The sequence below is a fragment of the Anthonomus grandis genome, chromosome 16 (genome assembly GCF_022605725.1).
Source record: "Anthonomus grandis grandis chromosome 16, icAntGran1.3, whole genome shotgun sequence".
In the NCBI taxonomy this organism is placed as follows: Eukaryota; Metazoa; Arthropoda; class Insecta; order Coleoptera; family Curculionidae; genus Anthonomus; species Anthonomus grandis.
Window position 1 is genome coordinate 5,403,980 of NC_065561.1, and position 1,058,861 is coordinate 6,462,840.

The following is a 1,058,861-nucleotide window of genomic DNA, read 5'->3' on the forward strand; positions in this document are numbered from 1 at the left end:
GCGGGATGCCATTTTGAAAAATAAAATTAAATAGAAAAAGGGGTCATGCGATACATCGTTTGAAAGCTTCCACTGAATGCTTTATGATCCTATATGAATATTAAGTCACTTCTACCCATAGCAAAATGGTAGCCTTTCAAAATCTTATTTTTACGCATTTTTATTAATTTTTATGTTCTTTACTACACCTGTTTAGATTTAATTTATTTATAGTTGTGTTATTGTTTGTAGAATTTATATTTTTTGTCAAAATCAAAACAAAACCCGCCGCGATTTTGAAACTTTGCAAAATAAGCTAAGGACCAAAAAGTAGCACATATTTAGGTATCAAGAGCTGCACTATATAAAAATTAATACGTATTTATTTTTGGTCAAAGCTAAGTTCTATGATAAGTAACAAGTTCGTTCTATGAAGTAAGTTTAAATCTACAGTATTTTTATTTGTTATATTTAGTATTTTAGTTGAATTGAAAAAATCTATAAAATTTATAATATACCTATTTCAGATTTTTTAGCAAAAACAGTTTTGTCTTTTAAACTACAGACTTAAAAGGATACAACTTTTTATTTTTTCAAAATTTTTAATACCGATTTTTTTTATGTGTGTAAAGCTAGCGTCCGATCGATATCCAGCAACCAAAATCGAGAACACAGCATATGTCGCATGTCGGTTGCCAGCGACCAATTTATAGTCCGCGCTCCCTGTTATTTAATCTATAAATGCCCGTATCTCCTGAAATTTCCAAGGGATTTTAAAAGTTTTTTGTCCAGATATTAACTATAAATATCTAAATTGACTTACGATGGTCTCAAACTTCTACAAACTAGGGTTTTGTTGTGAAAATTAATTAAAAAGTCGAATGTTAAAGAAATGAAAAAGGCTCTAACTCCCAAAATTCTCAAAGGATTTAAATAAAACTTTTCTATAAAAGATAATAAATATCTAAACTGATTTTAGATGTTTGCAAACCTCTACAAACGAAAGTTTTTTTTTAAATTATCGAATTGATAGATGTACAAATAAATAATTAAAAGCTGTAACTTCTAAAACTCCCAAAGGATTCGAATAAAACTTTTTTATGCAACTAATAATAAATATCTAAATCGATTTCAGATGGTTGAAAACCTCTACAAATGTTGGAGGAGCGTAAAGCCAACTAGGAAGGACGAACAGTTCCATCAGAACTAACTTTATCTCCAAAAAGTCCTCTTCTCCAGGGCAGTTCCTGGGGCAACACCAAAGCCTCGAGCACCAGGCACCACCCCGGGAGTCGTCAGCTATTGAATAAGCATGAACCAAGGGTAAGGCGAGAGACGGAAAACCTGAAGCCAATCATTTTACTGCTCCTGCGGCAGGGAATCACCCACCCAAGAGGTCCAGGTGGGGCCATCAGCGAAGGTTGGGTGTCACCTGGCACAGACACTTCTTCGAACTTCTAACTATTCGAGCTTTCGAGTGACTGGTCGGAGAATGCTCGCCAGGCCGAAACCTTCCTCCGAAAACTTCAAGCCACCAAAAGCGAGTAGGCTATCCCTACATCCAAGAACGTTTCCCATGGCGGAGTTAAGGGTAAGTTAAATCAATCTAAAGCAAATTGAAGATGCTAGTGCTGAAATGCAAGAACCTTAGTTTTTAAGGGAATAAATAAGAGGATGAGAGGGGCTTCCGGCTTCAAAATCATAGGTGTCTGGAGACTAGAGGACTACAACGTGTCTCTTAGCATTCAAGGAGCTTTAACTGACACCTTCGCTACAAGTAAGCTCCAAGGATGCTACGACTGTTCTACTATAGTACATGGTAAGCGGCACATAATATATGTTTATAACATGTACTTTGTATCTCCCGTATGATAACGCACAACTTCCCTCGACGGAAGATTTAAAAAGGTAAATAAAATATAGTAGGCATAACGGTATTCTACTAATCGCGAGGTGTGACGCAAATACGCATAATACTATATCGGGAAGTACAGATACTAATACGAGGGGTGCGGCATTATTAGAATATGTAGTATGGGCAAAGTTTGAGGTAGCAAACGTAAATGCGGAACCGAAATTTGTTAATCGAATTAGACAAAAAGTTATCGACATAACGCTGGTAACACGGTCATTTGCAGATAGACTTAAAAACTGAAGAATATCAGAGGACATTTTTTCAACAACAGACAACTTTCTCTGACCATAGGATAAATAAATTTCAAATCGCTGCAGATAAGGAGGAAACGCTCTTTAAGAGAAATTCGAGGGCCATTGGCTCGACCAAATTTAAAGAGGGCCTAGTTGAGTCTATGGCAATTCTAAGTAAAGCCATCTACTCGAAAGAGGAACTAGATAACCAGGGAGTGACGCTAAAATAGTATAATTATCAATCAAAATCAAGCGCCAAAATAATACAAACGAAGCCACAGCTTGGGCAATGGGTAAGTTTAATCCATATAAGGGGCCTGATAGAGTTATACTTATTATGCTCCAGACAGGCCCCGAAACTGCATTCCTAAAGAGATGTTCTGAGGCCAGGATTGCAATGGGGTATATTCCATTAGCATGGAAGGCGCTTGATGTGGTCTTTATCCCAAAAGCGGACAAGAAAGACTACCGCTAATCAAAGTCCTTAAGAGCAATAATAAGCTTGTCTTTATTTCTAATGAACACTATAGATAGGCTTGTAGACAGGTATATAACAGAAGAGATTCTAACAGCCCTTATACAGTGTGTCCCGGTTCATGTGGGAAATCTTTCGGATCCAGATAGAACATCAAAAAATAATACCGAACGTTCCTATAAAAAAAATTCCTTTAAAAAGGCCTTCTTTACGAAGATACAGCCTCCTAAAGGACGCTGCTAGAAATTAGTTTTTCATAAATTACTTTTAAACTACCCGGTAGAATTTAATAAAAATTTTAGGTGATGAACACTATTAGGGACCTCTTAAAATGACATTCTTAAAATACATTTACCTTGTTTACTTTACCAGGAGCGGACTAGGTTGTACACTTTAATGCGTATATTTTTAACACCCTGTATGTTAAGGTCTAAAAAAAATAAATTTGGATACCTTGAACCCTAGGCTAAAAAAAAGGTACTCTTGTTCATTATCGATAAAATGAACCGTTTTGAAGAAAAAAAAATAAACGAGCCAATGTTTTTTTTTATTTTTTTTTAAATGAGATAAGTACGCCAGTTATTCAAAGACCAGAAAATTTCGACGTAAGTCATTTAATTTAAAAAGAAAAATACATCTCCCTAAAAATACAGTGATATTAATAAGTCACCGAATTACTTAAATCTGTGCTTACCTCTTCCTTAAGATGTATCAGATCTTTCAATAATTTTGAGTTGGTTAGACCTTTTTTCAAACCGGTTAACATAAACATTGGATCATATCCGAGATTTTTCAATCAACCCCCGATATTTTTGTTGCCAAATTAAATTGTCCCACTTTAATGTACTGATCTCTAACTTATGGACGCTAGGTCTATATTTGTCTTTGATTTACAGTTTTCCGTGGTTATATATTTTTCACATGTGTCCATCTTAATTTATTTATGAAATTTGAATTAATTATTTTTCAATGTTTGACTGATTTAGCTAAGCTAAACCGGAGTCATTCCATCGCCTTTTTATGTAACAGTAGTAGTAGTAGTAGTAGTAATATAACGGTGGGGAACAGAGGTTGACAAGTAGGTCTAAAAGTCCCTTTTCGTTAACCCCAGAATTACTAAGGCTGGCACGCTTCCCCAGTTCAAATTTTTAAGATCTTCCCGTTGGTGCCGTAGTGTCGCAATTCCAACAATTTTTCTTCTCATGCGATTCCACTTATCATAAATTTCTAATATGAGGTATGAAGTTTTCTCGCCTGTACCGTAATAAATTATATTTACATCAAAGATATGTATACACCTCATGTTCTAATCTGTTAAATGTTAATAATTTATTATGAATTAAAATATGAATAATGTTGTTATGATTAAAATAAGTTTGACAAAAGTAACATTTTAATTATGATTTCGCTATTAGGTAGATTTCAGCACTTGAAAAATAAATTGCAATTATTAAAGTTTTTTTTTAATAATATATTTGTAGTATGCAGGGGAAAGTTCATGAACCTTTTTACCTAAGGCATATCAGTCTTAACCGAGTTATATCTACTTAACTACCAAAAAAGGTACTAAAAAATACTGAACAAAAAATAACTAAAATTATAGATAAGAAATTGACATATTAAATTATAATATTGATTATATATGTGTAGCAATAAATTGAAATTAAAGATATATTAATAAAAATTTAAATAACACAGAAAAATCTATTGTTAGTAATATTTAAATAAATGGAACAAACTGGCCTGTATATTGCTCCAAGAAATGAACGGCTAGCCTTCAAAATCGAGGTTGCCATTTGTATGTATGCCATTTGTAGCTTAGCTATCTGCACTGGGAATCTCTAATACTAGCTCTAACTCTGGCTCCAGCTCCACAGCTCACAGCAATTTCTCGGGGAAACCAAAATCCTGCAGCCATCAACAATTGAAGACGAACAAAGAGGAAAACGGAAAAGTAAAACCCTAAAACAACGGTTGCCATTGTATGCACTGTCGATAAAAATGAATGGCGTTCAAAATGGGTTAGAATTAAGCGCACTTTAAAAAAAAAAAAATAACTTTAAAAAGAAATGAATACACATCAAAAAAATATTTCAAACTTTCATGAAAGTGATGCACAAAAATTAATATATACCACTTTTCATAAACAAAACGCACTTTGAGAAAATAACATTAGCTCGAGATAAAATCTGGTACAACACGAAAATAATCGCAGCAACTTATTGTAATAATTTTCGACTTTAAAAAAAATAAATCCACTCTAAAATTTTTTAATGCACTTTTTAAATACGGTTTACACAAGAAAACGATACATTGCACTTTGAATAATAGGGCCGAACGTAAACGAAAAATGCCAAATCGCAGATGCTCGCAGTCCGGGCCTTTGCACGTTAGTTTCCGACAACAAACAAGTGTTTGTGCGTAAAATAAAGTAAAATAATGAATAATATGTGTAAAGAATTGATCGTCGATCCGCAATCCGATGAATCTGACAGCGACAATGCAATACTACAGATGTAAATAGCTCCGCACCTATTATTATATTCTATTATATTATTTATATACCTAGTGCGGAGCTATTTACATCTGTGGCAATACCTCTAAAGCGAAAGCCAGCGAAAAAAAAAAGTGTGGCGGCAACAAATGACCTTCAATAAGTAAGTCAAAGTGCGAATGTGCCATTTTATAGTTTGTTTGTTTAAAATAAAGTTACTTTCACTCCATAGGTAGTGGAAGTGTTATGATAAAGTTAGAAATCAAGAACATTTTTATGTGGTTACATTGGTGCGTACGAATCACAGATTTGTTTTTGAGTCAAAAAATGTAAATGTGAAAAACTGGTCTTATTCCAAATTTTCTTCTAGTTGTATGCCCTTTTCCAACAGACTAGTTATTTATACATCAAAACTTATGTACATAAATCCTAAAACCAAAGTTTCGGTGTAGGGATTGGTTTAGGTGGTAAAAAGAGGGATCAGTGATATGTCGTTTTAATATTTTAGGGTTTTAAGGGTAAGGATCTGTCATAATTTTCAATTAAAGTTGAATAATTTTTGGGAAATTTGTCTTTTAGAATTTTTTAAATATCCCTCCCTTTAGGTATCCCTCAAAAAAACTAGTACGAAGTGGAAGTACTGATTCCATCCATTGACAACAGTATTTCTAATGTGTAACTCCCCTTTTATTATAGTGAAAAGGATGCTGAGAACTTCATTCAAAGCGAAAATATGTGGAAAAAAATTACTTCTTATAAATCAACAGAAGGATTAAAGGTTACTTTCAGATGTACAGGTGGTAGATATAGGAAGAATGAAGGTCCTGCAGGAAAGTATCTATTGTATCACTCTGAATGCATGAAAGTGAGTCTTTTTGAAACAGAAGATGAGCATGCAAATCACGAAGATAACAGCAGAGGGCTTTCATCATCAGCAAAGTTATTAGTGCGTCAGCTCTATAACGATAGCATCAAAAAATCTAATGCCATAATTGCAGCCTTCCGTAGTCATGAATGAACAACCACCTGTAAAATCACAGTTGAAAACATTATTGACTTCATTACACTCAAAAGCTCTTGGATGATCTACTATTTCTGCAGGAGAATTACAGAGCTGGTGTATTACTAACTCCACAATTCCAAATAATGAAGATCAATTGTTACCACTTATTGCAATTTTTTCTTCTTTTTTTCTCCAGATTTTTTTATGAATGAAACTAATACTTTTTATAAGCGAAAGGTAGTCCTATTTGTCAGCGAAGATAATAAAAGTAAATATTTTGTAATTTTATATTGTAATATGGATTGTAACAAATAAAAGCCTTTTAAATTTGAAATGAATTTGAATTTATCAATGTTAAGTTTTTTTTTCCTTTATAACGAATTGATAAACAAATTAGCTACTTGAAAGATGATTATTTCGGAGCTATTAGCCAAATTCATCTCCCAAGGTAGATGGTGAAAAATTAAAAAAAAACTCTGGACTAGAAAAAAAATATTAAGATTTTTTTTTAACTGTTAGTAAAGTATAAAGATATATTATTATTATTACTGGCTGTTATAAGATTAATAAGTGGCGATACGATCATTATCTTAAATGCTACGCCAGGCCGTAAATTTTATTCTTTGCACTTGCTTTGTTAAAAACAAATTTAATTAGATAATATAATTTTCAACTTTTGACTTACAGGCATAAAAGCTCTTTGAAAGGAGGAGTGATTCGCGAAGCTGAATAAAGGACACTTGCATTGGTTGAAGTGAATTGCTTATATATATTCAGTTAAATATTGATTTACGCTTTGTTTTCATGGTGAAAGTGCTCCCAAGATAGTAACTTCGATATCATAAAATTGAGCAGTCTACACGTATACAAAAATATCACGACAGTAACCAATAACAAGATGACCGACACAGAGCTAATTGCTGCAATAGCTGCTGTTATTGTTGAAAAAACACGCAGAAAAAATAAAAAAGCTAAAAAGATATGGGTGAGAAAATGGATAGGCAGGAGAAGTACACTTGGTGCTTCTGCAAAACTTTTAAAAGAACTTGCAGTAGAAGGTCCCAAAAGCTTTTTTAATTTTTTACGCATGAATGGTAAAATGTTTAATACGTTAGCAAATAAGGTAAGTAAATTTTGAACTGTAAATTCTATTTATAAAAAACTAATTTTTTTAGATTAGCGGTAAGATAAATAAAATAATACTGTTATGCGAATGCCTCTATCGGCAAAGCTAAAACTTCAAATAGCTTGTCGATATCTTGCTAAGTGAGTCGCCTCACTGGGATCTTTCTCAGTCAGTTTCAACCGGATGTCTTTGACGCCATATTAGGAAGTACAGAGAGATTATGTTATGGTATGTAATCATTATTAACGCACAATAATTTTGAATGTCTTTAATTACATAAAACATAAACAAAAATTAAGATATTTAATGAAAGCAATTCTATATTATTAACAGTCCCAATTATCATCTCTCCTTAATTCGAAAAATAATTTACGAGGCATGGCTCTGGTTTCTGCACGGTCTGCAAGCTACGATATATCTCTCCCTCTGAAGAATTTTACGCTTCTGTATTGTGTTGTCGCTCTGTTTCGCAACCAGAGGTGACATTCGTTTCATTGCCATAAACAGTATTATTTAAATTCTATTCTCGCATACGACGTAGTCGAACAGTGGTTATTCATTTCTGAATATCACCTTAGTAGCATTATATCATCTTTTAATGGAAGAAGCTTGAGTTGATCAGAAACATGTTGTCCAAATACATCAAATTCATTGGAGAGAAGAGACAATTTTTAGAATGACACTTCTTTCAAAACTTTTACAGCCTCATCCAAACATTTATCCTCCTTCTTTATTCCTTTACTCGCGGACCTATTGCGATTTGTCTATTCTATTTTCTAAGCTGACGGAAGGGGTTTCTTCATTTTCCCTAAGCCGTTGCTCAATTCTTCGTCTGATGTGAGTTGTACGTTGAATCTTTTAAAACTTACCTGTGTCGTTCTCACCGAACTGGTGGTGGAAGGGATTTTTTGAGGCTCCTTAGGTCCTTCTTGGGTCAATTCTTCATCTGATGTTGCGGACTCACTGCATTTTTCTCATTTTCTTTTGAAAATTGATCTTGCAAAATCTGCAATAAAGATAAAATAATGAAATATAGATAAAATAATATTTTAATTAGTTAGAATTGTTTCAATAAAAGTGTTATTATTTTTTATGTATCTTAAAGTAAAAAGAAGTGGAATAAATTGATAAATTGATTTGAAACTCGCTGGAATTTTTCTAATTGTATTGAAGAAATCGACGGAAAATGTCTATTGGTTTGTTTGTTTTTCAGTGTCCTCTGAATTCCGATTCTTAATACTTCAACTAAAAGGGAACATTTCGCATTATACTGCTGGCAATGGTGGATCATACGTGTAATTTTGAATTTCGGATTTTATTATTGCTAATATGGTTTATTGTAGGTCCTTAATGTAGAAAACAAACATTCCTTATTTCCCCAAAGATATTAGGTATTTAAGAAGAAAATTACGAATATGCAAAACGGCTAAAATGTCAAAACCGAAAGGAAAAAAGAATTATTTGGGTTATTGCGGTTTATTTTTTAATACAACATATAAAAAAATAAGAAGGCAACTTAAGCCTAAAATTTTGGCGTACTTTCTTACAGAATTTTCTTACTTATTTTAATACTAAGTTTAATAAAATAAACAGTAATAACTTTTAACCATTGAGATGAAAATTAAAGTGTTATTCGTAATATTGTTCTTTATTGTTTTGATTTTAATGCCGTCACAAGTCATATAGACAATAAGATTCCAGCTCATCCTTCTATATCCCACTAGAACCATTACTGGCACAAAAGACCTATGACCTCTAGAAGTCTTGAAGAACAAGCCTTTGAAGATGGTTAAACTCTTGGTGCTTTTGTATGTCTTTTGCCGATTTTTCTCCAATGAAAAGTTAAAAACATGCGTTTTTGTGGGAAAGACCGTATATAAGTTTAGGTCGATTTTCTGTGAAAAGGTAAGTTCTTTTTTTGTATATTTTTCGAGAAATATCATCACATTTTATGTTGGTGCATTTTTTATGGAAAATGTGGTAAATAAAATATAGCTTTTTTCGGAAAAAAAAACGTCATATTTAGAATTAGTGCGCTCTTCTTTGTAAAAATAAATATTTTTTTACTTTGTGTTAAAATATGTTTATTTAGAACTTTTTTTATGAAATTTTCGTACTTTTAAAAACCTGAACACGTCTCATCTTGAGTTATTACGTTCTTTCTTGAATAAAAATTCGTTTTTGTTTGTATTAAATGTTAAGGCGTGACAGTTTTATTTATGAAACAAGTTAAATAAAATTTGCCAAAAGTTGTCTGTTTATTACTTTTTTTGACATTTTTTTCACAGTTTCGGTCCTAATTAATTTTAATACATTTTTCATTATCTATTTTGTAGTTCTAAGATGTCCCGAAGAACTTCTATGATATTGAAGCTTGCCAAAAAAAAATTACAAGTTCATAACATAGAGCAACCATCCTGGGAAATTCAAAATTGCTTAATTGAAACAGAAAATGAAGAAGTAACAAAGATACTTGTGATTCTATACGTAAGTATTTTGTTTGTTTTTTTTTTAGATATTTTTATTTTTTGTTTTTTTTTTTATTTTTTTTAGTTGAGGAAACTGGCGATTTAAAAGAACAGTCTCCAGAGCCAAGTACATTATCTGCAGTTCACGACGTGCTCGCAGTGAGTTGCAGAAATGTTCCTATATCGAGTTTGGAGACTGAAGGTTTGTATTTTAAATTTTTATTATTTAAATCAGTTTCTTTACTTTTTTTTCTTTTGCAGAGAAAGAAAATACCAAGCCTAGTTCCTCCAGTAGTTTAAGTCCTTCTAGTAGTTTTAATTTAAGAAAACATACCACAGGTAGGTATTTTGTTTGGTTACCTTTTACTTTTTATTTTAATGTTTCTTATTTTTTTTTAGTCGAAAAATCTTGCCCCAAAGTCGAAAAATCTCAACCCAACCCAGAAGAACAGGTCGTGGTAGCAGAATTATGTGTAGAAGCAGCTAAAGGAGGAGGCATAACTGTTGATAATTGCAATATCTTAAAAGGTACTTAGCCTTTAGATAATTTTTAATATTTTTAAAAATTTTGTTAGAACTTACTATATTAAAAATGATGTAACTTTTAGATAAACTCCAAGACCCCAGTAACTCTTTAGAAAACGGGTTTCTACAACAAAATTTATCTGCAAATCAGGAGTTAATCGAAGACATAATATTAACTGAAAATGCAGTAACAGACTACAACAACAAAGATGAATGTCAAGGTTTGTTTTTTCCTATACCGATTTTTTAAATATAATATTTTTATTATAATTTATTTACTTAGTACGTCATAACTTTTCCAAAAAATATTGTACCAAAAATAATTTTTAGATTCACAATTTATTAAACATTTAACTTTATTTATTGTTGTTTTTCTTTGTAGAAAAGGGGAATACGAGTCTTAACAAAACACAAGAAGGCAAGCAGCGAATTAGATCCAGTTCCTCCAGTAGTTCCAATTCTTCTTGCAGTTCGAGTTCTTCTGAGCCATTTGGTTCTGGAAAGTCAGAAAATGATTCCGATTTCAATGTCGACTCAGATCAGTTAAGCACCTCTGATTCTGATATCGAAAATGATCCTACCCCACTTCATGCTAAAAATAAAATTCCCGAAAAATCGACAAGCCCACCAAATAATAATGAAGACGACTTACCAAAGAAGAGATGAAAAAAAAAGAAAATTTAACGAGCCAAATTGGAAAAAAAATGTAAATAAGCGTCAACGGAATAGCGGCAAAAGCTATAAATCAATTCAAATTAAAAAACAAGATAGAATTAAGAAAAAAATCGAAGTTATAAGAGATGCTAGAAGAATATTACCTCCGTGTTCTGACAAATGTAGGTTCAAATGCAAAGAAAAAATTGGCGAAGAACGTCGTCAAATAATTTTCGAGGAATACTGGAGCCTACAAGATTTACAGAGACACAGAGATTTTATTGCCTCCTCAATGATCCCCATCCCCAAGTCCAAATTTAGTGGTGCCATCCGATGCCAAAACAATGCATTTTACTTTACACTAAATGGCATAAAATATCGGGTATGCAAAACTTTTTTCATGGCTACATTGGGAATAATAACAAGAACGGTAAGAACAGTAATGCAAAAACAGAACCAAAAACAAACTCACGGCATTATTGAAAAGGAAGGAAGAGGCAAGCATAAAAATCATAAAACTAGAGATCAAGGTATTTTGGAAGGCGTTCGACATCATATTAACTCGATTCCCCGAATGGAGAGTCACTATTGTAAGGCCCCGAACTCAGAAAGAGTATATCGAAGGCACAAAAAGTATAACCGATCTACACAGGGATTACACAGATTTATGTAAAGAAAGGCAAGTTAAGGCAGCTTCATATCGTACATACTATGATATATTTACTAAAGAATTCAACATTGAGTTTTTCTTTGCAAAGAAAGATCAATGTGATCTGTGTTTAGAATTCCAAAATACTCCTGCAGAAGGAAAAGACTTGATAAGAAATAGTTATGAGACGCATTTATTAGAGAAGGATCTGTGCAGAAAAGAGAGAGAACAGGACAAAGAGAGCGAAAGAATGATTGTAACCTACGATTTACAGGCAACATTACCATGCCCGATTGGCAACGCTTCCTCATTTTATTATATTTCCAAAATAAATATGTATAATTTAACTTTTATAAGCTCAAGTGGAGAAGTATCCTGTTATGTATGGCATGAGGGTGAAGGAAAGCGGGGTGCTAACGAAATAGGTTCTTGTGTATGGAAGTATCTAAATGAAGTCAACAAGAAAGCTATAGAAGATGACAAAGTTATAGATGTTATATTTTATACCGACAAGTACTCTGGACAAAACAAAAATAGATTTTTGTTTGCGTTGTATTTATTTGCAGTTAATAAATTAAGCAACATTGGAACTATCACTCATAAATATTTAATAAGAGGCCACACCCAGAATGACGCCGACGTGTTGGAATACAATGACGAGTTGGAATACACTATAGTAGATGATAAACAAGTTTCGTTTACATGAATTCAACTTAGTACTTTCATTAACTCAAATTGAAATAAAAAAACGTCATTTTTTTCAGCAAAGACTGTCACATTTAACACAGACTAAAAAACATATCATCAAAAAATATTCTCCACAAGGGTCTTTAATAATCCCAAAAAAAATTCAAACATATTTTTCAGAAAGCAGCGTAGTGCTATGAAATAAATATTGGATATTTTTAAACGCCTCTACTGAAAAATAGCAATTTTCGAGTTGTGACGGTCTTCTTGGAAGGTAGCGATATACCCATGTAATTTTATATAAATATGTTTAAGGATATTATGTTGACATGTTCATAGGAGATATTTTAAAGCTTTTTTTTTACCTATTTTTTTACATTAAATTTTAACTATCAATACTTATGCCTACTTAATATATTGAAGATACCTCAGTCTTTTTAATCTTTCAACATTAGACCTTTTTTTATTTCTCTGTGTGCTTCTGGTCGATTGCTACAAGAATTGAAAATCTTCACTCTACCTTTAAGAAGATCCTTCGTCTTAATACTGCAGCCTTCTTGGAGCAAAATTTTGATCTATATTTGTGATATATAGTAAACTAAGTAAACCATGCAGTCAACAAACAATGTACTCAGTAAACCATAGCCCTGTCAATATTTGGTAGCTTTATTGTAGTATATTATACTAAATACAAACCTCAAACATATGTTTTTATTACCCTCATTTTTAGATTTCACTACTCCAAAATTATAAATATTTTCCTAATAATTTAGGGTGCTTGAGGAATTTATGAATCAGCGAATTTCCAAACACTTTTTTGTTTAATAGAAAGGGTATGGTGTATATAACCTTTTTACAGTACAAATTTTTTTTTGGATAAATCGTATTTTGTACTAAAAAATTAAAAAAAAACTGCTTACTAAATGACGTCATTTTAAAAACATTGTTATGCGAAAACTCTCCGATATGTCAATTTTTCACGAGAATCTTTGGCAGTAGCAAAAAAAGTTTAGTTTTTATTACACATAGAAGGCAATCTTAATCATGTTAATTATGCGTTAGTTAGCAGTCCTGTAAATGAAAAGTTTTAAAAAGAATAGTTATACCAAGATAATTTTTAAATCTTTGAACCAAATAGACAAAAGCTAGGATTCTCCAAGTCCCTTTCAAAGGGTACTTAAATCGAAAAATTCATCCATTATCACGAAGATGGTAGTCATACATTTTATAACAAGCATCAATACAAAAAAGGTATTTAAAACTGTAAAAATTTTCCTTCCCAAAGTTAATTCCTTCCCTAAGAGAATTGACAGAAAAGTAATTCTCATTCGAAGACATCCAACTGGGAAGGGAAGCCTCGAGCATTAAGTAAATCACAAAATAAAAACTTCAAATTAACTTACTTATTTATCAATTAAATCCAACGAAATACCAAATAAAACAACAGCTCCAGTAATTCTAGTAGAAATCCTAATCGGAAATCCAAAACGCTTTAGGTAGACCTTCAACACAGAAAATTTGACCAGAAAAAAAAGAAAAAATATAAGTAGTATCCCACAAAAATATCAGTATATATAAAAGAAGAAAATCAAACCAAGGTCTCGATAACCTGTTAAGTAAAACATAATAAACATACGTCCCGACTATTAAGTAAAGGCGTAGAGGTCTAGCGCTCTAGCGAAATCAACAAGTACCTCCTTGTCTGGCATCTTCAAATCTTTTATATGCTAACCACCCTTAAACTTACCCTCTTTTTATCAACCAGCTCATAAACTACTGGACATAACTTCTTTATTGTGAAGGGATCTATAAATTTTGGTATGAACTTGGCAATAAAGTTTTTACTAGCATCAGAAAGATCATAATTCTCTCGATAAACACGCTCACCAACTTCAAAACTCACTGACATTGGTTGACGATTATAATGATTTCTTGACCATTTAGACGTGCCGCTTTTAGTCTTTCCTCCCTTACAAACTTTATGTAGTTCATGAGAATGTGCCATAAAACCGTGAGATTAAGAACATCCATGCTATTGTGTTAATCACTGGAAAAATTCATGCAGAGGGAGTGAGCCCGGTGGCCTTATGCATCAGATCTTATGGCAGAATTAATCTTAAATAGGAGTCGGTCCCAATTCCCAATGATTATTCTCAGTATATCTATCAACTTGATATAGTTGACAGTTAGGCAACCAAAAGATCGATGCTTATTATGCTCCACGCCTTCAACACTTAAGTCAGCTGTGATATTGGAATTGGAATTAATATATCGGAGGATATATTAGGCATTGCCACAAATTATTAGCGGCTTAGTTGCGCAGGATACTTCGCAGTATACAAGATATACAGGGGACTTTCATAAATTTTTTCTGATTTCTTTAGTTTTATTTTGATTAGACTTTTGAGGAGAATGGATATAACTAAATTAGAGCTGTACGATCTCGACTATGAGCTGTTATCTCGGGGTGCTATCACTACTGGTACACTGCCCGAAAAGCATCAAGGTCTAAGGTTTATGCAATTTTTAAGTGTTATTTCACCTCTTACTGCTTCTCTTTGTAAACACAAAAGTTTTAAAACTTTGTTACTCTCCGCCCCTGTACTTAGTTGTCTTGATTTCTTAAAATGAAGCCCATATGTATTAATGGGATAGCCAACTCAAATGTTCGATGGAACAGGATTAGTATCTATACAAATACATATTGGTTATATTTAGATACCTTCACTAAATTTTCTTTATTTTTCCCACTTTGCTCAGCTCAGGCAACCATGATTTGTCGTCTTATGGAAGAACAAGTTTTTTTTTTTTGGTGATACCCAATTTCATATATGCTACATTGATGTCCAATTCCTAGGTGATTACTGAAGAATTTCGAGTGTATTTTCATACAAGACATTAAAATCAAGACTGCCTAATAACTCCTGAAAAAAATTCTCTGTAGTGATGAAATCCCTGAGTGTTTTTGATTTAACATAGCATCCAGGTTAACGCAAAAAATTTTGCTGCAAACTTCAATGTTCCTGTTCCAGACCTTCAACCGATATTTAACCGATATTGCGTCCATCAGCAAAAACATAGTTATCCAGGTCATCGTCAAATATTTTCACTTGAAATAGCGGCAAAAACTTTTTATATATTAGGGACACACATCATTGTTCTGGAACATTGGCTAATTTTCCACGAATGTGCCCGCAGGAATCAGATCTATCTATATGATTTCTAGAATTTTAAGTTCCGGGCAAGTAGCAATAGCAATATAGACTTTTTTACGGGAATCAATATAGCTTTGCTTTTTTTTTCATTCATATTTGATTAGTTTTTCTTTTAGTCCTTAAATACCTGCAATGTTAAATAACTATATAATTATACCAGGTTAGATAACTCGGCGATAAGAGCGAAAACAAGACACATTATTTTCTTGTTTAGTTCATATTTTAAAACCCAGTAAGCTTAAAAAAATTTTTTTAGATCACAGTTACTTATTTTGAAAACAAGGGCCATAAAAAACATTTTTGAACTGATTAAAGAATGAAGCTTTATAAGCAAAAAGTTGGATGCTAGTGGAAGGCAAAAATGGAGAATAGTTAATGACTATCAAAGAATAAACTTTGAACAAAACCATCGACAAGAGATATCCAATTCCCAATAAAACAGTCATATAGTCAATACAACAGACATATTAAACATCTTTGGAATATGCACTGATTTTTTATCGATACATTTTTCTTCAGGATTCCATCAATTTGAAATAGCACCTGACTCAGTAGAAGAAACTGCATTCGTGGAGAATGGACCCTATGAGTTTGTAAAAATGCCATTCGAACTAAAAAACGCACTAGCAACCTTTCAAACGATAATAGATTACATACTAGCAGGCCTTAAATTCTGCCTAGTATATACGAGTATAATCATAGTGAAGAACATATTAAAATTTCAGAACAGTTATCAAAAGACTAATAAATGCTATGATAAAAATACAACTTGATAAATCAAGATTTCTTGGAGCTCAAGTAGAGTTCTTAGGATATGTCATTACCAAAGAAGTAGTAAGGTCAAATCCCAAAAAGATTAAGGCCTTACAAAAATATCTCATGCCAAAACAGTTAAAGAAATAAAATCATTTCTAGGATGGTTAGGATATTGTCAAAGACTTATCATTGGATTTGTAAAGTTAACGAAACCTTTTATACAATGTTGCAAAAAGGGCGAAACAATTAAAATAAAATCCAAATATATAGAAGCATTTGAAACTAGTAAAAATCATTTGCGTAATAATCAATTTTGCAGTAGTAATTAAACTTCACAAATTTATTGCAGCACTTTTAATCCAAGGTAAGGAAGACAAGTTTTACTCATTACCTATACTTCAAGAACCCAGCGAATGAACTATTCAACTATTGAGAGGAAATTGCTATATATAGTATGATCTGCATATTTTAGACCCTACCTGACTTAATTCGGGTAGTTTTTGTTTGCAGAATATTAGTTACATATTCTATTCCACTACGGGTACAGATATTAACTGTATTGGTGTATAATTTGTAAGCGCAATTTTTGATTACATATTCAGTAAATGTCTACACTATTTCAGTCATGTATGTAAAACTAATCAAGTACGCACATAAATTAATTTATTGGACTTTTATGTACACAATATTCGCGTCCTGTTGTAAATGTACCCCCCTTTAATTTTTTTGTTTGGCGTTTTCGGTAAATAGAAATTTAAATTTTAGTTGATTTTTGGATTCTTAAAATTCTAAACATTTAGGCAAATACATAACTTATAACAATGTACAGTTAAAAAAACTTTTGATTAAAGTATAATATTTATATTTCAAATCCTTATGGAAATGCTTATCAAATGGGGTAATTCAAGAAAATACACTTAAAGAAATAAGAACTAAAAACATGAGAACTAATATTATTAAGAACCTAAGAACTAAAAAATCTCTGTAACATGGTTATTTACTCATATTACTTACTAAATTATTGAACAGAGTTAAGTTAGTGTTTTTTTGCACTAGACTCGTTTTTTTATATGCTTAGACTAATGTTATGAGGTTTCTTCTTCTTTTTTTTCTAGAGTGGTTGGTCTTACAGACTGTATGCGATTCTGACCTTTTAGTCCCCTTTCCTTTCTTCCAGCTATAGCCGTAGGTTGTACTCGAATTTTTCGGTTCCTGGAAAATCGAGTTGTGTGAGAAAACATAGATACTATTTGTGACGATGTCTGCATTTTCTCCAATGTTGTCACAAATTTTTTTAGCACTGTGATATTCGAAGGCCATTGATCTTTTTTTAATATATTCGAAAGTCTTATAAATTCAAATAGTTTCGTTGTATTCTTGATTGAGTGTTTCGATAATTGGCAAATCAAACAAAATGTTAGTTTCAGATTGATGTGATTGAAAAATAATATTATTTTCTGGGTAACACGTTTCATTACTATCTTCGGGATGGCAGTTGTCATAGTTTATGTCATCAATATCATCATAAAAATTGGATGAATACATTTCTCCTAAGGCAATTTAACAAAATCTTGCCGATTACTTTAAGTCAACAACAACGATTTTTTTAAGAAAGTCCATATTTTTCTTCTACCGCACATAAATGCTTGCAATAATGCCCTCCTTGACCAAAATAACAATCACAACACTCAGTTTCAATATTCACTTCGTAAGAGTTACTTTTCGGTGTAATACGGTAAGTTAAATTACTGATCTTTGTTACTTCTTCGATATCTTTTAAGCGTCGAAAAAACTTATTATAAGCTAGAGTTAAATGTCGTTCTCTTGTGTTAGCAAATTTTAGAAGTCTATTTTTGTGATAGTTTTTAAAAATTCCTGTGATAAAATCAATAAGTGCACACATGTTAAATACTTTGCAATATAATGTCCTTCAAAATTCTGATGGAAGCTTCACAATAATTGTTTGTATTATTGCCCCTATGCAAAACGTCACTACGAAACGGTAAACACCATTCTTCTCGACGGCCTCAAATGAGTTCTAAATGAGCTTTGGCATTAATGTACTTGTTTAGAGTCTGGTTATTTAATAGCTGAAACATAAAGCTCTCTGCATCTAAAGTAGTCTTAGCAAATAAAACATGGCAGAATAGCGTCATTAATGGTCATCTTTCAGAATCTTGTTATTGGAGTCCCATAGCCAGCGCCACAAGCTTGTGTAACATGAAATATACAAAAAAGCAATCGAGCGTTTGGAAATATTACTTTCAATGCATTTCTTTCTGCGGAGTCATCGTCGGTCATAATAATTTGTGGCTCAAATAGTTTATCACATGTGGGTTCTAAGTATTGCTTTGCAATTTTTAGAGCATGTAAATAATATTTTTCTGATTTATTTTTATGAAGAATAACAGCTATTGGCAATGCTCCTATTTTTGTTGCTGCAAAAATAAAAGTTACAGAGGTGCTAATTTGACCACAAGAACGACTAGTGTCAATGAAGATCATCTCATCTGCATGGCCCGCTTTAAAAGCTCTTTTCATAACTGGCGTTATCAGAACAACAAGAAACGGATTTTCGTTAACACATAACTGGATATCCTGTTTTTGTTCTCTTTTCTTTTTGAACTCTTCAACTTTATTCTTAATTCTTTCAGTAACACTTTCATCATCCCTTCCTCCGAATTTTTCAGACCTCCATTGTTGATAAAAGTAGGTTACTTGTCTGTCAGTTGGGTTAACTTGTGCATTCGCTAGAAGCACATGAATATCACCATCACAATTTTCTGATAAAGATAATTCATGATAAGCTTTGGCTGCAGAAGCTGTGTGAGCATTCCATACTCAAAATAAGCACAAAAAGTTGCTTTTGTATCTTCATTACATCGCAATAAACTAAATGCTAGAGCAACCTGAATTCGATGAGAATGTTCATAATTTACATTGATCACTATATTTAAACCTTGTTTTAATAAGTTAGATCTTCTCAAAGTAAGTTGAGTCGTTTTTAGAAATTTTATATTTATACTTGCCGAGCACCCATAATTTCTTGTACTTTATTACACGTTTATGCTTTTTTCTTAATTACACATTTATTCTTTTTGGCTAGATGACACACATATAGTTTGCGAAATTCATAACGAACACAGTTATTAAACACTTTGCTTACTATCCAATTAGTGTTTGTGTTATGAGAAAAGTCTTTAATAAAGTTGTCACATTTTTCCTGATAATTTGTCCCTTTTGTTAACTTGCACTGGAATTTAGTCACAAATTGATCTTGATTTTTTTCTTCTAATTCAACTTAACTTCAATTTAACTTCACTATCCACAAAACCACTTAATATTATTTTAATCATTTTAAAGCACTACAAATATGTAAAATCAAGGTAACTACACTGTCATAATCTAAGTTAACGACGCGACGCGACGCCGGCGTGACAACGGATGCAAACAACGGAGTGACTAACTGACTGATATAAACCGTTTAACAGTAGATTTTTTTTTATTTAGACTGGTTAGACTTTGTAAAGACAATGGCGCACAAAATAAACTTACAAATTCTATTCTAGTATGGTCAATTTCTGTACCATAATAGATTAGAAAATGTAACTAATATTCTGCAAACAAAAACTACTCGAATTCAGTCACCCTCGTGACTGTAATGATAGAGAAATTGTAAATTCGCGTCCCGGCATTACTATTTTACTTTAAAGAAACTAACAGAGTAAGATCAATAAACGGATGTATTCAGTTAAAATGTTTAATATGCTTTGTTTTGCATAATGAAAATTAAAGCGTTATTCTAATAAAAAATAAAATATCAACTCTGATAAAAATATAATAAAACATCAAAAATAAAACTCTAATAAACAAACTTAACAACATATCATTTTTTAAATAAAAGGCTGAAATAAACCGCCTTCTTTTGCTAAACAAAAACTTAACCTATCGTAAAAGCTATTTCGCACCTCCAAAGGAGTTTCAGGTAAAATGGAATTGGCACCTTACTTGGCACCTTAGAATTGACACGACAATTTTATTTCGCAACTCCTCTAAATTTGTTGGCCTACTAAATTCATGCTTGTAAATGGTCTGCTTAAGGTAACCCCATAGATAACAGTCATTTGGAGACAAATCTGGAGATCTAGGAGGCCATTTAATATCGCCAGTCTCACTAATAAGGCGGTTAGGAAAAGTATTTGTTAAATTTTTTTTTACCCTAGCCGCGTTATGAGCAGGACAGCCATCTTGTTGAAAATAAGCCTATCCCAGGTCTACATCAGGTAGGATTTGAATGGCAGGAAAAACTTGGTTTTGCAGCAACTCAAGGTACTTTTGGGCGTTTAAAGTGCCATCAATAAAAAATGGCTCTATAACATTGTCGCCCAAAATACCTGCCCAAACATTCAATTTCTGAGGATACTGGGTACAAAACTGAAAACTTCTGTGCTCGTTTTCCTGAGACCAATAACGAACAATGGAAGTATTGTGTTTGCCATATAATGGAAAAGAAGATTCATTAGAAAACAAAATATTTTTTAAAAATATTCGTTTTCATTTGCCTTTTCCATCATGGTTTTACAAAAATCCATTCTTCGCCACTGGTCTTCAGGAAATATTTCCTGAGTTTTTGAATACTTGAAATATTTGTACCCATATTTTTTCCAGATACGAGTAACAGTTTTATTGCTCATTCCCAGTTCCTCTCCAAGAAGTGTCGAATTAAGTTCTAGGGTACTGCAAACCATTTCTTCCCGCCGTTCTATATCCTGGACCACTTCAAAAGGTGGTTCTTAACGTTTTGTGTGGCATTTTTTATAATCTTGAAGACAAAAAAGATGTCTCAAAATTTGTAACCATATTTAAAACTGTTTTTGCACAAGGAATCGGTCTATTCTAAAATGTAACTGAAAACAAATCTCTACATTGTACTGCCAAATTGCCTCCATAAAACCATTTAATTAGTTGAACTCTTTCGGAAGGGGTATAAACAGCCATAGTGAAAAAAACACGAAAATAACGCTCAGAAATTATTAATGCAACGCGCAGTAACATAGCAAAGTGAGGTCTGCTGATTCCCGGTTCAAAAAATAAAAACGAAAAATTCTGCCGCCTGCAAGCCGCAACCAAGCGGTTTTGCCATTATTTTGGGTAATACGTAGCTCACGTTAACACAATCTGTATAAATAGGACCGCTACGGTTTTCCTCTAACCTTTATTAAAATTTTATTAATAATGAATTGTCAAAATTTTATAACGTTTTTAGATAACCTAAAGGAGCCAATAATGTTTGCAAAGCTACGTTTTATAGTTCGGTAATTTTATTTAACGTATAAATTAAAACATATAATCTTTTATTTTTATCTATCCTTTATGGTAAAGAAAAAAATATAATTTGATGATTTAAAGTATTACTATTAAATTGCAAGATTACAGGTTAATTTCTCAAGAGACAAAATTATTTTTTCCATTTATTTTTCTATATTTATAACCAAAAGTTTTAATATTTACCATTTGCTTACCATCCCTAAATACCATTCAATCATTGTTCCTGAACTTCCATAGCTTATACTTGAGCTTTATTCGCCTCACTACCAAGAAGAACCTTTCCAGTTCTTTAAGACAATTATATTTGCCAGAACAGGACCACCAAAACTTGACCGTTCCGCAGCTCTAATCCGAAAAGCTTAGAATTAACTCTCCAAACTCCTTAGTTAATGTGTCCCTATTGTAGTGATACCCCTATTGTAAAAGCCATTATCAATGAGTTCGTATTTGTAATTCCAACTACCCCAAAAGTGAAAATCCCGATGCTCTGTGATTCAAGGAAAATTCTATTTTTTTATTTTATTGAGTATTACATCACTATATCAGTAAAAATGAATTTAGAAAATACTATTACGTATAGTGAGTGTTAATTTAAGGCTATCAACATATGAAAATTCATTTTTCTATTTTCTAAGTAAGTTTTATTAATTTGCCTTTCATTTTTTTGTACGATCTTCAGGTAATTTAGAATAACTATCGTCATTAATTACATAAATTTAATTTATTTCATAAGTGTCAATTTTTAATAATTATTTAATTTAGAAGATGAGTCTTATCTTTATTGTTGATTATATTTGTTACTCTTTGAAATGGTTTATCCAAATCAAACAAATGTCAGTTTGAAGTGTTTGTTTTTAGAAAAAGCAAAAAAATAAAAAAAGAAGCAATTTTATATATTTAATTCAATAATTTTTACCTTAATAACGATAGTAGATTCAACTGTCGAAACGTTACTTATAGAATGTCTAGGTTTTTCTTTCTTTTCAATTTTAATAAAAAAACAAAGTTAGGTAGAATATTAAAAAAACAAGCTTAGATGTTAAATCTTAGCTTCTGGGTATACAAAAGAATCTTTTATATATCTCAAGTAAATTATTGTAATTGAGAATTTTACTTAGATTTAATTAATTATAACTATAGGTATCGTTAAAAGTTTAAGTTTATATTTCTTCTAAATAGTTAATCTAATAGTGACTCAATACCTCCAAAATGACTAAATTATTAAAATATATAGGTTCAATATTTTGATATATACTGTATATAGATAGACAAAAATTATGTTATCTTAACGCAGATAAACTCCTAAAACATATTAAATATTATTTTAGGATAAACAATATATTTATGGCGAGCTTACGAGTGGCTTTTAACCTCTTATTCAATTCAAATTGCGATATGTAACAAACAAACGTGTTTCTTTACGAGGGAAACCCAAAAAGTAGTAAATTAAAAAAATAGGTGATAAGGCTTATGAGAAATGCATACTACTTAAAATATATTAGCAATAATTACTGATTGATTTTAATATATAATAAAGCTTTTTATGAAAGCTCTATTCAGAAGCAATCGGGATGTTAAATTCGACAATTGTCAATAGATATTTAAGAAAAGATTCTCTTCTTTAAGTGTTCCTCGCTTTCTTGACTTTAAGAGCTAATACGATTTCTGGACGTTTTTCTTCCGATTTAGTATTTTTATTTTATTCTGGCCATTTAATTTTATGATGAATTAGTTATTTAAAAAAATCTGGTGTCAAGAACTATTATGTATTATCTTTTCAGATATTGCCTATTGATCTCTCCCGATATTATGATCTTTCTTTTTCTTCATTGCCTCCACCTGTAATGATCCTGTTGTAATATTTTTAGCACTTATTCCTTTTCCTGATTCTTCTTTTAGGATATCCCCAAATCAACAGTGAGCAATTTTTTTGTCATATAGTGCTTTTTCTACTATTAAAAAATTAGAATTTATATTTCGTTAATAGATCACATTACAAGATCATACGACTGCAGATTATTATGGTATTATAATACAGAAAATATATTATCGTTGATGGCGACTATATCTATATTCACTGCCAGTCTTAATTTATTTTACACACCTGTCACAACTATGTTGCCACCTCCTATTTATGTAGTTTATTAGGTTCTTTGATAGGTTAAAGCAAGTACGTTGCTTAAGTTCAGGACAGTTGACCATAATTAAAAATGGCAGGCAATTCAATCTGCGGCTATGGGACATCGGTAAGGGGGACGCAGTTAAAATAAAACATGGCTGATTTCATTTATCAAATGCGTAACAGCGTCTCCAATTTTGATCATAGGACATCAAACATACAACCTTAAAATATTGAATTAAATGAAAACCCTTGCCAGTGAAAACTCAATTATGGGCAATTCTTAACATAGGTACAATTACACCGCATTGACACATTGTAGTAAGAAAATATAATTATTAAGTATAAAAATAACTTAAAAATCGAGTCCTTTTTTATGATATTTAGTATAATATTGAATTTTAGTTTAAAATAACCTTATGTCTAGAAATTAAGATTCCTCTATTGAATTGAGTTCCTGGCAATGTAAAAATTTTTGTCCGAATTCCTTTCACACAAAATTCTTTTGTCTATTAAACCTAATTTGCATCTACTCTAATTTTTAAATATATATTATGTCAACTAGAATTCACATACTTTTAGATAAACTGATTATAGATAATATACATGGTGCATGATAGAATATTTAATAAGTATATGTATTAAACTTGCCTCGTAAAGTGATCCTTTTATCAGCACCTTTCGATTGTGTATAATTAACGCTTTAGATTAACCTACTACACGGCAATACCTTAGAAATATTGTAAATCTGAAAAAAAGCAGAATATTATTTTTGGTTTACCCTATTAAAATACTTAATAATCGCAGATTCATGTAAGTGGTGAACTTATAGATAAAAATGTTTAAAGAGTACTTGGCAATTATAACTGATATTAATTTATCGAAATATTATATTATTTCTTCGCTATCTTGACGGAGCAAAGATAGCAATATTGTTTTAAAATATTATTATTATTTTCTCTGATATAATTTGAGTGTTAATTTAGGTTCGATCTAGAGTAGTGTAAAAGTTCATTTATAAGAATAATGGGATTCGGAAAAGGTGAGCAAAGGATACAAACCGAAGTAAATAAATATTAAAAATCTAAGCATATAGGAACCTATTTTTCTAATTTTATTATAGTTATTTGGTATTTCAATTGTATTCAACTGTATTTTATCGTGTTACTATCTTTTATTTACTAAAGCTATAGTTTTATAACATAATATATAAAGAGTCATCCTAATTTTTTAGAAACTATTATATAGGTATCTCCACTACATAACGGATAGCGCAGCATGTAATAGGCTCTAATTTTTTTTTAGCTTTTGAATTATTTTTATTGAAAATGTGAATATGTAAACTTCTGATTTAACTGGAATTTATTTACAACTATTTAAATCTGCGGAAAATATTCCGAACCTTAATGAACAGACTTCAGCTTACTCAACACAAAGCTGTTCCGGATGATTACCGCTTAAGCTTTGAGATGTCGTGCAATGTAGTTTTTGAAATTCCGGAGCGACGAAGAATTAGCTGGTTTGTCGGTATTTACAATATAGTTACACTACCCCCTCCCTAAGCTAATTTTGTCCCAATATGATTTCAAAGATGTTGTATGTTGATATCGGCAAAAGGTTTCCCTTCTTACAACTGGACTTCTTATAGAAATAAAGTAAAGGACGGTATGGGGGAGTATAACTGCACACCAGAACTTGCACTTCAGATCTACACACCTACATATATGTAAGATGATTTTGTGGAGAAAACAATTTTTTTCTGAATCAATCTTCCTCATTAACTCCTATTTATTTATATAATTTATATACACAAATATTAAAAAGATACTATGATATTATCACCGGCTAATCACTTTTATATTGATCTAAAATATTTTTACTTTATTTCTATATTAAATAAATTAAATAAAGCGATAAAAAAGTAACACTTTTTTAAGTTGCTTACCAGATTTTATTACAGCCTATTTAATTTAGGAACCTTGACATTTATAATCAACTGTCAAATTATTAGACCTATTCAGAAGAATTAAACTAATAACTACAGCCAGATTGTAAATGTGTTTTCTTATGTTTCATTCCTTAGATATTACTTATAGCACCTAAAAGTTTTAGGTCAGAGAGTTTATTTTCTTTAAAGTTAAACTTGAAATTATGTCATAACAGTTGTTTACATTTCCTATGGCTCATGCAGCAGCGTAGGGTAGAGTGAATGTAGTAGGGGCTAGGTTGGGTTAAATACATAGCAACCTTAAATTTTACATATCAAATCAGGAATATGTCAATTTTTAATAAAAATTAATAACAGTTAGTACGTGTTGAAATAGTTTAATTATTTCAATATTTTTTTTAATTGTATTACAAACATTGAACAATAGGAAATTTTTTTGAAGACTTTGTTAATAAGTACCGATTCTATCCTAAATGTTAGACTTTTGTCAAGTTTGGCAATACTGCCGAATATCCTTGTTTAAAATTGACATATTGGAGAGTTTTTGCATAGCAATATTTTGAAAATGATGTAAAAAGTTTTTATTTTATTTTTTAATACAATTATTATTCATCCTATTTTTGTATTTATTTTAAAGTATTCTATAGATCATCTCTTTCAACTAAACAAAAAAAATTCCGGAAAATCGTTAGGTCTTAAATTGCTCAAGCACTTAAATCTGAAATAAATATTTCAATTAATTTATCAATAAGAATATTTTGTACTTTTCAAAATTCATGTTTTTAATATTTTTGCAAAATTAATATAAGAGACCTATTAAAATGTAATACATGATTTCAGGAAATACTAAAAAACAATATTTTACCAACTTTATGTCTGAGCTAATTGGCACGGCCCTGCTCATGTTCCTAGGATGTATGGGATGTGCCCCACAGGCAGATGACCCCCCTGCTGTGCATCACATGTCATCCCTATCTTTTGGTTTAGTTGTTTTACTTATAATACAGGTATGATCAATTGAAAGTAATATTTTTACGAATTCATTCCATTAGGTTCGCTTCAAAGATAAAATTTATTGACGTGATCGTACTTGAATTGAAATAGATATTACAGACATTTATACAAGTATTTATTTTACATAATACATAATATTTCTAGCACTTTAACTGCCAGTCCCAATTAGAAAAAAAAATTACCGGGTCCTACGGGCCACGTAACTTTTTTATTAAAAACAGTGTCTGTGTGCATCAAAACGAACGCATGTGTAAAAATGTATGTAATTTTTGCTGTTTTTAGTTTAAAAAAGCTGTGTCCAAATATGGTACACATGGCACCTGATTGTACAGGTTTTATTTTTTGATGTCGTGTGCCATGTGTACCTTATCTGGACACGTACAAGGTCAATGTTGATTTGCCTGGAGAGATGGCAGCAGTTGTTCGGCTTTCACTAGAAGCGCAAATACCACGTGCATTTTATGTTTGTTGCCTGCTTCAGTCATTCTTTCTATAAAAGAGGAGCAATGGCGGTAAAGAAAAGAATAATTTCTGATACTGAGATGCAACAAGCAGTGGAGGCTGCAGCAGAAGAAATAGAGATTTATAGAGACCTCGACATGAGTGACCAGTTTTCAAATATATCAGATTCTGATTTGGATCCGATATATTTGGCCGGCGAGATATCTTCAAGCAGTTCTGAAGAAGACCGCCCTAAAAAGAAAAAGATGAAGTATGTACGTCAGTTAGGTACGTAGGAGGTTTGGCAATTTCATTTTTTATACATAGTTTATTTTCTAAAATGTTATTAGAAAAAAACAGTGTGGTAAAAATTTTCAATATACTAACTCGCATACGAAACTAAGTGGAATACTTATGTATATCAAATTTAACGTCTAAAATTCATATTTTCTCTTCCTAGTAATGATTATCTTCTGATATATTACCCTCCAGTTTTTTAGATGCTTCCGAGCCTTCAACATCTGCTCAGTTAGATATAGATATAGATTCTTCAAGAGTGGTCTATAGAGTGGAGACCAGCTTCACGAAATTTTTCGACATTCACTCTACCAATGAATATTGGAATTTCACTAGCCTTGCAGACCCAAATGCGCGGTAAGGATGAACTTCATTTTTTTCAATTACTTGTATCCGACGATGTTATTAATAAGATCGTTGTCGAAACAAATAGATACGCGGAACAGCAAATTATTCTTGCCATAACGAATGAAAATATTGGCTAATATTCTCGCCTAAATGCATAGGCGGATACTAATTATAATGAAATACGAACATTTATTGCTATTTTAATTTGGATGGGATTGGATTAAAAACCATCACTAAAAGATTATTGGCGCAAACATCCATTATATAAAAACAAAATATCAAAATATTTGCCGCGGAATAGATTTGAGCTGCTTTTACGCATGTTTCATTTGGCAAACAATGAAGATTGTCCTCCCAATGACCGGCTTCATAAAATTCAATGCCTCGTTGATATGCTGAACAAGAATGCTTCTTTCTGCATTATTCCAGAAGAGTCTCTTTCTATCGATAAAACCATGATACCTTTCCGAGGTAAATTATCCTTTCGACAGCATATAAAAGGAAAACGACATAAGTTCGGCATTCAATTTTATAAAGTATGTCTAGATGAAGGAATTACTTACAGCCTGAAAGTATAGTGTGGTAAAGAGAAAATAAATGGACAATCGGTAGCGGAATCTATTGTTATGGAAATGTTGCAACCATTGCTTGATAGTGGCCGGACCCTTTTTGGAGACAATTGGTACACCTCTATTCCTCTTGCGGAAAAGTTGCAAAATAGATCAACTCATCTAATTGCAACGATTCGTAAAAATAGAAGAAACCTACCAGAGTCTGTAGTTAATGCAAAATTTAAAAAATGGGAAATTGTTGCAAAACAAAATAAAAATAAAGTTGTTGTTATGAAGTGGCATGACAAGAGGGACGTGCTCTTCTTATCCACAAAACATACAGATGAACTAAAGGAAGTACACCATAGAAAGGGTCCTAGGCTCAAACCTTCTGCAATAATCGACTATAATAAGGCCAAATCATTTGTTGTTATGTCAGACCAAATGTCAGCTTATTCAAATTCTCTTAAAATGTCAATTAAATGGTACAGAAAATTGTCCTTTGAATTTATCACAGGTACCTCAGTCGTAAATGCCTTAAATCTGTACAATGAAATTAACGAAAAAAAAATTTCAATAACGACTTTCAAAGAAAATCTTGCCATGCAACTTTTGGAAACTGCAGTACCGCCAATCCCAATGAATCCCTCAAAAGAGCACAAAGTTTCCGAAAAGACAGATAACGAGAAAAAGCTAAAAAGAGGCAGGTGCAGATATTGCTACGAAAAAAACTCACAAGAACAGGGGCGTAATTATGCTGTAAAAAATACCAAAAGAGTTTCCTACGTATGTCTAGGTTGTGACGAAAATATTTTTATTTGTATGGACTGTTTTTTTCAAAAACATGTTTTTAAAAATATAAAATAATCATTTCATTTTGAAGTATTTTGTTTTTAAAATTAGTTTGTTTATTTTATAATCATAAATAACAATTTTATATGTTAAATTACTGCCCATTGAAAAAATAAAAAAAATCATTTAAAAACGTCAATATTTTGTGTTATATTATTTCGAAAAACAAAAATATTCCTGAGCCATTCTCAAACAATTTATTTCCTACGCCAGACCAATCCATACATACATTTCAATCAATGCTTAATGTGGCCGCCGCATGTACACATGGCTTGGAAGGTAAGAAGTTCTGTGTCCACTGGTGGTACACAGGGCGCTGAATAAAAATTGACTGTGTCCATATATGGTACACATGGCAGTTAACGTGCTAGAAAATATAATTCCAAATGAATTAATCTGATACTATGATTATAAATGCAGCTATTAAAATTCTGGCAACCTTTTCTGTAAAATTTTAGGCGTTCGGTCACATTTCGGGTGCTCACTTAAATCCAGCTGTGACAATCGCCACTGTGATATTTAAAATGCTGTCCCCAGCTATGGGAGTCATATACGTCGCTGGACAGTTTCTTGGTGCTACCTTCGGGTTTGCCCTTCTTAAAGTGAGTATTTATTGTAAGTTGTTTTATTAAGTAATTCTAAAGAGCAGAATTATTTATTTTATTTTAAAAGTTAATATAGGTGGCAAAATTAGAAGGTATAGTAGTAATAACTAAATCTTCCAACTTGCAATGCCTATCTACCATGGGGTATAAAATCGGCTAAATAACATGTCCATATTATGGGAAATAGAAATCTCACATTTGAGGATTAATTCATGAGATTTTTCAAGTGTTAAATTTGCATCCAGTCACCACTCTCGTCGTATATAAATGCCTTCAGGCCTTGATCCCTTTCCAATTTCTAATTAACAAAGTCCTTATCTCCATTTTGCAGCAAAATATCGACAATAAATCCATTGAGCCAGTACCATCTTCTACAACAGATATTAAATGGCATGTGAAAACGTTGGAGTTCAGAGTAGTCAATCACAATGCAACAAAAAAAGTGTCATCAATCCTCCCTGATCTTAAAAGTAGCAATAGTCGGCCTAAAGGCTAATACTTTGAAAACTGGCCGTTTCGTTGCAATACACCACCACACGACGACATTTTCGAAAACTATGTGTGCTTCCTACCAAGTACGAATTCGAAGATGAGATGCTTACAGTCACATAATTGGGTTTTGGGTTGAATTGAACACTGTACTGTTTCGATCACAATTTGTACTGGGCTATTTGTACGGCTTATATAGTAAATGTAACAATATTGTATATTAATGATAAGTAAATCAAAATTTTAATATTGATACAGTATAGTTGCAGCCTTGTTTTTTGTTATTAGTGATATATAAGGCTTTTTAAAATGAGGTCACTAAGATTAAACTTCTTTAAAAAGAAAATGTTTGTTAACCAAATTTACATGGTAATATTTAAGTTTACCACCGATAATATTTTCTAAAGTCGACTAAAGTATTTAGCGGGTACATTCACAGCCATCGGTTATATTTCGTTTGCAAATGTAAACAATTTTAATGCTGCTCTAAATTTGGTCTTTTTTTCTTTAACGACCGTCGTCCATAGGTTCCACTAGATAAAAACTTACTAGTTTTTTAGTAGTTTTTACTGTTTTTATCTCAAAAACAATAAGAGAAAATACCGAGTTTGCAAAAGCCACCCTCTCCATAATTATTATTGCCGAATATGCCGGGTGGCGATAATAGCTATAAAGAAAATTTTGTTATTATACATTTTGTGCCACAAGAATTCTGTTCATCCAGCAACAATTCTATAATATCTGAATAAACTATTCATAAGAAAGCAATGTTACAAGTCAATTTTCTTAAATTGACTTGAAGCCAAAATAATGTTTAACAAGCAGTTCTTGAGGACCCTGACACATCAACTAGGCAATTTGAAAGACATGTGAAGTAACCAACTCAAAAGTTCAATGTTTCAAGTTCAGTAATATATCTTTATATTGCATAAAGAAAGATATAATATAAATCCCTATAAATTTTATATTTGCCCAGGATATAAATGAAGAGATTTCGAACATTGTGCATGGTTAGGACACACAGGCGTGTAAAGATTTTATTTTCCGTTTCAAAACAATATGGTCCAATGGAAGTGTGGCCACTAGTAATGATGTATTTAATCACCGAAATACTTTATTACTTAAATTACAGGTTTTAGGAAAACACGGAAGTTAAAAAAATTCCCGGACATCAATTATGTTTTAGATTCAATGTGTGCCGTGGAGTTGAAAGTAAAATATTAGGTCCATTTATTAAAGACTGTTTATATGATTAACCTCTGGCACAAGCCACAACTATCAGAAATCAATTCTATCAGAAACTAACAGCTATGATTCTAAGGATAAGATGGGGTCATGCATACAATTCTGTTCGGGAGTATCCTCTGCAACGAAAAGCGGATTAGAACCTCAAGTGAAGTGTCATTGCAAGCGCCATCCCTTGATTTAACTCTAGACTTTTTGTTAACGCCAAGTATACCAACAATCTTTTAAATCTAAAACTGCCTGTTGTACTGGATGAACTTGAAAGGGCCTGACCCTTTCAAGTTAAATGCATTACAGATGGAGGTTACTTCATCTAAGATGCCATTGGCTTCTAGTCATTGGCAAGTCTGCACAACCACCACTGACTCGATCAATTACCGAGGCTAGTAATGTTGTGTTGCAAGAAATTATAAAGAGGCAAAAACATAACTGCCAATTTAATGATTTTAATTATACTGATGAACCATCGTGATGTCGGATTCCTATTGAAGAACAGGATTATGTTCTCAGGAAGAAAGATATACATTGAGTCTGACCTTACCCCAGCTCAGTTGGAACACCTTAATAAATTCAAGGAAGAACTAAGGCTGCGCAGGGACCGTGGTGATAATAACCTCTTCATCACATATAGCAATGGTATTCCCTTAAAAGCGACAAAAAACCAAGGGCAACCACTCCCCCTCTCCTCCCTATCCATAAAAATATAGTTACTTTCTATTACCAGAACAGTCGCGGCCTGCGCTCCAAGACCAATGCCTTCTCTAGTGCTGCATCGACTTCTGGCTACGATATTATCTCCATCACAGAAACTTGTCTCCAAAATGATATACTTAATGGTAAAATCCTTCCCAAATCATACGTAATGTACCGTTCTGACAGAACAACTGACCTTGTTGCTTCGTCAAGGGGTGGTGGTGTTCTACTGGGGATTTTGAACTACCTCTCCTCGGAAGCCCTCGACCTTTCCGCGATCAGCTAAGAAATACCGGAAATTGACTTGGTAGGATGAAAAGTCAAATTTAATAATTTTTTACTGTACATTCCTCCTTCCATCGACTTCGTGCAATCAGAATGCTTTCTCGAAGCCTTTTTTATGGTTAATGCAATCTATTCTGAACATGTGATTACCCTGGGAGATTTTAATGTCCCCACTTATATTGAACATTCGGTATCTTTCAATAGTAAACATCAACTTCTAAGAATTTGTTTTTTCCTGAACTATAAGCAATTCAATAACGTGGTAAATAACAATCTTCGCTGCTTGGATTTAATCTTTAATTTTAATCTTAACAGCGGTGCATCTCTTGTTCCAAAGGACACATACCATCCTTCTCTGTCATTTGAATTCCATGCAGGCCTTATCTCTCTCAATAACCTACCCTTTATTAAAGCTGAAAAAAAAGAATTTAATTTTAGAAAGGCTAACTTTCCACTTTTGTACTAGCTGCTGCTAGATACTGATTGGTCGCCTGTCACGGTGCAGCAGGACGTCAACTCTGCATATGATGTTTTTTATGAAACACTGAACAGCACTTTCGCTACAGCTGTACCCTTCAAGGTAAAACATAAAAGACGTTTCCCTCCCTAGTTTTCGGGGGACATAATTCGTAATATATATAAAAAGGAAACAGCATTTCGTGATTTTAAGATTGAACCTTTTGGAAATAAAGCATACTATTATTATTATTATTTATATTATTATTATTATTATTATTATAGATTTTTGCCTTGCGGCAATCACACTCCCGTTTTACGGGGAACATTCACTTATCCCAGATATCTAAGATATCAAAAGGATTAAGCTCTGAGGGGACCCTTTCCAGGTTGTCGGGCCCTGGATGGTGTTCGGTCTTTTGTACCCATGAAGTTTCTGACGACCCGTGCTGTCCCCAGTAGCACCGCTTTTTGCATGTTTTTGTAGTGGTGCTCACTTAGTCCCAGTTGTTTGAGGTTCTCTACAAGGGTTTTTGATATAAGTCCAGTTGACGAGATTATTATCGGAATTGTTTGAACATGCTCCATCTCCCATTGCCGTCTGATTCGCCCTTCAAGATCTCGATATTTGATGATCTTTTCGTTGTATTTTCCTTGGAGGTTATTGTTATTAGGTATAGCAACGTCAATCAGCGTGGTTCTCCTTAATCGCTTATCCACCAGGATAAGATCTGGTCTATTGTTGACAGTTCTTTGGTCGGAGAGAACAGTTTGGTCCCAGTACAATGTATACTCGCCCTTTTTAAGAACTGGTTCTGGAGTATAACTGTAATATGGAACTTTGTCGGTCCTCAAGAGGTTCAGTTTAACTGCAAGTTCTTGGTGCAGTATTTTTCCCACGCAGTCATGACGTGCCTTATACTCAGTTTGGACAAACGTTTGACATCCTCCCGTTATGTGTTGGATGGATTCTGTCACTTGGCATCCGACCATTTGTCACTCTGTACTGAAGGATCCGAAATAATGCACTTCAGGTAGTTTCTAGTTGGAATAACTTGGTCTTGTATACCTAAGAGGAAACCTTCCGTTTCGGGAAACAGTTGTCCTGAAGTTAACCAGTAGTTTGACGCGTTTGTGTCGACATGTCCCTGGCTAACCTCGTTGACGTGTCTCCCGTGCAGTGGTTTTAGTGCCCATGATCGATGTTTTTCTTCATCAGTGACGTGGTGACTTTCGATTTCGCGATTCTTCAGTTTCAGAGGTGTAGAGTCATCGACCTCGCATATAAAACGGTGCAGAGCGGACGATCTAGCCTTTTCATTAAAGAAATTTCTCAGAACTGAAATTTGTTGGTCTAACTGTTTGCCAATGTCTGCCAATCCTCTACCTCCCTGATGTCTTGGTAGCGTAGTTCTTTCTGTGGTACTTCGAGGGTTCTTCCTCGCTCTTAAGTTGTAGAGGAGTGGAATCGTCTATTTGATTTATTGCGCGATGCAGCGTGGAATTTTCTCCTTGTCTGTAAAAATAGGATCTTAAGTTAGTGATTTGTTTTTTAAGTTGTTTACCCAGATCTATTAATCCTCTTCCTCCAAGGTGGCGGGGAAGCATTGTTCTTTCAGTGGCACTTCGAGGGTGGTGGTTGTGCGTTTTAGTAAGTAGGGTCCTCACTTTTCTTTGTAGCCTTTCTATGTCTGTCCTACTCCAATTAATTACCCCAAAAGAATAACTAAGAGCTGAATATGCGTAGGAGTTAAGTGCCTTAAACATATTTTTGCTGTTGAGATTGGTTCTCAAAACTTGTCTTACCCTTTTCACAAACTCGTTAGTCAGTTCTTATTATTATTATTATTATTATTATTATTATTATTATTATTATTATTAAATCTCAGCATCAGTTACGAGAATGTGTAACGGTCACAGTCAGCAGTATTACACCAGAGATGTTACGTGATGTTTTAAGTTCTACCGTTATAAAATTATACATAAGGTTATGAAAATAACGGAAGCCTGCTTGAAAACTTATCAAAAGTTAAAAGAAGAAGATTAGAAGTTAAGAATACAAAGTTGCCAATCCTGAAAATCGATTCTGAGTTGAACAAGAATGATGATATTTTTTTTATTCTTATTAAAATGTTGCTTTTTCAGCGCTGGCAAATCATACTGGGAAAGTGCAGAATATTAACAGAGTATCAAACACTGTAACTCTGTAAACTCCGAGCCTGGGGAAAAAAGATCCAATCTCCTCTCCCTCTCGTCGAATCTGTGTACATATGTGAAGGGCCTAAATAGTTTCCAAAATAAGGGACACTAGGGACACTCCAAATAGAGACACTAATAATTTGCGTCTTAAAAAATCTAACGTACCTTTTCAACAGATACCAAAATGTTAAATATACATAAATATATATAATATTTTTAAGACCTTTAAACAAACGGTAGAATTTAATAAACATTTTCTATTGCTTTTTAGATATTAATGCCCCGAGCATGGTTGGTCGATGGCTTCTGTGCCACAAAGCCTCACGAAAAATCAACTCCAATGCAAGCTTTAGCAATAGAAACAATTATTACTTGTGTTCTTATTTTGGTATGCTGTGGTGTATGGGATAAGAGAAATGAACAGAAACAAGACTCTACTCCTGCTAGATTTGGGTTCATTGTAGCTGCCATATCAATGGTTGCTGTAAGTATTAAGATATTAATGGAATAAATAGGAATTAAAAATTAATGTATTTCAGGGGCCAATTACTGGTGCTAGTATGAACACAGCGAGGTCATTTGCTCCAGCTGTTTTGGCCAGTGATTATCAAGACCAATGGGTAAGAACTGAATAAGACAGAAATTTAAGAACTATTAAAAGAGAACTAAACTATATTTAACGAATATAAAATATATTTAACAAATATAAAAGTTATATAACTTTTTTACATTGTTCCTTCAAGTATCTAATATTTGCAGATTCTTATTAAATCTTGTTTGGTATATTCAATGTATTGATTTTATTATAAATCTTTCCAAATACTCTAACTTGATCTTCTCTAAACGAAATAATGAAGAATTTTTTTCATATAATATTGATGATATATTTCGGTATCCTGTTCGATTTACACTGTGTAAATGTAATTTGTATAAATGCATTTAAATAATTAGTGAAATTTAATAAGCGAAACAGCTTCTTCCTTCCTTGCAACTTCTCTTTTCTTGAAAAGCTTTGGTATTTTACTTATATTCGCCATTGGAGTATTATTTTATAATGCGGTCTCCTAAATATGCAATATACTTAAAATCTATTGTAAGGATTCATGAAAAGTTTTTAGACACCTTCAACTATTTTAATATTTCATATCTAACCTACGATGAGATGTATTTTCTTGATTGCTTTTCTTTATGTCATGCAAGAAGCCAGCAAGGCTTATTTCTTTTATATAAATTCATTAATTACTTACTTGGTTGATATACACTCAAATCTTAGTTATTACCAGTTCAGCTATTTTATAGAATAGACTATGTGATTTTGTCACTCTCATATCCAGAATGCAAATGCATCTTATCATTTGGTATAACTTATAATCTAATAAAAGTAACGTATCTGATTTGTATGTACCTTTTACCACTTCTGGAAATAATTGCAAGTATCTTTAACCCTTTTTGGATTTTTTATGATATAATTGTATTTTGTCTTGAAACATACATATATATTTTTTTGTTAAACAATAATATTTAAAGCATATATTTACGTTATCTTAGATTTACTGGATTGGACCTAATCTCGGAGCAATACTTGGCTGTGGATTATACTCATTCTTATTTGCCTATGAAGAAGAAAATCCGGAAGCCGAACAAACCGAATTAGAAGAGATTAATCAGAAATCATAAATATTGAATTTTATGAGAGATCAAATAGAGGCATTGTCGCCATAAAGTTGCAGCCTACGGTAGCTTTTTGCATGTATTTATTGATAAAAAAGAAAATAATGTAAATTATTGTTATTTTTAAAATTATTTATTATTGAAGTTGTTTGTGGCTTGCTATAAAAAGAAAAAAACTCTATTTTTATAGTGACTTTTTGATTATTACCAATTTAAATATATTTTAAAGCCTTTTATACCCATTGTTTGATTTCTAATCACTTATAAGGCAACGGTAGTACTTAACGAAAATAGCCCGTGTCTGCTTAGCGCTTAAGTGCGGTATTATTTGCTGTGTGACTGCACTACTAACTTAAAACTTAAATCGTTATTTTATTTGAATTGTTGTTTGACTTCTACGTCACTTTTTACCCAGCTAACACATGGTTGTTTTTACACCTCTAATCCCACTACATAAAGAGGAGTGAGTGTAAAAGATTCAAATAGAATCGTTCGCTCAGTATACATATACTAAAGACGAGGATGCAAGAGGTGATGTGAATAGCCATAGCAGCTTAGATAATACACATCTCTTGAGAGAACTCAGCTGACACGAAAAAATGAAGTATAAACAGCCATTTGGCCATAGCTATTTATACACCTCTGGAAAAATCTAATACCAATGAAATTTTTTTTAAGAAATATTTTTTTAGAGATTAATCCTCTTTTCCAATTTATGGCAAACATAATCCTTTCATTGTTCGTTATTGTTCGAGCTTTCAATATTATATTCACTATCCTCAAAAACTAAATGTTTGGGCAGGTATTGTAGTAGACCGTGTTATAGGACCATTTTTTATTGATAGTTTTGTTCTGTGACGTTTCATGTTGTTGTTGAAACATCGCAGCTATGTAGTGTTAAAGTTTGATCATGATAAGTGAACTCATAGAAATGCGTAACTCTTGACAAAAGATTGGTATTTTCATTTGTGGAGAAAAGTCTTCCCGTCCTTCCCAACCCGCTCCACTTGAAGAATCGACTTACAAAAAAAAATATTTAAATAAAAAATTACTTTAAACTCTCTCAAATAATAAACATAAATTAATAAAAACATATACAAAATATATTAACTGGCTGAACTTAGCCACCTTCTTTAACTACACAGTATGTTGTGCTATAGTAAATAGTATAGGCTGACATACTATTTAGCTATAATAAAAAGTGTTTTATAGTGCCAAAAGAATTTCTAGGTTAATGGATCTGATACACTCAATATTTTTTTAACCCTAATTTCTCTAAATTGGGTGGTCTACTAACGCGGTAGATAATGAATCTCCACATCCTAATATATAGTTAAAGTTATATAAAATTAAGCATAAAGAAATATGTATACTCATTTACAGAGAAATAATGCAACCAAGAAAAGTTATAAGTAACATTTTATATATACATTCTAATTATATATTTTAATCAGAATATTATAGAGAAAAAATACTCTTATACTCTATTAAACGAGTGCCCATATGAAAGTATAAATTTGATTCATCATATCAACCTTTAAGGTATTAGCAAAAATCTTAAACTTTTAGGAAAATAATAGGCAAGAAATGAAGATAAGACTGAAAAAAGAAATAACATAGGGTGTTGGGATTCTGACAAAAGGCCCGCCAAACTTCTCCAGTGCTATTCAACATAGAGTTTACTTAAACGATGTAAGTTTTAAGTAAGCCAGGTTGCGTAACCCTACTAGGAGCGATAAGGGAACCTCGTTCGTTGGCCTTATGAAGAACGCTCCCGAAAGAGGTCGGCACATGCAGATGGCTAAACAGGTAAAGAGAAATAGAAAAAGAAAGTACTTTGGGTTACCCTAGAGATCCATTAAACAAAAGGAAGTAGATTTAATCACCCACCAGACCAAATAGTTATAGCACTATTTATATTCTTTTTGAAAATCAATCAGCAAGTAGTTCCACTAAAAAAATCATGAATGTCGTGAGGATGGCGAACCATGTCCCACTAGCAGACCGTCAATCTCCTATGCTCACCCTCTCGATTTCCAGATCACATGTCTTATAACGGTGAATATTCAAGGTTCTGTCTATTTGCTGACACCCAATCCAACACAGCCTGTAGCACTGCAAAATGGACTGCTATTTAAGCGGACTCCGAAATATAAACAGTTGCAATTGGAAATAAGAAAATTACTGAAGAAAGATTTGAATTGGCTTAGTCATAAAAGAAAAAAACCTGAAACCTGACAATTACCAAAAAAACAGCTACCAAAAAATGACCCATAAGAAAGGCGTAGAGAGTTTACACTGAACGGAAATAAAATACCATTATTTTAATATTTTTTTTTATATATTTTTATCAGTTTATCTCAGGGAATTAAGTCACTTAGGTCTTATCAGCTTGTAGGTTCAAGCCCTATTATAGTTATTAAAAATTTAAAAAAAAACTCTTTCAAAAGGAAAGTTAAAGACAAATAAAATTAAAGGGAATTACAAACCAAAACCATAAATATCTTTAGCCCAAAACCTTGTTACCCATTGTTAGATAACCATTTTCTTGTTCATGTTAACAAGCTTCCAGCTAAAGTGTCCAACATTCTAAATGTTTTTTTTCACAGAACACCCGGTAAAATAAGATAAATAAAAATGTTGTCAAATTGAGTCAAGGGTTAAGAGGTAATTAAAAAATTTAACTTTGGAAAGAAAGATTTTGGAGAAATATAGGGGAAAGATACATAATTCAATCCAAAGTTTCAAATATTTACAGATCAAGCCCTTACTATAAAGGAGATAAGACAAGAAGTCAGATATTTACATCAAAGGTAATAATATTATTAATAGGATAATTCACTTAATAAGATAAGATATATGTACTATAAATACATATTAATATAGGTATAGTCTAGCTAGATCAAGATAATATAGCTCACTTTATATGAAACATAAGCTAGGATAATATAACATATTATAATCTTATACACACTGTAGAATACAATAATAAAAGATAAGATAATGGTGCCAAACGATACTCTTAAAAGATAACTCTATGGATTAAAAAACTGAACCTATGTATCTAGAGATACGGCAACTAATCACATCATTATCCGAGTCATATAACTCAGACCCATAGTAAGGTTTAAGGTCTAGCTCATAAGTGTTATTAGACTTGACATTCCGTACTACACATAAAATATATTTTCTGCTAACTTTGCTATAAATTGGCTTGCTGCATCAGAGAGAACCATGTTCTTTCTCCATACTTGTTTACCATCCTGATACACCTTTTCATGCCGCCTGAGATTACATGTTTTGCAATTTCTCTTATAAGCTCTCTTATCTGAATAATTATCTCTCTTATAATCATTCAGTCTTTGCTGCACAGATTTATAGAGATTACAGCAGAATTTAAAGTAGTTTGAATTTGAGGTACAAATTGATCCCATGCCTTATGAGAATCTTTAATATAAGAGCGAATAGCTATACTTATATTTCTATTGACGCGCTCTACTGGATTTAAATTTGGATGACATCTACAATTATATCAGACCTTCGGTATCTTAAAATCATCAATCATTTTATTTAAAATGTCACTCCTATGCGCTGATGCGTTATCTAACATTAAAACTCTGGGAACTCCATATGGAAAAAACACATTGCCAGTCAGAAACGTAATGATTGCTGAAGTTGTAGCCTGTCGTAAAAGCTTCATTATAGTCACCTTAGAAAAAATATCTACAGCTACAACTCAAAAAGTGTTTCCCTTTACACTACGCGGAAAAGGACCCGTATAATCTACAGCAATCATTTCAAACGGGAAATAAGCCTTCTTTTCAGTACTCATAAATCTAAAACGAGAAAATTTAGGTACTTTTTGTTTATGATAAATTGACATTGACGGACATAGCTCAGAACTATACTTCTTATTTTTGGCCAATAGTAGTCGGAAGATTTATGAAAAGTTTTATAAAAGCCCAAATTAGCAGAAGTTGGTAAATCATGACAATTTTTAAGAACTCTCAGCCTTTCAGCTTTAGAAATAATTAATTTCCATTCTGCAATGTTAGTTTTAAGAGATAGTTTATTACTTAAATCTTAGTAAATTTTACTATCTTTAACTATGAACTTTTCAAATGAAAAGTTTTCTGGGGTTTCTAAAATTTTCAATACCAATTATCAAGATTATCAAGACATACATTTAATAAACTTAACGTAGGAACTGATCTGCTTAGCATTATTATATAAATAATAATAATAGATGAATCATTTTTTTGTAAATAACAAAACATAGTAATCTTAACAATGGTTACATTATAATATAGAAAGTGAAGACTCTAAACACTATGCATAGATGAATGCCTAAAACCATTATCAAATAGCCAGTAGCCAATGCCATCCATGCACACTCTGAGCAAGGGAATGATACTATCGATTTTAAGGTTTATTAGTTTTTACAAATTAAAAATTAAATAAAAAATTTAATTACAATTTTACTAGTTAGGTCCATAATTCTAATTCTAAACTGGTGATACATTCTTTTATATATCAACACGTCAAATAAATATACAGAGGGACATTTAATTATACATTTACTGAAGATCTGTCAATCACCTCCTCACCTCCAGCTAACCTCACTTTAATATGTCAAATGGGAAGCCCCATCGTGTGATACATCATAGTAAGGAGCGTAAAATTCTCTATTCAACGGTACCAAAAAAAATAAAATCGGTAAATGTGTAAGCAAATAGTTAGCGAAAATGTCTAGAAATAATGAATATTTTATTTACGCCAAACTTCGGTATGTTAAATGGCTACCCCATGGTGTGAAACATTATTTTAAAGGGCATTCATTATGCTATCAATGGTTGTAAGAAAAAATAAAATTGATTGACCAAGAAGCAATTAAAGTGTAAATCGGTAGGGTGGAAAACAAATTTAATTAGTTTAACAAATTTATTTTATTAAATGTTCAAAATGCGCGCCGTTATTAGTAAGATAATAAAAAAGCCTATTTTCAAACTCCTTACGAACATTGGCAAGGGTCTGCCCGCTAATTTCTCTGCATTCTTGAAATATTCTATTTTTTAAATTCTCAATGCTCTCAGGTGGAGATTTTTAAACTTTGCTTTTTAAGTAGCCCCAAAGAAAAAAGTCTAGTGGGGTTAGGTCCGGAGACCGCGCAGGCTATTCGATTGCACCACGTCTGCCAATCCACTTTTCTCGAAAATTTTCGTCAAGCCACTCTCGAACTACCAAAGTGTAGTGCGCGGGAGCTCCATCCTGCTGAAAATGTATATTATTTTCATTCAATAATAAAGCACCATGTTGATCTACTTGATTTTTTATAGATTGGATGATGGAAGGGTATATTGCATTTTCTAAAAGGTTTAAATAAATTTCGCCAGTCAAATGTTCTTCCAAAAAAAATAGTCCGATTATTTCATTCCCATAAATTCCTGCCCAAACATTAATTTTTTGGGGAGTTATTGGGTATGGCCTTCCCGAAAAACATGCGGATTTTCATTATCCCAGTATCTACAGTTATGTCTGTTCACCAGGCCATTTAAAAAAAAGGTCGATTCGTCACTGAAGCAAATGTTCCTTAATAAATGGAGATCGTTGTCAATTCGCTGGCACATCACTTCACAAAATTGAATTCTTCTATCAAAATCATGTTCTCCGAGTTCATGAAGAATATGAATTTTATAAGGAAAGAACTTATTTTTTTTTTAACTTTATATACGGAACCAGTGGAAATATTTGTTAGTATTGCGGCCTTTGGTATAGACAAAGTTGGATCCATAGCAAATTGTCCTAGTACTTCAACTTGGCATGCTTCATCGACAACTCTATTTTCATAGTTTTTCTTATTGCAAATCGATCCCGTCTCTTCGAATATTCGTATCAATTCTAATACGTATTTATGGCTCACGTTTTTATCTTGATACCTTTCATTAAATGCTCACGCGGTTCTGCGAGCACACCGATCTTGAGCTCCATAAAGGAAAATTATTTCTATTCTTTCGGCTAGCGTATAAACCATTTTATTAAACTCACTGTTTTAACTAAAATTGAAAAATTGCACGCGTCAAACTGACAGTTTTAACAATAATAAATCGCCTGCTTTTTAAACGCCTTAAAAATGTAAGGTATAGCAGTGTTTTTTTGTACCTATTAGGTAGATTTCGCAAAAAATATAAGTGAAATAAATACACATACAAAGTTATAAGACTGCAAAGATTTTTGCAAAAAATTTGAAGACACTCTTTTTTCTCGAAAATAACGGTACACATTCTTTACTTAAAAAAATAAATAATTTGCTTGAACTAAATGTACTGTTTGTTACCACACATTTTAACTTCTAAATTGCTTGTTTTTTTTTTTTTGATGATTTATTATAAAAAATGTAAGAATTTTATAATGATGTAGGCACCACACTAAAAGTATTCATTTAAAATACCAAGGTTTGGCGTAAATAAAATATTCATTATTGCTAGACATTTTCGCTAACTATTTGCTTACACATTTACCAATTTCATTTTTTTTGGTACCGTTGAATAGAGAATTTTACGCTGCTTACTATGATGTATCACACGATAAGGGTTCCCATTTAACATATTAAAGTGAGGTTAGCTGGAGGTGAGGAGGTAAATGACAGAACTTCAGTAAATGCATAATTAAACGTCCCCCTGTATATCTAATTTGACGTGTTTTTTTTTTTTAAGAAAGTTATTAAGGGTGGATCGTTTTGAAATGAAAGCACTGTATATTCTAACTTCTATTTTCTTATTTTCTAAAAGTAATTATACGATTTTGTTTAAACTTAGGTACTACATACTTTATTCCAACATTGTAAATGTGGGTATCACACCCTTCATATTGTCAAACCACGATTTTTGAGACTCGCAAAAAATTTTTCGGGGCGTGACAAAATTGCAATCCAAGTTGTCAAATCTACGCCTTACACCAGCATTTATTTGTCTTTTAAATATATTTTTTTCCTGTTTATTTCCTAATTTGATTTTCTTTTTCGATCTGAATAGTATGACAAATAGTGAAATTATATATGTGACAATTAAGGTTTACACCATCATCACGCCGTGCGTGGGGGCGATTCACAACAATTAGACAACAACAGCTGTATTACTGATTGCGAGACTTACATTTCCATTTTCGATTTTATTGATCCTTCTTGTTTTATTGTTTTTGTTGTTTGTAACAAAGTGATAACATTAGTAACAGGCAAATACTCTACATCTGAAAATGGCATGAAAGTTTTAACACGAAAAACAGGTAAATTATAAGCATGTTCTACGCTAATACTCTTAAGGCACAATTAAATAATTGTTTATTCCGCTATATGCAGAAGAAGCAGCCGTTTATCCCCGGATAGTTGATCCTTCGAACTGAATATATTTTTTTGTTTCAACTTGTAGTGAAAGTATTCAAAAATCACCTTACTTAACGATTACTGTAATTTGGAGCAGAAAAATTAGTTTTGAAGAACATACCTGGGTGATTACTTAGTAAAATGACGTTTTACAATAAAAAAGAAGTTATTTACATTTTCAACTTATTAAGTATTATCTAATATTTCTCTCTACTTTTTATTGTCTATGTTATCACTTAATATAAATTTAAATAAGTTTTTACTCTCTAGATACTTTTAATACTCATTATTGCCTAATGTAATTCAGTTCTACGCTATGATATCTTTAATACGACAGATGTTATTTAAATTAACATATTTTTTACTTGGCTAATTTTAGAATCAATACCATTTACTGAGTAAGATTTGAATTAATTATCCTTTTTGTATATGATTGAAGATCCTAATATTTGTTTATTTCTTCACCTGGTACTCGCTGTACTTTTTACAAATTTTTCTATGCTCAAAAAACCTATAGCTATCCAGAAAAACCAAATAACGACACGAATAACTCAGAATGATAAATAAGCCATATTTTAGCGAATAAGCGGTTTTAAGCGGCTTTAAGCTGTTAAGACATCTCACCTAAGACATGTCACCCTAAGGTTCAAAAGTACGTCTACATTAGCCACCAATGCATTGAATATAGCAATCAAGGTTTGGATTAAAGAGGAAATTAAGAAATTCTAAATTAAACTTAGTATAATCGATCTTAAACTGAAATTTTTACACTAACATTTAAATGATTTGATGCATGCAGCCGAGTAGGATTCTTTTAATTCAGAACTTCTAAACTATGTGTATGATCAAGAAAATTTAAATATTCAATGTCCAAAAAACAAAATCAATATTTTCGCCAAAACTACCAACAGCACACCAAACTTCACTTTCGAACAAAACAAAATAATTAAAAAAGACGATGTCTTCAACTCAACAGCCACGGACTGTAAGTTTGATAGATCTATTATGAATTAAAGTGTTGACAGTTCAATTTTCACATCTAAACTTTGCCATAACACTTCCGACAATAACTCACTCAACTTTTCTTTTCACCCCAGAACACTTAATTTAAGCAATGTTACTTTTCCAGATAACGAAAACTGTATGAATTCAGGTTTAAACTATAATTTGCACAGCAGCCCCCAAAGAAGGGATTTGGAACTGTTGGCGGTCGAGTGCGAGAACAACTTTACCTTTATCAATGATCTCCCATTACAGGAGACACTCAGATCTCAGACTGCTTCATATATTAACACATATCATAGGCGCAATAGCTTTTCTCCCTCGAGTGTTCCCCTAATCTTGCTAAAACATGCTAAAACCCTTACAGAAATAAGATCACTACTAATAACTTGACCTTAACTAAAGCAGACAAGGGCAACTGTCTTGTGATCTTGGACAGAGTTCAATATATTGAATAAAGAAGTTGAAATTCAATAAGTTGAAACCTTTCTGTCCACAGATGGTTTTTCAGTTGTCAACCTCTGTCCTACTGACAAATTTTTGGTTAAATTCAAAAATACATTAAAACAAGTAAATACAACTTAGAATATTTTAACACAAATAAATTTAAACTCACACCTATCAATCCGTCTATCCCTTTGTTTTACGGCTTACCCAAAATCCAAAAGCCTGATATGCCTATTCGTCCAGTGGTTTTCTTATTGTGACTCTCCATGTGACAAGCTGAGTGCTTGGCTCAACCACACCTTACTTTATCTCACTAAGTTTAAAAGTTCATTTTCGATAAAAAATTCCACTCAACTAGCTCAAGAGTTGAAAGATATCATTTTACCCGATTCATCTTTTTTAGTATCTTTTGATGTTTCTAACCTCTTCCGTAGCATTCCTCCTGAGGACTGTTTACCTTTGGTTGCAGACAACATTTTTTTTGCACAAACATTTTTTTTTCAATTTAACTATAAATACTACAAACAAAACTCAGGTGTTGCAATGGGCTCTAGCCTGTCCACCCTTTTAGCTGAATTGTTTATGTCAAACTTGAAAATTTGATCTTGTCGTTTATACCTGTTAATTTAAGATCTAAAAATGCTAAAGATTTGTTGGTTTCAATTTCAAAAGTAAAATTAATACGAATAAGTATATCAATCAATATCAATTTTAAACCTTTGTAAGTGTACCTTATATTAATTTTTAAGTTTATTTTTTTCTGTATCTGTTTGTCTTTTGTTCGGAACTATTTCTTTTTAGTATCCCCTGATGATGGATACCATTGTATCCGAAATATGTAGGGAATTTTAAATAACTAAATGCTTAATAAATAAGTGAAGGGAGACTGCAGGATTTTCATTTTACCTTAACCTACGATTCCACTGCAAGTATGGACTATTTTTTCACAAATAAATAATTGTTATACTGATGACTAAATAAATAAGTACTGACAGTTACTGTATACACAGTGAACGGCAAAAAAATGGAACAAATTCAACAAAAAATAAATGATTTACAGTGTTTACTATTTTGAATAGCGGCAATTTTTAAAAGATTTTGAATACTATCGTAATATTCTGGTGAAAATTTTAGTTTTGGCGCCCTTTTTTGAATAGGTTGTTAAAAAAAAAAGGAATTTTTTATCCTTTTACCCAATTCAGGTGACTGACGTTATTTGACGGGCTAACGCCTAAAGTATATTCATGGAGCAGCGGCCACTGAGATAAACAAATGCACGCACGATGCATAAATTAAATTTAATTATTTTAGTTCTTGGTAATTAGCTAAATTTTTTATATGATTTTGAAATTAATGTATGTTTTTTTTTTAATTTAGAATTAAGTAATAAATTTTTTTTAATTAATATTTCTTTGTTTTTCGAGGTATTTGCTGGCCTTAAAGTCTTGAAAAACGATTGCAAGGCCAGCAATCAGCCATATCTCAAGAATTAAGTTAAGAGAATATTTTTATGATATGAAAAATATGCTATAATTTTTTTAATTTTCTTAATTACCTAGGCAGTTTTTAATGACTAAAAACAAATTTCAGTGGACTGGTTGACTAAGAGCGTTGATTGAATATTTGGGAAGATACGCAATCCTGTGTTAAAAAGTGTACCCGGTCGACTATCGGATTGCCGTTCAGTTTCGTGCACCGTGTGGTGCTGCCGCGAAGCGTCAAATCTAGGAACGATTTATTTTAGCTGTGTGGATTTGGCTTTTGGCTTCTTTGAGTCAGGTTTTCAACGACGCTGGAATCTCCGGTTACCCGGCCGTGTGGGCTATTTTTTTAAGATATGGGATGATGCTGCCAACTATGTTTTTATTATTTTTTTTGAACATACAACACGGTGTCATTTATGTGGTGGTCAAGTGATAAGTGATATACTTAGGGTGGAGGCATATTGAAATTTACCTTAAAAAGTTAAATTTTATAAACAAATAATTACTTACCAAAATATGTTTTTGAGACAAAAATTAATACAAAAATATATATAAAAAGCTATTTTTACAAAATTACCAACAAAGTTTAATACAAGTTATAATTCCAACAAACATTATGTTTCCTTCATTTTGTGTTCAAGAGGGTCAAGTTTTTAAATAAAAAGCCCGTTGCACTTAATTAACTAAAAACTAATATACAAAAAATATGTGGAACAAATTTTAAGATATAAGTAGGTTTCACGTAAATATTAAAAAGAATAATTGAAATAGTTCATAAGACTTAATACCGATGGTAATATAACTTCTTGATCAATAATTTTTTGTAAAAAGTAACCCATTTTGTCATGTGATTCAATATCTGAAAAATTGTGCAGCGTAGTAAGGGGTTGTGAGTGAGGATGTTAATAGAAATAGAAAATAGGCCACATTTTAAGTTTTAAGCGACACAGGAAAATTCTTAATTACCAGTTGTTACAACTATACTTAAAACTATAAAAAGATACCTAGTAACACAAAAAAAAAACATTTTGTTTAAAGACCCCGCATCACGGTTATACAGGACGTCAATAGAGGTGGTATAATTAGAGGAAAGTTGAGCAATATAGTGTCCTTTTATAATAAAATCTAAATACTTCCTAAATTTTGCAAAAAACTGAAATTTGGCAAAATCATTTTATTTTTTTTCTAGCGTTATTTCAAAATATATGACAAAAGTATTTATTAAATAAATAAATTATTGTGACCACTTTTTCTCGCCTATACGATGACACCTTTAAATTTTAAATACGACGTTCTGTCTTCAAAGAGCCATCATCAACTTTGTTTTTCTTTGTCGGCGCTATATTGACCATTTGCAGTTTAACGACGCGGGAATCTTTGGGCGCCCGGCCGTTTTGTTATTTTTTTAAGACAAGGGCGATGATAATAACAGCGCTTTTATTTATTTTGTTATTGCCGATATTTAAATGCGCTGTGATCTCGCATAAATAACTAGATAAATGTGGTGGTCAAGTAATGTATTGGAAGGTGCTATCTCTTACAACTTTAATTTTATTAACAAATAATAAATTACTTACCAAAATCCTTTTTTGAGACAAAAATATATAAATAAAAACAAAACAAAAATTCAATAAGCTTTTATTTATTAATTAGAAAATTAACAAAAATATTAAATAAAGGTGATGATATAGGTAGGTTTCACGTAAATATAAAGAGTAAATTAAATAATTAAAGATTTAATATCTATATACGGTACTATAGTTTTTTAGAGTCAATAATTTTTTGCAAAAAGTAGCCCGTAATGTGATTTTTGACAATACGGGTTTGTGAAACCAGCCAATATCTCAAAAACTATGTAGGGTAGTGAGATCTGTGAAGTACACTTTTTTTGGACAAAAATATTGAAAAATAGATACCTTTAACTGAAATTAATATAAAAATAAAATCGCAGAATTTAAAAGGTTTTGAATAAGGGTGTAACAACACTATAAAATATAGAAAATTGGCCACATTTTAATTTGCAATACAGTCAAACACTTTATTAAAATTACTAATTCTTAAAACTAGAGAAAGTTAATAAGAAAAAAAAAACAAATATTTTGTTTAACAGTATGAAGGGTCTCATCGCGATTATACAGGATGTCCAAAATAAGGATGAGCAGTAAATGGTTTAATTAGGCGAAAGTTGCGCAATATAAATGCAATGATTGAATAAATGCAATTTAAAAATTGGAAAAATGCCAAATACTTCCTAATATTCAGGAAAAAGGTAAAATTTGGCAAAATGGTTTTTTTATTTTTTTCTGGCGTTATTTGAAAATATAAAATAAAATCATTTATACATTGTTGTAAACAATTTCTTTCATTTACAAGTTAACATCTTTAACTTTTAAATACGACGTTCCTTCTTTAGAGAGTCATAATCAACTTTGTTTCTTCTTGTCGACGCCATGTTGGCCACTTGCAGTTTTGAATAACCCTTTTAATTATTTTTTCAACGAGGTAATTTCTAGTGAGTAGTTGGAATCATCCCTATTAAATATTATATACCTATCTCTTTTTTAAATACATTTTCGAATTTCAAAAAATTCAAAACTTACTTTATTCATAAATACATGGTACCTACTTGTTGACATGGTAGTTCTATGATATAAAATAGGCACATTAATCGACATAATACTAACACATAATTTAAAAACAATACACAATAGTGGGTTCAACATACTAGTATAAACACAAAATGTAATTTCAATTTTAAAGCAAGACGACTTAAAAATTTTTTAGAGTAACATCACAAATTCTAACCTTTACATCTTTACTAAAAACTAATTATATACTATTGGCCTATTCCTAACTATCTTCAAAAAATTCAAGTGTTACCAATTTTACCAATTTTTAAAGAAAATATATCTCCTTAAAATTCAAGTAATTCATTTCTTATTTAGATGTTATTGCAAACAAAAGCAAATTTGGAAAAATTTACCAAACACTTACCATTTTTTGGACTATGCTGCAAAATATCAACTTGAGTATGCGTGCCAGGCAATACATTTGTATCAATTGTATCTACAAATAAAAACTTTCTAAAGACTTGGTGGACTTGGGACTATCTGGTAAATTTAGAGACATTTAAGTACAAGTGCTCAAAATTGACCAGTGCATTCAGTTTTTTGTTTGTTAAATATTAGGATTACTATAAATATATATAATAATATTACGATTTTCGAAACACTGTCAAAGGCTAAAGTATCTAACAGAAAATTGAAAAGTAATCACCCAAAAGTAGTTTTCACTGTATTTTGCTACTTAAATCTGTTATAAGTTACTTATTTTATTGGGTATTACTTATAGCAAAAATCAATTTAGAAAATACCATTAAAAATACATTACTTGTAATAATCAATATTTAACAACTGAAAAAGATTTTGTTAAAGATATCTTAATACAAAATAATTATTTTAGTTTGTTAGTTTAATTAGAGTTTGATAATGCACGTATAAAATTAAATCAACTAATTTTTACGATAAATCTTATTTTACTATTTATTCCAGGTTTTTCTTATAAGATAAAAAGCATTGCTAAAAAATTTAACATAAGAATTATTTTTAAATCACAAAACACATTACGATATTTATTAAGAATAACTTAACCTTTCAATTAAAATTAACTTAATAAAAATCTAATATATAAAATTCTTTGTACTTGTGGTAAATTTTACATAGGTGAAACCTGTAGACCATTACCAATAAGAATTAATGAACATAAATCTTACATAAATAAATATATACCTATAGATATAAATATAGACCCTATAAATAAAAAGTAATATTCTATAAAAAGCTTCTTTATCCCGCCCAAAAATGTTTGTGATACGTCTTTAACATCTTTTAGTTAGCAAATTAAGTGGCCTGTTAAATTTAAAATATTTGTTTGCTGTAGAACTTTTTTTGAAAAGCGAAGCTTTCTTAAAATAAATAGGCATTTCCAAATTTTGCTAAAAAAGAAACAAACTTTTTATCCTAAAATGATGTGATCTATCGTCCATTTACATTTGTGCATTAAAAGAATTATCCTGTCTATATGTAAGTAATATATAATAATATTTATAGTTATAATAATATTATAATACTTATTGTCGTAATAGGTAAGGTTTGTCACCAACTTGTAAAAGGGTTTGAAAATATGCAAAAGGGCAAATAGGAATATTTTCAGTAATGTGAGCACAAGAATGAGCATTAAAAGTATACCCACTTATGTACTTTTAATACAACAGTTAAAAAAATCTGCCTATAAAAAATAAAACGTCAAGTTTAAGTAATATTATAATATTCTTTACTTACCATTTTCCCAATTTATTGATGAAACTTTTGCATCTAAACTCTCAAGGCTTTGAGCGTTACATGAGGTATCAGGCAAAGAAATTGTGTTTCTAGTGGCCGGTTCTATAATTTAGAGTAAATTTATAACACTAATTTGGAAGGAAACAGTAAAATATCAAAAATAATACCTTTCCATGAAATTGGTACAGCTGATTTTAAAAGTCTCTTTCGCTTATTACTTGCTGCAATGTATAGTTTGTCAAAATGTTTCTCGCAAACCACTTTGTTTTTTAATAAATTTTCATCCATAACATATGTTTTTGCATTGCCTATATTTTCTATCCACTGGTTAAGTAACACTGGTTTTAAAATCGAAAATTTGAAAAAACTGAGAACATTGTTTCTACATTTTCTTACATTATTGAACCCACGATACGCACACTTATTAATTTTGCCTAAAGGAGCCATTGTCTCACAAACTAAACACATTTACATATGTCTATCTATTTGTGATTATGATATCCAAGAAAAAATTTTAAGAACTACCAAATTGCAATATGGCAAACACGAACCTGTGCAAAAATTCTCTCACACGACTCAGGGATGATCGGCCGATTACTAATGAGAAGCGACGGACGAAATTATTTTCGCGCATACTGGAGAGAATCGCCATCTATTTTTCACGCATATTTGCGGTCAGACTTTAGCCCATAAGGTTGCGTATCTTCCCAAATATTCAATCAACGCTAAGAGTAATGAAGTTATAGAATATACTAAAAAAGGTGCCACTAACGAAGTATTGAGGTATTATCATAAAATAATAGTTTCAATCATAAATAAAGGCGAATTTTACATATGAATTTTTGCATAATTACATATTTTTTTACATTACACTTAATTAAAAAAAAAGTCTTTCTTTACAATATGTAAAGAAATACTTTTTTACAATCGTACATGTTGAAGCATAAGCCGTCGAATGTGACAATCACATGAGTAAGCTAACAATCGCATAAGCAACTTTATGCACCGTAAAGTTTTACTGTAATATAACTTGAGTACTATTTTATGTTGCCCATTTTCAAGTGAAAAACTAGTCCATGTCACTTTCGCTAGATAAGGAACTGCTATCTCCCAATGGTATTACCAGTCTCTCAACTACTTCATCCATAATGTTATCTAATCACATATTTTGTTCGAATTTTTTTATGTGTTCGATACATTTTTTCCAATTTTCGGAAGTGATTCGTGCTACGGCCTCATGAAATAGCATCTGAACATCTGCAAACTTATATGTCGTATTTTTTTTTGCAACATATCCCTTAATATTGGCCCAGATAAGTTCTATTGTGGGTTCGGGTGGATGGCGGAAGTCGAAGAACTGTCTTGTGATGCCTCTTGGCCATTTCATCAATAATATAACAATTGAATTTACTCTTATTACTGTTGACGAGTTTTAAAAGTTAGGCTTTTATCATATTGTTATTATATTCAATGTTTTTTTGTTGAAGCCAATCCTGAATATCAGCTTTTTTGAAGCTGTCGTTGGTACTTTTTTCATCTTTCGTGAATGGTAAGAGGCATTATCTAATTCAATAACTGCATTGTCTTCAAGCTTGGAAAGTATTCCCTCAAACCATTTTTCAAAGGAAGGACCATCCATTTCCTTATGATAGTCGCCACTTTTTTTTTGACTGAAATGCCCAAAGTCCATCAGGAACAAACCCGCCCTTACTACCAATATGACAGATGGATTAGCCTTTGTCCCTTTCCTAAAAAAAAATTATTTACCAGTCTGAGTATCTGTGTATAAAAAATATGCTAAGTATAACAAATGTGTCATTAAAGAACAACAAAAAAATGAAACAAAAAAGTATTGAAATATTTTAATAAATTAAACTGAAATTAATTTAACCTATTTTGTAACCAAAAAGATTAAATTGACACTTGAAGTGATGCGACAGATATATTATTGAAGTAAATGTAAAAAAGGTTTCTTTAAATATACAGGGTGTCATAACAAAAACGCAACGTCGGCTTTTTGGAACCCTTTTTTTAAAATAAGTGCTCGGAGAAGTTGATTTTTTTTTATCTGCGAAAAACATTTTTTTTTCAGTTCCACCCAGTGTTCCAGAAGACCAAGGTTTCGTTTTGTTTGTAATACTCTGTACACATTTAAATTTATTTTTATAGTTAATTATTATAGTTAATTAACCGATCATCCTACATCAATTTGGAAAATTTAGATAAATATACGTATTTTTGTTCGTAAAAAAATGTTGTATAATATATTTGTGAGAAGTGTGTTAAAAATCGCTTCTCTCATTCCGCCGTCCGCGTGCGTTAAACGAGCTCTTTTCACACTTATATCATTGTTAATATTATATCACAATTACATTATTTTACCTGAGGAATGTTTTAACCCTGTAGATAGTCCTTTGAGAACTGCTTGACGCGAGGAAGTAATGGATTTATCCATCCAAACTTTAGATTTAGTGTGCCCAGCGTTGATCCACGTTTCATCCAAATAATATATTTTGTTATTTTCTTGCCAGAATGTTTTAAATTTAGTTAAGTATTCCCTTCTCCATCACTTAATATCGTTTTGGTCCATGAGAAAACTAAATCTTTCACGTTTTCCATATTTAAAGTTTAACTTCTTCAATATTTTGTAAAAACTGTTTTTTTTTTAAATTAGGCAAATCATTGTCCTCATTAACAACCCTTAACACTTTTTCTATTGTTGGAAGTTCATTCTTGAAAAAAAAATCCTAAACTTTTCTACGAATAGTGTTCTTTTCGATATCGAGCAACATATCAAACGTGGTCGTTCGGTTTGCGAACTCTTTAGACTATGAAACACCACCAGTTTTCTTAGATTCGGCCACTATCCGCCGAACACTTCTACTTCCAACTCCTGTCCGACTTGCGACATTATTGGCAATATCACCTAAAGCCATTGTAGGATGTTCCAATATTTCCATTTTGTATGTGTTTAAAATTAATACTTTTGTTGCTTTATCAAAATGTCCTTTTTTCACTCTTACTCTTTGTATCCGTACTCGACATTTTATTATTGTTAATAATTTAACATCAACAACTAACTTTAACAATAACAACCAACGACATCAAACATAATCAAACAACATCGATCACAAAATAATAAATTAACTAAAAAGCCTTCAATAACAATCAATAAACACCTGATGCTATCAAAATAAACTGGGAAATGCAACACGACTCTGTAAAAAAGCGACATCAAACGGCCCGGATATCACATGGGCCATCTGACCAATAGCAAGTGAAGCACGTGTTTTGATGCCGCTGATCACGTGAACGGGCTTGTTGAGGGCTTGAGGATGACGACGTGTCTGTATTATCATCACCTAGGACAATTTCTATGTTATAGCGCCAAATATGTTTAAAACCCTCTCCTAATAAAAGAATTTAAATTTTTAACAACTGCTCAAAGTGCTCCTCTGAGCTGGCAGGCCTGATTCCACCCAGAGCTGTTCTGGCCAGAAGGACGCATCTAGCAGTTGCGGCTCATCAACATCGAGTCCACCTGCCTACCCCAAGGACGTCGCTGTATCGGGACTCATTCATCTGGAGAACATCTTCTATGTGGAATGGGCTTCCACCTCACATATTTCCCGACGCATACAACCTACAGCGATTCAAGATAAATGCCCACAAATATCTTCGCGCAAGCACCACTCCAAGAGTGATATAGGCCTTTCCTCTTGTGCTTGTTTACCATTAAAAAAAGAAAGAAACTGATTGGATTGACATGTTACTCAACAATGTAATAGTTATTATTATTGAATATAAATAGGGGGGTATGTCGCTAATAATTTTTACTTATTATAGGAAAAATTAGGATAATTTTCAAAATATTTGGCTTACAGTTTTTAATAATGGATTTGTCATTATTGAATATAAATTGACGAACATGTTGCTAATAATTTTCACCCATTATAAGAAAATGTAAGATAATTTGTAAAGGATTTTTCTTGCTATTTAATGTGTAAAGACAAAAAACATGTGGTTAATGTAAGTACTTACTTGAGGAAGAATTATCCAGTAATTTGTGTAATTTTAGCATTTCTCGCCTCACTTTGTCTTTAAATTCACTTTCCGTTTCCGATTCGGCATTTTTATTATTCGACAAATACAATCACGGCACAATTTTGTCTTTTTATTGATGCTTCTATTTGATCTTTAGTAAGCTGTTTTCTATAGCCAGGAATTCTTATTAGTGGTTTCATAACTTTTATAGTTTCTACTTCATGATTTTTAGAAAGCCTGCAGCGGTACTTTCTAACTCGATAAACATAGAAATAGACAAGAAAAAATATAGAAAGAAAATATCTTTCTATGCGCGATTAGTACTCGCTAACCTTTTCTCTATGTCACTCGGCATCGTTCGGCTTTAGACATTCTTATACTACCCAATCTACAAACATTAGCTTATTTTTATAGCTAATGGGATTTTTCACAGCCCACAATGTCAATTACTGAAATGTCATTTGACATTATCGATCTTTTAAGTAATAAGTATGCTTTGTTACTGTTTCTGTTTTCATCCTATATCCATAAGGGATGCCGATAAGGAAAAAGTTTTCTTATATATTTTTGAAGTAATTTTATGTATCAAAAAGACGGCGAATTTTATGCAACATATCCCTTAATATTGGCCCAGATAAGTTCTATTGTGGGTTCGGGTGGATGGCGGAAGTCGAAGAACTGTCTTGTGATGCCTCTTGGCCATTTTATCAATAATATAACAATTGAATTTACTCTTATTACTGTTGACGAGTTTTAAAAGTTAGGCTTTTATCATATTGTCATTATATTCAATGTTTTTTTGTTGATATTCAATGTTTGAATAACAACCAACGACATCAAACATAATCAAACAACATCGATCACAAAATAATAAATTAACTAAAAAGCCTTCAATAACAATCAATAAACACCTAATGCTATCAAAATAAACTGGGAAATGCAACACGACTCTGTAAAAAAGCGACATCAAACGGCCCGGATATCACATGGGCCATCTGACCAATAGCAAGTGAAGCACGTGTTTTGATGCCGCTGATCACGTGAACGGGCTTGTTGAGGGCTTGAGGATGACGACGTGTCTGTATTATCATCACCTAGGACAATTTCTATGTTATAGCGCCAAATATGTTTAAAACCCTCTCCTAATAAAAGAATTTAAATTTTTAACAACTGCTCAAAGTGCTCCTCTGAGCTGGCAGGCCTGATTCCACCCAGAGCTGTTCTGGCCAGAAGGACGCATCTAGCAGTTGCGGCTCATCAACATCGAGTCCACCTGCCTACCCCAAGGACGTCGCTGTATCGGGACTCATTCATCTGGAGAACATCTTCTATGTGGAATGGGCTTCCACCTCACATATTTCCCGACGCATACAACCTACAGCGATTCAAGATAAATGCCCACAAATATCTTCGCGCAAGCACCACTCCAAGAGTGATATAGGCCTTTCCTCTTGTGCTTGTTTACCATTAAAAAAAGAAAGAAACTGATTGGATTGACATGTTACTCAACAATGTAATAGTTATTATTATTGAATATAAATAGGGGGGTATGTCGCTAATAATTTTTACTTATTATAGGAAAAATTAGGATAATTTTCAAAATATTTGGCTTACAGTTGTTAATAATGGATTTGTCATTATTGAATATAAATTGACGAACATGTTGCTAATAATTTTCACCCATTATAAGAAAATGTAAGATAATTTGTAAAGGATTTTTCTTGCTATTTAATGTGTAACGACAAAAAACATGTGGTTAATGTAAGTACTTACTTGAGGAAGAATTATCCAGTAATTTGTGTAATTTTAGCATTTCTCGCCTCACTTTGTCTTTAAATTCACTTTCCGTTTCCGATTCGGCATTTTTATTATTCGACAAATACAATCACGGCACAATTTTGTCTTTTTATTGATGCTTCTATTTGATCTTTAGTAAGCTGTTTTCTATAGCCAGGAATTCTTATTAGTGGTTTCATAACTTTTATAGTTTCTACTTCATGATTTTTAGAAAGCCTGCAGCGGTACTTTCTAACTCGATAAACATAGAAATAGACAAGAAAAAATATAGAAAGAAAATATCTTTCTATGCGCGATTAGTACTCGCTAACCTTTTCTCTATGTCACTCGGCATCGTTCGGCTTTAGACATTCTTATACTACCCAATCTACAAACATTAGCCTATTTTTATAGCTAATGGGATTTTTCACAGCCCACAATGTCAATTACTGAAATGTCATTTGACATTATCGATCTTTTAAGTAATAAGTATGCTTTGTTACTTTTTCTGTTTTCATCCTATATCCATAAGGGATGCCGATAAGGAAAAAGTTTTCTTATATATTTTTGAAGTAATTTTATGTATCAAAAAGACGGCGAATTTTATGATGGATCCTCCTAATTTTATCTTATCTCTTTCCTAGTGTGTATTTATAATAGCTAGCTTAATATATATATTTTTTTTAATTAAATATATTTACTATTAAATTTATATTTTAGTATTTGTCTTAAAATATAGATTTAAGATAATAATATTATTAATTTTGTCTTAGAAATGGAAGAGAAAGAACAAACGATTGAATTAAGGATAAAAGGATGATATATATATAGTATTCTCAAAATTTGTGAAGAGTAATAAAACTCATTTTATTCCCTTCTCTGGAATCACTGGGAAGTTCCCAATTTCGGGGCGTAAATAAGCGTGGATAAACCATATGACCTTATAAACTTAATGATCGTTTTAAGCCTGAAAAAAGTAGTTAACAAATTATAGTTCATTCAAAGATATACTGTTGATCTTTTGACCGCAATAAAACCCTAATTATCTATTGTAAGCAAGTGATTTAAGTAAGTTTATTTTTTTGTGGACTTTTATGGTTTAACATTTTCTAATAAAATACTAGTCTTTATTTAATTAGTAAGTTTCATTTAGAACCACTTTCAAGCCGACCCTATTCCCTTTATCACTTCTTAAAAACGTTGGTCCTTGCACAATGCGGCTTAACGGTCTAATATGAGAATATGAGAATTCGTTGATTTCAATTAAATCTGCTACAAAAACATCCCCACAACAAAGATAAATACATCGAAGCCAGTTGAGATTGAGAGTAGAGTTTAGACTTTTTTTCTATTATAGAAAGAAATTTTCTTTCTATCCAGTTAGAGAGTTTGCTCGCTGTTTTCAGCCAGCTGCCTTAATACTTCTGTGTCACGTTTTCTCGGATATTTAATAATAACCTTCCCATTTTTCTCCTTTATGTGCAGGATTCCGACCCCAATTTCAGGTGGCTTAATAATTTTTCGTATTTTGTTTGCAATATTTTCCATATTCTCCCCGTTTCTAGCTTTAATTATAATTTCAGGCATATTTTTTAAAGGGATGGGATCGGTACTGCTCTAAATTTCTTTTGAAATCTTTGAACAATAAAAGCAATTGATTCTTCTTCTCTATTCTGTTTTTCCAAAGATTCAAACTTTTCAGTGAGTAAGTGTAAGTAAACCTTTTCTCCATTTCCATATAAGGTTTTTTTAAGTAAGTTTATTTCGTTTCTTTTAGACGCATATTCCATTACTAATGAAGCAATGAGTCCTGTGGCAAGTTTACTCCAAAACAACATAAACCTATTTCATTGGAATAATTCAGAATTTTGTGTTTGAAAAAAAAACGGCTTGGACACGTCGATTCTTATTTTTTGTCACAATTTTTTTGTTGATAAATTTATGTATTTGGTGAACCAAAAATAAGCAACCATCAACTTTAATATTTTAAATGAACACATCTATTTTTTATTCCATTTTTGAACTTTGCATAGAATTTTAAGTATATTTTGTATACCATGTTGTAACGAAGTTACAAGATTTTGTCTTTATTTTATAGTAATAAGGGTAAGCCCAGACAGTCTTTTGTAAGACAACTCAGATAATTTTGCTCCGTTAACATTTTAACCTCCAAATTTATAATTTACATAACAAAAAGATACATTTTAAGCTTTACCTGAGAGTCATGAGGGGTTTATATTTATAAACATACATAAAGAAACCAACTTAAAGAGGTTTCTAGCTTAATAGTATCCTGGAAAGGTTTGATTTCTTTAAGGTTATCCCTAGTTCTCCGTTGACTATGTTGTAGTCTCTGGCCTTATTGTTTTCAGCCCTGGTTATTCTTAGGATAATAAAGAACCACAAATGCCTAAAACTGAGAGGGTTTTCATCACTATGCTTCCAGTTTTCCGGTTATTTACATGAAATTTTCCTTTCATGCTGTTGCATTGTTTACATGTTCTATTTTGTAAGTTTTAAGGTTTACCTACCTTGGGAAGCCCTGTTAAATGAAGGGGCATGCCTGGTGTGGCAAAATATAGTATAAATCAGGATTCAGTTTCCCGCGGTTTTCCTGAAAAGCCGTTTTCTTGTACACATGTGGCCAGCTTTTGTCCCGCTATTTTCACCTAGAAATACCCGGTTTTGAGAGCTGAAACTAAGTTTGTTTATCATAATGGGGTCATGGCCTATAAATCCGTACCGTTTTCATGAGGAAAAACTCTATTTTCATTAAGTTTTCCCAATTGCATTTTTATTCAATGATTGGTTTCGAGGATGTTCGTGAGTCGTCGGCATCCAAATTCCTGCGATGGGTATAAAAAGGTCCCAGGTCCACCAAGGATTCACATTCGTCGCAGTAAGGTCGTACCATACCTTTCGAGCGAAGTACCAGTAATTTTTCCATATTTCAATACCGTTAAATTTTCAATATTTACGTTTAATTTTGTCTTGACGTTGACAATGTGAATTGGGTTGGGTAAGAGCCACCTGTTGACAGTTGACCGGCCGCTTCCAAGCTCGCGTATTAAGATCTTTATCGAATCCGTTGCTAGTGATATCGTTCCGTCCCGTTCCGTTTTATTTAATTTTAAAACTGTGGCTTGGACACTATCTTTCTTCGTATTTTGTAGGGCAGGTAGTAAGCGGGTTATATTAATGAAATTATCGTAAAATTATCCGCGTTACGGTATTTTAGTTACCATTTTTACAAGCTTGGAAGACGGTGGTATTTCGTTTAATTGTTTGATTGATGAAAACTACTGCTTGGACACTATCTTTCTTCGTGTTTTGTAGGGCAGGCAGTAGCCGCGTTTATTAATTATTACTTGGCTTCTCAAAGTGGTGAGAGACAAGTAATAACCGAGTCCGTGATGTCATAATTACTATCCGTATAACAACAGAGCAGAGGTAAATGTTGACCGATTGATTGAGATTGCTTCGCTTGATTGGTGTTGAGTTTCCGGCTTTGCTTAACGAATGTCATCCGTAACCGCTTGTACAAAACATCATAACCCCGTCCCTTAAATCATACTATTTTGCGTCATTAATAGAATGCCGAATTTTCCGGTACATTTTCTCAAATAACTGCCTGTGCTTAATCATAGAAATTGGTAGTGGAGATTGTTAGATTTTAAGGACACTTTTGTTCATTTAGTTTTAAGCAACCAAAGCTGTTACTTACTTATTAGTATTTGTATTAATAAAGATTAAGAGCAATAGGATCTCATTATAGCCGGACAGTCTACTTTCAATCTTTACCTGGTTTCTCCACTGTCTAAAGGCTTACCCGAGAGGCTAGAGGGGACTCTAAGCTCCTTTAATTACTTAGAGTGGCTCCCGAGGCATTTTGTTGACTTTTCTTCTATAACTGTACAAAGAAATAGTGAGGGGGGTTAAATCAAATGAAGGATTTTTTAAAAAAGGAAGGTTTTGCTATGGACAAAACATGTTTTGACGGATACCCTGCGACGTCAAAGGTTAGAGGGTGGATATACGGCGAGTACGTAAGTACCCCCCACTACAATGTCTTATACCTAATACTAACATTATTAATACATTTGCAACTGTTTGGGTTATTTCAGCATACCCAAACATGTTTTTTCATAGTTTTTTAACAGGTATATTTGATTGTTGACACCTTGCCACCATTTAATTGCATGGAAAAAGTATGTATTAGTTTACTTAAATGTCAGTAAGTATCAAGTGCAGTTGCAAAGTATAACAGTATGGCGCGTTTAACTGAAAAACAAAGAATTAAAATTTTGATGATGGTAGGATATGGCGACAAGACTCGAACACAGGCCGAAGTTTGCGATCTGTGTAACAATAAGTACCAGGAGAGCCTATTACATGTTCGGTAGTAAGCAAAATTAGTGACAAATATGACCTGGACCGTCCCAGGCTTCCAGAAAACTGACAATTAGATATTTTACTCTATTTACAAGAAAATTTACTCAAATCAACTCGACAAGTTGCTGCAGATCAGTCGCTTAGTAAGTTATGTGTTCTAAAATATTTGCATAGGAATAAATGGCATCCATATAAAATTCATTTAATTCAGGGGCTTATTGAAAATAATCACATCCGCAGTACATTACATTACAAGAATAAATGTAATGCAAACCCACAATTTTTAAGTAAGATTGTTTTTTTCGACAAGGCAAGCAAAATTTTCGTTATTGGGCACCAAAAAATCCACACTGAAGTCACACAATTTCCCAAAAAGTTAAACGTGTGGGCAGGAAGTGTGGGCACATCAATGGTGGATCCCTATTTTATTAAGGGTGCACCTCTGAAAAATATTCAGAGTTGCTTCAAAATCAGATAGTACCTAGTTTAATTGCACTTTATTCAAATGGTGAAAACCCATTTATGCCGGCAGATTCGATATGATTCCAACAGGATGGCGTCACTATTCACAAATAGTACGAGACCTGGCAACATTTTCCCAAATAGATGAATTGGAGGGGGGGGAGTTTTATTGAATGGCCAGCAAAGTCGCCAGATTTAACCCTATTGGATTTTTATTTATGAGGTTATCTAAAATCTGAAGTTTATTTTGATAAACCTGAAAGTTTAGAAGAATTAAAAAATAGAATTAGAGCCGAAATACAACAAATCCGGCCTCAAACAATAAGTAAAGCATTACAAGAATTGGAATATCGACTTGGTTACTATCAGGAAGTTAATCGTCAAAAATTTAAACTTTTATTTTAATTTTTTTGTTTTGTTTTTTTTTATAAACTGTTAAACTGTAAAATTCATGGTTATTTATAAAAAATCTATTCGCATATTTCTTAGTAAATATTGAGGTTAGGTATAGGACATATACTTACAATTTTATACAGAATTTGTATAAAATTTAACGTATCCAAGCGTTTTTGTTTCGAACATATCCCTGAATTTGTTCCAACTGGTAAACGTTCCATTATCGTCTATAATATTATTAGGGGAAAAATGTAATACTTTTGAGCTCTTACTTTTGCAAATGACATTACTGCTTGGCCATACGATATTACGTTAAATTAATTTTATTTTCTTTCACTTGTACTATCTGCTGGACAACTGAGCTTCTTCAATTCACTTCTCCTACACAAAAATTAGTAAAGGAATCTTATATTCTAGTAGTGAGAGTAATACCAACACCCAAAATAAAGCAAAGTTTCCTATTTAATATAAATAATGAACTTAAGTTAATTCTATATAGTTTTCACGATAATTTTAATGGTATAATTTTAAGGTATCAGAGATCTACGTACCGAATTGTACATTTACCAATCACACACTGTACAGAATATTGAAACTCCAAGTTTGCTTTAAAAAGTGCAAAGTGGCACTGTTCCCTAGAATTCCGAAATAACATCAACGAAAATATTGTATTGGAATTTTACTCTGAGTCACTCAGAAAATTAGCCCAATTTTTCTACCGACTCTCAAAGTTTTGAGATATTTAATATCGAACAGGTAGCATCCAAATTTCATACATATAATAATCTCCATAATATCCAAGACCTTTCTTTAATCCGCACTGAGCATTTTAAAGAACTAACACTAAGAAAAAGATGTCTTCAAAAAAGTAATTCTTCAATTTCCAAAAGTTTTACATAAGCTCCACGAAAAATTATCATGTACAGATACTTTTAAGCATGAAACTCAGCCACAGACAACGTCCCAGTCTATAAAAAATATAGATATCCATTTTTACACAAAAAAGAAGTACAAAATGAAATCTCAGAAATGTTAGTAGTGGCATTATTCGTCCATCTTCGAGCTCAACTGAAAGACTGCTTTCAATGTCGAAAATGGACACTATGAGTTCCTTAGAATGCCTTTTGGCCTTAAGAATGCTCCTTCCAGTTTTTAAAGGCTCATGGACATAATATACTCAAAAATATTTAGGGTAAAATCTGCCTAGTTCTTATGGACAACAAATAATATTTTCCACCACTTTGCAAGAACACATTTTAAATTTGAAAGCTGTTTTTCAAAAACTGAATAACCTTAAAATACAGCTTGATAAGTGCGAACTTTTCTGCAAATCTGTAGAATTTTTAGGGCATGTCATCACACCCGAAGGTGTAAAACCTAATCCGAAAAAAGCAGCTATCCAAAAATGTACCCTGCCAAAAACATCTCGCGATTGTAAGTCCTATTTTCCTATCCTATCCTAGTCCTATCCTATTTTTAGGACTAAATGGGTACTACCGGAACTTGATAAAAAAATTTGCACATTTAACAAAACCATTAACAAATTGCCTAAAGAAAAATGAAAAAATTGAACACACCCCTCAATTTATCCAATGCTTCGAAATGTGCAATCATGTGCTACTAAATGACCCTGTACTCTAGCAGCCAGATTTTTCAAGACCCTTTGTTCTTATGACAGATGCTTTAAACGTTGCTATCAGTGAAATTTTGTCTCAAGGCCTCATTGGCAGTGATTTGACAAACAGCATGATTTGCCTATTGCATATGCTTTACGCACCGTAAATCTCACAGAAACAAACTATAGCACCAAAGAAAGAGAGCTTTTAATATATATATATATATATGTATATATATGTTATTATTACTATAACTATATATATATATATATATAGCTATAGTATCGGCTACCAAATATCTCCGCTTCTATCTTATTATCGTTTTAAATCGCTTTTATCAATTTTGAATCGCCTTATTTTGAAATTGTCACAAATCACTAGCCGCTACAATGGCTATTTTCTGTTAAAGAGCCTAATTCGAAACTTATTCGTTGGTGGCTAAAACTCCAATGATATGATTATGAGAGATTGTTTATAATAAAAGGAAAACAAAATTTTAACGTCGATTCCCTATCCCGCATATAATGCAATAAATCATATAGGATATGCAAACAAATCCAATGGAAGTTGATCAAATTGATATTCCCTAATTTTGACCCATAGGAAATACCAAAGAAAATACCAATAGAAAAACCGAAAAATCATTATTATCCTAGATATAATAATACGACAAGCAGATAAAATACTACCACCCCCTGAAACTGACCTAAAAACTAAGCATTCGAATGCTGAAAATCCCATTATTGGAGTCCCTTATGTTCAAAAAGCTTTAAAGATGTATAAAAACCAAATAATATGTAGGTACTCTAGTAATAAGAAAATTAGAGCCAAAAAGAATTAATTTTTGATAGACATAGAACTACTCTATTTTTTAAAAATGATCCATCTGAAGAAGATCTCTGTGAGATCATTAAAGAACACTTTACGGCTACAACTACATCTCTCGGATCCATTATAATTAATATTTTTTTAAAAATTGTTCATTTAAACTGTACATATCTAATGCTCTTTTAGAAGTTATAACTGACGTATAAAAACAACAACTAAAGATTAAATATTATCACGAAACCAAAACATCCCATAGAGGAACTCAAGAAAATATAATTTCACTTAAGAAAAATTGTTATTTGCTAAATTTAGAAAATTACGTCAACATATGTAAATCTTTGTAAAATTTTCCAAAAAACCAAATATGATAGGCAGCCTGATAAACTAGTTTTTAAACCCATCCCTATTGGTTATGAACCTTTCAACCATATCTACTTAGATATGTATAACACCCACAATACTTACTTTATAACAGTAACTGACAGCTTTTACAAATTAGGACAAACCACTCTTTTACCCCCTACAGGAATTTAAATAGCAAACCAATTAATAATTTACTTTAACCATTATGGACTACCCTGGAAAATTACCACAGATAACGGTACATCTTTTAAAAATGAAATTATCCAAAACCTTTATTCCTTGCAGAAAATTTAAATTCAATATTGCACACCTCACAACCCCAACTCAAATACTTAGTCCAATAGAACGTCTTCATTCCACCTAAACATCTTAAACACCAAAAGCCCAATGAAAATATAGCAGTTTTAATGATTTATGCTATACTTTCCTATAACAACACTACACATAGTAAATATATATAAATATAATATTCCCTTATAAAAAGGGATATATTTATATCAATATATAAATATATCCTTTTTAAATTATCAGAGGTTGTTAAGGTCTAATCGTTCCACGGATATATATAAACACATCGCCGGCGTCAGTAGCATCGCGCATCTCACCGCGCTTGCGTTCATAGGAATGTAAGTAAAACGACCAGTCGACACAAACAAGCATCTAGGTACAGTCCGTCAGCATCGATCAAAAGGCTGCGCGCATGCGGATTACACCTTTTCTGGATTTCGTGCACGTGATTAATATTGATCTATTAACCGTGGATTTCGTGTGCCTACCACTCCGCTGTTGGTGTTGTTTGTGTTTTTGTTTTTCTTGTATTTTTGTGTTTGTGGTTAGTTTTGGTTTGATTAATATTGACTATGATTTTTTTTAAATCTCTTCTAATCTTAACAAAATACAATAATTTTCTAATAATTATTATTTGTAAGTAATGTATTGTTTTATTCTGATAATCGAAGATTTTACGTGAAAGGTAAAATGAAATTTGTCAGAACGTCTAATGTAACCTACTTATAACCAGTTAGCTCTCTGGAATGATTTTAAGCTTGGAACATTTTAATATTGTTAAAGAGACTTTTGCTGTTTCCTTTAAAAACATTATTCAGGGATCGAAGCAAGGTGAATACTGGAAAAAATCATACTTAAATGGCACATGGCAGGCAAATGTTAGGAAGTGACGTAAATAATCGACAACAAGGAAGCAATATACCAAACCAAAGTATAAGATGCATACTAACTCACTACACAGGACAAGTTTTATAAAGATCTATTGTGAGCTAATAATATCATATGGTACTAGTTTGAAATTATTTATGAACCTTTATTTACCTAGGTATAATTTTTTATATTCCAGATTACCAGCATCAATCAACTGATGATCAACATTCAACATTGATGAAAATTGGACATCATTGTGACCAGAAAAAGGCTGTTGTATTATTATGTATTATAAGGTGGAAATGTCATATTAAATACCAACATATTATGTATAATAAAAAACAATAAATGATTACCTACATTGATTACATTCTTTCTTTGGCATGTTTTCAATAACGCTTTGACAGATATATTATTGAGGGTTGAGGGTAATATCACAAGTGCCTTAAAATAACTTTACTAACTAACTATAATATACAAACAAATTATGTTGTAACAAAATCTTAGGACTTGTGACAATGTTTAATGTGGTTGCCCTGATGACATGGTATTATGTATTTTGTAAATCTGCTTTTTTAAAAATGCCGGTACGGAATATATCAAGATTCATCATATTAAATAAAGAAAATATTAATGTTTATATAGCCATCTTTATTTTAAAAAAATAACAAAATAATTACTCTTAATTGTATATTATTTTATTATATACAGTTATTTAATTGGAAATGCTGGTCACCTGGGCCTACAATATAAACAATATTACTATAGGTACCTTAGTTACCTTATTTCTTATTTGAACACGTATATTTTGCTCTCCATATTTTGTGCTTTTCCTGCGCTCACAGTAAGTTTTAATGTCTGAGTATTACATCATTGGAAATTTGAAAGTCGGCAGTTTTAGTGGACGTGTTGATAAGCAAATTGTGCATTTGTGCTCTTTAATATTCACAAAAGAAACTTGATGGCCGGTTAAAATGTGTATCGTGCTAAAATTTTTTTCCATTGTTAACCGGATTGCCCAGATAAATATGGTATGCAGGTGTTTCTGCTAGGCTCCTGGGCCTATTTTACTGTACGGACTGTATTATTGTGGTTGTTCAGTTGAGTTGTAATTGTACAATTTCTAGTACAATTATAGAGTAACGGTGTTGCCGTGCCAGACAAACACAACTAAGAATAGCCTGAAAAATTAGGTCCCTTAATGTCCCTATTTACAGTGGGCTCAACTGCAAACAAAAATAAAGGAATATCAATTTAAAAATTAGTTTAGCTTGTCGGTGTTGCCGCGCCTAGCAATTTTTACTAATGAACTTAACGAAAAATAAAAAGCTCATTAAAAATGGAGTGTGATGTGTGCAAAACTAAAATTAAACCACTTTTCCAATGTGAAACATGCAGAAAAGGAATATGTAAGAATTGTGGGAATTTGTCAGCATCGGAAGTGAAGGTCCTAGAACTAAAAGGTGAGAGAATTTTAAGGTTTGATTACACTAAACGTCAAAGATTTAAACCTCACAAACTTCTTCAAGGAACCATAGAGGATAAAAATAAAATAATAGAAAGCAAAGAAGAAATAATTGCCCTACTACAACAAAAAATAGAAAGTTTTGAATCCAGTAAAAGTGAAGCTCATGTATTAAATTCCTTACAATACAGTGATATCCTTAAAAAGCCATTAAATCATCAAAAACAAACAAATATTCCTAGCCTTATTATTAGGCCAAAAAAAACACCAGAACATAGAAAAAATAAAGGAAGACTTGAGAAAGAAGATAAATCCTGCCGAATTAAAGATTAGTGTAAATAGTATTAAAAGTACAAAAAACGGCTATATTCTAGTTAAATGCCAGGGAAAAAATGATATAGATATACTTAAAAAGGAAGCAGAAGAAAAATTAAATGGCTACAACATAGAGGTGACAAAACTAAGAAATCCCCGCTTCAAGATAATTGACTATAAAATAAATGATAAAGACGATTTAAATAGTGAATTTGTAGAGGCCAGAATCCGGGAACAAAATCATTTTATTGCAGCAATGGACCACCTAGAAATAACTTTCTTTAAACTTAATAAAAAAAGAGATTCTTATACTATCTACGGAAATTGTTCAGCCAAATTATTTCATAAGTTAATTGCAGTAAAGGAACTATATATAGGATGGCAGCGTTACCCAGCATTTGAAGATATAAGTGTACCCAGATGTTTTAAATGCCAAGGATTTTTTCACAAAAATACGGAATGTCCGAATGAGGTCTTTTGTGAGTATTGTACGGAGAAACACGCAGTTAAGGAGTGCCCAAAAAACCAAAAAAAATGCATCACGCTTTTGAAAAACAAAATTGACTATGATGGAAGTTATGGCGAATAATGCGCAAGAGGTAGAAGTGCTACAAGACATGGACGTTTTAGATAATGTGGATCAACAAAGTACGGACTGTGATTATGTAAGCAAAAAAATTAACATATGTTCGAAACTCTTAAATATCATTCATTTTAACATAGGAAGTTAAAAAAAAAACTTTGATCAAATGATAGTTTTTCTACAAACATATAATTTAATATCTTGCGACATTATTGTTTTGGGTGAAACATAGCAATTGGTTGGTAATGAATTTAATATAGAGGGCTTTAAGATGTATTATAGTGAGGGAGACTGTAACCAGAATGATGGGGTGGTTGTTTATATAAAAAATAATTCAAACATAAACCAAGTAGAAAATATAAAACTAATTAGGTCGGGAATTACTTTGATTAGGATAACTTTAGGCTATAACTGATATACAATATGGCATAACGTGTATATATAGACCTCCCTCGACGGTAGTATCGTCTTTTCTCGATGACCTAGAAAATTATTTATTACGTGAATGTAATCAGCAAACAGAAATACTTCTGGGAGATATAAACATAAATATTCTATCTAAAAATTCAGCTGGTACAAATAACTACCTAGCTCTCTTGATGTCTTACGGATTCTACTCCCTTATTACTAGTCCTACACGGGTCACATTAACATCAAAAACCTGTATTGACCATATTTTCCTTAAAAAAAAAATGTTGGAAAACAAAAATAAACATCTTTCTTTTATTTTGGAAACTGACGTCACCGATCACTATCCTGTGTTGCTTAATTTTGCTAGAGACGAGGTTCGGGCAGGTAATGTTTCCAATAATATAAAAATTGAAACTTTAAAAATATTAAACAATGAGAAGGCAAAGGACTTACTCATAAATTAAATATTAATGATGTCGAAATTACAACCAAAATTTTTTATAATGTTGTCAAACATATTATACAAAGCTCTGAAGAGTCAAAAATATTAAAACAAAAATAATTAACAAAATAAAACCTTGGATAACTGCTGCTATTATATGTTCAATAAAAAATAGAAACAAAATGAAAAGAAAATTGAATAAAAATTATAGTTTGGAAAAAGAACAACAATATAAAACATACAGAAACTCATTGGGTAAAATAATAAATACATGTAAAAATTGCTATTACAAAACAAAAATTGAGGAATCTAAGAATAATATGAGCAAAATGTATAAAGTTATAAATGAGGTTACAAATCAAATTACTACTAAAGGAAATGACATAATAAAAATAAAAAATAATAACAAAAAATTTTCAAATAACAAAGACATGGCAAACTTTTGTAATCAGTATTTTATAGACGTAGGAGGTAATATGCAGAACCAAATAAAAAAACCAAAAAAACAATTCAAAATTAATCATAACAGTGTATCTTCAATGTTTCTAAAACCAATTAATAGGAATGAAATAATTAAACATATTTTTTCGTTAAAAAACAATTCCGCGCCTGAGATAGATACTATTAGCTCAAAATTTATAAAAAAAAAATCATATTTACCTTATTGAACCATTGGTTCACATTATCAACCTAATATTTAAAACAGGAACAGTACCTACTCAATTTAAAGTATCAATAATCACTCCAATATATAAATCAGGTGATAAATGTGAAATAGGTAACTATCGTCCTATAAGTGTGATCAATAATTTTTCCAAGCTCTTCGAAAAATGTTTGAAAGATAGACTTATTGACTATTTACAAAAAAATAACGTATTAACACAAAATCTGTTTGGTTTCATTGGGGGGCTCAGCACATCCGATGTTGTCTGTGAATTAACAAAGCGAGTGAATCAGGCTTTTGATGGTGATAGAAAGTGTTTGACAGTGTTTCTGGACCTAGCAAGGGCCTTTGACACTGTACCGCATGAGCTTTTGCTAGATACTTTAAGATCTTATGGTATTAGAGGTCCAGTGTCAAGGGTCTTTGAAAGTTACTTGGGGGACAGAAAACAGTCTTTAAAAATAAATAATGAGATTAGTGAACCATCTTATATAAAAATTGGAATTCCACAAGGAACAGCTATTGGACCTATACTTTTTATAACTTATATTAACGCTCTTACCAATCTTAAAATCCATGATGGATCAGTGATATCATATGCAGATGACACGGTTGCGGTGTTTCACGGAATTTCTTGGGGAGACACAAAAAAAACTGCAGAACTTGGTCTAGCAACAGTCAAGAACTGGCTGGATTCTTTTAAATTAAGTCTCAATAGTCAAAAAATAAACTATATTGCATTTTCCATAACAGCTGCTAATCGCCCCAGCTTTCAACAAATTAAACTTGAATCAATTGATATCAAGGAAGTTTCATTTACTAAATATCTGGGTATCATTGTGGATAAACATTTAAAATGGGACCAACACATTCTAAAATGAACACAAAACATCCGTAAACTTATTTATCGATTTCATATTTTGAGAAATATTTTAAATGAAAAATTACTAATTTTAATTTATAAATCCTTGGTTGAGTCCTTGTTAAGGTATGGGGTGATTGTCTGGGGAGGTCTATACAAGAATTGTTTAAAACAACTTAATGTAGTACAAAACTTTATTTTAAAAGTTATATACAAAAAACAAAAAAGATTTCCTACACAACAATTATATTCTGAAGAAATTTTTAATATACGCTCAATTTACATATTGTCAACATGCATTTATACACATAAATCAGAAAAAATCAAGAATTATGTTAGTCATTCCTACACAATCCGAAATAATATAAACAGACACCTAAAAATACTAAACATAAAAAAAACTATAGGGCAACGATTTTTTGGATACTTGTCCCCGAAATTTTATAACATCTTACCAAACAGCTCTGCTCTGGTCGCTAACATCAAAATTCCTCATTCCCCTCCTAAAAATGAACGAGGAACCAGACGTGAGAGGAGTAGACAAGCACTTAAAAGGAAACCATTTCTCATGTATTCGAGGCATTTTGAATGTATACTTCACTAGTACTCAAATTAAGTAACTAATCCCGTAAAACCTTGCCGATTATCAAAAATACCGGCCGGTAGCGGGAGTGACGGGCAGCTCAAGTATATAGAAGAAAGGAATCAACAGCCTATGGTATGTTCATTTTTATTATCCCTTTTCTCTCATAATTTTATTGCTCTCACCCCCACATGTTGGTCCTTCAAGCCCGTTATCCTTTCTAAAAATACTGAGCTACCCACATGCCAATATTCTCATATTTTCAAAATTAAATAAAAAATAATTTCGTACTCATACATTTAGACACTCTTAAAATCGCCATATCAGTTCCCTTATATTTACACCTGCTCATTATCGATAATATTAGTTTACTTATATGCAATATTAACTCGACTCCTATTTGACCAAAAACAGGTTTTATACTGTATCCAAATTTATTTGGTTTATTTATATTTTTTTTTACCGAGCATAGTTATATTGTTCACTGCAGAAATAAATTCTCGGCGCATTCTCGCGTAATTTTTTCTGGAATTCTTTAATATTTTGCGCTTAAGAGTCCGAATCTTGTATGTAAATGGTTATTTAAATATTAAAATTATCATTATTATACACAAGAAAGCTTATTTACATTCATTCTTATACGCGTACACATACACATTATTTAACTCTCTTAAAAATGGCTGATCAAAAGAAGTTAAAACAATACATTGCTCAGCGCGATATTGAAATAACAAAAATGACAGAATTACTTAAAGTAGCGCAAGCAGCGCTAAGAGATCCTTCTCAGCACTCCGTTTTTAAGTGTAGGTACAAGTTGATTGATGTTTTATATGATAATTTTATGAAAATTCACAACAACATAATTGTATTAAGTTCTGGACAGGAAAATTCTGATTTGGATAATCAAAAAGAAATTTTAGTGAATTTTGATAAAACTAATTTTGAAATTCAATGCATTTTCTACACATTTTGAAGAAAATAATGGTACTCAAATTTAAACTCAATCAAAATATAATAACGCCAAACTTCCTAAAATTTCTGTACCTGTATATGATGGAGATTTGAAAACATAGCAGACCTTTATCGATATGTACGACTCTTTGATTCACAACAATGACTCTATCACTAATATTGAAAAGTTTCATTATTTGGTTAGTTATTTAAAAGACGCTCCTCTCTCTCTCGTTAAATGTACACCATTGACAAGTCAAAATTATATAGTTGCCTATAATGCATTAAAAGCTAGGTATGATAATAAGCGTTTGATTGCTAATACTCACTGGCTCTCTATTCAATCAACTGTTCGAATTTCTCAGCTAGATACCTCTGCTCCTTTACGAATATTAGTGGAGTGACTTTTTTGGAAAATATCTCAGTTTTGGAAAATTTAGGTTAAGGTAGGTTAATTAAGTTCTGGGATTTTATTTTATTTAATATGTTAATGGATCGATTGGATCAAACGACTGCTACTCGTTTTGAATTAGAATGTGGTTCAGAATTAGTCAAAGATGTAAACTTACATAACAACTTTCAAATACTTGTCAGTTTTTTAAATAAACAATGTTCAGCATTAGACAATGTTTTTTACTCTAATAGCTCTGTTAAAAAGTCGGGGTATGAGAAATCAAAGTCGCATTTTAAACTCAATGATAAAAAACCAAATAATCACTCTCAGTATAAAGCAAAACCTACTTCTAGTTTTGTTGTTAACCCACAGCAAGATCAGAGGAACAGTGTAATAAATAAGAAAATGTCCTGTCAGTTATGTCTTGAGGATCATCTCATATATAATTGCCCCATTTTTAGTACACAAAATCCAGGTGAGAGATTTTCTCTTATAAAAGAAAAGAGATGTTGCACCAATTGTTTGGGTACGAAACACACGTCCTGGCACTGCAGTTCTCGTGCAGTGTGTCAAATTTGCTCTAAAAAACATCACACACTCTTACATATGGACACTCCTCCAGTCATTAATAGTAACTCTGGATCTGAAACCAATGTTCCTCTCTCCTCAAGTAATACGCCAAATGTTGATTGTAACTTAGCCACTACAGCCTCACTAGTCTCAAATATTTCTAGCACAGTATTATTAGTCACTGCTATTATAGAATTCCGCGATACAATGGGTATATATAAACCTGTTCGAGCTCTTCTAGATAGTGCCTCTCAAAGTAATTTTATAACCTCAAAATGTTTTAAAAATTAGGTCTATTAAGGTATTCTCTTTCTCTGGATATAAACGGTATCGGTCAAACTCACTCACAAGCTACGGGTGGCGTCTCATGTACTTTTAAGCCAGTAGGAAAACTCAACCTCTCTTATACACACGATTTTGTTATTTTGCCCAAAATATGTAATAATCACCCTACTGTCTCTCTCCCTCAAGAATATTATAAGAATTTTTCTCATTTATCTCTCGCTGACTCAAAATTTTATGAATCTCGACCCATAGACATGCTCTTAGGTGCTGATATTTTTGGATATTTATTAAGCGGAAATTCTCTCTCCATGTCACTCGATAAACCTGTAGCACTAGATACCTCTTTTGGATGGATTGTTATGGGTAAAGTTTCTACCTCCCCCTCTCAAAATATCTCTCCCTCTAGTAATACTTATTTAACCTCTGTCAATAATCGAAGATACTATAAAACAATTTTGGTAAATTGAAGAGATTCCTGCAAGCCCTCAGTTATCTTTAAATGATGTTTTGGTTAAGGAGCATTATGAAAAGGCCACTTTTAGAAATAATGATGGCAGATATGTTGTTAAACTACCGTTCAAGGTGGCGGAACCCTCCTTTGATGAATCCCGAGATATAGCTCTGCGAAGGTTTTTATCTCTTGAAAGAAAGCTCTTAAAAAATAACTCTCTTTACAATAAGTATAATGAATGTTTAAAAGAATATCTTGATTGGGACATATGTATCCCATTGATATTTCGAAAAATATTGGATGCTTACGGTCTTACTATATACCCCATCATTGTGTTATCAAACCAGATAGCTCTACTAGCAAGTTAAGAGTTGTTTTTGATGCTAGCGCACCTGAGTCAAATGGGCAAAGTTTAAATAAATGTCTTTATGCAGGCCCCAAACTTCAATAAAATATTGTTACTATTCTCTTAAATTTTAGATTCCCCTCTATTGTCTTTACTGCGGATATAAAGCAGATGTATAGACAAATTTTAGTAAACCCTAAGCACACTCCCTATCAACGAATATTGCATCGATTCTCCCCCAATGATCCAATCCAGGACTTTAAATTAAAAACTGTTACTTTTGGCGTTAGTTGTAGTCCCTATTCAGCCATAAAAACCATTTTGGAGGTAGGAAAAGAACGTTGTAAAGACTATCCGAAAGCTTCAGAAGTATTGAAAAATGATATTTTTGTTGACGACATTCTCTCAGGAGAAAACTCTTTGCAAGATGCATTAAAGTTGCAAAACGATCTTATATTAATTCTTAGGTCTTCTGGTTTTGAATTACGAAAATGGGCCAGTAACCATCCCGATCTTCTCTCGCACTTACCTTCTTGTTCCAGGCTATTCGATCCTCTTTCATTTAACTCAAGTGATGACTCTACTTTAAAAATTTTGGGACTTTCATGGAATTTTAATTTTGATTGTTTTACATTCAAAATTGCTCAAAGAGATATAGCTTGCACTAAGAGACACTTACTATCAGAACTTGCTAGAATATTTGATCCTCTATGTTTTTTGTCTCCAGTGGCAATCTCTCTAAAGATTTTAATTCAAAGGCTTTGGAGTAGCGGTTGTGATTGGGATTCCCAGCCTCCAAAAAATATTATTGATACCTGGTCTAAAATAAGAATGCAACTTAATAATTTATCTCAATTAAAAATTCCTCGGCGAATCATTGAAACTGATTTAGCCTCATCTCAATTGCAAGGATTTTGCGACTCTAGTCAGGACGCATATTGTGCAGTAGTATACTTACGAAATTTGTATAAAGATGGCTCAATAAAAACCAATTTTTTTATTTCAAAATCAAAGGTATGCCCTTTAAGAAGGATTTCTACTCCCCGCTTAGAGTTATGCGCGGCCGTATTACTCTCAAAATTAGTAACTTATGTTTTGGGAATTTTCTCTAATAAAATTAAAATTAATAAGATTTTTGCTTGGACAGATTCAACAATTGTTTTGTGTTGGATAAAAAATTAGCCACGAAAATGGACAACCTTTGTCGCAAATAGAGTTGCTCATATCCAAGAATTAATTTTTCCCTCTAAATGGCATCATGTTATTTCAGAGGATAACCCGGCTGACCCAGGTTCCAGAGGTCTTTTTCCCTTGGATTTACTTACTAATAACTTATGGCGGGCGGGGCCCCCTTGGCTTACTCAACCTCATTCTAATTGGCCAACAAGCAATTTTGAACTTTTCGAACCCTCCGAAGAATGTCGCATTCATTGCTTATCGGCATTTGAGACTTCTTCTTTCTTTGCACTAATAATTAATCGATTTTCTTCTCTGACAAATATTCAAAACACCGTTTGTTACTTAAAGAGATTTATTGATCATTGTAAAACTCAACTCTCAAATCGCAAATATGGAATGTTTTCAATTTTTGAATTGGAAGAATCCTTGCTCCTCCTCATAAAGTTTGTTCAACATGAATGTTTTTCAGTTGAATTACACGCTTTTAAATCTAATAAAATTTTAACAAAAGTATTGCGCAAACTCACACCATTTCTCGATAAAAGAGATATTTTACGCGTTGGCGGCCGTATTAAATATAGCCAAATTGGTTTTGATAAAAAAAAATCAATTCTCTTACCTTCCATTAATCGTTTAACGGATTTAATTATAGAATATACTCATAAAATTATGTTACACCCTGGCTTGCAAACTCTTCAATATATTCTCTCCCAAAAATATTGGATTATGGCTCCAAAACGTACCATTCGTCGAATAATTTCTAAATATCATAATTGTGATGGGTGACTTACCCCCTAGTCGTCTAACAGCAGTAAAGGCCTTTGCTCATGTTGGTGTTGATTACGCCGGACCCTTCTCTATAACCTCAAGCCGTGTTAGAGGTACTAAGGTTTTAAAGGCATATGTTTGTCTTTTTATATGTATGGCAACTAAGGCTCCGCATATAGAGCTTGCTTCAGACATGTCAAGTGCTGCATTTTTGGCGGCCTTGCGTCGTTTTATTGCTCGGAGAGGTAGGGTGAACCACATTTATAGCGATCAGGGAAGAAACTTTACCGGTGCATGGAAAGAAATTAGTTCTTTTATGCATCTCGCCTCACAAGAAGAAAAAATTGAATGGCATTTTAATCCACCTTATGCTCCAAATTTCGGAGGTTTGTGGGAAGCAGGTGTCAAATCAGTAAAAACACACCTTGTTCGTGTAATTGGTTTGCAAACACTCACATTTGAAGAACTTAATACCGTACTCATTCAAATAAAAGGTGTTCTTAACTCTCGCCCCTTATGCCCTCAAAGCTCGGACCCAAATGATTTTAAGGTTTTAACTCCAGGACATTTCCTAACACTCGCTTCCTAACACTCGCCCCTTTGAATTCTTTTCCTGAACCTGACTTGGGTGCTATCAATATTGATCGTCTTTCACGCTGGCAATTATTGCAACAACTCCATCAAAGTTTTTGGGCCAGATGGCACACAGAATACTTACATACTCTAATGCAATGCAGTAAATGGATAAAAAATACAGTACATATAATACCAAACACTTTAGTCTTAATTAAAGAAGATGATTTACCTCCCTATAAATAGTCTTTGGGTCGAGTTACTCACGCATATCCCGGTCGCGATGGCATCACAAGAGTTGTCACATTAAAAACTAGTAAGGGAGCTTTTATTCGCCCAGTGAATAAACTATGTCCTCTACCAGTTAATTAATTTTTTTATTACACTCTTATTAAATTTTTATTATTATTTTTATGATATTTTAATTAATGTTCTTATTTCGGAATAAGTGATAAATTTAATTTTTTTTTTGTTTTGGGTTTTTATATTGATTGTAAAATTCACATTTTAAGCGGGCGATATGTTCAGTAATGGCATTAGCATTACTTGCAGTAATTATTTAAATACTTATATTAATCTCACTTCTGTAAGTAAATTTGAAATGACCCCTATATCTAAAAATATGTCTGCTCACTAACACCAAAATTCCTCATTCCCCTCCTAAAAATGAACGAGGAACCAGACGTAAGAGGAGTGGACAAGCACTTAAAAGGAAACCATTTTTTATGTATTCGAGGCATGTATACTTCACTAGTACTCAAATTAGGTAACTAATCTCGTAAAACCTTGCCGATTATCGAAAATACCGGCCGGTAGCGGGAGTGACGGGCAGCTCAAGTATATAGAAGAAAGGAATCAACAGCCTATGGTATGTTCATTTTTATTATGTCTTTTCTCTCATAATTTTATTGCTCTCACCCCCACAAGGATTATTCCCGCAAATGCGATACTCATCATATGCTGAAAACTTTTCGGACTAACTTTTAAACCGAATGGCAGCATGAACTTTGATTTGTACTAAAAGTTGTTATATCTCTGAAGTTTGTTTTTCTCCAAAGGTATTTGGTGAAAATTCGATTTAAGATCTAATGTAGAAAAATATTTTGCTCTTCCCAATTGATCAAAAATTTCAGAAATTGATTTTATCGATTTATAAATTTACCAGTGTAATTCTAATTAATTTGACGAAAATCGATTACATATTTTTTTAAATAATCTGCTGTACCTTGTATATTTAATTCTCTTAATAATAACTTGTTTGTATTATGCTGAGTTCTAATATTTTTGTTTTGAACACAAAGAATGTTGTATTTGGTTAAATTTAAATGACTTATTTTTGGTTTTTTTAAAGTTACGCTAGCAAAATTTATAGTTAAAACTCTTATAAATAGGCTCTGACTGCTATAGGCAACAAAAAACTCTAGGGACAATTTCTTCATTTACAATGACTGGGTGGTTTTTAAAATTTTTGAGCCGGTTTAATTTTCTTAACACCTTTATTTAATATTAAAACATTTTCCTCCGGACTACTTAAAATTTGTATAAAAATATCGCCTTCTCGGCATTTTACCATGATGGTCCAATTACTATAGTCCAGTAGGCAAAACCCATTGGCTGGAATAGCAAAAATTATAGCTTACAATGCGAAATGTGGTAGTAAAACTACAGTCTTGTATAAAAATATTTGTCTTTGTGGTTCCGAGTTTTGTAATCTTTTGTCACCGCTCTTTATTTTGCATACATTAGACCTATCAACAATTTGCTCAGAGTGAGAGATTTTTGGTATTTTAAAAACGTCTGTTTAGGTCTGTCTAGTCTTTATCTGTCAGTGTTAGGTCCATATTATACATTTTTAGGAGTGCCCCAAAGGACCTTGTTGCGGTTTCCGTAAATTTTCCTAATCGCTCACCATATCCAGCACTCTGACATATTATATTAGCTTTAAGCAGTGTTAATGTATCGAGAAACGAAGTGAACTTATCTCCTGAACCATCAAATTCGTTAGGCATCCTGCTAGTGAGATTAAAAAATTCATTCCATTTTGAGAGAAAAATTTTCTGTATTGTTTGTTCGTCACTATTAGCGGTTTCGTCGGTTAAGTCGATTTCGACTAGCTCGACTTTTATTTGGGGATATAAGGACTTTGTAATGAACAGCGAGAACTTGATCAGATCTAACAACTCTATCCCGAAAAATATTAAAAATGGGTTTAATAGCGTTATTAACCCCAATCCGGTGAAAGTTAAATGTATTCAAAACTTTCTAGAGGTTAAGTAACCAAAAGACCATAAAGTCATTTCTTGGATTAGCAGGTTACTACAGGCGCTTTATTTCAAATTTTGGCAAGATTTTAAAACCCTTGATGAGATTTATTCAAAAAGCTACTCCCTTTGTTTTTGGCAAAGAATGTCAAGACGCTTTTAAGGATTTAAAAAATTATTTCATTTCTGTTTTTCTTCAATTCATTTATATTTTTTCAATTTAATTTATTCCAATTTTGAAGAACCTTCTATTTTAACCACCGACGTATGTGCGTTCGCAATCGGGGCAGTTCGGACGGTAAAGATTCGTAAGGACGAATATTGGTAAAGATTTGCCAATCGCCTATGCGTCTCAGATAGTGTGTAGCGCAGAAACTAAATATTCAATAATAGAACCCGAACTTTTAGCCATTGTATGGGCAGTAAACGATTTCCGCCCCTATCTATTCGGCAGACAATTTACGCTAGTCAATGACCATCGTTCAATCATATGGTTATGGCATAGATGTATATAGCTTAACGTGTTGGTGCCTAAAGCTCGAAGAGTATACATTTAAACTAGAATTTCAACCCGAAAAGTAAAATAAAAATGCGGAAGATCTTTCCAGAATAAGAATTAAAAAACACTTCAAACAATGTTTAGATTTTCAAAATAAAGTTAAGATTTTTTTTACTTGAATAAAGATCTCAATCTTCTAATTTAAACCTCGAATAACCGATGTATATAATAATTGTTGAAAAGTATAAGACTAGATCCCTTATCGACTTATCCAAGATTGAAGTTACAAATGATTAACTTTTGGACAAGTCAAACAAAAATATTGTTACATTTTTAGACTAAATAAGATGGAAGACCTCCACAATAAAAGTATTGACAACATATTTGACGAAGAAACGCACAATTTCAGCAGTTAAAAATTAATATTTCCACTAGCAAGACGGCTAAAAATAGGAAATATTAAATTATTTTTTATCTTTTGTACCAGGTGATTCATTAAGGCTGTGATGGGGCAGCATATTTTAAAATCTGTATAATATGTACATGGATGTAGTCATATATTTTGAATATTATTGTTTTGTAGTACTGAATATAATCAATTTTATATCTAAAGAGATTTTTTTTCCTAAATATAATATTAAATTAAAATAATAATAATAATAATAATAATAATAATAATAATAATAATAATAATAATAATAATATTAATAATAAATATTTTTTATTTGCATAGAAAGAAAAAAAATACAAATTTACAAAATCTAGTAATAAATTTACGCAAATAAAAGGCCTACAAATTCTGAATTCTGCCATGGCAGATTCTGGTCTTTAACATTGTGGCTCCACACTTCATTAAAAAAAATGGTAATTTCAGTAACGCTTATTAACAGTAAGGCTTAACTAATAATATTTCAAGAAATTTAAATGCTTTTGAATTACCACACCTGCGATACCTTAGGAAGTTTCCTAATCCAATAAAAAAAGATTTATTCACATTTTTTTTTATTGGATTAAGGGGACATTAAGAGTTGTGCTCATTTGCCACTTTTCCGACGTCTAATCCGCTCTCGTGATCACTTTTAGGATGGCGCCACATGCAAATCCGAACAAAGTGAGGTTAGTTTGCTTTGTTTATTTTGGATCTTATCCAATTGCAATTTCTAAACTTTTTAATTTACAAACTAAAATGTCAATGTTATTTTGTTGTTATAAGACCTATCTAATTGTGCAAAAATTGTGGGTTGCAACACTAATTGTGAATTTTCATGGAAAATATGGATTAAAACTTGTTAGCAAATTTCGAAGTTTTTATTTGTAAAAAACTGGTGCAAGGATCAAAGTATCTGGATTAATATCAGAAAAATACGAAACAAATATGTGTGAACTTTAATGATGTTATTGATAGTGACCTCTGATAGTGACTTCTTCATGCCAAACCAAGCAAAATTTTGACTTAGCAAGTTCAGATAAAAGTCCAGTTAAAGGTTAGTCTTCGAGAGTATTATTACGCTAGTGTACTATAAGTATGGTAAAACTAGTGTATGAGTAAATGAATAATAATCTGTATATTTCTTTACTATTAGTATTATTAATTAGTATTACAAGCCTAAGTTCCTTATTCTTCCAGTAACTTGTTTATTTGAAATTAATTAGGCAGTTTATATGATGTGAAATAATTTTGTAAATTGGTAAATAGACATTATTTACTTATTACTCTTGTTCTTTTAGTCCACTAATTAATTTACAATGACATACCCATTTTTAAAAAGTATGGGTTCATTACATACATGTATATGTTAGTATTAAACAAAAAATGTAACTATCAAAACAGTTAGACACATAAATTAGATTTTTTAAAGAGCCTACTTCATATTTTTGAAAATGGAATATAATTTTTTTTGAGATTTAAATTCCTTTTCTCATTTAGATTAAAAACTAAGCTCAAGTAGCCAAAGAACAAAAACACTATATTAAAAGATAATAATAAATACTCATCAGTTCAGCTAGTAATTGCCACATATTTTTTAAAAATTTAAAAATTTCGTGCCAATATAACTAAGGTACTTTTAATTACATTGTGGACATGCACCTCTATATATTGGCCAATTATTCTCCCTCTAATTAAAATTTTAAAATTATAGTTTTACTTTGGTCTTGCTTTGTTTTACCCTATTTGGTTCTCAAAATATACTCTATTAGCTTGAGATTAACATTCGAAGCATTTAATTTGTCAAAATGTGTTTTTTTTTTAATAATTTTAGGTTTCCCTCAATTTTTATTATACTACATTTGAAAAACCTACTTGTATAAAATATGTTTATGAAATGAAAAAGAGAAATTGAAAACTATATATATATCTCACCATAATAATTTTTTTAATAAAAAAGATTATCAGCATATTTAACTCTGTTCTAAAATAATTCCATAATCTAGATATTATCTTACAGTGGTGGCACATTAGTTATTAGGACAAGATATGAAGGCAATAAAGGCAACACTTATTAATACTTACATTACTTTAGCCAAACAAATGATATTAGGTATGGAGATTTCTTACCCAAACGCCTATTTTTAAACATACATTTATTTAATTGTATCAGCTGTATTTTTGGAGTATAATAATCTTCTCAAATGGTAACCTAATAGGAACAATTTCTTTTTTTTTAAATCCTTTAAAAATAACTTAAACGGATAGAAAAATATAGAAAGAAACTAATTCAGTCAGTTTAAAACAAATCTGAAAATAATGACTCTGATTTTCTGTTCTGGAGCAAAAAAATTCCGCTATATTTTTTAAATTATTTCTGGTATTCTTAAAGAGTACCTTTTATGCCATGGTGATTTATTTATTTTAAATTTTAATGATTTCTAAAAAGCAGAACGAAGACTTAAAATTCATTGTCAAAAGCTGTTTAAACTTTTTTTTGTAACTTTTTTCCTGTTTAAATATTTTAAATCTAATTAAAAATTATTTTAAAAATTTATTTTATATATACTTGGATACTAGGTTTTAAAAATTTAAAGATTTATTTTTTTAGGCTTAAATTACTTGCTATTTTTAAATATCTCCCTATTTAAAAAAAAATAATTCTCAATAATTAATCTAATAAAATCTACATTTCGAAGTAATTAAGCAAAAATCTAATCTCATTTAATCCACTCAATCAAAAACAAAATGAAAACTTTTATTAAAAAATTACCAAGAAATTAGTGTTTTATTTATTCTTTATTTGTTTAAAATCAATTTAAGCTATACAAAAACAAATCTTATATAGAAAAAAAAGAAAAAAAATAAATTATAAGAAAACCAATTTTAATTTTTTTGAGACTAAAAGGGAAGTTCTTGATTCAAAATAAACTCAGAAAAGATTCAGAATTGATAAAAATAATTCAGTTTTAAATTTCAACAAGTAATTTCTAATTTTTGTTTAATTCTGATTATGAATTTTTCAATGATGTTTTTATACAAAAAAAACATATAGTGCTTCTATCTATCGGAAAATAAATGAAACAAAACAGCTTTTGTAATGTACGGCAAATCAATAACGTGCCGCGCCATCTTTAGATCGAGGCGACAACTTAAAACAACTCGACACATTCCTTCCATTCACTTTCATTTCTAATGGGGGATGTTCTGTGGTTCTCTCTGCCAGGAGGATTCAGTTCCCAGATAAAGGTCTCTTGCCTCGGAGGCGGGAGTGCCCTTTCCCCCGCTACTCAATGCAATCCCTGGCATTCTAAAGGTAAACTTATGCCTGTCTTTGCCCGGACGTTCACTTGCGCTCGCTCTTTCACCAGAAAGTCAAGAGTGCACACTTGCTATCTTTTTTCATACAATTAGCTATATTGTAAATATGTACTTATTGAATAATTATTAAATAAATTGTTATTCTATTCTATTTAATGTCGGCGGTAAAGTATATGTACGAGAGTCACAAATCAATATTTGAAAACAAATTTAATGGCCCGTACGTTATAACCGGAATTCTTTTAAACTCAGCTGTATTACTGAACCCAGAAACATACAAATCAACCAAAGTCAATTTTGATAGAATAAAACCATATTTTGAATAAGGTTTTATTTCCTTGCATATTTCTGGGATTGTTCACTGCGATCACCAGCAGCCAATACCAAATCACACCTATTAATAGGATTCTTCAATATTCTTCCAAGAAGACAGGCCAGTATCCACTTGAGAGAAGAGATTACATGAAAAATAGCCAATATTGTATTGAGGTAAAATGAAAAACCTGCAGTCTCCCTCGACATTTAGTTATTTCAAATTCCCGACACAGTTTCGGACACAGTGGTGTCCATCATCAGGGGATACTAAAAGGAAATAATTCCGAACAAAAGACAAACAGGCACAAAAAAAACGTAAAAAATTTATATAAGGTACATTTACAAAGGCTTAAAATTGGTATTAGATATACGCCCCAGGGTTTGATTCCATGTCAAAAAACCCTCTATTTATTATTATTGTTTTTTTACTATTTTTTAGTTTATTTGTTTACATTCTGCTGGTGACAAGGACCGAACAGTATGCTAAAAAATATATATTTGAAAGTCAAATGTAGGTGACATCTCCGGGAGAAGCTCTAAAAGTACACCACTCAACTAGCTCAAGAGTTGAAAGATATCATTCTACCCGATTTATCTATTCTAGTATCTTTTGATATTTCTAACCTCTTCCCTAGCATTCCTCCTGAGGACTGTTTACCTTTAGTTGAAGACTTACTTAAAAAAAATACTGATCTTGTGTGAACCTTTGTGTTCTGGTTGACTTGGTTTTACAACAATTTTTTTTTCAATTTAACTGTAAATACTACATTCAAAACTCAGGTGTTGCAATGGGTTCTAGCTTGTCCCCTCTTTTAGCTGAATTAGTTATGTTAGACTTGGAAAATAAAATAAAAAATAGTCTACACTTTCAACGCATTTTCTTTATCAAACGATATGTGGATGATATGTTTGCCATTTTAAAAGGTAGCCCCTCCGATCTTCAAAATTTTATCACTTTCTTAAACTCTTAACACTCATGCATTAATATTACTTTTGAAATGGAAACCAACGAATCTTTAGCATTTTTAGATCTTAAACTAACACGTATAAACAATAAGATCAAATTTTCAACATTCCGTAAGCCAACATCCAAATTTAAATTCAAATTCAAAACAAATTTATTTATCATGGAGGTAAATAAATAATCATATACAAAATTGTAGCATAATAATATAAATTCAAAAACCTTAAAAGTAAAAAAAAGATTTTCTTAATTAATTAATCGAGACATGCATGTGTTGAGTATCATATTTAAGTAAGGCGAAGCAGGCGGGGCTTCTGGATATGCAGGAAAGGTAAAATAATTATTATTTATAACAATAATAAGTAGACAGCAATAGAAGGTCAAGCGGCTCAGGTCTTTTAATTTTTATTGTAGATTAAGTATTGTTTTTTTGAGAATAAAGCAATTTATTACGAGTATATTTTTTACATGCAGTAAACGGAAAACTTTTGTAATTAGCCGGAAGTCTATTCCAAAGTTGACAGGCGACAAAAACAAAAGATTTTTGAAAATTTGCTGTTCTATGTTGTGGTATTCTAAATAAATTTATAAATCTAGTGTTATGCTCATGAAGAAAATTGTAAAATTGTTAGCTAAATATAATGGTTCCCTAGTTTTTATAACTTTATACACGAAGGAATACATGTGATATTTTCTACGATTTTTCATATTTAGAATTAAGTTATTGTTTAAATAAGGAGCAATGTGACTTCTAAATGGAATTTTGTAAGAAAAACGCATACAATTCTAAAGTTTTTGTATTGAGTAAGAGGAGTCTTCAGTCAATGAATCCGAATATACCACCTCACAATAATCAAATAAGGATAAAACAAGTGTGTTACATAAAAAATATTTAGTTTTAGGAGGTAAATGGTTTTTTATGCTGTAAAGTTTTCTTAAGCGCATGTATGCAATTTTGAGCTTATTCTTTATATGTGTTTGAAATGAAATACCGCTATCAATGTATACTCCTAAGTTTTTGACCTCTCGTACTACTGGTAGCTGCTTATTACGATTTTTTGCATTTAAAGTTGTTGCTGCATTAAGGGCGTTCTTTGCACCACCCAGAAAAATTACACATGATTTAGACGAATTTAATTTCAAATTGTGGTCGCAGGAAAAGTTATCTATATTTTCTAAATCCTTATTAAATTGTTCTTGTATTATGGGTAGAGTTTCACGTGAAAATGAAGTATACAGCAGGAAATCGTCAGCATATTGTTGTAACATTGAGTACTTTGAGACATTGTGTTGAAATAGATGATGTTTTCCCTGGCAACAGCATGCTTAGTAAAATTCCTTAATTGCCTATAGTACTGGGGTGTGCTTCAGTTTTTTTTTAATATCTACGATGAGCCTTATCTTTTTCTTTCATAAGAGTTTTAATATTATTTGTAATCCACGGCGTAAACGGTTTTCCTTTTACCTTTTTGGATAATAGCGGAGCATGTTTATTTATTAAAAATAATATATTCCTATTAAATATGTCAATCTTTTGATCTATATCGTGTGTATAATATATATTATCCCATGGTAGATGATCTGCGTCTAAGTTAAACTGATCGCGATTTATATTATTATAATTTCTATACTGGATGTATTTAACAGTATCACGTCCCTTGGCAAAATCCAAAACAGTATAGACCATATTATGGTCTGAAATGTCAGGCGAAATACTTACTGAACCTGATTTTTTAATGATTGATGAATGGTTTGTTATAATAACATCAATGAGGCTAAAACTGTTTGCAGCAAAATTTATTCGAGTAGGTTCTGTAAGAACCTGTTTTAGATTAAAAATTTCTAAGAGTCTTTCAAGTTGTTTTTTGGTGAATATTGTTTTAAAAAGTCAATGTTAATATTTCCAACAAAGATAACCTGATCGTAAAATGGCAAGGATAAGCTACATATTTCCTCTAACCAATCAATAAAATGATCCGCATTAGATGAAGGCGGACGATATACAGTTTTAAACAGAATTGATCTTTTATTTATATTAAGTTTAATGCTAGCACATTCAAAATCAGCTGAAATTATATTAAAATATATATTTTCATTTTTATATTTGTTTTTAATGTATATCCCTACGCCTCCACCCCTTCCTACTCGATCCCTCCTAATAAGTTTGTATCCAGGAATTTCGAAGCTACTGCTATCATGCTCAGGAGTTAACCACGTTTCTGACAGTCCCAAAATGTCAAAGTCGTAATCAGACACATAATTTGAAAATTCATCAAATCCGGTATTCATCGATCGAATATTAGAATGCGTAACAGTAAAATTCATACCTACCCTCTTATAATCTTGATTAATCAAATTATCTTGCTGATTAACCGCTCGTATTGCTCTATTAACCGCCATCACCCCATAAAAAATATCCTGATTCACGCACATCTACCCACCCCCTTCGCCATGACACTAAAACTAACAAATATTTAATACAAACTATAAACCATACATTCTCAAAACATAAATTTAATTGAAACAAAACACATATCACAACAGCAGCACTCACTATGCTATGACTAAACATTATTGCATAGGTGCACTTTGGCCTATTTAAATAATATTCACAAGATATAAGATTACATCCTTGAGATTTACATACATCAAAAAGAAAATTAATAAATGAAATGATCATATTAGATCTTGTGTCGTAACTTGTGTCTAACTAAGAACCAGAAGTTATTTTTTAACTAGACTAATTTATAATTGTAATTTAAAATGAAAATAAATATAATTAATCAGTGTTATATATAAACTGGATATAAAAGATAAATTATTATAATTTTAATAGAGTGAAAAAGAATTTATTAGCACTTTAACACCTTATAAACAAACACTTGCCTCCCTTTGGTCCAGCAGGAGTTTTTATATCGAACTTGAACTTTTTTTACTTGAACAAACTATGCTGGGAAACTTTTGATGGATATTATTTATGTTTTCTAATACAGTTTTTCCAAAGGTAGAAAATCTTACTGATAACTCAGCAATATCCTCCAAATGAGAGTTATCCTTTGAGGTGGATGTCGATGTGGTTCTTGCTTTTAGATTCCTCTTAAAGCTGTCAAATTCGGTTTTAAGCTGGGACGCCATTTGCTCTACTCGTTCATTCAACTTTTGGATTTCGGGATTTTGACTTACATGACGAATTAACTGTATTGACGAATTAACTGTATTTCTCCCCATGACTGGAACTGACCCACTGACAGTACCATCCCTTATAACTCAAATCACCCTAATAGCCAGAAATTCGCAGCTTTCCATTCCCACTTTTCTAGACTTTTCTCGATTTCCCTAGATAAAGCTAACTTCAACATAGAGTTAAATATTATAAAACAAATAGCTTCTAATCCCCACTTTCCTTTAAAATTAATCAATAAAATTTATTTCAAATATTTAAATAAAAATCTGATAATCAAACAATCAGACGATCAAAAATATATTCCAATCCCCTTTTAAGAAACGATTTCATACCGAATCAAAAACATATTTAATTCACATAATATTAATACTAGCTTTAAAACTAAACATACATAAAGATATTTTGTTATCAACTCTAAGAACAAAATCCCGCCAGAACAAAAATCAGGAGTCTATCATATGGAGTACTCGAGTGAGAATTGCAATGCATTTTAGATTGGACAGATCGGTAGAAGGTTTTCTACACGTATCAATGAACATTGTGGAGAGATTGAGAAGAACAAGAACCGAAATATTTGCCCTATAAGTATCAAATCTAACTTTGCAAGACCTGTTAATACTAAGAACCACATTTTTAATATAGCTACTGACTTAAAGCTTTTACATTTCTACCGGAAAAGCAATAAACTTGATCTATTGGAAATACTCGAAATAAATAAAGCTACACAACCACCATTACTGTGTTAATGATCAAGTACATCATTCTTATACTCTGCTCTTCATAGTTTTCTTAATACATCGTTCTTGTTTTTTACAATTTCTTTTATACAGGGTGTAAATAAATAGATGCGAAAAGGTTCAGAGGCTGATTTTTGGGTAAATTTTAATAAAAAAACTTTATATGAACTATGTCCTAAAAGGCGTAACTTTTGAGATACCGGGTGGTAAAGATTGAAGAAAAATATATGTTTTTTTTATAATACCTGTAAAACCCCTGCAGATATTTTAATAAAATTTGGTATGCATTTTCTATGCATCAAAAGGCATTTTCTGAGGCTCACTAATTTTTTATTTGTACCAGTGTTTTTGTGTTTGTTACTACGTTCGTGTAAGGTTTAAACTAAATATATTTCATGAAAAATATGGTACGCCACTTTTTTTAGTTTTTGTTTGTGTTTGTAATTCCTATTTATTTCTGAGCAAAATAGATCTCTTGACTTTCTTTTGTCCTTGGTTGCGTATTCGATTAAAAAAATAAAATCTCTCTACATAAATGTATTACGTGTTTATTATTAATGTTTAGATGTGATTCTAATTTTTGTTTTAAACCAAATGAAAGAAAAAGAAATGAAATAATTACAAAAATATTAAAAATGACCATCCTCTGCCATTATGCAAGAGTCTATACGTCGCCGCATTTGTCGACGAATCCGAAAAAATTCCGGGAGAATTTTGAATTACGGCACATAAATTAATGATTCGATTTCTTAAGTCATCAATATCCAGTACCGGAATCCAGTACACCAAAGTTTTTAAATGACCTCATGTGGTCAAATCTAGTGGATTCATATCTGTTGACCGAGGTGGTCAAAACTGAGGACGGCCTAGGCCTATCCAACGACTTGGATATGTTTCGTCTAAATAAGGACGTGCAAATAAACTAAAATGGGCAGGAGCCCCATCGTGCATAAACTACATTACTTCTCTAACATCTAGGGGTACCGCCTCAAGAAGTCTACAATGATTCCAACCCATACATTTAAAGAAAATTGTTGTTGGTGATGAGCTTCAACTATGACATGGGGATTTTTATCTGTTCAAATATGGTTATTATGGTAGTTAATGATTGCCTCTCTAAAAAAATTAGCTTCGTCGGTAAACAGAATCGGCTTTAAGAACTGAGGGTTTTGCTCAATGACTTCTAATATCCAACAAGAAAATTCAAGAGGCCTAGGAATATCTCGTGGTAATAGAGCCTAGACTCGTTGTACGTGATATGGATATAATAACTGATCCTTTAAAATAGTTCATACCGTCATATGATTGACATGTAGATCAATTTTTCTAATACTGGTGTCAAGTTGTTGATCAATTAAACTAAGTATTGCTTCTTCCAAATCCGGTGTTCTAATATTGCGTTGGCAACCACAATCATGCTTTCTTGGTTGAAAAGTTGCAGTTTCAGGTAGTCTTTGATGAAGGCGTGCAAATAATGTATGATGAGGTGCCATTCATTGCGGGTACATTTCAGCATACATTAAATAAATTTCTGCTAGCACGATCATAAACAAAATGCATATCGGTCATTTCGGTATTTGAATAATTAGCCATTTTGATGAAATGGATAAAATTGCACAAAAAAGTTGCCTTAAAGGAGGAAAGAACTGACAATCAACCAACAATGATCAGCAGACATTTAACAGATTAATACAAATGAATAGGTTAATACATTATTTGAAAGGTTAAGTAAAACACAAAAAAGGTTAAAAGGTTAAGTAAACAGTCGTGTACCATATTTTTCATCAAAAATATTTATTTTAAACCTCACACGAATGTTACTGATACAAATAAAAAAAATTAATGAGCCTCAGAAAATGGCTTTTGATGCGTAGAAAATGCATACCAAATATTACTAAAATATCTACAGGGGTTTTACAGGTATTGTAAAAACATATTTTTCTTCAATCTTTACTACCTGGTATCTCAAAAGTTAGGACATACGTTCATATAAAGTTTTTTTCTTAAAATTTACCCAAGAATCCTGTAATTTTCCTGCCAAGTCCCTGAATTTTTTCGCATCTATTTATTTACACCCTGTATAGTACTAATTCGTTGCTTTCCTTCTTCACAACGTACGAATCATTATGTTACCCGCGCCATCTAATTAATATGTTTCCTATGAATCTTCTGCTTTCCTTTTACTTTCACCAAAAAATTGTAGTAACACACCATCAGGTACCATGGTACTTTTAGAACTTCTCCCATAGATGTCACCTACGTTTGAGTTTAGAATATATATTTTTTAGCATACTGTTCGGTCCTTGTCAACAATAGAATGTAAACAAATAAAATTAAAAATAGTAATAAAAAAAAATTTTAAAAAAATTAAAAAAATGATAATAAATAGAGGGTTTTTTGACATGAAATCAAACCCTAGAGCGTATATCTAAACCAATTTTAAACCTTTGTAAGTGTACCTTATATAAAGAACACTCTTTTTATTATCAACGTCAGATTACAAAATTAGGTTAAAACTCGTGTCTTTCTTTCTTTTTTCAGAGCGTGTATTTTGTATGAAGTTTTATTTCGCTGTTGATTTTGTCATATAAGTGCTTTAAAGTAACCTATGCAACTACCTGACGTTATTTATTATGTGGGATGGGGGTTGGGTTGGAAACATACCACTCCTTACCGTGTCATCAGCATACTATTTGGGTGAGATTGGCTTTTGGGATCTTAGCTTTCTAAATGTCATGAAGGATGAGGGATATTGGAGATCCTTGAAGAAGCCTCTCGGAAATTTTTCGGGTTATCTGATTTTACATTAAATTTATGGTTCATAAGGATTAAATTATTTTAATTATGTTGAATGGGAAATTGAAGGTGGACATTTAATGGCTCATGCCAGACATGATCGAAAGCTTTCTCAACATCCGGTGCTAGCATGAGGGTGGACGAACGAGTCAATGCGGCTCTGCTGTGTAGGGTCCACCATATTGCTCTCTCGGTATTATATTATGAGAATATATGAAAGACTCTATTCGAAAGAGGTTAATTGTTTCAAGGATTTTTTTTAAGAGTAGGAAGTAATTTCCAAGGCTAGGGAGTGGGGAAGTAACAGAAATTAAGAGAAGAGTTATAAGGTCAATGATGATATTTTCGGGGATATTGTTTCACATTCTATTAGAGTGAAGTCAAAGCTAGTGATTTTTTAAATTTTAGTGATTGGATTATGTTTGAGCTCTCGAAAAGGGAGATTGGAATAATGGGGGTTAGAGAGTCAGGAGAGCGCAGATAGGTTTGGCGCAAGATTTTTTAACTAAAAGTTCATGGGGAACTAGGGAAGGAGGTGAAGGTTTTAGTTGGAGTTACGATTCGAGGTAGTCAGCAAAGGCAATAGCATTTTTTTCCAGCGACATAATTCCGTACTTTGCATTATGGATAGAAGGGCTTAGGGTTTTTGTCTTCAGAAATGTCAAGGTTAAGTTTTAATTACGCTATTCAAAGATTTGGAAAGGATTATTTTGGAGATATGCTTTACCTTTTCTTTCTTGGCAGGATCATGGAATTTTAGAATTTTTCACAGAAGTGTTTGTTGAAATCGTTTCTTTTTTTTGTTAAGGGCTTCGATGTTATGGGGCGACGCAAGAGAATTTTTTTGGGTATGAGGTCTATACCGTGAGTATATTTTAAGAGTTTTGTTGAAAATTTTAAGGGGAATTAATGTGTTTTCTACATAGGGTTAGATGTATGGGATTTTTTCTAAGGCACTCTAGGGTTTGAGAAGGCCATACTACTCTCTTGTCTATCGGATGATTTGACGTTTCTGCAAATATTTTTAGCAAAATATACTTATTGTAGTTACTTTCTAAGTTTTGCACGTTCTTTGAGCATAGTTTCTTGTAATAGTACTATGTCTATGAAAATCGATTTTGTATTCCATGACACAATAGTAATTTGGTTTATATCTGTGTCAGTATATTGCGTCTTTTAGGTTAACGTTGGAAAAAAATTTGCGAAAAAAAAGGAAAAAAAAGAGCACTTCCGCTGCTTTTTTGTTGGTGCTCTACAGCAAGTTTTGAAAGCCACTTATTTGCTACAAATTTTTTACCTTTATCGCCAAAAATATAATTACAACGATCACGTCTTGTGACAAATCTCCTTAAAACTGCAACAAAAGATTCAGAAATCTAATCAGAAACCACTTTAATAAGTATGGTTTGAGTACTAGTTCAAAAAAAATACAGATATATGCCTGAAAGTCTCTAGGCCCACGGTACCAGCGACTTGGAAAAATTCTTGAAGGATCTGCGTAATCTATAATAACATGAGAAAGTATTTGAGAACAACATTGTTTGTTCAACAAACACATCGATATGCGAAAAAATCGCCTTGATATGGAATATATGCTTTCGGTCTTAATCGAAAACACCTTATACACTTGGATATTACTGAACTGATTACCCTGCGGGGTGCTAAAATCCAAAATTGTTGGCGGAGTTAATGATAAATTATAATTGAGGCTATGAGTGCAAAAACGGACTAACCCCAATATTATTAAGTGCTAAAAAACAGGCTTAAAAAATACGAAAATGTAAGTGTGCAAAACCCTTTTAAAAGGACATTTTTGTAGTTCGAATTAATTGAATGTTCTTGAGTGTTACTTAAATTTGCGGAATTTGTTTTAAATTTTTGGATATGGCTAATATTCGATTTTTCTATGTGGGTTAGTCCACTCTGCATTTAAAATAGATTGGGATTTTTAATGGGTTACTATAACTTAAGCTATAATAAGTTTTACGTCAAAAACTTTATTACTCGTATTGTCACGGGAATAAATTAAAAAAATAGAAACTTTATTTTTTTATTAAATAGGTAAAGTTTCTTTGTCCTCAATTGGGCCAATTACTTCACCTCCAGTTGCTTGATCGGATGACCTCAGATTTTTATAAAAATTTCGGTATATAGGAGGGATGAATTTCATTAACTCAAGGAGATCTTTCTTTTTAGCGTCATTAATGGCATTACTATTTGGGTATAAAAGGGGCAGATCCTTAATTTCCTTGGAAACAGATTTCCTTTTATTAAGATCTACTGTGTTAAAATAAACCTCTTCATTATTTCAGTACTTATACTGAATAGTATTGGGAAAATCTTTTCTAAACCTTAACCATTGGATTTTGAGCCTTTTCTGTTTATTATGTTACTTTCAGCATGTCTTATGACTGTATCCCAGTCTTAAGGTATAAAGATATGTGGATGGAATTCCTTTTCTTTTTCTAAGATTCCGAAATCTTGGTCGCATGGTAAATAGGAATGACATAAATAATGGAGATGCAGTAATATAGTTACATATCAATGACATTTTTATATTACGATTCTGACCACCACATTGGTCAGAATACATAATAAGTCCCTTCGATGTAACAAAGTTTTTTATGTAATATAACAAGATCCCACCTCTTGCAGCTCCCTGGAAGTAATACTTTCATCCCATACAAACATGAACGAATTATTGGTTGCCATTTCATGTATATTAAAGCAGTAAGTCCATAACCAAATGCCTGTGGTAAGTACAGGTGTAGGAAAAGTCTTTATTAGATCAAAACATAAAATGACTGCTGCGTTTCCACTTTTTGGCAGTTCAGTGTCTTTTCTTAGGGTGTCTCTAGCGCATTGAGCCTTCCTTTGGTGAAGTTCCTTCTCAACTTCTTAGTGCTGCCTCTATCTCGTAACGAAAAGGAATAGGTCGTTTGGTCCACTGTGCAGTAAATAGATTTCAACTTGACGGATAATATTCTACAATAAAGCCGATTTTGAATTTTTGTGGGTTAGTCCGATATTGCACTCATAGCCTCAATTAGTCTAAGGTGCAAATTTTCCTCATGAATGTGTTTAATTAGTAATTGGGTAGAATGGTCAGACCGAGGACGTATAAGAGGATTTTTCGTTTATATTTTTTTTTTTTTGAACATAAATTAAGGATGGATATTTAGACAATAAAATATCCAAAAAAGACATTTTACGGTTACGGTAAGAATGATCTATTTTTTTCCTGCTTTGCAACGTCGATTATATTAGAGTTTTCAAAACATGGATTTTTTAGATACCAATCAGAAACAGGAAGATTTAAGGAACTAGTGTGGTACTTTGAACCACAACGGATGATTCACAAAATTGGCAGGCATAATACCACGGCTAGCGTCAGAGAAACTATGTAGCTGACATCCAGCAATTTCTATAGAAAATACGTGTCTTGGAAGTGATTTTTTTTCAGCTCAAAAAGTAAATTTTCAAAGTTATTCCAAATGTTAAAACCATCCCATCCTATTCTTGTAATATAAAGCTTTTGCAATAAATATAAAATGAAATTGAAGCTAAAATGACTAAGGAATCAAAAATCGAAGCAATATTGCTTAATAATTTGTACAAGATTTATTTGAAAGTTTGATTTTTTATCAAGTAAGAATCAAATCTGGAATTTTTCGGGGGATAGGGAGAAAAGTAACCTGCAATCATTTATAACCCACTTTATTAATTAAAAACAACCAGAATTTAAAAGGTCAATTAACCGAGCACCAGTGGAGATATCGTCTACAAAAATATTCTCCAACAAAACTTTTAGTGTTTCGGGTTACTTTTGCTTTTGCTCTGGTAAGTTGTCTAATTATCCTAATGGCCAGAAATAGACTTAAACTTACATTAAAAGTGACCGTGCTTAGCCTATATTTTTACATAGACTTGTCTGTACTGAATCGCCAAATAAGGCGCTGGTAATCCCTAAACTTAGAAGCGATTCGAATTTGAAGAAATATTTGAGTAATGTCAGAAAGTAAAATAAGTGATCTAAATCTAAACGTTAAAAGAATCTTATTGATGTCAGTTTGTAGGTATCCAAAACGTTCATGCTTGACAAAAGCTGTGGACAAAATACTGTGGTTTATGGTTTCGAGGTAACGAATAAAGTACACCCGGAGTGTAAAAATTGCGTATTTTTTAGACGTTTGCTGATTAGGAATAATATCAGGATTGTTTTACAGATATGAATTTGCATTTTGATCAAGGATTGTCACTGGATGAATTACGTTGGCTAGATAAGTACTGGATGAATTATATTGGCGGTTGTTGAATCTGTGATTTGTTGTGGTGTAGAAGAATGTGAAGTCTTTGAACTCTTGAACGACATGAATAAGTTGATTGACACAATGTAAATAAATGTGAAGAACGAAGGCAATTCCTACATGAATTATTTTGCTTAACATAAGCCTAATTTTAAGCCTAACCTTTGTTAATTATTGTAATTAGACTGATTTAGATTATTACCTATGTTAGAATTATAATAAGTATTTTGAACCAAGTTTTGGGTAGCTTGAGATTGAGATATTTTATTATTTTTTATATTTGATTATTGGAGTTATAGAGTGTGGCCCAAATTGGGTGTACATGTATGGGTATCTTGGAAACTATAAGAGATAGAAAATTGGTTAAATAGGGAAAGTTGTAGGGCATTTAGTTACCAATAAAGTGCCGCTTTCAGAACGATTTTATCTTTTTCCGATTTTGAAATATTTGGAAAAAATCAAAAGGTTGCATTTTTGAAAAAAGGCTGTATTTTTTTTATTCAACGTATTTTTAAAATCTGTAAAAACATTATTAGGACAACTTTTTAAGGACAACGCATACCTGAATTCAGTTTTTGTTTTCGACGTTTCGGTTCTGAGATTTCATCCTGAACTTCTTTTTTTCTTATGGCGGCTAACACTTTATGAAAATATTTCATTCTTATGTCAAAAAGTTACAAAGTTAATTTTTCGCGGAGTTGGCCATGAATGCGGAGGCCATGACTACCGAGGCGATTTGTCATATAAATAATTATTATTGCTTAATGATTTAGCGTCATTTACTGACAGTTTTGCAAAATATTATTTATTTGATTTAACTTTTTATCTTGTTTAGTAGTTCATATCTTGTTAATTTTTTGTTCTTGTTCTTGTTAGTGTTAAATAGTTTTTTCGTATCTAGTTGTTTTCGTTTGTCTTTAGTGAGTTTTGTTTAAATTTTTAATTTCTGAAAATAGCCATGCGATATACCAGTGAAGAAAAATTTGACATATTGGAATGTTATATTACATGTAATAGAAATGCAAATCTTGCAATCGCTAGGTATTTGGAACTGTATCCTGAGAGACAACAGCCAGGTCCAAGACTATTCGCTAGGCTTGTCATGAACCTTAGAACTCATGGAAGTTTTGAAATACCGACGCCAGAAAATTATCAAAGGGACAATGAAGCTCGCGATGAAAACATTTTAGATCATTTTAATGCCAACCCGAAAACATCGACCCGAAAAGCTGCAACTGATATGAATATACCAAGGACTACCATTCAAAGAGTCGTTAAAAAAAATAAATATCATCCATATAAGCCTACTATTGTTCAAGGTTTAAGGGATACAGACCACCCAAGACGATTAGAATTTTCAAACTGGTTTGTAAGGCAATGTCAAGAAATACCTAATTTCAGCAGGAAAATTATTTGGATCGACGAAACGTTTTTTAGCAACTGCGGAGTATTTAACAGGCATAATCGTCACTTTTGGGCTACTGAGAATCCTTATGAAGTAGCTGAACGTAAACTACAAGTAAGATTTGGATTTAATGTATGGTGTGGTATGTACGGTAAGTTAATTACCCACTCCACAAAATAATTTTCAAGTAAAATGCTATAATTGTTTTTAGATAATCACCTTATTGGGCCCTTTATTTATAACCAAACACTGACGGGTCAAAGATATTTAAATCTTTTGGAAGAGCAGATATTACCTGCCGTGAGAGCTATAATACCTGAAGAACAAATATGGAGTGATGTGTGGTTTCAACAGGACGGGTGTCCCGCACATAATAATCGAGACGTTCAAAACTTGTTAACGCAAGCATTTAATAATAAACTTATCGCGAACCGCGGTGCTGTAAATTGGCCAGCTAGGTCTCCAGATATTACACCCCAGGATTTTTATCTTTGGGGATATGTTAAAAATGAAGTTTACGAATTTGAACCTCCTGCAACACTCGAACAACTAGAGGATAGGGTTCGGAATGTCTTAAATAATATAAATAGAAACACCCTGCGCAAGGTTACTAGAAGTGTTTTAAAGAAATGTGAAAAATGTTTTAACAAAAATGGCCGTCATTTTGAATAGTTTAATGTAATATTATTGTTACAAGTAGTTAATTGTTTTAGTTAGAAATGACGTAAAAGTATAAGTTAGCAAGTTAGTAAGTTAATAAAAATTGTGTGTATGACAAAATGCCAATAAAAGTCAAGGCCAACTCAGCGAAAAATAAACTATCTAATTTTTTGAATTAAACACAAAATATTTTCATAAAGTGTTATACATCATTTTAAAGGGAAGAAAAAGATCTTTTTAATTCAGCAAAAAAACAAAATGGCCGCCATAAGAAAAAAAGAAGTTGAGGATGGAAACTCAGAACCGAAACGTCGAAAACAAAAACTAAATTCAGGTATGCGTTGTCTTTAAAAAGTTGTCCTAATAATGTTTTTACAGATTTTAAAAATACGTTGAAATAAAAAAAAAACAGCCCTTTTTCTATAATGCAACTTTTTGATTTTTTCCAAATATTTAAAAATCGGAAAAAGATAAAATCGTTCTGAAAGCGGCACTTAATTGGTAACTAAATGGCCTACAACTTTCCCTATTTAACCAATTTTCTATCTCTTATAGTTTCCAAGATACCCATACATGAACACCCAATTTGGGCCACACTGTATATACTGTTTTTAGAATAGGAGTTTCTTTAAGCTTAAATAAAAATTGTACAATTTTTGTGATTGTATTAATGATTATGATATATTGGACCTAATGTGAAGTGATTCTAAGGCTTGGTAGTGAACATTTGAAATTTCAAAAAAAAATCTTTCAAATTGTCATAATTGGGTAGCTCAACTTTACTCTAGGCTAATTCAAATAAAATTCGAATCGAGGTATTTGAGCGCATAAGCAATATGTTGAAAAGAATTGCCACAGGTCAGTGGGAAAACCTAAACAATCCAAAGCAGCTATATAAAAGTATTCATAGCTTTCGTTAAAAGTCGTTAAAACCAAGTTTCGTTAAAAGTATTCAAAAGAACTTTTAGATCCTCAGAGAAGCAATTATTTTTTATGGATTTGCGTTCAAATTGTGTCCCAGTCACTAGTGGCTGGTCACACACTGGATACCAAGTCTTACACTTTGGTATCTATCTGTTGAAATTTTAAAAGCAACAGTATAATTACTATCACTAACAGTTTGGCAAAGAATAGGCAATGATAAAACTCATTGCCTGTTAATTTTGTCGCCATACTGATTTTTATTAAATTAAGTGAGATATAAGGTTAAATGCCTAAACTTTCTCACAGGAGGAATATTATTATTATGCACTACTACATATCATAAAAGTGATTCAATTAAGTAAGCTACTATCAAAAATTGGGACATCCAATCTAAAAAATTATTGATATTTATTATTGCTGGATGCATTTGAGATAGATACAAAATTTTGGTGCTGAGGGTCAGGAAAAAGTAAAAAATAAATATTTTTAATTTGAAAATAAAAGTTATCTGTGTCGTTATTTCATCTTTTTCGATAAATTTATCAGCTTCAATTAAACTTTCAAGATCATTATGATTTCTTAAACTCATCATAAAACACATCTAAACTTCTAAATTTTGCTTTAAAGATTAAATATTCATTACGTTCAGTTTTTGCCTGGTCGGCTATTCTACAAATTTCGATCATACGCGTGATATAAAATAACCTTTTTTAAGTTGTTTTTGTAGTTCTTTAGCCATAATTAAGTATGAAAAAACACCACAAGTATTAAACCTATTTAAAAAAATAGTCTTGTTGATTGAAATGATCGTTTAAATTGTAGAAAAACTAAGAATGTGATACGCGAGTTGAAAATAAAATATCTAGTTCTCGAAAATAATGAATATGTACCTGAACTAAATGATAAAGATGCAAAATTAAAGCGTGCGAAATATGTAAATTTTGGACAGCGCAAGACTGTGCAAATCCTGCTGACCTGTACATGTGTATTACAATGTAGGAAAATAAGTAGCGATGGCTTTTTGGACATAATATAAAATTTTTGCAAAAGTAAAAATTAATTTTTGAAAAAATATTTGCCTCGACTGAACCTTAAAATTGTGTATGTAGGCGGGTTTTCGAAGTACAATTTGAAGATTTAAATGTAGGATTTTTATCGTTGTCCAGGGTCTGTCATGAAAGTCGGACACAAGAAAACAGCTCACCAATTAAATAATATATAGTCGTGTTACACAAATATGTTCGTCTTTTACAAATATCGTCTTAATAATCATCTTAATTCTCGTCTTAATATGAATCACTTATCTTTCTTCTACACATGCGGCCATCGTCTTTATAATAATTTGCGAGTGGTTCCCCGCGTCCGTCTTTTACTCAGCATCTTAACGGCGTCAGTTGTAACAGAGTTGTCACGTTTAATTGAAATTGTAAAATTACTTAAATTATTAAATGTGAATTATATTTATGTATTTGTATAAATTAAAATGAAGAATGTCAATACCATATGTTTTCATTCATTCGGAACGTTTTCATTTAAAATAAAAATGTGACAAGAATTTATGAAAAGAATTTATTTCCCTCTGAAAAATTACAAAAACTGCAAAAAACTGCCTTTTGGTGACTTTGGGGCCCTCTAACTTTCTTCCCGTAGGTTTTACTGCTTTCTTACACAAAAATAGTTGTAGAAAATTTATTTTTTCTATTTTTGTCTATTTTTTGTCCCATCACATGTTTTGTGAGACTCACGGTTTGGTGAGCAAATTGAATCAAGAAACTTTTAGCGGTAAGGAAGAGGAATACACATATGTGAAATTAAACTTTTCTAATAGATCACTTTCGACTCCCAAAGTATAAGACCGTAGACCCTTTTTTTCATTTTCAAATGCTACACAGAAAAAATAATACTTGATTTAAATAAATATAAAGATCCATCAACAAAATGTATGTTTGCTATGTTGCAAGAACACACGTATTTAAATTAATTTGAGAATTTATTTATTAATTTTAAAACAGTTAATTTAACAAAAACACACATACATTTAAACATAAATTATAATTGATTAAATTAAGTACTAAATTAGTTAAAGCATATTTTCTATCTATTTGGAAGAAATATGCCAACATTATTGAACATTATTAAAATACTTATACCAAATAAATATATTTTTATTTTCCAAATATGACTAGTTTAATTTAATAGTGATATGTATGATCTAAATATATGGTATTTTTAAACCAATGAATGAAATATTTATGACAAATGAATATATATATATGGCTCGTTACATTCAGTGCATGGTACATTTTATTCAACTATTTCATTTAATTACTATTAAATCACCTAATACATAGAAATAAATAAATCGTATATTTGGAAAAAAACTTATCCAATTTCGGCTATTTTGACAATTTAAAGTTAAAATCACATGTTAAGGTAGCTAAAAAGTAATTTATACAAAAATGCAAGATCCATGTTAACCCGATATATTTATTTTTGCATAAATTAATGATTGATTTTCAAAATGCGTCCTATTATAAACTATTTAATATAGCTTAAAATAATATATTTATTATGTACGTTTTAAGGTAAATCCGAAAAAAAAAACATAATATTGTCTGATTAACATCCATATTCCATTTTTGTGTAAATTGCTTTTTACCTTACCTACCTAATTGACAAAATAGGAAAATAGCTGAAATTGGATAAGTTTTTTTGTCCAAAAATACGATTTATTTCTTTTTATGTATTAGGTGGATTATATTAAAATAGTTAAGAATTAATTGAACATTTCAAAAATGAATTTAATTGAGAATCCGAAGTTTGAATTGTTAAATTCAACAGTTTCGATATGTGTAAATAATTCAACAGTTTCGATCTATCTATTAGATTTTTGAAGTTTAGTGTATTATTATTATATTTTATAGTTTTTTTTTAGATTTGTATTTAATAGTTATTTATTGGTTGAGTGCATTACGATGGGTATGGTTCTATCGTATACTCTTTTTAAGCAGATTGCTACAGAAAAGAAATAAAAATATTTGAATCAAAAACGAAACATTTATATTACACCTTTAAAAGTTTACAAACCGTAAAAACTTCGGTATGTTTTTACGGTTTACATATATATACAAATATATTATATACATATATACATACAAATATATTATATACAACATAAACAATAATAACAAAAACGTAAATTCTATACAACATTATAAATATTAGAACTTATAATACCGTTTACAAGGTGATCGATGACTTTGACTATGACGTAAATAAACAAATGACTAGAATTATACTCTTCCAGATAGTTTTTTGTAAAGACACTTTTAAAAAATACTTGATTCTGAGACTTCTTCTTCTGGTCCCAATAAGTTGGCAATTCCTCTTTTCAATCTGAACTTATCGTCAATGCTGTCAACTAGCCTCTGAATCTCCTCATCCGTTAATACATTTAGAAGCTCTATTTCAGTATTCTTCTGTTCTAAAAATAGCGCAGGAGAAGTATTTTAGGTTAGGTTAGGTTAGGTATTTAAGGTTTAATTAAAAAAAATGTAAATTGTTATAAGTTTTAAATTGAATAATAATCTAATCTTTTAATCTGAATATAGCTTTTGAGTCCTTGAAAACCGAGGTAAAAAACTTGGTTTAAGGCTTATATATGACATTGAAAGCTTTCAAATTGACCCTGTATATATTATATATTATACATTATTATTACGTATATGAATTATAGCTAATTAAGTTCTAAGAAATGCCTGCAAGAACAACAAAACTATCTTTCAGAAATTATTTTTGATAAAATTTTGACATTATTTTGCACAAATACCTATGAGCATTTGTTCTAAAATTATTAATTAATAATTTAATATTACACACATATTCGTCACAACACACTAAACTGAAAACTTTAGGTTATTTGGTTAATGTGCAAAAATAAAAATTGAGGAATAAGAAAAACTTCACCTCATCATTTAGCAACCTCAAAAATTTACTGAGACTTTATCCACTTATTTGAAATTTCCCTTAACAAAAAACTAAGAGAATGTTACACCTACACTCACTGAATAAAAAGTAAAAAACATGCAACAAAAATTATAATACAATAATCACGCCGACCGACGGGGACGGCGACGCCGAGATGGCGATGAATGTTATTTGCATTTCACTCTCAGACATTTTACCGAAATAATACAAAAAATGTTCAACACCCACCTTCAAATACAGCAGCTAAATGGTTGAGATTGTTTTTAATTAGAAATCTTCCATTTTGTCACCAAAAAACTACCTACAATTGACAAAGTACAAAAACACCCACGTGTTTTATGCAAAATAAAGGAGGAAGGAGTACCATGTGGCGGCGACCGGCATGCAGGGTGCTTGCGGTGTTATGTTAACCAAAAACATAATTTGTTGATGGGAGCATTGCTGCATTAAGTTAAATGAATGTAGTTTTGAAGACAGATTCTCACGTTTGGCTGATTAGTTTATGACATAAAAGTAAATTTTTATATATTTGGGTCAAATATACCGACTGTTATACATTAAAATTACATTAATTTATAGGATATGATGAGATATTTAAAACAAAGTAACAAATGTTTGAACTAAACCTATGAAACAATACTTTTATAACAAATTTAAAACAAGTTACTATGGATTTGGATGAATTAAATATGCGTTAAATATATGGTGTATTTTCGTTAAAGCAGCTTATTTCGTTAAAGTAAATCTACTTGACTTAAATCAAATGTGTATATATTTATTTAATTAAATATAGGTCAAATATGTCATTTATTTAATCGTGCTGTATCCATTTTTTTCTGTGTATACAGGGTGTTTCAGATAAAATAATATACATGGTGATTTTGTAAACCGTAAAAGATATGGTTTCGATTAAATGGGGAAAAAGTTGTACTGTTCCAAGCCCAATCAGATGCGATTTTAAAATCCACGATATCTACAAAAGTTTTCAAAATATCGGGCTAAATCTAAAAATTAGGTTTTTAGAAAACCTGCAATATTGTTTGAATGATTTTTATCTTGAATCCGATTTTAATAAAATTTGGAAGTTTTGGGTTATCTACTATGACCAATCGATTGAATTCAACGATATTGTTCTAGGTATTTTAGATTTTTTGCAACCATAGCCAACTTTGTTATTTCTTATGAACGCCATATTGGATTTTCACATCGTTAAATAGCACGTAAAAAAAGATCTTTTCAACCATGTATAACAACCCTATCTTGATATGGTGTGAAAAGTGAAAAAATATTTTTTTTAATAAATTTATGTTTTCCGCTGTGTCAAGATAGGGTTGTTACATATGGTTGAAAAGGTATTTTTACGCAATTTAATGACGTATAAATACAATATGGCGTCGCTAAGAAATAAGAAAGTTGACTATAGTTGCAAAAGATCTAAAATGCCTAGAAAACCGTCAGTCGATTGCTCATAGTAGATAATCCAAAACTACCAAATTTTACTAAAATCGCATTCAAGATAGCAACGATATTACAGGTTTTCTTAAACCCTAATTTTTAGACTTAGCCTGATATTTTGAAAACCTTTTGATTGGGCTGGGAACAGCACTTTTTCCCCATCTAACCGAAATATATATCTCTTACCGTTTATGAAATCCCCTTGTATATCATTTTATCTGGGACACCCTGTATTGACTGTACTATTAGTGGATCTAAAGTTAAAGCATCTACCGCCTTCAGAAGTAAAAATGGGACGTTAGCGGATAGCGGGTGGATGCAATGAAAATATCACGCTTATCGCGGGGATGCGTAGGCGCAACTTGCCCACCTGTAGGTTCCTCGATTGTTTCGAAGGAGAGAAGCGTCAGCTAGCGTCGCCGGTCAGGCAGTTGGCGTCGCGACATCATACGAATCGTCGTTTGCCGCTGCTGGGCGAACCCTGAATTCGCGTCGCTTTTCGCGCCGTACAAATTTGTGTGCTGTTGTGCCAGTAGCGATCTTTTTGATTTCCGGCGTTCGACTTAACTCTACTAGATTTTATATATGAGTGACCCTCTGAGTGTACTAAGTAATTATGATTGAAGGCTATTTATAAAAGACAGATAAAATATTTTTTTTTGCACTCTGGAAGCATACATTTGGTAAATACAGAGATAAATAAATTTGGAGGCATACATAAAGGTTGGTTCATTATTATTTAAGTTTATTTTTATATTTATGTTTGATCGCGTTTGGAAATAAGGCATGGGTATTAAAGATATTAAAAAAATATTTTAATATCTTTAATTATACTTTCGAAAAGCTCCCAATTAGCAGGGACTTTCTAAAAGTTCTATATAAAATTTTCTTTTTTACCAAACAATTTTTCCTCAGTTGAAATTAAACCGATTTAAAGCAACTTACTTTAGTCCAAGACTTCTGTGTTTCGAAGAAACAAATTTAAAATAAAAAATTATTAAAAATTAAATTGTATTGTATTATATTAGAAAATGTATTTAACGTATTACTTTTAAAATATGCGAAACCCGAATATAAAGAATAAGAGGATTTACAATGCTCTTCTGCTGGATTAGAGCTGCTTAGTGAAGGGCCATATTTGACTTTGGGTTACAAATGGTTCAACAGATGGCGTGTTATTTTTAAATGCAATTTAGCGGCTTAGTTGAAGACCACCGTTGGCAATCCTACAGGCGCGGCTAGTGGGATAACGGGTGACCAGAAGAACGAGAATTCAATTTATTTTATTGAATGCCTTTACTTTTGATTTTTAGAGCCCAGTGTTTCGAAGTATTTAAAGAGATTAGCTGTTTAAATAATTTAAATATTTTCGTCTTTTCTTTGATTATTTTTAGATGACGAAAATCAATTTAATCGCAATAACAGTTTTATTTAGTATAATTAATAAACTGTTGACAATTTTCTGTTAACAGAACTGAGTTATTTTTAAAATACAGTTAAGTAAACAAAATCTTTTTATCTATTATTTAAAAACGAGTTTCAATTTTTAAGATTAAACATTTTCTCACATATCTACTTTAAATACTAAAACTTATTAGTTTTTCAATAGTTATAAAAATATATCATATCAGCAAAAAATGCTGTGTCTTACAAACAAACATTATTATTGTAATATTATAACTTGGTCTAGATTAAAAAAAACTGTATAACATATAGCTTTTGCTGTTAAAATTTCAAAAATTATTTCTTCAGCTTAATTAATTATAGTATTACTGAATGACCCAGCATTTTATAATATTGTATTATTTTTTTTACATAAAATAAACTGAAAGCATTTATATATCCACCCAAAAATATTATTCTTCAAATACCTAGTTCGCTATGAAATAAAGGGACTTGAATGTGATAAGTTTTTAAAGACCTTGCATAATTTGCAAACAAGGTACATATTCCAAAATATTAGAAACTTGACCTTGTTGCCATCATTGACTGTAGACAATCGACAAGAGGCAAACAAAATGAGCCAAGGAGCTATTAAAAATAATGAAATTTGTAAGTGAGTTTTTTTCTCAATATTTTTACAATATATGTTGTAACAAATGTAACACACTTCCAGGTAAGGCCTATTCTATCCTTCAATAGTTTGACCATATCAAATATTTTAGAAATCAGCATAATGAAGGCTTTATTCCAACTAGACCCAAGTAAAGATCCTGGTCCTGACGGACTACCTGTCTTATTGTCAAAACATGTCCATGAGTTCTTTTTATCATATATAATAAATGTATTTCATCAGGCACGTATCCCAGACTAGGGAAAATTGCTCAAATCGTTTTTTTGGCGCTTGGTTCTTCCAATATGGTGTCGTACATTTAAAAGAATAATTAGGCTATGGATAGAGAACTAGAGGTTTGTGCTGCGTACACTGATTTTGTCACAGCAATTGATAAGGTCTATCATCCGACTTTGCTGACGAAACTTGAGAATTTTAGTATGCATGGAGCACTCCTCAGACTTTAAAAAGATATCTGCAGGACAAAACTTAATTTATGGTAATAAATTGCATAAGGTCTAAAGATGTGGATTTTACATTAGGAGCACCTCAAGACTCATTAAAATGTTTTTTAAACCACGTGAACCAAATCTTTTTATGTACTGAACATACTTTATATGCAGACGATAGTATAGACAAGATATATAGAACTATTCCTAACACTTCCGGTTTGGCAAATTGCAAAACGACCCGAATACATTTTCTGAGTATTGCAACAAGTTCTTCATCGGGTAACCTTCAACTCCTTAACTCTAAAATTAAATATATTGATACTATCAAAAATCTAGGTTTAACCTTGATAGTAAATTAACGTTTGAATAACACGTAGATTTAATATGTCTAATAAAAGGATTTGTTATGCAAGCTACAAATGGTTTTTCCAGAGCTTTGTAGTTGCTTGTTTCCAGAACTAAGATTGTATAATTTCGTAGTTAGACCTATATTAGAGTATGCCACTCTTATTTGGACTTTTTTTTATCAAATATATATAACATAAATAGAGACTAGACAAAGATTATAATATTATAATATAGTTTTAAACGACTAAAATATTTTTATACATACAATTATGATTTAAAATATTATTATATACTTTAATGTTAATCTACTTAATTTTAAACAATTTACTTAAATTAACGATTTCTATCTTCATCACATAAACGTCAACCCTTTATACCTTACATACAAGGCTTAATTTTTAGCATTCCAAGATCACAATCAAACTACAATTATGAACAACAACTTTGTTTGAGTCCAACATGTGCACAGGGGCAAGAGGGGTGTCTTGTTTACATACATATTTGCCGATTGTCTGTTGCCAAGTCTACACGAATTTCCAACGGAGGAAATTTTTAACTATATATTAACAACCATTATAACGTTAATTTAACTTATTCGTGTTATATTTTACAGGAAAATTTAAAATAAAAAGTATAAATAGAATTAACCTATTTCAAGAATAAATATAATATCCTTTATAACACAAAAAAAAACAAATCATTATTATCATTCTTATTCCTAAAACTGCTTCTAAAAAATTTGGAGCGACAACACCGGAAGCATAAGCGCCTGACCGATACGCGTAGTGTCATTTGTCAAATAGCTCTTTGTTTATATCCGGGATTTGTGTATTTTCTTTCATTTTTGGTTTAAAAAGGAAAAAAGGTCACATTTTAGTGTTTTTTTAAATTGCTAGGATGGCAACAACTTGTGTCGCTTGTGTCGCATCATGGAAAAAAGGCGATTCAAGCCGATCTTTTCACAAGTAAGTACTGATACTTTTATAACATCACATCATGGGGCTACCATCATCATAAACGTAGAATAGGGGATCTTATAGAAATAAACCTAATAAAAACTTGAATATGAAGGTGTGCGTGAAATACAAAAATCTTTATATTTTTATATCTAATTTTTTTTTTTTTAAATATTCATCCATTAGTAGGCTATAAAAAATATAAAACTAGAGTTTTGTCCATGGTTTTATTAACAGGATTTTATGTTTTTTTTGTTGTTTTGGCAGAAAAAAGGGATAATACCTATGTAGCTGTTTTTTTTAATATAGACATTAGGTAGATAGATGAAATTACTAATTTTTTATTGCCTTTAAAGAATTTTGAAATTTATTTCGATATTGATATCTATGTATAAGGTTAACTTTGCATTTCCCTAAAATTTTCATTTAGGGAGTACTTTGAATCAAATTTTAATTTGTCTTAGTTCTTTTAATGTATTTTGAAAGTGTATTTTAATTGAATTTTACCTCTAATGATACCCAATTTCAATTTTAAACTTTAGATATTTTTATTTTATTTTTTTTTATATGTATATGTACAAACTATGTAGCAACTTTTTTTTAAATATTTAATCCCTAATTTATAAGTTTGATTACATATTATATTTGACTTGTAAAAGTACCTGTTTGTATATTACTACTAAAAAACTTTTTAATATAATCTATTGTACATAGTGTTTACTCTTAGGTTTGTTATTTTTTTAGTATAAATTAATATGATATTACCTACATTAGGATTGATCTGTATATATATATATATATAAGTTTAGATCAGCTTTTTTTCAAAATAATATATATATATATATATATATATATATATATATATATATATATATATATATATATATATATATATATATATATATATATATATATATATATATATTGGCTCTGGTTTACAGACAATTTGAAATTATTAAAAAACAAGAACTAATGCACTGAAACGCTTTCTTCGTATCCACTTACTTGAGCACTCGGAATAGTATAAACAGATCCGAAAGAGATTTACGACAGCAAATTATTTTGAAAAAAAGCTGATCTAAACTTTTGATTTCAAAACCGTAGTTCTAGGGAACAATGAGCGGAATTTCTCATCATCTAAAAAACGCAGATGAAAATAATTCGCATATTTTGTTAATCTTGCAAAATCAACTATTTGTCTCAAATAGAGAGAGTTTTTAGTAACATTTTTTAGTAACGTTAGTGAGAAAGTAATTTTTAATATTATTTTGTGACTAAATTATTCTCTGGCATTAGGCAGCGACAAAATTAGTAGCACGTTTTTGATACTTTACATAGTTGTACGAGGTGTTTCCAAATTTGGATTACTTTTGTAGCTTATCTCGATTATTATAAAGGATAGAGCCATGCGGTTTTCGCATTACTGTGCTCCTTTTTGATGAAACGAAATATGTCACTGTCAAACATTTGATAGCTGTCTTAGTTTTTAATCTACAATGTGATTTTGAATTTAGGTACCCCTCCCTTGTAGCTTTGTCATTATGTAACCAATTAAAAAAGTAAGAAATGTAAATAAGAGGCAATTTTTGGAAAATAATTACCTAATATTTTAATTTTAATAATAGGCAATAGTCTTGCATTTCTATGGAAACAATGCAGTATTGTTGTCAGTTTAGAAAAGGCTATATTTATTATTTTTTCAATTTTTTATTTACGTTTTTCATTTTAAATATTGTGTTGGCCTCACAAAAAAAGTCTAAAGTGAAAAGATTGAGAAAAGAAGGAAAGATCTCGCTGGTCATCTCATGGGACCATTGGTTCCTATCCATTTTTGCGGAAATGAATCCTTTAAGGATGGCCGAATAATATTAGCAGTATGTCCTAGTGCATCATCTTGTTGAAAATATATATTGTTTATATTTACCAAAGGATCATTTTCTAAAAGCTCCTCAATGACTTTCTGTAGTAGGTTTAAATATCGGTCTGCTGTTAACACCCCTTCAAACATTCTGAAACCTAGTTGCCCACCCAAAATGAAATATACAACGCTAAACCCGAACACTCCATGGTGTAGGTATTAGAGGGTAATATGAGGATTTTCTTGACTGGTATTACCTGTATTAAAGAATCCTGATAAAAAAATAGGCTTCATCGCTCTATATTACAACTATATTACCAATTACAGAACAGTAAGCAACGTTCAGCGTCTCTAGATTGTAACTGTTGCATAATATTTTTCTTAAAAGAGTGAAATTGTGTTTTTAGAAACAAATGGGCCTTCAGAGCCCGACTTCAGACTCAATGGCTCTACAAGATGCAGATGAATTTACAGCTACGCATGCCAATACATTAATTTCATCCAATTGATTCTCTTTTTGAAAACTTTTTGGTCGAAATAATGCTATGAATCATTAAATTTTTTTTTTAAGTAGAAAAGTTTCAAAAACCTGTCGGGAAAAAATGTTTTCTCTCGGGATAACTACAAGAGATACTACAACCTGTTAATAAGTAGGAAATAATGGATCAAAAATTGAAGGTACCTGTCATAATATAAGCCTGCCTTCTAGAAGGAATTTTCATTACATCTTATGTAGCAAACAAGCATATTATATTTTTTTAAATTTGTATAATTTCTTTGCGCTGCACTTCTAAATCTGAATAAATGCAAATTGCACTGTACAACTAGAAAGACATGTTTTTTTATAATAGATATTTCTATAGATGCATGACTATGGCCGACTCATTAAAATTGAAATAATAGGTAATTATTTTACAAAAATTGGATCTTATTTAGTGATTTTTGAAAATAAGCTTATAGTGTTACATATTTTTAACAAGAAAAAATTAAACGGATTTTTCTGTTTAAAAACATACAGGTTGTTCCATTTTAAAAAACATAAGTTTATTTTCTATCTCAAAATCCTAAGTGATTGCAATAAAATAGATTATATAATCGTGTTCTACAGAAAAAAAACCCACGAAAACAATTTTTTTACTTTTTCAATATGTTAAATAATAACGGATATACAAGAGGGGTACCAAAATCCAAAATTTTCAAAATCGCGCTATAGATTAAAAACTATGACAGCTATTAAATTTTTCTCAATGGCATATTTCGTTTCATAAAAAGTAGCACAGTAGTGTGATGACCACTAGGCTTTATGTCCTATATCAACTGAGATAACCTACAAAAGTGTGGAAATTTGAACACCCTGTAGAACTGTACTAACCGGAGTAGTAGATTGCATTACTGGAACTCTAGATAGGGACATACTAGTATTAGGGTTAGGTTATTGAGTATTTTATCTTCTGTTGGTTTTGGAATTAGGGCTCAATCTTTAATTGAAATGTATCTGAACTATAGGACACAAAAAGTTGCAACCGATCGTAAATTTCCCAAGATATTGTCTGTATACTCCAGTATTCCACAGGAGAGTGTTTTGGGATCTCTTTTTTTTTCAATTACTTCAAGTCTTACAAAGTTTTTAAAACACTGTAATTACCATGTATATTCTAACGACACGCAAGTTCGATATTAGAGAAATTCAAAAATTTAATAAAAAAAAGCTTTCATTTAAAAAAATGAAGTTGATGATCGAAATTTATTTCTGAGTAACCGTGTACATACAAACTAAAATAAAAATCGACGGATCCGAGCGTTTTTGCAACCATCATTTAATTTTAGACAAAAATATTATTATTATTATTATTATTATTAATATTATTATTATTATTATTATTATTAATATTATTATTATTATTATTATTTATATTATTATTATTATTAAATGTAATTGCAAAATTAGCAAATTTTCGGTTCAGGTAAAACCATACGGGCACCAGTAAAATGAATATTGTTACTGACGTGAGGAAAAGTGTCAATAAATCAGTGACAGTCGATATTTGAAAACAAGTATGAATTATTCAATCGACGAAAAAATGGCCATAATTAAGTGGCATTATGCAGGAAACAGTTTTAGAGCAGTATCTGAAATGTTTTCAGTTTAATAAAAAACGAAAAAAAAAAACATTTCTTGTATTCGGCTGTACGTCAGATTTGACAAAGCCTTATAACAAATTGTTTGCTGGTGGCTGGCGTCTGGTTTTACCTGAACTGAAAATTTGGTAATTTTGCAATTACATTTAATTGAATAATACAAGATTCGCTTATTAACATTTTTTGAAACTTTGCACGAGGGTTTGCCAGATTGGTCTCTTCAAAAAGTTATCTTACATTTTTTCTGTAAAATGTACAGGGAAGCCAATAATTGACCCCCTTAAAATTTACATGGAATTTCCTATGTTCCGCTCGGCGACGTACCACCCGGTATAACAATAAGGATTTCTATACCTTAAGATTAAGCAACAGTTTTTTTAAGACAGTGTGTATATAATTAAAAAAAAATAAGTTTTTTCACAGCTTAGTCTATGTGAAGAAGGCCTGATAAACACCCTGTACGTTATGTTTAATAGTAAATCTCAATTTAAGATTCTATGCCTCTCTTGAGATATTAATAATGAATAAAGGGATACGAAAATGAGGGGGCCGTTGTCAATGGCAACTTAAATGTAATTAATGCTTTGCTACTTTTCCGTGGAGTTGAGAATCACTTCGCGAAAAAGATCTTACACCTTAATGAACAGTATATTAAGGGCTGTATAATGTCGAAAACGATTAACGAATAATGACAACTATAGTATTAGGTAATCTAATAGCTTAAGATCTATAAAGTTTTCTCATAAGCTAAAAATCATATAAATAATAATAGGACTGGTGTTTAACGCATTCTCTATAAATATATGTTGCATAGTCAGCAACCATTATCAGATTTAATTTTTTAAATAATTGATTATAAATAATCACATAAGTTATAACATTAATAAATACTTGAGACCTGCTCAAACTAAGTCATCTTTTAGGCATTTAGGGATTTCTATACGTTAAGAGTAGGGCAAACAAGCAATTGCTGAAAAGTAATTTTTACTATTTTTTTTAGAGTACCAGACCAAATATAAAAGGCCCTAGTTAGATGTAACATAAAAAACATATTTATCAGATAAGTACGATTAAGGAGATAAAAGAGCTGCTGGAGTTGTAAAATATATAAGCTAATATTCATATACAGCGGTATATATTATTATGTATAGTTGATAAGAACCATAGCCAAGAGTTTCATGGGTATTACGAATAAAGAACACCGAAAGTACTACAAAATGGTACAAACGACACATATACAAACGACCTAAATAACGAAACTTTATGGTGTAATAGAACCAATATCTTGTGGTAGACGACTTGCAGCTATATCAAGGCATGTATGAGATGACTTTTTTTGTTATTATGTAAATATATTCTTTAAAAAGGTACATACTTAAAAATTGACATATACCTATAATATACATATGGTACAAATGAATAGATTTTATCTTCGTCTACCTATCCAAACATCTGGATAGGACAATCATCATCTAGAATAATTAGGAAAAACTTCATCTAGATAATTGCGAACGGGTAAGGCATAGTGACTGAGGCCATATTGTTGTGACAAAATCATCAAGTTTTTACTTTTTTTCTGAAGAATCAAAGAGTTAGTAAAAATAAATAATTTTATAAATTTAATTTAATGTTATTCGTCTAAATAACGTTGGTTTAAATTAGGTTTTCTTATTTATTAAAAAGTTTTTTCTTTTTTTTATTTCAATAAAAAATAAAGTTAGGTAGGAGATTGATAAAAAGAAACGATGTCAGACGTCGACAAAACCACAGATCCTAGGCATATAATAAAATTTATACGGGTATATAAAAAACTATTATACCTAAAGTATAATAAATTTTTAATATATAGTAAAATTGTTGTATTTAAGAATTATTGGACTGCCTAATTGATATTTATTGAAATAGTAACGCAATAAAAAAAAAATAAGAAACTTAATGAGACCCCCGATTTTTGTATTTTTTCTTTACGTTTCTGCTTTATGTTATCCAGAATCGAAATTTTTTTTAAAAAATGGAAAAGAAAAATTGTGATTGCCATTTCAAAGTTTACAGCATAAAATATGTCATATTTTCTATATATGTAAATAACATATTTTATTCTGTAAATTTTAACCATTCTAAGGGGGATCTAAAGGCCATTATAATTTTTAATAATAATTTTAATATATCATAGTAAAATTTTTTCTTTCACGTAATATACTTTTTTTATTTCAATAGCCTTCCTTTTTACTCTACAATATTGGGACTATGTACATTTCATTTTCCTCATTCATTTTTAAGTTTTTACTTGCAATGCAATCAATAAATTAAATTATTTTTCAAGTTCTGAAATACTGCTGAAATCTTTTCTTTATATCAATCCAAATTAATCCTTAACTCAAATCTTTTTACAGATCATTATATATAGATTCGACATCTGAGCGAACCACTTAACAGTTTTGGTTAAATTGTTTATGTGTATGAATGTGAAAACCAGGTGTTTTCTTTATTGAAAAATTTAAACAAAGCAGAAGATAAGGTTCTTTAATAAGATAGTTGAAGGCCCAAAGCGTACATAAACGCAATAGTTTTTTTGATTATTGATACAAATGCCGAACTTTACTATAAAGTGAGTGAATTATGGCATTAAAGAACAAACATTTTTGTTTCGTTAGTTTTTAGAGTTTTCAGTTAGTTTTTCTGACTACATCGGTTTCGATTCTATTTACAGTATTTAAATACAATTTAAATATGTAAATTTAATAATAATTAATTAAAATATCTACATTGCGAACATGGTAAACGAAAAATTAACTAAGATTAAAAAATTAATTTTTACTTTAAGAATGCATTATTTTACATTGTTCTTCTATATACTTCTGCTATATAATAAAAATTATACGGAAGTAATTGATCTAACATTTTGGTATTAAATGGATACGTGTTAGAGAATAATTCTTTACGACAATGGTCTCCTAAATTATGTGCAAAAAGAACAATAAATATTATAGTATTATGCAATCGGCTAAGGCAATTATGCTTAGAAAATTGTCTCTAGAAACTGCAGTTAAAGAATATATAACAATATGTAGTTGTTAATAGCGGCTTGATTAAAAAACATTGCCAATAAAACTATTCCAAAAAAAAATGATGCATTAATAGGTGTACCTAAAAAGCCGAACAAGAACAAAAATATTTGCTACTTAAAAAATTTATGTTTTCATTTGTTGTTACCAGTTGCAAACTTAAGAGAAAACGCTGAAAATTATGAGTTGATTCGAAACAATATATTAACTAAATAACATGTTTTTTAACAACATAAGAAGTTAAAATATTTTTAGACTTTTTTGTAAATATTTTATTAAAAGGAAACAGTTTTGAAAAACAATATAACTACATTAACTTATATTAATTACTACGAGTAATTATGGTTATTAGCATGATGTAAACCTACTTTGCTAATTTAGGCAACTTTGACCTCTCTCGAAAGTACCTAAATTTTCTTAAGTGTGAGTAATTTTTATCCTAATAAACGCTGTTAATAACAATAATAAATAATATGAATGGTAGCAAGTAATAAAAATCAAATTATATGTTTTTATTTAGGCTCTTATTAGAAAATGTCTTGCCAAAGCCTTATGTCCTTACGATTGGCTTAAAGATAATATAATTTGTTCTTTTTTTATCTCCAGACAAAGATTTGTCGTTATTTAATTTAGGATTAAAGTCTAATTGGTACAAATTGCTAGATATAAAACTATTTGTAGAATTATCTAAAAATAGACTATATTTACCATTTTGCTTTTTACAGTACCCACATAAAAAAAAATATTTAACAACTTACTCTTAAAAAGCACTATAGTAGTAACGTTTTAAATATTTTTTATTTAGAGCAAACAATACGTAGCCTTGACTTACTCTTTAAATTAATTAAATAAATAGATTTAAGTGGCTTTTATTTTTTTTTTTCCTTTATTATTAACACTAAGCATTATTTGTATACACTATTTCCTATAAATGTTCCTTTTGCATGAATTTAACAAAATATTTATTTATTAATAATAATAATAATATTAATATTAAAATATTATGATAATTACGAGGTATATCCTAACAATCTCTTAAGTTTTGGTAACTATTATAAATGCAACAACCTGTATTCCATGGCAATAAGTGTATTCTATCCATGATAGAATGCTATGATAGATAGCCATGATCATCGGAGCCACTTTTATTACACGTTTCCCGTCAGCGCGTACGATGCAAAATGGAAAATTCCATTTACTTTTAAATTCAGTCATTATACCGTGTGCCCAGGAACTCCACTGACAAACTTTACACAGTGATTCTTCAACAAAAAAAAAATTATATGAATGTATATGTCCTAAACGTCTTACTTTCGGATTTATAAAGCATTAAAAATAAATATTCTTTTTAAACAACTTTACGACAAATGTAGCTATTTTTTTTAATTTCCATACGTTTTTTATGTATTAGGGTACATTTTTTGACGTACAAGAAATAAAATAATTTTTACCAATGGCGTCCGTAAAAGGTTTATCGTAAATATTTTCTTATAAAAAATGGTACGTCACTGCATTTTTCTAAAATAAATTTAGTTTTTTAAATCCCCGTTTAGTTTTGAGCAAATTTGTATTCTTCAGTTTTTCTTATTGGATGCACTCTTTTTGCGTAAATAAAAAAACTTAACAAAAAAAAATTTAAAAAAATTATATTTAGCTTTAATAATGGTTTATTTTAATAACGAAGAATATGCTGATGGTTTATCGCGAATCGGAGTGTAATGCTATACTAGCTCAACGCAGGTATGCTGAAACATTTTCTAATAGAAGACCCATTGCGCTCTATGTACACTTCTTGAGGAGCTGAGAGAGATAGAATCAGTCATTCCATATAACCATTAGACAGGAGGAGTGTCTTTTTTAATTATTAACGTTGACAATGAGGAAATTATTATACCGACCATTGAAGAAAATCCTGAACTTACGGAATGCGCAAGCGGAGTGCGAGTTGCGTATTTCATATTGTGGTAGTCTATTTAGAATACGTAATACGCAATTTAATTTATTTTATTATAATTATTCCATTTATTAGTCTAGTGTGGAGTTTTGTGATAATGATTTTGTTCTTCTATCAATATCAGATGAGAAACGTAACGTTAGTAGTCTATTTTAAAGATGAAGAACTAAAGGAGCATTAAAAGTTTTAATTGAAAATCATTTAAAAGATAACGAAGAAAAGTTTAAGCAGTATTTTAGATTGAGCAAAATGCAGTTTTAAAAAGTTTTGAATATCATAGCGCCTGTATTAGAAAAATAGCTCAATAGCTTTATAGGTATTTGTGACACTTCTTATTATCCTTCTTGGCTTGATCATTATAAAGTTCGTCAGAGGCCGGTGAAATGGAAAAATTATATAAATTATTATTCTATTTGAGGATAATATTTTTAAAAACCTTACGCCTGTTTACCTGTTAAACCTTATTTGGACCTTTCCTTAGGAATCATATACGATCTAGATACTTCCAGGTTGATCCCTTGCTACTTGCCACAGAACCAGTTGGTGTATTTGTTGTAAGTTGTTAGTAATATCTTGTTGTAAGTAATATGAAATTTTCCTGATATGCATAAATATGAATTCGTATGGAAAAGAATGCGATAGTGGCATATGTAAAAAGGCAAAGCTTATATATACGTTTTTGGCAAGTGAACACTAATGCATTCCAGAGGAAGAACCCAATGTCCAATAGCAATACAGTTTTGGCATATGTTCTTATTGGGTATGAGGCTTTTATTATCCATCCTTTTTCCTTACCCGTTTTCCTTATCCAAAAGATCAAACTTCTAATGATAATCCGTAACGTGTCTTCAAGTACAGGCTTTATAGGTTAAGAAAAACTGTAGAAAATGCATTTGGCATTTTGTGTCTTTTTAAAATAAACAAAACAAACTCTTAGAATATTCTTTACACATATTGCTTTAAGCAAAATACAGCTGAGTAACTAAAAATATAGTACATTTTAATAAAACTGGGGGAAATGCATTATTACAGGCATTTCGAACACGAGAAAAATATAAGAACTACTTTTCGAGCAGACAGGAACGTGTCCATTGGCAACAGAAATTAATATCGAACAAGCACAAAATAACAGATAATTTTCAATAATATACAAATTACCACATAGTCGACCTTTAGATTAAGAAGTTTGCGAAAAATCAAGCAAACATGATAGATTTCCTCAATTAGTACTTGCGTGGTAATCACTTTAGTAACTAACGATTGACAAATTTCTTCACTTTAGTAATGATTGACAAATACCATTCTGAGCCATCTTGAGCACAGAAAGGAAATTATTCTTATTTACGGGGAAAGTCAAAGATGTGCAAGAAGAACAGCAGCATTATTTAATGAAAGATATCCTAGTAGTCAATTAAATAATTAATATGTATTAAAATTAATTGCTAAGTTTATGGATACTGGTTCGGTTGCAAACAAAAAAAGAAGTAATTGTCGTGTTTTGCAAGAAGCTGCACAACTGGAAGTTTAAGGCACCTTTAATGCAGAGCCCTCTACATCACTTCGCACTATGTCACTGTGTCACGCCAGGTAGGAATGTCTCACGAAACAGTAAGAAAAGCACCAAAGTTACACCAATTTCACCCGTTTGAAATGCGAATTCTTCAACAGCTTTTTGATAAAAGAATTGCGTTTATGAAATAATGACTAATTTTATAAAGGAAAACCAAAATATTATACGAAATATTTGCTTTACTGATGAGTGTTCATTTTTTTACATGGAAATGTCAAGAAACAAAATTATTGCTACTGGAGTAGTGAAAATCCGCGAATTAGTAAAGAAGGTCACACGCAGTATCCAGAGATGATAAATAATTGAGCTGGTATTCTTGGAAATTTTATTATAGGACCATAATTAATTGAAGAAAATCTAACCGGTGAACTCTACCTTAATCTGCTGGAAGACACAATAGACCCCTTAATAATATCTAGCTTAGAAAATCAAAGTGATGCAGCGGGGAATATGATTTTGCAAGAAAATTGAATACACGCCCAACAAGATGGAGCAGCACCAAACTATTTTCTTCTGGTTAAAAGATTTCCTTGAAGATGAATTGGTCGACGGGGAACAATTGAATGGCCACCACCAATCACCCGATCTATTATCACCTTTAGATTTTTTTTATGGGGGCATTTAAAATTAATTGGTTTTAAAACATAACCTAATAATTTCAAAGATTTAAAAAGAAGAATCACAGCTGCGTGTAGAGAAATCCAGGCAGTTTCTCAAAATGTTAGATAGGCATTTGGCAGCAGACTTTATTCCTGTTTGGAAAAGAATGTAAAACATTTTGAATGTTTTTTAAATTAAATTACCTTTTATTAGTTTTTAATGCTATTTCATTACAATAGCTATTACTTAAAAAATAAATATCTTTACGGTTTTAATTTGTTTCCTAAAAAGTATTAACAAGAAGATAAAGTATGTGGTATCCAGTCCTGTATTTTGTATCCTGTAAGTGCCCAGAGCGGCAGAATTTTGAGGGGCGGCAAATCTCAAGAAAGAAAATATTTTCAACGGTTATACTTATAAATTACCATGTGGAATGTTTATATGTCAAATATTAGGAGTAAAATTTGCTTTAATATAGTAATTGCGAAGATATCATCGAACAGTTCGCAACACAAAAAGTCAATAATATTTTCATTGTCTACATGATCAAACAAGTCTGTAATTAAAAATCCGTCTCCATTTTGCAATTGTATTAAATGACAGAACATTTTACATCAATTCTTAATAAAAAGTATTTTTCTCCTGTTATTTTATATATTTTTTGTCGGGGCGGCATTTTTCACAGTGCCCAGGACGGCATTTTTTGTAAATCCGGGCCTGGTGATATCGTTGAAAAGGTAATTAAAAGACCTTTAAAATGAGGTATCACTCGATTTCATTTAAGATTTCAGAGGTTATGTCTTAAATGAAAATGTAAAAAATGTCTCCCTCAAAAATAAATTTGACGTGTTTTTGGAAATTTTTAAATTTTATACAGCGACAGAAATATAGAGGGTGCTACCTTTTTAAATTGCCACCCTGTATAACCCGACTGTCGCCAGGATTAAAACTAGTAGAATTCGTCTTTATGTCATAATGTGATTTAACTCTATTACTTTCTAGATGAAGTTTATCCCGTACCTCTTTATTCCCCATTTGTAGGAGCCGTTGTAAATGCTCGACGCACTTCTTAAAGGTTTTAACCTTGTCAGGTCTCCGAGTAATAATGTCCAAAGGTAAATGAAGTTCATCACCAAATACAACTTTTTCCGAGCTTTTTCCAATAGACTCGTAGATTGAAAAATGATATGCCAATAAAAATGGTTGTATACAGATATCCCAGTTGGTTTGCTTAGAGTTTACCCTAATCTTAAATAGGTTGCAAATGTGTAATTAAAATTTTATCCTGTGACCTCTTGTTTGAATTTTTCACAGCCACTTCGCTTGAATTTCTTAGTATTATGAATACTTTAGTAGTCAACTCTTGGTCCATAAAATCTTTAACAAATAAATTGTCAGTATGGCTTGAGCAATAATATAATAAAGACACATCGTGGTGCACAGTTTTTTTCTTAGTGCCATCTTTGATTCACATTCATTCATTCAGTCTCAATACTTTTTTGAAATAGTTTAATTTAATTATTGGCAGAGGCAAATTGCATCCAAAGAAAATTCAGAATGAACAGAATCTATTTTCTTTCTTTATCCAAATGAAGTCTATCCACAAATGCCATCAATAAATTCTTATTTTTGTTTTAGGTCTTCCTAATAATTATAGGATTAAGTTAAATGTCTTCATCAATAGAGCAGTAACTCATCAATGGGTTTACAGATTAAAACTAAATAACACTAACATTAAAGTGATTTCCTTAAGGGTATTAATTCAATTATCTTACATTAATTTGAATGAAAGTGCCTGAATAAACAACCACATGTACTACATAGCCCTACCAATTTTTGTCCCTTTTAGATAGATAATGAAAATGGCGAAACCCGCAACAAAACCCGTGTATTTTCTGAGGTTAATATTTAAACGACGACAGATACCTAAGGTACTACGAAGCTGTATTACAAACATAAAGAAATTTATAAGAGAAGTAGTAAATGGTAAAACAATAATTGTGATATACATATATATGTATATCACCAATCCATATATATACATAAATATATATAAATTTATAATTAATAAGAAAATACGAAATAAAACTATATTAACAACATAGTTTTAATTAAATTTTCTTTCTTAAATCACCTAAGGAATCAGCCTTTTAATATCAGCATCTTATTCCAAGAAAACTTGTATTTGTAACATAATTTTATTTAATTATCAATGTCAACTAATCATCTATTTTTTTTTTAATTAATAGCATGACTTTACACCATATATAACATATATTTATAAATTTTTGTTTTTTTGTCGTTCATGGGCGAATCCATTATTTAATCTTGGTTCGCATAATAATGTGTACACGTTTTCAATAATTACTTTTTTGCCAAAAGTAATCATGATCACTCGCCATGTAAACGCCACTCTTGTCGTTAATTCATTAATGAAAAGGATGTTTTTGCACCGTTTAAATTGAATAAGAAAGCTGATTTTTTTCTTTTGCGACATGGCTTTTTACGCCGCCATGTAAATTATATGCCCGAATATGTAAATGTTAATTTAAATATTATCGCATTTTCAGATCTTGCATTTATGCTATATCAGTGACGTAATGTTTCATTTCATGATTTAGTTTTGGGATTATTATTATCATCATATCTTCGTTTTAAATTTCCATTTTTCTAAATATTCATAGATACATGGAAACTGTTAATTTACGAACTGTGTTTATTATCGCCAATGTATGTATGTCGGTCGTTTAATTTTAAGTTATTGACCCGCAAAAAATATCTGAATCTGTCTGATCCTCTATTTTAAGAAAAATATACAGAATGCTTTCAACAGTAAGTCATTTATTTTAACACCTTGTGGAACACGTCAAAAGAAGTTAATACCAAAAATTACCTATACAAAAGTTGCATAATAGGAGAGATACTTTACATTATTGAAAATTACTTTTCCTAATCTTTAGTAAGTTAAATGGTTACCGTTTTTAGAAAACTTGTTTAAAATTGTCACCAAATTCGATTAACACATAATCTTGCTTGACGACTCTTTACAAGGTTCGAAAATAAAATCTTGGTAACTACGAATTAAATCACAAGAATCTTGAATGCGCTCTGGAAGTTCTTCCGGAATATTTACGGCTCCATTATGATATACCAACTTTTTCAAATGAAATTTTTATCTAAAATGTTGTGGATTGCCTCCATCACATGGGAACCACATATTCTGTCTTACATTTAGAGCAACATCTAATATTTGTCGCACTATGTCGAACAAAATTTAAATAAATTTCATCGGTCAGTTGAAGTGGAAAAAAGTATGGTACAATAATGATACTATTTATCACGCTAGTCCAAAAATTTAATGAAAATCTATGTTGAAAATTATATCTTTTTACAACATGCGAATTTTCTACTTCCCAAACATGACTGTTGTAGAAATTTTGCACTCCATCTCGTATGAATGTGGCCTCGTCGGTATACAAAATTAATCTCGAAAAAATTTCATTTCTGCCGAACTGTTTTAAAAGCAACTGGCGAAATCTTCTAGGATGATATTTAGGTTGTAATTATTGTACCCGTTAATAATGATAAGAATAATACTGTTCTTGTCGAATTATCCTCCACACGTTACTATGAAAAATTTACAAACATACGTGAGGCCGGATGATTTCTTAAAGGAAACTTTTCTGCATACAACCTGCATGCTGCCGCTGCATTTAGTTGGCACTTTCCTTACCAGAAAAATAGAAAAGTAAATACTTAACAACGTAACATGCTAAAAAAATAAAAATACTGAACAACTATTTGATTTAAGTAAAATCTGTATTTTTTGTGACCAATTTATAATTAGTGGCCTTTGTTGGGTATTACGTAACTATTTAAATAAATATCAATTTAGAAAATACTATCTCGTAGACAGTTATTAAAAGAATCAAAAAGATATAATCAAATGGCATTTTTACCATTTTCAGTTGACAAACGTATTTACAGACATTGTGACCAGAATGATGTCATAGAGGATCAACAGACAGGATGTACCAGAGATGCCATGGGTTGAAAGAATAGCTAATTATTCACTCCGTATTTTGCAATTAGGCATTTAACAACAAGAGAAACTTTTTCGCAGCATACGTTTACTACCAAAATGCTTTTGATGCAGTTCCACATAAATGACTTATTAATGTACTTAAATTGTACAAAATAGATAACCACATAATTTTCTTTTTAAAATTCGCTATGGCATCTTGGCGAACATCAATAAAACTGCAGGTGCCTAATGGTAACTGCATTGGAACTAATGATATAATTCCTATTCATAGGGGTATATTCCAGGGAGATAGAAATAAGGGTTTGACATAAAAAAGAATATTAGAGTATACTACTTTATATAGATAATTTAAAAATTCTTGCAGCAACACGAAATCAACTAGAACAGATGCTGGATAAGTGCCGAACTATGAACATTATTAAGGGTATACTACAACCAGGTGACTTGGCTATGGATGAAGAAAAATCCTAGGAATAAAGCAGGCGCAAAAATTGGACTAGTTCACTACATGAATGCGACGATTCCTGAAAACAAGTCTTAATAGCAAAAACTTATTTAAAGCTTTTAATACATTTGAAGTCAGTTTATTAATTTACTCTATTAGTATTATAGAATGGACAAAAACAAATATCAAAAATTTACAATTAAAGGTTAGGAAAGCCAATAAGCATTATTCAGCCCAGTCCCGTAGAACGAACCACGCTATCTCGACATATGCGACGAAGATAAATGGCCAACATAGAAAAGCAGCTGACTTAGCAAATTAGTAGTTTGCGTTCCTTTTTCTTAAGAAAGGCTGAAACATCACACATTCATCGTGCCGTATGTGAAGGAGATGACTCAAAATTACTTAAACTACAGAGGCTTAAGCTGTACACCATAGCACCGAGCAAGAAAAAATGCATGCTTGGATAAGAAAACCACTACATGGCATGGTCACGAGGTTCAACAAGAGTATGTCGACACAGCGGCGTCGAACTACTGGTTGACTTCGGGACAGCTTTTCTTCGAAACTGAACGGTTTCTTGCGGCTATTCAAGATCAAGTAATACCAACAAGAAATTATTTAAAGTTTGTTGTAAGTGACCCCGCGGTACAAAATGACAAATGTAGGTCTAAATGTGAGACAACGGAGTCTATTCAGCATGTCACTGGTGAACGTCACACTTTTGCACCAACAGAATATAAATAACGACATGATCTAGTTGCAAAGATCATCATCAAGAGCTCACAGATAAACTAAACCTCTTATCAGCAGCTAAGGTATTATATTATAACTATAATCCGGAACCAGTTGTTGAAAATCAGCAACCCAGATTGTATTGGGATCGCACTATACTTACAGACCAACGAGTAGGTAACAATAGACCTGACTTAAAACTAATTGATAAAATTTATAGAAAGACAACTCTTATTGATGATGCTATTCCCAGTAATCACAACCTAAGCGCGAAACATAATGAAAAGATTGTTAAGTACAATAGACAATGGTAAAAGAAAGAAGTGCGGACAATCCCAATTATTGTGTCAATAGCAGGAGTCATACCAAGGAGCCTGAACGAAAACATGAAACAGCTCAATCTTAAGAAAACCATCCATAAGCTAATGATAAGAAGTCGACGCTATTATCCACATCTCAAATAGTCAGAAAGTTCATTAGAAACGCAGATAACTTGTTTAAAAAACATATGTAATTTTAGCCTCAGTTTATTATTTGTTAATAAAGGAAAAAAAAGAGTTCGATAATATGGAAAGAACTCCATCAGAGCTTAAGTGAATAAGTGAATAAGCAGATAAGTGAATGATAATAATAATAATATTAATAATTATAATAATCAGCTGCACTGCATTTTGGATTTTAAAGTTACACATATCTTTGTCGCTTTAACGTAAACCAGAGATTGGTTCGCAACCTATTAGAGGCTGTCTCTGGGTTTACAGGTGTGAAAGTTCTGGTGGTCTTACTTTCGGATCTACAACAGGGTGTTAGAAACTAAAAAAAACAGTTTTTTTTTTAACTACTACCAGTGGTGGTAATAAGGGATTTATAATGCATATTTTTAATAGAAAAATACTACTATATTGCATTTTTCTGAAATAAATTTTATTTTTTAAATCCCTGTTTCGTTTTAAGCAAATTTATTGTTTGTAGAGTTTTTTGTATTTGATACACTGTTTTTTGCATAAATAAATAAAACCCTTTTTGAGAATACCCATTTCAATAAGTACATAGTAACGTATTTTACTATTATTAAAAGTTTCTTTAAATTTTGTTGGTAGGCTTAGGATAAAATGACAGCATTAAAAACAAGTTTAATGTAGTTGTTTTAGTAACTTAACTGTAAATATATCCATGTAAATATGTTTTGTCATTAAAAAATAGAAAATATGACCTTTTATAATAGTTTATTTAATTAAAGAAGAATATGCTGATATGCATTTAGTTTATGGCAAATTGCAGTGTAATCCTAGATTAGCGCAACGCAGGTTTGTTAAAAAATTATAAAACAGAGGACATCCACTGTACTCTACGTTTAATTCACTTCATTAGCGACTAAGAGAGTCAGGATCTTAGAGCATTGAAAGGCTAGAAGTAGCATGCCGTGAAACTATGGGCAGGTTTGTTTGCTTGCAACATCTTTGATGCAATGCTGCCAAATGCTTATAGAGAAATGGCAAAAATCACTTTATAATATGATAAAAATTTTCAGTTGTTTCCGGAGGCACAAAACAATACTACTGCTCCCCTTTAATGAAATATCAAGCATTTTTTTAAATAAAATATTATAAGATACTCTATATCGAAGTCAATATACAACGTTAAATAAATGTAAATAAAGTATATTAGAGAAAACGATAATGGCATCGCAACGCCGCTCGATCGCATTGTTGATGCCACCGATACAACCACTCTCTAGCAGTGACGTCGTCAACAAATATTTACATGATAAATATTTATTAATTATTATAGACTTTGAGTATAAGTAATATTACCATTTATGAGCTATTTATGTGTTTTTTTACGGACTTCATTAGAGGAAGGTATCTACCTAACAAAAAGCATTTTTATGAAAATTAAATATTTTATTAATAATATAGATTTCTTAATAAATTATGTTTTAAGACACAAATTTTTGCAAAATGTCAAAAAAACAAAACTCAGTTTTACATCACTTATTTTATATCACATAATATATACTTCTATGCTGCTGACTTTTTCAAAGGGAAAATATTGCTATAGCGGAAAGAGGTAAAACTACAAGGATGTTCAAGTTGTGAAGGAGTTGCAGATTTTTTGCAGGTTACAATAAGAGTTTTATTATAGGTATTTAGCCTGTACAATGGTTTTGAGACATTTAACACTGTTCTGTTCTTTAACAAGTACTTTTACAAGTCAAATAAAATATGTAATGAAACTTATAAATTAGAGATTAAATATTTAAAAAAAAAGTTGCTACATAGTTTGTACATATACATATAAAAAATATAAAATAGAAATATCAAAAGTTTAAAATTCAAATTGGCTATCATTAGAGGTAAAGTTCAATTAAAATACACTTTCAAAAAACATTAGCAGAACTAAGACAATTAAAATTTGATTCAAAGTACTCCCCAAATGAAAATTTTAGGAAAAGGCAAAATTAACTTTATACAAAGATATATAAATAAATATAAATATAAATAAATTTCGAAATTCTTTAAAAGCAATAAAAAATTAGTAATTTCATCTATCTAATGTCTATATTAAAAAAACATAACTACATAGGTATTATCCCTTTTTTCTGCCAAAACAACAAAAAAAACATAAAATCCTGTTAATAAAATAATGGACAAAACTCTAGTTTTATATTTTTTATAGCCTATTAATAGATGAATATTTTCAAAAAAATATTTAGGTTTAAAAATATAAAGATTTTGGTATTTCACGCACACTTTCACATTTAAGTTTTTATTAGGTTTATTTCTATAAGTTCCCCTATTCTACGTTTATGATGATGGTAGCCCCATGGTGTGATGTTATGAAAGTATCAGTACTTACTTCTGAAAATATCGGCTTAAATCGCCTTTTTTCCATGGTGCGGCACAAACGACACAAGTTTTTGCCATCCTAGCAATTTAAAAAAACACTAAAATGTGACCTTTTTCCTTTTTAAACCAAAAATGAAAGAAAATACACAAATCCCGAATATAAACAAGGAGCCATTCGACAGATGACACTACGCGTATCGACACAGATAAATATACGCTACGCGAATGTTTGTGTTCTTAGATCTGTGGTATCGGTCAGGCGCTTATGCTTACCGGAGTTGTCGCTTCAAATATTTAGAAGCAGTTTTAGGAATAAGAATGTTAATAATTTTGTTTTTTTTTTAATTTAAGGATATTATATTTATTCTTGAAATAGGTTAATTCTATTTATACTTTTGATTTTAAATTTTCCTGTAAAATACAACACAAATAAGTTAAATTAACGTTGGTTGTTAATATCTATAGCTAAAAATTTCCTCCGTTGGAAATTTGTGTAGACTTGACAACAGAGAATCGGCAAATATGTATGTTATATCACTGATTTTAAAATTACCTTTTTAAAAAAATATTTTTATTATATAAAATTATAAGTTACAGTAATCGTGACTTAACTTAAAGAGTCTAATCTAATTAATTCTATACAATGGTTTTTGTCATCCTATTTATATGTAAAATATGCCGATTCAGTGGGAACAGGCATCTTGGTTGGTCGTGTGTGTGGGTGTCTGCTGATCCGGCGTCTGGGAAGTGACTTATCTGGTTTAGATAAGTTTTATTTGATCCGGTGAGAACCAAGGACTGGGTGACTTTGTGAAGGTGACATTTATTGTGGGAAAATTGGATATAACAGCTCCCCCATTAAGAAATAAGTTGATGTGTGACAGCAACTTTTTAACACATCTGTTTGTTCGGGTTGAGCTCTAGTTCTTCTCCCTCTTCTACGAGATCTCCAATATGGATGCTTGGTCTTCTTCTGGGAAGGATCTTCCTCCATTGTCTGGTAAAAGTATTGCCTGGATGTTTAGGTGGTGAAGAAGGATAGTCATCGCTGGAAGTGGCGATTCCTATTTTGAGATTTTTTTGTTTTTTGCATTTACAGGTAATGTAGAGGGTGAGCAATACTACAATCAAGATTATTGTTACAATAGTAAACCAGCTTATGTGTTTGTTAACAAAGGGTTGCTTTATGAGTCGGTCCAGTTCGTCAGAATATTGGTTTAGCTTATGTTGTGCTATGTTGAGGTCTTCTACGTTCAATTTATTTAGTTTAAGTGGTTTCAAATCGGGCAAATGTATTTTTTCTGGTAGGTGGTCACAGCAGCTGTAGGGTATAATAACTGGATGACTGCTATAGGTGATGTTGTCATGTGCGTCAATCTGTTTTTGGGCGTGGATTCTCGTGCTGTCAACAAATGCATTACATTCAGGTTGGAGTTTCAAGAGTATATTATTGTTAGTGATTTTCGTGACGATGTCTCTGGTACCACATTTGATTGTTATGGGAAGAGGGTCAGCAACGGCTATTAGCCATAAGTTTTGGCTAATTTCTTGGATGTTGTAATCTTTTGCAAGTATTATGGAAGTCTGGCATGTCCTGGGTAGATTACTTAGTTGCCTGAGGAGTTGGGCTTCACAGATGGCGTCTGTGTCTATTGGATATGGAAGAATACTGGAACATAGTTTTGTTCTTCCTCCAAGAGATTTACATGCTCCTAGGTTCCGGATTGTTACATACAACAGTGAATCATCATTTCGCGCAATGTGTTTATATGATGTAGTTAAAATATGGTGAAGACCTGTTCGACTATCCAATATTGGATTTGGATACAAATTAAACAAAGTATATTTTTCAGAATCTACCAGTGGTATGTTGAGAACAAAAATTATTCTAGAATCTATTTGGTATGCTTGTAGTTCTATTATATCGGGATATTGAGCCACACTAGAAGTGTAGATTGGTAATGGAAGGTTATTGGTTTGTAATGATTGTGATATGTGCTATAAGGAATCAATTAAGTTTTGCGGGGTGATGATTGAACTATGTAGTATTTTTAATCTTGCGAAAGTTATTGCATCATTAAGATTTTCAATAAATGAATAGCTCTCCATTAATGATTCACAAATGTTTAAAATTGCGATTTGGGATGAGTAGTAATTAAGCTGATCAGAAATATCCATTATTGAATTCCTAATTTCCTCTATATCTTTATTAAATGTTTCCTCGTCAACTTGAAGTTTTTGGATGGTGGCGTTAAAGTTCTTTATTACTGAGGTTGTTACGGAAATTTGATTTTTTAAGAGGTTCTCTAGTTTATGTTCGTCACGTGCTAGTTTGTCTATCCATTCATTAAAATATTCACCTTCTGAGGCATCTAGATTTCCAGTTATGGATTTCCAAATTGATCCCATACCGTTTATTAATCCACGTTGTTCTCTAAAACTGTATTTGCGTGCGTCAACCATAATGCCTGAGTATTTTTGATTTATGGAGTTTGATATTTGTCTAAGGAGACTAACGTGAGTTTGGACTTCCGTCTTAAAAGCTAACATTCGAGGTACGTCTTCATCGAGGGTGTTTAACAGGTTGTTTAGTATTTTGTCATTATTTTCTATTGTATTTTTTATTAGTTCTAGATCTTTATAAACAAGAAGGGTCCATTTGTTATTGGTTATTTGTTATGACTGGAAACAGTCCGAGAGTCTGAAAGAGAATTTACTTATGATAGGGTTTCATTCTATCAAAATTTATTTTTGATTTTTAATTTGTTTGGGGGTTGCAAGATGCAAGTTGCAAGTTGCAAGTCTAAACGTTGCAAGACCTGAATAAGCGAGGATAGGTCTCTAGTATCACCAAAATGAGAGTTAAGTAGATGCTTTATTTCTAAGTATGATAAAGGGTTTCTAGAGCTTACTAGCTGTGCTGCTCTTCCGCGTAATTTATTTTTGATGTGAATTACTAATAGATATTTCTGATTTCTGGTGGACATGTTATAAGCACAATCGCAAGCATTAAGAAATGTTTGAACAAAAATTTGATCTCCTTCAAACTCAGGAATTATTGAGAACATTTCTGATAGTTTATATGGTTCTATTTCTGCAGCATTATTCGCAGCATTATTATTATTGTCTGTCATGATGATCAATAAATCGATAGTAAATAAAATAAAATTACAAGCAATTTGTTTAATGTTTAAATGTTTTAACTTAAAAAAAATAATTGTAAAAGTAATTATTTGTTATTACAGATAAATGTATTGTTATTTGTGTAAAATTAATATCTTTTCTGAAAAATAAATACTGCTTTTTTATTTTATATTGAATTTTATTTATCTTTTTTTGAAGTTTAGTTTCTCTTTTTCTGATTAACAGAATAATCAAATCATAAATATTAAATAGTCGTGCAGTTTGACTAACTTTGATTAAATATTCCAATCAATAAAATTATAAATAAAATACAAACACGTGATGATTCAATATTGTACTTACAGTAAGGAAATCATCTAGTTGATCGTCTTGTTCTCTAAGCCGATTTAACTACCAGAGGCTTCACCAGGTGTTCCTTTCGTAGTTCGCCGTGAGTGAGGACGTCAGGACGTGAAGAATTATGACTTCGGGTTTCTTTTATGGTTCTTTTTCTGTTAAAGGATAGGGATCCACCGTTACTAGTTAGAATGCTCGTGTTCTAGCAACGTTGTCAGTTCCTACTATCGACTGCGCCAATTGTTATATTACTGCTTTTAAAATTACCTTTTAAAAAATATATTTTTATTATATAAAATTATAAGTTTCAAAAATTACAGTATTGTGACTTATCTTAAAGAGTCTAATCTAATTAATTCTATACAATGGTTTTTGTCATCCTATTTATATGTAAAATATGCCGATTCAGTGGGAACAGGCATCTTGGTTGATCGTGTGTGTGGGTGTCTGCTAATCCGGCGTCTGGGAAGTGACTTATCTGATTTAGATAAGTGTTATTTGATCCGGTGAGAACCAAGGACTGGGTGACTTTATGAAGGTGACATTTATTGTGGGAAAATTGGACATAACATGTATGTAAACAAAACACCCCTCTTGCTCCTGTGCACATGTTGGACTCAAACAAAGTTGTTGTTTACTAATTCTAGTCTTTCAATGTTCTAAGGAGAGGATCAGTAATTTTAAAGAACCATGAGACTAAAAGATATCCTATTATTAATGTTGATGGTTAAGAAATTATTTTAGTGACCGTTGAAGAAAATCGTGATATTAGTGTAAGAAGCCTGCATTGTAGTTAAGTTGCTGCGGTTATTATTTGTCAAACTCTTTGGTAAAGATTATGTTGCATAAAGAAAACCCCTATCTATTTCATTTTCACAAACTTCAGGTATTTTTGGAACGATATTTTCTATCCCATTTAGAATTGCAAGAATTTGCGCCACTGGCTGTAAAATTAAAAAATCATACTCGATCGCACACAAAAAACTGATATTTTTTTTCTAAGATTTTGTTTAGTTTTACGTTTTTAAAGAAGCCCATCATCAATCTGCCTGATCGCTTAAACGCTAATGAATATTATTTTTTTTAAAAAACGTATTACGTCAGCTGCTGGATGAAGTACTTTTAAATATTCGTATAATTTATTGGTTCACGCATAATGGCCTGTTCCGCACACTTTCATGTAAACGTTCGGCCGTATTTAAATCAGACGTACCAACATAAATGGATAAGAAGGGGTGGTTCGATTGCTTGGCCTCCTAGATGCCTCTGATTTATATCCCTCTGATTTTTGCATTTAGGGGTATTTAAAATCGGAAATTTAGGCCGTTCCCATATAAACTCGAGAACAGCTTTAGGAAAGAATAGGAGCGGCTTGTAATAAATGTAATTCTTTGATTTTGTTATTGTTGCTGTTATTGTATTTTTTTTAAAATAAAATAACGATCTTCTATTTATCTTAAAGTTTATAATAAATAAATTTATTTAAACACTAGAATTTAGTGCCCAGAAACTTTTAATTTAATAAGTATTTACATTTAAAAATCACTTGCAGTTTGATTTTGACAGACAATCTTGACAATCATGGTCGAGAAGCGTTGATAATTGTGATCCTAAAACATAAAATAGAATATCTTTTAACTGATAAAGATCTATTTTAGGCCTATAAATATTGCAGCAGTAACTTCATTTCATTAAAAGTATAGATTTCTGCTTTTGATTTTACCCCGTTTAAAATTATTATGAATTAATGAAAATACTCAAAAAATAAAAAAAGCAAAATACTCAATAATAAAAATAAAATGTTAATATATTATACTATTGATATTTGTAAGTATATTTTCTATCCGTGTGGTATTAGTAGCATTATATTGTACTTTTCTATTTGCCAGATGTACATAATATAACCCTAATAAACTTATGCATAGCTCTAACATACCTAAATCTCCGGTCTTCTATGTAAGCACAAATAAAACAAAACGTCATGTAAATCTTAATTATATCAACATGTCTATAGCAATCGGCTAATTCTTCATTTAAACCTAAATATTTATGCAAGATATTTAATTAACAAAGTTTTACGAGGTGGATTATAAATTCTGCTGAATGTCCTTCTATATGCATAATAAATATTATAAACCTGTTAAAATAAAGAGGTATAATAGGATCGTTTGGAAAATGATAAATTGTTTTAAAATTACTTTTTAACATATTGATGATGTCTTTATAGGTTCTTTACCTGGGTTTGGCCATCATATTATTATCTACATATTTTTCATAAAACATTTAAATTATTCGTTATTCAGGTCAAAATGAAAATGATCATATAAATATGTGTTTAGTTAACACTTTGCCTAATTTGTACTGATAATAATTCAATAGTCAGACACAAGATATTGCACAAATACAAGTTGTATTATTTGCATGACAAATTTAAAGTGCTAATAAATCTTCTGTCCGAAATGAATTATTAAATTAAATATCGGCTCATTGCCGTGTACCGGATTCACTGTATTTGCCTTTCAAAATAATAATGGCTTTAATTTTAATTAGTATTATAATTATGTTGTCGTAAGTTTGCTCGAATAACAAACAATATTGTGAAACATACGTAAAAATGTATACATGAAGAAATGCATATCCAATTGTTATAATCGTCTTTAAATATTTATAAAATTTATTAGAGTTGACATTTTATTGGAGGCCTATACATTTTCTTAAAGTCTAAAGCCTTTTAGGTTTAAACCAAATTTTATTTTATTATATTTTTGTATACACAGGATGCTTTAATTAAATTACGAGACAGTTTTTTTTACCACTAACCAAAACATTTTATTTTTACTCTGGTCACGTAATTCGGTAACCATGTCAGCATCTTCGGGAGAAAATTAAAAACTAAACTAAAACTACTTACCAATTTCCTTATATACTAATGATGAATCTTAAACACTAACTAAACTATATAATTGACTAAAAGGGATTGAGCCTTTATCTCTATTAAGAATGTTTTTTTTGATTTTTGAATATTGCTAAATTTAGTATGCAGCTAATTTTCTATTGTTATTAACTGGTTTAAGTAATTTTAAGTTGCCTATTCCTACAAAGTGACCAGTATTTAAAACATGTTCAGCCACACCTGACTTTTCAACTCTTCCATCAACATGAGCTACATGTTCTTTAAATCTGACATTAATTGATCTTCTGGTTTGTCCTATGAATCAAATTATCTCATTAATCTAATAAATCTTAGACTTTTTATTGGTCTACATTTTATCTTTTGGGTTTCCTAAAAGATTTCGTAACTTGGCCGAACTTTGATAGACTATTCTTAGACCTAAGTCTTTGAAAGCTCCCTATCAAGACTCTCGTCATGATAGGATCATATGGTATTGCACCGAAAGTTTGAAATGTGGTAGTTTTTCAGATTCATTTTAAACCTATGTCTTCTAATCAACTTATCATTAATCTTATCGTCATAACCATTGACCCTAGCAATTGTTTTAATTGTTGCTTTTTTTTTATTAAATCTGCTTTTACTTAGGGGAAATGAGACCAAACGATGTACTAAGAAATGCATGCTGTCAATTTTATGTTAAAAATAATGGTTAGAGTCACTAGTTATGTATCTAAAAATATTTGTTTCTTTTATATAAATATCAAATTCTAACTTATTATTATTTTTGATGACAGGATTATCTAAGAATGGAAGTTGATTATCTGTTTCTTGTTCGAAGGTAAATTTAATACATGGAAAATAGTTATTGAGTTGTTCTAGAAAATTATCAATATTGCATTCGCTTTTGTCGAACACGGCAAACACAATGATCAACATATCTTCCACAAACTCGTGGAAAGTATCGGAAAATTACATTTTTGCATTTAACTCTGCGAAGAAGGGAGAGAGGCCCTTCCTAGCAGACTGACCCATGGCTGTACCTTCTAGTTGTTCATAGTATGGCTTGTTATATTAAAAAACATTTTGTGAGGTACAAGTAAGTTTTGTTAATTTCATTATTTCTTGGATGTTATCGAAACCATTACTTTTCAGAAGTTCAATAAGATATTCCAAACTTTCTGGTATAGGAATGCTTGGGCATCGAAATGCTTGGCTACAAAGAAGATACATCGAAAAAAACAAGAATTTCATTTTTACTTAGAATTAAGCTATTGGCTTTTGAAATAAACTGTTGGCTGTTTTTGACTGAAAAACATTCATAAGGTAATTTTAATGTCTCAAACTGATTTACTAAAAACTTTGAAATGTTGTAAGTTCCTATAATCCTATAGTGGAGATAATTGGTCTCATTTTATTGCCAGGTTTATGGATTTTTGGTAAACAATATAATTTTGGAATTGTTGGGTTCGAACTGTAATTTGGTTGCGAATCGTTTCTTTAGTTTTCGAAAGGTTTCGAAGATTTTGGCAAGTATTGAATTGATGATTCAACACTTAATATAATTTGTTCCTAAAGCTCTTTCTCATTAAATGACTGAGAGGATTGATTTTCAGCGATATTAATGGGTTTTTTCTTTTGTAATCTATCCTTCGCACTCACTAACTTTTTTAGTTTTTTTTGTTAGTGGTGAAACTGTCTCGTAATTTGAGCGTCACACCAAAGGATATTCAACCATAGGACTATCAGGATGGCTTCATGACTAACAGGTTTTTTTGGTAGCTATGACTTCTTTGTTAATTTAGTTGGTATACCCTATATATAGGGTAATATATGATATTAATAATATATTATGTCAGTTGTGCATTTTAGTCTTTAAAGTATTATTGCTAAAAGATGTACTGTTCCTCGGCCATATTTTAGGAATCGTTCGTTGTATGACTTAAAGTAAAAAAATTATTGGTAAAACGGTCAAAAGAAATTGATGTACATTCTTTTCAAGTTCTAAAAATGAGCAATAAAGGGCCTAACTGCCATTTTAAAATTGCATCTTATTTAAATTTCGCATAACCTATTTTATTTTAAGATTTTTAAAGAGATCAGCTTATCTACCATATACGCAGTTTAAATGCATATCGCAACAAAGACTTGTTTATTTTATGTCCCTTGAAGTATTTCTGACTCAGTTATTGCTATTATATATGTCTCTTTTGTGGAAGATTGCGCATTTAAAGAGTTTTCTGACTTGCAAAATATATATCCCACAATAAATGAGTTTTTACTGCAGCTGGTACGATTTTTATATTACATAATTTTTTATGTTACATACTACTAGAGAAAAAAGGCGTGACATACTGTGAATATTAAATTTTCTGTTTTGACATGTACATTCAGGAATATTCTATTAAAAAAAAATAGCATCACAAGCATGTAATTGTTTTTTTAGCTTTTGCTGGTTCAAATAATTATGATCAATGTAATTAATAATCATTTATTGTAAGCCCAAACAAATCTATTTGGTTAACACTCGCGCATCGGCTATTATTGTTGTAGGGATTTTAATACACGATAAATATTGGCGTGAATATATTCATGCAGCTTATTAGAAAAAATAATTTAAATAAGTCCTTAGAAAAAAACCGAACATAAATCCACCACTCAAGTGTATAGTATTTGCAACAAAAACAAAAGAAAATAACGTGGAAGAGTATAAAGACGTTTAATTATTTGCTCACTTACAATTCGAATTAAAGGCGATTTTACAACTTTTACACCCGCCTCATGTAATCCGCGAAAATGAAAAAATATGATGGTGGGATAAATCTCTAAGCTATCTTTTCCAAAGCACAAGCCTGTTCAAAACATCAAAAAGATATTTTAATACACTAACAAAATTTGTACCACATTCAGAGTGTAAATGACTTACTTTGCCACGGCAGGCAATAAAACATCGAAGCGCAGCTAGAAAAGCTTGCGTGAACAGATCAGACACCAACTTCAGGTGCATTGCTTTAGCAGAACAACACACAAATAAGCTTATAAGCTTAGCAACGCATATATATGCTTTCTGGGATTTAGCATCTTAAAGCCGAATAAGAGTGATTAAAAATTGACCTACAAAGTCAACTGATGTGCATAAGAAGGGTTTTACTTGTGTTACTCTATGGAAGGATAATTCACTCATTTTGGAAAGTTAGAGATCGGATTAATTAAAAACATTTAGATACAATACGGCGGATGGCTCTTTTACCACCAATAACCGAAAACTGTTGAGAATTTGAAAAATGCAGATTTTGTACACCACAATGTAAATAATTATATGTAATAATTATATAATAATAATAATCGTTCATCAACATCAAGGTGCATAGCTTTTGCAAAGGGTTTGAGGTGCAACAAGGTGCAAATATTGTTATCCAGGCTTTCTCCTTATTCCTATTTTACCAAAATAAGTAAAATAGCTTAAAGCTAGGTCTCGTTACGGGGATGAGCTAAAAAATATTTGCTTTTAGCATATTTTAATAAACCTTAAACATAGATAACAACTCCTAAAATCTTTTGTAAAGAATAACATTTTTTCAACAAGCGTTTTAGAGAGTGGTCACCCTGCGTAGCTAAGAAGCTAAGCTTTTTTTCTCTTGGGATAAATCCTCACAGGTTGAATAAGCAAACTTGGGTTTGGCCAATTATTTTGGGGTTGGGAAAGCCAATAAGGGCCTTCATCCCAACGAAACTATTTTCTCAATTTGGGAAACAAGGTTGGCAACAAAATTTGTCCATTTATAGTCTTTGAAGAATCTGACCAAGTAAAATTCTGGAAAGACACATTTGGGTATGGTTTTAAAACGGAATTAATAACGGAAGGGTAATTCTCATTCCAGCTGAAAATGTCATACTAAATATGGCTGATACGACTTACAGTCACTACGGAAACATTATTGTAAAATCTTGAGCGTTAAATGCAGTGGTAGTTCGGATTTATAATAGTCTTACTGGGGTATTATGCCGACAAGATTCCTCGGTTAAAGAATATGTTTTAGAAGAAAGATTACTTAGGATAAAAAACTCAAGAAGTCATAAATACGCGCCATCTCAGAAAAGATTTTGCGCTTGGTACGATGCGTACTTAAAACTTTAATTTGATAAGAGAGAAGTATCCTCATATGGACATCAATAAAGCTTTAAAACTGTACTATTACTTCAACATTTTCTAAGTCCAAAGTAGCCTTGCTGTAAAGGGGCAATTAACTTAATTTTAGTCTCCAAGGCCTTCTTTAGTGTAGAGCAACTGTAGACCGCATCATCAGTAAAAATATGTTTGAATAATACGTTGGATGCTTTAAGAAATATTTTTACCTTCTACAGCAACCTGTAGAATACAGCGAAGAGCTACAAAAGGAGATTTCCTAAAAAAAAATTACTTAAAATGATATACATATACAATAATTTATTATAACAGACATTATATAAATTTTATAAATTAGAATTAACCTAAAAATATTTAAAAGTATTATGTTAGCACTGAACTACTCTAATTTTAAATAAATTAGAAAAGGCTGTCAAAATTTTTGTGCTATTTTCTCATCATACATCTAAAGGTAATCCTATTAGGTTAATAATATCCTCATTTTATTAAGACAGATTTAATAGAGGATGAATAATCCTTATTTAATATGTACTTGTATCTATTTCCTAAAGAAAAATTAAATCGATTTTAAAATTATAAGTTAAATATTAATTTTTAAAATTAATTAAAAATTCTATATCAGAATATTAACGAAAGAAACAATATATCCATCTACAAAACAAAATAAACTCTGAAAATAAAAACAACTTTTTAATATAAACATAAATCACTTACATAGAATATATTTGTTGGTTATAATACTAACAACATATCTTGGAACGATAATAATAATAAAAACTTAATTCAAGGACAGTTGTTTACATAAAATAAAAAGAAACTCTTAAAAAAACACAAGTTTTAAGAAAAACATTAATTCTAATCCATTCCGGGTGCTCAGGTCTCTTAGTCTCTATACCTATTTAGGGCATTTATAAGAAAAATATTATTTATAATAATAGTAATAGTAATATACAGGATGTTTTAAAGTTTTAAAGCATCTATGAGGAAAATATTGTTTAAAAGAATAGCAAACGTATTATACAGGGTGTTTTAAGGTTTAAGAATATTTACAAGAAAGGTAATATTTATAATAATAGTAATAGCAGCATAATGGGAAGGACAAGGTCAAAACAATATCGGGAAAAAAATAACAGTAATAATAGTTTTATTTTAGTTAGGGTTCTTTTAGTGGAGGTTGCTAAATTGGTAATAAATTTATATTAATAGTTTACCAATTTAGAAAAAAAGCATTGATGCGGTGGCAAAAAAGGTGTATTTTTATATTTTTCTACTTTATTACTGATATGCTAATGCTAAAGCTATACGCTTTTATAGCTTCTATTCAATACGTTGATAAATTCTTTTATTCTTTTTTTCCTTTAAATTTGATTATAATTGTCTTTCAAAATAAAAATACAAAAAAATTCAATCAAACCCATTTGTCCTATCCCAATACAGAACTTCTTACAGGACCTGATCTTTCTCTTTAGATTGTGGCACTCATATGAATCGTGGAAAATTTTGTCTGGATTTGGAAAAAAGTCTTCCGTTCTTTTCCGTAGGGCTTTTGATAATTCGCTATTTATGTTTTACAGTTTTTTTCAATTTTCTCCGATTCTATAATAGCTAGAACCGATTTATTTTGACATACGGATACCTCGTAATATTTCTTAGAAAAAGTTGTCAGAGTTACAGTTAATTTAGGAAAAAATAAAAATAATTTTTTTAGAAATTTTTCGTGGGTACCCTTTATATTTTCGATCAAAAAAATTTTTTTTTTATTTTATTATATTTTACTTTAAAATTTGCCAATAATCATGTTAGAAAAAAAAATGGTACTGTGGGAAAAAACCAGCTTTCTTGTGTTTTTCCTACATTTTTACTTATATCTCGGCTTCTATAGCTTCGCCTTAATTCGTTTATGGTTTAAATTATTCCTTATTCTCCTCCTGTCAATTATTTTTATATCTTATGACTATTGGCTCTCAAAAATAAAACTGAAAAATCAAAAAAATCCACGAGAAAACCCGGTTTCCTTATCCCCAAACATGAATTCTTATGGGACCTAATCTTTCTCTTTATATTGTGTCACTCGTACAAATCGTAGACAATTTTATCATAAAGCTTTTTTACTAGTTTTTGAATGGTCTTTTACCACAATTTTTTTTTGAATTCGAAGCATTTTTTGAAAAAATGCTCATTTTGGTGCCTGATTTTGCTTGAAAATCGAAAAATGCAAAGAAATAGGTTTTCCTTTTACTTTAGAGTTAAATCGGTAATAACCTTTTTTAAAGGTACTCTAAAGCTGTATATGATAGAAAGATAAAACATTGAAATTTTAAGGAACAGCTTCTGGATGATTCATACTTTGTCAAAAGTTTATTGGTATCCTTTTTCCAACTTTCTTGCTATCCAGCGGTTTTGTCTTATTTTCGTCGTTCTAAATCCAGCGAGACCATTTACAAAGTCGTAGCTTCTTTATTAACCGAGATAATAATTTTTAGTTTCCATTTATCTGCTCCAAAAACCCAAAGTCTGGATTGTGTTCCAAATTCAAAAGGAATTTTATAGGTTGTCCTATATATGCTCTTATTACTAAACTTAAATTATATTCGAATAATAGGTAACGGTAAAAGAGTTTGATATTCGTAATTTTTCGAAACACAGTTCGTCAAAAAAATTTTAAGTCATTTAGGATATATCAAATAAACTCTAAAAATTGAATTAAGATTAAATCGGAATAATAGCTAGTGTTTAGTTCTCGTATTTTCTTAACACTAAAGGTATCCAAAACGCAAAACCAATCATATTGATTGTTATTTTTTTTTTTAGTTATTAGTGGAACTATGAAGAACATTTTAAAATATAAATAAAAATGTAATTAGAGGCAGTATGGAAAAAAATGATAAAAAAACTTTATAAAACTGTTTTGTAATTTTTTTCTTATAAACTCTTCAAAATGTTTACAATCGAAAGGTTTATATGGCATTTTGCGGCAATTTGCTTTTTTTTTGTATTTTGTCAAAAACTTCATTAAAAGGAAATAGAATTATTTTAATAAATGGCGTTATTATGGTAGCTAGCAAAGTCTTGGCCTGCTCTTCTTCCAACCCAATGAAAACTATAAAAGTTACTATGTTTTGAAGAATTTATGCCATACATATATAAAAAAAAGCCACCCTCTAACCACCCTCCTCCCTTTTTTTGAACTACCAAGACTACAATATATATTTAATTACTTTAAAGTCAGGCACCTATGTCGTAAGTATACACATGTAACAGCAACCTTAAAGACTTGGTAAAATATTATTATTGCATGTAATTAAATTTAATACAGGGTGAATTAGGAAATATACATATACAGGGCTTTTCACGCCATACGACACGGAGTATTAAGGCTAAACTACAGGGTAAAAAAATTAGGAATATAAGAGGCGTTCCAGAAGTATCTTCTAAAATTAGTTTCTTGATATACAGGGTTTCAAAGTGCAAAAACGTATCAAAGCTATGTTTTTTAAATAGTTTAAATTTTAACATCCTGTATAATATTTGATTTTTAGGTTCTATGCAAAAATTTTAAAAAATTGAGGTATCATACGTCATATTTTATTTAACTGTTTTTAAAACAAAAATAGTTGAAAATCGACTTTTTTTGAATTTAAGAGACTGTAGTTCTGAATCTATTCAACTTAGAAAAAAACGGTTTTTTAGTTTCCTATCTTTTTAAGACCTGTACGATGACGTACACTTTATTATTTTATTTGCCAAAATAACTGTCAAAAATTTGACACGTGAATTTAATAAAATGTAGGTTGATGCCTAGGTCTTACAAAGTTACAAAAGCAAAGTGAAAATTGTTTTTTTCTAAATTAAATAGATTCAGAACTATATAGCCTTTTAAAGTAAAAAAAATCGACTTTTAACGAAACATTTAATTAATTCTAACGAACTTCTTTCTTTACGATTAATTTTTACGAACGATTAATTATTGTTATTTAATTAATAAACTTATTTAATAATTAAACCTCAGAACTAATTCAAGATTCAATAAAAAGTCATTTCATTGGGACACGGAAATAGAGCAATATTTGGATGAAAACGAATTTTCAGAATCCTCGTTAGCTGAATAATATCTGTAATTTTGTTTTAATTGTTTTCCTTACATTTCATTAAAAAAAAAATATCTTTTTATTTTCAAAATTTCTTTTTCAATATCTCCTATATAAGCTTTTTTAATATATTATACTTAAGTCACGAGAGTTATTTGCTTTTGGCAGTGGCGAAGCGTGAACTTTTTTTCGGGTAGACAAACAATAAAAATCGTTAATTAGAAAAAAATGTGTATTCAATATTATTCACTTTAATGAAACAGAGAATGAAAGCGCATGAAATATTAACTCAAAGAGAAAAGTTATGTAGTGATATAAAAACCAAAAAAATAATTACTACTAGCATTAAAAGATAGATAGATAAAAATAAATACTACTTACAAAAAAACACAACTAAAATACAATTGCCAATATCGAATAGTCGTTCATAAATAACCACTAAAATATCCACTAAAAAAACCTTTTCTATACATCCAAAAATAAAAATACTAATTATTAAATTACTATAGCACGCGCCCCCTCCAAATGCAGATTCATCAAAACGAAACAAAACTGAAGATGTATTGCGGCCGACCAGATCAAGCGTGTCCATAAATAATAACCCTAAACAACATAATAAAATAGCTGGTCGACTTCGATAGACAAAAGCTCGAATGTCTTTCCCGCGAGTAAATTTTGCATACGTAATAGGCTGAATGCTGATGCGGCCGGACCTCTGTAGCCTGCTTGATGCGTATTTGGTTCGATTATATGCTCCAAATTTCGGAAGACAAATATCAGTGTGTCTTCCTGGGGCTCGTATACATTAATTGGGTATCCGCCCTGTATTTTTATCCTAATCGGTGCGGAAGGCTTCGGATTAATCATGTTTAGATATTATATAATATTAGCAAAGATAGCGACTACGTTCTGTGTTAATTTTTTTTGTAATTTTAATTCAACAATTACATGAAATAATTGCGTAATAAATTATTGACAAATAACTGGATAATTTTGGGTAGACAGTGTCTACCTTGTCTACTGGTACGCTTCGCCACTGGCTTTTGGTTTCACATTTCGCAGATAACAGTAGTTTTTTAGGTCCTCAAAAGCCTTTTTAGGACAAAAAATCTCACATATTATCTTGTTGATAATAACGTATGCCTTTTTGCTTAAGCGTATTCTATTACGTAGTATTTTATTGAGTGGTATAAGCGTTTTTATAAATACAAGAAAATAGTAATATTACTTACTTCTATTCATATAGCTTTGCTACCGCAAAATTTGTACAAAATTGCACCTTATAAGTATAATGTTTACATACAATTTTAACTTTTGTGTATTTAATTCATTTAAAAATATTTTACACTAGTTTCACAATATACATATATTGTGTAAGTAATATGTATTGTGTAGGTATAAGCTCTTAGTACTAAACTTAAGTTACATTCGAACAATAGGTAACCGTAATAAAGTTCGATATTCGTATTTTTTTAAAACACAGAACATCAAAAAGTTTGAAACATCATTTAGAATATATTAAATAAACCCTAAAAATTAAATTGAAATCAATCAATCAAACAATAGCTAAAGCTAATAGTTATCGTCTTAGTTATGTCTTAATGATCGTTATCTCCAAAACGTAAAAAGGATTATTTTGATCATCATTTCTTAACACTGTTTATGTTAAAAACGCAAAACAAATCATATAGGTTGTCTTATATAAGTTCTTAGTACTAAACTTAAATTTGTCTTTTTTTGTCAAAGTTTTAACTCAATTTTTGAGTGTTTTTTTCTGCCTACTGCATATTCCATGTTTAGGATCCCTTGTCCAGGGTTACGGATGAAGAAGACAAGAGAAAAGCCACAGATAAGGAACAGCTTCTGGATGATTCAGTCTTTGTCAAAAGTTTATTGGTATCCTTTTTCCAACTTTCTTGCTAAGATACAATAATAATGTATATTTATTTAGCATAAAAGCTACAAAGAAAATAGATCAAAAGAATATAGAGCAATTAGAACAAAAGTTTTATCTAATCTTTTAAATGATTAAACTTTAACAAAACTTTATTCATAATAGCGTTTAACATCTGCAGAGTATTGAATCAATTATGATGAAATCTAAACTAACAACAGTATTTTTTTCTACTTGACAGGTAAAATTTCTTCATTTTTTAAAAAGTTGGTGCCCTGTAATAGAGTAAAACATTTATTATATCCTTCTTTGGCCTATTAAGTTTTTTTTTTTTTTTTTTTTTTTTAAGAGGTTTAGGAAATCTGCAAACAGACACCCTGGACGTTGGATAGGGGTGATTCCTGTCAAACGTCCAGGGTAGTGTGGGGTTAGAGTTGGCCATGCCCCGACCCACTAAAACCCATTCCTCTAGTCAAGTTTTTAGGGTTAAAGCACACTGATTACGTGATTAGTCAATATTTTAAGGGGTTTAGGTACATTGTGTACATGCTTTGTCCAATTTTCAAGGGAAAGGTGTACTGGCTAAGTGCTTTGTCAATATTTCAGGGGTATACAGTATCAATATTTATGAAAAATTGTACATAAAAATACAGTTGAGCATAATAGTCATATATGTAATGCTTAATAATAATAATTCTTCGATGCTTATAATATATGCTGATCCTAATTATCTTATGCTAATAAAAAATACTAATCCTAAATTTTAAATTACTAATAATAAGAACAAACAGTATACAGTAAATCAACTCATTAAGTAAAAGTAAGTGGTGAATATTGAATAGGTTATTGGCGCAATTTTGGACCATTGGATATAAATTCACAGTGATTTTTAATTTGCTTATTATTTAAATTGCTATATTTGCCCTTTTAGAACTTCAATTTTTAATTTAACCCCCTTGTACTTAAGACTGTTTTGATATGAATTTAGCGAATAAATCCACTTTAAATGAAACCCGACTAAGAAGGAAGTTACTCGAACGAATAAACTTCCATAACTGCCAAACCGTTGAAACATAACCTCTTAAAAGAACAAAAGAAGATTCAATATCAGGAGGATCTTTAGGCACCAAGCCCCTTTGTACAGAGCGATTACGGCATGCCCTCCCCCCCAAATACTAACTCTCTTGAGTTCTCTTTGGTCCACCAGGATATGATGAATATGCCGGTTCACCCTTAGGTTCGGTAAATTCATGGATCGTATAGTGAGCAGCTGGATGTTATGCCACAAAAGGTTGACGATTATTTTTTTAAATCAATGTGAATTTAGCGAATAAATCCACCAAGTACAAGCTTATATGTTTTTACCCCTTTAAAATAATATTTAAGTTTTGATACCTGATCAAAAGTTTTCAACCGCTTAGTAAAGAGTGAATTTACCGAATAAATTCATTAAGTATTAGCTTGTACCTTTTATCCCTTCAAAGTAATATTTAAATTTTCAAAACTAAACAAAGTTTTTAACTCCTTTTAAGTGTGAATTTAACGAATAAATCCACTAAAAAATGTAGCACTTTACCCCTTAAATTTAATTTTATTTGAAAGTTACTCATAAAAGAAAGCAACCGTTGAAACTAACCCCCTATTTTTAACCTTTAAATTGCAAAATATAGAAATTTAAATTTTATGAAAATCGTCAAAAGAAAACGTTCCTATTATAATGCCAAATGGTCCAAAAAATAAAAGAGCATGCTCTTAATTAAAAATATATAAAACTGTACATACCTTCAATTAATACAAAGTAAATACCAATAAACAATAAATAAATATACAACTACGTTTACATTTCCCATCCGCCTCTGGTAAATGACACCAGGAGAATGACTTCTCCGAGACCACCGAATATGGCCTGCTAAGCACTTTACCCCCTCCGTCCCCCCCCCCCCTCTCCACCGGAGCGGCACGATTCGACGCTCTCGGACACTCGGTACTTTCACTTTTACATCTTCGGTGACACAACAAAAAATCATCCTTTTATTTTGGTTTAAATTTCAATGGAGGCCTTTATTGGGGAATAAAGTACCCAAATTTCAATTTTTATAAAAAATTTTAAAAATTTTGTATAAAAATTTCAAAAGCACATTTTCTCTTCTACAGCATTTCCTACAATTTTTTTGAGTTAGATTTAATTTTTGAGTCATTTTTAAGCAATTAGATTCTTCGGCTTTTTCTTGTGCCGTTATTATGAAACTTTACAAAAAGAGTTATGATTTTTTTTTATGATTATTTAAATATTTCAATTTTTCAAAATTTTTGGGCTTGAAATGTGGGCTATTTTCAAAGAATCGCCTATAGCTCCTTTGAAAACATCTTGTCGGACTTGCATTGTCTTATTTATTTAATGTAACACGACGTTTCGGTTGGTAAGTATCTCCAACCGTTATCAAGTGTAAACTGATATGCAATGATATGCACTGATATGACAATTGCAAGTCCGACAAGATGTTTTCACTGTACCATTGTCTACCACCTTCAAAAACATATAGCTCCTTTAATATACAATTTAGGGCAAAAAGGTATTCTAACTTTTTTTTGGGCATTCTTAACTAGAACTCAAAGATAAAAACAGGAATTTTCCTTACAGGTTTAGAGAAAATAAGAATAATATAAAAATCGGTTTTTTACTTTTTAATTTCCGAGGTTGATATATCGGCTTCTATGTGCACTAGCTTCAAAAATTTAACTTTTGGCCTCAAAAACGAGGTCGAAAAATGACTTTTTTCAGAGTGCTTTTCGTGATGGTGGATAAGATTGTTCAGTTTAGAGTAAAATCGGTAATAATTTTTTTAAAGGATCTCTGAACTAGTACAAGATAGAAAAATAAAAAATTTAAATTTTTCCATAGGGCTCTTGATAATTCGATATTTATATTTAGTAGTTCCAATTTTCTCCGATTCTCTGCTAGAATCAATTCCTTTAGACATAGGGATACCTCGTAATATTTGTCACAACTTTTATTTTTAACAAAAAGTTGTCAGAGTTATAGTTTATTTATAAGAAAATAAAAACCATTTTTTAAAATAATCTTTTAAAGAAAAAAAATGGTACCGTGTGAAAAAAAACAGTTTTCTTTTTTGTTTTTGCAACATTTTTACATATATCTCGGCTTCTATTGCTTCGATACAATTCGTTCATGGTTTCTTTTATTCCTTATTCTCCTCTTGTCAATTCTTTTTATATTTTATTACTATCGACTTTCAAAAATAAAACTAAAAAATAAAAAAAATCCACGAAAAAACCCGGTTGTCTTATTCCCAAACATGAATTCTATGGGACCTAATCTCCCCCTTTAAATTAAGTGGCACTCGTATGAAAAATTTGTCATAATGCTTTTTTAGTAGTTTTTGAATGGTCCTTAACGAGAAAAAAGAAATTTTAAATTCAGAGCATAATTTGAAAAAATGCTCATTTTGGTGCCTGATTTTGCTTCAAATTCGAAAAATGCAATGAAATACGTTTTACCTTCGTTTTAGAGTCAAATTGGTAATAACCTTTTTTAAAGGTACTCTGAAGAAATGCAGGATTAAAAAATAAAAAATTGAAATTTTTCCATAGAGCTCTTGATAACTCGATATTTACGTTTAATAGTTTACTTACTCTTAATATTCCCAAGAACTTTTATTTGATACAAAAAGTTGTCAGAGTTATAGTTTATTTATAAAAAAATAAAAACCATTTTTTCGAAATTTTTCGTAGGTAGCCTTTCGATTTTCGACCAAAAAAAAAATTTTTTTCTTGGGTTTTTTTATGAAAATTGCCAGTTTAGGGCTAACTTTGTCAATAATCATTTTAAAAATTGTACCTTGGGAAAAACCAGTTTTATTTTTTTCCCACATTTTTACTAATGTCTCGGCTTGTATAGCTTCGATTCAATTCGTTGATGGTTTCTTTTATTACTAATTCTTTTTATAATTTATTGCAATTTGCTTGTCAAAATAAAAAAAATCGACATAAAAACCCGGTTGTCTTATCCCAATACATAGACTCTTATGGGACCCTCTTTTCCCTTTATCTTGTGGCACGTATAAATCATGGAAAATTTACTTATTAAACTTTTCTAAGAGCTTTGAATGGCCCTTTAAGGTAAAAAAAGAAATTTTGAATTTGAAGCATAATTTGAAAACGTAAATGAAATTACTTTGAAAATATCTGCATACTATGGTGAATACGCCATAACGTTCACCAGTACGAGAGTCTGTATCAGCATATCCACCCTAGATGTTGCTAGAGTATTAACATTAATATTTTTAGCATATTTTTTTTTTATCTTGGATGGCCTTTTCAATAGAAACGTTTACTTTACTTACACTCATGAGACCTAAACTTTCTTGATATTTTTGATTTTCTTGGTTTAACCTGGCTTCTTAGGGCAGAGCTTATTCCCTTCATCAAAAATGTAGGAAATAGAGAAAATAATATTGTTATTTGCCAATAACGACCTTTATTCTCCGTAATGTTTTTAGGCTCTAATGCTACATAACATACAATCATAATTTTTAATAAAGATATTACGTGTGTGTGTTATGCTTTCATACATGTTGTCCTTATCTTAATGAAAAATGTATTATGTATGTACATATAACTTCTGCCTATTCTATGTGAACTATACAATTGTTATTTAAATATATAAAATAATATTTTAATAATAATGTATAAAACTAATTAACTCAATAAGGTTTCAAAAATATTTGTTACATGGTAAACCTGTATACAACTGAACTTTGTTATTACTATTTTTTATACGCTCATATGAAAAACTTAATTTTAACTTCTGCACTTTTTTCTTTCACATCTTCCAATTTTGTGCAGCAAAATGAATTTCAGCAAATCAATTTGACATCGGCTCACCTTCTACCAAATCGTTGACAGTTTCTCTCTTTGAAGTACCATGAAGTGCACGAACTTGTACTGGGTATAAATTAAGTTTGTACTAAGCAATTCTGTATTTACCTTGAAAAAATCAAGCTTTGAAATAAATAAAGATAAGTTGGTATAAGATAATAAAGATAAGATTGAATAAGATAAGTATAGACCTAGCTAGGCTTTTGACAATTTCTTTAATTTCGTCGTGGTTAACCGCTTTGCACGAGAAAAAATAGTGCTAGCCCACGGACTTAAAAAATATACCTGGACTGCTAATGCATATGGTCACAATACAGCCTTAAGAACCAAGGACAAACCCCGTTAAAGAATTAAATATGTAAAACAAGATATAGGTAACAAAATAATAACACAAAAAGAGAAAGTCATTCATAAAGCTTTAATTCAAAGGCCTAAAACCTTTCCTAAAAAAGACTTTCTTCTCCCCAGGAAAAATGAACCTCCTGACGAGCCTCGCCATCATCCTACAGATGACAGCAGCGATAGCGAATGACCGTAACCTTTTAATAAATCCTATCGAAACTCCATTACTCCCATTTCACTTAGGAAATGCCAGAGTTATAGAAAACAAACATACCTTTCTACATTATATAGAGTTAAAACCTCTACAATTAGAATTAGAAAACATAGAAAACGCTTTTAGAATTTTAGAAGCTTCATGCAATGAAACTAACATAATTAACTCTATGCTTATCCACCATATTAACACTATTGACCTGCTTACTTATGCTAAATATTTCATTAAAATTAAGCTTAACAATATTAAACCTCACGATAGAGCTAAACGTGGCTTAATTAACATATTAGGAAAAGGATCAAAATGGTTTTTTGGTACCTTAGATGCAGACGATGGAGAAAGATATGAACAAGCAATAAATGAGATTAAACTTTCTCAAAGCTCTTATAAGAAGGAGCTTAACTTGCAAATATCATTTACAAAAGACTTAATTAATAATTACAATAACACTATTACTATTCTAAGCCAGAATCAAAACTCTTTGAACAAACATGTTGCTTTATTTGAAAAACATATGAATAAAACTATTAATGATCTGTCAATTTTATTAAAACTTCAAAATACCATAAATCAATTAATAATAAATTGTCAAAGTTTCATAACGTTTTTAGACAACCTAGAAGACGCAATAATATTTGCAAAGCTTAATACGCTTCATAGTGCAGTAATTTCAGCTAGTCAATTAGAACAGATCATTTCTAAGTTAATTACTCTTTATGGTGAAGAAAAAGTTATAAAGTTTATAGATTTAAATTATTATTATCAAATTGCCGGATTACAAGTAAATTTCTCAAAAGACAAGATCATATTTGCCTTACATTTTCCTTTATTTATAAACGAACATTTTAATATTTACCACTTGTTCACCATCCCTATAAATAATTCAATTATTGTTCCGGAATTACCTTACCTTATACTTGGGCCTTACTCGCACCAATATCAAGAAGAAGCCTGTCCTGTCGTCCAAGATCAATACATTTGCCAGAACAATTTAGGACCACCAAAAGCTGATTGCTCAACAGCTCTGATCCAGAAAGCTGAGAACTCACCCTGCAAGCTCCTGTCTACAAAGTCAATGTTTCTACTCCTATTATACAAGCCATTACTAATGAATTTGTATTGGTAATCTTAACTTCCTTAAAAGTAAAAATCCAGATGCTCTGCGATTCAAGAAGAATTTTCTTCGCAACTAGACCCAGTTTGGTCCAGATACCATTCAAATGTGGAATAGAAATCCTAGGATCCCAATTTTATAACGAAGAAACAGTCCTGGATTATATACCCTTCCAATTACCAGAAATATCCTTCACTAACATTGAATTCCAATTACCTATGGAAACGATCCAGCTCGACTCTATCGATCCGATCATAATAAAAGCACTTCAAGACCAGGCAACAGTTATCAAAACCCTTCCAGAAGAAGATGACCAAATCCATCCATCTACATGGAGTTTTGCCACAACCCTTGGAGTCATACTAATCCTGTGCTGCATAACCTTTGCAGTATACGAGTTATTCTTCAAGAAAAGAACAGTTCCAGATGATCCAGAACAAAAAGAAGACGCCACCGAGACTGTTGAAACAAACATGGCATTCCTGTTGTTTCAATCTTAGGAGGGAGGAGTTATGGCCACAATATTGACCACTGTGCTTCGCACGATAAGAAACATAACTGACTATACTTAGTACTTTTGTTATTCAAACAAAAGAAACTTTTTTTTAAATATTTCTAACGTTAATCGATTTTACGATTTTATTGCCGATATATTTAAGAACACTGACATAATTTTGATATATGCAAGTTTTGAGAGTACTTTTTACTAAATTAAAACTAAAGAGCGGAGCGTATTGTAACACATCATGGTTCTTTGAAGCATGATACCCAGAAATAATTAATATGAAAATGAACTTTATTCCTGATTATTATACATATAATAAAAAAATTATTATATAAAAAATTATTATACATATATAATAAAACCGCCCTTTTTCTCTCCAGATTTATTATTGCTATTTTTTTTTTCGAAGTACTACAAACAAAAAATTTGGGCAGAGGACCATGCCGAGGCTAAGGTTTGAGCCTTACGAAGATACGGCAGGTTTCTTCCCTACTACGTGTTTAGAGCACTATTTGGATAAGTGTGAAGATTTTTTTTTGTAGTACTAACAAAAATTTTAAAAATTTCTACTGATCCCCACGGATTAAGACCCTTCGCATCAACTTGTTGGTTGCACCCATGTGACGTTTTTTCTGTCTTTATGGTCTGTACTGGGCTGATGAAGGGGTTCTGGGTCATTCTGTGGCTTGGTTTTGCTTTGTCATTCTTTTTCCATTGCCTCTTCTTAAGAAGGAGACTAAAATTCTTTAAATTTTATTGAATATTCAAAGATTATAACTTGGGTGCGGAGGCTTACAATTGAATGCCACATGCTTATGTTCCTACATAACTCCGCACGACTCATGCGGTCATTAAATTTTAAGTCATGCAATGATATGGGAAACCGACTTAATACTAAACTTAGCTGAGAACGCAAAATATCTATGTGAGTCTGCTGATTTTGACATTCAAACAGGATGTGTTGATTTGTGCCGATATTTCTGCAGCTACAGATGTTGTCATGTCTTATTTAATATATCCTGTATCGATGATCAGACGAAGAGCAATGGTTAGATCTCAGTCAAATCATGGTGGTTATTTCTATTGGGTTTAGTTTTGCCTAGTTGAACCAAGACTCTTTGAGTGGACCATCCAAAATTTTCTCGGCAAATGAGTTCGGCCTTCTAGTTTCAACTGTGTGGTCCATACCTTCCATATCCTTCGCCGAACTTTCGATAGCCGATAACAAAACATTCTGGGGTCTACTCATGCATTGGTTGCTTCCTTGCCATTATTTGGTAGCTAGGCGGCTCTTACATTTTCATAGATGCCTGCGTACCCTGGAATCTAGGCCAAATTTCTATAAGGCTCCTTTAGGATCCTGCTCCTGACTCATATGACCACGTCCTCGCTTTTTGCGGAGATCCCTCTTTTAGCTATTTTCTGAAGTGGACTTTTGGAGTCTGAAAATATTACGGCGTTTCTGAAGATCGAGTTTTCTATTAAGTCCATGGCCCTGTTAATAGCCCATGCTTCGACTGAGCAGGTATTGTGTTCCTTAGGCAGTTTTTTAGGATTGCGTTCAGATGATAATCTTCTTTATGTATGGTATGAAGCATGGTATTGTTTTCTGCCGATTCGCCTGGTTGTGGTTTTGGTTGAAAAAGTCAAAAGCTTCTATTAGTGGGAAGTTTTCTTCCAATAATGAGGGTTTTCATTTCTCGATGATGGCTGTTGTGAGTAGGTTATAGTTATATGATTAGTTGTTTATTTGCATTTTATCCAGAGCCTCTTAAACATAGCATCTCTCAGGCTTCGGTATTAAGGATTCGCTGATATTGGTAGGGGTGGACTTTGTCATACCCAGGGCCTGGAGTTGTAGTCTGTATAGCTTTCTAAAATTTTATTCTGACACTTTCCAGGAGTATAAATCGGTAGTCCAGATGAGACCTGACTATGGCCAAACTATAAAAGTGTATGTTGTTAACATTGATATTGAGTCTTCTCTCAGATTACTGTGAGGCAATTTAGATGAAGATCTCTTCCAGTACTCTATTTTTAGTTGTCTTATATCGCTGTTTGCTTGACTTTTATTTATTTATAATGGATTTTAAGTTAAGCCTCTTTCTGTTTTTTATCAGAAGTTTTCGTATAGTTTTTATATAGCCTCTATTGCGCTCTGTATTATATTCCAGCCTATTTGATGCTCCACATCGTCTTTTCCCTTATATGGTTTTGTGATTTTCGTTAAGTCTTCGTTCGTATAATCCTCTTGTGCTCTCATCTTTAAGCCATTCTATGTTGAATTGAGTGGGATATTTAGGGGACATTTTTCGTTGTTATTATGTTAGGTTTTGTGTTTTTTAATGTTCATCCTTAGCTCATTTCGATGTAAACATTTCGATGAGCTTGTTACAGTTTCTCACTTTCTCTTTAATATTTAGCATGATGCTCGGTATCATAGCTTTGCTTTTGCGTGAGTTTAGATCCCTTATTATAAACACTTTAATCTATAATTTTATATCAAATAAGCTTAACCATTTCTAACCCTTTCTAAATATTATGTTAATATTAAATTTATAATAGACATTATATTTAAAGTATGTTGGCGTCAACCTCCAATTTTTCACAGTCTGGACCTTTGCCTTGTTTAAGTCTGTGCAGTGATGAAAATTTCTCTGAAGTTAAGAAAAGTCAATGGTCTGATGAAAAAGAAAAGTACAATAATTTTTTCGTATATCAGGTAGGTCTTTCACAAGAATACTAGAGCCTTTAGGCCATTTGGAATCGGATGAAAGGCATATTGGATCTGGCCACCAAATAGATAAGTTTTGTAACTCATTAGGACGAATACCACGCGATAAAATGTCCGGAGGGCTATGGTAAGTAGGTACGTGATTCCAAATGAATATCAATGCTGCATAAGCGGCTGTATTTGAGAAACACGATTGCTTAGAAAATACTGTAATCTACTTTAAAATACAATATGCGAATGTTGCATTTTACTGCTGCAAATACTTTTACAGCCAAAATTTGTGTAAAAGAATAAAATTATGCAAGGACTTAGGAGACCTAAAAGTTCAAATTCTAGCAGATTCTGGATAAAATTTCACGCTTTGATACAGGCTCATAAAAATATTGAGAGTTTATTTTATACATTAACTTATCAGAAGAATCAAACTAACTCTAATATCTTGGAATTTTCATTTTCGCTTAAACTCACAATTTTATTATTATCTTCACTATCCGGTATGTCGCTACCTGCAAATCATCAACATAAAAATCTGATCTAATTATTGCAGCCAAATCAGGAAAGTTTTGTTCATTTATAGCCACTAGGTCAAATAAACACCGAATTGACAGATAGGACCCGGCCGTTGTCCCATATGTTACCGTTTGTAATTCATATATCTCCAGAGGTTCGTCAGCATTATTTCTCCAAACTATGCATTACCAAGGAAAGTATTCCTCAGAAACAATAACATTCCTATACATTTTTTCGATGTCACAAGTAGACAACAATAGAATGGTGTCGAAATCTTATAAGAATGGAGAAAATATTCTGTTGTAAAATGGGGCCGGTCATTGGTAAATGATTAAGAGAATAACCAGATGTACTTGGAGCACTAACATCAAAAACTATGCGGAATTTAGGAGTTAAGCTATTATCGCGCCGCACACCATGGAGGAGAAGATCATACACGATTTATTTTAGATTTACATCAGAACTAATTTTCTTTATGTGTTCTAAGTCTATATACTCATTCATAAAGTTACAATGCAACTCTTTTAACTTAATATCTCTTTGAAGCCTATTTTTATCTAAATTAAGAAATCTATTTTTAGCCTGAGTATAAGACTCGTCTAACTTATTTGCCAAATCTTTTAAAAGAAGAGCAACTACAAACATACCGTTTGGTAATCTTTTTACAATCTCACTAAAATGATTTTCACACAAGACTTCTTCCTAAGATAATATTATAGTAATATTACACTCTTTAACTTCCCAAAATTGAGATAATTGCGACTGAATTAGAATTTCAACAATTGTAGTAAAGTTGCAGAAGAATGCTTATATTGCGATTTTCAACAGGCCTTTTTGCAGAACTGGTTTATTGTACCTAAGTTCATGTCGCCCGTTACAAATCAGACGCCAAAGCAAGTCAGCTCCAACAACCACATCAATTTTTACTGAAGAGTAAAAGGTAGGATCAGCAAGTTTTAAATTTACCGGTATATCTAAAGTACTAACATCTATCTTAATGTTTGAGAAACTTTTAGTAATTTCAGGCAATACAAAATTAGTAATATTTTGTGAGAAATTGTAATGTAGCGATTTTATCATAATTTTACACTTAAAGTCAATCATACTTGCCAAAAATCAATCAACAAACTTTTACAATCAACCAACTTCTTGTTCTAAATACTGTGTATTTAACAGTGCACCTACGTCCTTCGTAGTAATACTGCATTCTATTTCAATTTGTATATCGCTATACTCGTCTAAAATTAATTCAAATCTCTCGCATCTTTCCCTGATATTTATGGATTATTTGAGAGAAATATCTGCAATATTCTGGTCTAAGAAACCACCAAGAAATTTAGAAAAATGTGTAACCTGGCTCTTGAGAGCTCCTCTTTTACGTTTTAATTCGTCCGTGCTTGCCATCATTTATGAAATATAGTTAAAGTTAAAATTAATAAATTCACCTCACCACCTACACGACAAAGTAATTTAAGTGTAATATTATTTACACTTATACCATTAAGAAATTTAGTAGTCTGATACGCCTTATAACTAAGAGAATGAAACAAGGGAATAGCAAATGGAAAATTATTATAAGGAATTCTCTCACCCGATTCACACTGTTGTCCCACTGGCCTACTGTTCTATTTTTAGTTCCGCTGCTCCTAGCAATCTCATCTCATTGACTGACGATCGGCGCGTCAAGGCAGGGCGCAGGTTTAATGGCGGCACCACATGGATGAAACTTGTATGGTGAAAATCGGAATCGTATGTCGGCCATCTTGCTTGTCAAAATTGACAGGAAGCTGATAGACAGTTATTGACATTGACTGATAGAACATCATTTGTTATTGTCATACCATTTGAGTTTGTTTTTCATTTCAATGAATGCAAGCGTGGGTTGAGTTTGCTATTTGTTTTAAGGATGTTATTTTAAATTTATGACTTTTTTTCTAAACAGTTCTCTTTCAATATTGGGAGTAGTGTTTTAATTAATTTGCGGCAAGCAATTCCAGGTTTCTGGTAAGAAAATCTGATTTTATTTATTACTATTATGTTTTTGTATTGTCAATCTTTAGCCTTTAATAAAATCAAATTCAGTTGATTTCAATGAAGAAGTTTCACTTTTCAAGTATTTAATTTTTAACTTGATTATTATAAATACATATTACAAAATGTCTGGCCTCTTATTTTCTATTCAACAATTAAAAATTGATTGAAATTTTCCTGACCTTGATGTAAGAGTATGTATATTTTAAATGTTTCTGAGAAACAGTAATAAAATATTTTTTGTAATTTCCTTCAGTTCATATTACAAGAAAAACATGGAGAGTGATATGCAATGTAAATATTATTAAGACTTTGAGCTATAGAATTTCTTCTGATCAGTTCTCCACAAATTTTAATAATGCTGATACCGCTGGCTTTACACTACAATACATGATTATTTAAACATTTATTTTGTCTTTTTTTTACATGAATCATTTAGTAAATTGATTTATAAGGTTTGCACTGTGTATTTTTTTATTTTATTTGCTGCTCGTATCATACCACTTCCTGTGTTCACTGAGACAAGACATAGCTATAGCAGCTAAGAGACCTGAGCACCCGCAATGGATCAGAATTAATGTTTTTCTTACAACTTGTTTTTTTAAGAGTTTCTTTTTATTTTATGTAAACATCTATCCTTAAATTAAGTTTTTAGTAATATTATAGTTCCAAGATATGTTGATAGTATTATAAGAGACCAACAAATATATTCTATGTAAGTGATATATGTTTATACTAAAAAGTTGTTTTCATTTTGAAAGAGTTTATTTTGTTTTGTCGATGGATATATTGTTTCTTTCGATAATACTCTGTTATGTTAATTCTAAAAATTAATATTTAGATTATAATTTAAATAATTTTAAAATCTGTTTAATTTTTCTTTAGGAAACAGATACAAGTACATATTAAATAAGAATAATTCATCCTCTATTGACTCTATGTATTAATAAAATGAGGAACCTAATGGGAATGCCTTTAGATGTATTATGAGAAAATAGCACAAAAATGTTGACAACCTTTTCTAATCTGTATAAAATTAGGGTAGTTCAGTGGTAACAAAATAATTTTAAACATTTTTAGATTAATTCTAATTTATATAATGTCTGTTATAATTATTGAATATTATGTATACCATTTTAAGTAATTTTTTTTCCAGGAAAATTAAATAATAAATGTATTAAAGCAAAAAAAACATTGTTTTATTTCCATTTGTCCAATTGGTGATATGTCGTACACTATTGTTAGTAAACTTTCGTAGATTATTGCAGAAAATTAACCTATTTAGATATTTAAAATAAAGCTGAAAAGTTTTATTTTTGTTCAGATCAATATCTGATGCTAACACCTAAACAAAAAGGCTCTTTTCTCTATGAGTAACCTTTTTGATTAGGCGTTTGCTTTAGATATTACGATTAAATGATAAGATTGTCAGATTAAATAAAATGTGATTTCCCGCCTTAATTTGGCCACGCCTTTCTACCATTTCGATTGGTCTAATTAGACAAGTCAAACTGTCAAGTTAGTTACAACCGTTTCCGCTGCCAAGCGAGAGGCCGCTAGCTGATTTTTCAGAAGAATTTCTTTCAGTTTGTATGCAACCACCACTTCTCTATATATTTGTGTTCTGTGGGCGGCACGCAAAGCACTTCTTATAGACTTGACGTCGATGTATTATTTTGCTATATATCCGGCTGCTTGAAGGCCCACTTTATGTAGATTAAGGTGTTGGGATTGATAGCAAAAGTAATTTCGGGTTTTTTATAATAGACTAAATTTATAGTAACTTGTAGACAATAGAAAAATACAAAGAAATTAGGAACACTGCTCTCGCTACACAATCTACTAGTAATCACAAAACACAAATATATGGAGAAGTGGTGGTTGCATACAAACTGATCAAAATTCTTCTGACAAATCTGCTAGCGTCCTCTCGCTTGGAAATGGAAACGATTATAACTAACTTGGCAGTTTTTATTTACTTACAACAGTTTAATTTAATCGCAATATCCAAAGCCAACTAGGTAGTGATTAGATTAGTTAGTAGATTAGGTAGTGAATATTGATTATAGATAAAATAAAATCCTTAGCTTTATTTTACATATATAAATGAGTTAATGTACTGCATTAATCATCTATCAGTCATGGCCAACTAATCAACAATCCTTGAGCCGTGTTACTATGCGGCTTTTAATATTAGGCCAAATTTACACTGCCAATATTTCGGAAACTATTAATTTTTGGAGTAGATAACCTTATACAAAGTTAACTTTATTTTTAATTATCTTTATGAAAAAATAATAAAAATAAGGGGTTTCCATTAAAAAAAAAAGACTTTTAATGATTTTTTCATTTTAATTTATAATGCTAGTTTTTGATCCCCCTGTATAATTTTTTAGCCAAATATTAAAATCTAAGTGGTCTTTCCTTTTACATAAAACCAAAACTAGCCAATAAATAAAGGCTTCAAGGGAGTAACCAGTAAATATATTAGGGCTTATAAACATAATTTTTTACATGAAATTAAAAATATGTCAAAAACGGTTACACTTAGATAGGATATTATACACAAAATATACCTAGGATTTCACGTAGAAGCCAAAAATGTAAAAATATACAGGGTGTTCCTTTTAAAATAACGAAGTTGACACCTATATCCGGTATAACCGGAAACGACACAACTGTCAAAATCTTTTAGTTGTGTGGCCCCATCGACTATGCCATGTTGCCAAATTTTCAAAAGTTATTTTTCGACATATCGATCGCGTCTATTCGTCGTGAAACACTCTGCATAAGTTAGAATTAATCTAGAAATGTTTAAAAGTATTTTGTTAGCACTGGACTATGCCAAACCAAACAGATTAGAAAATATTGTGAAGATTTTTATCTTATTTTCTCATCATACATGTTAAGACATTAACTTAATATTATACCTATTTTTTATTATTAATAATAAATGTTTTTTATTTGTAAAAATACAATAAATAAAGTATTTATAAGTGAAATACAAAATTATATTTCACTGCTGAATAAATTATCTTTTTTTAAGATATATTTCTTTCTGTTTCCTAAAGAAAAATTAAACATATTTTAAAAACTCTGTTATAAAATTAAAAATTTTATAACAGAGTATTATCTAAAAAAACAATATACCTATCTGCAATATAAAATAAATTCTTCGAAAATGAAAAGAACTTAGTAATACTTTAAAGTAAGATAGTATAGCATATATCACATACATAGTATATATTTATTGCTTTCTCATGATATTAACAACGTAACTTGGAACTATAATATTGAAAAATAATTTAATTGAAAGACAAATACCTACAGAAAATTAAAAAAATAAAGATAAACTTAAAAAAAAACAAGTTATAACCAAAACATTCACTCTGATCCATTCTGGGTGCTCAGCTCTCTTAGTTTCTATACCTATGTTTCGCTTCAGTGAACATAGGAATGAAATAAAATCGTAACATAGCATGAAATAAAATAAAAAAAATAGGCAGTGCAAACCTTATAAATAAATTCTCTAAATGATTTATATAATGATTTATAGGTGAAAAATAATGACAAAACAAATTTTTAAATGAATACGTATTGTAGTGTAAAGCCAACAGTATCAGTGGTCGAAGGAGCTATTTTGAAAGCCCTTGAAAAATAAATGAACCTATACAGATACTTGCCCCAACAACGCCAGATATTAATCCAATCAGTCAGAGAATATCTGCTATGCTGGCATTAATGCTTCAAAAAGAGAGAACTCTTCTTGAAATCAAGCTGCTGCAAGTGTACAGTGGCAGCAAAGAATACTTGTAAATTATATTTATTTGTATATATATTATTTATATTTACAAGATTCCAATTTAGTTTAATTGAATGTATATGTAAATATTACAAATAAATTAAATTGTAATCTTATTTCCTAATTAAACACTTTCCTATCTGTAATAAAAGGATGTCTAGTACGATAAAGTATATATTTTTAGTGTAGTATTACTCATAATTATAACTAAAGTCTTTAAGAACTACAATATTACTTATATTAGTACAAGTATATTGAATATATAATATACTCTCGAGTTTAATAAAACATTATGTTCACATCAAGTAAATTAAAGAACTAAATATAAGCTATATAACTATATAACTCCAGAATAAGGCACTGTATACAATCTTCTCAATAAATGCAAGAACATCTACTGAAACAATTTACGAAATATAAGATTTACTTAATTTAGACAAATCAAAATGGTTGTATTTTATATATAAGTCCAACTTATATATAAAATAAAAAATAACTTACAAAAATATTTTATAAACAAAAAATATCTATATACAATATCAAATGATTAATAAAAATGTGTAACATATATACTATGTATGTGATATATGCAGTACTATAAGTTCTTTTCATTTTCGAAGAAGTTCTTTTCATTTAGGATAATAAGTGTAAAATCAAATAAATTTAATATAAACAATTAAATAATGTTCTCCATATAGGTACCAAGTGATAATATTAGAAATGGATTGCAGTCTTTATTAAGATTAGGATGAAAAAGTTACTGTTAGGCCTTCATTCCAGTTATTTTGTAACTCCTAAGCTATTTATTTCATTGGACTGCTCCATCATCCATAAAATATTTTTTAAGCTGTTCCTCATATTTTCTGCTGCTCTGCCATACATATTAGTGCTTGTCCTATTTACAGGCAGGAGGTAGCCTAGGTTCACGTCTCCAGTCTCCTTCGCTAATATTTTCTATTTCATCTTCCCTATCAATAATTGTAGCACTACAATACTGCTTCTCTTTATTTTTGCTCATTATTAATTATGAAATTGTGTATACTACAATAGCAAATTGTAGCTTTCACTATGGCAATTATGGTTAGTTGACTAGGTATAATAACATTTCTATATATTCTCCAATGAACAACTAGTATCCCAAATACGTTTTCAATTACTCTGCGCCCTCTAGAAAGCCTAACAAAGATATTTTAGTTATTTTTTAAATCTAATAGTAAAATAAAGCAAGTTTTAAGTATAATACTTGATACCGCGCTCTGAGCAATTCTAAATGCATATGAAAGAGAGACCATACTATCGCCACTAGCAAGGTACCTGTAAATAAAATAGTACAATTTAAGTTTTCCTTAAATGTATATTAGAATTATTTACACAGTGAATGCTTAAAGAATAAGTTCTATAGAAAATTGAATAATGAAGCAATTAATAAAATGTATGATCAATACATGTATATAATAGGTATATGTCAATTTTTAAGAACCTTTTAATTAAAATATTTACTTAATAATAAAAAAAGTCATCTTATACATGCTTTAATGTAACTGCAAGTCGTTCACCACCAGATGTTGGCTCTCTTACACAATAAAGTTTCGTTAATTTAGGTCCCACAATATTTAATAGGGTATTAAAAGTCTCACATGTCATTCTCAAATAATTAAAATACTTTTCTGTGTCAGACAGCCTCATCTCATTAAGTAATTGATGGTAGACACATTGTTCTTTTCGTTTCCTAAAAATATCTCTGATCCAAAATCGTTTTGGGGTATATTTTCTAAAATCATTTTTGGTATTCAATAAAAAAAGAGATAAAAGCAATACATTTTTTCGGCGTTGCTGCGACTTTATAGCCAAAATCCTTTCATTTTACACCTAATAATGTAATAATTATAAGAAATGGTCCATAAAAAAAATTTTTTCTACTTACTTTCTATAACAATCCCTATTATCCTACTGATTTATGAAAAAATAGCAACAAAAAGTCCTTAATAAAAACAAGAAGAAATTTACCAATTTTATAATATATAATGAAAACAAACGAAAAACGTAAAAAAAATGTCATATCATAGTTGTCAAATAAGTCCGATATCGTATAAAAAGTTAAATTTATTTCAACTTCATCCGATGACGGAATATTTATTAAAATTTTCGTACGGAAGTTAGCGCGAAAATTGTCTAACGTATGTCGAATGCATGAAACATAACCATTACTCGGTTGTGTTACTGTACACGGTTCGGTCAGACCACAGTGGTCTCACACAAGAAATAAATGACAAATAAATTATTTTCAAATTATATAAGTGTTATTAACCAGAGACCATTATTTTGGACACACTTTATATATTTTTTTCAGACCACAGTGGTCTCACACAAGAAATAAATGACAAAAAAATTATTTTAAAATTATATAAGTGTTATTAACCAGAGACCATTATTTTGGACACACTTTATATATTTTAATTTATCTTTAAGATCACTTCTTAATGATGTTATGACTCCTCCAGTCCTTTTGTTATCTGTCAAGCATTGTTCGATGTGGCAACCATAGAGATTCAATTCTCACAAACCAAAATCTGCACAAACATAAATTTCTGGTAAAAGCAACAGCTTTTGCTGCCAATCACTTATAAATACATTAAAATTATCCTTATTATTTAAATATTCCGGCCCATTAAAATATATAGTACTTAAACTTAAAATATCGTTTAATTGCTATTTAATAAATTTACTTTTTAAATATTTTATTCGTTTTAGATATCTTTTGAATTTTGGTCAATATATAAATCTTCAAGACAACTTCATTTTCTAGATCACTCAGTTTTGTTGCTGCTTCCGGTAAAAGCTTTACATTTCTGTAATTTCTGTTTCAACTAGTTTTCTTAAGTTCAATATTTTTACACTTTCCATGGTAAAATTCATTACGCCCCGTAGTTGTTTACACTTATAACACATAGAGCGGTGACACTTGGGTGATGCATGCATCTCCGCCATGTTAGTGACCGAATACTGCTGGTTGTTTGTGGATAATAATCTGCTTAATAACCCTACAAAAAAAAGTTTGGTGACAAATTAAGAGATCTAGACAGGACCTCCTAATATCATTGTTCTCAATAGTATGGAGGTTAGGAAAAGAATTTGATAAAAAGTTTTTTACTCTAAACCTCTAATGAACAGGACCGCCATCTTGCTGAAAGTGTAGGAATTCCAAATCTACGTCGGGAAGATTCTGAACCTACAAGAATTTGGTTTCGTAGTAGGTTTAGATAATTATTAAGCATTCAAAGAATAATCAATACTCATTGAGGCAGAAGGTTTTTTCAAATTTACAATAACATTTAAGATGGGTTTTGCACAAGGAATAGGTCTACGTTCAAAGGTGACTGCAAATAAATTCAATAATCGGGGATTGCTGAATTGTCGCCATAATACCATTTGACGCTTTGGTGAGAAGTATAAACCACCATGACGGATAAAAATAACGCTTAAAGTATTAACAGCAGTGCAGTTAGAGTCCATAAAATGAGAGAATATGCCGGTGACGTCAGACTTCGCGCATCTAAGCTGGCTATCGTTAAGCGTAGAAGCGTAGAATTCTAGCAGATGTGAAAGAGAGAGATGCATGTATTCACGGTCAAGTAAAGCTAATCAGGGAAATATGGGGCCTCCCCTTTATTGATTTTTTGGTTTAAATTTAAGTTTGTGCGCATTTTACGTCACCGGCATATTCTCTCATTTTATGGACTCTACACAGATGTCGTACGTGGGTGCTCAGTAGGCACAGGATATTTTCGGCCGGTGTTTGGCGCGCTGCTTCGATTTTCTTCGCTCTACAATAAGTATAAGTAATCTGTAAAAATAATCCGATATCAAAAAACCTGCAAAAATGATCTTATGCCACATTTATAAAATGCATTTAAAATAAATATATGATCACGTTGCATATTTTCGAATCATAAAAATTATTTACACTTATAGTAAATACTATATATTATGCTTCTCATAATATTTGCCTTTTTACTTGGTGACAAAAACTAACCAAAAAATAAAAGTCTGAAACGTCTCTCTTTAACATTTTTTAAAAACTACTATTATTTCTGTTTTCAACCTGCAATCCTAAACAACTTAATATATTGGTTGTTTTCGAATAATATTTTATTTCAATATTATAATTTATTTAATGAATAATTTATCTTTTATTTCACAAAAGTCAGTTTACATTACATAAAATAAATTAAAAAAAAATAAGAGTTTTTAATTCATTTGTTGATTGAAGAAATTTTAATTGTTATAATAATCTATTTAAATATATTAAAAAAAAATACATTTATTGTTCAATAATTTCAAAAGTATTCTTTTAGTTTGAAAGAATATTTTTTTCTAAAATTTTTAGATTCTCGAAGTAGGCAGTGATAAATTCTGTTCTCGATGGCTGGATTTATTTCAATATTTTCACTCCTTAGGCAAGGTACCATTTTCTAAGCCCCTTTTACTAAATCTCACTTTTTAAAAAGGCTATATTTAACGAGTTTCCCCTAAAAATTAATTGTATATTTACTGACAATTTTTAAACGAAAATATTATATAAAATTATTATACGAACAAAATTGGTGTTTAACTGATTATGTCTCACTATATTAACTATTTATGTCAAGATTTGTAGCGTAAATTAAAAGTAACACTAGCAAAAATTATAAATTAATAATTGGCAGTCGTAGAAATTTTAGCCTATGTACTTACATATTTCGAAATGTTTAAACTTTAACTATTTATTTTTTTCTAAAATAATACATAATACGAGTATGATGATAAGACCAAAAATATGTTACTAGGTTTTTTATCTTATTTATAATCTACCATAAATTAGGTTTTAGTTCTAATACCTAATGTTTGCTCACAAATTGTTGACAAATGTGCATAGACCATTCATCTATAAATTTTGTAACATGTTATTGATTTTGAGAATAAATTGTAAATTAATTGAAATTTGCTTTTTTTATTTTCAATAAGCAGCACTAGATAACAAATTGGCAAATACTTTTGGTAATAATTTTAGTATAACAATCACTAAATGGTGCTACTCAGAAAATAGTGCTAGATTAATATGTATATACTTACAAGTATATAACAAAGCATTTTGAATTTGCTATTTAGCAAGAGTTTATTGAATGACTTTTGGTCTATTTCTGCTATTAAAAAGAATAGTTATTTTTTTTAGGAGTATATACAAATGCTTTAGTATTTAGTCTTTATAGAGATTGTAGAAGAATAACAAACATTTGAAAAACTGCAAATTAAAATTCTATTATAAGAGCAAAATATTTGTAAAATATATCTGATTTGCAATAACATAAATCTTATCTTGGTAAAACAACGAGGTAGAAATTACAATCAAAGTAAGTAGGTCATATCCTATAATATGACTGTGTAATAAATAGTTCCTTGCTGTAAGTACTGAAAGTTGTGAATCTCTTATAAATTCGATCCAGTTCATTAATGCTTTTAAATTGTACTATGTGATTTACTTAGTTTCGAAAAAATATGATTACATAATTTTATTTAATAATTGCATTAATTGTTTAAAGAGTAAAGTTATATTCTTTGCAGGTTATATTACAAAATACATTGCAACAGAGTCCATTGTGTGAAATGCCTATTTTCCATACGTGAAATACACAAACATTGCTGAAGTAAGTTTTATGAATGATTTGACATATTTTTATGAAAATAAAACTCTTGCGTTTTGTAATAGTTATGTTATTTTTAGAATGGGTAAACAACGTGATTTGTCTCCTATTAGAATTAGCCAAATTGCGGGTATGTTGAAGTCTAAAAACCTGAGCCAGTATAATATACCTGAAATTTTAAATGTCTCACGAAGTTCAGTGAAGCATATAAAAAAAAAGATATTGATGTTGGTGAATATTTAGATGGCAAACGCAAAGGTGCGCAGGGTCATCCTCGAATAATTTTCGAAAGGACAAACCGAAAAATACGTGACATGGATCCAAAACCGAAAAATACCCTTGAATATTTTGAAAAAATCTTTGGTATTTTTAATATATGACAAGTAAACTTCTCAGATGAATCTAATTTTCGAGTATTGGTCGAAAAGACTCAGTTTGTTAGACGGCGATCGAATGAGAAATTCAAGAATAATTGTATTGTTTCAACAATAAAATATCCTCCTTCAGTTATGGTATAGTCTGTAATAAGTATGAAAGGTCTTGGGCCTCTATACAGCGTCGAAGGTACAATGAATTCAGAGTAATATGATAAAGTCTTTGAAAAACAGCTACTTCCAACGACAAAAAAATGGTTCAAAAAACGCGAGAAGCCTATTTTTATGCACCATGGTGCACAGTGCCTCCATTCTATGTATATGAAATGTATATCAAATGTGATGTAATGTATATCAAAGTACTTAAAGAAAAAAACAAATTACCAAATTAGACCTGAATCTGATAGAGAATGTTTGGGATCTTATAAAACGTAAAGTTTCTAAGCATGCTCCTATAACCAAGGATCTGATTGTACTCAATGACAGAACTGAGAATTGCATTGACAGCATTCCTCGTCGTATAGCAGCCGAGTTGGTTAAATCGGCCATTTACCAAATTAGGCTTTGGATAATATTTTTACGTAAGAATTAGTCTAGCAGATCTACCATATTTATATGAATTAATTAATATGTTAATAGATCTCCAAACATTTTTAGCTTCTGAGCTGTCAAACAACAATAATACAAGTATAGCCTTTACATAGAAATTATAATACCCTCAACTCTATTTAGAATCTGTATGTACAATATTGCTTTAAATAAGTGTTTTAAAAAAACCATTTTATTATATATCGATTATTTATAAAAATATTTTTGTCTTTTTTTTGTGTATTTTTTCGAAGTTATTACATAACAAATATATTCTCCCTTAATAGACAAATGATTTTAAGAACAGATAGAACTACCTAGAATTATTATACTAACTTTGCATTTAGGATACAATTTTTGTTACTCACCAATTAATAATTTTTAGTAGACATTATAACGGGCCTTATTTGGATCGTATAATAATTTTCATATAGTTGTTTATCTAGGACTATTTACCTAGTCTTAGCTCTAGGTCAAGATTTATTTCGAAAATTTATAGTAAGTTATTGATGATCTGTATTGACGAAATTTGACCAGGTACATTTATGTCTTTTGTATATATTTATTTAGTACTTGTATTTTGATTTCTATATTTGTGTGTTTTGCTTTTTATGTATAGCCTTGTCTACAAAATTTTTTAAATTTTTTGACAATAAGGCATATTTGATTGATTGATTGATAAAATGAAAAACTATTTCGAATTAGTTTAAGCATTTTGCATATAAATATACACAAATAACCTTGTCAATCTTAATATTTAAAGATATTTATATATTATATTATAAAAGGATATTTAAATACACGAATGAAGTAACCACTTACTTAATATATTATAACTTATCTTATTGATTCCAAGCTGACTTATGCTTGATTTAGTATTAACCTCTCATCTGCTTATTAAATGTAAATTGGTGCGTAAAGGCACCTATTTATTTACGTCACGGAGTATTCATTAAGTTTATATCATCTAAATCAGCTTTCATTATAACTTTGCATATGAGACGTAAATACTACATCTACTTGACACACCAGGCCGACGAAAGTGCAATTCGTATTCTTAATTAACGCCAAAGTCGGCAAAAGCTTTCGATGCAAAGTTCTTTTGACAGGCATACAAAAGGGATTTTTTTCTGGCTTAAAATGTTGCAATTAGCAGCTGCCTGACCAGTCAGCTAGCGGTTTTTGTTAAGAAAGTATGAGAATAAACTGCTTTGGATGAAAGTAGGGAATATAATATCTAGAATAAGATGAAAGGGTTAAGCAGTCCAGAATGTAGGTTTTTAAAATGATATTAACTTTAATCTCCCTCTTTGACTTCCTAACTTTGACCTCCAACCCGTATTATACCCCTGTTGTCTGAGAAAACATTTAAACGAAAAACTCTTTTTCGAGACCTTCTTATACTTTATTAAATATTTAGTTGCAGCTTAAAAATGTTCGCGTTGAAAATATTTAATGATAACAATTTTAGATTCATCTAATTAAAGAAGACTAGGTTTATCTAAATTTCGTTCTTTAACGTAACGTGATAAAGTTATAAATCGTAAAACGTAAGCAATTATTCGAATTATTTTGCCAAAGGATGACTATTTATAAAATACGTTGAATTTATCAGGCTCTTTTATCAACGGAATTTTACTTGGAGTTTGTTTTATTTCAATATATTTGTTTTATTTCTATATATTTTCCTTATTATTAGGCCAATATCACTTAGACGAAATTTAGGATTAAAAGATAATGAATATAAATAAAAAAATATCTTATTAAGTACGTCGAGGAATTTCTAAATTTTCAATTACTTTTACATTGCTAAAAAATTGCAACCAAGGTGAAAATCTGGTAAAGATGAATATCATTATAGCTAATTTTCACTGCTTATAATTTGTATAAAGTATTGGTATATATCTTTTTACAAAGAAAACAAAAGCCGTGATTATTCCGAGTATTTGCATGAATTCTTGTATATTCCTTGTTGCTTATCATTAGGTTGGGTTGGGTTAAATTGGGTGTACATGTATGGGTATCTTGGAAACTATTAGAAAATTGATTAAATAGGGAAAGTTGTAGGCCATTTAGTTACCAATTAAGTGCCGCTTTCAGAACGATTTTTTCGATCGTAGGAACTTTTTTGAAAGTCAAGTCAAGAAAGAATAGTCCTATAGGAACTATTTTTGATCGTTACTAATGTAGGATCAATTGTTAATTCTTCATCATGAAAATAGGGGACTAACCAAGTTGTATCGTTGAGTAGATCGGTTTTTATTATACATTTTTGAACAGTTTTTGGGGGTATTTCGATTACGAATTCTTCAAAATTTTCTCTATAGTGGAAAGGAATTGTTGAATATTGATTTACCAAATTTTGATTTTCTAAGTCAATGTTTAAACCAAGTTTGCATAAATCTTTAATTCCTAAAATACCATCAAAATATTCATGAAATGAGAATAAAATAAACTCTATTGATTTTGCTATACCAAAATTTATGAACAAGGGAATAAAAGCTCTACTTGTGGCTTTTTGTGAACCAGTACAAGTTTGTAGGGTACTAATGTATGGTTGAATTAACTCAGGAAAATAAGTTTCTGCCATTGAGGGTCTAAGAAGTGATGCGTGTGAACCTGTATCTATGAGTAATCGAATATTTAAAATAGGAATGTGTATGAAGGGTAGTTGATTAACTTGGAAACTATTTAAACTTAAACAGGGTTTGTTTTCTCTGAGGCTTCTAAATGAAAATTTTCTTGTTCTACTAGTGAATCTTCAGAATTGTCTTCAGGATTGTAATTTGGAAAATGATGTTCGTCATAATAAGCTTCATCATAGTTGTCAGAATAGGGGACGTTTTCGTTATAGCTATCAAAATATGGGACTTCATTTAGATTTTCTAAGTGTGTCAACTCATGTTTAGGTTGTGTATAATGAGGCATTTCTCTTCTAGGTTGTACACTTACTCTAGACATGGGTTGAGGATATTGGAGTTTTGTGTTAGTGTATTGTATTCCAGACATTGGTTGGGGATATTGAGGTGTTCGTTGCGGGTTTTTTTTGTATAAACTGCTGGTTTTGTAGTTTATTGAATGGTTGGTTATATGGTCTAGATGTGTTTAGTTCATTTTGTCTAAATTGATTTGATTGGTTTTGTCTTTATTGATTAAATTGATTTTGTTTATGGTGATTAAATTGATTTTGTGGTCTCAATTGATTATTGTTAATTTGTCTCTGTTGATTTATTTGTGGTTGGTTTGGTGGTTTGTGTGAAGTTTGTCTTGCAGCATTTTGATTATGAAGGTAGTTATTTTTGAATTGGTTTTGACTTGTTAAAATATCATAGTTTGTAATAATGTCAATAGCTTGATCTAAGGTTTGTGGATTTTGCACAATTAGTAATGTTCTAAGTTCATTAGGGACGTTCGCTAAAAGATTTTGTGTAGCTGTTAGTTAATTTTGATTGATGAGAATTGTTTTGGCTTCGATATTATTAATTTCGGAACAAATTTTATTATTAATCTTATTAACTAATGACTTTAAGCTTTGAATATAATTATTAATAGATTCGTTTTTTCTGCTTAAGAAAATTAATTGTTGCTGTAAATTAGCCCTAGTAATTGGATCGTTAAATTTCTGTTGTAATGCAATTTTTATTTCTGCCCAAGAGTTTAAATCAGATCTTGTTAACAAAAAGTCTTCAGCCTCTCCTATGATTTTTGATTTAATAGCTAAAATTACATATTCTTGTTGCGATGGGTGCATTAAAGTATCTTGCATAAAAGGTGTCAATCTGGTTTAAAAATGTTTCTAATCTGGATGGTTGACCATCAAAGCTTTTGAGAAGTGCGTGCATCAGCCAGATGCATCAGCCATTTTATTATTGTTTACTAAATTACTATTGTCTACTAAGTTTAAATTTATACCTAAACTATTACTATCTAAATTAAGGGATGATAAAGTATTATTTGCTATTCGGAATAAAGCTCGTTTAAGCCAAAATCTAAAGAAGAATTACTGTTTGAAGTAACCTCTAAACTCTTTACTTTAGGGTAAGTTAATCCACTAACTCTATTGTTAAATTTTTTCATTAGAGTTCATACTAAACTTATAATAAATTATTTATAATAAAAAATAAAATTTCAAATTTTCAATTATAAAATTTTCAGAATATTTCCTTAATTAACAGGTTTTCCAACTAACAGAAACAATTCTGTACAGTACAATAAAAAGTTTCTAGTCTCTGCAACAACAGCTATACCGTAGTGAAGGCACCACCTGTCTTGGAAGCTAGCTATGCCAATTCTGCCTACTGGCTACTCGCAATGGCGTACCACTTTTCGAGGGTTGTTGGCCAGAAATCACTCAGCTCGTCTCAGTTTGCTCAGCAACTAAATTCTTGATCCTTTCTAAACTGTAAAAACAGAAGAGTGAACTACTGGTAATCCGCACTTTCCAGACACTAAGCACTGTATCCACGCTTATGGCTAAGGGATCACTCACTCACTAGTATTTACGTAATTCGCGTTACGTAACTCGCGACTACTCGTATCTGTACTCGACGACGATGTTCACAGAGATCCTCCGAAAGGATCCTACCGACGGCGCCAATTTTATTTAATAAATCGCAACTCGTGTTTTTTAAAAAATGTATTTATTAAACACAAGAATACAATTTATGTTACAATGTTGCAAAGCTTACTTATGACTGCGCTAAGATGACTAACTACTCCTCTTTCACATCCCCTTTATATATACTTCTAAATGCTGAATAAGCTGTGACAATTATTATCTTAAACTAATCTTATATTAAGCATAAGTGGCCATATAATTTAGTCATTCTCTACCGATCACTGGTAAATATTTCTGTTATTTTTACCAACGCATTGCTTAGAATCACTACCTGGACTTGCATATTTTTAGACAGTGGCATCGCATCGCGTTGCCCATATTATTATTAATATAATAATAAGCTTGTATATTCATCTCAATATTATAATAAATCAAATAATAATTATAGAACTACAAGATTATTAATAAAAATATCACTTGACGCTAACAAGCATCTATTTTATTCTAGTGCGCTGCACTAAATACATTCGTACTTAAATTAATGAACTTACATTAAAAATCATCTCTAATTAAGTAATTAATATTTACACGCATACACATTCGTTCTATATTTAGTCTAAGCTTTACTGGTTTTTAATGCTAGTGGCAAGGTCACCTTTTATCACTTATTAGGTGTAAAAATTAAGTATATTGATGCCGTATAATTTTATGTAGAGTAAAAGACATGGAAAAGTACAAGTAATATTTGTTAAGCTTACCTGCATTATCGGTCAAATTTTACTTATATTTGAAATGTATTGTATCTCAAAATTTATGTAATGAATATTATATACAGGCATTAAAATAATTCAACGATTTTCAACTTTTTCAAGATTATAACAGAGCTGCTCTGTTTCACATGGTTAGGAGGATATGCATCAATGTGTTATTAACAATTGAGTAATAGAATACCTAGGATATGTTAACGTATATCATATATGTGTTATAATGTATATCGCATATATATATTAAAATGAGCAAAAATGAGATTTTTTTTGCCAAGACTAAATAAAGATAAATGCGATAGAATTTTAATTATTATAAGAAGAAAATTATATACAATTTAAAATTTTTAACGAAAAATGATAAGAGGTCTTTTAGAAATATTGGCAATCGATAGCTGAAACCTAAAACTTTTTTATAGAAATTTCATATGAAAAATGACTATTACATTGTCAATTACACAACTTAGTTCTTTTACTTTTTCCTGAAAAAAACAGATTTTTATTTTTTTTAAGGACTAAAAAGTTTTTGAGATATTGTTTTACTCCTAAACTGTAGAATGACTACCATAAGTGCGCCAAATGTATTTAAAAGTTATAATAGGTGATTTAAAAGAATAGTGTTTTTGCAAAACCACCATGAATTTTATGTAAAGAGGGATGGAGCTATAAATAATCTTCTGTTTGGATTTAAACGATACCCCTACTCCAATAAAAAATACCCTGAATCAAGATTTTAAGCCTAACAATAAATTTAGAAATTATTTGTAATAATTTTCATAATCATTACTTCTAGTAAAAGTTAATAAGACAATTAATAAAATTGAAACCAAGTTAGTAGCTAGAGTCACTTCTACCATGAAAATCAAATTACTAATAAAATTTTATTATTAATAACTTCTAGAGGCAAATCTAAAGTGTGCAACAGCAAAACGGAACTGCTGTGCATTCTTGAAATAGTCCAGTTATTTGAAGTTTTTTTTGGTATGTTCCAGGAATGCTAAACGAGGTTGGATTGGGTTTGTTCAGGGTGATGGAATTTCGATAATATTATGGTAAAAGGTTAATGCTAGAGTAGCGTTTTTATTTTTATGCTTGTTGCTTATCAAAATAAAAAGCTTTAAATTCTCAATATTTATTTAATCTTTTAATAATTTTCTTCTCTGATTTATGGATCATGGAAATAGGTTACCACTCTTGTCAATAAATGGCTCTAGATCAATTTGATCATTTACACAGGCAGTAAACGATCACCCTATCTTTTTTTTTGTGGATTAACGTACGCTTTTTCTCAATTTATACTGACCACAGTATAAAGAACAAGACAGTAGGTTCACTCTCTTGCGGCCGTTTGAAGTAGGGACTTCTAAACAGTGCCGACTTTTTTTACGCGGTCGTAAATCATTATTTAGTTTCGACGGCAATCCTTTACTATACGGGGGGTGTTTGAAACATTTTTAATAAGGAATATTTTCGTACATCGCGGCGTGTAATAATATGGAATTTTTTGAAATTAAAGGCACTTTGTATTATTGTTAAAATGAAATTGAAAGAATATTATTAAGTATCTCTTTTGAACAAATAACTGTAAGAAAAACACTTGGCAGCTTTAAAATTAAGTTTATTAGAATGTACACAATTAAATCTTAGCTTTACGTTCCTTTCATGCTCTTTTCTTAACTGACCAAGAAACTACCTACCTAATATTACATACACTTAATTAATAATAACTTCGTTAATATACCCATTTTTTAAATATTTAATAAAATATACATAATAATGTGATAACAACACTCAGCATATGGAACTCGGTAACAGTGAAATATAAAAAGGCAGTTAAATAAAAAAAACTTATTAAATGCCTAATTATTTGCTTTTTAAATAGAGGATGAAAGAACAAACCACTTAAATTCAAATAAAACGAAAATAGGTGTTTTACAACCTAGAATTCATATAAATATGCAAAATAAATAGAGTTTTACATTGGGGATTATAGTACACATCAATATTTTGAAACTTAAACCCTTAAAAACCACCCTTAATGACGAAAAAAATGCAGTTTTAAGTATGGTTAGACGGTATAAGTGGCTAAAATTTATATCATTCAAATGATTGCAATGCAACTAATAATAAATCGGATAACTTTCACTATTAAAAACCACCACTAATAACAGAATATTACCAAAAATTTTGCATTTTTTTAGATTAAAATCACGATTTAAAAAAAATATGTACTCTAAATCGCTGACACTTTATTGGTACCTATATATAGTCCATTGTAGAAGGCTACGCTTTAATTTTTGAAATAAATACATAATTTTTTATGATAATTTTTTTTAAAACTGCAATTATTTCTATTTTATTCCTAACTTTTTTAATTTTTATGCTAATGACTTACAATCAAGTTTATTTTTAAAGTTTTTGATAGTACATACTTGAAAAAATGTGCTAGATATTTGTCTAAAAAACGTTTTTTTTTTTAATTATTTCACGTTATTATTTTACGTCATTATATTTTGTTATCTAAAAAAAGGGGTTATGTTCACACAGTTGTATCTTAGCGCCTATAGCACCTAGATAAATCAAGCAAAAGCCAATCTTTTGTTTTTAAACCAACTTTTGTTTATTAGATTTTTTTATAGGATCTCAATTTTCCGAGATATTTAAGAAATACCGAAGAAAAGCGTGTATTTTTTTCTGTAAACTAATCCATTTTTATTTAAAAAAAAATGTATATCCCCTTTTACTCCTGCAGCCATCTACGCAACATATCGCCGGCATTTTTAATGTACAAAATTTCCGCACAACGCTATTATAGTTCTAATATTGAAGACGCCCCCGTATAACGCAGTCGCCACCGGGCAGCAAAAAAGAGTAGCATCAGAAAGCGAGTGAGAAAGGCAATATTTTGGGCGGCGCTTAGAGTGATCCTTCTATTCTAGTTTATGTTCGGTGTACTGACCCAGTTTTTTGCCGTTGGTTTATCAAATGTGTACTTTCTACCAGGGAATACAATTATTTGGTAGTGTGTTATTTTGATTATGTTTGGCATCGTTGTTAATGATGAATGGGTATTAGCTTCTTAAATTGTAACCTAGCAGGTTTAATTAGCGACCATCTTGGTTCTTTTTCTGAAGTTCGCTGATGAGCGAAAAACTTAGTAGAAAGCCGAAAATCGGCCATATTTTAAGGGGACATGTAGTTTTTTTCGTCGTTCTTTAAGCCGTTGTAGCTACTATAGAGAAACTAACTAATGCTTAGACCCTCCTAAGATCTTGAGGTAAGTCCGGTTTATTGGCGATTTCCTGTGAAAACTATACTTAGATTCATTTGTCGTAAAGCCTGTTAATCAGGTATAGCCCTGTTGTGAGGAATGTTTCTTGTTGCTAACGAAGTTATATAATTTGGCCTCAGTGTGAAATTTCAAGTAGAAGGAGTACAATAAGTATTTTTTACACCAATCTCCAGTTGCAGTAAAGGTACTTGTCATTTATTTGTTTCATTTAATTTACTTCATTACTTTTAAAATCAATTCTTAGAATTTACTATATATAATAACTTACTTGTCAAAGGATATAGAAAACAAAGTAAAAACGGACGGGACATTTACAATATAAATTAATAAATAGATAAAATGACAATATGTTTTCAGTCTAACAACTATTTCCTAAGCTGAAACAAAACAATCCATCAACCCAGGGTTATTGGATCTATGAGTGAAAATAATTTGATTGTTTTTATTAGGTGAGAAATTATGTTTTGTAAAACTTAGATGATGTCCAAAGGCAGAATGGCGTGGCCTATTAATGTGTTCCTTAATACGAGTTTCAAGTGGTCAAGATGTAGGTGGCAGGACAGTCGGAACATTTAAGTATATATACTTCACTTTTTTGTGTGAGGGTTAAAATTTCTATATTGTTAATTAAAATTGAACCTAAGGAGTTAAATGAAACTTTAATATTATGACAATTACTTTGTATTCTAGAGATTTTCTATGTAAAAGGATCTAAGTAAGGGAGAGAAATGTATTTATAATTTGTTAACACTTGATTACTGTAGGCTTGTATTGTCTCTCTTTTCGTTTTGATTTTAAGAATAAGTCTATCTAATAAATTTGCATCATAAACATTGTTGACTGCTATTGATTTTAGAAGATTTGTTTCGTTTTTGAAATCTGGCTCAGACACAGGAATTGTTTAATAAACGATTAACGTAACAGTTAAAGGAAACTATTTTATGCGAAAAGGGATTATTAGAGCTAAAAGAAATAATATGATCAGTTTGGATTTCTTTGCGAAATAGGTTTAAAGGAAGGACTGCTAATATATTTAATAATTGTAATGTCCAAAAAATTGAAGCTATTGTTAGATTCTATTTCTACCATAAATTTAATTGATGGGCATAAGTTATTAAGAAAATCAAGAACAAGTAATGCGTCATTTTGAAATATTGTAAAGCAGTAGTCGACGTATCTGAACCAATTAAGAATTTTACTTGCCTTTATCAACCTAGGAATTAAACTTCTTTCCAATTTATCTAGGAAAAGGTCAGCAAGAAGAGGAGACAGTGGGTTACCCATTGCAAGGCCCAGTTTTTAACTTTTAAACTTATTGTTAAGAACAAAAAAACCTTGTGACAAACAACATTTCTACTTCGTTTATTTTCTTTAATAGTAAAGATTCTTCACCGATCGAAATAGTTTCAAGGCAAGGAATCGAGATGAACAGATTGGTTACATCAAATGAAATTAAAATAGAGTTATCTGGGATGTGTAAATGTTTTAGTTTTTGGACAAATTCCACGGAGTTTTTAATGGAATATAAAAGATTGTCTTTTAAAAAAGTCGAAAGTAATTTTTTGAGAAAAGAAGACATTATTGAGACTGGAGTGTTTATAAAACTGACTACTGGGCCAATTAGTGTACCAACTTTACGTATTTTTGGTAGGCCCTAGAGTGTTCGAATGCCAAGATTGCTTGAGATAAGTTTTCATTCGCCCCAATACTTTTTAATAACGAAATCGCACTTTTTGATTTTTTGTTTAGTTTTATATATAGTGCGGCTCTTAATTGTCCCCAGTTACCAACCTAAATACTATTTTTTGGTCCTTAGCTCATTTTGCAAAACTTTGTCATTTTGAAAAATTAAATAGAAAGGAAAGTCATAAACATGAACTCCTTAAGTTCAATTTTAATTAACAAAAGGATTAGTAGATGGCGCTGCAGGTGTAAGCATGTACTCGTTGCGGCTGCTGCCTTTTAATATTTTTTTTACTAAAAGAAACTTTATTATTGTTCCAATTAATTATAACAATTGTTTAAATACAAAACAAAAATATATAAATAAAACAAATGATCTTTATAGTCAGCTTCTCTCACAAAGGACAGGCTGTTAAAGCCGTAGAAATTCTAAGCCGTACTTACATTTAGTTACCTAACCTAAGACTACTAAAACCCGATTTATTAATAAAAAGCTTGATGATTAGGTGCATTATGTTAAGCGGTACACAGATAATACATGCTAAAACTGTTAAATTCTTGTCAAGAAAACAACAAATTTTGTATGTATATAATACCTAATTTTCTCTAAGATAAATATAAACTCCCATGAAATCGCACTCACTAAGAAGCTGCTGACTGATCCTTCCTTTGAAACAGGATAAAGATGTGTTAACAAATTTTAATGACTTTATAACATCTATCCTACTTGACCATCTATATCACTTAGGGGTTTTAGATTTAATAAAGGTACATTTTATAATAATATCTTTTTTGTGGAGAAGAGAAAAAAAACGTGGAGTTTTTGTATTATATTAAAAAAGTTTACTGTTTCATTTGATACTTTAGCAGCATCATTTACTGCTAAATTTAAGCTATGTGCATATTAACGTCTAGTATACGTTTTTAAGACCCAATATGCTTTTCACGCATATTGGTACCGTTATCATACCCTTGACCTCTCATGTCTTTAATATCTAAATTTAAATATTGTAAAATTACAACTACAAAATTAAAAAGTCCTTTTCCTGTAGAATCGAATATTGGGCTAAAAGCTAAAAAACTCTCTTGTATCTGAACTTTTTTACAATCTTGATTTAACACCAGAAAGACATTAATTCTACAATTTCGTTTTGAGGTCGATAGCGAAAATAATGAGTTTTTTTAAAGAATTTTTCCTGGGAGTTCTGCACTCTACTAAGTTATTACAGGGTCAAATGAGGAAATCATCTCGATAGCCTTAAGAAAATTTTCGTTATCAGGTTAAAAAAGTATTTTAGAAGAAATCTGAAATGCTAGACATTGTCGGGACAAAAATTTTACGACTACAAGAATTCTTTCCAGAACATTATGCCAATTTTTTTTTTCGGTTTCTAAAACCTCTAAATGAGGATCGTTTACAGTAAAAGATAAGTTCAACTTTTTTTTCAATTTCATTCATGTATTCATATGAACAATATGTGCAATTGATGTTTCATGTCTTTTTACAGCCAACGATAAGTTTTGCCAATCAGAAAAACCATTTGAATCAGAAAAAGTATTGATAGTTTTACCGAAAACCTTACAACAAAAGCAAAATATAGAGTTTTTTGAAACTGAATAAATAAGCCAAATTCTCTCTGTTGTCTCACCATTCTCCAGTTTTTTCTCCAGAGTACATATTTTACACACAATTTTCTTTTGTCTTGGTTTGTAGGAAATTGATAATTGTGTCTTATCAAAAGAGGTCCTCGCCCAACCAACCTTCTAACTTCCTTGTTAATAATGGTTCTAGGCCACATATCTCAGCATCTCTGATAGAAGAATGGCACTTGTCGTCTCAGGGTCCATTTCAGTCAAGGCTTCGTTTTCATCTTTACTTCTAGCCTCATCAAGTAGCCTCTAGAGGCAAGCATATCTCTGTGTTTACCTGAATGTCTTTTTCATTATTCTGATGTCTCTTATTATTTCCCATGTGATCTTCACTCAAATTATATTAGGCAAATTTCTCAAATTTTAAAGACTATGTTCTTGATTTTAATGTAGATATTTTTGCAATCACTGAAACCTGGTTACATTTAGGAATTAATAGGACTACATGGTATGTGAAAATATAATATGCACTGGAGATTTTAACATAAATTTTCTAAACTCCACCAATCCCACTAAACGCTTAGAATCACTTATAGATACTTTTAATCTTTCTGAAATAATTAACGAACCTACTCATATAACTTCTATTTCAATAACCCTTGTTGACCTTATTTTCACAAATTTCGAGCATATTGAAGACGCTGAGGTCCAAAACGTCTTCCTGTCTGACCATCTTCCGGTATATTTAAAAATTAAATTGTAAGTGGAATAACAACGACCAGTATGTTTCTCTTTATGTTTAATAACATCGATCTTACCAACTTTTAAAACGATCTCGAATCATTACCTTGGCATAATATTTACACTATGAATCCTATAGATGACAAAGTAAAATTTGTTTATACTAAAACAACTTTTTGATACGTACACTCCCTTGAGGGTATTTAAACGAATTAGAAACTATAAATTTGCTCCCTGGATTACGGAAAATATCAAAAATCTTTAAAAATTAAGAGACAAAGCTAAAAAAAATATTACAAAAAATAAGCAAAGATGCATTCAAAAACACATCTATCTAATCTTAACGAAATAAATAACTTTTTCTCATTGATAGTGCATATAAATGAGAAAAAGTTATTAATTCTCAACAACCAGACCAATATCTACTTGACTTTTATAGAAATAACCTTAAAAATAATGCTCAAAATATTTTTAGTTTAAGGGTAGTGATAGAGAAAGAGTTAATGAGAAATATTTTATCCACAAAAAGCAAAGCATACGGATGCGACGAACTTTATATCACAATGATTCAATTTTGTTGTCCATTTCTGATGCCTTCTTCACTTTATATAATAAATGAATTTATATCTAAATCACATTTTTCCAGATATATAGAAGCATGCTTACGGCACACCTTTGCCTAAAATATCGCAGCCTAAGGACTTTGAAGATCTGCGATCAATAAGCATTCTTCCAACACTTTCTATAGTATTTGAAAAAATTGTAGATATACAGGTTCGTGTTTTTTTAAATGAAAATAAGATTTTGGCATTAAAACAGTCAGACTTTTTAAAAGGATATAGCCGTGTTACAGCTATGGCTGACGTAACTGATGGTAGCTTTTAAGTGTGGAATGAGGATAAATGTAGTGTTCTTATTTTGCGAGACTATACAAAGGCTTTTGACCTCATAAATTATGAAATTCTTTTGTATATCTTGCATTATATAGGCTTCTCAAATTGTGCAGTTCAGTTTTTGAGTTCTTTTTTGAGTAGTCGTCGACAGCAAACGATTTTGAAAAATTTCAATTCTAATACTATCCCTGTATTTGTGGGTGTCCCTTAAGGAAGTGTATTAGGACCTCTTCTTTATACAATTTATAGTTGCCGATTTAAATTCTTTTAAAATTTTGTAATTAACATTTGTACGCCGACGATATTCAGCTTTATTTTTACTTTAACGCTAATAATAAAACATCGGCGAAATAAAATATACCGATCTTCAAAATCTAATTACAGTTTCCAAAGAACATCATTTAAAAATAAACCCTTTAAAATCATCAGTTACATTATTTGGAGAACATAAAAACCACAGATTCAGAATAAGCGATGAACTCGAAATAAAAATAAATAGCACCCCTATTATAATAATTAATACTTCGAAATTCTTATGTCTTATTATTGATTATGATCTTCGATTTCATAAACAGATAACTGATAAATTAAAAAAAGCGTATATCGCCCTTATCTATAAGCAAAGAAAAATCTTTGGCCAAAACATAAAAAAGCATGTTTGTTATTCTTTAGTATTATCCGATCCTAACCATTGTGATATCGCGTATAAATCAAGTAGACTCTCGTAGAATTCAAATATGCCTTCGTCTTATTTTTGGAATTCGTCGCCGAAACCTTATATTGTTATCTCGTAAGTTTAAGGATATTAGGATGGTTAAATATGTTCAATCGTCGAAAACTACATTTTGCTTCTAATAGTTACAAAGTTTTAAAATTAAACCTTCATATTTACAAGGTAAAGACTAAATTTGAATAAATACGCTTTAGACAATTACATCTACTAACTATTCCGCGACATAGAAAAGAACTTTTAAAAAGAAGTTTTTCATATAATCTCGCCAATATTGTTAACTCATTAAACATTTCAACATTGGTCTTATTCTGTACTAAAAAACAAATTAACCAATTATTATTCTCTCGCCAGTAAAAAGAAAATAAATTTATAATTTAATTTTTTTTTATTCTCATTCGTAATTGTAGATATTTACGATTGCTGGTTAATACCCTGCTTGTACGAGTGCATCGGTCTCTATTGTTCAAGACTTGCCGTACTTTGCAAAATGCAGATGATGTATTATTGATGTATATTGAAAGGCGAGTAGTGGACTGTAAAAAAGTAATGAGTAAACCGTTGTGAATAAAAGTGTTATTTATTAAATCGATAGGAACTTAACATATAATGCTGGGGTATCATGTTAAAGAATAATACAAAACTGTGCGCAAAAAGAAAAGAACGGAAAACCGCCGCGATGCGTACAGTTCAGGAAACATAACGAATCCCAGTCTTATTATTTTCCATAATAATCTATCCCTACTAGCCCGGCTGTCGGCCCCGAAAGTCAAAGGAGCCGCACTGTTTTTTGCTGGTGGCTGCATGCAGTTCAATCAAACCGACGTTTGACTTTGACCCTTTACTGCGCGCAGCACTGAGCGACGTAGGAATAGCTGGGTTTAAATTGATGCTAATTTAGGATATTCATATATTATAATTTAATTTTAGAATTAGATAGAGCTTAAGAAAAGAAATTGATACAAATAGATGTAAGAGATAAGGCACCATCAGCGATGGGAATGTCGCCCATGTGCGTTACTTATGGGTTTGGTATCGAGTTTAAGACACTATTGAGATTAGTTTTGTTTATATTTGGGACTAGGTTGATATAAGCTTTGTTCGCGGGTCCAATTCCGAACCGGTTCAGAGACTATTCACATGCGCAAATGAACACGAGCGTTCGCGGTAACACAATTCTGAATTTTTAGTAACAGTTCAGCGTTCGCGGATAACATCGGATTTGTTCGTTACCGATTCAGAATCAGTTCTCGTAGTCCCCGGATTTTTGATGGTATTAAGTTCAGTTCTGCTGATCATGCGCAATATGCAACATTCTTATCAGCTGTTTTGTATAAATCGATCCATACCAACCTGATACTAAACTGTTTTTCTTGATTCTTACTTCTTAGTTTAATTCATTTTGATTTTAAAGTATAAAGAAGAAATATAGGTTATTATAAATCGATAGAATTAGTAAGTTCATTTATTTTTTTAACAATGAGTTTAATTATCTGCTAAATTATTTTTAGATAGATATTTTCTTTCATCCATTATAGATAGAGCATTTTCGTCTAACCCGTGAAATGTCAAAAGAATCAGCAAATCGATTTGCTAATTCTGAGTACTACAAATGGCAAGAAGGAGATTCAGAAAAAGTAACCCCACTTAAATATATTATTGTTTTTTGTGGTTTGTTGCTAATGAGGCAACATCATTTCGAGACGTTTCAGATAGATTTAACATCACTAAGAGCACCCTATTCAAAATTGTTAAAAGAGTTACATATTTCTTAAGCAATTTATCTCCGGAAGTAATAAAATGGCCAACTGATTTGGAAAAAGAAGAGGTTGCGGCACATTTTCAGGACAACAATTTCCCTGGCGTCATTGATATAGTCGATGGTACTCACATAAAAATTGATAATCCTGCAGAAGATCTTGACTCTTATCTAAACAGAAAACATTTTTATTCAATACAGGTAATAAGTACGACTAATTTATAAACGGAGATTTTTGAAACATACAAAAAATGAAAATATATAGGAAAAATACGTTTTAATTTTTTGTTATATATATTTTTGTCAACTAAGAAATTTAAATGAATCGATAAAACATAACATACAATCCTTCAGGCTTAAGTTGTGTATGATCACAGAAGAAGAATTCGTGACATCTTTGTTGGGTATCCTGGTTCTATCCACGACCATCGAGTTTTGAGAAGTTCCCCTCTATTTGCAACCCTGCCAGAAAAATGTGGAGAGTCATACCTTCTTGGTGACAGTGGTTACCCTTGTCTAAGAAATTTGTTGACACCGTTCAGAGACAATGGACATTTAAGCAGACGCCAGAGAAATTACAATTATACAGAGTGTCATTGAAATGGTGTAAAAAAATTCGGGGGGTGATAGTACTCCTAAAAATTTTAAAAAAAGCTCCTATAACTATAGGGTGGAAAATGCATATTAAGGGAGTTAGGGGCACTGAAAGGGTAAATTTAAAAAACGGTTTTTTGAAATTGTAGGCTTAAAAAACAAGATAAAATTTCGAAAAAAAATCCTCTGCCATAAATTTTGACCCAAAATCAAATGGTGATACTGAAAAATAATTTGGAAAATCGGAAAGGGTAGTTTTTGCAAGGGTAGGGGGTTAATTCGTGAATAACTTTTTTTAGGTTATTTTCTTCGCAACGTGGGTTCATTTTTTAAAAACTACATACTTTTTCCTACAAAAAAGGTACTCTTTTGCACATCGCCCAGAACGATGGTTTTCGAGAAAATTGAAGGCAAAAAGTTTGCTCTGATGGGCTGCTAACTGGTTAAACAACATAAACTTATGAAAGTTATGGGGTTTCAAAAGTAAACAAGTAGTTATTAAATAATTAATTGAAAAATCTAAATTTCATGATTTTTAAAACATCGTATTGCTTTAAAAAAACGAAATAAACCAATTACCAAAATTCCTTATTAAATGCATACTTATTTGATTCATTAGCCTAGTTTACACCCCGAGTACCAAATATTCAATACGCGGACCCAATCCCCTATTCTCAAACTCAACGTGCGCGAGTTGACAAGTTTACACGTAAATTATCCCAAATTGTGACTTAATAGGTTTGAGAATGTCTAGAGGTTTTAGTCCGCGTACTGAATATTTGGTACTCGCGGTGTAAACTAGGCTAATGAATCAAATAAGTATGCATTTAATAAGGAATTTTGGTAATTGGTTTATTTCGTTTTTTTAAAGCAATACGATGTTTTAAAAATCATGAAATTTAGATTTTTCAATTAATTATTTAATAACTACTTGTTTACTTTTGAAACCCCATAACTTTCATAGGTTTATGTTGTTTAACCAGTTAGCAACCCATCAGAGCAAACTTTTTGCCTTCAATTTTCTCGAAAACCATCGTTCTGGGCGATGTGCAACAAGAGTACCTTTTTTGTAGGAAAAAGTATGTAGTTTTTAAAAAATGAACCCACGTTGGGAAAAAAATAACCTAAAAAAAGTTATTCACGAATTAACCCCCTACCCTTGCAAAAACTACCCTTTCCGATTTTCCAAATTATTTTTCAGTATCACCATTTGATTTTGGGTCAAAATTTATGGCAGAGGATTTTTTTTCGAAATTTTATCTCGTTTTTTAAGCCTACAATTTCAAAAAACCGTTTTTTAAATTTACCCTTTCAGTGCCCCTAACTCCCTTAATATGCATTTTCCGCCCTATAGTTATAGGAACTTTTTTTTAAATTTTTAGGAGTACTATCAACCCCCGAATTTTTTTACACCATTTCAATGACACCCTGTATACTTTCAACCAATAGATACATAATTGAACAGTGCTTCAACATTATGAAGCAAAAGTTTTGGCAACTTTATCATATTAAGTTAAAAAACATTGAGTTGATTGTTCATTTTGTCAGGGCATATGCTGTTCTGCATAATGTATCCTTGGATGTTGATTTTCATGTAGGTAAAGAGCAGTAAATCCTCCACCTCAAAATAATATAGTTTTAAATGAAGATGGTCGACTAGATAGGTATGACAGAAATGGTGTAGCCATTCGAAACGACGTTATGAAGAACTTACCTTTGTAATTTAATAAAGAACTAAAAATCTGTATTTTTCACTTTACTGTGTCACCAAAAGATTATTAATAGTTAAGAGTTAATTAATAAATATACTTATTTATAAAAAAGTGTTTTTATTTTTTATTATATTTCAATTTAATAAAAAATGATAATACTGTAAAAACAAGGAAAGGATTTTTTTCAAAAATAACATAATATATCAAAATAACAAATTCTAAATAAAAATAAATCAAAATTCTCAGTGCAATAAACTTAACAGTTATGCTTACCTATCTAAATATTTAATACAACACATACATACAAATTTAGTAGCTCTTCTAATATGGCACGTATTCAAATATGTACAAAACAAAATAGGTACTCTTACAGGAATAAAATAAAATTCTGAATGAAAAATACTTAAAATAAATATATAATTCTAATCGGATGGAATGTCCACAGCATCACAAAGCAATTGCAGTTTGTCTAAGAAATTTGTTGATACCGTTCAGAGACAATGGACATTTAAGCAGACGCCAGAGAAATTACAATTATGTACTTTCAACCAATAGATACATAATTGAACATTGCTTCAACATTATGAAGCAAAAGTTTCGGCAACTTTTTCATATTAGGTTAAAAAAACATTGAGTTGTTTGTTCATTTTGTCAGGGCATGTGCTGTTCTGCATAATATATCACTGGATGTGGATTTTCATGTAAGTGAAGAGCAGTAAACCCTCCACCTCAAAATAATATAGTTTTAAATGAAGATGGTCAACTAGATAGGGACGACAGAAATGGTGTACCCATTCGAAACGAAACAAAAACGTTACAAAACAAAATAGGTACTTTTACAGGAATAAAATAAAATAAAATAAAATCCATTACTGTTTGTAAAGGCCCAAAAAAGTCAAAGTATTTTCATGAGTCCATCTATATATATCCTCTTTTGTACATTGGCTTGATGGAATATCCAAAAATTCGCCTAATACCTCTAAAAATATTATTTAAAATTAAATGGGTGGACATAACGGAGCGCCGACCATCGCTCTGACCATAGCTCTGCTCGCCATAAAAAATAAATACACACTGTTAGATCTGTGTGGCAACATTGGAGCGCCGACCATCGCTCCGCGCATAGGTCGGAGCTAAGGTCTCTACATCGTACCAAGGTAAAAATCGAGCTTAGTATTTTTTACACCCTCGACCGGGGAACGTCGCGTTAAATCGCTGCCGTCGCTTAACGTTCCTATATAAAGAAAAGTTAATCGGGCTTGTTTTTGCTCGAGCTTGTATTTGGAACAAAATAGACAAAAATTATCATAACTGCATTATTCTTTAAAAAATGTGGAATGAAATAGCAAATGAGTGTGATGTGCCAGGTAGGTAAAACAATTTTTTCAACTACCAGTTTATAATTTGGTTCTGTTGCATAAAATAAGTTTTAAAATTTTCCCGTATAAATTTTGCTCATCGTTGTATTTTCGTATTTTGATACCTTTTATATAGGTACTACTTTTTAGCACTAGAACTCAAAATAATATCTTCTTCATCTGATGAAGAGGAGGTTAAAAAATCCATGTTTATGCGACGCTTGTTTACGCCAAACTAGTGTAAAAATGCGATGCTCCGAACCTCGATGTGACCACTGCGGCGCATGGGTCGAAGCGAGGGTCGGACCAATGGTCGAGGGGGCTTTGCTATGGTCGAGGATCAATGATCCCCGTTATGTCCATACCCTAAGAATCAATTTGAAATAAGTGTTTTACATAGTAGTTCTGTGCGGAATTATTCATTATTTATGCTGGTGTATTTTATTTCTCCTGTGCCAAAAGTAACAAAAGCAAAGTAAAACTTTATATAAAACGGTAAATATAAAAACAAACCCGGTAAAGTTAAGTTAAGGTTAAGTTAAACAGTCAGCTGTTGGCGAAATTCGATTGAGACGAATGAACTGGTAAACGATTTGCTGCATCCCCATATTATAAAGAACAGAAAGGAGACTCAGAAAAAATAACTCCATTAAAATTTTTTACAATATATCTTAGCCATTTCTCTGCTTCAAATCCTTACTGTTTAAAAAAAAGTCCTTCCTAAACGAAACAATCGAAAAACATAACCTATACTAACCCAAACAAATTAAGATGTTGACAGTCCGTGAATCGTTCGCGGTAGAAATAAATTCCGAACCGGTTATGCATCACGCATGCGCCTTAAAGGATGAAGTTTATTATCATTATATTTTATTATCCTTAAAGGATGAAGAGTTCATTACTGATGCGTTCAGAACTGTCACCGCGAACAAAGCTATAATATGAAAAAGAGAGACGACAGTTTCAGAAGAACGGTTAAATAGTACGTTACGTTACTTATATATATTTTCTAGTTTGTCACGATAACTTTAATTATTATAAAAAAAGTAAAGTTTTGTTTAATTAGTCGTCTTATTTTGCTAATACTCTTACATGAATCAAAATCATCAAAAGATGGCGTCCGATAATGACGAACCCTCAGGCGTTGATCCGAAAAAGTGCAAATATTGCAAAAGTAATTTTAGAGAAAGTAATGTGAAGTGTAATATATGTAAAGTAATGTATTACCAGTCTTGTGCATTAAGAATATCTGGCTTATAAGTCATAAGTGCAAGCAAAACCTGGTTTTGTGTGGTAGTTGTTCCAAAACATGGCACGATCAAGATGTAAACAAAGCCATAAATGAGGTTATAAACAAGAAAGGAGAGGAAATCAATGTCCTTAAAGAAAAAATTAAATATTTGGAGAGCAAACTTAAAGGTGATGATTACACTAAACTTTGCAATAGGATAGATTCCTTTAAGCAAAACATATTAAGCTTGATTGCAGATTTATCTAATAAAATAAATAACACAGCCAAAGTAGTTAAAGGACAAATCGCAATCCCGATTTCTCAATCAACTCAGACCCCAATTAACCTAGGTGTTACTGTCAATTCTCCTTTACATCAAATTAGGCTGCCTTTGCCCCTAAAACAATCTAAACCAACAAGACAACAGCCGCTACTCAACCTGAAAATTATGGCGCCGTGTTATTGACGAACACTAAGAGTCGAGCGGCATCAGCTGTTTATGAGAGTTCAGGTGCTAAACAAAAGCATATGGAGCCATCAATTTTCGATAAAAGAAGGGTTAATAAATAAATTTTGAAAGCTCAGTCTCATAATAAAATTTATGAGTTGCAGGAATTGAGTTGCAGAAACATCCTAAAAAGTGGGTGGCATACTCAAAAACCACGACACAGGAAAAGAATGTTTGTAGTGGGGCAAAACGAAACAGATTATCAAATTCAAACTTTAAGTAGATATCTTTGCATGTTACCAAACTTAGCTCCAACACCAAACGAGAAGACTTACAGAGAATGCTTGTTAAGTATTTTCCAGAGGTAAGATGTGAGGAGCATATTTCAAAACATCTTTCTCTATATTCATCGATGAAAGTCTCAATCAGACAGAATAATTTTTACAAGGCTTAAGGTAAAGAAATATGGACAAGTGGTGCAACGGTATCTCGTTTTTCAGCATTGAAGAGGAAACGTCCAGACTCCTCCGGGACAGCCCCTCTAAACCAGGAATAACATCAAAGTTTTTGGTATACTACCAAAACACAAGGGCACTGAGAACTAAAACGGAGACCTTTTATACAAATCTACTTGCTGAAGATCATGAGATGGTGGCAGTTTCAGAGTCATAGCTTTGTGAATCTGTCAAAGACGCAGAACTCTTTGATGAAAGATATTCTGTCATAACGAGGGACGGCAGCCCGGTGTATTTGGTGGAGGTGTTGTATTGGCCCTAAAGAATTATATATCATATGAGACTGTTAACATTGACTGTGATCTAGAGTGCATTATTCTAAAGGTTACACATCACTTCCCTTGCTTTCCCTTGTTTTAAAAATGCTACTGTACTTAACTCAGTTTAAAGTTCCAAATGAACTGCTTTTACTGTTAGGCATATATATTGGTTACACAAATCCTTGTTCATGAATTGAATTGGCTCCTGGAGCTCACCACCGGCACTGCACCGATCCCTGAAAATTGCCTGCTGCTGCGATGCGCCTTTTCGATACCTGCAGCACCCAACGTAGTCCTTGCGCTCTCCCATTGACGAAGAACTTACCTCAGATAAATAAGACAAACATGCAATTTTTTCTTGCACAAATGTAGAAAATGTTTATGGACATGCAGTCTTGGTTTAAAAACGCAGGTACACACTTCATGTAGACGGGCTGGATTATTGTAAAATACAGCATGTCTCTCCAAAAATGCTCTACTTAAGTTAACATATCTCAAGTTTTTGGTGCCGGAAACACTTTTTTAATGTGCACAACCGCAATTTTAATTGTTAGGCTCGAAGGACCAAATGTTAGATGTTAACGATTGCTTGTTAACACCCTAGTTGTACGAGAGTAGCGGTCTCTGTTGTTAAAGACTTGCCGTACAAAATGCAGATAATGTTATATTGAAGGGCTAGTAGTGGACTGTATAAAAGAAATGAGTAAACCGTTGTAAATAAAAATGTTATTTATTAAATCAATAGTAACTTAATTGATAATGCTGGGGTAGCACGTTAAAGTATAATACAAAATTATACGTGAAAAGAAAAGAGCGACATAACGAATCTCAATCTTATTATTTTTCATAATCTATCCCTACTAGCCCGGCCGTTGGCACTGAAAGTCAAAGGAGCCGCACTGTTTTTTGCTAATGGCAGCATGCAATTCAATCAAGCCGACGTTTGACTTTGACACTTAACGGCGCGCCGCACTGAGCGAAGTAAAATTAGCTGTGATTAAATTGACGCTAATTTAGGTTATTCTTAGATTATAATTTTAGAATTGTTATACGAGAATTCCTAAAAGTGCATCCAGACAGGGCGGGCCTTACCGCGCAAAACGTTTCACTGTATTCAGTGTGAAAGAGAAAGTGCATGAAAAAGCGATCTTCTTTGCGCGTGTTCCTTGTTCGTTGTTGTTCGTGTTCGATGTTTTGCCAGTTGTCGGTACATCAAACGAAAACCGAGGCTCGTGCGTGTCATGGTGCGATTAGTTTGGACAAAGTGAACTGTTAACATGTTTATTTTTATTTTTAGGCGTGTGTATTGATTATGTCCGATATTCATATCGACTTTTTTGTAATCGTGTAATTAAGATTGATGAGTGGACTCACGAAAAAGTAATTAGGTTAATAAATATTTATGAATCTAATCCCAACCGCAAAACTTTTAATCCGCCCAAGAAACTTCCTCCAAAGAAAAAATCGAAAACAGAAAACACAGGAAATAATAATGTGTCTATAGCCTACAAAATATTCACTATAAAAAGTAGCAACCAATGAATGCTCGACATACGGTCCATAAGTTGGATCAAATTACAAAACTTTGATCCTTTAAGAGCTATTGTAATCAATCATATGAATAACATTATCTCTCAAGAAATGGAGTTAATAAATACCCACAATAATGCTCCACGGATAACAACTTAACAACCACACAATGTTACTCCACCTGCAGTGTCACCTTCAACTTATTCTTCTTATTCAGAATCCTATTTGCCACATTATTCACAGTATTATCCCCCTTCACCATATATATCAACAACTCCAAAAACCATCCATACCTCCGACACTTCTAATGGTACTCAAAATCCCTTGAGGCACTTTCACAACTGTGCTAATCAGTATACAGGGTGTCCGGAAGCTAGATGCAATCCTTTAAGAGGGTAATAGCTGACTTGATTTCAAACATTTTAAGCTAAATATGTGTAGGTCAAAATTTGTTTATAAATTATTTATGGCAATTTTTGCATTTTTCTTAAAAAAATATCAAAATTTCACACTTAAACGGTAATAGAGCGCAAGTTACAATTAGTATCGGAGTTTCAAAGTTTATTTTGTTTTGTCTAATGTGTATTAATAAAAATACTATCAATTCCAAGCTTCTGTGTAAACTTATAGAAAAAATAGAGACATTGAAACGCCCTTTATTTTTAGGTATCATTCTTGCCGATGCCTGGCCAAATCTCAGAATTATGGCCTCTTTTGTGCGGCAGGTCATGTAAACAAAAATTATTAGACTGAGACCTCTCATAAGCCTATTAAGCATTAGAGCCCCGATTGTGGGGTTATTTTAGGTTTTAATGTTAAATAAAATACAATTTTGTTTAAACTATTTATTATTCATTTTTAAAATGCAATCCATTATTTCTAATACAGGCCCGAGCCCTTTTTGTTACTTCGGTGGTGGTTACTCTTATGGTCATATCTTCTTTCATCCTGTCAAATGCTTCATTTATTTTGCGAATCAACTCTTCTCTTGTTCTTATTTCGGTGGTGTATACAAGCTCCTTTGCTCGGCCCCATATAAAAAAATCCAACGGAGTTAGGTCAGGCGATCGAGGAGGCCAAGGAAAGGTTCCGCCTCTACCGATCCAACCGTCTAGAAAACAGTCGTCTAAGTAATTCCTGACAGCCAAGGACCAATGCGCTGGACAACCATCTTGCTGAAAGATTATTGATCTTTCTCGTTCCAACAATCCAGCTTCGTCTAGAAGAACGGGGATATCATTTTGTAGAAAATCTAAATAGTTGGCACCATTTAAATTCTTTGGTAGAAAATGTGGCCCAATAATAGTCCTGTCTTTTACTACGGCCCACACATTGACCGAAAATCTGTTCCGAAATAATTTTTGTTTTTTTCAGTTCGGATTTGCATCTTTGGCAGCCCATTCGTGGAGGTTGTGAAAGTTGGTAATAACCTCCCTGGAAAAATTGGACTCGTCTGTCCACTAAATACTTCTTAAGAATAACGGGTCCCCGATGTCCATGTTCAATAAAAAGCGGCAGAACTAAATTCGTCTTGCAGGGTCTTCTTTTTGTAAGCCCTGCACCCCCGTACCATAAAAGGGATACTGTCCATCTTTCTTCATGGTCGTCCACACCTTCCATCTAGAAAGGCCAAGGTCTTCAGCTACTCTTCTGACGCTTGCAGTAGGGTCTGCGGTAAAAGCTTCCAGCATTTGCTCCTCAATCTCTACATTATTATGGCCAGGGTTGACTCCATGTGCCGGATTATTCCCAATGCCAACTTCAGTAAGACGGCGAAAGGTATTTTGAAACACCCTGAAGTTTGGTAACCTCCGATCTGAATAACGTTCCTAGTACAAGCGTCGTGCCAAAGCTCCATTACCGTTAGCGCGTCCATATGTGAAGACAATGTCAGCGTACTCTTGATTGGTAAATGCCATTTTACAATACTGTTTAATAAAACGGGTAGAAACTCAATTTAAAAAACAGTGGATGCAGTCAGTACGAAGTTGATAATCTTACAAAATCTAGCATATTTTTTTATCTTTAGAAGCTAGGCATATTTTTAGAGAGGTTTAAACGACGAAAGCATTTTTATTTTAACTCCATATTTATTTTTTACGTTTCAATATCTCTATTTTTTCTAATAAGTTTACACAGAAGCTTGAAATTGATCGTATTTTTATTAATACACATTAAACAAAACAAAATAAACTTTGAAACTCCGATACTAATTGTAACTTGCGCTCTATTACCGTTTAAGTGTGAAATTTTGGTATTTCTTGAGAAAAATGCAAAAATTGCCATAAAAAATTTATAAACAAATTTCGACTTACACATATTTAGCTTAAAATGTTTGAAATTAAGTCAGCTATCACGCCCTTAAAGGATTGCATCTAGCTTCCGGACACCCTGTATACAATAGAACAGAGTGGAACATGAAAAATAAAACTGTAATTTCAAAAAATAAATATAAACTTTCTTCAATATGTTGTTTTAATGCCTCACATAATGCTTTATATACTTTGGTAATTATGTTTAAAATCATTGCGTTGAAATTAAAAACAAAATACATTAAAGTAGCATATGAATCTCCAGTTGTAAGAAACGTTATACCCAATCTTTTTTGCACTGTAGTATGTATCACGTTTCTGTATTTTGGAACCAATTAAATTTATAAGATATTCAAAGTCTTCGGGTGATATTCGGCAAAATTTTTAAATTATCCAGAACCATTTTTTTTTGACTCCGAATTAGCCTTATTGTCCACCAGCGTCGTCCTTTCTTTTTTTTTAGGTTTTATAACCTTTAATATTAAACATATTAAAACAAATGCAGTGGCGGCAATTAAATATCAGTATCACCCATATTTTAATATTGACGCCAAACTATCTGTTTAACGAGCAATATTCACCACAAAATGTCAAAAAACCAAATAGCTAATCGCAGGGGTTGGAAAACACAGACGAACAACTAATTGTTGCAGATCCGAGCAGCCGGTTTGGATGTTTCTGGCACAAAGACCAAATTATGTTCGCTAACATTGCCGCAACGTTCATAAATGCTCAGCACGGCTTGGCGCGGTTCGGCGCGCCTGCTCTGGACGCACCTTAACAGTAATATACAGGGTGTTCCGTCGATCATATTACAAACTTCTAGGGCAGATAGAAAACTTCAAAAGAAAAACAAAAGTTCATATAAACATGGGTCCGGAAAAGCTTCCTCAGGGAGCTAGAGCTCTTTGAAAATAACCTTTAAAAACTAGTTTTTTTTTAATAGCTCCGGAACTACTTTAGCTACCGCAACCAATTTTGGGAGGTAAATTATTGTTAGTACGTTTATTCTTTTGAACCTACTAAATAAAAAAATATTTACCAGGGGCTTCAGAATCAGGGGGGTATTTGGTAAATTTAGGCCCATTTCTTTAAGACTTTAATTTCTGCCCATTTGGGCATTAGATTATGATGTTCCTATGCTTTTTACATAAAAAAGGTGCTCTTAGTAGAAGTCGGTAAATGGTAAATATCACCGTTTTTGTGAAAATTGACGAAAAGCAAGTTATGAGATACAAAAATGAATTACCTATTATTATTAATAAACAATTAAAAAAAATCTGGCGTAAATAAAAAATAAATGTTTAAAAAAAGTTAAGGTAGCCACTTTATTAAATTGGTACTCAAATTAATTAACTGTCACTTTAATTACCTTGAGGCATAAAATGTTTAAATGATTTTAAGCGTAATAAAAATCCAACAAATTAACAATTTTAGAAACGTAAACAAATTTTATTAAAGATTGGTATTACAAAAATAAACTTAAAATATTAATTGCTCAAAATGCCGGCCGCCACGATCGATACATTTATTGTATCTACGCACCATATTAAGGTTGACGTGGTTAAAAATATCAGGCGTGGTTTGGATTACTTCAGCAGCTGCGGAAATTCTGGCCACCAGGTCTTCTTCTGGAGTTTCATATACGAGACTTTTCATATGCCCCCAAAGAAAAAATCTAAGGCTGTCAAATCTGGTGAGTGCGCTGGCCAGGTGACAGGGCCTCCGCGGCCAATCCAGCGCCTTCCAAAATTTTCATTTATAAACTCGCGGAAAATAAGTGAAAAATGATCTGGCGCTCCATCGTGTTGTAGCCATAAGTTCTGTCGTATATTTAGGGGCAGATCATCTAATAGTTCTGGCAGTACATTTCTTAAAAAATGTAAATAAATATTTCCCGTTAAACGAAGAGCAACATAATTGGACCAATTAAGCGTTCTCCAACAATGCCGGCCCACATATTGACCGAAAACTTATGATGATAGCTCCTAAAATGAATACCATAAGGGTTTTTCTCACTCCACACATGATTATTCTTAGAATTAAAAATGCCTTCTTTTGTAAATAAAGCCTCGTCAGTAAAAAGGACATATTTTGGCAATTGAGGTTCTTCTGTACACCGGTCAAGAAACCACTGGCAAAAATTCACGCGGGGCATAAAATCTTTGGGTCCTAATGATTGAACCTTTTGCAGGTGGTAGGGCCGAAGAAGCTGTTCCTTAACAACGTTCCATACCCTAACATGATTTACATGCATCGCATCAGCTACTGCTCGAGTACTTACTGATGGGTTATCTTCAAATCGCTGAAGCACTTCTTCCTTTAAATCCGGGATTCGGATGTTCCTTTGCGCGCCATTATCTTGGCGTTTTATTTTAACGGAGCCAGTCTCCCTGAGCCGTTGATTGACCCTTTCAAAAAGGGTGTGAGCTGAGATTCGCCTTTCGGGAAACCGCTCTTCATATAGTCGAGAAGCAGCTCTACCATTACATCGAACTTCCCCATAAATTAAAAGCATATCGGCGTATTTAGCAAAAGTGTGATCTTCCATTACTTAACCGTAATAAAAAGGGAATTACTATCATGTAAAAAATACTGACAGTGACAAATTTAAAAAATACTGACAGTGGCAATGAATTAGCATTATTATTATTATTAAAATAATTAATTCTTGATTTTTGATTAAAGATCTTTGATTTTAGTCAATTTCCACAAAAACGGTGATATTTACCGACTTTTACTAAAAGCACCTTTTTTATGTAAAAAGCATAGGAACATCATAATCTAATGCCCAAACGGGCAGAAATTAAAGTCTTAAAGAAATGAGCCTAAATTTATCAAATACCCCCCTGATTCTGAAGCCCCTGGTAAATTTTTTTTTATTTAGTAGGTTCAAAAGAATAAACGTATTAACAACAATTTACCTCCCAAAATTGGTTGCGGTAGCTAAACTAGTTCCGGAGCTATTAAGAAAAAATAGTTTTTAAAGGTTATTTTCAAAGAGCTCTAGCTCCCTGAGGAAGCTTTTCCGGACCCATGTTTATATGAAATTTTGTTTTTCTTTTGACGTTTTCTATCTGCCCTAGAAGTTAGTAACATGATCAACAGAACACCTTGTATATGTATTCATCCCGACATTAATCCTTTTTCCTCCTCGCTCCTTATAGCATTAAATAGGTGTAACGGCGTTTTTTTTGCCTTTGTTCTTTAGCAGTTTCTTTCATTAAGGAAGGAAACAGTTTCTCTATTGCCGCTATGGATTCCAACTTCATCTCGCACATCAGCATATGGAACTAAAGCATTACATTATATATACTTAATTGTGTCGCTGAAGGACAAACAGGGGCAGTAAGCTGAAAAAACAAAACTTTAAACTTGTTTAATTAATAAAAATAAGGCTTTCTTACTATGGAAAAAAAGATACTTTTTCCCAGAGAATGGAAATCATACATCAATCATAAATGTATCATACCATGTTTCGGCTAAATAATATATGGATCTTTCTGCCTCCCAAATTTTTTAAATTTTCTTCAAATATTCTATACACCAATTGACCATTCCATTACAGCAGCACTTTTTTTAATCATCTTAAGCTTAAATCCAAGTTTTAACAGGTATCTCCGCAAGGTTGAGACTAAAAAATGTTTGTCCCTTGCCGATAAGGTGTTCTTAACCATCTCTATGGTCAGAACCTCATTGTTTTTGTATTTAAAGTAGACATCTTTCCTGAGCAATTTGGCAATATCCGTCTCAAGTCCCTTTGATTGTCCTGCATCTTTCCTTTTTATTCTGCCTTTAATCCCTTTTTTTACAGGCATATTGTACTATAGGGAACCCCTATTAAAAACGCTGTTTTTTGCAAAGCACTAGTCATTTGTGAACTGAGGATCATTCCTTAGATTGTTATAGATATTTAGATAAATTTGTTTGGCGTCTGTACTTAAAAAATTACGTTTTAAAACTGCTTGATTTCCCCCTGTAGCTTCTACTTCCCTTGCTTCCTCAACACTAGAAAATTAACTATCAGAACTATGTAAGTCTAAATCACTGTCCAGATCACTCTTATTGTTTTCATCACAAATGTTAGTATCTTTCTTGTGCACCCACGGTCTCCATAAGCTCACACAAACACTTTCCTCTTCATTTGCCAAATTTTCCTTCCTATTTTCCCAGGGACGAAACACTTTAAGCTCTTTGGTATAATCCAAAACAAATCCACAAACACAAATAAAAAAAACACACTTCCTCACAGTAAAAACTGCAAAAAATTTAGACGAATACAGGCCAAATTCTAAATTCTCCACTTTCATAAACGTGTAAAAAGCAAAACCGGCAAAACCCATCAAATAATAATAACTTCACATGATTCCCCTCCCAACTATTAAAGGTGATAGACCCATCCAACAACTATTTTAAAGGCGATAGACCCATCCTTAAAGATCTCTTTAAAAACACGTCGAAAGTAATACAAAAACAGGCCAAAAATTTATTTTGGTACGGCCCCGTAATTCTCAAAATCAGTGGGCTAGAGATACTTGCACAGCCTAAAGTAGGAATCGCCAGAACGCAGGTGTTTTATCTTTGTTTAAAGTTTGACAAGTCTGTGAGTGCTGGAAGTGTTAAAAATATTTTGTAAGATGCTTGGATTTTAGTCCGCGGTCAATTTTTTGATAATATTTTCTTTCTAAAAATGGACATTTTCAAAAGAAAAATAAAAAATAGTATAAAACATGGGATTTTAAGTATATTTAAAATGATTTCAGATAAACAATATAAAATTTTGCCATTTAAACATCTATATCATGCGACAATAAATACGACATAGGCCCAACAGAAAAACGATTTTTCCCTAATTATCGCAATGTTAAATGCACAAAACAGGTTGTTGGTATCAACAAAATAGGAAATATGGCATATTTCCTAATATATGAAAATACGCCGAATTTCTTCCGAATCCAGAAAAACACACCGGGCACTGCTTTCGGTGATCATCAGACATATTACTACTCAATACAGGGGATGACTTGATCACTTTGAAGCGCCATGGGGGCTGGCATTCCCGTGCCGTTACCAAAATTATTGAAAACAAAATACACAAGTATCCCATAAAAAGGGTGTCTGTGGAGCCATCGTCGTCCAACATTTGCTCAAAAATACATTTGGCAAGTAATGATCCAGTGACCGAATCATATTCGTTCGACTGTTCTCTAAATATAACAGAAATTTATGAAAATAAAAAGGATATTCCTATAGTTAATTTTATAAACTGTTCCAATGTAACCATAATAAATAATTTATATTTTATTGTTATTTATATATTAAAAAAATTGACGTCTTTGGTTGGCCATCTGGTCTTTGCACACTCGTGTGGCTTATAACACTCGGCTATCGCTTGTGGCAGTAAACCATCCCACCAGATTACAAAGAGCCTTTTTTAAAATTTATTACACAATATACTATTTTATGGAATTGTTTGTTGGCATTCATTAATAAAGAGGCCTGTATACAATTAAGAGGAGATTGGGTCATGTGATAACTCTCCTACTATCCGTAGGAACCATTTTATTACGGGAAGAGTGCCATATTTCTGAAATATCGGATTTTGGTCATGGTAATGTTAGACGTTTTTCATAACTTTGATTAGTGACTTAACGACATTCTTGAAAAAGTTAACATGATCATCCTAATTTATATTTCTTTACAAAGTCCATTTAGACATTATACTTAAAAAAGTTGCTCTAATGTTAGGTACAATAATATGTTAAATAAACACTGTAAATGTCTGTTATTTATTATAACAATAATGTTTTGTGGCATCTTCTTTATTTTCAACTCTTCTAAATTTTCAATTCAATAATAAAAATACGTGTTGCTGCGATAAATAAATTAAAAATTCCGCAAAATAAAGCCATCAAAATGACCTTTAAAAAATTTATACACTTAATGTAGTGAGTTATTATACATTAAATATTTTTTTTTTTAAATTAAGCAAGTGAACTTATGTATAAAATACAAAATAAGTTACTAAAGCCAAATTCACCAAATATAGATATTTATATAATAAAGACAAAAGATACAACAGCAACACAAATACAAAACAAAGGTACATTACAGTAATAACTATGCATAGGCATAAATCAAGGTTAAAACTCTTTCATTTTACAGTGTTAAAAAAACCTATATAGTGTACCAAAGACCATATTTATAGAAACAAAAAAAGTTTTATACAATGTTTTAAAAAAATAATTACAAAAAAAAAGTTAAATATTAGTAGTCATTATGGACAGAAGGTTTATTATTATTATCTGTGTTTTTACAAGTAGTACCAGCACCAGCTATTGCAATCTGATATGAAGTTAGAAATAAAAGTTTAGAACAACTAAAATTAAATATTTTTTCACCTGTCCTTCAAATATATTATCAAATGGTGACCAACATTTTTCATAACAACCTATCTAAATATAAAGTGAAAAAAAGCTAAAATACTAAAGTGCTAACTTATGCACTTACAATATCATTTAGCTAAAGGTCTATTTAAATATTAACTACCAAACTACATTAAATGCCTAATCGTTGAAATCAGTAGCTTTGGTGAATAAATTGCATTAGAGATGATTTTAATGTTATAAATGCTATTGTAAAAATCAACTTTTAACTATATTAACTTCATGTAACTCATCCAAGAATGTATCAGAAAAATCTCATGAATTAAAAATAAATACTTGTAGATGTAGACTCTAGTTAACACGTTGTTTTTTTTAGGTATGTTGTTTAGCTCCTAAACTTCAATAAAATTGTGACGAGCAATTTGTTTATGTAGGTAAGTAAAGTGAATTTATGTATATGTAAAATATTTATAATTATTTGCCAATTTATTTAATTATTATGGATGCTACGAAAGTACTTTTTTCATTTAAATATAAATTGGTCTTCACTAACATGATCGTCGTTCAAACGATGTCATTTGTTACCATAGAGTTTATTATTAATTATGTGTCCACTTTAGTTATTTTATGTTTCTTATTTTCTGCTTGGGCTTATATTTTTATCTTTAAAGAATGGCAGTTACGGAAAAACTCCGTAATTGAGAACTGATTTTAAATAGGTATCTGAATAAAATTTAAATTAAAATTAGAACAATTGGGAACTTCTTTTTTAGCATTTATAAAATAGTTTTCTTATAAATTAGCTAATACTACTTACATAGAGTTTTCAGTGTCTAATCAGTAGCCACCTGTTAGTAGCAATCTTCAGCAACAGTAACCTATTATAAATTATATTAATTTATATGATTTTATTATATGCAAGAAATAATGCAACACAGTTCTTTATCAGGGATATATTTATCTCATTAAAAACTAGTCACTATAGTATATACATTTTTCTTAATAGATGCGAAGTTAACATGCAAATATTTATATTATTTAGTTCTTGATATATTCTAAAGCTTGTGACATTGAGATAATGAAGCGTTTAAAATGATCACTTGACTCCAATTCCAATTAAAAATATATAAGGTGTTTGGATTTCCAATTTAAAAGCCGGCTAATAACTGACCACTAAGACAATTTCTTATAGGCCAACTTTAACCCTAACAAAAACATAATTCATTATACTTCTAGGAAACCATCATACGATTATTAAACGTGCCTGGGATTTATTTTTGGCTATTAAGAGGGGTAAAATGAAGTCAGCTGCTCTGCGCCTTTTATAATATTGGTTACGTCTCTCGTTCTTTGTTCAGTTTGATTAAATTTTACAACAGTTTGAGGAGTAGTTCATTCTTCATTCTATTTCAAATTTTCATTAAACTTTAAACTTTAACTCAATTTCGCTTGGCTCACTGTGTAGAAACAGTTAGTTAAAGTATTTCTATTCAAATGCATCCAAAAGAATGTTTTGAGGCCTTATAAAAAGGTGCGCGTCCAACATACTGGACCAGTTGGTTGGAACCCATTATCAGAAGAAGTAAATCGCTAAACCGCATCGTTCACGTATCTAGTACCACCCGCTACAATCCCGAGTTTATGGGATAAACCTCATTTCGTACTGAGAAAAAGCTGGCCAGCTAACGCGAATGAAAAACTGTAATCGAGAGAAAACCAGGTAAGGTCTCACAACCACTAATTGTCAAAAAAAACAATAAATACAGTCCACTTTTCTCAACAGTGAGCTTTCGATACAGTACTTTCTTAACAAAAATAAAAATCAAATAGACATTCTTATTTTTTATTCTTACTGAAATCGGTTGACTCTCGAACTCCGTTAGTTCCTTAAATATCTAATAATAATATAATTTGTAAGCATTTTAAGTGAAAAAGTGTTTTATTGGTCCTTCATTGGGAAAAAATAAGAAATGAGAGTTTGGGGCATTTGTAAAGGGTGTTTTTCTTAGAGGTTTGGATTTTAAGTTGTCAAAACTCTTTCTGGTGATTGTTAATTTGACAGTTGGTGGTGTATTCGTGGTCAGTACAGTTTGCCATTTCACAATGAATAGACTTACTCCAGAATAACGCTTTCAAATTGTGCAAATATATTTTGAAAATCATAGTTCAATTCGCGAAACTTATCGTGCGCTGCGTCCATTTTACGGTCGACCATCCGAGCAAGCTATTCGAAAAACCATGGATCGTTTTCATACCACGCAGGTTGTGCCCATCCACTTTGTGGAAGATTTTGCGGCAAGATCTTGGCTTGCGAGCTTACAAGATCCAACTTGTGCAAGAACTGAAACCGCGTGACCATTATGCACGCCGTACGTTCGGTGAATAGGCGGAAAACAGTATTCAGCTTGACCCATCTTTTCAATCCAAAATTTTGTTCAGCGATGAGGCTCATTTTTGGTTAAACAATAAGCAAAATTGCCGATTTTGGAGTGGAGAAAATCCATAAGCTTTTGTTGAGACGCCCCTACATCCATTAAAAGTCACAGTTTGGTGTGCTTTATGGTCAGGAGGAATCATTGGCCCATATTTTTTTAAGGATGATAACGACCAGGATGTTACAGTCAATGGAGAACGTTATATATAGAGCCATGATTGCCGACTTTATTGTTCCTCAGTTGAACCGACTTGATATGGCAGAGCTTTGGTTTCAACAAGATGGTGCAACATGCCACACAGCGCGTGACACTATCAATTTATTGCGGGAAACATTCCATGATCGCATAATTTCACGCAATGGACCTGTGAACTGGCCTCCACGATCGTGTGATCGCACACCCCTGGATTACTTTCTTTGGGGATATGTGAAGTCACATGTCTTCAAAGATAAACCACAGACGTTGGATCACTTGGAAGCAAACATTCGCCGCGTTATTGCCGAGATACGGCCCCAGATGCTTGAAAAAGTGGTTGAAAATTGGACCCGTTTACGCTACATTCGAACCAGCATATGTGGGGCATTCGGGCATATGTGGCGCTCATATGCCCGAAATCATTTTTAAGCACTAATGGCATAACAATATCTTTTAAATAAAACCAATACCATGTCAATAAATTTTTTTTATAGTTTTATTTGTATACCTATATAGTAATTTGTATACGTCTCAAAAAAACTTAAATAAGTATTAATAAGGAAAAACTTAATAGTAACTAGAACCAGCAATATATCGAAGGTGGATGGGCTAATTTGGGATTAAGTTAGCCACAATTGAACCAGCGACCATTCATAAGGGATATTAAGTGAAAGACAGAGGATAAAATGTACTGTATGATAAAAAACATCCTATTAGCACAAGCATACAATTTAAAGTTTTAGCCTTTTAAACTGAATTAGAATGAAATTAATTCTGTTAAAAAATTTCCTTTACAATTTCAAAAAGTGATAATTTATAGTCCAATAAAATGTATTGAGTTTTTCTATTATTACCTTTAATCGAAAGCCTTTATATTTATATTATATTATTATATTAAATACTGAAATAATTTTTTAAATTACCCTGAAATAACGAAAAAAAAACTGTATTCGTATCACGTCATTTTAACTCAGATTTTTTTCTGCCTAGGATTTTGCTGCAAGTTAAAATTATATTTGCGAATAAAGCCACGTTTAACAAGAAAGGTGTCTCCATTCTTTTGTTGTTAAATGAAAATCTAAAGTTAAGACTTGACAATTGCTATAACTGGGAAATTAGAGATGATATTTATCCGATAACTCGATTGGTTGAGATAGTAAATGTACCTTACGTGACTTCCACATAGTCCTAAAATTTAGATCTTACCCTCTTAGCTCTGTATGTTTGAAGCTACTTGAATTTATTTGTCTATGAGAATATAAATTAATAACTGATATAATATAATAAATAAATAAATGACAGGAATTGTGATAAAATCAAGACCAAAGAAGAATCAGACAACATTTTTTCAATACAATAAATTAAGTAATTAAAAGTAATCGTCCATTTTTTAAGAAGACCTATTTATTGTATGAAAACTATAAACTTATATTTAAAATAAAATTAGGTTACACGTATTTCACCTCTTAAGGCTAGTGTGGACCTTCTTATTAATTTATCATTTAACCTTGATAAAGTCCATATAATTAAACATGTGTTTATCGATTTCAGTAATCCTTTTGAAGTCATGATTTATTATAATTATATTATCAAAACTTTTAGGATCATATTTGCAGGATCGTAAGCATTATATAGACATAAACGGTAAGACAAGTCCATGCTCAATAATTGTATAGTAGATCAAAACTCGGTCCTCAGGCCACTCCTATATGCTTTGTTTAAATATTGATTTTCAGGTCTATTAGGACAGAATTATACCTTTGCGGATGTTGATTTACACAAACAGTGATTTTGGCAGGCTGGCTAATTTAGTAAATAGCCACTTAGATACTATAACTTGCTATTAATTAATGAATTAAAAGTAAATATATACAAAACCAAATATAAATTTAAACAAGAAAAATTATAAAAAATGTTAAAATAAGTATTACAAAAAGTGGAAGGTATTTAGAGCTTGATGAGAAGTTAACAGGCTAGCACATACCGATCATATAAAAGAATTAAGTTAGTTTCCTTTATCGGGGCTATTTGTAGATGCATACATTTTTGGGTTTTGATGACAAATATAGGATTTATACAGCATATTTTCTATCTGCTATGAGTACCACCTTATTCCAGTGTAGGGCACGTGCAACCAACTTTGGAAAAGTTGAAATTGTTCAAAACAAAGTACTTAAGAGATTATTTAGTGCTCAATAGCGAACCCATACTATAGATCTGCATGAAATACTAAACGTACACTCTTTAAAATAGTATACTTAGCAAAGAGGCAAAATTAGTGTATAAGATTTTTAATAATTACAAAAGTGCAATATACTTATAATTCATTTTGTCGTGATGATATTTAGCTAAGTAATAAGGTAATTCAGCCAGCTATAAGTGAGGCATCAGAAGCTTTGAACAACCTCCCTAATCCTTTATAAATGGAAAAGTGACAACTTTTGTGTTAGTTTTTCTAAGATCAATATAAATTAATGGAAGGATTGTGTGTTTCTCATGTAATGAAAAAGAACATTCATCTGAAAGTAAAATATTTCGCAAAAAAAAAACATTTCTATTTGCTTTTTCTATCATAATTTCACAAAGTTCCATTCTGCGCTACTGGTCTTTGGGACATATCTCCTAAATTTTGGAAAATTTGAAACACTTTTATCCATTTGTTCTCTAAATACCGATTACAGTTTTATAGTCCATACTTAAATAGTCTGCAAAACTTCTACTTGATAATTTTTAAATCTACTTCTATGGCACTAAAAATCACTTCTTCCAGTCATTGGTTCTAGACCTTTTCGATAGAAGATTTTTGCAGTTAAGTGTCGCATTTATGACAATCTTGAAGGCAAAACGATATATCAAAATGCGAAACCACGTTTAAGCTTGTTATATTCGCAAGAACTCGGTCTATTTTCAAATGTAATTAAAAACAAATTTGCACATTAGAGATCCGAACTGCCTCCATAAAACTATTTATTAACTTAAACCCTTTCAGAAGGAGTATAATCAACCACAACAGTTAACAAATAAATAATAGCGCTTTAAAATTCAACAGTACAGCATGCAGTCACACAGCAGACCGAGGCATGCTAATATTAATATTTTTATTGTTATTATATGATAAAAACGGAAGAGGAAGAGGAAGTCTTAAGGAAATCTTAACTTTCCTAATGTGTAATAAAAAAGAAGTACCCGATCAGCTTCTGAAAATCATCTTTAAAAAATAATTTTAAAGCGTGCACACTTACAGATGTTAAATTTTTTATTATTAAAATCTTATTATTATTTATTGGTACAAAAAACCCTGAACCTATGTCTCCAGAAAACACCTTTGCTATATGGCCTTTCAAAATACACAAATAAAACATCCCCATTCGACCTGTGGTATTCTTTATTGACTCACCTGTGTATAACGAATTTTTCTGGCTCAATAATATTTTTAAAGAGACCCTTTAATTTAAAAATAAATATTCCATCAAAAATTTAGTCGATTTTTATCAATTTTTTTTTTAATGTTAGACAAACACTGAAATGACTGTGGCTTCATGTTTATCACCATTTTTTTGTGTGGTCTTTATGAGAAATTTGGAATAACAAATAGTGTCAAGCGGCTTTCCTTACTTTTGTACAACCTATAATAAGAGGAACCTGCACGACATTTTTATAATATGAACATGGAATGATAAACAATTGTTTGATTTTTCAAATTATGTTAATACATTTAAGTTACCTTTTAAAAGAAAGTTAGTGTCACAGTCTGTTAAACCAGAAGTGATGGAAAACAATAGAATATGTCAAAAGATGCTTTTATAACTATTCTATCGATATTCCAAATTTCATTTGTTTATCTTCAAAAGTAAAAAAGTTATTAAGTGTTCCCTTTTTTTCTTTGTCACACGGTATATATTGTAACATGTAATTTTTAAATTTTGAATAGGGTCAAATATTGGTTCTCATAATTATTTAAGAGAAAAAATGTATTAGAATAATTTATTGAGCACCAACATCTGCAACTAACAAAATAACTTTAAGTATTTTTGATTTTCCGTCTGGGAGTAACAGCCAAAAATATTTACGAATTTTTTTTATTGCCTTGTATTTACAAGTATGCCAGCCAAAATTTATTACCTTGACTGGTGATGAACATCAAATAATTTGTCATAATAAGTTAAAATTCCACATTCAAAAACCCAACTATGAGTTACACTATTAAAGAAAAAAAAGTACTAATGGTTAAACGGTTTTACCAAGGCAATCTACCGACTTGTTTGGAGCTTTTTTTTTCGAATAGGCCGATACCAGGAAAACCAACAGTTAATAGAACTATTACAAAATTTGAGCAAACGGGCACTGTAGTAAACAATGGCAAATTTGAGGCAAACAATGGACGAAAGGATCATCAAAGGCGAGAAAATGAAAACAAATATAGAGACTAGCAGGTTTTTTTATATGTGGAAGAAAATAAAGGAAAAATAACTAAAAGAAATCTTAAAGAGATTATGGGCAATGATCATATAACTGCGTTTCAGGCTTTAGAAAAACAGAAATATATTTCGTACAAATGTGGAAGGCATCAGGAGCTTAGAGGTGGGGATGAATTACGGCGGCAGGAATTCTGTTTGGATATGATGGAAAGGACAAACATGGATAAGGATTTTATAAGAAATATTTGTTTCACAAAAGAATGCACTTTTACTTTAAACAATGAACCTAACGTTCAAAATTAACGGTATAGACATATAACAACACGAACTCAGTATCCACAGAAAGTTAATGTTTGAGCGAGGATTTTCAGACACCACACTTTAGAACTATTCTTTCTCAATCGAAGTTTAAAAGTAAATTATTATTTAAAATTACTTGAGGTACAAACTTTTTTCAGTTTAAATGATCGTGCCGGGGAAAATCAAGAGGTTTTGTATCAAATGGATAGTTGCATACTACGATTACTATTTGTCGCGTCACCAAAACTACCCGTCTCAGCAACACGTCGGTTCGGTTGAAATAAAAGGCAGCTTTTCTAAACACAATCCTTTAATTTCTTAAACTGACCAAATTAGAAAAACAAGTAACGTTGAAAAGTATATACAACAAAAAAGATAGATAATAATTAATGGTAAGTTAAATATTCAGCAAGCAAAGCCTCGAAATTCGAAAAAGAACCCGTCGAGAAAAATATTGGCTTTCGATGCCTGCCGAAACCGTAACGATACTTAAAGTTGGAATTCAGTTTTCTCAAAAGCAAAACACATTTATCTAACCCAATACGTGCTTCAAAGGCCATTTAACTGAGCCCCTGTGAAACACATGTCTTCGGTCATAAATTAATAGACAAGGGATCACAAGACCGTCCGTTATACCCTCAATAAAATCATAAACTTGTACCTTTGAAGAGGATTGGGAAAAACATGTGCATTGCATCTTAAACTGAAATTTCTCTTATTCTATGAAATGTCACACAAATTGTTTCCTAAAACTATTTACTGGCTCTAACATACTCCCACCTGAGACCTAGATTACTCTGTAACGAGGTCTCATACAAATAGAGACAGTTCGATAAAACATCTAGTTAAATATACATTCACAATAAGAGGATCAAAAACAGGAAAATTTCTAACAAACAAAAAAAAAACTCATAAAAAGATACATACAGTAATTTCGACCCTTAAACGTAAACAAAGAACCAAAATCATTACTAAAAAATAAAAACACATACATAAAAAATCAACTCCTCTTTATACAATATTATTATTCTACACCATATCTCCTAGGAGATTTAATTTCACGCCCACTTCGCGTAATCACTTTCTCTGCGGGTGCTCTGCTTTTAATCACTCCCGAATTCGCCTCACTTTTTTCCGCACTTTCACTCACTGCTGCTGAAGCGGCTGGATCATTGTTGGTCCCTTCGTTTTCCTTGGAATTTTTCGATCTGTCAGTCCTCAAGTTGTACTCGGAAGGGTCTGTACACTCCAATGGATAAAGGCGCTGTATGGGTCGTAAATACTGGCCTTTACGCGAAATAACCTTAACCAGGCGAACCCTGTTATCTTTGCCATGTATCACTTCGCTTACTCTCCCCATTGGCCAATTTATGCGTTTATCCTGGTCATTCCCGATTAGTACAACCTCTCCCACCGCTATCTGCCGACCTCCTCGACGTTTTTGTAGGAACTGAAGCTGTCCCAGGTACTCGCTCCGGAACCTTTTTTGCAGATCTTCTCTTAACTTGGCTTTATATATTATTTTCCTGCAAAGAGTTTTCCGGTCTGCCTCGTCAAAATCAGGAACAACACCCTCCGTCAAATCTCTTAAAAACATCATCGGTGTTAATGGAGTTAGATCTTCCGGATCATTCGACACAAATGTTATAGGTCGTGAATTTATGATTGCTTCGCAATCACAAATCAGGGTAGATAAGTCCTCGTATGAGAGAGAAGCGCGACCCAGCACTTTTCTTAATAGTGGTTTTAGGATCCCGATCAGTCTTTCCCAAAACCCCCCCCACCATGAACCAGTTGGGGGGTTAAAGCGCCACTTAATACGTTCAACGCCACTTTTCTCCACAATTTCGCGAAAGTTCACGCGCGAAAACATATTGTCCGTGCCTACAAAATTTGTCCCATTGTCACTGTAGATCGTCTTTGGCCGCCCACGTCTGGCAATAAAGCGTCTTAGGGCTTGCATGAAACTCGCTACTGATAGAGACATGCACAATTCCAAATGTACAGCGCGATAGATTGCACAGGTAAAAATGCATATCCACACTTTTTCACCAGTTTTGATGTATAGAGGGCCCGTCATATCTACGCCACTGACTTCAAAAGGTGCAGCATCGCGAACACGGTCTGAGGGTAGAGGTGGAGCGCCTTCATAAAATGGCTTACTGTTATGTCTCCTGCACACCGCACACTTAGATATCACTGCTTTTATCGCGCGTCTACTACCCAAAATCCAAAATTTTTCACGCAATAAGCTAGTAAGTCCCTGAACACCCACGTGGCATGCTTTTGAGTGTTCTTGTGATATCAACTGTGTAATAACAGGGTGTTTATTAGGCAACACTATCGGATGTCTAAATAATTCTAAGTCTTTTCTGTTACTTATTCTAGACCTTAACCGTAAAAGTCCATGTTCGTCCTTAAACACGTCGAGAGAAGACAAGTGTTTATCGTTTACTTCCTTAAAACTATCGCGTTGTGTGACTTTTAATACCTGTTGTTCGGCTAAAATAAATTCCTCGGCAGTAATAGGGCCCTCACGCTTGCTGTTCCTGTTTTTTATATTGTGTAGGAAGCGATGTATCCAGGCTTGCATCCTTATCGTCTTTGTATATTTTGAAAAGTAGTTAAGGTGCCAATCTTCGGTATTCATTGTCACTGCCAGCTCCGTCTCTTTGTTAACTAATGAGGTAATAAGTTTTCTCTTTCTTTCCTGGGATATTTCTGCTTCAATTAAATCGAAATTCTCTGTAGGCCACTCGGCAACATCCTTGTATAGCCATTCCGGTCCCTCCCACCATTTCGATTTGAGTAGCTTTCCAGCAGAACATCCACGTGACGGTAGATCAGCAGGATTAGACACACCCGGCACATCTTTAACTGCAGTTGATTTTCGTATTTCTTCCACACGATTCCAGACAAACGTAGCCCACTCTTCTTCATGTTGTATCCAAAACAGAGTTGTAGAAGAGTCGGTCCAAAAAAATGCTTCAGCGTTAATCTTTAAGTTTCTCTTAACACTGTTAAATAAACGGACTCCAATGACAGCAGCCATCAATTCAAGTCTAGGTATCGATAATTTCTTTAATGGTGCTACTCTTGACTTGGCTGTCAGTAAATGAACAAAAACCCGTCCATTGTGTCCAATGCCTCGAAGAAAAACTGCTGCAGAAAATGCACTTTTACTGGCGTCGCAAAACGTATGTATACTTAACTGCCTGGCATCATCACATTCCACCCATCTGGGAATTTTTATTTCCATCAAAAAGGGAAGCTCTTTGATCCACAATCGAAAATTGTGTGCCATTTCCTCCTCTACCGGGATATCCCAACCCATTGATTTTTCCCAAGTCTGCTGCAATAAAATCTTAGGATACAGTGTCGCTGGACAGGTAAATCCTATAGGGTCAAATACTCTCTGGGTCAATGACAACATAAACCTTTTTGTCACCGGCCTACTAAGCAGTTCGTCAGGGCGTTCCAGGTCAATTTTAACGCCTAAGGTGTCTTTAGCGGTGTCCCATCTCATCCCAAGTACCGAGGAGCCTTTATATGCGTCTACCTGCATTTGGCCTGTGTACTCCCACCCTCTTAATTCAAAAGCGCCGTCGGCCATTATCAGAGACGCCTCTTCGATGAATGTTCTTAAAGTATCCATACTGTCCACACTCGTGACACAATTGTCGACATAAAAACCCTTTAACAATCGCTGGACGGTTTCTAGGGCATATGTCTCTTGTAGCTTTTTGTTCAAATGGTATTCTAAAGTAGCCCCTAATAAAAATGGACTACTGTTTATACCAAAGACGACTCTACGGTGTCGAAAAATCTTTTGACTTCCATCTCGGCAGACCCATAAAAATCGGAGATAATCCCGGTCGGCTTCATTCAGGCTAATTTGTAAAAAGGCTTTTTTAATATCAGATATCACCCCGATTTTATTGGCCCTAAATCTCAGCAAAATATTCGGTATTTCCTCTATGAGATTTAAACCTTTTTCGAGGCACTGATTTAGTGAGGGCTTTGCCCTTTCTTTTGCGGAAGCGTCGAATACCGGCCTTATTTTTGTCGTGCTCGACACCTTGACAACCGGTCGGTGTGGCAGGTAGTGGGCCTCGGTATTAGGGTTTGTGTCGGAAACTTCTTCGATAATACCCTCTTCAAGCCATTCGTTAAAAATTTGGTTATATGGCTCGAATAGCCCAGCCTGATGCAGCTTTCTCACGGTGATGTCAAGTCTTTTCTTCGCAATGTTATAGTTGCTTGGCAACTCTGGATGGTTTTCTACCCACGGTAGTCGAACTTCGTACCGCGCTTCGCTATTAACTGTCACTGTTTTCAAGAAGAAATCCTTTGCGGCCAAAGCACTCTCTTCTCGTGTTCTCTGCACTGCTGGATCCGTAATACCTAGAGTCTCCAATTCCCACAAATTAGCTAAGGACGAATCGCTGATAAAAAGAGATAAAGCTGTAATGGTTCTTGCATTATTCTCATCCTCAGGTATTTTCCCCATCAATGACCATCCCAAAAGGGTTTCCATTGCGACCAAACCACATGGCAAAACGTATCTCTGGCCCGTATACAACTTGCCTGCGACATCTGCGCCAACTAGTACCTCAATAGGTAACTCATCTGAGGTATCGGAGAGCGTTATACCGAGCTGATTTATTTCTCGCAGCCACGGACCTTCAAAAACAGGTGAAACCGATGTGCAAATAATATCCTGATCCAAAGCTTCGAAGGTGCAAACATAATCATTATGTCTCAGACAAATGTCATAACAATTATGCGGCCGTAAAATTTGATTTCCCCCAAATAAACCATGCAATAAATTAATCTTTTGTTTGGCGATGTAACCTAGACTGCCGGCCGTGGACGCTAGAATATATGACTTCTGAGACCCTGTATCTATTAAGGCACGCACAGTCTTTGAACCCCTTGGACCATCTAATTTTATGCATAGGGTTTGCAAAAATACCCGTGTGTTGGTACTATTCGCTAAAGTCTGATTCGCGCCCGCACTCGGAATATGACTGTTATCAGAAATTTCGCTGTTCTGAGGCCGCTTTTCTAAGATGCCTGGGCACATGATTTCCACATGTGACCTGCTACAGATAATACATCTTATTTTAGCGCGGCATTTTCGTGAAATATGTCCGACTTTCAAACAACGAAAACACGCACCTAGGTCGCTTAAGGTTTGGCGTTTTTGCTTGTAAGACAATTTTTGTGCGCGGAAGCATTTTTCACTATCATGAGAATTGTTATTGCAGAAAACGCATCGGTATTCGCTTGTGTTATTTGCTAAACCAGTGGCAGTGGGAATAGAGTTAGAAGGTACGATTTTATTGCTATTCGGATACTTATTTCTAGCAACATCCCTAGGGGGTTTAGTTATACCTAAACCAAAACCTTCTACAGCCAACGATATGTGTTGTTCATTGTCAACTTCATTTTTTAAAAACAACATTAGACTTTGCAGGCGATTTTCAAGGCTCGATTCTCCATTGCTCCCACTGATATCCATAGACGGCACGCGTTGCCAGACGCGAAGAAGATCTGGTGGAAAACAAGATTCTATGAGTGGGAATAACATGGCCGCGTACTTATCCGCCGTTATACCGAGTGTTTCTAACGCACGTAATTGAGTCTCTATCTTGTCGTAAAGCAACGAGAGTTCAATTTTTTCACTAGACATAGCGTTACTAATAATCAATTTTAATAACTCGCGTACGTAAACTTCAATTTGAAGATCATCTCGACCAAATCGCGCCTTTAAACAGTTTACAATATTAGAATAGTTACTACCGGTCGCGGGAAAACTGTCTACTAATTGTCTTGCTCGGCTACCCGGCACCGTTGCCTGGATTAAATATTCGACCTTATCACCCAAGTCTAAATCAAGGTCGTCGTGAATTTTCTTGAATTGGGACCAAAACGGAAGCCAGTCTTTAATTGTCCCATCAAACTTTTTAAATTCTAATATCGGTAACTTGAACTTTCGCTTACCTTGTTCTATAATTGTGTTCCTACCGCTACATGAGTGGTTCGATCTCACCTCATCAGCCAACGCAGGTGGCTTAAAAAACTCCTCACAGCGTATGCACAAATCACAGAACTTATGTTCGTAGGTGTCGTTACCTTCAGCCTCGGTCAACAAATCTTTTTCACTAGCGTCTTCTACCAGCATCGAATTGTAAATCTCCTCATCTAGTTTTTTGAGATTCTCATGTTTTTGCTGGAGAATATTCCAAGAAACCTGCACTAGCCGCTGCTCTACTCCTGCCTTAGATAGCAAGTCCAAAAGCTCATTTGCTACCTTCGTGAAAGAAGTGCGAACTACTTTGCGATTTTTCTTTTGTTGTTCCATATTCCGAAATAATAATAATAACAAACTGTCTATGCTTCCAGTTTGCTTCTGCAAAGTTCACTGAGTATCGTTTCACTCACCAATTAAAATAATCTTTCACTCTCCCGTGGACTTGCTTTCGATCAAGACTAAACGGTCAGTTTTCTAGTCCTGTCACGGTCGCCACTAATTATGTCGCGTCACCAAAACTACCCGTCTCAGCAACACGTCGGTTCGGTTGAAATAAAAGGCAGCTTTTCTAAACACAATCCTTTAATTTCTTAAACTGACCAAATTAGAAAAACAAGTAACGTTGAAAAGTATATACAACAAAAAAGATAGATAATAATTAATGGTAAGTTAAATATTCAGCAAGCAAAGCCTCGAAATTCGAAAAAGAACCCGTCGAGAAAAATATTGGCTTTCGATGCCTGCCGAAACCGTAACGATACTTAAAGTTGGAATTCAGTTTTCTCAAAAGCAAAACACATTTATCTAACCCAATACGTGCTTCAAAGGCCATTTAACTGAGCCCCTGTGAAACACATGTCTTCGGTCATAAATTAATAGACAAGGGATCACAAGACCGTCCGTTATACCCTCAATAAAATCATAAACTTGTACCTTTGAAGAGGATTGGGAAAAACATGTGCATTGCATCTTAAACTGAAATTTCTCTTATTCTATGAAATGTCACACAAATTGTTTCCTAAAACTATTTACTGGCTCTAACACTATTCGAATATCTAAATAACACTTTCAAGGGGAATGTTATTGGCCTGCGACACGTAATAAATTGGGCACCAAGGTCTTCTGGTCTCTTTCCAAACGATTTTTTTCTGTGAGGCCATTTAAAAATCAAATTTACAATCAGAACTATCCAGAATCAATAAGATATGTCCATATCTCGAAGAGTTTAAAAATACGATTTCGATGGAATGTACTAAAATTTCAGTTTATCAATTAGCGAATCTTAAAAATGAGTTTTACGACCGTTTGGGTCATTGGTTAGCGGCTTACGGAGGACTGTTTAAACATTTTTGTTTAAGTTAATATTTTAGGTTTAATAAATTATTTTTATTTAAAAAGTTAAGTCTTAAAGTTTACAGGTGTTTTTAAAAATATTTCATAATAATTTGTGTGCATGACAATGTGTACGATTGTATGAATTGTCAATAATAAATTCATTAAAACCACAATGTTATTATGACAGTTTACTTGACAGTTTACCCTCACCTAACCTTCTTACCTTGAGCGATACTTTTCACCAATAACTTCTAAATGGGCAAATCTACAAAATTAAAAGTTATCCTGTTGGTGACAGATTTTAGTGCTTTTTAATTTACTCTAATACATTTTTTCTCCAAAATAATTAGGAAACCCAATATTTGACTTTGAGCTTAATGAGTATTTGATTTTACGGTTTTTGGGGTATCATGCTTCCAAGAACCATGATGTGATAAGAGCTTTGGTGTACTCTTTTCATTCAGCCGTCTCTCTTCAAATAATGGCGATCTAAATGGCAAGCAACTCGTTAAACAACTGCTCTAAAGATTTTGGATAAGCCATCTGTGTAGATCCTTGAGCAATAAGTTTTGTTTTCTCACTATTCACCTTTCCCCTGAATTCTTCCCTCGATAACCAACCTATGTATTTCATATTTCTCTCCACTTATCCTATGTCCAAAACACCTTAATTTGCACTCTTTGATTTTTATCATTAGTTCTGCATTCTATTGAGAACTTTGGTGTTCCTTATTTTTTCGATTCAGGATATGTGTGCTTCTCTTATACAATTTGAAAGCTTTAATGCTTTTTCAAGCAAGGAATTGGGAGTCAAATGCAGCCATATAGGAGGATGAAGGTTGGTGAAGGCTTAGGGCTAGGTCACACCTGATAAAAAAGTTTTTTATGCCGATGAGAGCATACACTTTGCATAAAATATTAAGACTTTGTAAAAATTTTATAATTTTACTCTAAATAAAACATAAATTTTTGGCAAATCATGTTTCATAAAAGCCTGGATTAGAATATGCCAAACTGGTTTTCTCATGGATCTTTTCTATTATCCTTTATTGTATATTGGGCTTTATATTAAGGCCAATATAACGAAAAGTACAAATAATTAACAGAAAAGAAATAAGGAATGAAACAAACCATTACCGGATTAAATCGGAACCCCCGAGATATTAATGAAACAGTGGAAAAAAAAACAAAAAAAAAATCGTTTTTTCTTACGGTACCACTTTTTTTCTAAAACGATTATTGACATATTTTAAAATAAGCCCTAAACTTGCAATTACCAGTAAAAAAACCCAAGCAAAAAATTATTTTTCTTTTGGTCGAAAATCGAAAGGGATGTTTTATACGGCGCGGCGGATCCGAATTTTGTGCGAAGACTCCCCTGCGGGAGAACCCCTGTACTGGAGCTTCGCTCTAATAATATACACTTTCCAAAAAAGACTCAAAACTTTAGATTTATTTCTTACTTTACAGATCTATCTCAAGATCTACAAAATTTTTGGTTAATAAAATATTAACCATTTCTTTTGAGAGAACACTCTAAAGAATAACATTGTTAGCGTAAAGAACAAAAACGATGTTTCATCTAATTTAGAGTATTGGTAAGAGTGTCTTTAGGAGGCTAAAAGAACATAATATAAGCTTGGTCAAGAGGTTTAGGGACGTTAGATTAGTGCATTTTCTATTACTGTTTTTTAAAGATGTGATTTTCAAAAGGTGTTAATCAGGTATTTCTCCTTATTATTCTGTTAATTTAAATAGTTTGTCCTATTTTATTATTTTTATTTAGGTCTGATAACTGCTACATGCCTTAAGGATCGAAACATGTATACCCTATTTTAAATCTAAATATCAGTTAGAGGCTTTTATCCAAACTTGTAGTTTTCTTGTAAATTAACTAATGCCGTATGTGATAGCATGTCTTGATAATAAATACAATATTCGTGTAAAACAAACACCAATAAAATTTTTCGAAGCCGTATTAGGCTCAAATACTTACTTTTGTTTTCAAGTATTATACAGGGTGTTTGAAAAATAGACGGAGATATTTCAATGGGTGATTCCTTGCAAGAAAATATGAGAAAAAGTTTATACAAAGATGGGTCCAGAAATGCACAGTTTTGAAGATACAGGGTGATAATTTTTTTTTAATAATAATTTTTTATTAATATAAAAAAATATTTACTCGATTTTTTTGAAATTTGGCAGTATTACTTGTTGTGTTAAGGGGCTAATTTAGTTCTAATTAGATTAAAATTATAAGTGCTAGTGGCGTCCCGGGGGACATCTTGACAAATATTATTGCCAAAAAAATTTACGCCACTGCATTTTTTTTCAACTTTAATATTTGTCGTTTGATTAAGCACAAAACTTTTTTACAGTATTTCCAGCAAGGAAATACGGTAAAAAAGGACCAAGAATTTATTATTTTGGCCTCTTATTACGGGTTACACCCGGAGACAGATGCATGGTTTTAACGAATGAATGGGAAGAGAGCTCCGTCTCCCATGCGATCTGAATTTTGGTTGCCCACCAGAAACCGATGTTGCCGGGGACGACTACGTCAGTGAGCTGCATAGGAAAATGGATCGCATTCATAATCAAGTATGCACTTTTATTCACGACGCCAGCGATCAAATACAAGAAGAATTTGATGTCAATGTCGTACAAAGAGCTGGAAGCCATTAATGATGTTCTTTATAGAATACAATACCGTCGAGGGGTAAAGCCAGAGCCATTCACTTTCATCGACTGGCTCCGTACTATGGAAACCACGAAGACGCCGAGCTGTTGTTGTGTATCCGAATTTTATTTAGGGAAATAAGACCTTAAATAATTTTTAGGTACAACTTTTGAAGTGGACTGTATTAAATTCAGGAGACGCCGGCACTTAATATTTATTCTAAATGATTAGTATGCTCCCTCACCGCATTTAATGAATGTAAAGAAATAATAAACTCGGACTTAACACTTTTGCAGGAGAGGTATCAGGGGAAAAGCACTATAATATGGTACTGGTACTATTCGGTCTATATACTGTACTGCACTACCCAAATCCTTACTGAGCCAGGCCGTATTCTGACCTTCTTGACCCTCTTATATATGTAGGTACATTTATGAACAATATACTTTTAGGAATAGTAGATTGTGTGAAAGGGAATAATTAAATAGGAGTAACTAGGAAATCAAGAAAGTCAGAGGTATGGTGTAATATATAAGTGTTAAATTACTTTAAACCGCGCAAAACAAAATTCAATGCAAATAGCATCGGAGCCATAAAAGAAAGAAAAACATCAAACAACTTCTTCCAATAATAAACTGGTACGTGATTATTCAAAAACCCATTAAATTGGTAACAAAAAAAGTAAAAGAATGAAAAATTCTAATAATATAATAACAGCGGGGACGCACCAAGGGTAATACCAGAAGCCAACATAGAAGGACGTTTGGGACGCTTTATGCTCTCTTAAGGAGGATTTGCTTGCCTAGGATCTGAGAAGCTTAGCAATTTCCAAACTCGCAGCATGTTAGAAGTAGTCAGGTCTACTGTCATGCATGTTCTAATATATTATAGCGTACGAAATTTAATTAAAATAAATAAGTAATCGAGTATATCATTACGACTATTACAATATTAATAAAACAGAAATGTACGTAATAAATATCATGTGTTTGCTTACCTAAATATTGTAAAGTATTAAAATTTAATAAAAGTAAAGTGTTAAAATAATAATTTTCTTAAAATTTGGACAGCATATAATACCGCAGATATTAATAGGAACTGGATGAAGATTTTAGATAATGCAAATTTGTCATTTTATTCACTGAATAATGCATCCAAATAAAAAGTATTTCAATGAGAATGTCAGATCTGAATTGCGCGCCATATTTGACAGTCATAATGTCATATAATTAACACGTAAAAAAAAAACAAAAGTAGACAGATATGAATTAGTAAACGTAGGTAAGCGTTACACTCTAGAACAACGCGTCCTGATTGTCAAAAATTCTTATCACATTAGGAAAAGCTTGATTGCCAATATTCGTAAAATGCATCCAATATTCCATCGAAATAATGCTCCTAATTCATCTATTATAAAAAGAATAACCAAAAAATTCAAAAGTATGGGTTCGGTAACATTACCAATGTTAAACATACCATACGAGTTCGTGGAGGTTGTTCAAAAGAAAACATCACCAATTTACCAATTGATATTTTTGGATCAATGGATAATTGGATCTTGGAGCAAACTGCTCAATTGGATGCCTTTATCAATAGGGAAAAATGTCGCATTAAGGGCTTAGAAAATCTACTCAAGATTTATCAGAAATAAATGCATCCACAACGTGGATCCTCACGGCAATATGGTGTGCATTATTATCTGGAGGAATAATTAGCCCATTTTTCTGCGAATACCAAGAAGGCAACGCAGTAACGGTGAATGGTGAACCTTATCATGCTATAATAATATAGTTTCTTATACCCTAAAAACCATCGCTCTTCTCCGGCACCTCTATTGGTGCTTAACCATAAATCTTTCTTTATCCTAGAGTACTTATCTACTAATTAACGGCCATTCTGATGTTACGATATTGGGTATAGTGGTATTACATATAGTATATATTTTTTACATGCCACAGACCATACATTTTTAGTCTGAAAATTAAAACTCAGATTAAAGAAGCTAAAAATAACAAAAGAAAATAAACTGAAAGACCCAAGAAACATTTAACCTTATAAAAGAACGGAGACAAATTAAAAAAAGAGTTCTTAAGAAACACAAACAAATTAACAGAGTAATCAGGCAGCAACTCAGAGGGAGTGGAACAGCGCAGTATTGAAGAGAAATACCGCGAAACCGCTGTTTACAAACACCAAACTTTAGGTCAGGTAGTGGACAATAATGGAATGATTATAATCAATAAAAGATAGAAAGTCGAAACCTGGAAAGAGTATAATATCTATTTACTTTTTAAAGATAGTAGACCAAAATAAAGTATAATCCAAAATATATAGAGAGAGAGATACTTCACAGATCCACTTATACTGAGAGATGAGGTTGAGTTGAGCTCCTTAAACTTAATGACGAGAGAATAAAATAGTCAACACTTATGCCAATTCCTAAAAAATGCAGCGTTAAACAATGCTTAGAATATTGCTTAATACGTTTCACGGGCCATCTCTTGAAGATCTTTCTAAGGGTTATGCTCTAATGTATCCTATTTACATATAATCTATATGAAGAGCACAATTTAGCTTGAATAATGCAATACAAGAAGATGGACTTTTCTGTATACAAGAAAAAATTGCAGCATGGAAAGCTAGTAAAACTTCTTGAAAAAGTCGGATTAGATAACCAGAACTTATTGTAAAATTATTGTGATCCTTTATTGAGGTCAAATAGCAAATATAATAGATAAATAAAGACGTATAGAAAGCAGAACTGGAAATATCTGTAAACAGCCATTCAATAGTATTTGCTGACATTATTAAAGCCTATAAGAACTCATGTCAAGAGTCAAAAATACTTGTGAAAAATACGATTTAACGCTGAGCATAGATAAGACCATAAATGACCATTCATTATAATCTGGAAACAAAATCAATGTAGCAGGTTGGTACGATAACCTGCTATCAGAAACCTTCAAATCGACAAAGGTTGTTTTATACATGTACCAAATTATTATTGAAAATCCTTAGCGGCATTTCTAAAAATGTCGAATCTTTATAAAAGTCACGACCTTAATCTAACAACAAAAGTAAGAAAGAAGCTGTTACATGTTCCCCGTATTGTTTTATGAAGTAGAATCATGGACACTCACTCAATACTCCACAGAAAAGTTTAAAGCATTTGAAATGTGGCTATAATATCGAATACTTTAAAAATACCTTGGATAGCCTACGTCACAAATATTGGACTGCTTAAGAAAATAAACAAAGCTATGGAGATCATAAATATGGTTCCATTGGTTCTTGGTTCCCAAGAGAAGATTCCCAAGATGGAGAAGACCGGGATGTTCAGACAGTAGGATAAAAATATCAATAGATATGTTAACGTCTTAGATTTATTTCCAACAACATATGAAAGGTCAGAAGGCAAAAATTGATAATAAGACAGTTAATGTTTTAAAACAATAAGAAAAATGTGGCGGCGGGTCTTTTCATCTACATTTTAAACAGCACCTCGACAGTGATGATTTATATTCAAAATGATAGGTCTTACGATTTCAGCGTTCAAATTGATGGTGGTTAGCTGCTCTATTTCAGCCAATTCAGAGAATCTTGAACAATCTAGGCCACGTGTATTCGGGGATTGCTGATCTTAATATTTCAAAAACTCACTCTTAATCTCCTCACCTCCAGCTAACCTTACTTTTATATGTCTAGTGCGAACCGCCAACGTATCAAACTTATAAGCAACATTAAAATGGCTATTCAACATTGCCAACAAAATTTAATCGGTTGACGTACTAGCGAATAGTGACCAAAAATATCTGGGAATAATGGATAATTTATCCACCTTAAACTTTTATATTTCAAATGGCTAATTCTGATACATCATTTTAGAAGGCATCCAATCTTCTATCTAACCAAACCGAAAAAAAATCGGCTGAAGTATAAGCAATAGTAAGCGAAAATAGTACTACAGTAACTAGTATTTTTAATACTTTTAAAAACCAGTTGATTGTTAAAATTGTCATTCTGACGTTTAGTTGAAAATTAATAAGTGCGAATAATTTAAAATGGTGTCTACGCTAGCTGAAAGAATATTTTTTTTATGGCGCTGAAGATCGGTGCGCTCGTAGAACCGCTAGGGCATTTAATAACAGACATAAAGATAACGTAGGCCATCGGTATGTCCTAGAATTATTAAGGAAGTTTGAAGAAACGGGATCCGCTTGTAATAAAAAGTGTATTAAGAAAAGGGTTGTTAATGAAGCATGCCAAATTGAGGTACTGGGACAATTCGCAATGAATTGAATAATATCTGTCCCCAAAGTCGCAGAGACTATTATTTCAAAAGGCTCTGTACACAAAATTTAAATAATAATAATAATAATAATAATAATAATAATAATAATAATAATAATAATAATAATAATAATAATAATAATAATAATAATAATAAGTTTTTTCCTACAAAATTCAAGTCCTTCGACAACCAGGAGAAGACGATTTTCATAGGATAATGTAATTTTGCGAACTGATATGCCAGCGAATTGCCGAGGATCCCCAAAAAAACATCTGCTTCAGTCACGAGTAAAAACTTTTTTTCTAAATGTACTGGCAAACCGGCGTAATTGTAGATACTGGGATCATGAAAATTTACATTCTCGAGAGGATAATACTCAGTATACACTTTTTTTTGGAAGAAAATTTGACTGGACAAATTTATTTAAACCTCTTCGAAAAAAACCAAATAGATAAAAATGATGTATAAAAATAATTTTTATTTCCAACAAGATGAAGCTCTCCCGCACTACGCTTTGACAATTTGGAAATGCTCTAATGAAAAGTTTCCAGGGATGTGGATTGGCTGGCGTTGTGCAATTGAATGGCCCGCACGGTCGCCAGACTTAACACCATTAGATTTTTTTCCTGGGGGTATTTAAAAAGCAAAGTTTATAAAACCCCTCCTAAAAATATTACTGATTTAAAGGATTGAGTTACTCGCGAATGTAGAGATATTAGCGGACAAACACTTGCCGATGCTCGTGAGGAATTTCAATGCTTACTTTATTATTGTTTCGCGAATAACAAAACGCATAATAAAATAAATTCTGTGAACTGATTAAATTATTTATTTTTTAAAAACCTTTTTACATCTTTACTGTTTATAAGTCTATAAACTTACATTTTTATACACCGTTGGGTGGTAAATTGTATGCTCTTTAAAATGATGTATCACAATATGGGATAGCCATTTGACTTACCAAAGTATGACGATAAAATATTCCTTATTACTAGATATTTTAATATTCGCTTGTACGTCAACCGATTTAATTTTTTTGGCACTGTTAAATAGACATTGCTGCTGACATGCTACTTACAATAATGTGTCATGTGGTGGAGGTTCCCATTTAACATATCAAAGTGAGGATAGCTGGAGGTGAGGAGAAGGTGATTGTCAGAACTTTGTCAAATATACAATTCAACGTGCCTCTGTCTATTTAGACTGACATTTTTTTTTAAGAGAGAGTCATTAAGGGTGCTTCGTTTTGAGATGAAAGCACTGTATATACGTGCTTTCGTTCGTTACTTACTATAGGAAACCGCATAGAGACAAAATTTTGCAACGTCGCGCGTGTACGAGTGCCTACGACAGAGCACTACCCCGGCCGGCCCGAGGACGGAATTAGTAAACATCTGACTTTTGTGGGAGCTGCGTCGTTTGGCGACAAAATGTCCCAAAATATTACGCGAAAATCCAGGCATTTTTAAAATATTTATTCTAATGCGGGTTTTACAGACATGACAATATATAAAACCCGCATAGAATTGTAATCTTAAAATGTTTAATATGCTGTGTTTTGCATAATGAAAATCAAAGCCTTATTCTAATAAAAAATAAAATATCAACTCTGATAAAAATATAATAAAAAATCAGAAATAAAACTCTAATAAACAAACTTAACAACATATCATTTTTTAAATAAAAGGCTTAAATAAACCGCCTTCTTTCGCTAAACAAAAACTTAACTTATCGTAAAAGCTATGTCGCACCTCCAAAAGAGTTTCAGGTAAAATGGAGTTGGCACCTTCGACAATTTTATTTCGCAACTCCTCTAAATTTGTTGGCCTACTAAATTCATGCTTGTAAATGGTCTGCTTAAGGTAACTCCACAGATAAAAGTCATTTGGAGACAAATCTGGAGATCTAAGAGGCCATTTAATATCGCCACTCTCACTAGTAAGGCGGTTAAGAAAAGTATTTGTTATAAAATTCTTTTACTCTAGCCGCGTTATAAGCAGGACAGCCATCTTGCTGAAAATAAACCGATTCCAGGTATACATCAGGTGGGATTTGAATGGCAGGAAGAACTTGGTTTTGCAGCAACTCAAGGTACTTTTGGGCGTTTAAAGTGCCATCAATAAAAAATGGCCCTATAATATTGTCGCCCAAAATACCTGCCCAAACATTCAATTTCTGAGGATACTGGGTACGAAACTAAAAACTTCTGTACTCGTTTCCCGGAGACCAATAACGAACAATGGAAGGATTGTGTTTGCCCCGTAATGGAAAAGAAGATTCATCAGAAAACAAAATATTTTTTAAAAAATATTCGTTTTCATTTACCTTTTCGATCATGGTTTCACAAAATTCCATTCTTCGCCACTGGTCTTCAGGAAATATTGCCTGAGTTTTTAAATACTTGAAACATTTGTACCCATATTTTTTCCAGATACGAGCAACAGTTTTATTGCTCATTCCCAGTTCCTTTCCGACACTTCTAGTGGACCGTGTCGAATCAAGTTCTAGGGTACTGCAAACCATTTCTTCCCGCCGGCATTGTACTGCCGAATTGCCATCATAAAACCATTTAATTAGTTGAACTCTTTCGGAAGGGGTATAAACAGCCATAGTGAAAAAAACACAAAAATAACCCTCAAAAATTATTAATGCATCGTGCAGTAACACAGCAAAGTGAGGTCTGCTGACTTCCGGTTCAAAAAATAAAAACGAAAAATTCCGCCGCCTGCAAGCCGTAACCAAGCGGTGTTGCCATTATTTTGGGTAATACGAAGAAGCTTACGATAACACGATCTGTATATATAATATATATATATATATACATGGTGTCTCACGACGAATAGACGCGACCGATATCTCGGAAACTAATTTTTCAAAAATTGTGAAAATTCGGCAACGCACAGTCGATGGGGGCTACACAACTAAAATATTTTGACAGTTGTGACGTTTCCGGTTATACCGGAAGTATGTGTCAACTTCGTTATTTTCAACGGAACACTCTGTATATTTTTACATTTTTGGCTTCCACGTGACATTCTAGGTATATTTTATATATAATGTCCTATACCTAAGTGTAACCGTTTTTGACATATTTTTAATTTTATGTGAAAAACTATGTTTATAAGCCCTAACATAATTACCTATTACTTCCTTTTAGTAGCCTTTATTTATTGGTTAGTTTTGTTTTATTTTAAAGGAAGGCCCACTTTAAAAGACCTTTTTATTTGAATATTTGGCTAAAGAAAAGATACCGGGTGGTCAAAAACTAGCATTAAAAATTAATATGAAAAAATCATTAAAAGTCAATTTTTTTAAATGGAAAATCCCTATTTTTATAATTTTTTCATAAAGATAATTAAAAATAAGGTTAATTTTGTATAAGGTTTTCTAGTCCAAAAATTGATATTTTCCGAAATATTGGCAGTTTAAATTTGGCCTAATATTAAAACCCGTATAGTAAACACGGCTCAAAGATTGTTGATTAGTTGAGCTTGACGGTTGTCATAGTAACCACTAGAAGCGGCAGTAAGATAATGGATTATAACAGATGTACACTTTTTAATTAAATTAGACATTAAATTACACTTTTACTACAAAGAAAACTTAAATAGCAAGTCACTTATAAATTTAATGCATATAATCCATTATTCCAAGCTACTTATATTATATTACTTATACTATTATATTACTACCTGAGATCCACCTGAAGCCCTTAATATATGGAAGCAATAATTTGTTAATATATTTAACAAAGTGGTTGAATTAATAGGATCATAAGAGGGGTAGATTTTTTCAACGCCTTTATATACCATGTTTATATATCAACCCGAGATCCACTAAATATATGGTGAAACTCGAGATCCGACCTTATTGTATATCAGTAAAATCACCGCATTACGCGAGATCCACCGATGTTTCCAGATCAAATATTGCCATTTTGTAAAACAAAATTAGGTTTTTTTAATCTTTTATGTTTACCTATAAACTATTTCTGTATTAATACAAATGAAAACTATAGAAGAACGTATTGTAACAACGAAAAATTGAGAAGTAATCAAAGAGGTCTATACTGTGACGATAATGTAGCTGACGATAATTAGGTAATTTAAACAGAAAATAGGACTATATTTTAAAAATCTTCCGCTAATATTTTATATTTCATTACGGCTATATGTATTAGATAGGTGTGTCACAATATTAAGGGAAGAGGTAGGATCCCATAAAAGTGTATGTGTTCGGATTGATGATTTTTTTTTTCTTAATGAAGGCAAACTAAACAAACTACTAATTTCTTTTTTTTAAATTAGTTTAATATATTAATCTCGTAAATCTGTGATATTTTGATTATTGGTTCATTTCTTTCATAGAATATTAGGTATAATTCTTTATGGTATTTAAGGATTACCGTGAAAATAAGGAATATTATTGGCTTAAATAAGAAGTAAATTTATATGGCGACTCATTTATTGACGTAGCTTGATTTTTCATTGTATTTATTACTCGTAAATTGACTTCTTTAGAATTTTCTTCTGGTAATAGGTTATTTGCAAGATTTTAGATTAATTTTTTTTTTAATGATACTCTAAAAATAATATTTTTCTCACAAAAAAATTGACCAATCAGAATAAAGGATATCGAATCATGAGTACTCTTGTTTTAGAAATGTTATATATTGGAATTCACATACTGGAAGTTTAAATATTTTAATTATTGCTATATTAGTTATTAAATGTTTTGATAATTACATGTGTAAAATATAAAAATACCTATTAATTTTAATGTAATAGAAAAAAGAAATTGTCACAATCGTTTGAAATGTTTGCATTTTAAGTAATAGCCGGGATTCACGGTGATCAATGTTCTACTCTAACAATACTTTTTTACACGTTTTCGAATTATCGAATTAAAATTGTAGTTCCATAAAAGGTCTTTTATTATCCCATCGTCTTCGAGAAAATATGTACTTTTCTGATTCATTTATAACATTATAATAATAGGCGTTAATAACTAATAGGCGCTATTCAGCACTTAAGTCAATTGAAGAAGTATTTCAAAGAAATAATCTGAGTGAGTTTTATTGTGATAACATTTAAATATAATTGATTCTTTTCAAATGTTTGTATCTTTCTTATTTTAATTAATTTTAACACTTTTAAGAGTTTTTTAAATCAATTTTTTATTTCAAAACTTCAGTCTACGTATTTTCAATGGATTTATACTATGTGTGCTTTGAAAGAATACCTTCTGCTGGCCGAGCAAAATGGATGTTGTTATTTTTAATTAAATTACAAAATACAAGAAAGATATTCATATTAATTACATTGCTACTGACTTACAGGTTCTCTATTCAAATATTTAGACATCAAGATTATTCAAACTTCGTTGTGAGTTCTAGTTTCCTCATCACAGGATAGTTATTGTTTCGATTCTCTAAGTCTGAGTTTAGTGTATTGTAAATATTTAAAATTAACAATCCAGTTGAAACTTTTAAATAATTAACACCTATTTAAAGATTATATATACAAATATTTGGAGATACAGTTAATTAAAATGATTGGTTATATAGTGCATTTACGATAAAAAGAACATATTAATTTTACATTAAGATATTTTTTTCTTCTTTTTTATTTGAACACATCGATTAGTATTGTCACTTGGGCATTTTTAAATAAAAATTTTAAAGAAATAAATGAAATTTTATACAAGGTGCCAAGTAGAAACTAAGGCGTCACCCTTCATTTTTCTAAATGGAATATCATGATATTTTACAATTCTACGATATATTTTGAATACTTTTTGTATAGCATACCATATATCTGAAGAAACATAAGACATTAAAAAATAAAAATGAATTCTAGATTTATTGCGACTACTGCTCGTTTTAAATCTTTCATAGACTAAATACTAATGATTATTTAGAAATATTTAGCTGTTTTGTTTGTTATGTATAGGATAGTTTACATATGCTTTCCTTAATATAAGGAGCATGTGAAGCGGTTTTTTTTTATAATCGATGAACCGTCCTTTTTGTCATGCTGCCTTCTTTTTTCATAAAGTGTATTTTTTTTTTTTTTTGACAAATAAACGATTTGTATTGTAATATTTAATTAGTTGTCCATTTGATTCAATACGTCCTTTGCAATGAAAATTTTAGTTACAGGGGTCTCAAGTTAACACGTTAACAGGGAAAATTGCAGATATTGGGCAACCGAAAGTCCTTATTTGACCCAACAATATGACATCATATATTTAATATGTGGGCAAGTATTGTGAAATATCGAATCTTTGGACCGTTTTTTTTTTCGAAGATCGGAGAAGAAACGGAAGCGCTATTTAGACTTTCTATAGTTTGGACTTATCCCTGCTTTAATTATTTTATTCCTTGATCCACAAGAGGCTGACATACCTAGTAATGAGCAAGATATGGTTTCAACAAAACGGGGCACCTCCTCACTTTGCCATTGCTGTTCGACAATTTCTGGATGCAACTTTTTCTAACAAATGGTGGCCACCCGATGTAACCCCATTATATTTTTTAAATAGGAATATTTGAAATCCCAACTTGATGTGAATAGACCAAATAATATTGATGATTTAAAGCCAAGAATTTAACAAGAAATTAGACTGGTCGATCGAAAATGCATTGAATTGACAAAAAATTGTACATCAGCTGAAATAAATATTGTATAAAGTTTTATTTTTTAATAAGGTATGTTTCACTAGTCTATTACGTCAAATTTCACAAACCGCTGACTTTTATGGTGTGCTATGCAAAAGGTATTCAGGGTATATCGTAGAATTGTAAAATATTATATACAGGGTAATTCATTTAAAAAAATTAATATTGACGCCATAGTTTCTACTTGAGGTACCCTGTATAGAAAATTTTTATTGTAAAAAACGCGCAAGCGACAATGCTAATCGACGTGTCTGAAAAATAAAAGAAAGAAAAAATACCTGAATTTTAAATGAATTTGGCCTTTTTATCGTGCATGAACTATATAATTGGTTTAAAATTATCTTTATGGCAGTCACTTTCAGCATTTGATAAAATTTATTAATTTCTGTTGCAATAAAGTATTATATTTATTATTTAAACATAATTATTTCGTAAACAGTTGAAGATAGATAAAGGATATTATTTATAAAACATGTACAAAATTATTCGGTGAATTTGAAAATGCAAAAATATACAAGAGGTTTCATTAAGGAAAAAAAAATATCTCAAACTTGTTCAAAATATTTTTGATTCCAAAATATAATTCACATTACCTAAAAGAATTATAGAATTTATATATTTTTGTTTATCAACTTACAAATTTAATAATAAGTTGAATCAGATGGATATTCATGTTTATGTTCTGTATTTTTTAAAAGACTTAATATCTTTGTTTTAAAAGGACTTATCTCTTTCTTGCTATGTATACAAATATCGTGAGAATCAAATACGTCAGAAATGCAACTGGGCAAACAAACAGATTCGAGATCTCAGCTTGTGGAGAAAATATACTCATTTTAAATTTCCACTGTGATGAGTCAGCGTAGTGGTCAATAGGCAACATTTTAGATTGCTTTAAGAAATATTTTAATCTTCAAAAATTGCTAAACTCTGTCAAACACCTCACTTCCAGTTAACCTCACTTTGATATGTCATATGGGAACCTCCATTGTGTGACACATCATTGTAAGCAGCATGTAAAATTTTTATTCAACAGTGTCCAAAAAAAAATGTGTGGTAATAAAAGACATTTTATCAACTTAAACTTTAGTAGGCGAAATGGTTACTCGCATTATGTCACACATTATTTTAAATGGCAAAAACTTTTCCATTTTACTTCGCCAAAAAAAATTGGATGCAAGTTGAAGCGATTTACCAGTAAAAATGTATGGTAATAAACTATTCATTAAGTCCAAATAGTCCATTTTTTTGAAAATACAATATATCCTTTAAATATATTATTGATGTATCAAAGTGAGGTTAGCTGAAGGTGAGGAGGTAATTGACAGAACTTTGTCAAATATAAAATTAAACAATTAAACGTCAACCCATAGAGGGTTGGATCAAGATTGACGTGTGTTATTTTTTAAAGAAGTGTTAAAAAGAAAACAAGAATATTCTAACATAAGTGTTCATTTTTTGCCGTATTTACTTGATTTCTATCACAACCCATCTAATGGTTAATTGACTTTGTTTTATTTAAAATTTTCTAATTTTAAACATACCATAAGAAAATTAAATTTTTAACTTTGGCAAAGAGCGCTATGAATAACCTAAAAATGTTAAATTTGGGTCAGTACCTACATACAATTTGACATTTCAAATTTTGTTATTTTCTTTCTCTGCAGTTATTTGTTGGCGGATTCTAATAAAAGCTGCAACGTATAAGTTAAAAATGTTTTAACAGTTAATTTTTTTGACTTTCGTGTTTGTGACCCAATATCTTCAATATTGCGGAGGGTTGTTGGGTGGGGTCAAAAAAAATTGTTGATTCTAGTTTGCCCACAATAACACATACAATTTAACCCATGTTAAAAATAATTCTACGCTCCTATTATAAATGTGTTTTAATTATAACTTAAGAAACCTAGACTTAGTGTCGTGAGGATGACTTAATATAAGTCGAAACGTCGACATTTAGGTAAACAGGTTTCTGTTTTATTTCTGACCCCACCCAACAACCCTCCGCAATTTTTTTGACTTTATGCAAATAAGTTCTACTTCTAGAGAATCAAAGTTTATTTCCTCTATTTATACTTTTATCACCTGCTTAAAGACATTGGTCATGCTGGTCTGATGGATCTTGTCTTAATCTAACTAAAAATAATAATTTATGTCCCTATATATTGCAAATCATCAAGTTCAAGACAAAGCTCATTTTCTAATGCTCCATAAAAATCCGCGCCTGCAGTTAAAAAATAATTCATTAATGTTGCCGCGATTGACGGATCTCGTCTTAATTGAAATACAGCACACAGAGGAAGACGGCTCGAGCACCACCTAGAGATTTAGGACGGAACACATGTTAGTATATAATATACATAATCGTGCCAAACGAGATCCGAACAATTTTTTGAAAAAAGTCGTTTTAGACCTTTAGCATTCAAATGCGACCTATATACACGTGTTACAAGGCGAGATCCGAAAACGGATCTCATCTTGAAAATCGGATCTCGGGATCGGATTGTTGATCGTATAACAAAAATGGATCTCAGCTTGTAATATGGATATATATAAATATATATATATATATATATATATATATATATATATATATATATATATATATATATATATATATAATATATTTTACAGTATAAAAGCTAACAAATATTATAAAGAAATTTCAAAAAGTAACATTCGTTCTAATTATGGTATAGCTTTTTTAGTTAATTATATTTATTAAGTTATTATTTATTTCATTTATTTCAGTACATATAACACAGCATCAATAAAAAAACAACTAATGTAGTAAATTAGAGTATTTTAGTGCCCTAATAAAAACCTACATATCGCTTAAATTTGATACATCGATAATTCATTATCTCTTATTGGTTCAGTTAAAATATTCGTTGATCTATTGCTTTTTTTTGCGTTGAGTAAATAATAATCTACGGGAGTATAATTATAATTAGGTGAATTTTCTAATAGTAAAAAATAATATCGCATGGGTATGAAAATTTAATGGAAAATTATCTGTTTATCAGAACAAGATTAATAAAAGCTAGAGAGATAACATTTTTGCAAATATTTGTTAAATAACGGTATAGGATTTACTATACAGAGTATTTTCTCATTTTACAAAACAGATTTCGGGAAGCCGATTTTTAGTTCCAGTTGGTAGGATGTGCCAGACTTTTCGTTTCGTCGTTTAATTTGCAATTCCAAATACAGTCAAGTATTACCGCATATTATAAAATGCTTGTTAAAACTATCGTTAAGTAAGCAGTTCCTACGAGCCAAGACAATCACATCATTGAAGATTGGTAAAGAGTTAAACAGTTTCATGAGAAGTGTCAGATTTTGGTATTGGGATCACCACTAGGCCTTTTCACTTGTAGAAAATGGCTTTTGCTCTACTAGTGTAAGTGTAACTTGTATTGATTTTTCTTACCTCATAAATGTCGATTGATAAATTGTAAATTCTTTTAATAAACTAAAGATTAAAACTTTAGCCTGCTCTAGCTCCACTTTTAACGAAGAAGTATTAAAATTAGGTCATATTGTAACTCACAAGAAACGGATAATTTAAAACTAGATTTATACATAGATATTTCTCTACTAAAAGGAAATGCAAGTAAAATTAAAGAAACCTAATCTTTAATTTTTTTAAACCTTTATTTAGAAAAGGATAATTTAAATTTTACATTGGCACAATTACCATTATTTGACAGAATACTTTGCTGTTTGCAAATCTATAATCGATAATTTTTACGATGCAAATAATATTGCACATTTTCAAAACTATATTCGAAGTTTGCAACCTTTTGTGTAGTTATATTAATGCGCATTAACCCAAAGCAACGAAATTAAACAATGGAAATGTATATAAAACTAGTCTTAACTATTTTTATATAAAAAATTTTATTAAAATTTGATTATAAAATAATGTATAAAAGAGACAAATTAGATACGAATGCTGAGGCTTATCAAGTATTAAAATTCATATCAAATAAACATCCAGTTTTTAAGATTTAAACAACTATATGGACGAATTTAATAAATCTCTATAATTAGGTGAAGAACCACCTGATAATACAAAGAATAAAAACCTTGATCTATTTAATAGCCATCAACAATCTTTCAGATGACGCAATCATTCACACAAACGCTGATCAAGATCCTCCTAATAGAATCTGCCGTTAATTTTGGAGCTAATCTAAAATTTTAATAATAAACAAATTATTAAAATTTTATTTCAAAAAATACGTCGAACTATTATAGAAATTTTAAACGAAAACTTTTAACAAAATATTTTTAATTTAATGAAAGAATTAATTGTTTCTGAAAAACAAAACCATGTATATTTTGTCAACTATAATATCCCTACCCGTAATAACCATAATATCCCTACCCTCAGGGTCCTTTGAACCCTGTTATTATTTAAATTATTAGATTGCTAGATATTTTAGATAGTCATTAATTAGCTTTAAGCGATTATTTACAAAATTGACGTAACCAATAAAATGATCTTAAAGAAATAATAGAAAAATACCATAAAAGTATCATCACGGTACTGAAGAAATTGTTAAACGCTTAAGAGAAAAATATTATTGGCCTGATCAGTTTAAAATCTTTTGGCCTGTTTAGTTTAAAATTCAATTAATGAATGTGAAGTTTACTCACGAAGTAAATATGAAAGAAACCCTGTTACAATTCAATGATTGTTACTCCTACTGCAACAAGAACATTTCAAATAATGTATTTAGACACCTATATGCCTGAAGAAATAAAATTCTTTAACTTTAAAGTTTCTTAAAATATGCACAGGCTTATTCCTTAAAATCACTAGCCATAATATAGATGCTCTTAACCAGAATCTCCTTAACTTTTTCTCTCATCATGACATTTCCAAACAAATAATTGTCGATAATAAAACAGAAATTAAAAACATCAAAGTTACCGAATTATTAATTATAGACAATATAAAATTTTTCTACTACCGTGCGTAAAATATTCACGTTACTCACTTCCCAAGGTGTGTAAAATTTTACTTTTTACGCACTAGTGCGTAAGTAATTTGGTATCTTTATTTTTTTCAAAAATATCAAATTACAAGGCAAGTTCTCCATTAATAAAAAAAGAATCATATTACACACTTGTTACATAAATAAGTATTTTGTGTTCAGACCTCTCTTAATCAGAAGGTGTAGTCGAACGCTTAAGGTGCATCCAGACTAAGCACGCCGAACCGCGCTAATCCGCGCTGAGCATTTGTGAACGTTGCGGCAACGTTAGCTAACATAATGTGGTCTTTGCACGAGAAACGTCCAAGTCGGCTGCTCCGCTCTGCAACAAACAGTTGTTCATCAGTGTTCCAAACCTTGCGATTAGTTATTTGTTTTTTTTTTTTTTTAATTTTGTGGTGAATATTGCTCGTTAAACAGACAGTTTTGTATCAATATTAATATATGAGTGATACTGACATTGCAATTGCCGCCACTGCATTTATTTTAATATGTGATCATGTTAAGAAACCCCAAAAAAAGAAAAGATGACGCTGATGGACAACAAGGCTATTTCAGAGTCGAAAAAAGTATAGTGGAAGCGATCCATTAAATTATTTTTTCGTGAGTCCACTCGTCATAAATTCTTAATCACACGATTATCAAAAATAGTCAGTGTCGATTCATCCAAACTAATTGCGCCAAGACGCGCATGGGCCTCGGTTTTCTTTTGATGTACCGACAACTAGCGCAACGACCACAGGCGCGAAGAAGATCGTTAGTGCGAGTTTGTGCGTACTTTCCTGTCTACACTGAATATAATGCAACGTTGCAAAATGTTTTGTGCGGTTCAGTGAGCCCGGTTTGTACGCACCTTAACATTTAACTTACTGAACATATTAGTGTGCGGTCACACATAAAGCTGTTAGCGGAGAAGGTGGTGGAGAAGAAGATGGAGAGTACTTCGGATACTGGCTACGTAGGTCACTGGTTTAGAAGCTTATTTTAATACCCAAATTACATAAGTCGCATAGAACTCAGGTGATTTCATTTCAGTGTAGTATATCGAATGTGAAATCAATTATTTATTGAAACCATGGTCCAGATTTATTTTATTCGCACAAAAAAATTAGCTGTTAATGTTTAATATTTGTCTTTTAAATTAAAGAGAATTTACTGAGGGCAAATTTTTTTTTTTTTTTTTTCTAATAAAACCGTAAGACACCTCCTCTTCCTGAAAAAGCAAGTTTCCCTGAAACTTGCCATTTAATTCCAATCTGTAAGAAAGGAGAACCAATCTAATCAATAATTCATAAAGAGATATTGCAACGTGAAACTGCTTAATATCATAAAATATTATATAAATCCTCAAAATAAGAAGAATAAAAAACACGAATGTGTTATAATAATTTGTCTATGCTAATTTACAACTAACATTAGGTTTGATCTTGAAACGTTCTTATCGGGTGGATATGCCTCTAAATCTTCCACTTATAATAATCATACTTACTGCCATATTTTCATCTATGGTGTCTAGCTTTTACGTAGTTCATCCTGTTTGAGCGCTCCATTTTGGCTAAGATGGCTAAGGTCCAGCTAAAGAGGACTCTAAGCTCCTTTAATTACTAGTGGCGCCCGAGACATTTTTGACAACTTTTCTCCTTTAACTGTACAAAGAAATGAACCACCTCACTAGTTGACGGATACCCTGTGATGTCAAAAGTTAGAGGGTGGACTTACGTCAAGTACGTAACGAACCCCGCTACATTGTATAGTAGTGTGAGGCCTTTGGTCACGTACAACAGGTCTTTAATACAATCTTTCAATAATACTAGGTTATGCTTTTTGTCACTCAATTTTATTTAATACATTTATTCTGTTAATTAGACTTTTATAAGAGTGATAATTTCGAAATAATAAATTCCACTACCTAAAAATTCAATTTTTTCTAAAATTTATAAATGTTTGAACTGATTTTCTAATGAATTAATATGTTTTGCGCTTTTTTATAGCTTTTGTTAATATTTCAAGTTTCTACTGCTATATTTTATTTGAAGCAGAAAAAATAGACCTAAAAATACTAAAATATTTTCTTTCATTACGCTACTGAACTCTATGTAAAACAATTTAATTAAATTAGTTTTGACCTTATATGGAACAAAAAATTCAATACATTTTATTTTCACTCTATATCTCAGAAATAAAAAAAAGATACAAATTATTGATAATTTTTACGGGATGAAAAGTTCGAAAAAGTCGCATATGTTTACGAAAATCCGCAAGTGTTTCTCTTTGATAGTAGGGTACATACACCGCTATCATAACAAAATCAAGAGACACAGTGTACACTAAACAGAAATAAAAAATACCAATATATTAAAAGTAGATTACTTCAACTAAACTCCTAGACAAAATTATTGCACCACTTGATTTCTAGAGATTTTTTTTTAATAAAGATTGAAAAAATTAATAATAAGCATTGTTAGCTATGCATTATTTACTAACAAAAAAAAACATATTATATTTAACAAAACGAGATTCAAGTAACTAAATTCAATACAAGCAAAAAACATCGATTTTCACTAACTTTAAAACAATAATGAATTCTTAATATCGTGTATTGCCACCTCTAGCTGCAATTAGTGTTTAACGTCCTCGCGGCATTCCTCGTATCAAATGTTGAAAACTTCTCGGCGGAATGTTTTCCCACTCCTCACGAGCAGCAGGTTCCATGGTAGAGCATAAAGTAGTTTTTGTCCAGTTCTACTTTTTGTATGAGAAAAGTTGTTTTAACATGACATTTATTTTTATTTAAATTTTCTTGACAAAATAATCAGTGGTGCGATAATTTTGTCTAGGAGTTTATAACATATTGTTATAATGCGATAAAAAAAAAATAAAGTTGGACCATTCCATACATCAAACAATAGGTAGAAAGTTTTTCTAGGCACGACAAATGTTTTAATTTTTGAGAAAAAAACATCCAAATCTATACTAATTTAATTATACTATGTATTATATGCACTGTATTTATATATTTATATGCACGTTCAAGTTAACATTTTGTCATATACAAAACAGTCATTAATAGATCTGCATTACCAGATCATTATCTAAATTGCACACTTCCTTATGTACAAATTTGAGTCATTATGTCGGTAAGTACCGCCAATAAGTAGACTGTAATTGTTTTCTCAGAGACTATTTAAATATTAGTTTTAAAAGAAAAATAAATTAGAAAATGTTCAAGGAACAAAATGATGGAGTCATAATATTCACCAAATACGATAAAACTATTTGAATGTGTTAATTTGAAACACACATGTGTGTGAAAAACAAATTCAAAACCAGTTTAATCACCTATACGGTTGCGAACTTACATCTATTCTATTGTAAAATTAGAAATTAATTTTCAATATACCATAAATTATTTGCTCATTTGGACGTATTATAGATCACACAACTAAATAACATATATTTTATTTAATAACATTTTTTTATGACTAATTCTATTACAATATGAGTCTAAACAAATATATTAGTATTTGGAGCATCATGATATTGGTAAAGCAAAATTTTTTTTTCAAAGGCTCACCTTATTAGGCGCTTATAAATAAATAAAGTAATAATTTACACAAGGTAATTTTTAAATAAAAAAAGTAAGCAAAAATCTTAATGTTATATTATCTAACATATTACATTAATAATTAACGAGGACCTGCCGACAGATAACGATTATTTATAAAAAAATATTTTATTGTAAAACAAAATTTAAAAAAACTTTTATATTGCTTTTTTTATGATTGCTTACTCTCACTATTATATGCATAAAACATAAACTCTTTCAACCCTAATAGAAACTGATTAGGCTATATAAATAATTATACCTGGGAAAACACAGTCATCTTTGAATACAAATCAAACAATAGGTACTAGAGAAATAAGTAATCACATTTAAAGTAATAAGAAAAACAAGAATAATTGGAGTAAAATAACAAATAACTATTTATAAGGAAGTTGGTCGTAAAATGGCCAACAGTCTTAAGGAATAACTTTCTTTATTTCCAAAAGATCCAAATTATAATTAACCTTACAAAATATTTCACCGTTTTCATATTTTAGGACACGCATATTTGTAACCATCTTGAAGTCTTATAGATTTATACTTGAGTAGTGACTTATGTCCAAAGTTTGTGAAGAAATGATAAGGCTCAGTTTCAAATTATACGGATTCTTTCCTTGGGCCTCTTTCGTGATTCGATGGTGTTCGCTTGGCAAATATATTTCTTTGTTCTTTAATGCTGATTCAATGGCGGCGTGAACAGAATCACATTTCATTTGAGTGTGACCTTTCTCTACATATTTTGGTAGATCACAATTTCATATTTTTCTGAAAGATAAAGTAGAGCATAAGCCATAATAAATCAAAATAGAGGCGTAGGTTGCTGTCTGTCTATCTGCTCTTGTTTCATCATACCAATAACAAGCCTTGTTATTTTCTTGGAATTTATTAGAGTACTCTCTGTAAATCTGTAAATGATTGCACTTGTTCCAAATATAGCCTATTCGTATTTTCTTACAATAATGTAACGGAAGCTTATTCAGGAACATTAAAAATGTTTTTAAAAAAGTTGTGTCTTCTTCATAGGAATTTCTTATAGACTTTTTTTCTCATAAAATATAGCAACTTTACTTGCTGCCAAGCCATCTATGCTTTGTTCTTGCATAGATGGCTTGGCAGCAAGTCTTGCTCATCTTGCTCACAGACCATTCTCTCAAATCAGTTGTATGGAGATACATCTAAACCGCTATTTTTTTGTTGTCCACCGTTAAAAAGTATTCCAAAGTAGTGCTACGTCTGGATTTGCTGTCTTCAGTAGTCCTTGGTATTTTTGTTGAAACTGCCACTACACTTTGAGCCACAAAAACTTTTCGTTCTGTTGAAATGTGTTGAAAATGTGTTCTTCTGCTTAGCAGGTTTTCTGCTTCCCAAATATTTTTTCCATTTAGTCGAAGTTTTTGATTAATATCCGTCTTGTTAATACCTTTTCCATTTTTTTCTTGATATGGATTGATATTCCGCTATGTCCTTAAGTTCCTCTATGTCTCGAACCACGTAGTGATCTAACACATGTCATTCTCCTCAACACCCAATGCAGGATATTTTTACAATAAATTTTGACAATTAAAACAATGAATTCATTATAACTTAGCGTAAACTTACCCTTTTACGCAAACGTAAAGAGACAGCCTGTTCAGTAATGGGCATTTCTGACAAATACGAGGTATTACACCTAAATAATGTAGATCGGCAAATACGTGGTCCTGCATCTGCGACCTTACAAGGTAATGTTTTTTCGGAGTATTATTCGGGAATTGCGAAGTCCTGTTTATTGTAATTTAAAAATTATAGAACAGTTCTTTTTGACTTATTTTACATGGCAAGATATGGCCCTTAGTATATTACATAATATTATTGAAAAAACCCATAATCGATGAAAATGCGACTTACGGGCTATGGTAGTTTAACCCTCGATATGTAAAAGTTATATGAGCTTAAAGTAGTTTTTTAACTCTTAGCTTTAAAATTATCTATACATGATATAACTTTATTTTTAACATATGATTATAGCATTTTAAATGTGGATGAAATGAAAACCTCATGATATTTTTTTTTAGTAAAGTTAATATTAGATAATTGATTTATCAGGAAGAATAACTAGGTTTTCTCAAAAAGTTTTTGGTTTTTAAATTACTTGAAAACCTTGACCAGATTATGCTCTATTCTTTTAATTATAACTTCCCAAGAAGCTACTTTTTAAACTGCAGAGTCATCCGCAAACCGAGCGAACTTATTAATATTTCCTGCGTTATATTAAAAGTCGTATTCTGATATTTACAGTAAATTTAAGTTTGGTATGACGAATGATTCCGTAAAAATAATTATTGAAAACTCTCTATTAAAGGTATGAAGAAATGGTTGCAACTCAATAAACTGATGAGAAGACTGGTATAATAAGTGAGAAATTTACTTACAGAGAAATAGAAATTTACATAACTTTGCCATCTATTTTATCCTGTATAATATCTCATAAATACCTATCCATAATTTTGAAAACCTAATTAAAATGCCTTATGTGCGTGTGTATTATTTATTTCTTCTAGATGCTGTAGATCTTTCTGAGGTATTGGCTTTAACGAATATATCGGTAATGCAGCTTTTCGATATGATTTAGCCTTTTAGCCTCTCTATAGTTCACTATTTCTCTAACTGCGATTGCAACGCGACAATATTTTTGTTAATCATACAAAAATGCGGTGTAATTAACAGACAAGGTATTTTCTTAATTGCTGCTGTGCACTTATTTTCTCTAACTAATACTAATCCTTCTGCTATTCTTATTCTATTGGGATGAGGTCTGGCGACAGAAATAAGCTAGAACCTAAGTCCTTTGGCCTTGTAAGGAATATAATATTTAATTTTATAACAGATAAGTTCTACAGGTAAGGACGTATGAGAGTCTCCTTTTGGTTTTCCCAATCGATAGATATCGCGAAGATGTGTAAAATGAGCCTAATTTAATGCTATTATTGACTTCTTCCAAAGGCCCGAATATCCTTTACTTTTGCTGATTCTTCGAGCATACTACGGACAATCAAATTTAACTTTTTTTTATTCTAATTATTCTTGTAGCTGACTATTGATCTCCTTCAATATAGTTTTTTCTTTTTGTTCGATAAATTTTTCTATATTTGCAGTGAATAGTAAAACATTACAAATAAGGTTTCTATTAATAGTACCATCACTCACTTATATATTATATTGTATCAGAACTTAAAAACATACTCCTCTATGGAATACACTTTTATGTCAACAACACACCCTTTTTTAGCAAAGTCCAGATTTTACCCTGACTCGCGTTGACTGGCGTTTAATTCCTTTCTGTCCTTGTAATAATACTCTGTCAGTAATAAAATCGATAGAATTCACCTTCATGTCATAACGTGCTTTCAAGCTGTTATTCTAGGTGAAGTCTAATCCTTGTCTTTTCATGGATCACTTGCAAACGCTTTTGTATATGGTCAACGTATTCCTCGAGGTTTTCAGCCTTGTCGAGTCTCCCAGTAATAATATCCAAAAGTAAACAGAGATAATATAAAATTTGTTACCGAGGGCAGACTTTTTACCAGTAGACTCCTGTATAGAAGACAGGTATCTCAACAGAGATGGTTGTATATATGTGTCCCACTCAGTTTACTAAGAGTCTAACACTAAAGTCGTAAATAGGTTTTAATAATGCAAATAAATCTTTCATCCATTTCAATAGACTGAGGAGGTACGGGAGTTGTATGGGTCATACTGGTTCCGAGAGGCTTGTATACTTGTTGGAATGTTTGTAAACTTAAAATATTGCAAGACTAGAACTAGTAAACAAGAACTTTGAAGTTCAACATATCTCAGGAGCATGAGAGTGCTTTGTTTACAAAAATGTTCACCTCTTATCTGTTGTCAAGTTTACATACATTTTCATATACTAAAACATAGAATCTGTAAATCTATTCTGTATTCTAAGAGCAAAAATAACACATTCAAACAAAAATAAACATTTTTATTCCTAAAGCTTCTAAAAAATTTGGATTCTAAATTTTTTGACTCAGTGATGTGTGAAATGTCATCTTGTCAAATTTTGTCGACATTTGTGAAGTTCTGTGTTTTTTCTTTAGTTTTTGGTTAAAAAAAGAAGAAGGCCTCATTTGAGTGTTTTGGGGAACTATTACGATGGTAAAAACTAGTATGAAGCAAAAAAAAAAGAGATTTAAGCCAATCTTTTTACATGTAAGTACCGATACTATCATATCAAGAACCAGATCAAAAACCGTCTAAAAAGAATAAAAGATTTAAATTTTGCCCATGGTTTTATTAATATGATTGATTTTTTGTTAGGAGAAAAATGGTATATTAAAATTGTAAAATAAAAATTTGTATCATAAAACATGAATTATTAAGAAATCTCTAATAAGTATAAATAATTTTCATAAAAATGGTTTTTATTAAATATGTACCTTTACTTTTAGTTGCTGAAATTTAGTCGCTTTACTTTTATCCAATGAAGTACATTAAAAAAGCACATAAGGAGTTCAGAAACGGTTACATTATTATACTCCATTATGCCAGTTCTAAATTGATATAAGTTTTTAAACCAAAAATTTAAAAGACGATTTTCGCTGATTTTTATTATAGTTAGTATTTTGAATTTGTACTAAATAATGCATATTTGAAAAAAAAACATTCTTTCAGACCTACCTACCTAATCTAGTAAAGCCAGCAAGATCCAGAATTTGAAGACTTTTAAGGATAAAACCTTAAGCTTCAATTAAAACATAGCATTTATCTGTAAATTATTGTTCCTAATTTGGTACGAAAAACTTAAATTGTTATTATATTTATTTTTCGAATAATAGACTTGAAGGTATTTACTTTATTTTTGAGAAACGAAAAAATATTAATGTTTTTTACGGTTATTATTAACAATTATGCTAAAGATAAAAATTTTAAATAAAACTTGAATTTACTAGTTTCGTTAACGCCATTAATTTTAAAATAGTAATATTTTAAAAATTATAGCTAATATTAAAATAAAAGTTAACCGGTTAAAATGGTATAAATTAAAGTTAATCTAAGATCTAAATTAAACGATTAGATAAACTGAGCTTTATTATTGCTTTATATTACTCATCAATAATAATTTTTTACCCTTAGTTCTTCTCTAAACATCTTAACAGAAAATAAGTCATTCTTGTTAATCTACCTTTTGAAAAAAGATCTACTTGATCATGTTTTAAGTTTCCTAAGCGTTCCATTGACCCACAAGTAAAATGTTTATCTCAAATCAAGTTTGTTTACTATATACAATAATTTGTTAACTTTCAATTCACATAAATTAACAAAGTCGTTGCTACGCCATCAAAAATAAAATTATACCCGCATGGTGGCGTACAAACAAATTATCTTCCGAAAATAGATTTTCGTAATTCTTTCAACTTGCTATAATGTTACGTACCCTAGTTTTCCTTACAATCAAAATAAATCCGTGTGCTTGTTTCTTTTTTAATGAATATGCGAACTATATTAACAAGTCCAGTTTTTTAAAAGCAGTATTAATATTTAAATTAATTTTACCGGTTAATAATAAGGTTAGTTTTTATAGTACCAAAAGCAGCGTTAGATCATATTGTTTTATTTAGATATTAATATTTTTTTTACATCAAATTTAATAGTAATCTTTTAATAGTTGGTAATATAATATATTCAGCTGCTTCATCTTTTCTATTGAGTTATAATGTTTTTGCAATGCATGTTAAGATTTCTCCAAATATTAGTCTAAAATATATAAATTTAATTAGTTTGCTAAAAATGCAAAATGCCTTTTAAGCTTATTAATGTGTGAATTATTCATAAAGATCCCCTAAATTAATAATAGAAAAGGTAATTGTGGGGGTAAATAGTGGGGGTAATAGCGTCCAGCAGGTAGGCCTAAAAGTGTTATATTTTTTGACAAGGAATGGAGATACTAAATGCCTATCTTCAGTCTAACTCGACATTCAGTTTCCTATAAGATGGTAAACCATTTCCTCCACCGTGTCAGAATTATAAGTCTTGAGTTAAAAAAAAAATTATTACTTAGAAAAACATTGAGGAATATCTTGGAAAACCTCTTTTTTTAGATTACAGGATTGTTGAAACAGCTAAAGATTTAAAATGACCAAACATTAAATTGTACAATTGGCACAATTATAGACACAAGACACCAGAAGGTGGTGAAATTCAACTTTTTTATTGGTTACGTTTTAGAGGCCCTTTAAATCGATAAGTTTTTAAATTTTAGAAAAATACAAGAAAAACAAACCTCACGTAAGAATGGAGTGAAAATTGGTCACAGTATTTTTTATTCGAATCCGCTTACACCTTGTTTGGTGATCCTTTACAATTTACACTTTATGGTTTGTTATTATGGGTAACCATCAACAGCTGCTTAGACTAACTTCCATCTTAAACAGGGATTGTCACATGTTTGTCGCTTTTACGGATGATAACTATTTACAGTTTATTAAATTTAAAGATAACCAGATTGAATATTGAAAATCAAAATAACAGCTGTGAACAGAATACATGTAACAATCTGTGCACCAAATTTCTAATAAAAAAGTTGACTTACACTAATAGCCTAAACCTAAAGATAATAAAGTTATAATTATCAACAAAGTTATATTAATAATTTTACTAAATTTAGACATGTTGGCTTTAAAATAAAAAAATAGCATCAAGTAGACCTATTAAATTTACAACAATTGAACAAAACATCGCCATCTTGTTCAACACTTTTTTAAACACACTTAAGCACGCGTCTTGTAGCTTTTAAAATTGTTTCTGGGATCAGTAAGGAAAAATTTTCTTGGGACCTAGGGTACACTTTTACGGTTACCTTTAAATTATACTGTTTAAAATATTATCATTTGCTTGACGCATAACGTTACCAGTTGCAGAAAGCAAGTCTTCTTTCGTTATCGCCAGGCAACAATATTTGTACTGGTCGATAATTTATGGCTAAAAATTAGCTTTCTTTAAGACCCGCATATTGTTATTAGGCTCATGCCGTAAAATCCTTAGTTGAAATGTCCATATGAGGTTCAAAATATGCCGAAACAGAAATTTTAATATCCTCGTTTATCAATTTACGACTCTGGATTCTCTGGCCGTACTCTTCTAGCGCTCGGTCACTATTTTTTTTGGCAAACAAGGTAGCATTTTAACATATCAGATTTTTTCGATATGCGTAAAAGGAATTTTATTACCTTAGATTTTACAAAAACTTTGCCAACTTCTAACTATCAGTATTTATTTATTTTATTAAATCTCCTATTAATCATGGCTGCTGTTATTTTATTATACAAGCAATGATTTATTTGTTTTGCTCTGAAAGAGTTTAAAGCTAACTTGCCTAAATTTGGCAAAATTATTAATAACACTATAACTTTGTTATTCTTAGGTTTAGGATATTAATATAAATAATTTTATTTTAAGAATATTATTTTCTTTTAATTTATGTAAAAATAAACAGGAGATCTCATTTAACAAAGGTATATTTTTCACATTTTCTCGAAAACGCGATGATCAATTTGTTTTAAATATTAATACCAATTTTAATATTATTAAGATACCAATAGTGCCGACTTAATAGGGGAACCCTATATAAATTAGTAATAAATAATAATATATTAAATAGTAAAAAATAACCCTAATTCACCTTATGATATCGTTGTAAAAAAATTAAATAAATTTTTAAGTTATGTTTAAAATGTTTTTATTTAACTTAAAAATTAAAAAAAATCAAGTGCGAAGGTAATTCTTATCACCATAGCAATAAACAACAAACATTTTTGGAATTTAGTTTGTTTACAGTATTCCGTGAACTAACTATTTTTTTGCTTGTATCCTAACGTTTCTGTTACCTTTTGCTTTGGATTTGTTTTTGAGTTCATTTTCCTGTGGACTGTGTTCTTTGAGCTGTTTGTATTATTGGTTAATCATTTATTATGCCCTTGCCGTATACCGTCCAAGAATATGCAAACATGCATCTCATTTATGGTGAATGCAGAGGAAATGCTCTAGCAGCATCTAATCTTTATCAAGAAAGATATCTGAATTTGGCCCGATATCCTGACTATCGTGTATTTATTAATGTTCACCGCTCATATTCCGAAGGCAGAATGCCTTATGCTCCTGTTCGAGATGGAAAACCTCGTATTGATTATGTTGATCAAGTTTTAGAAGAAATTGAAAATGATCCGACTACTTCGGCACGAGCAATCGAAAGGAGAACAGGGATACCGAAATCGGTAGTAAACGACATCACTAGGTGATTTCAATATCACCCTTAACATGTTCAACGAGTGCAAAGCCTACTGCCTCGAGACTACGAACCACGCCTACAATTTTGCCGCAGAATGTTGCAAAAAAATCAAGAGGATCCGAATTTTTTAAATAATGTACTGTGGTCGGATGAGAGTACATTAAAAAAGGATGGCTTTATGAACATGCACAATTTGCACACTTATGCGTTGGAAAATCCCCACTCTATTCGAGAAGAAAGGTCATAGTACCGATTTAAAGTAAACTTGTGGACCGGTATCTTGAACGGACGTGTAATTGGCCCATTCGAATTACCAGAAAATTTGAACTGGGAGGCTTATTTAGATTTATGTCGAAACAATCTACCAATTCTTTTAGAAGATGTTTCTTTGGCCAGTCGCCGAATAATGTGGTTTCAAAATGATGGTTGCCCGGCACATTATGCCCATGAAGTTCCTTGGTATTTAAACCAAATATACCCCAACAGATGGATCGGCCGACTTGGTCCAATTTTATGGCTCCAGACCTAAACCCCCCTCGATTTTTTTTACTGGGGTTGCATAAAAGAAAAGGTTTATGCAAGACAAATAAATATTATTGCTGAATTGCGGCAGCGAATAAATGATGCAGCCCAAGATCTTATCGGTGCTTTAACAGTTCGAACATATTATTTGATTTTTACATTTTTTTTTAAGTTAAATAAATTTTTTTTTTGAACATAATATAATTATAAATTTGTTTTATTTTTTCATAAGGTAGATTAGGTTTATCTTTCACTCTATCACAATAATAGTAAAGCTTCTTTTAAAACATATTGGGTAATTTTAAAATTAAATTAAATGAGCAAACTTTTTAAGGTATTAGCCGGGTTGCCGTACAATTTTTCGGTCCAGTATGAGCGGTCCAATTCAAAGTTTAAAAAATAAAAATAAGTAATACTTTATTTTGGAATAGATTTCTTATTAAATTTTTTGGCCGTTTAGTTTAATGTTTGTCTTTGATCAGTAAAATGGCTATTCAGTGTTGCATAGCTAAAAAGAGATTCTAAAAAATATCTATTTTTAAGGCGTGACAATCGAAAATCTGATCCAAGAGTAGGATTTTGGTGACTTCCACTAAAGTGCCAATAACTCGAAAACCATCGATTTTCTACTAAGGTCATTTTATGTTTTTCTGGGTGCTTATGAGTTGCTCCATCAGCCCCTTCAGTATTATCGTTGACTTTCCGGACACCCTGTATAGTTTAAGTTTTAATATTGTAGACATTGGTTGTGCTTGGTAGCTAAACTGTTTCATATTATTAGAAAACAAATTAGTATTAGTAAATAAATAGTAATAAACCTTAGTAATAATAAAGGCTGTTTTTTATGCGCATCGGTATTCACATACAATTTACATACACACTTTTCAAAAGTAATGCGTTAGTTACATACATGTATATGTTACGTTTAAATATTAAAAAAAACATAATGAAAACAACAAAGTACAAGTAGTTAGACAGTAGCTTGAAATTTCAGTACATCGTTGACAAAATTTTTAATTTGAGGTAATCTTGAAATAAACATTGGTACATTATATATGTATTATTGTATATATGTACCATTGGATATGGAGTATGTATATAAAATGGAGAAGTGATAATGACAACTATATTTATGTCTCCCCGTCATATTTTTTTTTGCAAATCTTTTCAGAAATGTAAAGGATAATTAAGATATTTAAATTTGTACTGAGATAATTCCTCCTAGTATTTTCTGACGAGTGGATGGTAGTTATTAGGACATTTTTAGGTTCGTTTCCTAATTTCAAAGATGATAATTTTTTATGTTGATTTTTTGAAAAATAGGGGTTTATAAAAATTTGTAATTATATACCAGTTAATCTATGCTAGAAGGAACACTCAATAACTGCCCTACATTTTAAGCTAAACAAGTGATGTTAGATATTATTAAAACGCGCATTTTTTAACATTCTTTGTGTCTTATTAAATTTTCTTTTATGATCCTAATAAGAAATCTTCCTTTTTATAAGTAGATTATATTATATTATAGAAATATAATTTATTCTTTTTTAAATGGGAAAGTTATTTGTTAGTTATTACAAGTATTTTTTTCACATAAGTAAATATATAAAAAAACTTTAATTTCTAGTGAATATTAGAGTTAATCATTATGCCTTATTTTTTTAATAATGCTTAAATATTTCTTAGCAAAAATTTTAGGATTTCTATTAGGATTATATTTAAATTGCTATTCATAAATATTATGTTGCTTTATTTAAATTTAAAAATACAAAAACAAGTTAAATAGTTATTATAATGGGCTTGGAAAATTAAAAAATATATATATACATTTTCCTAAAAATAAATATGACATAAGTTTATAAGAACAATGACGTTTATTTCAAGTTGTTAGGGTAGTATTTGCAAAGTTATAAGGCTGCTAATCTAGGGTTTTTTATACCTCCCGAGATTCCGTCCCAATTACGCGCTACGTCATAGACGCCGACGCGTTATTTTGACAGGGCGGTTTTGTTTGTTGACATTTTGACTTTTAACTTTTATTATTGACGTATTTTGCTTGTTGACTAATTACAATGGAGCAGGGATTTGTTCGTGGTCAGTCAGACAACTTACCCATTATATAAACGTAAATATTTAAAAATAATTAAAAATAAATTTTTACTTTGACACCCTGTTTTCCAAAAACTAAGCATTTTTCTTAGACAAGGAAAATGAGTGGACCTGTAATCACGCACCTGAAACGAGTTGCTTGCCATCAAATTTGCAAAAATGTCATCTGGCAATTATTTTTCCTACGAAATTTAAATCAAAACACATCAAGAGTTTTGGATAGAAGGATATTACATCAAAGTGGGATCACTTTGATGTAATATCCAAAAAGTATAGATTTAACCAAAAATGTTACTTAAAAAAAAACAAGAATCTCTTAAAATACTCTCAAAAACAAGTAAACGTGTCACCATAATGCGAGAAAAATTCGGTTCACTTCGTTAACATTGTAAATATAGGCTAATATACATAGAACATATTATGTACCTATGAACTTATTAAAATACAATACAATATTTATAGCAGGTATGTGGAGCAGACATTTTGAAAAACACAAACAACAGCAAAACATGCATAATAATATTAACAAAGCAGCGTGCGCGGTCGACATGCGGTCGTCGCGTCTACTTGGGCGCTAGTGACGTATCATCCCGGCCGCGCTGGTACAAGGAAAAAATTAAACATGGCGTATTTATTCGAACTTTGTAATTAATTGTGAAGTAACTATAAATGCTAGAGAACTTAAATAAATTGCTAAATTTAAGTTGGAGCCTGCTCTTTTTTACTAAAAAATAATCGAATTGTCGTTTCCAAGCTCATTCTAGAGTCAGGAGTTTTTCTTAAAGTGAGCGCCAAAAGGCCGCGTAAAGGAAACAATAATCAGTAATAAAGGTAGAATTTATAATTATCCAAATAATTAAAATTTAATAAAATATAATTATTAAAAAAATTATGGCATAACTTAATTCTAACAAACAGAAACAAAGGTAGCAAACAGATACTAGATACTTTTAATTTAATTTTAATATTACAAGGTCGCCCTTAGGGTTGAATTGCGTTTACATCCCCGTTAGTGGCGTCTTTACGCTAGCGAGAAACTCTCATTAAAGTCGTTGTCATAGCCATTGTATCAAATTGTGTTTGACGTGGAGATTATGCTTCATTATCAAATAAATTGCATTTCCACGTGTCAAATCTTAAATCCAATTAACGCGGGCGTTTCTCCTCATGATCTTGTAGGAGTCTTTTCATTTTTATGATATAAATTATCATAAAATAATGCAGAATCTCAGTATTAATTTTGGTCGCTAAAATAATAGCTAAGCAAGTTCGTTAAACATCATTTTAATATTTTAAAATCTGTGATCTTTTAAAACTCATATGATACGGCTAAGCAGCTAATCCAGCTTCAAGTGCAAAATGCGGAGAATCTTATTTTGGTCAAATTAAAATCGAAACATATGTTTAAAATTATATCAAGTTTTTTCTTAAATATTTTATATTGCAAAAAACATGCTAGTAAACTTTATTGGATGAAATTAATTTTTTCCGATAAAGAGTTGTTGTTGATCGCCTTGCTGTTAAGGTGCGTAACCGAACCAAAGGCGCCGCGCGCACTGTAACATATTTGCTGCAGTGCGCGCTGCACAACATTTTTTGTCACAGATTGTTTGGAGTGCACGGCGCGTTTGGTTTGTTCGAAATGTTTTGTTACAAGTCAATCACATGAATGAAGATGGGACATAACTGAAAATAAGAAAAGAGGTACATTGTTCGTTGCAATACACGTTCACGCCAGGGGAGTTCAAAAGAAAGATCAAAAGAAAAATCTAAATCAGCAGATTTTCAGCTTAACACGATTTATAAATTAATTTAAGTTAATTTAACTTATTCGTGTTAGATTTTGGATTAAAAATAAAAAGTAGAAATAGGTATATGTTATTTTAAGCGCAAAAATAATATCTTCTAAGCAAAAAACAAATTATTAACATTCTTATTTTTAAAACCGCTTCTAAAAAATCTGGAAAGGCAACACCGCAAGCGGCTCTTGTCAAACGACTTTGTGTTTACATTCGGCATTTGTGAAGTTCTATGTTTTTTCTTTAGTTTTTGGTTGAAAAAGAAAAAAGAACGAACTTAAGTGTTTTTGTAAACTGTTGTCACCTACTATAATGTTGGACTTTAATTAATAACATTGTATAAAGATATGGACTCTATCCTTATTAACCATCAAAAGAAAAATCTAATTCGAACAAACGTTAACTTTATTACTTTAAGGAAATACGTTAAAAAAACGCATAAAGAGTTCATAAGTGGTGATATGGTTTATAATTTAAAGCATGATCTATTATTAATAAATATTTAACATTAAATATTCTTTTGACGTCGCTGGTAAAGATTTCTTGTGTCTGTAGAATTAACAATGCGATCGAGCGGCGTTGCGATGTTGTTGCCTTTTCCTCAAATATATATAATCTGGATTCATTTTACTTTTAATATTAACTTCTTTATAGAGTATATTTTTATATGTTATTAAAGAAAATGCTTCATATTTTATTAAAAAGGAGCAGTAGTATTGTTATATGTCGATAAAAATAAGTAACGCATTTTTATTATATAATAAAGAATTTTTTCCCATTTCTACGTAAGCGTTTGGCATCATTGCATCAGAGATGTTGCAGGTAAACAAACTGCCCACAGTTCTGCGGCAATGCTAATTTTAGCCTTTTAATATTCTAGAGATGGCTACCTAATGGAACTGATTTTGCGAAACTGATACAGCACAGAACGCAAACATAGAAGAAATGCGTGTTGCCTAATGGACAGACAGAAATTTTATTGACAGCTTTATTGACGTTCTTGATAAGGACGCAGGCGACTATCGTGTATCGGGAAATTTAAGCCAGATCTATTGCGCGATATTTAAATTTGAAGTAATTTGCAGAATTACAGAAGTTGATGCGTTAACTAAAGAGTAATAAGAGATATATTTAAATAGAATTTTATTTTATTTTCAAATTAACAATGCGCTTATCAGATTAAAAATAGTACCCACATTTTATTAAAATTATGAATTTTACATTTGAAAGTTGCGAAAGAAAAATAAATTTTAATATTGCATCTTAGACATCCCTCATGACTTTATTCAAGAACTAACACATCAACTAAAATATTATTTGATTTAAATTTAGTTCTCAAGATATTGCTTCTTTAACGACATTTAAGTCCGAACTTTAAAAATATTTAGATATAGATACTTACCGAGAATTATAAATTGGCACGATAGATATGGAAGCAAATTTTAAATAAAAAAAACTAAATGAATCTTTAAATATTTTATTTAAGATGAATTTAAATAAATTTAACAAAAGATTTTAAAAACGCATAAAAATAGTTGCAATACACTCTAAATTAAATACTGAAAACTGTAAGTATTGTATTAATAACCATACTTACAGTTTACCCTTTATGTAAAAAAATAGAATTTTTCAGGTATAAAGCATAAAGTGAAAATCAATATAAGAAGCAAGTAATAAACGCATCTGAATAAAAAATTAAACATATATATTTTTTAATATATATATCTACATATTATGGAAAACAAAATATAAACTCTTATAACAACAACAGAAACTGTACCTATTTCTTGAAATAAATCTTTTCATTGTAAATAAATTAATTATTATTGACTTCACATAACACAAATAGATATGTACAAGTTAATAGGCATGTATTTTTTCTACTTTTTTTAGTGTAAATAAATAAAAACAAACTATAAATTCTAATAAAAAAATTAATTGAATCCCTGACTTGATTATTATGTAACTAGATACAATTTAATATTGTGGATAGTGTTTATTTTTTTTATGTTTTTAAACATAAATCAATATAAACAAAAAATAAATTTAACAAAAAAAACAAATATAATAAAGATTTCTTAATGCAACTTCAAAAGTTTGCATTATTGCCAAATTCCTAAAGGTTGGTTTTGGTTAGTCACAACAGGGTAAAGATATCACAAGTTAGTAAGGTTAACTCCAGTAAGTATGGAACATAAAACATAATAAAACAGATTAAGGCAGTATATTGTGTACACAATATAATATCCTAATTGGATTAAAATTAATTATACTAATAAGTATTTCATTTTAACGAGCCAAAATAGGTAAGTCTTTATTATTAGTAAGTATTGATTATTACAATTAAGATTCTAAATAATACTTTAAAGGGTTTTATATTAGTCTCTAATTTGACTTTAACCAAATAACATTATTTTAATTATAACACTCAGTAAATAAAATAGGACTGTAAAAAGCACAGCTTTTACTATCAAAATGTCTCAGGTAATTTAGTTTAGATTTTTAAATACTATTCAGCGATTTTACCTTTTAAAAATATCATATTACCTACTAGTATCTTAAAATAATTAGCTAAAAAGTTAAAACACAAAATGACTATTAAATGAGCGTATTCAAGATTTTTGTTTCTTTGAAGGCATTTCAGATTGTTTTTGAAGGTGGTAGACAATGGTACAGTGAAAACATCTTGTCGGACTTGCATTGTCTTATTTATTTAATGTAAGACGACGTTTCGGTTGGTAAGTATCTCCAACCGTTATCAAGTGTAAACTGACAGCAAACTACTATTCTATAGGCTTATATACTAGATGTGTGCAGCGATGTGGAAGGGGGGGGGGAAGGTCATCCGTGAAAAGAGTTGGGGGGGGGAGGACGCGCGTCTCTCTAGATCCTACACTGTCCTGAGAGTAGAGGCTTCCAGATGTTGGGTATATCGACGCTTGGCTGGCTGAAGATCCTCTGATTCTGTGAAATGAAAGCTGCCTCTACGAACTTCCTCTTCCGCCAGTGCTGTTCCTTGTGCAGAATCTTGGCTTCTGACCAATGGATATTGTGTCCATTATGCCACGCGTGCTCTGCTATTCCGGATTTGGAAACCTCTCCTCTTTGGGTCCAGCTGCGATGTTCCTTCGCTCTGATTTCTAGGGGGCGCTTCGTTTCACCTATGTATGAGTCACCGCACTCACATGGGATCCGGTAGACGCAAATTTTGGTATCCACCATGCCATCTGGTTTGGTCTTTGATACCATGCTTCTGATAGTAGTGCTAGATCTAAAGGCAGTTCTAATATTGTACTTGCTGGCAATGCGTCGGATTTGTTCCGATGTACCCCTAATGTAAGGTATGGGTAGAAGTCTGGTTGTCGTGGTGGCCTCGTCTCTGATTTGATTTGGACGCGTCCTTTGGATGGTCCTACTTATTAGCTTCTTTGGATATCCATTCTGTTGTAGGTCTTTGTAGATGGTATCCACTTCAGTCTTGAGATCCTCGTCGTTTCTACAGATGGTTCGAGCTCTATTGTAGAGGGATCTTATGATGCCTACTTTGGTGGTTGCAGGATGGTTGGACTCATAGTGCAGATACTGGCCCGTGTGTGTTGGTTTTCTATAAACTGAAGTTCGTAGATTTCCGCCGACCTTTTTAACGAGGACATCTAGGAAAGGTAGAGCTGAGTCCTTTTCTGTCTCCATCGTGAACTTGATTGTTGGTCTGAAACTGTTGAGGTGAAGCAGAAACTCCTGAAGTGCTTTTTCCTCTTTGTCCCAGATGATAAAGGTGTCGTCCACATATCGAAGCCAGAGCTTGGGTTTGCAACGGGAGGCATCTATTGCATGTTCCTCGAACCATTCCATGAAGATGTTTGCTATTACTGGGGAAAGAGATGAACCCATCGGAAGTCCTTCGTCTTGGGCGTAGAATCTATCCTTGACCTGAAAGTAAGAATTACGAAGACAGATCTCCAAAAGTTCCATCACCCCGTCCAGAGGCAGTGTGGTCCGAGTTGAGAAAGCTGCATCCTTGCTTAACATGTCTCGGATGATGTTAAGAGACTCTCCTATGGGTACATTGGTGTAGAGACTTTCGACATCAAAACTCACCAATCTGTCATTGGTCTCGACTTCGATCCCTCCAAGAAGGTCTACAAAGTGGGCAGAGTTTCGCACGAAAGACGCTGCATTTCCCTGGATCGGTCTAATGATCTCCAAAAGGAATTTCGAGAGTTCTGACGTCGGCGAATTTCTAGAGCTCGTGATGGGCCGCAGAGGCATTTGCTCCTTATGAATCTTGGGTAGTCCGTATAGGTGTGCAGGTTTGCTATAATGTGGTGTCAGCCTAAAGCGTACCGCATCCGACAATGTTGAGGAGTACTTTTTAAGTGCTCTGTAAATTCGACCTTCTATGGTTGTCGTCGGATCCTTAGATAGTAGCCTGTATTCGCCTTTGTTCAAAACTTCCTCAACCTTGTTTTCGTAGGTTTCCAGGTCCATAATCACAGTTGCATTGCCCTTATCTGCAGGAAGAATTTTGATGTTCTTTTCACTTCTGAGGTTCCTGAGAGCTGTTTCCTCTTCTTTGCTGATGTTCTGCGAAGGTTTCTGTTTTTTAAGTGAGTCTAGAGCAACCCTTACCTCGTGTCGAAATTCATCGGCCTCGGGACGTGGTAGATGGATTGATTCTACTGAAGACACTATGTCTATAAAGGATGGTTTTGAGGATATGGCGATGTTTAGTCCTCTGTTTAACACCTTTTGTTCAGCATCGGTAATGGTTCTTTTTGACACATTAATGATGGTGGCGGGGATGTTAGAGGTTGGTGCTGGTTGAGTCCTGTTGGTTCGTCTGGATTTAAGGTTTTGGAGTTTTGAAAGGTGGCCTGCTCTTAGCTTTTCTCTTAGTTTCTGGCAAGTGAAGTCTATTTTGTCAAAGATTGGTTGATAGTCTTCCTCCAATGTAACTTCTTTGATTTCTTCGAATCGCTGAATGCATTCGATTTCTATTTTTGCTTTCTTCTAACGGTGGTAGCTAAGTTGAGATCGCAGCAGCTCCATACTAGCACGTTCAAGAATACGTTATGATCTTCTACCTGGTATAGCGGTTTTGAGACGTAGACCAATAGGAATGACATTGGCGTCTCTTGTCTCTCGCAGGAAGCTGATGTGTTCCTCCTCCTTGGTCATCTTTATCTTGGTTTTCTCAAAGCCTCTAAATAGGTTGCTGGTTCCGGGTCCGTACCGGTTATCTAATCTGTTTTTGAAGGTGGTAGACAATGGTACAGTGAAAACATCTTGTCGGACTTGCATTGTCTTATATACAGATAAACAAAAGAATTTGAAAGAAGAACAAAAGAAAAAAATTTATATACTATATATAATTTATAACAGTTTCAGACCAACAATCAAGTTTACGATGGAGACAGAAAAGGACTCAGCTCTACCTTTCCTAGATGTCCTCGTTAAAAAGGTCGGCGGAAATCTACGAACTTCAGTTTATAGAAAACCAACACACACGGGCCAGTATCTGCACTATGAGTCCAACCATCCTGCAACCACCAAAGTAGGCATCATAAGATCCCTCTACAATAGAGCTCGAACCATCTGTAGAAACGACGAGGATCTCAAGACTGAAGTGGATACCATCTACAAAGACCTACAACAGAATGGATATCCAAAGAAGCTAATAAGTAGGACCATCCAAAGGAAGCGTCCAAATCAAATCAGAGACGAGGCCACCACGACAACCAGACTTCTACCCATACCTTACATTAGGGGTACATCGGAACAAATCCGACGCATTGCCAGCAAGTACAATATTAGAACTGCCTTTAGATCTAGCACCACTATCAGAAGCATGGTATCAAAGACCAAACCAGATGGCATGGTGAATACCAAAAATTGCGTCTACCGGATCCCATGTGAGCGCGGTGACTCATACATAGGTGAAACGAAGCGCCCCCTAGAAATCAGAGCGAAGGAACATCGCAGCTGGACCCAAAGAGGAGAGGTTTCCAAATCCGGAATAGCAGAGCACGCGTGGCATAATGGACACAATATCCATTGGTCAGAAGCCAAGATTCTGCACAAGGAACAGCACTGGCGGAAGAGGAAGTTCGTAGAGGCAGCTTTCATTTCACAGAATCAGAGGATCTTCAGCCAGCCAAGCGTCGATATACCCAACATCTGAAAGCCTCTACTTTCAGGACAGTGTAGGATCTAGAGAGACGCGCGTCCTCCCCCCCCCCCAACTCTTTTCACGGATGACCTTCCCCCCCCCCCCTTCCACATCGCTGCACACATCTAGTATATAAGCCTATAGAATAGTAGTTTGCTGTCAGTTTACACTTGATAACGGTTGGAGATACTTACCAACCGAAACGTCGTGTTACATTAAATAAATAAGACAATGCAAGTCCGACAAGATGTTTTCGCATTTTAGATTGTCGAAACTTTTTGTTTTCTAGCATGACCAACACATAAATATTGTGGTTGTAGTTTCACTTGGCTCTTGATTTTTGCTGGTCACGAAAAGAGATGTCCTTAAAAAAGTTTATACAGGGTGATCACTTTATGATTTTGTATAAGTTGTTGCTATACCTATCTTTAGTGGTTTTCAAGAAATTATTTTTTTAATTAAATTATTTTCTTTTTTTTTATTAAAACATAGCTTTAAATACATTTTTATTACTACGGTACTGGAACGCGGACAAAATTGAAATTATAAACGTAGTTTACGGAAGTATTGTTCTACGGGTTCAGGGTTGCTGAAAATTAGTGATTTTACCGCTAGATACAAAAATTGTGGTATGTGCATTTTTTTAAATGCAACAGACTGTATATTATAACATATTCTAAAAGGAAATTGAAATCCCCTTCTAATGAGCTATCATATTCCTATATCTAAGTTGTTCAGTTTCTGAAACAAAAACAATTTTCTGTAAAAATCGGAATATTTTGATGCTTTAGGTGGTCATGAAAAATCATGACCAAACAATGCTATGCTATTGCTGTTTGACAGTTACATTTAGTTGATTAATAGTAAATACGCTTGGGTGTTTTTTTTAATGGTGACCTGAAAATTCATTAAATTGGAAAGAAATAGTTATTCACATGAAGTTTTGATGAATCTCTTTATTATTCATGGGCAATGTGACAAAATTGTAGTAAGAACGTGCAGAAAGTTCAACGAGACATACCCCAATTTATAATAAATTGATAAAAGAAAATTTTTGGGAATACAAAATAACTTTATTCAATTTTGTTCACAACTTACAAGTTTACCCAAGCCTGTAACATCTGATGAGGACAAAATCATGAGCTTCAAAGCCTCCATTCGGAGTTCAGCAGATGATTTAGGCCTAATTTATTATTCTGTGCAAAAAATTGTGGACGACAATAATATGCATCCCTTTGAATTTTCAAAAGTAGTCATTAGCTGAAACTCAATGATTACCAACGTCGCGTTCAATATTCTGAGGCACTTCTGACATACTCAAGAGGATCCAAACTCTCTAAAAAAATTAATATGGACAAATGAAGCAAAGTTTTCTAGAGAAGGTATCTTTAATAAAAGAAATCAACATTTTTAGGGTAATCAAAATCCATATTCCAGCGTCCTTTTTAAGGGGCCGGATCTTCGTAGGGAGGGCCTATACGAACTTTTTTTATAGGAAAGTTCCATATTAATATTTAATTTTTTACCTAGATATGAGATATCTTACATTTTCTGGGACGCCCTGTATATTACCTTTTTCTGAAGTTAAAACACATAAGACAATGACGGAATCACTTAAATTCACTAGACAGGAAATACGATGATTGCAAAATAAATAATGCATTAATTATGCATTAATAAAATTGCTATATTAACCTTTTAAGAAAAAAATAGTTACTTACAAAAAATTTAATGTTCTCATCGTAAACATAGTTATCTTGTTTAAAATGTTTAAAAATCAAGCTATAAAATATGAAAGAAATAATTTTATGTTGACTACATATTGTATTATTACAATATGTAGCATAAACAAATGAAATTTTGTCCTAAAATGAATGGCTAAATGCAGTGACGTATATAATATTTTCCATATTAAATCTAACAGATACTCTATACAGATCAAACAATTTAAAAAAAATTTAAATTTTGCCATCAAAAACTTAAGCTTAAGGAAAGCGTGCTTTTCGTTAAAAGATCTAGAAAATTATTAAAGGTATGTTAAAAAAGCATTTTTCTTGAGAGATTGGAGACATATTATATGAGATATTATATCATATATTCTTTTTAAGATCATCTACGAAATGTATGTTTATACAAGTTATAAATTTATGTCTATAAATAAAAGGCCAAATGCTGTTTTTTTGACAAATAGGAAATTTACCACGGCCAATACGCAAGATGTTATAACGTTTGTTTCACTACTCGTATAATATTTTATTATCCCTAAAGTAAACAGTTTAGGTAATAAATTAATTTTAGGCATCCTTTTATTTAACTTGATTTTGACTTTTATTTAGAATTTATTAAAATTTAATGGGAATTAAATTTGCACTAAATTTTTTCAATAAAATCTAATTATTAGCTTTTTAAATAAAGAAAATCTTAAAGCATTAGATATTTTAAGATGCCCTCTATTATGTTTTCTAAAATCGAAAACATTTTACAAAATTTCAGTACTATGTATTTATAGTTTAACTTGTAAATTTGTATGTCTAGAAATAAAGCTTTTTCTAATTACAGGCTCATTAACCCACAATATTTTTAAAATTAATTATAATTGTGTACAGTTCATTACATTAATTAAAAGAAGGAAACTTTAAAAAAATATATATGACGAAGCGAACTTAATTAGGAGAAAAGCTTTCTTTGGTAAAAGTGCATAGATAGCTATTATAAGAGCAATAATTAACGCTTGCTCTTAAAAGTAAATTTTCCTACGCTGTTGCTCTAAAAAATGGAATATCTAAAATTTACTTTCAACTAAGTTGTTTTTTTAAAAAGTAAATATAATTTTTCCATTACAGCATAAGTATATATATATATATATATATATATATATATATATATATATATATATATATATATATATATATATATATATATATATATATATATATATATAACGAGGAGTTATTTTTAAAAGAGGTGAAAACTCAGTTAATTTTCTAATTTTAAATTGTTTGAAAGACAAAAATTTAAAAATAAAGTAAGTAAAACCCTAAGAAAACTTAACTTATGAATATAAGTTACAAAGAAAAGTAAAATAGTACAAGAAGATTTATTTAGTTTTTTTATTTTACAAGATTTTTCGTTAAAGTCGCTGGTTCATTGAATCCAGAACATATGACCCCGTTAATATCAATGTAGAAAATGCTGATTGACAAAACATTAATATATGTATAAAGCGATTTTAAAAAGGAAGTTGTTTTTTACTGTTTGATGTTTTTAGGCGGCAACGAATATTTGTATTATGGCAAGATTGATTGGTGGCAACTGCCTCAATTTCCCATGAGTAAGTACCTACACTGGGCGCTGCAAATGTCTACCATCGGAAGCTTAAATTTTGTAACCTCAAATTTTTCCACCCCGCCCCATGTAATAGTCGGTTACTCGCGCAAATTTACAGCTGAATCTAGGACGTGATAAGTGAATGGACATGAGCTGCATGTAAAAGAACTATGTCTCTAATACTAAACAAGAAACATATAAAAAAATTTTTACGTGATGCCAATATCATAAATTTAAAATATCATTCTGAGCCATACTCTCCAGAACTCAAGGTTAGGTGGTAGTTTACCGGTTTAATTGTTACAGGTTTAATCTCCAACAGATATAAATTGTTTTGCTTAACTGATTCTCTTTAAATTTAAACAGAGAAATATTAAACAATTAACTGATCAATTGTTTTTGCCAGGACAAAGTAAATTTCAGCCATAGTTTCATTAGATAATTTTTTTAAAAATCAAATATAAATATATAAATATTCATACTACACAGATATCATACACCGTTAAGATGGTCCCTCTTAATATACCTGATCTGAAACCAGCCAGCAGGTGCCCCTGCTGCCAGTCGGAGAGACTCAGAAATTCAGGTACCCCTTTTTTGGCCCGGTTTCTTCAGGTACTGATTTATCGGCTCGCCGTAATTTATAGATTTTTCTTGGAATTAATATTAGGTAATATCAGATGTACAATTAAATTGTAAGGCTTTGTAGGAAGATATTTATCACTTAGTATGTGGACAATATCTTCTCCAAACCCTTTCTTGTCTTGAAAAATGTCTGGTTAAACGGTGCAAGTAAAGCCTAAGTATAATGATGCTTGCACTGCCTGTATCTGTATCTGCAACTACTGATATAGATACAGGCCTGTCGGCTGGCGTCAGCAAACTAGCAAATTCAATATAGTTCGATTTGATATCTGTAACACACCTTTTAAACTGTAGATTGGTTATTGTTGGAATTTATAAACACCACTTAACTCTCTTTAACTCCAAGTACAACTCAACATTCCATTTCAAATTTTTCTTCCTTGGATGATATGGAGCTTAAGAAAGTTCGAAAGGATCAAAAACTTTTGCAATAGTCTATAAAACGCTTTTCTTTGTTAGAAAAGTATTCGATGAATTCGGTAGAGATAACTGTAGTATATAGGCATTCAAAGTCCTACAAAAGAAATAAATCTAAATAGTCTAAACCATAATTTGGGATAATTTTGGTATTTGTACCTGCTGGGGATTGTTGTCAGGCATTCGAGATGTATCAGTAAGTGAGTAAATATCTATAAAATTACAGTAGTGTTTTACTTCGAACACAGCATAAAGAAACCAGCAGTCTCACTCCGCTCGAAAATGTAAGCGAACTAATAGCATCCTTAGCCATGCCGCAGCCATGTTCTCCGGATGCCGAGCTCACTGTTTATCGAACTGTGTTCATAGGTGTATCGCCTAGTTCAGCGCCGTACTTAGTGACTATTTTGATAGCGTTTTTACAAAGCGTAGCGTTTTTGATAAAAACTTTTGTATTAAAAGAGGGGTATGTCAAAAATTATTAATGAAGCAAAATAATTGACTTTGCCAAAGTTTTTAATAGCTGCAAATTTGGCTGTATGGCTTAAATAACATAATTAAGCATCAGTTAAATTTGCAGCAATGTAATATTTTTTTTTTGGATTTTTAAGGACATTATTTATATTTCTGCTATTTTAAGAGTGTTGCCATATTTAAAAGAGTTGCAAAATTGTATACTTTTACTTTAGTTGGTACTTAATAATATAACAAAAATTCGCAGATGTTAGAATTGTTTTGAATTGTTGCCAACTATTTGTCTTTATTTATTGGCCTAAGAGTGTCTATTTGTTTTGAAATATTACTTTATTTGTATAATTAGTTATCCTTAAACTACTATGTAGTCAGAAAATCTAAAAGCGTTACTATACAGGGTGTTAATTAAGTATGTACCATAAATTATTTAACAGGCGATTGGTTGAGTAATTTTAAGACAAAAAGTTCATATGAACATAGGTCCGCCAGTTCTCTGGCGGTGTTATTTATAACATTAAGGAGCTAATTTACCCCTAACATGATTAAATTTATTAGGTCCAGTGTAATCTCGAACGGGACCTGAAGAAATATTTGTGGCAAAAAAATTGGGGCACCTCAATTTTGTGCCATTTTTAATATGTTATTTGATTTACTCAAATACAAATACAACTTTTTCGTATCTCGCTTATTTTTCGAGAAAAAAAAAGGCCACTTAATTGCATATCCCTGGATCACACAAGGAATTTGGGGAAAAGTTTCATTTGGAATTTATTATTAACTAAGCAAGATACGAAAAAAATTCAAGAGACAGAAAAGTTTTATTTGTATAATCCACAGAACATAATAAAAATTGCGCAAAAGTCAGTGGCATATATTTTAGTTGTTGTTAAATTTTAACACCCTGTATATTGAGAACTAAGAATTTCTAGACATATGCTTATATGAACTTTTTGTTTTAAAATTACTCAAAGAATGGTCTCTTAAATTTATGGTACATAGCTAATTAACTTCCTGCACGTATTCTTCTATATCGTCGTTGTTAGATGTAAAAATGCGATGTTTATTTTTGTTTAAATATTTTGTTAATGTATGAACTTTATTTTTATTAAAAAATCAATATTTGTACTATGTAGGTATTTTTATTTTACAAGATAATAACATCTAAAAAAATGTTTAAGTCCGGCTCTAGCCAAGGCAAAAGCCGCGCGGACCGTAGCGAGTGTCAGCGGCATCCCTACTATAAGCAAAAATGCCTCGCCTGCGTTAGTACACATGCACCGAACTCGCTTATTCAAGCCAATGTATTTTTATTGAAGTGCGACTGCTGGTTTCTTTATGCTGTGCTTCGAATATACCAAAGGATTAAATAATTTTAAAGCCTTACAATACCAAGATATTACATTGGCGACGATGGTAAGCGCGGAAAATGTATCATATTTTGCCACATAAAACCTTTTAAAATAAGTCAAAAATCAGCTTATTGGATATAAAATATTGTGTAAGTACAATTTTATTAAAATAAATACAATAAATTGACTACAATAGGTAGTACAAAGATAACAAATGCTTGGTATACAGTCACTTTTAGTGTTGAACTGGGATGTTTAAAAAGGAAAAAATTCTACATTAATGCTTAGCCCCGTGGAACAATAAATCGTAAAATTAGAAATAATTTTAAAAAATATATTTCTATTTAATTCGAAATCTATAGTAATTTGGTAGGGCTTTTATAAAAAATAAGTAATTTAAATAATAATATATAATTTTACATTATAAAAAAGGGTTCCAACAATGAGGGTAAGGATAAACTAGATCAAGCTAAGGTATATTGGCCTATATGTGCATTGTTACAAAATAATTTAATAGTGGACATGTATCCGCAGGGCTTGAAGACCCACAATGATAGCCATACAACCCTTTGACTGTGAAGGGAAAACAACATCAGTGGGCATTCGTTGGGAAAAGTGGCTGCGATTCTTTGAAATATTTTTGAAAGCATCCAACATCGAACAACCAACCAAAAAAAGAGTTACTCAGTTGCAGTGATAAAGTTAAATGAGTATTTTTATTCAAATCAATCCAAAATTTATGAACGTCATTTATTTCGTTTAACAAAACAAGATGGGGGGAAAAGTATGAAAAGTTTTTAGTTAGGCTTGGAAATCGCTAAATGTAAATTTTGTTCTTTTGTTGAAAAAAAAATCCTTTACAATTAAATCTGGTTAAGCGTGGATCAGGGCACGTTAATAATAATAATCGTTCATGTTGAGGAGGAAATCATCCATCCAATTTTCCTAAATGTCCGGCTAAATTAAAAATGTGTTAACTGTGGGTATAAGGGTCATTATCAAAAGTATTGCCGTACTAATCCCCGTAAACGACACAACACTAACGAACCTAACTATTTTAATAATTTTAATAAACCAGACCATTTTAACGGGTAGTAAGGACAAAGAGATACAAGCAATTTTTCTAAAAAAAAATAAATATTAAAAAACGTCGATTGTACTGAATCTGAAGAAGTTGATTATGTTTTTTTAATTGATGATAATAGCTCTATTAAATGTAAACTTAGTGGAATACAGATAAACAAGCTTGTCGATTAGGGAAGCAAAAGCAACATTCTAGATGACGTGACATGGAAAATTTAAAGAAAAACAAAAGGCCGTGGTGTGGGAGCAGGTCAAAAAGCCAAATAAATTATTATTCAGGTATGGAAGTAAAACTCTTTTAAACATTTTAGGTTCATTTAAATCTAAAATATCTGTCAGTAAAAATCATAGTGAAATTGCAACATTTTATGTAATAAAAAATGGATCTAGATGTTTATTAAGAAAAGCTACTGTATTTGAAGAAATTAAGGAACTTATAGAGTCAGATATTATTGAAAAAGTTAGGGGACGTTCTAGGTGCGTTTCGCCTATCGTGCCAATCCTAAGTGGGCGACACATTCAAATTTGTGTGGGTATGAGACGCGCAAATGAAGCATTTCTACGTGGAAATTATCCTCTCCTTGCAATGGATCGAAATCATCTAGGTATATTACAACATTTATTACAAGTAAAGGCTTATACAAGTACAAACGATTGATGTTTAGGATATCATGTTCTCCAGATATATTTCAAAAAATGTTGGAAAGGATCCTCCAATCAGGTGAAAGGACTGGAATCTGCCCTGTAACTTGGGTACTACACCCTTTTGCCGTATTTCTTTTACTGAACGTGGTACATTCATCTCCATCAATCGTTGCGCCAAGTGATCTTGAGTTAAAGATAAAATAAAGTTCCTTAGGATAATTTTCTAGGAATATAGCAAATAATTTTTCCAAATTATTCACCCCCTCCTTTTGTATGATTGTAACATATTATGATTTCAGGATTACATTTTTCTGCAGTCGAAGTATCAATTGCATAGTCATGATGCAAACTGGATACTAACATTTTTGGCACATAAGATACAATTGCATCATTTTCTTGAACACCAAAGATTGATGAATATTGCTTTCGGGTCATTGTATCTGTGAACTCAGGGGGCAATTCTTCTTCGTTTTTTTTATGATACCCACATATGTTATTTTGTATTTTGTCAATAGTTTATTTACTAGATTAATGCTATTAAACTAGGTTATCGCACGTTAAATTCAGATTTGTACTAGATATTGGATATTCAATATTATGGTACATGGATCATTTGGCTTTTCAAATAGACTAGGAGGCTGCGTTCCAACATAAATTCAAGGTTTGAGGCATACATCGTAGCAGAATCCACCAATAAAAAAAGTTTAATTCAATTTGCTGGAAATATATTGCTTGAATCTGCATCGCCCTTAAGACCTCAAACTATTCATTAATGGTAGTGTTTGCTCCAACTGTATCTATATTTTTACAGTTATCAGCAAAAGACTCAAATAAATTACGAGTTGGTGCCAATTTAACAAGCTGCTTTTTTTCATCTCTTTTTCATTTCTTTTCATTTCTTTTTTCATCTTGAGGCATAGTCAACCAAAATCGTTTAATTCCGGTTGTGCCTCTTTCCCACAATTCTTTGGTATTAAATGGATTACTTTTGAGTGTACCAACCAAATAAAATAGATCAAAAAGCGCTGTGATTTCATACACATCTGTAGGTTTTGCCATTCGTTCTCTAGCGTAGTTTTAAGTTAGTTAATTTTGATATGTAAAGATTTGTGTTATCTACCACTACTGGCACCATTTCGCTTATAAAGAAAAGGGACCAACAGTCCAAAGCTGTCTTTTGTTGCCGCAGTTTCTATCTCCAGGTAAACAGCCTATGATATATGTATATGATATTGTAACGAAATTCGGGAACACACTTTTATTGTCAACGTCAAAAACACTAACCTAACTCGCTTTGACTGTCGTTTAATTATTTCCAAGGTAAAAACTGACTAAACAATTAAAACTGAATGATTTGTCACGAAGCGCGTCCTTTTTAAAACCCGATGGAACAGTTTCGAAATATTTAGAATTATCTTCATTGTTTTTGCCCAAAGAGACCAATAATTTTAGGAGAATACTGACAGTCAAAGCAAGCAAGTATATAAATTCTAGAAAATTAGAACTACAGGGATTTACAATAATATAACCTAAATTGGGGCCAAAATGAGGCTCTCAAACAAGATGAACTACTTAAAAACTAAACACTATAGATGAAAATAATAAACCAAACGTAAGCAGAACCCTAAAGAAACCCTACGAATCAACTTTAACTACAGAATACTAATAAAATTGTACAAAAACTAGCAGAATAATTAACGTATTTACATTTTCATAATACTGCTCCCCTCTCAAGTTTGATCGTCCCGATCAAACATGGGACCACCTGAGTCATGATAGGGCGCTAGCCGGACGATGTTTACAATTTTCAACTTCGCTGTCGGATGTCGCTGGATACGGTACACCACGTCGTTGATTCTGGTGACCACATTGAATGGACCTTCTCAATCCTTCTGGAGCTTTGGTGACTTGCCCTTCGTCCTCCGTAGATTGTATAACCAGACTTTATCCTCAGGATTAAAACCGGTAGAATTTGCCTTTATGTCATAACGTGATTTCATTCTGTTACTTTCTAGATGAAGTTTATCCCGTGCTTGTTCGTGAACAATTTGTAAACGCTCTTGTAAATGGTCGACGTACTCCTCAAGGGTTTCAGACTTATGGGGTCTTCCAGTAATAATGTCCAAAGGTAAACGAAGTTCATCACCGTAGACAACTTTTGCCGGGCTTTTTCCAGTTGACTTGTGGATAGAAGAACGATATGCCAATAGGAATGGTTGTATACAGGTATCCCAGTCGGTTTGCTTAGAGTTTACTACCATCCTTAAATAGGTTTCAAATGTACGGTTAAATCTTTCAACCATTCCATCAGACTGAGGGCATAGTGGGGTTGTACGACTCTTTTTAATAATCCATCTTTTATAACCAATGAATTCCATTGAGACCAATAAGCTTTAAGTTCTGGAGATTTGTCAGAAATGTCTTTCCATTCTGGTTTTGAAATTTCTCGAGATTTCAGTTCGTAAATAAGACCAAATACTGTGTCATCACACTGATCTTGGATTAAAATAGCTACATCCCACTCTTTAGAACTGTGAAGGCCAATACGATTACAAGTAAATATCTCTGGATGCTGTTTTGATTCCTTTTTAAAACAATGTTGACATGTTTAAATACGGGGTCTTCTCGATAAAGCATTGGCATTTTGGTGATATGCGCCTTTCCTATGTTCTATTGTAAAGTCATACTCTTGTTATCGTTGAAGCCACCTTGCTATTTGTCCTTCGGGGTTTTTAAACTGAAACAGCCATTTCTACGAAGCATCGGTCGGTTCTAAGGATGAATCGTTGACCATACAAATATTTATGGAAATATTCAATAGCTTTTACTGCTGACAATAGCTCTCGTCTGGTGACACAATAGTTTATTTTTGGTTTTGATAACGTTTTACTGAAATAAGCTATCACTTGCTCGCCATCTTCATATTTTTGTGATAGAACGGCCCCAATTCCAACATTACTCGCATCGGTGTCCAAAATAAAAGGTTGTCCAGGAATCGGATATGTTAAAATTGGAGATATGCATAGTGCTCTTTTTAACCGTTGAAATGCTTCTTCACAGTCTGTTGACCAACTAAATACCATTTTGTCCTCCGTGAGCTTATGTAGAGGCTTTGCAAGATTAGCGAAATTTCTTACAAATCTTCTGTAATAGGTACAAAGGCCCAGAAAGCTTCTTAACTGGCGTTTGTCAGTGGGTCGTGGCCATTTTTCGATCGCCTCTACTTTATCTGGATCAGTCTTGACACCTTTTTCTAATATTACATGGCCAAGGTATCGAACTTCTTTTTGAAATAAGCAACATTTTTTAGGACTTAACTTCAGGTTGGCCTCTCGCAGTTTAACAAATAACTTTTGAATATTCTTCAAATGATCTTCAAATGTTTTCCCCAGTATGATAACGTCATCCAGATAAACTAAACATGATTCACAAGTCATTCCACGTAAAACTGTGTCCATAAGTCTCTCAAAGGTAGCTGGAGCATTGCAGAGTCCAAAGGGCATTACTGTAAACTGCCAAAGTCCTGTTCCAGTCGAGAATGCGGTCTTTTCCTTATCTTCTGAGTGCATCTTTACCTGCCAGTATCCACTCTTTAGATCGAGTGTTGAGAACCATTGTGAACCTGATAGCGTGTTCAGGGTATCGTCAATTCTTGGTAGGGGATAACTGTCTTTCTTGGTAATATCATTTAGTCGGCGATAGTCTACACAAAATCTAGTGGATCCATCCTTTTTCTTCACTAGCACAACTGGAGATGTCCAAGGACTCTGAGAAGGTTCTATCACTCCTTGTGTCCTCATTTCTTGAAGGATTGAGGAAACTTCTCCTTGTTTAGCTATCGGAATTCTTCGAGGTGCTTGTTTAATCGGAGCATTGTCTCCAGTGTTAATTCGATGCTGCACCAAATCAGTTCTTCCCAGGTCTTTATCGTACAAGGAAAACATATCTTGATTTTCTTCAAGAAGACGTCGCAATTTACTACAATGGTCCATGGTTAAATTGGCAGAAGATTCTTCAAATAGGTTTTGTAAACATACAGGAAAAGGTCCGTTTTAATAACGACTTCTATCAGCATTGTCATATGTTCTATCGTCAAGTAGTCTTCAGAGCATACGCCAATGTTCTCTTCTTGTTTGGTGTTGATCATATCCTTTTAAATTTACCATTCGAACCAAAATAGTAGATTTCTTCGGCGTAGATAACGTCTTGGCTGGAAAAATTCCTTGACCATATAGTTTGCAGTTTTCCATGGGCTCAATCAAAACAGTTTCTCCCTCTTTTCCTCCAGTTGTAGCATAAACCAGCACCTCTAAATTTCCTGGTATAGTAACATCCGTGAATAACTTAACGACTCTGGTATTTACTTTATCTTCATATAGGTGGTGCATAAAAATCTCTTCATTTCTCGTCGTCAATGTCCGGTTATATACATCCATTTTAAACTGCTGCGCATTCATAACATCTAATCCTAATATGACATCATCCATGATTTCTGCCACTAGTACTGGCTGTTGGAATGTTGTTAAGCCAATTGTAACTGTAGCTTCATGCAATCCAAGAATCGGGATCCTTTTTCCATTTGCAGACTACAGAATTAAATTGGGTGGTGCTGAGAGCCTACAGTGTGCTACGATGTTCGGCTTCACGATAGTATGACTTGATCCTGTATCCACTACCATCTCACATTCACGGCCGCATATTTTTCCCGGTACTACCAAGCTCTCTCCCGGATGTTGCAGCCGGTTTAGTCTTATACGTGGGGCTTGGTAGAACCCAGCCAGCTTGCGCCCCATAAAGCTGACTAGTTGAAGTTTTCCTGGTTCCTTGGATCTCTTAAAGGCTTGGGGCATTGACGTTTAAGGTGCCCCCCCTCATTGCAATTCCAGCATTGCAATGGTCTTTTAGGTTTCCTCGCTAATAATGATTCAATCTTCTTTAGGCGGTCTTCGAGATCACTTTCCGAAGTTCTGATTTGTCTTATTCGTGTCTGCCTGCTAGTTGCTTGAAACGCTGCCTCATACTCTAGTCCATGGGCCAAAGCTTCTGATATGCTTTTATGATGAGCCATCCTTGGAGCGTGGTTAGTATCTGGATCTCGAACTCCGTCAATAAAACAATTTATAGAATATTGTTCTCGGAACTCTGTTGGGGCTGAAGGGTAAGCCAGATTTACTAATCGAGCAACATCGGCCTCAAACTGTTGAAGTCCTTCCTCGGGTTGTTGTCTTCTAGATTTCAATTGAGCCTGGTACACTTGTTGTAGATGGGCTTCACCGTATCTCATCTCTAAGGTACGCACCAGCACGTCGAAATTGAGCTGATCCTCAGATGGCACCATTCTTAATATTTCTGTAGCTTCTCCTCTAAGGCTTAGCTTAAGATTGATTGCCTTTTCTTCGTTATCCCAGCGATTTCCCCTAACAGCGGCCTCAAATTGATTCAAATAGGTACTCCAAGCTTCTTTGCCGTCGACCTTTGGTGGCTTTACTTTCATCATTGTTTGCATTCCAGGATCGGGATGAAGAGGAGTCCGTTTTACTTTCATCTCTAGTTCTTGGATCTTTTTTTGTACTTGCCCCAATTCTTCTTCTACTGTTGCTTCAAAGTTAGTCATTAATTGTTTCTGATTCTTCTCCAGATCTTCTTTAAGTTGTAAAACTCATTCCTCTTGTTTTTTTTAATGAATTTTTTTGAATCAGGTCTTCATTTTATTTCTTTAGGTCATCTTTTATGATCCTTATCAAGTCTTTTCCTTTTTCAGGTCAGATTTAATTGTCTTTAGTAAATCTTCCTGTTTCTTGTCTCGCTCTTCTTGTTTGCGGTCTCGTTCTTCTTGTTCTTCCTTCTGTTTACAGTCTCGTTCTTCTTGTTCTACTTTTTGCTCTTCAAACTTTAAACTTCTCGTTCTTCTTGTTTGCGGTCTCGTTCTTCTTGTTCTTCCCTCTGTTTACGGTCTCGTTCTTCTTGTTCTTCCTTCTGTTTACAGTCTCGTTCTTCTTGTTCTACTTTTTGCTCTTCAAACTTCCTTAATAGCAGCTCCATCAATTTCTCGGTCTCCATTTTGGCCTGACTTCTTGTTAAAGGCATCCACTAAAATGAGCTTCCAAATATCCTTTACTTCTGACACCAATTGTAACGAAATTCGGGAACACTTTTATTGTCAACGTCAAAAACACTAACCTAACTCGCTTTGACTGTCGTTTAATTGTTTCCAAGGTAAAAACTGACTAAACAATTAAAACTGAATGATTTGTCACGAAGCGCGTCCTTTTTAAAACCCGATGGAACAGTTTCGAAATATTTAGAATTATCTTCATTGCTTTTGCCCAAAGAGACCAATAATTTTAGGAGAATACTGACAGTTAAAGCAAGCAAGTATACAAATTCTAGAAAATTAGAACTACAGGGATTTACAATAATATAACCTAAATAACCTAAATTGGGGCCAAAATGGGGCTCTCAAACAAGATGAACTACTTAAAACTAAACACTATAGATGAAAATAATAAACCAAACGTAAGTAGAACCCTAAAGAAACCCTATGAATCAACTTTAACTACAGAATACTAATAAAATTGTACAAAAACTAGCAGAATAATTAACGTATTTACATTTTCATAATAATATATATCTCTTTCCTTATTCTAACTGCTTTATTAGCGAAATTCTCTCGCCATATATGTCTTTTCCAGTAAAAGTAGCCAACCTTATCATCAAAAAATTTACATTACAAATTTGTAGCAACAAGTCTACTTACGATAGCCTTAGGTTTAATCAAAAACTCAATAGCTACCTAAAAACGTTTAAAAACTTACCGAATTGCAAACTAATTCACGTAAAAAATGAAACACGAATATTTATTATATAATTTTTTTGTCAAAAAATTTAAACGCAAAGTGCACCAACATCGTGTGTCGCCTGTGCGCGGTCAAGTACTAAATCCTAAATAAGGGAGCTACTCAGACCGACCGACCGTAAAAGCAATTCCCTGACGAATGCCGAGCACTTTTCGAACGGTCCGGTCTCCCAGACCCGGCGCCCCGGCCGAAAGGAAATGCTGACATTAAAATTATATTTCATTTCAATGGCCTTACCATAATTTTTTTTACGAGAAAAACAAAAAAACTCCATGCAATAAAATTGAGAGTGCAAGTTACTAGTTATGATAAAATGTGATTTTACAGAGCAAAACTATGTGTTAATGCCTAAATTATATATAAATATAAATTATATGTTTAATTATAACTAATGAAACAAAATAAATAATAGCTCAAAAAACTAAAAGAACACGCTTTAATTGCTAATCGAACTAAAAAGTAGAAAATAATTTTTAATAACAAAGAGTTTTTATTATAGTAGTAGAAGGTGAGACCATCAATTATAATTAAGTACCTCAAATCAAAATCATAATAAAATTTAAGTTATTAACAGCATAATTCAAATCAGAGTAAATAGCGTGGGGTCCTCGATATATTAAATATGACAATTATTTAATTGGTAACTATTCATAAGAGAAGAGTTATGAAATGAAGTAAAAATGCACCCACGATTTTAACCTTAATTTGAATTATTTTGTTAATAACTATGAATTAAAATGTTTTGATCATAATAAATTCCTTATTTACTTGCCAAATTTTATTCTGTAAAATAATTTCGAAATGTATGTTCTGATTATTTTTTTATAATGTAATAACCTTTTGAGACTTTTTAGTACCCACGCATGTGTAAGGAATAAACAATGTGATAATACAACTACACTAAAGATATTTTGGTCTCCGTTGTGTTCGTTGTCTCCGTATGCCGCGTGCCCTCGTTTAAAAGAGTGAGTTGTAGACTCCAGAAATCAGTAAGAGTAACTCTGAGAGTGCAGACATGCGCAGATCGCGCGCTAGCTCTATCTTTCTTACTCTCCTACAAAGGATCTAAAAAATAATTTATTAATACTGGCAGTCCTAACAAGGCCAATGGGAAACTGGTATCAAATTATTGAATTGTCATTGGTCCTTCATATGTGTGCAAAGTTTCAAGTTGATCAGACTTTTAGAACCCAGTGAAAATTAAGCTCAAAAAATTTGTTCCATACATATATATATAGATACAACCCGAGCTAATAAAAGCGTGTTAAAAGTTATGCTTATATGAGTACTTTAAACATTAATCCATTTTAAAAAATGTACTAATATAAATGATAAGAAAAATAAGTATCCGCATTTTACTTTCAAATTTTTCAAAGAGTAAGAAATGTGATATTAAAATATTTTGTTAAAAAATTGTGTCAGCACGCTATCACTTAATTAGAATTATTATGGACTTTTAAATTATTCTCTTGAATTTATTAATGTAGAACTTCTATCAAGCATGTATAAATATCATTTAAAGACTTTGAGAAAGACCGCAAAAAACCTTTTTGCAAAGTAAAACATTATATATTAAATGTAAGCTTTATGAATAAGGCACAAAATCGATATTCTTGTGCAACTGCAAAGTGCATTAATATGGACATTTTTTGAGGTCATTATATTATAAGTTAAAGAACATTGTAGTCAAGTTTACCAATTACATGTAAATATACGATAGCACGTAATTTATGGTTATTAATTATTAGGGAACTAAGAATAAATTCTAGATCTTTTTCATTTTATCTTAAAAATTTGGTTTTTAAGTTAAGGCTAAGCAGTCACCAACCTTTATGAACTTAAGAAGCTAAATTTCCCTTGATGTTAAGAACCTTTTTCCTAGTATCTCTCCAAAAGACTATGTGGCCCTTCTTTAACAGATGCAAAAAAATACTAAAATAAGTTATTGTATTTTTTTCACATTTTTTTGTTAAAATGTGATTTGACGATTTCTTTAAAGACCAACAACACTAAACAAAAACTGTTAAAGTAAAGGACAAAAACGAAATTTTATTTAATTCGGGGGTATATGCCCTTAAATGTAATGACTATCCAGCAAGTTATATGAGTTAATCTGGTAAGGTAGGAGGGTAAAAAAGCATATAAGCCCGGTGGGGAAGTTTAGAGACTTAAAAGTTACTGAGAATAAGTCTGCCTTTGCTGCTCATCTCATATCTTCGGGTCACTCTTTTTCTACTATGATATGAAACTACGTTGATGCACCAGAGTAAAAAGGGTATTAAACTACATCTCTTGGAAGAGGTAGATATCACAAGGGCAAAAATTAGTACTCACTTGGTCTGTGTAAATGAACGTTTTTAATTTCAAGCCGGCATTATTTTATATTTAATAACAAGAAATAATGCATTCTTTCTATATTAACATGTAACATGAGTATGTTTTAATTTCCACCAGTGTGTTGAAGCACTTACCAATGGAGTACCGGTTTGCCGGGTTACAGGTTCGAGTCCGACTCTGGTCAAATATCTTTACTGTTTTGTTATCTATTTTTCTTCTTGTCTGTTTTGGGTTCCTATGCAGATAAATAATAAAATTTTAATTATAGAATATTTAAGTATTCGTACTCTATTCGTAGTGTGAACTTCGTAAATTTGCTGTGTTTTTTAAGAATATAATTCTTAGAAGCGGTTGATTAGGTACTTTTTTTTATTATATGTGTTAAGTTAAATAGATTGTAGAATTAAATTATTCTTATTTAGGTCTGATGATGCCTTTAAGGGCGAAACACGTTTAACGTATTCACAATTTAAACAAGTTTAAGACTTTTGACCAAAACCTGCAGTTTTTCTAAAAGAAACAAGTAGCAGCTAATTTTTGGAACCGTTTAACTCGTTAAAAAAATCCAAACTTGATTATTGATTAAAAAAGTAATATTAGAAAGCTGTGAAACCTGCAACTTTGATAATAGCGGTAACAATAAAATGATGGATTTCTATTGTGAACCTATCGCTTTAAGAACTCGTATTCCCGATCATTGTATATAAAAAGTGGTATTGAAATATATACATTTCTTTCACTTTAACACGAACCACCCTAGTAACATTCTTAAAAAAACACGTAAATTTATTTAGACACATTAGTTCCAAAAAACTCATTAAAGATCTATTACAATTTAATTAACCAAAATTTAAATACCAATATAGTACAAGGTTTTAGCAGACGTACAAGGTTTTTCAGAAGGTATTAAAAAAAGAGCATTTTTGTTAAACAGGTTGGAATTTGGTTATACAGTGCAATAGATCTGTTTTAGTTTTTAATTCTCTTATATAATTTTTATTTGCATTTAAAGTAGATCTATTTTCCAATGAAACGACCTGTACAAGAAAAATATTATATACACACACACACACACACACACCGATTAATATTTGATAACTCTTGTCGTAGTATATTAGAATTATGGGTTTTACAAGGCCTTTGTATACCGGGTGGTGCGTAGCCGAGCGGAACATAGGAAATCCCATGTAAATTTTAAGGGAGTCAATTATTGGCTTCCCTGGATGTAAGATAACTTTTTGAAGAAACCAATCTGGCAAACCCTCGTGCAAAATTTCAAAAAATTTTAATAAGCGAATCTTGAATTATTCAATTAAATGTAATTGCAATATTACCAAATTTTCGGTTCAGGTAAAACCAGACACCAACCACCAGCAAACAATTTGTTGTAAAGCTTTGTCAAATCTAACGTACAGCCGAATACAAGAAATGTTTTTTTTTTCGTTTTATCAATCTCACAACCATACATTCAAAGTAAGACACGTTGACATTACTTTTTTATCTAAACTTTTATTTAATATAACAATGAAGTTAAACCAATAACAATTATTAATATCGATTATTAAAAAAATAATTTTATCATACTTAGAATTTAATTAAACTAATCAAGCAGTATCTGAAATATTTTCAATTTATTTTCCCAACAAGCCTTTCTGGTCATTTCAACCATTAAACCTATTGTTAGTAAATTCGAGTCCAAAGACATTGCAATAAATAATTGTAAATGTTTAACTCAGAAGACCGAAAAAAGAGAGAACAGAACTCTTAATATTTTACTAAGTGTGGAAAATAAAATAAAATAATATACAATAACTTTTTTTAAAAATAATAGAGAATTACATAAAAACATCAATTAATCAAATGTTCAAACAACCCCCCATTAAGAGCTAAACAATATCCTAACCGATCATAAAATTCATTTCTAACTTTACTTAACTTTACAAGTTGATATTGGGAAATTTTATTACATTCTAACGAAATAGCGTTTTGTAACTGATTTAGATTCTCAAATTTTACACTTTTATAAATGAAACTTTTTAAATGACCCCACAAAAAGAAGTCATTCGGTGAATGATTAGGTGACCTGGCTTGCCAAAGTATCCGGTACCGTGGACCAATAATATTGCCATTAAAAGCATTTTCCAAGCACTCTCTAACCATACGGGCATTATGGGCCGGGCAACCATCCATTTGGTACCAGATCATTTGATCTTCCTGAACAACTTCTTCCAAGGCGGTTCCAATTTAATTTTGAAATAAGTACAAATAGGTTTCAGCTGTTAGGTTAGTCCATAAAAAAGGGTCCAATGATATGGTGTCCGATAATTCCCACGAATACATTTGTTTTTTAGGGATATTGCGTCGTATGAACAAAGCGATGTTCATTTTCTTGGCTCCAATACCGGCAATTCTGAACATTTGGTTTCTTGTTGAGGGTAAATATACGTTCATCGGAAAAACAAATATTTCTTAAAAAATTCCTATCATTATTTGCTCTTTCCATCATTTCAAAACAAAATGCCATTCTTCGCTCTTCATCTCCTTCCTGCAGCTCTTGATGTTTTTCGAATTTATACAAATAATATTTGTATTTTTTTAAAGAGCGCAAAACCATTGTATGATGTTTATTTACCTCTTGCCCAAGAACCCTCGTACTAACCATCTTGTTTTCCTCCACATTCAGTCGAATATTAAGATCTCTGTTCTCTCTTTCTTCGGCTCTATTTTCGATATCCTGAGTTGAACCTTTACAATTATTTATTACGATACCTTTGGACTCGAACTTATTGACAATACGTTTAATAGTTGAAATGGACGGAATGGGCTTGGTGGGGAAATAAACTGAAAACATTTCAGATACTGCTCTAAAACTATTTCCCGCATAATGCTACTTAATTATGGCTATTTTTTCGTCTATTGAATAATTCATACTTATTTTCAAATTCGACTGTCACATTGACACTTTTCCTCAGGTCAGTAACAATATTCATTTTACTGGTGCATGTTTGGTTTTACCTGAATCGAAAATTTGCTAATTTTGCAATTACATTTAATTGAATAATTCAAGATTCGCTTATTAAAATTTTTTGGAACTTTGCACAAGGGTTTGCCAGATTGGTCTCTTCAAAAAGTTATCTTACATTTTTTCTATAAAAATGTACAGGGAAGCCAATAATTGACCCCCTTAAAATTTACATGGGTTTTCCTATGTTCCGCTCGGCGACACACCACCCGGTATATACCATATGTTTTGTGCTTAAGACTAATTAACAACACATAGTTGTTTTCTGTCAGTTCTATGTAAAATATATTTTTTATTGGTTATTATAAAATTAAGTATTATCTAGTTTCTAGAGACTAATCTTGTTAATTCTTTTACAAGCTACATGAATCCATTAGTAGATAGATCCATCATTTAGCATCCTATTAGTATAAAATATTGTTCTAAAATTTAGAAAATATTAGTATTAGTCTTTTTAGATACTCAGTAGTAAATGTAATTTTGGTACCAATAATCGCAAATAACTAAAAATATATTTGAATATTTTTAAAAATTGTAATCTTAACCTTAATGCTCTAACTGTTCCTACTTTCTTATTTTTATTAGTGTGTTGTCGAACCTATCTAAATTAATATCGGGTGAAACGTCAGGTTCACTTTTTTAAACTATTAGAAAATAGTGATATATGTACTACTTAGACCGCCTGTCAATTTAAATATACAATACTAAAATTAACACCATCTAATAGTCAAAATCGCAATATCCCCTAGTCGTTGGGACCCAGGATGCTAGGGTGAAAAGTTTGCAAATGACCCGAATAATATCTGAAAAAGAATTGACTGTTTATGGGCCGAACTAAATATTATTAGTATAAAAGGTTATCGCTACTAGGAGCCCAGCAAGTCTGAATATGACTTTTAAATTAAAATAAGCTGTAGAAAATAAATACAGAATAAATAGGTGTTTCGAGTAGTGAGTCAGAAGTTATTATTTTTGGCGTATACATTTGTAATAAATCAGTTAATATCAGTTTTTATTTTTGTGTTCCTTTCATTGACACCTAAATAGGAATATTGGCTAGAGCCCAATCCATGAGCATGGGCTTCCTGGAATTATCTACTTACTACAGACGCTATGTGGAAGAATCTGCCAACATCGCAAAATCATTGACTAGATGGACAGGAACGAGTATGAAAATTCCAATAGTCTCAAAACTGCCAAAAAACCTCTGGTCGCTTAAAACAGACTCTGACAAGAACGCTTATGCTGTATAACCCCCTACCTAAAGAAAAATTTATACTGAGCACCGACGCTAGTAATGTCGGCAGAAGACCCATGATTGCCAAATTGAAAACGTGGCTATTTTAGTAAGATGTTATTGATTGTGTCACTCCTAAAAAAAGTTTACTGTCATTAAAGCGATGAAGCAAATAGAGTTGAAGATTGTGATTAATAATAAAACCTAAAGTTCTGGAAGACTGTTCTCGAGCCCAACTAAATTAGATATTCAATTAACCAATAATTAAGTCTACTTAAGTTAACTAGAACGTTCAAAATATTAATGAGCGTCATCGAATTTTTGGTCAAATGGGCCTAGGGTATTATTTAAGGTTTTACAAAAAAGAAAAAATAAGGAAAAATAAAAGTCAATAAGCAAGTGGTCATTAGGCCAACTGTTTAATGCAGAATTGGAATCACAATCAAATTACTTAAATTTGGTTTACATTACAGTAACTCAATTATAATAAAAAGAAGGAAAACAGCTTAATTATTTAATTATTAAAGTTTTTTTCAGTCGCCACTTCTCTTGTCTTAATCATTCAACTCGTCATAATCGAGGAAAACAGCAGAAACACAGTGGTGAAAATGAAGGCAAAAATTAACTTAACTAGTCATAAACAATAACAGAAAGCTGTAAAAGAAATATTCTCTATTAAAAAAGGATTAAGTAGAAATCATAAGTCTTAATTCGGACATCAATAACGGTTATCAAAATAGGAATATGACTCACTGGGTTTGGTCTTAAATAAACCCTCAGAGAATGTTATAAAGTCCCCTTCAGAGAGTACAATTATACCGAATTTTGAACTGAAATTGAACCACGACGATATTCGGCGACATTGGGATCATATAAAAGACCACAAAGAAGATCTTTATATCCAGGCAGACCTAAACTGCATAAAGAAAGAAAGAAGCAAACTTGAAGAGAAGAAAAGAAGGAAAAAAAAAGTTGCCATGTATTCTGTGGACGTCAAGTCATATTGGGCACAATGTCACAGCCGACTTTACTCAAGCCGCGAAATAATAACATCGGCAACATGGCTTTCAGATCCGTTTTCATTTCAGTTCTCATGAGACTTAATGGAGATCGTTTGAATTCCTCTTTTAAATTTGAGTTTTTAAGTGAAATTCCGGAAAGGAAAGTGAATGTAGTTATCATTAAGAACTTACTAAATCTTAGTAACATCTCCCAGCCAGTGTCGTTGTGTTATATACTATAAAAACAGTGATAAATGGTTATAAAGATAAACACCTTGTTTGTAAACAGAAGGTGGAGCAGGCCGGCTTCTTAAGTGGGTCATTGTGCTATTTATCGATTTATAAGTTTATTTTACATAATATTAAGATCATGTAAAATAAACTTTAAGATTTTTGTGTTGTGCTCTTATCTGTGTGATTTGGGATTTTTTTGTTAATATCTTGTGTTCCACTAAAGAAACTTATGCCATAAGAGCCAAAGTTAATGCTTTATTCACATCAAAAAATATTTTTGAAATTTTTGAGTTAATATATTCTTTTAAGATTTTTATAATGTTCTCTTCTGGGTTTAATTTTTGGATGTTACACAAAATCAAGTTGATTTTGGAAGTTTTCAAAAAAATTTTGGAAAACTTGTTCCAAGCGGCATATTAAATTATTTGTATCTCCTACTGTAATAATTATTTGTCTTTTATATGTATTAATTGCTCTTTCAGTAATCGGTATGTCCTTGTGACAAAATAGACAAATGGTTTTTCAAATTTTGGGTAAGCTAGAACTAGTTCAGATGTCAAAATATTTTTACAAGTTTGAAAACAATTTAAAAATTCTTTAGTATGAATAACTCGTTCATTTTTCTTTAAGCAATTTGTCATTGGCTTGATTACATTAGCAAAATCCCTAATGAATTTTCTATAATAACCTAAAATTCCTAAAAATGATTTTATTTGTTTTTGAGTTTTAGAAATTGGAAATTTTTGGATTGCATCGATTTTCTTAGGGTTCGGTTTAATTCCCTCAGGTGTTACTACATGTCCTAAAAAGTCAACTTCTTTTCTTAAAAATTCACTTTTATCAAGTTGAATTTTTAGATGAGCATCTCTTAGTTTCTTAAATACGAGTTTTGAATTTTGGATGTGTTCTTGTAAGCTTGTACTAAATATAATTAAATCATCAATATAAATCAGGCATATTTTACCTAAATCTTTTAAAATTTCATTTATTGCACGTTGTGGTGGTTGCATTCTTCAATCCAAATGGCATCATGGCATATATATTCAAAATGACCGTTTTTTACTGTAAACGCTGTCTTGGGTATTGATTCTTTTGCCATTTCTATTTGGTGGAATCCGCTTGCAAGATCCAATGTCGTAAAATATTGAGATCCTCCTAATTTATCCAGAATATCATTTATATTGGGAATAGGCCATCTATAGTCAATAGTTTTATCATTGATTTTCATATAATCAATGACTATACTCTCCATTTCTGTTGATTAGAAGCATCTAATTTTTTGGGTACTATCCATATTGGAGAGCTCCAAGGAATGGATAATGGACGTATAATTCCTTTTTCTAGCATTTCAGCAATTTGCTTCTGTACTTCCTGTTTATGAATTTGTGGATATCTATATGATTTGGTATGTACAGGTATCTCATCTGTCGTTTTTATTTCATGTTTAACATGAGATGTAAATGTTAATTTATCTCCTGGTTTATAGAAAATATCTTGACATAGTTTTAAAATTTGTTCCCGTTCTTCTGAGTTCATATAATCAGTTCGAATAAAATCTTTTATGTTGTATTTTTTATTTTCTTTAATGATTTTAGAGTTGATGATTTTACATTGTCTAAGGAGAACATTTCATAATAATTATTATTAAATGATTCCACTGTTAAGGGTTCCGTAAACAAAATGTTTATTGTCTTATCTGTTGGGTTTTTAATTTCAACTAAGGCAAAACCATTGTTAGAAATAGACAATGTGTATGGAATAAAGAGCTCATTTATTTTTCTAGGTTTGATTAAAATTTCACCTGCAGAAATACCGACTGGTATTTTCTTTATAAGTTTTTCATGTGAGTTGACTGATAAGGAAAAACTGACGTCTTCTATTTGGCTATAATAAAATGGAATATTCATTGAATGGTTTATTAAAACTTGATTAATAAGGTCAATATTTAAATTTCATTTTAGTAAATCTGAAAGTCCAATAATACCGTCATAAAAATCGTGAAAATAACATAAAATCTATTTCATTATGAAAACCATATTCTTTAAAAATTGGTATTGTAGCTCGGGATTGAGTTTCTTGGCTACCTAAGGCTGTTTTAATAGTATTTTTACTATTATATATACAATGAGGAAAGAAAGTTTCAGCAATTGATGGTTTTAAAATTGATTTATTACTACCTGTATCAATAAGAAGTTTTATATTAAAATAGTTAATTTTAACATATGGAGGAAAATTGTTTAATGAAATAATTCTGAAATAATTGTTTAATGAATGTTTCAATCAGCTTGGTTGGTCTTGAGAGGCTTCTTTTACAAAATTTTCTGGTTTAGAATTATCCATATTTATGTTTTGGAAATCTTCGTTATCCTGATTAATGACATGATCATTATAATAATCATAATTATTATAACATTCTTCTTCTTGAAAGTTTTGGAAATACTCAAGTAAATTATCAATTTTCGTCATAATCTTGAATATAAACTTCTTCTACAATATAATGAGGTTTTTGTTGATTTCGATATTGTGTGAAATGATTTTTAAATTCATTTGGATTTCTAGAATTATACCTTGGACTTTGAATTGTTGGGTTTCTAGATGTTGTCGACATAGGTATTGGTTTTGGTAATTGATGAATTGGAATTTGATTGGGTCTAAACACATTTTTTGGTTTACCAAAAACTTGTTCGTTAGTAGGTAATCTTTGAGGTGGTAAACTTTTAGGTCTAATATCAATAGGTTGACAAGGCCATTGTGGATTTGGTGAAAATTGTTTATTTTGGAAATTTGGATTAAAATTATTATTGTTTGGATAATGATTCTGATTACTATAAAATGGTTGATTATTATTATAATATGGTCTCATCAACAATGAAATTTTTATTTCTATTAAAATGATTGTTAGTATGATTAATATTACTATTACCATATAATCTTTCTCATCATTCATATAATAATTTTTAAAATTTTCGAATTCGATTACATACGCCATTGCATCTTCTAAAGAGTCTGGTTTCTTTAAATGCATATTATTTCTAAGGGTTCCGGTACAACCAGCAATAAAAGTATTTAATGATGTTTTATCATGAAGTTTAATTTGATAGGTCCTTTCTTGAATTGATATTGTAAAATCGTTACTAATTTTATGAGCAACACTGCTTCTTAGAAGTTGTAAACGGTTACCAAAATGAATTAAATTTTTATTTTAGATCTTGCTCTGGTTAATTCTTGGATTAAACAGTCAAGATCGCGTCTATCTGAGAAGCATTGTATTAAAGAGGTTTTTAAATCTTCCCAGGTTAATATTTCTGTTCTATTGTCTACTAAAACTTCAGCTCTACCAATCAATTTTTCTTGAAAAATTCAAAGATATGTTTCATTAATTCATCGTCATTTCAAGGACGATAACTATTATAAACATTATCACATCTGGAAATAAATGTGTTTAGGGTATTAACATCACCATCATATGGTTTAATGTTATCTAATTTTAATTTAAATAAATCCAAGTTTACTTTGGGAGGATGAAATAAGGGTAAAAAGGAAGTGGCACCTACTGCACCTTTCTCGATTCTTCTATTACTGTGCCCATACACCACGTCTAGACCACACGGTTCTTCTATTTGGACTGTGTGTGAAGGGGTTGAGACTTGACGTTGAAGGGTTTCTTGTCCACGATGGAAAGCACTTATCAACGAACACAATCCTACCGACTGCGCCAATTATACATTTTGTGGTGGAATTGTTATTTTAAAATTTTTTTATTATAATTAAAAATACATAGTGACATGATGTACTTAGACTACAGGTATAAAGAATGAGCTTAAAACTACGATTACATATATTTATAATATATAAAAGCTGATCTAGCAAAATAGAGGTTACCGATGAATAAGTGTATATACTGGGCGTTTTTGACTATATAACTTGCGACTCGGTTTTCTTTTTGCGATTCAGGTTTACTGTTTGTGGAGGTGTTGTATTGCAGTTTTTGGTAATACAATTTTGTATTATTATATATTTTAAAGTGATGGGCGTTAATAGTATATGCGTTCGTTATGATAGTTAATTTTTTTTCTTTAGTTTTAGGTGGTTTAGCTTTTACCTTTAATTTTTGGGTAATTCCAGCTTAGATTTTTTTTCTGTTTCATATAAGAATTTTTTTTTGGTGTTTTTTTTTAACTGTTGGGCGGGTTTGTGAATTTATTCACAACTCATAACGTTGTTTTTTTTACAACAAAAGTTCTGTTATTAACAAAAGAAAATAATAATTCTCTTTTGCTTAAAGGACTTAATATTTTTGTTTTCTTTTCTCATTCTTTTTAAATTTAATTTTAACCTACTTTTCCTTAGTGATTTTTTATGATAGATGATACTGGTTACGAATAGCTTGGGTTTTCTTTTATAATTTGTCTTTACTACACGGCTTAGATAAAATCGATATTAATTTGCTTGGCACGGAAGAAATTAAATATGAACTAGCGATACGTGGTCTTCCATTATCGGGTACTTTTGCTCAAAAACGTCCTACTTTGCGCGAAGTCATACAATTAGAATCGACGTATGCCACCAGCGACTACTTCCTGTTACGATTCTGACAGCGAGTTGTCAATTTGTAAAGCAAAATTAATCACCCTTTCTCGCGACATAACAAATTTTGATTTTAATAACAGTGCAAACGAATTTCGTCGCATTTTTACCTTACTTACGCATGCTAGATTTATATTTAAACTTCAAAGCATTTATTTGTTTCTATAACTTAAAAAATGCTTCATATTTTATTACAGGGGAACAGTATTATTATTTTGCGCCTGTCAAAACAAGTGGAAAATTTTTATGATATTATAAAGTGATTTTTTGCCATTTGTATGAGACCATCCTTGATTCATCATGAGATGCTGCAAGCAAACAAACTGCCCATAGTTCCACGGCAGGCTACTTCTAGCCATTCAATATTCTAAGGAAATTATTAAGAGTTCTATATTAATATTATACTGTCGATATGAAATTACTCTACAACTTTAATCTAATCGTGATCTTAATATGGTATATATTAAATGAAAGATATTAAATAAACCACCCCATAACAATGAGGCAGAAAAAATTTTACCACAGTCGTAGTACCAGCTAGATCTTATCTATTTAAAAAAGGCAATTGCTAAATTATTTAATTTTATTAAAATATGTAAAGCTATACAGGATATTCTATTTATGATTAAAAAATCTATGCAATTGCCCATTAAAGCAAAAGTGACAAGAAACAACTGAAGACAACAACATGACAACATATAATGCGAGTTACTTATATAACAAATTTCAGTTACTTTGCTTGAAAAGCAAAGAAGATATAGAGTCTTCTCTTTTCTTAAAGAAAAAGAAATAGTAGAATTGCGACCTAAAATAAGATACTAAAAAATTAAAGAAGAAGTTCCACAAACCAATAAAGAAAGTTGTCTAACACAAGGGTAAAAAAATATTTAGGAAATAAAATACAGTCTGTTATTTTAAGGAAACAAATAACCTATTTTATTCCGTTTATTATTATATAATCCATTAAAGGTTGTGCAGAATGTTATCCTTGCAGAAAATTATAAATAAGAATAACAGACTGTGTTTCTATAATTTGTTATATTGAAAGTATTCGTCTATTTTTCATGAAGAGATTTACTTTTTAGGAAAAACTTTCAAAGAGAGTTGACAAACCTTCGAGTTTTTTGTAATTTGTTATGCAGGGTGCCTGCGATTAAGTCGGCGCTATTAGTATTTTTGTTAATATTAAAGATACAGATTCCGTTAAATTGGCAAACTAGTAGGTTTCAAAAAGTTTTGCAATGGATATTGACATATTTTTTGTTTTGTCGTGTCCCTCCAATCTCTGAAAATAGTAGACTTATACCTAAAAATAGCAAAGTTATAGATATTAATAATTTTACCAAATTTTAACAAGTCGGCTTTGCATTTTTGAGAATAAAAACAAATAAATCATTGTTTGAATAATAAAATGACAAATTTGCAGAAGATTAGAGAAATACCGTTTATCGAAAATTTGATTTTTAGTTCTTTCTTTTTCTGTTTTCACCATTTTAATCAGCAGAAAAAATCCTACTAATTTGTTAAAAATGGACTCTTCGTCATTTTAGTAAATGAAACATATTATTTTCATTCTAAATGAGTCTGTATAATGCTAATTAAATCAGGGTTTGGAAAGTTATTAAAGATGGGATCTTAATAGGAAGTGATATTTAAAATTTGAGCTTTTTAGAAACTTAAATAGCTGAGAAATAAACAATTAGTTATCCCTTGGTTTTTAATAAATAACATACAAAATATTTTTTTCTCGAACACCGCTAAAGATAGAAACAAGGAAATATGATTAAAAAAGAGTCAAAACGAAACAAGGAATAAAAAATTCTAAAAATATATAGGATGTTCCATTTAAAAAATTGAGGCTGTAATTTTTCTATATAAGCGACAACGCTGCAGTGCTGAAAATATTTTAGACCGATTGAGCATTATCTGTTATCATAGTTACCAAATTTTCAGGAAAATTTTAAGTTCTGTTTTCAATATACGGCTAACGTACCATCGGCCGTCAATTAACTTGTATATAAATTACAAAACTAAGGGCTTTCACCTTTCTAGTGTTTAAAGATAGATTTCTGGTATTTATCTAAAAAAACAAATAATCTCACTAGACATTAAAAGCTCTTTCGTGTTCAGAATTAGGATATTCACAATTTTAAAATATAATAATATTTTTTATTTATGTTAATATTTTATTTAAATGGTAATAAAAGATATTTGAATTTTATTTACATACCTTCTTTTACTAGTTGCATCTTCCAGTATCCCCGTAGTCCTACATGATTTTTTAAATATTATTTGTTTATTACTCTAACAAATAATATCCCTATACTAGTACAAGCTAAAATAATTTAAAACATTGCACAAAAGCACAGCTGTTAAATTTAAACGTAATTTACTCTATTTACGCACTCAAGTTGTCTCTCGCAATGATGTTGCAAATTAGTTTCCTGACTCTATGAAACATTCAGATATTCAGTTTTGGCATAATTAGCTCTCTTGGTTTGCTAAGTATGCTTTCTGCTAACCAAAATGTTTGTTAAGTAATGTTATCACAATACACAAATTTACAATTACGAATTTTTCAAATTATAATAATTTTATCAGTAAATGAATAGTATTGTATTAACAGATATAGTAAAAATTAATAAAATTAATATTGTGATTATTATTATAAGAATATATAATATAAGTTTTATGGGCTCCATATAGTTGATACGGACTGTAGAGAAATGATGCGGCTGCGCAGGTGGTAAAAACATTCGGTCACCTCTGTCCGCAAACTTTGATTCTACAGACAGAAATTTAATTCTATTTAATGTAAATATATTAAGTGGGCTAAGATTAAAGTGTTATTATAGTATCTACTAATCATATGAAGACAAACAGTTAACTGGTCAAATACTCAGATTAGCCAGAATCCCGAAATACTAAAACTTAATTAACGTATCGAACAAATGGCGGTATAGTTTAAGATGGAACTTAAGAAATCTCTTAAAACAAATCTCACTACAACGACGACATCTAAGCAAGGAAGGAATTAACCTTAGTACTAAGGCAATAGGTGAAATAATACAGAATGTTTTAACGATCTAAAAATCTGTGTTGGATTGCCCTTAGAAACCGAAACAATAAAACAAAATATGGTACGCAAATACAAATACTTGATTCATAAACTCATTACATTTATATACTCATACATTTATATGACGGAATTGTTTAACTAATGTCTACTAAAGTAAACTTTCTGTGCGTAAATGCGACATTAATTTTTGTTATCGTTTGGGCAGTAAATAAAAACGAACGATTAGTACTAGATCGTTTGCAGTTACTTTTTGCCAAGGATGGATGCACGGTCAAGTGTTGTATGGTAAACGTATGTTAAAAGGAACTAAAATCATGCTCTAAGAACTACTAACGCCTCCACAGCTTGTCCTATTTAAAATACTGAGAACTCTATTTAAAAACTATTTAAGAACTTCTGCTGGACCGAGGGAGAGTAAGTGTTTGTGATAAACAATTGTGCCGAAGTATTAATTAGACAAATTTAAATACATTGGGTCTAAATATTATTACCAATGACAACATTACGGATTCTGAGTGATATAAGTTACAGTGTAGCAATGTACCATATACATATAGCCATGGATAATGTAAGTTTATTGGTAATGCCTAAATAACGGGATACCATACCAAATATAGTCTAACTTAACCCAAAAAGAAAAGGTAGTTAGTTATGTGGTAATTTTTAGTTTTGGATGTTTCCTAGCAGAAATTAACTTCTTATTTTGATAGGATTAATTTCTTTAAACTTTTTCATAATATGCACAAAGGGATTGCTTTTTATTTAAAATTTTTGTAATACAGTATTTTGTAAACAGTGTAGATCATGTAATGTATTTATATTAAGGAAGGCGTTTGCGTTAGGATGATTTATAGATATTTATAATTTTCGATTTTTTTGTAGTTAAAATATATAAGTATGGAAATTATGTTTCCATACTTGCAGTGGAATACCATAATGTTTATTGATTGCTAAATAAGAGTTGTTACATAAGTGTACTTATCTTCTAATATTTCGTTTTAATTTGGCAACATATGCATTATTGCTTTTTTGTGGTGTTATAATATTACAATATCATGATATATTGTAATATTATATTGTAACTTAGGTCTTTTTATAGGTTTACATATAAATAAACTGTTGATTGGTTAATTGAGGTGACCCACTGATACGTATAACACCATGACTCTTTTTCTCAGCTTTATGCTATTTGAGGAGTCGTCAAGACTTGGTTATGCGCGTGGATATGAGTTTTTTGGGGTAATCGTGGATAATTATTTTACGTGATAACCAACAAAATAAATTAATTATTCAAAAAGATGCGAGAGTTGAAGGATTTTTTGTTGTGGCACAGTTTTGACGAATTAGTTCATGATATTCTTAATTAAAACCGTAGGCGGCTTTTCTTTCCGTGTACGCAAATTAATTTACGTACAATACAACAAAAATCTTTGATGATACAGGATCTGTCGATTTCTCATTCTTTTCTGTACAATTATATACAGAAATAGAAGGAAAGTCGAGAAAAAAATGCCTCGGGCTCCACTCTAAGTGATTAAAGGAGCTTAAAGTCACCTATTGCCTCTAGGCTTTTAAATCAGTGGAGCAATTAGGTAGTGATCCATCATTTATTATGATAACTTAAAACTATAACAACTTTTTATGCTTATGTTTTAATGCTTATATTTTTATGTTTTAATACAAGAAAATCATTCTTTAAAATGAAATAATCCCAGGTATCAATCTCTATGATCGCAGTATGTAAAGGCAGCTTATATGCAGAGAATAGCTTAAACCAGTATGATTAAAAGGAACGGGGTGATGCATTTTAAATACAAGGGGTTATATTAATTCAATATCACATAAACCTAGTTATTACTTGCCTAACAACCCCGAAGAGAGATAAACCCAAATATGTTTTCGCGATCGGAATTTTTAGGAAACATTGTTCCTAATAACTCGTTTACCACCTGCTCTACAAAACCGAAGAAAGATAGGCCCAGGCATCACTTAATAATATTAACTGTCAATACATTAGTATGACAATCGGAAAACGCTATGCTGAGAAGTGCCAGGTTTACTACCAACAGGTGGTTTTTACCTAATACACAATATGTCAAGAACAAATGTAAAGAATGAAAATAAATATTAGGAAAAAACCGGAATATAACGTTTACTTTGACACAAAGCGGAATGCTACTCGGCATCTGAATCTGAATGACCCGACGTGGTGGACCTTCATCGGCTACGGTAGCAGATCGATAGTTCTAGCCTGGACACTTATCCCCACTTCCATCGATACCTCACAACAGAAGCCGAAATCATGCGAGGCGACGACCGCATCGCGATGGCAAAAATTCCACGCTGGGGCACATATTTTGCGTTGATTCGAAATAATATTTTACTGCAGTTATTATTGTAGTTTATAGTAAGATTACGCATTTAAAATTTTAAACTACCAAACTATTTTGATACTCGCTTTGAGTTTTAAAAAGAATAAAAATTCGGTATTTAAATTAGGTGGGTAAATTAACAATTTTATTTTTAACTTACATTTTACAATCTTAATTTTATTTAGAATAATGCCTACCTCTTACTGCATTCCTGTTTAAGCTCAGAAAAAATTAAAATGGATTTTTAATTTTTTTATGGTTTTTTTTGATTATCTTCGGAATCATTAAAATTTTCGATTTTTTAAATAAGCAACAAAAATTTGGCGTAGGTACCTACCTAATTTTGTTTTCGGCATTAACATTTTTACGAAAAAGTAATACAGCAATGCAAAAACTTTCCCATAGCAACCAAGATAACCCACAAAAGTGTCAAGAATAAGTTTTTGAAAATTTGTTTTTTTTTTCAATAATCTTCAAAACCACATAAAATATAATATATATATTTTTTTTATATGGCATATTCTTTTACAAGTAAATAATGTGCAACTTTGGGGTAAATTATCCATTTTCGTATTTTGAGGGTAGACTAATTTGAAACACCGTTTATGTATATTTTTCCAATAAAATAAATAATAAAAAATATTTAAAACATTTATCATATACCTAAAAATACGTAATAATAAAAAAAATATATTATCTTGTAAAATGTAAAATATTAGGTCCCGCGGTATCTCCACTTAGTCGTTCCACTGTACGGCGTGCGCCACCAAATCTCGGCCTCAATTTTGACGCAACGAAACCAGTGTCACGGCTAGAACTCTCGATCGGCCACGGGTCAAGGCCCTCTTAAAAAATACAAAGTTTGGCCACCGTCTATAGATTACAATCTATAGACGGTGGTTTGGCTATTTATGAATATTCGTAGTATTGTTATCTCTTGTTATCTTAATAAGGAAAAGAGTAAAATCTTCCATAAGGCACGAAGTAATATAGCTAAAAAAATATCTATTTTAGTACCTAATAATTGTTCATATTATTATTTTAGTACATGGCAAGAATGATCATTATCATAATTAAGCTTACGAGCCTTGATAAAATTTTAATTTTTAAACAGATCATATTCAAATTAAATTTTTCGTATTATCAAAAGTGGTATGTAATTATTGATTCTACCTATATACATAGATACAAATAAATAAGAAGAATCAACCATAAAATCGAAAAACTTAATCATAGAGAATCCCTAAAGTAATCTATGCGCACCTATTGTATTCTTGTTCTTTATAGGATCATTCTTTATAAGAACCGGCCATAAAATCGAAAAACTTAAATATTACAGATACTCTTAAAGGTAATTTATGCGCACCCAGTGTATTCTTGTTCTTTGAACCATTGGCTTTAATAATTGGCCACAAAATTCGAAATCGAAATAGTTGAAAATCACAGAGACTCTGTAAAGTAATTATTTATGCGCAATCAGTGTATTCTTGTTCTTTGGATCATTCTCTATAAGAACCGGCCATAAAATCAAAAAACTTAAATATAACAGAGACTCTTTAAGGTAATTTATGCGCACTCAGTGTATTCTTGTTCTTTGGAACACTCTTTATAAGAACCGGATCATTCTAAAAATCATTCATAAAATCGGCAATCTTAAAAATTAACAGTCTTTGAAATTTATGTACATTTGGTGTATCAAACCGATGTAATCAAAACAATGGTAAACTATCAAAAAATAGGCTGGTCGTACAAAAACACACTTTTATTATATTATTTAATTTTATTTTTCTACAACTAAGCAAAAAGTATAATGTTTTCGCTTCGAAACGAAAGCCAAAGGTTGAACAGATGTAAATCAAAAAGGATTTTTTTAATAGTTAAACGGGGTGTTAATGAGGTTTATCTCAGTTTCAAATATAGGTATTTTAGTTAAGATAGACTTCCCCGTTATCGGGAGAGTTTAGTATTACACTTTATGAATACCTACGTTACGATGCCCCATGTGTTAATAATCATGGGGGTTAATATTCACACCTATGAGAACAAGTGGACGACTGAAACTAAAGCAAAAAAAAACATACCCTTTCATTCATGAGTTAGAGTCTAAGGCCGCAGTTTAATTTGAACGCTTGGGTTTGGGCTTTGATTTTATATCGAATTTTCTAAAAAATTGAATTTTCTCAAAAATTCATGAGTAATTAGTCTTCGAAACCGCCAATGTGACTTTATCTCTCGGATTTTGCTTATTGAGTTTTAAGCTTGTTATATTATGTACCAACCAACTTTGCAAAGTACGGGCTACGGGATCAAAGCTTTTTGAGTGTTTAAAGTGTGTATGCGTGTTTAAAAGTGTCTATAATAATATTCATTCCAATTTATGTATTAAAATTTTAAATTGTATCCAACAGTTTGTCCAACAGGTAGGCCAATAAATTATTGTAAATATTTTAGTTTAATATAGTAGTTTATCGAAAACGTAATAAAAATTGTTTTTATTACGTATTTTATCCTTTTTTTATATAATCACCTTCTGAAATAGGCTGTGTAAATGTAAATTATGGGTAATTACTGGCATACTGGCATCACTTTTATAGCCCGTTGCCTATTTCCAAAAAACGGACCAATAAAAAGAAACTCAGTATGGCAATCAAGTAATTTACTTAATATGGTACCTACATTGGGCGAATAAAATAGGTGGTATAGGGCTAACAGATCTAAGATACTTATTGCATCTTTGGGAGGTACGAAGTCACACGCAAATCTAAATTTGTCAGGCAAATAAAGTAGGTATATAGGGCTAACAGCTTTAAGATACTTATTGCCTAATCTTGTAATTAATAAATATGGCGACACCGACCGCACTTTCTAATTATTTATTATAATTAAGTCGGTAATTATTATTATTATTATTATTATTAAACTTTTCACTTATAGGTATGTAACTTATTTGACAACCGCAAATCATAGAGTATGTCTCGTAATTGATCAAGTAATAATAATAATTAAAAAGGACACAAGTCTTATAGTAAACTCTGAGCAAAAAATTAAGCCTAAGAGGCCGTTTAGTAAAAGGTACAATAATCGAAAAATTACTGCTTGGAGTATACCAAGCATTAAAATCCGAAAGAATTACTGTAGTAGAGGATGGGTACGCCTCCTTTTGTCAACGCGCATCTTTGGGAGGTACGAAGTCACACGCAAACCGAAGTTTGTCAGGTTGTATCTAGGAGTAAGCTTATCGAAGGTCATAAAATGATTTGATTATTTTCAATATGCCCATGAATACATAAATGTGTTGGCAATGCAAGGCGTGTTAACTAGTGTTATTAGTTAAAAGTGAGTACATAAAAAACTGGACACTTTCCGAGGAAAAAAGTTCCGAGAAATTTCAACCGCTATTTTCGTATTTTTAAAGTAGTTTTAGCTAGGCAGAGGATAAAGGAGAGCGTGTACGATCGGATTTTAACCGCACTTTTCGATGTATATTTAATTTTTGAAAGTATATTAATTTAATTTTGCAGCACTTATCGCCCACGATTCACTTTACAAACTTATTTTGTTGCTTTAAATTTTTAGTTTTAATCAATAGAGGTCACTTGAAAAATATTTTTTTTATACCATGGCTGACAAACGTAAAAAACAGAAGGCTTTACGCTTTACGCCAAACTGAAATCCAAAAATTAAAAGAAATGCAGTCAGTTGCACACAATGTTAAAAAAAGGGAGTTTAACAATAAAAGATCTGAATAATATAATAATAACCTAAGGTTATTAGACAATCCAACCGAACTTTGGAGGAGGTATTTATTGGATATTTTTTCAGAAAATGTTGCCGCACTTAAGAATTTAGGTCCTCCCACCGATTCTTAGGGCTTTTGTTTTAATACAAATGATTTTAAAACGTTTAGATATTTCCATAATTACTCGATTTGAAATTATTCTATGATGATTCCACTTCACTGCCTACCTATAAAATATTATATAATTTTCTTTTAAAAAACTGCATGGCTCTTGACAACTTAAGTTTATCTGCAAAGAAAAATTCCTTTAAACCGCAATATAAAAACCCCGATATACTTCTAAAACTCCATCACGCCCTTTGTCGTTAATGCTCCAAACTGACCCCCAACATTTAACAACATCCAGTTGCAAAATATGCAATAGATCTAGTCATCAAATTTTTAAATGTTCAGATTTTTTATCCAAAACCCCTCATGAGCGTTATCAGCTTATTAAAACACATAAAAGATGTGTTAATTGTTTAAGTAGCACCGTCTGCTGATTGTCGCTCTGATATAAATTGTCACAAATGTAATCAACGTCATCATATGCTATTTCATTTTTTACGAAATTCCTCAGGCTTGTCCTTACTTGTCCTTGTGCTTACCCGTTGATGCGGGTAACTTGTCCTTACCCGCATCAACTTCCACTTCGACTTGAAATTCTCAAAATACTCTAATTTTGCAAGCTCAATCCTTAAGTGAGCCTAGGCAACGAAGGCATACAGGTTTTACTAGCATACTGTTGTATAGACGCCGGCGTGGAAATTCTCGATAATCGTGGTATTTATCAGCCGCTACGTTGTTTATTGGATAGTGGGAGTATGAGCTCATTTATTACTGATCAATCCTGTCAAAAGATTAAGTCTCCGTCCCACACAAAGTTCAGTGCAGTTACATGGACTCGGCTTTATGAAATCTCGCATTCACCACGCAGTTACTATTTCTCTTCGACCTTTGCATAAAGCTAATCTTTAAGCTTGATGCATTTGTTCTTCCCAAAATTTGTGAAGAATTATCAAGGCTTCGATTTAATATTGAAAATTGGTTACATATTTCTAATATTCGATTGGCTGATGAACGATTTCATTGCCCAGATGCTGTGGATATTCTTCTAGAAGCTGATATATTTTCTAAGCTGCTACTAGATGGGCGCATTCGGAGTGAATCAGGTCAGCCTGATGCTGTAAATACTGTTTTTGGTTATATCTTAGTGGGACCTACTTTAACCAACGGACGTTTATCAGTGACCACGTTATTTTGCCAAATTGATGATCCTATTTCATTGGAATCTCAAGTTAAACAATTTTGGGACCTTGAGCAAATTCCTTAACTATCTCATTTATCGTCAGACGAGATTCAGTGTGAAAAGATATTTTTCGATTCATACCAACAATCTGACTCTAGTAGATCGTCAAATTGCCTTTTAAAGAGGAAAATTCTACATTTGGTAATTATTCTTTAGAGTGCAAACTCATAAAACGTCATCCGACATATGAATTATATTGTCAGTTTATTCAGGAATGGCTTGACTTAGACCGCGTGGAGTCGGAATCTCCTTCGTTATCTAATTGCTTTTATTTTCCACATCATTGCGTAATTAGGCTGAGAGGTTAACTACGAAATTATGAGTAGTTTTTAATGGATCTGCTCATTTGCCCAACCTACCCTCTCTAAATGAGACCTTGTATTGCGGTCCAAAACTGCAAAACGATTTGGTATCTATTTTGCTTCATTTTCAATGCCACAAATTTGTTCTTACTGCGCATATTTCTAAAATGTATTAGCAGATTGTTATTGCTTCTTCCTTACCGCGACTTGAACTTTGTGCTGCAGTTTTAACAGCTCAGCCTTTAGCCCTTGTTTTAAAAGTCATTTCTGGCAAACTTGACATTTCTCAAGTTTTTTGCGATACAGATTCCACTATAGCTCTTAGTTGGCTTAAATCTTCCCCGCACAAATGGACATTTGTAAGTAACCGAGTTGCTCTCATACAAGAAAACACGGATATTTGTTCTTGGTTTTACGTTCCGTCTGCAGACAATCTGCGTTCCGAACTAGTAAATTGTTCTTTATGGTAAACCGCTTCTATTTTACAAAATTCTGAATTTCCTTTTCACAATCATGTTAAAACTACATTACCTTTAACTGATGCCTTTCTTGAGGAACGCACTGTCACAACTTTAGCTACAGATGTAGAGTCAAATTTTCTTGACAGTCTTCTTGATCGAAATTCATCTTTTCCTAAATCGGTACGCATTTTTGCCTATATCTATCCGTCGGTTTTATTATAATTGCAAAAATTCATCACAAAAGCGACTGGAAATGCTTTCTTCTAATGAGCTATACTGCTCTAGCCTTTGTTTTGTTAAACGCAGTCAGGAACTTTTTTTTGCCAATGAGATTCATTCTCTTCAAACAGGTCAAAAATTATCTAAAAACTTCTTGAAACTATCACCTTTTCTGGATACCGACAGTATTCTTCGAGTTGGCGGTCGGCTAGGTCACGCACCTATTGAGTATGACCGAAAGTTTCCTGCCCTCCTGCTTTCTAAATCTCGTTTAACAGATTTTCTGATTAAATCTATTTATATTCAATGTCTCCATGCTGGAGTCCAAACGGTTCATTTTTTAGTGCTTTAAAGATTTTGGATTTTATCTGTTAAACGAACGATCCGAAGAATACTAGCGCAATGCATTACTTGTTGGAAAACCAATCCAACATCTACTTCACCCCAAATGGGTAATTTACCGCTTTCCCGCATTACTCAACTTAAACCCTTTCTTCATGTAGGGATTGATTATGCTGGTCCCTTTACTATTGTTGAATATTATGCTTTAAATGTTTTTAATGCATGTAGCAACTTATTGCAGTGCGTTAGATATTGTATGTGAACTTATCAACCATACTGTCAACGGATGAGTAATTAATAAAGTTAGTCGCTTGTAAACACTGGACCTGTGAGTTTTATTTCCCGCAGTGCTTTTGCTAGTAAATGTTCGAGTTCCAGTTATTCAAATTCTAGTTCGCAGTATAAAAAGCATGATAAGAAGGACAAAAGTGAAGTAAGGTGTTTAAGTGTTCTGAACTTGGACATTTTAGAAACAAGTGTCATTAAAATAGATCTGAGAAATCAGATAATGATCAGAAAAGAGTGAATGCTTTTAGTGCTGTTTTTCTGAGTAGTCATTTTAATAAGTCTGATTGGTATGTGGACAGATCCAAGAGATTATGATAGCTGATTGAACAGTTGTAGAGGCCAAGAGTTGCGGCAATGTTCTAATTAATACAGTGGTTGGAAATAAAACTGTGCCTGTGACAGTCCAAGATGTTTTATATGTGCCAAAATTGACTACAAATTTGTTGTCGGTAAGTCAATTAATTAAGAATGGCAATACTGTGGAATTTGACAAAAATGTTTGCCTGATTTAGAACTCGGTTGGTGATTTGGTTGGTACAGCAGGTTTAGTTCGAGGAGTCTATAGGTTGAATGTCAAAAATTCAAGTAGTGTGCTGTTTACTGGTTTGACTATTGAAAGTGAAGAAATTTGGCATAGGAGATTTGGCCACATCAATAGCAGTTATCTTTACCAGATGAAGTCTCAAAAAATGGTGAAAGGGCTGGATTATAGTGGTTTAGTTAAAACTGAAAAGGCAAATTGTGAAATTTGTTGCGAGGCTAAGCAGTCAAGATTACAATTGGAAAAGGAGGACGGTACTAAAGCCAAGTATGTTCTGGAGGTAGTAGACACAGATCTCTGTGGTACAATGGAAACGGTTTCTCTAGGTGGGTCAAGATATTTCTTGCGTTTTATTGACGATTATAGTAGAATGTACTTTTGTGTACTTTCTTAAACCAAAGGATGAAGTCTTTGAGAACTTTAAGAAGTTTAAAGCTGAAGTCGAGAACTACATAGAGCAAAAGCTTAAAATAATCAGGAGTGATCAGGGTAGAGAATTTACTGGATGTGACATAGAAAGGTTTTTTGCACAGAATGGTATAGTACACCGAAAGACTAATAGTTACACACCAGAGCAGAACGAAATGTGTGAGAGGTTGAATAGGACTGTGGTTGAAAAAGCAAAGTGCTTGTTATTTGATGCACAGATGGACAAGAAGTTTTGGGCAGAAGCAGTTCATACAGCTGTCTATTTACGAAATAGAAGTATGGCTTCAGGACTTAGCAAAACTCCATTTGAATTGTGGTATAGCAGGAAGCCTGATGTCAGGAATGTAAGAATATTTGGTAGGATTGTGATGGTGCATATTCCAAAACAAAGGAGATTGAAATGGGATAGAAATGGAATAATGACAGGGGCTGTAACCACAAGTAGGGATGTTATAATAATAGAGAAGCCATTTGATGTTAATGAGGCAACAATTACAATGAACGAGCCCGAAATTATTAGAGACTCAGCTTCAGTGGGAGACTCTGAGGAGTACCAAACTATGGAGGAGGCGAGTGACAGTTCAACTGATGTTTGTGAAAATAAATCTGATGAGGAATACTTACCTAATGAAGTCAATTTACCAGTGAGAGGGGAAGACACACCTGCGGAGACAAGAAGGTCAATCAGAATACCTAAAGTAAAAACTTGATTGAAACAATGATTATGTGACTTACCTGATAGGTGGGAATCCAGATTTGGATGATCCTGTGACGTTCGAGGAAGCGGTATCCAGACCTGAACGTGTTTGTTGGTTGAAGGCGATACAGAAAGAGCTAGATTCTTTTACTGAGAATAAGGCATGGGATTTAGTGGATGCTCCAGAAAATGGTAGTGTAGATTTAGATATCACAACGGCATTTTTAAATGGACAACTGAATAAAAATGTTTTCATGAAGTTGCTAAAAGGCCAAAAAGTGTCAAATTCTGATAAGGTATTATAGTTAAATAAGGCAATCCATGGATTGGAGCAATCCTCAAGAGTTTGGTATAAAAAGGTTGAGGTTTTGTTGCAAAATTTAAATTACAAGAAATCAGAATTTGAACCTTGTTTATTCTTTAAACGTGAAGATGACAGAATGACTGTAATTGCGCTTTAAGTTGACCATTTTTTTATTTTTGGTAATTGTAAGAAAGAAACAGAATTTTTAAAATGTGGGTTAGCTCCTAATTTTAAGATTAAAGATGTAGGAAAGCTAAAACAATGTTTAGGAATGAGAATTACCATAAATAGGGATAAAAATGAGATTTTTATATATCAAAAGAGGTATATTGAAGAGTTGTTAAAGAAATTCAATATGAGTACCTGTAAAGAGGTGTCAATACCTATTGAACCAAATGTTAATTTAGTTAAGGATAATGTTTCTGCTGAAAGGTTACCATATCAGGAGCTCATGGGTAGCTTAATGTATTTATGTGTTTTGACTAGGCCTGATATTACTTTTATTTAAGTCAGTTTAACCATTGTTATAACGAGAGTCATTGGAAACAAGCTAAACATTTGTTAGGCTTTGTTGATGCTAATTGGGGTAATAGTTTAGTTGACAGAAAGTCATATACTGGATTTTGCTTTAAACTTTCTGGTTCTATTGTTTCATGCGAAAGTAGAAAGCAAAAGACAGTTGCGTTGAGCAGCATGGAGGCTGAATATATGGCTATCTCGGAAGCATCAGGAAGCCATATTTAAGGAATTTAGTCCAGGAGCTTATGTTAGAATCGAAAGGGGTAATTCTCTATAATGATAATCAAAGTGTACATAGGCTGGCTGTAAGTCCAAGTTTGCATAAAAGATCAAAACATATTGATGTTAGGCATCATTTTATTCGAGAGCTGATTGCTGATAACTTGATAGTGTTGAAATATTTACAGACAGCTGATATGCCCGCTGACCTATTAACTACAGGTTTAAATTCTCAAAAGTATTATAGATTTTTAGATAAGGTGGGAATTGCTAGGTTAGTGTTTACTGACATTTGGAAAACATTTACACAAATGGGAGTCTTGAATATTATGCTTTAAATGTTTTTAATGCATGTAGCAACTTATTGCGGTGCGTTACATATCGTATGTAAACTTGTCTTAATATGTGTCATTCTTATATCAACCATACTGTCAACGGATGAGAAATAATAAAGTTAGTCGCTTGTAAACACTGGACCTGTGAGTTTTATTTCCCGATCTAACCTCAGTTTTTATAACTATCACGATGTCACGCACTCGAAGCTCTAAAAGACTTAAAGCTTATTTATGCTTATTTATTTGTATATCATATTCATTTGTAAAGCCGTTCATTTAGAACTAGTCTCCGACTTAACTGCTGAAGCTTTTGTCGCAGCGTTTAAACGCTTTACTAGCCGACGAGACCGATGTGAACATATTTATAATGATTGCGGCACTAATTTTGTAAAAGCTCGTAAAATTTTCGATTTATTTGCTCGTGATGCAGCCGCTAATTACCAGATTAGTTGGCATTTCAATCCACCCTCTTCACCTCATTTTGAATGTTTGTGGGAGGCTAATATTAAATCAATTAAAACTCATTTAGTTCGAGTCATCGGAAATCATATCCTGACCTATGAAGAGCTTTATACTGTCTTTACCCAAGTTGAAGCTTTAATGAACTACCATTAACTCCTGTGAGTCTGGATCCTAATGATTTAACCGCCCTTACTCTTGGTCATTTTCTGCTGTTGGAACCTCCAACAGCGCCCCCTGAACCAAGTTTGGAAAAAATATTCCTATTAATCGGTTATCTCGTTGGCAGTTATTAACCCGCTTTCAACAAACCATTTGGTCTCGATGGTCTCACGATTATCTTCATACTCTTCACCAGCGCACAAATTGGCATCAGTCTTTCCCATCTTTACAACCTGGGTCACTTGTTGTCATAAAACAAGACCAAATCCCACCACTTCAATGACCGCTTGAGCGAATGTTGGAGACTTACCCGGGTAGTGATAGAGTTGTAAGAGTAGCTAAATTTGAAACGTGTACTGGCACTTTTAAAAGGCCGCGGTCAAACTTTGTCCTCCGCCGGTAGAATGAAACTGCGCTTTGGTCGGACGGAAATGGTCCGTCCATATTTAGTTTGTGAACATCCAAATAGTTTTTTTTTCTTTTTATAGTATTTATTTGTTTTTCTCTCCAAATTAAAATTACCATTTTAATATAATTTTCTCCTTTTATTATAACCAATTTAATTAATATTTTCTAAGTCTTAATAGCAAATCTGCGCGTGTACGATAGCCTTTAAATTTCTAAATTGGTTTGTGCTGAACGGAGACCAGAGAGAAGATTGTCTTCCTTTTTAGCACTTTTAGGCATCGCGCATTGATTCCAGTGTTGTGATCCATACGTTTATTTCCCCACCTATTGTCTTAATCTCACCGCATCACATATCGTGATTTACTTATCAAACCCGCAACCACTCTTAATGATTAAACCCGAGTTAGAAGCTCCAAGAAGTCCAAAGCAGGCCTGCTGAAGCCGGATACAGACACCTTAAGGTAAGGGATCTTTAAAGGTTGGTTTTTCGACCTTTCCACATTTACTTTTAATCACAAAAATGCAGTCCACTTTAAATCCCTCACTGGATTGTCTAAATCCACATTGTGCTTAAATAAAAAAAATAAGTAACAATTTTAATAAAAAAAAAGAAAAAGTTTTTTTTTTTCTTACTAGAATAACCACCAAGCAGATTTTAGAAAAAACTTTAGTACCACTACCAGTTTGGTTAACCTTCTTGGTGAAATCAGAAACAACGAAGAAAAAAAAGAACTAACATGTCTTGGGTAAAGCCTTCAATACTGTAAGTCACGAAATTCTATTAGCAAAACTTCCTTATTTTGGATGTTTTGGTGATGTAGTAAATTTTCTGGGTCTTATTTGGCTGGCAGGGTTCATTGCGTAGTTCCTATTAATTGTAATTCCTGTATTAATTGCTTTTATTCTTATAATAAACTATTATAGGAAGTGTGCACTGAAAAATCACCTTATTACACTGTATTTACGGATGTCCGTCCCGCAAGGTTCCATTTTGTGTCCATTGCTCTTTTCTTTATATGTTGCTGATATGATATAAATTACTAAATAGTTTTACCACTAACCAAAACTGTTTTTATTAGTATAATACAGGGTATTGCACCGCAAGGCGGGACATAGGAAATCACACGTAATTTTTAATTGGGTCAAATATTGGCTCACATAATTATTTTAGAGAAAAATTTAATTAGAGTAATTTAAAGAGCACTTAAATTTGCAACCAACAAAATAACTTTTAATTTTGTAGGTTTGCTCGTTTAGAAGTTATTGGCGATGTTAGCATGGGATTTCCTATATCCCGCCTGGCGGTGCAACACCCTATATATTTTAGCAATTTTATTAGCAAACACATTGTTATACATATGGGTGTTGCTTACCCTAAGTCAAAAAATGAAGTTACAATCCAATTTCGTTTTTAAAAATATATTAGAACAAAAACTTATGAATACCAGAAGAAATCTGTGTGAATCTTGAATAATCAATATGATTTTAGAGAAAAATAGGAGCCCATAGACTATAAGACTTTACGCAGTTACCTAAGCACTTACCTACCAATTTATATATTTTAAGACATTGTTAAGATATTTCATACTGCCGTATTAGTCACTAAATATTGTTAGAATTCTTGGAGGATGTGAACGATCAAATATTCTCAAAATACTCGTATTTTATCATCAACATGAATTTGACATAGGATTTTATCAAAGTTTAACGAATTGGCTAAAAATTACAAATTTTGGTTTCGAAAATAGGGATTAGTTTTTCTTAACCGAAATTAAGTTTAATTTATTAAAATTAAAAGTTAAGCAATTACAGGTCAGCAAGTTTAAAAAAAAAATATATATATATATATATTTAAAAATATCTGATGATGATTGATAAATGGCAAGAGGTACTCGTATCGAGAAATTAAAAAAAATAAATTTAATTTTTCTTAAAGCTACAGCATAACTACTAAAATGTACCCTTACTAAATTTTTTAACGTAGCAAAATTTTGTCGGTTTTAAATTATTGTTAAAAGAGAATTAAACGATTTAGAAAGTTCTGTTAATAGATTCTGCAGTGGCTCAGTTACCCTACATAGGAACCAAAACATAAGCGGTGAAAATTTGTTTTGCGTTTAAATTTAGGAATTGTTTACATTTGTAAATAGCTTTAGTTATCAGGATTAGCTTTTCTTTGATATAGTTTATATGTGCATTCCTACCTAAATTATTTTTATAATACGCTTTAGGTTATTATTGTTAGCAATCATCTCTATGTTTATTTTTTTATTTTAATGTTATTTGGAATTTTGCTTGTTGTTTTATTTGCTATATAAGAAACCAATATTCAGCTCGACAAAAAAAAGAAGAAATTATCTCGGCTTGGGTTTTTATCACCGAAAGTTATGCGTGAGGCAGCACAATAAGAACCCAGCAAGTACTAACAAGTGCAAGCAGTTATTCGCTGGCGATTTAAGGGTCGAGACCATATTAATTATTGTATTCTGCATCTTTATAATATTGAATGTTATAAAATAAATATACTTTATATCTTTCTTTTGATTTATTAAGAAAGAAGGTCCTTAATATTTTTTTTTAATTACTAAGTCTTCGCTTGTTGTTTAACAATCACTTGTTAGGTCGTGATTTAGATATACTTGTGTTAATCTATTTTTTTGTTCCCAGATCTGTAGTTGCTATGGTCTTTATCTTTTTAGCTATCTAATTTTTTTGTCTTCGACATATCCAAACCCCATCTTTATCGGAGCGTTCTATCCATTTCTTTTGAGTTTTACAATCGTTAGACTTTTTAAATATTATTTTATACATTTTAAACATTTGCCAAACTGTCAACAATAGCGTTTAATTTCTCATTTTCCTTAAATCAAATGAATTATAATATTCTTGTTTAATTAGTTTTGTTCCGCCGGCGCCGTACGTTAAGTTTTTGATTTAAAATCATCTTTTTTCTGAGTTTATCATTAATTTGAAGTTGCTATTTCTATTTATTTAATGCTTGTTGTATTTTTCTTCTATTTGTAGTAATTTTACCATAATGTCTCCATTTGTGCATCCTGATATTTGGAATTTTCACGCTTTGTATCTATACTAGCTACAAATTTTAGCTTGCACGTTTCGCAGATCTAAGGATCTTTGGATTGTTTCTACTTTTTAAACAAACAAAATTCGGTACAAAATCTCTCACATTGGTGACACCACACTCTTCTACAGAACCTTCAGTTATCACTCATGCTTTCAAACATTGAGAAATTATAATATTAGGAAATATTTACCAGCAGAACCGACAACCACACCCTTGACCCTGTTACAGTTTAAAAATTGTGAAAATAGTTTCTAAAATCGTTCACCTAAAAATCAATAAATATTGAATACCATTTAATTCCAATCTTTTTACCATTTAATTCTTACTAAAATATTAATAATCTGGAAATTCGTATTAGTACCGCCCTCCTTTCGACCTAACATTTTTTAATAGCTAGTTGCAGTATTATAATTTACATTAACAGTTTTCGTTCTTTTGCAAAAACTTTGTGGTTTTATCGTTATATATTACATATGTTTATTACTTTCCGCGGGATAAAAAAGTTAATATATTAAATTTCGTGCTATTTCATTTCGTATTTTTTAAGATTTCCTTATAGGAAAGATTGATAATTATTGCAAGGTCTGCAAAAGTCATTATTTTTGACATATATGCCTTAATATGTCGAAAACGGTAGGACTTAATTATAAGGTTACATTCACAAAAAAGTATTTAGATATTCTGATTTAGAATTCAAAAATGTAGACATGGAGACTCATTCTGTATATATATGTCAGAGAGTCACTTTTATTATTTTCGGCAGACATGTTCATTATGAGTAAATAAAACTCGTAATTCATGAAAACACACACTTAATTACTATATTGACAAATAAACGCGAATTACGCACAATTACACTAAACAAACAAGTATACTAACGTCTCTAACTAAATAAAATAATGCACTTACCGTCGCGAATAAAATAAAAGAACTAGTGATCCGAAGCCGGTCTATCTATCATCAGTTCTTTTAAAAGACTGCCTTTGCGTTTCCTTTATGCTTCTGCAAGCATTCATTCTCGGCTTCGTTTCACTCTCCCGATATTTCTTAAAAGATATTAAGTCATGTCCTGTTTTTTATTTTTAAATAAACTTCATTAAAAATCAACATTAACCCAGACTCATAAAAATAATTAATGGATGGCCGTACCGTCGATCGTTGACAGTAACTTAACACCAAGCATATTACTAATCAAAATAAATACTTCTTGTTCTCTTAATCTTAATGTTCTTAAAAAAATACGCATCGCCGACATATATATCACCACATATATACAATTCGCTAAAAATAATATTAAGTTTGAGAAGCAAATATCCGAGGCAATTTTTCTTCTGGAAAGTCAGAGAGGTTTGCGTAGGCATAAAAAAAGTATAAATTGAATTTACTCTTTTTGTGTGGATCCGCTGATCCGAATAAGTGGGTTTGACAGTGAAACATATTTGACGAAACAGATATATGGATGCAAATTAAATACCATTCCTGTACAGGATCAGATGATTGATACAAAACATAGCAATTCTATTTTTTAAATAAATATTTTCTTTTCCCAAAAAAATTGTTCTTATGTAGACCTAATTTTATTTCGTGTAACATAATTTACTTAATATACAATAATTTAAAAATAACAGCAAAAACACTATAAACTACTTGCAAGACCTTAAAAGAAAAATTGTACAGGATATAAGGGGTTGTCTTGGACTGATTTTGACAATAGATAAAGTACTGAGCAATGAACACCAACATTATTTTGACTACCGATAAAGCTATCGGTGCAAATACAGAAACTGCTAATGTTTTTTTTAAAGATAGAGGCATCTCAAAACTTAAATTTTCGACCACTTTGGTGGAACGAGGATATATGGTTTGTAAAATTGTAGCTGTATAGCCTCAAGCTATTAAAAATTAAAAACAACATCATAGTAAGTTATGTACAGTATTTTAATTTCAAAACAAAACATCCTTAATGACTTCTTAAAAAAAAGTCATTCTAGATAAACAAAAAACGTTTAATTTTATATTTGACAAAGTTCTGTCAATCACCTCCTCACCCGTGTCACATTTTTATTACCGTGTCAGTTTAAAAACTCACATGTGTGATTTTTTATTACCGTGTCACATCGTGTGACTCGTAAGCAACATTAAAATGTCTATTCAACAGTGCCAAGAAAAATTCGGTTGAAGTATCAGCGAATAGTGAGGTAAAATGTCTGTATCTGGTAATAATGAATATTTTATCAACGTCGCATGGCTATCCTATAGTGTAATATATTATTTTAAAGGGTACACAATTTACCATACCCAATGGTGTATCAAAAACTTAAGTTTATAGGCTTATAAAGAGTAAGGGTATCAGAAAGAGTTTAAAAAATAAACAATTTAATCAGTTAACAGAATGTATTTGATTAAGTGCTCAAAATGTACTCCGTTATTCGCGACAATAATAAAGTCTGTTTTGAAATTCCTCGTGAATACTGGCAAGTATTTGTCCGCTAATATCTCCTACATTTGTGAGTAATTTGATCCTTTAAATTATTATTTCACGTGCGGTTATACAAACTTTGCTTTTTAAATGCCACCAAAGGAAAAAATTTAGTGGTATCAAGCCTGCCTATCCGTATCCCTGAAAACTGTTTATTAAGACACTCTTGAACACTCTGTCTATGAGGCAACCATTTGACGTACCAAAGTTTAAGTTGATGAAATATCTTTTATGACCACACATTTTTGTTTACTTTTCGCTTCTACGTTTTTTTCAGCTTGGTTAGATAGGAGATTATATGTCCTTAAATTATGTATTACACTTAGGGGAGCCATTTGAAATAGAAAAGTTTAAGGTCAATAAAATATTCATTATTTCCAAACATTTTTGGTCACTATTCGCTGGTATGTCAACCGATTAAATCTTTTTTGACAATACTCAATCGACATTTTAATGCTGCTTATAATGTTGTGTGACACGATGGGGTTTGGTTGGTGGATGGTTGATCAAAGCGAGGTTAGCTCTACGTGAGGAGGTGATTGACAGAAATTTATTAAATATAAAGTTAAAGATCCCCCTGTATATCTAAATTGACGTTTTTTTTATTAATTAATTTATACCGATAAATTTGTAATTTAATATTAATTATTATTATTTCAAAGTGAGTTAGAGCGTTTTATGATCTTGTTTGTGTATTTTTATTATCATTATTATTAAAAGTATAGTACGGTAGATTGTGTGTATTTATATTTGGGAATAGTGTTAAAGATAATAGTGTATTTTGTACAGGTTTTCTAAGTTTTCCTAGTTTTTATCGCAATCATATCGTCGCAAGTTTTGTGCTAATCCAGACGACCCAAGTATTGAAAATCGTCAAAAACGGTACAAGCATTTTCGTTTTTCGCGCACGGATATTTAAAGAAAATATTATTTGAAAAATTAAGAAGAACCTTGGTAAGTCACAAGTGCTGAGAAAAATATCCTCGATTGTTATTGTCCTTGGTCAATATATGGTATTTTTATGCCTTTGGATATAGTCCAAAAGAAATCAAGGTATTTATAAAGGCCGGACAAAAGGTTCTCTTTTTTTAAAGTAAAATATAAATGTTCTTTAATTCGTTTTGTTTTATAAATTAAAAAATTATTTTATTTAAAATCTACCTAAATCTACCTAGTGCTTGCCTTAATTGGCTTAAGAATAAAACGTTAATTTTCAATGATCTTATTTTTTCCTTGATTAAATGCAAAAATCATAACAATAAATTATAGAAAAAAATTGTAAAATGAGAGAGCTTGGTGCTACGGCCGCACAGAAATCTAGTAATTTTTTATCAGCGTATTATTCTTATTAATAGTATTAAGAACGATTTTGAGATTTCTCAAAAAGCTAAGGCAAATAGGGCACTGTATGGTGTTAAAATCCAGTTATAATGTTTTGGAGGATTTTCTGAAATTTCGCGATTTGTGTAACCAAATAATTGGTATTGTGTATGTGCTGGCGGACGAAGAGTTTAAAACCCAAGATGCTACTAGAGCAGAAACGTCTCGTTTATTTTCTGGTTTTAAATCAACTTTTTTACTTAATTCCTAATAGAACCTCTATAATTCTAAAACAACGCCATCATTATTTAAAGGTTCATTCTTTTGTTATACGTATATAATAGTTCTATTCAATACAATACCGATTTGAAAGATATAGAAAAATCTCAATATCTTTTAAGTTATTTACGTAAAGAGCCTTTTTTATGGTTAATCCGTACTATAACATTGACCTCTGAAAATTATGATATGGCTTACAATCTTGTTTAAAATTTTGTATTAAAGAATTCTCATGCTCGATATAATTTTACTAAAGTTAAAAAATTATGTTTGGTTTGTCTAAGCAGAAATCACGTAAACAAACTTGTTCTGCATAGGACACGCCACCACTTCCTGTTACATTTTGCAAAAAATAGTAGTGTACTTACTAAGATACCAATGGAATAGCATCATGAGGGGTGCAGTCGGTATACCTCCAGTGTGAAGTTTGATGCCAAATGATAATGGCAATGTGTGTACGATTCTAGTGGAATCCAAATTTTTTGTTTCATTTTTACTAATTAGATTGTGCAATAGCCGTAGTAGAAATTGTAGAATCTAGGGGAAATTTTGTTTCAATTAGAGTTGTTTTTATTACTTATTGACTCGAGCGCTGCACCATATTTCATAACCTAGAGTTGTAGTTGCCGGTTGGGTTTGCCGCGTAGTAAATGCAATATAAATATGGCAGGTATAGGTAATAACACTTTCTCGAAAGGTAGAGCTAAATGTGTAATAGAACCAACCTTTAAGCTTGCGCCACAGATTTTGATTAAGGTTTTCGTTTTTTCTGAAATTTGTACAGATATAGCAAACCAGTTCGTTGAAATAGAAAACTTACATTCGAATGAAATAGTCTTTACTCATAAAAGTTTCTGGAAGCCCCGAAGAATTGATCTTCTATTGGGGGCCGAAATGTTTCCATTAATTTTGAAACCAAGTAAAGCTATTTTATGCCCTGATGGTAAACCCATATTTTTCAAAACCGTTTTTTTGTTGGTTAGCCATAGGAAATGATAACCGTCGTAATTGGCTGGAAAATAATTCGTGTTTTCCAATCCTATATTGTTTGGCTTTTGAATCTTTAGATAATAATATAAAGAAATTTTGGAAATTTGAGAGTGTACCTAGTAAGTCAATATTATCTCCTGAAGCGGAGTTTTGTGACACTTTTTTTAGGAGAACAACATTTCGCAACTCGTCCTTGAAATATGTAATAGACTTGCCTTTCAAAACAAAAGATCCACATATTGGTGAAAATAGGGATTTGGCTTTATGCTCTTTCAATCAGCATACTGTTCGTTCTTTGTGAACAGAATTTAAACAAATAATAAAATAAAAAAACAATAATAATAAATAGAGGGTTTTTTTGACATGGAATCCATCCCTGGGGCGTATATCTGATACCAATTTTAAACCTTTTATCCCCCGATGATCCGAATTATGTCGGGAATTTTAAATAACTGAAAGTTTAATAAATAAGTGGAGGAAAACTGCAGGATTTTCATTTTACCTTATAATTTTGAGTTAAGCATTAGGTTTTTTGCTTTTTAGGGCATTTATTAGAAGTTTATTATTTATATATATTATTTTAAGGAGAAAAAATGTATATGTATAAAAATATTATATATAATAAAATTAATATATATAATATTAAGTTAAAAGCTATTTTTTAAGTATCTCTATTATTTTTATTTTGAAAGTAAAGCAAAAATGCAACTTAAACTCGGAGAAAATATTTAAAAATTAATGATGCCCCGGCAGCGCGGTGGGTATATACCTGCCTAGCAGTCGTGTGGCCCTGGGTTCGAGTCCCAGACTTGGCATGGTCGTTTGTTATGTCCGATTTAGTTTAAGTACTTAAAAATTATATATAGAGGTTTTTCGTGACTAAATGTGCTCAGCACAAGGTCAATAAATGAATTAAAAAAAATAATAAAAATTAATGTTGAATAAACTTTACTTTGAATACATGTTTTTCATACAAGTTAGAAGAATAATCAGCAAGCTTGTGATCTTGTGTAAGAATTCACACTATATGCCGGTATAGAATTCTTTGTTGTTTTTATAAGAAATTAAAAAAAAACTTTGTTTTTCAGTCGTTAGTGGTCATAGATGCTACGGGAGGAACAGTGCCTACATACGGTGGGTGCAGTTAGAGGAAAATATGCAATATTATAAATGCTATATATTGTAATTTTTCAGTGAGGATTCACAAACTATTGGCATATCCAGATACTGTTAAATATAAGTACTTGAAGTCATTTAAAAATAACTATTACATTAAACTGGTTATTTTATAAATCAGCAATAAAATTGTGTAAACTTTATTAGTACTGTATTGTTTACAGATAAAGCAAGGTATACTAAAAGTAGTATAATTTAAAGAATTCACATGCAAGTTCAAATCAATGTTTGGGCAGAAATTATTGCCTTTTTTAATTGCATCATTCATAATGTCGGTACCACCGGGTAAGCAACTTTATTTGAAAACATTATTTAAGGTTAAGTTTCACCATTTTGTAAGCGCAACATTTTTTTTAATAGATTTTTAAAAGCAACAAAACACCTTTGCAGACATGTTTTTGCGTTTTTCTGAAAGATTTTTTTCAAGAGCCTTTAGCGAATTTATTCTAGTTAAAGTCCCCACCCTGTACAATTAATTTTAATACTTGAATTATAATTAATATTAATTATTATTCAAAATTTCCAAAAACTTCACCTACTATTAATATCATATAATAAAATTGTATATCTAAAATACAAGTAGCTAGATCAGAAACAAAGACTTAAAAATATATACCGGCGTCGTTCTCAGGTTAACATGAGACCATTATTTCTTGTACGAGTAATTTAAAACTAAATTAAAAAACTTTTAGAAACTCCTTTGTTGGAGTAGGTAATAATATGGTTTCAAGAAACTTACAAAGATAATATTTTAAAACTTTTCTTTAAAAGCTTTTGTAGTAGTAATTTTTAAAAATTAATAATTGAATTTTTTGATAAGTTTTTATGTTAGTGGCATAAAAACATAATTAAAATTTGATATTTTTAAAACTTATTTGTTCGAAACTGAAATGAAAATGGAGATTTCTGTAAGATAATCTTATGGTTTTTATATAGGTTTATTATATATAGGCCAAGCAATAAACAAAATGCATATTGCATAATTTACTATTTCCGAAATTCATTGCAACAAAACAACTTCGAAACAAGATACCTTCGGGGCTACTAATATATATCACGGGGATCACTTTACCTTTTCTGCTTATTTTTGTCGCAACACCCTATATAATTTTAGTAAATGAAATTATAAGAATTATGTAAGTTTTGTTTATTTGAGGGTTAAGATAATGGTCTAGAATTTAGTTTCTAATCGTAGTCAAACGTAATATTAAAGCAGAATAAAATAAATCGCCCTTGATTACTATTTACCAAATTTATTTTATGCTAATACTAATAAAGTCGATCCTCTTCTAAAAAATCAAATTTGTTAAGAAAAACCCCCGTATAGAATAGAAAAATGATTGTTTGATGACCTGCAAACAGTACGTGGCGTTTAAAATATTTTAAAAAACGTTTAATATAGGTCATCAATACTATCACTAAAGCGGCCCTTAGACTATCAATATTATTGCACAATATTTCATATTGCGCAATATCATTGACTGCCTGTGGATAATATTAAAATATTGTGCAATTTATTGACCAAATCAAACTTGCTTTGATATTTATTGCGCAATCTGAGAAAAAAGTTATAGTCTGTGGGTAATATTGCACGATAACTATTCAGTTCTATGTCGAACATCTGTCGGAGCGTAGCTCTTGAAATTTGTGAAGGTGACTTCCCAAGAAAAGGAAAGGAACTTTATTTTAGAGTGTATAGAAATGTACAAAAATTTGCCAGTGCTGTGGAATGTGAAGTCAAAGCATCATAGTAATCGACAAAAGAAAATTGTCGATTAACAGTATGACTACCGACTTCGCAAATACGAAGAGAAGTATACTGTCGAGTAACAGTATGACCAGTTACTTTGCAAATACGGATAAAGTATACTAAGGCGGATAAGGGTCAATTCGTAAAAAAGTTTAACTCATTACGTAACAATTTCCAAAAAGAGTTGAAGCGAATAAAGAATAGTAAAAAAAATGGGACAGCGACAGAAACCTACATTATAGTATTTCGGCGAAATGAGCTTTCTTAAAGGTTTGGAAGTACCATGTAAGTCGTAAAGCTAAACATATTTTCGATTGCTAAATCCTTCTGTAATAACTTCTCATTTAGCTTGTATTCTTGGAATTTGCAAAAGAACAAAGCGTTGAAAGTAAAGCGAAATAAATACCTTAATGTAAATGATGTATCACTTTTATCCAATAGAATGATAATATTAATTTTCTACTTTTTCTAATATAAATTATACATTTTGTTACAGAATGGAACATGCCAACAGCTTTAGCAGCCGCCGATTAATTACCAAAAAATCTGTTGTGTATGGGCTGTTGAACTTGAGAAAATGCAACAACTGTGTAAAACGCAATAAATGATATTCTATTTGAGGGACAAATGGGCACTCTACATCGAGACTCTGTGCAGATTAATGCTTATTTAATTACCTCTTGCACATTTACTCCGACCTTAAACATAAATTAAAGGTAATTCAAGAATGGGTTTTATCAGAAAAGATTAGGGTTATGGAATCATAACCATATTGAAAACATTTGGGAGAAATTAGAAGACAATATTAGAACAGCCATAAAAATGATCTAATAAAAGTTTTACAAGAATCCTGGAATACAATTGGAGAGGAAACCATTATGAAATTTTTGGAACATATGCCAAACCGATGTCGAGAAGTGATTGTCAATAAAGAATACTCTACTCACTATTAATTTTATTAGATTAGAAATAAGTACTATGTTCAAATATTTAGTAAAAAAATTTAGTTTCTCTACTTTTGTCTTTAGAATATTTTGTTTATTTAGGTAAAATCTTTGGTTTTCATTATATAGTTTATTACTTTACCGAAATAAAGTCTTTAAAAATATTGTAGATTTTTATTATGTATAAATATGCATTACTCTCGGCATATTCAAATTATATCTAATTTTTAAAAGTTTTTTTACGTTTGTCCAATAGTATACATATTTATTAATCATTATACCAGTATATTAGCCACAATACCATCTACAAATATTTAACTACTATAATAAAATAACTTGTGAATATTGAATTAACTTATGGGCGCTTGAGTTCTAAATTTTAATATGATATATTACTTAGTCTGGAAAGGCATATTTGGTTCATATTTAGCATACTACGCGAAGAACTTTTGATTAATAAAGCAACTTATGATTTTTAGAACGTTTTTTTTAAAGAATGTATCCTATTTACAGGTTTTCCAGCAATGATGCCATAGCCAGTATATTACTCACCTCGAATACCAATAGGAAAAAATAAAGATGGTGAGTAAATATGCATATGTATAAATACGTATATATAGGCTCGCTACACATGTTCACCTATAAAGTACATTAAGTTAATAAATTAAAAAAATAATAATGAGAGATACTAGAGACCAGCAATAAAAAATATCTCAATTTTTCATTTAGTTTATATAGAGGTACAAGCTGATTAAAATTTTATATATTTTTTTAAATAGATTTTATTTAACATATATTTTAAAATGAGCTTTATTTATATTAATTCTGGGCCTTTACGTTTGAAATTACTTCATTTAGAAATCGTAAAAATTACAAAGCATAAATGTAGTAAAATGTATAAGTAAGTAAACTATAGTTTCTCGTGCAGTATGTGAAACAACTCACAATTAAAAATATCAGTTTTGTGCTTTTTCTGTAAAAAAAGTTTGGTTTTTAAAGTTTGAAACTGATTTCTCAAGTCCGCGCTTTATTAGGTAACGAGAACTAGCTTAACTAAAAACTTAACGGCTTAAGCCAACTTATGGTTATGGAAAACAAATAGTAGAGTCTGCTCTCAAAATCATTACTCTACTATAAATACTAACCTAAAGACTATTTAGGAGAAAACAACACCAGAAAAAAATTTATTAGAAATTATTGAGAAGATATACATATCAAACTAAGCCGACTAATAATAAAAAAAGATAAAGTTGCATGCAGTATCGATATTACTATTAAAACTAATATTAGAAAAGTTTCAAAAGTCGAAAAAAAAATAAAATAAACTAATCTATCTCCTATATAGAACAGTTAAAAATGTATCTTTAAGCATATCTCTATTCTCATTGTCTTTCTTTTAATTATATTTAAATTGTTTTAGTTCCCGGTTTTTATTCCAGATATAAAAGTAAAAGTTTTAGTCTGATATTGCAAGCGACAAAATCCAGCAAGAATGCTAGAATAGCTTGCACAATTCTGGGCCACATAAATATTGATTCGTGTGTTATCTTGGGTCAGAAATTTTATTGATTCATATCTCTGAATTAGGATACTTCTATATACTATATACTTAACAAGTTCCTGTACCAAGACATTTAGACTTCACCAGAATACGTATTGTATTTTTTTTTTATTTGTGTGTAAGAATAGCCCCTCTCACCTGCCTGATGATTTTAATGAAAAAATATCTTAGGGAGTACATTCCTACACAAAACTATCAAAAATTAAAATAAATTTTGATATAATTATAAACCACATATAGAAGGTATATGATCAATTTATCAAAATATATTCAGAAAGGTAAATCGAAGCATGGGCGAGAACCATTAAAATATAATTATCTCATTAGATAGATTACTTTAGAAGACCATAAGCTACTATTTTCATAGGAACCAAAATTATTTTTTATTGGGAATCTATTTATTTAAAAATTAATTAGAAGTAACGGCACATAAAAAGCCTAGAATTTTTAATCCAGCTTACAAGATGCAGAGGAAATTAGGAGCCACAAAGAAGAAATAATATATAGTCGACATTTTGTTTCTTAGACCTCAATTATTCCTTAGAGTTTATTATATTTTATAAAAAGAAATTATATTAATTGAATATTTGGATAAGTTAATTATGTAGCTAGACATATTATTAGTAATACTTTTCGTTTACCTTTTCCATGTTGTTCGTTTACATATCTATATTGTAAACACGAGCAAATTTTAGACTGGCAATGTATTCGAAACATGTTATGAAAATGAAATATGCTCGTCATATACCCAGAATCCAGTGAAAGCTGACCTGGAATATTCATTACGGCTTGACCGAATCCAATCGGAAATTGTGGTAATCGAATCTTTGGTGGCTTGAAATGGGGTTAGGAAACTCGTTGCAAAAAATAAATTGGGTTACTTACCTAGAAAATAACTGAACATATTACTTCTTAAAAAGAGAGCAGATTTTGACTAAATGATATTGGGTATGGGTTTAATATTGATAAGATATTTTATATCTTACACAAAAGTAGCCAAACATTAGGGAGTAATACATTTTTAAATCATTTGTGTAGTTTCTTATAATATAACATACCATTGAGCAATTTTTATGTGAGATAATTCTGTTTTTTACTATTTGAATCAAGAAAAATGCTTATGAAAAATGTGCTCTGGATTTTATAAATAAGCTAAGGTCAAAGATTTTGTGTTTCAAAATAATTTTGAGATCAAAAGAAAACGATAACATTTTTTACTAATATAACTTTGAGGACTATAAGGATTCAGACATTTTAATTTCTTAAATTAAGCTCTATAATTTTTGGAGCAGCTTCCTTAAATATCTTATTTATAATTTCTGAACTTGTTCTGAAGTCGTGGCTTAATAAAGTAAAAGACACTTTAATCAATCAATGGTAAGCCATATTTTAGACGACTTACACCATTTTATTTCTTTCAGTGGGCGATAAAATTTAACGTGTGCTTCCACCAACACACGGGAACCAAATCCAGATTAAAGCCGAAAATAAAAATCGATATTGATTTTGACAAGTAAAATATTCCCTATTTAAACCCAAAACAAAGAAACGTCACGTTAGCTACGCATGGAAAATAAAGCTAAAAGACCTATAAGAAGCCGATTACAAAAAACCTTAAGACAAAAATAAGCAAAAAAAGCTGCCATTATTTAAAATACCTGATCCATTGATAAATTTAAGATGAGCAATACAATTGTATTTTAGTTATATAATATTATTAATTGAAATTAAAAACTGTTGCTTTATTTATTTGGCAAGTAAAAATAATCTATACTATGATTTATTCGAGGAATGAATAGAGTATTTGTCTTATTTTAATAAAAATAAAATTAAATGGAAAAATAGAATGCTGCAAAGAGATCTCACGTTTAGATGAGCTACAGAAATTTCCTACTTACCGCCCCTTGTTGTCAGCCAAATTTAATACAGAACTATAAGTTCTAAAATAAGATTCATTGTCTTTAGTTGATAAAAATTAATGTGTCAATCCTCCGAAAAGCAGAAAAAGAATTTTAATTTAACTTAAACGAAAAATTAATAAAATATTACAAGCAAACTGAAAAATTGGGATTAAAAATATATTAATTGAGCTTCCATTTATTAATTTGAAAACAAAGACTATACTGATATATAAATTTTAAAAAAATCAAAAATAACGCATTTAACACATAGTATTTGACAAGTCATACAGTTCATTTTATCTCTATTTTATTTACCTTTGATCTCATTTAATAAAAAAACTTTTTGATCAATACGCTGCAACATTAGACTTATACATTTCCAAGAGCTTTAGAGCCTTTATCATTTTCTTGCAAGCACTTATATTTATTTGTAGCTTATCATTTTCAATGTTTCTGAAGCGTCGCACAGTGGGGCCAAAAACTGGCAGTAATTCCAGGGATTCTTTTAGATGCCCTAATTATCAATAATTAAAGACAGGTTTTAAAAAAAAACAGAGTAATGAATTTTATATAGCTTTTAAACATTTTTAATCGAATTAATTTAAAAAAAAATTATATGAACACATAAAATATTGTTTTGTAATTATTAAAGAAAAAAATACAAAAACCAAATGCTGATTTTATTTAGAACTATCACCTAGTCTGTCACTTTGACTATCACTTATGGACATATTAGATACCTCGATGTGTGGGGCTGTTACTAAGCCTAAAACTTTCTTCGGAGGATGTCTTGAAATCTTTTTGGGAAGTCGCCTGTAGCTAGTCACAAGAGGATCCGAAGTTATAAGCATTAAATTAAAAACATCTTCATTAGACTTCTCGCGGGATGTTTTTCTAGAATAGTTTTTCGCGATATTTCTTAAAATGCTTATTGCGAGTTTCTTGAGCCTCTTCCGATAAATGACCTATTGGCAACAAAAAGGAAGCAATTATGTCTGGTCCGTTAATTAGCAACATGTGCACAGTGGGAGGAATGTAATACTAAAGTTATAATTGTACAAAATACTTCGCTATATTTAGAGCATATTTTTAAACTTTCAACATTTCAAAATTTTCAATATTGACATCAAAGCCACTTGATATTGTAATTAAAATTGCATGCATTTTTTTATTAGCTCTACATCTACATCCGTTATCTGAGATGCAATATTTGCATTACCAAAAATCCTTCTTGCCATTATTACTGTTGCCAAAACCAGGCTTAGGTTTATCGACAATTAATCCTAAATTATTTCTAAATTTATTCTTGCAATTTTTTTACAGGTAGTTTGTATCCAATATGCAAGAGGCATTCAAACAGTATTATCCAACAATGAAGCACTGATGGCCCAAATGGTAATATGGACGGATCATATGGTATTGGACTTTTTGTTAAGATTTCGATAGAATTAAGATCTTTAGAGCTAGCTCCGCATATGTAACAACGTTGAAGTGATGATCAAGGCAATACATATTTTACCGTCACCGTGTAAAAACTAGTCGATGCCACACTTAAATGACCTGGTTCTTAAGGGAGCACTGAAGTTGTTGATTCTCCAAATCTATTTAATTTTCTTGTGCAATACAAAGCTCATTTGTTTCTTTGGCAAAAATTATCTTCATCGGACGGCAATATCTTGTGGAAGATGGTCGTGGGTTTTGCCAAATTATATTGCCATTGTTGCTGTCGAATTGACCATCTAACAACCTAAGAGGTACAAACGCCATTATAAAAACGCTTGAATCATCTGCATCTGTGCCAATACATTTTTGTTTGTAGGATATCTGAGCGGAACTACCATCACATCCCCACTTAGATAGTAAACGCATTTCTTGAGTTTTGAGTTTGCAATTGCACAAAACGTTGAGTAGCAAGATTTAATAGCTTTTGAAGTGGTACTTCTGCAGATGTTGCTGTAACAGTTATATTATTTGGGTAACAAGATTCCTTGACTGCTTGAACTGTTTTGTATGACGGGAATTTCTCTGGATCTTTTGCTCAAATAGCGTTGTATTGGTGCCGTGTCAGTTTGGCTTCAACCATAGTCGAAAGAGCTTCCTCTCCAGACATCTTAAGTCGAGTCGTGTATTTGTTTAGGGCATTTCTGTAATTAGACGCACATGTAGGTGAGCGAGTAACTTCTTTAACGACTTTGAGAGCTAGCTGTCCACATGCCCTCAAATTCATTTTCATGGCAAATACAAGCTGACATGTTGACACATATTTTCTAAGATTTTCAATTTTTAGTCATTTGCTTCGATTAGAGCAATCTTCAAAAGCTAATTTTGGACGACCCGGCCGTTTTGCAGATATATTTTTATGTTGGGTAAAACCAATTGAAATTTCTAGCCAATCTTTAATATTTTTAAAAAATCGAGATTTAATTCGATGTGACTGACTCCACTTTTCCTTAAGACGAGATGTAAATTGAGACAGAGTATGTTTAAGTTCGCCTATTTGTTCTTCAGGACAATTAGTTAATTCTTTAAGTTGTTTTTTAAAAAAATTGAATTGGTCACCTAGTTTTTCCAAGCCACAATTTTTTATTAATTTATGTAGGTCAAATCTGGATATACATATATTATTTGAATTCGATCCTGTAAGAAAAACTAATATTTCAGGATAGATACATCATTTCTTTTATCACATGTTTGTATGTGTAACGAGTGCTAATGAAGTTTAAAACTCCATAAATTGTACTATTATCCTGCATAAAATCTTATTGTGGAACGGTGTGGAACTAGACTTTACATGCTTATTATTAATCATGTAAAGTCTAGTTCCTTCAAATTAATTACTACAAATAGTTAGTACATACCCGATGGTAACTCATCAATTTTACAAATAATTTTAGAAGTACACACTGTGGAATATACAAGTAATGAAATGTATTATGCGAATTTTAAACACAAATTGCTAAGAAAAAAAGCTTCATCTATTGTAATTCGCATGCTCTGAAAAGAATAAATCAACAAGGGCCATTATGGAGTGGTAACTTTTGAATTTTTCATACCCTGAATTTTACCCTTTTACTCATTCGTCGTCATGGCAATAATAGTCCAAACATTATTTATTTATTTTTACTGTATTATAAAAAATTAAATTTTTATTTATTTAAGAATATCGTAAGCTTTTCTTTTATGCCGGGTGCACTTTTATTTTTCGTAAAAAACTTAAGTATGTCAGTATTTTCTACATGGCTTTCAAATCATAATGAATTATATTATCTTTTTAATATTAGTACAAGAGTAAAACAAATATTTTAAATAAATCAATTAAATTATTTTTTTTTACTTTTTCACGTCGTAGTTTGAAACAGGGCGAACGCCACAGAACAGTCTGTCTACAGATGTTTACCGGTCGTATAACCTAATTTTCCATTGCTGCATCGGTAAAGTGAGAATATATTTAGTCACGTAGATCCTTTTGTAGAGAGGTGGGTGATGTTAATATAATTTTAATGAGCATTTATTTTACAACGGTGGAATAATCTTTTGTCTAATCTTCGATACCTTTTCTATCCAGGAGGAAAATATGAAAACTTAAACTGGCTTTATCTGAGGAACCAAAAAAATTAATTAAAAATTGCTGAAAACAACGTAATTTTTTTTATTTATTTTTTAGTTCCTCATATTGTAGGCTTTTAACTTGTTACCCTATATCTGTACATACATACATCATTAATGTAAATCATGTACTCGTGTAACATGCAATTTAAATTTAATTTACTCAAACCATTTAATGCACATAGTATGTCCTAAATACAGAGGAATGCTCGTTGACGATCTCAAAAAAAAATACATTGCATAAAAAATCATACAGATTTTTTAATGATCTTTTTTTTTTGAATTGTATTAATCTGTATGTATTGTAGATAATCTATTCTATTTATTTATTTATTTATTTTTTTAAATTTTGTTTTGTTTTTCTTTTTTTTAATTGTGTTTTGTTTGTATTTTTGTGTCTTTTTTGTTTTACAGCTTTGTCTACAAATTGTAACAATTTCTTGACAATAAAGCATTGATTGATTGATTGAGTTATTTTGCTAGTACCATATATTCTTCTGCTTCTGATTTTGATTCTATTTTTTTTGGGGAGATTTCATTTTCAAACACCATTTTCAAAATACAGCATAATTTTTTTTAAACGGCGGACTGAAAATGATATTAATAGATAAGACACAGCGAAAAACATTGAAATACGCAAAACGCCTTTGTGTTTATATAGAAAACATGTACTATACAATTTGCCTTTATAAGTTAAATTTATAAGGGCGGCGTTAACCCATACATTTAAAACAACGTGGCCCATTGCCGGTGACGTAAACTTGAAAATGCAAAATTTCAAAATCATATGACAAGAATTCTAATTCTATAATTTCAACAGAATTTTAACGAAGACTTAAACAATATAAACGACTTCTCAATCGCAAATTAAATAGTAAAAAAGGCCCACTTATGTTATTTAGAACAAACAAAAATTTAATCTCACGGCGGCATTCTAATTTAATACAAAAAAATCAGAACTCTTGTTTGCGGTTCTCTTTTAATATTCCATTTAAATAGAACGTTACTCCATTCTTAATGAACTGGAAAGTTACCTTACTCAAGAGCCTTCTTTGTTCCTGGTCAACATTTCCATTCGACTAGAAATAAAGACAAATTTGTTAAACAGTGGAATTTTACGGCATCACTTCAAAGAGGCTTTAGATTTGTTGATGTTCAAATGTGCTTGCAAAATGCAACTATTTGCCAGATGGTGTCAATAGGTTGTTCTATGGTCTTTTTCTTAAAAAAATTAAATTGCTATTGTTGGGTGGAGTGTTGATAATAGTATATTTGGTGTTGGGTACTTTTAGTTAATTAACTTAGTTTCGTACTCCTCTTTAAAATGCTATTTCATTGATACGTTAAGTATAATTGATTGCAATTGTTTGATTGATTTTTCTACACACCAATCTAAATAGCATTATATCAAATTTCATTTTTGCATTTTTATGAAACATGCGCCGTCTCCTGCATTTTTTCTCTTGTGTTTCCTCCTTACCCTAAACCTGTACTCAATCTACAGTATTATTTTCTAATGAACACAATTCAATACGTGGGTTTGAAGAGAATGAAATATCTTCATCTTAGTTTTACTTTAGTTTTTTAGGTTGTAGGGTCATTTCGCACCGATTTATCTTCGTAATGATTTGGTGTATTTGTTATCCATAATCGTGAATGATTTTAAAATAATTTAAAATCAGCGACGACTAGCTCATCTAAATTTAAATAGTTTATTTCTTAATCATAGGGTTCCTATTCCATTTTTAAATAACGATCTTTAATTTTTATTATTTTAACATTTTTGGTTTTTATTTTGGTTAAGATATATTCAATTCATATTAGATAATAATGAATCACAGGTACAACAAAATGCAACTAAAACATATTATATGTTTTTTTTAAGGCAAAAGTCCATGTATAAATTTTGCCAAACGTGCGTATGATAGTAAACCAATATTATACTACAGCTAACTTCCATTAAAATATTAGCAAGTTTACCCCCAATATTATCGAATGGCAAATTGCTTTAAATAAGTTTATATTGAGTTTATGTTTTCCGGGTCAGAATAATATGATTATTATGGTTTGAAATTTGCATAATTTTATTTCACATAAACGCGAAATGAATAGTGCCATTACTAAATTAAGCATTTAGGGTGAATTTTCTTTATTAATAGTCGTAATAGACCAATTGGACTTGAACAACTGTGAACTGACTTGACAACACAATTTCAGTTGTTTAGTTAAGGCCGACCTTTGCCAGGATGTGAAAATAATGTAACTGACTAGGCTGTAACATATAAAAACATACGTGTTGTCGTACCTTTGTCATTGCTCAAGTTGCATTTTAAAATTTAAAATCGGTTATAATAAAGAATTTACAAATTGCCCCTCTTAAAAATTTGACGAAAAGTCCCCTAGTATTGTATTATCGAGGATTATACCTTTAAAGTTTAAATAAGAGAAATTTATATTTAATTAATTTTTACCTTTTAAACTCCTGGACAAAATTATCGCCCCACTAATTATTTTGTCAAGAAAATTTAAATAAAAATAAATATCAGTTATAATATCTTTTCTCCTATAAAAAGCAGAACTGGACAAAAACTATGTTTATGCTTTATCATGGAACATGCTGCTCGTGAGGAGTGAGAATACATCCGCAGGAAAGTTTTCATAATTTGATACGAGGAATGCTGCGAAGACTTCAAGCGGTCATTGCAGCTAGAGGTGGCAATACACGTTATTAAGAATTCATTATGGGTCTATTGTTTTATTTTTGTATCAAAATTGAAGTTAGTGAAAATCGATGCTTTTCCTTGTATTGAATTTAGTTACTTAAATCTCGTTTTATTAAATAGAATTGTTTTTGTTAATTATTTTGTTAATGCATAGTTAACAATGCTTATAAGTTTGCTTATTTTTTTATCTTTATTAAACAAAATCTCTAAAAATCAAGTGGTGCGATAATTTTGTCCAGGAGTTTATTTAATTTAATTCAATTCTTTTTTGACAATTTTACATTCATAAATTTGATTTACACTTTACTTAGTTGGGTAACTGGTATGCACGGATTTATTATCCGAGTATCTAAATACCCATATAAGTCATGAAAACACTGTATTTATAACTTATGTTATACAGTTTATTTAGAATTTTTCTTTTCATATTTAATGCAGCAACATAGGAATCGTATAAATAAATTTTGCAAGTATCTACACTAACTTCAAAGCCCAATTTTTATTTTTAAAATGTATACTGAAATCTACTAATAGTCCAATAAGAAATCCAGCAGATTTCTTTATATTTTTAAACATATTATTGACATTTGAAAGTTTGTAGCCAGATGCTAAAAGCTATAAACTGCCTTTGGATAACTTTCTGTTACGTTTGTATAAACAATAGAAAGCCATTGGGTAATTATTCTATAACAGATTCTTCTAGCAGGACTAAATGTTCATAAACTATATGACATCAAAGGTAACCAGGACCTCATTGTCGATCGAAAATAGTCCATTAGTCCCATCAGCATTGTTTAAAACTTTAAATGTAAAAATTTAACAAATCCTGGGATTCGAATGATTTTCTTTTCAGGGGGACAAATAAATGTACATGTAAATTCTATTCCAACCTTAAATCCTTAGAGGCAGAGCAGCATTAGCCCTTATTTTTTAAAGTGCGAAAGGGTATATTGTGATACATCTTTTTATAGGTATTAAATTCTCTTTAAAATGCCCCTTCATTGTTTTAACCTTTAGATACACGTCGCCCTACAATAGAATTAAATATTTGACTCTCCTCTTATTTTAGATTCATTAGCAAAAAAATATTTTTAAATTTTTTGAAAAAAAAGAAAGTTTTGTGATGAAAGAGGCTTTTTCGGGATTCTACATAGGTCAGGAGGCAACAAGAATAAAGTTTGTACCTGCCGATACATGTTTCTGCTTTTGGTTTCTTTAGGGCAGGGCAACTAGAAAATCAAAAAAAAGAGAATAAAAAAACCTGGAATTACGAATAGCAGTAAACAAGTAAATCTTAAATTAAGACCAACGTACTAGTAGAAAGGCCTAAATTCCTGTTCTTCATTTATCTAAAGAACCGATACTTTTACGTCAAGATAAAAGATTCTTAAACTGATTTATATTGTCTCTTCACCCAATAACTCTTTTTCTTGGGGTAAGAATAGTTCTTTTGGCCTAAAGCCAGGAGGTTCTTAAGCAGTCTGGTTAATTTTGTTGTATCAAGTTCATGTGGAATTGGGTGACGCACTCGTGATCTTACTTGAGTTAAATAAGGTTTTTGGTTCAAGAGCGTAATTATTTTAGCTCATGAGTATATTCCATTGAAAAAAGCTTTTATTTTAAAATTCTTACACCCGTCGATCTTGTTTTAGTTTAAAGTTCTCAGATAAAATTTTGTATACAGGGTGCTCCGAAGATAGCCATTTCACAATTAAATTATTTTTTGTTAATAAAACACCCTGTATGTGTTACATTTTTGGATTGCAAATTCCTAAAGATAATTTTGTTTAAAATCCAAAAAGATAGCAACATACATGTTGAAAAAAATAAGGTGGTTCTGAAATACCTCTTCTTTGACCTCTCTGTATGAAAATGTCAATAGAAAAACTTTCAACAAAAAAACAAAATGGGCAAGAGTTTCATTTAATTAATATTAAATTTATCCATTACCTCTAGAGAGCACAGCATATTACATATTTAATGTTAAATAAATTCATAAATAAAGTAGGTAAATTGTTTTATTGAACACGTAATTTATTTAATAATATTTCAAACGAAACAAAAACTTAATAAACAACTTAATAATTTTACTTTGCTTCTCATGTCCACAGCCTCAATAAACAGTAAATAATGTTGCACTTATTAATACACAAATGACATATAATATAAAAAACATTAAGTATTAATATTATACAGGGTGTATTACTGTTGATGGTAGATTAGACGTTTGCGAAGAACAAAAAATATATTTTTTTAGAAAATTTGGCAACATGAATTAAAGGTAGTGATCTAACAATTAAAAATATTCTTTTAGGCAATGCAACAAAAGTACCATTAACTTTGTTATTTTAAATAATGGTTTACTATTTTATTTATTATTTTTATTTTTTTTTATTTTAAGATTCTATACATAATTTCAAGAAATTTAAGGTTCCTCATTTGAACAATTGATTGACGACAATCGAAAAACGACAGTTTTTCGACTTTGAAAGGTTGTAGAGTAAGTACTATTTACCATAATAATAAAATAATTTTCACATTTCTACCTTAACTTTTTAAGATCTATTATTTTGCAAAATACAACAAAATTATATTCTCTAGGTCTATTATTTTATAAAAACTTTTTTTTTTAATTTGACAGTTGACAGTGACAGACTAAAAATGTATAGATTTTAATTAGATCATAAAAAGTTAATAGAAATGTTGTAAACATTTCATTCTATGGTGAATAGAATTAGCCATATAACTACTCAAAGTCGGAAAAGTGGCGTTTTTAAACTGTTTCGAATTAAGAAACCCTTTAACGAAAATATCTTTGTTATATTTTCGTTGAAGAGTTTCTATACCTCATTTTTTTTTGGGATTTTGTTTAGAATCTTAAAATAAAGTAATAAATAGGGTGTTTTATTTGAAATAACAAAGCCGATGGTACTTTTTAGTGTAAGCGGCAACGCTGCACCGAAAAAAAATATTTTTAATCGTTAGACTGCAAACTATAACCCAATTTGCTAATTTTCAAAAAAATTTACGGTCTATATATACGAAAACGCCTAACCTATATACCATCGGCCGTGATGCACCCTGTATGCACATATCCAAATCATTATAAAGCAACACCATTTAAAGGTTTTAAAATAAGTAAATTAGAATATAATTCTAAATAAATACAAAACAAGCAATAAATTCTTATCTACAAAACAAACTCTAAATTCGTATAATAGGATCTCCTATACCGGGAATTGAATTATTGATTGATTGATGAATTTAACCGAAATTATAGAAAAACTGTGGATACCAAAATGTTTAGAAATTTTCCTATACGCATTATTTTGCTACAATCGCTCAATCGAATCTCCCGTGGAACTTTCTACTTAAAATTAACATAACATTAATATATTCTAAGAAAGATCAGTCATGATTTTAGGTACATCAGATTTTTAAGTAAATACATTCAGGTACATTAATTTTTATTATAATTTTTTGTTCTTTTTGAAAAATTATAGCGTATTTAATTAATAGAGGATTTATTCTAATACCTTTTAAATATCGTTTTAAGACGCTACAGTACCTACTAGAAAAAAAATAACATAATATTATTTTGTATTCTAAGGGAGATCAGTCATAATTTTAAGTACATCATATTTTTAAGCAGGTACATTAATTTTTATTATAATTTTTTGTTCTTTTTTGAAAATTATAGAGTTCTTAATTAATAGAGGATTTATTCTAATACCTATTAAATATACATTTTAGGACACTGCAGTGCCTACTTAACAAAAAACATATTTTCCGCTGAGAATTAAGTTTGTTGAGAAACAAAGGTCTTACTTCAAGACCCGAGGACTTCAAAATTTTTGGCTGATTTTTTATGCAAACGCGCAGATCTTGTATTTAATTTTATTGCTCTTCTCTGGAAATACTTATATTTGGAGGCTATTCTTAAGAAACTCGATCTTTCACCAAGCTTTAAATATATGAAGAGAATGGTCGACTAATGACAAGATCAATTTTCTTTTTGCAAGCTCAATGATTCTAGTTCAAGTAAATTACACTGGTTAGAAAAGAATATCTATCAAGTTCAACAAAGTTCTTGGTTGAAGGGGGCCACTTTTTTCTGTGTATTAATAAGATATTGTATAATGAACTTAATCTATTAAATATCCAAATTTTCTATAAATCAATAATACATCTATCTAAATGTATATAAATATGTAGCAGCCCAAGATATACAAATAATATAAAACTTCCAATAACTTAACCAAAATTATTGTTCAGAACTACAACTTTATTTAATGGAAGCCATTCAGATTGCCAAGTTCATCATGAATATATCTGAAAATTAATAGCAAATTTCCGGAAACCTAATTTAATGAAAAATAAAAGGCAGAAAATTGACAATATGATTGGAAATGAGTCAGTAGAAGTGCAGTTCTTCTTCAAGTTATCATGCGTCAAGGGCCACTGTACAAAACATTCTTGAACAATATAAATGGCATCCATATAAAATAAAACTCATTAAAAAATTAAATTACGACGGTAATATTGTTAGCCGCATGTTCAATTTTGTGAAATAAAGTCCACAATGATTCTACATACTATACCTTTCTAATATTTTAATACTATTTAATACTTGCTTCATAGACAAATGATAATTTTTCCAAAAATTATAGTAAAAAGTTAAGAAAAAAAGGAAGTTAAAATTTTAGAAGGGAATATTTCAGGTAAATTCTAGTTAACCAGGCAAAAAAATCTTTAAAAATAAATTGAGCCTCATAATAAAATAAAATTAAAAAAGCTGACCCCCAAAGTATTTAGTTTGTGATACATTAGTTGCATGTTTTTTTGAATATGATGATTTAATATTATATGTATACTTCTAAACGGTATTTATATACGATAATTATTTACTATCATACATAAAAAGATCATAGATAAACTAAAGGGAATACACTACAGTACATATGAATAGAGCAAATTATTAGAAAAAACTGGAGGAAGCTTTATATGCATAATTTTATTTATCGAATACTAAATAATAATAGGTAAGCCTGCTCAGCTGTCAGTCACATTCACAACACTAAATTTAAGCATGTAAAATTAAAGTTATTCTTTAAACAAAGTTTATAGGTTTAGCAGAATCGTACATATTTCATTATTACCACGACACACTGACAATATCGTATTTTTTTTTTTATAAGGGTTCTAATTGAAAATTTTCTGGTTTTTTCATAACTCGACAACATACTTTTACATTATCGTTTTAAATTTATACATATATATACTAAATACTAATGATAATGCCTTAATACTGATAAATAGTTATTCATCTGTGGTGCATTTATTTTTTTTATGTTTGTTAATTCTTCTTTTACGTTATTTTTAACATAGTTTTCTATTTAGCACTATTTAACTTTTTATTTCTTATATAGGGTACATTAGATATTGTTCTTAAAATAAGGGGTAGGTATAAAGATTTTAATACAATCGATGAACTGTTCTTCTTGTTGCGTTACCTTCTTTTTTATAAAATGTATTGTTTTTTATTTTTGACAAATAAACGATTTATAACTTGAATTTTTTTTCAATGGTCGATCAGCGTCCGCTTTCGGCAGTCTATTTGCTGTTTTTATTTTTTACAAAATAACAGTAATAACATCTTCACTTTGCTATATGACTGCACGCTGCACTGTTGGATTTTAAAGCGCTATTACTTTTTTCCTAACTTATTGTGACTATTAATACTCCTTCCTAAAGAATTCAAATTGGTTTTATGGAGACAAGGCGGCTGTAAAATTGGGATTTGTTTTGGATTTTATTATACTTCAAAATACACCGATTCCCTGCAAAAAAACAGTTTTAAATGTAGTTTCAAATTTTGAGACATCCTTTTGTCTTCAAGATTGTTATAAATGCCACACTAAAATCACACTAAAGTGCAAGAACTTTCTATTGAAAGGCTCCAGGAGCAAGAACGACTGGAAAAAAATATTTGTTGTGCCCCCAAAGTAGATTCAACACGATCATGTACAAGTGTTGGAGAGGAACTGGGTATGTACCATAAAATCGGTACAGTATTTGGAAAAAAAAATGGTACAAATGTTTCAAGTATTTCAAAACTGGAGATATTTTTCGAAGATCAGTGGGAAAGAATGGAATATTGTATGAGAATATAGCCTAATGGAAAAAGCAACTTAATTTCTTTTTGCGGAATATTCTATTTTCAGATGAATATTCTTTTTCATTACATGGGAAATAGAATTCTTCCGTTGTTTGATATTGGTCTCGGGAGAATGAGCACAGAAGTTATCACTTCCGTACTCTTAATGACTTTTATTTTTGGGGTTATCTTAAGGAGACGATTTATAAATACAAATTTAGTAGGCTAACAAATTCAGAGGAGTTACAAGAGAAAATTCTGCAATGTGTCAATTTTATGTACTTTTATTTCATCAGAATTCTTTTGGAAATACGAAATGATAGGGTAACTTATTGTTTAGCTAAAGAAGGAGGTCTGTTTGCGACTTTTATTTAAAAAATTAATTTTTGTTAAATTTATTTTTAGTTTTGTTTTTGTAAAGTGTTAAATTTTTCTACTTTTATCACAGTTTATATTTTATTTTTATTAGAATACACAGCATAATAAATATTTTAGAGTTAGGATTCTATGTAGATTCTATACTGACAAAAAGTAAAAAGACGTATTTAACGTAAGAAGCTGTTTTCTTGCGCTGAATATGTGTTTTCATGTTATTCGACAGCGCACAACTGTAATTGACTATTGGAAAATAACAGTTTGGACGGTGTTATGCAATAATAATTTAATCAACATTTTCCAAGAAATCGAGTTATTCCATTTACAAAACTCGGAAAATACCTTTTTACAATTAGCAAAAATATGTTACACTACATTTAGACCCTCGTTTTATCAAGATTATCAATAATTTTCCAATCTTACATAAATTATTCGATATTTAAAAAAATTAAAGTCTATATAGCGTTCATTTTCAATAGAAGAGACTAGTATTATAAACTGTAAAATCGTGTAAAATTAATTAATTTTGAAGACAACATGCCATTAATTTGTTCAATTTTGTGGGTTGACTCGTTATTGCTAAATCATATAATGGGTGATATTTTTTTTCGGAATGAGTTCTTGCTGAATTGGGCAGAAAAATTGCTCAAGCTGCGAATTCAATTAAGATCCAATTAGAAGAAGAAGGTTTAATCCAGTTGTAAAAAGAAAAACCAATCCAGTGCTCGGGAAATAAATACATTCCATCAGATATTCAGCAAGATCACGTTATTGAAGGAGAAAGTGGTGATGATCAGCGCTTTAATAGAAATAAATAGATGGGTTTTGAAAAGAGGACTAACAGCTTTCATCCTACTACTAGGTCAAGTCTAGCAAAAAAGGGAAGAAAAAGGAGGTACGAAAATCAGAATCGGGAAATAAGGAAGAAGTTTTGTAATATCAACAAACCATATATTTCTGCCAAAAGAAAAAATATGCTTGCAAAGAATTTTGACCATGCTTTCAAATGCCAATGCAAGAAAAAATTTACAGATATTGTTCCAAACGAAGAACGAGCAAAACTATTCAACCAATTTAGGACGATGGACCCCTTTTCTGCTAGATGTGTGCAAATAAAAGACTGTGCAAAGGAGACAAAAAAAGAACACACCTATACTAAACACAAATCACGAGGTAAATATACCAGAAAGTATAATATTGGTTACAAGTCCGAAGTGAACTTTAAATAAATTGTACGACCTTTATAGAGAGTTTTGCCGTACTAAACCTGTGAGCCTGGCAACATACAAGAACATATTTTATACAAAATTGAACTTAAAGTTTAAGCCGCCAGGAAAAGACACTTGCCTTACTTGTGATGTTGAGTCGGCATTAAAAGAACAAGAAAGGCTATATTGCTAATGACTATGTATTCATTATCAGTGCAGTAATATTGCTATAATGGCAAAGTGCCGCAGAAAACATAAATTTTTAATAAACCGCTTTAAAAAAAGTGATTTTTTGTCTGTTGAGGATTCGGATAAGACCATTACCAACAAGAAAGTTTATGTCGCAAAAAAACAAAATGTATTAATTTACTTCTCATGAAATATTACTAAAAAAGAACCAATTAACTACCTTGTTCATGAGATCTAATTTAAGTCAATTATTTTATCATTAAACACTGTTAATTTTCTGGCTGTTGTTTATGGATTTGGTGCCTCTGTTGACTTCGACAATAATATAAATTTGGAGTATGACAACTTATTGGAACCTGAATAAACCCAGGGAAGTGAAAATGGTATAAAATAATTAGTTTAGGTTTTCAAATACTATTTTGGCTATTTAGCTCGTTATCAGTGATAAACGAAAATGAATCAACCCATTTTTGGATAGGTTGCATATTGATATACAGGGTGAGTTTTTTAAAGTGTTACAATGCGATATGTCAAAAACGGCTGCAATTTTTTTTTGACATTTTGGTGACATTTCAAGTATACCGGGGGGCACTTTTTGTGACAATTTTTGACATTTGTCCCTTCACCCCCCTAAGAGGGGGGGGAGGAAGATCACTTCCTTATTTTAAATGGAATGACGTATTTTTTATTCTTAAATACGAATCTACATAAAATATGAAGTCTGTTTACAAAAAATTTTTAAAATTGCTCTGCTGGTTACGGAATTATGATCAAAAATGTTTTGATTAAATTTAAAAATAATTCGAATATTCTACTACAATAAAAACAAATTATTTCCTACTTTTTAACTATTTATCGTCTATGTATTATGCCTAAGGAGCTGTTCGAAGTGACCGCCTTCGACTTCCAAACACTTTCTTATCTTTTCTTGACATGAGTTTCGTACCCGCTGTAACATTGCTGGTGTCACTAATGAACAAGCAAAACGAATCCTGTTCTTCATGTCCTCTGGAGTTGTAGGTGCACTAGCCATTACTTTGTCTTTTATAAATCCCCATAAAAAAAAGTCAAGGGGGGTCAAATCTGGCGAACGAGCAGGCCAGTTGACAGGACCACCTCGACCAATCCACCTGTTTTTAAAAATCTCATTTAAATAAGTACGGGCCTGTATGGCATAATGAGGTGGAGCTCCGTCCTGCTGAAACCATACGTTAGGATTTAAATTTTGGTTTAGTAGACGAGGTAACTGATTTCTTAAAAAATCTGTGTAGACCTGTCAATTTAAATGACCTTGGAAAAAATGCGAACCAATAACTCTATCCTCGAAAATACCACACCATACTACGTTCACAGACCAGGGATGTTGATTTGGTGCAGTTCTCATCCAGTGAGGATTATTTGCTGCCCAGTAATGCATGTTGTGCCTGTTTACCTTTTAGAAAAACAAACAACCAAAACTTGAATATGTTCTAATTTAAATAAGTTAAATCTTACCTGCCCGCAATTATTAAAAGAAGCCTCATCAGAAAAAATAACGTTTCTCAAAAAATGGTTATTTTCACGCATTTTTGTTGAAATCCAAGTGCAAAAATTAATGCGATTCTGAAAATCATGTCCGTAAAGCTCTTGATAAAGTGTAATGTGGTAAGGATGAAACTTGTACCGGTGCAGAATTGTTATAATTGATGATTGACTAATTCCAGCATCTAAAGCAAGCCGCCTGGTACTGGTTTGAGGATCAATAGCTACTGCTCCTAATACAGCAACTGCCTTATTTTCATCTGTTTGCGTTTTAATCCGATTTCGTCGTTTACTTTTTAGACTACCAGTCGTATGACTGGTCATACGACTGGTAGTCAAGGAAGTGACCCTCCCCCCCTCTTAGGGGGGTGAAGGGACAAATGTCAAAAATATCACAAAAACCACCAAAATGTCAAAAAAAATTTGCAGTCGTTTTTGACATATCGCATTGTAACACTTTAAAAAACTCACCCTGTATACTTTTTTACAGATTTAACAAAGACTTTTAACATAATATCCTTGGCATTACAAACAGTTCTTATTAATTTTTAATTTTGTAACTTCTGTATTGTTTAACATACTTGGTAATTTTCTTAAACTAAACCTACGTTGGCTTGATCTATTATGCCTATTATGCCTATCTATAATGCTATTTATTATAATTATTGTACACTGACGTACGTGAACCTTATACCAGGAAAATAATTTAGAAATGCTTAAAGTTTCGCATAATATTTTGCGAAATTTCATATGCGAGTCCCTCGTCAAGTCCGTTAGATACTAACATCGTACCGTACTATATAGATAGAACAACGACGCACCAGGGGAGTAGCAGAGCGCACGAAATGCATGCATTCGACTTGCCATTTTTCGCCTTTATGCACCTCTCTATGCGTAATGAGCAATTTCCCAATTCGTACATACATGGTGGCCCATCGAACACAGTCAAGCAAGGTGTGAGCCCTTTTTAAAAAATTGGAAAAATGCTCGGACCCGTCGTTTTTCAATTTTAGAAGAACATTTTTTTTTAATAATTTCAACCCTTTAACATCAGCTTCTTGAAGGCGATTGCAACCACCTTCAAAATCTTAAATAGGAGTGGAGATCAAGTGAGTGGAGTGAAGTTTATTTTAAAGGTCTGTTTATTTTAATTACAACTGCCAAGTTTGAAATTGCTAACTCCAGTTTTCGCAGTATGACAGCTTGTCAAAGATTTCTCTTGAACCCGCAGCTCAAATTTAAAAAACAAAGCGCTACTGTAAAGAAAATTGAAAGCCATTTTAAAAGATATATAATACACCTTTTCCCATAAAAAAAATATTGTGCGAATGTCGCCCCCCGCTAAGGAGTTGAAGTTGTGGGGTTAAAAATTCAAACAAAAAATCGTTTTACTAAGATCAAAAATCGACGGGTACGAGCGTTTTTCTTTTATAAATCAAGAACCTCTTAAAACTAGCGCTAAAAGTAATAAACAATGGTATTTTGGTATTTTCAAAATCTTTGGTCATACCACAAAAACTCTTTCAAACTTGGCAGTTGTAACTAGAATAAAAAGACCTTTAAAATAAGCTTCACTCCTACCTATTTAAGATTTTGAGGGTGGTTGCAACCCCCGCTAAGAGGTTGATGTTAAGGGGTTGAAAGTATTAAAACAAAATTGTTCCCCCAAAATCAAAAATGGACAGGTACGATATCTTTTTTTTTCTTTTTTAAAGACCTTAAACCTTTTTGAACTGTTTTTGATGGACCACCCTAAATATATGTGCAACAACAACCCATAACTTATAAACATAATTCTTCCTATTTGAAATAATAAGGGTGAATGCCACTTAGTTAAGGGGATAAACTTGCTGTATCATAATGATTACAGTTATGTGTCAATATAATATCCCCTTGAAAATAAAATTGTATGTGCTGGAGGATATTCTTAAATTATGTCTATTTTTATTATGAAATTCTTTCGAGTTCTAAAAGTAATAAAACTTCTTTATATGGTTGAAAAATATAGAAAAGCATTTAACTAAGCTAGAGTCAATAAGTTACCTAATTCTAAATAAAAGTTATGTAAAAAACTCTTAGTCAAAGCAAACAAATATATATTTTTATCTAAAAATAACTGAAAATTATGTTTTTTCATACAAAAATTTAATGAAACAATAATTTTTTTTCAAAATGGAATTTTTGTCTGTATTTTAAACACTATTATAATCAAATTTATATACTAAATAATATTATCACTAAAAAGATACCGTGTCTGCTATCAAATTAATCCCAACCTGCACAGGACATTAAATCAATTATGAACATCCGATTACACATAAATTAGTTCAAGCTTGTGACAATCCCAAGCGATTTGCCTTTCATGTGGGCATTACGCTAATTAAAATAATTATTACTAGCAAATATTCTGTATATCTGTATGTTTCGTTAAACTTATTTTGATTTATTAAAACTTTCTTCTTTCATTAAATCGGACTTTCCATACTCTCTTACGAAAATTACCGTACATCTTTTCAGTCAAAAGGCGTGTAATTATGGCATTAATTATAGGCATGTTATTTCCTTAAACTTTCTTAAAATTAGCCAAAAATTCTCGCTTTTGCGATTGTTTGTAATAATTGTGCAGCATGATTCGCACTTACAGGTTTAATTTAATTTTGTCAAAGTTGTACCTATAAATTTGTAAAAAGTTGTACAAAGATGTATAATGCTAATTCAAATGGAGTGTAAGAATTTTAAAATCTACGTAGAAAATCTAAAAATCTTTTGTTTTGTTTTCTTTTTTTCTGATATTGAAAACCGAAGTGCAAAAAAATAATATTTTCGCCAGACATGATAAAATAGTTTTATTTATTTTCTGAATTTTTTAAGGCATAAATATGCACAACTTTGCTAAAATTTAATTTGCTATATTGTAGTTGCTGCACTATTTTTTATTAATTAAAATGTTTCTGAAGAAAATGCTAGTATGTGTTTTAAAAATAATAATAAACTTTAGAAAAATTTTTTTTTTTGTTTTTCTTTAGAGTTTTAAAAAATATACCGTATTAGTATAAGAAAACAATGCTGTGTTTTGCAGTCAAATGCTGTTTTTATAAATGTATAACTTGATCTACATTAAAAAAAATGTAACCATACACAAACATGTATAACATATAGCTTTTGCCATTGGCTTTAGTTTTAATATCAAAATTTATCTCTTCTGCCCTTTTAGTTTAAAAAAACAATCTTCTGATTTTAAAAACTCTAGAAACAAAAGTTAAAGAGTATACCGAAAAACTTATCTTTTCAATATTCAAATTTCCGTGCTAATTTTTTTATGAGATTTGTTTGAAATTGAATGGATGTTAAAAGATTACACCAAAAAATTTAGAAAAACTCCATATATGAAAAGTAATTATTCCCATCATTTGAAAAAAATTAATTAATCCCTAAAAATATAGCTGATGCAATGAAATATGTTTAAAAATGGGCATGTACAAAATCCATATACCTAATATTATTTGTTTGGCTTTAAATACAACGTATTCCCTTTATGTCTTTTATTTTCTTTAAATTTTGCAATGTCTCAAGTTTTTCACCGTTCAGGTATGATGATGCTTAACTCTTTGAGCAAAACATGTAGGAATCGTTGTGATAATTAAATTTATTATACCTATGACTTCCGAGACCGAGACTGTGATTTTCGCCTGTTTAAAATCACATTGGGGTCTTTGAGTGAAATGGACGAATTTTTTTAACTTCCTAATTCTCTCGAAATATTCTCCAACGAAAACCAATTTTTTGAAACCTCTTTATAGAGAGTTTCTATATATCCTTGATAGCCAGTATTTTCAACAATCTTTTTTTAATTGTTTTTAACGGAGGAACCGCTTTCGCCTTCAAATTATGAATAATAATAATTTTCTGGAAAATTTTTAAATCTGCATGGTTTAGAAGGGTTTTAATGCTTCTCTTTCAGTTTCTTTTTTTGGTGGTTGAAAATGATGTTGACTCTAATATGGGTGCAATAATTAAATAATCACTTTTTACGAGGAATATTGATTTTTCTAGCCACTGCTTTGATTTGCATAAAATTTAATAAATTGCTAAACTGTTTTACGACTTTGCAAATTATAATTTATTTTATTTTTAAAATTATAAATTTTTTTTTTATAAAATTTTCACGATTTTCATTTAAAATCACCATAGAGAATTTTTTATTCAAAAAATTTGAATAAAAAATTCTCTATATGGTGATTTTAAATAATATAAATTAAGTTTGACGTTCTTATGTAATTTATATTTGACTGCCAATAGTTCATTATTCAGGCAACCCTCAAAAGGTAGCCAATTTTTGATATAACCCGTACAAGTATAAGATTATAAACACAATAAAAATTTTCCAAATTATCAATCAATGTTTAGGTATAATGATTTTTTTAAGAGATATTGATGGAGGACGCATCCCTTGAACTTTAAATAGGAAAATTATTTGTGTTTAAACTTTAAGGTATACTTTTAATATCCTTAAGCTTCTGGTTTATTTATAAATGTAACATTTATTTTATCTCTATCTTACTTTTAATATTAAAAAAAAAACAAACAAAATCAGACATTAAAATGAAACATTGAAATGCTATAAATCCTTAGAAAGTAAACAATATAAAAAATAAATTATATTAAATTATATAAAGCCACAACATACCTATTAAACAGTCACAGTAGAGGGCTGTCTAATTCGCTTACTCACATTAAACTGAACCTAAGTCAAGCTTATAAAATACTGAAAAGAATATTAATTTAAATAAAAACGTGATAAATCAATTGGGTTTACAAAAAATATATTACTTATTGATTTATCTTTTAATATTATAATAATTATCTTTGTAAGCATTTAGGTAAAAAAAAATATGTTAGCTTATAAAAGCATGTAGTAAGACACTAACAATTTCGTTTCCTTTAAACTTCAAGTATAAGACGTCGAAATTGCGATCACATTTCAGACTGACTGAATTTGTATTTGCCTGCAAAGATAAAATGTAACTGTGCAGAAAATTGGACCATACACAAAGGTAAATAACGCACGAGCATATAATAATTCTTATATGGTTTCTTCTTTATTGTGTTTTTTGGTTAAAAGTCTAGAATGTGCAGTATTCATTTAAGTTATACAATATTAGGCAATAGCAGAACATCCTGACCGTTTTATATCAGTAAAAACATTTTAAAACATATAAAACAATACTGCGTTTACGAGTATGTAGTAGTTTTAGTTTTAGTTTTTTGTAGAGTAGTTTTGCCGGAGCTTCTTATAAAGAAGTTTTATTTAGCTAAAGGTGAATAGAACAGCATAACCTGTTTCAGCCAACAATGGAAATTACACGGGTTGCCGCCCTGTGTTTGTGCCTATAATTCCTATTCCTAATCCGTATAATGAATTTAAAGATATTTACTATTTTGACTACAAGTTATTATACATTAAACCTCATCGTTATTATTGACCTATTAATAATTAAATATCTTAAATAATGTTTTTTTTTTAATTTATACTTATTATATCTTAAATTACATAAAATATCAAATAATTTAAATAAATAATACCTTTTTTTTAACACCTGTTCATGTAATGTAAAATCTAACTATATTATGCCTTTATTATCTAAAATTGAGTCCACAACCAACCCATCTAACTAAAAAGTGTTCCAGACAAAACCAAAAAATACTACTGGGGACATATTGAAGCCACTGCCATTTGTGTCAATAAGGTTGTTGTTGTGTCAATAAGGTATTTTACTTGTGTGTAAATTACAAAATATGTAATTAAAAGGGGTACAAAGCGATAAAAAATACTATAAATTTACAATAATAGACCCAAAAAAGTTCCAAAATTGCCCCAATATATATATTTTTTAATTATAGCAAAATCAAGAGCTAAAAAACATTGTGCAAGCCGACAATAATTACGTATTTAACGTATTTAGAAAAACCTATTCATAATTTCTTCTTTCTTCTATTCATAATTTCCAAAGTTTTGTATTTTTTTCCAATCATCCTCACTTTTTTATCAATATTTTGACCACACTTAACATTCTATGTAAAAATTTGCAAAAAAAAATCGGTTTTTAGACTTCCCTTTAACTTTACCGGACCTCTTTAGTGTCTTGCAACCACTTTTTATTTAGATTTTTATTTTTTATAAAAATTGACTCTTTAATAGATCTTTTTTGGTCTTTAATAGAGTGGCACATATACTAACGCAGCTTATCAGTCCGGAGATTATTAATTGGTGATGGGTTGGCATAATATTATTATAGAGATACTTACATTTTTTTTTTACTTAAAGTGCAGTTGAAAGAACCTGTGGCGGTTACATTCCACAATAATTTTAGCGCTCTACTGCACGGAGCAGAGACTCTCCTAATTTCTTGAGGGATTTAATTGTATTTCCGGTTACTGGTTTGCTTAAGGGTTCACCGTACTTTGGAAATAAATCAAGCACCTTTTGGTTTAACACAACTTTATTAAACCCGATTAATTCATAGAATGGTCCAAAATATAGTCTACAAAACTATACGTTGTACAAATCACTACTGAAAACTTAACTAAACATTTAAAAGCTTAGTTGAAACATGTCGGGGAAGTACCACCGTGAGCTATAAATAGCACATAAAAGATACCGATCGGCTATTGCGCGCCAAAACCGAGAGCAAAGTTCAAGACGCAGACCAACCGTGGCCAAGGGCGACCGCGACCTACTTTTTACTTGGTCGACCGACGACTTCATACTGCCTACTCACTACTCATTGATTGATTTGGGGTGGACGAACGGACGGCGACGCGCGTTACAGTTACATTATTTAAGTCCAAAGTTAGATGGCGTCACTATAATTGTTTCTAAGCCTTTTTCTATTATTGTCCTTATAACTAAAGTTGTGCTGGTCACAACAGAACCTTTAATTGGCAAATTGGTTCTTATATAAACAAAAGGATGTAAAGAAATATAACACATAGTAAAACACAAAATAAGCCTTAGTTATTAACGCTACTATATTATAAAAACATGCAATTTCTGGTCAATGTTCATTGTTTAACTTTTCACCTAAATAAATCATTATTGTAGAAGCTATAAGACAGTTTCTTGTTAAAAGTACAACCCCTGAAATCAAAACTCTATGCATCAAAGTTATAAAACATTTACAAACAAAAATCAATAACCCCCTAGTATGTAACTCAGCAACCTATCGCACAGTACACTGTACAACATGTATGTACTAAATCAAATAAAGTAAATATACAGTGTGGCAGATGGATCTGAAACACTTCGGCCTGAGGTAAGGGGAATGCAGTAGTGGAGACAACATGGCCGACTTCATTCATAAAATGGACAGTGGCGTGTGGTATGATGTGAAACTATGTAAATTCGATTTAAGGAAAATAATTTTAACATTTATCGAAAAAAAATGTTCCTAATTAATTATTCATTTGTATGTTTTATGGTTTTAGAAATAGGTTCTTTTTTTTTGGTATACAGGGTGTCCCACAATCAACGTCACAGACTATAACTTTTTAATTTTTTACTATAAAAATTTAAAAAAAAAAAAATAATAGCTATAGGACCACTACCCAAAATTACTTAAAAAAAACCACCCCCAAGAAATATATCCCCCAAAAATGAATTTGTCGGGGGTAGTTTTTTTAAGTAATTTTGGGTAGTGATCCTATAGCTATTAAAAATATATTTATAAAAAAAAATATACATAAAAATAAAAAAGGTATAGCCTGTGACGTTGATTGTGGAACACCCTGTATACAGGGTCGCACGCAAGTATCTCTGTTGCTAAGCCGAATTTAAAAACAAAGTTTAAACAAAAGTTGCTAAGGTCACAGGGGGCCACGTCACTGCAATAGTACGTGTATTTTGAAGGTCATTAAAAAAAACAAAACAAAAGTCAAACGTCGACTAAAATGAGCCACCTGGTATAGATTATAAAAAACGAACAGCATAAGCGTTTTGGCAATGATAAAAGTTCGGTTAAACTGGGAACGGGAATTTTTATGTTTTTTTATGCGAAATTTTCACTCTTTTTGGTATTTCCGAAAAAGTAAGGTAATTTGAGAAAAATATAAGGTAAATACCTTACCTAATTTTTTGTTTACTATTTTTAATGTTTTTTTTTAAGTTTCACACACTTCACTTAAACATGTTTTTATTTTCACTGGTGAAATAAGCGAGCTCGTTTTCTTTACCTTCAGCCTCGTATTCACTATCGTCTTCACTACTACTGCCATTAGTGTCACTGTCCTCATTTCCTATTGTGATGACAAGGGGCTCGATTTTTTCCATGATTTGGTCAGTTTCCCAGAATTTATCCTCCACAGTTCTAACGTGCTGGCAAAATTTCTGCCAATTATTTTCGGAAATCGAGGATATAGCATCCTCAGTAACCTCCTTTAAGGTTGTAACGTTAAAATTGCCAGTAGTATTCCGAATTCTTATTAAAAATTTGAGTCTTGCCCAAGCTAATTCAATTGGGTTTAACTCGCATAAATAAGGCGGTATTCTTAATGGAGTATGTCCATGGGACCTTATAATCCGATCTACTATATAATTTTTTTGATCACCAGGTGGTTTGTGGCGTAAAACCAAATCGAAAAGATCAAATTTTCTGGCACTTGCATCGTGACTTATACCTATAACATATAGTATATGTAATACATAATAATATACAGGTTAAACCTTATTCCACCCCATTTTTTTCAGCCATTTTCTTAAAAAAAAAATTTTTTTGCCAATCGATATTAGACTGCAAGGGACAAATTTATTTGGTATTTTTAACCCCTTAACTTTAACCCCACGCAGGGGTGACTATCAACTCCAAAATCTTAAATGGTAAGGGTATCACTCGACACCCCTTACTATAAAATTTTGGGGTTGATAGTCACCCCCGCATGGGGGTTAGAGTAAAGGGATTGAAAATACCAAATAAATTTGTTCGCCTGAATTCAAAAAACGATCATCAAAATTTTTTTTTTAAAGAAAATATCTGAAGAAACTGGATTGGAAAGTTTTCATTAGCTCACCGTGTATGTACATATTATGTAGGTACATTTATATATTTAAAATTTAAAATTTATCACTTCAAAAGGCTTAATTAAGTTGTTATAGCTACCTTTCTTAGTTAACCAGGCGATTATATCTCTTTTTAAAGAGGATTTTATCCTCCTGCACCGAATGATAAGGAGCATTGTCTAACACGATTACCGAATTGGCAGGTATATTTGTGTTTTGTGTTTTTTGTTTTTTGCTCAAGTGTTTCCGTGAGCCATCTAGTAAAATTTTCCCTATTCATTTGGCCATGGTAATCACCTGTGGCCAATCCGGCTTTAAATATTAAACAGGCATTGTCCACAAAACCCTTGTCGGAACCTGCATGAACAATTATTAGCCGACCTAAAATATCATTTAAAAAATATATATTTCTCAAATTTAACGGGTTCTTGCCCGTTAAAAAAATATATGACTGTAACTAATACACACTGTTTTGTATTGTATGATTACCCATTGAACTAATATTTTTTAAAACACCAGTAACCGTATCGCTCCGCCAACATTTCTTGAACGTCAAATCGTTATCCACCCAAGTTTCGTCCAAGTAAATAATGTTTCGGCCTTCTTCACGATATTTTCGTATTTCGCGAAGATATTTGTACCTCCAGGACAGAATATTGGGCCTCTCCATTAAGATTTTCCTCTTATTTTGACACTTACGCCAAAAAAAACCATTTGACTTTAATAAAAGCCGAAGCGTTTCCCTGGAATAAGAAAAATTTGCCTCTTCTTTTAATTTTCTTCACAACTTTCTAGTTGTCGGAACCACTTTATATTCCAGGTAAAATCTGGTGATATATTGCCTAACTATTTCACTTTTTTTTTAAATAAATTATTATAACTTACCTGTAAACGTTTGCTATCACTTCCCTCGTTTGACTATGAAGGACCATACCCTCAGTGAATTTATTCATTATAATAAATGTTATTATTCGTATATATGTAGACAATAATAAAACAAACTAAAAAATTAAATATTAGGTATTTCATGTAAGTAATAAAACAGTGAAACTCCAAACCTATGAAAATTCCACTACCTACTTATAGGTATACACAACACTCATATCAGTTTTTTTAATTAATAGCCACAAATAAAACAAAATAATAAATAACATATAAAATAAAAAGAATCCAAAAACCAACGATAAAACCTACGCCACTGTCCACCCTGCAATAGTATCAATGTTTTGAAACGGCAGCAAGCATTGTACAGGTGACAAAGACGCTGTCCAATGAACTGTCGAAATATTTCATAACAAAAACACGTTCGGCGAGGGAAACCAATCACAAGCGTTCAGGTTCATAATGGCTGACCTCTATTATACAACCTGGCCCTATTATACAAGAAGTAGAGGAGTAGAAGTAGGAATGTAGAGGAGGAACGTAATGTTGCCAGAATTACTAAACATGATCCAGTTTTTGGACAAACATTTAATTGTACCATATTTAATGGTAAAACAATTGCGTATTAAAGCCAAAATGGAATAACTATTTAGATTATAATTCTTAACATTTTAACCTCTATATCTTGTGATTGTAATAAATGTTATATTGCATATTATTAGAAAGTCCCGCACAATTACGTTTTGAGGTTAAACGTGGCAACGTCGAATATTTTGGCCCACATTCCTGCCACTGTTTCAGATTCACTTGCCAGACTATACCTTTCAGTGTAATAATATAAGTAATAAGGCAACGGCCCTAATATGGCAATTACGGCGAACCATAGGTACAATATGAGGCCTAAAACGCCACGTTCTCCAGTGGCTTTATACGGCAGTCATACGACCCAGGATCTCGTACGGATCCGTGGTATGGTGGACAGCCGTATTGAAGGTCACAAACCAAAAGCTGACCAGACTGCAAAGACTGGTCAGCGCGAACGTGAAAGACAAGTCCTACGGCGATACAGCGCTTAACCAATGAGAATCGCTTTGTCGCTGTGACGTGGCTATCACGCCATATCGGCTATTTATTTTGCAACATTTTAATTGCCATCATTTTTAAAGAAGGTATCATGCAGTGATAGAACGTAGTTCTCATTATTCTAAATTTATAAGAATAGGTGTTTGCTGTTTGAAGAATAGTGTACGATTTGAAACAAAAAATGGCAATGGATTATAAGGAGCTGTTACGTACTTTGAATTGTTATAATGACATTGAACTTGTAGAGTTTAGAGAAGATCCTAATAATAAGGAATTTTTTAATGCTACGCTACAATGTAGCATTATTGGAAGCGGAACATCACAACTGGCATGTCAACAATGGATGACATCATTTGGTGAAGCGTGAAGCAACACACACAAATTGGATTATTCGCCGTACATGTCCAAACCCACAGAAACAAAAAAGTCAAATTTTCAAAAAAATCAAATTTTCAGAAAAAAATTAATTTTCAATAAAATCAAAAAAGTTGAATTTTCAGAAAAAAAAGTAACATCGGTCGGCAAATGCAGTAATATAATCAATGTTTTCTTATGACGTTATCACATAAAATTATCGTCCGTAAACTCACTTTACAGGAAACCAATTTGGGATTTTTTAAATAAAAATGAAATTAACAACTATCTCAGTTATTGAAAGGAAAAAAAAACACAATTTGACCATTAAGTTTTTTTTCAAAAGCAGAAATAATCTTATTATATTATTACAGTTTAATTTTGAGCACACACATAATATTCAAGTAGATGAAGCTTTCAGCTACTTAAGGATGGACAAAAGTACAGAAGAAACATTCTAAAAATATTTTGAAGATAGAATGACCGCTAGTGCAGCCAGAATATTTCATGAAATTAGCCTTATAGAATCCATAGAAGATACAAAACAACTACTGATTTTACTTGCAGATGCGCAAAAAAACCCATCGGTAAAGGCAAATTAAATATTTGTATGATATATGGAGGTGAGTTTGAAAAATATATGAAATAGATATTAATAATAATTATTACTGATAGAAATAAATGTTACTAATGTTTTTCTTTTTCAGGCATATAAACTATGGGGATCGCGATGAAAAAAGTGTAGTATCGGTCCTTAAGGAAAAGCAATATGATTTTTTGCAAAATGGTGTTATAGTCCTTGTGCGTGAAAATCCCTTAATTATAACAGTTGTCACACCCATAATGAAAAGGGCTAACGAATGTCGTTTCGCTGAGAAAGTAGTTTTTGTGGATACAAGTGGATCATGTGATCGAACCAATACATGCGTCACATTTTTTTTTGCGGCAAATAAAATTGGGCCGATTCCTTTAGCTATCGTATTGCATACAGCCCAGAGTGAAAGCAACTATACATTAGCATTTTCGGCCGTAAAAAAAGCGTTAGGAACAAACAGTTTTGGAGGACAGGGTTTTCCGGTGGTTGTGGAAGTCCCAAACTGCATAGAAAAACAGACAGAAAAAAAATTATGTTAGCGTTCAGACTAGTGATTTTTGCGAATACTGATGAAGAATGTACGGAATATTTTCAAAATATAACTCAAGAATATTGCCATAATAATAATTATCAAAATTTAAAAATTTATCTAGATGCACACTGGAGTCGTCGTCAAGAGTGGTGCCTACATTACCGCAATAACTTAATTACTCGAGGGAACAACACAAATAATTATGTGGAGTCATCAATTCGCATATTTAAAGACATTGTATTGAAACGCTGTCGCTCTTTTAATTCTTGCGCTTTAATTGACTTTATAGTTAAGATTTTCGAAAATCTTTAAGTTTCTTTTAGAATATGCTAATTCGCGACACACTTCAAACAAACATGCATATTTGAAATTTTCTAAAAACATTGAAGGTATACGTGTAACTGAAATTGATCGAAATGTTGACATCACAATGGGACAATCAACTACTGCATACAGTACACACTGATATTGCAATGTGTGATTGTCCATTTGGTCAAGGTGGTTGATTCTGCAAACACTTGTGTGCAGTTCAGGAAAAATAAGGCATTAGGATACACACGGCATCATTATTAACAAAAGAGGATAAACAATATTTAGCTAAACTTGCTTTAGGAGAAAACATTCCTGCAGAGTTTTTTAAAAACATGGATGATATTGACAATGATTCCCAAAGTATGTTACCTGAACCTGATTTAAAAATTGGATGAAATAGACAATGAAATTGATACACAAAATAAGTCTAGTGAAAAGGATGATTTTGAAAATGATGATTTTGCGAGTACTAACAAAGACCCGACAAAGTATTAAAGACTTGTTGGGTATCCTGACCGGGCACAACAGTCTAAACAGGTACCTACACCTTCTTGGTGTAAGAGAAAGCCTACTCTGTCCGAATTGCGGTACAGGGGAGGAAACTTCATACCACATACTAGGTATCTGTGATAGGTGGAGTCGCCTGAGAAGGAAAACTTTCGGAGCAACTACACTCCAACGGGAAGGTCTTAAAGATCTGGACTGGGACAATGTGCAAGCCTTTATTAAAAGGACGTAGGGGTGGGTGATTCTAAGGTTGGCGAAAAGCGACTTTTAGGCCTACTTGCCGAGCTCTAGCTTTCCCACCCTTACTACTACTACTACTACCTTTCAGTGTGGTTGCTTATAATAATGTATGAAAATGAGGATAGTAAAATTAAAAGGGGTTAAGTAAGATATTGGTAATTATTTACAAAAGTGTTTTCAGCTTTTTTACCAATGAATGGGATATTTCTTGTCTAGACACTTTGTGTTGATTATGGAGTTTATAGTTGTGCCGGTGGAAACATGAATATGCCTTTTTTTTAAATGAAAGCCTTTTTTTAATGCAAAAAACAACCAAACTTACGGCATTTAAAGCAATGTTGTCATTTGTATGGCAACATTTGATGGTGGATGGGATCAAATTCCTACCCAAGAGGTAATTAACCAATTACTTCTGGTGTACTAGCACATTTATTTATTATCGTCGCTTGCAAGTCTTTGCGTGCATTCTTACTAATAGGTAGTTTTGGATCATATATTTCATTATTTGATCTCGAAGCAGTTGCTTGAATACCCTCTACGGCTTACTGGCAGTATACCGTTAAAATTGTTATATGAACAGGCCAACCTCTTAACTCAAAGTTTGCTTCTTTACAATAATTTAATACCATTTAGTTTATTACTTACCGTTTCGAGATTAAGGTTTAAGGAAATCATTACTTCAATTTTTTCAGAATGTCAGATATATTAAGCTACATGTACTATTGCAAAATGTATTCAGGCTAAAAGCTTTTTTGAGAAGATGAAATGTCTTAAAGCCAACTTAGCTACTCTTATACTCTATAGAAAACTTGTCCCGTTTTCAAATACTTATAAAGTCCTCAGGATGTTTGAACGCCTGCCCATTGTGATTTCGTCATTGGATGCGAAACACATGATGTTTTTTTTCCCAGAGATCATAGATTGACTTTGTATATTATTAATAAAATATTAATATACCTAAGATTCGTACCTCTTAGGTTAAATCATTTTCACATTATGTGGTTGATTTTATAGGCTTAACTTCCTTACTATAGAAGCTTTTACTGCTCCTCCTGATGAGGCACTAATTGATGTCGTGTCGTGCGCCTAATAGATTGGCAATTAATTCAGCAATTGCACCAAGGCTTCTGTAAATGTTTATATGGAGCATCTGCAATAAACGTTGATGGTAGGTAACACGTCATGCTTAATAATTTTTTTGCATATTTTTAGGAACTGTTCTTGCTTTTGTCTAGAAAAAAAAAGCTTAATGCTATTGCCGCTAATTACTTAATACTAGTCAGTTTGAAGCATAATATAAAGGTTCGGATATTGGCATAAAGTGTATTTTAAGTATGAGTATACACTGACATTAAAGTAATTGTTAATTTCTTAGGGAATAACACGAGTCCGAACTTTGAGGGCAATATCAGATTGAGTTGACAATATACTTTTACGCTCAATGATAGAGTAATAACCTTCGGTGGAGTTTAGTGCGTGATAAAGGACGGCAATAGCATGATTGTTTTGTAATAAAATGCTAGTAATAGTATAATTTTATTTAAATAAAGGGCTTAACTTATTGCTCAATTTAATACAATGATGAACAATAATCTCGAGCCGCAATAGAGCCATGTTCAACTTTATCTATATGGCGTAATTGCATCGTAAACTATATTAACTATTCTAGGAATATTACTCCCTAATATTTTGGAAGTTGTTGATCTACTGGACAAAAGGGCTCTATTTATTTAAAGTTAGAGAATTTCTAATAGCTTAATATAAGCGATGCGAAACGGTAGTGTGATCCTACGCAATTTTACTTTAATGCGAGACGAGTTGGGATTATATGTGCTTCTATGCAAATGTCTTGTATTCGAGTCCGACGAAATGGCTTAGGAATATATCAACACCCTTGCAAATAAATTACAGCTTTTAGCATTTAGGAAATAGATTTTAGTTAAAAAACTTAAATTGCTTCATTGGTAGAACATAGAATAAATGATATGAACATATGGGATCTAGAGGTATTGTACATCGGTTTTTCGACAAGTATTTGATACTTAAGTAGTAATCACAAAGTCACCTTAAACCAATAAAATAACTCGAAATTTATTTATGGTATTGTAACGATCTTAACTGCTGCCAACTATGCTTGGGGAGCACGTACGTGGAAAGTTAAAGAATATTCCGGAATAATAATACACCTAATATTTAAGCAGCCCGCGCTGCTAGAAATTGAACTCATTTAATAGTAGAAAATTATACAATATAAATAAGTGTTTCTAGTAGTCTTAAATCAGTGTGTTTAATGTGTACGCATTTAATAAATTGGTTTACTATTTTTATGCATTAAGTATTTTAATTCACACCTAAACGAACAGTAAAAACGCTACATTGGTGGCAGGTGTGAAGCGTAAGGACGTCAATCAACTGAACATTGGTGAAAAATGAATAATAGTTAATTAAAATGAATAGGACTATTACTTGGGTAGCACAAATGTGACATCCAAAGATTTCCTATTTTTGGGAAATAAAGATCTAATGGATATCCGTTAATTTCTTCCAATAATCTAATGGATAGGATGCTACAAATATCACAAAAGTAGACCGCAATAGGACCACTGGATAAAATTGTTTACTGAAATAATAATTTGTCAATGCAAAAGGATAAAGGTATAATATAAACTAGCATGTCCAATGGCGTTCTAGATGAAGTCATCCAATGAGGCAAACTTCGTCTTATCCATGCTATAGGGTGTTCGAAAAACATATTTTGTCTATCCAAATAATTATGAACTAAAAAATAATCCATCAAAACGCACAAAGATGCCTTTAAAAAAATTTGAAGACATCTTATTTATGACATGAATATCTTACAGACTTTTTTGCAATAAAATATATTATTGAGGATCAAAAAAAGAATTTATTTTATTATTTCAGTTTTCACTTTTTATAGTTCCAAAAAGATAAACATGATTTTTAGAACCTAAACTAATCCACAAAAACGTTAAGACCTAGTATCTTAAATTTTAAGATAGTAGGTTTTAACGTGCATAGATCTATTATTTAATATTAATTTAAAATACTACTTATAAAATGGTACTAATACAAGTTGCTTTAACTTAAATTACGTTTTTAAACTTTTACATAATTACAAAAGCTCAAACTATAAGATATTTAATGAAAGGATCTTTACATCAAAAATTGTTTTCTAATTATATTTCCATCAGCAGCTCTTCTTATCCACAATTTTGAAGTTTTCGGGGCCTTAAAAAAATCAACAACTTAAATTAGAAAAGTGACTTCTCATAATCATTTTTTTCATAATCTTACCAATATGCAAAGTTGCAACTCGCACGAAACCTCTTCATAATTATTTCGACCCAGCCAGCATTACTTTAAAGTTTATTCTTGTGAATTAATTAATTTTACAAAAGGGCATAAAGCCTTAAACTAGGGGCCATTTTGATAAATTCCGAGACCTAAGAAATGATCAGACTATAAGTATCTTTTTGATTAATAAATTTTAATAATAATATGCCAACCCATACTTACTACTTTATTAAAAGTTATTGGTGTACTAGGTACCCACTGAATAACTCCTTATTATCTTTTTATGTAAGAACACTGATGTAAAAAAACTTTAGTAAACAAGATTATAATTTTTGACCAGTTCTTGCCTTAATTATTTAGTCTTAGACTTTGGATTTCATCTCCAAATATAATAATATATTATGTACTATCTTGTAAGTACTATAATTACTTAATTGCATTATTTCCAAACATTTGCAATATGAATCATGAACAAGAGATGTATGAGTTTTGCTTCAAGCATTTGTAATGTCCATAAATGCTTTCCCAGTATAAGTATAAAAATGTATTGAACAGATTGCTATTATAGGGTTTTTATTAATAAAAGTAAGTTTAATCATAATGTCAAAAATACATAATGATGTACTTACCCAGAAAGTCTGATAAAACATTCCATTCCATAATCTTCATAATTCGAAAATAATTCATAAACGGCATCAATAATAAAATACATTCATAATCTAAAATCTAACTCTGAAGTACTCCAGGACAGATCCATTTCTGGGAATCAAGTTAGATTCCAAACTCTCCTGATATGATCACGCAGACACCAGAATCATGAATCAGCCATCTGCGCGCCTGCAGGCGGGCTTTCGGCGATACCTGGGGTCTGTCTTCTAAGATCCTCCACTGGATCTATTCGTGAGACCCCTTCTCATATGCGGGGCTATCGTTTGGTGGCCATGTACGGAGAAAACGAAAATTCGTGCTCAACTAGACAGAGTCCAACGTCTTGCATATCTCAGCATAACGTGTTCCATGCGAACAGCGCCGCCAACTAGAGCGCTTGAGACTCTGCTGAGCCTTTCGCCTCTGGACCTCGTTGTGCAATTCGAGGCAATGAGAACTGCGCACAGGCTATACGTCCTCGACGAACTATGTACTGGTGAGACCGGTCACGCAAAAATCTGGTCACGGGCCATACAGGAATGTCCTCTCCTTCTAATAGGCAGTGACTGCATAGCTCCAGTGACAGTGGACTACAAAGGATTCGTGACGCACATTGCAGGCAAAGAGAAGTGGCAGCATTCCAACAGTCCTGCATTGCTAAACAGGGGGACTATCTGGTACACAGATGACTCCAGAATGAATAACAGAGCTGGATCAGGGCTTTGTGGCGGGATCCCACATACCAGTAGAGCATACTTACTAGGGAAGCACGCCACTGTATTCCAGGCCGAAGTATTTGATATATTAAAATGCGGACAGAAAATCGTATTAATCTGCTCGGACAGCAGAGCTGCCATTAAGGCTATCACGGCCGTCAAGGTAAGCTCCAAGCTTGTACTAGAGTGCATAAAAGTCCTGGAAAAACTGGTGCAGGTTGGATGCAGGGTTTAGCTCGTCTGGGTACATGGCCACGGAGGCCTTGCAGGTATCGAGGACGCGGACTCTCTTGCTAGACTGGGATTCGCGAATGTACCGATGGGGCGGAACCTATAATTGGTATCGCCATATGCGTAGCGGTCGCGTCAACGAACGGTCTGCTGGGCAAGTGGACCCACCGAAGATAAACTGAGTCCTCTGGTATGAGACAGACCAAGGCGCACATAAGTGGGCCCTCTGCCTGTCTCACGAAAAATCTACTTCGCGAAATTCTGCTAGTGACAGGTCTTTTAACCAGACACTGGCACTTAGGAAGCCATTGCGGACAACCCGGAATGCCGATGATGCTGGAAGAAGGATGAACCCACTGACCGCGTGGTCAGAGAGTGCCCAGCACTCACGCGCGCCAGTTTCAAATACTTGGGTAACACTTTCAGTGCATTGAGCGACTTTAAGTCCTTCAGACTAGAGAGCCTTATCGGTTTTTCTATAACCATTTGCCTCTGGTAACCTCCGATGGGGCATGATGGGTCCATCAGGAGACCTATATGCATAACTGCCTCTGGCAGTCCACTGTTTAACAATTTCAATTTTTCCTTAACCCTGAGCACATGTTGATTTCAACTAAAGTTTTTATTTACTAATTCTAGTCTTTCAATATTCAATATCAGTAACAGTATCAACTTACAATATTCTAACAACGCACAAGATAGAAAACATGAAAAATTATAAGTGTAAAAATATAATATAAGGATATATTTGCGCAAAGGACGTATTGCTTAGCCTATATTACCAATAAAAACTCACTATATCTTATATATATAAAAACATTTTTAGGGTTGCTTGTTTAAATAATTTTATGGTCTACTTACATGATACAATTTAATAGTTGACCGAAACTCCTCTTTTTTATCATGATGCGTTTCTAATAAATCTGATTTTGGCTCAGTGATATATACGTTTCAACTCATTTTTTTGCATATTTTTATCTACCTGGTGAATGATGAATAGTATACAATATAATACTAATTCTAGTCTTTCAATAAGATAGAAAGATGTAGTCCAGATGAACTAGATTATAAGACAGTCACAGTTTCTTTTTATTGCTGTTAATACACACGAGAAAAAATTTTCAAATTTTCAAAATAACTAACCACGCTCTTATTTGCAAAAAATGTGCAATTTGCCTTTAACACATTGCTTCAATATTAAACAATCAAATCATCTAAAGCAAAGATTTTTGTTCCAGAACATGCAGTCCACGCCAATGCTCCAGAGTCCCCAGAGCTCTGAGTCGACTCCACCGCGCCGTGATTGGAAACAAAGACTAAGCCTAAGGGACCGAAAACGAGATGCGGTAAGTATTTTCAGTGACGTTATATTAGGAAGTTATTATTATATACATATACGTAAATTTGCTAGTTATTCGTATGTAGTTTTATAAATAATCATGCTTTATAATAGTTATTTTTGAAATAAAGCAAATGAAAATTCGATTTGAAAATTAAATTCGCTTCATTAAATTGTTATTTATACTTGAACAAACAAAATGACAAAAATATTATAAAAAACTGCTGAAGTTATGTTGTTTAAATTTGCGAATGTATATATGCTTGTCCGAGGGTTAGCGGGCAATAAAATACTAAATAAGTTGAAGTAATTTAAACTTCATTTGTTAAAGTTAAATTAAATCGTAAGCTTATATTACAGTTAAGCTTATATATTTAAATTAACGAACTAAAAATTATTTTATTAAGCTTAACTTTGGGATCTTGTGGAAATTTGGACAGCAAAACAACAGTTAGTTGGAATATTGTTATTTAAAAATATTCGTGTGCTCGTATTTTTTTACCTACTATGGCTATCCTATGCGTTTTGTAACAAAAACATTACATTACTGTACTACTTAATTCGAAGGGTCTAACTCTTTGAAAAAGACTTAAATTAATCTTGAAAAGTTGAGACTAACTGAGTTTCCTTAGAGTTTTTTTGCTGTCCAAATTTCCACAAGTACTAGAAGTTAAATAATAATAAATTTACCTAAAACTTATTGCAACCTTAATCTATCAATTATTCTTAAATAATTAGATTTTATAATATACGGCTGTTAAAACTACATTATTTATATTATCATTTTACCCTACACACTATGAATATTTCAAGCCAAATATTGTTATGGATGATCAGCAAGATAACCAAATCTTATTACACTAGGTTTCCATTTCTGAAGCCACTTGAAAATTTTGGTTTATTCAGTGCCGATTAATACTGAAGAGCGGTAACGCATTTTTGACTGTTCCAATCAAATCACAAAACACCAGGCATATTCCACAGGGCTTGCAGATTGTGAAGAAGAAAAGCAGATGATCACTTTGGACATTTACAATTTATGAATTAAGGAATGCATTATTTCAATAAGAAATTTTAATAATTAATTTATTTTGTTTTTTCAATTATTTATTTAATAATCACATGGTTATTTTTTAAACGCTACGACTTTCATAAGGTTATATTGATTAACCAGTTACAAATCCACTAAACCAAATTATTTTCCTTTAATTTTTTCGAAAACCGTGCAACAATAATACCTTTTTTGTTAGAAAAAATTTGTAGTTTGTAAACAATTAATCTACGTTGCAAAAAAAATAACCTCAAAAAAGTTATTTACGAAAAAACCCTCATCCTTGCAAAAACTACGGTTTCCAATTTTCCAAATAATTTTTCAGTATTTTGATTTAGGGTCAAAATGTAAGACAAAGGATTTTTTTCGAAATCTTATGTCGTATTTTAAGCCCACAATTTTCAAAAGACCGCTTTTTAAACTCACCCATTTGAGTGCCCTTAACTCTTAAATCTCTTACTTAAATTTTTGTAATTATTTTTAGCAGTACTATTACTGTATATGCATTGTGTTTTCAATTATTTATGTTCTAGGAAACGTGGTTTCGACTGTCTAGCCTCTTACCTAATTACCAATTAAATACGGCCAGAATAGGGAATTAAAGAGAAAACCTCTCTAGCCTAATGGGATTTTTAAGTCCTAAGTGCTGAGCAATTTAATTCGTAATTTGCTAAGTCAAACATCACCTGGTTTTGCGTTTGCTTGCTCATTTAATTTTTAATTGGAGGTTAAATTGCAATTTACCAATTTATGCTAACTAATCATTGTCTTACTTACAAATTGACATTAGTCGGAAACACAAAGGATTCTTCAGTTTATTTTTTGTTTGTAGTTATTATTAGTTAAATACTTCGTAGTTCAAAGTATATTCAATTTAAGAAATTGCTTTATCTGATAAACTAAAAGATTAAATAATGTTTAAACTATTTCTTATGTTTATGAGGGTTGTTTTGTAAACAGAAATAGGAACTAAAAATTATAAAACGTTTCTAGCTTCTGTATTGTGGATTAAAAATTCGCATTGTGTTAATGATTAATAAAATAAAAACATGTGTTCTTGTGATATAAGTGATACTATATAAAAGAAGCTTACGTTTAAGAGAACGACAAAGTAAAAAAATTAATAAAATAAAAGAATAAATAAAATTTAAAAAAAACGTACGTATTCAAAAGTAATCGCAGAGTCAAAATATTAAAACTAAGGGACGTTTCTTTTAATGTTTTCACCTATAAGGTCTATTTTTTAGTAAGTTCATCGTGTTTGAGGGTTTCAATTTAGGTTATTTCATTTCAAATCCTAGTAGCTTGAATTTGCTAGATTGTATGTTCTTGCTTGCCTTGACTGTCAGTGTCATAGTTTAATATTTATTCAAACCTTTCAGCGTGGTTTAAATGACCTCAACATTAGTTAGAGTAAAAGTTATACAGTAGTACAATTAAATATTATTAAAATTTTTTTATAAGAGAATATTTATAAAATCTAGATTTGTGGGTAATAGGCAAAGTAAAACTATATTTTTCAATTTGATTAAATTAAAATAAATTACTTGTAAATTTAAATAACTATTTGTTGGTTCTGATAAGTGATAAGAAAATAAAAACTCAGTGCTAAAAATTTGTTGATCCTTGCTTTGTAAAACATTGACAAAATTGCTAAATACTCAACTGATGTGAACTAATTACCAAATATTTCACCTAATTTTTTTTCGTTGTTTGATTTCCCTTTTTTGAATGATAAATTTTTCTAGAATGGTGCCCACCTTTTCAAAGTTTTATATAGAAGCAAAAGCTTGCCATTGCTTTCTTGATTGAATTTAAAAAAATCTTTGTTGGTAGCTTTAGTTGACATGGTGCCTTGCGAATTTTAATTTATTTTACAGCATTGCCTAATTTTGCATACCACTGCTGCAGTTATGTAACATTCTAAAATGAATTCTGTTAATATGTTGTAACAATTCAGATTTTGTTTTGTTTAATAAATATACCAATTTTGAACAAAAGAATTGTTAGGAATTAATGACACCCTGTATTATAAACCAGTTTAATAATCTATTAAAATATAATATTTTATTATACTAATATATTAAAATATTTCACACGGCCCGCTCCGCTTCCTGTAATGATAAAATTTCATCGTTTTGATAATCAGAATATCAAGTTAAAAAATACCTGAACTATAAATTACTCAAATTCATATTAATTCTAAAGTGCGAAAGTGCCGTTAATCATGGAACTACATTCACAAACTTCCTAGTAAAATAAAGTGGTTGGGGAAGATTTTATCTTGAGTTAGAAAAATAATTAAAACTCGGCTCTTGGTGGACCGATTTTTCTGAAGCATCTTTTGTTTAAAAGTACATTTATTGCTTTATTTTTAAATTGAAAAAAAATTACTCTTAATATTTTAAAAATACTACGCGTTGACTTGGGCTTTAGTCTATTCGTTAATTTCAAATGCATCTATATATTTTTTGCGGTCTTAGAAGCAGGGACCAAAGTTGAACAGGCTGAAGAAACTGCAGTTTTCATTTAAACATAATTTAAGCACATCTTAATATACTCTAATTGCACAGTTAATTAAAAATATTTTAATAACGCCATTTTCTCGACTTTGAACATTTGTGGCTTGTAATTTTTTAATGTTAAAATTTTTTATAGTTATAAAAAATTAAGATATGAATGTAAAAATAATATCATTCTTTATATGATAATTTTGTCTGTACCATAATAAGTCTTAATCGTCACATCGTACACCGCAAAGATTTTTAAATTTAACGACTTTCTTTAAGAGAAGTTGTGGATTTGAAATAGGCTGATTGTTAAAATATTGCTCTAGTGTATTTCTAAATGCTCAAAATTGCAGTTATGTTCAAAGCATAGCTGCACTCTTTCCTCTTGTACATAAAATGGCAGTTTCAATTTTCACTCTTTTTTTGCATTCTATTCATGTTCATTCAAAGTAAACCGCAAGTCAGATTCATTCAGCCTTTTGAATTCTTAGGATATTTTTTTCCGTTGTTGTAGACCTAGACCAAATGACGTATATCTCTTCTCTTTCTCTTTCACCTTTCCATATAGGTAAAAATCTAACCTAACCTATTTATACTAAATTCTCGAACATTTATTGCAAAATCCACTTGACAGCGTTAAAGTTGTAGATACATAATAATATAATATTTTGTTAGACCACCTGAACAATTAACAATTTTTGGTTTAAACTTATCAAAGACCATATCCTATCAAAAAGTTAAATAATTGACAATATTTCAAACTGGTCACGGCGTGTTACAGAATTAGTAGAGCAGCGATAGGTATAAAAATTCATAATAATTCTAACCTAGCCTAGCCTAGCCTAAATCTTAATTAAAGTTTACAGGGAATGGCCATGAACGTTAAATACACTCAGGACTTCTCTCCTTTCATCGAGTCAACACGTGTTTGTTCTTTGTTCTTTCCTTTTGTTCCAAACTCGTTCTTAGACTACTTTCAACCCCTAGTTGGTGGTTTGTTGATTCACGCTGGTAACCAGGTCGGACAATGCCAGATGTATCATGGGAGAAGCAGACTACGACGTTTTACCCGACATTGAGAACCAACTAACCTCACTTTACAGGATAAGCGTGGGTTAACATCATGAAGAAAGTTATATAAAGAGAATTGAAAAAAAAAAGAAAACACACTCAACTAAATATTATGTGGGTATCTTGGTGTGACACACGACTTAAATTCTTAAACTCCCGAACTTCCTTTTTAAAAACAATTTATTAATTAAAATTACAATAAGTATATGCTACATGAATAACGGGCTACAATTGACTAACTCAAAAATGGCGGACACAATGGTTTTATTTCGGGAAAACGGCAGAGTCAGCATCTTGGCTTCTGTGTGGTTTACAGGGTGGCTCGTCACATAACTCCTCCCCCCTTAGCTTTAACTTAACGGGCTAAAGTTGAAGTGGAACATCTCCTAGGTTGATCTGTTCTGGAATCTTGGGCTTCTTTTATCATTTAGTAGACTGGAACCTTTTATAGCAACAATAGCTAACTGCAATAGCAATTAAACAATAAATAAATATTGTCCATAAATTTGGGGGTTCAATAATCGACTGTTCTGCTAAGGGATTAAAGGATGAATTCTGCAAAACTTGAAACTTGACTGCATGAACTTCATCCAGTTTGATGTCTTCGAGGTGAACTTGAAAGCTTGAATTATCTTGGACCGTTGGTTCTTCGGTTGTTGGCAGGATCATTGATTGGCTATTGAATATTGGTTGATTAATCAGGAAACGTCCTTGACCTGCGTCTGCATTTCACAACTTCGTGGAACATTGAAAAGGAAACTGCCTTACAAACAAATAGACTCAATGTGATGAGTACAATTAAGGTTAAAAACTTCGGGTTCGGGAAAAAAACTCCAATCAATTGGTTAGTTTCATCAATAGGTAGGACTCTGGATCTTGTTACAAGAACTTGGACTTTTTGGCATGTGGAGGTGTTTTTGTTGTCCAGTACTCGGATCTCGCAAGGTTCATTGACTCCATTTTCTTAAGGGGGTAAGCTGACAGATGTAGTCTATTTATTACGCGGAAGAAGCGCCTTAAATTGACTTCTATTAAATATTGGTACAGAATATAAATGATAATATTTAAAATCAAAAGCTTGCATAACTGGGACTCTTAAAAAGTATGTTATTTTGTTGTTAGAAATATAACATTCAATGTTAATGAACTTTTGAATTATAAAAGTATTTTTTAATATTATTTTAAGTGGTAACTTATTATTTTCTAGCCTTTTTTCGATCTTTAAAAGTTCCTTGTATAATTCGTTTGTTTTTTATTATATATTATTTATTATGTTTTTTATTATACTAGGGTGCATGACATTCATTTTTGCAAAAGTGATGGAATTCTCGATATCCTGTAAAATCGAATTAATTATTTCATAAAGATTAACTGATCAAGATATTCTTTAACAGCAAAATAGCGACCTTCAGAACCTAAAATAAGCGAATATATATCGTTAATTTTATTTTGAAATATTTTTTGATTAGTTATTATTTTGCTTACTGTGTCATTAATTTGGTCAATGACATTTAGAGATACTGCATTTTGTTTTGATAAACCGTCAGCTATTTTTTGCTGATTTTGCTCTAGTTGTTTTATCAATTTTTCGTATCTTTCGCCGTCAGATGCATCCATATTACCGCTTATTGATTAAACCTCTTTTTACCCTATAAGTTGGTAAAATTTCATGACGTTTTATATTTACTTTATTTCTAATTAAGTCTAATAATATTTTTAACTGGTTAAGACTATCATTCCTATAATATTTATTACTCTCTAAAACTTAAATTATTAGATTTATTATCTAAATGAACTATTTCTAAAATCAACGGATTAAGATTAAAATAATGTATTAAATTATAAGTCGATTCTTGTATTTTAGCTAAACCTAAATTTACAGGAATTAATTAAATTTTTGAATTTAATTAAGTTTCTTATTTCGATATCGCCGGTTCCTTGGGTTCCCACGGTGAACGTGAGTAATCTAAAAAAGAAAAGAAACCTACTTACTTGAAGTCGCTAAAAGAAAATGTCTTTCGCGGTCGTTTTAAATTGTTCATATGAATCTTTTTGCTAACATCTGTAGAAACTGTTTTCTGAGCGTTATCAGTAGTCTTAAGAATCGTTGGTTTTCTAAAAACATTCGCGGTTTTTTGTCTTATATGCTTTTTGATATAAACCTGTTGATTTGGTTGATAAATTTCGGGGTCATCGCGATTTTTATTTCGATAACGTGCTCTTTATTTTGATGTAATTTTTCATTAATTCGAGAGTATAGCAATTTAACTTTATCTTTATGAACATTGACATAGTCGCTAATCAATAATTGATCGAGTTTAATGTCGAAAGGGCTATTTTCTGATATATGTCCACTTATATCTAGCGGTTTTAATTTAGTTACGGAATGGATCGTATGATTATAAGCAAGAATTGCATAAACCATTTTTTTAATAGCTGCTGTTTTTAGAAATCCGCTGGTATTTAAAATTTTTATATGTTCTAAAATTGTAGAGTGTTCGATCATAATCGAACACTCTATCGATCGATCATGATCGAAAATCGTTCGATCATACTGTTAGAATCAGGATAATTTGGACAAATAAAATGAATCTGAGGACAATTCTGAGATTAAAGAGTTTTTAAATTCAGTACCATTATCGGTTATTGTTGACCTCACTATTATTTAACGTACGGGATGCATATGCTATGGGTAAATCGTTACCTATACAGTGTGGCAGACGAATCTGAAACACTTCGGCCTGAGGTAAGGGGAATGCAGTAGTGGAGACAACATGACCGACTTCATTCATACAATGGACAGTGGCGTGTACATGGACAGCAGGTATTATGTGAAACTATTTAAATTCGATTTAAGGAAAATAATTTTAAAATTGATCAAAATAAATTTTCCTAATTAATTATTCATTTGTATGTTTTATGGTTTTAGAAATAAGTTCTTTTTTTTTGGTATACAGGGAGTCCCACAATCAACGTCAGAGGCTATAACTTTTTTATTTTTAACTATAAAAATTAAAAAAAAATTTAATAGCTATAGGACCACTACCCCCAATAAATAAATCCCCCAAAAATGAATTTTGAAAATTTTGGGTAGTGATCCTATAGCTATTAAAAATATATTAAAAAAATATACTTAAAATAAAAAAGTTATAGCTTGTGACGTTGATTGTGGAACACCCTGTATACAGGGTCGCACGCAAATATCTCTGTTGCTAAGCCGAATTTAAAAACAAAGTTTAAACAAAAGTTGCTACGGTCACAGGGGGCCACGTCACTGCAATAATACGTGTATTTTGAAGATCATTAAAAAAAACAAAACAAAAGTCAAACTTCGACTAAAATGAGCCACTTAATATAGATTATAAAAAACGAACAGCATAAGCGTTTTGGCAATGATAAAAGTTCGGTTAAACTAGAAACGGGACTTTTTATGTTTTTTTATGCGAAATTTTCACTCTTTTTGGTATTTCCGAAAAAGTAAGGTAATTTGAGAAAAATATAAGGTAAATAACTTACCTAATTTTTCGTTTACTGTTATTTATGTTAATGTTTTTTTTAAGTGTCACACACTTCACTTAAACATGTTTTTATTTTCACTAGTGAAATAAGCGAGCTCGTTTTCTTTACGTTCAGCCTCGTATTCACTATCGTCTTCGCTACTACTGCCATTAGTGTCACTGTCCTCATTTCCTATTGTGATGACAAGGGGCTTGATTTCTTCCATGATTTGGTCAGTTTCCCAGAATTTATCCTCCACAGTTCTTACGTGCTGGCAAAATTTCTGCCAATCATTTTCGAAAATCGAGGTTATAGCATCCTCAGTAACCTCCTTTAAGGTTGTAATGTTAAAATTGCCAGTAGTATTCCGACTTCTTATTAAAAATTTGAGTCTTGCCCAAGCTAATTCAATTGGGTTTAACTCGCATAAATAAGGCGGTGTTCTTAATGGAGTATGCCCATGGGACCTTATAATCCGATCAACTACATAATTTTTTTGGTCACCAGGTGGTTTGTGGTGTAAAACTAAATCGAAAAGATCAAATTTTCTGGCACTTGCATCGTGACTTATACCTATAACATATAGTATATGTAATACATAATAATATACAGGATAAACCTTATTTCAACTCATTTTTTTCAGCCATTTTCTTTTAAAAAAAATGTTTGCCAATCGATATTACACTGCAAGGGTCTAATTTATTTGGTATTTTTAATCCCTTAACTTTAACCCCACGCAGGGGTGACTATCAACCCCAAAATCTTAAATGGTAAGGGTATCACTTGACACCCCTTCCTATTTTAGATTTTGGGGTTGATAGTCACCCCCGCATGGAGGTTAGAGTTAAGGGATTGAAAATACCAAATAAATTTGTTCGCCTGAAGTCAAAAAACGATCATCAAAAATTTTTTTTTTAAGAAAATATCTGAAGAAACTGGGTTGGAAAGTTTTCATTAGCTCACCGTGTATGTACATATTATGTAGGTACAATCATATATTTAAAATTTAAAATTTATCAGTTCAGAAGGCTTAATTAAGTTGTTATAGCTACGTTTCTTAGTTAACCAGGCGATTATATTCTCTTTTTTCTCTTTTATCGATTTTGTTAGGGTTTTATCCTCCTGCACCGAATGATAAGGAGCATTGTCTAACACTATTACCGAATTGGCAGGTATATTTGGGAGAAGTTTTTTCGTGAACCATCTAGTAAAATTTTCCCTATTCATTTGGCCATGGTAATCACCTGTGGCCAATCCGGCTTTAAATATTAAACAGGCATTGTCCACAAAACCCTTGTCGGAACCTGCATGAACAATTGTTAGCCGACCTAAAATATCATTTAAAATATATATATTTCTCAAATTTAACGGGTCCTTGCCCGTGAAAAAATATATGACTGTAACTTATACACACTGTTTTGTATTGTATGCTTACCCGTTGAACTAATATTTTTGAAAACACCAGTAACCCTATCGCTCTGCCAACATTTCTTGAACGTCAAATCGTTATCCACCCAAGTTTCGTCCAAGTAAATAATGTTTCGGCCTTCTTTACGATATTTTCGTATTTCGCGAAGATATTTGTATCTCCAGGAAAGAATATTGGGCCTCTCCATTAAGATTTTCCTCTTATTTTGACACTTACGCCAAAAAAAGCCATTTGACTTTAATAAAAGCCGAAGCGTTTCCCTGGAATAAGAAAAATTTGCCTCTTCTTTTAATTTTCTTAACAATTTTCTAGTTGTCGGAACCACTTTATATTCCAGGTAAAATCTGGTGATACAATGCTTAACTATTTGAAAATGAAAACTGTCATCTTTTTCGACGACAGTTTTCCGTGGCCGTTTTTTCCCTGGACTGGCTAACATTTCATGAGGGTTATTTTGTCGCCTTTCTTCATCTTCCTTGTGAATTTTTCTCACAGATGATACGGAGACTCCGGTATAAAGGGAAACGCGATCAAGCTTACGCTTAAGAGCAATTTCATCGGATTATTTGCAGCTTCTTCATCGCAAATCCTAATAACAACATTTTGAATGCATAGTTGGTATACAAAAGTAATAAAATATAATATAAACTACTGTTTTTTTAAGAGGCACAATGTATTTCACTTTTTTTAAAGTAAATTATTATAACTTACCTGTAAATGTTTGCTATCACTTCCCTCGTTTGACTACGAAGAACCTTACCCTCAGTGAATTTATTCATTAAAATAAATGTTATTATTCGTATATATGCAGACAATAATAAAACAAATTAAAAAATTTTATATTAGGTATTTCATGTAAGTAATAAAACAATGAAACTCCAAACCTACGAAAATTACACTACCTACTTATAGGTATACACAACACTAATATTAGTTTTTTTAATTAATAGCCACAAATAAAACAAAATAATAAATAACATATAAAATAAACGGAATCCAAAAATCAATCTTTAATAATAATCAATGTTTTGAAACGGCAGCAAGCATTGTAAACAGGTGACAAAGACGCTGTCCAATGAACTGTCGAAATAATTCATAACAAAAACACGTGCGGCGAGGGAAACCAATCACAAGCGTTCAGGTTCATAATGGCTGACCCTTATTAGACAAGAAGTAGAGGAGTAGAAGTAGGAATGTAGAGGTGGAACGTAATGTTGCCAGATGTACTAAACATGATCCATTTTTTGGACAAACATTTAATTGTACCATATTTAATGGTAAAACAATTGCGTATTAAAGCCAAAATGGAATAACTATTTAGATTATAATTCTTAACATTTTACCCTCTATATCTTGTGATTGTAAAAAATCTTATATTGCATATTATTAGAAAGTAAGTCCCGCACAATTACGTTTTGAGGTTAAACGTGGCAACGTCGAATATTTTGGCCCACATTCCTGCCGCTGTTTCAGATCCACTTGCCAGACTATAGGTCCTTGTGAAAGGACGGCGCCTAATGCAATATTACTGGCATCTGTAGATAAATTAAAAGGTTTGCTAAAATCCGGGTATTGAAGTATTGGGTCATTTATTAGTAAATTTTTAAAAGTTTCAAAGCAATTAATAAACTCGGTATTATGAGTTATAGTAGTTATAAGGTTTCGTGAGCTTTGCGAAATTATTAATGAATTTTCTTATACCTAACAAGCCTAAAAATCCTTTGATTTGTTTAGTCGTTTTAGGTATTGGATAACTTGATTGCTTTAATTTTGTCGGGATTCGGTTTAACGCCTGATGGGGTCACAATATGTCCTAGATAGGCCACTTCTTTTCTTAGAAATTCGGTTTTGTTTAATAGTAATTTAAAATTTTTTTTCGCGAAGTCGTTGGAAAATTTCGCGTAACTTATCTATCATGTTTTTGTAGAGATGTAGAATAAACGATTACGTCATCAATATATACTGCACATTTTTCGTTTTGAATACCCCGAAAAACGTTATCCATAGCTCGTTGGAACGTTGCGGGTGCATTTTTAAGCCCGAAAGGCATACACAAAAGCTCATAATGACCATTTTCACAGCTAAATGTAGTTTTTGGTATGTCTTCTTCCTTCATGTGAATTTGATGAAAACCACTCGCTAAATCGAGGGTTGAAAAATAAATACATTTGCCTAACTTATCCAAAACGTCTAAAATGTTTGGTAACGGATAGCGCATTCAATAGTGACTTCGGTAAGTCTTCGAAAGTCAATTACGACAGGCCACTTATGTTTGCCGCTGGAATCAACCTTTTTTGAAACTACCCAAATTGGTGACGACCAGGGGGACGAACTGGGTCTAATAATATTTTGGTCAAGCATTTGCTAAATCTGTCATTGGACTTCGTCCTTATAAATATAAGGGTACCGATAACTTCTTGAATAAATTGGGGTCTCATCCGTGGTTTTTATTTCGTGTTTTATTTCGTTGGTAAAGGTAAGAGGGGTATTTTCGTCATAAAAAATATCAAAGTATTCTTTACATAATTTTAAAATTGCATTTCTCTCCTGTTTATTCATATGATCAGTTCGAATTGAATTAGTGATGTCGATATTATGATATTCCATATAGTTATCGCTAAGATTAAAATCAATTGATTCTATTTGTTTTCGATTAAAACGTTCTCTTTTAATTGGCACAGAAAAGTCTAAAATTTCTTTTTCTGTTGAACGATTTAAGATTGTAGTAATGGCTACACCATTTTTAGCAATAGAAAGACTTTCTGGAATTTCACAATTTCCAATACTTTGATATGGTATAATTATTTCACCATTTTTGATAGATGTTTTAATTTTAATAACTTGTTCGCATCGGGGTTCTACAGTAATTTGATTTAAGTTTCTTTTAGTACTTTGAAAAAGCAATTTAACTTTTGAGTTGGGGGTAAATAAATATCCTTTACCAAAATCCAAATTAGCTCTTAAAATTTCAAGATTATCTATTCCTAAGAGTCCATCAAAAATATCATGAAATTTAAATAAATAAAATTTCAACGGTACCGCTCTGGGTAAATTAAAAATTTTAGATGATGGAATTAAAGTACTATGTTTATGAGCTGACATTTGATTTCCGCGTGACACAATAAATGGCTCTTCTATAATATTTTTCGCGTAATATTTAGAAACTAAATCGGGGTTAATAAACGATCTAGATGAACCACTATCGATTAAAAACTTAATAATAAAATGTAGGGTAATTTACTAGCAGTAATTAAATTGTAACTTATTATAGGTGCTGCTAACTGTTGATTTTCTGTTGAGGCTCTATCGAAAAATTTCAGGCTCTGGTTGTACATCTTCAGGCTCGTAAACTTCGTATTGAGATTGAATATTATTTTCGCAAAATTGGGGGTCGTATTGTTCATCATAATAGTTATCAGAATAATTGTTATATTCTTCACAATAGGGGCTAAACTCAGTATTATACAATTCTTCAGATTTAAAGTTTGGTGGTCCTGTTTGTTTAAATATATTATTTGCTGTATTTTGAAATTTATTTTGGTAATTATTACCCTTATAAGTATTCATACTTTGATTATTTTGAGAATTATGAAATACTTGTCTAGAATTGATACTCATAGGTGTTGGTCGCGGTAGATCTCTATCTCGGATCTGATTAGGTCTAAATACGATTTAAATTTTTATTCTGCGGTTTACCAAAAACCTGAGAGTTTGTTGGTAATGGTCGTTAGGGCAAATTCCTAGGTCTAATTGGAACAGGTTAAGAAGGAAAAGTGTTTTGTCTTATGAAAAAATCATTTGGGGTTGTAGAATTAAAATTACTATTGTTTAACTGGGGTTGTACATAATTATTATTTGGGTTATGGATTTTAAAGTTTTGGTTATATTGAGGTTTATTTAATCTATTATTATTTTGAAAATACTCATTATTATTTTCCTGATTAACAAATTGAAACGCCTCTGCCAGAGTTCTAGTACGCATACAACGTATATTGGTCCCTAACGGTTCCCTTAAACCGGACACAAAAGTTCTTAAAGCTAAATCTGAATACATATTTCTTTTTAAATTTTTTGCAATATCTGTTTCTTCGTGACTATCTACATAAGAACAGAGTAAATTTAAAAGATGAAGTACTTTATCATAATATTGGTTTGGATTTTCGTGACCAGTTTGCCTAAGCATTACCAAGTCGCGATTGAGATAAGCTTCGTCTCTTTGGTCAGCAAAATTTCATTCTAAAGTGAGTTTTAGGTCATTCCATGTACTCACATTTTAAATATTTACTACTATTTTTGCATTGCCAACCAATTTCCCTATTAAAGAATTAACTAAATAAGTATTTTCAAACTTTGACAAAAAGAAAAGTGTTTTATAAGACTTTCGCAATTTACAAGATATCGATTTAAATCGTTGGGGTTCCCATAAAAATTCGGGACACAGTTAACACACAACAAGATATTCTGGTTTAAAAGTAGGCATAATTATTGGATTTAAATTAAGTACTAAATTACTAGAAGTACTATTTAATATTGAGTCAATTGAAGCCGTATTAATATTTAAATTATTTAAAGTTACGCTCAAATCGTCTTCATACGACATTTATATTTATATGAGCTGTACTTACATAAAAAAGGCGACGGGCATCTCTATAAGGGACAACTTCAGCTATTGCCTCCTTGCGTGAATGGACGATACTTGTTCAATCACCGATGAACCTCCAATGGTGTGCTGCTAAGCCGTAGAGCTGCAATAAATCCACACAACACCTCCACAGAATTTTCACCAAGTTTTAAATAGTCCGATAAATCGTTAAAACGAACGTGCCAATCGATAAATCCGTTCGCGCCGTTAATCAATTGGACTTCGGACTATCCTACCGACTGCGCCACTTAAATTCTTAAACTCCCGAACTTCTTTTATTTAGAAAGGCTTCGACTGGGTTTCAAAGGGCCACTTGCCTTCTTACACAAGTTCACTTACAATAATAACTTGTTAGCTATTAAATGAGAAACATACATTTATTTTTCTAATTTTATTATGCTGGTAAACTTCAATTTTATGATAGATCAAAACACGCTTCGCTTTTTGAACATTCTGATAGACCTGTTTAAATGAATGGACATAACCCTCTATGAAGTCTCCCCGTCTTCCCACTCCTCGCATTGGTACAACGCTGTCGCGCCGTACCGAAAATACGAAATTTTATACCGGACTTTGGCCTGCCTTGAAAAGTTTAGTTTTCAAAAAGTACAACAATTATTCTAGATATATTTCATATAGAGGGTCGGCCAATCAAAACGAAACAAGGCCGCTATTTCTTATACCGCTTATTAAAAAAAATCGCTTGAACCCGTCAATGCTTATTATGAGGGAGAAAGAGGATTTTTATTTTCAACTTCGTCACTACGTCAGACAGGGGTGAGCTGTATGGTTTTGATGAAAAGGGAGTTAAAATTCACGTGAAACCTTAATTTAATGGTCATGAATTCTCTTTTCAACACATCCAACATCACCCAACATAAAAATGTTTTTTAAATTTATCGCTTAAGACAGTTAATCAGTTAAAGTAAATTTTAACTTAATAAACGTAACGTACTGGTACTGCTGTGAAATACTGGTTGTGTTTAAACTTAGCGTTTTTTTTCTTATTCAGAAATTCCGAGTATTTTTGTGATTGTAATTTAGTATCTTGAAGTGTGACTAAATTTTCTTTAATTTTATTTAATACTAATATAAATTTTTCTTTCTTCAATTGCAGAAAATATATCGCTGAGTGAAAATTATTACGAAAATGGTAGATATGCTAATATTGCAGCTCACATAATTGAGCTTGTGGCAAGGTTTAGAGTAGTTTCAAACCAATCGCTCCAAATCCGATGGATCGTTGCAAATGAACCTATGGCAATAGCGGTTTGTTGGGCTACGTTAATATGGACCCTGTATTAAGCTCGAGACAATCACCTATAGTGTGTGGCATATAGAGAAAACAATAAGTATTCGTTTTTTTCTGAACGGACACTCTCTAAAAACTCAAACTTACACCAGTCGAGCAATTAAGCTGAACTGCGCTGTAGCACCATCGTGCATAAGATACATTTAATATATTAGCTCAAGGAGGACTTCTTCTAATAAGGCAGGCATTTCATCTTCGAGAAAATGCCGATAAGCATATCCAGTTAATCGTTCTGGTAAAAAAATGGACCAATCAAGTTATCTCTAATAATTACCACCCATAAATTAACTTTCAATAATTCCAAATGGATTTTTATATGCTTATATGTGATTATTTAGAAAATTCATAATATCATTTTTGGAGAAATCTGCTTCATCTGTGAATAGTATTCTTACCGCGAACTGAGGATTTTCTCCTAGTTCGCAATATCGCATACAAAATGCATTTTATACACACATTTCTCTCATACCTAGCATTTAGCAACTTAATATTTTATTTACTGGAATGATTACAAAAATGCAACATTATCAATAACAACAACTTAAAGGTGTTATGAATTTAAATTTTGACCAACAATAGACTTTTTTTCTTGCATTCTTTGTGATGTACGAGCGATTCATAGATATGTTTTTCTTTGAACGAAATTCAGTTCATTCCGCTTTCCTTTGATTGAAAAAATTAAATGAAAGGTCCCATATTTAAGTTTACTCTTTTTATTTGTTTATTATTTTCGATTTTTATAAGCATTTTCGGACATAGTTTTATAGGAAGTTTTTTCAACATTTTGACTAAAGGAATACGCCCTTAAATTTTCGTGCAATATTAAAGACTTACCCTGTATAATGGATTTGAATCTTTCGAAACAATTGTGTTGGTGGAATCGTGGTGTACACCATCTATTAACCAATTCTATCTAAGTGGGTATAATGTAGTATATAATGAATCTTATAATAACAAAAATGAGGGTGTTGTAGCATATATTAAAAATATTATAAAATTACATAGCTGACCTAGCAAATGTACTTAATTAAATATTTATAACTCCCTTAAACGATCTCTATCGACAAATGGTTTAAACTTTATTTTATACATTTGCTAATTGTCATAAATATATTAGCCAGACTCAAAAAACTTCAAAAGAAGGCACAATAGGTGACATAAATATAAATTTGTTAAATATCTCCTGTGTAGAATATAATGATAATTCTTTTCAGGTATTTCAAATATGGTTAAAATAAATATATAAATTTCCAAACACATATTTCACGTGAAACCTAGTCATGTATAAAGCACATATTTATTAAAGCCCTTAGCCCGTAAGAGTTAAAGTTAAAAATTCTAAGATATTTTCAAATACATATTTTAATAAAAAACAAGTACAAATAATACACTGTGAAAAGTTTAATCAATAATTAAGCATCGAAACTTGGCATGAGGTTCTTAAGGAACGTTGCAGCAACAAATGTATCAATAATTTAATAGAGATAGTAACAAAATGTTTATCTTCGTTAAAAGTCTCTAAGCAAATAATATGTAATGAATACAAAATGAAACCATAGAATCTAATGAAATACTATGCTCGATTCAAATAAGAGAAAAACTGAAAAAGACACTTTATTAAAATAAGGATAATTCATCAATTATGGGACCAAATTAAGGAATACATTTTTATTGGCAACGTCAGAAACTCTAATCCAACTCGCGTTGCCTGTCTGAATTAAAACTGAATAAAATGTTACGAAACGCATCCTTTTTAAAACCCGATGGAACAATTTAAAAATATTTAGAATTCTCTTCATTGTCTTTGACGAAAGACACCATTAATTTTAAGAGAATACTGACAGTCAAAGCAAGCAAGTAAACAAATTCTCTAAAACAAAAGAAAATAAAAAATACAGGGATTTACAATAATATAACTTAAATAATCTAAATTGGGACCAAAATGGAGCCCTCAAACAAGATGAACTACTTAAAACTACAGATTTTTGAATCTTAGAGCACTTATATTAGCAATATATAAAACAGCTTAGCTTAAAAGCGAGACATTTCAATATTTAAGAGGCACTCTGCGTGAAAGCTTAGATAAGAGCTCATGTTATTCTTTACAGACCGGGTTAGGTTTTCACATGTTAAATTTATAAGAAAGTTTTTCGGTTCCTATTCAAAGAATTCTAAGCATCATTAGGTAACGTTTTTACTATTTATTTAGATGTGAACTAAAACACAAAAATAGTCAACAGATTTATTACATACGTACACACTAAACTAATGACTTAAGATTAGTAGAGACACTTATTTACACTATTTATTTCCTTCTGTATATTTCCATTTTTAAGTTGCACCTATATTCAGACATAAAACTGACCTCCTAGTGACAAGAGCTCCTTATATATTAATATATTATACAATAGACCAAAGTGGATTTTTTAAAAAGTGGACCTTTGTACCAAGGTCTACCTCTATCTCTGTAAGCGCTACCTACAATTATTGCTATATTTGCAATAATAATAATGTAGTTGCACTCCGTGTACGAGACACTAATACTAATTTTTTTTTGCTTTTGCTGAAAATGTACTAGTAGAGTAAATGTACATATTATAAAAAAAAAATTATTCCTGGTCGGTTGAAGATTTGCAATGGAAGTTACAGGTAAAATTATAACAACAATAAAAGCAGCTAAATGGATAAAGATACAAAACCTGGACCTTGAAAATGAAGCAGCATTTAATGTGCAGTCAGTTTTTCAGGCTGAAAAACTATGTTATGTACTAAATGAATCTTGAAGCGAGTCCTAGTTAATGGATAGTGGTGCATCTGCACATATATGTTTTAAGAAGGAGTTTCTCAGTGTTTGATGAAAGTTTCAATAGCTCGGTAATTCCGGGCAATGAAAAGAGGCTCATAGTTCGTGGAAAGTACACAGTTAACATAGAAAATCTGCAGAAAGATGAATGACTAAAAGTTACTATAAATACGTATAAACAATGTTTTGTTTGTACCGGATCGTAATACAATAAAATCGTAAAAACAATTAAGCTTTACACTATCTTCTATTTTATTTTCTTTAAAAAGGCATTTAATCTACTTGCCGCTTTCTATTTAAATATCTAATGAACATCCCTGGGGAAACTAGAAAGTTAATCCTTCTGAAAATACTGTTTTGATGCATGTATACTTCCGAATTTTCATAAAATTAAAGCTGTCTCAATAAACTGAAAAAATTATTGGTTTTGATGCTGAAATGGTAACTTATATAAAAGTAAATCTACCAATTAAATTTGCTACAAAGTAAATTGGCATTGAAAACATAATTTTGAAAAATTAAGACGCTTGAGACAAAATCAAAAACTTTCATTGTCCTGAAAGGTATTTACTTCAAACACGGACACTGAAATTTCTGCAAATTTTCTTATGCCAAAAAATGATAAAAGAGTGTATAGAAAAATCTTTAAAATCTGAGGTGATAAGCGAATTATGAGAAAAACTGCTGGTTCCTTGAAATTTATCTCTCAAGAACTAAAAGTGTTTGGATTTCCAATTTAAAAGCCGGCTAATAATCGACCTCTAAGACAATTTCTTATATGCCAACTTTCACTCTAACAAAAACATAATTCATTGTACTTGGAAACCATCATACAATTTATTAAACGTGTCTGGGATTTATTTTTGGCTATTAGGAGGGGTAAACTACAAGTCAGTTGCTCTTCGCCTTTGATAATATTGGTTACGTCTCTCGTTCTTATTTTTTATTCTTACTGAAATCGGTTGACTCTCGATCTCCGTTATTTCCTTAAATATCTAGTATAATTAGTAAACATTTTAAGTGAAAAAGTGTTTTATTGGTTCTTCAATGGGAAAAAAATAAGATTTGAGAGTTTGGGGCATTTGTATAAGGAAAAACTTAATAGTAATCAGAACCAGCAATATATCGAAGGTGGATGCGCTAATTTGGGATTAAATTAGCCACAATTGAACCAGCGACCATTCAAAAAGAATTAAAGACAAAAGGAAATATACTGATACTAATTTTTCTTTTTAAAATCACCACTCAATTAATAAATGCCCTGTATTATTACAATAAAGATTTTGCTTTATACCACCCTATTACCATCTACAGTGATTGTTCCTGTATTATACCTGTTGACTAAAGATGATTTTAATACGTTTTAAGACACGGTATCCGTGGTGTCCGTGAATCCAGTCTTTGTCTGTCTTCTGTTTTGAACTACAGCAGACAGCATATATTAAATTTTAACCTTAGAAATAGTTTAATAACTACCGCCAGTCAAACAAAAAATGATTGATGAATGAAAAAAACTTAATTCTTTATTATAATCTTTTTCTATTTTTCAAATTTTCCGCTGAGAATAAATGTTTATTTTTAGGCTTTTTATTAAAACATGAACAATTATGAAGATGCCTTTAATGATGATTATATTTTGTAATTGAAGATTAATTTTAAAACCAAAAAGTTTGCATAAAATTTTAAAAAATATATATATATAGAAAAAAGCCAACCAATTTGCCAAAAATAACACTGCTTGTTTGCAATTAATCTAAAACAACATTAGTATCAATCACAATCCGATTTTCCACTAATAATCTCATGTTTGTCGCTGCAAAAATAGTTAAAATCGTTTCCACTCGTGATTTGTACAACGGCAACAATAACACAAAAGGTTCAATTTTCACGTCTATTCTATTTCGTAACAAAAGGTTGGTCTCGTTTGTTATTTAAAGCACCTGCGTTAAGGTATCGAATATCAATAAATGCAAATGTTTAAACGATGGATTTAAATATTTTTGTAAAATTTCAGAGTGTTTATTATTTTAGTCCCTTTTAATTACGTTTTAGTAAATTTGTTAGTATTTTTAATTATTTACTTCTCTTGCAACGCATTAATTGAGATCTAAATCGGTAGGTTCTGCCTATATTTCTTAAGCGAATGGCTATGAAAATTCATCACATTCGAATAATCAAGCGGAAATCGAAGTATGTAAATCCTCTCATCCGATAATAAAATTAAAGGCTTTTGATGTGCTAATCAGAAAACCGATGAATCTTCTACATCAGCCTGAGACCTCTCTGTTATCATAAATGTACTAATTTAATTTACACACAAATCGCAAATAATGAAAATATGCATAATATATACTATGTAAATTATTTATTGGGAATGATGAATAAAGATTTTTTATATTTCATTTTAAATATTACTGATTTTGCTCATTTAATATATATTTTGCTTTAAAATTGCCTTTTAATCGCGACAAAGCACAGATTTAAAGAGACTTCCTTTGATCACAGATATAATGAGACGATTTTTGTGTGTTATTAATCTGGGGTTAAAGAAAATTAAGGTTTATTTACTACTACGGAAATTTAAGAGGTAAAATAATAAAGTTATGTGTTGTCTCATCTTATAAATTCTATTAAGACTTTTTATATTGATTTCTTAAAAAATCTATTATTAAAGTATTATAATTATTTAAAAATAAAAACATAATAAAATTACAGGGATATGACCCACTCACGACTAACCAACAGCTTATAATAAATATGACTATCCTCACAGCAAAATGTTTTATAGTTTTCGAAATATCTGATATGGGCAAGGGAAAGGAATAAGAAAAGTGCCAATAATAAGATAGAATATTATAAATAGTTTATTAAAATAACTTTTTGATATCTCACGGATAAATTTAAAACAATGTTATATTTTATTTTACGTTAATATTTAAGAAATAAAAAATACGTTTAAATATTCATAGAATTGTAACTGTATAATCAATATCACTGTCACGGCAGCATTTAAGCAAACCTAAATATTATGCTTAATTATTATGAAAAAAAATGTTATGGCACATTTTTAAAAAATTCTAATTATACGTAAATATTCCAGACGATAGTTCAGAATTACTGAAGGCTGAGCGTTCTAACTAAGTAAACTTCTAACTTGATTATTTTCACTCCTGTAAAGACAATTTGGACTTTGGCAAGCAGAGGCAACAGCTCCCCAACAACAATCCATTTTATTCACATTATCCTATTTATACTTTATACAGTATAAAAACTAAATCTTTGACTTATACAGATAAAATCAAGTAATAAAATTGTAATCAATAAAATTTTTTATAAAATGGAAATATGAAATATAGTTGCACCTCCGCAGTTTTTTACTAATAGTTAAAACAAACATCAAGTTCAAAATAGAAATAAAACTTAACATATACAGGGTGGTCCAGTTTAAAAGTCATTAATTTTAATACGTGATAGAGAATTTAAAAATAGACTTTCATCATAACATTTTCTCAGAAATGTTTAATAACAAGGATACAGGGTGTTAAAATTAAGAATAATTATTTGTTTATTTATCATAACTTTTAAACTACCAGCTCAATTTTAATTAACTTTCGCATGCAGGTTATTATAGTCAATTGTCAGTTATTGATAAAGACATTTTTAAAAAAAATTTCCGGTGGCATAACATACGATATCATGGTGTAACATATGATAAAATATTTTTTTTTAAATGTGATTTTTTTTAACTGTTAGATTCTTCATTTAATTTGGAAAAAAAGTTACTCCTGCAAAAATATGATTTAAGGCACTATTTTTAAAATATCTTAATTTAATTGTTCAGAAATACCTGCTGAAATGTTGCAAAAATTTATAAAAAATGGAAATCGGGCTTGGATTTGTAAAAACGTTGAATATAAAAGATGATCAAAAGTTACCTTAAGTCATTATTTCATTTAATATGTTCAATTTAAGATTCAAGCCTAATTTTTTTAAAGTTTTTGCAGCATTTTAACTAGCGTTTCTGTATAATTAATCTAAGATATTTGAAAAACAGTGCCTTAAATTATAATTTTGCAAAAGTACCTTTTTTTCCCAATCAAATCGAGAATCTAACAGTTGACTTCTTATAAAAAGTAAGTAATCGGAAAAATAGGAGTCTGCAAAACTGGAATCGTGAGGCTCAATTATCATTGGAGGTATCGGTGACAAAACTAAATATTCATTTTCCTTTTTTCTTACATATTCAACAGAATTTGTTCATACATCTTTGTCTAGTTCACTAATGACTTTGCGAATATTGTCGATCACTACCGCACTTAACGTTGGAGAACTATTGTACTTTCTTAATCGTTTTTTAATAGTTCCATACACCATTTCAATTAAATTAAATACGCAGTAATACGGTGGCTTAATACTGTATGCCCATGTGATCTGCCAATATTGTCAACTACGTATTCGTTTTTTAAATTATGTCTCTTAATAATGGTTAATAAATCTTTTTTATGGGTATCTTTTCTGGGATTTCCATATGCTTAATTCTCATAAAATTTAGTATATCCTGTTTTCAGTCTCTATATTAGGTAGAAGTTGTTCAGTAAGTTTCACAAGTTTCAAACAAATCCGTAGTCGTGTCAAGAAGTACATGTACAAGAAGTACACTTTTTATAAAACCATCGTTACTACCAGCGTGCAAAATAATATTTTTTTTCCCTATAACATGGAGTATCTAAGACGCATTTTTTGAATGATCTACCCAACCATATTTTACCACATTATGGGTATCAAACCAAATTTCATCCAAATAAAAAATGGTGGAAAAATGGTGATGGATTCTCTGTACGATTTTATACTCCTTAAATACTTTTGTCGCAAATCAACTATATACTGAGATTCCATAATTACCATTCTATTGTCCAACTTTTTGTGCCTAAATCCATACTTTATTAAAATGTCTCGAAGTGTCTGCAAACTTTTGTATGAATAGTCGGGGTACATACTTATTTTATCACGAATCATTTCTGATCTTGGCACTAGATTTGCTTTGTAAAAATCGTAAACCATTCGCCGAATAATAACTTTAGTTGAATCGTCAACTTTACGGAACTTTTGGTTAACTTTTTTCCGTTTTAAGGAATGATTTACATCATCTCCTACTTTAATAATACTATATATTGTTGATATCGGAATTAAAGTTAAATATTCAATACGCCTTAAGATAAACCTTTCTGGCTGATCAGAATTTTCTCGTTTTAGGCATTGAAACATGTTTAAAATTATTCTTTGGCATTGCACATGAAGTGTTCAATCCAGCCCCCTCTGATGAAGTTTTATCCTCCTCCACCTCAAATGGTCGCCGAAAAGCCATTATCATAAGTCAATATAATAATTAACAACAAACAAATATTAAACTCTTAAAATGAACTATAACCAAATAACAATTAACAACGAAGTTATAACAAACATTACGGGAAAAATGGGGAAACCAATTTAGCCGGATTAATAATTTCGCCAGAAATGCGACTGCCACTATTTTGGTTTTAAAAATCAAAAATGTCCACATGCCACTTGCGTCCTAAACATTAATTTCTTAACATTCTAGCTTAAAGAAGATATTGGTTTAAAAATATATTGTGTCCCAATAACCACCGAAATTTAAAAAAATTATTATTCTCTCACTCTATTCTCACTGCTCTGGCATGCGACCCGGTATATCGGCTTTTGGGCGCTGCCTTTGATAGATTTAATGGATTATTTTTTACTACTTCAAGTAAGTTTGGGAAAACTATATCAATAATTATCACAAAATTATTAAACATATAAATTATATCCAAATAGTATTACAATTTACCAAAATAAGAACAACAAACTGCAGTAATAATTAAAAGTGGCTTGAAAATAAAATTCTGACTGTTTGTTGTCTGATTGTGATGAGTGAGATTGCTTTTTATACTGACCTTTTGACTGTCTGACTCTATTAGCCGATGACGTCAAAATTCTCTGGCAGTATTACTAATTTAATGACTCAAGCAGACTTTCTGAGAATCAAGGATTGGTTTAACAATATTGATAATATTGATTGGGTTGTTTGAATTTTTAATAGTTTTAGGAAATTAACTCCTTGGTCTTCAAAGATCCATTTTCTCTCTTTCATTTTCCCAATATTTGCAGTTGGAAATAAGATTTTAAAAAATGGTTTTCACTGGCTTCTTTGGATGTTATTTTGCTACCTTTTCATAAAGAAAAAGTCATATCGTTTCATTTTTTTTTCGGATTTTGGGTCATGATGTCAAAACTAGCGTGGTGGAGCGCTAGCTAGGTGGAGAAAGTTTTAACTAAGTTAACTATATTTTGATTAATCCTTGTTGCTCAACGAATTATCTTTTAAGTAACATTAAGAAGGTAAATCAGGTTATTGCAAAAACAATTGAATGCATACCACTATTTTTATTTTTGAAATTAAGTTTTTTTTACGAAAATGATAGCTAAACTGGCTCTGAAAAGAAAATCTTAGTTTATTATGCAAAATTTAAAGAGAATCAATTTTAAAATATAAGATGACAGATACGCTATCTGGTAGTCATTTCTAGAACTTGAAAATATTTTCCACCGAATCCTCATGACCAATTTACCTTACAATTTTTTAACCCTTAAGTCATAGCACAAATGGTTCGAGATGTGGCCGAAAAACAGTTTTATTGGGTCGCCCGGTATATATTCTCTTCCACAGTCTTTTATCTTTAGTTAGCTATATTTATTTCAGACATTATCGTTCGTAGAGTTTTATTAGCCTTTGTTCCATGATGACCTTTACATATTCTATATTGTAAGGTATATGGTCTAGGTAACTAGATATCCAAGGAAAAAAGATTAACTAGATTTTGTCTACCAAACTGGGTAAACTATTTACATAAAAATAACTGATGTACCTACTGAGGCAGTTATCGGTAGGTTAAATGGTACACCTTACACAGCCGCTACCCCTAGCTCCATGATCTTTAGGTTCATTAAAGTAAGTATTTTTATTGATAATCATTCCTTTTAGCGAAAATGCTCTCTTCAGTATTCATCCGATATCATGAAAAGACTATTAAAGAATTCCTGATTCCATATTTGACAAATACGACCATTATCAAAATTAATAAGCTTCCTAAAATTCACATTTCCGTAGTATTTTATACATAGTACAAACTATTATTAATCTTAATACATATTAAGATGTACGTCAGAAAAAATATCTTTTTTATTTTTTCAGATGCATATTTTAAGAGCTGAAATTAAAAATAACGCAAATGAAAGGTACTAAATATAGACAATATTTACTGAGAATTTTATTTTCATTATGAGTGTGAGTGAACATATAACAAGGGCCTAATAAGCAAGAATTTACCTTATTGCTTGAACCCACAAAAAATATAAATGTTCTCGGCTTAGTACGATTATAGAATCACATCAAAGATCAGAAATTCAATACTCTATTTTCCCAAAGCACCCCTATTCCTACACAAAGCCAAACGCGCGGCAAACTAAAATACACTTTTAAACTAGTTCAGAGTTGCACGGACTTGCTTTGGATAAGCCTGTGAATTTCTTATGGCTTAAAAACAAAGTCGATGTCTATAGGGTCTTAGCAAACAACTTAAAGCATTGATAAGCACTTAGAAAATAGAGGAAACTGTTTAAAAGAAAATTTAAAGCTAATGGAAGTATTGATGAAAAGAAGGTTTTTTGAGAAGAGATGTTTAAAAGCTTAGCAAATATTTAAAACCTTATATAAAGTAAACATTTAAGTTCAATACGTATATTATTTTTTTTTAATTAGATATGGTAATATTATACTCTTGGCGTTTGTAACTAAAACGTGTTTGGAAAAAAAATTAAAAAATTGAAACCTTGATTTATGGTAATAAAATTTTATTTTTTTATTTATTTAAAATTTAATTTATTTAAAACTCCTTAACTTACTTATTGTAGTTAAAGTTTTTTTAGCCACTATTTTAGTTTTTTAATGACACAAATATATTTTTTTTATTTTAATAAAAAAATTAAATGACAACTTTTCTTCATGCTTATTTTACTATAAATTTGCCACATGACATCAAATACTTCAAATATACACATAACCAAACTTTCATGGAATCACCAAGTAATATCGAAAAATAGAAAAAAGTAGAAGTAAAGAGGCGTTTTCCCAACCAAATTAATCCTAAAAATAAATAAAAATTATACAAAAACAAATAACAAAAAGTGTAGAGTTCCATAAAAACTATTTTGCTACAAATATCAAATCAACAAAAAATATTGCTATTTAAATAATTTTAATAATCAGTATTGCTAGCATCTCCGATTGCCCTAGCATTCATTCAAATAACAATTCGGCCGCCCATTCGTTTAAGACCACCTGCATAAGTTGTTTTGTGTTACCAAGGTTTTTTGACGAGGTCTAATCTTTCTTTTGATCTTATCCCATAAGTGCTCTATAGGATTAAACTCTAGTGAGCAAGAAGATCACTTCAAAACTCTTCCCCTTTTAAAAAATATTTTGCAACTCTGCTGGTATGTAGCGATGCAATATATTGCAAAAATTTAAAAAACCTCAATATAACCTCAACCAGTTATAGAGCCTGACTACAGGTTGCAAAACTAAATCAATTTGGTTCGTCAAACCAATCAGTTTTTCGGATGAGAATTGAAGGAGTTTTTTCACCAATCATAATTCTAACCCAAAACATTACAAAATCTCCTTTATATTTTGGAAATGGAGTCTAGTTTATCTCTCCCTATCTCTTAAAATGTGAATTGTCGGTCATTGGATGGTAAGCCGGTACTGGTTTTAACCAAAAATAAGATATTTTTCCAATGTTTAATAGTCTAATATTCATACTTCAAAAACGGTTAGTTTTATTTGCCTTGAAAGTTCTGGAACTTTTAACTGCCTAATGCTAAATAAATTCTAAATTAGAAGGCTTCTTCTGATAGTTTTTACAGAAACTTTACTACCTGTAGCTTTCAAAAGTTGCATTTGCAGCTTTGGATCAGATATAGGATTTTTTCTTGCTATAGGATTTTTTTATTGTTATTTGAGCTACAAAGCAATGCTACCTTCTGTATTGACTCTTCTAGGACTTTTTTTCATTTTATTCTTTAGTGTCCCCAGTTACAGAATAAGCTTTTGAAACAACCCATTTTGTAACCCCGACCATTCTTGCAAATTGCCTTTGTGTCATGCTTTGTTTTCCCAAAGCAATAATTCTTTCCTTTTCATCTTGTGATAACCTCTCATACGGAATTTTCATTTAAATCTAAAAAAAATTATAAACTCCTTGCTACTTGTAAGCGAATTAGCAAAATTCACTGCCAGGATAAATATTAACATTTATTTTGCTTATCTTCCTGTTCTTTTTAGTAAACACATGTACATTTTTCTTTGCTTGAAATAAAAAAAATAAACAAATATTTCATATTAACACTGGGTTATTCCATATAAGTTTAGTTGTGTGTACATACATAAAAAAAGGCATTTATATACATTTAAATGATTTTAATGACATTATAATGTTAATATTCAAAGACCCCGGTATTATAATGGGCTGTATAGAGCATATAATTGACATATATCGCTCAGTTTCCTAATAAATTGCATAGTGTAACTAATAATCGATTGACTTGCGAAGCTGCTTATGGAGTTTTATTATAAAGTGATCGAGACATGTGTTTTTCTCCTTATACCTTAGCTATTCTTTACAAAAGCGTATTCTAAACTTATGTAATTTTTTCAATTGGATAGATATTAAATTTCTAATAAGGAAATTAATATCAAAACCATGAATGTTATTAGTAGATCTATGAATCGCTGTTAACTTAATTCATTCGGTTCTCAGACATAAACACCTTATAGTTCCGTTTTTTTTAGATATCTCCTAGAAGGTTAGCAATTTTTTAAATTTCTAAACTATATATTATTACAAATAAAATTTTATAACTTTGCTTCCGACCTTCTGTATCTATAACTAGACATGATGGTGTAAACACCACTGCAATTAGGCCTCAATGAGCCAATTGTACACCTCTGTCAAAGGAGTAAGAGATTTCTCTCTCATCTAGCCCAGCAAATCAACGAAAGCGACGACGTCACTAAGAGACTCCCTGATCTTTTCAAGGGATGGGTGGGACATGCCTGGAACTCTAGTACGTATTAACAAGAGAGCAAAGCAGTCGCAAAGTATGTCTTCCATTGTCTCGTCTTAATGGTTGCATGCTAATAATGGACTCCTGCTTGGTTTTATTTAAAAAAGGTGATTATTTAAACGACAATTACTAGTTAGGATGCCTGTTATAGGATGTAGTTTTCCTTTAATCAAAGATAATTTGCGGATTCTCTGCAATGTGTATGGATAACTGAGAAGCTTCTTGGACAAATTGCAGCTTTCAGTATCATCCCTCCGGTTTTTTAAAGAGCCAGTGAGAGTATGATTTTATTTGTTCTCTGATATTTGCTATGGTCATCGCCAGACCCACAAAGGGCTCCGGCCCGTCATGGTTGGTCAGCAGCGGCTCTCTTGGCAACGAAATCGGCGGCCCGTTTTCCCTTTCTGCGGTTATGCTTCTTGATTCAGCTGTCTTCAACTCTGTTTTTGGAAGAAACTTTCACTAGAGTACGATTGCTTTGTAGCACTAATTCCGACGTGAGGCGGAGGTTTGCTAGCGCAAGAACTGCTTGTCTGCAGTCTGCGTGGATAATCACCCTTTTATCTGAAACTTTGTTACTGCTTAGTCATTCTGCTGCTAAGTTTATGCTATATATTTCGATTTGAAAGGCACTTAGTATAGCACCTAATGTGTTTAATCAGAGTATACGACGCAGCCAGAACCTGTTTTAGTTTTAAAACGGTTCGAACAGATAATATTAATACCCGCCATCCGATTAGCACAAATGTTCTTTATGTAAGATAATGTAGGGTTTATTAAAATCAGTGGTTGAAGAGGCAAGATTAACTCGAATCTGCAGTATAGGAAGCGAGGTTTTTGGTTTTTGCCAGAGGCGAGCTCGATCCAGGCCTATACCCAGACGTATGTTCATTCATGTAGAACGGAAGCGCATCAGTCTGAGTAGGACGACCTCCTTGACCCTTTTCCAAAATTAGAAGTCGCATTGTGCCCAATATGATATTAGGCGAATACGGGGCAACTTCTTTCCAAGATAGCTTCTTCTCTTTCTTTATACAGTCAGTTTAACTTTGTCTAGATAACGAAATTTTCTTTTTGGAATTTTATAAGATTTCCATTTTGTCCAGTTTCGTCGACGATGGTGGTTTTTAACAAATGAGCATTTTCTGCTCTGCCCGCTAACAATGATTGAGATTCTCTGGACAAGATTCTTGATAGGGCACCTGCATTTTCATTAATTATTCCTGCTTGGTGTTAATCCATCTTGCTACAAATCCATCTTGCTACATGACACCACAGATTCTTAAACTGAAAGAGCAATGCAATACTGACGTTCTGGTTTGAACACAGTCTTACTAAAATAACCAATGACCTTTTTTTCTTAATTATCCTGGATTTGGGTTAGCTTGGATAATAACTCAGCATAGCTATACTTTTATTATGGTCGCCCAAATTATTAAATGCATAACATTCAATTTTTGAGGAGACGGAGTGCCGAATTAAAAACGTCTGTGTTCATTTTCGAGACCAATATCGAACTATGAAAGGATTGTGTTTCCCAATTGTAAAGGAGAATTATCTGAAAATAGAATATTTCGTAAGACATTTTTATTTTCATTTATTTTTTCATTATGGTTTTACGAAATTCCATTCTGCGCCACTAATCTTCGTGAAATATCTCCTGCAATATTTGAAACATTGGTATCCATGTCTTTTGCAAATATTGGTATTACTTTTATGATCTATTCCCAGTTCCCCTAGAACACTTCTACTTGGTCCTCTTGAATCCACTTCTATCCCTAAAAATAATTTCTGGCAATCGCGCTTGCTTCTGGGCCCTTTCGATAATAGGTTCCTGCAGTTTAGCGTAATATTTATGAAAATCTTAAAGACAAAGAGATAAAGTCTTAAAATTCAAAACTATATTTAAAATTGTTTTTTTCAAGAAATATGCTTATTTTCAAATGTAATTAAAAACAAATCTCTACAGCGGAATTGCCTCCATAAAACCATTTAATAATTTGAACTCTTTCGAGAAGAGTATCTTACGTTCATTTTAAGTATTTAGAATTTTTAGCGTTTTAACAAAATCTTGTAAGTAATTTTATTTAACTAAATTCAAATACCCAAAATGATATAGTGGATGACATTTCTATATTAATCAATATAACAATAATATTTTAAATTTTGCTTTGAGGATTCTTAATTATTTTAACGCGCTAAAGTGCTTTCTCTGAATGGTAGGCTAGATCGTGTATACCCGGCCTTAGGCCGGGTATACACGATCCGGTATGAACGGTCCGGCGAAAACGGTCCGGCGCCGGATCGTCACGACAACACATAGGTTTTAATAGAAGACGATACATGGATGCGTCAATGCCGGATCGACGGATCAGCGCCGCAGCTTGCTGCGGCAAGACCGCGCGCCGGATAACCGGATCATCCTGGGCAACACACGTACTTCAATGTATCGCGATATACGTTCCGGTTGTAACGCGCGTTTTTAGTTATTTTCACCCAAATTATTACATTATATATCTTGTTTTAACACAGTCAACAATTCGCCAAATGATTTTTTAGACATTCTGTAATAATTAAAAAACTTATTATGATACTGCCGAATATTTGTATGAAATTTGTCGATTTTTTTCTACACCACTTTCAAAATATGGATGCCTTCAATGTTTTCACGTTATACTGACTCTCGCAAAAAATCTTTTGCTTCAAGACCACAAATAATTCTTGATGAAGAATCTTGCAATGAAAACATTATTTCCCGATGAAAGTCTCGAAGCAATCAAATTTTTGAATTTTTTTTAATACCTATCCGTTTTTAACGCAGTGTGTATCGCGTATATCCTATGCGGTAGAAACGCATCCGTTTCTACCGCATCCGTTGAAACCGGATCGTGTATACCCGCACTAAACAGTGCCGACTTTTTTTACGCGGTCGTAAATCGTTATTTAGTTTCGACGGCAATCCTTGACGATACGGGGGGTGTTTGAAACATTTTTAATAAAGAATATTTTCGTACATCGCGGCGGGCAGCGTGTAATATATGGAATTTTTTGAAATTAAAGGCACTTTGTATTATTGTTAAAATGAAATTGAAAGAATATTATTAAGTATCTCTTTTGAACAAATAACTGTAAGAAAAACACTTGGTAGATAGCTTTAAAATTAAGTTTATTAGAATGTACACAATTAAATCTTAGCTTTACGTTCCTTTCATGCTCTTTTCTTAACTGACCAAGAAACTACCTACCTAATATTACATACACTTAATTAATAATAACTTCGTTAATATACCCATTTTTTAAATATTTAATAAAATTTACATAATAATGTGATAACAACACTCAGCATATGGAACTCGGTAACAGTGAAATATAAAAAGGCAGTTAAATAAAAAAAACTTATTAAATGCCTAATTATTTGCTTTTTAAATAGGGGATGAAAGAACAAACCACTAAAATTCAAATAAAACGAAAATAGGTGTTTTACAACCTAGAATTCATATAAATATGCAAAATAAATATAGTTTTACATTGGGGATTATAGTACACATCAATATTTTGAAACTTAAACCCTTAAAAACCACCCTTAATGACGAAAAAAATGCAGTTTTAAGTATGGTTAGACGGTATAAGTGGCTAAAATTTATATCATTCAAATGATTGCAATGCAACTAATAATAAATCGGATAACTTTCACTATTAAAAACCACCACTAATAACAGAATATTACCAAAAATTTTGCATTTTTTTAGATTAAAATCACGATTTAAAAAAAATATGTACTCTAAATCGCTGACACTTTTTGAATTTTTTTGTAGGATCTCAATTTTCCGAGATATTTAAGAAATACTGAAGAAAATCGTGTATTTTTTTCTGTAAACTAATCCATTTTTATTTAAAAAAAAATGTATATCCCCTTTTACTCCTGCAGCCATCTACGCAACATATCGCCGGCATTTTTAAAGTACAAAATTTCCGCACAACGCTATTATAGTTCTAATATTGAAGACGCCCCTGTATAACGCAGTCGCCACCGGGCAGCAAAAAAGAGTAGCATCAGAAAGCGAGTGAGAAAGGCAACATTTTGGGCGGCGCTTAGAGTGATCGTTCTATTCTAGTTTATGTTCGGTGGCTACAGTTAGTGGAGTTGCCTAAATCGATCAATATATTATAAATTTTTAATATGCGCAGAAGAATGTTTGAACCATATTTGCAAATTTCTGCTGCCGCTAATTTGGGTACCATGTATTTTTAATATGGGCCTATTTAGATATACATAGCACATACATTTGGTCTATAATCATGTTCAACAGGTGTCGTACTTGGTCAATTGTAATTTAGAGATTTATTATTTAATTAATTTTTTGTGATTATAAATTTGCTTGGTATTTATATAGTAGCCTAGATATTTTTTTTTGGAACTAATAGGGTTTGTGTTGGTATTTTGTAGGTAAATATTGATTTCACGCCTTCTGATGTTCATTATTGTAGGGGTGATCTGTCGTTTGCGGAAATCTTTTGAAGGGGAAACGAAGAAGGCGAGCAGCCAATTTTTTGGGCGAGACTAACATTGGTGCTGATTAAGTTCGCTGCCTATTTCATCAATTTTTCAGACTTTAGAGTCTCCGTTTCGGGATTTGACATTGGTTTTAAGCACAAATTGTCGTCGGTGCTCTTATTAAGTATTAATTTCGTCTTATCTCGGAAAATAGCAAAGTTAGGTGCCGTTCAAGTTCTGGAAACTGAGGTGAAACTGCACATTCTAAAGCTACACATACTTTCGATACGTTACTCTGGAGGACCTTAATTTCCACAATAAGAAGAAGCTGAGTTGCTACAGTAGCAAAGAGCTGATATAGCTGTGATGAGAGCCAGGTGCTAACGCTGGTCATTGAAAGTTAATTAATGGGTTATAGAGGCTGCTGAAAAGGATCCCTCAGATAAGATACATGATTTATACTAACTTTGTTGATTGCATAACAAATTATATTTCTTTATTTTTTTGCAGCTGAACATTAGGAAACGACGATATATTAATAAGCTCTTCTATATGGACGTATAAAGTTATAAAGACGTATATAGATGAAGTTAATATCATAATAAGATAAGATCTATTGTTTTTTTTTGTCATAACTTTTATATAGAGGACGAGATATAAATTTTATATAGGGGTCTGATTAAATCATTAACAGGTCTATAGTTACAAATAATTTATTTTTCTCGGTTGTTGGTACAATTCAATATTTACAAAAAAAAAAGGATATTGTAAGGCTTACCTGATCACGGTTTTATTAATTGGGATGTCATCATGATATGTGATGGAGCTTCTGCTTCCTATACTATTATAGCTCAATACCGTTAATGTCAATTGTCATATAACATATTTAAGATTTTTGGTACACACACCTCCGGCGCAGAACGATCACGTGACCACTCCATCTGTTCGGTAACCCAAGTATAGTATGTGAATTTATTTGACTAGTGACTTTTTTCTTTTGTTATTGGATATTCAAAATATATTGATTCATGGAATATCCTTAGATATTAGCAAAGCCTAGAAAATATCAAATAATAAAAAGTGAGAAAAAGAAGAGGATGCAAACATTAATTTTAATAGACTAAAAACTGCTAGAAATGCTTTTTACTATTTTTAATACTTTATGATAAAAAACTGCGTTTGCGATGAGTGAAAATGTTAAAAAAAATGTTTCATGACTTCGAGCAGGTTTATCAGACTTGTAGAAAGTATTTATTGTGATATTGTGTATATATATATATATATATCTGATTTAAAGTACAATTACAGCAATGCACTTCCAAAATTTTTCCCCTTTTTTATTTTGCTTTAATGTGAAAACCTAAATTGAATTCATTTTCTCGTTGTAAACTGATAATTTTTACTTAAGAAAAAATTGAACTGACTCGACTTAAACATAGAAAAAGATAGCAGTAAAAACTGCGTAGTCTAAAATTACTTAAACTAACTTACTTTTATTTTAGTAGATTGGACTCTTTATAAGCTGTTTGCTTACTTAGATATTAAGTATATGATACACACTGGTGTATACTGGTATATCAGGTACATTAAGTTAATTACTGATAATTTGTCACACGCCAAAATTATGCCCCAAGTTAAGAATTTGAGATTAAATTTTGAAATATTTGCACAATACCACAATACCAAATAACATAAATTTTTAGACTTGTTATGATTTTTTTATTTTAGCTACTTATCTAAGTTAAATTATATATTTTTAAATATGTATAAATGCCCCGTATTTAGTAGATCTACAAGTTAACAAACATACAAAACAGATAATAAGAAATAAGTATTTTCTAAAATGATGGATCTAGAACACCATATTATATGTTTTTATATAAGCATATAATGTTAATTTGACTAAGTTGCCTAAGTTTTTAAAACATCATCAGTATTTTAAATAGAAACTAATTTGCCCATGTTGAAACTATAGTCGTATAGTAAATGATAATAAATCTTATTATCATTTTATCATCATCGCTTTTTAATATTATTAGTATACAAATTTCATATACCGCTATCCTCCCTAGAATGGGGGAAACATTCACTTATAGAAGATATTATCTACGATATTAAAAGGATTAAATGAACTATATTCAAGTCAACTTTATGAATATATATGTATAATTTAACGGTAGGTTTAAAGCTAAGTAGCTCGCATTTAAAGTTGATTTTATATTTGGTTGAGGACCCAAAATAGATCAGAGTTTCCCATGTACTTTGGGATAACACGTGATGTGGGTGACAAAACTAATATTTATATTAATTTGTAGATGTTTACATTTAATTCTAGTCGCTTTATGGTTTCGATCAGAATACATCAAACTACTTGGTAATATTGCACTTCTGTTATTTCACATAAATTTGTCTTTGAATTTGGATGTTTCAAATCCATATACTAAACAATCTTTTCGTAGTATTTCGCTAAAAAAATTAAGATTAAGAATTATACATTTCAAACTGATTTCATGATTCTTTATTAAATTATTTATTTCTGTTACGTACGTTACTTTTAATGCGTTTCACGGTGGGAAAGTTATAAAAAAAGTTTAAGAATTGTATAGTTCTTCGATTTTAAGATAAATAGTTTTTTCACTAGAATGTGTAATAAATGAAATAAACCTTATAATAAAAAAGAATAAGAGCTACCGTTCTAACAAGTTTATTTACTGCATAAAATTGACTATAATAATATCTGGTTCCGTTCTTCTATACAACTGATTCCAAGTCACGTGTTATAAAGACCTTTGAAACATATTTAAGCCTTATTTTATAAATATATTACCTCTTTAAGCCACTACATTTAGATTTACTACAAGTCCAACCAGACCACAACAAACTAGATTGTTGTAACTCATAAGGACTGATGCCGCGCAATAAGAGATCTGTAGGATTATTCTCTATTAGAACATTATAACTCATAACATTGAAATAATACAACGTTTGGAACTCTATTCGCAATGAATATTTTTAGTCAATATAATTTTGGGTTTAACCACATAAGAACCATTGTTAATCCTGCTCATAAAGTAATCGAGACGAATCGCCTTTGACTGCATTCTTAACAGCTTAAAAATTAAGATTAAACCACTGCATAACTCGAATTGAAGAATTTTGGTTTTAAGGGCGAGCCACTCAGTATGCAAATTTTGAGAAACCACGCCGTCCGAGTTTAATCATTCAAGTCAAAGTTTTTTTAAAATAATTTTAGCCTTTATAATGACCAAACTAAATAAAATCGAAATTTCAATACTTGACCAACAGCAGAAAAAGTGATTTGGTTCGTTAGACAAACATCAGCGGTCTATGGTTTAATTTTAAAAAATAGATAATTCAATTTGCATGACCAACTAACTTTTATAGTTTGCTCCTAACCAAACTCTCCTGTTTGTATTGAAGCTACATCATTTTGTATGAGTTTAAGTTTTGTATATTTGTCTAAACGTTGCCACTTACGTAAATGCAATCATTCATCATACATTATTTTCAAAATTTCTAAACTGATTCAGATGCCACTGGGACAGAGCCTGCCCTGGAAATAAGGTCATTGAGATATTAATGTAATATATGGTCATTGAGATATATTAATATACTTTCGATTATTTAAGAGATATGTGGACATGTATTTTCTAACAAATCATTACGTCTTCCATGACATTTCCTGCAGTTGCTTAACCTTCAAATCGTATTTATGTGACCTAAAGTATTTAATAAACGATTTAGAAATTCTTGATTTTCTTGAAGAAGTATCAGGTTTAGATTGTGTTAGTTTTAAGATATCAGCTTTTATTTAAGAGAAATTTTTTAAAGTAATTTTAAATCTAGAGTAGAAAGTTTCTTCTTTGACCTATACCTTTCCAATTATCGTATTATTATCCAATTTCTTGGTATCTTTGTTAATATTTAAGATACTGGGTTGGTTGAAATGGTAAACTAGTAGGATTTTTTATGTTGATAAAATAGTGAAAACTAAAAAAAATTAACTTCGCGTTTTCGAGAAAATATCGAAAATATACTTTTGTTAAATAAAGTCGGCTGTATAAATTTACGTAAATCAAAATAATAATTTTTTCCTTATAAAAAAGTGTATTAACACTAATACTTTATTAACATAAATTACAATAAATGAGCAAAAACATTGCCATCTTGTTCAATACATTTCTAAGCACACTTAAGCATGCATCTTGAAGCTTTTAAGCTTTATCTTTTGATCCAGTTATTTGCCTAATATGAGTTTGAAGTTAAAATAATAATAATAATAATAAATCGTCTTTATTTTTAGCTCTGCAAAGGGCAGCTAAGGCTGTTAACTTAAAAGAGCATTTAGAAACAATACCGATACAAAACAGAGCATTTTACAAATACGGAAAAAGAAAGCCTATATAGTTATGTAAAGAAAGAAAATAATATATGTATAAAAGAGAATGAGAAGTAAAACTGACAGTAATAGAATCCCATTATTAATACTATAAATATAGGCCAAGCAAAAAATTTTTTAGTTTTCTCTGAGGGTTCTGTTAAGAGAGCTGTTAATCATTGAGCTTATTGAAAATTAAGTCATTGTACACTTTGGGGGACAGATAAGAAAAACTACGTTGAAAAAGAGCAGTACGGTGGTTTGGTATACTTATAAAGTTACTAAATCTAATGGGCCAGTTGTGTGTGGTATATCGAAAACAGGGTGTATTATTTGGATAGGCAGGTAAATTAAGTTTTTCCAGACGGTATACAAAATAAGTGAAGTGTAGGATTTGGCGATCTGGATATTGAGCCAACCAAGTTCTGAAAGTTTATACCTGCATTGGACTCGCGCCCTAAGATTATATATAAATCGAATACAAGAGTTTTGTACCCGTTGCAGTCTTTGCCTGGAAATAAAATCTTAAAAAAACCCATACACGAAATTACAATAATTTAAATCTGACAACACTAAGCTCTCGGATATAAGTTTTTTGAGGTCAGTATGCAGCATGTCTTTGTTCTTATAGAGAATTCTGAGTGATAGATATGAGCTTTCAAATATTTTAAATAAGTGATATCTAAATTTAAGTTTACTGTCTAGAATTAGACCAACACTTTTACAGTCATCATCCTTATGGCCCATTCACTATTTGGATCAAAGAAAATTACAGAAGATTTCGAAGAATTAAAAGTTAACTTATTATCCCTTAAATTTGTAAGCACTTTTTGGAGACAGCTGTTGAGTTCATTAATAATAGCATAGGCGTTTACTTTTAAAAAACTGGCATAAAGCGGAGTATCAGCAGTAAATCGTTGCATAGTACATGCGGCGGTAATAATAGTATCCATGTCACCTGTATATATTACAAAAATCAATGGTTCGCGAGGACGTATTCCTACGGAACTTCGTTAGCTAGGCTTATGAAATCAGGTAAACTGTTATCAACTCTAACAACCTGAGATCTTTCGGATAAATAACTTGCAAAAAGTTTTGACGATCCATCAGAAAACCCACATTTTAACTTTTTAGCTTTTTTATTATAAGCTGATCAAAGCATCTGCACGTCCCACAATATCATCCAGTATACCCCATAAAATGGAGGTCCTACTAAAGCCTTTTCGAATACCTGATTGTGATGGACTGAACAAGTCTTCATAAAAGTATTCATAAAAGTATTTTACCACCTGTTTGTCAATTATTTTTTCCAAAATCTTAAAAAGAACACAAAGAAGGCTAATACGTTTTAAGTCAAACATACTCTGTACATGGTTATGCTTGGATATGGGTGTAACAACAGCTGTTTTCCATCTTAAGAAATCTGATCAATACATCTGATCAATACAAGCATTAAAGATATGCGGGATAAAAGCAATGACTGTAGGACAGCATATAATAATCATGTGAAAAGAAAGTCCATACAAACCGAAAGAATTCGACTTTACTTTAGGTAGAGCACCTAAAATCTCTGTTTTAGAAATGTTACTAAAGGCAAAGGTGCTGTCAGTATGATGCGCTTCACACAATTATTCGGTTATCTACAGTGGAAGAAATTTTATTAACCGAATCAATAAAAAAATTAATGAATAAGTTGGCGTTTTTTAGCTATTGGGAAAAATTGATTTCATTTTTTGATTTATTATTAATATTAAGTTCACCAAGAGTACATCATTCTTTTACATGCACCATCATTTAGGTAACCCTTTTTCTTTTCATGCACAATCCTGGTAAAAAAGCTTCGCATGATTTTGTAAGCCTCGTTATTAGTCTTTAGGTTATTATTCATATTTAGATAGCATTTGATTCCGTTGTCTTTTTATTATTTTGAGAACGTTGATAAACTAAGGCAATTTAGGTCTGCTTACAAGAGCCGTGCGCAAAGTCTGTCAAACAAAAATAATATGCTGCTGATAAGCAAATCAACCTGATTGTTAATACAATGATAGTCAAAGATTTTTCCCGAACTAAAATTAAATTAACATTAAATAAAGTTGAATTGAATTTCTTAAGATCCAGATTTTTAGAATTACGAAACTCTAGGTGTTAGGGTAGTTTCGAAGGAAGTTTAAGACTAAGACTACCACATATAAGTCGATAATCAGTTAACTCATGCATGTCGTGATGCATATCCATACATCTCCAGTGTATCTCTATTTGACATAATTAAAAAGTCAATTAATCTAAAAATATTATCAGAATAACGCGTAGGATTAACAACCATTTGTGATAAGGAATATGAATTAAAAAAATTGTATCAGGAATTGGTTGAATTATTAAATTTCAACATGTTAATAATAAAATCTCCTAAACATACCAATTCGTCTCTAAGAAAAAAAGCAGTGGAAACAGCACATTCTATAAAATAAATTCCAAAATACAAATTGCCGTTAGGTGGGCGGAAAATATTACCAAGACTTAATTTGATTCCTACTACTTTTATCATTAGCCAAAGTTACTCAAGACATCCATCCAAGCCATTTTCAACATCAATTCTAGAAAAATGAATTTCATTCCTAACTTATAGATGTACCGTAAGGTCATGTAGGTGTCCCTTTCACGTGAACCACAATTCATTCTGTAAAAGAAATATGCATTAATATGTAAATCTTGATTTAAAACTCGACCTTTACGCCATGTTTCTAAAAATACCCAAAATATCCAAATTTAAATCTGAAGTCTTCAACGGCATCTAAATACCGCACCAAAGACCGAATGTTGCAGGTCCAACCTTTATGTTTTGTAATGTCATGATGAGTTTAATTACTTAAAGATACCAAACAAATTTATATACATTAAATAAAAAAAAATAAATAAAATCGAATACATTTAGTTTTCTATTAAATCTTTCAGGGCATTGTGAATTAGTAAAGCTTTTTCGCTGTCCGCCTTGCGTACAAATATATTTATATCCCAGTTCCTTTAAATATTTAGTTTTCTTGAAAATATTATTGGTCTCTTTAATAATTTCCTCATTTATAAAGATTGGAGCGTCCCATTGATCAAGTCCGTAAATCCTTGAAGTAATATTTCCTACTTGGGAACACCGTGCTTGTATTCGATTTTTTAATTCGATATCCTTAAGAGTGACTATGTGTAGGGTACCAGTTTTTGTTGCAGATCCCGAACGTGTGTAAAATCTTTAGCATTAATATCAACCTTGAGAAAAGTATAAAACTTAACTAGATCGGCAGGGGCAGCTTTAGTATTATTTTCAGCACTAAGCGGGAATCCAGAGATTCTAAGATTACATTTAATTTTATTTGAGTTTTCAGTGTTGACAGCCTTTTCAAGCGCGCAATTCTAGTTTTTAACAACTTGTTTTCTTTAGTTAGCTCGGAAAACGTGTCAGTCATGATTTTATTCCTTTCCTTTTCCTTCTCAGACTTTTCATTTATAAAATCGATAGACTCCTTTACGTCTCTAACCTTGATTTGTAGTTCTCTAATCATGAAATTTAAGTCCGCGAAACTAGATTTTGCGTCAAAAATTGAAGAGCGTCACGTATTCTTGCATTCAGAACAAATCAGATTTCTGCGAGATCCATTTTTACCTTTGGATGTACAGAAACTTAGGTGGTATAGGCAACAATGTATTGGTTGTATTACAAGGACACAGTACTACCTTTGTAATCCAAACGGTTTAAAGTCCAAAAACTACGTACCGGTGATAAGGAGCGTGAATAAGTTACAATTGCTAATTTTATAGAATTAGGACTCACTAGTCAGGTGCACTGATGAGTCACTAGTTCCTCGGAAACAACCTTTTAATTTAATTTTTTATTTATATTAAAAAAAGCTAGTTTTATAACGAGCCTTACGATGTAAATAATGTATTCATTCAGGCCAACGTTGGCGTAGTTCATCAACGGTTCTCTATTTTTTTATCACTTCATTCTTTATGTAACTTCAAAAATAAAAGTCAAGAGGCGTTAAGTCTGCTGACCTAGTCATTAGTAGTATTGTTCACTTATCATAATCCATTTATCATTAAACAGTCTATTGAGCAATTTTCTTACATCATTTATTTGATGAACAATGTCTTCATCCTGTTGAAAATAGATTTATCGTCTCTTTAAATTAACATTATCCTTCCAATCATAGTGCGATCGTAAAACACAGTTTCTAATATTTTGCTTGCTATTAAGCTGCACAAAACCTTTATACTAAATTGATTTTGTGGGTGTCTAGGATCAGTAAATAAAATGTTTTCTTGGGAACAATTTTACGCTTAAACATATCTTTGGTTGAAAAATTAGCTTCATCGCTCCCAATTATACAGTTTTAAGTATTATCATTTGCTTCATATGCCTTACGTCGTCAGTTGCAAAAAGCAATTTTTTTTTCATTATCGCCAGGAACAACTGTTGTACTGGTTGATACTTATATGGTACAAATTTATTTTTCTTTAAGAACTGTCATATTGTTACTAAGGTAACATCGTAAGCTCTTGCTAAACCTCTAGTTGAGTTTTCCATATGAGGTGTTTAAAATATGCCAAAATAGAAATTTTATCATCCTTGCTTACTATAAATTGGTTCCTTTTTCTACTTTTAAAAACATTTTCGTTGCATTTAAATTTTTTGTAGATAATTAAAAAGTATCTTTGGTTTGGCAAGTTACGAGTCTGGAATCTCTGGCGGTACTCTTCTAGCGCTCTGTCACTATTTTCTCGGCATAAAGGGTAGTATTCTACCATATCACATTTTTCAATATGCGTAAAAGACATTTTACTAATTTAGATTTCACAGACATTATAAACTTTGCTAACCTGTAACTGTCAGTATTTATTTATTTATTTTATTAAATTCCTACTGTTATTTTATTATTCAAACAATGATTTATTTGTTTTTCTCTCAAAAAGTTCAAAGCGAACTTGCTTAAATTATTAATATCACGATGACTTTATAATTTTTAGATTTAGATTATTAGCGTCAATAAACTTTATTATTAAGAAAATAATTTTCTTTTGATTTATGTGAAAATATACATTTTCTCGAAAATGCAATGTTTATTTTTTTTCTGTTTTCACCATTTTAAGTAGCAAAAAAATCCTACTAATTGGTTACTTTACCCGACCCTGTATCCTAAATATTAACAAAGATACCAATAGTGCCGACTTAATCAGAGACATCTTGTATATATTATTAGTATCAATCCAAGTTGCTTTAATTGCTTGAATAATAATAATAAATACATATTCATTCATATATATTTTAAACCCTTTTAAATACATATGTATCTCTATTAAATCTTATAAATTTTTCAGCTTTAGCATAATTTAATTGCTAAGCTGAATAATATCATAATGAGCAAGAAGTCTCTCATTAATATATTACTTGCAAAGTAAGTTCCACACCCGTGTGTAAATGCTTTACAAAATTTGATTGATGCTATTACCTAAAGAGTATAACTTGAGAGAAAACATTTAAGGTAATGAATTTCCTGGACCTTCGTAGCATACGAACGAAATAAAAGTCTTGAAAAACTGTATCATCATGCCCTGCAAAATCATCTGCATTATGCTATCAAGAAAATATAAATGCAATTATTGTTCGTAGTACTGTAATGGTCCGTTTACACGCTCATGCAATTGCACAAGTCAATTTGTGCATGCAAATTTGTACAAATTTGACTGAATTGGGAGGCAGCTTAGACGCTCATGTCATTTGCGCCAATTGACTTGTTCAAACAAATTTGTGCAAAATAGTTTAAAGACAGACCTCCACCATAGACTACTTTACCTTCTGTCAGCGGCAAAAAAAAACTATGTTTCGAATTGTTTATTTATTGAAGTTAATAATATCTGGAAATGAAACATATTAATGAGGTGTTAATTCTTGATACGGTTGCAGTTTGTGTTATTAAAAAGAAACTTAAATTAAAGGAAAAAAGAAGATGGTCCAAGCCTTGGTTGCTAAAAAGGGATCTGCTTTCGCACACCAATTTAATTGCTATATTATGCAATGAACCTAATGATTTTCGTAATTATTTGCGTATGGCCAAAACCACATATCAACATTTGCTTGATTTAGTTACACCAGCAATTTTAAGAGCAGACTCGGTTATGAGACGTGCAATTACCCCCCATGAAAGACTTCCAGCTACATTAAGATTTTTGGCAACAGGGAGAAGTTACGAGGATTTGACATTTTCAACATGTTTTTCCAAAGCCCGAAACATATAATTCCCGAAACATGTGACGCAATTTATACTGTATTAAAAAAACAATATTTAAAGGTAAGTGTAATTAAGTTTCTATATTAACATATTAACATATTATGTTATTAACTAATAATTATTCAAAGTTGTGAAACAACTGCGCAGCAGTTTCCGTATTAGATGAGGGCTAAGAGTTGAATGGGGGTTGAGCGTTGATGTTGGGGTAACTGTTGTAAGTAGATGGAATGTTATATGACCGTTGAGCATTGTGTGGCACCTGTTGGTTTCTTGGAGCTTGCTGGATATACAAAAAACAAATTCGATTTAAATATCCTAATTCAGCCTCATAGAACACATCGTCGATTAATTTTTCAGCATGGATAGCTTGTTGTGGAGGAAGGTCTCTTAATTTTGATGTCCATGCTTCTCCAATATCACTAAATTTATCAGTATTAACTGTCGGCTGGTTAAACGTTTTCTAATCACTTCCAGCACTTCATCGCATTTGTCAATGCCTCTTCGGGATGCTTGAGATTGCTTGGAAGATATTTGTGATGTACTTGTAGATGAACATGGCGTGGGTGCTAAAGATACATCGGGAGATTGTGCCGACTCAAGAGTTATTGATTCGTTGTCAGAAACCTGTAAAAAAAACGTTGTTTAACAATAATGCTTTATTATTGTATATATCTCTCAATTTTTATTAATATTTATGCAGTCATAAAAAATGTACTTGTACCTATATTAACTTTTTATATTAGGTTTCATGTTAATTAATATTTATATATTTGATTTTAGTTCCCCACCAATGCCACTGAATGGAATAAAATATCAAATGATTTTGAAGTTAGATGGAATTTTCCTCATTGCTTGAGAGCTGTAGACGGGAAGTATGTACAAATTGTAGTCCCTTCTGGAAGTGGATTATATTATTTCAATTATAAAAAAAACTCACAGTATTGTTTTAATGGCGATTGCTAATGGTAATTACGAATTTGTAATGTGTGATATCGGAACTAACGGCCGAGTTTCTGATGGAGGAGTAATCGATAATACTATATTTATGAAAAAATTACTAAAAAATAAATTAAATTTACCGGGAGCAGAACCATTAGGTGAGGGTGAAACACCATTGAATTACATATTTATCGGAGATGAGGCATTTGCTTTAAGGCCAGATTTTTAAAAGCCATACAGTCAAAAGGAACTTGATTATGACAAAGGAATTTAATTATCGTTTATCTAGGGCCAGAAGAATCATAGAGAATACATTTGGAATACTAGCTAACCGTTTTAGAATTTTTCATACCACAATCAACTTGCAAGTTCATAATATTGACAAAGTTGTTTTAGCTTGTTGTGCACTTCACAATTTTTTGCGAAGGAATTGTTCCCACACATATTCATTCAGTGATGTGTTTGATACTGAAGATGCTACAAATGGTACAATTATTCCTGGTTGACGAACAGACTCAGATAACTTGTTGGATCTTCAAAGAGGCCATCAACGAAATTACACTGCCGAGGCAAAAGAAGTCAGAGAACAATTTAAAATACACTTTAACAATTCTGGAAAAGTATCCTGGCAGGATGCAATGGTATCTAATTAGATATTAATCTTAATTATTGTTATTGATACATAATTTACAGCGATCCTTTATTAAAAATTATTTAAAAAATACGTTTGAATATTATACTTTACACTGAAAAAATTAAATTACTACAAGTTTAAAATCGTTAGAATAATTAAAATTTACTTTTTAAAACCACTAAGAAAATCTTGTTAAATTGAAATTGAGTTGTGTTTATTTAAAATTTGGAAATGTTTAATTCTACAGTGTTTAATGTGTTAAAATGTAGCCAATGTAACAAGATTTTTTTTAGTTAAAATAACAAGACGTAATCAGCATAGATGTCTATTTAATACAAATTTTAGTAACATATTCTAAATATTTAGTTAATAGTGCTAAACATTTTTTCAATGTACTTACCTGAATATCTTCAAAATTCGATTTTGTATTTCTGGGAGTTTCCTGATCCCTTATAAAATTCATCATATCATAGTACCATAAGTGGGGTAAGTAGATGTCCTCTTCTCCTGCACCTGATCGCTCGGAGTCCAGCACTTTTTTTAGTTCCTTCCTGTATGTGGTACGTAGCGAATTAATTTTTTTCTCTGGGTTTAACCTAACCTGGGTCTGCAGTTTTTCTATTAAAATTTCGTAGGATTGATTTTTTGCATTTCGATCACTGTATTCCTTACTCTTTACTTTCCATAGACTCGGAAACGATTTATATAGCTCGATAAACTCACGGAGACACTCCTATTCTTTCGTACCACATAAAAACACCTAAACCTTCGTACTTTTTTATTGCAAGCACACAAAACGTACCAAGTTGCAAATAAACAAACAGAAACACGTGTTTACAAGTGTCACGATACTACTCCGCATGCGCCAAATTGACGGTAGGCGCGATTATCGTTCACACGCTCATGCAAATACACCAACTTCATGCAAATTTTCTGCCAGAACAGATTTTACTCAAGCCACATTTTTTGGCTTCATGCTTTCGTTTACATGCAACGATTTACTTGCGCAAATTTGTTTGTACCGGGTGTACAACTAAGAGAGGTCGCCGGCCATATCTCAGTAACTAGTCATCCCACAGCATAGGGAAAAAATATTTCTTATAAAAGCGGCAAAGAGAAATCGTTAGAAATTATTTATAAGTTCGTACGATGACCGCTAGGGGGCGCAATACAACATTGAAATAGAAAAAATTGGTTTTATTGAAAATATTCAAAGTGAATCCTAGAGAAGAATGATGCGATTTTAAAGCATAATAAATTCTAAACATTTTTTATTTCAAACTTTTTTTTTAATCTATCAAATAATAGGTGGGGGAAGGGTTGAATATTTATATATAAATTGTTGATAACTTTTGATTGGTCTAACCAATTTTAACGAGCCTACTTTTGTTTTCAAGTATAATTACTTAGCCGTTTTAGTTGTTTTGTTGAGCGCTAGAGGGCGGTTTGTGTTATTTTGGACTTTTTCAGCAATTTTCTGGCAAATAGTAAATACAACGATAATTTTTTTTTTACTTAAGCTAAAAGAGCATGAAAAAATATAAAAACTGGCGCAAACCGCAACTCTATATCTTATTTTATTCCGAAATTATTAATTAAACTGTTTTTGAACGATAAAAATAAAACTCCAAAACTCAAATTTTATAATTGTTTTATATTTTTAATGGTGTCTTAGATGCTCAAACTGTTTTCCTTCATTTTCAATATACAGTCGAAGTCGTTGCGTCGTTGACAGAACCGCTGTCTGGATTTATGCTGTGGGTAAGGAATTTATTGCATTGCGTATTTGGTCCTGCATGTCGTTGTGTGTTTTGGGTGGGGTGACAAAAACTAAATCTTTAATCCTTCCTTACAGATAAAAATCTAGAACAGTCAGATCTGGGGATCGAGCAGGCCAAAGAAAAATACTTCCTCTTCCTATCCACAAACGATATTGTCTAGTTAAGTATTGACGAACTTGAACGGCAAAATGTGCAGGGCAACCATCATGTTGGAAAATTATTTGCCCTCTTGTTTCCAAATCAACATCTTCCAGTAACTGGGAGATCATTTTGCAAATAAATTAAATACACATTTCCAGAAAGTGTTTGATTGAAAAAGAAAGGACCAATAATTTTTCCGCCCATAATTCCGCACCACACATTTACAGTCCATCTGCCTTGGTGTTGAGTCTCGCGTATCCAACGGGGATTTTCTTCTGCCCAACAGTGCAGATTATGCGGGTTTACACCACCATCACTGCTAAATGATACCTCGTTCGTCCATAATATCTTCGAGATAAATCGGGTATCTTCTCTAACCATGTTCAACAGCCAATGACAAAAATTAAGTCTGTTATCAAAGTCTTTTTCGAGAAGCGCCTGGTGCAGAACCACGTGATATGGATAAAGTTTAAGTAAAAAACAATAAATATAATATAATAGGATGCTTATTAGCGTTGTATCAAATAAAAATAGGTACCTGTGCTCTTTCAGAATATTTTCTACTGGGTCGAGGGACACTCCCAATTCCCTACAAATATTTCGGATGCTTAGTTGAGGGTTTATTTCAATATATGCCTAAATATTTATAACGTTTACCTCTATGCGCCCTCGCCTTCGTCTTCGATGAATATTGCCGCGAATAATTTCAGTATTTGTTAGCCTGGTAGCTAAACCGGTAAAGACTCTATGATTATTGTGTCTTCTGTCAGGAGATATCTTTGGGCATATACAGGGTGTCCAAGATAAGGATCCTAAGCATGGGGATCTCGGTACCTGTTGGAGATACAGCTTCGGTTAAATTAGGAAAAAGTTGTGCACTTTAAAGCGTATTTACATGCCGTTGAGAAACTTCAAAAATTTCCATGGCCTGCTGAGATATTTGGAAAAAACAGAAATTTGCATTTTTCCTTTCAACTAACAAAAAAAATGTGACATGTGATACATCGTTGAATTTGTAATAAAAAATGGAATCAGATACAGGGTATACTTTCTTTTCGCGCCATATAAAAAAATAAAGTTGATGGTGGTTTCTCGGAAACGAAACGTCAGGCCATCGAAATTTTTGAAGTTTCTCAACGGCATGTAAATACGCTTCAAAGTGCACAACTTTTTCCTAATTTAACCGAAGCTGTATCTCCAACAGGTACCGAGATCCCCATGCTTAGGATTCTTATCTTCTTTTAAAAACTTAAATAATTTCAAAATCTGTCTTCGACGTTACATTTGACATCGATCATAAAGGTTTTATTATGGTCCCGAAAATATTTATCAAATTTATTTGTTTCCAAAGCTTACTATTGACTATGTGACGCAATAATGCCAGGGCGGCGACAGATTTCATTGTTCAAAAACATTTTAATTTATAATTTCGGAATAAAATATGATATCGAGTTGCGGTTTGCGCCAGTTTTTATGTTTTTTCAAGCTCTTTTAGCTTAAGTAAAAAAAATTATATCGTTGTATTTAATGTTTGCCAGATAATCGCTGAAAAAGTACAAATTAAAACAAACCGCCCTCTAGCGCTCAACAAAACAACTAAAACGGTTAAGTAATTATACCACATAAAAGCCTAATAATTATCCTTTAAAACAAAAGTAAGCTTGTTGAAATTCGTTAGACCAATCCAAAGTTATCAAGAATTTTAGATATAAATATTCAACCCTTCCCCCACCTATTATTTGACAGATTAGAAAAAAAAGTTTGAAATAAAAAATGTTTAGAATTTATAATACTTTTAAATGGCAGCATTCTTTTCCAGGATTTACTTTGAATATTTTCAATAAAACCAATTTTTTCTATTTCAATGTTGTATTACGCCCCCTAGCGGTCATCGTACGAACTTGTAAATAATTTCCAGCAATTTCTCTTTGCCTCTTTTATTACAAATATTTTTTCCCTACGCTGTGCGATAAGTAGTTACTCAGATATGGCCGGCGACCTCTATTAGTTGTACACCCGGTACAAGTCAATTGGCGCAAATTGCATGAGCGTGTAGACGGGCTATAACATTTATTTATTAACTGAAAGTATTTCGGTTATCTTTTACTAAATTTATTTTAAACCATTATTCCAACATGTTTCGGACATATAACATGTCTATTTTTATTCGTTTTCGTCTGAGGCACTAGAACTATAAGTTTGACAGAACCCTTTAATTGTTATCCCTTATAATGGACATGTTATATGTCCGAAACATATTGGATTCATGGTTTTAAATAAATTTAGTGGAGGATGACCGAAATACTTTCAGTGTAATTGATCTATTAACTCCACTGCAAGAATGGACTACTTCCTTAAATTTATTTTTTAGCTTCTCCTTATATTTATAAGCTTCTTCTATTCGAGAATCTAAATTGAAAAGACGGTTCTCGAAAAGTAATTATATTGAAGATCGTATTAATATCACTTAAAGTGTTATATACAGTGGAGAACTACTTTTTTGTATGATACAATCCAAGAAAAATATCACTGCATTTGATTAAATGTCTATGTTCTATACCTATTATATAGTCCTTTTATTTTTACTTGAAAAAGCCAAATATTAAGGAACCGCAAAAAAATTTATTTTGAACCCTGCTTCCATCAGAGGCAGTTGTTGTTGAAATAAAGCGGCTGGACAATATAATAAAAAAATCTTTGTATTTTCAATTCAGTTTTTTTTATAATAGTTTTACTAATAAAATTAATTCTAGATCCGTTTTTTTGCTTTGCAGAACAGATTTAGAATTATAGTATTATGTATTAATTGATAAAATGATTTGTTGTAAAGCTTACATCGATTATGGTTTTTACGTTATACAATATTTTAGATTAGGAAATCAAATAATTCATAACAGGTATTTTTCAGATTAGAGATCATTCTCCGGATCTAAATTTTTAGTTAAAATACAATGTGGTTTAAAAATTTACCTCTTATATTATTATAAAACACTTACATAATAGTCCATACTTGCATTGGAGTCGTAGATTAAGGTAAAATGAAAATCCTGCAGACTCCCTTCACTTATTTATTAAACATTCAGTTTTTTAAAATTCTCGACTTGTTTCGGACATAGTGTCCATCACCAGGGGATATAATGGCGTGTTACTAATTTTTTTTTTGGTGAAAGCAAAAGGAAAGCAGAAGGTTCATAGAGAACATGCAACGGATTAGTACTATACGAAAGAAATTGTAAAGGGCAAGAACGACGCATTAAGAGACTATGAAGAGTTAAAATAAAGTGAGTTTAAAAGGTAAGTACAAGAATGATGTACTTGAGTATTAGCACAGTAGTGTGTTGTTTTGTGAAGTTTTATTTATTTCCATAGCCAGAAATTCGCAACTTTCTATTCTTACTTTTCTAGAATTGTCTCGATTCCTCTAGGTAAAGCTGACTTTAACATTAACGAATTAAATATTATAATAATAATCAATAAAATTTTTTTGAAACATTTAAATAAATATTTAAACAAAAATCAGGAGTCTATCAGAAAGGGTGCTCGAGTAAGAATTGCAATGCATTTTATAATGGACAGACCGGTAGAAGATTTTCTACATGTATCAACATTTTAGAGAAATTGAGAAGAGCAAGAACTGAAAGATTTGCCCTACAAGCATCAAATCGAACCTTGCAAGACATGTTTAGACTAACCAGTACAGTTTTAACCCAGCTACTGACTTAAATCTTTTTTATTTCTGCCAGAAAAGCAATAAACTTGATCTGTTGGAAATAATCGAAATAAATAAAGCTACAGAAAACAACCACCATTACTGTTTTAATATTCAAGTACATCATTCTTGCACTTACTTTTTCAACTCACTGTGTCATAACTCTTCATAGTCTCTTAATACATCTCTCTTTTTGCCCTTTACAAGTTCTTTTATATAGTACTAATCCGTCGCTTTCCTTCTTCACAACGTACTAATGTTCTCTATGAACCTTCTGCTTTCCTTTTGCTTTCACTAAAAAAAAATTTTAGTAACACACCATCAAGTACCATGGTACTTTTAGAACTTCTTCCATAGATGTCACCTACGTTTGAATTTAGCATAATATTCGGTCCTTGTTAACAACAGAATGTAAACAAATAAAATTAAAAATAATAAAATAGAAAAAAAAGCAATAATAAGAATTACAAGGTTTTTTGGACGTGGAATCAAACCCTGCTGCATATATCTGATACCAATTTTAAACCTTTGTAAGTGTACCTTATATTAATTTTTTAAGTTTTTTTTCTGTGTCTGTTTGTCTTTTTGTTTTTTGTTCAGTTGATGTATTGTGTTTTAAAAAAATACTCATATCTCACTCTATTACTGTATCTATTATTCGAATATAATTTCAATTTAGTATTTCGCATATACAAGATAGCCAAATGATCTTTTTTACGTTTTGGACACTAGGGTTAAGAAAATACAATAATTAAGACCTATAACTATTATCCGATTTGATTTTAATTTACTTTTTGGAGTTCATTTGATATATTCTAAATGATTTTTGAACATTTTTTGATGTATTGTGTTTTAAAAAAAATACTCTAACTAAACTATTTTCTTTAAGTATCCCCTGATGATGGACACCACTGTATCCAAAACATGTTAGGAATTTTAAAAAAAATTATCTTTAATAAATAAGTGGAGGGAGACTGTATGATTTTCATTTTAACTTACATAATATATACTTACCAATATTTAATATTCCAACAGACTATTTTTTTACTTATAATCTTATTAAACAGGAATGGTCATAAAAGTTATAAGATCTTGCTTTTTTAAACTAGTATTTGATATTTTATTTAAAATTCTTGAATGACAAGATGCATTATTAATAACATTTTACTGAAGTGTTTGGTAAGAGCTGATTAGAGAATCATTTTTCAAATAATGCCGCAGTTATATATCATGGCAATGAGCCGAAAATTGAGAAATATTTTTAGCAGACAAAAGTAACGTATCTTTTCCAAATCCTTCTGTACTGAGGGGCATGAAATAAAGTGACTTGTTTGCTTCTTGAGCATGACGCATTCAAAACAAAATTCGTGAAATTATCAACCCAACCGCATTTATCTACGTCATGCGTATCAAACCACGTTTCATCTAAATATGTCTATTTAAGTCGCGATATAACTTAATACTACTGTTTTAAAATAATCTAAATATTAAAATATTAAGAGACAAATTGTTTGCGGCGGCATGGGCATTGATCTGCTATTGAGCTGCTCTTTGCATATCCGCCGCCGCATAGTGTGCTGCCAGTGTACTGCGATTTCGAGATAATTCTGGGAAAAAGGGTGTTTAAAACTGATCCCAGTCTATTGGTTTTTTCATCGTATTTATGGTCATTCAAATTAGAATTTAAAAAAATCCATGTTGTTATTATCATGTTTTTTATTCGTTTCCTTCTTTCTATGATCTAGACATTACAATAAAATCAACTTTTTCTTCTAAAAAATACTGTAACAATCAAATCAGAACTAAAATAGATAACTTTATTTAAATAGATGCAATAAATACCATCTACTGTCTAGAATTTTAATATTGTTTACAAACATTAGCCTAGAATTCTGGAGAGAATACTTTTTTTTATCCAATTACATAAAACAAATAGATAATCTATAAACCATTATTAAGAATGTAAAATGAAAATCCTACAGTCTCTCTCCACTTGTTTATTAAACATCATTCTGCTTTATAATTCCTGACATGTTTCGGACACAGCGGTGTCCATCATCAGGAGATAAAAAGTTCAAAATTGGTATAAATTATACACACCATAGTTTGAGTCTTAGTCAAAGTTTGAGAAAAATAGCGTAAGAACTTTCTTACGCCGACTACGTGGTTTTTCAGCAATGAACTGTGGTAATTTGATTTGGTCAGTCTTTGTAGAAAAGGTAACTTTACAAGAGCTTTTATACTTTATACATCTACATTTTTATTGGGAAGGTTTTACATCTTTAGGGCTTTCTCATTTTGATACGGTTCTTGTACGGTTTACTAATTTAGGAACAAGATTCATTTGTGTTCTTTGTATAAAATTGTATCTAAACATTTTATTTATTTGCGTTTTTTCTTGTCTTAGCTATCGACCAAACAAATTCAAAATTTTTAATTAGTATTTAATAAGTATTAAAGTAAGCTTTTAAAACACATTTTATATTGGACAATGCCTTAAGTTGTCTTATTTTAATTGAACTTATTGTCATTTAATCCCAATAATTTTAAATAGCTTATTAACGTTTTAAAAATTGTTACTTGTCGTTTAAAAAATGTAATATACTATTGGCACATCGTTTAATTTAAAATTCCATTGTAGCAGACTATATATAATACTGAATTGACAATTTTAATATTGTTTGTGAAGTTTTGTTCTACTCACACGATTGAATAACTTTAAAAAACTCGGATAACTTAGGCGATTCTCTCATTTTGATATTTTTAGAGAAGAAAAGTGCGTTTGAGTAACGAGTAACGCATCGTTCGTGTTGGTCCCGTAAATTTTCTAAATTTCCCCACATTATCAGATATATAATTTATCTAAAAGTATCCAGTTAATATTGACCATGACTAGAAGAAATAAACAAAGTAATTCCTCTCCAAAACTCGAAAGCACCAATATTTCTAGAAATATTGAGTCTCTTAGTGCGGGCATCAAAGACATGGCGCCCAAGTTTACAATGGATCTTTCCACGCTTAGAACTGAACTAAGTGATAAATACAGTGGAAATTCAAACAATAAGACCTCTAATAAAATGTCTGAGTTTACTAAGTTAGACAATAAACTTTGTACTTTGGAAACATCTCTTAAACAATGTTTGCAAAATCTTAAAATAGAAGTAGATCAATTAGGGATTGACTCATCAAGGTACCATGCATCCGCAAATCACAATTGCATAATTTTTCATGGCGTCGCCAAAAATACGCAGGATATTTCCGATACCATACTGCAATTGTTGTCAACTAAACTTAAGAAGTTTTAAAACTAACTTTATGCCTTCCGCAATAAAACGTAGACCAATCGTATATCGTTGGCTTTGTGAAAAAGTTTCTATCTGAAAAAACGACAGGGGTCATGTGAACGATCATGTGATAACTGAAGCTCTTACTGCTAAGAACCTATCTATTTAAAATTTATTTCTAGGAGTATGGATATTTTATTATGTTATGGCAGGATGCTATTGGTGTGTTGTTGATGTTTTACTTTTTTATATTTTTTATCTAGATATTATATTATTTAACATATCAAATAGAATAATCATATAGATAACTAATTTTATTTCCTATTTAGGGGATATACATCGTACTTTGAAAAGCAAAAGTAAACTCGATAAATAGAAAAGTATAGGTTTTGTTATTATTATTACTGGCGCTTTTCGCGAGGTGTGAATTATGCATTTTAGCATTTTCAATATTGCAATTTGTTTTTTTTTTAATTTAGTGTATTTTTTGTTTTTGTTTAAATACTTTTATTTTTAGGTAATATGTGGGATTCTGGGCATTGGCTGAGGGGCGACTGGGGTAGCCCATTTTCTACTTAACTATAGCTAACTAACGATGCTTCAGGCACCCACAACCATTTATTAGCACACCTTAATATCCGATCCCTCAGTACAGGGTTTGACGAATTAATAACTATATTCCGGAAAGTTTTCGATTTTACGGAGCTTAAAAATGTAAGGTCTATTAGTATTCTACCGGCTATTTCCAAAATCTTGGAAAGATATATTTATAACCAGATAATAGAATTTTCTGACTCTCACAATATCATTCCCAGCTGTCAGTCCAGTTTTCATAAACAGCTCGGTACAACTACTTGTCTTGTAAAACTTAATAATCATATAAGACATAATGAAGATAAGAAAGTAATAACTTGCCTGTATCTTCTAGACCTTAGTAAAGTATTTGATACATCTTAATCATAAAATGTTACTTGCAAAATGGCAGTATATTGGTTTCTCATATAATTCACTAAATGCATTAAAGCCTTATCTTTCTGACAGATTCCATTGTGTTGTAATTAAAAAGCAACACTCAATTTCAAAATCGAACTATGTATGTACATTTAAAAACTGACTCCCACAAGGCTCTGTTCTAAGACCTTTATTATTTTCCTTGTATGTAGCTGATGTGAAAAGAAAATTGACTTATACGAAACTTCTGCAGTATGCTAATGATTCACAGATGTATACGCCGTTTTGTCCCAATTCCTCACCTCTTTCCCGAGCACAATTTAAGAAGAATCTGGATAACATTTGTGAATATGCTGAAAATCACAATCTAAAACTGAATGTGCTTTTTCTATAGGACTTCATAAAATTCAACTCGAAGTAGCAAGGAATAACTATACTCTTAAAATCCGAAATACAAATATACCAGTATTAGATGAAGTAAAAATTTACGATGAAATGTTGATAGCAGCTTAAGCTTCTTAGCTCATATAAATAAAAATTTGAGCATTGCTTATATGCGTCTAAAAGGTCTGCATGTTCTAGAGCGTCACATTCCAGCCAATACTTTTTATGTAATACATTAATACATTCATACTTTCTTTGGTTGACTATTGCGATGTAGTTTATAATAATGCAATTACAAGTGCAATTTCTGATTTGTTCCTAGAACTGCAAAATTTCTGGTTTTTGAAGGTTTTCTTATGAAACCTCATACAGAAATCACATAACTCCTTTTCTTAATCTTCACTCTTATTTAAATATGGAAAATATGATTTATACTATTTCATCTATCGCATAATCAAAACTAGGTAACCACCATTTCTAAAAGAGCTATTTAATATTTGTGGTCACTCCCACAATAGTAGATATTTTAATCGCTTTGGAGTAGACCAACATCGTACAGCCGCGTATCAGCGATCTTTCAGCTTTGTTGCTATTCAAACGTGAAATCATTTATCTGCTAGCAAAAAAAAAATCTTTTTATGGATTCAAAAAAAAATATGTTAAAAAAAATCTCTTAAAATTTCAAATAAACACATAATACATGATATGAATTCATAGTTCCTTAATACTAGTTTATTAGTATTCAATTTTTTTTTCAATTTAATTTATTTTAACTTAAATTGTATATCATAAAATAATATTGTATACATTAATTTTCTTGCTTCTTCCTGCGCCTCCCTCTTCTGTTCGTTGCCTGCCTTGCCCTTTGCATCCACATTGCGTTTTTTTTTTTAATTGGATAAAGTAAATATATGTGTTCAAATTAAAATATATTTTCTAGAGGAGTATCGCATGTCTTTTTTTTATTTAAACTGAGTTTATATATCCGTTCTTTTTAAAATCGGGATGCAAACCTATTTGCTAGGAAATTAACATTGTAAATTTAGTAAATAACATTTGGTGATTTTTACTTTTTTGTGGCAAATAAATGTTTTTTGAATTTTTAGGAAAAATTTTCAGATATTTTTTTATGTAATATACTTTCACCACAAATATATTTAAATTCGAACATTTTTTATTGGTATCTTTTTGGTATAAACTTTGCTAAGGGGTTTAGAGGAGGAAAAGAATCCGCATCGATAAAGTTAAAAAGTAAGCTTATTGTAAGCAGTTTTGGTCACTGTGGTGCTATAATTAGGTTAATATTCCGATCACTCTTTAACGGCGTACTTTGAGATTTTTATATTTAATTCGTCTCTGTTAATATTTTGTTTTTATAGTTTGCAGCCTCTTTTAGGTTCTTGGTTACTCGGGTTATACTTCAGGCCTATTTCCTTTATTATTGTTTTTTTTCATTTTGAATTTATTATTGGCTAATAATAATAAGTGATAATATACAAATTTTAAAAAATTGATATTAAGAAATAAAGCTTTGCTTAATAATGATTAATTTATTAAATTACTGATGAATAATCCTCGAGAAAGCTGTGATGTAATATATTGACTATTACTTCTTGGACAACCTACATATTTTAAATTAAATTATCTCTGTCAGTTTATTATTGTTATTTTATCTTTATTATTTTAATTATTTTTATTTTTTATTTCAGGAAAACTCGACGATAAAAAGAGGCATTGGTCGACGATGGACTAGTTTAAAACAACCGCCAAAATTTTTTTCAGAATCCTCAAATGAGAGTGGTAAAGTAGATTTTGAAATATAATTATTCAGCACAATAATATTACTCCCCTAAAAGCGTACCTGTATAAATTTAAATCTGTTATAATAAAAGTAAAACTTTACCCAATAGAGTCCTAACTAGAATATTATTTTCTATCAGGTTGACCTAAAATTTTTAACTGATAATTTCCGACCTATGTAGCGGCTGGTTCTCGGCCTATTTGTAAGTTTAACTATCGCATGAGCAGCCAAGTTTAACCGCAATAAGAAGAGGCATATGTTACGAGTTAAATAGTACTATTAAATAACGTAAATAAACCCTATTTGTCATTATTTAGTTATATACTTATAAGAATTTAAGTCAACGTGTCATAAAATTAAAAATTATGTATTTTAAGGTACCGGGACAACAACTCCATTTTCAACGCCTACATCAACGGCCAATACAAGTCCGTTTTCAGGGGGAGGAGGAGGAGTATATTCTGAGAGAATGGGAAGCGAAAAAGCTAGGAAAAGTAACTGGCAAGTGATAGAGCATTTCGGCTCAAAAGATAAAGGAAGCTTATCGTCAAGTCTTATTGCGGTAAGCTACCTTTTTATGGAAGTATATAAATATTTTCAAATCAATAATAGTACATAGTTTTTCATTTAAATTGCTCTTAGTAAGGCTGAATATTTTTAAACGAGATACTACAAACGCGACGATACATCTAATATTTTTTTATGAAAAAGCTATCACTCTAAATTAACGTAATTAGTAAACCCTAAAGACCAACTAAGAGTAACACTATACCAAATGATAACATGTTAACATGTTTATACAACAATTATAGAAATGAAGGAAAAGAATTAGATATTTTTTTATTTTTGCACTTTTATTCAATATCTTCGTTTCGATATAGTGGTTGACGATTATACACACGGTGTTCCGCTATATGGGCTCATTTTTGGATAGTAAAAGTAAACAGAAAATTGTTTTTTTTACGCGAGTGCAACGTGCTAGTATATACTACATACGTATGCTATTTGTATTATCAGTTGTTACCTGCTTCACTAATAAATATGTAATATATAATTTTATGGAGGAACAATAGTCACAACAGAACAACAGGTTCACAGACCAGGAGATGATCGAATAAAATGGAGTGCATAATTTGTATGCAGAAAGGGGAATTGAATAAAGATCTCTTTAAAAGCGACATCTGCTTTTTACCAATTTGCAAATTATGTGCAGATATTACGGCATCAAAAGTAAAAGTGCTCCTATTATCGAAGAGATCTATGAAATTTTATTGTGAAAGGTGTCAAAAATATAAAACTCATGATCTCATATTAAAATTTATAGAATCAAAAAATCAACCAGATACTAAAAATGAAATTATTGAGCTATTGAAGAAGGAAATTATCGATCTAAAACAAAAATCTGATGTAAAAAATAGCAATACTGATCTAGTGAACAGCCAGAAATTTCAAGGCAAGGAAGGGAGAACAAACACTATCAGCATTCTAAATCTCATAATAAAACCAAAAAAGAAATAAACCTCTGAACACACAAAAAACGAAGTCACCTCAAAGTTATAACCATCTGACTTGAATAATGGCGTCTATAAGCTTAGAGAATCCTTACAAGGTAGTGTCACTAAAGGGTGTAACTCTAAGAATGACAAAGAAAAATTAAAATGATCAAATAATTATTTTGATGAAGAGGATTCATTGAAGGTCACATTTATCCAAAAAATAAATAAATGAGACTGTACATATATATATGGAATGCACACGAAAACTGTTTCATAAGATGATATACCACAGAAAGATATATTTGGGCTTGAAGAGACTTTATGTATACGATACATCTAGCGGTTCTACAGGGCTATAAGTGCTATGGGCTATACCATAAACTTAGTGAGTATCCAAATGGAATAATATGTGCATGTTGTGGTGAAAGTCATTCCAAAAATGATTGCCCCAAGGTCACCAAGAGATGCGTCAATTGTGAACAAGCAAATAATAAGTATAGAACCAAATATGATTGTAATCACGAAGCCAATAATGGAAAAGCTTGCCCAACTTATCAGTAACGCCTTTAAATTTTGAGAAATAAGATGGATTACTACTGCCGTGTTGGGCAGGCATGTGTGCGTCTGCACGTGCGTCTGTGTCTTATTCTGCACTAAGCAACTCAAATTTTCAGTTATTACAAATATGGATAGTAATTTTTAATATAGTAATTTTAGTCCAGTAGAAAGTACCATACTTGAAAATTTGGGTACAAATAGTTCATAGCAGGATAAATCTGTTTTGTGTAATGCCTCATTCAATTGCACTTGTCCTTTGAGTCACGACCATTTATTGAATAATTTGCATTTGAATATACGAAGTATCAGAAAAAATTTTGATCAATTTTTTATTTTTTATGAGCAGTATAATCTCAGTTGTTGTGATTTTATAATCTTGGGACAATGTTTTCAAATACAAGGGGACTTTTTTCAACTACCTACATTAGAAACTGAATACAAACACTACAGAAATTTATTAAATAAGCTTTTAAAGCAATAGAAAAATCAATATTGTAAAAGCCAAATAGAAAATAACAAAAACAACCAAAAAAAATATATGAAATAATTAATGATGCTACTAATCTTAACAATAACAAAAAAGTGATAAATTTCTCCATAAATACAAAAACGCGGATAATATTCCTTTTGATGACAAACTAAAAATGGCTAACTGTTGCATCAGTACTCTGTAAACATTGGCATTGAAATGGGCAAAAAGATACATCCAATGAATAGAACATATGAGACTAAGTCAAGTATCGCGTCTATGTATTTAAGTCCAACCACAAAGAGAGAGATTTCAAAATACATAGATTCTTTAAAAAATAATTAGGCACCTGGACTGTATGATGTCTCCACAAAATGAATTAAAATATCAAAACCAAATATTTTAGTTCCCATAGCTCATATTGTAAATTTTGTTAACTTTTAAAACAGGTACAGTTCCGGATTTATTCAAAGAGTCCTTAATAGTTCCAGTTCATAAGCCAGGCTCAAAAGAGCTGAATTTTGGACCAATTAGTCTAATCAATAATTTTGCAAAACTCCTAGAAAAAAGTTTAAAAGACAAATTAATACATTTTCTTAAAACATTTAAAATCCTTACGGATAAACAGTTTAGATTTATTGAAAATTGCAGTACAATTAATGCCATATACAGCCTGACTTCAAAAATCATTAATAATCTAAACGGAAACAGAAAATGCTAGACTATTTTCCTCGAATTCTCAAAGCCGATTGCTTAACTCTTTGGAACAAAATGGTATGAGGACCAGCGCTCAGGGTTTTTGAGAGTTATTTAAGTAATAGGAAACAATATGTCAAGGTTAATGATCAAATAAGATTTTCACTAAATGTTAAAATAGGTCACGGGATGAGGTCAGAAGGAAGGGAATAAATGGAATGGCTGTGGTAAAATAATCGCTAGATTTAAATAAATTATCATTAAATTTTATTAAAACCAATTTTATTCCTTTCACTGTAACAAATGCCAACAGGCCAGACTTTAACTTAATTAGCCCAATAATCCCAGACCTTGAAATCAAAGCTGCGTCAAATGTGAAATATCTGGTGTGATTGACCATAATTTGAAGTGGACCGAACAGGTAGATTATTTGAAAAGTAAAATTCAAAAATTCATTCATAAATTCTATATTCTTCGACATTTTTTAAGCAGAAAATTACTCATACAAGTATATACATGATTATTAGAATCATTTACTTACAACAGGTATGGCCTTATAATATGGGGTGGAACGTCTGAATCTAATTTGAGACCATTAAAAATAAATCAAAATTGTATTTTAAAAATAATCTACAGAGAGAGCAGACTATATCCTTTTAGGGAATTGTATAATAAAAAATATAAATAGAGAAATTAATGATATATTATAGCTATATACACGTTTGGCGAGTTTAATCTTACGGATTGAGTTTTAATGTATTAGACCTAATAGATAGAGAGTAGACAGAGAAGGACTGCATTGGTAACCTCCCACCGATAACGACGCCGATTCTCCGTACCGCTCGCAATGTGAATTTAATTTTGGCTTGCTCGCAGTGATGTTTAGTAAGCGCTTGGAGATGCGTAGGTTAGCCTCGAATCAAGTATTAGAGTTTTACGCGCACACGAAAGATAAACATTTATGTTGTTTTTTAACGTGCTCATAATCGCAAGTCAAAAAAACAACTTTAATATGCTCAAATCTTAAAAACCTTTGGTGAAAACTAGTTACAATATTCTAAAATAAAATGAAAAATAACTCTTAAACAAAATAATAATTTTAATTAAATGGATTATTTAATAAGGTGTTCGAATACACCTCCTTGGGCTTCACAATATCCCAACCTGTCGTAAAATTCTCTACGTACATTGGCTAACATTTCAGGTGTAATGGATCTAGAAATATTAATAATTCTAAGTCGTAATTCGTCCAAATTAACGGCTCTTTCATGTCGATGTTGGTAAAGAATTTCCGTCAAATAGCCCCATCAGAAGTAGTCGCATGGTGTCAGATCTGGAGATCGCGGAGGCCATGGTATGGTACCTCTTGTGGAAATAAGCCGTTCAGGAAAAGTGTTTGTTAAATAGTCCTGCACTACTCTAGCGTTGTGAGCGGAACATCCGTTTTGTTGAAACCAAATTTCCTCAAAATTAACATTCAAGTTTTGAACAGCGGGTATAATATTTTGTTGCAATAAAAGTAAATATCTCTCAGAGTTTAAGGTACCACCAATAGAAAAAGGCCCTACAATGTGATTGGCTAAAATACCAGGCCAAACATTTACCTTTTGCGGGTATTGAGTTCGTAATGGTACACTCAAATGTAGATTTTCCCGAGACCAATATCTCACGACTGAAGAATTATGTCGACCTAGAAGAGAAAAAGATGACTCGTCTGTAAATAAAATATTACTTGTGAAGTCGTCATTTTGATCATTTTTTTCTCTTATGGTTTTACAACACTCCAGGCGTTTTATTTGGCCTTCAGGCAAAATTTCTTGAGTGTTTTTAATTTTATAGGCTTTGTACTTATTTCTTTTCAAAATATCACGCACTCTACGACTTGGAATATCAAATTCTTCAGAAATTTGGGAGCTAGAACAAGGTTCACTTACTCCCACAAAAGCACACACCTTGGTGTGTGTCAGGTGTTCGACGAGGTTCCTGATCGCCCCTAGAACATTTTGCACACCGATTTACACAGCCCGACTGCTCAAACTTATGCCAGATATTATAAATTGTTTTAGCAGTAGGGACTTGCTGATCAGGATATGCAAATATAAAACGGCCGATAACTTCTTCTGCACTATCCGCATGACAATACCATTTAATGATATTAATCTTTTGATCAACAGTGAAATCCATTTTTATTTTATTACTGTATCGGGTATCCGTCTTCGTACCAAAGGTTGAAATAATTTGAAAACATGATCGGCTAACCTATGTACGTGACATAGGTATGCGAGGAATTGCAACCGAACTTTAACCGGACTGATAAGCGCAATGACGACGCGATAGCCGCCCAGGGTGGAGCCAAGTTTGTTCTCGCTCTACTCCGTCTCCTTCTTACACATTACGCAAAAATCATATTCATAATTTTTCAACCGCCGAACATGTATACAGTTAACATGCTCATTCACCCATAAGAACAAAAATGTTCACACATATTTAAAACACAACCACAACACAATCCAGATATCTAACAATTTTCTTGCTCTACTTGTTAAAAATAATCGAATAATTTACCTTAGGTTTCTTAATTATATAGCCCCGAAACTTTATAACTTGTTACCAATTATAATAAGATCTTAATAAATAACTTAATACTGTTTAACAAAAGATCTAGAAAATATATCAACGCACACAGGAATTCGTTTGTTCAGGTACTTTCTCAATAGAAACGTGTCCCTTAAAAAATATTATTTTTATTTGTTAGTTTTGGGTGTGTGTAATGTGGTGGCGGCTATCTGTTAAACCAGGGCAGAAAATAAATAATAACCTTAAGAGTACATACAGGTACATAAGGTATCTGGGTACTCTAAAACATTTTTTTGACCTATAGGAATTGTAAACTGACTAAATAATTTTTCTGTAAACATTTATATTTTTTTATAAATTTGAATAATCTTCTCAATACGTGTTTCGTAAAAAAAAACGTAGTTTTACAAGTATCGAGAATAAAATAAGCAGTTTTGGCTAGTCTTAAAACTGTAGGACATAAAAGAATAGTAGATCTTCAAATATAGTTTGTACTTCTTTTGTGACCTAACAGAACCACTCAAATATTCAATAACAAATCTGTCATTATCTAGAACTTCTGTTATTTCGTAGGGCCCACTGTATTTTGGCAGAGGTTTCTTACTTTTACCTTTATTACTTATCTGTACCTTTCTACTAAAACAAGATCGCCTTTAGCAAACTTTCTGTCCCTCTAACTTTTGGAATCAAATCAAGCTTTACTTTTGCTTTGTTGGTCGGTAATTTTTTACTGACGATTTGCTACACCTTGGTGTCATATTCAAATAAAACTTCAAAGGCGACTTTTTTGTTGTTAAGTGATACATGTCATATCTTCTTAATGTTGGCTTACAATCATGGTAAAATTGTTGTATTATACCATTCGACCTGTTCATTTGCTCATGGGGTAGCTGTTGTATTGAATACATGTTTAAGGTTTCAGTTTTCACAATATTTTTTAAATTTGTGTGTAGTATAAGAAGAACCAAGGTTGCTTAATATTCTCCTTGGTAATCCAAAATTGTCCATAACTTCGTCCAAGACATTAAAAATAAGACTCACTTTGGTCGATTGTACTGCCTTCATGAAAACAAATTTAGTAAATAAATAATTACTAAATAATTACGATGAATAAATAATTATGATGAATAAATTACGTTTTAGTCACCGTTTGTCTACTAGTACGATTTGGTTAGTTATTATATATGGTAAGACATACAGTTTGTAGCTCATTTTTGGTCGTAAAAGCCACTTGGGTAAGATTTCTTTGTCACTTACATGCCAAAATAAACACTTTTAACACTATAATTTAACAAACTTTTTGCCAAAAACTAACGTATTTTTAATTTATCAGTTACTTTATAATGAATACAATCCCTTTTGAATTGAATTTTTCCTGTTACTAGTTTGGTTCTTTAACTGTTTAACACATAAAAGCTATTTCCGATATATTTTCTGAGTCAATGAGCCCACGGCAATCTTCATATTCAAGTAAATACTCAAAATTAAAAAAAATTATTACACACCATAATATATTTGTTAATAAATGTTCAGTGATTTATTGAATGTACAGAAAAATAAGTATAAAATAGTTTGTGGCTCTACAGCTCAACATATTTATTTAATGAACAAAAATATTTGTCAAATGCCCTCCACAACACCATAAACTTTTTCTTCGGAACACCTTGAATAAAAATAGTTTAATTATTTATATTATTATATAATAAGAATTAAAAAATTAAAGTCCTGGTTATATGGAGCCAGTGTTATTATAAGGCTATTAAGGATTCATCGGTAATCTTAACTAGGGCAACTCTATCTTTTACAATTTCTTTTCCAGGTTATTGTACGGATAATTTTATGCCGGTTTCGCGTGACCGGGACTACCCTTTCTTCAAACCGATTTCTGATAAAATTGCTCAAAATAAATTGCTTTATTTTGATCCCGCACAGCTACTATACCCGTAGCTACTGCAACATATCAAACGGCGTGCTATGATAAAACGTTTTTAAAACGCTTTGTTCTCGCCTTGATTTGAAGTGATCGAAGGAAAGGGGCTTTGTTCTCGTTTTCGCATGCTTTGAAAAGTGCTGCCTATTTCAAAATTATATGGTTCACGAGACCCTTAAGAGCTTGCAGGATAAAAAGAGGTGCAATGTAAAGTGCCAATCATCAAAGAACTTGTTGTTATTGGCTGTGTTTTATAAAGTGTGATTACCGAAAACACCTTTGACAGTTTTTTTTAGATCGTGTATTATACTAGCTGCGGCTCAATCTTTGGGACTGTTACTGCCAATACGATAAGAGGCAAATATTTTTGCCTATTGTTTCAATTCCTTTTAAAGGCAATGTTGACATGTTTCAATACAGGGTCGTCTGAACAAAGCATCAGCATTTTTATAATATTCGCCTTGCCTATGTTTTATTGTAAAGTGATACTCTTGTATCCTCCTTGTTATTTATCTTTTAGGATTTTCGAACTGAAACAGCCATTTTATAGAAGCATGGCCAGTCCTAAAAATGAATCATTGACCATCTAGCTATTCCTCTCTTCTGGTCACACAAAAGTTTCTTTGTGGCTTTAATAGCGTTTTAGTGAAACCATCACTTGCTCGCCATTTTCATAGACCCAATTTCAATATTGTTGGCAACAGCTGTCCAACATAAAGGATTGTCTAGGAATTGGATACGTTAAAATTAGATATGTGGACAGTATATTGTTTAGCTCTTGAAGCGCTTCTTTATAATCTGCTGACCAATTAAATACTTTTTTGTGTTAGCGAAATTTCTTAAAAATCTTCTATAATATGTCCAAAGGCCTAGAAAGCTTTTTTAACTGATGTTTATCACTCGATCGTGGTCAATTTTTAATTGCTCTTACTTTCTTCCGTCTTTTTCTTTACTAATAGAACTGGTCATTTCCAAGGACGCTGGGATAATTCTATCACTCCATGTGTCCTCATTTTTTAGAGCACTGAGAAAACTTTACCTTTTTTAGCTATCGGTTGTTAGCTTTTCTCTAGCACCTCGACGCTTGTTTTATTGTATCGTTATTTCTAGTGTTAATTCAATGCTCAATGCTCATTGCTATTATCGTGCAAGGAAAATGAATCTTTAATAAGATGTTGTAATTTAATATTCTGGTCTATAATTTAATTAGCAGAGAATTCTTGAAAAAGCCTTTGAACATATAGAGGAAAAGGTGTGATTAAATGACGAATTTAATGACTATTCTTTATGACTGCCAATTTATTTATCTTCATTTAAATAGTGCATAAGAACCTCTTGAGTTTTCCTTATCACTATCTTATGATTACGTCTTTTTTTATAAAGTTATTAAGTATAAATGCCTCCCATATCTTTACCAAAAGATAACATATCGAACAGATGTCCATAATGTTATTGTCCGTAGGTTAAATCTTCTAACAATAGAATCCTATTGTTAGAAGAGAGAATAACCTGCCCATAGAACAGAAGCAATTAAAAAATTATTTACCTATCAAATTGCTTTTCATATAAATTAATACAAAGTTTTGAATTTCTCCTTGTCAGTTTCTAGTTTTAAAAATAGAATTAATTATATGTTGCTTCTAAACGCCTGAGGTATATCCCGCTGAACTTCGTTTATGTTTTTTTTTCACTTTCTCTTTATCTGTCTCTTTTATACTTTAAATTCTCTCTTCTCTTTTCTGCTCTTTCCTTTATTTGACAATTCTTAATATACCATTTTTGTCATTCTACTCTTGTTATAAGATTTTATAAAAATAGTAATATTCGTAGTTATTCATAACAGCTGCCTCATCCGAAACAACCTGATGTAGCTTTTTATTTCATTATAGATCGTAAAATGAAATTGTAATCTTTTGATATGAAATATATAAACCGTATATTATTATTATGAAGATTTCATGCCAAACGGCAATCCCCACCTGGGGAGGGGGAACATTCACTTATTCCAGATATCAGAAGGATGAAGCTCTGATGGGGTCCTTTCCAAGTTATTGGACTATGTTTGTTACCTTTATTTACACATAATACACTTAAACTAAAATTACATATTTCAAAATAATCATCCATTATTCTCACAGAGACTTAAATATATGACCAAAGGGGGAGAAAGTAAACTCAAAGTCAAAGTCTCATAACTAGGTACTATATACTCGCATACTAGTTACTCTCATACTAACAGTTATGAGACTTTGACTTTTAAGAAGTTTACTTTCCCCCCTTTGGTAAAATTACATATGTTTCTTAAACTATTGATGACTTATCTGTGTTTCCACTGAAGTTTTTGACGATTCGATATGTGGGTAATACCGTTGACTTCTGCATTAGCTTATAGATGCTTTCCGTAAGGTTAAGCAGTTTTATGTTTTCGATTAGGCTCTTTGGTCTTACTCCTGTTGTTGACACAATAATTGGAACTTTCCGCACTTCTCCCATTTCTCATGGTCTTCGTATTTGGTGTTCTAGATCCCTGTACTTAATAATCTTTTCATTATATTTCGCTCTTAGGTTATTATTATTAGAAACAGCTACATCAATAAGGGTTGTCTTCCTAGAAATTTTATCGACTAGTATTAAGTCAGGCCTATTATTACTTACTCGTTGGTCTGTAAGTACAGTGCGATCCCAATACAATTTGTGTTGATTATTTTTAAGAACTGATTCCGATTTATAGTTATAATATGGTACCTTGGATGCTGATAAGAGGTTTAGTTTTTCTGCGAGCTCTTGATGAAGTAACTTTGCAACTAAATCATGCCGTTCTTTATATTCCGGTGGTGCAAAAGTTTGACTTCCACCAGTGATATGCTGAAAGGACTTCGTTGACCCACATCCATAACTACATCTGTCACTTTGTACCGTCGAGTCACCTACGTATAAATAAATAACTTTGACTAATTTCTTGATAGTAATACTTGATCTTGGATAGCCACAAGAAATCCTTTAGTTTCGGGGAAAATCGGTCCCGACGAATTAGTTCGACGCCGCTATGTCGACATACTCTTGTTAAACTTCGTGAACATGCCATTTATGTAGTGGTTTTCCTATCCAAACTTTCACTTTTTCTTGCTCAGTGCTATGGTGTATGGGTATCTCAAGCTCCTGGAGTTTAAGTGGTGATGAGTCGTCTGTTTCACATACGGCACGATGGATGTCTGATGTTTCAGACTTTCTTAAGATAAAGGATCGCAAGTTACTGATTTACTCAGTCAAGTAATTTACAAAGTCAGCTGCTTTCCTATGTCAAATGTTCCATTTCTCTTGCTCCTATATGTCGAGGTAACGTAATTTATTCTACGGTACTGCGCGGATGATGCTTATTGGCTTTCGTTAGAAGTGTTCTAGCCTTTATTTGCAAGTTTTCGAAGATACCAAAAGAGTAAGTTAGTGAACTGACTCCATATGAATTAATAGCTTTAAATAAGTTTTTGCTTTTAAGACTTGTTTTAAGGTGTCGTCGCATTCTTGTAGTAAACTTAGTAGTCAGCTCATTCTTTATAGCTCTATTGTCTATTCTTTACATCTGCTTCATTCCTAGATATATATAGGATTCTTCTTCATCCATAGCATTCATTTTCTGACCGTTTTCTATCTGAAAGTCACCTTGTTGTAGTTTACCCTTAATAATGTTCACAGTTAGGCACTTATCTAGTTCAAAGGTCATTCCTATATCGTCAGTGAGCCTTTCCTGTTTTAAGCATCTGTTCTAGTTGATTTCGTGTTGCTGCAAGAATTTTTAAATCATCCATATAAAGTACATGGTTTGCTCTTGTTAGTTCTCTATTATTCCTTTTTAAGGTCAAATCCGTACTTAGTTAAATTGAATTGGCTAGAGAGGCAGATCTAAAGTGGACTTAATGAATCTCCCCGGAATATACCCCTACGAATAAAAATCATATTAGTTCCAATGCAGTTACCGTTAGGCACCTGAAGTCTTATTGATGTTCTCCGATATGGCATAGTGAGTTCCTAAAAGGAAATTATGTGCTTATCTATTTTGTACAATTTAAGTACATTGTTAAGCCATTTATGTGGAACTACATCAAAAGCTTTTCGGTAGTCAATGCATGCTGCCAAAAGCTTTATTTTGTTGTTAAATTCATGATTGCAAACTACGGAGTCGATAATTAGCTGTTCTGTACCAGTACCCCATGGCACCTCTAATACATCCTGTCTGCTGAGCTGCTATGTTGTTATTCTGGTCACAGTGTCTCTAAATACGTTCCGCAATGCAAGGTGGAATTAGTTTATAGAGTGTGGTTAAGCCTGTTATTGGCCGATATTTAGCTGGATCTGGATTGTTTTGGCAGTCCTTGGACAAGAGGTATGTAGTACCTTCGGTTAAAAAATTGGACATATTCTCACGATTCGTAAGTACGTCGTTTAGAAGGTAGGTCAGTTTTTGATTTATTGACTACAATTTCTTAATTCAATAATTTTGGACGTGATCTGGGCCTGGAGCTTTCCAGTTATGTAGCATTTTGATGACGTAGTAACTTCATCCACTGAAAATAGTAAAAATGCCATTTGATTATATGTTTGCCACTTTGCTCGTTCTTCATCAAGCCATTTAGTATTGAGGTTGCATTCACTAGTTGTTGTTAATTGATGGCCCCAGAACTCCTCGATGGTTTTTTTAGTGGGATAAGCGCTAATGGCAGTATTTGTTGGAGTAGTGTCATTAAGCTTTCGATAAAACTGCTGGTCTGAGCATTCAAAAAGTAAATTATCTTGTTTTCTTTTATTACTGGATATATAATATACTATTTGAGATATAATGCATTTAATACCGAAATGTTTACTTTCGTGTATGTAGCCTGCCTCAGATGTTTGGCGAAACCTGTTTTTCGTCGCCTAACGTTTGCGCATCATGAAATTAAAGTGGAACCTGAACAAAATTTATGGCTTTTTTCAATCCACGAAAATGAAATTTGCATAGATTAAATGTTCTTTAACTTGCACAAAATGAATAATTGAAGTGATTTAGTAGTAAGGGATAAGAGAAATTCGTACATGGTTTACGGAGCACCAATTACAACAAAAGCAGAGGGCGTTGCACTTGTGAAAGTGACGTGCCTCAATAATTATGGTTGCGTAATGCATGTAATGATAATTGATTACTGAATAATTACATAGTATATGTTGATAGCATTACTTTTGCAAAATTTCACTCCCCACTTTTTTACTGCTATTCCATCATTAACATATTACTATATATTTATTTGAACACTTACCTGAATGTGAATATTTATCTTGAAACATCTTTTATGGTCGCCTGCGACTACTTGACACGACATTTCGTCCACGCATTGAATTTTTAAATTTTAAAGCATAACGAGAATACAGTGGGACAAGGTAGTTTACGAAAAATTTATTATACAATAAATAGTTCGAAGCATTCAAAATTTGTTTCAATTTTTTTTCGGTCTTCCTCTTCTTTTTGATTTCTTTTTTGGTGGTTCTTCAACTTCATCTAATTCTAAAGAGCAGTTGGAAGATGTATCCGACATTGATGTTCCTTCTTCGTCCATTGCATTTCGGTTCTCTGAGGGGCTTGGGTATTTTGGCAATTTGAAAACTTGTGAAAATGGTAACCTTAGCTGCTTTTATCGTCTTTCTGTATAGACTACGATATTTCTGATGATAAAGAATAATGTTTGCATTAGTTGTACTAACTTGCACAGCTTAGCCAAAAAACGGAGGTTTTTAGCTGAAGTTCTGAGGCTTCAGCTAAAAACATTAGCTCTCTTTGTTTTATCTCAAGATCTCGAAGTTGTGAATCTCATATCACTTGTTGTTCCATTCATTTCCATCGGTCTTTGCTCTGTGTTTCTTATCATGTTCTTGCTCCTATTTAAGATCTGCTTTTAAGTACAGTAAGTCTTCCTCCATGACCTTTATTAGGTTTTATTGTTTTCTATCTCTCCCTTCATTTTCTTTCCTCAGGTCTCTCGTACTTTCGATTAAGTCTTGATGTTTCTTATCGCTTTTTTCTTATACTTCACGATCTTGTTCTTCTTCATCTTCTTTCTGCTTACGGTTCCGTGCATCTTGTTCTTCTCTCTGCTGGTGAAATTTATTTAATATCAGCTCCAATAATTTTTTGGTTTCCATAAAAAATAAATAGTAATATACCCTAGTATTAATTACAAGTAATTATCACAGTAGTTAGACACATAAATTAGAACTTTTAAAAAGTCTACTTAATATGTTTAATAATGGAATTTAAATGTCTTATTTTAGGGGATAAAAGATTTGTTACCCTTATTCTTATTTAGAGAATAAACTAAGGTAGAGTAGCCAAATCGCAAAAACCAATAAATACACTATAACAATATAATAAATAGCTATCGGTACAGGTAGTAATTGCCAAAATTAGTTTTTTTTAAATCTTTCAAATTGCCGCCAATACAACTATGGAACTTATAAAATAATAAAAAGTAATATATAATAAATAATAAAAAATACGTCTAGTTTTAGTTAAAGTTTTTGATAAGTAATCTTGAAATTTACATGGAAAATAATCAGTTGTTAAAATATGTTTTAAAAACAAATGTAGTTTTTAATTATTTTATGTTTCCCTCAATTTTTTTAATAACACATTTGAAATAGGTGTATATAAAATTGAGAAGTGAGAATAAAAACTATATTTATGTCTCATCATCAAATTTTTTTGCAAATTTGGAAATCAACATACTTACATCTGTTTTGAGTTAATTTTACATGATATCCTACGGCGTGTGGCATATTGACTTTTAGGGAATTTTTATGTATACTCCGCTATCCTTCTTGGTTTTAAAGATATATGTACATTTTTTTATTTTGCTTTTGTGAAATATGGCGTTTTCGAAAATAATTTTACATAAGATAGACTAGAATCAAAGAAACACTCAATAACTTGCATTTTAAAACCCTTCAAATATTATATGTATTTAGGTTTGTTTCTTGAACATATTTTTTTAACATTCTATTGTATTAAATAAATTATTGTTAGGGCTTATCAATTTCTTTAGATGACACGATGAGAACAATTTAATTAAAAGCAAAAATCATATTTCTGTTTTGGTTTTTTTTTGGCTTTTGGCTTGGACTAGTTTTTAGTCATTCAGCCAGTCACCTTCTTTATATATAATTAATTATCAACATTTTTTAAACTTAAACACTTACAAACACCCATGCCAAATCTGGGCTCGAACCCAGGGCCACACGATTGCTAGGCGGGTATAAATATACTGATCGCGCATGCATTTAGTTTGAGACTTATGTTATAAAGGTAATTCTTTCTGGAAAATCAGTTCACGCTACAAACATATAAGTGCTTAGAAGAATGAGAAAATATTTAGAACAAATGCACACCATTAAAAAAAGAAAACTAGAAAAAATTATAAATAATCACTTAGCACTAAACTTTTTCAATGACTATATGACTATATTTTATAGTATAAATATACTATATGAAAGAGTACCAATATGTCTAATATATTGAAATACTGAAAATTCTGGCTATAGTGTTATTTAAAAATAGTAAAAATAAATCAATTAAATTACTAAGAATCTTTCTAATATTTATATATAAGAAATAGAATAAATGAAAATAATTGATAAGTGAAATGAGCTTTGGTTGAAATTCGACAATTGATTTAAAATACTTTAAAATACACGATGGACTAATATAAACGACTAAACGTAATTTGTTAAATTGAGCAGTACGAGTTAACATTTTTTTAGATTATATATACACATATATAAGTATTATTTCGTATAAAGAAGTATTAACTTTTGAGAGTTGTTGTAATCTAACTTGAATAGTAATTTTTGTCTTTATCAAAATTCACCTAAAAGAAATTTCATGTTTGTTAGAAAAATATTTTCATTATTTAAATTTTACAAAAGTGCGAATTAGTACTCACTATTAGATTTATCTACTATTTATAAAATGCAATTGCTATATATATAATATGCTCATAAATTTATTTTTTGAAACCATATTTTATTGTTGGCGGTCATATGTGAAACTCTAACCTGGCTCGAGTTGACTGTCGTTTAATTGTTTCCAAAATTAATAACACAACTGATTATAATATTATACGAATGCGATTCCTTTTAAAAACCCATGGAACAATTTCTAAAGGTTTGGAATTTTCTACATTGTTTTAAGTGCTGGAAACTAACAATTTTAAGAGAATGGCAGTCAAAGCAAGCAGATATACAAGTTCTAGAAAATTTAAGCTATAAGAATTTACGATAATTTAACCTAAATAACAAAAATTGTAAGGCTTCAAATGAGATGAACTACTGAAAACTAGACATCATAAGTAAAAATATTAAACTAAACGTAAGTAGAACCCTAAATAAACTTAACTAATCAACTCAAACTATAAGCAAAATATAAGCAAAACAGTACAAAAACTATTGAAATATTTAGCCTACATTATATATTACCATATATATGGGCTCAATCAGAACAGTTTCTCCATCTTTTCCTCCAGTTGCCCCATTAACCACTATCTCTAAATTAGCTGGAATGGTAATATCCTAAGATGTCTTAACGACTCGGGCATTTCCATTATCTTTATGTAGGTGGTATAAGAACCTCTTCAGTTTTTATCATCATATACATCACGTAATACTAATATTATTTTTTACTAAATATTTAAAAGAAAGTTATCTTTAGAAGAAAAAACATTACTATCCATGATTAAGTCTTTAAATACTGGTAAACAAGGACCTCTATTAATGGTTATATTAAAGAAATGTTAACCAAGTTCCTTTTTAATGAATTTTCTAATTTAGGATTTTATGATAGATGTTATGTTAATTAATTTATTGCTTTTTGTGTTTTTATTTGACTTTTTTTTATTTGACTAAACAGATGAAATTAGTCATTTACAATTTTTGTTTTGGCTTATATGTTTTTTTTAATATCTGTTTTAGCTAGACACTTTTATTATACATTTCAAAATATAACGATATTATTTTTTAATAGCCAAGTTTCGATTATAGATTAAAATAAATTGAAAAAAAGACCTTCATCTATAGGCTATTACGTGCAGTGACAACAAACAAACCGATTGTTTCCATCAAAAATAATTTTTTGTTTTCTTCTCAGGTTGGCAGCATCACGCGGTCGTCACCCCATAGGGAAAATGGGGGGTCGGCGCCGATTTCCCCCGATCCCGAAAGTAGTCGAGAGGTCGAGGCCGAACTGCTGGTCTCGTCGGCGTCAAAGGAAATGCCGGGTTTCTTTAGAAAACTTGTTCGACTTCTTCAGAAACTCTGCAGTACTCACCAGTTTAAAAATGAACAAGTAAGTTTAGTAGAGTTAATATTTCGGAAAAGTATATTATAAAAAAAAGTCTAATGCGATTTGAAAGTGTATTAAATACTGTCTAGATAATTAAAAAACATCAAGTAATGTAATATTTAAAAAGTTTTTACAGTAATAATAGACGAAATTATGTATTTATTAATAAAAATTGTCGAAGTTATATTAATATACAGGGTGTACCGAAATCTGCAAATCTCTTAATTTAGATAGCTTGCAAGAAAAAAATAGAATTTTACTTTTTTCCATACAGCCTCTACCTACAAAGTTATAAGCCCCTAAAGAATGCCTCTAAAAATCATGTTTTTCACTAAATAACTTTTAAAATACTTTATACAATTAAATTCTAGAAGGAAATGTATTAGTAGAAAAGCTTCCATAAAATGAACCTATTAGAAAGACGTATCTGGATAAATTTTCCATATATCAAATTAAAGTGGTTTAGATCAGGTCATCGAGCAGATCAGATGATTTAATTCTTAAAAATTTATAAACAGTCGCAAACTGCTAGGCTATAGTGTGGTAGTGCTGCATTATACGTTAACCACATATAACCTAGCATGTATTGCCAATGGCACCATTATTTAAAAATTCTAGTAAATTGTTCTGGAGAAATTCCAAATAGAGGCAGCCGTCTCGGTAAGATCAACAGCCTAGTTAAATGCCGCTTGATAATTCTGGCTCAAAAGTTAATGCGTTCAAACTTGATGAGGTCACAATAGATCACGTGGCTTTTCATCAGATTATACGTGGTACTTATGAGAGTTAATAATGCCGTTTTTTAAAAATCCATCTTCTTTAATAAAAAAAGTGACCAAATTCGCATTTTTTCATTTCTATCCACAAACCCAATTTGAAAACCCATTCGTCGTGAAAAAACTTTAAAAATTAGTGTATAGTCGGCTCGTTTTAAGTTAACACATAACGTATTATCTCGGGGTATAAGTGGACCGGTTAAACAATGAATTCCTTATCGCCTTATTATTTACTATTTATATGAGTACCGGTTTGAACGACTGTTACCGGCGGTTTCAAAACATTTTTGGTTTTTAAAGTAATATTGGCTATTATTTTAAAGGGTATTAATATTTTTTTTAAGGAAATAATACTATTGTTTATTAGTGTAACCTAATATCTATTATGATTTAATAAGGTAAAAACGAGGTAGAATTGGGTTTGGTTGGGGATTATAAATTCTGAGAAACGTACAAAACCCAAATATAGTGCTAAAAAAATTGATTAAGAGGATTATGTACCTGAAAGGTGATAATTTGCCTGATTGGACAAATAAATACTTTGGTGATCTATACTTACATTCTATTATTTTTGGTATTTTGAAGTGATATCATCAGGCAATTAATTAAATTTACTTTGTGATTTTTTAAATTATGGATTCGCAAGGAGATAAACAAATTGCTTAATATTGGCTTCTATCTTCAGGTGAATGTCATTTAGTTTTAAAAGTGCAAAATTATTTTAAGCAAGAAAAAATAACAATGAGCCATTGACATCTGTTTTGGCAGTACAAAAGCGTACATGTGATGCATGCCAGATCTCAAAAAGCACTTTACATAAGATTTGCAATATGGACGAAGAAGAACTGGACAAACCAAATAAAAGAATCCGTCGGCATCCAAAAAGTCTGGACCTAGTCTAAACAATTAAGAGCGAAACTAGAAATATTATTTATAATACGTATAAAAGTAAGCAACACGTCACGATGGCTGCCGTACTACAAATAATAAAGGACACAGAACTTTGCGACATTAGTTTAACTACAAGTAGTTAGTAATTAACTACTTGTAGTTTGGCAAAAGTTCTAAAGAGTTTGGGATTCCGTTACAAAAAGACGAATAGTCTGATAGTACTGTGTGAACTTTTACATGTAGTGACAAAAATATGGAATTTTTTGAGAAAATATCTAAAAAATAAGAACTTGAAAGATTCCAAACAATTTGTGTTTCTAGACGAAACTTGGATTTTTGCCAAGAGGAACTCATCAAAATCGGCAAGATGGCAGCACACAATGCTATCCCAGGAGTAGTTTTAGTTGTGGAAAAAGGTACATGGTGCTACATGCAGGAAATTATGAGGGCTTTATCTCCGACGCTAGTTTGATTTTCTCTTCGACGGAAAAAACAGACGACGACTACGAAAATATGGACGATATTTTTGCCTAGTATATGCCGATATTTTTGAACATTGGTTTGAAGAATAACTCCTCAAACGATTGGAAAATCCTTCTATTATAGTCTTGGACAACGCTTCATACCATTCCAGAGTAGAAGAGAAATTTCCCACTAGCAGTTGGAAGAAAGAGTAAATAAAAATGTTGCTCATGACGATATATTTTTAAAGGCTGATTTGCTGCAGAGATGTAAAACGTACAGGTATAATAAGAAGTACGTGTCCGATGAGGTAGCTCTTAAATATGGGCATGAAGTCCTGCGATTACCGCCTTACCACTGCCAATATAATTCAGTTGAGTTTATTTGGGGCATAGCAAAAAACTATTATGATAAGCACGCGTCCAAAACAACCAATGAAGTCAGTGTCCTTAATTTATGGAAAGAATCTTTACATCAAATAAAGGAAAAAACTTGGAGAAAATCTATAAATAACACAGAAAAAATTGTAGCTGAAAACTATCAAACCGAGCAAGTGATAGACGATGCCAACTTAGGTCTTTTTTTACTATTTTAGTAGAAAATAAAATATTTTTACTTACACCCATAGAAATTAATACTAATACCCATCACATTAAAAAAAAATCTTATAAAAATATAAATTAAAAAATTGTTTGAGAGCCGCTGGTTTCTTAACTAGGGAACTTTTATTACTTATGTGTTAGGGTAAAGCGTGCCGACTATATAAACTTTTTATACATGGTAAAGAGGCAACTGTTATTCTTAGTAAGAATCTTTGTTATCAAAATCCTTCGTAAGATTTTAATAAAATAATTAAACAAATAATTTAAAATTCTAACCAGTTTTTCTCAAAACAAAGATAAACTCGTTCAAAGATTTTCCTATCAATTCTGCGATTTGGAAATCATTATTCATAGAGCTTTTTGGCTTCTAAAACATTACTTGTTAAAACTCCATACATAAGATGCATATATCATCATATTCAGAAAACGTAAATTCCATTAAGGTAAATAAATTAAGTGGCGAATATGTAAATAAAAACAACAAATAAATTTCAAGTGCGCAGTCTATAACTTAAAGATATTAACTCAAAATATTTATGACAGATTATAAATATTTTCGAATCTGTGTTAAAAACTTTTGCAGCAAATACCAACCCATCACAAGGACAATATAATGCCATTGTTATTCAATTATACTATAGACTAAATTTATTTCAAATTTCAAACCCACTTCGGATCCAATTAATTTTTAATTTTAGGCTTACCTTTATCTACTTGTCATAATATTTCAAGTTGTGTCATACCTTCAAACCTCTTAGAGATAATGTGATATAACAAATAAAGTTTTAATTAGTTTAATTTTATCGATCGATCGAATTATTTATCTTCCTAGTAGTTTTTTAAGAGTTCTAGGGCACCATCTAAAAAACGGATATCTTTTACTTTTATTGTACAAAATGAGAAAAATTTACATAACATATAGTGCTTGTGCGTCCCTAAAAAGCTTAGAAAATTATTCAGCTATGGTTCATTTTAAGGAGGCTTTTCTACTGATTATCTTTCTAAAATTTCTTGACATTCTAAAAAAGTATTTTAAAAGCTATTTAATTTTTAGCGCCATTTAAAAGCCATATGAATATTTCAGTTTTTTCTTTAAAAGCTATACGGGAGACGAAAAAAAGACTTAGTAAATTAAGAAAAATTGATATGTGATTTTATTCCTAGAATATACTTTTTATTACTATTATAACTTCTTTATTTTATAGCGAAGTAAAATATAAGCAAATACAGGGTATCCCAAAAATTAACGATAAGCCCAAAACGGGCAATAGACCAGGTGCTCACGAATTTAAAAAAAAAAATTAAAAAAAAATCTATCTTGAGTACTTAATCGAAAAAAATTGATACAGAGACAAAAAAAATGATTTCAACAGGTGGTTAATCTTTTTAGAACTGTGTTTATAAATTTTTGAATTTCTCAACATTTCTTTTTAATGTTACCCTAAATAAGCCTTCAATAAATTATAAACCTAAATTCAAACACAACTGTTCACATTTTTAAGAATAAGAAACAGATTTTTGCTCAATTTGTATTGAAAATTGTGTCTTTTGACTATGATTTCCCAACTTTAACTAACTGCCCTGGAAAAGAAAATTACTTCACAGTTTGGCAAGTGATTTCAAAAGTTGGCGTATTTAATCTAGATTTCAAATTAGTAAGATACTTGCTAGATAAGTTAGTAATTGTACAGTCAAACAAAATGAAATAAAACTTTACTTAAGTCGCAACCAATATTCAAATTGCCTGTCTCCATTCCTGATACGATGTTTTAGATTGAATTTGTGTATACGTTATCTTAATTTTAATTTCTCACTTTTTATTAATTATTGTTTCCCATAAAGGAGGTAAATTCAAATAATTTATTAAAATTGGGTGAACTGATTAAGAATAGCCTGGCGCCATTTTTTCTACTCCGCCATATCTACCTGTATAAGTATTTTCTGTTCAGAAATACCCCTACAGGGTAAATAACAATTTTTTAAGTCTTCGGATTTTTTATTTGTTTTATTGAAGTCTAATTTAAAAGTGGAGTGAATGGTTAATTAGAGATATGTTTTCTACAGAAAGTCTTTTCTCTACAAAATAAATTTTGTTTTAGGAATATGCATAGCTCTTTGATAATATAGGAATTCTTTTGCCCGACAGGTAAACACTAGCTAACTTTATATACACAGTTTATTTACACATTTTTTATAGGTTTTTACACTATTCTATACACTATTCTACTATAGTTTATAACTAAACGTCGTTAATCATCTTAACGGTCTTTAATTGATGCAAGCGTCAATTTAATGTATAAATAGGTTTTGTCTTAATTATCTTATATGGTCCCAAGAACTTTTTCTGGTTTTAGCTTGGTGCCTGGCCCTATTTGAGTTCTCGTGATCGTAACTAGGTTATCAATCTGATATTTCCTTGCTTTTTGTCTTCTTAAATTATGCCGTTGTTTTTTCGCTTCTGTAGTTAATTCATTTCTATCTTCTTCGAACTGGTTTTTTGCTTCTTGTTATAGTAGCCCTTTAATTTTCTATTGTTTTATTTCTCATTTTAACACCTACTAGTAACTCATAAGGAGTGGTGTTAATACTCCTTTAATAGGTCGAATGTATAGCTCTTTGTACGTCATCTACACGTTGATATCATTTTCCACGATCATCCATTGATATTTTTGATAAAACTGAAGCTATAATTGAATTAATTCTTTCAATTTGGGCGTTAGCTCTTGGTAAGCCTGTTGTAATGGTATGATGATAAATATCGTTTTGTTTGCAGTAATGTTTAAATTCTTGTGAAGTAGCAGTCTCTCGGTCTGATATAATATTCACTGGATTACCAAAGTTTTTTCTTTGCCACTCTAACTTTGCATTAACTTCTTTAGTGGTTGTTGATTTAATAGGGTATAACCACACAAACTTCGTAAAAGAGTCATTAATAGCAAGAATTTTATGGTAATTTTTATGGGTACTCTCTAACGGTCCTAAGTGGTCAATATGCAGAGGATGTAAGAACCCTTCCTGTTTTCCCCTTTTTTTATTTGACAAAGTACAGGGTACACATTAACTTATTATTCTCTTTAACTTATGTTTTAAAACTGGAATATAATATTCTCTTGTGATTGCATTTTCTGATTTCTTAACTAAGAAATGACCTTCTACATGAGCTTCCTTATTTTGTCGCTTTGCATTTGCTTCGGAACAACTAAAAAATCCTCGTTATTATTCAACTTACATGCAACGTCATCTCATAATACATAATTTTCAAAAGCCTCGTCGTCTTGACGTTTTTAATAGCTTTTATTTCAATGTTTTCTTCCTGTAATCTTTTAATCTTATTAGTCAGGCTATCCATAACAATCATCATTATCGGATATCTACTCAATGCATCTACATGACACATGGCAGATCCAGATCTATGTACAGGGTGGCCAACTAAGACTGCGGGGTACTGTATCTCGGAACGTACTCATTGCAGAGCCTTGTAGTTTTTGTGAATTTCGACTTATTAACATTACAAAAAATCTGAAACTTTTTTGTTCGACAGTTTCTGCTATATCTCTAAAAATAAAGTGACTGTAACACAATTGTGTTTTTTAGAAAGAGCCATTCTTGGGCTTGAAGTGTTTTAGTATTCGAAGTTTTGCTAGTTTCATATGTCGCCACCAGAGGGCTTCCTCTAACATTCTGATAGAAATGGTTAATTAAAAAAAAAAAAAAATTCCGAAAATCGATAAGAAATAATAACATTTTTGACAACATATTTGAAAGAAAAAGTCAATATTTCCTCCAACTTGATTGTTGCCTGGCAACCGAAAATAACAGTAAGGAAATATTCATTTCTGTACTGTAAGGAAATGTTATTTCCATACAGTAAACTTTAGAACATAAATGCGAACAGGCTTTTTCCTAAACAATTTTATTTTTAAAACTTTCAGCACAAACAAGGTTAACATTATATTTTAAAATTATTACTTATTATTTGTTATATTTACTGTTATTTGACAATTAGTACAAGTATTGAAAACTGGAAGAACTTGGGAACTAATAGCATTATTTTGTTGAATATTTTCCAAACTAATAATTTTATTTGTATGACAATAACTATTACTATAAATGATCTTGATGTATTGGTTTTTGAATCCGGTATGGTAACTAAAAGTTTAGATAGTAGGTCTTGTATATCTTGTAAAGTCATTTTAACCAGCTCGTCCATTGTGCAAGCTCCGGAAATTCCAAATATTACAGCTACCTACAACAATAAATAAGCATGTAAAGAATCCAAATATAATTTGAAGTTTTGTAAGTTACCTTAATCATTAAATATTCCTTATCTGGAGCGTCCTGAATAAATTTGTTTATTTCTTCTTTAGTTATAATCTTGGATTTTTTTGGCTTATAGGCATGTGCTTGTTGTTTCAGGAATGCCCGAAGTTTTGAATATTCAGATATATCCACATCATGTCTAATTGCAAGGGTTGCCTTCAGCATTGAATAATTGGCCCATAAAGTTGAAGAATTTATCTTGGAACCAAGCTCCAAGAAGTATGCCATTACAACATTTTCCGAGAAAGAAGTTACATTTTTATTCGTACGGTAGTCCATGAAGCGGCTGTATGCATAGTTATACTTATTTCTAGATTTTATTGGTAACAATTCCAATGATGCAGCATTCACTGCCTCCGTGAGTTCTGGGAGGGTTTCAGAAATGGAACAGTCATCATCACTCATCATTTTACACGTTACTTTGGCTTTTTAAAACGTTAAAGAATCAACACTTTGGAAAGACGCCACAAATAAACTTTTCACTCGTCAAGTTTGACAATTTAAACTTATGTACTTCGTTTCCGTAGTTACAAAACAATGATTCATGGCTTCTTTTATTTAAGGGAAAAATAATAATGTTGATTTAAAATTTTTAACATGATTAGTAATAATTTACCGTAATTTTAATGATTCCCGATTTTCGGAAAAATAGTATGTAGACCTCGTAGGAAAAGCCACATTCCCGGACTCCGTATTGCCGATTTTTACGATCGCCCGGGAATGTTAAGCTTTTCCTACTAGGTATACAATATACTATATTCTATTGGTATAATTTTGTTTTAATGAAAAAGTAGGTTGATGATGTCCAAACAGGCTCGCGAAAACCACATCTCGATATTTTATTCCTAACCTAAAATTTAGGCTTAAGAAAATTGTATACAAAAATACTATACTTATTTTTTTTGGCAAATATTTGCCATGAAAACAAAAAAAAAAACAGATATTTTATCAAAATATAAATATACCTCAAATTGTCAATAGTTTCGCTTACTTTTGTATAATTTTTGTGGTAATAATGCGTTTTACGAACGATGTAGCTGGGGATTTGCTTGCGGTTTATTTTGAATGTATTCAGAATTTCGCAGTAGCAAAAGAAGTTGGGGGGAACGGGGCTCGATGTTCAAGTTAGCGTCCTTGCGATGTTAAAACTCCCCGATTAATGTCTAACTTACGACCCAATGGTAGTTTTCGGCCTTAATTATTTTCATTAATTCATTTTAATGGCAACGAATTGGAATAATCCATAAAAAAAAACTACGTACTGAGGTACATTCAAGGAAATCCTCATGTTAGCACAAGAGCATTATCCCTTGGTTTGGCATATCGCGAACAACGTTTCAAAATATTTTGAAAGACCATAGGTATGTTTAAATGACCGTCACAATATACTGACTTATTTGAATTTATCTAATATCTATTTTAATTTTTACTAGTAAATAAATTAATTTTAGAATGCAACCATGTCGTTTTGCATCAGGCCTTAAAAGAGGAAGACTTCGATCGGAGGTTGGACCATTGTCATTGGATGTTGCGTATGATTGGAGAAAATAAAAAAAAAATATTCAAAATTCTTTGGACCAATGAAATCACCTTTAATAGCGACGATATGCAATCTACATAATATACATTACTGGTCTGCAGAAAATCTGCAGTGGTTGCGTGAAGTTTAGCACCAAAGTGGTTGGAGCTTAAATGTGTGGTATACTGGGAAGCATACTTTTTTTAACAATACTGAAATGGCAATGTTTGTCTTAACTTTTTAACCAATTAATTGTCATTGTTGGTGGAAGATGTGCCATTGGAATTGTGGCAAAACATATTTTTGCAGTTAGATGGTTGCCCCGCACATTTTGTGATTGCTGGGTGAGATCACATTAATGCAGATTTTCAACAGTGGTGGATGAAAAAGGAAGTCTCTTCCCATGGCCTCCATAATCACCAGATTTAACTCGTATTGATTTTTATTTACGTTCTGTCTACCCATGACTTTATGAATGTATAGAGCGTAATGGTCAACAGTTTAAACATCTACGGAGGCATTAAAAACATCTTTCCTTAAAATCGGTCCTTTTAGGGCCACAAATTAATACAAAAGAAAATTCGAAAAAAATTAATTTAAACATTCTTATAAAATTTTCTTTGGCCTAAACTCTAGGTTAGGAATAAGATATTGAGATGCGGTTTTCGCGAGCCTATTTGGGCATCATTTAGCTTTTTGTGCTAATTTTTATGAGAAAATTTACCATTTCTGTCGGAATGTTAATTATTAAATGTTGTTAAATTGTTGTTAATTAAAAATGCTGTCTGGCGGCGACATAAAAACTGATAAAACTTCGAATCCTTAAACAGTTAAAGCCTAAGAATGGCTCTTTTTAAAAAACACATTGGTGTTAAAGTCGACTAAGCCATTTCTATGACCCAGGGTTTTCTGACGGAAACCTTTGAATACCTCCACCACTTTATTTTCAGAGATACAGCAAAAACTGTTGAACAAAAAAGTTTCAGATTGTCCTCTACTTTAAAGATATATTAAGTAAAATATTTTTTTGTTAGGTTGATATATTGAAATTCACAAAAACTTAACTTTTTTAGACTCAAGATCGACATTACGCCCCCTAGCGGTAATTTAAAAAACCTAAAAATATTTTACAGGTTTTTTTCTTCGCCGTTTTAGTAATAATATTTTTTACCGCAAGTACCCTGTACAATTGTGTAAACTCTTCTAAAAGAAATGCCCAACGAGCCGCAATCTATCACTATCTTGAATAGATGTCCTAACAGATACACTCTTAACTTCTTTGAAGCTTCAATGATGGCTAAAACTTCCAATTCTTAAGATAAATATTTTCTTTCAGCGTCTGTCTTTTTGCTAAAAAAGTAAATTGGATGCAGCAGGTTGTCATCATATGACTTTTGCATCAATATACCTTCATATCCAACTATAGAAGCACCAGTGTGAAGCTCCATTTCTCCTCCTTGTTAATAAATATGTAGAATCGGCTTTTCAGAGAGAATTAGTTTTAGTTAGATCAGTTAGTTCAGTTTTAGTTGAGATTGAAAAAGTTGTCCATTTTTATTTCGATGTCCCAAAAATTCAACACTTTGCTTGCGATAATGACAGTCTTCCAATTAATCTTCAAGCCATAATCTGTAGCTGTATTTAATACCAATTTTAATCTAGTTAAACCTTCATTTTGGTTGGCTACTGGTAGAATAAGATCATCCATGTAGGGTAATATGCTTCCTTTGTTTGACAAATCTTTATAAAATCAGAATAATAAATCGTTCAAAAACAGCTTGCGAGTTACATAAACCAAATGGTACCTTACGAAATTAAAACTGACCTTGATGGGTCACAAATAACCTATATTTGCTTCCACTGATATGTGAAAAAATCCATTTCTTAGGTCCAATGTACTTAAAATTCTAGCGTCTTGTAGTTTATCTAATTATTCCTCGATCAATGGCAACGGATATCTGTCCTTCATAATCTTGAAAACCATCTTTCTTTCTAACCACTACAACTGGACTTGCGTAGTCGGAACTACAGACTTCCACTATGCCTTCTTCGATCCCTTGTTGCACTTGTTTGTCAACAATTTGCCTTTCAAAAAATGGTTAACATCTTGGGGATGCATCTGATTCATCATCCTTCATTATAATTTTCATTTCAACATTTGTCGTCATTATTTTTTCAGGCACATACTTTAAGATAATATCTTTAACTTCTTTTTTTAATATTTTCATTTATAAATCCAATATTCAATTCATCTTTATTAATCGTGTTTATAAGAAAAAATTCTTTTTCTTCTCTCGTAATTTCCATACCTAAATTGTTTTGTTATTTGCACGCTATTTTGTATAATGCTCATTTCAACGTTCTCTAAATATTCTAGTCCAATTATGCAATCATTATTTCCTATATTTTTATCAGATACAACATAAAATCGAAAAGTAAATAGTTCATTATCCATCAGAAAATTACTTAATATTGTTCCTATGTTTTGATACCCTTATCACCTTGTATAAATATTTTGGCAAGACCAGAAACAATTAAGTCAGCCTTATCCTCATAATCTTCAATCCTCATAATGTTCAATCCATATCTCTACTGGGTAGGTTCCTTGTCCATCAAATTTACGAATGGAATCTTCAAAATCTCTAAAATTTATTGCAAACATAACCTTTGATAGTTTTGTTGCAGTAGTGGAAGCATAATGTTTCATTTTTGTATTTTCATCTTCAGACTATTCGTCGTCTATCGTCTTCTTCTAAGTCTTTTTTCCGTTGTAGTAGCCTTAAATCCATCAAACATTTACAAATATCTTTTATTAAATCATCTTTTCCACCCTCAGTCTTAACACAAAAAATTAGCAATACAAATAATGTCATTTTGCGTAAACTTGTCCCACCGTGTTGTTTAATTTAAAATGTTTTTGCAGCTTTAAACAGAAACTAAATGGAAATTCAATTTAACTAACCAACTTTTAAGGTTAATCCCATATAAAATAAATAAACAAGAGCCCACAAATAAAATTTGTACATACCGATCTTGTTTAGAATATAGATAATATATTAATGATTTTAATTAAAGATTTTAATTAGGTGTTAAAAAGGCATATTTTAATTAAGGGTTATGTATTTAAAAAATACATATATATTTAATTTTAGGATAACTTCTATTTCAGTAATTCACCTATTTTTGATGTGCCTAATTTAGCACATATCACATTTAACATGATCTGCTGAACCACTAGTATCTCTTATACAATTTATATGATGCCATCTTTCAAGGACTGGGAATCTTCTGTACCGCAAGTAGAACATTTTTTTTGAAATTCTCGTAATCTTGCTCGTGAACTAAACAAACTTTCTTTTAGAACGGTACTTGTTTTTTCCAAGGTTTTTTTGCGTTTCGGTAGCCTTATTTATTTTTCAATTGTTTTATTTAAACCAATTTTTTTGCTGCGCCTCTAAAGCCTTAACAGTATTAGTTGGTTACATTTTTTTCTGAATCAAGGGCAATACAGAAACTTTTAGATGCTTGTGAATATCATTTAATAAATCTGAATCCGTATCAACAAGTGCTAATATTTGTGCGCAATTATCTTGAATATTATTTTTAATAATATTAATACCTTTCGTGCGCTTTTTTATTGCCGAATTTAGGGACTCTTGAATTGTTACATTATTGTTGCCATGCGAGACCTTCTACAAAGGTTTTAAAAAATCTTTTACCATGAAAAAATAAGTATAGGTATACCTGCATACTCGTTGAGTTGACTCATTGAGTTTGCATGTATGCCAATACTAATTTTTAATGAAAAAGTATTAAACATTTTTGAAAATTGGAGAATTGTTTACTAGCTTGTCAAGGAGAACAAATTTTATTATCTACTTTCTGAGAGAGACCGTCTAACTGAACCATAATATAAAAAATGCAAAACTTATTACTTAATCATTAAATATGAATAACAAAGAAGTGTCTTAATTTTGTTTTTAATGATACATTTGAGAATATATAATTTCTTTTGCTTTTGTATGATCTATCTCAATGCCTCTCCAACTCTAATACAGTATTTACCTCCTCTTCTACAGCATTCGCTAACTGTAAGCTCTTATCTATTAGCTCTACAACTCTATCTACGACCTGTTCCACCTTTCCAATATGACACAAAGAATAAATGTGTTTGCATATGGTTTTTCTGTAAAGAGAATCATGAAATGAACAGGAATATAAATAAATATAAATTTTGCAAATGCGACATTCAAGCTTACACGATTTTTTGGGGCACTCCTTTTTTAAAAATAACATAATTCTGCTTCTGAAATAACCATTGCCATTCTTTTTAATTGGGTAGTCTTCTTCAGTCATACAAAGCATATTTAGGTGTCGTGCATTGATTTGCTGCATCCTTTTTGTGGGTCTGCCCTTATTCGTTGCGAAAAATAATTATCGTCGAGTTTCAATAGGACGCAAAGTAGACTATCAATCCCATATTTCAGTGTTTTGTGGAATGCTTCGCGCTATATATACTAGTATTCACTAAACTCTCTTTTCTTGCCCATGCTGCCCATTCTTCTACCCTAAAAACAAATATCAGTTAACCATTAATAACCAATTTGCTTTAGATTTTGGAATTTTCACAAACCTGTTCACATAATTTTGCGTAAAATACTGGTTAAAAGGTATCAAATTTTCAGAAGATTGGGTTTTATCTAGGAATATTTCCAAAAAGTCGAAAAATTCTTCTCTTGATTGAGTGTTTTGAAGAATCCTTAACTCATTAAAAATGATTTAACTTTCCTTTTTATCTTTTAGTTTTTCATGTAAAACCCTTTGCCATGATCTTCCAATATACCACGCACAAAGAAGTTTTTGTGTGCTAGTATTTGTAAATACAGACTTATATGAGTTATAAAACCAACATGCATCTGACATAAAACTCGCTGGATTGACATTTGGGGCACTACTGTAAGGTCTTGAAAAGACCAAAAAGTACTTCAGTGGTTTCTTTATTGGAAAGACACTACATTAAAGGAACGCCCTCTCCCCACTTGTTTTATATGTTGAATCAACACATATCGCTTCGTAACCAATCTCAAAAAACATTGTTTTCTGAAAATCTGTTTAAAGTATAAAAATATTTTTTGAAATTAACGGATGATTTTCCATTAATTCTCCAAGGGCTTCTAAACAATGGTATATTGAAAGAACTTGTCCATTATCTCAAAGAGATCTACGTAAGTAGAGAAAAAGTAAAAACCCTAAGTCTCGGTCTCAAAATAGGTCTCTCGGTCTCTTATTTTGAGACCGAGACTTAGGGTTTTTATTTTTTCTTTAACAATGGTATAGCCTACAAGCTTTTTTAAATCGCCCAATATAATTGAAAAACTTATCTGGTTATTTTCATGGCGATTGACTCTATCTAAAATAGAAGTGCTTCTAGATGTGTTTAAAGTTGTGGGTAACCGTGTGTTATACATAATTAATACATCGCTTGAATATGGTGAATTCCCAGAAAATTGAAAGATCTCAACAGTTTTACCGGTTCCTAAGGTCTCAGGCACAAGGCTGGCGAGTGAGTTTAGGCCTATTAATACTATACCAGTTTACGGAAAACTTACTGTGATAAAATAATATTTTAACAGCAAATCAGTCAGGGTTTAGAGTTCATCATTGTTGCGAAACTGTGATAGTTAACATCTGTCATAATTTTAATAGAGAAATAGATAAGGGTAATTTTGTTTTGGCAATTTTCTTGAATTTTAGAAGGGCGTTTGAGACGGTAAATCGCAATATTTTACTTCTTAAAACGGAAAAAATGGGGATACGAGGTACAATGCTAATTGGTTTAAATCTTATTTGCATAACACGAAACAAGTGGTCAAATATAAACATAAATTATCTGTTACTGAAGATATTAATCATTGAGTTCCACAAGGTACTGTGTTGGGTCCAATTCTGTTCCTTATGTATATTAATGATATTGTCTTAGTCATTAGTAGAGGTAACTCAGCATTATTTGCAGATGATACTATGCTTAATGTTGTGAGAAAGGATATTGAAAAGATGCAAGAAGATCTAAACTTTGATTTCGATAATATATACAAATGGCTGTGTAATAATAAGTTGAGTATTAATGCAGCTAAAACAAAATTTTGTCTGTTTGGGAGTAAAACTAGGTTAACCCAAGTAAATTTAAGTGTAATAAGATAAAGTAAAGATAAATAATGAAACAATATCCTACCAGAAAGAAATTAAATATTTGGGTGTTGTTTTGCATCCACATTTGAATGTTGATTCTCATATTGACAGCATAACACGCAAAATGTCAAAAAATAATAATTTTTTATCGATAATTGGCAGAAACCTCTCTTTACAAACAAAATTGCTAATTTTTAATAGTATTATTTTGTCGCACTTGGAATTTTGTTCTACACTTTTGTTAGGTATTCCGGATTACAAGGTCGATAGACTTCAAATCATATAGAACAGGGCCATGACAATAATACTAAAATGTTATAGATATACACCGGTAGATAATATGTTAAATATACTAAATATCTTATCGGTAAAACAAAAAATATTATTTAGTACTTGCATGTTTATTTTTAAATTAAAAAATAAATTGCTACCAAACTATATTTGTGAAAAGATTACAGTTTTTAATGATCTGCATAACTATGCTACCAGACAACAGGAGGATTTTGTATTGATGGGTAGACAAACACTACTCTACACAAATGTCTTAAATATTTTAATTAATTACCCATTAATTACATTAAAAACATAAAAAAACATTAAAAAGACATTAAAATCAGAATATGAGCAACATTTTGCTCATGGCCATAATGAGTTGAGCAATATCTTACACAGATTTTTCTGTCAGTTTTAGTTGCCCTAATAAATGCAAAACCATTTGTATTACACTTAACACAACCTTAACTTTTAAGGCTTCTGCTTTTTTCATTTTCTTTAACTATTGGCCTATTGTTTAGTGATGCACCTAGTGTTTCGTGATGATGCGCAGTAGAATTTAAGTGCCTAATGTTTAACAATTTACAAGATTCTCTAAAGACATTTGATAAAAATTCTGATCCTTTATCTGTAACTACATTTTGGGGAATTCCGTATCTTAAAATAAAAGTATTTACAAACGCTCTGGCTACCGTTTCTGCTTCTTTATTTGGAATGGAACAACATTCAACAAATTTCGTCAATTTACACTGCAGGGTTAAGATATACTTATTATTTTGGATATCTATTGATAAAGGCCCTACTAAATCAAAAAATACATCTTTAAAGGCTGTTGAGGCTGTCGTGGTTATTGTCATAGGTGCTTTATTGGGCTTTGAGTGCTTATATCTCTGACACTCATCGCACCTTTTTACAAAACTTTCGACATCCTTTTGCATCCCTGGCCAAAAGTAACTTTTCTTGATATTTTTATACATGCGCTTCATTCCCGCATGTCCGCCCGTTGACAGGATATGATAGTCATTTAATATAATTTGTCTTAATTCGGGACTTCCAACTTTTTGTATGTTTTTTAAAACATAAATTTTTATAGAAATATTACTTAAAACATTTTTAACTTTCTTTAAATCATTTAAAATTGTTTGCATTTTATAATAAAATTCTCAATATTATTTTGTGTACACATTTTATCCAGGTTAACGAATGACTCACCTAAGTCAGACATTGTTCGATAATCTTGGTTAATAAAAATTATTTGCAAACTTTTATCATAAAATATATTTTTGTATTTATTAAAACTATTTTTTGATTTTATACCTGGCCAAGTATTTTTTAATTTCATCAATTTTGTTTTTTTGGTACCAATTTTAACTCTATTGACTATTTTGAGGGTTTTAATATTTGTGCTACAACAGGGTGATCAAGCCTATTGTCCGAAAAAATATTGTCTTTTAAATCAAGATTTCCTAAATTTTTTGACTGTGCTCTTGTCATTACATACATTTTTTCATGTACATTATTACTCGTTTCTTTAAGCTCGTCTCACTTTAATATTATGTGCGAAAGCGCGTCAGCAGTAGCATTATCTGTTCCTCTGACGTACTTCACTGTAAAATCATACTCTTCTAACACTACTCTAAATTTTGTTAGCCTACTTGATGGATTAACCATAGTAAACAAGTAAATTAATGGTTTATGGTCAGATAAAATTGTAAACTTTTGGGCAAATAAATATGGTCTAAAGTGCTTGACGGCCCATACTATGACCAATAACTCTTTTTCTATAAATTTTTCTCAGCCTTATTTAGGGCTCTTCTCTAGTGATAGTACCGTACTATCACTATTAGTACTATTACTACTACCGGCGGAATCTGGTGCATTTTCAGCAATATACACTTCAGTACCTGACGGTGCACGGTGACGCCTATAATAAGAATTTCGCAAGGGTCGGCGATTTGCAAAAGATCCTCGACCTCGAGTCTCATTATTATTGGTATTATTATATGTAAAGTTGTTATTGCTTCTAAAATTGTTGTTATTGTATCTATTAAAATTTGCGCGATTATTAGGTCTACCTCTATAGAAATTTTGATGACCTCTCCCTCGAGAGTTTGAATGATTTGGAGAATGCCTATGATTCTGCCCCCTTAAATGAAAAAGATTTCCGGACACGTCTGCCGGCGATTTGATTATATCTTCGTTTAACGCACTATCTATTGCATCCCTTAAAGTTGCATAATTACTGGCCTTAACTATGGTTCTTAAATCGCGATTTCTTAAGCCGTTTGTAAAAGAGTTAATAGCGGTTTTTTCATTAACTTGCTTTAGAATGGGTACAGAATTTTCATGAACTGCCTGAGATAAAGTGACATCTAGCATAAGCTGTTCAATTGTTTTGCCATATTCCTGTATAGTCTTATTTTATTGCTTTGCATTAACTAATAAAGTTGTTAGAGCAGTAGCCGACTGCTTAGTAAGTAAATGATTCATCAATATATCGATAACTTATTTTTATCAATTTCCTTTAATCTAGTTTATAGAGACTCCCTACACAAACTAAAATTAGATTGAATATCTGTAACTATTCTTTTAATATCTACTACTACTTGATTATCATGAACGCCCTTATTAAAGTTATGTTTTATTTCCTGATACTTATTTTCTAAACCCTTAAGCTCCTCTTGTAACTTTTTATTCCTATCTACTGATTCTCTACGAACCTGAGGTTATTTTCTTAAATTAAGTTTAAATTGTGTAATTCTATCTAAAACTCAATAAATTCTGCGCTCATTTGTCCTAAAACTTCTACATACTAATTAAAATTATAATAATGAAAAGAGGAAAAAAAACTACTAGTAATAAAAATTAGCTTACTAAACGTTTTATGCTGTTCATCTTCCTGCTCTTGAAGTTCCAACTTATCCCGTGGGTTTTGTTGTATGTAATGTATTGCCATGTAACGATGTGTGCCATGTAACGTTTGGGTTCGGGGGTTGTTAATATTGACAGGTTGGTATCCCTCGTTGCGCCCTAGCCGCATTGCGCAACTGCTAGGAACGTTCCCTCGGTGCTGGCTCCGGTGTGGACAACCAGTTTTACCTTCTTACGCGATCTGCTAGCTTCTTGCAATGTCTCTTGCTATTTGACTTTTTAGTGCTCTTCTTGGCCTTCTAAGACAGTATCAGTAATACTAATGCTGCTACAGCCACAACTTCCACAACTTCAATTAAGGAAAGCCCAGTACTTGTACTTCCATTAGCCGTTGTACATCCAGTATTTCCTGACTGCGCGATTATTATTTCCTCCTTTTCTTTCGACTGGCCTTTTCCCATTATTGTTTGATCTTGTCTACTTTTCACATTAATTTTTCTTTTTGACAAATTTTAATAATTTAGCGCGACACGTAGGGACTGACATGTAATGTTGGGTTATTCCCATCAGGACAGGTTCGGGGGTAGCACTACGTGCCCTTATTAATTAGACACAACTTATTCTGTTATAGGTCGGAATATATTCAATTAACGTTCATCAAAAAATACAGTCGCCGAAATAGTCATGGCTATCAATAATTTAAGTACATTGAACCGATAAGTAATGTATAGATAGATCTATATACACGTATAGATCTACTTATTTCCAAATATGTTATTATTGCAATTTTGGAGTATTATAATTTGGTATGGCTTGAAGGTGTCAATGGCCTCTTATACCAATGAATTTGTCGCAATTGCTAAGCTTAATTATTAAACATAAGTGTCCATTACAAATACCTAATTTATCTTATCAGTGTTACCACCACAGGAAGTAAAGCTTGATACAGACTTTTTTTCTTCATCTTTTTTCTATTGTAAGAACTCTTCGCTGGTTTTAAATTCTAAATGTCGTATATTGATTCTAAAATTGTGTGTTTTTAAATAAGTAGATCAGTTTTGTTTGTGGAAAAACTGCAGGCGCTATTTTGATTCCAACATTTCCATTCTAATATTTCCACTTCTAAACATTTCCAAGCACAAACTAGAAATGAATTCTATTTTTTTAGATCTCTAAGTATTTAGAGAATTTTATCTTAGATTTCAAGATATTTAATGTTATAAAAAAGAACAATAATTTTTATTAATTACAAAACCAGAAAAAAAATTAACATGGATGTCAAATAATCTAAAAAATATTTTAGAATTTAAAAAATCTTACCTTCAGTTTTTTTAGATTATGTTTACTAATTTTAGGTCTTAATAAACTTTGTTTTGATGAATATTCATGTTCACATTCGGTATACTTAAACTTTTCCATTTTAGAATAATTACATTCATAAAAAACAATCTTCAATATCAAATTAAAAATATCTAAAATATTTCAAAACATAAGCGTAACTGACAGTATCTGACGCGCATCTGTCAGATCCCACCAATCAGCATCGAAAAGAGAACCGAGAAATCGACAAATCACTTGCGATGTTGACCACGATATTTAATCGCTCGTGTACTCTATCATCAATACAATAGCACAATCTTTGAATGTTAGCACTCAGTATTTATTTTCTATATTACTGTCTTCAGTCATTAGTCACTTATTATCTTGTCATTTGTTATCAGTCACTTGTCGTTTATTCTTATTTAAAAAAAAAACAGTCTTTCTTAAGTCCTTGCATTCAAAGTTTATACAAGTTTAATGTGACTCACCTGGTATATTCTTTTTAATTTACGATAAGGTCCTCCATAAAAGTCATCGTTTTAGTCACAATAAATAAACCTAAGCACTCATAAAAGTCAAAAATTTAGGGGTTTCCGCTTCACAATATTTAAGCAGAAATCTATTTTTAACCTCCCTTAGCCACAACAAACCAATTATCACAGTTGATATCTCTATCAGGCTAATATCGCGGTTTTTACTATGTATATACCTGTCTAGATACCTGTCTTTTCGCAATAATCTCAGTTAAACCCCAATTTTATAGGCATTGTATTGCTCCAAAGACAGGAAAACACTGGCTAACTTTATATACACATTTTATTTACACATTATTTAAATATTTACAGGTCTTTACACTATTCTACTATAGTTTATAACTAAACGTCGTTAATCGTCTTAAAATAACCGTCTTTAATTGATGTGAGCATCCTAACTAAAAATCGTCTTTCATCTGTAATTATTATTCTCGCACTGCTGCCGGTGGTTTTTCTTCCTCCAGGCAGCGGTAATAGATCGGTCGATTGGGAAATCGATTCCAGGAAATTTTAGCACAGGGAGGGCGTTAAATATTTTATTTGTCGTCTTTTAATTTATATTTCCCACAATAATTAATAACAATGATGAGTTTTCTCATCGAAATGCATAATTTTTAAAACAAGACTGGCATTTATTTTGTGGAGAAAAGACTCCCAAATATCTTTCTTACTTATCAATACTATGAGGAATTTGGAGAATTTAGTGCAAATCGTAAATTTAGTTTTGTCAAAAACTAAAGAATAAAAAAAATAACCAATTATATCCTAATAAGTTTAAAAAATGAAATTGCTATCTCACAAGCTCAATTATTAAAAAGAAGAAAAAAATAGACGTATTCACGTATTTAAAAGAAATATGAATTTGGATCAAGAAGTTCTGATTGAATAAAGGAAACGACGAAAAACGAAATTGTGTCTCTTACGAGTTAAAAGTATAAATATACTTAGTTACGAGTATAAATATTTAATAGCAAATATTTCAAAAACTACAATTTTTCGGAAAAGTTATTCTTATACAAAGTTATTCTAATTTAAATTGACTTAAAGCGTCTACAAGGAACCCTAACCAAACATAATGTAGATGTTTTTTTTTCCTAAATATAGCTTTCCCACAATCGATATGATTCATGAAGACTCACTGTCTATATCTAAAATTTGTAAAAAAACAATCTGGTTTGCAATATTAGGTATAATTTTATAGTGTTCCGGGATTGTTTTATGTTAAATTGCCAATTAATATATTAACGTTTTTAAAGCCTATGTTCGAAAAATAATACAAAAATATAAATTATCATTTCCTTGAAAATTCTGAAATTGTTTATTTAACTTTCATTATTTCTTCTAACAAATATTCATATGTTTCGTAGAACAAAAGTGGTATGAAACAATAATAAAAGTAGAGGTTGATTCGAGTCACTATGATCACTTTATTGAGAGAGAGAGAAATGAATATTGACTGGAATCGATGCATGGTCTTTAATGATGATTGGAGGGGTTTTGATTCACTGGATTTCGAAGGACCACCTGTCTTCTCACGCAACTTAATTATGATATAAGGCTTTCATTTCAAAATATTGCAAATCAAATACATCATAAAATAATACCCTATAGAAATCATTGTAAATCGTGCAACACCACAAAGAACCATATATAAATGTAACAGAAACTATAAATGTAACAGAAGATATATAAATGTTTCGTCATCTAAAGGTCAGAAGGCCGAAAGGCAGATTCAGATTTTTATTTAAAATCGAGCCGAAAAATGTTTAACATCCCCTGTAGAAATTTGTTTTCGAGATTCCAATAAATGAGTTGAGTTGAATGGCTTTGAGTTTTTTATGGAAAGGCTAATAAAGAGGAAAATTAATAATAGTGTCGGATTAATAATGATAATTATGAAGAATAATAAGAGGAAATAAAACATCCCCTGAGAAGAATACAAAGATACTAAAGCAGTTCCTGTATAGTTGGGTATATACAGAAAAAAGTTATTTTATTTAAGAATTGTTTGAGTTAAATTGAATTAATTATAATTAAAGGTTCCGTTAAAGGCTAACCTATTTCTTTTTAATACGGGAATATTTAGATTTTTATCTTATTTTCAATAACTAAGCATATGAGATATTTTCTAAATTGATATTTACGAGATTTAAATCGTAATGTATTACCGATAAATTAGGTAACATAAATTAAGCGAAATAGTCTAATAAAACATTATCAAAAATAAATTGCCATTTTAAGAAGTAAAAAAGTTTTATGAAAAATAATACTCGTGTAAAAATATTGCCTTGGATCCAAAATTGGATTAATTAAATTTTAAATTTTTAGTAAAATATTGGTATGAACAGTACAAAGCTTTTAAATGCCTTTTTGGTTTTGGTTATTCGTCATTTAAATTTTCAATATAAAATTGCTTTCAATTTATCGACAGCTTTTTATTATTTAGCGTGTTTTTTGATAGAATGTTTTATATTTTATTGAATTGAAGGATTTTGTGTATATTACTTTCAATTATATTGTAAGCAAAAAGCTAAAATCAAATATTTTTAATCAATGTGTATTATAATATACTTCCTTTTCAATATGAAATTACATAACTTTTATTCTTTTACAAAAATCTTATCCATTATTCTCAAAGAGACCAATACACAAAATTGACGAAAACAAAGAAAACACAAAGTCACGGTGTCACAACATATAACCGCAGGCTACACGTGTTTCGCTCTAGCTAGAGCATCATCAGGCCTTTAAAAGCCATAGACTTACTTCACACTGCGTTTCACAGAATAAAAATAATAATATTAGCATGTCTCGTTTTGCTGTGTGTTTTAATTTAATTTCATTTTATGTAAGAATTTTTTTTAATTTAATTTCAAAATAGACCGATTCCTTTCGAAAAAAATAATTTAAAAATTTGGTTTCATTTTTTATATGTTTCTTCGTTTTCAAGAGTGTCATTCAAAAAATGGTTTGTAGTGCCCTAGAAGTAATTCAATACGATCAACAGTAGTGTTGGAGAGGAACTGCGTATGAACCATCAAACTATTAAAGTGAAATTTTGTGAAACCATGATGGAAAAAGCAAGCGAAAATAAAATTGTATGCGAAATATTTTATTTTCAAATAAATCTTCTTTTCGACTGCATAGGAAACACAATCCTTTTGATATTCGATATTGCATTTGGGAAAATATGAGTACAGAGGTATTTCAATTCCGTACTCAGTATTCTCAAAAATTGAATGTTTAAATAAAAATTTTGGGAGACCATATTAAGGGACCATTTTTCATTCTCGGTATTTTAAACGCCCAAAAATACTTTGACTTGCTGCAAAACCAAGTTCTTCCTACCATTGAAATGCCCCCAGATTTAAATCTGTGATTGGTCTATTTTCAACAAGACAGCACAGCCGCCTTAATGCGGTTATGGTAAAATAATTTTTAACAAATACTTTGCCTAACCGTTTTATTAGTAGGACTAGCGATATTAAATGACCTTCTAGATCTTTGGATTTATCACCAGATGAGTTATTTTTGAGCTTATCTTAAAGAGACCATTATCGAACATAAATCTATTAGGCCGACAAATTTAGAGAATTATTAGAATTTTATTTTTAATTTTCATTATGCAATACACAGTTTAAGATTATGATGTAAATCCTTTGCAGGTAATACAGTTACCCTCCAAGTAAATTACCTATTCAAGTAAGACGCTTGCTAACTTACTGGAAAACAATGACGTAGCAGGCGAGTAGCAGAACGTACGTAATATATGCGTGCGTGTTGTCATATTTCGCCATTAGGCATTTTTCTATGCATAATGATCGATTTTCCAGCGTGTATACAGATTGGAAAATATTATTCTAATCTTTAAAATAATGTAAAAATATGTTTAAATAATAATAAATAAACACCCTTTTTAAATCTAAATAGTATTAACTTTAAAGGGTTAAGTTGGATATGAGGTCAACTAAAATCCAAGCTCTTCAAAACATTTTTTTTAAGCCAACACATTTTTTTTAAGCCAACGCTTCGGCCTATATTAGGCCTTCTTCAGGGCGAATAGAAAAATCAAAGCTTTTCGTTAGACTGTAAAAAGGGCAACATAGTTGTATTTTTTGATGATTCCTTTTGGTTTATTCATTGCTGAGGATATCAAGTTGCTGGTGTGTAAGCTACAAAATAATGTTATTATGTTGGCATTAACAAAAAAAGTTTTAAAGAATTAGATTTTATTTGACCCCTCATCCAACTTAACCCTTAAAAGTTAACAGAATTAAACTTTATCACTCAAACAATGCTCTATATAGTATGTTCCCTCTTGCAAAAACGGTTTCGTACTCCCGAAATAAAATATTACAAGAGTTTTTACGCTAATCTAATTTTACCTTAAATTTTTTAAATAGGCGTAGGCCAGCCTAAGTGGTGACTGTAGATGGTCTTCTTAGGATAACTTCACAAAAAAAGTCATTTAGAGACAAATTAGGAGATCTTATATCGACGGCCATCTAATATCACTCCTAATCAGTAGTCCCATTAATAGGGCGATTGTGAAAAAACTTGTTAAAAATTCTGTCACTCTAACCACACCAATATAATACCTCTTCCAAAAATTAATTTTTGAGGATACTGGTACGATCTTCATAACTCTCTAGGCTCATTTTCCTATGCCCTAACGTACAATCGAAGGCTGGTGTTTGACAACATATCAAAGAAAATGTGCTGGATCTGTAAAGATATTGTTTTTTTAAAAAAACGTTCATTGATATTAGCTTTTTTCAAAAGGACAAAATTCCATTTTTCGCCATTGATCATCAGGAAATATCTCATGAGTTTTGGAATATTTAAATCATTTTTTAAACATGATCTTTGAAATTTTGGAAACGGTTTAATCTGAAATACCCAATTTCTATCCAACATTTGTGTTGGATCGTGTTTGGTCCTATTCTAGTGACACAGCATTCACCCCTCCCCGAAAGAACCGTTGAAAGGCTTCTTTCTGAACTCTTTTGACACACTGCTTTTATTTAGTATCGCATTTATCACCCTATTAGCCTAGCATCCTTAAACGTACATAAACTCCAGAGAGACAAACAGACTTAGCCCTACACTCAGTAATCTAGTCAGTGCTTTTACCTCTACTGTGAAACATGATTCTGGATAGCCGCATCATCCGCCTGAATATTGAATACCACCACATAATTGCCTATCCAGATAACTTGTTAAATTTAGGCAAACAGCTTTCGAACCATTGCCAGTGGCTCTTTAAATTATAGAGAAATGATGGGCGGAATATTTCCTATCCATTAACTCTAAAAAAGACTGAGATACAAATCCTACGCAATCAACATAAAATACATAGGCATCAAGCGTGAAATACATATAGGGGGTATATACTAATATCCATTCGGACGGTGCCAAAAATAAAACAGGTTTGGGTTATGGCGTATACTTCAAAGACCTCCAATTTAAACACAATGCTAAAATTAAGTACTATGCCATAATCCTGGCCGCAGAACAACTAATCAGTACCAACGTTACTGATAAAATGGTGATTATATCACACAGGCGGCAGACAGGCAGTTCTTGCGCTGTCAAGACCACAACTCATGTCAGAACTAGTGGAACAAATAATCACACCCTCGTAAAAACTTTTTTCAAAAGTTGGGAGCTAGGTGGATTAAGAAGCAGAAGCACATCAAGGGAAATCATGCTGCCGACTCTCTTGTCAAGAGGGCCGCCGCTTTTGTCAAGCAGTAGCCCCGGAGTTCTTTGTGGGTTTAACAATGTCGAATATTAGAGAACTATTAACATCATACTCTCACACGCTTTTTAAAAAGCGTTGGAATGATACTAGGCTGCAATTTGCCTCTCAGCGACGCTAATAGACTAGACGCAATCCGAAAATTGTCTCTAAATAAAGGGAAATTACGTCTTGTAACAGGCATCCTTACTGGTCATTGTCAATTAAAAAGCCATCTTTTTAAAATGAAATTATGCAGTCTATTATATAGCGCATGCAAACATAAAGACGTTGGACTAGATGACGAGGTGAGAGAAAGTTCTGGTACTCCTGGTGTCCTTTAACAGATATCCATAATGGGTTGCTTCTTTAACAGATGCCTTCCTACTAAAGCCTAAGTGCACTGTTCGCACCACCCTCTGGAGTTCCAGATACAGATTATGGCATTTATTGCAGTCATTGAGGCAAACGCATTTCTCAAAATTTGTCAGATATGAATATTTTTTGCATAAGGAATGGGTCTGTCGTCAAAGGTGACTGAAAATAAATCTCTGCCTCTGTGGCTAAATTGCTGCAGTGACACTCTTTGATTATTTCAGCCCTTTCGGGAGGAATATAAACAGCCAATGGCGAATAAATACCGCTTTTAATTTCGACAATAGTGCAATGACACAACAAACAATATAACAAACCAATACAATAGATTTGTATATTCAACATGTTACCTAAATCAGTACATATTAAAAAATATAAAAGTGATATATAAAAAGTAAAACTAATTTATCGTTAAAAATAATTTATTTATTTATCTTAGGAATATCTTTTTTGGGAATAATCTGGTGTTACAAATTTAAAATTAAGTAAATTATTTAATAAAATTTTTTATTGCATTCTGCTTAAACCCATTAAAAAAGTAAAAAAATTACTTATTACTATATTTTTGAAATTTACATTTTGATTATCATACGTTTTCATATTTTTTACAATGAAAAAGAAGCTTCCTCCTTTAAAAAAATTGTTATTCTAATTAGAGCAGAATCCGCAAGTAATAAATTGGATACAAATTATGAAAAAACTAAACGAAAAAAAAAACAAAATCCGTTGAAATCCACCGAATTAATTTAGTATTGTCAGTACATTTTTAAACAAATATAGGACTTAAATACTAACTGCCCATATAGTACTAAGAAACCTGTCTAGTACTATTAAGGATGCATTTTTTTAATGAAAATATGTTTGTATTTTACAACTGGACAATTATTAAACGTCAATTTTATAGCGCCCCATATACAACGTTTTCATTTCCTGCACTAATCCCTTAAGTCCCTTGCCTTGCTATTGACCCAGTAAAACCTCTCCCCCACTTTTCTTAGGGTCTTACTTACGATTACTCGGCATGGATTTTCTAACATATCATATTTCCGCATTTCCTTACACTAATGATCTATAATTATGTCTTGCTGTTTTACACTGGCACTTTAATTATTCTAGCACTTCTAATTCATTAGTACAATAAACAAAAAAAACATGTGTATGACGTTTTAAGGGATTCTTTTTTACGATCAATTGTCCGCCTTATTTTTAACATCGTAATTAACACCATTAACCTTGAGAACACTATAAGGACCAGGGATCTAATTTCGGTTATCCCTCATTGGTTATTCATACAATATCTAAAATATTTAAATCAACCTGTAATATTACTTGATACTTTGATTAGGTAGCGAGAATAAATGAAAAGGCAGAGGTTTACCTAGTATTATTTATTTATTTTAAGTTAGATACATAAAGAAGGTTAATACCAAAGTCTATATATTTAGAATAACAAATGTATAAAAGCACAGGCTATTGTCTAGTTTTTCAGGAAGTCTAATTACCCGATCACTTCTTGTTTTAGAAATGTTATTGTCCATAGAGTTTATAGAAAGATCTGGGGGTAAAGCATGTGCAACAAGTCTCGCTGAAATCTCTGTTTCCACAATATTATTTTGGAACTTTATTGGGAATATTTTCTTCAGGTCTTTCTTTCTGTTTCACTTTTCTTTCCCTTAAGCGTCTTAGGTCAATGCGGTTTCTTCTATATTCACCCGTTTGTTTGGTTCCAATAGAGATTGATGAGTCTTTATAATCACCCTTGAAAATGATGTGGCTTCCAATCACGAAGGCCTTGTTGAATTAATATCTTATCATTTTGGATAATTTGGCAAAACAGTTTTTTAGCATGGTGGTCATAGTTCAGTTTATGTTGCATCTGCTTGCATTCCTATTTTTTTTTTTTTTTTGATATCTTTTATGCTGAATTTGGGTTTAAGTAGACTGCGTGGAAAGGTTGTTCTCAATTTTCTACTTATTAGAATATCACATGGAGCAAATATAGGTAATACGTTCTAATAATAAAGGGGGTATTGATTTAGGGGTTTAGTCCTTTTATTCTTGCTTGAAGGAGCCAAATATAAAGCGATAGCAAAAAACTATACTAAACTCTGCCGCCGTCAGAGGCGTGCCGTGCCGTTGTTATAAAGTGACTGGATAAATCTTAAAAAATCTTAATATTTTCAATTCAGTCTTTTTTAAAATAGATTTACTAACAAACTTAACTTAAATAAATTTTAATGCTTTGATCCAAAATTTTTATCAGTTCTAGATCTGTTTTTGGTTTAACAAATTTATAATTGATACTATAAAAATGTATTGTTGTAAAGCTTACATGATTTATGGTTTTAATGTTATACAATATTTTAGGTTAGGAATCCAAATAATCAGGTATTTTTAAAATAGAGATCATTTTTCAGATATATGGTTTAAAAAATCAGCTATTATATTATTATAAAATACTTACATATATATTTATCAATATTTAATATTTTAAAAGACTTTCATCAGAACTAGAATGGTCATCGTCAGGCGGAATTATTGTTTTGGGGTGTGGTTGGTCAAACCGTATATTCATTTTCGTGTTCTACCTAATTTTTCCATACATCACTTTTGAATTTTACAAAAGCTTGGCGTATGTTGTCAATAGCTACCGCACTGAATGTCACTGAAGTATTGCATTTTCGAAGCTGTTTTTTTTTAATTTACCCTAAACTAATTCAATCGGATTAAAGACACAATAATATGGACCATTACACTTTTGGCAATTTTTGTCAATAAGATATTAATTTGTTAAGTTATATTTTTTAATTATATTTAACAATTACTAAATACTAAAACTACAATACTAAAGCTTTTTAAACATTGTGGTCCTAGGAAAACCAAAGTCGCACAAGATAGATTTCTTATACAGTGCATGGAGAGAGCCATTATCCACGTGTAGACAACCTTCGCGGCGCCCTTTTAATGCTACAGGAAGAAGTATTTCAATTGAAATTCTGAGGCGGCGATTAAATGGTGTGAAATTAAGAAATTTACATCTTTTAAGGCAGGTTCCACTAACTCAAGACCACATGCAGCAAAGGTTACAGCGGGCAAGAGACCCGTCCGATATGCCAGACTTTCGGTTAGTCAGAGAGTATGGGCCCTACTTACAACACCTAGAAATCGACGACCTATGTGAATTGATGCGGTAAACTGAATGGAATTCTCTATCTTTTACTCCCTTCATTATCTCCAGACCACGTTTGGGACATGTGGCAGCGAAGGCTAAATGAACACAGACCCGCTGTTAAAACAATAGCTGAGCTTCAACCGTTTTATCATAAGTTTGGAATGAAATTCTTCCAGACATGCTGATTGACAGCATGCAGAAACGTTGCTAAGCTGTTATTGATTCACATGGATGCTGTACTACTTATTAAAACTATATTAATTAAAATTTTCCTTTTTAGCAATAGAAAAAAATGTAGAATTTCTATATATTTTTTTCCCAAAGAAAACACTGATATCTTTAACTCATGTGGAGCAGTTTGCATTATATGTCTATTTAAGTCACGTTATATTTTATTACTACTTTTTTTTTAACCCCACTTTTAGAAATTAGAAATTTTCACAGAGAACCACAGAGACGAATAATTTGCCATTTGAAAGCAATATTGAGGAGCATTTTAAAATGTCACTAATCTTTATAACTAACAATTTAAACTCTGTAAGTCAAGATTTTAACATGGCTTCCAGTATTAATTTTTAAATGTTGTAACAATATTTAATTTTTGTTTTATTTTTTCACTTTCAGAACTTGTGTCAGAAATGTCACTTAATGTGACTTATTATTCAACTGTTCGCCCAGCTTTATTCTAAGATTGCTCACCATACTTAGATTTTGAACTTTTTTGATATGTACCCTTAGATTTTTTTGCCCTATGTTTAAGAGAGTTTAAAGTTTAAGTTTTAAGTTTAACAGAGTGTACAGCTTAGCCTTGTGCCTAAGAAATTTCTTTTTGAGTAGCAGCACTAGCTTTTACTGGCCTACATATCTTTATTGCTTTAGAAAGCTCAGAGTCTGATGATTCCTGTTAAAGTCTTTCCATCATTTTGCTATTCTTAATACCCACACCCATCTATCTCGGATTAATACGTCAGTTTCATTAAACTCACATGTAGAAGCAATTTTCCTTCGAATTATTATAAACTGATTGAGTTTCTGTCGGCTATTGGTTGTATAATAACGTATTTAGTTAATTCACATTGCATAGTTACAGCATAAGCCTTAATTTGATAGCCTAATAATAGCCTTAATTTGATTTTTGAAATGGGCCCAGCATTAACACTAATGGCTCTAGTTGTCTTGCGGCTGCTTTATTTATTTGACACTTATGACATTTATTACAAAAGTTTACAACATTGCGAGACATAATATCTATAAGAGGACTTTATATGTTTTTGTTCACAATTTCGATTAATTCGTTTCTTTGTTCTTTATTTTCTTGATAAATTGTAATACTTTTTATTAACTTTTTCTTGTGTATTAATGGTGCACTGTGCAAATATTTTATCTCCATATATAATTTAATTTTTGAAAACTTACAATTACCAACCATTTTTTCTAGCTGAGACAAAATTTGCTCCGTACAAATAGGTCTCAAAAATTTCAATTTTGGGAATATTTTCATTATATATTTGTGTTTTTGTATTATCATAATCAAGTTTTTTAGATATTGATCATTCATGATATTGATGAATATATAACATTACTTTTTTTTCTGACAAAAATGAAATTTTTGTGGACCTAAATATTAATCCAAACGGGAGTCTTTTAAACGTAAAACAACCCATGTCAATGCTAAAAGAAATTTCTCTTGATATTTCATTTAAAGAAATTTGATTAAATTGACACATAAAGACAACCACTGAAAACCTCTGAGCTTTTCCAAACAAATCTAAGATATCGTCAATACGAAGAAGTGGAAATTTATCAGCAACAAGAGCCTTGTCGACGCTACGAAATTCTATATTCTGTACCCTTCAAGCTTTTGTACCATTTGTACCTTTTTTTTGTTTAATTTTCAGTTCTGGATGTGCCTTCAATCTTTCTGCTTCCTATTTATCTGAGTTTCCCCAGATTTAGCTGCTGTTTTATTACACTTATTGTTTGCTTAAGCTCGTATCTTGAGTGGGCTTTACAACGACTAACCCTTCTCTATATTTTTTTTTTAACTACTAAATTTTAAGAATAAATTTTTACCACAAATATATTCAATTACCGCTTTTGAAACAGTATTCTTTATTATGGCACACATTTTATGACAACTCATTTTGCAAAACAAACACTTTGTAGATTTGTTGGTAACAAGAAAATTTAATCTTTACAAATTGAACAATTATCCGATTTGAGTGACAGACCGCTTTAAGCAACACCGCTTTTCGCTAGTTAAAGCTCAACAACAGCCTACTAAAACAAAAAAACCGGATAAAAACTACGGTACTTACGACAATGTTTATACTATAATTTTAGGCCAAATTAATTATGTAAGATCAAGAAAAACAATCAGTATTCACTTACATTAGAGTAATTTGAGCGTAAAATGGTTATTTAAGTTTATATTATGTTCTTATAATACTTAAAACCTTTTTATTAAAGGAACAACACTCGTTAATGTTTACAAGACCTGCAAACGGTAGTATATAGTAATTTTTATATATAAGGCCGACAGTTAATGAATTTTTAATTTTTTATTTTTATTTTAACTCATTTTAAATATGTTTGATTTGCGTTATAACTAAACAGTTAGTTTCAGAATATGATATTTGTTTTAGGTAGAGATGTTATACCAAAGATATTTTCTGAAAATGAACCAAAGCAACATGACAAATCTGATATCACTTCTCCTTTTACTTTGTATTGGTTTTTTACTTCTGGCTGCTGCGGATTTTATGATGTTACCCAGGCACGAGAAATTCCACTCTATAAATGAAGACTCAACCCAACTAAATTATTTAGTAGTACTTATGTGCACATCGGCTTGTTGTATTGCAATTTATGGCGGTAAGTAGCTTATGCGTATTCAAATAATTAAATATTTATAGTTCAGTTAAATTAGAATTTATGACTTAAGAACTTAGTAATACGATATAGACACTAAATAATTGAAATTGTTAAAGTGAAAATTTGTACATGAAATTATCCATATTTAAAATTTTGTGTGATAATTTTTTATATTCTTTTATGCCATTTATTCTTATAAGTATGAGCAGTTTCGAAATAACATAAAAGAGAAGATGTAAATATAATGTTATCTTAAGACGTTTTCTAAAGCGATTTAAAAGAGCTGTGGTGTTAAGCGTACGCCCAAACATTGACCTGGGACAAGCAGCTACGTTTACAAAAAAAAAAAATGATATCTCAAAAAAAAAGTTTATTTTATTTTTAGATATATTAGTATGTTTTAAAGACGTATTTTTGGCATACCTCACAATATTTTTCCGAATATATTGGTGTAACATTTTTTAAATTCTACCACAGAAAAAAATTATTAAATGAGTTGTATTTTATAACAATCATGTACTCTTTTATAACCTAAATATATATAATATACGAAATTTCATTTGTTTTATCTAAAAAGCCAAGAAGATATAGAATGTGATGATTTGAAAAAAAAAGTATATCAGAGTAAATAATCGTTTATTTATTAGATATCTTAAAAATATGAAAATTTCATAAAACTTTTTTTTTTCCGTTTCAGTTCTACTCAGTGTGGTTTCAAAACCGACAATGAATGAAGTTTACCTGATTATAATCTCCTATTTTATATTAATAACATTTTTAACTTTACAGGTAAGTTTAGGATTAATATATTGATTAAATATAAGATTCATGAGATTTATAAGATGATAAGAATTATACAATTATCGGCTATATTTTTTGGGCTGATATATATTTCATCACTTTAGCTTGAAATAATAAATTATGGCAGGTATTATATCATAAAGTGTAGGTACATTTAATTTTTTTTACGAATATTAATAAAATTGCATTGAGAAAAAAGAACAATATATACAGGGTGTCCGGAAAAGGGAAACATATAGCGTGAACCAAAATAATGCGACTTTCGTTATGCCATTAAAATCGGGCGCTCGGTATTCAATATACAGGTCGTCAAAATGAGAAATATAAAATCGTTTTTTTGAAGTAAGTCGAGTGTTTCATAAGATAATAAATTAAAATTTATTTAAGAGGGTTTTTTGGAACGAGAAATTGAAATCCGTTCACGGATTCGCTATACCTTGCAGAGGGCGCTACCTGCGGTATATTGCATGTGTTAAAAAGACCAAATTTTTTTGTGGTCCTGTATAATAAAGTTCTACTAAAAAAATCTAATTATGCAATCTTTTCTTGTAAAAAAAGTATTCCTAGTAAATGTCGGCCTGAGAATTCGCTTATTAGATATCTTAATTTTAAAATCTGGATACTTCTTTCTAAACAAATTGGCTGACCTCGGGCTCCAGTGACTTTTTACGTACTGTCAAAGTGACAAATTTAAACGCTTCTGACCCTGTTATTAAGCTTCTCAATAACTTCTGACATAAATATACATTTTTTAATTACATATTTGTATTTGGTGTGTTTTCTTACAACTTATAAAATCCATAATGGCTCATAGACCAACCAATTTACCCTTTTCCGAAATGGCAGATATGGTTTTGATGTTTAGTAAGTTTTAAATATTATGGTAAACGGTAAATACATGTCAATTCTCAACTAAGAAAATGTAACTCCAATGCTAGTTTAGCCTCTAGAAGCTATGCCCAGACATTCGCAAACCGATTTGATCCCAAAAGAAAATATTTTTTAAATTTGATTAATCGCCTAAGGGAGACTGGAAGCGTTGTTTGAATAATGGTATTCCCATATTCTCAATCAACGCTGAACGCTGGAAATTTCAGCGAGACGGAAGGGTAATTGCGGCTGACCTCGTGCGGTTCAACCAGGGCAAAATGAAGAAGTTTTAAGAATTGTCGAAGAATTACCAAACATTAGTACTAGGGTTTTGGCTGAAGGGGTGAGAAATATTTGGATAACCGAGGCACATAATATTTTATGGAGTCAACAACTTTACCCATTTCATCTTCAAAAAGTACAGGGTCTTTTACCCGACGATCCCGAGGCAAGACTTTGTTTTTGGAGATGGTTATGTAAAATAAATAATAGAAATGTGGATTTTATCAGCGCGATTCTGTTTAATAATAATAATAAAAATCTTTATTTAGCATTAATAGCTACATACAAAAACAACAAATTTCCCAAAAAAACTAATAAAAATACATCATATTAATAATAATGTTCATAAACCTAATTCAACAATATATTTAGTCAGCAAGAGTACATGTATAAGTAAGCAATAAATATCAAATGCTGGGCATCCCGATCCTCGACACTTGCAACGCCCTGGTTTTACCAGGACCAGCAGCATCCCGGTTAATCCACGGAATACCGCAATATTCCGGACCGTCTAAACATTGCCATGTCGGCGACCTAAGCACCCGGCCACCAAAACTGGTTCAGAAGTTATTAAAAATTATCACATACATAACCCTCTTACTAACTTTACAATAATATTATTAATTATTAATATACCCTTATAAATTAATCAATATACGCTTATTGAAAACATCTTGTCGGACTTGCATTGTCTTATTTATTTAATGTAACACGACGTTTCGGTTGGTAAGTATCTCCAACCGTTATCAAGTGTAAACTGACAGCAAACTACTATTCTATAGGCTTATATACTAAATGTGTGCAGCGATGTGAAAGGGTGGGGGGAGGGGGGGGAAGTCATCCGTGAAAAGATTTGGGGGGGGGGGGGGGGGGCACGCGTCTCTCTAGATCCTACACTGTCCTGAGAGTAGAGGCTTCCAGATGTTGGGTATATCGACGCTTGGCTGGCTGAAGATCCTCTGATTCTGTGAAATGAAAGCTGTCTCTACGAACTTCCTCTTCCGCCAGTGCTGTTCCTTGTGCAGAATCTTGGCTTCTGACCAATGGATATTGTGTCCATTATGCCACGCGTGCTCTGCTATTCCGGATTTGGAAACCTCTCCTCTTTGGGTCCAGCTGCACCAACCTCTAACCTCCCCGCCACCATCATTAATGTGTCAAAAAGAACCCTTACCGATGCTGAACAAAAGGTGTTAAACAGAGGACTAAACTTCGCCATATCCTCAAAACCATCCTTTATAGACATAGTGTCTTCAGTAGAATCAATCCACCTACCACGTCCTGAGGCCGATGAATTTCGACGCGAGGTAAGGGTTGCTCTAGACTCACTTAAAAAAACAGAAACCTTCGCAGAACATCAGCAAAGAAGAGGAAACAGCTCTCAGGAACCTCAGAAGTGAAAAGAACATCAAAATTCTTCCTGCAGATAAGGGCAATGCAACTGTGATTATGGACCTGGAAATCTACGAAAACAAGGTTGAGGAAGTTTTAAACAAAGGCGAATACAGGCTACTATCTAAGGATCCGACGACAACCATAGAAGGTCGAATTTACAGAGCACTTAAAAAGTACTCCTCAACATTGTCGGATGCGGTACGCTTTAGGCTGACACCACATTACAGCAAACCTCCACACCTATACGGACTACCCAAGATTCATAAGGAGCAAATGCCTCTGCGGCCCATCACGAGCTCTAGAAATTCGCCGACATCAGAACTCTCGAAATTCCTTTTGGAGATCATTAGACCGATCCAGGGAAATGCAGTGTCTTTCGTGCGAAACTCTGCCCACTTTGTAGACCTTCTTGGAGGGATCGAAGTCGAGACCAATGACAGATTGGTGAGTTTTGATGTCGAAAGTCTCTACACCAATGTACCTATAGGAGAGTCTCTTTACATCATCCGAGACAAACTAAGCAAGGATGCAGCTTTCTCAACTCGGACCACACTGCCTCTGGACGAAGTGATGGAACTTTTGGAGATCTGTCTTCGTAATTCTTACTTTCAGGTCAAGGATAGATTCTACGCCCAAGACGAAGGACTTCCGATGGGTTCATCTCTTTCCCCAGTAATAGCAAACATCTTCATGGAATGGTTCGAGGAACATGCAATAGATGCCTCCCGTTGCAAACCCAAGCTCTGGCTTCGATATGTGGACGACACCTTCATCATCTGGGACAAAGAGGAAAAAGCACTTCAGGATTTTCTGCTTCACCTCAACAGTTTCAGACCAACAATCAAGTTCACGATGGAGACAGAAAAGGACTCAGCTCTACCTTTCCTAGATGTCCTCGTTAAAAAGGTCGGCCGAAATCTAAGAACTTCAGTTTATAGAAAACCAACACACACGGGCCAGTATCTGCACTATGAGTCCAACCATCCTGCAACCACCAAAGTAGGCATCATAAGATCCCTCTACAATAGAGCTCGAACCATCTGTAGAAACGACGAGGATCTCAAGACTGAAGTGGATACCATCTACAAAGACCTATAACAGAATGGATATCCAAAGAAGCTAATAAGTAGGACCATCCAAAAGACGCGTCCAAATCAAATCAGAGACGAGGCCACCACGACAACCAGACTTCTACCCATACCTTACATTAGGGGTACATCGGAACAAATCCGACGCATTGCCAGCAAGTACAATATTAGAACTGCCTTTAGATCTAGCACCACTATCAGAAGCGTGGTATCAAAGACCAAACCAGATGGCATGGTGGATACCAAAAATTGCGTCTACCGGATCCCATGTGAGTGCGGTGACTCATACATAGGTGAAACGAAGCGCCCCCTAGAAATCAGAGTGAAGGAACATCGCAGCTGGACCCAAAGAGGAGAGGTTTCCAAATCCGGAATAGCAGAGCACGCGTGGCATAATGGACACAATATCCATTGGTCAGAAGCCAAGATTCTGCACAAGGAACAGCACTGGCGGAAGAGGAAGTTCGTAGAGGCAGCTTTCATTTCACAGAATCAGAGGATCTTCAGCCAGCCAAGCGTCGATATACCCAACATCTGGAAGCCTCTACTCTCAGGACAGTGTAGGATCTAGAGAGACGCGTGCCCCCCCCCCCTCCCCCCAACTCTTTTCACGGATGACTTCCCCCCCCCCCCTCCCCCCACCCTTTCACATCGCTGCACACATCTAGTATATAAGCCTATAGAATAGTAGTTTGCTGTCAGTTTACACTTGATAACGGTTAGAGATACTTACCAACCGAAACGTCGTGTTACATTAAATAAATAAGACAATGCAAGTCCGACAAGATGTTTTCACTGTACCATTGTCTACCGCCTTCAAAAAACAGATACGCTTATTGCGTAAAAAATATAATATACATATGCACTTGAGGTTACTATTAACATATGGATCTAAACAAAACAATTCATGTAATCAAAATTTGCAGTGCTCGCAAATAACCATAAAATGTTACGCCAATAGGTGAATCTCGGTCATGAGGTTAATTACCTATGGGCTAGTGAACTAGACCGAATACAGGGTGTCCTGGTTTTTTTGGAGAGACCATGTCAAATCCCGGTTAATCCATGAATACTTTTTCAGTATCCCGGTTGTTCCATGGATAGCAAACACAGCTCTTCTGCCACCCACAAACACCTCATCATTGTTCTCACTTCACTACAATATTTATCTGCACATATATTTACTATAATAATTCAAGTCACATACTAAAATTAAACTTAAAATAATTGTTAAACTAAAATAGTGATCATAAACAACATACTAGAAAAAAAAACAAAATGAAAATAAAAAAAAAACAATTAGGCAAAGGTAACAAAAATCCTAGGACAATATATGTGCCCTAACCAGCCTTTTAAAATTATTTACTGAATCACAGTCTCTTATGCTTGTTCCATTAAGTTCTATTGTTCTCTATGCTGTAATCTATTAAAATCTTGTAAGCCTCTCTGTAGGACAGAATTTAACATCTGGTTAGAGTTACACCTATCGATCAGTATGAAATTGTTACAGTTTCGAGTTTGATAATGATGAACATCTCTAAAAAACTTTACCTTCTTACAAATATATGATGGTAACATATTACTTTTAACTTTATACAAAAAAACATAAATGCTAAACATAATTTTTTGCTTAACAGACAAAATATTCAGGACATTATGCATCATTACGATTGGTGTATATCTATTGCTTTTCAAAATAGTTCTCATTGCTCTGTTCTGTACAAGCTGCAACTGTTCAATTTTAAAGTTTGGTAAATTGTATAAAATTGTTGAGCAAAATTCAAGATGCGGAGCTGCAATGCTATTATACAATAATAGTTTTGTAGCCATTGATAATTGTTTTCCTACTCTTGCAATGAAACCAATTTTTCTGGAAAATTTTCTAGTTATGTAATCAGCGTGTGCATAAACATTTAAGTTACAGTCAAATATTACTCCCAAGTATTTAATTTGACTCTCATATTCTATCTTTTCATTATTTACCACAATGTTAATATCTGTCACATTGATGTGCATTAATTCGCTCTTTTTTCCAAATAAACAAAATTTCGATATTATTGCAAAGCCATTTAAATAAATTAGATAAATCATTATTAAGAATTATTTGCATTTCATTTAGATCCCTCCCGATTAAATAAATCATAGTGTCGTCAGCAAAAAGCTCTATTTTACAACCAATTATAACATTGACGATATCATTAATATATAACAGAAATAACAGGGGACCTAAAACAGTTCTCTGAGGTACTCCATATTCGTTTATTAGTAATTCTGACACACTGTTTTTAAACTTGACTTTTTGTGACCTGTTTTGTAAGTAAGATTTAAACCACATTAAAACTTTATGTTTAATACCCATCTTTTCCAATTTTTTTAACAGATTAGCTCTATTTACAGTCTCGAATGCTCTCTTAAAATCGAGAAACACAGCCAGAATAAAGTTGCCGTTATCCAGTTCTTTCAAGAATGTATCGCATGTATTAATTACAGCAGATTCACATGAGTGACGCTCACAAAAACCTGATTGATTTATCACGAAAATATCGTTAGAATCACAGTATTCTTGTAGTTGTTCTTTTACAGCAATTTCTAACAATTTCTCATAAACCTCCACGGTATTTATTGGTCTAAACTCATTGTGGGAAATAATATTTGGTACTTTTAGTACAGGGATTATTGTTGACACTTTCCAAGCCTCTGGAAATACTCCGCTTGATGTATTTACTGTATTTAAAAGTCGATTTCCAGCCACACTACATACATCACACAAAACCTTTTTTGAAATTCCATTTTCTCCGCCTCCGACATTCTTCATATTTCTCAGAATTATCTTTAATTCAGTTAGGGACTTCTTAAGTTGAGAACTCCGGATATTGAATATTAGGGGGACTGACAAAGGTGTCATAAGAGAGAGAATAATTTGGAATACTAGTGATAATATCAATAATACTATTTATAAAATATTTATTCAACTTTGTTGCAATTTGTAATTCATTTGAAATCATTTGGTCATCAAATTTAATTTCGTTTGGTAACAAAATATTTTTTCCAGGAAGTAACTTTTAGAGGTTTTTCCACATTTCACGTGGATTTTTTTTATTTTCATCAATAACTTCTCTAAAATATTTATCTTTTTCATTTTTAATTTGATTAACAATTAAGTTTCGTACTCTTTTGTATTCCCTCCATACTCCATCATCTTTTTCTACAACTGCCCTAACATATAAATTATTTCTTACATTCATTCTCTCACGAATATCAAACTTAATCCAATCTTTTTGCAAATATTTCTGTTTTAGAAAACAATGGTTTTATTTGGGCACATAGAATTTAATATATTTGTGATACTATCGACAAAAATATTTGCCAAAATATTCACATCCGGACTATTATTTGTCCATTCAGTATCATAAAGATAATTATGGAGTTGGTTTACATTGTAGCTCTTCATACACTTACGATTAATAATCACATCACGGTTTTCATTTATTTTCAGAGCAGGATGTACAGCCAGAATACAATGATCACTTATCTTGGGTGTTAAATGAACCTTAAATGACAAATTCGCATTATTGGTCACAATATAATCAATTAATGTCTGACTTCTATCTGTGATACGAGTAAACAATTTGAGAAAAACCATTTGAGTATATGGAAGATTATTTTTACCATAAAACGAAGGTTTAAGTAAATCAAAATTAAAGTCTCCTACAATAATGTTGACACCCTCAAACGCACTAACCTGATCAAGATAATCATTAAAAAAGTCCACAAACTTTGCATTTTCAGTTTGAGGTGGATGATATAAAACAGTACAAAGATATTTGACTCTTGATATTGAAAATTCTAGCAATAGACACCATATATAACTTTGAACATACTGTACATATTTTAATTTATATTTGAGATCACTTCTTATTAATGCCATGACTCCTCCAGTTTTTTTATTATCTGTCAAGCACTGTTCAATATGGTAACCATCGACATTCAACTCACACAAATCAATATCTGCACAAACATGAGTTTCGGATAATAGCAAAAGCTAAGGCTGCCAATCACTTAGAAATACCTAAAAATTATCTTTATTATTTAAGTATCCCTGGCAATTAAAATATATAACACTTGAACCTAAGATTTCAGAATCTATTTGCTATTTAATAAATTTACCCTTTTGAATATTTTCGATTCTTTTAAGAGTTTCACAATTAGTTCTATGCCAAACCACATGATTAATATTAAGAGATAAGCCATATTTTTTATTCGACAACATACAATTTGAACATTGAACAAGAGTACTATTACATTCTTTACTGTCATGACCAATGACCGACCATATTGACAACACTTGTAACACATAATTATGCCATATTCATCGAACACAGGACAGCGATTCCATCCTATATTCATTCTTTCTCTTTCTATAATCAAACTGTATGTATTTTCATTCACCTCAAATATTAAATTAAATCTATTTCTAACAATATTTGTTCGCCGTATTACCCTCATAATAAAATTTTTTGAACTATTATTTAGATCATTTTGCTTAATTACCTTTGTAATTATATCACTGTCACTATTCACATTTTAATTTTCATTTACACCTACCACTTTAATACGTTTTTGTAACATTTTGGGTCTATCAACACTATAGCTTTCACCAAGTTTACTTTGAATTTCCGATTGGATGTTGGTAATTTCTTTTTCCGTGCCACAGTTTAAGATTAATCCACCTTTCTTTGTCGCTCTCCCCAGTGTTACTCCGATTCCGATGTCTGTTGGATTTACTTTTTAAATCTTCCTTTATTTTTTTAATATCCTTTGGAATCGCGCCCTTCTGATTAACAACTAAGACCTTACTTTGGGTGACTGATGCATAATTATGATGCTTTCTCAGACACCCGTTTTTCAACAATATTATTTTTTAATTGCATACTTTTTAAATATGTAATTTTTTCTTTAAGGCTTATGTTTTCAGCCAATAGTATTTCAACTTTTTTATTAAGTGCATTGGTTTTACTGACTAATAGGTCTAAGGTACAATTTATATGATCTATCAAGTTTTGGTCGATGCATAGATCCTCAACTCGGCTTCTTCTCCTCGATCTCTCGGGTCTGTTGCTACTGTCAGTACATGTTTTACATTTCCAACTTATTTTCTTTAAGTGGAATCCTCTTAGATCAACATTTTCACACTTTCCATAGAAAAACTCGTTACACTTCGTACACTCGATAATTCCCTTAATATCATCAAAACCTTGTTTACACTTGTAACACGTAGAATGGTGACACTCGCGTGATGCACCTCCGGTCTCCGCCATGGTCGGTGCCGAAACCGTTTACTGACGAAGCCACTTTCACGAGAAACGGTATGACATATATCCATAACGCACACATATGGGCTGAAGAGAATCCTAGGGCCATAGTTGAGACACATCATCAAGTAAATTTTAAAGTCAAGGGGTTGTAGATAACTTTTTTTTAGGACCTGTCATTTTACCAGCTGATTTGACTCGTGATTCAATCGTGAACAACGTGATTGAATTCAATGTTCCGATTTTAAACGAGGATCATTTAAGGGAAAGAATCATTGCAGCTGGAGAGCATTTCAGGTTAAAACCAAATATTTTTCAAAGCCTTAGATTTTCTTTTATAAACAAGGCTCGTATGTGTATACAAATGAATGGCAGTCACGTAGAACAAATAATTTAGAGTCATTATTCTATGATTTTTGTTATAATAAGTAATTTAGCAATAATTTAGAAAAAATAATGTACGTTTATTTTGTTAACTTGTTAAAATGTATCTAGATTTTAAAATTAAGATATCTACTAAACGTATTCTCAGGCCGACATTTACTACGAATACTTTTTTACAGGAAAAGATTTGATAATGAGAATTTTTTACTACAACTTTATTATAAAGGGGTACAAAAAAGTTTTGGTCTTTTTAATGCCTGCGATATAATGCAGGTGGCGCCCTCTGCAAGCTATAGCGAATCCATGAAGGGATTTCAATTTCTCGTTCCAAAAATTCCCCCTTACATCAAATTTTAATTTAATATCTTATGAAACACTTGGCTTACTTCAAAAAAACGATGTAATATTTCTCATTTTGACGCCTTGTATATTGAATACCGAGCGGCAATGAAAAATGGCATAACAAAAGTCGCATTATTTTGGTCAATCCTATATGTGGCTGGCGGATTGGCCTCCTTTTTCCGGACACCCTGTATAGGCGTGAAATCTTTATTGGTTTTCAGACAGGTAATAAAAAAGTCAAATAAAAAAAATTAAGGAACAAATGCTTCGGCAAAGTCAACTACACAAAAAAATAGTAATACAAAACAAATAATAAAGGTCATTCATTTATCTATTATGCACAACCTCATGGGTATTTAATTAATTTGTAATGTGCATTAAATTGAAACAATTAAAAAAATATTTGAGGTGACGTCAGAAAACTGATGTAGCTTAAAAATAAAAATCAGTTTTTTTTCAATTCTTTTTCAATTTTAGAGAAGACATGCATAAGGGAGGTAAACATTTAAAAAATTACGTGATAATTTAAATAGCTTAATTATTAGGTTTTTTTCTAAATCATTAAAGCACACATGAATATAATAAACTTATCAAAATGCTTAATTAAACAGGTTAATTGTTTAGGAGACATATGTTTTACTTCAGGTGTGAGGTTGTTCCAGATTTTATTGCACAATATTTATGTAATCGAATATTAAAATCATATTTATTTCGAGTAAAATAAAATAAATATGTCATCAGCAATAAAAAGTTTCCTTAGATAAGGCGGATCTCCGCTTTTTATTACTCGGTATACATACAAATAGTATATGTACTACTAAATATTGAATACAACGGAGTTATTAATAATTACATATGGAGCCGACCCTGGTAGCACTGTGGGCAAACTGTTTATGATGCGATCGTGTGGTCTCAAGTTCGAATCCTGTCATGGAGATGGTTGTTTGTGTTTGTCTTATAAACAAAACCCACGTGGTTCGGATGCACGTTAAACTCAATAAACAATAAGATTGAACAGCCATCGATTTTACGACGCGAGTCCATCGTAAAAAAGGAAATAAAATTACATGTGGAGTAATGTGGTTTCTAAAACCTACGTTAAATTGTAAAAACATAAATTAAAATTTGAATAGATTTAAAGTTGCTTAATATAATATAATTGTTATAAACAATATCTCTTTAGACGAACATTGATAAAACAAAACATCTCCATGCCTTCATTAATATTTAATTAATGAAGGCATATATTTTTTTAAATATTTTTTTTTAAATGAACGCATGAATGCTTTAGGCATTCATGAAGTTTTTGTGGAATATGCCTTTAAAATAAAATTTAATTTTATGGTCAGAAGAAATATTAGACATATTATTCTAATTTAAAATACGAGTTTAAATTACACCAGCCAAGTCTACCAGCTAGGAACTAACATTAAGTTTTGAGTCTTAATTAATCTTTAGTCTTTTTGTGGTTGTCGAAAAATCCTTGCCTTTTTTTAAAGGGGCTTACTTAAAATATGCAGTTTGCTGGTATAATTGAGTGTTTGGTATCATAGGGAATACTTTTTCTTTACTTCAATAGTTAGGTAAAAAAAACTCTTGTTAGGAAGTGTTTAGACAAATAATCCAAGATTCGTAATAATTTAGTGGTTTTGTGGTTTAGTGTTTTTTTGTGGAAGAAAAGCTACCTTTTCATATAACTACAGCTAGAAGAGTGTTAGTTTGACCATTTATATTAGGACTTGTGGGTCTGTAATTGGTTCATCTAAATTAAATTACTAAAATAAGTATCGACATGTTTTCAATTATACCACACTCAATAATTGGATGTCTATCTGTAGAGTGATAAAAATGAAATAAAATTAATAGTCTCCTAAAAATTCAATTATTAGTCAAAATCAAGAAAGTCAAATTTCATTTATTATCTTAGATACTAGAAACATAGCATAGACACGCCACGATTGCTATACAAAGCAATACATTTGGTAAATGTATGGGTATTCCTTATTCAGGCATTTATCAAAATATGTGAACATAAAATAATTACACAAGTTAACATATATTTGGTATGCAGAATTCACTCTAACATTTATAACATTTTAAAAATGTTTCAAACTCTCCAACCGTATAAAAAAACATCGCTGAAGAGCAGTGTTTTTCTGTAGTATATAATTATAATTTACCAGGCGATAAATGGTTCAACCATTTTTTAAAGCGGCATCCTGAATTCTCCGAATTCCTGGAATGGTGGAAATCATCCTGAATTCCACCGCCGATGATCATCTTCCCAAACAAGAGACTTCCACAATCGGTGAAGGACAGTGTTCCAGAAGGATGGACATAATATGCATTAACTGATAATGACAGGATGAAATACTTTTATTTTACCTTGAATTTGTCTTGCATCCCAGCCTTATCAAATCTGGAGTTGTGTTTTCAGTTATAGTATTTGTTGATGGACACAAAACACATGTCACTTCCCAAGTAAGTACTTTATGCTCTAGGCTGGAGATAGTCTTAATAGCCCTATATCCCAACTCCACTCGAATTCTTTAACCCGCCGATGTTGCCAGTTTCAGACCCTTAAAAAATCTTTGGCGTTATGGAGTTTTGCACTGGAGAAGAAGTCATCCATTCATGAAACTACGAAAGGAAGATTTTGCTCCTATTTTGTACACGGCAGTGGAAAAACTTGATGGAACAACTATATCAGACGGCTTCAAAGCATGTGGATTATTTCCTTGGGACTCCAATGCAATAGACTATAAGTGCCTAGGAAAAAATACCCATATTATTGATAGTGTAGAAGAACTAGAAGCTAATATTAGGGAAGGCCAATCAGAAAAACAAATAAGTTTGACTTTGTTCAAAAAGCTAATAGGTGATAGAAAATGTATGTAACTGGGACAGGCGAGAATGACATCGGACGACGAGAATTTTGCAGCATTCAAAAGGTTATTTAACTACTTTAATGAAATAAGTGAAGAAGATCTTTTTTCAACATCCTTTAGGCAAATGGCAGAAGGCGATTTTAAAACAAATTATACAGAAGAGGAAATAGCAAATATGTCTATTGTTTTAGAAGGGGAAAATTATAATATTATTATGAAAATGTAAATACGTTAATTATTCTGCTAGTTTTTGTACAATTTTATTAGTATTGTGTAGTTAAAGTTGATTCGTAGGGTTTCTTTAGGGTTCTACTTACGTTTGGTTTATTATTTTCATCTATAGTGTTTAGTTTTTAGGTAGTTCATCTTGTTTGAGAGCCCCATTTTGGCCCCAATTTAGGTTATTTAGGTTATATTATTGTAAATCCCTGTAGTTCTAATTTTCTAGAATTTGTATACTTGCTTGCTTTGACTGTCAGTATTCTCCTAAAATTATTGGTCTCTTTGGGCAAAAAACAATGAAGATAATTCTAAATATTTCGAAACTGTTCCATCGGGTTTTAAAAAGGACGCGCTTCGTGACAAATCATTCAGTTTTAATTGTTTAGTCAGTTTTTACCTTGGAAACAATTAAACGACAGTCAAAGCGAGTTAGGTTAGTGTTTTTGACGTTGACAATAAAAGTGTGTTCCCGAATTTCGTTACAATTGGTGTCAGAAGTAAAGGATATTTGGAAGCTCATTTTAGTGGATGCCTTTAACAAGAAGTCAGGCCAAGATGGAGACCGAGAAATTGATGGAGCTGCTATTAAGGAAGTTTGACGAGCAAAAAGTAGAACAAGACGAACGAGACCGCAAACAAGAAGAACGAGACCGTAAACAGAAGGAAGAACAAGAACAACGAGACCGTAAACAGAAGGAAGAACAAGAAGAACGAGACCGTAAACAGAAGGTAGAACAAGAAGAACGAGACCGTAAACTGAAAGAAGAACAAGAAGAACGAGACCGCAAACAAGAAGAGCGAGACAAGAAACAGGAAGATTTACTAAAGACAATTAAATCTGACCTGAAGAAGGAAAATGAAGACCTGATAAGGACCATGAAAGATGACCTAAAGAAAGAAAATGAAGACCTGATTCGAACCATGAAAGATGACTTACTTAATTTAAAAAATAATCTTAAAAAGGAGCAGGAGGAACGAGACAGAAAACAAGAGGAACGAGTTTTACAACTCAAAGAAGATCTGGAGAAGAATCAGAAACAATTAATGACTAACTTTGAAGCAACAGTAGAAGAAGAATTGGGGCAAGTACAAAAAAAGATCCAAGAACTAGAGATGAAAGTAAAACGGACTCCTCTTCATCCCGATCCTGGAATGCAAACAATGATGAAAGTAAAGCCACCAAAATTCGACGGCAAAGAAGCTTGGAGTACCTATTTGAATCAATTTGAGGCCGCTGCTAGGGGAAATCGCTGGGATAACGAAGAAAAGGCAATCAATCTTAAGCTAAGCCTTAGAGGAGAAGCTACAGAAATATTAAGAATGGTGCCATCTGAGGATCAGCTCAATTTCGACGTACTGGTGCGTACCTTAGAGATGAGATACGGTGAAGCCCATCTACAACAAGTGTACCAGGCTCAATTGAAATCTAGAAGACAACAACCCGAGGAAGGACTCCAACAGTTTGAGGCCGATGTTGCTCGATTAGTAAATCTGGCTTACCCTTCAGCCCCAACAGAGTTCCGAGAACAAATTTCTATAAATTGTTTTATTGACGGAGTTCGAGATCCAGATACTAACCACGCTCTAAGGATGGCTCATCATAAAAGTATATCAGAAGCTTTGGCCCATGGACTAGAGTATGAGGCAGCTTTTCAAGCAACTAGAAGGCAGACACGAATAAGACAAATCAGAACTTCGGAAAGTGATCTCGAAGACCGCCTAAAGAAGCTTGAATCATTATTAGCGAGGAAACCTAAAAGACCATTGCAATGCTGGAATTGCAATGAGGAGGGGCACCTTAAACGTCAATGCCCCAAGCCTTTAAGAGATCCAAGGAACCAGGAAAACTTCAACTAGTCAGCTTTATGGGGCGCAAGCTGGCTGGGTGCTACCAAGCCCCACGTATAAGACTAAACCGGCTGCCACATCCTGGAGAGAGCTTGGTAGTACCGGGAAAAATATGCGGCCGTGAATGTGAGATGGTAGTGGATACAGGATCAAGTCATACTATCGTGAAGCCGAACATCGTAGCACACTGTAGGCTCTCAGCACCACCCAATTTAATTCTGGAGTCTGCAAATGGAAAAAGGATCCCGATTCTTGGATTGCACGAAGCTACAGTCACCATTGGCTTAACAACATTCCAACAGCCAGTACTAGTGGCAGAAATCATGGATGATGTCATATTAGGATTAGATGTTATGAATGCTCAGCAGTTTAAAATGGATGTATATAACCGGATATTGACGACGAGAAATGAAGAGATTTTTATGCACCACCTATATGAAGATAAAGTAAATACCAGAGTCGTTAAGTTATTCAAGGATGTTACTATACCAAGAAATTCAGAGGTGGTGGTTTATGCTACAACTGGAGGAAAAGAGGGAGAAACTGTTTTGATTGAGCCCATGGAAAAATGCAAACTATATGGTCAAGGAATTTTTCCAGCCAAGACGTTAACTACGCAGAAGAAATCTACTATTTTGGTTCGAATGGTAAATTTAAAAGGATATGATCAACACCTGAAACAAGGAGAGAACATTGGCGTATGCTCTGAAGTAGTGGCAATCATGAAAAATGCTGATAGAAGTCGTTATTTAAACAGACCTTTTCCTGTATGTTTACAAAACCTATTTGAAGAATCTTCTGCCAATTTAACCATGGACCAGTGTAGTAAATTGCGACGTCTTCTTGAAGAAAATCAAGATGTGTTTTCCTTGCACGATAAAGACCTGGGAAGAACTGATTTGGTGCAGCATCGAATTAACACTGGAGACAATGCTCCGATTAAACAAGCACCTCGAAGAATTCCGATAGCTAAACAAGGAGAAGTTTCCTCAATGCTTCAAGAAATGAGGACACAAGGAGTGATAGAGCCTTCTCAGAGTCCTTGGACATCTCCAGTTGTGCTAGTGAAGAAAAAGGATGGATCCACTAGATTTTGTGTAGACTATCGGCGACTGAATGATATTACCAAGAAAGACAGTTATCCCCTACCAAGAATTGACGACACCCTGGACACGCTATCAGGTTCACAATGGTTCTCAACACTCGATCTAAAGAGTGGATACTGGCAGGTAAAGATGCACCCAGAAGATAAGGAAAAGACCGCATTCTCGACTGGAACAGGACTTTGGCAGTTTACAGTAATGCCCTTTGGACTCTGCAATGCTCCAGCTACCTTTGAGAGACTTATGGACACAGTTTTACGTGGAATGACTTGGGAATAATGTTTAGTTTATCTGGATGACGTTATCATACTGGGGAAAACATTTGAAGATCATTTGAAGAATATTCAAAAGGTATTTGTTAAACTGCGAGAGGCCAACCTGAAGCTAAGTCCTAAAAAATGTTGCTTATTTCAAAAAGAAGTTCGATACCTTGGCCATGTAATGTCAGAAAAAGGTGTCAAGACTGATCCAGATAAAGTAGAGGCGATCGAAAAATGGCCACGACCCACTGACAAACACCAGTTAAGAAGCTTTCTGGGCCTTTGTACCTATTACAGAAGATTTGTAAGAAATTTCGCTAATCTTGCAAAGCCTCTACATAAGCTCACGGAGGACAAAGTGGTATTTAGTTGGTCAACAGACTGTGAAGAAGCATTTCAACAGTTAAAGAGAGCACTATGCACATCTCCAATTTTAACATATCCGATTCCTGGACAAACTTTTATTTTGGATACCTATGCGAGTAATGTTGGAATTGGGGCCGTTCTATCACAAAAATATGAAGATGGCGAGCAAGTGATAGCTTATTTCAGTAAAACGTTATCAAAACCAGAAAGAAACTATTGTGTCACTAGACGAGAGCTATTGTCAGCAGTAAAAGCTATTGAACATTTCCATAAATATTTGTATGGTCAACGATTTATCCTTAGAACCGACCATGCTTCGTTGAAATGGCTGTTTCAGTTTAAAAACCCCGAAGGACAAATAGCAAGGTGGCTTCAACGATTACAAGAGTATGACTTTACAATAGAACATAGGAAAGGCGCATATCACCAAAATGCCGATGCTTTATCGAGAAGACCCTGTATTGAAACATGTCAACATTGTTTTAAAAAGGAATCAAAACAGCATCCAGAGATATTTACTTGTAATCGTATTGGCCTTCACAGTTCTAAAGAGTGGGATGTAGCTAGTTCAATCCAAGATCAGTGTGATGACCCAGTATTTGGTCTTATTTACGAACTGAAATCTCGAGAAATTTCAAAACCAGAATGGAAAGACATTTGTGACAAATCTCCAGAACTTAAAGCTTATTGGTCTCAATGGAATTCATTGGTTATAAAAGATGGATTATTAAAAAGAGTCTGGGAGAGCGTAGATGGAAAAGAAAAGACATATCTGACAGTCCTTCCTCGAAAACGTATTCCGGAAGTCCTTGAAGCTGTTCATGGTGGTGTCGGCGGAGGACATTTTGGAGTTAGTAAGACCTTGGCAAAAGTGAGAGAACGGTTTTACTGGCTGAACAGTCATCAAGATGTTGAACGCTGGTGCCGACAGTGTGAGCAGTGTTCGTCAAGCAAGGGCCCAAAAACCCGGACAAGAGGAAAGATGATGCAGTATCTTGTTGGTGCACCTTTTGAACGAATTGCCATAGACGTAGCAGGACCCTTTCCTACTAGTAGCTCCAGAAACCGATATGCTCTTGTTGCTATGGATTACTTTAGTAAGTGGCCCGAGGTTTATCCGATTCCAAACCAAGAAGCAACGACAGTAGCTGAAGTGCTGTTCCAGAACTGGATTTGTCGATTTGGTGTACCCAGAGAGATACATTCAGACCAAGGAAGGAACTTTGAGTCACAAATATTCCAACAAGTATGCCAGTTGCTGGGAATCAATAAGACCCGTACAACCCCACTACACCCTCAGTCTGATGGAATGGTTGAAAGATTTAACCGCACATTTGAAACCTATTTAAGGATGGTAGTAAACTCTAAGCAAACCGACTGGGATACCTGTATACAACCATTCCTATTGGCATATCGTTCTTCTATCCACAAGTCAACTGGAAAAAGCCCGGCAAAAGTTGTCTACGGTGATGAACTTCGTTTACCTTTGGACATTATTACTGGAAGACCCCATAAGTCTGAAACCCTGGAGGAGTACGTCGACCATTTACAAGAGCGTTTACAAATTGTTCACGAACAAGCACGGGATAAACTTCATCTAGAAAGTAACAGAATTAAATCACGTTATGACATAAAGGCAAATTCTACCGGTTTTAATCCTGGGGATAAAGTCTGGTTATACAATCCACGGAGGACGAAGGGCAAGTCACCAAAGCTCCAGAAGGATTGGGAAGGTCCATTCAATGTGGTCACCAGAATCAACGACGTGGTGTACCGTATCCAGCGACATCCGACAGCGAAGATGAAAATTGTAAACATCGTCCGGCTAGCGCCCTATCATGACTCAGGTGGTCCCATGTTTGATCGGGACGATCAAACTTGAGAGGGGAGCAGTATTATGAAAATGTAAATACGTTAATTATTCTGCTAGTTTTTGTACAATTTTATTAGTATTGTGTAGTTAAAGTTGATTCGTAGGGTTTCTTTAGGGTTCTACTTACGTTTGGTTTATTATTTTCATCTATAGTGTTTAGTTTTTAGGTAGTTCATCTTGTTTGAGAGCCCCATTTTGGCCCCAATTTAGGTTATTTAGGTTATATTATTGTAAATCCCTGTAGTTCTAATTTTCTAGAATTTGTATACTTGCTTGCTTTGACTGTCAGTATTCTCCTAAAATTATTGGTCTCTTTGGGCAAAAAACAATGAAGATAATTCTAAATATTTCGAAACTGTTCCATCGGGTTTTAAAAAGGACGCGCTTCGTGACAAATCATTCAGTTTTAATTGTTTAGTCAGTTTTTACCTTGGAAACAATTAAACGACAGTCAAAGCGAGTTAGGTTAGTGTTTTTGACGTTGACAATAAAAGTGTGTTCCCGAATTTCGTTACAATATCTTAAGACTTTCAGACCTAAATAAAGAACAGTTCACCATTGAACCCACAGTTATTGAGGTAATCGACACAAATATAGAAGAAAAGCAGAAGAATAACGCCAGTGAAAAGATGAATACTGATAGCAAAATTCTGACACCAGTTGATAATTTGTCGTCCATAGAATTATTTTTACCTAAACCATAAACACCTAAGAGGAATGGCAAAAGAGCAGTAACCAAAATGCCTTATGTTATTTTGTCGTAGAGTTTCAAAAAGATTGTTGAGGAAAAAGAACAGCTTCAGGGAAGAGGAAGAGCAGAAGAATCAAAGAAAAGACTCAAGCGACAGGCTGCAAAAAAGACAGAAAAGGAAAACAAAGGCAAGACTCTAACTGCAAGGAAAGATGATCATCAAAGCCATGTTAGAAAAAAATTCGGATCTCCGCCAAAAAAGCATCTTTCCCTCTGCACACCTTTGACGGCATCCACTTCATCAATGGAGAATTTGTTACAAAATAAAGTTTGCGCTATATTTGCGTGAAAAATATAAACAGGTCGAAACCAGAACTTAGGTGTAAAAACTGTACGAGAACATATCATGTAAAATGTTTGGAAAAGAAAGGTCAACATTTGAAATATTTAACCGTTATCAAGTGTAAACTAATAACAACTAATATTCTACAGGCCTATACAGGGTGTCATTATAATGGTGTAAAAAAATTCGGGGGGTGATAGTACTCCTAAAAATTTTAAAAAAAGTTCCTATAACTATAGGGCGGAAAATGCATATTAAGGGAGTTAGGGGCACTGAAAGGGTAAATTTAAAAAACGGTTTTTTGAAATTGTAGGCTTAAAAAACGAGATAAAATTTCGAAAAAAAATCCTCTGCCATAAATTTTGACCCAAAATCAAATGGTGATACAGAAAAATAATTTGGAAAATCGGAAAGGGTAGTTTTTGCAAGGGTAGGGGGTTAATTCGTGAATAACTTTTTTTAGGTTATTTTTTTCGCAACGTGGGTTCATTTTTTAAAAACTACATACTTTTTCCTACAAAAAAGGTACTCTTGTTGCACATCGCCCAGAACGATGGTTTTCGAGAAAATTGAAGGCAAAAAGTTTGCTCTGATGGGTTGCTAACTGGTTAAACAACATAAACCTATGAAAGTTATGGGGTTTCAAAAGTAAACACGTAGTTATTAAATAATTAATTGAAAAATCTAAATTTTATGATTTTTAAAACATCTTATTGCTTTAAAAAACGAAATAAACCAATTACCAAAATTCCTTATTAAAATAATGCATTTCTTAATTCATTCATAGTAAATGTTCAAAGTGACCACCATTCATTTCAATGCAGACATCTGCTCTTCTTCTCCATGATCTGCGTACCCTGTGGAATATCCCTGGGGTTGTACGAATTTGATTGGAACAGTCGATAATGCGTTGACGTAGTTGCTCTTCAGTATTAATCGGCACTGAGTAAACCAAAGTTTTCAAGTGGCCCCAGAAGTAGAAATCTAATGGATTAAGATCTGGTGATCTTGCTGGCCAAGCTTGTGGACCACCACGTCCTATCCAACGCCTCTCAAAAACTTGGTTTAAATGATTCCTCACCGCTAGCGGAAAATGAGCTGGTGCACCATCATGCATAAAATACGTGATCTGCCTCTGTGCTATGGGAACTTCCTCCAAAAGTGCTGGTAGATCATGTATTAGAAAATTAAGGTAACTTTGACCATTTAGCCTAAAATGTTTATTATTATAAATAACAAGCGACTTTTCAAAAGGTGTCAAATTAACCTCGGGGGTAGAAAAAATGGTCCAATAAGTCTATCGCCAAGAATTCCCGCCCAAACATTAACTGAGAATCGAATTTGGTGTCGACTTTCCACAACAGCATGAGGGTTCTCATCGGACCAGTGATGTGTATTATGGTAATTGAAAATTCCATTTCTTGTAAACCCAGCTTCATCCGTGCATAAAATATTTGCCAAAAAAGGGGTTCTTGTACCTGTTTTCTTAATAACCAACGACAGAAGATGACTCGAGCGGGATAGTCTGCCGGAGCAAGAGCTTGTAACCTTTGGATGTGATACGGATGCAGGAGTTGAGTCTTAAGAGTCATCCACACAGAATGGCGACTCACGTTTTCCCGCGCTGCAATTCTCCTTACAGATATCCCCGATAGAATAAGGAATTTTGGTAATTGGTTTATTTCCTTTTTTTAAAGCAATACGATGTTTTAAAAATCATGAAATTTAGATTTTTCAATTAATTATTTAATAACTACTTGTTTACTTTTGAAACCCCATAACTTTCATAAGTTTATGTTGTTTAACCAGCTAGCAGCCCATCAGAGCAAACTTTTTGCCTTCAATTTTCTCGAAAACCATCGTTCTGGGCGATGTGCAACAAGAGTACCTTTTTTGTAGGAAAAAGTATGTAGTTTTTAAAAAATGAACCCACGTTGCGAAGAAAATAACCTAAAAAAAGTTATTCACGAATTAACCCCCTACCCTTGCAAAAACTACCCTTTCCGATTTTCCAAATTATTTTTCAGTATCACCATTTGATTTTGGGTCAAAATTTATGGCAGAGGATTTTTTTTCGAAATTTTATCTCGTTTTTTAAGCCTACAATTTCAAAAAACCGTTTTTTAAATTTACCCTTTCAGTGCCCCTAACTCCCTTAATATGCATTTTCCACCCTATAGTTATAGGAACTTTTTTTAAAATTTTTAGGAGTACTATCACCCCCCGAAATTTTTTACACCATTTCAATGACACCCTGTATATTGATGATGTGCGTAGTCATGTAGAACTTTTGATCATGCGTCAAATACACTATATCGTATAGAGTTCTGACAGTAAGGGCTTTCAGATATTAGGAATTTTGACACTCGTCTGACTTCAAGAAATTTTCTTTTTTTTCCAGTGTTGTTCTTTACATAGAATTTTTGCTTCCGCCCAATGCATGTTATGCCCGTTAAACCAAGTGTGTATTGCAATTCCTGAGAAACTTCTCCTGTTCAGCTCCATTTTTGGGGCTCCTTTTTCCTAACTTCCAAAAGTCTCGCCAATGTATGAGTCTCCGCATTCACATGGTATTTGATACATACAGTTCTTGTTGTCCACTAGGATTTTTGGTTTTATCTTCGATACTAAACCTCGTATGATTGTATACGACGTAAAAACAGTTTTTACGTCATATACAACCTTAAGGTCGTCACTGTTGTTGCAAATTGTGGCCGCCCTTTTATATAGTGATTTAATGTTTTCCACGTTTGTTGACGCCCGATGATTTGAGTTATAGTACAAGTACTGGCTAGTATGTGTGGGTTTTGCGGTAGACTAAAGTCTTAAGGCGCTCGTCCCAGAAAATGAATGTGCAATATCTTGGGGATAAAATATGATGTTCTTAAAGCGGGCCCTTTAAAACATTCCATGTAAATGTTGGCTCCGACTGGAGATAGTGGGAAGCTCATTGGGAGTTCTCCATCTTGGTCGCAAAACCTATCTTTGACTTGAAAGTAGGAATTACGAAGACAAATTTCCAAAAGGCGCATCACTCTCTTAAGTGGTAGTCCAGTGCGTTTAGCAAGGGTCGTGTCCTTCATGAGCCTTTCTTTAATGATGTTCAAGGATTGATGGGCACATTGTATACAGACTTTCAACATCACAGCATACAAGGCTGTCACCAGGTCCGATATTTGCGATCTGAAGTAGTTCGACGAAGTTGATTGAGTTTTTTACGAATGGTCCGTTGCAGTGGTTTATTAATGTTCAACAAAAACCTAGAAAGTTCGGATGTTGGAGAATGTTGGATGTGGTGTGGTGGTTTGTTGTGGTGTGGAGTGAGTTTGGTCCGAAATGCATCCGAAATATGAGCTGAATAGTTCTTGAGTGCTCTGTAGATTCTTCCCTCTAGTGTTTGGTGTAGGATCTTTAGTACGCATCCGTTCTTTACCTTTGTTCAAAACTTCTTTAACTTTATTTTTATAAATATCCACGTCTATTATAACTGTTGCGTTGCCCTTGCCCGCCGAAAGGATCTTGATGTCTTTATCTACGCTAAGCTCATAATGTGAGATATCATCTACAGTCTTAGAGATACCAATCGAAGGAATCGCGTTAGTTGACTAGCTTGGGCCCAGGAACATGTCACTTGACAGCAAAATAAATAGCAAAATCTTTTAGTAACTGGTTAATCTCGCCTTGGCTTGTATTCAGATTCTCAAAGAGTACGTGTATGGAGGGCACCTGCACAAGAAATCGAATCCATCATACTCAGGAGATCATACTCACAATTATAGAGGAGGCACAATTATGGTATGGGCAGGAATTTCTCTTGGAGAGAAAATGAGAACTGAGCTCGTTCTTCTGGATTATCAGAAGACCGCTACGTTATAAATGTTCTAGAATCTATTGTTGTTCTATAAGAAAAGTAGAATATTCGTATTTTAGACTGGCCAGCTTAATCACCTAATCTCAGTTCTATAGAGAATGTCTCAATTACTTTCAAAACCAAATTAAACCAAAAATTAGCTATTTCAAGCTCTGCAGCAGTGTTGAATAGCATTTTTCCAAGAAGATAACTTAATCCTTAGCATGGAAAGATGTTGTAGATCCACAATCAATGCACGAGGAGGTCTCCATTGTTCCATGTTTATTTTTTCTTCTCTATTTTTTTATATAATTTTGATTACAAATTTGTTTGTTGTCTTGCATATATTGTTATTAATTTTTAATTTTTCTTATAAAAATCGGTATTTTGATATTACGTCATAATTAGTTTGTTATTAAGATATCTCCACTTATAATGGTAACGATTATTTAATTTAAAAATTAATATTTAATTTAAAAACCACTTTATAATTAAAATAATTCAATATTCCTTAATTTTGAGTAAGAGTTTGTGTGTATATTGAAATATACACATCTGATTTTCTTAGTTTGGCAATCTATTTTTTTGAATTCGTACTTTTATGATGTGAAGTACTCAAATAAATGACATCAATAAGGTTAAACGTAGTTCTGCTAAAAGCTCTTTATACAGAGTGATTCATTAAGAATGGGTAATCTCTTAACTGGAGACACACAAAAATATGGCGATTGAGCTTAACATGTCTTATACAAATGTTGCAGGTTTACGAGATACAGGGTATCTAAAGTTGGAATTTTAATTTGAAATTTCTTAATAATTTTGTGGTTTTAAGCAGTATCGTCTTAAAAATTGGCGACTTTACCTGTTTTGACATTAAAAATTACGAATTTTGTGGTGAATATAGCATTATTTATACAGGGCGTTAGTTACACCCTGTTACTTAGCTAAAACGACTGGAAAATCTAGAATGCAGTTCAATTTTGAATGAAAAAAGGAACTCTTGCTTATTTCATGTGACTCTATTAGTTTTTAAGTTACTTGCATTTTAAACATTCAGAGTAAAGAATCCTAAGCCACCGTTGTTATTACATTGACTTATTTTTAGGTAGGCTTGTGTCAGCATTTATCAGTTTTTCGTGTAAAGAAATTATATGACAATTTTACTGTCACTAAGCAAGAGTGTATTAATTGAAGTAAAAATTCTAAAATAAAAAAATGCCACGTCATAATAAACATTCCAGCAGTGAAATGCGTGATATGATTTGCGTTTTTGCTCAGTCAAATTATAGTGGACTTGGTGCAGCCAGAAGGTATTTAGAATTATATCCAAATCGAAGACACCCTAATCATAAACTGTTCAGACGTCTTTATACCCGCCTAGGTGATTTCGTCCTAACAGGGTGTTTTCGTCTTAAAACCTTGAATGGTGCTCCAAAAAATATCAACATCGATGACGAAGAAGAGGTTTTAGGTCGTATTTTGGAAAATGTAGATCTCAGTACTAGTCGGTTAAGTACAGCTACTAGACGAGGTGTTTTTAATTGGAAAAGCAATACTCCGAAGATTCACATGCTCTAAAGGAACGACATTTTCAGCATATTTTATTTGTCCTTTTAAACTTCCTCCTAATCTGAACGGGCCCCTCTATATAAACTTTCTTAAATAAATTCCTATTAAGCCAATGTAATATCGGTGGCTTAGGATTTTATACGCTTAAATTTTATGTTTAAAATGCAAATAACTTAAAAACTGATGAAGTTACATCAAATAAACAAGAGCACCTTTTTTATTCAAAATTGAACTGCCTTTTAGATTTTAGTAATCTAGTCGTTTTACCCGTAACTGATTAGGCAAAAAAGATATGTTGTAATTTAACTAAGTAACAGGGTGTAACTAACGCCCTGTATAAAAACAGGTTATATTTGCTAGGTTAAGTGTTTAGGAGGACAATAAATATTTTCATATTTCAAAAGCCTGATGGTTTTTACAAGCTAATTATAAATTTAAAATACCTTAACTCCTTTATCAGTTTAAAGACTTTTTCAAAGAAATTTCTTTATGGTATCACTGGAAATTAAAGAAGCTTATTTCTTAATACCTGTAGGCAAAAGAGAAGACTTAACATTTTAATTTAAGGAAAAATTTCTTAAATCTAATTGTCTCCCTTCTGGGTTGAATTTTATACCACTATTATTTACAAAAGTACTGAAATCAGTTGGTGCCTTATTCGGAAGCAAAGTCTATCTATTAGTAATATACCTCGATGATCTTTTATTAAGAAAATCGCAAAAAAAATTATACATTTTACTACTTATACTCTCGAGAATTTTGGCTTTATATTTATTTATCAAAAGAACATGACATCGATCTCAAGCTTGCTAGTATTTAGGTTTTATACACAATTCTATTGAGTTTTCCATTTCATTAATAGAAATATATCATATCATTTTTCTAAATTAAATATTGTACTATAAGGGTTTTTTCGCAACTTAAATTTGTGTCTATTTGTCTTACAGTATCTTATGCTTGGTTACTTGTAAAAACCTCTGGAAAGGACACAGTATTTAGCTCTAGAGCAAACATAAGGTAATTTTAGTTTTAGTAAGAAAATGTTAATTGCATCAAATTTATGTAAAGAAATCGGTGTTTAAGTAATACTTATATCTCTCTCTATCATTAAAAACTTTTTAAAGGTTGAACCGTTTACAGAGTTTAATTCTTTTATATTAAGCTATTTGGCATTGGTGTGAAAGTAGAAAATTATGCACCTTTCATGTATCAGTCATGAGGTCACGTGACAATAAGGAAGCTGATTTTGGCTTTCATCAACATAAGTTAGAGACATAATGGGAGGTTATTGATAAACATTATAATTATTCATCAGTAGTACTCGTCTTCATTCCAGATATAGACCTTTTTCCTTCCGCCTTTTGCGGGTCTTCTCTCTTGTAACTAGCCTCTACTTCTACTTTCCCTTTCTACGGTACAGAAATAGCAGAAATTACAAAACTACGAAATATTATATCGCTCTTTTTATCTGTAAGCAAAGCAATACACGTCGATGTTATTAGTGACCTTATTACACAATGTGTCTTAGTGGCACTAACATGATTAATATCTAGATCAGACAAATGCTTACAATTTTTTTGTTCTAATGCCGCGACTTTAGTTAATACAAGTAACGAATCGATAGTATATAATGGAACTTATTTCACCATATTTTCACAATTAGTTTTTAATAAGTCGTAAATGCAAATTTTCATTTACAGTGAATAATTAACAGGTAGTGCATAACATTTTGCTTATCCTACTATTCAGTCCAGATTTTCAGATTCATCCTTGGAAGCTTGTTTTTAAATAACATCACAGATATTCATTTCAAAACAAGAGCGAAAATAAATATTCCATTGTTGGTTACAGAATAAAATTAATAAATTAATTATTTTAACAAAGCATAAAATATATTATCGCAATGATTATGAAATAAAGCTATTATTTTTATCAAAAACTTTATAGGACTCTATAGATTTTGTAAAAGTAGTATAAAAAAAGTGCTCTTTTAGGTATTTTGTGATATCGTTGTATATTTTTGTTTTAGATATTTCTTTTTCTGTGTTCGATATTTTACATTAAATCGGAAAATTCGACATGATTTAATGTATTTATTTTTTTTTATATTTGGTAAATTAAGATGATAAATAGCTTAAGTAGATGCCACTGAAAACCACTAAAAATAATCTGTTCAATCTAAATCGATCGATAATGGGTTTTCGACGGTGTTTCAACTTTGAAACTATACTTACTGTTACTAACTGTGTATTCAAAAGTCCTTCTACCAAACTTAAGGCTCTTAACTAATACTTACGAAAATTATGATTTCGTAAAGTTGAGCATAAGGCAACAATAAAGTTCCATATAGATTAAATCTCCTTGCATAAAATGCAAAGCTCACGTTAACACAGAAATAATTTTGATGGAAATGTAAACCAGGGAACTGTGTTAAAATTTCTTTGATCTACCTTAACCAAAGGCATTCTTTTGATACTAGTTTGTAGTGTACACAATTTATAATTAATAATTTAACTATTCAAAAACCATATAAGATAATTCTAATGAAAGAAAATATTGTGTTAACCTTTATAATTATTTTTTAGAATTTGTTTTTTATTTTGTAGATCTGTTTATCCATTTTTTTCGGAAAGGGTCGTCCACTGATTGCTACAGTCTTTGCTGTTATTTCGACATACTTAACATATGCTTTGATGCCAAACCGATTAAAGGATGCTGTACTCTCTGGAACGATATTAGCTATAACTGAACTGCTCTTGTTGGTTTATGTTGGATATTTAAAGGATTGTCCCAATGTAAGTAAAGCTTCAATATCTAACATCGAACAATAAATTATTTTACGGAATTAGAGGTTTTAGTTGGATCTAAATATGTTTCAATTTTTTACACTCCCATATAAAGGTTATAAAAGTTATATAATCTACCTTTTATAACAAATAAGTTTGTTTGATTGATGTATTTTAAACGGTAATTTATGTCTTAGCATAACTTACTTAGCACTAAGTGTAAATATGAAAATCGTAATAAGACCTGCATAAAAAAATATGTAATTTCAGATTTATAATAACACACAGACATGCTCGAAATCGTTAAACATTACTAATTTGAAGAGCAGTCCTAGATAGAAAAGTAAATAAAAATCGGGTCCCTTCATTGTTTGGTCTTAGACTCAGCATGTTAAAATTTAATTTAATTTTTAGTTTTTTTTTGAATTTTGACACAAGTTATTATTGTACAGAAAATATCTATAAATCATAGTTAATAGTATATAGAAATCAGTGCATTAACCATTTGTATATGAAACGGATATAATCCATAATCTCTTATATTGTGATAGTGTCTGGTAACAGATAAACTCTAATATTTCGCTCTAAACATTTTCTTTTTATTTAAAAGATTATTGATAATTTATTCAAGATAATATTTATTTCTCTTAGAATATTTTTACTTGGAGAACTCAAAAGTGCCCAAATATAGATAAGCGGAAAATATATGACCCGAAAATGAAATGTAAGGAACTGGATTTTTTCGTGGTGTGAGAGTTAACTTAGCACGGAAAGTTAAATGACGTAAAGATATATTTGTCGGGATATTTCATAAGTTGAGAAGAAATAGAAAAAGTAGTATTTGCCATGTACTTCTTCAGGGCAGATCAAGACTTCTTGCTGACACATGTTTCCGCTTATTGAGTAGTTCAAGACAACATACTAAGTCATTGTGAGCTCTCCAGAGTCATAGGAGTTCTTTATTAAAACACTCAAGCATTAGCAAATTATTAAACATATAATGCGGTATCTAAAAAAGTCTATTTGATAATCCATGTAACCATTGCTTGTTAGTCGTTAGTTGTCTATAGGAATAGCTTAAAAATGAAAATTTGTTTCTTTAGATTTTTATTCATTTCTTTTATCGTTTTCTTTTAAATTTTTTTTTCTAATCTATAATTATTTTTGTTTTCACTTTAAATATTTTCCTTTGGAGCCACCTTAAAAAACGTCGCATATCAAAGTAGTAATAAACATATTACTTAAAAATTAGAAAAATTTTGACAAAATTAATAGGTTAAATCAAGAAAAATTAATTATGATTAAAGTTTAGAAACGCTGCAAAGAAGATACCAATGTTGCTCTGAGAAGTATAGAGGACACATTGCATGCTTTAACTTATAAGTAATATTATTATTACTTAAAAATTCAATATTTTCGTTTGGTTTATTTAAGGAATAATATAAAAATTCATGTTTTTAGCTGTATGGATAGTGAAACATCGCGTGTTTTTTCTTAATACATCGGTCATGATAAATTATTAAAAATTTAATTTTCACTTGAATTGGGTAAAATTTGAGTTAATCGCAAGAACTTAATTTTAACGTTTCCAATGCTTTGCGGTATACTTTTTTAACTAAATCGGTATACAGGATGGGTCATTTTAAACAAAAAACGTAAAAAAAAAATCAAACTGCTCTAGTGTCTAAAGGATAACATAAATAAAAAAGTGCTTTGATGAAAATATTTCATTTTACCAGACACACAACATGTTTTGATGATTAAAGTTTTTTTTTACTTAAATTGTATATATTTTATATATCATTATTATTATTTGAAATAATTAAATAATTATTTGTTTATCTCAAATTTGAATACATAATACAGAATGAGCAATAATGAATACTGTCCAAGAGGGTCATGCCCAACAATATTATTTTCTTTAATAACTTTTTAGGAGTCGCATCTACCGGTTTCATATTGTTCTTACTAAACAATGTATGAAGCGTATTATTTATGTGTAATAATAATTTTTTTAAATTTTAGTAGTTTTTTAATTATTCGAGTTTTTGTTCAGGTATGAATAAAAAAGTTTAAATATTTCGATGTTATGTTGAATAGATGTTAGAGTTCCCCTAATATGGGTAATAATATCAACTTATGAATATCTGAACGGTATCTAATTTTATTGTATAAATAAAGCGAATATATAAATAATTACAATAAAGAATAATGAAGAGGCATAATATAGTCCTCTATTGTACATATTTAGCCAGCCTACTTTCTTTAGTTGAAGCCTTATAGGGTTGCGTTTTCGTATACTATATATTACCCGAGGCATGCATTTTTAAATGACTTCAGCATTTGGGCATTATACAGATCACATTACAACATAGAGTTGCAGTTGTGTTGTTGATCACATTACAACATCTGTGTAGGTCTAGGCCTGATGATGCTCCGATAGGAGCGAAACACGTGTAGCATTTAAAAAATTATATGAATTTGATGAGACCGTGACTTTTGTGTTTTTACTTTTGTTTTGTTTTCGTTTGGTCTCTTAGAGAAAAAAAATGGATGATACGTTTCTATTTGAATTAGTTTTTATCCTATTAATAACCTGTCTAATAGCTTGCAGCGCTTGCATCATATTTGCTTGTAAGGATGCTGTTGTAAGGAAGACTGTTGTTATCTTGTAATTCCTGGGGCTCTGTCGTATTCCTTTTTTTCTCGCGTGATCTTGGTTTAAAATCCATTGAAACACCCTTATAAATCATTCTTTCATTAAATAAAACTTTATAAAAATAAATTTAGCAGCACAGGTTACAGGCGTATTTACTTAGAAATCGCACATTTTTAATTCCTGTCAATTTAATAGTGGTGAATATGCCAGCTATTTTCCGTCATTCTCCATCATTATGTTATCTCCAGGAATCATCTCGGTGGCACAAGCGGCAAGTATAACGCGCGACATATCTGAAGACACGTGAAAGCGAATTTTTCGAAAGATTGGTCTAGCAAATATACAAGTTGGAGAATTCATAATCACGCATTGTTCAATATAGTGGCAAAACCGCATCATCGACGAGAGATGAGGAGTCGCCTCCGGTCGTCTGATATATATCTGCAGTTTTTAACTTTTACAGAATAAAGGATCCCACAAACCAATGCAAATTATTTGCAGCGGATTCGTAATGTAAAGTTCGCAGTAAAATCCGTAGCGGAATCCGTAGGGAACCTCATATCGGAACGAACTAAATCGCATCATATACGTCATATTTTCATTATCAAAAAGACTATTCATAGATACACAAAAAATGTATACATCTTCAGATGAAGAAGAAGCCTTTATGTTACTTGCACTGGAAAAGGATAATTTAAGGTAAAATTGATATTATACTCTAAAAATAAGTAATATTATGTATTCTATTTAGGAAAAAATAAAATGGATTCACGATATTAATAAAGAAAGACTTCAATATAGGGAATATCATACATTATTGCCACAGTTACGAAAAGACGAGAAGCGATGTTGCTATTGTAGAATGACTATAGATTGTTTCCATGAACTTTTACATCTTATAGAAAATGATATCCAAAAAGCAGATACAAATTACCGAGAAGCCATTTCGCCCAAAGAACGATTAACCATAATACTAAGGTAGATCATAAAAACATCAATTTTTCAAAAGCAGTTTATTAATAAAAAATATACCTACATATGTAATTCTGTAGTAAAGGCCATGTATAAAGGTATTTATTTCTATACTAATGGATTAAATGAGTTAAGGTAGTTAGAAGCTGATAATTCTTTTGCAGCTGGTTGGTATTTGATGTCATCATCATGGTCTTGGTTGGTTAGTGTGATATCAGCATCGTTTGGAGTCATTGGTGAACATAGGGACATCAGTGAATTATTTTCAACGGATGGGATGTTGGAATAACTACTTGTACTTGCAGGTTTAGGTTGATAGCTATTTGGAGAATTTTCTTCCAACTGAAGTAACTTCTGTTCCATGATGATTTGCGCAATTTTAATTTTTGTGTTTGTGTAATATTTTATGGTAGCAATATGAGCCAGAAAAAGTTGCTCAATTGCATCCTTTGCCGGGGCAATGCAACAGCTTTGCCCTTTTTTTGCTTTCAAAATATGTTATCATATCTTTTACAGAAGTTGATAACTCAGAATTGCGCTTTCTGTTTGCTTTGTGTATACCAACTGGAGTATTAGGCACAGGTGTAAGAGTAGGAGTAATACTGAAAATAGGTGGAGTTAATTCTGATGATTAAACCTGAATAATGTCCATATTTAATTTTGAGAAACGCCAGTTTGTGTTTCTTGTAAGTCTTGATTCTTACTAATTTGTTCTGATTCGGAAATTTCACTTATTTCTACGCTTTTAGGTGACTCCATATTTATCAATGCTGTAGATTGCGGTGAACGGGTATCGCTAATATTAGATATAGTTTTGGCAAAATTTAAAAATGGTTTAAATGATTCCATCTGATCTGCCCATATACATTTTTTAACATTAGTTGCCGCTTGCCCTATTTTTAATTTATTGCTTCTAATATATTTAGCATAAGTGTCGCGCAGATTCCTCCATTTTTTTTTAATATCTTCGTTTTTAGGTATCTGGATACTGGAGACACATTTTATACAATTGGCCATAGTTTTAGAGTTGATTTTTCGACAGTAAGTGGTATAGTCACAGAAGTGTGTGAAGCTTTATGTCAAAATTTGCAACCTATATATTTACCCGAACCCACTACAGACATATGGAAAAATCTGAAGAAGGTTTTAGAAATACAAGGCAATTCCCAAATTGTATTGACAGTATTGATGGCAAGCATGTTACTATAAAATGCCCAGACAAAACGGGATCTAATTATTGGTGTTATTTAAACAAGTTTTCAATAGTATTAATGGCTATTGTTGGCCCGGATTATATATTCATTTCAGTTGATATTAGAGGTTTTGGCAAAAACAGTGACGGTGGCATTTTTGAAACGTCTTACATGGGAAGAAGATTCAAAGCAAATTTAATAAGTGTGCCCGAACCAAAAAATCTCCCAGGACAAAATGTATCTTCTCCTCATATCTTAATTGGAGACGAAGCTTTTGCATTAAAACCATATTTGCTAAGGCCTTTCCTATACAAGCAAAGTAAAACAGATGTTTTTAAAGAAAATTATAATGTAAGACTCTGCAGGGCGAGAAGAGTGGTAGAAAATGCTTTCGGCATATTAGCACAAAAATTGTGTATATTTTATAGACCAATGGAAACAAAAATTGAAAATACCATTCTTACTGTGCGAAGTGCATGTATTTTACATAATTTCTTACGAATAAAAAATTGTGATGATCGATTAATGGAACTTTTAGACCCACCAGAACCTGAACTTGGAGCTTTTCAAAATTTTAACAATGACCCAAGACAAGCAGCAAGATTAGCATTTTCTGTACGGGACAAATTTGCTCCTTTTTTTAATTCAGGTCTATGAAGAAGGGTGGTTTTATGACATATTTTGTGGTAATAAGCTCCATTTCCATTTTTTTATTTTAATATACTCCACTTTATGTAAGCTTTGCCACAAACTGCGTGCTTAGTCGGACGTATTTGTACGATATATGCAACCTATAGGTAATATTGTTACGCTATTAAATATTTCATTCTAGATATACCTAAAAATAAATTAAGTCTTATAAACAGCAATGCACTTACCATTTTCGCCTATTTCTTCTCCTATTTTGTTCCAAATCTTATCTTTTTTGCGCACATTTCTATAATCCTATTTCATGAGAGTCATACAATATTGAGTACTTTCGGACCAACTCAATATTTTTTTTTTCCATATTGATTATTTCTTATGTTTATTAGATACTGCGAAACTACTGCGAATCCCAAACAAACGCACTTGATTGCGAAGTAAGATTCCGTCCGAATTAATACGCAGACAATTCGCAGTCTAAACTAAAAAAATCGCGCGTGTCTGAATTCGTCTATCTACCCCAACGGAAACAATATGATACGAATCTTGAGCGGTGCGAAATTTCACAGTTGCTGCGAAATTTCCGCGTTGGTTTGGGGGATCCTTAACAATAATAATATCGGCAAGCCGTATTTTGCTTTATGACTGCAGGCTGCACTATTGAATTTTAAAGCACTATTATTTTTTTCTCTAATTATTAAATGGTTTAAGGTCGTGTAAAACCAGTCAGAATAAACGTCCCTGCAGATTATGCATATCACTATTAAAAAGCCAGGAAAAATCCTAAGCCCTATGATGTAATGTACTTAGATCACTCTTTCTTCCGACCATTCAAAAAGGTGGAAGGAGTATTCGACCACGGAAAAACCAGGAGACCCAAAAGTATTTAAACAATTTAAATGATAAGCGTGTTTGCTATATTATTATTTAAATGTTTCATTTTTATTTGTAGGTAACTGATATTAGGGGCCTAAAGTACACACCAGAATGGGATATCTATTATAAACTTCGGTTTTCTCCTGAATGGGCACTTTTTTCCTCAAAGAAAATCTCAAGTTGACATTATTGCCTGGACAGAGCTAATTTGAAAAAAATTGCAAAAATATTCTTCTTTAATATCTGCTTGCTTTATTGCATGCCAATGTTTTAAACACGTTTTTTGTTTCTCCTGTAAACATCACGAAATGGAGTTAGCTGTTTATTACAGAATGTTGACCAGAAATCCTATTTCCCAATAAATCAATCTGTGGCAAAAGATCTCGATTTTCATTAAAATCCAGAATAGAACAATTAAACTTTTCATCAACAACCAGCAAAGCACCTCCACCCCTAGTTTTTCCCAATTCTATAAATTTGCTGTCTGCACTAAAAACGTACTTGTTAGGAAAAAGTTCGCTACTCTGGATAGATTCATCCAGCCAAGTTGCCGTTATAGGTATTAAATCAAAATTGCAAGCCGCAGCATTCTGATAAAATTCCTGCATCTTACTTCGAAGTCCGCGAGTTTTTTATTATATTAATATTATTATTATGCTTAAATTGAGTATTTTCTTTTTTTTCCGTGTAGGGCAACTTACAGGAGAAGAATTTCTCGGTTATTCGTTTTTCTTTAATTCAACGATCCAAGTATTTATTATTAATATTATATTTTAATTTACGTATGTGCTTGCATACGTAAATTAATGATGTGTGTGTTTGTGATGTGTATGATGTGTGAAAATTAAAAATGTGGTACTGTGTGTAACTTTCTATTCCACAATGTAATTTAACTTTATTTTTTTTTAAGATTTAGGTCACTGATTCAGTTTTGTTAGATTCTAAATCAAATATCAAATAAATGTTAGATTTACGTTTTACGCACGATTGTAGAAACCAATATCTATAGACACCGGAGGGCTATAAGTATTGGAGGTTATCCTGCATGCAGTAGAAAAGGATCCAATCACAAGTACGCGAAAAACTGGTATGTTATGAAACATCTGTTACAAGGCGGTATCGAAAATTTTAAGAGATTCTTTGATACATCCTTTTCACATAAAAAGGGTACAGGAATTGCTTCCTAAAGATTATGAACCACGTACGCAATTTTGTAGATGGCGCCTCCAAAAAGTAAAGGAAAATTTTTATTTTGATGCCGACATCTGGTTTACGGGTAAAGCAAATTTTTCCAAAAATGCAATAACCAATTTCATAATGATTATTATTGGGCCCAAGAAAACCCTCATGCACGATTAAAGAGAAACATTTTCAGGAACAATTTTCACTCAACGTTGAGATCGGTATCTTGTCTTATAGACTGTACAGGGTGGTCCGGTTTCGATGGCGGAAAATTAAATGGCCGACGGAGAACGAAAAAATAATAAGTTTGTTATTATAAATAATATTCGAAAAATGATTCGTTAAAAAATTACAGGGTGTCAAAATTCTAATTAAAAAAATAATTTTTTTTTATTTTTCTTAAACCACTTTAGATATTTTAATGAAATTTCGCACGTTTAGATAGTTAATCAAGACGCATCTTTTTGTGCAAAAATTATTAATTTTATTTACCAGTGGCGTGTGTGCGGGCCGATCTTCATACAATTTTAATTAAAAAAATGATGCGCCAGTGTTTTTTTTTAAATTTCTTTTTTTTGTGAAATCCTTGTTTAATTTAAAATCAAAAACATCTCTTTACTTTTTGTCGTACGACACACCGTTTTTGAGTAAAAATGCTGATTTATAAAAACACATAAGAAGATAACACATTTAATTCGTTTAAAAACAATAACAAAATGAAAACAATTAATAATTAAAGAAGTTGTTCAAAATGCAGCCCACCGACCTCAATACATTTTCTACACCGAGTTATTAAGGAGTTTATTGCAGCCAGTACCACAAAATTTTGATTTTGCATGTCATTACATGCTTTCTGAAATCTTAAGATTAATTCCTCTCTTTATCTCCTCGGGATTAGTGTAAACTTTATCCTTAATGTTTCCCCAAACGAAAAAATCTAGTGGATTAAAATCCGGTGATCTGGGTGGCCAGGGTACTGGTCCAATACCATTTTGATCATTAATATCATTCCTCCCTAGCCGGCCAATCCACCTTCGAGGGTAATTATTATTAAGCTAGTTTCTTACACCTATTCCAAAATGTGGGGGGGCTCCATCCAATTGTATCCAACTTTCATGTCTCAAATTAATGGGTAAATCCTCAATGTTGTCCGGCAGACTATTATTTAAAAACTCCAGAAATAGTTGTGAGTTTAGCCTTGGAGGTAGGAAATGCGGACCACAGACATTATCACGAATAACGCCCAACCAAACATTAATGGAAAATTCATTTTGAAACGATCTTGGCCAAATTGCATGAGGATTCTGTTGTGCCCAAATTTATCACTAAACAAGAAAAGTAAAACAAGACTCATCTGTCCAAAGTATCTTGTGTAAAAAGTCGGGATTTTCCTCTGTTGAGTTTAAAAGCCACTGACAAAATCTTACTCTCTTTTCAGCATCACTAGGGTGTAAGCCCTGAACAGGCTGTAGGTGATATGCATGCCTATGGTCAGCGTGTAAGGTTCGCAATATTTGAGATTTAGGAATTTGTAGTTGTTGAGCTGCCTTGCGAGAGCTCAGCCTTGGATTATTATCAAAAGTACACGATTTTCATTAATATTTCTCTGGTTTCGGTATTGTTTATTATTACCACGTAAACCAAAGTTCCTAAAATGTTGATGTGTTCTAATGAACACGCGAGCATCTGGAATTCTTCTATTTGGATACCGTTTTCGATATTCACGAACTGCCGCTTCCGCATTTCCATCACAAAATCCATAACAAAAATGAATATCAGCGTATTCATTACTTAAAAAACGCATTTTTCACAATACTTTTAACAACACTGTTAACAATAGCAAAATTAATAAGTTAACCAACGCAATAATTTGACTTACTTAAATAATTAACTGTCATAATAAAATACAAACAGACCGTCTCTTGTTTTATGCATGCATTGCCTTCTTGCCGGCATTATTATATTCATTATTTATTTGAATTTCGGAATCCAGATTCTTGTGTCTTTTTTAGAACCCAACAGAATAATTTAGTCTTTAATTAAATTTAGTATTTTCATATTTTTTGTTTAATAAAAAAAAATCAGGATTTATAAAAATTTATTTTTTACTCGCAAACAGTGTATCGTACGACAAAAAGTAAAGAAATGTTTTTTATTTTAAATTAAACAAGGATTTCATAAAAAATAGAAATTGAGAAAAAAAACAGTGGCGCATCATTTTCTTAATTAAAATTAATTAAAATTGTATGAGGATCGGCCCGCACACACGCTGCTGGTGAATAAAATTATTAATTTTTGCACAAAAAGATGCGTCTTGATTAACTGTCTAAACGTGCCAAATTTCGTTAAAATATCTAAAGTGGTTTAAGAAAAATAAAAAAAATTGATTTTTTTAATTAGAATTTTGACACCCTGTAATTTTTTAACGAATCATTTTTTGAATATTATTTATAATAGCAAACTTATTATTTTTTTGTTCTCTGTCGACCATTTAATTTTTCGCCATCGAAACCGGACCACCCTGTATATAGTAATCTTCTCAAAATGATTGGCCTTTATTTTTTGAAATGTTTCTCTTCAGTTACTGAAACAACTTTGGTATATGCATGGTAGTGCTTAAGCCCGCTTTAGCATCTTGGCTTTTGAGCATTTAAATAGAGGCTACCAAAATCATTGGATAGGCCGTGGAGGACCACAAGTTTGGCTACCTATTTTACTTGACCTAAACAGCCCAGATTTTTGTCGGGATACCTAAAAACATAGGTTTATCATACATTCATTTTGACATTAGAAGAGCTAAGCAATAGAATTATTGGCGGATTTAAACTATATGAAACGCGCATAAAGTTATTGAAGAGTAATATTGTACGAAATAAAGAGCAATAGCCTATTTTTTGTAAATTATGTAATAGTACTGTATTCCTTTTTATTATTGTTCTGTTTTATGGTTTTAAATTTGTTCACTTTGTGACACTTTTCGTGTTGTTATTTTAACACTATTTATTTTGCTTATCTCACTATTTAATAAGCATATTTTTTTTTGTTAATGTAAAAAGGCCTTTTTTGCTATAATTGATAATTGATTAATAGTTATTACAAAATAATTTTTTTTGAGTTTTGAAAAAAAAAGTGAATAAACATCTAAAAGGTGCGGTTTTATACTATAATAACCTGTGCGAAAATTCAGTTCAATATCTCAAACCGCCTTTGAAAAACTTAAAAGCTATGCATTTTAGGCCCCACGTTTATATGAATTTTTCGATTTAAAATCTGTTCATAAATGCCCCTTTCAAACCATGTACATACCCATTATATATTTCCCTGTATATACCCTCTGACAAAATAACAATACTAATAAATAACAAGGCTGTAATTCCGTACGATGAAATCAGACAAGTAATAAAGAAAATAGACATAATTATTTCTTTGCTGCTACATTATTATAAATACGTAATACCTCCTTTTAATCCAAAAAAAGATCCAATATATTTGCAGATTTTATATCTTTCGCTTTTTATTTGGGATAAAAGACCTTCATTAAAGTTTTAATTTTCTGCTATATTGAAACATAAATATGAAATGAAATTAATATTAATACTAAAAATAATAATATATGTCATAGCATTGGAAAAATATTAGGTATATACCCACAGTATTATCTGCTCCTTGTTGAAAAGTCTCTGTAAGAATTTAATACCTAAATGAATTACTTATGGATAAAGTAATTTATATACAAGGTGTCAATTTGAAAAGTTTTAATGCAATTATCTAGCAGAATAGAAGAGTTGGAAAATTACAGTAATTTAATTACAGCTGGCTGCATTTTTTTAACTAAAACTACGGGTTTACTTTAAGATAATTGTCATTTTACTAAAAAATCATGCCACTACTTAAAACCTCCCAGAGATACTGTGATGCAACAAATAAATTTCTTAATGCAAGCGTAATTGAATAAAAATAGCTTTTTCTCAAAAACTGTTCATTTTATCGGTATTATTGTCCAGGGATATCTCTAACAAGATAATTTTAAGGATACTGCTCTACAATAATTTCTATTCTTCTATCCAACGGTATTAATATTTTACATGAATGCTGCGCCATTATTTTTTTTAATTTATAGGAAGCTATTGTAATGATAATAATAAAAGAGCTAAAAAATGATTTATTAGAAAGTTAAGTGCTCACAAGTTATTTCAAAAATAACTTTCTCCTGTCCAAATCCCAAATCGAGCCTTCATACGCTTGATAAAAACATGAATGATTTACTGACAGAAATAAATTAAAATTTAGAAAAACAAAACATATCTAGATACATCTTTTAAAAGCAAATTTGTGCAAATCGTATAAAAAAAGATCATTCAGTTTTAAGTTCTCGACTCCATATAAAACGTTCTCCTGGCGGTTTTATTCGCCTATTTCATAATATTTGTTGCTTTTGGGCATGGCAAAAAAGCAAAAGCAAGAGGGCGCAAGGTGCAACACTTCAGATATGTTGAGAAAAAATTGAAATTTTAACCGATGGTAATAAAATAAAAGAAGTTAATATTCAAAAAAATAGTATAATCATTATAAATAATAAAACTATTATCATTATCAGCGTCAAGCTGACACGCGGACTCTATGGCCTTCTCAGATTTTCAAATGTGCAAATTCAGATATGGTGTGTCCTGTTATACTTCTCAGTGAGAATATTCTGGAAGTATGGTCTAGCTAGTAGAATATTCTTTAAGTCATTAGATTAATGCATTAGAAAAAGAAGTACATAACAGTGTACACCCAATTACTAAGGTATGGCAGATTATGTCTAAACGACATTTCTTAGTATTTTTAAATTTTTTGGTAGCTTTAAGTATCCATGCATAATTATATAAAATTGTTTATGTTAGTCGATCAAGGGGTTTGCGATGGATTTTAAGCTCACGTTTGTTATATAAGTTTATTAAATAAGTTCAAAAGGTCGTAATTGGCAAATTGTTGAAATTATGATTACGTTGCTTATCTTGATTGTTATACTTACCATGAATTGTTATCTTAAGATTGATATAAATAGTTGTTAATTTTTGTGAATAAACCAGTACTGAGTTCTACACCCAGTAGTCTTTCATTGCTCGACCTACTACGGCCAAGCCACCATGTCTTAAACCTATAGTGAGGCTGCTATAGGGTAATAGGGAAAAAAGGTTTAGGGAAAGCCCTAGAGCTTTTCCTACGTTACTTATTAGATAGTAGGAACTATTATCAGCAAAAGTAATATTTTTTTGGAAAGATAGAGTTTGTGAAATATTATTTCTTATATTTAATAATTACTCTTTAACGAAAAGAGAAGCAATTTAAAAAAGAGAATTATCTTTAAAAAGGAAATGTAAAGCTAGGTAAAGATTTATCAATTTATTAAGTACTTTTATTCTTTCCAAAGGTTATTATTAGATCAATTTATCTTGCATAAACTATGGCTTTTAGGGGGCCAACTATGACTGTCGCGACAAAATAGAGCTCAGAAGAGTGCACGGCTCGCAATCTGAGACGCCTCATGGCGTCGTGACGACTCTGGCGGTGACGCGACTTCCACCATTAAACAAGTTTTTCCAGAATAAGGCAAAAATTTAAAAGACCTAAAGGGTCAAAAATTTGGGAGATTCTAGATAATATTTTAAGCTTTAATACAGGCTCATTAAAATGTTGGAAGTTTATTTTGTACATTAATTTATCTCGAGGTATTCGAAACTTACCCCAATATCTTAGAATTTTCATCTCCGCTTAATCTTACAATTTTAATATTATCGTCACTACGCGGTACCTTTTCAAAAACTTCCTTGCCATTTGATACAAATTTTCTTGAATTAAAGCTATATTGCTGCAAAATACCCGATATGCCATTACATATGCGCAACACATCATACGCAGTTTCCCTACCGGTATATCTAGAACGTGGAAATCGGACCTAATTTTTATAATTAAACCCGGGGAACGTTGTTCGTTTGAACGGAGTGATACCGGTTGTCCCCTAAGTTACCGTTTGTAATTGGTATATCTCAATAGGCTAAGTATTCCTCAAAAACATTAACATTTCTATACATATTTTCGATGTCATCAGTAACAACAAAAGAATACTGTCGAAATCTTATAAGAATGGAGAAAAGATTTTCCTATAAAATGGGACCGTGAATAATGTACTTGGGGCATCAGCATCCAAAACTGAGCGCAGTTTAATAGTTAAACTATCCTCGCGTAGCACAAAGTTGGAAAGACAGTACGCGATTAGTTTTGTATTTATATCAGGGCTAATTTTTTTATGTACTTCTTTATATACTAATCATAAAGTTAATCTACAAATTAATATCCCTTTGAAGCCTAAGTTTCTTTAAAGTAAGAAATCTATTTTTAGTCTGAGTATAAGAATCGCTTAATTCGCCAGTCTTTTAGAGGAAGAGTAAGTGCAAACTTACCGTTTCTTTACATTTTCAGTAGAATTATTTTCACATAGGACTTCTTTCTGAAATAATGCTTGTTTTAGAGATGCTAGTTTCAAAATTTTAGCCTTTTTCTGGTATTATTTTTGAGTTATTTTTTGTATTTTTTTAAGTACTTATTACTTTTTAATTTTATTTAAGTATCCACTGGCTTAAGAAGTTCTATATACTTTTTTCTCCTTTGATGTAATGCTGTATTCCGGATTGTCCGATTTTAATGTGATTGAGTGGTTAAGTTCGGCGCAAAACATTTAATTTGTTTAGCTTAGCTTTTTTATTTAATAATAATTGTATGACAGGTGTTTCTTTATATGTTATAGTTTTCTTAGATGGAATTTGCCTTTATGATGACAAAGTTTCATTTTTAATCTATATGTTAAAAACAAAATTAAAAAAATTGAAATTAAAAAAAAATTCTTATACATGTCATCTTTTAAGGTTTCTAATTTATTAGATCATATATCGTTACTTAAACGTTAAAAAAAAAGTAATTCCTAACACTTCTAGATATGTTGCAAAAGGAGGTTTAAATGCAAAAAGACTTTATACCAAAGCGTGATAACAAAAGGTAAACTTTTGTGGCATGTTCTAAAGGAATGTCTTCTAAAGAAGCTAGATACAAGTGCTATCGAATATCACGAAGTTATTTTACTATACATTAAGGCCTCCCACCTTCAAGGCCTATAGAAAATATTTGTCTAAGTAACAGTTCTGTTACTCCTGTTCACAAAATATTTTTAAGTAAAACAATTTACCATTAAAAATATAACAAATTATATAATAATATATATTTTTCGAGCCCAAAGAATTAAGTGTGAAAATAATTTCAATAATTCCAACATAATTTTCCTTCTTCTTTGTTAATTTCTAAGTTTTGTAATATATATTATTATGTATAATTTTCAGATACATCCTAATAATTTAAATATTCTTTTTCAGATAATTAGTAACTTTATTATACTGCTTTGTACGAACATGGCTGGAATTTGCACCCATTATCCACGCGAAGTAGCACAAAGAAAAGCCTTTTTAGAGACTAGACAATGCATCGAAGCTCGCCTAAAAATTCAACGAGAAAATCAGCAACAGGTAAATCTCTCATTATCTCTTCCTAACCGCATTGGCAGTTCAAAGGTCACTGACATTTTAAAAACAATGTAGTGAAAATGTATGCTTGATTTTTCAATTTATTTTAAACTATGATTTTTTTTTTAATTATATTAACAGAAAAACGTAAGAAAAATTTATGCTTTATGGTCTTTTGAAGAAATATGTGTTATATGAAAAATAGCCAAAAATGTATTATACAGTTACCTTAATATAATTAACCCACGCATTGTTTACCATAAATTCAGTTGTAAGAATATGCAGAGTTGCATTCCCACACTTTTAGTGGCAACAGAAAATAAGAGAACCTCCTTATCTTTGTCCACGCAGCAGCGTCAGTTTATAGTTCGTATTTAAAAAGTGTCAAAAAATGTGTAATTTTATTATTAAGATAGTATTAAGTCATATTAAATAAGCAGGTTACTATGTTAGTTTGAATTTGTAATTTTTAAATAAAAATTGTCTTTAAAAAGACATTTTATATATATCCAAGAATCCACCTTAGTTCCTTTTAATATTAACAACCCTTGTAAAGTCTATATTTGTAATCTGGACATCGAATATGATGGTATTTTAGGTTTAGACTTTTTAAATCCTTACGAATGCATAATTGATTTAAAATTTAAATTACTAAAAACAAACTTTTCTTATGCATACATTTTTATCACAATAAGATATAGATAACACAAACAAAATTACCTATTCCAGTAAACCCTAATATTATTTTCGCTCAAGCAATTCAAAATTGTCATAATCAAAATAGAAATAGAACCCCGCACCGAAAAAGTCTGCAAGTTAAAATGCAACTTAGTAAATACAGAGGTCATTTTAATAGGACATAAAAAAGAAAAAGTTAAACTTCCAAATGCCGCCGTTCACGTAAATGAACAAGGAGAATTTTAAAAACCATATTGTCCTTTGAACCTTTGCCTGACTTACAGGCAATAAATAATTTTAACTTGTATGATACATCTCAACGTGTTGACAGACGACAACTGATAAAAGAATTAAAACTGAAGAATTAAAACTGATCAATCAATCAAAAGAATCAATCACCTTGATGAAGAGGAAAAAGACGAAATAATACGACTTTTTTTAGACTTTTCCGATATTTTCCATATTGAAGGGGTTCAATTAACATTCACAAATGAAATTCATTTGACACCCACAGCGCCAAACCTATTTACACAAAATCTTATAGATAACCTCACGTTCACAAAGAAGAAATTAGGACACAAATTTCAAAGATGCTTGACGAAAACATAATAAGACTATCAATATTGTATGGGTAATCCCAAAAAAACTCGACGCCTCCGCTAAACAGAAGTGGCGACGAGCTGTAATAGACTATAGAAAATGAAATGAAGTCACGGTTGATGACGGGTTTCTACTCCCGAACATTTCAAATCTCCTTGACCAATTAGGCAAATGTCAATACTTAACAACCTTAGATTTGGCATCGGAATTCCACCAGATCAAGATAGACCCCAAGGATATACCAAAAACTGCGTTTTCAGTGGAAAACGGATATTACATAACATTCTAATGGGAATTCTAAATGAAAGGTGTTTGGTGTAGAAAAACTTTAGAAAAACTAATCTGAAAATACAGCTTGATAAGTGTGAGTTCTTGAGACAAGAGGTAGCCTATCTTGGACACTTAATTACTGAAAATGACGTTAAACCTAACTTGGCAAAAGCTTCATTTCAAATTTTGCCAAGATTTCAAAACCCCTGACGAAACTTCTTTAAAAAGACACCTCCTTTTGTTTTATCCCAATTTTGAAAAATCTTTTATTTTGCGACGCATTGCGTTCGCAATAGGAGCAGTTCTTTCACAGGGACCTATCGGTAAAGATTAACCAATCGCTTACGCGTCTCAGACATGTAGTAGTAGTAGTAAGGGTGGGGAAGCTAGAGCTCAGCAAGTAGGCCTGAGCAGTCTCTTTTCGCCAACCCCAGAATCACCCACCCTTACGTCTCCACTCCCAATGCGCGGTCTTCACTGAGTCGGCCCGTCCTTTTAATAAAGGCTTGCACATTGTCCCAGTCCAGATCTTTAAGATCTTCCCGCTGGAGTGTCGTTGCTCCGAAAATTTTCCTTCTTAGGCGACTATACCTATCACAGATACCTAGTATGTGGTATGAAGTTTGCTCCCCTGTACCGCAATTCGGACAGAGTGGGCTTTCTCTTATACCAAGAAGGTGTAGATGCCTGTTTAGACTGTTGTACCCGGTCAGGATTCCCACCAAGTCTTTGGTACTTTGTCGGATCTTTGTTAGCAGTGGCCTTACTTTAGAGCCGTCATGGTCTGGTATCATTTTTTTTCTGGCGTCTCAGACATACTTAATATTCAACAATAGAGCGCGACCTTTTAGCCATTGTTTGGACAGTAAAGCCTTTGCGCCCTTATATATTCGGCAAACAATTTACCTAGTCACTGACCATCGTCCAATCAAAAGGTTATGGTCTATTCAGGACGCAGGAAGCAGATTAATGCGTTGGCGGCTAAAGCTGGAAGAGTATATATTTAAAACTAAATTTAAACCCGGAAAATACAATAAAAATGCAGATGATCTTTCCAAAATAAAAATTAATCTCTTCAAACAATGTTTAGATTTCCCAAATAAAGTTAAGATTTTTGCACTCGAAGAAGACAGTTAATCTTCTAAATTAGACTCGTGTGAGTCTCCACTCACCAATGAAGATGATCAAAAGATAACCGATGAATATAATCGATTTGATTATATTCATAGATCTCTATTCGACTATTCTAAGATCGAAGTCATAAACGAACAACTTTTGGACAAATAAAACAGAAATATTGTTACATTTTTCATACAAAATAAGATGGAAAACCTACACAATAAAATTATTGAAGATATCTTCGAAGAAGAATTAGAATTTTAGCAGTTAAAATTCAATATTGCCACTAGCAAGACAGTTAAAAATCCATTTTTTTTTAACTTTTTTTTTTTTTTTTAAGTTTTCAAGTTTTTTTTTTAAAAGTCAATGTAGTTAGGAAAAACCTAAGTAGGCCGCTTGTAATTACGGAAACACCTCGAACGCCATTTGAGCGAATTAATGTTGACATCTTTGAGTACCCTTCTCGAAATTACGCATTAACAATTAATGACAAACTCACTAAATTTGTTCAAGTCTACCCGCTAAAAGATAAAAAGCTTCTACTGTTGTAGATACTTTTATAGTCTATTTTTAGCACTACGACACACCCTTAAGAATACATTGCGATTCCACGCCACGCTAAGAGAAATGTTTAGAATAAATCAAGCAGAACTTTTGAAGACTTACCATATGCCTTGATTTGCTATAACAGCACAAAAAATAGAACACATTGTTTCACCCCGTATGAATTAATTTTTGAACACACATCAAATATAGACCTTCTAAAAAACTTTACAATCAAGAAGCCCTTATTTCAAAATACATCCGAGACCTTAATAACAAGATGGCGTACTTCTATAAAATTTCTCTACAAAAAACAGAACTAGCTAAAGAAAAATCTAAAGTACGATTCGATCAACGTGTTTTTGAAAATCTACCCCAATTTAATGTCCGCAATAAAGTTTACGCACGAGAATGACAAATAAAATCAAAACCTGAAAACAAATTTTGTTGTAGAAATACTTTTATTTAAGTTTTTTTTAATTATATTTATTTCATACCAATTTAAAATAATGTAATATAGAATAGACTCTACTTTACGAGCAGTCACAGAAAATATTACCAGTGCCTCTCGAACACAGAAGAAGTCGAGTCGAGTCAAGTTTTCTCAGTTTTTTACAGACAATCAGTTACTTTTCAGTCAGTGTTATCAGTCAGTTTCATAATTTTGCATTAAAATTATTATCAATCAAGAACACCTGTGTATTATTAAAATACGCAACAAATTTATTGGCTCGTTTTTCATAATCGAAATTCTTTTAAATTCAACTGTATTACTGGACCCAGAAACAAACAAATTAACTAAAGTCTTTTGATAGGATGAAACCATATTTTGAATAAGGTTTTATTTCCTTACAGATTACTGGGATTGTCCTCGATCACCAGCAGCCAGTACCAAATCATACCTATTAATAAGACAATCGGACTCTTTTTCAACGAAGAATTCAATATTAAAGTATCCAATGAAATATTGACACCTTTAATATATCAAGACTTACTTCCGTTTAGAATCGATCATAACGATAAAATTTTAAACAGTCTTGACACCTTATCAACCAAAAAAATCAATCAAAAATATTAAAAACTACCAATGATGGTAGCTTTTAAATTCAAACGCACATAGGTCTGCTTATACTAATTTCAAAATATGTAAATACAAAATATGAAGAATTAATGCTAGCTACTAAGGATATTAGATTAAGATATAAACGTGGAATATTTAGTGGTATTTGACTTAGACGCATCAGACCGACAATATTATAATGACTGCATTGACAAAATCAACCGTAATGAGGCAAACCTTGAAATGCTTATGCAGAAATAACGACAAGTGGTATTTTTCAAAATATAATTTAATTATATTTTAAAAAATACCACTTGTATTATTATAATTTAAAATTGTTATTGTTATTCCGTGTTACGTTTTCAACAGTTTAACTTGCCCGTTGGGTAGGTTTTTGATGTCGGTAAGACCTCTCCCCCCCCCCCCCCCCCGAATTGTCATCTTTAGCGGACTTGCCTTGGGGTGGTGCTTTCTATGTTTAGTCAGAGTTGTTCTTGTTTTCCTCTAGGTTTTTTCCAGATTCGTGTCTGTCCATGTGATAATTAAAAAATAAGTATGTTAATACCGGTATCGCAATAATATTTATTGCTTTAAAAAGATGTTTACTATATAGTTTAGTCTTGCATATTCTGTTCACTCTGGAGAGATATTCCTTCAAGAGGTTCTCTTTAATACTGTTGTCCTCATCGGTTGTTATACTAGATATTTGGGATGGAGGGATGATTCTATCTCCCTATTAGGCCCTTTGGTACTCGATATAGCAGCATAATAATTGCCTGATTTTTCTTTTCACATCTCTCAAAATAATCGTCTCTATGAAGAGCTGCTCCTTGCACCCCTTGGTTTCCTTTCGACACCTCTTTACAGACACATTGAGGAGTCTTGTGATACAGGAAGTGATGATTTTGCACACCGCAAGCACGCAATCAGACGGTACTTGGGTGGTCCTTTGCTTGGTTTGCCCTTAAGTAATAAGTAGTTATTCGCCTTAGTGATAAATCTTGATGTTTTCTCTGGGTGTTAACTAAAGTCATTTATATATCTGATGTTTTATTTTGGTTCCATATTAATCCTGATTGTAATTCTATATTATCCATCGTATTGGATTGCAGTGTTCTATAAAATCTTTTCTCTCTTGGATTAAATTCCTTGTTTTGTCATTTTTGATTATTGTACTTACCGTATTTTTTAAGCCTCGTACTAAATGGTGCTTCTTCTATTACAGAGTTTCCAGGGTACATCCTGTGGTACGATGTCAAATCGATCTCTGATAGTGTGAATTCTGTATATTGCTAATATTTATTCTATCTTTCTCCTCAATTTATTACTAGAGTTTCTTCCTGCGTACTTTCTCCATCTGGCGAATTCTGCTCTTTTTATCTTAATCTTAATTAGTCTTTTTTTCCAAGGTGGTTTGTATTTTTCTTGGTTCCTCTCCTGATCCCTTCTTTATCAATCTTTGCTCCGTTAGCAACTGCTGCTTTAAAGCCTGCGTAATAAATGATATCATGAAGATCTACAATGATCTCAACTTCTAGCTAAGCTGGTAATATTTTGGTGTTTAACGTGTCTACAATCATTGCAAATTTTCTTGATGTTTTGTTTCAGAATCCAAGGTCTCTTCGAGGGATCTACGTCACTATATTTTTGCAATGTTGTGCTAAACAATTGACTCACTTCTTATATAATTTGTTAATTTTGTCCTCTTTTAACTGTTGTTGTCACGATTAATAACTTCTAATTGACTAAATTGAATAGATTGTGTGTGGCTAGAAGTTATTTCCCTAGAAAGCGTTGATATTTTGGGTTTTATTAGCGGATGGACCATTATCCGCTGCTTTAATCTGCTATACGATATCATCCACCATGCCATATATATATATGTCTTGTCAGATGGTAACAGATACGCTAATGCAAAACTAAACTGAACGATATTGAGTCCAAGTTATGAATATTCTTTGGTCCCTTTGAAAAAGTGGTCTCGGGTAAAATTTGGTTAACCCTTCGATAAATATCTCTAGCAGAAACAGCACTTATAGATAGATTCTGTCTGTTCTCTTCAGTTGACGTGTTATCTTGTTTGGGTGACTCAACCGTGGTCTGCCTTACTGTACCGCGGTCACCACCGGTTTATCTGCTATGACTTCTAGCGGTGGCTCCAGAAGCACCCTGGTCGCGTTATCTGGAGGTCTTTATAATTTCTTATTATAATATATTATCTTCGCTCTATCATCGTTAGAATAGGGCATAGTAGTAGTCACTAGTAGACATAGACTAGTAGTCACTAGTAGTTTGTCACTCTAGTTGCAAGTACAGTGTTGTCTGTCTCTCAGGTGGCTTGTAATGATAGGACGTAGGGTTGGCCTTTGAGACACAGGGTTTTTCTTTAGTTGCCTCTTAAGACAGGCCGGAAATACCGTGCTCTATTATTTTATATTATATTATAAAATAATAGACCACGGTATTTTATATTGTTATTATTATTTGGATACCACATTATTATTATTATTATTATTATTATTATTATTATTATTATTATTATTATTATTATTATTATTATTATTATTAATTCATAATTAAATATATTGGTTAGTTAACTACATTTTGAAACACTTTGTACGGTTACTCCTATATAATAGAAAAACTTTAACTATAAACTGCACAGATAAGATCCAAGAAACAGCTTTAAATTAAAGTTTGTTTAAAACTGGGAGAAGGCAGTTCGCGTTTCGGTAAGTTCGTTCTGTAAATTTTATGGAAAATTTCTACAAATTCTCGAAAAGTTTTTGCTTGAAAAAACTTCAGTTTAACAAATTTATGGATGCAGAGATTTTCTTTTTGTTTTGTTGGAAACTTAAACTACAAAAGACGATCAAAACATTGACATAAAAGACTATGAAAATAATTAACAATATACATTTTACAGCACTGTTCCCCTCTTAACTTTAATCGTCCCAGTCAAAGAAATATAATTTTTATAACTGTTTTCGAACGTTGTCGCGTTCAGTTTCAGCATTTTTTTCGTCCCCTTGCGTGTTTGCGCTTTATAATGCGTTAATCGCATAAAAGTTGCTAAATCATCTGTAATGTTACGTTCAACATTTTGACCTTTCAATCAGTAAAACCTTACTCTCCCTTTTGCTTAGTTATAATTCCTATACTGCCATGGACACCTTTAAAGAACTTCTGGAATCCGCTTTGCAGGAACTGTCGGATAGGTCTTTTCTTTTTCAACCAACGAATTTCTTTGAGCCACTTCGGGAGATTTGTTCGAAATATCTTTTCTTGCTATGACACTAATATTGGATTATACTAGCTGTATCTCACTCTTGTGGACACTAATGTAATATTAATGTTAATATAAATGATAATATTAATGTTAATACGGTGACAGGCAAATACCTATGGCTTTTGTTTCGTTTTTCTGTAAAAACAATATTAACATAATTTTAGAGAAAATACCAACTTTTCGGCGATATTTACCTTTTCTATGTTTTATTGTAAAATTGTGCTCTTGTAGACCTTATAGCCACCTTGCTATTTATTCTTCGGGGATTTAAAATTGATTCAGCCATTTCAGAGAGGCATGGTCACTGGTCAGTCATATGAATGAATCGTCGGCCACAATACTTATGAAAGTCTTGAATAGGTTTTACTATTGGCATCAGCTCTCACCTGGTGACCTAGTAGTTTCTTGCTGGCTTTGATAGTATGTAACTAAAATAAAGAAAGCTCCAATTCTTGCATTACTAACTATAAACTGTTTTCATTTAAATAAATACTTTAATTAAAATTTCAAAAAAGTTACATGGAATAATTTAAGAACGCTTGGAAAAATTGATTTGTCTCTTCCATTAATGATTCCAATAATTTTAAGAGAACACGAATTGCCAAGATTATCTACGCCTAAATAATCTCTAATTAACCAAAACTACAAAATTAGATAAAAAAAAGTACAAAAACTAGAAAAAGAGTTAACTTTTGGTATATAAGTTGTTTAGTATCTGAGAGATAATGCTGATATGGGCTTATCAGAACTGTAATGGGTATATTTTAAAGAAATTTAAAAATATAGTAAAAAAGTCTCTTTATTTTGCACAAACTTTCACATAAAGAATGGCTTGAAACACTTCATTCAAATCATTCAAAACACTTCAAATCATTCACTTTACTATGTTCTAGGTTATAAATAAGATACCTATATATTTTGCTTTGATCATTGTATCTAAAAAAATACTATTAAAAAAAACAGAAATAGCAGAATAATGCAAATAGCCCTGCTCTAAAAATGTGTTTCTCCGTTTCTCGCGTAGTTGTTGTGGATCCGATTTGCATGTAAAAGCTTCTGAGTTCCGCTTAAAGTGTTAACCCTTTGAGGCCAGATTTTTTTTTTTAATTTTGGTGAAAATTTTTGTTTTGCTCAATTAATTAAAGATTATTTAATATGTTTTTAATATCAAATCTTTTTTTTTTGCATATGAGTTAGTTACAAGGAGGTGTGCTCACTGTAAGGACACTAGGCAGATAAACAAAAAAAAATTGGCAAAAACTAATTTTTTATTGCTAGAAAAATACATTGATTATAAAAAATTTATTTCGTATGATATTGACGGAAACAGTTTTTCTTATCTGAAAGGCACAGGGTAAGATCACACCTAAAAAAATAACAATAATTAACTATGTTTATTTATTTATCAATGTAATATCAACAGCTTCCTTGTACATGGCCATCTTGATTTGTGAGGTTCCGCCTTGGTACTATAAAAAACACATCTTCCAGGCTTGCCATATAGAGGCATGTGGGAACAAGAGTCGTACCGAATTTCGTATGGTACAGTACGTTTGAAATGATTCACCGTTGCTAATGGCAGACCCCTTTTCGGTAAACCTTGTTCAGCTCCCACAAGTCCTAGGCCCATTGAAAGTCGAAAAAGTTTTAGCGAAAGTTGCGCATTGGAATCCGTTCTTTTTTGATACAATATGAATGCATTTACTAAGGATAAATCTATGAAATAGAAAAAAATTCTATGCCACCACTTTTTCGACTTTCAGTCAACCTCATAAAGAGTTTTTAGCATGTCCGTCTTATCCACGTATCCCATATGCGTATTATATTTCTCTACTAGTTCAGGACAAGTAACATCTTCGGCGGAACCATCTTTTTTTTTGTGTGAAATCCATTGATTTTTGCATGGATCCAGATAATTAGTTAAAAAATAGACTGGCCTATTATCCATCTATTTCAAAAATGTCAACCCATCAGTGCTAACTCTCCAATCGAATTCACCCCTTGTTAACTGCTTGTCATCTAGTAGGTCTGTTGGTAGATTCCTTTGATCTTTTCTGACGGTACCGCAAGCGTAAATCAACTCAGTTTGCAGGTATTTTTGCAGCTCGACCGAATTAAAATAATTGTCAAAATGTATTTCGTACCCTTTTCCAACTAAGTTTCTCGTAAGGTCTCTAACAACTCTACCACCAAGAGACTTTTCGGTCATTTCACCTATTTTACCAGAGTAAATCTGAAATTGATATACGTATCCTGAATTTTCGGAATGAATCCAAACTTTATAGCCACGTTTTACTGGATTCTTTGGCATATACTGTTTTAGGGAGCTTCGTCCTTTGAATCGGATCGTCGACTCATTAATAGCTTGATGTTGACTTGGTTTCAAAGAATTTTTATATGTATTTTATATGTGCAGGTTGACTAACATCCATGAAAACCGGTCTCTTGACATTATTGAACTTATGAATGGATCCCTCATTTTCAATTGTGAGGACCAGTAATCCTTGTAGCTGGGTAGCTTTTTTATGCCCAATATCAAATTTATTGCAATAAAACCCTTTATTTCCTTTACATTAGTAGGCGTAAATGCATGACTATTACCTCCGTTTCTTTGCAAGGCATATAAGTTAGTTTGAAAAGCTATGTGGTCTAACAGTTACTCAGGGAACATACGCAAAAACATGTCGGTAGGGGTTTCTATATCGGTGGGAATATTTGATCCTATTTCTCTCACAGTGTGAGTTGGAGTTAATCCATATAGTTTTTTTGCGAATTTCCTGGGCTCGTATTAGTGACAAAGGTAGCTCACTTATTACTGCTCCCTTCGGCTATGTCAGCATCAGCGTCTTGGGACAAAGTATCATTCCCAAATATAATAGGCATATTTTCTATGTCAAACAAATCAATTGCTGGCGACGCCGCTGCCGTTGGGCCTACTATTTCTGCGTCCCCTTCAATCTCATCTTCACTAACATCTCCTCGCTATGTTGCAACTCGCTAATGTTGTCACAAGGAATTTCTTCCAAATAATCATACAGGTCATTGGAGTTGAGATTTATAAGCTTGTTATAAAATTTATCTGTAAATAAAAATAAAATCCTATAAAAAAACCGTTAAAAATATACTCATGAAATTTTGAGAAAATTATTTGCCTAAGAGACTGGTGTCACCGCCCTGAGTACACCATATATTTTCTATAAAACTAATACCTTTTTCTCAAAATTGATGATATCTTCGCTGTAAGCACACCAGGACCGTCAGTAAAAATTAATTTGTAAGTGTCCTCACCGCAGGCACACTAGGACACAAAGGGTAAAAAAAAATTCATTTAATAAAGTTTATGTAATTCGTATTTTCGTATACCGTAATTCCGTTATATGTGGTATGTAATTCTCAGGGGGGAGAGGATTCGAAGAACTTCATAGATTTGCATTGATCCTACAATTTTCTTAATATTTGGAAATGCAAGCTGCCAACTTAGGTATATCGCTTTACAATTATAACTAACTTGTTTTAAACATTTTATACATATAGAATTTTTAAAAGTTAAAACTCTTTTTTACTATTGTGTGTAAATAGCTAGCGTACCTATTTATATTTCTGCACAACCCCGCCATTCATTGCAGTAGTCGACTGTTAATAGACCGTGTCGTCAAATGAAGAGACAAAGGGTAGAAACCAAGATGAGAAGGCATTCATAGGACCCTATAACAATTTTCGTCTAAAGGTATATCTAAAAAAATATTTTAAATGTGTAAAGGTATCAATTATAAAATGTTAAAATAAAAAATGATATATAGGCTAATCTCTTTTTAAAAATAGTAAAAAATACAATATTCCATTAAAACGAATCTGCTTCCAAAATTCCTTTTAAAATTTAAAAGGAAAAATCAACAAAGAAACGAAAAAACGAACAAATTTGTTATTCTTTGCCATTATTCTATTCTATTTCAGAGCATTTCAGCGCTTTTAAAACTCGTTTAATATTATTTGGAGTATAATAAAAAAGGAAGTGAATCATTTAAATATAGATTGTAGTATGTATGTTTTCTAACTCAGGGCAATATATAGAGATTGCTAATTTCTTAAATCATAAACGTCTAAAAAATACAAACTTTTTATCTTACATTCGTGAAAAATTACCTTTTTATTGAATCGTGATTTCGCGTAAAATTGTTTTACGGTAATAGAAAAATTCAGTTTAAATTATATAAGTTATGATCTTCATTTACTTTAAGAGAATAACTGGGAAATTAAAATAAAATAATTACAAAAAATAAAAAATTTAAAAATTTACTAGTAGACAAAATTTAATGTATCTAATACCTTAAAGAATAAGACTTATAAATGATAATTTAAGATCAATAAATTTGTGTTTGAAAACCTCTTTAAGTTATAAAAACTACATTTTGTATATATAGCTAAATGTATGTATAAAAATAAAATTTGTGCGATATATAGCTCAAAATAATAAAGTTAGTAAATATTACTCACTAATATATGCAAATAAGAATACGTAGAAAAATGTTCTACAAAATTAAATGAAAATAAAAATTTATAGTAAAAAAATAATGTAAGAAACACTTGAAAATTATAAAGCAAGCAAGGAAGTTTTGTTAATTTTTTTCATAAAAATTGATATAATTCCAAATTTTTAGTATAATGGATATTTAATTAAAATAAAAGCTTAGAACAATAAAATAAAAAATTATTTAATTAATACTGATTATGATTACTTAGACTATTTTAATGTGTTTTATTTGAATAGATAAGGCACCTAAACAGATTTCGCAGATGTTTAGTTAGACGAAATTAAACAAAAAATCTTTTACAGCTTCTGTCAACCCTTAATAGCTTCCTAACTAAAATTAAGGTTAAGAAAATTAAAAAATAAAAATAAATATTACCTCTGATCTAATCAAAGGCTTAGACAGAGAATACAAAATCAGTTGAATAATTATAATCTGGCGGCTTTTCTTTTCAGTTCAATTTATCATAGATTTGCTTTTTCAAAAATTTCACACGAAACTTTGAATAAGCTGGACTGTGAAAAATGTTTGAAATTCATTTGAAAGTGGCAAGGGATTTATTAAGGCTAATCCAGGAATTGAAACTGGATTGGATGGCATGAAATAAAAATATCCCAAATTTATGCATGGTTGTTTTCGAGAAGAGTTTTTATGATAGTATATTTTTTTGCATCACGTCGAAGCAGAAAACAATAATAATCAAAAAAGTGTTTAGTTTAAATATTGTAACTAAAGCTGTTTGGTGTCATGCTTCATAGAAAGTACACCTAAAAGGCGCACATTAAATAATATGCTATTAGGTGACAGTGATGGGAATAAATAGAATAAATAGGCGATTTTGCTGTCAATTACCATGACACTAAAAACAAATATAAATAAACCATTTCTAACCCATATCTACTGTAAAATTAAAGACAGAAAATACACAGTATTCAGAATAGGAAGTTAGTATATTATATTGAATAATTAGCTGAAAATTAAAAAAAGTTTATATAATTAGGGCAAAAAAGGACAATATTGTCATGGATAAACACTACTTCACTGACTATTTCTAATCATTTATTGATTATTTAGCTACTCAAATTACAACTATAAACTAAAACTTAACATCGAATGAGGTCTCTATATACTCGTATACCCAATTCTTACTACTATTTTATAGAATTTTAACAGAATGTTCTTTGAGTACAAAGATAAACGAATACAAATCGATTAAAATAATTCGGCCAAGAAAGTGTCGTAATAGGACAACTTTGTAACAATATTTTAAACAAAATTACATATAATAGAATAATATATGTAATTATAATACTCATGGCAATATTTGATAGATAACTGGAGAAAACGCTACATAATTTTAACGATATTAGAAACGCCGAGAAACCACCTCATACTCCATTATTCCAGAATGACAAAAATGGCACACAACTCGACGCGATGCCTCGAAGGTCAGAGTATCTTTTGGAATGATGCGCAGCCAAGTATATAAGTAGGCGCGTCGCCGCTGAGAGTCAGTACATGCAGGAAAGTTTGGAATATTGGCGCGAGATTTAAATCAGATATAAATAGTTGTAAATAAATAGAATGAAAATAAATATTTCTTCTAATCGAAATTATAGTATTAATATTTCATCTTTAGTAGTGTAAGTGTGTAAATAAACTAGTTGACTATTTTTGTGTAATCGATCAGCTAATAAACGAGAAAAACGCTACAATGGTTTCAAGTGTGGGATGTGAATTGAACGTCGGCCAACTGGACATTGGTGAAAAATACAAAATAGCTGTGAATTGAAATAAATGAAACTGAAGTTAGTGAAAATGCCAAAACAGCGGAGTTAAAAGTTGCCGAACTAAAAAGAGAGGTGGAGAATAGGGACGGAAACTGAACGCCTGATCTTGCAGGAGGAGCTTTATAATACATTACTTGAGAAAGCCGAAGACCTGGACAAATTTGTTTTTGTTGGTACAAGTGATCGGTTAAAATTTGCAAGGTTTTAAAAACGAATTTAAATTGCTGGAAAATTCTGCAAAACTGGAAGAACATATTGCCACTCCGAGAATTAGGCCAAGTTGGAAGAAGAGATTTTGGAAAGCGTCACAAATGTGAAAAAGAATTAAAAAAAGACATTTTGGAAAATATTTTTCTCTGGAAAGGCAAATTCTTTCTTTAATGTAGGTAAGAATCCAGAAGTTCAAAATAAAATAGCAACATTGGACGCCAAAAAAGTTTGTGTCAATACAAAATCTGTTGGATCAATGTGTCATAAACTGCCACAATTTGATGGTAGTAATAGTAGTAGCAGTAGTAGTAGTAGCAGTAAGGATGAGGGAGCTAGAACTAGGCAAGTAGGCCTAAACAGTCCCTTTTTGCCAACCCCTGCCTCCACTCCCAATGCGCGGTCTTCACTGAGTCGACCCGTCCTATAAATAAAGACTTAAATGTTGTCCCAGTCCAGATCTTTAAGATATTCCCGTTGGAGTGTCGTTGCTTCGAAACTTTTCCTTCTCAGGCGACTCAGAGCTTTCTCAGGGCTTTCTCTCCTATACCAAGAAGATGTAGGTGCCTGTTTAGGTGTAGAGACTGTTATGTTCAGTCAGGATTTCCACCAAGTCTTTGATACTCTGTCGGGTCTTTGTTAGCAGTCACATTGCAGCTACACCTTGCGGCTCTTGCACCAGAGCCGTCATGGTCTGGTAAACATTTTATGAAACAAACAATTTGATGGTACTATGTTATTGAATATTTATCAGCATCAGTTTAAGGGGACTGCAAAACCAAACGGTTCATCATCTAGGGAGAAGGCAACTGCTTTTAAGTTGGCCTTGAGAGGAGATGATGCTGCCGTCTTGCAAAGAATCTCCCGAGAAGAATAAGAAGTTTACAATCACCTAGTTTGGCATTTGGAGATGCGTGTACACTTGGAACATGTTTATCATAGGTAGCTCAAAAATTGGCTCCAAAAATTAGGGTAGCGCTTGCAGGAATTTGAAGCCCATATTGCACGTTTGGTTTGACTGGCATATCCAGATGTCCAAGAAAGGATCATGGAACGTTTGGCAGTCCAGGCAGTCCTGGATGGACGCGATAGTGAAATGAGGTAGGCCTTGCTACTAGCACATCCACCTAAGCTAGAAGATGCACTAACACATGCTCTTAAATTAGTAGCTGCTAAGAATATGAACAGACTCTTGTCCGGCAAATGATTCCGGAAATAATGGGAGAGGACGCCTTCAAGGGATCATCTAAGCGGATCATTAGGAAGTTTAACGCAAAACGTAACCACCAGGACTTGGAGTGTTGGAAATGTGGCAAAGTAGGGATGAAACCCGGCGAACTATGCTGCTGGATACATGTGCGACAAAGTCAATTATAAGACCCAACATAGTAAATAAGCAGCTAAGATGCGGCAATCAAAATAGTGTGTATAAGCAGCGACGGGAGATCGAAGAAATGTCCAAGGTAAGCAAAAGTCGCGTTTACCGTAGGAAAAGCCACGTTTGATATCCTGTGATAGTCAACAGTTGAAATTGAGGATAAGGTGATCAGCGTGACTGACATAATGAACACTAAGGGCTTCGAGTTGAGTTTTGAGAAGGGAGTCCTGAAGATGGACGATGAGGAAGTTGTTGCATGTAGAGGCTACTGGTCAAAGAATAGCAGTCAGAAAGATCCTTGTACGTGCTGAAAGGTTATAGTCCATAAAAATGAGTCCAATGATATGATGTCTGATAATTCTTATAAAATTCGTAAATAAATTTTTTTGGGGATATTATGTCCAAGTATGAACGAAGCGATTTTCATTTTCTTGGCTCCATTACCGGCAATTCTGAACATTTAGTTCATTGTTGAGGGTAAATGTACATTCATCGGTAAAACAAATATTTTTTAAAAAATTCCTATCATTATTTGCTCTTTCCATCATTTCAAAACAAAATTCCATTCTTCGCTCTTCATCTCCTTCCTGCAGCTCTTGATGTTTTTTGAATTTATACGAATAATATTTGTGTTTTTTTAAAGTGCGCAATACCGTTGTATGATGTTTATTTACCTCTTGCACAAGAACCCTCATACTAACCATCTTGTTTTCCTCCACACTCAGTAAAATATTAAGATATCTGTTCTCTCTTTCTTCGGCTCTATTTTTGATATCCTGAGTTGAATATTTACAATTATTTATTCCGGCACCTTTGGACTCGAACTTATTGACAATACGTTTAATAGTTGAAATGGACGGAATGGGCTTGGTGGGGAACTGAAAACATTCTAGATACTGCTCTAAAACTGTTTCCCGCATAATGCCACTTAATTATGGCTAGTTTTTCCTCGATTGAATAATTCATACTTGTTTTCAAATATCGACTGTCACTAATTTAATGACACTTTTCCTAACGTCAATGACAATATTCATTTTACTGGTGCCCGTTTGGTTTAACCTGAACCCAAAATTTGCTAATTTTGAAATTACATTAAATTAAATAATTCAAGATTCGCTTATTAACATTTTTTGAAACTTTGCACAGGGGTTTGCCGGATTGGTCTCTTCAAAAAGTTATCTTACATTTTTTCTATGAAATGTACAGAGAAGCCAATAATTGACCCCCTTAAAATTTACATGGGTTTTCCTATGTTCCGCTCGGCGACGCACCACCCGGAATATAGAAATAGAGACATAAATTATCAAAAGCTCTATGTAAATTACAATATATAATACTTTGGTGTCTAAGAAGTAGGTAATAATAGTGATGCGGTCTGAAGTAGAGTACTCTGTATAACAAAATACAAAATTTAATTCTCCATTATATTTTTTATCACAACAATGAAACGCAAATAACAAAACAACGCATTTAACAAAAGGCTCTATAGAATAATAATGTTGGCGACAAAGGAACAAAGTCGACGATTGTTACCACTGTGTTTAACCAAGAGATCAGATCTCTATGTTGAGCTCAGCTTGGTCTGACACCCAGTTTAGGGATTGATATTAAACTATAACTTCCCTCTGTCCAGAACTAATAATAGAAGTTGGAAATATCAATTTAATTCGGGTGGTAGTAGATAATGCGCTCGCTGTTCGTTATTTTAGGTTCTAGCCAATATTGGATTAAAATTTTAGATGTATATTTAAGCTAATTTTGGTGTTAGTTTTGGCGGTGTTAGATTAATTTAAACGACCTCTAGTGCTGCTTATTTTCTACTATTGTTTTTTTAGGAACGTTTATTACTTTCGGTGTTGCCCAGACATGTAGCGATGGAAATGAAAGCTGATATAGCAGGCCAGCCCAGAGAAGAACAGTTCCATAAAATTTATATTCAGAGGCATGAAAATGTTAGGTAAGTTAACACATTGAAAAGCTTTTATTTATGTCTTCATAAAGCTTAGGAATTAGTAAAAGGAATCTTCATTTAAAAATCAACCCTAAGCTTATAAGTTTTAACTATAAATTTTGATGAGTGTAGCGGATAATTATATTTATAATTATTATATTATTTAGCAGTGAGTAATGTACAGGTTGTCAATAAATATAGAATGTGTGAAACTTAAATAAGAAGCTTATAGAAATGCGTGTGTTCATGTACTTCGTTTTAGAGGTGCAGGATTGTAAATTTTTCAAATTAAAACAGTTTTATATTTTTATTAAATAATCTTTAATGATTTACTTTAAATATGGCAGGTTTCTTCAAAATAAAATCTTTTGACGGCATTTCATTTATTATACTTATGTCAGTGGTGTAATAGAACAATTTAAGTTTAGTCGCCCAGTTTGTGAAATCTCTGGAGCGAGCAAAAGCGGGGTTTACAAGGTGGCTCAAATCCATAAATGGGAAGATGCTCCGAAGGAAATTCGTGCATTACACGAACTGGTATAAGCAGAGGGATATTTTAAAATGAGAAAAAATTAAGAAATTCGGATAAACTGTGTGTGGAGAAAAGGGGCATAGAGTAAATTAAATGGGTTCGACCATTTATGTGTAAGGAAACCATTTGGTTTTTAGCATTTGTATCTCTAGTCTTTAAGTTTGGCTTTAAACTCGCCTCATTCCAAGATCGTATGTCAGGGGAAAAGCGATTACGGAAGATTCTATTATGAAAATGTAAATACGTTTATTATTCTCCTAGTTTTTGTACTATACTGATTCTACTAAACGTAAGTATTACTACTTTAATATTTTCCTCTATACTCTCTAGTTTTTAAGTAGTTTATGTTGTTTGAGGGCTCCATTTTAATTTTAAATTTTCTAGAACTTGTATACCTGCTTGCTTTGACTGTCTTTTCTTGAAATTATTGGTCTCTTTCGGCAAAAATAATGGAGAAAATTATAAATATTTTTTAATTATTACATGGGGCTTTAAAGGGAATCGTTTTGTGACATTTTAGTTTAGTTTTAATTGTTTAGTCAGTTTTTACCTTGGAAACGATTAAAAGATAGTCAACGTGAGTCAAGTTAGAGTTTTTAACATTGCCAATAAAAGTGTGTTTCTGAATTTCGTTAAAACAATACTATTTGGACTTAAGTTATTTCTTTGAACGGTGTTGAGTAAGGAGCTTAGCAGAATAGGACTGTTGCCATTTAAATTTAAACGAAAATGGATTTGATAGTAAGATCGAAATTTGCGAAGTGAATATGGAGCACTGATTTTTGATTGCAATTAAAGCTCCACCCACTCTCTCATCTAGGCCGTTAGACATCATAGCATTATAATTGATCCATGAAAAGTAGTATTTGAGAGTATTTGTAGAATCAAAAGAACGTTGAAGTTGTTTTCTTTTAGGAATTTTTGAATTTCAGCCTTTTTCCTACCAATTCTGCTTGCGGGACAGGGGTGAATCAGATCAGGGGTAAGAAGTAGTATCTACACCCCTATGGTTGGCAAATGTAGCAGAACCGCTAATCGGTCTCTAGCGTTCTTGCGATCGCATATTTGGCCCCTGCGCCATTGAGTATTACGTGTTTCATCTCTTTGAGATAAGACCCGAATTTTCATGTCGAAAAGGGCACTGAGTTAGAAAATCTATTTTTCGTCTCTGAGCAATTTTGTTGATTTTACAGAATGACTGAATTGTGCAATAATACTCATGATTGGGGGTAAATTGTAATTTAGTCATATTGATGTGGCAGCACGACTGAAATTGATATTGACTTATTTTAGATGATCAGTAATCTGGTCACATCAAAATTTATCTCTGAGGATACTTTTTTCTCTTTTTGGATTGTGGGGTAGCTTGGCTCCTAAAGTCAGGTTTAGAGGTAATTGAGGACATATCTGGAGTATCTTGAAGCATTTTTTAGTAGATATGAATTCTTTTATAAGATTTTTTTGCAGGAGGCTGGTAATAAACTGTAACTTATACCAGTGACGATCGATTTTTTGGAATTTAATATCCATCTATGATGTAAAAGAAAATTCAGTGTCTACCATTTCAGATTTACTTCTACCAATCTTTTAAGAAGATAGTGTGGCTTATTATATTCGTTTATTAAAAACAGCCTACCTGTGCTTACGACTACTGGTGATGGAATTTATGTGACAATATTGACGCATAAATTCGCCCACTACCCGTTACTAGCAAAATTTTTGCTTTAACACCCTAACAAACCCCTATAAACATGCTTTTACTACAAGGCCTAATCAGTTCCAACCACTAGCAGCATAACCATCGATTTATTTTGTAAAGCCATTTGAGTCGAGGCTTTCAACATTAAAGCAAAAGATTTTCAATAAATCCAAATTTCAGGCTGAACAATAACCATTTCACATTTATTTTTACCAATACATTCAATTTTTTTTTGTATTAACTTTTGCATTTTGTTATTTCGTTAAATTTTGCAATTTTATCAATTGGGACCTATGTTTACTTTACATTTAATATTTGAGGTATATATGATATTTAAGCAGTACTACCTTTTTTGTTTACTGGGTGAATCTCCAGGAACTGCATCGATCGTCTGTGAGAAAACTTTAATCAGGAAAAATCTTAAAATTTGACTAAACTATTTGCAAGATACTATATAACCGCAATTGGATGTGAACTTTATATTTTAAATGGAACACCCTTTATATTACTAAATTTTTGAACTCTACATAATCTAAATACATTTGTACACTGAAAGCCGCGAGCCTTAACGTTATTCATCATCGATTTCTCTGTCAACCGGCTGCACTTTTAGGTAGCCATATTAAGTTTTACTTAATTTCTCTATTTACTTAATATGATTCTTTGCTTATTTTGCAAATATTAGTTTACTTACCGAATCAGCTACACTAAAAAGATATAGATACATTTTAGACTTAGTTAAGTTAGTGAGAAATTGCGCTGTAACGTTCGAAATAAAGTTTTGTATATAGCCTTTTTCACGGTTTACTATTTTAATTGGCGTGGTCGTATTGAACTTTGTTGAACGATATCCGACCAAATCGCAATCGGTCTGACTTAACAGTTTATCGGTATCTAACCTCATCTTCTACTGAATCTACGAAGTGCAACTACCCTAAGTTACACTCCAACCTAATCTATTGGGAATTGAACACTTCGCGAAGGTCCAATCTCGACCACCATAGACTAAGCAGCCAGGGAGCACACACCATCGGCTTCTATAGGCAACATAGAATAAGTTAGGCTAAGAGTATGCAGATTCTCATCGTTTAATTATTGCTGTGCTCACGAGTGTTCACTTTCCTTAAATTCGTCCTGATATTAGCATTTTATTTTTACAATTTTTTATTCCAACTAACCATTGTTTCAGTTTCCATGTCGCAAAACATTTAAAAAATTATTTTTTCTTCACCATATTCATTTGGTTTATTTTAGCTTCAAAGCAATCAAACTTTTAATGCTATTAATAACGATAATCTTCCTCCTTTAGCAGAGGATAATTTTGAAAATATCGAGTCTAAAAACATGCCTAATGTGCAACTTTTAAAGTCTTGTGTTTGACAAGTTAGATACATTAATTGTTGACGATGATAAAAGAAAAAACAAAACTGCTCATTATGATGATATCGCATTAAAGACATTTTTAGCCAATTTAGAATATCGCATGTAGCTAATTGTTAGACTTAACTAACTTTTACAGCCTAAGAAGAAAAGTATATTAATTTCAGCCGGAACATTTAAATTCGTTACGACACAAATAAAAAAAAACAAACAAGACCGACAAACAACCTACAATAAATAAATGTCCCTGATCGGCAAGCCGCAGGTTTACTTAACTCTTTACCACGAACATTTTTACAATGTACAGAAATAATTTGACATATATTTATAAATTACCAGAAAACTCATCTATTCGAAGCCGCAGTCCTTAAAATAACTTAGATAAACCGACATTAATCATCGAGACTTCATCAATTAAGTTTCCAAGAGCTGTATACCCAATAAATCAATGATTAATATAATCCAACAGTTATCAGTATGAGGACGAGCATTATGATTTTCGCAAAAATCAAAATTATTCCAATGTATATAATTCTCAAGATGTTTATGCAAACAATACATATATTTATGAAAATTAGAATTCCTATAAAAATGTAGATTATAACAACCCACACGCACCGACCCAGAAACGCGCGTACGATGTAGTTCTCAGATAACCAACCATTATACCCCAAACGAAAATATGAGATCCAATGAAAATTTTCTGTTTACCGAACAAAACAAACCCTCACATAACAATCTTGTTAAACACGAATCGCTCATTCACCCTACATTTATATTTATGAAATTGCATCTTATTTTTTAATCGATACGGGGAGTTATAAAAATCAAATAAAACCAATAATTGCACATACATTTTATAAATATTTCATTAAAAAAAAAGATTTAATCAATCAAACAGCGCATGCATAATATATCAGAATGAATTTGCAGACATACTTATTTTTAGTTTATTTTATACTAATGGCTACCGTAAATTTTATCTTTTTGATTTTTTACAAAAGTTTGACGGTTTAATTGTTGCAGATTTATTAAGCCAGTTAAATGCAAGCATAAATATTAATTAAAGAAAAACAAAATCTCAATTCGCAGAAATTCCAATTATTTTTGAAAATCGCAAAAAATTCCTGAAAGCATAATATTAAGGATATACATGTCAACCAAATATAGGTGCTAGAATGAACATATAATTCGGTGAGTTATTTTGTGTGTTGTCCATCTGCTCTGTTGAGGTTATGTAGGTCTTGGTCCAAGACAGACTAACTTTTAGGGTCCATCTATACGTTTACATATTACATAAGATTTAAGGCAAGATCCAAAGTTTGCTTCTATGCAAGGATTATTTTAGAAAGGTATGGATTAGTCTCGCTAATTCAACCTATCCAACCTGTGTTCGTCTGCGGAGCAAGTGTCTCTTTAGTTGTTTTTTATGTAAAGGCTCGATAGCCACACGACCAGTTGTCAGAAGCATCACGAACGATGGAGCTCGACTGACCCAATATTAATAACATAATAGGTTATTGTAAGCTTGTCTCTATTATCAGTTATTTAAATTGCCAAGTGCCTGGTGCTCACTTATAAGCATTCAGAGTTGTTAATGTCGCCCTTTAACATAGTACCACTGTAATTCAAAGGGTTTAGAGTTTGATTTTGAGCTCTGTTCTATATCACATTATTTTAGAATTTATTTTACAACGTTAATGTTCATAATTTTCTTAAAATTCAATTTAATTTAATTCAAGTAATTTGTGTTGTAGTACAGTAACTCGCAGCAGTAACTCGTAGTACAGTAACTACAGCTCAGAGGAGCCTGACATTTAAATGATTTTATTTTAACACAGTTTTGAACAACAGAAAGGGTAAAAACAATTTACCGTGTGTGTTTTAATGTTTAGATCTTTCATTTCGGATTAAATTTCATCACTTTTTTAATAAGTACTATATGTTATGTGTGTGCTAAATTTTATTGACTTCACCAGTAATCTCAACCACCCTTATCGATTTTAAGGTATGTAAGGAAGGAATTTTCAACTTTAAATAATTTTCTTAGTTATCCACATTGAGGCAATTTTATAAGGCAAAAATACAAAATCTACAGCATTACAGAAGCATTTAATAAAACGGCAAAGGTTACATGTTTCGCCCGACTAGAGCATCAACAGACCTATAATAATTAAGATGATGTAACCCGAATTTTGGACCAATCTCGTCCCAACTATCCCGCTTTTTTTCTCCCTTTGGCATAACCCCAGCTTTTAAAACCAATAATATATTAAAAAGACACCTAACTAAAACTAAAGAGAAACTACCCCCGCTATCTTCTCCGGAAGTGAGAGTGCCCTGCAGTTTACGTCGGGCAGTCTGGTAGGAAGATTTCTACTAGGATTAGTGAATGCAAGGCCCCATAGAATAAATTTAAAAATACCGATATCGCAGTGACCAGATCGGCTTTTGCTAATCACCCCCTTAACTCCAAACATAACTTTCCCGACACCCAAAATATAAAAATACTTTATCAGTGCAATAAAAGTAAAAAACTAGACTTGCTGGAGATAATGGAAATTAGTGAAGCTTTTAAAAGCCCAGATCTATCCTGTGTGATTAAAAGGTTTGAATTTGATGGCTAGCTAGTTCTTAATAACCTTAAATAATTTTAGACTCTCAAATAATTGTTAGATTTCTGGAATGTATAAGGTGATTTGATGGTTTAGTTAAGTTATTTGTACATAGATAGTGCCACTTTATTGTAAGTTTTGTTTATTTATATGTTAGGTGTTTTGTGTATGTTATGGTAAGTTTTTGTTAAATTTCCTTTCTTCAGGTTACATCATCTTAATTATTATAGGTCTAATGATGATCTAGTAGGGCGAAACATGTAACCTTTGTCATTTTATTAAATGTTTCTGTGTAGCTGTAGATTTTATGTTTTTGTCTTTTATAAAAACGTATGACCAGCATCTTTAAAAAAATGGATGATTCGAGTTAATTTTATAACTAGTCGTTAAAAATAAATAGAGTTTTTGGAGTTAAAAACTTACACAAAAACTTAAATATGTCATAAGACTTAAATATAAAATATTACGCACCTAAATATTAAGATTCTAATGTAGAATGCAATAATGCCTTAAGATATACGGTGTTTGATTTAAAGTAACAAAATTAATACCTACTTTCGGTGTAACCGAAAGTGCCGCCATCTTGAAAATATTTATGTCAGGCAAGTTACTCTCATCAACTCTTGTATATTGTTAAATTTCCAGATTTTTTCTAGTCATAGTTTCTCCACAATCACCTTGTATATACAGTTTAGCAAAAAAAATGCCTAACTGTTTTTTTTATTTACATATTTATTGTGAGGTAAATAATTATAAAGGACTAGATTTTTATTGGCTAATTCGCATTATAATATGCGAATCGACTAATGTATCGCCGCTATACATAAACGAATACGTTATGCTATTTCAAATCCCTTTTAAAGTATCATGCACCTCTTGAAAGCTCATTGGAAGGTTTGAAAGCATTCCTACATTCGCCTCATATTCCAGACGTGCTCGATACGCGAAAGATCGGGCGAACGCACGGACTATTACCTTTATTGTAATTGCTGGAGTATGAAGCCAGCATTATTATTCAGTTCTTGAGCGTACAAAATAGCAAATAGGTATACAAAACTCATGTTTTTTTCGGTATTAAATTAGCCTTAGAACAATTTCGACCAATACACCGAAGTCGGCATTTACCCTTAGTTTTGCAAGTAGAAAGGGTATGTATTATACACATTTTTTAAAAAACATTAAGTTTTTATTAAAATGGTGCTTTGTTTCTTATATTTGGTCTTCTTGCCAAGAAATTTAATTTAATTTTATTGATTAGTTTTTATTTTATTAATTGTTTTAAGACCGCCGTTAAAAGTAGTCCCAGATATTGTGAAGAATATTCGATGTAATTGGTGGCATTAATTAGTGATGCAATTTTGTAAATCATCCAAGGATTCAGGCTGAGTGGCATACATTTTCAATTTCAGATGCTCCCATAAAAAAAAGTCAACAAAAGATAAATCAGGCGATCTCGCGGAACATTCATTAGCACCTCGTCTCCATTCATCAGGAACATTTGCTTCAAAAACTACCGTATAGTATATGTACAGTGTATGGTATATAATATACGCTGTGGCCTCTGGTAATGGATAATGTGATTTTTTTTATAGTAACGACTGGTATTTTTCATAATTTTGGTTAGCGCTGCATAGACGTTGACGCTTGTGTATTCATCAATAAGTCTAGGTATCTTTATTTAAATTTCCTGGAAAGAAAAATGGTCCAAATATGTGATTACTGAAAATACCAGTTCAAACGTTTATTTTTTGTATGAGCTTTATGGTATATGCTTAGATTCATTTCGGTAACGACATTTTTTAAAAAAACAACTTTAAAAGGTTAGTTGGGAGTATTTAAAATTATTAGGGATACTATTTTACAATATTGTAAATGGCGTTTATTATCATCATGATTAAGTTACTCCATATAGCATGTATTTCACGGTTTCGAAGAATGAATAAATAAATAAAGCATATGATTATTACACTGATTTTAATTTGAATACTAAATGTTGGTTGGTTTGTTGTATGGTATTGTAAAACAAATAAAATAATTATTACATTTATTAGATAGCCAAACTAAAAATATAACGTAGCAATTTTTTTTTAATTAATTGTAAGGTAACTAATTGTAAGTAGTTAAGCACATAATTTTATCCAGTCATAAAATGTTCAATAAGGCGAATGCAAACCTCGAAATTTACCTAAGTCAGTAACATGACTACGTCTAGGCGAACAATCTTTAACCGCAATTCATTCCCATGTTGATAAATTATAGTGACTCTATTTACGTCAAACTTAATCCTTAGTAAATTAGAGTTAGTCCGCTAACTTCCTGTTTCTCGTTTCAGTATCCTATTCGCTGATATTTGTGGGTTCACGACCTTGTCAGACCAGTGCACCGCAGAGGAGCTGGTCCGCATCCTCAACGAGCTATTTGCTAGGTAAGAACTTAATTTAGAATTTGGTTTTTGGTCACAAATATATGGTATATTTTATTTTTCATTTGCAACTTTTAAACTGAACGTAAAAAATAAATAACATGTATATAATATGTATTCAATTTGATTACTTTATTTTTTTTTATATTTTAAAAATGAATATGAAATATATGATTACGGAAATTTTTTTTCATTCATCTTTAAAAAAATAAATATGTCACAAGTTTTCTAGTTACAGTTTTCTATAGCATAAGCTTGTGAAATTTATTGCTCTTGCTCACTGAATGAATTTGATAATTAAACCCAATTATTGCATAAATACATTATTGGTCAAATTTATCAAAGTTTTCATTAGATAATGATATCATTTTGGATACTTTTTACTACTTGATTAGGGATTGTCGGTTTCTTGACTCATTCCAATCCTATAAATTTATAGATAGCCTGCAGTTTTATTCATATCTTTTAAATTAACTTGTTGTAATTAATAATTTTTTTGATAAAGATTATTTGCTCTATCAATTATTACCACTTAGCTAGCATACGCGGCTTACTTACCAATATTTAAAATGACAAATCATTTTTCTCTACGCTCCACTTATATCAGAAGATCACGCTTCTCAATTTCTGGGAACAACGCAAAACAAACTTTCATATATGGTCATATTGGGTCGATCTATATTTGCGAATTAGAAACTGGGAGAGTAATACCCGTGTCTTGGTGTGCCGACAGTAGTATAAAAAAACGCTATATTATATTATTATATGTAGCATTTCAATTTCTTTTAATCCTGTATCTTAAGTATGAAATAAATTATGTCAATTATGTCATTGAACCAGCAGTCATTATTTTGCCACAGTAATATGATGGAGGCCAAGTCATTAAGGCCCAAAAACTCTTTTTCTAATCGTTTTAGGGGTTGTAATATTTCAATGGTACACCAGGATATTTCAATGGTACACACAATATCTTTTAATTTAGATGTTCCTCCAACATTTACATTATTTACATTATTGCCCCACCGGGGGTTACCAGAGCCCAACGGCCTTAGAAAAACCGATAAGGCTCTCTGGTCTGCAGGACTTAAAGTCACTCGGTGCACTGAAAGTGTTACCCAAGTATTTGAATCTGGCGCGCGTGAGTGCTGGCCACTCGCCGACCACTTGGTCAACGGTTTCATCCTCCAGCTCACAACACCACCGGCTTTCTGGGTTGTCCGCAATACCGATGGTATGGAGATGGCTTCTTAAGTGCCAGTGACTGGTTAAAAGACCTGTCACTAGCCGAATTTCCCGAACTTATTTGGATGTCTTATAACAACAGCATTTAAATTGGTCTTATTTTTAATTTTCAGACTGATCACAAATTTCATACAATATTAAAAGTAATTCTTGTTTCTTCTTAGGGTTTCGATTTGTTTCATTTTATATTTTAAGACTTGTTTTTATTGAAATTGTCATTTTTTTATTTCTGGTAGATCTGAATTTGAATTTCTTTCTTGGAGTAATAAAATGTTTCACAGTGCTTCTGATTTAAATAGCTGACTGATCCAGTCGCTTGGTTATAAGCTTTATATTTACGCAGACTTAGTTTTATTCAGATTCTTATTATAAAAGGGGTCAGTCGTAGCTCATTCCAAGCTTGGAATAAGCTACGCGGTGTATGGACCATAAAACTGTTACCAGTATTTGGAAAAAACATAGGTTCAAATGTTTTAAGTATTCTAAAATGCAATAAATATTTCTCGAAGACCATTGCCGAAGAATGGAATTTTGTGAAACAAAAAAGCAAATGATAATAAACATTTTAACAAAATTTGTTGTTTTCGAATAAATATTCTTCTTCATTACTTTGGAAATACAATCCTTTCAATGCTCGATATTGGTCGCAGAAAAATAAGTGCAAAAGTTTTTATTTCCGTACTCAGTATCCACAAAAATAAAATAATTATGTTGGTATTTTGGGGAACCAAATTATAGGGCCATTTCGTTTTGATGGTACTTTAAATACTCAAGCTTAAATTAAAAATGCTTATTCTATTAAAGGAGAAGCTATGTCTTAAAGAGTAACATTTTTTCATGTTTTTTGCTTTTTGAGAGTTGCTGCGAAATCAAATTCTTGCTACTATTTAAATCATCTCTGATTTAAACCTGAAATCCGAGCTCTGTTTAACAAGACGGCTGCTCATAATGTGATTATAAAAGAAATATTTCTTAACAAATACTTTTCCTAACCGTCTTACTAGTCACCAGTCTCGCCAGTCCCGATTTTAAATGGTCTCATAGAACTCCAGATTTATTCCCAAATGACTTTATTTTTGGGGTTATCTTAAGGACGCCATTTAGAAACACGAATTTAGTAGGCTCCACAATTTTAGAGTTGCGAGAATAGTGTTTACATTTATAGTTTTTTAATACACTTTTATCAGAGTTATATTTTATTTTTATTTAAATAGCGCTTTAATTTGAGATATATCATTATAAAACCTTCATCAGAAACATATTTTAAAAAACGCCTGAACACTTGCGTAATATTTTGGCAAATTTTATTGCAGCTAGTACAGTTACTTCCATCAAAGATAGACACTTATTAACACAAATATATAGAGAAGTGGTGGTTGCATACAAACTGATCGAAATTCTTCTAACAAATCTGCTGACGGGATTACTCAAGGAGGAGGGAATGGAATTCCATTCCTTCTTCCTTGAAGAAGACAGGAAGTTAAATGTGATACTCAGAGGACTGGACCAAAACTTCGAGTTAGAAGAGGTCGAGGAAGAGTTGAGGTCGATGGGATTTGAACCGGAGGAGCTGGGTTGGTTTAAAACCGGCCCAGGCTGAAGGAGAACCACAGACCTCATCAGATTCCTCGTCCCGAAGGAACAGGAGAGTGTGTTTCGGGTTGACAATATTTTGAATATCAGGCTCCGCGTCGAGCGCTTAAGGACTCAGACTTATGAAAATAGGAAGCAGATTGGGCAGTGTCATCGCTGCCAGGAATATGGTCATGTCCTGAGCAATTGCAACGCGAAGCCGCGTTGCCATAAATGCAAGAGGGAACACTTCTATTCTGAATGTGAGAAAAACAGGGTAACTCCGGCTGAGTGTTGCAATTGCGGCGGTGACCACCCGGCGAGCTATTGGCGCTGCCCAAAAAATCCAAACCTAAAAAAAGTAAACATAAACAACCAAAAAAAAAGCTTCGCTGAGGCCTTGAGAAAGAACGACGCGGACTCTGTTAACAAGAGGGCGGAGCCAAAGGACGGCAACAAAACATCATTGCAAATGAAACGTCCCGAGCTATCAATCGGTAACACAAATCTCTTGAACCTTCTTAGTTTGCCAGACGCGATTTTAGAAAAAAAATTGATAATTTAATGGCAAAACTAGAGAAACTAAACTCTAACCCGGCTGTCAAGCTATTGCTGGGAGTCGAGGTTTAGTCACTTGCGGTATCAGTTTACTTCCTTCCCAACGTGGTCAAATTCCCAATTCCCATCCTATTAACCACATAAAATAACCGCATAAAATCCCAATCCACCGTCAAAATCCTAAATCCACTTCAAAAAGTACCGTAAAGGACCGGTTACGTTCACACCTCCGCCCGACCTTATCTCGCTAACCAAAAGTTCCGCAATCTGAGGGGGCATTGTCTGCTCACAGGCTCGCGTCCAATAACATCGTACCCAGACCCTATAAATATATGCAACCAAACCTATCCCGACTAGTCAGTTCCTAACTTCCGAGCAAGTCAAAAGTCCAAGCACCTAGATGCGACCCAGAATGATAAAAAGATGGCGCCTAATCTCGACAAGGATCTATTCAAAAGACCGGCAAGAGCCACCGTTGCTAGCCCGGAGGAAATCAGTGCTCAGATGATGACAAATCTGCTAGCGTCCTCTCGCTTGGCAACGGAAACTATTGTAACTAACTTGACTGTTTAACGTACCTAATTGGACCGATCAAAACGGTAAAAAGGCGTGACCAAATTAAGGCGGGAAAATTCAAATTTCATTCAATAAGGAATCTCATAATTTTATTATTTAATCACAACATCCAAAACAAACTTCCAATCAAAAAAGTTACTTTTTAATTATTAGCATCAGATATTATAATCAGGATAAAATAAAACTATTCAGCTTTATTTTACATACCTAAATGAGTTAATGTACTGCAATAATCAGTTAACAATAGTGTACAATATATCATCAATTTCAAAATGGAAATAAAACAATGTTTTTCTTTGATAAAAGCATAAATTAAATAATTAATTAAGCATTTTAAATGAATAAATTAAATAATTATCAAAACGATGCGAGTTCTCAACACTTGTTATCCAAACTTTGCATAAATAAATTTTTATTAAATATTCCAATTAGCAACGAAATCTAATTAAACAATATTTTATTGTCGATGTCATAAACATAGAATATACAGGTTAGGAAATCGATCATTACGCATAGAGAGGTGCGTAAAAGCAAAATATGACAACGCGCACGCATGCATTATGTGCGCTCTAGCACATGTATGAAACTTGAATGGTGAAAATGGGAATCGTATATCAGCCATCTTGCTTGGCAAAATTGACAGACGCTGACAGAAACGTTGTTGACATTGACTATTTTAAATCAATAACTTTTTTTCCTAACAAGTTCTTTTTTATATCGGGAGTAATGTTTTAATTCATTTGCAGCAATTGCAGGTGTCCGGTAAGAAAATGTGATTTTATTTATTACTGTTATTCTTTTGTATTGTCAATTTTTAGTCAAAAAATCAAATTTAGTTGGTCTCAATCAAGATGTTTGACCTTTCAAATATTTAATTGTTAACTTGAATGTTATAAATACATATTACAAAATGACTGGGCTCTCATTTCCTTTTCCATAATAAAAAATGTATTAAACTTGTCCTGTAAATATCCATTATGTAAGAGTAGTCTTTAATGGTTCTGATAAACAATCATGGTAATAAAAGATTTTTCAACTTCTTTCAGTCTCCGTTGCAAGAAAAATATACAGAGAGATATGCAATGTAAATTTTATTAAGACCTTGAAAAATTTGTTCTGTGATCAGTTGTCTCCAAAAAATTTTAATAACCCTATATATATATATATATTTATATATATATATATATATATATATCTAGGTGTACTACCTATAATTTATGTAATTTTTAGATATATCTCGTTTCTGTAAGTTAATTTAAAGGAAAAAGATAATTTTTCTCAAAAAGAATTACCTAAAATTGGTTATATATATATTATTTAGGTATTATATATATATTTCATATATCTCATATATATATATATATATAATATATAGTTGCTGATAGCTTCAAACGAGGAAAAAAAGACACAAATAAGAGAAAGCAAAGAAACATTGTCGCGTGACATAAAAAATCTACAGGAAGAGTTACGTGGGGAAATCAAACAATTTAAACAGGAAAATAAAGGGCTGAATGAGGAAGTACGTGTCTTAAAAAAAATAAAGAAACAGACGATCGAAAAGCAAAAAAATATAAATTATTAGTGTACGGCATCGAAGAAAAATGGATTTCACTACCTGATTAATTAGTTCCAAGCAAGTTTTCAATCAAAAATTAAATATTGACTGTCGTTTTGAAGATCTACCAAATTTATACAGAATTGGAAAACTAACCAGTGAAAGAAAACGACCAATTTCTATTGAAACAAGCAGCTATTTTCTACGAAACGATATCTTAAAAGACGCAAATAAATTAAAGGGCTCAATAATTTACATTACTCCAGAGTACTCCCAGGACTACAAAGAAAGAACAATATTGAGGACATACTTAAAGGAAGCTCGACAGAATAATCAAGAGGCCATTATAAAGAAAAACAAACTAATCATAGAGGGAACGGCATACACATTGGAAGAGATAAAACAGAAAAGAACAGTTTGGCTTCAACTTGAAATACAAGGGGACGTGAAACATTGAAAAAAACTGAAAGTATTAAATATTTAGTAATTATAATGGATCAAAATATGAAATGGGGTAAATACATAGAAAGCACAAATACAAAACTGCGAAAATTAATTTATACAAATTAGAAATTGTATGCCAATTAAAATTTTGAAATTGCTATACTTTGCGTTGGCGGAATCAATAATTAGATACGGTTTGTCAATATGGGGCGAAACTTATTCAACAACTTTAAATATTCTCAATGTTACCCAAAGATATTTGTTAAAAGTCATATTTAAAAAAAAAAACTAGATACTCAACTAAACTTTTGTTCCAGGAAGCTCAAGTTATGACGGTACAACAATTATACATATGTTAAGTCAATTCAAAAATTACAAAAAAAAATTATTATATTTGAGTCAAAACTTTGATGTTTGCTAACATCTTGGACAGGTTAGAAAAATGCATTTCAGGTTTATACTAATTAGGTGTATATAAGTCATTAATTGTTAATAGGTATGTTTTATATAGTTGTTAGAATTAGGAAGTTAATATAATAAGTGATGGATATGCGATTGTTGTAAGATTCACTAGTTATATATATATATATATATATATATATATATATATATATATATATATACATATATATATATATGTGTTGTTCCTTGATATATGTTAAACATACTTTGATATGTTTAAATTGTATGAGCGAAAAGTTGTTTCGTTGAATTTCAAATTTTTATCTGTACACCCTCCTTAACTAGCAAGAGTATTATTCTGGTTGTATCTTCCATTTGAATAAAATATATACTAGTTTTTAAGTTTAAATGTGTCTAACCAGTTGATCTGCCATGTTTTACTCAAAATTATAGCATCAAAACAACAGTTAAGGCTTTCAAGAAATAGCACAAATGTGACACACATTTGCGTATGCATTTAATTCATCTTGGAAGTCAATTGTGTTTATGATTTTTACAAAAATAAGTAAATTTTTAAGATTTAATTTTTAAGCTAAGATTGCAAAACTTCAAACTAATAATCGTAATACTTAAATCTATTTTAAAATATAATATTAAAATCGCAGTGTAGTATGCCCTATAAAAAAAATCTTTAAAAAAGTTTTAGTCAATATTTTATATTAAAAAATAAAAATGTATTTAAAGACTTAAAAGAGAAATAAAAGTTATAAGGTAGGCAGTTTTACAAATCTAAAAAATATCCAGCGTACACTATTTTCTTATTTGTTTATACTTTTGCATTATTTAGTTTCTTGGTCTGATTCCTGATTACCCCTTTTTGTTGGATTACCTTTTTCCTGAGGTTCAAATAGTAGTGCTTTTCGTTTGTAAACGTTTGTGGGTGTTTCACGTCCGCTTGTATTTCGTCAAGTTGAAACCAAGCTGTCCTTTTCTGTTTTATCTCTTCCAATGTGTATGCCGTTCCCTCTATGATTAGTTCGTTTTTCTTTGGCCTCTTGATTATTCTGTCGAGCTTCCTTTAAGTTTGTCTTCAATATTGTTCTTTCTTTGTAGTCCTCCTGGGAGTACTCTGGAGTAATGTAGATTATTGAGCCCTTTAATTTATTTGCGTTTTTTAAGATATCGCTTCGTAGAAATTAGCTGCTTGTTTCAATAGAAATTGGTCGTTTTCTTTCACTGGTTAGTTTTCCAATTCTGTATAAATTTGGTAGATCTTCAAAACGACAGTCAATATTTAATTTTTGATCGAAAACTTGCTTGGAACTAACTAAGCAGATAGTGAAATGTTGTCCGTTTTTCTTATCTTTTTCTTCGATGCCGTGCACTAATAGTTTATATTTTTTTGCTTTTCGATCTTTTCGATCGTCTGTTTCTTAATTTTTTTGTTAAGACACGTACTTCCTCCTTTAGCCCTTCATTTTCCTGTTTTAATTGTTTGATTTCCCCACGTAACTCTTCTTGTAGATTTTTTATGTCACGCGATAATGTTTTTTGTATTTATTCTTTGCTTTCTCTTATTTGTATCTTTTTTTCCTCGTTTGAAGCAATCAGCGACTTTATCAGTTGTCTTATATCTTTATTAGTAATTAAAGTATCATTAAAATTAGTAGTAATTTGCACATACGGTTTTTGTATCCTTCTGGAACAACTTTCAGCAATTTTTGTGAACTTATTTTCACTTAAAATTTTGTAGATTTACGGAGCACTACAATTTCAATGTTTCAATTATGAAGGTAACCATACACCGTGTTATACTTTTTTTTTGTGAGCGTAACACTTTAACTCAATGTATTCAAATTTGAAATATTTTAATATAATTTAATAAAGCTTCTTTCATTTATCAAAGTCGTAGATTAGTGATTATAAAGTAGAAAGCAAACATGATTTGGGCTTATAAGAAAGGGTAATCTCCATAGAAAAATCAACCATAATTGTATGGGTTTCAATAATTATAAAATTTTGAGCAGTTTAGAAAATAACCATATTTATTGCAAATGTATTTAAATGGCAAATATACAGTGAGAGCCAAAAGTCCTGAATAAATTCATTTAAAATTCAGGGGTATGTTCCAAAAAAAAACCCTCGGACACGTCGATTTTTATTTTTAACTGCGGGTTTTCTTACTATAATTTTATGTATACAGGGTGGTCCAAAAATAAGTTACGACCATCAACTTCAATTTTTGAAATGGAAATACCTTTTTTTTATTCTGTATTCTTAAAGAACAGAAAATTCTAGATATATTTCATGTACAATGTCCTATACCTATCTTCATTTGTTTTTGAGTTATTGACAGTTGAAAATCGGCATGTTTGCACTTTTGACTTGTTATAAAATCTAAACGGTTAGACATAGACAATTGCGGTTTGCACTTTTATTCGTAGCTTTTTGAAAACCATCTGTCTAACCGTTTGGATTTTATAACATGTCAAAAGTGCAAATATGCCGATCTTCAACTGTCAATAACTCAAAAACAAATGAAGATAGGTATAGGACATTGTACATGAAATATGTCTAGAATTTTCTGTTCTTTAAGAATACAGAATAAAAAATAGGTATTTCTATTTCAAAAATTGAAGTTGATGGTCGTAACTTATTTTTGGACCACCCTGTATACATAAAATTATAGTAAGAAAACCCGCAGTTAAAAATAAAAATCGACGTGTCCGAGCGTTTTTTTTTTAACATACCGCTGAATTTTAAATGTATTTATTCCAGACTTTTGGCTCTCACTGTATGTATAAATATATCAGAACAGAATATAAACATTAATGGATAGGATATTTTGTTTGATAACAGTAACTACTTATTAAAGAATAAAATTTATATTAACGTATAATCTTGACTAGGTTGATATTGTTGGTACCTTGATCTTGCGTTGTGAGGTTGTACAGGTGTCTGATTTCTTTCGGTTGCCTTGGCCAATGTCGATCTGAAAATTAGATTGAGACTTTATTATGTGTGATGTCTGCAATAGTCAGTTAAGCAAAATTTGTTTTTTTTGTAGGAAAAGTTAGTGAATCTTCATTTAATTAAAATTGTAAATAAAGTAGCTGTCAGATCCAAATATTGATTTTCTTCTCAAGATCTCTTTAAGTTTTATTGTGGCTGGTACATACTTACAGTAGTACTTTTTTAATGCAGAAATTGTCTATATTTTCAGTAAGATTCCAAGGTTGACAGATCACTTAAGCACGGTAAAATCTAGAGGGGAACCATTTTGACAGATTTGGGTTAATGGGTCATTTTTCATCTGAGAGTTGAAGAATTCAGCTGGTCTCGATTTGAGCGGATTTACAAAGGAAATACCTTATCTAAGTCTGATTTCTTTTAAATTAAAGATAGCTAGAGTTAAATTAAAGTTTTGCCGAGGGCAGTTTTAAATAAACAGTCTAAAGAGTTTCTAAGGTTTCCTGTGTTATTTTGTCATAAAAGTTTCAAAGAAAGGCCACATTCCAACCTAGGTAAGTTGCACATGGTACATGGTCAACTTGTTCTTATAATTTTTCTTATAACCCATTAAATATTTGCATTTATTTTAATTTTAATTTAAAGTTTATAAATGCATCCAACTTTTTAAAGCGAAATTTTAATGAAAATTTATTGTGCTCACCTCAGAAATTCCTCAGCTCAGTTTCTCACACTCGTTCTCTTTCTTCTTCTTTTTCTATTTGCCCCCTTATAACGACCACTTGGGCTTCCTCATCTATGTGTTCAATTCATCACTGATATTGTGAAGGATTTGATGGAATTTGATGGTCTGAGCCCCATCGAACACACTTGAGCTTCTTCTGGATATCCTGAAATCTATCACAGGGCATACTGTCTGAATCACTTTGTCCAACCACCACAGAAGACACTATGCTTCCTGAGACACACCAGGTGGGTCCCATGGCCGTCTAGTTATCAACCAGGGCGAAAACAAAGACCACGGGTACCACAGAATAATATAACCATTTAGAAGTGTAACAAAGGCCACACACACTATTTTCGCCATTGTTAATACTCATTGAATAATTTATTATATATATATTTACTAGTTTTTCTTTAATTTTGAGGCACCTTGTTGCCATAATCTTTGTTGGGAACTGAGTATATACGTATATTGTAGGTATGCGAGGTATATTGTAAATTGTACCATATTTATTTAACCATAAACCGCCGGTTGTTATTTAATTAAACTTTTATAAATTACTTAATTCTAGTAAACTTTAAAACTTATAAATTTCATAAGATTAATATCCATTTCTTTATTTAGCCTTTGACACATTCACATTTGAACTTTGATAATTAGAGGTTAGGCTATTTGTCAATATACTAAAGCTAAATTTATGTATTACCTTTTAATACTTTCTTTTGCTGACCTATATTAGTTTTGGTTTAAATTTCGTTTTGGCAAGATTTAGAGGGTAGCAAAGTATTCGGTAAAGTTTACCCACACCACTCTCGTGGGCTAGCTGGAGGCAATTTTAAACCCCGGATACCGTTAATTTAATTAAATAATTTAATAATAAACATCAATATTCCATTCTATTTTCTATGTTATTTTCTTATCATACATGTAAAAATATTACCAGTAGGTTAATTATATCCCTATTTTACTAATCCAAACAGATTCTATAGAGGATAATAATATACTTATTAAAAATAAATGTTTTTTATTTAAAAAATACAATACCTAAAATATTTATAGGTGAAATTGAAAACTTTATATGCAAATAAAATAGTATTGTAGTAGTCCAACCAGTTAACACGTATGATAGGCGATCCATAGTTTTTCGCGTGTTTCAAAGGGTTAAAGTACAGTTTTTGATTGATAATTTATATCAAAAGAAGTGTTTTAAAATTTTGCATCTTTCAAGCTAAGTATTGACTTATTTTAAAATCACGATTGCCATAAATCAGTAAAATTCCATTTTTATTTCTATAATTTGTGTAATAAGTATAACATAAATATAATAGTACACGTAAGTGATTATTGCAGTGTTTACATTAATGGGTTTTCTATTGTAAACAGTATTTGTCTGAATTAACTTATATTTATTTCATATACGGGGTGATTTTGAAATTGTGATTAACTAATGAAATAATGGCTGGAGGAAGTACTACGGATCACGGTGATCCAGGAAGTAATTGTGCTAAATGTAATTTAGTATTTGTCGATAATAAGTCGATAAAACAATGTACCAGGTGTTCTAAGTATTCTCATGGAAAGTGTGTTAATGTTGACATGCGCGGTTTTCATTTGAGAAAATCGACATATAAATGTGAATCATGTGATCCCTCTGCATTTAGTGATGGTGCATACAAAACAGAGCGTGCTAGGAAAAGAAGCCGAACAGATCATATTATTATTGATTTAGATAATGTAGGAGATATTATGGCCACCTTGCAGCTCTTAGTCAGTAAAACTAACAAGTTAAATCAAAAAGTCGATCTCCTCTTAAAGGAAAACCAGAATTTGAAACATGAAATTGCCAGCCTGAAGGAATGTAAGCCGTCAACAGCCCCATCAAGTGTGAACTCCAAGTTGTCATATGCTGCAGCAATAGGTACCAAAAATGACAGCAAAGTTTTGGTTGTAAAGCAAATGTGTCCAGAGAAAGACGTACAGCAAGTGAAGAAGGATTTGAGAAAAAAAGACAATCCTATTGTTATTGGAGCCGGTTTATCGCTAGGTAAAGCAACTAAATGTGGCGGCGAAAGTGTGGCAATGAGAAGGAGCTAACTTCGATTCAGTCGCAGATCCAGAACAACATGGGTAACAACTACAGTGTTGAGGTACCAAAACTTTTAGAGCACAGGATTAAGGTGGTAGGCATTAATGAGTCTAAGTCCAACCTATCAGATAATCAAATTTTGGCCAAAATAAAGAGTCAAAATAATGTTCCAGAATCTCCAAACCGAAAAATTCAAATTGTGAGAAAAACTAAAATCGTAAGCAAAAAGTTCAATATGATCTTGGAAGTTGATGCTACCACGTATGAAGGGTTTATTGAAAAAGATAAGATGAAAATTGGTTGGAACCGTTGTCCTGTCTTCAACGAATATGGTATTCGAAGGTGTTTTAAGTGCTGTCGGTATAATCATTATTTACTAAAAGAGTGTAAAGAAAATAAAGTGTGTGCAAAGTGTAGTGGACCCCATGATGTTAAAGAATGTAATGTAAGTAGCGTTAAGTGTATCAATTTTGTAGTATCTAATGAAAAGTATGGTCGTGGGCTAAACGTCAATCACGTTTCTTGGGATGTAACTAGTTGTGATTCCTATAAGCGAATTGAAGGCTTACAAAGGAATAAATACATTAAGTTGAAATTAGACCTAAATATTGCACTTAACACCAATATTATTTATCTTATTTGCCAAGATTATCTAAACAACAAAGATAACATTATTTTACTGGTAAATGACTGGAGGCCTAAGATCTTGCTTTTGAGTGAGACCCTTAAACGCCGGTTTTTGAACCATGTGAGTTGATTATTGATGGGTACAATTTGGAGCAATGCACTAGTAACAACAGTAGAACAGGTGGGGTCTTGGCCCTTATTAGAAACGATATTAGATATAAGGTTGGGTCTGTATTGTCTATTGATGATTATGTCTGGTTGTTGTCTTTTGAGCTATCTATGGGTGGAGGTAAATATTTGTGCTCTGTTTTGTACCATTCGCCTCAATAAGATGCCAAATTTACAGAGTTTTTTGGGGAATATTTAGAGCAAGTTGGTGGACATTATTCTTGGGGATTTTAATTTTGATTTATTAATAAACAGTTTTTATAGTAACAAAATATTGAGTATTATTTATACCAATGGATTTAGTCAAATAATTAAGACTCCAACTAGAATAGTCCAAAGAAGTCAGACTCTGATTGATTTATTTAATTTCAAATGACAAATCTCTTTCACATAAAGTCCATCAAACTCCTTAAATTAGTGACCATTCTATTACATCAATTTATATAGACCAATCGAAGGAACAGCCAATGGATATAGTAGGTTATAGGTCTATTAAACTAGGTCTTTTAAAACCTATAAATGCAATAAACTTCAGAAAGAACGGCTTACATGCAATTGGAATAGAAATAGTTCAGATGTTACTAGGTAATACTTTTGTTACAGATATTAGAACAATTCTTGACAGTATGTGTAAGTATTAAAAATATGCAAAAAACAGAAATATGTCAATAAAAAATGGATAACATACGATATAAGGGAGCAAATGCAGGAAAGGGATCGATTATATAAAAGGGCTACCATAGAAAAACCGACAACATTTGGAATGAATATAAGGCTATAAGAAATAACATAGTAAGCAAGATAAGAGTAGAAAAGAACAAATTTTTTGCAAAGATCATAGATTAAAATAAAAATAATTAAAAAGAACTCTGGAAAAATCTGAAGACGCTTTTACCAGGAAAAAATCAAACCTTGCCTAATGAAATAAAGTTTGAAAATGAAATCATTACACAGGAGGATGATATTGCACATAGATTTAGTAATTATTTCGTGAATAGTATTGATCTTATTCTTGCAGATATTCCACCTGCAGCAAATGGTCAAACATATTTCATTGGAATACCTACAGTCCAGAATACTTTGACATAATTTATTAAAGTTTCTATGACTAAAATGAAGGAAATACTTAAAAATCTAAAAAACGTTGGTGGTGGGGAGAGTGGCATTTCTAAGCAGGTTTTACGCGATGTTGCTTATGTTGTAGGTAATTGTCTTTTGGATATTATCAATACATTCTTAAGTACTGGGGTTTTTCCACAAGCCTGGAAACTTTCTACTGTTATTCCTATTCCAAAAGTGCAAAACACTAAATTGTGTAATGAATTTCGGCCAATTAACACCGTACCTATTTATGAGAAGCTCCTTGAAGTATGTGTTAAGAAACAGCTACTCAAACATTGTAATATAAATAAAATAGTTGTACCTAACTAATCCCGGTTCCGTGAGAATCATTCATGTGAGTCTGTCATTATTAATATACAAAGCAAAATAATAGACGAAGGTTTCTGTTTACTTCACAATCTTTATTTCAAGAATCCCGACGCGTTTCGGTTGTTAAACCATTGTCAAGGGAAAACTATGTAAGTAGGTTGTTATTAAACTAATAAAATAATTAAAAACAGTAAAACTTACATAATATTATTACAAAATGTCCATAAAAAGGTCAAAAAATGGCACACACATACATAACAAGACAATACATCAATCTAAAAACATGTCATCACACTGTATTTACAAAACAATAACGGACTTCGGTTTTTTAAAAAAATTTACATAGTACTATATTATACACAGATATTAAATACTATTACTAATAGGGACATCTAGGATTAAATGCGGTTAACAGAAAATTTTAAAAAACAGTAAATTCAGAAGAATGTAGAAAATACTTAAATAAATTTACAATTTTGGCCGCTTCTCGGTAGTGGGCGTTAATAGGTTCGTTCAGACAATTAACTTGTGTATTTATTTCTAATTTTGCTATTTCTAATTTTTGCTTTTATTTAGGTTGTGCAAAACTTTGAAATTGTCGTCTGTATTAAGTGAATGACCTGTTTCTCTTAGATATAATCCAAAGGCAGATCTTTTATCATTAGGCGACTTCTGAGAATTTAAATGTTCTTTAATTCTTATTTTGAAATTTCTGCCTGTTTGACCAGCATATTTGGCTATACAAGTGTCGCATGATAAGAGGTAAACGCCACTCCCTTCTAATGGGCTTACAAAGTCTTTTAATCTTGAACAAAGATTTCTTATATTTTGAAAGGACTTATACACAATTTTTATATTGTTGTGTAAGGACTTAAGTAAATTACCTATTCTTAAAGAAATCGGACCAATAAAGGAAATTTTTACATATTTCGGAGGTTGGTAAGGATGGATGGTTTGATCAAGGGGCTCACTAGAAAGGGACTAAAATAATATTTTATTGAACTTTTTTCTAATCAAATTATCTATTTAAGACTTTTTGTATCCATTGTTAATTGCAATCTGATAGATAGTGTTCTGTTCTTTAAAAAATTCCAAAGGTGAAAGAGGGATCGTAAAGCGTCTATGAATTAATGCGTGAAAAGCTACCAGTTTATGTGCAAAGAATTGGTTTGATTTTGCAGGAATGACATTGTCGGTTTTCTATATATGGAGTATTGTAAGCTCTTACTTATCCTATTAATAGTTAGATCTAAAAAATTTAATTTATTATTGCACTCTATTTCGACCGTAAATTGAATTTTCGGATTTAAAGAGTTGAGAAAAACGTGAAATTTCTGCAATTCCGCTTTGCTACCTGTCCAAATTTAAAAAAATATCATCCAGAAATCGGGTAACCCGGGTTCGGTTTAACAACCGAAACGCGTCGGGATTCTTGAAATAAAGATTGTGAAGTAAACAAGACCCTTCGTCTATTATTTTGCTTTGCATAATGGTACTTCACCCTGCAGAAATTTATGGTACTTATTAATATAGTTAATAATTTTCTCAGGGCGCTTGACTCTGATAATCTAGTACTTGCTGTGTTTTTGGATTTGAAGAGAGCGTTTGAAACCGTGAGTAGAGAAATGTTAATTAGGAAATTAGAACAGTTAGGCCTTAAACATAATGTATTGAAGTGGTTTTAATCTTATCTAAGTGGTAGAGTTTAGCGAGTCATGTACAGGGTGGCCAAATAAGAATGCGAGGTACTGTATCTGGGAAACTATTTATCGTAGAAGCTTGCGATAAAAAAAATTATTACTAAAATGGCTAAGAGAATGACTTGGAAAATATTTTCAAGTTTCTGAAATGGCCGCTAGGGGGCGCAACTGCAATCTTGAATCTAGAAAACTGATGTTTCTGTAAATTTTGCTGAATTAACCTAACAAAAAAATAGCTGATTATTAAAGTAGAGGCTAATCCGAACCTTTTTTATTTGAATAGTTTTGCTGTATCTCTAAAAATAAAGTGGTGGGGGGTGCAAAAGTTGGCTTAAAACACACCCTGTATACTAAAAACGCCTTAGCCGATTTTATCAAACTTGGGCTAGTTGAAAAGAGCTATTATTAAGCTACGAATATTATTATATTTCATGTTTTTTTAGTTTTACATCTCGCCGCTAGAGGGCTTTTTTCGGCTTTCTGACACAAATGACTAATTTTCTCAAAAAACTTAAAGCAATGGTATAAATTTTTTTATACAAAAAAAAACTTAATGACGCCTAAATATGCTTGCGAAAACTGCATCTTAATATCTTCATCCTAACCTAAAATTTAGGCCAAAGAAAATTTTATATGGAAATCTCTTAATATTTATAAAAACTACAAAATAATTTATTTCGAATTTCTTTTATAATGTAAGTTGTAATAAAGGACCGATTTTAAAAAGAAAGGGTTTTAATGCCCCCGTAAATGCTCAAAATGCTGACCATCACGCTCTATGCATTGCTGAAGCCTCTCATGGGTAGATAGAACTGCAGCTTCAATTTCGGCTCTCGGTATGGTATGTATTGCATTACAAATGCGGTTTTTTATATCTTCTCTAGTCGTAGGCGTAGGAGTCTGAAATACAATGTCCTTTAACCGCCCCATAAATAGAAATCAAGACAGGTTAAGTCTGGGGATCGCGGAGGCCATGGAAACAGGCTTCCTCTTCCAATCCATCGCTGTTGAAAAATGTTATTAATATCCTCTCGCACATTCCTAGCAAAATGTGCTGGACAACCATCCAACTGCAAAAACAAATTTTGCCGGACTTCCAGTGGCACATCTTCCAGCAACAACGGTAATTGATTTACCAAAAAGTCGAAAAAAACATTGCCATTTAGAGATTGAACAAAAAAATATGGTCCAATAATGTTGCCTCCAAGTATACCACACCACACATTTAAACTCCAGCGCCCTTGGTGCTGAACTTCACGCAACCAATGCGGATTTTCTGCAGACCAATAATGCATGTTATGCAGGTTGACTCTACCGTCACTATTAAATGTGGCTTCATCGGTCCAAAGAATTTTAAATAAAAAATCTCTGTCCTCGCGTATCATGCCTAATACCCAATGGCAATAGTCCAACCTACGGTCAAAGTCTGCTTCTTCCAATGCCTGATGTAAATTAACATGATATTGGTGCATTCTATAAATATATTAAAATAAAAGCTGAACTTAAATAAATCCATATATGGCGATGGCTATTAGAATTTACCTATTGTCCTTCAAAATATTTTGAATCGTTGTTCTTGATATGCCTAATTCAAGGGATAATGCTCTTGTGCTAACATGAGGATTTCCTTCAATATATCCCAGTACGCTGTTAATATTGTCCACATTTCTTCTAATTCTTGGCCGTTGAAACCTAGGCCGAAAACTACCATTGGCTCGTAAGTTCGCCACTAATCGGGGAAAAAATCTAACATCGCAAGGACTTCGATTTGGATATCGAGCAGCGTAAACTCTTTTTGCTACTGGAGCATTTTGAAGACATTCAAAATAAACCGCAAGCATATCAACAGCTTCATCGTTCGTAAAACGCAATTTGCAAAAACAAAAAATGCTCAAGTAACGTAAAACTTTTGACAAATTACTATTGACAATTTGAGGAATGTTTATAATTTGAGTAGACATTTGTTTTGTTGCATTCCATGGCCTGCTTTCTAATAATTCTTTTTTTCGTATTATATCCATAGTGAATATATAACATAAAATAGGTCTGATTTTTGATATAAGCATTATTAATACTTACCTTTTAGTGATATTAGGTAATATTTTCAAAAATGGTAAATTTTGTTTTTAAAAGTAGTGAATTTTAAAAAATTCCAAAATAATTAGTATAAAAAAATTAAAATTTTTAAGGGTATAAAATATTCTTTGGCCTATATTTTAGGTTAGGAACAAGATATCGAGTTGCGGTTTTCGCAAGATTATTTAGACATCATTTAGCTATTTTTCTATGAAAAAAAATCATATTAACGCATTTAAGTTTTTTGAGAAAATTAGTCATTTGTGTCAGAAAGCCGAAAAAAGCCCTCTAGCGGCGAGATGTAAAACTAAAAAAACATGAAATATACTAATATTCGTAGCTTAATAATAGCTCTTTTCAACTAGCCCAAGTTTGATAAAATCGGCTAAGGCGTTTTTAGTATACAGGGTGTGTTTTAAGCCAACTTTTGAACACCCCCACCACTTTATTTTTAGAGATACAGCAAAACTATTCAAATAAAAAAGGTTCGGATTAGTCTCTACTTTAATAATCAGCTATTTTTTTGTTGGGTTAATTCAGCAAAATTTACAGAAACATTAGTTTTCTAGATTCAAGATTGCAGTTGCGCCCCCTAGCGGCCATTTTAGAAAATGGAAAATATTTTCCAGGTCATTCTCTTGGCCATTTTAGTAATAAATTTTTTTATCGCAAGCTTCTACGATGAATAGTTTCCCAGATACAGTACCTCGCATTCTTATTTGGCCACCCTGTACAAAAATAGTTCTGTTTTGGCCCCCTTGCTATTTTTATTGTATGTCAACGATATGGTGGAGGTAGTGCGGGGGTGTAATGTGTTGTTTGCGGACGATACAATGTTATATGTGGTTGGTTAAAGACATTCATCAACTGCAACAGGTCATAACGTTGAACTCAATAACTTATTCATCTAACTTTGTAGAAATAAACTAAGTTTAAATGCAAGTAAATCCAAGTTTTGTATATTTGGCAAGAGATCTATCATTAAGTTCTATAGACATGGGCAATATACAGATTTCTGTGAATGGGGAAAGTATTTTGTATGCCAAAAAAATTAAATATTTGGGAACAATTTTTGATGCCAATCTAAATTTTCATGCTCATGCAGGTTATGTAATGAGAACATTTTCAAAAAAAGTTGGATTTATCACAAGAATTGGAAAAATTTTTCAATGTACACCAAATTAAAACTTTACAACGCCATTGCTCTTCCTCATTTACAGTTCTGTTAAACATTATTATTTAACTTACCACAGTATAGAATTGACCAACTGGAAAGAATTCAAAATAGAGCTATGAGACTGATTCTAAATTGTAATCGTTACACGCCTGTTGTCTCTATGTTGGGTGTCCTAGATATGTTGTCTGTACATCAAAGAATTTTGTATAACGTCTATTTGTTTATTTTCAAATTAAAACATCACATGCTTCCCGATTATATGTGTAATAAATTAAGAGTTTTTGGAGATATACATAACTATAATACGAAAACTTGTATAGACTTCATACTGGTCGATAGATGTAACACAACCCAAATACATAATTCAGTTCTATACAAAGGTTTAATTCTATTTAAAATTTTTGCCTGCTAACATCAAAAATTGTATTACTTTGAATTAATTCAGAGTGCTCTTGAGAGAATTTATCATGAATAAGTAATATTGTGTTTGTTATGTTATTTTAATTATGTAGGCCAACCGGGATACTGTTTACAGCTTCTTGGAACTACAGAAGCGTTTCTAAGTGTTACACGGGGGGACCAATGTGTCTGGTCAGCAAGGGCAACCAAGCTTCAAATGTGTGTCATCGGCTGCTTGCAACCGAACCGACTCGATCAACCTGAGTCGACATTATTTTTAGTATTAAAAGGCAAGGCAACATCAATTAACTGTGCCCTTAACAAGTGGAGCAAGAAAATAATATTTAGGTTAAGTTTAGTTTTAATTTATGGTCTACCTCTGACAGGATATTTCTGGAACCGGGATGCTGTTTCTGGATTACCGAGACCATCCATGGACAAACCGGAGTGTCCTGATACAGTTATGGCCAACCTATACTTTTACTTTATTTTTCATTTATGTTTTTATTGAATGTAGTTTTTTTGATAAATAAAGATATTATTAAAAGTCTGAGAAATTCAAATTTTTGCAGTGTAGGTTCTAATCTTTAATATTGTGACATGATAGAAAAGGAACATCTGATAAAGTTTATAGTTCAGCTAGCGGACAATTAAGGTAGGTAATCTTTTCGGATAATATTTAGATTATCCAATTAGATAAGACTAACGGCATAAGTACTAAAATTCATGTACTAAAACTACACAAGTCAAATCAAAATAAGCTTTATTTTTATGAACAAATATATGTTGTTACCAAAGAAACTTAAAATTAGCAAAAAAAAAACAGAATAAAAACATAATTACTTAGAATTATGACAAAACATATTTAAAAAAAAATCATTTATTGTAGTGTTAAGCCAGCAGTATCAGCGTTTTTAAAATTTGCTGGAGAAATCAGAATAAATTCCTCAGTCTTAAAAAAAATTTAAAGTCTTAATAAAATTTACAGTGCATAATTATCTCTCTTCATGTTTTTCTTGTAATGAATTTTCTTGAATGAGACTGAAGCAAATTGAAAAATATTTTATTACATTATCTTATATGTTTATCAGAACCATTTAAAATATACCTATTCTTACATGATGGATATTTACAGAAAATTGTTAATCAATTTTTGAATTGTGGAAAAGGAAATGAGAGGCCAGACCTTTTGTAATATGTCTTATCAATCAACATAAAAATTAAATATTTGAAAGGTGAAACATCTTAATTGAGACCAAATATATTTGATTTGTTGACTAAAAATTGACAATACAAAAAAATAACAGTAATAAATTAAAACACATTTTCTTACCGGACACTGGAATTGCTGCAAATGAATTAATACATTACTCCCGATATGAAAAAGAACTTTTTAGGAAAAAAAAAGTTCATTTGTTTTTAATTTAAAATAGTATCCTTAAAATAATCCCAACCCACGCTTATATTGCAATGAGCATATATTGAAATGAAAAACAAACTTAAATGATATTACAAATGATGTTCTATTAGTCAATGTTAACAACCTCATTTCTGTTAGCGCCTGTCAATTTTGCCAAGTAAGATGGCCGATATACGATTTCGATTTTCAGCATACAAGCTTCATACATGTGTTTACTATATTGAAAAGAAAAGACGGGGCAGGCAAGTAGAAGATCATAGAATAATATTATAAGGGCTAACTAGAATGACGACTCTCACTGTTTAGTGGATTCTAGTTGCAGCGCCTCTACTGGCGTGGTGGGTAAATTGGAAGAGTTATCGCATGCCAAGTTTTTGTCAAGCATTATTTCAGTCTCGCGGTAGCGGTATATTTACGTTAATACTTGGTGCTTAGTACGTCAATTGCTAAATTGAAACAACGGATTAAATGGATTTTTGCTATCTTCTTGAAAATAAAATATCAAAAATACTTTTTATCCCCAAAATAATGTCATCTTCATCGGCTGCTTTAATTTGAAAAAGAATGCACCGAACACCTTGTATTTATTTAGCTTATTAATAAGTTAAAAATAGTTTGGAAGTTTTTTTTTCATACAGGGTGTCTAACAAGTAATACTAAATAAATATCTTCAAGGCATTTATTTTTTACAAAGAAAATAAAAACAAACCTAATAGTCGTCATTCACTTTTTCTATCAAATTGTCAAATAACCACAAACTCATAAATATATCCTTTTCATTCTGTATTAGAAGTGTAAAACGTTAATTTTACTACTTATGTTTTTTGTGGCCCTAATTTTACATTTCAAAATTATATAAATAATTTTTAGGGAATTTAGATATATATTCTGATACTTGGATACTTCAAGTCTCAGAAGTATCATCAAACCAAATTTAAAGATTCAAAAAAAAAGGACATTTTAAAATTCCATTTGAAAGGGATTTAATAAATTATTTACTATTTTGTTATGAGTTTGAGCAAATGGTGCACAACTATATCTTATTTTAATATGTATGCAGTTAGTTTTTATTGTTAAACTCTTAGTATTATGGTTATTATGGTACATACAGAAATAGGGTTTTCTAGGTACCTAATATAATTACAATACTAAACATAAAAAAATTTGTATAATATAAACATGTATGTAACAATTTAATGTTGGTAATATATCTGTATAAATAATAATATATCTATATAATATATGAGTATATATGAGTATGTTATGATTAGTAAATAATGCATTACACAAAGGTTATAAAAAAAATAGGTTTTGTCATATTGTTGTCCAAAACCCAGGCGTATTTGCTTCGTTTATACTTAAATCTTTTTTTCTGCAAGGATTTTGCATTTTGAAAATATATATGGCTGTTTTTTTACAGTTTTTAAATTTGCGCTTTTTAAAACATTACTTATTTGCCTAATGTAATTAAAATACACTATATTGATAAAATATTTAAAAACTGTTATACAGGAAGTTAAATTTATTTTTTTTTAAATTTTACTTAAAAGTTGTTTTAATAAATGATTTAGCGCTCCTTTTTTTAAGTATTTATTTAAAACAAATTTAATTAACGAGTAGGCTTTTCCAAGTTTAAATAAAAACTCCCATAATAAAGACAAAATTTTACATAATAAAGTCATAGTTTTTCATTATCATATTCTCTTTCTCTAATTATTTCATTTTCCAAAAAATCATCTGATCCCTCCCCTTACAAAAATATTTTGGTGCAAAAACAATTTTTAATTTAAAGTTTGCTTTTATATTTTTTTTAGGAGAAATTAAGAATCTTTTATATTAGACGTGACTGTTTGGTGGGCAGATATTCTGGCACTAGTGTAAAGTATATATTTTTATAGCCATCACTAGGGTTTTTTTTTTAACTTACTTGCGACATTAGCCTTTTTAGTGACAGAAATATTTTGGACTCGTTCTCACGGTTAGCAAAAATTCGGTTTTGATGTCAGATGTTTTACTAGCAAAGATTTGTAGGTTGATGTAAATGATTTAGATGTTGGGTTATTAAATCTAAATCTTCTCTGCCTTATTTGGCCAAAAAAGTTTTCTACAGGATCCTGGTTAAGACTCCTAGGCATTATATATAAAACTTTTAGGGCTCTTAATTTTTCAAATAAAACTTTAAAGTTAGTCCTAATAAAATGTCTAAATGATGGAGGAACATAAAGAGAATTTCTCTTCACAGATCTAAAAGTTTTCAACATCTGTAATGCCTCTTTCCAAAATGCCTGATGCGGTGAATTTCTAGTCACTGCTGACCTTGATTTTTAACAAAGATGGCAGTATGACCTCGAAAAAACGAGCTCAGAGATTAATAGATTGAACCTCAGCTCCTAGGTATATAAAAAATATATTATATCTCAAGTAAATTATTGTATTTAAAACTTATTGAACCTAAATTAAATTAAATATATCGAACAGTATCGTTACAGATTTAAGTTCATATTTCTTTTAAATACGCGAATAAGTCTATTTTCTTCTTCTTTTCAATTTTTGAGCGTGTGAGATAAAAATTTCTAAATTGATTGTTGCTATAAGTGACGTAATACCCAATATAATAAGTAACGTAATAATAATCATAAGGCACTAATACTTAAACTCTAAATTCATCAACTTGAACACTAAAAAATACTGAAAGTAGAAAAACAAAGAAATTAGAATTTCGTACTTGTTCCGGATCTCCCCGATCGCCAGTAGGGAGACCCAGCTCCCTCTATAAATTAAACTATTAATTACAGCAATTTTTATCTGTGGTGCCCTCTAGTGGCTTGGTGGGTTCAACTAAATAATGATCCGACGTTTATTGATGAGTCAACAGGCCCTGGTAGTAGAGCGCACATAATGCATGCGTGCGCGTTACCATATTTCGCCTTTAAGCACCTCTCTAATGATCGATTTCCTAACCTGTATATTCTATGTTCATGACATCGATAATAAAATATTGTTTAGGAACTATTTCGTTGCTAATTATAATATAATTAAAAATAAATATCTATTAAAAATTTTTTTATGCAAAGTTTTGAAAACAAGTAGATAACTCGCATGGTTTTGATAACTATTTAATTTATTTATTGAAAAATTTTTATTATTAAATCAAATATAAAACTTATATGGACTTTTGTGCTTTTATCAGGTATAAGGATAATTGCTAGATCATTAGGTTAATTCAGTCTAGAACAACAGTTTATTTTATTATGATTAAACTTCACTCTATATCAGTTGAGTTATTTTAACATAATGCTATGGTAACCTTTAACAATTTTTAATATTGGAAAATTTCAAGTATTTTTCAAATTCCGCACCTTTTTGCAGTATATTTTATTATTATTATATTTTTTTGTTTAATAAATCTGGAATATTAAAAACTTTTTTTCCTCAGATTTGACAAACTAGCTGCCGAACATCATTGTCTCAGAATTAAACTGTTGGGAGATTGTTACTATTGCGTTTCCGGATTACCTGAGCCAAGACCTGAACATGCGCAGTGTACTGTGGAAATGGGTTTAGACATGATAGATGCCATAGCGTAAGTTATAATTTTATATGTTTTTTTTTTTCGGTAAAGACGTAAAGTCGTAAATAAATTCGACAAAAATTAGGGATTTGTTTTTAAAAAAAAATTTGTTCCTTTCCTGAATATTTATTCCTTTTTCAAAAATGGTTTACAAATCTAGATGCATAGTCAACGCCACATATAAGTTATTAACAGTTGTCAAAGAATCTGAAAAATAATGTTAATAACAGATGGCAACATAGTTTAAAAAGCAGGAGTTTTGACAGGTGCCCAAAATAAATTATATTTAGGAGCAACTTTATTACAAGCCATTTGTTATTATTTAAAAAGGTGAAGTCATATTCCTGACAGGTCAAATTAAAGAATAAGTGGCCTGAAGTTCCGCGTCACTTTTTGACCAGTCAATACGTAGATGGACCCTTCCCTTTCCTCCCAAACCCATTCTTAGGTCTGGACTTCTTCAGCTAACCATCTATTCCACCATCGTGGGAAAAGCAAACTAACTTATTGGGAAACTGAGAGTAATACTTCGTGATAGGATCACAGAAAGTGGTTTAAATACCCGTAGCATCTTAGAGTGCTTAGACCATAACGTTCTTTCCCCACAAACTTGAATTTTCAATCTAACAAATAATCTACGGCATGTAGAAAAAAATAGACATCTAAATTTTAATCTAATAATAAAATTTCTTGCGTATAATGAAAAATTTAGGATTCATGTTTCTTTTTATTTAAAGTTAACTTACAATTACCTTAACAATTCCACAAAAAACTCCTTAGACGTTAAGGTTTAATTAAAGTTAATGCTTTGTTATCATTTTTCACAAAATTGAGAATAAAGAAGGTTGACATTAGACTTATAAAAGCATTTAACACGTCTAACTTTGAAAGGGTTTTTTCAAGTTACAAAGGGCTAATTATGGTTATCTGCAAAAAAAAAAACAAAAAGGGCGTATTTTAAAAAATATTTTTTCCTTTAAAGTAAATAGAAAGACCGCTGGATTAGAATCTAACAAGTTTGAATGTTTAATAATTTTATCTTTCTAAAATAATAATTTCTACTTTCTTATAATATCAAATTTATTATATCCCTTTCAGTAGTATATAATTCTGCCTAAATATATACATATATGTAAAAGATATACCCTCTTATCTTGTCTCGATTGACTAGTTAAAAAAAATTGAAATTTAAAAAGCATTTCATATTGTTCTAGTTCTAAATATTTTCTAATGATTTCTTTTTTTGAGTACATGCATATCTGTGTGACGACTATTTAATTGATATTAATTTAATTGACTGGCCTGTTAGGATTTCCGTTTTCATTGATTGGTTTGCGTTTATTTGGTATATAAACAAATTTCATTGATTTATTTAAAATATTCTAAACGTACTAAATATATAAAACATAAAGTCATTAAAAACCAAATAACTAATATTATGGTTTCACTCAAAAAATGAAATCGATAGAAAATATTTAAAACTAAAACACTCCAATCATCTTATTTATAAAAAAATAAAGAAAGATATTTATAGAAAAGAAGAAAGTACTTTTAGATACAGAACTAGTGACTCTAACCATCTTTTTCAACATAAAATGGCTGCCATACATTTCTTGGTATATCATTTAGTTTCATTTCAACTTGATATTAATTTTAGTTCAAGTAATACCAAGTAATAATAAGTCTACTAAAGTATATTCATGGAGCAGCGGCCACTGAGATAAACAAATGCACGCACGATGCACGATGCCAACGCGTGATTAACGGGACATCGTCAGGTGGCCAGGACCGTACTCCGCAGGGAGGCATATTTGAATTTAAATTAAAATATTAATTTAATTGAAAATGAAAACCATAAATTAAATTTAATTATTTTAGTACTTGGTAATTAGCTAAATTTTTTATATGATTTTAAAATTAATGTATGTTTTTCTTTGAATTCAGAATTAAGTAATAATTTTTTTTTAATTAAGATTTTTTTTGTTTTTCGAGGTAATTGCTATCATTAAAGCCTTGTAAAACGATTGCAAGGCCAGCAATCAGCCACATCTCAAGAATTAAGTTAAGAGAATATTTTTATGATATGAAAAATATGTTATAATTTTTTTTAATTTTCTTAATTACCTAGGCAGTTTTTAATGACTAAAAACAAATTTCAGTAGACTGGTTGACTAAGAGTAATGAAGTTATAGCATATACTAAAAAAGGTGCCAATTAAGAAGTATTGAGATATTATCATAAAATAATACTTTCAATCATAAATAAAGGTGAATTTTACATATGAATTTTTGCATAATTACATATTTTTTTACAATAGGTATTTATGCAATAAATATGTAAAGAAAGACTTTTTTTACAATTGTAAATGTTGACACATAGACCGTCGAATGCGACACACACATGAGCACTTTCCTTGAGCTCCAAAAGCGTACGCAAAGTGGCAACTTTATGCACCGTAAAGTTTTACTGTAATTTAACTTGAGTACTATTTTATGTTGCCCATTTTCACATGAAAAACTAGTCCATGTCACTTTCGCTAGATAAGGAACTGCTATCTCCCAATGGTATTACCAGTCTCTCAACTCCTTCATCCATAATGTTATCTAATTGCCACATATTTTGTTCTACTTTTTTTATGTGTGCGATATATTTTTTCCAATTTTCGGAAGTGATTCGTGCTACGGCCTCATGAAATAGCATCTGAACATCTGCAAACTTACATGTCGTATTTTTTTCTGCAATATATCCCTTAATATTAGCCCAGATAAGTTCTATTGGGTTTAATTCACAGTGGTATGGTGGAAGTCGAAGAACTGTCTTGTGATGCATCTTGGCCATTTCATCAATAGTATAACAATTGAATTTACTCCTATTACTGTTGACGAATTTTAAAAGTTGGGCTTTTATCATATTGTCATTATATTCAATGTTCTTTTGTTGAAGCCAATCCTGAATATTAGCTTTTTTTGATGCTGTCGTTGGTACCTTTTCCATCTTTCGTGAATGGTAAGAGGCATTTTCTAATACAGTAACTGCATTGTCTTCAAGCTTGGACAGTATTCCCTCAAACCATTTTTCAAAGGAAGGACCATCCATTTCCTCATGATAGTCGCCACTTTTTTTTGACTGAAATGCCTAAAGTCCATCAGGAACAAACCCGTCCTTACTACCAATATGACAGATGATTAGCCTTTGTCCCTTTCCTAAAAAAAATTATTTACCAGTCTGAGTATCTATGTATGAAAAATATGCTAAGTATAACAAATGTGTCATTAAAGAACAACAAAATAATGAAACAAAAAAGTATTTAAATATTTTAATAAAATTAATTGACACTTGAAGTGATGCGACAGATATATTATTAAAGTAAATCTAAAAAGTCTTCTTTAAATATACAGGGTGTCATAACAAAAACGCAACGTCGGCTTTTTAGAACCTTTTTTTTTAAATAGGTGCTCGGAGAAGTTGATTTTTTTTATCTGCAGAAAAACATTTTTTTTAGTTCCATCCAGTGTTCCAGAAGGCCAAGGTTTCGTTTTGTTTGTAATACTCTTTACACATTTAAACTTAGAACATTGAAAGGCTAGAAGTAGCATGCTGTGGAACTATAGGCAGGTTTGTTTGCTAGCAACATCTCTGATGCAAGGATGCCAAATGCTTATATAGAAATGGCAAAAATCGTTTTAAAATATCATAAAAATTTTCAGTTGTTTCCGAAGGCACAAAACAATACTACTGCTCCATTTTAATAAAATCTCAAGCATTTTTTTAAAATAAATTTGATAAGATACTCTATATCGAAGTCAATATACGTTAAATAAATGAAAATAAAGTACGAAGAAACGAGAAAACGGTAATGGCATCGCAACGCCGCTCGATCGCATTGTTGATGCCACGGATACAACCACTCTCTACCAGTGACGTCGTCAACAAATATTTACCTAATAAATTTTTATTAATTATTATAGACTTTGGATATATGTAATATTACCATTTATGAGCTATTTATGTGTTTTTTTAACGACTTCATTAGAGGAAGGTCCTAATAAAAGGCAGCATTTTTATGGAAATTAAATATTTTATTAATATAATATTATAGATTTCTTAATAAATCATGTTTTAAGACATAAATTTTTAACATTTTGCAAAATTTTCTTGTTATTGTTATATTGGACAAAACTCAATTTTACATCCCTTTCTTTATATCACATAATATATACTTCTATGGTGCTGACTTTTTCAAAGGGACATTATTGCTTCAGCGGAAAGAGTTAAAACTACAAGGATGTTCAAATTGTGAAGGAGTTGAAGGTTTTTTATAGGTTATAAGATTTTTATTATGAGTATTTAGCCTGTACAATGGTTTTGAGACATTTAACAGTGACCTATATAATACCTAATACCAATTATTATATCATATTAATTTATACTAAAAAACAAACTTACCTAAGAATAAAGACTATGTACGAACAATAGATTAGATTAGATAGTTTATTAGTAGTAATATACTAATATACAAACAAATACTTTTACAAGTCAAATAAAATATGTTGTATGTTGGGCTTTTTCGAAAATCATGTTATTATTTCTTAAGTATTTTAATAATGACTTAAGACATCTAGTTCAATTTCTTTGGCGCAAATTTGTTTGTTGCAATCTTCGGATTTTAATTTTTTGTTCTTTTTTTTCCATAAATTGGTGAAAAGTGATTTAGCTTTTGAAACGGTGGAGTCGTCAGTGCTTATAAGGTCCTCAGGATATCATTTTGATTTTACCCTAGAATAATATACATACATAAAAATATATTATTACCAAAATTAAAAAGAAAAAAATAAAAAAATGTATTATGATAATCAAATTGATCAATAAAATGTATGTTGTTATAAAGAATCTTTGTAATATCATACATTTGATTAATTGCATTTAATTAAATAAATATACCACAATAGAATACTATATCACTTTTAAATAAGATATATAGAATAGGATGATACATGGCATAAAACTAGTAGTCTATTTTGACTGTATTTTTACCTTTTCCTTGGCAGAGTCAGGGAATGTGTAGCAGTTAAACAAAAACGGCTTGGATGAGAAATAGTAATTGTTGACCTAGACCCCACGGTTACTGTAGAACTATTAATCTCAGATGCAGTTATTGTTGATGATGAATGATCAGATCTGTAATTATACAAAATTTGATGTATCAAGAATATTAATCTATTTTAATTATCCGTACTTGTCTATATTAGCTTCACTGTTTATACTGTATACCATTTTGGAAGCTAAAGAAGTTTTTGCACTTTTCAGGAAAGCTACCCCTGCAGCTTTGAAGGGTAAATCACTTGGTAAATTAACTGGATTATCGGCTGCTGTGTTTTTAACCAGTGCATCAGAAATCCTAGTAAAAAAATAGTTTTACACACATACCTAATTTAATAAGTATTAGGTATAAATAAAGCTTATATGAGTAACACTAATACTTTTTGTGACAATTTTTTCATACTAGAAAAATATATTTGAAAAAAAAATTACCTTTGAGGTAGAGCTGATTTTTTTAATAGTCTGGCAACTGATATTATCTTCCTTATATAAGAAATCACTTCTAAGGATGTGATCTGAACAAACAAATATGTTCTTTTTAATTGTGTTGATTTTCATTAATGAAATCCATTGTTCCATCTATATGTCCAATCCATCCCTTTGGGCATATATTAGGCAATCTATAATAAGTATTTGATATTTTATCAAACAGCAAAAAAAAATACAGTAATAAATTAATATGTGGTGCCAATTAGTATATATATTATTGTAAGATGCAATATGATAAAACAAAAAAAAAAATTATCGACCAAATTTTAGGGAAAGACAAAATTTACTTTATACATAGATATCAATATCTAAATAAATTTCAAAATGCTTTAAAGGCAATAAAAAATTAGTAATTTCATCTATCTACCAAATGTCTATATTAAAAAAAAACATAACTATACAGTGCTTTTCTTTGAAGTCCCCCCCCTCATTTATTTTTTGAACGGGTCAAAAAAAATTTTTGAAACTTGGCATAAGTAAATTGGTCTATAGATACTATTTTTCACTGTAAACTAGGTAGTTGTAAATTCCAAGATGGCGGCTGGGCGACATCTTAAGAAAAAATATTAAATAGAAAGGAGGGTCGTGTGGTACCTCATTTTAAAGGTCTCAATGAGTACTTTATAACCCTGAAATATTAGACCCATATCTTAACTCGTTTCAAAATGGCGGCCTAATAAAAAAGTATTTTTTTTTAATTTTAACGTTTTACATTTTTATGATTTTTGAATAGGTAAAAATCAGTGTACGAAAATAAATGCGTCACTATTTTATTTTGACATAAAAACGACAGTTCTAAATGTCAAAATAACACATACGCGCCATCTTGAATAAATGCATTAAATAGAAATCTTGTGTTACCTCATTTAAAAGGTTTTATTGAGTACTTTTAATATTTATTACATGGACTCATGGTTTTTAATAATAATATACAAATAATTTATAATTTTTGAATTTTGGATTTAAAGATTAACTTTTTGGTTTCTAAAGACTTACTGAACCGCCCTCGTATGTCACATTTCACGTTAAAGGTTATTGAACATTATTTAGACATTCCAAAAACCAAATAGCTATTAAAAAAACTCGAAAAAAAAATTTAAGATATTTTTCCTTAACCGGTAAATTACCGGTATTTTTTTTCGAGTTTTTTTAATAGCTATTTGGTTTTTGGAATGTCTAAATAATGTTCAATAACCTTTAACGTGAAATGTGACATACGAGGGCGGTTCAGTAAGCCTTTAGAAACCAAAAAGTTAATCTTTAAATCCAAAATTCAAAAATTAAAAAAATTATTTGTATATTATTATTAAAAACGTTAATAAAATCGCAACAGTGTATTTTTTTGGCTGTTACTTTTAGACAGGTCAAAACGGAGTCCACCGAGTCCATGTAATAAATATTAAAAGTACTCAATAAAACCTTTTAAATGAGGTAACAAGATTTCTATTTAATGCATTTATTCTAGATGGCGCTTATGTGTTATTTTGACATTTAGAACTGTCGTTTTTATGTCAAAATAAAATAGTGACGCATTTATTTTCGTACACTGATTTTTACCTATTCAAAAATCATAAAAATGTAAAACGTTAAAATTAAAAAAAATACTTTTTTATTAGGCCGCCATTTTGAAACGAGTTAAGCTATGGGTCTAATATTTCAGGATTATAAAGTACTCATTGAGACCTTTAAAATGAGGTACCACACGACCCCCCTTTCTATTTAAAATTTTTTCTCAAGATGTCGCCCAGCCGCCATCTTGGAATTTACAACTACCTAGTTTACAGTGAAAAATAGTATCTATAGACCAATTTACTTATGCCAAGTTTCAAAAATTTTTTTTGACCCGTTCAAAAAATAAATGGGGGGGGGACTTCAAAGAAAAGCACTGTATATAGATAGGTACATAGGTATTATGCTTTCTTTCTGCCAAAACAACAAAAAAAACATAAAATCCTGTAATAAAACCAGGGACAAAATTCTAGTTTTATATTTTTTATAGCCTATTAATAGATGAATATGTTCAAAAAAATATTTAGATTTAAAAATATAAATATTTTGGTATTTTATGCACACTTTCACATTCAAGTTTTTTATGGGTTTATATCTATAAGATCCCCTATTCTACGTTTATGATGATGGTAACCCCATAATGTGATGTTATGAAAGTATCGGTACTTACTTGTGAAAAGATCGGCTTGAATCGCCTTTTTATTTAGATGCGGTACAAACGACACAAGTTTTTGCCATCCTAGCAATTTAAACAAACACTAAAATGTGGCCTTTTTCCTTTTTAAAGCAAAAATGAGAGAAAATTCACGAATCCCGAATATAAACAAAAAGCCGTTTGACAAATGACACTACGCGTATGGCTCAGGCGCTTAAGCTCCGGTGTTGTCGCTTCTAATTTTTTAGAAGCAGTTTTAGGGATAACAATGTTAATAATTTTGTTTTATTTTGCTTAAGGATATTATATTTATTCTTAAAATAGGTTAATTGTATTTATACTTTTTAATTTAAATTTTCCTATAAACTACAACACAAATAAGTTAAATTAACGTTATAATGGTTGTTAAAATATTGCTAAAAATTTCCTCCGTTGTAAATGTGCGTCGACTTGACAACAGAGAATCAGTCAATATGCTTGTAAACAAAACACCCCTTTTGCCTCTGTGCACATGTTGGACTCAAACAAAGTTGTTGTTTACTAATTCTAGCCTTTCAATGTTCTAAGCATTTAAATATACGCATACTCAAATAGCAAAGAGTAAATAACCCTTTTCGAAAAGAAAATAATTTTAATGTGACGTTTTAGTTAATGACTTTTAATAAAAAAAAAATTATGTTTTTTTAAATATTAAAAAAAGTACCTCTTTCAGTGCAAAAAGCTTTACTTTAGTGCATTGGAAGGAAACTATCTGCTTTATTTTAGCAGATAGTTTCTCATGGTTCAAACAAAAAAAGGAAATTTACTGATTATTATCTATTATTTATAATATACGCCATACGACTCAAAATAAAGATATATACTTCTCAAAATAAAATACTCCATAAATCTCCAAAAATACTAAATAAATATTTTTTCTTGTGTAACTTTATCCTGACAGCAGATTTCTTTATAGTGAAAGTTTGTATTTGCTTATCACTTTGTAATTTTAAAGATTTATTTTTCTAAATTTACAGGGCAAGACGATGACATTCGGCTAAACATAAATTTATGATATATATGAAAAAAATATATATCGGCTAAATATAAATTTATGATATATATAAAATTAAATAACCATGTGAAGGAACTTTTAAAAATATTGTTATTATACTGTGCACGCAAAACATTTATAACAAACTAAGAACATCCAGTGAACTAGATGCTTAGTTTAGAATAGTTAAGCCTATATTTAGTAATGTTTCCAAGCATTTAAAAAAATATTTTATCAAACAGTTACATTTATTTGTTACCAATTATCAAAATAGAAAATTCAATATTACACCTATAGTAAAAAAAGACCATATTCAAAAATGCTCGTAGAATGGTCCTTTTATCATTTTCAGTCTGCCATAATATGGCCCCTTCTAAATATACTGAAACAATTAAATGGAACATCATCAATATTAAATGATAATAATAATAATAACGTACAAGAATAATGTACAGGTGAGATTAAAACAAAAAGAAAAACACATATAATATACCTGTATTTAAAAGTTTGTAAAATTTACTTTATTTTCTAATAAAAATTATTTGAGCTAATACTGAAGGTGATTTAAAGCAGAGTTTAAGAGTAAAGAGTAGCAGGATAATACGTTTATATATTTGTTGATTATGTTTGCAAAAAATCTGCGAAACATGACTGTTTTATGCTGAGGTATCCTAAGGATAGTACTTTTGCGAATATTTAAGTTATGTATATCATTTCAAGATGTGACTTTTTTACTCGGATATATAAGAGTATTTTTAATAAATAAAATACAAAAACTTTAAAGAATAAAGTGCAGGGGTGAAAGAATCGTCTTTTAGTTATTGATACCCAGTATAGATTACTATTTTAGTTACTGATCTTCTGTAAATAATGCTTAATACAAGCCTGGCAGAGCTATTCTGTATTCTTTATAAAGGATTAATTTTTACCAGTGTGGAAAAAGGGTCGTAAATAATATCTAAAAAATTCATAGGAGATAAAACTAATGCTTTACATAAAATTGCTTTCGTTCTTTTAATGAATGTGCTTCTCTTATTATACAATAATTTAAAATTTGAAAATTATTTTTGCACTATACTAGAAACGTGTCTCCTAAACTTATTTATTTTTTATAAAACAATTGCTAAATCTGATTCATAAAAAAATATTAAGCTAAGTATCATCAGCATAAAAATCTGCATCACAATGAATCGAGCAACTACCTAATGACATGATATACAGAGAAAACACCATAGAGTCAAATATAGGTTATTTATAGTTAGTAATTTTATAGCAAATCATTGATATCTATTGTTCAAGTAACTATTTGTTAGTTTTAAACAACTATCAACGAAGAAATATATATTTTAAAGTTGCTATTAAAAAATTGACATTTATTTTGTCGAACGCTTTTGTGTAGTCAGGGAGAGTCAATTAACTTAGTTTTCCGTTTTTGTTAGCAGAAATTATATCATCCGCGACTGAGGAAAGTTGCCGAGTAGCCATAAATCTATCCCAGTCATTTGTTATTCCTTTAATTTGGCTATTTTAATGTTTGCTGCATATAGCTAATAAAAAATGAGCACAAAAATTGCTTTGCTAACTTTAATTGGTAAATAAATGGTAGAATCAATAACTAACTTAACTAACAGAATAATTTACTTTGATTTTATTAAAAAATTATAGCGCAGCAAAGTATAGAGACCTTTATTTGTGTATTTCCATGAGTTATGATATTAGAATCGCTGCCCATGAGTAGCACCGTTCTTTCTAGAATTTAATATCAATAGGAAGAACGGGTAGGAATAAATCAACAGAATAGTGAAGTTGTAAATACTAGTTTTTTAATTTTATATTCGTGTCTTTAAAATATATTTATTTTTTTTATTTTTATAAAAACTTACTATGTTAGAAAGAAAATTACGGAATATAAATTTTCTTAATACATTACATTATACGATAATATACCATCAAATTTTTCCGAGAAAAAAATGGTTATCGTTTAAAGCAGCTATAATATAAAGTATTACCAAATTAACAAGAAAATCTTGCTCTAATATTCTTAAGAGGAAACTTTTTTTTTCCTTGGTATCTCTCAGCCTTACCCTGAAGATTTTATAAATCGTTATAGCTTTAAAGAACAAGACATTATAGTTTTTTTATTAAGCACATTTTCCACCAAATTAATATGTGATAAAAACGAATCATGTTTACTGATCTTAGAACTGCTACTCATTGTTTCCCCGATATTCAAAACCTTCATTTTTTTTTAAATAAGGAATAGAAAAATACCATTTTACTCTAATACAGGTGCTCAGGCATAAAAGACTTTTCCAAAACATATAACAATAACAGTACATACAACAATATATTTTGTCTAACAAGAAAATAAAAATTTAATGATAAAGGATGTTTTCTAAAAGATACCTTACAAATATAACCTATAAATCATTACTTTTCTTGGCGAGATAATCCTGTGTGAAATAACAAAAGAGAAAATCTATTTATATAAAAATTTTAATTCCCAGGGCGTCCCGGTTATATTTTTCTTTGCGAAATCTCAGAAGTAATCCGTTATCGCCTGATCAGAACTTGTATTATTGATAGGAAAATGCTTTTCATTTTTATTATTTGATTAAAAAAATAGGTCTTAAGTATTAAGTGAAGATAAAATGCAATTAAAAATAATATAAACTGAATCTTTGAACTAAATAAATGGCTTTTATTTGTAATATTTGATTGTGAATTCTTAAGATTTAGGTAAATATAACATGTAATTATGAATAATATAAACTGGCTTTTGTATTTCGATGTGATCTTTGAATTAAATCAAGCCCTATACGCATACTAACATTATCATATAAAATTACCTATTAATTTACTTTGTTACAACATAGAAATTTTAATTGTCTCAAAGTTCTAAACCTCGCTTTACTAACGTAATATATTCCTTAAAATTTGTTAGGCTTATTTATATTACCACTTATATTACCGCTTATTTAATGAAAAAGGACGAAGGTCTTTACGTTCTGATGAGTGTGAAGCTTGCAGTTGTTGATTCATAACTTGCATTAATTAGATATTCCTTTGCAAGTACAATTCAATGCAAATAATTATCTACATAATGCATCTTAAATATCATAACGTAAGTAATAAATCTCTTCGGTTTAACAAATAATTAATAATAATAAAGTTGATCAAAAAAAAATTAGAAAAAGTGACATGGCTGACGTATTTTTTTACAAGATGAAAGTAAGTTTTGTTAGCTATAAAGAGAAATACAATAAAGTATCTAATAGATTTCACTGTTTTTCTTTAAACCTTTTTTATTATGTGTGATACAAAATGTGTGAGACAAAACACATTTGTTCACATTTATCATATGACATTTACCTATGTTGCAATAAGAAGAGATATACGTATTAAAATTAAGTAAGGAACTGCTAAAAATATTGCATTGAATATACTTAATTCAGTTAGTTAGTTACAATATACTATAATAAATATATTATAAATCCAAATTAATTCGGGAATTTTTAAATACATTGGCAGAACAGAGATAAGCAGAAGGGACATTAATTGTGGGAAAAAAAAGATTGCTTGAAGTTTGGAAAAGTCAGAGGGAAGTTGCAAGAATTTTAGGTCTATCTATCTAGTGTAATTAACTATTTGTGATATAGACAAATAAATAATGTTAAAGAATTAAATAAAAAACGGTCAAGGGCAACCTCATCTATGAACGGTTTGTAATCCCCATTTTAACGGCATTGATTTTAGGCTTTAATTTAGCAGGTGCTTTCAGGTATAACTATTTGAAAACTTATATATGAGATTTTTATATCAGAAGACCACTGAATATTCCGTGGTAAATAAGAAATTGCACTGTAAGGTGATAGTCGACTCCAAATAAGACCTTACATAATTCTGGTCTTCCAGGTGTACTAGAAAACAGTGGTTAGCGCGGTGATGCGACTAAAGCATATTTAATAAAATGCTTGCTCAGTGATGTTCGTTAATTAAAAATAAATTTAACGTAGATGTTTTATATTGATTCTTTATATACTAATTAATTAATTTTAGGCTAGTCCGAGGAGTCATGAATGTCAACGTCAACATGAGAGTTGGGATACATACTGGAAGGGTGCATTGTGGAGTTTTAGGTTTGCGAAAATGGCAATTTGACGTTTGGTCCAATGACGTCACTTTGGCGAACTATATGGAAAGTGGTGGAATTCCCGGGTAAGAAAGAAATGAAAATGGTTTTTTTATAACAAATGTCTACAAAATTTTCATAAAAATCGTACACCTCAGCAGATTTAATTTAGCCTATGCAACAGATGTCTTTGACTTTAAACGAAAGAAAATGCCTTAGAATTCTTAATTATTTTTATTTTATGCCCTTTTTTAATATTTCTATTTATTCAAGGAGTTCATTAGGTAATATTCTTGACTATTAATATCTATTAATAGCTCCGTAAATTTCTTTTTGTTGCAATTCGATCCTTATTTTATACAAAAGATCTATATGGTTCGATTTTGCTTTGTACTTTTTTTGCAGTTTTTTTTTGCTTGTAATTTTTTCAATTGCCTGTCATCATTAGATTGTCATGTCAGTGATCTGTGTTTCTGCTTCATGCTTAATTTCATATTCTGTATGTTTGTGTCATATTATTTTTATATATACAGGGTGTCTCACGACGAATAGACGCGATCGATATTTCGGAAACTAATTTTTCACAAACAGTCGATGGGGGCTACACAACTAAAATATTTTGACAGTTGTGACGTTTCCGGTTATACCGGAAGTAGGTGTCAACTTCGTTATTTTAAATAGAACACCCTATATATTTTTACATTTTTGGCTTTTACATGAAATTCTAAGTATATTTTGTGTATAATGTCCTATACCTAAGTGTAACCGTTTTTGACATAATTTTAATTTCATGTGAAAAACTATGTTTATAAGCCCTAACATCATTACCGATTACTCCCTTTCAGTAGCCTTTCTTTATTGGTTAGTTTTGGTTTTATTTTAAAGGAAGGACCACTTTAAAAGACTATTTTAATATTTGGCTAAAAAAAAGATACAGGGGGGTCAAAAACTAGCATTAAAAATTTAAATGAAAAAATCATTAAAAGTCAATTTTTTTAAATGGAAACCCTCTATTTTTATATTTTTTTCATAAAGATAATTAAAAATAAGGTTAACTTTGTATAAGGTTATCTAGTCCAAAAATTGATAGTTTCCAAAATATTGGCAGTTTAAATTTGGCCTAATATAAAAAGCCGTATAGTAACACGGCTCAAGGATTGTTGATTAGTTGGGCATGACGGTTGTCATAGTAACCGCTAGAAGCGGCAGTAAGATAATGGATTATAACAGAAATGTACACTTTTTAATTAAATTACACTTTTACGAAAAAAACTTAAATAGCAAGTAACTTATAAATTTAATATATCATTGTCTTACTGCCGCTTCTAGCGGTTACTATGACAACCGTCATGCCCAACTAATCAACAATCCTTGAGCCGTGTTACTATACGGCTTTTAATATTAGGCTAAATTTAAACTGCCAATATTTCGGGAACTATCAATTTTTGGACTAGATAACCTTATACAACGTTAACTTTATTTTTAGTTATCTTTATGAAAAAATTATAAAAATAGGGGGTTTCCATTTAAAAATATTGACTTTTAATGATTTTTTCATTTAAATTTTTAATGCTAGTTTTTGACCCCACTGTATCTTTTTTTTTAGCCAAATATTAAAATAGTCTTTTAAAGTGGTCCTTCCTCTAAAATAAAACCAAAACTAACCAAAAAATAAAGGCTACTAAAAGGGAATAATCGGTACCTATGTTAGGGCTTATAAACATAGTTTTTCACATAAAATTAAAAATATGTCAAAAACGGTTACACTTAGGTATAGGACATTATACACAAAATATACTTAGAATATTACGTAAAAGCCAAAAATGTAAAAATATATAGGGTATTCTATTTAAAATAACGAAGGTGACGCCTACTTCCAGTATAACCGGAAACGTCACAACTGTCAAAATATTTTAGTTGTGTAGCCCTCATCGACTGTGCCATGTTGCCAAATTTTCAAAATGTTTGAAAAATTAGTTTCCGAGATATCGATCGCGTCTATTCGTCGTGAGACACCCTGTATATTGGAAATTAAATTATTATTATATATAAAGTTTTCTGCCCAAAATTTCTTTTTTTGTCGAATCTTCATCAAAAAATTAAATAAATATGTATGTTGTCTTTTACTTGTTTTACTGAAAATAAAAAGTTAAATTAAATCACTTCTTTTTGAGATTTTCCTAAGTTAAGGTCATTAATAAAAATGTTTATAGCCTCTGATCGAATTTTTACGCCCTTTTCTTTATTATAAATATAGAACCCTATACATTGTATATAGTAACCTATATAAAATATCTACAGGGAGGAGACTCTAACCGGAATATATTCGCTAAAACTCTTTAAAAAAAATATTTCAAAAAAACGCAAAAACACGTCTATTAAGATATTTTGCGGCCTTTAATAATTTATTAATTTTTTTTATGAATCCCTCCGAAAAAGTTAAACCTAACTCTACCTAATTTTTCTAAATAGGATATTATTGGAACAAAAATTTTGGACACTTTGTTGATAAGCTCTTTTAAGAACGTAATTTACACTGTACACTTCTGTTGGAAACAAATTAATTATTGACTTTAAATTAAAGGAAACTAGTTTAGAGGTATGAAAATTAAAACAAAATATCTTAAAAATATCCGAAACATTAAATGCGTATCTTGAAAAAAAGATCAACCGTTAAAAAATGACCTGAGGTATCTCAGTCAAGGGGTCAAATCAGGTGAGGACACCACAAATTTCTTAAAGTTTTCTGTAATAGATACAAAGGCCCAGAAAGCTTCTTAACTGGTGTTTGTCAGTGGATCGTGGCCAATTTTCGATTGCTTCTACTTTATCTGGATCAGTCTTGACACCTTTTTCTGATATTTCATAGCCAATGTATCGAACTTATTTTTGAAATAAGCAACATTTTTTAGGACTTAGCTTCAGGTTGGCCTCTCGGAGCTTAACAAATACCTTTTCAATATTGTTCAAATGAACCCTAAATGTTTTTCCCAGTATGATGACGTCATCCAGATATATTTTATTCCCAAGTCATTCCACGTAATACTATTTCCATAAGTCTCTCAAAGGTAGCTGCAGCATTGCAGTATTGCATCTGCCAGTATCCACTCTTTAGATCTAATGTTGAAAATCATTGTGAAGCTGATAGCGTGTCCAGGGTGTCGTCAATTTTTGGTAGGGGATAACTGTCGTTCTTGGAAATATCACTCAGTCGCCGATAGTCTACCAGGTCATCAACGTGCAAAGAAAACACATTTTGATTTTCTTCAAAAAGACGTCGCAACTTACTACACTGGTCCATGGTTAAATTAGCAGAAAATTCTTCAAATAGTTTTTGTAAACATACAGGAAAAGGTCTGTTTGAATAACTTCTATCGGCATTTTTTATGCCACTACTTCAGACCATACGCCAATGTTCCCTCCTTGTTTCAGGTGTTGATCATATCCTTTTAAATTTACCATTCGAACCAAAACAGTAGATTTCTTTTGCGTAGATAACGTCTTAAGCTGAAAAAACCTTGACCATATACTTTCCAGCTTTCCATGGAGTCAATAAAAAAAATGTCTGCCTCTTTTTCTCGAGTTATAGTATTAATTACCACCTCTGAATTTGCTGGTATGGTAATATCCTTGGATAATTTAACGACTCTGATATTTACTTTATGTTAATATAGGTTGTGCATAAAAATCTCTTCATTTCTCCTCGTCAATATCCAGTTATATAAATTCATTTTAAACTGCTTAGCATTAATAACATCTAATCCTAATATGACATCATCAATTATTTTTGCCACTAGTACTGGCTGTTGGAATGCTGTTAAGCCAATGGTGACTGTAGCTTAATGCAATCCAATAATCCGAATTCTTTTTCCATCCGCAGACTTCAGAATTAAATTTGGTGCTGCTGAAATCCTACAGTGAGCTACGGCGTTGGGCTTTACGATAGTATGACTTGATCTTGTATCCACCACCATCTCACATTTACGGCCGCATATTTTTCCGGCCGAAATAAAATTCTTAGATAAACAATATAAAAATATAAAAGTTTTCCAATATTTTTTCCATTAGTTCTCAATTAAATAGTGCGAAAAATACTTTTCTACTTTTAACCTAATCTTATGTTTTCTTTGCATTATTTGAGACCTACATACCGCATACGAAATTTCACCTTTCATATTTTTATTTTTATTTATAAACGCCTTTGCGCATGCCTTTGGCGAACCGTTTTCAATGTTTATCAGTGGGTAACAATAGGCAAAACTCATAAATTGACCCAAAACCGGGTGGCACTACCTGCAATCAACGAAAAGAAAGAATTTTACATTGAAACTAATACCCAACTAAGGTAGTGGCATAAAATATTGGTGGATCACCAGGTACCACTTTTGCATACCTAATGAGGTTTTATTGCTCTACACACTTCTGAAATAGAGTATAAATAGAACATGTCCCCATGTTCTTTTAAAACTTTAAAAGAAGGGAAATGCACATTTTATGCTAAATTTAGAGTTTTGACAGAAACTCATTTCTTTTATTCCGCATATTAATTTAGCATAAACACTAACTTTCCATTGCTTATTCTGGTTAACAGAATATGTTTATTTTTAGACGTTTAAAGTTGTGAGCGTATTTTTAAATTAAACAGGTTGTTTCTTGTTTCTTGAAGCTTTAGCCTACTTTTATCCTTTTAACCATAATGGGTCTTGCCGCAATGCCACAGAATATTGTAACGTTTAGTTAAGTTACTAAATTTTCTGTAATTCTCTTATTTATCTATAGAATTACTCGGTTATTTTTCCAACTTAAATTAATAATTTTCAAGATTCATATTAACAACTAAGATTTGCCCAGTAAAGTTAGGAAAGTTTCTATTTTGTTAATAACCGCGCGACTGCGTTAAATATTAATTTATCACCGCGTTAATACCTCAGTACCGTTCGTGTCCGTACCACCACTACTGTTACCGCGTTTACCAAGTACCGCGCATGTCCGTGCTCTATATAACGCGATGCACTGACCAGCAGCAGGGCAGTCCGCTGAGTCCGCGCAGTCCGTTGAGTGGCAGTCCGAGATAGTGTTGGGAAATACAGTGATTTTTCGGTAACCGGTGAAACGGCGACAGTGAATTCTAAATCACCGTGATTTGAATCACTGCAGTGACTTGAGTATATATACATATTAAAGTTAAACCCAAAATGAAAATAAAAATAAGAACAGCTGGGTATCTGGCAACGAATACGAATTATGTAGCTCTTAGCGGTTTTTTTTCATTGACAATCGTCATAATATTATTAATATTTATTGATTTAATTATCACACCTGAAGATGGTAAAACCGTCATATTTGATGTCACTATCACCACATAAATTGCTCTCAGCTTAATGTGATTTAATTCTAATGAATTATTTTTAATGAATATATGTATATTGCCATATTATTATCTGTAAAAATAAAATCAAGTTTCGGGTTTATGAATCACCTACATTCAAAAATAAACATTTTTTATTAATCGACCACATAACATTATTTGTAATTTGTAATAAATTACAAAAACAATATAGAAAAACTTTTTTAAAGCAAAACCAAAACGCATAATGAAAAAACAAAAAATTAAACTCTTTAAATAAATAAAATTAATAAAACAAAAGATAGCTATACTTTTTTCCTAATGAAAAATTAGCATTAAGAAAAATAAGATTTTCAGCTTTGTTAGAACTTAATTTATTTCTACGCTCAGTTAATATTAAACCGGCTTTGGAAAACAGTCTTTCAAATGGAACCGATGTTGCAGTAACACAGAGTCTTTCCTTGACAAGTTCGCTTAGGTTGGGGAAGTTAAAATGCTGTTCTCTCCAAAATGTTAATGGATCCTCCTGTCTTGGCAAAATGTGAAGTTCTAAATAACGCTGCACTTCGATAATGGATTTACTGGTTGCATTATGTTTATGTTGTTGCAGTGAACTTTCTTTACTATGTTGTAAATGTCCCCATATCGAAAGTTCTTCTTCTTCTTCTTCTTCTTCGTCAACTGGGTTTAAATCATCGCACGGGTTTTCAGTTAGTAATTGCTTTTTTGTCTCAATTTTAGCAGCAACCAAAGCGACTACCTGTTTTTTTGTATTGTCCGCTATTCCACTGTGTTTGAATGCCAGCAATTTGAATCGCGGATCCAAAAATGATGCCATAGCCAAAGTATTACTATTTTCGACCTGGTTTAATCTGGAATATAATCCGTCTTTTAACTTAGTTATCACACAGACTACGCTATCGCCAAACTTTTTTTTTAGAAGATTGGCAGAAACAACAAATAGACCATTAACTAAAGGAATGACGTACGAACCTGTTATATAATTTTCTCCACTTATTGTTTGTGTTGTTTTTTCAAATGGACGCAATCCTTTAGAAAGTTCCTTACATAGATTCCATTCAGAAGGACTTAAAACAGGCACATTTTCGTGGTCTAAAATTGCTATTGTGCTTTTTACAGCATTTTCTAAAGTTACAATGCGGTCAAGCATGTAAAATGTAGAATTCCACCTAGCGGCTACGTCCTGAATTAATTTTAGTGGTTCAGCAGGTGGAGTAATTTGTTTTTGATATTCTGTTAGCTTTTGTGTAGCTATATAGCTTCGCCTAAAATGTCCAACAATTGCTCTAACTTTAGTAAGAAGATCAACAATATTGGGCTCAGACAAAGAATCTTTAACTATCAAATTTAATGTGTGGGCAAAACATCCAAAATATTTCCACCCTAATTCCTTAATTATGGCATTTTTAATATTGGAGGCGTTATCAGAAACTACCAAAGTTATTTTATCTAACAGGTTCCAATCTGATACAATTCCTTTCATGGCTGAACATTCAAGCAGCAAAGATCTTAATTGGAAATTGTCATCAATGAAATGACCAGTGAGTGCAATGAAACTTTCCGTATTGACTGAAGTCCAGCAATCAGTTGTTAAACATATTTTTTTAACACTACTATTTACCAATTGCCGACAATCGTTAAGGCACTTCTCATATCGTGCAGGGATTAGTGTACTAGAATTTTTTTTCCTATTAGGAAGTTCATATGAGGGATTTAGTGCGTGAATAAATTCTCTAAACCCTGTGTCATCAATTCTAAATTTCTGAAGCTCTGAAAATCTTTGAAGAACAACTGCAAAAATTTTTCGTTTATTTCGTTCACCGTTGATTTTCCGATTCTTTTTGGTAAGTATGTTGTAACTTTTTGTTGAGTACTCGATTTTATCATTGCAAGCGATGTCACTGATGTGCCAGAAGTTGATGGAACGACAAACTGTGATGGTGTGTTATCGGTACTGGCACTAGCTGTATTTTCACTGCTAATAGGATTTTAGTGTTTATGTCACCGGTTTTGCCGGAATTTAATGTAGTTAAAGAAACTGAGGGATGATTAGAGGTAATGTGTTTTCTTAGATTTGAGTTAGTCGTTTTATAGGAAAGTCTTTTCTTGCACATATTACATGTTGCATAATAATGGTCACCTTCAACAGGCGTAAAAAAATTCCAGATTTCACTAGTTTTCGCTTTTTTGGACATGTTACAAACCGAAAATAAACGAAATAAATTAAAATTAAAAAAACTTTTTTAAATACAAGCTTTTATTTAAATGTACTAAAAAGAATAAAATGAACTTTTCCCTTAAAACTTTTACCATCAACTTATAATGTCACTACACAATTTACTTACAAAATTTTTAAAATTAAAATTTATCAGATCAAGTTATAATTTACTTTTTTATCTACACAGGTAAATCTTACGACAAGATATCATATAAATTGTGCAGTGACGTTAAAGTTAATGATAAAAGTTTTAAGGAAAAAGTTTATTTTAATTATTTTATTCTTTTTATAGTATATTCAAATAAAAGTTTGTAAAATACTTTAATGTGGATTTTTTTATCTTTCTACAGTCATGCCGTTTATTAATTCATTCATATTATGTATTCATTTAAATAATATTTAAAAGATTAAAAAATTTAATTCGCATATTACAATTTATAAAGCAAATCCGAACTAAAACAACTAAATATTTTTATTTAAAATTCACTTAGACAACACTTTACTTACCTATACAGTATTATTCTCACGATAACAGAAACCGGTACTAAACTAACTAAATTCTAAATTCAATAAAATTAAAGAATTTACAGGAAAAATTATAAAAATACACGCTTTCTTATTTGTTTACGACGCAAACAGCAGAGATAAACTAAAATTAAAAGCTTTTATTTTATTTTATCTGTGTTGACCAAATTTACTTTAACATTTCTGGCCTATTACGCCGACTGCCGAAAGAAAAAAAAACGACAACATAACATTCGCAGAAAAAAGCGGCGCCCTTTGTCGGTATCAGTCCAGCGTTTGTGTATGTTCTCTTTGACTTGGCAGTGCCCGCCACGTCTAAACAATATAACCGATATAAATACCATATCTGCTAAATCACCGTTTTCCTTCACATATTATTTTTTATTTTAAATAATAATGTATATCATATTTCGAGCAGCGCGGTCATCCAATGCGTGTCGTGTCGATTGCAGTATTCGCTTCGATCACTGATCACCGTATTTGCAAAAAGTCAATCACCAGTAGCGGCAGTGATTTTCGATTCACCGGTGAAATATCGCGGTTATCGATATATCGCCCAACACTAGTCCGAGAGTAGCAGTCCGACCGCAGCAACCGACCGAGGTAAGCCCCACAGTACCGTACATCGCTCCGCCGCCGCCAGCTTCTTCACTACGCCGCTGTTGTCAGCACGTAAGTATAATAGGTAAGAAGGTAGGCAAATTCCTTTTTCCTATTCCTAGTGTCTGCAGGATACACGGGGTTGCGTGCCGGACCGTTACGAGGTAACACTGTGTATTCCTTAAAAAGTGCTAGGTATCACCCTGCATTGGATATTATCCCATTATTCCCAACCTGACAACTTTGCCATCTTCTACCTACATAATTAAGACCGCGTCTACCGACATTTTAAACAGAATTGGCCAAAGTTACGAGCGACCGCATTTATATTAGACCGCTTAATTATCCTGTGGGTGACTTACCGCTTACCATTCCGATTAATACCGACCGTTTCATACTTTGTTTTCTCTGGGCTGTATCTGATCCGTTCATTCGCTGCCATAAATTACCGTACCGCTTTTACATTTTGCTTACCGACATGGGTTCTTTTCATTGCACCCCTCCTATTCCCGCACCGTACTGTATTGAATTTGGCCGTATGTAAGGCTTATTGAGAAGTGTTAGCAAAGAGATGACATGTTAGGTTTTGGGATGAATAAATGTGATTTTGTTGCAATATTGCCTATTGTTTTACTCACACAGAAGACCTGGATTACTTTCTCCACTGTCTAAAGGCTACCCGATAGGCCGTGGTCCCTCATCCACATTAAACTTGAGGGTGGCGCCCGAGATAATGGTTAGATAACCAACTATAAACTTTATAAATAACCCAGAAGATCGAGAGGGGATAGAAAAAATTAGTAAGCGCCAGTAATACTATTATAATATTTGGGCCTCCTAATGTGTAACTTGAGCTTTTTCCGAAATATTTTCTTAATGTCGCTTAATTTCCATGGTGACCTTCATGGCCTGATACCCACCCTAGAGTTAACATATTAGATATTGCTATTCTGTTTAGGGCACTCTAGCAGTTTTTTACTACTCTGGATTGAACTAGAGCTGGATGAGCTTGAACGCCGCTTGGCTGTCTAAATATATAGCCTTAATTTCATGTGGACAATTTATTTCTTAGGTATGCATAGCACAGTGTTAAATGACGGCAGCTTCTGCCGGGAATCCGGTGCATAATTCCCGTGGCAAGCAATATTTCTCTTTGCCTCTATATGTACTAGTCCCTTAACCTATTATTGGTCATTGAGCCACCTGTATACCCAACGTGTGTCTTTCTTTATTGAAGGATTGTTATTGAGAAGCGTTTATTGCTTTAATCACTCCCCATTGACGATTTTTATTAAAAAAAAGTCTAGTTTTATTAAATCTACACCTCCATTGCCATTGTATGGATTGTTTTCACGGCTTCGGTAAAGCCCAAGCAAGCTAGCCTTCAAACCACTTGTAATTGCCTGATTGCAGTGGTTTGTCTAACTTTCCTTCCCCATGTATCTAACTACCATTTTTGGATTCAAGTCGGATCTTGCCACATAGTCTCCTACATCTTACAAAGAGCTCCAATCTCCTACATGTACATGTACAACACACAGTCTACATTTAACAATTTACAAAACGCAGTTTTTGACTTTCGCCAGGCCATTTAACTTTTAAGAACGGTATCCGTTTTCATTTATTTTTGTTTTTTTTTTAATGCTTCCAGGGCTTCTTTCTATGTGGAAATAATTATTACGGCTTTAAGCGTGTTAGCCGACAAGTGTGTGTTTTTTATAAAACATAGTTTACATGTTTCTGACTGTTTCTTTCCCTTAATACAGTTGTAAAGAGTTAATTGAATTCTCATTTGCTCAATTTTAGAGAGTAGGGATATAGTTGGGACATTATTAAACGGTCCTCTCAAGGAATGTTGCGTGAAAGTGCTAGTTCTTCGTCACCAGGTGACTTTGGCCTATTTAGGTCATCTAAAACCGTTTCTGTAAACTCGTGTGCCTAATATGCATATGCTCAAAGGTAGAAATACCTAGCCCATGCGGTAGTATCTGTTTATTAAGTATCCGTCATTTTTTATCACCTAATTGCTTCCATGAGGTTTTTTCGCATTGCGAATCATTTCATTATATTCTAATAATTTAGATTTATATATATTCCGGTCTTAATTGCTTGAATTTCTTGAACAGCTCCCCACCTTGGTTCTATGTTTCTCTAGATCATTGTTCCACCAGATAATTAATTCTTTGTCTTTTGCTATTCTTTTTTTTTCTAGCCAATTTACCTAATAGGCATTTTTTATTGCCTTACATACTGCCAGATCCGATGCTCTTCGACATGGCTGTTACTGATGTATCTGATCGTAAAAGTACCTGACGAGCTGTTTCGTAGCCTAGCTAGTTTGTTCTTTTGGCGTTGCGGTATTTTTGAACTGTCAATATCAAGATGTTTATATGTGACGCCGCACGAACAAATACACTTCGTGGGAAAGTGTGTAAAAGTGTCGAAAAATGCAATTTTTCATTTTAAATTCATTCATAGAAATTTTGAGCTATTTGAGTTATTGAATTTCAAAACTTGTTATTTGTCACTGTTTTTCAAGGTGACATCTTTTTTCCTCCTTCCACTTACAACTACTACTCATACTTGTCTCGTGTATTTGTGCAACCGATGCCTTTGCGTATTCTCGTTCTATAAATCATGCGGCCTTTCCACTGTCATCCTGTTAAACTTTTCTATGGACTCTTAGGTATGTTTCTTCCTAACCCATATAACATAGGTGGGTTTGCTTATTATATTCATAAAGTTTATCCCTTCAGTTAATACAGATTTAAGTAAAAGTCAATCTCGGTTGTTCAGGTCAGTACTTTGCGATATAATATGATGCGTATGGATTATGAAGCTTTGTTCACTTCTTCTGCAGGAGGTTGTAGTGTCCCCTAATAGAGCTGGAGGTCAGGTCCTTTCATCCAAATGGAAGTAGACAGAAAAGGTGATCCATGTTTTAGACACATTGTTTGACGCTATTATGATTTGTACTATAATGATATCGCTCATGTTTATTTCGAGACCCTGTTTGTCCATATTGAAGGTCTTCTTGAAAAAAAAACTTGTAGCATTTTTCTTTTACAATTAGAGATTAGACTGTTTCTAGACAGTCCTGACAGAGTGACCTTTTTTACAGTATCCTAATTCGTCCTCCGCGACCATTTTTGAGTTAAAACATTACTCCAAGTGCTCAGAGCAGCCAGCTGCAAAAGGTAGAGAAAGGAGAAACTTAGCATATATGTACAGAAGAATAGAGAATTTTTAATCTAAGAGGACAAAAATGTGAGACATTGGGAATTTTACACACAACGTGTCTGACGGTTGCCATAGTCTAGGGCCGCAGAGTTGTTAATGAGGGGCAAAATTTATTTATTATTATTTACAGAAACTGTGTCCATAAACAATATAATATTTATAATGCGTTATTAAACCAAATGTTCGCAACGACTTCATTGTTTTTTTTTTCGCACGGCTAGAAGATATGATCCTCTCACGTTGCTGGATATATATGAAATGGATCTCTAAAGCGACTACGGGAAGATAAGCAAGAAAAAAATGATAAAAATGACCAAAACAATGAACCAAATCGTAATAACTTATATTTTCTGTACGAAAAGTTATATCTTTGACAGTTTTCAGTTAGTATACCTGTGTTTCCTGGATATTTATGCACGAAAAAAGTAATAACAAAAACACAATACGGCAATAAATTACAAAACTCAAGCTGAACATGATGCATGTAGTTTAATTCGCGAAAAAACAGCCAGAAGATTAAGTATCGAGACGTTTTCTTTATTTTTCTTTAAAAGCGTCTGGTTTCATAAAACAAATGATATACTATACTTAACTTATTTATAAAGGCGTGGCCAAAATCTAATTACGATTTTTAATATCAGACGATCAGTAATAGGATTTTATTTATTAAAAACACCTGCTATTACTTTATGTTATATACTTCATGCTAATAGCCTTATCTGTCTACAAGATTTTTTTGAATATCTGGTTATATAAGAAAAAATTTAGCAATTATTGCAGACCAAAAAACTATAATTGTAAATAACTCGAAACGTCGACACTTATCACTTATAATCTTAATAATTTGTATTAAGAATGCTCTTTGGTAAAGTGCTATACTTATTTAATGAAAATCTGTCGTTTAAGTATTTTTCAATTAAAAGGATTTTTGCTAAAGCTAGACCACACAAAAACAAGTATTTTATTACTGAAAGTCCCTGGAACGCTCTGTTTTAATCTGTTCAAATCTAGACTCTCGACAACGCCTAAGGTAATAATATAATGTTAACATTAAAGTTCTCCTTTATGCGAAGCATATAATACAGATGGGTAAGTTATTTGGTATGTAAATTTTAAGGTAATTGGATCTGAAACTTTGCTGCATAGTGGAGCAATTTAATTATTATAAAGTACATCGAAGATATTATATTAGCTTTATATTACAGTGAAAAGGTTATGTAAAATATTGTTTGAGTTTCATCACAAATTGATGTTTTAAGTGTTTTACCTATTGGCAGAAGTATCAATGTATGAACGTCTCTTTTTAGCTCATATGCATGAGACAATATCTTGTATAAGGTCATTATTTTATTAAAATTTTAATATTTTTCTAAATGATAATTAAATTAATTTAATTTAATAGGAGTAGGTATATTATTTTGAATAAAAAGCGGTCTGTCATTTAAGGAACAAATAAATATATATTTCTTTAATATGCATTTTTATATCAGAAGTTTAACATTTATTTATTTAGATAATCGGAGCATACCTAAAATAAGGCTAAGAGTTCAGAATTTGAAATTATACTTCAAAACATTATTTTTATTCAACAGCAGAAGGCAATGTTTTGAATAAAAAGTCGGTGTCCTAGTTTCCGCAAAATAAAACTATAAGAAAGCACGTAGTTTTCTAAATCCATATCTGGGTCAGTTGGTCGCGAAAAAGAAACTAAAATTGGCTACTCTGGAGCAGCTTTTATTAAATAAAGTTATTTAATAAACTTTATATTTTTTACTTAAAAATTTTCTTATAATTTACAAATTATACAGTGTTAGTCTCTAATTGGGAATAAATTCAGTAGTAATACTTTTGTTTTCTCGGACCCGTCGATTACTATTTTTAGTTGCTATCTTTTTTGTTGAAAATAAAGTGTATCCTAAAAATAAGATATAATGACGACGATATTTTTACAATAACCTCATTTATTATTACGCTTTTTTTAAGAGCGTATCAAACTATACACAGCTGCAAAATTCAAGTTTATGTGATTAATCATTTTCAAGATAATTAAAATTTTAAAAAAATTATAAAATCTGTTTTACTCAAAAAGTTTTTTAACAAATGTCTAACATATACTCCATTTACTTTTTAATATTATCCTAAACGTACTTGAAAATTGTTTTGAATATTTTTAACGATTTATATAGAAATTAATATACGGTATGTCCCAAAATTGAACTACTATTATAATGTTATCGATGATTTTTTAAAATGACTTTTCTTGCTTATTTCTAAAAAGCTTATCTTGGACTTACCGAAAACTGCAAAATTTCAATTTTTTATGACATGTAGGTTCTAAGATATGCAATTTATTATTTCAAAATTTTAAACGACTTAGTTTCACTGATTAATACTGTAAAATACATTTTGTAAATAGGTTTTAAAAGTACATAATTTTAAGAGTATTTATTTTTTTTTTTACATTTTTTTATACGGTAAAACTAGTAAATTTTAACATTGCTAAAAAACTTTTCTTGAATGTAAAGTTATTACAAGTCTTAGTACAATTATAAGTGCAATAATTGGATTTAAATACTTTTTTTAATTTAAACGCAATGCCCTATTTAAAGAGACATGTATCCTAATTTACCACCGATTTCGCAAAATACTGTAAGCAAATATGAAAATCAGTATTAGTAAAATCGCCACGTTAGACGTACAACTATTTCTCGTAAATTTTAACTCAATGAAAATCCCAAAATCAATGTGTTATTATCCGCTCAAGGAAATTTAACATTTTCACCAGGCACGTAGCGCACAAATTGGAAGTGAGTCAGTCACTTACTTCAGTAATAAGTGTTCTAAAGGTACACAAATTTCATCCGTTTAGACTATTAAACTAATAATTCTCCAGGAACTCGATGAAGAGGATGCAATGCAGATAGATTAATCGACTACTGGGAACAATATATGGAACTACTGCAGAATAATATTGTTAAAACAGGTGAATGCTGAACAAAGAAGTAAATCGACAAAATAGCCGTTATTGAGCAAATCCATGTTTTATCTATGAGTATATTTACTTTCTTTGTCTTAGAGAAAGTAAATGTTTAGGAAGGAATTATAGGCCAGCAAGTTTTAGGCGCAATTTTATTTGAAGAAAATTTAAATGGAGCAAGATATTTACTGTTTTTACAGGAAAACCTAATTCCAAATCTAGCCGTTGTGTTTCTTATTAAATAAAAGCTGATATGTTAAATAGGAACATCTGGTTTCAATAACATGATGTGCCTTCCCATTTTGCATGTCCTGTTCGAAACTATCTGGATACTATATTTTCAGGCAGACGGATTGGTAGAAGAGGACCCCATCAATGGCCAGCAAGATCTCCCGATCTAACACTTTTCGATTATTTTTCTACAAGGATATTTGAAATCCAAAATGTATGTGTCCAAGCCCGCAAACATTAAGGAACTCAAAAACCATGAGTGTAGATCAATTTCTCCAAAAATTATAAGTAGCGTTCAAAACGAATTTCAAGTTCGTTTAGGGCATTGCCAAATAAAGAGTGGGCTACATTTTGAACACTTATAGAAGAAAAAAAAATTGAGTAAATCTTGAAAAAAGTGATTTTTGTTAAATTAGAATTTTTAGGAATAACAGGAACAAGTAAGCGCTCGTAAAACACGCACAGCGCAAACGAATACGAAGGTTAAAGTTCAGTAAATTTTAAGTTCAGTAAAACAGAAACAGTAACAAAAACATGACTGCTTGATATTAACTGGAGCTGGGACCCTTGACCTTATTTATTAAACTAGTTTTAAGTTTTTCAATTCTGTTGTGCCATAAGTTTTCACGGTAAGATTTTGTTTTGCTATTTAATTTTTCCTGGAAAACGAAAACTCGAATTAGGAACTTAAGCTAAATTGATGTTAATTCTCTTCTTATCTTTTTTCTTATTTTTTGTATAACCAAGCATACCTAGGAAATTAAAGTTATCTTCTGTAAATCTTAAAGCAATTATCAGCGTTTATAAAAAGGCTTTTACCTACCCTGAAGAGAAATTGCGTTAGCCATATTAATAGGGAAGATAAATTATCTTTACAAAGTACAATATTACCAAGGTTTTCTTAGTAAGAAAAAACAATGCAGCAGTGTTCTAAATCTAAAAGCATATGACACCAAGGTTAAAGAATTACTTAGTAGACAAACTATTAGTAAAAGTAAATGACAACTATTGAGCGGAGAATCTAAATAAGTATTTATTATCTTTATCAGACACAGTGCGCAATTCGCAACGAAATGCTCAGTCGTAAAAAGTTAGAAATTGTGCGCAGTTCATAGAGCTGCTTCCATCAATATTTAACTTAATGACAGATTGGTCAGTTTTGGCATTGAAAAATTGCACCTCAAACAATTCCTCAACATACTACGGAACCTACTTATGTAGTACCTAATAAAGTAGCATTTTTAACTCGAAGCCATTACCACTTAAGGGAGTGATCAAGGTCTTAAAGATCTGATTTCATAATACCTCTTTTTAAGTAAAAACTAGATTATAAGAACGAAGGACTCCAGATCGGTTCAAAAATTAAAGTAGTGCCTAATATTTGCATTTGCAAAAATTAGTTGAACGACCAGGCAATCATAAAAAAAACAGTCAATCAGAAACATCAAAAATTTTAGGGGTTATTTAAGTTACAACAAAAATAAACGAATTATAAAAATAAAATCTCAAAAAAGAGAGTTTAAGTTAAGGAATAAAATATGAATTTCAATATTGGAAATAAAGCTATTAAATATCAAAACTGTCGAATTGCTGATAAAACTATTTTATGAAAAATGTATCTATTTTAATATAAAATGTTTCCGAAATTGAGTAGTTTTGTTTAATGTAATATGAGGCAAAATTAAGGAATAGTTAAATTAAAATTATGAAGTTGTGGGCGGTTAAGAAGGCATTCTATCAATTTTTGACAAAAAAAAGGGCGCCAATGACTTTCTTGAAACCCTCGTATTTTTTTAACATCATCATGTATGGAAAACAAAAATGAAAAACAACTATGAACAAAAATGTGTCCTAAAATGCATCCTCTCAGAGCTACAGGCCGCACAAATTTCTTGAAGAAAATTCATGATTTGGAACACTGAATACAGTTATGCGTCAAATGTTTTGAAAATTTGCAAGTCCCCGTTTTTTGGATACTTTTTTCATTTTCTATGCCAAAAATAATGGAAACCCAATTTTAGGAAAAGATTCGGGGAGGGGGAGGGTTTACGATATCCAATATCTTATGTTTTCGATAAGAAATTTGAAAATCTAGAACAACATTTAGTTGGCTATTAAAAAATATTGTTTCTTCTCTGTTTTCGATATAAATAATTTGATTTGACAAAAATTAAAGCAATCATGGCTCATTTCTTTTTTTCTAATTTAATAATTTATTGGGGTTTATAATGGTCCTCTTTCGTTTACCGGCGATTTTCTCGAAAAAGGTTAATTCTTTCAAGAAATATAAGAGGCAAAAATTTTAGATTTTTTCAAGGCTTACTAGATGGTGTTGCTAGATTTTTTAAATTTCTTATCACAAATATAAAAAAGACGCCATCAGAAGGGTAAGCTCCTTCAAATACATCCCTAAAATTAGATTTACACCTTTTTTGTGATGGAAAATAAAAGAAGCACCAAACGGAGATTTAAATTTTCAGGAGATTTGACTCATAACTGTAGTCACGTTTCCAGAAAAATAGATTTTCTTTAAGCCAATTTCCGAGGAGGCCACATGCATATAGGAAAAAAGTCTTATTTTAAATCTAGCAATACGGTTTTAAAATATTTGCACTGAATTTTGTAACACCCTGTACATAAAATTTAACTAAAAACCCCGGGGCGACAGCACACTTTTTCCATATCGGGTAATGAGACAGAGAGATTGAGACTTTCTGGGGATTCACCACTTATATGTTATTTTTGTCACACTTGACGCTGTGCTTTGCACATTTTCGCGATTAAGAGTCAATAATCCATCATTCTTTTAAGGTATATATTCAATGATTATCCTCAATAGCAATACATTTTAAGGTATATATTTACTGGTTGTGTTGAGTCGCAACGGATTTGTATTATAATTATTATATCTAAAATGTTGATACCTTCTACTAACAAACTACTACTTTGGATGATATAAAACGAGCGACTGACAAAAAATTAATTATTATTTTATTGCTGTTGTATTTTTTTAAAGTATTTGATTGTGTTAAATATAATCTTCTCAAAAGTCAAATAAATCTAAAATACAATACTTTACTATGGTACGAGTATAATAGATTTTTTGGGGTCTTGTCGAGTGTAAAAGTATCTCCGATTTTGCAGTATTTTAAAACTTTGAAAGAGTTGAAAGAGTACTGTTTGAAGAAAATAGATTAAGAGAAAAGCACTTGCGGCTTATTTCTATAAAATATTATTTTTTTTTTTAATATCCTAAAATAGGATTATTTTATAGGTGCAAAACATTGCTCTTTATAATTACAGTGTTAAATTTTTGACATATGTTTTCGCACTTACCAAATTGTGTATGTTTTCTATATTAAATATAATTATTACGCTAAAGCCCAAAGTAAATAATAAAAAACAAACTTGTCTAAAAAGAGTTAAGAGTGAGGCTTAAAAGAAAAGAAAACACGAAAAACATCTAAATCTATCTGTCAAAATCATAACGGTGCTGTCAGATTATAATAGCAAACTGGTTTCACTATTTATACACAAGTCAATACGCAGCACTGTATTTGCACCTTATGCAGAAGTGCGCAGCCTCCATATTTTCTAGCATTTTGAGATTCTTTTCATACGATATACCACTAGGTATAAAACGTATAAAGAGGACTCGTAAATGTCGAGCAAATGGGGCGCTTATGCTCCGATTCGACATCCCAATTTAACATAATCTGTCCAAGCCCAAGCCATCCCCGTAAATGTCGAACACACGTGTGCCTTTCATCTTTCCAAATCAACACAATCTATCCCAACTCAACCCATCACATCCCAATCACTAAACATGTTCATATGAAAAAAATAACAGGAAGATAGAAGGAAATTTGGTTCTTGTTATTTACATGAAAAATAAATTTCCTTTAAAGTTAATAGTTTCCGGCCGTAAAAACAATTTCCTTTAAAATATCCCCTATTTCATATTATTTTTAATCAGATTGGAATGTAAACAATAGCAAAACAATATACATTGTGGATGTCATCGGTATGTTTTTTTACTCAAAAAAAATGAGAAAAGATAAAAACCATTTTTTTAAATGTTATGTAAAAAGTTTCCTCTTTTTTGTAATTTTTTAGAGCATTTTTATTTGTCATATTTTTTTATGAACACTATATGTATATTAAATTTGAATCATTTTTTCAAAACTACAAAATACTTAATTGAAGAAAAAAAGAAAATTGACATCAAAACCTGAACCCGGGCCACCCGGCTAATAGTTCACTCTTATCACTATTACCCTATAGAATCCTTAGGGCAGATTTCGAAAGAATTCGAAGCATTTTTATATCGTACATAGGTACGATTTTTTAGTTTTTTATTATTTTCTTAAAGAAAAAATTATTTATCCTCCATTTTTTTTTTGCTCAAAATAGTTCGAAGAAGGTTAGTTTAAAAAGTTTTATATTCGAAACTTTTAAAATTCCATAGATTTTTTTTCTTATACTTAAAGTTGACTGACAAACTGATTTTTTTTATACCCAGGAGCTAAGATTATATCTTAGACCATTGAAAAGGTAGAATTAGCATTGCTGTGGAACTAGAGGCAGTTTGTTTGTTTGCAACATCTCTGATGCCATGAAGCCAAATGCTTATGTAGAAATGGCAAAAAAACGATTTATAATATCATCAAAATTTGTCACTTATTTTAACAGGCACGAAACAATACTACTGCTCCCTTTCAATAAAATACAAAGCAATTTTTAATACAATAAAATCAAATAATTGAAAAAAAACAAATTAAATTAATGGAATGAAGTAGATAACATATATTAGAGGAAAAGGCCACAACATCGCAACGCATCTCTATCGCGTTGTTGATTCTACCAACAAAAGAAGTTTTTACCAGTGACGTCGTTAAAAAGTATTTACATGATAAATATTTATTAATATTAGATTATACTTTAAATATAAAGAATATTAGCGTTTATGAACTCTTTATGCGTTTTTTTAAGATACTTCATTAGAGTAAAGTATCTAACTAATAGAAAAGCATTTCTATGGAAATTAATATTTAATAATTATAATAGATTTCTGCATAATTCATGTTTTAAGATACAAATTCTTAATATACCATTTTTCTGTTAAGATAATTAAAAAAAAACATAAAATCAGTCCTATTAATAAAACAATCAACAAAACTTGAGTTTTTTTTCTTTATAGCTTATTACTAGATACCCTCTGTTCGAGTTATTTGTTTGCTAAGCAATACCAGAATGTCTTCATTAATATATATTTTTTATACTTACTAGTTTGCGTACTTATTTTTAAGCTGCATTTTTTAAAAATCAATTCATGATTTTTCTATTGGAAAGGCTCAGTCGAACCAATAAAAAAAAAGACTTAAAAATATATCCATTTTTTATTACCATTAGTTGAACCAGCGATGTCAACTTGTTGTCAACGTTTTTGATCGCTGCAAACTAATAAACTTGACATATAAAAAATTCTTCATATATCTGTTTATGAGCATCTATTTGATATTCTTAGTAAATATGGACAATCAAGAGATGTGAAAAATCATATGATTTAAATAGTTTTAGGAAAATATTTAATTTGTTACTTAGACTTAGTTAGATTTGGCATTAGATATTATACATAAAATATGTCTAGAATTTAGTGTACAATGTAAAAAAAAATTACACATTGGGTTTCAAAGATTTAAAAAAATGTATTTTCGCTGTTTTCAATTTGTTTCTAATTTCCGAAAAATTAAAAATATTAGAAGCCTTTTAGAAAATATATTTATCGGCTTAATGACTAAAATAGTAAACTTTATAAAATAGATAAGTTATTATTTATTAAAGGTTAAGCAATAAATTAATAATAATATATTCTGGGGAGGACGGCAACCTTGCTTAAACTTTATAGTTCCATTCCTGAATATGAACTTTTACACTATTACTATTGCACAGATATGATGAGAAATTATTTATCTCGTTTTGTGTGTAGTAATAGAGGAAAAGTAAAGTTAAATTTATACTAAAATAGATCTTACTATTTATTTCACTATTTTTGTCTCACTTAATCTATTTTTGTTTCTTTCAGCTTAAATAAATGCTAATGATTAAAGTACATATAAAACTGAAGCGTAAAATGGTTTTTAATCAACTTGCTCTCTCTTAAATTTCTCAAGTAATTAGTCCTGAGGTAATTAGTCGGTGCCCAGTCTAAAGCATCCTGCAAGCCTTTGAAATATTAATTCTCTTGGTGCTTCAGCACTTGAAATAAAATTCTATTTTCTACACTTCCCTATGTTTGAATGCACATAAATTATTATATTTCGATGTTTTTGGTTAATAGTTGCGTATTTTTTAAATGTGCGTTACTGTTTGTATAAACTGATACAGTACCATAAAACATACATTGATATAAAGATGAAGTACTTCATAGGATGACATGCATTATACCTAAAAAATTCGAAATTATAATTCGGTCACGTAAAAGAGTACTAAACTTTTAAAAGACTAGGATTAAATCTTTCATATTAAATAAAATCGACTTATTACTTATAATGCCAAGACACCCTTTATAAGTAATAGCTTTAAATTTGTTACAGGAGGGTTCACATAACCAAGGAGACCCTAAAATGCTTAGGAAACGATTATGAGGTCGAGCCGGGATACGGAGGTGAACGAAACGCTTACCTTAAAGACCACAACATTGATACATTTTTAATCGTCGCGCCCACATATAGAGGGGTAAGATATTCCTATATTTTATTATAAAGAGCAAATTTTGTATATTTTATAAAAATGTCATCTTGAGAATTCCTTTAGTTTTTTTATTTTTAACAAATATAAGTATTGTCTTTTGGTGGTGAATGAGTATTGTAGCTGTGCCTCTAGACTTAAAGAAGATTTTTGAAAAATATTTATGTTGCTGATTATTTTTTTAATAATCCAAACTAAGTTTTGAGTCCCATAATGATGAGTTACTTTATAACCGATAATGCTATATTGGCATACTCTCGAGAATCACAGTATAATAAATGTAAATTTAATTTATGAAACTCATTCATGAAAGTAAATATATCGAAGTACTTTTTTTTATTTTTAGCTGACAAAAATTATACAAATCCCAATATATACAGGGTATCTCAGAATATGTGGGCAATCTCTCGGATAAAGATAGCTTGCGAGAAAAAAAGGACAGTTTTAATTACATTTTTTCCTACAGATCTTTCTTACTTCTTACAGAGTTATAGGCCCCTGAAGAGGGTCTTTGAAAAGTATTTTTTTTTAAATAACTTTTAAAGAACTCGTAGTATTGAGGATCTCATTTTATAAAATTTTAGTTGAAAGGCCTCCTTAGGACTCTCTTAGTGACATATCGGCATAGTTTTGCTTTCTACAAAGAAAGTCCTACCTCTAATACATTCTTACCATTTTTTACACCCACTTACCTAAAGTAAAAAAACATGCTTTTCAGAGAATAAAATAGTTGGACTCTCCACAATCGCTAAATATTAATCGCTTTTATTCGCCGTAAAAATTACGAAATCAAAATGACTTGAATGAATAAATCTTCCTAATAAATGTTTTCTAGTGTCATCTAACTAAACTAAATTGTGAAAGAGGTTTATAGTGCCGTTTTTTTTCAGTTTCATTAGTAAAAAGAATGAATAGAAATAATGGAAACCTAATTAGGTTTGCATTATTTTTATTTTTATTTAAAATCCAATTCAAGAAGTCCATACGGCGTGGAAAATCTTCAGGATGAAGTGCAAGAAATTTGCATTTATAAAGATTTTTCTAAATGTTAAAGATTTTACTGTGATTGTTTAATAATTCATTGAACTACCGATTTTTGCATAGATATAGAAGGATCTGCGTCTGCAGAATTTAAAATATTTTCTTCTGTACCATTATCACGATTGATGTAATTCCCACAATTATGTCTAATATGTCAAACTTTGATAAACGTTCCTGAATTTATGCGCGAGCAGTATTTTCTATAAAAAGAATGTATATTTTTTACCACTTTTACCTCCGATGACGATCAACTCGTACGTTTTCTTATTAGGAATTCTGCGATTGAAAAACCGATCCTCTTAAAGCCTGATAATGTCTTACATGCAAGTCCGTATGTTAGAGTCAGAAACTATATCCGGATAATAGAAATCTCATTATGGCAAATAACCAAAATAAAAATTGTAATATAAAAAAATAAATTTAAAAAAAACATATGACTATGAGATATTACCTAAACCTCTAATCAGAACTATCTAATCAGATCTAATCAGTCTCATCTAATCAGAGATATCTAATCAGAATTTACAAGAGTCAAGTAAATACATTAATTTTATTACCACCCTTCGCATTTTTTTAAAACTAAAACTACAGGTTTAGTTTTAAAATTAACCTACTTGGAATCATATTAAAGATAATAAAAACAATACATGTATGATAAATATATGCCCATAGCTAAAACTTGGGTGTCCTTGGGTGGTTTAGGGTGTCCGGAAAAAGGAAGCCAATCCGCCGGCCACATATAGGGTGGACCAAAATAATGCGACTTTCATTATGCCATTTTTTAATTGGGCGCTCGGGTTTCAATATACAGGGCGTCAAAATAAGAAATATAAAATCGTTTTTTTGAAGTAAGTCGAGTATTTCATAAGATATTAAACTAAAATTTGGTGTGAGGGGGTTTTTTAGAACGAGAAATTGAAATCCGTTCACGGATTTGCTATACCTTGTAGAGGACGCCACCTGCGGTATATTGCATGTGTTAAAAATACCAAAACTTTTTTGTACTACTGTATAATAAAGTTTAAGTAAAAAATTCAAATTATCCAATGTTTGGTAAGTTTTAAATATTATTGTAAATAGTAAATACCTGTCAATTCTCAACTAGGAAAATGTGACTCCAATGTTAGTTTAGCCGCTAGACGCTATGCCCAAACATTTCTAAACAGATTTCATCCCAAAAGAAAATATTTTTTAAAATTTAATTAACCGCTTAAGGGAGAAGTTTCAGCGAAAAACGTAAGGGTAATTGCGGCCGACCTCGTGCGGTTCAACCAGGGCAAGACGAATATATTTTAAGAAGTATATATTTTCGAAGAATCACCAAACATTAGTACTAGGGTTTTGGCTGAACGGGTGACAAATATTGGGAAAACCGAGACACAATATTTTACAGAGTCAACAACTTTACCCATTCCATCTTCAAAAAATACAAGGTCTTTTACCCGATGATCCCGAGGTAAGACTTGCTTTTTGTAGATGGTTATGTGAAAGGAATAATAGAAATGTAAATTTTATAAGGGCGATTCTGCTTACTGACGAAGCCACGTTCACGAGAAACGGCATGACAAATATCCATATTGAACACATATGGGCTGAAGAGAATCCCAGGGCCATAGTTGAGACACATCATTAAGTAAAGTGTGGGCAGTTGTTGTGAAGAACTTTCTTTTAGGACCTGTCATTTTACCAGGTAACTTGACTGGTGATTCATTTCTGTTGTTTCTACAAGAAATACTGCCCGATTTGCTTGATGATTTACCTCTAAATTTAAGACAAAATCTTTCATTTCAACTCGACGGTGCTCCGGCTCATTTTGCTATAAATGTTAGGCAAATCAATCAAACCAAATGTATTCAGAGCAATTTTTATTTTAAAAGCTTAGCAGAGCGCTTTCGGCGTATGAGCCATCATCAGTGCTAACTGAAATGAGTTGGGCGTAAAAGACACTATAGTCAAAGGTGAACGAATGGAATGTACTCACTTGTCAGTTAAGCCCAGAAGTTTACCATAATGGAAACACATTCGATATTATTAAAATTACACGTAACATTTAGACACACTTAACACTATACAGAACACTAAACAGGACGAACAGTATTTAAAAAGGGGAGAACGTTGGTCTCCTTTGCGTTTTGTTTACATTTATTGTGGTTTCTTAAATGGCGGGAAAAAATGTGTGTCAAATTAGGTTAGCCTACAGTTAACTTTACTTTAAAATTAATATTTATACTATGCGAACCTATCAGAGTGGTAGTAGCGACAGATCGGTCTAGATATCATTATCGCAAATGATGTGCGGTAGTGCGAGTTGGTTATAAATTGGTGGCACAAATTAGACTACAACAGTGAATTTCTGTTCGGATAAGGAAATTGTTATCCTTTAAGGACGTAAAGCGAACTTTTAAATTAGAAAGTTGCCAATGCTTATAAATTTTTTTTTTAATTGTGGAGTCTTCTAAGTAATGGAACGTAAGGTCTGTTAAGGTTCACTTGTATATTTAAACAAGAGGGATTTTTTATGAGCTCGTTGGTGATATAAATGTCTTCAAGAAAATCTAGTCGGTTATAGTTCTTAGAGGTAACCTGTTGGAGAATTTTAGAATTAGACTTTGGGCTGAAATTATGGTTGTTAGATTTTATATGTTCACCAAATGCAGATGAGGGTCTACTTAATTGCTCGGCTATGCGTCTTTTTAAGGGTCTACAAGTTCGTCTCACATATGTGCAATCACAAGAATCACACTGCAATCTGTAAATACCTCTCTTTGATAATGTGTTAAGTTTATCCTTGGTATTGATCAAAATCGAACCCAAGTTGTTTTTAGTTTTATAAGAAATTTGTTTGTAAATGTAGTTTTATAATAACGATATATTGGGGTCGAGATGCTCCTGTTCCGTGGCCACCCCGTTCGCCCGACCTTACACTATTGGATTTTTCAGTCTGGGGATGTATGAAAGACTTTGTGTATATGGTTTCGATTTTAAACGAGGATCATTTAAGGGATATTTAAGCCTGAGATTTTCTTTAATAAAGAGTGCTCGTATGTGTATACAAATGAATGGAAGTCATGTAGAACAAATAATTTAGGATCATTATTGTAAGATTTTATTATAATAAGTAATTTAATATTAATTTAGAAAAATAATTTACGTTTATTTTGTTAACTTTTAAAATGTATTTAGATTTTAAAAGTAAGATATCTCATTAACGGATTCTCATGCCGACATTTACCAAGAATACTTTTTTTACAAGAAAAGATTGGATAATCAGAATTTTTTACTAGAACTTTATTATACAGGTGTACAAAAAAGTTTTGGTATTTTTAACACATGCAACCTACCACAGGTGGCGCCCTCTGCAAGGTATAGTAAATCCGTGAATGGATTTCAATTTCTCGTTCCAAAAAACCCCCTCACACCAAATTTTAATTTAATATCTTATGAAACAGTCGACTTACTTCAAAAAAACGATTTTATATTTCTCATTTTGACGCCCTGTATATTGAATACCGAGCGCCCAATTAAAAAATGGCATAACGAAAGTCGCATTATTTTGGTCCACCCTATATGTGGCCGGCGGATTGGCCTCCTTTTTCCGGACACCCTAAATATTAGTAGGTCAGGCTTAAATATCTACAATTTTGGTAAAATTAGACAAACGACGATAAGAATAATTGCGTTTGTATTTCGATAAGTGGTTAAGAAACTGTAAGAATCGAGAATACATTTGTAATATATATAAATGTAAATGTAAAATTATTAAAAATAAAATTAAATTGTAATAAACAGAGAGCGAAATAATATATAAAACACAAATTTATATATTGCTAGCCTAAGCCGGCGGCTTCAAGATAGTGGAACTATAATGACTTATCGACATTGGGTAAGTAGTACCGAATGACGCCGCAAAGTAAAGGGCTCGATCTTATTGCAAAATCGACGACGAATCGTGAAACCCATGTTTATAACCTCGGGTAAAAACACAAAAGTGTATCTATTTAGTACTTCTATTAGATGCTTCAGTATTCTCATCTCGGCAAGAATGTTTTAAAACTTTTAGTGGTAGCAAGAGTGAAAGAAGCTAGAGCTTGGCAATTAGGTCTAAAACTCCCTTTTTTCTAACCCCAGAATGCTCCACCCCTACGCCTTTACTCTCAAAGCACGGTCTTCACTGAGTCACCGTCCTCTTAATAAAGGCTAGCCCATTCTCTCAGTCGAGATCTTTAATATCTTCCCGTTAAAGTATCGTTGATTTAAAAAATTTTCTTCTCAGGGGACTCCTACTTATCGCAAATTTCTAATTTTAAAATTCTTTCCCTGTACCAATTCAAACAGAGCGGACTTCCTCTTATATAAGAAGTTTTCTACCAAGAAGGTGTAGATGCCTGTTTAGGCAGTTATGCCCAATTAGGATTCTCACCAAGTCTTTAATCCACTATCTGTTCTTTGTTAGCAGTCACTTTAGTTTAGAGCCGTCATGATCTGGTAACTTCTCCTTGGTCTGTCTACACCCTTCTGTTCAGCTCCAAGTTTTCCTTGTTTTTTTTTCTACGCCCAATTATTAAGTTCCTGAGAAATTTGCTTTTTACTGATGTGCAGGCATGGCTTGGGGCCTACGAAGGGGCTAATGGAATCTTGTTGTGCTGATTTCGTCAGCCCGTTCATTGCCCTCGACATCCTGGTCTTCTAGGACACACTTCTAGAATATAAGGATTCCTCTATATTCTAGAACTTTCTAAAACTCTAAAATGCAAATATATGAGATTATTAAAAATCCGGATATACTAGACTTATATGAGTAACAGCTCGTATGTCTTATTACATCAATGGACTCAGGATCTTTTATACTTCCTTATTTGTTAGTCCAGACTCTGTGCAAAGGTAGTATCATATGCAGTTTATGCTTTAGTTGAGGATATTTAGTTCCTTCTCAGTAGATAACAGATCTTGAAGCCTAGTACTTGCTTCTTTTCTCCTATACCTAGCGGTTTAGAAGATTCTCTATTTTAAACTTCGGATATTGTGATTTAATCTAGATTCCTTTAAGAGATTCCTTCTCTTTAAGAGATCTTCGTATGGATTGTTAAAAATCTATTCGATCACTAGTTTTTTTAAGGTCATTGAAATTCAATTTTCATTTATACTCACAACAACACTTCTAGCTATCTTCATTCTTTGATGAACGTTGATGCCTAGGTTAATTCCAGGATCTCTGCAGGGTATGACGCTTCAAAAAACTACATGCTGCCATAACTCAACTATTGCTATCGAGTCTGCTTCTCAATCGATCTAACTAACCAGGTTTATCGACCAACCCTTGCTTCTTTCTCAATTGTATATTAGCTCTGAAAATGTGTTGCGAGCTGTTGATAGTAAATAAACAATCGTAAATTACTCTACGTAAACTCTGTCGAGACCTTCACTCTCCTTCATATCCTAGGGGAAATATAATCGTAGATAACCAAAATTATTTTTTCGTCTTCTCCTGAGATGTCTTTCTTATGTCTGATGGGGGAGTTTATTAGACAATATTTTGTTCTAATAGATTTCTCTCCTCTGTTGGTTCGGATACTCTGTCACTATGTACAGTTTGGTTTGTTTTTGTTTGCTAGTTTGACCAAAATTTGGATCATGAAGATATTCCGAATAAGGAGAAAGAGATAATGCCACGTTAGGTAGATCTTAATACAAAATATACTTTATAATTTAAGTTCAGATATGATTTCATTATTTGTGTCTTTCATTCCCGATAGTGATGAGCGTTTGAATATGCTTTTGATTTTTTTTTAACTTTCTGTAAAACTTATTATTATTTATCGTATATTATTTATAGCCAATTATATAGTTTAGTTAGTGTTTAAGATTTGTTCGGCCATGCTTTATTGCATTTTCCACTCTATTAATTACATCATAAGAACATAAGGCTATTTGTAACTAGTTTAAGTTTAGTTTTGACTTGTTTAGTTCGAAGATGCTAACATCGTTAGTGAAACACGTATCGACAGTAAAAATAACTAGTTTTGGTTAGTGGTGAAACTGTCTATTTAAACACATTCAATAAATTATGGCAAATGGTATGTTTTATTGTATTTTATGTATGTTATTTATTTTATATGTTCTCTTTCAGGTAACGATCCTTGTGACGTTCAGTACATGATAGGTACCGAGGTTAAATGAGAACGCCAAGATGTATCTAGCTTAATGTATTAATTTGTAACTAGGTACATGAACAAGCTTAATATACACGGCTATTAGAGTAAAATATTACCCGGCACTGTCCGGTGTTATACTGCGACTTAAAGTACAGTGTGAGGTTGCCGAGCATCATAATATATAAAACACATTCTCTTTTTGAATAATAAAAATCAATGAAAACTTATTACTAACATAATATAAATGGTGGTTGACGTAAATAATAAAAAAAAATTAAGATAACGAACAGAAATACCTAACATTAAATTCTTATACAATAAGCTAAACATTAAAGCGCACATTTTATTTTTATAAGTCCAGTTTTTTTAGGCGCTTATTTAACCGTCCACTCCTTGTTTGTGAGATGATACTCTCCCCAGGATTTACAGAAATATTGACATGCGAAGCCTGGTTTCGTTCAAATATCTGTTTGCAGAATTATATTATGAGGCAACTGGGTCTGAAACTTAATATATATATAAGAATAATTTTCTTCACCTTAAAGAAAATATTTTCTTCACCTTTTCCTTTCTGTCTCTCTTCTCTTTCTCTTAAAGGTCTTTAGTCAACATTAAAAGACCATCCCTAGTTTTCAATCACGAAGGATATGTTCAATTAATATCTTATCATATGGCTGTAAATCAGGCAGTTTTTTGGCATATAGGTATAATTAAGTTTTTGTTGATTTGACTTGCATTTTAATTTCTTTATATTTAGTGTACTAAATTTGGACTTTAGTAGGCTGCAAACTGGTTGAAGTTGTTAGGTTATAAGGGCTTTTATTAGAAGAACTTTAAATATTTGAATTGACGATAATATTGCTTTGGGAGTATTTGGTGAAGGATGTATTAAGAGTTATGTCGTATTTTGATGCAAATTCCGCTGAATTAAAAGGATAATATTTAATAAAAATCAATCCATTGGTAGTAAAGCAGGATTGCTAGAAATGCTGAATTATAATGAACTGGCCATTGAAGATTTGTGTTACTAGAAACTCAAAATACAATAAGTGGAATGTCGAGCATGTTATAATATGGTAATAAAGGTAATAACAAAGAAGTTGTTGTAAAATAATAAGCCAGGACATATGTACATAAAAAAATTAAATAACAATTTGTAATTTCTTCGTATGTTACCTTAAAGTGCAGGAAATATCTGTACGAACAGTAGGAGAATAGGGAGAGAATTATCTCATAGTAAAACACTTATTGTACTACTTGTCAGGGTACTTAGCGTTACACTGGAAATTATAAAAATAAAAGTTTGAAAACATTTGACTGAAACATTTGATTACATTTTGGTTAGTGAAAAATTAAATAAAAATGATGATATTGAGATAGTAATCTTGCTAAATTGAATTGGGGATCAAAGACTCCAATTAAGAACCTTATGCGCTTACTATAAATTAAACTCTACTGTTACTATAATGTTCATTCATTTTAAATTTTTCTAAAAGATCAACAGCCGACAAAGACGGTGGATTAATTTCTTACAACTACAAGGTAACTTACTTCTACATGTGAGCTTAAGGAAACTGATCGATCAATCGTAGATAGACTGGTTCAAGGCATACAAAAAAAAAGCAATGCTCTTCATATACTCGAGTATACCTAAAGTGGCATCATAATAGGAAAAAACAACAAGTATATGGAGCAGAATGTTACATTTCTGGCCAAAGTGCTGAGTCTAATTTTTTTCTTAGAGAGGGATAAACATTTTAACATCCTGAATATCAGAAAACCAAACATTTTCGGATATACATTTATATAGCAAAAGATTTTTTTATGCAGAATCACTCCCTCAAGATTGTCGCAGTTATTTACTTATCCATGTATGTACAATATCTAAGTCTACTAGTTTAAAATATAAAAAAAATATTAATATTTCTTACAGGTTTACCTGCTAAATTAAATTAATAACTTTTAGAAGTAAAAGCCTTATGCTCGAGGTCTATTTGTTGGGACTAGCTTTGAACTAAGCTGTAGTCAAAATTATTAATATTTTCCTGTACATAGAGGGGTACCCCTATATCTGTTACAGTTTTTAATTTATATCTTTGATATAGATAAATTTATAAGGAATTAATATACAAAGTATGCAGACAATATACAACAACCTATAAGTTTATATAAAAATCAATTCAATAAAACTATAATAAGAATAAAAAAGTTGAGTTTATTTACACATATTAATTGTTATAATAAAAAGTTTTGAATTAATCAATTTAGATCAGCTGTGTTTTTTTTATCCATACCAAGATTAACTCAACAAAATATGCGACTTTACATAAATAATACTTTAGTTATCAATGTTCATGAATATAAATGATCCTAAAGTAATTTTTTATCATAAATTAAAATTTAATATATACATACACATACACATGTAAGCAAAGTAAAAAAAAACAACTTTCTGAGTCAAATTATTTCCATGTTCTCACAGAAATATTGTGTATATTAGGAGAGTTTCATGCCTGGATGTCCAATCCAAACCTTGGCTACAGAGAATACGAAATTTTTGTATTCACTCCATTAAATTGATTGAATATGTAACATAGACTTAAGCTTCATTTAGCAATTTTCTTACATCGTTCATTTAAAATTAGGAAGGCGAAGTACTTATTAAATAGTGAAATGCAAAATAAGTTTTGAAATTTATCCTATCATTTGCTTAAAAAATTGCTAAAAAAATAAAAAATTATGTCCAAATATTAATTTAAGAATAGTGTATATTACTAATTAATCGAAAAATATTTAATTAGACTGTGATTATAGAAGGCATAAGGATTTGATTTAATAATGGGATATTTTTGTTAGTATATTTTTTGCTACTTTATATTTTCGATTCTATTAGTTTTATATATTAATGAATAATAAAATAAAATAATAAATATTAAAGATAATTTAATTTTTTGCATAATCGGTTAAACAACTTATTTTATGTATGTATTATTTCTACTCTATTATTGGAGTTTTTCTGTTGAAAAACTGTTACAAATTTTTTATATCAGAACTTAAAAATTTTTAGTATACTATGCATTCTTACTGCTAATCAAATAAAAATTTAATTTTTAACTAAAATTTTCTTTTATGGTTTTCTTTTTAAGTTTCTCTTTTAATAATTAAAAAGGCTTCAGAGCCCAAGGCGTAAAAATGTACCCCTTTTGCCTTTTCAAAGCCCTATAGACACTTCTGAAAACTCAATTTCCTTTACTTAAACTTTTAATCTTTATAGCTTTTTAATAAGAGCTAACTTATTTCAGGAAAATAACCGAGCAAAACAAGCGTCAAAATGGGATTAAGTAATTACTTCAATTGAAACAGATAATTAGACTTTTATTAATAACTTTTTAAAATTATATGCTCCCGAGTTTTAATTTTAAATGATTCTTTATTTTTTTTATTATAATGACTTTGATTTAATTTTTCATAATAATATAACTTTTTTAATATACAGTTCATCCATTTATCTACTTATGCTATGTAAAAAAAATCTTTTCCCCTCCTTTCTATTCTAACTCTAAAATTTGAAATATCCAATACCATGATATACAAATCGTGTTTTCGTTCGTTACTTATAGGAAACCGCATAGAGGCGAAATTTTGTAACGTCGCGCGTGTACGAGTGCCTGCGACAGAGCACCGCCCCGGCCGGCCCGAGGACGGGATTAGTAAACATCTGACTTTCGATGGAGCTGCGTCGTTTGGCGACAAAATGTCCCAAAATATTACGCGAAAATCCAGGCATTTTTAAAATATTTATTATAATGCGGGTTTTACAGACATAACAATGTGTAAAACCCACATAGAATTGTAATCTTAAAATGTTTAATATGCTGTGTTGTGCATAATGAAAATTAAAGCGTTATTATAATAAAAAGTAAAATATCAACTTTGATAAAAATATAATAAAAAATCAGAAATAAAACTCAAAACATTTTGAGACAAATCTGGAGATCTAGGAGGCCATTGAATATCGCCAGTCCCACTAATAAGGCGGTTAGGAAAAGTATTTGTTAAAAATTCTTTTACCCTAGCCGCGTTATGAGCAGGACAGCCATTTTGCTGAAAATAAACCGATCCCAGGTCTACATCAGGTAGGATTTGAATGGCAAGAAGAACTTGGTTTTGCAGCAACTCAAGGTACTTTTGGGCGTTTAAAGTGCCATCAATAAAAAATGGCCCTATAATATTGTCGCCCAAAATACCTGCCCAAGCATTCAATCTCTGAGGATACTGGGTACGAAACTGTAAACTTCTGTGCTCGTTTTCCTGAGACCAATAACGAACAATGGAAGGATTGTGTTTGCCATGTAATGGAAAAGAAGATTCATCAAAAAATTCCATTTTTCGCCACTGGTCTTTAGGAAATATTTCCTGAGTTTTTGAATACTTGACTTATACTTACTCTTATAACCTAGTCAATCTTTTACTGAACGTGTACATTGAACTAACTAGAATCGCTTAGAAAATATCGTATCCGTCCCAAGACGTCAATATAATTATTAACCAGTATGTTTGCTTAATAGAAACTTTTAACAATTTTTTCAATATTAGGAGAAAAATGGTTCCTATTTTAAATGATGTACAATACAACTATCAAAATTATTAAAGTGCCTGGCGCCATCTACTAGCCGACGGGCTATTCAGGGGAAAACGTGCGCGACGCTGCTCTCAAGTCTCGAGGCCTACTCTCTCTCTCTGTCCTCATGTCCATTTTGCTCGTGTAAATCACGCAGCTTTTAGAATATTAAAGAAAGAAAAGAATACTTAAAGTTGGTTTAAATTAAAATACAGTCCACTCATAACTCCATAATACAAATCATACATAATTTCTTGGTCCATACGAGCGGATTATCGTTATAACTTGTGTTTTCGTCAGGATGAGCAACAAATTAGTCATAGTGTGCGAAAGCAGAGTGCAACGTTGCTAAATTGGGAATTAATCAAGTAGGTTTATTCCAAGCAACTGTTAAAATCGTCATATCATTGCTTAGTATATCGAGGATTTGTTTCATCTAAATTAACATACCCTTCCTTATTTTCGTACATACCGAGATTTGTGAAAAGCTTGTATAATTCTTAAAATTATATAAGGGAAATGTAGTATATTAATTCGTTATTTCATGACATTTTAATCGTCATTTTAATAAGCAGTGTCGGTCGTAGGTATAATTCGTCGTTCGTATTATTTCTAAACATTGCGTCGAGCAAGTTTAATTAGGTATTTTCATTCTTAATCAATACCTTTACTGCTTAGGAGTAAGGTACAATTTCGCATACAGTTTAAAATAAACAATCGTTATTACATAATTGGTAAAAAGACATAATTTTAAGCTTTAAATAGATACATAATCATGGAATCTGATCAGGAAAAAAATTTATGATGAACTTAAAATTAAGGAATTAGTCAGTCGTAGAGGTCAGCTAAAAAGAAGCTTAACTCGTTTCGCCAACTTTATACACATTTAAATATCCGAATAGAATTGCGTTAAAATTAAGGTTAGAAAAACTTAAAAGTTTGTTTGAAAAACTTAATTTAATCGAAGAGAAAATAAACATGCCAGTTTTTGGTATAGATAAGTGTCTGCCAATATTTCTGCATGAACTAAAACTAAATTAAAATCATTGCACGGTTTTTTTTTAATGTAATATCGATTTCTTATTAGTAGATAATATAACTGTCAGACTTCCACAAGTGTCTTTCGATCCATTATTTTTACACATACCGTCAAACATTCAATTAGCGGATACGGAATTTTTCGAATCACAAGAAATCGACCTCCTCTTGGGTAAGTACTGAATTATTTTTCGGTTGTTTGCAAAATAAAAAAATCGATATAGGTAACTAATAAGCCGATTTTACATAATAAAAGCTTGGTTGGATTATTGCCGGAGCATTACTTCATAAACCTAATCAAAATATTTGTATTATATTTGTTATCCATTGATAATACTCAAATAAACGATTTAAATCATACGAGAAAAAAATTTTGGAATATAGAAGCGGTTACAAATAAACAAGATAAGTTAACAAACAAAGAGCTCGAATGCGAACTCCATTTTCGAAATAACTTTCGAACAGATGAAACCGGTTGATACATCGTAATGTTGCCGTTAAAAATTAATTTTTTAGATCTTGAATGATCGATCTTGATTGATCTTGAATCATACCTTAGCACATGAAAATGCTTGCAATCATTAGAAAAACGATTAAATAAAATGCCTAATTTGCGTGAAGAATATAATAATTTTCTTCGCGAATATGAAACTTCAGATCGCATGACGCGAATCGATGCGACGTTAGACTTTCCTGAAAACGTTCATGTACGAGTATATTTATATATGTATACTCGTATAGTTGAGTCATTATGCGGTAATAAAGGACAGTAGCACAATAACGAAGTTGCATGTTGCCTTTGATGCTAGTCCAAAATCTAGTTCAAATCTAAGGTTAAACGATGTTTCCAAAGTAGGATGTATTTGAACTCGTTCTACAAATGAGAGTTTTTTCCGATATTAGCTATTGCGGATAATGAGAAAATGTATCGCATGATATTAGTAGATGAATTTCAGCGAAAATTACAACGAATTCTTTGGCGTGATTCGGAAAACCAACAAATCATTCATTACCAAATAAATACCATCACGTATGGTACAGCGAGCTCATATTTTTAGCGACTTGTATACTTTCTGAAGTCGGATTAAAGTATAAAGAATCACACCCAGGAGTGAGTAAAACCATAATAAATAATTTCTATATAGACGCTTTTCTTTGGAAATAATAACATCGATTCAGCAAAAGAATTAAAAAATGAAATTTCGGAAATCTAAGCAATCGGGTTTAATTCTTCGAAAACGGATATCAAATTAATCCTAATTATTACAAAACGAAACTCACTCAAATAAGATGTCTGATTCGCATTACATACGTGGTGACATCGAACCCAAGGCTCTTGGAACCATATGGAATTCTAAGAACGATACGTTCGGTTATAAATTCCCAATTAAACAAGCAAATTTGGTAATTACAAAACGATCAATCTTAGCAGGAATTGGTCAAATATTCCATATACTCGGTTAAGTAAGTCCTGTTATTGTAAAGGATAAATTAATTATACAAAAGGTGTGGAAACTGTAATTAGATTGGGATACTTAAGTACTAAAAGATATTTGTGACCAATGGTTTATTTTTCTTTTTTTTTTTAATAGATTTTATAAAGTAAATTTCAATACTTAAATAATATAAACATTCCGAGATATGTCGTACCTAAACACCATCATGATGCATCGCAAAATGCTTATGGAGCATGTTTGTAGTTAGTTGCTAGTAATAAATATGGTAATCTTGATTCACATTTAATATGTTCTAAATCTCAACTAGCCCCATTAAGTTCAACTAGCTACTTCAAACAATCCCGCTGACATTGTGTCACGTGGGTGTGAAAATTTTAGAAAAAATAATGTTATGGTGGTACCAGCCATCATTTTTAAAGCAAGAACCCGAAAATTGGTCTAGTTGGAGTGTTGATATTATCCGTTAATGAGGCTAGAAAACTTAATAATAATAAAATTTATCTTTTTCTGTCATCGGACAAAATGATAAAAAACCCTTTAATGACATATTTTTAAAATGGTCCTCATATAATATATTATTAAGAGTCGTTGCTTATAATTTTTGTTTTTACAATAATTTTAGAAGATTTTTAAGCGTAAATAGCAGTTTATCACCAAAGGAACTCGAAAATGCTTTTCTATATCTTTCCAAATTGACACAAATTGATAGTTTTTTAAGGGAAATTAAAACATTAGAAACTGCGAGAGTTTTAAAACGAAATACGAAAATTTGAAATGTAAATTCTTTCCTTGATCCCAATGGATTATTAAGAGTAGGAGGAAGATTAACAAACTACAATTTACACTTTCAATGTAAAGATCATATAAATCTTCCATCAAAGCACCCATTTACGACCTTATTGATTAAGCACTTCCATTTGAAATATTTACATGCCGGACCTTAGTGAATTTTGTCGTAAATCAGAAGACAAATTTGGACTGTAGCTGGTAGAAAATGCGGTCGGAACGTAATTGCATAGTTTGTTTTAGAGTAAAACCTGAAAGAATTAATGGGATCGCTATCATTCGAAAGAGTAAAACCACCATGACATTTTTAAAATGCGGAACAGATTACGCAGGACCCTGTTTATTAAAGAACCGTAAGACACGTTCTCGAATTTTGATTAAGAGTTAAAATTAATAAAGAGTTATATTTATGTGTTTTAGTTCTCGTGCTTGTCATGTTAAGCTTGTTACGGATTTGAGGCGATTTAAAATATTTGTTTCTCAATGCGGGTTGCCTAGCCAAATTTTTAGTGACAATGCCAGAAATTTTGTAGGTGCGGATAATGAACTTTAAAATTTACTTAAATTTTTTAAGAAACTGGGTATTTTAAATATAATTCTCACAGCCTTACCACGCACGTATTTAAAAATCAGCAGTTCGTTCGTTTAAATACCACATTAAAAGAGTCTTAGGGGATAACCATTTAAATTTTGAAAGTTTTTATACATTGCTTACACAAATCAAGGCAATACTTAATTCCCGAGCTCTACAATCACTAACAAATGACCCATCGGATTTGGAACATTTTCATTCAGGACATTTTCTCATCGGTGAACCTTTAGTTGGTATACCACAGTCGACCACGCTGAATATCGCTTCAAATCGTCTGAAACACTTTTAACAAATTTCTCAAATAATTTAGCGGTTTTGGTCCAATAAGGATTCTCTGCAGAAGCGTACCGAGTGCCTTTCTTCTAAAGAAAATATTTTAAAAGATACCATGGGTTCTCTTCAAGGAAAAGAACGACCCTGCTTGGCCTGCATTGGCCTTTAGGATGTATAGTAGCTCTATATACTGAAAGTAAAAAATCTAGTATAACATCTAAGTAAATATCTAGTATATAAGCCTATAGAATAGTAGTTTGCTGTCAGTTTACACTTGATAACGGTTGGAGATACTTACCAACCGAAACGTCGTGTTACATTAAATAAATAAGACAATGCTTATTCTTTTCAACTTATTCTTTACGATTTCGCAAAGTTTTACACTTTTTTATTTCAAATTATATATTTCTTAATTTATATGCAGTTATCTTCGGTTATAAAATAATAAATACAAACTAAATAAGATTTTACATATGAAACTCCAAAAAAATACAAAATTCTTGACTCGATTCAAAATTTTACTTTACAAAACTTTAAGAATGTCAGTAGATGCATTTAGAACATCTCTATTTCTCTCCCTGACACTAAGTCTATAGTCTTTAACATGAACTTGATCGTTAATAAATCGAAGATAACTTTATATTATCAGATGCTCAGTATTTCCTAGACTAATATATTTGTTTAAGATTTTAAATATCATACAATATAAATATAACAAATATAAAAGGAATAAATGACAGAACATACGCCTTTATATTACACTATAACATATATTTTCCTATTGTCAACGATATAAGAGCACTTTGATCAGATCTTTCCACTTAGATAACTTCATTTAGCTGAAAAATTTCAAATCGTAGACTTTTAGACAAAGTACTAATTCACTGCAGTTAATAGGAACAAATTATACTAAAAACACTAAAACACTGTCAATCATTCATCCACATTAACATGGATCAAAATCGGGCTCTCTCTCTTTGCTAAAATATTGTTTTAGCTATTTACTTTTAAAGATATGAAATACGCGATTTAAAATGTCCTTTAAAATAAATTATTAATTATTACTTACCGACTTTTTAATCCCTTTGGAAATCGTTACAAAAAAATCCACGTACGGTCTCATCTTATAAATCTTTTATATTAATTTTATTGCGCTTAAAAAGTCTTTAATGGGGGTCATGATGATATTTGTAAAAACCGTAGATATCCTAGAACAATGAGCAATAGAAGGAGATGGTCACTTTTTGGGCTTTTGGGCACTAGGAGTTTAGTATTTGTATTGCCGCCTATTAAATATTTGAGGAATTGGAGCGTGTAGACTGGAAAAAGTTTCAGAAATTTCAGAAAAACAATTTACTTCAAAAACTACCGCCATCTTTTAACCTGTCATTTTCCCCAATTAATCAAAAGAGAAAATACACTGGAAAAATTTACAATAAGTATATATCTATTTCATTATAGGGAGAGGGACTACATTAGGGAAGGGACCAATCTTTAGAAAAAATTGATTTCTTATTTACAGAAAATTTTACAAAAATATGAATATAGCTTCGTAGATTTTTGTAAAATTTAATGAAAAAAATCTTTATTTTATTCGTAAATTTCGAGATTTTTCCAAAAATTTAAATAATTTTTAACTATTTGTCATTTATTTTTACTAATTATGTCCAACCCTTACCAATATTGATTCTATGTTAGTTTTTATTTATATCTTCCTCTTAAATTTAACGATCAACTGCTTTCTTAAGAATTTTTTTCATGTTTCTTATTACTATAAATTTACTAGAAGGTTCGTGATTTAACAACATATAAATATTTGATTATCAATAACTATAAATTATTGTATTATTATTATGAAGCAACTTTTGGTTATACTCTATTTATATAAGTCTTAGCACTTCGTCACCAGCTATGTCAAATATTCTAATATCGCAAAAAAAGTGTACATTTGTTTCTTTTCTCGATATTACTTAAAGAAATATATAGTTATTATTGTCAGTTTTAAAGGAGATTTTAGCAGTTTTAGTAACCCATAGACTCATAGATCTTATAATGCAACTAGCTAATTCTTATTGCTCTTTTATTGCTCTATTTATTGACGATAAATGTTATGATTGTTAAAAAAAAATAATAGCTATAGAAACTTTTTATCACAGAAACATATTAGCACAGAAAAGATAAATGTTCAGTTAACCGATAAAATATAGTTCTAACTATTTGGTTAATAATCTCGACTAACTAATCCCCACCTAGATTTCAACTGATATTTTTCATAGTCATCAAAAGGCTTCAGATATAAAATTATTTAATAGCAGTTAGTACTAAACCTATTAATTATTGTGGTGTATATATTTATAGCTTTAAAAAATCCTCCAGGAAAAAAAACCATTTAAAAGTAAATTCTTCTCAAGTTAGGTTGTCAAACAATGTGACATCCGTGAATGCTTTCTTATCAAAATTATTTTTATAAGATTTTTTTATAGGGAAGTACAACGTACCAAAGTCATTCCCTTAATGGAAATATTGCTAAAGAAATGAGGATTATGGGTCATGGACCCCAACAACATTCCACAAAGTAAGATTTACCAAAACAAATTATCAGAATATTTTCAATATTTAAATGGGTAAAAAGAAATATTTAAATTGATATTATTAAATATATTATTTTAGGCCATTCAGTGACCCAGTAGAAAAACAAAAAAATCCAGAAGATGAAGTTAATGAGTACCTGATGAAGGCCATAGATGCTAGGAGCATCGATAGACTTCGAACGGAACATTGCCGAACATTACTATTAAATTTTAGAGATCCTAATAAAGAAAGAAAGGTAAATATATTAAAAAATGGTAGGTTTTTTTTAAATAAGCAATAGAATATGCTGATAATAAATTTTGTTTTTATCACTTAGCACAGCCTTAACCATTATGTAGGATCCCTTTTACAACTTCTTCTCTAAGAGTAAATGATTTTTTTTAAATTTAATATTAACCTAATTTTTGAATGTATTATAAATTTACCATCATACTATTTGATGAAAGCAGAAATACCTTCACATTTAAATCTAAAATGACGATCTTAATTTAAACATATGTACACAAGTTGAAAACCAACATATTTAATATGTTCCATAATGAAACTACCTCTAAAATAAACTGATATGCGATTCAAAATATTTTAAGTTCTATTAAATTTCTGAAATGCATATTAGTATTTAGTGTTCAGATTCCCGTCGTCAATTTAATGTATGTTCCGTAAAGATTTATTTGACTTGAATTATTTATTTATTCATTAACGGAATTCATTAACTAACAACTTAACCTTAACTATATCAAAACTTTGCATGAAATGTAATAAATAGGACATTTGGGTCTTAGTAGAATGTGGTGGTTAGATAGTTGGCTTTTTGATGCCGTCGTTAGTATGGTGGTATGGTAATAAAAGAGTTTCTGTTGACCTTTTGTTCCTGATCAGGCACTTTTGATGAAGTACAAGAATTGGGGCGATCTATAGCAGCTATGTTATTCTGTGTAGGGTCTTAAAAAGTACCTCAAGAGTCCTTAAAAAATATATTGTTAAATCTACTGAAGTCTTCTAAATTAAGCTCAAAACCTTTATGGCTTTACGCCAGGTTACGCCAGAATTTTTATAGAAGTTATACTTATCAGATTAATTTATTAGATATAAATTTTAAAATAAACTGAGCTATTAAAATTAAGTGTCAGGTATTAATTAGTATACTAGAAAAGTATTCGGCAAATATACCAGCAGTGCTTCTGCTAGTTTCGACAATCTTGTCATTGTACGTAATTCTAGAAGAGAGACTATAGCCATTTGTTTTACTTTTGATGCAGGATCAAAATTACCATGGATTATTCCAAATATTGTTTTTTGTTTATATATTATTTATTTTTAATTCAATATATCCATTTCCGAAAATATTCTTTCTATACTTAAAACAGTAGTGTGCTATACTTAAAAAATAGTGATGCGTTAAAAACATTATATTATTATTTTTTTTAAACAATGCTTGTGTATAATTGATTACAAGATCAATAGGGATTATTTTTAATTCATCTTTTAGATCAGATTGTTTTTCTGCCCCTAGAAAATAAGGTTTTTCAGGTTGAGTATATACAGATTGGCGAATGGATCACTGCACACATAAAGTTCCTAACAGGCGAGATGTTGCAACACAGCCCCGCGACAGTACGCTGGTGTTCGAGGTCCGAGCTTGATTATTTTAAATTTTATTTTAGTAAGCGTCTGACATCAGTGAGGCCTATATCTCTTGCGACAAAGTTTAAAAAAATATTACACGGCATTGGCATAATATCTTTCTAATGTAGGAAGACTTACATGTGAAAAACCTACATAAATTCGTAATTACAATTTTTTTATACTGTGCATTGCATATTGCAAAACATAGAATGTAAACATTATAAAAAAAACAGAAAATAAAACTCTAAGTAATAAACCTAACAAAGAATTCTAGTGTTTCTTACTTCCAAAAGAGTTTGAAGTAAAATGGAATTAGTAAATTCAACAATTTTGTTTCCCAACAGTCTCCTTAAGACAACCCCACAAATAAAAGTCATTTAGTGCAAATCGGAAGATCTTGGAGAATATTTAATATTGCCCACTAATAAGGCGGTAAGAAAAGTATTTGTTAATTTTTTTTTTCTCTAACCGCATGATGAGCAAGACAGCCAGCTAACTTGTTGAAAATAGACTGATCCCAGGTCTATATCACGGAGGAGTTGAACGGCAGGAAGAACTTGGTTTTGTAGCAACTTAAGATATTTTTCAGCGTTTAAAGTACCATCAATGAAGACTGGCCCAATAATATGGTCGCCCAAAATACCAGCTCAAACATACAACTTTTGAGGGTACTGAGCACGGAATTGAAAATTTCTGTGCTTATTTTCCTGAGACCAGTAAGAAACAATGGAAGGATTGTGTTTACCATGCAATAGAAAAGAGGACTTATCTGGTAACAAAATATTTTCTAAGAAATATTAATTTTTGTTTGCCTTTCCCATTATCGTTTTACAAAATGCGATTCTTCGCCACTGGTCTTGAGGAAACACCTCCTTTTTTTTTGGAATATTTAATACATTTGTATCCATGTTTTTTTTTCAAATACTCGTCACAGTTTTATGGTGCATACCCAATTCTTCTGCTCGATCGTGTTTAATCCAAAACTAAAGCAATACAAACCATTTCTTCCCGGCGATCTATTGCCTGGACCCTTCAATAGCTGGTTCTTGCGCTTTGATGTAACAATTTCTATATTCTTGGAGGCAAAAAGATTCCTTAAAATTTAATAAGATATTTAAAATAATTTTAGCACAAGGAATTGGTCTATTTTAAAAATTTACTGGGAATAAATTCTTGCATTGTACTGCCAAATTGCCTCCATAAAATCAATTAGCCAATTGAACTTTTTCGGAAAGGGTATAAACAGTCATAATGATAAATATTTAAGAAAAATAAAATAGCGCTTTAAAACTCAATAGTGTAGTTTACAATGACACAGCGAGATCACGTCTGCTGATTATGCCATGCCGAAAATAGCAAATCAGATGATCACTAAGCGAGAAGAGGTGTTGACATTTTTAATGCCTATGTGTAGTCTTCTATTCGCCAACCTGTATGTTTTCCTTCGTATATACTGAAACTGAATCTAAACCTGAACCAGAAACCGAACCCGAACTTGAACTCAAATTCGAATCGGAATCTGAAGGATCTTTAGTACTGATCCAAACTTATATTTTAAACATCTACTTGCTATTGTGCAAAATAGAATCTTGACCATTTGTTGTTTATATATGCTTGAAACAATAACTATGGTCTTTCAAAAGCACAAGCAGGAAATTGTAGGAGGCATTTCGTTTGGAGCTCTTACATATAACTTAGTCTTACATATACCCTTCGGTTGCCTATTCCACATTCAGAGCAAGGGAGTAGTTGTTTTATTTTGATGGGTAAAAAAATGGTCAATTACCTTCCTCTTCGAATAAGAAAACTTAAATTTAAAAACATTGTGGGTTACTAAGGCATATTATACATTTAGACGAGCTCTTTGATGTTTTGTCCTGATTACCAAATATGTATGTGTGATTTGAAAAAAAAATATTGTAACTCTATTTTGCTTTTTAAAATCTATTAGTTCTAAATTTTACAGAATTATATTTAAAAAGGCTTTGTCAATAACTTTGTTTGGGATAATACAGCTACTTAATTTGAATATTTAATATACAATTATACAGATATTACAATGTAACGGGTGGACTAGGATAAAGGGAATACCTAATAACTTATTTCCATTGTAAGCAAAACAAATGACATTTAGTGTATTAGTAAATGCGTATCATTACACATATTTTTTTTTGTTATACGTCAAATAAAATTTAAAATTTATAATTTTAAAATAGATTGCTATAAATAAGTTAAAAATATGAAGTTTGCATCAAGTAACCATGGAAAATAATTTTAATCATGTTTTGTGTGCTTTGCATTTTGTGTGCTCTAGATGAAAACTTAAAATAACTAAACATATATTTTTGTCAACTTCACAGAAAGAAAGTAACTATATCAGAAAGTAACTATAACTATAGGCATTTATCACATAAATCCCAAGATAAGTTTTAATTGTTTTCACTATGATCTTACAATATTTGCCCTATTATTTTAGAACAATTGTAAACAAATATTAGCTTAATAAGTGCGGTAACCATTATATTAAATTATGATATTTATTATATATCATCATATGATATTTATTATATTAAAATTTTTAATAAACCTTCAGCATTAACTGCTAACGGTTTTTTTCAAAACATGCAAGTCTCAGTCTTATTTAACATTAAAATGTGTGTCCTTCATATCCGTGAGAAGTTACCCAATTTAGCTCCTAATATCTAATTTAGTATTACTTGCTAGATTTTTGTGCAAATATTAAATAACATTTTTTTTTTCAATATTCCAAAAAGATTAACAAATATTTTTATTTATTTTAGTATGCTTTAGAACGAGACCGGATGCTGACCCTTTATTTTATCTGTTCAACAGTGTGCTTTGCTGCTATTATCTTAGTACAAATTGCTATTTTTAAAAGGTAAGCTTAATATACGTTAAATTCAATATTTTAAATTAATTCGGCTTAGATATATGTAATTTCGAAAGGTTTTATCTTTAATTTAGCATTTGGAGCAAATGCAATTTTTATACTAATGCTCATTTTAATCCTCGAGATGAGTGCAATTATGTCAATGTTTACAAATATTTCCATTTAAATAGGCTGCTAAAAATTAAATTTTGTTAGGTTATTATATAGGTTATTATTAATAATGTTAGGTTATATATATATATATATATATATATATATATATATATATATATATAACAATAAAATATATAATAACCTAACAAAATTTAATTTTTAGCAGCCTATTTAAATGGAAATATTTGTAAACATTGACATAATTATATATGATGGCATATGACATATGACATATGACATATATATATATATATATATATATATATATACATATATATATATATATATATATATATATATATACATATATATATATATATATATATATATATATATATATATATATATATATATACGTTTTATTATTTTTATCTACCTATTTATAATTTTTCAAAATATAGTAATAAATTTTTATTAATATAACTATTAACTATCTACATATGTTTCTTCTGATAATTTAAATATAGTCTTAGAATTTTCATAAGTAATGTATATACAGTGACCGCCTAAAGTTTTGCATAAATTCGATAAAAATTAGAGACCTGATTTTTTGAGAAAACGCTCGGACCCATCGATTTTTATTTTAAGTTGCGCATTATTTCACATAAATTTTTTTATACAGGGTGAAACAAAAAAAAAGATATGATGTCATCGGTCATTTTTTTTTAAATGGAATACTAATAACTTCCAAAATTGGCTTTTGCTAAGATAAAAAATACCGACTTCAAATTTACGATCATATTTCAAAATATTTTGAAAAGAAAAATATGCACTTGAGTTATTAACGACTTATTATTAAAAAAAAATTATGCAACTTAAAAAAATAGAAGAGATAAAACAAGAGAAACTAATAATTAAATTTAAAATCATACGAACTATTTACATTTATTTTAATACTGGCGAGAAGCGTAAAAAAAATCACTACTTCTAAAAATGTTTTCTCTTTTGGCCTATGCATTTTCTTGTTCTCAAAACAATTTTAGAAGAACCTCTAGTTTATTTTAAAATTTTATAAGCATTCTTTATTCGGTGAAAAAGGTGCTTCTGACATAAAGCTTGAATATATATTATAAAAGTTTGGATTTTAGATGTCCCCAAAGGTAACAGTTAACAGGGTTAAAATCACACTACCGAGAAGGTCATTGATTAGGACTGCATCTGCCTATGCACATTTAAAAAAAATTATCTTTAAAGAAGTCATTACAGTTCGTCTAAAATATAGAGGATCAATCATCATATCAAAAATATATAACTGCAATATTTATACCGACATCAAATTGCATGTTTGTAATTTTTGGGAATCGTGAAATTTTTAATAAAAATTAATTTCGCCAGTTAGTCTATTTGAAAAAAATATAAGGCTGAACAAGCTTAGAGTTCATAACATACGTTAATAGAAAATTTATTTTTAATAATATGTGGTTCTCATTTACCTCTTGATTTTTCGATTGCTCAAATATGCATGCTTCTTGAATTGTATACTTCTATACTTGAGTAAAAAGTTTAGTACCTTGCGTTAACAAAAGAAAATGTTAAAATTTCACATATACAGGATAAGTTTTCAGGGTATTATTTAACCTTGAAAATCTTCCCAAAGCCTGACCTCATTTTTTTAATTGTGGTAGTCCTAAGCTTCAGGTAGGCTACTATAAGTAAGTATACCAAATGAAAAAAAAAACAATAGCGTGGGAGTTTCTAATGAAACACCCTGTATACAATATAAAAGTTTTAAAAAATGTTGCAAGTGATATTTCTTACTTTTTTTTTGTAGCCTATAGCCTAATTTTTCATAAAAAGTATAAGCAAAATAAATAAGAAAAAAAATCCAAATAGACATAAAAATTTTATCCATTTTATCCATTTGATCATGGATAAATTTGGATTTATTAACGGTCTGTTATCATAATAACCCAATGTTCAGAAAAATTCTATATCCTGTTTCATCCATTTCGGATCAATAACAATGGCATATACTGGAAAGCCGTTAACAAGTCGGTATCTCCATGATCTTATAATAATAAATCAGCGACTGTAAGTACACAAAAATAATCTTTAAAGCAGGCAAAAAAGATCGCAGGAATGTATTTTCAGCTGCTGGGTTATATTGAATAATATATTTATGTCATATAGTGGGATATACTAAGGATAATGGAAACACTCTGACACTCTTGAGTAAAACAAACAAAATTTGTTATGTATGCATGTTCCACGATTGTTTATTTTTTGACGTATTTATTTGTTTTCTTACAATTTCCAATGGAATACCAAGTTTTTTTTTACATATATCCATCTCACTTATCATATTTTGAAACAAAAAAAACATATTTTTTTCATTTTGAAATAGAGTGGTGTGTAATACGTTAAAAATGTTAAAATTGGATCAAGCACCCCTGAAAAAATAAATTTTATTATTTTTTACCTATTTCTCACGAATTTTTAAAATAAGTTAACATGTGTTTTTGGCGTTTAAAATATTTCTTCTTTTTTTAATTTTCGCTGTTACTTTTTTCCTTCGACAACTAACTTCACCAAAAGAAAATAAATAAATCAGGTGACATCTAACACATGTTTTAAACTAAATTGCAGTTATTTCTTTTATTATCTGATTTAAAAATAAAATAGAAACAAATAATTAGTTATTAAAAAAATTAAGTCATAATAATATAACCTGTTAATTCATTCAGTTTTTATATGCATAGTTTGTATATTGTATAGTTAAATGCTTATAGAATTCGGGAAAAAATCTATATCTAAAAAAATGAATAATGTTAGAAAATCACCTGTTTACTTATTTCGTCTAGAGTACATAAAAAAACAAAACACAATAAAAATTATTTTTCCAGGCTTACTGGAAGCAATTTTAACATATTTAACTTTTGCACAGCATTCTATTTCAAAATTTACAATGTTATTGTATTTACGTGATGAATCAAGGACGGTACAATTTTTTAGAACATTCTTTTCTATACAAATATACAGGTTATCCCATGAGAAAAACAAGGTAGTAGGTAATTTTCTGTTAAACCGAAAGTGACAGAAATTAGTAAAATACGTTAAGAAATTAGCATTTACTTAACAAAGGTATACCAAACCTCATTCTTTTTTTTCCTGAAAAAGAAATATAATTATTGTAAGTAGAGTGTTCTCGGGATTCGTATCTAGTGGTATATAAGGTGTTTCCTTAAGACGCCAAAAAGAGTCAGGAATTCCTTGAATAAAAATAATTATTTCGTTTTTAAATATTTAATCCTTTGTGCAGCAGTCAAAAGATATCGCGGTGTTACTTTAAAAATGTATGGCTACCCAAATAGTAGGCAATATACATATTGGAGAATCGATATTTACGCATCGGGAGGTGCTCAAAGACGACATATGGCAACGCGTATGCATGCATTTCGTACACTCCACTAGTCGCCTGCTACGTCATTGTTTTTCAATATTTTACAACGCTTATACGCATTTGCATTTTTAACGCAATACAACGTTAGTAAGCGTCTGGCTTTGATGGAGTAACTGTATTAATTGCAATAAAAATATATTACGCAAAAATTCAGGGATTTCTAAAATGTTTTTCTGATGCAGGCTCTACATAAATCAGTGTACAACCCTCATAGAATAGTAATCTTAAAATGTTAATTATTTCATATATTGCATAAGGAAAATGAAAGTGTTATTCTAATAAAAATAAATTATTCACTCTAAAAAATGTACAAGAATTTAAACCCTATACAAAAATAAAATTTAAACTTTTAAAAAAAAATTTACATAAATTATTTTTTTAAATAACAGGCTCAAACAGTCCTCTTTCTTTGGCTTAATAATTAGTTAGCCTTTCATAAAAGCCATTTCGTACTTGTGTACCAAGAAAATTTCTGGTGAAATGGAAATGGCACATTTAAAAATTTGAATATTTTGGCTATTCACTGTGTCGCAGGACAGATACTTGCATTAATGTAGAAACTGGTAATTTTTAACATTTTTTGCATAAATAATTTTTACATGAATAAATAAGAGTTAATTTATTTAATTTTTATCACAAGCAGACAATTTTCACACTTAGAAAAACTTATATTTTCTAACATAATATTTTTTTATCCCCTGTCGTTAAATTAACGTTAACGTTAAAAATTAACGTTAAATTGGTTACAAACGCCATTAAAAAATGTACGTAGTAAATTATTTCATTATTATATAATTCCTTTTGATGCATAAACCAAGATTCTTTCTTCTCGCTAAAAATATTTAGAATGGATTACTTTTAACTTATGGAGTGTGGTGTTTATGGGGAATTAAAGCAACCTTCTCCCCTACCTATAACAAATAAGCAGATTTTTAATTTTATTAAGTTAATTTTTTTAATAATCAACTATTTCAATGATTCTTTAATAGGTTACACTCTTTACCACCTTGTGATATACGATATTTTTTGTTTTGTTATCATCAGGCGTAAGGAGAATCAATGCAGATGGTCTGCCGATCCGTGAACATACGATATACAGGGTGTTTCAGAACTATGGGATCAATCTGCTAGGGGTTGTTCAGTGCAATAGTAGAATCCATTTCAGTATCGGAACCCATGTCCGGAAATCTGTCACTACGCCACTACGGCCCTAAGACACGTTTAAATTTAGAAAAAATATTAAAATAAATTACCTAAATAGGATCTGATGCATTTATTTTTACCTTTTGTATATGATACCATCACAACAATTGTTCAAAATGTCTTCCTCCAACCTTAATACACCGATTTAAATGCCGCACATGATTTCGGCGGACTACACTAAAAATTTGATCATCGTTTTGAATGATTTCAAATGCGGCTGTTATTCGTCCAATTAAGTCTAGCTCTGATTCTACTGGAGTTTCGTAGACTAAAGACTTTACATGTCCCCACAAGAAAAAATCGAGCGACGTTAAATAGGGTGACCTAGGAGGCCAAGAAACTGCTCCACCTCTGGCAATCCAACGATGCCCAAACCGCTGAGCCAAATACTCGCGTACTTGTACAGCAAAGTAAGCCGGCGCTCCATCATGCTGAAACCACATTTGCTGTCTAACGTTTAGTGGAACATTTTCAAGGAGTTCTGGAAGAACTTCCTTCAAGAAACGCAGATAAATAGGTCCTGTTAACCGTTCCGGTAGAAGGTATAGCCCAATTAAATAATCATCAACAATGCCTGCCCATACGTTGACAGCCAACGATTTTGATGTTTTCTTGGAAAAATAGCATAAGGATTTTCTTCGTCCCAAACATGGCTATTCCTACTATTAAAAACACCGTCTCTTGTGAAGGAGAGAAGCTTCATCAGTCCGCATCGTAAAAAAATTGGTTGTGCAATGATGTGATCCAGAAGCCATTGACAAAATTGAATTCTAGGATGATAATCGGCTGCAGTCATACCTTGAACTTTCTGGAAGTGGTAAGGATGGAGTTGTTGCTCGTGTAGTACCCGCCAGACAGAAGCGTTACTCGTATTCATATTCTTAGCAACGTCACGTGTGCTATTTGATGGTTCATCGGCAACTCACTGAAGCACCTCTTCTTCAAATTCGACCATTCTTACGGTTCGAGCAACACCAGTATCATGCATCTTGGTCTTAAACATGCCTGTCTCAGCAGGCCGCCGATGAACCGCAATAAACTTTTTGTATCCAGTATGCTGTCGTTCGAGATATCGTTCATGATACAACCGCGATGCTGCTCGTGCATTGCAGTTTGTTGCTCCGTATGCCAAATGCATATCCGCTAATTCTTGATTGGTAAAGTTTTCCATTAGCAATAAATGTTTAAAATTGTAAGCTATAAAATTTTTAAACACGACATTGAGAATTGACATTGATACACGTTGATTTTAAATGTTGATTTTAATTTCAATTGTTGTTATGGTATCATGTACAAAAGGTAAAAATAAATGCAGCAGATCCTATTTAGGTAATTAATGTTTTTTATAAATTTTAACGCGTTTTAAGGCCGTAGTGGCGTAGTGACGCATTTCTGGACATGGGTTCCTATACTCAAATGGATTCTTCTGTTGCACTGAACACCCCCCAGAAGTTTGATCCCATAGTTCTGAAACAACACCCTGTATAATTGACCATGTGAAAAACATTGATTTTCCACATTCAGACCACAAAATTTCAAGGATTGCCTTGTGATTTCCTAATAATCATAGGGAATGCAAGAAGGATTGGAAATTGAAGTCTTATATCAGGTGGAATTATCGGGATTCTCGGAATATGAACATCCTCACCTTCGAATTTTTCTTTGAGTATCGTCACGTAAATCACATTCTTCATCAATCGACCAAACGCGTACCGTTGCAAAGTCTTGATGTGTTTATGTTTCGAAGCATGATTAGGCGTAATTTGTGCGTAAATTAGCGTAAATGTTGTAAAGTATACACAGTCAGTGGATTTAAATGAATGCATTGTTCCAATGATATCTAACAAAACTTACTTAAAGAAACTATAAAATCTGAGGAATCATTTTTTTTAGTTTTCTACTTATGAAAGTAATGGATCTATAAAATCTGTTTTAAATTGTTTTCTTTCTTTTTATATTGCCCTTAACATTAACTTTTAGTATAACTTAGAAATTAACAGTTTTATCACCCTAAAACATTTTACTTTTTTGCTACTTATCTCATGTTTGCGTCTCACTAGATACTAAGTTAAATATTCTGATTTGCATTTTTGCATTATTATGTCAAGGGTGTTAGGTAGTCATAATAGTTCTGAGTATAATATATTATTTTCTTTTTATTGAGTATTATTCTTTGTTTTATTTTCCAATTTGGGTGTGTTTTACTATTAATTATTAAAAACTACATGTCTATAACAATATCTCGTATTAACACAAGATCTTTGCTGGCACATTTGAATGGGTTTATTGACTATATTAAAAATCACCACCTTATTGGTGTTATAGAGAGTTGGTTAAATCAAAATATTGATGATCATGTCCTTAATGTCCCTTACTACAATATTGCTCGAAATGATCGAAGGCAGGGTAGAGGCGGGGAAATCATAGCGTATGTTCGAGAAGATTTAAAATTTGACGTTATTTTAACTGGAAATTGGGATTTCTTGGAGAGTATGTGGTTAAAGTTATATATTGGAACTCAGTGTCATATTGTGAGTATCATCTATAGGCCACCAAATGGAAGTAAAGAAAACTTTTCGGCATTTTTTGAGGAACAGCTTATTGAAGTATACGCAAGGTATGATTTCATTTCTTGTATGGGCGATTTTAATATAGATTTTTTTAAAATGGATGAAAGTTAATATCTATTTGTGATACTTTTAATTTCACTGAACTAATAAATGATCCTACCCGAATAACTATAACTCGCCCTCCTTCATAGATTTATTTTTTACAAAGTATAATAATATTATTAATAAGGAAGATTTTGATTGTCAATTCTCAAATTATTTTGGAATTTTCTGTGAATTTAATAATGAACCTACCTCTGTAATTAAGCCTAACCAATTTTTTTTCGAGCGTTAAGAAACATAGATCTTTTAAGCTTTCAAACTGATCTTTAAAAAGTTCTGTTTGGCAACCTACAGGAAATTCAGAATATTGATGAAAAAATGTTGTTTGTAAATAATTGTATAATTACGCTTTTTGATAAACATGTACCTCTAAAAAACAAACTTCTACAAAAAAGAAAATAGTCTCCATGGATGACCGATAATATAAAATTTTAATTAAGCTTTAAAAGAATTTAAGACTTAAAAAGGATTTAAAACCAAATTAGCATCTAAATGGGATTATTATAAGCAACTACGTAACTACACAAATTACAGCAATAAAAGCTGAAAAGCGAGCATACTATAAAATAAAATTTTAAGTTTCTAGTATTAAGGAAAAGTGGCAAGAATTAAATAAACTAAAACCAGTTAATAATCAACAAATCCCTGATAATATGAAAAATGTTAATGGCTTTAGTCGGTATTTCGCTAGTTGCGGTAATAATCCAATAAATGCAAACTATCATGAACTTTTACAATTTTACACAAATAACAGTGTTACGGAGGACATATTTAATTTTAAAAATGTCAAAGAGTCTCTAGTAAGTTCAATTTTACTAAAAATGAAATCCAAGGCCTTTGAAGTTGACAATTTAAATATTTCTCTTATTCAGCTTTATTGTACCATTATTGTAAAATATCTAACCCATCTAGTTAATGAGTGCATAATACAAAAATACTTCCCTTAAATTTGGAAAGAGGCATTTATTACGCCTTTACCTAAATTCCCAAATCCTTTTCAAAGTACTAGAACGAATTCTGGAACTTCAAATGCGTCACTTTTTAGAGAGTAATTTAATTTTGCTTTCTAAGCACTGGTTTTAGGATGGGTTAAAGTTGTGCTTCATCTATGACTGACGTAGTTAATGACATTATTGCTGAACGTGATAAGGGTAAAGTCACGGCGTTGATATTACTAGACTATAGTAAGGTCTTTCATTGTGTCGATTATCATATTCTAATATCAATTTTGCATTATCTAGGGTTCAGTGAGGTAGCTGTGAATCTTTTAAAATCATTTTTAAGTGACAGATTTCGGAAAGTTAAAATTGATGGTGAAATGTCAGAGGCTCTTGAAGTGACATGCGGCGTTCCATAAGGCAGTATTCCGGCCCCTCTTTTATTTACAATATACATGTGGCGATTTTACTTAGTCCATGAATTAAAAGATGCCGAAAATAAAATTAACCAAGATCTAAAAGCAGTGTCTCTTATGTCATTAAAACATATACTCAAGATTAACCCCATGAAATCTAATGTGCTTCTTATTGGCAACTTAGCGACTGTCAGTGACATGCAGAATCAGAATAAAATTAAAAATTATTATTATTATTATTATTATTATTTCGATGAGACAAAGTTATAGAAATTCTAAGGAAATGAAATCAATCCGCTTGATTCGTCGACAGACCATTACCGATAGTCAGCAATTGCTCAGAGAAATCTTCAGCAGATGTATCATTAAGCAATCCGTTTCTTATCTTTATTGTCAGGTGGGGTTTCTTTGCATAACTCCATAGATTCGATGATTTGAGGCAAGCGTTTATTTCGTCTGTACACGTACTTGGCTGAAATCTTCAGATAGTAAAATTACTGCGCCTCCAAAACATATCGATTCCATTACCTACATCTTTAATGTTCGGTTAAGTGCTTTTAATGCACGTTTTTGCGCCATTGTACATTCGTCCCACACGATTCTTGCTCACTTCAATCGCATTGTTAATGTTGATTAAAAGAGAATACAAATTACTGATGATGATTATTATTTCTGACAAAATTTATATTAATAAATTCTCTATTTATCCAAAGACAAAATTATGTCAATTATGTCAAAAATTGTCATTTGCGTTTTGTTATTCTATGTCAGATGCGTTTTTGTCATACCGCGTTTTATAGTGACTTCACGGAAACGCGGTCGGACAGGATTAAAAGTATTTTAGGTCTGTCTTCTGGTTTTAATCAACCATATTGCAGCCAAATCGGTTCAGCCCTTCTTGAGTTATAAATAGTGTAACCGATACGAATTTCTTTTATATATATGGATTATTGGTGATATTAAGCTCTTTATTTGAAATGATGCTGTTTAATTAGTTTAAGCATTAATACTGTGTAGGTATAACGATAGTAAAAACTACCTTGTGCATTTATGGGATAAACATACATACAGACACTTGGCTATGATCATTTTCCTAAAATAATAATATTTAAAGAGTAAAACAAACTCGAATGTATTTATTCTTCTAGAAAATAGCGATTAAAATTCACTAATTGGGAATTGTTTACAAGCTCTTTAGAAAATAAATTCTTACAACCTCTTAGCTTTGGAAGAAAAAGTAATATTTTTATATGATACACTTAATGAGTCGCTCGATTTATCATGTAAACAGAATCCCCCTTTTATAACAAAAGCTAAGCCTATGTGATGGATGGGATCATGACTGCGACATTATTATACAAAATCGAAAAAAGTTATTTCAGGACTATAAGAACAAAATAAAATAAGTTTTATACAGTTTAAATGAGCCTCTAAGAAACTCTAAAGGAAAGAAAAAACACCGAACCGGATGAAGACAATATTTGTTATATTATTTAATAAAATTGACTTTCCACTTTCAAAATCCGTTAAATATTTAGGAGTTGTTTTAGACAGTCAGTCCTCTTGAGAGAGCATATTGATTATATTAGTAATAAATGCGAAAGAAAAATAAATTTATCGATAAAAATGTGTAGCATTTATTGGGGTACTAAGCAAAATATAGCTTTAGTTTTTTACCGAGCATATAAAGGGTTAAGATAGCTGACCAGAACGATCGATTATTTCAAAATATACGGGGTTTATCAAAAAAGTCTTATATAAAAAATGTAGGGTAGTTAAAAATCTACATATCGGTGATAAATTAAAATATACGGAGTCGCTCACAAAGTAATGGAGAATGGTAGTAATCTTTTTATTTATTTTGAACTGAGCGTTACAGAATGACTGTTAAAAATCGGCCAAGATGGAAAGACCTAGGACTACTCCCTCCGAGGAGAAAAATCTAAACATTCTGCTTGTGATAAAAGAAAATCCACTAATCAGCTTACTTTGGATCATAAAATTGATTAAACATCTGTACAAAGCATTCTTCATACTGAGAAAATGCATTCATACAAGTTAATATTGTACAAAGACTTTTTGACGTTAACTGTGATCGAACAAAAACAATATAATAAATATAATTATCAAGAAAATAAGTCTGCTAGAGGAACAGCACGTGCTTTTAATGGTAATTATTTGGGAAGTCATTCTTATTCTATTTGATGAGGAAGTTTCAAGAAACAGGTTTAGTGCAAAACAGAAAAAATGAAGTTTAGCATCCAGTGATAAATAAAGTGATAGACATTGCAGTGTTGAGATGGAACCTAATACATCTGCTCGAAAAATTACTACCGCATCGTGCCTAAAAGTACGGTTCACACATTACACAAATATCATGCCTAAAAAATTAGACTAGTACATGAGCTAAATGAAACCAAATTTTACACGACGATCAAAATCACGTCGTGTAAAATTTTGTTTAAGTACTTTATGATAGGTTAAATCGTAACAGAAATGCTGCATAATGGCTCTCTACTGCGACCCTATTGCGGCTTACTCCTAGATGTTTATACTTTCTCAATGAAGCCCACCCTCTTTAAGAGTTCAATTATTTTATTGGGAGACGAATTCTTAATATCTTCCGTCCTAGATATAAGGCATTGCCGAAGATGGCCTGCCTGATTCTCTCTTGTGCCGGACAGCTGCAACATAGGATTTGCTCTGCAGTCTCGTCTTCCTCCGAGCATAGTCTGCATTCGAATAATCACCGATGGATGGTGGTGATGCAGTCTGCAGTGGCCGGTATACATTCCCTTTAGGGCCTTTAGGTACTTCCTGTTAAGCTTCCTTATGGTATCTGCACCTTCCTTGTTGCGTCCGGTATGAAAGCCTTATGGTGTCCTGGTAATCCCTCCCAGTAGCGCTTTGCTTTGTTATGCCAGGTTTGTGATTGTGTATTTTGCCATATTGTAGGCAATGCTTAATGCTGATGCTGGACCTATTTTTTTGGCTAGCGTGTCAGTTGCCAGCGAAAGCCATAGCTTTCGCTTTAAAAATTAATGAGTATTTCTCAAGGCAGATAGATATTTCTGTTCTTGGGTTACTACAGTATATTCCAGCTTCTACCCCAATATTGGTTTTGGAGCTGTCTGAATATACTCGGATATCGGCTTTCTCTAGTTCCAACCGTTTTTGATCTCAGTCCGCTCGGTCGGGTATGTTGCCGAGTATGAACTTGTGTTTAGTATTTTTCTTGGTATTAGGTCTGATGGCATACCAAATATGCTGTGATTGCACGCCTTCTCAACCAGTTCAGTTGATTCCATCCAGACTTTGTTGTCAAGATGCCATTTATGACATGGTGCAGTCTGTAAGTAGTTCTTATGTTCTTATTTGAAGGCTGCTAAGTTTTGTTTTTGCCAGTTGTTGTATAAACACTGGTTAATTTATTTATGTTGTTATGATAATGTACATAAATAATATTCGAATATTATGTAAACTACAGAGATTTGTATAACCACTGCATTTGTTTTGGGTTCATTCACCAGGTTTTGTCGCATATCCTACGATAGTTCCATAGGGAAAGTTTTGCTTTCTTGACGGTTTTGTTAAGATACGAGTTCCAGTTAAGCGTCCTATCTAAGGTTGTCCCAAGATATTTCGCATCCGTTGCAAATTGTATGGTTTCACCCATATTCCTTTTTCTGATGATTGGCACTATTACCATTTTATTCGGATTAATAGACAATCCTCCCTCTCACACCATTTTACAATTAATCAATCAATGCTTTATTATCATAAAATTTAAAATTTTGTCGACAAAGCTATTATTTAAATAATCATACAAACAAAATATATACAAAGAAAAAACAAAAAATACAAATATATAAAAATAAAAAATACAACAAAACATACAAAAAACTTAACAATTTTATACATTGTTTGAGGTCACATTTCCTTAAAATCTATAAAATATATATACATTCACTTGTATACAAAGTCGGCAAAAAAAGCAGGCACTTGTTTACAAAAACATTATTAGCAAACTACTAATTTGTTTACATAATATTCGAATATTATTTATGCACATTATCATAACAACATAAATAAATTAACCAGTGTTTAGGAAGCGCTTGCTTAAAATTACATATCATTAATTATTAAAAAAAAGTCATTTACTGTGTATAAGGCTCTCTCCAGTAAGTATGATTTTAGAGCTTTCCGAAATTTGGTAAAAGTTGTTATTGATTTGATTTCAAATGGGAGATGATTGTGCATTTTTTTTGCATTGTAAAGAATGGATCGTTTAACTAGTTCTGATCGTGGGGTTGGTAGATAAAGATCGTACTCTGCATTTCTAAGAGGATAATTGTGAGATGGCCTTTCTGACCTATCTGATAAGTGCTTGCGGATTAGGCAGACGGATTCAAATAGAAATAAGGAAGGAAGAGTTAGTATTTTAAATATTTTAAATATTCCTGGCAGTGAGTTCTGTAATTTAGTCTTAATGAATAGCGTATAGCTCTCTTTTGTAGCTTAAATATGCGCTCAAATTGAGTCGCACCACATGTACCCCAAAACGGAAGGGCATATCGGAGGTGCGAGTCAAACAGGGCATAATAAACTGTTATAGCCGTTGCCAAACTTAGCTCCCTGGATACTGATCTCAGAGCAAAACATGCAGAACTTAATTTTTTGGATAAGGAATCGATGTGGATATCCCATTTTACTTTACGGAATCAACGACCTCCATTCTGTTGTTATTAATTACAAAAGATTGCAACGCACCGCTAAATGATAATACTTTAGTTTTTGAGACGTTGAGGCACAAGAGATTTGAATCGACCACGATTTAATGGTGACTAGGTCACGAGATATGGTTCTACAAAGAGCCACCATATTTAAGTTGCTCCAAGAAAAACTAGTATCGTCCGCAAAGAGACAAATTTTACCATTTATGTCCAGATTAGCAATATCATTTATAAATAGAAGAAACAAAATAGGGCCTAGAACTGAGCCCTGAGGTACCCCGCATTCTATTGGCTTGCACGAAGACGTCATCGAATCAACCCTAACAAACTGATTCCTGCTAATTAATTAGGATATTATTACTGGTTTACACAGTCGAAAGCTTTAAAAAAATCACAGAAAATTGTTGCTGTAGAGAGATGGCTGTTTAGGCTGGAGTATATATTATTAAAGAGGGACAACATAGCGTCATTGGTGCACTTGTTACTCAATAATCCGAACTGATGCGGGGTTATAATTTTATATTTAAGCAAAAAGGATAAAAGTCGTTTCTTTACCAGTCTTTCAATAATCTTCGATAATGTTGGGAGAAGTGCAATTGGGCGGTAGTTCGAACATTGATCCTTCTCGCCCCCTTTATGTAAAGGAATAGTAATTGCCGTCTTAAGGCAGCTTGGAAAGATTCCAATTTGAAGAGACATATTAATCAAGTTGGTAAGATGGTTTAAAGTGATATCCGGGAGATTTGAAAACATTTTAAGCGTTAGACCATCAGCCCCAGATGAAGATTTGTTTTTAATGTCTTTTATTGTGCTGCGTAGTTCTTCTAATGCTATGGGTGTAAGAAAGAAATTATGTAAATTCTCATTAGCGAGATATGAGAGAGGGTCGTGGGAAGGAGTTACGGTATTCATGAGATTTTTGGCTACATTTATAAAGTAGTTGTTTAAGTTATCCGGTGAAGTGAGGATTATGATAGATGAAGAAGCCTTATCCATTAATTCATTAACTATAGACCAAGTCTCCTTACCAACATTTCTGGAATTAGAAATCCTTTTATTGTAATAGAGGTCCTTGGGTGCCTTTATTGTTTTATGGTAAATTTTTTTGTACAACCTTACGTAATCGTTGAAGAACACACGGTCTGAGAATTTTTTTAAGTGTGATAAGGAGCGTATATTTTTAGATGACAAGCGTAAGCCTTTAGTAGACCAGGGTTTTTTTTGTTTAATTTTGATGGGTCTAAAAGGAAATGAGTTGGATGCCAAATCAGACAGTGACTTTATAAATCGAGAAAACTCAGTGTTAACATCATCAGATAGGAAGTCCCAGTCCGTTCTTAGACATAGATTTTTGAAATTTAGGAAATTTTTTTCCCCAAAGATACGGCTCATTTTGCGCGGGACCTTTCTATTTTTGTGATTTAGAGAAAATTTAGTTAACACTGCTTCATGATCGGAGAAACTTGAGTTAAAGACAGTTGAATCAACGAGTTCCGGATCAAAGGTTGATACGACGTAGTCAATGATACTAGAGCTAGTTTTGGTTTTTCTGGTTGGGGAGTTAATATGCATAACCATCCCAAATGAATCAAATATGGACTGAAGGGATTCCTTAGCAGCACACACACTGGAGAAGTCAATATTAAGATCGCCACACAAAACTAATTTTCTTATTAAGGGCAGGGATTCTAGCAAGCTTAATAATTTTTGGCAGAAAATTTGCACGTCCGCGTCAGGTGTTTTATAAATACCAACTATATAAAGGTCAAAGGTATTGATATTTGAATTGATTATTATATATGATAGACGATGGAAAATTCGAATACTTTTTCAGATAATAAATTATCAAATTTTGTGACCGCGGAAAAATCGTTGTTAGTGGACATTATCATAGTACCTCCATGAGATAAATGACTTCTTATATCTAGCTAAAGTGGTATAGTTTTTAATAAATACAGGCTCATCAGTGTTTAACCAATGTTCTGTTATGGCAACAATATGTGGAAAGTTTAGCTCTTCCAATAAAATATGTAATTCGTCTGTTTTATGTCTTAAGGACTGAATAATGAGGAATATATTAAGTTTGCTAACGTCCATTTTTTTAGAGGGTGCTTGATCCTCTATTCGCGTCGTTTTATTTAAAATTTTTTGACTTAGTTGGAGAAAAATAATTAGTTTGACCTTCTCTAATTTTCTGGAGCCGTAGGAGTCTTTCTGAAGAGAAGAAGGATCCAAAGGCGGAGAGGTCTGCTTCAATTTCAGCCGAACCAATACCATAGGCATTATGAAACCGACAGTATAATTTCTCAAGGAGTCCATGTCAGTGTGAAGTCCTTCTGCGGCAAGCATTAGTTTAATGCTAGTTTTCGTGTGCCCTTCAAAGCATGTACTCGCCGGCAGGTCGTGGAGGTATGCCAGGTGGAGCCTAAGTGATTTTAAAATTGAAGGGTCCCTCAGCTTGGCCAATAGGTAACGGCTATTCTCAGGATCAAAATTTTGGGACAGCCTCACTATTGACCGAGTCAACGGATCCATGCTGTCTTCGTTCATCGTTTTTTTTTCAATTATTATTTTAGAGGGTTCCCGTGCAAGGGATTTACTCGCAACGATTGCTTCCTTGTCTGAAGCAACTCTTGAAGATCTCTCTGGCGTAGCAGTGGCTTCTGGTGGTGTCTGAATCTTGGATGTTGGTGAATCTGGATGGGTTGAAGCATTCAATTTGTAGCTATCTCACTTATTAGGTGCTCCTTTTTTTGCACGCCAACTTTGAAGTCTGAGTCTGGACAGTCCTTGTTCTTCAGCATAGGAAAGCATCTAACAAAGTCCGTGGTTTTAAGTTTCTCCTTGACGTAGTGTGCAAGTTGATTTGCGGTATAGGATGAGGGGATCCTAGACACAACCACGTATTCCCAGTCCTCTTTTACAAAAGATTTGGAAGGTGGAGTAGTGGTTTTGTTTATGGGAGTCTTCACATCTATAGGGTTTTCCAAATGCTCGGTCTGCGTTGAACTGGATTTTTTTGGTTTCAGGAGGCTACTTCCATTACACGAGTTTCCCTTAGAAGTTAAATTATCGATGGAAAGTGCCATTTGGTTAACACTTTTTCGGAGATCACCCATTTCCTTTGCGAGCTCTTCCCTTGATGAGTCGTGTATCTGGATCTGTAACAGAATCTCCATGATTATCCAGGAGAATAGACGAGAGACTAAAAATGCCTTGCTTTATTTCCGTGATGGAATGGAATAAAGTTTATTTTCCGTTTTCAGGAGTTTTCGTATGGAGGCTATGAATTTCATCTATTTTATCGTATAAGGTCTTCCATTTCGAGTCATGGTAGCTCAGAATGTCGTAGATCTCAGATAATACTGGGAACAGTTCGTTGTTCTTTTTTAGGCACGTTCCCAATGATTCAACAATTTCAAGGGGGATCTGATTTTTTTGTAGATGAGAGACTTTGTCGTGCAAGTATTTGAGTGTCGGAGAATCACAGATATTGCAAAAATATCTTACATTGTGGCACTTCTGCTGATAAAGCGCTTTTATCATTGTCTTGGCCAGCCCGGTGCAGTTCATGCAGAAATTCCGGTGACATTCTCTGCTGCAACGAAGTATATATTTATCCTTATCGGATACGTTTTTTTTGACACGAATCACACTTGAACTCAGCCATTTTTTATTAAGGTGAAAAAAAAATTATAATAAAAAAAATTTAAGATTGTAGAGTAAAAAGTTCAAAGACAAAAACACTTATGTAGGGGTCAGTGCTAATTGCCAAAGTCAAGTTCAGTTAAGCGGGAACTAATTTATAAACAGGTAGCACGCGCACAATAAACACTAGCCGCGTCGTCGTAATATTATGATGGTTCAACAAACTATGTTGACAAAACACATGTATTAAACAGGAACTACTTTTAGATCAGGAACAATAACAGTCAAGCGGAACTATTATTTTTTGCAGGTATCACGCACAGCAGAAACGTCAAATAAAATCAAAACAGAACAAAACATCAATCCGGCAGAGCCAACGAATGAAAACACGACCGTTTCGTACGACTGCTGCTGAATCAATGATATTCAGTACTTCTTGTATTGCTATTGAGATTGCTTTCTCATTTTCCTTTTAACAGGATCACCAGATCATCTGGGTAACCTTGTACTTCGACCTCTCATAGTCGTATTATGGCCAACGGGTCGCCAACGAGTAGCGACCACAGGAGAGGAGATAGTACCCCTCCCTGCGCATAACCTTGCGCGTCTCTGAAGTGCACACGTTTGCCGTAAGGTGGTCGTTATTCTTCTGTCACTTAGCATGGCTTTGATCCAGTTGCAGATAAGACGACTCATCTTGCTGCTATCGATTCATAAAGTGAGCGGGGCAGTGCATTGTTCTTATTCCCCTTCTATGTATAAGAGGCCGCCACTGGGGTAAAAGTAAATCCAGCTCAACTTGAAGAAGTGCTGGATAGATTCCGTTCCCTCCTGATCATATAAAAGGCTGAAATTATTTAATAGCACCTTTAACCGCACTAGACGAAATTATATTTTTTATAAAAAGCCAGTTTTCTTTGGATGGTCGCCGGAGTTCTGGCCCAGCGTTTTCTTTTGTCTGGTTTGTTGTGAAAGTGCCATCGGGACATTTTATTGACCTTAGCTCCTGTTCATGTTCCTTTGAGAGCACTTTGTAGATCTTAGAACATTGAAAGGCTAGAAGTAGCATGCCGTGGAACTATGGGCAGGTTTGTTTGCTTGCAACATCTCTGATGCAATGATGCCAAATGCTTATAGAGAAATGGCAATAATCACTTTATAATATCATAAAAATTTTTAGTTGTTTCCGAAGGCTCAAAAGGCTACTGCTCCCTATATTTTTTGTTTAATAAAATATCAAGCATTTTTTTAAAATAATTTTGATAAGATACTCTATATCGAAGTCAATATATGTACGTTAAATAAATGAAAATAAAGTACGAAGAAACGAGAAAACGGTAATGGCACCGCAACGCCGCTCAATCGCATTGTTGATGCCACGGATACGAGCACTCTCTACCAGTGACGTCGTCAACAAATATTTACCTGCTAAATTTTAATTAATTATTATAGAGTTTGAGTATAAGTAATATCACCATTTATGAGCTATTTATGTGTTTTTTTAACGGACTTCGTTAGAGGAAGATCCTAATAAAAGGCAGCATTTTTGTCAAAGCATTTTTATGGAAATTAAGTATTTTATTAATATAATATTATAGATTTCTTAATAAATCATGTTTTAAGACACAAATTTTTAACATTTCGCAAAATTTTATTGGTATTGTTGTACCAACGGATGTTGGACAAAACTCAGTTTTACATCACTTATTTTATATCACATAATATATACTTCTATGGTGCTGACTTTTTCAAAGGGACAGTATTGCTTCAGCAGTAAGAGTTAAAACTACAAGGATGTTCAAATTGTGAAGGAGTTGCAGGTTTTTTATAGGTTATAAGATTTTTATTATGAGTATTTAGCCTGTACAATGGTTTTAAGACATTTAACAGTGTCCTATATAATACCTAATACCAATTATTATATCATATTAATTTATACTAAAAAACAAGGATTACCTAAGAATAAAGACTATGTACAATAGATTAGATTAGATAGTTTATTAGTAGTAATATACAAACAAGTACTTTTACAAGTCAAATAAAATATGTAGTATGTTGGGCTTTCTCGAAAATCATGTTATTATTTCTTAAGTATTTTCATAATGACTTGAGACATCTAATTCAATTTCTTTGGCGCAAATTTGTTTGTTGCAATCTTCGAATTTTAATTTTTTGTTCTTTTTTTTTCCATAATTTGGTGACAAGTGATTTAGCTTTTGAAACGGTGGAATCATCAGGGCTTAGGTCCTCAGGATATCATTTTGATTTTACCCTAGAATAAAATACATGAAAATATAGTATTACCAAAATTAAAAAAATTAATTATGAAAATCCAATTGATCAATAGAATGTATGTTATTATAAAGAATCTTGGTAATATCATACATTTGATTAATTGCATTTAATTAAACAAATATAACATAATAAAATATTATACAAATACAATAAAATATTACTTTTAAATAAGATATATAGAATAGGATGATACATGGCATAAAACTAGTAGTCTATTTTGAGTGTATTTTTACTTTTTCCTTTGCAGAGTCAGGGAATGTGTAGCAGTTAAACAAAAACGGCTTGGATGAGAAATAGTAATAGTTGACCTAGACCCCACGGTAACTATTAATCTCAGATGCAGTTATTGTTGATGATGAATGATCAGATCTGTAATTATACAAAATTTGGTGTATCAAGAATATTAATCTATTTTAATTATCCATACTTGTCTATATTAGCTTCACTGTTTGTACTATATACCATTTGGAAGCTAAAGAATTTTTTGCACTCTTCAGGAAAACTACCCCTGCAGCTTTGAAGGGTAGATCACTTGGTAAATTAACTAAATTATCGGCTGCTGTGTTTTTAACCAGTGCATCAGAAATCCTAGTAAAAAAATAGTTTTTCACACATACCTAATTTAATAAGTATTAGGTATAAATAAAGTGTTGATTTCCATTAATGAAATCCATTGTTCCCTTTGGGCATATATTAGGATTAGGCAATCTACAATAAGTATTTGATATTTAATCAAAAAGCAAAAAAAATTACAGTAATAAATTAATATGTGGTGCCAATTAGTATATATGTTATTGTAAGTTGCAATATGGTAAAACAAAAAAAAAATTATCGACCAAATTTTAAGGAAAGACAAAATTAACTTTATACATAGATATCAATATCTAAATAAATTTCAAAATTCTTTAGGCAATAAAAAATTAGTAATTTCATCTATCTACCCAATGTCTATATTAAAAAAACATAACTATGTATAGATAGGTACTATGTACATGGGTATTATGCCTTCTTTCTCTCAAAACAACAAAAAAAAACATAAAATCCTGTAATAAAACCAGGGACAAAATTCTAGTTTTATATTTTTTATAGCCTATTGATAGACGAATATGTTCAAAAAAATATTTAGATTTAAAATTATAAATATTTTGGCATTTTACGCACACTTTCGCATTCAAGTTTTTATTAGGTTTATATTTATAAGATCCCCTATTCTACGTTTATGATGATGGTAACCCTATGATGTGATGTTATGAAAGTATCGGTACTTACTTGTGAAAAGATTGGCTTGAATCACCTTTTTATCATGATGCGGCACAAACGACACAAGTTTTTGCCATCCTAGCAAATTAAAAAAACACTAAAATGTGGTCTTTTTCCTTTTTAAACCAAAAATGAAAGAAAATACACGAATCCCAAAAATAAACAAAAAGCCGTTTGACAGATGACACTACGCGTATGGCTCAGGCGCTTAAGCTCCGGTGTTGTCGCTTCAAATTTTTTAGAAGCAGTTTTAGGAATAAGAATGTTAATAATTTTGTTTTTTTTTTGCTTAAGGATATTATATTTATTCTTAAAATAGGTTAATTGTGGTATTTATACTTTTTATTTTAAATCTTACTATAAAATACAACACAAATAATTTAAATTAACGTTATATTGGTTGTTAAAATATAGCTAAAAATTTCCTCCGTTGGAAATTTGCGTCGACTTGACAACAGAGAATCGGCAAATATGTTTGTAAACAAAACACCCCTCTTGCCCCTGTGCACATGTTGGACTCAAACAAAGTTGTTGTTTACTAATTCTAGCCTTTCAATGTTCTAAGTTGTAGATACTTCGACTGCGAGGCGTGTCATTAACGTCATCGCAGAACCTTCTCTATGTGTTCGTCTTAGCTTTACGTATAGCCTTATTGTAATCGGTTAACGCCCGACGATATAGCTCTTAGTTGTTACCGGATTTGGCACGGTTAAAGAGTTTGGCTACTTCAGACCGTATTTTGTTAAGAGAAGGTTTATTATTTATAATATCTTATTATATGTTTGTTAAGATTTAACATTTTTTGAAAGATATTTTAGAAAATAAGATTTAATTGTAGCTAAATTTAACAGTACATGGCTAAACACTAAGAAGGCCAAACCGTACCATAGAAAAACTCTGGAATGGTATTTTTTTTATTATAATTTACGATACTGCTTCTCAAAAGCTACTTAGGTTTATACTTTCATTTACGATATCAACATCGCAACTTTCTTTTTTATTTTTATTGAAGGAAATCACTCTTGATTTTTTTTAATCCCATTAGTAAGAAAATATTCTGTATATAATATGTAAATCTATATGAGAACTAGAATAAGACATAGAATATTACAACAGATCTTACGTTAACCTAGTTTTAATATTAAACTAGTGGGTTTTCTACTTATATAAAACACAAATGTTAATAAACAAACAATAATGCTTCACCTTAATTCCTTAACCTATTAAGTCTTACTGCATTGTTGTAGCAGCTTTTTGATTGATGCAGCTATAACCTCTATGCAAGTGATATGAGTCTTGAGATTTAAAAGTACGTTTGAGGCAGCTAGTCAAGAGTGTTTTCGTTTACACTAAAAAGATTAACCATCTTGAGAGAAGCCCAGTGATCTACAAAATCGTTTAGAGTAAAAGCACCTAAGGAAAAAGTATGATTAAGAACTACCGTGTTCTAAAATTTAGAACAGCTAATTGATTACCAAAATTATAAGACAGTTTTACACGAACCAAAACTCTTTATTTTTACTCTCGACACGTGTTTCTGTGCCTCACTTGCGACAAATGTTTTCAGTTTTAATCTTCTTCCGAAGATGCTAACATCGATGGCGAAATACGTGTTGAGAGTAAAAATATAGAGTTTTGGTTCGTGGTAAAACTGTCTTGTAATTTTACTGTCACACGAAAGGTTCCAACCATAGGACTAGTTAATTGATGATAAAATTATGTTTTTCCATAGTAGATGTTCCCAATCGTTTGATGAATGATGTTGAATGTTAATATTTAAGGATCTATTAGACTCACTTCAATGTCACAACAATATTTTTCAACACACATAAATATCATAGCAATATCTTTATCCTATATCTTCAAATATTGTTTATATGACGCCATAATATTTTTAATTAAATTTATTTCTTGTACTACTAAATTATATATGTTTTTTTTTCAGAAACGATACTGCTTTGCTGTGTTCTGTTCCTGTAGTATTATTTTTAATTATTGTACCAATGGTAGTTTATATGGACAACATAAATTTTAGGGTAAGATTTTCTTTAGATAACTTTTGGTAAATAATGGAAAAATATATTTTTTAGCATTTTCAAAAAAATTTGTTTACATTGTCAAGACAAATTCACAAAAATCGGAATATTGCACAAATCTTTTGTGTGCTTATGGCTATTTGTATTTACATATTAGTGATGTTAAAAGGGGTAAGTAACCATTTCTTATTAAAAGTTTTAAGGGAAATATTATTTAATCAAAGTAGCTATTCATTATAATATATCTTCTACTATTATAAAAATTTGAAAATATAGTTAATGGCAAATATAGTTCAAACGAAAAAATACATAAACATTGGTCAATTTGTGTTACATAAAAATAAAAAAATCTAAAAAAAAATTATCTTAAAGTTTAGCAGTTTAAAGCTTAAAAAACGTTACATTGCAAAATACAAATAAATAAAACCAATAGGTCATTTATTACCAACCGAATTGGAAAACTTTATATAGTCAGTTGACTAAGACAAAGTCACGATAAGGTCAATGAATCCATATACAATGAATACCATTTACATGAAATAATCACAGGCTACACGTGTTTCGCTCTAGCAAGAGCATCATCAGGCCTTTAAAAGCCATACACAAACTTCACACTACATAAATCTTTTATTACACTATTTATGGCATATATAACACGCAAGCTTTGTCAGCTCTGATCATACTATGATCAATACAGTCAACATTCTTTAACAGATTACAAGACACTGCTGCAACAGCCTCGCCCTCATTTATACCTAAATGTATTCCTCAAAGACTTGTCATGAATGCTTTTTGATTGATGAAAACTATATTGCCATGGCGTTAAAACACCAATGGCATAAATATAATTCCATAGTCTGGTTAATAAAAATTAATCAAAACTTTCAGATAGATATAACGAAGCACGGGAAATTTACGTTGTGCTAAATTTAAAAGAGAAAAAATGGATATAAATTTTGAACGAAATTATTAATTAATATTTAAAATTCAAGAAAATGAGACAATTATATCTGACTAATTAGTAAATTCTTGTAAATAAAAATATGTACCCAAGCAGCACACAAAGTCTACTCCGAATCAAAATTATTTTATATTAGTCATATTAAGAGCGTATTTAATTAAAATAATTCTATCTTATAAACATCTTTATTTATCTCTTATAATCATCTTGATAACAAAGTTCTATAGATAACTATGTCACAGTTTAATAAAATATTTTAATAATGCAGTAAGTAATTTGGTATAAAGCATTTATAAACAATCTTATATAACTATATTGTGTTAAGCAAAAATTGTTACTTAGTTGTCTTATAATTGTTTTAAAATAGATATAAAATCATTTTAATATGGTTTTTTAGTAAGTGATATTAGATGAACGAAGACTTTATTATAAAAATAAAATACTTTCAGTGAGTTTATAGCTATAACCATTATATTTGTAAAAATATTTTATTACAATCTCTCAAATGTATATAGTATTTATAAAAGTTTTATAAAATTAATATGTGCTTTTGTGCTCCTCAAAATTGTTGTTTAAGAAGATTATATAACTTTTTGAAGACTACGCCTTAAATTAATTTATGATATTTGCCAGAACAGATATTTATTTATTATTTAGATATTTTCTTTTTTCTTGCCAATACTTATTTATAAAGTATTTTTTTTTTAAATGTCTATAATTTCTTCGTGAAAAAAACATTAAAAATTGAGACATTTTAAAAGGAAAGTGAAGAAGAATATTTTAAAAACCATATCATTAAAAATCGCTCATTTGGATTTAAATATAAGTGAGGTTATTAGATCGCTGTCTTCAGCAGAGGACGTTTATCAACCTGAAACATTGGAAATTGATCAAAATGCTGATATATCAGATATTGATGATGATAAAGTGAAAGCTATAAATAGTGCTAATAATGTTTACGAACTTACTGACATTTCTAAAAACATAGAGACCAGTAGTGAACGAAGGTTAAGAGTAATAAGCTATAACATAAGTCAAGATTTTAAATAAAAGAATTTTAAATATTATTCCTTCAGATTTCTTAGAATAACAAAATCAAACCTTTCCTCTTGAACTCTACACCTATAAAAGCGCCATCTGGTAATTTTTATTACTACGGCACTGAAACGCGCAAAAAATTTAAATTATAAATGTAATTTATGGAAGTATTGTACATCAGTTTTCACTATAAATATTTGTTCTACGTTATACAGGGTTGCTCAAAATTATTGATTTTACCGCTAGATACAAAAATTGTGATATGTGCATTTTTTTTAATGAAACACACATATATTGTTTTTGAAGGTGGTAGACAATGGTACAGTGAAAACATCTTGTCGGACTTGCATTGTCTTATTTATTTAATGTAACACGACGTTTCGGTTGGTAAGTATCTCCAACCGTTATCAAGTGTAAACTGTATCAGTTCTAACTCCCCCCTCTAACGAAGTTTCATATTCCTATATCTAAGTAGTTCGGTTTTTGAAATAAAAGCAATTTTCGATAAAAATCGTCATAAATTGTCATGACGCAACAATGCTATTCTATTGATGTTTGACAGTTATATTTCGTTGATTAAAAGTAAATACGCTTGGGTGTTTTTTTAAAATAGTGACCTAAATTCATTAAAATGAAAAGAAATAGTTGTTCAAATGAAGTTTTGATGAATCTATTTATTATTCATGGGCAATGTGACAAAATTGTATCAAGAACATGCAGAAAATTCCACGAAATGTACCCCAATTTACAAAAAATAGATAAAAGAAAATTTGTGCAAACACAAAATAACTTTATACAATTTGGTTCACAACTTAAAAATGATTCAAGTTTACCCAAGCCTGAAACGTCTGATGAGGACAACATCGTGAATGTTCTAGCCTACTTTCACGCATATCCACAAGCTTCCATCCGGAGAGCAGCAGATGATTTAGGCCTAAATTATTATTCTGTGCAAAAAATTCTGGAGGACAATAATATGCATTCCTTTGAATTTTTAAAAGTACATCAGCTGAAACTGGATCACCAACGTCGCGTTCGATATTGTGAGATACTTCACACATACTCAAAAGGATCCAAACTTTCTAACAAAAATAATATAGACAGATGAAGCAAAATTTTCTAGAGCAGGTATTTTTAGTAGAAGAAATCAACATTTTTGAGCTAATCAAAATCCACATGCGGTTAAGGAAATGGGATTTCAAGAAAAATTTAGTTTTAATGTTTTTTGTTTACTAAAAGACAATCAAATAGCTTCTTTCATTTACGACAGGTTATTAAACTCCCATAAATACCTTCAGATTTTGCGCTCAGTAGTAGAAGATTTTCTGGAAAATTTAACGTTTGAAGATTATCGCACTTGCGTGTTCCAAATGAGTTACTTGAGAAATTCGATGACCGCTGGTTTAAGCGTTTGGGACCATGGGATTGGCCTGCGAGATAACCTGATTTTACACCACTTGATTTTTACTTTTAGGGTAATTTGAAGCAAATGGTATGCAAGACACCGGTAAACAGTAAACAGGAACTACGTTAACGACTTATCAATTGCATTGGTCAACAAGATCCTTCTGAAATACAAGCAGCGACAACACCTTCTATACAACGCAGGATTTTGAGGATCTTAGGATAACTAATTAAATCATTCATAAGTTATGAAACAAATTGTATAAAGTTATTTTGTATTAGCACAAATTTTCTTTCATTTATTTTTTGTAAATTAGAGTACATTTCATTGAACTTTCGGCATGTTTTTGCTACAATTTGGTCACATTGTCCATGAATAATAAAAAGATTCATCAAAACTTCATTTGAATAACTATTCATATCCATTTCAATTAAGGTAACTATTGAAATGAACTAACTACAATTTTAGGTAACTATTTTAAAGAAACAACCACGTGCATTACTATTATTGATCAACTTAATGTAACTGTCAAACGTCAATAGCATAGCATTGTTTGGTCATGACCTTTCATGTCCGCGTAAGGCAAATATGTCAAAATATTCCGATATTTACACAAACTTGCTTTTATTTCTAAAACCGAACTACTTGGATATAGGAACATGACCTCGTTATAAAGAGATTTCAATTTCCTTTTAGAATATGTTATACAGCGTGCTCCATTTAAATAAATGCATTTTTCACAATTTTTATATCTAGCGGTAAAATCACTAATTTTGACCCCTTCTGTATAATGTAAAACAAATTTTTATAGTGAAGATTAATGTACAATACTTTCGTAAATTACGCTTATAATTTCAATTTTCTGCGCGTTCCAGTGCCGCAGTAATAAATATTTATTTGGAGAAACATAGCTCAAAAAGTAGGAAACATGATCAAAAAATAAAGAAAATAGTTAATTTTTCGAAAACCACTAAAAATAAGTATAGAAACACCATATACAAAAACAATCATAAGGTGATAAGGGATCAGAAAACAAAATAATATACAGGGTATTCCATTTAAAATAACAAAGTTGCTACTACTTTTTGGTATAAGCGCCAACGATGCATCGCTAAAAATATTTTTAATTTTATTGTTTATTATCTGATCTAAAAAACCTAAACATTTATACCCAGTTAAGTAAACTACTTTAAACACATTGTATGTGTGGTTGGTAAAACGTTGCTAACTTAGCGAGTGCTAAGGTTAATAGTTATACTAGGAATATCAATATTTTTTCCCTTTGAAGAAAAACATACATTGACCACTACCTGGTCTAGACGTTAAACTTATTGTAAAGTTGGGTGCAAGACTAATATTTTATTATACTTAAACGGTTTTTTTGGCTAATGCTAAGTATAGAAGAGTTTATTTTTTTGGCTAAAGAATAATACGATTTTAATAAATAATAGTACTAATAATAGTAAACCATTGACATTTTACGCAATATTTGCTTGAAAGATAAAGGTTTAGTTTTACTTAATCGTCAAAAATGTAATACTTTGCTTAACTGTTAAACAAATATTTAAAAAGTAAACTAATATTTTTATGAGTACTTCTAACTTGCCAAATATCTAAACTCTATCAAATCAAGACAAGCTTCAAATACCACTAGTTGAAATGACTTTTTGAATAAACTATTATCTTTTTTCAACAGAAATTTCCTCGACATACTGGCGGTTTCCTCATAGTTAACGATGCATCAAAAACCTTCCAAGCATATTTTAAATATGTTCGTAAGCCTTAAATCCGAATTTTTTGCTTTTAATTCTAAAACTTCATAATACTCAAGTTTAGTCTTAATTTGGAGGTCTATTATTATAAAAATTATAATATTTTGATGGGTTTATGCTATTCAAAAATTATGTTTTAATATCTATATCTGTATGGTGCAATCAATTAAAAAAAAATTAATTTCGCTTTTTTTGAAAAAGTAAAATTTTATATTATACTTGTTGTAGCTACTTATGATTTTTTTTCCAAATCAAAAGTTTGCCATATATTGTTGGTATTCAGCCTCCATTTAAAATATGTAAGTTGACTGTTTGGTAAATTTCTGGACATATCAGCAAAATCTTCTTTGAATTTTTGTTTTTTTGCGATATCTCTGAAAATATATTTATAAGTTTTGTATACTATTAAAGGTGTTTTAGTAGGCATCAATAAAATAATTCAGCATAACTTAACCTTGCCTTAATTTAATCGACATTATGTCTTTTACTGCAAAAGTACATACATAACATAATTTCTTCCACCATTTTTCGACTTTTTAATTATCCTGTTTTATAAATATTTTAGTTTTTAAACCCATTTATAAACTATTCATATTTGTTACCAAAATTAGACTGATGCTAAACTAAAAACTTGCCTTTGAACTTTTGTTTTTTTTATCTCACTGAGAGACTTTTTTAGCTGTCCCTTTCAGATGAGATTCAATGTTTAAACTCTACTTTAATCGGGAACAACTGTACAAACGTCCTGTCGGGCACACCGACAATCAATGACAATGAAAATAGAGACTGCAAGCCTTATTATTTAGTTGACGTAAGTACTTACCAAACATTTGTTATTCTTTCATTTTTGTTACGGTCGCTTTGGACAAATAAAGAAAATTAAAAAAAATAACAAGTTTTTTAGGGATGATTTCGATAATTGGAAATAAGCGCTTTTTCAAGTTAAAACCTCGCTTATTTAAATTTTTAACTTCGCGAAGCCCAAGGGAAAAATATAAAAACCTAAACGGAATTTTATTTTCGAGTATCTTTAATTTATCCGTGAATCCGTGAATGTTTTTGCTCGCAAATAATTGACTGAAAACCGAATTGGGGTGAATTTTAAATAATTTTTTTTAAATAAGATATCAAAATATTCCTATTTTCTTTTTTAGAACCTTTTGCTGTTGGTACTTGTATCTATGATAGCTTGCGCTGTGTATCAAATACTCATTTCCCTACTTAAGACAATCATTTTGTTGAGTGCTATGGCAGGATTTTTGGCAGCTTATATTACCTACTCAAAAGAAGCTGATTTGGTATACAAGACAGCTTGTGAAGATAAGTTTCGGTAAGATTTATTTTTTTTTTAATGAAACACACTTTTTAAATTTATTTTTAATTATTAAAAATTAAATTGTTAAAAGTAGGTACTTTAGTTTAAAGATATAATTACCAGACTTTAAAAATTTTTGTCTGTGATATATATATCTAAGTATATAAGAATTATTTCATAAAGACAATATTAAACACTTAGTAATAACAAAATAACAATGATATTGTTATATTTCTAAATAATAGAATAAAAATTGATTTACTTTAATTAATTATTTTCAAAAAATGCTCTTGCATTAATATCAGCATTACAATAGTTATTTTGCAAAAATTAGCAAAGGTAACTCGAATTCCAGCTGGCATCTAATTCAAATATATTTATTGATACACCTTTACGATCTGCAGAAGTAATGATATACCTATGTTTTGTATGAAATGCATATTTGGCAGTATCAATATCAGCCTACTTTACATAAAACTTCGGATCCAACCTAAAATTGTTTGTGTTGTGACTTAAAGAATTTCATACAGATTTTGTAGTTTCTATAGTCTTACCTTTTTTTTTAAATGGCGATCAGATCACCCACAATAAATTTAATAATCTAATAACCTATTTTATTCTCGGTGCAGAAACTCTAATTGGTTGAAGATGATGCAGAAAAGCAGTCTCCCTGCACTGAACAGCGAAACTGATTTCACGACTTTAAAACAGAATTATACCGATTGACAGTATATGTTGTAACCCGTTGTTTCCCGGGGCACCTCTTTTACTGTCACGCTAAATAAAGCTCTTTGACCAGCAACATTGTGACTGAGTGAATGTGTTAATTATTATAAAAAGGAAATATACACATTTTTATTTTCAGGTCACTGTAAAACTTCATAACAAAGGAAGCATAATTCTATTATACTAAATATCTCTCATTCAACAGAGATACAATGGCTGAAGAAAATACAACTTTTGTGACAAGATTTTTAAAACATTTTAAACTAAAAAATGCTTCTCTTAATTATAAATCATTTATTTAACAATCATTTTCTTTTAACGATCAAAACTCATGAGATTTGCATCAGAGATTACTATGTAAAAAGGAATTTGCGTTAGATTATTTTAAAGCTACGTTTTTTAAGCTTAAGTTTTTTTCTAGTAACTAGACAAATATCCAAAAAGCTGGGCATACATAAACTAATTATGTGTTTTACAATGTTTAGTCCTTAAAAGGAATCGAACAGATTTTAGAATTTGAGTTTTTTTGTAAAGAAATGAAGAATTTCTTGAGTTTCTTTTTATATTGACAAAAAAAATTGTAGATGAATGAATTCAAGATCCTTATAATTTGCATAAACGATATTTAATAAGAAGGGGCATTTATTGATTGTGGATCTAAAATATGCCATAATCTTCTAGAGAACCATCAACAAATCTTATAAAATATATCATCATATATTACAAAATGTAGTATGCCATTTTTGCTTTTTATATGTAAAATATATCATAATATTTTACAGAATTATTCCATTATTTGCAACAGAACGATTGTGAACAAAATGGCTGTGGCTAAAATATGCCGTAATATTTCAGAAAACTAACAACAAATCTCGTAAGATAAACCATCATAAATTACAAAATTTAATATGCTACTCTTCATTTTCTTATGTGAAAGATATCATAATATTTTATAGCATTCTGTTTTTTGCAAGAAACGCATTCTAAGATTTATGATCCCATCAAATTTTTAAAAGAAAATCTAGAGAATGTATCATTTTTATAAATGATCTTAGGTGGTTGAGGATCTAAAATATTCCATAATATCTTAGAGAGCCAACAACAAATCTTGTAAAATATACCATCATAAATTACAAAATTTCGTATGCCATCTTTCTTTTTTTTGTAAAATATATCATAATATTTTACGGAAAGTGATCTCGAAGACCGCCTAAAGAAGATTGAATCATTATTAGCGAGGAAACCTAAAAGACCATTGCAATGCTGGAATTGCAATGAGGAGGAGCACTTTAAACGTCAATGCCCCTAGCCTATACAAGATTCAAGGAACTAGGAAAACTTCAACTTCAAGCTGGCTGGGTGCCACCAAGCCCCACGTATAAGACTAAACCAGCTGCCACATCCTGGAGAGAGCTTGGTAGTACCAGGAAAAATATGCGGCCGTGAATGTGAGATGGTAGTAGATACAGGATCAAGTCATACTATCGTGAAGCCGAACATCGTAGCAGACTGTAGGCTTTCAGCACCACCCTATTTAATTCTGGAGCCTGCGGATGGCAAAAGAACCCCGATTCTTGGATTGCATGAAGTTACAGTCACCATTGTAACAACATTCTAAGCTAAACAACATTCCAACAGCCAGTACTAGTGGCAGATATCATAGATATTGTCATATTAGGATTAGATGTTATCAATGCTCAGCAGTTTAAAATGGATGTATATAACCGGATATTGACGACGAGAAATGAAGAGATTTTTATGCACCACCTATATGAAGATAAAGTAAATACCAGAGTCGTTAAGTTATTCAAGGATATTACCATACCAGGAAATTCAGAGGTGGTGGTTAATGCTACAACTGGAGGAAAAGAAGGAGAAACTGTTTTGATTGAGCCCATGGAAAACTGCAAACTATATGGTCAAGGAATTTTTCCAGCCAAGACGTTATCTAAGCAGAAGAAATCTACTGTTTTGGTTCGAATGGTAAATTTAAAAGGATATGATCAACACCTGAAACAAAGAGAGAACATTGGTGTATACTCTGAAGTAGTGGCAGTCATAAAAAATGCTGATAGAAGTTGTTATTCAAACAGACCTTTTCCTGTATGTTTACAAAACCTATTTGAAGAATCTTTTGCCAATTTAACCATGGACCAGTGTAGTAAATTGCGACGTCTTCTTGAAGAAAATCAATATGTGTTTTCCTTACACGATAATGACCTGGGAAGAACTGATTTGGTGCAGCATCGAATTAACACTAGAAACAATGCTCCGATTAAACAAGCACCTCGAAAAATTCCAATAGCTAAACAAGGAGAAGTTTCCTCAATGCTTCAAGAAATGAGGACACAAGGAGTGGTAGAACCTTCTCAGAGTCCTTGGACATCTCCAGTTGTGCTAGTGAAGAAAAAGGATGGATCCACTGGATTTTGTGTAGACTATCGCCGACTGAATGACATTACCAAGAAAGACAGTTATCCCCTACCAAGAATTGACGATACCCTGGACACTCTATTAGGTTCACAATGGTTCTCAACACTCGATCTAAACAGTGGATACTGGCAGGTAAAGATGCACCCAGAAGATAAGGAAAAGACCGCATTCTCGACTGGAACAGGACTTTGGCAGTTTACAGTCATGCCCTTTGGACTCTGCAATGCTCCAGCTACCTTTGAAAGACTTATGAAAACAATTTTACGAGGAATGACTTGTGAATCATGTTTAGTTCCTCTGGATGACGTCATCATACTGGGAAAAATATTTGAAGATCATTTGAAGAATATTCAAAAGGTATTTGTTAAACTCCGAGAGGCCAACCTGAAGCAAAGTCCTAAAAAATTTTGCTTATTTTAAAAAGAAGTTTGATATCTTGGCCATGTATTATCAGAAAAAGGTGTCAAGACTGATCCAGATAAAGTAGAGGCAATCGAAAATTGGCCACGACCCACTGACAAACACCAGTTAAAAAGCTTTCTGGGCCTCTGTACCTATTACAGAAGATTTATAATAGGTACAAAGGCCTATTACAAATCTAGGTAGGGATTTGTCTTGGGGCCGTTCTATCACAAAAATATGAAGATGGCGAGCAAGTGATAGCTTATTTCAGTAAAACTTTATCAAAACCAAAAAGAAACTATTGTGTCACCAGACGAGAGCTATTAGCAGCAGTAAAAGCTATTGAACATTTCCATAAATATTTGTATGGTCAACATTTTATCCTTAGAACTGACCATGCTTCGTTGAAATGGCTGTTTCAGTTTAAAAATCTCGAAGGACAAATAGCAAGGTAGCTTTAACGATTACAAGAGTATGACTTTACAATAGAATATAGGAAAGGTGAATATCACCAAAATGCCGATGCTTTATCGAGAAGACCCTGTATTGAAACATGTTAACATTTTAAAAAGGAATCAAAACAGTATCCAGAGATATTTACTTGTAATCGTATTGGCCTTCACAGTTCTAAAGATTGGGATGTAGCTAGTTTAATCCAAGATCAGTGTGATGACCCAGTATTTGGTTTTATTTACGAACTGAAATCTCGAGAAATTTCAAAACCAGAATGAAAAGATATTTCTGACAAATCTCCAGAACTAAAAGCTTATTGGTCTCAATGGAATTCATTGGTTATAAAAGATGGATTGTTAAAAAGAGTCTGGGAGAGCGTAGATGGAAAAGAAAAGACATATCTGACAGTCCTTCCTTGAAAACGGATTCCGGAAGTTCTTGAAGCTGTTCATGGCGGTGTCGGCGGAGGACATTTTGAAGTTGGTAAGACCTTGGCAAAAGTTAGAGAATGATTTTACTGGCTGAACAGTCATCAAGATGTTGAACGCTGGTGCCGACAGTGTGAGCAGTGTTCGTCAAGCAAGGACCCAAGAACCCGGACAAGAGGTGCACCCTTTAAACGAATTGCCATAGACGTAGCAGGACCCTTTCCTACTAGTAGTTCCGGAAACCGATATGCTCTTTTTGCTATGGATTACTATAGTAAGTGGCCCGAGGTTTATCCGATTCCAAACCAAGAAGCAATGACAGTAGCTGAAGTGCTGTTCCAGAACTGGATTTGTCGATTTGGTGTACCCAGAGAGATCCATTCAGACCAAGGAAGGAACTTTGAGTCACAAATATTCCAACAAGTATGCCAGTTGCTGGGAATCAATAAGACCCGTACAACCTCACAACACCCTCAGTCTCATGAAATGGTTGAAATATTTAACCGCACATTTGAAACCTATTTGAGGATAGTGATAAACTCTAAGCAAACCGACTGGGATACCTGTATACAACCATTCCTATTGGCATATCGTTTTTCTATCCGCAAGTCAACTGGAAAAAGCCCGGCAAAAGTTGTCTACAGTGATGAACTTCGTTTACCTTTGGACATTATTACTGGAAGATCCCATAAGTCTGAAACCCTTGAGGAGTACGTCGACCATTTACAAGCGTTTACAAATTGTTCATGAACAAGCACGGGATAAACTTCATCTAGAAAGTAACAGAATGAAATCACGTTATGACATAAAGCCAAATTCTACCGGTTTTAATCCTGGGGATAAAGTCTGGTTATACAATCCACGGAGGACGAAGGGCAAGTCACCAACACAGGATGGGATTTCTCCAGGATCTTAGAAGTACTTCAATACTTGAAACTCACAACATCTTGAAAACATATATGCTAAGGGCCCTGTAGAAGGCGTAATATAGGCCGAAACATTGGCAATAAAGAAAAGTTTTGAGCTTGGATTTTAATTGACTCCTTATCCCAAAAAAAAAATCTATTGTAATCTATTTCTATTTCTATATAAGCATGCTACAATATTTAAAAAACTTATTATCAATAATTTTTTAAATCATTAACCATAAATATTGTCATAATATTTTTTACGATTGTCGAATATGTTGCTTTCATCGTTCTTAAGTATATTATTTTGACTTAAGAGAACCATTCTTTTTACTAATTAATAAGAAAATGGAAAATATAAATTTTATGTAAAATATGTTATTAAGAATCAACAAATAAATAAATTTACCTGCCATTGACGGCAACGCCGGTTGCACATCGGCAACATTGGCCGTGTGCAGAGCTCACTGTCATCATCCCTTGTTAAAACAATATTCCGTTGTTCCTGTGTCGATTTTGAAATAGACCATGTGCGAAATCGAGATAAGGAATGCAGCCTTCACTACTCGATTGCAATTTTTTATACATTTATTTTTAATTAATAAGACCTTGTACGGGACATAGTCATCACTGTCAGGGTTTACACTAGGATAACGTGTCTTTTGATTCCTTAATATGGTTTACCCTAATTATAGTTACACAAAAAAAAAGAAACTAATTGTGAAAAAAGGGGAAAAGAGAAATTTGAACCCACAAGTAACGATACGCGATGTACAACACAAATACAGAATGAGTTAGATGTGCCTCCGGACCATCGTGGGAGCCTTTGGGACTAGGGGAGCGGCGGATTATTTTCTTTAAATTTCGTAGTGTACGGTATGAGTAGAGAGACTACGTTGTTATCTTATTTAGGGAACGAGGACGAAATATAATTAACCTTCTTAGGCACGTAAAAATAGATAATTTACGATTTCTCGATCAAATTGGAATTAATAATAAGGAAAAATTGTCTCTTTACTTTGATATTCTTTGACTCAAAATTCCATACGATGTTTAACAATTGAAACTTTACATATTTCTAATGTGTCTCTCTTTTCTTATATATGGAGATATACTGCTTTGTAAATGCATCTTTTCATCTAAATTAATTTATGTACTTATCTCATATATGGATTTGGCACACTTTCAAGAATTTGAAAGTTCTCGAAAAAAGAAAATTCTTGAAGCCTAATTTTAAACTTAAACGTTTATTTCTTTTAATTTTGAATTATTGAAATTTTGTAACTTTTATTTGGATATAAAGAAGATAAAACTCTAATCCTCTTAAATTTATATAATGTTAACGTTTTGGCTTATATTAAGCCTTTTTAGGAAGCGACGATAATTAAAATGAACATAATTTTTCGATAAAAAAATTATAATATATGATGGTAGGGCTTTTCAGAATCTCCGGTATCTAAGGGTAGTGCAATATTTTATGTTACAGCACGTAAAATTGCGTAAATAATTCTATTTTTATTTCGAAGAACCACAATCATAGGGTGAATTTTATTCCAGAAAAAGTTATATGAAAATACACTTAAGGGTTACTTTTTTACATCGCTTCTATATTAAAAAATCCGTTTTTACATAATACTATTTTAACTGCATAATACTTTATATTTTTTACACAATTATTTACCAAATACTTAAATTTAAGGGTACAGCGAACTTCTGCTACTAAAATTATTTTTACTTCTAACAATACTTGGAGTATAGAGAAAAACTCTTATTCAGAAAGCTAATATTTAAACTTTTACTAGTTTTAGAATTTCCGGTAAATATTTTTCCTACAGAGATCAGCACGGCGACAGTGTGAGAAATGAGGAACTGATGAATTTTTCTTCGCGTTCGGAACTGCTTTTAGAACTTTTATACTATTGGGAAAATCCATTATAGTAACTTTTTGGTTTTGTTAGGGTTTATGACTAAGTTGTGCTCATTTAAGGGCTTAAAATCAGCATATTAATAAGTTTTTGATAAAGTTAGAGTAGTAAAAAGGTCAGACGTATAATATCGAGTAAAAGAGGTCCAAGATTTGACTCCTGAAACTATATCTTTGCACCTAAAATACCTGTCTTTACTCCGCTCCGATAATATTGTATTTATTATGAACAAACTGAGTAAAAATTGGATAAAGAGACGTACGTTGATATTATTAATTCTTAAAAATCCATTATTTTCGGTTCTAACCATATTTGCTAAGGAATTAATGAGTTTAAAGTTTTTAGGTATAATTTATCTTAGGTTTATATTTCGCAAAATGGCTCAAATCAGTAAAACAATTTTGATCAAAGGAGTAATGATCCATAGATAGACTTATGCCTATTTTTTATTTTTTTGAATAAGGATTTTTATTGCAATCAACAATCAAAAAAACAATAAATTACAAGCAATCAAGTATCACAGGAACACCAGGTTGACCTCATCTCATCAGAATCGCAAGCTTGGGCCTTAACATGTTACACAAGTTGTCACTTCTGCTGATTAAATTTTATTATGCCGATCAATATTTTTGTTAAGTTATGTAGCAAATGCCTATTATAATTTAATTTTTTACTGTTTGAAAGTTCTTTCTTAATCAACCAGTTATTTGACGCAGGCAAGAGCTCTGAGTTTCTTAAAGTATAAATTTAAAAATTTTTTGGTTTGTTTGTCTTATAGATTGCTTGCTAAAAACTGAAGTATTTTAAATTTCTTCCTATCCCATAGCACACATTATCTTGCTATTAGATATCGTCAGCTGTACGCTGTAATTGACTATCGTGAAAGTAAAAATAAACTAAAGGTCTTTTGTAAAACCAGAAATTGCTAAAAAGCATTTTGGAAAATTCATTAAACAAGATACATTTTAAATTTCAACGGCTTATGGTACATCAGTTGACACATTTTTAGCACCATTATCTGATATCCAGGAATATTTACAAATGAAGAAAGCCCTGCATTAAAATTTATTATTTTTGATTTTCATATTTATTTCGTTTGTTTGCTAGGAATAGATAATTTAAAAATATTACAAGCAATTATCGACTTAAATAATAATATGTTATGTACACCAGAATCTAAAATTACATTATAATATTAAAATATCATAATCACAAACACAAACGTCATTACGCTGTAACCAAATTTCAAAGAGGTTGTTAAGCTTAAAGTTAAAAATATAAAAGCCGGAATCTCGATAATACCCTACATGAAATTTGATACCTAGTCTAAAAATTTCCGAGTGCCTTTTTAAGGTCAATAAGGAAAATTCCTAAATTGACTTTTCCAAACCCGTGCAGGTCATTAACTTTTGTAACTATGAAATAACATGTAATCAAAATATTACCGAGGCTAATCTTAATTTTAAAAAGTATAAATTTTATTTTTCAAAAATATGACAGAGCCATATCAATACCAAAAGACGAAATGCAATTTTAAAGCTTATAGAAGATTCTGCCGATATATTTCATGTAGATGGAAACAGACTAACTTTTAAGAGTAAAACTAAATACCATATTAGCAGTTGTAGACCAAAATATAGTCAGACCATCCCACTTATATCGGTCCTCTCCTATTTGGATTATTCCAAACGAAGCTGACTTATAAGGCCGTCAAAAATGGAACTGCTGCACCACTGCGCAATATTTCAGATCTCTTGGATAAATTTGGGCACTATCAAGATTTTACTATATTAGATTTTGTACCAAAAGGTAGAAAGAAGACATCAATAAACCCAACCCGCATTCAACACAAAGAATGGTTACTACTAATACCTTAGGATGCCAATTGGACTGACGAATGCTCCGACGACATTCTAAAGGGTTATGGACAATATATTAAGATGTTACCAAGATGAAATCTGCGCCGTTTATCTAAACCATAATAAAAATGTTTAAATTTTTTTGATAGATTTAGAAAAACTAATTTTAAAATTCATCTGGATAAATCCGATTTTTTTCAGAAGGAAGTGTCTTATCTGGGATCTTATTGTTATACCTGAAGGCGTAAAGCCCAAACCTGAAAAATACTAAAAAATGAAAGAGAAATCAAAGGATTCCTTTTTCTTCTAGGTTACTACCGAAATTTTATTAAAGACTTTGCTAAAATTACAAAACATTTAACAAAAAGGCTACAAAAAGATGCTACAGTGAACATTATATATCTGGACAACGTTAACTGTCTTAAATGATGTAAAAATCACTTATTAAATGAACCTCCTTATTGCAATACCCACATTTTGCGAGACCATTTATTTTAACTTGCGATGCGTCAAATTTCGTTTTAGGAGCAGTCGGTTCTAAAATATCGAAAAATGTTATCTCATACGTACTTGGGCCTAAATTTAAAATTGGAACTGACATGAACCTCTAGAATGGCTTGTTTTAATAAAAGAGCCAAATTTAAAATTAATAAACAAGAACCAAGTTTTTCTTTTATTAAGTATATAAACCAATTCAACATAAACATGAATAAGAAAGTAACATAGAAAATTAGTCTCTAAAAGTCCAAGTAGGAGACCTCGACTTTGTTCCGAATGGCCCTGAAGATAAAGAAGATGCTGATGCCACAATACGTTCAAATAATAAAAATTCCGTCTTAGGAATATCCATTGTTGACTAATTCAAAAATAAATTTTTCGCAAGCAGAAGCAAACAAGGTTAGTCTTCTATATAAAACAAAAAATAGAAATTTTTATGCATTTTTAAAAAACAACTATGAACAAGAAATGATCAAATTCATCAAAGAAAATATTTCACCAAAGATTAAATACTTGTATTTCGAAGATTCACTGTATGAGAAATTAAGTTCTTAAAAATATTTTGATAAAAATTCACAAATATCCATGATAAAATGCATCAAAAAATTATTAGATATCGAAAAAGTAACGAGGTATAGAAAAAACGGAAAAATGCATTTAAATCGCGTATACTACTGGCTCAATTGGCAAAAGTCAATACAAACATATATTAACGAAATCGAAATCTGTCAAATCACAAAAGTCCATAGAAAATCCTTAAATTATATTTTTCTATGACTGCTATGTAAAACGTTAAAAAACGCACGCCAAAGTCAGTCTCAAAGTGACGTTTTTCATACGCTGCTCCGTGCGCAAATTGCGTAAGGTGCAATCTTTGCGCACGCTTACCGTAAAGGTGAAATTCCTGGTAGTTATTGGTATCTAAAATTGTTGTTTAGAATAAATATAATTTCTTATTTTATGTTATTAGCAAATGCACCTATTTTGTATAGGCTGCAACATTGATTAATTTTAAGTTTGCAACTGTTACGTCGCGTCCTCGCCCTTTTCCATTCGACATGGCGAACGATACGTTTGGTTTTCTTCGTTGTATTTAATTGTAAATGTATTACCGTAAAATAAAGGTTTAAAAAAGGAATATGGTCAATCGTCAATGATTAGCCCGTGGTTTACACAAATATTGTCTCTGGCGTAACGTATTTATCATCATGGCGTATCGTGTCGTTTATCATTTGAAAAATAATTCAAAGTTAATATAAGATATCCCTTAAAGTTTATGGTTTGGAGGAACTAGGGATGAAAGAGAGCAGGGAATGGCTTGCTTATTTTAAAGCGATATGGGGGTTGGTATTCTAGTGCCGTTGCCGATGGATATATTGCGGAGTCTGTATATTCAATAAAATAATGGAATCTGTGGAGCCATCGTCGCCCTACATTTCCTGAAAAAGACTTTTTGCAGCCTTTGCCAAGGAATGGCCAAGTAACCCAGTCATATTCGTCTTAGTATTCTCTAAATATTACAAAAAATTGTTAAAATAAATGGAATATTCCTATAGTTAATTTTAAAAACGGTTCCAATGTTACCACTAATTATAACGTAAATAAGTACTTTAAATTTATTGTTATTTCGAAAATGTAGCAACTAGTTATTGCCATTAAATAATTTTGATGCAAATTTAAATAACTTTATACAGAACATTTATTATTGTGTGATATACAGTCTTAGAAAAAGTGTAGTGTACAATATGGTTGAACTTGACTCTTTGTACAGGGTGTCCCAAATTCGAGCCTCACCATTAAGATCTCGTAAACTAGAAGAGATACGAGGTCGATTAAATTAAGGCAAAGTTGTGCAATTTGGTGCTGATTAAAACGCCTTTTTGAAAATTCAAAAATGCCGAATACTTCCAAAAATATTCGCGATTTCATTTTTATTTTTTTAGGACTCTATTTGAATAGATATAACAAAATAAATTACTCATTCATTGCTACTTTCTCTATTTTACATAATAGGGTCATCAGATTTTCAAATTGACGCTCTGTATTTGAGCTGTCATCATCAAGTTTTTTTTTTTTTTTAATAACGGCCTTGGATTTTTTATTATTAGATTTTAAGAGCCCCTTATGTTTCTAAACCATTGATATATCGCACTTATTCACAGATTTTATATTAATAGATATTTCCATAAGGACTTATGTGTTAAAGAGAAAGACAAAAAATATATTTTTAATAGAATTAAAAACCTTTTCTTTATAATAACCACGAAAAAAAGGTTAATAAATAATACAATAATTAAAGCAACATTCTTCAAATCTTACGTCCTGAGATAAATATGTAGAAATTTTAGCAATTATTTATTTATCAATCAATCAATCAAATATGCTTTATTGTCAAAAAATTTAAAGAATTTTGTAGACAAAGCTTTACATAAAAGGCAAAACACACAAATATAGAAACCAAAATATAAGTACTAAATAAATATATACAAAACTGGGTACAAAAGACATAAATATACCTGGTCAAATTTCATATATTAAATGTAAAAAGTAAGAAAATAGGAAAGTTAATGAAAATAGTAACAAGGAAGTAAAATAAAAAAGTAAAAAAAAGTAACAAAAACAGTCAAAAACATTTATACAATGTTTAAAAAGTCATAAGAATTTTATAGAAATTTAGGAAACACAACATATTGCTATTCTATTGCTATTCTACATCGTAAAAATTTAATAATTAGCCAGTGCGTGCATGATACTCAAAAATTAATGTTAAAAAAAAATCATTTACTGCATATAAAGCTCTCTTCAGTAAAGATGATTTTAAAGCATTGCAAAATCGAGAAAAAGATGTCAATGATTTAATTTGCAAAGCCAGATGATTGTGCATTTTTTTAGCTCCATAAAGAATAGAGCTTTTTATTAATTCTGACCTTGAGATTGGCGCATAAAGATCATGGCTCTGCGTTTCGAAGTGGATAATTGCGAGATGGTCTATTAGGAATTTCTGATATATGCTTGCGAACCAAGCAAAAAGATTCAAGAATGAATAAAGATGGAAGAGTTAATATTTTAAATCTTTTAAACATTTCTTGGCAGTGAGCACGACTTTCAAGTCCTAGTAAATAGCGAACCGCTCTCTTTTGTAGTTTAAAAATGCACTCAAACTGAGTCACACAGTATGTGCCCCAGAATGGAAGGGCGTAACGAAGATGGGACTCAAAAAGGGCATAATATACTGATCTTGATGACGAAAGATTTAATTCCCTGGAAACTGATCTTATGGTAAAACAAGCTGAACTTAATTTTTTAGATAAAACATCGATATGTAATTCCTACTTCAAAGAGCTATCAACATCAAAGTGGCGGTGCGTCGTGCACGCTGACAATCATTGTTTATTTGTTTACTTTTAAACTATTAAATATTTTGACAGTTTACTGTTCGTTCGCTAATTGTTAATGCGTATTTACCGAAAATGCCTTTTTCTTCTAAAGAAAAAAGAGACATAATAAGGATTTATACGACAGCCGCATTACACTTATTTTGTTAATATTGATAATAATTTAGCTCAATACGGAAGTTTAGTTAAACCAAAGATTAAATATGGAAGACGAGTCGATCCCGAAGAGGAACAACTTATCTTAGACACTGTAAGTTTTAAAATCATTCCAGAGTAGAAAGTAAAATAGATAATTTACATTATTTTTAAGGCAAATAATAATCCTTGAGCTCTAATTAGAGTTTTCTCAATCGAAGTGGCACTACTGCGAATGACAGTTTGGAGAACTTTACATATTTCTTGGATATCAATATTACAAAATTATATTGGTCAAACACTAAGACCTGGCGATGCTGAGAGACGCTTAGAATTTTGTTACTGGTTGTAAGATAAAATTCATGAAAAAGCCGACTTCCTAAATAAAATTATAGTGACAGATGAATGCAGTTTTTCAACAAATGGACTATTTAATAGACAGAACGAACACTATTGGTCAATAGAAAACCCAAGGCAGAATCAAGAAGTAAGACCTCAGGAACGACAATCATTTAATAAATGCATCAGTATGTGGCACAACAAAAAGTAATATGCATGGATCTTTGCATGCATCCAAGCAGGCCGATTATTATTTGAATGTTTTCTTTAATTCTATTATTTTTAAACCTCTTTTTATGTTAGTGTTTAAGCTTTTTTTACTAATGCGTTATTATAAAAAAAGGTGTTTGTTTTTAATCTCATTAAAAAGATATTTTTGTCTTTCTCTTTAACACGAGTCCTTATAGAAATATCCATTAATTTAAAACTTTTGAATAAGTGCGATACATCGTTGGTTTAGGAACATAAGGGGCTTTTAAACTCCGTAATAAAAAACAAACTTGATGATGACAGCTCAAATACGAAATCTGATGACACTATTTTGTAAAATAGAGAAAGTAGCAATGAGAATGAGTAATTTATTTTGTTATATCTATTCAAATAAAGTCATCAAAAAATAAAAATGAAATCGCGAATATTCGGTTTTTTTTTCAAATATCTTCGGAAATATTCGGAATTTTAACACCAAATTGTGCAACTTTGCCTCAATTTAAGGGATCTCGTATCTCTTCTAGTTTCGAGATCCCAATGGTGAGGCTCGAATTTGGGACACCCTGTACACTCGTGTGACTTATGGCACTTCCCTAAGGCTCGTGGCAATAAACCGTCACGCTCGTCTGAAAAGAGTCTTTTTCAGAACTTATTACATAATATACTATTTTGTAGGACTATGTAAAAGGTGTGTAAAAAACGCACGCCAGACTCAATCTCAAAGTGATGATTTTTACATACCGTGCGCAAATTTTGTAGTTTCCAATCTTTGCGCATGCTTACCTCAAAGCAATAATAAGTTTATGGTATCGAAACACAACAAAAATAATAAACCCTTTTCTGAAAATACGACACTAGTCTATTTTGAAGAACTTTTGAAGAAATATAAATCATCCACTCTCTGGTCCAAATACTCAATGTTAAAAAGTACCCTAAAAACAAAACGAAACGTCGGTAAGTAATTATATGTTTACTTTCCTAAAGAGAAAAGCAGAAAAATATAGTCGCCTTCGCTCTTATCGTGCGGGTTCAAAGGTCACCACGTAATATGAATCAAATTGAAAAATCAGTGGCTGCCAAAATGTTATTTCCTTGAGAGTTTGACAATACATTGAACGCTGTCATGTGATATATTAAAGCCGCGTATACACCTTAGATCATAATTATTAACTGACGCGATGTCTATAACGCCGTAAAAATGTCTGCGGAATACTACATATCCGAGATTCGACATGTAAAACATACGTTGGTTATTTCCTTTCATGACGTGAAAAATCCCATAAGTATAAAGCCCGTTGGGTATACGCCTCATCGGTATATGCCTAGAATCCCCGATATTCTGCTAAGTTGCCAGACATAATATTTACTTTTCTTTTTTGAAAAATTGTCCGAAATAGACGGAATTCTCAATAACAATTTTTCTTTACGCAATAATATCTAAATTTAAGCATTTTATATTTTTTTATGAGAGCAAAAATGCCTCCCTAGCCTTTCATTAAAATTGTACACATTTCATTTAAAAATGGTTGTTACCTAAATTTTTGAGAAATTAGTATACGATTTAGCATGACCATTAATTTAAAACTTTTGAATAAGTGCGATACATCGTTGGTTTAGGAACATAAGGGGCTTTTAAACTCCGTAATAAAAAACAAACTTGATGATGACAGCTCAAATACGAAATCTGATGACACTATTTTGTAAAATAGAGAAAGTAGCAATGAGAATGAGTAATTTATTTTGTTATATCTATTCAAATAAAGTCATCAAAAAATAAAAATGAAATCGCGAATATTCGGTTTTTTTTTCAAATATCTTCGGAAATATTCGGAATTTTAACACCAAATTGTGCAACTTTGCCTCAATTTAAGGGATCTCGTATCTCTTCTAGTTTCGAGATCCCAATGGTGAGGCTCGAATTTGGGACACCCTGTACACTCGTGTGACTTATGGCACTTCCCTAAGGCTCGTGGCAATAAACCGTCACGCTCGTCTGAAAAGAGTCTTTTTCAGAACTTATTACATAATATACTATTTTGTAGGACTATGTAAAAGGTGTGTAAAAAACGCACGCCAGACTCAATCTCAAAGTGATGATTTTTACATACCGTGCGCAAATTTTGTAGTTTCCAATCTTTGCGCATGCTTACCTCAAAGCAATAATAAGTTTATGGTATCGAAACACAACAAAAATAATAAACCCTTTTCTGAAAATACGACACTAGTCTATTTTGAAGAACTTTTGAAGAAATATAAATCATCCACTCTCTGGTCCAAATACTCAATGTTAAAAAGTACCCTAAAAACAAAACGAAACGTCGGTAAGTAATTATATGTTTACTTTCCTAAAGAGAAAAGCAGAAAAATATAGTCGCCTTCGCTCTTATCGTGCGGGTTCAAAGGTCACCACGTAATATGAATCAAATTGAAAAATCAGTGGCTGCCAAAATGTTATTTCCTTGAGAGTTTGACAATACATTGAACGCTGTCATGTGATATATTAAAGCCGCGTATACACCTTAGATCATAATTATTAACTGACGCGATGTCTATAACGCCGTAAAAATGTCTGCGGAATACTACATATCCGAGATTCGACATGTAAAACATACGTTGGTTATTTCCTTTCATGACGTGAAAAATCCCATAAGTATAAAGCCCGTTGGGTATACGCCTCATCGGTATATGCCTAGAATCCCCGATATTCTGCTAAGTTGCCAGACATAATATTTACTTTTCTTTTTTGAAAAATTGTCCGAAATAGACGGAATTCTCAATAACAATTTTTCTTTACGCAATAATATCTAAATTTAAGCATTTTATATTTTTTTATGAGAGCAAAAATGCCTCCCTAGCCTTTCATTAAAATTGTACACATTTCATTTAAAAATGGTTGTTACCTAAATTTTTGAGAAATTAGTATACGATTTAGCATGACCTTATGTATGTGCATAACATACTAATTTGTCGATTTCAGGGCACAGCGTCTAATTTTTAACGATTATTTGATCTTGTCTTTTTCTTTGTTTATGTGTGATTGTGTTTTTTTGTAATAATTATTGGGAAACTATACATTTTGGTATAATGACAAACAATTAATTTGTATTGTGTGTGATGCAGTGCAGTCAGAGGCCAGAAAACTACTTTCTTTGTTTAAAGGCAAGCTCATGTTACAATCTCACTTTTAAAATGACATTTTAATTTTATGATTTATTATTTGTCGTTCGACCCAATCTATACGTTGATGCACAGAAAATTAAAAAAGTTGTGTTATCTTTTCTTTTATATCAGTTAAAAGTCAAAAAAAGATAAAAAATAACTAAAAAAAAAACTGGTGAATGCGGCGGGCATTTCTATCTCCCATTTCTATCTCCCAGCGCATTCACCAATTCATTTATTTAACTTTGTTTAAAAAGATAAATACGAGGCGAGCTACGACAGTTCTTTAAAATGTCGTTTTCTTATGAATATTTATTTATTTACACATTACAAGGCAAAGAAAGATTAAAACTAACTATTAAAAAAATGAAGAATGCGCCGGGCATATCTATCTCCCAGCGCATTCACCAATTTATTTACTTAGCTTTGTTTAAAAAAAAAAATTGTACTTTTTAATCATACCTAAATAATAAAGGAATTGCAAAAAGAAAACTAATTATTTTAATAACGAAAAAGAAAATAAGAGATTGCGTAGAATGTACAAGAAGAAGTAGCTAAAGCGCTTGGAATTAGTTTAAGAATGGTGCAAAAGGTTGTATATGAAAACAAGAACAATTTTATTTCCAAGCAGGAAACAAAGTGTAAAAGGAAGAAGCCGAAGACTGAAGATTTAAGTGAATGTGTAAAAATGAAGTAACAAATTTGACTAAAAAAAGAAACTAAGTATAACTATCATTATCACTAACAGAGTCAGAAAACTCTTCGTCATTTTCCGAATCATCTTTAAATGGAGCAATGATCAATGGTCCAACTTGAATATCGAGTACTTTTTCTCTCTTCCACCAGGTTCTAATAATGTTTTCTGTGTGATACACTGATTTCCGCCAATACTCCTTTGTGATGTGATTCAATGCCTCATTCCAAACAGCTTCAACCTGGTCAGATCTAAGCCCAGCATATAAGGTTATTTTGACCCTGCCAACATAAGCTCATTGGCATTAAACTGACAATGGTATGGTGGCAATCTTAAAACTTCATGGCCATATTCACGTACTATTTCATCAACAGCATATATTTTTGATCTTCAGCGATTTTGCAATTGAAAAAAGTTCGGATTTTAGCATATATGGCAAGGGATTCTGATTTTCTTTTTCACTTTTTCTCCAACTTCCATTTGGTTGTTTATTCAAAATTCTTAAATGATACGACGCATTGTCTAATACTATTAAGGAAGGTTCTTGCAAGTTCGGTATTAACTGTTCCTTTAACCATTTTTCAAACATTTCGCAATTTATATTGTCATGATAATCCATACTTTTAGACTTAGAAGAAAAAATTAAACTTGCACCAGGAACGAATTCCGTTGAAGATCCGGCATGTAAAATAATAAATCGTTTTCCCTGACCACATCTTTTTTTCTTTTCACGCTTTTCACAGATTCATCTTGCCAAGATTTTATTCCACTCCCGTTTAAAAATATCCAAGTTTCATCTAAGAATACCACTTTCCTTAACTTTGATTTTTCATTTTGTGTATATTGTCTAAAAATCCTATTCGTTGGCTCACAATATTTGGTAGTTCATACAAATATCTTCTATTGCAGTCTTTTTTTATAGAGAAAACCTATGATTTTAATTAATTTTGATAAAGCAGCAAGTCCAATTTCCAAAGTGCCACGTTGCTTTAAAACATCCCTCAGAAATGGCAGCGTTATATTTGTTTTTAGCCTATATAGTTCATAAATCCTATCCCTTACTTCCATTTTTACACATTCACTTAAATCTGCTTCTGCGTCTTCGGCTTCTTCCTTTTACACTTTTTTTCCTTCTTGGGAATAAGATTTCATATACAACCTTTTGCACCATTCTTAAACTAATTCCAAGCGCTTTAGCTACTTCTTCTTGTACATTCTTAGGCAACCTTTTATTTTCTTTTTCGTTCTCAAAGTAATTAATAACATTAAGTACCATTTTTTTGGCTTGAGGATTTAGAAATCCACAAAAAGGCTTTTTCTTTTCCATAATTTGAAATTTAAATTATCTTGTGACAAATAATGTCATCCGTTAATCGAAACGAAACAGGCTGTAGTTAAAAAACGTTGTTGCGCAAATTGATCTGAAATGTAACTACAAAAGTTTATTGTTGATAATCCGATACACCCGCAGGATAAGAGCGATTTTGACTATATGTTTTAAAAAAGGCCAACACTCTCAATGGAAAGGATTTTCATCGGTTCCTATCTTCTGCTCCAGATAATAAATATTTGTTTATATAGGTACTTTGCTCAGATAATAGTATTAATAAATTAAAAACTTATATAATATATGTTCTTAGGCTGTCGTGGCAATTGAATTAACAGCACAAACACATTGCATGCATATGCCCAGAATATCTAATTGGCATATTCATATACTGTGTAAACTTAAAGTAAAACCAGGATCAATATATCTTAGAAATTATAATAATATTGATCTAAATAAATTTAATCAAGATGCATTAACTATAGCGTGGTAACAAATATACAGAACACCAAATTATAATGATAAGATTGAACTGCTTAACACACATGTTAACAATTTGATAAACAAACATGCTTCGTTAGAAATCAAACGAATTAAGGCATTTCACCCCGTGGATTACTCAAAATATTAGGCTGTTTCTTAATTACTCAAATATACATATTGGGGCCATGACATCTAATGAGAAAATAAATTTCTATTTTACTAATAAACATGAAAATACAGGTCGAATTTTTGATTTTAGACTTATAAGCTTGGATACGATTGAAAGGCTCATAAACCAAATAAATACGAAAGCTATTGGGGAGGATGGAATTTTTGGTAGAGATCTTTAAATATACCTTCCATACATAATAGGTCATTTAGCAAATATAATAAAGTCTATTGCATGGTGTATTTCCAGATGTCGGAAGCATAATTAAGCCGATTTCAAAATGTTCCTGCAGAACTGGCTAGTCTTAACGATCTTAGACCTATCAGCATACTACCGGCTATGTCAAAAATTATCGAAAAATTCATCTCCGAACAAATTAGTGACTGAAAAATTTAAAATAATTCCAAGTTGTCAGTCGGGCTTTAGAAAGCAGTTTAGTACGTCGTCGTGTTTGGTCAAAGTCCTTAACAACATAATAAGGACGAAAAGTCATCGACACTTCTTACAGTGCTAGACTTTAGTAAAGCATTTGACACCTTCGATCAAAGTAAAAAAAATCAAAGTACGAACCAATAACAAATGGCGTTCTACAAGGATCAATTCTATGTCCACTTTAGTTTTCTATTTAAGTAGCAGACATGCATAGTTGTCTTCTTTATAGTACACTACAACAATATGCGGACGATTCACAACTTTATATGTCAATTAACCGAGAATCTGACAGAGTGTAACCTTAAAATAAATCAAGGTTTAAAGAGAATATTTAACTATGCCAATCTTAACATCAATGCTACGAAATTCCAGGCAAATATCTTAAATAACGAACCCATTCCTTTTAAATCGGAAGCAAAAAGCCTGGGCATAATTATTGACGAATTAACAAAATTTGAAACACTCATCAACAATAAATTAAAAGCAGCCTACTATCGCCTAAAAAATGTATGTCGCCTAAAAAACTGTCTACCTTCAAAAATTAAATACTTTTTTTCGACTCTTCTTTTACTTCGACTCTATAACAAGTTTATATAAAAAAAATCAGAAATTACAAAACATATGCATAAGATTCTCTTTTAATATCCTCAATAGAGGTCCTATAACTCCATATCTAAATAATCACAGAATTTTAACCATGGAGAATAGAAAAATGTTTTGAAAAATGCTTCATATGTACTACTTTGTATTTAGCATAATTAAGAATGGGAAACCGGAGGAAGCAATTGAAATTGGGAAACTCTTCACCGGACGACAAACTTTCAAAAATCATTTACATGGCGTCTAAAATTTGAAATGACCTTCCAAATACAATAAAATATTTTACATTAAATAGCTTTAAAAAGCATGTGAAATTAATACTCCTGTAGACTCAACTATAGGCTAGTAACTAACTAATATGTACATACATTTTTGTTTTATTTTTGTCTTCCGTTGTTCTTTTCTTTGTTTTTTTAACAATAACGAAGCACGCATTCGCTTTTTGACTTAAAATACATACAGGTAAACATTATTAAAAATTATCTGGACCGTCCATCATCCGTCTCTCGCCATTCGTCGTTTCCTCCATCTGTCTCTAGCCTCAGGCTTATAATTAATTATTATGGGAAAATTATATTATAAAAAAAATATATTAAAGTATTAATTACTTATATTGAATCTAAGCGCACACTCGTGCCAATGTGTTGTTATTCTTTCTGTATTAATTTAATTTATAATTATTATTAAAATAATTTATAATTTATTTATTAAGTTTGATGATCTTTTTTTGTGTTTTTTTTAGTTGACATGCTTGAAATCTTTTTTTTTTAATGATGGAGATTCAATTTCCTATTCTTTTTTATAAATAGATTCGCTTCAAGTGTCTTTTGCAATAAAAATAAGAAAATACAATGGGGCGCAAAAAAGGTTACTTAGTTTAAATTAAAAATATTTGTACATGAAGGGATTGAAAAACAAACTACTGTGTATCAAAAACCATGTTTTATTATTTCTTCCCAAAAGGTTTTAAAGTGATATTAGATTGCAGAGAAAAACAAAACAAATACTTTAAATACAACTTTAAATAAAGATTGATCTTGAAAACCTATAAAAAACTATATAATTTTACAGCCGAAAAACTAAAGCAAAAATCTTTAAAAAATATAAAAACATGGTGTATTAAACTTACAAGTTTTTGAAATAAGTATTTTTCAGATATTTAAACAATTATTTGATTAGTCGCTTAATCAAGTTGACATTACACAGGTAAAACCTTAAAGCAAAAATATTTGTGTAAGAAAACTAAAAATGAAGAATGTTCAGTCACGTCTTTTGTTATTCTATATTATTTTTTTAGAGTTGGCTTTTAAACATATCTCCATTTCAAAACAATAAAAAAATATCAATATTGGTAATTAATTAAATCAGAATATACAGTTTATTATCAAATAGTAAAAACAGTGAATACGTATAATTTGTAATTTTTCAAAGTGCCGTTTTATAATAATAATAAGACCTAAGCCCTGATTGAAAAACTTTGTTTCACCCATTTTGAGTAGTTTAATTTTTTTAATTATAGGTGTACCATAGTCCCTTTTGTTGACTGGTAATATATTATAGCGAATACAACTGTTTTGAATTTTATGCATTCTGAATTTATTTTGTTGTGTTAAATTACAAATCATTATTTTTCTGTTAAAGAGCTTTGATGCTTTAGATATATAAACGGCAACCACATCTTCAACTGATTTTTATTAATTGATTTTTTAATTGCTTGCTTGCAGACGTCTAAAAAAAATTTTACCAATCAAAAATTAAGTCCAAAACTTTTGTATTACTGTAACATAATTATTTCAGATTCTGGTGTTCCATAATTTTTGGGACAATTCTTTTAGCAATATTCTTTATTGAATTAAATTCACATTTCCTTATAAATGAAATCAGAATTTTTATTTAAAAATATTAAAATATTAGAAAAACTTAATACAATGCCAATGCTCTGAATGTATACGGTAAAATACCTAAATAATTACATTCATTTAATTAAAAACGAAAGATCCATTATTCCAGGAGACGAAAATATTATATAATTTAATTGTATATGTTATATTAATTTTATAATATTAATAATAAACTTTAATAATGTAATCTGTGTAGGTCTAAGGCCTTAAGCCTGTGCTTAGGTGCTGTGCTGTGCTGTGTTAAGATGCAAAGCATGTGTTTCTTTATTACCTATACATGTCTAGGACTGAAACTTGGAATTGTTCTTTTTGTTTATACCATCAATTAAATCCTTCCCTAATCTCTTTATTCCCACAACACAAACATTATAAAAATGAAGTAAATATGGATAAAGATACAGGATGTATCGATGCTATTTGATATTTCGATGTACGGGATCAAAAATATATTGATTTTTTTGTATCTCATTCCCATGTATTGAATAAAACATGACAATGAATTGTTAAATAATTGAAAATAGTGGTAAATAATACAAATTTAAGTATCGGGATACGTATTACATTGGTTTAAAATGTTCGGTGTATTATAACATAGTATCGATACTTATTACAAATTTATGTCCATTCCTAAAGTAAAATAGCAGTCGCAGTAAATAAGAAAACACGTTTTTAACAACACAAGGATCAAGTTAGAGAGAGTGAGAGACAGTGAATGAACGATAGAGCAAAATCGCTGCAGCGAGTTTCTATAGGCTTTGTTTATATGATTTAAAGTTTTTTAATAAAATATATAGTTTTTTACTTGTTTTTGTTTTTAAATAAATAAACGAGTTCTACTTGAAAACAATAATAGATTTTGGATTGGAGTGGAGCAGAATTTAGCAACTACAGATATAGCAATATACCTAAACAATAATAATTTTTAAAATTATATTTTATCTGCAAAAAATAAATATATATTCAATTAAATATAGCTACCACTCTTCGCAAAGGAAATGTTGAAAATTAAATATATACTTTATTAAAAAAAGAAAAAAAAATATTTATTTTAAAAAGTTATGCCGCTGGAATATCTGACAGATATGAAAATTGAATATTCTCGGTATATTTATTAAATATATACTACGAATATTGCTTTTGTAGGTATATATGAGATTTGGCATATTCGTGGGATATTACAGGCATACTGTAATCTATTTCGTCAAATGAGATATAGATGGCATATTTCATGGAAAATTAGATGCCAGCTGGAAGGAGCTTGTAGGCGGGATGAGCTTTGCATATTAAAAATCTAAAAGAATATCAGACTTTGATTCAGCAAGACTGGAGAAAATAACACAAAAAAAGCAAAAGTACCCAGATCCTTTACCAGTACAGGTACTTTCTGTTTTTCTTGATTATCGCAATAGTAAATGCATAAAAGATGGTTGTTGGTAACAACAAAATAGCAAATATGGCAGGAAAAGTCCTCGAATTTCTGAATCTTTTGAATCCATAAAAATACACCGGGTACTGCTTTCGGCGATCATCAACCACAATATTAGTCTGAGGGTGACTTGCTCACTTTGAAGCGCCATAGAGGCTGGTAGTGTGTGCCGTTGCTAAAGGATATATTGGCGAGTCCATTGAAAACAAAATACAAGTATTCAATAAAATATTGGAGTTTGTGGAGCCATTATCATCCAATATTTTCTTAAAAATCCTTTTACTGCCTTTGCCAAAGAATGACAAAACATATTATATAATAATGAAACATATTACACAACATACGATTCAATAATTCAAATATAGGTAATAACATACATAAATGGATGAGAAAGCGAGTGTTTAAAATAAATTCGTATTTTTTATTTGTTTTTTAGTTTTCTTTGGTGCCAAAAAATTTTTTTTGAGCCATAAGCTCATGCGAAAAATTATGTATTACGGATGAGTGGCAATAAACAGAAATATATTGCTGTTACACGAAAATTGTATATTTCACAACAAAATTTTAAGAGACTAGACTTAACAATATAATAAAGAAAATTTGAAAAGTATGCATTCAAAGTTATTTTTTGATTTTAAAATATTTAGAGACTTTGTGAGAAAAATGTTATTTCATGTCTCTAAAGTGTGTCTCCTAATTTCGGAACCACTTATTCCGTTTAAAAAAAAAAATTAGTCTAACCTTTCTAAAATTACTGTAAATTTATTTAAACATTTTTAAGATATCATACAACGATGTTTTAAAATGAAGGAAAGCAGAAGCTTAAAAAAATTAATAACACGTTTATCCCAAATTTACTTTTCATTTTCTCTTAGGCGGGGAATACTTGCGACGTAGAATAGAAATTATTTTTTAAGGCGAAGAATTCTTGTGGGAAAAAATATATTGTTACTTTTCTTCTCAATAGACGTATTTTCGGAGGTATTATTACACAACTGCTTAAAAATTTTCGATAACTTTGCATGAAAGCGTATTTCTCTAAAAACAACATAAATTCATTTTCATAGTATGGTGAAATATGAAACCGACTCCGAAGGAGGAGGGCTATTTTACAAACTATGAAAATGACCAAATGTTGTTTTTCAAAGAATATACGCATAAATACAAAACTATCCTAAAATTTTTAGGCCCGAATGTAATTTAGGGAGAAAATTACTTAAATAACGATTAAAACAAATTGAAATTAACAAATCTTTTATACAAACCACAAAAATTATAATAATTATTAATTTTCTGGATTCTGTGTCAAAGTACGATATATTTCTTTCTTAAAAAAATCTTTAAAATAATGAGATTGTAATAATATTTGACTGACATAATATTTAAATAAAAGGCGTTTTTTGGGCGTTGTTAGTGGTTACTAAATACATGGCAAATAAGATATATTTTTTAAACGTCAAGAATTTGTATTGTTTCTGTCCGTCAACAATAAAAACTTGACGGGTGGTTTTCCATGGGGTTGTTTTCGTTAGCTACAGGGGTTGTTTTCGCTGTAATCAAGCGAAAATAACGTATATAGCTAAATGGATGAGCATCATTTTCTCAATTAATTTTTATTAAGTGAACAACTAAAATCCAATTTTGACCAGTAATTTTTAATTATATTTAATAATTAAATTCAATTTTAAACTAGCTTTGCGACGTAGGTCGTCTAGAAAGACATAGAGCGTATAGAAACATGTGTATTTTTTTAAAACGCGAAATATATATAAAAAACAAATCTAGATTTAAAAAATATCACAATTAAAATTGATCTAAAATTTTTTACACTTTTAAAATATGTCTGCTAGAAATAAATGCCTACTACATCTGAATACAGATTTTAGTTGCCTATAAATCCCTATAAATAATTATTCAAATTAATAAATCGTCAAAAAATATGTTAACAGGCAAAAATCTTACTACATTTAAACTTAGTTTAAAATGTAACAATCCTATGTTTTTTATTATGATTCAAATAAATAGTTCATTATTCTTAAAGAGGTCGATATTATATATACAGGAATAAATCAAAACTCTACTTTCAAATGTGAGACATATGACATATTTGGGACCTGTAACTTGAAATTTTAATTTATTCTAATATAATTATGTTATAATTATTTATAGTTTATATTTTTAATTGATAATTTATACTTCACATAAGTTTCTATTACCAAACTAAGGGTGTATGAAATATGTGATATTTATTTTGTGTTTTTAAAATCTAAAAACTAATTTTAAAAATATTATAAATTTTAGGATAATATTTAATATTGAAAATGAATTTTTTTAATTCACTAATATGTTTATATTTTTTATAAGGAAATTTTTCTATATGTCATAGGTAAAGTATATAGAACAGCTATACCCTTTTATCTCATATAGAAAAGCTAGAGCTATAGCTCTTTCTATCCATTTTTTAAGTCTATTTTAGAAATATTTGGATTAAATCCTTTTAAAGAAGTATTGTTAGACTCTAATGCCCATCAGGCGGAAACCTACTCGGGCTACTATTTCTACCTTCCGGGCATTATCGTCCTTACAATGCCCTTGATACATAAATAGCTAAAATATCCCTGAAAAGAAGTGTATTGCAAGCAGAACTTTTGTGCGAATGCAAAATTTGAATTTTCATTTTTTATTCTGTTAGTAACTTTCATTTTGTTTTTATGACGAATTTTATTATGCAAAATGTATAACTGTTTATAAATCGTTAACTAAGATGAGCTTTTATTAATTTATATAATTAACATATAAATTCATAAAAAAATAATATTTTTAGAATGGTGTTTTGGAGGTTAAGAAAGTTTTATGGTGGAGTTGGTAGTTGGGATTTCGATCTATTACCAAAGCATCGAGTACTGAATATCTACAATGGTTTGGTTTAATAATTAGTTGGACTGTACAACTTGGTGAAAGGTGAATCGGAGGGTGTTATTGAATATTGCTAACCAAAAAGACGACTATTAGAGATTCATCGCTGATAGCTATCAATGGTCTACAAGTCTACTTCCGCAGTAAGGCAAAAATTTGGACTGTTTCTTGTAGAAATGTCCATCGCCTTTATCGAAGTACAGCTTATTAAATCATTGTCAAATGCAGATAATATAAGACTTGTATTGATTAGTTCTAAAATCACTAATATAAAGTTAGGAAATTTTAATATTATATTATAATAAGCCGACTTTCAAATCAGAATTTAATCGATTCTTATAAGCTGTTTAAAATATGAGCCCTTGGGATAATCTTAAATTAACTCGTGAAAGAAATTTTGCTAATCAAGGAGATGAAGATTGCCTCAATCATGATTTTCCCAGGCAGTATTAAATTGAAAATATTAATTTTATGACACTACATCAATTGAATTTATTTTGCTCATATACTTCTAGAAATAATCCATATATGCAAACTTATAACTCTAATCATTCACAAAAAAAAATTCAAAATAGATTCCACGCGATCAATAACAAGAACCTGAAACGTCAGAAAAATTTACAGTACAACTTCCAGAGGAAACCAATCCTTAGTAGCTCGTGTAATAGGTTTTAATTTATTGACCGCTAGTAAACTATTTTACATTATAATTTCGAATGTAATTTAATATTTTGTGTTAATAGCGGTTCTGCTCCATCATTCATTAACCCTTAGCTGCGAATCCAGAATTACTAATTTACCTAAATCTTTACAGTTTAAATTTATTTTTATTTCAATTCCATGACATTTTTGATTCTTAGGAGTAGCTAATTTTGATATTCTATATACAAATTTAGATTTTGGCAAAGGTTACTTATAAACTCCATATGCTAAAATAAAATTACTTTTTCAAAGCACAAAACAAAATCCAAATTAAATGAGTGTAGAACTGTGTAAAATAATTATCCTTTATCCGATATAAAAATAGGATATTGCGAAATTCCCGAAAGTCTGTCCATTGCAACAAATGGCATATATACATTTATATTAAATTTTTTCAAACCGAATAAGCTTGATTTTTTGAGAGAAAATAATATAAACCTATTGGTTTTGTCGGTAATTTTACAAATAAGGCTTCTAATTTTTTCTAATAAAGAATTCTAATTTTTTATGAATATAATAAAACTCGTACGTTTACAAACCAGTTACACACGAAATTAAAACCACAGATAAAACATCCATTTATTAAAAAAACATACAGATATCCCTCCATTCATAAACTTGAATAATAAATGAAAAAAATGTTATTCTAGGATATAATAAGACAAAGTTTGGTGGTACCCTAAACTTTAATTGAATGCATTTTAACAATTTTAATACAGGTATCGTCGATCCTATTATCTACCTAATATAACAGATTTTCCCGATAAGCTAGGTCAATATTTTCTAATGAACGAAAGAGACATTTCCAAAACTGCATTTAGTTATGAAAATAGGCATTACTAATTTGAAACTAATTTCAAATTCCCGAAAGCATAAGCCCAGAAGCATATTCAAATTTCAAATACCACCGAATTTTTAAAGACACGCATTAACAAAAAAATATATTTACTCTGTTCTCGCATGATTCTCCACTCGTCTACAAAATCTAAGCCAATTGATATAGTTAATGATCATAATTCAGAAAATTGTCCTGTTGATACCAAACTTGATTAGTTAATAATTAGGGAATATGTTAATGCACACAAAATAAACTTAAATTGCTTTGTTCCAAAATAAATGAAAATTTACATCTAGTTTTTTTTTTACATTAGTTTTAGAAAAATGAAAAGAATCATTATAAAGACTTTCTTAACTCTTCAACGGCTAACGTTGCTTATTTGTAACGGAAGGAAATGAGTATATAAAAGTGGCAACACCGCACCGTTGTGATTGGGAAAAACATGCGCGTTAATCAGTTTGTCATTTAAGGCCGTCAAAAGACTATGGTGTCGCCAATTTACCCGCAAGTGCAGCCATTTTACAGAAATTAGGTGTTGAACTTAACCTAACAATTCAAAAAAAGGGCCAAAATGGATTTTTGATTACAGTAAGTTAGTTTTACCTTTAGTAAGTTAGTTGGATAATCTTAGTGATACATAATTAATGCCAAAAGCTGAGTTGGTGCTTCGAAGCGAGCTTCGAAGTGTGCTGCTCCATTGATGTCCATGATGGATAAGTTTCCCAGAAACATGAAGACGCTTGTTTTTAGATTTTACTTTGACAATATTTTTGTCAAAGTAAAATCATTTGTAATAGGATAATAGTAGTCATTTTGTAATTTTAATTTACTTTTTAACCTAAAGCAGAAAGGTTACTACGCTACGGGGACGATAAGAGAAAACAGAGTTCCAAAAAGTTGTAAGTTACCTCAAAAGAGTCAGATCGCTAAAAACAAGAAACGAGGAGTCGTAGTAGGATGGATAATTATGGTGACAGTAGCGTCTATATGTTATGGTATAAATCCAACTGTTGAAGTGAAAGGTTTCTATCAGGTTGAAAAGAAAATCGTTCAAGTACCCCAGCCAAAAGTAATCTCTGAATGTAATCGCTATATTGGTGGAACTGATCTGATGGATACAAGATTTCAATCCGACAAAAAAAGTGATGGTGGGCAATTTTTACTTGATCTTTAGATGTAGCAGTGGTAAATGCGCAATGCATTTCTAAAAACTGTAAGTATTTAGCACCAGTTAGTCAATTAGAATTTCGAAGAGATATTTCACAAGCATATTTTACTGCATACGGTACTACACCCAACTCAGCTGGGAGGCCAATAACTTAAATCTAACGAAATCCAGTGCAAAACTTAATAGGGTTTCGGATAATTTAAGATATGATCGGCTTGACCACTTGCTAACTAGTATTCCAAATAATAAAAGACGTCGTTGTGCTGGAGAGGGTTGCATAACCAATACCCGCACCATGTGTAATAAATGTGATGTCGAGTTATGTTTACAATGTAATATAATTTTTCACAAAAAGTAGTTATGTTACGTTTGTATTTATGTACTGTAAACGTAGCGTTACCAATATGTAACAGTAGTTTTTGTAAAAAATATTAGTTTTTTAACCAAATAATGTGTTACTACTTTAATAATATATACATACCTACTTTTTATTACTTTCACACAAATAAAGAATCTCGCCGTTGAAGGGTTAATGAGGTTAAAATTCTAAGAGAGTCTAAATAAAAATAAGGTATTTTAAATTAATGAATGAACTAGGGCCAGTATTGAAATTAGTAAGCGACAATTCTAGGTGAATCAAAATAGAACAAAATCAAGAAGAACTACAGGTCAACCAAATAGTCGTGGCCTCTGAGAATCGGGTGCGCGGTAGCAAGACCCCCAGTCCAGCTGGAGAGCTCATTTTTACTTGTGCGTTCGGAGTGTTTACAGAGTTTACATCGGCGTATTAAAGTTAGTTGTGAAAAATTTAAAATAGTGACCTTTCGTTCGTTTTTTTATTTTTAAAATGCCTTTTACAAGTAAAATGACGAAAAAAGTGTTGAACGGTCAAAGTCGTGAGATAATTAGTAATGTATTGAAGTTCATGCAAGCAGAAGCAGTTGCTGGTGAAATTAGTATTCCTCTACAAAAGGTATGTTTTTAATTTTTTTTCATAAATTTACTTTTGATTTCAAATAATAATAAGCTTTTATTATTTTTTGGTAAACTTTAACAATTTGACATTTCTAAATAAAGCTGTGGTTCAATTTATATTGATATTTTTGCAAAATTTGTATTACTTAACTCTTTTGCATAAACAAATTTCTATAGGATATTGCTCTTTTTTGCATTAAATTTAAAGTTACTAAAATTACTGGGTGAAAAACTGATTCTTATTATCTGATCTTTTATCATTGTAATTAAAAAAAATGTTTTTATAAAATAATATAAAATATGTAAATATTCTATCGTCACCTAAAATAAAAAAAAACTAATTTATCTCATAAAGGAATGATAGTGGCCAATTTTTAAAATATATGGAAACTTTAACACTGTTACAGCCGAAATTTATTTTTTATTAGCTTGCATCCTGTATATTACTTTTATGTTCTGCAAGTGTGATACATCTTTAAAAAGAAAATTAAAAGGGCTTTAATGGAAAATTAAAATATGGCAGACAGATTTTATAAATAATAATTTCTTTTAAAGGTTCAACACCGTGTTGCAGCGGTAACGGGCGTTTCCCTAAGGAGTATTCGCAGAATTAAGCAGGAGGCAACCCAAATGGAAACAGGCGAAGCAACAATGTTTTCAACACCCAAAAAAAGACGTCAAAAGAGAAAAACAAACACTCTTCTTGACGACGCTGATTTAGGAGTTTTGCGTAGAACCGTAATACACCATCACATCACAGAAAAGACGGTCCCCACGTTAAAAACAATACACAGCAAATTTGTAGAAGGCACTGGCTATCATAGATGTAGAGAGACTCTGCGTAAAAGTATCCACAAAATTGGTTTTCGCTGGAGAAAATTTAGTAATAACCGGAAAATATTAATGAAACGTCAACCTATAAGATTGCTTAGAATAGAATTTCTGAGAAGGATGCGAAAGTATAGGGAGGAAAATTGCGACATAATTTACATGGACGAAACGTATATTCATGCCTCCCATATACGCACTTAAAAGGATGGAGTGATGAAAGTTCAGAGGGGATCAAAAAACCTATTGGAGAAGGACCACGCCTTATCATAGTACACGCAGGTGGAGAGAACGGATTTATCCCTAACGCATACATAAGGTGGAAATCAAACAGCACAAGCGGCGACTACCATCACGAAATCAATTTTGATAATTATAAAAAATAGGTAACGGAAAATCTTATTCCTAATCTAAAACCAAAAACTGTAGTAGTAATTGACAACGCTCCATATCACAAGAAACAAGCAGAAAAAATACCCACATCTTTAACGAAGAAAGCGGAAATGCAAGACTGGTTACGATTAAGGGGAATACCTTATGATGATAATGTATTAAAGCCGCAACTATACAATTTAATAAAGCTGCATAAGCCGAAATATAAAAAATATGAAATAGATGAAATCTTTAACGCAAAAGGTCACGAGGTATTACGGCTCCCTCCATATCATCCCGATTTAAATCCGATCGAGTTAGTTTGGGCTGAACTCAAAACATACGTGGCCAAAAAAAAACATAAATTTTAACTTCAATGAAGTTATAAAATATTGTGATGCCTTTTTTGAAGAATTCTCTGCCGAAAAATGGAAATCTAGGTGTGAACGGGCCAAACGTTTTGAACAGGAATATTTAGAAAAAGAACCAACCATAGACGTAGTTGTCGAGCAGCTGATAATTAACTTGGATTCAACGAATAGTGATACAGAAAGTGACACTGAGGATGACGAAGATAGCGAATTGTCTGGAATAGAGAAACTTGACGAAGATGATGGATCACAAAGCCTAACTGTTGAAGAGGATAGAACTATGTTAATTTATAAATGTTTACTGTGTGTTCATAAATAATATTTTATTTCGTGAAATTGCATTTTATTTATCATCAACCACCCTGTATATAGTTTTAAATATTTTTGTAACTGGAGAATAATAATGTAATAAAAAACGTGATTTTAAGAAAAAAAATATTTTTTAAAATATGTAAACCAATATAGTAAACGGATGTTCAAAAAAACACCTACAGATTAATATTTAATATAACAAAGTTTTTTTAACCTGCGATGGCGTAGTATTGGACGCCATCTGAAATATTTATATAAAACGAATGTTATTGTAAATACTTAACCAGGTTTAAAAAAAAATCACATTGTCAGTATGATCACTACTATTATTCTATCTAAAACTTTTTTGATATACTTTTTTTTGTGCCATGCAACATTTGTAAAAAAATATACAATTGTAAATATTTAACTGTTCGTATAGTCAACATATAAATATACCATTATTTCATAATAACTAAATAGTAATATGTAATTAATAATAAGTATTATTTCACTTAGTATATCAAATATGTATGTACTAACTAACATGAACAAAATATGCTGGGTGTAAACACAGCACATCCTGCCTAAAGTATTAATTTTCTCTTCTTCGTCTCTGTTGCACACACTGGCTTTTTCACTCCTCCGTTTACGCATCTCAGAGGCCACGTTTATTTGGTTGGCCTGTAGTTTGTAAAATCTTTAAATGTTCTTGATCAATTTAATGTTACAATAAGCAAAATTATGACTAATCAAAATATATTGGAAAATAGGTTTAATAATATTTGTTGTTTCTTATTTATTAATTTAAGGATAATTATTTCGTTAGCAAAGGTTATTTAGACCATATAATTGACCTTTGTAAAGTTAATCATTCTGTTTTACATCCAATTATGTACATACATCCAATTGTAAGAATAAAAGATGTATGTGAACTTCGTAAACTTGAAAAAAAAGTAAATAAAAACAAGTTATCTTTTGGAATGACATTAGAAAACACATTTAAAATTTTAAAAATTATCGATATAGAATATTTTATGGTAAATAATAAATTACCAATTATAACTTTTCACCTTTAAATATTATCATCTTTATTTTGCCCTAGTATTTAATAAGAATCAGTTTAACGCGATAGTATTGTGAAATAAATTCTAACATAAAACTTTCTAACTTATTAAATTTTAGCCATACTAAGATACATGATTCTACATGAGAAATAAATAAGCACCCTGTGAAATACAGGCTTTTAAAAATAAAAAATACTCCACCTGGAAAAAAGTTCAAGCAGTTACCGCCGAACCTAAGATTCTGCGCATCGAAGAATTTAATTAATGTAGTAGAATTCTTCCCAACTAAGAGGTAATTAAATTGAATTGCAATAAACAAATTGGGTCAGTTCGTTTGAAAGACAGTTTCTTTTTTGACCTGAGTCGAAATTGTCCCCAATCAAGAAAAGTTCCTGATCAATGAATCAGCAAATTCATAATTCTTCCAGCAATTCTGAAACCCGCTTTCCGTGAAAAATCTTCAAGTTTTAAAATTCACTTTAAAGACATCAATTTGGTGCGCGAACTTCTTGCTGTAAAACATAAAATTTTGTAAAATCCGACCTTTTACTCAGTGGGGCACCAATCAATTATTCAAATCTCTAGGTTATGGACGGAATATATTTTTTGATTCTTAATTATTATTAGTATGATGTTCATAAAAGTCGACCAATCTAAAACCAAGCAATGTTGGGGACGTTCAACTTTCACTTTAGCCTACGAGGTTAAATTTGAGACTTGTACATCCATAGAAGCCACTGATCTTGCATTTTATTTTAACAAATCTATTTTTATTGCATTATATCAGGCAGTCAATTGAAGTTACGTAAATAATTTAATTAAAAACAATGTTATTTATATTTTTAAAATAAATATTTTTTTTAAAAAGGCTTTTTGGAAGTTAAGAAAGTTAAATCGTGCTCAACTGACGTATACGTATAATATGATTGGTAAAAGATTTGAAAAATGAAGCGAAGTGAAAAATATTTATTACACGCCAATTTAATACGTCATGTCTACCGCAATCTTAACTTCCTTTAACAAAGTTTTCTGGAAAATAAATCATTTTCTGCCTCAGATTTTCGCTTAACCATTTTTATCGTGAAGAAAAAGCCTTTTAAGTATATTTCACAAAAAATATGTTATAAAATTTATTAACAAGAACAAAATACCTTGAACGTAATAAAAACTCGCTGTACGGTCGAATTACTTTTTCTTTTAAAAGATGCTTTATTTCAACTGTAATTTGTGTCCTTTTATATCTTCTTTTGCAATGTTCGCGGGCCATTACTTCTAAAATATAAGGAAATAAAAACCATATTTTCCTCATCGTCCTTAAAATAATTCAGGAGAATATTATCATAATTAAAAAATTAATTAAGGAATTTTAAAATTATTATTAAAGCTTTTAGTAGCATAATTGTTATTATTTAAGTAATAAATATTATTATATTAATTCCTGGTCTTACCATTTTATCTTGCTAACCTAACCTCATTTATTTATTTAACACAAAAGCCAATTAGCCCGTTTACTTAAAGCTCTAGACAAGACTATTATCCCATCGTTCCCTATCCCCATAATAATTCACTCGTCGTTTTATTGTTTCTCTTTTCTGGAATTTCAGCATAGACGATACTTTGACCCAACACTACATGAACATCGTGATCCTGGCGGGATTCGTGATCGCTTTAATTCTCCACGGACAACAGACTGAAGCAACGTACCGCCTGGATTTTGTGTGGAAACTACAAGCGACAGGTAATCAACTAACTGGAATGGTTTTATATTCTATTCATGTGTATCGGGGTGTATAAACGCGTCGCTTGTAAAAGAGTACAGTTGTAAAATACATTAAGTTGTTTTTTTGTTAGAGTAAATGATACAATCGTGTGTGGGGTTAAAGCGAATTAATAATATTAATTCGCTATACAGGTTGTCAAAGATAAGGATGAACTGCATGCGGATTTCGGAGACGGTAGGAGATACTAGGTCGGTTAAATTTGAGAAAAGTTAAAAAAAGCGCAATTCCATTCTTAAATAAAGTTTCAATTATTTTAAAATTCCGAATACTTTTGGAGATATCCGAAAAAAAACAAAATTTGGCAAAATGGTTTTCATTTTTTACTAGCTCTATTTTAACAGATACCGAAAGCCCTTTTTTATTGCCACTTTTTGTGCTTTACAATTTGATGTATAAATAGTTTAAATCCATCGTTTTATTCTGAGTTTTCATTATCAACTTAAATTTGTTATGTGAACCGAAAAAAAACTACTTTTCTCAGTAGGAAAGCCCATTTAATTACAATTACAATATATCACACAATATTAAAAAAAAGTTTTATGGTCAAAAAGTCACTTTTTATGAAAATTTGTTGTTTGTGTCATAGTAGGCCATGAAAGAGTATTCAAGACATTTAGCGCTTACCCTTATTAAAAAAGAGCAATAAAGGATTAAAGCATTTTAACATTTGCTCTTAGCTTTTACTATAACAAAGATTTAATGCTAATAACGGCCATACTTAGTATAAGTTACCTCTTTTTAATATGACTTATTTATATTAATACAGAATTGGCCAGTATGCCCTGCACAAGTAGGCACTAGAAAAACAATTTTCACTCATTGCGACGAGATAAACAAATTAATGTCAAACATTTTTCTTGAGATTTATTGTGTTGAGCACTTTTATATAATGAATTTAATAGTGTTTTCTCAATTAATTTGTTTTTGTTATTTATTGATTTAGGCTAGTATAATTTTCCAAGTGTAGTTTATAATTTAGTTTGTTAAGTATCGTTTTTTTTTAAATATTTTTGCTATGGAACGAGGATTTTCACACGAGGAAAAGCTGGACATGGTGAAATATTATATCTTGTGTCAGAAAAATTGTGATTCCGGTGCAAACATGTTTAAAAATAAGTATCCTGAGAGAAACCTGGTCATTCTATATTAAGAAGACTGCTTCAAAATCTCAACAAATAACAACAGTCCAGTCAGTTGTTGAAGATGCTACAACATCAATAAGAAAAATAGAAAAAAATACAGGAGTGCCAAAATCAACGCTTCATTTTGTTAAAAAAAAACAAATACAAGCGTTTTAAGTATCAAGTTAGTCGAGATCTCAGACCCGAGGATGATACTCGACGGCTGACATTTTGTGAATGGTACACCAGAGAAAGTCAAGAAGACGTTAATTTTTCCTTCAAGGTAATATGGTCAGATGAAAGTATGGTTACAAAAAATTAAATTTTTAATCGTTTTAATTCCCATTATTGGTCACAAGAAAACCCACGAGAAAAAAAAGAATCCAGACACTAACATTGAATTGGTTTTAATATTTGGCTAGGCATTTTAGGTACAAACATATTAGGGCCATTTATTTATTACCGTTCGCTGACATCTAATCGTCACCTACTAACTTTGCTTCAAAATGATTTAGAAGAGCAACTAGACAGCCTTCCACTTGGAATAATTAGAGATTATTGGTTTTAACAAGATGGGCCTGCTCATAATTCCAGAGAAGTATGAGAGTATTTAAATTAATTTATTTAAATTAAAAAATTCATAGTAGGTCCCTAGCGACGTACGATGATGTGCAGTGGGGTCCACGAATGGCAGTTTTAATGCCTTTGGACCAACATAAAATATATGTAAATATATTTTATGTATATGGGCGAAATTTTAAGAGTGAAGAGGAAGTTCAAGTATTAGTGATCGAAGCTATTAATAGCATAACCCCTGATATGCTTATAAACGTACTAAACTCAACTATTAGACGAGCTTATCTATGTATGGAAACTAGTGGACAAATATTTGAACTTATGTTATTAATGTTTTTTTTGTAATTTAATTTGTTAAAGTTATAATTTAATTAATTAAAAACTAACGCTATTTCAAAAAAAACTTTCGAAGACGAACCTTTAATGAAATAAAGGCTGAGAGCAAATGTCAAAATGCTTTAGTTAACTAACTAACTCCCTAATCCTTGCTTTTTTTTTTAATATGGGTAAGCGCTAAATGTTTTTTTAATGCTCCTTCATGGCGCACTATGATACAAACAACAAATGTTCATAATAAGTGACTTTTAGAGCGTAAAACATTTTTAAATAGTATGTGTGATACATCGTTGTAATTTTCATTAAATAGACTAGATAGATAGTTTTTTCGGTTCATATAAAAAATAAAATTTGATAATGATAACTCAGAGACGAAACGTCGGATTTAAACTATCTATACATTAAATTGTAACGCACAAAAACGTCGCAACGAAAAAGTGCATTCGGTTTTTTGGTATCTGTTAACTATTTAACAGCTGGTAAAAAAGAAAAACCATCAAATTCAAATTTCGTTTTTTTTTTCGGACATCTCCGGAAGTAATTGGAATTTTAAAATGTTTGAAACTGTATTTAATTAATGGAGTTCAATTGTGGCACAATTTTATGGATCGAGTTGCGCTTGTTTTTGTAAACTTTTCTCTAATTTAACCGACTGCGTATCCCTTACCGTTTTCGAGATCCCCATGCAATTCATCCTTATAATCATCCTGTATACAGGGTCTTAATTTGAAAACTTCCCAGCCCTATTATCTCGAAACGGGATAGGTTTTTATAAAATAGCTAGGTCATGCCAATTTTATTATCGAGAGGGAACAATTTTTATGTAGAAATCACTTTGCCCCATCAATCACAATAGGGGTTGAGTGATACCTCGTTTACAAGAACATTTTATTCTCTACATTTTGGCACCTCAGCACTTTATTTTATCCTATTAAAATAATTAGGAATCCTGAATGCAAAATTTCGAATAACAACATTGTTATATTGGTCACTCACTACACCATTTTGGGTATTTAAATTTACTTAAATAAAATTACTTACAAGATTTTATTAACACTGTAAAAATAATAAATACTTAAAAATTAACGTAACACCCCATAAAAAAATATCTAACGGCGTTAAGTTTGATGTCCTAGCAGACCATTTTATCGGTCCCCTTCTATGAATCCATTGATTAGGGAATCTGTTATTCAACCACTCGCACTGGCCAAAAATAATGCGGCGGAGCTCCATCTTGCTGAAAGTGTAGTTCGTTTTCTTGCGAAATGTTACCATCCACTTGATTTTCCAGTTCAGTTATATCTAGAGGATCAATAATATCTTCACGTAGGTGACAACGGTTCTATAACAGCATTTGAGAGAATACGCGCCAACGTTAGTTTTTTGTGGCCACTGTGTAGCACAATTTCAAAAAATGTGGGGATTGTCATCACTTTAGTATTGGCAATTCTGTTTATTAACATGGCCGTTTAGGAAAAAGATACATTCACCACTGAAGCAAACGTTGGTTACCAAAATTTCATGAGTGATTATTAAGGTGTATTATAATCTTGTACGGATCATATTAATCTAACTTTTATGCTTTTCGTACAGTTTCATGTGATATTCCAGTTAGAAGGGCTACATTAAGTACGGAGATAATTGGTGGTTCTGCAACGAATGTTCCCAAAATCTCAACTTGATCATCTTCATTTAAAACACGCAGATTTGCCCTTTTTTTGCTCCCAACTGAACCCGTTTCAGTAAATTTTGCTACTAACTTCAAAATGTATCTGTAACTTACATTAAAATTAGGATTTCTGTTAATAAAAACTTCTGCCGTTTTTCTTGCGTATTATCGAAATAAATTTTAACTGATTTAAATACCTAGTGACATTGGCTGATAAGTTGAACTGAAAGTTCACTAAATAATATCTTAAATAATTTCGGATCATATCATCCAAACTCTATTGAAACGAATTCCATTCCAAACGAAAATAATCAAAAAAGAATAAAAATGTAAATGTTTATCTTTCATGACCAAAAGAATTTATCGGATTGATAAATAATTTCAGTGATAAATACACCTGTTTTCTTTAAGGTCATGTCAAAAAACGGTAAGTCAATAGATTAGTAAAATGATAAATTGATTTATTGAAACAATTTACTAAAAAAGTATTAAACATACTATTGAAAGAAAGAAAGAAAGAAAATGTGCTATATTACGTAAGACAAAACAAAATCTTGTGTACAAGCATCCTAAAAACTAAAAAATTCCAAATTTACTTGAAATTTCAAATTTCAAACAAACATAACATCTAAATCATTTTACCATAAAATTTACACACATTATCAAAATTAATTATAACAAAACAGATTGAAAAAATAAAAAAAAGCATCTTTTTGATAAATTTGATTAAAAAATAAGTAAAGCTGTCAGTAAAACAGAATTTAGAGGAAGTAAATTAAAATATTTAATAGGAAACAAAACTAAAATGATGTCAGAGCACAGGTCAAAAGGTATCATTAAAAAAATCGTCAAGGCTATAATATGCCCTGGATAATAAAAGTGATTTTAATTTGTTCTTAAATTTCTCAACTTCTAAAATTTGTCTGATACATAGAGGAACATGGTTGTAAATTTTTTTGCTAAGGTATATAAGTGAGTTCTTGGTGAGGCAGAATGTAGGGATTGGTAAGGGAAAATCGTTAACCTGGCGAGTCATATGACCAGTGTTAGAGGGAGGTTTAGGACATTTATGAATAAGAGTAGCTGTTTCTAAGATAAAAAGAGAAAAAAGAGTTAGGATTTTTTGAGATACAAAGAGAGGTTTACAAGAATCTCTTAACCCAGCGGAACATAGGTATCTAACTGCCTTTTTTTGAATCCCCTCCCAGCTCATGCCCCGCCATTATTACTGCAAAGCATCCAGAGGATAATTTTGATGCAAGATTTAGGATATGATCTTCGAAGCGAAGGCGACCATTAATGGTTATACCAAGGAACTTACAGCTTTCTTTGTATTGTAAGGGAGAGTTTTCACTAAACATAAGGCCCTGAACGTCACACTTAAATCCCATAATAAAGGTTTTGCCCATATTAAATACAAGCCTGTTTGCAGCATACCACTCCGATAAAATTTTAATATCCTTAAAAACCTGGGCTATAACATTATAAGAATCTCTATGATTCCATAAAATGGTGGTATCATCAGCAAACTGAACCACTTTGCCCTGCAGTTTTAATGAACCCAAATCATTTACACAGAGCAAAAATAATAGCGGTCCTAATACTGAACCCTAAGGTACTCCAGTATCAAGGGATCTGGAATCGGATAAACATCCAGATACTGAAACTCTTTGGGTACGATTAGACAGATAGGATTCCAGCCATTGCAATGCCACACCTCTGAAGCCATAATTATTGAGCTTAGACAGCAGTATTCCATGATCTACACAATCAAATGCCTTGGATAAATCGCAAAACATTGCCGCCGCGGACTCTCCAGAATTTAAGGACACATAGACACTCTCCAAAAAGCCAAAAACAGCGTCATGAGTCCCTTTTCTCGTTTGAAATCCAAACTGATTTGCAGATAAAATGCAATTATGTTGCACAAAAGACAAAATTCTGATTTTTTCAACTTTTTCAACTAACTTGGAGAGGGTAGATAATATAGAAATTGGACGGAAATTACAAGGCTCGCTCAAATCTCCACCCGTATAAAGAGGGATAACCACTGCCTCTTTCAAACATGCTGGAAAGATGCCATTATGAAATTTGAATTGAAATTGAAATCTATAATAAAACATATAAAAAATACCTTTTTAATATCGCTAGGCTTTAAAGCTAAGGAGTATGCGACAAAACTTAAAGATGCTTAGGAAAAAATCTATAAATGGCTTATAAAAAAGTAGCAATGATTTATGAAAACCTCATTCTAGTTATATTAAAAATAACTGAGTTACAATTTGACTCATTGCATGGCGAATATCCATTGTGTTAAATTATAATTTTATAAAAACTGACTCAAATAGTAACAGCGAGATACGCGGGACGTTAACGATAGTGATTTTTTAATACATTTATGTGTATTCTCACTGTTAGGTATTAGTCTCTTATTATTCAGAACGCAAAGTGGTTCTAGCGCAGAAATATTGAACAACAATATGTAGATATAGAATATCTGCACTGAGTGAAAACCGTTATAAATATTTTTAATTTTAGTTTAGTATGCTACGAATGGAACACATTGACATGTTATTTATGCATATAAACCTACATACTATGTTCGGAAATCTACCTTACAGGGTGTTTAAGATTTGATTAGAAAAGGGACATTTTAAATCGAAATAGAAGTTATACAGGAGGTTCCAAAAAACTTATTATTTACGGACCTTTTATAACGAATTACTTTCTTTTTGTAGCCGTGGTGTACAGGATGGAAACGAACACACAGGGATCCTTTTCGCTAGGGAAACACACCACAGTTTTTTAAGCGGAAGTAGCAAGTAGCAAACAAACGAGAAGCATTGGAAGGTAACGGAGGGACTTACATCTACTCTCATAGTCAAGCTGCGACCCAGAAACCCAGGGACAGCTCAGCGCTAGTCCAGAAATGCAGAGACGCATTGAAAATTCTTGCACACAGGGAATTGAGGCTGAGGTGGGTCCCAAGACACCAGGGTGTCGAGGGCAATGAGTGGGCCGGCGAACTGGCTAGACAAGGTTCCGTTAGCCCCTTCGTAGTTCCTGAATCTTCGTCTCAGTAAAAAACAAATCTCCCAGGAACAGGACAGAAAAATTTAGACAGGCCAAGGAAATAATACCAGACCATAAAGGCTCTAAAGACTGCTAGCAAAGACCCGACAGAGTATCAAAGACTTGGTGGCAAACCTGACTGGGCACAACTGTGTAAACAGGCATCTACACTTTCTTGGTATAAGAGAAAGCCCGCTCTGTCCGAATTGTGGTATAGGGGAAGCAACTTCATACCATATATTGGATATCTGTGATAGGTGGAGTCGCCTAAGAAGGAAAACTTTCAGAGCAACGACACTCCAACGGGAAGATCTTAATGATCTGGCCTGGGACAACGTGCAAGCCTTTATTAAAAGGACCGGCCGACTCAGTGAAGACCGCGCATTGGCAGTCAGTACTCGCCGAGCTCTAGCTTCCCCACCCTTACTTCTACTACTACTACTACTACTCTCTTTGTAACAAAAATATAGGATAGTTTAGTAAATATAGAATTTTTATTGAATAAAACGTACCTGTAACTTCTAAGCAATTCGTTTTTTTTTTTAGATTTGGCGTAAAAAGGACTACCAGATCAAGAAAATAAGCTGATATGCAATTAATTGATTACATGCCGTTAAAACTATTATCTTTACCTCTTCTAAATGTTGATAACGCACATCTTTATAAATAATACTTTTAATGTGACCGCACAGAAAAAGTCGTTTGGTGAAATGTCCGGAGACCTGGCTGGCCAATTAGTAGTGTAATTTAGCGCAATTACGCGTCCATTAAATACGTTTTGAAGATATTCCCTGACATGATGCGAATTGTGCGCAGAATAGTAAACCATTTGAAAACAAATTTCATTTTTAGGTGCAACTTCTTCCAATGCTGGTCTAATTTGATTTTTAAAAGTTCCAAAAATACGTCTTCTCCCAAATATTTTTTCAAAAAAAAAGTCCAATAATTTTATGACCAACAATACCCGCCCAAACATTTACCTTTTGATGGTACTGAGTCCTTGTATGAATATATCTGTGTTCGTTTTCTTTACTCCAGTAACGAATATTTTGAACTTTCAAATGAAACAATATTTCAGAATCTGAATTATTTGTTCCAGCTCTACCATCATTTTTGTTTTGCTCTGAGCATTTGCATTTACTAATTACTGTACCGTTAGTCTCAAACTTATTAAAAATATTCTGCACTGTTGTTTTACTTGGAAAATGCCTATTAGGGAAATTAACAGAGAGGATTTCAGAGAATTTTCGAGAAATATTCCTAATGTAGTACCACTTATTTATAGTTATTTTCTTCTAATTACTGTAATAATTATTCATACTTACCATTAAATAAATAGATGACAACACTTTGACATAATATTTTGATAATTTGGCTGGTGGTTTCATATTTTAGTTTTTCTCAAATAAATTCTAAATCGTTTATTAGAACGTAATGAAATTTGGTATGGTGGTTTATCTTACTCGCACCTTTAGAAAAGTCTTATATAGTTTTTCTGTAAAATATACAGAGAAGCCAATATTTGTAAGAATCATAATTTTTATGGGATTTCCTATGGTCAATTTGGCAATGCACCACCGGGTATGTTATGTTTTTTAATTCTTGATAGTTTTCTAGTTTTTTTAGTAGTTCTTATAATTTTTTTTAATTAAGCAGATATAGATACAACTTTTTAGTTATGGGTGTTTTCGTAATACTCATAATCGTTTTCAAGGAATTTTTAAAGCAATATTATGTAAAAAAACTGTAAAAAATGAGAAACAACTTCTACCTTAAAAAGTAAATAAGCAAAACGTCCACCTTGCGGCAAAATACACATATGTAGTCAATATGTTATTATTGCATTTATTGCAAATGTCCATTATCCGATTTCTTAAGTCATTCACATCTACTATAGGAGTTTTTAAACAAGTCCATGAGATGATGTTAATGAAAAATCTAGATTGTTCCTAAATATACAGGATTTTCCAAAATTATATCGCAGTTCTTTACCAGCCGAATCTGAGCCTAAATATAAGACAAAAACTATGTAATGTCGAATAAGTGCTTACTTTAATTTACAGTGTGGTTTATCAAGTATATTGAAAATGGTTTACTTATAAGTCTTGGTGGTATTTTCGAACCACCTGTACAAAATTATTCTAAATTTAACGCATATGCTTCTGTTCTATTATTATAAGTAAATAGATAAAATAATATAGTTATTTAGGCGAGCCTAGGGTTAATCAACTTAACCTAGAATTACAAGAACACAAAAAAACATTATAAGTTATATAGATAGCAATTATTAAAACATGTAGATAATATGAAAACCTTAAGATAAAATTTGTTTGAGTTAGAAAATAAGCAATGACAAAGAACAAAAATATATATATTTCGTCTGTAAATTATATAGAGATTTTCCGTAATATGAGGAAATGCAACTTTGATTTTATCTTATAGCCAGCAAGAGACATGCGCTTAAGCGAATTCAGATGTTTAATATACACTGAAATGGCAATAAAAAGAAAACATCCGTGAAATAAGGTTAAGTAAATACGAGGAGCCGATAATTTATTTATATATTTTAGATTAACGTCATTCACATCTATTCGAAATCAGAATTTTTTACGAAGATAGAAGAAGCAGGGGAGAAGGTACCAAAGATTTGATGCATAAAAACAGCCAACTGATGAAAAAAAGATTTTCTATACACAATCATCCAAAAGTACAATTTTTCTTTGAAACTATCATATTTTCTTAAGTTAAAAATAAATCTACAGCACTGATTTTAAAGGTTCTGCAAATGATACAAAGTAATTTTATCTAAACAAGGAACATAAAAAATGTTGAAGTAGTTCATAAAAGGTAAAGTACTAAATACTCGCATAATTTCTTCCCTACTTTGTAATTAATAATAATTTTATTAGCGTACAATTATTTGAGCGCAAAATAGGATTTTTGAATTACGTCAGAAATGTGCATTTTTAATTTTAAGTTATATTCAAAAATTACATCAAGATTTTATTTTTAACTGGGTTCCCCATAAATGATTGTAAATTATGCAAAACGATTTTTTCCTTATTTTTTCAAGAGTAGCACATTACAGAATACTTGCTACGACAAGTTTAATGAATTGTTATCGAATCCATAATAGGCCAATTTTGGTAAAAGTAGGCTGTGATCCAACGTATTGAAAGCTTTAAAAAAGTCAAGCGATACGAGCGTTTTTGTATTACCCTCTACCCACAGCCTCAATAATTTATTAGGTAACTTTTAACAAAACTATGCTGCTCTCGGAAGCCAGACTGACCTTGCGGAATTATGGTAATTGCGATAAAAAAAAATTATAAATATGTGGTTGAATAAACTTTTCTCTAAAATTTTTGAAATTACTGGAATAATGGATATAGGTCTGAGATCGCTTTGTCGAGTGCTTTAGACTACTGATTTTAGCTAGAGACATTGTAAGAGAAGTCTTTCAAACACCAAGAGAAAAACCTCTTTCAAAACAGCAATTTAGAGTTAAATGTGAGTTAAATGAGCAAGATGGTGAATACAATGTTGGAGCATATTCGCTAAGATACAGTTATTATTGGCATTAGATTAAATGTCTAAAGCCTTTTTTGAAATTTTTGTTCCAGTGGCTAAAAGAAATGAAAACTTGAAATCAGGATTAAATTTAATATTAAAAAAACATTCAATTAATAATCTTAATAATTTATCTTCATTTTAATAACTTGAACTTTAAGGTGATCACCTGCATTACCCGTATTTTATATCAACATATCTAATTAAACAATATACACCGAAAATGTGTTTCTTTGATAACTTAAAAACATTTAAATACAGACTTATATTATTGCAAAACTCTGAATTGACCATAGAATAGAAAAATGTAATAACGATTAGAGTGTTTAAAAAAAGGCAACATTTATAGCATCGTTTAAGTCTGTTATGCAATTGATTTTTTATTAGGAGTTTTAAATTCTTTAAGCTAAAATACATCGATTGGCTGAGTGAATTTCTTCTATAATAAAAAGGAAACTCACAAACTATAAAACAAAGGTAAGAACACAAAGTCACGGTCTCATCAAATCCATATAATGTTTTAAAAGCTACACGTGTTTCGCTCCTATCGGAGCATCATCAGGCCTAGACCTACACAAATCACATTACAACATGGATATAATGTGATCTGTGTAGGTCTAGGCCTGATCATGCTCCGATAAAAGCGAAACACGTATAGCTTTTAAAAAATTATATGGATTTGATGAGACCGTGACTTTGTGTTCTTACCTTTGTTTTGTTTTCGTTTGGTCTCTTAGAGAAAAATGGATGATACGTTTCTACTCATAAACTAGGCCTTTTACACTTTATTCTCGTATATGGAATACAATTATTAATTTTCGATATACATTTACTTTTTAGGTTTTATGGAAAACTCACAAAAAAATACAGAAAGCATACATTTTAAAAAATATCCCATTAACCAAAACTCTCAAAAGTCTTAAATGATTTTTAATTTTGGAAATTCTTCTGTTTTTAAAAGAATGGTTATAGACCCCATATCAATGCATCATTTACAAATTTGATCCTGATTGACCAAATCAGATGCGATTCCCGTATTACATTTTATATACACCGTTTTTGGACACATCTCTTTGAACAGTTCGGCAATATCTAGTAAAAAGTAAATTTTCTAGAATTTTTCTAAATTAAATTTACCAAAATAATGTTCATTTTTCTCCGATATGATGAAACAAAATTGAGTACTAATAAAAGATATATATTTTAAAAAAGGATACATATTTAAAAATAAATATTTAGAGTTATCTAGAAGATTAAGTAGTTTTGTTAAATATTATAGTTTTTCTTTATTAATTGGTACCAGCAAAACATATCTAAGCAAGAATTTTTAATCATGGACTAAAAAATTAGGTAATTAAGTATATTATAATCACTATAAATTAATTTTTCTTCACATTTTATGAAATATTGTATAAAAATACGAAGAAAAAATATTCACTGTTCACATTCACCACGAGTGGTAAATTTTTATTTAATAAATCGTAACTCGTATTTTTAGAAAACAATTTCATTAAACACAAAACTAATACTTGAAATACTTGAGGCTATTTACTTGATACACGGGGCAAAGCTTAATGTTACTGCACCAGGTTCACTAGATGGCTCCTGTTTCATATCTCATATTTATATACATTTTAATTTATAATTTTCGCGGGTTTTGAACTTTATGTCCACTTTCACGTTATTTTTTCTATATTTTTTACAATGAAAAAATACCTATAACAAGTACAATGATAGCCCTATAGTTGGAATCTCTGGTCTTAAATCACGAAAAAACAATAACCAAAACTATTTATTTTTAATCTCAACACGTGTTATAATTTTTGAATATTGTCAAGTTTTTGTATGCATTTAATTTTTAATTGGTGCTAACTGGTCGTACTATTTTTAAATTATCTATGCCTATAAAATGACTAGTATTTGAAACATATTCAAAAGGCTGCATATGTTTGTTTCTGATATTTTTCAACTTGACATTTTAACATTACCATATTTCATATGAGCTACTTGTTCTTTAAATGTGACAATTGATCTTTTTGTTTGCCCTATGTATCTTGTGGTACTCGTTACAATTAATCTCATGGATCCCCGACTTTTCATTGGTCTTGATTTTATTTTTTGGGTTTCCTGAAAGGTTTCCTAACTTGGTCAAATTTTGATAGACTATTCTTAGAACTAAACACTTAAAAACCAAATCAAAGCATTTTGCCAAGTTAGGATTATGTGGTATTGTAACGAAAGTTTGGTTATTTTCGTTTTTTTAAAATATAGTAGTTATTAAGATTAACTATAAATATTCTTGTCAATTGCTATTCAATGATTTGAATTAGAAGTAGTATTTTGTTGGAAAATTGGTCAATTTCTAAAGAAAATTATTTGTTTCTGACCAACGTTTCGAATAATATTGAATTAACCTTCAGGGCTCTACAATAATAATATGGATGGAGAAATTTTGCATATTGCATCTGACTGCAAATGCATAGGAGTTTTACCTTTCTTGTTGCTAAATAACGTACCCTAACTACATCGATAAACCTTTAATATACGGGATCTTAATGTATGCTTGGTTCGTAGCTCTAGTGACGGATGTGTAGTTGGGTAACTATATAGTACCTTATTAGGAAGGTGGCTAATAGTTTTCTTCAGAAATTGACCAATTTAGACACAAAACACTAGTTCTAATTAACTTTAAACTTATATTTTATAATCAGCTTATCAATAAGCCTATCGTCATAATCATTGTCCTAGTATTGTTTTTATTGTTTCTTTTTCTTTATTCAAACTGTTACTTAGAGGACATAAGAGTAAACGATTTATTTAGAAATGCATACTAGCCATTTTATGTTGAAAACAATGATTAATGTCACTAGCTACTAAATTTAATGGATGAGAAATAGTTATTAAGTTATTCTACAAAACAATTAATATTGCATTTGCTTTTGTCGAAAACGGCAAACTCGTCGAAAGTATTGGAATGTATTTTTTGCATTTAAGTCGAAACGGTTGATGAAGAGGTCTGTGAGAAAGAGAGACAGGCAATGGCAAAATTACCCATGGCTGTATAATCAAGTTGTACATAATACGAATTCTTGTATTTAAAAACGTTTTGTGGGAAACCAAGTTTTGTTAATTTAATTATTTGTCATATATTATCTAAAATATTACTTGCCAAAAATTGAGTCAGATATTTTAGAATTTCTGGTAGAGAAATACTTGAAAACAAAGTAGAAACGTCGTTAAAATTAAATTATTAACTTTTGAAATAAATTCTTAACTTCTTGAAACTTGGCTGAAAAATATTCATAAGGTAATTTTAATATCTCAAATTGCTTTTAGTGGAAACAATCATTCATTTTATTGCCAGGCTTATGAATTGTTGGTAAACAATATAATTTTAAATTTGTTGGGTTTGACAGTTGTAACTTCAATTTATCTGAAGAGGAAACAAGGTTTTTTTCATTCATTTCATGCTTCTTAACCCGCTAAATCATTCGTGACAAAAGGTTCTTAGTAATCTTTTTATACGGGCCATTTTCAATAAGATCATCAACTCGTTTAAAATATTCTGCTTTGTTTAAAATAACTTTATTTCCTTTGGCTGCTTTTAGATAGAAACAATCTTTTCCTCTTAATCTTATAATAATATTAGAATTTGAGGTGTTTTTCAATTTTGTAAGATTGCTTGGGATTTAGTTGAAATCGTTTCTCTAGCATATTGCCTTAATGTAAAAATCGAGACGTTTCCCGTACGTGCAATTTTTCTACAAATTTTCATTTAAAATGTATTGTGCTATCTTGTAGCTCCCAAATATAAATTTTCAACTAGCTTTGTAATAAAATTGTCTGGATTTTTACCATTGATTTTATGGCTATCAAAACGTGTTTTTTTAATAAAAGAGTCTAAAAGGGTTTTGTTTTGTACATTCGAGAATAAAGATTATAAGGTTTGGGCTTGGTAGACCGCGTTTCTTTATTTAGTATTAAATATTAACTATTAAAAAACAGTAATATATGCTTTAAAAATATAATAATAAAGTAAATAAAATAATAATAAAATATATAATAAAGTTTTAATGCATCGTATTACTTTAATATCCTGCTAACAACAAAATATTAGAGTAATACATGCGTTTGTAATAAAACGACTGCAGTATTTTGTGATTTTTGGTTTGTGTGAATTTTTAAGTCTTTAAGAATTTCTACCCTTTTGGGACTATTACACTATAACAGTTTATTATTATCCTCAACAGCTATAGGCAATTTAAAATATGCGTTAGATGCACATAAAGCAAAACTGTATACACTGCATGAGGAAAATGTGAGGAATATCTATCTTAAGCCCAGACATAACCAACCATGACGTTTGCTCCATCAGATGCAAAAACATTTTATTGCAAATATGTTGTGCTTCTTTCTTTTTAATTAAAGTTAAAAATGCGTTAGAATGCGTTGGCAAATTACATTTTTAACTATGGCAGTAGTCTCTGTTCAACATTTCATATTTTGTGCAATTTCGGAATAGGGATATACCTTGGAAATAAGTGATGGAAAATGTTCTAGTATTCGAAAAGGCAAATTATGTGCCACTATAAATGCTAAAATATAGCACTCTAATTTTTTTCTAGTTGTTTCCAAACTGGATATGCTTTTTGGTCTGATAAAAGAAATAAAAAAAAAGAGTTTGCTATTTCTTTATGGCTTTGCGTTTTTTTGGTGCGCTTCGCTATCCTGTATTATTATAATTAAAAAAAAAAATGCAAAGACGGTTATGGAACTTGAAGTGTGGCTGCTACCATTTAGATGTCGCTTCATGATTCAATCTCGCAATAAACTGTAATTATTCGTAATAATTATTATTCTATAATGTTTCTCTACTTTTTTTGTAAATTAATTTGAAAGTATGGGTTAAAGTTTTAACGGTAGATATTAATAGCTTTGCAGTAGGGCGATAGCTATAGCATGAAAATGGTAGATCTACCGCAAAAACGGTAGACCTGGCACCGCTGACTGGGGCTCCCTGACTATTCTCTGTAGATTCAGAAGGAGGCATCTGGCATCCTACGTAGGCTTGAAAGGTAGTGAGGTATGGAATCATCTGCCATGGTAACGTGGGCTTTCGATAAAAATATCTTCCGGAGATATTCCGCAAAGGAGGAATTGGGTATTATTAGCCGAAAGGCCTTATTAGAAGATCGGGCCGCCTAGAATATAAGACGGTGAATGATAGTGGTCGAGGATAGTGATGAAGGTTAAGGAAGTTGGTGGAAGATGCTGGTCATGCTCTGTCATTACTACTAATAATTTTAAAAATTTATTGCATTACAAGCTGTAATATTTACCTATTATTATTAAATTGACATACAATAAAATCTAGAATAATAATAAATTTTAATTTGCTGTATCTATGTTATTCTAAAAAAAATAATTAATTTTCTCCCTCTCTATTGTTTATCTTACATTAATGCACTCTAGTGGAAATTTTCATGAAAATCCCCAAATTATACTTCTAACAAACCCACTAATCTACTCACCTATCTACTCTCGGGATAAACACAGAAAATAGACTTCATTAATTACACTACAGCATAATAAATTACTCTATCTGGTATATGTGTATAATGCATGCGTTGAATGCATTTTGCAATATAAGTAAAAAAATGGTGTCCTGGATGTTTTAAACATTTAAGTTTGATTATAAAAAAAATTGGTTATACCCATTTTTCTACACAAATTAAGTATATTGCATCACAGAGTGACTTAAAATGTCAATATATTAGGATCAAAAATTAAATAAAAAACGCTGAAAACAGTTTCTATAAAACAAAGAGGGAACAGAAATAAACATATTATCACACTCTTATTCGAACCCCTTTAACAGGGTGAGATGCATCCCTAAAATCTTAAATAGAAGCGTTCCAATGATACCATGCTGTTTATCAACGAAAACAATAAATGAAAACACATTTTTACAATTTTTGGTATTATTTAATTAAATTACGAGACAGTTTTACCACTAACCAAAACTTTATTGATTTCTCCAAGGCTTTTGATTGTGTAAACCATAACATCTTAATTGAAAAATTGAATCACTATGGGTTCAGAGGAACGCCCCTTGAGTGGTTTACGATAGGATACGACGAAGTCTTCTTGCAAACCAATAGAATGTGGGGTACCTCAAGGTTCAGTCCTGGGCCCTATTTTGTTTCTGATCTTTATAAATGACATGGCCAATCTTAACATCAGTGGCAAAATCTGTCTTTTTGCTGACGATACTAGCTTTACATGGAGCAATCCGGATGCTAGGGCACTACATGCTACTATTTCTAATGACTTAATTACCATTAAATTGTGGTGCGATTCTAATCTTATGTACCTAAATGTCTCAAAAACTAAAGTCTTATCATATAAAACTACTATTCAACCCTTTGTACTTAACAACACCAGTTTGGACGTCGTTGAATCTGTGAAGTTCTTGGGACTTAATGTTGACTACTCCCTAAAATGGGACTTGCATATTGATGCCTTATATAAAAAATTAAGTTCAGCATGTTTTGCCTTAAGATCAGTTTCCAGGGAATTAAGTTTTCAAACATCAAAAACAGTTTATTATGCCCTTTTTGAGTCACATCTACGTTACGCCCTTCCATTCTGGAGCACATGCGGTGTGACTCAATTTGAGCGCATCTTTAAACTCCAAAAGAGAGCAGTTCGGTATCTGCTTGGACTTAATAGCAGAGCTCACTGTCATAAATCTTTAAAAAATGCAAGATACTTACTCTTCCCTCTTTATTCATATTGGAATCTATCTGCTTAGTACGCAAACATCAGTCAGAAATGCCAAGTAGGCCATCTCACAATTATTCACTTCGCAATGCAGTGCATGATCTGCAAACTTTCCAAAAACAGTTATCTGCAAACCCCTCGGTCCGAGTTAGTAAAAAGCTCTATTCTATACAGAGCCAAAAAGATGCATAATCACTTGCCTTTGAAAATTAAATCAATTACTTCTTTTCCTCGATTTCATAATACTTTGAAGACGTACTTTCTGGAAAAAGCCTTGTATGCAGTGGAGGATATTTTTCTAGGATAAGTTTTTGGGTATCATACACACACTTTTTTTTTAAATCTTAAAATAGAGAATATATTAGTTTTTGTTTTTGATATTTTTATTTTATACATCATTATGTATATTGACCAGGTACATTGTTTTTGTACAGTTTTGCATGTATTTATTTTGTTTGTATATTTATTTTTATTTTGTGTATTTTGTTTTGTTTTTATATGTTTTTTGTATTAGCTTTGTCTACAAATTTTTGTAATTTTTTGACAATAAAGCATATGATTGATTGATTGATTGATTTATTTTATGCTCGACACGTGTTTCACTAACTTAGCACCTTCGAGAGAAGATCAAAACTAAACCAAACCTATTTATAAGTGACCTTATATAGCAAAGATGAAACTAATAGAGCGGAAAATGCAATGAAGCATGGCCGAGTCAATCTTAAACACTAACTAAATTATTTTTAATTAACTAAATTGACTATAAGGGACTGGACCTTTATCTCTGTTAAGAATATTTTTTTGAATATTGCTAAACTTTTGTATGCATCTAATTTTCTATCCTTGTTAACTGGTTTAAGTAATTTTAAGTTGTCTATCCCTACAAAGTGGCCATTGAAAACATTTTCAGCCACACTTGACTTTTTAAATTTTCCATATTTCACATAAGCTATATGTTCTTAAAAGATTTTTTAACTTGGCCGAATTTTGATAGACCATTCTTAGACCTAAGTCTTTGAAAACCCTATCAAAACCTCTCGTTAAGAAAGGATTAAGTATATGATGTTGAAACGAAAAGTTACTTATTTTCATCTCTTTGAAATGTGGTAGAGTTTTTAAGATTAACTTCTTTGCAAATAGCAGGGTTCGTCGGAGCTTAGAAGTAGGAATAAAACACTATTAGTTTAGTACGACGTTTTCTTTTTAAAAGATAAGATTTGAAAGAAAAAAAATGATAAAAAAAACTAACTATTTACCATAAGAATCAGTGGTAATCCAAAAAACGTAAAAAAAAAGATACATTACTAATTTTTTATTTGAATAACATTTACTTCACACAAATAGACACTGATAAATAAATTACAACAATTTAACAAAACGTACTCTTGCTTGCTGTGACAAACTAATAAAAGAGAATACCTATATCTATGCGATGGTCACAGCAGCCGGTAGTAAAAAAAACATAAAGCAAAAATAAACAAACAAGGTAAAAACCACGGGTTCCGTAGGCCTATTGTTGTGGCACTTTAACCCACTACTATGGTCGAAGACCACACGTCAACGACGGTTCTCAAGAGGTGACAGAAAATAGACAATCTCGATCTCATCACGACACGCCAAGCGTGCAACCAGTTTATTCTTTATTTGTAATTGAACTAATATAACATTTAAAAAAAAACAGTTAAAATTAGTGTAATTATAATAATACAGTCCACTACATACGTTCACCTATAAATCAATTTATTTTTACGTCATATTTAATTATTTAAGAGTTATTGATTAACTATGATCAAAAAGTAAATAAGTATAATGTATAATAGTTTTATTGAAATACCTTGCATAAGGCTTAGTTTTAACAAATTTTGTTTTTTTTTTGAAGATTTTAACTTACATATACTTTATATTATTATTTTTTTATTAATTACAAGTATAAGTAAATTAAAGCGAATTTTAATCAGTCAGAAAAAACTTAATTTTTGATATCGTAATTTCTTATGTTAACAACTAAACCAATAGTTACCCTTTTGTATTACTCAAGTTACCCCCATCTTAGATATTGATTTATAATGCAATTTATATAATACACAAAAAAACACATATATTTTCGTTTTCAGAGGAAAAAGAAGATATGGAACATCTGGAAGCCTACAATAGAAAGTTATTGGCAAATATTTTGCCGGTCCATGTAGCCGAACATTTTCTCAATACGGAAAAGAGTAATGACGTAAGTAAATTTGCAATTTTAAGATTGAGAAAAAAAAGTAATTTATTTCAAATATTTGTTAGGTATAATAGCTAAACAAGGGATTTAGGCAACACAACCTTTTTGTTTTTAAAAATACATTATTTCTTAATCTATATAAATATATGGTACAAAAATTAACGTCCCTCCAGTAGATGTAGAAGTGAAGTATAGCGAGTTAAGGACAGAAATCAAACCTCAAGATTTGAAATTAGCCGACGTTTCGACGTTTATTTACGTCTTTTTCTATATAGTATATCAATAATTCTTGAGTTTGTACCCAAAAAAAATATTGATAAGAGATTTAATTGACTTTAGATACATTTATAGAGTTTATTCCAGAATATATAAGTAAGCTTTAAGAACAATAATAATAATAATAATAATAATAATAATAATAATAATAATAATAATAATCTTTATTTAGCATAAATAGCTACATACAAAAATAAAAATACATATAATATTAATAATAATGTTCATAAACATAATTCAACAACATATTTAGTCAGCAGGAGTGCCATATAAGTAAGCAATAAATATATCAAATGCGGGGTATCCCGCACGCAACAACACTTGCAACGCCCTGGTTTTACCAGGAACAGCAGCATTCCGGTTAATCCAAGGGATACCGCATTATTCCGGTCCGTCTAAACGCTGCCCCGTCGGCGACCCAAGTACCCCGCCACCGAAACTGGTTCAGAAGTTATTAAAAAATACCACATACATAACCCAAAAGCGCTCTCACTAACTTTACAATATTATTATTAATTAATTAATTATTAATATAACATTATAAATTAATCAATATAGGCTTATTGTATAAAAATATAATATACATATGCAGTTGAGGTTAATATTAATATATGGATCAAAATTTGCAGTGCTCGCAAATAACCATAAAATGTTACGCTAATAGGTGACTCTCGGTCATGGGGTTAATTACCTATGGGCTGGTGAACTAGATCAAATATAGTGTCCTGGTTTCTTCTGAAGAGACCATGTCAAATCCCGGTTAATCCATGAATACTTTTTCAGTATCCCGGTTGTTCCATGGATACCAATCACAGCTCTTCTGCGACCCACAGTTACCTCATCATTGTTCTCATCTCACTACAACATTTATCAACACATATATTCACTGTAATAATTCAAGCCACATATTAAAATTAAACTTAAAATAAGTGTTAAACTAAAATAGTGATCCTAAACAACATACTATGAAAAATAAACAAAATGACAACAAAAAAAAACAATTAGGCAAAGGTTAAAAAAATCCCAGGACAATATATGTGCTCTAAAGAACCTTTTAAAAATATTTACAGAATTACAGCCTCTTATGCTTGTTGGTAATCTATTAAAATCTTGTAAGCCTCTCTGTAGGACAGAATTTAACATCTGGTTAGAGTTAGACCTATCGATCAGTATGAAATTGTTACAGTGTCGAGTTTGATAATGATGAACATCTCTAAAAAACTTCACCTTCTTACAAATATATGATGGTAACATATTATTTTTAACTTTATACAAAAAAACGTAAATGCTAAACATAAATTTTTGCTTAACAGACAACCTATTCAGGACGTTATGCATCATTACGATTGGTGTATATCTATTGAATTTCAAAATACTTCTCATTGTTCTGTTCTGTACAAGCTGCAACTGTTCAATTTTAAAGTTTGGTAAATTGTATAAAATTGTTGAGCAAAATTCAAGATGCGGAGCTGCAATGCTACTATACAATAATAGTTTTGTAGCCATTGACAATTGTTTTCCCACTCTTGCAATGAAACCAATTTTTGTAGGAAATTTTCTAGTTATGTAATCAGCATGTGCATAAAAATTTAAGTTACAATCTTTTCATTATTTACCACAATGTTAATATCTTTCACATTGATGTGCATTAATTTGCTCTTAGTCCCAAATAAACAAAATTTAGATGTGTTAAGACAAAGACTATTACTGCAAAGCCATTTAAATAAATTATATAAATCATTATTAAGAATTATTTGAATTTCATTTAGATCCCTCCCGATGAAATAAATTATAGTGTCGTCAGCAAAAAGCTCTATTTGACAATTACCTATAACATTAACGATGTCATTACTATATAACAGAAATAACAGGGAGCCTAAAACAGTTCCCTGAGGTACTCCATATTCGTTTATTTGTAACTCTGACACACTGTTTTTAAACTTGACTTTTTGCGACCTATTTTGTAAGTAACATTTAAACCACATTAAAACTTTATGTTTAATATTTAATAATTTATAGTCTCGAATGCTCGCTTAAAATCGAGAAACACAGCCAGAACAAAATTCCCCTTATCACACTTTCTCTTAAACCTCAGACCATGGAGGTTATTATCGGTCTAAATTCATTGTGAAAAATAATATTTTCTACTTTTGGTATAGGGATTATTGTTGACACTTTCCAAGCCTCTGGAAATACTCCGCTTGAAAGTGATTTATTTATTATATTTAAAAGTCGATTTCCAGCCACACTACATGTCACACAAAACCTTTTTTGAAATTCCATTTTCTCCGCCATTCTTCATGTTTTTCAGAATTATCTTTAATTATTCAGCTAAGAATATTTCTCTAAAATTTCAGAACTCCAGATATTAAATATAAGGAGGATTGACAAGGTGTCATAAAAGAGAGAATAGTTTGGAATACCATTGATAATATCAATAATACTATTTATAAAATATTTATTTAACTTTGTTACAATTTGTAATTCATTTGAAATTATTTGGCCATCAAATTTAATTTCGTTTGGTAATAAAATATTTTTTCTAGGAAATAACTTTTTTAGGTTTTTCCACATTTCACGCGGATTTTTTTTATTTTCATCAATAACTTCTCTAAAATATCACGGATATCAAACGTAATCCAACCTTTTTGTAAATATTTCTGTTTTAGAACAATGGTTTTATTTGAGCACATAGAATCTAATATATTTGTGATACTATCCACAAAAATATTTTCCAAAATATTCACATTCGCACTATTATTTGTCCATTCAGTATCATAAAGATAATCATGGAGTTGGTTTACATTGTAGCTCTTTATACACCTACGATTAATAATCACATCATGGTTTTCATTTATTTTCAGAGCAGGATGTACAGCCAAAATACAATGATCACTTATCTTGGGTGTTAAATAAACCTTAAATGACAAATTCGCATTTGTAGGGAAGTCAACAATTTGAGAAACATCATTTGAGTGTATGGAAGATTCGAGAATTTTTTCACCATAAACCGAAGTTTAAGCAAATCAAAATTAAAGTCTCCTACAATAATGTTGACACTTTCAAACGCACCAACCTCATCGAGATAATCATTAAAAAAGTCCACAAACTTTGCATTTTCATTTTGAGGTGAATGATATAAAACAGTACAAAGATATTTGACTCTTGATATTAAAAATTCCAGCGTGAGACACCATACATAATTTTGAACACACTGTATATATTTTAATTTATATTTGAGATCACTTCTTATTAATGCCATGACTCCTCCAGTTCTTTTATTATCTGTCAAGCATTGTTCAATATGGTGACCATCGACATTCTGCACAAACATGTGTTTCGGATATAAGCAAAAGCTGTGGCTGCCAATCACTATTTCATTAATATTATCTTTATTATTTAAGTATCCCTGGCAATTAAAATATATAACACTTGAACCTAAGATTTCAGAATCTAATTGCCATTTAATAAATTTTCCCTTTTGAATATTTTCGTTTCTTTTAAGAGTTTCAAAATTAGTTCTATTCCAAACTACATGACTAATATTAAGAGACAAGCCATATTTTTTATTCGACAACATACAATTTGAAAATTTAATAACAGTACTATTACATTCTTTACTATCATGATTTTCACTATATTTTGGACATACTTTGTTTTGTGTGCAGTCTTTACTAATATGACTATATTAACAACAATTGTAACACATAATTATGCCATATTTATCGAACACAGGACAGCGATTTCATCCTATATTCATTCTTTCTCTTTCTATAAAGTGTTTGTATTTTCATCCACCACAAATATTAAATTAAATCTATTTCTAACAATAGTTGTTCGCCATATTACCCTCATATTAAAATTTTTTAAACTATTATTTAAATCATTTTGCTTAATTACCTTTGTTATTATATCACTGTCACTATTCACATTTTCATTTTCATTTACACCTAGCACTTTAATACGTCTTTGTAAAAATTTGGGTCTATTAACACTATAGCTTTCACCAAGTTTACTTTGGATTTTCGATTGGATATTGGTAATTTCTTTTTTCGTGCCACAGTTTAAGATGAATCCACCTTTCTTTGTCGCTCTCCCCAGTGTTACTCCGATTCCGATATCTGTTGGATTTACTTTTGTCTTTAAATCTTCCTTAATTTTTTGAATATCCTTTGGAATCGCGCCCTTCTCAATAACAACTGAGACCTTACCGATGCATATGATGCTTTCTCAGACACCCGTTTTTCAACAATATTATTTTTTAATTTCATACTTTTTAAATATGCAAATTCTTCTTTAAGGCTTATATTTTCAGCCAATAGTGTATCAACTTTTTCATTAAGTGCGTTCGTTTTACTGACCAATAGCTCTAAGGTACCATTCATATGATCTATCAAGTTTTGGTCGATGCATAGATCCTCAACTCGGCTTCTTTTCCTCGATCTCTTGGGTCTGTTGCTCCTGTCAGTACACATGCTTTACATTTCCAACTTATTTTCTTTAAGTGGAATGCTCTTAGATCAACATTTTCACACTTTCCATAGAAAAACTCGTTACACTCCGTACACTCGATAATTCCCTTAATATCATTAAAACCTTGTTTAAACTTGTAACACGTAGAACGGTGACACTCGCATGATGAACCTCCGTAATGAAAGGAACTTTCTATAATTTAATAAAAAATATAAAGGCTAATTTTAGATAGCTCAAATTTTTATTTAAGAAAAAGTACTTTTGATCGATATTGATAAAATAAACCATTTTTGAGAAATTATCGTGGTTTAATGCATAAATGAAAATATACATTGGAACCCGAGTTGGGCTTAAATTATTGGATTATTTTTTGCCAATGTGGCCACCCCCTATAATAAACTATACAAGTACAAGGTTTTCTTATAGTGTTTACAGTTTCTGTTTTTTTTTCGGAAATAGGGTCTTTCCGAAAATAGGGTCAAAACTTTATCACATTCTCTATAAATAATAAATAAATGTAAATATTCTTGGTGTGTGTAATTTCATCATGATTTACTATTTATAATTTGCAATTTGTTAATAGTGAAATTGTTGTATCGACTCATTATTTTCTACTGTCATACCGTCATGGCCAACTAATTGTTAAGAAACCATTTAGTATTTTTGCGATAAAAAAGGAGGTTTTTATTTTTAAAAAAAGTCACTTTTGACGGTTTATTAAATTCCATTTAATTTTTTCTTTTTCGAGCAAACGTATGTATTAATAATTAATAAAACTTCATATAAAGTATATTAAAATTGGTTCTCCTGTACCATACAAGGAACTATACAAGAAATAATGATAAAGGTTTCTTTCTAGGAAACATTGATAATTATATGGTTTTCAACGTCATTATTGATAACTTAAATATGTCAAAACGCCTAGACTTAGAGATAGGACATTATACAGAAAAAATGGAGATTTGAATATAGAATCTAAAAATGCCTTAGTATATACGGTGTTTAATTTTAAAATAATGAAGTTAACACCTACTTTCAGTATAACCGGAAGTGCCACTATCTTCAAAATATTTAGGCCGAGTTTCCCCATCTACTTTAGTATATTGTCCAATATTCACGTTTTTTTCAATTTATAGTTTTCTTACAATGGACCTTTGGAAAAATACACTCTAAACAAAAATATTATTAATACTTCAAGTTAAATTGTTTAAGTATTTTGATTCATGAATCAGTAAACAATCAATAAGTAAAATATTTGTTTGATAATTTCTCGAGGAAAAAGGAGAATTAAGGACTGTAGTCCTCATAAAATTACTTACATAGTAATATTTAATAATGGTTTATAAATCTTCTAGAAAATACACCTAACTATTTTGTAACTCCATTGCAATACCATATCTAAATTTGAATTTCAAAGTCAGTTAAATTAATGGGGCAATTAACAATGATATTTCAAAATTATTTTAGCTTTATTAACTCTCGAGAAACATGTTACAATAAAAAGCAAATACTAGCTGCGGAGTTATAATAATTAAAATGTAAAGTTTTCTCGTTATAAGTATGCATTTTCCCATAAGAGATTTAGACCCGCTAGTCATACGCTTCGGTAACTTTTATTCCTTATTACCATTACCAAATTAAAATATGGTAATAGAACTCGATAATACGAAATACGTATTTCTTTAATGCTCTTTAACGGTTTTTTTTCTCAAAAAAACGATTTATCCAAAAGTTTTGAAATATTTTGTATGGGAATTATCCTCAGAGCATATTGGTCGACAAAGTTATCTGAAGCTTAGGAATGTAGGTGAGACGAAAGGTAAACTTAAGTGTAAGTTTTTTATTTTTCAGAAAATTTAAATAACTTAAATTTCATAGTCTCATAAACACGTGTAGCACAAAACAAATAATAAATATGTCTACGTCGTAGCGGACCGCCTCCTAAAAATCTGTCGACGACGTCAAGCACCTACGCCTTAAACACATATGAGTTCAAAAATTGGCTCGGCGCGAAATTGCCATGATTTTACTGTTGTAGTAACTGAGGCTGAGCCAATCAGATGACCTCTGTCGATCGCGCGCCGCACTTCTACTGTGCTATGTCATATTGGTTTTATTTGAATAGATATGCGGAAATAGTCGTTTGCACCATTGGTTTAATCCAAATCATTGCGAATCCCATATTGTAATTTTTTTATTCAAATTAATCCTACAAAAAGGTTAATTTTTTTTTTGTTTTTTAGAGAATTAATTAGCATATACAAAGATAAATTAATTAATAGCATATACAAGATTAAAAAAATATTGTGTTTTTAGAGTTAGATCAATATGACAACTTTATTTCAATACTAATAGCACGCCCCATAAATTCCTTTTCGAGACACAGGTAAAGTTATCGAAGTTAGTATTTGGATCTCAAAATCCATAAATTAGTAAAACTATTTATACCTACATATTTATTCTTTTTGAAAGATACCATTTTATTAGGATCTCATTCCATAGTCCTCTTTGACAGCTCTCAATTAATGGCTTTTTCTTCACTCAGCAGTTTTGTCTCAGCAAGGCTTCAAAACGATTTATATAATTGCTTTTAAAATCTAAAAACTAGATAATAGAAATGCCACAAAACAATTAAAATTAAAATTTAATAAGATCTTCTAATTAACTACGTCACTAATTTATTACATATAATTTAAGTTTGATATATATATAAAAACACAACAAATATTGATTCGACATTAAAATTGCAAATCGAAAATATATATCCACTTATCCTGGTAGTTTCTGAAGATTAAGTTAATACGCACAAAAGGTCGTTTGATCTTCCCAAATGCATGTTTGGTGGTGGTAAAACGGCTGACGGCCAATCATTGCCTGATTTATTTTCGAGTTTTTCAGCTCTGTTTATGCACACTATAATAATGCTCAGGTATCTGGTTATGAAATTACCACAAAATATGATATTGCGATAGGATGTATTAGGTTTTAAAAAAAATCTTTTCCATTTGTCTACAATGTTTTATTGGGCCGCAACTAATGGAATGAACAGATGGAATTTGATAATATAATAATATGTGTTAGCTAAACTAAACAGGGTGTCCCAAAAATATATTGACAAACTTTAAGAGGTGCTAGGGGACCTCAAAAAAATTTGTTTTCTTTAGAAAACAGATGTCCGCAAATGAACCGTTTGAGGTCTAGAGCAAAAAAACTGTTTTTGTTACTATTATTTTGCTCATTAACTAAATTGCTGTTTGCAGTGCAGTTTAGTTATTATTTTGTTCATTAACCAATAAATTATTTTTTACAATAGTTGCTTAAAATGCCGATCATTTGCTTCAACGCAAAGATTACACCGTTGGGTTATTGAGTCGCGAACTCTTTGGAACATTCCGGGAATAGCTTTTACATAGGTACAGCCGGGCATTATCCTTGCCAGTGGCGAAGCATACGAGTAGACAAGGTAGACACTGTCTACCCAAAATTATTCAGTTATTTCTCATTAATTTATTACGTAATTATTTCATGTATTATATATATTGTTGAATTCAAATTAAAAAAAAAATTACACAGAATGTAGTCGCTCTCCTTACTATTATTATATAGTATCTAAACGGCTATATTATCTATCTATCTATAATATCTTAGGCGCGCGCCGCCTGACGCACCAATTAAAATAAAAATGCAGAGCTGACACCCAATTAATGTATACGAGCCCCAGGAAGACATATTGATATTTGTCTTCCGAAATTTGGAGCATCTAATCGAACCATATACGCATCAAGCAGGTGACAGAGGTCCAGCTGCATCAGTATTCAGCCTATTACGTATGCAAAATTTACTCGCGGGAAAGACATTTGCGCTTTTGTCTATCGAAGTCGACCAGCTATTTTATTATGCTCTTGAGGGTTATTGTTTATGGACACGCTTGATCTGTCGGCCGCTATACATCTTCAGTTTTGTTTTTTGATGAATCTGCATTTGGCATTTGGTGCAGGCGCGTGCTATTGTAATTTAATAACTAGTATTTTTATTTTTGGGTGTATAGAAAAGATTTTTTTAGTGGATATTTTAGGGGTTATTTATGAACGACTATTTGATATTGGCAATTGTATTTTAGTTGTGTGTTTATTTGTCTTTAATTAATTTTAAAATAATGGATATTATGGATTTATAAGTTATGGATATACCTATGTTGTGTTTTTTTTTGTAAGTAGTATTTATTTTTATCTATCTATCTTTTCCTGCTAGTAGTAATAATTTTTTCCTTTTTCATATCACTACATATTTTTCTCTCTGAGTTAATATTTCATGCGCTTTCATTCTCTATTTTATTAAAGTGAATAATATTGAATACAATTTTTTTTCTAATTAACAATTTTTATTGTTTGTCTACCCGAAAGAAAAGTTCACGCTTCGCCACTGATCCTTGCTTTCAGAACTTCATTAGGAACAAGTATTTCGTAGACCAAACTTTTCAGATAACCCCAAAGAAAAAAATCTAGCGGGTTGAGATCAGGAGAACGCGCAGGTCAGGCAACGGGACCTCCTCTTCCAATCCTTTGTTAGGAAAAATTGCTAATGTAAATACTGGTGTACGTTTGCATCAAAATATGAAGGTGCCTCATGGTCATGTTATTTGAGATTATATTGAAATCACATATTTTGGTGTTATTTGTAAGGTTTATAGGGATGTTTCGCAATAATCGAGGTAAAGTATTTTGTAGAAAATTGATGTAAATATCTGCATTCAAACAGGCAGAAAACAAGTAAACACTTATGTTCTCTTCAAAAATACCATCTCATGTTTACAGAAAATTGTTGTTGGTATCTTCTAGGGGGCCACGGATGATTTTAATTTCTCCAAGATTTTTGACAGAATAAATCGCCGACCTTTTTTAGCTAAGTGCAAAGCCTTAGATCTTAGTGAATTGCCTGAAATGGTTGGGCAGCATCCTAATGGGTTGTAGACAAAAGATTAAGGTCAGAGAATTTATATCGACCGCATGATGAAAGTTCATCTAGTGTCCCTCAAGATAGACACTGGTCCCATTTTTAAGTTGTTTTTTAATTACATAAACCAGTGGATTACATCTTGCAGTATGCAAGTATCTGAAGTTTGTAGATGACCTAAAAGTATACAAGGTTATTATTTCTGAATCTGATGAGGCCGTTTGGCAGCAAACTTAATAATAACGGATAATTTTCTTTCATTGGTGTAGTATAAACCTCCCCTGTCTTAATTTCAGCGGGATTGACACAGTCTAATTTATGAGAACTTGTTTGACGCCAAAAATGCCAAAATTACTTTTCGGCATCAGTATATTGCAATAATATGAGATGCAATGCAAATTGTGTTTTATTCTAAGATTAACGCGTAATTTTTCACATCCATCTCTAATAATTTTATACTGCTCTTTGGTAAGATCTTAATTAGGTTAAGCATCTGTGGTCTGGTCTCAAGATGAAATTCATAAACTTTTCCAATTTTAAATTTGGTTATCAACATCAATATCTAAATAGGTTGCAGTCTTTATATAATTGATGGAAAGTTAATGAAGGCTGCTTATTCCAACCGTACGACTATTTGAAGTGGGAAACTATGAGACCAATTATGAAATGTGTAGTCCATTGGGTCGATCTTTAGGTCTTCTGAATTGACATTGATCCACTTGAGGGCTCACTCAGCGAATTTGAAAGTAATGTTATGTATGTATTCGAATAGCCTGTAGGTTAGATTATACTAATTGTTGTTATATAAATTTTGTATTTTATATTTAATTATATTTGCTATTTTCTACGAACATTTAAATTATTTATATAAAACATTCAATTTAGTTTTCCCGTTTGTTGATAAATAAAGAAATAATCTGAATTTTATTACATTTTTCTCTTGTCTATGGTCAAAAGGTAACAAATTTCTTATACATTTTAATAACGGCAAAAACTTGAGATATTTCTAGAAAGAACGCAGAGCAGTGAATGGAGAGCTGGGAAACTTAGTTTAGCACTCCCACTAGTAATGATTGAAATATCTTCAGCAGAATAGTCTGCTGAATAGTATGCTAGTTTTTTGAAAAAATAGCTAGCATAAAAATATATAATGCTGGAACCTGTAAACCTGGACGAACTCAGTAAAATGAGATTCATACACTTATAGACCTCATGTTAAGCCCCTTAAATCTAAGCACGTATCTTATGATGTGTTTTTATGTAATATATACTAACATGACGTTAGTTGGAGATTCCCAAAACATCATACTATAAGTGATCAAAGATGCATATTAAACTTGTTTTAAGGGATTTAGGAAAAGCCTTTCTCGTAAACGTCATATTAATGCGTAGGAACTATTGTTTTTTGACAAAAGTGTGTGTGGATAAGAGATATTTAATATAAATTAGAGACAGGAATCAATATGTAGACCAAGGACTTTTAAGCGAGTTACTTCCCGGGCAGATTTTTGTTATATTTTGCAAGTGGGGAATTTTGGAGCATAGTTTTGAAAAAAATCACTAGCCGGGTTTTATTAGCATTCAATTTAAAAGGATAACTTTCACACTACTCCTGCATCCTCTTTACCACAGGAAAATCATTGACAGAACATCCCAGGATCAGATCCTCTGCCAAGAATATAAAAGGGGTATCAGCCTTAATACGCAGCTAATGGTGACAACACATTCTGGAAAAATTAAGAACAACTTTTACATTAGTATTATTGATTCTTCATTACACATTGTCAATTACCATTGCCAATTTATTGTAAGTGCTTTCATTATACATTGTCAATAAATAAAAAAACTGATACATCACAAATCCTTGCAAGTGTAATTTTTGACTTAGGATCATTGTTACCATGGCTAGTCATGTATTTGTCATGCATTTACCACTAAACAGATTAGAAAGCCATAAAAAAAGAAAATAAGTCAAAGCTAGATATTAAAAAAACTACTTAAAACTAGTTTTTCTTGGGAGTAATATTCATTTTGGTCGCGTTTTTCGGAGCACTTTAAAATGGCGGCTTATACATACTGCGGAGCTGCAGGCGCCTCTAAAAAATAGAAAATAATATTTTATTCAAAAAATACTTGTCATCCTAAAAGCGAAATTACAGTTTTTTATAAAATAATATTTTATCGTTTTATTTCGAGTTAATGTAAAAAGATTTTATGTCCAACGTGGCAGCTTCTCGCGTTAAAGCTGTACGACGTCATCGTCGCAAAAATCTATGATTATTGAGAGCATTAGCGTTTATCCCGTCAGAGGCAAGGGTTAATGGCTGTTCACTAGCATTCAATTACTGTTCTTCTCGGCTGGCAAAGCCATAAAAGACTTTTTACAACTCTTTTAGTATTTTATTTTAGTATAACCTATCGAAAAAAAAAATTTTGGTCTATTCAAACAAGATTTATTTAGTTGCTTAAGCCGTGAATATTACAATAAACAATTTTTTTGGTATGGAGAAAACTAAAACTTCTGAGCAATGGGAGCAAACGTTTTTAGGACGTTTGAAAATCATATGACAAATCCCTTGAGTTCCAAGTGCAAGAAAAGGTATTGAAGAATAAGCTGTAAGTCCGTTCGTTTAGTGAATAAATAGAGCTTAAGTAAATAAATAAGGCTGAGCTAGAAATTGCAAGTTTAAAACAAAAACGAGGGTATTTTAAAAGGTAGACTTATAGAGTAAAAAACGATTTTCGTAATTTTTAATTGGATCGACCTTTAGAAAGGAAGATTTTAAGTTTGTTGACTGTAAAGTTAGAGAAGAATGAGCCTGCCTGGGATGAATTTAATGATATTCAAAAGAAGATGCAAAGTGCTAATGAAGTGGCCAGCCAAGAAAATTAAGAGCAAAGGGCTAGATTTGAGGACAAATATTCAATAAAAATTCGATACCCATATTTGATGAGCAGTATCACAGAACACAAATATAGAGAAATGCTTGTTGCCTAATGAACAAACAGAAATTCTGTTGACAGCTTTATTGACGTTTTTGACAGAGACGGGGGCAACCATCATGGGTGGCATGTGGCGGGAAATTTAAGCCTGATCTATTGCCTGATATTTAAATTTTAGGTAATTTGCAGATTTACAAAAGTTGATGCGTTAACTGACGAGTGATGAGATATATTTAAATAGAATTTTATTAAAAAAAAAACAATATGCTTATCATTTAATTAAAATCGTTAATTTTGCTGAGAAAAAAATAAAAATATTGCATCTCAAACATCCCTCATTACTTTAATCAAGAATTAACACATCAACTAAAATATTATTTAATTTAAATTTGGTTCTCAAGACATTGCTTATTAAGATATTTAGCTATAGATACTTACCAAGGATTATAAATTGGCAGGATAGATATGGGACCAAATTTTAAATAAAAAAAACAAAATTAAACTATCTTTTAAATATTTTATTTTAAGATGAAATAAAATAAATTTAACAAAGGGTTTTAAAATGCATAAAAAAAGTTACAATATATTCTAAATTAGATACTGCAAACTGTAAGTATGGTATTAATAAGATCTTTTTATGTAAAAAATAGAATTGTTGCAGGTATAAAGCATATTTTAACTGAAAATCCTAATTTCTGGATTTTCAAAAAAAAATTATCTGCTTTTTTTTTGTTTCCATAAGTGTATAAAACGTTATAAGAAACAAGTTACAAACATACCTAAATAAAAAATTAAACATATATATTTTTTAACCATCTATACAATTGTAACAAAGTAATATATATCTACATATTATGGAAAACAAAATATAAACTCTTATAAAGACAGAAACTCTTGAAATAAATCTGGCTTTCCATTGTAAATAAGTTAATAAATATGACTAGATATAACACAAATACACATGTACAAGATAATATGCATGTTTTTTTTTCCATTTTAAATTTTTAGTATAAGAAAATAAAAACAAAATCTGACTTTTGATTTTTGGTTAGTCACAATTGGGTAAAGATGTCATATGTCAGTGGGGTTGTCTGCAGTAAGTATGGAACATGAAACATAAGAAAACATATTAAGACAGTGTATTGTGTATACAATATTATATTTTAATTGGGTTAAAATTAAATCTCCTAATAAGAATTTTATCATAATGATCCAAAATACATATGTCTTTATTATTAGTAAGTATTAATTATCACATTAGTTATGATTACAATTAAGGTTCTAAATAATACCAAAGTTTACAGAATAGAATACTATTATATTGTATTCTATTCTGTAAACTTTGATAATACTTTAAACGATTTTTATAACATGATTTTAATTATGGGTCAGTAAATAAAATAAGACTGTAAAGAGCATAGCATTTACTATCAAAATATCTCAGGTAATTTAGGTATTTTAAAAAATAAGATATTACATACTAAAATCTCAGTATCATTAGCTAAAAAGTTATATAAATAATTATTCTGAGATCAAATTTTGAAGGCATTTTAGATTGTCAAAACTTTCTGTTTTCTAGAATGAGCAATACTTAAAGATTGTCGTTGTGGTTTTGAAGTTGGCTTTTGATTTTATACTTTAAATATTTATAAACCAACCAAAACTTTTTCTCTAAATTGACTAAATGACCACGGCTATCTATAAAGTGCATAGCTTAAGGCGGATTAAGTCGATTAAGGAAATCAGTTTTTGAGAGGGATATGTCAATCTGCATGGGTCATTATTTTCTTTAAATTGAACAAATAGATGTTTCTACTCCATGTGAATATCATTTCTACCCAAGAACCAGAAAAGTGTTTGGAGCAAACTCGATAATTGGTGACATTTTTAGTCGCAATTACATGACTGACAAGATTTTTGTAAGGATGGATTCAATGGAAATTAAGAAAATCTATGATTTCTGTGACTGTCTAGGCAATTCCTAATATACAAACTAGTGCATAAAGGATATTTGCATGAATATCTTAATCTAGATGAAGACAAGGAAAAAAAAATAGTTGATATTTTCCCAGTGAAGGTTCAATTAAAATTGAATTGTAAAAAAAAAGTTAAATTGAGAACAGTGACATAGATATGTCCAAAATAGGATTAAATCTATTATATTATCATCCTGGAAAATGATAATACATCCAAGATGCATCTAAACATTATTATAAAACACTTAGTTTTCCACCCAAAGAGAACTTAAAAAAGTCAATCGTCAAATACGACAGTTGTCATTAACGTCACCATTGTCATATTTGATGTACGTCAAAAATTAGACAATCAGAATGGATCGGCCATCTTGGGTGGCAGACTACTAAATCAAACGTTTTCAGATCTTCAAAAGTTTATTTATTTAAAATCTTTATTAGATGAAAAAAAATATAGGTTATTAGGGATTTCCATGCATCTTATAAAAATTATTTAGTTGTTTGCCAAATTATTAAACATGTAAATAAAGAACTAATATTTCATAACCATTTAAATGCTTTTTTGAATATCATTGTGTAACAAAGGAATCAAACATCCTTTTAACAAATTTATATGACAATATCACTAAACATTTGCGTGCCTTGAAATGTTTAGGACAAGACAAGACTATTTGATACATGGGATCCATTGATTTTTTATACGATGGCAAATAAATTTGATCGTGTCACATGTACAAAACGGGAATCATTCAAATATGAAAGAGACTTATTACACTTCTAAGATTTAAATAGACAGATTGAGGATTTAAGATTTACGCATTGTCCAACTTAAAAGCAATATCTTGCTGTGTGACCTCACGCTGTACTGTTAAATTTTAAAGTGCTATTATTTCTTTTTCAATTTGTTATGGCTGTTTATACTTCTTCCAAAAGAGTTCAAATTATTAAATTGTTTTAAAGGGACCATTTGGCAGTACAATGTAAGTTGAAAAATTCATCCATTATCCCAAAGATGTTGGTCATACAAAAGATAGCGGGGGTAGTTTATCTTTAGTTTTAATTAGATGTCTTTTTCATGTATTATTGGTTTAAAAAGCTGGGGTTATGCCGAAGGGAGAAAAAAAGCGGGATAGTTGTGACGAGATTGGTTCGAAATAAGTAAACGACCTAAAAGTTTTGATATAGTTTGTTTGTTTGATAAAATTAAATAAAAATTTATACTTATTCACATACTGAAATTATATTTTATATATAGATTTAAGAGGGAAAAAATTACTGACTGCTAATTTATTTAATGAAAGGAATTCTTTTTTAAAATCTTTACGAGAAAGTGGGATGTTAAAAAGTCTGTAAAACAAGGAATGGAAAGCAGCAAATTTATGTGAAGACAGTGATGTTGAATTATATTGTATAATATTATCTGTTGTTGCTTGTTTACGGAATATTTTAAAGGATATCTTATTTCTTTCTGTCTTAAGTAATAATCTAAGAATGGTAAGGTGTTGTTCTGTTCCTGTTCGATTGTAAACTCAATTTTAGATTGAAGAGAGTTGAAATAATTATGGAAATTTGTAAGCTCTACCTCACTTCCATTCCAAATCATACAGATATCATCCACATACCGTTTATAAAAGATGATGTTATTTTTAAAATTACTGCTCATTATTTTTGTTTCTAAGTTACTAAGAAATACTTCACTAAGAAATGGCGATAACAAGAGCCCATTGCTAGTCCGTCTTTTTGATTAAAAAAACAGTTGTTAAATTGGAAAAAAATTTGATCTAACATAGTAGAAAGAAGCAAAAGTAGATTTTCCACCAAGAGTGAATCAAGTTTCCCCCTGAGAAGCTCTTTGACTAAGACCAGACATTCAATGGAAATAAAAATCGGTGGAATGCTTGGAAAAAGGTTTTTCACGTCTAGCGATATAAGCTGGGCTGTATCTGGAACGTGAACGTGAACATTCTGAATGCTCTTGGCAAAATTCACTGAATTTGTTACAGAATATGGCAGAATATGGATACAGTTTTTAAAAGACCAGATCTGTCCTGTGTTAATGAAAGGTTTGAATTTGATGGCCACCTAGTTTTTAATAACCTTAAATAATTCTAGATTCTCAAATGATGGTTAGATTTCTGAAATGTATAAGGTGATTTCATTGTTTAGTTGAGTTCTTTGTACATAGATAGCGCCACTTTATTGAAAGTTTTGTTTATTTATATGTTAGGTGTTTTGTGTATGTTATGGTAAGTTTTTGTTGAATTTTTCTTTTTTCGGGTTACATCATCTTAATTATTATAGGTCTGATGATGCTCTAGTCGACCGAAACATGTAACCTTTGTCATTTTATTAAATGTTTCTATGATGATTTAGATTTTGTGTGTTTTTACCTTTTATAAAAGAGTACAATGTAAAGATTTTTTTAATTATATTTGAAAATAAGCCGGTTCGTTGCAAAAAAGTAAATTTAAATATGGTTTCAAATTTTAAGACATAAAAGGATGATTCTTTAAGATTGTCATAAATGCCACACGAAAGTGAAAGAACCTTCTATCGAAAGGATCCAAGAGCAAGAACGACTGGATGAAATGGTTTATAGTACCCTAAATGTGGATTTAACACAATAAAGTAGAAAAGTGAAGAGGAAATGAGTATGGACCATAAAACTGTTACTAGTATTGACTGAAAATACATCTGCCCATAAGCCCCAATATGTTTTTGAGAGTTTTAATTTGGTTAAAGCCCTCAGTTAAATACAGGAAGCCCACTATTGGTATCTTTGCAATTGGTATATTAGCAAACTAGTAGAATTCTTTGTGTGGATTTAATTGGTGAACAGATTAAAAATCGCGTTTCGCGCGAGAGATAATATTTTTCTTAATAAAAAAGTTTTTTTACACTGGTTTTTTTACCTAAACCTAAAAATAACAACGTTATAGCGATATTAATAAGTTTATCAATATTAGGCAAGTTGGCTTTCAAATATAAAAATAACATTAAGTAAACCTACTTAAATTACAGTAAATTAGGAAAAACGTCGCCTTCTCGTTTTATACATTTCTGAGCACACTAAGGCATGCGTCTTATAGCTATTTAGATTGATGTTTTATCTATTGAAACAGATTAATTATAACCAGCTGCGAAACTAAAGCGAAATCGCCAATTTCAAATCATTTTTAAGTCACGCCTCTTGAGAAGACGTCAGAGTCTTATCGCATAGTTCGGGAGTCGGTCTCCGCGAGCGTCTATTACGTGTAATTTCTAATCGCAGATTAGTGCGTAGGCATGGGACTATTTTTTGGATCAAATTTCGATAATCACCAGCAAATCGGAACGAATAAAAAGCAAATGGAAACATTGGGTCTTAAGCTGTGTTTCCGAGAGTTTAAACTGATAAACTGTTAATTATTATTACTAAATGTTTGAAATACAGATTTAAGTACAAATTTTCCCAAGGTATAGGTAATTAAGTTATTTGTTAGATTAGCGATATTTTGCACTTTAAAAAATGTAAATCGCAGTTTAGCAAAATGCAAAAAATAAATAAAAAAATTAAAATATTGAACCATTTATAATTTAATAAATTTCTGCCTAAAAGATTTGTTTTTTTAATAATTTATGTTAATAAAGAATTAAGTAATTCAAATTCAAAAATAGTCTATTTGCCAAACGTCAATCTACAAAGCTGTATGAAAATAAAAATTAGATTCTATCTAATGTATAAATATAGCCAATTAAAATGACAAATTGGACAGTTTCGCGATTTTGTGATTGATTTCGCGATGTAAGCGACAGCGTTGAGCCCTTAACATAAAAAGCTCAGTGAAGGATCATCCTTAACGAAGCAAAGACTGGCAAGGCTGTTTTTGCTCTTAGGGTCACCCGTGCTGAAAACACGGATGTGACAAGTGTGAAGTTCCTATAGTAGTACACCTGCACTTCAAGCTTCAATGTGAATAATATATTTACTATCCGAGAAAAATATTTTAAACCACTTATATGTGCTCAGAAAACTAGCGTTGAGCGTTTCACACAAGTTACACCATGCACAAGGAACACATGCAATCTTGGTCGGGGGGAGAGGGCATTTGTCGGCAGTGCCAAGAATGTTTGATGTGCAACGTATTAATTTTAAGGCTCTGAGATTTCTTGCAGGCTGTAGATTGGTCTATGAGACTCTCGGAATTCTTATTGTACCCTCCTTCTATCTCCTTGTAAACCTTATGTTCGTTAAGAGGGACGAGGAGCACTTTGAGATCCATAATGACGTGCACAGTCATAACACTAGACACAGATGTAATCTTGTTCCAGCCTATTGGAGACTTGAAAGGTGTCAAAGTAGACAAGGATAAAGGGCAATTCAATTTTACAACAAATTGCCAGGTACTCAATTTAAAATTAAAATTAAGGAAATTTTAATAAGAAATGTATTTTATAGTAGTGAAGAATATCTGCACTTTTAATTTTATTCTAAATTTGTATATAGACAAAAACTTAGTTTCTTTCAATACTACTATTGCTCTAAATTATCCTTGACGTATATTGGCAAGTTTTTACATTAATAAATGAATTTGAATCAGGGTTGCTAAGAAAATTAGAAAGGAATTAAAATTAATAACTGGATGATCGCAAACATTCAGTTATTCTTCCGAAAGGTCATATTTTAATGAAAGTAGTTAAAAGATATAAGCATGACACATTGATGCATTTTGGCTTACAGCTATTACTGTCTTCAGTTAGAGAAAGGTATTGGCCATTATTAGACTGTATGTAAGAAAATTGTCAAATTTTGTGTCAAATATATTAAGGCGAGTTCTGCTTGTTTGATAATTTAATGGGAGATTTGCCTGAATTTAGAGTTAATAACAATTTTCGATTTTTAAATGTGAATACTCATTTCGGCGGATAATTTTTCTTGACGGACCGGAAAATGCGAGAAGCGAAGGTCCTAAAGGCCTATTTGCTTATTCATTTATATATGTCAAAAAACAGTACATATAAAGCTGTTATTAGAGCTAATGACTAATGTTTGAGAATAAACATTACTGGGATTGCGCTGGTTCAATGGAAGAATAAAAAGAGCGTTGAATTGCTTATAATCTAATAGTTTGTATTACTGCACAGTGCACACAATACCGTAATTACCGATCAACCTTAGTTTACAGATTTAGCTTCGAGATTAAGGGAGAGCGAGAAATTTTTTAGTTAAAGAAAAAAAGTATTTAGTTGCTTTTATTATGAGTAATTACTCTATTGCCGAGAGTTTGGCTTTTAGCCGCGAAACGAGAGAATGAGAAAAAATGTGTCACTGAGATGAGTAACCGAGATTTATAACACCCGAAGAGCGAGTGGCGGGCAACTGCATCTTTTCCGTGCTTATGATCTATTTTTAGATTTTTCGGGGAGGAGCCGGTAGCGAGCGTGACAATTATTACAATAACAATACAAAGAAATCAACGAGAAAGAGGATTAAGAGATAGGATTATTAATTTGACAAAAATGGGTTGTGTTTCCACAACAACTAAAGTCTGTTTGAGTACGCTTAAAAGCTCTGTTAGCGAACAAGGAAAACCGCTAAACATTTCTTCTGACAATGGCTTGAATTACGTTGGCGTGAATAATAAGCTTGGAGAATTTATGAAAATCATCTTGTAAACTCATTCCAACAAAATACTATAATTAGTTGACGCGAAGATTATATTAAATGGTATTTCATTCCAACACGGGAAAAAACTTTGGAGAAGCGATTTACGAGGCTGAAATAAAAAGTTGTAAATCTGTTTAAATCACGTTATGAGACCTAGTTTGTTTATGTTTGAGGCATTCTCGACCATATTGACTCACGTAGCCCCCACGTGAGTCCCATCATCCCTAATTCTCGTTTCTTATGTCTTTAATTACTTTATCCTTAACAGCATTGACTTACAAGTTATTAAAAAGTATATGTATAGAAATAAATATATTGTCGCTCTCAATTATTAAAATACCATCCAGGTCTGTATGTTTCAAAAAGAAGGTGCAAGTTGTGGAAAATAGTAACTAAGACAATTTAATTAAATTTACTTATGAAATGATACGTGGATGCAATAAGAAATATCCTTTCCTCTATTTTCCTTGTATTGCTGTGAGCGTGTGTAAGCGCTCAGGAGCCGCCAGTTTTGCAAATCATCTTTTAAAGTTCCTATAATAGCAATATCAGTTTGAGTACTCATACTTTTCTAATTATGAAAAGTTGATTTTTCTACCTAATATTATTTACAAATTAAGCTAGTTTTTCATTTACATCCTTTTCTGCTTCTAAAACATTATCCATACAAAAATTTTATCCAAGGATATCACTTTAATATTATTTTGAGCCTTTTTCATTCGTTCACATAAGAGTTGAAACACATATAAAAAGCTAATTGATGTTAATAATAATTCAGTTTAAAATTAGTTAAAATAAACCAATATAATAAATATACTTAAAATATATTTTATAGGAAAAAGATAAAGTTTATCATAAAACACATTTCTTAACTATCGTTAATAAAATTAAAATAAGGACATAAATGAGCTAAATCTGAATAGAATATATTATATTTTTATATTTATATTTAATCTTACATTTACAATTACTGCCCCAAATTTCCAGTAACTTTACAAAAACAATATAGAACCGAGCACTAAAAAAATAAATAAAAAATTTTTTAAAAGGCTTTTTATGTTAGAATAAAAATCAGGCCATCATCGAACCCTGTAGCCTGCCCTATATTATAAATGGATTTTGGAGCAACGATAAAATTTACAAATATACTATAGCATATTTTTTATTACAATATCTATAGGTTATCATTTATAGTTTCTGATAATAAACCTTTTCATAAAAAAAATACCTTCATTTAATTTTTTTAATTAATTTAGATCCATACCAATTTAAAAACTCAAAGAAGTAAATACAAGTGGAAATAAACCGGGAGCGACTTTTTCTGTCTTTGATTAAAACAAACAAAAGATGTGATTAAAATATTTATAAATTCTCTGTTTGGTTTAACAATAAAAGAAAGGTAAAACAAATCTGTAGATCTCTTTAAAGTCTCCCTTGAAAATATTTTTTATTTTGGAATTTTTTAGGGTTGGTGTTTGTTTAGACTGGAATTTTTTTATCTTAAAATAGAAAAAATAGATATCTTAAATAATGAAAAATATTATGGATTCAAAGACTATTAAATTCAGTCTATTTAGTAAAATAGAAAATTTCATTGTTGTTTTGTGCTTTAGGAAATATGAAAAATAAATGTATAAAAAAATTAATATAAAATTGTCTAGTTTAAACACTACTTTTTATTTTTTTTAATGTAGCAAAAACCTTAAAGAATATTTCATAATTAGAATATTTATCAAAAATAGAAAATCAATCACAATGTATTTTTCAGGAGCTGTACCATGAACAGTGCGATTTTGTATGCGTAATGTTTGCATCAATCCCAAATTTCTCAGAGTTCTATGTTGAACTTGAAGGAAACAACGAAGGCGTAGAATGTCTACGACTATTAAATGAAATAATTGCAGATTTTGATGAAATTTTATCGGAAGATCAATTTAGATATATTGAGAAAATTAAGAGTACGGGAGCTACTTACATGGCAGCATCAGGTAAGAAGAAATCTATTTTAGTTTAATAAATTATATTTGTCTTATTCCTATATCTATAGATTAAACGTGATGAAATATATAAAAACTTAACTAAAAGAAAACTAAACCATAACCATATCTTTTAAAGATAGCATCGTTTTTAGTTCTTAGTATTTTTGCAGTCCTATAAGCTTATCATTTTACAGTAAGTATGTTCCTATGCCTATCTGCAGCCATTTACGAGCAGAAAAATAGTGATTTTTTAATAATTTCGTAGATGCAATAAATGCATAAGCATTGCGTAACAATAATGTTAGGCAACTAGGCTCCGAAAAAACTTAATATTTCAAAAATCATTATTTTAATTCTTGCGCTTAGTTATCCGTAACCACATTTGCTTTGTGTTATAATTTTACAATATATTTACTTGAAATTAGTGAAAAACTCAAACATAAAACAGTAAAAATGAACCACCATGTAGTAAGTAGCGACATTTAAAAAAAAACCAATTTACAATAAACAAAAGCAGTTTTTTTTAATTCGTAAATATACCAGATTGCTATGAAATATTATAATGGTTGTTAAATTAACAGCAATATTTTCTTTGAAATTTTAAACTTTAAAATTATCCTTATAATTTGAAAAAAAAAAAATTTATTTTATTTGATTTTCTTTAATGCTATATTATAGGAAAATTTCAAAATCCTTTTTCTTATTTATTTTAATTTATTATTTAAAATTAATAATTATCGTTCCAAGATTACTAATAATTATAATATTAATTATGGGTGAATCTATAATAAGGGTGAAACTATAATTTGTTTATAATTTTTTGAAATTATAATTCTTGTTATATTCTAGGCTCATATGCATATATGGGATAACATATTAAATATTGGTATTATATGGGAATTATATATTGCTAGTATATATGGTGTGGACCAATGAAAATATTCCACACAGTTTTTTTACATATTCTATAAAATAAAATAAAACACTCTTACGTAAATTTTTGATTCGAAGGGGACCAATAAATTTTCAACGATTCAACTTCATCCCCTACTTGGGTATTTGGATTTTTGAATGATTTGTAATATTGTCTGTGCCTTTAAATAATTCATCTGGCAAAATAACATCCTTATATTTGCGGTTATGTTACTTCCTACATTTTAAAATTTGTAAAAAAGTGTATTTGATGTTTCGTCAGTCAACAATATTAAATTCACATCAGTTTTAGCACAAAAAATACATTTTAATAATTCCGCCATGATATTTTCTTGAACACTTCAAATAATTTTATTATGTTCACGCATTGCACGTTGTAAACCCACAAAAAGAAGCATTCAATATAATAAACAAAACTGCGCCGAAAGCACAACACAAAAATATAGAGTAATGGTGGTTGCATACAAACTGAAAGAAATTCTTCTGACAAATCTGCAAAGTTCCTCTTGCTTGGCAAAAAAAACTAATGTAACTAACTTAACAGTTTGACGTACTTTTAATTTCATGACCCCATCTTATATACCCGACTAACTATCTCGCTCGCGCATAATTGTGTCTGGGGGGATGATTGGCCCATGGGGTTGGTCTGGCTGCATACAAAAGTTATTAAAATATTCCCCTGAATGTCAGATATAGAAATTCAAAGTAAGAAAATAAGTAAGATGCAAATATTTTTAGTGCAACTTTAAAGCGTCTGGCGGAAGTGACCGCCAACAGGAAGTGTCTGGCAATATTGGATAATGATTTTTTACACTATTTTGTCAACCATATCCAAAAACCAGCAGGAAGAATTTAAGTAAGGCAAGCCATATTTTCACGTACCTCTTTTACCTGTTACCTGTAAAAGAGCCTCGTACCCAAGGTAGCGGATACGCATGTATCCTTAGACATATGTTATTGTACATTTTCTGAAAATTTCGAGCGGGAGAAAATAAGTAACGTCTGGGGGGCCTGGGATCTTGGACTACATGGTTTCTTAAATACGTACCCATTACAGCACCGTTTTTTTTTAATAGTGTCGTTGCTTTAACAATGTTCTATGCCCTGATGATGGTCTATGGCCAAAACCGCTAGGCAGCAATTTTCAATTACAATTATACGCTGAAGACAAAAATGAGTGTTTTTACTTACGTTATTTATTACGATAAATAAAACACAAAAATTGATCTAACTATTATTAGTACAAAATAATCATTTAAAAAGAAACATAACTATCATTAGTACAAAACTCCTGTCCTGTTTAATAAAATAAATTTATTAAATAATATGTTCAAAAGGATCCCTATTAACATACATACAGTGATAAAATCGATTTTTGATTTCTTTTTTTACATTTTCATATTTTTTACTACAACACATTTTCACCTATCTTTGTACACTCTGTGGAAATCCGCTCTTGCAAATCTTGAAAAAAAGCCGACTCTGTTTTATAAATAACTGATTTTAAATGACGCCAAAGGAAAAAATCGAAAGGGGAAAGATCCGGGGATCTGGCAGGCTATCCGATACTAGTAGGTTCTCTACGTCAAATACAGTCCATGATCTCCTCATTTAAGAATCGTTGAACATGTGGTGGGTAATAGGGAGATGAATAGTATGTTGAAAAAATAATTGTTTTGTTTGGCAAATTTCTTATCTTCGGAGATTACTTCCCTCATTGTCGGAACAATATTTTCTTGGAGCAGCGCTAAATACATTTCCCCAGTCAGATTGCCTGGTAAAAAAAATGGCCCGATTACTTTTTTGCCCAAGATAGCCCATACATTAATTTTTTCTGGATATTGGGTGTGGGCCTCTCTATACATATGCGCTCATATCTACAATTATAGCAAAAAATAATTAAAACGCTTCAATATCTACAATTGTGTCGCCTAACACTATAAAAAAATAAGCATTCATCCAAAAAACAAATATTGTACAGAAAAAGTGGATTTTTAATACATCTTTTACTCATATTTTGGACGTATTGCAGTCGTTATTCTCATTTAGTTCGTGGAGTAATTTTATTTTGTAAGAAAAAAATTTGTGAGATTTTGAAATTCTTCTTACACTTGTTTGGGAGACGCCGGAAACTTCAGATATTTGCTTGGTAAAGTCCAGTTCAGAGATCTATTAGAATCTTTGTTGTGCCGCGAATAGTTCGGTGTTGCTTGTATTGTCACATGGCATGCATATTTAAATCGCAAAATTTTATGTGGAAAGAGTCATAAAGTAATATCTTAAGCGATATTTAATCTCCATTAAATAAATAAATGGTTTAATATTTTTTTTAATTTATACCTTTGATTCGTAAAATTTGACTACAGACGCCGACGTACTATTTTGTTAGACGTCTGACCTCAGTCCCAGCCACTCAAGTGTGAAAAGTTGCACAGGTCCGGCCTTAAACATTATTTGTATTTAAAATTTTATTATTCGGGATTTTTGGGTTTAGTTTTATAAAGCTAGAAATTCAGATAGTTGATAGCAAGATAATATTTAATTTAAAAATAAGATGTAAGTACGTAAAATCAGCTTTACCAAAAATTTTAATTTAATAAGTTTAGTTTTTAGCGCCATCAGTGGGGTGTTTATGATAAGTGATGAGAGAATAGGTGATACAAATTACTTAGGCCCATTTATTCTGTGCATTAAGACGACATTAAAGATTTACTTTTTGATACAAAAGGGTAAAATGATTTGGTTTGTCAAATTTTATATATTTCCTTTTTTTGGGTATTGTGATTTATTTGTATTTGGTGGTTATTATTAACGGGGACTTTGGCTGCCACATTCAATGTCCTTTCTTATTGTTTTGTTTTTTTTTAATTTGTGCATATTATGATATACTATTATAATAACTTACTCATGAAAACCCCATCTCTGTATTTAGTACCAACATCTTTTGATTAAAAGTAATTATGTAGTCAGAAAAGTGAAAGTATATTTTTTAAAATTAACTTTTACATTAAAAACCATCTAGCTGTCTATATCTTATGCGTGTAAAAGGCACAAGTTTTACTTATAAAAAAAATTGCCTCGTGTTTAGTTATTGTGCATAATAGGAGAGATTAGATGAAAATTAACAAAAATAAATGCCTATACTAAAGACTAAAAATCTTATACAAAACACTACATTTTAAGTATATTGGATCCTAAAGTAACAGTGGGGATACTAAACACTTTTATAAATTTAACCACACATTTGAATCTGGCCCAAACAGTTAATACAATTTTCTAAACTCTGTTTTTTTACCTTTTTTCTTTAGTAGTTTCTTCTATTAAGGAAGGAAACAGTTTCTCTGTTGTCGCTATGGATTCCAACTTCATCTCGCACTGAAGCATATGGATACTAAAACTCATTTAAAAAGTGTACACGAGTAGCAGAAATAATTTTTAAATTTAATTAATAATAATAAATTTACAATATTTTTTTTTAATAATTACAACTCAGATGTAAAATAGCCTTTTTTTTTCTAGTGAACTATAAAAGAAGTAGTCTTGCCTCTCTGGGATAGAACAAGTGTGGCAGTAACTGTAAAAAAATAATTAAACTGGTTTTATAGTGTCTCTGTAAGACAAATCATGGACAAAAAACTGTAAAAAACAAATTTCTTAATAAAAACAGTGTTTTTCTTATCGAGTACTCTCCATTACAGTAACCCTTTTATTAACCATCTTAAATCCACGTTTTATTAGGTATCTTTGCAAAGTTAAGACTGAGAAACGTTTGTCCTGCATCTTTTCTTTTTTTTTCTATCTTTAATACCCCTTTTTTTACAAATTAACATATTGTACTATAGGGAACCCCTGTTAAACACACTGTTTTTTGCAAAGCACTACATCATTTGTGAACTGAGGATCATTCTTTAGATTATTATAGACATTTAAACAAATTTGTTTGGTGTCTGTATTTAAACAATTACGTTTTAAAACTGCTTGATTTTCCCCTGTAGCTTCTACTTCCCTTGCGTCTTCCTCTGCTTCCTCAACACTAAAAAATGAACTCACTCTTATTGTTTTCATCACAAATGTTAATGTCTTTCTTGTGTACCCACGGTCTCCATAAGCCGGCACAAACACTTTTCTCTTCATTTGCCAAATTTTCCTACCTATTTTTCCAGGGTCGAAACATTTTAAGGTCTTTAGGTATAATACTAAAACAAATCCACAAATACAAATAAGAAAACACACTTCCTCACAGTAAAAACCGCAAAAAATTAAGACGAATACAGGTCAAATTCTAGATACTCCACTTTCATAAACATGTAAAAAGCAAAACCGGCAAAACCCTTCAAATAATAATAACCTCACATGAGCCCCCTCCCAACTATTATAGGTGATAGACCCATCCAACAGATCAATTTTAAAGGCGATAGACCCATATTTAAAGATCTCTTTAAAAACACGACGAAAGTAACAGAAAAACATCCCAAAAATGTATCTGGGATCGCCCCGTAATCCTCAAAATCAGTGGGATAGAGAGAGATACACAATCACTTGCACAGCCTAAAGTAGGAATCGCCAGAAAGCAGGTCTCTTATCTTTGTTTAATAGACTGGCTAAAAGAAGGTGAAAGGTCTGTGAGTGCTGGGAGTGTTTAAAATGTTTTGTAGGATGCTTGTATTTTAGTCCGCGGTCAATTTTTTGATATTATTTTCTTGATATATTATTTTCTTTCTAAATATAAACATTTTCAGCTCTCAACTAGACTTTACTTAAAGTTTTATCCATATTAATGTGCCCCAATACGGTAATTTGTTTGCGTTCATCGTTCACCACATGAATTAAATTGTGCTTCTGGTTTTGCACTGTCCCAGTTTCCAAAAACTTATTCACTTATTATCTGATATGGGTGAGACATTTTTATTTTGGTACTTTCATTGTTTTAGTTATTTTAAGACAGTATTATTAATTTTTATTTTTTTTTAGAAAGCCCTTTTAGTTTCTTCTTTATTTTAATTTCGACAAGCTGTCACATTGCGTATATATATGTCTACTATAAAAAATAGTAGACATTTTAAACTCCGGGGTTAGAATTAGAACAGATCTTCAAAATGAGGTGATATACAATTCTTATTCCCATTTAAGATTTTGGGGTTGATACCCACATCCCCGCATAGGGGATCAAGTTGGGAGCGTTGAAATTTATAAATTTGTTGTATCCCCTTAAATAAAAAATTGACCTATAGGACCTTTTTTTTTATTTTATAAAATACGTAAAAAAACTGGGGTGGAAAGTTTTCGTATGCTCACCATGTATGTATAGGTATAATATAATAAAACATATTATAATAAAACAACAAGTTGTTTTATTATACTGGGATATTACGATCCTATTATTATATTATTGTTATCTTTCCTCCATTAAAAACTTGCCGAAGTATAAATGGTGTTTGGTTGGTGGCGATGGGTTGCGCCTGGGCTGGAGGGGGTACGGCGTGGGGGTGGGAAACATCTAAATTATCTTTGATGGCACCTGATACCGGGATTGGGAGAAACAGCCGAGGGACCACATGGAGAAATCTGTCGGTGGTTCACCTTAACATAAGATCTATCAAAACTGCTTTTGATGGATCAATACAAATTTGACAAAATTGACCTTAAAGAAACGTGGCTTTTTTAAAGTCATTTTTCTCAGAACTATGAACACCTGGCTACACGTTTTTAAGAAAAGATAGAGATAGAAGATACCCTCTCTTCTGGTGGCTATTTACATAAATAAAATATTAATTTTAAGTTGGAAAATACAGATTTTAAAACTCAAGGTCTCTTTAAAATGATTATCTTAAGTTTTAATATTAATTCTATTTATTTATTTCTATCTATCGTCCACCTGCATCTAATTCTCAATAATTCATGAATAAACTAGACTATTTGTTAGCCCTAAATAATTTTGATTTTCATAATTTTATTATTGTGATTTTAATATAAATGTCTTGAAAAACACGCCTCAAAAAGGCTATCTTAGAAATGTTGTAGTAGAATAGTTGAAAATTCTAATTTAACGCAAATTATAATAGATCCTACTTAAATAAATATCCAGGCGAATTCTCAAACCGTCATTGACATAATACTTATAAATTTCGTAATTTGTTAGAGTTTATTTTCGTCAGATACATAAAGAATAAGAAAATAAAATGAATCTAAAATGTTAGCGAAAGCATAGCTCGATTATAGAACTCTAAGAGGCACTTTCTAAGTTATTCTGGTGCTAAAATTAATAAAATAAACAGTTATCATTTCAGTATTAATTATATTTTTGATATCAATAATTTTCAACCCTTATGATGAAACTCAAATTATTATTCATAACATTAATTTTTTTTAATTGTTTTGATTTCACTAATGTCAGAAGTCATATCCTAGCCAATAAGATCCCAGCTCATTCTCCTACATCCCTACTAAAACCATTTCTGGCGCGAAAATCTTTGACCTCTAGCAGTCTTGAAGAACAAGCCTTTGAAGAAGGTTGTTTCTTGGTATTCTTGCCGATTTTACTCGAATGAAAAGTTGAAAACTCACCTTTTGGGTATTTTAGTTTGTGGATACTAAATGCCATACTGCAATAGTGCAGGACTATAAGTGGTGTAGTTAAATCCCAACTTTTTCAAGGTTCTTTGTTTAAGTGTCCAGTTTTGTGTTCCCGAGAAAAGGCCAATTCCATTGGTAAGTCCTAATATTTTCATTTGGCATCTTGGTTTATGATAATCTACATAATACACATGTAATTTTATATAAGTAGACTCACGCATACCGTTAAGTTTAACCATCAATGCTTATATCTACTTACTCTATTGGCGATTCCTCAATCTGAGTATTCTTCCACTTTCAGGCTTTTTCTTTTATCCCCCCCGGTATGGTCTTTATCCACTATTATAAGAGGTAGAAATCTCCACTTATCTACTCCAATAACGTCCACAACATCTACATTGACATTCACTCTTAAACCGATCCACCCAGGTCCTCCATCTTAATCATGCAGTCCTTTTGAAGCCAGGTTTCATCAATGTTTGTGACGTATAGTGAACCATGCAGTCAGTAAAACAACCTAACCAGTAAACCAAAGTCCTATCAACATTCATTAGCTTTACTGTAGTATATTAGACTAAATACTAACCTCAAAATTACATTGTTATCACTCTCATTATTAGATTTTACTAGCACACCGTTGTTTTGAATAGTTTCATAATAACTAGGTGCATATTAGTTATTTTATTGAAATAGACCGTATAGATCTTGTAAACTGGATAAATAGGCCTATTTCGAAAGTACTCACGCGAACTTTTAGCCCCAAACAACATACTATAAGATTTTAGTCTTGATATAGACACTATATTTAGGAAGGGCAACATAACTTGTTTTTTTAAATAATAAGTTTGATTATTAACTTTTCTTTTAATATAGGTTCACTTAAAACTGTCTGTTCTTCCTTGTGAGATTTTCTTTCAGGTTTATAGGTATAGTGCTTTTAGTAATTTCCTGTTTTCTTGGTCATCGGGATTTTCTTATCCATCTGGGAAAAAACAGGTGGCGCTTATATTTTATTTAACTCTTGTTGAATCCACGCCACTCTACCAAAGTAGTTAGTGCTAGTCGGCTTCCCTTTGAGAAGATCCCCTGAGCTGTCTCTATAGTCTATAGTAAGTCTCCCTTCTTCCATTGGTTCCCTTGTACCCACTTTCTAACCCTCACTTCCCATATCTTTACTCTCCTTTTTCCTTCCTGTTATTACCCATCCCTCCATTCAAATTTCATTTAATCCAAGTATAATTAAAGCAATATTAAAGTAATAAACTTTTATTGATTAATTATAATTATTAATTTTTTAATTTTGTTTACTTTTTTTATTTTTTTTATTTAACAAATTTCGTGACGTCTACTGTAGCGATTTCAGAGGCTGTATCTACCATAGTATAACACCACAATTGCAAGACCCTGAAAAACTGAAGACTTACTTTTTGACCCCAAATAGTATAGGCTCTCAAATATACATAGAAATATTACACTAATACAGAAAGATTTTTCATGTAGTTTAATAGATAAACAAACAGTAATTAACATAAGGAAACAAATTAAAACAAATGGTATCGGTGAAGATAAAATATCAATTATAGACCTAAATATTGCCTCCTTTTCTGTATAAATGATCCAATAAATTCATATATTTTAAACGGTGTATTCCCAGATATACCATGGAAGAGGCTCTAACAAAAAATAATGATTTCAAGAAAGAAAAAGACCTCAGGCCAATAAGGAATTTGCCAGTTTTGTCCAAGCTAATGGAAAAATTCTTATATAACCAAATGGTTAATTTTATTGAAAAACATCAGTTGATTCCGTGTCAATATGAGTGTCAATATGGCTTTAGAAAGGGTCTTAGCATAAGTTCATGTCTTTAAGAAACAACGAAGTAAAAAAGACTTAACGTGCCTTACATTGCTGGATTTTAGTAAAGCGTTTGATATCTTGGAACACGACCTACTTGTATTCAAACTAGCTTATTTTGATTTTTTTTTCAGTTCTGTTAAATTATTTCAATGCTATTCTTATAATAAGTGTTGCTGTGTAGTTGTTAAAAATGAAAATCATAGTTTAAAATAGAAATTTAGCCCATTAAAGAGAAGAGTTCCATAAGTATTAAAAGTCACCGCTACTTTTTTCACTGTATGTTGCAGATATGAAAGATTGCATCAAATACTCTATAATTCTTGGGACATGACGGATCTATCAGGAGACCTATATGCATAACTGCCTTGGCAGCCCACTGTTTCGACAATTTCAAAGTTTCGACTCTATAATTCTACAGTATGCTGACAACTTACAGTTGTATTTAACGTTAAATTTAAAAAATTATTAATAATCAGAATTACAATTTAACTCAGATTTAGATATTATTTCCTTCTTTGCTCAGGAACACAACTTAGTAATCAAACTCTCAGCTTAAGGACTTAATAAAATCCAAAATTAATACTAAAATTCAAAATGAAGTTATAGCAGATATAGACGAAATCAAGAATTTTGGGCTTTTAATGGATAGCTAATTAAAATTTGAAAACCATATAAACAAAAAGTTAATCGCGGCCTATATAAAATTAAAAAATATTTTTTATTTAAAACAATATCTCCCTTCCATGATTAAATATTTACTCTGTAAACCTCTTAGTAATTCCCTTTTTGAATATGCGATGTTGTGTACTCTGAAAGATTGCACGACATCAGTACGTAATTTTGGTGAATCCATTTCGAGAGTTTACTATAAAAGAATACAAAAGCTACAAAACTACATGCATGAGGTTTGCGGTTCTCAATACAGTTCTCAGTGCAGCTCTAAATATCGACGCTTAAAAAACAATACCATCTCCAAAATGGAAATTTTACAGGAGACGTAAAAAACTTAATAACTTACATAAATTATAAAATTTAAATGATCTTTCATTTGTTTTCATATATTTTGAATAAAAGAATACTTTCCTAATTGTAATTACGCCTTTAGAATTAATTTTTCGATTTTAAATGGAGATACATTACTTAAATGCTGTTTATTAACTCAATGTAAATATTTTAACATAAATTTGAAAACAAGTTTTTACTTTAAAGAAGATAATCCAAGTCTAAAATAACTCACGACGGAAGAAGAATTTACTGATGTGGAAGGCTGTCATACAAGGTAACATCCTTTCGGTAAAACTTATTTCAGTTGTTGGAGATGTTGCCATTTATTGTTTTTTTATTTTTACCGGATTTTAGTCGTAAGGTCGTGAGTTTTGTCGTACTTCTTTTGTAACAGCAATATAATCTGAAGGAAGATTAATGACTCTGTCTTTTAACTTATTTTCAATCACTGCATGAGTCACACACCATCTCAGTATGCCCGCGTTCATAATATTTTTGTTCTATTATAACGTTGTTATTCATTGAGAAAATAAGCAATAAGACAACTAGCAAGAACGGAGGCTATAGCGATTGCGATTCATTTCACCAATAGCAGGTAGCATTATGAGTAGCCAAATTAAATGTTGTGTAGCTATGGACACAAAGCTTAGTTTTGTAGTATAAAGTGCTCCCATTGAAGAAAGGCGCCAACTTAACAGCCTGTACATCTGCGGTAAGTACACTGCACTGACCTTTTCAGCTTTCTTCTTATTATTAGTTTTTTCAAGTCTTGCTAGTTCTTTCCGATCATATCAAATACGTGCCTACTTAAGTATGCTATTTGTTTTTCTTTACAGTAATCCATATAGTGATTAAAAAACTGAGACATCGTTGTAAATATTGGTTCCAAATATAGTTTATTAGTTTGTTTCTGGCAAGGATAAGATAGTAATTTTGGGATTGATTTTAATTAGTTTATCATATTATCTTTTTCTTTTTTCTTTTTAGTCTTTCTTAATATAAAATTTCTCTCTGCATTTCTATTCTCTCTACTTATGTGAGTTCCGGCATTTTTTTTCAGTATCCCAGCTCCTAACTGACCTTTCTCCCAAGTCAAAGGTATGTAAAGGTATCCATATCATTCCAGAAACTTTCGATATGTGCCAGTCTCTCCTCTTCTTTTAATTCATGACAGAACCTTTTAACAGGTTTCCTACACAGTTCTGAATTACAGATTTTTCTAATTTTTCTTGCATTACTCATTGTATCGTGGAAAACATTGTTGCTGTCTTTAGGTCTTCTGGACCCTAGATATTGCTGCCCTTTCATTCTTAATTTTCTGTTTTTGATAGATGTCCAATCTTTCAATACAACTTTACTTTTTCTCTGAAGTTTGGGTTTAAGGTCTTCTAGAATATAGCTGACATGGGATTCTGTCAATTGAATTTCAGGGATAACTTGTATTACTTACTATTACTCTTATAAGAAGTGAATTTTACGAGTCTGGATAATTGTAGTAAATCTCCTGGATCGCTTTGATATTAATAGCATCTGGTAAATTCTGCTGAGTATAAGATAAAGGTTTTATGTTAACTTGGCTGCTTTCATCTAAATACATTTCTCCAAATTGTTTATTCGGTTAAAATTCAGTCTGACTAACGTAATCTGCTACGGGTGACTCTACTCCATTCCATTCCATTTCTAGAATAATTTGTTGTTTCTCCGTTGGATCCTGTTCATTACATAAACAAGGGCTGTTTTGAAATTGACCTTGCTGCATTACTACATAGTTATTTATACTTGAAGTCTGCATATAATCAGCAAATGGGTTGTTCTGATTGTTTGTCAAAGTCTGTTCAACGTTTTTTGGAATGTTGGGTGTTTCTGCTAGAAAAAAGTAGTTATTGTTGTTTTGATTCAGAAAAAACGACCAACTAAGTAATAAAAAAACAGGCCTTGAAATAACAAATTTCCAACTCAAAAATGGCATTGAAGCAATTTTTAAAACGCACTACTTTAAGCAATCACTAAGTTGAGAGACAACATAAAAATAAAATCTCAATAATATTAAAATAGGTAAATATTTTTAAAATCTTTACTGTTTGGATTATGGCAAATATTGTGGAACCATTAAAACAATAATTATCTGCTTAGTACACGTACCCTACACGTCCGAAATATGCGTTAACATAAGATAAATACATTAAGATCATGCCTGTTCGGCATGATCCTCATTATATACTAATGTAATGCATTATATACTAATGTAAGATATTACCTGGTAATTTAAGTCTATATTCATTTGCCCTAAAAGCCTTTATGATTTCATCATTATCAAACATAAGATCTTGATCAATTTTTGTCACTGTTATTGATACTTAAGGACTCAAAAGCGAGCAATGCAGACGTGTTGACTTTATGGCTTTTAGACTTTTGCTCCAAAATAGCACGTATCTCCACAATTTCTGAATGTCATGGAGATACGAGTAATTTTCTTATTCAGCGGTATACGAGGTATTATTAAATGACATTTTTTAAAGCTTCTGTTAATATAGGACATATGAGCTATTCAGAACAGTTGAATATTGGACTGTAGATCGCTTTAATATAAAAACTTAAATTTACCAAAAATAGACATATGAGATATTGTTTCTTAAGCGTCGATATGGCTAATAGACCTGTATGTAATGCTATTAGAACCGAAAAACTGCCTTATCTTTTTAATAAATTTACGTAATTTTAATCATCATGACACATGAAACGCTGAAATATTTGAAATTCCACACCATCAAACATCAAATTTAAAAAAATCATTTCTCACAATAAAATGTAATGTACTTTTCTTATTTTCTAATATTTTTTTAAAAATAAACATCGAAGTTCCTTTACGTGTTGCATTGTTTCGTGGGGTTCCTCTAATCCAAACGAAGCTTGCTACTGCGCTGCATTGTTTCCGATCTTTGCCTGCCTCGACCTCATTGACACACTCCACCTCTCTCCCTTCGTGTTTATGTTTGCATGTGTTGTCTATTTTCTATTTCTATTTTTTTTTGGTAATATTAATTTATAGAGATACAAACCGCCTTTCTCTTTGAGTAAGGTGGTTTTAGTCGGTTAATAAACGTGATTTGATCCTTTTTGTCTCAAATCCACATAGTTCTTGCTAAACGTAATATGAATTGTATTTTTTATAGGCAAATAAAATGTGCTAAATTTGAATATATTTGAGGGAAAAAAAATAATATAGTTAATACTATAAAAACTTCAATATTCATAGAAAGTACAAATAATAACCAGAATTCATTAAAAAATAAATCGAAGGCAAATACTTAAAACATTGTACCTCAAAAAAATTGTTTTCTATGAAAAAGAAAACTAAGAAAACCCTTCAATAGAGTCAATCTTTACAAAGTCATGATATAAATTCTATTCAAATGGCATCGAGTATAAAACCAGCGGAACAATGTTGACGACATAATTATGGTTTTAATAATTTAATTTTGTAACGACATTTTTTACTATAATAGTACTTCTTCATACTTGTCCTATTTTCGTATGTTTTATGGGGTTGCTCGCTTATAAAAAGAGATAGAGATGCGGTTTTCGTGACACCATTCTACTTTTTAATGAAACCAAAGATGCACTAATCAAATTTGCGATAGCTATCTTACTTTTTATGCAATAGGGTGATATAGAGAAAATTAGTTTTAAATCATTCAAACTCTATAACTATGAGACATATTAAATAAGTAAAAACCGATATTTGTACATTTTCTTGCGTAGAATCCAGTTGGTTACTGAAGTTTTATTTAGAGGTCACAGTTCTTGAGATATTGACGTTACTTTTTGTTTAATGGGCCATCCTATATATATATATTTTAATCTATTTCCGCTTGCAAAGGGCTTTCCAAAAATACAGCATAGCCCATATTTATTTTTATAAATAATATGACAAAATGATGGTCTACTATTATTTCTACAATATAAATTGATCATAGTGGATAGCCGTGCATGCAAAAATCATTAACGTTCTGCCATTAATTACATTTGATTTGACTTGTTGAAAAGAAAGTTTCTACCTCTTGAAAATTATTTCTGCTTCCCTTTTCACAAATTTATTGCTATTCGTTGTTTTTGTTTATTGTTATCGTTCTTGTTCTTATTGTTATTGTTGTCTAATTATTTTTTAATATGGCTCGAAACCAAAAATTTGAAAACTTTGAGAAATACGATATGAATGCGTGCTGCGTACTATCTAAAGACCAGGCCTTAAAACTCTATCTGAACAGGTCAGTTAGTCTTTACCTAAGGATTTATATATTTTTAAGTATCTATTTTGTCATATATTATGTCCGTAAAGAAGACAATCCGAGAGAATATTATGAGATATTTAAAAGACCTAAATTTAATCTTTGCAAACATGGATGTTTTGACAAATCTAAATCCCTAGTTTACAACAAAGATAATGAGGAATCAGAGATCAACGTTTTAGCAGTTTTTCAAGCCACTTTCGAAACCTTATGCAGGAAAATATATCAAGAGACCGATGTTTCTTTAACAGAAGTGCAAAGGATTTAAAAAAATATAAATTGAAACTTTACAAGTATAAACTTGTTCTTCATCTACACCTTTTGGTGGTGCTGATCGTAGATTGGAGTTTTGCAATTGGTTTGTATTTGTAAATATGAAAAACTCAGGACAATAATTTTAAAAAAAATAATTTGGTCAGACGAGGCACATTTCACAAGTTCGGTATATCTTAATACACACAATTCGCAGTTTTGGAGTCAAGAAAATACCCACGTGATTTTTCCTATAGAGCATCCAGGCAGATTCGGATTTAATGTCTCCTGCTTTATTTTCAACCGAAAAATAGTTTTGTGAAAAACAACATTTGTGAAGAAAATATAGAAAAATAAACAAATTCTAAAGAAAATACTATGAACATTTTAGAAGATATTGCACTGGCTCAATTAAACGGTATATTCTTTTAGCTGGATGGTGCTCCAGCCCACAATGCTATAATAATACAAAACTGACTAAATTCTGACTAAATTAACTGATTGAAACAAATATAATGTCCTTCGAGCAACACAGCCACTTCCCTCTTCTGAAACAAATATACCTGCTCGATGGCCACCATAATCACCAAATCTCTCAGTTTTCTTTTTTTTGTGGGGGTATTTAAAGAATAAAATTTATTTAAGGCAATATGGTAACATGCAACAATTAAAAATTGCGACGGAAAATACTTAATAACTAATAATAACGTTTATTTTGAGTGACTAAAAGGTAAAAAAAAGTACAAACAGAGGTACGCAGACAATGAATAACACGATGGTATTTCAATGTAAATAAGAAAAATAAGAATATTATTCGTTACCCGTAACAATGTAATTTTGTACATACATAGTAAGAATATATTCCTACATACATAGTAATAATGGAAATGGGTGAACAATAGGCCATTATATTCAGACTTTCAGGGGAGACTGAAAAATTTCCCCCAAATTCTGTTGAGGAAAAATAAACAGGAACATATACCTAAAAAAGAAATGGGACAGAAAGATGAGAAAAGAAGGTTGTTTTAATATCATTTTTAAATTATCTTTGTATATAATCTATCTTTAAAAAAATAATTTTTTTATTTTATTATAACATATTAATTTGCACATTAATATCTATAGTTATTTTTTTATTATTTTATAGAGTGAAAATCTATGCGTTGAACAAATACCGCAAAATCTATTATTTTAAATTTAATAAAAAGATGTACTACGTACGAAAATCACTTTTTAAAAATTTCTTTGTTGTGAGAGGGAACAGTTAATAACTTTTTTTATCTTATATTTAAATTGTGTACATCTGTTCGAACACCTTTCTAACTAGATATGGTGGAGTTTCCATTTAAGCACCTTATAAAAAAAACAAACAGAATTCAGCAATCGTCGATTTTTCCATATTTAGCCATGCTGCGTCATTGTCAGTCACGATTGTCAGTCTGGTTTTCGAAAAAATTTTATTACTACCACGTCTCTAGTAAAATTCATCAATGATATTAGAACTAATCTGGATAAAAAAGAAATAACATGCGTTGGACTTTTAAATTTTAGTAAGCCTTTGGTACTATTAATTAATAAGCAATTGATATAAATAAATATACCGAGTAATAAAAAGTGGAGATCCACTATATCTAAGGGCACTTTTTAATGCTCGTGACCATGCTCACTCGATTAGAAATAAAGCTGATTTTAATATTCGATCACATAAATCAGCCAATTTCCAAAAATTTTTTAACTATTTTGCCATACAGATGTGGAATAGTCATCCACATGATGTAGAACAAATGTCGCCTAACCTTTACAAGGACTTTATTAAATCGCGTCTTCTGGAGGAGCAAAGGAGATAATTTAAACTTATTTATTTTAAGCATGTTGATTTATTGGTATTGCATATGCTTTAGTAGTTTAAAAAAGGTCCTCATAATTTAAATTATTTTTTATATTAATTTTTTGTTGTTGTTAATGTTCGCCTGCCTTATGCACGTCTTGAGTTTTCGCTAACAATTAAAATTTACATTTCACTACTTTGTTTTTGTTTGGTTCTCGGTGTTCTTTTTTCCCTTCTGCACATTTTTTTCTATATTTCTTGCACCCTTTCGCGCCTCTTACCTTTAGGCTGGTTTCAGACGGTACCATATCGATACCATTTATAGCCCGCGATAAATGGTCGCGATATTGCTTTTACACTAAAATTCATGTTTTTGAATGAGCCGTTTTGATACATAAGCGATACCATAAAATATATGGTGACGACGACGCTTTATGGCGTGTGCACGCGATTTGTTCTACTAAAATCGCGCCATTTTTTGTCGTCGCCATTTTTGTAGCAATAGATGTCTTATGCGATCCTGCACACTACTCACCATTTATTGTCGCGATTTATCCAGTATCATTTGGACAGCGTTGCGTGTTGGTCAACATGGCGAAAAAAAAATACGAAATACACCTATGACCCGCTAAGTCTGATCGAATTAATTGAACAAAGGCCATGTCTATGGGATAAAACTACAGACGATTATAAAGATCGGGTAAAAATACCAATGCATCGACGGAGATATATCAATTTTTAATAGATGGTTTTGACAATATGCAAGAAGACGAAAAAGTGAAAGCAGGTAAGACACAGTTTAGTTCTAAATAGTATAAAATTTATATTTATAAATTTAAAATCTAATTTTAGTGTTAGTTTGTTAAACAGAAACTTTTGGCATTTTAAAAGTTTTGCAAAGTTTATTGTAATATTTTTACGAATTCATTTTATATAATATAGGTACCCTAAAATAGTTAAATCGCAAATATTCTAAAATATATTCGTCTAAATTATATTTTTCGTCTGCTAATGTTGGTCTAATCATCCGTCGTTAATAAGGCAAAAATAAAAATAATTAATTTAAAATGAAAGCATGTTTATTTAATTATTAATTAAATTTAACTGGATACATAACGTATAATAAATTATATTTTCGTCATTTGCCAAGGTAAGGAGCCGATTGGACTTATAAAATATTCTGCGAATGCATCTCTTAGGTCATTGGCATGCCTTCCACCTCTGACAGGTCCGCGCTGGGAAAAGTTTTGTAATCCTGTAGTATGTAAACCAATATCCATGTCAATCTGGCGAAATCCATCGTTTTGACGAACCACATTCTGTAAAATTATAGCAGCTTTACCAATAACTTTAGCGAATTCTTTTGAAATATTTAGCGGTCTATGAAAAATTCTCCATTTGTTGGTTAATATACCAGATGAACATTCCACAAACTTATGTGCTCGTGTGAAATGGTAGTTTAAAAACCCTTTTTTTCGATGCTTAGAATATGTCCCCCAAATGGCTGTAATAAATGTTCACTTAGAGGAAAGGCCTCATCCCCAACCAAGGCAAATGGCAAGCTTATATTTGCATCTCTTAAAATAGATTGGTTGGGAATGTTCAGAGTGCCATTTTTTAAGTTTTTATAAAATACGGTTTCTTGAAAAACCGAGGAATCACAATCTTTTCCATAAGCTCCTATGTCAACATACACAAACTTATACTCGGAGTCCGCAACTGCCATTAGAATTGTACATGGAGAAATAATGTCTATAATTAAAATTTATGGAGCCACTATGTCGGAATTTTTGAACTCGAATGTGTTTTCCATCTACCGCTCTAATGCAATGCGGAAAATTTGACATTTTCAAAAAATATTCTGAAATATTCAACCAGTCATCTTGGAAAGGTTTAGGCAAGTATTCTTCTCTAAAATGATTCCATAACTCTTGGCAGACCGTTCGAACACATTCACTTATTGTAGAAATACCTATTTAATTACCTATTTAAAACTATTTAATACCTATAGGTATAATGTAGCTCCGTAAAAGTGTTTCCACTCGATAGGTATCTGTAAACAATAAGATGATTCAATTTTTAATTTTAATTCTGGAGCAAGTAAAAACATGCAGTAGAAAATATTACTTATTAGACAAATAGTCAAAAAAAAACATATTATATTGTGCAGATTTTTTGACCGCCATCATATAACTTTTCAAAACAAATAAATATATTTTTTGCAGGAAAAGCCATCAATGACAAACGGAAATACATTAGAGATGCTTTCGCAATTTCGTTGAAAAAAAAGAGCGGGGATAAGCAACTTAAGAATTACGTGTACTTCGACCAACTGCAATTCTTGCTGAAGAATTTAGAGAAAGATAATACCGCTTCTAGTATTTACGACAATACTGATAATTAACAGAGTGACGATAAAGAATCATCTTTGTTGAATCAAGGTAAAAGTACACAGCCAGGATCAAGTTCTTCTTTCTTTAGAAAACGAAATAAAATATCAGAATTGGATGAAACAGATAGAGCGATTTTAAAAGCTATAGAAGCATCTTCTCAAAGTCGGCCTCCTCCAGAAGAAATAGATGAAGATACAGCGTTTTTTAAATCTGTAACATCTACGGTAAAAAACTTTACAGAGGACGAAAAGCTAGAATTTCGTATGGGAGTACTAACATTGATTAAAGAAATTAAAGGAAAAAGATACGAATGTCAACTCAGACCTGTATCAGTAGGCTCTTCTCACCTTACGTCTACATCTCATCAGTCATCTTATCCAAACCAGACACCGGAATATGGGTACCACTCCCCAAGAGATTATGTACTTCAGGATTTATCAGCGCATAATAATTTTCAATAACTTCATTTCCAATATTCATAATTAAAATATTATATTATTTGTAAAGTTAGTTAGAATTTGTATCATTTACGTTATTTGTATTAAAAAAATAAACGTTGCTTACCTTATAGTAACTGCCAACATTTCTTTGGGAGGTATACTTAACCTCATGGTTGTATTTTCTTTTTTAATAGAGTATAATAAACGCTCCAGTAGGTAATTAAAAGTTTCTGGGCTCATCCGGAAATAATTGAAAAATTTTTCTTTATGTTGAAGCAATTTTTCAAAAAGTGTATAAAAAGCCCCATCTACGTATCTTGCTTGTAACAAAGGATGTATCCAGAACTGCCGAGTTTTGTTAAAAGCACAACGTCGTTTTTTTTTCTTCTCCTAAAAAGGAGCGCTAATAAAGCTACACGTCTTTGATCCATGGCACTTTGGAACATACTGAACTCGGCAACAACGCAAGATCTGTTATATTATATGGTAGCTTTTTGTACTTGCGTGTGAAAAATAAATACCATATGGCTACCATTTATCGCGCGCTATAAATGTTATCGATATGGTACCGTCTGAAACCAACCTTAGGATGTATAAGTTTTCGTTCTAAATTAGACTTATTTATATCAGAATTATATTTTATTTTATTTTATGTGTTAACCTGGTTCTAATATTTTATATTTGAACTTTGCCTCTATATTACTTGTAAAGTATTATAAAAAGCAGAGCTCCTTCACACAAGCTTGTATTCAAACGGGTCTTGTGGATCGGTTATATAATCGCGAGTCCTTATTTGTCATATTTTTTAAAATTATTATTGTGTTGTAACTATTATTATGTATCTTAAGGACAAATAAAAAAGTTTTGAAGTTACTTGAGTTGGTGCAGAAGTACAGCTGTAACCTTTACGAAAACCAGACTGATATTCTAGTATCAAATTATCAAAATCGAAGTAATTCAGAATTTGTTGTTCCATAACTTTCTCCATAACTCTTGAAAGAATAGGAAAAATACTTACAGCACGAAGATTATTAAATTCAGTGGGGTTTTTTAGTCTGGTTATTGCACTCGTAATACCATTTCTAAATTGTTTGTATGTATTCCTATCATCCCAGGATTTGCTTTGTCTAAATTTGTTTAATGCTCTATTACGAAGCTTCTGCATTAATTTTTTTGTTTATATCTATTATGCTGTGTGCCATGATATTAGCTCTATGTCAGAGGTAAATTTAGCCCGGTTTACATAATGTAAATAACACAACACTCTTGTCGGATCAGTTATAATTTGCTTTAAACCATAGACCTCGGTAAGTTCTAATAACGGACAACTTTTATTTAAACCTAAAACATTAATGTTAAAATCACCAAGTAAAAAGTCTTGGTGGGCGATATAAGTTACCAATAAGGATTTTTTGCCACACCTTAACTTCTGATTTCTGAAGCAAAACACGATAATCAAAAATACTTTTACAATATACTGCAACACCACCCCTCGGCTCAACCGATCTTGGCCCACAATGTTCTAGTTATCTAACTTAATAATTTTGTTATTGATATCGGCATGTGTCTCCGAGACACCAATTACATCATACTGAAAGTTCGCCACATGATTTTTAAAAGAGTTAGAGTTATTAGTCAAAGATTATTATTATGCGCACATAAAAACATTTATTTTATTTATTTACAATGGTACAAAAAAACGGTGAAATATAAGGAAAATAAATAGGGATAGTGGTAAAAAGGAATTAGAAAAAGAGTATGTGCCTGACCTCAAAAGTTTTTTAGAGAAGCAAACCCACGAAATATACTTAAAAGTATAGACATAACTTAAAAACACTGAGATTTTTTTAGGCAAGTATTTTTTTTCATTTTGTAAGATACTACATTAGAAAACTTACATCATGTATACTTATAAAGAAGAAACAAAAATAGTGCTATTATAATTTTATAATGGTTAGTAGCAAATAAGAAGTTAAATACTTAAAAGATAAGTAACTAGTCTTGATAACTCACCAAGTAAAAAAATATCCATAAGGTGGTCATTTATTTAACTGCGTTAACTCAATAACATCGCTAATTCTAGAGATCTTATCACCAATTTTTACATAAACATTATGAAACTTGTAGAAGACATAATGGTCTGCATTTTGAACAATATTTGTGATATTTTTTTTAAATTAGCTTGCTTCAAAATTTTTTAACTTTTTTCTAATTATATTTTCATATTTATAATTTTTTTTGTTATAATTTTAATAAATTTAAATTAAAGATTTTTGAAATTTAAGTACCTAAGTAATGGCAGAACGTTAATCATTTTGCATTTTTTTGCATTACCATGGGCTCTCTACTATTATGAATATAAATTATAGAAAAAATAATTTTGTCACGATATTAATAAAAATAAATAGACTCTGCTATATTTCTTGAAAGCTCTTGGCAAGCAGAAATAGATTTTAAAAAAATATATAGGATGTCGTATTAAAAAAAAGGAAGTTATGTCAATATCTCAAAAACTGTGACCTCTAAAGGTAACGGAAATCTACAAATATCGGTTTTTACTTTTTTAACATGTCTGACAATAACAAAGTTACAAGGGATGACAGAAAATTAATTTTTTAATATAATAACCCTGTAGCACAAAAACTAAGAAAGCTATGGCAAATTTGATTAGTGCATCTTTGGTTTCATTAAAAAGTAACACGGTGTCGTGAAAACTGCATCTCTGTATCTCATTTCATAAGCGATATAATAACATATTATATATAAAAAACATATTACATATATAAAACGAAAATGGGATATCTTGTACCCACATGTTTTATTTACGATTATTCTTTTCTAATAATAAACTAGTGAAAAATAATTAGGCTATCCAACTGTTAACATTATAGATGGTAGTTGTTATTTACGCCTAAGAAATATCCAATAGCGTTTCACCTAATATTTAAAAATAAATAGAATGGCGTAATAAAAATGAAATGACGGGCGATTTGTGGAAACTGAAGAGCATGCTACAACTCGCTAATGAGTGATGAAAAATATGCTTAGAATGGGACTACTAAATAATGGTATAATACTAATCTCAGGAGCCGACAAAGATTTAAGAAAATTTGAAAATGCAATGTTTTGTAATTTTATTACCACAAAAAAGTTCTGAACACATTTTACGCCAAATTGCATATTTCGTGAAATATTGACGCGAATAAGTTCCGTGTTGCCATAGAGTCGAAGCTTCGTCTGCAAGCGCGCAGCTGCCTGTCTGATTCCCCCTCGGACCCCCGAATCTAAACTGTGGTTCATCACGGTTTGGCTGATGCTTCTTCTAGTTGCTCATTTAACTTTGCCATGATTTTTAGCGCTTCGTACAACTTACTATATTTTTAAGCAGAAGATAAGTGCACTCAAGTTGGCGAGAAATACAACTGAATATTTTCAGAGTTGAAGGTAATGCGAGTGCAATAATTCGGCGAGATGAAGTAAGTATAATGTACATTTCGATTAATAATTCGACTTTTAATTTGCTGTTTTACTCTTGTTCTCTGTGAGTGGGGGAAATTTTAGTTTTATTAAAATAAATATACAAAATTTAGCAAACATGTTCAATAATTTAATGGTAAATAATCGTATTCGAGTCCATCGGACCAATTATTTCTACATTTTTGTTTTAATTAAATTTTTCGCAATAAAATTAGCGACGTGAAATGTCGAAGTGTCCAGACAATCATTAACAAAAGTTTACAATGCTTACATTACAAAGTTTACATTTGCAAAATCGACTTCAGTGCGACAAAAAGTGCAGTATATGGTATCTGACTAGGTGGGAGGCTCCTTCATAACATACAAATATTATTCCTGAGGTTGTTCAGGACTCTCAGAATGATGCTTCGCCTGAATTTGGGGTTGCTCATGCATGCTACGTGCCTTGTGTGTGGTACACAAGCTGTGGACTCATAGAAATTGTTGCAAAATTGTCATGACAGTCAAATCTGAAAGACGTTGAAGATTTGATATCAAGTGAAATCAACACTACGTTACAGCCGGTGTTCAAGCTTGTCACATTTTTATTATTAAAATCGATAATATGAATATTAACTAAAGAAGTATACTAATTTGATAAATAGAAAATACATTAAATTTACCGTAAAATTAAGTGAAATTCTACTAGTCATCCGTGCAACTGTAGACACACCAATTAAATTTTCACTTGTCACATGTTATTTTTAAACGTTAGCCAAATTTTTTAGTCAGTGTAAAAAAGAACCGGTAGGGTTCGTTTTTCTATAATAAAATTACGTAAAATTACTTGGTCAAGATGCTCCGCATAGGCAAACTATTTGCAATGCAATCTAGAAACGGTAAGGAGAGGAAGTATGATGTTCTAGCAGTGCTAACAAAGAAAATTCGATTTTCTACAAGAGCTTTCACAGTTTTAATCTCTCCACAAATTTTAACACATGTACAAAGGAACAAATGAAGTTAGTACTGCATTCCTTTTCACAAATTATCTTAAAAGTCGACGATATACAATTTGATACAGAATTCTATTCACCAACTAAGGCTTTTATGAAAAATGTGTCATCCGTGTTACCAGAGATTTAGTCGGCTCGTTTTACCCTAACACATAACAGATTATTTCGGGGTATAAGTGGATCGGTTAAACAATGAATTCCTTATCGCCGTATTATTCACTATTTATATTGAGTACCGGTTTGAGCAACTGTTACCAGCGGTTTAAAAACATTTTTGGTTTTTAATGTAATATTGGCTATTATTTTAAAGGGTACTAATAATTTTTTTTAAGAAAATGCTTTTTTATACTTAAATAATTTGTTTTATTATTATTATTTATTAGTGTAACCTAATTTATTATGATTTAATAAGGTAAAAAAAGAAGTAGAATTAAGTTAAGGATTGGGAAAGGTATTGGAAAAAGGAATGAAAAAAGGATTATAAATTCTGGGAAATGTACAAAACTCAAATATAGTGCCGAAAAATAGGTTAAGGTAATAATTTGCCTGATTGAACAAATAAATATAAATACTTTGGTGCTCTATACTTACATTCTATTTCTATTGGTATTTTGAACTGATATCATCAAGCTATTAATTAAATTTACTTTGTGATTTTTTAATTATGGATTCGCAAAATGACAAAAATATTGCTAAATATCGGTTTCTATCTTCGGGTGAACGTCGTTTCGTTTTAAAAGTACAAAATTATTTTAAACAAGAAAGAAATAACATGGAACGATTGACATCTGTTTTGGCAGTACATGTGATGCATGTCAGATCTCAAGAAGCACTTATCATAAAATTTGCAATATGGACGAAGAAGAACTGGACAAACCAAATAAAAGAATCCGTCGGCATCCAAAAAGTCTGGACCTACACCAAACAATTAAGAGCGAAATTACAACCACTATTTATAACATCCTGTATAAAAGAAAACAACACGTGATGGCTGCCGTACTACAAATAATAAAGGACAAAGAACTTTGCGACATTAGTTTAACTAGTTTGGCAAAAGTTCTAAAGAATTTGGAATTTCGTTACAAGAAGACGAATAATCAGACAGTACTGTGTAAACTTTCACATGTAGTCATAAAAAGATGGAATTTTTTGAGAAAATATGTAAAAAATAAAAACTCGGAAGATCCCAAACAATTTGTGTTTCTAGACGAAACTTTTTTTGTCAAGAAAAACTCCTCAAACGGTTGGAAAATCCTTCTATTATAGTCTTGGAAAACGCCTGATACAATTTCAGAGTAGAAGAGAAATTTCCCACTAGCAGTTGGAGAGGAGATAAAAACGTGGCTAGAGCAAAAAAATATTGCTCATGACGATATATTTTTAAAGGGTGATTTGCTGCTAAAAATATAAATTAAAAAATTGTTTAAGAACCGCTGGTTTCTTAACCGAGAAACTTTTATTACTTATATGTTAGGGTAAATCGTGCCGACTATATTAATATTTTTTGCATACCGAAAATTCAACCCAGATACAGAAAAAAAAAAAGCATTATTTTCATTAGAAAAATTAAGCACTATATGATCTCGGACTGCATACTATATTATCTTGTACCACGAATATTTTTTTAACAGTACACCGTTTCTTGGTAGCACTATCCGCATAAAGACATGTTCGAAGTGGTCACTTCGTCTTGTTATCATGTAGTTGTATGAAGCTGTGACATTTTTGTATCCTTACAAATTTTATTCAAACAGAGCTTTCATTTATTTAGTGTTTGACACTGATCACAACCGGGACGCTGGATGGACGCGACACTTTTCATTGCTTATGTGGTATAGCGATTCGTACTCCCAAATACTATGTATCGTAGGAAGGAGAGATTAAGAGGTTGCTCAAAATACCCACCGCTAACTAACTTGCAGCGAAAAAACAAATTGAAACGATGCCTCACTTTCATGTGAGTGGACGCAGTTCGATCTAACGCATGGGCGAAATACGTTGCTCCATATTCAACTAAAAGTTTCGAGCAGTCCGCCATTGCTTGAGAGCAATTTTTTAAGAAACACAGCTCTGCACTACGCGAATCTGGACCGAGGTATACTTTTCTGACTTTTGATCTGCATCTTTACATAAAATAACCACAAGTAGTGGTTTGTTTAGGGGGATTTCATTTGTTGATGTAATTTTTGTGAGCGATAGGTGTCATTAGGACGGTCTGGAAGCATGGTGGAAGCTTGCCTACGCCGGTGGGTCTCATAAAAAAATGATCACATGGACTGACTCACATGATGGACTATCACAACTTTGCTTGATCGTTGAGGGCACACGTATTAATGTTTAGAGCTTTGGGGATTATGATTTGCGAAAATATCAAGTAGGAGATAGGAATTCAGAAAGACATTCACTTTTTATGCTAAAATGTTGGGAGCAGAGCTTTCCTAACTTCGGAGATTGTATTGCAGATGAAATTGTGAGGGAATTGTCTGATATTTTGTAACCAAATTGAAAAAACTAAGGAGCAACGCTTCAACAACTTCCAAGCTCTGGTAGTATTTTGCAGTGGTGATTATTTTATTGCGTTTTATTAAAGCTGAACGATTGGGGAAGTGGGAGCTGAATTTAGAGTGTTTAAGAAGAATGTTGCTGTTATTTTTTGTGTCCGACCACTTTCAGTATGGTAAGGCTGGTCAAATATACTAGCAGATTATGCATTATTTTAGGGTATTTATGCAAGAAGATTAATATGAGAAATTCACAAATATAGGTTTTTCACGGCACGCAGAGCGTATAAGGCATGCTCCTTAATGCCATAAAACCATATTTCCATAATGTTTTTAACTTGTCTATAATTGTTTTTCACTTTTTTTTTTTTAATTATGTAGCTCCTCAAAGAAGGCCTAATATAAACCGAAACCCTGGCATTAAAAGAAAAAAAGTTTGAAAGAGCTTGGATTTTCATTGACTCCTTATCCAATTTATTCGCTGAAAATCAACAATTATAAACAATAATGGCGTGCCGGCCAGTCGCGCTGGTCAGCTGATGGAAAACGATCGATAAAGCGGTGGTAACGTAATCTCATGTCCTTAGTATAAACTATTGCTTTGATTCAATTTTGTTTAAATTTTTATATATGAATTTCCACGGCAACGAGGGCCTCTTACCTCCGCGCCTATCGCACCAGGGAACTTGTTCGCGTCGATATCTCAGGAAATATGCAATTTAGCATAAAATGTGTCCGGAACTTTCTGGTCCGTAATAAAATTACGATATTAAAATTTTCCTTTATTTTTGTTGAATTCATTGAGAAATCGAATTTTCTGTTTTTTTTTTAAATGAAAAACGACATAAATTAATTGCAAATTAGTGAAATCATTATTCAGTAGCCCCATTTCAAACAATTTTATCACTCATTGGTGATTGAAGCCTATTCTTCACTTTTCACAAGCCAACCATCATTTCATCGGACCAATAAAATTTTAATTTTTCATATAATAATTCAACTTTTTTTTTTAAATTTTATAGGTATATAGTTCCCGTTTTGTTTTATAGTCCCCGTCAAAATATTCCGTTTTGTTCTTGTTTAACATCTTTTCTTAAACTACTTTAATTTGCAAGAACTTGATACATTCGCATTTTGCATCAAATTCTAATATTTTGCATGTTCTTATCTACATTCATTTTCTTCTATTCCTTGTATTGCCAGAAGTTTCTAATTTACAAACATCATCCTAGACGTTTTCTTGCCATTAAAAAAATAAAAAAGTTTAAAAACAGTTCTTGACATAGGAATCAGAAAGCTTTTGATATGGATATTTTCCTTTTCTTATGTGTCTATCTTATATATTTTTTACAGTGTGTCAGTGTACATAACATTTCCTTAAATATTTTTATCCGATATATGTTTATTTAATTTAAGACGGTTTTTATGTCCTGGAAAATGTAATTAGTTTTTAACAGCGTAAAAGTCATATGAACGCATACATTTTCTTCCTTGGTTGTTTATACAAGGTTACTGGTAATTCGATACATTCTTTGGGAGATCTATTAGGGGAGGGGGTAAGAAGTGAATTGAACCCTATAATATGCATTTTGCAAAAGTTGATAGTTTTTGTGATATTCATATATTCATGAGATCTTAATGGTTTAATTTAGTTTCTTAAGTCAGTTTCCAGAAAATCCTCGGTACATATTTTAAAAAATACATGCCCAACACTATATTGTATGTTTTTATAAAAGGCAAAAACACAAAATCTGAATTTTGCCTGAAAAAGTATGACCAGCATCTTTGGGAAAATGGATGCATTTTTCGAGTTAACTATGTTGTATGGTGTTACGTTTGCAATGACAACAATTCGGAAATAGGTAAATTGTAAATGCAAAGTGTAAGTTGTTTAATTTTAAAATAAAATATTAGACTTTCTATTCGTTATTTCTTTAAAAATATTTGGCCTACATTTGTCAATTTTTTTTAAACTTACTTATTACCTGTACCTTATAAGTGCGAGTGGGTTTTGTAAAATGTAAAGTTACTTTTGTACTATTTGTAATAAAGTTTTGGTACAAAAATCGTAATAAGCATTGGTAGGCTGGGAGCTATCTTAGGTAACAAGGAAGTTTTAAGAAAATGTTGACATATTTGTTATTATATTTTATTTTAAAATTAAATAAACTTACATTTTGCATTTACAATTATTATTTTAGGTATTATTTCCGAATTTTATTGTTGCAAACGTCATACCATGTGGGTAGTATCTTGCTTAAATGTTTAAAAACATGTACAGCAGATTTTTTGGAAACTGAATTAAACCATTAAAGTCTACTTTTGGAGAAAAACGGAAAAATTTGATATCTCAAAAACTATAAACTTTTGCATAATAGTAGAGTTCAATTTCCTTTTTACCACCTTCCCTATCACATCTCCAAAGGAATCTATTGAAATACTAGTAACCCTGCATACCGCGTATGGTAAAATTCTTTTACCACACCCGTAAGCGAGTGAGGTAAAAGATTTTTTTTTGAGGAGCGATATGTCCTGGACGCCTTACCTTCGGATCAACAGGGTGTTAAAATTTAAAAACGAAAGTTTTTTTTTAAATAACTTTACTACCAATGTAGATATTTTTTTTTAAATTTCCATATGTGTTTTATGCCAGGGGGCATTTTCTGACGTACAAAAAAAATACTTTTTACCAGTGACGTCCGTAAGGGGTTTATCGTAAATATTTTTGATTAAAAAAACAGTATAATACTGTTTACACAATGTGGCAGTGGTTCATGACTGCCAGAGAGGCAAAAAGCTGGATCTTCTTGAGAAGCTAGAGATTACAAGAGCGAAGAAGAGTGCAGGTTTAACTTGCGTTAAAGACGTGTTCCATTTTGAGCCGGGACTCATTTTTAATAACATCTTTACCCTTTCCCATCAGTACCCTTTCTTTTCAATCTATCGCATGAGCGGTGTGGCCTAGCGGTCAACGCAGCAAACGTTTACAGTCTTGCTGCAAGGCTGTAGGTTCAAATCTCGATAGTTCCTTTTTACTTTTTTATTATTTTCTTGTATTCAAGCTCTATGTTATTGTTTTTTATATATTTGTGACGTCAGTTTTTTAAACTTATATTTTACCGTTCAGTGTGTGCGTATATTTGACCCAGTCGGGCGTGTTTTTAACCTTCTTAAGGTATACTTTTTTGTTTTACTTTAAGGTCTTTTTGTAATATTATTTGGTTTTGTTTACATTATTTTTTAGGTCTGATGATGCTCTAAGGAGCGAAACACGTGTCACCACTCTAACAAATTAAAGAATTTTTTGAGACCGAGACTTTGTGTTGTTCTCCTTTGATTTATTTATATCAGGGTCTCTTTGAGAATATGGACGACTTCTTTCAATATAAATAAATGCTTATAAATCGTGTATAAAGTCAAAAAGGGCCGACGCTAATAAAATATTTTTATTTCATTAAACTCGTTTAATAGTTTTATACAAGATTATAAAATCGATTCCAGTCCATAATGAAGCATTTACAAAATTATTTTATTAATGTTTTAAATAGAATTATAAAATATAAATATTTCAATCAAAACAATTTGTATTCGGCTAAGATTATTTTGTCACACTCATAGAAATTAATAAAATTAACAAAGTTTATAAGCTATATACCTTTTGTAAATGACGAAATTAAACAACACCACGCGTATTATGGCGGTTTAGCTGATCATACCTGTAATGATTATTATATAGGAAAACATTATTTTAGGGTTCTCCGGGCGAATATTTTCTTGCGCAACGAATTTTACTGATATTATAGGTGCATATTCGCATCTTATTTTTGATGCCCTTTGGAATATGAAAGATTTTGGATAAGTAAAAAGAATTTCTTAAAATTAAGATTTGCTTAATTTTGCCTTACATTTATATTATATACATAAATAAAATTCTCATCTAAATGTCATTAAAAAATGGCGTCATTAGATAAATCGATTTAATTTTTATAAGAAACACTAATATAACGTGCATTCTTTATAACATCTTTATGTTATAAAGAATCTGCTGAAAATATAAATAACACTTAACAGATGGCGCTTTTATAGATGTCTAAAGTTTAAAAGGAAAGGTTTAAACTTGAGGATAATTTTGTTATTCTAAGAAATCTGAAAGAATAATAATATGTGGAATTCTTTTAGTAGAAATCTAAACTTATATTATAGTTTATTGCCCTCAATCTTAGCTCACTATTGGTCTTTAAGTTTTTAAAATTGTCGTTAGTAAGTTCTTTAACCTTATTAGTACTATTTATAGCTTCCACTTCATCATCATTACTTCTATATTTGAATCGGTATGAATTTTCAATTATGGTGTTTAAAATATTGTTCTTTACTTCTCTTTTAAAATTTTCCAATTTTTAATGTCATTCCAAGAAGAGAATCTAGAACTTTTGAAAAAATTATACTTTTTAAATAAGTATTGGCAAGAAAAAAACAAAACAGATTCTATTCTACCACATATCATAAACTAATTTTAAGCATAGTTTTGCTTTCTTGATTGTTTTGTCAAGATGCCAGTTCCAATTAAGCTATTCTATAAGCTAATTTTTAATTGGATATATCTATTTAAGGTCTTCCCAAGATATTTCACCTCCATTGCAAATTAAGTTGAGAGCTAGGTCTGTGATATGTTCAAAATGTCTGTGGTCCCAAAATGCAGATCTTGATATTGGTATATAACAGAGTAATCTCACCTAGGTTATGATTAAAAAATTTTATATTTTTCTAATGAAGAGTTGGGTGGTAGGTAAACACATTTATAGGAGCATCTGATGCTTTCCTATTCCTATTTTTACAAAGACCTGTTACTTGGTATTATTGTGCTATTAAGACGCCTACAATATGTTCAACATTAAGGCAGCTGTCCGGTCACCGCGATATACATTGAAGTTGATATGATATACAGAGTGTAAGCCCAGCTCACCATTATGGAAATTATCATTAAGGCCAGTCTCGGATAGAGTAATGACATCAAGACAGGAGATTAAAACATTGCATTGCAGAGCAATCAGCTTGGTCTTGAGACCACGAACATTCTGATAATACACAATCAATTTTGATTTTGCTAGTTATGCTCTGAAAAGGCTTGACTAATTAAATGTTGTTTTCATGTAACCTACATCTTATTTTCTGAGCGGTGACACTAATGCCGTGCACATTTTGAAGCTCACCTCTTAGCTGATTAATAGTAATATTGGGGTTCTGTAATGCCTGCAGGCGAATAAACCTATCATTTATAGATTCTGTTGCTCTTCTTGTAGTATGTCTTTCTCTCACATCATCAATCAAGTCTTCAAATCCCTGTCACAACCTTTTCGTAGTGCTCTTGGTAGAATTTCGATCAAATTAGCCGCGGATGTTCATACCACCCTATATCATACTGTTTGCTGCAGCTGATAACTATGTTTCACGATCAAGATTTTACCTTTGCATATTGACTATGTTGGACGCACATTTTTTGCACGGAATTTTTTTCTTGTCCCCTACACTATTTTGATGTGTGTAATTTTGAAATGGAGCTTTTAGGTATATCGTTGTATCAGGATAACCTTCTGTAAATGTTCGTTTTCCGTTTTAAATTCTGTGACCCTTTTTTCAAAAAGTTAATTCTATTTTTCGACATATATCTTAGAACTAAATGAACACAATCTGGTTAACCCGTAACACATGCAACTTATGAAATAGTAAACCAGAGAGAAATGAGAATTTTGAATATATTTTTTATATATATAAAGCAGATATTACGAATTTACAATCAAGGGCGGTAATACATCCCAAAGCTAAAATGCATAGTAATTGATTACAGGTTTTTAAGATAGCAAAATAAACGGTTCTCAATGTTTTTAATTGTAATCCATCGTAAAATTGATAAAATTTGATATAAACCTCATTAAATTATTCGGCACATCCTTGACGTAGTAGAGATTACTCCAATATCTTTATATTTACTTCCACATCTAAAAAATGAAATAAAAAAAATTAAAACTGTCTTAAATAAGAAAGTTTAGTTAAACTACATCGCACGTCATGAAGCGTAACATATACAGCATTGTCGGACTTTACATATTTTCCCTTGGCCCAAAATATTCTGTAAGGGAAAAATATATCAACATGTATCGTTGTACAACCTTCTCCAGGGTCTTCAACAGAAAGAATATCAGACTTATGAGGATGGCTTGAGCGAAGATGCCTCGGCAATTAGTCGCCCAGCTTTTGCTCAAAACAGGGATTTAAAAAATATACATAAGTTATTTCAGAAAAATGCAGTGGCGTACTATGTTTTTATTAAAAAATATTTATGATAAATTAACGCCATTGGTAATTTTTTTAAATAGGGTAGAAAATAAAGGTCTTATTTAACCAGAAATTCCTTTTTTTATTATGACGACCGGTTTCTATGTAAATTTTGTCTTTTACTTTTAGTCCTCGACCTGATGATGCGATAATATTGTAATCGCGAAACCGGTCATCTTAATAAAAAAAAGGGATTTCTGTAGACTTTTAGTTTCTACCCTATTTATGCTTACAAATACCTATAAAAGACATCCCAGAACATGGACACCATTCTTCAAACGATTTTTTTTCTTGTACGTCGAAAATGAAACATATCTGCAAATGTAAAAAAATATATATACACTGGGAGTAAAGGTATTTAAAAATATAATAAAAAAATACTTTTTTTTTTAAATTTTTAACACCCGGTAGTTCCGAAAGTACGACGTTTAGGACATACATTCATATAAATTTGTTTTCTTATTTTTGGTTGGAGAATCATTTTGTAAAGTTTGTCGATAGAGTTCCTGGACACCTAGTATATTGATTGTTATAATATATTCTAAAATTTCTAGATATAGCAAAATTTTCCATTTTTCAATTCTTAGATATAAAAATACTTTTCAGGTCTTACACAGGCCACCTGCGACATGCAAGGTTACCGTCACGTAATAGCGATGGCAGATTATGCTTTAAGACTTAAAGAACAGCTCCAAGAAGTAAATGAGCACTCGTTTAACAATTTTCACATTAGAGTAGGAATAAATGTGGGACCAGTAGTAGCAGGAGTGATAGGAGCAAGGAAACCTCAATACGATATATGGGGAAATGCAGTGAATGTCGCTTCGAGGATGGATAGTACTGGGATTAGTGATAAAATACAGGTAAATAGCCATAGAAATATGTTAGTATAAACACATTTCCATATGTCCACTTAATAGACCTATTTAACTATTAACTGCATATCACTGGGTAAGAGAATTCAGTAAAAGTCCAATAAACAAGACAAATGACGTTAAGTCATTGGAAATAAATTGAACGTTCGTATAAAGTACTAATTTGCTAAAAAATATAAGTTAGATCTACGTTTTTTACCCAAAGCAAAAGTTTCCATTTGATATAAGCACCTCAAATGCTTTCTAAATCCCCAACGATTCTTCAGGGAATAATGCTTAGTTTAAACAGAGATATACATAACGTTCCGAAAAGATAATTACAAACTTTAATGGGTGGTAGCCGGCCTTAAAACAAATAGTTTTACCATTGATTGAACATACGGTCGACAATAAGTCATGTGTGCTGTAGACCAAGAAAACTATCTATTACTTTACTTATTTATACTCACTGTTTACTATTACTATTTATAATGTTGGTTATAAAATTTTAACCATTTGCTGAAAAGATATCGGTATCAGTTAATTGATCCGCGAACTCTTTGGCAAATAAGTACAGTAAGGTATAAAATATAAATTGTAAGGATCTGCCACTAAGTTATGTAATTCATCCTTTGCTGCAAATGGTTATCCCAAAATTACTCCACCACTGGCACCTTCGTACGGCCCATTTAAAATATTAAAAATTATAAATTTCTAGAAGTAGATGTTCAAAATGTATCAAAACAAGTTTCCATGTATCAACTCAAACACGTCTATATTCCAGCATCTTATTTACTAATTTTTATAGAAAAAATAGGAAAATAGTTAACTGACTACGGGAGAAAATAAAAAATATCTGGATCGATTTTTATTACGTCTTAGGCGATGCGCATAAATGATGGATTCTTACCTCGTTGAATAGTAATGAGTTTTATAATAGATTGTCATTTTTGTTAAAAGGATGAAATTTAAAATTTTAAGGAAGTTTTTATAAAAATTTAATAAGGTATGGTAAAAAAAGTGTTTGTTTTTAAAATTCCATAGCTATTAAAAGTAAATAGATTGAGCATATAGGTTTTTTTTAACTTCTCTTCTTAAAATTTATACCTTCAAGGATCAGTATATTATTTACTACCTACGAATTTTAATAGTACTTATTTTGAAATGATTTGACAAAGTATAATTCGCCGTATTATTTTTATAATAATTTTTTTAAAAAGAATCGATTAAACGTTTATTTTTTACCATTATTAGAAGCTTGTTATCTTTCAGCTTGTTATCTTTAAGCACCACCAAAGTAACTAATAAAGGTTCAAAAGAAATGTTACTTACTCAATAACTTTTCATACAATTTATCAATAATTGACCGTGAATCTGGAAAAAAGTGTGAAAGATCATACAGCGGTTTTTATCAATTATAATTTATGGTCTATGAGGAAAATTTAAAAACGAAAATTTGCATTCCTTGAATGTCTTTTAGAAAATTTAGAATTTGATTTTCTGGGTAAACAATAAGTCGTACCAAAAAAATTCTAAAACGAACCACGAAAGTATTTAAATTATCTATAACAGTACAATAAGAAAATATTAAAATCATATCTCATAAGTGTATACGTATATTATATAATAGTGTATGCGCACAATTGGTAAGATCATAATCATTATGTGGATCAGGCCTATTGTACCTTTTGTTACGGCATGCCAGTGCATGCCTTAACAAAAGGTACAATACTGATTCAAACATGGTCTAGACCTCGACCTTTAGTGGCCTGATCCACATAATGATTATGATCTTACCAATTGTGCGCATACACTATTATATAATATACGTATATACTTATGAAATATGATTTTAATATTTTCTTTGTGATATGAGACTTAATTTAGTTTGCTATCGAGTACTGACCAAACTGACTGCCGTCGCAAAAGTTTCATTTTCTTTTCATAGTAAATACTACTATCTCGGTATTTTTAGGATTAACGAATAGAGTATATCGCACACCTTATAACTTATAAGTTAAAGCGCCATTGCTCCGATTTACATGTTATTAGAATAACTAAGTCATCGACATATCTATCTTGTGCAATGGCAATAATTTTTAGGCAGCCAATGAGACAATCCACATTAGAGATGATAAAACTTTTCCTTGTGAACAGCCTCTGGCCACCATGCGTTTATTTTGACATCCTAGACACTTTATGTATAGTTCTTATGGAATTTGGTTTCTAAGGCGTTTCTTATATTCAGCAAGTTGCTGATTTATCAAAAGGCCATTTTAGCAAATGCATCCTTGCTATATCAATAAATACACCTAAGGTACACTTTGTGGTCCATTGATCATTCTACCCGCCCTACTACTGACTAAAGAGCTAATATTGTTGATCTCTTTCAAGTGTACGTGTGTGTTGCAACACTTAATTCCTTATGAATCTTTTCATAGATTTCAGCTGCTTTTGGAAGAAACATAACTCTTCCTTGGGGATGTATCTTATAGTACCTTATAACATCAGATATGCTTTGATCATCCCAGGTGCGGCAATAACTGTCCCGGGCCTCATTGGAGCAGTGCAGAATAGATCCGTCAGTCCCTGAACATTTATAGGGGAAAAATCCAGATACAGTAGTAGTATACATCGGTTTCTAACGCTCTACGGCGTCTTTCAATTCCTAGCCGCCAACCATGCCTGACCCTATAGGTCTTCTTCAACACCCCTTTCTCTGTATTGCTCTATAAGTTTTCGTGCCATGTATTTTAAGTCGTCTTGATCCTGAGCCATTCCCACGTGGTTGTCAGCAAAACACAATGTATACAAGGTGTTATTGTTAAGTGGGATACCCATTCCTTCACATTTCTTCTCCCACTGTTTGAGGGCCTGTTCCAAGTAGATCTTAAAAAGAGCTGGAGAAAGGCAGCAGCCTTGTTTTAGAACTTTGTTTACTTTAATGTCGTGTGATAGTTTATTTCCGTTCTTCACTTTGGCTTACGTGTCATTATACAGTTATTTTACAACTTGCATAATGATCACGTTGATGTTGCTTAATTCTAAGGCTTCCCATAATCGTTTTGCGGAGAACCCTATCATATGCCTTTTTAAGGTCGACGTATAGTATATGTACATATGTCCTGGTCTTTTACTGTTTTCTTCTCTATTACTTAGGTTACACAAAAAAGGTGGTCTTTTGTCGATCTTCCGGCCCTGAATCCTGCTTTCTCTTCTGCTTCTACATCTTTATATTCGTTCTCTATAATGCGTTTTAGAACAATACCATATATTCGCCTTATTGAACTTTTCATGGCTATCCCTCGATAGTTTTCGCGGTTACTCCTGTCTCCTTTTTTATGAATGGTTTATATATAAGACCGTATCCATTTTTTTCATATATTTTTTGTACATACAAAGTAATGGGTCAATTATCGAAAAACAGTTCTACCTCCACACTTTATCAACTCTAATCGAATATCGTCAGGTTCTGTTGCTCCTCCGCTTGTTGTATTATTGGGGATGCTGTCTAAATTCTTAATGGCTTCTAACTTTCGGTACTTTTCCTTCCTCCCAAGTACGTGTTGATTTTGTTGCAGTTCTTCTCCCAGCTCTAATTCTTTTTCTTTATAATTTTTTCCTCACTATTTCTTGGGCTGATTTGTATTATACTTTATCTTCATTCTTTTTGGTATTTAGGTATTTTAGGTACTTTCGCTTTTTGTTTTTTATTTCTGCTTCAATATCGTGGTTCCACCAATATGGTTTTCCTCTGTTCCTTATTTCTTTCATAAGGGTCAAGTGCTTGCCATGTCCTCTATATGTCTTCAACATGCTTTGACATCCTGCACTCGTAACTTTGACTTCTGCTTTATGATACAATAATCTATAATTGGTTTTGAGTTTTTTGGAATATCGCAGTATTCATATCATTATTGTTATCATCAGTTTTCTATTTCATTGCAATACGTTCTCGATAGTTCTCTCTGCTAATAATACGACAGTACCCATATTCTCTTGTAAAAATTACAGTTTATCTACTTCTTTACCTTTTCTAACCTTCTAAAGTTTCTGATTATAACCAGTGGTCGAAATTAAAAAATTCCAAATTCTTGTCGAAGGTCAGCCCATTTGGATGTTTAAAGTCTTAATATACCCCCAGTGCAGCACCAGTAAGGCTGCCATGTTTTCAAATATTAGTTTCTATCATAAATAGACACTAACAAAAAATAAATAAAAAAACACTCCATTTTTCAAAAAAGCTAAAAACAAACAAAAATACTAAATTTATCTCTGCGCGGCTTTTTTTCTGTGGACTCGCGTCTGAGTGAGGGCCAACCGCCCAAGCCCATGTCTTGAAGATAGGTGTGTCTTTCAATGCGTCTGAGATTAGCTTTAGACTTCTGACTTAAATTTTTGAAAAGGGTGGAGTTAACATTTAAATCTCGCTATGTGGCTATCAGCACATTTTACAGGAATAAGGCAGGACAAAAGGAATAGCATGTCAACAATCGAGCATATACATACGTGATTTACCCTGCACCAGAATTATAGTTTTGTATTATTCTTCATCAAATGAATTTTTCACACGCTTTGGAATTTGGTGCACTCAGTACATTTTAAATATTTACTGGTCCTTTGTTTTCTGTTCTTGCGATGTCTCTACATTTTTGTTCGTCCATGGGTTAGTCAAATATTAGGTGAGTTAATGTTCCTTCCTCTCCGCATATATTCACTTTGGATTGTCATTCAACCATAGGTTGTTTTTATATTGTAAACAAAGTAAAACCAACACTTATAAGTGAATGGGCCTCATCTTGGTTTGCAGTGTTATGGCTCCTCTGCTTTTGTACCTGTTGTCATGAAACCACGAATTTCCCCGGGACCTTGGTTCGAGTCTTGCGTATTCTTCTAATTTTACAAAAGCCAGTTTATGTATAGGTCTTCCTATATTGCCCTAATAGTTATCTTGCTTTCCTTTATGAATTTCTTTAAGTATATTCGATTGGGTTGTGTGATTTCATGTAAGAATCTTATCTCTTCCGCTAGCTTATCTGCTCTTTCGTTTTAATTGATATTGATATTTGTTTGACTGGCTTTTCAAATTAATTTTATATTCATGGATTGTGTGTTTGCTATTTCCTGTCCTTATTCTTGTTAACTCCAGGATTTGTTAAGCACTGTATTAAGCTTAGAGAGTCGAAGATCACTAGTAATTTATTTCTTTGTCCCGTGAGACTTTTCACTGTCTTCCGAATTGCAAGGATTTCTGCTGTGCAGATATCAATTAAATCAGAAAGTCTTCTGCGTATTTCCATTTGTGGGTTTTCACAATATATTCTTATTCCACATATTTTTCTTATTTGGTCAACCGAGGCATTTGTGTTCAGCATAATATGGTATTTTGAGATGAATTGTAAAAATTTTTGGTGATTATTGGTTTCTTTTTGTGAAGTGTGGTGTTTATAAATTCGATGTCTTTCATTCGGATGTCATTTAAAAATTCGTGTACTCCGCACGGCTCTTAACCCCGATCTTACTATTAAATCGCCTTGAAAAGCAAAATATTTTAATCATCTCCCATGCAAATTAGATCTGATAAACTAGTCTTCGTTTAAAGCCATATGGTTCTTTATGGCTAACTTATTGTTCAACGGGTTTTACATTTTTACATTTTAGGCATACCATCTCTATTGAGCTGGAGACTCCCCTGTGCTTTCATAAATGACCGAACAAATGAAGACACCTATCCCAGTCTAGTCAGTGGCATGAGACTTTTTTGGCCAACTACCTATTCATGCGTTCCAGCATACCATCTCACTGCAAGTGTAATGCAGTTGTCCTCGTTTTTTCACTCCAAATGGCTTACAGATGTTCTGGAAAAAGTTGGATTCAAAATTTTGTCCTTATTCCAGAGATACACCAAATCGGCAGGTCCTCCAAGATGTCTTCCTGATAAACTGGCATGAATTTCCTCTAGCGACTCCAAAATACATCATTTAGACATAACGATTTACCTTCTTAGCTCTTTGCCGCTTATTGTGCCCAAAAGGACTTGACGTTGGGAGAATACGTGGCAACTTCCTCGCAAGTTAGCTTCTTCCCTTCCTTTATCCAGTTTAGGACCGTTTGGATAATAAGATTTTCTTCTTGGCCTTTTATAAAATCCCCATTTCGCCGTCGACGATAGTGGACAAATGAGCATCCTTCTGCCTGCTGACAGTGTTTGCAGTCCTCTACATGAGGTCTTCTTGATAGAGTCTCTGCATTTCTATAAATTCTCTAGGCTCAGTGTTCAGTTTTAAAGTCAAACTCCTTTTTGTAAAAGTGCTCCATCCCTTTGACAATAGCTAGCAATAACAACTATCGGCGGGTGACGCAATAGTTACGCTCTGGCTTGGATAACATCTTAAGAAAATAGCCTATGACTTTTTCTTCTTGACTATCTTGGATTTGGGATAGCACGGCTACTATGGTTATGCCTCTATTGCTAGCGTTGGTGTTCAGATTGTCCAGTTGATTGACGAATTCACACCTTACAGCCGATACCAATGTAGCGTTTTTGCTGTTCATTTTGTTGTGAATTAAGATACTCTACTGGAAATATTTATTTACACTCTATTTATTTCTTGAATTGGCCTCCTAATCGCGAGGGCTCCTATTATTCGAGCTAGATCATTGTTCTGGACGATTTGCCAACCTTCCACGAGTTTCCAGAGATGTCGCGAGTATGCTCGCCGCTTGCGCTACCGCGATGATTCGTACAATATCTGAGCCTTTAGTTCGCAATGTTTATATTTCCATTTTTTTGCTTAAACAGCTTTATGGTAATTATTTTAGCGATAAGGAAATACTATGTACGTACTACATATACTACGAAAATCTTTTGAGGATTACATCAGAAACCTAGAGGAAGTGTTCCTAAGACTACGAGGTTCTGGTCTAAAGTTAAATCCAAAATATCATCTGTTTGTTCATTTTAACTTTATGAAAGAATTGGAGAACAGCTTTTCTTTCGACTAAAACACTGACTGTTGATTTGGTGAAAATAGTCACCTAATATCCCTTAAAGTAAAAATAACTCGTTAAAATAAAAAAAAAGTTTTCTAAGATTTAGTTCTCCTAAATAGGAAATATTTCATCAAAATATTTTAAGCGTCTATTTATTTTAACATTTTATAACTGGTTAATATAAGATCATCAATTTTAAACTTATATACGTACACTATCGCTCAAAAGTATTTTTTATATATAACTATTTTAAAGTTATTCTTATGAAACGGTTTATTTATAACAAAATGAATAGAAACAATACATTTTTCAATTAATTAAATTTAAGAAAATCAAATTTTGGATTCATCTACATGTCCGCCTCGATTTTTAATAACAGCTTCACAGAGTTTCGGTAGTCTTCTAATTTATTTGTCCAAAGTTTCCTGAGGATTCTTGTGCCACTCTTCTTGGATGATCCTCCTCAAGTCTTCTTTTGATGTGGGACATGATTTTCGCACTTGTCTATCCAGTTCATCCCACAGTAATTCGATAGGATTGAGGTCCGGTGATTGTGGAGGCCATACCATAACTTTCAGAAAATGTTGCCTTTGTAATTGACGTAAATATTGCTTGCACTATTTTGACGTGTGCTTGGGGTCATTGTCATGTTGAAAGATGATGTTTTCCCCAATTATTCGAGTACCAGAAGGAAGTACATTGTCACTTAAAATTGTTTTGTAACCCTCTTTTCGAAGAGTTCCCTCTATTCTAATTAGATCGCCCACTGCCGATCCTCCGAAACAACCCCACACTATTACCGAACCACCACCGTGAGAACTGTACCGTACAGTTCTCAGCGACCCTTTCATTGGCATAAAGGCGAACAAAACTCGCCTCTTCGTTCCAAAAACCTCGAATTTCGACTCGTCACTCCAGAGAACTTTCTTCCAGTCATCAATGGTCCATTCTTTGTGTGATTGGGCCCACTCAAGTCTTTTCTTCTTATTAACATCCTTTAGTAGCGGTTTTGATACAGCTAAACGTCCTTTAAGACCAGCATAATAAAGTCGCCGTTTTACTGTCGAAACACTGAGCGCTTTTTTACGCTCCTTGTTGATTTTTGCTGTGATTTCAGGGGCGGTAAGGCTATTGCGTTTGCTTGTAATTATAATATTTAAATCCTCCTTTGATCTTGTTGCCTTTAGCCTTCCCGATCGAGGTTTGTTGCTAATAGTCCCTTCTCTGGTGAATTTCCTAACATTATAATCGACAGTCCGCCTTGGAATTCCCAAATCCGTGGAAATTTGAGGGTTAGTCTATCCAGCCTTATAAAGTCCAATGATAATACCTTTTGTTTCTACCGATAACTCTTTTGTTTTAGCCATTTTAAAGAATGTTGAAACACCAGCAAAGAAACGGTAACAATCATCAATAAGCAAGCAAAATTATTTACCAATGTTACACAATTCTTGAAGACTGAACACCTTTAGATGTTCCAAATTTTATCGGAAACGAGCTGTAAACAGATTAGTTTTTTAGAAGAAGTGCATATTTTCACTACATTGTTTGTTATTTGCAAGACTATTTTTAAATACTCAGTGTTTTTCAAAGCACCATAGTTGATAGGTATGCTGTTTAAGCATATATGCAATTTACAAAAGAGATACAATCTAAATAAATAGGTATAAAGGTATATAGGTATAAAGATAAGATTTTTGTATCTAATTTAAAATATTAAAAAGAATACATGGTGGGCAATTACTTTTGAGCGGTAGTGTATATTACTATTACTACGTGCAGTTACCGACGAATTTTACAATACTTTTTATCTATTTTTTAGGTAACTAAGGAAGTCTATCAAATCCTAAGTAAAAAAGGATTTGATCTCACCTGCCGGGGTACTATAGAAGTTAAAGGCAAAGGATCCATGGAAACCTACTTCTTAGAAGGCAAATCCAGCTACAACCCTCTTACAAATATCATCGTCAACCCTTTAGCCAATACCTCACCTTCCAATAACGGCCCATTAGGGACTATATGTGAAAAAAATTAAATGTTGCTTCAATTTTTATATAGTACTTCGTACGTAAAGTGAATTTACATAAGACGCGAATTTAATGTATATAGGATGTTATTGCATCATATAGACAATCTAGGAGGTATATGTATTTACTTTCTTGTCTATAACCTGTCGTAGATAAGTTTATAAATATTTTTTAATAATCTAAAATTCTAATGCCATTGTAGATTTAAAATATTTATATACCCATGAGTATTTTAATAGTTAAATTCTGCTATTAGATATATGTATGTATCAATTTATCTGATGATATTCATAAGTACCTATTTAGTTATTTAAACAAACGTTGACCAAGTTGTCATACTTATTCCTGAGTGTAACTGATTGCTGTGATCAAAAAGTAATTAAATATAACTCAAATCAAAAGTGGTAGGGCAATCTCTGCAATGTCACAAATAAGAATAATGTAATCATTGTAATCACAACATAAGAATCACACGTACCTCCACTCTATGTACTTTTTGCATTTAGCAAGAAATGACGGCTCTTCCAATACATACATTGATTTATTTATTATTGTAGATAGTAGATTTAGGATTTTTCTAACTATAATGCCTAAGATTTCTATATTTTCTAATTATCACAAGAGGTTGTGATATCGTGATCTTAAGGATGTCAAAGGTCATTTGTGGGCTTTTAAAAGTCTTTATAACAGAATAGTTATTAGGAGATATTCTAATTATTTATACAGATATTTTAATTCGGAAAACAGAATTATCAAATAAATGAAAAATATGTCAATATATTGAAAAATAAAATATATAAATGTCGCAAAGCCGTTATTTCTGTTATATGAAAATACTCTTGTATATACTTTTTCTTAAAATTTATTTTTATGTATAGATGGTTTTTAATAAAAGTTAGGATCTATGCGTGTGTTTTATTCAAGAAAAAGGTTTAATTTTTAATCAAACGTCAATATTTAGAAGTTATGAAATGGGCGATAGATTAGCCAAACCCATGTCAAAATAAATAATTGTTAAGCTTTTCCGTATAACTACAATTATGTTTTTATGGATGTTTGAAGAGCAGTTTCATGTTTTTGGTTTCTATCAGAACAAATTAAAATAAACAAAGACTTTTCTAATTTTCTCGAAAACGAATCGACCGATTTAAAAAAATCAAACGTCAAAATAAAAGACTTCGAAAGACCTTTTAAACAAGCTGTTACAACACCCCTTGCCATTTAAAATTTTTAAGGGGATGACCCTGGGGGGCAGAGGGTAAAAGGGGGGTGAAGTCATTTTAGGTTAGAAAGTTGTCTCCCTTGACAAACCTTTTGACGTATTTCGGCGTTTTTCTTTTAAACAGTGGTTTTCGATAAATTTGTGGTGGGAAGTTTTCAAATGAACACCCTGCATATGTAAGAGCGTATTTTGAAATCCCTTAAGATTAGGATTAATAATAATAATAATTATAATGATTAAAAGTAAATACTATTTCTACGACTAAGTATGTTTATTGCTATTACACATTTAAATAAATAAGTAAATAACCTAATTTACCTTAAATACTGAATTTAAAATCTATAAAATTGTACTATTTTTAAATAAGTAGTACATTATAAATTGTGCTCAATACGGCCTCTCTAATTTTGTGCGAAAGCAATAACTTTTTTGAAAATGACTTACTAACCTTTCTCAACATAATTGGCGTGACTGTTTAAAAAATCACCCGATTTTTGATTTTCATATTTTCACTCAGTAGGAGCTTGGTCATTTTTGTAATTTTTTTTTCACACATCCAGACAAGAAAAAATCCAATTGGGTTAAGTCGGGAGACCTTGCTGGCTAAGGTACCGGTCCACCTCTACATATCCATCGATTATATCAAAATGCTCATTTAAAAAAATTTTAACAGCTTGACTATAATGAGCTGGAGCCCCCATCATAATATAAAACCTGATCCTTTCTCGAAAAAAGTACTTGTAAAAAGATCCTAATTTCATAATCATGTGGCTCTAATTCTTAAATTATTGTATATGGGAGGGATCACATTTTTAGCTTCGGAAAATTGATGATGCACTAAAAGGAAGCTCTCTAGTGAGATGTCTAATGCTTCTTTGAAGATCCTCAATAACACTTAAATTTACTGCCATCTTATTATCTTCATTTGAAACTCGCTTCACCCGTTCATGTTTTTCATACATTAATTTTCTGCTCTTTCGAATCTGTCTCTTAGATTTTGAAATACTTGTAGCTGGGGATATCTTCTTTCAGAATACAGTTGAGTTACATAAATTCTAGACGCTAAAAGAGTATTTCTTTCAGCAGGGCATATATCACATCAATAAGTTTTCCACGTGAAAAATTTTATCACAAATAATTAAAATTAAAAACCATAACTATTTTAACAATTATTTATAATAGATAGATTAGTTAAAAATACATGACAAATAGATTTTTTCCAATTGTACATACGTACTGAATATTATAGTCCGTCTTTAACACGTATTTTCTATGAGTCTAAGTTAATTTTAAATATTGTGCTTGACAACCATTTAGATGTCAATTGGGGGTTAGAGGTCAACTGGATATAAACCACCCCAATCCTTTGTAATTCTAAAGGAAGAATTACAAGAGATTAAACTGTCATTTTCATTCCTAAGTGATATGTACGATAAAAAACGATCAAAAAATAAAATAATGGATAATATCCTGCAAGAAATTAAACACGAAAATGATATCTTAAGGAAGGAAGAACATTCCCTAAAATCCTACATAAATAAATTCAAATTCAAAACGTTTATTTGCCAATATCAAAAATTACAAAATGTACGTATAATATAAGTGAAATTAGCATATAGGAATGCATCTCGATTATAAAAACCGTTTCTCAAAAGTACTTCTGCAAGAAGAACTTGTGTGAGACATCCTTAAAAAAACAAAAAAGCAAACAAAATAAAAACAAAGCAAAAAGAACTACAGGTGAAAATATGTTTTTAAATTAATTTTCATTTATGAGTGTTTGAATTAAAAAGAGAACGATACTTACTAATATCACGCAAGCTTGCGTAGCTATTTAGATCTGTGCTAATATGTACAGAGGGCAGGAGCAGGCGACGACTGATTCAGGGAAGCGCAGGAAAGGAGACACATCCAATATATATAAATATGATAATACATTTTTTATATATTTCTTATACTTATAAAAAGAATAATCTTTAACAAGATGAGGCAATTTGTTCCGCAAATGAACTGCAATTGTGTAACAATTTGAATGATTTTTGAAAAGCTGCTGTTGTATCTTGAGGAAACTCTGTCTTGTCTGGTATTATGGTTGTGTTTATGCACATTCAAAAGTTTTCTTAGATATGGTAAGTATCCCGACTTTAAAATTCTGTAGACAAAAAAATACATGTGATATTTGCGTCTATTTGACATTGAAAAAATAAAATGATTATTAAGATGTGGGCTAATACGACTTTTGTAGTAAATATTAAAGGAAAAACGCATACAGGAATTTTGCACTTTTTCAATAGAAAATAAAACTGCGGATGTAATTACATTATTGCAGATTACATTACCATAATCAAGCAATGATAATATTAGAGTTGCATACTTGGTTTTACTCGGTAAGTAATACTTTAGATTATTTAAATATTTTAAGCGCATGAAAGCAATGGCAATTTTTTTGTTTAGGTGGAATGAAAAAGACAAAGTATTACCCAAATTCTTTGCTTTATTACCCACAGGTACTATTGCAGTCTATTTTAACCACAAAGTTTCTAGAAACATGTCCGATGTTATTTCTATTGAATCCGACAAATAAGAGACATGATTTTGAAGGGTTTAGTTTCAAATTAGGAGCCTTAGCATATAGATGTAAATTGTTTTAAGTCCGAATTAAATTGTGTTTGTGAGTATAGTAAGGGGTTTAATGAGAACGATGTATAAATCTGAGAATCATCTGCGTATTGTTGTAGTTTTATATTTGATATCTTAGTATTTTTACGTTTACGTTCTAGAGATACACATTAAATTTATTTCAGTAGTTACAGGAATTAATAATATTGAAAAAATGTTTGCTAAATAAAAGAAAACAAGTGATTACATTTCTTATTGATAATCCATCATGACCTACTGAATTAGTACCAATTGAGGCTGTAATATCTTTTAAAGAAATTTCATTCTTAAGATTAGAATTCAGTAAATTGGGGTAATTGAAAACTTTGTTATTTAGAAGGAAATTTGTTCCTTGCAAGTAGTGTCATTCAATTTATTAGAAGTAGCAAAGAAGTCAATATTTAGGGGTACAGTAACAGTAAAAAATACGGTAACTTATGCCAAATACGGATTTTTTTATTGTAGTGTTTTTTTAAATAATCATGAAATGGACACTTAGTACTGTGTCTATTTTTTATTTTTTGTTAAAATTAATTAAAAAAAAAGGGAGTTGACGTTTAGTGTGGCCCTTATATGGTCTTTTAAGAAAAAAACATTTAATTACTTTAGCAAAAAGGTCAGTCACTAACTAAATGTTTTAACCCCTGTAGATAGTCTGTAGGACTACGCAAGTGTGTATGTAAATATTTTTCCTAAATCACTAAAATAAAAAACAGCCTTTTGGCACCATTACCAAAAATACAAAGGGAGTCATCTGGTAGGTAGAGCCGCAAGTGAAGCAGAACACAAACACTACAAGTTATTCTGCTTTACTTGTCAGATCTACCTGACCTGCCTTATATTCTTTAATAACCCTTTGGAATTATTTTAGGGTTACCATAGGAAAATTTTCGGGAAAAATAAAGGCCAGGAAACGATTTTTTTGTTCATATTCTGAAGAAAACATGCATAAAGCCATAAAAGGCTGTAAAAAATTGAATAACCAAGAAGAAAGCTTCAACATAATTTTCTGTTCCTCGCACCACCCTTATAAGAAAATTGTCAGGAAATGTTCCAATTCGAAGAAAAATGGGACCCTCAACTGAGCTTTCTGAGGCACAGGAAACTTTCTTTGTAGATTAGATATTAGCAATGGGTAAAAAAGGATTCCCAGTCCAAAAAGGAAATTTGATACAGTCCGTGGTGAAATCATATATTATTTTTATATTGATTTTGCTTAGAAAGCAAGAAAGTTATAGTGTCAAGCATTGAACTTATAAATCATATAGCCGATTTATTCCAGAAACATTTCTCTCTCATTCATAAAAATAGACAGAAATTTACTTTACAAAATATATCTTATGAAACTTTCAATGCTGCTAATTTAATGTCCCCACTCTGCCTTGATTAGAAAATCAATCATATATAAAAGGCTTTGCCATTTGCCAAAGCATATAACAGCTCTTTCATTCTTAGCGATTTAGAAAGATGGTATATAGTTTGCTATTATGTTTTTGGGAGAGGCTTATTATAGTCTGAATGTATTTTTCTCTGGTTACTTTTAAAGTTTCAGTTAATTATTTTTCTGTGAATATTTTTTTTAGTTATGAGTATCTTTTTTTCTTAGGTTATTCCTTTTTAATTAATTTAAAACTGATCTTAACCTTTTTTATATCTCGAAAATGTAGTTTAGTTCTTTTTATATGGTTTCATAATTCTTTTGGTTTTTTTGTATTATCAGTTTAGCTGTTTATATACTAGACTTCTTGAGTATTTTAACAAATTGCAGTTAGGAATAATCTAAGGTTTTAAATTTATTTACTTTTCTATATGAATATATATTTTTATTTTTTGTCATAAACATGTGCCTCTAGATAATAAAGCTATAAATTATTTGCTAGACCACAATAAAACTGTGATTTTTTAATCAAGAGACTTTAACGACGCCATCCAAATATTAAACAAAAGCATGCGGAGGCAGTTAGTAAGGCACTTGCGGCAGTAACCAAAGACAGGATTCAAAACTGGTTCGATGAAATACATGATTATTTAGAAGCCAACCATTTAGAACAAATCCTTACTAAACCGAGTAGAACATTTAACGCGGACGAAGCTGGGTTTGCTTTATGTCCAAAAGGTTGCTTTAGGTCCATCGAAAAATTAAGTTTTCTATGAAAGAGTTTGCAATCAAAAAGGAAATATAACAGTAATGGCAACGTTTTCTGCGGATGGCCCACCACCCATGTTAATATTTCCCTACAAAAAGATGCCAAAAGCTATAGTGGAGTCTGTTCCTACAAACTGGGCACTTGGGCGTTCAGATTCTGGCTTGATAAACTCGGAAGTGTTCTTTGAATATATTTCCAATAATTTTTACCTTATTTGAAAGGCAATAATATTACCAAACCCGTCATCCTGTTCGTTGATAGGCACAGATCTCATCTTACTCATCAAGTGAGTAGCCTATGTGATAATAATGGGATAGTCGTAATAGCTCTTTTTCCAAATACGATACACATAACACATGTTTCAGTGTTAAAACCTTTAAAATCTGGATGGAAATTGCTGTCAGAGATTGGAAACTTGAAAATTTTCCAAAAGAGGTAACTATACACATTTGGTCAAATCATTAAAGGTGTTTTTGATAAATATGCCACAGCTACAACAATAGTGAATGGTTTCAGGAAATGCGGTTTGTACCCTTTTAACAAAAATAATGTTGACTATTCAAAGTGTATTCCGAGTCGATTAATAACATTTTCTAAGGAAAAAGAAAATCTTCTGAAAGACTTTAATCTTCTTAAAGTTCTTGAAGGAGTAGAAAGTAGAATTGACGAACATGAGCTTTACCAATATCCGTAAACTTATAAAAACAAAACCACCTGGCAAGGATCTTCTAAATCACGCAATTTATACAAACTGTGGTATTCTGTAAAATAGGATTTGGTTCCAAGGCCCCCTATTACAGCTGAAGATAAAATTGTTTTGCTTCAAATACATTCACCTATTCCAAATATTAATTTAGATGAAGATGAAGCACCAGAAATGCAACAAAAAACTAATGGTTTTTCACAAATTTCTGATTTTCCAGTAGCATCTACAAGTAAAATCCCAGTTCATGCTTTCCCGACTAAGTTTTTACCTGCCATGAAAAACGTAGAATGCAATACACCAGAAGTGAATCGGTACACTTATGAAGAAAAAGAAAATGAAGGTTGCATAGTCCGAACGCCCTTCAAAAAGTGTCTACCATTTCCGAAAACACCAGAAAAGAGAATTACGCCTAAAAGAAAGGTCACTATTTTTCCTGCTGTGGTATCAAGTAAGGCATATTGAGATTTTTATGCCTTAAAGAAGTTTAAAAAATGTACCAAAAACAAAAGAAAAAAAAAAGCTGTACCAGAAAATGATAGTTCTTCTGAGACAGACTGATGTTCCCTATGATAACAAAGAGAATGACCCATAAGCGATCCAGAAACAGAACTCGATTTGAAGAAAGGAAATATGTTATTGTCAAGTATGAGGAAGAATATTACCCAGGCAAGTACTACTTACATTTACACACAGACATTTTATTTCTCAATCAATTTATTTTACCATAGTGCATCCCATGTAAATGTACTAAAGAAAATACTTACCTTATTTGCGAGTTGGTTAACATAACTATTTATTTTAAGGGTGAGCTTAAAAAAGGACCATGAAGGACCTGATGTACGATCTATGGTAGGAGCTGGAGTAGGTTCGTGAAGATGGCCAGTAAAGTAAGATGAGCTATACTATTTCAAAGATTATATAAAAAGCAATAATCAGCAACCCAGTGCAAAAAAAATAGTAGAGAGCATTACAGTGTGCCAGAAATGGCTAATTTTGAATATATGCAATAAAAATTTATATTTTTTTCGACTATTCCTGTCTCCAAATAATGTCCATTATTTAGTCAATTATGTCCATTACCCCAGCATTTGTTATCAGTTTTAATTTTTTTGTTAAAACCCTTAATAAAAGTTACTAATAATACTGTATCCTCCAGTTAGTACACTAATAACTGTATCACCTGCGGTATGAAGGCAGCTGATATCTTAATTCATATCTCCATAGAAGGAAAATAAATTTCAAAAATCTCTTCTTAGTGTCCATTACTCACTTAACTACCCTATCTGTTGAATCCGTAGTTAGTTACGGTTTTTTAAATGAATCTTCTGAAAGAGACAAAAAATTAAGTACCTGGCACATTGCATGGAAATTTTAAAAATGTTATATTAAAGTAAAGATGTATTACATTTGTATACTTAGCAATGTTAAGAGTTTAGCAAAGCTAAGAAATTAGTTTTTATCTAACATACCTACACACTAATGTTTTCATTAATTTTGCTTAGAAAGCAAGGAAGCTATAGTGTCAAGCATTGAACTTATAAATCATATAGCCTATTTATTCCAGAAACAATAGCTCTTATTCATAAAAATAGACAGAAATTTACTACAAAATATATCTTATGAAATTCCCAATGCTGCTAATTTAATGTCCCCACTCTGCTTTGATACGAAAATTAATATAAAAGGCCTTGCCATTTGCCAAGGCACATAACAGCTTTTTCTTTCTAAGTTATTTAGAAAGAGGGTATATAGTTTGCTTCAGAGGGGCTTATCAGACTATAGTCTGAATGTATTTTTTTCTGATTACTTTTAAAGTTTCAGTTAATTTTTTTTTCTGTGAATATTTTGTTTAGGTATGAGTATCTTTTTCTCTTCGGTTATTCCTTTTCAATTAATTTAAAACTGATTTTAACCTTTTTTATATTTCAAAAATGTAGTTTAGTTCTTTTTATATGGTTTTATAATTCTTTATGATTTTTTGTATTATCAGTTTAGCGGTTTATATACCAGAATTCTTGAATATTTTGACAAATTGCAGTTAGGAATAATCTAAGGTTTTAAATTAATTTAATTTTCTATGTGAATATATGTTTTTATTGTTTGACATAAGCATGTGTCTTTAGATTATAAAGTCTATTTTGACTTTGTTTCTGTTCCTTGCCCACCCAGTATATTTACTACATATCAAAAATTTAGGATAGATTACACAAACTGGAATACAAAGATAATGACTGATGAGAATGTTTTATTGCTGCTCTTTGAAACATGCAGTTTCAGAAAGTAGGTTGATAATATATATTTTTATTTAACTCTAGCTCTGGCCATGAAAAATACTTAATCAATTTAATCAAAATTTCATGAAATTAAAAAATAGTCATAATTACTATTAAAATATCAAAAAATAGATATTTTTCCTTAAAATTGTTTCTTCTTTTTATTTCAATCAGAAAGAAATTATTATTTCAAATAATTTATTTTCTATGTATTTTACTCTACCATAAATATAGGTGTATAAAGAAATAAATTAATTTAGTTTCTTTTGTAGAATGTATTATCTATTTATAAAATATTTAGATTATTGTCAAATTTTTTACCTAAAATTTTGAAGTACATAGGATTTTCAATTTTTATTTTTTTTCGAGTTGCTTACCTAACACACTTAGTGTATGCCCTTTACACTATATAATTATCAGCCACCTAGTAGATCTGGTTAAATAAAACATTTTTTATACTTCAAAATATATTTGTTACACTACATTCTGTAATTTAAACTTTTACTCTCATTCTATATTACGTACTTAATAACCCTCATCAATTTTTAAAATTCATACGCATTTTCAAAAGCAAAACAGCATTTAAACCTTTTGTCCCATACTACTAACTTCATCCAGTATTATAATTATCTAAATTTATATAACCTGACTGTAAATTCTGTATAACTTTTAAAATTTTCCATTCTTGAATATTTTCAAATGGATCTTTCGTTGATATATCTAAATATTCTATATCAGTTGGTAGTACTAACCTAAGAGAGTGTAGGTACATTCGTGTAGGGTAGACATCTTTTCTATTGCTGTAAGTATAATCACCAACAATTGTGTGTCCCAAATGGCAACAGTGAACTCTGATCTGGTGTCTCCTCCCTGTCACTGGGCGGCACAATACCTTTGTGGCAAAATAATCATTGAAGAACCCCACTTCCAACACTGTAATGATTGTTTGAGCATTTCTAGGCAATTTACAATTACCATTGCCTTCAATAGCTGTGCACATCTTTTGGATGTCAGGATTTTTAATATCTTCTCCAATAGGTATGTTTATGTCAACAATTATCTGAGAAACTAGGCCCCTGACCAATGCTATATAATACTTTTTAGTAGACCGGCTCGAAAATGCCTCTGATGTCTTTTTGCAAGCATGTTTAGTCTTTGGAATACAGAGTATGCCACTAGTAGAATAATCAAGTCTGTGAGGGAAGTAAAACTCATGGAACAGCCTCTTATTTGCTAAATTAGGATATATCTGCTTGAGTAGTGTCTGAACTGTTGGCTCACTCTTCTTGTTACTATTTATTTTTAAATCAGGCTGTTTATTAACTATAATAAAGTTTTCACTTTCAAAGACAATTTCTTGCCTGGGATCCCATTTTTTTTTAAATTTTGAGAATAATACATAAATGAACAGGGGCAATGAGGTAATAATTATTGGTGTTAATAAAATCATTTCCACTAGAAAATTCTTATTTCTTAAGGATCTTTGTCCTTTTTTGAGTTTAAACTTTAGCTTCTTGCAACTCCATGGGCATCCCTCCAAAATATTTCTGATAAAAAATAAGAAAAAATTTACAAAAAGTTAGGTTTAGTTGTAGTATAATGTGCTAACGTTAGATTGATGTAAACAAATCGAGAACGCAGCATATGGCGTTTGCCAACGATTTATTTATAGTCCGCGCCCGCTATTGTTTAATCAATATAATGCCACAGCAGACTTTACTCAAGCCGCGAAATAACACTTTGCAACGTCTTTAGAGATGGGATTTTTAGTTCATTTACGTTAGTTTAACTAGTTCACTCGGTCTCGTTCATAATCCAGAATAGTTCATTGAACTAGTTCACTAGTTCACAGTAGTTCACGTTTACTTTTATAGTAGAATAACTAGAATATACAATTTTAACCTTCTAAAAATTATTCGAATGAGGAAAACATGATAAAATACATAGTTTTCAGACTTTTAGACGTTTAATTCGTCAATTCGAACAAATTTAAACAACTGAATAAATAAACCTAATACAATTAAAAAAGGACAAATAAAACGGTTTTTATTTATCCAAAAAGTGAATGAAATTTTTATTTAAACAACTTAAAAGGCTTTTTAAATTTTAAGACAAAAAAATAAAGTTTTTTCAAAACTTAATTATGAGTCATAGTTGTTTGAACAACTAAGTTGGTATTCAAACACATGAATAACTAACCTAAGTAATAACTAATATTAACACTACTAAAGATTGCTGTTAAGAAATAAAATTTGTTTGGGAAATTTGTTTAGATTTCAGCTGTGCACGTTTTTCTTTTAAGACTTGTCCTGCTTTTGAAAAAATACGTTCGCACGGAACTGACGTTGCAGGAATACATAGTCGACTTTTCATAAATCGATAAATCGTGGGATATACATGGCGACGTTCATATTATCACTTTAATGGGTCTTCCTTTCGGTTGAGAAGGGGTTCGCCTAAATATCTGTCGAATTCGATAATAACGGCCGAAGTTGGATTTTTCCGGTGCCAATTTTTCAACAGTTTAATCAAACATGGACCACATGGATGATTTTTTTTCTGATGGAGTTGTTGAAGGTGCTTCCTGATTTTCTATGGGTTGAAGTGCATTTTTAGAGGAATAAATATGAGGCAATTTTTTTCGAAGATTTGCAACTGCATATTTTCTTTAATCTTTAAATCCAAATTTTTTAAACCGAGGATCTAAAACGGTTGACTCGGCTAATATGTCCATGTCTTCAATATTTCCAAATCTTTTAAAAAAATTTTCGCGGAAAACGTGAAGTACCGCCCTAAGTTCTGGCTCTATATCTTCCTGCATGTAAAAGGTTTGGATATGCTGATACATTGCATAAACAAGGACTAGATTTTTTGAAATAGTAACGTTTTTCTCAGCACTGATTTCTTCTGTGATTTCTTGAAAAATTCGCAATATGTCTGTCAACTTTTCTAATATAGTCCAATCTGTGGCGGAAACTGTATTTAATTCTGCGTTTACAAGGGCTAAAGTGGAAATCAGGGCATTTTTTATAGTAACCGCCCTTTCTACCATATCTAGAGTGGAATTCCACCGGGTTACCACGTCTTGCTTTAATTTAAGTTCAGGAAGCCCCATTTGCTTCTGAATTTCTTTTAGCTTTGCTAACGCCGAAGAACTTTGTTTGAAAAACGTTACTATCGCCTTAATTTTATTTAAAAGGTCTGAAATTTCCTTCAAACCATTTTGGACTAGAAGGTTAATTGAATGAGCAAAACAACCTCTGGACTTCCACCCAACATTTCTCATAGCCGCCAGAATATTTGCTGCATTGTCACTAACAACGCAGACAATTTAATTATCTATTTGAAATTGTTCAAATTTTGATCTTAATAATTCTTTTAGGTTTTCAGCGGTATGCCTTTCATTATACTGGAAACAATCAACTAAATGTGATTTAAGAGTTAATAAGCCATTTTCTTCTAATAAATAATGTGCTGTCAGTGCAGTAAAATTATCATTATTTATTGAAGTCCAGGAGTCTGTAGTTACACTTACATATTCGACGGAAAAAAGTTGTGCTTCAATTTTTTTTTTCATAACTTTTTGACACAAGACTCTCGCTTATTTTTTTTCGGCTAGGTACCTTGTATCCAGGAACAGCAAGTTCCATTAATTTGATAAATTCCGGATCTTCCACCATACTAAAAGGGTAGTATCTTTTGACAATCATCCTTAATAAGTGAAAATCCAGTTCTTTGCTTTTAGAAAGAGGTTTCGGCTTTGTACTTCGTAAGTATGTTGAAATAGCAGATTGCAGTTGACTCATCTTAAATTTTTTACTCTGAGTATTGTGGATCTCGCTGGATCCAGGGTCATAGTCATGATCTACAAATATAATTATCCAATATTAAATTAACGAACTTAATTAGTCCGGATTAAAAAGTATAGTTAATTTTTCTTAAAATCGTTTTAAAAACGAATTATTTTGAACGCAAGCAAATTTTGAAATAACTAGAATTTGCGGTGAAAGACTTATATCTACGTAGAAATGCGCATTTCTAACTAAATTAACAGCCACCTTTTTTACACACTAAAAGAAATAAATATCTATTTTTATTTTTCCAGTTATTTTGTTTTTACTTGACACATTATTATTTATTATTTTCAAACTTTAAAGTTAATTTATTATACGCAGTTCCAGTTATATTAAATATAACTTACCGTTTTGTGTTTGTCCTTCTGTGATTTTAGACATAGTTAACTGAGATGAAGCTGAAGTATCAGTGTTCGAAACATGTGGCGGTGGCTCAGATCTTGTAGCGGGTATAGTAGGGTGAATCTTTTTTATATGTCTGGTTAAGTTTCCAACCGATCCCCCCGATATTGATAAAATTTGCTTAAAGTAGCAACACTACGCCTTATTACTATTTTCAGGCACAACGTCAAAATGCGTCCATGCATCACTTCGTTTCTTAGACATTTTTCGATGTTATATAATGTAAAGTTATTATATACAATTATAAACTTTTCAGTTCACTGTACACTTCCACGGTCTTAACAAAAGAAAAAAAAAGTCAAATATACTCTTACTAGTCACTGATAATAATTAAATATTAAACTAAAACGTATAAACTGGACAAAATTGAAAACATAACCTTTAAATATCGGGGAACCACCAAAACAAACCAAGCTAATAGCTGAAATGAACCGAATACGAAAGATCGGCGCAAATGCAAAATGAGTCATTTAATTTTACGTTCAGTCGGTCTTGGTTCTGCTCCTATATCCTTGTCACATCGAATATCGATCGCGATCGCCTATCTAGTTCGCAGTGAACGAACCTTTAAGGTTGTTGCGAACCAGTTCATCTCGTTCACTACGGAGAGTAGTTCATTCGAACTAGTTCGTTCGTGAACTACACATCTCTATCCGTTTTGGTGGATTCGTTTACGCTTTGAAAAGGCGGCTCTGTCGAGATGGACGTTCAATTTTGATTTTGCTTTATTTACAAATGAGAATATTTTATATAAGTGATTGATTTATTGTTTCAAATATGTATAGGCGCCGTTAATAATTATTATATAAATGCATTATTAGACTTCTTCCCCTATAGTCTAGTTTTTTAGTTATATAAATTTCATCAATTAATAAATTAACAACTTTCTCAGTCGGTGCTAAAGAAGTAGATACAATGTTTAAATAATTAGTGGTGTAAGTACGTCTTGGTGGGTAGATTAAAATAATCTCCAAGCAATTCATATGTGCAAGGGGATATAATATATAAATACTAATAATCAGAAGACTTATACCTAATTAATAGATTTTTGATTGTTGAGACCACTGACTTAATTTCAATTCGAAAGATAAAATCCATTTTAGGTCTCTTTAGGACAACTATTTTAAAAAGACTTTAACATGTAGGTCGCGATCTATTGATATTTGTTTAATAATAGTCAGATATTAGAATTTTTTGGGAATAATTACTCATAAGATCTTGAAAATTTGTTATGAAATCAAGTTGCTCAAAGGCTTCATTGGCAAGTTGATTACGTTTTTGTTGTTCACTATTTCTTTCGTCTGGACTTTCTCTAGGCAGAGACACTGTTTTTGGTAAATATGCAGGTGAGTTTGGAAAATCTTGAGGCACTGCTGAGCAAACTATTGATTATTGAGTAAAATTTGTGAAAATAAAACACATTTACTAACGAAAAAGAATGGAAATCTTTATTACAAAATTATGAAAGAACATACAAAACAACTAGCGCCAAGTAACACTTGTATAAATTAAAAATATTTGACAGAGCGCAAATAGCTGATCGATATAGTAATGGGCACCTAATAAACAGTAGTAATGGGCTGTACTTAAAGATTGGTACAGGTATTATCATTTACCACCCCTCTTCAATTTAAACCTTCTACGCAAGTTTTAAATTGCTAACGATTAAAACAAACAAGAAACTTCTTAACATCTAAGTATCTAAGCAACTTAAAAATTACACTCACATATTGTGTCCCTAAAACACTTTTACACCTAGCTTATTTCTAAAATATTTAAATTTGTCTTTAATAAGAGACTTAGTTAAAATGTCCGCTAAATTTTCGTTCGTTGGAACTTATGACATTTTAATAAGTTCCTTAGCAACAATATCCTTAATGAAATGAGCTTTAATGTCAATATGCTTAGACCTCTTACTATTTTCAAAACTTTCAATTGAACTCAGAGCACTTTGATTGTCTATCATTAAAGAACTTGACACATTACTAAGTTCAAAATCTTCACACAGTCCCTGCAAGTAAAGTACTTCAGAAGCTGCTAAAGCACTAGCAATATACTCAGATTCATAACTTGACTGGGCAACAACACTTTGTTTCTTTGAGATCCACGAAACCAAATTACCATCAAAAAACACTGTACATCCGCTTACACTCTTTCGGCCTATTTGATCTCCTCTCCAATCGGCATTTTTTGAAATTTTGGCAGCAAACGCCAAAATTTCAGTTCCCTCAGAAAACTTCTTGATGTAAATTAGAGTCATGTTAATTGTGTGCTTCAAATATCTCACAATTCTTTTTTCGGCCACCCATACTTGTTGCGTTGGTTTATCTAAATAACGGCTAAGATATACTACCGAAAATAATATATCAGGTCTGCTGATAGTAGCTACATAGAGTAAGGATCCTAAAATTTCTCTATAGGGTAAATTTTTCCTAATTTCTTGATCCTGTAATATCTGAAAATTTGCTTCCATTGGCGTTAAAGCAGGTTTGGAATCTTCAAGATTAAACTTATTAATCATTTTCTTAATCATTGTTGTTTGATTAATAACCATTCTATCTTTATAAGTTTGAATTTCCATACCTAGAAAATTACCTAATTTTCCCAAGTTTTTGGCTTTAAACTCCTTCTTCAAAGCTGTCAAAATTTTCATATGTTTTGGTCCTGTTAGAATAATGTCATCCACCCAAAGTAAAAGCCATACTCCATTTCCTGTGTATAAGCAAAAATCATTTCCTGACCTCTTCAGCTTATGTTTTTCTGCAAATTCGTTGAACCTTTCATTCCACATTCTGGGTGCTTCACGTAGGCCGTATAAAGCTTTATTTAATTTGAGTGCATTAAACTTCTTATCCACTGTTTTTTAAGCCTTCATGTATTTTAGTGTAGATGTCTATATTGAGATTTCCATTTACGAAAGCCGTGGGAATATCAAATTGCATAATATCCCAGTTTTTGCTAAAAGCATATGCCATAAATATCCTTATAGTCTGATATCTAGCAACAGGTGCATAGACATTATAGTGGTATTCTTCCTGATAACCCTTTGCTGCTAGACGTGCTTTCTTAAGCCCATTTTGCTTGATTCTGAATACCCAACGTGTGTCAATGGCCTTCTTGTCTTCAGGCAGGATTACTGGTTCCCATGTACAATATTCTTCATGTGCATCTAGTTCCTTTTTTATAGCCTTGCTCCAACCTTGCCCATTCTTCATTGCTTCCTCGTAATCAGTTGGTTCTTCAGACAAAAAACAATAATGCGTTAAATATAACTCATAGTCGTCGAATCGTACTGGTGGTTTGGATATTCTCCTACCAGTTGTGGCTTCCCCTGGATCATTCTGATCCTCTTTCTCATTTATTTCTTTATTTCCTTCTTCTTCTTGATTATCTTCAACTTCATCCAAACTTTCTTTTCTATATGATCCTTCCAGAGTCTCGTCTACTAGGTTTTCATTTTTCACCATTCCATATTGATATAAAGTATCATTCTCGTCAAATCTAACATCCCTCGAAACTGTAATATCATCTGTCTGAGGATTTCATAATCGATTGACTGCCTGACTGCTACTGCTCTAGGTTCCAGTTTGTCACCGGAGTTTGGCATTTTCAGTGCCCATGCTCTACTACCAAAAATTTTCAGCCTGTTTAGATCAGTTTTTCCATAGTAAATACTAACTGGTGTTTTATCATCTAGAGCTGCTGTCAGACACCTATTCAGCTGATACGCTGCACTTCTTATGGCTTCACCCCATAAATGTCTGGGTAGATTTGTTTCTGCAAACATTGACCTCACCTTGTCGAGTAAAGTTCGATTGGCTCTCTTACTCACACCATTTTGTTGTGGAGTGTAAGGTAAAGTGTACTCACACCTGATCCCCTTCTGCTTACAGAAATTTTTAAACTCAGCAGTCGTGAATTCTCCACCATTATCCATTCTTATCCGTGACACTGTGTTACCCTTGGCTTTTAATTCTCTTATAAAAGCCATTAAGTTATTCTGTGCCTCAGATTTTCTCTTCAATAGGTACACTAAAATAAAATGTGAATGATCATCAATAATGCTTTGATAGTACCTCTCATTATCACTCGTGGGGGTTCGAATTGGTCCACCAATGTCTGAATATAAAAGCTCTCCTATTGGTTTTGTTCGAGGTAGTTCCAGCTTTTCAAATGGTTGCCTGGTTGCTTTACCCTCCATACATGGACTGCATACTGTTGATGGTACTGGAAGCTGCAATTTTCTCAAGTACCCATCAGATAAATTTCCTAACCTTTTATGCCAAATATCACCTTGTAAAATTTGTAAGTTAATTTCACAATTTGTAAAATTTGTGAAAATAAAACACGTTTTTTTACTAACGAAAAAGAATGGAAATCTTTAATACAAAATTATGAAAGAACATACAAAAGAACTAGCGCCAAGTAACACTTGTATAAACTAAAAATATTTGACAGAGCGCAAACAGCTGATCGACATAGTAATGGGCTGCACCTAATAAACAGTAGTAATGGGCTGTATTTAAAGATTGGTACAGGTATTATCATTTAACACAAACTAATCTTGCTTTAACTCTAATCTTAGTGAGTGTGCCATCAGGTAAAAGATAATCATCTTCACGGATAATATCATTAAAAGTCAAGTAATATCCAGTCAAAATGCTTGGCACAAACCACAGAATATTGAGTAGGAGCCTAATTATCTCTAGGTATGGCTTTTAGCCATTTAATTTTAAGTTGTTGACCTTTGGGAAAGTCAAAAACAGAAATACTTGCCTTTCCTGCTCTTAAACTACTTTTGTAATTAGATTTACAGCCGTGAACACAGCAGATACTTGGCATATTTTAAAAGGCAAAAAAAAATCTGTAATAAATTTCCTATATGTTATATCCTGCGACAGTTCCATAAGGACAGTTATGCTTTTTTATTGTTTTGTCAAAATGTAATAATAATGATAACAAGAGTTCCAATTACGCGTCCTATCTAAGGTTTTCTCAAGATATTTTGCCTCTGTTACAAATTGGATGGTTTCACCTCTCAGGATTGGCGAATTGAGTTCGCCCATATTCCTTTTTCTAGATTAATGAACATTACCTCCCTCTCGCACCATTTTAGAATAATGGTTAGTACTTCTTCCAGTGCTGTTATGATTGCTTTCTTATTTTTACTCTCTGCGTAAGCTTGGACTTCGACCCCCCACAGTCGAATTATGGTCAACAGATCTTAGATATTTCGCCTCTCTTACAAATTGAATGGTTTCACCTCTCAGGATTGGCGAATTGAGTTCGCCCATATTCCTTTTTCTAAATTAATGAACATTACCTCCCTCTCTCACCATTTTAGAATGATGGTTGATCCTTCTTCCAGTGCTGTTGAGATTGCTTTCTTATTTTTACTCTCTGCGTAAGCTTGGACTTCGACCTCCCACAGTCGAATTATGGCCAACAGATCTTTAACGATCACTTAGCATGATTTTGATCCAGTTGCAGAAAAGAGGGCTGACTCCTCTTGCTGCTGTCGATTTATAGAGTGTGCGTGGCAGTGCATTGTTGAAGGTTACTTCTATGTCTAAGAAAGCCGTACTGCCACTTCCTTTTGTTTCAGCGAGTTACTGATGCTCGTTAGAAGATTGTTGATGACTGGCTGGGGACGTTTTGTTTCAAGTAGTCCCATAAAAAAAGTCAAGAGGTGTAAGATCGGGTGACCTGGCTGGCCACTCAGTACACCGATACTTACCCTAATCCACTAATTAGGGTTTTTAGGGCTTTCTAATCCACTAATTAGGGTAAGTATTAGTCAAATATTCTTTGCAAAAATGTCTGCTAAAGTGAGGCAATGACCCATATTGTTGAAAATCTTTTTAAATTCAAATTCATGAGGATTTTCTTCAATAATCTCAAGGATCAGTGGTTGCACTGCATTTTCCAACATGTTTAAGTAAAGATTCCCTGTCAAATTTTCGTCTAAAAAAACAGGTCCAACAATGTGATTCCCTAATATGGCAGCCCACACATTTATTTTTTCTGGACGCCATTTATTTTGATTTAATGGTGTCTCGCCGCTATTTTGAAAATTTACAAAATAAGCTAGGGACCAAAAAGTAGTTTTTAGATTGCTATTGATGTGTGCCAAATTTTAAATTTTTACATTAACGCATGCAAAAGATAAGAGGGGAGGGGACAATTAAGAGCCGCACTGTATAATCCAGCAGGGAACTTTGATGTAGAGCATATAGATAGTGGTATACTAGAAGATGGCATATGGAGAATATATCAACAAACTCTACAGTCGTTTTTAAATTTACAACAGATTGCACAAAAAATCATCTGTAGAAGCTATGGAAATAAGAAAAGAATTTGCTGAATATTTTACGTCTGAGCTAGGTCAAGTCCATGGCAGTAAAAATCTTGTTGAGTAGGTTTTTTTTTAGGGAAAATATTAAAATGTATAATGTATAAATAAATATATTTATCACAAATGTCTTCCACCTATTTATCCACCTATATCCCTCTTGGTTTTGGCTTGTTTTATTTTTTTTTAATTTAATAGTGTATAACGAAACCACTTCGAAACTAAAGTTTTGCCTACTCCGAATTTCCTTAATAACTGGTAATTTTTGTAATCTCTTTGGTACTGACTGTTACTGTGTTTTATTTTTCTGCCTACTTCCTCTGAAGAAACTACACAGTATTCCTATTTCCTTTTTATAATAATTTTTATAAAATAGGTGTCGGGCGTCCCATAACAATCTAGCTTCTTTATATACTTCAATTAATTTACAGGTATTTTAAACACTCCAAATTAATGGTTTTTCCCGACGTAACAATTTTTTACACTAATACAAACTGAACCACGAATTTATTTTTGTATACTTCTTACCGAGCGGGTACACACTAAACCAACTGAGTTGCCAAACGAACGCATAAACAAAACATCAACAGCTTGATCTTTTCCTCCAAGCGACAAGAATATAAGAATTTTCCGAAAACATAAGCAAAACTAAATTTTTGCGTTGTTGCCATTTTATTGGCCAACTGAGGAGAAACATAAAGTTGTTGCCTTGTTTTTACTTTGTTGGTTTGGTGTGAGCCCGGCATAACTTCCAAAGGATAATTTTTTTTTAATATAAATAATATACATCTAAATTGATCGGACGCTAGCTTCATACACAAAACACAAGATTATAGAGAAGTGGTGGTTGCATAAAAACTGATAGAAATTCTTATGACAAATCTGCTAGCCTCCTCTCGCATGGCAATGGAAACTGTTAAAACTAACCTGATAATTTGACGTGCCTAATTGGACCAATCAAATTGTAGAAAAGCGTGGCCAAAAAGCGCGAAAATCAAATTTCATGCAAAAGCCTAATCTAACTCAGAGTTAATGTACTGTAATAATCAACTAATAATAGTGTGCTACATATCACCAATTTCAAAATGGAAAAATATCAATATTTTTCTTTAATACATTTATTATTTTATTTTCCTGAAACATAATTACTTAAAATTATAACATACAATACATAGCATACAATAATTTATTATAAGAGACATTATATAAATTAAAATAAATCTAAAATTATTTAAAAGTAGTTTGTTAGCACTGACTTCGCCTGAGGCACTGAAGGGAAAGATGACCCTCAAATACACGTAATATGCGCATACTGTCATTAACAGAGGGTTCCAAGCCCCTAAGGAAAAGGTGACACGCATGCATCAAAGGGAGTTCCTATGTCTCCCCTTCCACGCTTCCGTATTGACTGAGGCCGGACCCTAGGGAAGTTCGTCCCGAGCGATAATGAGGTAACCACTGGGGTCTTAAGGCACGTTCCCCAGAACGTTGAAAACAATCCAACCCCTTTTTTTTTGGAGGTTTAGGAAATCTGTATGCAGACCCCCTAGACATTGTTGTTGTGGCGCCTAGGGGCCTTGGCACCTTTGCCTTCTGTCAGCGACAGTCGCCCCAGCAAGGAAAAGTTTTTTTTTTCTCTAGAGGTGAGACCTGCAATGACGAGGGCGCTCTCTGTTGATATTGTGCGGTATGCCGAGCATACTCTGAGTGCTATTATTCTTTGTGTGCTTTGTAACAGCTTTCGGTTTGAGTTTAAAATTGTTGCATCGCTCCATATCGGTGCTCCATACATCACTACGTTCTCGCAGGCGTATGCCATAACTCTTTTTTTGCTGCTCGAGGTCTACCTACATTGAACAAAAGTGCACTTAGTGCTTTGGTGATACGCTTTTAAGCACGTTTGTTTTATATGTCGACTCATTGAAAGTCCTCTATTAATATGAAAACTCAAATACTTTACTGTCGTTTTTGGTACTATTACAGAATTTCCGAACTCAAAGCAAACATCTCTGACCTTCCATTTAAAGCTAAGAATTATTGCTTCCATTTTGTCTATAGCTATTTCCAATTGATGCTCTCTCATCCAGTTTAAAATTTGTCTTAAGGCAGTGTTGATAGCTTAAACCATCTCCTTCTTTGCTTTATGTGTGGCTTTGATTGCCAGGTCATCTGCATAACATATGAGCTGTACACCGTTTGGAACCGGTAGATCCCTTATTCTGTTACACAGAATATTCCATAAAATTGGTCCCAGTATAGACCCTTGTGGGACACCTCCAAAAACATATTTTTCTTGATCTTTTTTTTATTATTATTTTTCTATTACTGAGGTATAGAGATCTTTTAGTTTTTTCATTATTATATCCCACGATGCACAGTTAAATGCATTTTTAATGTCCACCGTTATAAGCGCGTTATGTGTTCCTGGCTTCCTTCATGTTATGTCTCTTATCCTGTTATTTCTTTTATCCCTTTTCATTAATTTCACTTTCCAGTCGGTTTTTTATTATTTTCTCAAGAATTTTTCCACTGACATCTAGGAGGCATATCGGACGAAATTTTAGTGGATTTGGATTTGGTAGATTTGGTGGATCTATTTTTGTTGGATTTATCAATGAACACAAGTTTTGCTCGTTTCCTCGGGAAAGGACTGCTGTTGCAGGAAACGCTTAAAAAATTGAGTGAAATAGCCGATATTATCCTTAATAATGGCTTTAATGATTTTAGGTGGAATATTATCAGGTCCTGGAGCCTTTTTAAATTTTATTTTATTACAAACATCTACTACTTCCTCGGCTTGTAAGATATCACCGCTATTTATGACTGTTGGTATTGTTTCTTCAGGGGACCACGTTTGCCTTTCATGAACAAATAGAGTTTCGAATTGGCTCATCTTTTCTTCGGTTGTCAAAGATATTCTGGGAGGCATCTTTTTTAGCTGGGCACATATAATACGATATCCATCGCCAAATATATTTTCTTGCAATTTATCACAAAGGCTTTTTCAGAATTTTTCTTTTGCTCTTTTTATCTCTAGTATTAGATCCTTTTTTGCTGCCTTGTACTCGGATTTGTATTGCTCTCGTTGATTGGGATCATTTGTAATTCGCTGGAATATTCCTTTTTTGTTTAACTAATGCAATTTTTTCTTATATAACTATGTCCCACCAGTATGGTAATTGATAATTTTCATTACATTCGACCATTGGGGTACTTTTATGATATGCTTGGCGTATTGTCTTTGTCATCGTATTGGCAGTTTTAAATAATGGAACATCTTGAATAGTTTTTTTGAATTCCTCCTTAAGTCTTCGGATATTTGTATCCCCATATTTTTTTCTGCATTTCTTGTTACCATGGTATGTGCCTATTTCCGTTAGAATAAATTTATGCTCCGTAATATCAGGATCCTCCAGAAACTTCCACTTGGTATTGGATTGAACCACTTTGTCGCACTAATTGAGAGATCTATATGGGAAGATCCGGTTGTCCTCACGAGTGTTGGGGATTTGCCATTAAGGATGTTCAGTTGGTTTGTCTCACACCACTCTTAATGCCTCTTCTAGTTGTTTCAGTTTCTCCCCATACCAGTTTAGCGTTTAGATCTCCTGTAATTAGCAGCTGTATGTGTGGATGCAATTGCCTCATTTCTGACACCAGATCTTGTAGCTCTTTTATTCTTTTATATGTTCCTTGAATGATTCAGTATCTATCTTAGGACTTATATATGTGAAAACTATTAGGATATTCTGATGTCGGATGCTTACGAAGCATTTTCCAGTCTTTTGCTCGTACTGCGAGGTTGGAGTTGACGTTAATTATCAGAGTGCCCTTTGTTTCTCCAGCGTAGTTGTTTCTATCGCCAATACCGCATATTCTTTCATTTGTTTCCGTTATGCATATGACATCACATCCTCTATTTGCAGCTACTACTTTGGCCATATCATACACCGGGATACTTCTATTTGCGTTTATTTTAAGGATTTTCATTTAGAACTACAGGACAATATATGAAAAGATGAAATATAAACTATAAAATTAAAATTAAGGATATATATTTAAGGACTATTATAGATCAGATATTTCTTTTATCTCTCCTAGCTGCCGAGATTGCCCGTTTGAATGCGATGCGATCCTGAGCCGATTTTGTGTTCCTTTTAACACAGCTGGCTACATTCTTTTGAATAGTGACCTTCTTTTCCACGATTCATGCACAGTGTACTCCTATCTGGTCCTTTGCATTCCCGAGATTGGTGGTCGAAACTCCAACATCTGTAGCATCTAACTATGTCTATTTTCTCTTCCAGGCTGCAGCCTGTTATTCCTACTTAAAGGTATTTAATTTCTTTTAATTTTTGGTGTTTGAGTGCTGTTTTTCTATCACTAAAGTTGCTGCTATTGTATTTCAGGCGTTTGGTCTTAGGCTACTTAATCTGTAGTCTACCCCCTCTATTAGGCTTCCGGTTACTTCCTCTATTGCCTCAATTATCTCTTCTTTGGTTGTGAAATTATTCATACCTCGTATGTGAAGCACGAATTTATCTTCTGGTTGGATGGCGTCTTTTACCTTGATATTTTTAATATTTATGTGTTCTTGTATGGATTTCTTTAGTTGTTTTAGAGTTTCACTATTTTTGTCTATGGTAATTATTAGATCCCCGCTTTTGGTTTAGCGGATAGAGTGAATAATTTTTATTTCTTTACGGTTTTTAAGTCCAGATTTTATTTCTTTGACCATATCGCTATATTCCTTATTCTCTTTCGATATTATTAGGGCAGCGGTTTCTTTTTGTCGGCTCCTTTGCGGTTGTTCTCTAGCTAGTTTGGTAATCGGGTCCTTTTCCATATTTGCATAAATAGTATCTAATGTGTCTAAGCCGTAAAATATAGTCCACCATTTTCCTTAGTCTTATTATTCCTATCTTTTCTATTTTATGAATAACTACAGTTTCTTCGTTTCTAGTTTCCTCTTTTAATTTGATTATTCTATCCCAAAGCTCCCTTTCTTCATTTGCTTGGTCAATTTTTATTATTAATATTATTATATATTATTTTGTAATGTAGGTTTCGTTTTTGTACTAGTTTTGGATGTTATGGTTTGTTCTCAAGACCTCAAATGGTTCACTAATTTCAGTAATTTCTGGGTATTTTTCTTTGAATAGAGCCTGTATCCTTCTTTCCATCTTTTTATCTTCGGGGTTCACTAGAGCAACTTTTACAGTTGACGCTTTGGTTTTTTATTGGCTTTCCTACTTTTATTTCTGTATTTGCAAATATATCATCCTGCCAAGTTTGTTCTGCTACTTTAGTCCATTCTTCCGTGTAGGAGGTTATGCCCTTTGGGTTAATTTTATTATGTTATTGTACATTCCAAACTTTGGTCTGCGTGCTACTTCCTTAGTTTCAGCGTTCCTCATTATCAGAATCTCGTTTAGTTCCTCTATATCAATACGATGTAGTAAGTTTCTTATTCTCTTTGCGCATTCTTTTAAATTTCTTCTTGTGTTCTGGTTTGCTTTGACTGTGTCTGTTAAGCATTTAACTTCCGCTTTAAGTTTGGTTAGCCTTCCTGTGGTTTCTGTCACCTTTGGACTATTTCTTGGAGTGTCTTTCCTTTTCCTCTTTGCTGGGTTACTTTCTTCCTTTTCCTCCGCCGAAAGAATCTTTGGAGACTGGATAAGTAGGGTTTTTCTCTGTGTCTCTATTGGAGACCTGGTTATGCTGTTTCTCCCTGTAGTTTTTAAGCAGCTTTTTTAAACTCAAAATCAAACGGTTGATGGACCCCCCAAAATCCGTGGGACGGTCAATAATAATTGTGGACGGAAATAATAATTGAACTTGACAAGATGTTATGTATTATGTCAATTAAAATAACTTTAGAAAGCCTCCTAGTCAAAAAATCAAAGCCTTCTAAACTGAAAGTGACGAAAACAACTGACTTTGTCAAAAGATGCTCTTATAATAATTCTATCAATATGACATATTTTATTTGTTTAACTGAAATAGTAAAATAGTTATTAAACGTTCCCTTTTTACTGTGTCACCCGGTATATTACAAAAAAAGTTAAAATAGTCAAAAGTAAAGTGACATTACACATCCAAAAAAAGGTTAAAAAGAAAAAGAAAACATTACATTACATCGTTAAAAAAGTTATAATACTTTAGGCTAGGAAATCCTTAAACTTTCTTTTAAATATCGAAACGGTTTTGCTAATCTTTATCTTATTTGGTAATTTGTTGTATAGTTTTGGACCTATTCTTAATACAATTTTTTTAGAAATAAGTAGCCTGCTATGAGGCAAGGACAAGTCATTTCTAGAACGAGTTGGGTAATTATGGAAACTACCCTTAATAGTAAAGAAATTAAAATTTTTAAAAACATAAGCAAACTTTAAATCTATACACACATGGGACCGTTAAAATTCTATATTCCCTAAAAAGAGGTCTACAGGAAGTTATCGGTGATACTCCGACAATACACCTAAGAATCTGTTTTCGGCTAATAAATACTCAACGTGCATGCGACGTACAGCTCCAAAGATGAATACCGTACAAAATTCTTGAGTCTATAATAGCCTGGTATAAACAAATTAGCTGAATAATTTCCATTACCAGCCTAAGGTTCCTAATGGTATAACATAAACTACCGAGCTTCATCGACAACTCAGCCCAATGAAAGTCCCAAGAATCCAATGTTAAGCCAAGAAACTTAACTGATTTTTGGCGTACCAAACAATCGTTATCGTTCATTACACATAAATTAATATCATTATTTATTTGACTATGACATGCATGAAAAACCATGTAATTAGTCTTTTTATTATTTAAGTAAAACTGATTTAAAATAAACCAATTGCTAAGTTCTTCTAAGGTTTTTCCAGTAGATACATCAATTGTTTCCATGTTCTGTCTTCGGACCAGCACAGATGTATCATCAGCATACATGATTATAACACTATGTGTTATTGCCAGAGGTAAGGGATTAATAAATAAAAGAAATAACACCGGGCCCAATACGGAACCCTGTAGGACCCCAATGTCCACTTTAAGGTTTTCAGACCGCATACTAGATCCGGAGCTATCCCTCACTGCTACATATTGTGAGCGATCTGGCAAAAATGATGCAAACCAGCTCAACACTACTCCTCTTTTACCATAGGATTTAATTCTATCCGTAAAGTAAGAGTGATCTACGTAGTCAAACGCCCTGCCGAGATCACAAAATATCCTAACAGGGCGCTCACCCGTCTCAAGAGCTTCGATTACCTCGGACAAAAATGCCAAAACAGCAGACGTCGTGGACCTACCAAACACAAAGTCATGCTGGCCTGTCGAAATAATTAGATTTTTTTTCAAATAAGACATAAGCATTGCATAGTCTGACATTTTAGAAAAAGAAGAGGTTAAGGTCTGTAATTGTTAGGCATAACTCGATCCCCTTTTTTAAGTACCGGTATAACTTTAGATATTTTTAACGAATTTGAAAAAATTTATAAAAATATATTGGATAAATTTATAAGATCAGTAAAAGGTCAATCGCCAGGTGTTTGGGTTAATCTTGACATACCGAATCTTCTTCAGTTCTTCCATTAGGGTAATCTTCATACCCGTCAAAACGCCAAGGATTAGGATAGCCAATCGCACAGTATAATCAGGATAGAACCTGCGCAGTTCGCAAATCAGATCTAGCTATTTGACTCGCTTTTTGCTTTCTTTGCGGTTGATGTTAGTTTCGAAATATTTCCTAATTAAGATCTGCCAAAAAAAATGCAGATAGTATATAAGTAGGTAATAAATTTTGAAAAACACGTACAGGAAATTCGAATGTATATGTTATTATAAAATATATTTATTATTTCAATGAGCTAACAATGAACAAATGCATAACCGATATGTTTCGTATGTATACAACGTATTGAATTGCCTGAATCTAATAGACTAATTTTAAAAGAATACTGGAACATTTTGATTTTTCAACTTTAAAAAAATAATAATGTTTTTTTTAAGTACGATGGCTCAGGTTAAACTTAATGCTCTTGCTTTGCTTCCTATAGAAAAACAAACTAACAGAATATTTTAGATTTTGATAATAAAGAATAAAGTGATTAAAGTACTTGCTGTCTAAAAAAATAGAAGAATAGATTTCAAATTTAAATAAACCATCTGATTTTGTTCTTTGTATACTTTCTTTTTTTCTACATTTAGTTTCACCTGGCTTGATAATGGGAGGGTTCAAACAGATAACCAGGGCGGAATCTTTAGTTTCTTAACCTCCGGCAGATCGCTTACGCCGCCCCTTTGTTATCCTTCATTTTATATTGCCATTTACTTAGTTGTACCCCGCAAATTAAAAATCCACGAACCGCCACTGGAAAAACTATTGCTAAAAAATATGCCTCGCCACTTGGTGACGTGTTCTTCCAAATTCTTAAACCGGGCACTTTCGCCAACGAATCAGGAAATAGTACAAAAAATAAGTCAGAGCCCACGGTAAATTTGCAGGGCTCCTATAAGAGAGAGCGAGAGGGAGAAATAGGAACTGCAGGTATAAACATAAAATAGGCAATAAATTATTTAAATAATCTTACAATCTATTAAACACTCACACTTTATTCACCACAACACTGGGGTGTGTAAACTTTTTTAGGGGTTTCAAGACAATCCAGCCAGTCAACAATAATGTAGCTCAAGGTTAATTCGTAATTTCGTACATTAATAGATAGAAAATTGTTGCTGACATGTGTTCCTGCTTTTATGTTCCTCAGGGTAGGGCAACCGAAGCAAAGCTATTGTCTTTTTTTTACGGGAGTAGTATCTCGAATCAAAGAGTTAACACCATATTTTATTTGGAAATTCCGACTTACTAACTCCAAATTTTAACTAAGTGTCAAGTAGAAATAAAAAAATCTTGTAGTGGCCTTTCAAAGTCATTGCAGAATTTAGTTTTAATTAATAATTTATTTTGTTACCGAATAATATATATAGGGTGAGACTCTGATACTCGGGTCGATCGCTTGTGGGAAAAACATAATTAGAAAAAAACCTGAAAATATGAAAAGAGCCTTGTTATTAAGAATCACTTTTAAACTATAATAAATAGTAGGTTTCGAATGAAATCGTAGGAAAGGTTTCGTAAGAAAATCTTTGAAAAATGGTTAATATTTGGTGACAGGATTCCACGTAAACAAAGTATTTAAAAGTGTAGTAAAGAATGATGAAACGACCTTATATTTATTTAGAGAACAGTCTTGCGAGAAACTCCTGGGGCAAACAGTACGAGAAAACGTGAAAAATTGTACTATCCTGTTGTCGAGGTAATTCTAACAAGTATAATTAACGAAAACATTTACGGCAAAAAAATGAAACAAATATTCACAAACAAAATATGTCAACATTAATATCACAGTCCTTTTCCTTTTAAAAAGCAAATTAAAATGAGCCTTAATTGAAAAACTAAATGTATATCAAGAAAAATTTTAGTTTCAAGATACAGCTATTCAATATAAATATCAAAATTATTTATAAAGAATATTAACGTTTCAAAAAACTAAACAAAAATGCATCGAGAAAACGTTTTTACTAAGATATATAATGCAGACATAAGTATCAAAAATTCTAGCAGCAGCTGTAAAGAAGGCAAGTGATATTGCAAGCATGCAGACAAAATACACGATCTAAAATTAAATTACCAATGATTTGCAATCGTCTCCTGAAGTTCGACTCGAGAGATATAAGAAAGGGTGTATTTAATGAATTTTACAATAAACCAGAATAGTCCCTGCCAGCTGCTAAAAAAAAAACATTTAGATTTGACGCAGTTGAAAATTAGTAGTTTTTTTGATGGGAGAAAGTAATAATGCTATTGAGCCCGAAAAACGCAAGACAAAAACTATCATTTACATTCCAGAGAAGTGACAATTTTAGATGTTATTATACTCTTTCTCTAGCTGCAAACAACAATGATTGCTTAAGATTCTTAATTCTTACCTATCCTATTGAACTAAATCAATTTTACAATTTATACGTTGTAGTAGACAAGGATAAGTGAAGATCAATTTTCAAATTTCGTTAAATAACTTGAGATGTCAACATGTTTCCTTGAACAATAGGTCAGAATAACTGCTAGCAAACGTGCTCATTCGATCAAGAAAAGAAAGAACAATTTTAAAGGTTTAGCAAAACCTTCCAAAAACCAACAATATCAGACGAGGATGATGGAAGCGATGAAATATGGCATAGATACAGTGCCAGAAGCAAAACTCTCTGAGCGAATGGCTAAAAAAGTTTATGACAGCGCACTGATCATGTTTTAGAATTAAGGAATGCATTATTTTAATAAAGAATACTATGAATAGTAGTGTGTTTCTTGATAAAGTACTTTCATAACCGACCAGTAAAGTTCTTGAACGACCACTGTATTAATACTTGACGTTAATAGAAGAGTAATTAAATTTTTTTTATTTATAGAAAATTTATTTCTGGTTAGTATAAATTTAATAATATTATATCTATAATAGCATATATTAAAAAAAAAACAATTATTATATTTAAGTATTATTATATTTAAATAATTTTTATAAAAATATTATTATATTTAAGTTATTAAATAATATTAGTATTTCTGGAGAACCTGAAGGCTGGGATTGTCCAGGGAATACCGGGATGATCATCGCCTCACTTTAGCAGAAATGTTAGAGAATATTTGACTAATACTGACCCTACTTCGGTGGATTGGTCGTCGAGGGTCTACCGAGTGGCCAGCCAGGTCTAATATTACACCTCTTTTCCTGATAATTTTTTTTTATGGGGGTAATTTAACAAAAAGTCTTCGTTACCCAGCCAGAATCTATCTTCTATCTATGTCAAAGAATAATTGATGCATGTTGCAATATTGATGTTGCCACTTTCCAAAATGTTCGTGAAGAGTTTTCCAATAGATTATTTTACTGTCTTGAATTTAATGGTCCACATTTTTAACATCTTTTGTAGTGAAATAGTTACGTTTCTGTATTACGTAAATTTTAATTATTTTTAATGGAAATAAAAATGCGAAACAAAAATTAAAAATCTAGAAAAGCTGCCATTTTGCTATGGGTAGAAGTAGTCACTTAATATTCTAGGACCATAAAGCATTCAGTGGGAGCTTTCAAACGATGTATTATTATTATTACTAATATTATTATTATGTTAAAGTACTAAACCTTAGAAATATTTAAATAGAAAACAATTAAAACTTATAGAAAAGTTGAAGAAATTGGTGTGAAACTCATTTCAACTTTTTCTATTTATTATGTTTAAAGGAATAAAATGACTAATCTGATCTTAATTAAAATATTCAGCGTTGTATATTAAGTCTATTATAATTTTCTTAACTCAACACCCACCTATCAACCTCAGCATAATTTATTTTGCTGAAAAAACATGTCCTCATTTCTTTAGTTGGACGAAAACACGCAAGTTTGAATAGACGTAGTAAGCAAGTCGTGGAAGAAACCTGCAGCTGCACTCCGGAGCATCTAGTTCGGAGGATGTAGCCACACCTTCAGCACACACCGAGTGAGTATATATCTCAAACCGAGTGTGTATTATCATATCCAGGGGGTATGCTGAGGCGGGCGTCGGCGTCGGCGTCCCGGCGTTGCCCAGTTCCGAGCCCGTGCAACCCCCAACGACCATCATCAGCGCCGATGTCGAAAATCGATCTCAACCTGCCGGGCGTCTAAACAACATCTCTACGGTCCTCCGTAGTTCGTTTTATTTTAAACCGTTTTCATTTTTCGAACTCTTTTTAATATTTATTTAATTGGGTGCATTTGCCTTTGAGGTGCCCAAGGGGTCAAACAAATCGGGTGCAAGTGATTTATTTAAAGCCCCAAGGACTATATTCTCAATCAATCGCGGACTTTTTAAGCTATAGGTCATAATATTTAGGATGGGAGCTAAAGGAAGTGTAGAAGCAGCTAAAATCAATGCACAAAACTGGAACGATCTTGAGGTATGACTTAGTTGCTGCTTTACTTAGTAGTTATAGTATAACATCTTTTAATTTAGTGCATGTTTCTGTAAAAGCTTTAACGCCCAAATTGAAATAAACTTTTATGGTGATGCGTCTTTTGCTACATGCCCCAGCATCAGTTAAATTTGACGTCATCGGATCTCAAAATGGAGATCTAGTTTAAAGGAAAATATCTGAATATTAATGTTTGTGATCTATAATCCGAGGTAATTATTTTAAATTTGAGAGACGTTCATTTATTGGGAGGTAGTAAGGGACGTATATAAGGGCAATGAACGTTTTGAGGAAAGTAGGTCGCGTTAGGTGCCGCACCCTCATTGTATCTACGCCCTAAATTTATAAAACTTACATGAATTTAGTCAAAATTCTCCTAACCTGATAAGAAATTAAAATTAATTATTAGATGTGTGAACGGCAAAATATAATACATATATAGAAATTGTGAAAAAATATCTACTGAACATTAATCCTGCTCTTTTTTCACGTATGGGTCACTTACTTATTGGGAAATATTTAAAAAATATTGGGTAAATACTTTGATGTTATTACCAAATTCAAGATTTTAAATTATACATAAATTTACAAGGACTAATGGTTAAAAATATTATCATATTTAAACAATTTTTTTCGTAAAAAATATTTAAAAATATGTTATTTGATAAGTATTTTATTTAATAGATTTGAATTGCATATTCGTGCAACTGCTCTTTTTAAGATGTTTTCTTAATATTTTTTTTAAAGGGTGTGGCACTATTTATTTATAATCACATTATCATTTGGATTGGAGCTTTAAGCATCTTTCGGGTAACTAATATTAATTTCTTGAAACATAAATGAAACAATAGAAGCATTACATTAAACATATTTTAGTTATATTTTATATTTTAGTATATGTAGTTGTGTAATATTTTATTACGATAGAAGAGCTTTGTTTACTTAAATTAATAATAATCATTAAGCATCACTTATTTTCTCTCTTTCATATCACTTTCTTACTCACTGTATTTTCTGGTAATTCAGTATTTATTTTATTAATAGTTTAAAAACTACCAATTTCAGAGAACCACTTTAATTTGGAGATATAACATCTTATATTTTTTTTCCTAACTAATAACATCTTACATTTTATTTTATTTTTAAAACTAAATTTACTTTCTTGGGTTGTAAATTTACTTACAGGGTGTTAAAGTTTTAAGAAAAAATATGTTTTTTAATCATAAAAAGATAATAGTGCAGATATTTTTATGAAATTTGGTACACACTTTTTGATCACGAAGGTATAGTTTCTGAACGCTGCACTGTTTTCGCGCAAAAAAATAAATATTAAAAACGTTTTTTTTTCTTCAATTCAATAACTAAGACCTCTTTTAATATTTCGTTCTTGCAATTTGGTAGGCACCAATACCCACAATGCGTGGCTTTTCTACCTTATATTTATCATATACATGTATCATTTACGTTTACATGATATTGAATATCTAAATTTTAAAAAATGTAAGCATATTAAATACCTTATTAGAGTAAACAAATAAAAAATAATAAAAATTAGTGCTATGTATACCTTAATGTGTCATAATTTTTGACGTTTCTTTTCATAATAAAATTAACATTGATTTTATTTTTTTAAATAATAATCATTATTCTTTAATTAAGAGAGTGTATAATCTGATTTAAAAAATGGTAAACTTTACAAACTGTGATTTAGCTGACTGTATTTTGGCTTTATGGGGTTGCAGAAGGAAATGCATATGAAGGCAGATATACCAAAAACGTTATCCAAATCGCGTACAACCTGATCCGAGAATGTCTTCTAGGCTTCGTAGACGCCTTCACAAGATCGGAACATAGTGCTAAAGGAATCCAACAAAAAGTAAGAACACCGGAACTTGAAGAAGGAATTTTACATGAAATTGAGGAAAATACCGAAACTAGTACTAAGAAAATCGTGACAACCTGAGTGGTTTCTTCAAGAGCTGGTGGAAAATCCCTGATTTGACAGGCAGATTCTCTTTACAGATGAGGCTAATTTTAGTCGAAACTTAATAAGGAATTTCCACAATAACCATTTATGGACAATGGGGATGAAAACCCCCATGCAATTGTTGTATCTAATCATCAGGCAGTTCTCATTAAATGTTTGGTCTGGCATTATTGATGATCATCTTTTAGGCGCATTTTTTCCCAATAAGACTTAATGGAGAACCCGATTTACACTTTCTTAAAGAAAATTTGCCGTCATTACTTGAAAGCCTTCCTCTCTTGTTGAAAAACCAGATGTGGCTAATGCACAGTGGTGCGCCTCTACATTTTAGCTTACGAATGTGTAAATTTTTAAATAGTCAATATTACAATAGGTGGATAGCGCACGGAGGAACACAGTCATGGCCGCCTAGGTCTCCCGACGTTAATAGTTTAGATTTCTTGTTCTAGAGGCATCTAAAAAGCTTAGTGTATGCAGTGCTGATTCAAAGTGAAGAAGAGTTACAAAATTGGATAACAGTATCCTTTCAAAGTTTCAAACTATAAGGAATACCCCAGGAATCTTTAATAATGTACGTCAGTCTATGCGAAGTAGAGTGAATGCTTACATCCTTATGGGTGAAGACACTTCAATTGCTGTAAATTATTTGAGGTATTTATTTTTTTGCGCGAAAACGGTGTTTCCTATAAAATTAAGACAAGAGACTTTATTTGTTCTAAAATAAATGAGGATCTTAAAAACAATTTTAGATTTTAAAAAAATCAGTGGCGTATCATTTTTTTCTGCAAAAATATTTAATTCATACCCAGTACGGACGGCACTGGTAAAAATATCTATTACGACCAAAACTGCCCTTAGTGATCGAAAAGTGTGTTCCAAGTTTCATAAAAATATCTACAATCTTATTTTTTTTATGATTTAAAAACCTATTTTTCCTTAAAAATTTAACACGTTGTAGCTCTTTAAGACGTATTTTTAATTAACACTCTGTAGATTATAGAATATAAAATTATAATTTTTAACATTAAAATTTTTATTAATAAATTATAATTAAAACATTTAGTATAGTAATGGTTTTAAATCTAATAACATATATAAGTATTAATAATTAATGTATAATTATAAAATATAATATATTTAAATTTATTGTTGGTAATGCTATTTTTGTTAAGCAGTTGTAATAGTTATTATTGTAGTTAAAAAATTAATTAACAAAAGTGAAAATAACTTATCTCCCTCTATAGTTGTCTTATTATTGTGAGCTCTTCGAATCAAATTTTTGTTAGATTCTTATGGAAAATTGCCTATTTTAGGGATGAATCTCTGTCCTAAGTACCTTTCAAGCCTACGTATTTCAATCTTCGTTGAAATTTTAAATTTTATATGCGTCTATTTAATCTTATCTGAATTTGTAGCATTTTTATTTAAATACTATTCCGAATTGATTTCTATATTTTACTTCTTTTCTTATCAACTTCAACAATTTCTATTTAAATTTTATTAAATTATTTTTAAAAAAATTGTTTCTTTTGAGAGCAGTTAAAATTTTACATAGTATCTAGATAGACTATTAAAATGTAAGATCCAAAGCACCTCATAAGATTCTGAAAAAAGTTCCGTTGTTTTATATAATATAAAGCAAAAGTATTTTTATCGTACCTGACAATTTGAATATTGCTATTATTAAAATCAAAATTTATAATTATAATTGTATTTTTATTAAAGAGTTTACACTAATCCTTGTTATAAAATGCGTTGAAAAAGAAAGATGTTTCTTTTTGGAGAAAGAAATAATATTGTACCCGTTATAAGTCGCATGGCTTAATATAACATTATGAAGGATTAATCTACTTTTTATTGAAATATTTTTGAAAGATAAACTTAATAAAAATGGTTGCCTTTATTATTTATGTATGTATAAACTCTTCTCTAAAACATCTTCGAACATATGTGATGATTGACGAAATAAAAGTCAGCAATCTTCAAAGCTTTTTATATTATTTCTGTAATGTGATATATAGCTCATTTTTATAGTAAAGTAAACCCTATTGTTAACTTGTATAATATCTTTTGACTTAAATTAAAAACAATATTTTTCTACTGATCCATTTGTTTTGACAGCACAAACACGGAAAGCAATTCAGCAGTCATCATCAGCGATCTCTATCACTAAATCGGAACTTGCGAGGACACAATAGTCATCAGTGGAGCACCAGTGGGCGCAACACCGGCGACTTTGGCACTGGGGGCGATATGTGGTGACATCAACCATCGAGGTGCCAGTGCCCAGCGGGGTCGCAGCTCCAGGGGATGGGCAACAAACTGAGTTGTTCCTGTGCACCACTTATCAGGAAGGTAAATGTTAATGAAAATAGTAGTAATAAAAATATTGATTATAGCTAATATTATTTCAGGCGTATAGGTATGACGACTCGCCATGGCAGACATCCAGAAGGCGAGATGGACATCTTTTACGGTATGTTGAGCATATACTTCATTCCTCATTAATTACCTACCTGTTAAGTTTTGTATTCTTACAATGTGTGGTTACTATCGTCTTTTAGACTTTGGGCGGAGGTGTTTCACGTTTCGGCAAGTGGAGGCGGTACGTTTAAATGGCAACAAGTGAGCGAGGACTTGGTGCCAGTGAACATAACCTGCATCCAAGACTCACCAGAATGCGTGTTTCATATCACGGCCTACAATTCACAAGTCGATAAAATTCTCGATGTGCGGCTGGTCCAACCAGGTAAGAGACGTTTATTGCCAATAATTAAAATCTTTAAATAAAAACCTCTTAAGGTACAAGGATCGGTCAAGCTTCAGAATGTTTTACTTATTGGAAAGACCCCATGACTAATGATACTTGGGGTCTAAACTTTACTTCCCCTATCGATGCCAAACAATTTAGGGAATGTTGTGTAAGTAATATTATATTAAATATGATTCATTTTTAATTTAATACTCATTTTTTAGTCCCCCTCTTTTAAATTTTCCCGAAAAGCTTCTTCCTCATACTCCCTTAAACTTGACCCTCCCGGAAAGCAAAAATTCAAGCAGAAGAGGAAGCCATTGAGCACACCAGCTTCACCATCACGTGGGTCCAGAGAACCACAATGCACTTGTATGACAGCAGAGCAGTATGCCAGAATGAGGTCACAAGATCCTAGATATAGAGGTACCTTTTAATTTATTTTGTATTGATGAAATATGTTATTCTTAAAAGGGAACTAAAACGGCTATTGGAAACTTAAACAGTAAGAAAGATGTTTTTATGTTTAAGCAACATTTCGATTTTTCTTTCAAAAGAAGAACGTTACCGTAAAATGTAAAAGCTATAAAGACCAACGACAATAAGCTTGTTATCTCCATAAAAAATCAATCAAGTGAATAAAGCTTAATGTCTTTTAATTTTTATTTCGGTTTAATGATATCAGGTACCGTAAGTGATATTGCTTAAGGGCTGAAGGAGAATTTGTTATTTCTTTATAGATTGGTTGATTTGAATATTATTATTATTCAACGAAATCAGAGAAGGTGTACCTATGTAGAACGAAAAATATTAAACAATATCTTAGTAAAGTGCCCTTATGAAAAAATGATTTAATGTAAAAAAAAATTTTAATAAAAAATTAAAACATATTTACTCGTTAGTTATGTATTATACATTTCATCAGGAAGCAGAGAAAGATACTCGCGAAGAAGCAATTAAAAAAAGTTTAATTGATTCAAGGTAATTCCTAGGTAACCTTAGATAGGACGCTTAAATGGAACTCACATCTTAACAAAACCGTCAAGAAAGCAATACTGTCCCTATGGAACTATCGCAAGATATGCAGCAAAACATGGGGAATGAACCCGAAACAGATGCAGTGGTTATACACACAGGTCATCAGACCTACGATATCGGCTCTGTGGTGTGGTAGAGCAAAACAACCCAACAATTGGCCAAAACAAAACTCAATAGCCTTTAAAGGCAGACATGCTTGCTCATTACAGGGGCGATCAGAACCACCCCGACATCCGTTATGGAAGTATTACTTGGACTAGCCTCTCTACACATATACCTGCAGGGAGAATCCAGAAGAACTATATACAGGCTGCACCATGTCATAAATGGCATTTCGGCAAACAAAGTCTCAAAGTCAACTGAACTGGTTGAGGAGGAGTGCAATCACAGCACACTTAGTATGCCATCAGACCTAATGCCAAGAAAAACACTAAACACGAGTTCATACTCGGTCAAAATACCAGACCGAGCGGACTGGGATCAGAAACAGCTGGAACTAGAGAAAGCTGACATTCGAGTATATTCAGACGGCTCCAAAACCAATTTTGGAGTAGGAGCTGGAATATACTGCACTAACCCAAGGACAGAAAGATCTATCTGCCTTGGGAAACAGTCATCAATTTTTCAGGCGGTACATGTAAGTACATGCCATTGAAATCTGTGGAAGAATGCTTAACCAAATACAACTTAAAGAGAAAAAAAACAGTTAAGCGGCTCTAAAAGCGCTAGAATTCCCGATCTGCACATCTAGAGCAATATGGAGCTGCAAAGACAAGCTTATACTGCTTAGGGAAAAGAACAAAATTACCCTAAAATGAATTCCGGGATATGATGGGCTTACAGGAAACGAGGCGGCTCACAAGCTAGACAAAAAAGGAGCAGAATGATAGATCCTGAACCAGCATTAGGCATTGCCTACAATACGGCAAAACACACAATCTCAAACATGGTGCATACGAGATGCAAAGCAAGAGCTACTGGGAGGGATTAGCAGGATACAACCATGCGAAGGCTTGCATACCAGACGTAACAAGGAAGGTAACAGATACCATAAGGGAACTCAACAGAAAGCACCTAAAAGCCCTAATGCGAAAGTATACCGGTCTTTGTAGACTGCGTCACTATATGAATAGGATTGGTTTGGTGGAAGTCGCCGAATGCAGACTATCCATGAAGGAAGACGAGACTCCAGAGCACATCCTATGCAGATGTCCAGCACTAGAGAGAATCTTCGACAATGCCTTACCTAACACGGAAGACATTAGGAATGCTTTTCCTTAGCAAATAATTGAACTCTTAAAGAGGGCTGACGTGATTAGGGAAGTATAAACCTAGGAGTAAGCAACAATATACCTAGGGTCGCAATGGGAGAAACAAGCCGTCCCACTGACAACAAACCTAACCTAACCTACTATAATTTATCATTAAGAATAAAAAGGTTATAAGAAAGGCAGAGAATAAAAAGATGCGGAGACAAGACTATTTAAAACTGATTTTTTAACTGACTAGTTAAAAACGCGCATCTCCACAAGGGGCAGTGGGAATATTTTATTGATAAAGAAGTTTCATATTCCACGTTACCAGTGATTAATTAATTGTAACAAAAGAAAAAAACTCTTATAATAAATTATTGTAATTAATATATGTTAAATAGTTATTTATTATAGGGTAAGAGAAAGAGTAAAGTCGTTTAATAACCAAAAATATTTTATACTATATTTATTGTAATAACTAATAATAATAATATTTATAATTTAGCTTCGTTAAAGGCTCAAATTTCCACATAAAACGGCGACGTTGTAAATTTCGCTCGGACACAGCCTTCTCATAAAGTTATTTGGCACCTGGGAAAATTTGCATTGTCTTATTTATTTAATGTAACACGACGTTTCGGTTGGTAAGTATCTCCAACCGTTATCAAGTGTAAACTGACAGCAAACTACTATTCTATAGGCTTATATACTAGATGTGTGCAGCGATGTGGAAAGGAAAGTCATCCATGAAAAGAGTTGGGGGGAGGACACGCCTCTCTCTAGATCCTACACTGTCTTGAGAGTAGAGGCTTCCAGATGTTGGGTACATCGACGCTTGGCTGGCTGAAGATCCCCTGATTCTGTGAAATGAAAACTGCCTTTACGAACTTCCTCTTCCGCCAGTGCTGTTCCTTGTGCAGAATCTTGGCTTCTGACCAATGGATATTGTGTCCATTATGCCACGCGTGCTCTGCTATTCCGGATTTGGAAACCTCTCCTCTTTGCGTCCAGCTGCGATGTTCCTTCGCTCTGACTTCTAGGGGGCGCTTCGTTTCACCTATGTATGAGTCACCGCACTCACATGGGATCTGGTAGACGCAATTTTTGGTATCCAACAGGTCATCTGGTTTGGTCTTTGATACCACGCTTCTGATAGTGGTGCTAGATCTAAAGGCAGTTCTAATATTGTACTTGCTGGCAATGCGTCGGATTTGTTCCGATGTACCCCTAATGTAAGGTATAGGTAGGAGTCCGGTTGTCGTGGTGGCCTCGTCTCTGATTTGATTTGGACGCGTCCTTTGGATGGTCCTACTTATTAGCTTCTTTGGATATCCATTCTGTTGTAGGTCTTTGTAGATGGTATCCACTTCAGTCTTGAGATCCTCGTCGCTTCTACAGATGGTTCGAGCTCTATTGTAGAGGGATCTTATGATGCCTACTTTGGTGGTTGCAGGATGGTTGGACTCATAGTGAAGATACCGGCCCGTGTGTGTTGATTTTCTATAAACTGAAGTTCGTAGATTTCCACCGACCTTTTTAACGAGGACATCTAGGAAAGGTAGAGCTGAGTCCTTCTCTGTCTCCATCGTGAACTTGATTGTTGGTCTGAAGTTGTTGAGGTGAAGCAGAAAATCCTGAAGTGCTTTTTCCTCTTTGTCCCAGATGATGAAGGTGTCGTCCACATATCGAAGCCAGAGCTTGGGTTTGCAATGGGATGCATCTATTGCATGTTCCTCGAACCATTCCATGAAGATGTTTGCTATTACTGGGGAAAGAGATGAACCCATTGGAAGTCCTTCGTCTTGGGCGTAGAATCTATCCTTGACCTGAAAGTAAGAATTACGAAGACAGAAGTTACTCCAAAAGTTCCATCACTCCGTCCAGAGGCAGTGTGGTCCAAGTTGAGAAAGCTGCATCCTTGCTTAGTTTGTCTCGGATGATGTTAAGAGACTCTCCTATGGGTACATTGGTGTAGAGACTTTCGACATCAAAACTCACCAATCTGTCATTGGTCTCGACTTCGATCCCTCCAAGAAGGTCTACAAAGTGGGCAGAGTTTCGCACGAAAGATGCTGCATTTCCCTGGATCGGTCTAATGATCTCCAAAGGGAATTTCGAGAGTTCTGATGTCGGCGAATTTCTAGAGGTCGTGATGGGCCGCAGAGGCATTTGCTCCTTACGAATCTTGGGTAGTCCGTATAGGTGTGGAGGTTTGCTATAATGTGGTGTCAGCCTAGAGCGTACCGCATCCGACAATGTTGAGGAGTACTTCTTAAGTGCTCTGTAAATTCGACCTTCTATGGTTGTCGTCGGATCCTTAGATAGTAGCCTGTATTCGCCTTTATTCAAAACTTCCTCAACCTTGTTTTCGTAGGTTTCCAGGTCCATAACCACAGTTGCATTGCCCTTATCTGCAGGAAGAATTTTGATGTTCTTTTCACTTTTGAGATTCCTGAGAGCTGTTTTCTCTTCTTTGCTGATGTTCTGCGAAGGTTTCTGTTTTTTAAGTGAGTCCAGAGCAACCCTTACCTCGTGTCGAAATTTATCGGCCTCAGGACGTGGTAGCTGGATTGATTCTACTGAAGACACTATGTCTATAAAGGATGGTTTTGAGGATATGGCGAAGTTTAGTCCTCTGTTTAACACCTTTTGTTCAGCCTCGGTAAGGGTTTTTTTTGACACATTAATGATGGTGGCGGGGAGGTTAGAGGTTGGTGCTGGTTGAGTCCTGTTGGTTCATCTGGATTTAAGGATTTTTCACTGTACCATTGTCTACCACCTTCAAAAACAGATTGGCACCTGGGCTTGTTTAATGGTTTCGTACTTGGTTTCTTTCGTAAAGTATTAGTATTAAAAAGATATTTTGAGTGATTTAAGTGCATTTTTTTAATAATAATAAGATTGAAAGAGAATTTTCTTTTTGCTAACAAATTGTCTGTAATAAGTGTGAAGTAAGCAAGTATTGTATTGGCAAGTTGCTTTTTTTCATTAACTTTTTTACGTCATTATCTGACAGATGGTGAAGTCAAACACATTGCCTATAGTGTGCGGCTATAGGCTTATTCTACATATTCAATATTCTAAGCAGTTAACCCTCTTTGGTTTTTTGTAGACAAATAAGGTTTACAAGTTATACATTTAGTTTAGGGTCTACTTCTTAGAGTCTTTAAAACGTAACCGATTATGTTGATAAAACATGAACGATTGTTTAGATTTTCTTGAAGAGATCAGATTTCATAAGCTCGCTCTATGTTTCAATAGAAGAATTTGTACTTAAATAAGATCGTTTAATTTGTTTTTTTTTTTAGTGTTTCTACTCTTAGCAAGTGTGACCTAATATAGCTTACCCAGCTACCACAGATCACCCTAATTGTAGTATTATGTCATTTTGGGGATATTAAACCTCTTGCGTGATGTACTTTCAAAGTAACATAGATAGACTCGTGATCACTGAGTTTCCGCAACTGCGCGCTAGAAAATCATATTGAAGGTTTGTGGAAGTTCAGTAGTGTAATATTAGACCAAAATGTTGTAGGTAGGTTTTACTTACATCCTGTAGTATATTACAACAATATGTAAGTAAAATCAGTACTGATGTGACGAATTCATAATGAGTTTACTTATTTTAAGGAAAAATAGCTCTGACAACTTTGATCGAAAGGGTGGCAGTATGTGATGTAGCGCCATCCTGTTGAAATCAAGTATTTTCATTAACTCCGATTAAATTATTTAGCTCTAGTCTTAAAAAATTGTTTAACATGTGTCTGTAGCGAAAGGAAGTAAGTAACTGTAGGGATACCGTTTGAATTTTGAAAAAATAAGGATTAATAACTCCAGTTGCGCCCATTGCAGCCCATACTGTTACTTTGGGAGAGTGCAGAGGTCTTTGATGCTTCTCCCTAGGATTTTCAGGGGACAAGTAGTTAGCAATTTTGTTTATTAACCATCGATCTTCAGCGCCCTAAAGAAAAATTAGGCCAATTTAATCAACCCAACTTAGTAACTAAAACCCTCGGACCTCTGCGCATGCATTGTTGCACAACGATTTTAACAGATTTTTCGCATTCGACTAATTGCAATATTAAATTCCTACACCTTTAGCAAGCTCGCGTGCCTCGCGCAGCACTTGACTGTTTCTTGCGATTCGGGCGGTAAGTCAGTGGCTGTCAAACAATTTGAAATAAAAATAAGTTTTTTAAATAAATTAGATTAAAAATTAAAACTAATCCTGAATAAATATAATAAAATTCTTTTTTTTTTTCATTTTTTGTAGAGATCTTTTAACTTTATTATCAGTACATAACGAAAAATATAAATACATATTTAAAATATTTCAACAAGAAAAAAAATAAATTCTTTTTAAAGGGTGCCTAAATTTAAGAAAATTTGTATGCACCTGGTATCTATATTAAGTCTACATAATAAATAAATAATTAGTAGGTATATATAGTGTATATATTTCTTTTTCAAATTTTATAATTAAAATATTATCCCAGTATTATTATTAATATTTGCCCAGCTGCTAACAAAAAATAAATTAAAATATATTTACAAAAACCAGAATACCGAGAAAATCACCTACCATATTCTACAAAAAAACAAAAATTTCAATTTACAAATATTGCACACTACCTATACCCATAGTATATAAAATTAAAAGAATTTAAAATAGACGTAAAAACTTTTCACGATTTTCCCAACAGAATATAGCTTTTATTTTTAACCACATTCTTAATACGTTCAGGGATTAAATTGTAAAATTTAAGTTCCAGATATGACATGAAATGTAAATTTAAGTCACATTTAGATTGTGTAATATTTGGATTATTAGCCATATTGGCCCGAGTTTCATAGATATGACAAACATTATCTGATTTTAGTTCTTTACTACCATGCACAAAATTGCACACTGCAAGGATATATAACATTTATACATCATTTATTTCATTAGAATATAATTAATTTGAGAAGTATAATCGAATCTATAATCGATACTATAATCGAATTAATTTAAAGCTCAAAATGCTGCGTAAAATAGAGAACTTATGAATCTTATTTTTTTATTGAGATTAAGCACATGCTGATCCCAGTTCAGATGCCTGTCGATAACAATGCCTAAGTATTTAATATGGGATACCTCTTGCAGAGCTTCATTTATATTTTCAAGCTTAATTTGATCAAATAAAGGTCTATTTGCCATTGTTATGGAAAAAGCTATATATTGGGATTTTTTAATAATTAAGGTTAATTCAAAAGTATCTAAAAAGTTTTTAATTATAGTAAAACCGGTCCTTAGTTTTAAACGTGCTAGTTCCCAGCTTCTCGCATAAAATATCACCACAGTGTCATCAGCATATGCAATGAGTTTTCCATCAAATTCAAGTTTACAGAGATAATTAATTTACATAGGCATTGAAAAGGATAGGTCCAAGCGCGGTACCTTGTGGAACGCCATGTTGAACTGTTTTGGCTTCACTTGGGAAAAATCTGTCATCCTGACATACTGTATACTATCTTTCGGATAATTGGAGAATCAGTTACATATTGCCTAAAATCTGCAAAATCAGAAAGCAAGTATTGCTTGCCAGCTGCAGCTGCAGTAGTATAATACATTTAGAAAATGAGTATTTTTCGTTTTTGCCAAATTTAATCTGATAAAAAACTCACAAGTAATATTAGGAACAAGGTACCTGATTTTTATTTTTTTTGCAAGTATTTCTGCCCGAAAAAATTTTATACTAATACAGTTATCTTTTGCAATGCTTGATTTCTATCAACCAGAATAAATGTTTTTAAGAAGTGCCCGACCTATTTTCGATATAAATAGATTCTTCTTATGATAACTTTAAATACTTTTGTTCTTATTCATTTAATTTGATTATAAAAAACGTAGCGACTATTTGCTTACACAAGTTTTTAAATTTATTTCTCACTTTTTATTTCAATTTCCTCATGTATGCTATGTGCACTAAATATCTTTACTTTTTGGTTCCACCATGTTTTTTTGGAAATATATTATTTCATATCCTATATTAATACTTAAAAAAATAATTTGTCTGAGCAGTTTTTTATTTAAAATGTATTAACAAAGTCTGTGCTAATCCCACTTGAAGCAGAAATCTCTTCTATAAAGTATTTAGTAGTTTTCGATCGTAATTCCAACAAATATATATATGTTCTGATATCCCTTGTGTAACCTTGTCGTCAGATCTTTTAATTTACCAACGAAGTTCATTTAAACTCCGTTAAATAAAATAAAATCAAAAATTGCTTTATAATAAAAAGATAAAAAAAATCTCAAAATATAAAATACATACATAAATGTAACGTAGAACAATAAAAATCGCACAAAACCAAAAGTTTCACATTCACATGCCTGAACTGGAAACTACAATAAAAAACAGATAGAATAAATATATAAGCCTTATATGCTTACACTCCCATGATTACCTCAGTTTTAGTTTACTTAGTTACTTTTTAAGAAAAGCTGGTAAAGCTTCATGGCTCTAATAATAATATTTTATTATTGTTTATTGTATTTGCTCAACTCCTCATTTATTATTAGTTATAAGTTAGTGAATAAGGCTCTTTTTTTTAATATTATTGTTCTTATAAATTCTCATGTATGATATAAATAATCACGCAGCTGTTTCTTGGCTCAGCATGTAAAATGTTTTTTTTATTATAGTGATAAATATATATTAATGGCCCTTAAGCAGAAAAATCACTAATATTGCGCTTAAGATCTATTATTTATTAATTATTTATATTTTTCTTATTTACTGCTTCTGGTTCGGAAAACGGATCACTTTTTTCATGGTCTTTGCGACTCGAAAGTATCTGACATTTAGGCACAACGATTTCCCTTTTTTCCTTTTTGTCGTCGTGGTCAACCATTCCGCCTCAAGAGTCTATCTGCCAAAATTAGGGCTTTCTATTGTGCCCAATATGACTTTATATTGGGAGAATCTTTGGCGACTTTTTCCTAAGTTGGCTTCCTTCCATCCTTTATCCAGGTTATTCTCTTGGTCTTTTTTAGGATTCTTATTTTGCCAAGTATCATCGACGATGGTGGTTTTTCATAACTTTCTCCCTTGCTCGGTGACAAAGCTTGAACTCCTCCGGACGTGATCTTCTAGCTACGACTTGCTGAAGACAGGTCGGCGATCGCTTCTTCGCATCGATCTAATTTGACGAGAGTGAAATTAGTGCCCTCTGGAGAGTGACTTTTTACGCAACCTGCTTTGTCACGTTTCCAACGTTTCCAACTATGTCCTCCAATTGCCCCCTTCTGTGCAATCTTCTGTACCTCCTGCCAATCTGTGTAGGTGCTAGTATTAAGTAAGTACTGCCTCATTTCACCATCGCATAGTTCATCAAGGATATTTAGACTATCAAACGTTTCATGAGTATCTCCGGGAAATTTAAATATGCCTTCTTAAATAAGATTCTCCTGACTTTTGCAACGGATTTTTCGGCTGCGTATGGTAGACATGTTCCAGGTGTGAATAGCCATAACGCATCTCTAAATGCCTGACCACCTAATGGTCATACACTTCTTGTTCTTCTAAGGACATTCTTTGCAGGATGGCGGTGGCTTCTCCTCTCAAGACCAATGTAAGAGCCGTCGTGTTCTTTTTGGATGATCAACGATTTGCTTTTGCAACCCCTTCAAACTGACGCTGATAAATATTCCAGGACGTAGTATCATGCAACTGAGGTGGTTAGAAGGTAGTGTTGTAAAAATCCGGATTAATTCAATGTCCGGACAGCATTGATTCGGATGAATTGAAAATTCGGTTTTTTCATCCGGATTAATTCATCCGCTCGATGTCTCGCCCGTTCGGCAAATTATGCCATGTTTCGGGCTCGATGCTCGACCGTCCGATAAACGTTTTTTATAGCTGTTTTTCGAATATAAGGTATGCATTATGCAACCCATTAGACATTTCGTTTTTACGCATTTTTACATGATGTTAAAACTAAAATAGCTAATTATGTATGTAATAAATCAAGTGTATTTTAAACGATGCAAAATATCCCTACAAAAATGCTTTGTTTACAAAAAAACTTCTGAAGGTCAGGCGACCCTTAAAAAGTTTGAGCGTTCTCATAATGTCTCTTATGTTTCTAAATGAGTACAATAAGGATAGATAAAGCAATAGGTTTAGACAAGGCGACGCGACTATATTGCCGATTGCCGGGTTATTTGTTCGGACGATTTAATTCGGATTCTCTTAGCCGGTGGAACGTGGAACTTCGTGTCACTTCGTGCAAGCTTTTATTTCATTGTCGGTCGAACGGGCGGCGTGTATCCGGACGATTTAGATATCCGGATTGATTCGGACTAATTTGATATTCGGATTGAACGGACGATTAATCCGGACTCTTCGCATCACTATTAGAAGGGCTTTAGCGTTCGCATAGCCAAAATCTTCGTCCTTATTCTCCTCTGCTGAAGGTCTACAGCGCAGCTCTGTGATAGTATGTCCAATGTTGCAATTTTGTTTTGAACTTCTTGAATCTTGTCCTCTATTAATTAAAGAATTTCTTGTTTAAATTCCTTCTTATTTCCTAAAATCTTTTCTTCCAACCTTGCAGAGTTCTCTTTTAGCCTCTCTCCAAGCTGACTTTTTAAATTGGCATTAATTTCTATCTTTTTTTCCAACCTGGCATAATTCCGTTTTAGCTTTTCCCCAAGTTCACTTTTTAAATAGGTGAGTGCGGCAAGGTTTTTTTTTAGTTTTGCAAAATTTTCTACCATCTTTGCAGAATTTTCTTGCAACTTTACTTCCAAACTTTGCAACATTTGATCAATATTGCTTGAACCAGTAAAAAAAAAGTTGTCGGGGTCATTCCACAAGTAATGCATTACACAACGGCTCCCGCAAGTCCGCTTTATTTCCCATCGTATCGCTCCTTTTTTCTAGCTCCCTTTTCAGGTCAGCTAAAAGTTGCTGACCTGAATCTACCAGCTTTGACATCCCACACTTCAATCCAATTTATTTTGTTGATTTATTTTTCACCAATGTCCAGTTCGACTGACGTCCAATTCGCATCTTACACCTGACACCAATGTGGCGCTTTTTCCGCTATCATTCACTACTAGAAATATTTATTTTTACTGTATTTATTTACAACTATTTATGTCTGATTTAAATCTCGCGCCAATATTTCAAATTTGACTTCACTGTACTGACAACCGACAACTCTCGGCGATGCGGCTCTTTATATACTCGGCGGAATGCTGTTCCGGAAGATTCTCACCAACCTTTAAGACGTCATGCGGTGTGCCACTTGTGTTATTCTCGGTGTTTGCAATATCGTTACAATATGTACTAATTTGCATTAAACAGATTTTCCACTACTATATTTTTGTAATATTGTTTTTTATTTAACTTAAAAAGTTGTTAATCCTCGTTGTTAACACTCTTTATTTTTAGGTTCTTCTACGCTTCCCCGTGCCACAAAAATATCAGACACAGAAGGAAAAATTGAAAAAATTACTGCTGCCACCTCGTCGACGAGCCTTTACGACAATATCGGAGCCACACAGACATCATCTTTACCAGGTAAATTTTTTTAAATTAGTTTAAGTTAAATTTAAATATTACACTATTGTTTGGTATTTTAGGAACTAAAGGTACTCAACGAGAGGGCAGCCAAGTAAAACAGACCCGCGACAGAGGCATCCAACCGCAATCGGACACCAGCACAATGACTACCAATAGCTCAATTTGTCCAAAGACTGTTACCGCCTCTGTTGGTACAGAAAGTGTCGAAACACAAGTAAGATTAAATATTATAATTTTATGTTCACGTTTAATATATATAATATTGCATATTTAAATAATTATTATTTTTAGGTAAACCAAATCGAAAAGCAATCACAGACACCAGACCAGCCCCAGCAATCAGAAGGAACTCAAGCGGGGGAGCCAATATCCTCCCTGAAAAGCAGTGGTGGCCTAAGTAAGGATCAGACTGAATATAAGGAGAGAAAGGAGAGGGATAGAGATAACATTCATCATGTATTAAGCAACGCGAAGTCCGTGGACTATTCGGATATAGAATTGGCGCGCGAACAGGCTGAGCTTCGCGGTGCTCATCTTCATAATAATCTCAGCAATAACCTTCAGGCGAGAAGAAGCAAGTCGAAGAGCTCTGAGGATATGAACAGGTATACAAATTGTAATATCTTGAGATATTCTACAGATTAATATGGATTTGGGAATAATTTAAATAAAATTACTACTGATCTGAGTAAGTTCATTTAATAATAATTGGTCAAAATTCCTACATACACAGGTGTGAGACAGGGCCAAAGCATCAAGAATTTATAGAAAAACCTAATGGCATTTTAACAATTATTAAGGAGATTTCGCACAGAGATATTTATATATACGAATGTATATTCATACATTACACAAATGTTATTTATAAATATTAAGAAGAGCAGTAAAATAAGCATATAACTACGTAAAAACACAATGATGATCTGAAAAATTTTGACTTAGACTTAAACAAAATGCCGTTTATTCCCCGAGTTTTCGTCATTAAACAAATTGTTTTATCCCGAGTTTTATAAATGTTTTACGCCATCAGGAAGCATATAAATTTATATATTTTTTTTGAAAGAATTTTTAAAGCGTAAGCTACATACAATTCTAAAATAAAACAAACAGAATATACCGTATGTAATATATATAACAATTACCTTTGGAAATGAATACCCTTTATTTTCCATTATTCTATTGCTGTAAATCAGGCAGTTTTTTGGCATAGTTAAGTTTTTGTTGATTCTGCTTGCATTCCATTTTTTTAAAATTCCTTTTGTGCTAAATTTGGGCTTAAGTAGGCTGCGTGAAACTGGATGAGTTGCTTTCCATTTTCTTGAATCAGTCTTGCTTGAGGGTTATATTATAGTATAAAATAGGTAACAACGGAATCTTTTTACTCATAAGAGCTTTTGCCGAAAGATTTTTAACTATTTGGTTCCGAATGGTTCATTTAACTATTCCATTATTTTGGTGCTCAAAATCAAGAAATTCAGCTGAATTAAAGGAATGGCGAACGTTTTCTGAAAAAATACTTGAGGTATGCCATTTATAGCAAACACATTTTTTAAAATATGATATTGTTTGTAAGATTTGTCAGTTTTATTAGGTATCTTAATGACCTATGCCAAATTTGTTAAAATAGTCACAAATAACAAGAAAGTCAGTATCCTTATAAGTCTTGTATATATCCACTTTTTCCGGGGGTAATTAACTGGCAACTTTTGCAGTTTAATATCATATCTTCTAAAACTGTACGTATTCCGGGTTAGTATACGCTGACCAACCTTTTTACATCAAACAATTAACTTGGTGACCACGGTGCAAAGATTCGTATAAACAAAATATTCTTCAAATCTTATAAACAAGAATATTTTTATGATCAGATGATGCTAAATTACTTTTGCCTAAAATTATAATTATATAATCTAGGCGTTTCTGCATAATATGTAGGATTATTAGAAATAGTATTTGGAAGTCTTTGTTCATTTTAATTGGAATTATCAAGGACAGAGTGTACTTTTAGGTAATTTCTTAGAAAATCGTTTGATTTCGATTTTCCCCCAGCTTGCTGATTAAACCAATAGAACGTTTGTGAACAATAACAAATAAAAAATCATGCTTACACATTCCTTTTATCTGGTTTGACCTGGTAACCCATTGTGCAGATTCAAGGATAGCAGCTGACTAAAGTCCAATCAATAACGCCATGAAGAGGCAAAAAATCCTGATAAGCTCTAATTTATGATGGGGAATGGGAACAGCACCTGAGATGATCTTGGGATGGCCTTTAATATTTAGTAACTCGCTTAAGATCTGGCTTAAAACTCTGCACATAAGATTAACATGTGAAACTTCAAAATGGCCGCTTTAAAAACCATAAGAACACGTTTTACAAAAAATAGGAATCAAGCTTATCTCAAGATGTTTGAGGGTCTTTTATTTTTAAGTGTATTAAAGTAGTCTTTCACATTACATAGCTAGTGTTGTCAAATACATGAGGTCGAATACCAACCTTGAGAAATTGAACTTGGTAACCTGAAGACCACACCGTTTGGAAAAAAAACCAAAACCCAATTTCTGGGTACCTCTTCGAGGGTAATCTGACGCAGGCCCAGTTTTTCAAGAATTGACAATACAACGTTGTCCCGCTTAGATTTAAGTCACAGCGAGTATGGAAATCAATCTAATCCCAAAAGGCAAAGTATTCAAATTACAGGAAAAACAATGGCAACAACAGCCCGGTAGCGAAAAGGCAAATACCTAAAAAAATTATCCTTGAGCACCAGTACGTAACCACGGACAAAGAACACAGATAGAAAAATCATGTTAATGAGAGAGAGAGAGAAAGAAAAACAACCTGATACCAATAAATTGCTTACAATTCAAAACGAAGAACAGCTATTGCCATCTAGGAATTCTTATTTTTTGTTACAGGATTAATTACGCTTTAGACGGGATCTGGAGAATCCTAACTTTTATTCATTTGGTTAAAATATTTAAAAATTAACTTGTTCTAAATTTTTCTTTTAAAACTTTATAAGTACGAAACTGCTGACTGAGACACCCACCATAATTACAATTGCCTTCGACTCTTAATGGAATTCGCCAATATTTTTCATTGAACCACTATCAATATTATTACTATTTTAATTCTTTGCTATTGTTTACAATATGCTGTGCATGGAGAAGATTTGACGGCAATTGAATTGGTCAACCGGTTTACTAAAGCGGACGCCAGTGGCGCCGCGTGTCGAATTATTACGATTTGGCCGGTATTTGTACTTTCTACCAGGCACTCTATGGTTTGCTCATTAGTGATCTACGTATGGGATTTGGTTGGGCCCATAGCGGCTAAACCCATAAAGTAACGAGCGAAGTTCCTCAATCTCCGGTCTTGCGCCCAGACGTCTTTTGGACTACTACTTAAGCAGTTCCGCGACGCATCTGGGGGGTCTTTCCAGCTCCTGCGTCTATCAAAGGTGAACCGTGAAGTGGAAGTTGATTTTGCAATCAGGGGAGCAAATTTTGGCGTATAATGCAAAGTTGCATTTTCTCGGATGGAGGTTCACGTAACTTTCGAAACAAGTTTCGCATTTGTGCAATAAAGATTACCGACCTCTCCACTGGACCTTGTGTCCTATTCCTTATATCACACCAAATATCTTCCTCATATTCTGACGATAAATAGGCAGACCTAAGTTTACATTTCAATTCTTCCCATGACTTAATATCACTGCGTATAGATCTATACCAAGACAAGGCTGTGTCCGAAAATAAACTTACTGCACAATGCAGCAGCTGATTCCAAGATATTCCACAAGCAAAACCCAACTCCTCTATACGCTCAATAAAATTGGTAACACTACCAGAACCATTAAAATGTAACTGCCATTTTGAAATTGTTGAAAAACTCTTAGCCAGATCATCGGAACATAACGGAATCGTGACATCATTAGCATTAGCAGAAGTAAACACGGGTACATTCCCCTTCAAGGTGGAATTAGATTGGGGACGAAAGGAATAGTTCCTCGATGGGGAATAATAAGAACACGTTATTGGGTTAACTGGATCCTGTGAAATAACGTTCGTAGAAGGAATGGTGTGAAGTACAAGATTATAAAACCATTTTGCACTAGATGTCGCGATCAATTTACTATTTGCATACAATATTAAATTATTACATTAAAAAGCAACCAGAAGAATAAAAACGCTACAATAACTATTAGATATATTTGTAAATACGCTTTTACGCGCTTGTACTATGTATTATTTGGTACTTGATATGTAGCGAGATTAAATGAAAAGACACAGGTTTATCTAGTGTGAAATGTTTATTTATATTTAGATACATGAACGGGATAATGTTGTATTAAACAACATTATGCGACCCTTTCAAATTTTATACTGCGACTTATGATACTTATTACTTTGCCGAGCATTATAATATATAATACATAACACCAGCATAGATAATACAGGTTGGGAGGGGAGAATTGAAGATAACGCATTGTGCAAAACAGTGGAAATATGGCTTTCTTTCCTCCATGAGCGGCTGCCTCTGGTCGTCTGATTATTTGCTAAGGTATTTGCTGTTTTCATTTTTTACAGAATAATAATATCTAATGATTTCGGCATTTAATTTTGCTGTGTGACTGCACGCTGTTGAATTTTACAGCGATATTATTTTTCTCAACTTATTAAGACTGTTTATACTCATTCCGAAAGAGTTCAAATTATTAAATGGTTTTATGGAGGCACCTCAGCAGTACGATGTCAAGATTTGCTTTTAGTTATATCGGAAAATAGATCGATTCCTTGCGAAAAAAACTATTTTAATTGTGGTTTCAAATTTTATAGACATTTTGTCTTCAAGATTATCATAATGCCACACTAAAGTACACGAACTTTTTATCGAACGGGTTCAGGAGTAAGAAGGACTAGAAGAAATGGTTTGTAGTACCCTAGAAGTAGATTCAACACGATTAAGTAGAATTGTTGAAAAGAAACTGAGTATGAAGCAAAAAATTATTACCAGTATTTGGAACAAACTTTGAGAAAAAAGACCAGTGGCAAAGAATACAATTTTGTAAAACCATGATGGAAAAAGCAAATGAAAATAAAAATTGTTTACAAAATATTCTATTTTCAAATTTACTTCTTTTCTATTACATGAGAAACACAATCCTTCCGTTGTTCGGTAGTGGGCTGGAGAAAATGAGCAAAGAAGTTTTCAAATCTGTACTAAGCATCCTCAAAAATTTAGTGTTTATGCTGGGATTTTGGGCGACCATATTATAGAGCCATTTTTATTAATAGTACTTTAATCGCTTAAACATACCTTAGAGTTGCTGTAAGTTCTCTCTAATTAAGACCTGGGATCGGTCTATTTGCAACAAGACGCCTGTCCTGCATAATGCGAATATAATAAAACAGCCTCTTGATTTGTTTAGATTTGTTTCCAAACGACTTTTATTTTTGGGGTTATTATCAGATATGACTCCCAATCAAGACCATTTACAAACACGAATTTAGTAGGAAAACAAACTTGGAAAGAAGAGTTGCGAGAGAAAATTGTTGAGTGTGCTTTCCATTTTACCAGAAACTCTTTTGGTAGTATGGAATGACTTTTATGATAAATTAACTTATTGTTTAGACAAAGAAGTCTATTTTTTTATTGAATTAATTTATATAATTTAAATTTTTCTACTTTTTTTGGTAATTCATTTTTGCTGGAATTATGCTTTAATTTTCAATATGCAATAATGACACAGCATAACATTAGAAACATTACAAAACTTCCTAAAAAGAATACCTAAGGAAATTTTGGAAAAAAATTGTTTAGGTGTTTTTTAATACTATTAATGTAAAGAAAATAATAAAAACGTTGTTGATACATAAAAAAATTAAAGATCTATAACATTATTAATACTAGGCACACATTAAGAGGCATTATCACAAACAAAAATCGCCAGTAGTTGTTTTTTTAAATCTGTTATAAATGCTCTTAATTTATATTTTATAATTACTAAATAAAAGAACATTAAAATTTTTGTGTTTAGAGAGGCTTTGGCAACTGGATTAATTAAGTCATGATAGATGAAGAAGAAAATTTAAAAAAAAATTAAAAATACTTTTTAGAACAAATTACTGAAAAAACAAAAGATAAGTAGCTAGAAGATAAAAAGCTAACTTAGCAGCTATAAAAGCAAAATTAGTATCAAAATTGCAAGACAGCTGCCCTATGTTTAAATTTTTTGTCAGGAATGACACAAAGTTTTACAAAATGCATTTATACATATATATTTCTTTTTATCAATTTTAGATGTTAAAAAAGATCTTTTTTATACAAAATGTTGTCTGGGTCTAAGGATGAAACAAACCGGACTCAACGGTTCACAAAACTTGTGATAAAGAAGTGATAAAGAAAATCAGTGGCAATAGATACATTACAAAAATAAATCCAGAACCATCGGTGATATACCTGGTACATACATAAAAGCAGAACCTCTGAAATGTTTGTGTTATTGTATGAAATAACAACTCTAAAAATATAACTAGTCACTTAATGAATGCTAATGACGTTAATAATTTTTTTCAGAGTACTCTTTAGTGAAATCTTTTTGATTCTGAAGGATGCTTTACTATAGAAATAACATAATATAACATACATTTTAATTATCCTTTTCAGCAGTGTTGATGAAATTGGTGAGATTGTAAATTGTATTAAGAAAAAGCAATCAGTTCAGGTGAAATATCACCTGTTATGCTTCAACATTGCAGTCCAAATATTGCGAAATAAATATTATCAATTGCTTACTCGCAATTAAACTGACTGATATTGTGTAACTTTTTAATTTTTTTTGATAAAATCCCTCCATGTAGTATATATACAGAGTATTTCATAAATAATGGTAAATAATTTAAGAGCAGATTCCCTTTCAAAAAGTGTGGTTAAATTAAAATTCCTAGTCCGAAAGTCAAAGTCAACCAAGATAGAAGATAATAAACTTATAAATGTTATTTTTTTAATTTTTTACCATAAATTTAGCATCTATTGTTCGTTCTTTACAATATTTAGCAATATAGTTTTTTTATATGACAAATTTTAAAATTAACCTATTTTTAAATTATGGCATAGAGGCTGCCACCAGTAATATTTTGATTTTTTATTAATTCCCATAACTTTTTTCAACTTTTGAATAAAAAAATAAAAACCATTTTTCGAAATTTATTTCTTGTTAAAATTTAAATTTTTAGTCTCATCCCTTTGATAATATTTACGGTAGGTATTCATTATAAGAAAAAAATTGCAATAAAATTCTTTAATTTTTAGGTTTTATAAATATCTACTTATATCAAATCCTTAAAAAAATAGGTTTTTTGATAACATTTATTTAACTACTTTTTACTCGAATACCTTTCAGGAAATAAAAAGAAAAAAGTTAATAATACAAATGTATTGATGTCATACATGGCATTAAAGAACTGCTCAAAGTGTCCAACAAATCTTTCGTTACAAAGTTGAGCACGACGCTTATGTTTTGTCGAACTCTTTCAAATATCCCCACTGTATTTTGAACCTCGGCACGAATCGAATGGGATCAAGCCAGGCGACCGCGCTGTCCATTGAACTGAGCCAATTCGTCTATTAGGAATGCTTCCATCTAAATAGTGCCACGTTTGCAAATAATAATATAATAATAATAGTTTATTCAAAATAATAATTAACAATATTACAAAATGTCTATAATAACGATCAAGAGAATAGTGAATAAACAATGATCACAGAAGTAGCGAGATTACTACTTGTACGTGAATATGAATTTAAAAGTTTTACAGAGTTAATCTTATCTAAAATTTAATGACTACGATATAATGTTCAAAACATAGATCAAGATCGAGTATGTCCAATTCGGTAATTTTTAAGGTCTATATCGAGGTAGTATGTCATGTCCAGGTTTGTGTGATTTTATTTGCTTTCTTTTCAATTTTACATGGATTTGCTAAAGATTATGTTTAAAAGAAAAGCATATTTATATATCATAGTATGTTACATATTATGATTTAATATATTATTAAACGTTTCTCTGTCCGTCCGCTGTATCCAGTCTTTCAAATAAAATTTAAAATTTTTTTGATTTATTTTATCTTTTATATGCCCCGGAACCAAATTATAAATCTTAGAGATATAGAATCTAAAATATCGCTGACCAATAGTTTTTTTATTTCGTGGAACTACAGCGCTTTGATTTTGAGCTCGAGTAGCATATGAATGATTCACATGTTCAACTGTGATTTTCCTTTTATGAAGATTTAAAAGTAACTTTTGAACATATAATTGTTTTAAGTCAAATATACCAGCAAGATTGTATAGCTGATCAGATGGAAACAGTTTGTCTTTATCATAGATTATTTTTAAAATCCATTTTTGAACAACTTCAATGGAGGACATATGGCAATTTCTTAATCCACCCCATCCGCTGAGTCCATAATTTAAATGTGATTGTACCAGAGCAAAGTACAATGTTTTTAAGTGTTTAATATCCATAAAATCCTTAAGTCGTTTAAACTTAGATATCAAGCCTCTTAATTTGTTTGTAAGTTCACCTGCATGTATATCCCATTTTAAGTGCCGGTCTAATGTTATACCTAAATACTTTATGGAATTTGCTTCTGGTATCTCAAAATGGGAGTTTATATTAAGAGGACCCATCAGAGGCAAGTTATTAGTGTAAGATGTAAATGTCAAATACTTTGTTTTAGAGGCGTTTAAAGACAGTCTGTTTGATTGAAACCAAGAGGAAATTTTTCTAAAATCAGCTTCAGCGTTCTGTTTTAAAGAATTCCATGAATTTCCAATTATAACATATGGCAGTGTCATCAGCGTAGCTTACTCTTTCCCCCAAAATATGAATCTTAAGTAAGTCATTTACATATAATATAAATAATAATGGGGGTACCCCACAGGTTATGTCTGCGAAGGAGCTTTGTACTTCATCGACCTTGACAAGTTGTTTTCTATTTTTTAAATAACTTTCACCTAGTTTATGAACTATTCCTCTAATGCCGTAACAATTTAGTTTATCTAACAAGATTTTGTGATTAACAGTATCGAAGGCTTTAGAGAGGTCAACAAAGATACAGAGTGATGGTTTAGATTTATCTAAGTTTTCATATAAATAATTTGTTAAATGTATAATTGCATCTTCTGTTGACATTTTTTCTCGAAAGCCAAACTGTTTGTTTGAAAGAATGGAGTTCTTTGTTAGAAATGACACTAACCGATTTTAAAAAATTTTTTCATAAATTTTAGCTATACTGGAAATTAGAGAGATTGGTCTGTAGTTGTTAAGGTCTTCTTCCAGGCCAGTTTTGTGTAGAGGTGTGATCATACCAATTTTTAAAATTTCGGGAAAGATACCTGTATTGAAGGACATATTTATTAAATATGCTAGCAGATGTGCTATTTCAATTTTTATTTCTTTTAGGGTTTCGGCCTTAATGCCATCAACACCTGGCGATTTGCCTTTTTTTAACCTGTCAATGATCTCTATGACCTCAGTGGGCGTCGTTTCCCTTAAAAACATCGATTGATGAATATGATGGTTTTCGTTAGACTTATAAACATAGGTATTCGTTATTTTTATAGTATTTGCAAGTGTTTGCCCTATTTCACTAAAATATTTATTAAACTTGTTTGCTATGTTTTGTTTGTCTTCCAGTATTTCACCATTTGTAAGCTTAATTTTACTAATATTTCCCTTGTTCTTTTTTGCAAACGCAATTCCAGAGGGTTTTAGTTTTATTTTTGTTGTCTCTAATTGTATTTTGTACAAAGTCCCTTTTTGCTCCCTTAATAAGTTTTTTTATCTCATTATTGAATGTTTTATATCTTTCCTTTAGTTCTTCATTATTTGGTTCTCTTTTACACTGTAGATATGAACTATTTTTTTCATTTATTTTTCTTAGTAAACCTTTCGTAATCCATTTACTTTTTCCGTTTTTCCTGTTACTTATTTTAATTAATTCTGTATGTTTTTCAATTTTTCCAACTAAAATATCCATAAACATCCTTGTTGCCACTTCCGTGTCTCTTGTACCATATATCAATTGCCAGTCTTCCATTTCTAAGTAATTTCTTAATACCTCATAGTTAATATATTTCTTTATTTTCACTAAATGACTATTATTATTTGCATCCTCATCCTTTAAGCTTAAATTCAAAATAATTGGAAAATGATCTGTAAGATCATATTTCGAAATAAAAGACGTAGAAATTTTTGAAATATCCTCATTAAAAATTTTAACCAAAAAATGATCTAGACAGGTTTTTGACTCCGGTCTGGTAAATTTATAATTATACGAAACAAAATGATAGGAATTTATTATATTTTTATATTCCTCACTTTCCCTTTTCATTGATAACAAATCTATATTTATATCACCAGTAATTACATGGTTTTTTATATTCTTTCTCTGTTCGAGATAGTGGGCAAAATCATTATTAAATTGATCCTTATTTATACTGGAAGATTTATATATACAAATTATTAAAAGCATATTTGTTAAAGGGGTAGTTATTTCCAATTCTATTGATTTGACTTGACCAATGAATTCAAATTTATGTTTTTGTGATACGTGTTCTTTTACAAAAATAATTATTCCATCACATTTATTTAAAATGCCTCTATTATATATTATATTATATCCATTCATCCGATAAACTGTTTCATCAAAGACATAATGTGTTTCTGAGAGAACAATGACATCAAAATTAAATGAAAATTGGTCCAGCAGACATTGTAGATTATCAAAATTTTGATTTATACTTCTAATATTCAATTGCAAAATATTAAAATTACTATTTGGCAAAATATGGTCATTCAAATCATTTGGGTTTTCTATTTCTGATGTGTCAATTTTTAAATATGTATAGTCCCTGATATAATTATCCATGTCAATGAAAGAAATGCTTTTATCTCATGCCAATAAAACACTTTAGACCTGATAGAATTTAGAAATAAATAAATAGAATAAAAAAGGCTAAAAAACGCTTAAAGGACTTACAACGTACAACCAACACAGATTCCAAAACAATAACCAAAATATACAAAAAACAAAATTAAATATAAAATATAATTATGTCCTTGCAGAATTCTCCCTCCAACAGTCTTAAAAGTGCAACAAGTTACGAACGTAAAGCCTACACAGATCTTAAAACCAAAAAAAATTGAAGTAAACAAATAATAAAATTTAGAATTCAAAACCCATATACAAATTACAGTTTCAAAACTAATTTTTTTTATCAAAATCCCTATTTTGAGCACGAGTTTTCCTCTTGGTAGGATTCTCCTTCTCCTGGATTCCAGTGCGGGATGGAGAAGCTCTACGTTTATTTGAGCCTGATGGTGTCTCTTTGTTGCCTTTAGTACCCTCTTGGAAAAGCCCAGCTGTTTCTTTACTTTGTAATTCTTTTACTGAATATGTTTTACCCTCAATAACTAATGTCTTGTTTTTAATTTTTGCAGCTTGTTGATTTTGTCGAGCCTTTTTTAGGTGTTCTCTTAAAATTTTTATATCTTTGTATTTGTCTTGGGTGTATTCAGGAGAAATATAGATTTTTGTACCTTTTAACTTGTAAGCGTTAGTTAATATGTATTTACGTAAAAAGTAACTGTTGCTTTCAACTGAGATAGGACGCACCCTTTCGCCTCCCGGCTTTCCCACTCGGTAGACGTTGCGAAAGTCGGAAAATGTACACTTCGACCTTAAATTTTCGTTGAACAGCTGTAAACACACTTCCACGTCGTTTTTCGATTCTTGCTCTTCAAGACCGTAAATCATAAATTTATATTTCTTATGTTCCTGTTCTTGTTTTTCCAATTTTACCTTTAGGGTGCTTATTTCTGTTCTCAACGTTTCGTTTTCTCCTTTTAGCTTGTTGATTTCGCCTCGAAACTCTTCCTTCAGGTCACGTATTTCGTCAGATAGGGCTTCTTTACTTAGCCTAATTTCTTCTTTAACCTCCTGGTTTGAAGCAGTCAAAGATTTTAAAAGACTTCTTATATCTTCATCGGCCATTTCATTTCATTTGACGAAAGATATGAATTAATATATTATTTCTATTTCCGTAAAGTATTTTAGGTGTATGGTACGCTAAAACTATGTTGAAAAATATTTCGCCGAACCACCGAACATAAACTAGAACTTGTTCTTTATACTGTGGCCGAACGTAGATTTATATACAATGCCGGACAGTTAAGAAATTCCTTGTGCACAAACTATTTGTTTATATTCTAGATTGCAGTATTTGTACCGGGATTTGAATACAGATTTATAATATGTTCAATTAAAAATTATGGTAAGAGGTACATACGGTTATAAACTCTTCTGGTATAAAGTTTCAATTTTTAATTTGCACTCTTTCCCACTAATTTTACTAATTTTGTCAGGACACTTAATTCGGGTATTTAACTTTTTAAAGGTGATCACACACCTTTTCAAAGTTTGCAAAGTAAAATGTGATGGAGCACCATCGTGATGAAACCACATACGAGCTCTAATATTTAGTGGCATATCCTCCAATAGGTCCGGAAGCACATGCTGTAGAAATAAAGCATAAATAGGCCCATTTAAGTGTGGTGGCAGCAAATATGACCCGATAAATTGTTAGTTTACGATTCCAGCCTAAATATTTATTGAAAACTTATTTAATGTTGATCTCTACGAAGGAATATCTTCATGAGGATTATCTTTACTCGAAATATGGCTATTGCGACTATTAAAAAAACTGTCCTGTGTAAAACAACCTTCGTCGATAAACAAAACATGGCAGCCAAAACCCGGTTCCAAAACATCAGTTCCTGCTGCAACCATCATCTACAAAACCGGCGTCGCGGCATGTAATCATCTGAACCCATAGCCTTTTTGCAAGTGGTACGCATGGATCTGTTGATCTCGGAAAGTCCGCCAAACAGTACTTGGAGCCGCTCCCACATCAGATGCAATAGCACTTACACTTGTGGAAGGATTGACCTCGACATGGTTCAAAACCGCTTCTTTAAACCCAACTGTACGAATAGCAAACGATCGTCTTTGTCCCGCCTGACGTTGGCAGCTACCAGTTTTACGAAGATTTCTATAAATCCTTGGAAAAACTACTTGCAGGATAACGACGTGCTGAAAACTGTTCTCCATACAGCTACTCGGCTCTTCTAGCATTACGGCCAGCTTCTCCATAAATTAGATGCATGTCAGCGTATTCCACATTCGAATATACCTCTTATTTAAAACACCTATTTATTAATTATTTATTTGTTTGTTGCTAAAAATATTAACACGCCGATACCAGATAATACCGGAAACTTTACTAAGAACAATGATTTAGTATGAAACATTAGCAATGACAAAAATTTACTTTCTGGTACCGAATTCCACATTAAAAGCAAGTATTTTTAATAATACCTTATAATAAATACCGTAAATATTATCAAACGGATGAAATTAAAAATTTTAGCGAGAAATAAATTTCGAACAATGAATTTTATTCTCTTATGCGAAAACCAGATGTCGGAGAAAACAAAGCCAAATTACGAAATTTATTCTAAATTAAATAAGGATTTAAAAAAAAATCAGTGGCGTGCCATTTTTTTCAGTTGAGTTCACTAGGTTCTAACCCGCACGGACGCCACTGATAAAATAAAAAATGAAATTATATATATATAATATTATAAAGTAATATAATTTTTATATTATATATTAAAAAATAGTACTAGATGCATAAAAACTGCCTAGTAATTTCCAGAAAAATTTCTACAGGGATGTCCAATTTATCGAAAAAATTAGATTTTTTCTTGAAATGTTATCACCGTGTATCACAAAATTTAATGACTTTCAGATAAGGGTTTATTGCGCAAACTTGCTTATTTTGAGACCTTCTACAACCCCTCCAAGTTTGTTCCACTATTTATGAAACACCCTGTATGTATATACAGTATTGTGCAAAAAACAATCAAGCTTTCCTGTTATATATCTTTTAGTATCTATTTTATAAGTAAGGTTTATATATTATTTACAAGAATAGTTAGAGCCTGTTTATATTTTCATATTATCATATTTTTTGTATCATAATAAAAAATTTATCATTCAAAAATAAAGCAACAAAAAATAGTTTTGATTCTATAAAAAATATAACCAAAGACTCAATTAATTTCATAATCTAGTCATTGTTCACTTCTTTTCAAGCCTTTTCCACTATTTCAAAGAGAATATTTGTATTCGAGCATGTTAGGTGCCTGATTTTGGTGTCAATGTAATGCCATAAATTCTCTATAGGGTTTAGGTCTGGCGATTGAGATGGCCAGACTTTATCCATATATGGCACTAAATGGTTTGCAGAATGTCTTTGTATATGAAACGATCCATTTTGCCCACTATTCTTACTATGGGTCCCATGCCACGACCCGAGAAACATCCCCATAAAAGAATATATCCCCCTCCATGTTTAAGTGTGGGGCAAATGTACTTTGTTTAATCTTTGTTCAATGGGGCGTCTGACGTACATCACTCCATCAGTCCTGAATAAATTATATTTAGATTCATCACTAAATACGACTTTTTTCCAATCAGCTACAGACCAGTGGACATGAGATTGGGCAAAGTGAAAACGAGCCTTGACGTTCTTCTTTGAGAGTAACGGTTTTTTGGTGGGGCGACGAGCAGGTAAGTTGGCATCAAGTAATCTTCTCCTTTCGGTACTGGAACTGAGGTTTAATCCTCCACCCTCTTTTAAATTTGCCAAAATTTGGGAAGAAGACAAAAAAGGATTTTCTTTGGAAATTGCGGAAAATGGCTGCTGCTACGAATTTCCAAAGAAAATCCTTTTTTGTCTTCTCATCCATCATCATCCTCAGCCATCCTCAAATTTGTTTTTCTGGGTCTACCAGGAATGGGTGCCGGTGCAGCTGTTCCAGTAAGGCAAAATTTTTTGCAAACTCTGGATACGATTGACCTGTGAAACCGTAAGCTTCTTGCAATGTCACTCTGCCTAACACCATTTTCGTAATGCTCCATAATAATTTTTCTTAAATCACCTGAGACGGTTTTTGAGCAATCCATTTTAAGTTAATTCTGAGATTAAAAATAACAACTTTACAGCAGGTAAATCGATATTTAACTGATAAAATAAATGCGAAACAAGAATGTTGCTATATTTATGCACATTGTCTAAATAAACAAACATGAAGTTCCTTACTCTGCATTGGCATTCTTATGATATCTCGGTATATTTATAAATAATACAGAGGCGTGTACTTAAAAGTAAAGAAATAATATGGAATAAATAAAGGAGCAAATAATATTTTTGAAAACATCGCTTGTTGCTATATTTATGCACAATACTGTATATAGATACATTTAACTCTTAGCGCGCCTATAGTAAAAATTCTATTTCTCCAAACATATTTTTGAAATAATTTTATGCTTAAAATTATCCCATATTAACTACTTCCAAGAACATATTTTAATAATTAAAAAACACTTTTAAACAAACATCAACACTCGTTTACATTATACAATAAAAACTGACATAAATGGCAGGCTATTTCCAGAAATAGCACATGCAAATGGCCCACTCTAGTAAAATATTATACACTTCTTTTACGAGTCTAATGATGAAAACTAAGAATAACAGAAGTATTATTAGATAATTTTGTTGTGATACTTAAAATATTTTTTCAGGGAAAATGGAATTAGTTTAGACAGTAACACCCTGAAACGAATGCTCAAGCCCATGCCTAGCCAAGAAAGTCCTGTAACATCTCCTGAGATGGGGAGGAAAAGATATCACTACTACAACCATCATCAACCAAGGCACTTTAACAATATCCGACACGTGGAACCCGAACCACCTTTAAATCCTAGGAATGTTTTGGGACCTAATTCCAAATTTTCCAGTTCACGGTAAGTACTTTATTTATTTACTCATAACGCTTAATTGCTTATTTTTATATTAAATTAATGATTTTTATGTGTAAATATCTCTGAAATGTGTAAATAAACATTTAGCACATATTCCTCAGGTCGATTTAAAACAACTTACTAAGTCTAAATTTGCTTCATTTACAAGATACAGGGTTGTGAAGTTAAAAAACATAATCAGATTTTTTAAAACTTACAAACATCTTTTAATTCGTAACTTTAAAAAATAATATCTCGACCTTTTTTTATGATGCGAAACGCGAATATGGAAAGCTTTTTACTGTTGCCACTAAAATACGCTCTCATTGTACTTTTCATGGTTTAAAATGGGTATAACTTTTTGTTTTAGAATATGTATCCAAAGATATTTTTTAAAATTAAAACTAATTAGTAATTAGAAATTATATTATAACTTTTTGATCTTTGATTTGCTTGTTATTTGTTTCGATTTTTTTGAGTTTTATATCTAAAGTCTTTTAAATATTATGAACATTTCACTGCAGACAAGACTTATTTCTATTTCGCTTATTTTATGAAGTTAGTTTGTAATGATTTTTTTTTAAATTATATAACCTAAAGCTTTAATTATTAATGATTTACGCTTTTTTTACATTTCAATACACTATAGACGGTAATTCGGACAGTCATTCAAAAAAAGAGATTTGAAAAAAAGAAGAAATTAAGTCATACAAAATTAATAGTTTTAAACTACATAATTTAAAATAAAAATGAATTATATCTTTAGTCTTTGATTGTTTTTATCAATAATTATAGAATGTAATTCAGAAAAGGTATCCTAAACATCATTTTAAAATTAAATAAAAGTGTCAGTTTAGATATACAGACTTGAAAAGTTTTAAATTGATAATAATAATTATTGTAATGATAATCTACTTTACTTATCAAATTAACAGTAATTTGTCTAAAGTACTAACTGAAAATTGGTGGAGAGGTCTAGCCTAAAGGTATTCTTACCTAACCACCCAAGCCAATTACAATACGAAATGTTCAATATAATACATTATACAGTGCTTTCATTTCAAAACGAACCACCCTTAATAACTTCTTAAAAAAAACACTTTATTGACTTATAAGCAGTAAGGGCGTAGATAGGTATTTATAAAAAATACGTATTTACAAACAATTTAATCAGTTTATCAGTTCACATTATTTACAACACATCATTATTTATTACTTGTTATTCCCGAGATAATAATAAAGCCTCTTTTAAAATTCCTTACGACTCATTATAATATTTTCAGATGGGGTTTTAGAAACTTTTTTTTGTAAATACAAAATTGTTCTCTGCTTTGTAAATACTTCAAAAGAAAAAATATAGTAGTGTTAGATCTGACGACCGTGTGCGGGCCACTCAATTGCCCACGTCTGCTAATCCACAAACCTGGAAACTGTTTATTAAGCTACTCTCGAACTGTCAAAGCGTAGAGCAGGGGAGCTGCATCCTATTGAAAATACATTTTATTTTTTTTTAGTATCCCAACACTATTTTCATCGACTTGGTTTTCCAAAGATTGGACGATTGAAGGATATATTGTATTTTCGAGGAGGTCTAAATAAATTTGTCTACTTAAATTTTCTTCCAAAAAAAATAGCCCGATGATTTATTTACCATAAAGTTTTGCCCATACATTAATTTTTTGAGGAGAGAAGTTTATGAGTATGATCCTCTCGAAAAAGATGTGGATTTTTATTATTCCAGTACCTATCTACAGTTATGCCGGTTTATCAGTCCATTTAGAAAAAAAGTCGCTGACTCGTCACTGAAACAGATGTTTTTTTACTAAAGGGGAGTCCTCGTCCATTCGCTGGCACATCAGTTCACAAAATTCAATTCTCCTATCAAAACCGTCTTCTTTTAGTTATTAAAGGATTTGAATGTTAAAGGAAAACAAAATTTTTTTTCAAGATTTTATGTGCAGAACCTGTTGAAATATTAGTTACCTCTGCGATTTTGCGGATAAATCGCTTCAACTTGTACCAATTTTTTTAGCGGAGTAAGATGGAAAGTTCTTTGCCATTTAAAATAATATGTGACACTATGAGGCAACCATTTTACCTACAAACCAAGTTGATAGAATGTCTTATTACCACACATTTTTGGTTACTATTCACTGGTAAGCCAATCGATTTTTTTTTGGCACTGTTGAATAAACATTTTAATGTGTCACATGATGGGGGTTTCCATTTGACATATCAAAGTGAGGTTAGCTGGAGGTAAAGAGGCCATTGACAGAACATTGTCCAATATAAAACTAAAATTTTTTTTCTTTTTTTTTTATGAAGGGTGGTTGGCTTTGACATGAAAGCACTGTATAAGAATCCATAAGATATCCGAGTATAGAGCATACCAGAAACGAGGTGAATCTAAAAATGAAGGATTTGATTAAAAATATAAAAAAGAAATATAGAAGTGAGAATTCAATTTGAAATAAAATACAAATAAAATAAAATACAACGTGCGATGCAGTTCGATCAATAGAAAAAATATATGTATTGTAACAGAAAAATAGATATATAGGAAAGAAAAAAAATACGATTGAATAAAGTGAAAAATTTGCCATCTATTTGCTTAATAGGTGGGATCAATAGTAATTAACATAAAATAGTCATAAATGACAAAAATAGTAATTAAGTTATAAAATCACGTCAACTGCTATTTTTAAAAACGATCTTAGATATACTTTAAAGCGATATATAACCGAGCAGTGTTTGATGTCATCAGGTAATGATTTTATAATTAAAGCTAAAGAATTCTTTGAGATAATGACGTTTTGTGTTTGGAAACAACTGACTTATCAGAGTTACGAGTATTCCGAACATCAGATTCCCTTAACAGTTTATTAAAGAGATATCTAAGTTATTTTTTATTAACAATTTTGTAGACTAGTTTATTTAAATGTAAGTTAAACTTTTCTTCAAGTTTCAACCATCTCTGCAAAGAGACTCTATCATCAAGTAGCAGGACCGGTCAGTATAAAACATCACAGTAAGAAACAAATGACAAATTAAGTGACTTAAAGCAGTTTGATGGGCGTTTTGAATACATCTTTATACAAGTATAAATATAGTCTGAAGTTTAACAAAGATCTAGAATTATTAAGGAAACATATTTTTTAAATCTTATTTGACTAGTAAGATTTTTACAATTATCAAAAAAAGCCAAATTATTATTATTCAAAACAATGATAATGGAGGGTTGTTGAGCAGCACGTCTATCAAATTGTTTGAAGCCTGGATTTTAGTCGCATTGACCTTAAATAGTGAGATGCAGAGATGTCCGTTATATTCTGCCACCTTAGCGATAAGAACTGTAATATGAAAATGATAAATGAAAGTCAGCAGCGTCTTGATGTGTATATATAAAATTAAAATATTTGGAAAAGTCAGGAGTATAAAGCAACGACAAACGGCCCAAAACGCTTCTCTGCGGAACCCCCTGTGATACTACAACAAGATTCTATAAGATCCCATCACAAACAACTCTCTATACTATATCCACGAGGTAGCTCTTTATTAGGTTATTGGCACTATGACCAAAACCAAAGTATTTCAGTTTTAAGCAAAGTATATCATGGTTGATGGTGTCGAATGCCTTACTTTAATCAGGAAGGTCTAAGCACAAACTTGTCTCAACATATTGAGACCCAATTATCTTATCAGTTATCTTAATATAGGTAGTAGGTGTACTGTGTTGCGCCCTAAAACCTGACTATGTTACGGGAAAATGGAATGCCAAGAGACATATCTATTATTTTGTTCTGCAATGATGTTTTTCTAACATTTTGGATAGGTAAGAAAGTATGCTTATAGGCCTAAAATGCGATAGGTCTGCTGGATTATTAAGTTTGGCACTAGACAATACATTGCAGATTTCCATTGATCTGGAAATATTTAAGTAAAAAGACATCTGTTAATTATAAAAGTTATTTGGGATAGTAAGTGCGAAAAGAAAAGATCATCTGCCTATTGCAGCCACCAGCACCTGCAATGTTACATCTCAACGTCCTATGGATAGTTTCAATAATATCTAGGAAGACTGTTTAATGTATTATGCCCATAAGACTTTGTAGTATTAAGTATTGGATCATTAAAAGAGAGATAAGAAAGAAGAACTGTCTTGTTAAAAAATGTATTAGTAATAATCATGAGTAACCACCTCACAAGGATCACATACTGATCTAGAGTTAATGTTTAGAAATTTTACTGTCTTCCAAAATCCCTTAGGATCAGTCTTAAATTGATGACTCAAAAACGCATTTTTTCCATTGCCAATAGAGGTAGTTACTAAATTACGTAGTTGTCGATAGTCCTCCCAGTTAGCTGCGGTTTTCTGCTTTAGCTATAAGACACATCATGTACTTCAAAAGAGGCATTATTTAAATTAAGCTAATGTATACACGATCGGCCAACGAAGGTCTTAGGTTTAGAAATCAATATATTAATTTATAATAATAGGTTTAACAAAGGAACGATAGTATTTGACCTAAATTAAGTCTGACCCAACTTAAAGAGGTATTCGAATTAAACCAGTATATTGTATCTCTTTTCTCAGCGGCAAGAGCAATTTTTTTCTTTGGCGGTTTTAACTTAAACCTTTGCTTACGAATGTTGTTGCATATAAATGCATATACATGAGGCAGAAATTCTCCGGACATTGATAATTATTCAGTACATAATCAATTAATGATTTTTATCTTCTGCATTTTTTCGAGGAAAATTGTAAATTACAATAAGTGGCGGCAAATATTTAAAAAAAACTTTATTCTATGATAAATTATTTTCTAGTAGTTTCCTGTAACACTAGATAGAGCCAATCCGCTTGCTAAATTTATTTAAATGAATGAATTTAAAATATTTTATATAGTTACAGCACAGATTTAACTAGCTAACGCTGCGTTAGCTAGTTAAATCTGTGGTTACAGTTATAAAGGTTTTTACTAAATGATCTGCCTGCTTTATTAGAAGATTTTTCTTAAATATTGGCATTTAGTTGTTCCAGGATTTTGATCACATTTTTTAGCATTTAAAGAACTAGCAAAAAATTATAATTTACTAGCGTTTCCTTTCTCAAAACATTATCTTTTTACATTTCTGGTACATCTGGTAATTTTCATTACCAGATTTTTTTCAGAGTGAAAAATATCTGGTATGAAAATTATGTTGTAAAACTTATGTTTTAAACTCTTCTTATCTAATTAAATGTAGCTGATGTCGCAAATGGTTAAATAACACCAGGTCCTAAATCTATTCCTATTGCTAACCTCTCATGAGTGGTTAAAAAAACTAAGCCTTAAAATAATAATAACTATTACTACTTGGAACATATTTTTTATGAGTAGCATTATACCCTTTAATTTGGATCTTTACTTACAAAAAGCTCAGATTATAGAACGTTTGTTTATATTACATATACTAATAAACTAAGTATAAGTAATTTTTTTAAATATAAATTGCAGTTCTTCACATGAAATTGGGCGTGGTTATCCAGGAAGGGGACTTTACTTAGAACTGGAACGTGGAGCTGGCGAAGACTTTTCACCACCATCAGATAATGTAATTTTCGATAACCAATGCTATGCCACTACTCCAAGTTCCAGCAATGGAAACTCAGACATGGAACAAGCCGGTCAACATTATGGTAGACGAAGACTACATCGCCAGGTAGTGTAGTTTGTTTAGTTTATTATGCATAATTTTAATAGTAATTTCTATTTATTTAGAACTCAAGCATAAATTCTACACCTGGTTCCCCAACTAGTAGACTTCTTCTGGAATACGAAATGCATCTGAGGAACACACTCGCTAAGGGAATGGATGCAGAAAGCTACAGTCTGCATACATTCGAGGCCTTGTTAACTCAAAGTATGGAAAATTTAGGTAGAATAATTGTTGTTAATCGTGATGTCTCTAGTTTATGGGTATTTATGGAAAGATTCTAAGGTAGCGCGGTAGTTTGTAGACAGTAGATTAGAAAATTTAGAGTATAGCTGCTATTATAGTTGAATAAAAAATATTTTTGATTTTCGAATTAATAATTTTAGAGTTCGCAGAAAGTCTTCCAGGGTCTAACCAAAGAAGTCCGTATCCTCCAAGGAAAAGTAAGTTAAAAAAGTAGTTTTTTTAAATGTATGCAAACATTTATAATAATGACTATAATAAAAAATAAATTATTTTTAAATCTTTTAAAACTTTGTGTTTTCCAGGACCAGCATCTAGTGCTTCCTTAAAATCCACCACGCTTCCGTATAATCAAAGAATGGGACTGATAAGGGAGCGAGATAGAGAAAGAGATGGATATTATAGCGATCGAAATGAGCTCAGCAGGGAAAGAGAAAAGGAGCGTGAGAGGGAGAGAGGATATTTAAGTGATCACAATACTAGGTAAGCCTTCATATAACAGATAAGGAAGATAAACTCTTATTGAACTGTCTTACGGCTTTTATTGACCAAAAATACAAATAACTTATATTTGACGGATTATTTGGTGCAAGAGAGAAAAAAATATAGGTAGTTAAACAATTTTTTAAAGTAAATTACATTGTATTCTTATGAGGAAAGTCAAATACAACATCAACACGTATTCATCTAGGAAATATATTAAAATCAGCCTAGCGCTTTCGGCCGTAAGCCATCATCAGTGCTTTGACTCCAAAAAAAACGTCAACGGTTTAACATGATTAAAAATTATTAAAATTGAAACTCATTTCTTTAAAGAATACAAAGTGTAAAGTTACAAAATTGAACAAAATTTAAAAAATTACTCGTTAAAGGGCGACTCTACTAGAACGAACATAAAGGAAAACCGAAGACCATTGTTCTACAAATAGCCTTTTTATTTTAAAAAACTTACACACTAACCAGAACGTACTTTGCCCACTAAGTGATAGATGCGAATGTACAGCTAACGATGTTTACATTTATTAGACAAAAAAATGATAGTAAGTGTTGAGTGAGTGTTAAATGTATCTGAAGTAAATCCCGATTAGTGCAATTAATTTAATTAATCATTATGATCACATTTATTTTTTTATCAATAGGATTAGTAAAAGAAATTAAATTATAAAGGGGTAATATGAAATGTTATGGGCCGGATCAGTTGCAGGATCAATAAAGATCTTAGGGCAGAGGCATTAAAATATAATCTTAAAAAGTTTTTAAATATTGGGTTATTGGTATTACTGTTGTAGGTGATATGATCCGTTTCATTTAATTTATTTAAATAATAAACATCCTGTATAAATAAAAATGTCATTAGCATGTTAAGCACTAAAAAGTGCTATTAGAAAGTCGTACAGAAATCATTTATTTTTAAAAACCCAGCAGCCATAGGCCAAAAATGAAAATGACCAAATTTCAGAAACGCCCCCTTGCGGCCAATCTATTTATCATAGCAAAATTTCATTTGTTTCAGTAAACTCCTTTTAATATTCGAGCCCGGAGAATGAGGGTCAACGTTTTTGTATCTCTAACAGAGGCATGACTTCCCATAGAAAACATCTAAATTGGCCCCCCTGTACAGCCAGGGCACCTAAGACCTAGTGGTAGCTCTAGGGGAGTTCACCGCCTGTGTAGTGACTTCATCTCCTCATCAATAGCCCTGGCCTATTCTGCAGTATCATTTTAAACCTATAACTGTCTCATATGCCATAGGTTCACCTTCAACAACACAATCTGCAGCGCTTAGTAAGTCATTGCTCATACCCTGTGGTGGAGAAAACACTCTTCTCAAGTTGTATCTGTCTTGTCCATCTTTGACTCGCACACCTTCCTGTCTTCCTCTTCAGCAATTGAGTCCTCAGGTTCTTGGCCCCCATCTTCCTGACGCTCCTCTTCAACATTACTATATGGCAAATCTAACAGAGCGCGCTTCTTTAACTCACTAGTAGAGATCTTGGTTGGTTTTCCTTTGACATCTCTAGAAAGATCATCCAAGCACTGCTAACACAACTCTTTATCTTTAACATAAGGAATGTTGTGCCTCTTGACTAGATTCTGCACATGTCCATAGCTTTGATACATCAATTTTTCATGCCAGCTACTAAAACTTTCCACACTTTTTGACCTGGTGATATTCGCCATAAGTTACTTGTAACCCTGTTGGCACCTAAAAACTTCAACTTGTACATATTATTATCTCTGGTTGCTACAACACAAGCATCATTGTCCTTGTTAATAATTTTGGTTGCAAATAGGACTCTTTTGTGTTAGGGGCCTTTGAGTAATTATGCTCACTTTGCATTTCCATTTTATGTGGTGATTATGGTACAGCGTTCTATGTAAGTTGCACAGGATTATCAGGGTTGTTAAAATTGGAATTAGAAAAGTGTCGAGAAGGATGAATTTAATGGAAATTTAAAAAATCTATGATTTCTGTGACTGTCTGGGCAATTACTAACTGGTACAAAGGGTATTTGCACAAATATCTTAACCTAGATCAAGATAAGGAAATAGAAAAACCAGAAATTTTGATCGGTGGAATATGAAGGTCTAAGAGTTAGAATTGAATTGTAAAAATTGAGAACTGCGACATAGATATGTCCAAAATAGGACTGAATCTACAATTATACATCGGAAAATGATAATCCATCCAAAATGCATCTCTACATTATTAGAAAACACTTAGTTGTGTCATAAGGTTTGTTCTTACTGCAAATTTCTTACAAGTTTGAAACTGTTTCCAAACTATTTTTGATGCGCATGCATAAAATATTACAACTTCTGATCGATTTGAAACCGTCTGTGTGAACATCAAATACGGGTTGAGTGGAATCCATATTAAAAAAAGAAGAGCAATAAAAATAACCTCACTTTTTTATGCCAGTGGGAAATAGGAAAATAAATAATGCATAAACAAAAATAAATTTACACTACAACCTTACAATAGCCGTATATTATTAATAGAGTTTAAAATTGTGTAATTATTTGCTACTTCAGGGTTTACTCTAAAATGGTCGAAAAATTCAATTTTATTAAATTGGGAAACAGTTTCATCAAAATAGTTTTTATAAAAGGTAAAAACACGAAATCTACAGCATTACAAATACATTTAATAAAATTACGAAGGTTACATGTTTCGCTCGACTAGAGCATCATCAGACCTAAACAATAATTAAAATTATGTAACCCGAAAAAAGGAAAATTCAACAAAAACTTACCATAACATACACAAAACACCTGACTTATAAGTAAACAAAGCTTACAATAAAGTGGCACTATCTATGTACAAAGAACTCAACTAAACAATCAAATCACTTTATACATTTTAGAAATTTAACCATCATTTAAGAGTCTAGAACTACTTTTTTCAAACTTAACAACGTATTACATTATGCGGAATTTATTTATTTGGATTGTAAATTCAGAGATGAAGTAACAACTTTCGGCTCTACTACTTTTAATAGATTACACAAGAAACTTAGTAACCTTAAAAACAAATATATAACTTCATTTAGACTTAATGATTTCCATGAATATCGCAAAAGTAATTTTGGTCATGTTTTTCACGATAGATTTAGGAACCTTGAGGGTTTTTCTTTTTCTGAAGTCGAATTAAAATTTCTTAACAACAATTTAAAATTTAATCTTCCTACTAGAACCGACCGATGTGTTAGGGAAACATTGGCTGTAAAGGCTAAAAATGCTCTACAGTCAACGGATATATCAAATAAGAACATTTTAAGAGCAAAAATAATTTCCTTTTTAAATCAAAATTATTTCCTTAACAATAAACAGAGAATAAATCAAAACAACAACAAAATATTAAGATCTATAAAAAAGAAAATGAGGGACAACGATATAGATAGTTTTCACAAAAGCCGATAAGGGATCATGCTTACTTGCCTTAAAAAGAGACGATTACATAAATAAAGTAATGGATTTTCTAAACACAGAAGACTTTGAAAAGGTCGACAGAGATCCGATAGGTCCATTCTTTAATAAATTAAAAAAAGTCTTAGACATGAGCTTGATAACCTTAGAATATTTTAATTCCACAAAACAAAAACTATATCCCATGAACCCTAAAACACCTCTATTATATAAGTTGCCAAAATTCCATAAAACTAGCATGCCAATTAGACCTGTGGTTTCCTTTGTTGACTCCCCTTGTTACCAGTTATCATCTTGGCTTAAGAACGTTCTTAGAAATGTCTCAAACTTCAAAGCGCAATACTCTGTAACAAATTCAGTGAATTTTGCCAAAAGCATTCAGAATGTTCACGTTCCATATACAGCCCAGCTTATATCGCTAGACGTGAAAAACTTATTTCCATGCATTCCACCCGCTGATTGTCTGGTCTTAGTCAAAGATCTTCTCAGGGGGAAACTTGATTTACTCTTGGTGGAAAATCTACTTTTGCTCCTTTCTACTGTGTTAGATCAAAATTTTTTCCAATTTAACAACCGTTTTTTCAAACAAAAAGAGGGACTAGCAATGGGCTTGTTTATCGCCTATTTCTTAGTGAAGTATTTCTTAGTAACTTGGAAACAAAAATAATGAGCAGTAATTTCAAAAATAACATCATCTTTTATAAACGGTATGTGGATGATATATGTTTGATTTGGAATGGAAGTGAGGTAGAGCTTACAAATTTCTATAAATATGTCAACTCTCTTCACTCTAAAATTGAGTTCACAATCGAACGGGAACAGAAGAACACCTTACCATTCTTGGATTTATTACTTAAGAGGGAAAGAAATAAGATATCCTTTGAAATATTTCGTAAACAAGCAACAACACATAATATTATACAATATAATTCAAGATCACCGTCCTCACATAAATTTGCTGCTTTCCATTCTTTATTTTACAGACTTTTTAACATCCCACTTTCTCGTGAAGCTTTTAAAAAACAACTAGCAGTCAGTAACTTTTTCCCTCTTAAACCTATATATAAAATATATTTTCAGTATGTGAGCAAGTATAAATTATCATTTAATTTTATCAGACAACAAACAAACTATATCAAAACTTTTAGGTCGTTTACTTATTTTGGACCAATTTCGTCAGAACTATCCCGCTTTTTTTCTCCCTTTGGCATAACCCTTTTAAAACCTTTTAAAACTTTTAAAACCAATAATACATTAAAAAGACATCTAATTAAAACTAAAGATAAACTACCCCCGCTATCTTCTCCGGGAGTTTATGAGATGAGGTGTAAAGAGTGCCCTGCAGTGTACGTCGGCCAGTCTGGTAGGAAGATTTCTTTCTACTAGGATTAGTGAATATAAGGCCCAATATAATAAATTTAAAAATACCGAAATCACAGTGACCGGCTTTTGCTAATCACCTCCTCGACTCCAAACATAATTTTCCTGACACCCAAAATATAAAAATACTTCATCAATGCAACAAAAGTAAAAAACTGGACTTGTTGGAGACAATGGAAATTAGTAAAGCTTTTAAAAGCCCAGATCTGTCCTGTGTTAATGAAAGCTTTGATTTTGATGGCCACCTAGTTTTTAATAACCTTAAGTAGTTCTAGACTCTTAAATGATGGTTAGATTTCTAAAATGTATAAAGTGATTTGATTGATTAGTTGAGTTCTTTGTACATAGATAGTGCCACTTTATTGTAAGCTTTGTTTACTTATATATCAGTTGTTTTGTGTATGTTATGGTAAAATTTTGTTGAATTTTCCTTTTTTCGGGTTACATAATTTTAATTATTGTTAAGGTCTGATGATGCTCTAGTCGAGCGAATCATGTAACCTTCGTAATTTTACTAAATGTATTTGTGATGCTGTAGATTTCGTGTTTTTACCTTTTATAAAAGTGTATGACCAGCATCTTTGGGATAATGGATGAATTTTTCGAGTTTCATCAAAATAATTTTGATTTTTGGGCCTTATCGACTTATTCGTTCTTCAAGTAAATCTTTAAAAGTTTGTGTCGGAATAAACAAAACTCTGATCAGATTCTTCCGACGATTCAAAATCACTCATTTCCTTAATTTGTATTTTTAGACTAATCCAACAATTTAAAATACAATTTTCAAAACGAATATCAGAGACTATACAAAACGACAAACAACAATTTAGAGGTTATGTTCATATTCCGAGGATCGGCGTTGACTGGCTACATGAATTATCTGATACTTTTCGTGAAATAAATCCAAAAACAAGTCTGACTATCAGATGACGATCAGAAATTTGTGTAAGAACATCAAACTTTTGACTTGAAACCGATCAGAAGTTTCTGTGCGAACGCATTGTACTCTATTGTTCATATTTATTTGTCAAAAACTTGTTTCTTACCGCTGTGAGAACAAACCTATAATTGAAAGATTTACCTATCCTCTGCTCTATGTTTAATTGGATTGGATAAAATTAGGTAAGAACTGTAAATTAGAAGATAATCAAAAGGCTTGGCTTGTTTTCCACCCGAAAGATAACATAAATAAAGACAGTCGGGTCGTTAAATATGACAGTTAAAATGTCATTAACGTCATATTTGATGTATGTCAAGAATTAGCTAATCAGAATCAGTCGACCATCTTGGGAGGTAAATTATTCCGCCCTGTTATATTCAACCTTCATACGGCTGGCGTTAGCACAGGCCGAGCACGGAGAGAGCCATTCCTACTTTGGTAACTTTAGTTATAGTTTTCATGCTACCGCCAAAGGAAAACAAACAACTTAACATTTTGTAAAAACACGTGTCATCAAATAACTTTGGAGTACTAGTAGCGTCATCTCTTGGATGATATGCCAAATTGCTTACCACCTTGAAAACTGCAATATTATGATAACATAGAACACTGTAATGTACCTATAAAAATGTTGCAATTTACCGTTGTATTCTAAAAATTGGTACCTAATGTTTAGTATAGAAAAATGGATTACGCGAGTTTAAAAATTATGGTTTGGAATTTGATTCAAAGAGATTTGAGAAAATTAAAATCGTAGCCAATGCTCTTAGAGGTCGTTTATATTGAAATATTTCTATTGTTGGGAAAAGTCTTGCCGAGAACTGAAAATTATGAATTTATTATCGATCGCAGCAATTAGGCATTATTTGGTTTACTACACGGCAGATTTTCAACGATTTGTAGTTACTTCAGTAGAAATTCCATATGGGGTATATTTTTCCACGAAACAGACCCAAAAATTTGTACAAACGGATTACATCATCTTGCGTGAGCCGCAGCGATCAGGTATCTGATGATTTAATTTTTCATACGTTTGTAAACTATCCTCGAAGGGCAAATAAGTGTTTATTTAGATTTTGAAGACTCTTTTTTTAAACCTTTAAAGTAACTATATACATTTTTTATATAATTTCAATATTGTTTACCACTCCAATATTTTTTAATTTCATAATCGATAATCATCAAAAAGTGAATATTAAAATGTATTAGTAATTTTTTTCTTCTTGTAGTTCAAGATGTGCGTCATGTATAGGAGAATCAAGTAGAGCACAATGGTTTAGGCATTCAGATGGATGGAGATCAGGAAGTTCTAATTTTAATGCTAATCAAGGAGGTGGTAATCAAGGAGGACCTACTGGGCATAGAAGAGCTCCTTGGGATTCTCTACCGTCATTACGTCAGGAAAGTAGCATGAACGATAGTGGATATAAGAGCAATCCTGGCGATAGTTTTGAGCAACGGTATGATGTAACAGATTTATTTTAAGATTTTTTCTTATAATTAAAAATGAAAATTTTGTTCAGAGGTATATTTGATCGACAAGACAGTTTAAGATCAGACTACATGAGTGATAGAGAGTCTTGTCGATATGGAATTGTGCAGCAAGCATCTGTGGAAAGCGCGGATTCTAGGCTTTGTTATTTGACCTCCTCCGAGGTAAGTGATTTTTGTTAACGTTAACGTAAAGTGTTTATTAGTACAAACATACTTTTGGCGATAAATTTTTTTCTTTTTTTGAATGCTTTTAAGACTCATTAAACTTCTGAAATTTCCTATCGAAATTTTATGACATTGTTATCAATTATAAATATCGCAACTTGTTTATTTATTTATTTTTCATTCTAGTTTGAATTTAGGTATGTATAGGCTAGTAAGGCTTATAGTTGAAATTTACTAATATATATTTAAATATAGAGCTTTTTGCTTTTCGGATTAAACATTCGATTTAGTATACGAAAATTGCTTTGAAAGATTACGTGTTCAGTTGAATGACAAAACTGTCTCTGCCGAGAATTTTTAAGATGCATCAAGTATGATAATAATTAAACATTACACTACAAAGCCTTGCTGTAAAGTTTTAAGCAGTATAGATCTCAAGGTCATATATACCGGGTGACAGAAAAGAGGGGACACTTAATAACTTTTTTACTTTTCAAGATAACTAAATGAAATTTGGTATAGTGATAGAATAGTTATAATAATAATCAGCCTTTATTTCCAACAGGCAACTTGCCCAATAACAGGAAACAGTTGCAAAACAATGAAAAATATAGTTAAAAAAAACACACACAAACAAACCTAAAAGAATGAAAAGAAAAAAGTAAAGTCACAATCTCAAAAGTTATCCAAAAAATTAGAACAAATAACTATTAATATGATATAAAAACCCAATTATAAAAGTTTAACAAGATAATCACATATTCAACAAAATTAAATTAAATTAACTGCAATATACCTACTAACTATAACTTAAACACATGGGTCTTAATCCCAAGAGTAATGATCCACCAAGATATCGACAATCACATGAACCGGAGAGAAATTTATATCGCACATGTGACAGATCCGATTAAATATAGCGCATATTGTATATAGTGGCGATTTCAACAGGATGTTAGTATAAGGCCTTGGCAGAAAGAATGTTAGGGGATGTCTAGCATTAAGCCTAGGCACCACGAAACGTACAACAGAAAGAAGTACAGGACTATCAATGAATCTATTCAGTAACCCATGCAGGAATTTTACAGAGAAGATCATTCTTCTGAGATCAACCCTCTTACCAGATATATCCTGCCTGAAGGCCAAAGACTTAGCAAATCTACGCTGAACAGATTCAAGGAGACCAACATGATTCTGATAGAGCGGGGATATAATGCAGACAAACTCCAGTTTTGATCTCATAAAGCAACAAAAGAGCAGTCTTAATGTAGATTCCAAAGTAAAACTTTGAGAACTTGTAATTATGAAGCCAAGCCTTCTCAGGGCTGACTTGACTATGTCGTTGAAGTGTGGAACGAATGTAAATTCAGAGTCAAAGGTAATACCAAGATCAGTAATTTGCTCTAATTTACTCAAAATAGTATCATTAATAAAGTAATTAAAATTTAAGGGTGTTTTTATTTTAGATATTTAGATTTTATTTTAGATCTAGAGTAACTGACCACACTACATTTAGTCGCATTCAAGCCTAACTTGTTAACAGCGTACCATACCTCCAATGTATTTATAACACAATCCTCCAAACCATATACATTTAAATATAGCTTCAAATCATCGGCAAAAGCCAGCCTATGACAAGTGAGTGACTCAATCAAGTCATTTATAAAAAAACTAAACAGGAGCGGACCCAGGTTCGAGCCCTGTGGCACACCCGACATTACGTTAAAAAGTTTCGATTTAAAGCCCTCATATTCAACATATTGAGATCTACCAATCAAGTAGGAATGAAATAAAATAATTAATCTCCCTGAAAAACCATACTGAGTTATTTTACATAGCAAAATATAGTGATCTATCCGATCAAAGGCTTTTTGGAAGTCGGTATAAATAACATCGACTTGAGTATTAACATCAAGTGATTCACAGATGTGGCTAGACAGACAGGATAAGTTATTAACACAAGATCGCCCGCTAAAAAATCCATGCTGGTCTACAGAGATGAGTTCTTTTGCGTGACTAAATAGCTACCGATTCAGGATAATTTCGAAATTTTTTGAGAAGTTAAAGAGTAATGAGATTGGCCTGTAGTTGATCAGAGTCTCCAGCTTTTAAAATAGGTATTATTTTAGCAGTCTTCCAAATTTCAGGAATTTGTTCTGTTGACAGTATTAAGTTGAAAATGTAGGTTAAAGGATCAGTCAGGACACCAATGCAATCTTTAACCAAGAAGCTAGGTACACCGTCTACACCAGATGTTAACTTATTTATGAGTTTTTTACTAGCCAAACTAATCTGGGAAGCATCAACGTTGGAAATGTCAAAGTGGGGCACATTATCAGACGTCGACGAATGGTTAATGAAATTTGATTGTATAAATGCCTCACCAAAGAACAATGCAAAAGCATCAACTATGTCTTGTGGGTCTTTAATTACCATGTCATCGGGTAGCCTCATCACACCAGGAATCTTGGTGCCAGCCTTCTTAGAACCAATAAAATTCCAAAAGCTAGATGGGTCCAAAGAAATATTCCTTTCGGTGTTTGATATATACAACTTATATTCATTGCGTATTTGTAGTCTGATAAGGCGTCTAAGAGAATGGAATTTATTTTGAAAGAATGGAGAATTGTACATTTTAAATTCCTTGAAAGCCTTTTTTTCCTATAAATGTTCTTAATCAATTCTCGGGAATAATAATTTGGAAATCTTCTATTACGTTGCTGCTCAAGAGGAATGTGTGCGGCAAATATGCCATTCAATATATCATATAGGGCTCCACATGCATCATTAACGTTAGAGGATAAATACACAGTAGACCAATCAGCTTCAAGGATCGAGTCATAAAGGAGATGGAAGTTGACCTTTCTAAAATTAAAAGAATGTATTAAGTTGAAAATTAGGGACACGTTGGCCTGAGACAGTAAAATCAATTTCCAGTGCAGGGTGATGCAAATCCTCCAAGATAAAAGGCACGTCACTACGCGAAACAGTACAGGTGAAGTTAGATAAAACAAGATCCAATAGTCTGTTATTATAGTTTAGGATGTGATTACACTGAACAAGATTAAAAGTGTTAGCAAAATTATTCACAGCAATAGACTTTTGACTAACATGATTACCTGTAGGTGAATTAATAGAGAAATCAGACACGTTAAAATCGCCCACTATTATTACATTATGGTTTAGCTTTGATATTAAAAGTGTAAACTGATCCAGAAATTGCTCGAAAATTACAGATATGATAAATGGTGGGATATACAAAACGATCATGTAAAACATCTGTAACCTAATAGTAAATTTACAGCCAACAACATCGATAGAGGGCGCAATACTGTTGCAAAAATCAGACAAACTAATTTTTTCAGACACAATGTTTTTAGAAACTCCACAGAGAACTCCGCCACCACGTGTGGCAATAACAGATTCAAATTTTCGGTCCGACCGGTAAACATCATAAGTCTTTGGAAATATTTCACCACTAGATATCTCTGGCGTCAACCATGTCTCGGTGATGCATATGGTGTGAAAACCCTGAGCAATAGCGGCAAGAAAAAAGTCTCGGTTTTAGTGTTAAGACCACCAACATTTTGATAAAAAACAAGTTAAGTGGGCATCACTAGCATGTAAAAATAAAGGCGAATCTAGTTTTTTGCTACAATTCTGGGGGAACCATTGATGTATCTTCTATAAAGATTATTTTCTCCTTCCTCTTTGCGTCGCTTTAACTCCGATTTGGCTGCCTTAAGCTCATTGCGCTGCCGAGGCGTCATGTCCGTCTCGATGAAGAATTTACCGACAGTCTTCAATTTGTTCTTCAAAACAAACCTCATCGTCTGTACTACCAAGGATCACCATAACAGCCTGACGCCCGTTACGATTCGGCTTCCCAAATTTACTAACAGCCAGCACATTGACGGTAGTTTCGCACAAGTCAGTCAGCAGCTTCTTTTATAAGCAAATCTTTTGACGTATTCTATTTTTTCCATCACTTCTGGTTTAATAGAAAATAACACTAACGTTCTTATGTTAAATGGGACACTTGGTATATTATTACGTATTTCGATAGAAAATACAATGGTACTCTATTTGCTATTTTCTGTTTTACACTCATAGAAAAAATCATTTTTTTAAATTTTAAAATAGGGTGCCATGAATGTGTTAAAAGTTTTAATTTTTAATCAAGTAATCAGAGAAAAATAGTTTTCATAGTTTTTTTAAATTTAAAAAAAATATTTTTTCTATAAGTATAAGACAAAAAGTAGAAAATACAGTATCATTGTTTACAGAATATTATTTTTTATCGAAATACGTAATAATACAGCAAGTGTCCCATTGAAAATAGGATAGTTAGTGTCACTTCCTGTTAAACCGGAAGTGGTTGAAAACAATAGAATATGTCAAAAGATGCTCTTATAACTATTCTATCGATATACCAAATTTCATTTGTTTATCTTGAAAAGGAACAAAGTTATTTAGTGTTCACTTTTTTCTGTGTCACCCGGTATATATATATCCTGTATATTTTTAAATGTTTAGATTTTTTCTAAAATTCTTAAAATATTTTTTCGGAACGTATTAATGAAAAATAATTATATAAATAAAAGGTAATAATGAAAAATATAATCTTAGTGTAAGTAATTTTTTATCATTACATCGAATTAAGCTTTATAGAATATCATTGAAAAGCATTTTTTTATTTAGCTTTCAAATAGAGTATCAGTATCAAGTACGCGATTACCAGTTAAGAATGTAAAGTTGGGAGTGACGTTTGTTTCAAAAACATCGATAAACATCGCATATAGCAGCATTGCATGTGTTTTTCCTCACATATAAATTTAAAAAAAATATTGAAAAAAACCTAACGAGCACCCAATACAAAAAAATATATTGAAATTTCGATTTGTAAACAAAAAGAAAAAAACGTTTATCATATTACTACGCTTAAAATTCAAAAGCCCAGAAAAAAAAGCGAATTAATATCTGCAACCTCAAGAAAGTAGTCATAGATAAACCATATAGATAACCAGTATTCTGTCCATACCATTGAATATAATTCTCATTTAAATCAAAAAAGCTTAACCTACATTCTTGTACTTATTATGAAATTGAGTACTAAAATATGAGGTTCTTTGGTATTTAGAAAACGACGGAGAATCGAAATACATATTGTAGCGTTTTTCCTGTTCGTGAGGTGTTAATTAAAACATTAAAAAATACTCAACTAATTTATTAACACTCTTCACTACGAAAACACGATCACTTACGACAACGCAAGAGATATTTATTTTCATTTATATTCAAAACTTTACTGAACTGACAACTATCGGCGATGCGGCTCCTATTCCGGAAGATTCCCGCTAACCTTCGAAACGTCGTGGTGTGTACCACTTGTGTCATTCCGAAATGACGGACAATCAGGCTGGTTTCTCGGTGTTATCGGTATATTATTATAATAGAACATCAGATCTTTTTTTTGATTCAAAATGTAAAAATAAAAAACTATCAACTTCTGTTAAAAGTTACTAAAAACTTTCCAATATCTAAGACGACCTACTTGTTAGTATAATCAGAACTTTATTATTTGCTATAATATTTTAGTTGGCGTTTATATTAAGAATACTGTATTTTTTATATTAATATATATTAGTTCTTGGTTGGAATATTTTATTATATAGATTAATAAGTAAAAGAAAACTAGTGTTTTCTGTTTATAGAATATCGAAGACTAATTTCAATCTTTTTTCATTTTTTGAATTTCATTTTGATGGAGAGATTATTTCTTTAATATATCTGACTATTGCTGAGCTGATCTGCCTAGAGAATTTTATATAAATCTGCTGAATCTAGCTAATCCATTAACAAACGTTTTCAAATACTAGAAAGTTAAATTTTAATTTTTTTTACAATTATTACAGAATTTGCCAGAGCGAATTTGCTTTAACAAGTAGCTTGGTAGAGCACCTTAGGACCCTATGCTCTTATCAGTATCAACTGAAAGTTAGCATTAAAATACATATGCGGTATTCGAGAATAATGTCCTGAATAACCTGTGTAACATTGCAAGAAAAAAATCGGCGCCATAGAGCCCACCAAAGTCAATTTAGAAAACCCTCCAATTACAATTTTTGTTAACAATGTTATTTTAAATTTAATTTTTATATTAAGAAAAAGCAACGGTGCACACAGCTCATTCCCAAAAATATTAACCAGCCCACATTTGGTACTTCACAGGCAAAAACCACAAAAAATCCTCTATTTCATTCAGAAAAGCGATGATAGCCGAATAAATTTCTCCTTCGAAGCTCACTTTAGAAGCTCCAACTTTAGTAGCTCGATATATACAGGGTATTTTTTAACCTATACGCATAAACTTAAAATTCTTGTTGCTGACAAATAATGACTAATAATGAAAAAAAATTTAAAAAAATATTTTTAGATTCTGAAATAATCTGTTTTTGTTCACAAAAATTTACTAACTTTATATGTCCTTTTTTGTCTAAATGATGTTTGTGATTTTTAGAAGTATTTTGCTATCAGTTCTGGTCGTATTTTTTTTCACGCAATTAAAACTATGCCGTGATTTTTTTTAAACGCAGAACTAGACATCTTACTGGCATACAGCAAATTGCAACAAAACGCAGTGGTGGCAGCTAATCTTTATGATATTATGACTTACGAGACGTGAAGCCTTTTTACGTGTGGTACAGCGGAGCGGAGCAGAGAAACTCTAGCAATTTGCGGCCAGGACCAGGGCAATATGGGGGAGCTATTTCACAGATGTAAATAGCTCCGCACTAGCTATTTTAGCTATTTTACTGTGCGGAGCTATTTACATCTGTGGGGGAGCCATTAGACCTAGGCACATTTTGAATCTGGACGAAGTGATTTTAAATGTCATCTTGAAGCAGCCTGACATAAGCACTCGAATAATTGCAAGGGAATTTGAATTATCACAAGCCAAAGTTTGGCGAATTTTAATCTATTTTACATGCAACGGGCTTTACTTCCAAGGGATCATGCTTTACTTCCAAAGGATGCCTCGAGTTAAGTTTTGCGAGTGGTTGTTACATCAGCAGCAGTTAAACCCAAACTTCACCATGAACATTTTAGTTACGGATGGAGCAATTTTTACATGCAATGGTACACAATTTTTAAAACACGCATTATTGTGCATTGGAAAATCCGCACGTTATTCGGCGCTTTTAACAACGATTTTCAGTGAATGTGCCGGCTGGAACTGTGAACGGAATATTTATTGGCCCTTTTATTTTGGATAATCATCTAACTAGTGCTCTTTATTTACAATTCTTGCGATATAATAAAAGACGGAGTACCGGTACTCCTTGAGAAAATTCCTCGTATTAGACAACATTTGTAGTTTCTTCACGATGGTGCTCCACCACATTTTGCGCAACCATTCCGCAAAATGTGAATCAAGAGAGCATTTGGATCAAATATTTCCCGAATGATGGATTGGACGACGATCCAGTTAGATGGCATCCTCGGTCAATTGACCTTAATCCGCTTTACTTTTATTTTTGGGGTCACCTAAAAACTATAGTGTATATAACTGAAATTGTACTGACAGTGAATAAGAGTTAAGAAATCGGATACATGCTGCCGCCGAGAAAATTCGACTACACCCTAGTTTAGACCATGCCTGTCGCAACTCTAATCAAATCAAATCGAATCAAAAAATTTGCTCAATATAAACATTTATATACAAATTATACACAATCAATTTTACAACTATATACTATATAACTCGAGAACAAAAAGGACTACAGCGCGACCATAGTGGCCGATAACACAAAATACACAGATCATATGTATTTGTGCGCGGTACCCCTGTATAACCTAAATTATATATAAATAAGTCAATGAGATTTCTAATGGAATAGCGAATGGCAGAAAAAAAAGGGCAAAAGACATGCACGAGACAAAACAAGGAAAGCTAATAGTAAATATATTAATTTTACAGGTTATCCTATCTTATTTTAGTAAGAAAATCTGACAACAGCACAGCAGGCATGATTGGGAAGAAATGTAGGTTATTTTTGCTTATTATTAAGAAATTGCTTAGCGTATTTTAGGAATTTTTTATAAGTAAATTCCTTCAATTTATCTGGTAAATCATTCCACTATTTAATCCCTATGTATGTAAAAGATTGTATGTGATTTGTATGTATATTTGTTATGTATGTAACGAAGAAAAAAGCATACAGCTGTTTTGTATTTTATGTATTTGGTGTGCTAATTGCATCGTCAAAGATAAACCATAAACCACATCACCGTAGTCGAATAGCGATCATATTAAACTGTCACATAATTGTGGATTAGGCTTAATTATTTATCAATAATCATGGAAGAAAGTCCACACAGCTATTATGATAATTAAATGCACTTTCAATTTCATAGGATTTACTTGTTTTTATATTAAATAATTTGTTATCTCTGTAGATAAAAGTACTTTAATGACTTTTTTTTTCATTATTAGTCATTATTTGTTATCAGCAACAATTTTCCAATCTTATGCATATAGGTTAAGAATCACCTTGTATAAAACCACTCTCTATATATCGGCCTTTATGAAAAATTTAAAACATTTGCAGAAAACGTCTTAGAAACTTATTATTAACAACAACATTTTGTGGATTGCTTTTAAATTAAATCATCAAATTTAAAAGATTTTTCACTACTTTTTTAAAAATACCACATATTTATTCATTCTTTTAAGTAGTAGCAATCAAGTAAAATCGTGATGATATTTATTAAAAACGAAATAATAATAAAATTTTGCTTACCTAAAATCAGGGGCGGATTCAGAGGGAGGTACGGGAGATCCGGAATCCTACCAAAACATCGGCCTCCCGAATAATACTTAAAAGAGCCTTTCCACGTGAGCTTGCTTCAGTTAGATTGAATGAATATAATTTCATTAATAGTGTGAGTACAAGTTTGAGTCTTAATTTACAAAAACAAGACTGTGGCTTGAATAAATGCTTTGAATACGCGAATGGTGTCTATGATGCAATAAAGGACATGCGTACCAAAGCAGACGAAACATTCCGAGAAATATTCGAATCAGCGACATACATTGCTGAATCGATTGATACCGTGCTGATAATCCTCGACAAGCAGAATGTAAGAAAACTAGTTATAACTATGCTGGAAATCCTAAACAATACTATAGGCGATCAATTTATATTCTATTCTTGGACAAGTACTTTAAATAGCTTGAATCGAAATTCATAAAGCAACGATATCTACTTTCCAAAATACAAAACGTCATCCCAGCAAAATATACAGAAATTGATGAGGTTGAATTGGACAAGATCATCTCTGGTTTCAAAGAAACTACTGAAGGAATAAAATCCGCTTTCAAAATGTGGAATTGTGTTAAATGAAACTTTCTCTCGAAAGTGACCAAAAACATTTCTCGAAGCTCTCGATTGGTTTGATGTGCAGTTTTACAAACACATCTACCACTCAGAGTAGTTCCAAGTGAACGATTATTTTTAATTTTGCGGAGACTAAAGACGTATCTGCGTAACAAGACTGTAGAAGAATGACCCAATGGGTTAGTGTTACTTAATATTTATCGTGATATTTCAATGACTAGTGAACAAATACTTGGTGGTAAATTCTCAATTGGTTTTATTAACTATACATTTTCAGTGATCATTACTTGACGAAAGGTTTATTTAGATGATCTTTGAATTTTATTGCGGCTATTTAGTTGACCTAGGTTTATATCTTGATTTTAAAGTACAATTAAGACATTTACTCTTCTGTCATGAAGCCTATGAATTATTTATCGGAAGAATTGATTGGTATTGAAAATTATGCATTGCGATAAGAAGATTATTGAATTTTATTTTACTTTGCAGCACCATACAAAACCATAACTATGATGGAACTTTAACTCTTTTAGTTTTTGATCCTCCTTTTTTACCTCATCTTGTTCTACGTACATTACGATAAACTAAGTTGATTCAATCTCAATAAAAAAATACACGTCAGCACACTGTTTCAAAAATTGGCTACAAAAAATCACTTGACTTTTGGGTCAACCGAAAAAAAAACACGATGCAGAGAATATTTTGACAGTTTGAGGAACAAAATGAGCACTATTACATCCATTTTGAATTATTATTATTAAAGCAAACGAACTCAAACAGTAGCAAGGATTCCACATAAAGTTTTAAAATAGGCATCACCGTATTTTTCTCTGTGTTACCTACTATAAATATAAACAGTTAAGGTAAGAGATAATCCCTTCAAATTCTCTATAGGCTACATAGTTTTTATTTGCCGTGCACTGAAACTTCGTACTTCGCGATACAAAATGGTCTTTCATGAGGAGATTATCTTGGATTTCAAATGGACCCTCTCTCAAAAATATTTTCTAGATCCGTTGCTGTCTAAAATATATAATACTAATTACAACTTTTTAGCTTAATTAGAATGTAAAGTGTTAACTCATAATGCATTAGAAAAATATACACTGTAATTTACACCGTGATTTCGATCAATTTCTGCTAATCTGTCAACCAATACTAAATTGTAACTTTAAATATTTCAATTAAAAACTACTTTTCTAATATTCAAATTTTTGAAATGTAGGTCATCTATAACGCCTAACCGTAACTCCAAGTAAAATAACTTTCCATTGCCTAACTTTATTAGGCTTAAAATGGAAAAAAGTTGTTAGCAAAGTTTTACAGTAAGGTAGCGCCAAAGTTTTATTTTAGAAAGCCTATCACGATTCTATATCAATATTACAGAGGCAGTTTTCTGAATAAAAATTTAAACCGGTGTTTTTTATTTCTCGTGAAGGTTATGATCTTATTAGGTATATTTGAACTTAAGTTAAATTAGAATACTAAATATTGCTTTTAGAAAAAGTAATATCAAATAACCTATATATTCTTAAGTTTTTTGTGGTAATTTGGAGAAGGACAGAAGCCCTTAATAATAAGATTTAATGATTTTAATGATGAAGATTTACTGACAAACTACGTTTTAATACTGGTAGTATTCAAAAAAGTTTCGGTGAACTTACTCTATACTTTAATAAATTAAAGATTATTTTATCGAAAACATCTAAAACTGAGAACGTTATAAAATGATGAATTTAATATAATTTTCCTCCACCCTTCAAGCCTTATAAAATATATGACCTATGAACTTAAAAACTTAGTATAGCCAATGAGAGCTGAAATCCGTGCATCAGTTGAGGGGTGTGGAGGAGCCTGAGGAAGTGTGAGGTAACCTTCTGAGTTTACAGATCTTGAAGTTTACCTTTTGAATACAGTTAGTAAAGTAAATCTGATATTTATCTACCATTCAATTATTATCGCTGGTAATTTGTCAAAATTATCCATATGAAAATCACTTTAGCTTCATTGCGGATGAAAAAATTGCACATGCTAGTGGTAATAACAAACGATGATAAGTTTAGTTTTATCATATTAATATTAATTTTTTTTTACATCAAAATATTCAAATTAATTTATTCATTACGTGTTAAAATAATTATACAGGTTGGGTAATTAAAGATTACAGTACAATGTAGGGAACTGTTTTTCAGTTACCTATTTCTTACGGAAAAAAAAATTTTAAATGTGGTTTCGCATTTTGCGATATCCTTTAGTCTTTAAGATTGGCATAAATGCCACATTGAAGTGCAAGAATCTTCTATCAAAAAGGTCCAGGAGCACGAACGACTGGAAGAAATGGTTTGTAAAGCTCTAGAAGTCGACCCAACACGATCATATAGACGTGTAAGGACCATAAGGATCATATAGACGTGTAAAGACCAACTGTTACCAGTGGAAAAAATTGGGTAAAAATGTTTTAAATACTCCAAAATGCAGAAACCTCAAAAACCAGTGGCGAAAATTATTATTTTTTTAAGAAATATACTATTTTCAGATAAATCTTCTTTTCCATTACATAGTAAATACAATCTTTCCGTTGTTAGATATTGGTCAAAAAAGAATTTTAAGTAGACCAACAAATTTAAAGTAGTTGCACGAGAAAATTGTTAGATGTGCCAATTCTATTTTTCTACTTTTTTCAGTGTTTATATTTTTATATTCTGTTTTTATTAGAATAACATTTTAATTTTCATTATGCAATACACAGCATAATAAACATTTTGAGATTACGATTTTATGTGGGTTGTACACTGTATGTAAGGCCTGCATCAGAAAAATATTTTAAAAATGCCTAAACTTTCGCCTAATATTTTGCAAAATGTTATTGGAAGTAATACAGTTATCCTTATCCCCATCAAAGTTAGACAAAAGACTTACTAACGCCCTAATCAAGAAAACTGCAACGAGGAGATATTTCTTCTATGCTTGCACCATGCATCGCGCTGGAGCCGATCGATGGAAACCAGCGCTGGGATTCTAAAATCACGATTCGACACGATTACTCGATATGACTGATTCTAAATAAAATTTTCAGTCGTGAGTGTCTTGCGGATTGCCTAGTTTTTAACGATTTGTCGACGACACGCTTGGGTATATCGTATACACCAGACGATATACAATTTTAGCTTCTTCCTTTTTTAATACGTGCATAATGTATCAGCATCCTTTTTTAAACGTATTTGTTTCATTTATTGTTTACCAATAGTCATACCAGGCATTTTTAGTTATTATATATATTATCTATGATACCAGGTTTTCATTAGTATATCAAGAAGCTTTCTTAAACACAACAAATAATAGATTTAATTCGACCCTATTTTCCACAGCCTTCTGTTAATAATAAACAATAGAGTTACCATTGAATGGGCAGTTTTAGTACATATATCAAGATTTTATACCAAAGAAGCATTGGACAAGATTTTAAATTTAAAATTAGCGAAACTACTACAAGTCATTGGATCCATAAAATTACTGAAATTATTGACAATCACCTTGCTGATCGATTCATTAATTTTTCAAATATAAGAGATTAGAGAAATTATTAAATTAACATTTATAGAGAGATCCAATTTCCCTGCTGTTCTAGGTCCTATTGATTGCACACATGATGCCATATTAAAACGTTTAAACATATCAAAAGTGGATGAACACAACAAGTTTTTGTGATTTTCCATGAATTCAATTATGATTTTCCAATGGATAGTGATGGTTTTAAACGACAATTTTTTATTTTAAAGAAATAATATATTTAAATAAAAAACACGAAGGCGAAAAAAAATAAATGAAAACTCTTGTGTTTATCAATAGAAAAGACAAATGACGCTTCCATCTGTCAAATATTAGGGAAAATAACAAATATATACCAAGAAACCTAAATCAAATCGAATAAAACGAGTTTAGCCGACGATTCAAATTTAGAATCGCCCTTGTCGTCACGACTGGGTCGCGATCGAATTCGAAGTCGTGATCGTATCGAGCACAGAACACAAATATATAGGTATCGAGATCGAGTCGTGATTTTAGAATCCCAGCCCAGCTCGTTTCCCTCCACTCTCGCCTGCGTCTCATGACCTGTCTCTTTCCCTGCCTCGTTTATTTGTCACTCCCACTGTCACATATTCTGAGTTCTCCTTCTGCATGTTTCGCGCTTGTGTAGGTGTTAATTTTTATTTATATTTGCCAGGTGAGCGTTGCGTACTACGCAAACCCTACTTCAAAAATAGCATTGTGGGTGTAGCGAACTTGCTATGCAGGATTTGAACCACTTATACAGGCAATATATCTCTCTTCCTTGCAGTCTTCTTGGTCGTAGTGAAAAACAACGACATAGCAGATGAGTAAAAGAGCCGATGAAATGCATACATGCGCGTTGGCATCATTGGCATTTCACCTGTACAGGCAAGATATCTTTCTTCCTTCCAGTCTTCTTGGTCGTAATCATAGATAATATACAGTCGTGGTCATATAAATAGCACACCCTTAATTTTGCAAAAAAAAAAATTCTCTATTAATTATTATACAGAACTAATACCGCATTTTGAAACTTCAATCCAATTCTCAGTTGACGTGTTTCGGCGATTTTTTAAAAAAGTTTTTATAATGCCTTTTTGTCACCATTAAAAAATGCTATAAAAATGTAACTTTTTTCTGTGTAATTTTAGATCAAATTTACTGATCCCATTCGAAAGAGCAGGAAAAATTATATACCCCCTGAAAATTTCATGACAATTGAACCTTAAATAGTCTAGATATAAAATTTAAAAAATGACAAAAATCGCCTATTTTTGCAGAAATCGTGAAAAAAGCGCTATTTTTGCCATTTTTTAAATTTTATATCTAGACTATTTATTGGTCAATTGTCATGAAATATTCAAGGGGTATATAATTTTTCCTGCTCTTTCGAATGGGACCAGTAAATTTGATCTAAATCTACACAGAAAAAAGTTACATTTTTATACCTTTTTTTAATGGTGACAAAAAGGCATTATAAAAACTTTTTTAAAAAATCGCCGAGACACGTTAACTGAGAATTGGATTGAAGTTTCAAAATGGGGTTTTAGTTCTTTATAATAATTGATACAACATTTTTTATTTACAAAATTTAGGGTGTGCTATATAGGCAACTGCTTAACAATCGGTGGGACTTTTACGCTGGTGGCGACGTACTACGACCTGTGTGTCAACTATTTACCTGATCCGCCGAACCGCGGGCTTTTTAAAATTATTGGTACATTTTTTACATTTGAATGGTTTATTAAATATTTCTTCTTAAACTCCATATTTTTGTTGGTATAAAATATGAACAAATATCATATTTAAAACTACAGAAAATAGAAATGTGACATTTAACAAGAAAATATTTAATAAACAAAAGCTAATGTGCAAAAGGGAGATTAATAAAAAATAAAACAGTATATAAAATTTAAACTTCATTATTACATGTTTATTAATATTTCATAATTAAGTTTAGCACAAATACAAAGATATATGTGAAAAATGGCACTAATAAAAGCAAAAATCTAAATTATCATAGAGAACTTATATTTAATTTAATAAAATTTGAATAGACATTTCACCACAAAATCTTGTCAACAAATTTAATAGCATATTCCAATATATTTAAACATGTACACACACAAATAAATAGGAATATTGATAATCGGAATCCAAATAAGCTACAAAAATTAAGAAAGTATGTATCCAAATAGATTTTACCAATAAACTTAAGCTAGATTACATGTAAATAATTTCAAATTTAGTAAAAACTTATTGAACTTTTTTGAAAAATCCTGTATGAAATTAAGATATATAATCTCCATATGTGTAATTTAAAAACTTTCAAATCAGAAAATGTTATATTCTTTGTAAAATTATGTTTTGTTTATTCAAATAATCATATGACATCACTTTAAAAAATTATTTCACTGTATAAAATCTTAATATCACAGATAAACCTTATGACATTTTTGTTTCATATAAAAAAAGTTTGATAAACCTTAAATTTATTTTTAAAGGGTTTTAGTTTTATATCATCCAATATATTTCCTTCTCACATAAAAAGAAATAAAATTGTAATTTTTCCATTGTAAGACAAAAAGCACATAAAATAATGCCATTACAGATTCATATTTTTCCTTTCATTTCATGACATAATAATATATTTCAATCAATAAATAAATTGTAATGAGGACCTGTGTGATGAATGATTGAGGTATATTCATTTGTAAATAATATATTAGCAATAATACTCACTTGGAAATCTTACCAGGTGTAGAAACAGGGAATTTAGCCTCAGAAATTTTTTGTGCTGTTCTTTTAGGAGAAACTGAAATAAAGGAGGAGGATTTAACAAAAATATTAGCTTCTTGTTGGCTAATCCCCGTAGTTACAGTTACTCTTTCTTGATTTGTAACTTGAACAATCAATTAATCAGGAAGCAGTTCTTCTACCGTGTCCCAAGTACTTGATTCTACAGAAGAGTAAAAGACAAAGTAGAATATTATTTCTAAATTCTAAATCAATCAATATTTAAGTCTTAGTATAAATTTTATATAACTAAATGATTTGCAAATATAAGATTTACCACCAGAATAAAGTGGGAAAAGCATCAATTTTTATAAGTGACTTTCGTCGAGTTCCAATAAAAGGGCTTTCTGGTCCACAGTGTTTATGACATACACGATATGAACTTCTGACTGTTTTTATTGATTTTTTTTGCAAATAAGCTCTTCCAATAAGTATTAGCCAGAGATTGAGTAGCTGGAAATGAAATAAGGGATTAAAAATTAAATGATGTAGAAATTGAGTAGGCAGGACATAAAAAAATATTAAGAAAATTATACTAATCCTGGCATATGAAGCCAAAATTATATACTCTAAACTTGTAAAAAGCAATCATACCTTGCCTATTTTGTAATTTTTAATAGTCCTATAAAATATTGGGTTTTTGACCCAATATTTCATGCCGTTGTTTGACCATAATGTACAATCAGTGAATAGAACAAGCTTTTAAAATATAGGATTAGTGTAATTTTCTTAAGGTTTTCGTTATACAGTGCTTTCATTTCAAACCGATCCACCCTTAATAACTTTCTTAAAAAAAAAAAAAAAAAAAAAAACACGTCAAATTAGATATACAGAGGGACGTTTAATTATTCATTTACTGAAGTTCTGTCAATCACCTCCTCACCTCCAGCTAATCTCACTTTAATATGTCAAATGGGAATCCCCATCGTGTGATACATTATAGTAAGCAGCGTAAAATTCTCTATTCAACGATACCAAAAAAAAATGAAATCGGTAAATGTGTAAGCAAATAGCAAAAATGTCTAGAAATAATGAATATTTTATTTACCCCAAACTTTGGTATTTTAAATGAATACTTTTAGTGTGGTACCTACATCATTTTAAAATTCTTACATTTTTTATAATAGATCATCAAAAAAAATACAAGCAATTTAGAAGTTAAAATGTGTGGTAACAAACAGTACATTTAGTTCAAGCAAATTATTTATTTTTTTAAGTAAAGAATGTGTACCGTTATTTGCGAGAAAAAATAATGTCTTCAGATTTTTTGCAAAAAACTTTGTATGTGTATTTATTTCACTTATATTTTTTGCGAAAACTACCTAATAGGTACACAAAAACACTGCGATACCTTACATTTTCAAGGGGTTTAAAAAGCAGTTAGTTAAAACAGTGAGTTAATAAAATGGTGTACGCTAGAATAGAAATAATTTTCCTTTATGGAACTCAAGATCGGTGTGCTCGCAGAACTGCGAGAGCATTTAATGAAAGGTATCAAGATAAAAACGTGAGCCATAAATACGTATTAGAATTGATACGAAAATTTGAAGAGATAGGATCGATTTGTAATAAGAAAAAATATGAAAATAGAGTTGTCGATGAAGCATGCCAAGTTAAAGTACTAGGATAATTTGCTATGGATCCAACTTTGTCTATACCAAAGGCCGCAAAACTAACAAATATTTCCACTGGTTCCGTACGAAAAGTTTAAAAAAAAAGTTCTTTCCTTATAAAATTCATATTCTTTATGAACTCGGAGAAGATGATTTTGATAGGAGAATTCAATTTTGTGAAGTGATGTGCCAGCTAATTGACGACGATCCCCATTTATTGAAGAACATTTGCTTCAGTGACGAGTCGACCTTTTTGTTAAATGGCCTGGTGAACAGACATAACAGAACTGTAGATACTGGGATAATGATAATCCGCATGTTTTTCAGGAAGGCCATACCTAATATCCCCAAAAAATTAATGTTTGGGCAGGAATTTATGGGAATTAAATAATCGGGCCATTTTTTTTGGAAGAAAATTTGACTGGCGAAATTTATTTAAGCCTTTTAGAAAATGCAATATACCCTTCCATCATCCAATCTATGGAAAATCAAATAGATCAACATGGTGCTATATTATTGAATGAAAATAATATACATTTTCAGCAGGATGGAGCTCCCGCGCACTACACTTTGGTAGTTCGAGAGTGGCTTGATGAAAATTTTCGAGAAAAGTGGATAGGCAGACGTGATGCAATCGAATGGCCTGCGCGGTCTCCGGACCTAACCCCACTAGACTTTTTTCTTTGGGGCTACTTACAAAGCAAAGTTTATAAAACCCCACCTAAGAGTATTGAGAATTTAAAACATAAAATATTTCAAGAATGCAAATAAATTAGCATGCATACCCTTGCCAATGTTCGTAAGGAGTTTGAAAATAAGCTTTTTTATTGTCTTGCTAATAACGGCGCGCATTTTTAACATTTAATAAAATAAATTTGTTAAACTAATTAAATTTGTTTTTCTACCCTACCGATTTACACTTTAATTGCTTCTTGGTCAATCAATTTTATTTTTTTTTTACAACCATTGATAGCATAATGAATTCCCTTTAAAATAATGTATCACACCATGGGGTAGCCATTTGACATACCAAAGTTTGGCGTAAATAAAATATTCATTATTTCTAGACATTTTCGCTAACTATTTGCTTACACATTTACCGATTTCATTTTTTTTGGCACCGTTGAATAGAGAATTTTACGCTCCTTACTATGATGTATCACACGAAGGGGGTTCCCATTTGACATATTAAAGTGAGGTTAGCTGGAGGTGAGGAGGTGATTGACAGAACTTCAGTAAATGCATAATTAAACGTCCCCCTGTATATCTAATTTGACGTGTTTTTTTTTTTTTTTTTTTTTTTTAAGAAATTTATTAAGGGTGGATCGTTTTAAACTGAAAGCACTGTATAGTACTTAATTCTTAAGTAATACTTAACTAATATAGGTAAACATTTTACATACAGAAACTTACCTCTGGATCCTTGGGGAACGTATGAGATTCACTCTCTTTGTTGGTGTTTTTGCAGCCAGGTACACAACAGTAATACACCATTTTAACAGAAATTTAATATAATATAAGCCACAACACATAAAAGTTTAATACGTATAAAACATTAATATAATTAAAAGTCTTGCATAAGAGACTAATATTTTTCCATAATATGACCCTTCTTCCGTGTTTAAAATGTGTGCGAGTAGGTCTTCTGATGGACTCGTTTTGCCCATTAGTTAAAAGTCAACGGGGCTTTGTTAAGAAATTTTGACCCAGGGCAAGTGAACGTATTGGCAAGATAGTTGAAGCTAGCGGGCGAGCTTCCCGAAAACATAGTCAGCAGTGTGGAGATAGCGGTATTATGTGCCATGTGTATTTTATTCATTTTATTATTGTTTCTTTATTATCATTCGTCTATAAGTGCCTATCTAAGTATTAAACTAGGCTTCTTGGTTACATAAAAACATTCACTCATGCTGCATTTTTCGTAGTTATATAGTAAATATCTCTTACGTTCCTTAAGTAAAAGTATTAAAATAAAAAAAAAATTATTCTTTAAACTAATCCAATAAACTTCTATGACTCTAAACTAAAAATTCTATGTCCATAACGCAGGTGTAGATTGCTAGTAAAATGTTTAACGAGGTGGTTTTCATTTTTGTACGAGTTATGATTTAATCAGGCAGATTTAAATTTAAGTTAAATTCAAATATTGATTTATGCTTATATATTTACGTTGCTTAATTAATTATCATGGGTGTTATTCTTTATTAAAAAAAAATAAGTTATAGTTTTTTTGTCCAATTTTTTTTATCCTTAAATTAATATTAAAATATTTTGAAAGCAATGGTAATAAATCTGATGCCTTAGAGGTGAAAATAGGTATACATTAAGGTTTGATTCCAAGGCCATTATTGTTTATGCATTATTCGAATGATTTGTTTCTTTAATTGAATTCTGTAATTGCAGTTTAATGTGCAGATGATACCATATTTTATGTGTCCCATGTGGACTCTGAGACCTCCCTAGGTATGCTGACAGAAGAATTACAGGTGGGAAAAAACTGGTTTAGTGCAAATTCATTATTACAACCCATAATAACATTTTTTAGATTGCTATTACATTTTTTAATATCTACCTTAATAATCATTTAAATTTTAAACAATACTGAAAAACCACCTCAAAGCTTGCAAATAACTTATTTAATCGGAAAATTATCAACATATTCTAGTTAAAACATTATAAGAACACTATAAGGAAATGTTTGAACTGTTTTTAAGCAACAAAAAGCGATAATGAGTATGATATTTAGTATATGCGAAAAACAACCTACTTAAGTTTATTACGCATGAAAATTTACATTTTTATAATACTAGACCAAAGTCTTTAATGATGTAGCGTTTTTACCTATCATATACCACTACTAGAACTAATTATTTAAACCGTATTTATTTACTACTTACTTATGTTTTATGTATTTTATGATTTAAGTATTGCGCCAATATTCCGAACTGAACTTATCTAAACTGACAACTGCCTTCTTAGCGGTAAAATGGCTCCTTATATACTCAGCAGAACACTATCAGCAAGATTTGCTAACCTTCCCTGCGTCTCCAGAGATGTCGTGCAGTATGTCCGCTTGTGTCATTGTGGAATAACAGGAAACAGCTGGCATTCATGGCGTTGTAAATATCGTTACAATAGTTTTACCTCTACATTGCTAAAACAAAACAAAAAATATTACTTCTTTTAACTAATATTTATTAAATGATATCTCCCAGACAGCATTAAGCTTATACCGTTAAGAACATTTTAAATAAAAATATTGAATTGAATTGTCGAAACAGTGGGCTGCCAAGGTAGCCCATATAGGTCTCCTAATGGGCCCGTCATGCCTCACCGGGGGTTACCAGAGCCCAACGGCCTTAGAGAAACCGATAAGGCTCTCTGGTCTGATGGACTTAAAGTCATTCGGTACACTGAAAGTGATACCCAAGTATTTGAACCTGGCGCGCGTGAGTGCTGGGCACTCCCCGACTACATGGTCAACGGTTTCATCCTCCTCACAGTACCATCGGCATTCCGGGTTGTCCGCAATACAGATAGTATGGTGATGGCTTCTTAAGTGCTAGTGACCGGTTAAAAGATCTGTCACTAGCCGAATTTCGCGTCTTTTTAGGCGTAGTAGATTTTTGGTGAGACAGGCAGAGGGCCCACCTATGTGCGCTTTGGCCTGTCTCATACCAGGGGACTCAGTTCATCTTCGGTGGGTCCACTTGTCCAGCAGACTCTTCATTGATGCGACCGCAACGCATTTGGCGATACCAACTATGGGTTCCGGCCCCATCGGCACATTCGCGGATCCCAGCCTGGCATGAGAGTCCGCTTCCTCATTACCTACATGGCCTGCGTGGCCAGGTATCCAGACGAGCTGGACCCTGCAGCCAACCTGCACCAGTTTTTTCAGGATTTTTATGCACCCTAGTACAAGCTTGAAGCTTACCTTTGCGACCGTGATAGGCTTAATGGCAGCTCTGCTATTAAGTTGTATCAATATACGAGCATATTGATACAACTGTATTGCGGTGTCCGCAGCTTAGAATTTTCTGTCCGCATTTTAATACAGCGTATACTTCGGCCTGGAAGACAGTGGCGTGCTTCCCCAGCGAGTATGCCCTACTGGTATGTGGGATCCCACCACAAAGCCCTGATCCAGCTCTGTTATTCATTCTGGAGATATCTGTGTACCAGATGGTCCCCCTATTTAGCAATGCAGGTCTGTTGGAATTCTGCCACTCCTCTCTACCTGCAATGTGCGCCACGAAACCCTCGCAGTCCACAGTCACTGGAGCCATGCAGTCACTGCCCATCAGAAGGAGAGGACATTCCTGTATGGTCCGTGACCGAATTTTTGCGTGACCGGTCTCGCCAGCACGTAGTTCGCCGAAGACGTAAAGCCTGTACGCAGTCGTCATTGCCTCGAATTGCACAACGAGGTCCAGAGGCGGAAAGATCCAGAGTCTCGAGCGCTCTAGTTGGCGCCGTCCGCATGGAATCCGTTATGCTGAGACATGCAAGACGTTGGACTCTGTCCAGTTGAGCACGAATTATCGCTTTCTTTGTACATGGCCACCAAACGATAGTCCCGTATATGAGAAGAGGTCTGACAATGTGCGAGTAGATCCAGTGGAGGATCTTAGGAGACAGACCCCAGGCATTGCCGAAAGCCCGCCTGCAGGCCCATAACGCGCAGGTGGCCTTCTTCATTCTGGTGTCTGCATGATCGTACCAGGAGAGTTTGGGATCTAATTTGATTCCCAGAAATCGAACTATCCTAGAGTAATGCAGCTGCACGCCACCTAGAGATATAACAGGGAGCGTGCCAAAGTTATGTCTTCTCGTGAATAGTAGGAGCTCTGCTTTTTTGGGGTTAATCCTGAGACTCCCTGAGAGGCACCATATGACCACCATACGCAAGGCTCTCATCATAGAGCTCCGCATTGAGACGGCGTCTTTCCCCGGGCAAAGGATTACCAGATGATCAGCGTAGGCCTGTGTGTATAGGCCAGCATTGTTTAAAAACGTATCAGGCTGTCGACCACAAGGCACCACAAGGTAGGGGACACTACTCCTCCCTGCGGGCAGCCCCTAGCCGCCAAAGTTTTGACAATCTCGTTGTTGAGCTGGGCAGATACATGACGTTTCGAGAGTATGGCCTCTATCCAGCTAACCAAACAGGGTTCTGAGCCGCGGCTCTCGAGTGCTTGGCAGATTAATGCGAAAGGGGTGTTGTCGAACGCCCCTTGAATATGTAGAAACGCACCCAGGCCTTGCCACTACCCAGAGCACCCTCCACCTTCCTCACAAGGTGGTGTAGGGCCAGGTCCGTGGAAAATAAAAATATATTAATTTCTTTGTGTCTTACATTTTACCAGAATTTGTCGATAAGCCACTGAAAATCAAAACATTTTAAAAGAAATTGCTTTGCTTGGGCCTATTTTTCAATCTTCACTAATTTTATTATGTGTATATTTTTCTTGTAGGTTAAAAACTTCAATGTTTTGACCTGTTTAATTAAATTCTTTTTTTGACAAAAAGGACAGTTCATCGATTATAAAAAAACCGCTTCACATGCTTCTTATTTTAAGGAAAGCATATGTGAAGTATCCTATACATAACAAATAAAACATCTAAGTATTTCTAAATAAAAACTAACCTAAAAAAAAATCAATGCATGGCAGATGCAAGCTCTATCATTAGTATTTAGTCTATGAAAGAATTTAAAACGACTATAAAAAATATAATAAGTTATGAAAAAAAAAAACAAAAAATTAGCAATTAGCGAAGCAGAAGCGAGGGGCGACAGTAAGGCAGCCTGGCCGCGGGAAAAGCGAAGAAAAAAAAAGATAATTATAATATGATATGACGCTGAAGTCAGCATGTCATGTTATTAATGACGTGTATGATTTACTCACTTACTTACTTTATTAAGTCTGAGAACCTTGTTCATAGAGTAAATTTAATCTGACATGTTTTGAGAAACCCTTCTTGCTACGTGTTTTGATCTGTTCCGGCAGTTGATTTCACAAGTGCGCAGCAACAAAAGAGAATGAGCGTTGAAATGATGCTGAGGGATTAAAAATTTGTGATTAAACCTAGTGTTGCGAATAAGACGGGCAGGTCTTAAAAAATGTGTTCTCTAAAATGTATATTAAAAGAGTCTTAGACAGGTATTTTGTACCTTTTGTATCATTATTTTTATGTACGACAGCAAATAATTATTGTATAGAGTGTCACCATAATCAAAAAGAGACAGAACTAAAGTGTCACACGACAAATACTTTTGCCTAGAGAGAATATATTTTTTCATCTTATATAGATTTTTAAGACGCAAATACGGAGCTTTTAATTTCATTTTAATATGAGCCTCAAAAGTAAGGGCATTATCTATAAGAATACGGAGATTTTTTGCTTGGTTAACAACTGGAACTACCTGCAAAGTTGTAATTGAAGCTAATATACGTTTTTTTATTTGATTTAACTATATTAAGTATTGAATTAAAAATAGAATAATACTAACTAAACCCTATAAGCCCTTTATATTTTATAATATACTCTTAATAATAATAAGTATTTTTTGGCTTAATTAAATTATAATTTTTTTTAAAATTTGTAATTTATTTACTCATTTCATGCCTGTAAGATTATTACGTCTTAAAAAAACTTGGGTAATTGAATTTGAAATGAAATGAGTGCCTCATTTTTGATTGAAAAAGTACCTAATTACAGCTATGGTTTTAAAATAAAATTGTTGCAATGAGTATCACGACTTTGTGAGCAGTATGGCATTAGGTTACTACAATTTTTCATTACTTTTTTACATATTTACAGTGGTATTTCATTAAAACGAGTGAGCCACATGAAGAAGTCATACAGCTTGAAGTCAGTCAGAACTTAAAGGATAAATCATAGGACTGTTTCCTAAACTAACTTTATCGCTAAATTCCATGGTTTCGGTGGCGGAATAGCACCTAGATAGCGTCATCTCATTGGAATTAAAATTTACTAAATTGATTTTCATTAGAAAATATAGCCAGAAGAAACAATAGCCAGAAAGAAAGAAGAAATAATAGTTTAACATTGCCCTGCAATAAACTTTGTTTACGATGTTACATTGACCCGACAAAGTATTCGACAAATTAATGTCCAATTTTTCGAGAATGCTCTTGCACAATTTACGGTTGTGGCACATCTCTAAGTTTATGGATATATATAAGATTTCACGAGAGCTTCTTAGTCATTAAATATTGCTAGCAATTGAGGAGTTTGGGTGCAAAACCGGATATATCCACTTTTAACCGAAAATCGTTTTTTGACGGTTTTTGGTTCTTTGTGATCATTTCTATAGGTTCATTTATTTGTTTGGAAGCAAAACCAAATAAATCCCATTTAAAACATTAAGTAAACTTCGACATTTGGAGCAAAACCGGATATACCCAAATTTTGATAACAAAAGCGGATATATTCAAATAAACAAACTTTGGGTATTCTATTGCACTTTTCATTGTCTATTCTAGTAGTTGTTGTTTGGACGTTGAGTTGTAATTCATTATATTGTATTTTTCAAAAGCTTTTTGGCGGAAGGTGTGTTAATTGAGTAATGGTATATAAAGTGGTATAGTATAAAAGAAGCCTCTTTCATGTAGGGTATAAGTATTCTACATAAAAGAGGCTTCTTTTACAAGCATTCTGTTTTCTTTATTGATTTATCTCTAAAATTTTACGAATTACAGCTTTTTTGCTGAAACCTTGCAACTAATAAAATAAGCTGATACCAATAAATTTAAAAAAAATATTTTTGTTAAACACAAAATTTTAAATTGGGATAACTGCTTAATACCGTGTGTCTAGCAACTCTAAGAACTTCTAATCAGCAAAGCATATTGGAAATTAGCTTGCTTATCGTTTCCATGTTATACGATCCCATTCTTCTACTAATGCATGTGCCATTTTTGTGAGACTTGCCGGAGACCTCTCGCCAGAATGTACCCTTCTCCCTAATTCACCCTACAAATATTCTATAGGATTTAATTTGGTGTTATCAGTAGCTTCGAAGCAGTTTCGTACTGCAATGTATGGTCGGGCATTATCCTACATCAATAGAAAATGATTGCCCACTCACTCTCCATAAGGTAAGACATACTGCTCTAAAATGTCAATATTAATTTGGCGATAATTTGGAGATAAATCAATGAATATAAACATAAAATACTTGCAAAATAATTATTTCCATTTAATTTTTTTTAAGTAGATTTTGATTTTTTAACAAATTAAAAAAATTGGCTTACTATTTTTTTTAAGAAGATAGGTCACATATTAACCCATTAGTGCATGAACTTATAAAAATTGTTTTTTATGTATTTTTTCTTTATGAATTAGTTAAATGACTTAAATAAGATATAAAAAAAATACAAAAATCAAATATTAGTTTCTTTTAGTGTGTTATGATCCGTCCCTCAAAAGGGACTCAATGCATAAAATACATAAAATTAATATTATTTAGTGTATATGGTAATTTTCGAAAAAAATTTTTGGATGAAGTCCACAGTCACATTTTACACATATAAAGTTACTTTTCTTCTTGCATACTTAGCACCTTCGATCAGGTTCATTGTACCGAATTAAATGTCCTATATTATCAAATCTACAGACTTTATGAACTGGAAGCGTAGTTTTTCCTCTACTTGGTTTTTTACCATAGGACTGTAAAAATCGAGCGATATACCTCAGAAATTCTAGTAAGGAGGCACAATTTGCTTTATTTGGTCTTAGCTTTTTCATAAGTACCCAGCCATTTGAGATGCTTGCATCTAATAAATATGAAACTATATAGCCATATACCATTTTCGCTGTCGCATTCTTGTCCTATACAAAGCAATCAGCCCATCTATTTTATCAACTCCTCCCATGTGTTTATTGTATCCAGCTATAATTTTTGGTTGTGGAATTCGTTTTTTAGTTTTAGTTTCCTTACACCATCTAGATGTGGTAACAATGTCATTACTTTCGAAGTTGGTACCCAATGTCACAACCTTGTTGTCCTTCCATTGTACAAAAGTAACGTTGTCACAAGAAACAAAACTGTGGCTTCCCCTTGGTTTTGGTTTCCATGAAGTAGTTTCAGGAAATGGACACTTTTCCGTTCGAATCTCTCTTACTGTTGCCGTTGCACAAATTTTATTTTTCGAGAGATGGTTCAGTAAACTCAGGCTTGTAAAATAATTATCAAAAAAAATTTTATATCCTTGGTTAGAAGGTACTTCCGATTTATGTAGTAAGGACATAACCACGTCTCCACCAAGACCAAAAACTTTTTCTGCATCTGATTTGCCAGTGTAAATCTCAAAAGAAAGCATGTAGCCATTACTACTGCATAGATCCCAGTTTTTGAAGCCGAATCTTATCGACTTGCCCTTAATGTACTGTTTGGCATAGTGTTTGCCATAGCAGGGTACCATGCTTTCATCAATTGAAAGATGTTCATCCAAACCTCCGTGTTTTTTGAAATTCTCATTCAGTGAGTTCAGTAGAGGGCGAATTTTGTAAAGCCGGTCACTGCGATCAATATTAGCATTATCGTTAAAATGGATGTGGCGAAGTAACACTTCAAATCTATTTAGTCGCATGTTATTTTTTAAAATGTTTGGTATATCTTCTGCTGGATTCCAAAACATCCTCTTGTTCGGATATTTTGCATAACCTAAAAGAAGCATTCCTCCAAGTAGTACATATAACTCTTCTTTTATGAAATTTAGCTCCTTATTTTTTTGTTGGCCGTATTTATTGGTTACCTCAACCATTTTCGATGTAAGATCTTCATCGAAAAACAGTTTTAAAAAATCTAACGGATTTTGGGCTTCTTTTGCTTCTTGAGATGGCTCTCGTTGCGCACAGTTTGTATTCATAGAAAAAATGGGGGGATCTGCGTTCCATTCGTATAGCTTTCTACGTTTAAAGGTTGAAAAATTGCCTTGACTTATACTTGACTCAGGTTTAGAAAGCAGATCTGCTAAAGATATTAGATCTTCTTTGTCAAAATCATCTTGTTCATTAGGTGGGGCTTCATAGCTTTGACAAGATAAACCCTTAGACTTTGGAAATAGTTGGGCTAAAGGAACTAGATCTTCTTTGTCAAAATCATTTTGTTTTCTGGCTCTTACTTCACAATTCTGCTGAAGTATTCCACGGCATAAGCGATCTACATCTCCGATATGCTCATCATCAGAGCTGTCGCTGTCTTCTTCTGTGTCTTCGCCTAGGTCATCAGGAATTCCAATGTAAACATCAAGATTTTGTTGAACTTCACCGTCATTTTCTTCAAATAATGTCTGCAATTCATGCAGAGATAGTCTGCAAAATACGAATTACGAATTATACTGAGGATTGTCTATTTTTGCATAGAGGGACAGAACAAATATTTATGTCTAAGAAAACAATAACACATTTTTGTTTTGCAGACAAAATTGTATGATGAATGTAACCTCAAACACAGTATATTTACTGAATTTCTTTACCCTGGTTTCAAAACCTATCGATATAAAAAATTAAAACTTTTTTTTCGAACATGAACTGATTTTACAACAAATAGCGAACGTCTAGACAAATACACGAGGTTATTAAAACATTAGAAGTGCGCATGTGCTTGAAACCAGTGGCGTCCCTTTTAAGGGACTCTACGCACTAATGGGTTAATAGCGTCATTTTTTTTGGAACTGAGTGTATTTAAAATCCACCTAACATCCAAAATGACGCAATTTTTTTACTACTTATGTGTTTATGGGATTTATATCTCTTTGCTGCCAAGAGCCTTGGAAAAATGTTTTGTAGTTTTATGCTGACGATACGCAACTGTGTCTCTCTCTGACGCTGTTGAAAGCTGCAGGGTCTTAAGCCTGGAGATTGATTGACTCAATCTTTCTGATGATCAAGTTGCTTAACAAGTGCCTCTAGTGGTTTTTGGTCGAAAAAGAAATATGGATTTTATCAGTAGTCTAACCAACATAAGTCAAAAGTATAAGTGCAAAATAAATGTAAAGATTTATGTTTGATTGCTTTTGTTCTCTTCATCTTTAACCACGAGTCTTTAACCACTGTTTCCGGAAATTGTGATCGTTCACAAAAGTAAGCTAAATGCAAATTATTGAATAACAGGGAGCATAGAATAATATTAAGGACGCCTAGTTAATGTTAAATTTAGAGACAAAGTTACTATACATCAGATCATAGAACTATTATCTTTGAGCTTAGTTTATCGTTAGTCTATATTCCTTATCATAATTGGTCTTTTACTGATTGTTTCGATACCCTACTAAAACCACCTAAAATTAAAAAAAAATACATGAAATAATAAAAGAAAACTTATTATTAAAAGTTATATTATGGGTAAGTTGGATCAAGGAGATGTTAGTGTCTCGTGTGACTACTAATTGTCAAATATTTATGATTGCTTTTGTATAGGTACAGAACAATATTAGGAAGAAAGATTCAGTAAGTAATTACGGATCTAAAACTGTTAACATATATAGGGTATTCTATTCGAAATATTAAAGATGTAAATTATTTTAGATCTTAATAACACAAGAAATTATAATAAATTATCTATATTCCCAAATAACAAAAAAATCCGAGGTATAATTAATTATATAATATAATAATTATTATATTATATATATTATAATAATATTAATTATATAATAAATTAATTAATATAATATTATACATACATATTTTATAAAAATATAACCTACAAAACTATCGAAAAGAATGATTTTTACAATGCCAATATATCACTTTAAAACCCAAATTTGGCCACCCTTTTTGTAAGTAGAAGTTCTTGATGCTTAAACTAACAGTATTGCTTATTAAGAACTTTAGCTATACTGGGAGACTAGGAGTAATAAAAATAAAAACAAAATTGTTTATTATTTTAGTATTTCCAGAATTTCGATTTGTTTTTTGTTGTGTAAAAAAAATAGGAAATTAAGAGCAAATGTACAAAAAAATCTGTGTGTAAGCTGCTGTTGTAACTCGCTACTCAAAAAAAAAACTAATTTATTTCAAATAATTAAAAAAATTGTAAAAAAAAACATTTTTTTTTCGCGAAAATCTATATATAAAAATAATACACTGATTTCACTTAGGAAAGTTATTAGAATTCTATGTCAGTATCGCAAGTGCTGGGTAAATTTATAACAAGGTAATTTATTTCTCGTACGGTTGCATTTAAATTTAGTTAGAATATTGATTAAAGTTTTTAAAGAAAATAATTAATAACCATATATTCTTTAGTCTAAAAATGTATATTTACCGGAAATTTTATTTAAACCCTCTGGCATTTTACCTCGCACCACCTAACAGGAAAAGTCCCAAAGAAACATAGTGACCTTATTATCGCAGGAAAGCTGTAGCGGCAGATGCCAATACAGTCATTTTAATTAAATTGTTTAATATAATGAGTTTTCATATATATTATTGTTGTAAATTCACTCACAACAATATTATATATTTTATATATGTAATTTCATCTAGATAATCAATTGTTTTATCGTTACAATATTAATTTATAAAGTTCATAAGCTCTTAATAATCCGCGAATGTGGACACTTAAGTCACTTTGCTATACGCGTTTTATGGTTTCATATCGAAAACTTTAATCCTTCAAGCTTTCATTTTACGTAAAAGTCAATCCTGTATTATATGTAATGAATTTTTTCATAATGCTTCCTAAAAAATTAGGATGAAATCTTCCAAAGTGTTATTTTAAATTACCATTATTGCAATCTATTTTATATTGTCTGTTTTATCGAATTCAGACATTTTGCATATTTTTTGTTATGAAGTAAAACTTCTTCACGCACACTTGAGTTGGTGAGTAAGCTGGCGAATGCGTTACGAAAGCGTTAGTATACCGATAGTTCTCAACAACATTATCGATAGTGTCTGCCACTAGTACCCAGGAGCTACGATCTCATGTTTTCTATCATCTTCAGAGGCCGCCCGTTTCTTCTTTTTAATATAAAATAATAAGTGTACATTTTAAATTAATGCGAAGGAAGACCAATTGACTTTGATTTTTAAATGGAAACCACTATTTTTTAATGCAGAATCAGAAAGAACGCATTTTCTTACAAAGGATTTGGTACAAATAAATAGTGGTTACGTAAGCAATTTTGAACGAAACATTATGATAAAATGTAAAATTAAAGAAATACCTATCTAAATTAAATGTTGGTATTTCGGTTTTTTAGTTGTTGTTGTCGTTGTTGTGGTCAGTGTCAAAAAGTGAATGTATTTTGGTGCAACTATTTGAAGTATTTTTACATTTGCAAGTGGTGTGTATTCTTTTTGAAAGGCGAAAGAACTGTCATCGTGCGTTTTATTAGTAACTACACTTTATTACCTACTGTTATTATATGAAATATGAGAAAATTAACCGAACGTGAAAGAATCGAAATCTTGTGCATGATTTGTTTCGGAGATATGTCGCTTACTCGAAAGGAGATGGTCCAATTGCTTAATGCGAGTCATCCTGATCGGTCGCCTATTAGCCAAAGCATGGTAAGCAGAGTTGAAACAAAGTTTCATGAATTCGGGCATGTTCGGGATACTCAAAAAGCTGGTCGGGGTTCAATAACTGAAGAAGAGCTTAACGTTCTAATAACGGTCCAAGATAATACCAAAGCCACAATCACAGGCTTACTTCTAATGGTAATTTATCGCGATCTACTGTGCATAAAGTATTGAAAAAATTAAAGTTCCACCCTTATAAAATATTATAACTTCAAGAGCTATCGGAACATGATTTTAATTGCTGAAATGAATTTTGTGAGTAAATGCAGAAATTATGTAATGATAACAATAATTTTGTAAAACGGATAATATTTTCTGACGAAGCAACATTTACCAAAATTTACAGAATAGAATACAAGTTGGTTCACTCGGCGCAATCTCTTTGAAAATCATCGTACAACATCGTACGTACGTTCTGCAGGTGTGAACAATAAAACGAGTGTGAAGACCGGGGCAATAAAAGCCAAAACTTGGCCATTGATAGTGTTTACCTTGGTGTAGGGGAACGCTGGAAATTCCATAGGCTCCTATTACCAATACACGAGTACCGTAAATCGGGGTTACTTTGGCACCCTCAACCTACTTTGACAGGTTGCTATATATATTTATGTATATTTTAAAATTCCCCTCCTTATTTATTTATTTTTTTTTCCAGTGATTCTCTTTTGTTGCAGGTGTAAATTAGGTAAAAATGCCAAGACATTATAAGAAAAAAGTGGGGGGGCCTACCTACGCCAATTATTCAACAGCTGATTTACAAAATGCACTTGCCGCCATTAGGGGTGGTATGTCGCAAGCAAAGGCAAGCAAAAAATTTAAAATTTCGCGGGGAACCCTTCAAAACAAATTGAAGGGCAGCCACGAACGGCACTCAGGTCACGCAACCGTGTTTACCCCCATGAAGGAGAACTTGTTGACAAAGACATTGAGTACAGGGAGTGATTGGGGTTTTCCCTTTACAAAAGCGGATATTCGGCAAGTGTTGCATAAATATTTAGAAAAAAAGGTCGGGTTGTTAAAGAATTCAAGGACAATGTTTCAGGTAGTGATTTTCTGGAACACTTTATCACCAGAAACAATCTTAGTGTTCGTTTAGCCGCGAATATCAAACGAACACGTGCAGCGGTAGTACCAAATGCTATAAATGAGTTTTTTGAGAATATTAAAGATGTTTTAATGGATGCAGATCCTCGACTGGTCTTCAACTATGATGAGACCAACGTTCAGGATAATCCTGGAGCTAAGAAGGTGGTGGTCCCCAGGGGAACAAAACGCGTTGAACGGGTCCAGCAATATTCGAAAGCATCGGTTAGCATTATGGTATGCGGCAATTCCGCAGGTGAGCTTTTGCCGCCAATGGTTGTTTACAAAGCCGGAAATTTGTACGCGAATTGGACTCAAGGAAGTTCGCCTGGAACGGTTTATGCCAATACATCTAGTGGTTGGTTTGATATGATTCAATTCGAGAAATGGTTTTTCGATATTCTGCTGCCTAAAATTAAAGATATGAACACTCCTGGGAAAAAAGTTGTAATCGGAGATAACTTAGCCTCTCATTTCTCTCCTTTAGTAATCCAGGCATGCGAGCAGAACAACATTTATATGACACCTTTACCCCACATAGCACGCATATAATGCAACCATTAGATGTTGCAGTCTTCGCACCCATGAAAAAAAATGGCGGGAAACCTTGGACAAATGGAGAAATGAAACTAAGTCCAGCGCCTCCATTCCTAAAGAATATTTCCTAAAATAATGTTTTAAATTTTTAAATAATAAAAACTTTGATGCAGAACCAGTGGCTGGTCCCTCAGGAACTCAAAAGATGATTATAAAAACCAGTGATGAAGATAGTGACGATCTTGCACTGATAACATTTCAAACAGCTTCTAGCAAAGCACTGCCTTCAAGGAAGTCAAGAAAAAGAAAAGTGAAAACTAAAAACGATGGTAATTGTGCAATTTGCTTTAAATAATTGAAAAACTACCAAGGTCTCCTGATTGGATTCGGTGCTGTCAGTGTTGTAAATGGATTTGCGGAATTTGCAACGAAGAAAGTGTAGATCAATTTTACGTCTGCATAGACTGCACAAATGTTGATTTTAATTCCGACGACAGTGTGAAGGATAAGGACTTCTGTATTTAAAAACATCAGTTATAATTTCTTTGTTTTTTTTTCGGTTTTTACATAAGAATAATATGTTAATTTTCTGTTATTGGGTTTTTGTAATAAATGATAAGTTAATTTTCCATTCGTGAGTTTTAATAAAGTTTACCTATGTGACTAAAATAATTTTCACAAAAAAAAATGCACTAGGCTTTTTTTTTGGTGCCAAAGTAGGCTTAGCAATAAGTCTATAATGGCAACAAACGTATTTTTATACCCTGCCAAAGTAACCCCAATAATAAAGCCTAGTTTAACACCCCAAAAAAAAAAATTTTATATGTATATACCCCCTCGATAAAACAAAACCATAATTGGGTGTTTTACTCTCTATTTTGTACACAAGGCACAGTGAAAATATAAAATATTTTAATTTTTAATTTGTTTATGAGTTATAGTCCAATAATAGGTCCAAACCTCCCAAAGTAACCCCATTTTACGCTACATATTTGCATCAATTTACCTGTTTGTACCTATTTGGTCATGAACATATTTTCGATTGTAGGATATAAAACTAGGTATATAGGTTATTATTGTAAATGAAACAAAGATAATAATTACAAAGACCACTTCCGCGTCATCCTTCACCCAGTCAACACGTGGTCGTTCTATTCCTTTCCTATCCTTCGGATTCCTTTCCTAAACCCTTTCCTACCCCTTGCCGTTGGATATACCGTGCCTTTAAGAAGTAAATTTAGTGAAAGTATCAATCCCACTTCCGCGTCATCCTGCACCCAGTCAACACGTGGTCGTTCTTTCCTTTCCTATCCTTTGGAACCCCTTCTAGACCCTTTCCTGTCCTTTCACTTTGCCAGTGGTAGCTGAACCTATTCACGCCGGTAGCCAGGCCGGATGATGCCGGATGCATCGTAGGGGAGGCGTCACTGTGCATTTCAGTATTAAAAATTGTGAAAATATCGATTCGGGGAACAGGGTACATACCCGACAGTTTTTCCGAATCTCCAAATCATGCTGGCGGATTGCCTCGTAGCAGAAGCCATTAAAACCACAAACCAAACCAAACCAATTACAAAGACTGGTTAAATTTTTATTAAAATAAGTAGGTACATTATAAATGGACGGAGATGCTGACCATTTTATTGATATAATAACTTAATTCTAAACATATTTTTTAACCTAAATACGAAACACATCAACTTATATAAAATAATTATTTAGTATGATACTTAAGTACTACGAGTATTTACAAATGTTTTAATATGTTGCTTGCTTACATAAACATCTTTACCTTTTTTTTTTAGATTTTTCTTTTTTAATATCGGCATTTATAAATTTTAATGTATAATAAATACGCACCCTTATGTATAAACTTAAAAAATAATCAATGGGAAATTTATTACAGGGATGCTTACATAATCGTTGGTAAAAACTCGAAAAGGAATATATTTAGTGGGAGAATAATTGCATATATTATTGCAACTCTTAATAAAATCGGGATTTAAATTTAATATGGCTTTAGCGCCGTCATCTATATTATTATACTCTATTTCAGAAGTGTATAGAGCAATAAACTGGGGAATTCCGTTCTGTTTGGCTACATTTCGTGGTAGTTCATGTGGCGCAGGTACTTATAATATTTATGAATTTAATTTTCACGGATTAAATGCCTTTATTTTGAAAGAGATTAAATACTAAATAAATACTTTTAATCCTTTTGTATAGGTACCTATCTTTTAACGCTTTGTAACATGCAAAAATGGGGGCAGGTAATATATACAGACTATAAATACTTTTAAATCATATTTTAAACGTTAGTAGTCACTGCTACGCTGTAGTGTAATCACAATATTATTATCCCAATATTTAAAAAATGGAGGTATTCAGTCCAACGAAAAGATGTACTAAAAATTCTCCACTATCGCTGAGTGAAAAATTTATTATTTTAAATGTACATGATTGCATAAAACACGATTACCCTAGTTTTACTGTGCAAAAAATTGTTGAAAAATGTTCTCGAATGAGTGGAATTGGAAAGTCCACCATTTTCAAATTGTTGCGGGAAAGAAAAGTAGCAGGTCAAGTGGAATCTCCCAAGCAAAAGCCAGGACGACCTACAAATGAAAATGCTAAATGTATAATTCGAAGAAAAGTTCACTCTTTTTATTTATAAAAGGAAATACCCACCCTAGACAAAATTTTAATGGAGCTTGGCCGAGATGACAGTATTCCGTTGATAAGTAGAAAACTTTTATGGAAAACTTAAAAAAATATGGATTTTGCCTGGGAAAAGCATAACCGCAAAGCACTTTTACTGGAGAGCGACGAAATTGTTTGTTGGAGACGACAATACTTGAGAAGTGTCAAGCAGTACCGCAGGGAGCAAAAGAAAGTTTTTTATCTTGATGAGACGTGGATTAACGAAGGTTATATAGTCCAAAAAATGTGGCAAGACAAAAATATAACCAGTGCTCGCCAAGCTTTCATAGAAGGCCTGTCTACGGGTATTAAAATACCTTCGGGAAAAGGAAAAAGACTTATAATCACACATATTGGAAGCGAAGAGGGATTTTTAAAAGAAGGTCTGCTAACCTTTGAGTCGACTCGCCCAGGAGATTACCATGAAGACATGAACTCAGACGTTTTCGAGGACTATTTTGGTGAAATGATAAAATTTCTTCCGGCTAATTCGGTGGTGGTTATGGATAACGCAAGCTATCATTCACGGCGAATAGAGAAGACGCCAACTTCAAGTTGGAGAAAGCAAGAAATTATCGATTGGCTGACTGCAAAAGGTATTGCGTTTGAAGTAAATTTGATAAAAAAAGAACTGCTGGCAATAGCAAACTTACACAAAACTCGTTTCATGAAATACGCCGTGGAAGATATAGCCGAAAAATATAATATAACTGTACTGCGCTTACCGCCATATCATTGCGAACTAAATCCTATAGAACTGATATGGGCGCAGGTAAAAGGATTTGTAGCAAGACAAAACACGACTTTTAAAATGAAAGATGTTAAGCTACTGTTTGATCAAGCCATTACGGAAGCGACACCAGAGAATTGGCGAAAAGCAGTCCAGCATGTAATTAAGCAAGAGGACAAAATGTGGGATCTTGACAACCTCATCGATCAGACAGTCGATCCCTAATTATAATGTCAAGAGGTGATGACAGTTCGTCAGATGACGAAGAAGACTACAATCTATTATAATTTAAAATTGTTATACACTGTTCAAAAAGTGCCAGATCCAAAAGTGACATTTTCAACTGTTTTACTCTACATATTATGTTCAATAAATTTGTGAAAAAAATATATTATTCCATTTAAACAAAAGTAACTTTCTAAAATAAAATAGCATTTAAGTACATTAATTATAAGGTAAAAAACAAGTCCCAGTTGCACGCCTTTGGCGAACCGTTTTCAATGTTTATCAGTGGGTAACAATGGGCAAAACTCATAAATTGACCCAAAACCGGGTGGCACTACCTGCAATCAACGAAAAGAAAGAATTTTACATTGAAACTAATACCCAACTAAGGTAGTGGCATAAAATATTGGTGGATCACCAGGTACCACTTTTGCATACCTAATGTGGTTTTATTGCTCTACACACTTCTGAAATAGAGTATAGCTCTTCATTATCTAAATATCCTGACGCAAAAACCTCTTAAGAACTTTTTGCTAGTTTTTGAAAATTAGTACCCTGATCTGATACAATAGAAGGTGCAGATGTATTTTTACAATTAACTACATTCAATTACTTTAAAAACAAACTCGTTAAAACCTGGATTTATTACCCATTGTTGCGTAAACCGGTTTAATACAGATCTTGATGGTAGAGGATAAAGTGTGGACATTTTTTTGTAAGCTTTTGTACCCAGAAAAAACACGCTTAGAGCAAACTGTTTAAATTCATTGGTATACCTGCGTCTTTTTGAGTCCTTATTCAGCAATAACATTTGACTTTTTAACAGATTGTATGTTTCTTCAGAAAAATTTGATTTCAAAAATTTCAGAACGTCATCCATGGTAATTTCTGTTTCAAGGCTTTTTTTGCAAGTGTGGGTAGTAATAGTTTTTTTCTAGTGTTTTTATTGTCTCCTTAAGTAAAACTTTTCTTGGCGTATCTGCTAAAAGTTTTACTGACGTTTGGGTTCCTGCAACTAATTTTGCTACTTTAGATTATATATTCAATTTATATGAAAAACTTAACTAATTTATGCCGTTTATAATCAAATCTATGATGAATTTTTAAGGCGCAATATTTTTATTTTGGTATGTAACAAAAACATAACGACTATTTATACGTATTAGTTTATTATAGGTATTTTGATTTAAATAAATATCTTGTAGTAACGACTGCTTTGGCTTATTTACTTTGAAGGGTTCTGTCTGATGGCATCCACACTGGCTTTAGGAAAATGGGTATCGTCTACAATATGTCCTATATTATTTTAATTTAAAATCAATAAAAAATAATTTAATTAGGTTTGAATTTATAAAAAAAACATACCTTTTTGGGTAGGTTCTTTAATTGATGGGATAGCATACGAATGGATTCGGGTTTTCGAGCAAGTTGTAAAACTGTCATCATTAAAATGTAAACTACAAATTCTAATACAGTTATAACATTGCATTGGAGTATTATTCGCGTATCTATGGGAAGCTATAAATCCTAGGGCATTTTTCCAAGCTTGACACCTAAAATTTTTGTTTCATTTAAGACTGCATAATATATTATAATCTTTTATTATTTTTTTTATACGAGTTATTTTAAATGTTAGTTATTATATTTGCAATATTCATTTACTTATAATAATCCCTTGTAAATGATTAAATAGAAGGTTGGGTTAAAGTAATATAAAGATAATTAAAACTCCATTTTCATAATTAAAACTTATTTAATACAATCTATAATTGGTACATACCTTCCTTCATCTTTAGGGCACCTGAAAAACGATATCTGATCTGTTATTCGACTTTCACAACCATCCACTGAACAAATATTTCGATTAGACATTTTATTCTCCACACAATCAATAAAATCCACACTTAAAGTCCAGTGCAACGATATATTAGAATGGTCACCCGTCAAAACACCAGCATTTTACTTCTCAAACAATGTAAATAGAAGGTGGATGACATTGTTTGGCAGGTGGAATGCTGGTGTTTTGACGGGTGACCATTTTAATATATCGTTGCACTGGACGTATACATCGATAAATAAATGTGCACCAGACCTGGAGCACCGGGCAGACGGAGAACTGCGGGGTGGATTTTGAACGCCGACCGGAGTGACCTAACTTGTATTCTATTCTGTAAACTTTGCATTTACTCTAAACGGCCATGTGAACAGACCGAATTGTCAATACTGGACGACCGAAAACCCTCATTGGTTCACAGAATCTCATATACAACACCGTACCGGCACCACGTTGTGGTGACTTATAATGGGAGGAAGAGTTTTACGACCTTACTTTTTTATGACACTCTCACTGGTGAGAGGTATTTCGACTTTCTTCAAAATGATCTTAACCCCGCTCTGATAACTTTGTATCCGGATTTAGAAGAACCCGACATGCACCAACGTGATTTCTTTTTTCAGCAAGTGGGAGCCACACTATGCTTTACCCGTTCGCAATTATCTAGATAAAGAGGGTTCATTGAATGGCCACCCAGATCGCCAGATTTAGCTCCCCTCAATTACTTTTTATGGAGATACTTAAAATGTAAAGCGTATATCACTAAACCAACGAGTTTAGAAGATGTAAAAGAACAAATATGCCAGGAAATTAGAAATACAGTGTTTCCATCTATAACCTGATACATTTTAACTACTAATAAGTCGAGAACGAAAAATGACAACAATGTGCGGTTTTCACAGAACTTCATAAGTTTTTTTTGACAGTGTTGCCAAGTTTCAAAATGTAACTGAAATAGGAGGAAAAAAATTGATGATTTTCAAAGGCCGATTTCTCAAAAATTTTAAACGTAACACCCTGTACTTTTTAATTTCACATGAAATCCTGTTAAATCCCCTTTCCGAAAATGTATAAATTATCTTAAATTCATTATTTTTTTACAGAGCCAATTTTTGTAAATGATACCTTTTTGAAAATTTTACTAGAATACATATTCGATGATTGATGAATATTTTCTGCTAATTGCCTATGTATCGCTTTAGCATGATCATAATTAAATAATTTGCGCTATTGCCATGTCTATAAAAAGTATTTGTTCTATGTATTAAATTACAACTATTTACAAAAATTTTAACAACAAACAATTGAAGAAATTAATTTTAATTTTTAACTAATAAATTAGCTGCTGAATATGACCCCCATTTTGCTCGGAACACAAATGTAGACGGAGAAATAAGTTGCCGAAGGCGTTTTGTAGCATTCGCGGTGTAATTTGGAAAGAAGTCTGCTTTAGAACCAATAACATCTTAGAATGTGCAAACCAAATTACAGAGACGATCTTGGCAGGAATGGAAGCTTATATCCCTTTTTCTACTAAATGCAGATCAAACAACAAGCAATGGTTGAATCAACCTGAATTGCAAAAAGGCAGTAAAGACTAAAAACGCAGCATATCGCAAATGGCGTCAACATCCTTCCACCGAAAATTGGAGGAACTTTTTAACCTCCAGAAATAGCTGCAAGCAAATTATTGATGAATGCAAAGAGAGTCACAACAACAGGATCAAAAACAAACTGCTAAACTGCCCAAATGGAACAAGATCTTTTTGGTCGGTATCGAAAGCCGTTAGTCAAGGATTTGCTAAGTCGGCCTTGCTACCCCTAACAGCAGATAATGGTTCTATCGCGGTAACAGCAAGGGAAAAAGCCAATTTACTGGGTAAACTCTTCGCTTCCAATTCTACTCTGCACTCTCAAGGCAAAACATCGCCATGTTTGCCAAGAGTGAATTCATCGATGGGAGAAATTTCGTTTCCCCAACGAATTATAAATAAAATTCTTAAAAGCGTAGACACCAACAAAGCTTCTGGACCCGATGGAATTCCAGCCCTAGTACTAAAACGTTGTGCAGACGAATTGACTCCTCCCTTACGTAGACTGTTCACGGCATCGTATAAGCAGGGCTCATTTCCAACAAGCCGGAAAACTGCTCAAGTGCAAGCTGTACCCAAAAAGGGAAAGAAGACGATGCCGTCCAATTACCGCCCGATTGCACTAGTTCCAGTAATATCGAAGATTATGGAGAAAGCAGTCAACCAACAACTGTTAAGATATCTGGAATCATCTGGACTAATCAGCGATCATCAATACGGCTTCCGAAAGCTTAGATCCACCGGCGATCTTCTGGCTTACGTCACACACTTGTGGACGGAGGCCATGGAGAAGCACGGCGAGTCCCGCTCAGTCGCTCTTGACATTTCCAAGGCATTTGACAGAGTGTGGCATGAGGGACTACTAACCAAGCTCTCCTCAATCGGCATACAAAACTCATTATTGAATTGGATCCAAAGTCTTCTTGAACAACGAACAATCCAAGTAGCCGTCGATGGACACCTCTCCGACAAATTTAACATTAACGCTGGAGTCCCTCAAGGATGCATTCTATCCCCCACCCTTTTCTTGATATATATCAACGATTTGCTAGGAACCACTGTCAATCCAATCTACAGCTTTGCGGATGATAGCACACTTATTTCCACATTTAAGTCCGCCAAACCAACGACAGCCGCAACTTCTCAGAATCTTAGGCAGCAACAAGTAGCTTCAACCAACAACGATATTAGAGCAATCTTGGAGTGGGGCGATAACAATCTGGTCAATTTTAACGCTAAAAAAACGCAGGCTGCAGTATTTACGATGAAGACTAACCTTGGTGGCCCGGAGCTGGTTATGGCAGGGAAAACATTGCCAATAAAATCATCTTTACATCTTCTAGGAGTCAAAGTCACCAACAGTGTGTCCTGGCGTGACCACATTGCAGAGATCGCCAGGGCAGCTTCCAAAAAACTCGAAGTGCTTTTTAAAACGAAAAAAACTGTATACACCAGAACAGCTGCTGACTCTTTATAAGGCTCAAATACGCCCTTCCCTCGAGTACTGCTCGCACGTCTGGAGCTCTGCACCCAAGCATAGTTTAAAGCTGCTAGATTCTATACAGAAGAGAGTGACATAGGACTTTCCTCTTGTGCTTGTGTTTACCATAAAAAAAAAATTGGTTGAAAACGTTAAATGTGTCAGTTTATAAATGGACACCCTGTATTACTCCAGATGTCGTTGACAACGTTCAAAAAATTTAATTTAGCCTTGGTTATTGTCAGGTTGTTAACGATGCTCAATTCAAGCATTTAATTTAGATAGGTATTTCTTTAATTTTACATTTTATCATTATTTTTCATTTAAAATTGCTTGTGTAACTACTATTCATTTATATCATATCCTTTGCAAAAAAATGCTTTTTTTCTGATTCTGAAAATGGTGGCTTTTATTTAAAAAACATTGATGGCGTCATATCTTTTTTTTGAGTCGCCCTATATATTTAATTTCCACGTAGAAAAACCTTAAACCAAACATTAAAATCGAAGGATTCGAGCATTTTTTTCATAAACGGTCTATTTAATTTTTTCTGAATTTATCCGTTACTTTACGGATGCACTGTAAATCGCTAAAACCTTATTTAACACTGAACCATTTCTCTTTGAAAGAAGAGACAGTCAGACTCATTGACTAACAGAAAATTGTTAGTCAATGAGGTGACCTTACTATTTCAGTCTAGGAACCGTGATATTTTCATTTCTCCCGGAAATAGTATTCCTTAAATTTTGGCATATAGTAAAATATCATTAAACCAATACAATATAGAATATAACTCTCTAAAAAAGGTAAATAGTTCATAGTTTAAACAACATGATTGACGGATTAACGGTTAAACGTATTTCTCAAAATAGCGGGAAAAAGTACCAATCTGTTAATCATTCTATTGATAATTTATATTTATATAGTATGAGTCTTTCTGCGAATCTGCATTTTCATAAAATTAAATACCACGTATTTCAAATTTAAGAATCTAGGATATAAAATGAATACTAAAAACTTTTATCAAGAAAGAAGGTAATGGGTTTAAAATAAAAAATAATCTTAATAAATATTTATTTAAGTTCAAAGAAAAACTTATTTCCCCTCAGGCGTTATGACGACTGCTTTGTAGTTTATCTTTAAATATCGATATCATGCCTAAATCAGCACCTGTTAATTTGAAAATATAAATTAACTCTATCACTAAATTATTTTTTTAATTAAAAAATGGATTTTTTGTGAAATTGGGTTCTTTTTTTTACCGCTTACCTGTCTCTTTTCTATTGCTGTCTTTTGGTCATTTTTCGTGGGTCATAAACAGTCCCTCCATAATATTATTTATTTCATTCGTGTGAATTACCAAAGTTCTAAATCAAATGAGATGTTTTGTGGGAACTGGTCAATTCCTAAGAGAAACTAAATTTTTCTTCCATGTTTCGAATTATATTTAATAATATAACTCCACAATAGAAAGGAAAGGCGTTATAAATATTTCAATGAAATATTTGATAAAAAAAATTCATTAGTAAATGATAATATTTATGTCATCGGATTACTATTAATAAACAGAAAAGCCACAGTTGAAGAAACGAGTATTAGCCAAAAAAATTTTGGGGAGGGAAAACTGATACAAACACTTAAAAAAGTCGTAATATGCTCCCGTTAAAATTCAAGGAAAAATATTAAAAAAATCAAAAAAAGTACATAAGAAACCCTACATTTGAACAACATAATAATTGATATACCAATTTTATAATAATTTTTTTTCCAAAATATCAGATTAAAAAAAATGAGCTCTCAAGCGCTATTCTATTATTAACATTATTACTAACTTTACTAACGCGACTAAATTGAGTCAAAGGTCAGAAGGACACATGCCTCAATAAAAAATACTTTATGCATAATTTCAATTTTCATTAACTTCCTAAAACTTTTAAAATTTATTCTCACACTTTATTATCTTCCTAAAATTTATCTCGAAACGGGTTAGGTTTTTATAAAATCGCTAGGGCACGTCAATTTTATTATCGAGGGAAAACAATGTGTATGTAGAAATCACTTTACCTCTTTTAACCCCCTTTCCCCCCAGAACCTCCCTCTCGAAAATCTTAAATGGCAATAAGGGTTGAGTGATGTGACCTCATTTGAAAGAACTTTTTATTCTCTACATTTTGGCACCTTACTTTTTAAATGTGAGTGCTGCGTTAAGAAGTTATTTTTACACATTGTAAATTGCTTATTATTAGCTATTATTCTTGTGTTTTAATTACGCTAAAGCTAAGATGATTTATTCAAAAAAATTTTTTAAGGCTAATATTATTTTTATTGAACTTTTCCATCGTCGTTACAATTAGAACTGAATAAGTTGTTTTAATAATGGTCTTTACAAAAGCACACTTAACATTTATTTTATTAACACATTTAGTTTATGAAGGGTTCAAAGTGTTCTCTATTGTTCTTCAAACAAAAATTAAGTCTATTCTCAATTTTTTTCCGAACATTTTGAAATACCACTTCTGAAGAGCCCTACATACCTCTGTAATTATTCCTTTTCAATCATCAATATTATCAGGCTTGAGTTTTGTAAGCAACCGTTTTTATATGCCCTATGAAAAAAGATCTTACGGCGTTAAATCTGGTGAGCAGTCTCGCAGATCATTTTATCGATCCCCTGGTATCAATCCATTGGTTAGGGAATCTGTTATTCAACCACTCTCGCACTGGTTGAAAATAATGCAGCGAAGCTCCATCTTGCTGAAAGTATAGTTCGTTCTCTTGCACAATGTTTCCAGTTCAGTTGTTATTATAGAATCAATTACATCTTTAAGTAGAGTGTAAGTTGGGCTCTCCAGTTAAGTTTTCTTTAATAATAAGGGTCCTATAACAGCATTTCCGAGAATGTCGACCCAATCATTAATTTTTTGTGGCCACTGTGTAGCACTCTCACTAAAAATGTGGGGATTGTCGTCTCTCCAGTATCGACAATTCTGTTTATTGATTTAGTCGTTTAGGGGATGAATGTCCCCATCACTGAAGCAAATGTTGGTTACCAAAATTTCACCCGTGTTCTTTCCGTGTCTATTCTCCTATTAAAATCGCCCTCATGACGTTCCTATCAAATTTGCATCTTCTACGGATGATATTTATGTAACTTTAATGCTTTTTGTACAGTTTCATGTGATATTACAGTTAGAAATAAAATACAAAACAAACAAATAAGATACAAAACAAATAAAAGCTCAGTTAAATAAACAAGAACAGCTTAGCCTGAAGAATAACTTAATAATCCAGGGTGTACCGTACAAACCTAATGAAAACTTAACTGAAGTTATAAACATAATAGCAAAAAAATTGGATGTACAAGGGGAAGCGAAATTTTGTGCTTTTAGGATAGGGGAAGAGTCAAACAAAAATAGACCTATAAAAGTGCAATTTGAACAGGAAAAAACGAAAGAACAGATGCTTAAATCAAAAAAAAAATTACACTTACTACGAAAGAACTAAACTTTCGTGAAAATCAAAAAATATTTATATCCCATGACCTTACCAAAACTAATCTTAAATTAACAAAGGCGGCTAGAAATTGCCAAAAGGAGAAGGGATTTAAGTACTGTTTGATTGGAAACGGTAATGTCTTACTTCGAAAGGATGATAACAGTAAGGTAATTGGTGCAAAATATGGAACAACTAAAAAACTAGAAGGGCCTCATGATGTTATTAAAATTGCATACATGAATATACAAAGTTTTAGAAAAAAACTGGATGAGATAAAATGTTTTGTTATTGATCAGGACTGTGATGTTTTAGTGCTAGTGAAAACGTGGTTGGAGGAAACAGAAACTGCTCTACTCTTACAATATTAAAGACTATCAAGCTGTGCATGTAGTGAGAGAGGGCAGGGGAGGCGATGTCTCAGTGTACGTGAAAAATAATATTAAAATTGAAAACATAGAAAAGTCAGACAAAAGTGAGACAGTGAATTGGTTGGGTGTGATGATGGGAGAAAATAAAATAAAGTTAAGTGCAATATACAAACCACCATCATATCCAGGTAACGATTTTCTGAAGTTTTTTGACGACTATCTTAAAAAATGCCCTAAGAAATATATAGTTATAGGAGATATTAATATAAATTTATTAGATAATGGCTCTAATCTTACTACTAATAATAAGAATTTGGTTATATTTAACAACTTTAAAATAGTTAATCAGGTTAGTGAAGTCATGGCTACGCGAGTAACGCCCCACTCAAAAACCATTATAGATCATGTTATATCCAGTCATAGCGTTGGGGAATGTGGGCCCATTAATGTTAGAGACATATCATTATCAGATCATCGGCTTCTGTCATTTTATATTAAAGAGAACGTAAAAAAATACAAACCTAAATTATCAAAAGAAGTTAAAGTACTGGAGCAAAAAAAATTTAATCAGTCTTTGGTGAACATCTGAGAATAGTTAATCAAAATATTACATCGTTTCATGATTTAACTGCTTTAATAAAATCTTGTAAAAATAGATGTAAGTTTTCCAAAATAATTAAAATAAGGGGTAATAATGAGTGGATAAACGGGGAAATATTGGAAATGATCAAACAAAAGGATACTTTATACAAAAATAAAATAAAAAAAACACATGGCGAAAATATAGAAAATAATTTTAGATTGTTAAAAAATAGGGTAAATAATAAAATAAAAAATTTAAAAAACAGGTGTTTTAAAGGAAAGTGGGAAAAAACAGGAAATAATTCAAAAAAAAAGTGGCAATTTGTAAATAGTTTAATAAAGGGAGAAGATCGAGTCTAGGGTAATTATAGAAAAATTAAAAATAGGCGCTAATGAAATAAAAAACTTAACAGATATTGTAAATAACTTAAACAGCCATTTTGTAGACGTAGGGAAAAATATTGTAAAAAAGCTCGAGGGTGAGAGTCGTACTAGACCGAGATATGAAATTTTCAATGATGTAGTTTGCCAAACAACTTTAGATTTAGAGTTAGCAAGCGAGCAAGAAGTTCGCAAAATCACAACTGAGCTAAAAATAAATTCTGCCCCAGGGCAAGCTGGTGTGACAGTTCGAGATGTACAAAATTTAAAGAACCATATTTTACACTGCTTAACAGTTTTAATAAATAATATTTTAACAAACGGCATTTTTCCTGAGGAACTTAAATTAAGTAGGGTTACCCTTACCCCAATCTTCAAAACCGGCAAAAAAGATTTAATGAACAACTACAGACCAATAACTGTCATAGGTGTATTCTCAAAAATTGTAGAAACTGTAATAAAGAAAATAATGATAGATTTTATTAAAAAACATGTCGGATTTGATCGGTTTCAGTATGGTTTTGTTAAAAATAGTAGCACACTCAGCGCACTCACGGATTTTATGGACCACATATCGGCAGCTATGGATAAAAAACTTATTGTGGTTGCAGTATTTGTGGACCTGCAAAAGGCATTTGACGTGGTCAGCATCAATATACTTTTACGTAAATTAGACAACTTGGGCTTTAAGAACAATATGAAAAATTTAATTACGTCGTACTTAACGGGAAGAAGGCAATATGTGGAAGTTAATGGTATCCAGAGTTCAGTTCTTTGCACTGAGTATGGAGTGCCCCAGGGCTCTGTGCTTGGGCCACTGCTATACTCAATTTATGTGCTAAGCCTAAGACGTGCAAACCTCAGAACCTGTTATTGTGCTTTTGCTGACGACACGGTTTTAGTGTACACTGGGGAGGAAGAGGAATCGTTGGTTAGAGAAATCAATAGAGATTTAATAACTTATTTTGACTTGTTGCTTTATAATAAATTAAAAATAAATATAGAGAAGACGAAATTTATGACATTTAAACAAAAAAATAAACACATTTCAGACCTGAATATACAAATTAATCATTTAGAAATTGATGAAGTAAAAAGTATAAAATCTTTAGGTTTAATTATTGATAATCAATTAAATTGGTCTGAACACACTACGTATATTTCCAACAAGCTCACAGCAATGATTCCTGTACTCTACAGGTGTAGAAATTACCTAAGTGCAAAAACCAAAAATAATATCTACAATGCCTTCTTTTTATCTCACCTCAGATATCTACTGCCGATATGGGGGACATGTGCAAAAACAAATTTTAATACTATCCAAATAACACAAAATAAAATTCTAAAAGTATTATATAGTAGGTATAACTATAATAGGTTTACTAATACCGAAGCTTTATATGAACAAGGGGGGATCCCAAAACTCAATACAATATTAGAACTAGAACAAATTAAACTAATTAAAAAAATTCTTACTAAACAACAAAAATCTAATGTAAATATTGTACACTCAATTCATTCATATAACTAGGGCTTAAGGTAATATCCATAATTTTACCGTAAGGACAAACATAGGTTTACGCAATCCAATCGCACAAGCTAGTGACACATATAATAAAGTTCCTAAAAACATTAAGGAAATCCAAGTTTATACGTTGTTTTAAAAAAAAATTAAAATGTATTTAGGTGTATAGTAGAAAATGTATAACAATCCAACACTGTATATTTCTTAAGTTACTATTCTCGAGGCCAGAGCTTAAAGCACTGTTTAGAGAATTAAATAAAATAGTGATGTAAATTTAAAGTTATACAAATAAAGAATTAAAAAAAAAGAAGTGCTACCGTACGGAGAGAATTGGTGGGTTCTGCAACGAATGTTCTCTACTTGAGCATTTTCGTTTAAAACACGCCGATTTGCCCTTTTTTGTTTCCAACTGAAACCGTTTCAGTAAATTTTGCTATTAAGTCCAAAATGTATCTTTGACATTAAAATTAGGATTTTCGTTATTAAAAACTTCTGCCGTTCTTCTTGCGCATCTTTCTTGTTTGCCATAAACAAAAATCATTTCAATTCTATGCCTAAGCGCGTTACTAGTCAAAGTTACCAACAATAACATCTAGATTTTCGCAATCAATTTTAAGTGATTTAAATACCCAGTGACATTAAGTGATCGGAGAGTTCACTAAACAATATGTTAAATTTCGGATCAAATTATTAAACTGTATTGAGACGAATTCTGTTGCTCAGGAAAATAAATAAAAAAGAAAAAAATATAAATGTTTCTCCTTCAAGACCAAAAGAATTTAATTTTTTCATTTTTTTTCTTACAGGAATAATGTCTAATAATAAGTAATTTCCAATGTCTAAATAACCCTAACTTGACAACGCAGCACTCACATTTTCAAGTTGCCAAAATGTAAATAATAAGAAGTTCTTTCAAATAAGGTATTACTCAACCCCTATTGCCATTTAAGATTTTCAAGAGGGAGTTCTGGGGGGTAGGGGATTGAAAGAGGCAAAGTGATTTCTACATAAAAATTGTTTCGAGATAATAGGGTTAACTCGTTTTGAGATAACCCCTATTATGATTTTCAAATTGACACCTTGTATGGATTAGAAAATTTAGTTAATTGTGGCAAAATGGTTGGATGATGACCGTTTCGAAGCAAGCGAGTCTCTATACGAAACTAAAGGTCTAACGAGACAACTCGCCTTATAAATTAGACATATCTAGAAGTTAGGTTGTTGGATAACACTTAAAAATCATTTAGATCGAGAAGTTCATAAACTTTTTTATAATAGGTAAATTTAGTCCTAAGCTCAATGCAAAGTCGGCTTTAGTCGGTAAAATAAAAAAAAAAATTTGTAAGAATTTGTGTTTTAAGCTTTTAAAATTTGTGTTTTATCTAACTATTGGATTGTGATAATGAGCAAATTTAGGATTTTCTAAAATTTTTTTTTTAACACTCTCTTATACTCATCTAAAGTGTGTACTGCAAGTCTATCGGAATGACGGATGTTAAATTTAAGTCGCTTACGTTGATAAATCGAGTATGGAATTTATGTGGCGCGGGTAGGTAGAATTTCTCTATTATTAGACTTTTGTTTAACTTTGTGGTTCTTAGTTTTTTTGTCTAAAATAATTCAATGTTTCTTACCCTCACGCTTAACATATTTATCTAGGCATGTAGTAAGGGACTCGAATTCAATGTGCAAGTTGTTTGTTACTAAAAAATAAATATATGTCAATTTTCAATTAATAGTGTTAAAAGCTGCTATAATGGCTTCTTATCTCCTGTCGGATCCAATTTCTTTTGGCGTAAAGTAGAGCCATTCCACAGCTTTTCAATTTAGAATTGCTTTTAAGAGAAAATAGTCTTAATCTGCGGCTCCGTTCGCATTCCAAATAATAAACATAATAATAATAAATAATAATAACAAACACAAACAATAATATACATATACCTAAATGCTACAGTATGTATTTATCATATAAAAACTTTTCAAAGAAAATTACACCATAAATACAAATACTATATGACAACACTAATATTTCAAAATGAAATTATCTGTGCCAACATTCTATTTTATGTTATGTTTTTATTGCCTAATATATGTCCTCCGTCATATATGTATACAAGTTCGATACTCTCATCGATCGCGTCCAAGCTGACCGACTTTGGGTGTTGTATATGCACAACATTGGACGTAGTTAGTACACATGCTACAGGCGAAGTCACGTGCTTCTGACCTTGCGTCAAGCAGTATTTATTTCATCTATTAGTATTACCAAGTAAAAATTACTCTTATACATGTCAAAAAAAAAGAAAATACACAAAAAGCATTATCCTAAAAAAAACAATAAAACTTATTATTAACACAATAAAAAACAAATATTCACATATAAAATAACACAATATTCACAAAGTAAAACCAATAAAAGCATAGAACACAAGGTAAAGACCAATTAGCCTACATATTAGTAAAATCGGACCGGAGTTATTCCTCAAGAGAGTAAAAGGCATGCTCAATTAGGTAGTCTCTATTGATCTTAAATACAGCAAGGGACAGTTCCTCAACAGAGACAGGCAACACATTTAAAAACTGTATCCCATAATTAGATGTACCGTTATGGGATCTGCAGAGTCTTCGATACGGCTGCACCAAGGATCTGGGGTTTCTAATTTGGTGAGAATGAATATCAGCATGAGTCATAAGCCCACGAACGTTGCCCCTGACTTATAGTAAGCATTGCAAAATATAGGCACACGGTAATGTAAGAATACCCAGACTCTTGAATTCCAACCTGCAGCATTCTCTGTATCCCAGACCAGCATTACCTTCACGCTTCTTCGTTGAAACGCAAATATTTTAAAAGAATGAGCAGAATGGCCCCAGTTAAATAAACAGTAGGTCATTTTCCACTCATTATTTCCACTCTCTGGAAATATCCAAAATAAGCGCTTTTCAGTGTACAAGCAGAAACTGAGCCTAGATAGACTACTGTCAATCATAAAAGATCTTGTCATCAGCATATAGATAAAATACTGACTAAAGATGACAGCTGGGTAAATCATTGATATACACCAGGAATAAAATACGCCCAAGAACCGATTCCTGTGGTACATCATGTATTAACCATAAACTCTGAGTTCTACCATCCAAAATGGTTTGTTAGTGAAGTAAGACTGAGCAGGTTAATGCTCAGATCATCTAACCCATAGTAAGCGAGCTTCTTAAGAAGTATACCATGCTATACACAATCGAAAGCCTTCGACAGGTCGTAAAAAGTGGCCTGAGAGTACACACCTTTTACAAAATCGTCTAGAATTTAATCACACAGGTCCCTGACTGCTGAATTTTTTTTACAGCAACAGAAGATTACTCTCAAAGTAGTTCGACATTTCGTCGTTCAACAGAGTTTCTAGAATTTTAGCAAAAATTGGGACCAGAGAAATTGGACGATAGTTATTAGGGACCGACTTCGAACCTTCCTTAGGTATTTTTATCACTTTTGCGATTTTGAGACAATTAGGAAAAGTACCCTTTGTAATAACCAAGTTAGACAAGGGAACAATAATTAAATTTTTTATGGTTTTAATGACCCTTATGTTAAAGTCATATGGATCTTCACTTTGACTATTATTCGTAGCATCAATCACTTAATGTACTTGATTAAAGGTAACTTCATTAAAAGCAAAGCCAGAACCACGATTTCCAGTCAAATATAGCAAAAGGTCATTAGAAGGCGGGGGCAGTGATTGTTTTAATGTGGTTAGAGCATTCACAAATGTTTTATTGAAGTGACAAATAATTATTTTATTGGATATTATCTCTTGAACGTTATTGTTAAAAGACTGTATACCTTTCTACTGTCTAACAGCCTAAGACGGATTACCTGCTTGGCTTATGAATTTATCATTTACCTCCACTTTTTTTATGCATGTAGTTTCTGCGATAATCGGTGCAATAGTTTCGCACCATTGCAGATGGTACCAGGCTTAGATACCTCTGACGAAATAAACAGATTTTCATTTTTATAGATAGAGATGTAGTTTGATACCAAATGATTCTTTAGGCATTCGTGTTGTTGAAGCACATTTATATCTAGTACGACAATACCTCTTAACTCTTTCCTCATTTCATTTGATGTTTTTAATCTTTTTCCTAGCATTCCTCCTGAAGATTATTTATCCCGAGAATTTTTTTTTTTTAATTTCAATTTACCTAACCATATTATTATAAAAATTTGTGCCTTATTAAACATTGTTTTAAGACAACATTTCTGCCAAATTAAATAAAACAAAAAGTTTTATGTTCAGGAGTCCGGCCTGGCTATAGGTTCACTCTATAGTTCACAGCTTTATTAAGTTTACATATGAAAAATAAAATGGAGGTTTATAACCCTTTTTTGATTTATCGATAAAAACTAATCTACAGCAAATGATGTACTTTTAAATGATGTAATTCACTTTTCATCCAACCATGCTACCAACCAAAACTTTGCTGCGTTTAATTCATTGGTACACAGAATTTTTCACATTTCTCTTTCTTCAAATAACATTTAGAAACAACTTGACCCAATTTATCAGATAGCTAGAAATAGAAATAATCTGGAGTTTACAGACTAAAATGTTCCCATCCTGACTGTGATCAAAGTCATAGCGGGAGAAGAATTAAACCACGTGTGAAAGAACATATTATATTAATGGCAAATAGGTTAATGAGGTTTATTACTAATACTTCTTCTTTTTTCGGTAATCACATTATTAAAACTGGACATTACTTTGAACCTAAAGCGGATACTATGGTGCATGTTTGTCGAAAGGGGTTGAAGTTGGATCTCTGCAGGAACCCTTTTACCTTAATCCATTATGTATAAGATTAACTAATGTTATGAATTATCAGAAATTACTAGATTACCTTCTGCGCAATTCTAGTATTCATGCTTTAAATTATTTCTTAATTGATCAAAACTAAGTGCTGGTAAGTTTAAAAAAAATATTTATAGTTCTAGTTTCTTTTAATTGTTACTTTGACCTTTGTACTTACTTTTTAAATCCCTTAAAACATTGAAAGACTAGAATTAATAAGCAACAACTTTGTTTAAGTTCAACATGTGCTCAGGAGCAAGGGGCGTGTTATGTTTACAAACATATTCACCGATTCCCTGTTGTCAAGTTTACACACCTTTTCAAAAGTAGAAATTTTTAGCTATATATTAACACATATATTAACCCTTAACCCACCATGTGAGAATTTTTTGCATAAACAGCCATGTGTCGTCTAACAGACTACTTATCAAAAATAAACAAAATGACTCGTTTTTTTTACTTTATTTTTGGAATTTTGTAGTGACAAATGAGCTTACTTCTACTAAAAATAATGATATTTAATGCAATTATAGTAATAGTAATAAACTTAAACACAACATTTACTCTAAAAAATTTTAAATTCGGCTTATACAAAAAAAGTGAAAATATTGTAATATTTTTGGACAACTTTGTTGAAAAAGTAGTATATTATATAATCCAACTTAAAATATACGAATTTATTACAGAAATGTCAAGTATACGGAAGAATATCGCAACTGTTCCGTCGTAGGTAAGTTTATTTTTGAGCAAAACATCTATAAGCTCCATGGAGGTAAACCAATTATTAGCTGTTATATTCCGATTGCTCCCAAAAAAGGTTTAGCGAGGCGTATAACAGCCTGGGTCGGTTTAGAAAACTTCTGTTCTTCTGAACTTAGTCCAAATCCATCGGATCCTTTCCCACAGTAAATATAAGGATTACAAAGATAACTCGTCCTAGCATCAGTGAGACACATAAGCTTGCATACAGGGTTTGGCAGGCATGTACATTTTGAAATGAGTTCTCCCCCTAAAACTAACGAGTATCTCAACAATTGTCATTGATTCTCCCATACCATAAAAGTCTTGACAGTTTTTAATGAACTTCGTAAAAATTTCAAAAATTGCTGCTGTTGGGTCTTCTTCCTTATGATAAATTCTTGTTTCAGGGTTATCAAATCTCAGAGCAGCTAATAGAATTGCAAATCTATTTTGGCTCATTACTGCCTGGAATATCTGTCTGCCCGATCCATCGGTAGCAAAAATTGTTTTTATATTTTCATGGTTCGATTTGAATACCGATGTGTAAATCAACAAACCTAGGAAAGCTTTCAATTCGATTTTATCTAAATCTCTTACATGGCTGATACTGTTTTTATCCTTGTAGTTTGAACGTATTTGGAACAGTTTGTGATTTGTTCATAAAATTATCTGTTCTAAAATATCGTCGGAGAAAAATAGGTTCCATACCGAGGTAGGACTTGCGTTACCTAGGTCACGAGCTCTTCCTTTTACAGTTGGAACCTTCATGACTATGTTGTGTGAATTATCTCACTAGTGCACCACCTGAAACGTTTTTTTCCGTAAAAATATTTCTTTTCTCCTTCTATAACTTCAGAATCAGCAGTATTTTTGTCTTCATCACTATCACTTTCATTACAGTCTTCTTCAGAAAAGTTAGAAGTCGTGTCGTGTTCAGATTCAATAACTTCATCTTCTGGCGCACTGTCAACATCACTCGCATCACTATCAACTTCACTATACCACTATAGAACAGTTTCTTCAAACTTATTATTCTCAAAACGAATTCTTTTCGACGGACCGGCCATATCAGATCACACGATGTTTCTAACACAAACGAACATGTGGTGTCTAAGAGACTACGCTGAATTAACTGACCGAAATAGTTTATTTGCACAAGGGCATAAAACAATGCCAGTCAGGCGATATATAATGGACCAATAGTAGAAGGATTAGGTGGGGTGACAAGTTTTGAGGGCGCTTCGTTTTAAGAAATACAGTCAATTAAATTTATTGAGTAGTCTGTCAGACGCCACATGGCGGGTTAAGGATTTTAATATTAATTTAACTTATTGGATTAATTTTATTTATTTTGGAAGAAAAATAACAAGTAGGAATAGATATATCTTATTCTAAGCGCAAAAATAACATCTTCAAAGCAAAAACAAATCACTAATATTCTTATTCCTAAAATCGCTTCTAAAAAATTTGGAATGACAACATTGCAAGCAGAAGCTGATGAAGTATGTTAAAAAATGCATAAAGAGTTTATAAACGGTAATATTGTTTATAATTTAAAGCATAATCTATTATTAGTAAATATTATCATGTAAATATTTTTTGATGACCTCACTGGTAAGATTCCTTGTCGGTTGAATCTACAATGCGATCGAGCGGCGTTGCGATGTTGTTGCTTTTTTTTTTAATATGCGTTATCTGCATGAATATTGAACTTAAAACTCTTTATAAAGTATTTTATCACATTTTATTTTAAAAAATGTTTCATATTTTATTGAAGGGGAATAGTAGTATTGTTTTGTGTCAAAGTAAGTGACAAATTTTTATGATATTATAAAGTGTTTTTTCGCCATTTCTACTATAACTAAATAAATACTATTAATAAAAGACTTTCTTTAAAGAAACATCTTCCTTATTAACTATTCACTTTACTTCCAAAATAAACTTCTTAGTTAGGTTAGGTTAGGCTTAGTTAGGCTGTAATCTCACCATAATGCCTTGCTATCACATTTTTAAGCTGTTGAATGGTGGTTAACTTGTTGGCATAGACTTTGCTTGAAAATAAACCTAAAGAAAAATGTATTTTTTACGTTGGTACAGATTATCGCAGTATTAATTTAACTCTTATTGAATAGTAAATTTGTTAATTTTCGTATGGTTGCTATTTATTGCTCAGGTAGGGACACTAGATTAAATAAATAAAAAAAAAAGATGTCCACCCTCACTTGACGTTAAACTTCATTTACTTATATTTGGCTTTCTTATTAACATAACTTTTATGTCATTTTGTATGACAATTTTGCGTAACATGAAAACCTGCAAAATTTTTGAATGGATAAATAAAAACTTACGAATAAAACCCCGTACACGATGTATACGTTGAGGGATTCCAAAGCATAACCGGAGGGGAGCATCGATCGGCGCTAGCGTAGTTAAAAAATGGGACACAATAGAGCTCGGAGCGCCACTGCTCTATTCCCGCATCCCTGCTCTGTTCCGTCCCGTTAGTCTGACGTCACCGCGGCTCAATGCAAACGCTTCGGCATTTTTTTTCCTTTATTCGCTCGCACTGTCGCACTATTATTATCATTAAATAATTAATTTTTTACTTTTTTGTGTACTTCGAAGCAAACTATCGGGAAATAACGTTAAGCAATAAGTTAAGTCAAGCTTGCTTTAATCATTTTAGCAGCCTGTATCGTGGAGACCATACTATGCATGTACTACGTGTGTGGATCTTAATTACGGTTATTAGTAAATACAAACTTATTTACATATTTACCAGATGTTAGTTTATGGGAAGTTGTGGTAGGACAAGGTCATAAGTTTACTTTTTATGTGAATTTTTATTCAAGTTGGCTGGTTAAGATTTAATATAAATATATATTTTAATAAATGTCATAGTAAATCTTCGACTAAAGTTGCTTTTTGAAAATGCAAAATCTTTTAGAGCATTTTGCAGTTAACGCGCTGATGAATTCTGCGTGGAAATAGGGCAGTAGGGCATACGATTTTGTCAATGTAAGATGAAACAGCTTTCAGCTGTAATGATTTTATCCCCTTCGGCAGTAAATGCATAGGGACGAAATATTATTCCCGCTTGTCGGTTTCGCATGTACGATCAATAACAAAAATTATTGTTTGTTTTATGTTTTCATTAAATTTCTATAATACATTCCTATATTTTTAGGTTGTTTTAGGTTTTTTTTTAGTTTTAACAATAAATGAAATAAAATACTTACATAAGAATGCAGAGAAATGTTGCCAAAAGCTTCACTATTTTTTAACTTTCATCAATTGCTTAGAAGCTGTTTTTAAGATGGAGTATAAAATTCCCTTTTATAAGATTTTTTATGCTATTATTATATTATTAGTCTTTTTTTTAAATCACAAGAAATGAAATCAAAGTTTTTGTAATATTAAATTATCTTATTAACAACTTATTTATTTTTAAACTGATCGGATCTATCAATTATGTTTTTATGGAGGTTACCCTTATAAATTGTTATATTTTCCTAATAAATCAAATATAATCAAAGTTTAGTAGTATGTTTGGTCTCATTCTAAGTCCATAGATCTGCTGATCTTCAATTTGTTAATATCGATGTCAATATATTATGTTTGATAATTGTTATATTTAATTATATTTAATATTATAATTGTTTTTATATTTTCATGGTTCGATTTGAATACCGATGTGTAAATCAACAAACCTAGGAAAGCTTTCAATTCGATTTTACCTAAATCTCTTACATGGCTGATACTGTTTTTATCCTTGTAGTTTGAACGTATTTGGAAGAGTTTGTGATTTGTTCATAAAATTATCAATTATAAAAGATGTCAATATATTATTTTATGGTTAAATTACCATTGCATAATATTTCACTAGTTCAAGTAGCTATGTAGGTTTTTACAAATAATAGGTACTTTGTTTCTTATATTTTAAGAATATAAATTTTTTCCTTAATTTTCTTCTGTTCTATTTACACGATTCACTAAGAAACTATTTCTAGAGTCTATATTATAAAATAAATGCAAATATACTAAATTAATAACAAAATTATATAACTTAAAAATTATATAACTAAATAAAAATGCACACAATAAGTTTTTACTTTTAAATCAGTCTTAATTAGAGTCAACTCGATAAAATCCCAATAGAATATAGACTTGATAGCAAATCCTACATTTAAATTAACGGAATGATAAATAAAATCGTATATCTACAATATTACAATCTCAATAAATTTAATAGTTATGTTTTTTAAATGAAATCGGTGAATTGTTGTTAATTGTTGCTTTTTGAAGGCTCTTTTTTAGTTGATAAATTAAAACCTTCCACCCTACGTACTACAGGTACTCAAGTACTACAGGTACGCAAAACAATAAGAAAGCTCTTGACGATTTTCAGTAGGTATAAGGGCAACAAATTCATTTAATTTCATTAGCCTCTCAATTTAAGCGTTATGCGATGATGTATCCTATATATACAGTGCTTTTCTTTAATGTCCCCACCTCTTTATTTTTGAACGGATCAATTCAAAATATTGAAACTTGAGATAATGCAATTGATGAATGAATACTATGTTTTAAAGCAAAATTGACAGATGAAAATTTCAAGGTGGCTGCTGAGCGCCATCTTGGAAAAAAATTAAATGGAAAGGGTAGTCTTGTGGCACATCATTTTGAAGCTCCTGACGAGTACTTTAACCATCTTCTTTAAGCATCTTCGGAAGAAGATTAAAACTAGAGTTTATTGGTAAAACTGTCTCGTAATTTGAGTGTCACACCAAAGGTTCCAACCATAGCACTCTATACCCTAGGTAATTTTACTTGCTTATGCAGATATTTAATTTTTATTGCAACTTTAGTATCTTCTGGTTGCATAGTTGCTTCAAACCATTATTTTTCCATTTGTTTTTCTTATAATTTTTTACTAAGTATCATTAATTAAGTTAAACCTCTCTATTACGTTAGAACGCTATATGCCTGTTTCCTTCCTTCATATTATAGAAAGAAAGAAAGAAAATGTACTATATTACGTAAGGCAAAATCTTGTTTATAGCTATAAAATTTTTCAAAAACAAATTACCAAAAAAGCAATTATGAACAAAACAAAATATGCAAATGATGTTAAAACACAGGTTAAAAAGTACCGTTAAGAAATTCATCAAATCTATATTATGTCTTCCTTAGGTAATACAAGAGATTTTAACTTGCTTTTGAATTTTTTAATATCTAATGTTAATCTAAGACATAGAGGAACACGACTATCAATTTTATTACCAAAGGTATATGAGCGAGTCTCTGGTGAATGAGAATGTAGGGATTGGTGGGGAAAAATCATCTACCTGACCAGTCATATGATCAGTGTTAAAGGAAGGTTTAGGATATTTATGAATAAGAGCTAGGATGTAGAATTGAGTTAGGATTTTTTGAGATATCAAGAGGAGTCACAAGAATCTCTTAACCCAGCTTTTATGTTGAATCTCATTTAACTGCTATTTTCATTCAAACATGCTCTGGACGTCACAATTAATCCCTATATTACCGGTCTTTCTCACATTAAACACAAGCCTGATAAAATCATGAGATCCTATTATTTAAGGGTATCTTCTACTTTTTCAAAAGTTATAATGAGTGTGTAATTTCGACTGTCCCTTTTTACATATAAGATATTAGTAAAATTTGACTTTAAAATTTAAATCAATTCTAAGTGTTTTTTAAATCTGAAATAAGTTTGTTTGCGCTTCAAAACTTTTTACAATCTAATACTCGTGACTGTGACATAATTCTTACTACACCGTTATCAGGAAACGTAACCTGGTTAACGCTAAAACTCGCCTATTATATGATCATGGCTGGTGTGATACACTTTAAAATGGCCGATTAAAAAACGTTGATAAAAGTATGGAGTTATTGATCCATGCCAATAGATTTATGGTGTTTTTAGGATCACATGTTGTCACTATTCTATTGTCGGTATTTCCAAATTACATCTCATTTCCTATTCTACGTAGTTCTATAAAAAGAGAAAAAATCGTTATTAGTTATCGACTTCTTATGTCAGTTAATAATATACCATCTAAAATTTTTCGAAAATATTCTGCTAGAGGGTCTTTCAGAAGCAATGATGATGTAAATTTTCTGGTTGTGCATTTCTTGATGTAAGAATCTGTGTTTCTGGTTAGTAAATATTGAAGGAAAATAAACTACTTCGCTTAGTTGCTGAAACGCGTCGGCTAAACAACTTGTTGGTTATAATAATTTAAATTAGATAACCCGATATACAACAGGGTTATAGGCAGTACTGACAATTGATCAATATGAGGCCTAATATTTTTGACAAGTCAGGTGGAAAATTGTCGTATTGGTAAATATAGTCATAAAATCAATAGTATTATCTTTGGTCAATATTTCTGTAATCAATAATTTTGACGTTACATACCCCCTTATGGAGAGATATACAGATTGGCGAATGCATCACTACACATATAAAGTTCCAGCAAGTTTTGGCGGAATTTACATTACACATATGCGTGTAATGTAAATTCCGCTTTCCGTATATTACGTATATTATGTATATTATGTATATATATGTTTCCGTACATTACACATATGGTGGCGAATGTTACACTACACATATAAAATAACAGGCAAGATGTTGCAACAGGCGAGATATGCAACGCCCCCGCCGCGCATTACGATGGTGTTCAAGGTTCGAGTTCGATGACTTTAAATTTTATTTTAGTAAACGTCTGACATCGATGGGGGCTGTATCTCTTGCGGCAAAATTTAAAAAAATATCACGCAGCATTGGTAGAATTATTAATCCCACAAATAGTCATTTGGTGACAAATCGGGAGATCTTAGTAGCCATTGCCAGTCCCACTAATAAGGCTACCTCTAACCGCATTATGAGCAGGACAGCCATCTTGTTGAAAATAGACTGATCTCAGGTCTGTATCAGGGAGGAGCTGAACGGTAGGAAGAACTTTTTATAACAACTCAAAGGTACTTTTCGGCGTACAAAGTACCATCAATGAAAAATTGCCAATAATACCAATGGTTGCCAAAAATACCAGCCCAAACATTGAACTTTTGAGGGAGCTAAGTTCGGAACTGAATTCTTTTGCGCTCGTTTTCCTGAGACCAGTAACGAATAATGGAACGAACAGAAAGAACAATGGAATACTTCGCCACTGGTCTTCAGAACATACCTTTTGAGTTTTGGAATATTTAAAACATTTGTATCCATGTTTTTTTCCAAATACTCGTCACAGTTTTATGGTGCATACCCAGTCCCTTTCCAATACTTCTGCTCAATCGTGTTGAATCCAAAACTAAAGTACTACAAACCATTTCTTCTTGCCGTTTTATTTCCTGGACCCTTTCAATAGATGATTCTTAAGCTTTGATGTAACAATATTTATATTCTGGGAGGCAAAAAGATATCTCAAAATTTGAACCGACATTTAAAATAGTTTTAGCACAAATGGGAAGGGACCGGTCTATTTTTAAAATTTACTGAGAATAAATCGCTGCATTGGAATGCCGAATTGCCTCCATAAAACCATTTATTCAATTAATCTTATTTGGTAGGGGTATAAACAGCTTTAATGATAAATATTTGAAAATTATAAAATAACGCTTTAAGACTCCATAGTGCAGTATGCAATCACGCAGCAAATCAAAAAAATGTGTAGTTTTCTATTCGCAAACCTGTATAAGATAACTTTGTCTGGAAAACTAAACATTTATTTAAAAATTTGTATTCCTTAAAATAAAATTTGACATGCTGTAAGCCTTTTTCGTCAAAGAATTTTTATTTATTATGCTATAAAAACAAAACAAGCGATCTCATAGGATGTCAAAATGTGCTTTCTTTTTATTCTTTTGAGTTCTTTAATTTTATATTTTCTTACTTTTATGTGATTTTTTAAGCCAAATGGTTTAGTAAAATATTTTAAAAAATAAATAAAAACTCTGATTTAAAATCAAGAAATATTTAAACAAGTTTTCATAAACTAACATCAAAATAAGTATTTTTTGTTACACCTAAAGTGACCTTTAATTAAAACCCTCTTCCGCGTCGTGTATACTATAAAGCGCAACAAGAAACTTTGAATGAGCACGTTGAAGTGGATTTAATTCGCCACGGAGCATAACTAGTGTTTTGAATTTAATGAAGCTCCAGTCTGATATCTTCATTTAAAGAACAATGGGATCCAGCAGCTGGATGGAAGCAAGAAATGGGCACCGTTGTTATATACTTGGAGGTATTAGTTAATTTTTTTGTGTACCTACACGTGACTTACTCGATTAGCAACTTTTTCTCATAGGTATTATGTTTTAACGTTATGATAATATTGAGCTTACTTTTGAAAAAATTTTAATTTATTGACTTCATTATGACTTCATAAAAGTTAATGAAAACATAGATGGCACAATAAATGCTTATTTGTAGGCTGCCAAGGCTCAAATAATCTAATATTTGACTCCGCTTTACGCAGCCCCGCATATTATTTATCCTCAAGTATATTTATATTACAAGGGCATATGCCATATGCCGGGTGTTCCAAAAAGGTGGTGCCATACTTATGGGGGGTTGTTTGAAACATTATAATGAACAACCCCTACGCAAAAATAAGCCGTTTTTACTCCATCATTTTTCCTTAAAGTATTTTATTTATAAATAATTTATTACAAATTTCAGTAATGCAGAATATAAAAAAAGAAAGGAATTTATAAACGTTTTTTTGTCTCTCAATACTTGTTTATCAATACTGAATTCCTAAACCTTTCCTAACCTAAAGTTATTGGCCATTTTATTTTAGTCGAAATACCAGCCTATTTGTTTCATATTCGATTTATTTACGACAAAGTTTTATATTTGATATTTAAAGAATACGCTAATATGCATCTTATCTATGGCGAGACAAGATGCAATACTAGAGAAAGCTGATCGGCTCCATGCTGAGTGCTTCAGAACTTCCACGAACTGCACAAAGAGCTGCCTTTGAGAAAGAGGTTTTAAACAGAATTACTGAACAATCTAGAACTAGCACGCGTGCAATTGCGCATCAGATGGATGCTGTTCACCAGTGTGGCGGGTGTTTTACGAGCAGCAACTGCACTCTTTCCACCTTCGAAATGTCCAGGTACTAGATCCACTAGATTACCAGCCGCGAGTAGATTTTTGTGTATGGTTTTTGCAGCATATTGTACATCAACCGGATTTTGATTCAATCATTATTTTCACCGATAAGGCCTGTTTCACCAAGAATGGTTACTTCAATAATCTCAATAGCCCCATATGGTATGCTGAAAATCCCCATGAAGCATGGGTGAAAGCTCACCAACAGCATTTGCGATTAACATGTAGGCCGGTATTGTTGCCGGCTCCTTAATTGGTCGGTACTTAGTTCTACCTTGGCTAACTGGTAACATCTACTTACTTTTACTACAAGACATACTTCCTCATCTATTAGACAATGCCCACGTTCCTCTACGTCTACGATCTAGCAATCCGATCTAGAATGTGGTTAAAACATGAGGATGCACCGGCATATTTTTCTCGATTTGCACAAGATCACATAAACCAACAATTTCTTTAGCGATGGATCGGAACAGAAGGTGTTATTAGGTGGCCAGCGCGAAGTCTGAACCTAACCCCATGAATTTTTCTCTAGAGTTTCATAAAGTTGTTGTAAACTCCTGTAAAACCCAAGAAAAATTACTAGGAAAAGTGATGGCCGCCTGTCATCACATACAGCAAGACTCCAACAAGCGAAAAATCGAGTTATGCAACCGGGTTGGAGGTCGTCATTTTGAAACTTTATTATAACTTTTATATTATTGTTACGTTAATAATAGCTAAGATATTATTGTTTTTTAGTTTCAAAAGGTAACAACTTTTTAAGTGAAAAGTGAAGGCAAGACGGCTCATTTTCGACTAGAAGTTCCTATGCAAACACTGTTCACTATAATATCCCAAACAACCTTCTTAAGTTTAGCACCACCGTTTTGGAACACTCGGTATATTACAAAAGATAAATCAAAATTAATCTCATTAAAATGTAAAAAAAATCGTTTATTCAAATAGAACAACTGTGTATCTTCAAATGTTTGAATATAGAAATCAAATCCATTAAATTTAGTGTGCTATGTTAAAATTCCTAAATAGTCGTCTTTGACCTTTGACAAAATTAAAATTACAAGAAATTCAAGAGGGATTAAATCTAAAACCCATGGGAGGAATATGGAAACTAATTTGTTACTGTAAATATGGACTTTCAGTTTTGGCATGTAATTCCAGGAAATGCCAGTCTCGGCGGACCTTTACATTTGAACAAAATAACTTAGAAGACAATATTATTTCGGGAATACATATTCAGGGAAACTCCCGTTCTTTCTAAACATTAAATATGTTAAAAATCTTCTTTTAACTGCTTCCATCGATTGGCAGTAGTAAATAGTGGACCGTATGAGGAATACAAAACTTTAAATGTGAAAAGCTGAGAAAACTATAGACAGTTTCTTATTATAAAACCCAACGATCTAGATGCACAACTCACCATCCAAGTTACATTAAATTAAAGAAAATTTTCGGCCGAATACGCTTCTCAGGTTCTTCAATTTCTACTCAAAAAAGCCTATTCAAAATATTGTCTCTTTAGTTCCACTATATGAAACAATATTGCATTTTGTGTAATTAAGTTTAATTTATTCAATATACACCATTTACTAATGGCACTAATGTCAGTGTAAAGAATTATACAGTCAGTACCTGTAACTTTTTGGTAGAAGTTAATTATTAGCATAGAAAAGTTTGTTGCAATTTAGCAGTTTTTTTATAGATCGCATACAAATAAAAGTGGAAAAACTCCCGATGTCGTAATATATAATTGAGATTTGAAACCTTCAATTAGCAAACACTGATATCTATCTAGCAGATCAGATCTCAATTCTAAATATGTTGACTAGTTTGTAGAAATACCCGAATTAACTAGATGCTTTTTGAAAGATGCTTGTTTTGAAAAAATATTATGATCAATTTGGACAAAAACTTTTTAAGAGTCAGAGACAATTACGTCTACTTGGATTTTGCTATTGAGAATGTCATATAAATATGAGGAGAATTTCATGACTTCTTGGATAGTAGCTATGTTGATAGCTTGTCTTTAGTTTTTGAAAACAAAACTATTTCGAATAACTTGGAAAAGGAATTTAGTAAGAAAATTCTCAATGTGATTCATCAAAGGGATGCTCCTTTCAGGTGAATTATTTGTTATCTCAGAAGCGCCTGACTAATTAAAGTAATCATTCTCGACCAGATATGCTGTATAAATACTTTTAAAGAGAGACCAGTCCATTTAAAGCATTTAATTTTAAAGATCAGGAAATTTGGTCTTACGAAAATTGAATTGTCTGCTTTATCAGGGAGAAGATATAAAGTAGAGCTTTAATACTTTAATATTAAAGCTCATGTGAGATGATGTAAATTTTCTGAAACTCATTATGCATTACACTGATTTTAAAATATTAAAAACTGACAATAAACTAAATCGCATATACGATTATTATTAAATTGTTTCAGAGTTAAAACCACTCAGGTTAAATAAATTACTCAGTTGACCCGAGGCTGAAAATGATGGAGTGTTAAAAATTGTGCTGATGTAAATATTGCTGTAAATATGCTGATCAAAAAATAATTTACAGTAGCGTTATTTATAGAAAAAGGAACTTCTACTAATGAACTTCTTCTACTCTTACAGCATAAAAAGACCACGTTTTTCTTCATTCTATCATTCATCTTCATTTTAGTTCCCAGTTTTTTGTGGAATGTGAGAATGACGCCTCCACCTCTGGGTTGGTGTGTCGCATCTTCAATTGTAACTATGGACAACATAAGTCTCCAAAAAAAGCTCTGAATAAAACATATCCGTAGTAAATGCCACAATATAATATTTGGAGGAGTTAATATAGGTATTAAAGCTGTGAGTCTGGTTAGGTTATTGGCTCACTGGTTTCTGTGTTAGGAATCACAGAAACGTCAGATTTAGATAGACATCAGATTTTTTTCGTGTTTGCTGCGCCGATCTTTTAATTCTTCTTTTAGAACTTGAGTTATTATTACAAACATTTTGTGTTCAATTTGTTCCTATGGTTGAAAACTTTGGCGTGACACTTCACTCATTAAAAAACAGTTCTACCATAAACTAAATTTTTTTATTTCACACACTTATTCCTTTAAGGATCTTAGCAGTTTCAGGAGAAAATTAAAATTAAATCTTTGTTGTCTATTTTTATCTTTTTCAAATGTAGTAGAGTTTTTAACATTAACTTTCAACATGTGTCTTCTAATCAGCTTATAGTCCTATCTTAGCTTATAATCCTATCGTCATAACCATTAACCCTAGATATTGTTTGAATTGTTGCTTTTTCTTTATTAAATCTGTTATTATTTAGAGAAAATAAGACCAAACGTTGTATGTACTAGGAAATAAATGCAAAAACTACATTTGATTACTACATTGAAGTATATCTTTTTCACAGTGGTTAATACCATATATTTGTGACATAAATTATCCCAAGCTGTTTATCTTATTGTATTATTGGTGTTTTCTGATACAGATATCTTTGTTTAGAAATATTTCGACCGACATATCGAGTTCTATTCTATGAGAAGTGCATTTTAGTAAAAAGAAATGCGTTTATAGTCCAAACGCGCAGAGAGATAGATAACAGACCAATAGACTGATTTTTATTATGATTACAGTTATTATTAATAAAAATGTCATTATGTGACATTAACTAGTTTGATTATCTGATCCTTGAACAACAAGGAGGCAAATAGGCGCTTTTGCATTGTTACTATTTATTAAGGAAAAGTTATTTATTTTCGTATAGTTGAGTCAAAGTATGAGATGCATGTGATACCTCCAACATTTAGGAATTTTGTCTAAAATCTGAACATGGATTAATATGCGAGTGCTGTTTTATTTGAAACAAGAAAGTTAATATTGGCAATTACTATATGACACACCCTTTATAAAAAGTTTTTATTGTAAAAGATACTCCCATTTATTTTTTATTAAATATTTTTCAGATGAAGTTTCCAACCTGTATATAGTAACACGATAATAATAATAATAATAATAATAATAATAATAATAATAATAATAATAATAATATTGTTATAAATGTTAATTGTTATATCGACAACGGGTATAATACCGAAGAGTCTACTGGAATACCTTAAACAACTAGGAACTGGCGAACATCTATATAAGCACATGCAAAAGGCAGTACTACTGGCAACTGCTCGCAGCACCCGGAAATTTCTAGGAGATAACTTTAAATTTCAGGTCACTTAAGGACACCGAAAAGGCCCCCACAAACCACAGAGCTTAATCCTTTTGATATCGCAGGTATCTGGGATAAGTAAATGATTCCCCCCTTAGAGGGAGTGCGAGCCTTAACTGGCTGTAAATAATAATAATAATAATAATAATAATAAGTTTATTTATATCAAATTTCTCAATATTACAACTCAGTAAAACAAATAAGGTACCATAAATAAATGTTTATCCACAAAAGGAAAACCTTGTTAGTGGGACAAAAATAACAATAATAATAATAATAATAACAAAGAACAAAATACCTATATAACTTAAACATAATTTTTTTGTAAGATTACATAAAAATGTCTAATATCTAAATAGCTAGACATTTTTCATATTCCTTAACTAATTCTATATATATATATATATATATATATATATATATATATATATATATATATATATATATATAGGGTTACTGCTAATTCGATACATTCCTTTGGAGAGATGATAGGGGAGAGGGTAAGAAGTAAATTGAACCCTAATATGTATTATGCAAAAGTTGATAGTTTTCGACATATTTAATTTTTTCTGTTTTTCTTCAAAATGTAGACCTTAGTGGTTTAAAAGGCAGTTTCCAGAAAATCCGCTGTATATTTTTTTAACTTTTTAGGCAAAATACATGCTCAACATAATAGTGTTACGTTTGTAATGGCAAAAGTCCCGCAAATAGTTGTAACCATAGGTAAATTCTCGATGCAAAGTGTAATTTTTTTTTCTTAAATAAAATACTACAATTCCTAGTGGATATTTTTTTAAAAAAAATTATGCCACATTCTTCAAAATTTACGTAAAACTTTCTTATTATCTAAGCTAACTCATAGGCTATAAATGCTACAAAAATTTTAACAGAATTTTGTATTTTTATTATTAATAGTAAGAACGCACTTGAAAAATGCCAAGTGGTATTTACTTCTATGGTATTTAAGTACTATAGCAACAATTTGTTTTTTTAATTTTATTGTTAAAAATTTGATGTGTAGATAGTCTGACAGCAATAATTGTTGTGGAAAGTAGTTAAATACGAGTTTCGAGTTTATTTTTCTCGTGTTTTCAAAGAAGGTATTTTATTGGTTTCTGCGCTATGGCCACGTTTATTAACGCTGAATATGCAATTCGGAGAATGGGATTCGGCAAATGGGAAGCCATCCTTACCATTATACGCCTGTCCAAGGATTGGAAGAAGGGGACCCGATAAGAAGGGTAGAATTCTGCAGATTTATTATAAATTCTGATGCAGACAATAGAACTTTTTTAACCGACATTTTGTGGACGGACGAATCAAAGTTTAGTCATGAGGGCATTACAAATTTTCATAACCTTCATTTTTGGGCCGAAGAAAATCCCCGTTTAACAAGAGAAACCAGTTTTCAAAGAAAGTTTTCTGTAAATGTGTGGATGGGACTTATTGGCCGGGATGTAATAGGACCACATTTTTTCCCAGACCATTTAAACGGGGATATTTATGAAAATTTTTTACGACATGACCTACAAGATCTTTTTGACGATATTCCTCTCGCCGTTAGAGGACGAATGATATTTCAACATGACGGCTGTCCAGCTCATTTTCGACGGTCAGTTCGGCAGTTCCTGAAAGAACGTTTCCCGAATCGTTGGATTGGTAGGTCAGGTCCAATAGCTTGGCCAGCACGAAGCCCTGACTTAACCCCGCTTGATTATAGCATATGGGGTCAAATGAAAGCACTGGTTTATGCAACCCCAATAATTACCCGGGAAGATCTTATCCAAAGAATAACCAACGTATCCTAGCAGATCAGGAATACCATAATAACTAGAACAACAAAGACTGAAATGAGAAGGCGCTGCCGAGCCTGTATTCGCAATAGAGGCTCTCATTTTGAACAAGATTTGTGAAGGTAAATACTGATAAATGCGTTACTTTACAATTTATAATAAAAATACAAAACCATGTCACCTAACTTTTAAGCATTTGTATCCTGTGAGCTAGCTTAGGTAATAAGGAAGTTTTAAGAAAATTTTGAAGAATGTAGCATAATTTTTTTTCAAAAAATATCCACTAGAAAGTGTAGTATTTTATTTAAGAAAAAAAAATTACACTTTGCATCGAGAATTTACCTATGGTTACTACTATTTGCGGGACTTTTGCCATTACAAACGTAACACTATTGTGTTGAGCATGTATTTTGCCTAAAAAGTTAAAAAAATATACAGCGGATTTTCTGGAAACTGCCTTTTAAACCACTAAGGTCTACATTTTCAAGAAAAACAGAAAAAATTAAATATGTCGAAAACTATCAACTTTTGCATAATACATATTAGGGTTCAATTTACTTCTTACCCCCTCCCCTATCACATCTCCAAAGGAATGTATCGAATTACCAGTAACCCTGTATATATATATATTATAATTATTATTATATTTAGAGCAATTTTCTTGAGGTATCGGTCCTGATTAGGGCTATTATTAAAATAAAATGCCTTTTAAGTTAATACAACCTTTCAAAAATGTTTATTTTTTTTTTCAGGGCTACAAATGTATAGAAGAAATAATATATAATTATTTTTGTAATAAGAAATTCGTTATAAGTATACTTACTACTATACATTTAATTATGAAAGTCTACTATGAAGCCACATCTTTGTTGGTTTATTTAGCTAAAAGACATATTATTTAATTTTTATAGTTTTTTTTTAAATGTTTAATTTAAACCAAAACAGAGCTAAACTAACCTAAAATCATATAATAACAGGGGAATAAAGGGCGAAACAAAAACTAAAGTAAAGGCAGCTGAATAAGAGATGATTAGAATTTCGATGCTAATAAGTAGATATATTTTCCATTTGGTTCTTTAAACTGTATGTCTTCAAAAAAAAAAAAATTAGTAAATAAATAAACAATGTTGTATAAATAGAATAAATCGAAATATAAATAGTTTTTCCGTATTTGGAATTCGACTTTAACACTCATGGAACAATTGTCCTTAATTTTTTCTACCTCATCCATTGAAAATACTTTTCTTTTCCTTTTTTCTTTTCTTAAGAGTTCATAGAATCAATAATTTTTCAATTTTTAATCTTGTTTTTTTTAGAATCCATTCTTTTAATTAAAGCTTAAATCTTGTAAACCCTCTTACACTAAGAAGCCCAGAGGGTAACTCACTCCGTGAATTTTTAGGCTAATATACCGCAGTAGCTGCATTGTTTCGACTTTGGGCGGTGATCCAGTGTAAGCTTTAAGTCGTGTTTCATGATATGTGAAATATTTAGAATAAATATTTCACATATCACATATAAAATATAAGAATATCTTTCCTTTTATATTGCCTTATCACAATGCTTTGAAAAAAGAGTTATCTAAGATCCAAAATTCTGCTTTCTCTGTATAATTAATCTGAACACTATTGTTTGTTTCTACCTAAAACAATTTTTAAAATCTATTTTTAAATAATTTTTAATGGGTATAAGTGAATCTTTAGCGCTACACCCGAAATGAAAATACCATAGTTTAAATGTGGTTGAATAAGTGCTGCATATAATGATAATAAATATTTCTCATTAATATACTTTTTCAGTTCTTTAAATTTAATAACAAAACATCTTATTTTATTAGTTACATATTGAATGTGATTATGGCATTTGAGATTTGCGTCCATTTCAGTCATTTCTAAAAAAATAATTTTCTAGTCTTAAGCAAATTTTTTGTCAAATAATGTATTCTTTGGGCGAACAAATAATTAGAAAACCTATAAATGCTAATGTTGTGAATTATGTGCGAAATCAGAAGTAACAATCGTGAGCTGGAACCATAATTAAAGAGAAACAGTAAAAATAAATTATGAAAAAGAGAAAAAAAAACCTATTCTATAGCATCTCGAAGACTCGTTAAAGACAAAAATTTAATTATTACATTCGTTTTAAACTAATTATTAAAACTGTTATAAGCATTCCTTTAATGTGTTTAGTTGTTTTCCTATCGCGTTTTGTAAGTAAAGCACAAAATTTCATTTTATCTCGTTGATCATAATTGAAAATTTATGTCATTCATTTTTATAACAACAGTTAACAAAACAAAACATTATAGAAGTTGTTATAAAACGCATAAAACGAAGACAGATAACCATCACCATCTAACTTTTTAATCTAGGGATCTCCCTTGCTGCAATAAAAGTCCAAAGCAACGTTTATGGCAAATGTTTTAGGAAGGGCAAGGGGGTATTTTAACGAAGCGCCGAGATTTTCGATTTCACCGCCCCCGAGGGCGAAACCCGTCATTTGGGAAAACATGTCGGTTCTCGTTCAATTAATGGCTTCCGCTTTAGAAAAGGGTAGAGCTGTTGGCTGAGCCGACGTCTCAAATAAAATCGAGGTCGGACAAGAAGTTATTTTTATTATTTGTTTGTCGGCAAACTTTGTTTTTATTGGAAATTGATTTATTGGTTATCTTGGTGAATACTTGGATTGACAATTGATAAAATAGTAGAAAAGAAACTTATGTAAAATAAAAATAAAAATATATGTTTAAAATTTTAAAAGGTTGATTCTGCTTACATTGACGTAAACCTTTATAGTTTTAATAATCGTCTAACACTTTTTAACATAAATAATATTTTCTGTAAAGCTAAACAAACACATAAAAAAACCGCCTTAAATTAATAATAAAAAATTAAACTAAAAACTAATTCCATCCATAACAATATAATGTAGTCCAAACCAACATACGCTTATGTTTATGCTCTATTTTGAAAAAAATTTAAATTATTATCTGCTGCTTTAACTTACGTATTGAGGGTCACCAATCCTACATGCTCCAAGAATGGAAAACACTGTTGGAATACAATTTATGCCTCGCTATTGCGATCTCCAAGCCTCCCGATCTATGTTCTATGAGCTGAAAAGGATATTCTTTACGCCATGGGATCGCGGATATGATTTGATTTGAATTAAAACACTTGATGCACAAAAATAGTCAACTGATTTATTCACACGTTCACACTACTAGAAGCATTTATTTACACTGTATTTATCTACTACTATTTATTTTGATTTAAAATTCGCGCCAATATTCGGGCTTAATCTGTCTCCTAGCGGCGAGAGTTCCTTATCTACTAATTAGGACAATGTTCCATAAGATTCGGTAACCTTCCACGTGTCTCCAGAGATATCGCGTGGTGTGCCTGTCGCTTATGCCAAGATGATTCCCGAATGATGGAGAATAGCTGATATATTTGCGGTTAAGGTAGTACACTGGCCTCTCCTTACTTAAGCTGTCTGATGATGATGCTAAGTGCTAAAGATGGTGGATATTGATATGAGCAGAAGGTTCCCCTCCTGCAACAGGACCTGTTCTCCGGAGAACGATGTTGAGGTACTCTTTCTGTTATACTTAACAGCATAGCAAAACTTGCACGCCTGTAAGCTGGAAGACCACTGCTAACATGCTATGAATCATCCATCGGTCCAACTTATCGAGTCCGCATTCCAGCTTGAAAGTATCCAGGCTTTTCAGATTGTCGCCAAGCAGTTCCTCCATTAGAGAACACAAAGCGTCCACAACATCCTTATAGGTTAGCTTCTGATATGACGTCTCTTCAATAAACAGGTAGAGAATCTTTCTATTAGTCTCCTTATTAGTTATCTTGAGTGTTTGTCGAACTCTGGGTTAAATTGATAAAGCTCTTAAATTTTTCCGAATTTTCTGTGGAAAACCTTAGCTATTTCTCCAGACATTTGCAAAGCCTTTAAACAGGTCTTGCATGCACTTTACAGGTTATTGATTTTTTTGACCATTAGAATGATAGCCCGTGAATTCATCGAATGTCAAATCCAGCTCTGGTTGAATTTGCCGTAGTTCAGTGTCTTCGTGGTTTCCATAATAAAAAGCTTGTCGGTCAAAGTGAGTGACTTAAGCTTTATCCCGCAATGGCTTTTGTATTCTGTAAAGGACATTGATGATGACTTCCATTTATGAACATTTAATCTCTTAGGGTCGCAAATCCAAACCCAGTCAATATATTGCTATACCTCTACTATTTGCCATTGACATATTCCTCGTTTATCCTACCGCTGGCATCTGGAATCGAAATACAAATTTTACTATACATGACATGCATTCCTTTGCGCACCTCACTGACTTAGTCCTTCCTGGAAAATCGTTTCTTGGACTTTCCACGTTGTACTGGCGCATCAAAGCGTTCTGTTTTTTCTGCGGCCCATTACTTGCCAGTTCATGTAGGAGTCTCCTATGTTTGCTTTGCTACTGACTTAGTAAAATCTTTCGATCGACAATGGTGGTTCTTAGCAAATGAGCATGTTTGTCCTCTGGCCGTTGACAATATTTGTAGTCCTCTGGATTGCTCGATGATCAGCATCAAAATCAACATCCTGTAGGCTTTCTATTTATCTTGTTACTTGACATTCCGGATTTTTAGATGAAAAGATCAATTTTAAAGCTGCATGATTAGATCGGAGAAGGAACTTCCTCCCATAGAGGTACTTGTAGAAGTTTGACAACAACTTTTTAGCCTTCTAACGAAGAGTGATGCTCAGTCAGCGTCTTATTAAAATAGTAAATAATTTTTTTTTCTTCTTGGCCATCCTGGATTTGTGACCGTCGGTCTTCAAGCCATCTTGGTCCGTCAGTTTCCAGTTCAAATTGTTCTTTGAGTAGAGGACAGCTTAGGATAGATACGCTTGTAAGAGCCTCTTTTAGTTCATCGAAAGCTTCCTGATGCTCTTGGGACCATTGAAATTTTCGTTTTCCGTTTGTCAGCCTGGTCAATGGTAAAAATGTTATATTTTATTAAATTGTTATATTTTATTTTCTTCAGTTCCTTAAAGAAAAAAATAAGAAAATAATATAGACCCAAAATGTTAGCGACAGCATAGCTCGATTACAGAACTTTGAAAGGCAATTTCTAAGTTATTCTGGTACTAAAGTTAACAAAATAAAGAGTTATATTTCAGTATTATATCTATTTTTGATATTAATAATTTTCAGCCCTTATGATGAAACTCAAAATATTAATCATAATATTTTTTTTTAATGTCTTGATTTCCCTAATGTCAGAAATCATATTCTGGCGGGAAAATCTTTGACCTCTAGGAGTCTTTAAGAACAAGCCTTTAAAGAAGATTGAGTTCTTGGTACTTTTGCCGATTTTACTTCAATAAAAGGTTGAAAACTCACCTTTTTGGATATTTTAGTTAATGGATACTAAATACCATACGGCAATAGTGCAGGATTATAAGTGGTGAAGTAATATCCCAATTTTTTCAAAGTTCTTTGTTTAGTGTTCAGTTTTGTGTTCCCGAGAAAAGGTCAATTCCATTAGTAAGTCCTAATACTTTCATTTGGCATCTTGGTTTATGAGTCGGTTATGTACTCGGTCTCATTTTGGCCTACTACTATAATAAGTAGAAATCTTCACTCATCTACACCAATAACACAAACTTCCACAACATCTAAATTGATATCTACTGTTAAACCGATTCACCCAGGTCCTCTGTCTCAATCATGCAGCCCTCTTGGAGCCAGGTTTGATCTATGTTTGTGACGTACCGTGAACCATGCAGTCAGTAAATCATCTAACCAGTAAATCAAGGTCCTATCGAGATTTGTTAGCTTTACTGTCGTATATTATACTAAATACTAGCCTCAAAAAATCCGTTTAATCCGCTCATTTTTAAATTTTACTACTACACTGTTGTTTTGAATATTTTCATATTAACTAAGTTTATATTAGTTATTTCATTATAATAAATCGTATAGATATACGATTAAACTGGATAAATAGGCCTATTTCGAAGGTACTCACGCGAACTTTTAGCCCCAAATAACAGTATATCGATGGCCTAATTCTAATAGGCCGTATCTGAAGAAACGTAGTTTTATAAAAAAATTAAAAATGTGTCTAATTCTTATATTTTGAAGTATATTTCATGTTTTATTGTTTAATTAATTTTTTTTTAATTTTATGTTACTTGTCTAATGTAGAGTAATCAATATTTCAAGCTTTTGGTAATATTTACCGCAGATACGGGATATTGATGCAGTTACGTTCTTAAAAAATGCAGATATGAGCTTTTAATTTTGGAAAATTTAGAACGATCTAAATAAAATAACTGGATTAAAGAAAGACTTTAATGGAAAAAAATATTAAATATTGAACACATCGTAATTAACAGTCTTTAACAAATAAGTTACTGTTATACACTGTAAAATTGTGCACGGTTAGTTTTTTCTTATAATATATTGCGCTGGCATTGATTAGTGGGCACTTTTTGACAGCCTGTCCATCCATGGTAAATGTATAATTTTTTAAACGGTAGGCATTTTTCTTGTCTTTTGATTTTTCTTCTCGAGCAATATTTTTCTGCTCTATATGATTGGCATAATCCTGTTATTTTATATTTCCAACCTCGTATGAAGCACAAGTGTCAAAGAAATCTTTCTTTGGTTTGTAAAGGCTTAAATTCATATCACAAAATGTATTATCAAAAATCGTAGAAGACACTTTTGCTTTATTGTTAGTATCACTTACATATTCCCTATAAAGTTGCGCCTTTGACTGAATTATGGTTTCTAAATATAACTTACTACTTACTATTTTTGCGACAATAGTGAGTTGGCATTTTGGGAAGGCTTTTGAACCATGAAATAAGAGTGGCTCTTTATTTCTTGTTATCTTCGTGCTTCACTGTTGCTTCAGACATTTAGACTATGTTCTGTTTTTTAAACCACCCATGAACCATGTCTTCATTTAGCCCAAAGGTATTCAAAAACATTCTTTTACATACCCTCTTTTTCTCATTGAGTTCTCAAGTAATACAAGATTTACAAAGTAATAGAAAATTTGTTGCTGTTCAGATATGGAACAGTCTTTCCCAAGAACTAAAGGAATTACCTCTCCAAAGCTTTTTTAAACAAGTCAAATTAAAAATACTTTTGGGTCAAAATAATAAATAATTGATTTTGTTTTTTCTTATATGTACTTGCAAAAAAAAACAGTTTTACGTGTCAAACTGGTCGGAGTTTCGCCCGTTCATCTGCATTTCTCTGCATGCCGGTCCCTCTTTTCGCTTTCTCGCATCAGCGCTGCCTCCCTATCTAAGCTGGTATCCCTATTTCCCATTGAGGGTATATAATTTCATAAGTGTGCATGTCTTTTTTTTTATTAACATTTTTCTTAGTGGTTTTTCTTGATTGGTTTTAATGTTTTATATTCCTATTCAAATATAGGTTCTTTTAATTTTGGGTCATAAATATTTAAAATGTATTGCAAGTGGAATGTAAATAGTTGTTTAAGGTCTTTAAAAGGGTTGTCTCACTTGTACTACAGTTTACTGATGGTGCAGGCAAATGGTTGTTTTAATCGAGAAACACTCCTATTTGTCATAATAAAATAAGTGAACACAATAATGTAACTTGATTATAAAACTCACATAAAATCTGTTTGTATTGTAATTGTATTGTATTGTAAGTAATACAAGTACGTTCCAGCTCTTCTGGAAGGCTCGTCTTCTTTGGATGATCTTTTTGTTGTCGTATACTCTATATTTCCCGTGATATAAGCTTTTTTCTCCACCCAGTCCATTTTTTCTTAAAATGTTTCAAACATGAGTCTCCTTTCGTCTTTTGTAAATGTATTACAGAAGATTTTTGACATACGCTTGACCTGCAAGAATCGCCCATTTTTCTTTGTAGCCGTAAGTAATTTCTTTTTTTTTGTTTCTTTGATACCCGTTATACCTCATTCCCCTCATTTTTTGTATATTGTTTTTTTTTTTAAAACCAGTCGGCTTTATCTGCGTTCTTCTTCCGTTTACGTGTTTTGGTAACTTCTCTATTTTCTTCAGATTCACTGTCGCTACTCGGTTCCTTGTTTGCGGAGTGAGAATACGAATTCCATGGACCTTTATCTTGATCAGTAGAGCCGCCATCATCTCTAAGGATTCAAAACTTCTTTATCACATGTCTTTTCTTTTTGAAGTGCCTGGGAATCTGTTTTTTTTGTTTTCTGCATCTTCTGTTTCACTAAGGATCTACCTTATAAGTTCTGCATTATCTTGAAGAAAATCTGGATCTAAATGAACTTCGTCATTAATATCTATTTCACAAACATGAATGTATACATCTTCTTGCATGCGGTCAACAGTCATAATATTTCTAGCTTCACTTTTTTCTCGTTAAGATCTTTTAAAACCGCAGGTTCTAATGGAGCAGACCAATTGTGGGCCTCATGCGTAGTATTAAAAAAATTTTCTCTATCGTTAGTTTCGCAGCATTCCACATATTTCTCCATTCTACAAATAATCTCCATTATTTCTAGAAACTGTTTTACTGGATTCTAGTACTGGAATGTTTTGACTTCCAAAATCAGAGTTACTGCATTCATTACATTCTGCTAAAATACCATCGTTATTTTATATAGTAAGTGGTAGCGGTTTTGGTTTCTTCTGGGTGTTTGTTTAAGGCCATCAAGAGATTTTGCTTTGTTCGTAAAGAAGGATTCATCTTCATCTTCATCAAAAGTTCTGGTTCCTTTTAAGGTACAATACTCGTGGATTTTAGAAGAATATTTTACGAACTGAAAAAATAACTTTACTAACTAGAAACAAGTTATGTGGTATTAGCTAACAAAATTTATCACAATATTTTTATGTGATTTTACTGATAAGACAACGTTGCAATTTGATAAATATTTCAAATATTAGGGCTTTTCAACAAACTGAAACTGACAAATATTTACTGGTTTTCCTGACGACGTGGTATTTTTGATTTGGTGCTATCGATTTGGTAAATCCGCTGTAATTTTTTGAACATAATTTTGCTCTTATGGGGTTTTTAGCACATGAGTGCAATATTCGGTTTTTTTTTAAAGAACCACCTCATTCTCTTTCCAGGATAAATCATTACCACAAAATTTCTTTAGCATAAAACCATAAATGCGTCTGAATTTACCGTCAAAATGCAGTACTGAGAATGCTTCGTATCAAACAAAATTATTTAAAAAGAACTATGCTAATATCCCGTATTATAAAGGCAAGTTTCAACTGGAACTATACAATAATATCAAGTATTTTTAATAAAATATCAGTTTAGGCATATTACATAATCATGTAACTACAGCATAAATCATAATTCACTTAACTTTTATGGATTTTTGCACAAAAAACAATCAGATTTTTACTCGCACGAAGTAAACATCTACGAAGACACCGCTGAACTAGCAGATAAGGGGTATTATAGACAGTTGATTGATTTAAAAATACTTCCACGCGTTCTTACCGTTACTGGATATTGTAATAATGTGTGAAATATAACCCTCACATTGCCCAGTAAATCTAAAAATCTTAAAATTGCCAGATACGGGTTATTAGAATTATGCCATCGATATGAGATTTTACCGTTGATATAGACACTAATTTAAAAAGAGCGACATAACTTGTTTTTAAAGTAATAAGTTTGATTATTAACTTTTCTCTTATCATAGATTCATTTAAACGCTTCTCAGAACTAAATACTAGTTTTTTTCTTGTTTGTTTTGAATTTTGAAAGATAACCTAACTTTCTAACAAGACAAGGGACTTTTAATGTGAGCCCATGAGTTTTAAAGTGCTTTTACATTAAAGCTCTAATTTAATAGCAGATAAATAAATAGCCAAAGTAAATTATTTTATCGTTAATTAATTTTTTTAAGTACATTATTAATTACACCATAACATTTGTACATATTATTATTGTGGGTCAATATAATTGATTGTATTTATAAATTTCCCTGTCTGTTCTTTCTTGTGAGATTTGATTTCAGGTTTATAGGTATAGTATGCTTTTATTATTATATATATTTATTTATGTTTTTAGTAGTTTCCTGTTTTGTTGGCCATCGGGATCTTCTTTTCTATCCGGGATAAAACATGTGACGCTTATATTTTATTGAACTCTTGTTGAATCCACGCGACTCTACCAAAGTGGTTAATGCTAGTCGGCTTCGCTTTGAGAAGATTTGAAGCTTCCCATACTTTAACCATCCCTTTTTTCCTCCTGTTATTACCCATTTGTCCATCCAATTTGACTTAGTTCATCCAAATATTTTTTTAAATATTATTTTTTTAAAAATTATTATTATTATTTATTTTATTTAATAAAATCCCTCCACTTAGCATAGTACATAATTCCAAGAACCTGCGTAGCTCATGTTTATCTTTGAGAACGGTCAAAGGTTGGCCCTTTCACAGTCCTGACATTTGACTTGTCAACCGCATCTTTTTGACTGGAAAATACGTGACCCAGGTACTGCATAAGGATTTGAAATATATGCCATTTCTTTGGGTTTAATTTTAGCCCTGATTTCTTGACCCTTGTAGCCTCAGAAGTATTTCTTCTTGGTTTTTAATGTGGTTCTCAAATGATTTTCCTACCACAATAATATCATCAGGGTAAACCAGACATGTCTTTTAAATGTGCTCTTAAAATCATTTCCATTAGTTGTTCAAAATTGGCAGAAGCATTGCATCGTTTAAGTCACGGTAAATTGAGCTAATTTACCGTGGAAGCCGTCTTCAGGGGCTAAATTAACTTGACAATATCAACTTTTCAGGTCTAGGGTGGAAAAGATCTTCAATCCCGCCAGGGTTCATCAAGTGCCATCAAGGCCAGGAAGAGGATAGCTGTCTCGTTATGCCAGCCAGTATTCTACGCATAATCTGGTCGAGCCGTCTGTCTTCCTTACTAGCACCACTGGTGAAGGACTGCTTAGTTTTTTTAAGACGCCTTACTTTCCTTACTCTCAACGATATTATATGGCCTCCTCTCTCTTAGCTAGTGACAGTCTTCGAGCTATCTACTGATCTTCTGTAACAATTTCGTGCTGGATTACGTTGATCCTCTCTTTCTTCCCAGTATCAAAAACTTCTCAAAATCTATGAACCAAATGCCTGTCTCCTTCTTTGTTCTGCCCTTAGACCGGCGATACCAGCTCTTCTAGTTCTTTAGGAATAATTTCCTAGTTTGTTTCTACAGCCACAACTTGTCAAATTATTGCTGGAACTGCAGATCAGTTTCCTTCCTCTGTGCCCTTCTTTAACACAGGACAATTAAAATTGACATTCGTTATCCTCACGGGAATACTCCTACCAGCACGTACAATGGTGTTTTCGACTGATATGCCTAGACCAACAGCCTCGGCATGCATTGCAGGTTTAAACATAACTATTTCGCAGCCGTTCAAAACGATGTCGCTTTGTTCAAGTATCAAAGTTTTTTTCCGGAAATAGGACTCGAATGCAGTAATCCTTCTCACGATGTGAAACAACTTTAGGACTTTCTGCTTTAAATCCTAATCTCAGGCACTAATGCAGGATATTTGAATGTGGCTTTTCCTATGGTAAATGAGAGGTTTGTTTCACCATGCATATTTGCTCGATCTAGCGTCGCTGTTCATAGACGCCATTTCGATGCAAATATTACTATAACGGGTTTAGTTATCTTTGTCGCACCTGTATCCAGCAGCACACGTGCGTGCATCGACGAAATCACTGTGGATCTGTTTAAAACTTTCTGGATCCTATCTTCAATCAATAAAAGAATATATTCTTTTAATTCCTCCCTGTTTTCCGAAATTTTGTTTTTTAACCTACCAGAATGATCTCTTAGCTTTTCTTCAAACACACTTTTTAAGTTGATGAGTATGGCCGAGTTTCTTTCAGGTTGGCGGAATTTTCATGCAATTCGTTTTCTTCATTAATCCTTGCAACATTTGACCGTTATCGTTTAAACCAGGCTAGGGTTCCTCTAGCTAAACGAAGCTTGCCATTTTTTTGTACCGCGTTAAATTCACGATATTCCATATTAAGCCGAAACAAATCAGTCTAAGTCATAAAGCGAAGTTGCAATTCCTTAAGCAAACCTTGTTTTAATATTGCAATATTATTAAAGTAAAAGTCATGAGTTGATAATGCTAACAATAAATCTTATAAATGGTCAGAACGTTTTAAAATATTATTAAAAAAATTAATAAAATTCGCTATCTAAATCTCATAGCATAGAGAAGTTTGTGTAGGAAGCCTACTTAAATTTGTTGAGCATCGTCATATTGATGATCAGCATGAATATTTTTTTTCAAATAAATTAAAATAAGACACTCTAGTATTTATTATCTCATTATTATACACTTAATCGTTATTTTATTATCGTTTTTTACTAATTTTGTTGCAGATCTCGGACGATGAGCGTATGTCATTAACCACCGCAGTTTCCGACGAAGATGAAGGAGAAAGTGTTATGAATTCACCGTACAAGGCTAAACAGACCGGAACTGCGGCCGCATCATTCAACTGTACCGGAGCAGTTAGAAAAGCTGGGTTAGTACCAATACTTATAATTACATCTGGCAAAAATAGCTTTGTTAAATTTTCATATTTGTTTTTTAGCTTTCTTAGTGTTAAAAAATGGCTTCTCAGAAAAAAGCACCAGATCGAATTGGCTCGTAAACGTGGCTGGAAAGGTTACTGGGTATGCCTTAAGGGCACCACTTTACTATTTTACCCGTGCGAATCACGTGAGGGCAGGAGCGTGGAAGCTGCTCCCAAACATTTAATAATCGTCGACGGAGCGATTATGCAGCCCATTCCGGAACATCCCAAACGAGATTTTATTTTCTGTTTGAGCACCGCGTTTGGTGACGCCTACCTCTTTCAAGCTCCGTGCCAGGTTAGCAATATGAAAATTTGAGGAAAGCGCAACGAATTATTTATCTATCTTTTTAGGTTGAGCTAGAAAACTGGGTAAACAGCATACATAGTGCTTGTGCCGCTGCTTTCGCTCGGCACAGAGGTAAAACTGGAACTCTACATTTACTGCAAGAGGAAATATTTAGATTAGAAAAAGCTATTGAAACGGTAAATAGTTTTTAAACCTCAACATAACTTATTTAAACTTTTTAATTTTTAAGGATTATAAAATGAAACATATAGCAGAAATGCAACATGCCGCCTGCGACTATGAGGGACAGCAACAAATTTACAATCAAATATTACAATGGGAAGAAAACTTAGAACGATTACATTGTGAACAGTTCAGATTGCGATGTTATATGGCCAGTTTACAAAGTGGCGAACTACCTAATCCCAAGGTAGAACTTTTTTTACTAATATCTAGCATTTTTTCCAAATGTTTCTTTTATAGTCCCTACTAACCCACGTATCTCGCACAACGAAGAATACCTTAAACAAATTGGGGGTGTTTACGGTATCCTCGTTTCATGCTTTTATTTGTGCTAGAAGTCCTTCATTGTTAAATAATCTTTTGGCGGGAAGGGGAGCTACTAAACGGAGACCACCTCTGCTATCCAGATCGAATAGTGGTTCTAGTAGAAGGTCTTTACAAGTAAGTTGTTTAATTTATTAGTACTTTATTTCATTACACTAAGCTATAAAATGCTTTTTCTACCAAAAAATACGATTTGTCTAATCTGATAGGTATATAACAAACACGTCTAAAAAGTTAACGAAATAAGGAAAATCTGAAATTCATTATTTCGAGCAGTATTGTAGTATTGCAGCAGTCGTGCGGAACGGTCGTGTTTACGTTCTACGCGTTTGCCGGTAATTGCTCAATTGTTTTGTTTGATTTGTTTTGGTTTGGTCTGTTTTGGTTTTCCGAGGTTCACCGCACTCGTGTGTTTGTTTTTCGCCGTGCGTTTAATTCGAGTATTGTTAAACTGACCTGACATCCCTAAAACTTGACCTTGTTCCTCCACTGAACTGAGTTGACCTGGGCAGGGCTACTGGGAATTTTATGATTTTGGATGAGCCATTTTCGAGAATTTCTTTTTTTTTATGTTGTAGCTTGTTCCGATCATCGATCGGTGTCGACGTTTTTTGTTTTGCGCTTGTTGACACTGCTGGTCTATCGCGCTCATGTCTTTGTTACTCGATGTGCAAGTGTTAGTCTCGTGTATTGTTTGACCGACCTACATCCTGCATTTTCATTTCACAAGCATGTCACGCCCGTTTAAATGCTGCAAGAATAAGGATTTTTCAAACTTTTATTGCATTGTATGCTATGGTATACTACACCCAAACTGCTTAGAACGTACTTTGACGATCAAAATAGGTGGATATAGGGTGTACTTTTCTCCGGACTGTTAGCAGAAAGCACTTGAGGGGGATGAAATGCAGAAGAATTTTCTAATGGAGATTGAGACCCTTAAAAAAACATTGCAAGAAAAGGACAAATTAATTAAAAGAATTTAAAGAAATAGCCAGTCATTTGTTCAGTTCACGGAGAAATTTAAATTAATGCATAGGTTAGGTGAGTATAAACTGGAAATTAAAAACATTGAAGCTGTTAATACAGATCTCACAGGGCAATTGGTTGAGTTTAAAGACACCACGAGAAAAGTTCGAAGATGAAATTGTTGCTAACTAGTATGAACAATAGTTTGATAACCTCAGTTGATACTTTTGAAAAAGATATTAACTGTCTGAATGCTGAAGCATAAAAGCTTCAACAAAAAATTGCCATATTACAAATGGATAGATCCACACACCAGGCAAATATGAAAACAGCTGTAACACAAACGGATCCTGTTAACCAAGTAGTTCCCTAGCCTGAAGACTTACATTCTTCCATTATTACTGCCAAACCGGAGGCTGGACCAATGCAACAGAAGGATCGAATTCTTTTCCTTTGTGATCAACGTGGTAGGGAGTTGTATAATGTAATGCAAAGTAGTTCATTCCTCAAGAACTATAAGATATTTTGCCTCATTAAGCCAGGAGGAACTTACCTAAATGTTATAGACTCACTAGACTCTTTCACCAAAGATTGTGGGCTTAATGATTTTGTCATTATAATGACAGGCACTAATGATATTCTGTAATGTAGGGCTCAAAAAATTAAGGACCTACGGAGTAAGATTAAAACTTGTAGTCACACTAATTATATTTTTCTGTCTACCCCACATTTTAGCCATAGTAACCTTTTTAATTGTAATTTTAATTTCATGCTAAATAAGTTCTTTAGTCGTGTAAATTCTGCGTCTGAGTCATCCTTTATATTTTTAAATACTGTTCCTTAAAAGGAAGGGATAGGAAAATGCTCTGAGATTGCAAAAAGGATAAGAACTCATATACAACTCTTGAAAGCACATAATAACAATAAATCACTAATTTTTATTAAACCAGATACAAACATGAGTACTGAATTTCATCAAGTTAGTGACTATCAGCAAATGATTCAATTATAGATCTATCCAACTCCATAAGTCACTTAGACGTATAAGAGGCAGTGTGTGATGTGAGCCCTACTGAACATTTTTTATCCCAAGGAATAAGTCTACTTTAAGCATTTTTTATAACTTAATATTTGTATCATAAGAAATAAAATTACAGAATTCTCTGTCAGTGATCGTTTAAATTCTCCTGACATTATATGTTTAACAGAGCATCACCTTACCCTGAGGAGGATATTGTATTTCAGGGATATAGTGTTATTTCTTGTTATACTAGAGCTAATTTCAGACGTGGTGGATCTGCGATATTAGCTAAGGATGGTGTTCAACGATCGATCGATATGACTGCTTAAACCAAGAAAAAGACTTTGAGTTTGAAAGCCGAAAGAAAACCGATTGATTTGTACCTTTTAAATATATATAGATCTCCTTTGGGTAATGTAGATGTATTTTTTAAAAAGCTTTTCCAGGTCCTTAGTCCTGATGTTACCTAAAGACGGTAAAATAGTACTAGTGGGGGACTTTAATATAGACAGCTGTCAGAGTTCATCACAATTTGATAACTTAAAGCATATATTTTTGGCTCTTAATTTAAGTCTGCCTGTGAACTCTTTTACACGTGTAACAAAAAATAGTGCAACACTCATTGATTATTTTTGTTCAAATTTTAGCAAAAACAATGTACATTTAAATATATTTAAATCTGGACTTAGTGATCATAAAGCACTTTTGGGGACTTTAATCTTATATGTTTCCACTAGTAAATTCTAAACAACAGTATCTAAAAGTTATAGAATATTTTCTAGCAAAAATTAAAAAAAAATTGTCAATAATGTGTGATATTCAAAACACAAGTTATTCCCTTAATGAAAAATTTCACAATTTTCTTAACAAGATTAATTATAGTTTTAGAGCGTCATTTCGTCATTTCCCTACAAAAGAATTCCTAAAAAATTTAAACAATTTATTATATACCCCAGCAATAAGAGTATCCTGCAAAAATAAAATATGTCTTTCGTATCTTGCAAAGTTTACTGAAAATAGAAATGTTCTCCTATATATTAAGAAATATAAGGCAAATTTAAAACCAGTTATATTGACAGCCAAAAATAAATTTCATTCAAATGAAATATTGAATGCAAGAAACCCTAAACGTAAAACTTGGACCATTGTTAGTAACATTGCTAGTCGGAAAGTTAAATCAAATAAAACCCTGGAAGTTGAATATATGATAGTTGATAATATGATATTATCAGACCCTGGAATAATTGCTGAGAAGAAAGAGACTTAACGACTTCTATGGAAATTTAGCTAAACACACCACAAAACACCTGTCCGCTAAACCTCAACAAAATAAATTATGTGGAAGTAACCACCCCCTTAATAGTTTCTTCTTTAAACCGGCTGCTCCTGAGGAAGTAATTAAAAACATAAAAAAAAATCTTCTTCTGATTTGGATCAAATTACACCAAAATTACTATAAAAAAATTATAGGACAGAATATGCCTTTTAGGGTGATTGAGGTTTCGACCAGTCTCATAAACTGCTCATTTTCTGAAGGTATCTTTCATGATGAAATTAAATCATTAAAGGTAATTCCAATTCACAAGGGCGGAAGTAACAATCATCCGGAAAGTTTTCGACCTATCTTCCTACTGTCAGTTTTTTTTTAAATATTGGAGACATTGGCCAAGACTCGCCTTACTGAATTTTTAGATAGGAATAAAATAATAACAGCACCTTCGCAATTTGGATTCAGAGCCAACACAAGCACTAAAGATTTCATATACCAATTACTTAAGCATGTTTTTGAGAGTTTTAATGACAAACAATTGACTGTAGCAGTGTATTGCGACCTCGCCAAAGCACTTGCTTATGTTAATCATCAAATGCTTTTGAAAAAACGTAACATATATGGCTGCAGGGGTGCTGATCTGGACTAGTTTGCATCATATCTGGAGAAAAGACAGCTGTGTGTGTGCGTTAGAGGTCCTTGCGGAACAGAGGTATCCTCTGGAATTAAGATCATTAGGAATAGGGTTCCTCAAGGTTCTGTATTGGATCCCCTTCTGTTTATACTAGATATTAATGATCTAGCTACTCTCAACCTCAAAGGGAAGCTAATCCTTTTTGCAGACGACACTTCTCTATCTTGGTCAGGGCAGGATCCATCTCTTCTGCAGAGCGTTATTAACGAGGGCTTGCACAAAATAAAATGCTGGTTTGATAAAAACAGATTAGATTTAAATACTTCTAAAACTAAATGTATGGTTTTTTCAAACACACTCTCTCTTAGAATATCCTTTCAAATTCAAAATAGTTTGGTTCAGAGAGTGGGTGAGTATAAGTTCCTGGGGCAAATAATCGACTAAATTTTAAAATTGGATGTTCACATTAACAAGCTATTAAAAAGTCTATCATAAGCTATTTACGCAATAAGAACAGTAGCTATGGAGATTAATAACCCAAGCATCTCAAAAGAAGTATATCATGCCCTTTTTGAATCTCACCGGAGGTATGGCATCCTGTTCTTTGGTTACTGTACTGCTTCTAAGTTACATTCTCTATTTCTTCTGCAGAAGCGAGCTGTTAGGGTCTTATCATGTGCAGACTATAGGGATCACTGTAGTCACTACAAAATACTAACTCTATATGATCTTATTTTGTTTCAAACATTTCGTGACTATCATTCTAATACCTTCCAACAAAGGGCTAATATACATAATTACCAAACACGTTCTGGACAAAACCTTCAAGTACATTAGTCTCGAAGCACTTTAAGTAGAAATACTATTTTCCACTATGGAAAGTTTATGTATAATTTATTGCAACTCGAGAATTTGATATTGTCATTTAAACATTTTAATTGAGATCTGCTAATTATTCTTTTACAGAATTTCTTGACCTATGTTGCGGAACCTTGATGACTTGTTTTTGCGTGCATGTATGTCTAGGTTAATTTTATTTTATTTCGACTGTACCTCTAAGTACCCTGTGTAATTGTTTGTTATATGTTTATTGTAAATTTAGGAATTCTTCGTAAATTGTACAGCAAATTTGCTTTTCAATAAACTTTTGACTTTGTTAAGTCAAAGTCAAAAGGTATATATTAAATAAAAATTTAAAAAAAAAAACAGATTTCTTTTCGTATCGCTTCAGTATATCCCAGCTCCTGACAGCCCTGTGTGAACTGTTCTGGAGTAGTTTGTATACTATATTTAAAAATAATCTTCCTGGTCTATGTTAAGTTAGGCCAATCTTTAAAATTTGCTATGTCTACACTTAAGGACCCATTTAGCTATATGGTGTTACCTGGCTTTGCATTCAGGGCTAGTAAAATGAGCAGTTCTTACTCCATTAGTAGGTATGATTATAGACATAATATTATGTCCTACTACCTTGGGTCTATATTGCCAAGTCTTTTTTCTTCACAAACGATGCCAGTGCCTTAACTTTGCTTTTGTTATTGCGTTATTGCCGTCACACATAGGAGACATAGGATTATACTAAAAAAATTTCTTATATATAGGGTGTCATTGAAATGATGTAAACAATTTAGGAGGTGCTCCTAAAAATAGTAAAAAAAATCTTATAAATAAAGGGCGGTATGGCAGGCGATGGTTTTCGAGAAAATTGAAGGCAAAGAGTTTGCTCTGATGGATTAATCAACATAAACTGATGAAAGTTATAAAAAATATTGAGTTTCCATAAAAATGCTTTTTATTAGATAAGTACCTATACTTTAATGAAGTATGATAAAAAAACGCATAAAGTGTTCATAAACGGTAATATTGCTTATAATTTAAAGTATAATCTATTATGAATAAATATTTATCATATAAATATTTTTTGACGACGTCACTGGTAAAGATTACTTGTGTCGGTGGAATCAATAATGCGATCGAGCGACGTTGCGATGTTGTTGCCTTTTTCTCTAATATAGAGACGTTATCTACATTCATTTAACTTTGAATGTTGACTTCTTTATAGAGTATCTTATCTAAGCTGACATTATAATTAAAAATAACTAAATCCTTAATGTGAAATATGGATGGAAAGAAACTTTTTCCATATTTCTGTTTCTTCCAGGTGGACAAAATTTTGACAAAAAAAACCAAAATTTTTTCGAAAATTTACACTTTGCTAAATTGATATTTTCTGAAAAGAAAATGATTTATATTTTATTAAAGAGGAATAGTATTATTTTGCGCCTGTCAAAATAAGTGAATTTTTATGATATTATAAAGTGTGTTTTTTTGCCATTACTACATAAGCATTTAGCATCATTACATCAGAGATGTTGCAAGCAAACAAGCGGCCCATAGTTCCACGGTAATGCTAATTCTAGCCTTCCAATGCTCTAAGGTTATTTAGTAGCTACTTGATTACTTTTGAAACGCCATAAGTTTCATAAGTTGATATTGACTAAGTGTAGAAACCCATCAGAATAAACTCTACCTTAAATTTTTGTCGAAAACCATCGCTCTGAGCGATTTGAAATTTAGTTTTCAACAAATGGACCGACGTGTGAAAAAAATAACCTCGAAAGAGTTATTCAAAAAACAACCCTCTACCCTTGCAACAACTACTCTTTTCGATTTTCCAAATAATTTTTCAGGATCACCATTTGATTAAGGGTTAAAATTTATGGTAGAGATTTAAAAAAAATATTATCTCGTTTTTTAAGCTTACAATTTCTTTTTTGTTTGCCCGGTTAGAAGTTATTACTATTATATTGTTAAAGTTGTCTTAATCAAATTGTGGTTTTAATTAAATTATTATTGAAAATTCGTACAGTTCTACACATGCACACAAATTATTATAATACGAACCATGACATATTTTAAAAAACTTGTAAACCTTAAGACTACTTTTTTATTATAAATAATTTATTAAACCTAAAATATTAACTTAAAAAATTGTTATAACAGTTCAAATATTCCTCCGAAAGCAGCTAAGCAATGATCCAAGCGGCCGTAAAACTCATTTTTAACTTTCGCTAATTGATAAACTGAAATTTTGTTATATTCCATCGAAATTGCATTTTATAACTCTTCGAGATTTGGAAATTCTTATCAGTTGTATGATCAATGCCCATGATCTCTCCAAGATTTCTTGTATTTATTTATTTTATTTTTAGCACTACAGCACATGATTATGAACCATTTACTTACTTTTTTAATAATTTTATTACCAAAATTATTAAAAAGAAGCTAGAAAAAAAGTTTTGACATTTTTAACCTTGCTGACCTGACCAAAATGTCATAAAATTAGCTAGTAACAATAACGGTAGTATACAATAAAATTTTCGAAAAATAACGACCAGTCGTTTTATAACATGAAAACGCTTCAGTTTTCAAGATTCCTGTATATGAAGTTTTTGTCTTATTTTTAGACAAAGATGCGGCTGATAAAATATTGCGGTGTAATTTCGGGATACCCTATATAATACAAGCACAAACAGTGGTTTATATTAAAGTAAAGATTTACACAGAATAAAATCTATATAGGAAAAACTATTAGAGATATGACTAGTGTCTATTGTTGAGCACACTATTGGGTTTTTGACAGACAGAAGGACACCGCCTCCACGCGATAAATTGACCAGTACTTCGATTATTTCGGCGTACCCCGTATTTAGCTAGAAATAATTTAAAACTGTCGACCTCCCCACCTAGCTATGTTTCTGTTAATGCCACAATGTCGTACTCGCAATCGCTTATTGAAGAAAAGAATGTATCAGTTTTGGAATTTAGTTCGCGCACATTTTAATAAAAGCGTGATAGACTGTTATTCTCGAACATGTTGGGTTGTTTTAGTTTTTTCAACGAAAGTGGTATCTTGTGTTTGTAGTTTTCGTTTCAGGCACTGACGTTTTTTCCTTCGATGAACGTATCAACAATAGATTGACTACCAAGATTGTCTTACTGGCAACTGGTGGGGCGTTAGGCAGTGCAAGTGGTGGTAGATCAGGGCTTGATTCAGATGGTTCAGGATTTTGTGGAACAAGCTTTTTTACAGATCTTCCAGGCGCCATGTTTTATTATCAATTATTAGTCAGTCCTTTTTCAACTTAACAAAGTAGCCTTGGTTTTTGGCAAACTTCTTATAAAATAGGAACTTTTTCTTTAAATCAAGTAGCTCTTTAGGTAGGTCTTCTGAGATCGCTTACTTAGTGTTTTTTAGTTTATACGCCACTTTTAACATGGAACGAGCGGCAGAGTTCGTTACAAACTTAATTAATATTGGTCTCACCCTATTATTATTTTCAGATCTTCCAATCCGAAAGCCCTCATCAATGACTTGGGATATAATATTAATATGTAGCATAGTCTGTGCAAATTACGATAATATAGCAATAAGATCTTCATGAATAGTTTCTGTAATGCCAAACAGGACTAGGTTTTTGGAACGAGAATTATATTCTAATTGCTGAACTGTGTCTCTGAGTGCTTTATTCTCCTTCTCGAGTTTTTTAACAGCTTGCATATTTTCGTTTAGTTTGGTACCAAGTTTGGTGCCAAGTGCCAAGCTTTCATAGACTGCATATTTTGGGTTAGTAAAGCTAATAGCTGCTTATTTGTTAGATCTTCCATTTCGCACAATTATCGGGAATATAGTCCCAACAAAGGTAAACAAATTCGCTACTGTAGAACGGTGTTTGCAGTCAATTTTATAATTAGGTTTAATTAAAATAACAATTTATATATCTACAGGAAGAGTGGTCAAGAAATTGTTTACCCGCAAGTATTAACAGCAACTTATTTGACTTACATATAAAACAGTCAACTCAGTCATAACAGACAGCTTGTTAAACTCGGGGCACACATTTCACGTGCACACACCTGCGAGGATATGTTTAGAACCATCGCAGCATTTTCTTCCACATGTGAAAAAACCTGCAAGTCTACAACATTTTCTTCGTTTTCTTCCTTTTGATGATTGTCTCGTTCATTGTTTGCCTCATATTCACAATTATTTATTGTAGTGCCCTTTTGCTCAAATTTTTCTTTAACTCTATTAACTTAATTAATATTAAATATTAATATTATCCTTAATTCTATTAACTGTTAATTTTCCTGGTTTCAGCCTATTTGGAAAAAAACCTGCAAGCAATTCTGAAATTTCCCGGTAACTATTGCTTTGGTAAAACCATTTAACCATTAGTACCAATTTTTCTTTAGTAGTGTAACCCATAGCTCTATTTTTTAATGTAGAATTATAATGCTGTGCACTTATTATCACAAGTTATTTGATTTTCATGACCTGTCAAGGTAATACATTTTGGATGGCATACCTGTGAATATGAGGCAATAAAAAAAGATAAATTTTCGTAAAGATTTTTAGCTGGTACTCCAAAATGGACAAACCAAAAATAATGGAACTTATTTTATTGGTTGCAGATTCTGGTACTCTTTAAATTATTCTAATACATTTTTTCTCTAAAACAATTAGGGGAGCCAATATTTGACCCTATTAAAAATTAAATGGGATTTCCTATGTCCCATGATTGGCGGTGCAACACCCTGTATAAGCGGTTACGGGAGTAGGAGACATTCGAGTAATAAAGCCATAAACTCAGCGCCAACAAGCAAAGTAAGATAAATCACATAAGTCGACGTTTTTCCCTGCTCTGTTAATATTTGAACGGCAACTACGCATCGCATTACACGGATATTACTTCCCTTACAAAACCGAAGAAAGATAGGCCCAAACAACAGTCTCAAATCAAAAATAAATAAAGCGGAACGATAATAACGACTGTCAATACCTTAGCATGACGAATGGAAAACGCTATGCTGGGAAGCGGCAGGTTAACTGTCAACAGGTATCATGTAGGTGAAGCTAGCGTCCGATCAATATCCAGCGACCAAGTCGAGAACGCAGTATATGTCGGTTACCCAATTTATAGTCCTCGCTCCCTGTTATTTAATATACCGGGTGGTGCGTCGCCGAGCGGAATATAGGAAATCCCATGTAAATTTTAAGGGGGTCAATTATTGGCTTCCCTGTACATTTTACAGAAAAAATGTAAGATAACTTTTTGAAGAGACCAATTATGCGGAAAACAGTTTTAGAGCAGTATCTGAAATGTTGAAAACATTTATTTAGTTTATTTCCCCACCAAGCCCATTCCGTCCATTTCAACTATTAAACATATTGTCAATAAGTTCGAGTCCAAAGGACAGCAATAAATAATTGTAAATGTTCAGCTGAGGATATCGAAAATAGAGCCGAAGAAAGAGAGAACAGAGATCTTAATATTCTACTGAGTGTGGAGGAAAACAAGATGGTTAGTACGAGGGTTCTTGGGCAAGAGGTAAATAAACATCATACAACGGTATTGCGCACTTTAAAAAAACACAAATATTATTCCTATAAATTCGAAAAACATCAAGAGCTGCAGGAAGGAGATGAAGAGTGAAGAATGGCATTTTGTTTTTGAAATGATGGAAAGAGCAAATAATTACAGGAACTTTTTAAGAAATATTTGTTTTACCGATGAATGTACATTTACCCTCAACAATGAACCAAATGTTCAGAATTGCCGGTATTGGAGCCAAGAAAATGAACATCGCTTTGTTCATACTCTGACACAATATCCCCAAAAAACAAATGTATTCGTGGGAATTATCGGAAACCATATCATTAGACCCTTTTTTATGGACTATAACCTAACAGCTGAAACCTATTTGGACTTATTTCAAAATCAAATTGGATTCGCCTTGGAAGAAGTTGTTCAGGAAGATCAAATGATCTGGTACCAAATGCATGGTTGCCCGGCTCATAATGCCCGTATGGTTATAGAGTGCTTGGAAAATGCTTTTAACGGCAATATTATTGGTCCACGGTACCGGATGACTTCTGATGATCTTTCACCGAATGACTTCTTTTTGTGGGGTCATTTAAAAAGTGTCATTTATAAAAGTGTAAAATTTGAGAATCTAAACCAGTTACAAAACGCTATTTCGTTAAAATGTAATAAAATTTCCCAATATCAACTTAGTAACGTTAGAAATGAATTTTATGATCGGTTAGGATATTGTTTAGCTGTTATTTATTACAATGTCTTTGGACTCGAATTTACTAACAATAGGTTTAATGGTTGAAATGGACCAGATAGGCTTGATGGGAAAATAAATTGAAAATATTTCAGATACTGCTATTGGTTTAATTAAATTCTAAGTGTGATTAAATTAGTTTTTTAATAATCGATAATAATATTTGTTATTGGTTTAACTTCATCGTTATATTAAATAAAAGTTTAGATAAAAAAGTTATGTTTACGTGTCTCGATTTTGAATCTATGGTTGTTAGATTGATAAAACGAAAAAAAAACATTTCTTGTATTCGGCTGTACGTCAGATTTGACAAAGCTTTATAACAAATTGTTTGCTGAGGGCTGGTGTCTGGTTTTACCTGAACCAAAAATTTGGTAATTTTGCAATTACATTTAATTCAATAATTCAAGATTCGCTTATTAAATTTTTTTGAAACTTTGCACGAGGGTTTGCGAGATTGGTCTCTTCAAAAAGTTATCTTACATTTTTTCTGTGAAATGTACAGGGAAGCCGATAATTGACCCCCTTAAAATTTACACGGGATTTCCTATGTTCCGCTCAGCGACGCACCACCCGGTATAAATGCCCGTATCTTCGAAATTCCCAAGGGATTTTAATCATTTTTTGTCCAGATGTTAACAATGAATACTTAAATCCACTTAAGATAGTCTTAAACCTCTACAAACTAAGCTTTTGTTGTGAAAATTAATTAAAAAGTCATAGTTAAAGAAATGAAAAAGGCTCTAACTCCCAAAATTTCCAAAGGATTTGGATAAAACTTTTTTCTATCAAATATAATAAATATCTAAACTAATTTGAGATGGTTGCAAACTTCTACAAACAAAAGTTTTTTGGTAAAAAATTATTGAATTGTTAGATGTAGAAAAATATAAACGCCTATAACTTCCAAAACTCCCAAAGGATTCGAATGAAACTTTTTTATGCAACTAATAATAAATATCTAAATCAATTTTAGATGGCTGCTTTTTCATTTCTTTACCATTTGACTTTTTAATGAATTTTCACGACAAAACCTTTTTTGTTTTGAGTTTTTTTTTGAGAACCCTGTTTGTAGAGGTTTGAGACCATCTTAAGTCGATTTACGGATTCATTGTTAATATCTGGACAAAAAATTACTAAAATCCCTTGGCAATTTCCGGAGAAACAGGCATTTATAGATTAAATAACAGGGAGCGCGGACTATATACAGGGTGTTTCAGAACTATGGGATCAAACTTCTGGGGGTTGTTTAGTGCAACAGAAGAATCCATTTGAGTATAGGAACCCATGTCCGGAAATGCGTCACTACGCCACTACGGCCCTAAGACGCGTTAAAATTTATAAAAAATATTAATTACCTAAATAGGATCTGCTGTATTTATTTTTACCTTTTGTACATGATACCATAACAACGATTGTTTAAAATTAACCCTTATGAATGTCAATTCTCAATGTCATGTTTAAAAATTTTATAGCTTACAATTTTTAAACATTTTTTGCTAATGGAAAACTTTACCAATCAAGAATTGGCGGATATACATTTGACATACAGAGCAACAAAATGCAATGCACGAGCAGCATCGCGGTTGTATCATGAACGTTATCCCGAACAACTGCATCCTGGATACAAAAAGTTTATTGCGGTTCATCGGCGCGGCGGCTCGCTGAGACAGTCATGTTTAAGACCAAGATGCATGATACTGGTGTTGCTCGAACCGTAAGAACGGTAGAATTTGAAGAAGAGGTGCTTCAGCGAGTTGCCGATGAACCATCAAATAGCACACGTGACGTCGCTAAGAATATGAATACGAGTAACGCTTCTGTCTGGCGGGTACTACACGAGCAACAACTCCATCCTTACCACTTTGAGAAAGTTCAAGGTATGACTGCAGCCGATCATAATATTAGAGTTCAGTTTTGTCGATGGCTTCTGGATCACATCATTGCACAACCAAATTTTTTACGATATGTTTTGTGGACCGATGAAGCCTCTTTTACAAGAGACGGTATTTTTAATAGTAGGAATAGCCATGTTTGGGACGAAGAAAATCCTCATGCAATTTTTCCAAGAAAACATCAGAATCGTTGGTCTGTCAACGTATGGGCAGGCATTGTTGATAATTATTTAATTGGGCCATACCTTCTACCGGAACGGTTAACAGGACCTATTTATCTGCGTTTCTTGGAGGAAATTCTCCCAGAACTCCTTGAAAATGTTCCACTAAACGTTAGACAGCAAATGTGGTTTCAGCATGATGGAGCATCGGCTCACTTTGCTGTACACTGTACAAGTACGCGAGTATTGGGCTCAGCGGTTTGGGCACCGTTGGATTGCTAGAGGTGGAGCAGTTTCTTAGCCTCCTAGGTCACCTGATTTAACGTCGCTCGATTTTTTCTTGTGGGGACATGTAAATTCTTTAGTCTACGAAACTCCAGTAGAATCAGAGCTAGACTTAATTGGACGAATAACAGCAGCATTTAAAATCATTCAAAACGAGGATCAAATTTTTAGTGTAGTCCGCCGAAATCATGGGCGGCTTTTAAATCGATGTATTGAGGTTGGAGGAAGACATTTTGAACAATTGTTGTGATGGTATCATATACAAAAGGTAAAAATAAATGCATCAGATCCTATTTAGGTAATTAATATTTTTTCTAAATTTTAACGTGTCTAAAGGGCCGTAGTGGCGTAGTGACACATTTCCGGACATGGGTTCCTATATACAGGGTGTCTCGTAAATAGTGGTCCAAATGAAAACTCCTAATAGATTGGACTATTTCCAATCAGAATAATCCAACATAGCTCTAACGAAAGTGTTACGGTTTTCGAGATATTTTGATTTTTGTGAAATTTTAAGAAATACCTACCTGTAATCAGTTTTTTTTTGGTGTGTCACTAAATGAAAAAAAAATCACAATTTCTTCGGTTAGATAATATTTGCCGATAGATGCGCTTTATGATGCGTATTAAAATTTTTCAGTTATGCAAATATTTTTCACAGGAAAAATTTTTGAAATTGCAATATTGGATTTTTTTTCTTTTCAAAAAGTTTGAAGTCCTATGACGCAATAAAATAATAATAGAATCTTGGTGCCCATTAGCGTAAAAACTTATTTATCCCATGCCGTAGTAAAGACAAAAACTTTTTGAATTTTTTGTTAACCTCAAAAAAAAAATGGTTGTTTTAATGCCGAAAGAACTATTTTGTGAAAAAAAATCGTTTTTTTTTTCGATGTAAATTAATTCGGTTTATTTGTGTTTTGCAATTTTACAAAAGGTGTTCAAAATGGCCACCACCTGCTGCTATACACGCCCTACACCTTTTTATAAAGGATCGCCAAATCCGTTGAGCGTGGCCAGCTCTATTTATCTCTTGAGCAGCAGTTTGGATGAGCTCGCGCAGATTTTCAATGTTTTGTATGGGTCTCCTGTATACAATTTCTTTGAGGCATCCCCAATAAAAAAAAACAAGAGGATTTAGGTCAGGTGACCGTGGAGGCCACAGTATAGGTCCTAGACGTCCGATCCATTGGTTAGGGTAGGATTCATTTAAAAAATTTCTAACTTGCACACCGTAGTGCGCAGGACATCCGTCGTGTCGCAGCCACATATTTCTGCGAATGTCTTAAGAAACGCCAGGGCAGCCTCTGAATTATACAGAGAATGCCTAACCCTAACGCTCGTCATCCAGACCACCGAGTTTTTATCAGGGTGCTCGAAGGAAGATTTCCTGGAAAAGGCGTAGGTGGCGCTCGTGAAGGTAGGCCGCATTTAGAAGGAGAAGAGGAAGTTTTGAAGGAGAAAGATACGGATCCCAGTACTTTGGTATGTGCCATAGAACGACGTACATACAGGTATATCCAAAAGCAGAGTTCAAAAAATTTTAAAACGAACTTATGGGTTCCATCCGTATCATGTGCAGCGCGTTCAGGCTCTCGAACCAAGGTACTATGAAGCAAGAGTAGAGTTTTGTCGTACGATGTTGAGAAGGATGCGAGATGGAAATTGGTTTAAAAATATCTTGTGGGGCGACGAATCAACCTGCCGCAAAGATGGATTTTTGAATCTCCATAATTTACATAGCTGGCAAATGAAAAATCCACATAATATTATTAATAGAGAAGATAAATCGCAATACCAATTTAAAATCAATTTGTGGACAGGGATTTATAATGGTGAAATTATAGGATCGTTTGAGTTGCCGCAAAATCTCAATGCTGAAGATTATCTCCATTTTTTTTTTGGAAAATGTTCCTTTAGACATTCACAGAAATATGTGGCTGCAACACGACGGATGTCCTGCGCACTACGGTGTGCAAGTTAGAAATTTTTTAAATGAATCCTACCCTAACCGATGGATCGGACGTCTAGGACCTATACTGTGGCCCCCACGGTCACCTGACCTAAATCCTCTTGATTTTTTTTACTGGGGATGCCTCAAAGAAATTGTATACAGGAGACCCATACAAAACATTGAAAATCTGCGCGAGCTCATCCAAACTGCTGCTCAAGAGATAAATAGAGCTGGCCACGCTCAACGGATTTAGCGATCCTTTATAAAAAGGTGTAGGGCGTGTATAGCAGCAGGTGGTGGCCATTTTGAACACCTTTTGTAAAATTGCAAAACACAAATAAACCGAATTAATTTACATAAAAAAAAAACGATTTTTTTTCACAAAATAGTTCTTTCGGCATTAAAACAACCATTTTTTTTTTGAGGTTAACAAAAAATTCAAAAAGTTTTTGTCTTTACTACGGCATGGGATAAATAAGTTTTTACGCTAATGGGCACCAAGATTCTATTATTATTTTATTGCGTCATAGGACTTCAAACTTTTTGAAAAGAAAAAAAATCCAATATTGCAATTTCAAAAATTTGTCCTGTGAAAAATATTTGCATAACTGAAAAATTTTAATACGCATCATAAAGCGCATCTATCGGCAAATAATATCCAACCGAAGAAATTGTGATTTTTTTTTTATTTAGTGACACACCAAAAAAAACTGATTACAGGTAGGTATTTCTTAAAATTTCAGAAAAATCAAAATATCTCGAAAACCGTAACACTTTCGTTAGAGCTATGTTGGATTATTCTGATTGGAAATAGTCCAATCTATTAAGAGTTTTCATTTGGACCGTTATTTACGGGACACCCTGTATACTCAAATGGATTCTACTGTTGCACTGAACAACCCCTAGTAGTGATGGTATAAAAGACCTGCACCTGCTCTTTTGGACCTAGTTCGCCATTTCGGAGCGGTGCACCTGATCCCAAAACCTATAATACCCAGGTGTAGGTGCACTATGGATTTGTTAGTGTAACGTCAGATCTTGAACCGGTTTGAAACGAATCCGGCGTGCACCTACATAAAAGATTACAGTGCAGTTGCCGCCATCTAACCGCAGATTGTCGAACAGAACAGCGAAACAGCCAAACATACAATTTCAATGGTTTGATCCTCTCGGGAATCGGGATATCAATACCAAAGCCAAGCAGAAATATATAAGTTATTATAGTATAATAAGTATAAGTACATAGTATCATAGTAATAATATTCATTTAAATTCTTAAAAGGGGTATTTGATAAACCCCTAGAAGCTTGATCCCATAGTTCTGAAACACCCTGTATTGGCGGCTGGCAACCGACATATGCTGCGTTCTCGATTTTGGTTGCTGGGTATCGGTCAGACGCTGTTTAGGTACACACATACAGTGCACCTGCCCTTACCTAAATCACAAAGTTTCAAGAACAAAATATGTACACAATAAAAAGAATTACTAATGAAAAACCGGAAAATATTGTGTTCTGTGCTTGCACGGTACGGTACGACTCTACTGCAACGAATGTCGGTATCGGTAATCTCAACTTGCACTCCGCATCGGAATGGTACTTGGTGAACCTGGGGCATTCTATATCTACGGCAGGAATTTTGCAACACAAATTTCAACAAGCCATCTTCGGGATTAGCATTCGGGTCAAAAAAATGCAATTGAGAAAACTCAAAAAGAGATGTAGTTTTTCATCGAGAAAATGGTATGAATGAACAAGAGGAGACTGGATATGGAAAAAACCAAACTTAATTTCAGTCCTCAAGACCAGGTATTTTAGATGAAAACATCTGAACAAGTGTTGACCACACATGCCCAAGAATACTGGGCTTGCCTGGAAAATTATGGGAAACTCTAACATAGTTTAACATGCTTATTGCACAACAAGTCATGTCTCTTCTTTTAAAAGGCCTTTCTAAGACTAAAAAACATGAAGATCAGGGATCACAATACAGTTGGGGGAGGACTGGGTACAACCCATTAGAAATCTAAGCTATACCAGGTACTATCTGGTATAGAAATCTCTTAAGTTGGTTAATCTTGGTATGTTTATAATTACAAGCCACCTATAACCCACAGGTAAAGTTTAAAAAAACACATCACTTTTAGGTAAACTATACATTCTGGAATTAAATATTAACAGTGCAAAGCTTTCTGTTAAAATACTGTCTGGGCTAACCCATATTTCTATAACATAAAAACAAAATCTTTTAACTTGGTTAGACCACATTATACCCTTCTGTAAGGTAATTTTTGGATACACATTTTCTGGTAAGATCAATTGGAAGGTGTCATACTAAATGGCCTACAAGATTTACTGACCTGTTGCCACATGACTTTTTCCTCTGAGGAGTATTTAAAATCTTATTTTATACCACAAATTCCAATTCTCAAGTCTTTTTTAATTGTTAGCAATGAAATAAGCATCTCGAACAGTGTCTTTACTTGTGAAAACTTGAAGTATTTTATTTTGTGATGTGGTCATAGTAATTAGAAAAAAACATGGTATATTTGTTTTACCATACAAATTCATACTAAAAAAAAAAGATGCTGAAAATGTACATAATTTCAAAAAATTCCTGAAAAAAAAATGTTATCAAACATATATTTGTTTTGGGGATAATTTGATCATGCATTTAATTTATACAGAATACTAAAGTATCCTCATTTAAATAGTGAATAAATTTTTTTTTTAATCTTTTTAAGTTGTATATTTAAGGTTGTACATAAAAAAAGAATATGGGTTAACATAATCAAACAAATAACATATTTTATTACAAAATTTATATTTAATAGTAAAATAATAAGAACATACTTAAAGTAAGACTTAGTAATCCAACATATAATAATAGGAACCAAATCTGATGCCTTATCTATAAATAAAACAAAGAAAAAAATTACTTTAAAAATATTAACAAATAATTTTTTAAACTTCAACGGATTACTAGTGGCAAAATCGTAAAATACATTTAAATGAGGAGGAGTCGTGATGTTTGTCAGGAGCTCACTTTGTCCCAGGCTAGTGAGGACTGATTTTGAATCTGTTGAACATTTGTTTGTTTGTTGCAATTATGGAGGTACCCAACTTATTTTTGCAGGAGTTTATATCCCTCCTAGTTCTGGCCTTGATGTTTATCAACACCACTGTGATGCTGTAGAGCAAATTTATTACAATAATCCATCATCCAAATTAGTTCTGTGTGGAGACTACAACCTGCCACATGTCACATGGGGCAGCCATAAAGATCGATTAACTGCAATTGGTCAGCCTGTAAGCCATGCAACCTGTTTAGTAGAGTCCTTTACATTTTTAGATCTTAAGCAATTAATTTCTGTTCCTAATGGACGTAATGTTTACTTAGATTAAGTTTTCAGTCACTTTAAAGAAACCAATTTTATGCGAGCTATTGATTATCTGTTGCCTGAGAGTATGCACCATATTCCTTATGCTGAGATAGGTTTTATGCATCCCCCTCAATTGAAAGTAGAGCATACTTACCTTGATTTCAAAAATGCCAATTATGTTGGATTTAACAGCTTTCTTTCCAGTATACAGTGGGGTAGTCTTTTTCAGGATAAGAGTATTCAACTCTGTAGTGACACTTTTTATGAAATCATTAATCTGGGTCTAGCTATGTTTGTTCCAACTAAAGTGTACAGAAGCTCCAATTTTCCTTCTTACTTTACCTCTGAATCGAGGACAAAAATAATATTGAAAAAGCAAGCACACCAACAATATAGAATAAGCAGCTACCAGAAGGATTTTCAATTATTTGCTGCAATGCGGTCTGAAGGTAAGATTTTGGCCAGACGAGATTATAACAACTATTTAATCAACACTGAAAGCAATATTACTGATAACCCGAAAAAGTTCTGGTCATTTGTTAACCAGCAAAGAAAATCTCACAATCTACCTACCTGTATGTTTTATAATAACAAAAGTGCAGATAATAGTAAAGATTTAGCTGATTTATTCGCTAATTTTTTTTCTAATGTTTATTGCAACAGTAATGTAAGAACTCCCACTTTTAGTTTAGAGAATAGGCTTGATTTTTCTATTTGTGATTTTGGCTTGTCTGAGGTATTTGATAAACTCTGTCTCTAAATTACCTAATAAACCTTCCTGTGGACCTGATAAGATACCTGAGTACATGTTAAGCAGACTTAAATATAGTATATCACTTCCTTTGTTTTTGTTGTTTAATAGATCTATATCAGAGGGTGAGCTTCGAAATATATGGAAATTAAGCTATATAATCCCTGTGTATAAGTCTTGAGAGAGGGATCGCATTGAGAACTATAGAAGCATCTCAAGGCAGTCTGCTGTTCCCAAGATTTTGGATGATATTATATGTGATCAGGTTAGGTGGGCATGCAAGGGGGTGTTTGATGAGAGGCAGCATGGGTTCATTAGTGGTAGATCTACCTCTACTAATCTTGTTTTATATGAGGTTGCCTTGCTGGAGGCCTTCGAGAATGGTTATCAAGTGGATTCAATTTATACTGACTTCTCAAAGGCCTTCGACAGGGTCAGTCATCAGTTATTACTAACAAAACTTAGTTCCCTTGGCTTTAGTGAAAGATCCCTAAGGTGGTTTAGAAGCATGCTGCTGGGTCGTGAGCAGCGTGTTAGGTTTGGAGATTCTGAATCTGGAAGTATCTTGGTGACTTCTGGAGTTCCTCAAGGGGGACACTGTTCCCCATTGCTTTTTGATTTATTTCTGACTGACCTTGTAACGTGTTTAACTGACTGTGATTACTTAGCATATGCAGATGATTTGAAACTTTTCCGTGTTATTAAGTCACAGCGGGACTCTGATATCTTACAACACAATCTTACTTCTTTTGTAAAGTGGGCTAATATGAATGATCTCTCTTTAAATATAAATAAGTGCTACTCAATTGGATTCTCTAGACTTAAAAATAAAATGAATAATATATACACTATTGATGACATAGTACTTAGTTCTGTTGACTCAATGAAGGATTTAGGAGTAGTCTTTGATACTCAGCTCAAATTTGGGGAACACTGTGATCTTGTGGAGGGGAAGGCCTCTCAGATGTTAGCTTTTGTTTTACGAACTTGTCGTGACATGTCTATATCTACTTTGAAGATACTTTATTGTTCATTAGTTAGAAGTCATTTAGAGTATGCCTCGATCATTTGGTCTCCTTTTTATAATTGTCACAAAATGCAACTTGAAAGAGTCCAAAAGAGGTTTACTCGGTACTGTTCCTACAAGTTGAATATGCAGGATAACCTACTTGACATGGAGGCAATATTGGGACTTCAATCGTTGGAATCTAGAAGGATTCAAAGTGACCTCAGCTTTATGTATAAGGTTATTCATGGGCTTATTGATTGCCCTGCTCTCATCAACAGCTTTAATTTAAAAGTCCCTGCACGCACCCTAAGGAGACATGAACTGTTTGCTTTACCAATCTGTCACTCCAACTATTCTTTACATTCTCCAATCTGTCGTAGTCTTGCCTATTTAAACTCTCACCCTGAACTTGATCCATTTGCAAGCTCACTCTCTGGATTTATTGGTCAACAGGGTCAAATATCTTAAATTATTGTTTTCTTATTGTGTTTATTTCTTGTGTATATGTTTTGATGACTGTCTAATTATGTTCGTGAAAGTACTTTTATTATGTTAATTGTACATCTTTTACTTTATTTAATATTGTAACCAAATCTTTTGTAAAATGGGGTTTCCCGTATATTGATTGAATAAATGAATAAAAATGTTTATCCAACTTTTCTATGGCAGTTAAAAGAAATTAAGTTTAAATCTTGTTATATTTTTTCTTTTAGATTTCAAGTCGGTCACAACAATATAGTTGTGACTGACTTAACAATAAAAATATTAAAATTTAAACAATTTTAAACAATATAACAATAGTTTCTATAATTATGCACATGTAAACATGTTTTTTTACCTTACTGTGAAGAAAATTTTGCTAAGATTTATTGGTTAACTTCAAAATTTTCATTGGGTGATTCTGAGGGATAATTGCTTTTATTTATTTGTTGTCACACTCACTATCATAGTCGACAACAATTTTTGGATGTGTAAATTAAACTACAACCAGATGCGGCGTCGTTTTTTTTGTGCATCAAATTAACTCTTTGAACATGACTCGATAGATAGGAGCTGAACCAACCCAAAGAAAGACCCTATAAAACCATATCTCTTCATTTTCAACAACAGTATTCTGTGATCCACACAGTCAAAATTCTAGGAAAGTGACAGAACACTGCTGCAGCAACTTCATCGGAATTAAGCATGCTATAAAGATATTGAAAAAAATTAAAGAAAATAGCATCACCTGTGGGCCTCTTGAAATCCAAACTGTACTGTGCTTAGAATGTTAAATCTCTCTAAAATATGGTATGGTAAAATATAATATGGTAGGTCGTTATATATATCGGTTGAAAATTAGAAAGACTGCTGCAGTCTCCCTCCCTATAAACCAGAACAATAATTGCTTGTTTAAGGTAATTGGGAAATGTATTTGAAGTGAAAGATTCATTTAATGAATCTACAAATGCTTGAAGGCATTGGGTGGTAATGCCGAGAGTATTAAAGAGACATGATCCCAACCTGCTGATGTTTTATTTTTAATTTTTCTCATAATGTCTCTCGCCTCCAAAATATTAGTAGGAATAGAGAAAAATGTCTCCTTGACATTTACATGTCTCATATAATCCTGAGCTGTATATCTACTAAAAACATTCTTGGTGAGTTCAAAAGCAATGTTAGAGTAGTAAGAGTTTAGTGTCTATGCACATAATTGGATTCCAATTCAAGAGTTGTGCGGCTTTTTCCCATCAGCTAGTTAATAATATGCCATGATTCTTTTGATTTATTAGGTGACTCATCAATTCTCCTATGATAGTATAAAGCATTAGGAACAACAATAGTGTTCCTGTAAATCCTCCTATAATTATTGAAATAGACCTGAAATAAATAATTGTCCACGGCAAATTTACATATGTGATGCAAGGCTCTCCTATTTTTCCCTGAGACTTACTTTTTTGCAAAAGCATAAAGCTTAAACCCCCTTGTATACCATGGCTTGTTTCTTTTAATTTTTTTTTATTAACAATAAAATATATTTCAATATGATAATGATCCGAGGCATGCTTCTCAGTATATTAAAACTTGATTATATGATAAAAAAATCAATGTCATGTATTGGCCATCATAGTCTCCAGTTTTAAATTCAATAAAGACCAAAATTATATATCAAATGTTTTCTAATATTGATGCACTGTTTAAAAAAGTAAGAGAAACTTTGAAAGAAGTAATACTGTCAAAGCGATATGCTGATTTATACTGCATCATCTATGGTTAAGGAATTTACAGAAAATGATATGTTAACTTTAACGTTAAATGGTATTTGCTCATCATTCGATATTTAAAAAAATTTTATACATTTACAGTATAGCAATAGTTTAGTGACAAGCTCTTACATGTATCCAAACCATAATGTAATTTATATTAGCAATAAGGCTCTCTATAGAATATTTCACGCAAATAATATTAATCTAAATAGAATTTTAGAGTCGAATGATGCCAGCAACTTTGGATCAGATTTGGCATCATTACTGTATACCCATATTTTAAAACATTTCAAAAGTAGCATTTCATCAAAAAATGTGTCCACAATAAAACCAAGTAATCAACCTGGACTTCTAGATACCAACTGTGATAGGGATTCTTTTTTATAGATAAATACACAGAAGGTGAAGCTCACTCACATTCTATAAATAACATTGAAAATAAGCATGCGAAAAGTTTCAGTAGTTTTCTTTTAACCCGTTAACTGCCACGTGAATCAAGTGTGTCTCACAGGTAGCATATTAGTTTATGCCACGTGAATCAGCTGTGATTCACAGGAAAACGATTGTATTTATGCCTGTAGCTCGCGGGTGATTCTCAGTAGCCATATAAATCAATGCTAATTTAAAAAGCGTGGCCTGGCGTGTAAAATGTAATGATTAGCACATGAAATTTTTGTATACCTAATTGGCGTTAAATGCAAGGTTTTTTAATTTTTGACGAACATAAACAAAATATTATTTTGGAAGTGAAACAAATAAGAAATAGCTTTTGGCTCATGGGATAAAAAAAAATTGTATTGTGGCAGTTAACGTGTTAAATATACCGTCTCTAAGAAATAAAATGGACGAGCTTCATCTTTTACTTGATTCATGTGATTTTCCTGATATTGTATTACTAACTGAGGACTGGTTAAAGCCTAACGAATGTTTCTTAATCTCTGATTATATTCCTATATCAAGTTTTTGTCGGCAACACTCCATACATGGAGGAACAGCTATTTTAGTTAAACAAACAATTGAAGCTTTTTTCTGTAAAATTAATAAGTATGATAGCTTTCTGTTGGAGAAGGTTTTTGAATTCTCCCTTTGTTTTTGTAAGCAAGTTAATTTATATGTTCTTTGTGTTTATAGACCACCCACAGGAGATATTGGTATGTTCCTGGACAGATTTGATTCTCTATTATCCCAATTGTCTCTACACTCCATAGTTATATTGGCTGGTGACTTTAATATTAGTTTCACTGATGTAAGCTTGTTATCATATCATACATCCCTTTTAAGTATATTGAAATCTTATGACTTAAAGATGCATGTTCTTTCAGCCACACGTATAACATCCTCATCTGCAACTACTATTGATTATTTGTGTACAAATTTAAATGATGTGTCATGTAGAGTACTCTCATCTGGTATTTCTGACCATGAAGCCATTCTCGCTAGGATTCCATGCAACACTGTATTTCCTTCATCTCATTATATAGGAAGAATTTTCAGCAGAGCAAATTTCAATGCTTTTTCTTCTACTACAGCTTTGGTTAATTGGAATGCAGTTAAAATGGCTCCTGACCCGTTTACTTTGTTATTTAATGTGCTATGTGACAAGATCAATCAGTGTTTTTTCCTAAAAAGAGGCTTAAACTGAAAAATAGAAAACCATGGGTCACAGCAGGCCTCAGAACTTCAGCTAAAAACCTTCGTTTTTTGGCTAAGTTGTGCAAGTATACAACTAATGCAAACATTATTCTTTATCATCAGAAATATCGTAGTCTATACAGAAAGACGATAAAAGCAGCAAAGGTTAAATATTATAGTGACCACTTGAATGTGTCCTCAAATCGGCAGAGAGAATGTTGGTCAATTATAAATGACTTCAGGCATTCTCACAAGAAAGTTTTAGAACCAGAAGTAAGACCAAATAGTTTAAATGATTATTACTGTAATATTCCTCATTTATTGCTCAAGGATGTGAATACTAATATTGATCCTTTGCATTATATTCAACAAGTGTCAGTTCAAAATTCTTTTTTCTTTTATCCTGTTAGCCTTACTGACATTAAAGATGCAATTAAAAGCTTAAAAAACCATAAATCAGCTGGAGCTGATGGAATATCATCAAAATTACTACTCCTTTTGCCTGACTCAGCATTGAGTGCCTTAGCTTCTGCCATAAACAATTCCTTTCATAATGGCATCTTTCCAGCATGTTTGAAAGAGGCAGTGGTTATCGCTATTTATAAGGGTGGAGATTTGAGTGAGCCTTGTAATTTCCGTCCAATTTCTATATTATCTACCCTCTCCAAGATAGTTGAAAAACTTGCAAAAATCAGAATTTTGTCTTTTTTGCAACATAATTGCATTTTATCTGCAAATCAGTTTGGATTTCAAGCGGGAAAAGGGACTTTTTTTTGGAGAGTGTCTATGTGTCCTTAAATTCTGGAGAGTCCGCGGCGGCAGTGTGTTGCGATTTATCCAAGGCATTTGATTGTGTAGATCATGGAATACTGCTGTCTAACCTCAATAATTATGGCTTTAGAGGTGTGGCATTGCAATGGCTGGAATCCTATCTGTCTAATCGTACCCAAAGAGTTACAGTATCTGGATGTTTATCCGATTCCAGATCCCTTAAAACTGGAGTACCTCAGGGTTCAGTGTTAGGACCACTATTATTTTTGCTCTATGTAAATGATTTGGGTTTATTAAAACTGCAGGGCAAAGTGGTTCAGTTTGCTGATGATACCACCATTTTATGGAATCATAGAGATTCTTATAATGTTAGAGTTCAAGTTTTTAAGGATCTTAAGATTTTATCGGAGTGGTGTGCTGCAAACAGGCTTGTATTTAATGTTGGCAAAACCTTTATTATGGGATTTAAGTGTGACGTTCAGGGCCTTATGTTTAGTGAAAACTCCCCCTTGCAATACAAAGAAAGCTGTAAGTTACTTGGTATTACCATTGATGGTCGCCTTCGCTTTGAAGATCATATCCTAAATCTTGCATTAAAATTATCCTCTGGATGCTTTGCAGTAAGAATGGCGGGGCATGAGCTGGGAGGGGTAGTTGCACGTTCAGTGTACTTTTCTCTTATTGAGTCCCATCTTCGTTATGGTTTGGCTTTTTGAGGTTTAAGCAACAAGGGATTATTAAACATAATTTTTGTGATTCAAAAAAGGCAGTTAGATACCTTGTTCCGCTGGGCTGAGAGATTCTTGTAAACCTCTCTTTATATCTCAAAAAATCCTAACTCTTTTTCTCTTTTTATCTTAGAAACAGCTACTTTTATTCATAAATGTCCTAAACCTCCCTCTAACACTGGTCATATGACTCGCCAGGTTAACGATTTTCCCTTACCAATCCCTACATCCTCCCCCACCAAGAACTCACTTATATACCTTAGCAAAAAAATTTACAACCATGTTCCTCTATGTATCAGACAAATTTTAGAAGTTAAGAAATTCAAAAAGAAATTAAAATCACTTTTATTATACAGGGCATATTATAGCCTTGACGATTTTTTTTAATGATACCTTTTGACCTGTGCTCTGACATCATTTTAGTGTTTTAGTTTTGTTTCCTATTAAATATTTTAATTTACTTCCTGTAAATTCTGCTTTATTGACAGCTTTACTTATTTCTTAATCAAATTTATCAAAAATATGTTTTTTTTTAAATTTTTTCAATCTGTTATAATTAATTTTGGTAATTTGTGTAAATTTTATGGTAAAATGTTTTAGATGTTATGTTTATTTGAAATTTAAAGTAAATTTGGAATTTTTTAGTTTTTAGGATGCTTGTACACAAGATTTTGTTTTGTCTTACGTAATATAGCACATTTTCTTTATTTCTTTCTTTCTTTCAGATGTTATTAAGGAGAAGGGCTACTATACTAAATAATAAATATTTTCTTATTCTGTTTTACTTTTATATAATAAAATCTAGTATACGTAAATTATTGCTATATTTTTGAAAAATAAAATTATATAAAATAATTTGTGTACTTTATTTACTGGATCTAAAGAAATGAATATTATAATTACAGTTGAGCATACAATATTTTTAAAATCACGTACAAATCTTACTGATAAATCAAATGTTGATGGTTATTTAAGGGTAAATGACGATGTTGCTATCTTTTTGCACAATAATGTATATATAAACGAATATCTATTAGATGCGTATGCCTACAAATATTTTTATATTCTTTGATTTTTTCAGGTAAATTCCCGCGAGGACTCTGAAAAATCCTTTAAAGTATCATTACCAGATCAAATGACAGCAACCGTATTCGTACGAGAATCGATGTCCGTGGAGGAGTTTCTCTCTAGCGCTTGCGCTCGAAAGAACCTTAACCCGGCAGAGCATTTTATTCGTGTCAAAAAACGTAAAGATATGGAAGACCATAATTATTTTGTACCTCATCGAAGCGATTTAATAGAAACTTATGTAAGTTTGTAAGGATAAAATCTAGATATATTTGTTTAAATTTAAATATCCTTACAGATTCATACTCACGAAATCGTAGAAGTTTGTGTTAAAATTTTGTATCAAGTAGAACTTTCGCGAAGTACTTTGGAACAAATGTGGGGTTTTAGTGTAGAAGCTGAACTAGTAGAAAACGCCGATAGGCAAGATGAGTTATGCTGCTATGTAAGCCGAGTCGAAGATAAAAGCGTTGCTATGCAAAACGGTAATTTAATGAGATTTTAGATTACTTACTATATCCACCTTTTACACTTACAAAAACACAAGAATTTTGATGAAAATCAGTATCCTTATTCTCTTAGGTATTATCAAAGGCGACGAAATAATGGTGATCAACGGCTCGATAGTATCTGACCTTGATATGATGTATCTGGAGAGTGTGCTGCAAGAAGAACTTTCGTTATGCATGATGATGAGATCCTCAAGGGTTGAGCCGCCTGATATCAACGGTATGTTGAGAGCCACCGATGATATCATCGAAAGTTTAGTTTGCCCACCTCCACCGACTGAACCACCAGGGATTAGTGATGAAATGATATCTGGACTAATTGTACCAGCACCGGGTAGGTTAACAGTAGGTTGTAGTTGTTTACAAAATAATTAATGTGTATGTATTTAATTTGAAATAATACACAACCTTAATTTACGAAAGTATATTTTCGACTAACTAAGAGATACAATAAATTCCGTAAATGCCGTCGGTTTCGAGGCGGCAAAAAAAGGTAACAAATAATAATACAGCTATGCGGTGTAATGTAAATAAACAACGGATATAGAACACCCTCCCCCAATAACAAAAAAGAAAAAAAAAACATCAACCAGTCAAACATCAAACCTAACTGTCTTCTAAACTAAGACACTTGCAAACGATCCGGCATTTTGATTTTGCTACGTCTACGCAACACACGTGTACCCGAATCACTTTCTAAATCAGATTTATCACTATGATAAAACCACCACTTTATCTTCACTAGAGCTAAAACTATTATTATCAATCGAGGTAGATCTTGGAATTATGGTTTTATTTGTCTTATTATGTTCAGGCTGAAATGTTACATAATTTTTTTTTTAACTGGCTGAGGTGCCTCTTCCATTTTATTCCATCATCTACCTCTATTACGTAAGTTCTTCGACCAAGAATATCTTGAACAACCCCTTGACACCACTTACTTTTGTCTGCATTTGGACGATAATCTTGAGCCCACACTTTTTCTACAATACAAAATGATATGTCTCGAACCTTTTTAAAAATTTTCTCCATTTTATGCTGTTTATTTTTAACTACATTTTCGGTGGAAGGAAGCAATAAGTCAAATCTAGTGCGTAAAGAGCGACCAAAAATAATTTTGGATGGACATTCTAGAGTGGTTGTTTGAGGCGTATTGCGATATTGAAAAAGAAACGTATCTAAAATAAGTTGCAGATCAGTTTTATGATCTTTGTAACCTTTAATAAGCGCTCTTTTTAAAATTTTAACAACGGACTCCGCCAATCCATTAGTCTCTGGATGAAAAGGAGCACCCGTCTTGTTGATAATACCCAAACTCTCTAGAAAAGAACTAAATTCAACAGACAAAAAAGTTTGTGCATTATCTGTAGCTATTTCTTTGGGCAATCCAAACTGAGAAAATAACTTTCTTAGAATTTGTATTGTTTTAGAAGAAGACATATTTTGCACAATAAAACATTCCAACCATTTGGATGTGGCGTCTTCAACAACTAAAAATGTTTTATTAAACAATGGGCCAAAAAAATCTACATGCAAACGAGTCCAGGCATTTTTAGGGCAATCCCACATTATCAAAGAAGGTTTAGGTGACTTATCCGCATACATTGAACAAATTTTACACCGCCGAGCAATATTTTCTATAGCCTCGTCGATTTTTGGCCACCATACCTATGAGCGAGCCAAAGCCTTCATTTTGACAATGCCAATGTGGGTTAAGTGTAGCTCTTCCAAAATACTCGTTTGAAAACTTGAAGGTACAATTAAACGATACCCCCACATTAAACAACCGTGTTCAATAGATACATCGTTTTTTCTTATAAAAAATGGCTTAAGGTCTACAGAAGGACAAGTTTTAGGCCAGCCATTTTTACCATAAAAAAAAAACTTTGCTAAGAATAGGATCTTTACCAGTTTTCTCTTTAATTTTCAAAAAACTTACTGGAAAATTGGAATTTTGAATATAATTTAAATATGACACTTTATCATTGTCACTTGATAAAAACACAATGGAACTACTATTATAATAATAGTGAATATTTTCAACACTAGTTCCTAGTCGAGATAAAAAATCCGAGTAATTCTTTTTTGTGTTGACGTATTTAATTTCAAAATTAAATGATGATAAAATATACGCCCACCTTTGTAGGCGATTAGCTGCAAAAACAGGTAGCCCTTTTTTATCTCCAAAAATGGCTAAAAGGGGCTTGTGATCGGTATACAAGGTAAATTTTGTCCCATACAAAAATTGAAAAAATTTTTTTACTCCAAAAATGATGACTAGAGCCTCTTTTTCAATTTGTGAAAAACCTAATTCGCTTTTAGTTAATAATCTGGAAGCAAAAGCGATTGGCCTCTCAGAACCGTCTGGATAAAAATTACTAATAATCGCTCCAAGCCCTACACTGCTAGCATCCACCAAGAGTTTAATGGGTATTTTGGGATCAAAATGAGCCAGAACCGATGGAGAAAGAAAAAACATTTAATTGATTTAAATTTCTAAAATTTTAATTTTAGAAAAACTATTTTGACATTCTGTACACCATTCCCAAGGAACGTTTTTTTTTTAACAAATTATATAAGGGGAAGAGTATTGTTGATGCATTTGGTAAAAATTTAACATAATAATTTACCCCCCCTAAAAATGATTACAGTTCTGTAATATTTGAAGGATTTTTAGTTTTAATGACGGCTTCTACTCTTTCTTGGGTTTTGTGTAGCCCAAATTTATCGATTCGATGGCCTATGTACGTCAAAGAGTCTTGCATAAAGCTGCATTTGTTTTTTTTTACTTTAAGGCCGCATTCACTTAATTTTGTAAAAACAAAGGTAAAATAAAAATTCAAAAAACAAATTCAAAAAAATAAAATTCAAGGTAATTTTTTCCCGTTATTAGAATATCATTAAGAAACGCTATAACGCCCGGTATACCGTTAAATAGCTGTTCCATAATAACTTGAAATATGGAGGGTGCACAATGAATGCCGAAGGGTAGCCTCTGATAAGAAAATAAACCTCTATGTGTAGAGATTGTCACCAACTCTGTAGAATTTTCATCCAGAAGAATTTGCTGGTATGCCTCCGACAAATCGATTTTTCAAAATTTTAAACCCCTTTCCAGCCGACTAAATAAATATTCTATTCGCGGAAGCGGAAACTGTTGAAATTCCAGTTGTGGATTCAAGGTTACCTTAAAATCTCCACAAATTCTTAGACCACCATTTTTCTTCAATATGGGAACAATAGGGGTGGCCCATTTAGAAAATTCTGTCGGAATTAATACCTTATTTTTAATTAAACGATCTAATTCTTCGTCAATTTTTGGCTTAAGCGCGATTGGAACAGGACGTGGTTTAAAAAATCGCGGAATAGCATTTTCTTTTAACTTAAGGGTTACTTTAAACTTGTTGAAAGTGCCCAGAGTACCATCAAAAATTTGACCAAAATGTTTTAATAAATATTGAAGCTTGGTCTCCGAATTTACGTATAACAACCTATTACTATTGTTACTATCTATTTTACATAAACCAATGTTCAACATTTTTAAGCCGTTACGCCCTATTAATGGAGGTCCTCAATTTTTAATGACATATGTTTTTAAAATGTAATTGTTGTCGTCATAAATAATATTTAGGTTAAGATAACCTAAGGAGTTAAATGATACACCCACATAATCTTTAAGAGACAGATCATTACAACATCAAATCATATTTTGTAAAATAATGTTTATACAAATTTTCAGAAATAGCCGCATAAGCAAATCCAGAATCAATTTCAAAATCAAATTGTAAACCGTCAATTAATAGCTTAATAATTATAGGCCTTTCGTTACCTTCAGAATTATAACGCAACTTATTATAATATGATGAAGAATTACTCTTAATGTTAAAGCACATCTCGTCATTCTCATCAGATGAGTCTTGCAAAAGGTTTTCTTGCAAGAAATTATGACCTGATACCTTCTTGCACATAGGTGCCAAATGGCCTTTGACTCCACATTTGTGACAGAAACAGCTACGATAAGCACAGTTAGAAAAAACGTGATTTGCACGCCCACACACCGAACATTTTGGTAGAGCCCCTTTTTCTCGGTGGTCTCTTTTAAAAGTATATTTAGGTTTTGACTTACCCCGATTTTGACGAGAGGTACCTGGATTTTGATTATAATATATTTCCTCTAAATCTGTTTTAATCGGGGCCTGAGACTCCTTGGATGCGCGCTTTTCATGATCAGCGTTCGCAGATTCCTTTGCCAAAGCAATTTTTTCCATGAACTGAAACGTACAGTCCCTACTGATGGCATTTTCTTCAAACAAGCGATCGGAAAACGCACGTCATTAATACCGATCGCAAAAATATCTCTCATTAGCTTACTGAGAGTTATTGTAGCCTCAAATCCGCAATTACTCACTAAATTTTTCAGGCGAGCTGCCCAATCACACACTTTTTCACCGGGCTCTCTTTGAGCAGAGTAAAATATACTTCTCTCCGAAAAATAGGACCGCACTGGAGCAAAATGCTTTAATAACAATTTATCCAAATCCTGGAATTTCACTTCCGGTGGCGTTTTCGGTACACACAAATTTCGTAACAACACGTAACAATCTTCATTTAATGTATTTAGAAGAGTCGCACGCATTTTGTCGTCCTCCGTTATACCATTTGCCACGAAAAACTGTTTTAGCCGTTCGGAAAATATCGCGTAATCCGACTTTTCCGGATCAAACGTACTTAAATTTCCGAGAAAAGATGACATTTTCACCGACTACTTTTAACAATTTAGGTCCGTAAGATCGACTGCGCCAATGATGTGTATGTATTTAATTTGAAATAATGCACAACCTTAATTTACGAGAGTATATTTTCGACTAACTAAGAGATACAATAAATTCCGTAAATGCCGTCGGTTTCGAGCCGGCAAAAAAAAGGTAACAAATAATAATACAGCTATGCGGTGTAGTGTAAATAAACAACGGATATGGAACAATAATTATCTCACAAATCCATAAATGCAATTTTAAAAATTCACTATTGAGCTTTCGCTCATCAAAAGGATTTTAGATATATTTATTGGGACTGTAATAGGTATATCTAAATTTTTTGAAAAGAAATTTGTTTAAAAAAAAATGATGACCCAATAAAATAAGTAACTCATTATGAATTCGTCGCAACAATACAGATTTTAGTTAAATCAAAGGTATGGGCCTAATTGTTTAGATATTTTTAGCCATTTAGAAAAAAATTATATTATCACAGTGAAAATAGTATAACATTTTTATAGAAATGCAAAATTAATAATTTAATACCAAAATGTTTAAGATTACACACACACATAATAAAATACATAAAATCTCAGAAAGAGCAAGTAAAGCGTTATTAAAAGAAAGAATTCAATTCCATAGATGTAATAAAATTAATCTAAATAATAAAATACAAAAATTAAAAAATTACTTATTTAATTTGGTTAATCAAAATAATCTCAATCATACACTGGTGGCCAAAAGTAGATTCACAACTACTTATTTTTCAAATTTGTTTATATCACGGTTTAGGAAATGATAAATTAGGTGGGACAGTACCTGATTAAAAAACAACGGAGCCTATTTGTAATGTTTAACTATATTTAAACTATTTATTCGTAATACCCCATTTTATTAAAAAGAAATTAAAAAACTAAACAATTTTCAAGTGGCCAAAATTAAATTGACAAATTCAAATCTTACTAAAATAACAATAAGTATAGAAAATTTAAAGGGTTTTATTCAATAATGCGTTGCATAGCCTCTATTTTTTCTCACTTCCACCAACCTTTTGGGCATTCATTTAATTAAATTTTCAATATAGGACGTGTCAATGGATATCCAGCATGCCTTCAAAGCTTCAAAAAGTTCTTGTTTATTTTTGAAATTTTTACATGGGATGTGACGATCAATGTAATCCCAAATGTTCTCGATCGGATTTAGGTCCGATGACTGTGACGGCCATTCGATAACCTTAATTTTTTCTTGGGTCAACCATTGCTTAACGACCTTGGATGCGTGTTTCGGATCGTTATCATGTTGAAAGTAGTGGTTGAGTGGCATAACTTCATCAGCATAAGGTACCATAACATCCTGCAGTATGTCTTTATACATGAAACGATCCATCGTGCCTTCTATCAAGTGTAGTGGACCCATCCCATAGCCCGAAAAACACCCCCACACCATCACGGAACCACCTCCATGCTTGACTGTGGACACCGTATATTTGGGATCATACCTTTGGTTCGCAGGACGCCTAACATATCTTTTGCCATCCGAATTAATCAAATTGAACTTTGATTCATCACTAAAAATAACCTTTTTCCATTCGGAGACTGTCCAGTGACTATGTTCTCGAGCAAAGCTCAATCGCGCCCGTACGTTTTTTAAAGTTAGCAGTGGTTTCTTTGCAGGGCGTCTTGTTTTTAAATCACTATATTGAAGTCTCCTTCTAATGGTATGACAACTAACTGAACCCACACCTTCTTCTTCCAAATGCAGCTTGATTTCTTTTGAAGTTGCGAATGGGTCAAGTTTTGCTTTTTTCAAAATTAATTTGTCAACACGACTAGTGGTCTTCTTTGGTCGGCCAGTTTTTTTTAGAGGAACAACACTTGAACTTCCACGGAGATTAAAATTTTTTATTATTTGACTTACTGTTGGCCTCAAAAGAGAAAATTTTCGAGCAATATCCGCCTGTTTAACCCCTTTCCGGTAATCGTCGATTATTCGCATCTTAATATCAATCGATAAAGTTATACCACGTGGCATTGTGAATATTTTTTAAAACTAATAGTAAGTAAAGTCAAATCAACAGAAACCAACGCATAAAACTCAGAGACTGAATAAATATGTTGTTTGTCAATCCAATTTTGGCCACCTAGCAGTCAAACAAAATTATTGTAATTTGATAAAAAAAAATATTGAGAAAAAGTGCAAGCAATAAAAATCTATGTTGTTTACATTCCTGAACACTAATAAGCTCAGCCGGTTTTTCATTTGCTTCAGATAAAATATATCCATAAAAATGGAATTTGTCAATCTACTTTTGGCCACCAGTGTATATACTTCTGTGTAAATAAGAGTTATTTAAATAATTTTCAAAAACAAAAACAAATTCACATAAATAAAATAAATCTACTTTGTAATGAAAATAAAAATCAAAAACTTTTAAACACAAATAATAATGATTTTATAAATAAAACTGTTATTAATTTGTCAGATAGAGTTTTATCTGATACAGAAAAACTTGTTCTTTCTAAAGGTCTCAATTACTCAATGTCAGCTATAGAAAACGCAACGAAAGACTTACCAAGGGATCAACAAGATGAATTTAGAATTAGAACAAAGATAGAAATTGAAAAACCAATTAAAATTAAACAAAATGTAAACTCTTGGATTAAAAGCTTTAAAGACGCTTAAATCCGATTACACTATTAAAATACTTCCAGCCGATAAAGATAATGCTACAGTTCTTTTAAATATTAATACTGTTTTTAATTTATGATGGTAATTATTCTAAATTATCAGAAGATCCTACAGAAAAAAAAATTAAAAACAAATTTATAATTTACTTAAAAAGCATAAATGCCAATTTTCTGATATTGATAGATTTAAATTAACTTCACTTAATAGTAAAACACCACATTCTTATGGTTTACCAAAAATACATATAATAAATGTTCCTTTAAGACCTATAGTTAGTAACATAAATTCACCTACTCACCTATCTCACCCTCTTGCAAAATATCTTTTAACCCTCGAGGAAACGCGTCTTAAAAAATCTACCACTAAGGAACGCGTTGGGTCTAATATACCCACAAAGGAAAAAAACTACATTTTTGTAAGTACATTCAAAAATTTATTTTTTTATTGGAGATATTAATAGAACAAACAAAAGGTAATATTCAACAGAAAATAATCGCAATATTCTACTTAGTTAACCTAAGAAGTAAAAATTAAACTTATGACACATTTTAGGCTCCGCCTCACTGACACGCCCTCTATAATATTTATATGGCAATGTTTTCTTTGCAAACTTCATAAATAGGTACAGTATGTTCGAGACATATATACTTTTTACAAAAACGGCAGGTATATTTTGTTTTACGATCTTTACAGAAGTTGCATCTTCCCCGTTTATTTTGAACGTTTTCGACAACTTCCACCAACTCAGTACCACTAATCCTCGCAGCAAGTTGTCGAATTTCTCGTGGCAAGAATTGCGAGGCTACTCGACTCTTCATGTAGTCCAATATGAGCTCCATACCAAGTTGTTTCAAAAAAATTCTTCTATCAATGCTGCTTTTATTAATATTATTGTTTCTATATACAGGGTGTCCCAAAAGTGATGGATCAAACTCAAACAGGAGATAGAGGAAGTCATTTACAATCAAAATCACCCCCTATGTTGTTATGCAATTGTGAATAGGTTAAAAGTTATAGCCATATATGTGTATTTTTTTAATTCCAGCACCTTTGTCAAATAAAAGCTTTTAAAAAAATTATACAGTAGATTAAACAATCGGTTTTTTTTATTGTACCTAGAAATGATGTGCCTCTCCAACAAAAATATGTTTCTTAAACATTACTTTTTAAGAGCACTAGAAAAACAATTTTTTGGACTTTTTACAACTTTAAAAATAAGTAGTTAACTTTGATGCCATTTTTTTGCGAAGAAAATATAAGACATGCGAGTGACCCTGAACCTTAAAAACTTCTTTAAATCATACTGATTCCAGCAAAGTACAACTTGAATAGATTATTAAAATTTCTTATTGTCTAATTAAATTTTTATTTTTTTAAGAAATAAGCAAAAAAAATATTCTATGGCTAAATCAATATTTTGCTTTATTATTTTACGAAAAAATAATAAAATTAAGATAGTAAAGTGTCTCAAAAATGTTTAAAAATACATAAGTATGTCGACTTCTAATACTGACCAATTTATCTGCGGTTATTTTAAAGAATGTTGATTTGTCGTGTTTTTTGTCGTAAACAAAATTTAAAAATAATTTAAAATATGTAGTGTTGTGTTGTCCAGGTACTGGCTAAGTACATACATTATTTATACAACTGAACACATATTGCCTTATACCGTCCGTGAGTATGCATAAATGTATTATGTTTATGGATTTTGTAATGGAAACGCTCGAGCGGCTGAAAGGGAATATCGTGAACGATATCCTGACTACAGGGTGTTTCAACGAGTGCATAACGCATACGTGGAGAGGCAGATTCCTGAAAATCCTCGCAGAATAGGAAGACCTGATAAAAATGCTGAGGCAGAAGATGACATCATTGAAATGGCAATAGAGGAACCTTCAACTAGTGTTCGCCGCATATCAAGACGGTCTGGTATTCCGAGAACAACAGTACACCGTATTCTACGAAGAAACCAGTTGCATCCCTATCATGTACAACGGGTTCAAGATCTATTACCGGGTGATTATGACAAGAGGGTGGAATTTTGTAGAGAAATGCTTCATCGTAATAGGCAGGAACCACAATTTTTTAACAAAATTTTATGGTCAGACGAATCTAGTTTTCAGAGGGCGGGAATATTTAATATTCACAATTTACACCACTGGGCATATTTTAACCCTAGAATTGTTAGAAATGACCGCTTTCAACATCAATTTAGTGTGAACATGTGGAGTGGCATTCTTAACGGTTCATTAATTGGGCCGTTTGAACTACCAGCCAGATTAAATGATGAAATCTATAGGAGATTTTTGGAAGAAAACTTACCTGTTTTACTTCAGGATATTCCATTAAATATTCGTCAATCAATGTGGCTGTAGCACGATGGAGCGCCCGCCCATTACAGCCTTCAGGTGAGACAGTTTTTAAATGAAGCCTACCTTGGTCGTTGGATTGGATGGGGAGGTATAATTCGTTGGCCACTGCGCTCCCCCGACCTCAATCCAATTGATTTTTTTCTATGGGGGTACTTTAAGGAGTTGGTATACGCCAGGAAAAATCGTAATGAGGAAGAGCTACGCCACCAAATAATTACAGCAACTAGATTAATTACCCAAAATGAACGTTCATTCAGAATGATTAAGAGAAATTTTATACGCCGATGTAGGTTATGCATTAGATTTCGCGGCAGACATTTTGAACACTTATTGTAAATGATAGCAAAACTATCATGTAAAACAATAAACCATTTTCTAATGTTTTTTGTACCTTATTGCAATCCACCAACCCAACAAAACACAATTATTTATTTAAAAAAATTGGTAAATATTGATTTAGCCATAAAATTTTTTTTTGCCTCTTTTTTGAAAAACTGAAAATTTAATTAGCCAATAAGAAATAATGTATTTAAGTCATGCCTTGCTGGAATCGGTATGAAACGTAGAAGTTTTTAAGCTACAGGGTCACTCTTATGTCTTACATTTTTGAGAAAAAAATGGCATCAAAGTTAAGGGTACTTATTTTTAAAGTTGTAAAAAGTTCAAAAAGAAATTTTTTTTTAGCTCTGTCGAAAAGTAATATTTAAAAAAATATTTTTATTAGGTACATCACTTCTAGGTAAAAACAAACAAAAACGCATTGTTTAATCCACTGTATAATTTTTTTATAAGCTTTTATTTGACAGTGTGCTTGAATTTAAAAAATGCATAAAAATGGCTATAACTTTTAAACTATTCACAATTGCATAACAACATAGGGGGTGATTTTGATTGAACATGACTCCCTCTATCCTCTGTTTGAGTTTGATCCATCACTTTTGGGACACCCTGTATAACAAGAGCGTTAACACCAGCAACATTGAGCAGCCCATACAAGACTACCATGGGCCATCTACGCGTATTTCTAGCAACATTATACTTTGCGGTAAGTTGGTCGACAGTATCGACTCCACATTTGGTAGAATTATAAAAAGTAATGATTTCTGGCTTGACTGCTCCAGATAAAGCATCAATGGAATCGTCATGATGTAACGTCGATAGCAATATCACCTGCTTGTTTTTTTTTGGGATATACGATACAATAGTCAAATCTTTAGTAAAGCCAAACATACTTAACTTTTCTGGTCGTACGGTAAAAAACTGTTTTGGAATTTGACGCTTATTTTTCCTAAGGGTGCCCACTATGGTCAACTGATGATTATTTAGTAATCTGTTGGCCACTTCAACAGAGGTGAACCAATTATCCATTGTCGCGTTCCTTCGGGATTTCGATAATGGTAGGCACAGCCTTTCAACCACATCGGCAGCGTTGTTATTTACTGAATACTGCCCTGTAGGTTGTTTGCCACAATACATTTCCATATTTAGAGTATAAAAAGACTTTGAGTCTGTCAGTGAGAATACTTTGAGTTCATATCAGGCCGGCTTATTGGGTATATACATCCTAAAACGACATCGGCCCCTAAAAGCCCACAGCATTTCGTCGATTGTTGTATGTTTTCCCACAGAGTAATGTTTTTGGCAATTTTGCACCACTGCTTCAAAAAATTTTCGAATTGGAGCTAAGTTGTCTTCAGTTTTACGCTCTTCCCTTGTATGAATATCATCCATTCGCAAACACCTTAGTAAAAAACGAAATCTTCTTAGAGCCATTGTTGCTGGAAAAATTTCCACTCCTGTAGCATCCCTCGACCAAAAGTCAAAAAATGTCCTTCCTCCATGGTAAACTCCAGCTAGATAAAGTAGACCAATTAGTGCGCGCATCTCAATTACATCTGTCGGCCGTACATCAGATTTGAGCGTTATTGTCAGATTGAAGCGTTATTCTAATAAAAAATAAAATATCAACTCTGATAAAAATATAATAAAAAATCAGAAATAAAACATATATCATTTTTCAAATAAAAGGCTCACATAAACCGCCTTCTTTCGCTAAACAAAAACTTAACCTATCGTAAAAGCTATTTCGCACCTCCAAAAGAGTTTCAGCTAAAATGGAATTGGCACCTTTATTTCGCAACTCCTCTAAATTTGTTGGCCTACTAAATTCATGCTTGTAAATGGTCTGCTTAAGGTAATCCCACAGATAAAAGTCATTTGGAGACAAATCTGGAGATCTAGGAGGCCATTTAATATCGCCAGTCCCACTAATAAGGCGGTTAGGAAAAGTATTTGTTAAAAATTCTTTTACCCTAGCCGCGTTATGAGCAGGACAGCCTTGCTGAAAATAAACCGATCCCAGGTCTACATCAGGTAGGATTTGAATGGCAGGAAGAACTTGGTTTTGCAGCAACTCAAGGTACTTTTGGGCGTTTAAAGTGCCATCAATAAAAAATGGCCCTATAACATTGTCGCCCAAAATACCGCCCAAACATTCAATTTCTGAGGATACTGGGTACGAAACTGAAAACTTCTGTGCACGTTTTCCTGAGACCAATGGAAGACGAACAATGGAAGGCTTGTGTTTGCCATGTAATGGAAAAGAAGATTCACCAGAAAACACAATTATTTTTTTTTAATATTCGTTTTCATTTTCCATCATGGTTTCACAAAATTCCATTCTTCGCCACTGGTCTTCAGGAAATATTTCCTGAGTTTTTGAATACTGGAAACATTTGTACCCATATTTTTTCCAGATACGAGCAACAGTTTTATGGCTCATTCCCAGTTCCTCTCCAACACTTCTAGTGGACCATGTCGAATCAAGTTCTAGGGTACTGCAAACCATTTCTTCCCGCCGTTCTATATCGTGGACCACTTCAACAGGTGGTTCTTGACGTTTTGTGTGGCATTTTTTACATCTTGAAGACAAAAAAGATGTCTCAAAATTTGTAACCACATTTAAAACCGTTTTTGCATAAGGAATCGGTCTATTCTCAAATGTCACTGAAAGCAAATCTCTACATTGTACTGCCGAATTGCCTCCATTAAACCATTTAATTAGTTCAACTCTTTCGGAAGGGGTATAAACAGTCATAGTGAAAAAAAACACGAAAATACCGCTCAAAAATTATTAATGCAACGTGCAGAAAAACAGCAAAGTGAGGTCTGCTGACTCCCGGTTCAAAAAATGAAAAATTCCGCCGCCTGCAAGCCGCAACCAAGCGGTGTTGCCATTATTTTGGGTAATACATTACAATTAACTCCAAAGAGTCTGCTATAAAATTTATTCTTAAAAAAGAGGCTGATGGTCAGCTTCCTTTTCTTGATATTTTAATTAAAAAAGATGTACACAATTTTGAAACTAGAATTTACCGTAAACCAACTCATACTAATAGATATCTTAATTTTAATTCTAATAATCCAATAATGGTAAAAAGAGGACTGGTAAAAAGTTTATATGATCATGCAAACATTATTAAATTTGTAATAATCAATATTTAACAACTGAAAAAGATTTTATTATAAATATCTTAATACAAAATAATTATCTCAAAGAATTTTTGGAAAATTGCTTTAAAAAGTGATAATCCACGTATAAATTTGAATCAACCAATTTTTACGACAAATCTTATTTTACCATTTATTCCAGATTTTTCTGATAAGATAAGAAGAATTGCTAAAAAAAATTAATATAAGAACTCTTTTTAAATCATAAAACACATTACGATATTTACTAACAAAAACTAAACCTTACAATGAAAATTCATTTAATAAAAAATTGTGATATTTAAAATTCTTTGTAGCCCAGTTAGTTTTGAAACCTGTAGACCATTACCAAAAAGAATTAATGAACATAAATCTTAAAAAATTCAAATTCAAAAAATTCTTTAAAAATCCAAAATTACACAACATACATTCGACAATAACCATCGAATAAATCTTTCAAAACAGTTTGTCAAACTATTAATAAACCGTGAACTTATATAAAAAAGTATTGTCGAATTAGAAAGGAGTTTTGAAGGAAGTATTATATAGCAGGAAATTTGAAAGATAGGTATATTCTGTTTATATTTTTAATTTAATTTTACTTTAATTACCTTGATAACGCTCGTAGATATAACTACTGATACGTTGGTTTAAATTAGGTATTTTTTTAAAAAGTAGGTCTTCTCTTTGTTTTTATCGTTTTTTAATTTTAATATTTGATAGAATAATGAAAATTAATCTTTTTAATTTAAATAAATCACCAATTACTTCAAAAACACTTTATTATATCAAAACAACGTGCCGGCTTACAATTAAATCTTGAACTGACTCGCCTATGTAAAAATATAAGATGTAAGACGTAAGCTAACACGGCCTTCCTGACGTCGGGGCATCCCCGCACCGTCTGCAGTTTTCACATTTCACATGTCGATAGCAGTCTGCAATAAAAAATCACGAGCAGTAAATTGTTTACATTATATTTTTAAGTTTTACTGGTGTACAATCCTCAATCAAATCTAAACAATCTTAATTTTTGCCAAATCAACTTTTAAAGACGTTAGGCTTTAACAACACTGTAGCTCAAATTTTTAACACAAGCCACATAGTAATAATTTAGGTATAATTAATTAAAAGCCAGAGGCTTGGGGTCCTTAATTGATTTTAAATTGACCATTTCTTAAATGTAGCCTGACGTAGCAGGGACCTTAAATGTGCCCAAACCACAGACCTAGGGACCTTGTATGCCTGCTAAGCAGGGACCTTTAAGCAAAGCCTGTCGTACAACAGGGACCTTTGATCATAGCCTGGCACACCAGGGACCTTTATTAGCAAAGCCTGTCATAGAACAGGGACCTTTAAACATAGCCTGATACATCAGGGACCTTAAAAAAAAAACAAACAAAACACACACAAAAAAAATTAAGTACAATGCCTGCATAGCAGGGACCTTTTAGCAAAGCCTGTGTTATAACAGGGACCTTAATACTATTTATTAACTTATCTACAGTTTCGTACCTTATGTTATTTGACTATCCGGCCAGATTCGTAACTGCTCATGTGCTGCTACTGTAGGCCGACCACGACTGCCAATTCTTTTAAGTGCATACCTCTCATTGGGTAGACAATGCGTTACTTCAAAAGGGCCATGAAACTTTGCCTTAAGTTTCCCCCCATTTGCCACTTGACTATTTTCAATAACCACTTTAGCGCCAACAGCGTATGGTACAGCCGGAACTCTCTTTTTATTAAAATTAGTAATGGTTTTATCTGTTATTTCACACAAGCGACTGTGAGCTTGCTGCCTCACTACTTCTGCATTCACAACATTGTTTTGCGATGGCATGCTGGCTACCAGATTATCGGTTGCTTTTAAACGACGATTTTCGCCAAACATTAACATCCACAGTGCGAAACCAGTCGATTTATGAACTGTTACATTAAAGTCATCCTTAATATCAGGTGGCACTGTAGTCCATTTTTTTTCTATACTTAAACTATTGGGCTAGCGTAAGCAGATTCACTGTGTCGAATTATTAAATTTTCAAGCTGTTCTTTAATAATTTGCTTCACTTGCAGTCTTTCGCCATATGACAAATGACGAGGCTTATAGGCGACCGGCTGTGAATTACGCAATGTTATTTTTAATTTGTTTGTTGTTACGGCGGCCGGTGTTTGTTTTCTTGCATTCTGGAGTATTGTTTTTATTTCTTTACTTACTCACTCGTCCAATCCTGACAAATTTATCTCATTTTCTTCGAAAGAATATATCGTACAAATCCGGGGCGGAACTAATGGGTCATGTACCATATCTACACAATTGGCATTAAATTCAATTTTAATACCTGGTCGTTTTAACACATCAAACCCAATTAAAGCGTCAATTCCACCCCCCGGAATGCATTCATCTGGCACAATTAAAAAATCGATTTCTAAGGTCATGGTTGGTGTGAACATTAGAGCACTGCTGTGGCCATTAGACTTTGTCATACAATTTCCCATCTCAGATAGAATTTTACAATCGGGTTGAATTTGCAAATTTAACGATCTCGCTACTTTTTCGTGTAGTATTGAGACGTCTGCACCTGTATCTACTAAGTACGATATTGAGGTAATCGATGAGTTGTTGGATATTGTACCTGTGGGAAATGAACGAATAAAACAAGTCATTTGTAATAGGAGCACTTGTTTTGATGCCTCATGTCATTGTTTACGATAGCAGGTATCTTCTGTATGTCCCTTCTTCTGGCAGATTTTACAACTTTTTACACTCACTAGGTGGTTATTTCCATAAGCAAATTTTTTTTTGTGTTCTCCAGAGGAACCGGGAAGAACATTTGGTCGGAGGGACCAGGAAAATTTTTCTCCGATACTAAATTTTTTACTTCATACCTGCACTTCTTTATGACCATAGCGATGACATCTTCGGCAGTTTCTTTGAAAGACAACACGTTTATCACGAGAACTATACGGTCGTTTTCGTGATTCGTCACGCACTCGCTCACCAACGTTCATCTTATTGGCATCACAGGCAGCCAGCAATTTTAATAGTTCAGAATCACACGCAGGATACTGCAAGTAGATTCGATTTTTCACTTCCGGATTTTGAATATCGTATTCAATCAGACTTAACACAATGTTCCATGGGAAGTCTGAATAAAATCTTGTGATGAGACGCCAGTTTTGCATTACCGTATTCTACCAGCGATTCGAATTTTGAGCTGGTAATCTTCAGACAGGCTCGAATACGGGTAGCAGGTGTGTCTAAATCAGGAAATGCAATTTCAAAGTCTCGTCTAAAAGACGGCCAATCTCGAACAACAGGTTTCCAGTGTTGATAAAAACGTGCTGCGCGACCTCGTAAAGCATGGCCAGCTTTTAAGACAATTAATTTATCTGATATTCCAAGCTCCTGTTGAATTCGGCTTACGTCATTCATCCACTCGACCATAGTAAATGGTGTATCGTCAGGGTCAAAACTTGCTAAGCGGAACTGCGCCGAAGCTACACTCATAACATCTAAAACTGGCGTAGGAACGGATTGCGCCTGCGCATTTAACGAAGCTTGAGTAACCTGGGCGTTGGCCATTGTTGACAGAATTTGCATTATCTATTTCTGGAAACTGTTATTACTTTCTTGCTGCATTTGAAATAATAACATCATGTTATTGGCGCCTACGTCATTTTCAATTTGGTTTGGTACTGTCTCTGATTCACTTTCATTGTTCGTAACGACCGGACTCACTGCTTTTGTTCACCGTCATCAGCCATTTTTTTGTTCACGCACTAAGAGTAACTTTTAGGTCCTTTCTTTGGCGATTGTATCACGCAAAGATCGACACTTCTGATGATAGAATAATGAAAATTAAATTAATCTTTTTAATTTAAATAAATCACAAATTACTTAAAAAATACTTTATTATATCAATACAACGTGCCGGCTTACAATTCAATCTTGAACTGACTCGCTTATGTGAAAAAAAAATGCAACATTAGCAAATTCTGGAGCCTGGAGGTCATATCGACGACCACGAGTTTGTTTATATAAGAAACGAGAACACCGAGACGGTCCAGGAGATAAGGCGATTCGGAACACAGAATAAACGATCTCACAGAAGCGAAGGCTAGCCCTTTTTACCGAACCGGTTTTTCGTTCAGGCTCCTCCCATTTACCCCCATTCTAACGGGTACAACTGTCGTCGCCCACGTGGTGTATCGGGTCATAATTAGTGTATTAGTACGAGCGTTAGTGTGTATATTTGCGATATTTTTTAATTTGCCGTTTTTTATTTTTATTAAAGTAGGTATAGAAAAGTTACATTATTATGTATTATTCATTATTATTATGGTTTTTTAAAAGCTTTGAAAAGTTCAGAATATTCCCTAATTAATTTGTCGTGCCATGCAAATAAATACAAAATAAACATTATTTAATTTAATAAACATATATGTATATGCCTAAACCATATGTATCTATGTATGTGTACATACATGCAGGTACATAAGATTGTACATAGATAAAAATAATAAGGTTGATTTAGGTATACAGTATTTTTATGTGATAAAGAATAATGACTTTAATTTTCAATTATCTGTCTTTTTATGGACTGGTTTACCCATGCAAGTGCATAATATAGTAGTAGTAAAACACTTAAGAATCTTATATTTTTTTCCAGACTATCATAATGGACGGCGACTATACAACGTATAATACCTTTATAAAATATGGACGTATGTGTGGTACCTACATATGTATATAATAATACATACATATATCTTTTTATATATAAATATATAAAAGCCGATGATACCTACTCTTAAATGTGTTGTGTTTAAAACATACGAGAAAACATACCTGCGTATAAACCTTCCAGCTAAAATTTAATTTAAAAATACCTACCTATGTACATATGTATATGTATATTGTTTACATATTAACATCACACAAATAGCAGACTTTTTCTCAGCTAGTGCCTTACTAAAGGCAAATATTATTTACCATTATCATAAAACAACTTTCCACAAAAAAACACAAAAATTCCATTCCAAAACAAATTAAAAGTATACTAACCTACACCTCTATCGTGTATCAAAACTGTCAAATAACAATTTTTATAAAAATAATAATTATTATAATTATTCTAAAAAGCAAGGACCAATATAAGCCTTAACAAAAAAAAATCCTATTTGAAATGTAACTAAATTTTGTAGTTTGCTCCCGTATTATATGAATATAACCATTTCGATTTTAAAAATAAAAGCACTTCGTTCGGTGTATGCGTTTACTACAACTTTACGAGATATCTCAGTGTATTTGCGCCGGGTGCATCTGTCAGTTGGGCTTATAAAAAACTGGTTCACGGATATCAAAGGAGCCGACGCAAGCCTTCGCTTCTGTGAGATCGTTTATTCTGTGATTCGGAATGACGTATAGGATATTGAAAATAAGGAACGAGCTCAGAGATTAATAGATTAAACTTCAGCTCCTAGATATAAAAAAAATCTATTATACCTCGAGTAAATTATGGTATTTAAAACTTATTGAACTTAAATTAAATTAAGTATATCGAACGGTATCATTATAAATTTGAGTTCATATTTCTTTTAAATACGTGAATAATTCTATTTTCTTCTTTTCAATTTTTGAGCATGTGAGATAGTAATTCTAAATTGATTTTTGTTATAAGTGACGTAATACTTAATAAATTAAAAAAATTGTTCAATCAAGCAAGTTCAATAAATAAATAAAAATAATAGCGCCACTTTTTAAAACTACATAAAAAAAGTGAACCCATAGACTTACATACAAGGTTACAATTAAGAATGAATTGAAATGGCCATATATTAGGAACGAAAACCTAAATAAAACAACACTAAAAACAGTTTCTATAAAACTAAGGGGGAACAAAAACAAGCTATTATTTCACCTTTATCTGCAACCTTTTGGACAGGGTGAGATACACCCCTAGAATCAAAAAAAGTAAAAAGGAGGATCGCGTGATACATTATCTTGAAGCTCTCGAAAAATGCTTCCCAATAATACTATAAAAAGCCACATTTCGGAAAATTCTTCTCTGTTTATTAAGGAAAACAATAAATAAAACGACTAATTTAATTTTTTTGTTTATTTTTTTGAATTAATGTTGAAAATGATTTCCGTTACTTTAGATAGACAATAATAAAGGCTTCTTTAAAATTATATACATACATTTACAAATGTTTGTCTGGAGATAGCAAGGCATTTCTGAATCATTCTATGCTGGAGTTGTTCTAGTGACTCAGCTTGCGTTTTAAGAATCATAGATTTAAGGTGACTTCACAAGAAGAAGTCAAGAGGTCCGGGATGTATGTGGCCATTCAGTAGGTCATGTTCTTTCAGTCCACTGGGTTAACTTATTCAATAGATAAAACCACTAACACATCCCCGTGTGTAGGGACAGTGGTAATAAAGTTTACTCAAATAAAAGATAACACAGTTTATTTGGTACTTTCTTTTCCTGGTGGTTTGAAACCTACTTGATATCACTCGATTTGCCCCTTTAGGTAACTCAAAGTCAGCCTCAGTATAAGGTGAGTTCAGTGCATTTAAAATAAACAGCATATAACAGAGGCAGATTAAATGGCTGATTAAATAGATCATGAATAGAGCAAATTAAATACTGCAGCCGATGAGCTAAAACAAAATGCAAATTATCTCATGCTTCAAAACAATAAAATGTCTGACATTACACATATGAAATTAAAAAAAAAAATTAAATCAAATTAAGAAAAACAACCAAAGGATTAAATTTAATATGATATCTGTGGTACTCACCTTGCCTGTGGATGACCCTTTTTTAATTAACTTGAACGGTCGCCTGTTTAGATTAGAAAGAAAGCTAAACGTGCTCTCTTTAACAAACGAATCCACATGTATATTCACCGCAACTCAAAAAATGACAGTATAAATAAATGAAAATAAATATTATAAAAAAATTAAGGATTGCCCAGAAGCCCCTCCCACCTAAGTATGGCGCTTTCAGACAATTAAATGATTCCCCTTTGCAGAGATGAAGTTAAGAGTAGAGATGGGATTTTTAGTTCATTTACGTGAACTAGTTCACTCGGTCTCGTTCATAATCCAGAATAGTTCATTGAACTAGTTCACAGTAGTTCACGTTTACTTTTATAGTAGAATAACTAGAATGTACAATTTTAACCTTCTAAAAATTATTCGAATGAGGAAAACATGATAAAATACATAGTTTTCAGACTTTTGGACGTTTAATTCGCCAATTTAAGCAACTGAACAAATAAACTTAATACAAATAAAAAAGGATAAATAAAACGGTTTTTATTTATCCAAAAAGTGATAACAACTGAATGAAATTTTTATTTAAACAACTTAAAACGCTTTTTAAATTTTAAGACAAAAAATAAAGTTTTTTCAAAACTTAATTATGAGACATAGTTGTTTGAGCAACTAAGTTGGTATTCAAACACATGAATAACTAACCTAAGTAATAACTAATATTAAAACTACTAAAGATTGCTGTTAAGAAATAAAATTTGGGAAAGTTTTTTAGATTTCAGCTGTGCACGTTTTTCTTTTAAGACTTATCCTGCTTTTGAGAAAATACGTTCGCACGGAACTGACGTTGCAGGAATACATAGTCGACTTTTCATAAATCGATAAATCGTGGGATATACATGGCGACGTTCATACCACCACTTTAATGGGTCTTCCTTTCGGTTGAGAAGGGGTTCGCCTAAATATCTGTCGATTTCAATAATAACGGCCGAAGTTGGATTTTTTTCAGTTTTTTGAGTTTCATCAAACATGGACCACATGGATGATTTTTTGTCTGATGGAGTTGTTGAAGGTGCTTCCTGATTTTCTATGGGTTGAAGTACATTTTTAAAGGAATAAATATGAGGCAATTATTTTTATCGAAGATTCTCAACTGTGTTGGCATATTTTCTTTCATCTTTAAATCCAAATTTTTTAAACCGAGGATCGAAAACGGTTGACTCGGCTAATATGTCCATGACTTCAATATTTCCAAATCTTAAAAAAAAATTTCGCGGAAAACGTGAAGTACCGCCCTAGGTTCTGGCTCTATATCTTCCTGCGTGTAAAAGGTTTGGATATGCTGATACATTCCATAAGCAAGGACTAGATTTTTTGAAATAGTAATGTTTTTCTCAGCACTGATTTCTTTTGTGATTTCTTGAAAAATTCGCAATATGTCTGTCCGCTTTTCTAACATAGCCCAATCTGTGGCGGAAACTGTCTTTAATTCTGCGTTTACAAGGGCTAAAGTGGAAATCAGGGCATTTTGTATACGCCCTTTCTACCATATCTAGAGTGGAATTCCACCGGGTTACGACGTCTTGCTTTAATTTAAGTTCAAGAAACCCCATTTGCTTCTGAATTTCTTTTAGCTTTGCTAACGCCGAAGAACTTTGTTTGAAAAACGTTACTATCGCCTTAATTTTATTTAAAAGGTCCGAAATTTCCTTCAAACCACTTTCGACTAGAAGGTTAATTGAATGAGCAAAACAACCTTTGGACTTCCACCCACCATTTCTCACAGCCGCCAGAATATTTGCTGCATTGTCACTAACAACGCAGACAATTTTATTATCTATTTGAAATTGTTAAAATTTTGATCTTAATAATTCTTTTAGGTTTTCGGCGGTATGCCTTTGTGATTTAAGAGTTAATAAATAAATAATGTGCTGTCAGTGCAGTAAAATTATCATTATTTATTGAAGTCCAGGAGTCTGTATTTATACTTACATATTCTACGGAAATAAGTTGTGCTTCAATTTTTTCTTTTATTTTTTCATAACTTTTTGACATAAGACTCTCGCTTATTGTTTTTCGGTTAGGTACCTTGTATCCAGGAACAGCAAGTTCCATTAATTTGATAAATTCCGGATCTTCCACCATACTAAAAGGGTAGTATCTTTTGACAATCATCCTTAATAACTGAAAATCCAATTCTTTGCTTTTAGAAAGAGGTATCGGCTTTGTACTTCGTAAGTATGTTGAAATATCAGATTGCAGTTGACTCACCTTACATTTTTTACTCTGAGTATTGTGGATCTCGCTGGGTCCAGGGTCATAGTCATGATCTACAAATATAATTATCCAATATTAAATTAACGAAATTAAAATTACTCCGGATTAAAAAGTATAGTTAATTCTTCTTAGAATCATTTTAAAAACGAATTATTTTGAACGCAAGCAAATATTGAAATAACTAGAATTTGAGGTGAAAGACTTATATCTACGTACAAATGCGCATTTCTAACTAAATTAACAGCCACCTTTTTTACACACTAAAAGAAATAAATATCTATTTTTATTTTTCCAGTTATTTTGTTTTTACTTGACACATTATTATTTATTATTTTCAAACTTTAAAGTTAACATATTATACGCAGTTCCAGTTATATTAAATATAACTTACCGTTTTGTGTTTGTCCTTCTGTGATTTTAGACATAGTTAACTGAGATGAAGCTGAAGTATCAGTGTTCGAAACATGTGCCGGTGGCTCAGATCTTGTAGCAGGCATAGTAGGGTGAATCTCTTTTATATGTTTGGTCAAGTTTCCAACCGATCCCCCCGATATTGATAAAATTTGCTTACAGTAGCAACACTTTATTACTATTTTGAGGCACAACGTCAAAATGCGTCCATGCATCACTTCGTTTCTTAGACATTTTTCGATGTTAAATAATGTAAAGTTATTATATACAATTATAAACTTTTTAGTTCACTTTACACTTCCACGGTCTTAACAAAAGAAAAAAAGTCAAATATACTCTCACTAGTCACTGATAACAATTATTTCATTCAAACATTCAAGAATTCAAACATTAAACTGAAATCTATAAACTGGACAAAATTGAAAACATAACCTTTTAACATCGGGGAACCACCAAAACAAACCAAGCTAATAGCTGAAACGAACCGAATACGAAAGATCGGCGCAAATACAAAATGAGTCATTTGATTTTACGTTCAGTCGGTCTTGGTTCTGCTCCTCGATCCTTGTCACATCGATCGCGATCGCCTATCTAGTTCGCAGTGAACGAAGTTAAGTTTGTTGCGAACTAGTTCATCTCATTCACTACGGAGAGTAGTTCATTCGAACTAGTTCGTTCGTGAACTACACATCTCTAATTAAGAGAGAAACAGAGATGATACTATAAAATCTCTCTGTCTACCTGCCCGCATTCCGTCAACCTATCATGCCAGCAGATAAGGTCACCATAATAAGGTCACAGGCAATGAGCACCACTGACATGAAATATAAACGCATAGTTAAATTTTCAGATAGACATTCCGAAGCATGGGCAACCTACACTCTGCCAAGTTAAGAGAGAAAAGCTTATTTGGTTACTTCAAAATTACTAATTATATTGTTAACGAAAATTATAATTTAACGATCAATGGCATAGGATTTCAAGTATGTTCCTGTAAACAGAGGAGAACAAAGTACCTACAAAATTAATATAAATGATAAATGAAATCTTATCTAAATTATAAAATACACAGTTATCTTAACAATAGAAATAGTACAATAGAAGTAAAGACCTTAAACACTATGCGTAGATGGTTGCCTAAAACCATTATTAAAAAGCCAGTACCCAATGCCATCTATGCATACTCTAAGCAAGGGAATGGTACTATCGATTTTGAAGTTTCGCCATTTTATGAGTAAAATGCGTAAAATTTTGAGATTGTTATATTTTAAATTATTCTAGCGTAACATTGATATGTTACAAACTAATGATCATCCAACCATTGCCTAACGGGAACTACATAATGAGGAGGTGCTCAATCCTGTTGGAATTGTTGACTGTCCTTAAGTAAAATTTATACTAAATGAAAATAATGCCTACACGTTCAGCTATGCTGTACACCATTGTTAAAGATAAGAAGTGCTCCTTTTCGTTTAAACTGAACCGAAAGTCAACTGTTCTTAAAATAATAATACTACTACAAGTTATTTTTAAAGTAAATTTTGCGAAAATAAAATGAAAATGTTTTCATTTATTATTTTTCTTGATAAACAGAGAAGAGTTTTCTAAAATGTGGCTTTCTACGATATCGCTGGAAAGTATTTTTTAAGACTTTCAAGATGATGTGTCATTTGACCCCCCCTTTTAGATTTGAGGTGTATCTCACCCTATCCAAGGTGTTGCAGATAAGAGTGAGATAATATGCTTGGTTTTGTTCCCCTTTCGTTTTATAGAAAATTTTTATAGCGTTTTCTTAATCAGTTTTTCGTTCCTAATATACGACCATTTCAAGTTTTTAAATTGTCACCATGTATATAAAAACAAGCATTCAACTTCATATTTCTACATAAATTTCAATTGATAACAAATTCGAGAACCACTAAGCAAAAAAATTGCACTAAATTGTATAAGTTACATATAAATTATACCCTAATCACCCGAAAAATTGCCTACTGGGAAAAAACTTGTAAAATGCTAAATCGAAGAGGAAAATGACAAACGGCAATCTACAAAGTAAATGGACTATAACTCAAAAAAAACAGTTAACTTCAGATAAGGCACTAATTAATAATTTATCCAAAAATATTATTAAAATTATTTAAGGTTTTGTTTAGGCAATCAGGTTGTCAATCAATAGTTTCAGTTTAATCAAATTTTGGTTAATTTTGGTATGTGGCTCATTAATAACGCCACCTATGATTAATTTTTAAGTATTATTATTTATTATATTATTTCACCCTGAAAATTTTACCAAAATCTGGATAGTCTTAACATTCAGTTTAGGCCACTATTATAAGTAAGTAAACCGAATGTGAAAAAAAATACTAAGTATTTAGAAAGTAAATTAAATATATTGGGAAAAAAGGTTTTAGGGTAGTTTATAGAATGGTATATTTTTCTAAACCACCATGTATTTCGATTATAAAAGGCGATAAACCCAATTAATATTTCCTATTTTAATTCCAGGTAAAGATAAATACGCTACCGATACAGAAAATCATACTACCATACCAGATTCTTCAATGAAAGTCTCTTCTAGAACCAACTCTTTCGAAATTGAAAACTTACTTAAAAGTGCAGAACAGGTAAACATTAATATGTAAGGAATTATCTGATCAACATTTTCTCTTTTGGTATGTTTCACATATTTTGCGTCAAAGTAACGCAGCTTATAGGAGCGTTAAATAAAATTTGATTAATCATGATTTTAACTGGATCGTACAACATTTATGTTTTAAGAAAGGCTTATTCATTAAATGTCTTTCTAAAGCACTTGCCCTGAATTGTTATCTCTATAAACTGTTGTTAATTGACTCCTAGGGTCAGTGCCCTTTATACCAAAATATTTAGCAAAAGCACAATTTTTTCAAATAAACATACCTGTTCTTCGGTAGTTTTCTATAAATACTGATTATACATTTTATTTTAAATATGAAATAAGTACTATTTTCCTATTAGTATTCAATTTCAGCAATTCCATCAATTCATTTTAATACTTATTTGAGTTTTTAATAATAGGTTACTGGCTTTTGTCGAACACCAGTAGAAGCTAGAAAATGCTTAAACGCGGTAAACAACGTAAACAATGTTAATTCGCAACCCATTTCCACGCCTGGTCGACAACTTTCTGATGCAGAAAAATTACGAAAAGTTATTATGGAACTTGTTGATACGGAACGAACTTACGTTAAGGTAAGTGTAAGAAACTATAAACGTATTTTAATTCTATAATTTTATTTTAATTTTTCAAGCATCTTAACAGTCTCCTTGAAAATTATTTGGAGCCACTAAAAAAGGAGACATTTTTATCAGGCGCAGAAATAAATGCCCTATTTGGTAACATTCAAGAAATAGTTGCATTCCAAAGGCAGTTTTTACGTAATCTGGAAGAAGCAATCGAATTGGAGCCAGACTTTCAGAAATTCGAATATCCTCATCATTTCAAGGTAAGATTTAAAAAAATCAAAGAGTACTTACTCATGGTACATACTAAAAGATGTTAATATTTATACAGGGTGTCCCATTAGTGCGATAACGGACGATAGCTCCTTATACAGTAATACAAAAAAAAATGTTTATACAAAGTTACTTTACTGTCTAAGGTCCATAACATAAAAATATTTTTGGATATACAGGATGATTCATAAATGTGATATGATACACAACTTTTTTAATTTAAATGGAACACCCTATATTTTATTGCATCTTTGGATTGCTTTAAAAATTCTGCATACCTTTTATCAAGCATCGTCTATACCAAAACTTACCCGTTTGTGAGATATTTAATATTTTATCAAAAAATCGACGTTTGCACGTCTCCACAAAAACAAAAATAATTCACTCATTTGGGATCCTACAAGCCAAATCTTTTGTAGGTTGTTAGTGCATACTCACACTTACTTTATGGTCCTATGAGAATTTGATAATGTTCTACAGGGTGTTCGCAATACTTTATCCAAAACCAAAAAATGTAAACAACCATATCTTATTTTTTTCAAATGAAATGACCCATATTTTTTTATGGTAAAATGTTCACAATGTGATAAGCTTTCTTTTTTGTTAGGCATGTCCTATACCTATCTGTAATAGTTATCGAGTTTTTTACACTTTTTCCTAATTTCGCCCTTAAAATCCACAATAGTCGCGTTTTAATTTAAAAAAAGTTTACTTAGTTGGCCATAGAAATAACAATTGCACAAAAATCAAGCAATTACTTTGACAGATTTAGTGTTGTCAGTTTATCACTAAAGCGAAACATTTTTGCATTAAAAATGAATTTTTCGAAAGAGGATATGGTGAAAATGATTTACTGTTTGGGTGCATGTGAGCAAAATTGTTTACTGGCAAGCAGAGTTTATGCACAGAGATATCCGGATGCGAGACGACATCCAAATCGGTTGGCATTTGAAAGACTAAAGGAGAGATTTGAAAGAACTGGAAATTTAAATTATGAAATGTCACAAAGACAAAAAACAGAGGCAAATCCACAAAATGAAATGCTTGTTATGCAAGCCCTAGTAGAAAATCCGCATGTCTCTTGTAGGCAAATTGAAAGGCAGTTGGACATTAAAAAATCCACTGTTAATAGAATCACCCGGAAACATAAATCGCTTGGCCGGCCAGATCTCCTGACCTCACAAAACTCGATTTTTTCTTGTGGGGGTTTGTGAAAAATCGGGTTTATCAAAGGCTTGTTACCACCAAAAACGACATGAAGCAAATAATTAAAGTATCTTACTTTCTCCGATTTTCCTTTTTTCGATTTTTCGCGCGCTAGATCAGTGAATCGATCTATTTAATTTTACTTAAAGATAACTATTTTTACGATCTAAAAAAAAAAACAAATTATTAAATGGTACAACTCGGGTAGTTTCGCACTGGACATTGGCAGATTTGCATTTTCATTTGAAAATAGGTCAATTCCAGAAATATCTACGGGTTTGGAAATCGTCGATAAGTTTGACAAATATGGATGTTTGCAGGATTTTTGTAAATGTAGACATAGAACAGTTTGTTCGACAATTGGAGGAAAAAAGGAAAATTGCTGTTTGTGGTTTCGCAAAGCCAACTTACTTATACACATTTATGAAGAACTTTACTTATTCTCAAACAGTTAGGAATAATTTAAGGTGCAATAAATTGAAATATTATAGGTTGCAAACAACGCAACAAGAATTTTTTTTAGAGGACAAACCATATTTTGGGAATTAATGATGGTTTTTGAATCAGATTTGGAACCCAAAAAACTTGTCCGCTTGTAATGCAAACATGATTGACAACTTTTTACAATCACCTATCGCATTATTAACACAAGGGCCACGATTATATGACCTTCTAGATCTTCCGACTTCTCTCCAAATGATTTTTTCCTTAATAACAGATCATGAAGTTTTCTCTCAGAGAAAATTTATATTTAAACCCACCTATATATAAACTTTGTATCAAAGTCCATGAAATACTGATAGATATTTCACGTACAACTAGCTGTGTAGTACTTGAGTAAAGCGTTATTAATGAAATGATTAAAAATTCGGATTTGGATCTAGGCGGTTCTCGGATTCGGATTTGGCTAATGGCTGGCTAAAAGCGTTTTCCTTTTGTCATACCAGTAGATTTGTAATGCAGTGAGCAGCCAAGGAGACTGCTATGCACATAGGTCTTCTGATGGACCCGTCGTGGAGGGTTACAGAGGGATAGTAGTCATCTGGGTTACCAGAGGCTAATAGGCTTGGAAAAACAATTTGTCAGTGTAATTCGCAAATTTGTCAGTGTTTTTGTTATGTTAGGTGAGGTGAAAGAATAATATTTTTGTTGTTGACGCCTAAATACTAAATTTTTTATAAATATAATAGAGATACGCAGTTTGTGAACTGATTTTTTGATAGAAAATTGGAGATACGCTTTTTCTATAAACAAATATTCTTTTTTTCTACATGAAATAAAAATTCATACAGGTTGGCTTTTTTGTTCACAATAAATAACACTAAATTCACTGCTCAAGTCGCAAATTATTAGGTCTACACAAAAATTAAGGCACCAGTGACTGAGCTAAAAATATTTAACCCTGAATAACTAAAAAATAAGATTAAATTCTTAACAAAACTTAAAACCAGAAGCTTACAAAATGTACAGGCCGCTACTTATCTGAGGTAGTTGATCATATAATGCATGGTACTCATGAGGTAAACTTTTTTTTTAGCTGCTGTAAATGTTCATATTTTTACTTTACCTATACTACGCATTTGAGGTTTGCAGGCAATCTGACTGGAAATTCTCCATTCCAATTCTAAATGTTTTAATTTAAAAAAAAAACATGTTTTTCCTAGTGTACTTAATTGCTTTCAAGTCAGTAGTTGACTTGAGGATCTCCTACTCTTTTTCCAGGTCGTATGGATGTAGTAAAACATATGTTCTGCTCTACGTTCTTAAAGAAATCATGTGACAAATACTATACATTATAAGGATTTTTTAAACATGCTGTTTTGCAAATCATAACGTAATCAGCAGGTACGTTAATTCTGGACTTTCGAATCATCCTTTCTATCGTTGAATGCATGCTGTCCGCCTCCATCTGACTGTGACCCTTCTGCAGGTATTTTTGTATTATGGTTATGTCTTTTTCAATTGTCAAGTTAAAAAGGGCATTTGCCAACACACAATTTCTGTTTTGGGCTGCGCAGCCATTACTATAAAAAATATAGTCCGATTTTTAGAACAGGCTTCAATTTTTCTTTTTAGAAAATTTACTATTATTGTTGTAAACTCATTGGCTGTTACCCTACCTTCTGTTTCATTCCACAAGAAACACTCACCTTGTTGACGCATTAAATTGTAAATCGTAAAATTGTGTACGATAAGTTTAGTCTTATAATGAAGGGAGCTCTGATTCTCACATTTGACTTTGGGCAAAGTAACACAGACTGCAAGTCCATAGCAAAAACTTCATTATCGGATTCTTTGTCATTAGTCTTTTCTTGTCGTGCTTCGTTTTTCAAAATAAGGTGAAAATCGTACACTTCTTGCGAAATATTTTTCGTTTTAAAAGCCACACAAATATCACATCTGTCCTTTTTAGGCTGGTATAAAGATAAATTTTGCTAATCAAAAATTGTAGAAAAGGTTGCTCGAGACATTGGTTGTATGTTATTTTCTTCACAAAAATCCTTAAAGTAAGCTCTATAAAGTTGCGATTTTGAGTACCATACTGTTTTTAAATATAGCTTCGTGGTATTTGCTCTGCAATAGTGGGACTCAAGTTTCGCCAATCTGGCAAAAAAATAATTTTTTTAATTTCCAGTTCACTTTTAGGTTGATTCTAAACCCGCTCATTTTTTATTGCAGTTTCTTTAGCCCACTTCTTTATTACGATTTCTTTAACACAGAGCGTTTTCAAAAACATCTTTTTGCATACTCTTGTTCGATTGTAACCATCTTTTAAATAAAACTCAATGGATGTCTTCTAGATATTTCCTGCTCTCCTCTTCGTCTTGATGTTGATTTTACTACTAAAAGTGTGTTCACATAGGTTCTTTTCTCACTCAGCTCTTTCTCCAATTTTTTTTAAATATTTCTTAAATACAAACATTTTAATTTAGTGTTGCCGTTTCTATTTAACTTCCAGTTACACCGAGGTTTTAGTTTTTTGGCACATCTTTCAATATTGTAATTCCATCCATCATTTTTTTCCTTTGTACAGGGTGAGTTTTTCAAAGCGCGGAGTAGTATTATGCATTGATGATATTATTTATCGATGACGTGCTCCTGGACTATTATTTGGTTAAGCATTCTTCACATTTTAAAAATATTTTGGACTATACAGAGTGCTCCGAAAAAGCAGGGCACTACAAACGTTAATTTTTTTAAACGGAACACCCTGTATTGCAAAACATTTTTGAATTCTTTGCGTAATTACCAATCTTTTTTGATAATGGTTTAATATGCCAAAAACTAATAGTTTAGGAGATAAATCAAATTTTGTTAAAAATTTAGAATTTGAACGCATCTCTTTAATATTAAAATTTAGCACCTAAATTTTGAATACAGACTTAATTTTTATCATCAGAAGTAAAATAAAGTTACTTTGATATGCGTGCTATGTAAAATTATTCATTTTGTTATACAGGGTGTTTTTTTTGAAAGGCCAAACTTGCCCAACTTTAAATATAAAAATCTCTCTTATTTTAAATGAAACACCCTGTATATTTTCATGTCATCTAATAGCTTACTTAAGAGCCTATAAATTTTATTAATAATATTCTATCCCTATCTCTAATAGTTTTTGAAATATACTTATATTTCTTCATTTCGTGTTATTTTTTTCTTATAAAATGAAACAAATTTATGGACGTTTCTTTTTATTAAATTCACTTATTTTTATATAATAAAAGTTAATTTCTGTTCAACAAATGTTCAAAGATATGTCCTCCTTGTTCGATACAAATATTAATTCTTTTCATTATATTTTGTCGAGCATAGTATAACATTCCTGGTGTTACGGTTTGACAGGCATCCCTAATTCTAATAATCATATCCTCCCTTGTAGTTGGTTTTGTTGCATAGACTTTATCTTTGAGATAACCCCACAGAAAGAAATCTAGCGGCGTAAGATCGCAAGACCTTGGCGGCCATGCAACAAATCCTCCGCGACCAATCCATCTTTGAGGATATTCTTGATCCAAATATTCCCTTACTTGCACGATGAAAATGGGGAGGCGCACCATCTTGTTGAAACCACATACTTTGCCGTTCCTGGAGATTGACTTCTTCTAATAATTCAGGCAATTGCTGCTGTAAAAATACTCGATATGAATGCCCATTCAAAGGTTCATTAAAAAAATATGGTCCAATTATACGGTTATTATGGATGCCGCACCATACATTAAGGGACCAATGATTCTGGTGCTGAACCTCACGTACCCAATGAGGGTTCTCTGTTGCATAATAGTGCATATTATGCCTATTGACAGCACCATTGCTTTTAAATGTCGCCTCGTCGGAATACATAATATAGTTAACAAAATTTGGATTCATTTCAATTTTGCGAAGTAACCATTCACAAAAAGTTACACGTAGCTGAAAATCTTGATTGTGAAGTTCTTGATGCAACTTAATGTGATATGGATGGTATTTATATTTCCGTGTTGTCCGGTTTACCGTTGTCTGCGAAACATCAGAAAGTAAGGCTAACCTACGGCTACCAATGTGGGGATCCTCCTCAATTTGCAAAAGAATTTCAAGTTCTTTACCTTCATTTGCCACCCTATTAGCAACATTACGTTTTGGCAGATCCACGCTACCAGTCGTCATAAATCGGTCCATAACAACGCGAAAACTGCGGGAATCGGGTGTGCGCCGTTGAGGATATTTTTCTCTATATAGCCTTTGAGCTAGCAGACAATTTTTATTTGCTTCACCCAAAACAAAAATCATATCAATAAATTCATTTCTTGAATAATTCATTTTTAATATTGAAAACAAATATCTAAAAAACACCTTAAAACAAATCTAACTATTAATCTCTAATTAACTAATGTAACTGTCTTTTTGTTATTGAGATTTTTTTCATTTGTTTCCACGGCGCCTTGATGGATACATAAAAAATACGAGGTGCTTCAAAACTTTAAGTCGGCATTGTCAGTTTTTACAGGAGAAAAACAGAAAAATCCATGATATCTCAAAAACTGTTAGATATAGAGATAGGACATTATTAATAAAATTTATAGGCTCTTAAGTAAGCTATTAGATGACATGAAAATATACGTGTTTCATTTAAAATAAGAGAGATTTTTATATTTAAAGTTGGGCAAGTTTGGCCTTTCAAAAAAAACACCCTGTATAACAAAATGAATAATTTTACATAGCACGCATATCAAAGTAACTTTATTTTACTTCTGATGATAAAAATTAAGTCTGTATTCAAAATTTAGGTGCTAAATTTTAATATTAAAGAGATGCGTGCAAATTCTAAATTTTTAACAAAATTTGATTTATCTCCTAAACTATTAATTTTTGGCATATTAAACCATTATCAAAAAAGATTGGTAATTACGCAAAGAATTCAAAAATGTTTTGCAATACAGGGTGTTCCATTTAAAAAAAATAACTTTTGTAGTGCCCTGCTTTTTCGGAACACCCTGTATAGTCCAAAATATATTTAAAATGTGAAGAATGCTTAACCAAATAATAGTCCAGGAGCACGTCATCGATAAATAATATCATCAATGCATAATACTACTCCGCGCTTTGAAAAACTCACCCTGTACTTAAACCCCTTTTCTCTATTCTGGTAGTTTATTTGTTTCTTCCATTTCTTTTATGTGTTTCGCTTCTATTAGATCTGGAACGCTTCACTGGTACTTCTGGGGTTATTTCACTTTCTTCCAAATCTCCCTCAACGTCTATACTCTCAGATTCTGCATCAGTAGTTGAATCTCCTTCCATTTCTTCTTGGCTAACGATGTAATCGGGGTCTTCCACCATCTCATTGTCTTGACCGATTGTATTCATACCTTCGCTGCTAATGATGAATGACTCTCCATAGGAAATTTCATTATTAAACATCTTTTCAGTTTCTGTAGCATAATTCACGAGGTCATCAGGGCATGTTTTGCTGCTCACTATTAATTTGAATTATAATAACTTCATCATCATTATTACTCTGAGTAGTAGATAAATAAGGAGGTATAATAACTGTATCTTCATTAGAGGGTTCCAACTTTCGGGAATTGAAATGGTCTCAGTGACTAACTTTGACAGTCTCTTTAAAAGGTTCATCATTTTGTCTATCCTCTTAGCCATTTATGTAAAAGAAATTAAACTTGTATTATTTGATTCCAACTTGTTTAATAGAAAAAGAGCAACAATTTTATACACGTTTCTCAATTCCACACAGGTGGTTCGTTTAAAAATTATCACTTAAACTTTTTTTATCACTTAAAATGTTAAACTATTCGTTTAAAATTAATTACTTATAATTCATTTAAAAATGATCATTTAAAAGAAATTAGAAGTTTTTTTAATTAGCTTTTAAAAGCTTTTATTTTATTGCAAGCAAGAAATTTTATACATTATTTTTAATGAGAATTAATCTTATCTGTACAAATTTTACTGGTTACTAGCTGAAAAAAACCTAAAATAGTTAATCATTTAGAGTGTAAAGTAATAATATTTATTGCAGAAATATTCGTAATTTCTCTTAGATTTGTTTATCCTCCTTAACGCAAAATGCATATCTTTTCAGAAAAACAAATAACGGTTTAAAACAGGTATTTCTAAAACATTGCTCAAAAGTATTAATTATTAAATTATAGACTTACCCCCTTCAAAATTGTCTAAAAAACACCCGAACTTTAAGCAAAAATGCAAGGATTTTAGAAGTAAACCGACGAGCACTCAGTTATTCTTGTATCAAACAATGGCACTGGCTGGAGATACGTATTTCGCCCGTCAAAAATTTGAAGCGCGGAGATTTCTAGACCAACTTCTTTTCAAATACGATTGATGTTCTGGATATAGGCATTTTTCAGACAATAGATATGATATTGTACCATTAGATGGCGCAATAATTCATATTTTAGAAAAAATGGAGCTACGCACTTTGCGAAGCTAGTATATTATAGTTTACGGACTTGTCAATAACCGAATTTTGAGTTTTAAGCGCCGTAGTTGTCTGGTTAGTCAGGTAGAGGACCCACCTATTTGTGCCTTAGCCTGTCATGCCATGTGCTTTCGTCCAACTGAAGGTCCACTTGTCCAATAGACTCTTTATTGATGCAATTGTTAGACATTTAGCTATACCGATTATGAGTTCAGGCGCCACCGGCCGTTTCGCAGATCCCAGTCTAGCAAGGAGGTGCACTTACCCGTTTTCGGCATAGCCTGAATGGCCAGGCACCTGGACAAGCTGAACCGTAGAGCCCACCTTCACCACTTCCTCTAGGACCTTTATGCACTCCTGTACGATGAGCTTGAAGCTTATATTTACATTGATACGACTGTATTGCGGTATCAAAAGCTTCAGCCTGGAAGATAGTAGCGAACTCCCCCAGCGAGTATGCCCTGCTAGTATGTGGGACCCCACTACAGAGCCCTGCATCAGATCTACTATTTATTCTGAAGCTGTATAGAGATGATCCCCCTGTTTAAGTTCTGCCACTCCTTTTTGCCTACGATGTGGGGTCACAAAACCCTTTCAATTCACTGTCTCATTCCTGTACGGCCTATGACCAGATTTTTACATTATTCGTCTCACCAGCCCGTAGTTCACTAAGGACATGTAGTCTATGAGCAGTCTTTATTGCCTTAAAGTGCACCACAAGGTCTAGGAGTGGACGGCTCAACAGAGTCTCAAGCGTGGAAGCCGTTTACATGGAACACGCCATGCTAAGACATGCAAGGCATTGGACTCTATCTAGTTGTGACCGAATTTTCGCTTTTTCCGTACATGGCCACCAGATAATAAAGTGAGAACGTGAGAAGACGTTTGACAATAGATAAATAAATCCAGTAAGGGATCTTAGCGGTCAGACCCAAGGTGTTTTCGAAAGCCATCCTGCGAGTCCATAGCGAACAGGTGGCTTTCTAGTTTGATGAGTTCTTTCATAGCCACGAATTTAAACGAAAGAAAACATTAAGTAGGCTGAAAAGTAAAAAATAACAAGTGCCATACATAAATAGATTGAAGCAGCTCTTGACCTTTAAAATTATGCTCTTTTTAATACTTTCATATTTGTGTCTGAATACCTATTGACTTTCTGGAGATCAGAAAAGTTTCAGCTCATTGGGTTTTGCATACAGCAATCCAGAAAAGGAAAATTTAGTGAATTTATTTTGAAAATATCCTTTTTGAAAGCTTGACCCTTTGTATATAAGTATATTGATGACGAAGTTGGAGTAGAGCCCTTCCCCTCGTTTAAAAATATGGGAGCTTGTGGCTAATTAAAAGCTTAAAATTTTGTTGCACTAACTATATACAGGATTACTACACATAAAGTTACAGGCGAGATGTTGCAACGCCGCTGCCGCTACAGGTCGCTGGTGTTCAAGGTTCGAGCTCAATCATTTTAAATTTTATTTTAGTAAACGTCTAACGTCTGTAAGGACGGTATCTCTTGCGGAAAAATTTAAAAAAAATATTACGCGATATTGGGATAATATTTTTTTAAAAGGAATTACATGTGTAAAACCCGCATAGGTGCGTAATTACAATACTTTTATGCTATGCCTTGCATATTGAAAATTATAGCGTTGTTCTTGTTAAAATAAAATCCTAAATAATAAACCTAACAAATAATTCTTTAAGTAAAAGGCTCAAAAAAAGCCTCCTTTAGTTAGACAAAAAGTTAGCCTATCTTAAAAGCCGTCTTTTACTTCCAAAAGAGTTTGAGGTAAAATGAAATTGGCAGATTCACCTATTTTCTTTCTAAACTCCTCTAAATTCGTTGGCCTACTATTATGATATTTATAAATAGCCTCCTTAAGATAACCCCACAAATAAAAGTCATTTGGTGACAAATCGGAAGATCTTGAAGGCCATTTAATATTGCCAGTCCCACTAATAAGGCGGTTAGAAAAAGTATTTGTTAAAAATTATTTTACTCTGACCGCATTACGAGCAGTACAGTCATCTTGTTGAAAAAAAACTGATCTCAGGTCTATATCAGGGAGGAGCTGAATGACATGAAGAACTTGGTTTTTTAGCAACCGAAGGTATTTTTCGACGTTCAAAGTACCATCAAGGAAAAATGGCCCAATAATATGGTCGCCCAAAATATCAGCCCAAACATTCAACTTTTGAGAGTACTGACTACAGAACTGGAAACTTCTGTGCTGGTTTTCCTGAGATCAGTAATTAACAATAGAATGATTGTGTTTATAATGCAATGGAACAGAAAAACTCACCTGAAAACAAAATATTTTCAAAAAATTTTTATTTTATTTACGTTTTTCATCATGGTTTCACAAAAGTACCATTCTTCGCCACTGGTCTTTAAAAAACACCTCCTGAGTTCTGGAATATTTAAAACATTTGTATCCATGTTTTTTTCCAAATACTTGTCACAGTTTTATGGTGCATATCCTGTTCTTTTCCAACACTTCTGCTCGATTGTGTTGAATCGAAAACTAAAGCACTACAAACCATTTCTTCCCATCATTCTCCTGGACTCTCAATAGGTGGTTCTTGAGGCTAAAAGATCTAGAAGTCTCAAAATTTGACACGACATTTAACATAGTTTTAGCACAAGGAATCGGTCTATGTTCAAATTTTCCTGGCAATAAATCGCTGCTGAGAATAATTGTATACTAGAATACTGCCGAATTACCTCCATAAAACCATTCAATCAATTGAACTTTTTCGGATAGGGTACAAACAGCCAGAATGATAAATATTAAAAAAAAATTAAAATAGCGCTTTAAGACTTAAAGGCTAGCGTCCACTATACGGATCGCATCAGGCCTAATCGCAACGCAATAATACTCTCACGTGGAAACAAATGAGAATGCGTCCACTCGAGGCGCGTCGCATCGGGGCGGAACGCAACGGATTTTTGCTTTGCCTCATAGGCGGATTTTTGCGGACGGCACGTTGCGACCCGTCTCAAGTTAACGTAGAGCGATAGCAGCACAAACGCATTTTAGTATTTTTGGTTAATTCTTTATTGCTTTGCCCACAAATTAACTAGGAAATTAATTAGAAATGGACGAAGAATTGCTTATATCATTAGTGTCCCAGTATAGGGAACTGTACGACACGGGAGATGTGAGGTACCACGAGGAACAAAGGAGAAACAGTATATAGCAAGAAATTGCATATATTGTTTCTCCTCTGTTCCTATGTATACTTATGTACTTACCCCTTAATTTAATGAAATATATATATTTAATACAATTTAATGAAATTAAGGGGTAAGTACATAGGTATTTCAGACGCATTTATTTACCTAATTAACTAATAATATGTCAGATACTTGATACAGTTTAAACTTGTCCCGAATACTGAGAACAAGTTGTGTTGCATTTCCACCAAAGTGTGGTAAATTCACTAATCCTTCCAATGTTTCATTATTTTCTTTTAAATCGTCTTGTAACCCCACATTGGTAATTAAAAAGTTATGTAAACAACACGTTGCTACCACTACAATGTTAATATGTTCAGGGGTCATGGATAATCGTCTTTCGTATATTCCAAACCTTCTGCATAGTATGCCAAACGCATTTTCACTGACCCGTCGTGCTCGGCTTAGCCTAGAATTAAACACTTTCTTCTCTTCAGAGGCTAAAGTCTGGTTACCAGGATATGGTCTCATTAAATGCCTTCTCAAAGGAAATGCTGCATCTCCAATGATAACATGAGGCATAGCATCTTCAGTGCCAGGAAGTGGTTTGTCATGAGGAATGTTCAGTCTATTCTCTGCTAGCGCTTTTCGGAAATTGGAATTCGAAAAAATATTTCCATCGGAGTTTTTCCCTAGGCCGCCCATGTCGACCACCAGAAATTTATAATCGGCGCCTACCAAAGCTAATAAAACAACACAAAATGTTTTTTTATAGCCAAAGTATTTTGATCCACTTTTTGCGGAACATTCTATAACAACTTGTTTCCCGTCTAACGCACTTATACAGTTGGGAAAATTCCATTTATTCCAAAACTGACTAGCTATTGTTTCCCATTGTTCTTCCGAAGGTGTGTTAATTTTCATTCTCTGCCATATTGCTGTACAAGTTTCGTAGACTATAGCTCTTACAGTCTTTTCTCCTAAACGAAAACTGAAAGCAAGTGATCGAAAAGAGTTGTCAGTCGCCAAAAACTTGGAAAAAAATTTAATTATTAGTGTTTATACCCGCAAAAAAAAATGAATATTGTTTATTTAATATATCCATACATTTTCTTTTTAGCATACGAATGTCGGGACCGCTGGAAAAGGCTAAGAGACAACTTTAGGCGCGCAAAAAATTTGCGAAAAACCAAGAGTGGACAAGCCGCTACAAAGAATAAGCCTATTAAATATGAGAAAAAAATTCAATTTCTAACTTGTTATTTGGAAACTCAGGAAAAATGTTTAACAAACAATTCGAGACAGTCGAGTGATGATGAATAAGCTGTGCTTGATAACATGTCGCCACCATCTACACCAGGGTCCCAATCCCAAATGAGTTCCAATTTAACTGCTTCATGTTCAAAAAAAAAGAAAGTACAGGACGAATATGGCCAGTCCTCAACCTCGGCAAAAACACTGTTTCAGTCCTATATTAAGAAAAAGTATGATCAACCTCGCCAAGAACCTGACACAGTTGTTGACTTTTTTACTAATTTGGGGCGTATAGTGAAAACTTTTCCTGAAGACATCCAAATTCGTGTGAAAGGTTCCGTCTTTAAAATTATAAATGACGCTGAATTGGAAATGTTACAGCGAAAAGCAAGCCATGAACAATATTTTAATCGTCCTACTGTGCGGAGCCATTATCAAGAACCAGTACGAATGCCCGTGTTACAGACAGGTCAAATTGCAACGACTGGATCAAATACTATGGTCCAAAGCAATGAACTTAGTTATTCGTTAGGATCGCAAGTTTATTCTCCAGTTTCACCTAGACAATCCTCACCAGTCGCACAAGCTGGACCAGCTGATCACGCAAACAAAACATATATGCAGATGGGAGAATTTCTAACGTTCCCTGAACGTTGATGTTAGTAGACTAAAAACCTAATACATTTATATAGAAATTAGAATAAAATGTAGTAAGTATAAAAAATTTGAATTAAAGTTTATCATCGCAGAAATAATAGTTTTTGATTTCATGCCGTGGAACATTAAAAAATGAGCTATGATCACTTTGCATAAAATTATTCTGATGCATGTTTCTTAATAAGCATACTACTTACCTGAGACAGACAGCCAGTCGTTCGTATGGCTCTACTGGTTCTCTAAATTTAGATTTTTGTTTCATAAAGTCGTTATTTAAAATATACAGTAATTCTTCAAATTTTTCTTCTGACATACGAAAATATTCAAAAAATTTTGTAGGGTCTTTTTTCAAATCTGGAATTAAATGGTGAAATTCTCCGTATAGTTTTCTTTGCCTGCATATATCGTGAACCCACATTTTATGTTTAGGTTTCTTTTTTTCCGTTTTTTCTTCCTCTTCCAGCAATATTTGAAACAGGAACAACTCTTCATCAGACGTATCTATTTCCATTTCAGGACTTTTTTATCAGTTCAATGATTAAAATAACTCAGATTTCAATAGTGTCGAAAACGCTCGTCCTACCCCATCTACAATAAACACAAAAACGACTAAACTGAAACTGGCTAAACATACAGTATACCTAAAAATATCCGTCTTGCTACGTCTATAGTGAACGCAGTTGCAAGAAATGCGGCCCGGTCCGCCCCGCCGCGATCCGTCTGAAGTGGACGCTAGCCTTAACAGTGCACTATGTAATCACACAGCAAAACGAAATCTGCTGATGCTGCCGTGTCGAACATAGCAAATCGGACGACCGAAATCCGCCGCGCCGCTTATCAACCAGAAAGTAAACGTGAAGCGGTGTTGCCACTTATAATGCCTATGTGTAGTCTTCTATTCGCCAACCTGCATATTTAATCCACCCCTATGCTTGAACTTACTATAATACATTTTTTGATGGACCAACTTATTTGTGTCCAGAAATTCTGAATTTTGTTTAATACGCTCGCAAACTTATTTCCGTTTTTCCATTTTAGAATATTCTCTTCTCTATCGGAAGTGCCTTTTTGTATTACGTCAATCATTTCAAACTGTACAGTTCATTTTGCGCCAGTCACAGTAAGGCTCAAAAGGTGCTGCATCCAAGTGAGTCTTAACCAGGGTACTTAAAAAACTGATAACATTTAAACTTTAAATAATTCTTGTAGATGAAGGCAATCAGGCTTTGCAAGAGTTTCTTGCGTCCAGAAACCCGAAACAACAACATTCGTCGACGTTAGAATCGTACTTGATCAAACCTATTCAAAGGATTTTAAAATATCCACTTTTGCTTCAACAACTTCGTAATTTGACTGATCCCAGTACCGATGAACATCAACATTTAGTGGGTAAGTAAACATTCGTTATTAGCTGAATTATTTGACATATTTCTGATTTACTTTTATTATTATCAATTATTATTATGTTAATTTATATACAATTATGTTATTTTAATTCACTTATTTAATAAAGTCTTAAAAGGCCCATATTTTTATACATCTATTTAAAATTGTTACTAAAACTATAATCATTAACATATCTTCAGCCCTCTTTCTTATTTTGTTAACTGTGTTAGATTTTTCTTTTAAAATAATAAATATTTAGGTTAAACCTTTATCACACAGATGACTTTGAATGTTTCATTCTTAAATCTGAATATAGAGGTATTGTAGCTGATCTGGATTCGAACTGTTCATATTACCTTTTATAACTTTTCTTTCTAATTTGGTTTTCTAATTACCTTGCTATATATATTAGGTACCAGCTGAGGGATTTGTGAAACATTTGTGAATTTTAGAATAGATATTCAATAACCATTACTTTAGAAGTTGGTTATTAAGTCGATAAAAACTCATGGTTAATCTTTAGTAACAACAACCTTAGTCTTCACTTGTCCATTTGTTTATCTTTAGGTAGACATTGCCATAATACAATTATTATATGTCGGGAAAATAGTATTTTGGTTTATATATATTTTGGTCTATCACTTAATAAAATGTTATATACAGTCGGTCAGGCATGATTCCAATAAGATCTGTTTAGTTTCCTCTTATATTATCCGGCACCACCTGTATTTCGTTTGAAGAGCTGCCAAAGTTTTGAAAGATGAGGTTGTGTAGTTAGTCTTTGTCCCATAAAATTTATGTACAGGCCCGGCCGGTTGAAAGAGAACGACCTGAACGAGTTTTTCGTAACTTTTCGTACCGGGCGCGGCAACGTCGCGCTGGGCCGACTCCCAGATAAAGTAGCGGATAGTAGAAATTTACGACTGTAGGAATAAAACCATAAAATGCAAATATCTTTGTGCCTTGTGGCATCTTGAAGCAAAAAAGAAATATTTTGATTTAAATTTCGATTATTCTCTGAATGTTTTAAATAATTTGGGTAAAAGAAAAAGTGTGTAAGTATAAAATAAATAAAATTCGTATAATTTTATATTATATAATATATTAATATTTCGTATAGCCACCCACCTTCAGCTATTATAACTTACTGAACTCTCCTGCTCATTGAACCTATTAGTTGGCAGCAGAGATCATGAGTTGCTACTTCTTCCCAGGTTTCTTGAATTTTCTGCCATAACGCATTCTTATTTTCAGGTAGGAAATTCTCCATCGACCTTACCGTGCTACCCCATATGTTTTCTATAGGATTTAAATCGGGACTCTTCGCCGGCTATTCTAGCTTTTCGACATTGTTTTCGGTAAACCACTCGCGAACAATATTTGCTGTGTGTACAGGAGCGTTGTCCTACTGAAAAACGAATCCCTCAGGATACATTTCTCTGGCACTTTGTATCAATCCTCCTTCAAGCACTTCACAATAACGATCTGCTGTGAATCGGCCATCAATTTTCCAGCAGATTCCGGGTCCTCGGTGGCTGATCCAAGCCCATATATTTACGGAAAAATGCCCACTTCTTCTGGGTGACACAAATCTTTCGTCATATCTTGAACTCGTCGAAGGTCTGTATACTTTAACTTTGCCGTTGTAATTATTTTGGAACATCTTTTCATAACTCTCTCCCAATAACCCATCGGTAAGCGATTAAACTGTTGGCATATCTGCAACTGGACTTCTTTATTAGTTTCGGTTAACTCAATCTGGTTGCTGACTGTCCGACATCTCAGATTGCTTGCAGCTAATCTTTTTCGGGCAGTTTTAACACTTGCTGGGAATGTTGTGGTAGACAGGGCTTCAACGGCGGATTTAAATGGATTTTCTCGGAAAAAATCAACCAGTCGTTGATCTTGTTGGTCCGAAGTAATTTTTATATTCCCCCCTCGATGTAGGTTTTCCACACTTTTGGTTTCTTCAAATTTGCGTTTTAACTTGAAAATGGTGTTTTTGGATATACCAAATTCATCAGCCAGTCGAGAAATGGACCAACCATTTTCTAATTTGGCTATTTGGTGCTTAACGGAATCACTTAAACGAGGCATAATCAACACTTTAATAACTCTTTGGAACCACGAAAAGGACTAAATAAATTAAGCCCACTTACCCTGGTATTTATAAAAAGGACTGGAACCAGGTATTACGTATTCATAATACAATATCATAAAAAAGTATTGTAAATTTTGGGAAATGATCGAGGGTAATTCCCTAAATTTATTTATTTTAAGTACAGGTAGCTAATCCTCTAGGTGCCTCGGTGCTCTTATTTCATTATATTTATAGTAATACTAACACAATAAAATTCAAGTCATTTAGTAGGTCTACCTGACTTATATTACCTAATAAACAAAATTTGTTTGTGCCTGTAATCCAACATCGTAGCCCGAAAGTCGCCTATCTTGTAGCACAGATGACACAGATTAATTAATTGTTTATTAGGATTACTGATATACTGATAAACCCATATTGGTTTTAAAATAATATCCGCTTAGCGGAATTTATCTGCGAGTCGGCTCAGCGCGACGTTGCCGGCGCTGTGCGCCCGGTACGAAAAGTTACGAGAAACGCGTTCAGGCAACACCCACTCAAAGACAAGGCCTTAGTGCTTGGCGCGTGACGTCATCGATGTGGGCCACCGATTTTTAAAAACCAAGGGATTTCATATGCTAATATCTCAATATTTGGCTTATTTTAAAAATGCTAGGAATAGAATAGAGTTCAGGAAACATTCAAAGGTATGTTTTAGTTCTGGTTGAATGTCAGGTTAAATATTATGGTGTAATATTAAATGCAGAATCCCAACTCCCCTACATCTGCACCAAAATTCAACATATGTATTTAGGTATTTATAATAATTTTTTTATACCACCAAGTAGTAAAAAATGTTATATTATATACACATAAATACATATATTGACTTTAAAAGCCTTAAAAGTTGATCAAACTCCAGTTCATGTGATTTTTTAATTGCAGAAAAAGAAGCACATTTTTTCTTCGAAGTGTCAAAATCAGGAAAATAAATTTTTTGGTCTGGTTTAGAGTTAAGCCAATTATTAAATACACATTAAAATAAGTGAACTGTGTCAAATAGGTAAAATAATGGTCTCTGATTATCTATGGGATGAGGATAAACAATGCTAAGTTGGTCTGCAGTTGAAAAATGACTCATGATTTTCCCGTTAATGGCATTATTATCACTTATAACACAAAAAACTATGTACCCAAGCTCCTCTAAATTTTCAATAATTGTCTTCATAAAATTATGAAGTATGTCTGATGTAATTTTGGAGATGGGAGCTATGTGAACTACTTCCTTAAAGCTGGAACACACACTTGTAATCATAAAAGTAAATGCCGAGGAAGCTAGAGACTTATTATTGACTGATGTTCCAGTGATATTACCGCCTTTATCGTCCATGTAAGGGTCAATATGAATTTCATCAAAAAGTAGTGTCACAAATCTCTCATGATCCTTTAGTAAACTAAACACATTTTGGGCATAAGTTAAAAACATTTTTTTCTTCATCTATGTGGGGATCAGTCATGTGTTTGTTACAAATACCCATTATAGTTTGAGGATGTGGTAGAATTAGGGATCCATACCTAATTTCTTAAATACTTGTACGCATGAGGACTAATAGTATAGATTATAGAAGTCAAAATTATTGGACTACTTGAATATCTGTACCTTTCCTTTGCAGTTGTAAGCAAAGCTAATTGTTCACAAATAAAATCTAAGGCACATACTATTTTGTTGTCTTCAATGTTTTCAAAACTTTTTAGTATATTTGACACAAAATCGAACACACATTTCATTTTATTTATGTCATTTGATGGTTTGACATGATCGAGAATAGTATTGCCAAGGGAATTGGTAGCAGTATTTGGATTTAAGTCACAGTCGGGGTTGTCATTATTGGTAACATTTTCCTCCAAAGGCACGGTAATAATAGTAAGGTCTATTGCTTCAGGTATTGCATATAAATCATCTAAACTATGGGAAGTATATGGAGTTTTAAATTTCGATGTTAAAACACAAACTGGCTCGCTATATAAAAAAGTTTCTTAATTCAAGGGCTTTTGTTAAATTCAACTCGTCAATATTTTTAAACCTTTCATCTTTACTTTTAGCTGTGGTTTTAGTAATTCTATTGTAAAAATTGTACCTGTGTTGGAATCTTGAACTTAAGTACTCTTTATTATACTACCTTCAGGAAAATGAGCTTCACATACTTTGATGTTATTTGTGGGCTCAAAGTCATCTCTGTGTATGGGCTTTTACCCATTTCGCCTTAGATTTATATCCTTAGGAAAATTGAAGACATGCATTTTAGGTCCGTTTTTATAGTTTCCGTTACAACCCGGAACACAACACTTTTGAAGCATATTTACACTTTGGTATTAACTAGCCGAACTAGGAGAAAAACATTAAATTAAACACGAACTAAAGTAATAAAGTCTGATATAAACAAATAAAACCGCGGCGCGCCGGAGAAGAGAACCTGTTTTTTCGAGGATTTTTCTAGTCCGAAAATACATTTTGTGATTTAAAAGTACGCGAAGGGTTTATATAAATATAACATACACGTTTTGCGGAAATAAACAGTTCCGATTTTAGAAAAAAACACAAAAATGAGCTAATGTTTACTGCGGATCTCGTCAGAAATACCGGCAACCACAGAACATAAATATAAACAACCTAACCTCTCGTTTCATCAGGTGGCACAACTAGTAGATGCGCCACTGCCAGATTTATATAGAAAGAACTCCTATTGGCAAGTAACAAGGCATTAGATAAATGATAAAATTTGAAAAAATACAAGTTTAAATTATAAAAAGAGAAATAAGGATGCACTCTTTTTTAACTAAATTGTAAAGTAAGAGCAGTTAGAGATGTAGATTTAATTATTTTAAGATAGTAATAAAGCATCCTAACGTTCACGGCAATCTGCAAAGTCTGGCAGTGTTGTAGGCAGCCTTCCGTGGACGAACAACGGCAGCATCAACAGCTGAATTCACCCGAAGTGCATGGCCCAAACGCGTGACGTCACGAGCAAAATTTTTTGGAGCGCTTTGTCTATTTGTAGAGGTGTTATTGGTTTAGGTCGTTCTCTTTCAACCGGCCGGGCCTGTACATGTTCTACTGATTCAAGAGTCGGGAAAGTCTTGAAAAAGTTGGCTTAAGCATTTTTTCGGGTAGTTCATAGTAACTCTAGCAATAGGCATTATTTTGCTGAAAAATTGAATCGCAAAAAACTATAAGTGATTTAGTATAACGTAACGGACCTACTATCTTGTATCTTACTAAAAAACAACGACTTAGCAGGAGTGTAGCATAACGCACAAAGTGCATGCGGTCGCGTTGCCTTATTTCGCCTTTAATCACCTCTCTATGCGTATTAATTGATGCCCCATATATTATTTATTGACCCCCCTCTACATAGGTTAGGTGAAAACTAAGAAAAAGCTTTATGCAAAAATTTTGGAGTTTCATTTTATATTTTTGAATCCGATGCCAATTTTTTTTTCTTTGAGAAATGTCAAATTTTGACTGATGGTCAGTTTTTTCTTATGAATAATACCCTAGTTAAAAAGAGCCAAATTTTCTGATTTCAAATATATATAGTTTAGCTACTTTTAATTAAACCATTTTGGCAATATCGGGCTCCAAACTTTAAAAAATGATATATTGAATATCTTGTTAAACTGTCCATTGTTATTGTTTGACGTTTATAGAAAATAAATGATTGAGAAGACATTATCATTTTGCCGTTTTGTAAGATAAGTGAATTAAGTAGAAACAATAATACCTTAAGATTTAATATTTAGTTTTTTTCTGGCAAGGATATTTTATTTTAATAATTGGTTAACTTTAAATTAAATCCAAATAATTATAACTGCTCTACATGACCACCACGATTATTAATACAATTTGTATAATCTTGTTCAACTTTTTGTATTGTATTAACTATAAATTGTTTTTGATTTTGGTTAATATAGTTTATAATAGAATTATTTGTTTTCTAATAAATGTCAAACGATAACAATGCACCGCCTATCAAGATCTTCAATATTTAACTTTTTTAAAGTTTGGAGCCCGATATTTCCAAAACGGTTTAATTAAAAGTAATTAAACCATATACAGGGTGTTTGGAAGGTGAGTAGCCAAGCGGAAATGGTGAATAGGTGAGGTTACTGGCTATTTAAAACGCATAGTATTTTTTTTGTTTTTCCTCAAATTTAAGGAGTAATATATTTTTTCCTTTTTTTTTATTAGATTTTCCCCGTTTTTTTACTTTAACCTTCATTTTTTTTTAATTTTTGGCCAAAATGGCGCACAATTAATTTTATTTTAAAGACTAATGTTGTCTCATTCAGATTTGGGTAATAACTGAAAAAAAATATTTAAAGAGAAACTAATAGTGGAGTAACAAACTTCCTCAAATCAATAGAAAAAAATGTTACATCAACTTTACATTGGAAAAAATAATAATAAAAAAAGTTGTGTGGTTTTAAAATGTGTTAATAAAACTTCTAGTTAATAGTCTTTTTAACGATGTGCCACATGTAACAAAAATAATTAGGTAACTTACGAAAAACAAATAAGTTTGTCTTCAAGGACGCGTGAACTAATTTCTTGAAAGCAACCTAATTGAGCAGGTATAAACTTATGTCTCTCTCTAACACTGCTAAATCTGTTGCGCTATCTCTTTCACCGTTCTAAAACAGCTAAACCTATTGTGCCCTTTTGTTTCCATGACCCTTTCCTTTACAGGTTGATTAAAAAAAAACATATTTTTTACTTCAAATCGTTTACTTATAAGTCTTGCTCAAATTGATGGCCATTATTTCTAATAATTCGAAATACACAAATTTTTTTGCGCGGCTCCAGACGTAAAAATCAAGCGGGGTCAAGTCCGGTGATCTTGCAGGCCATGGGATAGGGCCATCTCTGCCAGTCTTGGTGCTCCCGGATCGCCAATCTCCAGTGCGCTGGGCACCCATCCTGTTGGAACGTCATTTATTCTTCATTGAGAAAGTTTGAAACCCCGTTCAAGAATTCGGGCAGATCATTTAATAAAAAATCTAGATAATTATCCCCATTCAAATTATCAGGTAAATAATGTGGACCAATAAGGGTATCACCAATTAGGCCTGCCCAAACGTTTACTGAGAATTTCCTTTGAAAGGACACGACTTTCTTAATTTTTGGGTTTTGGTAATTCCCTCCGTTGAAAACTTTGATTCATCTGTCCACAGTATGTTTTTCAAGAAATTGCGGTTATCCACGTCCATATGTAGCAGGAGGCGGCAAAACTGAATACGTATTTGGTAGTCGTTTTCTTCAAGATCTTGCACGGGAGTGTAATGAAAGGGATGCTTTCCGTTGGCATGAAGACTTCAGCAGACCAGACCTTCCATACACTTAGGTTTAGATTGGCAGCTACAGTCCTGATGCTCGTTGTGGGATCTTCGTCAAAAGCTTCCAGAATTCGTTCGTCATCAGCAACATTACGTTGTCTGCGAACTCCAGGTTCACGGCGATTTAGACTACCAGTTTCTCTTAAGCGTCTAAAGGTCGTTTCAAAAGTATGACGATTAGGTTGGCGTCTACTGGGAAAACGCTCTTGGTAAATTCTTTTTGCTTTTCGTCCATTTCCATCAGCTCTACCATATGCCATTAGGATATCGGCGTACTCCTCGTTTGTAAAGGCACCAGCCATAGTAGGCAACAGTAACAATAAAACAAAGTTAACGAAAACGAACAGCAAAAACAATATGCGTAGAGCAGAGTTAAAAATACGTGAAGTAGCGGAGAAAGATAAGTCTCGAATAATAATAATAATACTGACAGGTAACAGTTTAAGGTGTGAACACACAAAGCGAGTGTCGCCGAATGATAATGGAGATTGTAGCGTAACAAGTTTAGCTGTGTTAGAAAGAGGCATAAAGCACGGCGCCCACTGAATCGGCAGTGACCGTCTTGGCAAGGTCGGTACAATCGGCCGGATTTGCTTCACATGTATTTAAATTGGGCCGCGCGCGCTGAATCGGTTCGGCACGGTCGGTCGGTCCGGTTTTTCCGGCGACGATCTCATATTGTGGGGAGGGCAACTTTTGCCGATTGCACCGAAAGCCTGCGACTATTTTAGCATTTTTTCGCATAGAGTAAGGAACTGTTTCAAAGAATTTTAAAAACCGTTGATTTGATACATATGTCAAACTAAATTTTAATCGAAGCTGTTCGCAGTTTTAGAATATTGTATGATAAACAAAACGCTTGGGAGGAGGTATCCTAATTAACTGGATGTTCTGGTAAGTGTCATTTATTATATCTTAAATCGGTGTTTTCGTTTAATAAACAGTAAATTATTAAGTTGGCATCATCAGGAGATCCAAAAATCTCATCCATTATTCTCTAAGAGACCAACATACAAAATTGACGAAAAACAAAGAAAAACACAAAGTCACGGTCTCACAACATGTAATTAAACGGGCTACACGTGTTTCGCTCTAGTTAGAGCATCATCAGGCCTAAAATAAAAATACTACTTAAATAAAACTTAAAACTTAAACTTTTTGAAAAATTTTAAAATACCAATGTCAGTGCTACCAAATCAGCGTTTGCAAATCATTTGCTGGCCTCTACTCATAATTTTTCTCCGGGGGTGGGAGCTGAAATGCTTCATGAATGCCCTAAAGGTAAGAAGCTTGACCTTTTGGAGAAAATGGAAATTACAAAAGCTAAAAAGACTCATGTTCTCGTGTGTGTGAATGACGTGTTTACTTTTGAACCTAATTTAATTTTTAACAATTTAATTTAGCTAAGTTTCGTTTTCCTTGTAGTCACTTTCTTCAATTTACATTGGCTAACGTGTTAAGTTGGTTTAGCATTAGGTCCGTATAGCCGATAGGTTTTACACTTATACTTATAACCTTGTTGTACCGGGTTCGATTCTCGTTGAGTCTATGTTGTTGCGTTCCACTTTTTAATTTTTTATTTTTTGCTTTGTACACTTATAACCTTAAAATTATTGTTTATTTATGTACTGTGAAGTGTGTGGATGGCTTCTAAAGGTTTTTTATTGTTTTATGTAAGTTTTTAGTTTTATTTAAGTAGTATTTTTATTTTAGGCCTGATGATGCTCTAACTAGAGCGAAACACGTGTAGCCCGTTTAATTACATATTGTGAGACCGTGAATTTGTGTTTTTCTTTGTTTTTCGTCAATCATCAGGAGATTTTAAAACTCAGTTTTAATCATCTGAGGATGCCAACTTGGTCGGCGAAATGTGCGAGTGTGAAAGTTCTCGTTTTGGAGTTAAGTTGTGTACAACTCTTGCTTTGAATATAATTTATGTTTTTACAAAAATACACGAAAAAGATAGCTTATTATATAGTTCACGCATTCAAATGCACGTTGGAATGTTATGTTATCATTTATTTTATTTGACTCAATACAGGGTGTCCCACAACAAATGCTCGCTATCAATATATAATAAAGTACAGTTCAGAAATTTTTTAAATTTGTAAGTATACCAACGTTGAGGCGCAATTCAGCTAAAATAATTTTGAGATGGCGCAAAAACCAGTTCTCTTAATGCTACAACCATCCTCTTTAAAATATTTTGTAAATAGTGGGATATCAAAACATTAAGAGGGCGGAGGCAGGACACAATACAAAATGCCTGAACATATTTTCATTCTAAAATATTTGAAAAATGTTTCATCTAAAATATTTGTCCTCCAGCAAATCAGAAAATAGATGATTATCATCATTTTAATTCTCCGAAATATCTTCTTTTTAAACAAGTATGCACCTAAAATCTCCTACGCTTTTCTACCGCTTCTACTTCAGCACAGGCTACTGCAATCATAACATCGTCTTCAGAATCTGATGAACTGCTCATTTTTTTTTTAAACGCTTAAACGGGAGCTTAATTACAATACTTCTATATGCTCGAATAGTCGAACCACTTTTAAACGTCTCGTGTCTTCGTTCTGCCGATTGTATGACCGCTAGTTACTGACTGAACGGACTAAACGTGCCGAACCTAGTGTTGCTAGATGTCATAAAGAGAATGATAGCCTGTTTAAAATTATCGTACTGAACGTCGATATTTATACCTTCGAAAGTTTGATTAATATTACTTTGAAGTCGAAAGTTTAAGGGGAAAAAAATTCTGAAAATATTCTTAAATGTATTTATTTCCTAGTCTTTTTATTTTTTAAGTCTTTTACCTAACTTAGTTTATAAAAAAACTCATCAACTTCTGTGGATTCTGGTAGATCTTCATAAATTTGTAATTTTCTCCACTGGTCATCAATTTTTTGTAGTTGATGTGTGTTTTGAAGTTCACAAATTTGAGGTAAAGATTTCATCAGCGGTAAAAGAGTGGTCTCATTGCCCTTTTTGATACTATCTTAAGCTAAGATGGGCAACTTACTTAGCACAGGATCTTCGAAATTATACCGTTTTTTTATTTCTAGACAAGCAGTAATTAAAAAATTACGACAGCGTTGAAGAAAATCAATTTTAGCAGGTTCCTCTAAAGAATCTATATTCTGAAGAACCCCAATACCCAAATACATATTTGTTATTCGAAGGAAATGTGCATCATCAGTTGGGACAATTTTACCAATGTCTGTTTTATTGATATAGTTTTGTTCCATAAAAGCTGATAAAAAATCTTTGTAACACATAACCATCTTACTGTGTAAATTTAAAATTACCACTTTTCCACTCTGAAAATATTTGTTAAGGTCGACAAATTGAGGTAGAACCCATTCCAAAAAAATATAAAATATTTTATCTCGAATTTATTAAGAGCTATATTTATTTCCTCGCTGGATATAAGACGATGTTCCAATAATTTGAAGTGAAAAACACATCCAGGTAATTTGAAGTGAAAAACAATTTTAAAGGTTCCCACTGTTCTAGGATCCGCTTAACCACCTGCAGTAATGACAACCAACGAGTTTGGGCTGGTCTAAGTATCTTGTGTGGTTCAGTATTACAAAAGTCCTGAAATTCTCTGAACATTGCCTGTCGCTTAGCGCTGTTTTTAAAAAAAACCGTAAATATTTCTGGCCAAGTCTTCACACATTCGGTGTAAATTTTTACACGCTTCACTTGCGCATAAATGCAAAGAATGGCATACACATTTCTGAAGCATTAATCCCGGGATATCGTTAGCTAATTTCCTTGCCTCGGAGTTTTTACTACCAAACATGGTATTACAGCCGTCCGATGCAAAACCAATCATGTTTTTAAGAGGAATACCATTTTGCGATAGGAGTGTTATTATTTCCTCATATAGCCTCTGGCTAGTAGCACCTTGATCCGCTCTCTTAGGTTCATCCCCAGAGAAAATTTGCAAAAGTTTCCAGAAAAGAGTATGAACTTTACAGATTTTAGAGTGGAAAAATCTTACGCATATACATAAAGTTTTAACTGATGAAATGTCAGTAGATTCAATAATCAGACTGAATTTGGAGCCCTTTAAATAAGAGATTATTTCTTGTTCGGCACAGGCACCAATAACATTTTTAGAAACTTGAGTCGCTTTAAATCTTCCTAGTGACATTCCCTGAGCAATTTTCGAGTCGGGAAAACAACTTTTAATTAGATTTTGTTAAATGATAAGCTGAATTAAAAAAGATATTGTGCTCTGTTAAAAATCCTAGTATTTTAATTTCGGCCACTTTGCTCTGAGTTTGCAAATAACTCTCAGGTTTATTAAACAAAGAGGTTATTATCGTCTTTGGAAAAGCTTTTACGTTCTGAACATGCTTTGATCATTTAGCATGAATTTTAATAACGGTTAGTTCTGCAGTAAGCTCTAAATTGCAAGGATGACACCTAGCCTTTTCATCTGAAAGTGTATTTTATGTAAAGAAATTTAAATATATGAGATAAAGAAAAAAAAACTTAATTATCGATAACAATTTACCATTACTTTTAATAAGCCAACCTTTAAACCTCGAGGCTTGTTCCCACTCGACTCGGTATTTTTGTTTTCGGTGCTTAAACTTTTGGGAAAATTCGCCCAGTTTCAACTTTTTATATTCAGGAGTAGAACTCCTACTTTCACGTTCAGATTTGAAATCAGACATGGTTACCTCTTATTTTTTTTTAGTCTAGTTCTTACACTAGTTTTAGATAAAATCAATGACAAACACAAAATCAACACCGCTCATAATTACCACAATCACGCGTGAAAGATGCAGGTAAACTGTAAGCTGTAAGTAATTTACGACCAAAAATAAGAACGGGGAATCCCCGATACGCGATTCGATATACTCTAGTTGTGTACGGCGCCGCGCCGCCCATAGCCGTTCATATATTTCGTAATATGTGCCATCCATTAGAGAGGCAACCACAAACACTTATTAATGCACAGAACACTTATAAATTCCTACTTAATACTATAGTATGTTAGTGACTAAATAAAATATTATTGGTAACAAAATATTACTATTGTATGAAGTAGGGTTTAATTATTTTTTTGAATTAAAAAAACAATAAAATTTTGTCAAAATTATCGTACAAAGTGGCATTATCGCATAAGTACTATCGTACAAGCATTGGTTTTATCGTACGAAATCGATAATTATCGTACAACATCATCAACACTGTATCTATCAACACTGTTCCGAACCGACCGAGCCGATCCGATTCAGTGGGCGCCCTCCTTATACCTGATTATTAGGTTGCTTTCAAGAAATTGGTTTATGCGTCCTTGAAGACAAACTTATTTGTTTTTCGTAAGTTACCTAATTATTTTTGTTACATGTGGCATATCGTTAGAAAGACTATTAACTAGAAGTTTTTTAACACATTTTAAAACCCCACAACTTTTTATTATTATTATTATTTTTTCCACTGTAAAGTTGACGTAACATTTTTTTTCTATTGATTTGAGGAAGTTTGTTACACCACTATTAGTTTCTCTTTAAATATTTTTCTCAGTTATTACCTAAAACTGAATGAGACAACATTACTCTTTAGAATAAAAATAATTGTGCGCCATTTTGGCCAAAAATTAGAAGAAAATTGAAGGTTAAAGTAAAAAAACGGGGAAAATCTAATAAAAAAAGGAAAAATATATTACTCCTTAAATTTGAGGAAAAACAAAAAAATACTATGCGTTTTAAATAGCCAGTAACCTCACCTATTCACCATTTCCATTTGGCTACTCACCTTCCAAACACCCTGTATATTTGAAATCAGAAAATTCCTTTCTACTTAACTGTGAAGTCATATACAGGGTATTCCATAAGAAAAAACTAACCGTCTGCCAAAATTTCTACGACATTTCTAAAAGAGCAAAAAGTTTTTGACATCGGATTCAAAAATTTTAAGTTAAACCCGAACATTTTTGTATTTTTTTTCCACATAACCCCTGTATAGGGGGAGGGGGTCAATATATGGGGAAAGACCCCGTACAATAAGATATTTAAAAAAAAAGTCCTTTTGTTTTATAAATTGTTTTGATTACAGAAGCTTTAAAGTGTATGGAAAAAGTGGCCGAGCACATAAACGAAATGCAACGAATCCATGAAGAATATGGTGCAATTTTTGACCACTTGTTTAGACAACATCAAAAATCTTGCAAACAGGTATATAAGAAGATTCCTCTGGGAACTGTTTCGATCGACTATGGAAAACTCCTGATAAAAAAAAGGCTGATAAAACTGTAACAGCATTTACATTTTGTTATTTTAAAATATTCAAAAAGTAGTAGAAATATTTCTGTATAAATATTCTTGTTTCCAATACGTATGTCCTTAAAATGTTATCATCTAGCTGTAGTTTTCTTTAATCGATCAATGCAGTTTCTGATGAGCCACCTTGTTTTTAGTTTATTCTTTAGTATGTAATGTAATATCATGATTACTAATTTTTGCTTTAATTATTTTTAGTCAATAGATTTAAGTCCAGGAGATCTGCTATATTATGGGGGAGTCGAATGGCTAAATATATCAGATTTCCTTGGTAAAATTAAAAAAGGACTGGAACTGCACGCAATGTGTTTCGTATTTAAGACTGCTGTAGTATTTTTATGTAAAGAAAGACTGCGACAGAAAAAGAAAATTATGGTAAGCCGATTCTATACTACTTACTAATCCTACTTAATACTCCAACTTCCAATTTTAAGGGTGTCCCGTCAAGTAAAACCGCCTCTTCGGAAGTAGAAATTATTCGATACCAAGTGTTGATTCCAGTAACTGAAGTACAAGTCCGTGCATCTTCTGCTAAAGATATGGACTCGCATTTCTTATGGGAGCTTATCCATCTTAGGAGTCAACTGCAAAGGAGATCGGAAAAAATCTACGTTCTGTCAAACAGGTAGAACTTGGAGTAGTTGTGTTTCTTTTAATAGATGTTAAAAATTATTACAGTACTGCCGAATTCAGGAACGCCTTTTTAAAAACAATTCGACAAATCATTAGGGAGTCGGTAAGAAATATGTCGATTCCAGCGACGAAACCCGGTGCTGGTCCGGGGATCTTGCTTGTTACGGGCCATAAACAAGATCATATGAATAGGTAAGTCAAATAGTTGGTTTACAGTTTGCAATAAAAGTATTATTTCAAAAATAGTCTTTATTCGGTTTTACCTCATGTTTTATTATTAACTTTTTATTTGTTTTCATAATACACTGACTCTATTTCCTATATGAAATCTAAAACCTGGTAATCAATACCCTTTTGACCAAAAAATACCAAAATTGAGTATATTAGCTCTGAACATATATAGAGTCTCTGAAGGGTCTGTACAACGTTGTAGCAGATCAAGTACGTTGGTTTTAACCTAACTTGCTTTTGTCCAAAAGTTGGTAATAACCGAGATATGGGGTTTTTTGTGGTAATAAATTCGAATTTATTAACGGTTTAGGTGTATATTATAGAAGGCGCATAAGCGGGCATTCGAATACAGTTAAATGCCTAAAATCAACAGTTTTCGAGAAAAACGCATCTAATGATGATGCAAATGGTAAAGTTAATACAAATTAGAATAAATTGTCAGGGAGAGTCGAAAGCTAGATACGGTGCAGTTAAAAATAAGTCGATTTAACTAAACTTGCATTAATACAATAATTACGTATGTAAGTTAATACACTCCTGGACAAAATTATCGCACCACTTGATTTTCAGAGATTTTTTTTTTAAGAAAGATAAAAAAAAATTAATAAATAAACATTCTTAACTATGCATTATTTATTACCAAAAAAAATTATATTCTATTTAACAAAACGAGATTAAAGTAACTAAATTCAATACAAGGAAAAAACATCGATTTTCAATAACTTCAATTTTGATACAAAAATAAAAAATAGACCCAAGAAAAACAATAATGAATTCTCAATATCGTGTATTGCCACCTCTAGCTGCAATGACCGCTTGAAGTCTTCGCGGCATTCCTCGTATCAAATTTTGAAAACTTTCCTGCGGATGTATTCTCACTCCTCACGAGCAGCATGTTCCAATTCAGCTAATGTTCGGGGAGGAGGATTTCTTTGCCGAATGCGCCGTTTTAACATGTCCCAGGCATGTTCTATAGGATTCAAGTCGGGGCTACGGGGCGGCTAGTCTAAAGTGGTAATTCCCACATCATTAATGTATTCAATAACATCTACAGCCACGTGAGGGCGAGCATTATCATGCATAAGTAAGAAATCCGCTCCTATGAATGGCGCAAATGGAACTACATGTTCTTCAAGGACCTCCAACACATACCTACGTGCATTAAGAGCTGGTCTAGGTATGGGCACTAACTCCGTACAGGCATCGTAGGCGATGCCTCCCCAGAACATAAAACTTCCTCCACCAAATGGCTCCCTTGGAGATATGCATGCTTGGGCAAATCGTTCACCCTCTCTTCTCCAGACTCTAGAACGGCCGTCTGGTGATCGCAATGCAATTCTCGTCTCGTCTGTAAACAAAACGCGCCTCCAGTCATTTATATTCCATCCCGAGTATTGTCTTGCAAATCTTAAACGACTAACACGGTGTTGTCTGGTGAGGAGTGGTCCAGTTGCGGGTCTTCTGTTATTTAGATTCGCTTCATGGAGGCGTCTTCTAACTGTACGATCTGAAATATTGACATGGCGTACTTCCCTAATCAAATCATTTAAGCTACTGCTGGTAGATGTTCTGTTTCTTAGAACATTGAGATGCAAGAAATTGTCATCTCTTTGAGAAGTAACTCTATGTCGTCCTTGTCCTGGTCTTCTTGTGTGGGTTCCAGTCTCCCGAAACCGCTGCACAGCTCGTATAACTGTTGTGTGATGCACGCCTAAAATACCAGCCACATAACGGTAACCTCGACCTTCTCCAACTAAAGTTACTGCTTGGACCGATTCATTTTCAGTTAGATGACGTGCCGCTCTCTCCATACTCAATAAAAAGGACGGTTTATGTTTCACAACAGTCGTTTTAAGTTATCACCTTAAAACGTACGAAGTACTACTGAAACTGTTCGCTTTAGGTACATATGTAACGAAAAATGCAAAATAAGGAATTTAAATGTTCAGATAAATTTGACCTTGAATACCAAAATAGAGCATAAACATAATTCTTGTCCAGTTCTGCTTTTTGTATGAGAAAAGACATATAACTGTTTTAACTGATATTTATTTTTATTTACATTTTCTTGACAAAATAATCAGTGGTGCGATAATTTTGTCCAGGAGTTTAATAACTGAAATACAGGGTGTTATAAATTAATCAATTTTTTTTTAAATTTCCCTTGCTATTATCAAATCTTACGAATTTTTATATTTAGGTTTTTTTTTTGGGAAATTCAAATTTAGTCACGATTTAGTAGTATTTTCTGGAGGGCGCTACAAGCAACATAAGTATGCCTTTAGTAATAAAAATAATCAGCTATAAAAAAATAGAACATAAAATTTCAAATTTTTATTGCAAAGAGAAAATATTGCTAAAAGCAATTTAAAAATAGCTTCTACATGCATTGCACAGATTAATAATTCTTGACATCCTCAATCATTGAACAATCGTTGTTGTCTTGTTACATAGTTTTTAATAATTCCCACATAGCATACTATATCCATTGTATATACATATAAAGTTCAGAAAGTGCATAAAATATCGTGTATGTTTTATGCATACAGTGAGGACGCGCAAGTTGGAACAAATTTATTTAAAATTCACGGGTTTGTTCGAAAAAAATGCTCGGACACGTCGATTTTTATTTTTTGCGATTTTTTTGATGATGAATTCATGTATACAGGATGAACCAAAAATAAGCAACGACCATCAGCAATTTTTTTAATGGAAACACATTTTTGCATAGAATTTTAAGTATATGTATTTTGTATACCATGTCTTATACCCATAATAAATTTGCAACTGTTTGGGTCATTTGATCATAGTTTTTTAACTGGTATATTTGATTGTTGACACCTTTTCATCATTTAATCGCATGGAAACAGTATTTATTACTTTACGTAAATTTCAGTGTCAAGTGCAGTTGCAAAGTTTAAAAGTATGGCGCGTTTAACTGAAAAACAAATAATTGAAATTTTGATGATGGTAGGATATGGCGACAAGACTCGAACACAGGCCGAAGTTTGCGATCTGTTTAACAATAAGTACCCGGAGAGGCCTATTACACATTTGGTAGTAAGCAAAATTGAAAAAAAGTTCAGAGATTTTGGTCATGTTAGAGACAAATATGACCTGCACCGTCCCACGCTTCCAGAAAACAGACAATTAGATATTGTGCTCTATTTACAAGAAAATCCACTTAAATCAACTCGACAAGTTGCTGCAGATCGGTCGATTAGTAAATCATGCGTTCTAAAATATTTGCATAGGAATAAATACATCTAAAATTCATTTAATTCAGGAGCTTATTGATAATAATCACATCCGCAGAATAGAGTTTTGCGAAATAATGATGAATAAATGTAATGCAAACTCACAATTTTTAGGTAAGATTGTTTTTTCCGACAAGGCAAGTTTTTTTTTTAAATAGTTCTGTAAATAGGCAAAATTTTCGTTATTGGGCACCATAAAATCCACACTGGAGTATGGAAAGTCACACACAATTTCCCAAGAAGTTAAACGTATGGGCAAGAATTGTGGGCACGGTTATCTAAAATCTAAAGTTTATTTTCATAAACCTGAAAGTTTAGAAATATAAAAAAATAGAATTAGAGCCGAAATACAACAAACCCGGCCTCAAACAATAAGTAAAGTATTACAAGAATTTGAATATCGACTTGGTTACTCTCAGGAAGTTAATGGTCAACAATTTGAACATTTATTTTAATTTTTTTTGTTTTTTTTATAAACTCTTCCAAAAATTTATGGTTATTTATAAACTAATTAATCGCAAATTTCTTAATAAATATTAAGGTTACGTGTAGGACATGGTATACAAAATATATTCAAAATTTTTCATACAGAATTAAAAAACAAAATAAAAAATGGGTGTTTTTGTTTAAAAAAATTAAGTTGATAGTCGTAGCTCATTTTTGGTCCACCCTGTATACATGAATTTATCATTTAAAAAATCGCGATAAAAAATAAAAATTAACGTGTCCGAGCGTTTTTTTTTTTCGAACACACCCCGGAATTTTAATTGAATTTGTTCCAACTTGCGCGTCCTCACTATATATATGACACATTGAGATGTATATACATCAATTTTATTTATAAATGTTCAAGTATAAATGTTATATGTATATATCTTGTGCCCATTACCGTAGCCTGCTAATATCTATATCTTCTATATATACAGTGCATCCGTAAAGTAGCGGATAAATGAAATGGACCGTTTCTGAAAAAAATGCCCGAACCCATCGATTTTAATATTTGGTTTATGATTTTTGTACGTGGAAATTAAATATAATTTAAATGGAAACCACTATTTTTTAATGCAGAGTCAGAAAGCACGCTTTTTTTATAAAGGATATGGTGCAAATGAATAGTGGTTACATAAGCAATTTTGAACGAAAAATGATGATAAAATTCTTTTTGAACGTTGTCAATGACATCTGGAGTAATATTTCTAATTTCCTGGCGTTCCACTATACCGCACCACATATTGAATTTTTGAGGGTGTTATGTATGACATTCTGTGAAACAATTAGGGTTTTCGGTCGCCTAGAATCGACAATTCTAGTATCGACAATTCTGCTTGTTCACATGGCCGTTTAGAGTAACCGTTGCTTTGTCAGAAAATATTTCGATCCGTTTTACAAAATTATTGTTATCATTACATAATTTCTGCCTTTGCTCACAAAATTAATTTCGGCGATCAAAATAATCTTCCGATAGTTTTTAAAGTAAGAATATTTTATAAGGGTGAAACTTTGCTTTTTTCAATACTTTATGCACAGTAGATGGCGATAAATTAACATTAGAACCCGTGCCTGTGATTGTAGCTTTGGGATTATCTTGGACTGTTAACAGAATGTTAAGCTCATCTTCTTTAGTTATTGAACCTAAAAAGCGGGATACTCAAAAAGCTGGTCGAGCTTTTTGAGAACCCTGAACATGCCCGAATTTACGAAACTTTGCTTCAACTCTGCTTACCATGCTTTGGCTAATAGGCGTAAAAATACTTCAAATAGTTGCACCAAAATACATTCACTTTTTGACACTGACAACAATATGTTGTCATATTTGATATATGTATATGACCAACACCATATTTGCTGTACAAAAAAAACACAGAAAGGCGGCTTAGTTTTTAAACCATAGCCAATTAACTTTAAGTAACCTATCACGTGACTAAAATAAGATATGCAATTGGTGATTCAGGTGGCGCTGGCCCCACCATCGCTACCGACCGACAACCGGCAACCCGGTTTTGTAATTGTTTGGTGTTGTGTTTCCCTTTGTGTTCGGTCAGTTCGGTGTTTGTTTCACGTTTTCGGTGTTAAACCTGCTTACCATCTTAAGAAATGACCAAAATGGATCAGATTAGGTATATTATTTTATATTTTTTAAAGGCTTAAATGTCAACAGGAATTAATTTTTTTAATGGCTGTTTTACTTGCTTCTGCCATATATTCATGGACATGGTCGGCGGCCATATTCTATTAGTATGTCTTACGAATAAAATTTAATTTTAATTTTAAAGATTTGTTATACAGTGCTTTCATTTCAAAACGATCCACCCTTAATAACTTTCTTAAAAAAAAAAACACGTCAAATTAGATATACAGGGGGACGTTTAATTATGCATTTACTGAAGTTCTGTCAATCACCTCTGACCTCCAGCTAACCTCACTTTAATGGGAACCCCCATCGTGTGATACATCATAGTAAGGAGCGTAAAATTCCAGTAACCGGGAGATCATGTTGCAAATAAATTAAATACACATTTCCAGAAAGTGTTTGATTGAAAAAAAAGGACCAATAATTTTTCCGCCAATAATTCCGCACCATACATTTACAGTCCATCTGCCTTGGTGTTGAGTCTCGCAAATCCAACAGGGATTTTGTTCTGCCCAATAATGCAAATTATGCAGGTTTACACCACCATCACTACTAAATGATGCCTCGTCCGTCCATAATATCTTCGAGATAAATCGGGTACCTTCTCTAACCATGTTCAACAGCCAATAACAGAAATTGAGTCTGTTATCAAAGTCTTTTTCGAGAAGCGCCTGGTGCAGAACCACGTGATATGGATGAAGTTTCAGTAAAAAACAATAAATATAATATAATAGGACGCTTATTAGTGTTGTAACAAATAAAAATAGGTACCTGTGCTCTTTCAGAATATTTTCTACTGGGTCGAGGGACACTCCCAATTCCCTACAAATATTTCGGATGCCTAGTTGAGGATTTATTTCAATATATGCCTAAATATTTATGACGTTTGCCTCTATGCGCCCTCGCCTTCGTCTTGAATATTGCCGCGAATAATTTCAGTATTTCTTAGCCTGGTAGCTAAACCGGTAAAGACTCTATGATTATTGTGTCTTCTGTAAAGATATCTTTTAGCATATATACGGGCTGCAATGCGTGCATTTTGCATTAACTCAAAATACACTGCTAGCTACGTTTAGCACTTTTAAAAACTTAAATGATTTCAAAATGCATCGATCATAAACGTTTTATCATGGCCCCGAAAATATTTATCAAATTTATTTGTTTCCAAAGCTTACTATTGACTATGTGACTCAATAATGCCAGCGCGGCGACAGATTTCATTGTTCAAAAACATTTTAATTTATAATTTCGGAATAAAATAAGATATCGAGTTGCGGTTTGCGCCAGTTTTTATATTTTTTCATGCTCTTTTAGCTTAAGTAAAAAAAAAATATATCGTTGTATTTAATATTTGCCAGAAAATCGGTGAAAAAGTACAAATTAAAACAAACCGCCCTCTAGCGCTCAACAAAACAACTAAAACGGCTAAGTAATTATACCACCTAAAAGCCTAATAATTATCCTTTAAAACAAAAGTAAGCTCGTTAAAATTCGTTAGACCAATCCAAAGTTATCAAGAATTTTAAATACAAATATTCAACCCTTCCCCCACCTATTACTTGACAGATTAGAAAAAAAAAGTTTGAAATAAAAATGTTTAGAATTTATAATACTTTAAAATGGCATCATTCTTCTCTAAGATTCATTTTGAATATTTTCAATAAAACCAATTTTTTCTATTTCAATGTCGTATTACGCCCCCTATCGGTCATCGTACGAACTTGTAAATAATTTCCAGCAATTTCTTTTTGCCGTTTTTATTAAAATTTTTTTTTTCCTACGCTGTGCGATGAGTAGTTACTCAGATATGGCCGGCGACCTCTCTTAGTTGTACACCCGGTACGTCACTTGTAAGGCCGTCAAAATGACTCGTCATATACACCAAAAAGTACGAAAAACTACGTCTTCAAAACGTCATTTTGCAACCTGGGAAATTATGCATATATGGTATATATATGCGTAATTTCCCAGGTACATATATATTGGTACATACAGTGATTTTTTTTGAAGTCCCCCCCCTCCCATTTATTTTTTGAACGGGTCAAAAAAAATTTTTGAAACTTGGCATAAGTAAATTGGTCTATAGATACTATTTTTCACTGTAAACTAGGTAGTTGTAAATTCCAAGATGGCGGCTGGGCGACATCTTGAGAAAAAATTTTAAATAGAAAGGGAAATACGGGGATACGAAAATAAATGCGTCACTATTTTATTTTGACATAAAAACGACAGTTCTAAATGTCAAAATAACACATAAGCGCCATCTTGAATAAATGCATTAAATAGAAATCTTGTGTTACCTCATTTAAAAGTCCACCGAGTCCATGTAATAAATATTAAAAGTACTCAATAAAACCTTTTAAATGAGGTAACACAAGATTTTTATTTAATGCATTTATTCAAGATGGCGCTTATGTGTTATTTTGACATTTAGAACTGTCGTTTTTATGTCAAAATAAAATAGTGACGCATTTATTTTCGTACACTGATTTTTACCTATTCAAAAATCATAAAAATATAAAACGTTAAAATAAAAAAATAAATACTTTTTTATTAGGCCGCCATTTTGAAACGAGTTAAGATATGGGTCTAATGTTTCAAAGTTATAAAGTACTCATTGAGACCTTTAAAATGAGGTACCACACGACCCCCCTTTCTATTTAAAATTTTTTCTCAAGATGTCGCCCAGCCGCCATCTTGGAATTTACAACTACCTAGTTTACAGTGAAAAATAATATCTATAGACCAATTTACTTATGCCAAGTTTCAAAAATTTTTTTTGACCCGTTTAAAAAATAAATGGGGGGGGGACTTCAAAGAAAAGCACTGTATATATGGTATAGCCAGAACATGTTTCACGGATATAGGTACATATATATCTTAGGGATATTTATTACAAATCCTGGAATATTAAAAATGTTATTGTATATTCTATAAAGATACATGTAACATATAAATAAAATATAATAGATGTTTTTGAGACATCCATAGAATATAACCCTTGGATATAGTTTAAATATCTAGTATATTCAGGATATACACTGTACATACTAATAGTACATTCCATGTATTACCTAGTGTGTGACAAATGTATACTTATTTCATATCCATAGAATAAACAGAACATTAAAAATAGACATTGTAGATATACCTTAGTATATTATGAATATACATAGCATTTCTATATAATATATGTTTGCCATGTGGGTTACTAATAATCTAAATGGGAGTATTTTTTTTAAATGGCTCATGAGGGATACAGTTACGCTGAAAGTATATGATCATTAGTATCTGAATATTGTTATGGAAACGGTCGAGAATCTGTAAGGATATACTGCTATGGGTTTCCGAATAGACGCACACCAAACCTGTTACCCGGAAATACCGAATTACGGCTTGCCTTTTGTCGTTTCATAAATGGGTAGAGGGAGCAAGATATATTTTTCCCTAAAAAAATCCTTTTCATAGTTGAAGCTTGTTTTTCTAGAACTAAAATAACAAACATTTATAATGAACATGTGTATGCTAAAGTAAATCCTTATTGTGTAAAGTACGACAATATCAACATAAATTTAGAATTAACGTTTGGTCTGGAGTAATTAATAATACGATTATTGGTCCTGTTATTTTACCCAATCGGCCTTGATGGTGAAAATTACTTAAACTTTTTTCAAAATACCTTGCCAGAATAAGGTAACGACGCTACAGTAAATTACGCCACGCTCTCCAGATATTACACCAATGGACTATTTCATCTGAGACACTTTAAAACAAATGGTTTATTCAATAAGACAATAAAACTATCAATAATGTAGATGATCTGTGGTGAAGAATTAAACAGTGGACAAATCATATTAGAAATAATGAAGAAATTCTGAAAAAGGTACCGTTCAATTTTCTGCATAGAATTAATCTTTGCATGATGGTCATTGATTTGATTTGTAGTGTAATAGTCAGCAGGAGGCTGTTATGCACATAGTCTCCTGATGAACCCGTTGAGCCCCATCGAGTGTTAGTAGAGGCCAATAGCCTTCTAAAAACTAATAACGCTCTCTGGTTTGAAGGATTTAAGCTGAACCCTATAGCCCACCTTTACCAGTTCCTCTAGGATCTTTATGCACTCCAGTGCGAGCTTGGAGCTCACCTTTTCGGTCGTAATAGCCTTAATTACAGCCCCGCTGTCCGAGAAGATTGATACGACTGTGTTGCGTTATCCACAGTTTAAAATGTACTGTTTGCACAGCAAAAACTTCAGCCCGGAAGACAGTAGGATGCTTCTCCAGCGAGTATGCGCTGCTGTTATGTGGAACCCCATCACAGAGCCCTGCACCAGCTCTATTGTTCATTGTGGAGCCATCTGTATACCAGATATTTTGTTAAGCAGTTTAGGCCCATTGGTGTGATGCCACTCCTTTCTGCTTGCTATGTGGGTCACAAAATCCTTCTAATCCAGAATCTCAGGTGCCATATAGTCACTGCCCGTTAGAAGGAGAGGGCATTTTACATGACCACTCTCAACAGCCGGTAGTTCATAAAGGACATATAGCCTATGCGCAGTCCTCCTTGCCTCGAATTGCTTCACCAGGTCAAATGGCCGAAGGCTCAACAGACTTTCTAGCGGCCCAGTTGGCACCATTTGCATGAAATTCGTTATGCTGAGACATGCAAGGCGCTGGATTCTATCCAGTTGGGCCCGGATTTTTGGTTTCTCTGTACAAGGCCACCAAAGGATAGCTATGTGAATATATACTATATACGTATGTGAAAAAAGGATTGATAATAGATGAATAGATCCAGTGAAGACTTTTAGGGGACAGACTCTAGATGTTGCTTCCTTCTGCAAGATGTGCCACCTGCACGCAGGTGGCCTTCTTAATTCTGCTGTCTGCATGATCGTAACAGGAGAGTTTGAAATTTCAAGAAATCGAACTGTCCTGGATTATTGCACTTCTCCCGGAGAGACAGCAGGTGGTGTGCCAAAGTTACATCTCCTTCTGAATAGTAAGAGCTCTACTTTTTTGGGGTTGATTCTAAGACCCCTCGATAGGCGTCCTTTGTCCGCTATACGCAGAGCCCTCATCATCGGGCCCTGCATTGTGACGGCGTCGTTTTTTTGTTATTTTGTACTTTTGTTACTTTATTTTTTTTGTATTTTTATTTAAGAGTTTATAACCTTTTGCAAAAAAAAGATATATTGTACAAAAACTAATAACAAATGTCGGCTTACTCTAATTTACGTCTTGTCATAAACCTTACAATTTGCATCATCTTTCGATGCGTTTTCTCGAAAACTGTTGGTTTGGGAGACATCTACAAGGTATACCTTTTTTTTAAGCAAGACAGGCAGAAAAAAAGATTTTTCCACCCAAAACTGACATACACCGTGGCACAAAAAAATTTTAGCGAGTTAACTGTATTCTAATGCCCGCTCGTGGTGCCTCTAGTAGTCGTTAATAAATTTAAGTCTCTAATCTCAAAAAACCCCTATATTAAAGAAATTGTGAAATTTGCAAAAGAGCAATCCAAAAATATTAAGAAAATGTGATTTATTGATATTTATTTAACATCCTGTATCTGGGTTTTTATCAAGTTTTGGACAGAGGCAAATTAGGTTAAATCGTCTTATTTTCACTTGTATTGTATCTGGTAGAATGCTGAACAGACCCTTTAGAGACACCCTGCATGAATCTTCAGACTGCAAAGAAATGAAAAACAAAAAACTATCTTACTCATTTTAACTGCAAGATTAAAAAATTATAAAGTTATGGATCAAAAATTAAAAAAGTAGTCCAAAGAAATACATGAAAACTGCTGGAATATGCTTATAAAGCTATATTAAAGAAAACATTTGTTATAGCATCTCTGGATATCACTCATTTGAATAATCATAAATATTAAAGCAGTAAGCCAAATTATAAATGATCAGATTTAGAGTCAATTTAAGTAAAGTCCGTTTAAAAGCCAGAGATCAGGCATAAACAAATATATACGCTTCAGAGCCCGCTCAGAAGGCTGCGCTAACAACACACGATATTTATATCTAGGCTCTTGGTTTTGAATGGACTTTAGCTGTTGTATTAAGCGGAGAACACACATAGGCGATTGCGACTACGATCGCGATGGCCATAGCGATGCAAATCGTGATCGCTGGTGTAAGTGAACAGACATATTGCGATTGCGATCCAGTTTATACCAAAAGTGAAAAATGTGTAGTTTAGAGGAAGAAGCACTCATTCTTGCTATATTATTAGAGGAAGAAAATTATGCTAATGAAACAAGAAAGTAAGTACAGAACCTTATCTTTTATTTGTTTTTTTTTTGAAGTAGTGCATATTTTATAACCGTTTAAAATAGACATCACATGCTAAATAATATAATTTAAATTATAGAAGAAAGAGAAGGGATATTTGGGTACATGATATATATAAAAAGCGGAACGAAGAAGGAGAATTTCATAACCTATACAGGGTGTTTCTTAACCTATACGCATAAACTTGGGAAATTATTGCTAATGATAAATAATGACTAATAGTGAAAAAAAAACTAAGTAAAATAGTTTTAGTTACGGAGATAAACGACTTATTAATTAAAATTAAAAAAAAACGTAAATTCTCCAAAATTAATGTTTATTTAACTATTATAGTAACTGTTCGAAGTTATATCCATGACTTTCAATACATAATTGAGCACGCTTAATCCAAGAGTTGCAGACAGCAGCTAATCCAGGTTGTAGTCAAATTTCCTCGGCGGCAGCAAATATCCGATTTCTTAATTCTTGTTCATTGTCAACTTCGGTTACATACACCAGAGATTTTAGGTGGCCCCAAAAATAAAAGTCAAGCGGATTAGAACGGGTGATCGAGGAGGCCATCCAATTGGCCCACCTCGGCCTATCTATCGATCGGGGCACATTCGAATCAAATGCCGTCACACTGGTCGCGCAAAATGTGGTGGGGCACCATCGTGAAGAAACAACAAATTCTGCCTAATGTGAAGAGGGACTTCTTCAAGGAGTACCGGCAAATTTTGTCACAAGAATTGTAAATAAAGAGCACCAGTTAGACTATTATCCAAAATGAAAGGGCCAATAAGTATTCCGTTTACAATTCCAGCCCACACATTTACTGAAAATCGTTGTTGGAAAGTTTGTTCGCCGAATGGCATGCGGATTTTCAACTGCCCAAAAATGCGTGTTGCGAAAATTGTGAATACCATTGCGGGTGAAAATTGCTTCATCCGTAGCTAAAATGTTCGTGGTAAAGTTTGGGTTTAACTGCTGGTGATGTAACAACCACTCGCAAAAGTTTACTCGAGGCGCATAATCCCTTGGAAGTAAAGCTTGTACCCTTTGGACGTGAAATGGATACAGTAATTCATGCCTTAAAATTCGCCAAACTGTGACTGGTGATAATCCAAATTGCGTTGCAATTGTTCTAGTGCTTATGTCAGGATGCTCTTCGATGATATCTAAAATCAAATTCTCCAGATTTAAAATGCGCCTAAGTCTAATGGCTCCACCATGTTGCCCTGGCCTCGGCCGCAAATTTCCAGTTTCTCTACCCCGCTGAATCACACGTAAAAAAGCTTCACGCGACGGATGATACGTATGAGGAAACCTTTGTGCATAAAGATTAGCTGCAGCCACACTGTTTTGTCTTGATCCCCCGTATGCCAGTAACATGTCCATTAGTTCCTCATTTGAAAAATTATGCAGCATAATTTTAATAAAAAACGAAATACGACCACAACTGTATCAACTGATAGCAAAGTAGGTACTACTAAACATAATAAACATCATCCGGACTTGTTTACTTCTTAATTTGAAAACAAAATTCCACCTGATAAAGGTATTACATTTTTGTGAAAAAAAAAAAAGAATTATCTCAGAAACTAAAAATATTTTACCTAAATTTTTTTTCACTATTAGTCATTATTTATCATTAGCAATAATTTCCCAAGTTTATGCGTATAGGTTAAGAAACACCCTGTATATTATCCTAAACTCCGTAAGGATGAAAATCGGATTCTGGTATGAGGATATGAATTCCTCATACCAGGTTGTTGCAGAACTTTCTTCAGAGACTTCCTGAGCAGTACAACTGTTTGTCAACTATAAACGCTGTGGGGGGGAGTTTGGCATGTTTGATACTTCCATGGAATTAAAACAGGAACTACTGCTTGGTTGGTTTTGTCTTTGCATCCGGATTTCACTTAATTCTTGTTCCATTATTATTTTGGCAACTTTGTATTTGACCATTATCTGTCCTTCCGTCGACAACTTTTTTACACTTGCTGCGTACCCTTGAAATGTTAAGACAAGTTGAAAAGTTGCAGAAAACGGTGAATAGTTTATGGTTACTGCAAAATCGTTGATGGTAATATGTGACACTTATGTGGACCTCAATGTCCATTTTCAGGATGAAAATACAACAGAATTACATTTATTTTCTACTAGCGACATTTATTTCTTAGCAAAACAAACTTTATTACTTTGAATAAAACATGCTTTTTTTATATTCATTATTTTAAAATATTTTAATTTTAGATTTTTGGCGACAGGCGATTCATTCATGATTCATAAAACAATTGGTCATAGTTTTCGGATGGGATTCTCAACAGTTACTTCAATTCTTGAAGAAGTTTGTGAAGCAATTTGGAAGAGATTGCAACCAATTTATATGTCAGAGCCTACAGCAGAAATGTGGGAAAAACCAATTTTGGGTTATAAAAATGTATGGCAATTTCCTAATTGTTTGGGTAGTATAGACGGGAAGCATATAACTATTAAGTGTCCACAAAACAGTGGATCAAATTACTTTTCTTATTTGAAAAAGTTTTGAATTGTTCTAATGGTGATTGTTGATCCTGAATACAAATTTATTACCATAGATGCAGGTGGATATGGTAAAAACAGTGACGGAGGTATATTTCAAGTATCGGCTATGGGTAGAAAATTTGCAAATGGCACTTTTAATGTACTACCGAATAGATCTATATCAGATGAAGATCATGATGAAATTCAGTGTGTTTTAATAGGCGATGAAGCTTTTACATTAAGTACTTATTTAATGAGACCATTTCCATACAGACAATCCCGATTTGATAGAAATAAAGAAAAATTTAATTATCGCTTGTGTAGAGCACGTCGGGTTGTCGAAAATGCATTTGGCATATTGGCACACAAATGGAGACTGTTTTTTAGGCCATTAGAAGTTAAAGTAGATACAGCTAAAAAACTGTACTGTCAAAGTAGCTTGCGTATTGCACAACCTTCTACGAGTTAAAAATGTTAATCAACAGTTTGTATACTTACAAGAGAATAATGATAGACCCCTAGTTTTATTTAACAGCTTGCCGGTTGATGGAAGAAGAGCAGAAAATTTGGCTTTTGACATACGTGAGAAATTTGTTACTTATTTTAGTACTTTATAATAATCTGATTAAACTTTTCATTACTTAACTAATTATATAATAAACAAAATGCTTACCTGTGTGTTTTAATCCCATATTCTTTGCGACTTCGTCCCATATTTTGTTCTTTATACGCATATTTTTGTAATCTGGTTGGGATAAATCAAATAAAACATGATACGTTTTTACATTTTCAATCAATAATTCCGTAAAATCAGTCATTTTATCTAACCATAACTCAGTGCGACCTGCGATTAACGTAACCTGTTGCGTTTGACCGCGAATGTTCCTGTATCACGTTGGACACTGCGATTGGTTGCTGCACAAACGCAAACAGGTCGCAGCATGTATGTGCTGATGTATTCGTTTACGTTTTCTAATTCGGATCGCTATCGCCATCTCGATCGTGGTCGCGATCGCGTATGTGTGTTCTCCGCTTTAGGGAGTATCAAAATCTTAAACTTACAGTATTCAATTAATTAATTAGTTATTACACACCTTTCAAAAAAGACAAAACCTGTGTTACTGGCAATAAAACCCTAGTTTTTTAAAACAAAAATAAGAAACATAAGAGTAAATGCTTACTACCTATTCATATACTTTTTATGCCGTAAATGATGAAAATTTGATGGCTTAAGTCAGTGCCTATGAAATGGATTGATCATACTAGGCTTTTACAAATAATTGCATTAGGGTCAGATTTTTATTTCTAGCGTAAAAAAGGATCCATTACACAAATTTTTATTTCACTGTATAAGATGGCTTATGACTACAGTCACAGCATAAATACTTTAACTATTATAAGTTTCTTACATTCCAGCCAAACCTTGGAAAGACCAAAACAGCACATAATAATTCAAGGTTCGCACACTATGGTTAAACCAAAAAAATCGAAATCTCAACGTCATTCAGCTGGTAATATAGACTACAGCAATATTGATAGCCAGGAATGCGATGATATAGCAGCGAACTTTAGAAGTAGGAGCAAAACTATCGGAAATGCTGACGGTAAACACAAATTCCTTCTTCATTAGTTTTTAGTTTTGATTTTAGTATTTAAAAAAATTATGGGATTTGGGAACCACAATCCAAGGATTAGTTCTAGTTCTGTGATGCCAAATAGGCATGATAATACATTATAGCTGGTATATAAGAAAAACTATATTATTTTCCTACTTTATATAAAAAAAACTGAACATTTAATTACTTCTATAGTTTTAGTTACACTATAAAAGCATTAACTTGATGAAGCGTCAGTTTTATTAGCTCGCTTTCTTTCGGCTTGTTTCTTGTAAGATAGGTCTGGATCATCCCTACACACAAACAAACAGTAATCCGTAATCATACGGCCCTGATATCATTTTTCTATCTTAAAAATTTTCTTATAGAATCTCTCACCATGTTCGTGACTCACAGCGCCACAGTTAGAAGGGAAAAAGTCCAGGTGAGAATGGAGAAATTGGATTTTAGGGAACATGTTGCATCGGAGTTGATAATATTTTTCCAGAAGTACTTTTACCAAATCTCTGTAGTTATCATCTCGTTTGTAGCCCTAAAATCCAATAACTCCCTTAAGAGCATCCTATACTTCCTTTTCTTTCCCTCCCCCAAAACTCTGTCAATCTCAGGATCCTTCATAAGGTGGCAAATCTGTGGCTCAATAAAAATACGTTTCTTAATCTAAGTATAGCAATGGCTTTTAGATCGCCACAGTTTTTCCACTTATTTTCACATAGTTAATTGAATTGAGAAGGGCTTTCATATTTCCATAGGTCTGCATGGCCAATAGAAATATAAGGCAGTTGGTTGCCATTGTGAAGCTAAACAGCTTTCAAACTAAGCTTGAAGGAGTCTATGAACAGCGTCCATTCAGTTACGTCGTGGTTAAAATTTTATCAGACCATTTATGTCGCGGCAAACAACGAGACTTTCCTTCTTTTCAAAAAAAGCAAGCAAATTTTGCTGAGGTTTCCTTACTCCGAGACCTGACATTATTTTGGAGAAGATTCAATTGCTACAATCTTGAATCTAAAAGTAGTGCTTTTTTGCTGTGACAAATTAAGGTCTCGAACTAGATAACTTACTTCTGCTTGAGTCAGTCTGTGCGGTATATCATCTTTGACCTCAAAGTCAGTGTGCTTCAATGTTGAAGGCGCATTGAGTTCTTCCTTACCCTCACTATTATCATTTATTACTTCTACTTCATAATTTTTGAATTTTGAGCCGTGTTGGAACTGGTAGATTGTCAGAACGCGCGATGGGTCGAGTAGCTGACGGAAGGTTCCAGTATTTAACCGTTCCTATATTTTTCATTGACAATCCTGCTTCTATAGGAGTTAAGTAGAAGTAGCAGCCATTTCTATGATTAGTGACAAATGACATGAATTGAAATTTTTCAACCAGTCCCTCAAAGTAACTGAACAACAATTTGTAACGAAGTTACAAGATTTTGTCTTTATTTTATAGTAATAAGGGTAAGCCCAGGCAGTCTTTTGTAAGAGAACTTAGATAATTTTGCTCCCTTAACATTTTAACCTCTAAATTTATAATGTACATAACAAAAAGATACATTTTAAGCTTTACCTGTGAGTCATGAGGGGTTTATAATTGTAAATATACATAAAGAAACCAACCTAAAGAGGTTTCTAGCCTGATAGTATCCTGGAAAGGTTTGATTTCTTATAGGTTATGCCTAGTTCTCTGTTGATTATGTTGTAGTCTCTGGCCTTATTGTTTTCAGCCCTGGTTATTCTTAGGATAATAAAGAACCACAAATGCCTAAAACTGAGAGGGTTTTCATCACTATGCTTCCAGTTTTCCGGTTATTTTCATCAAATTTTCGTTTCATGCTATTGCATTGTTTACATGTTCTATTTTGCAAGTTTCAAGGTTTACCTACCTTGGGATGCCCTGTTAAATGAAGGGGCATGCTCAGTGTGGCAAAATTAAATATAAATCATGATTCAGTTCCCCGCGGTTTTCCTGAAAAGCCGGTTTTGAGAGCTGAAACTAAGTTTGTTTACCATATAAGGTCATAGCCTATAAATCCGTACCGTTTTCATGAGGAAAGACTCTATTTTCGTTAAGTTTTCCCAATTGCATTTTTATCCAACGATTGGTTCCGAGGATGTTCGTAAGTCGTCGGCATCCAAATTCCTGCGATGGGTGTAAAAAGGTTCCAGGTCCACCAAGGTGACACATTAGTCGCAGTAAGGTCGTACCATACCTTTCGATCGAAGTACCAGTAATTTTTCCATATTTCAACACCGTTAAATTTTCAATATTTACGTTTAATTTTGTCTTGACGTTGACAGTGTGAATTGGGTTAGGTAAGAGCCACCTGTTAACAGTTGACCGGCCGTTTCCAAGCTCGCGTATTAAGATCTTTATCGAATCCGTTGCTATTGATATCGTTCCGTCCCGTTCAATTTATTTTTAAAACTGTGGTTTGGACACTATCTTTCTTCGTGTTTTGTAGGGCAGGCAGCAGTGCATTTTTGTTAAATTACTACCTGGACACTATCTTTCTTCGTGTTTTGTAGGGCAGGTAGGAAGCGGGTTATATTAATGAAATTATCGTAAAATTATCCGCGTTACGGTATTTTAGTTACCATTTTTACAAGCTTGGAAGACGGTCGTATTTTATTTTTCCGCTGTGAGTTTTTATCTACGATTAATTATTAGAATATTCATATTGATTCCGTTCCGCTTTATGAACTTTTAAAACTCTGGTTTGGACACTATCTTTCTTCGTGTTTTGTAGGGCAAGCCACAGTCGCGAATATTATTAATTGGTGCCTGGACACTATCTTTCTTCGTGTTTTGTAGGGCAGGCAGCAGCGCGGTTTTGTTAAATTACTACCTGGACACTTCGTGTTTAACTTCTTCGTATTTTGCAGGGCAGGTAGTAAACGGGTGATTAAACCAACGTTTCATTAGTTCCGTTTGCCAAAAGTAACATTCTTGTTTGCAACCAGAGAAACACTCACTGCGGATTTATTTTGTATTTAATTGATAATTTTTATTATTGACTTTTTTTTCTGCTCTGTCCGCGGCCGTACCGTTCCGTTTAATTGTTTGATTGATGAAAATTACTGCTTGGACACTATCTTTCTTCGTGTTTTGTAGGGCAGGCAGTAGCCGCGTTTATTAATTATTACTTGGCTTCTCAAAGTGGCGAGAGACAAGTAATAACCGAGTCCGTGATGTCATAATAACCATCCGTATAGCAACAGAGCAGAGGTAAATGTTGACCGATTGATTGAGATTGCTTCGCTTGATTGGTGTTGAGTTTCCGGCTTTGCTTAACGAATGTCATCCGTAACCGCTTGCACAAAACGTCATAACATCGTCCCTTAAATCATACTATTTTGCGTCATTAATAGAGTGCCGAATTTTCCGGTACATTTTCCCAAATAACTGCCTGTGCTTAATCATAGAAATTGGTAATGGGGATTATTAGATTTTAAGGACACTTTTGTTCATTTAGTTTTAAGCAGCCAAACCTGGTACTTATTAGTATTTGTAATAATAAAGATTAAAAGCAATAAGATCTCATTATAACCGGACAGTCTACTTTCAATCTCTACCTGGTTTCTCCACTGTCTAAAGGCTTACCCGAGAGGCTAGAGGGGACTCTAAGCTCTTTTAATTACTTAGAGTGGCGCCCGAGGCATTTTGTCGACTTTTCTCCTATAACTGTACAAAGAAATAGTGAGGGGGGTTGACGGGTACCCTGCGACGTCAAAGGTTAGAGGGTGGACATACGGCGAGTATGTAAGTACCCCCGCTACAAATTACAACAGATGTGTGGAGTCCATGACTTCTCCTGATCGCCTAACTTAAGACAAAATAATGCTGATAGACAGTTTTCACAACCGGGTGGTGTCAGTTTGCGTTTCTGCGAAGAAAATGTTATTCTGCCATAAACATAACAAAAATTGTCTTCGAAGTTAACACATTTTCGGGGCATATTAATATAACAGTTTTGCAACTTGTATAATATGAAAAACACCGGATATACAGAGTGTCCTATTTGCCATGTGTGACTATTGCTATTTCCGAAACTATAGGAGATACGAAGGCGGTTAAATCAGAAAAAAGTTGCCAATTTTGATGCTTATTGTAACTCCTTTTACAGCGTTGCAAAATGTTTTTTAGTTCGTGAGTTACAGGGTAATTTATAAAAAACGCCAAATTTTATTTTAATTATTATTTCTAAAATTATGGATTTTAGAAACTTACTTTTAATTACAAAGTTTTATAATTTTTTGTGCTCTAAAAACTAAACCCCACAAACTACACCTTTAATTTTTTTTTATGACGTTTGGTACTTTGGCAACAGCTGTCAACTTCTTTTTTTTAAATACGGACCTGCATTTTTCATAACTTATTTTAAAAACATTTTTTATTTCCTTTAAAGTGATGTATCTCAATCATACGTTTTCCAACGTTTCGACATATTAATAGCCATCGTCAGGAATTTTTCCCTAATACGGACCTGATTTTTTTTTTAATGTAAATTAATTATTTATTGAAATAGTAAAAAGTTATCTTTTTGGTTGTGATTTAAAAATATTTATAAATGCTAAAATAATATAAAAGTAATAATATATCCATTTTAGACACAAAGTGACTTGGTTTTTTTAATAGCCTTTAAAGAGTGTACAATTTGTTTAGCTGCCATTAATTTATTTATTCAATAATCATCTGCTGAATAACATTATTGCTTCTAAATATTAAACATCAATATTAATAAGAGGCAATTAAAAATAATAAATATTACAACAATGATCTGACTAACTTTATAATAAATTTATTTTTAATAAACAAATTAATAAAGAACAAAAATAAATCCAGAACTTAGTTAAAATAAATAAACGCTATTAAATAATATGTACCGGGTGTCCAAATAAGAAAGGACGCCGGCTGTATCTCGGAAACTATTCATCACACAGCGCTGAAGAAAAAAAATTCTTAAGAAAAGTGGCCAAAAAAATGGCTGGAAAATATTTACAAGTTTCTAAGTCTACCACAAGAGGGCGTAACTGCACAGTAATTTCAAAAAATTCAAATTTCGTCTAAAATAGCCAGTATTAGGTACCATTTTGAAAACATCAGAATAATCTTAATTAATTTTGCCTTAATTTGGCTAAAGAATTTTCTTCATATCTCCAATGAGAAGGGTGGGGGAAGATCATAAATAATGCAACTTTTTAATTGCCCTGTACTCAGATTCTTTATTAAAAGTAATTCAAGTGGGTACTCGTTTAAAAGGAAATTCAAAGGGCTTTCAAAATATGCACCTGTCAACGTCACTTTGTTTTCATTGAAGTCGTCAGAGGGCGTTGTTTAACAGAGACTGGGTTTTAAGAGATTTTCTCTAAAAAGTTAAATGCAATGATATGATTTTTTCACTGCGGTTTCGAAGACTTAAAACATACTAACAAACCAGTGAAAATCGCGTTTCGATATTTCCATTTGTGTTTGACTAATTTTAAAATAACCTATTTTTCAAATTTTAAATATTATTAGCAATATAAGGGCGGTCTTTGTGACAGAATATTCTCAAAAATTACTAAAAAATTATTTGGAAGCTCATAATCATATTTCCACTTGAAAATATAATTGGCAATCGAGAATCTCCGAATATGATTTATTAGAGCATTATTTATTAATTCTATTTGAATATTACTATTATATCAAGAGGCCTATGGAAATATAAACAGAAACAAAGGATTGGAAAATGTCATTTAAAGTTACTTAAATTGACAGTTGTCAGTTTTAAGTTATTTCTTATGTGTAAGTGTTTTTTTACTACAAATTAAAAAGTTTAAAAATGAAAATTCCAAATGAAGTAGCCTATAATATGCTAGCAATTTATTTCGAATGCAATCATAACTCAACGGTTGCCTCTCGAATATATGCTATGCGGTATCCAGAACAGAAACATTATACGAAAAGGACATTTGCAAGATTAGCTACTCGGTTGCGAGAAAATGGCAGTATCCATTTACCTCTTAACAGAAGACGTCGCTCTGGACGATCTGAAGAAAATATTGTTAATGTGTTTGCTTATATTGGATTATACCCTTACATAGGAATAAGGCAAATTTCATTGGATTTGGGCATTACGAAATCAACTGTGCATAACATTTTAAGAGACCACAGGTTTGTTAAAAAGTTGATAATTAAATTTGACTATTACTAGAATCGAATATTAAAATATATATATTATTTTTATTTTTTACCTAATTTGAATGTTATTTTAGGTTGCATCCATATCATATGGTGCTGCATCAGGAGTTAACAGGAACCGATTTTGATAGACGACTTGATAATTGTAACTGGTTTAGCAATATGATGGAAGAAGATCCCCAGTTTGTCTCAAACATTCTATGGACAGACGAGGCAACTTTCATTAGTGTTGGTAGTGTAAATTTACACAATATGCACTATTGGGCTCCCACAAATCCCCACTGGATGAGAGAAGTGCAGTATCAGGGTCGGTGGTCTGTTAATGTCTGGTGTGGGATAATAGGGGGAAGAATTATTGGTCCATAAATTTTTGAAGAGGTCCTCAATAGACACACCTATTTAGATTTTTTTAAATTTAAGGTTTCCTCATAGGTGATTGGTCGAGGAAGTATATTTCCTTGGCCCCCGCGATCTCCTGATCTGACTTGCCTAGATTTTTATTTGTGGGGCAGACTAAAGGATATCGTTTACCAAACCAGACCTACAACGCGAGATGATATGATAGCCAGGATCAGAAATGCGGTAACAAGCATATCAGTTGCCGAAGTGGAGGCTGCAGTTCACGTTACTTACCGAAAAGTACGCGACTGTATTAGTAACGATGGTGGACACTTCGAACATCTTGAAAGAAATTGATTTAGTTATATGTTTTATTTTTATTTATTTTATATTTAGTATTAATTTGCGCTATTTGTTATAATTGTTTAGTCAGAAGGATTTTGAAGATTGAATAAGAGGTAAACGGATACTGCCATTTTCTGCTAACCGAGTAGCTAATCTTGCAAATGTCCTTTTCGTATAATGTCTCTGTTCTGGATACCGCATAGCATATATATTATTCTAGGGGCATCCGTTGAGTTCTGATTGCATTTGAAATAAACTGTTATCAAGTCGGGGGAGTTTAATTTTTGTAACGTTTTTTTTTTCAGATCGATCGGCGTTGCCATTCGCCTAAAACGTCTAATAGGCCATCTACCCTGAATCACCCTGTATATTAATGCGACTCAATATATGTTAAAACGCTGAGACAAACTTGTTCCGACTTATCTAATCTGTCAATTCCTGCTAATTCTGAATCATTTGTTAAATTATTATAGGTACTTATATTTAAAATTTGAAAAATAGGTTATTTTAAAATTACTCGAAAAACAATGGAGATATCGAAACGCGGTTTTCACTGGTTTGTTAGTATGTTTTAAGTCTTCGAAACCGCAGTGAAAAAATCATATTATTGCATTTAACTTTTTAGAGAAAATCTCTAAAAACCCAGTCTCTGTTAAACAACGCCCTCTGACGACTTCACTGAAAACAAAGTGACATTGACAGGTGCATATTTTGAAAGCCCTTTGAATTTCCTTTTAAACGAGTACCCACTTGAATTAGTTTTAATAAAGAATCTGAGTACAGGGCGATTAAAAAGTTGTATTATTTATAATCTTCACACCCTTTTCATTGTAGATATGAAGAAACCTTCTTTAACCAAATTAAGGCAAAATTAATGAAGATTATTCTAATGTTTTCAAAATGGTACCTAATACTGGCTATTTTAGACGAAATTTGAATTTTTTGAAATTACTGCGTAGTTACGCCCTCTTGTGATAGTCTTAGGAACTTGTAAATATTTTCCAGCTATTTTTTTTGGCCACTTTTCTTAAGAAATTTTTTTCTTCAGCGCTGTGCGATGAATAGTTTCCGACATACAGCCCGGCGTCCTTTCTTATTTGGACACCCGGTACATAATTATGAAATAAATTATAATTAATCTAAATGTTCGAAATGACCACCATTATTTTGTAAGCATTTGCGCGCATTAGTTACAATTTTTCTTGGAATGTTGTAGAACGAATTAATATTTTATTGCAGGTTTCTCTTATTTTTAAACTTAAGGTCTTCTAAATTTTGAGGCGTAGTTTGATAAACCTGGTTCTTAATAAACCACCCTATGGAAAAATCCAAAATTATTAGGCGATCAATTTATAGGACCGTTATTACCAATCTAACAAATATTAACATGAATAAAAACTGGCGCGAAAACTTGATGACTTCTGTTAAAAATATTATTTTTGTTTGCTAACAATGATAACGCAGATTTCAGCTACTGTCACAGCCGATTAAATTAAACGAATAATGTTAATAAGTATCATAATTTAAAACTATTTTTTTTAATATTTAGATGAGGGTTTATCGGGCTTAACACAAATAACCACTAGTTTAATAAGCTTAAACTTTTAATTAATTAAATTTTAAATCGCAAAATTCCTGATGATGGTTAATTGTTGGTACGTTGAAACGTTGGAAAATATATGAGATACATCATTTTAAAGGGAATAAAAAATGCTTTCAGAATAAGTTATAAAATGCTTATAGAATATGTGAATATGGGAAATAATGGTTATAGTTATAAAATAATGGTCCACACACTTTTTAATTAAATCAAAATACTAAAATAAAAAACTTCTTTTTTTTTCTTTTTTAAATATTGTATTGTACGCCCCTGTGTTGCTATTTATACTTAATTTGTGTACCTTTTGACTTTGTATACATTTTAGTGTATATTTATTTTTGTTTTTCTATTTATTCACTAATTTATTTATTTATTTTTTGTTCGTATTTTGACCTCATACAATTTTGTTAAATTGTATATACTTTTGGGTTTGTTTTCTTTCTATGTGTATTTTTTATTGTATTTCTGTATGTTCTGTATTTCCTTATTTTAACTTAGGCTTTGTGTACAAATTGTAAAAATTTTTTGACAATAAAGCATTATATACCGAGTGACACAGGAAAAAGGGAACACTAAATAACTTTTTTTCTTTTCAAGATAAACAAATGAAATTTGGTATATCGATAGAATAGTCATAAGAGCATCTTTTGACATATTCTATTATTTTTGTTACTTCCGGTTTGACAGGAAGTAACACTAACTTCTTTATTTTAAATGGGACAATTGGTACAATATTAAGTATTTTGATAAAAAATAATATTCTGAGAATAATGATACCGCATTATCCACTTTTTGTTATATGCTCATAGAAAAAATCGTTTTTTAAATTTTAAAATAAGGGGTCGATAAATGCATTAAAAATTGTAATTTTTAATCAAGTAAAGTCGAAATTATACCCATTTGTAATGACGTCATTTTTGTTTAGCATATTCCAAACAGCGGCGACAACAAACTTTTGAAAAAAAACAGTGTCTGATGATTGTTCATCTTTTATATACTAGGTTATGTGAAATATCCGTCACTGTCAATCAAAAATATTGGTTTGTCAACTTGTTCTTGAAAGTTATTTCAAAAAGTGTTAGATAATGCATACAAAAAGATATAATAGGTATAATGAACAATCGCAGCTGATTATTTTAAATATATTGGCTTTTTTTCAACTGGAAAAGGAACAAGTCACGGAATTGCACTTCAAATTGAGAATGTGATAGAGCGAGCCGCAGATGCAACAAAATTGAGCACAACAACGATCGCAAATATAAAGAAGAATGGGATAAAATCAGATCAGGATTACGCAGCCCGTATATCTTCCAAGCAAAAGACAGCAAAAACCAAAATTACAACATATTTAAAACATAGAATTCGGGACACAATTTATCCTATGTACGCCAAAAAAGAATATGTAATATTGGCGACAATAAGAGAAAAGTTCAGGGAAGAAATTGAATATTTTGAGTTTTCCATTGACTCCTTAAGAAGATGGATCAATAATATAGGCTTCAAGTGGAAAAAATCAAATAACAGAAAATATTTGATGGACTTGCCAAATATTGTTCATAAGAGAATCAATTTTTTAAGGGAGTATATTAAAAATAGAAATGTAGGTCCGGAAGGTTTTACTCCAGTTTTCATTGACGAGACGTTGATTTTTAGCAAGGGATCATTTCGTAGTAGCTGGCAAGATGACACCAAGCACACGGATTCAAGGAAAAACAGTGAAGGTAAAAATTATCTGGTTATCTTTTTAGATTTTTTTTTGAATAAAAACTATTGCCCTTGTAAGGGCCCTCTAACTTCATAATTTCATCTGTTTCATAGTTTCATATAATTTCTCTCTAAGACAATATGAGGGAATTTAACTCCATACACTACTTGTATGTGCATGGAACATTACTTATTAATTATATTAAATTTAAGTTCTGGAAGAATGATTTCTAAAAGAAGAGAATTGAATTATCTTTTATTTTTAAGGTCATCGTTATATCGTGGTCCACGCCGGAACCAAAGATGGCTTCATCAAGGGTGTAAATTTAATATTCAAGAGTGGATTAAAGACGGGAGATTATCATGACAATATGAACAGGAAAAAGTTCGAAAACTGGTTTAAAACTCAGCTGGTTCCAAATCTTCCCCCAACGTCATTTATAATCATGGACAATGCAAGTTACCATTCTGGTTTATTAGAAGAAATCCCGAGAAAATCTTGGACAAAGCAGAGACTGACCGAATGGTTGAAGAAAAAGAATATTGGCTTTCCAGAAAAAGCCATGAAAGATAAAATATGGAGTATTGCACACAGAAACTGTCCTAGTAAAAAAAAGTACTTCCTTGATGAATATGTTAAACCTTTAGGACACAAAATTTTGCGACTGCCACCATATCATTGTCAGTTTAATGCAATTGAAATAGTATGGTCGGAATGTAAACGAAAATATGATCAATATATTTCCAATTTTAAGGGGTCACCTTCAGAAGTTTTGACTACATGGGAAAGGCTACACAATAAACGAAATTTCTTTAGATCATTGGCAAAAATATGTTTTTCATACAGAAAAGGTAATTGAAAAGGCTTGGGAGGCAATACAAGTGTGTGATGCCTATGACATTCTGCCACTTGTCATTACGACTGACGAAGACGACGATGACGAAGACAATATCTCTGATTTCAGTTCTGACTGACAATACTGACGAGATTGATTAAGCTTTTTTTGTTCTAGCAAATTTTATTTTATGATCGTCGTTTAAGTATTCAATCATATAGTTGCAATTTCATTAACTTGGTAATGCAATATGGCGTGTTGTTTTTGAGTTTATATGTTTTATTTTTTGGAATGGTATTTTCATTTTAATGTGTTAACATATTCCTTCAAGCAGCATTTTTTTTCATGAACAAGTAAATTAAATTGTCAGTATTTAAATTTTTCCCAGTGAGTTAAAATAATTTTATACCATTATTCACAATTTTTGTAAGCTCGGTTTTGTTACGTCTACTGCTCGTGCCGAATTCTACTTTTCAAATATGTTGTAGATTTGGTTTTTGCGGTCTTTTGCTTGGAAAATATACGAGCAGCGTAATCCTGATCTGATTTTATCCCATTCTTCTTTATATTTGCGATCGTTGTTGTGCTCAATTTTGTTGCATCTGCGGCTCGCTCTATCACATTCTCAATTTGAAGTGCAATTCCGTTTCGGACTTGTTGTTTATGTCCCATTATTTATGATTAATTATAATAATATTTGTTAATTGTTAAGTTTGTTAATAATACAATAAATACTACAAGATTTTTTAAAATTTTTTGGGAATGAAAGTATATACACGAATATAAAAATATAATAGCTAAAATAAATCATTTGTTAATTTCTGAACGTATAAAAATACATAGCAGACTATTAATTTCTGAAGGCGATGGTAAAGTTTCTAACCTAATATTGATTGGCAAAAATATCTACGCCATACGTTTTTTTTTCACCTGGATGACGTAACTACAAATGGGTATAATTTCGACTTTAATCACGGAAAAATAATGATTTACATTGTGTTTTATTAGTCAGCAAACATTTCAAATATCAGTAAGCATTGAAATTTTTTCAAAAACTACGGCAAATTTATTTGAATAACAAATAATAATTGAACTTGACAAGATGTCATGTATTATGTCAATTAAAAAATAACTCAAGAACGCGTCAAAACGCAGCCTCCTAGCCAAGAAACCAAAGTCTTATGGGCTTATTTATCAATCGATTTAAAACATAATCATATTAAATTATTTAGAAAAAGAAACCGCATTTCAAAAGGGGCTGTTTTAAATGTGCTATTTAAAAAAATAAAGTAAATACCAAAATTAATGGTTTGGACATTTTAAATATATGTAAAAGATTTAAATCATAAAATGTAACGAAAACTAATTTTTTGTGATTACTTGATTAAAAATTTAAACTTTCAACGCATTCGTGGCACCTTATTTAAAAAAAATGTTTTTTCTATGAGTATAAAGCAAAAAATAGCAAATGCAGTATCATTATTCTCAGAAAATGTTTATTAGTGTTGCAAATTTTATTTTAATTATTATTTCCAAAACTATTCATTTTAGAAACTTACTTTTAATAACAAACATTTTGCAACGCTGTAAAAGGATTTAGAATAATTATCAAAATTGACAACTTTTTTCTAATTTAACTGCCCTCGTATCTCCTATAGTTTCGGAATTAGCAATAGTCACACATAGCAAATAGGACACCCTGTATATACGAATCACAACTTTACTTTTAAACAATAACATCTGCAAGTGGAGAACAATATTGTATAACAGATAATGTTGCCATTTGCCAGGAGTGCGAACTTTAGAGACTAAATTTCCCAAAAATTAAAAAATATAAACTATATGAATAGACACGTCACTTTATTACCAAACAAGAGCTAATCGATCTTTTTTATGGTCATTTTTGAATTTAGCAGGTGGAAAGACAATAAAATTAGCTAGTTTTGAGCCCGAATTTTTTTTTTGTTATCTATCTATTAGTACTATGAATTTTACTGGTAGATAAAGTTATTTATATTTCAGCAGTATTTAAAATATTCAATTCTTTTATTATAAACAATTTTAATGTTTGTATTACTTATTATTCATTCATAGAGGCAACTCACGAAAGACTGAACCATGACCGAAATGATGCAGGAATTAAATCGGAGGGTGAGGACGATTCTCAAAGCGGAAATTGTAAACCGAAAGCCGTGCTAGGACGAACGCCAAATCATCTTACCTTAAGGTACCTTTTTGTTTTAAATTAACTTTTTTTATTAAATAATGTGGAAAAATGTTAACAGCACGACCTCGACTTTATCGGCAGGCAGTACGGGGAGCCAAGCACGTCTGATACAGTCGTCACATCCGCCAGAAAAGTTTCAGCCCGTTCAACTAGAAGAACTCGGTAAGCATTTTACATTATTTACAGGTGGCACAATTGTGATATTAAATAAGTTTCGTAATTAATAGATTTTTGAATTTACAGTAAGTCAAAGTTAACGATATTATATACATATACAGGGTGTTTCATAATTCGTGGGATAAACTTGAAAGGGTCGTAGAGGTTCTCAAAATAAGCAAGCTTGCGCAATAAACCCCTATCCGAAAATCAGTAGATTTTGAGATACAGGATGATAAAATTTTTTAAAAATCTGATTTTGCACGATAAATTTGACATCTCTGTAGATAATTCCGCATTAAAAGTAAGTAATTTTTTTTCCTTACAATAAATACCGTAAATATTATCAAACGGATTAAAATAAAAAATTTAATTTTAGCGAGAAATAAATTTCGAACAATGGATTTTATTTTTTTATGCGAAAACCGTACGTCGCTGAAAACAGGAGATGAAATTTACTCTCGGGATGCCAAACTTATCGTGAAAAATAAGATTTTTTCTTAAAATTATATCACCCTTTATCTCAGAATCTAATAATTTTCGGATAGGGATGTATGGCGCAAAGTTGCTTATTTTGAGGCCTACTACAACCCCTCCAAATTTATCCCACTATTTATGAAACTACCGTATAAATGATAAAAACTTAAGAAAGGAATTTAATCGGTTAACTCAAGGTCCGGAGTTACAAAATAAATATTACAATACCTATATTTTATTGAAATAAATGATTAGTTTCTTAAATATTTATTTACAGTAGTCTTTTGTGTTTTTTATCTAAATCTTGTTTAATGAGAAGGACTTCTTATAAGTGATACTTTCTTCTAAACTAATACTTGATTTGAAACATTTTTCAATTTTCATTAGCCGTTTAGTGACTAGATTTTTTCGATAGAATTAAATTTAAAAACTGTTGAACTACTTATACTACAAAGTTGCATCTACAAAGACTTTGCTGAAATTGCGAATAATTTTATTATTCGACATTTTAACAAAATCTTAAATATATCAAATATACAAGACTACAAACTTTGATTTAAATGGCATACAAAAAGAATAACGTATTGTCTTTGTTTTGCTTGGTTGAAATATTTGTTTACATATAATTTCAATAAAATCTGTAAAGATGCTGTGCCCGAAATTAGTCGAACGAATCTAGCCAAAAACTTGTGCAAAAGGGAATGGTTTTACTAATTACTCACACTACAGATAGTTGTTTAATGTTTGTATTGTAGCGTTTTAACCGTTCGTTAATATGTGAATTAAAATACTCGATGCACAAAATAGTCAAGTGATTTATAATTCCGGAATGGTGCAGGACACTGATATTTGCAGCATTACCAATATTTTTACACTGATGGTGGATGTCGATATCGGCAAGAAGGTTTCCCTATTGCAACTGAACTTCTTGTAAATAAAACAAGTGACGCTTTTCTCAAGAGAACGACGTTGAAGAGTATAACAGCACACCAGAACTTTTTTAACATGCTGCGAATCATCCTCCAGTCCAGGTTATTGAATTTGGGAATTGCTAGGCTTATCAGATGCTTGGCAAGCAACACCTCATTTAGAGAACACAAAGCGTCCCAAACATCTTTATAGGTTGACTTCGGATACGACGATCTTAAGTGCTTACGCAACTTGGTCGTTAGACCGACCCAGCTCTTTAATTTTTCCAAACTTTCTACGAAAAACTTCAGCGTCCTCGTAAAGCCAAAGCAAGTCACAGTGTTTGTACTTTTGGTCTTTGGCTTCGACATTTTATGCGTCCTTCATTAGATCGCTAGTCCACCATGCCATCTAACTGCTGCTCTTCTTGTCTTTTGATTCCAAGCGTCTTGCAGATGTTCTGGAACAAGTTTGATTTAAAATTTCGAAAGTACACCAAATCGGCAGATCAATTTTTTAATTAAGGCGTTCATCGATGTGTGTACGATTTTTGGTGTGTGCTGGTGTTCTAGGTCCCTATACTTAATATTCTTATTATTATTAGGAATAGCTACATCAGTAAGGGTGGTCTTCCTATAAATCTTATCGATTAGTATAAGGTTAGGCCTATTGTTACTTACTCGTTAGTCTGTAAGTACAGTGCGATCCCAATACAATTTGTGTTTCTCATTTTCAAGAACTGGTTCTGACTTATAGTTATAATATGGTACGTTGGCTGCTGATAAGAGATTTGGTTTTTGTGCGAGCTCTTGATGAAGTATCTTTGCAACTAAATCATGTCGTTCTTTATATTCCGTTGGTGCAAAAGTTTGACATCCACCGATGACATGCTGAATGGACTCTGTTGTCTCACATCCATACCTACATCTGTCACTTTGTACCGTCGAGTCACCTACGACAAACTTTAAATAATTTCTTGTTGGTATTACTTCATCTTGGATAGCTGCAAGAAACCCTTCAGTTTCGGGGAAAAGCTGTCTCAACGTCAAACATTAGTTCGACGCCGCTATGTCGACATACTCTTGTTGAACATGCCGTCGATGTAGTGGTTTTCCCATTCAAACTTGCATTTTTTCTTGCTCAGTGGTATGGTGTATGGGTATCTCAAGCTGTTGGGGTTTAAGTGATATTGAGTGATCTGCTTTACATACGGCACGATGGATGTCTGATGTTTCAGTTTTTTTTTAAAGAAAAAGGATTGCAAGTTACTTATTTGCTGAGTCAGCTGCTTGCCAATGTCGGTCATTCCTCTGCCTCCCACATGTCGAGGCAGTCTAGTTCGTTCTCTATTATTAACCCATTAATAAGTTTTTGTTTTATTTTTAAATTATAATTAGAAAAAATACCTTATTATGGGTCTAATAAACATAAAAAAATTGTTTTTTAAGTTTTAATTCACTAGAGCCTTTGTTTTAGGGCGTGTTTTGTATATAATTACATTATATTTTAGTTATCATGGTAAAGTTTGAAACAAATTTTAGGATGCAATACAATGTTACACTTTTCGCAGATGAATTTACTTTTTTTTCCACATAGGGCACATCGGCGGTCGGTTTCATTGTAGACTATCAGATGCCCAATATTATCAAATCGTACGTCATGTAATGGTCGAGGCATTCTGGTTTTTCCTTGCAGGGGTTTAGTACCAAAACTTTTCAAAAATCGCCAATAAACTAACAGAGTCAGGATGATTTGTTTTCAATTTTCGCATAAGTAACCAAGCATTCACAACAGATACATCTAATAAATATAAGACTAGTGGCCAATACCATTTCCTTTGTCGAAATCTTGATCTATAAGCCGCAACAAGACCATCTAATTTGTCCACACCACCCATATATTTATTATAGTTGGCTACTATCTTCAGCTGAGAACGTCTTCTTAGATCGGGTGACCCTGTCCCAACGAAGTGTGTTAGTTACTTTAGTGGTTTCAAAATTGGATGCAACAGAAACAACTTTATTATCTTTTCATTGTACGAGCATGCTGGTGTCATTTCGATAATACTTATAGCTTCCCCTTTGCTGATTATTCCATTCCTTCTTAGTTTGTACCGGACATTTCTCTAAATGATTATCACTTATTGTGCCTGTGGCACAATAATTGTTTTTTGATAAATAGTCAAAGAGAGGAAGGCCTGTAAAGTAATTAAAAATTTAAAAATAAAATATAAAAATTTTATAACCCTTACCTGAAGGTAATTCGACTTGCTCTAGTAAAGATAGTATTCATCTCCACTTAAACCAAATTTCTTTTCTTTTTCTTTGTTTTGATTTTTTCCGGTATAAATCTCAAAACAATACATGTATCCGCTACTCGAACAAATAGCCCAATTTTCGTAGCCAAATCTTATGGGCTTACCCCGAATGTATTGCTTGGCATCATGTTTTCCATAATATGGCACCATGCTCTCGCAATAGATAAATGCTCATCAAAGCTATTGTGTGTTCTAAAATTCAGGTTTAGATGATCTATCAAGGGTCTAAATTTATAAAGCCTCTCGTCTTGGTGTAATTTTGAATTATCATTATCATCAATTAAGTGAATATACTTTAGTAGAGTCTCAAACCGATTTCGACGCATGCTGTTTTGTAATATTTTTCAGATAACTTCTTCACTCGGCCAATAGAGTCTTCTGTTTGGATATTTTCCATACCCCGATAAAAGAAACGCTCCTAGTACCACATGCAGTTCGTCCAGAGTAAATTTTAGTTCTACATTTCTACATTACTACATACTACTTCTACCTATTACTTTCCGTAATAATCAACGTCAAAAGTTCTTCATTGAAAAATAATTTGAAAAAATCAACCGGGGTAGTTGCATTTTTTGCATCCAGTGAGGGTTCACTAGGGCTACAGACAATCACAAGGTCACTATTATTTACTCGGCCAGTATCAGGATCAGGCTCCCGCCATCTTGATTTTTGGTACGCGTACTCTGTTTGTTGCTTTGTATTGTTATTGCCGTTTAGGTTTTTCTGAAGGACAGATAAGGGCAGTAAATCTTCAGGGTCAGAATCTTCAGAGTCATTTACGTAAGCTATTTCACATTCCTGAGATAGGATTCCGCGAGGTAGGTGATTTATATTCGCTGCATGCTCGTCGTCAGATTCTTCGCTATCAGCTTCGGTCTCATTTCCATCATCTGGAGGTAAAATATAGATGTTAGATTCCGGCCAGTCGTCATCCTCCTCTAAACAGTACATTAGTTGAGCTAAGGTCAATCTGCAATAAAGGAGACATAGCGCTTAACGTCCATTATAAGGGACACAACATATGTAGTAACGTATTTTACACGCGGTTACAAAATCAGTGGTTCGATGACCTTTACTATTTTCTTTGAACATTATTTATAAAGATTCAATTAGTAATCAATGCGGAAAATGTTTATTTACACATATATAAAATAAAACTTACCCTTGACCCCTAGTAGATTACATGGAGGGATCCATTTTCAATAACACATAAATAATTTTGCGAGAAATAGAAAACAAAAACACCTGACACGTCGAATCAAGTCTGCTAAATACGCTTTGCAACTCTAAGTGCTCGATGTATCCCCACTTTTTTTTTATCGCAAGGAATTTGCTGGTCCCTTATAAGGGAGGCTAGGTATTAATGGGTTAATGTTCTAAATTATGACAAACATTAGAAACTATAGTCACAATTCTCAAATATTATTCAAAGCTAGTTGTTTATATTATAAAAATGTTTTATTATCATGGTCCACATAATGCATTGGAAATTTTTAAAACAAATATCTTTTAAACCTTTAGCATTAGGCACTTTTAACAGTGAGAGTAAAGAGGATTTTTCGGTCATTTGTTGTATACAGGGTAGCACAAAAAATTTTGATAAGTTATTTACCGAAATAGTACTGTAAGTGGTGCTCTCTAGAAGTTTGGCCACAACAAATAATGGATTCTTGTTTTTCATTCTAGAAAACTTTCCTATACCGAGTTTTATGCCAAAATTTGAAATGCTTCTCAAGCAATAAGGAAAAATAGACAATAAAATTGTGTTGACACTGTATCTCGCAAACGATCAATTTTCATCAAATCAACTTTTGGACTAATGTATGTTTGGGTCAATTCACCTATTTTGGTCTGTAGTATTTCCAGTTTTGAGATTTACCAGCCTTTCGCGGACACCTGTACATAGCTAGACTATTGTTCCGGAAGATTCACTAACCTTCCACGTATCTCTTGAGTCCGTCACTCACGCCGCTGAGATGATTCCCGAATGTCGGAAAATGCTGGTATAGTCGCGGCTGTTAAGGTCTATTTTGATCTATTAAGATCTATTTTAAATTATACAGGGTGTTTCAGAAGTATGGGATCAAACTTCTAGGGGTTGTTCAGTGCAACAGAACAATCCATTTGAGTATAGGAACCCATGGCCGGAAATGCGTTACTACGCCACTACGTCCCTAAGACGCGTTAAAATTTATAAAAAAACATTAATTACCTAAATAGGATCTGCTGCATTTATTTATACGTTTTGTACATGATACCATAACAACAATAATTTAAAATCAACGCTTATCAATGTCAATTCTCAATATCATGTTTAAAAATTTTATAGCTTACAATTTTTAAACATTTATTGCTAATGGAAAACTTTACCAATCAAGAATTGGCGGATATGAATTTGGCATACGGAGCAACAAACTGCAATGCACGAGCAGCATCGCGGTTGTATCATGAACGTTATCCCGAACGACAGCATCCTGGATACAAAAAGTTTATTGCGGTTCATCGGCGGCTCGCTGAGACAGGCATGTTTAGAAGAAAGAAAGAAAGAAAATGTGCTATATTACGTAAGAATAATCTTGTGTACAAGCATCCTACAAGCTAAAAAAACAAAACACAAATACAATTTCAAAAATTGACAAAACAATGAACAAAATTAAACACAAAAAGACAAAACTTTTTGAACAAACTTAAATTAAAGATAACTAAATAAAACAATCAATTACTAAATAAAGGTAAACTTGCTGACAAAACTAGAGAAGAAAAAAGGAAAAAAAGAAAACTTTCCAACATGTCCAAGGTTAAAACCTATCATTAAAAAAGTCATCCAGGTTATAATATGCCTTAGACAATAAAAGCGACTTTAATTCTCTTTTAAATTTCTTAATATCCGATATATGTCTAACACACAGAGGAACATGATTGTAAATTTTTTTACTTATGTAAATTAATGAGTTTTTGGTAAGGGAAGACGTAGGAATAGGTAGGGGAACATCATTTACACGACGAGTCAAATGGCCAGTGTCAGAGGGTAGTTTGGGAATTTTGTGAATAAGAGCAGCTGTTTCTAAGATAAAAAGTGAAAAAAGAGTTTTCAGAATTTTTTCAGAAATGAAGAGGGGTTTGCAAGAATCTCTTAACTTAGCAGAACACAGGTATCTAACTGCTTTTTTTTTGAATAACAAAGATAATGTTAAGTAGCCCCTTATTGGTTAAACCCCAAAAAGGCAAGCCATACCGAATATGAGATTCAATAAGTGAAAAGTACACTGAACGTGCAACCACCCCTCCCAGCTCTTGTTTTGCCATTCTTACTGCGAAACATCCAGAAGATAATTTCCCAGCTAAATGTAAAATATGATCTTCAAACCGAAGGCGACCATCAATGGTAATTCCTAGGAACTTGCAGCACTCTTTATTCTGCAAGAGGGAATTTTCGTCAAACATCAGACCCTGAACATCGCACTTAAACCCCATAATAGACGTCTTTCTTACATTAAACACGAGCCTGTTGGAAGCACACCACCCTGATAAAATCTGAAGGTCTTCAAGGATACAAGTCTTAATATAGTCAGAATTTTTATGGCTCCATAGTATGGTGGTATCATCAGCAAACTTAACCACCTTGCCCTGCAGTTTCAATGAACTCAAGTCATCCACATACAGTAAAAATAACAGTGGTCCCAACACTGAACCCTGGGGAACGCCGCATTTTAGGGATCTAGAAGCAGACAAACGCCCAGACACTGAAACCTTCTGAGTACGATTTGATAGATAGGACTCAAGCCATCGCAATGCTACGCCTCTAAAACCATATTTATCGAGCTTAGATAACAGTATTCCATGATCCACACAGTCAAATGCTTTGGATAGATCACAAAACACTGCCGCCGATGACTCTCCAGAATTCAAGGACACATAGACGCTCTCCAAAAAGCTAAAAACAGCATCATGAGTCCCTTTACCGGCTTGAAATCCAAACTGATTTGCAGACAAAATGCCATTATGATGTAAAAAGGACAAAATTCTGCTTTTTGCAAGTTTTTCAACTATCTTAGAGAGGGTAGACAAAATAGAAATGGGACGGAAATTACAAGGCTGATCCAACTCTCCACCCTTATGAAGAGGGATAACCACTGCCTCTTTTAAACATGAAGGAAAAATGCCAATATGTAAAGAATTGTTTATGGCAGAAACTAAAGCATTTAAGGCTGAATCAGGCAAAAAGAGTAACAACCTCGAAGATATCCCATCAGCTCCAGATGATTTATGGTTTTTTAGGCGTTTGATTTCATTTTTTACTTCGGTAAGTTCGACAGGATGAAAGAAAAATGAATGCTCAACCGACACTTGTTGAAGATAGTGTAAGGGATCAATGTTACTACGAATGCCCTTGAGCAAGATATTAGGTATATCACAATAATAGTCGTTTAAAATGTCAGGTCTTAACTCCGGTTCCGATACTTTTCTATGGCAATGTCTAAAATCATTAATAATCGACCAACACTCTCTTTGCCTATTTGATGACATATTTAAGCGATCCCTATAATAATTAGATTTTGCTGCTTTAATTGTCTTTCTGTACAGACTACGGTATTTCTGATGATATACAAGGATATTTTAATTTGTGGTATATTTGCACAATTTAGTTAAAAAACGGAGGTTTTTAGCAGAAATTCTAAGGCCTCTTGTAACCCATGGTTTTCGTTTCTTAGTTTTAAGCCTCATTTTAGGAAAGCACTGATTGATCTTATCACACAGAACTTGAAAAAATAAAGTAAGTGGGTCAGAAGCCGTTTCAAGTGCATTCCAATTTACCGAAGCTGTAGCAGCAGAAAAAGCATTGAAATTTCTCCTGCTGAAAATTCTTCCCATATAATGAGATGAAGATGATACAGTATTATATGGCATTTTAGCAAGAATAGCTTCATGGTCGGAAATACCAGATGGGAGTACCGTGCATAAAACGTCAACAAAATTTGTACAGAAATAGTCAATTGTAGTTGCAGATGAAGAAGTTATTCGTGTGGGAGAAAGAACGTGCATTTTCAAGTCGTAAGAATTTAAAATACTTAAAAGAGAAGTACGTGGCAAGGTTTCATCAGTGTAGTTGATATTAAAGTCACCAGCCAATATAACCTTAGAGTGTAGGGACAACTGGGATAAAATAGAATCAAGTTTGTCCAGAAACATAGCAATATCTCCTGTAGGTGGCCTATAAACACAAAGAATATATAAATTAAAACGCTTACAAAAAGAAAGAGAGAATTCAAAAACATTCTCTAACAGAAGATTATCATACTTATCAATATTACAAAAAATCGTTTCAATTGTTTGCCTTGCCAAGATCATGGTTCCTCCATGTATAGATTGTTGACGACAAAAATTTGATATAGGAAGATAATCAGATATTAAAAAACATTCACTAGGCCTCAACCAGTGCTCAGTCAGAAGTACAATATCGGGAAAATTACATGTGTCCAGCAAAAGATGAAGCTCATCCATCTTGTTTCTTAGGGATTGTATATTAAGAATAAAGATACTTAAGTTTTTCGAAGAGCTAATTTCAATTTTACTAGTAGAATATGAACATGAATGAGATTCAACTTTCGTGGACACGTCTATAAAAAAGAAGAATCCAATTCACGATCAGTAACTAGTTCAGACTCATTAATTTGATGATTCAAAGACAATTTATTCGATGAAATATTTATTTTAAAATATTTGAAAATATGTGCATGTAATAATGATGCCAAGTCTGAACCAAAGTTACTGGCGTGATTAGACTCCAAAATCCCACACAGATTAATATTATTCTCATGAAAAGTACGATAAAGGGCCTTGTTACTATTATAGATAACATTATGGTTTAAATAAGTATAAGGGCTTGTCATCACTAAAGTGTTTGTATCAACATGATTTTGAATTAAATTTTTTAAAACATCAGATGAAGAGCAAATTCAATTTAACATTACTATTAAAAAATCTTCTTTCGTAAAGTCTTTAACTAAATTTGATGCTGTCCTAATCACCTCACTGCTTGAACTGCCCGGCTTCAGGAAACACTGGACCTTGTAGTAAGCTTCAAACTTTAAACGTAAATGTTTTAGGAACACTCTGCTACAATTTCCACCAACAAAGAGAAGCCGAGGTCGACTATCGTCAGGTGTATTTGGCCTAGTTGGTAGCTGTGTTGGAGAATTAATAACAACAGATTTGGATATCTGTAACTGTTCCTTCAATGCACAAATGTCGGAACAACAGGTATCTTTTTCAACCTCCAACACCTTTACGGAGTCTAAGACCAAGAATTTAAGACCAAGATGCATGATACTGGTGTTGCTCGAACCGTAAGAACGGTCGAATTTGAAGAAGAGGTGCTTTAGCGAGTTGCCGATGAACCATCAAATAGCACACGTGACGTCGCTAAGAATATGAATACGAGTAACGCTTCTGTCTGGCGGGTACTACACGAGCAACAACTCCATCCTTACCACTTCCAGAAAGTTCAAGGTATGACTGCAGCCGATTATCATCCTAGAGTTCAATTTTGTTGATGGCTTCTGGATCACATCATTGCACAACCAAATTTTTTACGATATGTTTTCTGGACCGATGAAGCCTCTTTCACAAGAGACGGTATTTTTGGGACGAAGAAAATCCTTATGCAATTTTTCCAAGAAAACATCAGAATCGTTGGTCTGTCAACGTATGGGCAGGCATTGTTGATGATTATTTAATTGGGTCATACCTTCTACCGGAACGGTTAACAGGACCTATTTATCTGCGTTTCTTGGAGGAAGTTCTCCCAGAACTCCTTGAAAATGTTCCACTCAACGTTAGACAGCAAATGTGGCTTCAGCATGATGGAGCGCCGGCTCACTTTGCTGTACAAGTACGCGAGTATTTGGCTCAGCGGTTTAGGCACCGTTGGATTGCCAGAGGTGGAGCAGTTTCTTGGCCTCCTAAATCACCCGATTTAACGTCGCTCGATTTTTTCTTGTGGGACATGTAAAGTCTGTAGTCTTCGAAACTCCAGTAGAATCAGAGCTAGACTTAATTGGACAAATAACAGCAGCATTTTAAATCATTCAAAACGAGGATCAAATTTTTAGTGTAGTCCGCCGAAATCATGTGCGGCGTTTAAATCGGTGTATTGAGGTTGGAGAAAGACATTTTGAACAATTGTTGTGATGGTATCATATACAAAAGGTAAAAATAAATGCAACAGATCCTATTTAGGTAATTAATGTTTTTTATAAATTTTAACGCGTCTTAGGAACGTAGTGGCATAGTAACGCATTTCCGGACATGGGTTCCTATACTCAAATGGATTGTTCTGTTGCACTAAACAACCCCTAGAAGTTTGATCCCATAGTTCTGAAACACCCTGCATAATTATAAAAAGCAAACTCCATTTAAAACGGGAATAAAATTGCAACGAACATCCGAAAAGACTATCATCTCAATTACTGGCCGCTATATTTGAACGATAATATTGAATATTCTATTTTATAGAGATTTTTAGTAGACTTTTCTGATCTAATTCGTATTATACTCAAATTTATTGATAGAATTCTTAACAGTTAGCGCAATAGACGGTTTCATATTCTCAGTGTCCTTGTCTTTATTTTTGTAATACATTTTCACAATTAATAAAGATTGAAAGTTTAAGGTCTTGTAAATACCCATTTTTTATTGCCTATTTGTTATAATAAGATGTAATACCAAGCAATTCCAAAAAATCTGAGCTCTTACAAGTATACTTTATTATCCCAGAATAACAAAATCGTTCCAAACACAGACAGTAGCAATACAATTATTCTTTACAATGACATAAGTCAATGCGTGTTTATTTTATGCTATATTATTTTATAGTTACAAGGTGTGTTATGTTTTAGGGTCTCCGGTGTGGAAACCAAGAGATGGCAATGCAGAAAATAACACCACAACGACAATTGTGTCTCGCAAAGTGCGAGTTGATCACACCGGGCTGAGCGCTTCAAGAAAATCTCTCACTGGACTGGAAATGGACGAATAGAAAAATTTCCTTTTTAGTTTTCTCTTTGAATTTATTTACATTAATAATTTAATACAATTTTCTTGTTAACATGTTATAGAAGAATAATTAAAGTATTTTATAAAACTTGCAGCGTTTTATTGACGATTTTACATAAAAACACAAACGCAATAACTGAGATGTTCTGAGTGGTTGGGAAAGCAGCAATCATACACCGGAATCAACTTTGAGTACCGTTTAATAAGAATATTGCTATATCAGAAGCTTCGATAAAATATTTACATTTAAAAACACATAAAATATATAGGACGATTACCAGAGACATGTACACAACACTGACTTCAATAAAAAACACATTTTAAATTAAGTGCAATACTAGGTCTTATTCATACTTGCTTCAAATCCGTAGCAAGTAAGTAAGTTAAACATCTATTCTGATTTTTGACTCTCCATAATTACCACTAACACATTTTCTAACAAAATAGTGTTTAACATCAATGTGTTTGCTGCATTTAATTTCGAGTATCTTGAAAAATATTGACAGGAAAGACATTTTCATTTAAAATCTCTAAAAGCTATTGTCCCTTGATTTAATTAAAAATAATAAATCGTATAGAAGCAAAAATTCATTCTTACGAGCCAAAACTAATGCCGTTTATCAGACTATTTTGATATAGGTGCCATCTTGAATTAATTCCGTAAATTAAAAAAAGATTAATTTAGATAAATGACTCAAATATATAGATATTGATTTTTTTTTTCATTTTATTGTATATATAACTGACTTAATTCTGAAACTTTTTCGTCTTTCAAAAAATGTTGGTCCGACACACGGTTTAGCCGTAAAAATTACATCATGCACTGGGTGATCTTCCCGCTCAGCACGACACTCTTCTGGAGGTATATTAGGTTGTGAGCGCCAGGCAGTTGTTTGGTCGTCTTTTTATTTGAGCTATTTCTCGTAATGTTATAATCGGATATAATAGACATCTATGTGTTGACCGTTTCTTTTTTTCTTGTCTGATAATTATGCCCAGCTTATTTGCTTTGATATCAGTTTAAATCTGTGGATCCCAGAGATGGTAATGTCTTGGGTAATCAGGACACATTCTATGCTGGTACCACTTTTTTACCAACTAATACATTGTATGATTTGCAGTGGAGGCATGCTACTGCAATATTTTGTCGCTCTAGGTAAGCCCTTTTTGCTAGTATATGACAGCCTGATACTACATGGTGTGTTGTCTCATTGTGTTTCCGGCTACATTTAGAGTCATTGCAGTTTTACAGTATTTTTGACTTATGGCATACATGTAGCTTGTGTTCAGCGCTTATTCTTGACAAGCAGTGATGAGCGCCTGTGTTTTAGTTTTTACGTTCACGGTCGTCAACCATTTCAAACTCTAGCAGTCTATTTACTGTCTTCTTTTCAGCTTTTACTGTTGTTTTTCCTGTTTTCATTATCATTACTCTTCTTGTTTTAGGCTCTACTGGATTGGTGATTTTATTTATTTCAGGTATTCGCTCCTGTCATCTTATTTTTAGCGCTCCAAGTTCAATATGCTACGTTCAATTATCTGGTGTAATCCTTATTTAGTTTCTGTTTCATTGTCATATGTTGTACTTCAACGGGTTCTTCAACACCTAAGTATTTGACCTGTTGGATTTATTCCGTTAGTTCCTCGGTGGGATTTTGATTTAAGCTTGAGATAGTTAATCTACAAAATATGGTGCATTTTCTATTTCTCGTTCTTGCAGATGTATACTGCGTTTGTGGCGCTCAGTAGGGAGCCCAATGGGTAGAAGACCATACAGAAGAGCAAAAGGGATAACGAACTCACTTGACAGATACCGCATCGAATTTATATATCCTTGATTGTCATAAAGTCACAAAAAGGCATAATCTGTCCCCTCAAGGAGTCATGTGACCTTGCAGCGGTGAGGGCCTTACTAGGCCCTCACCGCTACAGGAATTCGATTCCTGTCCATGAATCAGGGAAAATTTCTGGGAAACGAAGCAAAGGATGTCTCAAAGTAAAGTATTGAGACCAACAGCGCTGAGGAAATATTTAAGTTCCGTGGAAGTCTGCTCAATACAAACCGCTTTACTAGATCAGTCTGTCTGGCCCTTTGTTTGTAGAGGCTTGCGCTAATTGGCCGTCCATGTGGTCGAGATCCATAATAAAACTAAGTGAAGGTGGAACAGCGTGGCTAAGAGACAGCTTAGTCGTGACTATTGCGGATTCTGGGCATCTGGCGCCACCCAGTTTAACGTAGCCTTCCGTCGCTAAAAATTAATCAATAAAAACTTTAAGCAAGCGAATCAAACTCGCTCTAATCCTGAGGCTGGGCCAAGCGGTACACCTCAGGATAAAAAACAATCCAACCCCAAATCATCAGAGGAGGAGTAAAATTATATGTGGCGCAGAAGGCAAATGACGTGCGAACAGCACTGCTGTTTTCCTTTGTCCACCGGCGGTGACGCTAATTCCTTCTCCACAAAAGGCCCAGAACACGGCATAACCATGGAATAGAAAAAAGGATAGGGTCAGAAACTTCTACGAAGGAAACTCCAGATAGACACAAGAGGCTGTGCTAAGCAGCTCCCCGGAAAACGTACAAAAAATAGCAATCATTAGGATCACCTGTGATGACGATCCTTCCTTGGATTGACTTAAAGCAAAAGTAGTGGCTCTCAATGGTAGACCTACTTATATACGTCTTAGAGGTTGTGGGTGGGCAAGCTGCCCAAGTTGACAAAGGCCCCTCTCTGGGTGCCTGGTGAGAAGAATTTCGAGCTGGCATTGTAAGAAGTGGTGCTGCGTCGGCTTGCGGGGCAAAACACCAAACTCTCGGTAAAGAGATGGTGTTTCTTTCGTCACGAGGCTAAAACGGCATCAGCAAAAGGTCACGGCCAAGTCTTCGGAATGAGACAGGAAACTGTGGCAACCCTGAAAACAAGATCCTTGAGATTGAGCTATAGGTACACCTAACTGAGGATTAAACTTAAAACTGACGCTCCTCTAAAGGAGGAGCCATCCTCCAATGTCGACTCAAGGCTGCGCGCCACGGACTCTCAGAGCCAGGCGACCGACAATAGTACCACCATCGTCGAGCCGGGCAAAGAGAGGCATTAATATCTCACCCCTGCTAGGAGAAGAGATAGCAAGTCTATGTAACTTGACCACCACAACATCATGTTGAATGAAGCTGAGCATTAGGTAAACATTATTCAGTGTAATCTGCATCACAGCAAAGTAGCTTTGGCAACATAATCCCGCCGTCTTGATGTCATGCAGATTACACAGAATAATGTTGACAAGCAGATAGGCAAAATCTGAAAATCATCACTGTTAAGAAATTTGCCGACTTTTTTGTAATATCCAGGTCTGGGCCTAAATACGACGCAGTTACTCTTATAAGGTCATTTTGGTCGATTTTGACCTTAAGATCTATAAGTTTTCTTCTGTGTTAACCTGGAAATGTTTACGATTTTAAGTTATTTATTTTAGAACTCTCCATCTTTTGAATGCTCCACGTTTGTCAGAAAGGTTTAAAATGAGATCTTTTGTTGGAAATCTTGGAAATAAATGAAGCCATTATTTGACCTGATTACACCTGCGTTAATGAGCAAATTAAATTTCGTAGCAACTCTTTATCAATTCATTCATTCATTGTGTCCTAAGAATAACATTAATATTTAATTTCACTAAACAACACATTTAAAATACATTTACATTTACTTCACACCATGGTTGTTCTTTTGGTTCTCTCTCACTCGCTCTCAGTACTCATTAGAAATCTGACACTCAGAGCTTGTTCAATTTTTTGTAATTTTAATTGTTTACTGAATGTCGTGCAATGCATCATTCTAGAATTATTGTTATTTATTTGTGAAGACAGTAAGTAACTTTTTGTACGTTTTTTACAATTTTACCATTTTTGAAATTATCTATGATATTCAAATTAACAGATCCAATTGAGACAAAAACGTGTTGAATATTATCAGGAACTTAAAGACGTTTACTAGGTATAGATGTGTGTATAGTAATAAAAACCGCTTTCCCTCTCTTGAAGATACTGGTACTGCTAGAACGGTCCTGGCGGTAGATATTAAAGTCAGTGAGGTCAAGTTCAACATCATTATGCGATATTGATAAGCTAGTGAGTTATTTTGTAGCCCACTTAAATTAGTTCTTAAGCCTTAAGCATTCTGGTAATATACCAAAAAACTTTAGCAGAACTTGGCCTACTTATTTTTTTTGAATAATATTTAGAACCCTCTAAAAATATCAAATCTGTAGGTCTCTTTCTCCATTCGACAATCTTTGTCTGAATTCACCTCTTACTGAGGCCTCCGCTTCTTCCAGCATCTTTGTCTTTTCTAGACCTATGTAGATAGTTCTAACTTTTAGTTTTGTTCTGGAACGAATAACAAGCTGTGCTTCCTCTTGCTTTTGAAAAATGACTGAGAGCTCTGAGGCCGTTTTTGTTAGATTTTCCCATTTGGATTGTGCTTTTCACTTCTACATTGGAGATATTAAGAAAGTCCTAGAAAATATTTACACTGTCCAAGTCCTTATTTTGCTCAGGCAAGTTGTGAACAATAACATTGTTAACACGGCTTTGGCGATCCTAAAGTTTAACAAAAAATTATTATTTAATCCAGAAGAGCTAGAGATATAGTATTCAAGACACGTGTAGATGTAGGTGGTTTTTTTTTTAGAGCCTCCTTTAATTTCCTCACTTCCTCATTGAGGGTATTTGTAACAAACCGGATTGGCAGTCCTTACAAAGAAATGTCAGAGTACGTTGGCTTTTAAGTTCCAATATCCTAATTGAATCGGTGAGTTCGAAAACCATACACGTCCAAAATCCGCGTTTCGAGAAAATCAATAAAAACCTTTTAAAGCTAAAACTACTTAGCATAGACTATCGGCATGCATAGAAAAGTTGTAGATCTCATGGCTCGCAATGTGTTTTTAAGGGTAGTTTTTTAGAAAAAAAAATGAACTACCAATGACAGATCAAAAGGGGGGACGGACTTGTACGGTTTTTGAACTCAATTCTGTATATAAAAAGATATAGGTAAACATTTATTGATTTTTTATATATTTATTCAATACAGAGGAAAAATACAACTTGAAAACTAATATTTCAATCATTTTAATCATCATTTTCAGCGTTTGTAGTTTTCCATGAAGTGATGTGGTAATAAAATTCCAATTACCTTCTTGATGTCCAGAATTTTTTTTTCATTAATCGGAACAGGTTCTTTATATGCCTTATTATTGGGCAGAGGTGGGCTGTTCTTATGTTCTTTGAGCAATTTAAAAGTTTGGGAGTGTAAACCATCTATATATTCCCACGTTTTAACATATCCTGGATTTGAACTTTCATACAAGAACTGCCTATAGTTTGACACAGCAAACATTTCCTTCTTAGAACCGGTACCTCGAGTACTACATGTTTTTTTATAGTAATCAGGCCACCAGTTCTTAAAATTAGTAATATCAGTGTATCGGATCTGCTTCACAGTAAATGACTGCTTGTTCCTGGAGGTCAATATTAAGTCCTCATATTCTTCTGGAGTGTAAATTCGATCATGTTTTTTAAAATTCCGTTTTGCACAGCCAAAATCCCGGTCACACGGCAAAAACGAATAGCCTCTTACTGGAAAATAATATTATATTTTGTTAAATCTCTTGGTTGCCTGTAATGCTAAGAGGAAACGAACCATTGTTTGGTTTCGTTTCTGCCCTGCACATCCATCGAAAAATAAATGCAGTTTAGTGATTTCAGGAGGTATATGTTTCATTATGTAATCATTAAGAAATGTACACACTTCATTAGGTCCCTTTTGACCTTGACCTTTATGGTAAGTATAAAAATGGCCAGTATTATCCTTAAGGTTGTGTATTTGGAATGCGAATACCCAGAGCTGCCTAAAATAAAATATTTCCTGTACCGGAATATGCGGGAGTGGCATGTTTTGCATATAATCAAAGGCTAGTCCCATCATTTCTGGTCGTTCAGTACAAAGGGTTTGCACTTCTTTAATTTTATTATAAAACTTTTTCGCCCGCCTTTTATGAACTATTAGTTCAGCTGCAACCACTCTCTTTGTGTTATCTTTAAGGTTAACATCTTTAAGGCTCGTTCCATGTCTTTCGCATTCCGAACATACGTCAACCTGGGGTCTTCCGAATTTCAAATTGAAGTTTTCGTTGAAATACTTTAAATAGAATTCGTATTTAACTAAGTTTTCCAACTCTGGATATTTTTCGACAAAAAGGCTATGCATTTTCTTTACAGTCAAAGATCTAAATAACGTATGGTTTTGGAGGAATAATGTAAAACTTTGACCGGAAACGCCTAATTTTTTGAGTCCATTCATCGCATAATGTACGAGGTCTATTATTATGCCTCCTACCTCTAAGATCGTTTGGTGATTTACCTGCCAAAAGTAGGGTGTTCAGGCGCTGAACTTGCCAGTGCCATATGGCATGAAGACTTATAAATGCCTGTTTGCATACGGAAATTCTATTTGAGCCTTTAGGACAAAATACGAAAAGTTTGATTTTCTTTCTTGTTTGTTTTCCGCACTTCTCACGCGATTTTTCTCGATTTGTTTAGCTTCCATTAATCCTTGTAAATAAGTATCTTGTTCATTTTTTGTCGTACGGCTGAGTAGATTAGTTAACACACTTTTTCTTTCTTCCTCAGTAAACTGTTCCATGCATTTCTTTATACAACTAAAAAATAAAACAGCTATTTTGATTTAAACCCAACTTGTTGCTAAAATTTACTATCCTGACTTATCCCTGACTAGCAGTACTTCGGGTGTAAGCGCATTATAAGTGCATTGAGTGTAGTTATTATGCGCTAAAAAAATCAACCATACTAACACAAATTCCTATACAAAAATATTTATTTGTTCAAAAAAAAAATATAAATAAAAATAAATAAATAAATTAAGATAAAAAAAAATTAAGTCCACTAGGTTATCAAACGATATACGTATAATGCGTTCTTCTGAATTGATGCTAGTCAAAGTATTAAACTTATTTACTTACCTACACGCAGGGCCTACAGTCTTTGCATTGACATGTTTACCCGTCTTAGAAACATATGCCTGACCTTGCAAACGTGCTGTTTTTATTGCATTATATTTCCAACTATCAACATTCCTTTTCCTTTTTCTGCTGGCACTACTAGTTTCACTAACTTCTTCATTATCACTTGATGACATAATTTTACTTTAAATTGTTAATAAAACGCTGCTACTAAGCTATTTTTTATGATAAACATACACACGAAGTGAACGCTGTGCGTGCAAATAAGCAACTGGCCACTATTTTGTTGTTGAGATAAAAAACCGTACGACATGGACATGTACGGTTTTTCTCCTCACTAGCAGCCGTGCTACGTTAACGACTAAGTATCTAGTATGGTTTTTAAGCTCAATCGATGAAAAGACAAATTTTAAACAAAATGGCTATCTTACTTACAAATATCAAATTTCGGACTTGTACGGTTTTCGAACTCACCGATTCAATTTCAAATGAAGTTAAGCCAAAGCACACATTCTTATGGATTGCCCTTTTACAGCTGTCGCAGTTTGTAAAAAGCTTTGAATTAGCTTTATCCACTTTACATTTCAGTCACTGCATGCCAATTTTTAAGTTTTATCACAAAATGCTAAAAAAAAGATTCTAGCAAAGATAATACTACGGGTACTTCGTAAATTTTATGATCGAACGGGAAAAGAGCGTTTTTAAAAAACAACATGTTTACAAATTATCACGACTTTAATTTCTACATGTACAGAGTCAAGAGAAGAATAAAGCTTACTGAAATGGGTTACAATAGTATTTATAATCTTAATATAAATGCGCTTGCATATATTCTGTATGATCATGGGTTTTCACGGGAACTCATGTGTGGGCGTAGTTCTCATAATGGTAATGTCAAAGGGTGTCTGCATATAACTCCTCCGCCCTTTAGAAAAGAATTCTGGGGTTTGCTACAGAATTCTGGGGTTGATGGCTGGTGGATTCTTTTGGTGGTTGAATTTTTCTTTCTTCACTTGGGTTTTCCTGGTCTGGTTTCCTTTTCTTCTGGGTGTTTTGCTTTTAGGCATCTGTTTCTGTTTACAATTTAGTTTATTCCTATAAAATTTTATGAAGAGGAATATAATTAAAAGTAAAATTAATATATACATAGTGATTATCCAGCCATTAACGTCTGTATACATATACGAATTAATAGAGTTAATTTTTTGTTTTTGATTTTCAATTGCACTTTTTACTACACTTAATTTGTTTAAATTAACGTTATCTAGTTTTATAGGCTTAAAATTAATTACATTATTAAAAGTAGAATAATTAGGATTAAGATTAAGCTTAGATAATAAAATGTTTTTGAAATTAGTGTTCATTGTATCAAAGTTGCGCAAAATATTGTTCTTAATTTGAACTTCACAATCGGGAGTTAGTTCCAGAAAGTAGGTTCCTCTGAGGGGGATGTTTTCGATATTGTTACTGCATCTTTGAACAGCTACCGTGTGATTAGGGAATATAACAATCCATTTGTTGTCTTCCAACATCTGGAATTTTTCTTTTCCTATATGCGCTGGGACTGGTTGGCAATTGGACAGCTTTTGTAAAAACTTTAGGAGTTGAATTTCACATGGAGAATCGTCGTCGGACTTCATGGGGCTGGTTTCGTAGCAAAGGAATTCCTCCGGAATGATTTCTTTACAAGATTTCTCAAAAAATACATGATTTTGGTCATTTAATATTAAATATCTGGAAACTGGTATTATCATATTAAAAGAGTTATTACTCATTATGGGTAAAGGGTAAAGATGAAAATAGTTATATTTAGCTTTTTCAACTATAAACTATATTTCAATTATAGTGGTATATCAATAATAAATATAATTTGATTTCCCTTGCTATAGCTCTTAATTTCTAATATTTTTTTGAAAAGTAGAAGATTTCCAGCTTGTGGAACAAAAGGCAATTTACTTTGCGTTAAATATTTTGGAATTTGGCTAATTTCTTTCAAGAGCTCATTTGATTCTATCATAGAGTTGTGAAAGATATTTATTTTGGCAAAAGTGATGGCTATCTCTATCTTTTCGAAGATATCATATACCGATTGAAACTGTGCAATTATTTGGAAAAGTAAACTTTCTAAAAATAGATAATTATAGCTGCCCATGTACTTTACTTCCATTGTACGGATAGTATTTTCGATTTGACCTATTTTATCCTTTAAGATATTTTGATTCTTTGTTAGGTTCTTTACATTATTATCAAATATTTTTATGGACGTTTCGAGCAATGAGATTTGATCTTTAACAATTGTTTTAATCTTTTCTTGATTATTGGATAATATTTTAATTGCATTATCGTATTTTTGAGCATTATCTTGATCTAAATTTCCGGTTATGGCTTTTATTACGGAGCCAAAGGCATTTATGAGGCCTCTTTTATTCCTATTTTTAAATAAGGGATTTAATTGACTTAATTGTATGATTATTTTGTTTTCTAATGAAAGTGCTAGGTTATATGTATTTTGAAAACCTATTTGGTAAGTTGCTGAGACATCGGTTTGATTTTCAAAAATATCTTTTATTCGAGCGTACTGTTCTTGTAAGTAATAAAATTGTCTTGTTATGTTGGTTAAGTCAAAGGTTTGGATAAAAGATCATGAATTTACTTTACTGTAGGCTGTTCCTAATTTTAAGGGTAGTAATCCAGGGTTGTCAGTCATGTCGTGGAATATGGATCCCTTTAGTTCTCCGAATGCGCAGGAGAGGTATCTTAAACAACATTTGGCGGTTGTTTTAATTCTTTTATGTGTATAATCTCCTTTTTATCAGGGTTATTTTTTATGGATATTTCTACGCGGTTTCTATCTAATATTTTGGAAATGACATGAGGTCCTATAAATTTATTATTCTTTTTATTTCTTAAAATATTTATGTGCAATTTCTGTTGAGATTAAACTTTTGGTACTTCCTGTGTCTATTAAAAATTTGGCGTTTATTTCGGGTATAATTATATATGGTAAGTCTGCCGATGTGTTATTTAAAAGTATTACGTCGCTTCCTTGTTGGTTGGGTCTATAGTAAATTTTGCTGAATCGTTGTCCTCGTTTTGAGAATGTTGATGCAGATGCGGATGCATATTTTCATTTTGTGTGGGTTGGTTAAAATTGCTTGCAATAATATCATTTGATGATTCAGTATTATTTGCATTGTTGTCGGGTTGATTATAATATGGATCATATTGATAAGGTTCTTCGTAATTTCCTATATAGTTATTATAATCATAATCGAATTCATAATCATAATTGTATTCATTGGAAATTTCCGTGTACCTCAATTGATTGGTTCTTGTCTGGAATGGCCAGATGAAATGTCCATTGGTTCATGTAATTGTTGGACGTTGTTTTGATTCTGGTTATTATGGAATCTATTTGGATTGTAAGCTTGATTAGAGCTGGGTCTATTAAAATAATTGGGTCTTTGCATAAAATTATATTGAGGAACGTTGTTTCTCGAAAAGAAAGGGGATTGTCCAAAAACTGGTCTCTGAGTGCCTAAAAGAATTTTGATTAAAATTTGGGAAATAGGGTCGATTCTGGAAGTGGTTGGGTCTAAAATTATTTTGTGGAAAATTATTTTGTGGTTGATTTATTCTAGGAATGACGTTATGGTTATTTGGGAAATTAGGGGATCTTGTGTTTCCATTATGTGAAAAGGGTATGATTCTTGGGGTCGGTCTAAAGTTATGGGTATTAAGGGTATTACTTCTTTGTTGACTATAAAGGAAGTTTTCTTCTTCAATTACAAGAGACATTGCTTTTTCTAAATTTTCGGGGTTCCTAATTCTAATATTATTTTGTAGAGTTCCGGTTAGACCTCTAATAAAAGTTTTTAAAGCTAGTTTGTCATAGTTTTTTGTTCTTAATTCTTTATCTGCTGTTGTTAGATTTAAAGTGTTTAGTTTAGAAAATATTAGAGATCGTGCATCTTGACAACGCATACCAAAATTATACGGGGTTTCGCCCTTATTTGGAGATAATGTGATTAGATCCTGAACTAAACAATCAAGATTTCTTTGATCACCAAAACTTAATTCTAATGCGCTTTTTATATTTTCCCATGTTTCCAATTCATTTACTTTGGAACCAATCAAAGTTAGAGCTCTGCCAGTTAACTTTCCAATAATTGCCCTACTTATAAAATTGTTATGAATGTCATCAATGACAATCAAGTCAATCAACGAAATGGGTTACAATAGTATTTATAATCTTAATATAAATGCGCTTGCATATATTCTGTATGATCATGGGTTTCCACGGGAACTCATGTATGGGCGTAGTTCTCATAATGGTAATGTCAAAGGGTGTCTGCATATAACTCGTAGTAGTATTATCTTTGATTCTACGCAAAAAGTATTGGCTGAATCTGATACACTAAACAGGTCAGATTTCTAGATACAATTTTTTATCGGAATATATAATCTTCCATTGATATAATGTTAAAATCCGCTCCACTATTATACAAAATTTATACTAGAGAATCCGATACGGTATGAATTATGAATGTCTGCACAATAGGAATAAAATGTATAAACTCGTTGTTACTGGTTTCATTTTTTATATGTACAGTTAATTGTCGCTTTGGCATTAACGAACAAGCATCGATAAGTTGCGAATGCCGTGAATTTTGTCCTGAATATTTTGCAGCGATTTCATTTGAATTTTTTTTTCCAATTTTCATTCTCTATGGAATTTCAATTTCTATAAACTTATAAAATTTACCTCGTTTGCTTTCCTTGTAGAGAAATAACGTGAATTCTAGATTTAATTAATGTAACTTCAGGGATAATTCGATTTCTATTTGACAGGATAAAGGTAATAATAGACTTTCACATGAATTGTTAGAAAAGTTTAATCTACATGAAAAATACACGGTAATTATAATATTGATTAAATAATGCCTTGAAATTAAAAGATCGTATACAAAATGTACAGTGTCTAACAGTATAATAAGTAGCAAAACTAAAGTAGAAAATAGCTGAAATTCCTAAAAAATAATATCAATATACTTGAAAACACTGTACTTTTTAATGTACATATTATTTTTTCAAATGAAATTAATTAACCAAAGCAGAAGGAAACAGTTTCATATTTACGATATATCTACACGTTTGAATATATTGACATTTATTTTATTACTTATTTTTTATTTGTATTTATTTTCCTAATAAACATTTTGGAAAGGTATTATAATAGGATATCTTTTTTATCGACATATTATAATTCTAATAAACTATCCAATCATATTCAGCTATAAGTTAACGGTTATTATACTACAAGCTTAAAAAAATTTGCATATTTCAATCAATAATCATTTTATTTGCATTTAATAGAAAGCTGAGCAAATACAAATAAAATTATCGAAGCCTTAATGTTTAATTTGAATTTGCAGCATAGCTCAGATGTGTATTAGAAATCGGTTTAACAATAAAACCAAGGCATAACTATTTACACAGTAAAATTATCTAAACTAAGACCACTTAATATCTAAATTATTACCCTTTAATAATAACTACACTAAGTTTAGCATTTTTTCTAAAGCTAAAGCTATCATACAAAAAGTACATACAGAATTAACCTCAATAAAGTGACAACTTAAGTTTTAAAAATGTGACAATTTATTGTTGCCTATTGCTGATTATCTTTTGGCTTTGTACAATCAAAAAAATTGTCACTTTATTAGAATATGGCAAAAATTATCACAAATATAAGCCAGAACTTTAATTCTTAAACAATTTAGAGAAAATAGATTATTTACATCAACTTCTTCAATAAAACAACCATATACACTTCTGATCTTTCCAACAATAATAACTCTACCTAACTATAAGCAAAAAAATCTATTTTCAGTTCCATATATAGCGTTCTTTTTTGCTTGCTAATCATCACATAGCAATCTCGATTTATAAATAATATATTAACATCTTTTTTAAATAATTTAGAAGACTTTTTATTATTTAAATAATAAATTGATTAATCACAGACAATTCTCAAAATAATAAGTTAAAAATAACATTAACTATCTTAAAGTATATACAATCATACATTCATCAACTAGAAGTTATGCCACTAAGTAGAATTAAAGTACAAAATGATATGTGGCTTATTGCCAATTACTTTCGTGTTAAACTTTGGTCGGCTAGATTAATAATAAATGTTAGATTTTTCTCTCAAAGCACTAATAAAATAGTACAATTATCAGGGGACAAAAAGATAAAAATTGCATAGACCTTCAAAGCAGAGCAGAAGTTTTAAGATTTTTTTCCCTACGGTATTAATTTATATTTAATGATGTATTTAACATTATATTGTAGAGTTGTTCTAATTTATATATTTAATTAAATTAGTCATTTCGAAAACAACATAAGTCCATATTAGGGCTAAAACAAGATTTCGGCGCCATGATGTTTTATACCTTAAAAACCAGTCTAAGCCAAAACAACACATGTTACTGTTTTATAGCATAGTTGCAAGGCCAATTTATTTTCTACTCATTTCGAAAACAAGATAAGGCCTTGTGTGGTTTTTCGGAATAAGCGGGTAGTGTCTACCACATGAATGTATCAGTACACCCAAAAGAGCAAAAGGTGTTAGAAATCCACAAGATTATCACGGACATGTAATTAGAAAAGCTAAAATTCGTAAAACATCGTAAGAAGTTGGTTCCACGGCGAGTATAACGATAACGAGTCATGCATAACTGCAGGATAGTTTGATTTGATTTTTTTCATGTTTTGTATTATTTTGCCGATGTTACGTTTATCGTAGATGCAAGAACAAGAGTTTTGGGAGCATCTTTAAGTAAAATCAGTTAATTATTATTGAGTATATGAGCAAATTTGATAATAAAAATGTACAAGACGTCTATTTCCAAGGCAATATTAATATGAAATAAAAAGTTGAAAGTGAAAAAGTAAGAAAACGACCACGCAAAAATAATAATCTAGACAGTTCTAAATTACGACAATATACTTTTTCGTATTTTGTTCTTGTTGCGTCCTAACATTTGTAAAAAAAAGCATTTTCAAGCATACCTGGTATTTCCATGGAACGGATTCGCCGTTTGTTCATTTTAATAAAAAAAATCTAAACCGCCCAGGGACTTGAGGGACGTATGAAAGGTTCAAGAAGTAACAAAATACCTTCAGAACACTTCAAATCCGTCAACATATCGAGTCTTTTCCGACGAAGGACACTCACTACGGTGGAAGTATGAAAAAATATCTTGATGCGTGTTTAGATGGTAAACAAATGCATAAAATGTTTTGCTCCAAATATTTAAATATTGAAATAAGATGCGAAAAGTTAACTCAGAAGTAATCTAATCGCAGTTTGAATGAAAACGCGAAACTTTCGGCTCAGGCGGAACGTCTATTTCATAAAAGAAGTACTCAGGAGTCTTATAACAAAATAAATGCCATTCAGCGGATGTGCAAACGATCTGATATGGTTGGAATTTGCACTCACTATATGCAGAATATGCCTCTGCCTTGCATTCCGGTTCAGGAGATTTTCTACTACCGGCAGCTCTGGATGGATTCATTTTGTATACATAACCTAAGAACCAAGGAGGCAATATTTTACTGTTATCATGAGGGCTATGGAACGAAAGGAGCGAACGAGGTGTGCAGTTTTTTAAATGATTATTTTGAAAATTTTGTATCGTCGGAAATTAAAGAAGTGCATTTATTTTCTGACGCGTGTCCCGGTCAAAATGAGAACAATACGAAAACAATAGTTCGTTTTTGCCTTGTGATATGCATTTTGGGCGAATAAAATGTATATTGAACAAACATGATAGAATATATGTCTCCCACGAGTGCTATACCTCGGTTCTAAAAGCAGGTATCAGTTTTAAATAATGTGTTTGAATAATATCCAAGCCAAACTGGGAAATTCAGAATTACAAAAACCCAGTTTACGATATCAACATTTACCCAGCTTATATTTTCTTCAGAACATACTGATGGTATCAAAGCGTATAATTATATAGATGCTTTGAAGACCTATACTTTCGTGATTGGAAGCTTATCTCAACAACCTACAATGCTCCAAAATTCTGCGTAAACATCAGATATTAAGAAGGTACTGCAGTATATTCCAGATGAGCATGCCGAATATTGGAATCATATATGCAACTGGCCTACCAGAACTTCTGATGCGGATGGATAACCTATGAGTCCAACTTTCCAAATCCTTGAAATAAAAATATTTATGAAAAACATAAAAAATTATGCTTCATATCGAAAACAACAGAAGTCCCACAATTTAAAAAATTAATAACAAAAAGTCTAAATAATCTATATCCATCTCTTATAACTTGCAATCCGTATATAAAATCGCATTGCCTTGAAATACCCATCTTGTTAAATGAAATGTTTTTTAAGTCTCCTGAAAAAAAAACATTTTCTGACTGAAAGTTGTTTTCAAAATGACCGATTCAATTATACAAAGCGTTAATATTAACCGGAAAAATGTGATATGTTTGAAAGCAGAGATTTCCAGAAAACTCACTCCAAAGAAAGCTTATGGTTATATAATTTATATTAATTAATATTAAATATTATATTAGGTAAAACAAAGGTGACCAGTGTTTGGAACTACTCAAAGTCAATTAAGGATTTCCTAATAATGGAAAAAGAATTAATAATAAGTCTCATAGAAATCCATGTAAAAGTGTAGCAAAAATCTGCAAGACGTTTTTTCAGAATCAAGTCACTTGTAGCCAATACAACATCTTCAATCAGAAGTCTTCTACTATTGGTTACTATGCTTTTTACTTTTGAAAATATCGAAATAATGGAAAATCCTAAAACTTAAAAATTTTAAATATTTTGATAAAAAACACGAAATAAGACTAAAAATATAATAAAACAATTGTAATTTAAAATACCAACAAAAAATAAAATATATAGAAATGTACAGATGACCATATTTTTTCCCTTTTAAGATATTAAGAAGTTGTCTTTTGCTGTCTAAGAATTATCCGAAGGAAATAATCATGAATTAAATACCATTAGTAGGTGCTTTAATATTAATTTAATAAGAATTTAATATACATTTTTTTATGTACCGATTGATACCCCAAAACTTTTGTATTTAAAGATTTATTCTAGCGCCCATATTTCCCAAGATTTTTGAGTGTGTCCATACTTTTGGGACACCCCGTATATATCAGCAAGGAAGTCTTTCCTAACGTTTACACCATCAGATGGAGTCTCACAGGCTCCGGGAACAGTATATATTCTAATATTATTTCAACTATTTGCAATCAATCTGCGCATTTCTGTACCTTTGCACCATATCGTCGGGAATATACACAAGGTAGTGTAACAGTTTGTTCTGACGCGCTGGCTTGAAAAGACGTGTTAGACCTGGGAGACTTCATCTAACGGTTGGTTGGTGAAGCAACTTTTGGTAAAGTGATTTTCTAATTTTTTAGTTATTTGTATGTACATTTTAAAATAAAAGTGTAGGGTACTTCGAAGTGGGTGCGTCCTCTAATACAAAAACAATTGGAAGAAGCTTTCCGATTAGTGATTTAGCTCCATGGAGTAGTGAAGATGAAGACATAGTACTTTATACTCTACTTAGATAAGCAAACAAGATTTGTCATCAGAGCTAAATAAGAGTGATTCTGAAGAATATGAAGCCATTCCACTTCCGACCCAGAATAATAGTTTTTTTGTGAAAGGAAGAAAATCTGGTTTGATTGTTACTTTTAGTTACAATAGCCTAAATATAAAATTTAATATCTCTCTATAACTAAAAAACCGCCGATTCGGTGTTTACAAATTTACAAATTTTTGCTTACAACAAAAATTACCAATTTCTAACCTCTGTTATTTTTAATTTTAGATTTAAGAACCACGCCGTAATACAGAACTCGGCAACACAACATTGTTCTTACCCTACCTGGCCTCAAACCCGAAGCAAAAATATTAGGTGTCAATCCTAATCAAATGAATGTTTGGAAACTTTTTTTTTTCGGAAGACATTGTAACTAAAATTATAAGATATGCAAACATGAAAATAGCTGAAAAAAGAAGCTAGCTTACATGTCAAGAGCATTCAAACTATCGCGACGTAACTGGGAAAGAATTATAGCATTTTTGTGATTACTAATCTACATGGAAATTTTATAAAGTTCTAAAGAGGCTGTGTCTTTATTTTATACGACGTATGATACAGGCATACCAGTTTTTAGAGCAACTATGAATTAGCATAAATTTGAGCTTACTATGACCTGCCTTAGGTTTGATGATCCTGAAACAAGAACAGAACGGGCTAAAGAGGATCCTTCAACACCGATATCATTGAAATTTGAAAAATTTAATACAAATTTTCAAAAATATTACACCAAGGGAATTAGCTTGTGTAGATAAAATGATTATCAGACAAAGAGGCAGGTGCAGGTTCAACATGTTCAGAAATGTAAGAAACCAGGCAAATTTGGATTGAAACTTCCTGCTATCACCGACGCTCCTATCGGTTACCTAGCTAACGACTATATACAAAATTCTATTCAAATGTTTTAACAGCATATTGTTGAAGTCAAAATAAGATTTTCCTATGAACATGTGCTCTAAAATGCTCTTTCTCAGACTACAGCTTTTCGTAAAATCTTTTGAGAATTTGCAGGTCGGTTTTTCTTTGAGACTTTGTGAGTTCATCTGACGTTTTCTTCCTTTGGTTTTCTTCCTTCCAACTTACTCAGAAAATGAAGAATCGTGGCTTTCCTTATGTAGGCACATTGAATAAAAAAAACTATTAAACGAAAGCAGTTTTACCCTGACAAAAAACCGTTGGTAGAATGTAGTATATTCGCTTTTCATGGAGAAACAACAATAGCATCTTATGTGCCTAAACAGAATCGAGCTGTCGTATTAATTTCCACAATGTACCATGACGCTATTCTTGGCCAGGAAGGTCAAAAGCCAGAAATTGTCTTGTTTTATACCATGACAAAGGGCGGAGTTGATAGTATGGACCAGAAGAACTACTCCTACTAGTAGTAGAACCAGAAAATGAAAAATCTTTTTTGTTTTACTTGATAAAACTGAACCTAATTGACACATTATTCATCAATCATATAAAAATGCTCCAAAAATAGAAACACGTGATTTTTTAAAACTTGTTGCATATAATCTGGTTGAACCATATATACAAAACAGACTGGCTTCGCTCAACATTGCGTATAAAATACGTGTAATTATTTGTAACATACAGAATATTTTAGATTAAAGAGCAGTAGAAGTAAAAGTCAGGGATGATCGAATACAACAAAGTATCCATCGAGAGAAAAAAGAAAAACAGGCTACTTTTGCTCAGTTTGTAAAGTACCTATTTGCTTGCAGTATGCAAGAACAATTTCTTTGACTGTCAAGAAAACAAAAACTAATTTGTTGTATTTTTGCAAATAATATTTTCTTTGAG

At 31.9% G+C, this 1,058,861-nt stretch overlaps 10 protein-coding genes and 2 long non-coding RNA genes across 21 annotated transcripts; 6 read left to right on the top strand and 6 right to left on the bottom strand.

The window, feature by feature from the left end:
- Positions 1 to 9,568: 9,568 nt before the first annotated feature.
- Positions 9,569 to 12,885, top strand: LOC126745951 (uncharacterized). The gene is made up of 7 exons (XM_050454013.1): positions 9,569 to 9,633; positions 9,684 to 9,712; positions 9,779 to 9,895; positions 9,955 to 10,032; positions 10,093 to 10,221; positions 10,302 to 10,439; positions 10,601 to 12,885. Exons 1-7 carry the CDS (start codon positions 9,569 to 9,571, stop codon positions 10,882 to 10,884), a joined length of 840 nt encoding a protein of 279 aa, XP_050309970.1. The 3' UTR covers positions 10,885 to 12,885.
- Positions 12,886 to 24,293: 11,408 nt separating this feature from the next.
- LOC126745758 (aquaporin-like) lies at positions 24,294 to 36,956 on the top strand. 2 transcript variants are annotated; one of them, XM_050453744.1, is made up of 6 exons: positions 24,294 to 24,439; positions 26,415 to 26,581; positions 29,536 to 29,679; positions 35,321 to 35,533; positions 35,589 to 35,669; positions 36,598 to 36,956. In XM_050453744.1, the coding sequence occupies exons 2-6, from the start codon at positions 26,447 to 26,449 to the stop codon at positions 36,724 to 36,726; spliced, it is 702 nt and encodes a 233-aa protein (XP_050309701.1). In that variant the 5' UTR covers positions 24,294 to 24,439; positions 26,415 to 26,446; the 3' UTR covers positions 36,727 to 36,956. The 2 variants fall into 2 exon arrangements, with proteins under 2 accessions (XP_050309701.1, XP_050309700.1); XM_050453743.1 differs by lacking the exon at positions 24,294 to 24,439 and adding an exon at positions 24,502 to 24,668.
- Positions 36,957 to 67,082: 30,126 nt separating this feature from the next.
- LOC126745851 (uncharacterized) lies at positions 67,083 to 73,246 on the bottom strand. Its single transcript, XR_007663736.1, has 2 exons — positions 73,012 to 73,246; positions 67,083 to 67,587 (listed from the first exon to the last, which is right to left on the bottom strand). It is a non-coding gene; the product is annotated as an uncharacterized LOC126745851 (long non-coding RNA).
- Positions 73,247 to 76,685: 3,439 nt separating this feature from the next.
- LOC126745953 (uncharacterized) lies at positions 76,686 to 77,264 on the top strand. Its single transcript, XM_050454014.1, has one exon. It carries the CDS (start codon positions 76,686 to 76,688, stop codon positions 77,262 to 77,264), a length of 579 nt encoding a protein of 192 aa, XP_050309971.1.
- Positions 77,265 to 104,903: 27,639 nt separating this feature from the next.
- On the top strand, positions 104,904 to 757,614 carry LOC126745931 (adenylate cyclase type 5). 3 transcript variants are annotated; one of them, XM_050453997.1, is made up of 28 exons: positions 104,904 to 105,213; positions 199,585 to 199,642; positions 311,048 to 311,116; positions 349,481 to 349,588; positions 406,787 to 406,877; positions 407,256 to 407,440; positions 423,771 to 423,968; positions 455,654 to 455,882; positions 456,580 to 456,671; positions 483,976 to 484,164; positions 499,092 to 499,241; positions 516,537 to 516,658; positions 525,211 to 525,303; positions 549,864 to 550,010; positions 562,844 to 563,002; positions 584,672 to 584,813; positions 603,269 to 603,360; positions 603,456 to 603,612; positions 607,805 to 607,902; positions 630,578 to 630,668; positions 630,723 to 630,839; positions 636,524 to 636,655; positions 636,999 to 637,174; positions 672,194 to 672,327; positions 691,612 to 691,721; positions 713,752 to 713,971; positions 747,442 to 747,698; positions 756,505 to 757,614. In XM_050453997.1, the coding sequence occupies exons 3-28, from the start codon at positions 311,114 to 311,116 to the stop codon at positions 756,715 to 756,717; spliced, it is 3,705 nt and encodes a 1,234-aa protein (XP_050309954.1). In that variant the 5' UTR covers positions 104,904 to 105,213; positions 199,585 to 199,642; positions 311,048 to 311,113; the 3' UTR covers positions 756,718 to 757,614. The 3 variants fall into 3 exon arrangements, with proteins under 3 accessions (XP_050309954.1, XP_050309953.1, XP_050309955.1); XM_050453996.1 differs by lacking the exon at positions 199,585 to 199,642; XM_050453998.1 differs by lacking the exons at positions 104,904 to 105,213; positions 199,585 to 199,642; positions 311,048 to 311,116; positions 349,481 to 349,588; positions 406,787 to 406,877 and adding an exon at positions 407,016 to 407,166.
- Positions 207,581 to 212,923, bottom strand: LOC126745954 (uncharacterized). The gene has a single exon (XM_050454015.1). The coding sequence runs from the start codon at positions 212,921 to 212,923 to the stop codon at positions 207,581 to 207,583; it is 5,343 nt and encodes a 1,780-aa protein (XP_050309972.1).
- Positions 393,394 to 395,703, bottom strand: LOC126745934 (uncharacterized). The gene is made up of 2 exons (XM_050454000.1): positions 395,228 to 395,703; positions 393,394 to 393,878 (listed from the first exon to the last, which is right to left on the bottom strand). The coding sequence occupies exons 1-2, from the start codon at positions 395,291 to 395,293 to the stop codon at positions 393,642 to 393,644; spliced, it is 303 nt and encodes a 100-aa protein (XP_050309957.1). The 5' UTR covers positions 395,294 to 395,703; the 3' UTR covers positions 393,394 to 393,641.
- On the bottom strand, positions 429,990 to 431,965 carry LOC126745933 (uncharacterized). The gene is made up of 2 exons (XM_050453999.1): positions 431,002 to 431,965; positions 429,990 to 430,942 (listed from the first exon to the last, which is right to left on the bottom strand). Exons 1-2 carry the CDS (start codon positions 431,422 to 431,424, stop codon positions 430,688 to 430,690), a joined length of 678 nt encoding a protein of 225 aa, XP_050309956.1. The 5' UTR covers positions 431,425 to 431,965; the 3' UTR covers positions 429,990 to 430,687.
- On the bottom strand, positions 436,500 to 442,406 carry LOC126745935 (uncharacterized). Its single transcript, XR_007663755.1, has 3 exons — positions 441,872 to 442,406; positions 436,795 to 437,103; positions 436,500 to 436,721 (listed from the first exon to the last, which is right to left on the bottom strand). It is a non-coding gene; the product is annotated as an uncharacterized LOC126745935 (long non-coding RNA).
- An 8,560-nt stretch (positions 757,615 to 766,174) lies between the features above and the next one.
- Positions 766,175 to 767,412, bottom strand: LOC126745726 (RNA pseudouridylate synthase domain-containing protein 1-like). The gene has a single exon (XM_050453704.1). The coding sequence runs from the start codon at positions 767,163 to 767,165 to the stop codon at positions 766,326 to 766,328; it is 840 nt and encodes a 279-aa protein (XP_050309661.1). The 5' UTR covers positions 767,166 to 767,412; the 3' UTR covers positions 766,175 to 766,325.
- Positions 767,413 to 787,843: 20,431 nt separating this feature from the next.
- Positions 787,844 to 1,040,432, top strand: LOC126745640 (protein still life, isoforms C/SIF type 2). 7 transcript variants are annotated; one of them, XM_050453574.1, is made up of 37 exons: positions 787,844 to 788,318; positions 792,442 to 792,675; positions 792,735 to 792,796; positions 792,885 to 793,069; positions 793,123 to 793,241; positions 793,297 to 793,498; positions 804,807 to 804,935; positions 804,998 to 805,152; positions 805,230 to 805,543; positions 820,662 to 820,883; positions 826,379 to 826,583; positions 826,643 to 826,799; positions 826,964 to 827,020; positions 827,126 to 827,303; positions 834,300 to 834,530; positions 834,594 to 834,726; positions 915,378 to 915,523; positions 915,593 to 915,872; positions 915,929 to 916,060; positions 916,114 to 916,293; positions 916,347 to 916,547; positions 943,354 to 943,581; positions 943,639 to 943,825; positions 943,923 to 944,183; positions 969,136 to 969,254; positions 969,688 to 969,861; positions 969,921 to 970,115; positions 984,393 to 984,501; positions 984,564 to 984,743; positions 998,296 to 998,414; positions 998,718 to 998,894; positions 998,954 to 999,144; positions 999,198 to 999,344; positions 1,015,003 to 1,015,190; positions 1,028,298 to 1,028,430; positions 1,028,512 to 1,028,592; positions 1,040,188 to 1,040,432. In XM_050453574.1, the coding sequence occupies exons 2-37, from the start codon at positions 792,631 to 792,633 to the stop codon at positions 1,040,228 to 1,040,230; spliced, it is 5,865 nt and encodes a 1,954-aa protein (XP_050309531.1). In that variant the 5' UTR covers positions 787,844 to 788,318; positions 792,442 to 792,630; the 3' UTR covers positions 1,040,231 to 1,040,432. The 7 variants fall into 7 exon arrangements, with proteins under 7 accessions (XP_050309531.1, XP_050309530.1, XP_050309528.1 ...); XM_050453573.1 differs by having other exon boundaries at positions 999,213 to 999,344; positions 1,028,489 to 1,028,592; XM_050453571.1 differs by having other exon boundaries at positions 787,845 to 788,318; positions 943,935 to 944,183; positions 1,028,489 to 1,028,592.
- Positions 1,024,678 to 1,026,945, top strand: LOC126745644 (uncharacterized). Its single transcript, XM_050453579.1, has 2 exons — positions 1,024,678 to 1,025,384; positions 1,025,635 to 1,026,945. Exons 1-2 carry the CDS (start codon positions 1,025,045 to 1,025,047, stop codon positions 1,026,225 to 1,026,227), a joined length of 933 nt encoding a protein of 310 aa, XP_050309536.1. The 5' UTR covers positions 1,024,678 to 1,025,044; the 3' UTR covers positions 1,026,228 to 1,026,945.
- Positions 1,040,433 to 1,058,861: the final 18,429 nt, after the last annotated feature.

Excerpts from the sequence above, each read along its gene's own strand:
- LOC126745644 (XM_050453579.1), top strand. The coding sequence starts at position 1,025,045 with ATGTACGCCAAAAAAGAATATGTAATATTGGCGACAATAAGAGAAAAG. Across the intron at positions 1,025,385-1,025,634 it reads TTCAAGGAAAAACAGTGAAG|GTCATCGTTATATCGTGGTC; the intron begins GTAAAAATTATC and ends TTTATTTTTAAG.
- LOC126745953 (XM_050454014.1), top strand. The coding sequence starts at position 76,686 with ATGGGTGACTTACCCCCTAGTCGTCTAACAGCAGTAAAGGCCTTTGCT.
- LOC126745726 (XM_050453704.1), bottom strand. The coding sequence starts at position 767,165 with ATGATTTTATTAACACCAATAATTATTACCTCATTGCCCCTGTTCATT.
- LOC126745758 (XM_050453743.1), top strand. Across the intron at positions 26,582-29,535 it reads TTGTTTTACTTATAATACAG|GCGTTCGGTCACATTTCGGG; the intron begins GTATGATCAATT and ends GTAAAATTTTAG. Across the intron at positions 29,680-35,320 it reads TCGGGTTTGCCCTTCTTAAA|ATATTAATGCCCCGAGCATG; the intron begins GTGAGTATTTAT and ends ATTGCTTTTTAG.
- LOC126745933 (XM_050453999.1), bottom strand. The coding sequence starts at position 431,424 with ATGATGAGTGATGATGACTGTTCCATTTCTGAAACCCTCCCAGAACTC. Across the intron at positions 430,943-431,001 it reads AGGAATATTTAATGATTAAG|GTAGCTGTAATATTTGGAAT; the intron begins GTAACTTACAAA and ends TTATTGTTGTAG.
- LOC126745954 (XM_050454015.1), bottom strand. The coding sequence starts at position 212,923 with ATGGAACAACAAAAGAAAAATCGCAAAGTAGTTCGCACTTCTTTCACG.
- LOC126745640 (XM_050453570.1), top strand. The coding sequence starts at position 792,631 with ATGGGCAACAAACTGAGTTGTTCCTGTGCACCACTTATCAGGAAG. Across the intron at positions 916,061-916,113 it reads TAGAAAAAGCTATTGAAACG|GATTATAAAATGAAACATAT; the intron begins GTAAATAGTTTT and ends TTAATTTTTAAG. Across the intron at positions 998,415-998,717 it reads ATCAAAAATCTTGCAAACAG|TCAATAGATTTAAGTCCAGG; the intron begins GTATATAAGAAG and ends AATTATTTTTAG.
- LOC126745934 (XM_050454000.1), bottom strand. The coding sequence starts at position 395,293 with ATGATGAATTTTATAAGGGATCAGGAAACTCCCAGAAATACAAAATCG. Across the intron at positions 393,879-395,227 it reads CGAATTTTGAAGATATTCAG|GTTTCTGACAACGAATCAAT; the intron begins GTAAGTACATTG and ends TTTTTTTTACAG.
- LOC126745951 (XM_050454013.1), top strand. The coding sequence starts at position 9,569 with ATGTCCCGAAGAACTTCTATGATATTGAAGCTTGCCAAAAAAAAATTA. Across the intron at positions 9,634-9,683 it reads TTACAAGTTCATAACATAGA|AAGTAACAAAGATACTTGTG; the intron begins GCAACCATCCTG and ends CAGAAAATGAAG. Across the intron at positions 9,896-9,954 it reads ATCGAGTTTGGAGACTGAAG|AGAAAGAAAATACCAAGCCT; the intron begins GTTTGTATTTTA and ends TTTCTTTTGCAG.
- LOC126745931 (XM_050453997.1), top strand. Across the intron at positions 407,441-423,770 it reads TATCGTCAAGTCTTATTGCG|GTTGGCAGCATCACGCGGTC; the intron begins GTAAGCTACCTT and ends TTTTCTTCTCAG. Across the intron at positions 637,175-672,193 it reads GCTTGTGAAGATAAGTTTCG|CATAGACGATACTTTGACCC; the intron begins GTAAGATTTATT and ends CTGGAATTTCAG.